Source organism: Phaenicophaeus curvirostris, chromosome 19 (genome assembly GCF_032191515.1).
Source record: "Phaenicophaeus curvirostris isolate KB17595 chromosome 19, BPBGC_Pcur_1.0, whole genome shotgun sequence".
NCBI lineage: Eukaryota > Metazoa > Chordata > Aves > Cuculiformes > Cuculidae > Phaenicophaeus > Phaenicophaeus curvirostris.
This window is the reverse complement of record NC_091410.1, coordinates 4,740,521-5,651,675: the sequence shown is the minus strand read 5'-3', so window position 1 is coordinate 5,651,675 and position 911,155 is coordinate 4,740,521. Positions and strand designations below refer to the sequence as shown.

At 46.9% G+C, this 911,155-nt stretch overlaps 17 protein-coding genes and 2 long non-coding RNA genes across 31 annotated transcripts; 6 read left to right on the top strand and 13 right to left on the bottom strand.

Moving 5' to 3' along the window:
- Positions 1-11,056: 11,056 nt before the first annotated feature.
- On the bottom strand, positions 11,057-29,253 carry LOC138728729 (myosin-1B). Its single transcript, XM_069872305.1, has 38 exons — positions 29,035-29,253; positions 28,795-28,938; positions 28,303-28,459; positions 27,709-27,736; positions 27,494-27,611; positions 27,322-27,414; positions 27,145-27,208; positions 26,964-27,062; positions 26,752-26,855; positions 26,531-26,669; positions 25,737-25,855; positions 25,488-25,637; positions 24,408-24,578; positions 23,419-23,728; positions 22,732-22,805; positions 22,338-22,425; positions 22,137-22,254; positions 21,229-21,352; positions 21,006-21,142; positions 19,876-20,131; positions 19,270-19,512; positions 18,989-19,165; positions 18,758-18,903; positions 18,580-18,670; positions 18,104-18,493; positions 17,334-17,460; positions 16,253-16,371; positions 15,757-15,953; positions 15,182-15,365; positions 14,930-15,095; positions 14,672-14,796; positions 14,098-14,406; positions 13,785-13,988; positions 12,768-12,893; positions 12,502-12,672; positions 12,311-12,415; positions 11,950-12,045; positions 11,057-11,305 (listed from the first exon to the last, which is right to left on the bottom strand). The coding sequence occupies exons 1-38, from the start codon at positions 29,236-29,238 to the stop codon at positions 11,153-11,155; spliced, it is 5,826 nt and encodes a 1,941-aa protein (XP_069728406.1). The 5' UTR covers positions 29,239-29,253; the 3' UTR covers positions 11,057-11,152.
- A 9,129-nt stretch (positions 29,254-38,382) lies between these two features.
- LOC138728728 (myosin-1B-like) lies at positions 38,383-54,572 on the bottom strand. Its single transcript, XM_069872304.1, has 38 exons — positions 54,354-54,572; positions 54,124-54,267; positions 53,875-54,031; positions 53,068-53,095; positions 52,853-52,970; positions 52,681-52,773; positions 52,504-52,567; positions 52,323-52,421; positions 52,111-52,214; positions 51,890-52,028; positions 50,014-50,132; positions 49,774-49,923; positions 49,036-49,206; positions 48,502-48,808; positions 48,101-48,174; positions 47,546-47,633; positions 47,333-47,450; positions 46,686-46,809; positions 46,463-46,599; positions 46,106-46,361; positions 44,964-45,206; positions 44,683-44,859; positions 44,452-44,597; positions 44,274-44,364; positions 43,796-44,185; positions 43,553-43,679; positions 43,199-43,317; positions 42,714-42,910; positions 42,171-42,354; positions 41,919-42,084; positions 41,617-41,741; positions 41,042-41,350; positions 40,696-40,899; positions 39,931-40,056; positions 39,667-39,837; positions 39,476-39,580; positions 39,134-39,229; positions 38,383-38,657 (listed from the first exon to the last, which is right to left on the bottom strand). The coding sequence occupies exons 1-38, from the start codon at positions 54,555-54,557 to the stop codon at positions 38,502-38,504; spliced, it is 5,826 nt and encodes a 1,941-aa protein (XP_069728405.1). The 5' UTR covers positions 54,558-54,572; the 3' UTR covers positions 38,383-38,501.
- Positions 54,573-80,167: 25,595 nt separating this feature from the next.
- LOC138728775 (myosin heavy chain, skeletal muscle, adult-like) lies at positions 80,168-96,689 on the bottom strand. Its single transcript, XM_069872393.1, has 38 exons — positions 96,486-96,689; positions 96,256-96,399; positions 96,007-96,163; positions 94,446-94,473; positions 94,234-94,348; positions 94,048-94,140; positions 93,277-93,340; positions 93,086-93,184; positions 92,889-92,992; positions 92,670-92,808; positions 92,306-92,424; positions 92,067-92,216; positions 90,917-91,087; positions 90,288-90,594; positions 90,096-90,178; positions 89,580-89,667; positions 89,369-89,486; positions 88,720-88,843; positions 88,497-88,633; positions 88,140-88,395; positions 86,358-86,600; positions 86,090-86,266; positions 85,861-86,006; positions 85,683-85,773; positions 85,205-85,594; positions 84,962-85,088; positions 84,608-84,726; positions 83,804-84,000; positions 83,282-83,465; positions 83,031-83,196; positions 82,724-82,848; positions 82,219-82,527; positions 81,885-82,088; positions 81,521-81,646; positions 81,255-81,425; positions 81,064-81,168; positions 80,826-80,921; positions 80,168-80,434 (listed from the first exon to the last, which is right to left on the bottom strand). Exons 1-38 carry the CDS (start codon positions 96,687-96,689, stop codon positions 80,279-80,281), a joined length of 5,832 nt encoding a protein of 1,943 aa, XP_069728494.1. The 3' UTR covers positions 80,168-80,278.
- A 13,341-nt stretch (positions 96,690-110,030) lies between these two features.
- Positions 110,031-125,889, bottom strand: LOC138728778 (myosin heavy chain, skeletal muscle, adult-like). The gene is made up of 38 exons (XM_069872397.1): positions 125,671-125,889; positions 125,438-125,581; positions 125,189-125,345; positions 124,835-124,862; positions 124,623-124,737; positions 124,437-124,529; positions 123,706-123,769; positions 123,439-123,537; positions 123,236-123,339; positions 123,020-123,158; positions 122,753-122,871; positions 122,510-122,659; positions 121,636-121,806; positions 120,610-120,919; positions 120,442-120,521; positions 119,834-119,921; positions 119,619-119,736; positions 119,351-119,474; positions 119,128-119,264; positions 118,771-119,026; positions 117,683-117,925; positions 117,402-117,578; positions 117,171-117,316; positions 116,994-117,084; positions 116,516-116,905; positions 116,156-116,282; positions 115,939-116,057; positions 115,469-115,665; positions 114,891-115,074; positions 114,637-114,802; positions 114,354-114,478; positions 113,861-114,169; positions 111,859-112,062; positions 111,368-111,493; positions 111,102-111,272; positions 110,911-111,015; positions 110,671-110,766; positions 110,031-110,261 (listed from the first exon to the last, which is right to left on the bottom strand). The coding sequence occupies exons 1-38, from the start codon at positions 125,872-125,874 to the stop codon at positions 110,106-110,108; spliced, it is 5,832 nt and encodes a 1,943-aa protein (XP_069728498.1). The 5' UTR covers positions 125,875-125,889; the 3' UTR covers positions 110,031-110,105.
- Positions 125,890-164,755: 38,866 nt separating this feature from the next.
- Positions 164,756-194,863, bottom strand: LOC138728727 (myosin heavy chain, skeletal muscle, adult). The gene is made up of 39 exons (XM_069872303.1): positions 194,859-194,863; positions 180,031-180,271; positions 179,799-179,942; positions 179,550-179,706; positions 177,821-177,848; positions 177,609-177,723; positions 177,316-177,408; positions 177,128-177,191; positions 176,937-177,035; positions 176,729-176,832; positions 176,503-176,641; positions 176,145-176,263; positions 175,897-176,046; positions 175,428-175,598; positions 174,651-174,957; positions 174,470-174,549; positions 173,304-173,391; positions 173,095-173,212; positions 172,655-172,778; positions 171,881-172,017; positions 171,507-171,762; positions 170,959-171,201; positions 170,577-170,753; positions 170,346-170,491; positions 170,167-170,257; positions 169,689-170,078; positions 169,422-169,548; positions 169,176-169,294; positions 168,552-168,748; positions 168,064-168,247; positions 167,810-167,975; positions 167,577-167,701; positions 167,104-167,412; positions 166,743-166,946; positions 166,349-166,474; positions 166,083-166,253; positions 165,892-165,996; positions 165,652-165,747; positions 164,756-165,044 (listed from the first exon to the last, which is right to left on the bottom strand). Exons 2-39 carry the CDS (start codon positions 180,235-180,237, stop codon positions 164,889-164,891), a joined length of 5,832 nt encoding a protein of 1,943 aa, XP_069728404.1. The 5' UTR covers positions 180,238-180,271; positions 194,859-194,863; the 3' UTR covers positions 164,756-164,888.
- LOC138728730 (myosin heavy chain, skeletal muscle, adult-like) lies at positions 185,711-199,512 on the bottom strand. The gene is made up of 38 exons (XM_069872306.1): positions 199,252-199,512; positions 199,019-199,162; positions 198,770-198,926; positions 197,942-197,969; positions 197,733-197,844; positions 197,440-197,532; positions 197,252-197,315; positions 197,061-197,159; positions 196,853-196,956; positions 196,634-196,772; positions 196,278-196,396; positions 196,030-196,179; positions 195,578-195,748; positions 194,622-194,931; positions 194,409-194,479; positions 193,630-193,717; positions 193,418-193,535; positions 192,980-193,103; positions 192,757-192,893; positions 192,397-192,652; positions 191,540-191,782; positions 191,185-191,361; positions 190,954-191,099; positions 190,776-190,866; positions 190,298-190,687; positions 190,023-190,149; positions 189,794-189,912; positions 189,483-189,679; positions 188,994-189,177; positions 188,740-188,905; positions 188,482-188,606; positions 188,009-188,317; positions 187,648-187,851; positions 187,254-187,379; positions 186,988-187,158; positions 186,797-186,901; positions 186,477-186,572; positions 185,711-185,999 (listed from the first exon to the last, which is right to left on the bottom strand). The coding sequence occupies exons 1-38, from the start codon at positions 199,456-199,458 to the stop codon at positions 185,844-185,846; spliced, it is 5,823 nt and encodes a 1,940-aa protein (XP_069728407.1). The 5' UTR covers positions 199,459-199,512; the 3' UTR covers positions 185,711-185,843.
- A 2,038-nt stretch (positions 199,513-201,550) lies between these two features.
- Positions 201,551-215,979, top strand: LOC138728781 (uncharacterized). The gene is made up of 3 exons (XR_011338756.1): positions 201,551-202,049; positions 202,153-202,257; positions 215,793-215,979. It is a non-coding gene; the product is annotated as an uncharacterized lncRNA (long non-coding RNA).
- On the bottom strand, positions 206,900-209,006 carry LOC138728959 (myosin heavy chain, skeletal muscle, adult-like). Its single transcript, XM_069872715.1, has 5 exons — positions 208,768-209,006; positions 208,538-208,681; positions 208,289-208,445; positions 207,061-207,088; positions 206,900-206,963 (listed from the first exon to the last, which is right to left on the bottom strand). Exons 1-5 carry the CDS (start codon positions 208,972-208,974, stop codon positions 206,900-206,902), a joined length of 600 nt encoding a protein of 199 aa, XP_069728816.1. The 5' UTR covers positions 208,975-209,006.
- A 563-nt stretch (positions 215,980-216,542) lies between the features above and the next one.
- LOC138728779 (uncharacterized) lies at positions 216,543-264,947 on the top strand. Of its 2 annotated transcripts, XR_011338754.1 has the most exons (9): positions 216,543-216,657; positions 217,389-217,508; positions 220,964-221,062; positions 231,241-231,443; positions 243,996-244,159; positions 246,996-247,099; positions 263,719-263,835; positions 263,957-264,060; positions 264,819-264,947. It is a non-coding gene; the product is annotated as an uncharacterized lncRNA (long non-coding RNA). The 2 variants fall into 2 exon arrangements; XR_011338753.1 differs by lacking the exon at positions 220,964-221,062 and having other exon boundaries at positions 217,389-217,499.
- On the bottom strand, positions 222,795-237,915 carry LOC138728776 (myosin heavy chain, skeletal muscle, adult-like). Its single transcript, XM_069872394.1, has 38 exons — positions 237,694-237,915; positions 237,464-237,607; positions 237,215-237,371; positions 235,933-235,960; positions 235,721-235,835; positions 235,543-235,635; positions 235,366-235,429; positions 235,185-235,283; positions 234,979-235,082; positions 234,760-234,898; positions 234,404-234,522; positions 234,156-234,305; positions 233,743-233,913; positions 232,970-233,279; positions 232,757-232,827; positions 231,998-232,085; positions 231,784-231,901; positions 231,494-231,617; positions 231,271-231,407; positions 230,914-231,169; positions 229,736-229,978; positions 229,463-229,639; positions 229,232-229,377; positions 229,054-229,144; positions 228,576-228,965; positions 228,299-228,425; positions 228,014-228,132; positions 227,236-227,432; positions 226,747-226,930; positions 226,493-226,658; positions 226,194-226,318; positions 225,691-225,999; positions 225,397-225,600; positions 224,985-225,110; positions 224,726-224,896; positions 224,535-224,639; positions 224,297-224,392; positions 222,795-223,090 (listed from the first exon to the last, which is right to left on the bottom strand). The coding sequence occupies exons 1-38, from the start codon at positions 237,898-237,900 to the stop codon at positions 222,935-222,937; spliced, it is 5,826 nt and encodes a 1,941-aa protein (XP_069728495.1). The 5' UTR covers positions 237,901-237,915; the 3' UTR covers positions 222,795-222,934.
- LOC138728777 (myosin heavy chain, skeletal muscle, adult-like) lies at positions 254,823-272,924 on the bottom strand. Its single transcript, XM_069872396.1, has 38 exons — positions 272,703-272,924; positions 272,479-272,622; positions 272,230-272,386; positions 271,640-271,667; positions 271,431-271,542; positions 271,245-271,337; positions 271,056-271,119; positions 270,865-270,963; positions 270,668-270,771; positions 270,443-270,581; positions 269,379-269,497; positions 269,129-269,278; positions 268,422-268,592; positions 266,732-267,041; positions 266,551-266,621; positions 264,964-265,051; positions 264,751-264,868; positions 264,376-264,499; positions 263,919-264,055; positions 263,573-263,828; positions 261,318-261,560; positions 261,052-261,228; positions 260,821-260,966; positions 260,643-260,733; positions 260,165-260,554; positions 259,799-259,925; positions 259,587-259,705; positions 259,214-259,410; positions 258,392-258,575; positions 258,138-258,303; positions 257,839-257,963; positions 257,336-257,644; positions 257,042-257,245; positions 256,801-256,926; positions 256,542-256,712; positions 256,351-256,455; positions 256,116-256,211; positions 254,823-255,058 (listed from the first exon to the last, which is right to left on the bottom strand). The coding sequence occupies exons 1-38, from the start codon at positions 272,907-272,909 to the stop codon at positions 254,906-254,908; spliced, it is 5,820 nt and encodes a 1,939-aa protein (XP_069728497.1). The 5' UTR covers positions 272,910-272,924; the 3' UTR covers positions 254,823-254,905.
- Positions 272,925-286,610: 13,686 nt separating this feature from the next.
- Positions 286,611-312,693, bottom strand: LOC138729042 (myosin-3-like). Its single transcript, XM_069872911.1, has 40 exons — positions 312,630-312,693; positions 311,703-311,914; positions 309,010-309,153; positions 308,767-308,923; positions 307,747-307,774; positions 307,558-307,666; positions 306,926-307,018; positions 306,551-306,614; positions 306,370-306,468; positions 304,477-304,580; positions 304,258-304,396; positions 303,589-303,707; positions 303,242-303,391; positions 302,617-302,787; positions 301,879-302,188; positions 301,633-301,709; positions 300,540-300,627; positions 300,336-300,453; positions 298,495-298,618; positions 298,265-298,401; positions 297,933-298,188; positions 297,511-297,753; positions 296,944-297,120; positions 296,718-296,863; positions 296,540-296,630; positions 295,778-296,167; positions 295,543-295,669; positions 294,118-294,236; positions 293,423-293,619; positions 292,660-292,843; positions 292,256-292,421; positions 291,534-291,658; positions 291,022-291,330; positions 290,737-290,940; positions 290,477-290,602; positions 289,558-289,728; positions 289,362-289,466; positions 289,190-289,285; positions 288,928-289,065; positions 286,611-287,217 (listed from the first exon to the last, which is right to left on the bottom strand). The coding sequence occupies exons 1-40, from the start codon at positions 312,691-312,693 to the stop codon at positions 287,194-287,196; spliced, it is 5,901 nt and encodes a 1,966-aa protein (XP_069729012.1). The 3' UTR covers positions 286,611-287,193.
- A 6,251-nt stretch (positions 312,694-318,944) lies between these two features.
- SCO1 (synthesis of cytochrome C oxidase 1) lies at positions 318,945-324,929 on the bottom strand. Its single transcript, XM_069872379.1, has 6 exons — positions 324,845-324,929; positions 324,575-324,665; positions 323,031-323,228; positions 321,996-322,088; positions 321,778-321,893; positions 318,945-320,259 (listed from the first exon to the last, which is right to left on the bottom strand). Exons 1-6 carry the CDS (start codon positions 324,911-324,913, stop codon positions 320,131-320,133), a joined length of 696 nt encoding a protein of 231 aa, XP_069728480.1. The 5' UTR covers positions 324,914-324,929; the 3' UTR covers positions 318,945-320,130.
- Positions 324,930-325,121: 192 nt separating this feature from the next.
- On the top strand, positions 325,122-518,378 carry ADPRM (ADP-ribose/CDP-alcohol diphosphatase, manganese dependent). Of its 2 annotated transcripts, XM_069872367.1 has the most exons (4): positions 325,122-325,678; positions 327,250-327,366; positions 327,598-327,921; positions 518,365-518,378. In XM_069872367.1, the coding sequence occupies exons 1-3, from the start codon at positions 325,123-325,125 to the stop codon at positions 327,891-327,893; spliced, it is 969 nt and encodes a 322-aa protein (XP_069728468.1). In that variant the 5' UTR covers position 325,122; the 3' UTR covers positions 327,894-327,921; positions 518,365-518,378. The 2 variants fall into 2 exon arrangements, with proteins under 2 accessions (XP_069728468.1, XP_069728467.1); XM_069872366.1 differs by lacking the exon at positions 518,365-518,378 and having other exon boundaries at positions 327,598-328,724.
- Positions 328,735-336,058, bottom strand: TMEM220 (transmembrane protein 220). Of its 7 annotated transcripts, none has more exons than XM_069872383.1 (6): positions 335,951-336,058; positions 335,450-335,479; positions 334,669-334,729; positions 332,386-332,509; positions 330,759-330,818; positions 328,735-329,430 (listed from the first exon to the last, which is right to left on the bottom strand). In XM_069872383.1, exons 1-6 carry the CDS (start codon positions 336,035-336,037, stop codon positions 329,298-329,300), a joined length of 495 nt encoding a protein of 164 aa, XP_069728484.1. In that variant the 5' UTR covers positions 336,038-336,058; the 3' UTR covers positions 328,735-329,297. The 7 variants fall into 7 exon arrangements, with proteins under 7 accessions (XP_069728484.1, XP_069728489.1, XP_069728485.1 ...); XM_069872388.1 differs by having other exon boundaries at positions 328,735-329,091; XM_069872389.1 differs by lacking the exon at positions 328,735-329,430 and adding an exon at positions 329,521-330,648.
- Positions 341,343-427,048, top strand: MAP2K4 (mitogen-activated protein kinase kinase 4). 2 transcript variants are annotated; one of them, XM_069872347.1, is made up of 12 exons: positions 341,343-341,499; positions 370,558-370,660; positions 384,088-384,183; positions 390,225-390,399; positions 400,263-400,382; positions 407,988-408,107; positions 409,990-410,041; positions 410,455-410,582; positions 419,563-419,640; positions 420,649-420,797; positions 425,028-425,073; positions 426,106-427,048. In XM_069872347.1, the coding sequence occupies exons 1-12, from the start codon at positions 341,409-341,411 to the stop codon at positions 426,217-426,219; spliced, it is 1,272 nt and encodes a 423-aa protein (XP_069728448.1). In that variant the 5' UTR covers positions 341,343-341,408; the 3' UTR covers positions 426,220-427,048. The 2 variants fall into 2 exon arrangements, with proteins under 2 accessions (XP_069728448.1, XP_069728449.1); XM_069872348.1 differs by lacking the exon at positions 384,088-384,183 and having other exon boundaries at positions 341,345-341,499.
- MYOCD (myocardin) lies at positions 433,582-668,135 on the bottom strand. 3 transcript variants are annotated; one of them, XM_069872309.1, is made up of 14 exons: positions 667,967-668,135; positions 541,749-541,978; positions 461,475-461,540; positions 456,126-456,181; positions 451,540-451,615; positions 449,925-450,086; positions 446,031-446,206; positions 445,010-445,135; positions 444,245-444,498; positions 443,063-443,216; positions 441,915-442,862; positions 438,208-438,321; positions 436,843-436,900; positions 433,582-436,198 (listed from the first exon to the last, which is right to left on the bottom strand). In XM_069872309.1, exons 2-14 carry the CDS (start codon positions 541,894-541,896, stop codon positions 435,633-435,635), a joined length of 2,904 nt encoding a protein of 967 aa, XP_069728410.1. In that variant the 5' UTR covers positions 541,897-541,978; positions 667,967-668,135; the 3' UTR covers positions 433,582-435,632. The 3 variants fall into 3 exon arrangements, with proteins under 3 accessions (XP_069728410.1, XP_069728412.1, XP_069728411.1); XM_069872311.1 differs by lacking the exons at positions 541,749-541,978; positions 667,967-668,135 and adding an exon at positions 471,386-471,984; XM_069872310.1 differs by lacking the exons at positions 541,749-541,978; positions 667,967-668,135 and adding an exon at positions 470,619-471,358.
- Positions 668,136-687,789: 19,654 nt separating this feature from the next.
- On the top strand, positions 687,790-702,447 carry ELAC2 (elaC ribonuclease Z 2). The gene is made up of 24 exons (XM_069872320.1): positions 687,790-688,058; positions 688,131-688,181; positions 688,255-688,325; positions 688,960-689,024; positions 689,640-689,697; positions 690,171-690,239; positions 690,744-690,899; positions 691,403-691,461; positions 692,150-692,208; positions 692,296-692,368; positions 693,406-693,518; positions 694,392-694,490; positions 694,819-694,957; positions 695,036-695,121; positions 696,537-696,646; positions 697,369-697,465; positions 697,894-698,032; positions 698,659-698,697; positions 698,861-698,970; positions 699,400-699,499; positions 699,580-699,700; positions 699,899-699,977; positions 700,762-700,906; positions 701,581-702,447. The coding sequence occupies exons 1-24, from the start codon at positions 687,799-687,801 to the stop codon at positions 701,821-701,823; spliced, it is 2,541 nt and encodes an 846-aa protein (XP_069728421.1). The 5' UTR covers positions 687,790-687,798; the 3' UTR covers positions 701,824-702,447.
- Positions 702,448-708,044: 5,597 nt separating this feature from the next.
- DNAH9 (dynein axonemal heavy chain 9) lies at positions 708,045-885,279 on the top strand. 2 transcript variants are annotated; one of them, XM_069872298.1, is made up of 68 exons: positions 708,045-708,163; positions 709,260-709,418; positions 710,084-710,214; positions 712,188-712,399; positions 712,593-712,826; positions 713,428-713,595; positions 715,631-715,747; positions 717,076-717,226; positions 718,242-718,356; positions 719,316-719,384; positions 720,955-721,081; positions 722,285-722,540; positions 723,767-724,008; positions 724,521-724,656; positions 725,680-725,876; positions 725,977-726,401; positions 728,191-728,413; positions 731,341-731,507; positions 731,873-732,743; positions 733,557-733,687; positions 735,380-735,506; positions 738,335-738,487; positions 739,049-739,174; positions 739,995-740,234; positions 741,323-741,483; positions 742,580-742,736; positions 743,586-743,690; positions 747,809-747,966; positions 748,271-748,409; positions 749,589-749,876; positions 750,342-750,552; positions 753,340-753,467; positions 753,922-754,030; positions 754,807-754,954; positions 756,858-757,032; positions 762,178-762,351; positions 763,748-763,955; positions 769,240-769,405; positions 770,369-770,471; positions 771,954-772,193; positions 779,017-779,178; positions 780,217-780,413; positions 781,520-781,682; positions 782,829-782,952; positions 785,797-785,939; positions 787,223-787,384; positions 788,119-788,352; positions 793,033-793,293; positions 794,894-795,319; positions 799,418-799,537; positions 805,949-806,137; positions 807,478-807,713; positions 809,912-810,034; positions 812,124-812,328; positions 817,224-817,388; positions 818,390-818,530; positions 822,610-822,780; positions 826,006-826,128; positions 840,965-841,158; positions 844,274-844,422; positions 848,843-848,970; positions 862,110-862,337; positions 866,041-866,232; positions 866,729-866,920; positions 867,693-867,863; positions 870,567-870,749; positions 878,422-878,811; positions 884,444-885,279. In XM_069872298.1, the coding sequence occupies exons 3-68, from the start codon at positions 710,139-710,141 to the stop codon at positions 884,669-884,671; spliced, it is 12,633 nt and encodes a 4,210-aa protein (XP_069728399.1). In that variant the 5' UTR covers positions 708,045-708,163; positions 709,260-709,418; positions 710,084-710,138; the 3' UTR covers positions 884,672-885,279. The 2 variants fall into 2 exon arrangements, with proteins under 2 accessions (XP_069728399.1, XP_069728400.1); XM_069872299.1 differs by lacking the exons at positions 708,045-708,163; positions 709,260-709,418; positions 710,084-710,214; ... (9 more) ...; positions 723,767-724,008; positions 724,521-724,656 and adding an exon at positions 725,537-725,590.
- The last annotated feature ends 25,876 nt before the right edge of the window (positions 885,280-911,155 follow it).

Here is a 911,155-nt window from a genome sequence, read left to right as displayed (position 1 = left end):
ACCTCAGTTTCAGGCTTCCAGCAGTTTTGTAAATGGCAGAGGGTGAATACCAGTCATCTATAAATCCCAGAATCCCAGGTCTCACCACAAAAACACATTTTTGTTGCTGTCTCTCATGCCCTCTTGGTTAAGCTTGAGTATGTGTCACTTTTCTTTCCTGATACATGGAGTATTTCCTACCAAGAACTGTGAAAATACTCATACTGATTAAAATAGTATATATTCTTTTCAGTGACTTTGGTTCTACCACATGGTCTTTCACCACTGGCTCACCATTGTTTGCAGAAGTTTCCCTCATTGCTCAGGATCAATTAGCAAAATGACATGTTATTTGTTAAACTCTTACCTTCAGAGAGCCAACGAAGATATCTGCTTTCAGTATCTCTGTGGAAGGGTTGAAGAAGAGACAGTGAGAGTTAAAACCAGGCCATTGTCTTGAGCATATGCTCCATCAAACATTTATACACCTTGTGTAGTTTCTCCCAACAGCTGAACTGTTCCCAGAGCCTTACAACTCTTGAGCAAGAGTTAAATCACAGAAAATCTGTTCCTCCCCATGTTACTATGAGCTGCAGAAAATAAGTCTAATCTCTAGGAAGAGGTCAGCTCCATTACATATATTTTCCCAATCAGTTTCAAATGCCTTCAGAGTTAATTTTCCTGGGCCTTTCATAGAGCTTGGAGGTAGCAAAGTTTGTAGAAGGTCCCTCCAAGGAATGGCATGACACAGCTCTTCTGCTTCTGCTTGTTCCACCACACTGGAGTGGTTTGGGTCATATAACCTTGACACTGCATGCAAAGCAAGACCTGGAACGTTAGAAGTAGAGAATGAGAGCAAAATAACCCTACGTATTTCACCTCTTTGCAGAGCTGAGGAGATGCCATGGTCAGGGTATGAAGCAAGCAGATGGGACTTACCTTGAGATGCTGAGGTAACAAAGAATGAAGTTGCCTTCAGCGGTGGCTCTTTATAGGCAACTTCCTGCCCACACAGCATTCAGGCACTCTATTTTTGGTCAATAATAATTTACTCTTTAGTTGCAAACGTGTTGAAGCTCTGATCTCTCTGCTAATTACTCAGAGACAGGAGTGGTTTAAGGTTGTATGGAGTCAGCTGCACTGACTGTTCTTTTCACATTGCCCTGTGCCAGGATGGAGGATGAAGGAACCCAAAGGCTCCGATAATGCCAAATAAGGCAACACTCGGCTCCTTACTTTAAGAGCTTGCTGTAACCAACAAGATGGGCTTTTTTTCCCAATTGTGCACAACTATTTCTTTACAGGCTATGATTTTAAAGGATCCCATCCTATCCTCTCTGCCTACCTACACATGCTGATAGAGCAGGAGGAAGATTTAGTGAGGCAGAATTTTTGTCTCATGAAATATCATTATACCTCCATATGGGGTGCAAGCAAGCCTGGGACAGAGTAAGACAACTGTCAGCTTATGGACCACGAGGCAGACTCACAGTCTTTAACCACTATAACCATCTTTCACTGCAGCACACACCATTGGACAAGCGTTATCACCACTGTCACCTCTCTCAGTGAGGATGTTTCTCTGAGATAGAAGGTGAAAGTATGAATCACTGAATCATAGAACATCCTGAGTTGGAAGGGACCCACAAGGATCATTGAGTTCAAGTCCTGTTCTTGAATAGGACAACCCAACATTCACACCATGCATCTGAGGGCATTGTCCAAATGTTTCTTGGATGTTGTCAGGACTTGGTGCCAGGACTGTTTCCCTAGGAAGCTGTTCCAGAGCTCCACCACCCTCTGAGCAAAGAATATTTGCCTAATATCCAACCCAAACCTTCCCTGGCACATAGAATCACGGAATAAGTTGGGTTAGAAGGGACCTTAAAGATTATCTAGTTCCAACCCCCCTGTGATGGGCAGGGACACATGAATGTTTAATTTGTCTCTAAAGCTTTGATTCATGTATTGAATAAAAGCCCTTTTTCATCTTTTGCACAAACTGACTAACTATGCTACATCTTCCAAAGCCAGCCCACCTCTGAGCTCTCTGCTTGAGGGCAGTTGTCGATAAGCCATGTGGTAAATGGGTGATTACCAGTGTGATGCCAGCACAACCAACTTGTACTTGAGGGACACGGTGACACTGGGAGTACACTATGAACTGAGCCTGTCACAGGTGAAGAGGTATTACATGGCAGCACCTGATCATAAGTGCGATACTGATTTGTTTGAAAAAGCTGTGTGCGGACTGAACATTATGGTAGGATGATGTTCTTTTCCACTCCTTTTTTCATCCCCTTAGTCTCCAAGCATGTTGGGATTTTGTTGCACTTTACTATCTCCAGCCTCTTTCCTAGTTCACATCACTCCCCATATTCACCTGCAGTCCTTCCATGCTCCCTAGCCTAAGTCTGTCCCTAAGGGTCTTTGCATCCTTGACCCTGGCCTATCTCAAATCCAAACTATCCATGTCTATGTGCTGCCTCTGATGTTCCTCAGGTCCTTGCTGCTAGGTACTATGTAATTTCCAGTCTACGATCCTTACTTAATCTATTTATTGCCCTAGATTAGCCTAGGAATCAGTCATAAAGTTTGCTTACTTTTCATCTCCTATTCTCTCCCGTTGAGCTATTGATTCCCAAGTCCGTGTGTGCGTGCTGTTTCAGCAACAGCTTAATCACTCGCTTAAGTTCTCTTGCTGGAGGTGATTGTTGGCCTCATCTTTGACCTGGCTGGAGTACCAATGATATTAACTACTGAATATCACTTATGAAGGTGGTAGTGAGCAGAAGTAATATTGTCGTCTAAGTGATGTTACACCGAGCACATAAATGTTGACATATCCCGATGAGGATCAATGTTTTCTAAGAGCTTTGGCTGAGGGATGGAATGGAGTTGAGAGTAATTGCTGTCAAATGAAGGGCTTTAGGTGAAGTGCTTCTTCATGAATTCCTTCTATGAAATTATTCAGGCATTCTTGTACTCCTGTAAGCGTTTAGCATTTACAACAGTAAAATTAACCATCAGTAAGTTAACTGCATGTATGAAGAGCAATGACTTCTATTTCTCCCGAGCCATCCATCTGAAAAACTAGTTGGTGTAATCTACAGTGAAACACTATTTCTGATCTACTCTCCTTTTATAGCCATGCTTTGATACCCCTTAATAATTACTGATTTAGAAGTGATAACGTTGCTTTGTTCACTATTCTTCCTTCTCTAAGGCTTCCCCAGTTCATTCATCTCCTTTTGGGGTAGAACTGCCTATAGTATTCAAGCTGTGAGTACATTATAGAATCATAGAATCATAGAATAACCAGGTTGGAAGGGACCCACCGGATCATCGAGTCCAACCATTCATTATGTTTTTGCACACCTGTGTAATCATTTAAAACAATTAATTTTGGAACCTACAAGAAATCTTGGGGGGGGCTCTTTATCAGGGAGTGCAAGTATAGGATGAGGGGGGTGGTTTTAAGCTGAAAAGGGGGAGATGCAGATGAGATCTCAGGAAGAAATGTTTTCCTATGGGGATGGGGAGGCCCTGGCCCAGGTTGCCCAGAGAAGTCATAGCTGCCCTATCCCTGGAGGTGTTCAAGGACAGGTTGCATGGGGCTTTGAGCAACCTAATCCAGTGGGAGGTGTCCCAAACCATTCTATGATTCTGTTTTCCCTTTTTGAATCCTTTCAGTAACGTTTAGCATATTCACCAGTGAGTCAGAAAGCCATCTGTAACTTTTCTGCCTATGACCCCAAGCACTCCTGTAGTTTTTTTTGGTTTTTTTCTCCTGGGAACCAGCGCTGCAGAAGGAATATTGACAACGCTGATCTGTTCCCACATGGGCCTATATGTGTGCTATGAGCTTGCGGAGAGCTATACAGCTACACAGATGAGAGTCTTGGATCTGAGTTCCTCAAGTGACAGTAAGAGTTGATTTCAGGTCTCTCACACTTTGGGTAAATGCTCTTACCATTAGACTTTAGAACCTGAGGGAATGGCAGAAGGAGAGTTAGGTTGGATATGAGGAAAATATTCTTCCCCCAGAGGGTAGTGGAGCACTGGAAGAGCTCCCCAGCGAAGCAGTCATGGTGCCAAGCCTGACAATATTTCAGAAGCCTTTGACCAACGCCCTCAGCCCCACGGTGTGAATGTTGGGGTTGTCCTATGCAGGGACAGGAGCTGGACTCTATGATCCTTGTGGGTCCCTTCCAGCTCAGGGCATTGTGATTCTATGATTATTTTGTACAGGAAATAAAGTTGCAAAATAAATTTGTCCTCATTACCTCATCTTTTCTTTGTTTTGAAGGCAGAAGAAACATTTGTCAGAAAATTATTTAAAGTTTAGAGACCATGAAAACTTATCACCTCTTTATAGAATTGACCCAGGACTCTATCCGGAAAGAGATGGATTTTCAGATACACTGTTGTCATCGTTTCATGCTGGCGATCTTGGGAATGTCCTTGGTTCTCATAGGCTGTTTGTTTTGGACTGTGTTCATGTTGCCTACTATTTAGGTAAGCTGTATGGGAAGTAAAGGCATCTCAGAAGGTTTATTGGATTCTGTTAGGAAAACAGACTCTTTCAAGCATTGCAACATACAGGGTTGAGAAATCCTATAGAGGCTTTGTCTCTTACTTCTGGAGTCTTTTTAGTATGCTTTCATTACATTGCTTGGATTTTTTAAGTCAGAGTTGTTGCCACTTTGTCACAGTCTGGCCTGAAATATGAGTGCAGGCAGGAAATAACAATGGTAACTACTCAGATCATAGACTCACAGAAACACAGAATCATTAAGGTTGGAAAAGACCTCTCAGGTCATCTAGTCCACCTGTCAGCCCAATACCATCATGCCTACTAAACCACGTCCTGAAGGGCCACAGCTACAGGTTGTTTGGACTCTTCCAGGGATGGTGGCTCCACCACTTCCCTGGGCAGCCTGTTCCAATGCCTGAGAACCCTTCTAAATGTACGTCCAGTTATGTAGACGTCAGTGTTGTTCCCAAAGGACAGTGTCCCATGTTGATAACCATCCAATAGTCCTGCTTTCTTGGACTGCAGGGTCATTACATTGAAAGAACATGCGTATACGAAGATAAGGAAAGGTTGCATGTGCGTTCTTGAGCATGTTGACTTTTGGGGGCACCCTAGTAAGGTGCTGAGGAGCTAAATGACTCAAGGGTCTCAATATCTGTCTTGCTTCCCTTTGTATGAGGGGGAATAATGTCTCCTCTGGGCAAATGATATGTAAAAGCCTTCTTCTCTTGTGACCAAGTAAAAATATCCACTTCTGGTTAGATAAACTGAACCTTCAAAGTTTATTTCAGTTGAAAAAACAATCAACCAAATGAGTTACATGTAAAACCTCAGAAAACATGAGCAGGAAGATTTGTTGAAAGCATATTTTAAGTCACTTCAGATAAATGAACTAGGTATGTTCTGGAAGTCCTGTACATATTTATGCAGACATAGTTACGATATTGATGTGATGAGTCTCTTGTCCATCTTGACTGCTGTGTTGCTTTTCATACTAATTATTTTTACATGATGTATGCAGATGTGAATTTATCAAGAGCATAAGGCTGGAGTTTTTTACAGTAATTTATCAGTCAAGAAAAGTGCCACACGTTTATTGTGTTGCTTTCTAAACAGATGATGTACCAGCATGGCTTCTGTAAATTCTGCTATTCATGGAATACTGTAAATTCTGCTATTTACATGGGCTGATCAACGAAGGCATCACTACACAGACATCTTCATGAGTCCTCGTAATACTTACTTTGTTAAACAATATATAAAATGCAAATTTAAGCTTGCCTTGGTAGTTGAAAGTTTCAATACCATGCAAAGCACAACTTGCACAATTTGTGCATTTGTTTATCTTATAGATTGTTTGCTTCTCTTGAGAAGAGCATTTCTTTTCTCTGTTCCTGTGCTTCTGGCAAGACTCTTCAGTTCCTTCATTCAGTGTGGGGTGCAACACCACACCTGCTCATAGCAGTAAATAGCTTTGATCCTGTTCCAGCCACCCAGTATCTTTTCCACTGGATGCTCATGAGGAGATAATTTTCCTAGTACAAGTGGCCAGCGAAGGCAGCTTGTCTATACCGAGTCCCCAAACCAGATTGATAAGTTGCTATATCTGCAACTCTGACACCGTTGGGACAGATGGACATTTTGGTCTGAACTACTGTAGCTGTTATCATGTTTCATACCCAACCCCCTTTTCCTAGACCTTTAAGTAGATACATATTTGTTCCTGATACCATCCACCTTTCAGACTTTTTATGACTCCATCTCAACAGGTTACTGTGTTGCTGTCACAGTACACCAGGAAGAGTGGAAGAGAGGCAGCTACTTTCTTGTTCTTCCTTTACATCTTCAGTGATGCAAAATTACCTGGTGTTTAAGATCATTGATCTGCACTAGTAATTCTGTAAGTTTGGGCTGCATCCTTAACTGTTCATGCAGTTCTCTGAAAGCCACAAAGATACTCTATCGCATACATTATTAATTTTCATTATACAATAAAGTCTGTTGGAGGTGCTTTAAAATGTGTGTTTGTGAAGTTGTGTGGAACTGGTTCTGGAGACAAGGAGGAGGACCCCACCATCTACAAGATGCAGAAGGGTCACACGACTCACTGCAGTTTAATGGCATGGAAACAGAGTTTCACTTAGTAATGTCATGTTTATTTGAAGGTTTTTGGCGTACACTCTACTATTCCATGGGCAAAAGAGTGGGAATCTCTCCATAGCTCTTCCTAAGATCAAGCAGAATGATTTTTAGGCTCAGATGATCAGTGATAGCAGAATAAATGCATACGTATGGAAAGATGTATCTATCACATTTTTGAACTCAGTGAGGGTTCCTGCATTTAAAAGAAGCAAAAGCACTGAACTTTGAAAATATGGAGTGAAAGTTAATCTGCTCAGCCCAACTTTAAATTACTATATTTTCTAATGAAAGGTGGAAGATAAATTATGTAAAGGGAAAGAAAGTCAATCTATACTTGTCAAAAACGTATAATACCGCATGCTGATTTTCTGCATCACTAAGCATGAGTTTGACACTGCCCCAAGGCCAAGTAGAATTGATGATAATCTTTGAGAGATTCCTTTCTAAATATATATTTGCAAGCTTGTTTCACAGCTGTCAACAGCCCCCAGTCTAGAAGAGTTGCTGTTTTAATACTGGAACATGGGCATTGAAGATATCTCTCAGCTACTGAACACTGCAAAGTGGTCAATGATATATATTGTGTATTTGGGGGAAAGTGATCTCTATGCTAAATTTATTGTTCTGTCTTTTTTTTTCCAGCATAAAGCAGTGATACAAGCATATCTTCAGGTTGTTTCAGCAGGTGCAAAGTTGGCAGCAATCCATATTCTGCACAAGTTACTAATAAGAACTATTTATTACCCTGTGGACTGTGGGGCTATTTTACCTTAAATGACAGCTTTTCTAATTCCTTCTGCCCTTCCTGAGGCAACCAAACAAGAAAGCAGTTCATCACTGGGCCCACTTGTGCATCACGTTTGGCACTATGAAAATAACCAACCCTTTTTCTCACAGGCAGTTCTAGCAGCAAAAGCAGACGTGAAGCCAGGAGCAGGTCCAGAGGAGGTCACAAAAATTATCAAAGGCCTGGAGCACCTCTTCTATGAAGAGAAGCTGAGAGAGTTGGAGTTGTTCAGCTTGGAGAAGAGAAGACTCCAAGGAGACCTTATTGCAGCCCTTCCACACTTAAAGGGCACTGGTAAGAAAAAAGGGGAAAAGCTTTTTAAGAGGGCCTGTAGCAACAGGACAAGGGGGAATGGTTTTGAACTGAGAGGAGAGGTTTAGACTGGATACTAGGAAGACCTTTCTTACTCTGACGGTGGTGAGGCAATGGCCCATCTTGCCCAGACAAATTATAGATGCCTTATTCCTGGAAACACTCAAGGTCAGGTAGGATGGGGCTCTGAGCAACCTGATGGAGTTGAAGATGTCCCTGCTCACTGTAGGGGGGTTGGACTGGGTGGTCTTCATGGTCCATTCCAGCCCAAACCATTCTGTGATTCTAAAATTCTGTGAAACAATATAGATTGTTTTCTCTCACTTACAGCTGGTCACCTTCAACAAGAGCAAATTCTATTGCTTATTTGTGATGTTATCTAGTAGCAGCAGAGGGAAAAAAAAACAGTTTTGGGAAAAGAACCCTAACTTAACTTCTGTGACATACTTGTTCAGCTAATAAAACACTCTGCCTTTTGCCAAATAGACAAAATGATTAGTAACAAGTAGCCAAGACCAGATGAGATTTACACAAGGTTTCCAAAAAGTCATGGGGATGAAACAGCTGAAATTGCTTCTGGTGTGTGAGCTCTTACTAAAACTGCCTTGCTTTTGGAAACTGTCCAGTAAAACTGGTGCCTGTACTGGGAAAAACTGGAAGCTAATAATGAGTTGAATTTGAGGACACACTGGTGAATACAGCATAGTGAGAAAAATAGCATTTGTAAAGGGAAGTCATATTCCACTAACCTAGTGGAAATAGATGGAAGAACCACCTGCTATTGCCCTAATGAATATCTAACACCATGAGAGAAGGTATGTCACCTTTCTTAAAGAAGCTAAGCGTGTGTCTGTGTTGATACATGAGATAGTTCTGAGAAGTGATCCTGGACAAGGACAGGCCGATAATCACTGCTGCAGACACATGAGTGTCCCTGAGGACAGTCTCTGAGTGTCCAAAGTGGCTTGATCTGAAGCAAATCCCAGGAGCAGCCTGGGGGTAAGCTCACTTCAGCAGGTCTATTTATATATTTGTTGCATTACAGCCCAGCACATCCCTCCAGTCTTGCCTCAACGGGCACTGTGTCCTCCCACTCCTTATGTAACGTCACACCCCTCCTAAGTAATGTCCCATTTACCCTTGCTACCCTTCTCTGTAGAGCCTGCTGGCAGGTTATGAAACGGCTGTCATTATTTTAAGTCATTAATGTACTGAGTAATTATTACCAGGATGTCAGAAGGATCTTTCCCAGTGCAGCGATACCAACCGCTTTTTGTAAAATATCTCCTGTATCTCGGACATTGTGCTCAGCTTTAGCTGTTTCCTGTTTCAAGGAGGCAGTAAAGACCGACTGGAGAAGTGACCTTCTTGTTTTTCTTTGTTCCCCTCCTGTTGCCTCCACCTGCCTCACCTTGCTCCTCTAAGTCTGCAAGGGTCACTGGGCTGACCCAGTGGCATCTGTGAAATGGGTTGTAATTCTCTTAATTTTTAAAACAGACAATCAAAACTCTGTGTTGCCCTTTTCTTTCATATTTTACAGGGAAAACCCTGCACCAACTTTTTTAGCTCCCTTCCACCTTTGCCCAGCTGAAGCCATTTGAAGGAACTCATGGATACTCTTGTGACAGCTATCCAGCAAGCTAAGGATTTTAGAATCCCTTGGCCCCAAGATCCAAAAATCCATCAGGGATCTACAGCAGTCGTCCTGGCTGGCTTGCCAAAAACTCTCAGAAATTGGGAAAGGAACTGCCTAACTCTCTTAAACAGCAAGGTATTCTTTTAGTTGTGTACCAGAGACATGAGGGAATTGATCCACCTAGCGTGTGTGCTGATGGTTATGGGTAGCAGTAAGATTGGTCTGAGATTGCTGTGTCTTAATGCCAAATGGCAGATGTGCTGTGGGCTAGATCACTCTTCTCAGAAGAAACCAAATGAAGGAACTAAAACTAGAACTCTAGTGTGACTTAGAATGGTTTGGATTGGAAGACACCATAACGATCATCCAGTTCCCACCCCCAATGGCTGGAATGTGACTATATTGTGTTGCTTATCACAGCCTTCTGCTCTGGACATTTTCAAAACACAGCAGATAACACCATAGCCTCATTGTCCAGTTAGCACTGGGGTATGAAAGGAAGAAGACGATATAAGACCTGGGACGACAGGAGAGATGAATAAAAGGTTTCAGGGTACAGCCCAAGTAAAAACTGAATTTCCTTGTTGCTTGGGAACTCTGACAAGTCACCAGGTTCATCATATCAATCAAAAAGGAGCTGGACAGGCCCAAGTACACTGGTGAGTTGCCCGCCATGGTTCTATCAAATACAGTTGTCCTTTTCCTGGTCGAATATATTCCCTGTTACTCTACAGAGATAATTTTGACATTTTTCTCTGTAGAGAATTATTTTTTATTCCTGAAGGCATAGCAATGAAATTTCAAAATGAATGGTCGATTTGGCTTCTCCAGTTATCTTATTTCCAGATGGAATATGAGAGAAGCCTGAGAAGGTCTCAGTGGTTCAAATCCCTTCAGATTGTCAAAGGACAAGTACTCTTAAGTATTAGATTATGACTAAGTTACACCTATTTCTCCTTGCCATCACCATGGATTCTCTGACATATGCCAGATCCTGTGAAGAATGAAGCCCACATCCTGAGTGAGGTCAACCTTGGCAAAGGTATCTAGATTACCATGGAGGCTACATAGGAGCTGCCTGACCAGCTTAGAATATTCAGGGGCCTTTTAGGAACAGAATGTAGATAATGAATGACTATATGAGTTGTACTGACCTTGAAATGTTGGTTTGCACATCGATTTCCCAAATAAAATTCAGAAGCAAATATCTTTTAGTTTTAAATGTCCTCTAAACTATGTTCCAAAGTGGAAAAAAGACCTTCTTGCAAAAAATTAGTGGTCAGATTGGTTTACCAGAAGCTGCAATAAATCTTGTTCTTGGGACAGAACCTTTGGGTTAAATTCTATTGTATTCCTAAAGCAGAAAGTATAAGGGGTAATAACATTCTGTTGCAAAGAAATAATGATTTTCTCCCTTAAGGAAGTCTTGGATGAAATTCCATGGTGAGAATGAAGCAGGGTGTCTGATTAGACCACTTTAACAGTGGTTGAGACCCTTCCAATATACCTGACGGAAGATTTTTAATTCAATGAAATTAAATAAGTGAGGAAAAATGTAAACCTTATAAGAATTCAGGATAATGATTAAAATACAACAATGGACAACTCATTATTTCCATGGGAAAATTTCTACCAATTTTATTATCTAGGCATTAATTATCTAGAGACTGACGAAGGGCTAAGCAGTGATTACAAAATCAAAGTGACAGAATTGCACATTTTGTGCAAGTCTCTTTCACTCGGTGCCACTGACGACAGTTTACTCTTCGCTTTCTGACTTCTTGCCGATTTCCCGGCTCTTTGCTCGGAGCTTGTTGACCTGCGACTCTGCAATGTCAGCGCGCTCCTCGGCTTCCTCCAGCTCGTGCTGGATCTTGCGGAACTTGGAGAGGTTGACATTGGAAAGCTCCTCCTGGGGATAAGAAGAGAGATAAAATAGGTTTTAAATGTTTTAAGAGTGTTCTTATTGTAACACTGCACTGGCCATGCCATGGTATTTTTTTTTGCCTTTACATAGTGAGAAAAAAAAAGACTGAGTTAGTATGTAATTCTCTATAATATTTCTATGGGGAATCCAAAGAAGTAGCTTAAATGCTAGATGTTTAGATGGTTAATAAAATATACTGGAAATGTCTCTCTGGACATGACGTGCTGATGCACTTTGGAATTTTTGAAGACTAGTATATAATTTTTGAATAGTATATATAAATTACTGTTATTTCAATTTCCCATTTATTGACTGCTATAAAATGATGTATTACATTTTTTGAATTTTTTTCCTGTTAAGCAGAAATATGAAATAAAGTGAAAAGAAGTAGAGACCTTCTCCCACAATGTTGACCTCAGCCTTCAAGCTCTTCCCAATGATGCAATAATGCTCACAGAAAATGTGTTCTACACCCTTCCTAAACCCTTAAACCCTTGGCTGTTCAGCCCACGCACAGTAAGGAAAAAAAAAATGTCAAGGGTTTGAATAGAGCTATGCAGGGGAAAACATGAACACAGAATTTGACCTCCAACTGGATGGAGATTGACTCTGCACACAACAATGCTTACAGCTTCCTCAGCTTGTCTCTTGTAGGATTTAACTTTCATTTGAAGCTTGTCCACCAGATCCTGGAGCCTGAGGACGTTCTTCCGGTCTTCTTCAGACTAAAGAGAAGGACAAGAAAGAGAAGCATCTCTTTGCCCCCCACTATAAATGTCGTTTACATCAAACAGAGAGTAACATTCCTTATAGACCACTGCTGACTAGTAAGACAGAAAGGATAAGCATGATCAGAAAGATAATTTCTTCTGATGTGCTCAGTCTTCTCCTTTTTAACTGTGTGACTCAGGACAGAAAGAAATTCCTAACTGTGACATTTTGGATTCCTGCAAAAAGGGTGTATGAGCTCAAGGACACCTCCTGCCTTACCTGGTAGGTCAGCTCCTTCACCCTCCTCTCGTACTTGCGCACACCCTTCACAGCCTCAGCGCTGCGCTTCTGCTCAGCATCAACCTCCCCTTCCAGCTCCCGCACCTAAAAGGAGAAGCCCGTCTTTGGAGCTGCCCTGGTATCTCTCCAAGGGACACTCTCACTTACTCACAAATAAAACTCCTACGCACTCTGGCCTCCAGTTTCTGGATTTGCTTCTTGCCTCCTTTCAGAGCCAACTGCTCAGCCTCATCCAGACGGTGCTGCAGGTCCTTCACCGTCTGGTCGAGGTTCTTCTTCATCCTCTCCAGGTGGGCGCTGGTGTCCTGCTCCTTCTTCAGCTCCTCTGCCATCATGGCTGCCTGATGAGAGCAGAGAGTCAAAGACATTGTGAAGCTGGAGACGTGCTGGGGGAGAATACATGCACCATCTCCAGTGAAAGGAGCCCCCAACTCACATCAGTGATGGCCTTTTTGGCCTTCTCTTCAGCGTTGCGGGCTTCCTGGACAGTTTCCTCCATTTCACTCTGAATTTGAGCAATGTCTGTTTCCAGCTTCTTCTTGGTGTTTATCAAGCTGGTGTTCTGTGCGACAACACCAGAGGTTTGGTTTTGTTAGTTTGTTATTTCAAAATAAAAACATTAGAGGACTTTGAATTATTTCAGACATAATTATGTAAAAACCCAACAACCACAGATTTTTCTGTAAAATTTCTTACCAGTGGAAACAATTGTTGGTTGGAGGTTTTTTTACTCCAACTATTAATTTTATTAATGTGAAATGAGGACTTACAAGTATAATCTGTGCAACATCTCATCCCACAAGGCTGGCACAGGAAATCAATAAAAATACAGTGAGAGAAGGCAGAGAAACACTGTCTTTTCAACATAATTAGGGCAGATTAATCCAGTCTCATCAACTGACAAGAGAAAAATTTGTTATATGCATAGGATACATTGCTTCCAGAATATTTTCACAATTTGAAAACAGTTTCCACAGATTTCAGGACTTGATTTCTGGATGACTGCTATGACATGGGCTAGGAGTTCATCCTCACTTTCTTATTAGAGTGGACAAGCACATTTTTGAAGGAACATAAGGATTCCCTAGTGCTACATGTCAAATGAGGAAGGTATGAATCTTACTATAGTCTCAGAGTTTCAGTCCCTGACTGCTCAGCTGTCAGACCATTTGGCATGTGTGACTAAAAAATCTGGTTCCTGTGACTCAGTGTCTTTCCTCTAGAGATTATGTTACAATGCAAAGAAGGCAGAAGCATTAGTTTCACTGAATGTAACCTAGGAATACAGCCAGCATGCATACTTCTTTAGCAAAGATCGCTTTTATTATCATGATGACTACTTCAGAGAAGCTAACTCACTTCTTTGAAGTTGAGCCTCCCATGCTGACTGGAATAAAGCATACAAGTGATCACTTGCTTACCAAGAGTGCCATTTCTCACCAAGGGACCTCACCTGGGTATGGAGGAGCTGCACGCGCTCACTTGCATCCATCAGTTCCTGCTCAGCCACCTTTCTGCACCTCTCTGTTTGTTCTAGTGCTGCCCGTAGCTCCTCAACTTCAGCCTGCAGCAGGTTTGCTCTGCGCTCCACCATGGCCACCTGCTCCTTCAGGTCCTCCTGTGCCCTGAGAGCATCATCCAAGTGTATCTGGGTATCCTGTAGAGCAAGTGAAAGAAATTGCAAGCAGATTCAGAGCTGTTCAGCACTGCAAATACGAGCTGAGACATTTCTCCATAGGCAACTTTTGTTCTTTTGTTCAACAGACCTTGAGCACTCCCTGTGTGTTTCTCAGGTTCTTCTGTGCCTCTGCAGCCTGGCGGTTGGCATGACTCAGCTGGATCTCTATTTCATTCAGGTCTCCCTCCATCTTCTTCTTCAGCCTCAGGGCTTCATTCCTGCTCCTGATCTCAGCATCCAGGGTGCTCTGCATGGACTCCACAATTCTGAGATGGTTTCTCTTCATCTGGTCGATCTCCTCATCTTTCTCTGCTACCTTCCTGTCAATCTCAGACTTCACCTGGTTGAGCTCAAGCTGGAGGCGCAGGATCTTCCCTTCTTCATGTTCAAGGGAAGCCTGAAAAAAATACAAAGATCAGTCAATTCTATAAGTAGCAGTATCTGTAACGATAACCTATTTCCTTGAAGAATAATGTACATCATGAGGTCTGAGACTGCAGAAAAGGAAAAAAGAATTGCCATGTATCCAAAGACTTTAATGTTATCCTAGATTCACTCTTTCCTGATCGTGGAGATTATTCACAATGTGTATAATTTCATAAATGGTACCTGAGGTTGCTAAACTGTGTTACAATTAAACAAATAAGAACAGGAGATTGTACCTCAGCTTCCTCCAGAGCAGCCTGGATTTCAGATTTCTCCTGCTCAATCTGCTTCTTGACTTTCTCCAGCTCATGAATTGCCTTTCCTCCCTCTGCAATCTGCTCCGTGAGGTCAGAAATCTCCTCTGTGGGAATAAAGACCAATGGCACGGTCAAGGATAGAGCATCATTGCCACCCTGCAGGCACAGACCCATATGGGAAGGTGGGTCTTGGTGGAGTGGGAAAGCCCTGCCAGGAACTGAGGGCCAGAGACTTACGCTGCAAGTTCTTGTTCTCACGCTTCAGCGTTTCCAGGTGGTCCAAGGACTCCTCATAGGCATTCTTCATCTTAAACAGCTCCGTGCTGAGAGAGCGAGACTCCTTCTGGGAGGCTTCCAGCTCAGCCTGTGTTTCCTCATACTTCTGCTTCCACTCTGCCAGGATCTGAAGGGAAAACAGGTCTGAGTATGGATGTGGCAACGGGGAGGGAATTCTCTGCCCAGGAACCCCAGGGCTGGAGCCCAAAAGACCTTGTCAAAGTTCTTCTGCTTCTTGTCCAGAGCTGCGCAGGCAGCATTTGATCGCTCCACATCGATCATCAGGTCCTCCACTTCATTCTGCAGCCTCTGCTTTGTCTTTTCCAGGGAGGCACATTTGGCATTGACGGCTTCAACGTGTTCCTCTGCATCCTGCAGGCGCTGAGCCAGCTTCTTCCTGGGAGGAGATAAGCACAGCTTGAAGTGAGAAAATGAATTGGAGCCTGTTGTTTTCCCAAGAGAACACTTAGCCACTTGGTAGTGTGTGATCCCCATTTACACAGAGGTGTAGGAACTTCTCCAGACAGCAGCTGTATATCTATGTCTGAGTCCTGGTCTGCAGCAATCCACTCTCCGCTGTTCACTGTGTTATTCACACTAGCATTTCTCTGTTGTTCTGCATCTGAAGGGTTTTGCTGCTTCTGCTTTTCCCAATGCTATCAGTTATATTTTCTCTCTTCCTGCCACCCCACCAAACCCAGCACACTGGCTTCTTCCCAAGAACATCACAGTGCTGCCCTTAAATTTCTGTTCTCACTCTGCCAGCCTTCTTCACATTCTCTACGTACTTGGCCTCCTCCAGCTCCTCCGTGCGCTGAATAGCGTCCGTCTCGTATTTGGTTCTCCACTGGGCCACTTCGCTGTTGGCCTTGGACAGGGCTCGCTGCAGCTCCCCCTTGGCTTCCTGCTCCTCCTCATATTGTTCGCGGAGCAAGTCACAGTCGTGGCGAGCAGACTGCAAGGCGTGGGCCAGCGCGTTCTTGGCCTGGGGGAGAAATTGTAGTGCAACGGTGAATGGAAATATCCTGGGAAATCTCTCCTTGGTCAGTGCTGTGATTTGTGGCAAGGTACTGAGTGAGAATGTAAGATCTGGGAAACTGCTACAAAATCAGTGGATAGACTGCTGGGAAGGGGGAGCAAAGCTAATATGGGAAGACTTACACTGAATCACCTAAGTATTTTTTCTCTCCATCACATCTTGTTGGTTATGTGCTTTCATCCATCTCTGAAGTATCACTCGCAGAGGAAGAATCTAATGTATAAGAATATGAAAAGCCTTCTCACCTTTATCTCTTCCTCTAGGTGCCTCTTGAGTTCCTCAATCTGCTGGGTGAATGCTTGCTTGCCTCTTGACAGCTGAGAAATCAGAACATCTTTCTCCTCCACCTGGCGTGAATATTCACCTAGGAAAGTTCAGATGAGTGAAACAACCTTTTTATGAGTTATTTAAAAGTGTTAACCTTGATAAGTAGATGCACATCCAAGTATTGTGAGTCAGACAGAATTGTATTTCTTTCATGGAGTCCAGATCACTGATACTTATCAACATTATTTGATAGGAATGGTTGGACTCGATGATCCAATGGGTCTTTTCCAACCTGGTGATTCTATGATTCTATGATGTCTGTGTGTGCCGAATTATTCCTCTTAGAGGCAAGAAATGAGAGAAACTTGTCCCCTGACCTATATCTGACTAGTCTTACTGTTCATTTGAACTAAGTGCAGTAGTCATTTCAAGTCTCGAACTTACAGAACGAGTACTATATGGTAGATATGCACAGGTTTATCACTGTCATCTCCTGAATTCTCCTGGGAAGCAGAAGGATGAAGTCTAGGTTATTATATACATGAATTCTTCTTTGAAACTCCAGTCACAGAATCATAGAACAGTCCAGACTGGAAAGGACCTTGAAAAGTAATCTGGTCCAACATTTCATGGGAAAGGATGCCTAAATGAGGTTTTCTAGCATCCTGTCCAGTTGTGTCTTGAAAACAGCCGGTGTTGGGGACTCTACTGCACCTCTGGGGAGTTTGTTCCAGCAACTGGTTGTTCCAGTACCTTAATTGTGTTATTGGTCCTACTCTGGGATGCCTGTATCTCTCTGGTACTGAAGAGCCTGGCACTGGGCACAGCACTCCAGGGGTGGCCTCACCTGTCCTGAGCTGGGGAAAGATCATCCTCTGATAACCTGCTGGCTACATTTCTTCTAACGCAGCTCAGGATGCTGTTGGCTGCCTTTGTCACAGGAGCACATTTCTGACATTTTCACCTTAGTTTCCATCAAGACCCATAAAGTTTCTTGATTGATTTTCTAATAAACCCAGATCATATACAGTGTACTTTCAAAAAACACAGATGTCTTACCGGATTCTGTTTGTAACCGAGCTCTCTGAGCACTAATGTCATTAATTGTGCGCTGTTGTTCCTCCTCCTTTGTTTTAATCTCACTGAGTTGATCTTCTAGGGAGCGACACATCTTCTCCAGATTTGCCTGTTTTCATGAAGAATGGAATGAAATATGATTGATGGTTCAATACATAATTACTGAGAATCTGAAGTTTTACAAGGGGCAAAAAAAGAAACCCAATGACTTAGAGTTAAAGTCAAAATGTCTTGGTTAATACATATCTTCCTATGAAATTTGTATCACTGATTCCAGCATTTCTATAAATTATTAATTTTTTAATATTTTTTTCTCCATTTTTTTCAGTAATAAGAAGGATGTTAGCACTGTAACATGAGGAATTATTTTGTATTTCTCTTTGGCTCTTAGTGATTTTGTCTTAGAAGTGTTTAAGTGAGGAAAAGAAAAATAGGAATAAAAAGGAAAGGGTAGGAGTAATTTCTGTTTTAGAAGAAACTAAAAAACAGCTAAGCTCAGTGTCTTTGATTTTACTATCATAATATTCTGCATCAAGCAATGAGGCTATAGTTCCTTAGGTTACGTGTTTCAGGTGCAGTTTTATAGCTGTCATCCACAGCACACAAAATATTGTTAAGGCAATACTGAAATATATAAAATAAAACACAACTTCTAAAGTGAAACTGAATATTTTAAGGTATGACTAAAATTTCTATGTTAAAATATAAATACTTCGTTGTGTTTGAATCACTGCAAAGAAATATTTCAGTACCTTGGCTTTGGAGACAGACTCCATGTTACTGGCCAGGTCATCAATCTCCATCTTCAGCTCACTCTTCTCCTTCTCCAGCTTCTGCTTCACTCGTTGCAGGTTGTCGATCTGCTCCCCAAGCTCAGCTGTGCTGTCCGCGTGCTTCTTGCGCAGGGCGGCAGCCGTGGCTTCGTGCTGCAGCGTCGCCTCTTCGAGGTCGCGACGCATCTTCTGAAATTCTGCCTCGCGCTTCTTGTTCATCTCAATCTGAGCTGCTGTAGCCCCTCCTGCTTCTTCCAGGCGCTCGCTGATCTCCTCCAGCTCCCGCGAGAGGTCAGCCCGATGCTTCTCTGCTTTTGCCCGAGAAGTTCTCTCTGCCTCAATTTCCTCCTCCAGTTCCTCAATCCGAGCCTGGAGAACATTGGGAACCCTTCACACCCACGCCCTCCTCCTGCCTGACCTGTGCCAGGGTGAGAGGGGATGGAACAGAGACTTGCCTGGAGCTCCTTGATCTTCTTCTGTAACTGCATGCCCAGGGCTTGCTCATCCTCAATTTTGCTCTGGATCTGGCTGATTTCAAAGTCTTTCCTTTGGGCAAAGGACACGGTGTTAGAGCTCAAAGGAAAAAGGCAAGAGAACCAGCCCCACACTGAGGTGCCCCACAGCCACACTTACTTCTTCAGTTTCTCATCCAGCTGCTGCTTATCATTTTCCAAATCCATCATGGATTCCTGGTTCATCTTCAGGTCTCCTTCAAGTTTCCTCTTAGCTCTCTCCAGGTCCATGCGCAGCTTTTTCTCTTGCTCCAGGGACCCTTCCAGCTACAACCAACAAGACCATCAGTGCTCTGCCAGCCAGGTCTAACTCCATACCTGTCCTGTTCTTGCTGAATGCCCGTGTGCTTACATCGTCCACTTGCTGCTCCAGCTTGGTCTTAGCTTTGGTCAGAGTATTGACTTTGTCCTCTTCTGCCTGCAGGTCGTCCAGTGTCTGCTGATGGGCCTCTTGGAGGGCTTTCTTCTCTTTTGTCAGCTTGGCAATGGTCTCATCCAGGGCTGCCATCTCCTCAGTGAGGTTTTTCACCTTGGAGAAGAAGGGAGCAAGTGTGATGAACAATATAGACACAGCAGTGCTGTAACAGCACAGTGCTCTTCCCTGGCATGGGAGTGACAGTTTCTGCCTCATACCTTGTTTTCCGTGGCATGTTTTTCCTTCTCAACCTTGGCCAGTGTTAACTCAAGGTCATCAATATCTTTCTTCAGCTCTGAACATTCATCCTCCAGTTTCCTTTTCTTGGCTGTCAGCTCAGCATTCAGCTCTTCTTCATCTTCTGCTCTCTCTGTCAGCTCCTTAATTTTGGCTTCCAGTTGGATTTTGGTTTTGATGAGCTGGTCACATCTTTCCTCAGCATCAGCCAAACCATCAGCTTCCTACACATCATTCATTTTAAATGGAAAAGTTTTCAAATAGTTATGTTTTCATATGGATCTTCAAACAAGGAATTATTTTTTCAAATCAGGTTTACAATGTCCTTTGTATTTAAAACTCAGTATCTTAAGAGTATCAATTTAATTTGGACTCCTCATATGGGAGGTGCTTCTGCCCTTCTTATTTTATGGAATATGCATGTTTTAAAAATAACTACTGTTTTGGGATACTGTGTCTGTTACAGAGACACGGGAAAGGTTGGACTCGATCATCCAAGAGGTCTTTTCCAACCTGGTGATTCTATGATTCTATGTGGGATCTTTTTGCACATGACATTACAAGGCAAAAACTTCAGCAATACTCACAGCCTGCACTTGGAGCTGCAGGTCATTTTTCTCCTGCAGCAAAGAAACCATTTTCTCCTCCAGCTCCTTCCTCTTTGCCTCAGACTTGGCAAGCTCTTCCTTGGTTTTCTCAAACTCTTCCTTCATGTTGGCCATCTCCTTCTCAGATTCTGCGCTCTTCAGCAAGGGCTTGATCTTGAAGAACAGCTTCATCCAGGGCCAGTGCTTCACATTCATGAATGCACGGACGTTGTACTGGATGCAGAAGATGGACTCCCTGAAAGATAATAAAAAATACAATGCTATGTATTTTGAGATTTATGATACATATTTAATTGTATATATTGATATTTATAGCATGGAGTTCTACTTATAATAGTTTATCATTCTAATTCTATATATCTATAGATAGGAGGATGAGTTGGGGTAGTTCAGCCTGGAGAAGAGAAGGCTCTGAGGAGATCTTATAGTGACCTTCCAGTACCTGAAAGGGCTACAAGAAAGCTGAGGAGGGACTATTTACAAAGGCTTGTAGTGATAGGACTGGTGGCAATGTGTATAAACTGCAGAGGGGCAGAGTTAGACTAGACATAAGGAGGAATTTCTTCACCATAAGAGTGATGAGGCACTGGAACAGGCTGCCCAGGGACATTGTGGCTGCCCCATCCCTGGAGGTGTTCAAGACCAGGTTGGATGGGGCTTGGGCAGCCTGGTCTGGTGGGAGGTGTCCCTGCCCATGGCAGGGGGGTTGGAACTGGATGGGCTTTATGGTCCCTTCCAACCCAGATTGTCAACCTGTGTGAACAATTTTGAAGTTCAGATGTTTGGCTCACTTTCACAGTCAAAGAAAAAGAACATCTTCAGAAGCTGATTTTCATGATCCCTTTCATAGAAATTATTTTACAGAAGAGGATACTTCTCTTGTGTTGGAAGACTGTGTTTGTCAATTCTTTTCCTAAACCAAGTTGTTTTCCTAAACCAGGGTTTTATACTGCTTCATCAACTGCCAGATTATACTTCCAAAGATGTCTATATTGGTAAGTTGAATTAATGACAAATTAATGAGATTTGGAGAGAAGCAGTGAATGTTCATTTTCTTCATGTCATTGGTATCTGATGGCCCAGCAGGCCAAATAAGTATAAGTATCTACCTTCTCTCCATCATTTTCTTGAACTCAACTCTCATCAGGTAACCCCTGCACATGGCCTGAGTGCGGGTGATGAGTTGTGCCAGCTTCTCATCTCTCATCTCCTCCAGGAGACCCAGCAGCCCAGCTTTGAAGAACACCTTGAGAAAGGGAAGGTTGCAGCACATCACTGTCAGGTAAAGCCCAAGCACAGGCACCCAGTGAGTGAGTCAGGGAGGGTTTGTACCTTGGTGTGGCCAAATTTGTACTGGGTGTGATCCACATCGATGGATCCAAGAAGCTTCTCAGAAGCTTTCTTGCTGTCGATGAACTGGCCCTCTGGGATGGCACTGGCATTAAGCACCTTGTACCTACAGGAGGAAGTGGAATATGAAGCAGGTCAGATTCCCAGCAGCTCAGTCCTGCCTGTACCAACTGATGCTGTTGTTAAGATTCTCTGAATGGGGAGCAAGAACGGAAGTGAGGTGACTAAGTCTGTACTGTGTTCCCTTGTTTAGAAATCACATTTCCATGGATAAACAAGTGTTTAGAAAAAGTCTTGCCTTTTCCTTAGTCCAGAAATTCTTAACACAGAATGAGTACTGATTTCCATGGGTAACTGCTGATGTATTTCACGTGCCCTGTTATCTAATGCCTTATCTGCAAATGAGAACTTTATGTGCAAGAATGAAATACGTGGAGAGGAAAAGCAAGTATTTTTGACCTAACATAAATCAAGAAGCATGATCTTTTTATTTTATTTAGTTTTCCAACAAGTTAGTCTAGAATATCTTATAGATAATTCTTTATTGACGTTTCTGTGCTGCTGAATACAAGTCATCTTACTTTGCCACCCAGAAGTTAACTCAGTCTATGCTAATTAATTTCATTTCTGGATGGTTAATTAAAAGATACTTTATCCCCTAGGAAACTATAGATCATGGACAGGAATAAATAATTACCCTTTGAAAACAACTGTTCTAGTTAGCTGTTGAAAGAAACTGGATGCCTGACTTGAATAACTGACTCTTGTATGCCTAAAGGTAGGTACAATGAACTCTTTCTGTAACTCTCACAGCAGTTAAACCTGTTAAAAAAATGAAAATTATTCAATATTGGTGGATATAGTGAAGGGTGGATGACATAGAATCTGACCTCTGTTTAAAGTCTGCGTAGAGGATCCTGCTGGGGAATCCTTTCCTGCAAATTCTGATCCCTTCCAGCACGCCGTTACAGCGCAGCTGATGCAGCACCAGCTCATGCTCCATGGCACCTAATAAATGACATAATGAATTGGAGTCTCATTGTACTGCAGAGACAAGAGATTTATCACATCTTTGTACTTTAACAACTTACCTGGTGTTTTTGTTTCATTAGGAATAAGGCATCGCACAAAATGGGGATGTGTGCTTCGCAGATTGCTCATCAGCTTGTTTAAATTTTCCTTAAGGGGAATAGGAAAGACTTGGATTGAGAAATGTCACTTACACAATCTCAATATTAGATGGAACAAAAATACTGCAATAAAATCATGATCAGTATTTTTATTTTTATAGAGTTTTTGGGAAGTTTTAAAAGAACATTTCCAAGGATTCAAAGAGAACCCTTCTTTATTAAGAAGCACGTGCCTTTATGCCTTCTGAACATAACAGATTTTGTATATTAGATCAATCAAAATATTTTCTGAACTGAATTTTCTGTATTTTTTTTTCACAATGAGATAAAATTTATAATGATTACTCTGCATTACCCGGAAAAGAGCTGAGACAGTCTGGAAAGAAGAACCCTTCTTCTTGCCACCTTTCTTGCCACCACCACCGCTCTCTAAACAACAATATTTTTTAAAAAAACAAATGAACAACAATGCACATAGTTAGAATATGAAGAACATTGTGTGTTCATCTTAAACAGAAAAAATAATGATCTGATGAAAATATGTAAACAAACACTGTTTAAATTTACAACATGAGGCTTGATTTTTTCAGATGATAAAAGAAAGCTAATGACTTCAAGCTGAAATTAAGAAAATGCAAGCAGGAAATAAAATGCAATATTTTGCATAGTAAGATACTTAAAGGAATTAAATAAATCATTAATGAATACACCGAATGCAGTCTTTATGTATCTTTACATCCAGGGGTATGCATAAATTTAGCAGCATGTTGACACGTGATTTTATTCCCTAAAGCATTTGGGAATACCCCATATTCGAGAAAGCTGGTTTGTTAGCCAGCCTGGATTAATGTTGTAGCACAGTTGTCTGGTCTTAAAACCTGCAGATCTATTAAGTCGTCTAGGGAAAAGTTATATTCTCTATCAATCTGAGTGACTGAGCTGCAGTAGATGAGGTTTGGGGATTTCAATATCTGAAATGTAAATACAGTTGCAAACTATTACTGAAAGGAATTTATAGTAGAACTGATTTCAAAGAAATCACCTGCTTCTGCCCCACCAACAGAGGCAAAGAGTAAGGCCAGGGTCTTCAGGGATGATTTCTGGTACAGCCCCACAACGGTTTCATTCAGGGGGTCCTTGTTCTTCTCCAGCCAGCCAGTGATGTTGTAGTCCACCGTGCCAGCGTAGTGCACCAGCGAGAAGTGAGCCTCAGCCTTGCCTTTGCCAGGTTTGGGCTTCTGGAAGTTGTTGGACTTGCCCAGGTGCTGGTCATAGAGCTTGTTCTTGAAAGAGGTGTCAGTTGCCTTGGGGAACATGCACTCCTCTTCCAGGATGGAGAAGATGCCCATAGGCTGGAAGAAATAGCAACACATGAAGAAAGAAAGTGTAGGAGCAAGAAGCAGTGAGAATCTATGAGAGGAATGGAAGATAAAAGTATACCAAAAAAACCCCCTTCTCAGATTGTCTAATCTTATGTTTTTCCAGAAAGGACATTTTGTTTGTGGCTATGCCATCAGCTATATGAAAACAAGCTCTCTATAAGGGTCAGGGTTGTGATGTAATGAAGATCTAGCATGTAGAATTTCACTACGTGCAGGTTAGTTGAAAGCAAAGCAAAATGGGTGACATTAGTAGCATTCACATGTAAGGTAAGGTTTTATACTTCAAATTCCTTTTTCTTGGAAACAAGATAGCAAAATTTCTTTAAACATATTAAAAGAAGTTGCTCAGTGTATTTACTCACTTGGCATGCATGAGAAAAATACACTTATTTAGGTATGAACTCCAGAGCAGTGACTAGGACTGAAATTTTTCCCCCATGTGAATTACATGGATAATGAGACAGAATCCCACGGCTAGCAAAGTAACAGACAAGTGAAAATCCACATGGAATGCTTGGAGCCCAGAAAAAATCAGGTTATGTGCTGCATTAAGTATGAGTGTCACACACTTGAGTGGTCTAATTTGAGCATAGAAATTCCTTTTATATTTTACATCTGGAAAATTATTAAGTGTGTAAGGCACAAGAACCTTCTCAATGAGCTCAATGCAGGCAGCCAGGTCCATCCCAAAGTCAATGAACTCCCATTCAATTCCTTCCTTCTTGTACTCCTCCTGCTCCAGCACGAACATGTGGTGGTTGAAGAACTGTTGCAGTTTCTCATTGGTGAAGTTGATGCAGAGCTGCTCCAGGCTGTTGAACTGCAGAATACATAGGGATTTACTTACCTGCGGAGTGGGAGGGATTTTGTAGAAAGGCTTGTCCTGACAGAACTAGGGCCAACAGAAATAAACTAGAGAGGGGCAGATTTAGACTAGATGTAAGGAGGAATTTCTTCACCATGAGAGTGGTGAGGCACTGACACGGGTTACCCAGGGAAGCTGTGGCTGCCCCATCCCTGGAGGTGTTCAAGGCCGGGTTGGATGGGGCCTTGGGCAACCTGGTCTGGTGGGAGGTGTCCCTGCTCATGGCGGGGGCTTGGAAATGGATAATCTTTAAGGTCCCTTCCAACCCAAACTATTCTATGATTCTATGACTCTAAGTTCAGTTCCATCACGCTTTTCCATCTTCCAATATGTTTCTGGTTTCAACCCATTAAGATCTCCATGTCTGGGATCATGAATTTCTAGTGTTGGGACTTGACAGGTGACTGGCACATTCCATCCTCTCATATATCTCCCCTTCCATGCCCTGGAACTATCTCAATGTATTTCTAAGCTCTGGAAAGTGTTGCAATTTAGTCCAAATCCAGTTTGTCTACACTGCCAGTCTATTCCCAGGCATTTAGAGGGAATCTGGTTTCATCATTCAGAAAATCTTCCTTCAAGACAGCACATTTAAATTTCCTCAAAGTGTGTCTCTTCTATTACATATTAGTTGTTCAACATTTTCATATCACACAATAGCAGATACTGATAAAAACCTGCAGCCCTTGTGGGAAACTATATACTGTGAGTACCAGAAGAGCGCCATCCCCACAGCAATATCAAGATTACTCAATAAATTAAAACAATGCAGAATTTAAAAGAGAAAAACAAAACCCAAATCCAAAACTTATCCTGTTTCTTAATGCCCTTTCCAGGAAACTTGTATGAAGATTCTTCCCTTACATCAAAGATCTCGAAGCCAGCAATGTCCAGGACACCAATGAAGTACTGTCTGGGTTGCTTTGTATCCAGCTGCTGGTTGATGCGAACAACCATCCACAGGAACATCTTCTCAAAGACAGATTTAGCCAGAGCACCTACAGAATTGTACACCTAAAGAAAAGTAAAAGAAAAGTTACTATCCTGGGCAAAAGAGGGAGTTCAACATTTTTAATTCATGCAATTTGTTTTCTATCATCACATATTTCTCACCTGCTGCACAGTTTGACCCTTGGTCACGTATTCATTCCCCACTTTGACTCGGGGGTAGCAGAGGGCTTTGAGCAGATCTGCTGAGTTCAGACCCATCAGGTAGGCAGCCTTGTCAGCCACTAAGGAAACAAGCATGTAGCAGGATAGAAGATTAGTTTCCCAGAGGACGTAGCTTATAGTAATTCAGAATTGTTTCTGCAGCAGCCACAGGTATTCTAAGTTGCATGCTTTAAGATATTACATTTTTTATGGATTTACGGATTTTTTCCCTGTTTAACTTAGTTGATTTGTAAATGTAAGGATTCTTCCATTTGCCGTTACAATGAACGTGCAGTTTTTGAAACAAGTGACAAGGGAGACAAAAGGGCGAAGGACTATGAAAATGGCAAGTGAAATAAGTGACAATTTCTAAATAAACAGAAAAGGAAACAAGTGACAAAGCAGAAAAGGAAACTAGTTGGCAGTGAAATACGTGGTCCTGTAAACTGTAGTCAACCTCTTGTGTTATTAGAGAGAGATTGGTGAAATATTGTGCTAAAGCATAAATGGGATCTCACCTAGAGTGGGAGCACATTCTCCCTAAGGAGAGGTATCACAAACACAAGGCTTTCCCAACTTTGAATTGTTCAAAAATAATCTCTATCTTCCACCGAGTCCTCTGGTTAAGACACTCTTATATTCTACCAGACTAGCATCTGGGGAAGACTGCAGCTGGTCAGTGATTCTGACCCTGAATTATTGTATCACTGAGTATCCCAGTACACGCTGCACTCCAGCAAATAACGTGCGGATACCTTCTGTGCCATCTGGCTCTGCCTGCTCCTCTCGTTGTTTCTGCTTGAACTTGAGGTTCCCGTAGTGCATGACAGCCCCTGTCAGCTTGTAGATGGCTGTCTTCTCATCAGGAGTGAAGCCCAGGATGTCAATGGCACTCTGCCAAAAGAATCATTAGAATAAGTATCGTGCCTTTTAAAGGTCACAGTCTGCCTAAGAAAGCTTCTGTTGCATGACTTACATCTGTGGCCAGCAACTCTTCCTGGTCATTGATGCTGGGAACTGTGATCTCACCTTGACTCACATACTGATAATCATACGGGTTGGTGGTGATCAGTAACATCTCTGAAAAGAAGGACAAAACCCATACAGATGAAATGCAGTTGGCACATAAAGGAATTCAGTGTTTTTCTTCCATGACCTCTCTCTGGAGAAGTGGGTGATCTTCCCTACCTATTAGCTCCGGCTTCTTGTTGGACATGATCTGATAGAATATGTGGTAGCTCCTTTCCGCCTTGAGCTGGAAAGTGACTCTGGACTTCTCCAGCAGATCTGGCAAGGACAGTAGGACAGAGTCAGCACAAGAACAGAGGGAAGCTGGAAGGAAGAGGATGAGGCCAGGAGGGTCTCTTACATGTTTCAATGTCTGCAGAAGCCAGTTTTCCTGTGGCACCAAAATGGATTCTGATGAATTTACCCTGCAAGAAGCAGAAAAGTGAATTGAGACCTATTTTGCCAACCCTGACTGTAAGAACAGTTGAGTCAGTGTGCTGACAGGAGAAAAGTAATCTTGTCCCAGGCAACAACTTACAAAGCGCGAGGAGTTGTCGTTCCTCACGGTCTTGGCGTTTCCAAAGGCCTCCAGCAGAGGGTTGGCACTGATGATTTGATCCTCAAGTGTCCCCTAAAATAGAAATGTTATTGTCATGATATAGCTCATGAATAAATTTGATAGTTGTGGGTTTGTACCCCTCGGACCTCACCTGCATTTTGCCTGCTGGCTGCTGCTCCTCCTTTTTCTTGTCTCCGCTCGCTGCAATTGTTGCAAAGTACTGGATGACACGCTTTGTGTTCACAGTCTTCCCGGCACCGGATTCTCCGCTGCCAAACCCAAGAGAGAAGCAGAGAGCGTGTGGTCAGGCAGGAGGTCCCCTGGCACTGGGCAGCCCCACAGGGACCCGAGCAGGGAGGTACGTACGTGATCAGGATCGACTGGTTCTCACGATCTGGGGAGGAGGGAGAAGGAAAGACCACGTTAGCAGTTGACCCTGGTAACACTGAGCCGAATGAGAAGCAGAGATCTAAATGCAAGTTTGGCTTCCTCAGAAATCCAAGAGTACGCAGTTCCCTTCCAAGTCCCCAAAGCAGTAAGTATCAGCCCAAATGAATGCATAGAGCTGTCAGAGGTGTGTGATCCTCAGACAAACCGTGTACCCTCTTGCCCTTCACACAGCTCCCATCAAGAAATACAATCAAACTACCTCTATGTTTTCAAAATGGTTGTTTGTATGGAAAAATAACTTTTTCTTTCCTACAAGTGAAAACATGTAGCAAACAAAATCAGGTAGTCTGTCTGCAGTGGGAGAGTATAGAATTGTGTACCATTAAGTGCAAATACTATTCGGTGTGGAGTCCATGCCTCTGGGGCAGTTTCAGCAGAAATTCTTCCTGCATAATTTCATTGAGTTCTCAGACAAACATCTCTGTGGTGGCTTTAGCTGGCTTGTCACACGCCCCAGTGAGATGAGTGGCTTATTGGTTCAAATTGCTGTGAGGGAGGTCAAGCACTTACCAGTGAGCATGAACTGATAGGCGTTGTCAGAGATGGAGAAGATGTGTGGAGGGGCCTCCTGGCGCTTCTTGCCTCGGTAGGCCAACACCACCTCCGGGTTGTACACCGGCAGCCACTTGTAGGGGTTGACAGTGACGCAGAAGAGACCCGAGTAGGTCTGCAAGGAAGAGGGATGGGATGTTCATTTTGGGTAGCTGAGGAGAATTACACAGAAGGCAGAGGTGAATGATTCCTGGGGAGACCAGGGTAGTGAAAAAAAAGTAAAGTGGAGGAATTTCCTGTCAGAGAATGAGTGAGCTATAGCATGCAACAAGGACAGGTAAAGCAGGAAGGAAGAAGAGGGAGAGAATTCTGCAAAAGCAGAATACATGCAAGAATTAAAGAAGAAATAGAAAAGAGAGGAAAGAGGAAGACAACAAGTCAGCTCTTTAAAGGGACTGAAAGGTGTCTTCAAATCCTCAAAAGCAGGAATCTCCCTCAGCTGGGACTTACGTAGATCATCCAGGCTGCGTAACGCTCTTTGAGGTTGTACAGCACAGCGGGTTCGTGGAGGTGGGTCATCATGGCCATGTCCTCGATTTTATCATACTTGGGAGGGTTCATGGAGAAGATTTGATCATCCTTCACGGTCAAAGTCTGCCAAATGAAAAGAAAGATATGTGTTTGCCATCTAGAAGTCCACAGCAGGTTGAAAATATATTTTCAAGCCTTGATTTTTTTTTTTTTACTCACTTCTCCACCTTCGGTTTTGACAGTGACCTTGCCTGATTCCCTGCTCTGGATTGTGCTTTTCACATACGATTCCTTTGCATGTACCACAAAGACAGATGACTTGGCATCGAAAGGCTTGTTCTGGGCCTCGATTCTCTCCTTTTCTGACTTTCGGAGGTAAGGAGCTGCCTCCCCAAAGATCGCCATCTCGGAGTCTGTTGACATGGCTGCTGTTTACTCGGGGCAATGCAGCAAGTGTCTGTGAAGGTAAAAATGACATTACAATAGTGTGTGATGGAAGAAACGCTGCTACAGCACGGTAGGTGCTCTATTGTGCTTATCAATTGTTTGCTTTGACTCTGATTTTTCTGCTAATTCAGAGCTCTGTTCTATAATTTTCTTTGTGTCTGTTTTAAGCAGTGAGATCTCTAGGCGTACAGGACAACGGCATTTTCAGGGGGGTATTTTCTGTGGGGTGGTTTATTTTTTCGTTTGCTGAGTTAACTGGCTAAACAGATTCTTTCCAAGGTTCCAAACTCTGTGCTCACTGGATATTGCAGATTTTAGAATTGTGAAAGCCCTCTCATTGCTTTTAGTTCGGCACTTCTCAGTCTATGAGATTTGTTTACAACGAAAGACTGGAAGAGGCACAGTACGCTGCATATGCAGAGATAATATTATTAGCACTTCTCATTAAAGACATTGCCTTGGTATAAAATGGCCTAAGTTGTGAAATATTTCAATTATTCCACAGATCCATCTGCTAACAAAGTCGATATTCTCCATTTTGATCTTTTTCCAAACAGAAACCAAGTAATCCTGCTTTCATTCACTACTGTTTAAAAATGAATTATCAGTAACCCTGCTTATTATTGCTACACAATTGTCTTGTCTGAAAAATTTTGTGCAGTAGTGAAGGACGAATTTGGGTATATTGCTCCAAAATTAATCCTGTTGCAAATTTATCCTTTTTATTTTAGCCTAATTTTATCAAGCCTCATCACCTACAATTAAGATTTTGAGTAGCTTTTCTGATTAAAACAAGCAACCCATTTCTCTGTCAATACTTTCACCTATCATAGAATCATTTGGTTGGAAATGACCTTTGAGATCGAGTTCAACCGTACCTGTCTAGATGAAAATCAAAGAATTGGTTAAGCTTTTCCTTAAGGAACAGTTTAACTTTGATTACAGGAAAGATATTCTAAAGTTAGAATATTTTTTAGAACTCTTTTCTGAACACTTTGCCATTCAGCAATTTCATTACTCCAGTATGGCCAGCTCAACAAAAATAATACTCACAATATGTTCGTATGTAATAAAACTCATTCCACTCAATATTCCACTGCTTAGACATGAAAAAAATTACTTCTCCCTCGTAGCTAGTGAAGGCAGACTTCATGATACTACTTAATGTTATCAATTCAAACGCAAGGATACAACCTCCTGGCTCATGGTTTTGTTTCTAACTGCATGGTTTTCCACTCCATTAAAGTCTTATTAATAAAATGATTATAATAAGTAACTAATTAATTAATTAACTAACTAAATATTATAAATAAATCATAGAATCACAGAATCACAGAATACCCAGGTTGGAAGAGACCCACCGGATCATGGAGTCCAACCATTCCTATCAAACACTAAACCATGTCCCTCAGCACCTCGTCCACCTGTCCCTTAAACACCAAATGAGAACAAATGAGACCATTTCACAAAAAATTACATAAGGTTGGAGAAAGGGCCCAGTCTTTCACCACCAACTTTAACATTGCCTATAATATCTCACATTTTCCTACATGATTCCTGCAAGGAATAGCAGTAGGACATTATATATGTTAGTAAATATATATGTTAGTAAATATATTATGCTAGCACATATCATGTTGACATATACTATAATATATTAGTGTATATTATGTATATTGCATATTCATTGTATATTGTATTTTTTATAGCTATTGTGTGCTATTGTTAATGTGCATCTTTATGGTATTATTGCTATATATATAGTATATAGTATGTTAGTATATTTTATTTTAGCAATTATATAAATATATGAGTAGATTGCCTTTTAAAAGTATTTTGTGACTATTTTCTTCTGTCTGTTTATGTGATTTTTCCTGATACCAATTATATGCTCCTCCACTTATTCAAAGCATGCTAGCAATATTCTTTATAAGCAATAGCTTGTTGACATTCTATAATTTTGAGGGGTATGTTCCAGGGATAAATATTTGACAAAATTAATAAAAATTTATGTTAAAAAGTAAATATGGACGGTTAATTTTCCTGGCTGCAAATACTTAAAACTTTGGATTTAGTTCCTATTCCATCTCTCTTTTTCTGCTTATCCAAGTAATGCATTTCCCTGTGATTATTAGAATTTGCTTTGTAGTTATATCACAGTTGTGCGGTATTTTCATCAGCACAAACAAGCTTATAAGGCAGCTCAGATTAAACTGCTTCCTTTTAGAACACCAATGCTTTGATACACAACATTCTAGCCCCATTCCCCAAGCTTCCCAGTGAAAAAAATTAACATTATTTAAACTCATATATCTTTTCCGGGTTCTTCACAGCTTGTGCCAGTGACCCTCAGTGTTTGAGGTAAATGTAAGAAAAGAAGATGAAAAAATATAATTATTAAATTAAAAAAATAGATTAAATTTAGAGACAAGTAATTGTAAACTACTTCCTTAAGGAGTTTTTCTACTCAGGACAGATTCTCCTAAGATTAGGACCTAAAGGCTGTTTGTGTAGGAAATGTTCTCTATAGAAGAATCCTGGGGAGAACGTAGGGAATTAGTACTTTTAAGACCACTGTCTTTGATCATCTTGGGGAAAGGTGTTGTCAATCCATTCTAATTCTCATGCTCTATACAAAGTCCATAAATATAAGGACTACAGGGGGTACAAGGACACCTGTGTAGGAGTCCTACCTTAGAGCATCTCTAACTGACCCTAAAGAGCAAATAAGTCCAGATCTTACCTTTTGTGAGACAAGATGAATGGCTTGCGGACTGGAAGCTGGTCGGTACTGTAAAACAGAATTAGCCACTTCCTTCTTACTGCGGCACAGAATTCCAGAGAAAATTTAGAGACTGAAACTATGCACGTGCCTTGAAGGCAGACTGAAAATCCCAGCTGGTGCGGGCAGTCCCCCACTGAATGAATGCGAGTGTCTGTCGGAATGCACTGGGGCTTGTGGAATGTGAGGCCAGTTTCCCTTCATCCCCCACCTCCCAGTCCCAAAGACTCTGACAACCTTACCTTACAGATTTCTGAGGAAGGACAAGACACACTGATCCCAGGGCTCTTTTATAGGGTCTGATCTGCATACGTAGCCACCACCTCCTCTTTCTTAGGTCAAAACTCTTTTGGCAATCTTAACTCCTAGCCGAATTGCCATTGATATTAGAAATGAATGGATATAATTAGACATAACATGTCTGTGAATCAGTCTCCTATAAATAATTTGACAAGAGAAGCTGAGAAGGGGGCAGAGCAGGAGGGTGCTTTAAGGAGATAAAAGAAGCTACTTTGGTACTGTAATCCATCGGATGCTGACTTGAGCAGAGAAAGTGAAAAGTAAGAGCCAAGGTTTTGAAACAGGAAACATACCGGGATGGAGATGTAAAGACACAGGCTCCTGCATGCTGCGGATCCTCTGAGTTTGCAGTGTGGAAAATCATGAGGGGTCCTACTGACATGCAGGGTCATTTTAAAGAAAGGAAATCCTATGCAGGAGGACGCATCTGAATAGGAATAGAAGTCACAGAAGTGAGAATCAAGGGATGATACGAATGACTAAGCAGTAAAAAGGTCTAAAGCCAAAGCAAGAGAGAGAAGGAGGGAGGATGTGTCTGAAGGTAGTGATAGGGAAGAATATGTGATTAAGGAAGAAGAAGTAAATAGGGATGTGATTCCAAGAGCATAACAGCACGTTGCCATGGACAAAAGGATCAATAAAGGGGCAAAGCAAGTCAAGACTAGCATTGAAAATAGACACCTTTAAGACTGAAGTCACCAAATTAGATCCCAAAGGAAAGGCGTACAAATCCAGCTCTTCTTTCTAGAGCTGAAGGGTTTCAAAGGTGATATGAACAGGACTATGGAACCGCCATACTCAGTTTAAGACATGTATCCCACTGGAAGGACAAGAAATAGGTGCTATCACAACACAGCACTACTTTTGCAGGGCAAATATTCTAGATGGAGAGAAGGATCGATAAATTTGCATTCTCTAGAAGAGAAACTGTTGCGTCCTGTGCTAGTCTGGAAGAGGGTCAGTTTGTGTTAGAAGGAGCTGAACCCCATTCTAATATGCAAAAAAACCCCCTATATACTGTGCTGATCCCTGGGCTGTTCTCTGCCCAGATTAATGAGAGGGTTACATTAGAATCATAGAATGGTTTGCATTGGAAGAGACTATGAAGGTCATCTAGTCCAACCTCCCTTGCATTGAGAAGGGACATCTTCAACTCCATCAGGTTGCTCAGAGCCCCATCCAACCTGACCTTGAACGTTACCAGGGATGGGGCATCCACCACCTCTCCAGGCAGCCTGGACCTGTGTTTCACCACCCACAGTGTGAAAAATTTCTTCCTATTATCTTGTCTAAACCTTTCCTCTTTTAGTTTAAAACCATTAACCCCTGTCCTATTGCTACAGGCCCCATCTTTCTTATCAGCCCCCTTTAAGTATTGAAAGGCCACAACAAGAGTCCTTGGAGTCTTCTCTTCTCCAGGCTGGACAACCCCAACTCTCTCAGCCTCCCTTCACAGGGGAGGTGCTTCAGGCCTTTGAAAATTTTTGTGACCTCCTCTGGACTCGCTCCAATAGGTCCATGTCTTTCCTGTGTTGAGGACTCCAGAGCTAGACAGAGTATTCTAGGTGTACTCTCACCAGAGCAGAGTAGAGGTGGAGATTCACCTCCCTTGACCTGCTGGCCATGCTGCTTTTGCTGCAGCCCACATGTTCTGTAACAGTGCAAGGAGGAGAGTGCTGAGGAGGGCATTGGAATCCTTTGCTTTATTGAGAAATAACTTCATCCACAGGCATCATATCTTTATTTGGCTTGGTGTTTTTTTTCCCATGTAATGGTCTTCAACTTCCAAACAACAGCTCCTATGACAAGCAAGCCGATCTGACCTGAATCACATCTCAGCAGCTTCACCTGATCCCATAGCGCGTTGCCTCCCCAGCTACAGCACCTGTCGTGCTCCTCTCCCTCTCAGCATCACCTACTCAGAGGTCTGGATAAGAAAGTGAGGAAATTCCTTCCTCCTCTTCTCTCAGCTGACTGTGTCTTCGTGATGGCTCTGTAATCCTAGGGGTGGGAAGGAAGCTGGCAGGGATCAGCTTCACATTTGGAGGAAATTCACACTGAAGAATAAGACTGAGGACTACGGTTTAACCCTAACAGCTTGATCCTCACCTGACAATAAAACACTTCTTTCATGTCTTTAATGCACTTACGTTGTCTGAGAACTGGAATTCATTGTCAATTTCTATTATTTCAGTCTCTGTTGTGTTGTCTCATTTTGCTGGTTCATGTAGTTTTGACCCGGATTAAATTAGGCTGCTAAAAAGAACTCATGGGTTTTCCGTGGTCATATGTAACACTGACATAAAACCAAGCGCTGGCTAAAAGCCTTTATTTGCAGTAATTTTTCAAATAGAAAAAGAATAATCCATAACTTTTTGAAGACTCAAACCCCTTGAGACACTTCACAATATGAGGACAGGCTGAGAGAGTTGAGATTGTTCAGCCTGGAGAAGAGAAGGCTCTGGAGAGACCTTACAGTGACCTTCCAGTAGTTGAAGGGGCTACAAGAAAGCTGGGGAGGGACTGTTCACAAATAGGACTAGGAACAATGGGTCTAAACTGGAGAAGGACAGATTTAAACTACATATAAGGAGGAATTTCTTCACCATAAGAGTGGAGAGGCCCTGGCACAGGTCGCCCAGGGAAGTTGTGGCTGCCCCATCCCTGAAGGTTCAAGGCCAGGTTGGATGGGGCTTGGGCAGCCTGAGCTAGTGGGAGGTGTCCCTGCCCATGACAGGGGGGTTGGAACTTGGTGATCTTCAAGGTCCCTTCCAACTTAAACTATTATATGATTCTACGGTAACAACTTTTGAGAAACAAGTATTTTTCAAAATTACATTGAAACTGAAAATTTCCACAACCTGCAACACTTCGCTTGGTTTGTTTTCACTTGTTTTTTCCCCTTGATCTTGTTTGTGTTTATGTTGCACGTCAGTATAACAGAATAAAGGATGACTGTTGGTTTTCTGTTTGTGTGTATTGTTTGTCTTGCATTTTCCTTCATCTGGGAAAAACTTTGTAGCTGTTGAAGAAAAACTGAAGGTGCAACTTCCCTCCCACCTGCCCAAGTGCAGCCCTCCTGCCATGTACACATGCTCCCCAGCTGCTCTTCCATCAACAATGACCCTTCACAATGAACTGCGTGTAGACACGCTCCCGTACCTGTGAGCCTGGTGTCTGAGTTGCTGTTATCATCGATGGAGGCTGAGCTAATGGCGCATGGAGAATGCCTCACTTGTCCCATCGTTGTTGCCTACCTCAGAGTGAACCAAGAAATTTGCTTGCCTCTCATAGCAGTGTCTACAAAGGGAGTTTAGACATTCGCCTCACTCACCTACGCATTCATTTAGGCATGCAGATGACTAAACGTAGGTATTTGAGTTTGGAACTGAATCTCACCCACACATGTAACAAACCCGAACCTAGCACTGAACATCAATCCATCGCTGAAATTCCTCTCTCCTTGTGACCAATTCCTTCTTCTTTCACCCTGTTCTTCATTCTGAGGGCGTCCAAACTGCCAACAATTACTGAAGATAAAATTACTTCACTGCTACTTGAGAAAGGGGAGTCAGCAGTTGTCTGAGCACAGAGAAACCTCTGAATCCTTCTGGAGAGGGTGCAGTGAAATGGGAACTCTTAGCAGCCTCTTCAGCCAGCTCTCAGAGCTCTTGACAGGTGGTGGCTTCTTCAAAAGGAAAATGTTCAGGCACTGAACACTGAAAAATCTTGCCTATTGAGCTTAACAGCAAAAACTTTTCCAATAAAAGTGTCTTCTTTGGATTACAACTAGTTCATTCTTTACCTTTATACTAAATTCAGTTTGGGCTAACAGTGGAGCTTTCCAAGAACTAAATTAGTGATAAACTGCAATTGCTGATAAACATCGACCAGAGAGCAATTGCAACTGATTGCTCTTGAGTGTTCACTAAACAAACTACTACAAACTGAAAGGGGGCAATGACTAGTTTATATATGATACATTCCAGAAAAAAAAAAAATGCATATAGAGGTCAAGATCAATTCTTTCCCGTTTTAGACGTGCTCCACAAGTTGTCTGTGTGTCTACTGGTGTCACCTATACTTTCCCATCATCAGTATCACAGATCAAGTTTTATTTCTGACTGGTAGAAGAAAGGTCTAAACATGTCTCATGTCTGTAAAACCAGCTTGTGGCTGCCTGACTCCCACTGCTCTCCTCCGACACCCAGGTCTTGTGGTAGAGGAGTTGGCTGTAAGTGAGCAGCTATAGGGGGAAATGAAAATGATCTGTCGCCTAGTGCACTGCCAAACCAGGCTGTGCATTACCAGAACAAGTTGTTCACCTCCTGCCACCCTTTCTGAAATGTGGCTGGTACCAAAAACTGTGATGTATTAATGGAGATCTGGGACAAACCCTTAGAATAGCAGGACACGTTACTATGCTTACAAATCCTGCAATGGGTGACGCTTCTTCTCAGTGCAGTTGGGTGGTGTTTAGCATTACCAGCATCATGGGGAAGCCAGGTGCTGCTTGCACAAGGTGTGCCACAATAACCCAAACGGTTCAAGGAGGCACTAAAAGCACCAGAGATGCTCAGCTATGGTGGATCCCAAACTACCATTTCTAAAATGAACAGAGGAGCGTCCTTGCTGAAGTCCAGCTGTCTTCTCCTGCCCAAGTGTTATTTACATCTTTTATTAAGAACCCTTGGCATTTGAAGGCAGTGGGTTTTTACAGCCCTTGAAGGCTGGCTTGAGGATTAGAAAAGATATCAAAAAAGGGCACATGAAGGTCAGCAAGGGATTGACAATTGTGGCAGGATGGCCAAAGACGTTTATCACTTGCTTTAAATAAACAGCAAGTTTGAGGTAGCTGCTAAAGCTTGTCACATACACCAAAAATACCAACCTTGTCAACTTCACACTCTTTCTCTCTGGCTTGGTGAAACCATATCTATTTAGCAGTGTCTGTAAAGCTTCATTTCTAATTTACCAGAGCCCTTAAACATACGGAATGTGTTCTCAAACCATTTACTAAGCTGTCTGTAAAGTGTGATCAGTATTTAGACACCCTACCCAATCAATGTTGTGCTTTATATTATCATACATTTGAAATCAACATGTAAATGTTCAATGTCTAGTTCAGTTTAATGCAAAATATTATGTTTTGGGCTAATATTCTGTTCTTAGGAAAATGAACAGGCCCAGTATGTTGAAGGGGTGAGGAAAGGAAATTGTGACTGTATGAGGGAAGTCAAGATAAGAACACAACTACCAGCATTAATTCTCTTCTTTTTGATATAGAAATATCTACCCATATTCAAAATCAGTCTCTAGCAAGTGTAGCAGACTTTCCTGATACCATACTAATAACTCCATGGAAAATGTTATTTAAGTAATATTCACTTAAGCTTGGGGTTTTTTTTCAATCTATGACATTACTTATTTAGATTATATGGTGTCTATAATGAAAAAAATGGAAATACTCCATTACCTTTATCTATCTTAATGCATGTTCAAGTTGTCCATAGAATTCTTGGTTTTACCTATGTCCAGGAGTCTGCAGCCTTAGTTATTCTCTCTTCTATAGTCTGTTAATAGTAGATTCTTGTCACCCACCCCGTCTGTGAACCAGCTATCATTCTGTGTTATGGATGAAACAAAATAGCTTCAGAGAAAGAGGGTGAGGACGTCTCTTCATGCCACTGTCTCACCACATTGGTTTGACTGCTTGTCAATGCTTGGGATGAACTGCAGTCTAGTGAATCAAAGTAGAAATTTGAATTTCTCACACCCTTACGCCTTTTTTTTTCCTAAGAACTCATCAAAATAACTTGAAGGAATGTAGTCTTAATCCAGTGAGGAAGTGCATACTTCTCCTAGCAAGATGAATTGTGTATCCATATAACTGTTATTTTTCCTCATGCATTTCTAAAACTGTAAATGCAGAAATGCACTGCTGTTTAATGGACTTTTAAATGTGGACATCAACTGTGTACATGTACTCCACAAGTAATGAACACCAGTATGAATAAAGAAAGCGCACTATTCATTGCTCATATGCAAAGGTCTCTACTATCTTTATTACCTAGTCAGAAATGATAATTACAGGAGAAAGCGACACAGAGATTTACACTTTATGCAAGTCTCTGGTCACTTTTTAGCCTTGAGATCCTCATTCCTCCTCTTCTATCTTCTTGCTATGAAATTCCCGGCTCTTCACTCGGAGCTTGTTGACCTGCGACTCTGCAATGTCAGCGCGCTCCTCGGCTTCCTCCAGCTCGTGCTGGATCTTGCGGAACTTGGAGAGGTTGACATTGGAAAGCTCCTCCTGTGCAGGAAAAGCAAGTTGTGAAAACAGGCAGCATGTTGGCACTCAGTGTCTGAAAACTGGGCAAACAAAAATTTAAAAGTCACAGCTCAGCAAGTAGGGCAGGTTCAACATCAAAGTAAGAAGTTGCACAGAGAATTAAAAGCACCAAAAGAGAATCAGATTGTCAAAAAGGCCATGGCCACATTACACACAGCATGATCTAGGCATAATTGATGGCTGAGTACTGATCAAGACAGACCAGCAGCTGCTTCTAACACCAAGAGTAAAGTAACAAGGAAGAAATAGAAGCAGAAAGTGAGACTTAGAGCAGAACAAATAGAGCTGGGGAAGTACAGTTCCTCTCCAAAGCATTGTCTTGTAGCAGCAAATACACCAAAACAGTCAAAGTTTCAAAAAGGTGGACAGGAAAAAATACCAACAGAGAATTCTGCCTCCAGCAAATGAAGTCTGGTCATGGTCAGAGTGATACTTACAGCCTCCTCAGCTTGCCTCTTGTAGGACTTGACTTTCATTTGCAGCTTGTCCACCAGATCTTGGAGCCTGAGAACATTCTTCCGGTCTTCCTCAGACTATGGAGAATGGAAAGTAATAAAACCCCTTGTTTTCCTCTTTCTCTAAATATCATAAATGTGAAACACAGGGTGTAACATTCCTTACAAAGCACTGCTGTCCAGAAGGACAGAGGTCAAAATCCTATTAACTATGTCCTAGCAACTGACATAGGTATAGAAAGGAATCCCTCTGGAAGGCAACACGCCAGCATTCTTAATTCCTGGAAATAGAGTGTGTCAACACAAAGAAGCCTCCAGCCTTACCTGGTAGGTCAGCTCCTTCACCCTCCTCTCATACTTGCGCACACCCTTCACGGCTTCAGCACTGCGCTTCTGCTCAGAATCAACCTCTGCTTCCAGCTCCCGCACCTAAAAGGAGAAGCCCATCTTTGGAGCTGCCCTGGTATCTCTCCAAGGGATATGTTTGTTCCTGTTCAAATACCAGCCCTACTCACCCGAGCTTCCAGTTTCTGGATTTGCTTCTTGCCTCCTTTCAGAGCCAACTGCTCAGCCTCATCCAGACGGTGCTGCAGGTCCTTCACTGTCTGGTCAAGGTTCTTCTTCATCCTCTCCAGGTGGGCGCTGGTGTCCTGCTCCTTCTTCAGCTCCTCTGCCATCATGGCTGCCTGGAGAGCAAAGGATCAAGGACATTGTGAAGCTGGAGACATGTTGGAGGAGAATGCAACTACCAACAGTGGTGAAAGGAGCCTCCAACTCACATCAGTGATGGCCTTCTTGGCCTTCTCTTCAGCGTTGCGGGCTTCCTGGATTGTATCCTCCATTTCACTCTGAATTTGGGCAATGTCTGTTTCCAGCTTCTTCTTGGTGTTGATCAAGCTGGTGTTCTGTTGAAGAGCATCATTTGTTAACTTGCAATATCTTATCAAGAACGCTGCATAAATGCTATTTAATACAAATTGTGCCATCGGGTCACGTGGGATTCTGTTCTAAAGGGGATGCTGTGATAGCTTTTACTCTCTCAGCAGTGATGTGCTTCAGTATTTCAGGAATAACCCCCATGCCTTTACTCACAGTTACTCCATCAATGAAGAAGGAATTCAGACAGGTAAAGTAAATAGACATAACCTTTCCTTGCCATTTTCAATCTAGTGGCACTGAAAATTTTAAATGGTGCTATAGAATACTTAAAGTGACATTATTAAATTATGCTAATGACAGTATTAGTGTGTTCCTATCTTGGTAACGACCAACTTCAGTTTGACTTTATAGTCTCAAATGTAAATGTGAAAGCTGTTGAACTCTCTTAAGTAGTTGAGCAAGAACCTCACATATCTTTCTGAATTTACTACTTTTAAGGTATAGGCACTGTAGTTTAGTGAAATACATATTATATCTGCAGCTGAAAAGTCACTTTGTTATCTGCTATGATGCATTTTCCAAAATACTGCTGCAGTTCAGCCAGTCTTCAGTTTTTTATGTATGTGAAGCAAAAGACTAAATATTAAATACATTTATACACTGACCTGGGTGTGGAGGAGCTGAACTCTCTCACTAGCATCCAGAAGCTCCTGCTCAGCCACTTTCCTTGACCGCTCTGTCTGCTCCAGGGCTGCCCGTAGCTCCTCAACTTCAGCCTGCAGCAGGTTTGCTCTGCGCTCCACCATGGCCACCTGCTCCTTCAGGTCCTCTTGTGCCCTGAGAGCATCATCCAAGTGTATCTGGGTATCCTGGTCAGAGACACAAGACAGGTTGTGAGGCATATTTTTCCTATTTCCTAATTTCACAGCAATAAAGAACTGACAGACTTGCCGACCCAGAAAATTTTTAGCTCTTTCAGTAGCCAGAGACCAACACTTTGTTGGGCCATACCTTGAGCACTGCCTGTGCATTTCTCAGGTTCTTCTGTGCCTCTGCAGCCTGGCGGTTGGCGTGGCTCAGCTGGATCTCCATTTCATTCAGGTCTCCTTCCATCTTCTTCTTCAGCCGCAGGGCTTCATTCCTGCTCCTGATCTCAGCATCCAAGGTGCTCTGCATGGACTCCACAATTCTGAGATGGTTTCTCTTCATCTGGTCGATCTCCTCATCTTTCTCTGCTATCTTCCTGTCAATCTCTGACTTCACTTGGTTGAGCTCGAGCTGGAGGCGCAGGATCTTCCCCTCTTCATGTTCAAGGGAGGCCTGAAAAAAACCCAGAAGTCAGTTAATCCTGATATATAAACAGCAATATCAGTAACTATAGGTGACCTCTTCTCTTGAAGAATAATCTACATCATGAGGTCTGATACTGCTGAAAAGGATTCCAATGTATGCAAAGACTTAAATGGTGTCCCATATTCCCTTTTTCCTGTTTGAGGGGTTTATTCACAATGCGTATAATTTCAGAAATGCTATCTGAGGTTCCTAAATGGTGTTGCAATTAAACAAATAAGAACAGGAGATTGTACCTCAGCTTCCTCCAGTGAGGCTTGGAGTTCAGATTTCTCCTGCTCAATCTGCTTCTTGACTTTCTCCAGCTCATGAATTGCCTTTCCTCCCTCTGCAATCTGCTCCGTGAGGTCAGAAATCTCCTCTGTGGGAATAAAGAACAATGGTATGATCAAGGATGGAGCCAAATAGGAAAAGTCCTGCTACTGCTACACCATGGTGACAACCATGTTTGCCAACCTTCAGGCAGAGACCCATTTGTGGTGCTTAGTAGACAATGTTGTGAGAAAGCCCTGCAAGAATGTGAGGGCCAGGAACTTACGCTGCAAGTTCTTGTTCTCACGCTTCAGCGTTTCCAGGTGGTCCAAGGACTCCTCATAGGCATTCTTCATCTTAAACAGCTCCGTGCTGAGAGAGCGAGACTCCTTCTGGGAGGCTTCCAGCTCAGCCTGTGTTTCCTCATACTTCTGCTTCCACTCTGCCAGGATCTGAAGAGAAAACAGGTCTGAGTATGGATGTGGCAACGGGGAGGGAATTCTCTGCCCAGGAACCCCAGGGCTGGAGCCCAAAAGACCTTGTCAAAGTTCTTCTGCTTCTTATCCAGAGCTGCGCAGGCAGCATTTGATCGCTCCACGTCAATCATCAGGTCCTCGACTTCATTCTGCAGCCTCTGCTTTGTCTTTTCCAGGGAGGCACATTTGGCATTGACGGCTTCAACATGTTCCTCTGCATCCTGCAGGCGCTGAGCCAGCTTCTTCCTGGGAGGAGATAAGCACAGCTTGAAGTGAGAAAATGAATTGGAGCCTGTTGTTTTCCCAAGAGAACACTTAGCCACTTGGTAGTGTGTGATCCCCATTTACACAGAGGTGTAGGAACTTCTCCAGACAGCAGCTGTATATCTATGTCCGACTCTGCTGCTCACTCTGTTTTTCACACTAGCATTTCTCTGTTGTTCTGCATCTGAAGGGCTTTGCTGCTTCTGCTTTTCCCAATGCTCTCAGCTATATTTTCTCTCTTCCTGCCACCCCACGAAAACTAGAACACTGGCTTCTTCCCAATAACATCACAGTGCTGCCCTGTTCTCACTCTGCCAGCCTTCTTCACATTCTCTACGTACTTGGCCTCCTCCAGCTCCTCCGTGCGCTGAATAGCGTCCGTCTCGTATTTGGTTCTCCACTGGGCCACTTCGCTGTTGGCCTTGGACAGGGCTCGCTGCAGCTCCCCCTTGGCTTCCTGCTCCTCCTCATATTGTTCGCGGAGCAAGTCACAGTCGTGGCGAGCAGACTGCAAGCCATGAGCCAGTGCGTTCTTGGCCTGGGGGAGAAATTGTATTGCCGCAGTGAATGGAAATATCCTGGGAAATCTCTCCTGACTGAAATGATGATGGACACTGGATTATTCTGCTGTGAATACTATGGAAAGCCACTGAATGAGAAAGGAAGATCTGTGAAAATGCAGAAGAATTTTTTTTGGCCAGACTACAGGGAAAGGGGCACAAAGCTGATATGGGAAGCCTGGCACTGCATTACCTAAATGGTTATTTTTCTCCCTCTTATCTTGATGATTCTGTGATTTCATACATTTGTGATTAAGTCTTCTTACCTTTATCTCTTCCTCTAGGTGCCTCTTGAGTTCCTCAATCTGCTGGGTGAATGCCTGCTTGCCTCTTGACAGCTGAGAAACCAAAGCATCCTTCTCTTCCACCTGGCGTGAATATTCACCTGGAAAATTCGCAGATATACAAAGCTTTTAGTGCTGTTGATGACAATATTGTGGACATTTAGGGTCATAAAACCAGACAGTCAGCAGGCCTTGCAGAATCTTATGGCCTCATTTCATGCATTTCTCATTACAGAGAAGGCCAAGCATTTGGACAGACCGTGTGCCCAGATGGGTAATTTCTGCATTAACTCTCTCACGTTATACATTCGCCCAACAGAGAGGTGCACATCTGACCTGCTTCTGTCTGCAGACGAGCTCTTTGAGTATTGAGGTCATTGATCATGCGCTGATGCTCTTCTTCCTTTGTCTTAATCTCACTCAATTGGTCTTCCAGTGTGCGACACATCTTCTCCAGACTTGCCTGTGTGTCAACACACAGAAAGAGAGGAGTTAACCATTCCTGCTCCTAACAATAGCAAGTGCAAGAAATTTTATTGTATTCCACTGGGTCAATGAATCTGTAAGATATTTGCGTACCTTGGCTTTGGAGACAGACTCCATGTTACTGGCCAGGTCATCAATCTCCATCTTCAGCTCACTCTTCTCCTTCTCCAGCTTCTGCTTCACTCGTTGCAGGTTGTCGATCTGCTCCCCAAGCTCAGCTGTGCTGTCCGCGTGCTTCTTGCGCAGGGCAGCAGCCGTGGCTTCGTGCTGCAGTGTCGCCTCTTCGAGGTCGCGACGCATCTTCTGAAATTCTGCCTCACGTTTCTTGTTCATATCAATCTGAGCTGCTGTAGCCCCTCCTGCTTCTTCCAGGCGCTCGCTGATCTCCTCCAGCTCCCGCGAGAGGTCAGCCCGATGCTTCTCTGCTTTTGCCCGAGAAGTTCTCTCTGCCTCAATTTCCTCCTCCAGTTCCTCAATCCGAGCCTGGAGAACATTGGGAACCCTTCACACCCGTGCCCTCCTCCTGCCTGACCTGTGCCAGGGTGAGAGAGGGGATGGAACAGAGACTTGCCTGGAGCTCCTTGATCTTCTTCTGTAACTGCATGCCCAGGGCTTGCTCATCCTCAGTTTTGCTCTGGATCTGACTGATTTCAAAGTCTTTCCTTGGGGCAAAGGACACGGTGTAAGAGCTCAAAGGAAAAAGGCAAGAGAACCAGCCCCACACTCAGGTGCCCCACAGCCACACTTACTTCTTCAGTTTCTCATCCAGCTGCTGCTTATCATTTTCCAAATCCATTATGCTGTCATGGGCCAGCTTCAGGTCTCCTTCAAGTTTCCTCTTAGCTCTCTCCAGGTCCATGCGCAGCTTTTTCTCTTGCTCCAGGGACCCTTCCAGCTACAACCAACAAGACCATCAGTGCTCTGCCAGCCAGGTCTAACTCCATACCTGTCCTGTTCTTGCTGAATGCGCGTGTGCTTACATCGTCCACTTGCTGCTCCAGCTTGGTCTTAGCTTTGGTCAGAGTATTGACTTTGTCCTCTTCTGCCTGCAGGTCGTCCAGTGTCTGCTGATGGGCCTCTTGGAGGGCTTTCTTCTCTTTTGTCAGCTTGGCAATGGTCTCATCCAGGGCTGCCATCTCCTCGGTGAGGTTTTTCACCTTGGAGAAGAAGGGAGCAAGTGTGATGAACAATATAGACACAGCAGTGCTGTAACAGCACAGTGCTCTTCCCTGGCATGGGAGTGACAGTTTCTGCCTCATACCTTGTTTTCCGTGGCATGTTTTTCCTTCTCAACCTTGGCCAGTGTTAACTCAAGGTCATCAATATCTTTCTTCAGCTCTGAACATTCATCCTCCAGTTTCCTTTTCTTGGCTGTCAGCTCAGCATTGATTTCCTCCTCATCCTCAGCCCTCTCAGTCACCTCCTTAATTTTGGCTTCCAGTTGGATTTTGGTTTTGATGAGCTGGTCACATCTTTCCTCAGCATCAGCCAAAGCATCAGCTTCCTATTAGGGAACAGCTTTGTTAATCTCAAGGTTTAGCAATAGCCAAATACAGAAAGGGTATCTCCAGCTGAAAAAAATATACATGGAATTATTATTTTTTATTATCTTCTGGGGGATGCTTTATGAGCAGCCTCTTTTAAATCAGTGTGGGCTTTTATTCTACTTAATATATTTTTACTTTTTTTTTTACTAAGGATTTTTGTTATTGTCCCTGAAAGTTAATCTCTGAATGTAATTATGCACATATCTTTTTGTTTTATCCCTTTAAAAGCTTTTCTTGACAAGACTGGGAGTGAATTTTTCTTCATTCCAGCTACACTGGTACACATTCTAGATGTAATTGGTGTTTTAGTTTGGAACCCGACTTTAGTTTTAAGCTATGAATTAGACACTTAGAAACACAAGAGCGTTGTGTAAGTGTTGACAAACCTTTGGATCTTCTAAAGGACATTGGACACATATGCAGGGCTGACAGTTGGGATATAAAGGGTATTTGTGTCTTCTCGGAGCTGCACGAGGACAGGTGAAATACCGTGTATCATAAGAAATGACATAAAAGTCTTTTATTTAGGCAACTGATTAAACCCAGAGTAAGCTGTTAACTGAACTGATCTTGAGACTCTGTTGGCTGTATATACTAAATCTGTACTGACTACAGTTGGACCTTTCATTGGGAACTTTATGAGAAACATACCTGTAGGAACAGAGACTTAAAAAGTCATTACCCAGTTAGAACTTCATATTATAATGTTGACAATGGGTGGTCTGAGTTTTACTTTAGAAATTCAGATTAAAATATTTTCTAAGGAAATTCAGTGTGCAGTGTCAGAGTTCCATACTATGAGAGAGGATTTAGAGCTTATTTATTTTTCCCTGGAAGAAACACAAATTATACTCACAGACTGTACTTGGAGCTGCAGGTCATTTTTCTCCTGCAGCAGGGCCACCATTTTCTCCTCCAGCTCCTTCCTCTTTGCCTCAGACTTGGCAAGCTCCTCCTTGGTTTTCTCAAACTCTTCCTTCATGTTGGCCATCTCCTTCTCAGATTCTGCGCTCTTCAGCAAGGGCTTGATCTTGAAGAACAGCTTCATCCAGGGCCAGTGCTTCACATTCATGAAGGACCGAACATTGTACTGGATGCAGAAGATGGACTCCCTGAAGTATGATTAAAACGTACATTGAATATTTTCTGTATGAAGCGTGCCAACTCTTCCCCCCATTTACAGTGACTTTAACTGAAGATGAGGAATGTCTACCTCCTCTCCACCATTCTCTGGTACTCCACTCTCATCAGGAAGCCCCTGCACCTGGCCTGAGTGCGGGTGATGAGCTGTGCCAGCTTCTCATCTCTCATCTCCTCCAGGAGACCCAGCAGCCCAGCTTTGAAGAACACCTTGAGAAAGGGAAGGTTGCAGCACATCACTGTCAGGTAAAGCCCAAGCACAGGCACCCAGTGAGTGAGTCAGGGAGGGTTTGTACCTTGGTGTGGCCAAATTTGTACTGGGTGTGATCCACATCGATGGATCCAAGAAGCTTCTCAGAAGCTTTCTTGCTATCGATGAACTGTCCCTCTGGGATGGCGCTGGCATTAAGCACCTTGTACCTGTGGAATGAGAGGAAATATGAACAAAGGTGACCCCAAGTCATGTTATCCTGCTTACTGAAATTCACAGCAGTCTTTGCAACAGCTTGAGGCTGAGGAAGTTGGAATTTCATCCCTTGTTTAGAGTTATCATTATAATGAAGTTCTAACCTGGCCAAAGCACTCCACCTGAGTTTGTAATTTTTGTCTGAGAACGTGTTGTGGCCACTTCCTAGTTTATATTTGTAAATCTTGTAATCACTGGCTTGCGCAGCTTTGTTGTGCTTCCATGTTCAGAGACCCTGGCAAGGTTCAGCTATTGGGTGCATAGTAATCAGTGAGGACACAAGACTTGTCTCCTAATTTCTCAGCAATTTCTCTTTCACTGAGCCATACATATTGCCTTTGGTTACACATTCCAGCATTTCCCCTTTCTTTCAGTTACAGTCAGGGTTGCAATTAAAAAATAACCACAAGAGTTAAAATAGTTAACATGTACAACATCTGCAGTGAAGACAGAACAGAGAGAAGAAGGGAGACTGACCTCTGTTTGAAGTCTGCATAGAGGATTCTGCTGGGGAATCCCTTCCTGCATATTCTGATCCCTTCCAGCACGCCGTTACAGCGCAGCTGATGCAGCACCAGCTCATGCTCCATGGCACCTAAGCAAATAAGACAATTAATTGATAGTGCATGACAAAGCATAGAGAATGATGGCTTAATCATATTCTAATTTTTCTTTACTTAAGGTTCTTACCAGGTGTTTTGGTTTCATTGGGGATGATACAGCGCACAAAATGGGGGTGGGTGCTCCGTAGATTGGTCATCAGCTTGTTCAGGTTCTCCTGTGGGTTCATGAGCAAAGATTTTTCATTACCAAATGGTACCTCTGCAGTTATACTGCCACATGCTGAGAAGACTGTTGGAAAGCAATAATGGATTTTTTTATTCCCACTTATAGCCATTCTAATTTGAGGGTTTTATTCTGCCTTTCAAACTTGGGCATAAGAGAAAGTCACAAAACCGTGTAATGTGTTTTCATGAAACTGGGGGACACATCCAGTCAGACAGGACACTTATGGAGAATGGTGCCCCGAAATATATGGCAAAAGGCATAATTTTAAGTGAAAGATGATTCATTGTAATCACCAGATTTGCACTCCATGGAAGACACTACTGATAGGAACAGAAGCAAACCCACAAATAGGACAAGGGAAGATGGGCAAGGACCAAATTTGCAGAAAGGCAGGAAAGAGAAAGCTTAATGGCGTTAAATGCTACATATAACATAGAGAATGACTTCTCTGCTTACCCGGAAAAGAGCTGAGACAGTCTGGAAAGAAGAACCCTTCTTCTTGCCACCCTTCTTGCCACCACCACCACTCTCTGAAGAACACCAAAAACTTCCATTTGTAAAATTTTTCTCAATGGGACTGCAAGAAGCTTGTCTGTGAGTATCAATTGTGCTAAGAAACAATGCAGTGGGAAACAGAGTTGACACACAGTCTAAAGGAACACAGGACCAAAAGTGTGTGGTAATCCAAGGGACTACCATGGCTGAGTGGAAGGTCTGAAACACATTTGATCTTTTCTGTTATTCAGGCCGTGGGAGAATGCACAATGTGCATTTTTTTTAGAAAAAAATCCACCTGATATTCATGTCTCTGGTAGACTCATTAATAAAAATGAAAATACGAATTTTAGAGAACTGACCTGCCTCTCCTCCAGCAGAGGCAAAGAGTAAGGCCAAGGTCTTCAGGGATGATTTCTGGTACAGCCCCACAACAGTTTCATTCAGGGGGTCCTTGTTCTTGTCAAGCCAGCCAGTGATGTTGTAGTCCACCGTGCCAGCGTAGTGCACCAGCGAGAAGTGAGCCTCAGCCTTGCCTTTGGCAGGTTTGGGCTTCTGGAAGTTGTTGGACTTGCCCAGGTGCTGGTCATAGAGCTTGTTCTTGAAAGAGGTGTCAGTCGCCTTGGGGAACATGCACTCCTCTTCCAGGATGGAGAAGATGCCCATGGGCTGGGAGGAGGAAGAGGTGAAAAGGCAGAAAAAATCACAGATAAGGAAATAGTTTCCTGAGTGGGAGAACGTTAACACTTCTCAGGATTGTTCTTCTGCACAGCAAAGCAAATTGTAGAATAATTAAAACTTATATAGTTACAATATCATGTTTATCCTTTCAAGATAAATATATAGAAAGCTGATGCATTTCTGGAAATACTAGATATTGTGAATTACACAAGTACCTTCTCAATGAGCTCAATGCAGGCAGCCAGGTCCATCCCAAAGTCAATGAACTCCCATTCAATTCCTTCCTTCTTGTACTCCTCCTGCTCCAGCACGAACATGTGGTGGTTGAAGAACTGTTGCAGTTTCTCATTGGTGAAGTTGATGCAGAGCTGCTCCAGGCTGTTGAACTGCACAATTACAAACAGAAATTACAATAATGTTAATTTAGAAAGCTAGGGATAAAGAACATTCCTGGCTTTTTGTGATCTCAGAGTGCTCCTTCTTTACTCAGCCAGGGGTTCAGAATATCTGTCAGTGTGTGGTTTTTGGCAAGCTAAACTTTATCCATGTGTTCATGATCCCTAGAAGTTTAGGTCACTTTAATATTTCGGACTTGTCACTTTTGATATCTAGGATACTGGGCTAACTCAGTTATGGGACAATCTACAGTGCTAGTTTATTCAACATTTCCAAATGCTGATTTCAAAGCATGTCCCAAGCCTTCTAGGCAGAAATTCTATCTATGGAACTGATGTCTCTGTATTAGGCACCAAATACACTGTTAGTCTACTGTTTGTAATCAGTCAAAAGACTGCATTTCTTAATTTCCATTGGCATATGTGCAACATAAATATCTACTCCCAACTAAAAATCTATGGGACTCATGATGGTTTTGATGCAAACATTCCTTCCTAAATACTTTGGCATGCCAAAGAGTAACTTCTAAAAGCATGGTAATAAAACACTGTTCTTACATCAAAGATCTCAAAGCCAGCGATGTCCAGGACACCAATGAAGTATTGTCTGGGTTGCTTCGTATCCAGTTGCTGGTTGATACGAATAACCATCCACAAGAACATCTTCTCAAAGACAGCCTTTGCCAGAGCACCTACAGAATTGTACACCTGAAATAAAAACCATAAGTCTTGTAGTTACTGTGCAGAGTGAACGAGGAACTCCTGAAGGTTTGTCAGCAAAACAGGGATCTTTCTTACCTGCTGCACAGTTTGACCCTTGGTCACGTATTCATTCCCCACTTTGACTCGGGGGTAGCAGAGGGCTTTGAGCAGATCTGCTGAGTTCAGACCCATCAGGTAGGCAGCCTTGTCAGCCACTAAGGAAACAAGCATGTAGCAGGATGGAAGATTAGTTTCCCAGAGGACGTAGCTTGTAGTAATTCAGAATTGTTTCTGCAGCAGCCACAGATACTCCAGGTTGCATACTTTAAGATATTACATTTTTTATGGATTTAAAGATTTTTTCCCTGTTTAACTTAGTTGATTTGTAAATGTAAGGATACTTCCAATTGCCTTTGCCGTGAACGTGCAGATTTTGAAACAAGTAACAAGACAGACAAAAGGGCAAAGGACTATGAAAATGGCAAGTCAAACAAGCGACAAAGCAGAAAAGGAAACTGGTTGGCAGTGAAATACACGGTCCTGAAAGCCGTAGTCAGTGAAACTCTTGTGTTAGTAGAAAGAGATTGGTGAAGCATTGTGCTAAAGCATAAATGGGATCTCTCCTAGAGTGGGAGCACATTCTCCCTAAGGATGAGTATCACACACACAGGGCTATTCCAGCTCTCCATTCCTCTGACTCCAGGCTATTAAATGCAAGCACTAGAGCACTGGATATACCCTGTCATCACTTTGCGTTTTACTGCCCCTCTCTTCTCACAGCAGAGATGATAGTGAGCACCAGGACTATTTACAGAGTGCTTTAATGTTGGAAGGCCAAACCTCATTATAGAATATATATATAGATGCTAATTTTGAGCTGCTTCTACTGTATGCTGTATGTCTTATTTACAAAGAAGTATTTACTGTCACTAGAAAGAGTAAGGTATGGAACAAGAACAAGCTTGGAACTTATGTATGATTTCACTTTGGTTTTTTTTTTTTAATAAAGAGTCATCCAGCTCTATTATGTTCTTCTATAACTTTCCTTTGACTGTGTTCACGCTATATCTTGTAGCCTATTCTGCTATTATTAGTCATCACTCTCAGATTCATTGCTCTGTATTCCACGCTGTTATTTTCCCTTATGTCGTAACTTCCCTAAAAAATCACCAAACTGCACACACTAAAAAACACCTCAAGAAAAACCTCTTACTATATGGAAATAACTCTTGTTTCATGGAAATACTTCCATGAATCCTTAAAGAAAATCACCTTTGATCAATTCAAAGCAAAGCAAATGTGATAGACATATCTGTTCCTTTTTAAACCCCTGCCTCCATATAAAATGAAGTAGAACGATGTTTAGTTCAGGAATTGTGAGCTGTCTCCAGAACACAGGCGTTGAAGCTGAGCAGCTTCAGGACTGGGGCACCATCTCTAGAGGTGTTTAAAAGATGTGTTGATGAAGTGCTTAGGGACATGATTTAGGAGTGGACAGGTATGGTTGGAATTGATGATCTCAAAGATTTTTCCAACCCAGTGATTCCATGATTCTCTGATTCTTCTCACCCAGAAACAGTAGCATTAGAGGTGACTACAGCTGATGGTAAGTGATGTACCTGGGTACATCAACTTAAGTCAGTGATCAGCGTGGCTACAGGTCTTTTGCCAGGCATGGGAAGCTGCCACTCAGTATAGTAGCAAAGCTTGCTTTTCTTCTGCCTGACTTCTACTGTGCAATGGAATCATGCTTCAGGATTCACTGGTACTTAAGAAATGCATAGTTCAAATTAATATACATCTTCCACCGAGCTGTTTTCTTCCACCAAAGTCCTCTGGTTAAGACACACTTGTATTCTACCAGACTAGCATCTGGGGAAGACTGCAGGCTGGTCAGTGATTCTGACCCTGAATTATTGTATCACTGAGTATCCCAGTACACGCTGCACTCCAGCAAATATCGTGCGGATACCTTCTGTGCCATCTGGCTCTGCCTGCTCCTCTCGTTGTTTCTGCTTGAACTTGAGGTTCCCATAGTGCATGACAGCCCCTGTCAGCTTGTAGATGGCTGTCTTCTCATCAGGAGTGAAGCCCAGGATGTCAATGGCACTCTGCCAAAAGAATCATTAGAATAAGTATTGTGCCTTTTAAAGGTCACAGTCTGCCTAAGAAAGCTTCTGTTGCATGACTTACATCTGTGGCCATCAGCTCTTCCTGGTCGTTGATGCTGGGAACTGTGATCTCACCTTGACTCACATACTGATAATCATACGGGTTGGTGGTGATCAGTAACATCTCTGAAAAGAAGGACAAAACCCATACAGATGAAATGCAGTTGGCACATAAAGGAATTCAGTGTTTTTCTTCCATGACCTCTCTCTGGAGAAGTGGGTGATCTTCCCTACCAATTAGCTCTGGCTTCTTGTTGGACATGATCTGATAGAATATGTGGTAGCTCCTTTCCGCCTTGAGCTGGAAAGTGACTCTGGACTTCTCCAGCAGATCTGGCAAGGACAGTAGGACAGAGTCAGCACAAGAACAAAGGGAAGCTGGAAGGAAAAGGATGAGGCCAGGAGGGTCTCTTACATGTTTCAATGTCTGCAGAAGCCAGTTTTCCTGTGGCACCAAAATGGATTCTGATGAATTTACCCTGCAAGAAGCAGAAAAGTGAATTGAGACCTATTTTGCCAACCCTGACTGTAAGAACAGTTGAGTCAGTGTGCTGACAGGAGAAAAGTAATCTTGTCCCAGGCAACAACTTACAAAGCGCGAGGAGTTGTCATTCCTCACGGTCTTGGCGTTTCCAAAGGCCTCCAGCAGAGGGTTGGCACTGATGATTTGATCCTCAAGTGTCCCCTAAAATAGAAATGTTATTGTCATGATATAGCTCATGAATAAATTTGATAGTTGTGGGTTTGTACCCCTCGGACCTCACCTGCATTTTGCCTGCTGGCTGCTGCTCCTCCTTTTTCTTGTCCCCACTCGCTGCAATTGTTGCAAAGTACTGGATGACACGCTTTGTGTTCACAGTCTTCCCGGCTCCGGATTCTCCGCTGCCAAACCCAAGAGAGAAGCAGAGAGCGTGTGGTCAGGCAGGAGGTCTCCTGGCACCGGGCAGCCCCACAGGGACCCGAGCAGGGATGTACGTACGTGATGAGGATTGACTGGTTCTCACGATCTGGGGAAGAGGGAGAAGGAAACACACTTTGTAAACAAAGAATACAAAAAGACTGAATATTAATGCAGTAAATGTAAGCTATGAGAAGAAAAAAATTCTCTAAGAACGCTGAAAACCCTTGAAAGGCTGTATGCTTTGTCCCTATGGGCTCTTTACTCCTGCATATTGTTTCTTCTTCATTTTTTTACTTTCTTAAATACTCTGCTACTCTGCTGCCCAGACTGTATTCAGAGCAGTAGAGAAAGGGAGAGTAAGGACCCACAACAAAGGACTCCTAAGTGTGGGTAGTAGCTCTGAATCCAGTAGCACAGAGAAAGAAAGGATTAAAATGGTGGAAGCAAAACTAGCAGCAATATATAATTTTGTTTCATTGTTTCATGCCATGATTTTATCAAGACAAATTTGAACGTTCGTGACACTAATGTTTTCCGCAGCCCTTTCATGAACTAACGTCACATAGTCAAACAGAATTTCCACATCACATATGATCTCGTACCCTGTTCAGTGTCAGTATTTCATTACAGACATAATGACACTCCTAGTTCCACCTGGTCCATTTGCCTTATCGGTTTCCTGACACGCTATCTCTGGTACTAAACTCCTCTTTTAGAAATAACGATAAGAAAAAGTCCTCTTTAAGTTATCAGTGATTAATGCTACGACTGAAACAAAACAAACATCTAATGATGTGTTCAGAAAACATCAGCATATTTATAAAGGATATTCTGTGGTTACTTTCAAAATGTCTTTTTGATAGAATCACTCTGAGAGCCACTCACCAGTGAGCATGAACTGATAGGCATTGTCAGAGATGGAGAAGATGTGTGGAGGGGCCTCCTGGCGCTTCTTGCCTCGGTAGGCCAACACCACCTCCGGGTTGTACACCGGCAGCCACTTGTAGGGGTTGACAGTGACGCAGAAGAGACCCGAGTAGGTCTGCAAGGAAGGCAGAGGGCACGTTGGCTGCGCTCAGCCTGGCAGAGCGGTTCCTCCCAGCTCCCCAAGGGAAGGCTGCTGCCAGCACTTACGTAGATCATCCAGGCTGCGTAACGCTCTTTGAGGTTGTACAGCACAGCGGGTTCATGGAGGTGGGTCATCATGGCCATGTCCTCGATTTTGTCGTACTTGGGAGGGTTCATTTGGAAGATTTGATCTTCCTTAACGGTCAGGGTCTGTCAGAGGAAGGAGATTCATGTATGTCAGCTAAGAGCTGCAACAGGGAATCAAATGCTATTTGCAAATCTTGCATTTTACCCACCTCTCCACTTTCAGTCTTGACAGTGACCTTCCCTGATTCTTTGCTCTGGACTGTCCCTTTCACATAGGATTCTTTAGGATGTGACACAAAGACTGAAGTCTTGGCATCAAAAGGCCTGTTCTGGGCCTCGATTCTCTCCTTTTCTGACTTTCGGAGGTAAGGAGCTGCCTCCCCAAATATCGCCATCTCCGAGTCTGACGACATGGCTGCACTTTACTGAATGCAGCACAACACGAGGCTGAAGTGGAGAGACACATCACAGTGTTGAGTGAAGGAAGAAATGCCTTTGTACCACACACCTGACTGCCTACTCTCACAGTCTCCCTCTCTGTCTTATCTACTTTTCACCCTAGATAGCCTTTAATTTATTTAGATTCTATTCAAGATACCTGTCTTAGATTGAGATTATTTTTACTTTCTCTCCCTTATTCCAGTTTCCATGTTCAGTTCTTTAGATCCTGTAGTGTTTCAGTAGGCTATCTGGAACAGTTGGATTGATTAGCGCAATAAAAAATTTTCAATATGAAATAGCAGAGATATCAAGGGAAGTCATCTTATCGATACCACTTACATCCTTTATCTCTTACACATTTTAGAATCTGTAATTTGTATCAACTATAGAATCATAGAATAGTTTGGGTTGGAACGGACCTTAAAGATCATGTAGTTCCAACCCCCCTGCCATGGGCAGGGACATCTCTCACTGGATCAGGCTGCACAAGGCCCATCCAACCTGGCCGTAAACACCTCCAGGGATGGGACAGTCACAAAGATGGAGATTGAGCAACATAAGAAAAAAAGTGTGGAGTAAGCAGAAGCACAGGTGTGAATTGTATACGCAAAGCTTTTTCCTCTGTTAGAAATCAAGAGTTTTTTCCTCTGTTAGAAATCAAGAGTTTTAGCATCTCTGGTTGTTCTGCATTTTCCAGTTTAAGCCGGTCCCTTAAGATGTACCAAAAGAGGAAAACATCTCAATAAAATCTTAACTATATATGGGCTGTTTGTTCATGTTCTCTTTCCTAGATTTCTGTTTACACGTAATCTCCCATTAACAGTTCTGTGTGGTAGGAGGTCACCTATTCCCCAGCAGGTATTAAACAAATGCGTCCAATCCAGCTTTGAAAGGAAATTTGCTGGTTCAGACAGCACAGCTCAGGCCGAATAGCACTGTGCTAGAATGCACAGATGTAAAGGGATGTGGGAAGTGCCCATACAGCTCCATAAAATAATCAACTTGGAGAATCTGCTCCTATGGAGTAGGTTAATCAGAGTCTTACCTCTTGTGGTACCTGCTGGCTTTCAGGCTGGAAGCTACTCAGTACTGAAAAACAGAAATGACAACTTTGTCCTTATTTTTGCACAGAATCCCCAGGATAAGCCACAGGGCAAAAATACGCCAGTGACTTGGAAGCAGAAAGGAAACCTCTTTCAATACAGATAGTCCTTTGAGGAAAGCAGTTCCACAGGCAGCAGGAATGCACTGGGATTCTGCCAGCACCCAGCCCTCCATACTCTTACCTTCAAGCTTTCCGTGGAGACAGAACAGACCTGTCCTACCAGCACTTTTATAGGTTCTGGTCGGCACATACGACTCCCTCCTCCTCTTTCTTAGGTCAAAAAATTTTTGGCAAAGCATTGTTTGGCAAACTTGACTGAGTGCATGATTCCCATTCGTGGTCGTGGATATATTTAGAAATATTTGAAGTCTTACTAGCTATGTCAATAAATCTCCTATAAATATTTTGACCAGGAATCTGAAAGGAGGAAATGCTGTCCAGCAAATAGAACAAGACACAGGGACTTGGAATTGTTGGCTTCTCCTAATGCTGATTTGCTGTTTGACATGTAAGATTTGTGTGTCTCAGAACACAGCAGTAGTGAGAAGGACTACTATTACATAGAGCTTTGGAGGGATTCAATTCTGAAATATTCTGGAAATAAAAATAGGAACAATCTAGCACAGTCTAATTCCAAAAGTTTAGACAACTGTATCATGCTTGTGTCACCATAGCTCTTTACAACTCCTTGGATTTTTGCTGGCTACTTTCAAAAGATCAGAGAAGATCATTTATCCCCCATGATTCATACATTTAATTACCTCTTTTACTTTCTCCTGAAGTATTGCCAATTGGCTACAACTTGAAACTGGATTTTAAGAGTATTGTTTTGCTGTTCTAGGTCAAAACTGCTGGATTGCTCAGACATTTGTCTAGCAGAAGTTGCGGTAAGGTCAGATAATCAGTAACTACTGGCCTTGTGTGTCCTTTGTCTTTTACGATTACTGGCAGTTTTTACTCACCACTTTGCTGCTATTCATAAAATCATAGAATAGTTTGGGTTGGAAAGGACCTTAAAGATCATCTAGTTCCAATCCCCCCTGCCATGGGCAGGGACACCTCCTGCTGGATCAGGCTGCCCAAGGCCCATCCAACCTGGCCTTGAACACCTCCAGGGATGGGGCAGCCACAACTTCCCTGGACAACCTGTTCCAGGTCCTCACCACTCTCATAGTCAAGAAATTCCTCCTATGTCTAGTCTAAATCTGCCCCTCTCCAGTTTATACCCACTGCCACTCATCTTGCCGCTACAAGCCTTTGTAAAGAGTCCCTCCTCAGCTCTCTTGTAGCCCCTTCAGGTACTGGAGAGGCATTCTACTATTGTAGAGACCTTGGACAGTGGCTATAATTACCAGATGCAAGACTGGGGTTCAGGTCCAAACACATCTCCTCCAGCCTTCCCAAGCACAAACACAAACTTCACAGAAATTTAGAGAGCTCCTGGGAGGTTCTGGGTCTGGACATGTCCAACCTTTAGATGTAGACCCAACTTTTTTTTCCCCCCATAGCAATCCAGTGCAAATCCTAGGTATTTAAGATAGATTTAGTCTGCCAGAAGCCTCATTCAATGGAAAATATTAACAAAAGTAACCTAAACCTCACCCTAAGAATACAAATCTAGATCAAGAAGGAAGATTTCTTCTCATCCTAAAATGCCTTGTCATTTCTAAAACAAACAAACATGCAAAGAATCATTAGTTTAAGCAAAATTCACAAAGGATTTGGATGCTGTTTACCCAGAGGAAGAAGCACTCTTGACTTCTTCCAATACATTGATGACACTGCACTGTGTCTTATGACAGGCACTTTGTTTATCTATGTACAAATAAGTTCAGTCATGCAGATAGCTTTTAAAAGGTTTAAAAAGTTGTCAGTGAATGTTAGCCTTAGGTAAACCTGGGAAGAAATGCAAGAAGTAATTGGGGGGAAAAAAAACCCACTCACATGTCTTTTTAGCAATTCATAGGGATTTTTATGGACATGGCCGTTTAGGGAATGTGGTGTGGCCGTATCTGGTGCTACAGATAAGCATCAGACAGCAGAGTATCTACATTTTGTCTTGTGGGAAGAGTATGGGGTGGGGGGAAGACACAAGCAGGACACTCTAACTGCTCTGTCATAGAATCATAGGATCATAGGATCACAGAATCATAGAATCATAGACTACTTTGGCTTGGAAGGGACCTTAACGATCTTCTAGTTCCACTCCCCCCTGCCATGGGCAGGGACACGTCCCACTAGATCAGGCTGCCCATATAAAATACATCTATATAATATATATCTGCATAATCTAAAAAAATATAGATTTAATTTAAAAATAATCAAAAAATATATCTATATGATAAAAGTTTGAGATTCATGATGTGTCTGGGTATAACTTCTGGGTCCTGCAGAGCTGTCATTTCCTTTGCAAAGAGTTAGGTATGATCTGCTACTTGAATTTCTTCCATGAATCTAGATTGAGGTGTTGGGATTCCATACCATATTCTGAAGGCTCTCTTTCAAATGTCTGGGAGGTGAAGAAGGGTCAGAGAGGGTGATCAGCCTCCTCAACTCACTGCTTTAAAGAACTTCTGTGTGTTTTGAACACTGAATGGACAATGGAAACATGTGAGATCATGTACACTTTCATAAAGCTGCCAATGTGTTTCTGAATAACAAATGCAGAGTTTTAAATAGTTTCTGTTTGGAAAATAATATTGAGTGCTTGTAGAAATGTCATTGAAAATAATTGAAAGGTTTATTCATCCTCCAGCACGTAAATCAGGATAAAGGGAGAGAAGGAAAGTATAGATTTTCCCCTCTTCTAATGCATTGTATAATGGTTTAACAAAGAATGGACGTGACTGTTCTTCAAATGACATGTGCAATTAACTCCAAGTTGGACCTTTAATTTTGTATAAACTTGCCTTTCACTGTTGACATAGTGACTTCCAAGCTGTGCAGGATCTGAACGCTTAGCAGCTCTAATCCATATAGCTGTAAGAAACCTCTCATTCTTTTAATTCTGATTAAAGCTCTCTCTGACCCGAGCAATATCCACTTCTACAGTCATTAATGTGGTTTTGTGTCTAACATTGCATGCAAAATGATTCTTTATATTTCAGCTTCCTTCTTGGGTCGTCTGCATATGTTAATTAAAGAGGATGACTTGGATTCCAGTGCTCTGGTTCAAAGATCACATTTGCAGTATATCATCCTCTCTGTCAGTTTGATATCTTGTATTTTATTTCATCTCCTAGGGTAATGGGAATAATTTGGGAAGGCAACAGCTTCAACAGGGAATGACAGATGCGTTGTTTTTCTGGCCCCTGTCTTTAATTATGCTTGCCATAAACCTGGCAATTAAGGCCCACCTTCTATGATGCATGGACTTCACTTGCCTCATTCAAGAAACTGCATATTGTCCCTGCAGTGTGTACACCATCAGGACCCAAAGCCATCCTGTGGCCCTGAGTTCTTGGGGATTCTCTTGCCTCTCCATCTGTCTTGAGAAAGTGAGAATGGGAAGACACCAACCAGTCTGGAAAGAGGTTTGATACATTACCTGCCTGGAAAGAGGACTCTCCACCTCACTTTGCTGTTTAAGAGATGAGGTGCTCCTCCTACCCCTACCCTGATCCTCAGCCTTCTGAGGGGATAAAGAGCGATAACAGAGCTGTTCCTCCGTTGCATAGGATGATTTAGCCTAAAGGTCCCCATTCCATCTGCTGAGTGAGAATGATTCTGCCTGAGGTGTTAACTGTAAGTAAGAATACAGCAAAGGAAGACAATCACAGAAGGCATCTTCAGTCCCAGACAGGAAACACTGCTCTTATCTTCAATATCAAATTTCCCGTTCTTTTAGAGAAGCAAGGCTATGGTGTAGTGGTAGCTCATGCAGCACTTTCTGGGTCTAAAACAGTTGGTGGAATGGAAAGGCATAAGTAGCAAAAGCAGGTTTGGATATTTTTTCAAGCATCTTTCTTATTTTGGTGGCACATTGATGGTTTTTTTCCTACCAGCAACAACCTAAGTGTGCAGTAGAGAATGAGCAAATGTTATGGCAATAGTGGACAACACCAAAATGCAAGTATCTGTAGAATCTAAGTCAGAGCTGGCCAGACCTATAGTATACCCTCAAATTTTATTTTTATTGCTTGCAGCAATATCTGTAATCTTCAATAACTAGAAAAGAAGAAAATAGCAAGTTATTACTACAAAAAAGTGACTAATGTTCTGTGAGTTTTCTAAATAACTTTGCATGCTTGTGGCATTCTTATATTCCTGTTAAATTCAAGACTTAGTAAGAATTTGTTAAAGTGGGAGGATACAGTGTCTTCTTGTGCTTCAACCACTTTCTGCTGTTTTCAGGTTTTGGAAAAGATTGTGTAGAAATTCTTCACTTGTGGATGGAAGAAAAATTCAGAAATGCAAAGGAGTGATAGCTTTACTTCTGTGATTGACTCTAGAGGTGGACTTCATGCTACCGGCCAAGTTATTGATCTCAATCTTCAACTCACCTTTCTCCTTTGCCAGTTTCAGCTTGATGCTCTGTAGGTTTTTGCTCCCCAAATTAATCTGTCTGCAGTAGAAAAAGAAAAATAACTTCATAAAACCACAGAAGTGATGATGATAAAGGTCCTCAGGAAGTGTCTACTCATGTTTTCAAGTCATAAAAACATCCCACCTCTCTCAAAAATCTATTGCCATGGTGCACTATCCTGTTACTAAAAAACAATGTCCAGGCTGACTCAAGCCACTATTTGCATTTTATCACTTGATGTGCCCAAGAAGAGTTTGTCCTCATCACCCTTTTAACAGCATGTCAAGTAGTTCTGGGCTGCTAGAACTCTCTAGCAGCCTCTTTGCCAGACTAAACTACTCGTAGATTTTGTGTGATGACCAACTTGGCAGCCTACCACTGCACTCGCCAGTTTGCTCGTATCCTTCTTGAACAGAGGGAAAGTAATAACTTCCTTCAATCTGATGATGACACTCTTCCTAATACAACCTATTATACGGCTTGGTTCCCTCGCTGTAAGAGTGCACTGCTGGCTTGTATGCACTTTTGTCCTCTGAAGATTTGCCAAGGATACACTCCCTCTCATCACTGACTGAGGTGCTGATGAAAATGTTGAACAATAAGGGCCACAGCGTTGAACCACTGGGCTTGTTATTGACAGTTGAGCATAAAGCCTTTCATTATTATCCCTTGAACACAGGGGTCCAGCCAACTTTCAATAAATCTACTAGTCCATCTATCCAATCCATTCTGAAGAATAAATTCTGTAGGATATAACGTCAAAATCCTTATTAAAGTTCACTCCCCCCCCTCTTCCTCTCATCTACGCACTTAATCACTCCCGTATCTATTGATAGGATGACTGGAAATGGCTCCAAGTTTCACCAGGGCAGGTTCAGATTAAACATCAAGAAAAAATTCTTCACTGAAAAGGTTATCAGCATTGGCAGATGCTCTCCAGGGAGGTCCTGAAGTCCCCACCCCTGGAGGGATTTAAAAGACAGGTAGATGAGGTGCTCAAGGTTGTGGTTTAGTAGTGGACAGGTACAGTTGGACTTGATGATGTCAAAGGTATTTTCCAACCAAATGATTCCATTGTTCTATTTATTTAATCTCTTCCAGCGCAATTACTTTTCCTTCTTTGCTTTCTTCTCTTCACAAGATATTCTGTGACCTTGGAGAGCTTCTTAAGACTTTAAAAGTTACAGAGAGGAAAGACAGAAATGAAGTAAAACATACTTGGAAAAGAATAAAAAGCTACTTGTCTATTCATTCTCCCTGTGCTGCAATGATCAGAGGGTAAAAAAATAGGAAAAAGGGAAGGAAAAAATAATCAACAATTGAAATCTCATTCAATTTCAAAGTGTAAGTAATTTATAAATTACTAATGAAACTACTTCTGATCTAGTCAGTACTTTGTATGTTTTTCCTTGGATCTAGAGGAGTGAAATTCACAGAGACTGGAAGTGACTGGAAATTCACAGAGACTAGAGGAGTGACATTCACAGAGACAAGCTACAGGCTTCATCACATTTTGTGTTTAATTTTCATTTTATCATGCTCTATTTTATGTCTCTTGTCACAGAAGAGAAAAGTCATTGTGGTATGGTGTTGATCTTGGGCTCCCCTCCTTGACGGGACAAAGGGAGACAATGGGATGGGAAAGATCATGGGTTGAGATAAAGACAGAGAGGCTGCTTACCATTTGCTGTCACAGGCAAAACAGACTCAACTTTAGGAAAATGTATTTAATTTTTGCCAGTTAAAATGTATTTTGTCAGTGCGAAACAAGGACAAAAGTTAAGCCAACACTTCCTACCCACCACTTCCCAGACTCAACTTCACTTCTTCATTCCCGATTCCTCTGCACCACCTCTGAGCACTGAAGCTGGGTGAGGTATATGGGATAGCAGTCAGTCCATAACGGTTCCTCTCTGCTGCTCTGTCATGCTCGTACTTTTCTCTAACTCCATCATGGTCTCTCCACAGGCTGCAGTTCCTTCAGGAAAGCTCCACCTGGTCCATTATTGGGTCCTTTATGTGGGTACCTGCTCCACTGTGGTCCTCCATGTGGGCTGCAGGGGAGTCTCTATCCCAGTGCTTCGAGCATCTCCTCCTCTGACATTATGGAATACAGGGTCAATGGAACACTACCTAATCTGAGTTAAGAAAAGGTGTATGAGAAGCCGATTAGGAGACTTGCTGACATTTTAGAAAAGAGGACAGTAAGAATTCACCCTAAATTGCATGCTCTTCTACATTCTCCCAACCTTTAATTTATTAACTCCTCTATACATTCCTATTTTTGGCAAGGTAATTGCTGACTCCCTGCTCATTGGAAGTAGTCAGGGAAACTGGTATACCTTGGCCAGGAGAACTGCTAGGAGATGCCTTTGATTAAACTTTCTTTCTCACCTGCAACTCCAGAGACAGATAAGAGCTGTAATAACCCTATCACCATGTGACCAGATTAGTGGAAAAAGATGAGCTTTGAGTGCTAAGAGCCTTTATCAAAACACCAGCTCAAAGCCCCACCCAGAAGCCTAGGAAAGTTTGATTAGCTGATCTGAGCACCTTCTCTCTTCTATTGCTAGGGTATCAACAAGCAAACAGGCTTAATTAAAGAGTTCATTATTGGAAAGATGATAGGAAAACAGAGTAATATGCGAAAGGACACAATTAGCCACTGGTATCCTCTTTCTCTCAGACGGTCTGGCTATTGCCTGACTCTGCATTTCCTGAACTCAGTGTTTAGGACACGAATGCCCACAAGTGTGAACCATTTGCAGGTCAGTGTCTTTGCTCCCTCTTCTTTGCAGCAGCCCTGAGCTGCTGGTCATCCTGTTAACTGCACCTGACCATGAAAAGTCTTCACAGCTCCTTCAAATTTACTCTTCAATTGCTCTACAGCTTCCCCTGATTCTTCCTCTTCAACGTGGCAACATAGACTTTCCTGAATAAACTTCCCCAATGCTCCCATGTTCTTTTCTGCTCAGGCTTCTTTCATCCAAGGTTGTAACTTCTTGCAGTATAAGAAATGGCTGTTGAGTCGGGATGTATTTTTCTGCTCTTCTTACAGCAAATCATGGAGAGTTCACAGCGAGTCTGAAAGTCACTGAATGGGAGAAACAGCCTGCCAGGATGTAAAGGTTAGGGGGGATTTATTTATGAAGTCTTTTGTGCTTCACGTCTGCGTGTTTCTGACTTTTTTTGTGTTCTTACAAACTGTCCTTCACAGTAGCATTAGGTTTGGGAGTACAATAGTGGTGATTTCATCACCTTACCAAAAGGATTTGTGCATTTCGGCTGCAAAGTTTTGATCAGCTCAGGGTCCTGGCCTAAGGAGAAATGTCAGAAGCTCTAGAAAAAGGAAATAAAAAATGTGGTCAGAGCTTGGCATCACTCAAAACGTTAACAGATGAAAGGCCTGGAACATCTCTCCTGTGAAGAGAGGCTGAGAGAGTTGGGGTTGTTCAGCTTGGAGAAAAGGAAACCTTATTGCAGCCTTTCAGTACTTAAAGGCGGCTTAGAAGAAAGATGGGGACAAACTTTTTAGCAGGGCCTGTAGCTACAGGACAAGGGTGGTGAAACCCTGGCCCAGGTCACCCAGAGAGGTGGTGGCTGCCCCATCCCTGGAGGTGTTCAAGGCCAGGTTGGATGGAGCTTGGTGTTCCTGCCCATGGCAGGGGGGATGGAACTGGATGATCTTTAAGGTCCCTTCCAACCCAAACTATTCCATGATTTTAGTATTTTCTCCTCAAGATGAGGGATAAGGAGAGCAGCCGCATCCTGGTGTTACAGACTGATGTTGATGTGCTGGTTTCGGATAAATCAGAGCGTTTTTTTCTCCTCTGACTTTTCAGGCTGACAGTTTTCACCAAGGCAACGGGACATTGTTGTGCAAAGAGGCTGCTTCTAACATCCATTCCTATGGAAATTAAGGCCATCCTAGAGTTGCTGGTGAGAGGTGTGAACAGCACAGGAGACCCAGCCCGACCAGCAGGGTTGTCCGTGCCACACGCATCATGTCAGGATAAAAGCTGAGGGATCACGAGGCTCTTCGCCCCTTCCTTCATGGCTGATGTTCAGGGAGGCCCTCGCTTCTGTCTGCCTGCTTCTCATCCACGTGTTCCTGGATCCAGTTCCTGATCCAGGACCTTCTCCGCCCCAGCCCTGCAGGGACAGTGGTGGCTGTGGACACCGAGGGAGCCGGGACTGGCTTTTGTGCACTTGTATGTATTTTACTATTTTCTTATTGTTCTCCTCCTTCTATCATTATTATTGCATTAAAGCTGTTTTACTGTTAGTTTCCAAACCTATGAGTTTCTCTCAATTCCCTTTTCCCTTTCCTGGGGGAACTGGGACTGAAGGCTGCCCAGCTTGAGCTACTGTTGGTGGTGGGGTGGGTTGGACTGGGACAACTACACTGCAGCAGATATCCAGGGACTTGTTTTGCTTTTTTCTCTATCTCCTTTTCTGATAATTTCTACAGTTTATTTTACCGTTTACTGGTGCTGAGCAGAGGAGGAGGGTCACCTCCCTCCATCTGCTGGTGAAGCTCTGCCGGGTGCAGCTCAGGATGCTTGGCCACCTTGGCATTGCTGCCTGCTAGGACCTCCTGCTCCTTCTCTGCAAAGCTGCTTGCCAGACGGTTGGTTCTTAGCCTGTACTGGTGCATGCGCCTGTTCTTTCATGGGTACAGAATTTCCCTTTGATGAACTTCAGCCAGCCCTTTTTTCCAGCCTTCTGCCAAGACCCCTATTAACTGCTCCAAATATTCTGTTGTGTGCAAACTTTCTGAGAGTGTGTTCTGTCCCACCATCCAGTTTATCAATGATGATGTGAAATTCTATTGCACCTATGTTTTCTGGCCCTGTATTTCCTGTATTGTGTGTTATTTGCAGTTTTGTCAGTGGTGCCCATGGTTTTTGTTAAACTAGGGGATACCAAACAAACTTCTACGTCTCAGGGATGTCACTGGCTATCATGCATCACATGGGATCATCCAGAGCTGGTGCTAATGCTTCTTCTGTGGGAGCATCAGGATGCCAGTGTATCTGCCAATCTATACCAGCCTGCAGTTAGCTCCCACCTTTACTAAGCCGTTTTCCATTCTTTGTATTCCTAGGATGCTTATATATCTCAACTCGGTCTGGAGTGTGGTACAGTCATGGCTTTCCTCTCTGGAAATACTAAACCTTTCATATCAGCAGCTGTCAAATGAATAGCTTAGAGGAGGTGCTCAGGGGCATGGTTTAGTGGCAGATAGGAATGGTTGGACTCTGATCCAAGAGGTCTTTTCAAACCTAGGGATTCTAGGATTCTACGATTGTTCTTTGCAGAGCCAAGCAGAGGTGATGGAGAAATTTGGTGAGGTTTCTTTGACTTCGTTGTTACTGTCAACATGCCTCATGCTGAGGGGCATGGTTTAGTATTTGATAGGAATAGTTGGACTCAATGATCCGATGGGTCTTTTCCAACCTGGTGATTCTATGGTTCATTGTTTTGCTCCAATGGAACTGCACATACGGATGTGATATTTTGCTTACAGAATCCAATCTGGAGCGCAGTGGCTGGTTCTCTTCACGTGGTGGCTGTGGCACAACGAGATACATAATTGTGCCCAGGATCTGTCCCATACAGGCAATACTGGAGTCCGTACTGGGATCAGTGCTGTTTAATATCTTCATCGATAATCCAGACAGTGAGATTGAGTGCACCCTCAGCAAGTCTGCAGAAGACACCAGGCTGTGTGGTGCAGTTGCCACACTGGAAGGACAGGATGCGATCCAGAGGGACCTGGACAAGCTGGAGAAGTGGGTCTGTGTGAACCTCATGAGGTTCAAGAAAGACAAATGCAAGTTCTTACATCTGGGTTGGGGCAATCCCCAATTTCAATACAGTATAGCGGATGAACTGATTGAGAGCAGCCCTACAAAGAAGGACTTTGATACAGCTGTTTATCTGAAAGAAATGTTCCTTTAAGTGAAGTTCAGCTCCCTTTAAGATAGCTGTGATCACTTCCTACATTCTTTTCTGAGCTTCTTGAGTGCATCATCCTTTCTTTCCATATCCAAGCCCTCTGCTGTTGGAGGGTTGGTGAATCAGTCACACAGACTGTTGCTTGAATTGATGCTATTGAATGCTCTGCTTGTATTACATGCTTCTACTCAGAAGGACCTTGGCAGGCTGGGGAAATGGGAAAAGAGGAATACGATGATATTCAACAAATGGAAATGAAAATAATGTGCACAGGTTAATGCCAGGTAGGTCCAATCCAAGGGAAGCTGACAATTCTGGGAGAGGGGAGGGGTGTATAGGTTTGTGTGTTTTAACAAAACAAAAAAATCCTCAAACCAAACAATAAAAAGCATTCCTACAAAAGAGGAGATGATTATGAACAGAAACACAAAATAGCCTCTGAAGTTTCCATAGGATTTCATTCATTCTGTGAATTCCTGTGCCACATCTGATGAAGATTTAGCTAGACGATGCAGAGGGACAGTCCAGAAAGAACGAGCAAGTTTTGGATGCAAAATGAAAATCAAGTATAGTCCTGCTAATAACTGATTTTCTGCCATTTCTGTTTCCATCAGTGCAGGGTTGGACTCCACAGGCACTAGAAGCAAAACACAGTATGGCCAAGAAGAAGTGGTTGATGGAAAGCCATCTCTGGATATAGAATATCCTGCGCAGCAATGTGGTGTGAGCAAGGCACTGGAGTGCTGACATTCCCTTCAGAGGAGGGGGGATTCGGGTATGCTGAAAATAGATCCTCTTGAGATGGACATCAAGCAGCTGCCTTGCTTTCTGCCAGCTCTGAAGATCTGACTTCCCTTCCTCCATGCTGAGGAGGGCCAGAAAGGAGAGACAGGTGATTTCAGCAGTTCAGATAAAAAGTTGAAGTATCTCAAAATTTTCACTTTATGCCCTGCCCGTTTCAAGACCCCCAAGAGAAATTATCTTCCCCCTGTTCATTCTACTGTGGAGGTAACTTTTACATTTCAAGTGGGAATAACCGATACAAACAACACACTGTTCTGAAAGGAGCATTAACTCATAAGCAATGCAAGCTTTCTGCTACTATCCTCATCCAACATTGCCCACTGATTTTAAGGTACACACTAGACAGTCAAGGACAGGAACATCAGCTTTACTGTAACACTTGAAAGAAATCCATGATTAATTAATGATCTGAAGGAACAATACTGTAAGTTGTGCGGGCCCTGGTATGCCCACAGTGATACTTGCTGTAACTGTAAAATTCTCAATGAGGCATGTTGGTGTTTGAGCTTTAGTTCATATTAAGTTAATATATTAGGTGCTTTTTCCTTTTTTCCTATGTCTGATGTTATTGATGGACTCTGGAATTTCCCTGTTGGACTCTTTGTCCCAGGCTGTAAATTCTGATCCTGCCCTTCACTGGTGCAGTTTGAAGCTTCTCTACTCTGCCTAGTCTAATTGAGTGGGTAATGCCAGTCGTTGCCTAGGCTGAATCTTTTCTGGGCTGGTTGGCATCTCTGCCTCCACCACAGTGAAACAGAAACTTCCAGCCTTACTGATGCTGCCATCTACCTGGCTTTGGGTCCTGTCCCTCCTCTGTCTCCATCAGCTGCAGTGAAGAGAAAATGGTTTTGCTTTGTTGTAGTTGGTTTGGACATTTGCGCAGGTCTTGTAATTGCTGCATTCCTTGGGATAATCAATACAAAGCAGTGGCTGTTCGTGGTTAATTGTTTGTCAAGCCTGCCAAGTGGAGAGAAGAAGCTTGAGCCTATACAAATGCAGCATCATCTCTGAGTAGGTGTTCAAGAAATACACATGGCAGGTGTCCCAGGATGGGTGGCAGCTCTAACCACTGCAAAGTAGTAGTAGGATATGTCTCACTGTTTGGTCTGAATGGGTTCTTTTGCTGACCTGCCATGAGCAGACTAATACATAACCTTGAGTGTTTACTCTGACATGGATTCTTCATTTGCTTGACAGTTACCATTGTTGTATCCAGTTTTCAAAGCACTGGATATTGATTCTTTCTTCCTCTCTTATTTCTTTGTTCCCCAATCCATCATACTCTCTCTGAACAGTGGAATTTGGCTGATATTTTCTTTGTGTGAGAATGTTTTATATCTGGGGGACTGTACGATAGGTTGTGCCATCTGTAGTGCTGGCTTGGACTGGGAAATGCACTGGTGATATCCTTTCATAAACAGGATGGGGGAAGACTGTAGTGCTTTTATTCAAAAATTTCCACTGCTTTTGAGTGCAGCCAGAGATGTGTAAGGACTTGAAGAAATTCTGCGAAGAGACTTGCAATCATGTTAAAGAAACTCGTGCTCTCAGAAAGAGAGGTTTTTTCATGCTATCTGAATTTTCCAAGGTAAAGAAGCAGTGACAGGAGTGGGAGGGAGGTGATAAGGAGGGGACCTGCCAGCAACTGTTAATATCCAGTAGTCTGTACAGACAGAGGCTCTGAGTTTGGAAGACAGGGGAATGCTACAGTATTGAAAAAGCAGCTGCAACATTGATTGGTGAACCTTGTTCTTAATCTCCTCTTCCTAAACAGAGCCTTTAAGCTCTACTTCCATCTCTCCAGCCCACTTTCCACGTCTTCTCTTCATACCCTCTCTTCCCCTCCCTCCTGACCTCCCTACTCCCAGTACCTTCAGGTCCTAGAGAACCTTACTGTGAGAGTGTGATGGGGAGATGCGGAGGGGCCGATATCACTTAGAATTTCTCTCTGTAACCTACAGATCTTTTAATGTGGTTCCTAGCAGCCATAAGAAATAAAGAATATCCACTAAAACCACACCAGAGATGAATGTGGTTGTAAATTCATGACTAATACAGTGATTATATGACATGGATTTATTTACGTGACTGCAGTCATGCAGCTGTTGCACATCATGTAGTGTCTTGTCATTGAAAAATGTCAGAGTGGCTCTGTGTGCTTGCGTTTGAGGTCTACAGATTTTCGTGGTAACAATGATTAAGAGTAAATTTGTTTTATTTTCATACTCACAAGCTACAATTTGTTTCCAGTGAAAATTCACCTTGGAGATGTACCAGAGATTTGATTTCAGATGATAGGTTAAAATATGGATCTTCTTAGAGGCTATTTGTGTTGGAGGCCTTGTAAAAGACGTGGTACTTGAGGAACCAGCGATCTTGTATAAGCCATGTCTATCTGTTGGCCCTTGTACTTAGGGATTGAGAATTCCATATGATATTAACATAAAATTTAACTTATAAAATCTATGAAAGACAAATGTCTCTGCTTCAAGGTGTGGAATGTCTTGATCCTGACTAGGAGACCACGCTATGTGGAGGAGTCAGTAATCCACCTCACAGTTAACCTGAAAGTGTAAAAAGAAGTTCCTTGCATGGACATCCTTTCTGAATAGAATTGGGTATTTTGTAACAAATCTGTATTAGCATGAATGACCTGAAAACAAGGAACCTCTCCACAGGTGGTGTCAGGTACAGCGTGCCATGGAAAACTCCATCCTCAGTCCATCCGATGCTGTGTGAACTTTGAGTGCCCAGCATCTGATGGGTTGTAAGATCTACTCAGCATCTATGTGCGTCTTTTTATTCCCCTATTCAACTGGCTGTTTCATTAAGCCATTTGTTGTTGGACCTTTCTTATTGATATCCAGGAAGAAACCTACATTGTCTATCTGCCTCTCGCCCCCAACCTCGCCTTGTGGAACACCATTGACTATTGAGATTTTGCAGCTTGTTCACACCCTCGCACCTCAGGCCATGACGGCATCTTGAGTTACTGTGAAGGCCCTTCTTTTAGGGGCTAATTAGAAGGAGCCTGTTCTTTTCGCAGGGGCAATAATAATTATCTGGAAAACTTTTTTCTTTCTAAAAATGTTTCTACTACTCTTGAACACAGAGGTGTGCCAGGAAAATGTAGGTACTTTCCTTTCCTACCTCTGGTGGAAGCGAGTTGTTATGTTAGGAAGTGGGAGCAGGATGAAAGGATCTAGATTTACCAATCGGAGTGCAGAAAAAAAAGGGCTGTGGCTTTCCCCAGCCCCTTTATGGTCTGCAGAACATAAACTCAGATGAAGTAAACAGCGTGACCAGCATTTAAGTCATGATGGATTTCAGAATACTGCGCGGCACACTGGAGCTTACTTGTTTCTTGCTAGTCTGATAGCCTTAACACTGAGGTTATGGACCAGGCACTGGTGAATTAACTCGAGATTGATGGTGAAGTCCAGCAGTTTTACTGAAGGCTCTGCCTGGGTGTCCTCCCTGTCTGTGTGAGCCCCAGCTTTGCTGAGCTATGAGCAGGCCTAGTGCTGTGGTCATGGATTGGCTTCTGAACCCAGTGAGCACCAGAGGCTGAGGTTCAGCAGCTATGAGATGGATGCGTGTCGTGCTCTGCCCCCCCAAATGCAGGCTCTGCCCCCCCAAATGCAGGCTCTGCCCAGAGCCACGAGCAGTGGCTGCATCTCTCCGTGCAGAGGGGCATCCTCCCTCCCAGTGACCAGATCCTGCCCTGGCTCTGGGGCAGCAGCACCTGGGCTCCAAGATCTCCGTTGCTCGGCCTCTTTGCCACGGGCTGACCCCGAGGGGGACCTGCCTGCCTCGCTGCTGGTGTGAGAGGCAGCTCAGGGCATGGTGATTGCTCTGGGTCACCCCAAAAGCCAGCCCAGAGGAGTGTCTCCCTAGCAGTGGGAGGGAGACTCGCTGGTGACAAAATACGGGAATTATGAGAAGAGATAAGATGCACTGAGACTTCCCCTGAGCATTTCCCAATACAGTTGTTGCGTGGGGGGTCAGGAGTCTACACCTGGTTGTTCTCCCATGAATTTGTGTGGCAGCTTTTTTTGCGAAATGGAAACTTTCAGCGGCTCCTCTGTTGGCAGTGAGGAGCTGTGCAGAGTATGAGTGGTTTGAAGAATCCCATCCCTCTGTCTTTAGCCAGCTGTTAATTACACTTGATGCCTGTACTTCTTGTCAGAGAAATGCAGTCATCAATCCGCGCCCTCTCGTTATCCTCTCTTGCTTTCACAGACTTTACATCTGCTGGCTCTCTCCTCTCCAGCTTGAAGGGCCCAGGCCTGACTGGGAATTTTTGACTGCCAAAAGGACATTTCAGACGCCTGTGCCAGTTGACACTGAATGCTCTTTCCAGTGGGAGGGCCCCCTGCCTGGTGCTTGAAAATATCTCTCACTCTGATTCAAGCTCGTTTTGAAAAGATGACAAAGTTGTCTGCCTCCCCAATGTACATAAAGTGTAGGATGTTCTCAAAATGAGAACCCACTGGAGTCCGGTTCAGTATGAAAATCTCTTGGCTCAGCAATTCCAGTACAAATGCAACTCTGAGGACCCCAGCTGAAGTGCCTATTTTTATGGTTATTGATATCAATGCTTGCCAGGGTCAGATTTCAGGAGAAGAATCTAATTTTTCGCTGACATTGTAAAATTTGAGGGGGAGGTTAGAGGTCTGTGGGGAGTACATGAAGCATTTGGCTCCACCAGCTGCACAGGGAATATGATCTGGGCCAAATATAAAAACTCAGGGATTTATACATTTGGTTTAGATGTTAGAAGTTCATTTAAAGTGATGGTTCTCCTTACAGCCATACTCACATATGCCTGTCCCACACCATTTTTGGTGTTGTAACGTTTCTTCTTTGGATTGGCCTTACTGTTGCTGTGCAGAATTTGAAACCTTCCTGGGAGAGAATCTCTTGATGAATGTCTAGACAGAGTAGTTTTCCCTCGGACAACTATAGACGCTGTTGACCATGACTATGTTCACCCTTGTTTTTCTGTTTCATCATCCCAGTTCTTATGTAAGTGTATGAAACAGCATTTACAGCTCTCTCTGGTAAGAAAAGAGGTTCTTGAGTACCAGAGTAAATATTTTCCTCTCCTTATGTGACAAAATTGCTCCACAGAGAGGTATTTCTCCACTGCTGCTTTTGTACTGGGAGGTGGACTAATTTCCTTCTTTGAGAGCGGAAGTGTGGCTGTGGAATCACAGAAAGGGTCCTTGTATCCTGATGGACTAACACTTCTCTCTTCCCTGTGTAGTGCCAACAGGAGGGAGGTCTCCTATATGGCAGGAACCAGGGATCATCATGTGTTGGGCTCGTGAGAAGTGTCTGCAGCAGCATCTCTGTCCTCTGAGTCTTCAATATCAGGGGTCTTAAAAGGCATTAACTCATAAAAATTATGGGGGAAAGTTTTATCCCCCGTATCTGAATGTTATCATGAAAGGCTTCACTTACCAACCTATTTCACACTTAAATGAGTTCTGTCCTCCTTGTGTTTAGCCAGGAGTGCTACATCAGTGCCAGAAGAAACACTGGGGGTCAGGGGCCACAGAAGAGTTGTGGAAAAGTGAGTTATGTTGTCAGGAACCTGACAGCGTACCACAGGGACTGGAGAAGACCAGGTTATTGTTGACAGTGGCTTGCATTTAGGTCAGGGGAAGGTGCTGACCCTCCGTCAGTTCACCCTTGTCAAAGCAGCGGTCCCTTCGTGTCCTCAGCTGAGATGTCCGTGCTGCAGTCTGCCAGCATCAAAGGGCTTGTTAACATGCCCAGGAAACAATCCACACATGCAATGGCTACTTGGATTGTTTGGAAACAGCCTGTGGCATGGCATCTACTGAACAGTGGATTATCTGCATAACAAGCAAGTTTGGCACCTAAGAGTTTTGCTTCCACATTATGCGAAGCATTCAGGGGCTGCTTCCAGCACAGGCCAGCCATGCAGATTGGTAGGAGGAAGGTATGCACAGAGCAAGGGGTTCAGAGCCAGGACAGGGCACAGACTGGATGCTGATGCTAGCACAGCTTTGTCTTCATAGAAAGGAGAAAAGAAAGGGAAGAGTTTGGCCTTTAGTCTCAGAGAGGAAAAGGCTGAGATGTTTCTTGAATTGTGACTGTTGAATTGTAGGTGACAAAAAAGAGCCTCTTTTAGGCTATAGACAGGTATGCAAGTGTGTGTATATATGAGGGGAGGTGCCTCTGGCAATGTACAGGGGTTCCCCCCCACACCTGCAGTTTCTACTACCTTGAGCCATATGCGTTGCCACCTCTTCTGCTGGGAACATCCCAAATGAACAAGACTGGATGGCTATGGCCCTTACCAATGGTTCTCTCAGGTCATATTGGGCTGGGTAGTTTGATTACAAACAAACCATTTCAGTCAATTCATCTCTGTTTTATTTTGATTACTTTGCTTTCCATCAAGCTTCCTCCTTGTCAGCGCTGAGCGAGTAACACATGAGGCTCATACAGAAAATAATCGTGAGGTTCGTGCCTTCCCAGCCAGGTCAGAGAGAGGAACTTTCCAAATATGCTTGTCATTCACTTGTTATCTCAGACACTGCCAAAATATTTTAAGCAGCAAAAGGTCCTGCAGCTCTGTGAGCCGAAGGAGTTCAGCTGGCAGGCTGGTTATCCGGTAGGGAAATACTCCTTTCCCCACCTCACAGTGCTCCATACCTGACTGTTCCACCTTACAAGCAGTTTCCCTTCTGGCTTTGTTTCTTATCAGGGAATGGGGCTGTATCTAGCAGTGTGACACAGGCGTGACCACCACAGTTCCAAGCCCAGGTCCAACCAAGTGGTGAGGCTGAGCACGTGTTCCCAAAAGGCACTTGCCTGTGGAGCAAAAATATTTAACAGAGAGCATAGAATCCTAGAAAAACCAGGTTGGAAGAAACCCACCAGATCATCGAGTCCAACCATTGGCCACCTGCTCACACAAATACAAGCAGCACAAACAGCCTCATCCTGTTCCCCTCTAAGAGTTCATGGCAGAGGTCTGGTGGTGGCAATACAGACACTCATTTGTGCAAAGAAATCCTGCTGGTAGCTGAGCATAGACACCCGGCGTGTCCAGTAGCTGTGCCTGGATCCCAGTCTCCCCAGGTCACATGATGAGTTCCTCATGGCTTGTAAGAAGGCAGCTCTGGAAATCCTTCCTGAAGAGGAACTGGGCTGGTGTTAGAGGTCTGAAGGAATGGGAAGGGTTTCCCTCTTTCCTTCAGGTAACCTGTTTGACTATCGAGTGCTGCTGCGCAAAGCAATATTTGGCTGCTTTGTTTATGGATGTAAGTTTTAGGATGTGGTTCAGTGCTTTGTCTTCACTGTTCTAATAACAACCATTGCCTTTTCTCTTGTGCCAAATACTGGCTTCCACAGTTCCTTTGAGTTATGCCTTGTTGAAACCTGCAGAAATCCGTAGCCTGTGATTTTTCCAGAGATGGTTTGTATGTCTGGGCCCCAGCAGCTCCAATTCTCTGATGACTATGACTTTTTTATCATTGTTCTGGGCATGCCTTTCTACAGCAAAGATATGCATGCTGTTGCTTAATTGTACTGTATGTTGAGGCAGTTGCTATCATTTGCATGAATAAAACTCCTCCGCATTGATCGGCAAGGGCTAGATGACTGGATCATGCAAGAAGCAAATGAACTAGGGTTGGATATTCCTGCCCTTGTATTGGACTTGGCTTTAGTGTGTACATTCCTGATGGAGATCAATCCCATTCCTGCCATTTGGAGACAGGGTTGGTACCTGAGCCCAAACATGCTGTGACATTACTAATTTCCTCAGTTCAGAGATGGAATTGGACCACCTGGACCCTGTTCCATTCATACGACTCTGAGTTAAAAATCGCAGCCTTTGCCATGCCTGTATGGGTATCCTATGGGATTTTCTTTCCCAGGGCTTTTGTGATAATGTTTTCTGGCTGCCCGAACTGCATAGCAAATTCGTACTGTAACTGAACTGTGACCAATAAACTTTTCCTTGGAGTCAGGTCACTAGGCACTGCAAGCCTGTGCCATTCTTCAACCCAGAGGCTCTACTAACTTATCCTTAATTTCTGCCTGATTTTCTTTCATAGAGAGTCAAATTCTCTGTTCTTCTTAAGGATTCTGTCCTTCTCTCTCTCTCTCTCTCTTTTTTCTTTTTTTTCTGGGCTACTTATCCCTACATCCTTTCTGAGGCTGTTCTGCTGGGAACCCATTCCTGCCAGTCTTCTCCATGTCAAGCCTTTGGTTAATTCTGATAACGGTTGTGAGGTGCTTCGGTGGCAATAATGGTTAAACAATCCCTTATCTCAAGCTTCTCCCCTCCTTTGGAGAGAAGCACAGCTATTTCAGGTACTGCCTATGAACTGATTAAAGGAACCGACAAAGTAATATTTAACTTTGCCAAAAAAAGGGTGCCAGTCTCTCAGAGCATCTTCTACTTTGAACTTTCTTCACAACTGAACTGCCTACAGTGAATCCTATTGTCTCAGGCAAATAGAAGGATCTTAGACCTGGGATGTGAATGGTGTGGCAAATCTTTCTCATCTCAGTAGAGGGATGATGAGCTAGGTCCCTTCCGACCCAAACTATTCTGATTCTATGATTCTTTAAACTTAGCTGTACCAAACAGGAGTCTTGTCAGATAGAAGTCTAAACTATGATACAGAAAGAACTAAAATTATCAAGATCTTCAGGGAGAAAAAAAAACCCGAAATAAAGTGGCCAGGTCTTATCAATCTGTGGATGATTCAGTACAACATTTTACTTGAGAAATATTCCCCTTAGGATTTGCAGCTTGCAAGCACTGTTGTCGGCCCTGCTCTCGGTATGAACAGGGCATGCTGGAGGGATCAGTGCACCCTGCGGGACCTCTGAGGAACCATCTGACAGGCAATGCCCAGCCTCTGCTCTAGCAGCATTTCTGCTGCCCTCTGTGTAAAATGAGAGCTCCCAGGAATATTAGCACCAAAGAAACAGAATTGCTGAAACACTGATCGTTCAGAGCAAGACTTCTCATCCCAACACTTCCCAACACTAAGGTGCAGCTGGACTCTGGAGATGGTAGGACACACTTTCCTTATTAAAACCTCTCTTTCTCCTGTTGATTAATGAAATGCATGCTTTGAATATTCTGTGCAGGGGGTGTCTATTCCAAAGTGGTGGTGTTGTGCTATGTAGTTAAAAAAAATAATCCCATGATGAGCATGAGATAAGACTAGAGGTATCAACTGATTTTTGAGGAAAACAGATCAATGAACAAAACTATCAGAAAATTAAAAATATTCGGAGGAGACATACAGGCTGGGTGTAGGATAATTATGGCCCTTCATGACACTGGCCATGGCAATGGTTAGCTAGCATTTCTGGGGCTAGAAGTTACTTGTGAAGACCACCCTGTCCCTTCCACCAAGGCATGGAGGGACTGTGAAGATCTTTCTGTCTCCTAATTGCACTCTCTTGACTCTACTCTGGGGTCACTTTTTGCAATGCGTTTGTGGTGTAGCTTAATGGTCTAGAAGTCTGCCACATAAGTATGTGTGATGTTCCATGCTTATAATGTCTTTCAGAAGACAGAGGAGGAAGAGAGCAACTGGAACTCTAATGACAGCTCCGCACCACTAAACTGTAAAGTGAAGAAGGTAAAATATAGTACCTGGACAGGTGCTGAGAGCATGCTGAAGTTGCACAGTTACTTAGGATCCTTCTGTCTTTCCAGCAAGCATCGATGGAAGAGAACTGGAGAGTGGGTCCTGGATGAGGACATGACATTAAGAATGCCCTTTCCATCACTCACCAAAGCAGCTGAGGAGCTCCCGTTACAGAGCAGGTGAGTAGGGTGAGAAGGTTGGGTGGTCTCTGGCAAAAACAGAGACAACAGGTGGTAGAAGGAGTTCAAGGAGGAGGATTTGGAGAGAAGGAAAATTAGCGTTACTGGTATAGTGTGAACTCAAGAAAGTGACTACTCACCAGAAAAGGTCTGAGAACGTGTTGATAAATTGCAATCGCTGACAGATAACAGAGGTGCCCTAATGTCAGCTGATTAATATGGTTTTGATGGCTTGTTTTTGAATGTTGTGAATGGGAGGAACATGCATATAATCCTTTGTGCTGTGGCTGTGCTCTTCTTAGGTGTTGTCACAACTTTCTTATGATCCAGACATCAGTTTGAACACCCAGAACATCTCCTGACAATGGACTAAGGTGCGTGCAGTTACATACAGAACTGTTGTGGATTATTTTGTGTTATCTTTTTCATTCTCATTTCCCCCTCACATCCACAAGGGTTTATCCACAATCTCAAATCGCCCCTAGGAAAACAAAATTTTTCCCTATGTTCTCCCTAGACTTTTTCCTTGTTTGAAGGGTCTGCCATGAAGATCATCACATCTAGGCACTCTGTATTTAAAAACATGGCTGGCTTGCAAAGTAGTAGTGTGTCATTCAATGTCCAATGTATAAATCCACTCTCTCAGAAGCATCCCACACTCTATCCATCTTCCCAGTCTCCACCAGCCCCCCTGTTTTCCCAGGGTGCACCTTCCTTCACTGTTTTCAGCACCACTGCTCAAAAGAGCTTGGGGTGTGAGGAGGCACCAGACATAGTCTGCCTGCCCCAGCTACTTCTAAGAGGGCTGATGTAACAAGTAAATGCTCTCACGGGTAATGAAAACCAGCAGACTCGGAGCCTAAGGTCAGGTTCCAATAGCTAGATGATGTTCCTTTGGTTGTTTCCTTCCCTCCCTCCTTCCTTTTCTCCTTCCTACCTCTCCCTTTCTCACGTTTTGCTCTTTCTCCGTTTTATTCTTGAAATCCTCCCGGCCCCATTCTCTCTCTCTCATCTCATTTTCTCTTTCGTTCGCTGTTTCACCCTCTGTCCCTCTCCTTTTCTGTCAATGAGAAGGAACAAACATCATTGGTCAAAGCAATGTTTCTGGGTCCTGATTATATGGCTTGGAAATGCTTGGAGAACAGCAATGTTGAATGTTATTATGAGATGTTATTGACAAGTAGTGACTGCTAGGAATGATGTTTTTCCCCCCAAGATCAGTTACCTTTGAATCAGCATTTATCAGGTCACAAGCAGCCTGACTCCAGAAATAGTGAGTCAGTGCAAAATGACTCCTCTCCTTCAGCTAAGGCAGCAAATCAGAAAGTGAGGAGAAATTAGTTTTCTTTACCCCTCCCATTAATAGCGCAGCAGGATTCTTCCACAGTCAGGCCAGGCTGTTCATTTTGGATGATCATTGTAATAGTGTCCAAGGAGAACAAGAGGTGCAGGCATCTAAATATGGTCCCTAAGCTGTTGTAGCATTTGTGAATCGGTCAGCAGGTTACAAAGGTACCCACAGAGCTTGCATTTTGTATCATTTGTTTGTTTAAAGAAATGCGTATTTTAATACAAACAAAATCCTTTTGCTTGTTATCAAGGTGTGGAAACAAAGAGTTTGCCTGAAATGAAAGAATGCCACCTACTTTCTGAGAGCGTACTGTGAGAGGGGAGAGAGAAAAGGGGTGGTTTCCCTTCTTTGGTGCCCAGATATCGCTGGCATCAATGCAGCTTTCACAGCTTTACAGATAAAGATGCTGTCTCTCAAGAGCATTACTTCCAGTGACACAGGAGTCGGCACAGGGTGTCGTCTTTTCCTTACATATATTTAGCTGCTGCCTAGCAGAGTGCTTCCATATTTAGTTATAAGATGGGAGGATTCCTTGGGTGTGAACCTCAGTGTGTTTGGGAGAAGCCTGAAGGCTGTTGCTGCAAACACCCTGAGCACTGTGGTCAGTGCAAAAGGCTTCGTTCCTGCGGTCTCCTTCCCACGTCCCCTCCAAGAGCTCCAGCTCCCCTCCAGGCAGCTTCTCAGCTTCTTGAAGTACTCCCTGGAAATGTGGCAGGAAGCTCGAGGGACCCACGAGTGTCCCTGTAGTGAGAGAGGGACAAGTGTCCCTTAGCATTCTAGACATCTGCTTGTAGAACCTGCCCTTGGCAGCTACAAAATGCATCAGGTTCCAGTGCTACCAGAACGTCTGTGCCGTATTTTAAGTGCACTGCTGCTTCTTGTGCAGGTAATTAGGCAGTTGCCTCTGTTAAACACCTATTCCAGATAAATGAAGCACTCATGTGAGTGTCATTGTGACCTCCCAGTGGGTAAAATCCTCTTTGCTTCAGGAGGAGGCACCAGTGGTATCCAGACTTGCCGTCACCACACAGCCCTCTGGTGACACTGATTGGAATGGCCGGGGAGCAATCCTTTCTGCCTTGAAGCTCTTCTGAATGGGCAGCTTTTCCTCATTTTTGTCTTGCCCGCACATTTCATTCCTATTTTAATTGTTTATATTTTTAGCCCATGTGAAATAAAAAGTAACTGTTGGGTGCTTCATTCCATTCAGTGTTCAGTTCACTTATACAACAAAACTCATCTGTTGCTGCAAAGGCACAAAGGATGCACTAGCTGGCAGCATGCAGCTGCTGTGTATAGTATTTCCCTGGATTCTCAGGCTGTCAGACGTAGAGATTTCTTTCATTCTGGGGAGGGAATTTTTATAAGGGCATGGAGTGATCAGATGAGGGGGAGTGGCTTTAAGTTGGGAAAGGGAAGATTTAGATTAGACATCGGGAAGAAATTCTTCATGATGAGGGTGGAAAGGACCTGGCCCAGGTTGCCCAGGGAAGTTGTGGCTGCCCCATCCCTGGGGGTGTTCAAGGTCGGGTTGGATGGGGCTTGGAGCCCCTGATCCAGTGGGAGGTGTCCCTGCCCATGGCTGGGGGTGGATCCGTGTGGGCATTAATGTCCCTTCCAACCTAAGTCATTCTATGATTCTGTGTTTGTATTACCAATTTTACATAATCAAACACAGTTCCTCTTGATATGTGTCCTTGTAAAATTTGTAAAGCAGGGGTTTATGATTTTACTTTTTATAGAAAATAATTCTAATTTTAAATTGCAATTCCATTACTGGGAAACAGCGAAGTGCAAAAGAAGTAGTTTGCTCTGATGGCTGTAGCTGTTTGTTAGAGCAGCTGGATTTCTACGATTGCTGGATCTTAATCAAGAAAATAAACTTCTGGAGCTTATTCATGAGAATGAATTGTTTGAAAGCAACCAAAGCTTAAGTAACTGTTGAATTGAATATTAAAACCCCAAAGCACTGCTTTTGCTCTGTATGCAGAAGAATCTACTGTTTTTATTCTCTAAAGATCAACATGGCTACATAGACTCACTACTGAAGAAAGTGACAGAGGGTTCACATTTTGTGCTTCCCTCAGGTCACTTTGTTGCTGCAAGACATCCTCACTCTGCCTGTACAATTTTCTTGCTGTGAAACTCCCGGCTTTTCACCCGAAGCTTGTTGACCTGTGACTCTGCAATGTCAGCGCGCTCCTCGGCTTCCTCCAGCTCGTGCTGGATCTTGCGGAACTTGGAGAGGTTGACATTGGAAAGCTCCTCCTGTGCAGGGAGAGAGAGGTGGTGGGGAGGAGCCCAGGGCAGGGCTTTCCAATCTCCTGCAACTCAGCCCTGAGCGGAAGGCCCAGACCTCCATCCCCCACCCACCAATGACAAGCCTCCTTATCCTCCTTTATTTAGGACCCCAGTGTGAGGAGCTTCACCAGCAATGTGTCAGGCTTGAGGAGCAATTAGTCATTTAGGTCAGTCATTTGTGTACTCATTCTCCTACCCATTTGGTGCTCAGATTTCAGGGGAGTTTATCTGGATGACAAAACCCCTAAACCCCTCAGTTGATAATCACTGGTATTTTCCAAATTTCTGATAATCCTGTCCTCAGCACCTGTGACACCCACAGAAAGCAATGCTTGCCAGTTCTACAAGCAATACTTACGGCCTCCTCAGCTTGTCTCTTGTAGGATTTCACCTTCATTTGCAGCTTGTCCACCAGATCCTGCAGCCTGAGAATATTCTTCCGGTCTTCCTCAGACTAAAGTGGTTGGCAAACAGAAAAAAGAATGAATTATTGGTTTCTCTGCATCACAAAATAATGTTTCCCCTTGGAATTTGTTTGAAAAGCTTTGGCTTCCTGGGATGAGGGTGTGTTGACCAAAAGAGACCTCCTGCCTTACCTGGTAGGTCAGCTCCTTCACCCTCCTCTCGTACTTGCGCACACCCTTCACGGCTTCAGCGCTGCGCTTCTGCTCAGCATCAACCTCCCCTTCCAGCTCCCGCACCTGCAAGGAGAAGCCCATCTTTGCAGCTTCCCTGGTATCTCTCCAAGGCACATGCTCACTCATGCACAGATAAAACTCCTACGCACCCTGGCCTCCAGTTTCTGGATTTGCTTCTTGCCTCCTTTCAGAGCCAACTGCTCAGCCTCATCCAGACGAAGCTGCAGGTCCTTCACTGTCTGGTCAAGGTTCTTCTTCATCCTCTCCAGGTGGGCGCTGGTGTCCTGCTCCTTCTTCAGCTCTTCTGCCATCATGGCTGCCTGATGAGAGCAAAGGATCAAAGCCATTGTGAGACTGGTGACGTGCTTGGGGAGAAGGTGCTTATCTTAACCAGTGAAAGGAGCCTCCAACTCACATCAGTGATGGCCTTCTTGGCCTTCTCTTCAGCGTTGCGGGCTTCCTGGATTGTGTCCTCCATTTCACCCTGAATTTGGGCAATGTCTGTTTCCAGCTTCTTCTTGGTGTTAATCAAGCTGGTGTTCTGTTAAAGAAAACCCACGGTGTTTCTCCAGCAGCTTTATATCATATTTAGAAAAAATAAATAGCCATTTATATTTATGGTTTTATGAATGTTTTCTATGAAGAATATGCCCTGCTGATTAATGGTAATTATGGACTGCTGAAGACACAGTGGCATGCAGCTGTTAAAAGGATAATAAAGATCATTCTGGTTCTCATAGAGCTGTAGATATTACATCTGTTCAGCTCTGTAACTTTACCTGAGAATGGAGGAGTTGAACTCGCTCACTGGCATCCATCAGTTCTTGCTCTGCTGCTTTCCTTGATCTTTCCGTCTGCTCTAGGGCTGCTTGTAGCTCCTCAATTTCAGCCTGCAGCAGGTTTGCTCTGCGCTCCACCATGGCCACCTGCTCCTTCAGGTCCTCCTGTGTCCTCAGAGCATCGTCCAAGTGGATCTGGGTGTCCTGTAAGACATGCAAGACAGTTTTTCTACTTCCTGTTTTCGCCACAGTAGAGAAAACTAATAGAACTGCAGAACAGGAAAATTTTTAGCTCTTTTAGTAGCCAGTGAGTACCAGGTCTATTAACCCATACCTTGAGCACTCCCTGTGTGTTTCTTAGGTTCTTCTGTGCCTCTGCAGCCTGGCGGTTGGCATGGCTCAGCTGGATCTCCATTTCATTCAGGTCTCCCTCCATCTTCTTCTTCAGCCGCAGGGCTTCATTCCTGCTCCTGATCTCAGCGTCCAGGGTGCTCTGCATGGATTCCACCATTCTGAGATGGTTTCTCTTCATCTGGTCGATCTCCTCATCTTTCTCTGCTATCTTCCTGTCAATCTCTGACTTCACTTGGTTGAGCTCAAGCTGCAGGCGCAGGATCTTCCCCTCTTCATGTTCTATGGAGGCCTAAATATAAAGAAACACTGTGTCATTAAAAGGATTTTTTTTTGTTCTCTTCTGCACTACTGCCTATACATAAAACAGGAGCGTTTAGTGCTGCATGATGTGGATGGTCTTGACTTTCCCTGAGAGTCCCAAGCTTTTCTTTCTCACTCTGCTCCTCTGTACCCAAATTTGGAAATCAGTGATTAAGGGCATGTACCTCAGCTTCCTCCAGGGAGGCTTGGAGTTCAGATTTCTCCTGCTCAATCTGCTTCTTGACTTTCTCCAGTTCATGAATTGCCTTTCCTCCCTCTGCAATCTGCTCTGTGAGGTCAGAAATCTCCTCTGCGGGAGCAAAGAACAATGGCACGGTCAAGGATAGAGCGAAATGGGAGGACTCCTGCCACACCATGGTGACAAACAGGGTGATAGGCATCTTTCCATCCTGCAGGCACAGACCCATGTGCAGTGCTTAGTAGACAAGATTGTGAGAAAGCCCTGCCAGGAGCCAAGGGCCAGGGACTTACGCTGCAAGTTCTTGTTCTCACGCTTCAGCGTTTCCAGGTGGTCCATGGACTCCTCATAGGCATTTTTCATCTTAAACAGCTCCGTGCTGAGAGAGCGAGACTCCTTCTGGGAGGCTTCCAGCTCGGCCTGTGTTTCCTCATACTTCTGCTTCCACTCTGCCAGGATCTGAAGAGAAAACAGGTCTGAGTATGGATGTGGCAAGGGGGAGGGAATGCTCTGCCCAGGAACCCCAGGGCTGGAGCCCAAAGACCTTGTCAAAGTTCTTCTGCTTCTTATCCAGAGCTGCGCAGGCAGCATTTGATCGCTCCACGTCAATCATCAGGTCCTCGACTTCATTCTGCAGCCTCTGCTTTGTCTTTTCCAGGGAGGCACATTTGGCATTGACGGCTTCAACGTGTTCCTCTGCATCCTGCAGGCGCTGAGCCAGCTTCTTCCTGGAAGGAGGAGGTTAGCATGGTTTGCATTTAGCAAGCATGGAGATATTTATACTGTGGTGCTTTATCAGGAGTATGCTTAGTCACTTTACAATCTGTGGTCCATATTCCTTTTCTATTTCTAAGTACTACCTGGCGTCTTTATGCCATTCCCTGCCTCCTACATGGTTGCCTGTGTTATTTTTTCAACTCACAGGCATTAGAGCATGAATTCGCTATCCTCCTGCCACCCCACTACCAAAGCAGAGCATTGGATTCTTCCTGACATTATAACAGTGGTCTTCCTCAAATTTCTGTCCATAGTCTCTGCCAGCTTTCCCCACCGTCCTCCCCCATACTTGGCCTCCTCCAGCTCCTCCGTGCGCTGAATAGCGTCCGTCTCGTATTTGGTTCTCCACTGGGCCACTTCGCTGTTGGCCTTGGACAGGGCTCGCTGCAGCTCCCCCTTGGCTTCCTGCTCCTCCTCATATTGTTCACGGAGCAAGTCACAGTCATGGCGAGCAGACTGCAAGGCGTGGGCCAGCGCGTTCTTGGCCTGGGGATATAGTTGGATTGGAATATGAAATGGTAATCATAGTATCACCATATTGGAAAAGGCCTCCTGGCTCATGGAGTCCAACCATTCCTGTCTGCTGCTGAACCATGTCCCTGAGCACTTTGTCTACCCGTCTTTTATATACCTCCAGTGATGGTGACACAACCACCTCCCTGGGCAGCCTGTTCCAGTGCCCAATGACCCTTTCTATGAAAAAATTCTTTCTGATACCTAGTCTGAACCTCCCCTGGCACTGCTTGAGGCCATTCCCCCTTGTCCAGTCCCCTGGAGACAGGGAGAAGAGGCCAGCACCCTCCTCTAGCTGGGATAACCTGGGAAATCTCCTGACTGAAGTGTTATTGAATGCTAGATTATTTCTCTATGCAAAATGAAAACAATATATTGAATGGAGAACAAAGCTGGGATTGACAAAAGAAATAATGGACGTACTCTAGGGAATAGCTAACTTGAGAAGGCTTGCACTGAATTACCCAGGTGATCTTTTTCCTTTCTCATCCTTGTTGTACTGTTGTTGCATAAAAGTCTGAAGCATCCCTCAGAGAGGAGTAATATAATGGATAAGACAGAATGTGGAAAGCCTTCTCACCTTTATCTCTTCCTCTAGGTGCCTCTTGAGTTCCTCAATCTGCTGGGTGAATGCCTGCTTGCCTCTTGACAGCTGAGAAATCAGAGTATCCTTCTCCTCCACCTGGCGAGAATATGTACCTGGAAAATTTGCAGATGTACATTTCTTTAGTTGCCATTGATGACAGTATTGTTGACATTTGGGGGCTTAAAACCAGACAGTCAGCAGGCCTTGCAGAACCTTATGGTCTCATTTCATGCATTTCTTATTACAGAGAAGGCCAAGCATTTGGACAGACCGTGTGCCCAGATGGGTAATTTCTGCATTAACTCTCTCACATTATACATTCGCCCAACAGAGAGGTGCGTGTCTGACCTGCTTCTGTCTGCAGACGAGCTCTTTGAGTATTGAGGTCATTGATCATGCGCTGATGCTCTTCTTCCTTTGTCTTAATCTCACTCAATTGGTCTTCCAGTGTGCGACACATCTTCTCCAGACTTGCCTGTGTGTCAACACACAGAAAGAGAGGAGTTAACCATTCCTGCTCCTAACAATAGCAAGTGCAAGAAATTTTATTGTATTCCACTAGGTTAGTGAACTTCTAAGGTATTTGTGCACCTTGGCTTTGGAGACAGACTCCATGTTACTGGCCAGGTCGTCAATCTCCATCTTCAGCTCACTCTTCTCCTTCTCCAGCTTCTGCTTCACTCGTTGCAGGTTGTCGATCTGCTCCCCAAGCTCAGCTGTGCTGTCCGCGTGCTTCTTGCGCAGGGTGGCAGCCGTGGCTTCGTGCTGCAGCGTGGCCTCTTCGAGGTCGCGACGCATCTTCTGAAATTCTGCCTCGCGCTTCTTGTTCATATCAATCTGAGCTGCTGTAGCCCCTCCTGCTTCTTCCAGGCGCTCGCTGATCTCCTCCAGCTCCCGCGAGAGGTCAGCCCGATGCTTCTCTGCTTTTGCCCGAGAAGTTCTCTCTGCCTCAATTTCCTCCTCCAGTTCCTCAATCCGAGCCTGGAGAACATTGGGAACCCTTCACACCCATGCCCTCCTCCTGCCTGACCTGTGCCAGGGTGAGAGAGGGGATGGAACAGAGACTTGCCTGGAGCTCCTTGATCTTCTTCTGTAACTGCATGCCCAGGGCTTGCTCATCCTCAATTTTGCTCTGGATCTGGCTGATTTCAAAGTCTTTCCTTGGGGCAAAGCACACGGTGTTAGAGCTCAAAGGAAAAAGGCAAGAGAACCAGCCCCACACTGAGGTGCCCCACAGCCACACTTACTTCTTCAGTTTCTCATCCAGCTGCTGCTTATCATTTTCCAAATCCATTATGCTGTCATGAGCCAGCTTCAGGTCTCCTTCGAGTTTCCTCTTTGCTCTCTCCAGGTCCATGCGCAGTTTCTTCTCCTGCTCCAGGGACCCTTCCAGCTACAACAAACAAGACTCAGTTCTCTGCTGGTAGTCCCTGACTGTGTAACAGCTTTAATATTCTCATATGCAGCTTTACTTACATCGTCCACTTGCTGCTCCAGCTTGGTCTTAGCTTTGGTCAGAGTATTGACTTTGTCCTCTTCTGCCTGCAGGTCGTCCAGTGTCTGCTGATGGGCCTCTTGGAGGGCTTTCTTCTCTTTTGTCAGCTTGGCAATGGTCTCATCCAGGGCTGCCATCTCCTCGGTGAGGTTTTTCACCTTGGTGGGTCGATAAAATGTACTGTTTTAAACTTTATTTTATGTAACAAACCAGAATTCTTGTCGAGTGAGGATAACATCTGTCTCATACCTTGTTTTCCGTGGCATGTTTTTCCTTCTCAACCTTGGCCAGTGTTAACTCAAGGTCATCAATATCTTTCTTCAGCTCTGAACATTCATCCTCCAGTTTCCTCTTCTTGGCTGTCAGCTCAGCATTGATTTCCTCCTCATCCTCTGCCCTTTCAGTCACCTCCTTAATTTTGGCTTCTAGCTGAATTTTAGTCTTGATGAGCTGGTCACACCTTTCCTCAGCATCAGCCAAGCTATCTGCTTCCTGGTGGGAAGACACAGATTATCTTTTGTTTATACTATTTGGATTCTCTCCTTATCTTTTATCTTAATAAAATGACATATGTACCAGCCATGCCTGAACCAGTCCTTCTGCTCAAATGACTTAATGATGTTGTCAGGTTTTTTTGTCTGTGAATTGTTATGCAAGTTCCCAGCTTGGAATTCAATTATTATGGCTCTTTCTAAAATATCTCTCAGAATTTGTAGTTCTGAGAATACTTCCTGCACTTGCAGGCATCGCGAAAGAAGTGACCGTCTCTGTTAGTAATTTTTAAACTGAATGGATTTTCAGGCTTTTTGCTTCATACACAGTAACCAGTGGCTTCTGTTTTGCAATTTATGCTGAACCCAGTGTTGTGGGGTTGTAAAGGATTTATTATTCTCAAAAGAAAAACTGTTCTGTGTCTATTTTTCTCTTTTAGACTGAGGAAAAATCCCTACATTTCCCATTTTCTATCTGTAGACTCAAATCTGTAACTAGGGGAAACATGAATAATGTATTTGGTAATTTTGGTGCTTAAAATAATATGAGTAATTTACAACTGCTTTGTAAAGTGAGTTTTGAATATCAAATACTGTTGGAAGTTATTTTTCTCAATTTGATGTGCCTACAAGGTTCATGGGGTGTTGTGAATCATGAATCTACCACATGGCATATGATGAAAATCCCTGTTGCAGATGCAAATCACCACAGTGCTCAGAAAGGAAAGATTTTTCTTGATTGCTCGTCTGCTTTGTTACTCTGTGTTGTACTTAATTATGTGTAAATAATGCAATGGAATGAAGTGTCTACCTAGAGAAGGGGGTTTAGGGTTATACATACTTGTGCTCTCCACGTTTGCTATACATATTTTGCATTTAAGGGCTGTGGATTAAAGCAGAATGGGCAATACTCAGCCATTTCACTAGGAGGTTTGATACCTGCCTGTATCAAGGTGTATATACCTGTTCCTTTTCATCTTCCCAGGGAATAGTACACATTCTTGAGCAGAGTAAAACACCATAGAACACCCCTGGGAGATGAGAGTTTTGTTCAGAAGCAGGAGCTCTGGATTAATTTCTTTTTAGACTGAGGAGAATTTTCAAGCCGTATTTCCCTCTTCCTGAATGAACAATTATCCATTAGTTATTAAGTGGCTGAATTTACGAGCATCAATTTGGATTATTGTCCAAAATTAATTAATCTTGATGAGATAAAGATAAAGCTTGCAGAACTCACTTGCTCAAAGGGAGTTGGGGGGTTCAGGTACAGCTCTGTTTTGAGTGTTTCATCTTGGCTAGCCATAGATGGCTTCTTCCTCAGAAGGAAAGACCACTTGATTCCCACTTGGAGCTCCCTGCCTCTTTCTATAGGCTATTAGAAGGCTCATCCTGCTACTGTGGGACACTAGTTTCTTCAGCTTCAGTATGATGTTTCAACATACATCTAACATCTGGTCATCTATAGGCTGACCTTCACTTGCAAAAGAGCAGTCTGAATGGAGGCTTCTTTTCTGAGAGGGAAATAAATGGCAATACTTACAGCCTGCACTTGGAGCTGCAGGTCATTTTTCTCCTGCAGCAAAGAAACCATTTTCTCCTCCAGCTCCTTCCTCTTTGCCTCAGACTTGGCAAGCTCCTCCTTGGTTTTCTCAAACTCCCCCTTCATGTTGGCCATCTCCTTCTCAGATTCTGCACTCTTCAGCAAGGGCTTGATCTTGAAGAACAGCTTCATCCAGGGCCAGTGCTTCACATTCATGAATGCACGGACATTGTACTGGATGCAGAAGATGGACTCCCTGAAGCATAATTAAAATGTACATTGAATATTTTCTGTATGAAGAGTGCCAACTCTTCCCCCCATTTACAGTGACTTTAACTGATGATGAGGAATGTCTACCTCCTCTCCACCATTCTCTGGTACTCCACTCTCATCAGGAAGCCCCTGCATAAGGCCTGTGTGCGGGTGATGAGCTGTGCCAGCTTGTCATCCCTCATCTCTTCCAGAAGTCCCAGCAGCCCAGCTTTGAAGAACACCTTGAGAAAGGGAAGGTTGCAGCACATCACTGTCAGGTAAAGCCCAAGCACAGGCACCCAGTGAGTGAGTCAAGGAGGGTTTGTACCTTGGTGTGGCCAAATTTGTACTGGGTGTGATCCACATCGATGGATCCAAGAAGCTTCTCAGAAGCTTTCTTGCTGTCGATGAACTGTCCCTCTGGGATGGCGCTGGCATTAAGCACCTTGTACCTGTGGAATGAGAGGAAATATGAATGAAGGTGACCCCAAGTCATGATGTTACTCTGCTTATTGAAATTCACAGCAGTCTTTGCAACAGCTTGAGGCTGAGGAAGCTAGAATGCCATTCCTTGTTTAGAGATGTCATTATAATCTGATAACAAACTTAAGGAAACATTTACTGTCTTTAGGTAATCAGTCATAGATGTAAAGAGGACACTGATCCCTGGTCGTTTCAGGCTGATAACTTCTTCACTTAAACTGTGCTGTAGAAAATTGCTAGAGGAACGTTACCACTGTGTGCTTAAGAGGAAAGCATCTTCCTCTGAAACTTGCAGCTGATACAACGGCCTGAGTACTCTAGCTGCATTTGTAATTTATGTCTGAGAACATGTTGTAGCCACCCCCCAATCTATATTTGTAAATCTTGTAATCACTGCCTTGTGCAGCTCTGTTGTGCTTCCATATTCAGAGGCCCTGGCAATGTTCAGCTGCTTGGTGAACAGCAGTCAGTGAGGACACCTGACTAGCTCCTACCTCTGTTTGAAGTCAGCATAGAGAACTCTGCTGGGGAATCCCTTCCTGCAAATTCGGATCCCTTCCAGCACGCCGTTGCACCGCAGCTGGTGAAGCACCAGTTCATGCTCCATGGCACCTAGCAAATCAGAACATAAATGAATACCACAGTTTGCAGCCAGAGGGGAAAGGCTGTGTTAGATGAAGTTCTTTTTCTCTTTAAGTGTCTTACCAGGTGTTTTTGTTTCATTGGGGATGATGCAACGGACAAAATGGGGGTGAGTGCTGCGTAGGTTGGTCATCAGCTTGTTTAGGTTCTCCTGTGGGACCATAATTTTAGTGTGTGTTGAAATGAAATATGGAAAAATTAACTCTTAGGTTCTTTGAGCTTAAGCACAAAAGGCCTTTCAATGGAGATGCACTGGTCTGAAGTTATCAACTGTTAATACCCCAAGCAATAGCTCAGTTCTCTCTGATTCTGAGCTTGAACATCACTTTTTAGGATAAGAAAAAATCTTGTCATCAGTCCAATGAGAGACAAAGCATGGGTACTTCATAGTTTTATGAGAAATTTCATACTTATTTTAAGTGTAAATTTAGGACTTTTCAGTGTCATTCTTCATTCCATAAGATTATTTTTTTTGTAATGAGGATATGCACAGAAGTTGTTAGTTTTTTTTTGCTGAGGCTGAGACAGTTGAAAGTAGAGTTTAAGTCTAATTTGTGTAGATCAAAAATGTCTACATACACGGAAAAGAGCTGAGACAGTCTGGAAAGAAGAACCCTTCTTCTTGCCACCTTTCTTGCCACCACCACCACCACTGGCTTCCGCTAAAATGAAGATAATAAAATATTTATGGCTTTGGGGCCCATCCATGATTCCACACGTTTTCAAAACCACTGTGCACCCAAAAAAGAGATGACATTTCCGAGAACTGACCTGCTTCTCCTCCAGCAGAGGCAAAGAGTAAGGCCAATGTCTTCACAGATGATTTCTGGTACAGCCCAATGACAGTTTCATTCAGGGGGTCCTTGTTCTTCTCCAGCCAGCCAGTGATGTTGTAGTCCACCGTGCCAGCGTAGTGCACCAGCGAGAAGTGAGCCTCAGCCTTGCCTTTGCCAGGTTTGGGCTTCTGGAAGTTGTTGGACTTGCCCAGATGCTGGTCATAGAGCTTGTTCTTGAAAGAGGTGTCAGTCGCCTTGGGGAACATGCACTCCTCTTCCAGGATGGAGAAGATGCCCATGGGCTGGAAAACATTACAATAAATAAGAAAGAGAAAGATTGTCTAGTACTAGGACAGAAAGCTGTGAGATATGTCAGAAGGTTGCTTCTGTTCTTTCTGGACAACACATCACAGAAAATTAACTGAGGTTCACAGTTTTTTGTCTTTGCTCTTTGACATTTACTTGTGGCACTATTTTTAGCCATTACTGGACACACTGCAAATTATACAAATTCAGAACAGTTTAATAGCTGAAATTTATCATTTTAATCCAGACATAAAGTCTTTATGTATCTCTCAGAAGTTAGAGAATTCCAGCATCAGTGCATATGAACAAGAAGGATACCTTCTCAATGAGCTCAATGCAGGCAGCCAGGTCCATCCCAAAGTCAATGAATGTCCATTCAATTCCTTCCTTCTTGTACTCCTCCTGCTCCAGCACGAACATGTGGTGGTTGAAGAACTGTTGCAGTTTCTCATTGGTGAAGTTGATGCAGAGCTGCTCCAGGCTGTTGAACTGCTCAGTGCAAAGACAAGATTTACTCATTCTAAAGATGAAGAACTGTCTGTGTAGCTTTCTCCTTTGTACTCAGAACCCCATAGAACAATAGAGTCAATAGTTTGGGTTGGAAGGGACCTTAAAGTTCATCCAGTTCCACCCCCCTGCCATGGGCAGGGACACCTCCCACTGGATCAGGCTACCCAAGGCCCATCCAACCTGGCCTTGAACACCTCCAGGGATGGGCCAGCCACAGCTTATCTGGGCAACCTGGGCCAGGGCCTCACCACTCTCATTGTGAAGAAATTCATCCCTATGTCTAGTCCTTATGTCTGTCCCATGCAGGGATGCTCAGTTCCATCAAAGATTTTTTAAATATTAAAACATCCTATTAACTGTTTCTAAAGAGGTTGAGATTTTTTGTTTTGCTCTTTGCTACCTTAATGATGTTTAGATATATCAGTTATTTTAAAATCATATTACAACATTAAGTGGCAGTCTTATCCCTATCAAGGTCCAGTTTACACCACTCTTTTCTCTGTTAATATGTAAATTTTCCCATTGTCCTTTTGAAAATATTAGACATTGTCAGTGTTTTCTATCCTCCTTTGGATTTAGGAACCTTCCCCAAATTTAGTACTACCCTGACTGCACTCAGGGCAGCCAATGCAGCCTTCCTGCTCAACTCATCCTTTGGTTTTTCAGAAGCAATGAATATATAGCTGCAAGAGGGGAGAATGAGATGATATCTTAGGGAGAAATGTTTTCCTGTGAGGGTAGGGACGCCCTGGCCCAGATTGCCCAGAGAAGTCATGGACGCACCATCCCTGGATGTGTTCAAGGCCAGGTTAGATGACGCTTTGAGCAACCTGATCCAGTGGGAGGTGTCCCTGCCCATGGCAGGCGGGTGGGGTTGGGTGGGGTTGGAATTGTGTGGTCTTTAAGGTGCCTTCCAACTCAAACCATTCCATGATTCTATGATTTCTATGTTCCTTACATCAAAGATCTCAAAGCCAGCGATGTCCAGGACACCAATAAAGTACTGTCTGGGCTGCTTGGTATCCAGCTGTTGGTTGATGCGAACAACCATCCACAGGAACATCTTCTCATAGACAGCTTTGGCCAGAGCACCTACAGCATTGTTCACCTGAAATGAAAACACAGCAGAAGGAAAACAGTACCTAGAACAAGAGAGTAAATCAAGCCAGATATTCCCAGTCACGAGGTCATCATTACCTGCTGCACAGTTTGACCCTTGGTCACGTATTCATTCCCCACTTTGACTCGGGGGTAGCAGAGGGCTTTGAGCAGATCTGCTGAGTTCAGACCCATCAGGTAGGCAGCCTTGTCAGCAACTATAAACAGAGAGGGAGACAGTGACAGAGGAGAAGTGATCTTTGAAAGCAGAAATACTTCAAGATGTAGCTGTATGTTTCAGCACTGTAATTTTGTGTTAGCTTGAAGGGATATTTAGAAGCATAAATATTATGGAAGCTGAGATTTATGTCTTTATGAAAGTAAATTGGACCAAGATACCTGAATGCCAACTGACAGCTATTAAACTGTTTCTGTTATTGGGAGTTCTAGGTTTTGTTAATACCTTCTGTGCCGTCTGGCTCTGCCTGCTCCTCACGCTGCTTCTGCTTGAACTTGAGGTTCCCATAGTGCATGACAGCCCCTGTCAGCTTGTAGATGGCTGTCTTCTCATCAGGAGTGAAGCCCAGGATGTCAATGGCACTCTGGCAACAAAATCAGCCAAATAAACCTCTGGTTCATGGAATGGAACTTTCAACATAGCAATATGTTCTGTGTCACTTACATCTGTAGCCATCAGCTCCTCCTTGTCATCAATGCTGGGAACAGTGATCTCCCCTTGACTGACAAATTGGTAGTCATATGGGTTGGTGGTAATGAGGAGCATGTCTGGAGGGAGAAATAAGACGTATCTAGGTGTAGGAAAGAAGATAAACGTTAAACACATTCGGATTCCATCAAACAATTCATAGTATTTCCTACCAATTAGCTCTGGCTTCTTGTTGGACATGATCTGATAGAATATGTGGTAGCTCCTTTCCGCCTTGAGCTGGAAAGTGACTCTGGACTTCTCCAGCAGATCTGGCAAGGACAGTAGGACAGAGTTAGACCTGAGAATGCATACTGAGGTAGAAAGGGAGGAAGGAATGGGATCAGGTCAGGAGGTCTCTTACATGTTTCAATGTCAGCAGAAGCCAGTTTGCCTGTGGCTCCAAAATGGATTCGAATAAATTTTCCCTTTAGAAGGGGAAGAAATAAAGGCACTTTGAAATTTCACCAAGTCTGTAAATATGTAACAGGTGCAACACACCCAAAACACAAAACAGCAGGCTGAGACTGTGGATTGGTCATATGTTTCTCAAGAACATTCACAGCTTATCTCATACAAACTATGAATATCTTTTTGAATTAAAATGATCAAAAGGTTATGTCAAAGAGTAGTTTTGTTTCTGATAGAAAGTCCTGAAGACATCTTTGTCCTTATCCCTCCCCAAACAACTTGTTCAAGATCTCAACAGTCAGATTAATAGACCTACCTAGTTCTGAATCTAAAAAAGAAGACAGAAAAAATTTGCCTGCTCTGATGCAGGCAATTTCCATCTTGTCTGTCTGTATTTTCCTCTCTCCCTCACTTCCACATTATATCAATTTACACAAATATGTATCTACAGCCTGCATGACAGCTACCAGCAATAGTGTGTATATATTAAGTAACATAGATATTGTTACCTGTTTATATGATCCCTCTTTGTAAGTATTTGTTTGCTGTAATACACCTTTAATGTTATATTTTGGGTTAGGTAGTCTAGTTAGATAGTTTTCAGTTGATGAAAACAGGTGGAAAATGAATACACTTATCCGACCATGACTCTTCAGAAGTGACAGCTTCTGTGCTGACGTCCTTGTTCACCTGTAAATGCCAGCTCCTCTTATCAAAAACTTACAAAGCGTGAGGAGTTGTCATTCCTCACAGTCTTGGCGTTTCCGAAGGCCTCCAGCAGAGGGTTGGCGCTGATGATTTGATCCTCAAGCGTTCCCTGCAGGATGATAATTATTCCTGATTATCCTTTCCAAAAATTATGTCAGGAACAGAGGAAAACATTGATTCAAGCCAGTGTCTATTAATTTACCTGCATTTTGCCTGTCTGCTGCTCCTCCTTCTTCTTCTCCCCGCTCGCTGCAATTGTTGCAAAGTACTGGATGACACGCTTTGTGTTCACAGTCTTCCCGGCACCGGATTCTCCGCTGCCAAACCCAAGAGAGAAGCAGAGAGCGTGTGGTCAGGCAGGAGGTCTCCTGGCACCGGGCAGCCCCACAGGGACCCGAGCAGGGATGTACGTACGTGATCAGGATCGACTGGTTCTCACGATCTGTGGAAGAGGCAGAAGAGAACACTTTGTAAACAAAGAATACAAAAAGACTGAATATTAATGCAGTAATTTAAGCTATGACAAGAAAAAAGTTTACTTTTTTTTTTTAATTTACTCCTATTAATGTGTGGTTTTTTTTGATTTAAGTCCTTGCAAAACAATTTCATCACATTGTTACCTCCAAACAAACCCATATACTCTTGTCTCTGAAATAGAGATGAGATCTAGGTATTGATGTTTGGTCTGTTAGATAAGGAATTTGGCTGCATCGAATGAGTTACAGTCAAAGGCATAATGTCCAACTGGCTCATGAGTGGTATTCCTCGAGGGTGTATATTCGGACCAATACTATTTAATACATCCATTAATAACATACCTAGTGGGACTGAGAGCATGTTTGCAGATGACACCAAACTGAGCAGTGCAGTTAGTAGACTTCAGGAAGGCCAAGTACAAAGTTCTGCACCTTGTACTGGGCAATCCCCACTATCAGTCCAGCCTGGGCAGTGACTGGCTTGAGAGCAGCCCTGCAGAGGCGGACTTATAACACTGGTGGATGTAAAATTGGATATGAACTAGCAATGTGCCCTTGCAGCCCAGAAAACCAATCAGATCCTGGGCTTTATGAAAAGATGCATAGCCAGCAGGACAGAGGTAGGTGATTCCTGTCCTTTACTCCACACTTCAGAAATCCCACATGGGATATTCCCACCAACTCTGAGGTCTCCAGTACAGGAAAGTTGTGGACCTGTTAGAGTGGGTGTAGAGTAGGGCCATGAAAATGGTCAGAGGGCTGGGAAGACAGAGAAAGATCTTTTACTAGAGCCTGTAGTGACAGGGCATGAAACAGTGGTTGTAAACTGAAAGAAGGTAGGTTTAGACTGGATATAAAGAAGAAATGTTTTTTTATCTGGGTGGTGAGGCAGTGCAACAGGATTCCCAGAGAAATTGTGGATGCTCCATCATTAGAATTCTTTTAATTTTCTGCTACCCGGAATGTATTCAGAGCAGTAGAGAAAGGGAGAGTAAGGACCCACAACAAAGGACTCCTAAGCGTGGATAATAGCTCTGAATCCAGTAGCACAGAGAAAGAAAGGATTAAAATGGTGGAAGCAAAACTAGCAGCAATATATAATTCTGTTTCATACCATGATTTTATCAAGACAAATTTGAACTTCTGTGGTATTGGTTTCTTGTAGCCCTTTCGTGAACTGGTCAAACAGTTTTCACGTCCCATACGAACTCATACCCTGCTCAGTGTCAGTATTTCATTACAGACATAATGATTGTCCTTGCTCCACCTGGTCCATTTGCCTTATTGGTTTCCTGACACGCTATCTCTGGTACTAAACTCCTCTTTTAGAAATACCGATATGAAAAAATCCTGTTTAAGTTATCGGTGATTAACACTATTGACTGAAACAAAACAAACATCTAATGATATGTTCAGAAAATATCAACATACCTATCAGGAATATTCTGTGGTTACTTTCAAAATGTCTTTTTGATAGAATCACTCTGAGAGCCACTCACCAGTCAGCATGAACTGATAGGCATTGTCAGAGATGGAGAAGATGTGTGGAGGGGCCTCCTGGCGCTTCTTGCCTCGGTAGGCCAACACCACCTCCGGGTTGTACACCGGCAGCCACTTGTAGGGGTTGACAGTGACGCAGAAGAGACCCGAGTAGGTCTGCAAGGAAGGCAGAGGGCACGTTGGCTGCGCTCAGCCTGGCAGAGCGGTTCCTCCCAGCTCCCCAAGGGAAGGCTGCTGCTGGCACTTACGTAGATCATCCAGGCTGCGTAACGCTCTTTGAGGTTGTACAGCACAGCGGGTTCATGGAGGTGGGTCATCATGGCCATGTCCTCGATTTTGTCGTACTTGGGAGGGTTCATTTGGAAGATTTGATCTTCCTTAACGGTCAGAGTCTGTCAAAGGAAGGAGATTCATGTATGTCAGCTAAGAGCTGCAACAGGGAATCAAATGCTGTTTGCAAATCTTGCATCTTACCCACCTCTCCACCCTCAGTCTTGACAGTGACCTTCCCTGATTCTTTGCTCTGGACTGTCCCTTTCACAAAGGATTCTTTAGGATGCACCACAAAGACTGAAGTCTTGGCATCGAAGGGCTTGTTCTGGGCCTCGATTCTCTCCTTTTCTGACTTTCGGAGGTAAGGAGCTGCCTCCCCAAAGATCGCCATCTCGGCATCTGACGACATGGCTGCGGTTTGTGGAGGGGCTCGTCAGCAGAGAACACTGTGAAAGGGCAGATATTTTACCCAAATTAGTTAACTTTTTTTTTTTTCTGACATGCAGTTTATTGAAAAATCTAAACAGCATCATAGAATATGTGATTTGGGAAGAATCTCAGGCAGTCCTGTAGTCCACCTTCCTGTACAAAGCAGGGGAACTGTTGGATCAAGGCCATCCTCCTCATTTTTTAGCATAGATTCTGGTAGTAACATGGGGGTTAAATGGGTACAACCGACTTCCTACTGTTGAAGTGATCTGTGAATGTTAGCTGTGCTATCAGCCCTATTAGCTGGTGTTAACTGGGCCCCCTTTACTTACCAAATTCTGTCCTTTATGTGTCTTAAATATATAAACAAATTGGTTTCTGGGTCTAAATTAGGATAATCTTTCTATGGACAACAGGGTAAGTTGAATGATCTAAGAAAGTCATGCTGGAAATTTTAGAGATCTGTTCTCTCTGAACAAAATAAGACGTCTTTTTTTCCATGTTCCTTTGTCCAAGAACTTAAGTGTACCATAGTTAACCTCCTAGTTGATCTCATGCTTAAATTGCAGTGTGACTGTCATATCAACTGCACTGATATTCCCTTGACAGTGGCAGAAATCTGTTGGAAGCGACCCGACTCTGGGGAGCTGTATGTGAGCAAATGGTACGTAAGGAGAGATAATACAGTAAGTTTAAACATGGTATTGCCAATTATTCCTTTGTATGCTGTTTGTGAAAATAATTATATACAAAGTTAGAAAACTTAGTTCAAGAATTTACAAATCAAAGCTGGATATCTAAATGCAGCATTGGATTTTCAAAGAAATACCACGTGGCCAGTCGTAGAAAGCACCTGAGTTTCTAGGAAGTCAGACAAACATTCAACTTTTTTAGAGGTCATGACTTTTAGTTACCTAAATAAGCCGACCAAATGTTAACATTTGCAACAACTAGCAGCATGTAGATCCTTCACTTCACTCTGTTGTGTTTCAGAGGAATAGGAGCAGTACATCTCCTCTTTTTGTTTATTCAGTTGATTTTTGCATTTTTACCAGGTTTCCTGGTACAAGGCCCATGTGCAGACTATAACCCTGCAGTATCATAGGGAAAGTATTTTCATATACAGTTTTGGCCGGTATTATGTGTAGTAATGCAGTAATTTCTAATTAGTAATTTCTAATAGACCTTTAAGATTTTCCAGTAGTCTGCTCTGTTGGCTGGCTCCATTTATCTGGACTTCCTCCTATAACAGATCATTTTCTTCACTGATCTGTAATTAAACATGAGGAATCCCCAAGAAACATTTCCTGGCAGGATGTCAGTGGCTAGTGGCTTCAAGCACAGCCACTTTGGAAAGCTTACTTGCCATGAGCAGCCTACCAAGCCATCAGCATTTACCATAACCAAGCAGTGGCCAGGAATACATGAACGTGCAGCAATTGCCCACAGGGTGTTATAATAATTTATCACCACAAAGAAATTAGTTGTACAAAAATCTGACACCTTTTTGTCCCTCTTTGGAGTAAATTAGGCTCTTACCTCTTATGAGATGAAAAGATGCCTTGCAGGCTTGGAAGTCAAGAGAAGCTGTAAAGCAGAAATGGCAAATCCTTCATTAGTGCTGTGCAGAATTCCACAGGCAGGTCACAAAATGAAAACATCAACATGCTTTATCTTATGGTTATTAAATCGTTGCAGACATAGATGTGTACACCAGGACAGCAGGGCTCAAGTAGGACATGTGAAACACAGGGATGTTGTGAAATGCATGTAAACTCTCTGCAAGCCGCAGGCATGCACTTACCATGAAGTTTTCTCTGGAGATGGGTCAGCCCAGATTCAAGGACTCTTTTATAAAGTCTGGTCAGCACATGCTGCAGATGCCGCCTCTGTCTTTGGGCAAAGCATTTTTGGCAAACCTTATTTTTGGCAAAGCATTGTCTGGCAAACAGAACGAACGGAACACTGCAAAGTGATGTTACTAGATATAATTAGAAATTTTTGGTCTCTCACTAGCTATGTGAATGAATCTCCTATAAATAATGTGCGAAGACTCCTAAGGAGGGAATTGATGCTGACTAGAGGAATGAGGGTAAATACTAATAACTGTAGGCCATCGATGCTCCATGAATCTGAGCTAGGGGAGCAGGGACAATCATTCCTGGGGCAAGCACGGTGACATTTGGATGCATGCTTTAAACTTTTCTGAAGCCACCATAAGTCTGATGCCAGCTGTCCTTTCACAGAGCTCTCTGCTTACAGACCTTGGATATGAGATGTGGATTTTACTGTTCTCTGCACTGCTTATCTTAATCAGATTATTCAATATTACCCTGCTTCACTTCTTTCAGTTGTAACATAGCACAGTGTATGAGGGCAAATAACCACCTTGAACCAAACTAAGTCGTTATTAAGTTGTGTTCCATGGCTGGATATAAATATAAAATAACATTCATTTGTGTATCTTCCAGCATTCTGGAAATCTGGAGTTTAGAGATTCATAGGAGGATGGATGGCTGTGTTCAGGAGCCTTTGCTAGATTTTTGTTCCTTTGATTTAATCACTTTAGGCCTAAGTTTGCTTTTTTGGCATCCAAAGAGCTCTAAGGTAATGTGGTTTATAGTTTAAATTAATTTATTGACAAATACTTTCCTTACTTTAGCAATGTTTATTTCCCTATCAGTGCCTAGCTCTTCCCATAACAGAAAAAAAAAAAGAATCCCTCTCTCGGTAAATAGTACTAATCTATCTTATCCCTCCTTGCATGGAAATCATTATTTAGCTCTCATTAGCCCCCTATAATTGCCCCCTATAATTTTCTAGTTCTACCTTCTCTCTCTCAAGATTTAGTGACATGTAGTGTTAATACAGCACCTCTATAGATCTGGACACTGTCCATCACTGTATTTGATAGTTAGGGTTGTTGTTCCCACGTGCATTACCTTGCACTCACCAGCATCTTTTTTTTTTTTCCCAGGGTAAGTATCACAAAATTCTTTCACAGCTCTTCTTGGTTTACTTTTTCCCACTGACAAGAATTTTGTGTTATCAAGGACATTCTCGAGATGCCCAGACACGTTTTTTTTCAAGACCAGAATTATTTAATCCTTAGCTGACAGAGCTCTAACATTTAAGACTCAAATACATGAAACTTCATACACAATGGCAGGAAATTTTGCTGTTTGCCTTTATTGAGGCATGTGGTGAGGATGGAGTAGTAATTCTGGTAAAGAAAATGCCAGGAAGACTATGGATGAATAAGACAAAACTCAAGACACAAAAAGGCAGCACATAGATGGAGGAAACAAGGACCTGGGAGGAACACAGAACACTGTCCAAGTGTGCAGGGATGAGGTTAGGAAAGCCTAAAGACTGAATCTGGCCAAAGACAGCAGAGACAGCAAGAAAGGCTCCTGTAAGTACAGAGGAGACAAAAGAAAGACTAGGGAAAATGTGGGCCCATTGCTGAAGGGATCACAGGGGCCATGGTGACACAGGACTTGGAAAAAGCTGTTAGCAAGACCTTCATGAATCCTAGGCCCCAAAAAACAGGGAGAAAGTCTGGAACAAGGCAGACATACCCTTAGCAGAAAAACATCAGATCAGGAAGAACTTAAGCAAAATGGACATAAAAACTCCATGGGCCCTGGAGAGGTACGCCCAGAGTTCTGAGGGAGGTGGATGGTGTCATTATGAGGTGACTCTTGATAATCTTTGGTAAATTACAGTGATTAGCAGAAGAGTTTGAAGGCTGGAGGAAAGCAAGTGTCACTTTTTTCTTTGAGAAGGGCAAGAAAGAGGTCCCAGGCTCTGGAACGAGTCCAGAGAAGAGCAACAAAGCTGGTGAAGGGGCTGGAGAACAGGCCTTATGAGGAGCGGCTGAGAGAGCTGGGGGTGTTTAGCCTGGAGAAGAGGAGGCTGAGGGGAGACCTCATTGATCTCCAGGGGAGATTTAGGCTGGACATTAGGAAGAAAATTTTCACAGAAAGTGTTATTGGGCACTGGAACAGGCTGCCCAGGGAGGTGGTTGATTCACCTTCCCTGGAGGTGTTTAAGGCACGGGTGGACGAGGTGCTAAGGGGCATGGTTTAGTGTTTGATAGGAATGGTTGGACTCGATGATCCAGTGGGTTTCTTCCAACGTGGTTATACTATGATTCTATGATTCTATACATGCCAGTTAGCCTGACCTTGATCCTCTGGAAGATTGTGGAGTAACTAATCTGGAAGTAATTTCCAGGCACCTGAAGGACATGAAAATCATCAGGAGTAGTTCGCTTGGCTTCACCAAGAGGAAGTCATGCTCGTCAACCTTGTAATCCTCTGTGATGAAATGACTGGCCTGGTAGATGAGAGCAGAGCAGTGGGTGTGGTTGACCTTGACTTCAGGAAGGCCTTTGACACTGTCTCCCATAAGATCCTCATAGAGAAGCTGTTGAAATGTGGGCTGGATGAACAGACAATGAGATAGATTGAAAACTGGTTGAATGGCCAGGCTCAGAAGGTGGTGATGAGTGACACAAAGTCTAGTTGGAGACCAGTAGCTGATGGTGTGCCCTAGGGATCAATACTAGGGTCAGTCCTGTTCAATATCTTCATTAATGATCTTGAAGATGGGGGAGAGTGTACCCTCAGCAAGTTCACTGATGACACAAAACTGGGGAGTGGCTTATATGCCAGAAGGTCAGGCTGCCATCCAGAGGGATCTTAACAGACTGGAGAAATGGGCCAACATGAACTTCATGCAGTTTAACAGGATGCCTGCACCTGGGGAGGAGGAAAAATCCCAAGTACCAATATTTTCCAGAGGTGACCCAGCTGGAAAGCAACTTGACAGAAAAGAACCTAGGGGACCTGGTGGACACCAAGCTGAACATGAGCCAGCGATGTGACCTTGCTGAAAAGGAGGCTAATGGTGTCCTGGGCTGCATAAGGAGGAGTATTGCCAGCAGGTTGAGGGAGGTGATCCATCCCCTCTGCTCAGCACCGGTGAGGCCACACCTGGAGTGCTTGTTCTAGGCTCTGTAAGCTCCCACTGAGACAGCAAGCATTTAGTTGTGGGTTTTTTTTTTCTATAAACCTACTGAAAAAGAAAATAAAGTCAGCCATTCTTTCACTTAAAACTGATGCCTTCATTTGCCCAACGTTTCCTGTCATCTTTCAGTTCTATTAAGTGGAAGAGTTCAGTTCTGTTAAATGTTTAAGAAGAGTCTATACTGTTTCAACATCAAGATGTGACTGCCTTGGCTTGTTCCTGTTTCCACCCTGGTGTAATTTAATTGAGTACAGTGGGATAGTACTGGGGAAGCACTGATTTGTCATCTTTATAAAATGCAAGGTGACCACATAGTTGAAGAGCCCTATTATGGAAATCAGCTAATGAATGAAACAAACTTTGAAGCACAAACTAATATTAAGTGATTCCCACCAATTATTTTTCTACTTGCTTCCATCCATCTCTACAAGGCTGGACTCCATCAACACTGGAAGCAAAATGCTGTAAACAGAACACAGCAGAGCTGAAAGAGAAGAGGCAGACTGAAAGACATCTCTGGATACAGACTGTCCTGCACAGCAATGTGGCTTGGGCAAAGCATTGGAGTGCTGATATTCCCCGTGGGGCAGAAGAGATTCAGCCATGCTGAAAATAGATCATTCCTGAGGAGATCACAAAATTACAGAATGACAGAATGGCTGAGGCTGGAGGGGGCCTCTGGAGGTCATCTGGTCCAACCCCCCTGCACAAGCAGGGCCACCTGTAGCCAGTTGCTACCTAGAGCCAGATCATAGAATCATAGAATAACCAGTTGCTTCGCTTTCTGCCACATTTTATGCTACGGTCACTTCTCCTCCATATTCTGTGATTATTTAAGAGTCTGAGAGTGAGAGGCCACATTTTAGCGTAGTTTGAATTGTGGAAGTAAGTGGATGTCTGTCCCTGACCCTGTAACATTTGAGTCCTAGTTGTTCATATTATGGTAACGAACATAAGAACATGTGTATCAAGGTCTTTCCAGCCTAGGATCTTGTCTCTGACCCTTGCTAAGTGGAGATTCCCAGTTGGAATATGGAAACGTAGCAAGCATGTAGTTACCATTCTGAGAATACTCTCAAACCCCCTCTGATTTCAGGATGCTGGATGAGAAGCTCAGCTTGAGCTAGCCATGTGCACTTGTAGCCTAGGAAGCCAATCAGATCCTGGGTGGCATCAGAAAAAGTGTAATCAGCAGGGTAAGGGAAGTAATTCTGCTCCTCTGCTTTGCTCTCATGAGAGCAGCTATTGAGTCCTCAACAGAGGAAGGACGTAGACCTGTTGGTGTGAGTCCAGAAGAGGCCACAAAGATGATCTGAGGGCTGGAGCACCTTCCATCCAAGGACAGGCTGAGAGAGTTGGGCTTCTTTAGCCTGGAGAAGGCTCCGAGCAGACCTTACAGCAGCCTTGCAGTAGTGAAAGGGGCTCCAGGAAAGTATGGAGGGGCTCTTCATCAGGGATAGAATGAAGTGAAATGGTTTTAAGCTGAAAGAGGGGAGATTCCCATGAGATCTTAGGAAGAAATGTTTACCTCTGAGGGTGGTGAGGCACTGGCACAGGTTTCCCAACGGAGTCGTGGCTGACAGCCCTGATGGTGTGTTCCCACTGCCCAGAGGAGCCCATGACTGGGATTTGCTCAGCTGTGAGCAGGTCCAGCTGTGCTCACATGTTGGCTTCTGAACCCAGTGATCATCTAAGGCTGTAACTCAACAGCCATGAGACAGACACATGAAATGTTTTTGCCTTCCATGTGCACACTGTCCAGAGCCACACGCAGCACATGTATCTGGTTCTGCCTGTGCAGACAGAGAGGCATCCTCCCAGGGATCAGATCCTGCCTTGGCTCCTGCCCAGAGCATCTGGGCTCCAGGATCTCCAGCTCACGGCCTCTTTGCCAGGTGCTGACTGTGAGGGGGACCTACCTGCCTTGCTGCTAGTTATGACATACATGTCAAGACATGGTAGTTGCTCTGGGTCAGCCCAAAGACCAGCTCCCAGCAGTGTCTCCCTGGCAGTGGCTGAGAGCCTTGCTGGTGTCTGAGGTTGTCTGGTGATGTATAGAGGTGCCTGCACACACCTTCTATATCTCCTGCTTGTCCTGAGACAGATGCTCTCCTGTTTCTCCTTCTACCTGCACTGCCACTTAAAGATGTACTTTGTGTGCAAATGCATCTGAATTTCACTCTAGAAACTACATTTTACTGTTGTTTTCCCTTTGAATACTTGTTCTCTTCACACAGATCTGGGAAATGTCACCAAAGAAAAAGCCTGGTTACCCCGTGCTGAAGTCTTTTATCAGTGATTCTCTCAGGGCATGTTGGGCTGGACACTGATCACAGACATGCCATTCTAGCCAGTTCCCATCCCTCTTATTTTGATCATTTTGCTTTCCATCAAGCTTCCTCCTTGTCAGCGCTGAGCAAGTAACACATGAGTCTCATACAGAAAATTAATAGTGAGGGTTTTTTTTCTGGATCACTTAGGCAGCCTGTTGTAAATTTGAACCAGCATGGGTTTTTTCTGGAATAGGAGATATAGAGAAACATCTCTCTTTGCCTACAGGCTATCAGAGATTTGGCAGCAGAAAGGAACTGCCTTTGTTATAATGAAAGTCTACTTATATTTTTGATAGGGAGTTTCAACTACATAGGCTTGAGCCTTATCCTGTCCCTCTTGATTCTCTTGAAGTCAAGTGTATTGTGAGATATGGCTTTCACTTTCAAATTTTGCTCTTCTGGTGATTTCTACAAATTTATCTTATGCAGCTGTCAGACTGACAGATCTACTTCTCTACAGTCAGGAAAATCATAAATGTTTAATATCACAGGGACAAAATTTTATTCCCTTGATACTAAGCATGTCTTAAACAACAGCTCACTTCTACAACAGTTCAATCTGTTTGGTTTGCTTGTTTGTTTTTTTTTTTAAATCTTCTGTGACAGATGTGTTACTCTTCAATATATTATTTTTCTCCTGCAACCTGAAGTATCCAACTGAAACCTTAAGTTAATAGGGTTACGTGCATTAATTTATGTTCTTACTGGAAACTTCCTCCCTTCTGAAGAAAAACCAGCACAAATAACTGTTTAGCCTTTCTGCTCGTTTCCCTTTAGTGCTCTTCTTGTGCCTCAGCTGTTACTGTTTCATATGCATTCTCTCACATGGGCCTTCTGCTCATAGAAGTTTTGTAATATAAATAAATATATAGACATCTATTGATGCTTGAATTGAGAGCATCTGCATCACCTTCTAGAACCTTTCTCACATTGGAACAGGTTAGTGCAATGATGCAGTTAATGGGATTCCCCCTTCAACCATAGTTTTTAGCACTTTCAAGGTTAAATATTGAAGCTGTCAGAAACGTACCAAACTGAAATGCTCAGAGGTGCAGAGACCTATCTGCTATGTAATAAGCTACATTAAAAAGCTCACAGACAAACATACCAACATTTCTAGTTAAATCAAGTTTTGTACTTTGGATTATCTGATTTATCAGACTATTCAAAACTTTTTCCCCATGGGATTTACAACTTGCAATTGCTGTTTCCAGCCATGAGCCAGACATACTGGAGGCATCAGCACACCCTAATTAGCTGCCTGACAAGGAATATCCAGCCTCTGCTGCAGCAGCATTTCTGCTGCCCTCTGTGTAAAGCAAGAGCTCCCAGAAACATTAGCACAAGCCAAAAGGAGCTGCTGATGCTTTAATCTCCTAGAGCAAAACTTCTCATCCCTACCCTTTTGCAAGGATGCAGCCGAGTACGGGACCGTGGCAATGGTAAGAACACATTTTGCATATAAAAAAATCAGTAAGATTCAGGTCAGACTAAATTAAAGAGAGGGATTATTTTTTTATTTCTTGCAAACTGTATGAGTGCCATACTGCGGCTGGTATGATGTCTTGCCTGGTAAGAAATGTGTTTCAGATATCTGCCCTGACATCCCTTAAAGAGAATTCCCTGCTGGTGCAGGGGTTGGGGCTGGAGGAAAAAGAAGGTGGGAGATATGAACTGAGATCTGGAAGAAAATTTCTAATGTTCATAACTAACGAGGGACTTGAATGCATCCGCTAGGATGAAAAGCGGTTCAGGATATTCATTGCTTGGGATATCAAAAACTGAAGCTAAAATCCGTGGAGCTAGAGCATAAGCCCCAGGTTACTTCTGCTGGTGACGGTCTGTGGAAGTGGTTGGTTTTGCCTTTGGTTTTTTTGGGTTTTTTTTGTATGAATGGCTGGTTTTTCTCGCTCTCCAGGTCCTGTCCTTCTATTCTTAGTACTTGTGATCTTGCTTCAGTTCATGGAAATCAAGGGGTTACTTCTGATATGGAATGCTGAAAGTTACATTTTTGTTGAGATGATGCCATCATTTTTCATGGTGGATTCCAAGGATACCTGAAAAGCTACAGTGACAGGGAATCTGCAGTTAAGGGGAAAGTGTAATTTCACTGAGCAGTGGACAAAAAGTCACAACTATGACCTGGAATTTTCTTAAAAGTACATCAGAGTTAGCTAATTATCCTCCTCCTACCATCACAGCAAGACTGAGAGGGTGACATGTGAGCAGTATAAATGCTAAGTAAGATGAAGGTGATATAGAGGATTTTTCCACCTCATGCTGGAGCTCCAGTTACACAGAAGACAAGTAGGGTGGGAAGACTGAGAAGTCAATGTGGGCGAAGGAAAGGGTGTCTGGAAATGTATGAGGTGTTTGAAACAGAAATGACAGAAATCAGTTTTCAGGCTTCAGTATGAAAACCAGCAAACAACCAGCTTTTAAAGGAAAAAAAAGGATGGTGAGATATGATCCATCTACAGTAGAATCTTTAAGATCTTTCTGTGGAAGTACATCAGCTTTGTTTTCAAGCCTGACTCTTTTGAGAATATAAGTTATACAGACATTGCATCTCTTTTGACACAACCTTCCTTATTAAAAATCCTCAAAATCATAGAAATGTAGAATGACCCAAGTAGGGATTTCAACAGATCATCCGGACCAGCCTTTTTTGGGAAAGGGAGCCTAGATGAGACTATTTAGCACCCTGTCAAGTCACATTGTGGAAACCTCCAGTGATGGGAACTCCACCCATTTCCCTGGGAACATTGTTCAGTGAATGACGTTTTTTCCACTGTAAGAATTTCTTTCTTACAGCAATAAGAATCTTCTCAGTACAACTTGCACCCGTTACCCTTTGTCCTCTCCACATGGCTTCTTGTGAGGAAACAGGTTTTGTCCTCTTTGCAGTGCACTTTAAGTACTGGAAAAATGCGATGAGGTCCCCTGGAGTAATTTCTTCCCCAAGTGAAAAAAGCCCTAACTACTTCAGGTTTGCCTTGGAGCAGGTTCTCCAGTCCTTTGATCATTGTTATGGTCCTCCTTTAGACAGCGTCCAGTTTGTCCACATCTTTCTTGAATTGTGTAGTTCAGAACTGGACACAGTACTCCACTTGTGGCCTGACCAGTGCAGAGTAGAGCGGGCTGATCACATCTCTAACTCTGCTAGTAATTCCCTTATGGATACAGCTCAAGGTCCAGTTTGCCCTCATTAAAATGTGAATTTCAATTCTTTCTCAGCTCCAACAGGCTTTCTGGTCTATTGGCCGGGATACGGTGTAGTTGTCTTGCAGGATAGACTTAGGCCAGTACCTAAGTTGGAGTTGCAGGTTGGAGCTGAGAGGAGAAGGATCATGAGTTCAGTGCTTAGTACTTCACAGTTGTTTGCATGAAGGTCATGTTCACAATCTGTATCTTGAAGAGTTTACCTGCTTATAAAATAGCATCTCATGCAGGGCTCAGAGTGCTCTTATACTCTCAGCTCTCCCAGGATCATCCCACACTCTACCCATCCTCCCAGTCCTCCTGGTTTCCCAGGGTGCACCTCCTGTCACTGTTCTCAGCCAGTTCTTTTGGCACTGTTGCTCCCAAAAGCTTGGAGTGTGAGGAGGCACCAGACACAGCCTGCCTGTCTGCTCCTCCTGCAGTGTCAGCACAAAGCAAGCATTCAGAAACCAGATCTGTTTCCCAAAGGTCCTTTACCCAGTGCAACAGGCATCACGGTACTAAGGCAATGGGCATGAAATGGGTGGATGGACAGTGGGTTCATAAGAACAGCGGTTCCCCCTTCTGGAGTATAGTTACTGCTGTAACAGTCACTCTCAAGTCATGCCCAGGCTTTTAAGGTCAGAGACCTTCGTAGTCCACATCCACACCCGGAAGCAGATCAAGTGGAGCTTATCAGCTGCATCTATTTTAAACCTTCTCTTAGAGATGTTCCTTAATGCCCATTCTGGACTCATGTTTTCCCCAAGATCACTTACCTTTGCATCAGCACTTATCAGGTCACAAGCAGCCTGACTCCAGAAATAGTGTAAAACAATTCCTGTCCTCCAGCTAAGGCAGCAAATCACAAAGTGAGGAGAAGTTAGTTTTTCTTACCCCTCCCATGAATAGTCCACTCTGATTTCAAGAAGTCTCCCATCCCGCTTTCAGTGACAAGGCCAGGTCAGGCCAAAGCTCTGTGTAGGAATTATCTCCATTTCCCACTTATGCAGTTGGAAGTAGATAATTGAAACAAGATGTTATCAATTAAGGAATCTGCAACATTACCTTTCCTCAGCTGAATATCTAGGATCAAATTGTTAAGCCACAATTTCTTACAGGTGAGAGAAGAGCTCTAACAGTTTCAAGTGCTTAAGATGCAGCAGGATTCTTCTATAGTCAGGCCAGGCTGTTCATTTTGGATGATCGTTGTAATATTGTCCAAGGGGAACAAGAGGTGCAGGCATCTAGATGTGGTCCCCAAAACTGTTGTGGCATTTGTGAATCCATCAGCAGGTTACAAAGGTACCCACAGAGCTTGCAATTTGTATTGTTTGTTTAAAGAAATACCTATTTTTGTACAAACAAAATCCTTTTGCTTGTTATGAAGGTGTGGAAACAAAGAGTTTGCCTGAAAAGAAAGTATGCCACCTACTTTCTGGGAACGTGCTGTGGGAGGAGAGAGAGAAAAGGGGGGGTTTCCCTTCTTTGGTGCCCAGATATCGTTGGCATCAATGCAGCTTTTCACACAAAGATGCTGTCTTTCAAGACCATCACTTTCAGTGACACAAGAGTCAGCAGAGGGTGTCCTCTTTTCCTTGACACATATTTAGCTGCTGCCTAGCAGACTGCTTCCATATTGAGTTATAAGATGGGAGGATTCCTTGGGTGTGAACCTAAGTGTGTGTGGGAGAAGCCTGAAGGCTGTTGCTGCAAACACCCTGAGCACTGTGGTCAGTGCAAAAGGCTTCTTCATCCCTGCAGTCTCCATCGCACCTCCCCTCCAACAGCTCCAGCTCCCTTCCCAGCAGCTTCTTGACATACTCCCTGGAAATGTGGCAGTGTAGAGCTGGGCAGGAACCTCCAGGGACCCACGAGTGTCCCTGTAGTGAGAGAGGAACAAGTGTCCCTTAGCATTCCTGACATCTGCTTGTAGAATCTGCCCTTGGCAGCTACAAAATGTGTCAGGGTCCAGTGCTACCAGAATGTCTGTTCTCTATTTTCAGTGCTGCTCTTGCCTTGCAGGAAACAAGCTGTCATTTGTTTAAAATACCATACCAGCACACACTGTGTGGCTGACTTGTTCCTTCTCTTTCCATCCAGGATGCAGTTAGTATCTACTTTCCAACTCATCCAGTGGTGCAAGAGTGAGACAGGTGGGAGTGTTTGGTATTATCATCTGCTTATTTCCTCTGTGACGTGCTAGATTTTGTGGTTTTGTTAAAGCTGTAACAGTCCCATCATTTTTCCTACTTGAAGTCTTATCTTGCATGATCAAAACTAGTTCCTTCAGCTTTTTGAAACTCCACGTTATTCCTTGGCGCAAAAAGTTATCATAGACTAACATTTTCCATTTTTTTAATTGAACAAATTGCCTCTAAATCAAAGTTGCCAAAGTGAGAATGGGACCAGCAAGGAGAGTTTCTCTGCACTGCACTCACTTAGAGCAAGGACTCCTCAAGGCACTCGTCCTTTATTTGTCCTGAACCTCTCCTCTTGTCAGTATGGAAGATAAATTAGTGTTATTCCCTATTGAGTAATGTGATAGGACAGAGTGGAGAAATAAGGGAGATGAGATAATTAAATCTCAACTGCTATCCTAGGGTTAAAGTGAAATCAAGTGTTTCATTTGAAAATGCTCCAAACTTAATTAATGACAGAATTGAACTGTAACATCCAAAGCACTACTGCTGTTCTGTATGCAAAGGAATCTACAGTATTTATTCTCTAGACATTGACATAGCTACAAAGACTCATTACAGAAGAAAGGGACCCAGAGGTTCACATTTTGTGCATCCCCCAGGTCACTTTGTTGCCTCAACACGTCCTCATTCTTCCTCTCCTATCTTCTTGCTGTGAAACTCCCGGCTTTTCACCCGGAGCTTGTTGACCTGCGACTCTGCAATGTCAGCGCGCTCCTCGGCTTCCTCCAGCTCATGCTGGATCTTGCGGAACTTGGAGAGGTTGACATTGGAAAGCTCCTCCTGTGCAGGGAGAGAGAAGTGGTGGGGAGGAGCCCAGGGCAGGGTTTTCCCTTTTCCTGCACCTCAACCTTGGGGAGCTGCACTTTTCCCTCAGAGAAGGCACAAACTCCCACCCCCTATTGCTTACGTAGAAACCTCACACAGACTTCACTCAGTGGATGTCGCCCCGGGGTTGTTTATTCTGACCTCCTGTACAAAACAGGCTGCAGCACATCTTTCCATCTCCCTGGCTGCTGCAGGGTGCCCAGAACTCAGCAAGGCCTCACAACACAATAATCAAACGAAGTGGCCAAGAATGTTGTGTCTTAGCAGTTTTGTCTATATTCCTTTCCTAATCTTCCTACTCATCTCAATGATTGCGCTGCCCTCAAGGAAGATAGCTCTTGCCCATTCTCCAATCAATACTTACAGCTTCCTCAGCTTGTCTCTTGTAGGATTTCACCTTCATTTGCAGCTTGTCCACAAGATCCTGCAGCCTGAGAATATTCTTCCGGTCTTCCTCAGACTAGAGGGGTTGGAAAGCAGGAAAGAGAATGAATTCTTGATTCTGCATGGCATGAGGTTGGAAATTCCCCTTGAGGATGGTGTGCATAAAATCTGTCTTGCTGTGAGAAAACTCTTGTCAGGCCAAGGAGACCTCCAGCCTTACCTGGTAGGTCAGCTCCTTCACCCTCCTCTCGTACTTGCGCACACCCTTCACGGCTTCAGCGCTGCGCTTCTGCTCAGCATCAACCTCCCCTTCCAGCTCCCGCACCTGCAAGGAGAAGCCCATCTTTGCAGCTTCCCTGGTATCTCTCCAAGGCACATGCTCACTCATGCACAGATAAAACTCCTACGCACTCTGGCCTCCAGTTTCTGGATTTGCTTCTTGCCTCCTTTCAGAGCCAACTGCTCAGCCTCATCCAGACGAAGCTGCAGGTCCTTCACCGTTTGGTCGAGGTTCTTCTTCATCCTCTCCAGGTGGGCGCTGGTGTCCTGCTCCTTCTTCAGCTCTTCTGCCATCATGGCTGCCTGATGAGAGCAGAGAGTCAAAGCCATTGTGAGACTGGTGACGTGCTTGGGGAGAAGGCGCTTATCTTAACCAGTGAAAGGAGCCTCCAACTCACATCTGTGATGGCCTTCTTGGCCTTCTCTTCAGCGTTGCGGGCTTCCTGGATTGTGTCCTCCATTTCACCCTGAATTTGGGCAATGTCTGTTTCCAGCTTCTTCTTGGTGTTGATCAAGCTGGTGTTCTGTTGAACAACAAAAAAAATATTGTCGTTAGGTACAAAACAGAGCACTTATTTTAGCAATTTACTGTTTAAATTGAAAGTTATAATTTATATATCTAATATTAGCATCCTCCTTGAAATGATGCATCTTGTCAGGTCATACACAGCTAGATGGAGCGAGTTCTTAAACGTTTAAGAAGCACTTCTGACTCCTGTTAATGCAATCCTTCTCATTCAGTTATACTCCAAATATTATTAAAAATGTAACAATTCTGGTTCAGGTTAAGCCTTTTATTACAAGAGATGACTTAAGAATTTACACAGAAGAAAAATCTGGAAAGGGAGAAATGAATTGGTCTTGAGATTTTGAATTTCATGAATCTAACCTGAGTGTGGAGGAGCTGAACTCTCTCACTGGCATCCATCAGTTCCTGCTCAGCCACTTTCCTTGAGCGCTCTGTCTGCTCCAGGGCTGCCCGTAGCTCCTCAATTTCAGCCTGCAGCAGGTTTGCTCTGCGCTCCACCATGGCCACCTGCTCCTTCAGGTCCTCTTGTGTCCTCAGAGCATCGTCCAAGTGGATCTGAGTATCCTGTAAGACGAGAAAGAGAAATAATAAGGTGGCACAGTACTGTTGCATAAGGGCAATTAACACCAGTCTAATAATAATTCATTATAATACCTGTATTATATATGGATGTATCTATGTATATATTATAATGGATGTATCTACAGATATAATATATATTTCTATGCAGAATTATGCATTTTTGCACAGTATCTAAGAACGTGAGCAGGAGAGGAATGTGTGGTATTATGCACTGTCCAGGCTGAGTGACAGCCCTGCCTAAGTTTAAGGCTGTGCAAGGGGAAGGATTAAAACTCCACATGACTGGGACAAGTGATTTAGAAGATGAGTGGCATGTGCTTAACATAAGTAACAAGCAGTAGGAGTTGGAGCCAAAGGGCAGCTAGAATGCTATGATCTGTCCAGTAGCTGTCACTGAAACTTGGTGGGATGAATTGCATAACAGGAGTGCTGCAACCAGTGGCTTTAAACTGTTCAGAATGGCAGGCAAGGAAGGAGAGGTGGGCAGGTTGCCCTCTATTTAAAAATAGAGAAATTGCACAGAGCTGTCTTTGAAAAAACAGTGGTGAGCCAGACTGAGAGCTTCTGAGAAGAAATTAGACGCCAACAAAGGAAACCTCGTGTTCACTACAGGCCACACGACCAAGGGGAGCCTGTTGCCAAAGGGTTATTGCTTCAGCTATGGGAAGAATCACACACCCAGGCTCTGATCCTGCTGGGGCACTTCCATCATCCTGACATCTGCTGGAAAAGCAACACGGCAAGTTGTAAGTAATCTAGAAGACTCCTAGAGTCAATCAAGGATAGTATCTTCATCCAGGGGATAGATGGTCCAGTTGGAGGAGAAGTGTTACTGGACTTGTTGCTTACCAACATAGATGAACTAATCAGAGATGTCAATGTGGTGGTAGCGAGGGCTGCAGTGATCATCCCCTGGTGGTATTCACAATCTTGAGGGATATGGGCCAGATGAAGAGTAAAGATAAGACCTTGAATTTCAGGAGACCAGACTTTCAGCTATTTAAGGAATCACTGTGTTGGACCCCCTTAGGAAGATGCCGTCAGGGATAAAGGAGCAGAAAAGGGCTGGCAAATCTTTAAGAAGACTTTTCTTAGAGTGCAAGAGCTCTCAGTTCTCATGTGTAAGAAACTGGGCAGGGAAGGCAGGAGACCAGCATGGGTAAGTAAAGACCTCTTGTCGAACAGAAGTGTAAGAAGGAAATGCGTAGGCAGTGCAACCAAAGACAAGTGTCCTGAGAAGAATATCGGAGTGCTGCTCAATGTCTACGGATAGGATCAAGAAAGTTAAGGTATGGCTGGAGCTGAATTCATGTTGGATTAACCTTTGGTGTGGCCTGAGCATGGGTACTGCATGTAGTTCTGGGCCTCACAATTTATAAAGGATGTTAAGGCACTTGAATACATCTAGAGCAGGGCAACAAAGCTAGTGAAACAGCTGGAAGACGTGTCCTCTGAGGAGTGGCTGAAGAAGTGGGATTTGTCAGTTTGGAGAGAAGGATGCTGAGGGACAGCCTCATTGCTCTTTACAGCTTCCTGAGGAGGCAAGTGAAGAGGGAGGTGCTGATCTCTTCTCCCTTGTATCCAGTGATAGGACATTGTGGAAGCCTCATCACTGGAAGTGTTCAAGGTCAAGTTGGATGAAATTTTGAGGAGTGTGATCTAGTAAAGGATGTCCTTGTTCAAGGCAGAGGGGTTGGAGTAGATGATCTTTGAAGGTCCGTTTCAACCCAAAATATTCTATGATACAATGATTCTGTGATATTAGACAAGCTTGACATACCTTGAGCACTGCCTGTGTGTTTCTCAGGTTCTTCTGTGCCTCTGCAGCCAAGCGGTTGGCATGGCTCAGCTGGATCTCCATTTCATTCAGGTCTCCTTCCATCTTCTTCTTCAGCCTCAGGGCTTCATTCCTGCTTCTGATCTCAGCGTCCAGGGTGCTCTGCATGGACTCCACAATTCTGAGGTGGTTTCTCTTCATCTGGTCGATCTCCTCATCTTTCTCTGCTATCTTCCTGTCAATCTCTGACTTCACTTGGTTGAGCTCAAGCTGGAGACGCAGGATCTTCCCCTCTTCATGTTCTAGGGAGGCCTAGAACAAACATTTATTATATCAATAAAGCTGCTGCTTTCTTTCCAGATAATTAAAGAATATTTCAGGAAGTCTCATCTGGCTGCGCTCCCCAGACAGAACAGAGGGGAACCATTCAGGTTTTGGCTATATTTCCCCACTGCAAATACTTTTAGTGCAGACACCAGTGATAATGGGCTGATACCTCAGCTTCCTCCAGAGCAGCCTGGATTTCAGATTTCTCCTGCTCAATCTGCTTCTTGATTTTCTCCAGCTCATGAATTGCCTTTCCTCCCTCTGCAATCTGCTCCGTGAGGTCAGAAATCTCCTCTGCAAGGAAGGGTGGAAAGTGGCATGGTCAGGCACAGATCAGAATGGGGAAAAGCCCCAGTGCACCAAGATGATAGACATCACTGTAGGCCCAGATCCACTTAATGTGACAACCTTGAAAGAAAGCCCTTGCAAGGAACTGAGGGCCAGGGACTTACGCTGCAAGTTCTTGTTCTCACGCTTCAGTGTTTCCAGGTGGTCCAAGGACTCCTCATAGGCATTCTTCATCTTAAACAGCTCCGTGCTGAGAGAGCGAGACTCCTTCTGGGAGGCTTCCAGCTCAGCCTGTGTTTCCTCATACTTCTGCTTCCACTCTGCCAGAATCTGAAGAGAAAACAGGCATTAACATGGATGTGGAAATTGCGAGGACATGCCCTGTCCAGGAACCCCAGGGCTGGAACCCGCAAAAGACCTTGTCAAAGTTCTTCTGCTTCTTATCCAGAGCTGCGCAGGCAGCATTTGATCGCTCCACATCGATCATCAGGTCCTCCACTTCATTCTGCAGCCTCTGCTTTGTCTTTTCCAGGGAGGCACATTTGGCATTGACAGCTTCAACGTGTTCCTCTGCATCCTGCAGGCGCTGAGCCAGCTTCTTCCTGGGAAATACAAGCACAGCTCGTTGTTTCAGATCAAAAGGGAGGCTCTGGTGTGTGGCTAATGGGTGTTTCACAACAAGATATTTTAGCATTTCACTTGCACAGACAGTGCAAGTCCTCTCCCAGCCAGGGATTGTTTTCCTAGTTCTGATTTCCAGGCTTGAATGACTAGTATGCCTTCTGTGTCTAACACCTTCTGTACCAATCTCTGCATCTGGGGAATATTTCCCTCTAATGTTCCTAAAACACATCCTTTGGAATATATAGTTGACCTCAGCCCTTACCCAGCCTCAAAGTACAACTTCAATTTTTATGACAATATTACACTTGTGTCTTCAAATTTCCCTTGACATTCTTGACACTTTTTTTTGTCTTCCCCACTTTCTCTACGTACTTGGCCTCCTCCAGCTCCTCCGTGCGCTGAATAGCATCCGTCTCATATTTGGTTCTCCACTGGGCCACTTCGCTGTTGGCCTTGGACAGGGCTCGCTGCAGCTCCCCCTTGGCTTCCTGCTCCTCCTCATATTGTTCGCGGAGCAAGTCACAGTCATGGCGAGCAGACTGCAAGGCGTGGGCCAGCGCGTTCTTGGCCTGGGGATATAGTTGGATTGGAATAAGGAATGGTAATACCCTGGAAAAATCTCATCCAATTAATGAATTTAAGCTGCAAACAAGGCTGTTGGAGGGTGTAGGTGTTTGCAGTGAAGGACAGACGTAAGCATGGAGGGCAAAAATCCACTAATCGCACTTCCTACAGAAATGAAACCCTCTCCCAGTATGGCCTGTGCTAACCATACCCTGTCCCCATTAGGCAGTCTGGAGTTAGGAGTGCTTTCAGTGATTAGCTGTAGGAAAACTCATCACCTTTATCTCTTCCTCTAAGTGCCTCTTCAGTTCCTCAATCTGTTGGGTGAATGCCTGCTTGCCTCTTGACAGCTGAGAAATCAGAGCATCCTTCTCCTCCACCTGGCGTGAATATTCACCTAGGAAAGCAAACAGAGAATACATTCATTTTCATTTGTGACCCTAACAAGCTGTTTTATGATGTCCTCCCGTTCCACTGCGTGGAGGAGACTCTCACCTGCTTCTGTCTGTAGACGAGCTCTTTGAGCATTGAGGTCATTGATCATGCGTTGATGCTCTTCTTCCTTTGTCTTAATCTCACTCAGCTGGTCTTCCAGTGTGCGACACATCTTCTCCAGATTTGCCTGTGGAGATCACAGAGAATAATTATATCTGGATTCGTCCCTATTCTAAACAGCATGATTCTCACCAGAAAAATGTGAACAGATGTGCAAGCTATATTCTGCTCCTCGGTGTTAGAGGGTTAGAAATACAGTTCCTTGCTGAGAATGGGAGTTATATTGTAACCTGACTGTATTTTAAAAATATGATTCAACATTATTTATTTTAAAGTTGTTTTCAATATACTTTTCAGTACCTTGGCTTTGGAGACAGACTCCATGTTACTGGCCAGGTCGTCAATCTCCATCTTCAGCTCACTCTTCTCCTTCTCCAGCTTCTGCTTCACTCGTTGCAGGTTGTCGATCTGCTCCCCAAGCTCAGCTGTGCTGTCTGCGTGCTTCTTGCGCAGGGCGGCAGCCGTGGCTTCGTGCTGCAGCGTCGCCTCTTCGAGGTCACGACGCATCTTCTGAAATTCTGCCTCACGTTTCTTGTTCATCTCAATCTGAGCTGCTGTAGCCCCTCCTGCTTCTTCCAGGCGCTCGCTGATCTCCTCCAGCTCCCGCGAGAGGTCAGCCCGATGCTTCTCTGCTTTTGCCCGAGAAGTTCTCTCTGCCTCAATTTCCTCCTCCAGTTCCTCAATCCGAGCCTGGAGAACATTGGGAACCCTTCACACCCATGCCCTCCTCCTGCCTGACCTGTGCCAGGGTGAGAGAGGGGACAGGACAGAGACTTGCCTGGAGCTCCTTGATCTTCTTCTGTAACTGCATGCCCAGGGCTTGCTCATCCTCAATTTTGCTCTGGATCTGGCTGATTTCAAAGTCTTTCCTTGGGGCAAAGGACATGGTGTTAGAGCTCAAAGGAAAAAGGCAAGTGCATCAGCCCCACACTCAGGTGCCCACAGCCACACTTACTTCTTCAGTTTCTCATCCAGCTGCTGCTTATCATTTTCCAAATCCATTATGCTGTCATGAGCCAGCTTCAGGTCTCCTTCGAGTTTCCTCTTAGCTCTCTCCAGGTCCATGCGCAGTTTCTTCTCCTGCTCCAGGGACCCTTCCAGCTACAACCAACAAGACCATCAGTGCTCTGCCAGCCAGGTCTAACTCCATACCTGTCCTGTTCTTGCTGAATGCTCGTGTGCTTACATCGTCCACTTGCTGCTCCAGCTTGGTCTTAGCTTTGGTCAGAGTATTGACTTTGTCCTCTTCTGCCTGCAGGTCGTCCAGTGTCTGCTGATGGGCCTCTTGGAGGGCTTTCTTCTCTTTTGTCAGCTTGGCAATGGTCTCATCCAGGGCTGCCATCTCCTCGGTGAGGTTTTTCACCTTGGAGAAGAAGGGAGCAAGTGTGATGAAGGAAGTAGACACAGCAGTGCTGTAACAGCACAGTGCTCTTCCCTGACATGGGAGTGACAGTTTCTGCCTCATACCTTGTTTTCTGTGGCATGTTTTTCCTTCTCAACCTTGGCCAGTGTTAACTCAAGGTCATCGATATCTTTCTTCAGCTCTGAACATTCATCCTCCAGTTTCCTTTTCTTGGCTGTCAGCTCAGCATTGATTTCCTCCTCATCCTCTGCCCTTTCTGTTATCTCTTTAACTTTGGCCTCCAGTTGGATTTTGGTTTTGATGAGCTGGTCACACCTTTCCTCAGCATCAGCCAAAGCATCAGCTTCCTGGTGGGAAAACACAGGAGTAGTTATTCAATGTTGAAGTAATAGATGTGCATCAGTGAGACCTTTGGGATCACTTTAGGAGAACTTTTTACTAAAAGCTTAGTGCTCGTTTATATTACATATCACAAACTTAGAATAAAGTTTTAGTCAGTTCTATTGTTTTCTGAGGTCTCTCATTATCAGATATGGTGCCCACCTCCATTACGTTTCATCTGGTTTCTTTTAGGTAGATCAGTGGATGACTTGGATTTAATTGACGTTTCCCTTTCCTCCTTTAGGAAGTGATTGTATTTTATAATGCACCTTATTCAAATTTATATGGAAATACTGAGAAATGCAAATAATTCCACCACTGAGAAAATATTTGACACTGCCATTGGTGTTGGTGATGAACATACAAGGCTGGCACTTGTATTGTGTGATGTAATGGATATCTGCATCTTCCAGGAGCAGGAGCTAGAGAAGCTCAGGTGAGATGTACCATAAGAAATGGCACTTCATGTCAGCAACTGAATTCAGGCAGAATAGTTGGTCAATTGTATCACTGTCCCCATTCCACTCAATATACTACAGTGACTATAATGAGGCTTTATGTCATGAACTCCCATGAAGACACATCCAGGTAGACACTGAAACCATAAAATCATTTGTTAGCTTAAACACCACTTTAGCAAGTGGAGTGAGAAACATAGCAAGACTGCATGGGGAAAGAATGTGGCTGGAAATCAGCTTAGAATATTTTGCAAAGCAGTTTAGTGTGCAATTTGAGAGTTCTGTAGTATGAAAGAAGAGTTAGAACTGATTTACACCTTTTCACTCTAAAAAAAAATAGTCATCTTACTCACAGCCTGCACTTGGAGCTGCAGGTCATTTTTCTCCTGAACCAGTTTCACCATTTTCTCCTCCAGCTCCTTCCTCTTTGCCTCAGACTTGGCAAGCTCTTCCTTGGTTTTCTCAAACTCTTCCTTCATGTTGGCCATCTCCTTCTCAGATTCTGCGCTCTTCAGCAAGGGCTTGATCTTGAAGAACAGCTTCATCCAGGGCCAGTGCTTCACATTCATGAATGCACGAATGTTGTACTGGATGCAGAAGATGGACTCCCTGAAGCGTAATTAAAAGGTACATTGAATATTTTCCATATGATGAGTGCCAAGACTTTAACCCCCACACAGTGACTTTAACTGATGATGAGGAATGTCTACCTCCTCTCCACCATTCTCTGGTACTCCACTCTCATCAGGAAGCCCCTGCACCTGGCCTGAGTGCGGGTGATGAGCTGTGCCAGCTTCTCATCTCTCATCTCCTCCAGGAGACCCAGCAGCCCAGCTTTGAAGAACACCTTGAGAAAGGGAAGGTTGCAGCACATCACTGTCAGGTAAAGCCCAAGCACAGGCACCCAGTGAGTGAGTCAGGGAGGGTTTGTACCTTGGTGTGGCCAAATTTGTACTGGGTGTGATCCACATCGATGGATCCAAGAAGCTTCTCAGAAGCTTTCTTGCTGTCGATGAACTGTCCCTCTGGGATGGCACTGGCATTAAGCACCTTGTACCTGTGGAATGAGGCAGACAAGGCTGTTTTTCCCAAACACACACAGTAGCTACTGAAGCCCAGCAGGTCATACACAGAGCCATTCGAACCTATACGAATGAACCAACATTGCTTTTAATGATGCTGAGAAGTGCAGCACTTTTACCTCTGCTTGAAGTCGGCATAGAGAACTCTGCTGGGGAATCCTTTCCTGCAAATTCGGATCCCTTCCAGCACGCCATTACAGCGCAGCTGGTGAAGCACCAGTTCATGCTCCATGGCACCTATTTCAAGTTGAGAGCATAAATGAATACCACAGTTCGCAGCACAGAGGGGAGAGGCTGTGTCAGAGAAAGTTCTCTTTCAGTTTGAGTGTCTTACCAGGTGTTTTTGTTTCATTGGGGATGATGCAACGGACAAAATGGGGGTGAGTGCTGCGTAGGTTGGTCATCAGCTTGTTCAAGTTCTCCTATTGGATTATATGTATCATATTAGATTAAAACCATTTACTTCTGTATACTCCATCTCTAGATGCTAAGGAGCTAATATAACAAATCTTAGGTGGAAGAAGCTTTCAAATTTCCAATTTACAATCAATCAAATCTCATATATATGTAAGTATAATCATTAGAAAGGTTTACAATTCCACAAGTTAATCTGGAGGAAATAAAACACCACTGTATAAAAATCATAACATAAGCTTTTACAGGCTTGACATTTATATTACATCCCATATTCTGAAAATCGTTTTTCACAAAGAGTCAGTGAACTTTTAGAAGAAATACAGGAGATCAGGTGTAAACTGCTTGGAAAAATATCCCAAACTGAACCGATAATTTGTAGGAAAAGACAGTGAATAACTTCTGCCCACTTCATACTTATTATCACTTCATCATACAACCAAGGTTATGAGAAGAACAGGAGTTTAGATACCTCAGATTTGAAACTCTATTTGTGTCACTTTGCAGAGAATGAAATTGATACTTTACCCTGAAAAGAGCTGAGACAGTCTGGAAAGAAGAACCCTTCTTCTTGCCACCCTTCTTGCCACCACCACCTCCACCAGCCTCTACAAAAACATTTTTTAATATTATCTTTCTTTGTTGCATCTTCACATATCATAAACGGTGGGGGAAAAGGAATTTTAGTAAACTTACCTGCATCTGCTCCACCATAGGAGGCAAAGAGTAAAGCCAGTGTCTTCACAGATGATTTCTGGTACAACCCAATGACAGTTTCATTCAGGGGGTCCTTGTTCTTCTCCAGCCAGCCAGTGATGTTGTAGTCCACCGTGCCAGCGTAGTGCACCAGCGAGAAGTGAGCCTCAGCCTTGCCTTTGGCAGGTTTGGGCTTTTGGAAGTTGCTGGACTTGCCCAGGTGCTGGTCATAGAGCTTGTTCTTGAAAGAGGTGTCAGTTGCCTTGGGGAACATGCACTCCTCTTCCAGGATGGAGAAGATGCCCATGGGCTGGGAAAAAAAGGGATAGAAAATGCCTGTAGAATAATATAATCACAACTTGATCTTAAAAGGAATAGCAAAAGACAGGAAGCTGAGAATCAAACCAATACCCTTGCCACGAAGAAGATTTCTTTCTAAAAAGTGACTTTAAAAGATTCACGTGCTTCACTCACGCTTGGGCACAGTGATTCAAGAATATTTGTTATGCCAAAACACAAACAATCAGGAGGAGAAAGATTATTTTTAAAACTGTCTTTCACCAATGTGTCCATTGTATATTTGCATCAGTTCTTGTACTTATAACCAACTGCCTAAATTGTACAGAACTATAAATCTCTTCCAGTTTCTTGCCCTCAGAGGTCAAGCACTGATTGCATTGGCCTGTACTTACTTTACTATGAACCATCTAGCAAAAATGTGTTGTCCAGATAACTTTATTCCAGAACATTAAGAAAGTACTTTATTTTCCTTTGGGAGCGGCTCTGTGATTTTGACACAACATCCTTTACTCAAGCAATCTTTTACACAGAGGGGAGGTGTGGGGAATGACTTCCATCATTACCTGTAGCCTTTGTAATATCTGTAATGCACAACAAGAGCTATTTCATCAACTAAAACAGAATGCATGACACTAAAGACGCCTTTCTTTTGAGTAGTATTTAACCATTTTCAATTTAAAATAACAGGTTTCTGAAAACACAAGGTATTTTGAACTAGAATTTTACCTTCTCAATGAGCTCAATGCAGGCAGCAAGGTCCATCCCAAAGTCAATGAATGTCCATTCAATTCCTTCCTTCTTGTACTCCTCCTGCTCCAGCACGAACATGTGGTGGTTGAAGAACTGTTGCAGTTTCTCATTGGTGAAGTTGATGCAGAGCTGCTCCAGGCTGTTGAACTGCCAAATGTAAAAAAACCAGACAAACCCAAACCATCCCTTGTCAATATGAAGAGATCTTGATCATCCCCAACCCTTAAGAAGTCTCCCCAGGTAAAACATAACTGTATTATCAGGATCGCCCAATGGTTCAGTTCCCTAAAGAAATACCTACATAATGAAAATGGATTTTTTTTTCCCCACAGCAGATATTCCCAGTGAATCTCCTAAACTTCATAAAGTACTTTGGTATTTTTTTTATTCAGCAAAAAAGATGAGTCTATGCCCTGGTGTCCAATTTTTAAATGCTTGATATGTCTGATTAAACACTTATAAATTCATTTCTTGGTCCTTTAAACAATTTACACCTCTTTAACCTGTTATATATTTGTCAATGTTTCTCTAAATCCGAGTTCTGCTCTAGAAGCTCTTAGATAAAATTACTGTAATTATGATGGGTTTTTTTTTAAAATTAACATTAAGCTCAAACTGTTGAGCTGTCACAAGATATAAAATTATACTTGCTACTTGTACACAAGCAACCTAACTCTGTTCTTACATTCATAAAAGATCTGAATATTTTGCTTTGTGCTGCAAATCAAGGACTTTTTCCAGAAAATTGGAAGTGACTAGTGTGTTAAATCTTCAGAAGACTATTGCTTGGAAGTCTTCTGATATAATAATCTCCTCCTGAAAGGGTTGTCCTCAAACCTGGAATCCTTACATCAAAGATCTCAAAGCCAGCGATGTCCAGGACACCAATAAAGTACTGTCTGGGCTGCTTGGTATCCAGCTGTTGGTTGATGCGAACAACCATCCACAAGAACATCTTCTCATAGACAGCCTTTGCCAGAGCCCCCACTGAATTGTTCACCTAAAATAAAGAAGAACATAGCAAAAGGAAAATGATACCCAGAACAAGAGAGTAAATCAAGCCAGATATTCCCAGTCACGAGGTCATCATTACCTGCTGCACGGTTTGACCCTTGGTCACATATTCATTCCCCACTTTGACTCGGGGGTAGCAGAGGGCTTTGAGCAGATCTGCTGAGTTCAGACCCATCAGGTAGGCAGCCTTGTCAGCAACTATACACAGAGAGGGAGACAGTGACAGAGGAGAAGTGATCTTTGAATGTAGAAGTACTCCAAGATGTAGCTATCTCTGTAGGCTAATATATCATCTTTGCAAACAGAGAAGATTTTTGAACGAGTCACTTGCTGAAGTTGCTGCTACCTTCTGTGCCGTCCGGCTCTGCCTGCTCCTCGCGTTGCTTCTGCTTGAACTTGAGGTTCCCATAGTGCATGACAGCCCCTGTCAGCTTGTAGATGGCTGTCTTCTCATCAGGAGTGAAGCCCAGGATGTCAATGGCACTCTGCAGTGGGAACAATTCAATAAATGCTTCGTCTGGGAGAGATGAAAATAGGTAGAACTTCTGAAATTGCCACTTACATCTGTAGCCATCAGCTCCTCCTGGTCATTAATGCTGGGAACAGTGATCTCCCCTTGACTCACAAAGTGGTAGTCATATGGGTTGGTGGTGATGAGAAGCATGTCTGAAAGTAAGAAGGAACATGCAGGCTTAGTTTAGTCAAGCAGGTAATAGTCTGAGCTGATGTTCAGCAATCTTCCTTCAAGGCAGTCATTCTTCCTACCAATTAGCTCCGGCTTCTTGTTGGACATGATCTGATAAAATATGTGGTAGCTCCTTTCCGCTTTGAGCTGGAAAGTGACTCTGGACTTCTCCAGCAGATCTGGAGGAAGAGTTTAGTTAGAAAAAAGACAAAACAGCAAAAAAAAAGAAAGTAGGGAGAAGATGCAAAGAAAAACAGGGAAGGCAGGATAAATAGTTGGGTGAAAAGGTGTTGTATGGGTAGGTCAGTGAATTGATGGATTGTGAACAGTTCAGGAAAGTCTCTTACATGTTTCAATATCTGCAGAAGCCAGTTTGCCTGTGGCACCGAAGTGAATTCTGATGAATTTGCCCTTTAATGGAATAGAAATGTCTTAAGAGTGATATCATTAAAATATCTCTGAAATTCAGAGTTTTGCTATTTACTCCCCTAGGTACAAAGTTTTTACTTAGAGACATTTTCTGAAGAATCAGCTGTATTTCCACCACTGACGTAAAGTTATCTTTTACGTTTTTGGCCATGAAAGCAATAAACACTGGCACAGCTGGATTTTTTTATGTATGCTGAATGGACAAGTAGGAAGAGATGAGTGGATTTTGTTAGCCAAACTTCTCTAACTATATTCTGCATACATAGAGCAGTAATCTTAAAGATATGGAAATAGCTGTTTAACTAGTTCAGCTGCTTAAATCTGTTTTGCAACCAAATAAGCCATTTCACTTCTGATTAATTAAATTTGACATAAAGTAAACATATTATTCAAGCGGAAACACTCTTTCTCTCTCCACTCCTGCTTCTTTCTCTCTAGTTCTTTCATTCTTCTTTTTCTTTCTCTCTTTTTCCACTGTTTGTTTCCATCCTTTCTTAACCATCCTCCCTTGTTTTCTGGCATTCTGTCTGTCTGTCTTCTACTAAATAAAAATACAAGTAACAACAAACAAAACTAACATTTAACACTGCAGTACATTATCAGAGAAAGAGCATGTGATCTGTTATTTTAATTTGGATAAGCAGCTTACAAAGCGTGAGGAGTTGTCGTTCCTCACGGTCTTGGCATTTCCAAAGGCCTCCAGCAGAGGGTTGGCGCTGATGATTTGATCCTCAAGCGTTCCCTGCAGGACAATAATTATTGCTGGTTATCCTTTCCAAAAATTATGTCAGGAACAGAGGAAAACATTGATTCAAGCCAGTGTGTGTTATTTTACCTGCATTTTGCCTGTCTGCTGCTCTTCCTTTTTCTTGTCCCCACTCGCTGCAATTGTTGCAAAGTACTGGATGACACGCTTTGTGTTCACAGTCTTTCCAGCACCAGATTCTCCGCTGCCAAACCCAAGAGAGAAGCAGAGAGCGTGTGGTCAGGCAGGAGGTCCCCTGGCACTGGGCAGCCCCACAGGGACCCGAGCAGGGATGTACGTACGTGATCAGGATCGACTGGTTCTCACGATCTGTGGAAGAGGCAGAAGTACAGTGCTTAAAACTCAATGAACAACACAGAAAGAATGAAATGTAGCCAGGTAAGTTTAATGTTTGCAATTCCATGCTCTCACCTAGACTTAAACAAACCAACCAACCTCCACAACACCTCCCTGAGTGCAGGAGTTTCTTTGTATTTCAAATACAGGAAACAATGGTGTGAAAGTAGTAAAACGTACAAGTGTATATATGTATCAGAACTGTGAAAGCTTTGAAAAAGTCTCCTCTCATTACTGAGACTGTATCCCATCAGAGAATTTCATAGTACAACTCCCCTGAGACAGAGCAAACCACTCACCAGTGAGCATGAACTGATAGGCATTGTCAGAGATGGAGAAGATGTGTGGAGGGGCCTCCTGGCGCTTCTTGCCTCGGTAGGCCAACACCACCTCCGGGTTGTACACCGGCAGCCACTTGTAGGGGTTGACAGTGACGCAGAAGAGACCCGAGTAGGTCTGCAAGGAAGGCAGAGGGCACGTTGGCTGCGCTCCGCCTGGCAGAGCGGTTCCTCCCAGCTCCCCAAGGGAAGGCTGCTGCCAGCACTTACGTAGATCATCCAGGCTGCGTAACGCTCTTTGAGGTTGTACAGCACAGCGGGTTCGTGGAGGTGGGTCATCATGGCCATGTCCTCGATTTTATCGTACTTGGGAGGGTTCATGGAGAAGATTTGATCTTCCTTCACAGTCAGGGTCTGTCAGATGAAGAGAGAGATATATTCATGTCAGCTAAGTGCTGAGACTGGGAGTGAAGTTGTGTCCTTCAGCCTTGTTTCTTACTCACCTCTCCACCCTCAGTCTTGACAGTGACCTTCCCTGATTCTTTGCTCTGGACTGTCCCCTTCACGAAGGATTCCTTTGCATGTACCACAAAGACTGAAGTCTTGGCATCAAAAGGCCTGTTCTGGGCCTCGATTCTCTCCTTTTCTGACTTTCGGAGGTAAGGAGCTGCCTCCCCAAAGATCGCCATCTCGGAGTCGGACGACATGGCTGCGCTTTGTGGAGGGGCTCGTCAGCAGAGAACACTGTGGGAGAGAAGATACGTAGCTCAAAGGTATCAAAAAATAAGCGCTTGTTAGTAGACTGGGAAAAGAAAGATGAGGCATTAATAGTTTGCATATTTATTTTTTTTAAGCAATTGTATATATTTACATTGATGTGATTCAACAGTGATAAAAATGTGAAAATATATTTTGGGACATCATTTGGCTTAGAGTCTACTGTACTGAAATTGCATTTTCAATATTCTCTATTTGAATATTTAGGCACTGTACTGTGGAGTTAAGAACCTCGAAATTCCTTTCAGCCGCTTAGACACTTTTTTAAAATTCACTTCAAATTATTATGTCTTCTCTTCCAAGGGATGCTGATTCAGAAAACTCAGAAGGCTTGCACACTTCTGTCTTGAAAGGCATGAAGACAACTTGAACTTCTCAGTTTCAGCCTCTAAAACATTTGTTTCATTATATTAACGATACAATTATTTGCTAATTTTAGTGAGTTTTTTAATGTGGCATAAGTGGCTATGATGCCTGTCATTAGAAGAGTAATGCTGTTCCAGAACACCTTGATTTATAATTGCTATTATTTTCTAACTATTTTATTTTCTGTTATTTTTAAAAAAAATAAATGTAATTTTTAGGGAAAACAAGCACAACTCAGAAATTTAAAAAGTAAAAAATTTTAAAGCCAGGATTAATTTCTCTGAAAAAATTACTATTTTCATTTCTTCCCCCTCCCCAGAAAATAACAGTGGGCAGCTTAGGAAAACATTTTATTTTTTTTTTTATTTCTAGCCTGTATAGAGATTGGTACCTAATATTTACACAGCCTTTACTATTGTGTTAGATTTGGGCTAAAATGAGAGAGTAACATGATAATTCTTTATTTGTCCCTGCAGGAACAGGTGGTGGCTTACAGAGAAGGAGGGCTGCAGCTTCCATTCTTTGTGAGGTAGAGAACAGTCAAACAGGGGAACATGCAACAGCTTTGCTCTTTCCAGAGATGACAAGTAAACTTAGTTGCTTGTATTACAGCTTTTTCTACTTTTACTTCTCTAGTAAGTAAGATTTCATGGCAAATTTTGGACAAAATAATATATTTATTCATATGCTCAGAGATGAAATGTTGAATTTTGCATTTTTTCCTGCTGTGCTCATCCAGTTCTACTGCTGCACCAGCAAAGAGAGGAAGCCAGCAGACCTTGCACCCTGGGAGGTCAGTTAAGCAGAATCCCCATGGGAATTTTCTGGTCTGCCATCAGCGGTCAGAAACTTCAAAGACAGCCATTTAAAGATTGCACTTAATGATCTTCAACGTTCCTCTCAACCTAATCTGTTTTACAATTCTATGATTCACTTGAGAACCTTACTAGCCTTGGGCACCCCACCACCTTCTCCTATGACCACACTGGGCTTGAAATTATAGGCTATAACAGTGCTCATTCACTCAGCTCTACAGAAATCCCACCCAAAAGGATCTTTTCCTGCCCCCTAAGAATGAATAAATCCCGTTCTTACCTCCCGTCACAGCAGGTGGGTGGCTGGCAGGCTGGCAGCTGGTCGGTGCTGTAAAAGAGAAATGGCAACTCCTTACTTGCTGCTGCACAGAAATCCAGAGTGAAAATGTGCAGCTGCCTTGAAAGCAGAGTTAAAAACTGAGAAATGGAGTCCCCTCCTGGAAACGAGCACTGGAGGCAGCAGGAATGCTGTGGCATGTAAGGGCTCCATCCCCTCCCTGCAAGCCTGCAGACCCCAAGCACTCACCTTCGAGCTTCCCGTGGAGACAGGGCAGCCTCGTCGCAGGGAGTTTTATACGATCCACTCTGCAGATGCTACAGATGCCTACTCTTTCTTCGGTCAAAACATTTTTGGCAAACCTTCTTTGGCAAAGCATTGTCTGGCAAACTGAACTAAGGGCATAATTGTCATTTGACATGACTAGATATAATTAGAAGATTTTGATGTCTTACTGACTATATGAATACAACTCCTATAAATAATGTGACAAGGGTGTTAAGGAGGGAATCTGGACTAGTCAAGGCACTTAGAGAACTTGGATGCAGGACTTATGGATTCTATTGCTGGCTTTCCCACCGACTCACTGTATGACCCAGGGTGGATTGCTTGGTATGTCTGCGCCGCAGATATCCCAGCTGTACAATGGGGATGACAACATTTCTCTTCCCCATGTGATGGTGTGAAGCTTATAAGAAATGCCTAAGAGGAATACATGAAGCAGGTCACTTATAAGTATTACTAAAAGGATTTGGCAAATGTGTTGGTAAAATTCTGAAAGGAAAGGAGTAATCTGGGTCCTTTAATGTGATAGCGCTTTAATGTGATAGCCTGAAAGTCACAAACATGGCAAGCTGACTGGCCAAGAGAGAAAAATAGGAAGCTGGGGTCTAGCTGAACTAGTGGGTTGGAGTCTCAGAGAGAGATGCGAGGTCACTCCTAATGTATGAAAAAGACCATACGTGCACTAGTGCACGTGTGCCCATCTGTACACTTAGAATTGCAAAAAAGTGGGAGATTCTCCAAGAATTGTTGTTGAAAGCCTGTGCATGAATTCACACTAAGTGACTTTTCGCAGGGCATGCCATGATTTCTGCTGTGTAGGTCAGTGCAGCTGAACAACAGATGCTCCTTTATTTTCTTGATGGTGTTCAAATTCATCAGCATGTACCCGTATTGGCAGTTCAGAAAAGTACCTCAGTTCTTGCTTATGTCTTTGTTCCAAGTCTGATCTGTCTGTACCAAAAAATAAAGTGTACTGCTGCGGTAAAGCTTTGGGTCTGTAGAAATCTCTGCCATTTGAATGTTCACACCCCTTCTCAACAAGGGGTGGTTACAGAGTCTATATATCAACCAAGTTTTTTTCCATTCCTGCAGATATTCCCATTCCTGCAGAATTCCAGAGCCTTTCCACCATCCCAGAGCTCAGCCTACACACTGGAAGGCAACCTAGGTAAAGACACTTGCAGGCCATAGTTTATTCATCAATACACAACAGGGTTTTTTCCAATTCCTCACAAACAAACCACAGTCTCAGCTAAAGCCTGTCTCTCGTTCGCATGCTCCCACTGTCAAATTCACCAACTAAGAAAAAAACAAAGACCTCTTCAGCCCTTCCCTATCCAAAACTCCCAGAAACCTATATCTTGCACATTTAGACATTCAGACAGCTCCTGCAACAAAAGATTACAACAAGTTGCTGCCTGTATCAGAGCACTAGAGGTGGCAGGCAGTCCTGATATTCTGAGAAAGGGGGATTTGCTGATAGTCCTGGAGAGTGACTCATCTAGTTTTGGGGAAAGGACGCTGTCACTTGAGCTGCTATAATTGCTGTCAGATCTAAACACACTCTTCTCCTGGTCGCTGTCATTTTGGTCACTGAAAGAGGTCGGGGACACAGGGACAGGTTTAGAATAATGATGTGTGGGATCCAAGGTAACATCCAGCATCATTCACTAGCCTGTGCATGGAGAGCTTGCTTCGAGGAAGTCTCTGCAATTCACATTTTTGGTGGCTGGGCCCCAGCATGAACTGAAACCTGCTCTGAACAAAGATGCTTGGGTGCCATGTCGGTGGTGGTTGAGGGTTTTCTCTGATTAGGTTGGGGAGGAAGCTCTGGTCCCCCATTCCCAGGAAAGCTCTAATATCTGAACTGTAAAGGCAGCATCCTCTGGCAGCAACAGGTTAAGTATTACGAAGAATGATAGAATAGCTTGCACTGGAAAGGACCTTCACGGTTCATCTAGTCCCTAGGGCAAGGACATCTTCCACTTGATTAGGTTGTTAAAAGCCCCATACAACCTGACCTTGAACACTTCCAGTGGTAGGGCATCCGTAGCTTCTCTGGGAGACCTCTACCAGTGCCTTATCATACTCATTGTAAAATATTTCTTCCTGATCTCTATTCAAAATCTACCCTCTTTCAGCTTGAAACCAGCACTTCTTGTCCTGTCACTACAGGAATTGATAAAATGCCTTTCTCTGTCTTTCTTATAAGTCCCCTTAAAGTCTTGAAAATCTGCAAGAAGTTCTCCTTGAACATTGCTTATCTCCAGGTTGAACAACCCCAGCTTTCTCAGCCTTTCTTCACAGGAGAGGTGCTCTAGCTCTCAGATAATTTTTATGGCCCTCCTCTGGACTCGCTCTAGCAGCTCCATGTCATTCATCTGCTGGGGACTCCAGAACTGGATTCAGGACTCCAGATGGGGCCTCACAAGAGCAGAGTAGAGGGGGAGGATCGGCTCCCTTGCCCTGCTGGTCATGCTTCTTTTGATGCAGCCCAGGTTCTGACTGGCTTTCTGGGCTGCAAGCACACATTGCTGGTTCATGTCCAGTTTTTCATCCACCACTATCCCCAAGTTCTTCTCTGAGTAGCTGCTGTTACTTTTCTGTGGGGTCCTGCTTTCAGTGGTACATAGCAAGCCTGTCTTAAGCAGTGCTGTCAGGCTGGGATGAAGTGCCCTCAGGGTGCATCTCCAGGGGCTATAAGGAGAGTCCAGCTGATTGTGACTTTGGAGAATGAAAATCTTTGAATTTTCAGTGGCCAATGACAAAGTCAGTCATCTCAGTAGAGTTCTTCTGTGCTTTGGCTGTTGTGTTGCACAGAATGTGGATCCAGCTGTGTAACACGCAGGAGTGAGACGCATGACCAGGCAGCTCTGGGCAGTCAATCAAGGGAAGGTCTGGTTTAGAAAGGGAGTAGTCAGTACGTTGAGGTGTCTCCAGGTGCTGACAGTTGCTCAGGAGCACTTTTAGGATAATGAGTTTTAATGTAGCACCAGGTCTGTTCACTGAAGAGTTCAGAAACCATGGAACTGGTCCCAAGTCCAGGGTAGCTTCTCACATGGAAGCCAGTAAAGAAAGACAAATTTCTTCCTCCCTCCTTGATATTCTCTCAGTAGTCAGATGACATTTCCTCTAGCTGCGAATCATTAATTTTTTTTTTTTTAGTTAAGTTCAAATGGGTTTTACAACTTACCTGTACATGAGCAACATACTGTTTACCAATATATTTTACAGTCCTAAACTCTGGTGACACTCTGTGTTGTTACAAATAGCGTTTACAGTGGTTTTTTTGTCTTTTCAAACACTCTAAATTCTGTGGAATTTTTTCAGTCTTTCATTTTTACTTCAAAGTCTGCTTTACAGAACTATCTTTTTATTGAATTGTGTTATCAAATCCAAACTATAGAGAGTTTTCCCCACTGTGGCTATCTTATATTGTCCAAAGACACTGCAAGAAATTCAAAGTACAACATGATGAAGAACTTCTGGTTAGCTTATGGAGCCTCAGCTTCTAGACACTGAGTGACATGGATTTGTGGGGAGTAACAACAATTAGAACTTGCTGATGTGTATGTGCACTCAGGCACAATGTCAAATTCAGCTTATTTTCAGTCTGTAAAGAGAAGAATTTAATTACCTGTGCTTTGCCAGAGAAGTTGAAAAAAATGCCCGTATACTGAGCTCATCTAAAATATGAAGGCTTCTCATAGAAGAAAGTGTCCCACTGCCTTTTTCAGAAACCACAGGGTCTAGTGGAGCACTGATCTGTCTACTCAATATAACCTTGACGCGAACCTTTCAGTGCTCTTTTCAGGTTACAGCGACAGCTGAGAAAAGAAGGAGCTGCCAGGACTTAGTGGAAACTCAGCAGGGGATGACTGGAGAAATAAATTATTTTGTATGTCCTCTCTCTGGTATTAATGTCCCCCACTCTTTGCCTCTTTTCCCAATGTGACCTATAACGGAACGGTCTGCCTTGTCCCTCTCAAGTCTCCTTCTAAGTACAAGCATAGTTTCTCAGAGAAATATCCCTGTATTGAATTAGCATGGCAAATGTTTGTAGTGCACCTTCCTTCACAAGATCCAATGTCCAAGGTAATAGAGATGGACACAGCAGGGCATGTTGGTGAAACTGGAATTCTCCAATATGTTTATGCTTGTCCTAACTCTGGTCCTAATCAACAGCAGCTAATTTTTGCTCACTCAAATAGGTACAGTTGGGGCAGTACTACTTGTACTGAAGAACATGGTCTCACATTTCAGTGAATTATCTCTCTGCTGTAATTCAAAGAGAAAATCCAGTGGAATTAGAAGTATCTTAATGGTGTTCTGGTAACAGCATGCTCTGTCCACCCAAGCAGCAAGAAAAGCCATAGTTCCCAAATACATGACATACAGAATAGAATCATAGAATGGTTTGGGTTGGAAGGGGCCTTAAAGATCATCCAGTTCCAACGCCCCTGCTCTGGGCAGGGACACCTCCCACTGGATCAGGCTGCTCAAGGCCCATCCAGCCTGGCCTTGAACACCTCCAGGGATGGGGCAGCCACAGCTTCCTTGGGCAACCAGAGCCAGTGTCTCACCACTCTCATAGTGAAGAAATTCCTCCTTATGTCTAGTCTAAATCTGCTTTTCTCCAATTTCAAGCCATTCTCCCTAGTCCTATCACTACACGCCTTTATAAAAAGTCCCTTGCCAGTTTTCTTGTACTTCAGGTGCCGGAAGGTCACTATAAGATCTCCTCAGAGCCTTCTCTTCTCCAGGCTGAACAACCTCAACCCTCTCAGCCTGTCCTTGTACAGGAGGTGTTCCAGCCCATGGATCATCTTTGTGGCCTCCTCTGAACCCATTCCAACAGTTCCATATCCTTCTTATATTGAGAAAACTGCCATTTCAGTAGGCAATGCTGTAACAAAAGCTCAGCCACCACCAATGTGACGGAAAAGGCATGGGCAGGCAGCATATATATCCATTCACTTTAAATGTTCTAGAGGAAAATATCATTGTTAATGCCGTTGTTGACTACCATATATTCATATGGTCCAGAGGAGGGCCACAAAGATACCTATACAGGTTTATAGCAGCCTCTCAACAGAGCCTGGCCAGTTATTTACAGTCCTGGGCAAAAGCACTTGTCCACAATAAAAACTCACTTAGCAAGAACATAATCAGTATTTTCATTAGTGTTTTGAAGTGGGAGAACACACAAAGACAACAGGATCAAAGGCAAGAGATGCTGAAAAGTAATTTAGCCAGAAAAATTGAACTAAAATATACCGAAACAATAGCCTGAAACATTCTTAGGTAATCTTTGCCAAAATACCAGTGATTTTTTTTGCTTTCTGCAGCTTTCAGCCAAAAAAGGAGGGTTGGAACTAGGTGATCTTCAAGGTCCATTCCAACCCAAAATATTCTATGATTCTATAAAAAGGCAAAATATTTCACTGATATTTTTGTTTTGTTTTTTCTTGGTTCATAACTGCCCCTTGGTCACAGACTGAAGATTTCAGGAAGTAATCTCAACAATTAGTACCAAGGAAAATAAACTAAACGTTAGATTCAGGATTTCAAGTCAAAGCGGGCAGGAAAAAGAAATTTGGTCTATGCTTATAGAGGTCAAAGATGGAGATGAGCATCAGATCTCTGCTATAGAAAAACACTGGATATCCAGGGCTTCTGTGTCACTGGAACTATCAGTACAGACAGAGCTTCTTTACTTTCCTGCAGTATAAAAGGCTCGATGAAATCAAAGGCAGTTTGTAAGCAGCCTGCTCTGGAGCAAAGGTGCCTTTAGTCCCTTGGCCATTCACATGAGCACACCCTGAAGGAATTTAAGCTACTCATCCTTTGTGGCAGCTTTATTTTCTTTAGAAAATTTTTCTTTAAATTATATTTCCTGACATGCTGGCGTGTAAGCTTCTTGCCAAGAAATCTGTCATCCAAACCCCTGAATTCTATTTCATGTCTGCTCTAATTTCATAGATATGGTGAGTTACAATGCAGAAAACTCCGTCTTGTGCTGTGTCTTTTCTAGTGTACCACACTGTGCCAGAGGACATTTGCAAATACAGGAAGCCACTCACTTATACAGATAAAATATTAGTGGGTTCCCTGTCAAGCTTTTGACCTGTGCCAGCTACCAATCTCCTAAGCAGATTCAAAGGCATAACTAGACAGCTGGTATTTTCTGGGTCCATTCCCAATACAGTCTGCATCCAGCCTCATCATTCTTGATACAGAAATAGTTTACTCCTATAAGTATAAGCAGTCCTACGCCAGTTGGCCTAAGTTCCCGGACACGTTTAATTTACTAGTGTAGCTGTATTGCTTCTGTAGAAAGGTTTGGAGCAGCCTTAAAGGTACCTGTCCTTGGGAAAGGAAGGACCTCCTGGAAGAAATAACAGTACCTTGATGGAAAAAGGGGAAAAAAATGGATTTGTCTTCTACTAACTTTCTGCCAATATTTCCATCTCTGCAGAGATGGACTGCGCTGCGGCTGAACTCAAAGCACAGCAGTCAAAGAGAAGAGGCAAAATGAGAGCAGAGCCTGAATACAGGCTGTCCCGCACAGCAATGCAGCGTGGGCAAGGCTCTGCAGTGCTGACATTCCCATGGAAGAGAGAGGATTTGGGCATGCTGAAAATAGAGCCTTCTTGGGATGGAGACCAGGCAGCTGCCTCGCTCTCTGCCACCCTTTAAGATGAGTCTTCCCCTCCCCCATGATCTGTGACTCTCTGTCACAGAAGAAAAAAAAGTCACCTCTCAGCAAGGCAGCACAGATCGAGTGGGAAAGTAAAGGCATTCCCAAGACTTATAGTCTGTATCCCATTAAGACACCTCACCCTTCACCACTTACCTGTGTTTTTTCTCGGTGCCATTCATCTCATAAACTGGAAACTTCACTTTAGCTGAAATAAGTCTGTGGATGAGGAAGCAGGCCCTGTGAAACACCATGTGAAACATCTTTAGGTTCTGCGTACAGGTGTAAGGATTTTCACAGTACATCTTGCAGGTGTCTCAGTTAGAAGCTGAGGATGCATGAGCTGAACAAATGGATTGTTATGACGTCTACAAATTCATAAATGGTTTGGGTTGGAAGGAACATGAAAGTCATCCAGTCCAACTCTCCTGCAGTGAGCATGGACATCTTCAACTCAGTCAGGTTGCTCAGGGCCCCATCCAACCTGACCTTGTCTAGAGTGTTCAAGGGGTAGCAGTTAGCAGCTAATTAGTCAGTGGCTGGTAGCTGTTAATGAGAACAGTCCCCCTCTGGTTCACAATGTTCACATCTAGGAACCAGCTCCATTAGATTTGCCTTCCCTCCCCGTGCATCCAGTTTTCTGCTGCTCATAGCTGTGCAGGCAATCCTGTACAGTGAACACAGAGTCATAGTACAAAACATGCTAGAGATCTTCCTACCTATCTGATGCAAATGGGAGCCAACACCAGACTGCAATGATAGCCAGGACTACCAACATGCTCAGCACTGTGCTTGAGCTACTGTAGCCCCAGTTAGACAAGGTAGAACTGATTCACAAGAGTCTGAAGCCATTCTGAGGTGGGAATTCGAGCTCCTGACAAGTAGAAGGCAATGACCTGCCTTTACATCTTCCACTATTTCCTATCTGTAGCAATAAAATTTATCCTTTAAATAGAACCACAGGATCAAAGCAGCTGTGTTACAGGCAAGAAATCTCTCAGCTGGGCTCTTGTATCCTTACAAGATATCAGGAGAGCAGATATTCTGTGAGTGTTTAGGGAAGGTGGTCTCAGCATAGGTAAATCATGAACTTCCATCATCCAAAGGATGTGACAAAACTAATTAAATAGTTGCATTTTGGGGAGGAAAATGAGGACATTGGGCTACCTGCTAGAGCCTTTCCTGTCAGCTACTGACTGCTGGTTATCTTAAGGAAAAGAAGGTCATACTCAAAGAGAAAGTTTTTGCTGAAGCCATCAGCAGGGCAGGTGGACATTAGCCAGAGCTACAGCTCACAAACTTATCTCATGGGAATGGCATGGAAAAGTAACGGGGATGTCAGGATCCAAGAAGAAATACCTTTTTCCCCATGCCCCCTCCCTTCATTCCAGTATGCACAGTCCTTCCATAATTACTCTCTCCATACTCTACATAATTACGCTCTCCTGAGCGATGGGATGCTGGAAAAGAGGCAGTCAGAGAGCAAGAGGCTTTTAGGTTCTGTGTTTGCAAACTGGCTGCTGGAAGATAGAGAGGCCCCTGAAGAGCCCTGCAATATGAAGTGTGAGTCCTGCCTCGGTGTGCCAGGGATGTTTGTGTGGGCAACCCTTTTGCACCCCATGGCTAGCTCGGTTACACTGTGCTTGTCTGGGCTGTAAGTGGTAAAGGTTTGTAGTAAGTATAGTCACACCCTGCTGAGAAAATATCAAGTCAAGATATTCCTGATCTGCAATATGGGAGGATGGAAAAAGTAACAAAGAAGGAGAATGTCCAAAAATTCCAAAGCCTATATAGGCAAATGTCTGGGGTTTGCGTGTTGCTTCATGAAGAAGCAACAAGGTGTATGATACCACTTTTTAAATTCTTGCAGTAACACTGCTGGAACACAGGGAATGCCCACCAACCTTGTGGGAGAAGACTCTACTACTCATGAAACCCCTTGCATCTAAACACAGTCACAGATGTGCCAAAATAGCTATGATCACTGACTAATCTGCACTATAACATGAAAATATGGATCAAGTTAATTACTGCCCTCACAACTGAGATGGTAACTTAATATTTGATCCACATGTGCACTGCAGTAAATACACCACTCCCCCATCAGTTCAAAGGCAAGATAAGAGCACAATGGCAAAGAGTGATTGAAAATAAGAGATCAGAGCACCAGTGGAAATCACGTGTGCTGTGGGTTTCCAAACAGGCACAGGGATGTTGAGTGCACCAGCTGCGATACTCTGGAAACTGTGAGGGGAGCACTTTTGGCTCTGTATAAAGCTCAGGTGACACCTGCTCTGAAATATTCTGGACTGTCCCAGCCATACACATTCAGAAAATCCTGACTCAAGCCACATAATCTGCAAAGAGAATTTGTGAGAGCACAGCAGAATAGAGAAACTGCCTTGAGGGAGGGGCCTGGGAGAGTTCAAATTAGCAAAGGCTTACTATTGCAGGGCAAAGGCTGAGGTGGGAACAAGCACTGTAAATAAATCCGCATAACTCTCTAGACAGCTCTTATCTGAGGCAGCAAAGCTTAGGTTGACTCCTGGAGATTGCTGCTGGGTTCCCATTTGATGTCCCAGTCAGGGAAACCAAAGCTGTGAGTGAGCTCCCACTCTTGCAAATGATGATGCCAATGCCCAAGCAAACAAGAGCTGCATGCCTGGAGGAGAAAAATAGGAAAACATAAACCATCCAACACTTCCTTTCTGAACAGACAGGTATAAGTTTATTGAAACAACTGGGAGAGGGTTGCGGTAAGTACCCTATGCCTAAAATACAAAGTAATTCATTTATAATATGTGATTGCAGAGCCCAGGGATCCATGACCTGCCCTGACAGGCTAAGACATCCTTGACTAACTCCACACAGGAGCTGCTCACCAAACCCCTGCTCAGCTCCTGACACAGGGCAACATGCTGCAGGGTGACTACATCTGCCCACCTGCTGCACATTCATGCCACCCTACTTGCTCCTGTCTCTAATGTGGCATTTTGCTGGCCCCTCAACACTGCCAAAAGCAGTTGAACATATTTCAGGTCTGTCATCAGTCCCAGTCACTCAGATCCTTCTCTCTCCATGATGTGCCAGCATAGCGTCCTTCCTCTACAGCTGCTGCTTTGCTTCTGGGGCTTTGGCCAGTGCGCAAGAGGCACTAACAAGCCACCCGCTTGCTTTTACATGAGACGGGTACTTACAAAGCTGTCCTGTGGAATCTTCCTCCCTGTGCTCTGTCTCATGCATTTCACATTGATGACTTGCCAAATTCAAAGCCAACAGGAGCCTGGAACCAGTATCAACAGGTACAGCATGAGCTGCCTTGTCCAGACAAGAAGAGGGTCTCCAGCTAGTCCTGGCTCCAGCAGCTTTCCACCTACTTCATGAATGCACATCGTGCTCTGCCTCCCCAATGCAGGCTCTGCCCAGAGCCACGAGCAGTGGCTGCATCTCTCCGTGCAGAGGGGCATCCTCCCTCCCAGTGACCAGATCCTGCCCTGGCTCTCGGGCAGCAGCACCTGGGCTCCAAGATCTCCGTTGCTCGGCCTCTTTGCCACGGGCTGACCCCGAGGGGGACCTGCCTGCCTCGCTGCTGGTGTGAGAGGCAGCTCAGGACATGGTGATTGCTCTGGGTCAGCCCAAAAGCCAGCCCAGAGCAGTGTCTCCCTAGCAGTGGGAGACTCACTGGTGTCCAAGACTGACAAAGTACAGGAATTATGAGAACAGACACTGAGGTGTTCCATGAATGCTGTCCCATTCCCCAGGGTGCTCCTGGCTCAGACACATCCCAGTCCTCCCGCATTTGTCGTGTGTGGTCAGGAGCCTGCAGCTCCTCCCATGCAGTTGTGTGACAACTTTTTTAACAAATAGAAACATTCAGCAGCTGCTCCATCGGTGGAGGCAAGGCGCCGTGCACGTTAATTACAAGTGTTCTGAAGAATATATGACAGAAAATGGTCTCCAAAGGATGGTTCTTCCGATAGTGGGGGCACTCTCTGGGGCTACAAACATTCTCTCTGGAGCACTTGGGTTTTTTTGGCCCCTGTAGCAGGCTGAAGTGAGACTGAGAGCTGTGCCTCTTCCACCACACAGGAGCTGTGCAAATAACTTTTTCAAATCTCTGTTGCTGGTTTGGAAGGACCAAATGACGTTAATTTGATATGGATATCTGCACTCTCAGTCTAGGTACGCCTGTCAGCAATACAGCCCTTAGGATCCCAGACCAGACAGTTATATTTTTATAGATGTTAATATCATTGCTCTTTAGGGTCAGGTTTCAGCAATGAGGAGCTTGTTCTTCACTGACATCTTAAAATTTGAGGAGGGAGGTTAGAACTCTCTAGGGAGTAAGTGTAGCACTTGATTCTATCAGCTGCAAAGAAGATGGAATCCATGCTTCTAATAACACAAGTATTTCTACAATTCAAGACATCACAAGCTCATATAAAATGTTTTTGTCCACATTCAGGAAACTGTACACATGGAAAAATGATCATACACCCACGCACCCTTTATGGTACTCTAATGTTCTCCTCCTCTTTTGGTGCTGCGATGGCTCTGCAGAGCTTGGACTCCTAGGATGAAACCTCTGCATGAATGCACAGAGTGGTGACTTTTTCCTGAGGTCACCATGAATGTTTCTGAATACAAATTCCATGATTACATCCTATTTCATCTTCCCAGTCCTCACTTTACTTATTGCCAAGTAAATTCATCCAAATACTCACACCTTTTTGGCAAGAAAACATGTTCCTTTGTGTCAAGGGGTGAAAACCTTGCTAGGTTGATGATAGGCTTCCTGGAACTGAGATTTCTCCACTGCTGGTTTTCCTTGGAAGGGAATAGACTCATTTTCTTCTTTAGCAGCAGGAGCGAGGCAGTAGAAATGTCCCCCTTGTCTGGTCTCCATGGAATTCACTCAGAGAGGTGTCTTACATTGCATCAGAGTTCCGTAGGGAACCAAGATCATCATGTGTCGAGCACATCACTGGTCCCACAGAGAAGTGTCTGCAGCAGCTTCTCTGCCTCCTCCAGTCTTCAGTAGCAAAGATTGTAACGTGCACCAACTCAGCAAAGTTGTCAGGCACCTTCCTGAATTTTGCCATGGAAAATTTCACACAGCAATATGCTCCACGCTTAGCTGCGTCCTGCCCTACCTCAAATCCAGCGTTACCAAGCAGTTCCCAGAGCTGTTGGGAAGAGGAGATAGTGAGTGGGGGTGTGATTTGGGAAAGCCATCCCTACAGAAGCTCAAAGGGAGAAGGAGCCTTTGCAGAGATGTGCTGTCTCCCTGCACCATGGAGCTGCACTCGTGCCCTCTTCTGCTATCACCCCAAAGCCACTGAAAAGGGAGGAGCAGGAAATCCTGGGACCGCACTGCCACAGCCAGGACAGCCCTGAAAGCCCTGGGGCAGAGCAGCATTGAGATGCTTCTCCTAGTCGGGCAGAGATGAAAGGAAGGGAAAAGTAGGCCAGAAAGGAGCCTTAAAGCTACCTTGCTGCTCTGGCCCAGGGCAGCTGATGTAACACGTCTTCTCTAGGGTAAGAAAGCATCGCCTACCCTGTGTCAAACTGACAGTTATTTCGCCTCCCATGGAAAAATTCCGGTCCCCTGCCACGATAGGACAACGGTGGTGTGATCTCCCCATAGCTGTAGAGAAACAAGGCTGTTGATGGTACCTTGCATTTAGCTCACGGGAAGATGCTGGGCGTCTCTTAGTTCACTCTTGCCAGAACAGCAATTCCTTTACGACCTCAACTGAGATGCCCATGTGCCAGTCCTGCCAGAGACAGTCCTGTGACAAGGGGCTTGTTAACATGCCCAGGAGAAAAAAAAAAAAAATATCTACAAATCCAATAGCTACTTGGATTATTTGGGAAGAACTTGAGTGGCATCTCATCTACTAAAGTGTGGATTATCTACATAACAAGGAAGTTTGGCTTCTGCTTTATGCATAGCATTCGGGGCTCCTCTGATGCAGGCCAACTAAATGCTAGGAATGTGCAGGCAGAATGTGATTCCACTTTTAGTGTCACAATCAACGAGTACAATGCAGCATGAATGAACCCTTTCCACAGCACGGTATTGTATAACCTCCAGCAAGCATCTCATCCAGAAGAGAACGTAGGCGGGTGCCAGACAGTACAGAGGGCAGTAATCTCCTGCTAATAACATAAACAAAGAGAAGCAAAGTAAAACAAAAAAGGAAAGTAATTATGTGTCATGATAACCCTGGAAAGATGCCGTTGCACCAGCCATTTCAGAAGAAAAGGCCTGACAGTCAGTGCAATATTCCCACCCCTTATTATAAATTCAATATTTAGAAGGCACATGGGTCTTCCCCAATTCTCTCCCTAAGGGTGAGAAATGTTTGGCAAGGCATGGAAGTTTTCATTAAACCATTTTTGTGATTTACACGTTGCTTATTGCCAAGTCAGCATTTCTGCATATTAATTTGTCTACGTAATAACAATATAATTTGCACTCTACAAATCTGGCCATACAGAGAAACTGTAACAAAAATTCCTGTCATTCATTTGTTACCCATGAAACTGCCAAAACTTCTTAAGCAGAAGGACATTGTAATCACAGCAGTTCAGCTGGGGCCAAAAAGAATCATAGTTTGGGTTGGAAGGGGCCTTGAAGATCATCAAGTGCCACTGGCAGGGACACCTCCCACTGCATCAAGTCACTCAAAACCCCTGGCCTTGAACACTTGGTAAAAAGAAGGTTAGGAACACAGAACTAGATACCTTCCCAGTCTTTCTGTATCACTCAATATCTTGCAGTCAGTTCTGTAATCTCATCAGGTCCCAAATTACTACCACTTATAAGGAAGTACAACACAGGGATGGAAAAATATTCATGATATGGTGTTCACTACTGTAGTGACCAGAAATCGATGGTGTCTTTCCAGTTCTCAATTTCTACAAAATGTGCTTTTTTACCTCTAAAATTCTCAAAAGATGGATCTAATGTATAGGTGCTTGAGGATCAGAAATGTGCCTCTAATTCTCAAAATCAATCAGCCTATGGGCTCTTTACAGTCATTTATTTTTACTACTAATATTCTCCTTCAGCCTGAAGGTTTTTTCCTCCTTTTTTTTCTTTTCTCCTCAGTAAAGTTATACAAATAAGTACATCTTCTATCAGCTTTATCTTGATGGACTAAACCAGCCAGTCTTTTCAAGTCATGCATTGTGAACTACATAATCCATTTTTATGATCATTTTAATAATTCTGAGCTGTACTTGTTCAATATAAGTGGCTGTTTCTCAACTGCTTAATCAATACTTGTTTTATCGAGATGACTCACTATGACGGGCGTATTTCCCCCATGCTTCAGTACAACTATCACTTTTTGGGGTTTTTTTTTGGTTGGTTTTGGTTGTTTTTTTTTTTTTACCATGCCTGACTCCCCCTTCAATAGATTCACAGAAACTTAGCATTTAGTTCCTGTTCTTTCAAACTTGCACATATCTCATGTCTACATCTATGGAAAAACAAGAAACAAATGTAAAAAGCAGCTTTGCACAGTGAAAGGCATTCTGAAGGTCATCTCAGCTGTGTAACCTCAGCTGTTTTTATTCCTTAACATTGTTTCAGAAGTAAAAATTCTGACTCTGACTCCCTTTGCACCTTCTTTCTATGGATCTCCTTGTATCTGTTGTTCCATGTGCTTCTTTACCACCCTTTGGACAGTAAGAGAGATGAGTTGTTTGTTTGTTTTAATGCTGTGTTTCGGCTTTTTCCTGGTCAAAGAAGATGTATTAGATATCTCATGCCCTTTTTTGCCAGGAAAGCTTGTAACAGGATTATGACAGCAGCGACAACATTTTTCTACATCTGCTAAAGCCACGGTTCCTGTTACAAGGATCAAGGCACCCTCCTTAAAGCACTCGTATCCCCACTGTTCCCTGGGAAGGATTCCTTATGCACTTATTAGTCTAAGTCCAGATCAGTCATCATGCCCAGCTCACGTATCATTGCTGTTCGCAAGAACCCAGAAGACTTACTTCCATAATATAATCTAATATTTTAATAAATATAGAAATCCTCTCAGACTCTGCTATTTTGCTACATCATCGTTTGATCTGCAGAATGTCTTGTGCTTTTGTTTTTTCAGCAGCTCTTTGTTGATACCAAGAGCTTTATTCCTGGGCCTTTCTGCATTTGTGAAATATCATGATCCAGTTAGTTCTGCACTGCAAGTCCAATAATTTTATTCTCCAGTAATAATTATAAGCCTGGCAACAATGTTGGTCCATTTATTCATTGGGGCCCCACAGGGTGCACTGCACACATTATGTCTCAAAAAAGATGATTGATTATCTAGTGCCTAAAGGGAGCATGTTAAAGCTTCATTCTCAGTCAGAGCAATCCTAGCTTCACAGCAAAAAGAGAAAGAAATCGCAGCAGTGGGTGCTGTGATGGAAGCCTTACACCGACAGAGCTCTCCATTGCAAACTGGAGACACTGTGAGGCTTCAGTAAGAGAAGAGATTAACAGGGTGGAATGGGGGAGAGAGAGAGAGATGTGCAGTAGAGACCAGGAGTTAGGGGAAGCCAAAAAGCAATACAGAAATCAGTAAAAGGAAAGCTAGGTTCAAGCACTGTGCTTTACTCTCAGCACCAACTCAGCACCCACCTTGTTCAGACAGAAGTATTTCGTTCTTCCCAAATCAATCCTTTTAGTGACACAACAATCACTGACTGACAATATTTCCCACCCAAACTGTTTCTGGACAGTAGGGTTTCCCTCCGTGGTCAGGCAGGTGCTGTGAGAAGGACCCTCATCTCACTGCTCTGTTTCCTAGTTTGCATGAAAGCCACACTCAGACCATCCGCATCTCAAAGAGTTACCTGCTTGTAAAATAGCTTCCTCTGCAGTATCCACTGTGCACGCACTCTTTCAGCTCACCCAGAAATGTCCCAAGCACCTTCTGTCCCCCCTCCCCACCACACCAGTACCTCTGCTTTCCCTTCCTTTGCTGTTTCCAGTCATTTCTTTTAGTAACACACCTTGCAAGGGCTTGGAGGGCTGAGGAGGCACCAGGCAGCCTGCCTGCCCCTCCAGCAGCGCCAGCACAAAGCAGAGACCTGGGAAATGGGTCTCTTTCCCAGGGCACTCACTCAGTACCCAGCAGGAGAGGCGTTGAGGTACTAAGGCACTGGGCATGAACTGAGAGGGAAAACACAGAACATGCTTAAGGCTGGTAAATCTCTTTTTCAGACATTTCCCTGAGATTCCCCTCAATCCTTTCTTCTGAAATCTTCTGCTCATCACTGCTTAAATAATAATATGCTCTTTAGTTTGAAAGAGCCCTAGCACATGTACACATGGTGAACATCCCCCATGGTGAAAAAAACTGCCATTATCAAACCTTAAATTACATCTTGGGAGTCAGATACAGTTTCTTCCTGGGCATCAGATTACTGGGGTCAAGGCAGTTTCACTAGTTAGTCTTCCAGAACTAAAATTCCCTTAAGAAAAAATACTTTCTGCAAAACAGAGTTGTGTTCAGCGAACTAAAAAAAAAATAGAAAAATTATTAGAAAGCATATATGAACACCATTCCCTAAGCAATATACATTACTTATTCACATTAAGTTTATTATGGAGTTGAATATCTGTGTGATACAAACAAAGTATCAGATGCATCTATTTTAAACTTTCTCTCAGAGATGTTCATTTATGCCTATTATGGATCCATGTTTTCCCCAAGATCAGTTACCTTCGCATCAGCACTTACCAGCTGACAGGGTGCCCGACTCCAGGAATAGTGTGTCAATGCAAAACGACTCCTTTCCTCCATGTATGGCAGCAAATCTCAAAGCGAGGAGAAATTAGTTTTCCATTCCACCTCTATTAATATTCCATTTTGATCCTGATAATCCTCTGTGCTTTATAGGGTATCAAGTGGAGTTGTGCACAGTCAACGTGTGGGAAATCTGGATTTCCCAAATGTACGATTTAGAACAGAAAACTCAACCTATAATTTTATTTTAAAATATTTTCAGAGATATTCTATGCAAAAATCTCCACCATATCAATAGCTTGTGCAAAAAACTATGATAACAACTTATTAATAAATATTTTTTTTGTGATGGCCTTAAAATAAATATCTGTCACCCAGTCCATATTCTTTGTGACATCATCCAAAGTAAACAGAATGGATTATGGCTTATTATAAAGGTATGAAAGTGTAATTAAAAGTCAGCACACAGACCTCAACATTTTCTGCACTTCAAATACACTAATTTTATGGATTCACAAGAGCAAAATATAAACTAACAGCTTCACATTTTATCTTTTATTTTACTCTGTATTATGGAAAACTATGGTTTCAACCACTTCCAGTCCTTCTGGTGTTACTGGTATCCAGATACCATATGTTATCGTTTGTGCCCAATAGCCCTTTACAGAATTAAACTTGTTGTCCTTTATAAGCTTGGGTGAAACAACATGATATAAAAATCACAGTGTCATCGAATTAGGAGACTGCAAGGGGTCTCAGAGGATGATCTGATCCAAACCTCCCACTTAAAGCCGAGTCAAGTGGAGCAAGGTGCCCAGCAGGATTTTTAATATCTCCAGAGACAGACAACACTCTGGTCACGTTACCCTGGGTAACGTGTTCCAGTTTTTTAATACTCTCATATTTATGTAGAATTTCCTGCGTGTCAGTTTGTGCCCATTGCCTCCTGTCCTGTCACTGGATAGCACTGAGAAGAGTCTGGCTTTGACTTCTTTCCTCCTCTCCTCCCCACAGTCAGATATTTACATCCATCTATATCACTCCCTGGAGGTGTTTTTTTTTTGAAGATAAACAATCCCAGGTCACTCAACCTCTCTTAGCAGTCAAGTGCTCCAATTCCTTAAATATCCTTGTGATCATTCACTGGAATTGCTAAAGGATGTCCATCCCTTTCTTGTACTGAGGAGCCTAGACCTGGACACAGCCCTCCAAACATTGCCTCACTAGAGCTGAGCAGAGCTGATCACTACTCTCAACCTGCTGGAAATGCTTCTCATAATGGAGTCCAGGATGCTGCTGGCCCTACACAAACATTTACAACTGGATTTTTACCTGAAGAACTTAAGACTCTGATCAGTCTGACACCTGGTGAGGGTGTTCTAGCTTGCTGGATGGACAGACTTCTTTGGCATCCACTGGCATCCTTACAGAATGTTGTCCTCAAGAGAGGATGCTCAGTAACCAACTCCCAGGATCACGCAAGCTGGATCACATATCTTTTAGCTGCAGCTATAATCCGCTGGCTCTCATGGCTGCCAAGATATTCAAGAATAGCAGTGCAGTTCAGGATAGGTGACTTCTACCCTGGAAGCATCTAACAGACCAGCATATAAATCACAGTCTTTCAGCGTCTGTCTGCTTAAGTGCTTCAACCGAATTTCAAAGTTCCATGGTGTCAGATATGTTCAATATTGTAACAAAAATATTTTTTCAGGACTTCTTTTTTGTTGTTGATGGAGAAAACTATCCTGTAAAACATGCTACAATTCTATAATGATTTATATATCAAGAGTAAAAATAAACAGGCTGATTTTCTCCACCTGGGTCCTTACCCCTATGCAAGGTCCTACATCAACGTATACTCTCAGAACAAACCTTTGCCTATTCTGTGACAATGGAAATTGCTGTAACACTCAGCAATGGCCCACGGGAAAACATTAAGGACCTGCCATGTTTTCCTGTACACAGATTTTCCTATGGCTTTGGGATTTTCCTTGTGATCCCAGTGATTTTCCTTGCAGAAATGCTATGTAGCAAGGTGGTCCTAAACAGTTTCTCAATTACTTTCATAATCAGAAGGTACTACAAGGGTTACAATTATTCCTTGAGATTAAATAGTTAAGAAAAACCAGGACAAAAAAGGGCACTGGAGAGAAGGATTCAGACAATGTGATAGATTCAAACTGCATGTAAATGTCCATAGGAGAAGGATCTACACACCCTGGTTTGTATTAGCACAGCTCATGCCCCCCAACAAGAGTTCCTGCTGGATCAGCAGGAGTCCATCTGACACATGTTAGTAAATCACAGAAGAAATTCAACACTATGCTTGACAGCAAAAGAGGAACAGGTGCATCCCACTAATGCCTCTGGACTTTTGCAAGTCTTCAGGAGTATTTCATTTCATTCCACAACAAGCAAAACAAAGTTGAGCATTTTTTCAGATTGTCCAGCAGCTTAAATATCCTTTAACGTATTTCTTTTGACAAATTTTACCTCTATAGTTACATAACTAGGCATACCAATAGTTTCAAAGTGGGATTATGAACATAACAAGCTGAGATAAAGGAGCTGGCAAAGCACCAAACCCATCTTAAACTGACATTTCTGTTTCATAGAATCATAGAATCACCAGGTTGGAAGAGACCCACCGGATCATCAAGTCCAACCATTCCTATCAAATACTAAACCATGTCCCTCAGCACCTCGTCCACCCGTCCCTTAAACACCTCCAGGCAAGGTGACTCAGCCCCCTCCCTGGACAGCCTGTTCCAGTGCCCAATGACCCTTTCTGTGAAAATTTTTTTCCTAATGTCCAGCCTAAACCTCCCCTGGCGGAGCTTGAGGCCATTCCCTGTTTCATTTCAGTCTTGAAAGCAAAAGGGAGGCATAAACCTATATAATGCGTTCTTATGAGACAGAGGGACACATCCAGTCAAGACACCACTGGGCACCGGAAGATTTTGGGCACCAAATATTAAACAACATCAAGGAAAGGTGACTCTCTGCCACCATTAGATTCTTACACAGCATGGACTCTGATTTACAAAGAGCATGCAAAGAAAATAATAAGGAAGAAAAAGCCAAAAGGACTGGGGATGATAATGAAGAGTCTGAACACAGAGTTGAGCACAGAGACAAATTCTGCTGCGAGTCTTTGCACCTACCTTAAGCTCTGTATACTGATGGGTAATTGACCTTTACATTTCCCTGCTGGTTTTGATCCATAGGCAGAATCTCTCATTCTAGACATTCCCTCAGCCAGCCAGATCCACCATTAACTCACAGGAAGGGGTCCTTCCTGGTGCCTCCAAAGACATCTGATGGATATTGTACTACATGTTCAGCAATTATGTTCCTGGCTACAGTTTCTTCAGATTCAGGTTCTTTAAAATCTTTCTTGAAAATTATAAAACATTAGTGTCTCTTTCTCCATACTTTGTATGTAGAGGTGGAATGAAAAGTTGCTATACAAAAGACCAAGTGATTTTAAAGTTGCTAACTCTCCTGGGAAACCACCCTCTGAGGTTCATGCAGTCTGATCTTGGCAAGCTCTTTGGACACATCTGGAAGAAGTCTGAGACTGGATTCTCTCAGAGTTTCCAGTATCTACAGTTCAGATTTCTGAGTATTTCATTAATCTCCATGCACAGTCAAACGAGAGAAAAATCAGTGACGGGTATCATGCCTTATAGTCCATTCTCTCAATGGAGAGAGAGATAATTTGAGAGTCATTACAGCATCAGTAAATCAGGCATTAATGGAAATGATTCTTTAGAATTTAACTTTCCTCATAGAACATTCAAACCAACTCACACGGGAAATGAAGGAGAAAGTTCAGTTTCCAGTCCATTAGTTCAAAGATTATAGTTACAGTATGTCATCACCTTATTCTGATGTCTTACATTTAGTTTTACCTTCCAGGGCTTTCAGAATTCAAATAAAGTAATGGATCTAAGAAGAAATGACAGATTTAGCAGCCTGGTCAAGTGGGAGGTGTCCCTACCCATGTCAGAGGGGTTGGAACTGGATGATCTTTAAGGTCCCTTCTAACCCAAACCATTCTACAATTCATTCTATGATAAATTGTTATTTTGCTGTGCTCTACTTCTTTGATTGTTTCATTTGACAACTGAAAATGAAACTTCTCCACAACTGGCCTCCTCTCCCATCCTCTCAGCAATATTTCACTTTTTCCTCCTGGGCATTAACAAAAACCCCTAATCATTTGAAGGGAGAATACTATTTTTTTTCCACAGGAGGCAACTTCAGATCCACACAGGACATACTGGTCTAGCCACCTGCTATTTAGTATCAAACTTCCCACTCCTGACTCTTGGAAAAGGCAGAAAAGACCAACCAAAAGCTGATTGAACCAGGATCATTGTTCTAAAATATGGCTGGTGGAATGAAAACAGCTCGTTAGTAGCACTGATGAATGGTGCCCTGCTGCCAGTAGATGTATGAAAAGACATCCATTCTCATACTCCTCCACAGTGTCAGTGCTGCCAAACATAACACTGCTGCTCTGCTGGAGAGAGCTGGCACGGGTGTGCTCTGAAGTCATCTGCAGAATGCCAGAGAGGAAATGTAGAAAAGCCAAACAGCACCTGTACTACCAAATCCTGCTCACAGTTCCACAAGAGCCACTTCTCAGCTCCAGTTTAACCAGTTACTCTAAGTAATTAAGGTAGCAATGTTTATTTTGTCTTCTGACATATAAGTACACCTGGTGTCCTAGCCCAGAGCCATGAGCCACACGCTCACATCCAGCCCTGACTGGAGGGGGTTTGTTTCTCTGTGCAATCCAGAGGCCAAGGTCACTCTCAGGGTGAAAATCAAAAGCAATATTTACTGTGGCTCCAACAAAAAAAAAACCAAAACAAAACAGAGCAAAAAACCTGGGTGCACAGCTGAGACATGGGGGTGCAGCTTCCCAAAGGTACAGGAAACAGATGCCAACCTGTTCAGATCCCAATCTGATCCCTGAACACAGCCAAGGTCACTCAGATCTGATCCAACACACACCCCCTGAGGCAACAGGAGAGACATAGGAAAAAAGAGAGAGAGAGGAAAAGGAAAGAATCCCCACATCTATGCAGCAGTGATCCCTCCTGTGAGGATTAATTGGTAAGTTTTGCTGTAGCTGTTTTGTATGTTTAATTATCTTGTAATAAAAATCTGTCTTATATCAAGAGATAATATGCAGACAATCTCCAGACATGGATAAATAACCTGGAAGAATAAACACTCTCTTACAGTTGCAAGAATTTATCGATACACTTAGTTGTCTTGTAAGATGGAGCTGTTTTAGACCAAGAGATTAGCTAAAGGGAGTCTCCAGACATGGTTGGATAACCTAAGAAAATGAACGTTCTTTGAGGACTTACACAGTTCTTTGTCTAAAACTAGCATATACACCTACTGCTTTTGTAAAATGGGAGGCCTTTTCTCAGAAGGGCATCCAGTGCTGAATTGTAAAATAAAAATACTACTGTCTTCGCTTCAAAGACTTTGTACTTTTCAGTATTTTACCAGTGAATAAGTGTTTCTCACAGGACTAATTTCAGTTCCTTTATCAGCTGCTCTGACCCCCAGCCCGTGTCGAGGCTTGGCTGTAGATCCCTCAGGAGGGTCCAAGAAGGGAGGAGGGAATATTTTCCAGCTGTTTGTTGCCACAGAACACACACACCAATGGTCAGCCTTCAGACAAAATGTTTAAAGCAAATAAAGAAGCAAAGTCAGGCTTCACCACCTGATAAATCTTATCTACTCTGAGAGATAAGTGGGCAGATCATCTCAATAGAAATTCAAATCATAAATACATAAGTTATACCTTGTGATCAAATACCCTCCCTTTAACCACATACACACACACATGGTGTGAGTCACATCTCTGCTTGCTTTGCTCAAAGCCATGACCCATTGTAAACTACATTTATTATTATTACTCCAAATCTAGTTGCATCATAAACCAGTCTCAGTAGGTCTAGGATATAGTTGATTAACATATCACACACAAGAAAATACTTATAGACATACCATTGTTGTCAGGTTGGAGAAGTTTTCCTGCTAAAATCACTATAACTACCTAATCCTTTGTCTCAGATATTTGAAGAGTGTTTTTCCCCACCTAGTCTGCCTTAACTTACTGCCAGCTGTGGGTGCTTTCTGATAAAGGCTGATTTTCTCAGTAGCAAACAGGTGTGTATCAACCTTTACTCTGATGACCCCAATTGCATCAAAACAAAGGTCTTTATTCGGGCTGCTGGACTTTTCTGACACTATCTATCTGCATTAAACAGATGATAGGGTTTTCTGTTCTAGGTGAAGTGAAGAGGGTGGTTAGCAGGACAGTAGCACTTAATTTCCAGAGGGCAGACTTTGAACTCTTCAGAAGGCTGGTTGGCGATGTCTCATGGGAGACAGTACTTAAAGGCAAGGGAGCCCATGAGGGCTGGGAGCTCTTCAAAAAGGAAATCCTAGCAGCTCAGGAGAAAGACATCCCCGTGTTCTGGAAAAAAAGCCGTCAGGGGAAAAAAACAGCTTGGTTGAACAGAGAGATCTTGAATGATACCAAGAAGAAGAGGAATGTTTATGGGCTCTGGAAGAGGGGACAGGCCTCTTGGGTGGATTACAGGAGGGAAGTGAGATTGTGTAGAGAAAAAATCAGAAGGGCTAAGGCTCAATTAGAAATCGGACTGGCAAAGTCTGTGAAAGGTAACAAAAAACCTTTCTACAAATATATAAATAATAAAAGGAGGACTAGGGAGACCATACAGTCCCTATTGGACGCAGAAGGAACAACAGTGACAGGGGATGAGGAAAAGGCTGAGGTACTTAATGCCTTCTTTGCCTCAGTCTTTAATTGTAAAGAAAGTTTTCCCCTCTGTGTACAAACCCGGGAGCTAGAGGAACAAAATGAGGCTCCCATGGTCCAAGAGGAGGTGGTCAGAGCCTTGCTAGCCCGACTAGACACCCACAAGTCTATGGGGCTGGATGGGATTCACCCAAGGGTATTGAAGGAGCTGGTGGATGTGCTGGCCAAACCCCTTTCCATCATCTTCCAACAGTCCTGGCTGACTGGGGAAGTCCCACTGGACTGGAGGCTGATGTTGTGCCCATCTACAAGAAGGGTCGCAGGGAGGATCCAGGGAACTACAGGCCTGTCAGTCTGACCTCAGTGCCAGGGAAAGTCATGGAGCAGGTGATCTTGAGAGCTATCATGAAGCACATGCAAGAGAACCGGGTGATCAGGCCCAGTCAACACGGGTTCACAAAAGGCAGGTCTTGCCAAACTAACCTTATCGCCTTCTATGACAAAGTGACTCGGCTGCTGGATGAGGGAAAGGCTGTGGATGGATCTTCCTGGACTTCAGTAAAGCCTTTGACACAGTTTCTCACAGCATTCTGCTTAGGAAACTGTCACCTCTGGCCTGGACAGGCGCACACTCTCCTGGGTGGAGAACTGGTTGGATGGCCGGGCCCAGAGAGTGGTGGGAAATGGTGTGAAATCCAGCTGGAGGCCAGTGACAAGTGGGGTTCCCCAGGGCTCAGTGCTGGGTCCAGCCCTGTTCAATGTCTTTATCAATGACCTGGATGAAGGCATCGAGTGCACCCTTAGCAAGTTTGCGGATGACACTAAGCTGGGTGGAAGTGTCAATCTGCTGGAGGGTAGGGAGGCTCCAAAGGGATCTGAACAGACTGGACCGCTGGGCTGAGACCAATGGCATGAGGTTTAACAAGGCCAAATGCCAGGTCCTGCACTTGGGGCACAACAACCCTGTGCAGTGCTACAGACTAGGAGAAGCCTGGCTGGAAACTGCCTGGAGGAGAGGGACCTGGGGGTGTTGGTTGACAGGGACTGAACATGAGCCAGCAGTGGCCCAGGTGGCCAAGAAGGCCAAGGGCATCTTGGCTTGGATCAGAAACGGCGTGACCAGCAGGGCCAGGGAGCTTATTCTCCCTCTGGACTCGGCACTGGGGAGACCGCTCCTCGAATCCTGTGTTCAGTTCTGGGCCCCTCACCACAAGAAGGATGTTGAGGCTCTGGAGCGAGTCCAGAGAAGAGTAACAAAGCTGGTGAGGGGGCTGGAGAACAGGCCTTATGAGAAACGGCTGAGAGAGCTGGGGGTGTTTAGCCTGGAGAAGAGGAGGCTGAGGGGAGACCTCATTGCTCTCTACAACTACCTGAAAGGAGGTTGTGGAGAGGAGGGAGCTGGGCTCTTCTCCCAAGTGACAGGGGACAGGACAAGAGGGAATGGCCTCAAGCTCCACCAGGGGAGGTTCAGGCTGGACATTAGGAAAAAATTCGTCCCAGAAAGGGTCATTGGACACTGGAACAGGCTGCCCAGGGAGGGGGTTGATTCACCTTCCCTGGAGGTGTTTAAGGGGTGGGTGGATGAGGTGCTAAGGGGCATGGTTTAGTGTTTGATAGGTCTCTTCCAACCAGGTTATTCTATGATTCTATGATTCTATGATTCTATGATTCTATGATTCTATGATTCTGTGATAAAGCTGAGCTCCAGTGTGGATTACACAGACCTTTCATCAGGATCTGAAAGTAAGTTTCAGTTAAGTGTATATTTGTATTATCCACTGTTCCCACATATGTCATCCAGAGGGACATGGACAGGCTGGAGAAGTGAGGCTGTGCAAACTTCATAAGGTTCAACAAGGGCAAGTTCAAGGTCCTACACCTGGGTCTGGGCAACCCCCATTTTCAATACAGGCTGGGGGATGATATGATTGAGAGCAGCCCTGCAGAGAAGGACTGGGGGTGCTGGTTGATGAGAAGCTCGACGTGAGCCAGCAATGTGCACTCATAGCCCAGAAAGCCAACCGTGTCCTGAGCTGCATCAAAAGCAGCGTGGCCAGCAGGGCGAGGGAGGGGATTCTGCCCCTCTGTTCCTCTCTTGTGAGATCTCACCTGGAGTATTGTGTCCAGGTCTGGAATCCTCAACATAAGAAGGAGATGGAGCTGTTGGAACGGGTCCAGAGGAGGCTATAAGGATGATCAGAGGGCTGGAGCACCTTCCTTATGAGGACAGGCTGAGAGAGTTGGGGTTGTTCAGCCTGGAGAAGAGAAGGCTCCAAGGAGATCTTATAGAGAACTTCCAGTACCTGAAGGGGCTACAAGAAAGCTGGGGAGGGACTGTTCACAAATTCTTGTAGTGAAAGGGCAAGGGGCAATGGGTATGAACTACATGAGAGAAAGTTACTCCTTTCCCTCTAAGCAGGAATTGTGCAATGACTTTTTAAAATGGACCAAGCTGAAATGGGGCCCCATGGAGTCTGAACTGTTATGAAAATGCCTGTTCTATACTGGGCTCAAGAATCCAACAGCAAACACTTCTCTAAGGACCCCAGCCCAGACAGTTATTTTTATGGATGTTAGTGTCATTGCTGCTTGGACTCGGCTTTCAGCAGAAAGAAGCTAGTGTTTCGCTGACATCTTAAGATATGGAGAGCTTTGAGCTCTATGAGGACTCAGTGAAGCATTTGGCTCAACCAGCTGCACAGGGAAAATTATCTGAGCCAAATATAAGAACTGAGGGATTTACACATTTGTTTCAGGGCTTGTAAGTTCATTTTAAGATATGATCCTCCCTGCACATACGAACATACGTGTACTCATACCTGCATGTACCCACACAGCACTTACAGTACTCTATTTTCCTTCTGGGTTGGTCTTACTCCCGCTGTGCAGAGCCTGAAGTCTTCCTGGGAAGAAATCTCTACATGATGTACTGAGTGCCTACTTCTACCGCAAACTTTTCTGAACACGACGATCATGATTACCCTCTTTTGACCTATTTCATCACATTCCCATCTCTTTCTGGTAAGAAAAATAGTTGTTCGGAGAAGGAGACTGAAAACTTCTCTCAGCTGATCAGATAAAAGAGTGCCTGGGAGAGAGATTTTTCCACTTGCTGCTAACCTGTTATTTCTTGCTTCCCAAATGATGTGCACAGCCCACCCGAGAACTGCTTATACCTCTAGACCAACTGCTTCCTAAAGAATTTCTTTCCCATCAGCATGCTTGGTAGGAGCTGCTGCCTTGAACTATATATCTGGTTCAAACCAAAATAATCACCACCATGTGGCTCATATAGGTGGGGCAGGAGTAATGGTTTTGAACTAAATAAGGGAAGATTCAGGGTAGATATAAGGAAAAAATTTTTTACAATGTGAATGGTGAGACAGTGGAACAGGCACGATTTGCCCAGAGAGGTGGTGGATGCCCCATCCGTGGAAACATTCAAGGTTGTGGTTGGATGGGGCTGTGAGCAACCTGATGAAGCTGGAGATGTTCCTGCTCACTGCAGGGAAGGGGTTGGACCTTCATGGTCCCTTCCAACCCAAACCATTCTGTGATTCTATAATGCTGATGACTGTCTTCTGCTTTCTCACTTTTTATATTGAGACAACACTGCACAGAATGGTGCATGATGCTGATCTTGTATTTTATTCTGGCCAGAACACGCTAATGTTTGTTTCTGTAATTGCCCTTTAAAAACTAACAGTGATCACGCTGAGGTTTTTCTAGTAAGTCTTCTGACCCTTAGGTTCAGACTCATTAGGAAAATCATGACAGATTTTCTGTAAATCTGTGGATTTGACTGTGGATCAAAATTTGAATTAGAGTAGAATAGAAGAGAACAGACTATTTTTGTAACTATAACATAATAGTTGTCCAACAGGCGTGATTGTACTTCATTTGTGCAAAGAAATGGAGTTCATTCATGATCAGCCAGAAATTGCCTCATAATGACATCTAGGAATTTCTGCTGTTCAGAAGATGATACGTTTGAAAATTCAATCGAGTCTTCGCTTGAATTCTTTCTGCAACTCAAAATAACTCTTGAATAGCAAAGAGATCTTTTTGACTGTATATGTATCTTTTATAAGCCAAATGTTCTTTAGATGTCTTCTCCACCTACACTGATATCTGAGGAATCAGTTTCAAAATATATCTGAATTTGTCTTAATAATTCAGACTCTGTTCAACATGACTCAGAAGTAGGACAGTTTGCCTTCCTGAATCCTACCTATCTTAAAGGGCTCTTCTCCCTTCTTTGATTTACTTTCCAACAAGCTTCTTACATGTCAACCCTGCCTGGTTAATTAGTGTGTTTAAAATAGATGAGAAATGCTCACCTTCGTGTCTTGCAAGCCAGTCAAACTGTGGAGCTTTCCAAACATGCTTGTCATTCACTAGTTATCTAGGACACTGCCAAAATATCTTTAGTGGTGGTTATTGCACTTGTTCCAGTCCAGCTAAGGCCAGTTAAAAGGTTAGATTTATCATAACAGAACAAGCCTAGAGAAACAGTGGCATAGGAGCACTGAACAAGCAGTGAGTCTCACCCTCTGCTATTATAAGCCTCAAAATTACAAACAGAGGAACACATCAGCTGCTGAAATTCTATAAAATGCAACAATCCTGCCCGCCATCTCTGCGGCAGTAGTTAAACTTCTGATTGCCTAAGAGACTGTTCATAGCTGTTCAGTGTTAGGTATTATGTTCACTCAGAAGCAGCCTCAGTCTGGGGAGACAGGTGCGGTTTTGGCCCCTAAATCTTTTGGGATGTAGATTAGAGAGAGTGTTAACTAAAAATATCTTTCCATTTCCAGGATGTGCAATCAAATGTACAACACAGGCAGGTGTTGAGTGAGATAGTGAAATAGCTGTGCTGTGAGCTCTCGTTTGCCTGAGTGACCATTAAATAACATACAACATCATGATATAATCATTAAGATCTAGGCCTTTTCATGTACAACAGTATCCAGCTTTCAAGATTTGTGGCCCAGAAGAACAACAGACAAGAGAATACAGTTATCATACCTGGGTCTGCAGTCAGTATACAGTTTTCTGATATCAGGCTTTTTAGCCCAACTCACACTGCAAACAAAATTCTTAGAATAAAGCCAGATTAGCAAAAGCTAGTTGAAAAAAAAACCAAGATAAAGCCATGAAAGTACTGGATGGAACCAATAGTAACTGAAGACATGGGGAAACCACTTAGAGATCATCAAAGGAGATTTGAATCTTTGAAGTAAGAATTACAGGCTGCTATGTCCAGTGAGTTGTTCAAAGTACAGCAAGAATGGCTCTACACCAGCTTTTTTAGCAAGCTTATGGGCCATAAATCTGTGCCTGGGGTGGTCATATATAGTTACCTAGTCTCCTATGTAAAGAAGGGTTCCTAAAACCTTTGATCTGCCCTCCAGTGGAATGACCTAAAATCCACATGAAAGCCAGGTACATGTCAGGATGTTTTGTTAGCAAATGGTACAGGAACTGAAGCCTTCCCACAGAGGGAAGAGTGGATGAGCAAGCAGGATATACTCTCAAAATAAACTTTGTGTAATGGGCATTGCAATAAAGAATCAGGGAATCATGGAATGGTCTGGGAGGGAAGATGATCCAGTCCAACCCTGCAGTGATTTGGGACATCTTCAACTCAATCAGGTTGCTCAGAGCCCCATCCAACCTGACTTTGAATGTTTCCAGGGATGGGGCATCTACCACCACTCTGGGAAAATCGTGGCAGTGTTTTGCCACCCTCAGCATCAAAAATATCTTCCTAATACCTAGTCTAAACCTCTCCTTTTTTAGTTTAAAACCATTTCCCCTTGTCCTATTGCTACAGGCCCTGCTAAAGAAAGGTTAAAAGTCCCATTAACCATGGCTTTAGTAATACTAAATCTGGAGCACTCCTTTTGGAAGAAGAGAGTATTTAGTTACTGATAGAGAACTATATTAATCTTCCCAAAGAGTGAATCCAATAAGCGGCACTGTAGCTAAGAAAACAGCCAGTGGATGTGAGGTTGGTCACTTTATTCATTCACCAGCTAGTTTCTGCTATTTGATCAAGCACATGGTCAAAAAGATGCAAAGTTGGAGAGATCTAGAGATCTTTTTGGCATTTTGTGGGAAGGCAATCCTGTCTCATGTGTATCATGTCATTACATACGTTCAAACACGTCATGTCTTAAAAATCACAACATATCTGATAGCAATAAGTGCCCAGGACCCATAAGTTTCAAAAAAAAGTTATACGATAAAAATATATAAATATTCTAAAAATGTGAATGCATCTATTTCCATGGAAAATCTGAAGCTTTGAGACCTTTGAAGGGGTAGGTTGAAATAAATAATACATTTGAAATAAATAGCAAATAACAAATAACACATAGCAAATAACAACTAATAAATAATCTTGCCTATGCCATTAAATCCTTACAACTAGGTCATTCAGCTTTTATGGATGCATACATTAATGTTGTGGCAGGGGTAAATAGAGTAGGGAGCAAGGAGATATTACAGGGTATAGATATTGCTAGAACTTTGTACTGACAGTTCAGAAGAAATCATCATAACTTTATAATTCGAGGAAGAATTAAGTAGGGAGAGACACTAAGTTTTTGCAAAGGATCAGAAGACAGTTTTTTTTCTTAGTCCAGGTTTAACTGGTAAGATGTTCATACTATTCTCATTAGAGGCAGATAACAGGCATTTAAGCATATCCAGTTGAGGTGATTTTGAGAGAGTAACTCTGCAAAGAATATTGAAACTAGACAGTATGTCTGCTTACTTCATGCTTTCTTGCTGATTATGCTATTTAAGAAAAATGTGACAATAAGTCCAAGCAAACTGCAGAAAACTTAACAAGGTGGCTCTGCCCCAGTCAGTATCCCATATAGAAATCAGTCATTTGTCTCTCTAGGCAGAACAGAATACTTCTTTATATACTTCTCTTCTACTCTAATACTTCTCTAGTCTTAAACTATTGATAAATAGCTTTGAAAAAAAGAACTTTCAGGAAATTAGCCTGCATTTGCCACAGACATGGGACAATGAGTTGAGTTTAACACAATTCTTTCTGGATAAAAAAAAGATAATTAGGCTTCAGCGATCAGTCAGCTTGCACAAGAGTGCTTGTTCTTGCTAGTCCTGGTAGCTCATGCACAAAATGCAGTTTACCATTTTTTTCTATATAAGGAGACCTGGAAACAAAACCTGCATTTTCTTGAGCTGAAGAAGCAATCTTTTTGTGATCTGCAACTTGCAAAAGCTGTTGTCAGCCTGTCAGCCGTGCTATCACAATTAGAAGAGCATTCTTGGAAGGATCGATATGGCCTGTAAGCTGTCAGTGGACATGCTATGATGTAGGAAGCGTGGCCTGGGTAAAAGGAGAGCTCCCAGGAATGTTGGCAGATGGCAAGCAGAAATGCCAGAACACTAATCCTTCAGAGCAAATCTCCTCGTTGCTACACTTCAACTAACATGTGGCAGTGAATGGAACCTGGAGATGGTAAGGACATACTTTCTTTATTAGATTTGATAAGTATTGGATCAGATTAGAGTAATTACAAGGAATATCTTCTATATCCTCCATGGAACTTGTCTGTTAAATACGGTCCTTAACATGCTGCGTCACCTTCTCTAAGAATATGGTTTTATGTTCCTGAAAAGACTTTGTGCGATGGGGTGGTAGCGGTAGAAGGAAATTTGAACAGATTTATTGAGATAACCTAGTAATTGCCATAACTAAAATGAGTTGTGGAGTAAATCTCTAGGAAGAAAGGCAGTTGGGACCAATAATTTCTGTACGCTTGTAAAAGGCAATGTCTGGTGCTAAATGTAAATCTCAATAATATTATTGAGGAAGACAAGCTTGTGCTACAGTTCATAGAAGGCAGGGGTAGAGATATCCATCCTCTTTCCTAATCCTGTTCTTGCCTTCAAGAACTAATATCTGTAATGCACCGTGCGCCTGGAATTTAGTCTTACCACATAACGAGGGAAGCAAACATTCCATGTGTCCACAGAGGAAATTTGGAAAATGGATTTCTATACGCGTGAAATGTCACTTTGCAGCAATAAGTCTCTGTCCTATGTAGGTTAGAGCAATTTAATCTTTTGGAAAGGTCCTGAAACAGCCAGCTGGGGGTAGAGAGATGGGTAAATGTGCAACAAATGATTGCAAATGGGCTGTACTGAATGTGCAGCCAAGGTGAACAATGCGCACACCTATTTCCACAGCAAATGTTAAGTAACTCTTAGGTGACATTCAGAATGCCATTTCCTTCATACATTTAAGTATTTAAGTGGCTGTGGTTGCAGAACAGGTGAGTGAAGGGACAAAGCTTAGAAGCCTTCGAGTAAAGTGCACAAAGCAGAGGGACAACAGGTGGCAAAAAGAGTCAGAGAAGGACAAGGAGGCAGATGGAAGGGAAATCAGGGTTGCTACCATGATGCTAATGTTACTGTGCAAGTGGCTTAGAAAAAGAGGTTAGGTGGCATGTTCCTTAGCTGACCCTCCATGTGTCACAGCACTGGAGAGGTGTCATGATGCAGGCAGGTCATCATGAGCGTAATGTGTGACTCTCAGACACTCTAAGTGGAAAGTACAACTAAACTGAGCTGTGTGTGAATATTTCCTATCCATCTTAAGCTTTAAAGATGGTTTCACTCCATCTCTGCTTTACCAAGCATGTAAGGTGTAACCTTTGCCGCCTGCATCCATGTTGTCAGCTCCCTGGTTTTCTCCAGCTAGCCTGTGTTCTCTTGGAGCAGGGTGACCTCTAAGGGCCTTTGGGCAGAGCAGGCACGGAATGAGCATGTCAGTACTCTGCTTTGTGCTCTGCCTTGCACATTTGCAAACCTTGGACTTTGTTAGTGCCCCAGTCTGAGGTCTTTATCACACATCCCCAGCAGTGTTGTATTGTCTTACCCAGGTAAGCAGTATAAGATGCTTCAACAGGCTTCTTCTTTTCTCTTATGAATAAGAGAGGATCTTTTCCAACTAGGAGTTACTTCTGGGGTTGAAATAGACTTGTGAGTCATGAGGAACTGAAAGGATAAATTTGATTTGTCAGAATTCAGTGAGTAGAAGTTTTTTTTCGGCTTAAGAGGAATATTTTCAATTAATGTTATTCTGTCAATGAAGTTGTACTTATTTACTTTGGAGGCACATTACTTTTGTCTGGATTATTATGGCCTTAAGAGTTTTTGCAATCCATGCAGCTGTACTAGAGTACATGAGCTGCATCTATTTTAAACTTCATCTCAGCGATTTTCCTTTATGGTAATTATGGACCAATGCTTTTTTCAAGGTCAGTGACCTTTGCGTTACTTACTGGCTAGCAGACAGTCTGACTGCACAGGCTGGTTATACAAGGTGATTCTAATCTTCAAGATACGGCATCAAATTATAAATGCATGAGAAATTAAGTAGACTTTCTTTTATAAGAATGTACGGGAGCTATTTCCCTAACATAAATAAGGAACATTCCCAGATTCACAAGAACTAAACAAGTACTTAAAGTGTAATGTTTATTATTTGACTTTTTTTTAATGTGTGCAGCCTTGTGACATAAGCTGGTTGTGTTGTTGCTATTAAACACCATCACCACGGTGAATGTTCAGCACATTAATCTAATATAATCTAATAAACTAATATAGTTTAACATGTTAATTTTTAGATAAATAATAAGAACCCCCCTGTTTTAATGATGGAGTATTAATCTTCCAGTCAAAGAAATAATCAGGTCAAACATGCAAAATCTTGCAATGAGGTCTGCTTATTGGATTCTAACAGGATAATTTTTCTGGTCACTGAGCAAATGGAAATCAGGCAGGAAACAAATAGTTTAATAACATCACCAACTAAAAAATGGTTTAGCTTAGTTACTAAAACCAGAATTTTGAACTGACATAGACATATAGTTTTCCCCCTAATTATAGTGACTGTTCACAGATTTTTCTTTACATATTCAGAAATGCCAGTATAGGAAATGTCATCCAGAGAAGTCTGTTCAACAAAAGAAAATGCCAGTATTTTTTTTCCACAGACATTTGTCTTTATCTGGGATGCTTAGAGTGATCTTAAAGGTTATTTTTAAAAAAGAAATATGAGATCTTCCTCATGTGACACTATTTGTCTAAACAAACATCTAGTTACAGTTATGTCATAACTATGATTATAGTTGCTGATACAATCACAATTTTAACTATTTTACACATTTAAAGATAGCCTCAAGCCTAATAATTCTTACATTAAAAGGCAGCAAATGTTCTTGTCGCTATTTCCCACTTCTAACTTCTCTTCTTTTCTCTTTGGTGTCAACCTTTCCTGTAGCACTCTTCCAAGCCTAACATCTATCATTTTTTCAGTCTCATTGATGATGTGCATCGTCTTTTAATAGCCAAATGCTTCCAAGCCCCTATGAGCACCCCTTTCGGGGCAGAGGGTCCAGTGTAAATGAACCCTGCACACTGACCTGCAGCTGCTTCTATCAGCTTAGGATCTGTTCTTTCAGCACTGAGGACCTTCCCATTCCCAGGTGTCCCATTCCGCTGTCTTTCTTCTGTCCCAGTGGGGAATACATGTGACTGGTTTACCAGCCTGGTGGCATTTTAATGCGTCTGGTGGGATTCAGTGGGGCCAGGCAGTTTCAAGGGCTTTAGAAGCCCCCATCTTTAACCAAGCCCACGCTGTGGTCTGCACTGGTTGGACACCCGGAGGAGGCTCCAGCGCGGCGGCTGGGTGCTGCCCTCCCCCGGCAATGGGTGTCCTGGGTCTGGCTGCGCCCTGGCAGAGCTCCCTGCAGCTGCCAGGACCCAGCTGGAGCCCCAGACGGAGAGGGAAGCTGGTGGGCGCTGTGCCCTTGTAGCAACGGGACTCAGCCTAGGGTTGAGTGGGCAGGCAGTTCCCTTGCAATCCCAGCCAGTTCTCACCCCATGGGCTGAGCCTCCTCAAAGCTGGCATGGTGCTTACCTTCCTACCCACACTCTGTGGCGTTGGCTTGGGACTCCAGCCTGGACCTGTCCTCCCTGATGGCTCTTGCCTCGTTTGTACCATTTCAGCTTGGGAGAATGAAGTAAGACATGAGAATCTCACTGTGATGAGAATATCAGTTGTGTGGGCACATAACACAGTAGCTTGGTACCACAGTTTATGACACAGAATACTGTCTTAGGATTCTAAGGGAGGAGGATAGCTAAGCCAAGTGTGAGCTGTCTAAGCATGTTGTTAACAGACTATATCCAAAAGACTCTTCACAAGTACTGAGAAGAGAACCAAGGATGCACCTTGGTAGCACCAAGGTAGCACATCCGCCAGCCACTCTCACCTGACAGCTGTGCAGGAGGATGTGCTTCATACCTGAGAATGGATTAGATTTTTCCACTGGGCACATGTGAAAATACTACTGATGATGACTCGGTGAAAAATTTTTAAGACCTGATTTAAGCATGGAACTAAACACGGTACACAAGATCTCTTCAGCCTCTGCGGACAAGCTGAAGATGTGCTGCTGAGGAAGAATGTTTATGTATATATCCTAAGATTTTAGATCCACCTGCAGGGTTCAGATCTATACAGCTAGTTCCTGAGATAGGAATCCTTTAGTTTGCAGTGACAAGGGTTCCACAGCTTAAGTGCATACTTTGTGAAGAACCCATGCGTCTTTGTGGTTTTGAGTATCTTGCCTTCAGGTAGTTTCATTTGATTTACACCCCCATACCCCTCCGCATTCTACCTGCTGTACTTTCCTGTTTCTTTTACTGCCAGAGCCAGTTAGAAAGTTGATTCCTGACAAGCTGATTTTGTAGTTCTGCTTTGCAGGCTCACTCAGTTCTCTCCTTTATAGTCATAAACATCTAAGTTCATTTAATTGGTCCTCCTACTGAAGCCACTCTACATTTGTGATCAACTTTGGAATCATAATTCCTTGAAAATTCAGTTTGTCTCTTTTTATCTTCTTTTGCTAACACTGCTGAAAAATGAGTGGAAATTTCCATGCAATTATGCAGCATATGTAGAAGACCTTGCTTTGGATGGGTAATTCTCGGCTCAGAGTCCATCTCTTTATATGTGACACTGCATTTTGTCCCCCACATATGTCTATCTGTGTTTTAAACTGGACTGCATTTTGTAGGCTTTTTAATGGCACTCTTTACTCCATGTCATGAAAGCCTTCTGCGGTTCTTAGGCATCAGCCATTGTCTTTACTGCTTGGAAGAGAGCTGTTTCATTAGGAAATATTGTGTTTCTTTATATTGAACACTGCTTTAGCTTACTTTATCAATAGCTTGAACAACACAGGCCTCAGTCCAAATAACTTGTCTCCTTCATTCTATGTCTTTGAGGATGATTTATTGGAGTAAGAATCTTCATCCTTATCCCGTGGTTTCATCATTTCTTTGAAAGCCTTTGTTTGAATACCTCACTGAAAGGGTCTGGAAATCCCAGTTGATTATGTCAGTTGGTTCTCCCTGTCTACAGGCTCATTTATACTTTCAAAGGTTTCTGTGTTGATTCACATATAAGACTGACTTGAATTTAATGGAATACTACCTTTGGAAAACACAAACTGCCTGTCCTCCTTTCCCCATACCAGTTCTTTCATAAAATCATAGAATAGTTTGGGTTGGAAGGGATCTTAAAGATCATCCAGTTCCAACCCCTCTGGCCTTGAACACCTCCAGGGATGGGGCAGCCACAACCTCCCTGGGTAACCTGTTCCAGTGCCTCACCACTCTCAAGGTGAAGAAATTCTTCCTTACGCCTAACCCCTCTCCAGTTTATACCCATTGCCCCTTGTCCTGTCACTACAAGCCTTCATAAACAGTCTAATGTCTAGTCTAAATCTGCCCCTCTCCAGTTTATACCCATTCCCACTCATCCCATCACCACAAGCCTTTGTGAATAGTCTTTCTCCAGCTTTCTCATAGGCCCCTTTCAGGAACTGGAAGGTTCATTCTGAGGAAGTGTTACACAATGGGCTCACTCAAAGTTCAGAAGCTGTGGCTGTGAGAGTGAACTTCAGCCCTTTGAGCTCTGCCCCAACAGGCAGTGATTGAAACTGAATGCGGTGGCTTTTCACCCCTGCTCTCAAGTCTTCCCGCGCAGCTCTGCTCGCACCCAGAATCAACCTGACATTTCTCTGCTCAGCTTGCTTGTTACTTTTCCAGTGGATTGAATGGAAAATTAGTAGGCTAGAATGGAAACACCAGCTACTAATGAACTCTGCTGTGTTTCCCTTCCAACTGCTGGGCTACTGCAGCAGCCTCTTCTCTGCTTGCTGTCTGCTCCAATTTCTCTTGTCACAGGCTGGTGAGAGAAGTTCCTGTTTCAAGCTTTGGGTTGTTGCAATACCAATTAATTGAAGAGCTGGGGTCACATCAGGAAACAAAGACTCCCCCAGGCAGGGTGGTGTTTCAGGGGGTAGTGTGCCAGACTCCGCTTTTCTGAACACCAGAAGAAGCAGCTCTCACCTGACATACTGAATGACTGGAAAATGCTGAGATGCTGTATGGATAAAAATAAAATAAGCTATTGCTTGGGACACAAGAGTAGGGGGGCTGGGCTGTCAGGATTCACTGTCAGAAATTATTATCCCTGATTTCTCTTCATGTGAAGTTAAATTTCTCTTTGTGCCCCAGTCACCAAGTAATAAAGAAAGGAGAAGTAGTTAAGAACTAGATGACAAAAATCCGGACCATGATACAGCAGTTATAAGCCAAAGCTGCCCCAAAGCCAGATGATACTATAGACTTCACCAGTAAAAAGAGGAACAAATGAAAGCTGGTACTCATGGTGCGTATGCAAGGGAATCTACGGTGTTTATTCTCTAGAAATCGACATGGCTATGAATACTTGTTACAGAAGAAAGTGACAGAGGGTTCACATTTTGTGCTTCCCTCAGGTCACTTTGTAGCCTCAAGACATCTTCACTCTTCCTCTTCTATCTTCTTGCCATGAAACTCCCGGCTTTTCACCCGAAGCTTGTTGACCTGCGACTCTGCAATGTCAGCGCGCTCCTCGGCTTCCTCCAGCTCGTGCTGGATCTTGCGGAACTTGGAGAGGTTGACATTGGAAAGCTCCTCCTGTGCAGGGAGAGGGAGGTGGTGGGGAGGAGCCCAGGGCAGGGCTTTCCAATCTCTTGCACTTCAACCTTGGGGAGCTGTGGCTTTTCCATAGGGGAAAGCCCAGACCTCCATCCCCCACCCCCACTGCTTACACAGAAACCTCACACAGACCTCTTCATCTTCCTTTCCTCAGGACCCCACTGTGACAAACTTCACTAGCACTGTGTCAAGCTTGAGGGGCAACTTTGCCACTTTGTCATTTGCATACTCATTCTCCCACTATTTTTTTCCCAGCTATCAGCATAATTTTTAAGGTTGAGAAGGACCTTGGAGTCTTCTGAAGTTCAGCAGTAGCAGAGACTCAGGAACTTCTGTTAAATTCACTTAGTGGATGTGGCCCATGGGGCTCTTCAGTCTGATCTCCTGTACAAAACAGCAGTTCCCTCCATTCATCCCTGACTGCTGCAGGGTGCTCAGAAACTAGCAGTGAATGAGAGTAAAATGATGTGGCCAAGACTGTTCTGTCTTGGCAGTTTTCTTCCTTTTTGCAGTCTTCCTACTCATCTCAATGATTGTGCTGCCCTCAAGGAAGATAGCTCTTGCCCATTCTCCAGGCAATACTCACGGCTTCCTCAGCTTGTCTCTTGTAGGATTTCACCTTCGTTTGCAGCTTGTCCACCAGATCCTGCAGCCTGAGAATATTCTTCCTGTCTTCCTCAGTCTAGAGGGGTTGGAAAGCAGGAAAGAGAATGAATTCTTGATTATGCATGATGCGAGGTTAGCAATTCCCCTTGGAGATGGTGTGCACAACATGGAAGTAGCTGTGAGAAAACTCTTCTCAGCCCAAGGAGGCCTCCTGCCTTACCTGGTAGGTCAGCTCCTTCACCCTCCTCTCGTACTTGCGCACACCCTTCACGGCTTCAGCGCTGCGCTTCTGCTCAGAATCAACCTCCGCTTCCAGCTCCCGCACCTGCAAGGAGAAGCCCATCTTTGGAGCTGCCCTGCTGGCTGACTACACAACATGTTCTCTCATGCACAAATAAAACTCCTACGCACCCTGGCCTCCAGCTTCTGGAGTTGCTTCTTGCCTCCCTTCAGAGCCAACTGCTCAGCTTCATCCAGACGGTGCTGCAGGTCCTTCACTGTCTGGTCAAGGTTCTTCTTCATCCTCTCCAGGTGGGCACTGGTGTCCTGCTCCTTCTTCAGCTCCTCTGCCATCATGGCTGCCTGATGAGAGCAAAGGATCAAGGCCATTGTGAGACTGGAGACGTCTTGACAGAGAATACATGGACCATCTCCAGTGAAAGAAGCCCCCAACTCACATCAGTGATGGCCTTCTTGGCCTTCTCTTCAGCGTTGCGGGCTTCCTGGATAGTATCCTCCATTTCACTCTGAATTTGCACAATGTCTGTTTCCAGCTTCTTCTTGGTGTTGATCAAGCTGGTGTTCTGTGCAACAGGAAAGACATGGTGGGTGCTGTTAGACCTGGTGCCTCCACATCAACAGCTAAATATGCAAATGTTCTTTGTGAAAGGCTTGAATGCAACAGACATCTTCAGAGACATAGAGGAGACCAAACATAGAGGGCTGACTGAATCTGCTGTATTACAGCATAGCTCTTCCTATGCTGACTGAGTGACCACTCAAGAGATGTATAGCAACCTCTTTCTTAGCTCTCCTTTGTTGATGGGATTAATTTCTGGAAGACTGGCTGACCTGGGTATGGAGGAGCTGCACACGTTCAGTGGCGTCCAGAAGCTCCTGCTCAGCCAGTTTCCTTGAGCGCTCCGTCTGCTCCAGGGCTGCCCGTAGCTCCTCAATTTCAGCCTGCAGCAGGTTGGCTCTGCGCTCCACCATGGCCACCTGCTCCTTCAGGTCCTCCTGTGTCCTCAGAGCATCGTCCAGGTGTAGCTGAGTGTCCTTTAAGAAAAGAAAGGGAAATTAGAAGATGGCACAGCACTGGAGAAAGGTTGGATGGTGAGACATATGGCTCATTTACTAATATGTGTATGTAATTAGGTTGTTGGTATACTGCAAGGCAAGCTAGGTACCTGCATGCTAATATTTGCGTTCTTACCTTCAGCACTGCCTGTGTGTTCCTCAGGTTCTTCTGTGCCTCTGCAGCCACGCGGTTGGCATGGCTCAGCTGGATCTCCATTTCATTCAGGTCTCCTTCCATCTTCTTCTTCAGCCGCAGGGCTTCATTCCTGCTCCTGATCTCAGCATCCAAGGTGCTCTGCATGGATTCCACCATTCTGAGGTGGTTTCTCTTCATCTGGTCGATCTCCTCATCTTTCTCTGCTATCTTCCTGTCAATCTCTGACTTCACTTGGTTGAGCTCAAGCTGCAGGCGCAGGATCTTCCCCTCTTCATGTTCTAGAGAGGCCTGGATAAGGCAGCAAGAACAGTGACTTAAAAGACTGCTTCCTTTCTGCATCATCTCCTATGCAGTATTTCATGAGATCTTGGCTTGTTTTCCTGCCATCTCTGACTACACCCAACTACTCCCATCCTTTCAGTCTGTACACCACTTCTTAGCACTTGGTGTACCTCAGCTTCCTCCAGGGAGGCCTGCAGTTCAGACTTCTCCTGCTCAATCTGCTTCTTGACTTTCTCCAGCTCATGAATTGCCTTTCCTCCTTCTGCAATCTGCTCCGTGAGGTCAGCAATCTCCTCTGTGGGAACAAAGACCAATGGCACGGTCAAGGATAGAGCATCATTGCCACCCTGCAGGGTGAAAAATTGTGAGAAACCCTGCCAGGAGCCAAGTGCCAGTGACTTACGTTGCAAGTTCTTGTTCTCACGCTTCAGCGTTTCCAGGTGGTCCAAGGACTCCTCATAGGCATTCTTCATCTTAAACAGCTCCGTGCTGAGAGAGCGAGACTCCTTCTGGGAGGCTTCCAGCTCAGCCTGTGTTTCCTCATACTTCTGCTTCCACTCTGCCAGGATCTGAAGAGAAAACAGGCATTAATATGGATGTGGAAATGGGAAGGGAATGCTCTGCCCAGGAACCCCAGGGCTGGAGCCCTGAAATGACCTTGTCAAAGTTCTTCTGCTTCTTATCCAGAGCTGCGCAGGCAGCATTTGTTCGCTCCACATCGATCATCAGGTCCTCCACTTCATTCTGCAGCCTCTGCTTTGTCTTTTCCAGGGAGGCACATTTGGCATTGACAGCTTCAACGTGTTCCTCTGCATCCTGCAGGCGCTGAGCCAGCTTCTTCCTGGGAGGAAATAAGCACAGCTCCAGATTACAGAGAAAGGGTCTACCACCTCTGTGACCTGGCACCTACTGAATATTTGACTTGCCTCAGGCTTTCTAGCACTAAAGTCTACATTTGTCCTTCCAATCCATGCTGTTTCCTCAGCACACTTTTCCCCTCTCTCCCTGTTTCACCTCTATCACTAAGGCAGTACCTCCCTGCCTTCCTCCCAGCTATCTCCCAGCCCACTCTCAGAGTCTCCATTTCAACTGCCCTGGACACTCTCAGCCTTCCCCAGACATTCAGTGTCCCACTTCCTCCATACTTGGCCTCCTCCAGCTCCTCTGTGCGCTGAATAGCGTCCGTCTCGTATTTGGTTCTCCACTGGGCCACTTCGCTGTTGGCCTTGGACAGGGCTCGCTGCAGCTCCCCCTTGGCTTCCTGCTCCTCCTCATATTGTTCGCGGAGCAAGTCACAGTCATGGCGAGCAGACTGCAAGGCGTGGGCCAGCGCATTCTTGGCCTGGGGGGACATTGGGACTGGTAAGCTGAACACTTCTCTTGAGACGTCTTTTGACAGTAAGACTGACAGTAAAATTAGAGTGGAACTCTGTGTGGGTCAATGGAAATTTGGGAGCTAATGAAGGCTCCATCCATGTGGTGTGTAGGGCCAGGACGTGTAAGTGGCAGGTGTTCTGGGGATGGTCATCTGCAGTTTCTGTAAATGTTTTGACATGTGTATCTGAATTCTGTCTTAAAGACTCTTGGCAGAATGTCCTGAAAGACCTGTGGATGACATCCTTCAGCATGAAAATCATAACCCTCATTTCCCTGACTACCTTAGAAGTTGAGTGTGTTAATCATGTTCCCTCCAGCAAAGCATGTGTTTGGGAAAGAATATTGGCCTTTTAGGGGCAATGTACTTTGTGGAAGATAGACTACTTCCAGACCTTTATCTCTTCCTCTAGATGTCTCTTGAGTTCCTCAATCTGTTGTGTGAATCCTTGCTTGCCTCTAGAAAGCTGAGAAATCAGAGCATCCTTTTCCTCCACCTGACGTGAAAATTCACCTGGGAAGGGTAAATTGAAAAAGAGTAACTAGACTATTAAGAATATGACCCGGTACTGTCTGGCACCCTGTGGTATCCTAATGACATGCAGCGCTCCCATTGCACCTCAGGAATGAGGATGTCTCACCTGATTCTGTCTGCAGACGAGCTCTTTGAGTGTTGAGGTCATTGATCATGCGCTGATTCTGCTCCTCCTTAGTTTTGATCTCACTCAGCTGATCTTCCAGAGTGCGGCACATCTTCTCCAGATTGGCCTAATGAGCAAATACAAGGAAGGAAATAAGATGAACACCAGGACTGTGCCTTGTTCTCACAACAGGGATTTTCTTTATGAGAACGGAGCTGGTAGCTGTAGCCTCTGGCCCTGAGAGCATGTTCTGCTGCAGTTCATTACCTTGGCTTTGGAGACAGACTCCATGTTACTGGCCAGGTCGTCAATCTCCATCTTCAGCTCACTCTTCTCCTTCTCCAGCTTCTGCTTCACTCGTTGCAGGTTGTCAATCTGCTCCCCAAGCTCAGCTGTGCTGTCCGCGTGCTTCTTGCGCAGGGCGGCAGCCGTGGCTTCGTGCTGCAGCGTCGCCTCTTCAAGGTCGCGACGCATCTTCTGAAATTCTGCCTCGCGCTTCTTGTTCATCTCAATCTGAGCTGCTGTAGCCCCTCCTGCTTCTTCCAGGCGCTCGCTGATCTCCTCCAGCTCCCGCGAGAGGTCAGCCCGATGCTTCTCTGCTTTTGCCCGAGAAGTTCTCTCTGCCTCAATTTCCTCCTCCAGTTCCTCAATCCGAGCCTGGAGAACATTGGGAACCCTTCACACCCGTGCCCTCCTCCTGCCTGACCTGTGCCAGGGTGAGAGAAGGAACAGAACAGAGACTTGCCTGGAGCTCCTTGATCTTCTTCTGTAACTGCATGCCCATGGCTTGCTCATCCTCAATTTTGCTCTGGACCTGACTGATTTCAAAGTCTTTCCTTTGGGCAAAGGACGCATTGTTAGAGCTCAAAGGAAAAAAGTCAAGAGAACCAGCCCCACACTGAGGTGCCCCACAGCCACACTTACTTCTTCAGTTTCTCATCCAGCTGCTGCTTATCATTTTCCAAATCCATTATGCTGTCATGGGCCAGCTTCAGGTCTCCTTCGAGTTTCCTCTTAGCTCTCTCCAGGTCCATGCGCAGCTTTTTCTCTTGCTCCAGGGACCCTTCCAGCTACAACCAACAAGACCATCAGTGCTCTGCCAGCCAGGTCTAACTCCATACCTGTCCTGTTCTTGCTGAATGCCCGTGTGCTTACATCGTCCACTTGCTGCTCCAGCTTGGTCTTAGCTTTGGTCAGAGTATTGACTTTGTCCTCTTCTGCCTGCAGGTCGTCCAGTGTCTGCTGATGGGCCTCTTGGAGGGCTTTCTTCTCTTTTGTCAGCTTAGCAATGGTCTCGTCCAGGGTTGCCATCTCCTCGGTGAGGTTTTTGACCTACAAATAGAAACAATTGTCAACATTGGGTGGAAAACAGGGCCACAGTGATGTTTTCACTGTGTAGCTCTTATCCAGGAGTTCTGTTTTAACTTTTGCTGCTCAGACACAATCCAGCCAAAATGTTCCAAAGCCAAGGTGTCCTGCTGTAGCAGGGTCTCTTGCTCCGAGAAGCAATATATATTTTGACCTCTTATATGTGTACCTTGTTTTCAGTAGCATGCTTTTCCTTCTCCACTTTGGCCAGTGTTAACTCAAGGTCATCGATATCTTTCTTCAGCTCTGAACATTCATCCTCCAGTTTCCTCTTCTTGGCTGTCAGCTCAGCATTGATTTCCTCCTCATCCTCAGCCCTTTCAGTGACCTCCTTAATCTTGGCTTCCAGTTGGATTTTGGTTTTGATGAGCTGGTCACACCTTTCCTCAGCATCAGCCAAACTATCTGCTTCCTTGGGGGGGAGACACAGAATTTATTGGTTTGTAATTTTTTGAAGGTTCTCTGCTCTTGTCTTTTGAATCACATGGTGGCGTTTGTTACAATATGAGGTGAACCTGACCTTTCACTCCCACAAGCTGACACTCACCATGACCCTGCTAGTGCCTGTTTACTCAAGGTAAGAGTGAATTAGAGTGTGTCATTTAGACTGCTTTCTACTGCCCATCAGTGAGCTTCCTGGAAGGCTCTGCTTAGGCAAACAAATGTTCTGGCTCTACAATATTTTTCTCCCATGTATGAATGAATAGTGATACTCACAGCCTGCACTTGGAGCTGCAGGTCATTTTTCTCCTGCAGCAGGGCCACCATTTTTTCCTCCAACTCCTTCCTCTTTGCCTCAGACTTGGCAAGCTCTTCCTTGGTTTTCTCAAACTCTTCCTTCATGTTGGCCATCTCCTTCTCAGATTCTGCGCTCTTCAGCAAGGGCTTGATCTTGAAGAACAGCTTCATCCAGGGCCAGTGCTTCACATTCATGAATGCACGAACATTGTACTGGATACAGAAGATGGACTCCCTGAAAGGAAGTTGATATGGTTGTTGCATCATTTCGATGTGACTGATTAAAACGTCATTAGTCAAGTACCATGACATCAAACTAAATACGATCAAACTAAATCAAACTAAATACCTACCTTCTCTCCACCATTCTCCGATACTCCACTCTCATTAGAAAGCCTCTGCATCTGGCTTGTGTGCGAGTGATGATTTCTGCTAGCTTGTCATCTCTCATCTCCTCCAGGAGTCCCAGCAGCCCAGCTTTGAAGAACACCTTGAGAAAGGGAATGTTGCAGCTTATTATTTTCAGGTAGTACAGAATTGAGGCTCAGAGTCTTTCTGGATCCTTAAGTAGACCTTAATGGCCATGAGCAGCCTCACCTTGAGCATCCTCCTAAACTCTGCCCAAGTGTCTATGAGCTTCCTGTAAGCTCAGCTGTTAGCAGTCAGTCCCCATCTGAACCAGGCAGTTTGAGTTATGGTTTCCAGTTCAGCCACAGCCTCAGCCACGCCTTGGACTCATCATGGACCCCAGTGAGCTCTACCATGACCTGCAGGCTTAGTTCCTGGCTTGATGATAAACTGATCTCATTGCCATGAATCTGCCCAGGAATTAATGAATAGTGCCTTTGCCTTGTAAGCCTACTTATATCTGGTCCTGAACAATCTTGAGAACCAAGACTTTAAGGCTTCACCTCAGACTTATTGTCAGAAACCTGTCTGGTGATCTGGACTCTTGGCTGAACCTGGCTGCCATTCCAGGGTCTTCTCCACCTGCTTTGCTTGGGTACTTGGCTGAGCACTTGCTGATTGAGGTTACCGCACCAGCTCTGTTATTGCTCTCTGCCCCTGCTGGAGCAACCCACCGTTACCACTGCCTGACAAACTTTCAACACAGGTCTTGTTTTAACCTTGGTGTGACCAAATCTGTACTGGGTGTGGTCCACATCAATGGATCCAAGGAGCTTCTCTGAAGCCTTCTTGCTATCCATGAACTGCCCCTCTGGGATAGCACTGGCATTAAGCACTCTATATCTGCAGAAGAAAACAGGACACCCGTTACCAAAACCGCCATTGACATTGAACCCCACAGCCTTCTCAGACTGTCGTATTAAATCAGTCTCATGCCTCGAGACAGTTCATCCTTTCAGACAGGATATGGAGAGTGTTTTTTCTATTAACTTGAAGTGTGAGAGAATCCTGACCTGAGCAGTCATAACATAATGGATTGATGGTGAAAAAATTCTGTGTTACTGCTCACTACCTATTTAAAGTATAATATTTCAAGTATATTATGATACCCAGGCTCTTTAGTTTGGTCTGAATAGGCAGAAGCGTGTAGCACTCTTACCTCTGTTTGAAGTCAGCATACAGGACTCTGCTGGGGAATCCTTTCCTGCAGATTCTGATCCCTTCCAGCACACCGTTACAGCGCAGCTGATGCAGCACCAGCTCATGCTCCATGGCACCTAACAAACACCAGAATTAGTGACTCCCCAGCTGTTTGACATGCAGAAGAGCTTCTGCTACTCAAATTTTCCTCCTATTGGGTCTTCTTACCAGGCGTTTTTGTTTCATTTGGGATGATGCATCGTACAAAGTGGGGGTGAGTGCTTCTCAGGTTAGCCATCAGCTTGTTTAAATTCTCCTGTGAGATCATGAAATGATGTTTATATTAATAAGTGTAAGCACTGGAAGCTTAAGAGTGGATGTATCAACCCAAGTGTTTAAGGATGCAGAGTTGCCTTCTCTAAATCACCTTACAGTTTCACTCTCAAAGTGAAACTTAGGAACTGAAGGATCCCAGATTTTTGGGTTTGAAACTCTTTTGTAGAATAATGGTTAGTATTACTTTTCCTTGATCTACTTACACAAATACAGAGCTCCCATGTCACAGCTTTCCTTACAAATATTATTTAGTTGGGCATTTTGAGTGTATGGCATGTGCTCTTGCCCAAGTGTGACTGGCATCTGATTTGGCAGCTATACTTTCATTTTAAATGGGTGGAATAATTGTACAGCCCCTATAAATTGACTGGTTTAGTTTAATTCAATCTCCCTAAACATCTCCACCTCAGCAACATGGAAACCTTGACAACATAACTGAAAACTGACCTCAAGCTTCATTATTTTCACGTAATCTAAAATCACTCTCCTTCCCCACTGAAATGAAAATGTTGCCTTATAATCTTACAATTATCATGACAATGTTTTCCTTTGATGTTTGGTCTACTATTTTCAAGTTCTACAATATGTCATTACTGAAAAAGTTTATGGATACGTAGAACAGCTATGGGAAATATCTCTGAACTCTCCAAACAGGATTTTAAGGTAGTTCTGCTCATTTGATGTTGACTCTCAGTCTAAGCAGGTGAAGTTGACACTTTGGAGACTTTCATAGAGTATTCAGAGAAGGTAATAGCAAAAGATGGGCAGGTAGAAAAAAACAGCCAAAACATAAGAATGTAATATTACTAGTAAGTTGGAATAGAAAGTCTAAGTAGATTGCCTAGGGAGTTTCAGGAGGCTGACAATAACATTCTCAATCCTGAAATGAAAGAAAGGCCATTTATGCTTTGAGGTAGAGATCCTGCGGTGTTCTAAGAGGGTGATTCTGAAATTCCCAAGGATGGCAAGGGAAGGATTTTCAAAAATGACAAGAGAACTTTCAGATTCAAGAAAAAATTGCTTTCCAGTTTCAAAGAGGTAATGAATTCTGTACATACCCGGAAAAGAGCTGAGACAGTCTGGAAAGAAGAACCCTTCTTCTTGCCACCCTTCTTGCCACCACCACCTCCACCAGCCTCTGCAAAATTGAAGAAAACGAGCAGATGTCTTTACCATTGCCTTTGAGAGGCCTCCTTTGTACAGCATGAACACACAGAACAATGATTTTACAGAGCTTACCTGCTTCCCCACCATAGGCAGCAAAGAGTAAAGCCAATGTCTTCACAGATGATTTCTGGTACAACCCGATGACAGTTTCATTCAGGGGGTCCTTGTTCTTCTCCAGCCAGCCAGTGATGTTGTAGTCCACCGTGCCAGCGTAGTGCACCAGCGAGAAGTGAGCCTCAGCCTTGCCTTTGGCAGGTTTGGGCTTCTGGAAGTTGTTGGACTTGCCCAGGTGCTGGTCATAGAGCTTGTTCTTGAAAGAGGTGTCAGTTGCCTTGGGGAACATGCACTCCTCTTCCAGGATGGAGAAGATGCCCATGGGCTGGAAAACATTACAACAGACAAGAAGGGGAAATAAATTAGAAAGGAAACACCCCTTGATTGGAAAGTTGCTGGAGTCAGAGGGGAAAGCCGTTCCCCTGTATTTCATAAGTCAGAGAAAATTAACTAAGGTTTAGCTTCTTTCAGTGTTGATGCTTCATTTGAACTTATGTAAACGCCTTTGCTGAAGAAAAAATTACAACTATAAGATTGCAAAATATTGTCCTCTCCATAAAACTTTACTGGCAGGTACTTACAGAACATGACAGTCTGCTCAGTACCTTGTGAATGTAATCTGGAAATGAATACTCCAACAGAAGTCCTGATACCTGAGACTGAGCTCCAGAAACACTTCCACCCCATTGCCACTTTCTCAGGGTATATATGTGAAAAAGCCAGAATAGTCACACATCAGGTCTCTTGGCAAGTATGGAAGATCCAAGATACAATAAGTCTGAACAAGAAGGATACCTTCTCAATGAGCTCAATGCAGGCAGCCAGGTCCATCCCAAAGTCAATGAACTCCCATTCAATTCCTTCCTTCTTGTACTCCTCCTGCTCCAGCACGAACATGTGGTGGTTGAAGAACTGTTGCAGTTTCTCATTGGTGAAGTTGATGCAGAGCTGCTCAAAGCTGTTGAACTGCCCAAAACAAGGAGAAATGCACAGGTTTTTAAGGTGTGGCAACCCCCCAGGGGTTTGCGAAAGTTCTCCTACTGCTCTTTCAAGTTGCCCAGCTGAAATACCACTCCTAAGTAGATTCCCTTCTACCTGTTGACAACATTACAATAAGAGTTTGTTCATAAAGCCATTTAAGGGTGCTACAGTGATAAAGACAGATGGGTTTCTAGAAAACTGCAGATGAGGAGGGTAAACTTCTGAAACTTTTTAAAAAGAAGAGTGCTTCTCCCTGGCGCCCCTTGACTCTGCTGTTCCTTACATCAAAGATCTCAAAGCCAGCGATGTCCAGGACACCAATGAAGTACTGTCTGGGTTGCTTGGTATCCAGCTGCTGGTTGATGCGAATAACCATCCACAGGAACATCTTCTCATAGACGGCTTTGGCCAGGGCACCAACTGCGTTGTTGACCTAAAGCAGAGCAGCAAGGACTGCTGTTACCTCCTTGGGTCAAAGAACCATCCTCAAGTACGCTTTCAAGCCTTGCGATTTTAACTTCCAGCTTTTACCTGTGACACAGTTTGACCTTTGGTCACAAATTCATTCCCAACCTTGACTCGGGGATAACACAGGGCTTTGAGCAGCTCAGCTGAGTTCAGGCCCATCAGGTAGGCAGCCTTGTCTGCCACTGAAGAGAGAGAGAGAGAGAGAGGGAGAAGTGCTTATCTTTGGACAATGGCCAGGATTTGGTCAGTGTGAACAACTCTGCTGTTTGTCTGCATTTAGACAGACAATGAACAGAGAGGCTTTTCCTCAGTGCTTTCTGTGGTGACTTGGGCCAACAAAGGCCTGTCTCTGTAGGCTAATATATCATCTCTGCAAAGAAAGACGTTCTTTGAGCAAGTCACTTGCTGAATTTGCTGGTACCTTCTGTGCCGTCTGGCTCTGCCTGCTCCTCTCGTTGTTTCTGCTTGAACTTGAGGTTGCCGTAGTGCATGACAGCCCCTGTTAGCTTGTAGATGGCTGTCTTCTCATCAGCAGAGAAGCCCAGGATGTCAATGGCACTCTGCAGTCAAAAAAATGAAGTAAAATACGTCTTAGTAGGTCACCTTTGAAATATGTACAATGGGTACCCTTTTGCTGTGTTACTTACATCTGTAGCCATCAACTCCTCCTGGTCATCAATGCTGGGAACAGTGATCTCCCCTTGACTCACATAATGGAAATCATAAGGGTTGGTGGTAATGAGGAGCATGTCTGAAAGCAGGAAGGGACAAGGCACAGGCTTAGTTTTGCCAACCAGCTAGCAGAGGGAACTGTTGCTCAGCAATCATCCTCAAAAAGACATTGATCCTCCCTACCAATTAGCTCCGGCTTCTTGTTGGAGCAGATCTGATAAAAGATGTGGTAGCTCCTTTCTGCCTTGAGCTGGAAAGTGACTCTGGACTTCTCCAGCAGATCTGGCAAGGACAGTGGAAAGAATCAGACACAGGAAAACTCATAGAGGTGGGAATATAGGAAAGAATGGGATCAGATCAGGAGAGACTCTTACAAGTTTCAATGTCTGCAGAAGCCAGTTTGCCTGTGGCCCCAAAGTGGATTCGGATGAATTTACCCTGTAAGGAGAAGCAGCATTTCAGCCTGGATGGGTTCTCTTGACGTTGCTTCATGAGGTGCACTGCTAGGGCATTGCTTATATTGCAATGAGGGAGAAAGATTTTGTCCAAAGCAGCAACTTACAAAGCGTGAGGAGTTGTCGTTCCTCACGGTCTTGGCGTTTCCAAAGGCCTCCAGCAGAGGGTTGGCGCTGATGATTTGATCCTCAAGCGTTCCCTGCAGGACAATAATTATTGCTGGTTATCTTTCTCAGAAGTCATGTCAGGAACAGACAGGAGCAATGGTTGAAGCTATTATCTATTAATTAATGATCTCGTCCCCAAGTATTCCCTGCAGGAATGATAACTACTCACTTACAGTGTTGCATCAACATGGCAACTGCATGTTAAGTGTTTGGTCTGTTCTTCCTGACTCACCTGCATTTTGCCTGTCTGCTGCTCCTCTTTCTTCTTCTCCCCGCTCGCTGCAATTGTTGCAAAGTACTGGATGACACGCTTTGTGTTCACAGTCTTCCCGGCTCCGGATTCTCCGCTGCCAAACCCAAGAGAGAAGCAGAGAGCGTGTGGTCAGGCAGGAGGTCCCCTGGCACTGGGCAGCCCCGCAGGGACCCGAGCAGGGATGTACGTACGTGATCAGGATCGACTGGTTCTCACGATCTGGGGAAGAGGCAGAAACAAAGATTCCTTTAGTGACATTCTTCAGTAACATAGAACACAATGTGTGTGACAAATAAAAGTAATGGTTTCAGACAGCTTATGTATTTCATGGAGAGTGCTCGAATTATCAAAGTTTGGATTTCTTCCATTTTTTTTTTTCACCTCCAAGTTACTCCTTTAAATTCCATTTTCAATCATTGAAATGGGACATTTTGTCTTAATTTAATCTATTTCTCCTATCAAACTCGATATAAAAATGAGTTGTGAAGCAAGAGTGCCTGTTACTTTACAGTGACTTCAAGAAGTTTGGAAGATTATCTTCCTCAGAGAAGTCTGTTAGAGACATTTGGAGGTTTGAGCATGAAAGAACTCTCTGTAGAGTTCTGAAAGAATAATATGAAATTTATTACATGTCTTTTTAAGGTTTTAAAAAGTATCACTAACTGCTTATACATCATTGAGTCCTCAAACAATTTAGGCATCTGAGATAAAGTTATACATGTTTCTCTTTAGCAAGACAGCCTTGGTAAAGGCTGGTTTATTAGATCTCATCTCTAAGTAGCAAGGAGTTGTAACCATTACCTGTATGGGTCAAAAGAATTCTGACCTCCTCCTGACTTAACTCACTGGTAGAACTGCAGAGATTTAATCAATGCTTCAAATGTTTATACAAGATCTTTTTTTTTCCTTTCTCTTATTCTGCCTTTACTCCAGTGAATTAGAAGGAGCAAATTCTTCCTGAGGTGGGAAAAAAATGTGTGGGCTTTGTTTGGTTTTTTTTTGTTTCAGATAGTTTCTGCTTATTTTTCTGCATTTACAAATCTATTTTTAAGGTTCTAAAAAAAGAAGGGGCAAAGACAATTGAAAAGGTTAAAAAAATGCTAAACTACTTCTTATTCACAATCCTGCTCTGGCATTTAAAGTGGAAGTGGAAAAGGAGAAAAAAAAAATCAATCATTTTATTTATATTCAATAATCAGTAACAGTTTTTAACAGCCAGTATTATTATTCTGTGATGTTCAGTAATGTTCTTGTCAAGCCATGAAAGAACTGTAGAGGTATGACCACCAAATAACTGATTCCCTTCTGCCTATTGCAGTTTTGGTTAACAGAAGGCTAGATCTTCCTGGTCAAGTAACTTCTATGCCTAAGAAGCAAATCCACAATACAGGAGTGTTAATTAACAGCTCATTTGAAATGAAGGCATATGTCATTGTTCCTAGAGGGTGCAGCTTCGCTGGTATTCTGGTTCTTGCTCTTTCCCAAGAAGCTGTACAGCAGTATAACACTTCAAATCATATCACTTGCTTTTTCAAACAATGTCTTCATGAAGCCAGTACAGCTAGAAATTAGCCAATAAAACATTTTTGGGAGACATTAACTAAATTGTTCAGAGCTCTGTTAATATTTTCTGTCATCTTTTGAGCAAATCAGATCTCAGTAACAGGCAGGGGAAATTTTTTTTTTACACAGTCCATTCTATTAATTATTCACCACTGTAACTTTTTCAATGCTTTTGTCAGCGTGCTGTCAATTAGAGTTTTAAAAATCACTAGGACAAAACTGTGTCTTGTGCATAATACCAACAACAATTACATGTTAATTAGAGGTTTGTGCTGAGGTTTACAGCTCTACATACACAAATATTTTTTTAAAAACCCTAAATGCTGTATTGCCACGAAGGTGCTGCCATTGTCTTACCAGTGAGCATGAACTGATAGGCGTTGTCAGAGATGGAGAAGATGTGTGGAGGGGCCTCCTGGCGCTTCTTGCCTCGGTAGGCCAACACCACCTCCGGGTTGTACACCGGCAGCCACTTGTAGGGGTTGACAGTGACGCAGAAGAGACCCGAGTAGGTCTGCAAGGAAGGCAGAGGGCACGTTGGCTGCGCTCCGCCTGGCAGAGCGGTTCCTCCCAGCTCCCCAAGGGAAGGCTGCTGCCAGCACTTACGTAGATCATCCAGGCTGCGTAACGCTCTTTGAGGTTGTACAGCACAGCAGGTTCATGGAGGTGGGTCATCATGGCCATGTCCTCGATTTTATCATATTTGGGAGGGTTCATTTGGTGGACTTGATCTTCCTTAACGGTCAGGGTCTGTCAGAGGAAGGGAAGCATGCATATATGTCAGCTAAGAGCTCAGACTAGATATTATATACAGGTTTTAAGACTTTTTCTGGCTCACCTCTCCTGCTTCAGTCTTGACAGTGACCTTCCCGGCCTCCTTGCTCTGGATTGTCCCTTTCACAAAGGATTCCTTAGGATGCACCACAAAGACAGAGGTCTTGGCATCAAAAGGTTTGTTCTGGGCCTCGATTCTCTCCTTCTCTGACTTTCGGAGGTAAGGAGCCGCCTCCCCGAAGGCAGCCATCTCAGCATCTGGAGAGGCCATGGTTGCACTTAGCCAGGAGGCACAGTCAGCAGTGCGTTCTGTAGGAAAGAAGCGATACAGTGAATCAGTGAGTGAACAGCTTTATGTGCAAGTAGGTATAAAGAAGCAAAAAGTTGGATTCAAATTTTCCAGACTTGACATTAATCCTTAAACATTTAGCTGTTGTAGCAGAATATATATCAGTACTTTAGTGTTGCAGTATTGTACAGTTTAGTCGCATTACTATAGCTTTGTGGATCTACTGAATTTGGACATTGCCGTAGGAGAGACCTCATATTAAATAAGTCTCAATTTTTTTTAAAAAATATTACCTAAGAGTCTCTGAGGTCATAAATAGTGGCTTTTCACTGGAAATTCACATCCTATAGACAATTAATCTTGCAATGTGACAGGTATGAATGTCACTATTGTCTCATCTGCTTTCTAGAAATCTTAAACTGTATTTCTTCCTGTTCCTTAAGAGTTGGTAAAATTTAATATTAATTCTGGTGGCAGCAGCTGGAAGTCAGTCCCTGCTGTTTGAAAACATAGCAACTCACGTTGCACAGATGTCTAGAGATAATATATAAGCTGACGGAAAAATGTTGCCTTCAAATCTAGAATAAAATCACTGGTGATAGAGACAGTCCCTGATAGAAATCAATATCCAAGGCCTATAGCAAGTTCAATGGAATAAAAAGTTACCTGCTGTGCCCAGGAGTTCACAGGAGCCGTACACTTACCTTGAAATTTTCTGCCAAGACTGGGCACAGCACTCCAAAGAGACTTTTATAGAGTCTGGTATGCAGATGCTCTGGATGTTTCCTTTTGCTTCCGTCAAAATATATTTTGGCAAACTGTCTTTGGCAAAGCTTTGTCTGGCAAACTGAACTAACGTCATAATTGTCATTTGATTTGACCAGATAAATTTAGAATGTTTCATATCTTACCATTACTGTGAATACATTTTCTATAAATAGGCTGACGGGGCTATTAATGGTGGAATCTTGACCAGTCAAAGCACTGAAGGAACTTGGAGGTAAAATTTATAGGTTCCTCTACTGTTTCTACAGATAACTTGATCTTTGACCCAGGAGGCATTCTTTGACATTTCTGTATTGCAACTATTCCAGAGGTAATACGGGAATAATAAACTGTATCTTGCACACATGGTCCTGTGAATTTAGGGGTTGCTTTCAGAGTGTTAGAAATGACAGTTCTACAAAAGACAAACCATGACTAAATGTCATTCAGTAATTCATGCTATGTTATATTGAAACAGAGAAAACCAAGCACATATTGTGGGCCAGGACTTTGCAGTAGCGCTAGATACAGAGGGAGTCCAAGAAACAGCAAGTCAGAATACAAGTTCAAGTTTGGACAGGCAATGCATGCCTAGATTGTGAAAGGTGACTCCTTAGCTATAAAAAGATATAAACATCTAAGGGAGCAAATCTACACTTGGTATTTTGCAGAAACTGAAAAATTCAAAATGTGGATATGAGAGGAATGTCCACTGTTGCTGTAGTCAGTCATAACTGATATTAGAGAAAAGCCTCACCTTGTCTTGAACAAATTCCTCATGGTACCTCATACCTTAAAAAATGAAAATTAAACTGCTTTTATGAAAATATTTCTTGTTTTAAAAGATTGAGTGTTTTTGTTATAGAGCTGATCTAGAAGAAATGCCTGTATCAGGGCATTAGAGGTGGTAGGCAGTCCTACAGAACGCTGATACTATGAGAAAGGGGGAATTTGCTGGTAGTCCTGGAGAGTGACTGAACTAGTTCTAGGAAAAGGGCACTGTCACTTGAGCTGCTTTAAACTCTGTCAGAACTAAACACGTTCTTCTCCTGGTCAGTGGCATTTTGGTTATTAAAAGAGCTCAGTGGTTAGTGAATAACACAAGGGTAAGGTCAGAAAAATGATGCCTGTGATCCAAAGAAATATCCAGCATCAAGCTCTGGCCTGTGCATGAAGAACCTGTTCCAAACAGGTCTCTGGCACTGCAGCCCCAGTTTTCTGGAGTTCAAACTCAGAGCTCACTCCTTTTCTCCCTGTGCATGGCATGGGGAGGCTGATAGAAACACTCCTTGTCCTTCCCAGGAGGAGTCCAGAAACAATCAGTGAGAAACAATGGGTGCAGGTGTGCATCTGAAGGCCTGCCTCTCTTGGCAGCCTCTGGCTCCCACAGACGACCTTAAAAAGATCATCTAATGCAACACCCATGCAGTGAGCAGGGATATCTATGACTACATCAGGTTGCTCAAAGCTGCATCCAAGCTGAGCTTGAACACTGCCAGTGATGGGGCATGACCAAATTCTGGGGACAACCTCTTCAGTGGCTCACTAGCTTCATCTTAAAAAAGTTTCATTTATGTACAACAAATATCTCCCTTCCTCAGTTTTAAATCTCTACAGGCCTCAGTAAATATCTTTCTCCGTCTTTCTTATAAGCCTCCTTTATATACTGAAAAGCCACAATATGGTCTCCTCAGGGCCTGCTCATCCCCAGGATGAACAGGCCCAAGCCTCTCAGCTTTTCTTCACAGGAGTGGTGTTCCAGTCGTTGGACTGTTTTTATGGCCCTCCTTTACATCTGCTTGATCAAGTCCATGTCTGTCTCCAGGTGGGGTCTCAGGAAAGCAGAGTAGAAGGGGAAATATACCCCTTCCTGCAGGTCTGCTCTCCATCCAGTCACCCTCCAGTATGTCCCGACAGCAGGCATTTCCTTGACCCAGCTGCAGGGCCTTGTACTTGGCCTTGTTGAATCAGGTTCATATATATTCGAGGCTATCAAGGTCCCTCTGGGTGGCTTCCCCTCCCACTGCTGTATCAGTTGTGCCCCTCAGCTTGTTGTTGTCTGCAAACTTCTTGAAGGTGCACTCAATCCGATTGTGTATCCCATTAATGAAGGTACTAAATAGTGCTGATTCCATTAACGAACCCTAGAGGGGCACCACTGGTTTCCATCTGGATGCTGAGCCTTTGACTAATATTTTTGATGTGGCCATCCAGCCAATTGCTTATCCATCTAATAGTCCATCCATCAAAACCACTACTCTCCAATTTAATGGCTAGAATGTTGTGGGGCACCGTATCCAAGGCGTTACTGAGGTCCGAGTAGATGACATCAGTGCCAGGAGGCACAGAGTCTGCGCTGCTGAATGGGCCTGATTTAAAGAAATTGATGTTCCTGTGCTCAACAGGAACGTTGCCAGAATGGACCCACACCAAAACACACGCACTAAATGCAAAGCACAGATCATGCATGCTCTGGGCCTGCCCATTGGATCTTGGTGTCACACTGTGCTTCCTGGTGGCATTGAAGCCTGTGACCATTGGCAAGCAGGAAGGTGTCTGCTGGCCCTGCACGCTGCATATTGATTCACACCAGCCGGTCCCGAGATCTCACGTAGCCCTGTTACACTTGGCAGAAAACTATTCCTTGACCTGGGCCCCACAGTGTTTGTTCCCAGCCACTGTGAGCTTTTGCCCCAGTTAGTCCTGGACCCATCGTTTCACATGAGTATTACTGTTAAGTTCAATACTTAGCACATCCCTAATAAAGTAATAAGCCACCACCACAAATTCAAAGGCCAGGATGAAGTCAAACACTCTCTCATTTCCAAACTACTTCTGTGAGACAGAGATGAACCTACTACCCTTCTGTTAAGCCCAGAAAGATGGGATAGAGTTTGTGGTTCTGGTAGATGACTTTGAAAAAGCAACTGCTGTGGGATTTGCGGCATGCTGGTGGTATTAGCCCTGCTGTCTGGATTAGCAGAGCATGCCGGTAGGGATCAGCGCATCCTGTGAATCCCCAGTGGTTCACATGACATGGAAGCTCTAACTTCAAGATACCACATAGCAAGGAAGACTTGACAGAGAACACTGGCTGCTCAAGTGAAGCTGCAGCAGAGGCGAGATGTTAGTGCATCATCAAAGCATCCACAATTCCTTCCTTCCTTCCTTCTTCCCTCCCTTCCGGATTTTTTCATGTGTTTCACAGAGCAGGTTTCCTGCTCACAGGATCAAAGGGACGGTGCCTCTCGTGGGTGATGTTGTACAGCACTTCTGGGGTGACAAAATAATCATAAACTTCTATTCAGTAATGGTTAGGAAATGCATTTGTTCAGCACTGAACCCAAGGTCCTTAGGGTTAAGCAAAAGTATTTCCAGCATGAAAAGAGACAAAGGATGTATGAAAACAAGAAGTGCAGCTTTCAAATACCACTGTCAGTTATGCTGCGATTATTTGTTAGGTGTGCTTAGAAAGATGTCACAGGACCAAATGGGCAATCTGACAGAGAATTCCCAGCCTCCACTTCAGTGATGTTTCTTCAGACAGCAGTCCTCTCTGTGAAAGGTGAACTCCTCGGCATGCTAGGCCAAGCTGAACAGAAATGCTGGCACCCTCAGCCTTTGGAGGAAAGCTCCTCTTCCCTGCCCTTCTGCTAAGACGTGCCTGAGTGCTGGAGCCTCCATAAGCTACAGACAGACTTTTCTCATGAACTCCTCTGTTTATTCTGTTGATGAGCACTGCACATCTGGAATTAAATAGGAAGAGTGCTTTCTCCATCACTACCATGCCATGTCTGCTCCATGTAGGTGTTTCTGGATTATCTGATGAAGATATCTCCTATCTCAGGATAGCGATAAAGACACTGGGATGGCCTTTTACCATCTCTTCATGCTGCTTCTCCATGCAGAGACCAATTTCTGCAGGTCTTCCCTGAATGTGCAGCAGGGAAAAAGGAACTGGATGCACCTTTCCCTTAGGGAGTGTGATTGATAGCTTTTTCTGTTTGTTGTGTCTTCTCTTTGCAGTGATGAGATTCTGAGATGGCTTCCTGCAGCCTGAAAAAGACCGAGCAACTCAGTGGAGAAGAACCAGATTGAAAAGGTAAGCAGAGTGGCTGGTAGAACAGACCTGTCATTTGGAGGAATTAAAAGAGTTGTCACAGAACTGTCTGTGCCAATCTGAGCCCAAGGGGAGTCGATGCTCTTCTGAGTTCTCCTGTCTAATAAAACCAATGAGGCAAACATAGTGCAGACTAAAGCCCGCCTCCTGTCAGCTTCCAAAAATACATAAACCCTGTTGATTGTCAGTGCTCTGTAAATCTGCCTCTGACAGCAGCCAGCAAAAGGAGGGGCTCACAGCTGACGTACTGAATGATTGGAAAGTGCTGAGGTGCTGAATGGGTAAATACAATTTAAGCTGTTGCTTGGGACACAAGAGTAGGGAGGCTGGGCTGGCAGGATTCACTGTCAGAAATTATTGCATCTGATTTCTTGTCACATGAAGATAAATTCCTCTTCATACCCCAGTCACCAAGTAATAAAGAATGGAGAAGTTGTTAGGAACTAGATGACAAAAATCTGGACCATAATGTAGGTACACAGCAGTTATAAGCCAAGGCTGCTCTAAAGCCAGATGATACTATAGACTTCACCAGTAAAAAGAGGAACAAATGAAAGCTGGTACTCGTGGTGTATATGCAAGGGAATCTACGGTGTTTATTCTCTAGACATCGACATGGCTACAAAGACTTATTACAGAAGAAAGTGACAGAGGGTTCACATTTTGTGCTTCCCTGAGGTCACTTTGTTGCCACAAGACATCCTCACTCTTCCTCTTCTATCTTCTTGCTGTGAAACTCCCGGCTTTTCACCCGAAGCTTGTTGACCTGCGACTCTGCAATGTCAGCGCGCTCCTCGGCTTCCTCCAGCTCGTGCTGGATCTTGCGGAACTTGGAGAGGTTGGCATTGGAAAGCTCCTCCTGTGCAGGGAGAGGGAGGTGGTGGGGAGGAGCCCAGGGCAGGGATTTCCCTTCTCCTGCACCTCAGCCTTGCGAGGCTCAGGCTCTTTCCTGGGGGAAGGCACAAACTTGCTGCCCAGCTATCAGCTGGGCATGAATTATTAGGTTGTGGAACACCCTGGAGCCTTCTGCTCTTCAGTAGCAGCAGCAGAGACTCAGGAACTTCTGTTAACTTCACTCAGTGGATGTGATCCCTGGGGTTCTTTACTGTGACCTCCTGCACAGAACAGGCTGCCGCACTTCTCTCCATTCCTCCCTGACTGCTGCAGGGTGCCCAGAACTCAGCAACGCCTCACAGCACAATAATGAAATGATGTGGCCAAGACTGTTGTGTCTTGCAAGTTTCTCCATACCCCTTCCCTGATCTTCCTACTCATCTCAATGATCACGCTACCCGCAAGGAACGTGGCTCCCACCCATTCTCCAAGCCATACTTACAGCCTCCTCAGCTTGTCTCTTGTAGGATTTCACCTTCGTTTGCAGCTTGTCCACCAGATCCTGCAGCCTGAGAATATTCTTCCGGTCTTCCTCAGACTAGAGGGGTTGGACAGCAGGAAAGAGAGTGAATTGGTTCCCCTGGCATGTGATTTAGCAATTCCCCTTGGCAATTAAGGGCAAAAAATCATGCTTCCTACAAGAGGTGACGTCAGGCCATGCAACCTGCATGACATGAGGTTACCAATTCCCCTTGGTGGTGTGCACAAAACCAGACTTGCTGTGAGAAAACTCTTGTCAGGCCAAGAGGCCTCCTGCCTTACCTGGTAGGTCAGCTCCTTCACCCTCCTCTCGTACTTGCGCACACCCTTCACGGCTTCAGCACTGCGCTTCTGCTCAGCATCAACCTCCCCTTCCAGCTCCCGCACCTAAAAGGAGAAGTGCATTTTTGGAGCTTCCTTGGTATCTCTCTAAGGAACTTGCTCATTCCTGTACAAATACCAGTACTACGCACTCTGGCCTCCAGCTTCTGAATTTGCTTCTTGCCTCCTTTCAGAGCCAACTGCTCAGCCTCATCCAGACGGTGCTGCAGGTCTTTTACTGTCTGGTCAAGGTTCTTCTTCATCCTCTCCAGGTGGGCACTGGTGTCCTGCTCCTTCTTCAGCTCTTCTGCCATCATGGCTGCCTGATGAGAGCAAAGGATCAAGGCCATTGTGAGACTGGAGACGTCTTGACAGAGAATACATGGACCATCTCCAGTGAAAGAAGCCCCCAACTCACATCAGTGATGGCCTTCTTGGCCTTCTCTTCAGCGTTGCGGGCTTCCTGGATTGTATCCTCCATTTCACTCTGAATTTGCACAATGTCTGTTTCCAGCTTCTTCTTGGTGTTGATCAAGCTGGTGTTCTGTGCAACAGGAAAGACATGGTGGGTGCTGTTAGACCTGGTGCCTCCACATCAACAGCTAAAAATGCAAATGTTCTTTGTGAAAGGCTTGAATGCAACAGACATCTTCAGAGACATAGAGGAGACCAGACATAGATGGCTGACTGAATCTGCTGTATTACAGCATAGCTCTTCCTATGCTGACTGAGTGACCACTCAAGAGATGTATAGAAACCTCTTTCTTAGCTCTCCTTTGTTGATGGGATTAATTTCTGGAAGACTGGCTGACCTGGGTATGGAGGAGCTGCACACGTTCAGTGGCGTCCAGAAGCTCCTGCTCAGCCACTTTCCTTGAGCGTTCCGTCTGCTCCAGGGCTGCCCGCAGCTCCTCAATTTCAGCCTGCAGCAGGTTGGCTCTGCGCTCCACCATGGCCACCTGCTCCTTCAGGTCCTCCTGTGTCCTCAGAGCATCGTCCAGGTGTAGCTGAGTGTCCTTTAGGCAAAGAAAGGGAAATTAGAAGATGGCACAGCACTGGAGAAAGGTTGGATGGTGAGACATATGGCTCATTTACTAATATGTGTGTGTAATTAGGGTGTTGGTATACTGCAAGGCAAGCTAGGTACCTGCATGCTAATATTTGCGTTCTTACCTTCAGCACTGCCTGTGTGTTCCTCAGGTTCTTCTGTGCCTCTGCAGCCACGCGGTTGGCATGGCTCAGCTGGATCTCCATTTCATTCAGGTCTCCTTCCATCTTCTTCTTCAGCCGCAGGGCTTCATTCCTGCTCCTGATCTCAGCATCCAAGGTGCTCTGCATGGATTCCACCATTCTGAGGTGGTTTCTCTTCATCTGGTCAATCTCCTCATCTTTCTCTGCTATCTTCCTGTCAATCTCTGACTTCACTTGGTTGAGCTCAAGCTGGAGGCGCAGGATCTTCCCCTCTTCATGTTCTAAGGAGGCCTGGATAAGGCAGTAAGAACAGTGACTTAAAAGACTGCTTCCTTTCTGCATCATCTCCTATGCAGTATTTCATGAGATCTTGGCTTGTTTTCCTGCCATCTCTGACTACACCCAACTACTCCCATCCTTTCAGTCTGTACACCACTTCTTAGCACTTGGTGTACCTCAGCTTCCTCCAGGGAGGCCTGCAGTTCAGACTTCTCCTGCTCAATCTGCTTCTTGACTTTCTCCAGCTCATGAATTGCCTTTCCTCCCTCTGCAATCTGCTCTGTAAGCTCAGCAATCTCCTCTGTGGGAACAAAGAACAATGGCACAGTCAAGTATAGAGCATCACTGCCACCCTGCAGGCACAGACCCATATGGGCAGGTGGGTCTTGGTGGAGTGGGAAAGCCCTGCCAGGAATTGAGGACTAGGGACTTACGCTGCAAGTTCTTGTTCTCACGCTTCAGCGTTTCCAGGTGGTCCAAGGACTCCTCATAGGCATTCTTCATCTTAAACAGCTCCGTGCTGAGAGAGCGAGACTCCTTCTGGGAGGCTTCCAGCTCAGCCTGTGTTTCCTCATACTTCTGCTTCCACTCTGCCAGGATCTGAAGAGAAAACAGGTCTGAGTATGGATGTGGCGACGGGGAGGGAATTCTCTGCCCAGGAACCCCAGGGCTGGAGCCCCAAAAAGACCTTGTCAAAGTTCTTCTGCTTCTTATCCAGAGCTGCACAGGCAGCATTTGATCGCTCCACATCGATCATCATGTCCTCCACTTCATTCTGCAGCCTCTGCTTTGTCTTTTCCAGGGAGGCACATTTGGCATTGACGGCTTCAACGTGTTCCTCTGCATCCTGCAGGCGCTGTGCCAGCTTCTTCCTGAGAGGAAATAATCACAGCTCCAGATTACAGAGAAAGGGTCTACCACCTCTGTGACCTGGCACCTACTGAATATTTGACTTGCCTCAGGCTTTCTAGTACTAAAGGCTACATTTGTCCTTCCAATCCATGTTTTTCGCGCAGCACACTTTTCCCCTCTCTCCCTCTTTCACCTCTATCACTAAGGCAGTACATCCCTGCCTTCCTCCCAACTGTCTCCCAACCCACTCTCAGAGATTCCTTTTCCAACTGCCCTGGACACTCTCAGTCTTTCCCAGACATTCAGCATCCCATTTTCCACATACTTGGCCTCCTCCAGCTCCTCCGTGCGCTGAATAGCGTCCGTCTCGTATTTGGTTCTCCACTGGGCCACTTCGCTGTTGGCCTTGGACAGGGCTCGCTGCAGCTCCCCCTTGGCTTCCTGCTCCTCCTCATATTGTTCGCGGAGCAAGTCACAGTCATGGCGAGCAGACTGCAAGGCGTGGGCCAGCGCGTTCTTGGCCTGGGGGTACATTGGGAATTGGGACTGGTAAGCTGAATACTTCTCTTGAGACGTCTTGACAGTGAGACAGCATTTTGAAATGCTTTTAGGGTGATATACAAACTACTTCTGGACCTTTATCTCTTCCTCTAGATGTCTCTTGAGTTCCTCAATCTGCTGTGTGAATCCTTGCTTGCCTCTAGAAAGCTGAGAAATCAGAGCATCCTTTTCCTCCACCTGACGTGAAAATTCACCTGGGAAGGGTAAATTGAAAAACAACAACTAGGCCATTAATAACATGACAGATTCTTCCTGCGATGACATGCAGTGCTCCCATTGCACCTCAGGAATGAGGATGTCTCACCTGATTCTGTCTGCAGACGAGCTCTTTGAGTGTTGAGGTCATTGATCATGCGCTGATTCTGCTCCTCCTTAGTTTTGATCTCACTCAGCTGATCTTCCAGAGTGCGGCACATCTTCTCCAGATTGGCCTAATAAGCAAATACAAGGAAAGAAGATGAACACCAGGACTCTGCCTTGTTCTCACAACAGGGATTTTCTTTATGAGAACGGAGCTGGTAGCTGTGGCCTCTGGCCAGTACATTGGCCCCAAGAGCATGTTCTGCTGCAGTTCATTACCTTGGCTTTGGAGACAGACTCCATGTTACTGGCCAGGTCGTCAATCTCCATCTTCAGCTCACTCTTCTCCTTCTCCAGCTTCTGCTTCACTCGTTGCAGGTTGTCGATCTGCTCCCCAAGCTCAGCTGTGCTGTCCGCGTGCTTCTTGCGCAGGGCGGCAGCCGTGGCTTCGTGCTGCAGCGTCGCCTCTTCAAGGTCGCGACGCATCTTCTGAAATTCTGCCTCGCGTTTCTTGTTCATCTCAATCTGAGCTGCTGTAGCCCCTCCTGCTTCTTCCAGGCGCTCGCTGATCTCCTCCAGCTCCCGCGAGAGGTCAGCCCGATGCTTCTCTGCTTTTGCCCGAGAAGTTCTCTCTGCCTCAATTTCCTCCTCCAGTTCCTCAATCCGAGCCTGGAGAACATTGGGAACCCTTCACACCCGTGCCCTCCTCCTGCCTGACCTGTGCCAGGGTGAGAGAAGGAACAGAACAGAGACTTGCCTGGAGCTCCTTGATCTTCTTCTGTAACTGCATGCCCATGGCTTGCTCATCCTCAATTTTGCTCTGGACCTGACTGATTTCAAAGTCTTTCCTTTGGGCAAAGGACGCATTGTTAGAGCTCAAAGGAAAAAGGCAAGAGAACCAGCCCCACACTCAGGTGCCCCACAGCCACACTTACTTCTTCAGTTTCTCATCCAGCTGCTGCTTATCATTTTCCAAATCCATTATGCTGTCATGGGCCAGCTTCAAGTCTCCTTCGAGTTTCCTCTTAGCTCTCTCCAGGTCCATGCGCAGCTTTTTCTCTTGCTCCAGGGACCCTTCCAGCTACAACAAACAAGACTATTACTGCTCTGTTGGCTGTACTTTCCTTTACAAAGTTTTCTTTTTGTTTGGCTACACATGTGCTTACATCATCCACTTGCTGTTCCAGCTTGGTCTTAGCTTTGGTCAGAGTATTGACTTTGTCCTCTTCTGCCTGCAGGTCGTCCAATGTCTGCTGATGGGCCTCTTGGAGGGCTTTCTTCTCTTTTGTCAGCTTGGCAATGGTCTCATCCAGGGTTGCCATCTCCTCAGTGAGGTTTTTCACCTACAAATAGAGGCAATTGTAAGAATCGTGTGCAAAACAGGGCTACAGTGGCATTTTCACTTTGCAGCTCTTAGCCGGGATTAAATGTTCCAAAGCCAAGGTGTCCTGCTGTAGTAGGGTCTCTTGCTCCGAGAATCAATATATATTTTGACCTCTTAGATGTCCCCCATGTTTGTACCTTGTTTTCTGTAGCATGCTTTTCCTTCTCCACTTTGGCCAGTGTTAACTCAAGGTCATCAATATCTTTCTTCAGCTCTGAACATTCATCCTCCAGTTTCCTCTTCTTGGCTGTCAGCTCAGCATTGATTTCTTCCTCATCCTCAGCTCTTTCAGTGACCTCCTTAATCTTGGCTTCCAGTTGGATTTTGGTTTTGATGAGCTGGTCACACCTTTCCTCAGCATCAGCCAAGCTATCTGCTTCCTAGCGGGGAGACACAGAATTTAGTGAGTTGTAATGTTTTGAAGATTTTCCGCTCTGCCTTTTGTATCACATGGTGGCATGTGTTGCAATTGGGGCTGAAGCTGGTGTTTTATTCCCACAGATGGAAGATCTTACCAGGTGCCTACTGGTATCAACATTGATTCCAATTATTTTGCCTCTCTTACTAATTCCTCACAGAGAGGATTACTGATCGAAAAAATATTCAATAGCTTCATCTGCTGAAGACTGACTTATGATGTACCTAGTAATATTGGTGGAGGAAAGGCTTTGTGAGAATGATTTAGTGGGACAAATGGTGTTTGGTTTGGTGTGAAGAATCTGGCTGTTTCTAATGTACTTTGACTGGGAAGTATTCATCTTTCTGAAAGTAATCAAGCCCTTCACATGTAGCTGTAGGTTGGACAAGTAGGTCCTTCTAAAGTTGGCTGTCATGACACCCATCACACCCCTGCCAGTGCCTGTTTACTCAAGATTGTGTGGTTTAAATTGTTTTCTACTGCCCGTTTATCGGCTTCCTGCAAGTCTCTGCTTAGGTGAGCAAACGTTCTGGCTGTACATCCTTCTCCCAAGGACAAATGAAAGGGGATACTCACAGCCTGCACTTGGAGCTGCAGATCATTTTTCTCCTGCAGCAGTGCCACCATTTTTTCCTCCAGCTCCTTCCTCTTTGCCTCAGACTTGGCAAGCTCTTCCTTGGTTTTCTCAAACTCCTGTTTCATGTTGGCCATCTCCTTCTCAGATTCTGCGCTCTTCAGCAAGGGCTTGATCTTGAAGAACAGCTTCATCCAGGGCCAGTGCTTGACATTCATGAATGCACGAACATTGTACTGGATACAGAAGATTGAGTCTCTGAAATAGAATTCATATGGCTATTGCATAGTTTGGTGGTGGTGAATTTAGACATTGTTGGGCAAGAACCATGGGAACATGATATGTACATAAGAAACTTCTACCTTCGCTCCACCATTCTGCGATACTCCACTCTCATCAGGAAGCCCCTGCACCTAGCTTGTGTCATGGTCATAATTTCTGCTAGTTTCTCATCCCTCATCTCCTCCAGTAGACCTATCAGCCCAGCTTTGAAGAACACCTTAAGAAAGGGAACATTGCAGCACATCAGTCTCAGGCAGTGGTTAGGAGAGGCACACAGATTTTGAACAGTGGTCTTGTTTCTACCTTGGTGTGACCAAATCTGTACTGGGTGTGGTCCACATCAATGGATCCAAGGAGCTTCTCTGAAGCCTTCTTGCTATCCATGAACTGCCCCTCTGGGATAGCACTGGCGTTAAGCACTCTGTATCTATGGGAGAAAATAGAACATGAAGAAATCCACATTATACAAACTCACACTGCCACTGAACCCCAACCCTTCTCAGCAACAGCTGACTGAGCAATGTCCTGTGTTAGGGACAGTGCATCCTTTAAAGGGAGTGTGAGTGAAGACTTCATATAATTAACACAGAGAATCATCATTATAAAATCTATCATAAACTCACAGTAAAACATAGCTACGTTACTACTCAGGTCCTTTATGAAATATTATGTTTCAAGATTGTTAAGATAGTATGGTTGTTTACCTTGGTCTGAGAGGGGACAAAGGTGGACCACTCTTACCTCTGTTTGAAGTCAGCATACAGGACTCTGCTGGGGAATCCTTTCCTGCAGATTCTGATCCCTTCCAACACACCGTTACAGCGCAGCTGATGCAGCACCAGCTCATGCTCCATGGCACCTAAAAAACACCAGCATTAGTGACTCCCTTGCTGTTTGACAGGCAGGAGAAGAGCTTTTGCTGCTCACATTTTCCTCCTATTGGGTCTTCTTACCAGGTGTTTTTGTTTCATTTGGGATGATGCATCGTACAAAATGGGGGTGAGTGCTGCGTAGATTGGTCATCAGCTTGTTTAAATTCTCCTGTGAGGTTACAAAGAGAAGTTCACATCAACAACAAAAGATTTGCATCCCTGCAGCTCTATGTATTTAATCCATGGAAAAGGAGTTAATAATTTATGAAATTTAAACTAGATTGCAAAATTTCCATACTAATATACCAAAGATTTTGCCTTCATCCATCTTTTGCTGTTGAACATTACTGTTAGAAGGAAATACTATTTGGTTACTGTGTCATCGTAATAGATTATTTACAAAAACAGGGATACATCTTATTTAAGACCTTGGGATAGTAGACTTTGAAAGGCGTGAAAAGTTAATTCCTTGTGCTTGCCCTCCTGAATACAAACACTGGTTAGGCTTTTATATGTGATAGTCTTAAAGCTGGCCTCTCTGGTTTTTTTCAGAACTGCTCCATCACTCATGAATCGCGTGTGGCATCAGTACTGAAAATATTCAGAAGCCAAAATTCTCTCTTTGATAAAACATCCTGAACGCTATTCAATAGCTGAAAGACATGGACCTACTCCAGTCTCTCCATGACGGAAAAGAGAAGAAACTTGCCCATCATTTAAATGGAAAGACAATCTACTTATATTACATAATCTGTTTCATCCTCTTCCTATAGGACTTCAAGAGTTGTAACATCACTTGTAACCTGTTAAATTCCCTTTCTTCCAAAAAAAAGATACAAAGTGGAGAAACCAGTAAGTACCCGGAAAAGAGCTGAGACAGTCTGGAAAGAAGAACCCTTCTTCTTGCCACCCTTCTTGCCACCACCACCTTCTGCAAATGGAAGAAAAGAAAAATTATTGAAATATAGATTGCATATTGGAGACACAAAACAGCTTCAAATGCTTAGTGTTTACTGCTTTAATTCTGTACCAACATTGTCTCACACTGAAAATACAGTTATCAGGCACCTGACCTGCATCTGCTCCACCATAGCTGGCAAAGAGTAAGGCCAGTGTCTTCACAGATGATTTCTGGTACAACCCAATGACAGTTTCATTCAAGGGGTCCTTGTTCTTCTCCAGCCAGCCAGTGATGTTGTAGTCCACCGTGCCAGCGTAGTGCACCAGCGAGAAGTGAGCCTCAACCTTCCCTTTGGCAGGTTTGGGCTTCTGGAAGTTGTTGGACTTGCCCAGGTGCTGGTCATAGAGCTTGTTCTTGAAAGAGGTGTCAGTTGCCTTGGGGAACATGCACTCCTCTTCCAGGATGGAGAAGATGCCCATGGGCTGGAAGGTACCGCAACAAGTGAACAAGAGAAAGATGACAACGATGAGAAGCTTGTGCTAGGGACATCAACAGTACCACTGTGTGCTGACAGCATCTCAGCCTGCATAAGAGCCTAAGTTTGTCAGGAGGTGTGCTCAGCCAGGGACCTAATCTCTGCCTTCTCTTCCTTACCTTCAGCCTGTCTACACAGAAGAGGTAAGAAAGACTGTCTGGTTCAGGTTAGAATTGGGAGCAGAATTAGAGGGAGACATGGTAAACAGAAAAAGAATTGGGAAAATAGGCACAACGGGCCCAGTTGTTTTGTGAAACCAGGTAAGATGATATCAATTTCCTGAATTTGAGTGTAGTGTTCTGATTTAAGTCTTCAGAGGAAAAAGGAAAGAAGACTGATACCAGTTTATTTTAAGTCTGCTGGTGGGAGTCAAGGCTCCCTTTTCCATGCTTGAAAAGCACATAATGCAGGATTGATGGCATAGATTTACATTTCCTAATTTCTCTTCTCCAGACTAAAAATAGGTTTCAGTGCAAAAACCTATAGTTTAACTGACAATGTGTGTCTGGCTATGTGATCTTTCTGAGTTGAATCTGTTTGGGAAACACCATGAAATTCCAAAATAGGTTCTTACATTTGTATGCCAAATGTACCTTTTCAATGAGCTCAATGCAGGCAGCCAGGTCCATCCCAAAGTCAATGAACTCCCATTCAATTCCTTCCTTCTTGTACTCCTCCTGCTCCAGCACGAACATGTGGTGGTTGAAGAACTGTTGCAGTTTCTCATTGGTGAAGTTGATGCAGAGCTGCTCAAAGCTGTTGAACTGCCCAAAGCAAGTAGAAATGCACAGGTTTTTAAGGTGTGGCAAAACACAGTGTTTTGCGAGCATTCTCCTACTGCTGTTTCAAGTTGCTCAGCTGAAACACCACTCCTAACCAGACTGTAACTGCCTGTGTTTCCTTAGCAGGATTTCTATTGTAAAATTTACTGTCCTCAAAGGACTTTATTATTTACTAATATAGTTGTTATTATTGTTATAACAGTATAACAGTAACATTTCCCTGGCCTCCCCCTTGACTATGGTTGCACATGCTTGTTCCTTACATCAAAAATCTCAAAGCCAGCGATGTCCAGGACACCAATGAAGTACTGTCTGGGTTGCTTGGTATCCAGCTGCTGGTTGATGCGAATAACCATCCACAGGAACATCTTCTCATAGACGGCTTTGGCCAGGGCACCAACTGCGTTGTTGACCTAAAGCAGAGCAGCAAGGACTGCTGTTACCTCCTTGGGTCAAAGAACCATCCTCAAGTACGCTTTCAAGCCTTGCGATTTTAACTTCCAGCTTTTACCTGTGACACAGTTTGACCTTTGGTCACAAATTCATTCCCAACCTTGACTCGGGGATAACACAGGGCTTTGAGCAGCTCAGCTGAGTTCAGGCCCATCAGGTAGGCAGCCTTGTCTGCCACTGAAGAGAGAGAGAGAGAGAGGGAGAAGCGCTTATCTTTGGACAATGGCCAGGATTTGGTCAGTGTGAACAACTCTGCTGTTTGTCTGCATTTAGACAGACAATGAACAGAGAGGCTTTTCCTCAGTGCTTTCTGTGGTGACTTGGGCCAACAAAGGCCTGTCTCTGTAGGCTAGTATATCATCTCTGCAAAGAAAGACATTCTTTGAGCAAGTCACTTGCTGAATTTGCTGGTACCTTCTGTGCCGTCTGGCTCTGCCTGCTCCTCTCGTTGTTTCTGCTTGAACTTGAGGTTGCCGTAGTGCATGACAGCCCCTGTTAGCTTGTAGATGGCTGTCTTCTCATCAGCAGAGAAGCCCAGGATGTCAATGGCACTCTGACAACAGAAACAGTTAAGTAAATGCACATCTACCAGGGCTCCTCTCCACCAGATATCCTGTCTGTTAGGTTACTTACATCTGTAGCCATCAGTTCTTCCTGGTCATCAATGCTTGGAACAGTGATTTCACCTTGGCTTACAAAGTGGAAATCGTAAGGGTTGGTGGAAATGAGGAGCATGTCTGAAAACAGTCAAAGAGAAAAAAGAAGATTGCTTCAGCTGTCCATATTGTACAACAAGGTATTGCTCTGCAATCTTCCTCCAAAAAAGCTGATATCTTCCTACCAATTAGCTCCGGCTTCTTGTTGGAGCAGATCTGATAAAAGATGTGGTAGCTCCTTTCCGCCTTGAGCTGGAAAGTGACTCTGGACTTCTCCAGCAGATCTGGCAAGGACAGTGGAAAGAATCAGGCACAGGAAAACTCACAGAGGTGGGAATATAGGAAAGAATGGGATCAGATCAGGAGAGACTCTTACAAGTTTCAATGTCTGCAGAAGCCAGTTTGCCTGTGGCCCCAAAGTGGATTCGGATGAATTTACCCTGTAAGGAGAAGCAGCATTTCAGCCTGGATGGGTTCTCTTGACGTTGCTTCATGAGGTGCACTGCTAGGGCATTGCTTATATTGCAATGAGGGAGAAAGATTTTGTCCAAAGCAGCAACTTACAAAGCGTGAGGAGTTGTCGTTCCTCACGGTCTTGGCGTTTCCAAAGGCCTCCAGCAGAGGGTTGGCGCTGATGATTTGATCCTCAAGCGTTCCCTGCAGGACAATAATTATTGCTGGTTATCTTTTCCAGAAGTCATGTCAGGAACAGACAGGAGCAATGGTTGAAGCTATTATCTATTATTTAACGATCTCGTCCCCAAGTATTCCCTGCAGGAATGATAACTACTCACTTACAGTGTTGCATCAACATGGCAACTGCATGTTAAGTGTTTGGTCTGTTCTTCCTGACTCACCTGCATTTTGCCTGACTGCTCCTCCTTCTTCTTCTCCCCGCTCGCTGCAATTGTTGCAAAGTACTGGATGACACGCTTTGTGTTCACAGTCTTCCCGGCTCCGGATTCTCCGCTGCCAAACCCAAGAGAGAAGCAGAGAGCGTGTGGTCAGGCAGGAGGTCCCCTGGCACCAGGCAGCCCCACAGGGACCTGAGCAGGGATGTACGTACGTGATCAGGATCGACTGGTTCTCACGATCTGGGGAAGAGGCAGAAACAAAGTAAATGTAAATATCTATAATGAATATAATGGATAAAAATATTCCTTAGACTATTGGAAGATGCACTAGCAGTAGCCAGCTAATTCCTTTCATAAACCTGTATTCCTTTACCCCAATCTCTTTTGACCATTTTAACATTCCCAGCTATAGCTGGGAAGTGGATATCTCAACACTAATGTGGATATCAGGTGTAGTATACGTGCTTCTGTTTCTGGTTATTCTCTTTATGCTGAGCTGCTCATTTGCTTTATGAAACATATTCCAACTAAGAAGTATTTTTGTAGAGTTACTGTTTCTTTGAACAGTAAGGTGAAGTGAGTTGAAGTCGTTGCTTCTCGTGAACTTTATAACGTATTAAAAATCAGTTCTGATCAACCTGTAGGCCTTTCTAAATGTTTTTTTCTGTCAGTGACCTCCTTTCCCTTCACATCCATTCTTATTTACAGAACTCCACCCTTGTGACTTTCAGTCCTGCAAAGCAGATAATTCAAAGAACAATCTCCTCAACTAAGAAAAAAGTTTATCCAAATTTCTTTGAAGGAATATCTGACGATGTATTCAGCGTTAAACCATATCCTCCCAATTATCTTGGACAGTAAATTCTAATGTTGATTGCTAGCAAAATAATCATGATGTCCATACAATAAAATACTTTCAGCAATGAGAGGATATCTACCGTCCTAACACCATTAAACCAAACTATTTCGCAGTGAAAGACTTTTTTTCTCCTCTGTGTGTGTTGACAGTCAGATAATTTTAAAGAAAATCAGCCACTCACCAGTTAACATGAACTGATAGGCATTGTCAGAGATGGAGAAGATGTGTGGAGGGGCCTCCTGGCGCTTCTTGCCTCGGTAGGCCAACACCACCTCCGGGTTGTACACCGGCAGCCACTTGTAGGGGTTGACAGTGACGCAGAAGAGACCCGAGTAGGTCTGCAAGGAAGGCAGAGGGCACGTTGGCTGCGCTCAGCCTGGCAGAGCGGTTCCTCCCAGCTCCCCAAGGGAAGGCTGCTGCCGGCACTTACGTAGATCATCCAGGCTGCGTAACGCTCTTTGAGGTTGTACAGCACAGCGGGTTCATGGAGGTGGGTCATCATGGCCATGTCCTCGATTTTATCATACTTGGGAGGGTTCATTTGGAAGATTTGATCTTCCTTTACAGTCAGGGTCTGTCAGAGGAAGGGAAGCATGCATATATGTCAGCTAAGAGCTCAGACTAGATATTATATACAGGTTTTAAGCTTTGGTTTTTACTCACTTCTCCTGCTTCAGTCTTGACAGTGACCTTCCCGGCCTCCTTGCTCTGGACTGTCCCCTTCACGAAGGATTCCTTTGCATGTACCACAAAGACAGATGTCTTGGCATCAAAAGGCCTGTTCTGGGCCTCGATTCTCTCCTTTTCTGACTTTCGGAGGTAAGGAGCCGCCTCCCCGAAGGCAGCCATCTCAGCATCTGGAGAGGCCATGTCTGCCCTTTATTGAAGGTCCGTCAGCAGAGACCCCTGTGGGATAAAAGAAATGTAGCATCAGTAGATCATTGATGTACCTTGCTTGCAAGGAGACCTTTTCCAATTTTTAAAACTAAGCGTGTACTAGAATTGCTAAAACTAGCAAAAGTAACCTTCTTCCTATTTAACACATTAAATCTTGATTTCATTCTTGAAGAATACAGAATAACCTTTTAAAAATTGCTGATATTTCTGTCTTGTTACACTGTACAGGTTTAATGGTTGGACTCGATGATCCGGTGGGTCTCTTCCAACCTGGTTATTCTGTGATTCTATGATTACAGATTGTACAGTGTCATATTTGAGAATATGAATCATGTTAAAGGTTCTTTCTTATTCTGGTGTAGAATTAATAAAGGAAGTATAGGTAAAAAATATACAGATGTCTTGAAAGCAGATGGAAAAAACAAAATTCATAACTAGTTTTAGAGGGAAGAATACACTGTACAAAACTCAATAACAGTGGACCCCTAAATCCAACAAATCACTAGACCTAGCATGCTTACCTTGCAACTCTTCTTGGAGACAGGGCAGAGTGCTGCAAAGACACTTTTATAGAGTCTGGTTGGCAGATGCTCAGGATTCCTCTTCTTTCTTTGGTCAAAACATGTTTTGGCAAACATTCTTTGGCAAAGCATTGTCTGGCAAACTGAACTAAGGGCATAATTGTCCTTTGATTTGACCAGATATATTTAGAAAGGTTTTGTATCTCACCAATGATGTGAAAGTATCCACTATAAATAATTTGACAAGAGACTTCAGGAGAGAATCTCAATTAGTCAAGGCACTTGGAGAACTTGGATGTAGGACTTATGGATGCTATTGCTGCATTTCCAATGACTTCCTCCTGGACTCAAGGTGGATTTATTTTGCATGTCTGTGCTGCAGCTCTTCCAGTTGCATTGTGCAGAAAATATTAACATTTACCACATAATGTTCTGAGGCTAACAACTAAATGCTTTAAGGGCACTAGATAAACCATGAGAGATAAAGCTAAAAATGTTCTTGTTAAATGAATTTGAATCTTATGTTCATCTAATATTTGAAATAAGGGAAACAAATGTATTACAGGCCAAATTCTTACATATGATAGTCTTGGGAACTGAGATGCAGGCTCAGACAAAGATATAATTTCTTTCTTTTTCTAAACATTCCTGTTGAAAGGTAGGGTACACACAAAAATGCATTAGGTAAAGAGCTGAGTAAGTATAAATGTGTAATATTTATTGACTAACATTGAAGTATTTAACAATGGTTTTACTGTAGCTGCACCTCTAGTTCAGATTTTTAAGAACATTTTAGAACAAAAAATATAAAGTAACCTTCTAAACAGCTTAAGCCTGTTCCTCGTATATGTACCTACTGTCAACATATATCAAGCAATGCCCTTAATCAAGCCAGGAAGCAGGGGATGAAGCTCTTCACTACCTACAACTCTGAAAATAACACCCATCCACACAAACACAACTCTAGAAAATCACACACTTAGTCTGCAGTCCAAGAACCTCTGCACTCCAATAAATCCACAGTCCAGCACTCCCATTCCATCACAAATATCTTGTATATTTACACATTCATACTGTTCCAACAACAAAAGCTGTGAAAACAGTGTATCAGGGCATTAGAGGTGGTAGGTGGTCCTATACAATGCTGATACCATGAGAAAGGAGGGATTTGCCAGTAGTCCTGTAGAGTGACTGAACTAGTTCTAGGAAAAGGGCACTGTCACTTGAGCTGCTTTAAACTCTGTCAGAACTAAACACGTTCTTCTCCTGGTCAATGGCATTTTGGTTATTAAAAGAGCTCCATGGTGAAAGCTCAGTGAATAACACAAGGGCAAGTTCAGAAAAATGACTGGGATCCAAGGAAATATGCAGCATCAAGGTCTGATCTGTGCACGAAGAACCTGTTCCAAGCATGGCTCTGGCACTGCAGTGCCCACTTTTCTGGAGTTCAAACCCAGAGCTCACTGCTGGGCTCCCTGCACAGCCCTGTCTGTGAAAGGTGAACTCCTCGGCATGCTAGGCCAAGCTGAACAGAAATGCTGGCACCCTCAGCCTTTGGAGGAAAACTCCTCTTCCCTGCCCTTCTGCTAAGACATGCCTGAGTGCTGGAGCCTCCATAAGCTACAGACAGACTTTTCTCATGAACTCCTCTGTTTATTCTGCTGATGGGCACTGCACATCTGGAATTAAATAGGAAGAGTGCTTTCTCCATGACTAGCACGCCATGTCTGCTCCATGTAGGTGTTTCTGGATTATCTGATGAAGATGTCTCCTATCTCAGGATAGCGATAAAGACACTGGGATGGCCTTTTACCATCTCTTCATGCTGCTTCTCCATGCAGAGACCAATTTCTGCAGGTCTTCCCTGAATGTGCAGCAGGGAAAAAGGAACTGGATGCACCTTTCCCTTAGGGAGTGTGATTGATAGCTTTTTCTATTTGTTGTGTCTTCTCTTTGCAGTGATGAGATTCTGAGATGGCTTCCTGCAGCCTGAAAAAGACCGAGCAACTCAGTGGAGAAGAACCAGATTGACTAACTGGAAAGGTAAGCAGAGTGGCTGGTAGGACAGACTTGTCATTTGAAGTTGAGCTGCATTTGAATGAGTCCCTGAGTTGCACCATTACTCAGATGACTCTTGTGTCCTCAGCTAACGTCTCTGGAAGCAATTGCTGCTGCACAGTGTGTCCTTGCTGAGAGCATGACCTTCTAAATGCCCCATCAAAGCAACTGGAGGGCTCCTGCTACAGGACAGGTAGGGAGAGGAACATTCTGGGGTAAGAATTGGGAAGGAACATCAGAAGGATGGGGTATCATCCATAGGGACCTAGACAAGTTGGAGAAGTGGGCCTGCAAGAACCTCATGAGGTTCAACAGGGCCAAATGCAAGGTCTTGCACCTGGGTCAGGGTGATCCCCATTTACAGTGCACAATGAGGGATAACGTGATTGAGAGCAGCCCTACAGAGGACTTGGGGGTGCTGGTCAATGAGAAGCTCGACATGAGCCAGCAGTATGCACTCGCAGCCCAGAAGGCCAACTGTACTGCTGGGCTGCATCAAAAGCAGTGTGGCCAGCAGGTCGAGGGAGGTGATTCTGCCCCTCTGTTCCTCTCTTGTGAGACCTCATCTGGAGTATTGGAGCCAGTTCTGGAATCCTCAACAAGAAGGAGATGGAGCGGTTGGAACGGGCCCAGAGGAGGGCTACAAAGATAATCCAAGGGCTGGAGCACCCTCCATACGAGGACAGGCTGAGATCCAGCTCGTGCTGGATCTTGCGGAACTTGGAGAGGTTGACGTTGGAAAGCTCCTCCTGTGCAGGGAGAGGGAGGTGGTGAGGAGGAGCCCAGGGCAGGGATTTCCCTTCTCCTGCACCTCAGCCTTGCGAGGCTCAGGCTCTTTCCTGGGGGAAGGCACAAACTTGCTGCTCAGCTATGAGCTGGGCATGAATTATTAGGTTGTGGAACACCCTGGAGCCTTCTGCTCTTCAGTAGCAGCAGCAGAGACTCAGGAACTTCTGTTAACTTCACTCAGTGGATGTGATCCCTGGGGTTCTTTACTCTGACCTCCTGCACAGAACAGGCTGCAGTACTTCTCTCCATTCCTCCCTGACTGCTGCAGGGTGCCCAGAACTCAGCAACGCCTCACAGCACAATAATGAAATGATGTGGCCGAGACTGTTGTGTCTTGCAAGTTTCTCCATACCCCTTCCCTGATCTTCCTACTCATCTCAATGACCATGCTACCCGCAAGGAACGTGGCTCCCACCCATTCTCCAAGCCATACTTACAGCCTCCTCAGCTTGTCTCTTGTAGGATTTCACCTTCGTTTGCAGCTTGTCCACCAGATTCTGCAGCCTGAGAATATTCTTCCGGTCTTCCTCAGACTAGAGGGGTTGGACAGCAGGAAAGAGAGTGAATTGGTTCCCCTGGCATGTGATCTAGCAATTCCCCTTGGCAATCAAGGGCAAAAAATCATGCTTCCTACAAGAGGTGACGTCAGGCCATGCAACCTGCATGACATGAGGTTACCAATTCCCCTTGGTGGTGTGCACAAAACCAGACTTGCTGTGAGAAAACTCTTGTCAGGCCAAGAGGCCTCCTGCCTTACCTGGTAGGTCAGCTCCTTCACCCTCCTCTCGTACTTGCGCACTCCCTTCACGGCTTCAGCGCTGCGCTTCTGCTCAGAATCAACCTCCCCTTCCAGCTCCCGCACCTAAAAGGAGAAGCCCATCTTTGGAGCTTCCCCAGTGTCTCTCCAAGGAACTTGCTCATTCCTGTACAAATACCAGCACTACGCACTCTGGCCTCCAGCTTCTGGAGTTGCTTCTTGCCTCCCTTCAGAGCCAACTGCTCAGCCTCATCCAGACGGTGCTGCAGGTCCTTCACTGTCTGGTCAAGGTTCTTCTTCATCCTCTCCAGGTGGGCGCTGGTGTCCTGCTCCTTCTTCAGCTCTTCTGCCATCATGGCTGCCTGATGAGAGCAAAGGATCAAGGCCATTGTGAGACTGGAGACGTCTTGACAGAGAATACATGGACCATCTCCAGTGAAAGGAGCCCCCAACTCACATCAGTGATGGCCTTCTTGGCCTTCTCTTCAGCGTTGCGGGCTTCCTGGATAGTATCCTCCATTTCACTCTGAATTTGCACAATGTCTGTTTCCAGCTTCTTCTTGGTGTTGATCAAGCTGGTGTTCTGTGCAACAGGAAAGACATGGTTTGTGCTGTTAGACCTCGTGCCTCCACATCAACAGCTAAAAATGCAAATGTTCTTTGTGAAAGGCTTGAATGCAACAGACATCTTCAGAGACATAGAGAAGAACAGACATAGAAGACTGGCTGACCTGGGTATGGAGGAGCTGCACATGTTCAGTGGCGTCCAGAAGCTCCTGCTCAGCCAGTTTCCTTGAGCGCTCCATCTGCTCCAGGGCTGCCCGTAGCTCCTCAATTTCAGCCTGCAGCAGGTTGGCTCTGCGCTCCACCATGGCCACCTGCTCCTTCAGGTCCTCCTGTGTCCTCAGAGCATCGTCCAAGTGGATCTGGGTGTCCTTTAGGCAAAGAAAGGGAAATTAGGAGATGGCACAGCACTGGAGAAAGGTTGGATGGTGAGACATATGGCTCATTTACTAATATGTGTGTGTAATTAGGGTGCTGGTATACTGCAAGGCAAGCTAGGTACCTGCATGCTAATAGTCCCTATTGGACACAGAAGGGACAACAGTAACAGGGGATGAGGAAAAGGCTGAGGTACTTAATGCCTTCTTTGCCTCAGTCTTTAGTCGTAAGGAGGGTCGTTCCGTCTGTGTACAAACCCAGGAGCTAGAGGAGCATAATGAGGCTCCCGTGATCCAAGAGGAGGTGGTCAGAGCCTTGCTAGCCCGACTGGACAGTCACAAGTCTATGGGGCTGGATGGGATCCACCCAAGGGTACTGAAGGAGCTGGCGGATGTGCTGGCTAAACCCCTTTCCATCATCTTCCAACAGTCCTGGAAGACTGGGGAAGTCCCACTGGACTGGAGGCTGATGTTGTGCCCATCTACAAAAAGGGCCGCAGGGAGGACCCAGGAAACTACAGGCCTGTCAGTCTGACCTCAGTGCCAGGGAAAGTCATGGAACAGGTGATCTTGAGTGCTATCATGAAGCACATGCAAGAGAACCAGGTGATCAGGCCCAGTCAACATGGGTTCACAAAAGGCAGGTCTTGCCAGACTAACCTGATCGCCTTCTATGACAAAGTGACCCGGCTACTGGATGAGGGAAAGGCTGTGGATGTGGTCTTCCTGGACTTCAGCAAAGCCTTTGACACAGTTTCTCACAGGGTTCTGCTTGAGAAACTGTCAGCCTCTGGGCTGGACAGGCACACACTCTCCTGGGTGGAAAACTGGTTGGATGGCCGGGCCCAGAGAGTGGTGGGAAATGGTGTGAAATCCAGTTGGAGGCCAGTGACAAGTGGCGTTCCCCAGGGCTCAGTGCTGGGTCCAGCCCTGTTCAATGTCTTCATCAATGATCTGGATGAAGGCATCGAGTGCACCCTGAGCAAGTTTGCGGACGACACTAAGCTGGGTGGAAGTGTCGATCTGCTGGAGGGTCGGGAGGCTCTGCAAAGGGATCTGAACAGGCTGGACCGCTGGGCAGAGTCCAACAGCATGAGGTTTAACAAGGCCAAATGCCGGGTCCTGCACTTGGGGCACAACAACCCTATGCAGTGCTACAGACTGGGAGAAGTCTGTCTAGAAAGCTGCCTGGAGGAGAGGGACCTGGGGGTGTTGGTTGACAGCCGACTGAATATGAGCCAGCAGTGTGCCCAGGTGGCCAAGAAGGCCAATGGCATCTTGGCTTGGATCAGAAACGGCGTGACCAGCAGGTCCAGGGAGGTTATCCTCCCTCTGTACTCGGCACTGGTGAGACCGCTCCTCGAATACTGTGTTCAGTTCTGGGCCCCTCACCACAAGAAGGATGTTGAGGCTCTGGAGCGAGTCCAGAGAAGAGCAACAAAGCTGGTGAAAGGGCTGGAGAACAGGCCTTATGAGGAGTGGCTGAGAGAGCTGGGGTTGTTTAGCCTGGAGAAGAGGAGGCTGAGGGGTGACCTCATTGCTCTCTACAACTACCTGAAAGGACGTTGTAGAGAGGAGGGTGCTGGCCTCTTCTCCCAAGTGACAGGGGACAGGACAAGAGGGAATGGCTTCAAGCTCCGCCAGGGGAGGTTTAGGCTAGACGTTAGGAAAAAATTCTTTACAGAAAGGGTCATTGGGCACTGGAACAGGCTGCCCAGGGAGGTGGTTGAGTCACCTTCCCTGGAGGCGTTTAAGGCACGGGTGGACGAGGTGCTGAGGGATATGGTTTAGTGTTTGGTAGGAACGGTTGGACTCGGTGATCCGGTGGGTCTCTTCCAACCTGGTTATTCTGTGATTCTGTGTGATTCTGTGATTTGCGTTCTTACCTTCAGCACTGCCTGTGTGTTCCTCAGGTTCTTCTGTGCCTCTGCAGCCATGCGGTTGGCATGGCTCAGCTGGATCTCCATTTCATTCAGGTCTCCCTCCATCTTCTTCTTCAGCCGCAGGGCTTCATTCCTGCTCCTGATCTCAGCATCCAAGGTGCTCTGCATGGATTCCACCATTCTGAGGTGGTTTCTCTTCATCTGGTCGATTTCCTCATCTTTCTCTGCTACCTTCCTGTCAATCTCAGCCTTCACTTGGTTGAGCTCAAGCTGGAGGCGCAGGATCTTCCCCTCTTCATATTCTAGGGAGGCCTGGATAAGGCAGCAAGAACAGTGACTTAAAAGACTGCTTCCTTTCTGCATCATCTCTTGGTGTACCTCAGCTTCCTCCAGGGAGGCCTGCAGTTCAGACTTCTCCTGCTCAATCTGCTTCTTGACTTTCTCCAGCTCATGAATTGCCTCCTTTCACTTTTGAAAGTACTGGATGACACGCTTTGTGTTCACAGTCTTCCCAGCACCGGATTCTCCGCTGCCAAACCCAAGAGAGAAGCAGAGAGCGTGTGGTCAGGCAGGAGGTCCCCTGGCACTGGGCAGCCCCACAGGGACCCGAGCAGGGGTGTACGTACGTGATCAGGATCGACTGGTTCTCATGATCTATGAAAAGATAGAAAGAGTTTACTTAGTGTTCCTCAGTTACAGAGAAATCAAAATCTGTGAGAGAGACTAACTGTGAACTGAAGCTCCTCTAAGAGTGCAGGGACACTAAAAAGTCATTTCCCAATTAAAACGTCCTGGCAATGTAGCACTTCATCCCTTTCATGTTTATTTTAATTTCCCAATAAGAAAATAAAGTCATATTTGGATATGGTTGTAAGATAAAACATACGAGCTTCTTTTTAAAGTCATTCTCTTTAGATACTTCTGTATAAAAGAGTCAAACCATTACTTTGCAACATCAATATGATTTAAGTGACTAAAGCATGTAAGATAAAATTATTGGCACTTTCTGTGGACTCCAGAGCCTTCCGAGATCAGACCATAGTCTCAGATCTCCTGAGTGCAAGGATTTTGTGAGCCAAGCGCAGTACATTTATATGTGACAGTTTGGGTAGAGTTCACATGAATTCATGTCCATATTTTAGTCATTGAAATTCCTTATTTTAGTCATTGAAATTGACCTTTTAGACACATGATTTTCTTTGATAAAGAATATCCAGGCCTTACATATGTTGTATACAATTTCTGATCCCTTTGGTATTTGAAAAAATATCTCAATTGATAGTTGTTTTGATGACTCCTAGTTGTTAAAATGTTAGACAGAAGGAAAGAATGAATGATAATTCTGCTTTCTGTACACCCCTGATTTCTACAGAACAGTTGATTTTACAGATGTCTTTTATATATATCTCTTCAGCCTTCTCTTCTCAATCAAAGTGTCCTTACCTAATTCATTCTGAATTTATTTGATGTCTATGAATAGATGTACTCAAATGTCTGATAGTATACTTCGATTTGGAATTTCACTTTGTACTGTTTCTTTCTTACTTTCTGATTCAGAGGTTATACTAGTATTGTTTGTTAGGAAAGAGCACCAACACTTAGGTAGCATTGCTAATTCTTCTTTCCATCAGAGTTCTTACTCTACAATTAAAAAACTTAATTTTTAGACTTTCCCGTAGAACATTCCCCAGGTGCTTTCTGTGCTATTTAACCAATATAAAGATGGGCATTCTAGTTTACTCAGCTGACAAGTATGGTATAAACATGACTCCATATGCTCAAAGATTATCAGAAGAGAAAGGGAAGATTTTGCCTGAAGAGCAATAATATTTGAAGGGATATCAAACAACTCACCATTTAACATGAACTGATAGGCGTTGTCAGAGATGGAGAAGATGTGTGGAGGGGCCTCCTGGCGCTTCTTGCCTCGGTAGGCCAACACCACCTCCGGGTTGTACACCGGCAGCCACTTGTAGGGGTTGACAGTGACGCAGAAGAGACCCGAGTAGGTCTGCAAGGAAGGCAGAGGGCACGTTGGCTGCGCTCCGCCTGGCAGAGCGGTTCCTCCCAGCTCCCCAAGGGAAGGCTGCTGCCAGCACTTACATAGATCATCCAGGCTGCATAACGCTCTTTGAGGTTGTACAGCACAGCGGGTTCGTGGAGGTGGGTCATCATGGCCATGTCCTCGATTTTGTCGTACTTGGGAGGGTTCATTTGGAAGATTTGATCTTCCTTCACAGTCAGAGTCTGCCAAGGAAGAAAGATTGATACATATCAGCTAAGAGACCAGAGTGGGAATTAAATTATGTTCTCTTCCCTTGCACTTTACCCACCTCTCCACCTTCAGTCTGCACAGTGACTTTCCCCGATTCCCTGCTCTGGATCATCCCCTTCACAAAGGATTCCTTAGGATGTACCACAAAGACAGATGACTTGGCATCAAAAGGCCTGTTCTGGGCCTCAATTCTCTCCTTTTCTGACTTTCTGAGGTAAGGAGCCGCCTCCCCAAAAACAGCCATGTCAGAGTCTGCAGAAGTCATGTCTGCACTTTAATGAAGACACATCAGTGGAAGAATCTGGAGGGGGAAAAAAGACACTGTCCATTCATTAGATACAGTTCTCTGTGTCAGTGATGAAGTCTCTTACAGTTTCTGTCTTCCCAATATTTAAACTAGTAATTAAACCATTTGAATGCTAGTTTTGTTTTGAACACCCAAGTGCTTACATCCCACTCCAGGATGAGACATCTTTCTAAATAATTTTTGCTTCCTAGCTATGAACAGAATGTTTAATACTGATCATAATTTTTCGGTTTTATCATAGTGGTGGGTGTCTTGCCGTTTTACTATTGACATACTAAATATTAAATCTAAAGCAAATCTCTCTTTTCTGTTGCCTTAGTTCTCAGCAATAAGTCTCCAATAAGTTCTTCAATTGCCCATCACCTGTTGAAAGTGAATTTACTTACTTTCACGACGTATACATATGATCAGGCTTAGTTCAATCTTTTCTTCAGTGGGTGTGAATACAATAAATGAGGACTGAACATAGTAAACTTACCTCAAAGTCATTGGACTAACAGTTAATATCTTAGGGTGTTGCCTGCCATGACATCAGAGGTTCTAATTCAGTCACTAGCATACTAATAAGTTGATAACTTTCTTCTTATGTTCCATAATATTTCAGAGATAAATTTTAAGTTGGAAATAATTAGATGCCATGGAAAGCAGATTGAAAATTTCAACTATAAGAAGCAAGCCCTCCCTTCTTGTTATCAGAATTAATCAGAATGCAGCAAGTCATGCAAGACAGATAAAGAAAAATTCGTTGGTCAGCCAGCCTACAGAACCCATACACTTACCCTGAAAGTTTGAGTGGGAGTAGGGCAAATTAGTCTCAAGGAGATTTTATAGAGTCTGATATGCAGATGCTCTGGATTCTTCCTCTTTCTTCGGTCAAAGAATTTTTGGCCAACCTTCTTTGGCAAAGCATTGTTTGACAGTCTTATCTAAAAACATAATTGTCATTTGATTTAACTAGATATAATTAGAAATTTTTTGTATCGTACCAGCTATGTGGCTATATCTACTATAATTAATTTGACAAAAGAATTGAGGAGAGAATCTCAGTCAGCTAAAGCACTTAGAAAACTTGGATGCAAGACTTATAGATTGTCCTGACATACTTCTGGGTGACTTTCTGATCCATTCAAGATTGTTCGGTAAACAGAGCTGCAACAATTCAAACTATAAAATACATAAATACTATAAAATCACCTTCGCATGATGCTGTGAGGTTTACAAAGAAATACTTAAAAAATAACCATATACCAAAACCTACAACCCATCATGACTTAAAGCAAAATGTTGCTCTTGAAAATGGAAACCAGAAGCCTATTGTAACTCACATGCCTGCACGGACAACGTGTCAACCCATGAAATACAGCTCATGTACAGAGTGCTTGAGATGATTTCCAGGGTCTTGAGACAAACACAGGTGCTAATAGATATAAAAATATCAAAATACAGATGCTGATGGATATAAAGATGCCATAAAGATGAACATAAAGGTACACTATATTTAAAATACATTGTATTTAGAAGATATTCTATTTCCCTCAAAGGTGTAGTATATTAAGACATTATGCGCATCCCTAATAATGAACAAGGAGTTACAAATTGTTGCAGCATTTACTATGTAACACATGAGAACAAAAGGTGCTTTCTCATTTTAACAGCTAAAATTCACAGTATCTCCATGTCTGTAAAAAAGGATGTGATGTCAGTTGAGTGAAAAGACGTAATTTCTTATTTGCAGAGTTCAGCTGGAGAAAAAAACGTATCTACTCTTACCTGAGCTGTTGCAAATTGTGTCAGATTTAAACACATTCTTCCCCTGGTCATTGGCATTTTGGTTATTAAAAGAACTCAGTGAGTAACATGTGCATGGATGGTGCATGCATCTGACGTAACATCCAGCATCAGGCAACGTCCTGTGCTTGTAAAGCCCATTCCAAGGAGGGCTGCAGCACTGTAATGCCCTCTTTGAGGAGTCCAAAGCCAGAGCTCCCTGCTGGGATCCACGCGCAGGGCACAGGGGAGCTGATAGAAACATCCTGCCCAGGAAGAGCCCAGAGACACCCAGTAGGAAATAGTGGGTGCAGGGGCACATCTGAATGACTCAGCAGTGCCTTTAGGATGGAGGGTTTGGGTGTAACATCTGCTCTACCCACACAAGCCAGTGTGAGAAATTAAAACATTTTTTAAGTGCTCTTAGACTCAGGCAATGGTAACATTTCCTTTGTGTGAGGGCCCATAAAATGGAAGAAGAGTAATTGTTCCCTACTTGCCTGTCTCTGTAACTCCTCCACTGCTGCCTGAATAGCACAGTAGGTCAGCAAATGGAGTTTTTAGATCAGCTGGTCAAATAAGGCTATGAAGTACCAAAGACAGTATAAGATTACAGGAGTAAAAGGAAGAACCATGCAAGTAACATGGTCTACTTGGTTCAGCAGAGCAGCCCATGGAGAATGAGCACACATGTTTTAAAATCCAGGTTGTTGGATGACGAATGTTGAAACTGCGTGGGTTCATTCTCCTGGAGCTAGACATAAGCAGATCCAAAACTTTCAATACCTTCTTGGAGGTATGAACTCTGCTACTCACAGTACCACAACTTGGACCGATAAATGTTGTTACTTTGGCATTCTCCTTAATCTTGCAGAAGACCTTCAGAAGGGCTAGTCTTAAATGACATCAGAGTTCCCACATAGACAATTAGGAATTTGCAGCTTGCTTCCTAAGTTTCCTGAAAAGAACAAGTAGTGTTTCTTCTTCATGAGTAAGCTTAATCTTGTTCTCATACTGCTGTGAGGACATCACTAGGAATCTTTTACTTAAATAAAATGAAAAGATCAACACTGCTCCTATTTTGCCTAGATGTGATATCATCAGCAAAGGTAGTACAATTAAAAATAGAAACATATGTACAAGAGGAGGAAAACTCAATTGAAATGTGTTTGGGTTGTGTATAGTGCACAAGTTCTTGCTCTAAATATCTAAGAAGCATTAAAGGGGAAGAAAGGGGGCAACATAGAAAGTTCCTTCTCTGTCCCTCTGCAAGCAAGGGAAGTGTCTCTATCTCCTGCAGAAAGGACAAGAACCAGTTCATAAAAGCATATTTGCAGTGACTGTAGTTAATTGTGAGCAGAAAACGCTTGGACCACAGTTGCTATTTTGCATTGTGTAAGAACTTCACATCTAAACGTGCATCTAAATTGTCTGGCAACTAGAAAAAAAAAAATCCATTTGATTTGTGGTTTAAACTTATGATGAGCACTAAAAGCTGAACATGAACTGAGTGAGATGGCTGTAACTTCAGCAGAAGACTAAGGAACTACCCTGACATAGAGAGGTGTAAGGGCATCAGATAGCTGCTCGAGTGATTTGGTATGAACACATAGCAGCAAATTCTTCAGCCCCTTCAGAAGTGTCTTGACAACTGTTTTCAGGAATTCTGAGATATTGTCCTCCTGACACACACTACAAAGAGTGGATATTTCCTGTCTGTTCTCCTTGCTCCAGGATTGCAGGTTGTAAACCCCACCCTCACAGGCAAAAAAAGGCCTATAATCAACATGCAAATTGCTGCTCAAAAAGGAACAAGCTGTTGTTTTATGCAACTTCAACTTTCAAGTGAGTTCATTTTGCTGTTTGCTATCTCAAGCTTTGCTTCAGAATGGAGAGGTTAAAATATCATGGCCAGAAATTAAATCACATTTAGGGAGATTCCTAAAAGTACACATTCTTCAAAAGTGCAACCCGCCTTTGAGCTGTCCTTACAGGCTACACCAAGTGAACTTGTCTATTTTTCTGGTTGCACAATTAAGGTGCTTCCTAATTTATCAGGTTCATCAAGGATATAGGTGTTCAACAGGGTTGAACGGTAAACTGCTCAGTGCCTGGCATTGAACAATTCACTGTCAGTAAAATGAATGACAGTGCAAATTCAGTAAGTCCTGCTGGAGCAAACAGCAATTAAAACCTTTTTCTGTGTGTGTGAAGAAAAGACAGTGTATTTAACATTTCATTTGAAAATTGTAATATCATGCAATTTTCATTTTCCAGTTCTCATCAACCAAAAATTCCCTGCTTTCCCACAGATGCCATTAAAATGGATATTTTAAGCAAGAAAAAATGACTGATAGCAATGGCAGCTGTGACAGAGCATGTGATGTCAATCACAAGATAGACTTGACTTCCCGGTAAAGGTTTAGAAAGGAAAGACCTTTTCCACTTGTATTAGAAGATGGGGTAGAAGGAAAAGAAATCAGAAGATAAATCATGTAAAAAAGACTAAGAGGGAAAAAGTTCATTGTTTCTTTGCCAGTCTATGTGTGATTATAATCTGTGACCATATCCTGTAACGATTATTTCTAGCCACTAATAATGAGATTAATGAATGCCTTAATGCAAACGCCTTAACGCAAAAAAGAAAACTTAAATAGATCCTGCCCACCACTAACATTTTCCCAGTTCTGTTATTGTCACTGCAGCTGAGAGCAAAGCCCAGCACAATCAAAGAGAGAAGAGGCAGAGAGCAGCCCCTGGATACAGAATGTCCCACTCAGCAATGTGGCGTGGGCAAGGTGCTGCAGCGCTGACATTTCCTGTGCAGAAGAGGAGACTCACACATGCTGAAAATAGAACCATCTTGAGAAAGAGATCAGACAGCTGCCTCACCCTCTGCCAGCCCTTAAGATAGGACTTCTCCTCCATCGGGCTTTGTGTTGGCAGAGAACACGCGAGAGAACACTCAGCAGCACATCACAATCAAAGTGAAAATAGGTACACGGACACCGATTTCCATCCTATGGCGAGGCGGAGTCTCACAATGAGTTTTAGATTTGCATTGTGAACGGAAGACTAGAGCCTGGAAGTGTAATACCTTCTTCATTAGTTTTATCCGTGACTTTCCACGTGCTCATTAGTGGAAGTGACACCTTGTTCAGGTGTCAGAAACTCATGCCAAAAAAAAAACCATAGCAAAAGAGCAATCATAGCCCCCAGGTCTTTATGTAGAAGTCACCCATTCTCTTTTACAACTTGAAAGAAGTGATTGAAGAGGAACACTGCTGATTTCTTCCATTCAGCTAGGAAGGTCTTTGCATATCCTCCAGGTTAAATCTTTCCATAAACAGGTTGCCCTGTGGCAGCCAGTGAATTCCAGTACAGCAGAAAATAAATTGTGAGGTCTTACTTCTTCTTTCATTATGGTGCAGCAGTGGAAATCTGTGAAAGTTGTACTTTTTCTATGCTTTTCAAATATCTCTGGCAGTCGCAGGAGTTTCTGCTTTTTCAGAAGGTTCCCCAGTACAATCCCAACACATTCAGATGTATCTTGGAGAGATTTCTTTATCCACCTGGGCATACACTTAATGGGCAGTAGATTAGGAAGTCCTAGTTTATAGAGTCATTCCAACCATGAAGGAACCTCCGAAAGTTAGCTAGCATCATGTCTTCTACTGAGAAATTGTGACTCTTGAGTTCTGTCGTGCAACTTCCCTGAAGATTGGCCACTATGACATTTATTCCTTAATGACTCTATCACTCAAGTCTTAGAATCATAGAATAGTTTGGGTTGGAAGGGACCTTAAAGATCACCCAGTCCCAACCCCCTGCCATGGGCAGGGACACCTCCCTCTAGATCAGGCTGCCCAAGGCCCCATCCAACCTGGCCTTGAACACCTCCAGGGATGGGGCAACCTGTTCCAGTGTCTCACCACTCTCATAATAAAGAAATTCTTCCTTGTGTCTAGTCTAAGTCTGCCCCTCTCCAGTTTAAAGCCATTAGTAAATTCTAACGTAACACTGATGGTTCCTACATGATGAACACGTCCTTTGATTTATGCCTTCCAGGATTTTACCACATACACAGTGGCATGGCAAGGGAGAGATGCAGGTAGAAAGAGATTCAGGTGGATAACAAGATGCATTGCAGAGTGAAACTGGGTATTGGTAAATACATTACTACTACGACGAGATAAACATTAAAAGCTTAACACCAAGCGACCTACTTACCCCCCTCTTGGCATGAAGCTCACAGGATATAGAAAATAACCCCTTGTTGTGATTCCTGGGAGGCTGGAGAGAGCTCAGAGCTGCTCAGCTCCTGCTTATTGACTCCTGTGGGTCAATGGCCTGGAGAACAAGCTCAGGTCCTTAGACAGCAGTGCCTCCTGTGTCTGTGACAGGTCACCACAGCCACCTCTCCTCAGGTGACTGGTGTCCCTGATGCCCTGCCCAGGGACTGGGAGGTGTTCAGGGCCTCAGGAGGGAACAGGACTGTCTGTATGGATATGCTGCTCTCTGACAGACCATGGGCCCGTATGAACTAAGCACAGTTGCACCTGGGAGAGCAGAGGAGCAGTGCATGTGTGTCTGTCCCATCCTGTGTGTGGAGAGAGAAAGGGCTGTCATGCAGTTCAACGAATGTCCCACCAAGGACAGGTCAGGGTCAGAGAAGTGAGGGCAAGAAGAATGAGAGACACTAGTAGGAGTGGAGACTGAGATGGGGTAATGGAGCGCAAGCAGTGTAATAAGAGGAAGAAGCAATGAGTGATCATCCTCTGTGGAGGGACAGATAGTGGAAAGATAATGCAATAATGTGAGTCCACTGTATATGAGAAGCTAATGCAGCAAAAGTTTTACTGGAATGGAAAGGGCTTGAGGTAAACAGAGCTGTCACACCTATAGGAATCCAAGAGGCAAACGCGTTACAGCGTTATTCATTTCAGAACAGAGTGGAATGCTCTTTAATTGCTAACTAACACTCTTCTCTTTAACATTTCTTTTTTCAGTGTCAAAGACAAAAATCCAAAGAGGATCTGTGTGGCTTGGAGATGAAAGTTGAAAAAATTGATGAATTCCAGTCCCCCTTTCATAAGGATTTGCAAGATAGTATAGTCCCATACTTCTTAGACACACAATTCTCCGTAGTGCAGTGTGCTCTGCATTAATGATGTGTGAATGCAGTCTGTGCAGTCCCACCAGGTGAGAACTTACCCTGACACCTAGCATCATTGCAATGAAGTCAAAAAGCAGTTCAAAGCAATGAGAAACCCTTACTGAAACTTAGTCTGTCTTTCTGTGAAATGTCATTTTTCCACTGGCTTCCTGCACATTTCCTCATTTCAACGTTTCTTTGTGACTCCCTCACTGAGACACTGGGAAATGGGCTTGACTAGAATAATTTAACTTGGGAATAAGAGTGGTAGGACAATTCTTTAGCTAAAGGAATCACATTATCGACATGCAATACAATAGATTGTCTCATAATGCTGAGTATCTCACAAAATGCAAAGATAAGCACCCAAGCTGCTTCTTAAAAATGAAAAGTGTTCAGTATTTTTCCTACTGAGTGTTAGTTTTACGCTAATCTTGAAGAAAATCCCTGATGAGATTTGCAACTTGCAAATGCTGTTCTCAGCTATGCTGTTAATATTTATAAAACATGCCGAGAAGGATCTTTGTGCCTGCGGCTCCATAATAAACAGACTCATAAGGAATGTGTAGCCTCGTACTGAGGATCCCTGGGTAAAATAAGACCTCTCAGGAATGCTGGCATAAGACTAGAAGAAATGCTGGAACACTAATTCTCCAGTGCAAAGGTTCTCATTCTGACACTTCTACTAACATGCAGCTGGGCACTGGGTCCTGGAGACGGTAAGCACACTTTTCACATAAAAAGTTCTTTTTATTCTACTGAGGTGGGAATTGGGTAGAATTAAATGGAATATGATGACTGCTTTCTCTGTTTCTGGCATAGCCTATGTAGCCTGGTTAATTATGTTTTGTCTGGGTAAGACGTGTCCTTCAGGGATTCGAGCTATCATTCCAGGTGAGCAGTGCTAGAAAGGATGGAGGAGGAAAAGAGTCAGGGATTGTTCCTAGGGAGAAGCCAGTGATGAGCTTAAATAAAAGACTAACTAACCTGGTAATGTGCAAGAGACCTTGGGCCAGTTACTGGTTTGGCTATTGCTAAGACAAGTGAGCTAACCTTTGTGTTTGTTGCTGTCCAGAACCACCTCAGGCTGGCTATGAACAGACAGAGATGGCCTTGCTGTCTTCTGGTCTTGTTCCATTGTTTGGAGACTAACTTCTGCCATGCTCACTACAATTATTACTTGATCTCACAACAGGGAAAAAAGAAATGACTTCTACTTGGAAAGTTTCAACATGAGATTTTAAACCCAGGAAAGTTATTATTTTGCTCTGATGATGCCTAAGAAGATGCCCACTGAATAAAAGTGGCAGTCCTGCAAACAGATTAGAGAGAGCAAAATCAGCTAGAATTTAGAGACAGTTGACACATAGCTCCCCTAGCTCTAAAAAAGAACATCTCTTGAGTGTGCATGAGATTTCTGTGGTTACTCAAATTCCTCCTATCTCCACAGCAAATGTCAGAGGAAGACATGTGAGCTTTAGGTCGTGGCCGAGGAGGTGACATTCAGGATGCCCTTTCCATCGCATGTCAAAGCAGCCAAACAGCTTCAGTTACAGAACAGGTGAGTGGGGTGGATGGGATCTGATGACAATGGAAAGGCAAAGGCAAAAGGAGTTGAAGAATGACATGAAAGGAGAAGAAATGAGGACAGGATCATAGGTTAACATCACCAGACACTTGATTACTTGGCTCGTTTCTCTGTTGATGGTACACCTATGAGAGGAGCAGAGAGAACCTACAACCCAGAGACAGGTTTCCTTAGATCTTCACAACTAGCTTTTTTGTTGCTATAAGTGGATATTACAATTAGCTCCAAATTTTTTACCTACTTTCTTCATAAAACAGGGAAGACTTCTGAACGTTAAAACTGTTTAAAATACACAAGGTATCCTCAAGTGCAGAAAGAGTTTGCAGTACTGATACCATGCAGGATGTTTTTTATTGGTAATTCCCATATGCATTTATATTGAAAAAAGAGGATTCTCCAAACTTGCTTTTAGTTTGGAGAATGATAGGATAACACCTCCACTGGGGGACAGGATATATTGGTGTTCATGCAAAATTAGCTTATTTTAATACTAGCCTAGACAGCTAAATGTGTACTTTATTTCTCTTCATTATATTTGCTTCTGAAAATTTGAGACAGTTTCTCCAGTTTCCTAGAGCTGCTGTTAACTTTGATCCCATTTTGCACTGCTGAAGTGCTTGGATGCTCCTTTCCCTCAAGGTCTCAGGCCTTTCCCAAGGTCTGAGATGTAATGGCAACATGAGGTAACCACAGCAGGTAGGCAGGATAATCACTCTGTGATTAAAACAGCAGCTCGTGTGGCAGCTCTGCACTGTATTCCCTTGCTTTAAAAGCCAAGAGAAATCCCAGGATGGGATGCCCAAATGCTCTTTACTGGCCATTGTGGAGTTTATCCCTAAAACCCTTCTGCCCCTGGAGACCATGGTATGTGGCAGGCTCATTCTGGCACTGTGTCAAGAGCTGTACCATGGAGGGTACGTCACATCCTGGCCACAGACTCCTCCTTGGACAGGGGATCCGTGGAGCCAAGGGCATGAAGCGCAGTTCACCTAAATAAGGCATGTATCTGTTCTTGGCCTCCCAAAGCTCCTGCAGTCACGGCTCACTCATTGCCACATGTCAGGGCAAAAGCAGAGGAAAAAAATCAGCCCTGTCAGCAAGATGAAGGAGATGATTTTCAGGCACTGCAGCCAAAGGGCACTCCTGTGCCTGCAGCCCCAGCTGCACAGAGACTCCCGGAGTCAACCATCTGCTTTGGGACACAGACGGCATCCTTGAGAATGGGCCTGGGTCCTCACTTGCTGGCATGGTGCAATCAGCATGAATTGCACAGGGAGTCTTTATCAATGTTTAGTGTCAAATAGGAAACCACTATTGAAGCGGATCTCCCTGTGGTCCCGCAGTTTGGTTTGCCTGGCAGCTGTGCTCCAGGGGCACATCTAATATGCTCCCATCACAGACAGCCATTCAGCTCTTGGGATTCACACCCTTTCCCCTTGCAAATCATTTTGTCCAGGTGCCAGGTCTTTGGCACTTGCTGTTCTTCCCTACTGATCTCCTGTCGTGCCACCCTGCTCACTAAGGGAGAGACAGCCCATGTTTCACCTGTGTGTCAGCAGCTGACCCTGCCTCTCACAGCAGCCCCATGAGAGTCCAGAGGCCTACAAAGATGATCTGAGGGCTGGAGCACCTCCCATATGAGGAGAGACTGAGAGAGCTGGGATTGTTCAGCCTGGAGAAGAGAAGGCTCCTAGGAGACCTTATAGCGACCTTGCAGTACAAGAAGGGGCAACAAGAAAACTGGGGAGGAAGTGTTTCCACAGGGGGATGTCCCTGCCCATGGCAGGGGGGTTGGAACGGAATGATCTTTAGGGTCCCTTCTAGTTCCAACCCCCTGCCATGGGCAGGGACACCTCTCACTGGATCAGGCCTTGAACACCTCCAGGGATGGGGCAGCCACAACTTCCCCGGGCAACCTGGGCCAGTTCATCACCACTCTCATGGTGAAGAAATTCCCCATTATGTCTACTCTAATTCTGCCCCTCTCCAGATTGTACACATTGCCCCTAGTCCTATCATTACAGTCCTTTGTAAACAGTCCCTCCCAAGCTTTCGTGTAGCCCCTTCATGTACTGCAAGGTCGCTATAATATCTCTTCAGATGCAAGGGGAAGCAGCTGTAAAATCATGCACTTTCAGAGCTACAGCAGCCTGCCTTCTCCATTTGTTGGTGTCCAAGAGAAGTGACAGCCCCACCAACCCCAACCTGAGCCCCAGGTCACCGCTGGAAGCACCTGGGCAGCTGCTCTGCTCCCCATGGGACCACACGGCCCAGCACGGCACAGTGAGCACCCAGGAGCTGGGCTGGCACAGCGACATCGCACAGACTCCACAGGGCCCACTCTTGATTTATACTCTTCAGGGACAGCACTTTTGGGGCTGTTTCTGATTTTTAAGCTGTCAGCTGGGAAGGGAGCTGTGCCAGAGCAAATCTCTTGATGGCAAGAATAGCGTCTCTGTCTTAGGACAGAGCACAGTTGTCCAGCTCCTACATGGCAGCACGTTGCGCTGAGATATAGAAGGCAACCTACCCGCCCAGGAATGTCTTGAGCGCTATTAGTGGCAGCGTATCATCTGCACAAACAGGCGTGACCCCGCGCAGGAGTCTTGCGAGAGCACCGCTATTTTGAGCTTTGGACACTGAGGACGAAGGGAGACAAATGATGGACTAAATGATGAGACTAAAGAAGGCTGCAGGGGGTCAGAACAGACACAGCTTCACCCATGATGTGAGAGCTGCTTTGTCAGTGATTTTCATGTTGATTCACACCAACACCCTCTGTGACAGTTCTTTTGTACAAGTCATCAAAGAAAGTAACTAAAGGTATCACACTTACCCACGTAGCATGGAGCCATCCACCTGCTCACTCTTCTTCATGCCTGGCTTTGCTGGTTCTGCTCTGACACTCTGAGGACACATCCTCAAGCTCCCATGCTCGAGGCAACGTGAGGCATGAGACGGTGCAGGGGCTGTAAAGCAGGAGTTCAGAAAGTCTCAGAAGTTGATGCTTGTACAAGCCATTGCAGCTAACAGGGATTCTTAGGGATGCTGTGTGCCATCAAGTCTTTATCCGCCCCACCTGAAGCTCTGGAGACACCTGCAGGTGTGGCTAGAGATCAACAAGGCACCCAAGAGGAGCAGTCAGCTCACAGTGGGGTTAGGCAGGCAAAGTTCCCCATCAGAGACCCCGGCTCTGGTGTCAGACCAATGCGTGCTGTCAGGCAAGGGGAAGGACTGCAGGGGATGAGGACAGATGAACAGGTTAGGAGTCTGTTAGGGAGTCATGAGGAAAGGTTGTGCAGGGTCATGAGAAGGGAGGACTAGTCTGGCATCTCTGCAAGGTGTTGGGAGGCTTTCTTGAGGTCTTTGTGTCTGAAAACTGAGGTCTGCTCCTTAGGAACCATCACCTATTCCTCTCTTGACACAGCACTGACAAGAGGCTCTGCTTGATGACACTTGCCCATGACCCTGGAAGCAGGCTGGATGTCCTTGTGGGAGCTGGTTTGCTGGAGAGGCTGCGCTTTGAGCCCGCTAAGGTGAGAGCCTTTGGCTCTTGCTGACCCAGGCGTGCACCCAGGGAGCTGTCAGTGGCAACTCCCCAGCAGAGGGAACTTCTGTTTGGAGGCAGAACCTCTGATACTGACTTGTGCAAGCTGAGAGCAAGCAGGCAGTGTCAGTTCCCACATCCCATCACCCGAGGGAGCTCCACTGGCAAGCTCTCCCAGGAAAACATGGGAAACGGCTCAAGGGCTGCCTGGCTCGGGCTTGGGTGCAACCATTTTCTGCAGAGCCTGCATCTCTTCAGCCTTCACCAGCTCCAGACCCATCCTCGTGGCCGTCCTAGGCTCAGTGCTCCCTGGAGGACCCACCTCTACTCTTCAATTCTAGCACTTGTGCAGCAGATGGAGGAGGAAAGCAGTGCACTGTCACCCTCTTTCAACATCAACACATACCCTGGCCTCTGCTCCCGAGTCTGCTTCTTGTTTCCTTCCAGTGCCAGCTGCACCTCACTCCTCAGTTGCTGCTGTTTCTCATTCACTCTACATGGATCTGCTGGGGTACCTGGTGGCGATGCTTCAGGCAGTCTGTGCTGCAACAGTGGGTGCAGTTGAGTATTCTGATGTTGCCAATAAGTTTGCCAAATTAATGTAATAACCCTTGGTCAGCACTGACCTGCGTTAGATTCAGTGTACAGAGTCCTGCAGCCTTTTGAGGTTTCTGAGAAAATCCTCCAGGACTGTGTGGTCTCTCTGAAAATAGGAGACAGAAGTTACTTGGAAGAGAAGAGCTGTCAGTGCTATGAAAGCATCAGCTGAGGGATGCATACATGGTCTTTTCTTCAACATACTTGGCACTGTCTGTGTCTTTCACTAGAGGTGAGGCTTAATGTGTTGGAATAATCAAGTTAAGATGGTTGCTAGAGCACAGGAGACTTTGCAGTTGTACGTGTCCGTTGTGTCTCTGCTGTTCAGTTTAGGATCTGAATGAAGGAACCAGTGTTTGACGTTTTCCCTCTTCCTATCTACCCTACTTTCCTTCCCTTCTTCCCCCAAACATATTGTGTGTTTTGCTTGTAGGCAGGCCAAAAGCAAGGTGCTGGTATGTGAGGAAGAAACACAGCAGTACACCCATCAGATTTCTTCTTTCCTCTTGCCCGAGGCAATGCCACGTGAACATGTTGTGTGAGAGAGGACAAGGCTGACTTTGAGGTGATGTGCTGAGGAGGCGTGTTGGTGCCCTGCAGTGTGTGAGAAATGGCCCTACAGGACAGTCCTTCAGCACGTGGCCCCTGGAGGGCTCAGAGTTTGGTTCACTGCAGAGAAACTGGGCGCAGTGGTGCCAGCAGCTGAGGGGTTCTGGGGCAAGAGAGGTGGCACCATTTAGGGGCACCCTTGAAGAGTCCTAACAGTGCTCTGTGTGCCAAAAATCCTCTGTGCAAAGGAACTGTCAGTCCTTCACAGTGCAGAGCACTGTGACCTCTGGTAATTGATAACAGAGACGGATGTTTAGGGTTTGTGACTGCTGGGATCACACACAAAAGCAAGAAAAGGAAAAAAGATAGGAACCATCCTCTCTTGCCCCTCACATGGGAAATAAGCTGTGCCAAAAGGGCAAGCGAGAGAAGCCTGTGAGGGCAGGAGCAGGGCAAGGAGCTGCTGGAGACTGAAGAGAGCGCAGGCTGCACTATCAGGAGAAGTAAGGAAACTTGTTCTGCCGTGCAATATCCCAAACTTGTTCAGAAAAAAAAATACTCCAAAGAAGGCACTGTTCATATTCTGTGTGCAGACGAATCTACAGTGTTTATTCTCTAGACATCGACATGGCTACAAAGACTTATTACAGAAGAAAGTGACAGAGGGTTCACATTTTGTGCATCCCTCAGGTCACTTTGTTGCCACAAGACATCCTCACTCTTCCTCTCCTATCTTCTTGCTGTGAAACTCCCGGCTTTTCACCCGGAGCTTGTTGACCTGCGACTCTGCAATGTCAGCGCGCTCCTCGGCTTCCTCCAGCTCGTGCTGGATCTTGCGGAACTTGGAGAGGTTGACATTGGAAAGCTCCTCCTGTGCAGGGAGAGGGAGGTGGTGAGGAGGAGCCCAGGGCAGGGATTTCCCTTCTCCTGCACCTCAGCCTTGCAGTGCTACTGTTATTCCCCAAGGGGAAAGCACAGACATCCTGTCTCCCACATACCACTGATGATCCAGAAGCCTTATCACAGACCTTCTCACTCTACCTTCTTTAAAGTGTCCCATCCAAACGACTAAACTAGATTTTGAATTGTTAACACAGTTATGCCCTCTGGAATGTGCAAAGGCAGATGGAGAGCACAGCAGTATCTCTTTAGAGCTTTCAAGAAAAAGCTCCTTGGGCTGCAATTTGTTATTGTTTACACTCAAAGCTTAGGCTAAGAGGGAGCACCAGCAATAGGAAAGAACAAGTATTATCCTCAAAGGTGAGTTTAAAAGATGTCCTCAGGGAGCAAGTACCCACCCCTTCCTGCCACACCCCATTAGATGAGTATAGCTTCTCCTTTTTTCCTCTGTGTCTACTGTGACAACACTGTCTGGTAACTGCCCATCTCTTTCTTCTTCCATAGCCATACAACACCCTCCTCAATCCAGCATCCTCTACCCACCACTGTCTGTAGTCCAATATCTCATCTTTCTGTCTTATGAAGAACATTGCTTTGCAATAGAAATTATTTCCATTTCAGCAGAAAAGCTAAGCATCTCTGTCTTCTGCGCTGGCTCAGTGTCCTAGATCTGCACTCTCTTACATAAGGTAAAGAACTTAGAGGAGAGGAGTCAGTCAGAACCCATCAATGTCCCTCTCACAAATCATTAACTCGTCATAGGACAGCAAAGCCTATCTGTACTGCCTTATGCAGGAAGGAACCTGACTCAAAAAATCTGTCAGCTGGGAGGCTGGTTGTAAGCTGCATCTGTCACTTTGTCCTACTGTATTAAAAAAGATTGCAGGACATCCCTTAGTTTATCCCCAACAGGAGCATGGCCAAAAGAATGCAATTTTTAGCCATACTCTCAGGATTATATTCCCAGCTGTTAAACTTCTGACGGGTACCCACTCTATAGAAGTTTTACAAGGAGGGGTTTCTTTTAGGCACACACCAAACCACTTCAGATGACTGAACTTTATTTCCCTGCACTTAATATTCATCCTTGTTACCCAGTTTCTATCCTTTCCAACAAACTTGTATTCATTTCCCCACATAATTTGTGATACTTGATAGCACTACAAGCAATACTTACGGCCTCCTCAGCTTGTCTCTTGTAGGATTTCACCTTCATTTGCAGCTTGTCCACCAGATCCTGCAGCCTGAGAATATTCTTCCGGTCTTCCTCAGACTAAAGTGGTTGGCAAACAGAAAAAAGAATGAATTATTGGTTTCTCTGCATCACAAAATAATGTTTCCCCTTGGAATTTGTTTGAAAAGCTTTGGCTTCCTGGGATGAGGGTGTGTTGGCCAAAAGAGACCTCCTGCCTTACCTGGTAGGTCAGCTCCTTCACCCTCCTCTCGTACTTGCGCACACCCTTCACGGCTTCAGCGCTGCGCTTCTGCTCAGCATCAACCTCCCCTTCCAGCTCCCGCACCTAAAAGGAGAAGCCCATCTTTGGAGCTGCCCTGCTGGCTGATGATGTGACATGTTCACTCATTTACAAATAACCGCTCTACTCACCCGAGCCTCCAGTTTCTGGATTTGCTTCTTGCCTCCTTTCAGAGCCAGCTGCTCAGCTTCATCCAGACGGTGCTGCAGGTCCTTCACAGTCTGGTCGAGGTTCTTCTTCATCCTCTCCAGGTGGGCGCTGGTGTCCTGCTCCTTCTTCAGCTCCTCTGCCATCATGGCTGCCTGATGAGAGCAGAGAGTCAAAGACATCGTGAAGCTGGAGACATGTTGGGGAGAAGGCACATATCTTAATCAGGAGCCTCCAACTCACATCTGTGATGGCTTTCTTGGCCTTCTCTTCAGCGTTGCGGGCTTCCTGGATTGTATCCTCCATTTCACTCTGAATTTGCATGATGTCTGTTTCCAGCTTCTTCTTGGTGTTAATCAAGCTGGTGTTCTGTGCAAAGAGAGATTGCAAGATGTGTATTCTGAGGCCTGCGATAACAAACCTACACACCAAGCCAAGGCTTTGCTCTTCAAGCTTGCAATTCAAAATTTGAAGTTAGTTTTAGAATGTTTGTTTACAAAATGTCGGTGGTGGGCTTAGGTCATGGACGCTGAGCACACCTTGCTTTATGGAAAGCAGCAGAGAGGTCATTCTAGTACTCCCTATCCTCTGGTTTACAGCAGCTCTCTGTGTATGTTAAGTGTCAACCCAACTGCTTTTGGCACCACACCCCTACCTGAGTATGGAGGAGCTGCACGCGTTCAGTGGCATCCAGAAGCTCCTGCTCAGCCACTTTCCTCGACCGCTCTGTCTGTTCCAGGGCTGCCCGTAGCTCCTCAATTTCAGCCTGCAGCAGGTTTGCTCTGCGCTCCACCATGGCCACCTGCTCCTTCAGGTCCTCCTGTGTCCTCAGAGCATCGTCCAAGTGGATCTGGGTATCCTGTAAGAGACAAGAGAAATTGTAAGGCAATGGCGTGCACTAGGGTGCCAAAAACATCAGAGGAGACATCTATAGCTTTGCTGAACAAACCTTGAGCACTCCCTGTGTGTTTCTCAGGTTCTTCTGTGCCTCTGCAGCCACGCGGTTGGCATGGCTCAGCTGGATCTCCATTTCATTCAGGTCTCCTTCCATCTTCTTCTTCAGCCTCAGGGCTTCATTCCTGCTCCTGATCTCAGCATCCAAGGTGCTCTGCATGGACTCCACAATTCTGAGGTGGTTTCTCTTCATCTGGTCGATCTCCTCGTCTTTCTCTGCTATCTTCCTGTCAATCTCAGCCTTCACTTGGTTGAGCTCAAGCTGGAGGCGCAGGATCTTCCCCTCTTCATGTTCTAGGGAGGCCTGGACAAGTGGGCACAAACATTTGTAATGTCCTTAAAGCTCCAGCTCGCTTTCTAGGTAATTAGGGAACATTTCAGGAAATCTCATCTGGCTGCGCTCCCCAGACAGAAAAGAATGAGACCAAGCAGGTTTGGGCTGTATTTCCCCATTGCTTATATTTCTAGTGCAAAACATCAATGATCATGGGCCGATACCTCAGCTTCCTCCAGAGCAGCCTGGATTTCAGATTTCTCCTGCTCAATCTGCTTCTTGACTTTCTCCAGCTCATGAATTGCCTTTCCTCCCTCTGCAATCTGCTCCGTGAGGTCAGCAATCTCCTCTGTGGGAACAAAGAACAATGATACAGTCAGAAGCAGAGCACAATGGGAAGATTCCAGCTACACAAAGGTAATAGTCAGCTTTGCTGACCTGCAGGCACAGACCCGCATGGAGTGAGCTCTCAGTAGACAAAATTGTGAGAAACCCTGCCAGGAGCCGAGTGCCAGGGACTTACGTTGCAAGTTCTTGTTCTCACGCTTCAGCGTTTCCAGGTGGTCCAAGGACTCCTCATAGGCATTCTTCATCTTAAACAGCTCCGTGCTGAGAGAGCGAGACTCCTTCTGGGAGGCTTCCAGCTCGGCCTGTGTTTCCTCATACTTCTGCTTCCACTCTGCCAGGATCTGAAGAGAAATCAGGTCTGAGTATGGATGTGGCAACGGGGAGGGAATGCTCTGCCCAGGAACCCCAGGGCTGGAGCCCTGAAAAGACCTTGTCAAAGTTCTTCTGCTTCTTATCCAGAGCTGCACAGGCAGCATTTGATCGCTCCACGTCGATCATCAGGTCCTCGACTTCATTCTGCAGCCTCTGCTTTGTCTTTTCCAGGGAGGCACATTTGGCATTGACGGCTTCAACGTGTTCCTCTGCATCCTGCAGGCGCTGAGCCAGCTTCTTCCTGAGAGGACATAATCACAGCTCCAGATTACAGACAAAGGGTCTACCATATCTGTGTCCTGGCACCTACTGTATATTTGACCTGCCTCAGGCTTTCTAGTACTAAAGGCTACATTTGTCCTTCCAATCCATGTTTTTCCCACAGCACACTTTTCCCCTCTCTCCCTCTTTCACCTCTATCACTAAGGCAGTACATCCCCACCTTCCTCCCACCTCTCTCCCAACCCACTTTCCGAGATTCCTTTTCCGTCTGCCCTGGACACCCTCAGCCATCCCCAGACATTCGACATCCCACTTTATCCGTACTTGGCCTCCTCCAGCTCCTCCGTGCGCTGAATAGCGTCCGTCTCGTATTTGGTTCTCCACTGGGCCACTTCGCTGTTGGCCTTGGACAGGGCTCGCTGCAGCTCCCCCTTGGCTTCCTGCTCCTCCTCATATTGTTCGCGGAGCAAGTCACAGTCGTGGCGAGCAGACTGTAAGGCGTGGGCCAGCGCGTTCTTGGCCTGGGGAGAAAATGGAATTGGGACAATGAATTGCCTGTGAGATAATGGAACATTAATGGTAAATTGTTGAAAACTCTCTGAATGAGACATTTAAAGCAAGCCCAAAGTAAAAAGATACGTTGATCTGACACTCTGAGATGCTTCTTATTGGTTTATTCACCAGAAACTAGAAAAAAACTTCAGAAGAGATGATAGGTAAAGCGTAAATAACAAATATAAACCTGGCAGTTGTTGAATCCTTCTAAATATCATCTCAAATTTCATCTTCCATTATGGAAAAGTAAAATAAGAAATGCATTTTTTTAGATCTATCTCAACCTTTTTTTATAAGCCACCATTAATCCAAAAAAAGACCTGAAGTTATCCTTCCCTGTTTCAGTATCCAGGTTGGAGGTGATGTCCTCCTCAATCATTTTTCCCACACTAGAGACAGTGGTGGCCAAATTGTTCAACTAGTTTGAAAGCTCACAAATTAAAATGTTATACCTAACATATTCTGATTTTATGTGTGCATAGGAAATATCGTGAAAGAAAATGGAGTCCAAAGCCAAAGCCAAACTCCCTACGGGAAGTACATTTACCTTTACTTCTTCCTCTAAATGTCTCTTTAGTTCCTCAATCTGTTGAGTAAATGCCTGTTTCCCTCTGGATAGCTGAGATATCAAAGCATCTTTTTCTTCCACCTGGCGTGAATATTCACCTGAGAAATTTTACAGATAGATTGTATTTTAAAGAGCAATACTAAGACTTTGTGTCTTTAAAGCACTGCATGTGACCTTACAGAGTATAGACCAGTTTGAATAAAAGATCTTTCTTTTTCTTGTCATTATCAATTACTGGTTCGCCCATTCCAGATGTGTTGTTACCTGCTTCTGTCTGCAGACGACCTCTTTGAGCACTGAGGTCATTGATCATACGCTGATTCTCCTCTTCTTTTGTCTTAATCTCACTCAGCTGGTCTTCCAGAGTGCGGCACATCTTCTCCAGATTGGCCTATATGTCAAATACGTATAAGGAAAGAGGGTGATCACTTATTTCTTACAGAATTTTTTCATCATGAAACAACATGTGATAGCGAAATGTAATCAAAATTATGTAACAGGTCACATATCTTAAGACAGTAACCTGACAGAAACTCTGTACCTTGGCTTTGGAGACAGACTCCATGTTACTGGCCAGGTCGTCAATCTCCATCTTCAGCTCACTCTTCTCCTTCTCCAGCTTCTGCTTCACTCGTTGCAGGTTGTCGATCTGCTCCCCAAGCTCAGCTGTGCTGTCCGCGTGCTTCTTGCGCAGGGTGGCAGCCGTGGCTTCGTGCTGCAGCGTCGCCTCTTCGAGGTCACGACGCATCTTCTGAAATTCTGCCTCACGTTTCTTGTTCATCTCAATCTGAGCTGCTGTAGCCCCTCCTGCTTCTTCCAGGCGCTCGCTGATCTCCTCCAGCTCCCGCGAGAGGTCAGCCCGATGCTTCTCTGCTTTTGCTCGAGAAGTTCTCTCTGCCTCAATTTCCTCCTCCAGTTCCTCAATCCGAGCCTGGAGAACATTGGGAACCCTTCACACCCGTGCCCTCCTCCTGCCTGACCTGTGCCAGGGTGAGAGAGGGGATGGAACAGAGACTTGCCTGGAGCTCCTTGATCTTCTTCTGTAACTGCATGCCCAGGGCTTGCTCATCCTCAATTTTGCTCTGGATCTGGTTGATTTCAAAGTCTTTCCTTTGGGCAAAGGACACGGTGTTAGAGCTCAAAGGAAAAAGGCAAGAGAACCAGCCCCACACTCAGGTGCCCCACAGCCACACTTACTTCTTCAGTTTCTCATCCAGCTGCTGCTTATCATTTTCCAAATCCATTATGCTGTCTTGTGCCAGCTTCAGGTCTCCTTCAAGTTTCCTCTTAGCTCTCTCCAGGTCCATGCGCAGTTTCTTCTCCTGCTCCAGGGACCCTTCCAGCTACAACCAACAACACCATCAGTGCTCTGCCAGCCAGGTCTAACTCCATACCTGTCCTGTTCTTGCTGAATGCCTGTGTGCTTACATCATCCACTTGCTGCTCCAGCTTGGTCTTAGCTTTGGTCAGAGTATTGACTTTGTCCTCTTCTGCCTGCAGGTCGTCCAGTGTCTGCTGATGGGCCTCTTGGAGGGCTTTCTTCTCTTTTGTCAGCTTGGCAATGGTCTCGTCCAGGGCTGCCATCTCCTCGGTGAGGTTTTTCACCTTGGAGTGCAAATAAAATATGTTGTTTAAAACTTTATACTATATTACAAACCAGAGGTCTTGTGTGGAGTGCAGGTTACATCTTCCGCCTTGTACCTTGTTTTCCGTGGCATGTTTTTCCTTCTCAACCTTGGCCAGTGTTAACTCAAGGTCATCAATATCTTTCTTCAGCTCTGAACATTCATCCTCCAGTTTCCTCTTCTTGGCTGTCAGCTCAGCATTGATTTCCTCCTCATCCTCAGCCCTTTCAGTCACCTCTTTAACTTTGGCTTCCAGCTGGATTTTGGTTTTGATGAGCTGGTCACACCTTTCCTCAGCATCAGCCAAAGCATCAGCTTCCTGGTGGGAAAACACAGGAGTGGTTATTTAGTACGGAAGGAACAGATGTGCATCAGTGAGACCTTTGGGAACTCTTTTTCGTAAAAGTTTACTGTTCACTTACATTACAAATAACAAACTTAGAATAAGGTTTTAGTCAGTTCTATTGTTTTCTGACCTCTCTCATCATCAGATATGGTCCCCACCTCCATTGCTTTTCACCTGATTTATTTGAGGTAGGTCAGTGGGTCACTTGGGTTTAATTGACGTTTCCCTTTCCTCCTCTAGAAAGTGATTGTATTTTATGATGCACCTTATTCAAATTTATGTGGAAGTATTAAGAAATGTAAATAATTCCACCACTTAGAAAATACTTGACACTGCCATCGGTGGATTTATCGCCAGTCAATGCAGTCATGGAATGTGGATGAAGGTTCATCTTTCCCTGATATGGACACTCCAACTTGAGAGCATTGCCTAAGAGTTGCCTAAGTTTGTGAGAGGTCAAATTGTGTTGGTGACGAATATACAAGGCTGGCACTTGGGTTGTGGGATGTAATGGATATCTGCATCTTCCAGGAGCAGGAGCTACAGGAGGTCAGGTGAGATGTAGCATAAGAAATGGCTCTTCATGTCAACAACTGAGTTCAGGCAGAATAGCCAGTCAATTGTATCACTGTCCCCACTCCACTCAATATACTACAGTGACTATAATGAGGCTTTATGTCATGAACTCACATGAAGACACATCCATGTAGACATCAGGACTAAAATGTCATTATTTAGCTTACGCTTAGTAACAGCAAGACTGAGTGAGGAAAGCAAGTGGCCTGAACTCAGCTTAAAATTTTTTGCAAAGCAGTTCAGTGCAATTTGAGAGTTCTGTAGTGTGAAAGAAGAGTTAGAACTGGATTTGCACCTTTTTCCTCTAAAAAACATAAAGTCATCTTACTCACAGCCTGCACTTGGAGCTGCAGGTCATTTTTCTCCTGCAGCAGGGCCACCATTTTCTCCTCCAGCTCCTTCCTCTTTGCCTCAGACTTGGCAAGCTCTTCCTTGGTTTTCTCAAACTCTTGTTTCATGTTGGCCATCTCCTTCTCAGATTCTGCACTCTTCAGCAAGGGCTTGATCTTGAAGAACAGCTTCATCCAGGGCCAGTGCTTCACATTCATGAATGCACGAATGTTGTACTGGATGCAGAAGATGGACTCCCTGAAGCATAATTAAAAGGTACATTGAATATTTTCCATATGATGAGTGCCATCTCTTCCCCCCATTTACAGTGACTTTAACTGAAGATGAGGAATGTCTACCTCCTCTCCACCATTCTCTGGTACTCCACTCTCATCAGGAAGCCCCTGCACCTGGCCTGAGTGCGGGTGATGAGCTGTGCCAGCTTCTCATCTCTCATCTCCTCCAGGAGACCCAGCAGCCCAGCTTTGAAGAACACCTTGAGAAAGGGAAGGTTGCAGCACATCACTGTCAGGTAAAGCCCAAGCACAGGCACCCAGTGAGTGAGTCAAGGAGGGTTTGTACCTTGGTGTGGCCAAATTTGTACTGGGTGTGATCCACATCGATGGATGCAAGAAGCTTCTCAGAAGCTTTCTTGCTATCGATGAACTGTCCCTCTGGGATGGCGCTGGCGTTAAGCACCTTGTACCTGTGGAATGAGGAAGACAAGGCTGTTTTTCCCAAACACACACAGTAGCTACTGAAGCCCAGCAGCTTATCTGCAGCTTGTTTTGACAACAGAGCCCATCCTGAATGAACCTATACGAATGAACCAACATTGCTTTTAATGATGCTGAGAAGTGCAGTGCTCCTACCTCTGTTTGAAGTCAGCATAGAGAACTCTGCTGGGGAATCCTTTCCTGCAAATTCGGATCCCTTCCAGCACTCCATTGCACCGCAGCTGGTGAAGCACCAGTTCATGCTCCATGGCACCTAGAAGTTCAAAGCATAAATGAATACCACAGTTTCCAGTCCAGAGGGGAGAGGCTGTGTTAGAGAAGTTCTCTTTGAGTTTGAGTGGTGTCTTACCAGGAGTTTTTGTTTCATTTGGGATGATGCAACGGACAAAATGGGGGTGAGTGCTGCGTAGGTTGGTCATCAGCTTGTTCAAGTTCTCCTAGAAGGATCAGTTAGTAATGTGAGTTTCTTATGTCCAGTGTTTGATGCATCAAGCCCATGGCAAAGACTTCATGACTTCAAACTGTTATCTAGGTTTCAGAACACTTTGATAAAGCCATAGAAACCAAGTATTTCTTCTATTTGAAGATACTGAACACCACTTTTTAAGACTGAAATACCAGTATGTTGCTATTGACCCAGTGGAAACTAATACACAATTTCATGCTTTCATACAAAGTAACTTTCTCCTTATTCATGTTTTGCCTAGGAAAGTCCATCTACTTAAGGTAAAAAAATTAGATAAGTGTTTCCTTGGAGAATGTTTATAAAGAGGGTTTCAATTCCCCAAAGTATCAACTTCACAGAAACACAGGAATGCTAAAAATATAGTTCTAGTCTGGCCGAAGGACATAAATAAATAGAGATCTGAGTAATACCCTCTTCAAACAAACAAAAAGCTTAGATTTGTGACATCTGTGAAGACTCAGTGCCTATTTTTGAACATGATATAGTATTACACAAATATTGACTCTGATACTGAAAAATCCGACACGGAATTTCCGAATAATTTTTCCACTATTACCGCACTGAAAAATAGGCCTTTCAAATTTAGTATTAGCTCTCCCCCTTTCTTCATGTTACAAAGAGATAGCAAATGCAGTACTGAACCCGAAAAAGAGCTGAGACTGTCTGGAAAGAAGAACCCTTCTTCTTGCCACCCTTCTTGCCACCACCAGCATCTACAAATGGAAGAAAAGAAAAATAGTATTAGAATATGGGTTGTGTATTGAACACGAAACAACTTTAAATGTTTAGTGTTTACCAATTTAATTCTGTGTCGACATTGTCTGACACTGAAAATACAATTTACACAGAGCTGACCTGCATCTGCTCCACCATAGTTGGCAAAGAGTAAAGCTAGCGTCTTCACAGATGATTTCTGGTACAACCCAATGACAGTTTCATTCAGGGGGTCCTTGTTCTTCTCCAGCCAGCCAGTGATGTTGTAGTCCACCGTGCCAGCGTAGTGCACCAGCGAGAAGTGAGCCTCAGCCTTGCCTTTGGTAGGTTTGGGCTTCTGGAAGTTGCTGGACTTGCCCAGGTGCTGGTCATAGAGCTTGTTCTTGAAAGAGGTGTCAGTCGCCTTGGGGAACATGCACTCCTCTTCCAGGATGGAGAAGATGCCCATGGGCTGGAAAACATTACAACAGACAAGAGGGAGAAACAAATCAGAAAGGAAACATCCCTTGGCTGGAAAGTTGCTGGAGTCAGAAAGGGAAAGCTGTTTCCGTGTATTTCATAAGTCAGAAAAATTAACTAAGGCTCAACTTCTTTCAGTGTTGATGTTTCATTTGAACTTACGTAAACACTTTTGCTGATGAAAAAATTACAGCTACAATATTGCAAAATACTGTCCTCTCCATAAAACTTTACTGATAGGTAAACAGAACGTGACAGTCTACTCTGTAACTTCATAATGTAATCTGGAATGGAATACTCTCCTCAAAAGTCCTGATACCTAAGACTGATCTCCAGGAATGCTTCCACCCTGTTGCCACCTTCAAAAAACTAGAATATTCACACATCCTTCTTAATCATGTTTCTTGGCAAGTACAGAAGATCCAAGACATAATACATTTGAACAAGAAGGATACCTTCTCAATGAGCTCAATGCAGGCAGCCAGGTCCATCCCAAAGTCAATGAATGTCCATTCAATTCCTTCCTTCTTGTACTCCTCCTGCTCCAGCACGAACATGTGGTGGTTGAAGAACTGTTGCAGTTTCTCATTGGTGAAGTTGATGCAGAGCTGCTCAAAGCTGTTGAACTGCCAGACATAAAAAGATGTGCAACATTTTCAAGGTTCCGCAATAATACCAAGGTGATTTTTTTGTGCAATCCTAACTTATCACAGGTGATACTTTAATAGCTTGCTATTTTGTTTCCAGGATTAAAAAAGGTAATTCCGAACACTCTGCAAATACTAACTTCTACTAAAAATGTGTCTCAAAATTCGCTTTGCTCTCACATGTCCTTCTACGAAAACACTAGAAAAACTGTGTCCCTTACATCAAAGATCTCAAAGCCAGCGATGTCCAGGACACCAATGAAGTACTGTCTGGGTTGCTTGGTATCCAGCTGCTGGTTGATGCGAATAACCATCCACAGGAACATCTTCTCATAGACGGCTTTGGCCAGGGCACCAACTGCGTTGTTGACCTAAAGCAGAGCAGCAAGGACTGCTGTTACCTCCTTGGGTCAAAGAACCATCCTCAAGTACGCTTTCAAGCCTTGCGATTTTAACTTCCAGCTTTTACCTGTGACACAGTTTGACCTTTGGTCACGAATTCATTCCCAACCTTGACTCGGGGATAACACAGGGCTTTGAGCAGCTCAGCTGAGTTCAGGCCCATCAGGTAGGCAGCCTTGTCTGCCACTGAAGAGAGAGAGAGAGAGAGGGAGAAGCGCTTATCTTTGGACAATGGCCAGGATTTGGTCAGTGTGAACAACTCTGCTGTTTGTCTGCATTTAGACAGACAATGAACAGAGAGGCTTTTCCTCAGTGCTTTCTGTGGTGACTTGGGCCAACAAAGGCCTGTCTCTGTAGGCTAATATATCATCTCTGCAAAGAAAGACGTTCTTTGAGCAAGTCACTTGCTGAATTTGCTGGTACCTTCTGTGCCGTCTGGCTCTGCCTGCTCCTCTCGTTGTTTCTGCTTGAACTTGAGGTTGCCGTAGTGCATGACAGCCCCTGTCAGCTTGTAGATGGCTGTCTTCTCATCAGCAGAGAAGCCCAGGATGTCAATGGCACTCTGACAACAGAAACAGTTAAGTAAATGCACATCTACCAGGGCTCCTATTCACCAGATATCCTGTCTGTTAGGTTACTTACATCTGTAGCCATCAGTTCTTCCTGGTCATCAATGCTCGGAACAGTGATTTCACCTTGGCTTACAAAGTGGAAATCGTAAGGGTTGGTGGTAATGAGGAGCATGTCTGAAAACAATCAAAGAGGAAAAAAAAAGATCACTTCAAGCATCCAGATTGCACAAGGTATTGCTCTGCAATCTTCTTTCAAAAAGCTGATATCTTCCCTACCAATTAGCTCCGGCTTCTTGTTGGAGCAGATCTGATAAAAGATGTGGTAGCTCCTTTCCGCCTTGAGCTGGAAAGTGACTCTGGACTTCTCCAGCAGATCTGACAAGGACAGTAGGACAGAGTCAGCACAAGAACTAGGTATGGTTATCAGGAATGTCATCAGGCCAGGAGAGACTCTTACAAGTTTCAATGTCTGCAGAAGCCAGTTTGCCTGTAGCTCCGAAGTGGATTCGGATGAATTTACCCTGTAAGGAGAAGCACCATTTCAGCCTAGTTGCATTTCATCAGCATATGAGAATACCACCAGCCATCACTACTGTTAAAATGAAGACAGATTTTGTCTAAAGCAACAACTTACAAAGCGTGAGGAGTTGTCGTTCCTCACAGTCTTGGCATTTCCAAAGGCCTCCAGCAGAGGGTTGGCACTGATGATTTGATCCTCAAGCGTTCCCTGCAGGGTGATAATTATTCAGTTACACTGTTTAGTTGACATGCCAGGAGCATGTCAAGATTTCAGTCTGTTCTTCCTGACTCACCTGCATTTTGCCTGACTGCTGCTCCTCCTTCTTCTTCTCCCCGCTCGCTGCAATTGTTGCAAAGTACTGGATGACACGCTTTGTGTTCACAGTCTTCCCGGCACCGGATTCTCCGCTGCCAAACCCAAGAGAGAAGCAGAGAGCGTGTGGTCAGGCAGGAGGTCCCCTGGCACTGGGCAGCCCCACAGGGACCTGAGCAGGGATGTACGTACGTGATCAGGATCGACTGGTTCTCGCGATCTGTGAAAAGACAGAGATAAGAAAGCTTTTCCTACTGCTCATTAATAACAAAACCTCCAAACTAGGAGAAAAATATGAACTGAAGCTTTCAGAGGATTGAGGGACAGAAAACAGTGAAAAGTCCTAGGAGTTCTGGTGGGTATTATCGGCTGGATTAGTAAATACATCACTTTAGACTAGCTTTTGTAGTTTCATGTCTGTCAAGATATCGTCTTCTTATCTCACTACTCATTTCTCTCTTATTAGGTAAGCACGTGTGACAAAAAAAATGAGGTTGAGCTTTGACAGCATGAAGCTAAAAGTTTCTTACAGAAAATAATCTTGCGGAAATGTGCAGGTGTTGTGAACAACAGAAACATCTGACCAGCCTCTTTCACTATTTTTTACCTCTTTCTTTTTTAACACCTACATGTATATATAGAAGTTATGTATTCCTGAGTCGATACATAGACAAGGTTAATTTTTCATTTTTCTACCCTGGTTCTATTTCCCTGTTTGTAACAGAAGAAAAGAAAATAAAAGATCTAAAATCCTCCACATTTTTTATACCAATGCACATATAGGGAAAAGAAAACAAGAATGGAAGGATAAGGAGAAAGTCAAAGTAACATTTTTAAAGACATTCCATTTAAATACTAGAAGCTTTTTCTCCCTGACACTGTTATCTATTCTTTACTTTCAGTGTAAGTTGATTTACAGTTGCGTAGATTAGCGTAGGGATTACAAAGATCATTAAACACTATAAGTGCTTTAGACCACCCAGTCATCTTTTCCATCATAAATCTAATTTGATAATCAAGGGAAGCTTATGTACCTGTTTGATGCAGAGACACGCAGTTTTATTTGTTAGCATGGATGTTGCTAATTGGAATTCTCTGCATACACACTGATGGTAGAGTATGTTTGATATCATACTCTGTACTCTCCGGCTGAGACTGCTTTGGGGATTAAGACACATAAATCTGTGCATATATGTAGGAACATATTACAGTCAGTAAGGTCTACACAGAAAATAGGTGATTTCTTTTCAGTGAATTTACTCCTTTTAGATTATTTTTGTTAGGTCCAAGTCTAATTCTAGTGGGAACACAGACACTCAGCTCACACAGACCATTACAGTCAAGTTCATTAATACTTCATTAATTTCATAGACACGATATTTTAGGGTTTCACCCTATTTCCAGAGAATATCTTGTATTTCCCTTTACAGATAGCTCATAGCAAGATAATATTAAAGGAAACCAAGTCACTCACCAGTGAGCATGAACTGATAGGCATTGTCAGAGATGGAGAAGATGTGTGGAGGGGCCTCCTGGCGCTTCTTGCCTCGGTAGGCCAACACCACCTCCGGGTTGTACACCGGCAGCCACTTGTAGGGGTTGACAGTGACGCAGAAGAGACCCGAGTAGGTCTGCAAGGAAGGCAGAGGGCACGTTGGCTGCGCTCAGCCTGGCAGAGCGGTTCCTCCCAGCTCCCCAAGGGAAGGCTGCTGCCAGCACTTACGTAGATCATCCAGGCTGCGTAACGCTCTTTGAGGTTGTACAGCACAGCGGGTTCGTGGAGGTGGGTCATCATGGCCATGTCCTCGATTTTATCGTACTTGGGAGGGTTCATTTGGAAGATTTGATCATCCTTCACAGTTAGGGTCTGTCATGGAAACAGAGATCCGTGTATGTTAAGTAAAAGCTCAGAGTGGGAATCAAATACTACTATGAAACCTAAATTTTACTCACTTCTCCTGCTTCAGTCTTGACAGTGACCTTGCCCGATTCTTTGCTCTGGACTGTCCCCTTCACAAAGGATTCCTTTGCATGTACGACAAAGACTGAAGTCTTGGCATCAAAAGGCCTGTTCTGGGCCTCAATTCTTTCCTTTTCTGACTTTCGGAGGTAAGGAGCTGCCTCCCCGAAGGCAGCCATCTCAGCATCCGGAGAGGCCATGTCTGCCCTTTATTGAAAGCACCTCAGCAGAGATGTCTAGTGGGGCAAAGAACTGTGGATCACTGGAAAGAATAACAGAACCTATATCAGTGAGAAAACTTCTTGCCCTTTAGCAAGAAGTTGCTGTCTTGACTCTCAGAATATCTCCTAGAAGCAACCACTGAAATCCACTTTAACTTGAACTGAGAAGTACCTAAGTCCCACTCAAGAGTGAGACTTAGTCTTCTAAAATACGTAGAGCTTGTAACAACATCTTCTGAATGTTCACTGCAATTTGGTAAGTCACATTGATGAATGCTGTCCAAATCTGAGGTCTTAGCATAAAAGAATCTACAGACAGAGAAAAGCACTCTCTGTTCTGGTCCTTAATTATGACTGATAAATCTTCAAGTGAGTACTTTCTTGTTAAAAGTATTACCTTTTGTGCTAAAAGAGAAAAATCACTTCATTTTTAGATCTTTCCTATTTTCAACAGTCAGCAGAAATATAAGATTTATGAAGAGGACTCATGCAGCTGCACAAAAGCCCTATCTTAGACAGTAGTCTAGGAGTACATTATTCAGGCTGTTAACTTTGGAGAAAGGCTTGTATCCTGGAAACTGGCCAATGCTGTAAAATAGGAATGGCAGTTGTTTCTTATTGCTGCACAGAATTCCACAGGTAAATAATAGATTGAAGATACAGACATGCATTGAAATTATATTGAAAATTTTTGTTCACATGGGCACTCTGTCACAGAAATGGTTGCCAGAGACAGGAGAAATGGGATATTGCAAGGACATTGTTTTCTTTCTTCAAGCTCACAAAATGCATGCACCTACCTTGAAGCCTTCCGTGGAGACAGGCCAGACTTGTCTCTGGGAGATTTTATAGTGTCTTGTCTGCAGATGCTGCAGATGCTTCCCTTTTCTTCCGTCAGAACATTTCTGGCAAACCTTCTTTGGTAAAGCATTGTTTGGCAACTAACGGCATAATTTTCATTTGATTTGAATGATATAATTAGAACATTTTTATATCTTACTGACCGTGAATACATCTATAAATAATTTGTCAAGAGTGTTAAGAAGAGAATCCAGACCACTCAAGGCACTTAGAGAACTTGGATGCAGGGGCTTATGGTTCCTATTGCTGGCTTTCTCAGTGATTTGCTGCTTGACCCATGGTAGTTTCCTTGGTATGTTTACACCACAATGTTTCAGTCATGCAATGGCAGTGATAATGCCAGTGATGCTTTAGGAACACATGCATTGAGAGCAACAGGAAAAGTATGTTAAAAAAATCAGCAAATAATTGTTGCTAAAAGCCATTTTGCAGTGGTATTTTCTAAAAAGCAAAAAATCTAAATGTCTTCTAGCTGAGGTTTCCATTTAGTCACTCTCAACAGCTGGGAGTGTTTGAAATTCAGTGAGTTGGAAGGCCTAACATAAGTAATGAGACACTTTACTTTGAAAGAGAACTCTTGAATAGATTCCTGAGATGACTTTTGAGGTATCAAATTAAAATATATACATGTGCACGTAGAGATAACATACAGGTATGTTCACATTTCCTTTTAGAAGTGATTCCCCAGGAAACACTGCTTTCTCACTGTTCACTCTCTTGATTTTTACTTGCATTTAGCATATGCTTGCTGCTATTACTGTCTCCATAAATAATCAGTTCCCTCTGTCAAATCTGAAGCTCCAGAGGCTTCTCTAGCCCTTCTCTACCTGCAGCTCCACAAAACATGCCTTGTATGATTTACTGTGCCATACTTGTAAACACAATCACACATATCACCTCAGCATATAGTTCCAGAAAATATGCATTCTGATAAATCATAGAATCATAAAATCACTAGGTTGGAAAAGACCTTTGAGATCATCAATTCCAACCATACCTGTGCACTACTAAATCATATCCCTAAGCACTTCATCTACCTGCCTTTTAAACAACTCCAGGGACGATGACTCAACCACCTCCCTGGAAAGCCTCTGCCAGTGTTTGAGAACTCCTTCTGTGATGAAATTTTTCCTAATGTCCAATCTAAACTTTCCCTGATGCAACTTAAGGCCATTCCCTCTTGTCCTATTACCTCGGAGAAGACACCAACACCCACATCTCTGCAACCTCCTTTCAGGTAGTTGTGGAGAGCAAAATCCTCAGTCCAGCACTGCTGTGCCATCAAAATACATATATTTACACATTCACAGTCCCAGAAAAATCTAACAGCACAGTACTGCCTGTACCAGAGCATCAGAGGTAGCAGGCAGTCCCGTGTACTGCTGATGGTAAGGAAAAAGGAGATATACTCTAGTCCAAGGGACTATATGATCTAGTTTTAGGAAGGAGTGTAATCACTTAAGCTTCTTCAGATCCTCTAGAACTAAATGCATTCTCCTCCTGGTCATTTGCATTTCAGTCATTAAAATATCACAGTGAATAACACTGGGAAGAGTTTAGAAAACCAGTGCCTGGAGTCCAGTGTAATATACAGCATGACATGACACCCTGTGCTGTAGGAGCACCTTGCAAGAGTGCTCTGGAATTGAAGCATCCACCTTTTGGACCCCAGACTGGAATCCAAACCAGAGTTCATGCCTAAGCAGAAAACACAAGTTGCAAGGACAGCTGAATATCTTAGGAGGCTAATCTTTTCACTTCTCTTCATAAGAAGAGCTGTCCATTACCAGAGGACTTGTGTGGTAATTCTGAATGCTTGCCTAGTGCAATATAGTAATGTAGAGGGCATTTGGTATCTGATTTGATCACACAACCTTCACAAAACAATTCTTTATACAGGAATAGAGGCGCGCCAAATTCCTCCGTGCATTCAGCTGGCACTCACAGACCCTTGGAGAAAGATGAAGCACTCAGTTATTGGGAACTCATACTGACAATAGCCTTGTCTTCCTTTTTTGTTGAACAGTAGACTCATACCAAACAGATCGCACATCAACTCAAGATGGAAATTGTCAAGCTGAATTCCTTCCGGTTTTTGCCATATCCAGCACTGAAGTCCTATGTTAATATTTCTCCATGCTCCTGCTGTTCAGGAAATTCAGGTCCCTCAAACTTCCCACTTCAGGCCCTTCACCAAGTCTCTCCTCATTCATCAACAGCTGTCCTCTCAGGACAGTAACTCCAGCTGCAACTGAGATGACTGCAGGACCGCTAAAGCAATAAATGCAACACCAAAGGAGACCACAACTACTCCATTGGGAATGGGCAAATGATATTTTGTGTTGGAGTACCAAAACTGCATTTGTGGACAGTGTCAGCAAGTGCTTCATGAAACCACTAGTTAAACTAGAAACTAGGCTGTGAAGGAAAAGCAGTGTTGACTTACGTGGTTCAAGCTCCACTGTGGAGACAGCTGAAAATAAAGGTCTTTATGCATTGACCTATGGCAATACATGTAATACAACATCCTTGGAAGAATTAAAATAGCCTCCCAAATCCAATATGACCATGTTTATAAATCACATGGAAATAAGGAATCAAGGGGAAGCAGTTCAGATTTAGTTGACTGAAGACCCCTTAATGATACTATAGATGAGGTCCAGGGCAAAGCCATGCTAATTACCAGAGTCACACCCAGCCCCATGGTTATGAAAACATCCAGCATCTCTTAGCAATTCCAGCTTCACTAAGTAGGAAGTTAGGATTTCCCCACTGCTGGTTATCCCTTTCCTTTTCAAACTCTGTTGGAAGATGCAGATGCCTGGGGACAGGTTTTGCCTATGAGGATTGACGCAAGCAAGGTGCTGCATACCTAAGTGCTTTCTGTCTCATCTCTCTCTAGGTGAGCTCACATTCAGCAGTAGACACAATTTTTCTCAACTCCCTTCTGCATCATCCATGCAGAACTGTTATGCTTAATGTCCCTGAGTGCCCAAGGAAAGTTTTATATTCCTATTTGTTTTATATTCCTATTTCATTTCATCCACCTACTATGTACTTCTGTGTTTTAGTTTATCAAGAAGTTTGCTGCTTATCCAGTTCCTGCAGAACAAGGTTGTTACCAAGGTCTCCCTAATTTTCCTTTAAACCCTAACCATCTCTCCTGAGCAGTCTTCTCTTCCAGAGAAGGTGTTCTAACTAGCAGTTCCCTGACTACAATGAATTCTATTCTAATGAAGTCTAGTGTGCTAATTCTGTTATTTACCTCCCCAGCTTTCCACCAGGTCTTTTATTCAGTCATCATGAGTTTGGTGCAGCCTGAGCTACCATCTGGGATCTTATTTACCAGTAGTTCATCCCTGCTTGTAGTGCTCAGCATTGCCCATCCAGTATTTACATTAGGATATTGTCACTAGTGCAGTCTAAGAACTTCTGGCATTGCTCTTCCAGTGGATGTCCACATGGCTGAAACCCTCCCTATGACAAAGGAGACTTCTGTCTTTCCACTAGTTGTAGAAATCCTCCTTCACTACTTTGTCTTGGGTGGTCTCTAATGGACCCAATCACAGTATCCCTCCTTTTCCTCCTGTCTCTGACAAGATGTCTACAGTTTCACGCTGGAGCTTCGCAAAATCAAGGAGCACTTTAACATAAATCATCCTCCTCTTGTTTTTTCTTCCTGAACAGTCCATACCCTCCCATGACTATCTGGTAGTGCACAATATCCCGCCAGATCTCCAGGATTCTGATCACATTGCCCTTCTCCTTTGCAAAATTCCTGCAGTTGTAGCTATTCCTCTGTCACTTCTCGGCTTAAGTCCTCTTTCTGTGAGGAAGCTGATTTCACACCCCTGTGGTGACAGGGTTTAATCTCATTGCAAAGGTCTCTGTCTTTCATAGTCCTTAAATACAGATGTTTGAAAATCTAAAGGAACTCAAAGATGAAGTTGCTAAGCTTACAAACATGGTGCGAAAGTTCCTACTTAAAAACCTAGCTGGACATCACAAGAGTTCCAGCTGACTAAACTAATCCTACAGTATTGAAAGGGCTTATGGGAAAATGAAGGGACCTACAGTGCAGTAAGGCTGATGACTAAACTGGACAAATAAGTAGAAATTAAAATACAGAACAAAATTAATGGATGCAGAAAAAGGAGGAGTCTTTCATGTGTATTTGTAAAGGGAAGTCTTAGTTCACAAACCTACTTGCTTCTTTGAAGGCCAGATAAAGCATGTAGATTTAACTACTAAGCCTGCACTAGTAATGCTAAATAAATCTGCTCCTGAGTGCAGTCTCTGGTATCAGATAGAATGGTACAGACCACCTCACAGCCAGCCCTCTGTGCTTGTGACCCCCAGAATCGTCTGGCGGCATCAGCACTGCAGAACCCTTGGCTGGGGCTTCTGCTGTTCAGTAAACACCTAGTTTCCCTTTCACACCAACTATATAAAGCTGTACCTTTTCCTCTGAAGTCTTTAATAGTGACATAAAACAATGCCATGGAGGAAAAGTTGTAAACTGCAGCATTGGCACTTGTGTGCACAGCGTTCACAAAAATGGAGCATTAGCTGTCAGAGCTGTTTTCAAAGGGAAAATCCTTTACCCTTTTGACTAGATATGGAAGGACTGGAGACTGAGAAGGAAACCATGAGAAAATAGATAAGAAAAGACTGGGAAGCCAACATGGGAAGTATAGAGGAACTTCCAGGAGAAAACAAGATCCAAAACAACACCCGTTCCTCCAGACATTTTTTCTGAAAGACAAAGACTACACTAATTCATATTTTAAGGCAAACTAACTTGAAACTTTCTTCCACAGATTTAAAAATCCTGGTCATATGGAGAGTCAGGTATCACGTAAAAAGCTCTGCGATGCACATCATCACGTTTGGTTCAATTCATAGAGATGATCAGTCCCATTCAAAAGATAAATTTCTGTTACGTAGTCTATTGGGCATTCTTGCTTCTTACAAAGGAGTACTGTGCAATTTGAATTACTGGATCCAGATTCCATATGGATGTAGCTCCACAGTTTTCAGTCATTTAGGTCACAGAAAACTGGCTAATTTCCTTCATTTAAACATAGGGCAGCTGAGACAACATCTGTCCTTGGGAAGAGGGATCTGCTGAAAGAGGCAGCAATATCTTCATGCAAAACAAAGAGATCTCGCCAACCACTGACTTCCTACCACTTCTGTTTCCATCTCTATAGGGCCTGGCACCCACCAGGACTAGAAGTAAACTACAGCACAGTCAGAAGAGGCAGAATGAGAGAAATCCATGGATATAGATGGTCCTGCACAGACTTATGCTGTGGGTGAAGTGCTCAAGTGATGACATCCAGGAATGCTGAAAACAGATCTCATTCTGCTTTCTGTAAGTCCTTACAATGTTATTTCCCATTGTTTGTCTCCAGTGAACATGAGCTGGGGAGAAAGAGAGATGCTTTTGAACACAAATGAAGTTTGAAAGTGGAGCTTTTGAGTTCGTGGCCTCACCCTCTGCTCTGTTTCTTAGAGCATCAGCCTCATAACCTGTCTAAGTCAGAAAGAAATTTCAGGACCAGTATCTCTATGCCATTGTCACAGAACCACATTCAGACCTCCTGCTTTGGTCCTCCACTGCTTCCACCCCAAACCAAGCCCTCCTGCCCAGTTGCAATAGCAGGAAAAGAAGCATGAGCACAAGCTCTGGCCTCCACTTTGTAACATCCATTTAAAAAGAGTTCCCTTTGTCTCCTCATCCCAATTGGTCAGCCCCAGGAGGCTGAAGAGGCCTGAGAGCTGCTAAGCTCCTGCTCAGGCAGGAAATGTTCTTTTGTGGATCAATATTTTCCCTGCGATTCTCCGCACGAGAGGCCACTCCTATCACAAGAGAAACACAACTGCCAGCAGCCATAAGCAGATGGCTGCCTCCTGCAGCATGGGAGAATGTCCAGGTATGGCTCCTGCTGGGCCAAGCACTGCTTTGTGAAGGTAAAACATTACCTGTACAGCTACAGTGCAATGAGCTGCCACCATTGGCAGTCTTGCACCCAGCCTGGCGCGGTCCCACAGTGTTTTTCTCAGCCCAGTATCTGTGCTTCCAAGGGCCAGAAGTCCACAAGCTCCTTCAGCAGCTTTTGCTCTATCTCGTTGTTAAGATCAGATCCATGAAGGAAGGCTAAAGAAATCCACAGACTCAAAGTAGCTGCCACAGGCAAGAAACCACCCAGCTGTCCTTCAGTAGCTCACAGGCGACTGCCCAGATGTTCCTGCACCCTTCAGGCTGTCATTGCCCTCAGGATCTTGCAGCCCCTGTGCTACCGTGCCAAGGAGATTTCAAGGAGAAATTAATGTTCCAGGAAATTAATGTTGTTATTAGGAACTTTGCAGTATGAAGTAAGGAATAGGGCAGCCAGGCAGCTGACAATACATTTTCACTCCATTAGCATGTGATGATTGAGCACTTGTCGACTAATTTGTCAAAGAATGGCAGTTCCCTCTTCTGCAGCATCTGGACTGGGAGGAAACTCAAGGATTCTGGAGTCCCACACATGGACTGAAATTATTCAGCTTGAGGAACAATTGCTCTAGTTCTTTTCCTACTTTTATTTCTGCAGGCTCTTTCTCTTTAGGATGCTGAGGCACCGCCTTCACCTCTTTCATTTCCCCTGTGTCTGCCAAACTGCTTGGCCTTATGCATAGAAAAGGGGACGGCTGCCATTGTGCAAGTCCCCTCTGTGATATCAGTTGTGTTTGCAGATATCTTTCACAAAGAATGTTGTCTCAGCATGAATTGCCTAAATTCACTTCCAATGGGAAAGGAGTATTTAGTGTCAGTGTCCTTATATTCATGGAAAAAAAATATTTTTTTCAGTGCCTTGATTCTGCCTTAAAAATCAGGTATGGCATCGTGAGGCCTAGCTGCAAAAAGGCATTACACCAGAAAGTGGTCTTGTCTTGCCAGATTCTGTAACTCACACGGAGTGGAATAGCATCAGTCCCAGGATAAACAGCGTCATTTCAATTCTGGAATCAAGTTATTAACCTATAGCACTTTCCAGGTAGTAAAAAAATGCACCATCATCCCAAACCAGCAGAGGCTGGGATAGTGACAGACACTTTCCTGAGAGATACAAAAATCATGGAATAGTTTGGGTTGGAAGGGACCTTAAAGATCATCTAGTCCCAACCCTCTGCCATGGGCAAGGACACCTCCCACTGGATCAGTCTGCCCAAGGCCCATTCAGTTTGGCCTTGAACACCTCCAGAGATGGGATCTTGTAGAGCAGAGCTACATTTATGATGCTTCTGGGAAGAACAAGCATATAGGATGGAGTCTGAAATTCCCTGACTTGCTCGTGATTTTCCCAAAAGAAAGAACTCAAAGCACTTCCTCTAGGATTTTCAAGTTGCAAGTGCTGTTGGTGACGCTGTTGTTTTGGTAGGACCTGCCTAAACAGATCAGTTTGCCCTGTAGCCTGGGATGGACAATCTGACAGAGAATGCTCAGGCTCTGCTGAGACAGCATTTCTGCTGCCCTCTGTGTAAAATGAGAGCTCCCAGGAATGTTAGCAGAGGACAAGCAGAAATGTCAGCACACTGCTCTGTAGCAAAGCTGCTCATCCTTACACTTCTGCTAGGATGTGTCTGGACACTGAACCCTGGAGATGGTAAGAGCGCATTTTCCATGTTAAAAGGGTATTTATCAATTCACTGCTAAGATGCATGCTTTTAATATTGCATGTAGAATGTGCTCAGTCCATATTTTTGATGCTTCATCTGGTTAGGCAATGTGCCATTAAACTAACATCTCTGATAAATGTGCCTGAAGGAGTAGGCTGAGAGCATCACTGGAAGCAAGAAATGATTTTCCAGGGAGAACTAGTAAGAATTAGAACTAAGGAGACTTATAATGTGCAGACTGAAAAGCAGTGTAGGGCCACCCATTCTTTACCATGGTAAACGTAAGCAAAAAGTTCTGGATCTGCATGTTAACATGAAGACAAACTGATCTCTATTCAGAAAACAGTTCCTGCAGATCTTAATGCAGTTGTGATTTACCTACATGTCAAAGACTGGATGCACGGAATGGTATTCTCAGAAGTCCTCAGTATGACTTAAGTGAACATGAGATGAAGATAAAACCCGCAATCTGGGATTAGAGGGTGGGCATCTTTCAAATGTGCACCACAGGTGCATCATTACTCACCCTCCCCCTGTCTCCACAGCAGCGGAAGAGAGCTGGGCAGTAGATTCTGGCCAAGGAGATGACATTCAGGATGCCCTTTCTATCACCCACCAAAGCAGCTGAGAGGCTCCTGTTACAGAGCAGGTGAGTGGGGTGGGCAAGCTGGGAGACCACTGGGGAGAAAAAGGTAATTGTAACAGCAAGTAGCCAGAAGAGGAGGATGGAAGGGGAGGGAAAAGAAAGTAAGGAAGGAGCATGTTAATAACCCTTGCAGGCAACTCAAGAATAACCTAAAATAGGCTGTACTTGTGAAATCAAAGGCCATATAACCCCAATTTCTGTCTTTGAAAATGATGCCCAGGAAGAAGCATCATCTTGCATAAGGCAAGATAGAGCGGCACTTATCAAATTCTCCTGACTGCCAGTAATCACGGAAGCCCCAAGAAGGACACGAAGTCTGGGCATTTAACAGGTCACGGTGGATTGTTAAGCAGTGAATTTGTCCAAACACTTTTTGAACCCATGAACTGTTCTCTGAATGTATGTTGTATTACTGTGATCCTCCGCTGAGGCTAATTCATAGAAAGAAAACATCCACGTATGCAGTTCAACTCACTTTGTTATTATCTTCGACTGAGTATGACAGATACAGGTCTTTTTCACATTTTATCCAAATTTTCATAGAAAGTCACAGATTTGAGGAAGTAAAATCAGTGATTAAACTGCAGAGAGCATCCTCCATGTGCCAAGGTCAACTATGCTATAGTTAACGTGCAGTTACTATTTATACTACAGCAGGATATTTTTCATTTAGTATTTTCAAAAGACATTTTTTTCCAAACACTAAGGTTCCTGTCAGTGTTTTCCAGACACTAAGACTCCACCACAGCCTCCCATGTAACATTAGCGGATAAATTTCCCGGGTGGTCAGCCTAAACATTTCCTTAATTGCTCTCTGCGTCCATCTGAGATGCAGAAGGAAGGATGCAAGCGTCTGCTCCTCCTAAAGGGGAAATCAGTTGCATAAAGCAGAACAACACCAGCAGAAGACAATGATGGTGATGTGTCACTAGACAGCCAGCAGCCAGGGTGTCAGGGTGCTGGTGGCCCCTGTGGGAAATTAGCAGCCAGGGGTTCTAACAGAGCTTGCAGCCCCTGTCCTGAGGACGTTTCCTGCTCACCTGATGACTGTCTACTAGGGACAGATCTTTCTCTCCATGTGGAATGTCACAAAGTACTTGGAGAGGTCTGAGTTTATCCCAAAGGAAGAGTGAATGCTGCGTCCAAAGGAGAGGAGGTTAATGTTTTACATCATTCATGACTGTGGCCTGATAAAATGCATGCCAACTCTGCAGCAGCTCAAGATGCAGCTTCACTCCATCACTGCTTTGCTGAGCAACACAGGTGTACGTTGCCTACCTTCCAAATCAGTCCCTCAGGTCCCTCAAAGTGCCTGCTGCTCCCTCAGAAGTGCCTCCAGGTGGACAGCAGCTTGCAGGGTGCAAGGTCTCAGAGCAGAGCCATCTCTTGACCATGATGCTGTCTGCCTCATATATTTGCCAAGCCTAGATTTTACACTTAGTGCCCTGATTGGGTGTTGTCCACAGTCCTATCTGTGTTGAAAGTCTGAATTCAAGAGAACTAATGTATGTAGAAATGGGAGAAAGAAAAGACCTCTTTGTAGGCCCTTTTCCGGGATTCACTGGCCAATAGCTCAGGAGATATGGATACCCCTCTAGTCCAGGAGTTCACAGATCTGAGATCCTCTGTAGTGGGGCAGCAGTTCTGTTGAACTGTATGCACTGTATCTATTTTAAAGTTTCTCTCTGAGCTGGTCTGTTATGACCACTTTGGAGCAGTGTTTTCCCCATGATCGGTTAGCACTTGTCAGCTGAGGGGCAGCCCAACTCCCTGAAGGGTGTGCCAATGCAAAAAACTCATTCTGCAGTTACGACAATGAATATCTAAGAGGAAGGAATGTTTCACTCCTCTCCCCTTTGTATGCTATATGGATCCAGCTAATTTATCATAATGTATGGCTTCCTCTAGTAAATAGTACTGTTAGTTCAGCATAAAAGAAAACCTGAGAATGTGATCTTTTTTCTGTATACTTTAGCTATATATGATGTATATTGTTTAGGTTGGCACATTGCTGTAGCTGATGCTGCGCAATGAGAGAGGCATTTTCTTACAAGTTAAATAATTTTGAGAAAACACTCCCATAACAGCTCCAAAAAAATAACAAGAATTCTCACTTTTAAAGAGTGTTTCTTAAATTAAAGGCAAATTAAAATCAGTGGGTTTATACAGCTTAGAATGATTCCCCAAACTAACCTTGCTGTTCAGGGAAGCAAATAAACAGAACCCTAAAAAGGGAACTCTTTCTAACTGGGCAGGGGGGGCTTTTAAAAGATAACATTCATATTTTAAATATTAACACTTCCACACAATTTTGCTGGGTATTATAAAGCAAAGTGGGATATATACACATTCTCAGAAATGATAGCACCTTTTCCTGGCAGGATCAGTAGCTGACGATGAAATGGAAACATAAAAATAGACGTGATGATCATCACAGTTTCAGTTGCAAGGAGGTTACTGATATACTTGCTATTTTTCTATAAATGTACGTATGATACCATCCATATCTAGACAGTCCTTGGGAGATTCTTGTCTAAAACAGTTCCTTAAAAGCATAGGCTAGAGGAGACCATGCAATATTATAGATACTCTGTTCTACCATACAGTTTTTATCATTCAAAGATTTCCTTAATATTTACTCCAAATTCACTTTCCTTTAAACTGAACAGTTATAGTCCTGGTGATAAAACACTCTACGTCTCTTAATGAAAAACTGGTTTTATTTTCATACTCCCACACCTAGTCTTTACTTTTTCTGCCTGTAGACTTAAAAAGTTCTACGCATACCTTTTTGAAAGTAATTTTCTTTATGCAAGCCCTTCTATGTCCTTTCCTCCGTTCTCCACAGAAAGACTTTTCAGAAGAGGTCTACAAAACGTTCTCTCTTCAAAGTGCTGTAGACTATCACTAACAGAAACCATTGCTGAGCGAAGCAACCATTCATGTCTTGCATCATAGAAAGAGTAATTACACTACTATTTGCAATAATTTCCTTATGAAAATTAGAGACGCTTTATCCAGTTTTCTGGAGCTACTTTTAAGTCTGACCACATTCCGCCCCGCCAAAGTGCTTGGATGCCCCTTCCCAAAAGAAACACCACTAGTAGCTGCATCTGTCAGTTTAGGGTCTTTCCTTGGAGCACTGAAGACCCTCTCATTCCCAGGCTGTCTTTGGCCCATCGCGCTGTATTTCACCCAGTGGTGAACACACACAACTGGCTGGCCCAGGGGGATGCATTGTAAACCATCCAGTGGGATTCAGCAACCACACATGGACCAGGCATTTCAGCAGCTTTAGAAGCTTGGTTGGGGATCTTTAACCAAGCCCACGCTGTGGTCTGCACTGGTTGGACACCCGGAGGAGGCTCCAGCGGGGCGGCTGGGTGCTGCCCTCCCCCCGGCAATGGGTGTCCTGGGTCTGGCTGTGCCCTGGCAGAGCTCCCTGCAGCTGCCAGAACCCCGCTGGAGCCCCAGACGGAGAGGGAAGCTGGTGGGTCCTGTGCCCGCATTGCAACAGCCCAAACAGCGAGGCACTGGGCATAGCCACCATCCCAGCTGGTGTCTCAGGACCCTGGACTTCTCTGCCTCGTTGCCTGTGGCGACTGCAGCAAGCAGTGATGCTAGCTCTATGGAGCTCGGCAAAGCTCTGGTGGAGTTGGGCTGCAGGCAGAGCTGGGTCTCCAGAACCACCAAGCAAAAGCCACCACGCAGGGGCTCTCCTGCAGCCCTGATGCTCCAGTGGCCCTTGAGGATCTCTGCTGCACAGCCCTTTGACACCCCTCACTGAGTGTTGTCACAGTGCAGCCAGAGCAAAGGGACGTGGCCTTCTGCAGACGCTGCTGACCCAGGGAGCAACCCAGCCTTTGTCTTCATCCTCACTTGGTGCGGGATGCAAGGGGAAGTGGCTGTGAAATCATACACTTTCAGAGCTACAGCAGCCTGTCTTTTCCATTTGTTGGTGTCCAAGAGAAGTGACAGCCCCACGCAGCCCAACCTGAGCCCCAGGTCACTGCTGGAAGCACCTGGGCAGCTGCTCTGCTCCCCTTGGGACCACATGGCCCAGCAGGGCACAGTGAGCACCCAGGAGCTGGGCTGGCACAGCGACATCGCACAGACTCCACAGGGCCCACTCTTGATTTATACTCTTCAGGGACAGCACTTTTGGGGCTGCTTCTGATTTTTAAGCTGTCAGCTGGGAAGGGAGCTGTGCCAGAGCAAATCTCTTGATGGCAAGAATAGCGTCTCCGTCTTAGGACAGAGCACAGTTGTCCAGCTCCTACATGGCAGCACGTTGCACTGAGATATAGAAGGCAACCTACCCGCCCAGGAATGTCTTGAGCGCTATTAGTGGCAGCGTATCATCTGCACAAACAGGCGTGACCCCGCGCAGGAGTCTTGCGAGAGCACCGCTATTTTGAGCTTTGGACACTGAGGACGAAGGGAGACAAATGACGGGCTGACCCTCCTGGCACGGGCAACCTCCAGAGCTCTCTGCAGCCTTGTCTCCTCCTCTGGGAATCATAGAATCATAGAATAACCAGGCTGGAAGAGACCCACCAGATCATCGAGTCCAACCACTAAACCATTCCCCTTAGCACCTCATCCACCCGTGCCTTAAACACCTCCAGGGAAGGTGACTCAACCACCTCCCTGGGCAGCCTGTTCCAGTTCCCAATGACTCTTCCTGTGAAGAAATGACTCTGGTGAAGGCTGATGAGCAATTTGGTGGGACCTCAGAGCCCAGGAGGCAGGAGCTAGGAGGGAGCTGTCAAATTGCCAGGGAGGCAAGGCCAGGACTCGGTCCCAGCAGCCACGCTCTGCTCATGGCAAGTCCTGCCGGAGGGTGTGTGCCTGCCCTGGGGCTTGGGGCACACGGCTGCCTGATTTGTTTTCAGTCACATCCTTAGCAGCTAGAGAGACAGCATAGGGCAGGTAACTGCATGCAACTCAAACAAGCAGGAGCCTGGGGGAGTAAACAGCTGACACAAAGTCAGAAACTAAAGGCTGCAGGGAGTCAGAACAGACACAGCTTCACCCATGATGTGAGAGCTGCTTTGTCAGTGATTTTCATGTTGATTCACACCAACACCCTCTGTGACAGTTCTTTTGTACAAGTCATCAAAGAAAGCAACTAAAGGTATCACACTTACCCACGTAGCATGGAGCCATCCACCTGCTCACTCTTCTTCATGCCTGGCTTTGCTGGCTCTGCTCTGACACTCTGAGGACACATCCTCAAGCTCCCATGCTCGAGGCAACGTGAGGCATGAGACGGTGCAGGGGCTGTAAAGCAGGAGTTCAGAAAGTCTCAGAAGTTGATGCTTGTACAAGCCATTGCAGCTAACAGGGATTCTTAGGGATGCTGTGTGCCATCAAGTCTTTATCAGCCCCACCTGAAGCTCTGGAGACACCTGCAGGTGTGGCTAGAGATCAACAAGGCACCCAAGAGGAGCAGTCAGCTCACAGTGGGGTTAGGCAGGCAAAGTTCCCCATCAGAGACCCCGGCTCTGGTGTCAGACCAATGCGTGCTGTCAGGCAAGGGGAAGGACTGCAGGGGATGAGGACAGATGAACAGGTTAGGAGTCTGTTAGGGAGTCATGAGGAAAGGTTGTGCAGGGTCATGAGAAGGGAGGACTAGTCTGGCATCTCTGCAAGGTGTTGGGAGGCTTTCTTGAGGTCTTTGTGTCTGAAAACTGAGGTCTGCTCCTTAGGAACCATCACCTATTCCTCTCTTGACACAGCACTGACAAGAGGCTCTGCTTGATGACACTTGCCCATGACCCTGGAAGCAGGCTGGATGTCCTTGTGGGAGCTGGTTTGCTGGAGAGGCTGCGCTTTGAGCCCGCTAAGGTGAGAGCCTTTGGCTCTTGCTGACCCAGGCGTGCACCCAGGGAGCTGTCAGTGGCAACTCCCCAGCAGAGGGAACTTCTGTTTGGAGGCAGAACCTCTGACACTGACTTGTGCAAGCTGAGAGCAAGCAGGCAGTGTCAGTTCCCACATCCCATCACCCGAGGGAGCTCCACTGGCAAGCTCTCCCAGGAAAACATGGGAAACGGATCAAGGGCTGCCTGGCTCAGGCTTGGGTGCAACCATTTTCTGCAGAGCCTGCATCTCTTCAGCCTTCACCAGCTCCAGACCCATCCTCGTGGCCGTCCTAGGCTCGGTGCTCCCTGGAGGACCCACCTCTACTCTTCAATTCTAGCACTTGTGCAGCAGATGGAGGAGGAAAGCAGTGCACTGTCACCCTCTTTCAACATCAACACATACCCTGGCCTCTGCTCCTGAGTCTGCTTCTTGTTTCCTTCCAGTGCCAGCTGCACCTCACTCCTCAGTTGCTGCTGTTTCTCATTCACTCTACATGGATCTGCGTCAGGGGATGCCTGCAGTCAGCTGGGGTGACTGGTGGCAAGTCCTTCACACAGTCTGTGCTGCAACAGTGGGTGCAGTTGAGTATTCTGATGCTGCCGAAAATGTTGCCAAATTAATGTAATAACCCCTGGTCACCTCTAACCTGGGTTTGTTTCAGTGCACAGAGTCCTGCAGCCTTTTGAGGTTTCTGAGAAAATCCTCCAGGACTGTGTGGTCTCTCTGAAAATAAGAGACAGAAGTTACTTGGTAGCTCAGTTCCCATTTTGCTTAGACAGAGGTGCGTGGATTTCTCTTTAACTTACCTTGGCACTGTCCATGTGTCATTCAGCCAAACTAGAGGTGAGGTTTAATGCAGCGGAATAATCCAGCTGAGATGGCTGATAGAGACGTTGCAGTTGTACATGTCCATCTCCCTCCACTGTTCAGATTAGGATCTGAATGAAGGAAACAGTGTTTGACAATTTTCCCCTTCCTTTCTACCCTAATTTCTTCCATCCTTCCCCAAAACCTATTGTCTTTTTAGCCTGTAGCCAGGCTAGAAGCAGGGTACAGCTCAGTGAGCAAGGAACACAGCAGTACACCCATCAGATTTCTTCTTTCCTCTTGCCCGAGGCAACGCCACGTGAACATGTTGTGTGAGAGAGGACAAGGCTGACTTTGAGGTGATGTGCTGAGGAGGCGTGTTGGTGCCCTGCAGTGTGTGAGAAATGGCCCTACAGGACAGTCCTTCAGCATGTGGCCCCTGGAGGGCTCAGAGTTTGGTTCACTGCAGAGAAACTGGGCGCAGTGGTGCCAGCAGCTGAGGGGTTCTGGGGTAAGAGAGGTGGCACCATTTAGGGGCACTCTTGAGGAGTCCTAACAGTGCTCTGTGTGCCAAAAATCCTCTGTGCAAAGGAACTGTCAGTCCTTCACAGTGCAGAGCACTGTGACCTCTGGTAATTGATAACAGAGACGGATGTTTAGGGTTTGTGACTGCTGGGATCACACACAAAAGCAAGGAAAGGAAAAAAGATAGGAACCATCTTCTCTTGCCCCTCACATGGGAAATAAGTTGTGTCAAAAGGGCAATGGAGAGCAGCATTAAGGGGAGATGCATGAGAGGGCAGGTGCAGGACAAGGAGCTTCTCCTTAGAAGAGTGCACAGGCTGCACTATCAGTAGCAGTCAGCTTCTAAGCGTGCAGATCCTGAATCCAGAGTTTGCATTAGGTGCTCCCCCTTCTTCCAGCCAGGAATAGTAAGAAAACTTATTCTGCTATGCAACATCCCAAGCTTGTTCAGAAAAAAAATCAAAGAAGGCACTGTTCATATGTATGCAGAGGAATCTACAGTGTTTATTCTCTAGACATTGACATAGCTACAAAGACTCATTACAGAAGAAAGTGACCAAGAGGTTCACATTTTGTGCATCCCCCAGGTCACTTTGTTGCCTCATGACATCTTCATTCTTCTTCTTCTATCTTTCGATGAAACTCCCGACTCTTTGCTCGGAGCTTGTTGACCTGCGACTCTGCAATGTCAGCGCGCTCCTCAGCTTCCTCCAGCTCGTGCTGGATCTTGCGGAACTTGGAGAGGTTGACATTGGAAAGCTCCTCCTGTGCAGGGAGAGGGAGGTGGTGGGGAGGAGCCCAGGTTAGGGCTTTCCCTTCTCCTGCACCTCAGCCTTGAGGGGCTGACGCTTTTCCATGGCAGAAGGCAGAAACTTCCATCTCCCACACCCTACTGCTTACACACATGTGTCTCACATAGACCAACTCATCCTCCCCTTTTTTAGAAGATCCATTGTAGGCACAGCACAAAGTCTGAGTATATTTGTTCTCTGGATTTGTGAAACAAACTGGGCAGCTAGAAACCATGTTTTGTTAGCTCTGGAATTAAATGTTCAACTACCTCTTCAGACCTTGAGATGGGGTTAGGAATTTGTAAGAGATGATGAGTTCATTAAATGTCCTCAGTGTCCCTCTCCTAAATCCCCTTATCCATGTCCAGAAGCCCTTGTCTGTACTGGACTGTTTGCAGCATCAAATAAAGCCATGCTCAGGTCTTCTTAAATTCAGGGGCTGCAAGACTTCCCTCAGCTCATCCCTGATTACAGCATGCCGAGAAAAAGGAAAAGGCTCCTTGCACAATTCTAAATCTAGGGCACAATGTGGCCTGGGAGTGTGGTTGCAGCAGCTTTTCTCTCTGCTGAGAAGTGGAATTCCCAGTAATAAATGAGAATGAGCGCATCAGGAGGATTTCTCAGGAACAGAAATCTCCACATTATTTGCTTCCACATAACTACCAAACTTCTCCAAACTGCAAAGGCCACAGGCATCTTTCATAGTTATATGAATCCCAAAATTCTGCAAATATTTCTTCTTCAAAACTTACAATATATCATGATCTCAGTATTATTAATCAAAACTCCATCTTACAGAGAATTTTTTTGTTCTAATGCAAAAAAATATTATGTGCCTTTGCACTCTTCATTAGCCCCCTTCTTCACTCATTGATTTAATTCTCAAAGCCTACAATAATTTATAAGCATTTCAAAGACATAAAACCCTCCGTTACTGAACAGTGGTACTTCCAGAGTTTTTATACTCATCTCCTCAAAATCATGCTACACATTTCAGACCTGTTTCTTGCCAAGCAATTAGTGATACTTACAGCTTCTTCAGATTGTCTCTTGTAGGATTTCACCTTCATCTGCAGCTTGTCCACAAGATCCTGCAGCCTGAGAATATTCTTCCGGTCTTCCTCAGACTAAAGTGGTTGGCAAACAGAAAAGGGAGTGAATCGGTTCCCAAGTGTGGGAGTTAGCAGTTCCCCTTGGCAATACAAGGGCAAGAATTCCTACTTCCTGCAAGAGCATCTGTCAGCCCACAGAGGCCTCCAGCCTTACCTGGTAGGTCAGCTCCTTCACCCTCCTCTCGTACTTGCGCACACCCTTCACGGCTTCAGCGCTGCGCTTCTGCTCAGCATCAACCTCCCCTTCCAGCTCCCGCACCTAAAAGGAGAAGCCCATCTTTGGAGCTGCCCTGCTGGCTGATGATGTGACATGTTCACTCATTTACAAATAACCGCTCTACTCACCCGAGCCTCCAGTTTCTGGATTTGCTTCTTGCCTCCTTTCAGAGCCAACTGCTCAGCCTCATCCAGACGAAGCTGCAGGTCCTTCACAGTCTGGTCAAGGTTCTTCTTCATCCTCTCCAGGTGGGCGCTGGTGTCCTGCTCCTTCTTCAGCTCCTCTGCCATCATGGCTGCCTGATGAAAGCAGAGAGTCAAAGACATTGTGAAGCTGGAGACATGTTGGGGAGAAGGCACATATCTTAATCAGGAGCCTCCAACTCACATCAGTGATGGCCTTCTTGGCCTTCTCTTCAGCGTTGCGGGCTTCCTGGATTGTATCCTCCATTTCACTTTGAATTTGCACAATGTCTGTTTCCAGCTTCTTCTTGGTGTTGATCAAGCTGGTGTTCTGTGCAAAGAGAGATTTCAAGACATGTATTCCAGAGCCTGCAATGCAAAACCCACAGCCCAAACCAAGGCATTGCTTTTCAGGCTTGCAATTCAAAATTACACCACATCCTTACCTGAGTATGGAGGAGCTGCACGCGTTCGGTGGCGTCCAGAAGCTCCTGCTCAGCCACTTTCCTCGACCGCTCTGTCTGTTCCAGGGCTGCCCGTAGCTCCTCAATTTCAGCCTGCAGCAGGTTTGCTCTGCGCTCCACCATGGCCACCTGCTCCTTCAGGTCCTCCTGTGTCCTCAGAGCATCGTCCAAGTGGATCTGGGTATCCTGTAAGAGATAAGAGAAATTGTAAGGCAATGGCGTGCACTAGGGTGCCAAAAACATCAGAGGAGACTTCTATAGCTTTGCTGAACAAACCTTGAGCACTCCCTGCGTGTTTCTCAGGTTCTTCTGTGCCTCTGCAGCCACGCGGTTGGCATGGCTCAGCTGGATCTCCATTTCATTCAGGTCTCCTTCCATCTTCTTCTTCAGCCGCAGGGCTTCATTCCTGCTCCTGATCTCAGCATCCAGGCTGCTCTGCAAGGACTCCACAATTCTGAGATGGTTTCTCTTCATCTGGTCGATCTCCTCGTCTTTCTCTGCTATCTTCCTGTCAATCTCAGCCTTCACTTGGTTGAGCTCAAGCTGGAGGCGCAGGATCTTCCCCTCTTCATGTTCTAGAGAGGCCTGGACAAGTGGGCACAAACATTTGTAATGTCCTTAAAGCTACAGCTCGCTTTCTAGGTAATTAGGGAACATTTCAGGAAATCTCATCTGGCTGCGCTCCCCAGACAGAAAAGAATGAGACCAAGCAGGTTTGGGCTGTATTTCCCCATTGCTTATATTTCTAGTGCAAAACATCAATGATCATGGGCCCATACCTCAGCTTCCTCCAGAGCAGCCTGGATTTCAGATTTCTCCTGCTCAATCTGCTTCTTGACTTTCTCCAGCTCATGAATTGCCTTTCCTCCCTCTGCAATCTGCTCCGTGAGGTCAGCAATCTCCTCTATGGGAACAAAGACCAATGGTACAGTCAGAAGCAGAGCACAATCGGAAGATTCCAGCTACACAAAGGTAATAGTCAGCTTTGCTGACCTGCAGGCACAGACCCACATGGAGTGAGCTCTCAGTAGACAAAATTGTGAGAAACCCTGCCAGGAGCCAAGTGCCAGGGACTTACGCTGCAAGTTCTTGTTCTCACGCTTCAGCGTTTCCAGGTGGTCCAACGACTCCTCATAGGCATTCTTCATCTTAAACAGCTCCGTGCTGAGAGAGCGAGACTCCTTCTGGGAGGCTTCCAGCTCAGCCTGTGTTTCCTCATACTTCTGCTTCCACTCTGCCAGGATCTGAAGAGAAATCGGGTCTGAGTATGGATGTGGCGACGGGGAGGGAATGCTCTGCCCAGGAACCCCAGGGCTGGAGCCCCGAAAAGACCTTGTCAAAGTTCTTCTGCTTCTTATCCAGAGCTGCACAGGCAGCATTTGATCGCTCCACATCGATCATCAGGTCTTCGACTTCATTCTGCAGCCTCTGCTTTGTCTTTTCCAGGGAGGCACATTTGGCATTGACAGCTTCAACGTGTTCCTCTGCATCCTGCAGGCGCTGTGCCAGCTTCTTCCTGGGAGGTGGTAAGCACAACTCATAACTAAGGACTAAAATTGACATCGTTTTTTTCATGTTCAGCACAGTGCTGAGGCCCTTTGCAGTACTGGTCCTCAGGCACATGGTGCAGCACCTATCCCACAAAGTCATTTTTTGTCCCTACTTCTTTCCCCAGGGGATACCTATCGCTCTGCCCCTGGCACACAACAAACATTGTCTTTCTCCTGTATCCTTTCTCATGCAACCTATTTTCCTTTTGTTTTTCAAAACCACACCCTTTATAGTCCATATTTATTGTTTGTATAACTCCTCCCCACCTACTACCAGCCTTTTGCCTTTGAGTATCTTAGCAGTCTCTTCAATTTTGCATTATAAGTCTCTGCCATCCTTCTCCCCTACCAGGAGTCCTGGCACCTACTGAATATTTGACCTGCCTCAGTCTTTCTAGCACTAAAGGCTACATTTGTCCTTCCAATCCATGTTTTTCCCACAGCACACTTTTCCCCTCTCTCCCTCTTTCACCTCTATCACTAAGGCAGTACATCCCTGCCTTCCTCCCAACTGTCTCCCAACCCACTCTCAGAGATTCCTTTTCCATCTGCCCTGGACACCCTCAGTCTTTCCCAGACATTCAGCATCCCATTTTCCACATACTTGGCCTCCTCCAGCTCCTCCGTGCGCTGAATAGCGTCCGTCTCGTATTTGGTTCTCCACTGGGCCACTTCGCTGTTGGCCTTGGACAGGGCTCGCTGCAGCTCCCCCTTGGCTTCCTGCTCCTCCTCATATTGTTCACGGAGCAAGTCACAGTCATGGCGAGCAGACTGCAAGGCGTGGGCCAGCGCGTTCTTGGCCTGGTGGTAAAAAGATTGCAATGAGGAGTAGCTGTAGATGGAAAATGTTCTCCTAATGATACTTAGAAACCGAAATAAATCCCAGAGAAACAGCTGATTGCATGAGAAAAAAATACTGCACAAAAATCTGCATGATGTAAAAGATTTTTTCCATATGTAACATAATATATCTTCACCTTTATCTCTTCCTCTAGCTGCCGCTTCAGTTCTTCAATCTGCTGGGTGAAAGCCTGTTTCCCTCTAGACAGCTGAGAAATTAAACCATCTTTTTCTTCTGCCTGGCGTGCATATTCACCTGGAAAAGTTTGCAATTAGTAGACTATTTTAACACACAAGAGAGTCATTTAGAGTGCTCTCCAATTTCCAAACCAGAGTAGAAGTGCTGTACCAGATTCTGTCTGCAGACGAGCTCGTTGAGCACTGAGATCGCTGATCATGCGCTGATTCTGTTCCTCCTTTGTTTTAAATTCATTTAGTTGATCTTCTAGAGTGCGGCACATCTTTTCCAGGTTTGCCTAGGTGTCAATCACATGTGAGAAAATAGAGTTAATATGGTAATACTGGCTTAGTTACATAAGGAAACGTGTCCAGAAGATGCAGTTTATATATCTGGGAATGAAGTTCATAGTCAAATAGTTCTGTCCAATAGATTTGAAGAAAGAACTTATATTATAACCTGAAAATAGTTAAATAAGAGAAGAATAAACACAAACATTACATTATTTTCAAATTACTAATAAAAGTATTTGTGTACCTTGGCTTTGGAGACAGACTCCATGTTACTGGCCAGGTCATCAATCTCCATCTTCAGCTCACTCTTCTCCTTCTCCAGCTTCTGCTTCACTCGTTGCAGGTTGTCGATCTGCTCCCCAAGCTCAGCTGTGCTGTCCGCGTGCTTCTTGCGCAGGGCGGCAGCCGTGGCTTCGTGCTGCAGCGTCGCCTCTTCGAGGTCGCGACGCATCTTCTGAAATTCTGCCTCACGTTTCTTGTTCATCTCAATCTGAGCTGCTGTAGCCCCTCCTGCTTCTTCCAGGCGCTCGCTGATCTCCTCCAGCTCCCGCGAGAGGTCAGCCCGATGCTTCTCTGCTTTTGCCCGAGAAGTTCTCTCTGCCTCAATTTCCTCCTCCAGTTCCTCAATCCGAGCCTGGAGAACATTGGGAACCCTTCACACCCGTGCCCTCCTCCTGCCTGACCTGTGCCAGGGTGAGAGAAGGAACAGAACAGAGACTTGCCTGGAGCTCCTTGATCTTCTTCTGTAACTGGATACCCAGAAGTTGCTCATCCTCAATTTTGCTCTGGATCTGACTGATTTCAAAGTCTTTCCTTTGGGCAAAGGACACGGTGTTAGAGCTCAAAGGAAAAAGGCAAGAGAACCAGCCCCACACTCAGGTGCCCCACAGCCACACTTACTTCTTCAGTTTCTCATCCAGCTGCTGCTTATCATTTTCCAAATCCATTATGCTGTCATGGGCCAGCTTCAGGTCTCCTTCGAGTTTCCTCTTAGCTCTCTCCAGGTCCATGCGCAGTTTCTTCTCCTGCTCCAGGGACCCTTCCAGCTACAACCAACAAGACCATCAGTGCTCTGCCAGCCAGGTCTAACTCCATACCTGTCCTGTTCTTGCTGAATGCGCGTGTGCTTACATCGTCCACTTGCTGCTCCAGCTTGGTCTTAGCTTTGGTCAGAGTATTGACTTTGTCCTCTTCTGCCTGCAGGTCGTCCAGTGTCTGCTGATGGGCCTCTTGGAGGGCTTTCTTCTCTTTTGTCAGCTTGGCAATGGTCTCATCCAGGGCTGCCATCTCCTCAGTGAGGTTTTTCACCTTGGAGTGCAAATAAAATATGTTGTTTAAAACTTTATAACGAACCAGAGGTCTTGTGTGGAGTGCAGGTTACATCTTCCGCCTTGTACCTTGTTTTCCGTGGCATGTTTTTCCTTCTCAACCTTGGCCAGTGTTAACTCAAGGTCATCAATATCTTTCTTCAGCTCTGAACATTCATCCTCCAGTTTCCTCTTCTTGGCTGTCAGCTCAGCATTGATTTCCTCCTCATCCTCAGCCCTCTCAGTCACCTCTTTAACTTTGGCTTCCAGCTGGATTTTGGTTTTGATGAGCTGGTCACACCTTTCCTCAGCATCAGCCAAAGCATCAGCTTCCTGGTGGGAAAATACCATTTTTAGGGATATGTTTTTTGAGAGAATATCCAGATGCTTACCTTCATAGAGTTCTAGAAAGCAATTTTTAGTTAAAAATTTGATTTATGATCCAGTAGAAGAAAGAAATAACATAGAACTGAATTTACATTGCTGGGTTTGAAACAGCCAGTTTTGAAATCTAGAACCAAAGGAAATTGTTTTCAGTCTACACGAAGGCCAAACTATTTACATAGTTATTCAATATAGAAAATCCAGTATTATCCCATGATATCAAATGTTAGGACAAAGTATATAAATTTGGATTTAATCATAGGAATATCTCCTGTATTTGTGAAGTGTTGAGTGATAACCGTATGCCACAATACATATAAATTCCAGAGTCACAGCTGTGCTCACATCATTTCTGTGTTTCTCTTTTTTTCACTCTACTGTACTTTTGGAGCAACTGTTTCTGATTTAGAGTTTCATCGCCAGGGCCCAAAAATACTCAGAATCTAGGAGCTTTTCCTGTGAGACTCTCATAAGCTCAGAATAGGTGTCGCTGGAAAATTTGTCTCTTGATTTGCAATAGATGTCCTGTGGTATTTGTTATATCTTGTCTGCAGTTTCAGTCTAACAGAAATAATATCAAAGAAAAATGATAATTTTAGCAGTGAGGGGATGTTTTTTCATCTTTTTACAATTCAAGTTTCTTTAAAGAGGAGAGGAATGTACACTGCATAGTATTACTTCGAGGATACATTATTTTCTAATCTACAAATGATTTAATTTAGAAACCACAGCCTTACAACACCGCAGATGTGCTACGTAATTTTATGTAATGATTCTGAGTGATTTAGGAGGGTGAATGAGAATATTAAATTGTGCTTCCTCTCACTTAGTTCAGTATTACCACATTGTAATGTTGCTAGCAGCTAAGCTACCACCTACACCGGAAAAAAACAAGATATCTCGTTTATTGGAGAATAAGAAACATCCTCTTAATTTGTCCTAAGAATTCCTAATCATGTGTGTATAACAATAGGCAGACTCAGTTTTGGAAAGGTAGGAAAAAATTACTGGAAGAACAAACATATTAATGAAAATAAAGTTTCTTGTTTGCTCTCATGCAGTTTAACTGAATGTAAACAATAGAAACCTCGGCATACACCACATAAACCTCTCACGGATGTAATATCTTGATTACATCCTGCTGACAGTCCTTGTGGAAGCTAGTTATATTTTTAAGAGCACCACTTAATGAAATACAGTTAATAGAGTTAAATTCATAGAATCATAGAATAGTTTGAGTTGGAAGTGACCTTAAAGATCATCCAGCTCCAACCCCCCTGTCATGGGCAGGGACACCTCCCACTGTATCAGGCTGCCCAAGGCCCATCCAGCCTGGCCTTGAACACCTCCAGGGACGGGGCAGCCACAACCTCCCTGGGCCAGTGCCTCACCACCCTCATCGAGAAGAAATTCTTCTTTATGTCTAGTCTAAATCTGCCCCTCTCTAGTTTACAGCAATTGTCCCTAGTCCCATCACGCCAAGCCTTTGTAAAAAGTCCCTCCAAAGCTCTCTTGCAGCCCCTTCAGGTACCAGAAGGTCACTATAAGATCTCCTTAGAGCCTTCTCTTCTCCAGGCTGAACAACCCCAACTCTCTCAGCCTGTCCTCCTATGGGAGGTGCTCCAGCCCTCTGATCATCCTTGTAGCCTCATCTGGACCTGTTCCAGCAGTCCCATCTCCTTCTTATGTTGAGGATTCCAGAACAGGACATAATATTCCAGATGAGATCTCACAAGAGAGGAATAGAGGGGCAGAATCACCTCCCTCAACCTGCTGGCCACACTGCTTTTGATGCAGCCCAGGGTACGGTTGGCCTTCTGGGGTGCAAGACCACATTGCCAGCTCATATCAAGCTTCTCATCCACCAGAACCTTTCTCTGTGTCCTTTGAAAACACAGCTGTAAATATATCAGCCTGACAGTCACAGTTCGGTTAAGTTGAGGCACACTGGCACTACTCACAGCCTGCACTTGGAGCTGCAGGTCATTTTTCTCCTGCACAAGTTTCACCATTTTCTCCTCCAGCTCCTTCCTCTTTGCCTCTGACTTTGCAAGCTCCTCCTTGGTTTTCTCAAACTCTTGTTTCATGTTGGCCATTTCCTTCTCAGATTCTGCGCTCTTCAGCAAGGGCTTGATCTTGAAGAACAGCTTCATCCAGGGCCAGTGCTTGACATTCATGAATGCACGAATGTTGTACTGGATGCAGAAGATGGACTCCCTGAAAGGTAAGTCGAATTAATGTTAAATATTTAAACCACAATGACACAATAAGCCAAATACAGTGAACCTAATTTGATGAAATGTCTACCTCCTCTCCACCATTCTCTGGTACTCCACTCTCATCAGGAAGCCCCTGCACCTGGCCTGAGTGCGGGTGATGAGCTGTGCCAGCTTCTCATCCCTCATCTCTTCCAAGAGGCCTATCAACCCAGCTTTGAAGAACACCTTAGGTAAGAACATGAAAATAGGTTGTGTGGATGTTGTTGTTCAGTGTAGCCTGGTACCCTGACCTCCATGACAGGTGGGAAGTTAAGAGAAAGAGCAAAAGCACAAAGAATGGGTGTTAAATTAGGAAACCTTAATTAATCCTTAATTAAATCATCCTATGGCAGTGAATTTTGGTTTTATTCAAGTGTTGAGTCGAGAAGTACTTAGTTGTTTTCTTTTAAATACACTATTTAATCATTTCACCTACTATCTGGAGAATCTTTCTCAAGCCATGCAAGCAAAAACCACATAGTACTTCAAATAAATAGTTCCTGTACCTTGGTGTGACCAAATTTGTACTGAGTGTGGTCTATATCAATTGATCCAAGAAGTTTCTCACAAGCCTTCTTGCTGTCAATGAACTGTCCCTCTGGGATAGCACTTGCATTCAATACTTTGTACCTGAGGGAGAAAATGTAACGGACTTGCTTTGGACTCCATGATCTGAAGAGTGTTTTTCCAGCTTAAATGATTCTATGAATATAAAGAGATCTGTTGTTGAGATCAGTTGGCTGTTACACTGCCAGAAAGAGTCTAAGCACCACTGAGAACATAACAGTGCTGCTAACCATAGACTAGAGAGAAGGCTTTAGTTACTGGAGGTTCACAATCTACTCAAGATGGACAAAATGATCAACTAAGGGAAGGCTGACCTCTGTTTGAAATCTGCATACAGCACTCTGTTTGGAAATCCTTTCCTGCAGATTCGGATCCCTTCCAGCACGCCGTTGCACCGCAGCTGGTGAAGGACCAGTTCATGTTCCATGGCACCTAGCAATTCAGAGCAGAGATATATGCTACATTCTGTAATACGGAGGGGAAGAGCTGCGCCCTAATGACAGCCTTCTACATGTGAGTCCTCTTACCAGGTGTTTTTGTTTCATTTGGGATGATGCAGCGTACAAAATGGGGGTGGGTGCTTCGCAGATTGGTCATCAGCTTGTTTAAATTCTCCTGGGAGAGTAATTAAGAAAAGTTTATATCACCAAAAGTAATATCCACTATAAGCATCAAGCCTTCTGAAATGAGATAATGAGATATCAGCCAAAAATTAGCTTGCAAAATCCTGAAATGAAGCCCCCTGCACTAGTTTTTCTGACTTCCGACAGATCTTTGCTGCTGTTAACTTCACATATAAAGTTCTTCTGATTTATCTGTGGGGAATATCATACTCTTAAATATAAAATTTTAATACATTTCACTGGCTCTAGTGGAATGCCTCCATCAGAAATGATGTCCGCCTTCCATTGGATGTACCCACAGAGATAAACTGGTATTTTATGAGGCAGTCGGAAACACTCTGCAGTCGGCATTCATGATGGGCCATATGGAGCACACTACAGACTCCTCTTTCCTCCACCGAAAGCAACAGGAACAGAAATGACAAGCCGAGTTTTATATCTCTGCATTATAGATCTGTCTTGTAAGATAACATGAGAAGAAAGTGAGATGAATCCTGGTCTTCTTTTGTAATTAATATCTGTATACTTATTTACAAATGATTATTGCCTATAACTGGTGGAGGGAAGAAGGTGCCTCCAGAGGACATCTCAGGGTACACGAATCAAGCAGCCAAAACACTAGGATATCTAAACACTGATATGGCTAAACAAGAGGGATAGTGGAAGAAGGTTTGAAAACATAACAGAAATGTGATCCAAATGCGGCAAATAGTATTCCTCCTGTAACATTACCTTGTAAAGCCTTATGACCTTTAACCGTAGACTTATTGCATTATTTTTTAATTATACATGCTGGCAATAATTTCCCACTTGCAAGGCCAAGGCACTACAGCTCTGATTATTTTTCTTGGGACGTATACAGACATGCCCATGCCCTGTTTCAGAGCACCGGGTAGAGACTGTCAAGTGATTCAATCAAATGACAGCAAATCTGCAGAAGAAATTAGGCCATATCAAGAAGGGAGGCATAAAGGAAGGGTAAATATGGTAATAAATAACCACAGGAGAGACTGCAGACTTCACCTGGCAGAGATGTATGGAGCAGCCAGGCAGCACCACTTGGTTATGACAAAGAACTGTCAAGTATTGGACATCTTAAAAATCCATAACCCAAGAAGTGGTGATATTTCAGCTCTAAGAGACTGATCTCTGAATCGTGCAGAAAAACTAGAGGTATAAATGGAACAAACAGGTCAGCCTCCAGACCACTGTGTATAATGTTGTTAAAGGGCAGTAAAAGGTTACAAAGCCAGAAATGGTCTGAAGGAAATCTGCTGTATTTTTAGAAGTTATCTGTATGATATTCTTTTATCTGGAAACATCATCCTAGGACAAGTGGAACAGAAGGAAAAGTTGTGCCTTCGGTGGAATGGAAGAAAAATATATTACAGTGGATTTAATCCTAGCAAAATATGCCCTAAGTATTTCAAGGTCTTTTTACACATGGGCTTACTCCTTAGCTTAGGAAGAAATAATAACTCTATACTGTACCCGGAAAAGAGCCGAGACAGTCTGGAAAGAAGAACCCTTCTTCTTGCTTCCTTTCTTGCCAGCACTAGCCTCTGCAAAATCAAAAACAAATAAAACAGGTTTGAGTTTTTTTGCTTTTGCTTCACATGATTCCTTTTTGTAAACTGTCCATTGGTGAAAATCTGAGATACAGAGAACCAACCTGCTTCTGCTCCACCATAGTTGGCAAAGAGTAAGGCCAAGGTTTTCAGGGATGATTTCTGGTACAACCCAATGACAGTTTCGTTCAGGGGGTCCTTGTTCTTCTCCAGCCAGCCAGTGATGTTGTAGTCCACCGTACCAGCATAATGTATCAGCGAGAAGTGAGCCTCAACCTTCCCTTTGGTAGGTTTGGGCTTCTGGAAGTTGCTGGACTTGCCCAGGTGCTGGTCATAGAGCTTGTTCTTGAAAGAGGTGTCAGTTGCCTTGGGGAACATGCACTCCTCTTCCAGGATGGAGAAGATGCCCATGGGCTGGGAGAAGCAGAAGGGAGACAGATTGTAGTTTAGTTTTCAGGGCAATAATGACCTTCATCGAGGCAGAGTAGTAGAACATAGACTGAGACACACGCCAGAAAATATTATTATTTAAACACATTTTCTGCCAGAAAGTGAGATTAAACATATTGATACATAGATTTTATAACACTAAATGAATCATAAAAATGAATGGAAATTCATTTAGTTTGTGTTGAGGATATGCTTTACAAAATCAGAGCACTACATTTTATCCAGAGGGACTCATAGCACACACAGATGTCTTAGACAAATTGAACATAAGCCAGCAATACACCCTTGCAGCAAAGGCAGCTGCCTGGGCTGCATTAAGTGTTGCCAGCAGCTCAAGAGAGGTGATCCTTCCCCTCAGCTCTGGTGAGAAACATCTCGAGTACTGTGTCCAGTTCCTGGCTCCCCAGTACATGAGTATGTGGACACAGGAGAGTGAGCCAGTGAAAGGCCATAAGATCTTTAAATGAGGGGAACATTTGACATAAAAAGAGAAGCTCAAAGAGATAGGACTGTTCAGCCTGGAACAAGAGGGTAGCTCCAGGAGATCTTATCATTGTGTATAAATACCTAATGGGAGGTGATAAAGAAGGCAGAGATAGAGGCTTCTCAGTGGTATCCAGTGACAGGACAAGATACACAAAATTCCATTTAAACAGAAGAAATAAACTTCTTTACTGCAAGGGCAGTCAAAAGTTGGAACAGGTTCCTCAGAATATCTGTGGAGTCTCCATCCTTGGAGAGATTAAAAATCCAACTGGACTTGGTCCTGAACAACCTGCTTTAACTGACCCTGTCTTGACCAAAGGGGGTGGACTGAGTTATCTCCAGAGCTGCCTTCAAACCTCAGCAGTTCTGATTCTGTGGTTCTAACTACTGTCATTCTGTCGGCAACTGAACTGTTCACCTCCTGTGCAATGCAACTGCCTTCTCATTGTCGGTCGAAGGATGCACATGTAAATGTGACTGTGTGCTGGAAGTTATGTCTGTCAATCTTGTATATTAATTTCACACAGGTATAATTATTCTGCTGTAGAAGTCTGTTAGAGCTAAAAGGTGAGGAGGACACACTCACCTGGAATTTTACTCTAGCTGTTCTGGAAGAACACTCTTTTGGAAGTTGAACAGCTTTTTGGCACTTGAAAAGAGACCAGTATGGGCTTGCAGCCACAAAGCTGCATGAAATCTCCTCAGGTCTCACTTGACAAAAATAACAAACTACGAGGAAAGGTATTTTGAATAACAAAAACTGACTATTTAGGCATGAAGATAAAAGATGCCCTTGAAAAAAGAGACCAAGTAACTACAGAATTTCCACACATGCAATGTATTTAAATGGGAAGATACCTTCTCAATGAGCTCAATGCAGGCAGCCAGGTCCATCCCAAAGTCAATGAATGTCCATTCAATTCCTTCCTTCTTGTACTCCTCCTGCTCCAGCACGAACATGTGGTGGTTGAAGAACTGTTGCAGTTTCTCATTGGTGAAGTTGATGCACAGCTGCTCAAAGCTGTTGAACTGGAAGAAAAATAAGAAAGATCCAGACCTGCAAGATGCAGCAATAGTTGCAAAACCTCATCTTTAAAATTAAGACATGCAGTTATCCTGGCTTCATTGTCAAGTCTGTGTTTTTCTTCAGTCTGCTTTATGTCTATGTAACACAACATGCATCCAATTAATTGCCCACAAGGATTTTTTTCATTGATAAAAATGTGAAGATAAAATGTTTCCTATGTAATCTGAGACCAAGTTACAGTGAGAAAAAAAACCCTGCTTAGGCTTATCTTGATGTACATGTTTTTATACTGTCTTGTCCTTAATCATTTAAACCAAGACATTTTTTAGATTGAGCCATTCTGTACTGTTGAGTTTACACATCTTGAAATAAGATGAATCCTTTGAACGGTCATTTTTTACTTCATGACAAAAAAAAAGTCAAACAGCTGTAAGTAATCGTGTGATGATATTACATCTTCTTTAAAAGCATGTCTCAGAGTGATCATAACACCCAGCTGTCACTTCCAAATAGCTCTTACTAAATCCCTGTGCCTTACATCAAAGATCTCAAAGCCAGCGATGTCCAGGACACCAATGAAGTACTGTCTGGGTTGCTTGGTATCCAGCTGCTGGTTGATGCGAACAACCATCCACAGGAACATCCTCTCATAGACGGCTTTGGCCAGGGCACCAACTGCATTGTGCACCTGTAAGAAAAATAAATGCCTGGAGTTAGCATACAGAGCAGAGGAGAATCAAAAAGATTGTCATTCAAAACATAGGTCCAGGTTACCATGTTTTCCTTACCTGCTGCGCAGTTTGACCCTTGGTCACGTATTCATTCCCCACTTTGACTCGGGGGTAACACAGTGCCTTGAGCATGTCAGCTGAATTCAGACCCATTAGGTAGGCAGCCTTATCAGCAACTATAAAAGACAAAGGGAAAGGAAGGATCGAGTGTTACATGGACTTTCAGTCCTGGAGTATTGTCCAAAGGCTTCAGGGTTCAGATTGCTGTTCTTTCAAATCTTTCAATCGACTCTCATAGAGGGAATCCTGGTCACATCAAAGTCATTGTTGTGCATATTGAGCTTTTGTAGCAGAAGGTTTGAAAACCTTCACTGAATCATGTAGAAAGTGAAAGGGTTTTCAAAAATCTCCTGGTAGAAAAATGAAAGCTGCAGCCTGCCAGTTAGAATATTTGGAGTTCATGGGTAGCACAGGAGCTGCAGTGACAAAAGTCAGATACTGCTACATTCAGGGGATCAAAACCAGCCATATTAAAGGTGGAACACAGAGAGGATATCTCTGTTCTGTTTCAGATCCAGAGTCCACAACCCTCTCTAAGCTTCAGATTGTGATGTTCATTAAAAGTCACTGTGCTTCATTTTTTTACATATAGTACTTCACACCTATTCCTTTAGCAAGTTGAGCCATTGCTCAGAGAGCTAGAGATGTGGGTTGTAGGTCCTGTGCCAAAAAAGAAGAGGAATCAAACACACCTCTAACATCAGAGTTCCCTGAGCATCAGACAGGTGAGGGTGAGTGGGAACACTTTCCCCCATCCTGAAGCCCTTGGCGGTTTCACAATTGCAAGCCATATGCCAACAAAAGTATGATTACTCATGTTACAGGAAGGTTATACATCACTCCTGACTTCCTGGATGTGTAAAATGGACAGTTTAAAGTATTAGGTGTCCATAACATAAGACACCTAAAAACTCCTGAGGCCAGGGAGCTTGATGTACTAAGAGGACAAAGGGTAATTTATTTCTGACTTATTATTTTCCTTGGGAAACAAAGAATAACCTTTGCTGTCTTACATATCCACAGCAGTTTACAGAAGGGTCAGTTATGGAGTTTGCTAATACCTTCTGTGCCATCTGGCTCTGCCTGCTCCTCTCTTGGTTTCTGCTTGAACTTCAGGTTGCCGTAGTGCATGACAGCCCCTGTCAGTTTGTAGATGGCTGTCTTCTCATCGGGACTGAAGCCCAAGATGTCAATGGCACTCTGGTAATACAATCAGCAAAGTGAAATATTTGCATGCTGCGAGATGTACAACCTGTGTTTGTTGAGCTGTTTTGTAAGTTACTTACATCTGTAGCCATCAGCTCCTCCTTGTCATCAATGCTAGGAACAGTGATCTCACCTTGACTCACAAAAGGATAGTCATACGGGTTGGTAGTGATGAGGAGCATTTCTGAAACCAAATGGGTTCAATGTCATTGTTTTTGTAATGTGGTTATATGTTGCTCAGCAATCATCCTCAAAAAGACATATAGATCTTCCCTACCAATTAGCTCCGGCTTCTTGTTGGAGCAGATCTGATAAAAGATGTGGTAGCTTCTTTCCGCCTTGAGCTGGAAAGTGACTCTGGACTTCTCCAGCAGATCTGGCAAGGACAGTGGAAAGAATCAGGCACACAAATGCACGTGGAGATGAGAATTTAGAAAGGAATGGGATCAGGTCAGAGGAGTTTCTCACAAGTTTCAATGTCTGCAGAAGCCAGTTTGCCTGTGGCCCCAAAGTGGATTCTGATGAATTTACCCTGTTAAGGAGAAAAAGCAGCATTTCAGCCTGGTTGCATTCCATGACCGTCTCTTTATGTGAGAATACCACTAGCCATCACTGCTGTTAAAGCGAGGAGCAATTTTGTCTAAAGCAACAACTTACAAAGCGTGAGGAGTTGTCGTTCCTCACAGTCTTGGCGTTTCCAAAGGCCTCCAGCAGAGGGTTGGCGCTGATGATTTGATCCTCAAGCGTTCCCTGCAGGACAATAATTACAGCTGGTTAACCTTTCCAATAATCATGTCAGAAACAGAGGAGAGCATTGAGTCAAGCCAAGGTCTATTAATTTGCCTGCATTTTGCCAGACTGGTCCTCTTTCTTCTTCTCCCCACTGGCTGCAATTGTTGCAAAGTACTGGATGACACGCTTTGTGTTCACAGTCTTCCCGGCACCGGATTCTCCGCTGCCAAACCCAAGAGAGAAGCAGAGAGCGTGTGGTCAGGCAGGAGGTCCTCTGGCACTGGGCAGCCCCACAGGGACCCAAGCAGGGATGTACGTACGTGATCAGGATCGACTGGTTCTCACGATCTGGGGAAGAGGGAGAAGGAAAGACCACATTAGCAGTTGACCCTGGTAACACTGAGCTGAATGAGAAGCAGAGATCTAAATGCAAGTTGGGCTTCTTCAGAAATACAAGAGTACGCAGTTCCCTTCCAAGTCCCAAAAGTAGTAAGTATCAGCCCAAATGGATGCATAGAGCTGTCAGATGTGTGTGATCCTCAGACTGTGTACCCACTTGCCCTTCACAAAGCTCCCATCAAGAAATACAATCAAACTGCCTTTATGTTTTCAAAATGGTTGTTTGTATGGAAAAATAACTTTTTCTTTCCTATCAGTGAAAACGAATAGCAAACAAATTCAGGTAGTCTGTCTGCAGTGGGAGAGTGTAGAGTTGTGTACCATTAAGTGCAAATACTCCTCGGTGTGGAGTCCATGCCTCTGGGGCAGTTTCAGCAGAAATTCTTCCTGCATAATTTCATTGAGTTCTCAGACAAACATCTCTGTGGTGGCTTTAGCTGGCTTGTCACACGCCCCAGTGAGATGAGTGGCTTATTGGTTCAAATTGCTGTGAGGGAGGTCAAGCACTCACCAGTGAGCATGAACTGATAGGCGTTGTCAGAGATGGAGAAGATGTGTGGAGGGGCCTCCTGGCGCTTCTTGCCTCGGTAGGCCAACACCACCTCCGGGTTGTACACCGGCAGCCACTTGTAGGGGTTGACAGTGACGCAGAAGAGACCCGAGTAGGTCTGCAAGGAAGGCAGAGGGCACGTTGGCTGCGCTCAGCCTGGCAGAGCGGTTCCTCCCAGCTCCCCAAGGGAAGGCTGCTGCCAGCACTTACGTAGATCATCCAGGCTGCGTAACGCTCTTTGAGGTTGTACAGCACAGCGGGTTCGTGGAGGTGGGTCATCATGGCCATGTCCTCGATTTTATCGTACTTGGGAGGGTTCATGGAGAAGATTTGATCTTCCTTTACAGTCAGGGTCTGTCAAGGAAGTAGAAAATCCATGTACATTACCAAAAAGCTCAGAGTGGAATCAAGTGCGTCCTTGATTTTTCACTTACCTCTCCTGCTTCAGTTTTGACAGTGACCTTCCCTGCTTCCCTGCTCTGGACTGTCCCCTTCACGAAGGATTCTTTAGGGTGGGCCACAAACACAGATGACTTGGCATCAAAAGGCTTGTTCTGAGCCGCAATTCTTTCCTTCTCAGACTTTCGGAGGTAGGGGGCTGCCTCCCCAAAAACAGCCATCTCAGCATCTCCAGAGGCCATGGCTGCACTTTACTGAAGGGACGTCAGCAGAAGACTCTAATGGGAAGGAACAACATGGCACTGATTATTTATGTCTATTCTGCCAGATTGGGACAAAAAAAAAGTATCATCTGTGCCTTAGTTTCTCTTCTTACTCTGCGTATTTGGAATATCTAACATGACCTAACTAGAGACGAGACCCAGGAAAATAAGAGGTTTTCACTGATGTTGTCTAGGTCTTCAAGCATCTAGGAGAGCAACTTCTAATGACCTTTCAGAACTGTAAGTTTGGTTCTATGAGAATTCTGTGTCTGTAGATAGGAGTGAATTTGCTCAGCAGGACTGAAAATACAGCTAGGACATTTTGTTAAAAGGATGAACAATGAAGTAACATTTCTGTAAAACTAGTTTAGGTGACATACAGGCTTGGAAAACATTGAGTCTGTGGGACACTTACCTGTTAAATATAATGGTAACAGAAATGTGGTGGGAAATTAAAGTATTTTGCTAATGAAGTTTTCAACTGAAAGAAAAGGCAAGCTTTGTGACCTTTTAACAGCCTGCCATAATTTAACTTGTATGCATTTGTCATTTTTCAGTACATTATCTAAATAATTTCAGTCTCAAAGCTCTGACTTGGGTGAGATAAAATTCAAGCACTGAAACTGGAACTGCCAAGCCTGTATTAAGAGCCCAAACAAACACTTACTGAAAACGGTCTCGGAACAGGTTAGTTCTCAAAGCTTAAAAAACGTAAGAGATTTTCTTCAGGTTCTTTATTAAACATAATGGAAGCTAAATTTAACTAACTGCACTTGAAAATTCTCTAGCTTCACTAGTAACACGCATTCCCTCTGTCTTCATTGGGGAATAATTATTTTTTTGTCTGGAGTAAGAAAGCCAGTATCTAAGGGAGCTCTGGCATTTTACAAACATTGCTAGAAGGTATGTGTGCTCAGATGATTTATTAATCCAGGTAGAATGCAGAATTTTACGCTTTTCCCTGCCATGCTCATCTTGGTCCAGTTCCACTGCTGCCGTAGCAAAGATGGGAAGCCAGCACTCCTGTTAGGTCAGTTAAGCAGAAGTGAATTTCCCTGTGGGGATTTTCTGGTCTGCATCAGTGGTCAGAGACTTCAAACAGAGCCACTTGAAAACCTTGGGCACTGCACCACCTTCTACTGTGGGTGCAACAGTGACCTTTTCAGAAATCCCACCCAAAAGGATCTTTTCCTGCCCCCTAAGAATGAATAAATCCCGTTCTTACCTCCCGTCACACCAGGTGGGTGGCTGGCAGGCTGGCAGCTGGTCGGTGCTGTAAAAGAGAAATGGCAACTCCTTACTTGCTGCTGCACAGAAATCCAGAGTGAAAATGTGCAGCTGCCTTGAAAGCAGAGTTAAAAACTGAGAAATGGAGTCCCCTCCTGGAAACGAGCACTGGAGGCAGCAGGAATGCTGTGGCATGTAAGGGCTCCATCCCCTCCCTGCAAGCCTGCAGACCCCAGGCACTCACCTTCGAGCTTCCCGTGGAGACAGGGCAGCCTCGTCGCAGGGAGTTTTATACGATCCACTCTGCAGATGCTACAGATGCCTACTCTTTCTTCGGTCAAAACATTTTTGGCAAACCTTCTTTGGTAAAGCATTGTCTGGCAAACTGAACTAAGGGCATAATTGTCATTTGACATGACTAGATATAATTAGAAGATTTTGATGTCTTACTGACTATATGAATACATCTCCTAAAAACAATTTGACAAGGGTGTTAAGGAGGGAATCTGGACTAGTCAAGGCACTTAGAGAACTTGGATGCAGGACTTATGGATTCTATTGCTGGCTTTCCCACCGACTCACTGTATGACCCAGGGTGGATTGCTTGGTATGTCTGCGCCGCAGATATCCCAGCTGTACAATAGATAAACCAGGATGTTAAAAGATAAATCAGCATTATTAAAAGCTTTTGGCATTTGTAATGGTGAAATCCTGAAAGCAGAAGTGCAGGTGTGTAACCGTTTCCGAGGGCTACAGGCACAGCAGGATGGTCAGTCAAACACCGCAGGAGTGAGAGGCTGGGTTGTACCTGGGCTTTTAAACTGATGCCTCTGACAGAGATGTGAGGCAGCTTCAGGGATATCAGGAAGAGAGCGTGGGCACACACACACACAGAGACAGGCATGTGCATGTGTGCCTCTCTGTGCACACTTCACATTGCAATCAAGTGGGAGATTCTCTAAGAACGGCTGTTGTGACCCAGTGCCACCACCTAGTTCTGTGGGCAGGTTTATACCTGTTGAGACATCTGATCTGCAGGTCAGTGCCAGTGAGCAAGAGATGCTGTCTTCTTTTTCTGGCAACTTCTTAGCTTACCCAGGTGTTCCTACACCTATAACCCTAGGAAAGAATACTCTTGAGCTAGGAATGACCCACAGGTTTTTTTCCTACCTACAACTGATAGAATTATCCTCTAGTCAGCCATACCTATACAAATAATTGGACATATCCAGAAACAAATCACCTCAGCATGCAGCCCCAGATGCTCCATATGCAATAACATCCTCAGTCCACCACTTTCATTTCATCACAAGTACCTTGCATGCTTACACGTTTGCACAGTTCAAAAAACCACAGTGACACCTTTACCAGAGATTTGAGCTGGCAGGCAGGCGTTTACGATGCTGTTAGAGCAGTGGGAAGGGGGATTTTCTTGTAGTCCTGGAGAGAGAATTATCTCATTTTAGGAAGAGGGCACTGTCATGCCTGCTGTTTTACATTCTGTCAGATTTAAACATAGTCTTCCCCCAGTCACTGGCATTTTGGTTATTAAAATTGCTCAATGGAGAACATGTGGGCAGTTAGAAAAATAGTGCATGGATCTGACGTAACATCCAGCATCAGGCAATGTCCTGTGCCTGTAAAGCCCATTCCAAGGAGGGCTGCAGCACTGTAATGCCCTCTTTGTGGAGCCCAAATCCAGAGCTCCCTGCTGGGATCCATGTGCAGGGCACAGGGGAGCTGATAGAAACATCCTGCCCAGGAAGAGCCCAGAGACACCCAGTAGGAAATAGTGGGTGCAGGGGCACATCTGAATCCTGCCTCCCTGGGAAGCTGGCACCAAGCCGCCCTGGCAGGGACACCTCCCACCAGCAGGACCCAGAACACAACTGCCCAGGGCCAGCAGGCGTTGCTCTGAGGAGCTTTTGCAGCTGAGTGCCCAGGGTCCTGGGGTGCCATTAGCCCAGTGGCTACCGGTCCTGACTGAGGAGGGGACAGAAAGGCCTTGGCAGCTCAGCACTCGGGGTTTAGAAGAGCAGGCAAGAAGAGCAAAGATGGCTGAGACCTCTCCCACGGTGTGAGAGCTGGAGAGCTTCTCTCCTCAGGCTGGGGACTAAAAATCCTTAACTTCCCAGTCTTCTCTGTAGAGCTATTCTGGGTTTTTGCTATTGTGCTGTCTAGGATGCAGACCCAGCTGTGCAGTGGGCATAAAGCACACAGCCAGGCAGCTCTGGGCATGCAGTTGGCTGAGGGAAGGGCTAGACTGAAAGGGAAGTGGCCAGTAAGTTGAAGAGTCTCTAGGTCTGGTCAGTCACTCAGCAGTGCTTTGGGGATTCGACCTAGTGTCAGCAGATCCCAATAAGCCCGTGTTAGTAACCTATAGACTTTTTTTTTAAAATTGGTCCAGATCACGGAAAAGGGTTGTGAAGCAGGACATAGCAATGCAGGAGAAGCTTTTATCCAGCTGGCTTGTGAATATCTGAAGGGATGGGGACTCCACACTAGCTCCTGGAAACCTGTGCCAGTGCTCCCTCACCTTTACATTGAAAAAGTGTTTGCTGGTGTTCAGAGGGAACCTCCTGTGGGCCAGTTTGTGCCTGTTGCCTCTTTTTCTGCCAGTGGGCACCACTGACAAGAGCCTGGCTCCATCCTCTGTGCATCCTCCCCTCAGGTTTTTACATTGTTGAGATCTCCCAAGCCTTCTCTTCTCCAAGCTGGACAGTCCCTGCTCTTTCAGCCTTTCCTCGTAGGAGAGATGCTCCAGGCCCTCAGGCATCCTAGTGGCCCTTTGCTGGACCCTCTCCAGTAGCTCTATTTCTCTAATATACTGGAGAGCCTGGAACTGGACCTAGCACTCCAGGTGTGGCCTCACGAGCACTGAGGGAAGGGGAAGGGTCACCTTCCTCAGCCTGCTGGCAACACTCTTCCCAGTGCAGCCCAGGACACTGCCCACCTTCTTTGCAGCAAGAGCTCATGTTCAGCTTGGTGTCCACCACGACTCCCAGGTCCTTTTTTTGCAAAGCTCCTTTCCAGCTGTTCAGCCATGTGGAAACAGGCATCTTGAAGGCTGAGAAGTAGGAGTTTGTCACCCCATTAAGTAAAAGAGCTAATATAATTACCTTGAAACTGTGGATTGGCAGCTTTCCTATCACCAGAAAGAATCATCACGTTCCTTGACACAAGGAAATGGCAGCTGTAGAGCTATTCCACTGAAATGGGAAGGAGCAGGCGCCCTGTCCCCAGAGTCAACTAGGAAGAAACTTTCTGTCAATCTCTTATCCTTGGGGTCTAAGACTGCAGACCTTGGGCTCTGACAGCCCAGGCAAGCTATGTCTGTGGTCATCTCCTTAGGAGGGAAAACAGAGGAAGGACACAGGATTTACATAGGAGAACTCAGAAAACTGCCAACAGTCACACCCTGCAAGGAAGACTGAGAATGCTGCATGATTGCTCGGGGTGTAGAAGGCTGCAGGACACACTGTCCCACCTAACCCTGCATCAGCTGTTGGAAGAGGTCCTCCTTTGGCCAAGGGTTTCTGTGGGCATATGCAAATCCACATGTGAATGTATATGCTGTTTTAAATTCAGAGGAGAAGAAGCTGTTGTTACTGTGGATCCCTAATTTGAATTTGTGGATCCCCCTAATTTGAATTTCTGTGCTCATCAGAAGCATTGACCTACGTCTACGTTAATGGCTCGGTATTAGTACCTCAGTACGAGTATAAACACCGAAGTTAGCATAATGTGACCCACGGGTATGTGGGCTTTGCTTGGCATCTTGGAGTGAAATCCCTGAAAGGCACTTGATATTCATCAATCAAGAGTCTGAACCATTACCGAAGTCTAGCAACATTCTCCTCAACGTTGGATGTGGAGACACAGCCCTCATGCTAAGAACAATTTGCATACTGAGTATAACTAAAACTTACATACTTTACATTAAACAATATTACCTCCACCATGGAGCAGCATTTATAGAGGACACCAAGTGTGTCTGCTTACTTTTCTGTCAGCTGTGCAGTAATACAAAAATAATCCTGGTGGCTTAGACCAGCAGGGATGAAAGGGCCTGAACGTGTTCAGCATTAAATAGTCCAGTGCCATTTAAGTGGAACAGCAATATTGAATTTTATAGCAATTAATTGGGAAAGGCCAGCATTAAAAAACCTTTTTAAAACAATCAGAACAAGAAAAAGATGTTGAAACATTGACTACTTTCACTTGAAAACTCTAAATTCAGATCCATTCCCTTTTTTCCCCCCCTTTTGCATTAACTACATGAAAAAAGGAAAAACAAAATCTTCTCATTCAATGTTTTCAGTAGATGTTTTTACAGTATCTTTTGAAGGAAATTATGAGCTAAGGCAACGGCATCTATAACAGTAGGTGTGAGCACAGGTAACGTGGGGGCCTACAGAAAATATGGGGAAGGAATCTTTATCAGGGAATATAGCAATAGGACAAGGGGTAACAGTTTTAAGCTGAAAGAGGGTAGATTTATATTAAACACAAGGAAGAATTTCTACAGTATGAGGGTGGTGAGGCACTGGAACCCTGAAAGTGTTCAAGGCTAGGCTGGTTGGGGTTTTAAGCAGCCTGATCCAGTGGCAAGTGTCACTGCCCATGGCAGGGCAGTTGGGACTAAATGATCTTAAAGGTCCCTTCTAACTCAAACCATCTGTATGAACTCTTAGTGCATGTCTACAGGGAAAGGCACCTGGTAATTGGGGTAAATTTGTGGAGGCTAGAAGAGGAGGGAGGAGAAAGTGCAAAAAAGCTTGGGAGAACAACCCAGCATTCAGTGTTTTAGTGTATGGCTTAAAGCTCATAAGACGAAGAGTGAAGTGTTTGGTCAGCTGGCATAAGCATCCCTGAAAAGAATTCTAATCTATGGAGCACCTGCTTGGGATTTGTTTTAATTTATAAAGCTCATCTATCCCACCCAGGTATCACTTACAGGGCACAGGCATAGTGGCTTCTTAGGAAGAAGCAGTCTCTAATCTGAAGCAGATGATTCAGGTGACGCTGTAGTTTAACTCTGTAGGTCCCAGTAAATTACATCAGGGAAAAGTCTGCCCTGTTTCCCGAATCCTAGTGCAGCCAAGGAGAAACCTGTCCAGGAAGGGATTTGGTGAAAGAAGTTTAAGTGCCTCAATGTGAAAAGAAAAATGTGTTTCTTGCCAGCCATTAATTTTTCTGTCAATCCTGTTTCTGTCTTTGCAGGGCTGGACTTCACTGGGATCAGAAGCAAACCACAGCACAGATAAAAGAGAAGAGGCAGACTGAAAGCCATCACTGGGTACAGGCTGTAAACTGATCAGGCCCTTTTGAGACAGAGATCAGGAAGCTGCCTCCCTTTCTGCCAGCCCTTAAGATGTGTATTTTCTTCTCCCAATCCCTGGGGTTAGCTGAGAGACAAGGAGTGAGAAGGCATTTTTTTAGCTCAGCAGAACAGCCATCACAGCAGAAAGAAGTTCCACCACGTGAGGAGCAGGAAGAGTACAGGAGGGTCCTCTTGTTACCACAGGCTGGACCCATTCATGGTGGTAATTGTGTGCTGGTAAGCATTTCTCCATTATCCAAGCAATTCCTGTTGCAGGAATTTAGGGATCTGGTACAAACCTTTTTTCATTCTGAGTCACCATTTGTCAGAAAATATATACACAGGCCAGTGAACAGGAGCTAACATCACCACTGGGTGTTATTTCTGACCATAACATAACACTGAATGAAATAAGGTTACACGATGCCTCTGCCCATGGCAGAGGAGTTGCACAAAACGATCTTTAAAGGTCCCTTCTAACCCAAACTATTCCATGATTCTGTGAATGGATGCACCGAGGGAGGTCAAAGAAAAATGTATTCTCACACCTGAGACATTTTTCATCATTGCCTCCACAGCTACCCACCCACCATGACATCCCACCCACCATGACATCCCACCCATGTAGTGAAGCCTTCTACATGAAAAACACCTCAAGTGGGTGAAAAACATCACATAACTGGAGCAGAACCAAACAAAGCACATATGGGTGAGGGCACTGAAAACAGTGATGCATTTTCTGTGTCACTGCCCGTAAGAGGAGGCGGAAGCACAAGCATGTTCCTGCTATCTCTATACGAAGCCTAAGAAGCCATTAGCCTTCTCAGGTCTCAGTGACCTACTTGTCCTCCACATGGAGCCTGTAATGCTCACGGGATACTGCAGATGTCCCTTTTAAGAGGGATCCGCTTGTACACCCTGCTAGCAATCCGATCCGTAGGAGGCTGGAGAGAGCTCAGAGCTGCTCAGCTCCTGCTCGGGCAGGAGACCTCCTGCTGGATCAATGGCCTGGAGAACAGGCTCAGGTACTTACACAGTGTCTCCTGTGCCTGGGACAGGTCACCGCACCTCTTCCTCAGGTGATTGGTGTCCCTGATGCCCTGACCAGGGACTAGGAGGTGCTCAGGCCCTCGGGAGAGACCAGGAATATCTGTACAGATGTGCTGTTCCTCTGAGCACACATCAGAGCTGAGGTGAAATGAATCCAACCCTGCATGTGGTGTTAATTACCAGTGATTACTCTGCCCTGCTTCTACCTAATTAGCTTGCAGGATGACTGGTCTCCAGACTTCCATAAAACTCTGTAAATACTCCATGACACAGAAATCATATACATCTTTTCATTATTTATTTACACATCAATATTTGATGTCTTACCAACGGTCTCTAAATACAATGTCACACAGGTGGCAAACTTGGTGACAAGCAACTTCTAAAGTTAGGTTCCTCTCATGACAACCAAATAGACCTGGTGTTGAGGAGAGATTTTTCTCCAGCTGCTGCATCTGTTACTTCTTTTCAGAGAAATTAGCAAAAATCTCCAAAGGAAGAACATCCTGCCTAGTAGGAAAGAAACTGAGTGCACAGCAAACCTGTTCAGAACAAACACTGCTTTGCTTTCTTTTCTTTTGGTGGTCAAAACTCCCTGGGACAGGTGCTATAGCACTAGGATGCATCCTAATTAAATACAGTCACCTGTTACCTGATAAACAGCACTTGAGCAAAAAGGGTTTATAGCAATTTTGATGCCAGGTTTGGACCAACCTGTTCCAGCAGAGGGATGTGGAAGTGGCTGAGCATGAACAGGTAAGTGTAGGAAGATTGCTGACTTCCCAGGCTTGCAGCTGGTGGAACAGATGAGGAAAGGTGGGATTGTGCTGTCTGGGAGCAGCTATTTAGCAGTATCTGCTACCCCAGTGGTAATCTGGCATAGGCAAAGCCATATCACTGTGATCATTGTGTGATTATTATCCCCTGCTTCTGAACAAGGCTAAGTGCTGAGTCCTACACTTGAGACACAACAGCCTCATGCAGCGCTACAAGCTTGGGGAAGAGTGGCTGGAAAGCTGCCTGGAGGAGAAAGACCTGGGGGTGTTGGTTGACAGTGACTGAACGTGAGCCAGCAGTGGCCCAGGTGGCCAAGAAAGCCAACAGCATCCTGGACTGTATCAGAAATGGTGTGACCAGGTCCAGGGAGGTTATTCTCCCTCTGGACTCGGCCCTGGTGAGACTGCACCTCGAATCCTGTGTTCAGTTCTGGGCCCCTCACCACAAGAAGGATGTTGAGGCTCTGGAGCGAGTCCAGAGAAGAGCAACGAAGCTGGTGAGGGGGCTGGAGGACAGGCCTTATGAGGAGCGGCTGAGAGAGCTGGGGGTGTTTAGCCTGGAGAAGAGGAGGCTGAGGGGAGACCTCATTGCTCTCTGCAACTACCTGAAAGGAGGTTGTACAGAGGTGGCTGCTGCTCTCTTGTCCCAAGTGACAGGGACATAAAGGGGTATTTTAGCCCAGCTAACAGAGCAGTGCAGAGACAGGTAAAGCCGCAAACCTTTATTTGGGACTGAGCAGCTCTTCACTGAGTATCAGAGTTGTGCCGTTACTCAGACTCCTCATGTTCCCAGCAAAACGCCGTCAGAAGAGCTGGCCGAGGAGGTGACATTCAGGATGCCCTTTCTATCACCCACTAAAGCAGCTGAGAGGCTCCTGTTACAGAGCAGGAGAACGGGGTGGGCAGGCTAAGACGCCTTCGGATAAGACAAAGAAAAAAGAGAGCAAGTGGCAAAAGGGGGAGGGGAGGGAAAGAAAATCTGGATTAGGTGCATAATATTAGCACTAGCAACAACTGCACCCTAAAAAAGAAAGCAATGAGGTGATATTTTCCTAGGCTGATACTCATCTGTGACAGATGCACAAATGCCACTTCTGGGGAGATTTCGGTGCCGCACGTGGAAATATATTGGTATGCAATTTGTATAAATGTCCACTTTAAGCAGTAGACTTTTCAAGTTTAAGACAGCCCATGGGATTACCGTCAGATTTGCTCAGTGCCAGAGTCACTGCAGTGAAGTGACCAACAGGGTACATCGCAGCAGAATTTCCTAGTGATGTTTCTGAATTAACATTTTATGTTGCAAAAACATTCTTACAGCTTCAGGAAAGTTGTCAACTACCTCATTATTTATGTTGTCAAATAGACTTCTTTGGTGGGCAGCCTAAGCGTTTCCTTAATTGCTCTCTACATCCATCTGAGATGCCAAGGGAAGGGTGCAAAGTGTCTGCTCCTCCTGAAGGACAAATCAGTTGTGTAAACAGAACAGGTCAAGCAGTAGACAACAACAGCGATGTGCCACCAGGCAGCCAGCAGCCAGGGTGTTTTACATCTCAGTCAGAACTGTAGCCCGAGAAAACGTGTTCCAAATCTGCTGCAGCTCAAGATGCAGTGCCAGCTTCGCTCCATCACTGCTTTGCTGAGCAACACAGGTGTACGTTGCCTACCTTCCAAATCAGTCCCTCGGGTCCCTCAAAGTGCCTGCTGCTCCCTCAGAAGTGCCTCCAGGTGGACAGCAGCTTGCAGGGTGCCTCACAGGCTCTCTCAGCAGACTCCCCCCACGATCCCACACTGCTGTCTGCCTCAGAATTTTAGTTGAGCTGGGACTTTACCTCTCTGGGCTTTGATCCCAACGCCTTTGCGTGCACTTCTCCCAGCAGCACCGTGCCGACACTGGGGCTGTACTGCTGGCGAGGGAGTGGAGACCCTAACAGCTGTGAGACCCCAACAGCAAGGCTCAGATAATTCCTCTTCTCCTGGGGCTCCTGACAGGAGTTTACAGGATGAACTGTTTGATTCACCGACAAAGAGTTTCTGAAGGGGAATATTTTCAACTATTTGCTCTATTATTACCAGAATGCTGTGTTTGAGCTTGGGAGTTCCCTACTCTTCCATCCATATGGGACAGCAGCTCTATAAGAGCCTTTCAGCCGCATCTATTTTAAACTTTCTGTCAGAGATGTTCGTTTATGGCCACTATGTACTGATGTTTTCCTCAAGGCCTTCGCACAAACCCTTATTGGGTGACAGGAAACCTCACTCCACAGATAGAGTGTCAGTGTAAAATGACCCTCATTCTCCATAAAGCGTGGAGTAATTCATCTTCCTCATATCACTGTCCCACTTTGATCCTGATAATCCAGCAGGCTTTATAGAAGGGCCTGTCAGTGGGGACCTTTTCACGGCCTCTGCTCCTCTTACACGCATCCTCCCCCTGCTCAGAACCACTAATTTGTTCCTTTCTGTACTTATCTACCCATTCCTCCCAGGATGGACAGGAGCACTACTCAGAGATGCTTCCTTTCTGCTCCCATCTCCTCCTCCGCTTCTGGGTTGGTTGCTTATTTTCTTGGAAGATTCTTCACAAAACACAGGCATGGGTGGTCGCCAGAGGCTGGGCTCACACGGAGTGATGACTTAGGTCCCTGTGGGGTGGGCCACTCTGCACCTTCCCCAACCACTCACCCCTGCCAGAGAGAGCAGCAGCTCCCTGGGCTGGTGGCCCCCAAGCCAGGCTTCTTTCCCTGGGGAGCTCTGGCCATGACTGGGGGCTTCCAGACTCCAGCCAGGGACTGTGAGTAGTCCCTGAAGCCTTCAACCCTCCAAGAAGGTTTGGTTTTTCACTGCCTCCTCCCAATACAGCTTTGCTCCTGAGGTTGGGAAGTGCTGCCTGGGGTTCCTTTCTTCTCTGCAGCACAGCCAGCTCTGCACAGCATGGTGTGAAGTCAGGAGTGCTGAACCACGTGCAATAGGAATGAAGCAATGCACCACTTTACTTTAAAGATTAAATACATTAACTTTCATTTTGAAGAAATAATTTACCCCTTACAAAGCTTCTTGAGGTGGGCTATGAGGTAGGTTCTCATTATAACGTTTCCCAGCAGTGTCCCCTCAGGTTTCTCCTGACCTTTCTTCCTCAAACCTGATGCTGAATTTTCATTTCTTCCACCCCCACATCCTCTACCATCTTGTCACTCATCCCTTTTCCTCACACAAACTCAACTCACTTTCATCCTTCCTCTGAACGCCCCAACACACTTTCAACCCTTCCTCAGTGCTGTGACTGCTTTTACTTTCACCCTCTATCACTTACCAGATTATTAATTGTTGCTGCAACAAGAGTTACTTGAAGGCAAGTTCAGCTGCTCAGCTCACACTGAATGCACTGGGGCCCCTCAGCTCTGTATTTGGTCTGAACGTGTTCATGGGCTGCTCCTGCTTCACTTGGCTGATAGAGGAGACGTGGCTTTCTGCAATGCTGCTGCTTCTGGAGCAAGCCCTGACTCTGCCTTCCTCACCAGGGAAGGGATTCATGGACTGGGGCCTCTTGCTGTTCAGCAAAAAATGGGATTTCATGTCTACAGGCATTGCTTTAATTTATTGGTGTCCAAGAGAAGTGACAGCCCCACCCACCCCAACCTGAGCCCCAGGTCACCGCTGGAAGCACCTGGGCAGCTGCTCTGCTCCCCATGGGACCACACGGCCCAGCAGGGCACAGTGAGCACCCAGGAGCTGGGCTGGCACAGCGACATCGCACAGACTCCACAGGGCCCACTCTTGATTTATACTCTTCAGGGACAGCACTTTTGGGGCTGTTTCTGATTTTTAAGCTGTCAGCTGGGAAGGGAGCTGTGCCAGAGCAAATCTCTTGATGGCAAGAATAGCGTCTCCGTCTTAGGACAGAGCACAGTTGTCCAGCTCCTACATGGCAGCACGTTGCACTGAGATATAGAAGGCAACCTACCCGCCCAGGAATGTCTTGAGCACTATTAGTGGCAGCGTATCATCTGCACAAACAGGCGTGACCCCGCGCAGGAGTCTTGCGAGAGCACCGCTATTTTGAGCTTTGGACACTGAGGACGAAGGGAGACAAATGACGGGCTGACCCTCCTGGCATGGGCAACCTCCAGAGCTCTCTGCAGCCTTGTCCCCTCCTCTGGGAATGACTCTGGTGAAGGCTGATGAGCGATTTGGTGGGACCTCAGAGCCCAGGAGGCAGGAGCTAGGAGGGAGCTGTCAAATTGCCAGGGAGGCAAGGCCAGGACTCGGTCCCAGCAGCCACGCTCTGCTCATGGCAAGTCCTGCCGGAGGGTGTGTGCCTGCCCTGGGGCTTGGGGCACACGGCTGCCTGATTTGTTTTCAGTCACATCCTTAGCAGCTAGAGAGACAGCATAGGGCAGGTAACTGCATGCAACTCAAACACAAATCTCTTGCAGCCAGGATGGTATTCACCTCTTGCCACCTGGAAGTCTCCATCTCCGAGTGGTTCTTTGGCATCATGGATGTTTGAGAGGCCTCTTTTCCTCTTCCAAGCCATCGCAAATCCCTTCCTTCACTTATTCCCATCTTTTAATACTGTCTTGTTCTGTTATGGATTTATTTCTTTCTAATTTTTTTTTATGTCTTGTTTATTTTTTATTTGTTTCATTTTCACTACTCTTTGAAAACTGGATCTGCACATTAAGCTCTCTGGAGAAAAAAAAAGCCCAACACACTCCCAGAAATTTTTCCAACTAGATCAACTGGCCAAGTCATTCTCCCTCAGGGCTCCACATTCAGCTGGAAAGATGCACAGCAGCACTGTTAGCAGGCAGGAACATGTGGTCAGGGGATTGAATGTGCATTAGGGAATTTCTAAAGTGCTGCCACTAAATGCAAACCCGCAGTCCTAGGGGATGGATCTGATGGATCTTGGAAGAAGGCCCCTTGGCAAAGCCCCAGCCTCCTGAACTGTTCCCAGGCATGTCCCGCACGCCTGCAGATGAAGACTCAGTTGGTTCAGCTGGCACAACTATTCATTCAGGGATAAGCGATTTTTCCAGCAGCCTAACAAGTTAAACTTACTTGTCCTAGAAGCCTCTGCAGTCTGGCTTTGCCAGGCACCTCTGCGCTCGTTGGGCATCCCCCTGTGTCTATCACAAGACAGTACAACTGGGTGCAGGCGGTGCGAACTGCCCCTCCTTGGCTGCTCACCGAAAGACCAGGCTGGAAATGCAGAGAAAGGCTTTATACCTCCATCTGGGTGCCTACAGAGCAGCCTTGCCAGGTGGAGGCTCAACCAGGATCTTAAAACCTTCACCTGCTTGGAGCTGCAACACTGGGTAGCTCAGAAACGGGCCAGGTTTCTGAAGTGTGGTTTGACAACAAGGAGAAATATTTGATTTGTAACAGACAGCGATGGCTGCGGGACCAGCCTTGTTCTCCCACACAGAGATACAGCATTGAAACTAATCGTGAACATTAGAATTCCATTCACATCACATGTTTGACAGAGCACATCTGCTCATACAGTAGTTTATTCTCAGCTGCATTTAACCAGGTCAGGATATCTGCTTTCAAGCGGAAAGTGTAGAGGAAGCCTGTCAAATATTGGATTTTAAGGTCAGTATAAAACTCCTCCAACATGATCATAGCAGCAGTAAGACTTGAACCCGCAGGTTTGACTATGTTTAACTTAGAAAGAAGATTACTCTCACCTGAACATCAACATCTGGAGCATCTGAAGGTGCAGATATCTACTTTATTGATGCTGGTACAGCAGCAGAATGACAGAAAATGTGTGTACATAAGCAAATGGAAGAATACTTCCTATCACTGCAACTCTAGCTACTGCAAATCCACAGCTGGAAAAATACTTTGTGTAAGTTCCAGTTATCCCTGGGGAAGCTCATTTTCCACTTCCTAGCACCACCTGGAGAGGAGAGGCTTTGTTTAGTCCACACAAATCAAGATGAGCCTTTTGGTCCCTAAGCTCATCTGCCTCAATGTACCATCCACGTGGGATGTGCAAGTGAAGCCCAGGTCAATGTGGCAGTGTCTATAACCCTAAAGACCACACATCATCAAATGTCCTGCTGTCAGACTGATGGGTTTAGATGGAAAAACATATCCATTGGCTTTTCGGAAGTCTTACTTTACTGTTGCAGTGCTTAAACAACCCATACCCCCATCCTCTCGGACAAGAAGTATCCCCCCATTTTCAAAAGTGAATGTAGACCATAGAAAGGAGTAAAAGCATTGATCCATTGGGTCTATTAAAAGATTTAGGCATTACAATGCTTAATTTTTAGCCTTCCTGCAGCAGAATCCAGAACTTGTGCCAGGTGACCAGGCTCCATATATACTGCACAATACTCAGCTGGAGATTCAGCATTCCAAAGGTAATCTCACGTCTAGAGACTTTGTTCAGGAAGATGGAATCACCCTTCAAAGTGCTTCCCTGGGGTCTTGTCCAGATACCCTGACAAGCACTGAGGAGTCTTTTACAGGGCACTGCTCGAAGTGACTTGCTGGAAGCTGCACACGAGCCTCTGGCAGAACCAATATTGTCCACTGAGTGTCAGTCCAGAGCCCTCAGGAGAAGGCATCCTCTCCACAGCATCTCTTCTAGAGTTAAGGTGCTGTGTGAGTAAGAGGATGCTGTGGGTAACCAGAAGGCAATCTGGAGCCAAGGTTCTCCATTTCCTGGATACATGCTTTAGGCACTAGTAATTTTTCCAAGATGTGGACTGAGGGTATTTTACCTCCAGCTACAAACTGAGCTAGACTAGTGCCGTCAAAAGGTGTTACACCCACTCAGATCACACTAGGAAAAACAGGCTTTAGATCTTGTACCAAACAGTCTTGGACTGGAGATAAGCAGCTGCCCAGGAACCTCAGCTAAGGACACAGTGCTGCTGCATATTTCTCAATCAGAAAATTAATTCTGCCTGAGGCTCACAGGAGGGTTGTTTTGCAAATGTTCAGAGTTAGGTTGTTTTGAGAACATTCAGAGTTAGGTTGTTTTGAGAACATTCAGAGTTAGGCTGGCTGTCATAACTATCACTTTACGAGGCAGTTTCTTAAATCTGCAATGAATGAGATGAAACCAGCCAGAAGATTCATGCTTGATACCAGAGCCTGAAACACCAAAGTCATAGAATCATAGTATCACAAAACGGTTTGGGTTGGAAGGGTCCTTCTAAGGGCATCTAGTCCAAATCCCCTGCCATAAGCAGGGACAGATTCACTAGATTAGGTTGCCCAAAGCCCCATCCAATCTGACCTTGAACACTGATGGGAAATCCACTGCCTCTCTGAGCAACCTGTGCCATTTCCTCACCGCCCTCGTCGTAAACAATTTCTTCCTTTTATCCAACCTAAACGTGCCCTCTTTCAGTTTAAAACCATCCCCTCTCGTTCTGTCACCATAGATCACTGTAAAAATGTCTTTCTCTGTGTTTCTTATGAGCCCCTTTTATATACTGAAAGGCTTCAATAAGTTATTGAAGACTTGACTTCTCCAGATTGAACAATCCCAGCTCTCTCATATTTCTTCAAAGTCCCTTCCTTTCAGAACTGCTCTGGTGGCCACACCATGCTAGAGGAAGCAGTACAAACTGCACAGCTGCCCCTTGCTTACCTTTGTAGAAGGGACTTCTCGGGTTTTAGCTCTGAGCTTGTTTACTTGACTCTCAGCAACATCGACCCTTTCCTCAGCCTCTTCTAGCTTATGCTGTGCTTTTCTGAATTTAGAGAGATTAGTATTGGCTTGTTCATCCTGAAAAGGAAAAACAGAAGGAACTACAAACCATCTGGCAACATGCTGGGGGCACAGAGCCAGCTTTTAAACTCACAGGCCTAGGAAATGGTAAATAAGTATTTGTTTCAGTTTAGTGACTCACAGCTTCCTCAGCTTGTCTTTTGTAGGACTTGATTTTCATCTGAAGTTTATCTACCAGATCTTGTAATCTCATCATGTTCTTCCTGTGTTCTTCATTCTGTGGAGAGGGAATGTGTAATTATACGTCCTTGGAAGACAAAACATCTGGAGAATTGCTTTCTACTTACACCTACCTGGAAAGTAAGCTCTTTGACACGCCATTCATATTTGCGGATGTTTTTCATAGCCTCTGCAGATTGTTTATGTTCTTCTTCCAGTGCAGTTTCTAACTCCTGGACCTGGCGAATCAACCAACAATTGGCTGAGCCCACACACAGGACTCAGAGAAGAAAGGTACCTTTGACACCCATGTTCTACGCTGGTACTCACCCTAGCCTCCAGCTTCTGGATTTGTTTCTTGCCTCCCTTCAGAGCCAGCTGCTCGGCCTCATCCAGGCGGTGCTGCAGGCTCTTCACTGTCTGATCCAGGTTCTTCTTCATCCTCTCCAGCTGGGTGCCAGTGTTCTGCTCTTTCTTCAGCTCTTCTGCCATCATCGCCGCCTTGGAAAGGAGACGACACAAGAAACTGGAAAGATGTGAAAGAACAGTGCATGCTGTGCACCATCTGAGGATTTATTCTTGGTTCCTCCTGACCATTCCTGTCTGCATTTCCTGCTTCATTTTTTAATATGATGTAATAGTGGCAAAAACATCATAGGAAACAGCAGGGAAAAAGAGTAGGAAAAATTCTTGGAATAACAGAAAGGATAAATGCTCTGCCCCCCTGCATGGCCATTACTATGACCTTCATCGACACCCAAGTGCCAAGGGGTAGAGCAGGAGCCACAGCAAAGCCCTGTGGCCTGGCTGAGCGTCACTGGCCTCGCACAGGAGGATCGAGCACCAATTTTGAGTTGAAATCCACAATTCTTATTTGAAAAGTTCTTAAGCAGGATTTTGAAAAGGCAGATATTTAAACACATTAGACAATTTACTGGTTTAAATACTACAGGATTTCTTTGTGGTTTACATTTTCATGCAGTACCGGAGAGAGTAACTTGGTTTGGACTGACTAAATGCGGGTTTAGTACATTATGATGACAACAGCCCCAAAAACTCATCTGTCAGCAGGACAAATTCCCTGTGTTCTAATCCTCCTCTAACACAAAGTATCTTTGACCAGGCCCACAGACCGATTCTTCGTCCAAGGTTCTTTGTCCAACTTGAGATGAGTATTTACATTAACCTCCAGCAGCAGTGCCATTGAGAATGCCTGTAAATTCAGAGAAAAACACAGTAACATCCTCACATCCATGACTGCCTTCTTTGCTCTTTCTTCAGCACTTTTTGATTCATTAGTAATATCTTCCATCTCAGTTTGGATTTGTGCCATATCCGTTTCAAGCTTCTTCTTTGTATTAAAAAGGCTGGTGTTCTATGAAGGAGAAAGAGAGAGGTTTTGAGTATTTGCCTTTGGACTCTTACACACAGAGACCACAAATTACTATTTGTTCTTATTCTGTGAATCTCTAACCCCCAAAATAAATCTTTCTTAGCAAAGCAAACTACCTGGCTATGGAGGAGCTGCACGCGTTCAGTGGCGTCCATAAGCTCCTGCTCAGCCACTTTCCTCGACCGCTCCATCTGCTCCAGGGCTGCCCGTAGCTCCTCAACTTCAGCCTGCAGCAGGTTGGCTCTGCGCTCCACCATGGCCACCTGCTCCTTCAGGTCCTCTTGTGTCCTCAGAGCATCACCCAAGTGCAGCTGCGTGTCCTAAAAATGAAAAGCCAATTTTGTCCCAACAAATTCCTCGAATATTGTGCTTAAAAATCAACCAGAAAGGTAAATCAAGACCTTGAGAACTCCCTGGATGCTCTGCAAGTTCTTTTGGGCTTCTGCAGCCTGGCGGTTGGCATGGCTCAGCTGGATCTCCATTTCATTCAGGTCTCCCTCCATCTTCTTCTTCAGCCTCACGGATTCACTTCTGCTCCTGATCTCAGCATCCAAAACACTCTGCATTGACTCCACAGTCCTTTGATGGTTCTTTTTTAACTGGCTGATCTCCTCATCTTTCTCAGAAATCTTTCTGTTGATCTCTGATTTAATCTGAATCAGCTCTTGGTTGACACTAAGGATTTTGACCTCTTCACGCTCAAGAGCTGCCTTTAAAAAGGAAAACAAACACAGAAGTAACATTTTAGAGAACATAAACATCATGACATTATTCAGTGACTTCACTCAAACTCCTGAAGTTTGGAGGCAATCAAGCCTGCACGCAGGAGCTGCACAACAACTGTCTAGGAGCCTGGAGATAAAACAAAAAGCTTTTCTCTCTACTTTTTCCAATAATATTTAAACTAACTCACCTCTGCCTCCTCCAGAGCAAACCGCAGCTCAGATTTTTCTACTTCAATTTGCTTTTTCACTTTCTCAAGGTCTCCAATCATTTTGCCATTTTCAGTCATTTGTTCAGCCAGATCAGCTAATTCCTCTGAGAAATAAGAATGACATCAGCTTGTGGCAGCCAGAGAAGCTGAACATTAAGCTTTCTGACTGTGTTCAACACCTTCTTTGTACACCTGCATCTACACATATGTATACATGTATATGTAGACATCTGTACATCTAGAAACAGATACAGCCAGCTCATGCAGGGTGACATAAACACAAGGGCATCGGGGTGATATCATAGCCCTTCTTACAGACAGCTGGGAAGGTTCCTGCATGTATTTAAGTCTGGAATGGTCATCAGTGTAACACTATAGGTCCCATTATATGTTCCGTACACCTGTAAAATTCACTTTCACAAGTTGTACAGCCTCTGGAGGACACCAACTTATCTAGGAGCGGCACCTAAATGCCCTTGATCTTACATCTCTGCAGCAGATAATGGAGAGCTTTATTAGCTCCACTAGCTTAGTCTCTTTACAAACTTGCTTGCCAACTTTTGTTGAGATGTTTATATTCTCTATTAAAATGCAAAGAATAGCAATGACAGAATCCTGCAACTTAGTGTACCTCGTGCAGACGTGAGTGTGCCTGTAGAGCTGGCGGGACCGCAAATGGGAAAGCAAAGCCAAACACTTACGCTTGAGAGACTTGTTTTCCCGTTTGATTGTTTCAAGCTGATCTAAGGTTTCCTCATAGGCATTTTTCACTTTGAAGAGCTCTGTGGTCAGAGAGTGTGATTCTTTTGAGAGAGCTTCCTGCTCCACCTTGCTCTCCTCATACTTTCCCTTCCATTCTGCCACAACCTGAAAGACATCACGTTTCATTCCCTGCTAGTTCTAAGAATGTTATTTCACTTGTGGCTATTTTCTGTAGGAGAGAAATACTGCCGTGTCTGAAAACAGGACAAACTCCTACTGCCACGCTCTACAGGAGCTCAGAACTGTTAGACACAACTCGATTCCAGTATTGACGTAAGCAAAAAGTATTAGCTTAGCCTTTCTAGGAAAGGTAGACTTAAAAGATACTGTGCTCACTTATCACCTTATCAAAGTTCTGCTGTTTCCTGTCGAGGGCAGCTGCCAATGTGTTTGCTCTCTCTATGTCCACTGTCAGATCCTCCACCTCCCCCTGCAGCTTCCACTTCACCTTCTCCAAGGAAGCGCATTTGGAATTCGCAGTCTCCGCCTGCTGCCCTGCTTCTTGCAGGCGCTGAGTGAGTTTTTTCCTTAAGGAATATAAATAAAACAAACATAAGTTTAAAAAAATCAGTGAATTATGTACATCATTTAATTAGTACAGTATCTGAAGTCTTTTTATTGTTTTTAATTAAGTGTATATGCACTCTGGGGTGACCTTAGAGCAGCCTTCCAGTACTTAAAAGGCCCTACAGGAAAGCTGGGGAGGGGCTCTTGATCAGGAAGTGTAGGGATAGGAAGAAGGGGAAAGGTTTTAAGCCGAGAAAAAGGGAGATTGAGATGAGATCTTAGGAAGAAATGTTTTCCTGTGAGGGTGGGGAGGCCCTGGCCCAGGTTTCCCATAGAAGTCGGTTGCCCAGGAAAGTTGTGGTTGCCCCATTCCTGGAGGTGCTCAAGGCCAAGTTGGATGGGGCTTGGAGCAACTTGGTCCAGTGGGAGGTGTCCCATGGCAGGAGGTTGGAACGAGATGGACTTTGAGGCCCTTTCCAACCCAAACCATTCTGTGATTCAATTCAAAGTCCAATAAAATAATTTAGGTTAGGCTACTAAAGTAGGTCTATGTTCTGCACAACGTAACATCTGGACAGTTCGTTCCATCTATCACGTACTTGGCCTCCTCCAGCTCCTCCGTGCGCTGAATAGCGTCCGTCTCGTATTTGGTTCTCCACTGGGCCACTTCGCTGTTGGCCTTGGACAGGGCTCGCTGCAGCTCCCCCTTGGCTTCCTGCTCCTCCTCATATTGTTCGCGGAGCAAGTCACAGTCGTGGCGAGCAGACTGCAAGGCGTGGGCCAGCGCGTTCTTGGCCTGAAAATTACCCATAGCATCATGTTAGCTGTGACTAGCAGGTGACCCCATGACTTCGCACACTAAAAACATGGTCTCTGCAGCCTGGGCAGAAGACAAAGGGCTAGAGGTTCTCCAGTGTTCAGGCAGCTACCTTCAGATGCAACTACTTTCTCTCAACTCTGTCACTAGAAAAGACCAAAACTGGTGCTCTCACCCTGGCATATGTTGTAGCTGTTCTTCCCTGGGGCTATAGCCACAAAAGAAACCACATAGACCACACCTTTGCAGTTATAAAACATGCAAAAAATTAGCCAGAAGTGATCCCAATTTTAACATGCCAGAGACCTCAGCAAAGCACTTAAACACAGTGCTCACTGTACACATTCTGCCCAGTAGTAATTTTCCTATGTTAGATTGTAGGCAACACTACTTACAAACTTCCAAAAGCGTTTTCTGAATGAACTGAGGCCCCGATACGTTTTGAAGCCTCAGCCTGTACTCAGTTGCCAGCACTACCTTGATCTCCTCCTCTAGCTGCCTCTTCAGTTCTTCTATTTGCTGTGTAATTGCCTGTTTGCTTCTGGACAGGCGCAACATAATGGTTTTGTTCTCTTCGAGGTGACGGCTGAGTTCACCTGTGACAAGAGAAGACAAATTTCCAGTACGGTCCAGACTGAGCACCTGAAAGCATTCATATATAAATAATAATAATCAGTAACAGACAAGTGGAACTGCACAATGCTCTTTATCTTAGCAGTTGTTACCTTTAAGCATAAACTTTTACCACTCTTACTTAACTATTCCCATTGCATATTTTTTACCATGGCATCTTTACTCTTGGTATAATGCAGGATTTGGTGATGAAATTGAGACAAATCTCATCCAACACTGATCTATCTATCTCCTCCAAGATTTCTCCTGTTCTGCTTTAGCCGTCAGTTTTACTGTTCATACACGTTTCCATACACGCGCGCTGAACCCACAATTCTCTCAGGTTTAACCACTGACAGCAGTTTGTTTCTCTATGGTTTCAACCTCCTTTCTAGTTTGTTATCCCTTCTGATTTTCTTCTACATTGACATCCTTTTTTAAAAGGGACACTGGCAATCCTGTCTCTAGGCCGGGACGTTTCTCTTGTTTCCTGCTTATTCTGTTTTCTTCCCGTTCCGTTTTACCATATCTTCTACTAAACACCAGTAGCTGATAGGGAAGGTCTTGGTGATTTGAGTTTGGCAGTTCTTGTGGATTCATCTGGACCACTATCCTCCTGAGATTGCCACATTCTGGGGGAATTTCACATACTATGCCCTCTCTGGTCTTCTATGAGCTTGTGCCTTTAGAGCTTGTTCACATAAGTTCACATTTAAAGGGTTTTCATGGCAGATGTAGTCCTATGGAACAGTCTATGTCCGCACTCCCTGATCTGCTATTATGCAAAATCCTTGAAATTCAGAAGGTTAGTTTAAGCCAATTCAGTGGCATTTTGATTTGAGATGTCTGATCTTGCAGTCACTCAGACCAAGAAGCCTTCACAAGCCTGCATGGGGGCAGTAACATGCTTCATGAGGGTAGCATGCACACAGGTAGTGTACAGTGAACATGCAAACCCTTGAAGAAGAAAGCCCAGTCCTAACAGGTTGCTCAAATCTGTCCCAAATTCCTGGGGCTCCTGCATGGAATCGGTGAGTTGTGTCGCATCATTCTGGGTATTATTTCCCTAAGCAAATAATTGTTTGCAATGGGCGTTTGATCTTTAAAGTGTCACTCATGACTCATGTCCTTTGATTTATTTCTGCTGTTGTCTGTGCCTGTACCAGTGAGTCTGGAAGTAGAATATTCACTTTGTGAATATTTACGTCTCACTCATAGTACACATATAGGGTCTCTCTGCTACTGAAGGGAAAAAAACATCCCCTCAGCAGATCTTCACGTCTTCCTTACCGGACTCTGTTTGGAGCTGGTCTTTTTGTATCACCATCTCATTCATATTTCTCTGGTTTTCCTCAAATTTGCCTTTCATGTCTCTCACCTGGCCTTCCAAGGTGCGGTACGTTTTTTCCAGATTAGCCTGGAAGACAGTAAGGAAGTGGAATCTGTGTATGCGTGTTTGTATTGGATTAAATCCCCACCAGGCAGAACTACTGCCAGTTCAATTATTTCATTTATAAAAAAACACCTTGGACTTAGCAATAGTCTCTGTACTCCTGGCCAAGTTGTCAACCTCCACCTTCAGCTCACTCTTCTCCTTCTCCAGCTTCTGCTTCACTCGTTGCAGGTTGTCGATCTGCTCCTCAAGCTCAGCTGTGCTGTCCGCGTGCCTCTTGCGCAGGGCAGCAGCCATGGCTTCATGCTGCAGCGTCGCCTCTTCGAGGTCGCGGCGCATCTGCTGAAATTCTGCCTCGCGCTTCTTGTTAAATTCAGTTTGAGCGGTGGTGGCTCCTCCAGCTTCTTCAAGTCTTCCACTGATTTCCCCAAGTTCATGAGCCAGCTCAGCACAATGTTTCTCTGTTTTTGCCCGCACCGCTTTCTCATTCATGGTCTCCTCCTCCAGCTCTGCAACACGGGTCTATATAACGAGGAAACAGCACATCAGGAATCAACAAGGGAACAGATAATTCAGTGCTTAGGTTAATCCAAAATTGTCATAGTAGAGTACCAAACCCATTGTTACAGATACTATAAGCAAAACAAAGTGCCTTTTGAATTTTATTGGTTTGTAGGCGAAGACTTGCCAACAGAGAAAGCCCTGTGGATCAACTCATACTCACTGTAGATCACAGCTTTGTGTTAGGAGGAGAAAACTCAAACAAAATAGCAAGGTAATCACTGTGACTGGGTCAGAATTTCTCAGCAACCAGCTGTGCACAAACATTATTCGTGCTACTACAGCTTAAACAAGCAAACAGCAATGATGGAACAGTTACATAAAGACTCTTGCCTGCAATTCTCTGATCTTCTTGTGCAGCTGAATAACTGAATTCTGCTGTTCCTCTGTTTTATTTTGCATCTGGTTAAATTCAAAGTCTTTCCTGTGAAGGAAATGTTCTTTTAATGAAAAGAAAATACGTCCAGTTAAAAACAAGTAGAAAATTTGTCACTGATTTTTTTTCTCATACTTTCTTAATTTTTCATCTAAATGTTGTTTCTCTTTCTCCAGATCCACTATAGCTTCCTGGGCAAGTTTGAAGTCTCCCTCAAGCTTTCTCTTTGCTCGTTCAAGATCCATACAAACTTTTCTTTCCTGTTCTAAAGATCCTTCAATCTGTAACATAAACAAACATAAAGATGACCAATGGAACCACTGAAGAATCTGCCCCTTCTCCCTCTGTTGAACATGCTCACATCGTTCACTTGTTGCTCCAGCTTGGTCCTGGCTTTGGTGAGGGTATTAACTTTCTCCTCCTCAATTTGCAGGTCATCCAGTGCCTGTTGGTGGGCTTCTTGCAGGGCCTTCTTGGCTTTGACTAACTTCATGACAGTCCTGTCCAAATCTGTCATTTCTTCAGTTAGATTTTTAACCTATTGCAAAGCAAAATACTTGAAGGTCACTAATAATTTTGGCTTTTATATAGGTCACTTCTACATAATGATCACAAGAAGACAATAAATGCGATGCTAGACTACCATAGAGACTTTATTCGTTGCATTATATGGTCAAACTATACAATCTCTCTGCTTATGTATCAACCCTTCTGAAGTCACCGAACTATGTGGATTTTTCATTTTAATGAGTTTTTATATGCTTATGGGTTGGTTTTCCTGCACAACAGAGGTGACCAAATTTAACAGTGCACCCACAGATTTCCTTATACAACATCATGTTACTGTTCAAGGTGACAGCACCTTTACATCCTCTATAAAGACATGCAAATATTATCAAAGGTGCAAATAGCAAAAATAAAAAAGTACCTTGTTTTCCGTGGCAAGCTTTTCCTTTTCAGCCTTGGCAAATGTTAACTCAAGGTCATCAATATCTTTCTTCAGCTCAGAGCATTCATCCTCCAGTTTCCTCTTTCTGGCTGCCAGATCAGCATTCATCTCCTCTTCTTCCTCCAGTTTTTCCATTACCTCCTTTATTCTTGCTTCCAGCTGGAATTTTACTTTGATCAGCTGGTCACATCTTTCTTCAGCATCAGCCAAATTTTCATTTTCCTTTTTATAGAAAACAGAAATGTGTTTCCTTGTCATACACTGGAATGGACACTGGTAGAAATCACCTGCTCATTATGCAAGTGGAACACAAAATAACAGAATTTCCATTCAGCCCCTGCTGAACACTCAGACAAAACTGACGTAATCTGAGGAGCCACAAAATGGTTTGAACTACGTACAGTCTGTACTTGCAGCTGTAGGTCCTTCTTCTCTTGCACCAGAGTCACCATTTTTTCTTCCACTTCTTTCCTCTTGGTTTCTGATTTAGCCAGTTCTTCTTTGGTTCTCTCAAACTCTTCCTTCATCACAGCCATTTCTTTCTCAGTTTCCACACTTTTTAAGAGGGGTTTCATCTTGAAGTAGAGCTTCATCCAGGGCCAGTGCTTGACCTTCATGAATGCACGGATGTTGTACTGGATGCAGAAGATGGACTCCCTGCAATCAAAGCAACTCATCAGTACCATGAAAAAATCACATCTGGGAGAAACCAGACCTCAAAGAAGATACACACCTTCGGTCAAACATTCTTTTCAATTCAAGTCTCCAGAGATACCCCCTGCACAAAGCCTGCGTCTGTGTGATCATTTGTCCTAAGCAATCATCTCGCATCTCTTCCAGGACACCTAGCAAACCTGCCTTGAAGAACACCTGCAATCAAAGAATGAAGAGATCAGTCATTGCTGGGCTTATATTTTAATGCAATGAATAATTTTTCATTGTGTGGAAAAACTAAATGTTTACCTTAGTGTGCCCAAATTTGTACTGAGTATGATCTATCTCAATGGACGACAGCAATTTTTCACACGCCTTCTTGCTGTCAATAAATTGTCCTTCTGGAATGACACCAGCATTCAGGAGGCGGTATCTGTCAAAATAAAGGAAAAAAGCTTAACTGTCGGCATCATTTCAGTGCACAGGATGCTACAAGAATAGCTGTTGCTTTGAAGATACAGAGGAAGGCTGAGGCTGAGTCTCACACCTCCAGCCTTACACAGCAAACAGCAAGAAGCAGGTCAGTTCAGCAGGTTCCCTGCATGTGTTACAGCCCTCATGGAGACTGAAGACATGGACGGTCTGCTCTCTGGACCTGAGACACTCTGTTCATCTGTGCCCTGGCCCTTTACACTGATCTAGGCAGCCAGCTCACTGGGTGAGCTGCAAATTAGAAAAATCAATGGATTTTAGGCACAGGGAAACTGCTGCAATTGCCTAATTGGACCTCCTGCATAATAGAGCACACAGTCCCTCCCAGTGCCTTGCTCATCCAGCCCCTATCCTGGGATTAATCTAGTATAATTTTTTTTTTAAAAAAAGAACATTTCAATCTTATTTGAAGCCTTCAAACTTTGATTGTGTCCCAGGTAAGCTATTCACCCTCACTGCAGGAAAGGTATGTTTCACTTCTACCTTGACAACATCCTTTCTCAGGTCCCACCCTTGGCCTCTTGCTTTGAGTCTGCCTTTTAGATCACAGGTTCTTGCATATTCAGATATCTCTGCACTTGCAGCCTCTCTAGACTGCAAACAAATCGTCTGTTAACAGCTTCATGAGTTTAATAGTGAGATTTATATCTCTCACTGCACTTGAGTTCACATTTATCCTGTAGCTCTTTTTGGAACCACATGCAGCTTCTTGCATTCCTCCTGAAGTACACACACCAGAATTAGACACAGAATCTAGCAACGGACTTCCTAATCCTACACAGAGAGATTATTCCACCCTCTATTCTTTTCAGCATGCCTCTCTGCCCATACACAAATCTGGAAGGGAAGTCTTCTTCAGTTGGTGGCCAAAATGCCTCTTCTACCCATTTCAATGTCCCTGCTCTCCAAAACATCCCATTCAGTGCTCTAAGTGTGGCATCCTTTCTTTGTTCTTAGAGACCTGACCCTACATTTGCTTTGGTTCAAGTACAATACGCAGATGACCCCAGCTGGCTTGGTCTACATTTAGCAACCCTTTATAAATGTCTTATTTGCATGGCAGTTCCTGAGTTTAAATTGTTTTTTTTTATCTATAAATTAATGTAGCTAACATGCTGTAGAAACGTTGGCACATAGAAACGTGAGCCCTGCACAAAATGGAAGTGCCAGGTGGAACTAATTTAGATGTCTGTTGCGTTAACGTAGCAACTTTTAACAGTCAAGCTTGTAATTCCATAGAGAAAGTGGCATCAGGTTTAACACAATTTCTTTTCAGTAAAACCATTCTAGTTAGAATTATTTAAAGAACATCCTTCAAACCTCTACTAGATTGTGGTTAAATACAGGGTGTGATATAGACCGCCTTCCTTATTTTTGCTGAAACATTCTTGGGTCAAATTTGATAATTTAAGCAAAGAATACCCAAACGCTCAGATGAATGTGAATGGAGTGAAAATAGGCTTTGACATCCAATATTCAGGAAGGCAGTTGGATGGGCACTGCCCACACGGGCTCTGCTTTTAGATATGTCTTCATACTTCCCATAGTTGTTAAACATTAAAATAGTCTTTTCCTAAGAACTGTATGATTACTTGTTTAGCAATACTCTTCTCTCAAATTAATCAGGCTCAATGAAAACATAGAATCTTATTACAGACCTTTGTTTAAAATCCCCATACAATATCTTGTTAGGAAATCCTTTCCTGCAGATTCGAATGCCTTCGAGAACACCGTTACATCTCAGCTGGTGTAGAACAAGCTTGTGATCCATCAGGCCTATGACACAGCAACATAAGGGTATAGTGATTTTTCTAGCATTGGCCAATTTGTCTTTCTGACAATTTCTATGTTTTATGAATTACCTGGGGTCTTTGTTTCATTTGGGATGATACAACGCACAAAATGAGGGTGAGTTGTTCGCAAGGTGGACATCAGCTTATTTAGATTTTCCTGTAACAAAGAGATCACTTGCAATCTCTACATTACTTCAAGACATAATGGAAATATTCTCAATATGATTAGATTCTGATGAGAAATAGAAATCCGTAAGTTTCCCCTAACTCTTCTAGTGACTATTCTACAATCCTGTATGGGCATCAGCAAAGTAAATAGCTCCTAACAGTGCTCACAACTGATGAACTTTCCTCCTTCTTACGATGAAAACACATCCTTAGTGGTTAGAAGATAATCATAAGAGCTATTAAGCAAGACAAAGATGGAAAGAAATGAACAATATTGCAGGACAGCAGTAGTGGTCTGTCTTAATCAAATAAACTGTCAATCAATGAATGAATGGATCGATTTGTTGGTTTTGTTACTCACATGGATTAGTTACGTATATTTAAAAGATAATTGAGCCACAAGCTCTACGTGTGTCTACAACATCAGAAGTCACCTGCTCTGCAGGATAGCTTTGTTAGCATCACGTTTCTTTTATCATTTCATGCAATAATGACTCTGAGTACGGCCCATGTCACAGCCAGGGGGATGCTGCACACCTCAACCTGAGGCTGAGCCTGCTCCTGACCCCAGGATAGAGATGTGACTCAGCAGCATCGAGGGGCTCCAGCTTGCTATTTGCGTTGCCCACGCTGACTGCGAGATGCTGGTTGCCACATGATGCCCTGTACTCAGGAAGTCACATTCTTGAAGAAGCCAGTTACAGCCAGATAAGGGACGGATGCTGTTAGCACCACAGGTCAAAGCCAAGACAGCCTTTGGGCTCTCTTGAAACTAGGCAACCTGGTTAAAGCACATGAATTCTTTCCCCACCATCATCCCCCTGGACCTCAGCAGCAAAGCAGGACTCTAATCAAACTTTACCAGATCCCAGAGGAACTTCCCACACTATCACATGGCAAAGTGGAAATGGTGAAGCAGCACAGACAGGTCTGCCGGGAGCACCTCTCGGCATGCTCTGCAGCTGGCCCTGGCTGTGCCAAAGAACACACCTACCCGAAAGAGAGCAGAAACAGTTTGGAAAGAAGAGCCCTTCTTCTTGGTTCCTTTCTTCTTAATAGCACCACCTTCAGCTGGAAAATGAGATGACAGTCCACCTGAGGCACAGTCCAAGATCCCTCTGACAAAATTATAACTGTGCATCTAACTCACAGAGCACGAATACTGACTCAACGCTGATTCAAGTCAGGTGAGAGCTACAGCTAGAAACATGAGACAGGAGACATAATCCTCTGCTCTTACCTTCATCTATGGAAGCAAAGGTGGCATAAAGATTGCATAGAATTTTCATAGATGATTTCTGGTACAACCCAATGACGCTTTCATTCAGGGGGTCCTTGTTCTTCTCCAGCCAGCCAGTGATGTTGTAGTCCACCGTGCCAGCGTAGTGCACCAGCGAGAAGTGAGCCTCAACCTTCCCTTTGCCTGGTTTGGGCTTCTGGAAGTTGCTGGACTTGCCCAGATGCTGGTCATAGAGCTTGTTCTTGAAAGAGGTGTCAGTTGCCTTGGGGAACATGCACTCCTCTTCCAGGATGGAGAAGATGCCCATGGGCTGAATAGGAAAAAGGTGTTTTCAAATAAAATGAATTCAAGTTATGAAATGATGGAGCAAAAGAAATGCTAAAATTAAAGTCGTGGAGGTATTTTATAGAAAATTAGTTTGGGAGGAACAGGTAAGCAGAACTTTTTGTAAACAGTTGCCAAGATATTCAAAAGAACTAGATATTTTCATAAATAGGGCTTTGAATACCCAGACAACTGGAAAACAAAGAAATCCAAGAAAAAACTGTGCAGTAACTTCTTGTAATACAGTAGTGACTTCTCCTTATGCAGAAGGAGAAAAAAGCAAGCAGACATGAGGCTTTCTAACATTTGAATTTATCTGAGAGGAAAACCTGAGGAGAGTATTGAAGGAAGTCAGTGCAAACACTCTGGGAACCAATTCCAGATGTGATTTGTGTGACTGCACAAGAAACTCACTTTTTCTATAAGATCAATGCAGGCAGCAAGGTCCATCCCAAAGTCAATGAACTCCCATTCGATTCCTTCCTTCTTGTACTCCTCCTGCTCCAGCACGAACATGTGGTGGTTGAAGAACTGTTGCAGTTTCTCATTGGTGAAGTTGATGCAGAGCTGCTCAAAGCTGTTAAACTAATATTTGAATAAATGTGTGAAAGTGCTAAACTGACTCCAATCAATTCATTATGTAGAGATGTCAAGGCAAGATCGGACTATCCCTGAAGGGTTTTGATAGTAGTATGAACGATCTATAACGGGTGGTCAAGGCTTACAGAAAAGCTGTGCTCTGCAGCACATGGTTAATGTAGCCTGCATTAGCAATGGGTTTGGGTGATGATAATATCACAAAATGCAGATTCTGTGGGGAGGGAGGCAGCAGCTTCACAGCTATGTGAGAGAAAAGGAGCAGCAGAAACAAAGCAGGCAATGGATCTACAAAGGAAGAAGCAGCTTCAGAGAAATTTGCCCTGTTCTCGATGGCAGCACTGGAGTGAGGAGGAGGAAAGGTCAGAAATGTCAAACAAAAGGGGGAAAAAAAAACATTTTAAGAGAGTCAGAAGTCTGACAGTACTATGTAAAACCAAACCTCAAAAATCTCAAAGCCAGCAATGTCCAAGACCCCGATAAAGTGCTGTCTTGGCAGCTTGGTATCCAGTTGCTGGTTGATGCGCATCACCATCCACAAGAAGAGTTTTTCATACACTGACTTGGAAATGGCATTCAGTGCCTGGTGCACCTGCAGGGAGGTGGTTCACACAGCCATGTCAGGGCACTGCTAGAGCATCCCCAGAATAAAATGCCCCTCCACCAGGCACAGTCACTATCAGCGCATAAAGTGCACTAACAGGCTTCAATGGTCCAGGCCATCCTCAGCTGGGACCTGCACCCACTCCCTTAGGGAGAGGATGGCTCCTGCTGCTCCCTGACACTCACCTGATCCACTGTTTGGCCCTTCATGACGTATTCATTTCCCACTTTCACCCGGGGATAGCATAAAGCTTTCAGCAAGTCTGCTGAGTTCAGGCCCATCAGGTACGCTGCTTTGTCAGCCTCTGGAAAACAAAAGAAAAAGCTGAAGGACTTTCTTCTTAGCTGGAACAGACAGAATGTGTTGGAGGAGACAGAGCTCAGTTTGAAACCTGGCAAAATGGTTGGCTTTATCCTATCCACAATTGTTAACCAAAGTTCTCATTTACTTTTACAAACAGCCTTGTAGGGCTGCTCCTCATGGTCGAGCGGCTACATCAGCCCCAGGCTGCAGGGTAAAACCAGTGAGTACGTTGGTGACAGGACAACAGAGATTTTATCCCTTCAAGCCACTTCTCCAAAACGTCACACAAGCAGAACAAGTCTGGATGTGTTACCAGAAACCAGCAAATGCTACCATGACATGTCTCAGGCACAAGGTCCTTCAACAGAGATGTCAGGAATAAAGTGAATGAAGAAAGCTGCTCTATAGGAGGTGGTAAGTTAAAGGTTGAACCTCCTTTTTGTGTTAATCAAGGTAGAACTGCTTCTTTCTTGGGAGACTCTTTGCATTTCTAGTGAAAAATGGTATGAAAACAGCTGGATATATGACTCTCCAAGCCATGAAGGTATTACCTTCCGTGCCATCTGGCTCTGCCTGCTCCTCACGTGGTTTCTGCTTGAACTTCATGTTCCCGTAGTGCAGAATTGCCCCTGTCAGCTTGTAAATTCCCATTCTCTCATCAGGGCTGAAGCCCAAAATGTCAATGGCTGCCTGCACACCGGATAGATCAGCTCAGTATCAAGGTGGTGATGGTGAAAGCCATACTGTCTCTCCTTGCTAAGTGTACTCACATCTGTGGTGACAAGCTCCTCCTGGTCATTGATGCTGGCCACAGAAATCTCCCCTTGGCTGATGAAGGGGTAGTCGTATGGGTTGCTCGTGATGAGGAGCATCTCTGAAAGGTAAATGAAGGAGACAGTCAGATTCTGGCACTGAAAATGGAACAGTGGCTCAGCAGGGTTTCACAGAGTTTTTCCTTCTGCACCTCCAGACCCTTGGGTTTCTATTATCAGGCATGAGAGACACAGCTGAGCTATTCATCTGCTTCCCACTGGATCAGCACAAAGTCCCAGTCAGGTTCTCAGTCCTACCAGTTTAATATGCTGTGAACTGGGAGTTGAACATTCAACACGGCAGACAAGGACAAGGGCATCCCAAGAAACAGCTTTTAAGAAAGATACTTCTAGGTAAGACTTGAATGTGCTCGTCCTCATAAATTACAAATCCTAATCCATCCTTGCACCCACTGGGGTTGTGGGCTGGTGCACATAAGTAGAATCATAGAATAGTTTGGGTTGGAAGGGACCTTAAAGAGCATCCAGTTCCAATCCCCTGCCATGCGCAGGGACACTGCCCACTAGATCAGGTTGCTCAAGGCCCATCCAACCTGGCCTTGAACACCTCCAGGGATGGGGCAGCCACTCCTTATGTCTAGTCTAAATCTGGTCCTCTCCAGTTTGTACCCATTCCTCCTCATCATATCACTCCAAGCCTTTGTGAACAGTGCCTCCCCAGCTTTCCTGTAGCCCCTTTCAGGTATAGGAAGGTCATTATAACATCTCCTCGAAGCCTTCTCTTCTCCAGGCTGAACAAGCCCAACTCTCTCAGCCTGTCCTTGTATGGCAGGTGCTCTCTCATCCTCGTAGCCTCCTCTGGACCCATTTCAACAATTCCATATCCTTTCTATGTTGATGATTCCAGAACTGGACACAATACTCCAGATGAGGTATCACAAAAGCTCATGTGGATTTTATGCAAGCTCATACGGAACATGTTTATCTCCAGCTAACTGAGGCCAAAATTCACAACTCATTTTCAGTCCTGAATTCTATGGCAGAGTAAGAGCAGAAGCGAAGGGGTGCAGATGCGCAGTGGGGTTGTGCAGCGTGCAGGAGAGGAAGCCCTCCATACACTGAAGATAAATCTGTCTGTGTCCTTGTACAAATATGCAGTCCCCTGGCACACCACAATCTCTCTGGGAAAAGAAGAGGGAGGAGGTAAATGTCGGGAGGGCACATAGGAGGAAGCTGAGGGTTTGAGCTTCATCTTGGGAAGTGTTCTAGGAACAGTTAGGAAGGATGGGCAGAATGGAATGAGTGTAGAGGCTGAGTTTGTGGGAACAGGGTTTGGGACAGATGTGGGGCATGGGTAGGGCATACAATGGCAGAGGGAGGGGGGAAAAGGCAGGAGGGGCTCTACTAGAAACAGAGAACTTCAGCCTATATGATGATGGGTTCAGATAAATGGTTTGTAGATCAGGATATCTGGCCATCCTGCACCTAGGCAATTCCTCACCTTTCTGTTGATGATCATTCATAGGACGTGGCCCTTGTAAGTCAGACTTTCCAGACCAGTAAGGCATAAGGCAGAGTAAATTAGTCACCCCAGGGAAGATACATTAGATGTGGAAAAACCTCTAGAGCAACACAGTTATATAGAGGTAAAAGTGCTGTGCATCACATGGTAACCCAGTCATCATCAATGCTGGAATGTGAGTGACATAAATAAGCACACGATCAAAGCTCCAGCGCATTGCACAGCTGCTGAAAGGGGAAGCTGCTCGTGACACATGGTGCTAGGCCAGCAGGTGCCCCAGACCCTCTGCCACTGAGCTGGCAGATCTAGGGAGAAGTTTCCCATACAGACTTTACTGTAAAATGTCACCAGGAGATGGCTGTCTGTACCAAGCAGTTCAGGCTTCTTGTTGGAGAGGATCTGGTAGAAGATGTGGTAGCTTCTCTCAGCTTTCAGCTGGAAGGTGACTCTTGACTTTTCCAGCAAGTCTGTAATATGAATGCACCTGTGTATTTTTCAAGCTCTACTTCACTTTAGAGTAAAGCAGTAACCACCACCTCATTTACTCACAGGTCTCAATGTCACCAGAAGCCAGTTTTCCAGAGGTACCAAAATGAATACGAATGAATTTACCCTGGTAAGCAGACAAAAGGTAGTGGTTAGCACAGCTTTCTCAGGGTAACGTGTAAGCATGTTTTTCCTCTCTGGAATCTTAGGGAGAACATCTCCAAATCAGTCTGGATTATCTTAGATATTCAAAGATAGATAAAGGGGAATAGTTTGTTGCTGTCTATGCAGCTACAAGCATGAAACAGCTGTAAACACATCGGCATCTGACAAATAACCAAGAAATTTGTCAGCAAGAACACTTTTGCCAGCCCAGTGGCTCCCATTTGTAAACAGGATTAGAAATGCAGGAGGGCAGAGAGAATCACACCAACTCACAAAGCGTGAGGAGTTGTCATTTCTCACAGTCTTGGCATTCCCGAAGGCCTCCAGCAGTGGATTAGCGCTGATGATCTGATCCTCAAGCGTTCCCTGTGAGAGTATTCAAACAAATTATTGAAAAACCCCACGGGCTGTGTGGTAGGAAAAAGTGAAGATATTGCAGCTCCCCTGACTACAAGCGTGACCAAGTGCCTGTCATTTCAGCTGTACAGCATTACTATAGCACCTTCTGATTCCAGTGCCAAGAACCAGCACTGTGTGTAAACAGTAAATAACTGATTCTTCACTTATTCAGAATTTCTCCCGCAGTCGGAGTGCTCATCTCTCCACCACAGGGACAGACCAGTCTGTGTGAAGAAACTGGAGCTTCTGATTCTTCCTGGACACCAATTCCCCAAAGCTGGTTTCAGTCCAGGTGAAGCTACACCTGGGCAGTGACAGTGGCAGCTTGCGTCTCCTGTGGTCCTAACTGCATATCAGCCCATGATCTTGCTGCCTTTTGAGAGAGTGGCTGAAGCTAATAAAAGATATTTCATATTTTGAAGTAAATGTGGCTGTGGACAGCACTGGTGACACACAAGCTGGTAACATCCCAAACCACCCCTCTGCCAAGCCTTTCTTCTTCACACCTTCACACAGGACTCCTTCTTCTTGGCTAGGTCTCCACTCGCTGCAATTGTCGCAAAGTACTGGATGACACGTTTTGTGTTCACAGTCTTCCCAGCACCAGATTCTCCACTGTCAAAGAAAGCACAGAGCAAAGGATTACCTGCCAACTTTTTGTTGGAGACCAAGCTCGAAGTGACAGATGCACTTACGTGATCAGGATAGACTGATTCTCCCGATCTGTCAAAGGGAAAAATAACAGCGGTCAGAGAAGCTGTAGGGAAAAGTGCTGGTTCTCAGGTCACCCATGACCACTGAAGGGGAAGAAACAAAATCTCTACAGGCAAAACTGAAAAGACAGAATCATAGAATAGTTCGGGTTGGAAGGGACCTTAAAGATCACCCAGTCCCAACCCTCTGCCATGGGCAGGGACACCTCCCGCTGGATCAGGCTGTCCAAGACCCATCCAACCTGGCCTCCAATCCCCTCCAGGGATGGGACAGCCACAGCTTCCCTGGGCAACCAGGGCCAGGGCCTCCCCACTCTCATAGTGAAGAAATTCCTCCTTATGTCTAGTCCAAGCCTTTGTAAACAGTCCATTTCCAGCATGGTCTTCCTCTTCTCCTCTTTTCCCCTCCCTGTACTCCACTTCTTGTGTTCTCTCCTCCACCTCTGCTCCATCCTGCACTCTCCTCTTTGCTTCTGCCTTTAGTATTCTTTACCTTCATTACTATTTAACACAGGACAGGACTTGATTCAAACTAAATCCATGTATTTTAGTGAAAATATTTCTTCTAGCTCTGTTCTGAGACATCCACTGTTGCCTGAAGTCACATACTGACCAGGAACGTCCCAGATAGTGTGTCCTATCCCACTGCAGTGGTTCCTGTTGTGGTGCTTAGCTTAGTACTTAGACCAGAAATACAGATAGTGGGCAGTACAACAGCACCGCACTTCAAAAAATGAAAAAACTGTTTCAGGAGACAGAAAAAAGTGTCTGGAGATTAGTTTGCATCATCTAGGGATAAAATAGGCACATCAAACTCCGCAGTACAAGAGTTAGGAGCCATAGCAGATAATCTGCAGCATGAGACAGAACAAGGAATTGGGATAGCACATTGTGAGAAACGACAAAGGCAACTCAGCCCATGGAAAATGAGGAACAGTGTTTGGCAGAAGCAGTGTTGGTGACAATTTTTTCTAGGAGTCTTGTCAAAATAGAAAAGCTCACCAGTGAGCATGAACTGATAGGCGTTGTCAGAGATGGAGAAGATGTGTGGAGGGGCCTCCTGGCGCTTCTTGCCTCGGTAGGCCAACACCACCTCCGGGTTGTACACCGGCAGCCACTTGTAGGGGTTGACAGTGACGCAGAAGAGACCCGAGTAGGTCTGGAGAAAACAAAAAGAACAGGAGAGTCACTGAAGTTCATCTCCTGGCTGCTGGATTTTCTCTTATGGCCTGAGAGGGAACTTACATAGATCATCCAGGAGCTGTAGCGGTCCTTGAGGTTGTAGAGAACAGCAGGTTCATGCAGATGGGTCAACATGGCCACATCCTCAATTCTATCAAACTTAGGTGGGTTCATGGCATATACATCACCAGGTTTGACAGCAATGGTCTGTAATTCAGAACGAAAGAATTAACCTTGATTCAGCAACTCTCTGTGTTCCTTTCATGTGTCCACATGCAAACACAAACACAGAGAAGTTACAGCATGCTTAAGGCTGCTCTAATTCAGATTTTTCTTTCTGTTTAACTGTGCAAAACAAGATATGGCTATTACAGGGGAGACACTGCTGCCAGATGGGAACTCTACAACACTGGCAAATTTACAGGACATTGATTTACTGTCCTGGAATTCCTACAGCCACACAGACAGGATTTGTGCTGGACCAGAACTTCTTACGCATTATTGCTGCTTATGGACTTCAGGTCACTGCTGCTTATGGCTGTAACAGCCAGGGGCACAACTGTGGGTCATTCTGTTTTTCAGCCTGAGATTCACAGTGCACAGTGTCAGAGAGCTGGGACACTAACTGCGCAAGATTTATCAACAGCCAATCCTCCCGTGGAACAGATTTGTTCCACTCCTGCCTGTTGCCATTCCTAAGTAAATAAAGGCTCCAGCCCTACCAAGCAGCACTGGGACTGTCCAGAGCTTGTGGCTACATCACTGGGGGGCAGCAGCTCGTCTCAGCCACACTGAACCGTGAAGGAGCTTGAAGATTCTGTTGTTATTTCTCCAGATGGCTTTTCCCATGGCTTTTAGCCATTGTTTTCATGCTGAAATTGCTGCTCCCATGGACTGGTGGAAGCTGAGCAGACCAGTCCAGGGAGGACATAGCATTACTGCAATCTGATTTGGAAAGATTGAAGACAATTTCCAAGCTCAGGTCCCATGTAGAGGATCCTGGGCTGCATCAACAGAAGTGCAGCCAGCAGGGTGAGGAAGGGGATTCTCCCCCTCTGCTCCACTCTCTTGAGACACCACCTCAAGTCCTGTGTCCAGTTCTGGAATCCCTAATATAAGTGAGGTATGGAACTGTCGGAATGGGTCCAGAGGAGGCAACGAAGATGATACAAGGGCTGGAGCAGCTCTGCTGTGAGAACCGGCTGAGTTGGGGTTGTTCAGCCTGGAGAAGAAGACGGCTCAAGGGAGACCTTAGAGCAGCTTCTAGTACCTAAAGGGGGCTACAAGAAAGCTGGGGAGGGACTTTCTACAAGGGTATGCTGTGATAGGACGAGGGGGGAGGGGTAAAATTTAGGTTAGACATTAGGAAGAAATTCTACAACGAGGGTGGGGAGGCCCTGGCCCGGGTTGCCCAGGGAAGTTGTGGCTGCCCCATCCCTGGAGGTGTTCAAGGCCAGGTTGGATGGGTTTTTGAGCCCCCTGATCCAGTGGAAGGTATCCCTGCCCAGAACTGGATGATTTTTAAGGTCCCTTTGAACCCAAACCATTCTATGATTCTTTTGAGAAAATAAGCATTACAAGCACAGTTTTCAAAAGCAGCTTTGTGGTATGGGTCCTTAACTATCTCTCCAAAGTGTTCAAACACTTGAGCACTTGGGATTCATGGAAAGTCTCTGCATAGAACAAGAAATCATACATTAACTGCTACTCACAGAATGTATCTGGGAGTCATTATAGAGTTTCCTAACATAGTGTCAGTTCAGTGCTCAGAAAAGGGCAGGAAGGTCTGAAATATTGGGAATTAAAGAAAGGGAGGAAAGAAGAGAGTGTTATGGAGGATTCGTCCCTTAGTTCTTTCACATCTTCATTGCTGATCATGCTTCTGAGAAAGGATATGGTTGTTCTAGAAATGATCCAGAGAGGAGAAACAAAGAGGGTCACAGGTATGAAACAGCTTTTCTATGGGGAGCACATAACTTGATTAGGATTTGGGGGTTAAAAAGAGAATCTTTTGAAATCTGCAAAATCAGGAATAGCAAAGAGAACCACGGCCACAGCAAGGAAGAATTGCTCACTTTGCCTCTTTGTGCATCGATGGCCAAGATCACCAGGCTGCATGTTGCAGAGAACAGGAAGCACCTTACACATACTCCAGTTTTAAACTAGGGAAACCTTTCCCATAGGACATTAGAGGCAGAAATCTTAAGGATATAAAAAAGCCAGCCCCCAGGAAAGTAGGTCCTTGTGCACAGCAAGGACCTCTGCTCAGTCACATCCCTGTGACTGCTGGAGGTTGGGGGGAGCCAGTGGATGGCTGCTTTATTCTTTGTTTGCTTTCTTTAAAACCTTGTAACACCTACTGCCAATAGGTTGGTTGAGGTGGTTCATTGGGTTGCTGCAGCTATTCCTACCCATAAAGGAAGGAATTTGCTGGTAGATATGACGGTGTTAGATGAGAAAAGGTTATAAGGAGTGGCTGAGAAATGCTAACACTGGCAAAACTGACCTGTTCGAAAGCATTGCTTGATCTTTACAGCCTAAACCAAGAAGAATTATCCACTGTATACCTTCATTCCTGCATCCAAAGTAACGCCTTCCTCTGGAGTCTGTGCTGGTCCTAGTAAGAGGGCAGATGCTGGGCTGAGTAGGTTTGTCACCTGAGCTAGTCTGGTGCTGTCTGCATTCCTTGCCTTCCCTAGCAGATGTCCTAGGGCCCTCAGCAGGACCAGGAGGCAGCCCAGGAGGAACGCACTTACCCTGCCATCCTCTTTCTCGACAATTATCTTCCCATCCTGTGCAGCCTTGATCTTCCCTTTGGTGTACTCCACCTCAGGGTCAGCCACAAAGCAGTAGGTCTTGGCATCAAATGGCTGGTTCTCGGCTTCTATTCTCTCCTTCTCGGATTTGCGCAGGTATGGTGCAGCCTCTCCAAAAATCTCCATGCCAGCGTTTCTGCTCACAGCTGAAGCTGAAAGACAGACCCTGTAGTGATGGCCCCTGTGCAGTCCTTTGAGTTGAGAAGAGTGGAGCTGAACGCCTACCAGTCCTCCCTTCCCATCTCCTGGATGCCTGACACAAGGGCTTTCAATGCTTGAATGTACAAAAGCAATGAAGAAGAGCTGCCACCCTTCATGACCCCAAGGGGATCCATGCCCAAAGGAGCAGGAGAGCTCCCTAGGGAAAGGATCTCTGAAGGCTTCATGTAGTTCTTAGTAAGACTGAGCCCTGAAGCCTGTTTTTCTTCCCATACTCCTTTTCATTCTTAATTTCCCTCACTTTCTTTTAATGTGGAGCCTGTCCCAGGCCTCTGGTGGGCAGCTGTAGCTGGCAGGAATGGACAGAGCAGCTCATGCAGTGGGAAGAACAGGGACCTGACCACAATGAGGACAAAGGAAGAGCCAGCTCATGTCAGTCTGGGCAAGCTGCTATTTTTCATGCCTTAAATTCTCACCTTAATGATCAGTTGACAGAAATAAGGAAAGAATGGGCTGATATCTGTGATATCTGAAAGAGAAACAATGGGAAGTTAGACTCCAGCTAAGCTACAGCTTCTCCAAAGGCCCAATCTCTCTCGCTTACTGTAAGCAACCACTTCAGCTGAGGACCAGCAAAGCGAACTGCGGGCACCAGTCCTTCCCCACCCAAGGAACGTCCCAGAGGGGAATCAACAGCAGATTTCCCACCGCAGCATGAAGTGTTGAGAAGCTCCAAGCACGGGGAGCAGTACCTGTGGCAGAAGCTCTCCATGGGTCAGTCACAGCATGGCCACCAACACCAACAGAGGATCAGGAGCCACCAACAAGGGCTTTCTCCCTGACAGCTTTTATGGGCTCAGCCCCTTCCCTTAGATCGGCCTCTTCCCTATATTTGGAAGGAAGGGATTGACAGTCCTGCCTGCTTGCCAATTCATGTTCATTTTCTGCCATATACAGTATGTAAAGAAAGGACATGATCTTTTTCCCAATTTTAGTAGCTCAGGGACCTAGCTCTGGTTTGTAGACTGTTGTGAGAGAACATGCTATCCTGCCAGCTACCACCACACACAGCACTTCACTCAAACCTGCTCTCACCTACATGTTGAAGAAATATTATAATAGCCCAGAATCATAGAATAGTTTGAATTGGAAGGGACTTTAAAGATCATCCAGTTCCAACCCTTGCCATGAGCAGGCACACCTCCCACTAGATCAGGCTGCCCAAGCCCCATCCAACCTGGCCTTTAACCCCTCCAGCCACCACTGCTCTGGGCAACCTGGGCCAGGGCCTCACCACTCTCTTTGTGAAGAAATTCCTCCTTATGTCTAGTCTAAATCTGCCCCCCACCAGTTTATATGCACTGCCTCTCGTCCTGTCACTCCAAGCCTTTGTGAACAGTCCCTCCCCAGCTTTTCTGTAGCACTTTCACGTACTGGAAGGTCACTATAAGATCTCCTCGGAGCCTTCTCTTCTCCAGGCTGAACAAGTCCAACTCTCTCGGTCTGTATGGTCCCCAGAAGGGACCTGTCCCACTGCTCCTGTGCATGGGACACCCGGGCAGAGTTGTAGGGGAATGCAAAGCAACTGCCCCTGTGGGATGGAGGCCAAGGCCATGGGAAGCAAAAAGGTGATGGGGATTCTGGTAGGATGAGTTAGAGCAATTCTTGTGGCTTCCCATCACTGCATGAGTTGGGCAGGATAGAGGAGAGGCCATTACTGAAGTATGATGTGACTAACCATGGCAAAACAGAGGCTAATCAGAAAGAACAACACCGAGGGATGGATGTTTTATGAATGTGAAATCCTGAATATGCTACAGAAATTTAGCTTCAAGTGCCAATTTGGCTGCCTAGGATGCTCACTACCCTTGCTGCCAAAAGGACCTACAAGGCCATGTCACACCACACTATCAGGTTCTTAGACACAACTGATAGTAATTCCCAGGTCAGAAAGATATTGGTAAGGGGACTTTGTAGCCACCAAAACGTTGAGCACTAGCCACCCTTGCATGCCAGCTGGGACAGTGCAGCTCTGCTCAATTTGGAGTGCTTGTAACCCAGAGCAACACTTTCACATGAATCCACAGGGCTTGGCCATGTCTGGGGAAGGGCAGAGCCGCGTTTGAAGAGAAGGTGGCTGTGCAAGGATACAGTGCTCTACACAACTCCTGCTTGGGCAGCACTGACCAAGGACTGGCCAAGGCATGGTCAGCACAGGCTCGGACACCCTTCTCCCTTCCCCAGGGCAGGACTGTGCTGCAGGCTTCCAGGACCACACTGCTAAACCATCGCTGAGCCCACCTTATTCTATGTGTGTGCAAAGCGTAGGAAACCCATGGGAATTAGCATGGAGGGAAATAAAACTGCAGTGGAATTCTTCAGATCTGCAGGAGAGACTGAGGGTCAGGCAGGACACAGAGCTGAGCTCTCCCCTCTCGGGGCTGAGCACCACAACCAGCAGGCAGCACAGCCAGGCTTCTGTGGAGTTACTCCCTGCTCAGCAACCTGTGTTCTTGGTTGCACATTTTCAATGAGATAAAACCCTCACCAACTCTTGCAAAACGCTCAGAAAGATGACTCCAACTCTTGCAAAGGGGTATGAACCCCCTTTGGACCATGGTGGACTTTGAATGGAGGTCTTCCAGTCCCAGATGCTCTATTCGGTTGGTACAGAGCAAACAGGTGATATTGGCAAACAGAGCTTACCTGGCCAAGCAGGTGAGGACAGCTGTTGGCAGGAGCAACAGCAGCCTTCATGCCTGCACGGAGAGAGGTAGCTCCTGGTGCATGAGTGGAAGGGTCTCCTCTGCCCTAAAGCATCCTTATAGAATCATAGAATAACCAGGTTGGAAGAGACCCACCGGATCATCGAGTCCAACCATTCCTATCAAACACTAAACCATGCCCCTTAGCACCTCATCCACAATTACCCGTTTGCCCTCTGCACTACATGGACCTTCATCCAAGGCTGCAGCACCAGCCTTCTGTCATCAGAACAAAGCCTACAGGACTTGTGGGAAGCCAGAAGCCTATCCCAAATAGCTCCTGCCACCACCCAAAGCACCACTCCCAGCTGGAGCAACTTGGGGCACCTGTAGCTGCTTCTACGGCACAGGGGCCATCACCTCATCTTTCAGACACAGTCGCTGGCCCTGCTTGTGTTTGCCCCAGGAAAGCTGACCCCACAATCTTGTAGGAGCGTCACCACCACTAGTGTTTTGACAAACACGTTCCATGTTGCCCTTAATTTCATTTAAGGTCACTAAAAATGGACACCATAGCCACATATCTCACGAACCATTAATTCCTAGAATCCCCCTAAGCCTGGAGGATGAGAGAAAGCTTTTTTTAGCAAACATCCCCTGTGATCGGCCCTTTGAACTCAGCACAGTGGGTGCACTGAGAGTGTGGAAAAAGTTAAGACACACCAGAGCAGTTTGGGGCTTTGTTCTGATACCAAATTTCCAGTGGGGTTCAGACAGGGCCTTTCCTGCTCCCAGGCATGCCCAAAAGCAGGCGAACAAGGGAGCTGCTGCCTCACAACAGGGTACTGGTGCTCCATTGCGAGATTTCTCCTTGTGATGAAGCAATGACACCAACCCACCACAGCCAAAACTGGGAACAAAGCAGTGGGGAGAGCTCCACTGCTTGGTGTTTGGGCAGGCACAAAACAATGTCCCACAAAAAGATGACATTTAGGATGACTCCCAGGCCAACGAGACCCTGCTTCAGGTTCTCACAGGCAGAGGACAGCGAAATACCTTCTCCACTGCTAAAAACCTTCCTGAGGCACCATGGAAAGGCCCCAGGGCACACAAGTAGGAACACATCTACTTGCAAGCAGCCCTGGGGAACAGCATCTGCTGCTTCACGCTGCCAACATCATTTGTGGACAGAACTGTCCTGGGGTGAAGGTCACGAGGGTGCTATCACTGCGAGCTCCATTGCCTTGCAAGGCACTCTAGTCCTGATGTTGACAGGGAGCTTTTATTACTGCCCTTCGTTCAGACAAGGGCTCTCATGGCTCAATATACCCCCACAAATTAAAGGTGGATTTACTGGTTGGTGTCTATCTATTTTTGCACAAAGAACTTTGGGAGAACAAGGAGGTTTTGAAAGCTGCAGCTGAGTAAGTTCCCTGGCACGCTGAAGGAACCTACTTTATTAAACTAGTAATGCACAGCTTAAAACACGGAATGAGCTGGCTCTTGCACAGAGACAGATGCAACCATTCCTGCCCAGGTCTCTCCAGCACAGATTCTCATACTCCCAGGAACATGTACAACTGCTGCAGAGCTGCCAGAAGCCAGGGGCTTGATACTCCACAAGCAGCACAGCCTGCTTTAAGAAAAAGTTTCTATTTGAACCAAGCCAAACCTTTTAATTTCATAGAATCATAGAATCACCAGGTTGGAAAAGACCCACTGGATCATCGAGTCCAACCATTCCCATCAATCACTAAACCATGCCCCTCAGCACCTCATCCACCTGTCCCTTAAACACCTCTAGGGAAGGTGACTCAACCACCTCCCTGGGCAGCCTCTGCCAGTGCCCAATGACCCTTTCCGGGAAATATTTTTTCCTAATGTCCAGCCTGAACCTCCCCTGGCAGAGCTTGAGGCCATTCTGTCTCGTCCTGTCCCCTGTCACTTGGGAGAAGGGCCCAGCTCCCTCCTCTCCACAATCTCCTTTCAGGTAGTTGTAGAGAGCAATGAGGTCTCCCCTCAGCCTCCTCTTCTCAAGGCTAAACAACCCCAGCTCTCTCAGCTGTTCCTCATAAGACTTGTTCTCCAGCCCCCTCACCAGCTTTGTTGCTCTTCTCTGGACTTGCTCCAGAGCCTCAACATCCTTCTTTCTCATCCAGGGGGCAAATAGTTAACTTTCTGCTTTTCCTTTTAGGCCAGCAAACCTAAAAGCAACCCAGTAAGACTGACCTGCTTCTCAGTTCTCATCTAATGGCAAGGACTGTGGCCATTCGCCCATGGCACAGCCCATAATATCTGCTTCACCAAGTACAAATTCACTGTCCCAAGGCCAAGGAGGTCCTGAGCAGGCCGGGAGCCACAGCTCCTGGGTCTTCCAGCAAAGCACCTTTCACCAGCAGCAGGGACTGGAAAGCCTTGGCTGCAATCGGCAACCTCAGTGCATCATGGCAGGCTGACCATGGCTCCCTGTGACTCCTCAGCAGTCCGTGCATTGCTTGTTTCACCTGACTGGAGATATGTACTCCTTTGCAGGTAGATGGTAATGAGCTCAACTCAGTGCTCAGCCTCCAGCTCCATCTTGTAGTCCACTGAAGAGCATGTGAGAGCCTTCACCCATCCCACAGCCCTGGCTACAGGCTGACGGGATGGCATCTTCAGGGTCAGTGCTTGGATCACATCTGATCAAGTGAGAAAAGGCTCAGAAAACACAGATACCTGTGAAGTTACTGCAGAAAGAGCTACAGTACCTCAAGCCACACACAGCCTTGACCCAATAGGAGGAGGATGAAGGCTTGCTGTCTTCCTCAGGCTGCTAATGGCTAACAAGCAACAAGGATTAAACATGCTGGGTGGTTGTGGCAGGTCACTAGGTTTCAGCCAGCTTTCTTCAATGCCCAGGCATCTTTGTCACTGCAGCTCACCCCCGAGTCAAGCCAGCTGGCTTGGAGTGGCTTGTGGGTGCTCCCAAGGCCATCTTTGCTTCACAGGAGCTGCTGGTACAAACCTGCGTTGAGCCGAGCACACCCAGTGACTGCTCAGCCAGCAACCCCAGAGCACCATGCAGGCACCAGGACAGCGAGTTCCCAATCCAGAGACTCATCCATCCCTGGAAGCACAGGGGCTCAGCTGGCACCATCAGGAACTGTGCACTGAAGATAATGACGTCTGTGGATCTGGAGCCTATCAGGACACTGTACCATATTTCCAGAAAGCAGAAACATCTATTTTTCCTCCTTCTTGTGAGTTACTTGATCAGACAGGGAGCTTTTTGGAGGCTGCAGGTTAAATCCAGAGCTGTGGAAAATACCTTTCCTGGAACTGTCCTGGACAAGCCCTCCAGGACCAGGAGTTGCTCTGGTTGGGGACAGTCATGAGTGATTAAGGACGTTACCATCATTCAGATACACCACGGGACAGCACTCAAAGCACTGTGAGCACAGGCATGGACCAGGTAGCCCTCCACTGTCCAAGCACCAGGCTTGGCTTGAGGCAGGAGATGTGTTCCAGAAGTGCCTGGCTACATGCTGGGGCACAGCTCAAGCTTCACATGAGCAGAGAAAAGGGCTGCTGAGCAGCTCTTGGTCACAACAAGTTTCTTTGAAGTGAACATGAAGGACAAGACGGTGGCTGGATTGGGCTAGGGAACCACATTCTCTCTTCTGCACTCGCTTGTTCTGGGCACCAGCGAGCTTGTCAGCTGCAGCACACGTGGTTTCAGAGCTTGGGGGCAGATAAATTCCCATGTCGCAGGCCATTTGATCCCAGCCAATTCTCCTCAAGATCAAAACTGGATTTGGACTGAGTCCTTCTGGCTATCATGGCAGGCACACAGCATTTTCACACTGGCAGTACCCATGTGACATGGAAAACTTAAAACCCAATTTGGATTTTGCCCTGATGACTGTGGGCTGATGACCAGCCTGGCTCCCACACCCTCTCAAGAGAGATCAGCCAAGATCAAGGCTGGCTTTCCAAATATTTTTTTCTAAGTTCAGAAGAAAAACATTCAGTGAAAATTATCATTACTGTCAGGGCACCACTTATCACCACATTACTATTGATAGCACCTTCGATTTGACACAGCCTCTAAGCGACAGAGGACTTAAAAGTGTGACATTTCCTTTGGAGGTCCCTCCTCTTGCCTACTGCAATCAAGCCAGCCAGCACAAGGAGGGAGTTAAAAAAACAACTTCCTTGTCAGCTGCCAAGTTCGATTCTACCAAGACACTTGTTAAACCTCCCACTGTAAATTTATACAGAAAAAGCCTTGCTGATTTTTTTAAATTGAAAAAAACATTAAAAAAAAAGCTATCCAGGGTTTGAGAATTAAAAAATTGTATTGTGGAACTTCAGGAATCATACTTCCTTAACAGAGCTTTGTCAGAAGAACGCAGTCTTGGGCATCACAGTAGCCTTCCTGATGACCTATGGAGCTCACAGTAACACAGTGTGGGTGAAGCAGATCTATACTGCCTCATGTTTTGTAAGGGCTCTGGAACAGTTTACGTTTACTAGTTTTCAGGTTGTTGGAAAGATGGGAATTTACCAGAGGCTGCACCTTCCTTCAGTACTCTGGATAAATGCTACTTTCTAGAAGAGATAAAAGAGAGCACAAATACAAAGCCTGATCAGTATAAAAGGCCTGATGATATTCTACTCAAAACTAACCTAGGAAAAAAAAAATTTACTACTTACTCAAAGCAATCTTTATTTTCAAATGCTGCACCGCATAGAATTGATCTGACTGACCACCCTGCCCATGGATACAGACCCCTTCACCCTCCCTAGTTCACTACTCAGCATAGCGCAATTAGGCCAACTATGGATAAAATCACTCAGACCAGAATTAAAATTTACTTGCAACCCATTACTCAATTCCTTATAAATTAAGTGTGTTCACCTGGAAAATTCATCGAGAAAAAAACATTTCATTTCTGCATTTGAATGAAGCAGTCAGGCACACCACAAGGCTGGTCCCATGCATGGAAGCTGCTCATGCTTTCAGTACTCTTTGCCTTCTTAAACTTGATAAAGTACTCTTAAGGCTCTCCTAAGTACAATATTTACTTAAACATTGTAAGTGGCTCTCCCTAAAGGCAAATCAGTGCAGAAAAAAAAGAGGGCAGGACCCTCTGAGAACGCCACAGCCCACATGTCTTTTCACCCAGTAACCCTCTGGAGTGACTGTCCTTCACTGATGTTCTGCCAAATGATATCAATTAATTTTACCAGTAATACACATCATCTTCCCAAATGAAAGTAATATTTCAGAGAAGTCCCAAACTTCATTCAGTATTCTAGATCTTCCTGCAAAAAATATCCATGGGGAAGGCTCAATGGAGATTTCTGACAATAGCATTTTGCAGAAGTATCGTTCTTGTTTGGAGAGAAGGAGGCGCGTGGTGACCAGATGTTAAACTTGTATGCTTCTGCTTTAACTCCACTGCCCAGGTACAGCCACGCCTGCAGGCAATGTTCACATCTATCTTTGAAGACCTTGTGGTTTAGGATTTGTATTTTCTCATGTGTGCAGCAATAGAAGCAGAAATCTCAGTGCTTTTCTTATTCTGGCCATAATAGTCCACGAAGTCACCATCTGGCCCGAGGAGGTACATTATTATTGTGTGATCCACCTGCAGAAGAGCACATCAGGGCTTGGTAAAAGAGATTGTATTATGGATGCATAGAATACCAGGTTGGAAAGGACCTCAAGGATCATCTGATCAGACTTTTCTTGGCAAAAGCAGTCTAGACAAGATGGCCTAGAATGCTTTCTAGCTGAATCTTTAAAGTGTCCAATGTCAGCGAATCCATCACTTCCCTGAGAGGATTATTCCAATGGCTGATTGTTTTCATTGGGAAAAGTCTGCCTCCTGCAACCAATTGGAATCTCCCCAGGAATAACTTGTATCCATCACCCCTTGTCTTTTCCATGTGACTCCTTATAAAAAGGGAGTCCCCGATTTCTTGGTACTACACATCTCTCAGTCAGCAGCACCAGTGTCCCATTTGGCTCAGATGTCTCACCAAACTTACCACCAGGAAGCTAAAGCTAGATAAGGAAAACCTCAGCATCACTTCAGTGACCTCTTCCTGTTCTACCGAAGAACATAAATAGAGGAAAGCTGCTGCATACTCAGAACGTGTAAAGGAACTCTTCAAGCAGACAAGTCTTCCCTAGGTGCTGGCACATTTGCTGCAGCACAGACAAGGCTGGGGCAAACCTGCGGGCTAATAGTATTTCCCCCTCCATTTTCTCCGTTCTCCCCTACTTCTCATGATGCTCCACAACCACCACAAGTTACTCAAGCTCCTGCTGCTAGTATGATAAAGTAAATCCAATACAAACAGAGATATTTCAGCAAACCAAGTTCACTGTCTGTGCAAACAATGGACCATGAGGGTTCAGAAGCTGCAGACAGAAGAGTTGGTGCAAAGGGAAAGATGTGAGCTGGGAGGGGGCTCCCTCTGCTGTCCAAATTGAAATGAACTTAGGAAACCCTGAAAGCAACCATTATTTGAACATCTGAGGTATTCCTATGTGATTTAAGTAAAAATTAACTCCATTGTAAACTTATTTAATATGCCACTGCAAGTACTATCTGCATCAAACTGACAACATTGCTATGAGCAAAGACACGGAATACTGAACGTGGAGCCATGTATTCTCCCTGGATCTTGAGTCCTTTTTCCTACTTCATTACATCAGTTGTCGCATTCCCCAGTTGGGTTTCACACTCCAGCCTCCCCTACAGCTCCTGTTATCAAGAGCTCTTTTCTTTGACTGGACTCCTGTACTTTCCCTTCACAGCTATGCCAGAATTCAGGTGTGCTTTGCTAGAATTCAGGTGTGGTTTTACTCCATGAGAAGCAGCACTCCTTCAGTTCTTCTAGTCTCTTCCCAGACATTACACAACAGGAAAAACATTCAGATTACTGTGCTATCCTGTATGCAGTACTGGGGTTTACCTTTTAAGAACACATTTCAGTGAGGTTCTGAGCTTGTAAGAGGGCACCTCGATCTTGATCGGGTCCTCTACAACACAGCTTAAGACATCGGTCCAACAGGGCCCTGTTGTGTAGTGCTTCAGCACAGACTGCAACAGCCAGTCCAAAGTCTTTCACGTGGCAAAGGCTCTACATTTACTTACTATGTAATCGTCGTCTTCATCTTTGGGACCTTCGCTGTAATACACACGGTAAGCTTTGGCCACTTGGTCAATCTGTGCTTTGGTACCAGTCAATCCGATCAGTTTTGGAGAAAACTCTAGACAGAAAGAGGATATTTAGACATTTTAGTGAAAAGAATCCCACCTGAAGCCTCAATTTCAATGCTCTACATTAAATGCTAGGAAAAAAACAGCAATACCTTTAACGTATCTGGCAATGGCTTCTTCAGTGTCCCTCTCAGGGTCAATGGTGATGAAGAGTGGAGTCAGATTAGGCAAAGATGGAATTCTATCTGTAACAGTAACAATTATTATTTTTCTTAGAAAAGCAAAACTCATTTCCCACCTCCCTTCAAACATGCTCACAGCCAAGCACCTGTAACATCAATTCAAGCCCATCCTAGGTTACAAAAAAGGGCATTTTGTGCAGCTTAATTTATGCAAAAAAGAAGACACGGTTCAGACTCTTTCCCTGATGTATTTCCCTTCACTGTACTTTCCTCACTTTAGTCTGCCCTCCCGTGTGGTCATCATTATCCCTGCTTCATAGCTCTTCAGGGCCTGAAGGCTGAGAAAATCGTCTCTACCCCACAGCCTTCCCCCATCTCCATCCAGCAGCATAATCACCCTCATCAGAAGAGACTCTTACAAACATTTGTTCTTAGAATTAATAAAATAGAGGTGGGGGGAAACATAATGCACCCCAAATCACTTCTTGGCAAAACCACAATGCAATGACATCCTGTAACCTGCTTTAAATTGGAGGAGAGCAAGATTTAAACTAAACCTTAGGAAGAAGTTCTTCACAATGAGGGTGACGAGACAATAAAACAGGCTGCCCAGTGAAACTGTGAGTGCCCCCTTCCTAAAAGTGTTCAAGGCCAGGCTGGATGGGCCTTGAGCAGCCTGATCCAGTGGGAGGTATCCCTGCCTATGACAGGGAGTTGGAGCTGGATGATCTTTAAGGTCCCTTCCAACCCAAACCATTCTATGACCATCACATTTTACTACCAAGAAGTCCCCTGTGCAGAGAGATCAGTGCTGCTGTGTTCTAAAGATCAGGTCGTAGTGACAGGCAGATCAACCTATGTTTCACTCAGCAATTATTTCAACTACTGACTAGGAATCACAGCATCTTTACAAAAGATGGTCAGTTATTACCATTTGCAATATTTGACCACAACAAACCTAGACCTCCCATAAAAAGAACCACTACCCCAACCAAATTTCCATACCAATTTCATCTACCACTTCAATCATCTTCTCCAGCTCATCAGGACAGATGTCGGGGCAGTGCGTGAAGCCAAAATAGATCAGCACCCACTGCCCGATGTAATCCTTGCTGGTCCTGGGCTGTCCCTCGTGGCTGACAAGTGAAAAGGGTCCGCCTAGCAGCGGTTTCCCAATGCCTCGGTTTCGCTCCTTCTCCAGCTCTACAAAAAACAAGAGGGAATCATAAACATCCATGCAGATTCGCAGGCGAGCCTCAGAAGCAGGTATCAGGCAACCTCGCAGAGCCACAGCCCATGGCACTGAAACATTCTACCAACGTCCATAATGTAGAAGACCATCGCAGACAAGACTTCCAAAAATGCATTCCATTTCGGTGGAAAAAAAAAAAAAAAATAAATCACTGAATTCCTTTAGCAAGCTTGCAGACGACACTAAGCTGGGTGGAAGTGTCGATCTGCTGGAGGGTAGGGAGGCTCTGCAAAGGGATCTTTGCAGATCCCTTGAACAGGCTGAGCCGCTGGGCAGAGTCCAATGGCATGAGGTTTAACAAGGCCAAATGCCGGGTCCTGCACTTGGGGCACAACAACCCTGTGCAGCTACAGACTAGGAGAAGTCTGGCTGGAAAGTTGCCTGGAGGAGAGGGACCTGGGGGTGTTGGTTGACAGTGACTGAACATGAGCCAGCAGTGGCCCAGGTGGCCAAGAAGGCCAAGGGCATCTTGGCTTGGATCAGACACGGCGTGGCCAGCAGGTCCAGGGAGGTTCTTCTCCCTCTGGACTCGGCACTGGTCAGACCGTTCCTTGAATCCTGTGGTCAGGTCTGGGCCCCTCACCACAAGAAGGATGTTGAGGCTCTGGAGTGAGTCCAGAGAAGAGCAACGAAGCTGGTGAAGGGGCTGGAGAACAGGCCTTATGAGGAGCGGCTGAGAGAGCTGGGGGTGTTTAGCCTGGAGAAGAGGAGGCTGAGGGGAGACCTCATTGCTCTCTGCAACTACCTGAAAGGAGGTTGTGGAGAGGAGGGTGATGGCCTCTTCTCCCAAGTGACAGGGGACAGGACGAGAGGGAATGGCCTCAAGCTCTGCCAGGGGAGGTTTAGGCTGGACATTAGGAAAAAATATTTCACAGAAAGGGTCATTGGGCACTGGAACAGGCTGCTCAGGGAGGGCGTTGAGTCACCTTCCCTGGAGGTGTTTAAGGAACGGGTGGATGAGGTGCTGAGGGGCATGGTTTAGGGACTGATGGGAATAGTTGGACTCGACGATCCAGTGGGTCCTTTCCAACCTGGCGATTCTATGATTCTAAGTGACCTAGACCCCGAAAATTCGATATCTTAACCCCCACAACAGAACCGCAAAACTACATTCACTGAACCCACAACCACATCACCTGGATGCAAAAAAAAAGAAGCCTAAAACCACATCACCTGAAGCCAAGAAGCAGAACGGCAAAACCACATGTGCTGAACCTCAAAACCACGTTACTCGGACCCCAAAACCACCTCATTTGGACCCAAACCGCGCCGCCCCCCCCCCCCTCGCCGCACTCACCCTCCTCCTTCCTTCGCTTCACCACCTTCATGCCCGCCAGCACCCCGCCGCACAGCACGAAGGTGACGGCGAGGGAGCGCCACGACACGAGCTGCGAGGGAAGAGAAGGCGTTCAGTGCCTGGAGAATGAGGGAAGGAAGCGGCGCCATCATCACTCACCCTCCTCTGCGAGCCTGGCTGTGTCGAGCGGGACAGCAAGCGGCTGCCGGGCGCGGGCAGCGCCGTCCGGTCCCTCAACGGCCGCCTTGCGCGGCCGTTGAGGGACCGGACGGCGCTGCCCGCGCCCGGCAGCCGCCATACAAGCGCACCCGGCCGGCAGCAAAGCGCCACCGCCGCCATCTTGCCGCGCGCGGGCGCCGCCATCTTGCCACGCCTTCCTCCCCCTCTCATTGGCCGCCATCTTGCCACGCCTCCCGCCATTTTCATTGGCCGCCATCTTGCCACGCCTCCCGCCATTTTCCTCGGCCGCCATCTTGCCACGCCTCCCGCCCTCCCATTGGCCCCCGTGGAGGCTGCACCGCCCCCTTTCCCCCCCTCCATTGGCCCCAATGGAGGCGGTGCAGCCGCTTTTCGCTTTCGGTGTCATCGCGGACATCCAGTACGCGGATGCTGAAGATGGGTCCGACTACAGCGGGAGCAGGAGGAGATATTACCGGCAGAGCCTCCAGCTGCTGCGGGAGGCTGTGGGAGCGTGGGGTGAGGAGAGGAAGCAGCTCGGTTTTGTGTTGCAGCTGGGTGACAGCATCGATGGCATCAATGCCCGCAGTGGGCAAGCTGAGAAAGCCTTGCAAAGGGTTCTGGGAGCCTTGGAGGAGCTCCCAGTCCCTGTGCATCACGCGTGGGGCAACCACGAGCTGTATAATTTCAGCAGAGCACACCTGGCGCGCACCGGGCTTGGCAAGCGCCCTGCCGGAGCCATGGCAGGGCCACCAGGCAGGGACTGCCATGCCTACCACTTCGTGGCTTCTGGGTGCTTCCGTATCATCGTGCTCGACGCCTACGACGTGAGCATCCTGGGCAGCGAGCCCGACAGCCCCCGCTACCGGGAGTCCCTGCGGCTGCTGCGGGAGAAGAACACCAACGATGACCTCAACAGCCCTACAGGTACCAGAGAATTGTAGCTTGGTTTGGGTCAGAAGGGACCTGAAAGCCCAGCCAGTGTCACCTCCTGCCATGGGCAGGGACACCTCCCACTGGATCAGGGGCTCAAAGCCCCATCCAACCCAGCCCTGAACACCTCCAGTGATGGGGCAGCCACCTCCGTATGTCTAGTCCAAATCTGCCCTTCTCATCTTTAAAGCCAACCCCCCCTCGTCCTATCACTCCAGGCCCTTGCAAAAAGTCCCTCCCCAGCTTTCCTGGAGCCGCTTTTAGCACTGGAAGCTGCTCTAAGGTCTGCCCAGAGCCTTCCCTTCTCCAGGCCAACCCCAACTCTCTCAGCCTGTCCTCATAGCAGAGGTGCTCCAGCCCTCTGATCATCTCCTCTGGACCTGTTCCAACAGTTCCATATCCTTCTTATGTTGAGGATTCCAGAGCTGGACACAGTACTCCAGATGTGATCTCACAAGAGAGAAATAGAAGGGCAGAATCCCCTCCCTTGACCTGCTGGCCATGCTTCTTTTATGCAGCTCAGGACACGTTTGGCTTCCTGGGCTGTGAGTGCACATTGCGGGCTCATGTTGAGCTTCTCATCAACCAGCACCCCCAAGTCCTTCTCTGCAGGGCTGCTCTCAATCATGTCCTGCTCCAGCCTGTATTGAAACTGCAGATTGCCCCAACCCAGGGGTAGGACCTTGCATTTGGCCTTGTTGAACCTCATGAGGTTCACAAAGGCCAATTTCTCCAGCATGTCCCTCTGGATGACATCCTGTCCTTCTGGCGTGACAACTGCACCACTCAGCTTGGTGTCATCTGCAGACTTGCTGAGGGTGCACTCGATCTTGCTGTCTGTATCACTGATGAAAATATTAAACCGGACTGATCCCAGTGCGGACCCATGAGGGACACCACTTGTTACAGGTTTGACCCTTTGGCAGGGAGCACAGGCAGATGAGCCTCCACTTCACAATGCGATAAGGCAGCTCCCAGGGTGGACATCTGGTTTCCAGAGCATGGAGGCGTATGCCCTGTTTCTGCTGTTGGGCAAGAGCCAGTCAGTGGGTCTTTAGGTGGGCACAGGAGGTGCTCTCCCATACCCACTGTGCTGTGGGGATGGGTTCATGTTGTGCCGTGGGCTCTGTGGCATCAGAACAAACGGCAGCTGTTGGTGACGCTGCTATTGCAGCGTGTTGAGTGGTGACTGCCCTATCTCATGCTGGGGAGTGTCCCAGAAGTGGAAATCCTGTGCGTACAGCATGACCAAAAACCCCCAAACTGCTAAAAAATATTTTTCCCTTTTGTACAAGGAAGCTAGAGCTTTCATAGAATCAGTTACATAATGATTTGGGTTGGAAGGGACCTTAAAGCCCATCCAGTTCCAACCCCTTCCATGGTAAGTCTCTCACTGGATCAAGGTGCTCAATGCCTCACTCAGCCTGGCCTTGAACATATTTTCAGTTTGAGTTTTGATCTGAGATATGAAAAAAAGTTATAAGAGTAAATCATCTACCAGGCAAGCAAATAGGGAAGCCATAGGAAGTGCATGCACCTCTGCCTGACCTTCTTCTGCATTGCAGGACTCAAAGAACCTCGGTTTGTGGAGTTTAACGGTGGATTTAGCCAAGCCCAGCTGGACTGGTTTGATGACGTCCTCAAGTTCTCTGATGAAAACCAAGAAAAAGTCATAGTTATGGGTAGGTGGATATGGGGGCGATACGGGGATATATGCAAACAAAGTAATGTAGCCAATGTATGAGCCAAGGAAAATGCGTAGCACACATGGAAGCTGTGATGGAGGAGAACAGCAGCCGTGTCTGACACTTGAGGGGCTTTCTGTATGGGGGAGATTGGACTCACCAGCAATGGAGGTAGAGGTTGGTTAGACTTAAAAGTAATTCTCCTGCTTCTTTCCCTCTCACCTGCAGGTCATCTGCCCATTCATCCAGATGCTTCAGACATAGTTTCCCTAGCCTGGAATTACGAAGATGCCCTGTCGGTCATACACTCCCATGGCTGCGTGGTTTGCTTTATCGCAGGGCACCTGCACGATGGTGGCTATTGTTTAGACTCTCATGGAGTTCATCATCTGACTTTGGAGGGGGTCATCGAAACTCCACCAGAAAGCAATGCCTTTGGAACCATTTATGTCTATGAAGATAAAATGATACTAAAGGGAAGGGGCAGAATCTCGGACAAAGTTATGCATTTCTCAAAACGGTAATCAAATACAAATTGCTCTTCTTCAGGAAATACTTGCATAAAAAAAGCAGACAATTCAGCTTATTTGCTCATAGAAAGATGTGCATGGCTGATCCTTATAGCTTTAACTCTAACATTTTTGTCTTGGATACAGAACTTGAGAAATTATATTTCTGTAGGACAACAGACCTCACTTTTTCATGGAGAACAAAGAAGGCCAGTAGCTGTGTTTGAAATAAAAGTACTTGAGTGCAGAAAGTTGACACGAAACATCCAATCCTCATTGGATTGTTACTTACTGTGAAAAGTGCAAATTGTATTATGAATATTGTCAAAAAAACCCCACTCCTTTTTCCATATCAGTGAGAATTAAAGCATGTGGATTGTACCTGCCCAGTATTTCAATATGTATTAACAGCACAGTAAGCAATGTCTCATGTCTGGCAGAATTACCCTACCCCTGGCCTCATGCAGTCTCTGAGCAGTGCTTTACAAGACTAAAGTCTCTTGGAAATAAAGCTCAGCCCAAGGGAAACGAGACCATCCATGCTACATCCTGTAATGCTTGGATATACCCACCGCATCGACACGCGTGCAGCTGTTTCAGCCTGCAGCACTGAGCAAAGAACACAGAAGGATCTAATGCACGTTGCTGTGCTGCATCTGGACCTGTTCTGGCTCTCTCCCAGCCAGCTCGTGTGTCCAATGTCACCTGCACCTCCTTCTACAGGTGGAACGTGCTCACTGTCACAGGGCTGCAGTGTGGGCTCTTCCATGAGGGTCACTATCACAACTCACCCCATGTCTGCTGGGACACTCTTTGAGTTCACATCTCGCCGAAAATAAAGATACAGAAGGCTTAATTTAATTTTCTTTAGAAAAATAGTATTTATTACTCTGTAAAAACAGATTTTTTTTTTCTTTTTGTTAACAGCAAAAATATTTCTTCAAATCTATTCTTCATCTGTTTTAGCATAGGAACAGAAATACAGACTGGTCAATTTCCCAGTTGGTCTCAATGGAGATATCCAAGATATCCAGGCAGGTATCTGGAAGTTTTATGGCTGTAAAAAGGCATTTATTGAAACAAATAATTTGCTTTACTTTTCCCTTGTGTTACAGAACAGCAGATTTCCCAGAGTCCAAGGTGGTTGGAGAGTTATCCAGGGGTGCCAGGACATCTTGGATAAACCTTTAGGATATTCATTAGGTCAGCAGTGCTTTGGAAATAAAGAAGTCAGCTGAATAACAGTTTCCCCAGAAAAATTCTCCACTCGGATATGACAGTGTTGCTCATTTTTTTTAACCAATCCCAACCCACACTGCCAGCAGCAGACAGGTGTTCTTGGTATGCTAACTTCTCATTAAGAAGCACAAGCAAAGGCAAATCAGGTCAGAATATTCATTCTGTACTTTCTCCCCCAGATTAAATCACCGTTTTACAGTGTGTTGGCCAAGATGCTCGCATCTCTTTGTTCATATAAACGTACAGCCATGAAACAAAGGGGAAGAGGGCAACCACAACTGCTGCGGTCAAGCGAATTCCACCCAGTGGGCTCCTGGAAAGAAGCAAATGGAACAGAGCTACTTCCAATGAGACTGCTAGGAAACATTCACTCCTGGCTGCAGCTGGAATCAGGCTCTTATTTGCTAAAGACAGCAGAGAATCATTGAATCATAGAATGGTTTAGGCTAGAAGAGACCTTAAAGCCCACTGAATTCCACCTCCCTGCCATGGGCAGGGACACCTCCCACTGGATCAGGGGGCTCAAAAACCCATCCAACCTGGCCCTGAACACCTCCAGGGATGGGGCAGCCACAACCACTCTGGGCAACCTGGGCCAGGGCCTCACCACCCTCATCGAGAAGAATTTCTTCCCAATGTCCAATCTAAATCTCCCCGCTTCCAATTTAAAACCATTCCCCTTCATCATATCACTCCATGGCCTTGTAAAATGCCTCCCCTCAGCTTTCCTCGAGCCCCTTCCAGCAGCAAAAGGCCACTATAAGGTCTCTCCAGAGCCTTCTCCAAGATGAACAACCCCAGCTCTCCGAGCCTGTCCTCAGCAGGAGTGCTCCAGCCCTTGGTTCATCTCCACGGCTCTCCTGTAGCTCCATCAGCATTGTCCGCTCCCTTAGAGGAGAGGCACCATGTGCCAGTAGAAAGTTTTTATGCCACCTCAGGCTACGTAAACTAGGTAACAAAACATAGACCCCTGCATGCCCAGAGCAGCTGTAACAGGTTTTCCCCGCCCAAAGGTACTCTTTGACTGATTTTGATTGTTTCACGTTCCCGGATAACAGGAATTTAGCAAAACTGCTGTAGCACAGACCTCTAAAGAGGCTGGAGGGGAAACATGGAGCTGCTGCAGACCAGGCAGCCACCCAGAGTCTTCTGCCCACCCACCAGCTTCAGTGCACATGGCAGACACCAGTACAGAGACCTTTGCTGGAAAGCTCTGCAAACTGGAAGCAATGGCAGGAATGGCAGGGAGGTTGGAACTAGATGATCTTTAAGGTCCCTTCCAACCCAAACTATTCTATGATTCTGTGAAGGGCTTTGTGGTTCATTAGCAGCTGCAGCCAACATTCCCTAACCTGTTCCACTGAAGGGGCCCACTGTCCTTAAGCAAAGGGAAAACGTTTCCTGCCCATTAGCAGGGGAGCAGAAAAAATGGCTTATGAAGCTTTACTTTTCCCCACACAGACTTTTGTCCTAAAAGGTCCTACAGGCTAGAGCACAGCCACTGCTGCTTGGGTATCTGAGAAGGTTCAGACTGTGAGATAGAGCAGAAAATAAAGCAGTGAAAATCAACTTTGTCTTCTGAAGGTGCTCATCACTAAACGTCAGTGTATGAATGGATTAGAAAAAGGGAACAGAACTTACTTTGCTGAACTGCGACAAAGACTCATCCACATTGTGATAATCACGAGACCAAACAACTCTCTAAAAACCCAAGCAAAATAACACACGTTTCCTTTTAAAAAAATACAAATTCTGCCTCCAAACAGGAGTGTAAGAATGCACTGCCTCCTTTTGGAGTACAATGTATTTCACTAGGATTATAAGTATAAAGCTATTTACACTGAGCGACTTCACCTTCCGCCACAGATCTTGCAAGCACACGTGGCCCAGCCATACAGCTCCAGAAATTCCTGCTTCCCCTTTTGGTTTTGCTGCTAAACCTCTACTCCACAGCACGTTTCTCTCATTAAGACGGAGCAAAGCAGCATCGCAGTATTCCAGAAGGTGAACAGCCACAGGAGCTGCCAGTGCTTCACCTTAATCATAGAATCATAGAATAGTTTGGGTTGGAAGGGACCTTAAAGCCCATCCAGTTCCAACCCTCCCTGCTATGGGCAGGGACACCTCCCACTGGATCAGGCTGCCGAAGCCCCATCCAACCTGGCCTTGAACACCTCCAGGGATGGGGCAGCCACAACTTCCCTGGGCAACCTGCCTCACCACTCTCATGGTGAAGAAATTCTTCCTTATGTCTAGTCCAAATCTGGCCCTCACCAGTTTATCCCCATTGCCCCTTGTCCTATCACTCCAAGCCTTTGTGAACAGTCCTTCCCCAGCTCTCTTGCAGCCCCTTCTGGTACTGGAAGGTAGCTAAAAGGTCTCCTCGGAGCCTTCTCTTCTCCAGGCTGAACAACCCCAACTCTCTCAGCCTGTCCTTGTATGGGAGGTGCTCCAGCCCTCTGATCATCCTTGTAGCCTCCTCTGGACCCGTTCCAACAGTTCCATCTCCTTCTTAGGTTGAGGATTCCAGAACAGGACATAATATTCCAGATGAGGTCTCACAAGAGAGGAACAGAGGGGCAGAATCACCTCCCTCGACTTGCTGGCCACACTGCTTTTGATGTAGCCCAGGACACATTTGGCCTTCTGGGCTGTGAGCACTCATTGCCAGCTCATGTTGAGCTTCTCATCGACCAGCACCCTCAGTCCTTCTCTGTAGGGCTGCTCTCAATCACATCATCCCCCATCCTGTACTGAAACTGGGGACTGCCCAGACCCAAGTGTAGGTGTAAATACAGTGCAGGCATCTACTTTAGGCAATGAGAATGTCCAGGTGAGAAATTCTCTCTCCCCCTCAATCCCCTCGTAGTTTTGAGGACCTGCAGCTCACACATGCATATGGTGTCACTGCAGGTATTTTTAAAACATGAATTCCCATTCCTACAGCTCCATCAAGAGAACACCAAGCTCTTCTGCTGTGCTACTTCCCTGGTCTTTGAAAGCCAGAACTGCCCCCAGTTAAATGTAACTGCCACAATCAGGCCAGCAGTCAGCACCGTTCCCTCTCTAAGAACTTTTGTCCACCAGATCACTGGTTTGGAGTTGGTTTGGAGCACTGTGGTCCCTCTTGCCTGGTCTGATTCCCTTGGACCAGCAGCACTCACTTCAACAGCCCAGCGAATACAGTTGGACAAAGTGACCACCAGAAGGAGATGGCCCCGTGTGCTGAATTCCTGCAGGGGAAAGGAAAAAATAAAACACTGCTTACCTGCCTTCCTCTTCGTGCAAAATGTTTCCTTGAGCATAAACAAACAAAGAGCAAGCCAGGACAAAGGTTCCAACAACACAACCAGCAGAATGAAGGTCACAGAGGCTCCTCCAAACACCATTATCTGAAGGGAAAAACAGACTGCCAGCTATGGCAATGTAGTGCATGAAGTAAACTCTACATCAAAAAGCACCCAAGTCGCTAAAAGCGATGCCTCCAGCAAACACACATCTTAGGCAGGAAGATGGGAATGATACCAGCATCTTTGTGACCAGGGAAATCTGCTAAGAAGCACTGTATAAATAAACACCAGTGAGCTTGGGGCTCGCTTTCCTAGGAATGCAACTTCTTGGCAGCAGTACCTCAATGAAAACAGTTTCCTGTTCTCTCCAGCAAACAAAACAGGCTCCAGCATTCCACATGCATGGAAAAGAAAAAAAAAAAAGGTGGATAACAAATGAAAGTTCACTTCAGCGGGAGAAGCGGCTGTTCCAGAGTTCACAGCCATAACCAGAGGCTGAACAGGGCCTCAGATGCCCAGCAGGGTCTGTGGGAGAGAATCCCAGCTCCCAGCCAGCCCTCAGGGGTATGGAGTGACCACTGAGTGTCATCCCTCATACTCCCTGCTAAGCCTCCACCTGAGCTTGGTGACCAACGTTCTTAAACAGAGAAATACAGATAATGTGGAATATCTGCATAGCCCCACGGGTTCTTGTGGTTTTCCACATCGTGAGAGAGAGGTGAGCAGCCAACGGGAGGAGTGCTCCCTGATCTTAGCAATGTGAACAGCAAAACCCATGCAGTTAAAAGCAGTCTTTGGACACTGACCCCCCTCCAGGCAAGCATCAAAGATGACGGGCTGCCAAAACCAAAGAGCTCAGCATGCCCCAACACAGTAATCGATTCCCTATATGGCTGAATTTCCTGCAGCTGAGTAGAGGCAGAATCTGTGTCTTCCTCAGCCCTGAATGGCAAATACCCTGTGGTCAGTTTCCATACGTGTCCAGTTATACAATGGTTGTGCTATTTTAATCTTTATTTTCCACAGATCTTGGTACAAGTAACAAAAACCTCCTTGTGTGTTTAACACACAGGTCCTGACCAGCTAAATGCTTTTATGCTGATGCTACACCTATCGCACAACTAAACTTCCTCTGAAAAGTTCAAAACCACAGGCAATCCACCTTCCTGGGTTTTGGCTGTGTGAACGCTGCCACTTCATATACAGACAGCCAGAAGGCAGAGAGACTGCAACGGTGTGACTTGTGGCGACAGCAGGCTCTCCTGAAGGTTTTATTTCTTGGCATAAACATGCCTTTGATTTACTGAGAGTAAGTGACCGTTCATAAAATCACAGAACAGTTTGCTTCAGATAGGACCTTAAAGACCATCTAACTCCAACCCTCTGCCATGGGCAGGGACACCTCCCACTGGACCAGGCTGCTCAAGGCCCCATCCAACCTGGCCTTGAACACTTGTCATGGATCTCCATCTGGACATCAAGCTGTTGACCGCTACTCTCTCAATGCAATCATCCAACCAATTCTTTATCCACCAAACGGTCCACCCTTCAAATCCATCTCTCTCCCAGAGAGAAGGATGTTGTTGGAGACTGTGTCAATGGCATCTCCAGAAAAGAGACAGTCACTTTGCGTACATAAAATGTCATAATTTTAAAATCAATTCCACTGGATGAAAATACAAAATAATAAACTATGTTCTGGAGTCCTGGAGCAAATCTGATCCAACTGAGTCTCTCTCAACATGTTGTGTAGTTTAATCTCTCTTAGCACAGGCCCTCAGAAACTCAGCCACTACATGTCTCCATCACGGCCCGTGTGCAGTGACTTGATACTGAAGCAGCTCTTTAGCTCTTTCAATGGACCATGCAGAGCTCAACAGCTCTTCCGTGTGGCAGATAAACAAAAACACAGATTCATATTGAAGAAACAAGTGAATTAATGTGCTGACATCAACACCAGAGCCAGGTTCAGAGCATGCTCCTAGACTTATGCTCTACTCGGGCTTTGAGCACTGGAACCAGGGTGCAAAGGTAAGACCAACACAGCTATAGGCCTTTACACAGGGCTCCTCTGCTCACCCCCAGCATGTCCAAACATCAGCAGTAAAACAACCAGCTTTTGTAGAAGCAGGTCCCACAGCTTTTTGCCCTCCAAAGGCGGTACGATGTTTCCAGGTGGCCTGATCTTAATCTGTGACTCAACAAATACAGAACTTCTGGGAGCAAAATTTGAGCAGAGACTGTTGTGCACAATATCCTACCTGTTACAGAAGGATTAATGCCAACAAGCAGCGTCAGGGCAGCAGGCACTAAGTAGACAACCTGTTAACAAAACACAGATCTGCTCTGTAGGAAGCTTAGAAAGATGAGGAAGCAGCAGCTCCCATCCACATCTACGCTGCTCCCCGCCACATCAGCCTGCCAGACGTGTGGAACAGCTACCAACCCCTCTCCCTCTGGCTCATCCTGGCACTGCTAGCGCTCACCTTCATCACCACCTAAAACCCTCGACCATCAGCTGAGTGCCAGTCCTTGTTCCTCACCTCCTGCGTTCCTGAGTCCTTGCTGCCCAACCAACCTCCTGTGGAGTCCCTGCCCCTCTCTGGGGGATCTGAGAGCTGGAGCATCCTGTGCTGCTGCTGTCAGCTGGGCTCACACACAGAGGACGGCATCCTGCACGAGGGATGGTCCTTCAGGGCCAGGGACACCCAGGGGACAGCCCCCACCCACCCAGCAGCTCCTGCCTCATGCACAGACACACCCCTCCCCCTCAGCTCCACACGGGGCTGTTTCTCCTGCTGGAAAAAGGGCTGCCAGAGCGGGGTTTTCTCGCTGCCTCCCCAAGCATGACACCAGGCACCAAAGCCGCCGCTTCCTGGGGCAGGAGCGGATCCAAGGCAGATCAGGAGGATCTTGAGGTGATTCCAGCCCTCGCTGCAGCACGAAGATCGGTTTCCCCTGCCCAAAGCGGGGAGCAGGTTCCTCCCTGGCGGAGCAGGACGAGGACCCTCGCAGGGTGGCAGAAGAAGGGCTCGAACTCACCATCCACAGCCCAGCGTCGGGGTCGTTCACCTGCGGGGGGAGAGGGGATGAGTCCCCGGGAGCGGGGAGGAACGGGAGGGAACGAGGGGGAAGGGGGACATAGAGCGGGAAAGAATAGAGGGGAAAGGGGGGAGGAATCGGGGGAGGGGGGGAATGGGGGAAAAAGGAGGGAAAAAGTGGGGGGAAAAGAGGGTGAAAGGGGGGAAGAGGGGAGGAATCGGGAGGGAACGGGGGATAGACGGGGGTGAAAGGGGGAGAAGAGGGGAGAAAGGAGGAGGGGAAAGGGGGGGAAAAGGGGGAGAACGAGACGGGAAAGGGGGAAAAAGGGGAGAACAGAAGGAGGGAGAGGGAACGGGGAGAGCAGAGTGCGTGGAAGAGGGGGAGCGGGAGGGACGGGGGGAGCGGGGGCCAACGGGAGACAGTAGAACGGTGGGAAGTGAGCTGGAAGGAACGGGTGAGGCGGAGCGAGACCGCCCACCGCCCCGGGCAGCCCGCCCTCACCTGCACGGCGGCCGCCAGCCCGAAGAAGGCGGCCATGAGGAGGTTGCAGAGCCGCCACAGCCGCCCCTCAGCCGCCCCGCCCGCCATGGCCAGCACCGGGGCCGCCGGGGGCGGGGTCACGTGGGACGGCGGGGTCACGTGGGACGGCGGGGTCACGGGGAGGGGCGGGGCCATGAAGGAGCCCGGTGGGGTGGCTAAATGGGGGCGTGGCCACGGGAGGAGACGTCTATGACTATTCGACGTGTCACATGGGGGCGTGGCCATGTGAGGGGCGTGATGGCGGGGGCGGGGACACGTAGGGGGCGTGACCACGGTGGGCGTGGGCGTGGTTACAGGAAGGGGCGAGGCTAAGGGCCGCCCGTAGGGGGCGGTGTCTTGAGGAGGCGTGGCCAGAGCGAGGGGCGTGGCCACGCTGGGCGCCCATAAGGGTCGGGGAGGGGCTGGTTCAGGGGCCCTTGTGGAGAAAGGGGAGCGGCGGGGCTGGTGCGGGTGGTTCCCGAGTGGTCCCAGAGAGTTGGAAAATGTCTTATTTAAGCAGCCCAGTCCCGCTCCAGCGGCGTTAGCGATGCTGTTCCAGCAAGGCCAGGAAGGGAAGTGTTCTCCTGTCTTCCACGTGTTATGGAATCACGGCGCCCTTTAGATTGAAAAGGACTTTTACGGTCATAGAATTATTTCGGTTGGAAGGGACCTTAAAGATCACCCAGTTCCAACCCCCTGTGAGAGGCAGGGACGTCCCAGTAGATCAGGCTGCCCAAGGCCCATCCAACCTGGCCTTGGACACCTCCAAGGGATGGGGCAGCCACAGCTTCCCTGGGCAACCTGTGCAGGGCCTCACCACCCTCATCATGAAATTCTTCCTTATGTCTAGTCTAACTCTGCCCCTCTCCAGTTTATACCCATTGCCCCTAGTCCTATCACCACAAGCCTTTGCAAACAGTCCCTCCCCAGCTTTTTTGAAGCCCTTTCAGGTACTGGAAGGTCACTATAAGGTCTCCCCGGAGCCTTCTCTTCTCCAGGCTGAACAACCCCAACTCTCTCAGCCTGGCCTCAGATGGGAAGTGCTGCAGCCCTTTGCTTTAGAAATAGAAAGGATGTTTAGTGCTTGGTGTACTTACTGCAACAAAGAATTCCGAGGCTGTGCACTTTAAAGCTTTACCCACTGCCACCAGCACCTCCCATACTCACCCCGACCCTGTGGTCAGAGCAGACTTTCTCTTTCTGCAGGGAGTCCTCAGCAATACTGCTTTCTCCCATAAGAGGGAGGCCAAGAACATGCGGTACCTGAGTGTAATTTGAGCTACTTGAAAATTAGTTCCTCAATATTAAATAGAACTTTTTTCCCTCCTTGTGCCCCTCTGGATTCTGCTACCTAGCCTGCAGAAGCCCAAGCTTGTCCTCAGTTTGGCAACTCTGCCTGTAAAGGGCAGAGGCTTTCAAAGGGGAGAGCTGCAGGGATGGACCAGCTGCCAGGCTGTGAGAGTGGCACAGCCAGGCTGTTTTCCCCAAGAAACTGTACCAGAGATGTTACTGAAACATTGCATCAGTCGCCCATCCCGTGCTTCAAAAACTGCAGATCAACAGAGGAAAAAAAAGAAGTCACAAGAGGTAACAGAAAACATAGAGGAAGGCTGAAGGAATTGAGTTGAAGTAGTCTGCAAAAGAGAAAGCCAGAGCGAGGAGGGGAAACTACAGTAATCAAGTGGTAATCAAGAGATCATTATAAAGAAGACTGTGGCCATGGCAAACAGGAGAGGCTATAAAGGATTTCATCACAGACAAGAAAGATTAAGTTAGGCTTTCAGATAATGTCAGGATAGAAGTGTGCTGGAACAGATTGCTGGGGGATGGTGCAATCTCAATCACTGGAGGTCTTCGAGAACAGGTTTTACAAACATCTGCCAGGACAGGTATTGTTGATACTCCTAGGTTTGCAGGGAGAGGAAGGATAAACGGTGATTTTACATAACTGCAAGCAAGCAGAGAAGAGCAACAAAACTGGTGAAGGGGCTGGAGAACAGGCCTTATGAGGAGCGGCTGAGAGAGCTGGGGGTGTTTAACCTGGAGAAGAGGAGGCTGAGGGGAGACCTCATTGCTCTCTACAACTACCTGAAAGGAGGTTGTGGAGAGGAGGGAGCTGGCCTCTTCTCCCAAGTGATGGGGGACAGGACGAGAGGGAATGGCCTCAAGCTCCGCCAGGGGAGGTTTAGGCTGGACATTAGGAAAAAAATTTTCACAGAAAGGGTGATTGGGCGCTGGAACAGGCTGCCCAGGGAGGTGGTTGAGTCACCTTCCCTGGAGGTGTTTAAGGGACGGGTGGACGAGGTGCTAAGGGACATGGTTTAGTGTTTGATAGGAATGGTTGGACTCGATGATCCGGTGGGTCTCTTCCAATCTGGTTATTCTATGATTCTATGATTCTGTGATAAGCTGTATGCTGGTGGCACAAAGCAGAGAAGGAGCCAGATGTCAGCTTCTGCCAATGTTTGCCTGCAGGTGCTGGGTTTCCGTATCACAGTCTGCAAGATGCCAAATTTGGACCGGCACTCTCAGTTAGGGCAGAAGAGAAGCTTAAGCAAGAGAGGGAAGAGAAAGGAAAGTTGTGGGATTAGGGAGGTGAAAGTCTTTTGTGTCAGGACCTGGCCTGCAACCCCTCCCCAGGAGTTTAACTCTTGGCACTTAAGGCCAGTTTTCTGGTCAGAGCAAGCGGTTTAATAAGCAACAAGTGGCTTTAGAGCACTTTGAAAAAAAGCTGGAAGAAGCCTTGGAGGAGACTTCTCCAATCTTTCTCTTGGGAGCTGTTTTAACCTAAGCATTTACTTTTATTCCCACCAAAGCTGCACTGCAGCTGTGTTGCTGCTGTGCCTGGTCACGTCCTGAGGCCATGAGCCAGACCCTGACCTGGGGACTTGACTGAACCTCAGACCTGTCTCATTGCAGTATGCTTGCCTGGAGTCCAGGCTGAACCTGCTTACTGCCATGGGACCTGACTTCATGGAATCACAGAATCATAGAATCACTAGGTTGGAAAGGGCCCACTGGATCATCGAGTCCAACCATTCCCATCAATCACTAAACCATGTCCCTCAGCACCTCATCCACTCATCTTTTAAACCCCTCCAGGGAAGGTGACTCAACCCCCTCCCTGGGCAGCCTCTGCCAGTGCCCAATGACCCTCTCCGTGAAAAATTTTTTCCTGATGTCCACCCTGAACCTCCTCTGGTGGAGCTTGAGGCCATTCCCTCTCGTCCTGTCCCCTGTCACTTGGGAGAAGAGGCCAGCTCCCTCCTCTCCACAACCTCCTTTCAGGCAGTTGTAGAGAGCAATAAGATAAGCCTTGCTGAGCTCTGGCCTCTTTGTTTCTGAGGCCTATGCCCATCCACCATATTATGCTCCACTCCTGTGACTCCTCCCTCATATTAGGTGGGGGAAGATACAGGGTTGGGATCCTACTTTGTGCTAGGCAGTGAGGTGTCCCATATGGGAATATGGGAGGAGAGGATAAGGGCACACCATCACCTGGACACGTGTGCTTGTGGTGCTGCTTGCTGTGGGGTCTGTGCTCTTTCTTCTAGGCTCTATTGGATGCTGGCAATTAGCACCCATGGTGCCCACACAAGCCATGTTCAGGAAGTTTGGGTGTGAGTGCTTCCTGCTCTTCCCAACCAAAGTGGTGGAGGGAACCAACTCTATGCAGCTTTGAAAGAGTCAGCAATGTCCCCACAGGGAGTAGAGGCCAGGGTGGGACAGCGTAGGGCAGCAGCCTATGAAGATTTTCAGAAGGTAATTGTGTTCCCCAAGGCAAAGGAAAGCTGCATCCCTGACAGGGAGGAAGACAAGATTTTTGGACCAGCAAGAGTTGGAACGACAGAGCAGAAAGAGGGGCATGGTCAGCACCAGCTCTGCCCCTTCTCCCAGCTCCTTATGAAGACAGCTCTGCAGAGCATGAGATACTCGCTGGAGAGCAGGGCTTGGGCAGGAGGCTGAGCTCCTTCTGTGCTGGGGGTCTGCGGGCATGGGGAGCAGGGCTGGGGGTCTGTGGGCATGGGGAGCGAGGCTATGGGGCTGCGGGCATGGGGAGCAGGGCTGTGGGGCTGTGGGGCCTGGGGGCTCTGGGTGCAGGGCTCAGCATAGCGTGTCTGGCAGGGCTGTGGGCACAGAGAAGAGGAGCTGGGGGTCTGTGGGCATGGGGAGCAGGGCTGGGGGGCTTCAGGCATGGGAGGCTGCAGGAGCTGAGGGCTGTGGGCACGGGAAAGAGGAGCTGGGGGTCTGCAGGCGTGGGGAAGCTGGGTGGGGCGGCTGTGGGCATGAGGGACTGCAGGCATGGGGGGTCTGTGGGCATGGGGAGCAGGGCTGGGGGCATGAGGAGTGGGACTGGGGGGCTGTGGGCACAGGGTTCACCACAGCATGTCTGCGGGCATGGGGAAGAGGAGCTGGGGAGCTGCAGGCATGGGGAGTGGGGCTGCAGGCAGTGGGGGCTGCGGGCACGGGGGGGGGGGGGCTGCGGGGCCTGGGGGCTGTGAGCACAGGACTCAGCACAGCACGTCTGGAGGCACAGGGTGTGGGGTTTGGGGTCTGTGGGCATGAGGGAGAGGAGCTGGGGGGCTGTGGGCATGGCAAACTGGGCACAGTGCAGGACGAACTGCGGGTCCGGGTGCAGCGGGGCTGCCCTGCCCGGGGTCCTGGAGCGCGATGCCGGGGGTTGCGGTGCCCGAGCATCCCGACGGTTGTGGTGCTGGGCTGCGGGGCCTCCTGGGGAGGATGCGGTGCGGTGCCCGGGCAGGTTGCGATGCCCGGTGCTGGGTGCAGTGCCGGGGGAGGTTGGGGTGCCGGGGGTCGCGGTGCCAGGGGAGGTTGAGATCCCAGTGCGGTGCCTGGGAGGGTTGGGGACCCAGGGGTCGCGGTGTCCGGCGTGGGTCCTGGGGGTTTGGGTCCTGGGGGGGTCACAGTGCCCGGTTGTGTTAGGGTCCTGGGGGTGGTGGTGCCTGGTTCTGGTATCGGGGGCTTGGGGTCCCGGGGGTCACAGTGCCTGGGGTGTGGTACCCGGTTGGGTTAGGGTCCCGGGGGGTCACGGTGCTCAGTTGGGTTAGGGTCCCGGGGATGGCGCAGCCCGGTGCAGTATTGGGGGGCTGGGGTCCCGGGGGTGGGGGTGCCCGGAAGGGTTGGGGTCCCAGGGGTCGCGGTGCCCAGTTGCGGTATCGGGGGGCTGGGGTCCCGGGGGTGGCGGTGCCCGGTCGGGGTATCGGGGTTTGGGGTCCCGGGGTGGCGGTGCCCGGCCGGGGTATCGGGGTTTGGGGTATCGGGGTTTGGGGTCCCGGGGTGGCGGTGCCCGGCGGGCCCCGGAGCGGCGGCCCGTCCCCGTGGGGAGGGGTTGCGGGGGCGGCGGGCGGCGGGGCGGTCGCCGTCCCGCCCGGGAGCGCCCCTGCTGCATTGCAGCCGCCGCGCCGCCTCCCCGCGCACAATGGCGACTCCGAGCCCCAGCGGCGGCTCCGGCGGCGGCGGCGGCGGCCCGGGCCCGGGGGCCGCGCCGGGGCACGCGGGCACCATGCAGGGTGAGCGGGGCGAGGGGGGAGCCCCGCGGGGCCCGGGCCGCGCCGACAAAGGCCCCGGCGGGGCGGCGGCAGGGGGAGCGCGGCCCGAGGCCCGGCCTGCGGGGCTCCGAGCGGGGAGCGGCGCGGCGGCCCCGAGCGCGGCGGCCGGGAGAGGAGCGGCGGCTCCTCGGAGGGCACCGCCGGGGCCGGGGGCCGCAGCGGGCTCCTTGCGGTGGAACCGGCCGGGAGGGACCGGGACCGCCCGCTCCTGGCGGTGGGGCCGGTGGGAAGGGTGCAAGGACCGCTGGTTCCTTGCGGTGGAACCGGCCGGAGGGGCACATGGGCCGGCCCCTGGTTCCCTGCAGTGGATCCAGTGGGAAGGGTACAAGGACCGCCGGTTGCTTGGGGCGGAACGGGTTCCTTAGAGTGGGTTTGGCTGGGGGGGCACAGGGGCCACTGTTTCCTTGCAGTAGATTTGATTCCTAGCAGTGGAACTGGTTGGGAGGGCACAGGGACCATCAGCTCCTTGGAGTGGATTTGGTTCCTTGCAGTGGTTCCGGTTGGGAGGGTACAGGGACCACTGGTTCCTTGCAGAGGAACTGGTTGGGAGGGCACATGGGCCACTGATGCCTTGGAATGAGTCTGTTTGGGAGGGCACAAGCACCACCGGTTCTTTGGAGTGGATTTGGTTCCTTGGAGTGGATCTGGTGGGAAGGGCACAGGGACCACTGGTTCTTTGCAGCAGATCTGGGGCTGCAAGGCCCACGGTGTCCCTGTGCCCTTCCCACCAGTGCCTTGGAGTGGATCCGTCTGGGAGGCACAGGGCCCATCACTTCCTTGCAGTGGATCCAGCTGTGAGGGCACAGGGACCATCAGTTCCTTGGAGTGAAACTGGGGCTGCGTGGCCCACAGTGTCTGTGCGCCCCTCCCACCAGTTCCTTGGAGTGGATCTTGTTGGGAGGGCACAGTGACCACCACTTCCTTGCAGTGAAACCGGTTGGAAGGGCGCAGGGGCCCCTGGTTCCTTGCAGTGGATCCTGTGAGAAGGGTACACGAACCACTGATTAATTCAAGTGGAACTGGTTCCTTGGAGTGTGTCTGGTGGGAAGGGCACAGGGGCCACGGTTCATTGCAGTGCATCTGGCTGGAAGGGCACATGGACCACCAATTACTTGGATTGGATCCGATTGAGTGGGCACATGGATCAACCAGTTTCTTGGAGTGGATCCAGTGGACACAGGGACCGCTGGTTCCTTGCAACCACTGGAAGTGGAACCAGGGCTGCACAGCTCACAGTGTCTGTGTGCTCTTCCCACCAGTTCATTGGAGTTGGTCTGGTTGGAAGGGTACAGGGACCTCTGGTTCCTTGGAGTGGATTTGGTTGGGGGGAGGCACAGAAACTGCTGGTTCCTTGAAGTGGTGCCGAGGCTGCATGACTCGGGGTGTCTGTGTGCCCATCCCACTAGTTCCTTGGAGTGGATCTGGTTGGGAGGGCACAGGGACCACTGGTTCCTTGGAGTGGATCTGGTTGGGAGGGCACAGGGACCCCCAGTGAACCAGTGGAAGTTTCCCACCAGTTCCTTAGAGTGGATCTGTTTGGGAGGGCAGTTGGACCAGTGGTTCCTTGGAGTGGATCTGATTGGGAGGATAAAGGGACCACTGATTCCTTGGAGTGGATCTCATGGGAAGGGCACATGGACCACTAGTTCTTTGAAGTGAGTCCAGTTGGAAAGGCACAAGGATCACCGGTTCCTTGGAGTGGATTTGGTGGGGAGGTCACAGGGACCACTGGTTCCTTGGAGTGGAACCAGGGCTGCACGGCTCATGGTATCTGTGTGCCCTTCCCACCAGTTCCTTGGAGTAGATCTGGTTGGGAGGGAACAGGGACCATCAGTTCCTTGGAGTGAAACTGGTTCTGCCGTGAGTGGCTGGTTCTGTTCTGCTGTATCCCAGTGGGAATTCACGGTAAGGCTGTGTTGCCAGGGCTCCTACTTGCTCTTGTTGATGGCTGAGCAGCCCTGCACACACGGTTGATACTTTCAAATGCCTTTTGGATTCTTCTTTCGAAGTTGAACCTCTGAGAAATGCTCCCTGCTTGGGCCATGCTTTAGGCCTCATTAGGCTGAGGTGATACAGTGCTGGTTGCTGGTTTTTGGTTTAATACAGGGATGGTAATGCTAAAGAAACTGTTTGCCCTGTTTTGGCAACTCTTTATTGTTTAATAGAAGAAGGAAAGGTAATGAAAGGTGCAGGCACTCCCAGCAAGTGACATTTGTCACTGCTGTTTGCTGCCATCTCTGTTCTGTCCTGCTCAGACATAGACAGCACCAAGGCTGGTGGGACCCATTTGCGCAGAGAACTGCTGCTACAAACTGGAGTTGGTATGCTTGGAGTAAAAAGGTAGATTTTTGCTGTTTACAGTTTCCCCTGTGTGCTAGGTGAAGGAGCGGATACCTGGGTACCTGTTGAGCCATGGTGCGTTACTCACATTTACAACACCTCTCAAAAAAAAAAAAGCATTCCAAACCTCGTAAATTAAGTGCTTGGATTGAAAACCTGACTGTCATACACCAAAGCGGTTGTAACACAGCATGCAATACCCTCCTTGCGGTGCACTTACAGCTCTCCATGTGGCCCCGGTGCTTCCACCTGAATCTGTGTTTTCCGTATTTATGAATCGTACCCCTGAATCTCACCTGTCTTCAGAGCTGAGAGTTAGTTTTGCACCCTGACTCCAGAACCAGTGATGCCTTCAAAGTCTGTGGTGATGTAGCATCTGCATCCTTGCTCCCGGTGGAGGAAGGGCTGCTGCTTCTTTTGTAGTTGGTTTAAACTGGGACATGGCCAGTTCAATAATGCACAAGTGCTCGAGCACTAACCCTGGTGTTAGGGTTGTTTTTTTTAAAGTAACAGGTGAGTGTTTTGGTGTCCTAGGAGGAGCTGGGTGCAGGATCCTGGGTGGGCTCTGGAGGAGCAGGTTGCTGTGGCAGTGGTGGTGAAGGCAGGATCCTGGAGCCAGCAAGAAGCTCCATCCTAGGAGGACAACCCGTGGCCATCGGTGCAAAGCTGCAGGACCTGTGGGTGGGGTGGGAAGGGCCTGGATGTGTCTGCAGCTGCTGGGGCAGGTCCAGCTGCGCTCAGGGGTGCGCTTGCCACAGTGCACATGTCCCAGTCATGCTGGCTCCCTGCTGATGCCAAGACACGCTGAGCTGTAGCAAAGATACCCAACCAAAAGTGGTGAGTTTTCCACAGTTTGAATGCCCAGTGTTTGCTCGTGGCAGGGTTGGGTGAGCACTGGCTCAAGGAAGGTGCGGGAATGCATTCCTGGGTGGGGAGAAAAATAGGTAGAACTGCGTCAGTGTGCATTTAATTGGCTTAAATGGTACGGCGAGGTGGAGCAAGGAAGTCATTAAGCTGGAAACAAGTAATTATAGTTAAAAAAAAAGCCTAGCTCAGTTAATTTTCAGGCAGAAGCACTCTCATGCGACTGTTGCTGCAAGGGAGGTGGTGGGAGAGGGAGGGATGTCTCCCATGGCTTTGGCCTGTGCCAGGGGCTTTAGCAGTGCTCCACTGCTGTGCCCCAGGGGCATGTGCTTGGGCAGGCTAGCCTGAGGTGAGAGCCTCTAGCAGGGGATTTTTGTTTTAATAGGAGGGCTGGTGGTGGTTTTGTAAGGGGCATCTGATGTCGGGAAGTTCAGCAATGGCTGAGGACAGGGAGATGGCAGGGATTGTGGTGCAGGGGAGAGGTCTTCATGGAAATTGAGGCCAATCACATTGATATCTGAGGCTGGGGCAGCAGATCCAGATGGTCTCTACAGGTGTCCCTGTTCTGTTTTGAATTTGCTGTCCCACAGCGTTTCTGATGTGCGCAGGCTGAAGCCTCTCCTGGTGACAACACTGAGATGAAGGGATGCCTGGCTGTCCTCACACTGGCCTTACTGCATGGCCACAGCCCTCAAGCCTTGCAATCAGCCAAGTGGTTGCTTCAGGTCTTCTCGCTCTCAGTGCTTTTTATGTTGCAGCTTCGTGCTTGTGTCTTCTTCTGGCTAATTGTGCCAGCGATTCGTGCCTATGAACCTGGGAGATTTGTTTCATCCCGCTGCATCCCTTTGGCCAGTGCTGTTAGTGGTGCGGTGTTCAAGGCATGGTTGACAGCTCAGAGATAAAGGAGAGCTGTGTTTCTAGGTATTGAAAATGGATCCTGTTTCTTAATTTTTGAAATGATCATTATAGTTTGTGTGCAGACTGCAGTCTGTATGCTGGTGACTGCTGGTGTGAAGAATTGTTGCCCTTAGTTATGTGTGATGTTGAAAGTCCAGGAGCATTCCTGCTTAGTTGATGTCCTGGGCATTCTGTGGAGAAAACAGAGGTCCTGTGGGCAGTAGGATATCCCACTTTGACAATGATTTAAGGAAAAAAACATCCAAACTGTAACTGGAGCAATTTTACTTTTCTCTTTATTGCCAGAAATAGTAATAGTCTTTGCATAGAAAATTACCATTTGGGGAATGGTGGTGTGAAATCTAGACATTTAATTAATTTTGAGGCACAGGAAGAGTTTTGATTCTAATTGCAACCTGTGGAGTTACTCGTTCTCCCCTCAGTGCCAAGCAGGAGCAGGAACTGCTTGTAATGGGCTGTTCCGGATTCTGCTCCTGCATTCAGGAGGGCTGGTTTGCTCTGGTGTTTTTCAGAAGCAAAGCATATGTACTTTATACATCTTCTCAGAACAATGCATGATCATTCTTATGTGTTGGGTGGGAGGTCCCAACCCGTTCAGCTGGAATTTGGGATTCTCTCTTCCCTCTCATGTGTGGTCCTGCCTGCTCCCCCATTAAGGCCTTTGCCCTCTCAGCCCCACTCCAGCCGGGACCTTTCTGTGTCTAGCAAAACTTGGAGAAGGTCCATAGCTGGTTAGAGATATTGGATATGAGGAAAGGAACCTGGTCTGGGAGATGCTGCGTGTGTCTGAGGGCACTGAGAGACTAACCAGCGCCCTGCTCACACCCGTGGGTGCCATTCAGCACATCAGCGACGTATCACAGTTGGGAGGAGGATTTCTGCCTGTGTATGAGGCTCTGCCCTGTACCTTTCTCTGCCTGGTGGAAACGCGCTGGGAAGCTTTTGGAGAGGTGAGGAATCGTTTCTGTTTGGCAGATAACAGAATTTATGAGCAGTGATGAACTTCACCAGTCAGCACGGTCGGATGATTTCGGTGTCAGTGTGTCTTCGGGACACTCACAGTCACTTCATACAGTGTTGTCGAAAGCACAACGTTACCTGAAACCCTTAGTGGCCGTTGTTGCTGTGAAGGGTATGATACTTGGGATGGGGATTTGTAAGAGGTGCCATGACTCCTGTATCCTCCTCCTTTTCGTGTTGCTGCCTTTGTGGGTGCAAAGAGTGACCAAAGCAGCACTTCTGCCACTGCCAAAGGTGCTCCTGGACCTAGGCCCAGCAGGAGGAGAGGAAGGAGGTGTTGATGCCTTCATGTTGAAATGCTGGACCTGCTGGGACACAGTGTGGGCACAGTTAGAAGTCTCAGAGGGTGGACTGGCCTGTTGTGAGCGGAGGGGCTTAATGGATGGAGAAATGAAGAGAAGCCCCAATAAATGTGGCAGTGTGCTTAAGGAGCCTTGGATAGGGGAATTTGAGGAACAAGAAGACATGGGAGAGGGGGAGATGTTGTGAAGCAAAAGGAGCAGCAAGTAAGCAGCAGGTTAGGTATGAAGCAGTGTATGAATGGCTTGGTGAAAAGAGACATATGTAGATAAGCAAGCAAGGAAGACAGAGGAGAAGAACAAAGTAAGAGAAGAAGAGGGTATTGAAGTAAAGTAGGCAGTAAAATAAGGTTGTCTGTCGCTCTGTGTTTTAATAGTTACCTGTTCATATTCTAATGTAGGCAAAGTGTGTTTTGTCTTTAGCAGGGGGGAACTGATTGGCTAAAATCAGGTGGTGACTGCACTTACTCCTGCCCGCAGCAGAGTTCTAAAACCAGGGTGTGTTAGCGTGCATGGCTGGAGCAAGCTGGCCTGGGCAGATTAATGGCTGTCTGTCTGCATTTATTAGGGAAGGTAAAGACAGTTGTGTGGTGAGCAAACCAATGTATTTGTGCCCACCAGTTTATTCCTGTATAGCATCTCTGCAGGGATATGGCTGGCCATGTCGGCTTTGCGTTTAAGTCTTGGTGTATGCCTGCACGTGTAGGACTGTTTCTCTAGATAGGCATATGTTTTTCCGTGTCAGCTTTCTGTTTCAGTTTACTTGTAATCGCCTGACATTCTTAATATTATTGTTTTCCTGGGAAAGGGGCAGCCCAGGAATCAGAGTGAATGTCTTCAGGTGAGATTTTCAGTTATTTTATGCTGGTTTGATGGAGCCAAAAGGTGTGGAAATCACACTGTTGCCTGTCAAAACGAGGGGTGTCCATCGAGGGAGAGATGGGTTTTGTGAGAAAGTGAAAAAAGAAAAGAAAATGTGTACTTACCAAAGGTGGTTTTGTTGAAGAGTGCCCCAAATTCAATTTATTCGTAGTCCCAGTGTGTATGCAGAACAGTGTTGTGTACAGGAGTCAGAATAACTGCGCCAAGCTCTATGTGTATCAGACCAGCATAACCACTGGGTAGCTGGAGTGTGAACAGTCAGATGTCTTCTGTCGGATTTGGTTTTGGTAAGGTTTTATGTGAGTTGAAAGAAGACCAGGGGTTGGCTTCCTAGGGGGAGGAATAGCTGGTGTAGCCAGTGAGGGCTGGAAAGGAGAACGGAGTGAGAGAAAGAAGCAGCGTGAGGTGTTTGTGTAGCACTCTGCCCTGCAGGGCAGGAACTGCAGCAGTCATCCATCTGAGTTTCACTGAAGTGGTGTTTGTAAAGGAGGTACAAAAATCTCTGAATGGGTGTGATGCTCCTGGCATCCTCTCAAAGGCTGGAGTGCGCTGGTCCAGAGAAGCGTTCCAAAGGTGCTGGTTATGTTCCCGGATCTCATGTGCCTTATTTAAAAGCGCTGTATTGTATTCACCAAAGACAGAAATACCTCCATCGATGTGTGTGTGTTTGTGGTCCTTCTGCACATGCTGAGACAGCAGCATCCCCCTGATGGGGTGGGAATTGCTGTGCTGCCAGAGCAGGGTAAAGAAAACTAGGATAATGTTGGCAGTTGCATCTTTTTGTTGTGATTCAGGGGTTGTTGCATTGGGGCATGGACTTCTCTATCGATATTCTGGTCAGGATGGATTGTTGTTGTTGTTATTATTATTATTATACAAACCTTTTGGCAATTCCTGCGTTGATCCTGGTCATTTATGGTTTGGCTCCAACGTCTCTTCCACAATGAGAGACTCAGTGTCTGTAAAGACGCTGCCTATAACTCCAGCAGTTATTGCATTTTTAATCTGTGTCTTCTTTCCTCTCTCAGTTTGGTTGGTCTCTGGTTGTTGGTTGCTGGCAGAGGAGCCCTCCTCCTGCAGCCTCCCTGTGCAGTCACTGTGCTGCTTGCCTGGCCAACGTCTGCAGGAAAGCAAATCCTGCACTGTGCTATTCCAGCCTGCTGGCATTCCCTGCAAAGGGCTTTTGTTTGTCTTCTGGATCCTCAGATTTCTTTTTACTTTGCAGGATTGTTCGACTGCAGAAGAATCACGGCAGTGATGGGTAAATGATAGTCAGTGCCTGTTGAGCACTGAGAAATGTCTTCCTTTTAAGAAGCTGGGTTGCTATAGCTGGATTAGTTAACGTGCAGTAGTTAATGTGTGATAAATCCCTAGTGAGAGGCACTTTACCTGTGCTCCTTCAGTCCAGCTCATTGATAACTTGAGTGTACTGTCTGTGTTGGGTTTGACAGAGGCATGTTAGGTCTCCATAGGCACGCGCCACTCTTTGGGGGTGCTGGCACTTCTGCTTGGAGAGCATCTGAAGCAAAAGCTGTGATGCTCACCACCTCAGTCTTGGATGTTTAAAGTGACTGTTAAAATATAAAATCATTTAATTATCAAAATCAAAGAGAAAGTAAGTTATTCTGATGGTCCCTGGGGGTTAAGTCATTGTCCATAAAGCGTGAAATTGCAAAGAGGGTGTGTTTCGTCTCGTTCTGCTGGGATGAGGTTGCAGGAAGGTTTTGTACAGCCTTGAAGTACTCTTTGGTTTCTGCACAGGGTCCTTCTGTTTGTTTAAACAAGACAAAGTAATTTTTTGCTGTGACTCTGCACCTTTTTTTTGTATCCCTGTCCCACCTCCTTGTACCACTGCTAAGTTGTTGGACAAATTCTCTTTGTGAGGAACCTTTTACTGAGGTTTGCTAAGTGGACTTCTATAAAACATATGTAAGATGCTTGGAAAAGCTGCTGCAGGTGGCATGATGCGTGGTGGCCTCTGGAAGGGGTACTCCTGTGTTACGGGTCTCGAGTTGACTGCAGGTGATGGTTTGGATACACCGGATACACCTTTAACACTTACAGCCCCTCTGTCTGTTTTTCTCGTGGGAATTCTCCTTGTTGAGGCCATGTTGGTCCCCACTCCCAGTGCCTGGTGCCAGCTCTGGGACTGGTCTTCTCCTGTGAGGAGCAGAGCTCCTTGGACAGCGGTGCTGGTGATGGGGGAGGACGGTGCTGCTGAAGGAGGATCCCACCTTCCCAGAGGCAGGCGGAGAGCATGGTGGCTTGGCTCCATCACTTGTCAAAGTGCCCATGTACAGCACGTGGGGCTGTGTTAATCCTAAATCCTAAGCCTGAGGCAGCTGCTCCCATCTGGAAGCCGGTCCCCTCACAAGCTCATGTTGGGTGATGACACTGTGTTAGTGTCTCAGGCCCGACAGCCCATGCTGCTGGCCAGGCAGAGGTGGTGTCTGTGGAAGAGCCTCACGGTTCTGGCTCCCTGAGGAGCCTCTCTGCTGCCAAATAATTCATGTGGCCTCCCCAGCATCGCTGGTGTGGGTGGTGAGCTCGGTGAGTTCAGCTGGCTTTGTTTTTCTGGGGGTTTTGTGTGTGTTTGCTTGTCAGGGATCAAGCAAATTTCCACAGTTGCGTTGTGCTGGCAAGCTGCACGCGTGGTGTACGGCGGCTCCTGAGCTCGAGGAGCACCAGGCTGGAGCTCGTGAGCTTCCTGCCTGCCTCTAATCCCAGCGCTCAGACCACTGCCTGGCTGTGCCTGATGGGATTGGTCTATTTTCTGAGACGCTTTTTGAAGGGAAGGATGGCCTGCTGGATTGGACTTGAACTAGTTTGTGTGATTTAACACAGTAAACTTGGAGCACTGAGAGGATAGGAAGGGGTCATGTTAAACCAAAGGATATAAATGAACACCAGTAAGCTTTGTCAGCCAAATGCTTATGGAAATGGCAATAAGGGGGGGGAGTGAAAGTCTAAATCTTGCTCTGCCTCAGTGTTTGAATGTGCCTTGGCCACGGCAGCAAAGCATCATGTCAGCCAGAGCATCCCTGTCCAGGAGACGGTTCTTGGGACAGGCTACATTGCTAGCTTAGGTTTTAAACTTTTCGCTTTGCTGTATTTTAAGTTGTGTTAACGTGCCACTTATGGGCACCTGCAGTCTGACTGGGATTCCTGTTGTTTGAAGGGAGGCTTTGGAGCTTGAAGCTACCTGTGCCGGGCCGTTCCTTGGTCCCCTTCGGTGCCCGTTGCATGGTTGTGCCTCCCTGGAGTGAGGTGGAAAGGTGCAAGCGTGACTTTTCCTGCATGTCATAGGTTTATTTAAGTCCCTGTGTGCAGCCTGTGAGTTCTTGAGAGGAGACCAAACTGTCAGTAAGGAAAGGTCCTTGTGGAGGTCTCTGGATGCTCCATGTACGGCACCTGGGAGATATCCTCGACCTGGGCTTGTGTCAGGACCATCGTGTGGTGCTGCAGAGCATCTTCAGGTGTGAGTGACTCCTCAGGCTGCAGCCCTACGTAGAGGGATCGCTGCTCTTGCTCTTGGTGAGGAAATACAACATGATGCTGCTCATGATCCTCTGCCTGGTTCTGCTCTGACCAAGCTCAGCTGCCATGAAGGAGGAGTGCAGTAACTTTGTGCTCAGCAGACAACGGCCCATTAACTTTTGTATGAGCATCGAGGGAGAGTGCCTATATTGCACAAATAGCGTATTTATTAGCTGCTAAATTGATTTCCTCTTCTGCAAATCGAAGCCTTTGTGTTTGCCCTTTACTGGAGGCAGAGGAGCCCTCCAGGAAGCAGACGGCTCCTGCTGATCCTGGAAGAACAAAGAGTCCAAGCACCAGGAATTAGTCTGTGTTTTGAATAATTTATCTGCTTTTTCCGAGGTGCTCCAGGAGATGCCCTGTGGCAAGGAGGACAGCTGTTGGGAGCAGACAGGGCTGAGCCGAAGGGGAGCCGCTCCTTTTATCGTTTGTGTCTAGGCATATTTTTCTCTGTGGACCATAAGGGTTTCATGGTTTGCTTTGGACCTAATCCTCTGGAAGAAGTGCTCTGCGCTGCATTAGCCGTTGCTTTGCTTTTGGACCAGAGAGCAAAATGTTTGTACTTTGAAGAGGTTTGTGGACAGAGATAAAACAGTTTCCTTTAAAAACACACGGCGGTGTCGCTTTGACCTGGGAGGGGTTATGGACAAAGATGAAAGCATTGCATTTGGAAACCCCTTCTGGGGAGTGATGGGACCATGTCCGAGTTTTCCTGTAAAGACCAGTTCCCCTCTCGAACAGTGTCAGTTCAGGACCTGGTCTCATGCCAAATTCTGGAAACCTCGCCCTACCTTTGATGTCCTCCTCTTCCCTCCTGTCCCACTTAGAAAGGTGGATGGACAGCGGGTAGGATGGTGAGGCTGATCGGAATCTCTTCGTGTAGGGCTGACCAAGACTGGCAGTAGGCACCAGAATTTTGTCCTTTCTTCAAGGTACTTTTTGCCTTGGAGTAGTGAGAACAGCTAGCCTGTACAGATGGGTGGGCTGTTTGTGTGCCTGCTTTTAAAGCTGCTTTCCTTACTGATCTGGGGAACAGCAGAGGTCATCTCTTGCTTCTGAGCTAATGTAACCTAACTGTTATGACTAGGAAGCATGACTGTGTGGTATATGTGTGTATGTAAGTTTATGCAGGGGAGTTGTGAATGAGCTGCTTTTGGAGGAAGAAGGGGTTGGTTGTAAAGATTCAGAGAACTGCTGCTGTAGGTAGTGGCTTCTTGCTGTCCTGGTGGCACACGTTGGTGAAAATCTGAACAAGTTCACCAGGGTTCTCCTGGAAATTCAAAATCTGTTTTATTAATGTTTCTAATTAATTTATTTCTTTCTGAGAAGAGTAGATGTACTGTCCTGGAGTTTATCTGCCCTGGTGGTTATGCCAGAGTTGTGGCCAAATATGCTTCCTACAGGTTAAGCTTTGCTGCTGTGCATCGATGTGGGGCATCCTTGGGGCTGAGGACAGGAATTTACTCTCTGCTCTGTTTCTGTGGCTTCATCCTGGCTGACACTGCCAAGTGAGAACTGCAGCTGAGCAAACAGGAGAAGGATCTTCTCAGCAGGTGTGGAAGTGGGAAAGGTTGAAGCAGGAGTGGTGAGAGCTGGTGTGTCTGTCTGTACGCTCACACTGGAGGGCTCAGCGGGTTTCCCCGTCAGGGATATGATTTGGGATCTTCTGTGACTTGAACTGGAAATTCTGATTTGTCTGTACGGCTGCTTTTTTACATGAGGAATATGTGGATACAGGGTTTATTTCTGTAAAGATGCAAAATGTTTCTGGGGCCAGTCATTTGCTTTAATATAGACTGGTTGTAGTCACGATGGACTTGAACGGGAGCCCGTAACTGAACTGGCAGCAGGGAACCTGCTTCATCGCTGAGCTGCCAAAGGTCTGAGCTGCACCCTGCCTCGTGCCAGGGCACTGTGCTGCTCTTCAGCACCTGGGATGCAGTCCAGGAGCCACTTGTCCACCATCCTATTTCCATTTAGTAAATAGAAGCTTTCTGGGAAGGTTTGTGTTGGATTTCCCTCTGAAATCTGATTAATACTCTGACTTTGGCAGCGAAGCTCTGACTGTCCAGCGATCATGTCCTCAGAGTAATCCTATGCTGGCATGTCCCGAGCCTTTGAGACCCGAACCAAACGCAACAAATGCTCTGTTGACCTTCTTCAGCTGATTCACTGACTGCACTATGGAGCACTGCAGCAATCTGCAGACGTGATAGTACTGAGGTCAAAATCTTGTGCTCCCTTCAGGCATTGTGTTCGAGACGTGTGCTTATAGCAACCAATATTGGTTCCTCCATGGCGTTTGAGCTGGTGGAGGTGAAGGCTGGGTTGTCTTCGTCCAAGCTGGCAGGAGCTGCGGCTGCTTTTCTGCCCAGCAGGAACATTGACTCCTGTGCAGGAGAAGTGGTGATTGCTCAGTCAGTGTTACAACTGAAGAGGTCCACAGGATGGTTGAGCTGAGTGTTCGTGTTTGCTGTGGGTTACAGCATTCTCTGCATTTGTAGTGCTCTCACAGCAATGGTTTATTCCATATTTCCACTGTACTCCATGAGCTGCTGCTGTGATATGCGAGAGGACAAGGCTATTCCCAGTGCTTAGGATATTGTAGAAGTGATAATTGTGAACGGAACTTGCAAGTGATCAGTGATCTGGTAAAGTGAGGTTTTTTTCCCAGTGCTTCAGAGGAGGAGGGCAACCAGTATGTGCTAGAAGAAAAGTTCCCTCAGTCCCAGTGTGGCAGTTGAGACAATTGCAAGTCTGACATGCTGTGGTCCATGTTAGGACTTGAAGAAAGATGAAGACCCTTGACAACCTCTTAAAAAATGAAATAAAAATAATTCAAGAGGGGAAATGCAGTGGGAGGGTTCTGTCTGGTGTTGCTTCCATGTGCACAGGCTCACTGACAGGAGGAGCTGGAGCCTGGTGAAAGAGATAAGCCTTTTGCTTTTCTTAGAGCTACAAGCAAGCTGGATGCCCAGGAAATCCTACCACAGGTTTAATATTTTGTCTCCATGTGCTACTCCTTTCTGCCACAAATTGATACATCTCAAGCTCCTTTGCTTTCCAGAAGACAATTTCAGTCACTTGCTGGAGATGGTCTTTCGGTTGCCAGACCGTGGTGATTTTATGACAACTGCGTTGCTGTAGATCTGTCATCTTCAATGTACATGTTGCTGTAATGCCCGTGTCTTGGAGGCACTTCAGGGCATGATGAGATGCCTAGCCGGGCGTGCCCTGGGCTAGACAAGGAACCAGCGCCTGGTACACTTTCCTGGAAATGGATGCTTTCTTCCCACTGCTGGGAAGTTGTTTGCAGTTGGCTTTGGAGTTCACTTTGTTGAGTTTGCTGATAGCCTTGCATGGGGCAGCAGGAGCAGGCTGATGCCTCCTGCTTACAGGAAGGACATGTACATGTTGGAGCGAGTCCAGATGAGGCCACAAAGCAGATCCGAGGGCTGGAGCGTCTCCCATACAAGGACAGGCTGAGAATTGCAGTTGTTCAGCCTCGAGAAGGGAAGGCTTCAGGGAGACCTTAGAGCAGATTCCAGCACTGAAAGAGGCTCCAGGAAAGCTGGGGAGGGGCTCTTGATCAGGGAGTGCAGGGATAGGACAAGGAGGAACGTTTATAAGCTGGAAGAAGGAAGATTGAGATGAGATCTTAGGAAGAAGAGGGTGGTGAGCCCGTGGCCCAGGTTGCCCAGGGAAGCTATGGCTGCCCCACCCCTGGAGGTGTTCAAGGCCGGGTTGGATGGGGCTTTGAGCAACCTGATCCAGGGGGTGGTGTGCCTGCCCATGGCAGGAGGGGTGAAACTGGATGGGGTTTGAGGTTGTTTCCAACACAAACCATTCCATGGTGATTACCCCTTCCCTTTGAGTGCCTCCCAGGGCATCAGCATCCTGAACAGACCAAAGCTGTGCTGCTGTAGCGTTCGATCAGCCGCAGTGAGCATCACGTCACTGGTACAAGGGTGGCACCAAGCAGCTCCTACCTTCTTAGCAAAAAATCACAAGTCCTGCTGTAGAAGAGAAATGGTGACTTCCTAAACCAGGGCATCGTGTGCTCCGGGGTGGCCTTAAGGCAAGCAGTGAACGACATTGGCTCTGGCTATAGGCTGCACACAGATCACTGGGAAGGTGAACTTTTACATTCTCCGACACCTTGTGAGACCCAGGAGGACCCTTTTGTTGTTGGTTTTTTTTTTCTGTGTGTGTTGGACAGACAGACATATTTTTATGCAAAACTGGTGCCCACGTTTCTTTTTCTCGGAGCTCCGAGGGAGAAGGAGTTAATGGGGATGAGGACAAGGGAAGAAGATAGCTGGATCAGTGTTGGGGCTCCTGGCTGGTATTTTTGCAGCGGTCTTCTGTTACCCAGAGCGAGACCATGGGGATTAGCCAGGCAGACTCTCAGGCTCCTTCCGTACCGAAGACCCGCCTGCCCTCTGCACAGCAGTAGAGCTTTTTTTTTTCCAAGGGCTTTCAAAATCCAGTGGACTTGAGAAATTTTTGTTGAGAGACTCTATGGTACTTGTTTCTTTAGCAGGGAAACTTTGTGTTTGCTCCTAGTTTTGGGACTCTGAAAGAATGAAAAACTTGTGTAACCCCCAAAAGAATTGTGTCTGGTGGAGCAGCTTATAACAACATGACTGAAAAGGAAAGTGAGATGATCATAAAGAAAACCAAGAGTTGATAAAAATGGCAATCACCGTCTAGAAGAAAGCCAGGGAGGGACATTTTAGAAGGGGATAGAGTGATAGCATGAGGGGAAATGGCTCTAAGTTGAAAGGGGGAAGATTTAGATTAGACATTAGGAAGAAATTCGTCATGATGAGGATGGTGAGATGCTGGACCAGGTTGCCCGGAGAAGCAGCAGATGCCCCCTCCCTGGAGGTGTTCAAGGCCAGGTTGGATGGGACTTGGATCACCCTGATCCAGTGGGAAGTATCCCTGCTCATGGCAGTATGGTGGAACTGGATGGGCTTTGAGGTCCCTTTCAACCTAAACCATTCTGTGATCTCTGAAAGTCTGAATGTGCTCGGAGTATCTGTTTGGACTCTGGAACCAGTTTTAGGAGTCAGCTGGGGAGCATGGCAGTGTGTGTGTGTGTTCCTCAGCCTGAAGCTCGAAAAGAAATACATCAACGGGAGAGCGGAGGTGGTAGATGCAGAGCTGGGCCAGAGGAATGGGAAGAAGTTTTAAGGCAAGACGCCTTACACACTCATCAAGAAAGCCAAAGAACTTTCCCTGCCAAATGACATAAGGTTTTTTTTTGCCTTTCTTTTAAACTTTTCTTTTTCCTAGCAGTGAGGTGCTTTGCTGATGCATTTCTTATTTTCAGAAATCGGTGTTCTTAATAAGATTTCAAAGCCTTGAAATTGCCATCAATAATGTAATGGTGGATAATTTCAGTTACAGTTCTTGCTTGAATCTTGCCAGCTGGATGCACTGCTGGCCTGCTGTGAAGGCTTTATAGTTATTTTTTAGGTTTTGTGTGCTATTGGAGAAACCTGTTAAAATATAAAGTCACATTCAGCTGATTGTCTAAGTTGTAGCTGTTGGTGTGGGGGGACAGCAGGTCTGATGAAATCCTCCTCTCTTTCAGTTTAACACCATCACCCCTTGTCCTGTTGCTGCAGGCTGTGCTAAAATTTTTTTCCCTGTCTTTCTTATCAGCCCCCTTTAAGTATTGAAAGGCCGCAATAAAGTCTACTTGGAGTCTTCTCCAGGCTGGACAACCCCAAGTCTCAGCCCCGATTTGTACGGGAGGTGTTTCAGGTGTTTGATCCTTTTATGTGGCCTCCTCTGGGCCTGCTCAAACAGTTTCATGTCTTTCCTGTGCTGAGGCCTCCAGAGAATGGTCCGAGACGGCAGCCTGCAGCTTCCCGAGAGTGCAGTGGTGCTCGGTTCCCAGCACCATGGCCTGTTGGATCACACGTTCCTCTGACCAGCGTGGGTGTGTCGCCTTCGCTGCTGAAGGAGCTGGAGCTTTGCCATGATGTGCCCCTTACCTCGGGCAGCAGATCCGTGCCGGGTCTGAACTGTTTAGCCTGGAGAAGAGGAGGCTGAGGGGAGACCTCATTGCTCTCTACAACTACCTGAGAGGAGGTTGTAGAGAGGAGGATGCTGGGCTCTTCTCCCAAGTGACAGGGGACAGGACGAGAGGGAATGGCCTCAAGCTCCGCCAGGGGAGGTTCAGGCTGGACATTAGGAAAAAATTTTTCATGGAGAGGGTCATTGGTCCCTGGCAGAGGCTGCCCAGGGAGGGGGTTGAGTCACCTTCCCTGGAGGGGTTTAAGGGACGGGTGGACGAGGTGCCAAGGGGCATGGTTTAGTGATTGATAGGAATGGTTGGACTCGATGATCCGGTGGGTCTCTTCCAACCTGGTGATTCTATGATTCTGTGATTCTGTGTTGTCACTCCTGGTGTGCCCCTGGGCTGGCAGTGGGGTGAGGAGCAGGTGGCAGCTCTGCCTCAGAGGTGGGGACTGGGCTCAGGCTGCTCGCTCTGGTCTCTGTTGCACAGCAGGAGCCGTCGTTAGCAGCACCCGCTTTGGGATGTCACAGCAAGCTACCATCCTGTTGGCTGTAGGTATGTCATGCCGCGGCTGATCTCTTGCTACGGTGGCAGCTCTGGAGAGTTGGTCGCTCGTGGGAAATTGCCTGGGAACATCCAGCTAGGGTGTGTGTTTCCAAATAGCCCTGCCTGTGAGCGGGTTTAATGCAAACGGTTGAGGTTTTGGGGACAAAACAACCTTTGTAGCATTCAAGAGCGTTACTTGTTACCACCAAACTCTTGTGGTAGGGCTGTTGGGTTCAAGTAGGCTTTCTGTAACGACTGGTGTAGAACGCCCAAGTATCTCCTGTTGGACTTTGATTACAACTGAGGGAGATGGATGCTCCTTACAGTACCCTGACGCCCTCTTTCCTGCCAGGTACCAGCACTGGTTCCCTTGCTGGGCTGTTGAGCTGTGCTGTCTCTTAAGTCTGGGTTATAAAATGATGGATCCTGCTGCGATGGGATTGCTTTTGTGCTCAAGGCAACATGATCTAAAGTTTACTGTGAGAAATTTGTTTTATTTATGATTTTAGATTTAATGTTAAATCATAAAAACGGATTCTTGGCTGTGATGCACCACTTTGATGCTCAGCAAATGAATGAGAACCCGGCTCTTTGCTTTAGGCTTTCAGAGAAACTTCTGTGAAAAGCCACAAAGCAGATATGGATTTTTTTTTTTTTTTTTTTTTTTAGTATTATATATAGTGTTACCAGTCTTGGTGCTAGGAATATGTCTGCTTTTTCTTCCAGCTAACCAGCTGCAGCAGTCCTGCCCCAAAGAGAGCCTGCTGTTTCTGATGCTGCTGGGGAAGCAAGAGCTTGGTTAAGACACTTAGAAGGTCACTCATTGTTGACCTGGCTTTATGCCTCCAGCTTTACCTGTAGCAGAAGAGCAGTGCTCTGTCAGCACAGTCAAGCTGATTGTAGGTGGAGCGTATGGAGCCTGGGGATTTGCTGCCTCCTGAGTTGCTGATACCAGCAGGGTGGGGTTTGGCACTTGATTTGCACTTGTTAAAGCTCCTCCTGCATGCAGACCTGACTTCTTACAGTGCTTTTACAGGGTGGTGAAGGATGTCTGTCATCAGCTTACAGGTGAATACCTCACATTTCTGTCTCAAGCGCGGGTTGCACGGGCACTGGCTCCACTCGTAGGTCGCCCTGGTCCTGCTGCTTGGTGAGAGGCAAGAGCAGGCAGTGAGGTTTGACGTGTTCCTGCAGGCAGCGCCGAGGTGCCCAATGGTGCTGAGCAGCTCCTGCTCTGTTTTCTGTCACTGTCTGGGGCTGCACCGTGGTCAGACGCCAGTTCAAATGCACCCACTGCAGTGAGGTGGGAGCTTTGTTAGAAAGACAGTCTCTGTTTGGGTGTTTTTTCTTTTTTAAATCTGAATTGTAGAGCTGCTGTGACTCCGCTTTTCTTTCAATTTGCACTTAGGTTTTCCTGTTTGTATTGAGGATGCACTATTCTCACAGCAGTTCTCACAGCGAGAACAAGAACGGTTCATGTTTCTGCAACAGTTGGTGTCTTTGGGTTTTTTTCTTGGTGTGTTTTGTGACCTCTGCTTAGATTCATTTCTTCTGAGATCGTAGAATGGTTTGGAAGGGACCTTATAGCCCATCCAGTTCCACCCCTCTGCCATGGGCAGGGACACCTCCCACTTGATCAGGTTGCTCAGAGCCCCATCCACAGCTCTCCTGAGCAACATATTCCAGTGCCTCGCCACCTTCACAGGAAAACATTTCTAAGATCTCATCTCAATCTCCCCTCTTTCAGCTTAAACCATCTCCCTCTCATCCTGTCCCTGCAATCCCTGACCAAGAGCCCCTCCCAGCTTTCCAGGAGCCCCTTTCAGTACTGGAAACTGCTCTGAGGTCTCCCCGTAGCCTTTTCCAGGCTGAACAACCCCAAATCTCTTGGCCTGTCCTCGTACGGGAGGTGCTCCAGCCCTTGATCATCTCCATGGCCTCCTCTGGACTCAGTCCAACAGATCCATGTCCTTCCTGTGCTGAGGACTCCGGAACTGATAATCACACGTAGAAAATCCTTTGCTCTCCATAGCTTTTCACAGACTGATGCTTTTCTGTCTTGGAAGAGCGGAGGATGTACGCTCTACTGTTACACCACAGTGTGAGCCTGTGAGCCAGAACTACTCCCATGAGACAGTGTTGGAAAACACATCTTTATTCTTTAATAATTTTGTACTAGCAGAGGATATAGAGACCTTTAGGAGACTGGATGCTTGAAGCAGGAGTTTGAAATCTCTTTTGCAACTGGAGCTGAGTGACAGGATTAGAGTTAGACTTGCAGACATTTCTGGTAAATCCCTGAGACGACAGCGACTGAGTCATGAAAGGAGATGGCAGGAAAGCAGCCGCCTGAGGGAGCGGGGATCTGCTGGGATCTGCATGGTGGAGCTGAGTTAACGGCTCTGCCGGTGACAGAGTCAGAGCTGAGAATCTTTGCTGGGAACAGCTGGCATGTGTTTTTTCATGTGAACCTTGGCAGCTTAAAAATCCCAGAATCACAGCATGGTAGTGTTGGAAGGACTTTCTGGAGCTCATCCAGTTCGCCACCCCTGCTAAAGCAGGGTCACCTCAAGCTGTTTGCACAGGAACGTGTCCAGGCAGGTTTGAATATCTCCAGAAAAGGAGACTCCACCCCCTCCCTGGGCAGCCTGTTCAGTGCTCCACCATCCTCAAAGTACAGAAGTTTCCCCTCGTGTTCAGGTGGAATTCCCTGTGCTCTGTTTTGTGCCTGTTGACTCTGGTGCTGTCACTGCTCTTCAGTTGACAAAAGTGTGGCCCCATCCTCCTGACACCCACACTTTAGATGTTGATCAGCATCGATGAAATCCTCTTCTCTAGGCTAAACAGAGCCAGGTCTCTCAGCCTTTGCTCACATGAGAGATGCTCCAGTCCCTTCATCATCTCTGTGGCCTCTACTGGACTCTCTCCAGTTGTTCCTTGACTTCCTTGAGCTGGGGAGCCCAGAACAGGACACAGGACTCCAGATGGGCCCTCACTAGGGCAGAGGAGAACCTCTCTAACCTGCTGGCTACACAAGAAGATTGATAAATATTTATTGAGGATAGTGGCTTGCTTTGGTGTAAGTCTTGTTGTCGGTCCCCAGTTGTCTGGCAGGTTAAGAAGACTAAATGCTTCTGCAGGGTTTTAGTTACTTCCCCAGCAGTGCTTTTCATCTGGAGCTGGGATATTCTGTCAGGTGTAGATGGTCTGTGTGCATTGGTAGGTTGAAATCTGTTATGAGATATAAAAAAATTCTCAATAAATGATATTTCTGGGGAAAAGAAAAAGGAAAGGAAAAAGGCTTTGTCATCAGCAGGTTTTGTGCAATAAGGTTTCACAGAGCTCACTTGATGGTTGGTACCCCGTGAAGCAAACTGGTAATGAACGATGCTGTTGTGGATCCAGGCATGGGTTGTCTTGCTTTGAGCACCCAAAGTTGCCTGAGTTTTATTCCGGGGAAGGTGGATTCCCTGGAATCCCTCTCTTCACATGCTGCTATGGGAGAAGCGTGAGCGCCTTCCTCCATGCTGAGGGGTTGTTGGCTTGGTTTCCTTATCACTTTGGAAATGTTTCTAAACTATGGTCAGTTGGCCGTGCCCAAGGTTAGTTGTGGAGTTACTGGATGGTTTGGCTTGGAATGGACTTTCGAGGTTCATCGAGTCCAACCCCCTGCCATGGGCAGGGACACCTCCCACTGGATCAGGTTGCCCAAAGCCCCATCCAACCTGGCCTTGAACACCTCCAGGGATGGAGCTTCAATAGCAAACCTGTGCTGGTGCCTCCCCACCCTCATCACAAAATATTTCTTCCATATGTCCAACCTAACCCAGCCCTCCTTCAGTTTAAAACCACTGAAGGAAACAAACGAGAATCTAATGTTGTGGGCATGAAGTTTAATCCAATGTGGCAAAGTGCTGGCAGAGGGAGGATCCCTCCCAGGAGTGGGGGGCTTACCCAGCCTGCCCAGAGGTAATTAGAGGGGAGCTCATAACGAGCAGCGGGGGCTGGATCCAGGGACCCTTGTACCAGCACAACCGTGGCTGGAGCAGCCGCCTGTGCTGCGGGGTGTCAGCCTGGAGAGCTGGTGAGAGAGGTGACACTGGCTTTTTTCCCTCTAGAGTATAAATGGTTGAATGAAGAAGTGAACTGTTAGGAAAGTACTCGGTTAAATTCCTTGACAGAGAAAATACCCAGTCTATTCCTAACAAAAATTGTTTACAGCAAAGGCAGAGGTTGCTGTTGAGTTTTTTCTATGAAGGATACAGTTGACTGTGACAGTGCATGTGTTTAAATTACCACCTGGAGTAAACTGACTTGTAGTTTTCTCTTGAAACTACATCTTAAAGTGTTCTGAATGCGTTAGCTGACTTTTTGCCTGTTAAGTGCAAATGTGACATTTATTTTGAAGGAAAGGATGATGGCAGCACTAACACGTTAGTGAATTCTTTTACCCCTTCAAGGCTTTCGGTTTCACAGACAAATTTGGTAGGTTGTGTTTACCAGCTATTAATGAGAATGCCAGGAGCTGTTTTTTTTTACTTCATTTAATTGTCAAGCCCACAGTCAGTGCTCGATAGCGAAACTGCGGGCAGGAGGGCTTTCCCTGGAATCCTCAACATAGGAAGGAGATGGAGCTGTTGGAATGGGTCTAGAGGAGGCTACAAGGATGATCAGAGGGCTGGAGCACCTCCTGTACAAGGCCAGGCTGAGAGAGTTGGGCTCATTCAGCCTGGAGAAGAGAAGGCTCCGAGGAGATCTTGTAGCCCCTTCATGTACTGGGAGGTCACTACAAGAAGCTGGGAAGGGACTGTTTACAAAGGCTTGTAGTGATAGGATGAGGGGCAATAAACTGGAGAGGGGCAGATTTAGACTAGACATAAGGAGGAATTTCTTCACCATGAGGGTGGGGAGGCCCTGGCCCATGTTGCCCAGGGAAGCTGTGGCTGGCCCATCCCTGGAGGTGTTCAAGGCCAGGCTGGAAGGGGCTTGGGCAGCCTGATCCAGTGGGAGGTGTCCCAGCCTGTGGCAGGGGGTTGGAACTGGATGATCTTTAAGGTCCCTTCCAACCCAAACTGTTCTATGATTCTATGACACGTTCCTGTCACTCTCTCCCAGTAAGTGATAATTTGTTCAGTGGATCCTTTCTTGCCAGAGGAACACCTTGTAGTTTTTAATCTGAAGGTGTTTTTTGCGCTGAGAAGGGAAGAAGCTATTGCTATTCTCCGTGCAGGCAGATCAAAGGCGTGCGGCAGAGGGGGATGCTTTGCTGTGTTTGTTGTAAATGAAAGGAATGTAACGTGGATGTCTGAATTTCTTTTGTAAGCCATCCAGAAGTGGCAGGATTTGATCCCCAGCTCTCTACAGCTCTTTCATGGAAACAAGCAGCGAGTATCTCGGTTCAGGGCTCAGCCTTATCAAACAGTTTGACAACTCTGTGTGTGGCCAGGTGAGGCACTAGGTTTGTTGCTTTGCCTCTGAGCTTCATTTGAGAGACCTTAGCTGTGAAGAGTCGATTTATTAATTAACTACAAAATGAGGGGAAAAGGTGAAGTGTTACGAGCTTCCCACTGTCCTAAAACCATCAGCTTTTTGCTAACAGCTGCTGCTGTGCGTGCTGGGATGCAGCTCTGTGAGGCAGTGGAACCACCCTGGCCAGCATCCCCCTCGCCTTTCCCCGTGGTGTTTCTTGCCCAGACAGCAACCCAAATGATTCCTCACATCAGTGTAGCTGGGCTCCTGCTTGTCCCCATCCTCTGCCCTCTCCCTGGAAAGCGCTGTTCCCAGGGGTGCTTCTTTCCCATTTATTTGTTGCGAACAAGTCCTTACAGCAACAAGGAAAGGGGTTAGGATGTGTTCTTTCTTTTGTATTTCTGTGCTGGTTTTTTTCTGGGTTGTGAACAATGCAGCTGCTTTAAGTGCATTTCCCAGACTTTAAGATCACTTCCCAGTGAAATCTTATTTCTCGTCCTAAGAAGCTGTGTGGCATTAGAGAGATGCCATGACCGAATGTGATTTTATAGACTTGTTTCAGTGCATTGGCTGCTGTGCCAGTTGGTTTTTAAATCCCCTGCATGTGTGCAGTGACACTTTTTGGAGCGACAGCCGTTGTACTCCCATGGCAGTGAGAGCTGGGCTGTTATAAGGCTTCACTTCAGCTTCCTTCTCTGGTTTTCACAGAATCACTTGGTTGGAAAAGACCTTTGAGGTGATCAAGTCCAACTATACCTGTCCACTACTAAACCATATCTCTGAGCATCTCGTCTACCCATCTTTTAAATCCCTCCAGGGGTTGGGACTCCGCCACCTCCCTGGGCAGCTTCTGCCAGTGCCTGATAACATGATTTTGCTTGATTTTCTTTTGATAATGAAGCCTGCACGTGATACAGCCTATCCCATACTTAACAGGTCATGTTTAGGGATTTTAACAGGTCCTGTGTGTCTTATTTGGGGGAGTTTTGAATTAGAGGATGGTAGCATGCTCCCAAGAAATTGGAGAAGGGCAATGGAGAGGACCCTGGTGCAGGACTGGTAGCTCTGTTGCTGATGAGAACCAGAACTTGGATTTAATCATCTCAGTGGCAAGTTTTTGTGCAACCTATAAATGAAGAAAGATGCAGCTTTAACAGACACTTTTGTCAGAAGATATTCCTGATACGTGTTTTCTTTACTGGTATGTATAGAAAAGACTTGTCAGGATCATAGAGTCATGGAATGGTTGGGTCCCAAGGGACCTAAAACCCCTGTCTTTATGTTCCAAAGGATTATTTCTTATGGAAATAGTGGTCGAGTGGATGAGCAGCCCAGTGCTGGGTCAAAGCACTTCCCCTGCCCCTGGAGCCTGTTAAAAGCTTGCCCTGTTATGAGTTCTCTCCCCCTAATATTTTATTTGTGCACATTAGTGCAGCTTTAACACTTTCACATACACACACGCTCTCTGCTTTACCTTTTCGGTTATTTAGCCAAGTGACAGGTAACACAAGCCGGTAACTCTTCTTGCTCCCTGGACTCTGAAGGGTTCCCCAGTGTGATCCTATCAGCCTGGTGTTCAAGGCCAGGTTGCTTGGGGCTTTGAGCAACCAGATCCAGTAGAAAGTGCCCCTGCCCATGGCAGGGGGGGTTTGAACGGGATGATCTTTAAGGTCCCTTCCAACCCTAACCATTTTATGATTCCTTTGCCCAGCTGGACTGGTTCTTGTTTCAAAAAAACTTAATCCATGTGTGTACTTCACGTACCTTTCATGGCTTTACAGTGAAATGAGGTGACAGCATTGCAGTGGTGGCATCTGTGTGTGGGTATGCACTGTGCAGCACTTTCATGGCTTCCCCGGTGCTGCTGAGCTGCATCTCTGTTTACCTGGGCCGCCGCTCAGGGTAAAGGCTGTGTCGTGTCCTGCCTGGTTGCCTGAGGTGCCATCTGTACACCCACTGGAGCAGATGGCCTGTCTGTGTCCCCTGGTCACGCTTTGGTACCTACCTGTGTCACACAGAGGCTGCCAAGGGCTTGTTTTAAGGAGGTGTGAATGTAGAGTTGTTCCAGGAGTGATGCTGTTCAGGGTCTGTGTTGCTTTACTGACCTTGTGCATCTTCTTTCTGTTACTGATCAGTAATGACATAGGACATGTAGAACTGCTCTGTCAGGTGATACCTCCAGGCTTGGTGGCTAAAGGCTTTCCTTGTCATTCCCTGGGACATCAGGGCAGTGATTCTGAGCTGCCAGTGCTGTCTCTTGCTTTCACTTTTCCGTTTGTGGTCTCTTGTCTTCAGAATTAAAAAACCCACAATATAAAAACACTAATGTGGGCAGAATCTTGCTTCCCTTGGAATAATTGAGGCGTAAAATGGAAAAAGACCCCCACTCATCTGGTTCCTATTCTTCATCCCAATCTGTAGGGCTGTTGGTGGTTGGGTCCGAGGTGTTTATCAGAACCAGTGGGATGCAGGCTGGGATTGACGTTGCTGCTTTTCTGGTATGAGGCAGCTGGAGGGATGATAGAATCATACTTGTTGTTTTATCCAAAGAAACTAAATCCTTTTCATTGACCTTCAGCAAAGGCCTCAAGGGCAGATGTTCCCCTAGCTTTTCGTCTAAGTATGGGCTCCTAAAATTAAAAAGAAAACAAAATCCACCAAACCCCTCCTGCTCCTCCTCCCTGCAGGGTCTTTTATAATTCTTGCTGTGCTGTTTCATAATGAAAAAGTATGTGGCATGACCCTTTGCATAATTTATTAGTGTTTTACATCAGGAAGGGCTCCAGGTGCCTCACAATAAATTTCCCATGGCAGCTTCACCATTTCCTTCTAACAAGTGCTCCGGTTCAGTCTCCGCAGGATCATATCAGTCTCTGCAGGATCATACCCTGATGGCATCAGACACTGTTGGTGTGAATGTTTTTGCGGTCTCTGTGGCTGAATCGAAGCGCTGCTGTGAGAGCAGCCCCATCCCACAGACCACTGGTCTGGTAACACCTCCTTTATGCTGGCTGGTGGAAGGTGCTTGGGACAGCTGCACCCTCCACGTCCTCTCCGTTGGTGTTTTGCCAGGCTTGGTGTTTGTCTGCAGCTTTGAGAGACACATATGGGAGGTTTGTTCCCCATGATAATGCTCTTGTGAGACTCCACCGGGAGTCCTGCGTCCAGTTCCAGAGTCCTCAGCACAAGAAGGACATGGATCTATTGGACCAAGTCCAGAGGAGGCCATGGAGATGATCAAGGGCTGGAGCACCTCCCATGTGAAGACAGGTTGAGAGAGTTGGAGTTGTTCAGCCTGGAGAAGAGGAGGCTCTGGGGAGATCTCAGAGCAGCTTCCAGTGCTGAAGAGGGATCCAGAAATGCTGAGGAGGGACTCTTTGATCAGGGTGTGCAGGGATAGGACAAGGGGAAGTGGTTTTAAGCTGAAAGAGGTGAGATGGAGATGAGATCTTAGGAAGAAATGTTTTCCTGTGAAGGTGGGGAGGCCCTCCGGGGTGTCCCAGAGCATTGGTGGCTGCCCCATCCCTGGGAGTGTTCAAGGCCAGGTTGGATGGGGCTTGGAGCCCCTGATCCAGTGGGAGGTGTCCCTGCCTGTGGCAGGGGTTTGGAGCTAAATGATCTTTATGGTCCCTTCCAACCCACACGGTTCTATGATTCTGTGTCAAATAATGCTCTCCAGTGAGGAGTTGCCTGGCCTGGTATCAGGGAGGGAAGCTGCTGCTCCAGGGCTGTGCTCTCCTCTCTCGGCAGAAAGCTGCCGTCACAGCCTGGCACAAGCACTGTTGTGCATCTCACGGCCACATGGGCAGCCGTGTAGCTGTTATATTCAGCACAAAATGACTGCTGAGGCACATGCTTAAACTCTTTTACCACAGCTGATCTCCTCCAAAGTCTCGGGTAACCTGTTTATGGCCATTCATACGAATGGTGTTTTCATGCAGGATAGTGTCGGGGACTGTAAATACTAAATGTTAATGGTGGTCTTTGCAGGTTTTGGAGACTTCATTCTCAGGTCTTTACTGCTAAGAGTTTCCAGTCTGAGGGAACTAATCTTAATCTGATTGCGACGTCTCCCACTCAAAGCCTAACCTACTTTAGCCAGGCTTTGTCTTGGAGGTATTTATAGAAGCTGGTGCGAGTGGTGTTGGATGTAGCATGAATCATGTATTCCAAGTCAGAAGTGCGTATCTGCTGGTGTGGGGAGCATCTGTGAAACTGCGAGCCACCTCCCAGCCCAAAGCCACCCAGGTGCCTCGCAAACGTTTTGTTTGGTACAAATATTTTGCTGCATAGGGGTTTCATGAAGGTAATGGCCAGTAACAGCTCCAGCATCCCAGTAGATCTGGACTTGTGTGGTTTTGCGCTCTCAAAGTGGAAGCACACTTGGGGCTGTAGGCGAATTATGGATTTATGCTCGTTCTAATGAGGCAACTTCTAAAAATAAGCACACTTAGCACATCCCTGCAGTGCAAAAATCACCATCTCGGATTTGAACGCTGACTCCATACAACATTGAAGCTTTCCTTAAAGGGCAGTAAAAGTCAGTAATAGACAGATGTACTGAAAATATTTGCTCGTTTGAAAGTGAGTTTCTGTAGTTACAGCTCTTAAAACCAACCGTGTCCTTGTCTGCATCAAAAGAAGCGTGGCCAGCAGGGCGAGGCAGGGGAGTCTGCCTCTCTACTCCATTCTTGTGAGACCTCACCAGGAGTCCTGTGTCTGGTTCTGGAATCCCCAACATAAGAAGGATATGGAACTGTTGGAATGGGTCCAGAGAAGGCCACAGAGGTGATGCGAGGGCTGGAGCACTTCTACTATGAGGATAGGCTGAGAGTTGGAGTTGTTTAGCCTGGAGAAGGGAAGGCTTCAAGGAGACCTTATAGTGACCTTCCAGTGCTGAAAGGGGCTTCAGGAAAGATGGGGAGGGACTTTTTACAAGGGCATGAAGTGATAGAAAGAGGGGAAGTGGCTTTAATTTGAAAGAGGGGAAAGGTTTATGTTAGACATAAGGAGCAAATTCTTCATGAGGGTGGTAAGTCACTGGCCCCAGTTGCCCAGAGAAGTCACGGCTGCTCCATCTCTGGAGGTGATAAAAGTGGATGGAATCTTGAGCAGCTTGACCCAGTGGAAGTTGTTCCTGCCCATGGCAGGAGGGTTGGAAGTGGATAATCTTTAAGGTCCCTTCCAACCTAAGCCATTGTATGATTTTAAAAAACGCTAATAACTCAGACCTCAGGCCTCTTCTTTCATCCAGGCTTCTCAAATAAACTGCATTACGTGCTGAAGTTCTTCATTGTTGGTTTGAAAACATGACTAGTTTTTTTCTTGAAGAATGGTTTGTCCTGGAGGTAAGGCTGCCAAATTAGCTGTGGTAGTGTTGGAGAACATCCATGAGTCAGGCTGGAAGGGAAATGAATACGACCACAAGACTGTAGGTTGGAAGGGTCTGTGGGAAGGTGGCACTGTGCTAGCAGCAACAGAGATCACGAGCTGGGAATGGATCTTGGGTGTGTTTGGGACATCAGCGGCTGTGGGGCTGCAGCTCTGAACACAGGTGGATGGATGTTCCTCTGCTGTCTCTACTTCAAAGAGACAAGGTCTAACAGTTTGGATAGCAGAAACTGTTGGAAGAGTAGAAAGATCTGTGTTGGGTTTTTCTCTGTCTCAGGTGTGAGTTGGCACTAGCTTTGGTTTGAGATGCCCTGGAAGAGATTAGAATTGATAGTTTTCTCTTGAGAAGAGGACCTGAAATGTTGAAGTCCTGTTCCAAATGGGACTGAATCACTCAGCCCACCTGGCCCTCAAACATCCCTTCCTCCCTGTTTTCTCTGTCTTTTTGTTGACATGTTTTTAATTTTACAAGGCAGAGGTAAAAAGGTTGCGCAGTTCATGACTCGTCTCCTGGCCAGCCGTCCTGCTGTGCGCCGCCACAACTCATCTTCCTGTGATTGACTGTCTTTTTTTCTCTGGTTATATTGGAGTAAGGAAGTAGAGTGCGGACTTGGTTCATGGTGCATTGTTACTCCACAAACTGCAAAGAAACTTCAGCATCCGACCAGAGGTCATGTTGACCTTTGCGCTGTGACAATGTGAGGTGGAAAGCATTTTGGCTGGGATCAAGACAGAAACCCTGCAAAAAATCCATTAAACACTGCTGTTTGGAAAATCTTGAGCATTTCCTTATGCGTAGTCTGACCATCATTAGCAGTGTTGTTGGTGTGGCCTGCGGGGATGGGGGTGAGGAAATTCTAGAGAGAAAATAGGATTGCTTTCTCTAACAGGAGGTGACTCAGAGGCTTGAAGAAATCATGGATGTCCTGGGTGAAGTAAAAATAGTAATGCAGACTATAACTGTGGAGGAACACTTTTGGAGTTCATGTTAGCTGCTAGATAGCTGTTTCTTCTTGTGTGAAGACCGGCTGTGGTACAGGGGCTTCAAGAAGCGTGAGAACCTAGCTGCAGAGCCAAGAGCTTGGATTAATCCTGATGATGGATAGCAACACATAATCTATTACACACTTAACACAGCATCCCTTCACTAGTGCAGCAAGAAACAAATGTGTGCTACGAGCCTGAATTGCTCTTCTGTGGTCACTGTGTAGGTGGGTCTCCAGTATGAACTTGGCAAGGTTTCCTAGCTACTTTTCACTGTGTCTGCTTTGGTTGTGGTCTATGAAATGCCAAGGGATGTGCCTTTGTGGAGCAGCAGGACACAAGGGATCACGTCTTCCCATGCCTCAGTTCCACGCCTGTTGCTCAAACAACAACATTGTTTTACGAACGGAGTGTTGGTGCACAGAGGGTGCTCAGGGCGCTGGTGTGGACGTGTCCTTTGGCTGCTGGTGGCCCTGCCAGCTGATGTTGGTCCTCCAGCTGTCTCAGGAGGAACTTTGGGCACCTGGCTTGGGCTACTGGCTTGGAATGAGATGGGAGAAGGCCTCAGGGTGAGAGCTGACTCCATTTCTCCATTCCTCGTCCCTAACACAAGCTCCGGTTTTCTAATGTTGTTGTGAAATGCGTTTTCCTTTTCATACAATATGTCTTCTTTTATGCTTATTTCCAGATGCTTCTTAGCATTTTGTTGCTGACTTTCTGTTCCTTGTCTCCCAGGTAAACGCAAAGCGCTGAAGTTAAATTTTGCAAATCCACCTTTCAAGTCCACAGCAAGATTTACCCTAAACACTTCGGGAGTTCCTTTCCAAAATCCACACATGTGAGTACAAAGCCAAAGGCACAACAAGTGGAACTGCTTTGAAATGACTTAGCCATCACATTTTAAATGCACTGTGATTACTTCAGTTATCTGTAGGTAGTTCGAACCTGTCAGTTTGCGTCACTGTAGAAGATTGATTGTTTTTCCCCCTCCCCTCCCTCGTTAAAAAAAAAGGTTAAATGTGGGATATTCCTGTTTTACACTGGAGCTACTGCCTTCGTAATTGATTAAATTGAGGTAGATTTTAGCTGGTAATGTAATATATGCCTATAATTAATGTCCCGACCTATTTGCTGTCATAGTCCTGTGTCTTTTTTCAGTGGTTATTACTTTTCGTTAGAGAGAAGTTCTTATTTCTGTGAAAGATGTAACTGGGATAGGTTTTTTTTCAGCACTAAAACAAACAAAGGGTTGAGGGTTGTCATTCCACCAATGAGGAGGTGTCAGGGAGTTACGCAGTGATTGGCTCTCACTGAGTTTCCCAGACAGCCAGCAACAGGGTATCCCTGTCCAAAGTGTGAATCCAGGCGTGGCATGGAACTGCTCCTGACGCTAGTAACAGTGAGACATCATCACAGAAACTGAGCTTTGCATCCTCAGATCCACCAATCCAGATCGATGGGTGGCACGCCCCCAGCCCTGACGTGTGGCAGAATGCGGCTAGTTTATCAGGATGTCTCATTTCTGTTCTGTTAAGTTCCCCCATGGATCTCGAGTTTGTCAGTAGCCGATCTCCAAAACTGCCCCTCCAGCTTCCCTGCCGCCTGGGCTCCTGGGTTGTCCCTGGTTATAGGCTGCTTCTGCTTGGCTCTGCATGCCGCTGCCTCTCTGCTTGAGCTCAGTGCCTTCTGCTTCCCCAGGACATACCCTCTGGGCTCTGTTCCTGTTTCTGGGAGCTTCGTTATGCTGGGAGTTTTCAAGAAAGCTTTTATTGAGTTAGAAATATGTTTCTGATGAGTTATCAACAGTAATTACATTATCTAGAAATTTAGAGTGTACCTTAGATTCTTCTTACCATCCCAAGTGACCTTTCCAGTAAGTCCTCTCTCTTTCTCTCTCTTTTCCTTTCTGAAATACAGTATTGTGTATAACGCTGGCATTTATGTATGAACTTCTTGTGTCTCATCACATCCTCAAATCCTTGTAACAGTTTTCTGTAGAACCCATCTGGGGCTCCTTTCTCTCTCAAATCTCCCTAGTCTATTAAATAAAGGACATAGTCTCAGTTAGTGAGTTCCTGCCATCAGCAATCTATAGAGATTTGACTTTTCTGTGTTTATCTACACGAATTTCTCTCTCAGTTTCACTGGCTCCTGTCTAGCACAGAAGAACTTTCATTGTTAGTTGGTGGCATCTTAAGTTTCGTGTTTGTTCAAGTGACTATTAAGAAGCTGCTGCTCTGTCCCAAAGGAGTTGCAGTTGTTGGCAGGGGGTGGATCCTGGGCTGGTTAGTGGTATAACTGGTTCTGAGGGCTTGGAAGTATTTTGGGTTGGATATGATAGCTGTTCAAGTGCCAAAAATTGTGGTGGTGCGTCTGTGCTAAATCTTTCTTGGGAGACTATGAGCTGTAATAGCCATTTCTGTTGGAAAGGGGTGGATGCTGTTGGCTGGGTTTCTTTCTCTGTGTTAGGGTGGACCAAGCTTGGATACAGCTAATTCATCCTCACATCCTTTGTGTTGTCTGTCATGGACGCTGTTTCTCAAAACCAAGATTCACATCTCCTGATTGCACACTTCTCTCAAGTGTTTGTCTTGCATCATGGTGATGTATCTGCATCCTGCCTCTTCCCAGAGAGGCTGGAATGTTTTTTCCTCTATTGTCTCGAACCAGATTTGAATTGAGTGTTCCAGACCTTCTGGCCCAGGTGTGTTCCCAGCGCAAGGTGTGTTTCTGTTCACTGAGTTGCTTCTCTTCCCAGCCTGATGGAGAGGGGTGGCCTCTTTGCCCTTGGCAGCACAGGTGATTTCCTTGTGCAGACCCTGTTGGTCCTGGTGGGTGGATCTGAAGATACAGAGAGGTCAGTTCCTCACAAAAAACTTGGGTTTCTGTGACATAGATCCACTGATCTGGAGGTGTCCCATTGCTCCTGCCTCCAGGAGGACAGAGGGGCCTGGTGTCAAATGCGTGTTGCCTGGACCTAGTGCTGGCTGGGGTGCAAGAGGAGGCATACAGTAGTGACCTGCAGCTCCGTGAGATGGAAATTGCTCATTGGCTTTATTTTGCTTGATTAAGAGGTTTTGGCTGGGGAACTGATCAGGCTGGATTGGTGGACGTTCAGGTAAGAGTGCGGTTTCTTACTAAGTAGGCTGAAAGCCAAGGAGCAGATGGAGCTCCTTGTGCCTCTGTGTGTGTTAGGAAGGAGGAAACCTCTGTGTAAACCATATCACTGGATCAAAGATGCTGCTGTGGAGGAGGGAATGCACGTCGTGCTGGAGGTGGCCCTGGAAATGTTGTTATACTGGGTATAGCTGAGCTCCCTCTCTGTGCCGATTCTCCATACCCTGGTAAAATGGGTACCCTGTCAAGGTATAAGTTTGCCTTCCTTTGTAGGGTTGTTTTCTCAGTTGTAGAGAACTCAGGAGTGTTGGAAAAGAAGTTGGGAATGTGGAGGAAATAATTTTGGGAATCACTGTAATCCAGATGTGGAGTTTGGCCACACTGAGCAGGGTTGTGATGCACCCGTAGGCTGGACAGGACTCGATGCGGTTTCCACAGGGAGGTTTCCCAGGTGATCTGTGTGCAATTATTGACTCCATTCCTTCATGCTAGTTCCTTGTTTTTAATGGCATGTTGTCTAGGGGAAGGATTTCAAAGGCTGTGGAATCTCAATTGCAAAATGTACAGTTAAGACTGTAACCAGTGCTTCCCAGTTGCCTGGCATCCCGTGGCACAGGAGACCTTCTGCAGCGGGATGAGCATCACACCTTGCTGCGCTCCTGCCTGGAGGCTGTTCCAGAGCTTCACTGCTCTTGTGGCTAGAGGCTTTTTGTTGGGCCCAGGAATTCATTTTGCAGTTGGAAAGAACATAGATTAAACACTGCTGAATACAGAAAGTTGGGACATAGGTTTCCAAATCTTTTTCCTGCCCCTCCCAGTCTTACCTTTCCCCTTGGTGATTTTCCTAAGCCGTGTCTTATGGCTTGGGTGTCAAGTCAGGGCTTCATCCAGTTGGATGTGTGGATGTGCTGCCATGGATGTGCAGGGAGCACAGGGGATGGGTGCAGGGTAGGAGACAGAGCTCACATCAGAACGCAAGACCACGTGGTGGCCCTGGAGCTGAGGGCTAGTGAGGACTGTGATGGCCAAGTGGTAGCAGGTGACATGCCCCTGATGTTCCTGCCCTGTCCCTGCCCAGGGCACTTCCCTTCTTCACCGTTCCCACTACATCCGCTCCCAGCTGTGTTGGGATGTTTTGAAGGAGGTCACCTTTGTCACAGATGACCAGGAAACTAAGCGAGGAGGAGACTAGCAGAGGCTACAGCTGCTCAGACAGCGGCAAAATCCCTCACTCCCCCAGTGCTGCTAAGGTTTTGCCCTAAATATTTTCTGAATTAGAATGTGTTTTAAGATCAGGGGGCTTTGGAGTGACCTTTAAGTAGGAGACAGACTCAGGTGGGCTTTGAATGAGATCAGAAGCTGGAGGTGCTCTTCTAGTTGCTAGTTCATTTCCCTGAAATGTCCCCTTCTGGTGGTTTCCCTGAAATGTCCCCAAGAGCTGAGACATCCCTTATTGCAACTAAAGGCTGCCGTGAGTGATTATGTGCACAGATCCTTTGGGGCAGGGGGGCAGAGCACTGGGGTGATGTTTTGAACAGCAGGGAGCGAGGCTGAGGGGTTAGAAGGAAGCTCTGTTCTTGTTCTGTGACTGATGGAGCTACAGAGGACAGGTGTCTTGTTCCATTTACCTATGACTGCTGCCAATCAGCGCTGTCAGTGCAGAGAGAGATTTTGTCTAGGTATAGCCTGCTATCCATCCTGTCCATAGAGGGTCTGGCACCATGAAAAACATAGTTTTGCATGTGACCTATCCAGGGTAAAGGCAGAATAGAGCCTGAATTCCAGAGAGTAGAGCTTCTACTTGAAAGGGTGCGGTCTAGAGAAGGTGTGTTTTGCTGACAGCTGATGCCTCAGCCCAAGGAAGCGTGTGCTCCTGCTCATGCCTGGTTGGAGGCAGCAAGGCTATGTGATCGCTGTGCTCTGCAGGCTGTGGTGAGCTGTCAGTTGAGACCATGGTTCTCGTTAGTTCAGGTTGTGTTTCTGACTTAGCCCAGATTAACAACTGCTAGCTTTGCTTTTCCTGCAGCAGGCATTGCAGAGGCTGGAGGACACAAGCTGTGGTTAGGGTGAGCTCTTAAACTTCCAATCCATTGTTTTTCAATTTCTATTTCCATCCCAACTTCTACCTTATCTGTCCTGTGTCCAAGTAGGATTTAGGTCACAAGCAAAATTAGATTACTCAATTATCTGTGTGTAAGCTCTACAGAGCTCCTTGCAGCTGGTGGCCTTTGCTGAGAGGAGGTTCAAATAACACTCACACAGAAATGATCTGCTGAGATGTGACCATGTAGCTGTGTGCGACAGGTTTGCTTGGCAGCTGCCTGTGTTGTGCTGCCCAGCGCTGGCATCCACTGAACCAAGCTGTTTGGTTGACTGTAGATGAGTTTTTTGGTTTTCTGAGCATTGTGCTCTTCTGATGCCATGACCTTGACTTCAGACTACAGAATGGAGATCTACCTGCTAAGAGATGAGCATACACAAAGGATTTTGGTTGACATCTGTTTCTAAGCAGGTTGCTGGAGTATCCATGCTGCTGGCTGGGACCTCTCTTGGCTGTCAGAGGTGCCACCTCTTTAGAACTTGAACACTGGAGCATTATGGTCTCATCTGGAAAGGTGACAAAATTAAATGCCTTCTTTTAGTTCTGACAAACTTCTGAACTGCCTGATGGCTTGCTGGACTCCATAGAACCCCTGTAGCATGTGGGTGCCTTCATGGATTCATTGTGACTTGAGCTGCCAGAGGTGCCCACGTGGACCTTCTGCTCCTTGTGATGCCTCGGAGAGTCACACACTTTCCAGATAGATGCCCCAAAAGTGTATTGGTAGATGTTCAGTAGACCTTCAGGGCTGGATTCCTCAAAAGCAAATGGAGGTCCAGTTGCATGTTGGACTTGTTCCTTTTTTACTATTTGCTCTTCCTGGAAAGGATTTTTCTGGCTGTTCCAAAGTCTCTCTCAAGTGTCTACTTCTCTTATACTTTTCCAAACCTTTCTGGCATGAGGTTTCAGGCTCTCTAGCTGCAGAGCCTACAGCTGGCTGAGTTTGTTAGGAAGTCACCTGCAATATACTACCACTCCTGAACGAACATGTTCATAATTACCTGTTTGAATTCTCCTGTCCATATTTGTCTGTCCGTTCCCCATTTCTATCAAAGGCATTTCCAATCTTTGTTACTGATTTCTGATTCCTTTCTGATACGTCCCCATCGCATGGTCTGATGCCTGGAATCTGTAGTGATGGGTTTTGGTGTGAAAGGTACAACTTCATAATGTGAATTTTGTTTTCTGTCACTGTTCTGCAACATTTTCTGGGAGCTGCAGCATCTGCATGTGATTACTGGGGTTGTGACATGGGGTCGCTGGGGTGAGATCCTGGATCTCTCCATAAAATGTGGGTTCAGCACCCACGGGACTAGATGAAAGCAAAACGATGCCAAATGATCCGTCCAAAAAGGAATTTATTGGTATAGACATTCTTAGGAATAAGATTGACATTGGCTGCTAAATCTGTGTTAAGAGAAAAGAAAGAGAGAAAGGGAGGAAAAGGAAAGAGAGAGAAAAGTGCAAGGACACCACCTGGGCTCTGGTCCTCCTCTCTCTCCAGATGACAGGCACTGCCTCCAATACCCTCATCCAGAGCGTTATTATTTATAGTTATTGGTGAGCCTGCACAGTGCTTCTAGGAAAGTTCTGGAACTGAGTTTGGCAGGGGTCAAGGGAGGCTCTGGGGTCTGAGGTTGGTCCAAGGTATCATTCTGCCCCTCCTCTCCCTACCGGCAAGACGGCTGCTTGAGCTCCGTGGGCAGCAAATACAGCCGGGCTGCTTGTGAGAGTGAGATAAGGCTGAAGGACGCTGCCTCTGCTGCTGTCGGAAATGAGTAGGTTAAGGCAGCAAAAAGAATCCATCTCTTACAACTGGGAAGCTCGCTTGTACTTTGAAGTGAGCACAAGTGAAATGGATACCTCCAAAGACCCAGCAAATCCATTTAAATGTTTGAATGGGTCTGTGGAAAACAGGCTTTCACTTTTCACACAAACCTCACCGTTGTCTAAGTGCCAGAGCAACATTTCTTACACTTTTTTTTTTTCAGGAGCTTTCTTGACAGACTGAGTTTTGTCTTGTATTTAACCTCTGATTTCTTCCAGAAGCTTACAAGTTCATATGGCCAATTATCTCTGTGGTCTAGATGACAAAGAGGGGGTAAGGTTTGTAAAACACTCTTGCTCAGTATCTCAGACTTCGAGTAGGTTGCCTTGTCAGGGAATGTGCTTCCAAAGTTAGAGTGAGATTTGAACTGAACAGGCTGCATTCAGATGTTTGAAGTTTTGATGTCTCTCTACAGTGCTAATCCTGCTCTGCAGAAGAGCTTTTGGTCTCTGCTGCTACCAAAATAAAGTTCTCTAGCAACTTCCACGTCTGTTGGAGCATCAGGACTATTCTCTTCTTTCTGCAAGAGTTTTGATATCTCAGCACTCTGCTCCTGAATTTAGGCCTTCCACATCTGGAGCAAAAATCTGGAGCTTGTGTATCTCATTAAGCTAATTTGCATTGATTTTTCAAAGGTGCTGAGCACCTGTTCTCCTGCCACACTGTTGGGACCTGGGTTCCTCAGAACCTCTGGAAACCTAATCACCTTCCTTTGGGCGTCTAAAACAACCTGACGTTTTATACTAATCTGGCTCCCATGGGTTCTGAGTCCTTCACATGTGCTGAGTGATTTATCTTTGCAAACCTAAATGGCTGCGCAAAGCTCTGTGTTCCCAGTCTTGCAGATAAGAAGCTAGGCCAGCCATGGTATAGAGAGTTCAGCAGGGACCTCCTGGTACTCTGTGGTCCACAGGATTGTTGTGTGTCACCTATCCCTTCACCAGCGCAGTTAGGGGCTGTTGTCCTGGCTCTTGGATGAACACAGTTGTGGTCAGAGCTGCCTGCTTGCCAGCAGCGTTTTCGCCTTTCAGCCATGGTTTGCCATGTGGTGTGCAATGAGCTGCCTTCCTGGTGCTCGAGGGGCCACAGCACCCCTGCAGTGCTCCAGGCTTGGGGAAGAGCGGCTGGAAAGCTGCCTGGCAGAAAAGGACCTGAGGGTGCTGGGCAACAGCAGCTGAATGTGAGCCAGCAGTGGCCCAGGTGGCCAAGAAGGCCAGCAGCATCCTGGCTTGGATCAGCCGTGGTGTGGCCAGCAGAACCAGGGAAGGTCATCCCCCTGTACTCAGCACAGGTGAGGCTGCATCTTGAATCCTGGGTTCAGTTTTGGGTTCCTCACTACAAGAAAGACATTGATGGACCGAGTGTATGCAGAGGAGGGGAATGGAGCTCGTCACTGTGTTTTTATTGCTGAATTGAATGTTTTTTGGAGGGAGGGGAAGCATTCTGGTTCAGTGGAAATCGGAAAACGATCGGGTAGAGCAGTGAGGTGGAAATGTTGATTTTCAAACTGAACCTGACTTCATTCACCATCAAATCTGCATCAGTGTGGCTGCGTGTTGGGTCACAGAGGCTGTGCAGAAGACATGTCTCCCTTGGCTGGAAGTACCCTTTATACTTTCCTTCTGGTTCCTGGCTTTTAGTGAGATGTGCTGCCTACACTTTATGTAGCAACAAGGCTCCATGGGTGACCTGTGGCTGTCTGGATCCTTCCTTGAGACACATAAGAGTCATCATGCTTGAATCCGTCCATGCTCATGGCAAAAGCGAGGTGCTTGCAGCCTACTCAAGACTAAGCTCCTGCTTTGGAGTTAGCTGTCATGCTCCAGAGCCTGGAGGAGAGCCAGGGGGGTACCTGTGCTTAGTCAGCTTGGTTTAAAAAGCCCAGATTTATAAACCTGAGTATGGCTGCATAAAAAGAAGCATGGCCAACAGTCAAGGGGTAGGGTTTCTCCCTCTCTACTCTGCTCTCTTGAGACCCCACCTGGAGTCTTGTGTCCAGTTCTGGACTCGCCAACATAAGAAGGATATGGAACTGTTGGAATGGGTCCAGAGGAGGCCATGAAGGTGATCTGAGGGCTGGCGCACCTCTGCTGTGAGAACAGGTTGAGGGAGTTGGGGTTGTTCAGCCTGGAGAAGAGAGGGCTTCGGGGGACCTTGTAACAACCTTCTAGTACCTGAAGGGATCCTACAGAAAAGTTGCGGGGAGTGCCTTTTACAAGGACATGAAATGATAGGACCAGGGGGAATGGCTTTAAATTGGAAGGGGGAGGACTTAGACTGGATATTGAGAAGAAATTCTTCACTGTGAGGGTGTTGAGGCCCCGGCCCAGGTTGCCCAGAGCAGTGGTGGCTGCCCCATCCTTGGAGATGTTCAAGGCCAGGTTGGATGGGGCTTGGAGCTCCTGATCCAGTGCGAGGTGTCCCTGCCCATGGCAGGAGGTTGGAACGGGATGGTCTTTAAGGTTCCTTCCAACACAAACCATTCTATGAATTTGTGTGGTCTAATGAGGAAAATGGTTTGAGAAACATGTAGTCCTTTTTGCTGGGAAGTTGGGCATCTCCCCCCATCTCCTGGTGTGTTTGAGCTGGAGTACGGTGCTGCTTTTGTTTGAAATCAGTTCAAGATTTCAGACTGTGGAGGGTTTGGTGTGGTTTAAGAATTTTGGGTTTAATTCCCGCTGGTTCAGAGGTGGCCCTGGGCTGGCAGGAGCAGAGCTGTTGCATTTGGGTTCAGCAGACCCAGAGATTCCCGAGTTACAGCCCTCCCCACGCACCAAGGAGGGCACATCTGGTCCTGGCACAGCCGTATTATTCACACCAAGACGTAACTACTGCAGTGGTTACTTAGGAGAAGTGAAAGTAGGTCAAGTAGTTTCAGAGCCTGGATCAGCTCTTCTGTTCACTTCACACTGCTGGGAGAACAGCACCATGATTTTCTTTCCTTTTTTTCTTTTCCTTTATTTCCAGGTCCCACAATCCCTAGTAAGGACAGCAGTGTGCATCCTTATATGCAAACTGGGCGTAAGTCTTGGTGCATGGAGATAACTAAAAGCATTCAGGACACCAAAATACCCTGATCTTCTTTGGAGAATTGGAGAGAAAACAGGAGACCACAGCCCCATTCCTAATGGACTTTTTAGTAACATTTGAATCTGTTGGTGTAATTTTCAGAGTATTTTAAGACCTGTGTGTCTATACTTTACCATTTTATCTGGTAAATTCTGTAAGCCCTTCTAAAACTCATTTGTCATGCTTTTAGAGGAAGTGTGATATGTTGCCATCCTCAAGCCTTCAAGTGGTCTGATTATCTATGTTCAAAAGTAACTTTTTGTGTTTAAGAAATACAGGTGAGATCCAGAATGGGAGCTGGGAGTTGCCAGAATTTCTCCTTTCGTCACACCAGTGATGAGCTGCGTGTGGGACCTGAGTTTTGATCAAAAGTATCATAGAATCACAGAATGGTTTGAGCTGGAAGAAACCTTAAAGCCCATCTAGTCCCACTTCTCTGCCATGGGCAAGGGCACCTCGCACTGGATCAGGTCGCTCAAAGTCCCACCCTAATTGGCCTTGAACACCTCCAGGGATTTCAGTTAAAATTTATTCAGGGAGCAGGAGGTGCTGTTTCTCGTTTTTATATAACAACTCAGCAGCTGGACTGCCCTCTTGGCCTTTCTCCTTTTGCTTCTGTTCTTCTAGACCCATGAACCCGGCTTTCTGAGCTGGTCAATGAGGGCGATGGGTGTTTCATCCTGTAGGTCTTAGGGACCGGCCTCTTGGAGCATGGGTGAAGTCCTGAGACTGAAGAGAGCCTCTATCCCCATGTTTCCTTCTTCTTGGGGAAATACAGTTACTGTTAGCTTAGTATGCAAAACCTGCTAGTGTTTGGAGAGGAAAATGGGATGAAGCTGATCATATGTAATCATAGAATTGTAGAATCACCAGGTTGGAAAAGACCTTGGATCATCGAGTCCAACCATTCCTATCTGCCACTAAACCTTGTCCCGTCTTTTAAATATCTCCAGGGATGGTGACTCAACCACCTCCCCGGGCAGCCTCTACCAGTGCCTGATGATGTCTCTGAATACGTCTGCACACACATGGAGGTTTTGTCTCTACCGGTTTGTTTGATAAATATATTGTTCAATGACTATTTACATGTAGCAGAGTAGGACATCGCTTACGCACTGGTCTGACCTCTGCCTGTGTGTAGGAGTGCTCTGTGCTGCATTGTACAGATGGGGCATCTGGTTTCTGACCTGAGGGGCTCTTGCTGTTGGAATCCAGTTAATCCGTGACTGTTGGTCACAGCCATTTTTTTGCTTGTTGTGTGACGTACAAAAATGTCAGAAAGGGTTTTATGTATGGACCTCCACTGTTCACATCTGTGACTTATGTTGGACTTGAACCCTACGTTTCCAGCTGTGGACCTTGCAGACCGCATTCCTGCAGGAAACCTCAGTGAACAGCTACTGTTGCTAGCTGTAGGAATCAACTTTGCTCGTTGCTCTTCTGCATTCTTGGGATCACACCGAATGAAGAATAGTACATCCTTCATCTCTTCAGACATTGATCACCACTTCAGAATAAAATATCTTGTGTTTTTCCCTGGCTATGGAGAAATGTGCCAACTCTTCTGCTTTGTGGGTTCATACTAAAGGAATTAATCATCCCTTTTGTCTTCTGCACACATTGAGAAATGGGTAATAAAGAGAGAAGAGTCTGCAGATTCAAAGACTACTTCAACCCCACCTGTCATTGTCGTAAACTTCTGGTTTCATCCTTTGCATAAATGAGTGGCTTCCAGCATGCACTGTGGAGGACGTCTGGACCAAATGTACAGGATGCCCCCACAGCTGCTCTACAAGAAGCTCATAGACCGGACACTGTGGTGGCTTGGGTGGGTGTGATGGAGGTGGAGGTTGTCCTGCAGGGCTGAATTGGTTTTGTGATTCTGCTTGTTTGAGGAACTGACTTCTGAAAAGGCCTTAGATTAACTAGGTTCATGGTATGTTATGTCGGTGGAAACTAAAGGCATCATCTTTGAGATTCAGGTGGATGTCCTTCCATTTTGGGAAACATCAGAAAAGAGGGGGCAAATGGCCAAGCCGGTCTACAGTGGATTATAGTGACCCTACCCAGTCTTCTCTTTGAGCCTGTTTTAATTCCCTCCTTTGTAAAAAATACTTGGAGTAAATCTGGTCCATCATGCCCTATGTAACTACTGCCTTTGCCAAGTGTGGATCAGTTGAAAGTGATTGTTCCAAAGATCTCTTCCTGCAGCATGAAGGCAGTTGTCCTTGCTGAGGGGTTGGGGGGTGGCTTCTCTGTAGTCCAGCTGGGTTTGATTTGTCTCTGTGATGTTCTAAGGGGGCAGTTCATACCAGTGAAAGATGAAAAAGATGATTCTCTGGAAGCTCTGGCCTAATAACACTTTATAGCATCCTTAATTCTCTCTAAGTGTCAGAATTTATAGAAAATGACCTCTTGGCTGCTGAGAGCCAGTGCAGGAAATTCTGCCCCACACAGCCATCTCGGAGGAGACCAGCGTTTAAAATCCCACTGTGGAACATAAGGACCTTCAACAGGCGGTTGCTTTCGGTGGCCTGGAGAAGTCTTATGTCTTAGAGAAGGAATACTTTAAAAATACAAGTCACGTTTGGTCTGCTCAGAATTATTAGCTCTCTTGTGGTTGCCACATTTATAATCACTGCGTCTCCCTGAAAAAGCAATTTCTGTGGTTATTTCCTTGTCTCCCATCTGCGCTTCTCTGCCACTCAAAATAAAATACTGCCAGGTAGGTTCTTGGCACTGAATTTCAGGTTATTTCAGGCTGGGATGCAGCCCAAAGCTTTGGGGTTTTTTGTATCCCCGAAAGAGAATAAATCCCGAAAGAGAGGTTGGAGAGCTTTTAGCTTTTCTGGACTAGGGCTGGAATTTTATGTCGTATAGAAATTTAAATTAGAGAATCGCTTCTTAGAGTAGTTGAAGCAAAAACATTTTCATGTAGTTGAAATACTGGCGCTTGTTATCTTCCTCTCTCAATTGTTTCTAACGAGGAACTGAGCAAAACCAGAAGCGTGTGTTGCTGTAGGCATCTGCATTGGGCATTTGTGCAGGTACCTGGGTGCTTGTTTCATGTGTGCCACCTAGCAAGAGCTGAGCAGGAGCCTGAGCTGCTCGTTTTGAGATGACAGGTCTATGTATTGGGAAAGAAGATTTCCAGAGCTGGAGAGCTTGACTCAAAGATCCTGAGTCTGAGTTTTGTTTTTAGAGAAGTCTCATAATACCTACTGGTGGTTAACCTTTGCGATGTGGCTCTGGAGGTAAACGTAGAATAGCTGGGTTGGAAGGGACCTTAAAGATCATCCAGTTCCAACCCCCCTGCCTTTGGCAGGGACACCTCCCACTGGATCAGCGGCTCCAAGCCCCATCCAACCTGGCCTTGAACACCTCCAGGGATGGGGCAGCCACAACTTCCCTGGGCAACTTGGGCCAGGGCCTCCCCACCCTCATAGTGAAGAAATTGCTCCTTACTTCTAGTCTAAATCTGCCCCTCTCCAGTTTATCCCCATTGCCCCTTGTCCTATCACTACAAACCTTTGTGAACAGTCCCTCCCTAGCTTTCTTGTAGCCCCTCAGGTGTTAGAAAGTCACTATAAGATCTCCTCGGAATAGTAGGAAATATAATAAGGAAAGATGTAGTTGTTGAGTCCTACCAACTTATGCTTTGAGAGAAGAGGTAAGATGAATGGCAAACCCACCTGGGAGAGACCACCAGTCCTGGATTGGTGGATTCGGGATGGAAGCTTAATATATTTTTAAATAACATTTTAGTGAGTTCTGTGTTAGAAACTGTGAGAAAACACAGAGAAAACAGCGATGATCAGTGTGCCTTGAGGGAACAGCGTGTCACTGGCCCAGAGGTGCTGGTTAGGGAGTTGAACACAGTCATTCATGTTCCTGATCAGAATGATGATACAGTTGGAAGTAATTACTATTGCTGTAAGAAAACAAGTTGTTTATGATGTAATGTGTTAAAATACAGTTTGAATCATCAGATACTGCATTGCTTCCAGGGAGGGGAGGTGGCTTAGGCTCACTGTTTCCTGATGCTGAGCAGTCGGTGGGCAGTGCAAGCAGCTGAGGACTGTTACACCTTGTTGTGCCATGCAATAACAGCATCATGTTTTCCTGTTGTTTTCGCTTTTCCTGGATGAAGTGATTCACAAGCAACCCTGGGTACTGATCCCATTGTCCCGTTCAGCTCCAAAAGGAGAGAAGTGGACCTCATCCAGACCCTTCCCAGCAGGCTGCAGTAAGCTCACCTCTCTCTTGGCCATTGCCAAATACTTTCCGCACTTGCATAAATGACGTCTCTTAAAGTAATGGAATCTATCTCAGAAATAGTGTCGTTCCATTGAGTGATTTTTGTGTAATCATAATGAGATTGCATCTCAGTATCATTTTGGAAGCTATTTATGTATTTGGGTTCTGTTGTTGATTCTTACGGATGTGCTCGTGCCTCTGTTTCCCGTTCTTCCTCGGGCAGCTGACCGTGGCTCTGGAGACCAGATGTTTTAGAGGAAGAGTCAGCATTCTCAGAAATGTTATTTAAATTAATTAACTTGGGTTTTTCTGAAATGCTTGACTGCAACGTGAGCTTTGAAAACCCAGCCAGGGTGGATTCAACGAATGTGCTGCTGTCTGGTTCATGTTCAGATCAAAATGAGTTTGAGGTTAATATGCTCAGTTAAATTTGGGACCGTGATGAATTGAGAGGTTTCTTCCGTGTTGAGGGCAGGGTTAATCAAAATCCATTGTAATGCAGTGGTTCACCCAGGGAGCTTCATATGAAATGTTGACATTTTAAAAGCCTCAGCCAAACCCCATTGAAGTCAGGGAGACTCTTTGCAGCCTTGGGAGCGTGCTGCACCAACTTGAGGGCAGTGGAAGGGGCTGTGCAATCTTCCACACTCTGTTAGTATCTTTATTTTCAAGTTTGGGAGGAGCATAGGGAGCCAAAGCAATGCGAGGGAGGATTTCTGCCCCTTGGTCATGATGAAAGGGAGCAAGTGTGCTTTTGTGAGTAGGGAAGAGATGAAAAACTATATTGTACTAAATAATTTCCTTCCTTAGACACATTTTCTATGTCTCTATTTCATTTTTAGGAATCTCTTATCAAATATAACTGACCCTCAGGGCAACTAATATGGATCAGAGCAAAACCAGTTTAGTTCTGTCTCTTTTGGAAGGACGCTGTTGCCCATCAGTTTATTGGAAGAAGAAATTTCTTCCTGCAAGAGGTTTGTCACAGCACCAATGTTTTTAGCCTTCTAGGGGAAAAAAAAAAGACCATTCCATTTGGAGCCTTGCTCCAGTAAAATTTAAACAAAGATTGCTGTTTTATCAGTGTTAGCCTGCAGGGTCTGAAAACTGTTTTATAAGTAACACAGGCGTTGAGGTAGAAGCATCGCTGCCTCTCTAGGCTCTTTGAAAGGCTTGATAGAAGCATGTCAGCCAAAGTCATGAGCTGTGTTTTCACTCTGCAGTTCCAAAGGGTGCACAGTGTTATTAAAACCCTGCAGTCTGCAGGAAGCTTTTTTTTGTTAGGATTTCTATCTTAGCATTCCTTTGGCTGATTGACCACAAACCAGTTTCTAAAATCCCATTGTGCCGAGCAGCTTTTGTATTAAACTTGTAGAGAAGTAGAATGGATTCTCATTAACTGTAGTGTAAATAGGAGCTTTAATGAGAGCCTTGCTATGAGAATCCAGCACTCAGCAGGCATGTGAAGCTTGGTTTGCTTGGATCTTTTTGACTTTGCAGATCTTCCTTTCAGCTATAATGTTGAACTTCTCAACTTTCGGGCTTCTTTGAGTCTTGCAGAACTCTTAAGACAGTAAAACAAAGAGGGGATAGGTAGCTACGTACAGCATCTTTCTGGCCTTGCTTCATGTCTGGTGACTTGTTTTAGCTTAAAAAATCCACCACCTTTCCTCTGCTCTCCCCCTCAGTTCTTCTTTTTCATGCCGAGGAAATGCTTCTTTTAAGAAGTTGTGGCATCTCTGCAGTTTGGTGCTGACAGCAGCGTTCAGGGAACTAACGCAGCCTGTCCAAGAGCCTCCCGGTGTCTCGGTGGTTCTCCCAAGGAGGTTTTGTGGGTCTCTAGCCCGTGACAGACCTTCCTGCATGAGTGTAGCTCGCCAAGCTTGCAATGAGCAACCTCCTGTCGGGAATGCGCGTGCCCCTGTCCTTGGCCCAGCTGCGGTGCCTGGCGCCAGCCGGCCGCCTGCCTCCTGCCAAGCCGGACCCACAAACGGTTTCATTTCTGACAAAGGGCAACTGTTTGGAGGAGTTGTTGTCTTGCTTGGTGCTCCTAATGCCTGGAATAACTGCTGTGACGAGCATAGTAACCATCTGCAGTGAGACTGATACACTGGTGCCTTTAAAGCGCAGTAATTGCAATGACCTGAGCCGATCGTCGTCTTTTTGCTTTTAAACCTCAAAAGCGAGATGGGGAGTTGGAAGCTCACGTCCTGGACAAGTCATCAGGAGCTAGATTCTCTAGGGTGCATTTGAATATCTTGCTGTTAACTTTTTGAGGAGTATCTGACCCTTTTTAGCTGTTTATGTTTTAAATCCTACATTAGGCTCCATAAGTCCACCTTATGCATCCTGATAATTCAGAGAATACATGTGCAGTTTTGCCCGGTGTTCCCAGCCTTAGAGAAATCCAGATTGCCTTGCTTACAAACAACGTGGTAAAAGGAGACGTGTCTGATCACATCTGTGCAAACTCTAAATCCAGGGACTGCAATAAGATTGCAGAAGCAAGAACTGGGCATTAATCACTTTTCACCTTCCCTAGACACCACTCTATGCGGTTCCCCTTCTGTTTTCTGAAACTGTCGCAGCACCTAATGCAGAAGGATGTAGTGCAGGGTTTGGGCAGGCTTCTGTATTCTGGGGGCCTGTCCACTCCGTGGATTTTCGTCCTCACGTGTATGCAGCAGTATGAACCTAGTAACAGTTGTACTGCATGAATCACTTATTTATTCTTCTTGCCTCACTCACTTTTACATCAGAATTCCCATTTTTTATCAAACATAGAATGGTTTGGGTTGGAAGGGACCTCAAAGCCATCCAGTCCTACCCCCCTGCCATGGACAGGGACACCTCCCACTGGATCAGGGGCTCCAAGCCCCATCCAACCTTGCCTTGAACACCTCCAGGGATGGGGCAATCACAATCACTCTGGGCAGCCTGAGCCAGGACCTCCCCATTGTCACAGGAAAAGATTTCTTCCTAAGATCTCATGTAAATCTTTGCCCTTCCAATTTAAAGCCACCCCTCTCATCCTAGCAGTGCAGAATCCATTCTAGGTTTGCATTGTTTGAGTTGCTTTCTTGTCACGGATCTCCCTTGGTATTTTGGTCTACTCTGAAAAATTCCTGCTGCTAAAAGTAATCAAATCACTCCAGTTACTGAGTCTTTAGATAAGCCACACTGCTTAAAGGAAAACTGCATTGTTTACGTGTAACAAATCAGCTAAATGAGTAAAGTCCATATTAAAGTGTCCGTCACTCTGTCAGACTTCTGTCGTTTGGGTATTTGACCATTTCCCTGGGTGTTTGAATACAGATAAGCTGGGATGGTGATTGCAGTGGAAGGCAGATGGCATCATAAATACATCATGGAAATGCAGCCAGGCTCCAAGATGTGAAGGTTTGTGGGTGGGTGGTGATGGTACATCTCGATCCAAACCCCCAGAGCTCCGCTGCTCCACACCAGAATACAGCTGCAGAAGGCACTCGGTGCAGACCAGAGCGGGTATTTCCTAGCTCACATCTTCTTCCCGGCTGCTCGAACCACCCATCCTGCAGCTGCAGGAACAATGGCACAGATCTGCTTTCATGCTACAGCTGGGGAGAAACAGGCTCCTTGTGTAACAAGGAAATAATGAATTCAAATTTGCTTTCTCCTCTGATATAGAGCAAGAAAAGCAAAGTTTCCTGGGCAGAAAAACAGGCAGAGAGAAGAGTGGAGATGGGTTTGATTGCTTTATTTGAATAAACCACGGTATCGTTTGAATTATTTGACTCTATGAGGACTTCAATATGAAACACTGTTTTGAAATGAGATGGAAAGGGTTTGCTCGGAAAATCCAATCTCACATCTTGCCCTACTGGTAACACCTCTCTGCCTTTTCCTTCCTGCCTTTTTGAGCGAGATTTGGCTCCCGGTGGCTCTGCTTCTTCCTGCCTGCCAGCTGGCAGGAGGCAGGCAGGCAGGAAATGCCCGTTTGCTGGTACCTCTGGCACGATGCTTGGCACCTACCTTCTTCCATCCAAAGAAGAACTATTTGTGTGGCACTGACAAAATAGGATGGTCAAGCAGTTAGATAGAAAGCGATTCATGCAGCTTCCAACATACGCTGCTCTCAGAGACAGCCAGCAAGGAGGTTGCATTTCTATTCATTTTTTTCTTCTTTTTTTTCCCCCTTCTGTTCCCTTTTTTTTTTGTTGTTGTTTTACTGCCTTTTTTTCATTCCTTGCTTTTTAGTAAGCAAATTCCATGGACAACCCCACTCAATGTGATGATTCATTATCCACAGAGACTCAAAGACCTGTAAGTAGTGCCACCGCTGCCTCTGCGGGCTGTGTCTCCGTCCCACCTGCACTGGGTTGTGGTGCTCTCTGTAGGTTCCCCCATTTACTCCTGAGGGCAGTGGAAATGTCCTATAGGGAGAGGCAGATTGCAAATCTCAGGCTAAGAAGGTTAAAGAGCTGGAAAGGCCAGGCCAGGTGCAGCACAGAAGTGGTGAAAGGAGCTGTTCGGCAAGACTCTTCATTGCATGGGTCAAGGGTTCAGGCCACACAGCTGCTCCAAGCCCAGAAAGTGCTAAACCAAAGTGCTGTAGAGGAGCTGGAGTGCAGCAGATCAAGTCATTTGAACTGTAGCTGCTCTAGTTGATTGCCCTTTGGGCCTTGACCTCATTGCCCTCCCAAAACCCAAGTTCCTAGTAAAACCCATGGTTGGGTTAGCACCGAGTCCAAGAAGGGAGCGTTTACAGCTGCTGGTTGACGAACGGTTGCATTTATCAGCGTGGAATTAGCCATAAGGTGTTTATTCCTCAGGCTGATAAACTTGATAAGCTCTATACGTTTGGTTGAATACTTCATGTCTGTTCTGCTTGTTTGGCCAGACCCTGGCAGCTCAATCAAATGCCCAGGAGAAGTGATCAGAGTCCAAGGGATGAGCTTGACAGGATCTGCCTTGGACGCGAGTTGGCCAGAAGTGCCTGTTTGCTTTAAGATCTGTGCAAGATGGGTGTGCCCTGTACTGGGAAACGTCTTTAATGCTCTTCATTCTACTTGGAAGTGGGAAACTCAGGCTTTTGGCTTACTTCATGACACAAGAAGTGCAAATTGGCTGATTAATTAATGAAAACGTGAACATTTGCATGGCATTTTAAGATGAAAAGTGTTGAAAATACTTCTGCATTTCCTACTAATTCAGTGATAGTGTTGCTGCATTTGAGTGAGTGGTTGGGGGCACCTTAAAACAGCTCTCGAGTTCTTCTGTCCTACAAACTCTGTGCATTGTTCTGCTTCTGACCTGGACAAATCCTGGTGGCTTCAGCAGGACCAATGTTTGCCCGAGAACATTGTATTAGGTGTTTGGTAAAGATGTGCTTGAACAGTCAGGTTTTGTTATCATGTCACAAACAACTTGTCTTGTGTTTTATAAATATGAATAATTAGCTCTTTATTTGTTTTTGAATAAATTAAATGATTACCTAAAATGTCCTTTTTTAAATTAATTGCAGTTTTCCATTAAGAGCAAACTCTTAAGTCCTGTGATTCACACAGAAGATCTTCCCTGTGTTGCACAGAAACCCAAGTAGGAGGGAGACGGTGCTGGGAGCAATGGTGTAGAGCAGCAGAAGCTTTGGGGAGATGGGGCTGGGGAGTCTTTTCAGTCTTGTGGTTCTGCATGTTACCAGATCCTGCTTGAAACCTGATGTATTTTGTGCAAAGTAGAACAAACTGTATTAAATGAGTGATTAGAATGACTGCTGTATGAGACACGTTGAATTTTACGCCGCAGCTGGAGAAACGTATCCTTAACTGAAGCTGTGGGCAAGTGTATGTCATTTTTGATTGAACGTTTTCCCTAATCCCTGACCCCCACCCCTCTCACCCCCAACTCAAATCCTTCGTGGAGTCAGATTGTTGCTGTAGCCTTTGTGAACCCCTCTCTTCTAATGTTTAATCAAGTGCTAAAAAAACAAAAAAAGAGAAATTTACAGACTATTTAAAATGTGGAAAAATTGCTTCCCAATATTTTTGACAGAGAGAGACTGAGAACACACAGCATTGAATCATCAGGAAAATTGAAGATTTCCCCTGAACAACATTGGGATTTTACAGCAGAGGACTTGAAAGACCTTGGAGAAATTGGACGAGGCGCTTATGGTTCTGTCAACAAAATGGTCCACAAACCAAGTGGGCAAATTATGGCAGTTAAAGTAGGTGATGCCCATCCTTACGTTTGTACTTCAGTCCATTAGGGATGAAATGTGATGGAGAATCAATGTTCTTCCATCTAGCACCCACCTGCTGCTCTTTGCTATTTATTTCCCGTGTAAAGGCTGCTATTTGCTGAAAACGCGTTGTATAACAGGCATATTGTCAAGTGGTTTGCGAAGCTCTCATAATTGCTTGTGCCCTTTTGAAAATGCCTATCAGGAACCTACTGTTTTGTGGGGATCATATGTCTCTGGAGATGGATAATGGGGCATGGGCCTTTCACCTCTGGGTCACTGGTTCAGACACAGCTTAGGTTGGTGGTAGGCACAAGTTGACGTCTAATAAATAGCTTCTTGGTGTCTTCTGTGAAATGAGGTAGTGACTTAAAATTTGCTTTTAATGTAAGCATGTGCCATGGTGTAGCCTCTCCAGGAGGAGCTGGAGTGGAGTGGACATCTTCTAGGGAGTGTTTTGCTCTTGCTAATGTACAATGGAGTGCCTTTGCTTTGTGCTTACCATGCTGGACCTGCTCTGGAGATGGAAAGTGTAGCAGTTTTCCGGACTGTCCATTTTCTGCCTTGTGCTACCCAAAAACTCACTTTAAAACCAGAAACTATGTGCAACCTCACTTCCCAGCTGGGCGATAATCTTTGTCTTGCTGCAGCAATGCTGTTCACTGTCTGTCTCTGAGGAGCTGCGTGTCCATCGAGCTAGATGAGGTGGGCAGCATCCACTCTCTCTCTCGTTCTTGTCCTTTTCTTTGCTTGCTGCTGGCTGGTAGCTACTGCCATCAATCTTTTAACTCTGATTATATCAACTGTAAATGCTCCCATGGAAAGAGTAGAAGTGAGCTGTGTAGGAGCCTGTCACTCTCTTTACTCTCTCTCACTCTCTCTTTGGAATAGTCCCTGATAGGATCTGGAAACATTCACTCCTGCTGGTCTCTCGTGCCCGGTGGACACATCTCAGCCCTCAGCTCTGGTTGCTGTGAATATAATTTTTACTTGTCTCTAGTGTGTCTGGTTACTGGAGTAGCCACCATCCAGTGGGTTTCTCCAGTAAATATTGACTTCCTCATGCTGGCGGGATCACTGGCCAGGTCTCCAAGTGTTTGAAATCACCATACAATGGTGTCTCAACCTGTTTTTGAATCCCTAAAAGTCTCCAGTGTAGCTAGAGGCTGCCTAGAGCTGAAGGCTTGTTTCTCTTAGTTGCCTTTGGTGGAACTTGTAGATGGAGTTGATGACAAGTAGAAACAAGTAGATGAGAAGTTGAAACCTACTGATGTAGCAAAATGATACCTGGGCACCCCTGGCTTCTGAAACCTGGGGTGCGTGACCTGGGTAACTGTAGTTTTCATAGATTCATGTTTTTTTCATAGATTCAATGGTTTGGGTTGTAAGAGACCTTAAAGCTCATCCAGTTTCACCTCTGGCCGGAGGCAGGGACACCTCCCACTGGGTGAGGTTGTTCAAAGCCCCATCCAACTTGGTCTTGAACACCTCCACGGATGAAGTAGCCACCACTGGTCTGGGCAAGCCCCAGGGGATGCTGCCTAGTCAGAGTGATACAGTTTTGCTGTATCATATCTGATACAATTTGCTATCATATCTCCAAAGCTGTGAGTGAGAAGAAGTCATACCTATAGCTGGGTGTCTTTGGTATCCGAAGCCCTGCAGCGGGTGTTAGATCAGCTAACGTCACCAAGGAGACGACGTGTCTGCTGGCACAGAAATTCCGTTGTCCCAGACTCTGCGCGAAGGGTGTTCAGCATCTTAGGATAATCTTGTCAGCCTCGAGGGGCTGTGATGCAGGTACAGCTCCTGTCTGGGAGGCAGAAGGCCCCGGTGCTGTGCTCTTGCAGCACACAGTTGGAGATGACACCGCATGGCCCGTTGAGCCGACCCTCTCAGGGGAAGAGAGGTGGCCTGAGCCCCAGGGGGGTGCTGCGTTCGGGGGACTCACTTTTAAACAAATAAAACTTGTTTGGTTTGCAGTGACTAAACTTTGAAATGTCAAAGTTGTGGGCTGAGTTGGTGCCACCTTCTGTTCTCTGAGCCCTTAGGCCTGCATGTCTGGGCCTGCGGGAGAAGGAAGATTGGAGGGTCTGGGCAGCTGCATCGTTTCCAAAATGCTAGTTGCGAAGGGCTGTTCTGTTTGTCCCAGTGGAATTCGAGCAAAGAAAGAGCTGTGGGTGGAACAGTAAGCAAGGTCTCCAAGGCAGTAGCAGCTATTCCACAGCTTGGATGGTGCTTGGATTTGAGGTGAGATTTCACGACAGGGCTGAACCTGGACTAGCAAGTAGTTCATTCCAAACTGCTCAGCTGTTTCTTTCTCAGATTGCTGTTGCTTTTGGGGCAGCTGAGGTTGTGCATTAATCTCCCCGCTCCTGCTCTATCTAAGTCTATCCTGTGGGCCATCTTTATTTAGGGCTGTCCACCTCCTTCTCTCCCTGTCTCCCTGTGGTGTCCTGACAGCTTACAGAGCTGTTGCCTTCTGAAGCCCCAGCTCTCCACCTGCATTCAGGGAAACCAGCTGTTCTCCACGGTCTCTCCTTGCTCTACAGGTAGGACCTTGACTTGTTTTGTTCTCCTTTGGCATAAAGCCCTTCTGGAGGAGAAGGCTTAGAAGAGAGGTAGTGGTTTGAGCAGAAAACATCTCAGTTTAGTGGTTTGAGGTCTTGGCTATGATTTCAATGACACCTCCTTCCAATGCTGTGTTATGGCACCATGCTGTGTTTACAATGCAATGAGCTGGATTGTGAAGCCAGTGTCTCTGGTTATCTGGGGGTGCTGCTGTCCCTCTCCTGTGCTTCCCCAAGAGCAGCATCAGTGCAGCAGGCACATCATCCTTGGAAGGACATTCAGCGGCAGGAAAGAGCTTTATGGAGACCGCAAGCCAAAATTTGTTGGCTGTTCTGTACTGATGAGTGAAACACAGAGATGGCTCCAGAAGCTGCTAATTAGATGCAGAGAATATTGGTACAGGGACCTCTCCAAGCTGCTCCTCCATCTTTCTCCATCACTACCTGCATTTCTACTATCACTGCTGCAATCCCAGCACAGCCAGCTCCGCCAGTTCTGGAAGATCCAAGTCCTGTTTGCAGCTGCCGTGACGGGGCTGAATCCCTTGTGGCTTGTGAGCCCCTTTGGCCACGGACAGGTTCAAATCCTCCTTGTTCTACAAACGTGCTGCACTTAGATTTTAAAGAGTGGGTGAAACCCGTCTCATTCTCCCATGATGGAGACTTCCTCTGGCTGATGGCAGCTCCTGCTGTGCCGAGGCAGCCTGGTGCCTCCGGGCACTCAATCTGCTCGCCTCGCAGCTGATGCAGATGTGGCTGCCAGAGCGTGCCCTCAAATCCTCATCCTAGCTCCTTCCTCTGGCTTTTTCTCACCTCTTGTACCTTTGCACAAGGAACACTTCGGTTCCTTGAAGCGTGGTCTAGCTTAGCCTTCCACTTCCTCCCCCCCGGTGCGTGTGGCGCCAAGCCTCAAGCCTCCCCAAGCTCTCCTAGTGCAGCCTTTTTGCCACGCTTCCCATCTACGTTTCTTATCACTGAGGGAAAATAATTCCTGAGTTCTGAAATATCACTGAGATAACTTGAGATCTGTGGGTAGAGGCACTATTTTCTTTCATTTTTCCCTTTTATGCATTTTGGCCACATCAGCCGTCGTATAGGTCCTGTAATCCTGGCACCTTTAATACGGTGTCTAAGCTGCTCGCGCAGGTAGGGCTGCTGGGCCCCTGGATGAGTCAGAAAGCTTTCACCTCTGCTTGAGCGTCAGGGGGAAAGGAGAAAGGCATCCTGTCCTGCTGCTGGAGTGAAGCCACTGCGGCAAAGCTTCAGCTGGAGGAGCATTGCTGGAGAGATGCTCAGATGCTGAGCTCTTGTCCCCAGTCCTGCTTGTCCCTCTCCTTCGGCCTTTATCACTCTGTGCCTCTGTGAATGCCTCTTTAAATAACTAAACCACATTATGTGCCTCTTCAGGAACGGGCTGGAGGCTGGAATGGCCACAGGAGCAGGGACCTCACTCCTGGGAGGCTGCTGGCTTCCGCAGGTTGGTTTCTGAGGCAGACAGTTGTGGTCCTTGGTGCGTTGCTTTCAAATCTCTGGCATCTGCAACACCAGCACCAGCTCTCTGTGATATTGCCTGGTCTGGCTTCCAGTTCCACCTGGTGTCCTTTGACTCTTTCTAGTTTCCTGTTGCCTCTTTAGTCTGTTTTTGCCCACTCTGGGGCAGCTCATGAGTGACTTGTGAATAATCTCCCCGGTTTCTTTGCAGGGATCCCATGTCTCTTCTCAGGAGCTGCTCAACTGTCGTCACTCCTGGTTTAACCCCAGAGCCTTCATGGCATGTGCTGTTCTCCAGCCCCATTTTGTATTTGCCCTCCAGCATCGCCACGTGGTGGTGGTAGCGGTGTTCCAGGGGTTGTGCATCTTCTACCACAGCTCTGAGGAGCAGGGCTGCCTGTGACACAGCAGAAGAACTGTCAAGAAACCCCATTTTATTTGAGTGAAGTGGTTTTCTTGGGAAGCTCACCCAGCAGCTGGGGGATTTCTTTCTGTCCTGAATTTTGCCTCCAGCACTGGCGATAGTTCACACACGCACAAAAGTGTTGTGTGTGTATTTGGTTTTTCCAGACTGGTATAAAAATACATGAAAAGAAGCCCAAAGTGGACTGAAAACTCAGAGTGTTCTCCCTGTTGGAGCAGGATGTTCAGCTTTTTACTTCAGTGCTGTATGTGATACCTGGTGTGGGGTTTATTAGGTTTATTTAGTACTTTAAAGGCCTCTTGAAGGCCAGGAAATATTCTTGTTTGAAGAATTCACAAGTAAGTGAATATTGAAAATAACCAGCTTTCGGTGTGTTCACTGGTTCCTGTGCAGGTCAGGATCCTCCGCATGGCAGCGATGTCCTGAGCCTGCAGGCAGGTGGCAGGAGCCCTCGCCTCCTGCTCCTCTCCTTTGCAGCCCTGCGGGGCTGGGCTGGCCCTTTCTGCCCTGCAGCAGAGACCACCTCCAGCGTTCTTCATGATGAGGGTGGGGAGGCCCTGGCCCAGGTTGCCCAGGAAAGTTGTGGCTGCCCCATCCCTGGAGGTGTTCAAGGCCATGTTGGATGGGGTTTGGGCAGCCTGATCCAGTGGGAGGTGTCCCTGCCCAGGGCAGGGGGTTGAAATTGGATGATACTTTAAGATCCCTTCCAACCCAAACCATTCTATGACTCTATAATTCTATGATTTGGGGTTTGGCATTAGCAGCTGCTGCCAATTTCTTTTCAGCCAGTTCAGTTGGCTGAAAAATACACCATCCAGGGATGAGTAGAGTGGTTTGTCTTTCAGTTGACCTTCAAGCTTCTTATTGTGGCCCCATGGAAGTGTCTTTTTAATTGAATGATTTTTCTGTCAGAAATAGTTACACTTGGGAGAGGAAGCCAGCTGCGGAGAGGATGTTTTTGTCCACAGTCGTGATGTTTGGTATTCCCCAACCCTAAAAGGTGTAGTCATTTTCAGCCATATCACAGAATTTTCTCTGTCTTCCAAATCCGTTGTATTAATCAACCTAGTTGGTTTATTCCCACTCTGCAGTATTGCCTTGTCTTGTCTCCAGTTCTTACCAATGTTCTCACATCTTATTGCTGGTTTCTTGGTTTCTCTTGAGCATAGCAGTGCTTTTGACCAGACTACAGGTGCTCTCCCACTTCTTCTACTCTAAAATTGTCCTAAGAAAATCAGGAGCAATCGGAGAAACTGGCTTGGGCACTGTTTAGAGAGCCATAAAATCCAGGATGACGTCAAGCCTGCGCAGTGCCCATCAAAGATCCCCATTCTTCCTGGAGAAGCCAATAAGCTGTGGAGCCATATCTTGTTCAGAGCACAGTGCCTCTTGCACATGATTTTCCCCTGTAGTCAGTGCTTACTCTGTCATCTGTAGCTTTCAAACAGATGTTTGTGTCTCTGGCTCTCACAGGTTTTCTCTGATGGCAGTCTCACAGCTGAAGTAGGTTGCTAAGTGTCAGATATCCCCAAAAGCAGAAATTTAGCATTTATTTATACCAACGTAATCTCTTCATCCTCACCTGGATGCCTGATAGCCCATGAAAGCCCATCAAAACGACACATCGATGTATTTAGCTCAGTCAAGGGGCGAATTTTTCTGTCTTGATTTCCCATATGACTTCTGAAGAGAAGTCTTTGGGCTTTCTGCAAGCTGGTTTCACTGTAAATCATCATTTCCATTCTTTGCACAGTTAGGTACTCTCTCCCAGGTTGACTCCGTATGGTTTATTGAGCAGAACTTTCTGTTTCACTCATCTGTTTGGGTGGCTTGCTGAAAGTTAACAAAACCAGAGCTCCAAGCCCTGCTGGTAGCCCACTGGGCAAGGAGTGATGGGTAAGGGCTAAAAGGAAATGGTGAGAGGGGGCAAGAACCTTGTTATAGGAGGCTGGAAACTGGTCGTGATCAGTGGAAGACCTGACAGACTTCTGTCAGTACTAAATATGTTTCGGATGGGTAGGTAACTGCTCTCATCCTTGGCAGCAAGTTGGCAACCCCCCTTTTTCATGCTGGTTTGATGTGCTGTCTGCTGAGGACACGTGTGAGCCGTGTATGTGGGGTAGCACTGTGGTGTCTTTCAACTCAAGGAGTTGGTTTTCAGTTTGGTGTTTATAGCTTTTTCTTCTTTTCTTTTCTTTCCTTTTGTTTTCTTTTTTTTTTTAACTGGTTGCTGCCCACTGCACCTGGATCTTTTTGTGTGTGTATTGGGGATGGGTGATGTCTCATCTCTTCTGGTTTGGGTCTGGTTTCTGGGATCTGTCTGGTTTTAGGTTTAAGAGTGGTCTAGTCCACAGTGTGGCTTGTCCGTTTGCTGTTGAAGATGCAATGGGTGTGCTTTTCAGAGCTCTTGTTCCTGCTGTCAGAGATCTTTGTCCTAACCTGGGTTTGTATCAAATGGGCTGGAGATTTTCTCCTGGAGGGTTTGATGCAGTTGAACTTTGAGGCCAACAAGGAATTGTTAAAAACAAGACTTTACATAAGTCTCTACTACAAATCCGCTTTTTCTTTGCGTGGCTTGTTTGGCCATGTCAGTGACTACACACATAGAGGGGCCAGGCTGAGGATTGTAAGACCTGAAGTGAAGTCAGACCTGTCCATCTGTGTCTCAAATAATCTCTCCAGGCTGTTGCCTCACCTTTTGTCTTCCTTCACTGTCATCTCCCGTGTTCTTAGAGGAGTCTGTCTGTGGGAGCCGCTGCAGTGACTTGCACTCTGCCTTGGAGTGAGGTTGGATCGTCATTATAGCTCATGTCCTGCTTGGGTAGTGGCTGCTTCAGTCGCCTTCTGCTGTTTGTTCCTTGTTTCGCTGGTGAACACTTGTTCTTTAGCTGGTGATTTGGGGCCACTGGCATGCAGCAGACTCCCTGGTGTGCTCCAGCTAAATGAACCCTTCTTTTCCAGCCTGGGCTGACCCCAGCCCAGCACTGTGCTGCATGCTGCTCTGATAGTTTTCCTCTCCTCTCGAATTTGTTGATCTCCAGTCTCCAGCACGCTTATATGAGACTTCCCAATCTTGCATCGTGTCCTTACCTTCACTCCCAGAAGCAGCGTTTGTTGAGGAATCCATGCTATCTTCTCGGGGTGTTCTTTGGCTCCTATGTCTGCCTGGATGCTCTGCATTGTAACCAACCCACTGCCAGGTCCTCTGGATCCTCTGCCTGCCCTTTCTTGTTCTCCCTGGGGTGATCGTGTTTGGGAAAAGGAGGAATCTTTGGGTTCAGTGGTTTTCTGGGGTGCCGTTAAAATTGCCTCCTCCATATAACGTGTTTCCTGTCATTTCCAGAGTTGGAGAAGTAGCAGCAGGGAAGGAAATGTCAGTAGTGGGAGGAGATGCCTCACGGAAGTTGTAGAGTTTGAGGAGCAAGCTGTGGGGATGACTGTAACAGGATTGTGTGGATGCAAGGTGAATGCAGAGTGGGGCTGGAGAGACTCCTGGGTGACCAGGAAAGAGGCTTTTTGGAGACAGAGAGATGGAGTTGGCAGAGAAGGGAGTTGTGAGTTACAGTGTGGAGAGAAGCTTCTTTTAGTTTTGCTCCTCACCAATGAGGGGAACTTCTTAGAGGAGTGGGTAGCATCTCGGCGAGAGACTAAACCGTTCCTCATATGTCCCATTGTGGTGGCTTTGGCATCCATCATCTTCTGTTGAGTTTAGCACAGAGACATTCTTGTGTCATATGGTGCTGTTGGTGTCGTAAAAGGTATATTCAATCTGCTCAGCCTTTGATACCTCAGCAGGGACTTGTAGAGCTTTGTAGGACATAGACTTAAGACAATGAAATAATAAGATGTGACAGGCTTTCTTCAGTGATGTGACTGAACTGTGAAAGAGGCTTGAACCAGTGACCTAGAGGTGAAGATCTTTAGATTCATGACTAGTCCGTTGAGCTATGTTCTCGCTCTATTTGCGACTACAAAATCCCACCCCTTTAGAGTACTTTTCCCAAATACTCTAGAATTCCCTGGGAGTGAAAAGGGTGATTTGAACACAACGGTTGCTGGTCTAGGCCAAACTAGAGCTACTAGAACATTAAGAATGTGTGGTGAAATACCAAAATATCAGGATACATCAAAGGTAAGGAAAATTAAAGTGTTGATACTGTCCTTGTTTTGTTTGGGTCCTCACAAAGTAGTCTTGAGGGCTGTAATCACACACTGTTTCTGAAGTGGTGCGACATGCACGGCCAACCTCGAAAGCACTTTTATGTACTTAGCCTTGTGCTCACTGCTGCATGTGATCGTGATGCCACCAGCTGCTCACAGGGCAGTCGGTTGGTGGGAGTGGGTGCTGATATCTTGCAGATTTGTCCCACAATCTTAAATAATTTTTCTTTCTTGGAGAGCAAGGTAGTTTTTCTCCTTAGAGAAGTCCAGGCGACCTCTGTTACGTTGGACTCCTTGCCATATATTTCTTAAATGATGTTTGAACACCAGTTGCACCTTCAGGATCACAATTCTCACCTGTGATTCAGGGAACACATTAGTTAATGCAAGATGTTAAATACGGCTATAAAATCGCACAAAGAACTGTGGATGGTCATTTCCATCCATTGTTTAACAAGCTTTGGGCTGGAACATCTACAGTTTTCTGTTTTCGAATTTGCATTGTTCTTTCAAGCCCAAATCAGGCTTTTCTTTATATATAGAGTACATACAGTGTGTGTGTACATACATATATCTCTATATACACTGTGTACGTACATTTTATATCTCTACACACATAAATCAAACATCTGTTATGTTGTGCTAATGTTCCCTAGGCCAGCACTAGGTGAAGAATTAGTTCTATGGGAAATGCTCACAGGACTGTTGGCCACTGTTAGCATCACCAGAGCAGCGTGTTCCCTCTGATTGTCCCTTTTCACCGTGCCAGACGTGGTGGAAGTAGTCTTTTTATCTTCTGTGCTTGTCTTCGAAATTTTAAACAGCACGTTCCCTGGTTGAATTTCCAAACAGCCTTCCAGCCCCGTCCAACACGGCTGAAACCCTTGTGGCAATTGGAATGAAAGCCCAAATATGTTGTTTTGTAGTAGTTTTCAATGAAAGATGTGCTCTTTACTTTCATTCTAATATTTCATCTGAACATGTTGATGCTCATGAAAGGGCTGGGGATTTTATAATCTGAGTTAAATGGCTTTAGTTCTGTTCCTTATTTGAGAGCACAGCTTAATTCCCTGGAGCGTGTTGCCTTGGGGATTTCCTGCTCAGCGTGGGTTTGGGGTCCCTGGATCTTCCTCCAGAAGCAGGGCTGAGGATACCGTCATGGCTTGTAAGTGATAAAGTCTGTGCCGCTCTTCCTCTTTCAGAGAATTCGGTCGACAGTGGATGAAAAAGAACAGAAGCAGCTTCTGATGGACCTTGATGTAGTAATGCGAAGCAGTGACTGCCCGTACATTGTTCAGTTTTATGGCGCGCTCTTCAGAGAGGTGGGCACCCCAAACCTGCTTCTTTCATAGCAGAGTTTGGGTTTTACCTTTCTTTTTTTTTTGTTTTTCTTTCCAGTTTCCAACTTGCAATAAGGAGGAGAAAGTTAATTTATGTCAGGTTTCTTAGCTCTCTGCTTTTATTCAAGGGTATTGAACCGGGAGGCCCAGATGTCTGGGTGCTGCTGAGCACAAACACACTATCACCATTTGTTGTTGCGTGTCTCTGAATATTTCAGTCTCTTCTTTTGTGCTTTCTTCTCGTTTGAGCCTGTGCCTCCCCCACATAGAGTGTAATCTTGCTGGGCTGGGCACAGCTCTGCAGTGTGGAGCCTGGATGCAAAGATGGTTTATGTCAGTGGTTGTGAGATGCGACTGTGTGGAAGACCCGTATCCCTCTAACGAAGGTGGCTGCTGTGATAGTAGTCACACCTCCCCAGAAGGTTAGCAGAAGGATGGATGGATGGATGGATGGATGGATGGATGGATGGATGGATGGATCGATCCAGGCTGCGTCAGAAGTGTGTGTGATGCTTTGCTGTAGCCTTCAATTGTGTGCAGCTAAGTGTTCTCCAAGCTGTGTGTGCTGTCTTTGTGCAAAGTGATTCTTACTGCATTTCTTTTCCATGGAAGTGTTCTGTTTCCCCTTGAGTACACCTACATTTTTTGCATCCATGGTGTCCCTGAGAGGCACACTCTTGGTTGTCCACGCCTTGTTTTGAAGGCCTGTCACCTTGATGCAGTTTGAATTTTGTCCTGCTGTTTTGAGTGATGCCCCTAGTGTTTCCCCTAGTTTTTGTGTTTGAAGAGGCTGTAGACAGTTGATCTTTATCCATCCTCTTCAGACCACTGAAGTTCTTACGGACAGTTGCTGCACTCCCCCTCTGTAATGTCTTAGGGAGCCTGTTAAGTGCCAGCCTGTGTCATACACAGAACCCCTTCCAGACCTTTCATCATCTTTCTTGCTGTTCTTTGCATCTTTCTGAGTCCTTCTGGGACAGAGAACAAAACCCTGTGACTGTTCTTGAAAGGAACGATATCTGTAATAGCTGGCCTAGGGGCTGTAAGTTTGCTTGGCCCTTTTACGCACGTGGAGTGTGTTATTCAGCGTGATGCTTCCATGAGTGCTTCCAAGTGAAGAACAGAATTAGAGCATTGAAAGCTATCAGCTGAGCACAGTTAATCCCAACATACTTTAGCTGTTCCTAGCCAGGAATATGATGTTAATCACTGCACATTTGTGACTGTTCACAATCTGCTTATTACAATTTAAGGTAGATATTGTGCTGCAGGGCTAGAGAAGTTATTCTTTGCTCTCTTTGTGCTTTGCCTGGGCAATCCCATCACTATCTAGCTTGGAATGACCAGTAAAGACAGTTGGGAAGCTGGCCTTCTCCATGCTGCCTGGACAGTCCCATGCCATGATTGTGCACCATCTTCTTTCCTTGCATGTCTCTTGGAAACTTTACAGGTAATCTAGTTTGAGACAGTACCTGTTAGGCTGGGAATGATTGGTTGGTTGTCATGACCATGCTCATTGCTCTTCTAAGTAACTGTTTCTGTTACTTTTCTTCTCAAGAGGAGAAGAGGACAAGAGCCTTGTCTGCCTTGAGAACTCAGCAGTGACTTCTCCACTGTGTGTGTGTAGCTGAGCCCAGTTTCAACCAACAAACTCAATAGTTGGTGAAATTATTCCATGAAAAATTCCTTGCAAGTTGCAAATCATGCCTGGGAAACTGGGTAAATTAGCCTATGGGGAGCTCCTTCTAGTACAAGAGAAGAGCTAGAATGGATATGTCAGTCCCACAGTGCTGACCTTGGTGTGAGTTATGGATAATTGGTCAATTCATACAAGGTGTTTGCTCTCTTTGCTGTTGATGAACAACACCCTATTTCTATGGAAATCTTAGGCTGTGTTGGCATTGCTTAAGGCACCTTTCGCTGTTATCAGGCATCGGTGCATAGGAAGTGTCCTCTGTGTCATGTAACGGCATGTGAGGTTGATGACATTCTTCGTTCTCGCTCAGTAGCGTAGGTGCAACTTGCATAATAGGTCAGCCAATCTCTGCGATTCACTAAGCCTTCAGAATGACAGAATGGTGGGTGTTGTAAGGGACCTCTGGAGGTCTACCCTGTCCAACTCCATGCTCAAGCAGAGCCACTTAGTGCCACTTGCCCAGGACCATGTTCAAATAGCTTTTAAATATTCTCAGGGAAGGCAACTCTGCAGCATCCTTGGGCAAACTGTGCTAGTGCTCCATCACCCTCACAGTGAAAAGGTGTTCCCTGGTGTTCAGAGGTAACCTCCTGTGGGCCAGTTTGTGCCCATTGCCTCTTTTTCTGCCAGTGGGCACCACTGACAAGAGCCTGGCTCCATCCTCTGTGCATCCTCCCCTCAGGTATTTATATGCGTTGATGAGATCCCCCGAGCCTTCTCTTCTCCAAGGTGAACAGTCCCTGCTCTTTCAGCCTTTCCTCGTAGGAGAGATGCTCCAGTCCCTCAGGCATCCTAGTGGCCCTTTGCTGGACCCTCTCCAGTAGCTCTATTTCTCTGATATACTGGAGAGCCTGGAACTGGACCCAGCACTCCAGGTGTGGCCTCACGAGCACTGAGGGAAGGGGAAGGGTCACCTTCCTCAGCCTGCTGGCAACGCTCCTCCCAGTGCAGCCCAGGACACTGCCCACCTTCTTTGCAGCAAGGGCTCATGTTCAACTTGGTGTCCACCACGACTCCCAGATCCTTTTCTGCCAGGCTATGTTCCAGCTGGGTGGCATCTTTGTGACATACGCAGTTGTCGACTGGGAACTCGGGGAATTCAGCAGCTGAAGCATCCCAGTTGCCATTAAGCACTTTTTTGTTTGTCCTGGAGACGGGCAGCGATGTTTTGAATGAAATGTGCAGGGTGTTCCTTGCCATTTTTTTTGGAATGCTTACAAGATGTGCATTAGCGTGTGCTAGTGTAACACCCAGAAAGGACTAAAATATGTTCTTTAGAAAAATAGCTTTAACTGGAAGAGAAAAAAAAACAAATGCTGATTCTGTCATTTTATGACGGAAATCACCTGGACCTAGCAGCATAGATTAAAGAAGCTTTCATTAAGGTGGTTTTGCCCTCACAATTCACAGTGAGGCAGAGCTTTCCTGTGTACATTCTCTTTTTTGTATTTAACCAGAATCATAGAATCACTTGGTTGGACAAGACATTTGAGATCATTGAGTCCAACCATACCTGTCCCTGAAAGGGGCTGGGAGACCCTGTCGTCCCTGCCAGTCCCTCTTTTTGGACTCAATTAATCAACTTTGCCAACCAGTATCCAAGTTCTTCCAAGTCCCAGGAAGAGTTAAGAATCTGTAGAGATTTGAATCTTGCAGCCAGCCTTAATGAAGCTGCGTAATTGAAAAGAACCTCATCATCTGTCATTGATCTTGCTCACATAAATCCATGGTGATCCGGTAGAGCTTTGTATTAGCAAATCAATAAATGCCCACATCCAAGATTTCTATATCATAGAATCATAGAATGGTTTTGGTTGGAAAAGACCTTTAAGATCGTCAAGTCCGACCATAATATGGCCTGTACTTAAGGAGAACAAGTGAACCAAGTCTTTCCTTTGGTGCTTTTGATCTTCTACAGGTGTTTTTATGGTTAAGTTAACATTGGATAACAATTTATCCTACTTGTTTGAGCTTTTGGTAACACATATGTCCTAACATTGCTGACGCACAGAGTATATCGTGAAGCTTTTGTTGTGATAAAGTTGCCTCTTATTTCACTTCAGTTTGCTTTTGCTGTGCAAACACCAGCCTTTGTAACCTGGGCAACTGGAGACTCTCACAATATGAGTGTGATTGGACATGAATACAAGCTGCAGGTGGTCAGTAATGTTCTGTAGTTCTTGAATAAATCCAGCCCCCTGCAGTCTCAGTACAGTAACGTGAGAATACAGCACAGTACCAGTTTTTTGTACAAAGCTAGTCAAACCAGAAGCGATGTTTTGAATGATTCTGCAGCCAGTATCATAGCATCGTGGAATGGTTTTGCTTAGAAAGGACCTTAAAGCCTATTCAGTTCCACCCCTCTGCCATGGGCAGGGACACCTCCCTCTAGATCTGGTTACTCAAAGCCTCATCCAACCTGGCCTCGAACCTCCAGGGATGGGGCAGCCATGACTTCCCGGGCAGCCTGGGCCAGGGCCTCCCCACCTCACAGTAAAACTTTTCTTCCTAATGTCTCATCCAAATCTCCCTTCTTTCAACTTACGACCACCCCACTCATCCTCTCCCTGCACTCCCTGTTCAAGAGCCCCTCCTCAGCTTTCCTGGAACCCCTTTCAGTTCCAGAAGCTGCTCTAAGGTCTTCTCGGAGCCTTCTCTTCTCCAGGCTGAAGACCCCCAACTCTCTCAGCCTGTCATCATAGCAGAGGTGCTCCAGCCCTCGATCATCTTCATGGTCGTCCAGTAGAACAAGTCCATGTTTGCTTTCACTACACATAGTTTGTTGAGGGTCTGGCTTCTGGCAGTTCCAGGCCTCACCATTTCAGAAGGACATTAAGGTCCAGAAGAGGACAATGAAGCTGATGACAGGGCTGAGAGGAACATCCCGTGAGGAGTGGCCAAGGACTCTGGCAGAAAAGGGGGCTGGGATGTGACCTTATTGCTCTACACCTTCCTGAGGAGGGGACGTGGAGAGGGAGAAGCTGATCTCTTTTCCTAGTACCCAGCAATGGGATGTGTGGGAATGGCTCAAAGCTGCACAAGAGGAGGCTGAGACTGGACAGAGGGAAGCATTTCTGTACCAAGAGGGTCGTCAAACCCTGGAATAGGATTCCTGGAGAGGTGGGTGATGCCCTGTGCCTGTCAGTGCTTGAGAGGCGTTTGGACAGTTCCCTTTTAATAACCTGCTTTAACTTTTGGTCAGCCCTGAAGTGCTGAGGCATTTGGACTGGGTGATCGGCGTAGGCTCCTTCCAGCTGCAATAGTCCTGTTCTGTTCTGTTCTGTTCTGTACTGTCCTGTTCCTCTTGGAGACAGCGCCCTTCCTTTGGCGGGAGGTGGCGATGGATTTGCTGTCACTGAAGCAGCAGCGTCTGTAGCGCTGGTGGCACGTGGGACATTTCCTAGCAGTTTACTGTCTCTTATTGCTGCAAACAGCCTTGCACGTGTGTGAGCAGCAAAGACCAAGCTGGGTGGCACTGCTGCCCGTACTGATACCAGTGTGCAGTGTTTGACAGCACCTTTGCCAGGCACTTCTGTTCCTGCTGAACCAAGTATTTTGACTGGAGATACCATGGTGGATGCAGTTCCTTGGCTTGTATTTCACAGGAGGTCATTCTGAGTGGCACAAAAAGCCTCTTTTGGCTTTAAAACATGTGGCTCTGTGAGCTTTTCCATCAGCTAAATATGAGCACTGGGAGATTGCTTCAAACAGCAGTGACTTGGCTGTGCAGAATGGGAGCGCAGGGCTTTGCCACTCCTCCAGCATGTCCATACCCAATGTTTTTTTTCCTCATTTCATTTCCATGTATTAAATTAGAGCTTTGTTGGTTTGTGTTTTGTCTTGTCAAGAAAAATCTGCCTTCTGTCAGATAACTACTTGTGAAGTTTCTCCTCTATTTGTTGCTTCTATCATAGCTTACTGGTAACCAGACAGGCAGCCCGTGCCCTGAGCCACCCGGCAGTGTGAGCAGTGCTGCCTGTGTGAGGTGCTCCTCAGGCTGTAGGTGGCGTTTAGGCAGGAGCAGAACACCAGAGTAAGCAACTATGTTCTGGGCTTGGCTTTTGACCAGCTTGTGGAAGATGGGTATGAGTGTGTCACTTCTGGTGAGGACACAGCTAGTTCTAGTGTTCTAGTATTTCTAGCAACGAAGAGTTCCCTGAAGTCCATGAAAGGCTACTGAAACAGTTCACACAAAGCCTGCTGTCATCCTCAGCTGGAGATAAAATCACATAGAATCACTAGGTTGGAAAAGACCCCCAGGATCATCTAGTCCAACCATTCCCATCAACCACTAAACCATGCCCCTCAGCACCTCATCCACCCGTCTTTTAAACACCTCCAGGGAAGGTGACTCAACCACCTCCCTGGGCAGCCTCTGCCAGTGCCCAAGGACCCTTTCTGTGAAAATTTTTTTCCTGATGTCAAGCCTGAACCTCCCCTGGCGGAGCTTGAGGCCATTCCCTCTTGTCCTGTCCCCTGTCACTTGGGAGAAGAGCCCAGCTCCCTCCTCTCCACAACCTCCTCTCAGGTAGTTGTAGAGAGCAATGAGGTCTCCCCTCAGCCTCCTCTTCTCCAGGCTAAACACCCCCAGCTCTTTCAGCGGTTCCTCATAAGGCCTGTTCTCCAGCCCCTTCACCAGCTTCGTTGCTCTTCTCTGGACTCGCTCCAGAGCCTCAACATCCTTCTTGTGGTGAGGGGCTCAGAACTGAACACAGGATTCAAGGTGCAAATGTTGAAAGAGATTGAAATGACTATCATCAGTCCATGGCTAAGCTGTCCATCACTATAGGGTACACACTCAAAAAGATGATGTCTTTCTAGATAGTGACGATCCATTTCTCATCCCCAGGGAATCCATTGCAAGCAGGTTGATTTATGGATCTTGGGAGGCAGTTTGATAAGAGGACATGTTATTCGTCTATAATAGTTCGGTTTAACACAGATATTGGCATAGTCAGAGGGCTGGAGCACCTCCCATATGAGGACAGGCTGAGAGAGTTGGGGTTGTTCAGCCTGGAGAAGAGAAGGCTCTGGGGAGACCTAGAGCAGCTTCTAGGACTGAAAGGGGCTCCAGGAAAGCAGGGGAGGGGCTTTACAAGGGCCTGGAGTTATAGGACAGGGTAGAACGGCTTTAAATCGGAACAGGGAAGATTTAGAGTGGACATTAGGAAGAAATTCTTCACAATGAGGGTGGGAAGGCTGTGACCCAGGTTGCCCAGGGAAGTTGTGGCTGCCCCATCCCTGGAGGTGTTCAAGGCCAGGTTGGATGGGACTTTGAGCCCCTGATCCAGTGGGAGGTGTCCCTGCCCATGGCCGGGGGCGGAACTGGATGGGCTTTAGGGCCCCTTTCAAACCAAACCATTCTAAGATTCTATTCTAAACCATTCTAAGATTTTCTGCATTTAAGTTGTTTAAGGTGTAAATCAGCACCCCCCGCCCCCTTGCATACTGGAGTCTATTTTCATTTTCTCTTGCTTAGCTGCTATCTCCAAATGTTGTGAGAAGTCTTCTGTCCTCTGCAGGGTTTTCATGAGCTGAAGGGGTTTTTTTTTTTAGCCTTACTGGTCACGCTCATTTCTGACTGTGCCTGCTGCCTTCTGGAGAGCCAAACAGCGTTTGAGAGATGGTTTCATCCAGGTTCAGCCATATGAAATGCAATGTCCTGTCTGAGCTGGCCAGCTAGGTTCCTCTGGTGGTGAATGGAGTGGTGGAAATGTGTGTCTAGGGGCAAGTCTTCCATTCCTAACATTAATCAAGGTCAATTCCATCCTTCCTGTCAAATGCACATTGCTTTAATGTATTTTGTTGAATTTGAGGGATCTGTTTATGCTCTCTGGATTTTTGTTTCTTGTATGAGCTTGACAATAACACAGATTCTTTTCTCTTTCCAGGGTGACTGTTGGATCTGTATGGAGCTCATGTCTACCTCGTTTGATAAGTTTTACAAATATGTATATAGTGTATTAGATGATGTTATTCCAGAAGAAATCCTAGGAAAAATCACTTTAGCTGTGAGTATTTCATTGAACATTTTTGTGTGTGTTTTTGAAGCTGGTTGATCGGTGTGCAGCAGAACTGCCGCAGTTGGATTTCATCACTGCTTTAATGATCCTGGACTATATTCTGACTTTGCCGTAGCGTATTGCATGATGGAAAAGCAGGGCCTTGGGGTCTGTAATCACTTCATAGCGACCCCAGGACCAGCCTCCTGCTCTGCCTGCTTGAACAATGGCACCGACACCACAGGCAACAGCCCTGTCCTCAGGGATTGCTTCATATACGCTGGTGGTGGCATCAGTGGAAACCAGGCAAGAAAGGTGCCTAAAATGGAAGAGCTGTCTTCCCTCTCCTTGTTTGTAAAGGAAACAAGGTACTGGGCATTTATAGTGAAACCACCAAGCTATTTGAGAGGGAGCGTCTGGTCTCAGGACATTGCCTGTCTTCTCTCTGGAGTCAGGGGGAAGAGGTCGGTGCGTCTGCACAGGACCTGAGTTCCCATTTCATGGTGCCTTAGGTGGTGAAGTGAAGTGATGTGGGTCCCTCCCAGGGTATCTGAGTGCAGCCCTGGTACACGGAGCCCTGAAAAATTGGTCTTGGCTGTGCCAAAGTGAACCCTTAGTTGTCTAAACACAAGGGCAGCATTTGGCCCTGCAAAGCAAACTCTTGGTTTTGGGCTGTGGGCGAAGGTGTGTTGAAAGGTATCTGCTGGAGGAGAAACCTGCACTGGAGGAGCAAGGTGGGCTGCGAAGAGGAGACAGAACTTCAGCTACACCAGAGCCTGCTGGAGCTTTTAATTACTTGAACATGGGATTGTGTGAGCAGGAAGAACCAGGCTTTTGGTGGTAGACTACATCCTTACAGCCACACAGCTTCTGAGTGCTTTGCGGCACAACACAAGCACCCTCTGCCCATCACCCAAGGCAGTTTTTGGCCACTAGTTTCAATGATTCTCTCAGCAGAAGCAAAATAAAATGGTGAACTCTCGGGTTTGTTTTTGAAATCTTCCTGTGAAATCAGGTTCCCTAAGTGTCTCCTGTGTTGGATAGTGAATGGTTAAATCAGAACAGCCACCTCTGCTGCTGCTCATCCAATGGATGGAGCGAGGGGAGAGGAGGCCACACAGGTGATCGGATGGCTAGAGCATCTCGTGTATGAGGGCAGGCTGAGTTGGGATTGTTCAGCCTGGAGAGGTGAAGGTTCTGGAGAGACCTTGGAGCAGCTTGCTTCCATACTGAAAGGGGCTCCAGGAAAGCTGGGGAGGGGCTCTTGATCAGGGAGTGCAGGGATAGGTTGAGGGGAGGTGGCTTTAAATTGGAAGGGAGAAGATTTAGATTGGACATTAGGAAGAAATTCTTCACAATGAGCGTGGTGAGGCTGTTACTGACCCAAGTTGCCCAGGGAAGTTGTGGCTGCCCCATCCCTGGAGGTGTTCAAGGCAAGGTTGGATGTGGCTTGGAGCCCCTGATCCAGTGGGAGGTGTCCCTGCCCATGGCAGGTGGGTGGAACTGGATGGGCTTTAAGGTCTCTTATGACCCAAACCATTCTATGATTCTATGGCAAGAGTTGTTACTGAAAAAATATGGCATAGGGTTTGAAATAAAATTACTCAAGATAATAAGCATCAGAATGTGCTTGACTTCAGCTCTTGCTCCCATCTCCCAGACTGTGATCATTCCAGGCCACAAGAAGTGGTATGTGTTTACACATGCCCTCACTGATATTGCCTTCTGTTTGCAGGAAAGATTTGAAGAAGAGTGCTTTTATTACATGGCATATTACAGCATTGATATCGTAGCATATTTAATAGTTTGCCCATTCTTGGAGCTCCAAAAGTTTAATAATAACAAGCATCTTAGGACTTTTGTTTATTTTCAATCTGTTTTTCTTTCTTAGACTGTGAAAGCACTAAACCACTTAAAAGAAAACTTGAAAATCATTCACAGAGGTGAGTTCATGTCTTTTCTTCTTGCCTATGAAAATGATTGCAAGGATTTTTAGCGGCCTTTGCGTCAGATCAAAGTGTAATTAGCACGTATCCTTCTGTGAATTTGCATACAGGTTTCACCCAAGGGTGTCCCCAGTGGCATTTTTGTTGCCCCTTCTGTCAGTGGTTTTCCATAAAGGTCTGATTCTGAGGTGGTTGGGTGTCTGCCTCTGGGCACGTGGCATCTTTGCAACTGGTTTCATCTCCTCATATTCCCAGTTAGGATTCTCAGGATCCAGTCACCACTTGGCTGCCCCAGGCCAAGAGGCGGTGGCGATCGTGTGGAACCACTGGTGTTGATTCTCTGCAACCTCTGTTCTTGAAATTGAAACCTCCAGCCATAACTTACCGGTGAAAATTTCTTTTCCTCGCAGACATCAAACCTTCCAATATTCTTCTGGACAGAAATGGAAATATTAAACTCTGTGACTTTGGCATTAGTGGACAGCTCGTGGATTCCATTGCCAAAACGCGGGATGCAGGCTGCCGGCCGTACATGGCGGTGAGTGGGGATGAGCCGGGCAGTGGGCTGGGCAGGATCCTACCCTCCTTCCTCAGGCCTGGCTCAACACGGCTCTGCTAAAGTGTCTCCTGTTTCCCATGGAATTAGCACCCCCTTCCCAGATGCAACCGAGCTCTGGATTGAGCGCTACGTCTGGCAGCATCAGCCTAGGCATCCAGGCTGTGGCAAAGTGACCAAATTCCCTTGTTTTTAGCTGACTTCCTCTGTTTCTGCCAGTGGAGAGCGCTGAGCTTCCCTGAGCCTTCCAGCAGCGCCCGCTCATGCTCCAAACCCAACAAGCACAGCGGGGAGGCAGTGCCGGCTGGGTGCAGGGTTTTCTTGGTCTGCAAGAAATCCATTTACTACGGTCAGATTATGTCACAGGAGTTATTGCAGGGCAGAATTACAGTGATTTTTGCAAACCGCTTTATTATCAAAGTGTGCCATAACTTAATTCCAAGAGAATGGGATTCTGGAGAGCAGTGCTAGCAGAGCAGCTGCATGGAAATTGCTCGGGTTGAACTGTGGCTCCTGGGAGTCTGTCCGGCTTACTTGCTTTTCTCCTCCTCCCAGGGAGAAAAGCTGTGGTGGTGATTTTTGAAGCTGTCTGAGGGATTTAAACATTTCCATGCATTGGAATACTTTAAAAATACATCTCTTGGTTTCATATGATCTGTGGGTGCTAATTACTTATCTTATGGCTCTATATGCTGAAAAACACCATTTTCTGAACTCTCTTATCTACCACCAAGGAAAAGAGAAGGAAAACCTCTCTCTTTTAAGATACAGTGCCCGTCTGGTCCAGGTCTGTCTACAACTGCCCGAAAGAGGTTGTAGCGATGTTGATGTTAGTCTCTTCTCCTAATAACAAGTGACAGGATGGGAGGCAATGGCCTCAAGTTGCACCGGGGGTGGTTTAGATTGGATATCGGGGAAAAAATTCCTTCACTGAAAGGTTTCAGGCACTGGCAGAGGCAGCCCAGGGAGGTAGTGGAGTCACCGTCTCTGAAGGGATTTAAAAGACGGGTGGATGAGGTGCTCAGGGCTGTGGTTTAGCAGTGGATGGGTATGGTTTGACTCAAAAGTCTTTTCCAACCAAATGATTCTGTTATTCTGTTAGTACAGGTAATGACTTTGTCTGACTGGAGTGTCCAAGGCAAAACTTGTCTGCCCGATCCTGATTTGTGCAAGCACAGAGTCTGAGTTCGGAGCATTTGACCTTTTTCTGTCACTGTCCTCATAGCAGAGCTGTTACTTAATGAGCTGGAAAGAAGAGTACAGATGAGATCTGTTAGTGGAGACCAGTACTGTGGTACAGCAAAGTGTGTGCAAGTCCCCGAGCTCTGTAACAGCGAAACGGGGCAGAACGGGGTGATTTGTTTAAATACAGACCTTGTGTGCCTGTTGAGAGGCAGGGGCTTGTCTCTGCGCTAAGCACTTTTGCTGAGCTTGTGGAGCTCCCTGCATGGAAGAGAATCAGTCCGAGCTGCCTGATTCGTTGTGGTTTTGGGGTGTGGAATGCAGAGGTGCCCCAGGAAGGCAGAGGAGCCAGTACAGTGTGAGCCAGCCTGACCCAAGGCTGGGTATCTGCATCTCAGACCACAAGCGCTTCCGAAAGCATCTCTCTGTGCAGTTCTGTTATTGACTTTTCCCTCTCCTGCGAGGTGTGTATTGAGTCTGTAAATAGGGCTTCTGAAAAATTACTCCCTTATTTGCCCCCCCCAAGTTCAATGGGCTATAATTACAGGATTTAATGTTCCCACTTTTTCTTAAAACCGTGGGTGGGTGGTTAGCTTTGCATAGGCTGCTGGTTTAGTTATGATGTGACAGTTACCAACATGTCTGTAAATGGCTGTGCTGCTCCATTTCCCCTGGGACTCGAGAGGGTGAGTGCCTCCAAAAGCCCCTTGTCTTTCCTTCCTGCCTGTGCACATCCACTCTGCGCTTTGTGCATTTCCATCACTAGCTCCAGCTCTTCTGGATTTTTAAGTGAGCAGAAGTATTTCAGTTCAGTTTGTGATTTTAAGAGCCTTGGCGTGGTGTACGGTTTGTGGGACGAGCCAGCAGCTGGCAAGCGGTGTGGGAGATGGCTGGCCTCTTCCCTTCTGCTCTCTGGACTCAGTGACTCCAAGTACACGAGCATTTCCACGTACTGAGAAGCCTGGGAAATGGGGAGATGTCCCCAGCATGCAGGTTTATCTGCCAGCTCTTTCTCCAAGCCAGCAGAGGGTGATGGCTGTAGCTATGCTGTGCTCAAACCTGACCGTACCTCAGAGGGGGTCACGCTCTTTTTGAAAGGAACATTTTTATTTTTTTGTGCAAAGCAGGCACTATTTTTGGTGTAAAATACGTATGTTCAGCCAGGATGGGTCTGATAAGGGCTGCTGGGTGATGCTCCCCGATGAGAATGTGTTGCTCAGCAAGGCCCACTTGGCCCGTGGCTCTTGCAGGAATTCTTATAGCGCAAGCACTTGCCCGGCAAAGGAACCCGATAACACCGTGTTCACAGGAGCCGAGGCCCCAAATAGCCGCTGATAACAATAACATTGGATGTCGGCCAGTCTGACTGCGAGCAGTGCGATTCGGCAGGAGGAGCCGTGTCCGGCTGCTGAGCAAGTGCTGTGTGGTTTAACCAGAGTTGTTAGAGCTGTCAGAGAGCAGCGAGTCAGCCTTTTGGCTGCCAGTGCTGGAGAAGGTGTTTGCTTTTGGCTTTGAATTCCCTTGTGATCGTTATAACGAGCTAAAGGCGTACATGTTGATGCCTTGTGTTCTCTGAAAGAAAGAAAGGAAAGGCAGAGCCCCCGTGCTGCCCCGGGCAGCAGCTGCCCCTGGAAAGCCCTGTGCCAGTGCCAGCATTGTGGGTTTGCTCAAGGTTAGGTTTCACAACGTGCTCACGGCAGCCTTAAAGTAGCAGTGGGGGTGAAGTTGCTCCTGGCCAGCCTCAGGTCCTCCTCGTGTGCTGTAATGCCTTCTGCTGCAGTAGGTGCTGCTGGATTGGGTGGGAGGGAAGGTGCTCTGTGCCATCCTAAAGCTGGTGGTTTTTGTGGCATTCCTGCTTTTTGCCTTCTTAACACTCAAGTGAAGCCAGCTTCTGTGTCCAAGAAGAAGGATGAGACTGGAAGCCCCTGGTTTAGGTACAGGAGGACCCAGCCAGCATGAGAAGGGATGTCCTGCCCTGCCCTACTCTTCTTAGACCTCTTCAGAGTTTTAATGATGTCACATGTGTCCGTAGTCCCTCAAGTCCTTTTCCTAGCTCATAGAATCATAGAATGACCTGAGTTGGAAGGGACCCACAAGAATCATCGAGTGCAACTCCTGTCCCTGTGTAGGACAGCCCAAACATTCACACCGTGTGTCTGAGGGTGCTGGCCCAATGCTTCTTGAGTATTGTTAGGCTTGGCACCGTGACTGCTTCCCTGGGGAGCTGTTTCAGAGCTCTGCTACCCTCTATGGGAAGAACCTTTTCCTAATGTCCAACCTAACCCTCCCCTGGCATGTCTTCCTTTCATTCCCTCCGGTCATTGGTCCCAGAGAGAAGACCTCAGCTCCTGCTCCTCCTCCTGCACTGGTGTGTAAGCTGCAGAGCACAATGAGGCCTCCCCTCAGTCTTTTCTCCAGGCTGAACAGATCAAGTGACTTCAGCTGCTCCTCACCTGGCTTCCCCTCACCAACCATGCCCTCCTCTGGATGCTCTCCAGTAGCTTTAGCTCCTTCTTACGCTGTGGCGCCCAAAGCTGCTCCCAGTGCTCGAGTGTGAGTGCCCTGTGCTGCTTCACCCATCCTTCCCTGGGCTGCTTGCTGGGCTCTCGCGAACTGCTGTCAAGAGGAGAGGGTGGACGATGTGCAGTGCCAGTGGGACAGAGCGGCCTTCTAGGTGCTAATGCATGGCCGCTGTCGCAAACACACTCCTGCTTGTCCCTGCCTGTGCACAAGGAAAGGACCAGAGCCCAGCGCCAGGGACGTGTTTGGTGCTCCTCATTTCTCCCCATCAGCATCCAGGGCTGGATAGTGGCTGCATCCCTCTGCTCATATGGCTTATACAGAGTTCAGTTCATGCATGGAAAAGGGAAAATTCCCAAGGCAGGTGACAGTAACGACTGTGAACATCACTCCCCCAGCCTCCCTGTGCAGGTAGAGGAGCTGCAGGGTTGCAGGAGCTCTCTGAATCCTTTACTGCATCAGGAGCTTCTGGTTCAGCTTCATGTTCCTGACCTGATGCCCAGGTTTTCGTTAGGCTCGGTCACTCATTTATCTGAACAGGCAGGCTGTTGAGTTTGAATTCGTGCAGCTAAAATCCTCTTGGATGCTTCTGAATATCGCTGTTGGTTGGAATTCGAAACTCGGCACCCAGTCGTGATTTTTATGACTGAGGGAAAAAAATGAGGGAGGAGACATGTGGCCCCATCCGTGTGCGAGCAGCGCAGACTGGAGCCAGGCTCTGCCGCCCGTGGCATAGTGAATACTGGGGAGATGCCTGAGCCCTAAGTGCAGCGCTCCCTGCTCGTGTGCTGCTGCTGTCACCCGTGTGCTTCAAGGCTTTCGTCTGCAAGCATAACCTCCGCTTACTCATTCACTGGCTAAAATCATCCATGAAGTTCACCCAGCGTGGGACTTCTCCTGTCCAAACTTAGCTCCTTACATCATGCGGTGCAGAGACTGTGCCGAGCAGCTCCGCTGCAGGGCTGAGCTCCTGGCTGTGTGTCGGCACTTCCACCCCCGTCCTGGAGATGCGGTGAGAAGGGATTTTCCTCCTCGCCTGTTTAGACACTCGTCTGCACAGGCAGTTTATATAGACCAGGGGAGGCGTGTCGACAGCCGCCTGTGTAAGCAGACCTCTTGGCCAGGAGTGTTGCAGACAGGACCTGAGTTTGGTGGAGAAGAGTAGTAGAAGGCAGAAAAAAAAGTCATTTTGGCCACTAGGAAATTGTGAGAAAGTCAGGTTTGGGAGGTAGCTGCCCTCGGGAAGCACTGGAAACAGCAGGCAGCTCTTGCTTGCCATGGCTTTGCTATGTGAGGCATGACTGGCAGTGCTGGGGTAGCCCAGGGCAGCCCCTGCTATACTGTGCTTGGCTACAAGAAGGCTAATTGGAAGCTACAAGTAGCAGAACGTGATCACCGGGGCAGTGAAGATACAGAGAGGGATGGACAAGGCTCCTTAGGGCAGGGTCAGGTGTGGGGAGAGGTAGCAAAGGGTTTCGCCAGTCCCTATAGCAATAGGACAAGAGGTGATGATGTTAAATTAAAAGAAGTGAGGTTGAGACTGGATATTAGGAACAAATTTTTCACATTAAGAGTGGAGAAACCCTGGCCCAGGTTGACCAGAGAGGTTGTGGATGTCTCATCCCTGGAAACATTCAAGGTCAGGTTGAATGGGGCAACCAGATGGAGTTGAAGATGTCCCTGCTCACTGCAAGGGGGTTGGACTGGATGGTCTTCATGGTCCCTTCCATTCCAAACCGTATAATTCTGTGACCTAGTAATGCTGCCAGCCTGGCCCTGTCTGAGCTGCTGCACGATGACCCACATTTCCTGATAAGCACCTGCACTTTGTTACGCTCGGTTTCTGGTTGGGATGCGTGTAACTTCATCTGCAGACACCTTCTCTGGGTTCCCATTCTCTGCTGCATCAGAAAGTCCCCCAGGATCAGAGGTCATCCCCTTGCACTGCTGCTGACTGGATTCCATTACTTTTTCAGTATGAGTTTGAAAGCTTGCCTGTTGGTTAGGCGTTAAGGCTGTGGAAGGGGACTGGCCTCCCTGCGATTCAGCCTTTCATAGCTAACTACTTCAAAGACTTCTACAGCATCCCCACCAAAACTGCAGGCCCTCAGTGAGGTAACAAAGTTACTTAGCCAGGCTGAAACAATACTCCCTCCAAACCTGCTGCCTTACCAGAGCTTGACCCTGTTCATCCAGTACCATTCTTGGAAGCAGTTGTGTGGATGGCATTGAGGGGACGTGTCGAGTTCTGACGTACTAAGTTTGGCCTTTCAAACCAGCGGCAGATGGAGAAGACCTCTGAAATCCCTAGTGAGGGCCTGTCTGGAGTCCTCTGTCCAGTTTTAGGCTCCTCTGTTCAAGAAAGACAAGGAACAGCTGGGGGCCATGGAGATGATGAGGGGTTTGGAGCATCTCTTGTATGAGGAGAGGCTGGGTGGGCTTGGTCTACTTAATCTGGAGAAGACTGAGAGGGGACCTTATCAATGCTTATCAGCACCTAAAGGGTAGGGTCAGGAGGATGGGGCCAGACTGTTCCGAGTAGTGTCCAGAGACAAGACAAGGGCCAGCAGGCACCAACTGGAGCGCAGGAAATTCCACCTCAACATGAGGGAAAACTGCCCATCAAGTGTCCATCACTTTCCTGCAGTTTTCCTGCAGTTGAGATCGAGGAATTGAAAGGCTGTTAGGAAAGCCGGCTGGGAGGAGATGGTAACCCATGGAAACGGAAACCAGCATCTCCACCTGGAAAATGCTGCTGGAGGAGTTTTTAAATGAAACATTCTCTCTGAGTAAATATTGAAAGGAAATAGGAGGGGAGGAAAGGCCATTCTCTAGAAACATGATCTCTGCTGATAATCTCCGTGCAGCCGCTGGGCTTCATGGCTGACGAGGGGGAGGGACAGGAAATCAAAGAACAGAGGGGATTTGAGAAGGAATGTCTGAATTCAAAGGTCCAAGCAGGGATGAATGCTTTGGCTTAAGTATTTTTAATGATGATGCTCTTGTCTCCTGTGTAGATGTAGAAGTGGTGCGCGCAGAGGCAATGTTACTGCTGCTGTCCTAGGGATGGTGGAGTGAGGAGCAGGGGAAGCATCAGGTCCACCTACCTAGCAAAGATGGAAGAACTCATGTTTTCCACTGCCGTGTGAGCTCTTTCACCCATCATGCTGTGTCCCCGTTGCTCTGCTGCATCACGTCCTGGCTGAGGAGCTGTGTCTCCTCAAACAACCAGGGCAGGCTGCTGTGGGAGCCCCGCAGCCACTGGCACTGTGGTAGAGAAAACAAAGTATTAATAGTTTTTTCATCGGTTGCCTGGTGCTGCAGAGGAGGGTTGTAACCTTAGAGGAGACTTACCCAGCACAGTGGGACTGAGATGCCTCACTTGCTTATGCGAATGACTCACATCTGTGCTCTTAGACCAGGGTTTTGCAGCACTGAGCTCACCTTCTGTAAGCTCCTATGTGCCCAGGGGATCCAGAAAGCTGCTTAGGCTTCACTGCATGTAAAAATCAAGGTCTGCCTGACATTGGACATCTCTTTAGCAGTCAGCAGAAAAATTTTGTGTCACCAACTAGAGGTCGCTGTCACCTACGGGAGATTGGTATCACCTAAAGGAGGGTCTCCAAAACTTTCCATAGAGCAGAGCAGTAACACCGGCAAGGAGGGGAGTGGGTGGACAACACTTACTGTAGGGCTGCATACTGGGCACCAAGGTCTGCTCGAGAACCACTGTGGTGAGTCCCCATGAGGACAGGCACCTCACAGAGCAGACTGACCCTTTCCTGGGAGATGGTGGTCATTTCAGGTTGAATGAGGGTTTGAGGAACCTGATCCAGTGGGCAGAGGTTGGAACTAGTTTTAAGGTCTCTTCCAACCCAAACCATTTGGTGCTTCTGCATCCACAGGGCTGGTGGTGAGCATCTTCTGGGGAGGTGAGCAGACAGGCTCTTCCTCAGCCTTATAGGGTATGACCTGGCAGCCCAGCCTTGTAGAGAAGTTGAGGAAGGGACTCATAGGAATACAACGTTAGGAGGTCTCAGTGAGCAGATGGGAAGGAGCTGCAGACAGCAGCTTTGCACGCTGGAGAAGGAGGAGACAGGAGAAGCAGGTCCAAGAGCCCAACGAGTCACTGTGTCCTTACCTGCCTGGCTTTGTGCCTCACACTAGCTCTGACCATTGCTCCGAGCTCTGGTTGAGTGTGCGAGATGCCTGGACAGGGAGAACCCAATGGCAAAACAACTTGCTTTTCACTGTAGGAACATTCTTGAGAAATATTCTTGGGTTGTTTAGCCTGGAGAAGAGGAGGCTGAGGGGAGACCTTATCGCTCACTACAACTACCAAAAAGGAGGTTGTAGAGAGATGAGTGTCAGTCTCTTCTCCCAAGTAATGGGTGATAGGACAAGAGGGAATGGCCCCAAGGTGCATCAGAGGAAGTTTAGATTGGACATTAGGAAAAATGTCTTCACTGAAAGGGTTCTCAAGCACTGGCAGAGGCTGCCTAGGGAGGTGGTTGAGTCATTGTCCTTGGAGGTGTTTAAAAGGCAGGTAGATGAAGCGCTCAGGGATATGATTTAGTTGTGAACAGGTACGGTTGGAATTGATGATCTCAAAGGTCTTTTCCAACCTAATGATTCTATGAAATACAGCAATGTGAAAAGTGAACAACAACATTTTCCTTTGCTGAACAGCACAAGAATTTCCCAAACTACTTATTTCTGGTCCTAAAGATCATTTCCATGGCTGTTGCAGAACCCTGCAGGCAGCTGTTCAGAGACATTGCTCCCGTCCTTGCTGTGGCTTCAGTTTGGAGTTGGCCCCAAGAGCCGAGTCACTGGGGCACTGACAGATGCTGCTTCTGCCAGCGCTTCCCCAGCCCCTCGCAGGGCAGCGCCACCCCAGTGGGAAAGTCAAGCAAATGCATCACCGTGGCGGAGATGGCATTTTCATCTTGAGTGACCTTAAATGAACACATATGGTGTTTTGGTTAACGCAGCAGCAGAACAGCGTGCTGGGGAGCCGTGGCCCTTGCGTGCAAGGCTTGTATCCACCTTTTACTCTGTAACTCCATGAAATCAGTGTTTGATTCCTTAAGATGCGTCTCTGCTGAGACTAGGCATTTGTTCTAGCAACACGTTTGCCTCTAGGGATGTTCCAGGTTCTGCCCAGCAGGATGAACTGTGAGTTTGCTCTACGTTTGCAGATGCTTCTCATTCCTTCGTGCATGGCTCGGTGTCTGACTGGTCCTTCTTCCTCTTTCAGCCTGAAAGGATAGATCCCAGTGCATCCAGGCAAGGCTATGATGTCCGCTCAGATGTCTGGAGCTTGGGAATTACATTGGTAAGTGAGTGGGGTTTAAACCCTCTGCTGCACGGTACTTTCCTGGTGGGTAGCCTTGCTCCACTTTGCAGTGTGATGGAGTTGGTTGGTGTCAAACACGTGCTTGAAACAAAGCGCAGCTCTGCTGCTGTGAAGCTTTTGTATGTTGTGATTGAAGTGGACACCTCCTGGCTCAGAATATAAATCCCTTCAAGGCAGGTGGCTCTCCTGGACCCCCAAGGATGCATTTAGCTGCAGCTGTGTTTTTCAGAGAAATAGGGAAGAGATGTGGGATCATAAATGAATTTTGTCTTCAGAATCTCAGATGAAAAGGGATAGTGAGTGTGTGGTGCAGAACAGAGCATCCAGCTTGTGGAAATAAGCCTCTTGCAGTCCTGACATCTGGTATACTTCGGTTAATCCTGGATCCTGATTGCTGATTCCTCTCTGGCTTAACCACAGCACTGCTGGGTGTGCACATCTTCCCTTCTTGGGCTGCTGAAGTAGGGGAGAAAGGAGAAGCAATGAGTGTGAATCAGTGACTTATTTCTTCCCCACTGGTGTTTTAGAATACTCATTTTCCATTTTCTGTGAGGAGCAAGGGATTTGGTTCAGTGATCCTTATAGGTCCCTTCCAACTTGAGATACGCTTTGATTGTATGATCTTATTATCCACTTTGTCTAGTCATTGTTGAGGTGCTGGGGAAGGGACTGGAGGATTTTACTGTCCTACTTCCGAGCTCCTTAGCAAAAGCATTGGTTCATTTTGGAGGCAGTAGAGGAGAAGATGTTGTCTACGAGAAAGTGTGGCATAGCCAGATTAAAGCTGGAGGTGCTCCTAACGTGGGCAGCAGAACTTGTTCTTGGGTGAAACTTCCATTCCTCACAGCTGAGCTTTGTGTAGGGATTGGAATGAAGAATCCATCTTAATCTTCCTTTTGGGAAGTTCAGGGTCCTTGCAGACATTTTCTGACCTCAGCTGAACGTACCTTGTGTAACCTCCCGGGTGCTGTTGCTTTCTCTCTGCAGTATGAGCTGGCCACGGGGCGATTCCCCTACCCCAAGTGGAACAGCGTGTTTGACCAGTTGACACAAGTAGTAAAAGGAGACCCACCACAGCTGAGTAACTCAGAGGAAAGGGAGTTCTCCCCAAGCTTCATCAACTTCGTCAACTTGTGGTAAGTGTTTCCTTCTGAAAGGACTTGGAGTTGGCTTGTTTTGTCGTTGCTGGTATTTGGCAAAGGCCCCATACCAAGCATTTCCCAGCTTAGTTTCACGTTAATGCGAGGGTGAGGACCTTTTGCATTTCACTGTTTAGGAGGTGACAGTAAGACTTGTCTGGGTCGGGGCCAAAGGGCTGACCTTTGCTGAGAGCCTGTGCTTGGGAGAGGTGTGGTGAGAAGTTTGTGTGACTAGGTAAGGTCCTGGCCTGTGCATCCTTGGTACAACATAACCTTGGAACAGACCTGCTGTCTGACCTTTCTTCTGCAGGCAGAAGCCCGACACCCATGGTTGGGCTGAGGATCTGTACTGGTGTTGTCTTTTGCCTGGGTCCAGCCCTGTTCAATGTCTTTATCAATGACCTGGATGAAGGCATCGAGTGCACCCTTAGCAAGTTTGCGGATGACACTAAGCTGGGTGGAAGTGTCGATCTGCTGGAGGGTCGGGGGGCTCCAGAGGGATCTGAACAGGCTGGACCGCTGGGCTGAGACCAACAGGATGAGGTTTAACAAGGCCAAGTGCCGGGTCCTGCACTTGGGGCACAACAACCCTGTGCAGTGTTACAGACTAGGAGAAGTCTGTCTAGAAAGCTGCCTGGAGGAGAGGGACCTGGGGGTGTTGGTTGACAGCGACTGAACACGAGCCAGTAGTGGCCCAGGTGGCCAAGAAGGCCAACAGCGTCTTGGCTTGTATCAGAAATGGTGTGGCCAGCAGGTCCAGGGTGGTTATTCTCCCTCTGGACTCGGCACTGGTGAGACCGCTCCTCGAATCCTGTGTTCAGTTCTGGGCTCCTCACCGCAAGAAGGATGTTGAGGCTCTGGAGCGAGTCCAGAGAAGAGCAACGAAGCTGGTGAGGGGGCTGGAGAACAAGAGGAGCGGCTGAGAGAGCTGGGGTTGTTTAACCTGGAGAAGAGGAAGCTGAGAGGAGACCTCGTTGCTCTCTCCAACTACCTGAGAGGAGGTTGTAGAGAGGAGGGAGCTGGGCTCTTCTCCCAAGTGACAGGGGACAGGACGAGAGGGAATGGCCTCAAACTCTGCCAGGGGAGGTTCAGGCTGAACATTAGGAAAAAGTTCTCCACAGAAAGGGTCATTGGGCACTGGCAGAGGCTGCCCAAGGAGGGGGTTGAGTCACCTTCCCTGGAGGTGTTTAAGAGGCGGGTGGACGAGGTGCTAAGGGGCATGGTTTAGTGATTTATAGGAATGTTTGGACTCGATGATCCAGTGGGTCTCTTCCAACCTGGTTGTTCTATGATTCTATGATTCTGGCAAAGCCGGGAGCCCTCCTCCCCAGTTCTGCTCAGCATGAGGACTGTCAGGACCCTCAGTGGGTGGCTTGCTTGGTTGTTGGCTTCATGTCTTGTGTCAATCACATGTCAAGGTCAGGATTAGAGATGCTTTCCTGAGAGAGCAGGGTCTCTGCAGCACGGTCAGCCTTGGAGGGAAGGTGAGCCTTTGCGCAGGAGGGGCGTAGGGCAGCCTGTCAGCCTGACACGTGTGCGTGCTCCTGCGCGGGTTGAGGGCTGACTGTTAATTTTCTGAAGTGCTTTTCTGTCAAATCATGAAAGGTGGTCAACATAATTTTGTTAACCTAATAGCCAAGCTCACTGGAGATCCATCAGTGTGACCCGTGTTCCTCTTCTGGGGCCTTCTGCTCTGGGCAGACCCAGGTGATGGACATCCCTAGGACAGGGGGGTCTGGCTCAAAGCTCTGGGACATGGAGGCTCAGCTGTAGACAATCTGAACCTTCAAGAGGTTTTGTTTCAGGGTTTCCATCTGCTGGAAGATGCAAAAGGTTCTGGTTCCAAATGGAGGAATCTTTTGTGTTTGGGTTTTACTCTCTTTCAGAGTTGTGAATTTTTATGGAGGCCAGGTTCCACTTTCCAGCTGGCTGTAAGGAGGGCTTGGATATTATCTCTGGGCTACAGAAAACAGAGCATCAAAGTAGTTCATTTCCTGAAAGGCGTTTCAATTTTTCAGTCAAAACCGTGTGCTACTCGGTTAGAAAGTAGAATTGCTTTCCCCTTAGTACCAGCAGTGCTTCCTTCCCAGCGTGGTTGTCCATGGAGGTGCAGTATTGTCACAGGGTTTGCAGAGCGCAGAGCTTCCTCTCCTGCCCTGTGGGTGCTGGTGAGTTTGGCTCCACATCAGCCAACGGAGGAGCCTGTGGGGATCTCTGCTAAACAGCGACATCTTTGCCCCGTGGGTCCAATTGGGTCCATTCATATTTCCAGCTCATTTTTCCCTCTTAGGGCCGCTGCTCTGAAACAACTGCAATGCACAGTCCCACGGGGCGGTTTTCAGTCTAATACTGGTTTTTTTATTCAATCTAGTTTTGTAAATAATCTGGCTTCTGCCTGGATTATTCATGATGTCTTTATAGCAACACCGTAAGAAATATTTATCTTAATTGCCTTTATTAAGTGCAAACAGTAATCTCTGGTGTTACTGAGCAGGCAGGTGAGGCTCCGAAAGGCTCTACTCTAAGGGGATGGTATAAATCTCCTCAGCATTACCCTACAAACGTGGATCGAATAATCTTCTAGTTTTGTGCATTTAAGTGTCAGGAAAAAATGTTGAAAGGGAGTCCTGCAGCGTTGCTTCCTGCTCGTGATGACAGATCAGGGAGGAAAGGGTATTTTCCATAATCTTAAAGCATTTTGGGTTTTTTGCCATGTGCTTTGGATCCCAGCAGCGCTAGGTCGAATGGTTTTCTCCTCCAACACCAAGGAGCTGCAAACAGCCACTCCAGCCCCACAGCTTGACCCTGGGCTGGAAAAGAAGTGAAGGATATCTAGGATAGCGTCATGAAATTTTTAGAACAAAACCTGGTCTGTGAGCTGAAGTTCTAACTAGTTGCCTTCAAGGTGTTGTGAGGAGCATATTTGCACCCCCAAACACGTGGAAGTTAGAAAATGAGTTGCAGTTGGGCTGCAAAAGCCTGAAGCGAGGATGTTTGCATCGCAGCCACAGGATCTCCTGCCCTCTCTGCCCCGAGGTCACAGGATGGAGCAACGTTCTTACCCTGTGCTTCTCTGAGTAATTTGAGGCTGCACAGTAGTGGTGCTGGAGGTCGAGACGGGTCCAGCCAGAGCGTGTGCGGATGGAAACAAAGACTTTGGGAATTAGACTTTCTCTCATTTGAGAAAGGTGCTACACCCACACTTTCTCTTCCTAGTGGTGCAGCTCTGTCTCCCAGGGCAGGGGCTGCCGGTGCTGTGCATTGCTGAGCCCCGTCCTGCAGCCCCTTGGCCTCTGCTCCCCACCACTTCTCCTGTTCCTCACCATGTTCTCCCTGCAGCAGGGGCTTCGGTGGCCTTTGCTGCTACCTGCTGACCCCCTGCGCTGCAGCCAGGTGTCTGCCAGGTGGGCGAGGTGCTGGAGTAGCCCTGCAGAAGCGGACACTTTCCAGCTAGGCTCCCCTGTTGCACAGCCACCCATGGGCAGACCTGTCACCTCTTCTGTCCCCTCCCAGTGGCTGTGGCCTGCTCAGCACTGGATGTGCCGCCAGTGTCAGGGACAAGCCGGGAGGGTCCTGGACCTGCCCCACAGAGCAGTTCAGCCATCTGCTCTCTGCTACAGCCCTGGTCCCTGCTTGAGTGTGCAGGGACGATGGCATGGTGCCCGTGTCCCTGTCTGTTCCCTGGCAGGCAGTCCTGCCTCTCTGCTGCCTCTGAGACCCATTGTCCTCTCCAGATGGAGGACAGGCCTGTTGCTGCTACCCCAGACTTGTGGTTCTGCTGCAGTCAAAGCTTTTTCTGTGTGGAGGCAGCAGCAGTCAGGATGATGTTCTGCTTGCAGCTCCCTTGGGCTCCGTCTCCAGCAGGAGTTGTTGATGGCCACCCTTGCTGTTCACCCATGCAGGGAGGGAGTGAGTCCCAGTGGTCACCCACAGCACAACCAGTATGTTCTGTCATAGAATCATAGAATGGTTTGTGTTGGAAGGGACCTTACGGCCCAACCAGTTCCAACTCCCTGCCATAGGCAGGGACACCTCCCACTGGATCCAGTTGCTCAAAAGGTCAGGTTTTACAGATAATAAATTCTTGGACTTGACTGGTTTGGGAGGCGGTGAATCCCACCACAACAGCAGTGGATTCAACATCATGTCCTGTAAAAATTTGCATTTGATATCTGTAACAATTTCCCCAATCCCACTTTCTCTTAATTCTCTTTCTGCTTTTTTCAGCCTTACAAAGGACGAGTCCAAAAGGCCAAAGTATAAAGAGCTTCTGGTGAGTGCAAAGCGTGGCTGCCCGCACCGGCTGGCCCAGCCGCGCCAGTCACACAGCGGAGCTGGGTCGCACATCTGAGGTGGCTCCTTGTCTTCCCAGGCCATCTAGGCAGGGAGCTCAGCTCCACAGCCTGAGCAAGAGCTCCACCTCTGTGCCACCGTGTTGGTGGTCACGGTGATGGCTGAGATTGTCAGTACAGGAGATAGCGTGGGGGGTGGTGCCCGCTGCGGTGATGCTGGGCGTGCCAGGTCAGTGCTGCCTTGGTTCCATTCAGGATCCCTGTTGTGTTGCTGACTGACACTGTTGTGTGTCAGTACAGCCGCACAGTGAGGCTGGGATTGCTCAGGCAAACCTGAGACCTGAGAGGACACGGCTACGGAGGACACCAGCAGAGCCTGTCAGTGATGGGGGTCCTAGAGGAGGGAACACAGTGAGGCTTCTGGGTTGGACAGGTCACCTTCAAGGAGCTGGGCTCTTGGAAGCCACCACTTCAGGGGATGTGTGGAACCCTGTCCTGGGTCCCTGAAGGCAGCGGTGTGGTACAAAAGGAGTTTGGCTGGTGTGTTGGTCTGGAAATTCACTGTCATTCCTTCCCAGCTGCTGTGAGTTGGGTCTGGCCAGTATGACCTCCTGGGCGGAGCAGAGGGTGAGGATGAGGCTTGGTCCTGATCTTCTGTTTGACCTCTGCCGGCCGTGACTGCCTATCGCTCCTGTCCCCATTGCTGACAAGGCTGACAGTAAAACCTCTCTGGAAAGTATCTCAGTGCCCGTCCGTGCCACAAAGGAGGCAGGTGCTGCTAACGCTGCACCCTTGGTGCTTCCTGCCCCGCAGTTCCTGACTCCCCAGGAGTCCCACCCCACCTCCGTAGTGCACCTATGGCCATGGACCAAGCTATGTCCTGTTGTCCCACAGCCACCACCACACCCTGTGTTCTTGCATCAGGCAGGCCCATACGCTAAGCTTTTATCTAGGGTAGCTTGCATGCGTCAGAAGGGTGAGCGTAACCTTGTTTTCTCTTTATCTGATTCCAGAAACATCCCTTCATCCTGATGTATGAGGAACGCACAGTGGATGTTGCATGCTATGTTTGTAAAATCCTGGATCAAATGCCAGCAACTCCTAGCTCTCCAATGTATGTCGATTGATATTGCTGCTACGTCAAACTCTAGAAAAAGGGCTGAGAGAAAACAAGCTGTAAAGAGTTTTCATCACATATTGCAGTGTTTTTAATGCTCGCCCAGACACCATGTGCAATAAGATTGGTGTTATTTCCATCCTGTCTGTATACTGTTGTCACATATAAAGTGCATCCCTGTAATACCTGATCACACAGTGTTAGTGTTGGTCAAAGAGAGACCTCATCTTGCTCTTTTGTGGACATATTCATGAAATGTGGAAATAAGTACATTTATTTGTTGACCGTGATTGGATAGCACCTAAAATTCGTTTCTAGACTCAAAAACTTGGAGACTTCTCAGCAGCTACTGGAAAGATTTTTCTCTCAAACTCTTCCAATTGTTGTTTCGAGTAATAATAAAAGCAAACAAACAAAAGTTAGGCGTTGTCTGTCTGAACATTAAGAGACTTTGCCTGGAGGGAGAAGAACTTGCTTAACCAACGAGATGCTTTGCCTTCTGGAGCTGGAAGGGCAAAGGAGAATTTTATTCTTCACAAAGTGCAATAGATTTACTGCTATGAAATTCTGTTGCTTTACAGTCGCAGTGTACTTTCTGGGGACAGTGAAATTCCTTGTTAAAGAGAGATCATGTTAAATATAGTGAATATGTCTTTACCAAAAATATGTTGCGTTGAAAGAGGCTAACATTAAACTATTCAGAGACGGGACATGATGTATTCTTTCTCCTTTTACCAAGCCAGCCACTCTTCACTCTTAACTAGGTGTCCTGTAAATTGTTACCTGGTAAGATAAGACCTTTGACCTGAAGAATTATTAAACTACTCGATTGAATTTAACCTGCTTGTGACCTGATTTATAGCTGCCCAGTGCTCACTGCCGCCTGGCTTTGCTTTGACTTCGACGAGTGCCGTTCACAGAGGCTGCAGCTGTTTTAATGAGCCATGACCGACTCTCGGTGCCTCCTACCGAGGGTCCCTCGCGTTCTGCGCTGTCCCCAGTCCCGATGCTAGCGCCTTGTTGCTGACCCAAGCCCAATGTCCCTCCCAGGACCAAACCTCAGTGCTTCCTTCTCACGGGCAGGATGGCGAGGATGCTCCTCCCGGGGCTCTGTGCCCGCCCTGCTGCTGCAAATGTCACGCTCTGCTTAGCTTGCCAGAGACCTTCACCACCTTCCGGGCGTGTTTAACCTCTTCTGTGACCTCCAGAGCTCTCAGCCCTGCACCCCGCAGAGAACCTCGCTGGGACTGCTCGGTGCAGATACAGATGAGGTGGAGATGAGGGAGCGTCTAATGCCTTGTGGGCTTTTGGCTGACCCAGCTGGGCCAGGCAAGCTGTCATTTCCTGGCTCTGCTGAGCAAAAAAAGTGCATTAGTAATTTTTAAAAACAATTGGCTTATTTTTCAGGTTAACTGTTCCTGAATGTTTTTTTTTTTCCCCCTAAACATTGCAGTTTTTAGGCACTTAGCAGCACACCAGGGGTTACACTGGAGGCTGCGGGGGCTCTGATTTCCATTCTGAGTTCTCTAGTTTAGGTGCTTGGTAGGACTTCATCACTGCTAGAGCAACCTCCTGGCAGAGCTCTGCGGCAAAGCCGGACCCGGGACGCAGAGAGCTAGAGACGCGATGGGAGTGAAAGCAGCGGTGCTGACAGGATTCCTGAGGAAGGGGCTTCCCACGCCAAACCCAATGCTACCATGTGCCAACGGGGCTGATGCGGGAGCACTGGAGACCAGCACGTCCCTGCCCCAGCTGCTCGGTTGGGAAAGCGGAGTGCAGAGGCCGTGCTCCTGTGGACACCTGGTGTTTCTCCAGCCACTCGGGTGACACCGTCGCGTAAGGCAGCACTGCTCGTCTCCCCCTCGGCTGTTGGAGCTGGTTCCTCTGGCCCCCGGGCTGATGCTGATGTGATCGTTTGGGGCTCAGCGTGTCCGGCCAGGTAGGGGTGGGCAATCCTCCTTCCTGCGTTGTGTTCCTTCAGGGCTGCTTGCCAGGCGAGGCAGTCGCTAAAGTCTTCTCAGAATGGACAAGGCAGAGCCTTCTGCAGTAACTCATCATTCCCAATAGCTCCGATGAACCACATGAAGCACCAGTTGAACAAGACGTGTAGGGTATCTAAAGCAATGACTTTCCTCTCCCCGTAGCCCAGCAGCCTCAGGAATCTCGTCTTTTCTCCAGCTCCCCCCGTGACGGGACCTGGGGTGCGCTGGGTCTCGTGGGGGCTGGCTGGGGGGACCGGAGACACCGATCCAGCCAAGACAGATGTTTCAGAGTTGCCTCTGTCCCCACCTTCCAGACGTTAAAGTCTGATTCACATCTCCCTAGTGACAGGGACTCCAGAAACCTCTCAGATGGCCAACACTGAGACGGAGCCTCCCGAGAAATAAGTGTCCCTCTGACACAAGCCTTGCTCTGCTCTTTTGACCCGGCTGGGCTCTGTTTTCTTCCACAGCACAGCTTGTTTGTTTCCATGGGAGATGGAACCGTGAAGCTTTGAGCTGCTGGTGACAAAAGCGACGGTCGAGGTGCTGTGGCACAGGTGGCTGTGCAGAAGCACTGGTTTAGTGTATTAAACACTGATCATTTTAAACTATTAAAGGTGCGCCATTTAGTACGCTGTATCTCTATTAAAAATGGGGGGAAAAGAGGTGTATAGTGTTCAGAAGCTGTGAAAATAGTGTAAGAACTGTACATTTTGAACGCTGCTTTTTTTTTTTTTTGTACCATAGAAAAATGTATAAAAAGGCTGATGTGTAGGGATGTTGCCTTATTGTCTGTAAAATGGAGCTCAGGAACATAACTGCTTAAAAAGAGCTTCAGAATATTTTATCTGGTATCCTGGGTTGCCTTCCCTCCTCGATTTAAGATATTATACATGGATCAGAGTGTTTATGTAATAGTTCTATCTTTTTTGCCTGCAGGTCAGTTGTAATAAAAGTAGGATGCGACTGTGACCTTCTTATTTTCGTTTTGTGAGGTCAGAAGCGGATGGGAAGATGCATTGGAAGCTGCTGAAATACCTGGCCCTGCAGGTGGAGGCAGTTGGCCAGGGGAAGAGCTACCCTGAAACTGCTTGTGCTAACTTTAAACTAAGAAAATAGAACGATCTAGGGAGACCTGGATGGATTTTCTCTCTCTGGAAGGCTGCTGAGCCCTCTGTGCTAAGGAGCTGCCTCTCCGGTGACCATGGTTTGCTGCATGGGGAGGCTCTGGTGGCTCAAGACACCTCATCCCTGTGAGGAGGGAAGGTGGCCCTGTGCCCGCGCTCCGGGGAAACGGCAGCTGATGCTCACAGCCTCACAGGCTTTAGTTTTGCAAGAGCAGTCGATGTTGGCAAAGTCCAGATGATCTAAGAGAACTGAGCCGTGTGTAATTCCTACTGCCAGACCTCCTGGTTCTGGGACAAGTTGTGCTGGCTGAGATTTAGATTGAATATTAGGAAAAATCTCTTTATCAAAAGAGTGGTGAAGCACTGGCAGAGGCTGCCCAGGGCAGCGGTGGAGTCTCCATCCCTGGAGGGCTTCAAGAAACGTGTAGACGAGGCACTTGCGGCCATGGTTTTGTAGGCACAGAGGCGTTGGGCTGATGGTTGGATGATCTTAGAGGCCTTTTCCAACCTTAATGATTCTATGAAGTGTCTCTGCTGCTTGGAAGCCACAGAGAACCTGGAGACTGTCCAGGCAGGTGAGCAGAACTGGCCGCCAGCAGCCCCGCTGGGAAAGAAGGCAGTGCCAGGGGAGAGGGGCCGCCCACAAGGGCTTGTAGTTCTCCATCTGGTTTGATGGGGCTGTCCCAGTTCAGTGATGGTATCCTGGCAGGGATCACTGGTCACGCCACAGCCCAGCAGCAGAAGTACTTGTGAATGGGTGGAGTAACCAAGCATGGGCAATTGTGGTGTCTCTTCATGTGAAGGCTGAGAATTTAGTTAAGGGAAGGCAGATAATGGAGCTGAAGAAAGTCTTGCTGTGTAGGAACACAGTGTGAAGAGTTAAAGGTGGTGGAGGTCTGTCAGTTTGCATAAATTCAGTGTTTCCACCACATGAAGCTTTTTTTCTGGAAGGTTCCCCTTGCCAGCACAATCCTTGGAATATTTTGTACCACCTGATGTCCCCACCCTTCAGCCAGAACCCAAGATTCCTGATTTGATGATCTCCAGGTAGAAGACAGAAGCCAACCATGCACCAGGGTGAGTCCTTCCCTACTGGGAAGATGCCGAGGACCCGACTCCAATTGCCATGAATCAGATCTGCTCTGGGATTTCGGTCCTTTTTGCACTGCGACCTGCCTTCGTGTCCTGAGATTTGGTTTTGAGGAAGCTGTCACAGCTGGAAAGAACCAGCTGGAAGAGGCAGAGATGGAAGTACCTGGTAGCTAGATGCGAGCCCACCTGCACATACCCTGCACTGGCTATTCCCATGCTCTGCAGGAGGCACAGGATTCCCCTTGCCTCTTCTCCCTTGTCACTCTGCAGCATGCAGGGGGGACTGTATTTGCAGCTTTTTCAGTTACCCCTTTGTTGAATTCAGTTTTTCCTCCTGTGGACTCTTTTCTTTGCCTATTTGGACTTCACTGCCTTCACTGAGGGCCTCGGTTTTCATTGTGTTGCTGCTGAGAGGATATAGAAAACCTCTAACCCGTGTCCTGGCTGCTGCTGGGGTCTCAGATAGGACCCAAACCCACGCAGAACCACTATTGCTGCTCCTGTGAGCCCTTGGACAATTCCAGCGTTCCTTGCTTGAGAGTTGTCTGGCTTTCTCCAACCCTGAGGCTGGGAATAGTCCCGTGGGCATTGTGACCAGATTCATACGTCTTCTCCCTCTGTGCCCCTGCACGGGCTCTGAGGCTGCTCTGATTTCTGTACTCGGCACCAAGGCTGAGAAGCAGCTGTTTGAGCAGCCTCCAGGTAGACTTTGAGCCACTGACCAGTGTCTTTGTTCCCAGCTGGCACCTCGTACCGATTCCTCATACCCTTATGCCCACTTGCGTGGCCGAGGCCCTTCTCAGATCTTTACCAAGCGTTCTACAGCATCCAAACCCCGTTAGCGCTATCGTATGGCTGTGGAACTCCAATTCACAGCTTTGAGGTTTGAATGTGTTCAAACACATCCCTGCCTGGACCCAAGCAACGTGAATACAGATGTGTACCAGCACTTACTCCCCTCAGGAGCACTTTGAATCGCCTATTCACCCTGATCTTCTGCTTCATCCTAGCTTCTTGTCTCCTTTGGTGGCCAGGTAAGCAGAAATGAAGTGCTCAGGTCTGGGTGCTTCTTAGAGAAAGCTCCATTTTCAGTTTGACGCCTGATAAAAATCACAAGGGTGCTCATTATAGAATCATAGAATCACCAGGTTGGAAATGACCCACCGGATCATCAAGTCCAACCATTCCTATCAATCACTAAACCATTGCTTCAAGCATATTAAGGGTCTGGAAAAAGAAGGGTTGTCTGCTCTGATGAGTAAGAAAAGAAGGCAGCCCTTGATTTTTCCATGATGTTTAAAGCTGTGCCAACGCTTGGAGAGCAGGATGAAGCACAAACTCCCTCTTCTGGAGATACCCAGTGCTGTGCTGGGAATCAAGCAGCAGAGCAGGCTGGCTGGCTGGACCCTGGCGTGTCTGCCAGGCAGTGTGTGACTAAAAGCCATTATCTTTGCATAAATCCCAGCTGGAAGGGCTGGGCAGGCTCTTCTGCCAGGAGAAAGCCACCACGTCCCAGCACATGCTACTTCGCACAGCAAATCTCTGCTCAGCCGCACCAGAAAAGCTGGATCCAAGGGTGTCAGCAGCCTGGTCCAGTGGAGGTGTCCCTGCCCAGGGCAGGGGGTTGGAACTGGATGGGTTTTGAGGTCCCTTCCAACCCAAACCATTCTATGATTCCACATTCTATGGTTCCAGCAGGTCCAGGGAGGTTCTCCCTCTGTACTCAGCACTGGGGAGACCGCTCCTTGAATCCTGTGTTCAGTTCTGGGCCCCTCACCACAAGAAGGATGTTGAGGCTCTGGAGCGAGTCCAGAGAAGAGCAACGAAGCTGGTGAGGGGGCTGGAGAACAGGCCTTATGAGGAACGGCTGAGAGAGCTGGGGGTGTTTAGCCTGGAGAAGAGGAGGCTGAGGGGAGACCTCATTGCTCTCTGCAACTACCTGAAAGGAGGTTGTGGAGAGGAGGGAGCTGGGCTCTTCTCCCAAGTGACAGGGGACAGGATGAGAGGGAATGGCCTCAAGCTCCGCCAGGGGAGGTTCAGGCTGGACATCAGGAAAAAAATTTTCACAGAAAGGGTCATTGGGCACTGGCAGAGGCTGCCCAGGAAGGTGGTTGAGTCACCTTCCCTGGAGGTGTTTAAGGGACGGGTGGATGAGGTGCTGAGGGACATGGTTTAGTGGTTGATGGGAATGGTTAGACTCAATGATCCAGTGGGCCCTTTCCAACTTAGTGATTCTATGATTCTATGATTCTACGATTCAAGCGGTTGCAGCAGGTCCATGCATGAGTAGGGAGTTGTCCTGCTGTCTCCTGTCATGAGTTTGGGTCAGAGGGAGGTAGAAGCTCTGCAGAAACTGTCTAGGGATGAGCAGAGGGTCCAGGCGGGTGGTAGTGCACTTGGGGAGGGGTGAAAGAGTGACCTGTGGTGGTGAGCGGGTGCGAGGTGTCTGTCCAGGCTGGTGTGGGGGCTGCATGTGGGTGAGGAGGTGCCAGGGCTGCCTGAGCACAGGAGGAGGCCAAGGGGCCCTTGGCTGGTGGGCAGCTGGAGACGACAGGGCTGGGTGCTGCTGAGGATGCAGAGGTGGCACTGGGGTGCAGTGCAGGATGCCAGGGAGACAGGAAGGCACTGGGAGCTGTTATTGTGGGCCAGAGGCTTCCAGGTTCCCCTGTGCTTCAGGGGACTGTGATGGGGACAGGCAAGTTCCTCCCTCTGCCGCCTCCTCATCCCACACGACCCTGAGGGCACAGGGTGGTGAGCCCAGAAGAGCTGAGGAACAGATATTTCCTCATGTTCCTTGGGAGAGGAAACTGCCTAACACATAGCTGAGGCCATTTCCTCCTCTCCTTATTACTTGCGAGAAGAGACAGGCTCCCACCTGACCACAACCTCCTTTCTGGGAGCTGCAGGGAGGGTGTTCCCTGGAGGTGTTTAAGGGACAGGTGGATGAGGTGCTAAGGGACATGGTTTAGTGATTGATAGGAATGGTTAGACTCGATCTGGTGGGTCTTTTCCAACCTGTTGATTCTATGATTCTATGAAATCTTCCAGGAGAAACTGTTGCTGTGGAAAAAACATTTCTGCTTTTGTAAGGACTGTGGCTGCTGCAGGACTTGGAGCTGATACCAAATGGTTCCTGCTGGCATGGCTGAGGCTGAAATCAAACAGCAAATTGCAAGCAGACGAGTGGCAAGACAAAGAGGTTTTTAATAATGAAGGTGTTACTGGTAACATAGGTAAGGAAATGTGCTTGCTTACAAGGTTGAAGCTGACAGCATCCCTTTAAATAAGAAAATAGGTTTGCTGAGAGTTATCTGGAAAGCGCTGTACAACGATGCAGTGGAGCAGCTAACACTACTCTGTTTCAAGTGCCATTAATATTCCCCACGGACCAGCTTCCCAGCTTCGGAAAATGTCTCACTTAGAAAAAGAAATGACTTAAAAAAAAACCAACGCAACCTGTGTTCGTCTATCCTAGCAGTGCACGGTGACCGTTTGTACAATAGAAAAGTGGTGCTTTAAATAGTGACTTGAAAGATACTGCCACGTGCTTTATACAGCATGCAACAAGGCTATGAACTGGAGACACAGCAGGGGCTGCAGATCCTCCTCCGACAGCTCCAGCATCACTGAGGGGAGCCACGGCCAGGCTGCCAGACCTTCTCCTCCCCAGTTGCTGCGTCTCCGAGGTGCTGTCCTTCCAGTAACACAAATATTAAATACACTCAGTCTCTAAATAGTTTAACAATCTTTGTCAGCAACAATATTTACTTTGGCAAAACCAGAATTGCAAAGAAGTCGACGTGTCCGTCAAACAGTCCGCAGCAAGTTCTTTGGTGAAGGCCAAGAAGAGAAGCAAAGGCTCCTTCTCGCTAGAGCCTGAGGAAGTATATTGCACGTAGGAGAAATGCTGGTGACTTCGAATGGGAGGCATCACTGCAAGAGAGCATCCGTCTCTTCCGGCTTCAGGAGAACCAGCTCCTCCAGGCTCGGTGATTCACAGCTGTTCTCCGGATGGCCTTGCTCTGGGCTGAGTGAACGCTGACACTGGAATAACCTTGGGAAGAAGGGGATGACTGCTGGGGATCAAGGAGGAATGGGAGGAAGGATGGAGGGCTGGATGGCAGAGAAGTGGAGGCAACAAAAGCAGGCGCTTGCACAAAACCATAGCCATGCAAAGGCCTGCTCAGCCCTGCCCCACTGCAGGTCGTTGAGTGCCTATTTCTGGCTCCCGCTGCTCCCAGGTCATGCAAGGTGGTGGATATCCATCCTGACATCTGGCTGTGCAAAGGACACCCCCTCCAAAGCCTGTATTTTCCATATGACTTGCTCCTACCTTGGGCCAAAACACGTTACACATCTCTTTGTACCGCACTAGCTGGGACGTGGCAGCTCCACCGGGGCGCTGTGTCCCTTCAATACCTGAAACCAACAGCCCGAGCAGCTGCTACCAATGTCCAAAGCTCTCTGCTCCAAGGTCACAGACCTGATTCAGTTCAGAGTGCAGCTGAGATGGCTCCTGGGCTTTCAGCTCACCGGGCACCAAGAGGACACGTCAAGGTGCCACCATGAATGTGGTGGTGCTCTCCACATCTCATCCATCTGGAGCAGAGCTTTAGAGGGGCTGGGCAGTGCAGCTTCAGGGCCAGGAGGAAGGAAGCAAGGTGAGCCTGGCTGTACAAAGTGTGCTTGCCACCCTCTCTGGGCAGAACCTCTCTGCTCCTACACCCCTGGCCCGGGCATGGCCAAGAAGAGACCAGCAGGACTGCCTACAGGGCTCAACCAGCAGGAGGGGAGTAGAAGAGGGGACAGCAGTGGTCTCTCCTCTCAATTATTTCCCATTGCCATCCAGATGAGGTCTAACCACACAGTTTTGTCATGAGCTGCTCCAGTTCTCACAAGAGTGATTGCTAAAATTGCGGGGCGGGGGGGGTTGGGGGGTGGGGAGGGGAGATAAGAGAAACAAAAGTTCTTGTCAAGTCAAACAAGTGTTGTTAAAGGCACTGGTATCCTCTCTGGGAGGTGTTGATGGAAGAAAACCAAAGCACCAGAGCTGTTATGCTGTCAATTTGCTGTAACTGGAAATCCAAACAAGTTTATATGCTGGGAAAATGACTCCAGTTTCCCCTGGACGTGGCACATCAGCCCTGCGTGTGCTGTGGAATGACAGAAACACTGTGCTGGCTGCTGCAGGCTGAAAGGATCCTGCCTCCACCCCCTTCCTTTCACCATTGCTGCAGGTGCAGGTCCATGCTGGTGTTTAGATTGAGATCGGTAACATCTAGGAAATCGATGTTGAAGATGCTGGGACCTGCTGGGGTGAGCGAACCAAAGCCGGTGGCAGAGCTGGGGGGGGTGAGGTCCAGCCACTCCATTGTTTCCCATGGAGACTCAGTGAAACTCATTTGTAAACCAGAACCATCGGCAGGGGAAGGGGAGAGCTGGGTTTCCATGGGAGAGAGGGGAGTCTGTAAAATCTCCTGGGAGGTAAGCAGTTCATCTGTGGCTTTGCCGGAGAACCCCTCCATCATCCCTTCAAAGTGGGACTCTTCTCCCATCTTCAGCAGGGCGATTTCACTGACCCTCCCCAGGGGACTGTGGGCGTTCAGCAGGACTTCGAGGTGAGCATCGTTGCTGCCCGGACAGTGCTCGAAGGACAGCTGGGCTGAGGAGACCTGCTCGAACGGGGCAGATGACTTTGGGAGAGAAGCACTGGAGTTCCCTGTGGAGACTGTTATCTGAGGTACTTTCTGGAGGCAGGACCGATCTTCCTTGGCATTGGCTGGCATTTCTGTCAACAAATGAGAGGGGTTTGAGGTGCTCTGGCAGTGCCCCCCACCACTACTGAGTCAGGGCTACCACCACAGCCCCCCAGCTGGGCTCTTGAACAAGCCTACGGAGACCTGCTGCTCACCCAATCCCCTTGGCATTGCTCACCCATCCTTCTTGTGGGAAATCTCACACGTTCATGCTTTCTAACCTCATTTGCCCTGGCTTTGGACACAGTCCCAGGGCATGAGCACTGGCAGCTGTCCCCACAGGGTTGGGCACAGGTCACGCGTGGGAAAGGGCACGGGCAGTGCTCTATGCAGGAGATGGCACTGGGGGCACTGGGCATGGTGGGGGACACTGGGGTCTGTGTGGGGAGGATGGTGGCAGTGCTGGGCACAGGGCTGCTGCCCTGCCGTCCCTTTCTCTGCACAGGCTGCAGAGGCAATAACTAAGCCCGGACCACTCCACCGGGTCTGCCCATGCAGGAGCAGGCTCTGGGAGAGCCAATATGATTTTGGATTGCATCTCAGCAGCTGCTGGCACAGGGAGGACAAATCAAAGCTTTACAGAACTCTGTCGGGGTGCACAGAGTGCACTGAGCCCCACAGACTGATGCTGGCTTGGAGGGGGAGCCCTGGAGGGGAACAGGGAAGCAGTGCATACCTCCACTCTCAATCAGCACGTCCAGGAGCTCATCCATCTGCTGACTTCGTGTCATCTGCTGCAGCAAACGACAAAGAGGAGAGTAGAGGGCATTAGGAGGAAAGTCCCTCCAGCCACAAGCCAGGTTGGTGGCTCTAGACCACACAAAAGGCTTTCTCCCATGCAGGAGAGATGCCACTCGAAGACGGTGGCTTTCAGGTGAGCACTGCAGGGCCCTGGGACAAGCATGGCAGATCCGGGGAGCACGGTGCAAAGTTCCTCCCACCGACCCTCTGCTTAGTGCCCACCACAGACTGCCTCTTCCCAGGGACATCGGGACACACTGACTTTAGGGACCCAGCACCTCACACTGGCATCTGCTTCCTTGCACTCCATACAGCTCCCTGGGGACAATGCACTGTCATGCTCCTCTCCCTGACTGGAGACTAGAAGGACTTTCTGCACGCCCCCCTGCCAGCCAAGACAAGCCCATTTTTGTCACTGCCAAGATCATCACTCTGTTTTCCTAAAGGCATCATCATGACGGACACTAAGGCTGCTGAGAGAAAAGCAGTTAGGGTTTTATGAGCAATGGAGTCTTCCCTGTGGAAAGAGTGGTCCAGGGTAAAGCTAAGGGAGGCAGATGGCGTGGAGCAGGGCACTTGGCAAATGAGCCAAAGAAGGAAGGTAAAGCTTCCTGGTGACTCCAGAGTCTGTTTCTTACACAACACTGAGCATCCCGAAGAAGAGTACACTGAAGTCCTGCAGGATTTGTGGGGCATGTCAGGACCCTGAGGAGGACCAGCACCTTTTGTCAGCACAGAAGATGTTATCACAGAATCACAGGATTACTAGGTTGGAAAAGACCCACAGGATCATCGAGTCCAACCATTTCCATCAATCACTAAACCATGTCCCTCAGCACCTCATCCACCCATGCCTTAAACACCTCCAGGGAAGGTGACTCAACCACCTTCCTGGGCAGCCTCTGCCACTGCCCAATGACCCTTTCTGTGAATTATTTTTTCCTGATGTCAAGCCTAAACCTCCCCTGGTGGGGCTAGAGGCCATTCCCTCTTGTCCTGTCCCCTGTCACTTGGGAGAAGAGGCCAGCTCCCTCCTCCCTACAACCTCCTTTCAGGTAGTTGTAGAGAGCAATAAGCTCTTCCCTCAGCCTCCTCTTCTCAAGGCTAATCCCATCCAGTATGGTGTCTGAGTCCTTTGTGGCAGTCATTCAGTGACTGTCACTTCAAGAGTGATGGAAACAGGCCTGTTCTGCCCAGAGCCCCCGGAACGGGTGGTAGCTCCTGGAGATGAGTTACACCAGCTTTCTAAGAACACCCTGCACAGCCCTAGCCCTGTAGAAAATAAAAACCATGCAGTTACCTGCTTTACTGCATCCTCATAGGGTGGAGGCTGCTTTACCTCTGAGAGGACTGGGCTTGACTTACAAAAACTTGGGGATGGAATAGAAAGCTTTTGACCTGCCTGCGTAGCCATCTGCGTGGGGGAAATACAGGGAAACGGAGTCAATGTACAGGGAGGCACAGTGGGAGACCCAGCTCTCTCCCACCCCTGCTGAAGCCAGGGTGGTGCCAGGGAAGCTAAGGATTTTGTGGGTTAAAGCAGCTCGAAGTGGGTATAAGAGGGAGTGGTAAATGATCTCTGTCAGCCTAGCTCTGAGACCCAGGACCAAGCTGGCCATCGGTTGCTGCCGGAGCACTGGCATGATTTGCAAAGCATCCTGGTGCTTGGTCCAGCCGTGAACGTGCAGAGGAAGAGGGTGAAAGGGGCTGCTGGTGGTCAGCTGCACCCAACCAGAGCGCAGCGCTTCACCAGCTGCCAGCTGCTTCCTGGCCCCTCCTGGGGACCATCTCCATCATCACCACCTCCAGGGCAGCTCACAGAGCCCAGGCCAGGGAAGACCACTCGAAAGAGTCACTAGGTCAGCACCTAACCTTTCCTTGTGCTGAACATCTGCAATATCAGTGTCAGCTTTTGGCCAGATCTCCCTTCCAGGAAGGACCACTGCCTGCCAGCTGCTGTTCCCATCATCTCTAGGCCCTTTTGTGTCTTTCCCCACCACCTGGCCGTGGCTGCCTCATCCCATGAGAGTCAGGGCCAAGGGATGCAGCACGGGCCCCTGCCAGGTGGGTGAGAACCAGGAGTGGATCCAGGGCAGCAGTGAGGCCACTCAGCCTGGCCACACATATCCTGGCCACTTTTCTGTGGAGGGGGAGTGGGAGGAACAGTATCCATGGTGTGGGGGGTGGACGGCACAGAGAGGGAGCTGGTGCTGAAGAGTGACCTTCACCCTAGGACGGGTGGTATTACAGCTGGGTTGAGCTGTAGGGCACTGAAGAGCCACCCCCTCTGTACGCCCTGTGCTCTCAGGTGATGAGGAAGGACCTGGAGATGCCCTCGAGGTGTTGCTTCTCCCTGCTGATGCTCACTGCCCGCAGTCCTGCTGCCCATCCCTGCCCATGTCATCACTGGAGGTATTTAAAAGATGGGTAGATGAACTGCCTAGGGTTATGATTTAGTAATGGGCAGGTATGGTTGGGCTTGATGATCTCAAAGATCTTTTCCAACTTAGTGGTTCTATGATTCTCTCTCAGAGAATTGCCTCACAGCACCATGTCCCACTGCCCAGCTCACATCTACAGCTCCGTGTCCCACTGCTGAGGTCACCTCCTGCATCCAACTGCAACCCCTGCTCTCTGCCCCACAGTCCAGCTTATCCACAGCACTGTTCCTCAGTGTCCAACTCACCCAAAGTGATGCTTCTCGTTGCCCAGTTCAGCCAGCAGCAAGCCCCACTGCCTGTCTCACACTAAAAGCATCACATTACACCGCCAATCCCACCAGCAGCACTCTGTCTCTCTGCCCCTTTCACTCTAAATTGCTCCTCACTGCCCTCCCCAAGGGCAGTGCTGTGTGTCAGCTGCCCATGTCACCTATCTCACCATCCTCTATATAGAATCTCTAAGTTGGAAAAGACCTTTGAGGTCATCAAGACCAACTGTACCTGCCCACTACTAAATCATATCCCTAAGCACTTCACCAACATGTCTTTTAAACACCTCCAGTGATGGTGACTCAGCCACCTCCCTGGACAGCCTCTGCCAGTGCTTGAGAACCCTTTCTGTGAAATTTTTTTCCCAATGTCCAATTTGAACCTCCCCTGGCACAGCTTGAGGCCATTCCCTTGCATCCTATCATCTATCGCTTGGGTGGAGAGACCAACACCCACTCTCCTTTCAGGCAGTTGTAGACTCTTCTCTAGGCTAACCAACCCCAGTTCCCTCAGTTGCTCCTCATAAGGCTTATTCTCCAGCTCCTTCACCAGCTTCATTGCTCTTCTGCATGGCTTAAAGACAATGCTGCATCCCACTTCTGCCACCTTGCAGCACTGCAACCCACTGCTCAGGGTGGGACTGCGAGCTCTGTGCTGCCCTGATCAAGCGCTGGGGCTTTCGCTGTGGCTGTTGCTCCTCTGGCTGTTGCACACTCGGCGTGCACTTGCTGCGCATCTTCCCTGAATGCAGTGTTTCTGCACTCTGTGTGTTTTACAGGTATCACTGCTGGCTTGCAGAGTGCTGGGGCGAATTTGAGCTGCGACCTGCAGCACTTTGTGCTGCTTTTTGTGTGTTGACAGCACGCATCCCTCTCCAAGCTTTCGTACCTGTCCCTAGGGCTGAGTGAAGAGTGGCAGATGCTGAAGGGACAACTCACCGCTGATTGCCTGGTGAGGATGCGCAAGCTCTACCTGACTGCAGACCCCATCTCCAAGCCCTGCTCTTATCTCCCCAAGAAAAGACTTCTCATATGACTGGGGAAACTGCCCTCCTTCAAACCAGCAGTCAAAATTCCTCACACGCTTCTAGGAGCAGCAATGGCTCAGCAAGATGTTGGAAAGCCCTGAAACACTGCAGCAGAACTTGCCTGGGGGATAGGAGGCTGTGCCAGGGCTTTCCCAGGGGCTGAGGGATCTGTGCTGGAGCTTCCCGCTGTGGATAGAGCTTTGCCAGAGCTCCATGGGGAAGAGGGAGCTGTGCCAGGGCTTCCCCAGGGTGGAGGGAGCCACCCCAGGGCTCCATGGGGCAGGGGGAGCTGTGCCAGGACTCCCCCAGGGGCACAGCAAGATGTGCCAGGTCCGCCCTCTGAGGGGAGAGGCAGCTGAGTTAGGGATCTTTCAGGGCAGAAGAATCATAGAAACACCAGGTTGTAAAAGACGCATCAGATCATTGAGTCCAACCATTCCTATCAATCACTAAACCATGTCACTCAGCACCTTGTCCACCCGTCCCTTAAACACCTCCAGGGAAGGGGACTCAACCACCTCCCTGGGCAGCCCCTGCCACTGCCCAATGACCCTTCCTGTGAAAAATTTTTTCCTAATGTTCAGACTAAACCTCCCCTGGTGGAGCTTGAGGCCATTCCGTCTCGTCCTGTCCCCTGTCACTTGGGAGAAGAGGCCGGTACCCTCCTCTCCACAACCTCCTTTCAGGTAGTTGGAGAGAGCAATGAGGTCTCCCCTCAGCCTCCTCTTCTCCAGGCTAAACACCCCCAGCTCTCTCAGCCGTTCCTCATAAGGCCTGTTCTCCAGCCCCCTCACCAGCTTCATCGCTCAAGAAACTGTGCCAGTGCTCCCCCAGGGCAGAGGGAGCTGTGCCAGGACTCTCCCAGGACATGAGGAGCTTTGCCAGTGCTCACCAAGGGGCAGAGAGCTGTGCTGGGGTTCTTCTGGGGAAGAGGGGAGCCGTGCCAGAGCTTCTCTGGGGCATCAGGAGCTGTGCTGGGCTCCCTGGGGCAGGGGGCTGTGCTGTGACACCCCCCAGGACACCCGGGTGCGGTGGCAGCAGGGCTCCCCAGGAGATGCCTCGCAAAGAACCCTGCAGTGTCCATCACTTTCCAACCTGCTCTGCCCTTCCAGCCAGCCCCACGTGCTGCTGTGCCCCCCTGGGTGCCCACCCCGGGTGCCAGCAGTCCAGGGCTGACACGAAAGGACTCAAAGTGGGATGTTTGGCTGAGTGCCTGCAGACACCTGCATGTTCACCACCACGGTGCCACCTGGGGTGCCCTCCACTTACTGTGCGAAGGCAACTGTTGGTCTGCGGGGACCCGCTGCGCCCTTCTGCCTGCGAGCCGGGGGACACCGAGAGGAGATAGTGGCTGTTGGGGGACGGTGGGAGGCTGATGTGCTGGGGGCTCTTGGCAGCCCCGAGTGGAGAGTGCTGAGGGGAGCACTGCGGGCTCAGGAATGTCGAGGAGGTGATGGTGCTTTGCCCTGCAGGCTCCAGGCAGTGGCTATTTACGATGTGAGGCAGCTGTGGCACCCCACAGTTACTTAACTTATCCGAGCTGCTGGCTTGGCCTTTCAAGGCAGTTTGTTTGGATGCAAATGGACAGCTGGACACTGCGTTTTCTTGCTTGATGGGGACGCCAAAGAAATGCTGAGTGGGCTGCTGCTTCTCCTCAAGGCCATTGCTTCTCTTCCGCTTCTGGAGCTGCATCCGTAACTCTTCCACCTGCCTCTGCTCTTGCTGCAGCTTCCATGTCAGTTCATTGATGACTTTCTGCTTCTCCACCAGCATCTTGTCTTTCTCTGTGTCAATCCCTTCCAGCTCCAGCTGGATGCTCCCTCCATTCATGCTGCTCATGAGGCTTTCTTCGGCATTGCCATGAACCGGAGACGGCTGGAGGCCGAACTGGGGAGAAGACATGGGCCCATCGTTGAATGTGTCCGGCAAGGAGCCGCTCACAGAGAGGTCGGAGGAGGCTGGAGAGATGGGTGGGGTGGAACTGGTGCTGCCGAAGTGGTAGAAGCCATTGGATAACATGCTGGTGGAGGACTGTGACTGGTAACCTGACAGGGTGCTTGTTGGAGTGACCGGGAAGGTGACGGTGGTGATCTCACTGAAGTTGGGCACGGCACTGCTGCTGCACTCCTGGAAGGGCCGCAGTCGTTCCATCAGCGCTGTTTTGGTGCCTGACACAGGCAGGCCTCGTATTCGAAGCTGCTGTCTCAGTTCCGACACCTAGAAGGAAAGTCACCAATGATCAGTCCTGATGGCAGAGGAGCCCTCTAAAAACACAACATTTCTAACAAGGAGTCTCAGATCTCCCAGCTTCCTGCTTGAAGCTCTGACCTCCCCCAAGCACTCACTGGCACACCTGCAGTCACCAGAGTTGCCAGGCTATAAGATTCTGCTCCTGCGGTGACAAAGTTTGCACTCACTTTCAGGTCATCCAGGTTAGATGGCAGAGGGCCTGGCTTGATAGATGAGGCACACGTCTGGCCTGAAAAGGTGGTTTTCACAGGAGAAAGAGGGGTGGTGTTGACAGAAGTTGATGAAGAATTTGAACTTTTAGCCATTTGCTCATTTGATTGCCTGAAATAACAAAGGAGATTTGAGGTAACTTGTCTGCCACTGCCTCCCCCACCGGGGTCTCTGTGCCCAGTGTACCCTCTCTCTGCTCCCTTCAGGTTGCCACCTCCTGTACGAGACCTGAAGCATCAACCCCAAGTGTGTTGGTTGACAGCCGACTGAATATAAGTCAGCAGTGGCCCAGGTGGCCAAGAAGGTAAATAGCATCCTGGCTTGTATCAGAAACAGTGTGGCCAGCAGGACCAGGGCATTGATTCTGCCCCTCTACTCAGTGCTGGTGAGGCTGCACCTCAAATCCTGTGTTCAGTTTTTGGCCCTTCACTGCAAGAAAGACATTGAGGCTCTGGATCGTGTCCAGAGAAGAGCAATGAGGCTGGTGAAGGGGCTGGAGAATAAGTCTTACAAGGAGCGGCTGAGGGAGATAGGGTTGTTTAGACTGGAGAAGAGGAGGCTGAGGGGAGACCTTATTACTGTCTACAACCGCTTGAATGGAGGTTGTAGAGAGCTGGGTGTTGGTCTCTTCTGCCAAGTGATGGGTGACAGGACGAGAGGGAATGGCCTCAAGCTGCACCAAGGCAGGTTTAAACTGGACATTAGGAAAAAATTTCTTCATGGAAAGGGTTCTCAGGCACTGGCAGAGGCTGCCCAGGGAGGGGGTTGATTCACCTTCCCTGGAGGTGTTTAAAAGACAGGTAGATGAAGTGCTCAGGGATCTGGTTTAGTAGTGGACAGGTACAGTTGGGCTTGCTGATCTCAGAGGTCTTTTCCAGCCTAATGATTCTATGATCCTGTGATTCTATGAAGACCAGACTGGGCCGTAAGGAGACTGCTAGTGACCCACCAGCAGGTCCCAGGTGTCCCAGCCACCGCACAAAGCCGGAGCAGCTTTGCAGAAGATTGTGCTGTGTTCCCAAGCTTTTGCCTTTCACTTGTGTGCATCTATTGTCCCTGCACTGGCACAAGCACATATGGGAAGGAGAAGTCTGGAGGGACACAGGGCTAAACCCTGCTATTGGCACATTGCCACTCACTTCAGCTGGCCTTGGTGCACCCCTGGGTAGCTGAAATGCTGCTGCTGCTGCTGCTGCTGCTGGCTGAGGATCTGGAGCTGCAGAAAGAGCTGCTGCTGCTGGAGGAGTCTGGCATATGCAGAGTCCATGGGTGGAGGGGACTTCTCCGCCTTCTGGTCTGGAGGGATGTACTGGTGATATTTTAACTTCTTCACCTTGGGCTTGGTGTCCTTGGGCTTTTTGTGACGGTTCTTGCTGTCACCTGATGATTTGGACTGTTGGTCCAAGAAGGAAAAGAATTAGCTGGGAGAAGAGCTTCTACCACCTCTGTGAGAACTCAGAGGGCTGAGACAGGGGGCAGCTCCTGCTGGTACTCTGACACTCTGGCCCCAGGAGCTGCTGAGCTTCCCTACGGGGGCTCCCTCAGTGCCATGTCTCATCTCAGTTGTGCTGGAGAGCACATGAGGTGAAGAATGACCCTTGTTGCTCACAAAGTATTTCGGTGTTGCCTTGCATAGTGGTCTGCTCCTGTCCCAGGGGATGTTTCCAGCACAGGACCTGAGCCATCACCTCTTGCAGGGTACAATACTATATCTTATACCATGACAAAACGAGTCAAATTGCAGTTTTTGACCACAAGGTTTGTCTCCCTGCAGGATTCCAAGCCTTCAGGCCAAAACCCTGGACTTTGCACCCCTGGGGGTTGCTGCACACGGGCACTTCAGGGGAGGCTGCAGCCAGGTGCCCCAGGCTCAGTCCCTCTCCTGGGGATCCTGGAGGCATTACCTTGACGGCGGAGGGCACGGGCAGGGGGAGGCTCTCCTGTGCTGCTGCCTGCTTGGGGCTGTCGCACTGGCTGCCCTGCGCCGAGGCTGGGTCTGATGTGAGGCCGTCAGTGCTGTGGGGATGATCCTGCAAAGGAGAGCAAGTTGTGCAGTGGAAGAGGGGATGTAGGGCTGGTGGCAGGGGCTGGCCAAGCCAGATGATCTCTGCCTCCAAAGGGCATCTGGTGCCCCATTCCCCATGCTGTCTCCGTCCCTTGGCCCATCCCAGTTGCCTCAGTCCATCCCAGTCCCCCCAAATCTATCCCAGTCTGCTACCCCTTTTTTTCCAGGTGCAGTCCCCTCCCAGCTCCATTCCATTCCATATCAGCTCCGTATCTTCATTCCCCCCTTCACTATCCCCCAGCCCAGTTCGCAGAGCCCACCTCTGTCCTGCCCCAGCCCCTCCAGTCTCTCCCACCCCAGTCCAGTTCATCCCAGTCCCCCCAGTTCCTCCAATCTCTCCCATCCCAGTCCTACAGTCTCTCCCGTCTCTCCCATCCTACTTCCCCCACTTCCCCAGACTCTCCAGTTTGTCCCATCCCAGTCCAGTTCAACCCACTCCCCATTCCCTCCAGTCCCTTCAGTCTCTCCCACCTCAGTCCCCCAGTTTCTCCAGTCTCTCCCACCCAATTTCCCCCAGTCTCCTGCTCCCTCCAGTCCCTCCAATCTCTCCCACCCCAGTCCAGTTCATCCCAGTTCCCCCAGTCCCTCCAGTCTCTCCCACTCCAGTCTGCTTCATCCCAGTCCCCTCAGTCCCTCTAGTCCCTCCAGTCCCTCCCACCCCATCCCAGTTCACCCCAGTCCCTCCGTCCCGCAGCTGCAATACCAGATGCGGCCAGCAGGGGACGCGCCGGCGCCGCGCAGCCCCGGTGCCCCGGTCCCCATCCGCATCCCGGTCCCCATCCCGGTCCCCATCCCCATCCCGGTCCCCATCCCGGTCCCCATCCCGGTCCCCCTCCGTGGGGCAGGGACCCCGTCCCCACCTGGGTGGCCCCTGCGGGGGCAGCAGGGGGTGGCTCGGGGGCCTTGGCGCCGGCCGCCGACTCGGTGGAGCCCGGGGAGTCCTCGCTGCGCGGCTGCTCCGGGCTGAGCCCGTCGTTGCTGCTGTCCTCCTCGAAGGCGAAGGCATCAGTCGCCTTGGGGAACCCGCCCTGGGTGCCTGCGGGGGAGAGGGGCCGCGGGGTGAGCCCCGGGGACTGCGAGCCTCTGTTCGCCTCCGCCGGGCTCGGCTGCAGCCGCTCAGACATCTCCCATCCCGCCGGGGCAGCCGCTGGGTGAGTCCCCGCAGTGGGAGAGGAGGAGGCATCAGCTCCCGGGCAGTGCCAGGGACCATGCTGCTCGGGAGGCCTCCAGGGAGCCTGGAGTGCCAGGGACAGAAGGCTTCTCGCAGGCAGGAGGGGCTGGCGCAGAAGCAGCCCTACCATCCATCCTACCCCATCGTCGGGATGAGATGGGGACGGAGGCGTTAGCATCGCTCTCCTTGTCATCTGGGCATCGCAACCGCAAGCCCAGGCCATGAGAGAGGTCCTGTCCTCAGCCGAAGAACTCAAGTTGAAATCCACCCGGCAGGAGACCCATAAAGGCCTGAGAACCAACGTGCGTGGACCCAGCTGCTGCTGAGCAGAGGCTTCCAGCTACTGCCCCTGGCCACAAGCTTCACCCGCATGGTGTGTTTCAAACCACAACCATTGCTTCCTGATGCCCCAGACACTGCTTGTCCCCCCTCCAAAGCTCCTGGCATGCTATCTCCTAGTCAGATGTGCAAGAGCTCTTGACCCCCGTCTTTTGCTGATAAATAAAGTGCTGAGAAAGAAAAGGTCTCCTGTGAGCCCCGGGGAGAGGCTGCAGGTGGGGGCAGAGGAAGGAGCAGCGTGGCCACGCTCGTAATCTCCTCGTGCTCACGTCTGGCATTTGTCAGGCAGCTTGGCACGCCGATAGCAAGGTGACAAACGGGGAAATGGGAAAGGTCCGGGGACAAGGTTCCACCTGTCCTTGGTGCCGGTCTAGCAATGTGTGCCTTCTCACCGCCACACCCCCTCCTGCTCTGACCCCTGCCCCTATCTGAGAGATAAGGGTTATCGCGGCTTGCTCCGGCTCGTGGTGCCAGGGTGGGTGAGGAAGCAGAGTGCCCTGGCTCCCTGCCCCGAGGTGCTGCCCAGCCACCACATGGGGTGAGGAACAGGAGAGCAAGTGGAGAGCATCTCCCTGTTCTCCAGGGCACGGACCTTCTCATATATCTCTGGAAACAGGGCCTGTTCCCTCTCCATTAGAGATGTCTCCCGAGAGGGGTCTTCCCTGAGGGAAAGTGAGGCTGCGCGGTCAACACCTGCCCAGCCAGACGGCTCCCCATGCCTGTAGATGAGGGCAGGCATCCTCTCTCAGGAAAAATGACACCAAGCAAGCGGGATCTGTGGATCTGCAACACTCCCACTGGGCTGGCATTCAATGAGCTGGCGTTGAGAAATGGTGCCAAAGCCCGGAGCCCAAAGGACCTTCAGGACACAGTGGCAGCCCGGAGCACGACAAGAATGTGCCGCATCCTGCTGCTTGATACGGGGGCCTGTGCCGGGTGGGGAATGCTGCCCTTATCTGTCCCCCTCTTGGCCAGCCCCAGGCTGACCGTATTGTTTCCCGATCCCATGTCTCTGCTGTAATCTCAGGCAGAATGGTGTTTGCTCAGGGCTGTTTCTAATGCACTGGGTATTGTCCTCTCAAGCGTATTGGACAAAGTGATGACAAGGACCTGGTGAAAAAAGGTTCTTATATCACTGCTCAGCTATGCAGGGCGCTGGCGGCCTCCTGTCACTGGGATGTTAGGGCTTTCGGTTGGGGTCTGGCACTTTCTGCTCACCCTGCCGGAGGTGATTAGAGGAACACGTCAGCTGAACTTTCCACTGTATAAACAGTTGAGATTCCAAGGTTGAAGTAAAATGATTTTAAACCCTGTCATCTTTCTGGTATTGCAAAAACAAAAGGCTTAATGTTCAGAAGTGCCAGTGTTCATCTCTGCTCTGCCTTTCAGCCCTTCGCCCCAAATCGTGAGCACTGCAAAGCGCCTCTGACTCTGAAAATGCGCTCGAGCATCCTTCAGCTTGGGGCTTTCCTCTGCAGAAACCCAAGGGTTGGAATTGTTCCTGGTGCAGGTGCACCACCTCCTGCTTTGGGTACTCAACAATACCAAATAACTTCATGTTTGACCCCAAAGTGCTGTGTGTTTCACCCCAAATGGGATAAAACTGGCTTATGGGACACATTTTTTTCCCCCAGCAATGTGATAGAAGGGCATTGCAAAAGGGAGGAGTTTAAAATCGAGCAAATTGTTTTAAGCCAGACTTTTTAACAGTTTTGTCCTGTAAATCTCTGTTTACCACAAGCTCCTGACAAGGCAGCTGGAGGGAAACTGTTCGAACTTCCAGCACGCCTGCCCAGCCTCCAAGCCAGTGGATAAAATTATGCAAAAACTGCCTTGAATGTTTATAAAGGGGAAATATTTTAGAACTTTTTTTTCCGACTCTTCTCTCTTTCGATAAGTGGCTGGAGAGATTTTACTTGAACTCTCCTTAAAAATTCCTCTTCAGACAGAGTCCTGGAACATTTCACTTTCAAAGGCAAGAGCTGGAAAGGGAGCAGCTCAAGGACCAGCCTGGAGAAGCCACTGTACGAACACTGTGAACGCTTCCCAGCAGGAAAACAAGAGCAGGAACAATTGCACGGCAGGACAAAGCGGTCTCTGAGCCTGGGATATTTCACATAGTTTATGCTGCTTTCTGAGATGAAACCAAAGTCCAGGTACTTTCTGCTTCCATTCCAAATTTCAGCATCACTGTGGTCATTCAAAGCCCCCTCCTGTCCCAGACCCCTGCCACTGTCAGCTTGCTCTGGAGCCCCTGAACAGGCACTTAACATGACATTATGCCAATGGAAATAATCCCATGAATTGAGGAACCAGGAGCACAGAATAGGATGTTCCCAGGCATCAGAGCATCTCTCAGTGCCTCAGTTGAAACCCAAGGGCAAATTTGGATGTGTGGAGGTGGCCCCAGGCTTCAGAAATACCGGCTGCTGTCCTGGTCCTGCAGGATCCTGCTGGCTTTCCTGCTCCTTTCTCTGCTTTTGAACCTCCTTGTCCTGGTACTGGGGCCCGAGTCAAAATCTTAGTCCTTTTGGCTTTGGGTTTGCTCCCACACCAGCCTCCCCACAGCAGCACAGGGGAAATAATTGTGGAGGATTCTGCCTGCCTCCTCCAGCTGGGGGGAAACCAAGCCTGGGCAAAAGCCAAGGGCTGAGAACTGGTTGCTTGGAGTGTACCCTGCTTTGGGGTACAGGTGGCTCCTCCTATTCCCCAATACTGTAGCTTCCTAGGGATGATTTCTCTTTCCCAGCCATGGAGCATCCTACTCTGCTGAGCCCTTCCACCAGCAGCAGTGGGTTTAAAGGAGGCTTCTTGAACTGGGGCCACTCCAGCTTCACCTACTGGGATGTAAAAGCTTGTCAGGGCACAAGCTGGGAGAGTCCAGGCTGACCTCACAACCATACATGTGCGCTCAGGTCCTCTCCCATGCGAGGGAGGAAGGAATGTCCAGTCTCCAGCAGCATCATTTATGCACGCTAAGCCTTGGAGAGGAAAGGGTTTGAGAAAGGAAATTCTTTCTGAGGAGACATGGCTGGACAACTGCACGTGTTTCCATGGTCATTGCTCTAGGAGTTGTTTTCGTAGGCCTGGGTAAGACAACACAGGCTGTGCTGGATTGTGAAAATAATAAAATTTAGACAGCTTTTAACTCCAGGTTGGTCACTTCTTGCAGTCGCTGCGGTACATCCTCCTAACCTTGCCAGTACCACACACACAACCCAACACTCACGTTCACTTCCACTACCTTTTATGGCCTCTTTCACAGCTGAGTCGACAGGAATAATGTTCTTCTCCACCAGCTCCAAAGGACCCGGCCTGAGAGCAATCTTTTCATTGAGATCATCTGCCAGGCGGGCTCTTTTCAGCTTCATTTGAGTTGACTGAATGGACCCCTCTGCAACTGAGTCTAAAAGGCCAAATAGAAGGCATCAGCTCAGGACAAGGGGCATCTGTAAATACAGTGCTTGGCAAGGATCGGCTCACCCTTCCCCACAGCCTTGATTAGCTGCAGCCAAAACCTAAGCACAGAATCACAGAATGGTTTGGGTTGGAAGGGACTTTAAAGATCATCCAGTTCCAACCCCTCAGACTCTATAGGACAGCGAACAGACATGAGTTCTTTGAGGTGAACAGTAACAGAAGGTATTTAGATGACAGAGAGTGACTCAGCAGGCCAGTTTCAATCATCTCTAGCCTCTGTGGTGAAGCAAATGGACATTTAAGTCCCTTATACACCAGGGCCCACCTCCGTGAAATGCTGAGCTCTGTGAGCAGGGGTGTGAGGGGCTCTGGATGAGAGGTGTGTGTCTGGCAACACAGCCTGCCTGCTCCATGTCCAGCCAGGCAGGCTCTGCTCCATCTCTCCTCCAGCTGTGTCCTGCTGGCTCTGTCCTTGTCTGGTGCTCCACATCTGCTTTACAGCCCCTGGGAACCCACTCCAGTCTGTATTGCTCCTATTATTTAACCTGAGGGAAAGACACTTTCCAGCTGTTAAACGGACAATTATTCTGGCTCGTTTTAAAGATGGAGAGGGGAATGCGAGGCAGTGGCACTGATATGGCCTGGGTCCCTTCTGTGTGCCAGGGGAAAAAAGAAACACAGACTTCATCCATGCTGAGAGCAAAGGCCAGGATTTACAGTTGCCAGAGAGAGATCTGCTTCTTCCAGGGGACTGACAGGACTTGAGGAGAGAGCCTGCACATCCTCTCTGTCTCTAAGGAGCTCATTATCTCTGGAGATAACAAGGGACACCACAGTGTTCTGCTGTCTGTGATGGGATGCAGGGATGTGCCAGGATGGGAGAGGGGGGAGCTGCTGTGGCTTACAGACTGATAGCAGGGCTCACCCTTTTCGCATGGCCCTGCTTGGGTCACTGACTGCATCGCCAGGAATTATCACATATCCAGAATTAGGGCAAAACATAAGATGTCTCGCTTTGGGAGGGTATGGCAGCCACCTGCTATGGGGATTTCAGCTCGCTGGACAACAAATGTCCTGGGTAGGCTTTTCATGAGGATCAGAACTTGGTAATTCTGTCTGAGTCCATTCTCTCAGCTGCTCTCCACTCCACTGTCCTCTGGAGCATCTTACACTGGTCCCTGCCAGTGGTGGGACAAAGATCAGATGGTATTGGGTGTGCTTCTCCCAGGGAATAAATGTGTGTCTTGTCTGCTGAAGACCAGGTCTAGACTTAATTCCGTACAAGTCTCCCGTTTGAATCTGCCTCTCATGAGCAGCTGGGCCAAAGATAATTGTGATGAGATCCCTGAGGGGAACCCAAGTAGGGCAGGAGAGATGTTGGCCACAATGCAGGAGACACAAGGAGTATGTGGGAGAAGGCATAGATCAGGGAGTCTTACCTTGTAAGATGTGCATATTGACCAGGTCTGATCGCTCCGGCCTGCTTCTGATCTTGTGCTTGAGATAATCTTCAGTCTGCAGAACACAAATGCAGAGAGGGTTACTCAGCTAGAGTAGAACACAGTACAAAGAGTGCCTGCCCCTGTGCCTTCCCATGGGTCTTTTGGATTCATTACAAGCTGGGTGGAGTGAGCTCCTACATCACATTTTTTCTCACTCAGACACAAGCTTGTTCTTCTAAAAGAGAACAATGTGCAAGGAGATGCTGACTATTCACTATCTCTGCTCCTAAACTGCGTCTTTCCAATCGACCCAGGGCTTTTGATGCCTGAAGTCTTATAAGAGCTTGTGGGAAGGATGAGACCTACTCACTGGAAGTGGTGGATCTCCTAGCTTTGCACACCATGTTGCCGTTGAGAGCTGCACCGAGGCAGCTCCAGAGGGTACCTTTAGCAACAGCTTCTGGGGAAGCCTGGCACTCTGGGGTGAGAAATAAGGCAAGCAACTCATGAAGGAACCCAAACCCTCTACCTATATCAGCCATGAGGTTTAGCCTTCCTGCAGTCCTGCAGCTCCTGGGCTCTGTGATTCCTCATCCCAGTTTTGATGTGGGATCAGGAAAACCCACTTTGCAGATCACTGCAGCTGAGCTTGTGATGAACATGGTCCTGGAGCCTTGTGCCAACATTCTCATGGCTTTAGGAAAAGAAAGTCATACAGAGGTACAATAAAGCCTTCCATTAGGGCCAAGAAAGCCAGTGTTGGAGGCAGCTGACCTCAAGAATATAAACATAAGCTTATTGCCTGGTGAAGAAAAGCTAGAGCATGACTTGGACAAATTATTAGCTGTTTGCTAAGCTGAGACGCAAGAAGAGAATGCAGAAAAATCTACATAGTTCAAAGAGGTTAAACTCCTAAGGATAAATATAAAAGAATAGCACAAACAGCTGGAGCAAAACTGGAAACCCCACAGTACAAAGTGTACAGGTTCATGAGAAAAAGATTTTATAAGCACTTCTGTAGCCAGGAGAAGGCGATGGAAAGTGCTGTCTGTGTTCTATAAACAGGAGAAATAATTGTGAATGATGCTTAGATGGCTACAGCTTTTAATGCTTTTTTAAACCATCCTCACTAAAAAGACAAATGGCTGTTTATCAATCAGATGACTAAGCCAAGAACCTTCAGCAACAAAAGAGAAGAAGCTCCAGTTATCAGGTTGGAGAACAGGTTGGAGAATACTCAGATGAGTTAAGTGTTTCCAAACAGTTTGAGATACACAAGGCTAGAGTAATAGCAACTGTCTGTGGGTCTCCAAGGTACTGGGCAAGGGAGAGCATAATTTCTTGCTTTAAAAGAGATGGAGAGAAGAAACTAGGAAATTATAAACCAGTCAGGAAGATATTGGAGCAAGTAATCAAACAATCTATATAAATGGATTTTGAAGATAGCAAGGAATTGAGTAACAGCCAGGATGGATTCATCAAGAACAAACCACATCACAGCAACCTAATTTCCTTCTATGGAGAGATGACAAATTTCTGTTACAGGAATAAACAATGAATCTCATGTAACTTGGCTTTAAGCATGTTTTGACATTATCTCGCACGGCTTTCTGATATGCAAGCCAGATAAATTTGGTCTGGGTAAGATTAACATAAAAAAAGGATCATAGCTCTGGGTCACCAGAGGAATGAGGAATGGCTCACAGTCTAAACAGAAGAATATTTCAAATCATCATACGCAGCATTTTTTCCCGCTAGTCAATATATTCATTAATGCCTTGGATGATAGTAGACGTAGTCCTTGACTCTGAATTACTCAAGGCGAGTGTATTACAATGCAATATGATTTGGAGTAAGGTCTGAAACGCATTTGATACAATTTAAAGAAGGACGTATGGAAAGGGCTGCCTTCAGGTCACATTTAGCCATAGCTAAGCCAGCTGATTAAACACTAGGGTAGGTGAAGACTTAATCCACCAGAGATGCTTCTGTAGTGGTCACTGGGTAGCGGCCTTAAGCAGAGATAGAGAAAGACATATAAAAGGCTCTGGAGAATCTGGGGATCAGCAGCTGAACTGCATCCCCAGACCAGCAGGCAGCTTTCTAGGAGACAAAATGAAGGATGTCAGAGTTTGACAGATAGACCCCAGGAACAGCATGGCCCTGCATCTAAAAGGGTCCATGGGAAGCGTCTGGAGGAGAGCTGCAAAAATCCTCAGTGAGCCAGAGAAGGGATCAGCGAGGAGAGGCTGAAGGGAGGGGTCACTGGACAGTCCAGAGGTGAGATGGCTGTAGGGAAGCGTGAGGCAAAATGCTTTAAAAAAGTGCTACAAGAAAAAATATAAACACTTCTGCATGTGCATGGATGTAGGAGAAAAAGTAACGGGGCTAAACTGCAGCAGAAGAGCTTGGGCTGGGAATCAGGGGAGGCTGGCTCACAGCACGGGTGAGAGAGCACTGGAGCAGCTTGCTGGGGTGGGATGTCCATCTCTGGTCACACATGCATCAGGAACGACCCAGCCGGGGCTGTCCTGCTCTGAGGTGGAGGCGCGATAGCTGTCCCTCCCGGCCACGCTTGCTGGACTGCTGGGTGTAAGCGCCTCAGGAAAGTCAGCCTGCTCTCTGTCCTCCGATCCAGCAATCTGTTATAGGACGCTGACTTCAAAGCCTGCTGCGCTGGCTGGATGCCAGCCTCTAACATAGCCAGTGACATGTTTAAACAAATAATAGACATTTTATTTACTGAAGTCTTTACGATTTCTTACCCTTCCCCTCATATTTTTTTCCCCAGCTTATTTTCACCAACACAATCCCTTGTTTGGACCACGGGGAGGTTTGTCTGGTTCCTGTGCCAGGTCAGAGCAAGCTGGTATTTGCACCTGAGTGCAATTAAATCCACCTAATGCACTTCCCTCTAAGCTTCGGGTCAGGTCCTGACTTGGACTAAGCTTGAATTGCTGCCCTACAGATGTGGCATTGTTTGTGTTGGACTCAGCATTCGCACTGCATCCCCCTGACCTTCTGCTGTGATTTCAGTTCCTTTTAACCTTTGCTGTTTACAAGCTGCATTTGTGTCACTGGGTTGCAAATGGTGGAGCAAGACCTCAGATGTAGGGGTTTTTTATCATCAGCTGAAGCAGAAGAGCTTTCAAAACACATGAAAACGGTTATGGCTATCTGCATTCTGTTTGCAGAACATCAGTTTGGAGGAGTATCAACTAAACAACAAATGCCATTGAGTAATTATTCAGAAACAGCCGCTGCTCCTTCCCTGTCAGCTCTAAAGCAGGGCACACTTGCAAGTGAGTGTGTTTGTTATGGGCTGTGCTCGCTAGTGTCTTTGTTAGCATGCTTTAAAAATTCAGGCTGTCTGGGACAGAGTAGACCATCCTTCCCTTTTCCCCAGGCAACCAGCCAGTGAAAGCCTTTGAAGAGAACGACAAAGAGACACAAATGTATACTGAAACTGTAAAATATATGACACTTCAAGGATACTTTGGATTGCTTGATATTTTGTAAGCATACTAATTTTTCAGAGTTGTATTATGTTTCTCCTGCTCGCCATTCGTTACCGCAGGAGACTCGGGGCAAGTGATTTGGAGTGTGTTTAAGTTCAGAAGAGCATTTCTCCATATTTCACAATCATCCTTCCTTGCACAGCTCCTTTTTCCATGAGGCTGCAAGCATGTTTTGCAGGTTAATGGAACAAACTCTTGTGTACAGGCAAAATCTGCATGACAGATTGCTTCCTTTTCCCTAGACATCCCCTCAGCTTGGTCAAGGCTGGATGGTGGGAGCTTGGAAAAAAACAGTGTGATTTCCCAAAAAGTGATCATATCACGGAGATTTGATGTGTTCTGGAAATGGCTACTTATCTTATCTCTGCCTTCGGCAATATTTAGGGAACCCTGAGTGCAGTCAGATAATGGGGCTGGTGGGAGCCTGGCCCACTTAGCTTCCTCAACGTTGTGTGTCGTAATGGCCAGCAGCACTGCTGAGCTAAAAGCCAGAGTCTGGTCTGATGACAAGTGTAAGCTCCCTGGGGACTTGTTCCAGGTGACAAAGGGCATCAGCATTCCTCCTGCACACTTGCTAAATAGTTAGGCTCTGTCGGTTTTATTTGCAGCTGCCCCTGCTCTAACCCCACTGACTTGAGCAGGAGTGGAAAGCAGCCAGCACAGCGAGGAGTGGGATGTGGACCTGGCCTGGAGAGGAAAAGGGGTTGGTTCATTTGGTTGGACATTTACTGGAAGGACTGCCAACTCCATGCTGAAATATGCCCTGGCCACAGCCTCATGTAAAACCCAGGGGCTGTTCTGAAACCCCACAGATCAAGGCATAGATGGCCCCTCTGACCTTTTAAACCTCCTCTGCTTGGAGAAGATGCTCCAGAGCATTTGTGATCCCTGGCTTGGCCCCGCCGTATCTGGAAGCAGGGGAGGGGCCTTGATCCTCATCCATGGACACAAGGTCTGGATGGAGGATGTCAGTGGAGGAGAAAGTGGTGGAAGGTGCTTTCAGACCGCCCAATGCATGCAAAGCGAGCCCACGTGTCCCTTCATTGGGATGACTGCAGGAGTTACCTTGGCTCGCTCCAGACTTTTTCGCTGTTCATGGAATGCAGATGGACTTTTCAGTGCTGCAACAGGAAAGAGAGAGGAGCAGTCAGCACAGGAGCAGAAGCAAGCAGCCACTAGGATATTCAGCAACAGCATTTTAATGAGTGCTATAAAAATAGCAACACAAACTAGCCGTTCTCTTTATTGCACTGACTAAAAATAACTCAGGAAAGCTCTGGGAAATCCCGTGCTCTCAGCCAGTCTGTGGCAAGAGAGCAGGGGGGATGAAGAGCATGAGGAGTGCAGGAGGTTCATGGGCGGGGTGAGGGTGCAGGCTTTGAAACACAGTGCTCTGTGGGACACGTCAGAGAGCTGATGCCACTTTTCCCTGGAGGGCTTAACACAACTCACGGAAGGCACCACAGCCCCAGAAGGGCAATATGGGAGAGGTAACAACCTGAGAGAGGACCTCACCCGCAAGTGCCTGAGACTTGAGGCCAGCAGGAAAACTGAAAAGACCTGCCTTGCTTCTTGAGGCCATATCGGTGCAGCCTCCAGCAAGGAGATCTCAAGGCAAGACCTTGGAGCTGTGGTCCTTTGTCCCTCTTCCCTTGCTGACTGCCCCTCCATTTCCTCTAGGTTCCCTCTCACTGGACTTTTGTTCTGTCCCCTGCCCAGAATCATCTGAGTGACCTGGGGCCTCCCTGAGCAGCTGCCTGGCCAGGTACCAGGCCACAGATCATGCTTTTGACATCTCTTGGCACCAAGGAGAATTAACTCAGAGAGGCTTCCGAAGGAAAGCACATAACCCCTGGCCCTTAGACCAGTGAACACCAGTCCTATGGAGCAGCTTGATCTGGAGTTGCAGAGGACCTTGCACATTTCCTGGTTTACTCTGGTTTAGTAGAAACCGGAGCAGAAGTTGCATGGTGAAAAGCTTAATATTTCTAAGATCCTGCAAAAATTCTTTTCTGGCTCTGTAAGCAAGCAAAATTAACTGTTCCACTGGGATGGGGAAGGGAAAGGAGGCCTGACCCACAAATCCAGTTTGCTACAACTCTGACAACAAGAATTGTTTTTCTGTCTTCTGAACAGGATCCAATAAGGACAGAAATTATGTTGACACAGGACCTGTTATTATCCATCAGTCTAGAGTAGGATGAAGAGAAGACTGGGGGCTGCTAGGAGATGTTTGGGGGACCTCTGAATTCGTTTTTGGTTGGCAACCCCCAGGGCTACCCCCCTAACCTCCAGTGGATCACAGTGAAGCACAGATGGCATGTTCCTGCCCCTAACATTTGGAAAGCGGACGTACAGAGAAGCCAGCGTTACTGTGCCATGCTCTGGTGAGCAGCCAGGAGGACTTGTGACATCAGGTTCAATCAGAAGCAAAATAAAATGGTGCACGTGAGGAAATGAAGTTAGCAAGAGATGTGACTTTGACAGCCCTGCTCACTCTGAAGTGCTGACATTGGGAGTGTGCTACAGGCATTGACCAAACGCCATGCTACTCAAGAGGAACAGGTTGCAGAATTTAGTCATTTACCAAGATTTTTGGAGGAATTATGTGGATGCTGCAGCTTGTATTAGTCTGCAAAACAAATAAAGACATTGCTAGCACTCGTTATTCAGATAACTTGTCAAGGGATGACGTGTCAGGTTGAATTGGCTGAGGGTCTAGAGGCAACAGAACAGAGATCTTGTTGAGAACCTTGGCACTATTGCCTCTAAGGTTTGAATTAAAAGATGAGGTGGTGGTTGTGTACAGCAAGAGGGTCTTTACTTCAAGTGCAGCTTTTTCTGCAGCCCATCACAGTAGGGGGAACCTTGCCTTGAGAAATCCATGATCCTGCAAGCTGTCTCACCCACTTTTCGGGTAGGTGAGCAGGAACTGGCTGAGGTTCAGGGCAAGAGTCTGTGCAGGTCTACAGCAAGGGTTCATCCATGCTCAGCCCTACAGCCTGCCTTTCTGCAAGTGATCCCACATGCTCGTTTAGAATGCTTTTGCCAGGTCTGTAGCAGCTTCACTAGGAAAATAAAACTGCATATGTAGCTGCATAAACTGGAAACTTCCTACTCAATGAGCCTTAAGAATGGGGCAGGCTCTGCTCTCACCTGCACTCCTATGCATGGGGAGCATGAACGTGTCTCAATGAACCTGGATATCCCCTTGCTTTCAGAGAATCCTCAGAGTCATGGGGCTGATGGGCCCACAGGCTGCCCTTGCCTACCAGCCTGTGCCTGTCTTTATTTGTAGAGCCTTTTTCAATAGTGTTGATAATTTTGCCATTCTGTTGTTCAATTTACAACATGAAAACTTTTGACGGAGCCCAGCTTTGAACCTGAAGTCTTACGTCATGCTGCTGCCTTTTGCTCCTGAGCATCCTCCTTTAGGCATTTTCTGCCTTCTCCAGTGATGGGGCCTTCAGAAGGTTTCCCATTTCTTAGAAGAACATCCAAGGGAGTTTAAACAGGGCTCAGATATGGAACAGCATTAATGATTTCCAGTTAAAGCAAGCAGAGGCTGGGCTTTGGTAAGGGTATTAACTTCCTTGTGTTATGCTCAGGTAACACTGATAATTCTCTCCACACTGTTCTATTGGATGCCAAAACCTAGCAAGCTTCCTGGGATTTATTCCAGTGTTTCACATTTGCCATGCTATAGCTGCACCACTGAACAGCTCAGCAGGCTCTGTGTAGTCACCAAGTCCCCTTCCTACAAGGGTTTCTACAAGACCTCAAAGTTTATCCGATGTTATCTGTTACTCTGATCTTCCATCTCTCTTTTGTGTCTCTGTATAAAATGGATGTCAGAAAAAAAAGTTTCTCTGTCCTGGGATTATGTCAGCAGTGGGTTGAAAACAATCCTTGGGCAAAATCTGATGTGCGATGTGGTATGAAGTGCTTGCTCCAGGCTTGGTACCAAAGTAGCTTCTTGCCATGGAGACCAGCGATGCCCATCTCTCCCCTTCCAAAAAGGCTAGTCTCAACCACTATGGGTTACAGCCACATAGGTTCATTTCTTGCCCTCCTGTAACACATGTGAACAGAGATCCTTTCCCAGTGCACCTCCTAGAGCCCAACTCACATGCTGGTCCTCAAAGCCAACAGAACACGGGAAGATATGTTTAACTAAAGATTTGTTTTTCATAATGAATGACTCTGCTCATGCCCAGGCCACAGGGATGCTGGCTGGGGCTCTCTTGTATTAAATGTTAACGTCTGACATTTCCTCCTGAGGTCAAATTCAGCAGTTAAGTTCTGCACGCTTGTTTTTATAATGGCGAAAGTGCCTCTTCTACTACTTTCAGTGAAACTGTGCTCAGGCTTCCTAAAATGGCCTTCTTGGACAGAAACCAGACTGCAAAATGTCAGCCTAGAAGTTGAGAGTGCAAAGAAGCCATGGCAGGACAACACCCTTCAGTTGCCATTAAATAAATTTGTCCGAATACGTGGTCTGCAATGCATAAGTTTTAAATGTTAGATGCCATTTGTAGAAGTGCAGTCCCATGCACTGGGCCCTGCAGGGCAGTATCAGGCGTACAAACCTCTCGGTTGGCACTAATATGTGTGCAATGGAGTGTTCTGCACCTTTTCTGAGTGAGCTCACCTTTACAGAGCAGACTCAGCAGTTCAGGAGGTGTCAGACGTGTTTTGGCCACTGGTTGTATTGCCAGTGCTTGCAATACTGTAATAAATGTCATGCTATTTTGCTTAAAGCTCCATCTCCTGGGGTCCTCTGATTAGGGATTGTGGTGATAGGATGAGGAAGAATGGTTTTAAGCTGAAAAAGGGGAGATTTAGATTAGATATTTGGAAGAAATATTTTGCTGTGAGGGTGGGGAGGCCCTGGCCCAGGCTGCCCAGAGCAGTGGTGGCTGCCCCATCCCTGGAGGGGTTCAAGGCCAGGTTGGATGGGGCTTTGAGCAACCTGATGCAGTGGGAGGTGTCCCTGCCCATGGCAGGGGTTGGAACTGGATGGGCTTTATGATCCCTTCCAATCCCAAATTATTCTGTGATTCTATGAAAATGTTTGCCATTTGGTGGCAGGCAGCATGAAATCTGAATGCTTGAAGAAATAAACAGAAGAAAAATGAAAAGAACCTGAGTTTATCAGTCTTAAAACCCTGTGATCACTTTGACAGCTCTGATTTTTGTCATCCTGCTCAAGTTTTCTTAATGCTTGATGCTGGCAGTACTGTAGTGAGAAGGTGCCTTTGCTGGCTACCTTGACACAGAGCTTTTGGAAGGCAGCTGCACAAGAAGGGCAGAGGCACGGGCAGGGTGCAGCGAGCGGCGCTGTAGCTGTGCTCTGAGAGAGTTGTTATTTCGCTATTTAGACAAGAGCTGCATCACAGCCAGAGACAAAAGTGACACGGCCCTTGGAAAGCTGTGATCTTAGCAGTGGACCTAAAAGGCCCTTGATGAGACAGAGAGGATAATCCTCTGCTTAGATCCCTGATAATCATGGATTCATGTGCATGGAGCATGAATTAGATTAGGATGGAGTTACTATCCAGCAGGGCTGAGCTCTCCACATCATTTCTCTGGTAACGCTACAGTTTTCATGATGCAACTGCAGGTGTAGAAGGGGATAATTTTCACTCACTCAGTTTTTTGGTCTCTAGTGACTGGCTTTCTGATGCTGAATGACTACATTTTAATACTGGACTACAGCTTGTCCTTCAGGCTTGAATGCCAGATTGGCAAGGATGAATGTGGTCAGAGAGGAGAATGCAGGGACATCATTTATCAGTCTGCAGCAGGCAGGCCCAGGAGGGGTTTCACTGGCCTCAAGTCTACCCTGATAGTTCCACCCTGTAAGGTCCTGGCTGAGAAAAGTCACAGAGCTCGATGTGTTTCACTCACCCAGGGCTACCTCTCCACACTTGGGCCAGGGCAGTTACCCTCCGTTTCCTTCTTCCAAAGCCTCCTGGAAGGGACACTCTCAACCTCTTCTGTGGGTCTGATCCTGCCACAGAGGTTCCAGGCTTTTACAGCAAGACATGAGATTCTCCACCCTTGCCTAGATGAAGAGCTTTTGGTAGCCTTCTGCTTGGAGTTGGATACATGTGTCGTGCTACAGTGACCTCTGGGACAGGGAGCTATGCAGCTGAGTTTTTGGATGGTGTAAGCTAAGCATCTCTCCTGACTTCAGTTTGAACAGTGGCATTGTAATCTCTGTGGCAAATGCTGGGCACTGTTGTACAGCACAAGGACCATAATATTTCCAGAGGGCAGGAAGCAAAGTCCCCCATGGTAGCAATCTGCTCGGAGTGGGTCTGAGCAGGCAGCTTGCTCCACATGGTGCCCAAGATGAACACAGCCCCTCTGAGCCAGGAGTGGATGAAAAAGGTAGAAAAAACTACTCACGTGGCATGATGCCTTGGTCTGCCAGCTGCTCACGGGTCCTTCTCTGCTGGAGCCGTAGCTGTAAAACTGTGTGAGAGAGAGCGTGTGTCAGGAGAAGATGCTGGATTTAACTGAAGTACTAATACATCTATCAGGGACAATGTGTTGGGGGTAGGTGTGTGGCACAGAGATCTGGCACCGATCCCTGCTTCAGTGCTCCAAACTGAGAAAGCCTGCCAGGGAGGAGATGAGTAGTCTGCACTGACCCATCCTCACATTTGCAGATGGATGAGCAGGGCAGGGATGCTTCTGATGCAGGCAGGACCCTAGTGCCTGGGACAGAAACTATCCCTGCCTGTAGTAGCAGGCTCAGGTGATCCTGCCTTCAGCTCACATAGTTGCTCAGGTCTGAACTCTGATGCTGGGGGGTCTTCCCTTACCCTAGCAGTTCAGCTTGGATAGAGCTTTCCAACTCCATCACCCTCCTGAGGGCCTGGCAACACTTTTCCAGCCCTGCAGCGCTCAGCACTGGATACAGATACGCTCACTCTACTGAGGGGGATGTAGCTAATGTGGTCAGGAGAGATTGGTGCCATCTGTTTGAACCCACTGCTCCAAGGACCTACAATCTCTGGTATAACTTCTTTTTAGAAACAATACTCTGTCAGATGGGAATGAACCACTCATCAGGGTCACCAAGTAGTGGTTTAGCAGCATGGCCTCAGCTCTGGAGCACTGACCAAACAAAGAAACACCTCTCAATATTTACAGCATGCAATGACATCCCACCGTGCACCTACAAGCTGCCTTGTGCAAGGCTGTGGACCTCTGTGTGGCCCAGGCAGGCACAAGTTAGTTCAACCCATCAACCCTGCCTGTACTTTGGATTTGTAATATGTTCTATACTTTTGGTTTTGCAAATTTGTTGTCAAGAAAGTAGACGCTGGTATCACAGGTTCAACCATAAAACTCACAACCATATTTTCCTGCTGGAAACTCAGTGCAGCTTGCCACGAGGCCATATGTCTTCCAGTGATCACAATATAACAGCAGTGCCTATCAGCACAGCCTCAGACTGCATCCCCTTAGCTACCCTGAACCAGTATTGAAGGGAGAAGAAAGGACAGAACAGCTCTTTTTGTCCCTAGAAGCAACCTGCTGAGCTCTGCCAACAGCTCACGTCTACAATGTGGCTTCCCTGGGATGTGGGATGGAGCTGAATAATAATTCCTTCCAGAGGAGTCCTCAAAGCCCAAGGCTCCCTGAGATGTCATTGCTTGTGACTTTTCCATGTCCTCTGTACAACCCACATTCAGAGCAACTGTTTAGTGAAAGCCTTATGTGGGACAATGATCTCCTGCCAAATTCTAGCACCTTTCAGGACACCATATCCTTCAGTACCTGCTAAAGTCTGCATGTGTGCTATTCTCATTACGCCAGAGTGAAGCTGGTGGCTAGAAGTCATTGGCTGCCAGGGAATTCTGTAGTCCTCCACTGCCCCGCGGCACCACCCCCAGTCAGTGCTGGTTCTGCCCATGGACACTTGTACTAGGTAGCTACATCACACCCAGTCATCTACATTCTCTTTGCAGGAGTCATCTCCATCCGGGGACCTGAAAACCACATGAGGCAGTCCATGCCTGTCTTTCTTCCTTGACTATAGAAGCAGTTTAATAGCAACCAGGTTGTGGTAGCTGTCTTACACAGTGAGGTGGACCCCAGTTTCTCTGTGTAGAACCTAGTCTGTGACTGGTCATAATATTGAAGAGTCATGCGTGGTTTTGCATTTTCCCCAACGAAGTGAGCTAAGGGAGGTTGGAGACTGTCCAAGCACGAAGAAGCTTTGTAGCTCACCCAAGAATGGATCTCTACTCTCCTAGGTCCTGGTCCAGTGCCCCAGGCATTAAAGCACCTTCCCTTAAACTGTGGCAATTTACATCCAACATCCCATCATCAAAAAGGAATCAGATAACAAAGACTTCTAGAGTCACATAAAACACCCTGTCAAGGACACAGCAATATACCCCATTGAGATGTAAAATATCCAGGTGAGGATGCTCCATCACATCCCTTCACAGTTCCCACATTCCAACTTCTGGCACCGCCAGACCAAGGGACACCCCACTTCCACACTACCCAGGGCAATGCTATCAGTCAGATGACCCTGCATTCAAAGCCCACATTCTCTGTTTCTTCTGCTTATTTCATAGCCCTTCCCAGCAGACAAATTATTTAACAGCCTCAGGGTGCAGTCAGCTGTCAGCCAGGCCTTTTAGAGAAAATGGAGGTGCTGCAAATTCCCTTGAAGCATAGCTTGGAAGGTGATGATAACAGTGGCATGGCTGGAAGATTCAGCATCTAGCTGGATGCAAGAAGTGCTGAAAATGTGCATGTTTCACTACCACAGCTTTCTCTTTGCTTGGATGCAGGAGCAGCATTCAGGAACCTGTATTTCCTGGATCCCGGTGCCTTCCAGCAAACAGTGCAAAATCCAGGGAAGCCTGTTCTGCTGCAGGTGGTCCATGCTCCAGCCAACAGCCTCTCCTGTGTCTCCTGCATTAAGCTGTGTTTGACTCCAGCTGCATTCCTGTCCTTTGCCTTTGCTACGTGTCTGGAGGCCGGAGCTCTGGGTGCTGGGTTCACTTTCAGGATACTGTCACCCACTACGTGCAGGATCTTTTTTTTTCTGGAATATACTATTTTATTTCAAGGAAATTGTAATATAACTGTTCCTCTGAAGTGTTAGCAAAGCAAAGAGTGATGACTGAGGTACCACTGGTGAGAGAGTCGTGGTCTCACACCTCTAGCATCCTGTCTGCACCAGCTTAGATAGTGAGAAGACCTGAAAGACCTTTCTAACCCAAACCATTCTAAGTCCCCCTGGGGGCAGTTGCACACACTGGTCACCCTGCGGTACCAAGCTGTGCTGGCACCATCAGCTGCGAGACAGCCTTTCTTTCAGCAATGCTGCTCCCTCCTATGGCATCTCATGATGAGAAATCCTTCCCTAAATGATGCAAAGCATGTCAGAGCTATTCGGGTGATATTGCTCATGAACTTTTGCTGTTAGAAATAATGCTGACTTCTGCGCTAAATCTCATTTAGTGATACAGCTTCCAGAAACATCCTCTGCAGTAGAGCTCTATCATCACTGCAGAGAAGACCTCCTGGCATCCATAGCTTGCTTTGGTGGCCCAAGGTCTGAGCACTGCCCATGATTTGTAGTCATGAGTCATCCTTCTCCTTAGGAGCTGACCTCAGAGCCTTAAGAATCCAAGAGAACAGCCTGGGCCTTGCCTGGCCTTGTGATGCACTGGAAAAGAGATATTAAAATCCTCCTCCCACCTCAGCAGCAGGCAGACCTGGCCTTCTGCTTCAGTCTGCAGGGGTACTTGGAGTACAGTGCTCAGCAGCTGGCCAGGATGGGACTTCTATAACCTGTATTTGAGCATCTCCCATGCTGGGCCATTGCCAAAGCACCCACAGCACCCTCCCCTCTTCGGGTTATTAGTTTTATCAGCACAAGGAGATAGGCAGCACTGAGGCACATTGCCCGGGGAGGTATTGAATTGCCTTTCTCGCAGGGTTCAGGATTAGGATAGGCAGGGAAAGACATAGCTGATATGACCTAGTATTTGTGATGGTCTTTCTCCCTGAAGAAGGCTGGATCAGAGCCTGTCCCTTCCCACCATCCAGAGCAGGTTCCCTAGAAACTCTGAGGCTGCACCAGGAACATCTCAGTGTTCATCTCAGCTGTGACTGAGAGAAGTGCCCAGGTGGAGCTGCAGGTGCTCTGCGGCTTCTTAACTTCTGGCCCAGCATCTGTCTCAACCTCTGACAGACCCTCTGGGAATGAGAGTGACTGAGACAAAGTCTCTGCTGCTTCAGCTCTTCCCAGTTCTCTTAGGTGGTTTCTGGTGAAAACCTGATAGTTGCTGGTTTTCTCCCTGCCTGGGCTGTGCCACCACCTGTGGTTGGGAACCACATTCATAACCAGTGCAGCTGCCACGCTCTCATTTTCCTCTGAAATAAGTCACTGCTGCTACCAGAACTGGTGGTCGGGCAGTCACCTGCTGCTCCCTGCATGTTGCGCTGCTCCTGCACCAGCTGGGGCTTCTGGGCTGGGCAGTGAAGGGGACCAGCAGAAGCACCACGTTATGCCAGGTTGACCCAAGTGTGTGACCATGATGGGAGTCCGCATTTTGACAACTAAAGCTGGCACTGCCATTGAAAAAAAGCAGAAAGTAGTCACTATTCCCTCTGCCAGCCACTCCAGCAGCTCGTTCCTGCCCTTCGTGGCCCAGAGCTGGGGTTTTAGGAGCATGGGTGTAGCTGAGCGGGGCACAGGTTGGGCACTGCCCTGCTGGGGCATGGAGGGAGCTGGCAGCAATTTGAGAATGGGGTGGTGGGGAGGAGGGATTCCTGTTTTCAATAGCAGCAGCTTTGTTGCATATCAAACGGCAGCTGAGCAAATGTGAAACATGTGTTTGTCCGCAGCCATGGTGTGTACCAGAGGGACCTGGTGACTCACCTCCGCACGCACGCTGGCAGGCAGGAAACAGAATCACAGAATCGTTTGGGTTGGGAAAGACTTTTAAGATCATCGAGTCCAACCATAAAGCTAACACAGCCAACTCTACCACTAACCCAGGTACCTCAGCACCACATCCACACATCACTGAAATTCCTCAAGGGACAGGGACTCCACCACTTCCCTGGGTGGCCTCTTCCAGTACCTAACAATCCTTTCAGTGAAGTAATATTTCCTAATATCCAGTCTGAACCTCCCCTGAAGCAACTTGAGGCCATTTCCTCTCATCGTTTCACCTTTTACTTGGGAGACCAACACAAACCTCACTCCAACTTCTTTTGGATCCAGCCTACTTTGGGGCCTTGGATAACCTGATCTAGTGGGATGCCCCTACCCATGGCAGGGGGGTTGGAACTAGATGATCTTTAAGTTCAGGCTGCTGATCAGGGGGTACTTAGGTGAATGTGGAGTCACCTGAGTTGAGTGACAAGTCAGCCGACCTCCTGGGTGCCACCACCCGCAGGGTGAAGAACTGGTCCAGCGGAGCATCTCAGGACTGACTTTTCTGGAGCTGCTGTTTTTCAAAAAAACCTTGGCCAGGCTCTGTCTCGAACACCTCCATTGCACTGGCTCATCTGCTCAGCTGATAGTCAGATGCAACAAAGTGATTTCTCTGGAGCAGCATGTTTTCAGGCTCATGTTATCCTCTGACAACATGGCCTATGTGGGACCCATGTGGGCAGAACTGAAGCTGAGCCAGCCACAGGCCAACTGAAAATGGCACTGCTCAGCTGAGACAGCTGTGGAAAGCTCTGGTCAGTCCTCTCTTGTCTGGGCTCTGCCTTGGAGTGGGGATCAACCACACCAGCTTTACTTCTGCCTGTGATGTTCATGACTTCAGAGGTGGGAACACTTTATCTTCTTGCAGGCAAATGTGCTAAAATGATATATGTTACTTGGCTGCACTGCACCAAAAACCTCATCTGTTTTAGTCAGAACAACATCTCTAAACCCATGTCTGAGCCTGCAGGTGCCTTGGAAGGGACATAGGACCACACCTGGCTAGCAAGGAGCCCAGCCCACCAAATGGGCACAGGTCACCACTAAAGAACAACCAGCTGTGAAATCCCTCTGAGGGCTGTGTCCATCATAATGTGCAACCTCAGCCTAGCTACGGTCCTGAGAACAGGTTGTCACCAGTCCCCCTTGGTGTCATCCCTTCATATCCCCATAAGCAGCTCATCCATCCATCCTTCTGTACATTTCGATCTGTGCTATAACACATGCCTAACTGAGAGAAAGATAAGTCTGTCATCTAAAACACCAAAACCAAGCACAAACCGATCTACAGGGAGTCAATGTTTTACAAAAACTTGACAAAATCACAAAACGATGTCATCAGCTACAGCGAGGCCGTGGTCTGACCGCACACACTGATTGTGAGTTGTACAAGCTCATGATTTGAGGGGAAACACATGCACATGCTTTATCTTTGGACACCGCGAAAATGAAAATAAAGATTCTGCCAAAATGCCTGGCCTAACACCCTACCAAGACCTACTCTCTTCTGCCTTTATGAACTTGCTGGTTTTGCTTCAAATCACTCTCTCCACCACAGGCAGACAGGATAAATTCCTCTCCCATCTCAACCAGCTTTGTTCAAGCCCTGTGTGTCAGCGTGAGTCCTTTCCTCCGCAGAGGCAGGCGAGTCTTCTCCGCACATTCACAGCCATGTGTCCACAATTAGGCCTGGATATCACCCCATGCCAAGCCATGCAGAGCTGTATTTAGAGTGTTAAACTTTCACTTCTCACCAATTATCTGAACTACCACTGATGATATGCAGATGTCGGCCTTGTAAACTCTCCATATTGTGGGACTGAAAAGGTCAGAGTTAAGGTTAAGCCTGCATTTGCCAGCTTTGTTTGCTCTGTCCGATGACAACACTTCCCCGCTGCTGGAGTACAATTGGTTTGTATTCAAAGCTGGAGATCACTTCACATAAATGGTTGTCTCTGGGAAGAGTTAAATATGTTTCTGGAACAGCCCTTAGATGTCCTAGTTGATTTAGTGCAATCCCATTGATACTTGGAGCACACGGGATAGCATGGCAGGCTTGAAGAATCATCATTCCTGCAAAATTTGTCAGGATGACCTCAGATCAGTATATTTATCTTTGGCAAAACAGACAAAATAAACACGCACACAAATCCTTGAGGAAGGGGAGGGGGAACCTGAAGGCCCACACCGTGTTGGTGATTTGATCTATCTCCTCTGGAGCCTTGCCTGGTGCCCTGCACTGGGATGGCTACCGTCTCACCGCGCTGCATGGCTACGCTGGTCCTTCACCATGGACCATTGTGGAGAGAAGAGCAGGAGAAAACACCATGGGACTCAAGGGAGTATTGCTGGGCACTATATGTAAAAGCCTCCACCTCCATCAGAGCAGCCTTTCCTGGACAAACTCTTTCTTTTTCTTGCTACTGATGCTGCCAGATGGAAGCAAGAACTGAAAGCTAACCCTCGAGCTACCCTTGGAATGACACCTAATTGCAACCATCTTCAAACCAACTTCCTTCCTGCTGTGTGCCACAGAGATCAAAGGAATTCTGGGATGTGGAAACAACAAGCAAGTAACGTGTATCTAGCACCATTTAACACACGCGTAGCTCTTTCAGCTGCTCAGTGTATGCAGGCCATGGAGAGAGAGAAAAAGTTCGGTCATTAAGGTTTACCTCAGCCCTCATTTACATTGGTCTGGAATCCTTCAAAAGGGATTCAGACAAGTCATGAGCCACGGCGCACAGCTAATCCTCCCCAAACCTGGGGAGCAAGCAAAGCCTCACACCTGCCCGCACAAGACCACTTCCAAAGCGACAGCGCATCGTGAAGCACAGCTCCTTGTGGCTCGGCATTACAGGGCCTGATGCCTTCTGGTGTGTCCTTCGCTTGCTCTGCGCAAGCTCCCCAGCTCCCCATGTAAACTGCTGTTGTCTGTGAGCGTGTTACAGATGCAGAGCCTGGCAGGGGGCTGTGGTGCGAGGCAATGGGTTGTATGAGACACTCATCCCTCTGCCAAGCAAACGGAAGACACTATGTTGGAGCACTGCACCTCCTGCCATCCTTGTGGGGCTTGGCAGCTACCAAAATCTGCACATGGAGCAGGTACACTAGAGGAAACTGTTCCATAGAGAGTGCATGTAAAAGAGATTTGACCGATTCAGCTACTAATTGTTAAGTTTTCATCACTATTTCCCATGTTACTAAAAATCCAGCACAAACTGAAAGCAGGATTATTGATACTCAGCATCCCTCTTTCCTCCCCTATCTCACAGACTGCGATCACCAGGGTTGTGCCGTGCCCACAGAATCACTAGATTGGAAAAGACCCCCACGATTATCAAGTCCAACCATCCCTATGAACCACCAAACCATGCCCCTTATCACCTCATCCACCTGTCCCTTAAACACCTCCAGGGATGGTGACTCAACCACCTCCCTGGGCAGCCTCTGCCAGTGCCCAATGACTCTTCCCGTGAAATTTTTTTTTCTGGTATCAAACCTGAAAACCCATCACCTGCAGCCATCCCAGCAGAGGGGAGAGCGTGGCACAGACACATGGTAGGGATTTTGGCAAGCCCAACTCAAATAGAATTAAATAGGCAGAGAAATCTTGTCAGATGGGAAATCTATCTCTCACCAAGCCATAGTGAGGGATGGCAGTTGTGGGAATAAGTCATTAACCAAAGAACGCCCCACAAACTGCCTGCCCAAGAAATGCTGAAAGGCACAAGAATTTATGGACGCAAAGACCCACAAAGTTTACTTTTACTGAAGAATCATCTGAAAAATATGTTTAGAGACCCCACTGTTGGTTCCATAATAAAGCCAGCTTACAAATAAACCAGAAATGAGCCTTAAAAACAATACTGGTTCATTTGAAAAGAATGCAGGGGCATGTAACTCAGCCCAGCCTCCTCTGTCAGAAAGATGGCAGTGTTGCTTTGTAGTTGCTGGAGCAAATATTACAGACTGAGATTTTTTTTTTTCAAATGAACAGCAATGTACCATAATATACCAACAAAATCTGAGGAATGACTTAATCTAATGAAATGTAAGATCAGAGCGATATGGAAACCACACCAAAGCCCTGGACCCAAGTTTTGTATAACCCAGCCAGACTAGGACACTTGTGTTTGCACACACACTCTTGGGTTTTCAACCCACTGCCAACTTTGTATTTGCTGAGAAAACAAAGTTTAAGTTGACCACCCAGCTATCTAAGAGATCCTGATAACACCACTCATGTCTACCATCAGTCTCATAAATCTCTAATTTCATTATCTACAATGCACGAGGAGACACAAACACACACGGCGTGGGTGACATGCCACACCGTGTGCATGTTCCAACGTGACTACCCTGTCCAGTTTCACAGCGTCCTGTACAGTACATGCAGCAGGTTTGTCTGAACATCCTCACAGATAGTATTCCCGGGGAGAACTTCACCTCTGGGAAGGTCAGAGAAAGCTCCGTGAGAATGTATTTTGACATTACCATCAATATTACAGCACGTTATGTTCACTTAAAAAATTAGAAGTAAAGACACGCGCTCACAAACACGGCATACTTACTATAAATAAAGCCAGTGAATAAAGGCACGAATATCCAGCAGAGGGTCTGATTTAGAAGTGACCGTCCCATAGTTCACCTTCACTCACCTTCACTCACGCTGAATGTCCTTTGAGAAGCCCCTGACCGGTGCTTCCCCTGACTTACGAGACGGAGGCATGTTTTACTTGCAAACCCTCCGAGAGTGGCAATCAATTGTGTGGCTCTGGTTTTATTTCTCTGATGATGTCACTTTAAATACTTTTCATGTTCCATTTGTTATTTTTACTTCTAAAAATGACGCATTTCTTCAAATTCATTTTTCTCCAATTAGTCACAACTTAATGGAACAAAGTCAGCTGCCTGCATGTCAGAGAGAGTGTCAAACCCATCCTCACTGCGATTATTACAGAGGGACCTGCAAGAGCACCTGGAATATATGGACAGTGTTCGGTACCTTGTTTATCCCAAATGCCCCTTTGGCTTCCTGCCCGAGTCCTTTGCAGCAGGGCCAGGGCAGGAGACCTAGGAATTGCAGCTTAACCAAAATAAACCACAGACATAAATCAAAGACAACGAAAAACCAGGAAAAAAAAAAAAGGCAACAAAGAGGAAGGAAGATGCGTTTCTCCACTTGCAGAACAGCCTCTGTAAGTGCAAAGCCATGACAGCTCTACGACTCCCTGAATATTTTGCTCGCATGCTGCTTCCAAACATTTAACGCAAAACAGGCTGTGGCTACGGCTTGCGGAGAGAGAAGTTTTAAGAGAAATCTCAAGGTTTCCCCTACCTGATCTGAACTTGCTCCGAATCAGCAAGGAGTGCTCAGACCCCAGGAGTGTCATGGTGACTCGGGGACCAGATCCAGATGCCCCTCACTTAAACCATTTACTTCCTTCCCAGAGAAAAGCCGTCCAGACCACAAGCTAGCGCTCAGGATTCATCCAGCTCTCCTGGACTCTCTGGATACTTTTACAGCTGGCTGGTAAGAAGCAGCAAGCAGCTTTGAAAGATTTGGTCCCATCCAGCACTGACCCTCCACAACCACCAACTGCTCCCCCTGTGCTGTGTTGAACTAATTAATGTGGAGCTAGTGGGAGCCTCCTCCTGCCCGGAGTTTACTACCAGCAGCTGGGTGTCCTGGCTGATGTCATCGTCTAGCGGGGAGCAGCGACTATCGGAAAGGGTCTTAGCAAAGACAGAAGTTTGATATCTGATACTAATTACTACCGGCCGGTACGCAGCCAATCAGGGCGTTCCCTGTCTCGGCTGACTTTGGGAGCCACTGGAAATATCAACAGAGCGACGACTTAACTCTTTGCAGTGTGGTGCGAGGCAGGGCCCCACTATGTCCAGCTCCCACAGAGGGGCAGCCAGTGTGGTTTTGGGGTCTGTGTGCCCCTAAGTTGAAGGGTCAGGGTAAGTGTCCCAGGTGAGAGGACAACTGGGTGCAGGTCCTTCTGCGCGAGTGCTGTGTTGGATGCCCTTCCCATCAGGGAGCCAGAGGTCGTGGCTACTTGTCAAATAGAGCTGTGACTCCAGTCGTTGCCACCCCTTGTCCATCTCGTTCGGGTGCTGAGGCAGAGAGCAAGCTACACCCTGGTCTGCACAGATCCGTGCCTGTGCTAGGAAGATGAAAGTGAGCACAGGGGTGTTGAGGTTGTCTGTCTGTGCTTCCCTCCTGCTGCATGCCCAACGATGCACTGCTCAGTGCACACCTTTGGCAGCGTGTCGCTGCATCCACTCAAGATGCTCACACATGCTGTGGCTCAGGTAGCATTTGTGGCCACACTCAGAACCTGCCCTCCTGTTCTGTTACACACAGACAGGCAGAAAAATGCCAAATATATGAAGGCTATACATCTTGACTTAAAGACTCCTATGCTTCAGATGAGCACAGTAATCCCAAGGAGGCTGGGTACAGCCATGTGCTGGACATTGGAGAACACTTCTCCACCCACCAAACATTCTCTCCGAGAAGAAACACCTTTTGCGAAGATGCATAAGTGATACAGATCCTCTGGGCAACCCCCTTGCTGCTCCAAGCCCACGTTTGATTCATTTGAGGTAAGTGGAAGGAAACGAACTGATGGCACCTTCTACTTCGTAATGTAATTGGTACAAGTCAAGCTAAGTTAAGGACAGGTCTCAGCTTCCCTGATGCATGAGTTTCACATGGAAGCTGTCTAGATTCCTGGTAGATCATAAGCACACACCTGAAATAAACCAAAATAAATTCATTTCCAATCAGTGATCTACACAGTAAAGAGAGCCCTACTGCAGTGTCCAGCAGGAGGCTTGATCCTTGCTCATTTTTCCTAATATTTAGACCACTGCGTTTGAAATGTCCCATCTAATGGACCTCTCCGTACAGGCAGTGCTGTTCTAAAACACATACACCATTTAGCAGAACCGCACCATCAGCAGCTCAAGGGCCAGACAGGACTCATTGACATCCACAGTCTCAAACTGCTGTTTCTTGTACTTTCTTGCATTGCAGACTCCTGTATAATTTGCTGCCCCTGCTGGCCAAAGCCCTGCTCAGATATTCCTCCTCCTTTTGGAACCTGCCAGTTTCTAATGCCTTCTCCATCTTGCATTAGCTGGACCTGCCCCAAGAGGCTTCGGGCACACAGTGCTTCATGTGCTGATCTCACTCTGGACCTGTCCCTCTACCCCTTCAGGCCTATCTGCAGATGTGATGGATGCATCCCTCGTTCCGCATCAGCCATGCCAATGCACATCACCCAGAAGAAGACTCTCCAGGAATTTTTCACTCCAGTGTTACACCTTATTGTGAGAATGAGACCTGCTCCCTCAGTTCCTCTTGCTTCTACTGGATTGGTTCACGTTCGTGTCCTTTTCTGCCTGCATGTCACCATCTTCAGTGTTTTGAGTTCAGCAAAAGAGGAGCAGAATGCAAGGGAGATGCTACACAGTGTCATCCTGTTGAGGTAAATCTCTGCAGCAGTAAAAGCCCATCAGTGGGCATGGCTGGAACTGCAGCAAGGAGAAGGGAACTGCCCAAAGTGCACAGCACCTCATGTGCTGATTTCACCCTGCAACCATCTTTCTGCCCCTTCAGAACTACGCAGACGTGATAAGTGGGCACATGAGCCCCAAGCCTGATACCAAATGCACAGAGGAGGCTGGAAAGCATGATGAAAACTCACGAGTTGTTCCAAGGCAGGAAGCAAAGTATTGCAATGAGTCAAAACCAGGAATACATAAGAAGCAGAAAGGCTGGGCAATGATCAACAGTGGAAAAAGGGAAAGTAGTATAATTACTGCTTTTTGAGATAGGGTAGGCACTGCAAAATGTGCAGCTGAAAAAGTAAACAGGTGAGTAAAATCCGAGAAGAATCAAGAAAGTTGTGTGTGGCCTGCCTCATTTGAGGAGGATGGCCAGATAGGGGCAGATGGAGGCCATTTGATGTGGGTAAATTCCTTACTTTCATGTCAGAATGGAGGATGAACCCTGCAACCTCACCAAGCTTGGGAAATGGAGTCATGAAATGATCACAGGTTCCTTGAGCCTGAGTCACCGTGAGTGTGTGCAGAGGCTAAGTAGATGAGATGGTATCTATGCTTCGGAATAAAGATTTCTACTTACTTCTTTGGTGACTGTTTACCCAGATTAATGCAAAACGTGATGTGATTTTGCAGGCACATCCTTTAAAATGCTAGGGATATGTCCCACCTGGCTGACCTGATAATGGGATGCCTTTATTCCTCCCTGCTCTTTTCTCAGGACTCTATTAACCTGCAGACAGTTCCTGAGCAGTTCCCCAGAGGGCACGTCTCAGACCACCACTGCTTGGGGGAGGATTTGCTGGCCACGTATCCCAGAATGTCTACATAGTTCTCTGCTAGCAGAAAGCCTGAGTCTGCTTCTGTCCGAGGACATTTACAGCAGACATATAGCTGGTCAGAGCACCCAAGCAGCCCCTCACACAGCGGGAGTTTTTCAGTGCCAGACAATTGATGTCAGCCTGTCCTGAATGCCGGTGCCTGCACAGAACTGCTGGTGTTGTGGCTTTCCTTCCTCTTCCCTGAGGATGCATGAGGAGGAGACTGCTGCAGCTTTCTTTAATTCCTTTTCTTCTCAGCTGCAGCCTATTGGCCATTGAAAGTCCTTCCCCCAAATGCCCAGATCCCACCCATCAGCACTGGCACTCTGCTGAATGACATAAAACATGAAAGAGAAGAGCAGGAATATTCAAGTGTCATCCAAGGGGCTCAAACTGCTGCATACGATCTCATCTAAAACTGAACTCCTGGTTCAACCTGAACTTTCTTAGGGAGGCTCTTAGGGGAAACTCTGTCAGCCCAAACAACATTTAAAGATGATCTTGCTTAGCTGGCACTTCTCTCTAAGCAGCTCCCTGTCCAGGTGGTGTTGGAGCCACCATGCTGAGAGCCCCGCGGTGCTCTCCTGAGAAGCCTATAGAAGCTGTACTGGTCAGTGGCAGCTGCTATACGTGCTGAATTGACCTTGGCATTTCTTCCTTTCCTCCTCCAGGGAATAACAGTGTCCAAACCTTGCAAGCTCTTCGTTCACTTTTCACGCTTGTTTCTTAGCAGGTGATGCAACCTCTAAGAGGGGACTCATCTCCACAACTGACTCAACAGCTGAAATCACTGTCCAGAGCTGGGCTTTCCCTGTGCTGGTCAACACATGAAAGCCAGCCCTGACCACATGTTTTCTTTATGTTCTCCAGAAACAGAGGTAAGCTCTCTCATAAATTTCCAACTAGAGGCAAGGAGGAGAGGCAGTGAGATCACATTGCAGACACTGAGCCATTTGCCTGGAGGCATTCTGCCTTAGGCCAGAAACAGTAAAACACTCCAAAAGGTCTTCATGTGTTTCCAGAGTTCATAGAGCTCAGCCCTCATGCATCTTGATTGATAGGAATGGTTGGACTCAATGATCCAGTGGGTCTTTTCCAACCTTGTGATTCTGTGATCTTGGAGGTGTCTGCCACCAAACATGGTGCTGCACCACAGTCATTGTTCAGATCTGAAAAGGGAAGGCATCACCACCAGTTGCCACATTTCTTTGGAAGACTAAATAGGCATATAGGTACCAAAGCCTGCAAAGACCAGTACTGCTCCCTGTTTTCCAGTTTCCAGTACTGCTATAGGAATCTCTGCTCTGCACTGGGTCCTATGGACTGCAGTGAGTGAAAGAGTGAGCGTTAAATACCAGAATAAATTAGTCACGGTAGGGAATTCCTTTGAACTGAGAAGTCATAGCCCAAAGCCATGAGGATATCAGCTCTGTGTTGCTCACCAGATACCAGGAAGCCTCTTCCAGCACACCCCATTGTTTATGGTACTGATTTATTTTAAAGCAGATTGTTTGTTTCTATGTAGATTTACATCTGCGGGAAAAAGACCCAAATGAGTTGAAGTAGCTGTGAGATCCCTCTGGGGACTTGGAGGGGTCAGTGTGTGACACAGTGTGCCAGAGAAGGCCAGACTCCGTCAGGTCTGTGGAGCCTTAGCCTTGGGGAGGGACATCTTGCACGCCCTCCCCAGGGCTGCACTGCCAGGTGAGGCTGGGCTCTGCCTCCTGCCCTCTCAGCCTCAAACAAGGGATTCACTCTCACTGCCCTGCCATTTGCTTTCTCAATCACAGGAGATCCAGCTTTGCACCAAAGCCCAACCACATTACGCACGTACTCCAGCTACTGGTGGTGACAGGACAGAGCGTATTTATCAGCATTGTCATCAACAAACCCCTGAATTCAGCCGAAACGAATTCACTGCAAGACTCAGGGTTGGATGTAGTGTCCAGTAAAAGGTCTTGTAAACACTTTGCAACTGTCCAAGCAAACAGTTCTTTTCCTAACCTTGGTATCCTGCCAATTACATCTGCTCAGATTGCCCTCTCCTGTAAGAATGAGCCCAGTTTGCCTTTGGCATCTTCTCTCTAGCATCTGGCAGCTTCATTTGGAGAAAAGCCCTCCTGCCATAGCCTTATTTCTTGAATCTCCACAGTGTGCTCTTGGAAGACAAGTCTGATGGGATGAAGTAATGACCCTGACTCTCCCTATCCCATGTGTAGACCAGCGATAATTTGCTGCTTGCTTGTGTAGCTGTGCTGGTGAAGGTCCCATGGGGAGATACAGCTGCACTGGCACCAAGCTCTGTGCTGAATGTCCTCAAGCTGGCACAACTCTGAAGTCTGAAGAAGGAGGAAGGCTGGAGAGAGATTAGCCTTCACAAATATGTTGCTCAGGAGTGCACTCTTCCATTCATAAAAAAACATAGCTGTGATAAACTGAGTATAAGGCGGGCATTACAGGGAAACCAGATGCAAATGTGCATGATGACCTCTGGACTTCCTTTGACGATATCTACTGCCAGGATTTCATCACTTTGATAGAATGGAAGAAATAAGCTTCCCTTGAGGGAGACTTTTACAATGTGCCAGGTGAACTGCATATTAATGGATGCCAATGATGGAGAAACAGATTGCTGCATTGTTTGAAGTTAGGGCAGGTATGAATCTCCTGCTCTGAATCTGCCCCAGCAGAGCTCCAGCTATGTCACTGGACATGGTCTTTAGGAACCTGCAAAGAAATGGGCTTCTCTTTGCATGCCTGAGACTCAGCCCAGGGGTGAATTGCACAGAAAAGAAGTTCTCTGGCTCTCACATAGTTGGGATGTTCCTCTCTCTGACCTGGGACAGGCAGAGCTTTCCCAAGCTGGAGATAGCAAAGCAGCAGTGTCTCTGTCACTATGAAGCAGAGGTGGTCTCTGGGGAAAAGCTCAGGATGATCCTAGCCTGGTCCTAGCTCAGGACTTAGCCCAGAGCACGGTACTTCTTTGGTCAAGAACCTGTGAGCATGGATGGTCCAACACAACCTTCTGATTGCATCAAGCCCTGGTAAGCACCATCACAGAGGCGTTGGCTTACCTTGAATTTCCCACTGTCTGCCAGGCATTTGACTGATCTGTCACCTCATATTACCTCACAGAGCTTGAGGGCAGGAATTTATAATGGACATCTCATGAGTTCTCTCTGTTCCGACAGCAGACTAGCCTCACTTGAATTTGAGCTGTTAACTATTTACCACAGTGCTGCAAGCTCCCAAGCAAGGTCCCTTAATTTATGAAGGTCCTGAAGATATTATGCAATTGACAACACGAACACAAAAATACTTCTGCACTTTGCTAAGGCTACTATTAAGCTGCCTGATGTTTTCATCATAATATTTACTTCTTTGTAAATACGTTAAATTCTCCAATCCCAATTCAAAACAGAGAGATCAGAGAAGGAAAAAAGGGAGATGACGTAGCTGTTTAAAGACTATGTAAAATGTTTTTTTACCAGCATAAATATTTGATTGTAAAACTCTGACTGTTGTATTTACCGAACAGGGATGCACAGTGAGGGTAGAGAGCTGCTGCAGCCGGGCACTCTGCCCAAGTCCCTGCCCATCCTTCCCCATGTGGTCCAGGCTGCGGGGATGGTAGATGCATGGAAAGTGATCACTGTCTTGTGGGCTCGAGGCAGCTGGCAGAGTGGGGGGCTCACTCGTGATGCACTGACTGGTCCTTCAACAGCAGTGGCTGCAGCCACTGCATAATCTCCAGGAGCTTCACAGAATCACAGAATCACTAGGTTGGAAAAACCATCTTGGATCTTCGAGTCCAACCACTCCTATCTGCCACTGAACCATGTCCCCGAGCACCTCGTCTACCCGTCTTTTAAATACCTCCAGGGATGGTGACTCAACCATCTCCCTGGGAAGTTTCAGTGCCCAATGACCCTTTCAGAAAAATTTTTTTCTGATGTCCAGCCTGAACGTCCCTTGTTGCAGCTTGAGGACATTCCCTCTTGTCCTGTCCCCTGTCACTTGGGAGAATAGGCCAGCACCCTGCTCTCTACAACCTCCTTTCAGGTAGTTACAACCTCCTTTCTGGTAGTTTCAGGGCAGGCTGGATCAGAGAGGGTGAAAGAAGAGTTGAAGGCTCAAAGTCTCAGTCTGGTCTGAGGCCTTGGAGGTCAGTGGGAAGGGTGACACTCTCAATGGGGTTGCTGGCTCTCAGGTCAGGTGGACGTAGGGGTTGGAACTAGATGACCTTTAAGATCCCTTCCAGCCCAAACTATTCTATGATTCTATGACTTCACTGGCAGGAGTTCAAGGCACTTGGGGACCTCCTCTGCCCATGCAGAACAGCGGGAAGGGGCCAGGCTGGACAAAGCCCAGAGACAGAAGTGATGTCTGTGGGCCGAAAGCTGCCTCCCAACTCATGATCACTGGGGGACACCAAAGGCATGGCACTGCCTTTGTCAGGAAGGTCAGCACTGTGTGCCCCAGCAGATAAAGATCTTGTCCCCAGTGTCTGTATGTAGAGGTGGTGGGGAGAAGGGATGGGGACAGACTTTGCTGACTCCCTGTGGGCATAACTAAGAGAGATGTATGCTAAGTAGAGCCACATATTTCTGTGCCTCACAGAATTTGCCAGGGTGGGCGAATTTCTCTTTTTATCCACCAAAGATGATGTTTTGGGGATGGTTTCCCAATGGAGCTGGGTATTGATGACAGAGTCTGGTAACTTGCTCCCTTTGGGGGACTTCTTTAGCACCCATGGCTGCTCTGATGTCTCAGGCCACAAGCAGAGTGCTAGCAGGTGCTGAGCTCCCCTTCCAGCAGTGCCTGGAGTAAGCCTCAAGAACTGCACCTCTGGAAAGCAGCAGATTGCTCCCTCCATCCCGAAAGTGCCTCATGCATGGTGCAAGCCTGCCGTTCACCGCTTGTGTCCTTCCTCCTGCATCCTTTGAGCTTCTCCTCCTTCTCCTCCTCCCTTAAGCAGCCAGGGAATAGTCCAAACACAGTTTCACATCCCCAGATCGTGCTGCTATATAAACTCCATGTGTCGTTTAGGCTGCAGGCTGACTATGTGTCCCTGTAGGGGATGTCACAATGAATGAGACAGTTGCTGCACGCAGTAACTGCTTGGCTCTCCTCCCTTTAATGCCTGCGACACCTCCACCCGTTCAGGCAGCCCTCACCCTGCCCCAGCTTGGGCAGTTCATGCTGCAGCCTCTACCAAAGAATAAGAAGGGGAAGACTGATATCTCTACGAGCAGGGCTTCCCAGCCAGCCAGTCTTGTGCAAGCAGCTGCAGGGCCAATACTGACTGTGAGCCTCCAGTCTGAGCTGGTGCATTTGCAGCACTGATGAGCCTCTTTGCTTGCTGAATGGCCAGTGGAGGCAGGAAGGGTTGTATGTGTATGTGCTTCCAAGCTTCAGTGGCTTGGTGAATGGCTGGAAATGAGGGAGCAAAGCTATGGCAGCCAAGGGTCCCCACATCACATCCTCTTCTGATCCACGTGCCTTCCCTCACCCTCTGCTCACTGAGTATTTGCAGAGAGATACAGGTGTCTGTAGGGGCTGCACAAGTCCCATTAGTCCATGGGAGCAGGTTGGTACTCGGGCAGCGCAGAAACCATTGGGCTAACAGACCTGAGGAGGACGTGCCAGAGCACGGCAGAGAACTCCAAGAGCTGCAGAGGCTGACCCTGGCCAGCAGAATGACCTGGCTTCTGTTCCCTCCGCAGTGGGACTTCGGGCACATCACGTTTTCTCCTTTCAGCCTCCTTATCTCTAACCAGCACTAATGAGGCTAAGCCCTCCATAAAGCTCTTGGAAATCTCCCACTGAGCAGGGCCAGAGAAGAGATGTATTGTTATAAGCCCTGCAGCGGCTCTAAAGCTTGAGGTTTCTCTACCCAGCCCTACCTCTGCTCCAATAACGCACGAGAGCAGCAACGAATTGAACATTTCCATCCACATCCCTCCCACCTGCCCTCTAAACTTTCACCACACAGCCACTTGTTTGGTGGTTCAGCCCTAAGTTATCCTGATCTAGTGGGAGGTGTCCCTGCCCATGGCAGGGGGCTGGAACTGGATGGGCTTTAAGGTCCCTTCCAACCCAAACAATTTTATACTTCTACATTTTTTTGGAGGGGGCGTGACAGGCACTAGCAAGTGATATGAAGTAAAGCTGGGCCTGGGTTAGTGGCGAGCAGAGCTGAAGCCCCAGATATACATCGGATGGGCTGGGAGCGTTATGTATATCTGGAATGCCTTCTGGTCTTTATTAAAATGAAACCACAGCCAGCCCAAGAGAGCTCATCGCCCAGGCACGGGGCCAAGTATAAGTTACTTCTACAAATATTTATTTAACCATATCAATGACAAACTCTTTTGTATAAATGTTTTTATTTAATCATAATTTACCAATTATTTTAAATCAATTGTTTGCCTGGTTTCTAAACACTAATCAAGAGGCTTGCATTAGCATTACTCAGGCGGATTAGATGCATTATTTCACTGAAGCTTGTGCTATTGCTTGTCTGCCTTGGCCAGGGAACAGGGTGTGGATGGATCCTAAATTTCACTCAAACTGTCGGATTCCTGGAGGACCTTCCCTGCGGCATTGCCAGTCTCCCCCCTCGGGTGACCTCTGGGCTTAGATGCATTCCAGAGGCACAGGGATACACAGATGCTGATCCCACCTGATCCTCTCAGGACAAGAATTCCCTCCGATTCCTCTGTGCATGTCCTTGCCCACCTAGAGTTGCTGGCCCTGTCACAGATGTTTCAAATGCCCTGCCTTGCCACTGCTTATCCCTCACACCTGAGCCAGGACCTTGCACCAGTGTAGGAGAGGTTCTTCAGCATCCCCTCAGCCCAGAGGATCTGGCAGGAATACATGAGCATGGCCATGGTGGTCTGGGGCAGAACAGGAGCCTGTGGGTGATGGTGTTTGTCTCCACCTGCACCCTGCTTCCAGCCCTCCAAGTTCCTTTATCTCCTTGGGAGCATCTTGGAAGTCCCCCAGCTCCCAGGTATCAGTCACTTCAGATTCCTCACACACGGACCTTCTCCAGCCCAATTCTCCCACTTCTGTCCCTGAGAGTAGACAATGTTTTAAAACAGAGAACCTAGAACTTCTGCAGGGCTCTGCCTCCTCCAGAGCCCTGTAGGATGTGGTGAGGGCATGGTCTGCACCCAGCAGAACTGCTGGGGAGGTGGATGCTGCCAGGCACCCATCAGTGTGCCCTGGGGACCCTGCCCTCTGTGGCCCTCTCGCTCACGCAGTGCAGCTTTTGGGGAGCAGCTAGACTTGCGCCACCATGTAGATCTGAGGCAAGAGCAGGAACCTGTTCATTGCAACCTGCCTGCGTTGTTTATTTATAAGATTCAGGCTGCTACTGTCTTGCACCTTGGCTGCCTGCTCTGCAGTGCCTATTGTAAGCACTGGGGCTGCAGAGAGTTCTCCCTTCCCACACGTGTGTTCATCATCTGGGGCAGAGACCGCACAGTTTTCAGCGTGTGAGCTGTTTGCTTCCTGAGAATACTGAGTTCCCCTGCAGCTCTCCAAGGACATCTGCCATTCTGCTGCAGAAGTCAGCCCTGCCAGCCTTTCTCCTAGGGTGTTTGAGACATCTCCCTTCACTGGTCACTGTTTGAGCAGAACTGGGAGCTCTGTTGCCATGAAGCTTGGAGAGCTCTTGGATAATCCTGCTTCCAGCAGCTTCCCCAGGTCTCCTGCTTCAACCAGGTTAGGCTGCTTGAGCAGGAGTCAAATTCTCTCAGCAGGGGAGGGATAAGAAGATGCCAAGGTTTGCAAAACACTGATTTGGAGGTGAACAACCTGAGCAAAGGCTTTGTTACAGCGCTTCAGCAGAGATGCAAAATTCCCAGAAAATTACTTCCAAGGTAATAAAACCCAAATAAACAAAAAGATAAATTGGGGCAAGTTTGCTAGAACCATGGGACTTACAACTATGACCTTCATAGTCCCTTCCAACACAAACCATTCTATGATTGTAAAGATTATGAAAATAGAAATCAGTGCTAGGGGTAACCCTTTAACATGTAAATATATGTTTGTTTTGTTCTGAATGCTGAGGAATAGAGTCCAGGCTAGAGCCAGAGCAGCACTGCGCTCCAGTCCGCGCAGCTGGGTGTCCCTGCGGCCGTACCTCTGCGAGGACAAATCCCTGCAGCAATTGGTAACGGGGAGCTTCTTACTGCTGGCTTGTAAACAAACAGGAGAGTTATCTGGACAGGGCTCTGAAACGCTGTGTAAATACAGACCTAACACCATAATGCAGACGAAGAGGAAACTCTTGGAAATAAAATAATTCATCACACTGCTCTAAAAAGCCTTTTCCTTTCCATTCTGAGGGAAAATGAACTAAAAGTTGGTGCCTGTCCTTATGTTTTACAATATCTGATTTCTTACGAATATTTTTTTTTCAGAAATTACCTTTTTTGGTTTTTTCCTCTTCCTTGAAAATATTGAGGGGTTTTTCAGAGCCTCACATCTCTGGAAGAGAAGGAAGAGGCTCTGTGAGAATGCCTCACCTGGCCCTGGCTGGCTGTGAGGGGCTTTTCATCCCTGTGCTGGGGGGAGGTGGCTGTCCTGGGTTGAGGCTAGGCTGCCTTTAACCCCCTGCTCTGCTGTAAGCAGTGAGGCTGCTCTTCTGAGAGAGCCATGTTCATCCTTCCCAACTTGACTGTCTAAAAATTAGATGCTGAGTTCACCTTTTAATTCTGCACAGGCAACAAAAGCAGGTGCTGGCAGAGGGCCATCTGCTCTGCTTATCTTCTACCCTGAGCTCAGACTGCGAGGAGTTGGTCTTTGGAGGAAATGCTTTCTTTCCATCAAGCAGAGAGGAAGCCCAGATGACAGCAAAGACTATATTCTAACTTGCAGATAACTGAGGTGAGAGGAGACACATCCCACCAGATGTGGCTGAGACCAAGGGACAGAGAGGACAGTTGATCACTGGACAGCATGGAAAGATGACGGTAGAGGGAGTGGGACAGGTAGGGGCCAAAGAAATTCCTGGGGAACCGAGAGCAGTGCAGCAGCAGGGTAGGAAAAGAGCAGATCTGACTTTGTGGGAGACAGAGACACAAGCAGTAGTGAATAGTGACGTTAGAAATCACATGAAACGGGCTAGCAAAGCTTGGTGGTACAAAGAAATTGCAGAAGCGCCAGGGCTGAACACTGGAGCAAGCCCTGCCCTGCCCTGCCCTCACCTTCTCTCTGGTCTTCTTCTAAAGCCCTCCCCAGCTGGGCAGCCAAAGCTCTGTAGATACATTATGGAGTTATGGTGTTTATGGCAAAAGCATGACCTCTGCCTGTCTTTACAAGAATGTGACTTAACAAGACCTTCAGATGAGGAGCTATTGCCAACTCGTACCCCACTAGCTGGGACAACGTGGCAAGTATCATCTCTCTAAGGCCGTGTGAGGGATAGATTCCTCATTGTGGTTTAGCCTGATCTTACCACTGGCAGAAGCTCTTCATGTTTATTGTACAACTACAATCTAAATTGTGTTATCTGCTGTCAGTGTCCCTCTGCGGGCTTGGCACAGAGAGGGCAACATCAGGGGTGGCAATGTGAAGGCTGAAATGGATGTGAGCTTGGTGAATAGATAGCAGGTCACTGAAAACAGACCAAAGTGGATTCTCTCAAACGTCTAACTCTATCTCGAATGCTTCTCTTGTCCTTTGTAGTGGTGTGGGCCCAGCACACCACTGTCAGTCTGGCCTGTGAGGTTCTGCTGGAGCTTGTGACAGTTTAGCACCTGTACAATAGAACTGTAGAGTCTTGTTTCAAGTAACGTGCTGTCTGTCTGCCTAATGAATCTGGATCTCCTTGGAAAAGGCATCAGAAAGTGGTCCCCGAGTTTTCTTTGCATGGGATAATACCAATAACACACGTTGGGGCTGTTCACATGCTGGAACATCGAGAGGGACCTGGGGGTGTTGGTTGACAGCCGACTGAATATGAGCCAGCAGTGGCCCAGGTGGCCAAGAAGGCATCTTGGCTTGGATCAGAAACGGCGTGACCAGCAGGTCCAGGGAGCTTATTCTCCCCTCTGGACTCGGCACTGAGGAGACCGCTCCTCGAATCCTGTGTTCAGTTCTGGGCCCCTCACCACAAGAAGGATGTTGAGGCTCTGGAGCGAGTCCAGAGAAGAGCAACGAAGCTGGTGAGGGGGCTGGAGAACAGGCCTTATGAGGAACGGCTGAGAGAGCTGGGGGTGTTTAGCCTGGAGAAGAGGAGGCTGAGGGGAGACCTCATTGCTCTCTACAACTACCTGAAGGGAGGTTGTGGAGAGGAGGGAGCTGGGCTCTTCTCCCAAGTGACAGGGGACAGGACAAGAGGGAATGGCCTCAAGAGGGGAGGTTTAGGCTGGACATTAGGAAAAAATTCTTCACAGAAAGGGTCATTGGGCACTGGAACAGGCTTCCCAGGGAGGTGTTTGAGTCACCTTCCCTGGAGGTGTTTAAGGGACAGGTGGACGTGGTGCTAAGGGGCATGGTTTAGTGGTTGATAGGAATGGTTGGACTCGATGATCCGGTGGGTCTCTTCCAACCTGGTTATTCTGTGATTCTGTGATTCTGTGATTCTGTGTGATTCTGTGATATGTGAAGGTACGACAAGCCTTTGTACAACACATCCAGGTTCAGTCAGAGAGTTCCTGCAGGGAAACGCCACAGACTGCAAGACATGGCATTTGTTCTTAACCCAGCTCACAAGCAAATTAATGTAGGGATCACTGAGGACAGCGAGCTTCTCAGTCTACTGCAATATCTAAGTCTATTCAGTGTTGATGACTGCAGGACTAGCTGCTCCAAAGGGATAAAAGATTTTGAAGCCATAGTAAGAAAAAGAAACTGTCAATGACAGCAGGACGGACAAAAACAGGTGAAAGGCATCTCTCTTATAAAATATCCAAGTACTTGCTCAGGTCAGGGAGAACAGTAGAAAAGTGGATGTGCTGTAGGACATTTATTCTGACTTATTCTGTCTGAAGAGTGGGCCTCACGTCATGCAGCTTCAGACTTCTAATCCCAAACTGGTCATCCAGGCACATCTGGAAATGTTAAACACACTGGGGAGCAAGGAAGGATTCCTGGGTTCTGTGTTCATTTTAGGCTCATATTTATGTAAGTTACTTTTCTTATCTTCTCTAGCTATTTATAGCTTTGTTTGTATGCTTGGGACCTAGACACATCCCACTACGCTTGAATAAACCTGAAATATCTTTGTTGACAAAAAGAAATGTTATCTGCTGTTAATGAAAAAAAGCAATCATTGTATTGAGTTACTAGTATAGATAATATTTTGGTAAATGCTCTCTGGGCAGATGTTGACTCAGAAACCTGAATTCTTAATTTTTGTTTCTTTATAAAGAAATGAAATTAAGAATTGGATGTTTTAATCTGAAGGGAATCCTTACTATGAAAACTGGGAATAAACCCGATAAAGATCTGGTTTAAAAATTAGATATAATATCATCACTAACATTAAACCCCAAACAAACAACCTGCCTCTGAGCTGGGGGCAGGCAGCCCAAGTGAAGCAGTGACAGAGGGATGGCTGGGAGGGAAGGGAGTCATTAAAAGTGACAAGTTACAGCAGGAAAAAGAATCACATCTTTTGGGAGGGAAGGTTTTTAATTTTCCCATAAGGAAGGGGATTCTGCAAGAGATTCAGTACTTTTTCTTCGGGCTGAGCACAGGTAATTTCACCAGGCTGCCAGGCAGGGTGATTTAGATACCTCCTCCCTAGCTCCTTTTAATAAAACTGTCTCTGAACACGTCCAGTTTCTCCAGACAAAAGCTACGGAGGGAGCTTTGCAGAGTGCTTGGATTAGTGTAAAATGGGATTTACTGTATCCCCTGCAAGTGGCAGCCAGACAGCCTTCCTATCAAAGCTGGGGTGGCAAGGGCAACCCAAAAGCTCATCTCCTGGAGTGGCTCTGGGACCACTGGTGCAGAGCACGGTGATGTGGGATGAGGGAAAGCAAAGGCGTGTTCAGCCCCATCCCCATCCCCATCCCCATCCCCATCCCACAGTCTCAGAGGGCTGAGCTCATGAGCTCTAGTATCTGGCTGCATTGGAAATGAAAATAGACAAGCTCTGCTCCTTTAATATGCCTTAAATATTCTGAAAATGAGAGGGGGCAGGTTAGTTTGATTTCGTTTATGCTGAGATTTGATTTTAATGTAGGTTTGATAACTAAATAGAAAACAAATGTGGGGCATTAAAGGGAGGTGGCCCAGCCCAGCGGCGGGAACGGGACCGGTGCAGGAACATTTTTCTAAAGATCCCTTCTGGAATGTTATTTTGAACTCCTTGAAACGGCAAAGGTTTTTAGACATTGTGTATGTTTTATTAAGTGTCCCTTGGGAAAGCTGGGTTTAAAATTAGTCAAACTCTTTCACTTTTTTTAAACTCTTCCTTAAAATAGTTGATATAAAATTTGGTGGGAATTCTACTGAGAGCTTAAATTGGCCAAAACAGACGACCTAATGGAAATGACATTTGGGGAAAAAATGTAAAAAAACCTGGTTTTCTGTCTGGCTTCCAATGACATAATCAGGACATGGCAGGACTGCCTGCCCCTCCAAGTGCAGCCGTGACCCCGTGGCTCTGGTCAGCAGTTTCCCTCGTACAGGAGAAGCAGGGAAGCAGCTGGGACAGAGCTAAAAGAAGAAGATGACTGCTCTGGTATAGCACTGCCCATCCTCCTCTGTCATATTCCTCTCTGAGCTGACGTTCATCACCCTTGGAGTGTGTAACCTGGTAAGCAGGCCAGCAAACATCTCCATTTCTATCTAGAAGTGTGTTGTAGGGCTGTTGCTCTTTGATGGGACTGTGTTTCCTGCTTGGGAGAGGAGAGGTGGATAGGTTTTGGCCTGAAATGAAATATAGGAGAATTCTGGTGACACCTAGAGTGATGCTGTATGGAGGTTTCCACCCCAGGCAGACCTGGCTAGTGTTCCAGGTGGTCACGTCATTGCAAGCGACCAACATCTTTGTGACAGCTCACTTCACAGTCCTGAGAGACATATTTCTGGATAAGGCTGTGTCACCCTGGCCTCGCCTAGGTCCAATGAAGGAGTCACCTCCTCTGATTGCTCTTTTCCCCATGGGTGTCAGATGTACTGATTGCTATGGGCAGTCCAGGCATCTGCTCTGTGCCCTGGTCCTGTTCTCTGCAGGGTGTGAAGAAAACTTACACTGGCTGTACACACCACTCCTCCATGAACTTCTCAGAGGTGAGCTGTGATGGCTTAAAATGTGCCCCAGAGACTCATCTGGGACTTCCCCCAATCCAGTAGCTTATTTACTCAAGGCATTTTGTCACTTGGAGAGATAAAGCCACCTTCACACACCTCAAGTTCCTCTCGGCCCAGCTGGGAGATAAGGACAGAGGGACGCTGTCTCCTTCTCACTGTGAACCCCAGGGGATTTTGAGGAGAAGCCTCTTCGGGAAGCCACCTCTGCTATCGCTTTGACAGGTGTCAGCTGCGCTTTGACAGAGATTAGCCAAATGTGTCTCCTACCCAGAGGGCTCAGGCTCCACTGACATTGTTTTAAAGGCAGAATGGGAAAGGATTTTGAGCTGAGATAGAAGGCTTTATTCAGAAATGGTCTGACCTAAGGACCTCTCTATCGGCAGCCCCAGCAGCCATCACAGATGTGGTCCTTTCTGTGAGAGGTCTAGCTGATAACAGGGATAAGGGGCTACCTCCCATCACAGAGCCCAGTTTAGTGTCTTATGTGCCAGGGATGACAATGTCCTTTTCATTCTTCTTTCTGATCCCCAAGGCATATCAGAGACACAGTCACACCAGAGCAGCTGCTTGGGAACGTGGTGATCTTTTTGGAGAAGTAAAGTTGGGTGAACTCTTGCACATGTGCTACTGAAAAGACACCTGATTGGAGGGATATCCACATGCCTGTAGAAGTTATATTGGCCAGAGAAAAAGGCACTTCCACTGCACAAACCCAGCTGGGAAATTGAAGCCTCCTACCTGCTCCTGCACACATGCAGAGCATGGAAGCATGGCCTGTGAGCACAGAGTTCAAAGGATGTGGGATGTCTGTGGGCAGAAGGGAAGAGATGAATCAGTGTGCGGGGAGCAGGCTCTCCCAACTGTGGGACAGGAGAAAGCAAGGGCTGCTCAATGGGAGCCCAAGAAGTAGCCGAGATTGCCACACCCTGATTGCAGATATGTAGGGCCACCCGTTTCTAGTGGTGGTGGGTGCACATCAAGTTGGAGAAACTAGTTTAAGAGACAGTGCATTGGTTGGCACCGATGCTCAGGGAACCTGCCCTTGTCACCCGGCAGCTCAGGGAAGACCCTATCCAGCAAGTCACTTCTTGGCCCACTTTCCCTCCCACAAGCAGTGTACTGAGATGCTAAATTCCTCTGGATAGGGGCGTCCTTTGTCATGGTCTGCACAGCTCGCATCCAAATGCCTTGTATTCTTGTTACCTCATTGTAGATGGCATTTTTTTCTGGAATTTGTGCATTGTTGCCCAGCCAGTCAGACTGCCTGAAGCATCCTGTAGCTTTCCACAGGCTTTTGCTTACCAGCCGTGTCCAATCTACAGGTCATAGTGCACAGTCAGGCACCGGAGAGGCCCATATTCTGGGCAGGACGTATGCACCCATGGTATGCATCTACTGGGGGGATCACTCTGGTAGCACTGAAAACTGGCGTTCCTCATGGTACCCACATTTTCATGCCAAGGTAAACTTTCTTGTCCTTTGCAGAGATATTTATAGATGGGAATCTTGACAAGAATGAGTTTCTGTTTTGGAAGGAATAGTTTTACTTATTCTTAACTCTGATTTGTGTGTGTACTCCAAGGTGCAAGCAGGTGGCAAAAATGTCACCTAAAGAATGTGATAAGTGAATCCCTGGGGGGAACGATGGGGAAAAATAAGACAGTCTTTAAACTGGATGCTAAAAACTTAACACGAGCAAACATGCTCTTCCTGCTCTGGATGGTGCATGGGGCCAAGGAAAAGGGGCAGGAGCAGGCAGCTTGTTGGGCTGGTGTGCCGTGAGCACACAGAGCTGCAGTCACAAGGGAAACCTTGCCTCCATGCTGCAGGCTGCTCATATCTCACTGGATATGTATGTGTTTGATTCCAGTGTTTTCCAGAAAGGAATTGTTTTCTTTCCAGAAGAAAACTCTTGGCTAAGAGGATTATATAAAGTTGTCCTCAACTAGTCTCACTAATGTCTCTGAAAGGCAAACACGTCAGAGCTGCTGTGAGGGCTGGGCAATTTCAGCTTGGAAAGAGCAGTACCTCCCAACAGACTTGCTGGAGGGTTTTCACCATTGCCATAGTGACAAAGGGGACAACCAGTAGACATGATGGGAATGACCGCATGTGCATTCCTGTCAGTAGCAAATTCTGGGAACACAAGATGGCAGGCATGTCCTACAATCCCACCCCTCGAGGGCTACCAGGCTCAGTCCCACCTCCTTGACCTGGATGGCCACGCCTTTGACTTTCCTTTCTCCAGATCCTGAATACATCCATGTGCTTCTGTTTCTCAGTGCCTATGGTCTCCCATCCTGCATGCTAGGGTGGGGAAATACTCCTAGCTTTCTGCACAGATGTTGTCCTCCAGAAGGCAGTTCCATGGAATTATAAGAAACTCCAGCAAGGTGTGGTGAAAAGCAGTGCAGGACTGTTGAAATCAACTGAATGGTACCCAAAGCTCCGTTTGATTCTCTGCTTGTTGGTGAATCCAATCACTGCCTTGCGCAAGCAGAGAGCTGCATTATCTATTGTGTTGCTAGTGGACAGTTCCCATCCCTTCTTGGCTGCACAACGCACGACCAAGAAAAAGCCTGTACTACAGCCCAGGAGAGAAGAAAGAGATTTGGTTTGTCCACTTGCGAGAGTTTCTGAACCTTGACAGGAGCTGGTATGGAGAGGAATTCAAGGAACTTGAAAAAGAAAAGCAATTGCTTCAAAGTATTTTGACTACAGATTGTACATGGAACAACTAAATAAAGAGTAATGCAACAGTGCAGAAAAGAGAGGGATGTATAAAACACTGTTTATAAGCCCAGCAGAAGGAAAGAAGGCTTCTGAGGTCAGCAATGGGGATGCAGTGAAAATTCGTTCAGACCTCTGGGGCACACAGCTCCCCCAGGCTGCATAAATAGGGGTGTGTTGATGCCTTGAGCCGGTGAATTTAAGATCTTTTTCCCGGTTTCAGCACTAGTTCTACAGTTCTTGATCTGCCTATCTCCTTGCAACAAGCAAAGCAAGTTTAAGTCTACAGCCAACGTGATGGGGTCAGGGTACCCCATGAAGACAAAGGGTCTTTAAATACAAAACTATTTCAAATAAAGCAAGGAATTATAATGTGAGACAGAGTGAAAAGCAGCAGGCCTTGCAAACAAGATAGTCTTGAACCCCTGGCGCGAGATCTCTTCTTCAGACTTGCTCTTCAAAGGGAAAGTCTTTAAATGGGAGAAGAAGACAGGAAGGGATGTTCAAGATCAGATGAGGGTGGACACAGTCCCTCAGAAGTCACTGTTTCCCCTCCTCCATCTCCAGGGAAAGGCTTCAACATCTCAGACAACAGACACAGGAAAGACGTAGCTGAAGCATTCCTCTGGGAAAAAACATCCCTGGAAGAGGGAGGCCAAGATGCCAGCTTCCCAAGCAAGCTAAGATACAGCAGCAGCTCTGGAATGCATTTCTTATTATAATCCCAATCATGGCTTTTATTGGTCTGTATTTTTGTAGTTATTTCTAATATCACAAATATTTGTGTTTCCCTGAGTTTCTTAGATCCACATCACATTCTCAGCTGCCATCTGCTCACAATGCCATCTCAAAGAGGTTACTCAGCTGAGAGGGGAGCCGCACAGGCCAGTCCTTCACCCACTGGAGGACTTACGTCAGACATACATTGGGGAGTTCCATGAGGTAGGACCTATCTTCAGCCTCTCCTGCAGAGACCCATCTGGACATCATCCTCTTTACTGATGTACACTGGCAGCAGGAAAGGCTGAGGCAAGGGGTAGGTCCTGACCCTGTCCTTCAAACGTAGCTGGGCTCCAGGCTTTTGGCTGTGAGCCATTTCCTGCACTGAGAGGGACCAGCCTCCTCTTGCAGAGAATCAGAGGTCTATGTGACCCTCCCTCTTTCTTACCATGCTATTGAGACACTTGCAGAAAAGAGGTGATCGAATGCCCTTTGGGTGTGATTTGGCACCAGAACGGGTGTATCCCTGATAAATACCAAACAATCACATCCTGGCACTGTTCTGCTACAAATTCTTCCCCTGAATTTCCAAGACGGAATGCTCAGCCAGCTCTGTCAAGAGGTCCACCCCATCAGGATAGACCCATCAGGGGTGGGGAAATGTCTAATTGAGTGACCCACTTGAAAATATTCAGGTTACAAAACCTGCCCTGAGTCCTTCTAGCCAGTGAAATGTGCCTTGGCATAAAATGCAGGAAGAGTTTATAAGGTGGAGTTCCCCTGAGTAGCATTTGGGCTGTGAGAACCTGTCATCCTGGACTGTAGAGCAAAAGCGGCACAGTAACTCAAGAGGGGAGACGCGGCTGCTCCTCCAGCCAACCTGGCTGATCTGTGTTCCCATTTGCATTGTCTGCACAACAGCTGCCTGGGACATCCCATGCTGACAGAGAGACAGCCCAGACCCGCTTGCTCCTGCCACTCCTGCTAACAGGGGGTTTTCCTCAGAGCATCCCAACAACCCTGGGAATGCAGCTGACTGTGATTTGTGTGTGCTTTCCTCCGTCTGTAACACAGACAACCCTGTGGACAGGCAGCGGAGGTGGCTGCCTTGGGCTACGTATGAGCCAAGAGCAGCCCTGCAGCAGGACTAGGGGATAAACCGTGGTAGGGGGACTCTTCCAGCCAAGAGCCATGACTGCTGGGTGTTTGAGTGCCTGCTGGTGTCAGGCCATCAGAAGAGAGCTGGGGTCAGCACGGCCAGGGGAGAGGTGAAGGGAATAACAACTGCCTAGCATTTCCCTGCAAGGTTGCCTTGCCAAGAAAGCCAGGGTCCTCTCGAGATGTACACATGCTGGAGGGTAATCACCGGGCTGGAGGGAGCAGTAACCCCACACAGCTGCACCCCCAGGGATTCTCTTGTGGCAGGGGGGCTGCGGGACAAGCTGGTTTTCCCTAAGCTAACGAGCCCCTGGGTACTGAGCTCTTGACAGAGACATGCCTGGACTCCTTAATGGGAGACAGCGGAATCTGAAACCTTTTTGTAGAAATATTATTCATAACTTCCAGGTAGTCAGGGAGAAATGTGAAGCACTGAGCCATTTAGCAATGGGCTCTCTGCTTACCTATCTCAAAGCCTGCCTTGTTGGCCCAAACCCATCTGGAGGTCAAAGCACGTTTGAATATGGACATAGCCCCCAGCAGTGACAGCCACATGTGGTCAGGACCCCACTCCTGCTCTAGGAAGCTCCTGAAATAGGTTTCCTTTCCCTAGATACACCAGCAGAGATGCCTGTGGTTTCCTTGTCAGCCAATGTCAGCCCCTGTCTCTGTGCTACCTGCCAGCCATGCCCTCCCTCTCGAGCAGAGCCTGTCCCGAAGAGGCTGTGCAGCAGTTCCCAGGAACTCGCACAGCATTTTCTTGGAAAGCCAGTGAGCCTGAGTCTGGTAACGTATGGCTTCCTCACCAGTGTGGAGAGGAGCTCTGTGCTGTGTCTGGTCTGGCAGCACCTCACTGCCTACCAGGCAAGGTTCCCATCCTACACAACTAGCAGTATACATCTCCTGTTTGAGGTTATGCAGCAGTGTCTGGCTCTCTGTTTTCCCTGCAAGGACTCAGGGTGCTGCAGCAGGTACCAGCTCCTGTTTCCAGAAGGCTTCTGGAGAGACAGACTGAGACATTTTCAAAGGGACATGGTAGGTGGTAAGAGCAGGGTGCCTGGCGCACACTTTGAGGAGCAAGTCACTGCCCCATGGCTGCACCTTTCATAGAATCATAGAACCACAGAATGACTAGATTGGAAAAAGACCCCTTGGATTATTGCATCCAACCATTCCTATCTGCCACTAAACCATGTCCTTGAGCACCTCGTCTACCCGTCTTTTAAATACCTCCAGGGATGGTGACCCAACCACCTCCCTGGGCAGCCTCTGCCAGTGCCCGATGACCCTTTCTGTGAAAAATTTTATTCTGATATCTAGTCTGAACCTCCTGGTGCAGCTTGAGGCCATTGTCCCTTGTCCTATCACCTGTCGTATGGAAGAAGAGGCCAGCTCCCTCCTCTTTACAACTTCCTTTCAGGTAGTTGTAGAGAGCAATAAGGTCTCCTCTTGTCCTCCTCTTCTCAAGGCTAAACAGCCCCAGCTCTCTCAGCTGCTTCTTCCACACCCGTTTTGTTCCTTCCAGGCAATGGGCAGAGTCAGAAGAGAGTACCCAGACGCTTCCCAGCTGCAGGTGCTATTATAGCCAATATGTAGGGATATTGCATTCCTCCTGCCTCCTGTGCCCAGCCAAGAGGTGGTTTGCAGGAGGGTGAACATGGTTGTGCTGTGAGAGAGAGACTGTGGCACGCACCAGGCATTGTGCAGGACTGCTAGCCATAATTATTATGTGCCCAGACAGAAGCCATGACCCTGAATTCTTTACTGCATCTGTGATTTCCACCTCTACTTGGCAGCCCAGGGGAAGGAGGTGAAGATCACAGTGATGAGATTGGTCATGGCAGCAGTTGTCCAGCACGGAGCTCACAGCAAGGACCTGAAGTAATACTTCTTCTGATGGAAGATGTGCAAAGACATCAGAAAGCTCACAGAAAAAAAACCCCAAACAAACCAAAAAAACAGGTCAAACTCTCCCCCCCAGTGCTCAGAGTAGTTGCTCACTATCTCCTGGAGCCAGTAAAGCACAGTAAAGAACAGGAGCTTTGCCAAGATGTGTGCTCAGCATGGCTTGATGTCCAGCTTGCTCTCATTTCTGGGAGTGCTGGGGTTCCTGGTGAGCACGTGCACAGCAGCTCCACGCTGGGGCAAGTGTTTGCGAGGCAGAAGCATGCGAATTCAATCCCATGTGAATATTCATCTGATATTTCTAACCAGAGTGTATTTTTGGGTCTCTTGTTTTAAAGCCATCCAGTTAGGGAACAGAAACAATGGCAGATGAGTTAAACTATCAGTCACACAATGTGAATGCTACAAATAGCCAAGTCAAGCAATAGTTGTTTAAACTCTTTGCTCACGAATAAGGGAACATTGGCAGAGTCCTAGGGGAGAGGCCTGATTTCTGGCTGTGGGGTCTCCGTGCTCCCCCTTGCCAAGTGCTTGTGTGAGGAGACTTGCTGGGTCTCACCAGGAAAGGGAGGTTAAAAGCTCCTCAGTATGAGAGCAGCTGTTTGCCCTGTGCTAATGTGCAACAAACACATCCTTCTTTCCCTCAACTCACGTCTCAGCAGGCTCCTGCCTTTTCTATGCTCTGAGTGCATGATAAGAAAGATTTACTGAGTTCCTGTGCGGGTGACGCTTGTCTTTTCCCCTATCCCTGCTATTACTGAGCCTTCTGAGCATCCCTTTGTCCCTACCTAGGAGTGGAGCTGGGATTCCCTGGGGCTGTGCATAGTGGGGCTGCTCAGGGGGAATCAGGAGGACCAGCTGAAGGAGTTGTATGTGGTAGACGTGCTTTCTGCCCTGGGAAAGATCATTGTGGGACTGTTTGGTACAGAGATTTGATTGGGGGTAACTTCTAGGAGAACATTTGCTATTTTCCAGGCACAGAGAGCTGCAGTGTGACTCTTTAGCAAACCGTCTCCATCTGTGCACACAATGCAGAAGTTCCTCTTCACAGCACCCAGAAACTCCCAGCCTGGAAAAAAATGGGACTTTAGTGTGTCCTGGGAGATGAAAGACTGAGCAAAACAAACAGACTGTTCTGGAGACATAAGAGAATTTCAGAGAAAGGACTGATAATCTCAGCTCTCCTCAGCTCGACTGCCGCAACAGTCCCCTGTACACAAAACAGATCGTGCCGGACACTGGGCAGCTTGTGCAAACAAGGAACCACCAAGCTGTGGTTCACTGGGTCTGACCCTACAGACAGCAATGTTCCTTTATCTCCAGGGAATCATCTTCAATTTAAAGAAATTTGATTCGTTTCCACCGTTCAGAGGGAAGGCTGTTCCTGTATCTCACTCCTGACTTTCAGACTGTATTTCCTCATGTTCAATAATGGACCGTATATACCCATTTGTTCTTTAGCCAGCAAAGATCTTTAGCTCAAACAGCCAAGATCAGCTTTTCTTAATCCCTGTTATCTACCTCAGACTTTTGTGCAGAAAGCAATGAATGTGCCTCTCTTTAAGCCGGTGACCAGAATTGTGTGCAGCTTTCCAGACATGGTCTCTTCAGGGCTCCCTAGCACCAATTTCTCCCTGTCGCTACTGGGAGGAGCCCAAGCATCCTGGTATTGCATTTTCCTCTTTTATAGTGGCATTACATCAGTGGGTTATACTTGCTTTACGATGAACTTGTGCACTCTTGTCTTCCCCATGATTTCCTGCTGCTGAAGTCCCAGCCTGGAGCAGAAGCTCACTTCCCAAAGGCATGATCCATGCTGGGATGTGGCAGCCAATTTCCAATACTCCAAGATCAAATAAAATTAAGATCAAATATCATTCATTTACTCAGAAGTGTTATTTCTACAAAGCTTTCTCCTGTTATGGCTGAGACCATCACCATAGCAGTAGTGCTCCCAGTACCCAGTGTTTAGTAAATTGTATTAATTAATTGTCACTTAATTTCTTATCTGTTTAATCACGAGATTTACAAGTAACAAAATTCTAACAAAACCAGTGAGGCACATGTTGGTGAAGATGAAAAAACATCCTTGCATCTCCATCATGCCATGCGGACCAGCTCCCTATGTGATGGGACTGTGCTTTTGGCTGGAGTTGCTTGTCATCACCTAAATTGAACTGAAAAGACCAGCCTAGCTTTTAGCCAGAAATGCAGTATCCTCGGGCCCTGAAAAGATCGCAGGGGAGCAATGCTACACTGACCAACCTGTACCTGCTGGCCTGAGGATCGGCTCTGAGCATTGCCCAAACTCAACAAAATAGCTGTAGTACTGACGTACAATGACTGCTCAGACGTTGTTCCTCTCCCTAAAATAATGTTTTGGAAATCACATTTTTTTAAATCCTGCCAACCTCACAAGGAAGCATCAAGAGATGTGGTGAAGTACAGGGTACCACTGACAGTGTGGGGCAATGTCTTAAAGGGTGTTCAGAGCTCCAGGAGGAAGCTAAGAGGGCCAAATCCTGCTGTGAGGCTGTTAGCTGATGTTGTGATGTGCCACTGAACCTGTGCAGTGGGGAGCTGGGAGGCTGTCATTGGTATGTTTTACATGGTGCTTATCCTGATAGGAAAAACAAGGATTATTTGGTCCAGCAAATTTAGTTTTGATTCTCTGCAGTCCCCAAAATTTCCAAAGACTGGAAAAAAATTAAACCGCGAAGTTCTTTGGTAATAATGAAGACAATGCACTTCCTGAGAAGTCAAACCCCTTTGTTTGATTTAACTGGCTGTTAAATAAACTGCAGCACATGCTGAGGTTCAGCATAAACCAGGTGTTATACAATGGAAAGTGGCAGAGATGCTGAGATTGCCAGGCTCTCGGGGCGCTGGGGCTGAGCCTGCCCTGTGGTGGGTGAGGTGGTGCTGGACTTGCCCACAGGTGGCTGTGTGACAGGACATAACACAGAGGATGCTGCTGGCAGAGTGGAGTGTTCTCTGGAACTGGCAGTGGGCTCACAGACACCTCCCTGACAGCTCCTGCAGGTCGCTGTGGGGCTGGAGGGAGACTGGGCTGGAGGGTGAGGAGGGCAAACCCAGGCTGCAGTTGGTGCCAAGCAGCTCTCTGACCCCAGCAGCGCCGGCAGAGCTCTGCCTTGGTACCCAGTGAGCCTGCAAGGACCTTCCAGCCTCTGCCAGATGTAAAAGGTGTGATGGGACAGTGGTGGACAGCCTGGGATGGAAGCCTCTCATTAGCACCACTCTCTGTTGCATAAGAATGTGATGGCTGCCCTTATTTTTGGGTACCCTCCTCACACGGCTGAGATGCTGGACTGGTTCAAGGAGATTCTGGCTCCAGTCCTGGCACTCCCTCCTGCAGGGGCTCAGTCACAACAGAGTCAAAATCCCTGCCTAAATCTTGTGGTGATCGGTGCTTTGACCTGGAGACCTTTTGTGCTCCATGGATTCACCAGAGCACAGCTGGGCAGCGCAGCTCAAGTTACGGAAGCTGTTTCTGCCGGAGCCAGGCTGGCATCTCCCTCTTGAGGCTGCTCCTAAGGGCCTGTGATCCAACAGCTTTCGTGTGGTTCGCTGCCAGGAGGTCTCTGTCCCACATCAGCAAAGAGGATCGTAAGCCAAAGGCAGGAAGCAAACAAAATAAAGCAGATGATAAAATCAGAGTGAGAGTGGAGACCCACAAATGAGTCAGGTGAAGGTGAAGTGGGCACTGGAGCCAGCTGCATGTGGGGTTTGGATGGGGACCTCTCCCTTTCTGAGAGCACATGCCATTGTGAGTACATGCACAGCCCTCGCTGGGAAGGGCCCTTTTCCAGCTCATTTATTTGCATCAGTGCCAGAACTCAGAGGGGGGTTCGGGAACCTTCCCCCTCGCTGCCTCACAACCCAGAGAAAATATCCCTGACTGCCTCAGCATGAAATCCCACAGCTGCCTCCCGTGAATCCTTACGAGAGTAAACATGATGGCAAGGGCACGTGGGGCTTGGTGGGAAAAGGCAGGGGCACCATCTCTGCTTTTGTTGGACCCTTTACAAATACAGCATGAAACACAGACCAGATAAGTAGCAGAAATGAAAACCTCGCCTTTGCACCTTCGGGGAGCCCAGGAAACTTCGGCAGCTCAATGTGCCGAGAGCTCGTGCAGCTAAATCCAGCCGAACAGGAAAAACTGACCCAGCATGTTGAAGGGATTAAGGCAGCAGGCACGAGCTATACACCATGTAAGGCTCTGACAGGGGGGAGCAGAGCTTCTTAATGAATCACTGCGCCGTCTGCTCTCTCATGCTTTCCCCTGCGGGATGAGGCAAAGTGATAAGCATTCCCTAACTTGCCTCAAACACTCAAACAGAGGTTTATCATTCCCCTCCCTACATTGCTGAAGCAGAGAAGCAGAACAGAGATGCAAAAGCCAAGAAACAAAGCTCACATCCTCCTCTTGGCCTGTACCATCTTCCCTTCCACCAGTAAAACGGAGCCCTCCCTGCCCCATGCAGGGACTTCTCTTTCAGGGCAGCCTTTTCAGCCTTTGTCCCTGATTGCAGAGCAGGGAGAAGTAAGTGATTCACCAGGCTCGAGATCTCAGTTCCTATAGGCTTGGAAGATTTAAATGTGCTGTAGTCTACATGATAAGGGGTTTAAAATCAACCAGGGAATTGAATACAGAGATATTGTCAACTAGCTGGTTCCATTAGCACTGTCAGGAACACTAAGAATATAGACATTACATGGTTTGAAACTGTTTCCAAGAGTTCTGTGTGTTGTTATGCTATCTCTGATCTAAACCCCTGTTACGGATTTCATGCTCTTAGCCTGTGTTTGAGATTCAGCACATTAATCAGTGAGATCTCTCCGAGATGTGTCAACAAATTCAACCCGCTGTTCCGAGTTAGTTGCTCTGAGTGAAGGAGCACTGTGTTTAGGAGCAGCTCGAACCTGCGAGGGCTGACTCACACTCAGTGCAGGACCTCACGAAGGAAGACGATGTACCAGAGTGTCTTTTCCTAGGGCCGGGGAGCTCACAAAGAAACAGACTGAGGCAGGGGGGAAATCCTTTTTGTCTACCCTAGCTACTCCCTGCTTCACGTTGCTTCTTTGGAGAGGTGAAAATGAAGTTTAAAAAAAGGGCAGCTAAATGTTAAGAGCTTTCATAAATGGACTATTTGAACATTGATATGAAGCCAGGGAGGAGGAATGCACCAAATGCCTCCCAGCCTTCAAGCAGAGCAACTGAGTGGTGACTGTGCCCAGACCCAAGAGTACCCTCTTGCTAGAGGAGACCAGTGTCTATGCCTGTAGTGCCTGCTGCATAGAAGGAGGTGGCCATCTGGCAAAGGGACAGTGGCAGTTAGGAGAAGGGAGAAACAGGTTTCTGTACCTCAGTGTTCCCAGTCACAAAGCAAATGGGGATGTAGCGACGGAGCCAGTAGAAAGGAGGATGTGATAAAAGGTGATGAACTGTTAGAATCATAGAATCATTAGGTTGAGAAAGATCTTTGAGATCATCAAGTGTAACCATACCTGTCCACTACTAAACTGTATCCCTAACAACTTCATCTACCCGTCTTTTAAACCCCTCCAGGGATGGGGACTCCACCACTGCCTTGAGCCTCTGCCAATGCCTGAGAACCAGTTGTTCATCCATAGCTTGTGCTCCCTGCAGCATGGACAGCCTGGCAAGCCCTGCGGACAATGAAGATTTATCCTTCAGCCTCTGGGAGATGGTATTTTCATCAGTCCTAAGAATGTAAAGCACCCCGTGGCCCATGTATATGAAGCCCAAAACATTAAAGAAGAAATACTGCAACGGCACATGAGGGCAGGAGGTGTCGGTGTGTGAGTGCTGAGGGCAGGAGCACATCGTGCCAGCAGTGCTGGGAGCCCCGCTGTGTCTGCCTGAGCACACGCATGCATCTTATTGCAAGCGATAGCATCCATGTACAAGTGTGAATGCTTGCGTGAGTGCGTTGGCATCGCTAAGTGCACATGTGTCCTAGCGATTTTGTAAATGTGCAAGGGAGACATCATGGGTTTCCACACGCCATGCCCTTAGATTTCATTTCCTCTCTAACGAAACCCATGCCTGGGAGTCAGTTGGCAACGCTGCGATGCAGTACCCTGATGTACACTAGAAATCGAGTCCAGAAGGCTAATTATTCTCCCTGTTGACCAACATTTCTGAGACAATAGAAAGACAAAAATTAATTGCAGAACTCATGTTTTTAAAAGCAAATGTAATTAAGCAAAACGTTCGCTGCCAAAATCTGATCGAGCAAGAGTAAGAGTGAAAGAGAAAATAAAGGGAATGTCACGGGACACACTACTTCGTAACACAGCGTTTCCTCAGCAAAAATAACCTTGGATTCAAACTCTGATCAAATCCACATTGTCCTAGCAAGGTACCACCACATTAATCAGCTGCGTTTGTAAAGGCTGGAATAAAATTCAGCTGGCAGAACCAAGTAAAAGCACCCCTGGAGCAGAATTGTCAAGCAGAACCTTGTAACTGGCCCACATGGGTCTGCAGAGCTCTGAACCATTTCACTGGCTGACAGCATTTGTCAAGCTTTGTGTTAGCACTTTGGCTGGCAGTCGATGCTGCCAACCACAATGCATGTAAGCTGTATTAATCATCTTTCTCTGAGTGGACTCTGTGATGGCAACACCAGTCCGCCATCCGTATCTGTGGTCGTAATTGAGGTGCAGACCTGCGCATCCTCCACACGTTAACAGGTTTTAATTTCTTACAAATGAATATAACCATAACCTCAGTTAACAACCTTGATTTGAGGGTAAAGATATCCTTGTAGTTGACTTGATCCTCTTTTTTTGTTACGTCCTTCTCAAAGCTTTTGGCCAAGTTTTGATGCTTCACCTGATCATGGCTGGCAGTGCTGGGGACACCTTGCACTTGATGTTATTAAAACTCAAACGGTAAAAACAATTTCTGCACCAGGATCCCATATGAGCAAGGATCGGGTCATGGGTCCCCAGTGCCACCAAACTCTGGTCTGTGAGTGTTCAATGGGCTGCTCATGGTTTGAGAAGTATCAGTGGCCGAGATCTGTGCTACAGTAGAAGCAGAGAGCTGCCATCCCCACTGACCCCAGCCCCAGCACACAAACCCTTAGCATAAACACCACTCTGCTCTGACACCGAGTTCTCATCCTGCTGGGGGTGCTGACACCTGCCTGGGCTTCTGCAGGTCACCCACAGGCTGATGCCACCACCCCAGATTACTTTGCACCACGGCTGCTCTCATGTGAGTCTGACTAATGGATTAATTTGACAGAAAACAATTTAAAGACCATGGAAGTTCCTGCCTGTCCTATAACTCAGGCTAAGTGAAGGTACTTCCCCTTAGCAAGGTTTTTCTGGTCTGTTCCAGAGGTCTGAAGGAACTAGGTCTTTGTTCAAGTTCAGAGTCTCCGGGAGGAAGGAAAACCTCTTTCAGTTTAAAGCTCCTGCAGGGTCATGGTTCCAGCACAGCAATCCCCTGGGTGCAGCAGGACACCACGTGTACCAGCAGGCAGTTACAAGGGAGCTCTACCCAAACACAGAGGATGCTTTGCAGGTGAGGACTGGGACCATGAGGATGTCTGGAGGATCCAAAACAGACTGAAAGACACTGGTGTGAGCTATACTGATCATTTTACTCTGCCATGCAGCTCAGCGGTGGCACTGCTCTTCCTCATGTCAATCCTGGGGAAGAAAGCACCAGCTGAACTGAAGGTGACTGCAGTCTTGGCTGCAGGAGTCAGCTACTGCCATCTCAGAAAGCCCAGAGGGGCAGTGAAATCCTGTCCCTCTTTACAGATTAGTGTCCCTGGAAGAGTCCATTGAGGGCAGCTTACACTTTCCAGATAGTTAGGGGAGCAAGAGCCTCTCAAAGGATCTCATCCATCACCTGAATACTGGTGTACATCTGCAACATGGACAGGAAACAGCACCTCTGGCAGCCTGGAGAGATGACACCAGTGTTTCCTTTTGTCCCTGAGTGCTGATGGCCTTGGAATTGTTCCTGTAACCATGAGGCTCTGTCTAGGAACCACAGACAGGCAGAGGGGCGAGCCTGTCCATGGAGAAGAGAGTGAGTCAGGATGCTCTGCCTCCATCCTTTTGGAGCAGCTGCTACCTGGGGCAGGCTCACCACAGCCCTGCAGAGAAACTTGCCTCCTAGATGGTTTGGGAGGGAACCACACTGAGCTCAGTTCCAGGGAAAGACTTAGGCCTTTTGAAAACATGAAAGACAGCTCGGGCAGTGTCCAAATCGCCTAGCTCCACCTCATCTTGGGAAAAGTGAGAAGAGTGGGATATCCGGAATAATGAGTTTTCTGAATATTTATTCAAAACATCACAACAGATAAACTCCAATCACATGTTGCATTCAAATATTGGAATATTTATTCCAAATATGGTCCTGTTGCAATTGTATGATAAACATGAAAGTGAGAGTGCAGTTATTTATGTCCTGCCTTCAGCTTCTCAATAACATGTTTAAGTTTAGGGTATTCATGCTCTTTCATCCAGCTGTCTGACTTGATAAAGTCCTGTAAAACTTGGGAGAGGCAACCATGCCAGCGGCAGAGTAAGCCCCAGCAGACCTTGATAGGATGGGCTTCCCTTGTGGAAAGCACATTATGTCCCTCCTGCTTCTCTCCTGGCCCCCATGGAGAAGTACTGGCAGAAAACTGTTGTATTACATAGTCCCCTGGCAAGGAGGGAAAGCCTTTTTCCCTGGCTGGGACAGAAGGAGCTTCCAATATCATTTAAATGAAACAATAACTCAATGGTAGCGCACGAGGGTTATTTGGGGTGCTCCAAGAAGGCACATACTGTGCCCAGGAGCAATGGAAAATTAGGCAAAAGGAAGTTTTGACTAAACAGCCAAAAAAAGCTCTTGGCAGGACCTCTTGTACTCTGTGGAGCCACCTCTCGTGTGGCAGGACAGATGCCCTCCTTAACTGCTGATTTGGAATTGGATTCACACGTACTGGTACGATATTTTGTTTACCTTCATGCTCTGCTGTGCTCTGGCCATGGACTGAAACTGTCAAGAGTCCACAAAAGGGACAGGGCAGGAGCAGTACCCATCACAGATATTCTCCTGGGCTTTGGTCCAGCTCCAATGCTCAGCCTCAGAGAATGGAGCCAAGGAATCCCCATCTACTTGGCAGAAAAAACTTGAGGGCATCTGGGCGGGGCAATGGAGACCAGTGAAGCTACTATCACCTGGGTGACTGCAAAGCCAAGTAAGAAAACCAACCTCCTATTGGCTCCATCCTCATTCTGGATGAAGGACCTCAGAAACCCACTGCTGACTCTGACTAGTCTGAATTGTGGGCTCCAACACTGTGATTATGAGCTCAACCAGAGACCCCAGGGCTCTTTGCAAACAGGAGTTCCCTAAGGGAAGCTTAGCAGGTGAAGAACTAGTAGGGGACAAATTGTGAAGACAAGAAATGCTCCTCCTGACTTGCCAAGCCATGATAACACCAACATGCCAGCAGCAAAATATTCCAGGGATAATCCAACTTTTACCAACATGCATCAACGTGCACCTACAAGCCCAGCAGATGTGTCTCCTGCCTCTCCAGGGAATGGGAAGTAAGGCTGCTGAGTGCCACAGGTAATGGTAGACAAGTTCCACTCAGAGCCTTGTGCACAGCCACATGCATACACTCATACACCTGGTGTTCCCTGGACACTGCTAGTTTAATCTCCCAAATCTAGATGAGACTTTAGGAAGAAATGATTTCCTGTGAGGCCGGTGAGGCACTGGCCCAGATTGCCCAGTGGCTGCCTCATCCCTGGAGGTGTTCAAGAGCAAGCTGGATGAGGTTTTGAGTAAACTGGATGGGCTTTAAGATCCCTGTCAAACAAACTGTTCCATGATTCTATGATCTCCTGATGTTACCGTCCCTCACCCCCAAATTATGACCTACAGAGAATTTCTAGAAAGCTCTTCCCCTTGAACCCACTTCTAGCAGGAAGCACAGTCTATGCCTGTTCTGCACACAGGCTGTACTGGATGCTTTGCAGAGAACATAAAACTTCCAGAGGAAAATCAGACAAAAAGTGCAAGTGCCTACCTTGCACTTGAAAAGTACTGTTGGATAAAGCCTTGAAGACTTAATTTTATCCTCTGAAGCCTTGTCACAGGAGATTTCTTGTCTACATAAATGTATAACGTGCTCCGAATCCATGTCGTTTCTGCATTTACAGCATCCAGGTTCTCCTCCACCTTTAAAGTGTTATTTTCTAAACTCATTGAATGTGTGTTAGTACTTGAATGATGATAACAAAAAATGAAATGGGAACCACAGTATGCTCTGATGTTTCTCTGCTATCCCTTGGATTTTGTGTCAATATGCTATGTCTTGGCATCCATGTACCTGGTCCTCAGGTAGGATGCTTTCTGTCTCTCCATTTTTTCTGGTCGTTTGTACCTTTTCTGTCTTCATGGCAACCTCCTGAGGTGAGGTGTCCGATCCATCCCAGGCGATGTCAGTCCTTTTAACCCAGGTCTATTGGAGGGTAAGTTTCTACCCTGGTAGCCCTAAAAGTAATCCCATTTTTGGTTGCTTTTGAATACACTTTTGCACTGACCTCCTGTGTGGACTCAGCACACATAATTCCTTCACATGCAAAACTTTGCACTACCAGCTCAAAAATGCACTTGTCAGACTGACCTAAGTTTAGCTGGGTTCCTTCCAGTCTTGACTGAAGTAATATAATTTTCCAACACCTGCAACACTTTCCACTTCACTCTGTGAATCTATTAATGTATTATTTAATAGTAACCTCATTAAAGTTGGTTCTCTGTCATAGATGTCCATTTATTCCATAGCAGGGGGTTGGAACTGGATGATCTTTAAGGTCCCTTCTGACGCAAACCATTCTATGATTCTCCTACTTTATTTTTTTGCAGGCAGAAAGAAAATAATGAATGAAGAGATGGCTTTATTATTAATTCAGGGGTATACATTCAGAGAACAACAAAGCAGGGGCATATGCTAAGATGCGCTAATGGATGTTTGTTCTTTTGAACCATTGTGGGTCATACAGAGGTGATGGCCTGAGGAAAGACAACCAGGCCTCCAGGATGTGAAAAAAACCCAAGTCTGGAATCCAGAACAAAACACACTGATTTATAGAAACACTTTTCTGGATGGGCAGAGTGAAAGATGTTCTGGACTGCACTGTTTCAAGGTGGTTAGACAAGAGCAAGCCCAACCGCAGTGGTTTCTTAGAGCAGAGTTTTGTCCCTGCACAAATGAGCGTGTTCTTACCACCCGATTATGCTCCAGGCCTAAATGTGCAAGTTTTAGAGCTGTGCCTGCAGTCTAGAGGTTTTTCTGCACCCAGCAAACAGAACCTCATCGCCTGGCAGAAACCGGCTTCTCCCACATCCACCCTTGAATGTGCAGCTCTCACACCCAGGACTCTTGCCCAGGCATCTCATAAGTCACAGCAAAGGCAAGGGGATTGTGCAGGCGTCTCCGAGGCTGGGATTTAAACCAAGCATCACAAAGTCCTGCACGTCTGTTGTTACTGATGGTGGCATCTCATCTGGAAGGCACCCAGCCTGTTTCTTGCAGCCTGGAGTGCCCTGGTGCCAGCTAGAGAGGACATGGCTGTGTTTGTTTGCTCAGACCATAGAACACGGTACCACCTCCTCCACCCTCTCCTCCTGCAGCTGTGCTAAACTGTGTTTTCTCTTTACCAGTGCTTCCTCAAGCCCTGTGCTGGGAAACAGCAGTGGCCAGCCTTCCTTGGCTGAGCTGAAATCAAGGCTGGAGGCAGGGAGATAAAACCAGTTCTCCCACTGTGCTGTACTCAGCAGAACCAATTGAGGGGCCTATTAAGAAACAATGCACAACAATATCCACATTAGAGCCATTTGTGCAGGCCAGAACCACACTTAAAAACATCTTCCAGTTCTTTTGTCACCAGTTTCATTTCCAATCTAGGGAAAATGAGCAGCAGGGAAAGCTAAGAACTTGCTAATTGCCTCAGATTACTCACTAAAGTCTCTGTTAGCTACCCTCCATCTCTCTGGTCTCAAGACGTTGCTAACATAGAGCATAAGCACAGAGAATGCTGCACATAGGGGCGTAACCAGATGTGTTTACCCACTAAAGCATCACAAGTTTTCTGCTAAAAGGCATTGCTTGTGTAGGCTTTTACACTCCAGGTCAAGCAGCCTTCAAGCACCATTTATCTGCAGCAGCATTCCCATTGCCTGAACTGTATTGCTTTCAAGAATATAGCTGACTAGAAACTCAGACAACTTGGAGACAGCATTTGGCTTTGGCATATGAAAATTTAGGCTTCAAATCCGATAAAGATGAAGCTGATAGTGGGAACAACAGTTTGAAGATGAGGCTGAGGTGTGGTGCCACTTGTGGGCTTGAGTGGCCAAGTGATTCCCGGGATCAAACAGGACAAATGCAGGTGAGAGACGGCCAAGGTCACACGCTATAAAGCAGGATGTTTTGCTGCTGCCTCAGTGGTGGCTTTCCTGCAGCCTGAAGAATGAGATACTAGCTGCAGAGCCATGAGTCTGCAATGCCTCCTCCGAGCATCTGGCTACTGTGTGTGGAAACACACAAAGAAAACAGCAACATGATTTGTGCTCAGGGAAGCTACAAGGAGATGGAGTGTGTGCAGTCATAGAATCGGTCTGTGCAGGTGGAGCAGTAGGGTTGAGAGATAAAGAAGAGTTATGCATACAGTTGAAAATACTGAACGTATTTCACCTAGGAAGAAGAGCAGGCAGAGAATGAAGTAAGATTTTGAGATCATATGGCACCGGGAAGAGGAAATGCAGTTTTGGAATCAGCCCTGAATCTGTTAGAAAGGCTCAGCCTGAATCCTACAGAGGGATCCCTGCATCCCAAAGCATGTGTTGTGGTGGCCCAGCTGTGCTGGAGGACATCAAGAAGAATGAAGGCTCAGGTTGCAGGTGGTCCCTGGTGCCACAAGCTGTGTGCACACGGGTGGAAATCCCTTCATCAGAAAGCAGCCCAGTGCAGGCTGTGCTGCATGGCAGCATCAGAACTTCCCAAGGAACCTTCTAGGGAAGAGACCACCAGGTTGTGACACCAGGCAGTGAAGCAATGATGAAAGAAACTGCAAGTCATGGAAGGCAGCAAACCAAAAGTCTCCAGAGGGAGGCCAATCTGGATGGCAAGCCAGATGCTAACTGAAGAGAGCTGAGGTGAATCCCAACCTGAAATCCAGCAGCAGCCTAAGGGAATAGCTGCCTGCAGGCCAGGAAGGGATGTGGCCCTTCTCATTTTATTTTCAAGTCCAGAGCAAGGAGACAAATATTTACTGAGATGTTTATTTGAGAACAAGTTGGTGGGAAGAAAAGCGCGGCTGATATCAAAGGAATGCTCATTTGTGTCAGAGCCTTTGGAAACAGTGTTTATGATTAATTAATCTTTCTGTGACCAGCATTATCCACAGAGTGTTTGTTATTTATTTATTCATTTATTACCCTTTTCTGTATCCATCAGAGTGATTTATAACATGTAATGAACCGAAGATCATTAGTGCGTGACTGAAGAACTGGTACAAGCTTATCTGCAGGACATTGCTCGGCAAAGCACCAAATTCTCTTCTGAATTTATTTTTCCCCATCAATGCATCATCTAAGATTTGGTGTTTTCTTGAGCCTGGCCGTTCCGAAGATGTTATTTCCCTTTGGGAGGCCCTAGTTGTTTGACTGTTCAGCAGTTGACAGCTGCCTGGAATGCACTACAAAAGTATTAAAGCCAACAACATTTCTATCTTTTCATCTCTCTAGCCTTAGACCGAATCAGGCTCTGGCTGCTACTTGTTGCCTCTCTTCATGACATGGCTGGTGCTGCTGTGACCTTTTCTCTGTTATGGTCTTATCTGATGTTTTGCAGGACTTTGTATAATTGAGGGGTTTATGTGTAACGATGTTTATGGATCATTTTCTTTCTGTTTCTGGAGGAATTTCTAATTAGTGAAAGGTGCTGCAGAAATGACGCTGCAACATGAAATCCACCGGGCAGTCATGGAATCATAGAGTGGTTTGGGTTGGAAGGGACCTCAAAGCCCATCTAGTTCCACACCCCTGCCATGGGCAGGGACACCTCCCACTGGATCAGGTTGCTCAAAGCCCCATCCAGGCTGGCTTTAAACTTCCCTGGGCAACCTGGGCCAGGGCCTCACCACCCTCACTGTCAAGAATTTCTTCCGAATGTCTAATTTAAATCTTCCCCCTTCCAATTTAAAGCCACCCCACCTTGTCCTATCACTACATGTCCTTCTAAAAAGTCCCCCCCGGCTTTCCTGTAGCTACCTTCAGGCCCTGGAGCCTGCTATAAGGTTTCCCTCTTCTCCACACTGAACAACCCTAACTCTCATATTGTGCTCCTAGCAGAGGTGCTCCAGCCCTTGGATCATCTTTATGGCCTCTGCTGGACCTGTTCCAAGAGTTCCATAACCTTCGTATGTTGGGGATTCCAGAACTGGACACAGGGCTCCAGGTGAGGTCTCACAAGAGTGGAGCAGAGGGGCAGAATCTCCTCTGTTGCTCTGCTGGCCACGCTGCTTTTTATGCAGCCCAGGACCTGGTTGGCTTTCTGTTCTGTGAGCACGCGTTGCCAGCTCATGTTGAGCTTCTCATCAATCAGCACTCCAAGTCCTTCTCCACAGGTCTGTTGAACCTCACGAGGTTCATACAGGCCCCCTCCTCCAGCTTGTCCAGGTCACAATGCAGTTATTGCAAGGAGAAGCCCAGTTCCTCCATGCTGCTGACACAGCCCTGGGCAGAGTGGACAACTGCAGCCCAACACAGATCATCCTAAGACACAGGAGGCAGAAGCTATGGTGGCAGGTGAAACCAGAATAACTCTTCTTACTCCAGAGTTGTCATCCAGCAGAGCCCACCAAACAATCTGTGAGTTCAGCACAGGCTGGAGTGTGTTTTTCTGACTTCATTTCAAACAAAGTCCTGCCCTACCAAGGCTGCACAACTCTACACAGGATCATCTTCTGCTCTAGCAGTATTAAATCTCTCAAAGGTCACGATAGGGCATGTTACTGTCACACACACCCTTTGCCTATTGACACGTTATCACTCAAAGGCCACCTGTGACATGTCCCACTGGATCTTTGTGCCCAGATTCCTCAATTTGACATTGTTCCTGAGTTTCCCAACACTTTTGGCTCTTCCTCTTGCTCTCCTTAGTGAGAGAGCCTGGGAGAGGTCTCTTGCAGTAGCCACTTGTCCACACAGATCACAGTGATACTGGTGGATGTGCGCGAAACCCCACACTTCTGGACATGTGTTTTTAAGCTGGTAGCTCAGTGTCAGGAGCAGACCCATTAGTGGAAGGAGAGGAAGTCTCTGGAGCTGTGTGGGCTCTCCTACACCTTGTGTCTACAAAAGCACCTGGCTATGGGAGGACACATGGGTTGAAGTCAGTTGCTGACACACTTCAGACCAAGTTTTAACAGCAGTTTCAACTTCAAAGATGGGACAGAGCTCAGACAGAGTCTGAAGAGCCCTGAGCTTTGGATGAATTTTGGTGTTGCTCCCATGTGAATCCCTGAAGCAGCAACTTCTTTTCTCTTACCTACCAGCTTAAATCATAAACTTTGGAAAAGGCTGCCTGAATGAATAAGCTGCAACTTCTGAGATCATGACAGGTAACACTTTCTGCCAGGCATTGGCTGCAGCAACCAAACAGCATTTGTGTGATATTGCAAAATTTTTGAAGGCTTTATGACATTTGGGAAAATAAAACCATCTTTAGGAAGAGTGAGTGTACATCTCTTTTAGAGGCTGTATTCCCAGTGCCCAGGGGAATGTGCGTGTGTGTCCTGTTTTGAGATAAGTCAAGGAGAATCCATCTCCCTGAGGCAGAGCACAGGCTCTGTACCAAAGGAGGTCAAGAGGCATTTCCACTCTGCAGCTGTGCAGCATTGCTGCAAAGCAAAAGAAATCCTGAAGGAAATATTGTGAGAACACAGCTCCAATGCGAAAAGCAGGACCAGTCTGGTGGGAAGGCTTGCTAACTGTGAAGTCCTTCCTTTAGGAAAGGAAAAACATTTTTAAAAGGAGCAGCCCTAATATGATATTCTCATAATATTGGTCTGTTGGCGGGAAGGGGTCTCATAATATTTGGTCTGTTGGCGGGAAGGGGTCTTCAGAGCCTGTCAGCCCTGTTCTTCTCCATAAAGGGACTACCAGCAAAACCAAAACGGGTCAATCATGGCTTGTCTACCTGAGTCTTCAAGACTTCCAGCGATGGTAAGCCCATGGCCTCTCTGGGTGACCTGTTCTAGTACTGCATTACTCTCCTGCTGGAGTTTTTCCTGAAGTCTAGCCTGATCTTTCTACCACGAGTGGCTTTTGGCAGTTGCTATGTTGTCTCCCACTGCTGAGAAGAGTTTGATGCAGTTGTCTTTGTAGCTGCCCTTGGAATAGTCACAGTCTGCCGTTAGATTCCCTCTGAGCCTCCTTCTTGCCAGATGAAAAAAGCCCAGTTCCATCTACCTTGCTTTGTAGGCCATTTGCTCAAGCTTTCCTTTGTGCTGTCTCCAGTTTCTCCTGTCCACCACCAGCTGGGAGACCAGGACAGACCAGGAATGAAGTTAGCAGTACTCTCCCTGAAGCCTCTTCTTGGCTCTGCAGAGCCAAGGTAAAAAAAGAGCACCACAGAGCAAGAACTGTTCAGGATGGAACTCCCTTTCCACAGCCTTCCTAGAGGCAAGAGGTAAACAGTTCAAGAAGTGTCTCTGCTCCCTGCCTGTTCTGGAAGATGACAGAGGCTTTAACTCTAGATAACCAGTGGAAAGCAAACAGAAAGACAGCCATTCTAGGTGACTACACTCCATCTCACCAACAAGCCCATCCCTGGCACTCATCAATAGCAGATGCCTATGGAAGGAGATGAGAACAGAGGAAGCATGCAAGGACACCTACCTAGACTATGGTCCTCACCTCCAGCAATGCAGCTCAGGGACTATCATGAAAGCTCTAAGTCTCTCGTGTATCCTTATACAATAGTGGTGCCTGATATACCAGGCAAGAAAGGTTTAAGTGATCCTGGTTGAAATTTTAAGCAGATGAACAGACTCCCATTGGGCTCACTTCTGTGATCCTCACCCAGCTTCCCAATTCAGTGGTGATGCTGTACACCTACCACAGTGAAATCATTATCTCAGCACACTGCATAACCGATGTTCCTTAACTGGGGGACATCTGATGGCGGATGGGGCAAGGACTGCTGCCCCAGGGAATCAGCGAGCAGCAGAACATACACGGGAAGCGTGCTCTGCCCCGCAGCCTGGCATGCAGGAGCTCAGACATCTCGGTACGGCCAGCACCACGCTGGGGTGGCAAGGGCTAGACATCTCTGCTCCACTCATTTCAATCTGCATTACTGGGAGGACTGGCGCTACCTAGGCAGGATTTGATCTGTGCCAGAGGATGTGGGAAGCTGGTTAAAGGCAGAAAGAATGGAAAATGTTCACTGCTGTTTCTGTTTAACTTTAGGAACTGATCCAGCTGAGATAATAACAGAAGAGTTCACTTTGCCATGTCAAATATGCAGGTACTTTGCAGTATTAAGATTTGATGCCCCGTTCTTATAAAACTGGCCCCTACTGATTATGGGAAGAGAAAGTTGCCCATAAACAATGTTTTATTTCTTATTTAACGCAAATTCTTGGGCAAAAGGAGTCAATCAATTTTTCATAAAGTATAAAACAGATATAAGTTCTTGGGATCATGTGTGAGACCCTGTCAAAAAGAGCCGATAAGTCTGTGATGCAGCACAGGGAGTGCTTTGCAAGAATGGTCCAAGTGACCTTTTCATTAGTTTGCCTTAAGCAGTTAATCTCTTTTTTCCAGGTTACAGACTATTTTGAGTCCCATTACATCATACATGCATTTTAAATATTAATTTTCCTTCCATGTCATGCCTAGGAGGATTTGGTTGTTTTTTACCTTGTTTAATGCAGTCCTCCCCACCTTCCTGATTTTTCCAGCAGGCTCAGAGTTAAGGAGCTTCCAGGCAAGAACTGAAAGTGCTTGTTTGTGGTGAGTATGGGATGGCTCAGGGGCAGGATGTGAAGCCCTGTGATTTAGGAAACCCTGACAGGCCAAAAGCAGGGATTGGACCTCTCCAAAGGCATCTCTGTGATGGCAAGGGAACTGCAGGGCCAATGACTGCAGGCATTTACTGCCTGTGTGTGGGTACCATAAACGGGAGAAACGCAGCTCTGAGCCAGTGCGCCTCAGCAGGGCTCCAGCTTCTACAGAAAAATACTTGAAAATGATTTAGAGGAAAAAAATGTGCTTCAAAAGTGTCGCTGGCACGTTGTTGTTTCTGACTTGTAAATCATTTTGAGCTCCCTGTGACACTTAAAAAAAAAGAGATACCAGCTGCTACCTGCCAAAAGGGACTGGAGTCTTTAAACAAAGCTGTTCCTGGCCCTTGCAACGGGTGTAAAAAATGCCTCAACAACACCTTCAGTGTGTTCCCATTTCCCCTGTAACTGGATTCACTGATCTCATAACAACAGAGCCCCTGGTACCAAGAGGGAGTTCACACTTTATTATTAGCCACAGTTGAGAAAGCAATAATAAATCAACTTGTTCTTTATGGGTAAAACAGAGATCACGATATTTATAAGCAAGGCTGCAAAGGGTAAAGCAGTGACATGTTTTGTTGATATCCAGCAGTAACGTGCACCGCTAAGTCCTGGAAGCCCATGTGCAGCAAACCTCGCCTCTCCCAAACTGGCTGGCTGTTCTTTGTAGAGCAGAGTTCCCACCAGACTGGCCCTCACTTTGCACAGTTATTCTGCTGCTGGGATCACGCCAGCTGGGTGCTCTGCACATGGATTCAGCTCTGAGTGTCCAGCCCCTCACCCTGAGCATCACTGCACTGCTGAGATGGAGGACTGGTTCCTGCCCGCTCAAATGGACCCTGGAGAAAGGACTGGGCAGCCTGTCCTCACCAGGACCAGGATCACTTCCAGGTCCTCCTCTCACACCCAGAGACATAGGCTTTATTTCTCTCTTGGGCATGCTTCCTTCCTCTCTTCAACCAAACTTTCTGTGGGAAGGAGCATCTATGGAAACACCCAGCACCACATGAATATAGTTTGTGTAAGTTAAAAAAAATGTGGAATGGTTTTTAAGAGCAGTCCAGCAAAGTCTAACATAGAATACTTGGTCTTGCTTAGAGCAAAGTCACTTTCTCCAGACCTTCTAGAAGGCTGGAACTAGTGGAACAATCACCTGGCATGGTCGCATCCAAAAAGGATCACCTAGCCATACTGATCCCAGCCTGTTGAATCCAAAGTGAGGAATAAAGGGCCTAGAATCACACATGAAACAAGCTGAAGAACAAGCCAGTGTTACACACCTAGTTTGGCCCAGTCCCATGCCACCTATTCTGGTCCCTTTGCCACATCAGTGGGATCCTTCAGGCCTCTCTTCCCTGGGACTCAAGTATTTGGGATTGGCTTCTGTGAATCTCTCAGCTGGGATGCCCCCAAGCCTAGATCCCATCATCTCAAGGACCAGAGCAGATCATACCTGCTCAAAAGTTCTTCACCTTCCCAGAGTTTTTATCTCCTTCTCCAGAGATGGAGAAGAGGACAGCTGGAGAAGTCATTCACATGCCTCTTCTCGCAGCAGGCCTGGTATTTCAAGAAGAGAAAAGGGATTGTCCCAGATATTGACTGAAGGAGTAGGAGCTGGAAACTATCCCACAGAATCACAGAACCACTAGGTTGGAGAAGACCCACAGGATCATCGAGTCCAATCATTCCTATCAATCACTAAACCATGCCCCTCAGCACCTTGTAAGAAGAGTGTCAGGTGCCTGACACAGAAGACAGATAAACAGAAAGGAGGAACCTGCCTGCCCCAGTACAGCTTTGCTTAGCTCTTCAGCTCTATTGACTTCGTTCTACCTGAGGAGGTGGGCAAACAGGGCACGAGCCAGTCCAGAGAGCTGCGCTGAGACAAACTTCACCCCAGGATTTACTAGTGCTGCAGTTTCTGATGTCCTCATCAGTCTTGGTCATGGTCACAACTGTGAAAAGCCTGAACTGGCCGTGCTACACTATTGCTACACTTCCTGCAAAGCCAGAACAGGGAATTAAAACATTCACGATATTTCATGAATTTCTGAGTTGTGGTTTGTGGGATTTTTTGTGCTGCACCTCTATTTTCTCCTTCCTTCTTATCAATATTGAACAGGTTTTTTTCCTTTATATTCATATTATGCAAAAAATTTCACAGTTACAGCAGCAGTTACTCTGACAGTTGTTATATCTCATGAAGATTTAGTCAACAATAGATATGTCCTGGACCATTCTTTGGACAGACTTTTTATTCTGGGCTTCTTTGCAAACTTACTAAAAATATTTTCTTTTCAGCAATGGCTTTTACACCTTTTCTTAGCCAAAGAGATTCCCCTCCCTGGGTTTCAGGAGTGAGCTTCAGTCCACAATCACAATAACAGAGCATGGGTTTAAAAAAGCAAAGCAAAACTCTTCTTGCGCCGGTCTCAGCTGTGGGTCCAGATCACCGTGGATCCCATCCAGACCAGGAGTGCTTACACCAGGACCTCTCCCGCAGTAATTTATCCAACATGGGGAAGGAGTTTAACTTAGAGGCACTTCAAAACCAAAAATACTTTCTCAACATGCTGCAAGTCAGCTGAGCGTTATCTCAAACTAAAGAGGCAAACACTGTTCATAGCTACTTGATGAATTGTTAGCAAGCTGAACTTTCTTGATGACTCCAGAGCCAGCTTGCCAGCTCCAGGGTCTGCCCAGCAAGCACCTTGCAGGACCTGATGCTGGCATCTCACAGAGTACAGTCCCACCACTAAACACCTACTATGCACTGGGAACATATGGACATGATCTCCTGCAGACTGTTGTGGCTGCTGCAAACACATGAAATGTAAATCGTGAAAGGGAAATTGCAAGGAGAGCTAATCTCCACATTGTATTAGACAAAATACCAGCGCGGACGCAGATAAGCACCAAGTGTGAAGTGTCCGGCGGGAGGAGGAGGTTTCACATTCCGCCTGACTCAATGGAGACTTAAAATAGCACTTCCCACTGCAATACTTTAAACAAAGACATCCAAGGGATTATTAATACCAGGAGACAGAAACCAGTTTTATGTATTCTAACACAGATGAGCAGAAAGGGAGCTCTACGTGTTTTAGCCATGGACGGGTGCGTGTGAAGGCAGCTGCTACAGGCAGCCAACCCCTTCCTCAACACCAGCTTTGCCAGTGCTCATCGGAAGGAGCCTGGCTTGAAACGGGCTGCACGTGCACGTGGGATCCGTCAGCCTTGCTGCAGGCTCAGCAGAGGAGGAAGGAGATGTGATGCTGCAGCTGGCACATTGCTGCTTCCAACCAGCCCATCAGAGTGATTGTGTTCTGGGAGGGCAGGATGACTGCAACAGGGCAGATGCTGTTGCCACACTGTAAAAACCCATATCGGTTCATGCAGACTCTCCAAGCTGCAGCAGGGGCAACAGCTCTGTGCGTCCCCTCAGCCACAAGAAGTCAGCAGAAGCTCGAGGTCCGTTTGGAGACCCACTTGCAGTGAAAGTCCCATGCCTGGGTAAGCAGCTTCCCCTCCTCTTGCAACCCACATCTCCTTTTGCCTGGCAGATGTTGTCTTGCTCTCTGCGTTCAGACTATCTGCCCTCTTGGAGCTGCTGCCACTCTGTGCCTAGGCATGACTGCTTGTGGGGGACAGACCCAGTGGTTGCCCCTGCTCCAGCAGACATGTCTGCATCCTCCAGGAGAGCCCTCTTCTCTGCAGCCATCCCCGTGGCAGGGGCAAGTTTGGCTGCAGAGCCCTCATTATTTTTTTGGCTGTCCCTTCATTGTCTCTGACCCTATTCTCACCATTCCCTGGAGCCCCTCTAGCTGTCATCTGCACATGTTCTTCTTTGGAGACTTTTTTCTATCTGGGTCATGGGTGAGAGAAGAATAGAGGAAGTGCATGAGCCACAACAAACAACTTCCCATTTTTATTTTCCCTACTACAGAGTGCTGCACCAAGCACCCAAAGTCCTTATCAAACTGAGAAGCCCGAGAAATGTCTCAGCCTTCTGTATTTCTACCACTACATTCCTGCACATCATGGGCAATACCAAACTGGAACATATATTTGCAAAGTGCTGAAACATCCTGTGTACTGAAATCTTGCTTCCAAAACAGAGAGAGTCACCTTCCAGTGGATACTGCAGGACCTCTCCTTGTTTTGGGAACCTGGGGCACATCATGGCATGGAGTCACGCTCTCCTCCTCCCATAACGCTGCCAGTTGTGGTGCATCTTCCTCCCGGGTCTGTGGAATACCTACATCATAGAATCATAGAATGGCTTGGGTTGGAAGGGACCATGAAGACTACCCAGCCCAATCCTGCAGTGAGCAGGGACATCTTCAACTCGATTAGATTGCTCAGAGCCCCATCCATCCTAATCTTGAATGTTTCCAGGGATGAGGCATCCACCACCAATCAGGGCTACCTGGGTCAGGGTTTCACCACCCTCAGTGTAAAAAATTTCTTCCTAGTGTCTAATCTAAACCTCTGTGTTTTTTTAGTTTAAAACCGTTCCCCCTTATCCCATTACTACAGACCCTGCTTAAAAGTTTTTCCCCATCTATCTTATCAGACCCCTGTAAGTATTGAAAGGCCACAATCTGCCCAGCCTGCACCAGTTTGCAGTCTTCCAGCAGGGAGCAGCTAGGAACATATTGAAACCTCTAAAGACCAATGGGACTGCATTAAAAAGTGAAGTCACCAAACGCCATCTGAACTGTTTGTACTGTGTGACATCCTCCATGCTCTCAAGGAAGGGATAAGGAAGCCAAAAGGGTTTCATGAACAAATTAAACTGAAAATAGGTCATTTTACCAGAAATGGGCTTGTAAGACCAAATGGTGAATGCAAGGAGCAGAAAGTTTTCTCAAGACTCTGGATTTCCAACCACTCTAAGCTGACTTTGGCCGTATTCTTCCATCACAGGTACTGTCAATGGTAATTTTCAATCCTTGTGCCTACCTCTCATTTTGCCAGCACAACTACTTTGGTGGCCAAATAGAGTTCAGGGAAATGGTGTCGGCTAAAAATAAAAGTTTTTTTTATTCCAAATTCTAAATCTGTGCAACAATATAAGCCAGATAGATATTGTAACATTATTTCCTTCTAGCCTGAAAGTTAGTTTTCCCCGTTGTTGCTCACTGGGTTTTGGATTTATGAAACTTTGAACATTTTAATTTCACTAAAGAGGAACAACCCTGAGTGGATGGGATAATGCTTAACAGACGAGAGACACAGCATATCCCACTCCATAGCAACTAACAGCAATTAATACGTTTCAAGTCCATGTTGGATAGACTGATCTAATGGGACGTGCCCCTGTTCATGGCAGTGGGTTTGGAACTGGATGGTCTTTAAGGTCCTTTCCAACCCAAACCATTCTATGATTCTATGATTACACAAGGTACAATTAATAGACGTGGGCACACATCTAAATGAGACCTTCTTACCTAGCATTTACAATTTCTTGTGATGTAAACATGTGAGAGTACACCTAAGTTGAACCCAGTTCACGATGCCCACAGCTGAAGTGATGCTGCCTGGATACTGATGTGTTTTTGGATTGAGTTTTTAGTTCCAGCTCTTGATGCAATATCTTGATGGAAACCTGACAAGAACTGTGACTGCAAAGGACTGTCAGATGCTAATCTGATGCACTACATCACACCCAGCCACAGATACTCTGGTGACTGTCACAAAAATTATCAAGTTTTCTGTACTGTGACTGATTTGTTCTTGTTTTTCAGTCTGCAGTGTTTGGGGTGAGGTGTTTGGACCCATAGTTATGGTTAGGATCTGATAAGATATGAATAACAACGTAAGATCTGATAAGATATGAATAAGGAGGATTTTTTACATAAAAATATTGTTGTCAAGTTAAAATACAGGGTCTGTTACTACCTTAAAACCACTAAGGAAAGACAGAGTATTGTAAACAGACAAGCAGAAGGTGATTTATAATAAACACGTATTGCACCAAAACTTCCGCACAGCTTACTCTGCTGTCTCTGCCTGCAGAGCTGCTGATTTAATGGCATTCGCTGCCTTTGCTCCCTCCCTGGGCAGGGCTCGTGGGGTGTCTGCACTGGCCCCTGGTGTGTGCTGACCTGCCCAGCATGCGGGCACTGCGGGGACATCATCCAGTGGCTAATCTTCCAGAATGCACACTTTTTCCAGCATGGATTCTTGACACCAAGCACACTCCTGGGACACAGTCCAAACACAGGCAGAGTGAAATCCTAAACTGTCCATGAGACAGCATACGCGGAGCAACAGACCGACAGAAACCCCGGTGAGGTGTTTCCAAAGCAAATATCTCGTACGCAGCGATAGGATCTGAGCTGGAGTTTTGTTGCTGGAGTCAACCTTTATTGTTTTCCTTGTGGTAAATACTAATGAACTCAATGCTAAAATATGGCATTTCCCAAACAGCAAGTCTCCTCCCTGAGATGCACCATCCTCCGGTATGGGTCTGTCATCAAGCCTTCGCCTTTGATCACTCAACACATGTTTTTAATCCTCATGCTCATATGGTAATAGCTTCACTCTATTAGTTTTCATTTGTCAGATCAAAATGTCCTTTAGGTTGGAGTATGATGTAGGACATTGTCCAGGCAGGTTATTCTTAGCAACAAATGAATTTACAATGAAAAGGCAGGTCTGCAGTTCAGGCTTTGTTTTTATTGCCTGCACCACTCCTGCCGTGCCTGACCTCCAGCCCCTTCCCACCCCAGTAACCATCATCAGCTGCCCACTTCGCTCTGTGCTTTACATGAGTTCCTACAAAATGATGATGAGACCTTCAAACCAAGCTCATTTGGGTCTGGAAATCTCCTTTCTGTCTCTTTCCATTACACCTGTGGCAAACAAAATTGAGTGTCTCAGCAAAATCCTGACAAATCCAGCAGAACTAGACTTGTGGATGTCAGGGGTGACGTACAACAGTACTTAGAATTGTAAACTCATAGAATCACAGAATCATTAAGGTTGGAAAAGACCTCTAATATCATCCAGTCCAACTGTCAGCCCAACACTACCATGCCTACTAAACCATGCCCTGAAGTGCCACATCTACTAGCTTTTTGAATGCCTCCAAGGGTGGTTGCTCTACCACATGTCGCATCACCAATGCTGGATTATAATAGGCCTGTTCAATGCCCCCTTTGGCCATGCTTTGGCCCTAAAGGCTGCTAAAGGCAATGCAGTTTGTCCATAACTAAGGGCAGCAGGACCCTGGAGATGATTTCTCTGCTGCTACACTGCACACTGTGGTGCAGCTGCACTGCTATCCCAGATAGCTACAGTCTGTTTCTACTATTGCAAAGGTTGGAACTGCATTTAGTAGTGTTGCTTATGTATTGCATAATAGAAAAGTAGTTCTTTTGACGTAGTTGAAAAGGAAAATATCAAAAGGAAAAATATAAATATAAATATATAAATATTTATATAATATATAAATATATTTATATTTATATTTATATATAAATATAAATATAAATAATATATAAAATATAAAGGAAAATATCAAAATATTCTCAGAAGGCAGCTTCAATTAGAACCACATCAACACTAAAATCTCTCCCTTCTTCTGCTTTCTCTTGGGACGTTGCATTGCTGAGATGCCACAATATGCTCAGGTCTATGCAGTTGCTGCCCTGAGCTCTGCATCCTCCACATCAGGTCTTCTATATAATGAATCCTTCGCATCTGAGCAGGACGTGGCCCTGAAGCTTACACCTCGCCAGAGGAAACAGTTTGAGACTGCCTGATAAATTACCGGTAAGATGGTTTCTAATTGCCTTGTGCTGATCACAGATATCACCCATATCTTCTGGAAGGCTCTTTAAGCCTATATATGGTCAGAAGATCATTGGGCCAGCATATTTGTTTTGTTTTGCACAAATCAGATAGCTAAGGCCCATCCCTGACTCCAGTGGAGTGGAGAGAGAATGCTCCAAAGGGTGACATTTCTGAAATTATGAAGCCTATGAACTTGAATGTGAGGAAGTTATTTCTCCTTCTGAAACAACAAATGCTGGGAAGAAGGAGGGGAGCGAGAAACAGCAGCAGAAATATCAGGGATAATAAAAAAAGCCGAAGAGTCATTTCACAACTCTCAAAGATGAACAAGATTCAGTGGAAGCTGCCTATTCCAGTATCAGTGGGAAAATATTTCTCACAGTCTCCTTTCTCTTGAGCATTATATACAGGAGTTTTTTGCTCTCAGTCAAGGGAAGATGCACATAGAGAGTTAACATACACTGGTCATGTTAGCATAGGTGTAACCAATCCTCTCTCTCAGAAGCGCTAATTGCCATTAATCATGACATAAATTATTCTGGTATAAGTTCCCATATGAGGACAGGCTGAGAGAGTTGGGGTTGTTCAGCCTGGAGAAGGCTCTGAGGAGATCTTATAGTGACCTTCCAGCTCCTGAAGAGGCTACAAGAAAGCTGGGGAGGGACTGTTCACAAAGGCTTTGAGTGATAGGATGAGGGGCAATGGGTATAAACTGGAGAGGGGCAGATTTAGACAAAGCATAAGAAGGAATTTCTTCACAATGGGAGTGGTGAGGTGCTGGCTTAGGCTGCCCAGAGAAGTTGTGGCTGCCCCATCCCTGGAGGTGTTCAAGGCCAGGTTGGATGGACCTTGGGCAGCCTGATCTACTGGGATGTCCCTGCCTGTGCCAGGGGGGTTGGAACTGGATGGGCTTTAAGGTTCCTTCCAACCCAAATTATTCTGTGATTCTATGTTTCTATGATTCTAAGTTGCACCAAGAGCAGTTTGCAGTTGTGCTCCATCGCTGTCATTAAAGGGAAACTGAAGGAGCTGTTCTTTTCATACAGAGAAAAGCAAACACAGAGATCCTGGAATCACAATGGTGTGCAGCCATCTCTTGGGGAATGAAAGCTTTGCTATCAACCAACTTAATACCAACCAGAGGTCCTGGACCTCCTCTGACAGCTGAGACCCACATCACATTGCCACATCTAACAGGAGTGAGGTAGAAGTGCTCCACAGGAGCTCCTATGCATTCTTTTCAAGTGGAAGAACTCTTCTACGTGAGACTTGGCGCGTTCCCAATGGCCACAGATGTTCAATGGTGGGACTAGAAACGGGCAGGTAGGGGAAAGAAGAAGCCATTTCTCTTCACTGTACACTTGCTCACCCGGGAGTTTCTGCTCAGTGCTTGGAGTATATATTTGAGGAAAACAATTTGGTTTTCAACCTACTTCCACCATTTTATCCCTGAGTTTTTCTAAGATGGCTCTCAGAACGCACTGCTGCAATGTCAATGTGTTTCAAGGTGGCTTCCAGATACCGAACAACAATATTGTTCGCTTGAAAGAATTGGAACTGGTTTGGTTTACACAACTTACTGCTGATTTACATGAACAGAAGTCCAAATTAGAAAAGGAAAGTCTATTTGTACTGTTTGAACAAATAAATTGCCACAAGTCTCCGTTGCTGAATGACAGCCTGAATCGGTCCATCTTGGAAACACAATATAGACTGTCAGAATAAATATTTCTCTTTACCAAAGGGGACTCAGAGTGCACGTATGCAAACAAATGCCTGTATGAAGAAAATCCATTAATATACATATTGTCATAGCATTACTTCAAACTGCAGATATAAATCTGTCTCTGACATTAAGAAATGGAATAACGAATTTTGTTCCCTGCTTGTTAATAAGCAGAATTTTCTTTCAAGGACATATAATCCCATCCTCTTATTTTCTGAGATGCAATTATGCTCAGTCTTAAAGTAGTGGTGTTTGAATTCTACGCTCTGATGAAAGCTAAATTGCAACATTATGTAAGAATTTGATAACTTATGGATCCCCAAGTTCCCACAAACTCATACGTTGCATAGCTCTACCTACAGATTGCCCAGAGCTGCTTTTCAGTGTGCTAGGAGAAGCCAAAAGCAAGTGAAGATATTCAGACACTTTTGGCAACGCATTAAAAGCACCAGGAATTTCTTATTTCAAAAATCATCACTTCAGCCCCATTTCCCAGAGAGATTTCTGACCTGTTTTTTGGGTAATAGTTGTTTACTAGTGTTTCTCACTATTCAATTGAAATCTTTAGGCATTTCCCAGCCGCTACTGTAAACACTGTCCCAAGCCTTTGTCTCACTGCCTGTGGTCCATGGAAGATCCCACAGCAACTTCTGACTCCCTCCACAATTCCCTTCTTTTCAGTCTCAGATGACAAGCAAATAAGAAAGATGCCCTGCAAGTCTTCAGCTTCTCAGAATGTACCAGATCAAACAGCATCTACGTGTCAGTCTTGTGGAGAGAGAAACTGCTGCATGTGCTTTGAACCAGAGAGGATGCCTCTTCAGCCATCTCTCCTGATGGTCTTGTATTACAACTACTGCGATTATGGAATCATGGAATAGTTTGGGCTGGAAGGGACCTTAAAGCCCATCCAGTTCGAATGCCCCTGCCATGAGCAGGGACACCTCCCACTGGATCAGGTTTCTCAAAACCACATCCAACCTGGCCTTGAACACCTCCAGGGATGGGGCAGCCACCACTTCCCTGGGCAACCTGTTCCAGAGCTTCCCCATCCTCATTGTGAAGAATTTTTCCTAATCTCTAATCTAATTCTTTCCACTTCCAATTTAAAGCCATTCCTCATCCTGTCATTACATGCTCTTATTAAAAGTCCCTCCCCAGCTTTCCTGTAGCCCTCTTCAGTACTGGAAGGCTACTCTAAGGTCCCCCCCTGCCGCCAGCCTTGGCCTCTCCAAGCTGATGGCTCTAGCAAGAATGCAGAGAGCCACACTCAGAGGTGTTTCTTCTCTGCAGATGGACATTTTTTCAGCCTCTTGGATTGTTTGGCCAGATAAAGAAGAAATTCTTTCTTATCTTTTGAGGGTTCATTACCACCTCATCGCTCACAGCATCATACCAGCTGGGTTATAGCTCATGTCAAACCAAGATGTTAGCTCGGAATAAAATGTGCCTGCTGACCCACCAGTTCACAGTGGCTTCTGAACAGGTGTCTGGAGCGGACTTGAGCAGAAACTGCATCTTGGTTTAATTTCTTTGTTTTTTTTGTACAGAAGGGGAGAAATACATTGGCAAATGTCAAGAACTTGGAGCAGCAGGGACAACAGAATGACCGCATTTTACAGAAAAGAGGCAGGGTCAGGTAATTAATGGGAGATCTGGGAACACCAGTCCTCATTTCCTAGTGGGAAGAAAATTCGAATGCTTTGTTTAGGAAAAACAGATTTGGGCACATCATTTGTTTCTTGAAGCAAGCTGGAGCACCTGAGTGTTCTGATCTTGCCCATTTTGTCTTCAGTCCTGCAGGACCCTTCCAGCAACGTGGGGCTAACACAGGCAATCACCTTTAGAGAGCTCAGAAGCTGTGGGGAGCTTGGAGAAAAACCTGTGCAGATGGTTCTGAGAGGGAGTCATTTTATTTAATTGCTTCATTGTCCAAAGTGAAGCCACAGTAACCCACTTCTTTGTGATATGGGTCTTAAAGTCACATACCAACAAACTTTCCCCAGCAATTCTTATAGTTTGAGATGTATGAAAATACATACACACAGAGTTGCAGGCATCCAGTGAAACCAGAGCCTCTCCGTACTGTAACAAACCTTCCACTGGCAACACACCAGGGAGAGGAACGAGAGAAGGAGATCAACCCATTGCTATTAGTAATTTCATCCAGCTAGAAGTGTCCCTGTGCCATATGGAAGTATATGCACAGACCAAAGACCCCAGCAGGAGTGATTTATCTTCAAAAGGGAATTTGTTTCTATTCATGTTTCTGTAAAGTGGCTTTTCCACTGGCCAAACTCCTTGCCAGCATCTCTTGCACGTCCAGATGCAGCTCGCTGCCTAGAGAGCCTGCTGGAGACTGTCTACACAGCACTTGCTGCTCCTGTCTATAAATAACATTTCAGATGCCCAGGCCACACAGTCACACTGCAGGAAAGGTCAGGCATAATCGTCATCACCCGAAGGGATCACTCTCCATGACTGCCCTGCGGCTGAGTCCTGGTGTCTGGGCTGCAGCCAACATTCTGGGTCTTATCAGAGCTGGATCTCACTGGGAATTTTCTGATGAAACAATTTTATTGGAAAATGCTGATTCATAGACATCAAAATGTTTCATGGAAATGCACTAGTTTTTATTAATTTAGAAGGAAAGCCAGACATTATTTGGATGTCCTACTGACTGGTCAGCTGCCAGGGTATCTCATGGCTTTCAGTGTGTTTGCTTGCAGGACAGCGATGTCTTCTGGACTGCTTCAAACACAGGAGCCTGAATGCTGATGGCCTTGCTCTCATCTGGCTTTTGGCAGCCCTTAAGCCTCAACATGAGATGGGTTGGGGGTGTTTTAGGCTCCATGCGCTAAAGGCACTGGGGGCATCAGGTGCTTAGGGACTGTGGGCTGCCACTACCTTTCCTCCAAGCTGTCAGGTGTCTTTCCAGAAATACGGATGAATGTTTCTCTCCCCAACCCTCCCTTCCCCCCCACAAAAAAATGACACATCACAGGAAAAATGAAGCTGACTGCAGGTCTACCAGAGCCAGAGTGTGGGTTTCCTTGTGGACAATGAGGAAGGGGAAAAGCTTGGGAAGCTGCAAGATCCTCACAGATAGTGAGGGGAGGAAATGTGGGGACCAAAAGGAGGTAAGTGACTAAAGAGCATCTGTGAGAAGGAGATGCAGGAGAGATTATTGCCAAGACAGCATTCCTGAAATTGTGGGAGGGGGAAGCTAAAGAAAGAAAGAGAGAAATTAAGACCTGATAAAAAGATTTGGTCTGAGCAAGGTAGCGTTCCCATCTGTTTTGCATATATTGTACATGATGAACTCTGAACTGCTGGAAAGGCACAAAGAAACAAGTTTGTATTTTATTCTGAGTGAATTAAAGATTAAACTTTAGATTTCTTTTATTTTTATGGAAATAAGTGCAAAGTTATCAGAAAGCTTCTGGTCAGCTGTAATGGGTTACCCTATATATGATTAACAAACTGACCTACATCACAAAGCTCTGTTATTTATGGGCTGGCTTGTCGATGAAGTCAATGTGGGATTACACCTCACACTGGATGCTGCAGGTGTACGCTTTCCATCTGATTCTGCATGTGCCATCTTCTGGCTTTTATCTATTCCCTCTAGCAGGATGGATGCTGGTGGATGGGCAGGAAATCACGTGCAGTGGAAGGGTGCTTGATGCCTGTGGTGTTTCTGCTCACAGCTTGAAAGAGGTGGGGGCTGATTCTGGCATTGCTGGGGAGGTACTTGGCAGCCACGAAGGAACAGTGCTCCCCTCTATTTTGCTCTACCTGATCTTTCCCGAAGACTGCAGTATATCCAGGACAGGGTCTGAAAGGGGCGTTTTGATGCTGCTTAAGCCATAACTCAGCATCAGAGAGGAAGAAAAATACATTCATCTGAGAAGAAGAAGAAGCCAGGACATTGTTCCTTGGTCAGATGGAGAAAGAGATATCATTCCTGGAACCTCTTATCTCCCTTGGTATTCAGTGATTATAATATTCTTAGAGATGCTTTGGGTACCTGCTCCTTCTCCTCCCCTGATACTGTCACCCAGCCTTGCTTTTTGCCCAGAAGCATCTTGTTTCCTGTGAGGGGGTGCTGGGATCTTGCAGAATGTGGGGATGTGAAATCATACCCCTCCTTCCCGCTGCTTAAGACACCCCTGTTTATGTATGTGCTGTTGCCTTTAATTAGTGTGTTCACGGCTTTAGGCACCTGGTGAGGTGCATTTGCTGACAGCCCATTTAAGATAGACTTGGAGCCCAGGGGTTCTGGGAGTGGCTGAAAGAACTGGGGCTGTTTAGTCTGGAGAAGAGGAGGATCAGGAGAGACCTCATCACTCTCTGCAGCTCCCACAAAGCAGGCTGTGGTGAGGTGGGTGCTGGTCTCTTCGTCCAAATAACAACTGATAGGATGACACAAAATGGCCTCAAGTTGAGCCAGGGGATGTTCAGATTGGATAGTAGGAAAAATTTCTTCATGGAAAGGGTTATCCAGCACTGGCAGAGGCTGCCCAGGGAAGTGGTGGAGTCCCCATCCCTGGAGGGATTTAAATGCCGTGTTGATGTTGTGCTTAGGGACATGGTTTAGGGGTGGAGCTGGCCGTGTTAGGTTAAGAGTTGGGCTCAGTGACCTTAAAGGTCTTCTCCAACCTAAACAATTCTATGATTGTATGATAAATCCTTACAGTATTCCTTGAGAGCAGCATGCGTGCCATGCACAGCAGCAACAGGATTTGCAATGGGCAGGGCTGGGCTTTATAAACTCTTCTACACTGGGATTGCTGATTCCTACACAACCTTTCCAATGACACCTCCTCTGTGGGAATACCTTATTATTTTCTTAAAAGGGAATTACAGAATTTCCAGTTTTCTTGTAGTTCTTCCCAGATCCATCCACTTCAAGCTGACAACCCTTCATGCAGGATGCATCTGTAAGCAACTGTCACTGCCCAGTAGACCAACCACCCAAATAATCAGTCAAGGTACAAATGAACGTAATTCTAGCTTCTATACGTTCTATGCAACAATTGGAATTATACATCCATTGTAATGTGCTAAGAGGTACTGGCAAATTAAACAGAGTTTTAAAGACAAAATGTTGGAATATAACACTCTTTGTGGCTTTCGATAATGGTTAATAAAATATCTGTTTTTCTAAAAGGGGAATTAGAGATGAGCTAGTTTAACTTCCCTATCCAGAAAAGTACTGGGACAACAAATTGAGCCAGCAAACTAATATTGAAACAGATCAGGGGAAAGAAATAAGAACCCGCCAATGCGAATGTGCCAAATCTAATCTTTCTGTGACACTTGTGGCTAGGGAAGAAGCAGTACATATCATCCATCTTCCTTTTAACAAAGTTGCTGACATTGTCTGATACAACATTCTCAAAAACTTGTTGGGAAAACATGGTCTGTGTGGAACTGCTCAAGGTGATACAAAATGTTTAAAAAGGCACAGGCAGAAAGAAGCTCTCAGTGGGTCACTATGTGCCACAGAGTCCCCTTGTCTTCTTTGTGTCCTTCTACAAAGCAGAGTAGAAGATTATTTTAGTTACTAAGAGGTTAAGTTGGAAGGGGGTATGTGCATGCAGTGGAGCAGGATTACAGCCAGAGATGATTTTTAGGAAGAAATTATGAGTGAAGATCTTTACAGGAAAAAATCCAGTGAGAATTAATCAGGAATGGCCTATTGCACATACATAACGTGCAGAGCAAAATGCTTTGCAGCCATTCTGTGGCAACAGACCAGGATCATGAGCCAGGTCAAGCCCATCAGTGATGCTACACAAGGGAGAGAAGGGTGAGCATGGGGCTGGTACAGCGTAGACTGCAAAACAAATCACTTCAACCTCCTGCTCAGTTCAGCATTGGGAACACTATCAGCTTGAGGGCTATGTTCTACTGTGCATCACATTAAGAAAGATAAAAGACAATGGAAGAGTGCCCAAAGGACAGAAAGACTAGAGGTCTAGAGAATTGGGCCGCCAAGGGAAGACCCAAAGACTGAGGGTCAATCTGGAGAAAACTGGGCTGAGAAGAACTCTAGTAAATTTTTAACTCTAGAGAAGGCTACGATGGAAAGAAACAGAATATTTTATTCTCCACATCCCTCTTGAGTAAGAATAGTGGCCTTGCACTTCAGGAAGGAACTGGAATGAAGATGGCTGGGGCAAGAGTTGGACTCTCCATCAAAGAAGGTTTTTAAGAAGTGGATGGACAAACTTCAGGAATGGCTGAGGGAAAGCTGATCTTGGCTCTGGGGAAGAAAGGTTTCCTCTAGATGTACCTATCATGCCCATAGAGTTGTGTGGACTTAGAGGGAGCACGTGGTGCTTAGTTCCAGGCTCATGACAACACTGTGGAGTTTCATATCGTTTAATCCCAGACGCATGCTCTCAGCTTTAACAGTTAAGCATTGCTTTTTTGTCTAAGGTGACCCTTTTCCCTCAGCACATCTGTGCTCCTGCTGAGGAAGCTATTCCTCACCCTGCAGAGATGCTTAAAGGCAAGGAACTGTGAACCCCTGGCAGAGCCAGCCTCAGGAGTTCAGGCATTATAAGAAACCTATTTCTAAACACAAAGCACAGAACATCAGGAGAACCTTTATAAGCAACAAAAAATGAGAGCGATCTCTGTTTCTCCAGAATGTAGAGGCAGTGGCATCAGTGGGGCAGGAGCAGGGGGACCAGCCATGGGAGAAATGCTGCCTGTGTCTCTGTGGCAGCAGAGCCATGATTTACATCCCTTGGTAGGCTACAGCGGAACCAGCAAATCACCTCTTTTACACGGCTTCAAAAGGCAATCGATTAGACAAATCTGTGGAAGAAATATCCACTGAGGCCACTAAATCTTAAGTCTTTCTCCTGGTTAAGGAAAGCCTTGCATTGCTAATTGCTGGGTGGGAGAATTGATGCTGTCCAATAACCCTGGGTTTCCCCATGTCTTTTGGCTACTAATGCTGTAGATGGGAGGATGAGCTGGAGAAACCTCTGCCCTGATGCAGACAGGACCACTCGTGGAATATAGTGTCCAGCTCTGGAGGCTTCAGCACAGGAAAGACATGGACCTGTTGGAGCAGGTACAGAGGAGGCCACGGAGGTTATCAAAGACCAGGGACACCTCCTCTATGGAGAGGCTGAGAAAGTTGAGATTGTTTAGCCTGGAGAAGAGAAGACTCCAAAAAGACCTTCTTGCAGCCTTTCAATACTTACAGAGGGCTGATAAGAAAGATCGGGAAGAAATTTTAGCAGGGCTTGTAGCAATTGGAGAAGGGGTGATGATTTTAAACCAGAAGAGTTTAGACTGGATATTAGGAAGCAATTTTTCACATTGAGGGTGGTGAAACCCTGTTCCAGGTTGCCCAGAGAGATGCTGGATGCCCCATCCCTGGAAACACTCAAGGTCAGGTCGGATGGGGCTCTGAGCAACCTGATGGAGTTGAAGATGTCTCTGCTCACTGCAGGGGGTTGGACTGGATGGTCTTCATGGTCCCTTCCAATCCAACCCCTTCTACGATTCTATGATTATCAGTGCATTCATCGGTGATGGCCACAGACCCAGGAGCTGATTAACAAAAAAATTTGTGACTGGAAACAGGACAGAATCCTGCATCTCAGTGTCAGGCCTCTTCCCAGGCTTGCTGTTTCCTGGATGCTGTTCAGCAAAACCCTGTCCCGCTCTGACTAGGTAAGCATGGTTCCCTAGGTAAGCCATGGGTTTCTGCTGCAAGGGGTCAGGACAGGACTTAGCTCCAAGCCTTTCTCTGCCCAACAGATTCTCCTCTGCACCAGACAAACAGCAGTAAAAGAACTGGCAAAGCAAATGCCATCCCATGCGCAGAAGCATGCTTTTATTTAACTAGCGCTAAAGTTTTCAGATGCAAATAGCTTCTTGAGTTGGAGAAAAGTCATGGCAATAGATGTTCGTTTCTAACTTCACCCTGCAAAAATATCTTTGAATAATAGGATTGCGTTTTTCCAAAAATATTCTGAACTGATTTACAGCAGTATCACATTAAAACGAAGCATTAGAGTTCCTTCATTAATGAAATAAGACACACGAGTCTTATTATATTAGTGATTTTCACAGACTAACTCAGTAAGCTATTTTTAATATTCTCATGGAGGCATGCCAGAAGGGTAATATTTTTATGTTCTATAGCAAAGAAATACACTTTCAAACAGTTTTGACTGACTTTAAAGTGTGCTTGAATGCCCAGGCATGTTTTCCATCCTTACAAAGTGACCAAGGAGAGAGGAGTTTTATCATTAGCACAGAGTAAAATCTTAACAGAATGAAAACCCTTTTGTCACAGTGTTTCCCACACAGGCTGCTGGGGGAGGCTGGAAACAGAGGATAATCACTCCTCCCTCTTTGCAGGAGTGGAACTAATCACTGCTACAGCACTTTCTTATCACCCAGCTACAGGTAACTGAGAAAAAACCTCTGCCTTTTTTCTGCAGCTGCCAGAGAGACAGGGATCCCATCTCCTTACCCAGCTTCCAGACTGCACACACTGAATCTTTTCCAGTGCAATTCTTACCCTCATTTCTTCTCTCTGCAATGCGTCACTACTCTTGCTATGTATTTCTTCGGTGTTGCATCTCAGGAAGAGGGAGCACCTAAACTTTGCTGTCCTTGGTGATGTACAACACCAGCAAAGTGACATCTCTGAGCAGCCTGCATGCCTGTGGCTGGACCAAAGTGCAGGCGTAATCTCATTTTTCTTTCTGCCATGCTGTGACTGTTCCTTTTCATATTATACTCATTCCAGACAGCCCCACATTGCAAAGGACTATTTCAAGCCTAATGACAGGCTCTTATCAACTTTCAGGCTCATTTGCAGTGGAGCAAATCTCTGCTGAGTGAAGAGAATCACAACACACTCGCACGTCAGGGGATGCCTGAGCCTCTAAAGGCAGATTGACATTTGAACCCACATTTCAAACCCTGGTTCAGTGCTAAGGCACCCTCCTTCAGGGGAGCTGTGGGTGTGCAGCAAAGCTTCTGACCATCCCCATCACAATTCGGAAGCTGCACAGAGATAAGGGGAGCAGGCACCTTTCAGTGCGATGTTTTAGAGCTACCAGGGACACATTTGGATAAGCAGTGGCTATGCCAGTACCTCAGACAGGAGATACTTGGCAGTGCTGAGCCTTGAATCTGAGAAATCTCGAGTCATCATCACATATATCACATACCCTGGTGTCATGCCCATCACAGGCATTTTAGCTGAGCTTGAACACCTCATCTTGGGATGATGCAGAACCTTTCTGGGCTGTACCTGCCTGTGAGAACTCCTCAGCAGGACTGAAAGCACTCTTCATCGAAGAGGAGTCTCTTTTCCTCTGCTTCTATGTGGGCCTCAGTTGCAAACAGATGGTCATAATTCTGAAACCCCAAGAACCACAGGACAAGCCTGCAACATGCTTGAAAGCACCTTTAGGAATCTCTGGCAAGATCTCCAATGTGACAATGATGTTTATGGACTACATGCATCCATCAGGAAGGGATCTGTCATGTTTACATTAATGTTACGATTCCTGTTGTTTTACTAATGTCTTTTCTAGTAACCACGTTCCTTCTGAGCACTGCTCTGGTGATTTACAAATGTGGTCCTGAGTACAGAACGTGCAGTGCTTCTGCTGGCTTCATTTTAGCCTCTCCCATAACTGATTTGGGCAGTAATACTGTAACAAATCCACAGCCACCTTGGTCTCCATGCCTGTCACTACACAGCAAACCATGGCTTCTCATAGCTGCAGGCAACAGCAGCTCTGGCAGTCCAGTGCTCCTGCTGCTTGGGTAGTGCTCCTCCAAGCCTGGAGACTGTTCCAAGCTTGTTTTGTGGTCCTCCGGGACTTCTTGTTCCTAGTCCCCTTGCAAACATAGAGACTAACTACTTGGTGTTTATGGGCACACTACTCAGCATTTGCTTTCACATTTCCAAATAATCTTCTGCATCCTGACAAGTTCAGCCACCCCTGGCTAAACTGTGTACCGCGAAGGACAATGTCTGTTGTCCTGCATGCTCCTGGCTGGCTAGAGGATGTCTTCACAACCAGCATGAACATTGTTGGACTCTGATTTTGGAAGAAGCGCTCACAAAAGGAGCAAACCAAAGTTCATTACTACCAAGCTCATTAGTCTTTATCGTCCACTGCGAACGTCAGTGTATACCATACATATTGGATGCTCAGTCCCTGGAGGTGTTCAAGACCAGGCTGGATGAGGCTTTGAACAACCTGATCCAGTGTGATCCTGCACATAGCAGGGGGGTTGAAACTGGATGGACTTTAAGGTCTCTTCTAACCCAAACCATTCCATGATTCTATGAGACTCCTAAAATCCAAATACAATTGCAACTACAGTCCTTGAAGCTCTGTAGATGCTTCTCAACTCCAGGAGGTTTAACAAGTTTTTGGAAGTGCCGTAATCAACTCTGCAGCATCAGGAATCAAAGGACAGAGAACACAGCCATAACAGGAAAGTTCGGCTTTGTGTCCACAAGTGCTTGTGTTGCCTGGTCAGTGTGAAAATCCAGCCATGGTGACAATGATTGGTTAGCCAAGAGATTTCTCTTCTGGCTAGTTTTACCATAAGACACGAATCATCAGCCTATGAAAGGCTCAGCCAAACTCCTGTACGCTGCCCTGACTGTTGGTTTTCAGTAAGTCCATTTGAGGGAAGTAGTTTTGGTTACAGTGAATTTTATTAGCCTTCCTCATTCCCTATCTCTGTAATACAGCTTCCCACGCATGCCACCACCTGGAAAGCCTAGAAGCCCTCCAGCCAGCCTGATGAGCAAGAGAAGCATTGAGCACCTCCCTGGGAGCTAACAGCCTGGACAGTCTGTTCCTCATTGTAAGGGAACCTCGTTATCCCTCACTCAGACAAGGAAATCAGCTGCCACCCTACCCAGCCTGGAGAGGGTTTCATAAGCTCTAGTCCAGGAGATGTGAAAGCCAGCAGTGCTATGAGGTCCGTGGTCGTAATGCATCCCTCTCTGGAGCTTTGCAAGGGCTGACACTGTGGAGACAAGACATTGAGTGCTAAATAGCTGCTCGAGGACTAATATTGATTTATTTGCAAAATCTCCAGGCTTTCCATCTATTTCTGACCATCTGTGATAAGTGTGATAGTACTCTGGTTACCAAGCCTAAGAAAGCTCACTGCAGTCACCTTACTGTGAAAATCAAGAATATCAAGCTTGGAAACAAAGTACCAGCAACACAACACAACTCGGCACAATGAAATCCCTTGGAGAGGAAAGAGGTTTCCCAGACCCCAGCTATGCAAATGTTCTCCTCCTGCAGAAGAACTTGGTGAGACAGTGTGGGAAGCTGCGTTGGACAGGAGGGTTTGTACAGCAGACACATCAGCAATAGAGGAAGGAAAATACAGGTCCTACCCCAGTTCCGTGGGTCCAGAAAAGCCTGTTGAAGTGGTGCCCACATTGATCTCTTTTGTCTCTGCTTCATAGGCTCCAGCACTGCCTGCGCTGAGCAGCAGGATTTAGGGGGATTGGGGTAGAAGGATGAGGCAGCAGAGACTTCCAGTATCTTCTGGGAGTGCAGGAGAAACAACGGGTGTACAGATCCAGGGTTGCAGCAGTAGCTGTAGAGAGATTTTGCTGCTGCTCAGCAGCCTTAGAAGGAACAGCCCTCTCCCTGCGGCGTTCTCTATGTCCAAGCCAGAAATAGGCCTGATTTGGCCCTAAAAGCATATATAACAGACACAGCTGTGAATTTCCTCTCTTCTCATTTTAAAATATATGAGCTGATTTACACAATCCCAGTATGAAGCAGCTTTTCCCATCCATGGAGCTCTTCTCCAAACACCACCCCAGCGAACTACTGGGAACCAGCCGCAGCACTAAGCATCTGCACAAACGTTTTGTGCCAGATGTTACCAGAAGATGATGAAGCACTGGGTCTGGATACAGATTCCTAGAAGTGCCACCCTTTCAAGCCTGCCCAGAACCAGCCCGGAGAAAGCAGGGTCTATAACAAACATGGGGACGGAGCATAAGGGCTAGAATTGCAGCCTGCCCATCCCCCTTGGGAGATACTGCTTGTCACACAAACAGAGCAACTGGGCAGGCAGAGCTATTGTGACAGGAATGTCAAAGGAAGGGAGGAACTAGCCCTAGCCAGCCTCACATAACCAGCTCTGAGCAGGTTTCTCACAGTTGTCTTCCTAGCTGCTAATTATCCACGGGATAATTGAGTCTCTCTGCTTCTCCCCAGCTCTCCATGAGCTCTGTGGCTCCCGCTGCACCGTCAGTGCACATGCCTTGACCAAGCAGTGGTGTAGATTGTGTTTTCCAGGCATGGATGCTTGCACTATCTCCTTCCCTCCCCAGAGCAGCCAGCACCCCTACCCTGACTGCTCAGACCTCTCCTCTGGACTTTGCGAGTTTGCAGTTCAAGTGTTCATAAAGCCCTGCTCCATCCTCTTTGCAGGAAGCTGGAGGCCAGTCCTAGTTCACTCCAGGTAACACCTCACCACTGAAGGTGTCCCTGACTCCCTGAGGAGCCTGACACCCTGTGACAGTGCTTTCCCCGCTGTCTGAGGAATCCCCACACGCAGGACTTGACCCCGGTCCACACGAGGACACACCAGTCTGGGTTTACCCACCCTCCCAGCAGCAGAGGCCAGTTCCCAGGCTTTTCATTCTGGGCTGTCTGTACTGATGACAATTTCCACCAAGTCAGTTAAAAAAAGAGCTTGCACGGCATGGTAGAGAATGCCATGAGGTGCTGTGTGGTTTCTGTGCCGTTCCTCTGTAAATTGTACGGCGGTCAGGCAGCTCCGAGCGAAGTGCCTGCGGCATTTACACATGCACACGTGCACGTCCACGCTCACAAACACTTGCGCACACAGACACGCAGATGCAACGTACGTACTTGCTTTCCGTGTTGTCTCTAATTTAAAAAGTCATTCAGAGTGAAAATATGTTTCCTCTTTGTGAATGGACAAATCTAACACAGATGGCCCATTAAGTGGAAACATCTTCTGTTCCAGTACGTTTATGCATTTGTTCAAGGACAGGAGGCGCCATTTATGATCATTTCTTCTATGTTCCTGATCTTTATAACTTGGTGATCTGCTAAAAGCTGTAAGAAATCATCACCTCTGCCCAGGAGTACAAAAAGTATGGGTTTGAAGGCTATTGGTGTCAGCAGTGAGACATCCCCTTGCTGGTGGGGAGCAAGGCTATCTTTGCATTTGACTGTAATGAAGTCTTTAGTGCTTTGCATCTCCCGTGACAGCCTTCTGTGACTCCTTGGGGCTTGGTGCTCATCAGCCGAGAGCACTGAGGCAAACAAATATGAAGCAAGGGCCAGAGAAACTTTCCCAGATGTTTCTGCATAAATGTGTCATTTCCTATGACATAAGAACAGAGCTTTCGGTAGGAACCAGTGTGTCCCAGCTGAAAGGCTTGAAGTACTGGAGATTGCAATAAGACGTTTGGTGAACTGGCTTAATAGGCAAATTATATAGCTTATGAATAAGTAGCTTAATAGATAAATTCCTCTGAAGAACAACTTAAGCGTCATTTCTTAATTAATTTTTATATTACACCAGCTTACCCAGGGACTTACTGCACTAGATGTCTTTCCCTACCATTCCAGGTTAGACTCTCCACTTGGGTACATATCATCATTATGATGTTGTGGATATTCCCATTACCTCCAGAAACACCTAATCCATTCCTGGACCCTCCTGATTTTTTAGTGTCAGCGAGCTCATTGTGCTATTAAGTCCCACAGGTTAAACACGCACAGAGCAAACCGGTTTTATTCTTACAAAACGATGCTTTCTTTTCATCATTTCAGGGCTATCGGGTTTTGCACTGCAGAGTACGAGTTTCACATGTCCAGTGGTCACTCACATGCCATTCATCAGGCTTGATCATGAACTAAGAATTGTGTCCTGGATTGAACTTTATCCTTTACTAGCCATATCTCAAAATTAGCTACAAAAAAGAGGGAGATTGTAAGTGCAACCTGTCTGCTGGTGCTCAGAGCAAGGTCCTCAAGGAAGTGCAGGTCATGAAAGCAACACAGAGATAATCACAAATCTAAACGAGATGAAACACAAATGCAAATTGTGCATGGAGACTTCAGTGCTGTTTCTCAAGTGGAGGAAAGCTTATAATCACTGTCACATTTTGTTTATTTAATCACAGGCATGGTTACAAGAGAAGGGCAACAGGCAGAGTCTGGATAACAAGTGCTAAGGCTGCTCTGAGAGTGGAGCGAGGAGGCTCTGTCTCCTGGAGGCAATGACCCTGACCACTGGGACCCCCAGCTTCACCCCCAAGAACCGACCCACTGAAGGTAACAGCACTTCCACACTGCTGTGTTTTGCTGTGACAAGGAGCAGCGTGAGGTCACTCATGGAAGTACCTTAGGACCTGGTTCAAAGCACATGGACATGGAAAAGCAGGAAGGATCATAATAAGTAGCTATCCTCATTTCAGTTTGATTTCTGAAAGGGGAAACAAAGCAGCAGCTTTGAGTCGTAATGAGATAAATATTATTCTTAGAAACCCTCAAAAGATACCTGAAGAAGAAATGGGAGTGACTCACACATAGTCCCACTGTGAGAGGAGGTGAAGGTGATTACACAGACCTGGGCATAGCCTTGTTCTTGAGTAGAGACCAGAGACACCATTGGAATGGGACCCAGTTTAGTCAAGAGATGGGGGAGAGAGGAACTGATTCCAGTGTCTCAGCCACCATCCTCATCCTGCACGTAATGTCCCTGTCCAGCAGAGAAGGGAACCCCATCTGGAAGCATGGCCAGGGACCCCACACTTCCCATGGCTTTCTGTGCTGGAAGGTGAACTTGGGACTTGATACATGAGAAAACAGGACTCGAGGTGACTCTCAGGCTAGCAGGCAGGTGGCTGCAGAAGGCAAAGGCAAACCTGTCTGGGAGATGAGTTCTTTGCAGGGTGGGTCATTTCCATCTGAATGCATCCCAGTTTGTTAGAAGCCAAGAGAAAACAGTTCCACAGTGTAGCCTCCTGTCAACAAGCCAATTCCTTTACCCTGCAAACTGCAGCTAGCAAGGGCCAGGAGCCAAGAGCAATGCTGATCATGAGGTGTCAGGAAATGTTTGCCATGACTTTATCCCTAAAATAACCCCTGTAGGCATTTTGCATGGCAAAGAAAGGTCCTACTCAACTTCTCGGTGCACAAAGCAAGATGGACAGGTTGAAAAATGGAAGAATGATGGGTCACTCAATGAACTTCCTATTAAAATGATAAGTAGAGTTCAGATGGCCAGCAGGGAACAGAGTAAGACCAAGTCTGACTGGGTCCAAGGCAGGGTTTTCATCCTCTCTCACCCCAGATTCAATCACTCAGCCATACTGAGAGCTTGTAAGAGGTCTGAGGCATGCAGGCAAGTGGGTTTGAAAAACAATAGATCCTAGGAAACAAATGAACCTCAGCGTTCCTTAAAAGTGGTGTGTAGTGCTTGTGCAAGTGAGATGCCGCTCCGAGCTGTGTTATGGAAATTTTGCTCTGTGACAAATATGTTATGAATGACTTGTCTTGAAAACACACCAACGTGTAGGTGCTGCTATCACAACATTCGATGCCTTTAACTCACTGTGAACGCTCATGTGATAAATCATGGAAAACCTTGCTTGCGCTATCTTTAGTCACTGCAGTGCTTCACTCTCACAAGTCACTCACAGCTCTAAAAATAAAGTTTATATCATTGGATTCCTGGAATTCTTTTAGTTCTTACATTCTGATTTAAGTGGCATTAAAGCTGGGCTGCACAGTTCAAGGCTGCAGGCTGATATTTCATTGCGGATTAGGCATCACCTGGGTTCAATACTATGTTTGCAATATTTATTTGGTTTGGATCCAAAGGTAATTTGGAAAATCTTCCTGCAGATACACCTCTTACCTGGTTATGTGGAATAAGGGCTAGATTTTGTTTGGGACTAGATAGTAATTTAATAACCATTCCAATATAGATTTAAACTAAAACACATGCTCACTGCAAGAATTGAGCAGAGACTATGTGGGGTTTTCTCCCCAAAACCTGTTGCTATCTTGCCTATACAGACCTGTGAACTGTGATGTTGTGATGACTTCTAGGTCAGATCTCTCTCTCTTTTTTTTTGTTTCACTTGCATGTCTTTCATAGTAGTTATTGATTCAGAAACACCAAGAGCAAAAATGTGACCTCCCACCAGCCTTTCTGGTTTTGATTACCAGCTCACCGAAGGCTGATAGTTTGAGTAGAATTTAATGCTTTCTAATTTTCCTTGATAGGGACTATGAAGCACGTTACTTTTTTTTTTTTATCCCAACTGGCAGCTCAACAAAGCCGAGCAATAAAAAGCTCCCCTCATGTAATAAACTGTTGTACAACCTACTACTTATGAACATGGGCCTTGAAAATGTGCAACCTTTCTGCACATTATATTAAACACAAACCAGATGGGCACTTGAAAATCCTCCTCTTTGTTTCAGGAGGCTAAAGGAGCTGGTGGGCAGAAGGTCTGTTTCACTACACAAATAAACAGAAGAATTTAACTAAGTTATTTTCCAAAATCAGCAATGGGAAACCTAGGTGGAACCATTATGAGAAGTTAGCAAACATGCTGCTGAACCGGAATAGGCACAAGGGGGACTCTTCAGCTGTCTTAAGTGTGAGAGCCAGCCAGGAGCCCCTGGCTATGTGCCTGAGGAGTAACTGCATCACCTGAAATGGGAGCTCTGACACCTAAACTAGGAGATGCATTTGTGGAGGCAAATGGGTAAAATTATTCTCTTCTCTAAGAGTTGTCATGGTCACAGCTGGTCATCTAAAGGCTGAAGGTAACTAAAGCCTGCAGAAGAGGAGGCTGAGGGGAGACCTCATTGCTCTCTATAACTACCTGAAAGGAGGTTGTGGAGAGGAGGGAGCTGGGTTCTTCTCCAAAGTGACAGGGGACAGGACGAGAGGGAATGGCCTCAAGCTCTGCTAGGGGAGGTTTAGGCTGGACATTAGGAAAAAATTTTTCATGGGAAGGGTCATTGGGCACTGGCAGAGGCTGCCCAGGGAGGTGGTTGAGTCACCTTCCCTGGAGGTGTTTAAGGGACGGGTGGACGAGGCACTGAGGGACATGGTTTAGTGTTTGATAGGAATGGTTGGACTCGATGATCTGGTGGGTCTCTTCCAACCTGGTTATTCTATGATTCTATTCTATGAGAAGTCATTGCCGGGCATATAAACACTACAGGCTATGGGATCTGACACCATCACGGTAAAAGCAGCTTGACAGTGGACCATCCTGGGGCAGAAAAGGGTCAGGGACTGGGGGTACAGCTGAGCAGGCTGATGTCAGGGTTCCTTCTGGCTGTAGAAGTCACAGTCTCCATTTTCCTGGGCCTGTGCATCCATCCCTGGGTTTGAGCAGGTCCTGCTGGATGGGCTTTCTGCTTGCTCAAAGGTGATTTATTTGTACAAATTAAAATGAAATCCCCTCAGCTATTTTTGAGTAATACTAGAGTTAAAAAGACTATTTTCCTATTTAAAAATATTCTAGCTAGACTGTTTTTATTAAATCAAAGTTAAGTCAAATAAAGGCTGTAGTTTGAAAGTTCAGACTCAGGCAGGAGCTATGTCCTTGACAGGCGGGTGTCTGGTCTGTCCAACACCCACCAAACCACCACAGATCACCAGCCCTCAGCTGGAGGGCTCTGCTGGACAGAACGTGGAGTAGGGGCCAGAGTTTGGGTGGCTGAGGTGGGCACACCCTGTGCCCTCAGGAGATGGGAAGCACTGGGCCAGGAGGAGGCTGGAGTCGAACACCTTGCACATGCTTCTCCTTGAAATACAATGCCAGCAGTAGTCCTAGCATGTCACTAGTTGTTCTCAAGAGGTCTTACGTGTCCTGGTAGATCCCTAAAGACAACTGATGGCAGATGTCTTGCTTTTCCCCCTAGCAATCCCAACTACTGACCTTCCACATTATGGAGTGGGGATGGGGTAGAAAGTCCAATTCAATGGATGGGGTAGAAAGTCCAAGACAATTCAACAAATGGCACCAAGCAGGAGGACAGGGAGGCTCTGCCCTAGGCAGAGGCAAAGCTGCTGTGTAGGGCTATGCAGGACAGCGTATGGGGCTCTGAGTTGCTCCTCTCCCTCTTTGCTCCGCGGGTGCTCATCAGACTGCCCCGCCAGCCCCACGGGAGATGTCACACCAGACAACGTGACATCAAAGGCAGGCCTGGGCGCCACATGAGATGTGTGACATTTGGTGGGTCTGCCAGCTCCTGAGATGATGTGAGATGAAGGGAGCCGGCTGTTCTCAAATGGGGACGGCAGGAAGAGCTGAGCCCTTTCACTGTCTAAATGTGCAAAAGAAAGGAAAAAAGCAGCAAAAGGAGGAGAGCAAAGGGCTGGAGAGATGCCCAGACTGTGGGGGGCTCTTCTCACTTAGAGATTCCGCAGACAGTCCAGTGTAGAGTGGCTGCAGGGGTGGAGCTGTGTCCCACTGGGCCACCAAGCTGGCAGCCCCAGGGGACACAAGCCCCTGCCACGAGGTCAGCTGCCAGGTAGATGCTGGTGGTGCTGCAGGGCTTAGCACAGTGTCTGCTGGTCATGCTCAGAGGCAGCTTTGGCCTATGGGTACCTGGAGGGGTCTTTTTCTTCTCCTTCCCACAACAAAAACCGTGTGGGAAAATGGATGCAAATAAATAAGGATGTGAGGATCACAGAGGAAATTTTATGCATCAGTCTTAAAACTGCCCCATCAGCCTTAAAACTGCCCCTTTCACAAGGCTACATCACCTTTCCCATTATCATCTTATTCTTTCAGGTACACCCTGACATCCAGGACTGTAGAAAACGAGTGATCTCGCTGGGGTGACTTAGTCTGACTCTGGGCAGCCCCTTGGCAGATCTCTGCCGTGTTACTCCAGCCTCACACCAGCACATTGCCACGATGACATCATTTGGATTATTTCTGATTTATAGTGATTGAGAAAAATTGGGTCCTGTACAATAATGCAAACAATCAAAGACACAAAGCAAAAATAGTGCTTTCAAGCTGCACTTTCACAGTGCACGATATTTTGAGGACTTAAAGTTGAAAGCCTTAGAGTGCACAAAAGGAATTTTCTTCATTTCATATATTATACAGTCGCCTGAAAGAAACGGCAAACAACTCCTCAGTCTGTGTGTGCTTTGCACAGACCAAGTTTTGAGGTTTTCTGTCCATCAGCTTTCTACCAACAAATCTCCACCAAAACTCAGATCAACATCTGCCAGACAGACTCATTTCTGGATCCATGACCAAAGAAACACAAACGGCCCTTGCAGAGGCCCAGGCCAAACTCCGCTCTTTGTTACATTGATTGGAAGCAATTTTGCTGAGGGCAAGGTTATCTGAAGCATCCAGTGCTCTGTGAGAGCAGAACAGGTTGATCAGTGCCTTTGCAAACAGAATACCCCCTCCATTTCTTCTCCACCGGTCAACTTTCCATCACCATTATTCCCCTGAACATCTCATTACTACAGTCAGAACACCAGCCTAACACCTTGAAATGCCAAATTTCAGCCAAAATTATACCAAACGCTTGGATCACAAAGCCTCAAGTCTGACGACAGCATTAAAGCTGACCCAGAAACACTGAGCTGAGCAGGCACTTCCATTAAATCTTAAAATGTTGCCATCAGAAACACTCTCAAAAGCACCATACCAATCATAAACCACAAACCTAGAACACGTGAGATGTGCTAAATCATCATTTATCGTCTCACTTCCCCTCTCTTGAGGGCAAGCAACTCACCGTTTTTCCTCTCTGCAAAGGGTGGTGGCTGGAGCTTGTTGCCATCTCTCATTTCGCTGGAGGCCTTTTCTTTGGGTGCCTTTTCTTCTTCATTTCCACTTGGTCCACTTTTCTGGTCTGAGTGCTCCTGTTTGATCACACCATTCATCACCGTGCCTGAAGGGACTGGTCCAGATTCTGGCTGCTCCACTTTGGATGATCAGGTAGAGAAGCAGACACCAAAGCAACCTCTGGAAGAGAAGCAGATAATGATGAACAGCAAAGGCCAGCAAGATTTTACAGCAGGAGGTGTACAAACACCCTGCAAAGTAAAATACACCAGCAAAAATTATTCTTTGACATCAAAGTTATGATTAGAACACACAGTGGAGTTACAGCCTTTAAAAAGAATTCAATCCGTTTAGGTAAAAACATTTGAGATCTTTTGAAGGATGAGAGGAGTTGGTTGGTTGTTTACCACATTGTTCAACTCTGAGGTTTCTGTGGGGTTTATGGTTTAAAATATATCAGGAACTTGCAGGAAGACTCAGAAAATCCTGCAAATTCAGGTTGTGGTTCTACAAAACATCTGGGCAAGGAAGTGCTTTCCTTGATGACACTTATATCTCATCAGAAAGAGAGGGAAAGGAACCAGCCCATGCCAAATGTCTTTGCAGGATGCAGGCGCGTGGCCCAGGAGCTGCTGCTGGTACAAAGCACAGGAGAAAGCTGCAGGGACAGTTCCAACAAAGCGTTGTCCAAAAAAAACCTCCAGATGCTAAGTGAAAGTGAACGCCTGTAAGAATCAGCACTAGCTCCTAATGAGTCCCATTAGGAAAGAGCTGAGGAGAGCTAAAAAAGGTCATTTGTAGAGAACAAGAATAGAAAAGTGCAAGATTGACTCAGTGATAAAATCTGATTTAATACAAAAAAGTTACCAATTTACTGTATAAGGAAGTAAGAACAGTGCACTGTATATGATACCATCTCCTGCAGGCTACATGTGCCAGGACCATCTCACACCCCCTTCCTGCCCTGCACCAGCAGGGATTTTGCCATCTGCTTTCTCATCCCCATCCATCTCTCTGTCCGCCCCCACCTGCACTAACCATTCCCACTGGCTGCAGGCTAGAAACTACACCCTTGTGTCCAGCTTCACACAGTGTTTCACTGCTGGGATGTTCCATGCAGGACACCCATGGGATGGATGCACTGGCCTGGGTGTCAGACACAGCCCCAAAGGTGCCTGTGGCACTTTATCACTTTTCAGGTGAGATATAAAACTGTTCCCACGCGCATTGCCTGGGACAGACTGCATCCATACCCAACCCTGCTGTCTGGGCTCTGAGACAAAATGCAGAACCACGCTTCATCCAGGCTTGGACCTTACCTGAGGAAAGCCCCACACCAGACTTCCCTTTCTTCTCCGTGCTTCCCACCCCTGCCTTCTCCACTCACTTTTGCAGCCCTTTCCGCACCTTCTGCACTCAACTATTCCTACTACGACTAACCTGCTGCCACTATGCATGGAAACAGCCCTGCAGGCATCCAGGTAGGTTAGGGCTGTGTTGTTCACCACATCTTTGAACTGACAAATCCAGTTTCCACCTCTGCTTAAGCATTTTTAGCTCCCTTGGGTGGCTCACAGTCTTATTCCTAGTGGTGCAACTGCTATACAATGCACCTTCACCACTGTGACGGGCCACCAATCTGCTGGACATCCATCCACTGGTGGCTCTAGGGCTGCAGACCCACCTTGCCACAAGCAGCACTGAGCCTTAAGCTTTCTATTTAATTCATAACTAGTGTAGAACATGCAATAAGTGTTTATGTTGGCATTTTAAAACATACATCTTTTAACTTTTAGAGGTTACTTGTACACTGCGTCTTTTGAGTGGAAAGAGTGGGTGATGATAGGACAATCCAGCCAACTGCATCTGCTTACAAAAATGAGACTTTGTTCAACTGAACGCTAAATCTTTGATAAATTAGTCAGGGCTTTTGTGACGTCCATGTTGAACCAATATGACAGTTTTATATGGATTATGATTATTAATGTTTTTGAAAAATAGAGAGCACGAGCCAAACATCCAGTGCTGAAGCTGCAAGACCACCAGCAGAGGCAAGAGACTTTCAGGAAGGCTTCTTAGAGGCACTCTGTACAATCTTTTTGTGCTCAGAGCATATGCAACATTTTAATTTGCAGCGAGAGTACTGGGGTCCTTGCTGTCTGAGCCAGGAGGTCACGCTGCAGCCCCAGAGATGTTCGCTTTCACAACGCACTCAATGGCTCAATGGTGCTTTTTTTCTGAAGTCAAATTTGGCCTCAAAACATTCCACATCGTTCACTCACTTCAGTCTCAACTGATTGTATTTACAAAGCTTAAGCACACTTTTGAGCCTCAGAGCACATCTCCCATCAACCAGTGCTGCCAACACATAAATTGCAAGGCTATACACAGTGCAGGCCATGTCCCATCTCTCTCTGCCTATAAATATTAAATTCAAAAAGCTGGACTGCCATGCAGCTCATGGGTAAGGCACTAAGACACTGGAGGTCCTCTGGAGCAGATGTTTGGTTTACAAGCCTCCCTGCTTTATGTCGAGAGAGTGACTTTAGCATGGAGGAGGATCAGCTTCATTTTCCTCTAGATATACTTGCCCACCCATAAAGGCCCAGGTAGGGCTTGGCTGTGTCTCTTTCCCGAGGACTTTGGCTCACGTATACGACCAGGGTCTTCTGAGAGCAGTCTTTGTCAATCTGGTCTGGGAAGGGGCATCACGACCACAATCTACCCAGCCAGACCTCATCCTGGGCTAAGTCAGTGCAGATCCATAAGGGCCAGATGCTTCATCACATGTATAACTTTTCAGTAAAAATGAACAAGGATGAAAAATTCTGAACTGAAAAATTCCCTGTCCAGGTCTCAGTAATCCCCTTCCACATCTCAGGTCTCACACGTCAAGCAGATTCCTGGGTCAAGCCTCTTTCTAGCTCTCCAGGAGTGAGCTTTGTGCCAAGACTCACACCAGAAATAGGATGAGCCACTCACAGGAACAAAACAAAACCCTTCTTGTGCCCTGCTCTGGGACCTAACAGAGGCACAGCCACTTTTTCCTCTGCTCAGTGCCACCACAGTCCTGCAAATACAACTTAACAATCCAAAAAGAAAGGCAAAAAGGAGATGGATAGCCTTTCTGTCACATTAAGCATGCAAGGGTCCAGGCTTGATCCTTATGTCCCAGCAGAGGCCCCCAGCACTGTCTCAACTGGCAAAGCTGTAGGCACAGCACCCCAAAAGGCACTTTGCTTCTAACCTTCAGAAATGGCTTGATGAATGACACTTCCACAAGGCTGGCTCATGCTTAGGGTGCTGTGATACAGTTTTGATGGTCTGCACAGTTATTCCCTGCCCAACATAGACCCATACATCTAATCTTCACTTTCCACCTTATCACCTTTTGCCCTGTGCCACTTCCTGCGTGCGCTGAGATGGGAACGAGCTTATAGTTCCTTGGATACTAGATTCATCTAAATCCTCCCCTGCTTTCTTGTTTGCTTTATCAGAGACTGAAGTGGAAGTAAATACAGTTAGCTCTAATGCACGTGCAACGCCTCTTAAGCAATCGTGACTTACCATAAAACTTTAAATACCCAGAGAAAAACCAGGAGAGAGATGTTCAGAGATCCAGTTCAGCCTTATCAAATTCTTCACATGTTTGTTGTGCTGTGTTTGTATTCCTGGATTTCTGCTTGCAGGAATGTTGCTGATAAAACCATCTCACTAAACACAGACACTGTGTGTTTTAGCTGATGTTTAGACAGTAAGAACAGCTCTGGATTCCCGTGGGCATGTGTGCTGTGGACGTTAGCACTGCCTTGTTGCAAATGCTAATCAAACCCTGCTACATACAAACTCCACAAGGAATTTTGCCTGGTCCTCCAGAGAGCCACATCATGTTTGGCAAGGCAGAAAACAACTCTGACCACTTCCCCAGAAGAAGAGGAGACCTTTGCTTCTCTGACATCACCCTGGGGCTGCCAGGGAATGCACCACTGCCATTATCTCACTGTTTTCCTTGAAGACTATGTCCCTGTTGGATGATTCCCCTCATTGAACTCCCTCATGCCTCCACAGGGATGAAAAAAAACCCATCCTGTGATGGCGCCGAGGGCAGCAGCCCAGCATTGAGCCTACAGGCTCTTTCCCACAGATCTACACATTTCTCCCATGCCCTGGAAAAGTGACTTGCTCACCACTTCAACCTCCACGCAAGGAGTTGCAGCTCAGGAGAAGGGCCTGGAAAGGCAGCCAGGGGACTAAGCCAGCGAACAGAAGAGAAATCAAGGAAACCTGCCACAAGCCTGGATAACACCCTCCACAGACAAGTTATTCCATGCAGCTTCTTGTGAAAACCCTGTGTGAGGCCAGTGCCAAGATGCAATGAACAGAGCTGTGCAAACACGATGCTGTGAAGTCTGGACTCAAGGCAAACTCGCCCAGTATTTGGTCACATTGTGATCCCCACGCTCAGTGAGGTTTGCCAACCGTTCCCACCCAGAGGGGTTTTGCAATAGCATCTCCTTCTCATTCTCCAGTTTCCCAGTGTTGATAGCTGGGCCACGTGGCCCGAGATGGCAGCAAGAGCCCAGTGATGGAAAGTGGTAGCTGCTTTCATCCAGGACAGCTCCTGACCTTCAGCCTGGGGAGGATGACGAGAGACAGAGGCTGTTCTCAGGAAAGCATCTCAGGTCTGGCCTTAGCTCCATCCTCTCAAGCTATCTTGAAAAGGAATTATTTCTCCTTCATTTTTCATAGCATGAAGCTTTAAGCGGTGAAAAACAGTAGAGGAAGCAGCAATCCAGAAACAGGTCCATCCTGATCCATCCAGATCCATCTTTCTTTCAGCCCTCTAAATAGGCTGATAGTTTCTGGGACAACACCAGCCTGACAAATTGTATGCTTCTGAAATCATTGATTCATTGATTTCAAAGATAATATGAACTCATAGCAATTGGATTTTCCCTGCTTGTGCATCCATGGCAAAGGGCTCTTCCCAGGACAAGGACTCCCTCATGCTGCCCTGTGAACACAGGCAGCTGGTGTGACCTCTGTAATGTAATTTATTGTATCGTGGTAGCACCTAGAAGCTATTTTATTACTCTGGAGAGAACATAAAAGCTGATTTATTACTCTGGAGTGGACATACCATGTACAGCATTGCAGGTGTTGTCATGGTGTGGTAGCAAGGGAAGACAAACACAGAAAATGTCAGAAATATGAAGAACCTTAAAAATGAGGCTGAATGACTATGATTTGATGCAATGGCATGTGGCAACCATCACAAGAGTGCGAGGCTGCCAGGGAGATGGGTTGGCACAGTGCTGTAGCTAGAGTCTAATGAGGGCAGCCACCTGATGAGCTTTGACTATGAGCAGGACATCCCAAAGTGCTATCAGGCCTCTTTGACCTCCTAATTGCAGCATTGAAAAAATGAGGCTACATTTATCTCCTTCCCTCACAAAGTACAATGAACATGGTACCTGTGGGCATGTCTGGCAGAGCCTGCAGCGCAGATGGGGTCTGTGGTGAACCCATAGGGACATTCCTGAGTGATAAACTGTATGGAAAAGACAATAGCAAAGCCCTTCTACTCCACATCTGCCTGACTCTTCTGCAAGAAATTAGGATTTTTTTTTTTTTGAGAAATACTGGGTCACTGTTAGCCTTCCAAAAGGTCACAGCTTGAAACCTTCGCTAAACAACAGACTTTCTCAAGGGAACTGGGAGGAGGCCTGTGCTATACAAAATCTGTTAGCTGACATCTGTCTAAAATCCAGGGTTGTGCCCACTGCCGGCTGTCTGACTGGACCCAGAACACCAATGGTCACCAATGGTCCAGGGGCCTTGAGAAGAGCAAGAATCAGGTTGGCAGCCTGGTGCAGCTCTCAGAGGTCACTCATTCACCTGACCAAAAGTCACACTGCAAATGCAGGTGCTAAAGACACTCTTGGCTCCCTCTGTATTCAGTAGAGTGAAACAGGAATTTCTAGGGCACGGCCATCATGCCTGTAAGCTGGAGAGCAGGTGAGACCATCTGTTCCCTAAAGCACCCATTTCTCACCACTGGCTATAAAAAGACACTCTTTGATGGAAGAGGGGAAACATTAGCTGGGACAACACCCATTCTGTATCACCTCCACTGATTACTCCAACTCTCAGTCCAAGCTTTGCTTGGAGTCTCTTAATTCACAGCAGCATTAAAAAAAATATATATATAAAATTGTTGCTCCAAATGACATCTATTACAGCTCTGGTCACTCTACAGCCAGCCAGCCCTCCTCTAATCACATCAAACCACAATAGATGGGGCACACAGTTGTCACTGACATAGAGTCATAGAATAGCTTGGGTTGGAAGGGACCTTAAAGATCATCCAGTTCCAACTCCCTGCCATAGGCAGGGAAACCTCCCACTGGATCAGGCTGCCCAAGGCCCATCCAACCTGGCCTTGAACACCTCCAGGGACGGGGCAGCCACAACTTCCCTGGGCAACCTGTTCTGGTGCCTCACCACTCTCATGGTGATGAAATTCTTCCTTATGTCTAGTCTAAATTTGCCCCTCTCCAGTTTATACCCATTGCCCCTCGTCCTATCACAACAAGCTTTTGTGAACAGTCCCTCCCCAGCTTTTTTGTAGCCCCTTCAGGTACTGGAAGTTCATTATAAGGTCTTCTCAGAACCTTCTCTTCTCCAGGCTGAGCAACCCCAACTCTCTCAGCCTGTCCTTGTATGGGAGGTGCTCCAGCCCTTGGATCATCCTTGTAGACTCCTCTGGATCCATTCCAACAGTTCCATCTCCTTCTTATGTTGAGGATTCCAGAACTGGACACAATACTCCAGATGAGGTCCATAAGAGAGCAGTAGAGGAGCAGAATCACCTCCCTTGCCCTGCTGGTCATGCTGCTTTTGTTGCAGCCCAATATACATGATGAGGAGTGAAAGACTGATCAATTGTACATCCCATTGCCCAGAAAAGATGGGAATTTTGGAAAATTTGTGTGAGTGGATCATTAGCTCTATGACTGATCTGCAACATACTTAAACATCTCATCCCACCAGCATTCCCTGTCTTGGCAGTCAGAAGAGACAGGCACTTCGGAGAGCCTGCCAGCATGGATAAGCTCAGTGCTGAGACAGGGCGGAGACGATACCTCTTTTAAGCTCATGGTCCTCAAGTTTTGATGCCTTTCTCTATAAGGCCCCACTGCTCATCCTTCCAAGCTCTCTGTTGGCACAGTGGCAGCCCCAGTTCCTGGTGCCATCCAGGGAACGATGTCCCTGCAAGCCAACACACTGCTAACAGCACCCATCCACAGGAGGAGTGTGAGAGATGGATGGTGGTGTAAGGGATGGATGGCGATAACACTGGGACATTGCGCTGTGCTCCAGACACACACAACACACAGCAAACGCTCCAGAAGGAAAAACAGAGTCATCCACATAGCATGTAAGAATAAAAGCTTCAAAAAAAGAAAAAGGGGCACAGTCTGTCTGGACAGTGAGACTGCAGGAGATGTAGGAGTACAATTTCTCTTCTGGATGGACAGATGGCATGTCTTCACGTTGAAGTGCCAGGAGACTGAACACTCCACTGTCTCAGCTTCTGTCGATGTACAGAGCTTATTCAGGTCTAGTCCTGGCAAGAGCATTGATGGTATGGATGGCAGACCCAGGCCGGGTCCTCTGGCCTTCCTGCAGACATCATAAAATCATAGCATAGTTTGGGTTGGAAGAAACCTTAAAGATCATCCAGTTCCAACCTCCTGCCGTGGGCAGGGAAACCTCCCACTGGATCAGGTTGCTCCAAGCCCCATCCAACCTGGCCTTGAACACCTCCAGGGATGGGGCAGCCACAACTTCCCTGGGCAACCTGCCTCACCACTCTCATGGTGAAGAAATTCATCCTTATGTCTAGTCTAAATCTGTCCCTCTCCAGTTTATACCCATTGCCAATGACGGTCCCTGCAGTGCCCAAACAAGACACTAGCCAAGGTCCCTCAGCCCACATAGTTACACAGCTCTGGCCAGGTCAGCTTCTCGGTCAGACCTAGGTCTTCTTGCCCTCCTTGCATGGCATTACGCAGCGTGTATGTACAAACCCAGTGCAAAGGGCGATGTGCCCGCATCCCAGGGTCATTTCCTCCCTAGCACATCAACTAAAAGCCTGTGGAGTCCAGCTCCCAATTCAGGTTCTTCCTGCATGTGGATTGTGGCACCGTGGCCACCAAGCAGGTCTAGTTGTGATCCTCCACCACCAAAAGGCTCTCCCTGTGACAACTGCACCCCTACCAGCAGCTGCCTCCCTACATTTCTGCATTGGCTTCTCTTGGAGAAGGTCATTTGAATGTCTTCGGTTATTGCTGCATTGTTTAACCATGTCCTAATTCTGCAGCATTTGCGGTTATGTCTGATCTTTGTCTTTCCTATTTTGTTACATTTTAGAAATGTAATAAACAAAATCTTTCTAAAAGAAAGAAAACATGGCAGAGATTTGAAATGGAAAATGAGTGCAAACTGGACCCATGCCTTTTTATTAGATGCCAGAAGGAGGGGAAGGAACAAACCCTACAGTGACAAACACTGTTAATAAAGTGATGAAGGCAGTTCTCAAGCAGGAGTGCGGCTGGAGGCAGAGCCAGCTCGCTTGGCCTTGGACGGTCCCTCTGCCCAGCACGGGGGCCTCGCCAGCTTGAGTTGGCTCAGTGAGCGTTCAGTGGGTGGGAAAGGGCACAGACCGACCTAGCAGGGCTTTGGGAAAGGTCCCAGACTGTTGGCAAAGGACTAGTGCCTGGGGGGAGTGTTTCCGCTGCACTGGGGACTAACCTGAGCCAGACTGCAGTGTGGACCTACACATTGGGTACATCAGGCCCTGTGTGGTGCCTCTTTAGCCCCGTGGGTCCAAACACCGAGTAAGATCATGTCTGATGACAGGGGTCACATCCAACTTCACATTTCAGAGAAGTTCCCGGTTGCCAAGCTGCCTTCTGCTACCCCAAAAGCAATAAGCCAGGCAAGGCAGGGCAGCTACTGATCTCTGCAGACCCCGGCATCTCCTTGCTTGAAGTCTAGCAAAACTATGTGGGTATGTTTGTCTAGACCTATGTCTCTCTTGCCCTCAACTGTTGGCACAGACAGCAGCTGCAGTGTTTCTTCTGCAGAGAGAGCGACTATGCCCTGATCTCTCCCACTTGAGCACCTGGGATTTGGTGTGCATCCTGCACAAGCCACTGTCATTGCATAAATCAGAGCTGCCCAGGTAGAGCTTTTAACAGTAAACACCTATCCAGTACGTTGCCTCTCTTCTTGTGTTCATCAATGACCTCAAAATACACTTTAATACAGAGAAGTCAGCAGAACGTCTACAACTGCAAGCCAGGTCCAAACGGAATGAGAAGGAACAGAAAGGAGATCCCATGTGCAGACACAAAGTGCAGTTCATTCTTTAGACCTGCTCCACAGCCCTTTGCTGCAGAGACATCACGTTCTCCACTGCACTAGTGAGAAGTCTCAAACACCACGGCTGGCCCTGTGCCAGCAGATGGACATCCTTTGTATTCATGGGTTGATCAAAGTCCCTGATATTGGATGTCTGGATGTGCACAATGCTCAGCACTACTGAGAGCAGGATTTTGACCGCAGAGCACAGGCTGGACAGTGGACTGGAGGCCAGTGTCTCTAAGACTGTCCTGGCAGGGGATTCCTTTCTCAGCAGGTTTCAAGCACCCTTCACCTCCTTCCTCACAGATCTAGTGCAGCAAAGCCTGAGATGTTCTTCAGTCTCCAGCTGGACTTGCTCAGTGCTGTTTGGACCAAGAGATCAGCCTATGTGGTCATAACCAGCCCATGATGAACAAGGAAGGCTTCTCCCTCAGTACCAGTAAATAGTTTTAAAGAACAGGAACCATCTTGTGGTTAAAAAGAAATCCCATGGTTTTGCAGCATGCTGCAGCAGGCAGGTCTCTACTTCAAAAGCAGCATGATTGTGTGATGGTCCTAAGCTTGAGAGCATCCTGAGATGGGTCACTCACTCAGTATCCCATGGCAGCTGTGCCCGTTAGAGTGAGCAATTCAACTGTTTATGGGATGAAGAAAGGAGACACAGAGACCTGCAGGAGGCCCAGTATCTACTGGAGGATATTCATGACTCGTACTCATTTATCTGCAGAGGAATGCAGGACTAGGCAATCAGCATCAATCTGTGGGTCTGATTCCCTACAATGATCTCAATGACCAAAGTAGCTAAACACCTCTATGCCTTTCCTGCACCCACAGGAATTAAAACCGAACTGCCTTAGGTGAATCCAGGTGAGCAGACACTTCATTCCATGAAGGAAGGAAAAAAAATTACAGAAGGACCTGACAGTCTAGGTAAGGGCAAAACACCGCGTGGTTCCAAATCAAATGAATATATTACTGGAAACAAGATCTCTCTCCCAGGCACACAGGAGTGTTCCGACACTAGAGAAGCAGTGTATCTCATCCAGATCTCATCTCTAGTCAAAATGCTATGACAGAAAGCAAGCTGCTTTCTCCATCTCAAAAGCCAAGGTCATATCAGAGGGGCAGAAAACTTGTGGTTTCTTTAGGCCACTAAAGCTCTGTAGCATGAGGGTGGTAAAACACAGGACAATAAAGAATACCAAGAAATGAAGAACCCCACTCTTTTTAGCTGTCTTCCAGAAATACCAGCAACTGAAACATTCAAGGCCCATTATCCCATGATTTAATTTTTCACTTTAGGATCATTCCTGCCATGTCATAAAATCCCTTCCATTAACTTATCAAGCCTCATCTAGAAACAACATAGGCTCCTTGCCCCTACTTTCCAGTTTGGAAGGCTTTTCAAGAACGTCATTCTTCTACTGGCTAGAAATTTTAATCTATCCTCCAGACTAAATTTATCTGCAAAATCATCCAGACTCAAAGCACCAGGCCTGTGGCCAAAAAGGGACATGTTTAGGTAAGTACAGGTGGAGTTATTGCACGAGGCAATGCTTGGCATTAACTCAAGCTTGAGGTCCAGTTGCTAATCTCACCACTGGTCCCTCTTATTTCAGTGACCACGACCCACAACTCCCTGAAACACCTGAGAAATCATTTCCCTGGCTGTGTGGGAAAGGATCAGGAGACACAGTAAAATTGCACAGGAATTACAGACCTCTTTCATTACAGATAACTGATACCAGCAAAAGAAAATAATTAATATCCCACAGCTGTACAAAGACAGATGCCCAGCGTTTCCTTGCAGAATCCCTATTCCTGTTGGAATATCCCTTCTGGAGGACCTGAGCGGGGCTTGGAAAGGATACACATGAGACTAGATGCAGTGAAGTGTCTCCAGTGATAGTTTTGCCTGTATCCTTGCCAGTATTGTCTTTTGGAAAGCAGTGTCTAAGGGTGAAGGAGGAGATCTCCCCAGTCTTGTCCAATACCCCAGAGAGATCACCAACTATGGCTCCTTCTGAGGCAATGGTATTGTATCAACAGATCCTCATCCCCAAGCCACAGCTCACACCAACAGATTTAACTGCAAACAAATAGGATCTCAACACCAAAGAGGTTCAGCAAGGTAGAGGAGTGCCAGTTCGGGTGGCTCAAAGCTCAAACCCTGCAAACACCACTGGACGTGCTGATGAAAGAATAGTGAAGAGCTCGACAGTACATGGTACACGGGAGGCACTTTCAAATGGCTTGCACAATGTTTCATATTTTCCATCTACTAGAGCTGTTTGAAGGCATCTGGATAAAGATGACTTGAGTAATCTTGGATTTTCAGAACATCCTGACATTGCGTGGCTGAGTCACACAAAGGCAAATGCAAAATAAAGTCCATGTGGAAAAAACATCCACAGAAGAACAACAATGATGACCGAAAGAGAGGTGACAATGAGATGGAACTCTTAGCTCGAGGAAGACTGAGGTAGGAGACCTCAGCCTGGAGGACTTCCCAGTGAGGAGTGGCCCATATAGCATCCTCAGGAAACGAGTTGTTCACTGCAGGAACTAAGGAGAATCAGTGAAGTGCTCAAGCATAAGGTTTTAAAAAAGACAAAAGGAGGGATTTTCTTGCCTACTTTATAGTTAAACTGTGGAATTCTTTGCTGCAGGATGCTGCATGCGCCAAAGGGTTAGGTGGGTTCAAAAGGCACTCAGGTACTTTTGGGAAAGAGAAATCCATCACAAGATATTCCACAGAGACGCTAGGCCTGGTTCAAGGAGTCTGAGGCACAAATGGTTAGAAAACAGATGGCCAGCAAAGAAAGGTCCCAGAGCTTCAGTGCTGTTTTCTAGCCACGGTTGGGGAGCAGACACTCAGCTAGGCTGACCTGTCTTCTGAACCCCAATAAAGCCATTCTTATACTCCATGTCTTCCACAGGTGAATGTCCTGCAGTGACTGCCTATCAAATCTGATTTGTGGCACGGTGGAGTGAAAGCAAGGAGGAGAAACACATATGGATCAGAAAAGGATGGAGATTTGTGGCAAGGGCTCTCAAGACCTGGCTGAGACTCAATGTGCCCAGCACAGCAATTGCTCCAAGACTGTGAGGAGCTCCATGGCCCCACCACATCCCTCCAACTGCCAAACGATGTTCCTCAGAGCTACTTGCTAAATAATGGAATCTAAATTTCCGCCTTTTTGTGGCAAAGTTAAAAAAAACATTAAAATTAACCAAATTATACTCCGGTCTAAACAAAAGGGGGATGAGGGTGCCAATTTCACAATTATCCCAAATGGCTTGTAATATGACACAGATAAATACTTTCCAATTACCCAATGGAACAAAGCTGCCTGGGGGGGAATGGAGAACAATATATTACAGGGGCCAGAGACCCAAGAGATTAAGGATTTACACTTCAGTTCTGCTGTGATCCAGACATGGCAGAAGAATGATGCCACATGCTGAGAGCCCATTGTAAACCACCTCTGGGGCTACAGGTGGGACTGTTCTCCCAGCAGGGCACAAGCAATTGGACACCAAAGAATGGGTCAGTGAGGGAGACTTCTATCAAGGATCATAGAATTGCTTGGGTTGGAAAGGACCTTAAAGCCCATCCATTTCCAATGCTCCTGCCATTCCACCCCCCTGCCCTGGGCAGGGACACCCCCCGCTGGATGAAGTTGCTCCAAGCCCCATCCAATCTGGCCTTGAACACCTTCAGGGACCGGGCAGCCACCACTTCTCTGGGCAACATGGGCCAGTGCTTCATCACCCTCACCAATCTTTATTCCCAAGATCTCCTCTCAATCTTCCCCCTCATCCTGTCCCTGCACTCTCTGATGAAGAGCCCCCTCCCCAGCTTTCCTGGAGCCCCTTTCTGAACTGGAAGCTGATCTAAGGTCTCCCTGGAGCTTTTAGGATTTTGTATCTTCTCCTGAGAAGAAATCTGGGAGTGGGCTAAGGGCTATAGATTGGCTGCCAAGTGCCAGGACTAACACCACTGTCCTCTCCAGCTCAGCTGCAAGTGTGGTGTGCCCTCTGTCCTGGGGCACAGAGAGAGTGGAGCACGCCGCCTGGGGCTGTGGCAAATGCTGGCAGCATTGCACACACAATGCAACTCAGCACAAGTATCCAAGGTCTGGAGACAGTGCTGGACAGCACGTGGACTGTGAGAAAGCAGATTACCAGCTGTGGTGACATCTGCTGCTTCCAACTGTGTGGCCAGCGAAACTGCACCAGTGACCATACCCTGCAGCCTTTCCTTGGCACTCAGTGCTCTGTTTCAAACACTGCTTCCTAGTCTCATGTCAGCATCTGCAAAGCAGCTGGGACAGGAGAGGAGTGGGAATGTGATGGCCAATAAGCTGTAGGCAAAGGAACAGGCTATGGACATCTCGGAGCCTGACTAGTTTGTTAGTGACACAGAAGTCTCAGGATAGAAACTACTTTTCAGATGAAAATATACTAGTGTTTCACCAGGCTTGGTGAGGGCACTGTGGTAGTGGTGGGGTAAAGAAGCCCTCAGGACAGTGACTGTCCATCACAATGAGTTTTTGGAGCACCACGGCCACCAGAATGCTGCACCGAGCCTTGGAACAGCACCCACAGCCACAGTCATCCACCACCTGCATCTGGATGGGCATCATGAGGTCCCACCAACACACCTGCAGCTCAAGCTGTTGTGGCCCCATGGACCTGCTCACAGCTGGAGAGAGGTCTGGGCTCAGGTCTGGCAGCAGCACAGCTTCATCAGCCGTAAGTCTGGGACTGTGCCCTGCCGTGCAGTCAGCTCAGCTCTGCATGGCTTGTTCAGAGCAGCCACACCTTCCCCTCCGCATTTCACTGCATGTGCAGGGGATCTCCTTTTCCTCAGCCTGCCCATCTCAGTGGACAGATGTATGGTTCCTCCATGCATTGTAGGGTAGGTGCTCCTCACCCCGGCTATAATCTACAGAGCTCTGCCCATCCCAGGAGTGGAGCAGATGATTTATCCCCACGCACAAAGGTCCTCACAATCTCAGAAACATCTCACCTTGCTCTGGGGCTGGCTGCAGGACCTGAATATGTGAAGAAGTGTCCATGCTGTGGGCAAAAGCAGAAGGCAGGCTGAGCCCTGGGGAGAAGAGCAAAGCCCTTGCACTGAGCTGAGGGGGTAGCTCATCACCCTGTGCTGTGCCAGAGGTGCTGGGACTCTTCCTTCTCTGCCATCCTTTTTCTCCATCTAAATGGGCTCAAGGAACCTACTTGTTGCATCAGGCTCTGAGTCTGGTGAGCCCCAAACGTCTAATCTAGCCTTCCAGAGAGACGAAGTGTTAAGTGCTGTAACTATTAATACTACAGCAGAAAGGATGATAGGGACGCTGATTATCTTAGAAACCCACAGAGGGGTAATTTTCTGATTCACACCAGATCCAGAACCAATGCTTTAAAGTTACACACAGGCTTGTTGTTTTGGTAGAGTAACTGAAAGCAGATGCTGGACAGAGCAGCCAGCGAGGACTCCCCCTGGATACACGTAGCCCAGCACACAGAAACTACTGGCCCAAGAGGGATTTTCTTGCTACTTAAAGCATCCTGCCATGCTCAGAGACAGCCAGCCCGGGCCACTGCCAGCCTTGCTGTCTCCTGCAGACTGGCCCTGTCCTGTCCCCTCTTTCAGGGTCCACTTGTCCCAGTGACAAAGTACATCTTGCAGCCTCCTTGATGCTCTGCACGCCTATCCTCCCCTGCTCAGGTGGAGTTGGTGCTCCCATGAATTCCTGGGCAGATGGCAAGCTCAGAGGGGCACACAGAGGCCACCAGGATATACTCAGTACTGCTTAGCTGCCAGGACACCCATTTTCTCCCCCGGGCCACTTCAGCTCTGCTTTTCACAGGTGAGCAGAGCCCCAGCGCTGTACCACACGCAGCATGGGCACATGAACATTTTGCAAACTGTACTCTGTCTGTTTGCAAAGGGGAGCCCTGCAAAGCAGCTCCAGGTACACATGGCTCACCCCATTCCCTCTACAGCTTAAACTCTTTAACAAGCTGAAAACCTCTATGGGACAAGCCACCATCCCGACCTGCTCTGTGCCAGCTGTACACTAGCTCAGAGCACCCGTGAGCTCTTCCAAGGATATGGGAAGCTGGGCACAAGGAGGCACAATCCTTTTCTGAATGTCCCTGGCACCTTTCCATCTGACTTTTCCTTTCCTTAGGACAATCTGCATGTCACCACCAAGTGGCAAAGCCAGACCGGTTACAGATATTTCCTGTGTCCTAGTCTCACCCCACCTCCCATCTGCAGAGGTTTTGGCTGCTGTACCGAGACCCACGCCCTTGGGAGGAATACAAGGAAGAGCTGAGGGCAAGCTGGGATGTACGGATATTGCCCTGGGGGTCTCTCTTACATGATTTAATACCAATCCTGTTAGTACTTCTCAAGAATCATGCTCAGGGCAAGTTTCTCCCCTACCAAGGGGGTAACAAGGGTTGAACAAAGAACTAAAGTGTGGGATACACAAGGGTGACTCTGAGGTCCACGTGCAGAGTTGAAAGCACCACATGTTCCTCAGCAACATCCCAAGTCCTTCTGAGTCAGAACCTGCAATGGACTTTTGAAGTCCTCAGTCACTAGTCTGTGTATCGTGGATTTTTCTAATCTGATCACTGATCTTGGGCAGGATTTGCACATGCCTCTTGACCACAAGTATCTCAGCAGCACGCTGCAGAGTGAAGCAGAGAGTCTGTGCGCTGGAAGAGGCAACACTAGTGATGCATTAAGAGAGTGAAGTCAGGTGAAGAAAGGCAGCTATGAAGAAAAGAGATGAATGCATCCCTCTGCTCACCAGATCACACAGTCCTTCAGTTGGACAAGAAGCTGAAGACACCATTTCCTGATGCAGATTGCACCTCTGCTTCCAAAGATGCTCCCCTATACTGCTGCCATGTGGTCCTAGTGCCAGGTCTGTGTCCGCAAGGTGCTGGAAGAGGAGCCACTGGGCTTTCCTCTCCTGCACAGTCAGCCTTCATGCCACCTTGAGCTGCTTTCAAACCGGAGCTGGGGACAGAGTGAGGGCCAAGCGTGGAGCTGCTGGGTGGAAACTCCATTGATTACTTGGTGAGATACCTTCCCAACATCATGAACACCTCAGACCCGAGGGAAAATCTGGGTTCTATCAGCTCTTATAAGCAAGTGTTTCGAAAGGTTTACAGAAAAGTAAAGTAAACAGAGCTCTGAGTAACAAAAGAGCCCCGTTTATGCATTCTTTGATTCACTGTAAAGGATGGTGTAAACTGACTTTTTAACCAAGCATTAGGCAAGATTTGGGCCCCCGCCATTATATAATAAACAGTGACATGGCTATATTAAAATATTTACTTAATGCACTGAAGTGACTTATAGTATGAGTGGCTACTCAATAGGATGGCCTAAGTGTTAAGGCGTCAGGTGCCATCGCCTGTATAAATATTCTGTGTGCACTTGTTTATAGGAAAACCCCATCTGGATTTGGCTAAAACAGCAGACACCCTGCTGACCCCAGTTTTTGCTATTGGAAAATATAACACAAGTGTTCACTCATCTAGAATAACAGCAGTGGTTAAGTGCCATCTGACAGACAGAAGGGTATTGGCTTTTCTCAATAGACAGCAGGCTTGGTGCTGTGAAGGGCTTCACAGCAGCAGCTCCCCAAGATTTACAGCATCCTGTGGACCAGAAGCAAAAGCATCTGCCTCCCTGCTTGTAGCCTTGGGTGGAACAAGAGATATCAGGACGCCTGGGCAGATATGAAAAGGCTCAGAAACCGCCAAATCCTGCAGAAACACAGGGGGCTGTGCCAGTTTCTGAGAAGAGAGGAGGTCAGGTCCCCTTCTCCAGCTATCTGGCTGCTCAGAAACATTCAGCAGGTTCTGCTCATCAATGGTGTCCACCCAGTTATTCGCACCCAATGGAAGAAGTAATTACCTAGGGCCAAATAAAGCACATCCTGAAGCAGCGGCATGCTTATAGCACGTTACCATCTCCTGAGCTGGCAGTAGAAGCAGGGAGCCTGCATCCTCTCTGCCAGAAAGATTCTTAGGTTCTCACTGCAGGCAAGGAATGAAGACACAAGAAAATCCTCTCATGGGCTGGATGGGAGAGATACCTCCTCCCAGCTCCTACATCTCCCAGCTTCTTTCCCCACACAAGACCCTGACCCAGGCAAACATTTCTCTCCTCGATGGATAAGTTGTTGAGGCTCTGGAGCATGTCCAGAGAAGAGCAACAAAGCTGGTGAGGGGGCTGGAGAACAAGTCTTACAAGGAGCAGCTGAGGGAGCTGGGGTTGTTTAGACTGGAGAAGAGGAGGCTGAGGGGAGACCTCGTTGCTCTCTCCAACTACCTGAAAGGAGGTTGTGGAGAGGAGGGAGCTGGGCTCTTCTGCCAAGTGACAGGGGACAGGACGAGAGGGAATGGCCTCAAGCTCTGCTGGAGAGGTTCAGACTAGATATCAGAACAAAATTTTTCACAGAAAGGGTCATCGGGCACTGGCAGAGGCTTCCCAGGGAGGTGGTTGAGTCACCACCCCTGGAGGTATTTAGAAGATGGGTAGGCAAGGTGCTCAGGGACATGGTTTAGGGGCAGATAGGAATGGTTGGATTCAATGATCCAAGAGGTCTTTTCCAACCTAGTGATTCTATGATCCTATGAATCTCCCGCACCACACTACACCTGCACACAGATGTATCCAGATGCCTGCTTATCCTATGAACTAGTTTCTACACCCAGTTCAACCCAAGTTCAGCTGCTTTTGAAGTGAGTGACACAAATTACATTGGCCTTCCCCATAATATCACTTTGGAACCTGCCACAACAGCACCAGCATTCCTCTCCTTCACAGAAAATACCATCTCTGATAAAGCCAATAACTGCATCTTTGTTTTTCACAGATACATCTTTTTTTTCTCCCAGCCAACGTACTAGCATTATTCTCTTACCTATTTTCAAAAAGAAGGCTCAGCTTAACAGAGACGGAGATCCATACAGGGAGAGGGAAGAGAAAATTCTCTCTGAGGCTGTCCCACTTAAATGAGGGGCGATGAAAGTGCCTGAAATTCCCATTACAATGTGAGCCAGCACACAGAGGAAAGCAATTAACCAATGATTATCCTGAGTTCAGTGCCTATGATTGTCAGTGTGGAAACACGTTTGTCCACTTTAGCTCCAGGTTTAAATACAGGTGGGAGACAGAAAAGAAGGGAAAGAGGCTCCTTTAATGAAGGAGTGGTGAAGCACTGGAAGAGGCTGCCCAGGGAAGTGGTAGAGTCTTCATCCCTGGAGGTGTTCAAAAAATGTGTAGATGTGACAATTTGGTACAGGGTTTAGTAGGCGCAAGTGTTGGGCTAATGGCTGGGCTGGATAATCTTTGAGGTCTTTTCCAGCCTTAATGATTCTATGATTCTTCGTTGTCCTGCTAACTCATGGAACTATTCAGAAGTATCTACCAGGGACAGACCTCAGTTGTCCTAATCACCACAGCCTTCCAGACAGACACTGAATGATGATGACCACTGAGCACACTTGCTATCTCATTTTGTAGCCAGCTGTTAGCAATTCCACCCAGACCATCCTGTCTGCACGTACCCAGGGACGTCACCTGGCAGCATACAAAATCTTTGCAGCATTAAGTTCTTTGACAGCTATTGCTTCTCCATGCCAGTAATACATACATGAGCACAACAGAAAGGGGGTAACTCAACATATTTTCCTTGATGAATCCATGTCAGCTGGCTGCTACACCTCATCTTGTCCTAGTCTAGATGTCTGCAAAAGGCAAGTTTGATTATGTGTTCCATTGTTTTACAGTATAATTGGCATTATGTGGATTGTCCCTTACATTTGGATCCTTTTTTAGTCCCTGTCAGAGAACAGATGCGCTCTTGCCACCACCCTGTTCTCAGGGGCAGGTGTCAAGGAGTTATGAGACATCTCCAGTTCCCTAAATGTTCTAGAGAAATTCAGCAGGACTTCAGCAGGCCCAGCTGAGGTGAAAGTAAGTAGATTTCACTTATTTAAGCACTCTCAAACTCTTCTTATTCACTCCACATTTCTCCCCCTTTGTAGCTAGTTAATTGCATTAGTCACTTCGTTGAAGTTAATCACTCTAGCAACAACTGAAGCAGAGAAAGCATTGAATTCTTCTGCCCCATCTTTTCATCTGTTGTTAACTTTCTCTCTGTGCTGACCAGAGAGTTTGCTTTCTTTCACCTTCCTTGGACTTCCTTGGCCCAGCAACCTTCCTATGATGGTCTCACACCACCATACAAAATCACAGAATGGTTTCAGTTGGAAAAGACCTTTAAGATCATCAAGTCCAACCATGGATCCAGCCCTGCTAATTCCACCATGTCCCCAAGTATTATATCTACTTGTCTTTTAAGCACCTCCAGGGATGATGACTCTACCACGTCCCTGGGCAGCCTATTCCAATGCTTGACCACCCTTTCAGTAAAGAAATTCCTCCTAATATCCAACCTAAAACTCTCCTGGTGCATCTTGAGGACATTTCCCTTTGTTCTATCACCTGGGTGCTGCTCTGCTTACCCTGTCTGGATTGCAGAGGGCTGGAAGTTGTAAAAGACTCCCAGAATCTGAGCCTGCAGCTCTTCCAGGTTTGTTTTTCCCCTCCCTACCCCCCACTATCCCCTTTCCCTGTCTTCCAGCCTGTAAGTATATAACTACCCGGGTAGTGTAAATATAACTCAACTCTCATATCCTGTCAGGCAACACTTAGCAGAGCAAACCTGCCCGTGGAGCGCTGGCACGGTGGCTGCGCGCGCACGCTGTGTGTTGCACTATCTTTACGAGTAGGATAGTTTAGTCTAGTCCCCTTTCTGTTGAATAACACAAATGGGTCAGGCCACAGAGATGACAGCAGCCTTACCTTGAGCTGAGGTTATGAATTGATGAGATCCCAGGTGAACTTTTATGCAGGAAGAAGAGTATGTGTCAGGCCCCTGCATGCTGCAGCAGAGCAGATACAGATCTTCGGGAACAAATTCTGTTGCTCACAAGAACGTGCTTCCCATGGCTGCTACTGCTGTTAACAGATGTGGAGGGTTTTCTCACCTGGCTGTGCACTGAGCCTGAAGGCACTGTGGCCAGCAGGTTGAGGGAGATGATTCTCCCCTTCTGCTCCACTGGAGTCCTGTGTCGGGTTCTGGAATTCCCAATGTGAGAAGAATATGGAACTATTGGAACAGGTCTAGAGGAGACAATGAAAATAATCAGAGGGCTGGAGCACCTGTGCTCTGAGGACGTGGTGAGAGAGTTGGGGTTGTTCAGCCTGGAGAAGAGAAGGCTCTGGAGAAATCTTACTGCAGCTTCCAGTACCTGAAGGGGCTACAGGAAAGCTAGGGACAGGCTTTTTTTTTAAGGGTATGGAGTGATAGGACCAATGGGAATGGCTTTAAATTGGAAGGTGGAAGATTTAGACTAGACATTAGGAAGAAATTCTCCACAATGAGGGGTGGGAGGCATTGGAACAGGTTGCCCAGGGAAGTTGTAGATGCCCCATCCCTGGAGGTGTTCAAGGCCAGGCTGGATGGGCCTTGGGCAGCCTGATCTGGTGGGAGGTGTCCCTGCCCATGGAGGGGGGTTGGAACTCGTTGGGCTTTAAGGTCCTTTCCAACCCAAACCATTCTATGATCTGTGATTCTATGATTCTGTGAAGGCAGCCTGGTGTGAGGAGTGGTGCAGATGACCGCTTTTTCCATGTAGCTTCCTTAGATGTGAGGTGGATGTGAACCTAATCCTCAGGACTCCTGACCATCCTTCCTTGTCCCAGTACCACCTCCAGCCCAAAGCGTCAGGGTGGGAGTGTTCCCTGGTTTCCTACAAGCATAGTGAGATGCTTTTGGGTCCTGAAGCTGGTGCAGGGTGCTATCATCATCTCCCACCATCACGGCTGTGTGGACTGGTCCAGCCAGGCTTTCACTCCAGGAAGCCTGTGATAGTCTGATGTGCACTCTGCTCTTCCATTCCTTGGAAAGAGTAGAATTCAAGAACATCCGCTGCCTGCTAGGACTTAAAGTCACCAGCTAAAGATGGATCCTGGAGCTGGAGACTGTAGACTTTAGACACACAGATTAGGTGAGTAACAGGTGACTGGGAAACAGAGAAATTGGGCAAGGGTTTGGTACAGAACTATTGCATTTCCACCACAGCAGGTGTGGTGAAGGACTACCAGTGCTGAGTGTGGTTGCAATGAAGGAAAGACTAAAGAGCGTGGGACTGTAGAAAAAGTTGAGACACTGGAAAACCTGACATATAAGGGAAGATTAAACATGACTGCTCTGGGCAGAGAAAGAGAGTGAGCCCCTAATTAGTGTTGCCCTGTGCCTTCTGTGAGAGTTCTCGCTTACAAGCGTTAAGTACCGGAATAATAGTATCACTGGCTAAAATGCAAAAAAAAAAAAAAAAAAAACCCTCAGCAAGATTTTCTGCATATTTTTATGAAAGTAAAAAACAGAAGCAGAAAGGAAACATCTGCTAATAATGCAGCTTCAGTGTTTCAAAGAAGATAAGACTTTTTTTAGCAATCTTTGTTGTGAGGTTAGCTGGAAATCAAACGTCAAGGTTAAGTTTTTGTAGAATTGCTAAAATCCGAGCAAAATCAGCTCAAACACTTCAAAATGGAAGAAGGAGAAGACCTGACAGTTTCTGTCCCCTCTGGAAGCAGAACCAGGAAACTGGAGTCTGGAAACAGAAAAGAACCTCCTGCACGTCACCTAGATGCCACCCGCATCTGGGTGAGTTACAAGCAGAAAATTGCCAAAGATCTAAAGATCTTTGTGCTGAAGCTTTGCTGGTAGGATTTGGGAATGTGCTGTTGTTTGAGCCCATCACCCTCCCCTATGCTGTCCCAAACACAAGACATCAGGACAGAGCAGGTGCTACAGGGAGTTCCTTCTCCCCTCTCTGCCACTGGTCCATGTGCCCCCAAAGCTTGCCTTGCTGGTAGCAGATGGCACAAGAGAGCCCTGGTTGTGTTAGGGAGCTCAAGAGGTCCCAGGAGCAGTGTCTTCTCTTCCCAGCAAAGTTTCTAATTCTTCCCTTCCTTGCCTGAGGGGACAACCACCTTCTTGCAGCCAAATCCCAGACTCATGTCTCTGCGCTGTCTATTTGACCTGACTGGCACCCAGGAGGTCTCCTGCCCAGCCAGCATCTCCTGTGGGGGTGGCACATACAGGTAGACCCCTGAGTGATCTAGAGAGGCTCCTAGGGATAATGTGGCTGTGTGCTGGCTGACAGCTCAGCCCTTTTCTGTGCAGAGGTGAAGGGAATCTGAAAGCTTTTGATAGCACATCTTTGCAGGTGGCTCAGCCACACAGAAGGGGAGGGACACATGATCCTCTTCTATCTCTTATCCCATCTGTTCACACAGCGCTGTAACCAAGTTTCACACTGTGCTCAGGACACGGGTGAGACCAGGTGTAACAGACTCCTCCAGTCTCCAAGTGCATTCAGCATGCTCCTGCTTTCCAGACCTTCTTCCCTTCTTCGTCTGATCAATCCTGAGAGTGACGAGTGTCACACCCTCTTGCCTGCATCACTCCTGCCGTGGCAGAGGCTCCCAAGCCTGCAGTGAGTCCCTCTGCATCACACACAGAGCTTCAACCGAGTTACAGCAGCAGCAGCAGCTGCACCAGCTTCTGGGAGGAATCTGGTTGTGCCAAAAGCTGTTTTCCAGGCTGAGCTCATCCAGCGCCAGCACACAGCTAAAGCTTAGCATGGCCAGGTATGTTCTGCTTGCAGCTGCTGCTCAGCAGAGTTTTGGTACTGGCTTTCCTAGAAATGACAACACCTTGCAGTAGTTAAAGGCTGCCAGACATTTGCGCTCCCTTTTCTGCCTGCAGAGAGGGGATCCAGAGCTGCACGTGCAGAGCAGTTGCTGCCTGCTTGTATTTCAAGAGCATCATCTTGGCAGGGCTGCTGACTCTTTCACAAGAGGTGCAGTGGCTTGTAAGCAAGAGCCCTTGGAGTTCAATTAGATTCTCATCACTAAAGCTGCCACACAAAGCCTTGCTCCAGGTGGTGGGAGCAAGGCTGATCATGCTGCTGCTAAAGGACTGGTGGCTTTTTAGGGATGAGAATATGGACAAGTGGGTCTTCTGTTTTTCAGAGAGAAAGAGCAATTCTGAAGAGACAGTGCAGTCTCACTATTGGAAACCTGCTGCCCGTGTGCAGACAGGAGTGCTTTCTCTTCTCTGTGCATGCGTGGTAGTCCTCCCTTCGCATCACTCCAAGACCATAAGACAAACCTGTCTTCTCAGGCAGAGGGCCCACCACTGTGAGGCTACCATTGCAGGGAGGATAAACCCCCAACTTGGAGGTCTCCGCGGCTACTGCCTTGAGCTGCTCTAGGAGATGGCCGAGGTCTTGACGGAGAGGTGTGGAAGGAGGCCCCAGGTTTCAAAAGCAACCTCCTTCCATGAGGCTCTGTGAACACAGAAGTTCAAGGTAGGCTGTGGGTATTGGTCCATAAAACGTGAGCTCCAGCTGTGGCCTTTGGGACTTTTTCTTCCTGCCATACCCTTCAGGGTGGGTGAAACGCAAGATCCACAGGGCAGACCCAGTGCCCCCATCCGAGCTGCTCCCCCCCATGGTGTCTGGCCCCAGGTTCCTCTTTCTCCTGCCCGTGTGCTCTGAGTGATGCCAGCAGAGCCCTCCATGTAGCCCAGGTTACGATATCTTCCTGCTTCTTCTCGGGCTCCATCCCTCCGCCCTGGTCAGTGCAGGGGCCCTGGGGCACTTTGGGGTGCAGATTGCATTCCCATTCCGATCTCTGCCTTGTGCAAACAGGTGCAATTTAATGCGTATCCTTTAAAGAGGGAAAGGCTCTGCATTTTAACTTTTATTCTACTCTTTTATCAAACTACTCTGCTGAAAGTAGTTCTTTTAAGATTTTATATATCCCACGGAGAGAGGTACCACTCACCATCTTGGGCTCTTGAACTGGAAGATGCCTTAACATTGGTTTCAGGTTTGTGGAAGGCACATTCATGTGACTGTGAATATTACATGAACACTGAGATGTTCAGGCAGATCCACTCCTACCTCAGTACCCCACTCTTACCTGTTTCTTACTTGGTTTCCATAAATAAGCCAGCATATGGACACCACTAGGAAGAATAAAGAAAGGTGACTTCTATGTGTAAATGTTTGACTAGCCCAGACTGTAGCTGGTGGGCTGAAGTGTAATGTTATAAATTCACCCTGGGAGGGAACATTGCATCCATCCTTTCTGAGACCAGAAATATGCTGCTTCCCTCCCAGTTTGCAAGACCAGATCTGAGTGCCTGGACCTACCTGGAGCACCATCAAAGGGCACGGGCTTGAATTTCTGGTACGTTTACAGCATGCGAGTGTTTTGAGGGTCAAGAATTATTCAGTGACAGAGATTAATTGCAGATCACAGGCAGATTCAAGACAGTCACCACCTGCTCACAGGCAGATTATAGGAAGATGCAGGCAAAACTGTCACATCTGTTCAATAATTAATTATTGACCTTTTCTATGCCTGAACCTTCAGAGCAATCTCTCTGCCTGCACCACGTAAACACCCTGATGGTCTGTGTAGACTGAGAACGCCGCACCTTTCATTGCTGTTTAGCCTAGCTAGACATGCAATGTTTCAAACCACTGCTGAATGGTTTGCGTTTCTGCACCAATATAAACTAGTTTGAATACAGTTCAGCTTTTCATGCTGCATTTGGGACACCACGGTGCCCTCTGCCTCATAGCCCCAGGATGCTGCTGAGTGCCTGGATCAGCACCCGCACTCTCCAGCCCCTCTGTTATTCACCTCAATCATTTTTCGCAGCTACATTGACCACCACTTTAGAACCACCTGGTTCACAACTAGGACAAAGTTACTGTATGGAAGAGAATTTTTCAGCTGATACAACACACAACATTGCCAAGATCAGTATCACAGAATAAAGGAAACTTAAGACATATTTTGTACTTACTGAATTTCAGTTTGTCTCTTGCCTCCTCCCTTCTCCCATTTTCTTTCCTACCTTTGTTGCCTATACTGTACTCCCACAGAGATGGTATCTTATATTTTCCTGTCTGAATTTCATTTTTCCAGCCCTTAACCAGTTCTCTCACCTGTCTGTACCTCCTCCGTACCAGACTCTTGCAGTTGGTGCTTGCAGCATATCCACTCGTAAGGTCCACAGAGCACTCTGGTAGGTGTTGTGGGAGCAGGGAAGCACAGTGTGGTGATGGTCTCCTCACTGGGAACTAGAAGAGCTGGCTCGTGGGCCAGTGTGAGTGCCCACAGCCAGAACACCTCCACTGTCCTGCCTGGAGGGTCAAAATGTCTTCTTCACCCTGAGGTGAAGGCTCAGAGCTGAAGCAGGAGTAGCACTGCTGCTTCGCAAGCAAATGAGAAAGAGCTGTGAGGGGGTCAGTGGGTGAAGATCACCCCAAATCTGGTCCTACTGAGATAGAGGATTTCCTTAATCTGTTAATCCCTTCTCCAGTTCCATGGTACCGTGGGTCAGTGCACACTCGACATGATTAAAGTACTGCAGGAATGAAACACTAATAAATAACTTTTATATTCTTCATTTCTTCAGTTGTGACATATATAAAAGATAAAATGAGCCCTCTGAGAATCCAGCTTTAGGTCTTATCTTCTGTTTGAACCGTTAAGTGCCAGCTTGGCTATTACTCATGCTCATGACATTGAAGTTTTTCCTTGAGCAGTAACTCTTCTGCTGAGGTTGCTGTGAGTAATCTCTGGGATTTAGGCAGCTGCATGTTCAGGCAGACACTCACCAACACAGCTGAGCCCCGATGTCTGCTCCTCTTTCCTCTGCTAAGCCTCAGTAGAGCTGGCTTTGACCCATTCCCTCCACCTGCACTCGGGAATGAGGAGCATCAATGAAGTTAAGACCCTGGGTGCAAGGAGAGCTCACCAGCCCGTCTATCCTGGGTGAGAGGTAGGACGCAGCCTGCTTCTGCCAGGCCAGGGTACTTCTCCATTCACAGACCCAAGACCTGTGCCCCTGCCTCTAAGGACCAGCCAAGTTCACCAGCCTGGCCCAAAATCCCATGGGAACCATAGTGACTAGGAGACAACTGTTCTTTCCAGCTGGCAGGGCACAGAGGCTCAGTTGGCTTCCAGGCAGTCAATAGCAAGTTCAAAGGCAAGTTATCCTGGACAGCTGTTTCTGAGATGTCCAATGTACACAGAATCACAGAATCATCTAGGTTGGAAAAGACCTTTAAGATCATTGAGTCCAACCCTTAACCTAACATTGGAAAGTCCATCCCTGAACCATGTCCCTAAGCACAAAATCTCCACATCTATTAAATACCTCCAGGGATGGCAACTCCACCTCTTCCTTGGACAGCTCTTCCAGTGCCTAAGAACCCTTTCAGTGAAGAAATTTTTCCTGATATCCAACCTAAAGATCCTCTGGCACAACTTGAAGCCATTTCCTCCCATCCTATTGCTTGTTACTTGGGAGAGGAGACCTACGCCCACCTCACCGCAACCTTCAGATGTGTGAGGTTCACACAGGCCAGCCAGGGTGCTATCAGATGATGCAAGGAAAGTGAGATGGCTTCAGCTCATTTCCCACAACTTGATGCAAAGCCTCAGTTGTCCAGGTTGGATGAGGACAAAGGACATGGTCACAAGGCAGCCACTGGCCTGTGGGTCTAGAAAAACTCTTCTAATAGTGGCCTAGGAAGGGGAGCAGCAATGCTGTATCCCCAGTGTTACTGAGTCCATGATTAATTTAGGACACATTCTCCAGAGTGGATTCCCAGAATAATTCTCATTTATAGGTCTTCCCCCCACAGATTGCAACGTCTTCAATCTCCTTCCAGTACATGCCTTGTGCTCAGCTGAGGCCCAAGTCCACACAGTGCCACAGCCCACATCCACACTCCAAAATGAAACTCTGCTCAGGACAAGACTCTTCATTGCCTCTTTGGTGAAGAGAGCAAACAAGAGGCAGGACACAGCCTTCAAGCAGAGCAGGAAAATAGTCAGTACCTGCTGTGATGGAAACCAGAGCACACCAGATACCTGCCCGTCCAGACAGCTGTACTTGCCTCTAGAGTTAAGTCTGATTCAGGAACGCTTGTGAATGTAATACAGAGTACTTGAAATCAATATTCAGCTGTTCCCTCCCCTCCAGGGAGTAAGGCCAGGTGCTTCTTTCTGAAAACAGTTCTAAATCAGAGATAAAGTGTTCCAGCCAGAAAAGTGAAGCACAAAAATTCTGTATGCTAAAGAGCTGCACTAAAATCAGTCACTTTTCCAGAATAGACAAATACCATCTTACTCTGTTGCTTTCCCACTCTTATCACTCCTGGCAGGGGGTGATGGGTCCTGCTGACCTCATGTTTCATGGACAGAATAAATGGCTCCTCCAGCAGCTTTCTACTGGCACGTTTCCCTTCTGGAGCTTCAATGGGCCCCTTGTCTACTACGAGATTGATCCTTGAAGACCCTGTAAGCAGTGTCCACGGTAAAACGAACTACCTTCCCTCTAGACTTTTCACCCTGCCATTGTAAATCCTGCTGGCATTGTGCCAAAGACTACTCTAGACACAACCATAATACAGTCATTTTTCTGTTACATGTTGGAAAAGGAAACAGCAGAGATGCTATTCTTTCAAATAATTTAACAAAATACAGATCCCCGCTCAAGGTAACTCTTTAACCTCTTCAGTGAAAGCCTTCGCTCCTGACAGGGCTGTCCTGTCCTGCAGTCTGTCTGACCACGGCCGCGTGCGGGGGCTTTCCAGGGAGAGGACTTCTGCACTGCTCTCAGAAACAGATCCACTTACAAGCGTGTGGTAGTGAGCAGCCCAGATAGATGGAGCGATAGCAGCTGTCCCTCGAGAGTCTTTCATGCAGTGAAAGGTTAGATGAATGGATAGGCTTCTGGGAAGAGCCATGCTTTGAGACTCAAGGGAATCAAAGAGAGGAAATGCTGTCTCAGAGAATACTTATGTCTCTGAAGCCTTCTGGTCTGCAGCAGCACCCTGCACTGTCTAAGGCACAGCCTGCTCCCTGTGCATGCTCTCCAAAATACGTCTGTGCCAGGCAGACCCACACACTTCTGTGTCTCCTGCTCACCCCCGTGCTCACAGCACAAGGGCTCATCAGCTGCCATGGGTCTATGTGCGAAGAAAGTAAAGCAGAGAGGACTGGACTGGTCTTGCTCCTGCCCACCGACCAGTCAGAGCAGCATCTCCAAGTCACTTCAGAAGCATTTCATGTATTAACTGGAGGACCAGGGAGAGCAGAGGTCCCTAAACAGGCAATAGGCAGCCCAAAAGGGACTCAAGGGGTGGCAGTTTCCCATAGGAAAGCTATGATTCAGTATCCCTCAAAATGACTAAGGCATTTTCTCTCCATCTCTGGGGCTGCCAGTACGGAATCTTTGGTCCACTGAAACCTGCTGTGATCCAGAAAAGATACAAGCTAAGCTAGCACTGACTTCATCTCTGCAATCGTAATGCAAACAGACTTGTTTTTTCAACCCTGATTTGTAACTGTCTTGTAAACAAGGGATTTTTTCTAGGGATCCTTTGAAAGAGCCACTGAAGGATCTTCAGCAGTCAGCATCTAGGAATGTGACTATAATATAAAGGTCCATGAGAAAATAGGACCATTCTGATGGGTGGGAGCAGACATAGGGGACACCCCCGGGTAGGCTGCAGTGTGCAGGGCTGGACTAGATGCTGTTCTGAAGAGGGTGGCACAAAGTAGGCAGCTTCAGTGCAATTAGCAGATGGCTTTGCTGGTGACAGCAGCCCGTTGGTTGCTCCTCTGCACAGCAGAGCCATTCATCCCCATGCGCTGTTCTCTGACACAAATATATAGACAGAAGGCAAGAGCCCTGCGTGCGCCATGTGGTGCAAAGCTTTACACAGCCCAGGGATCCTGCCTGGGCCCTGAAGACAGAAAGGGCTTTTCCAAGGAAAAACAGGGCAGGAAAGACATAGTAATCCCCTGAAAAAAACCACCAGCACATTCCTCCAGGCAAACAGTTACGTGACAGGCGGCAGAAACATCTCCCCAAAGCTCCTGGAGAACGAGTCGACAAGTACCATGTGTGGAAATTTCAGCTCCAGTTTTGCAGGGCAGGCTGTAATCATGTAGGAGGTGGAAGCCAGCCCTGCCAAGAATTTGGGGCTCTGCTCCACAGCGACGCATACTCTGTGTCTGCATGCAGCGTGCCCTCTGCTAGACCTGCCCTGCATGTGTCTTGAGTGAGGGGTGCACTCCAAGGGTGCCCACAAGCCAGTGGATGCTCCTGGCTCTGCTTCAGAGTACTGACACACTCACTGCATGTCCAGGGTATCAGGCAGAGGCAGGAGGAGGTGTGCTTGGGGCTGACCACTGGGGCTGCATCTCTCCAGCTGCTGGAATCAAAGAGTCTATTATACAGGAACCGTGCTACAGTGCAGAGAGCGGCCTGACATCCCTGTCCCTTCAGCTGCCTCCGTGCAGCTTTTAAAAACAGATAATTGTAGGGTCTAGCACAAGTCCAGGAGGTGGAGAGGGATCTCTGGTGCCCTGCAGGAGCCACTTGGGACACACTGCCCTGCTGGCATACAGAGCAGCCAGAGTATCAGTTTTGAGGCTGGCATGGGAAGTGTTTAGAGCTTGGAGATGTCCCGTCCCAGATCCTACATGGGTAGCTGAGTGGTACGTGCTGTGGGGATGTCTACAGCACTGGGGCAGTTCTGACAGTGCAGAGAACAAGACAGAAGGTGACTAGAATCCACTCCCTGTGTGTCGAGAAAGATATAGTGGAGTCAGAGAAAGTCTGGACAGCACTGAGAGGAGGTGAAGCTGCTGCCGTATGAGCAGATACCTGCAAGGAGACTCTGGAAAGGAGGCAGCAGGCTTTACAAACTCAGGGAGGAGAGGTGAAAGCTGAAGGCAAGAATGTCTTTCCCCCATCCCTGCTGTGCAGGGTTAGGATGAAGCTGTTAGGAGACCAATTAGCCACACAGGAAAGCACTTCTTTTACAACCACTAATGGACATCTGAGTACTGGGCTGCGTGAGAGGTTGTAGCGGATGTTATCAGCAACTCAAAAAGAAATTAGACAAATTCATTGACTAATTAGTTAAATTAGTTAGACCCCTGTTAAACTGTCAATATACAACAGAAGGATTTCAGGGCAGTGTGGGGCTGTGGTGTCCAAGCTCTGAGCAGGGCTGAGGCTGGCCTGCAGGAGGGAAAGCGTCTGGCACAGGAGAAAGGCTGAGCTTGCAGCTCATCCTCACCTATACCCCATTCAAAAATACTGACGCAGACCGTGGGGTGGCTCAGCGGTGGGTGAGGGTGCTGAGCAGGGCTGAGTGGGGCAGGGAGGTGACCCCAGGGCTGCAGGCAGTGCTGGTGCAGGGACTTGCTGGCGAACCTGGCCCCATTTAATCAGCTGGGCAAATAAATGTATTTACAGTGAGTAGAGATTCAAGGCATGAAATGATTGACTGGCATGAAAATTGTCCACAATAAAAGACTGGATGAGTACTTTGGTGAGCCTACACACACACATCCCAGAAATGTGGGCACAGCCTCTGTTCCCAAACTCCAGTAAGTACAATACCACCCCTAATCCCCAAACTACTGAAGAAGTCTTTCCAAATCTAAGCTTTGAGTACAAGAAGAATTATCAATACCAGACACAGCTGGGCAGGGAGATACGTAACACGAGGAACAGGGGTGGCTCAAGAGTGTGGTTGTAAACAACCTGTGAAGCCACTCAGGCTGTAAGGAGAGAATGGTCCATGACTGTCAGCATGTCCTATGGCTTCACAGCTTCTGAAAGAGGGTGATGGATTCAGAGTCAGTGGGAAAAAGGACTGGAGTCCAGCCCAGGTGTCCATGAAAACTAGTCCAAAGGGCAAGCTAGTCTGCACACAAGGCTATTCTCAGAAAGGTGCTATGAGCTGCCTTGCAACCCCATATGAATGTCCTGTGCTGTCTGCAAATGTGAAACCACCATCTCCTGCCTATGCCTCCAGCGTCACCTGAGCTGGCTCTCAATACCAGGATCCTGGTGCTCCATATATGACAGCAGGATGTAAATATGATCAGGAGTCAAGCCTGGAAAAGGACTAACTCAAGCAAAAAGCCTAGTGGGAGGCATCCCTGCCCATGGCAGGGGGTTGGAACTGGATGATATTTAAGGTGCCTTCCAACACAAACCATTCTATGATTCTACAATAATCTGGCACTAGATTTCTCCCTCCCTCTGCCCACCTCCCCTGCCAACCCCCCCCCCCCAAGTACTTTCTGAAAATCCTAAGAAACCTCCTACTCTGAAAGGATCTCTGGAGCAGTAGGTGGAAAAACAGTGGAGAGACTTCAGTATCAGAGCAACTGAGTTAGGCTTCTAAAAAAGTGTCACCAGCTGTACGGCTTTCCTTCAGTGTCTGGACTATAGTTTTCCATGTCTCATGTCTCCTTCTGAAAAGAGTCCAGAAAACTTGCCACTGCTTTATTTCCAAGAAAGCCAAAGGCGGGGAAGTAGGTTCCTGGAAATGGCTGAGATGGGACCAGTGACAGGGCTGAATGACTTGGGTCGGGTTCAGTTGCTTTAAGAACATTTCTGTGTGCACATGGTTTCGCTGCTGCTGTACATATTGTGGAAGCACTGAGATAAGTGCAGTGATGGGAAGCAGCACCAAAGGCAGGCAAGTAGACAGACAATAAAGAGGCTCTTTTTTCTTTCATGAGCTCTCATCCCTCATGGCAGGTTTATAACGGTTGACTCCAGTGGTGCTGGACTTGCAGAGAGCCAGAAAGTCGTTACCCTTCTGGGAACTGGCAGGACACAGGAACACTTACCTGGGATGGGGCCCAAAGCGTCATCTTTCCAGAGCCTTGAACTTTCTGAGTGAATGACTTAGTTTAGATTAAAAGAATCAACAAAATCAAATGCAAGGCATTCTCCATTGGTAAGAAGCATTAGCCCTGCCTGCGCTGCTGGTAGGTGCCTGGGAATTTAAAGGAGAAGCAAACAGAAAGGAAATACCTGGGAAATACAGACATCCTACTTACTGAGTAATGTGCTGGGGCCAGGAGGATGCATGGTCAGAGAGGAGTTGTTTGGTTTCAAAGGCACACTCATGTTTGGATAGCTCAGTAATTTCCCCCCCCCAATAACTAACAAGGAAAAAAGAAACTGTCTGCTCAGAGATTATCTCGGCAGTGATATATGGAAAGCAAAGCAGAGCTGTAAAATATCTGCAGTTAGGGATCACAGTCTGGAAGAAGAAAACAGGAAACATGAAACAGTGGAAACCCAAAGATAAATGATCGCCCAGCTAAGGAGAGTTTGAGACAGGGAGAGATTTCCTACTAAAGAAAGGAGGGCTTGTGGAAGTGGCACCTCATCTGATACATCAGGAGAAGACTTTCCATCCAAGAATAAGGCAAAATAAAATATTGCCTACCATGGGGAAGAGGAGAAAGAGGGCAGGGAGAGCATTTCAGCTCCATAGACAGCACCATACTGCATGTAATATGGAGAGCTGTGATACAGAGAGCTGACCCCTGACAGAGCTGGCAGGTAGTTCTTCAGTCCTCTGGCAGTGAGTTATTTTTCTCTGGAGTGAGCTGAGGTCAGTGGAGGGACACTGCTGCTCACCCCCTTCTCTAAGCTGAGCTGTGCTTCATGGTGGGACGGGTGACAGGGCTGTATTGGGGTCAGCGGTTGAGAGAAGCCAAGCAGGAACCATCAAGGGCGCAACACAGCTGTTAAACACTGCTCTAACCACACAAAATCACACGAACCAGGAGCAGGTGGGAATGTCTGGAGAAATAAGTACCAAGAGGAACTGAAGTCACCTTCCAAACTGTGAGGCAGTGATTTCTTGTCCAGCAGGGCTGCACCCCAAGAGTCCTTCTGGGCTGGCGATGGGAACTTTTCCATTACTCTGCCTTTCTGCACTAGCAGATGCCCCCTGGCATTTCCTAGCTCTACTAGTCATGCCATTGCCACTCTTGGTGTCAGAAGGGAGCACCTGGAGAATGGCTGCATGTACTTTTTCTCATTCAGTCTTATCTCTACGGACAGCAGTCACCTTACTTCACTGTGTCCCCAAAGAGCTGGCACTGCTCTGTGCCTGCTGACACCACAGCCCAGGGTGGAATGGGGAGAGGCTGGGAGAAATTCTTGCCCCACTGCACTCTGAGGCAAAAAATCCCATTGGCTTAGAAGAAGCAAGGGTTTCACTTGCTGTTTTTCAGACCGCACTTTGGCAGAGATCCACTTGGGAGCTTTATCAAAACAACATTCAAGCGAGCTGCCATGACCCAGGGGACTGGAATGTGTCCCTGGGAAAGCCTCCCCAGTGCTGCCGTGGCACTGGGCACAGCATGGCCACCTCTGCTGTGGGGAGCGCTGCTGAACCTGCCACTCTCTCCTTCCTCTGATTGAACATGACCACAGTCCCCAAACAAGCCGTCTGCCCCAATTGCAATCACGCACGACGCATTCATTCCCCTGCCTCTTGCTGAAAATGTACTGGCCCTGGATGTGGATCACACATACCAGGGACTGGATCCAGCTGTACTGGGGTTGGGGAGACAGCACAGATTTATGGCACAAACTATGTGATCCATGCCTTGCAGAGCCAAGGGTGGGGGTCTATTGACCCCTCAGACATCTCATAAATCCTCACTAGCAGGCTATGACTCTTATTCCAGCAGAACTGCTCCCTGTGGCAGTGGGTCTTTGGCTCATGGCATTCGAGTACTCAAGGAGAAAAGAGCCACCTTTGTAATGAACCTTGCCTTGGGATATCTGCTCCATGGTCCATCTCTCAGAGCCCTGGCAAAACCCAGTGAATTGGATGACTGACCATGCCAGAAAATCTGCCCGGTTTTATGCTTGCATCTGGCTTTGCATGTGTTAAAGCCACAGGAAGGCTACATGCAAACCACTGGGGAGGTGCAGCTGAGGAGGGTTCCCCCATCAAGCCTCCTCTGGAGGATTCAGAGCCAAAGACGCTTGTTCTCTCTCTGTGTTTTGCTTTGGTATCTTGTAGGTCTTTTTTTTCTTTACTTGAGTGTGTTATTTTAACCTCATGCCATTATATAATAGTAGAAACATAATGAATAATAGTACCAGGCTCTTAGACTATTTGCTCAGTGTTTCCCTGGGGTTTGATGCATGCTTGCTTTCCTGTCCTTGTTCTCTCTGTCAGTCTTTTCCAGCGAGGCAGAGAGCCTGCACTCTGCTCTCTGCCGTGAACGCTGTTGGCACCTCCATGCCATGAGGAGGAAGGACACCCTCCAGCTGCAGCACAATGATTTCTGCACGGCCTTACCAAGGTCAGAGGTGCTAAACACACAGATGAGGCCAGAAGAGACAATGATGGCATCTTTGGTTTCATCTATAGCAAAAGTCAAGAAAGAACCAAAAAGAGACTTCCACATCCAAGCCATGTCCCAGCCTCCAGGCAGTGAGTCTACAAGGTGTCCATGCTTCCCCACACTCACTGTTCTGTTGTGGCTAAGATCTGAACCTTGCAGGAGATGGTGGGTAAGCACCTAGACCCACAAGCCAACAGCTTCACTAGGCCCTCTGCATGGAAGCACTGAGTGTTTGGACCATATCTCACCCTCCTTGGTTGCTATCGCTGTCCTAGTGGCGATGGCAGGGGAGGACTCCTCTTACATTTGAGACCATTTCATTTTCCCCTTTGCTTCTCTGGGTTGCTCCAATAGATTTGCAGCAAACTTGGCTGTTTGGGGGCATCAAAGCTTCCTTACAAGAAGCAATGGGGAGGAAAAGGATCTGAATTCCCACCTTCTTGTTGCCCTAGAAAACTCAGCACCCAGTCCCGAGGAAGACCCCCGATGTCAGATGGAGGGAATGCCTACTTAGCTTTCCAGGCTTGCTCAGCCTTTGTGCACAACTGGAGCTCTTAATTTTGGCATGAAATCCTGACCAGTAATGAGAAAGTCTGGAAAAACTGAGGCCTGAATGCTGGTGGGTTTGGAGGCAAATTTTCTTCCCACCCACATATTTGACACCACTGGCCTCAGACATCCTTGACCCCGTCCCCAACTCCTGCTAGATGATGTTCCTCCAACCCTGCCTATGTCCTGGCTAACCCACTTGGGTTCCCATCCATCCCCTCCCTTGTCTGATGTCTGCAGCTCTCATCTCTTGGCAGGTTTTTTGTGAAAGCTGACATTTAAATCTAACCTGAGAGTGTGAAGAGTTGTTCTGGGTCAGCACAACCAGCTGCAGCAGGACTTTTTATCTGCTGAATGCTTTCTATTGCTTGCACCCTGAGATTGTGTCCTCATACTGAAAACAGCAATCATTGATGCAACTCCTGTCAAACTGTTTGCAGGTTGGGAAGCTGAGACACGGAAAGCAGGAACCTGAAAATCTGCACACAGGGGGTTTATAAAGCATTGGGTCCTGGGCTCCACCACAGTAATGTTTATTTTTAACAAATGTTGGAATATTGTTCCAAAGGACTGGAAAAGGCCAACAGTGTACAAATATTTACGGAGCAAAGAATAAACTGTCAGCCTCTTAACTTGACATCAGTCCCAGATGAAATTGTGGCAAGCTGATACAAGACTTCTCAGAGAGAATTAAAAGCTGTTTCTGGTCTTAAAGCATGAATTCATAGAATCATGGAATGGTGTGGGTTGGAAGAGACCTTAAATCTCATCCAGTTCCAACCCACCTGCCATGGGCAGGGCCACCTCCCACTGGATCAGGTTGCTGATCCAACCTGGCCTTGAATTCAATATGTAACTATATGGAGTTTGGTCTGTAAAGGTAATAACTGACACGCTGGCCTTCCCTGAAGACTGAAACTTGGTGATATTTTGTGCTTGAGATTCTCATTGACCAAAAATCCCATTTACTCTTCTGAGTGGGTTTAAGTCTGCCTAACAGTCAGATGGTGAAACATCTGTACCAGTGGGGTGCCATCATCTGATGATACTGCAGGAGCTTCTGTTCTTCAGTGCCCTGCTCTAAACCTGGCACAACACCAGCTCTTTATCAGTGGTCTGGGAAAAATGTTTCCTGTTGGGGAAAAATATTTACTGTTGTGGTTTTCAAAGTTCAGCAAATGTGTTATAGTGGAAAAAGGTAAGTATTTAGTGAGCGCAGCATTTGAGCAGTGTGGTAAACGAGGCTTTGGTTACCTAGGCATTACCGACCATGCATTTTGTTATCACTAAAGCCAGTGAAATTGTATACTTCCAAGAATGAAGATGAGGATGTCGTTGACAGGACAGCAGACTGCACCCTGGAAAGCCATGGCCTTGGAAATGACCTAGAGCTCACTGCTAATTTAGCACAAATTGCCAAAATGATGCTTGTCTATGTATGGGAATGCAATCTTGCTTGCAGAAACTGGGTAACACTGACTCTGAGAAGAGTGTCAAAGTTATCTGTTTATGACATTGATAAGACCGTACTGGAAGAGTCTCCCATTTTTAGCCTTATGGGTTTCTTTTAAGATACCGAAAAATGAAAAAATAAAGAGTTCGGAAGACAGCTACAGAAAAGACATTGTATCTAAAGGGCATGTTTGAAGGAGAGATTAAAGCAGGTCAATTAATTTAACTTATCCAAGGAAATATGATGACGTGACTGAACAATGTTTACAAGTCTGCATTTCTACAAGAAGAATCTTTGACTTAGTGGAAAAATAAAGAACAGGGCTTACTGTAGTGGAAGTGAGACAACGTCAGCTGTAATAGAAGTGTCCAGTTCAACAAAATCAGCATCTCAGCTCAGGGATTTGGTGGTTGCTCTTTTCCTGGACCCACTTTCCACTAAACCAATGCTGGGGAGCTGCACATGAGCATTCCTGGGCACGATCTCTGCCCTGTGGTTATCCCTGATAGAAAAGCAAAGGCTTTGCACTGCCTGTTCCCTGGAACTGTGCCGTGACTCTGGAAAGCAACTGCAGGGCTCATAATTATGATGCATTGGACCACAGCAGTGATGGGTGTTGCTATTCCAAAACAGGGCTTGGAGAGAACTGAATTTGCAGGCTATCGTAAGTTCTGACTGCGCAGAGTCCAGGTATGTGACAGCCCATTAAATTAAGGCTGTGAATTCATCTTACACTGTAAAAGAGAATTTCATCTCCACCAGCAATAAACATTTCTTCCACGCCAACAGCTGCTTATAGGTTGTACCCAAGCATGCAAACCAAACCAACACAGACTCTAAAAAATAATAGGGGTCCATCCTTGTTGCTGCAGCTCAACAGCTTTCAAGTGCTGTGGTAATGCACAGGGTAGAAAAGCAGCTGGATCTCCCCAGCTGGGCATTCCTAGGGAATGACAGCAGCTGGCATAACGGGGAGGAGACAGCATGGTGCCCCTGGCAGACCAAGAGCCTTCTGATCTCTGGCTGGCCAGAATCAGAGGGCTGGACATGATCTTGGAGGCCACTTCATATGTCAGTGTTTGCTCTGAGTAAATGAATTGAGTCATTAGTTATCTTGTCCTCAAACAGCAGAATGATTGCTGGTATGTTTTCAGTTTCGACCATGCAAGACAAATGCTTTCAAACTAAAAGTTCTCTGCTTGAGGTGGGTACACAGGTTCTGCCCTGCTGCCTGCCTGTCACGTTTCTGTGGGGTGCCGTGCAGGAGCTCATTAGACACCACTCTGCAGAGGGGCAGCTCACTGGGAGGGCGCTGCATTCCCAACACTTCAGCAGGTCCCTGTGCCAAACTTGTGACAGACAGACCTCAGCACGGCTTTTCCAGCTTCTTAGGCACAACAGCAATACATGACAGGATATAAAATGAGCTCAGTCCCTTTGCTTGGTGGCCAGAGCATATGGTAGGAATCTTCTAGAGTCGGACACATAAGGCATTTGGACTCTGAATCCTATTTTCTTCTCACTCTCTTGAGCACCAGGGATTATAGACTTAAGCAAGTCAGCTGGGGATAACAGAGCTGTGTCCAAGGGCATGAGTAGAAAATGGGGAGGAAAATCTCTCCAAAACCTATTCCTCAACTCCAAAGAAAACATGAAGCAGCAGCATATAGCATCAGTTAATTCTCCTGCCACTGTTTTGGAGACTGCTGTTTACATTAATGCGCTGGCTCACATAACAGAATGTATAGCTCTTGACTCCAGTCCTAAGGACAGGAACCGAGCACAGCCGAGTTGTGTTACCCACAGGAAGTGTTCAACAAAAGTGGTTCTTGGGCTGCCTGCAACTGCTGCTCCACCTGGCACAGCACGTGCTCTCAGGTGTTTGGTAAGACAGAGGATGCACCCAGACTGACCCTGTATGCATGCATCAGCTGTCCAGGGAGAGATGGACAGAGCAGGACCTCCCATTCTGTGGCGCTTGGCATTCCTCAAACTCTTCACCTCCACCTTCTGACTGTGTTGAAGACCCAAGACAAAGCCTGAGACAGCATCATGCCAGATTGCTGAGCATTCGACCACTCCCGAAATGCATCACAGTGAGGGCAAGAACATGGCCAAGGACATGGCCACCATATCTAAGGGGAAGGGGGCCCAAGTACAGCATCAAGCAGCCACCTCTGAAGGTTCTGTTATTACCACAGTGAATGCATCTTTACATGACCCAAAGAAGCTGACAGTTATTACAGTCTACAAAATCAAGAAGATCTACATGTTCTACCTCCCAGCTGCACTGAAACATCCCTCTTCTTTCTGATGGACCATCAGAACTACTCCCCATGGCTGCCCAAGGCTGCCTGACCCAACAGCATACTGCTCAGTCAGGTACCACACTGGGAAAAGGAGAGGCAAGCAGCACTATCCAAAATAGATGCATCTTCACCTGGGTTTACAACTGTAATTTTCCTACCTACAAGTACTGTGGTTCCCTCCAAAAGCTGTCAGATGGGTTCAATGTCACAAAGCACCCAGTACTTTGACATCAAACAATGATGCTCTGGAGGATCTCATAGCGCCTTCATTGTGACAAGAGAGGAAAGGCTACTCAGAAACTGATGTACCCTGCCTCCTTTCCAGCCTAAGGGTTAGCAGAGTCACCTTCACTGTCTCACCGTACAGAAGGAGCTGGGAAAGGGATGCAAAGGACAGAAAAGAAAGTAGATGGATAGAGAACACAAGGGTTTCCATTAGGTGTTGAAACTGCGCTGTGCTTGCTCAGAGCAGTGTCTGTATGACGTGGCTTTAGTTTGAATGAAGCTCAGGATCTAAGACTCCTTAGGACACTAAAGTTTTGGATTTGGGATGCTGTGGGCATCACAACATATTTGTTATGGACACTGCAAGGAAAGAGGATCTGACAGCACATACTTTCCCACTACAGCCATGGACCCTGTCTAGATGTACATTTCAATTCCTGCCCATTGGCCCTTTGTGCTCTCTTCTTTTCCTTGCTTTGCTGTCACTCCACAGCTCTAGGGTAGCAATTTGCTGTTACCCACTCCAAAATACACTTTAACTGCTGCCCCTTCTCTGCTGCCCATGGCCATGATGCCTCCAGACCAAATCTTCCTGCCTCCCTCGCCTTGAGACCCCTTTTGTTCTCCCAGGCCCCTTTTCCAAGATGAAAAAAGGCCAAACGTTTTCTCTCAAAATGGAATCAAATATCGTAAATGGTTTCTTAAAATATCATCTCTCACTGGAAAAGGATGAGGTTTCTGATTAGCAAAGACATGTCAGGGCACTGGGGGGTTTGAGTCAGGTTGGATCGAAGCCAAGAACTTTCACCATGCATCAGCCCAGCTCATTGGCAAGACCTCATGGAGCATCATGGGGGATGTAGTCCAAACTTGGAAGGCTCTCCCAGACCTGATGATGGTGACAGGAGTTTCCAAAACTACAAGTCCAGTGAGTCACCCCTGTGGCATTCCTGGGTCAAACTCCCTGGCTTTTCACCTCCTTTCCACTGTAATAATGTGGGCTGTGATTTTTCACTAGCAAGTAAACATTTTTTTTCCAGGCAAAAAGCCGTATTTATGAGCAGCCTCATCTGAGCATCACAATAACCTCAGTGCTCCTCTTAGGGTTGCCCACCCCTGGGGGATGACCCTGAGTAGCCTGGGCTGTGCATCCCTGCTCCTGGTGGCTTCTGGACAGAGGGTTTTGTGCTTGCTCTGACGCATCCCTGTCTCTGCTCTCCCACAGACCCTATTTTACAAAGCTGAAGGTACCAGCACTTCCTGATGTGGCATTTCATCATGGGAAGGAGGCTGAGGGATTTCCCTTTCCCCTCCCTGGAAGCTGTGTGAAAGCCAGTCTCGTAAAGGCACCGCTCACTAGAGATGTGCTTTGTTATCAGGCAAGGCTAATTGCTGACACCATTACCCATTCATAAGTGTTCAGCTTTGCAGAAAACCAGGAAAGCTCTTACCCACAGTGCAAATTCCTCTGATGATAAAGTTCTGGATGTGCCATATCAGTCCTCAACCTGCCTACGCCAGGAAGCCTTTATTTAGCATCAACATTTATCATTGCTGAACGTATAAATAATGCCATTAGCCACTCTGAGCAGTGATAAAATTAGCAGTGTAAACAGAGAAAGTGAGTGACCTTAGTGGAGAACCATTGTTGATTTTGACCCAACACCTACCAGTATGATTAGTCACAGTAGAACTGCTCAGGGAAAGGGGCCATTGGGGCTTGTTTGGAAATTAGAGACTTGTGCTGTTTATTTTATGGAACAGATCTAATTCCTGCTGAGTTTCTCTATAAGCACCAGGTCACGGCCCCACCTCCGTTCCTCTGGACGCTGCAGCTCCCTGGGGGCTCATCAGCTGGGAGCATGAAGACTCGTGTGAGTAATGATCCTGAAAGCTAGACTGCCTTCCAAAGCAGCGGGAGGAGATACTCTTCCTGCCTTTCCTGCCTGCCCTGCCTGCCCGACCCGGGTGAGCAGGAGCAGGAGGTGCCACACGACCACTGTCACACAAAACTGAGGCACTGCTAGCCCCCTCTCCTCCCTCCTGTCCAACCATCTAGATGTTCCACTGAGTTTCTACCCTGCAAAGCATCACTATTTGCCACTTCTTCTCCCTGGTAACCAGTGACAGAACAAGGGGAAATGGCCTCAAGGTGTGCCAGGGGGCATTTAGGTTGGATATTAGGAGGAATTTCTTTACTGAAAGGGTTTTCTAGCACTGGCAGAGGCTGCCCGGGGAGGTGGTTGAGTCCCCATCCTTGAAGGTGTTTAAAAGATGAGTAGATGTTGTATTTGGGGACATGGTCTAGTGGTGGATTTAGCAGGGCAGCATCAATGGTTTGACTTGATGATTTTAGAGGTCTTTTCCAACCAAAACTGTTCTGTGATTCTGTGTGAAAAGTCTGGGTGGACACTTGGCTGAGTGACGAGGAGTAGAGGAACCAGCACAGCTTCAGGCTGCACAGATAGCCACACATGTCGAGGTCTCAGGGAAGATGTGCCTGCTGAAGGGTAGGACATGCTGTGAAGACAGCAGCATGGACAGCTACTCCATCTGGAAAGACTGCCGAAAGAGCTGTTGGAGATGGATATTCAAGCCATTAGAATGCTAGTTATGGGTTCACATGCTGCATGTGCTAAGCTGTCAAAGAGAAAAATAGATAGGGAGATCCCAGGACTTCACCTGGGCTACAGTGAGAGTGTTGCTTTGAAAAGGTTGCCCAAGTGCAGCTGTGAAAAGTTGAGTCGAAATCATAGAAAATCATCAAACTTTGCATTTTTAAGTTATTTTTTTAAATGGGCTTTTAAAGGTAGCTGAGAGTCCCATCTCCTGAAGGGACTCTGAAGACCTAGAGTCGTGTGCATTTGCAATATCTTTGGATCAAAAGGTCTTAAAATCATGGAAATATACGTTCCCTAATTGCAGAAATGAGACTTAATTAGATCCACTGAGTTGTACTCATGGCCTCAGTGCAGTGGTATCCCGTTGTGGCCAGTGAGGGACATCTGACAGAGGGATCTCTCAGGACAACAGCTCAAAAATAGGCAAGGGAAGAGTCCTTGCATCCAGCAGGCAGCTTGAGGCCTTTAAGGGTTGGTGGTTGCAGTCTTGCATCTTCCTGATGCCAACACAGTTGACAAAGCAATCTGTGCTTGTATTCTCATACCCACTAACTGCCCATCAGGCTAAAAGCACCCTTCAACATGCAAAACGTGATTCACCATGCCTGGACAAGTAATCTCCAGGCAGCCAGCAATCATGCTGACACAAAACAGCAGGGTCCTCGAGATCACCTGCTTATCTTCTCAAGAGCAAGTAGGCTCCAGAGGCTGAATATCACAGAACCCACTGATTTGAACCTTCAGGGTCATGTTTCTTTTCCTAATCCTTGGCATCAAACAGCAGTGCCTCAACCTTATCATTGGGTCCTGATCTCTGTGTTAGCCTGTCCAGCTGGCTGGGAGTAAGCTAGAAGTTAGCACACATGAGCACAGGGACACCTACCACAGCTTTTCTCTCTAAAACATCTTCCTCCCTGTCTGTTTTTCTCTCTCACACAGTCTTTTCATACAAGTCTGTCATTTGAATGTGAAAGGTGATGTACTCTACTCTTTCAGGGTGGGTGGGATTGAAACACACAACCCCAGGTTTAAAAAAAGAGACAGATTATTGCATCCTCTGTACTGCTCTGGTCAAAAAGCATCCAGTGGCAGCAGAGCTGGGCAGGTTGGTCCCCTGGAGAAGCTGAAGCCCATTTAAAGGGTTGGCTCTCCTAGGAGAAGCTATTAATAGAGGCAAAGAAATGCTGGTTGGAGGGACTAGTCTAGTCCAAAATCTCCATTAGGTTGGAAGAGACATAGCCAGTCAAATTATAACTGATTTGGGAAGTTCAAAGCTAAACAAGACTGATATCTTTCCAGAAAGCTGACACGAATCTGTTATTTGATTTACTATAATTTAATCAAGCTGATCATTAGGTTAATTTGATGATCTGATGTAGAATAAGATGCACTGGAACAAGACAACCAGGACTGTGGGAGGAGTTCCTGCCATTGCCAACTCAAAAATCAATGTAATACAATTGCCGAAAATACGTGCTCTACAAGTACTCACTTGGGGAAACACTCTGGCCTCCTCTCTGCAGGAAGACAAGCCAGATGACGTCCCTTCTTGGACTACCCAGCAGTGAATCTCCAAGCCCCCTCTCCAACCATCCCTCTGGCTTTACTTAGTTACCTAGTTCAGTTATTAATATACATTATATGGGCACTGATGAGGTTTGATGGATCCCTTCCTTGCCTTTAGGATCTAAAGATATCCCACAATCAATAAAGGAGAGAGCAATCTTGGAAATTTTACCTGTGGTCCCATTATTGTTCTGCTACCTTGGAAGAGGGTGTGGTTGGGTTTGGAGGTGAACTGGTTTCTGGGTAGAAATTGTCTTCCCCCGAGTAAGGCGGGTACCCAGACCTCAGGGAGAGGGTACACAGAGTTTGTCTGTATTCCTGAGAACAGCAGAACCTCATTGACTTCGAGAAATAAGAAGGAAAAAGCCCTGATATGCACTGTTCGGGGGTGGGGTATCATCCCACTGCTCTGAAACCAACCTCCTCCTGCCCTTCTCCCTGGCAATTCCTTTCCATGCGAGTTGCTCCTCATCCACATCCTGCTTTCTCCCCTTCCAGGAGGAGCAATGTCTGGGCAGGCGCTAGACAGTCCCCTCCTGTGGTTCACCCTGGAGTTTGCTAACGTGCTTGTCTTTCCCCTCCCGTAACTGACTTCAGACACACGTTGGGAAAGATTTGTGGCCTAATTGCCGGCACGTGCTGGCCAGCCCTGATCTCAGCCTGATGGCCAGAGCTGTCTCAGGAAATGTAAGCGAGCTCTGACGCGTGTATGTGTCACTTTGGTTTTCCTGTTGTGCTGCTGATTGGCGTGGTTGACCCAAACTAAACAATACCTGTGCCATACACTGCACAGCGCTTTCCACTTGCAGCTGCCAGGTGCTGGCAAGGACAGCAGGCAGGAGGGTTGCAGAGCAGGCAGGCAGCTTGCAGTGAGCAGCAGTATCCTCAGGAGGGAGAACAAACCGCTTTCCCATCCTTCTTCACTATTTCCAGTTTGCTCCCTGCCTGGATTCCCATCGTAGCCACTCTCAGCTCTGTTACCCAGTTCTCAAGGGCTTTCCCTGGGCTTGGATCTCTTCCTGAAGACTTGCAAGCTGGGATGAACATTCTTGCAATCACATGCTGGCCACAGATGCTCACACTCTGTGTCACCCATGATTTCCTTTTCTTCCTTTTGCCGGCTGCTCTTCGCAAACTGGGTTGTTCCATGTGTCACCTCCATGAACAGGACAAGAAACAGGACTTTCCTCTGAGGCCATCGCGTTTATTGTCATGATAGGCTGAACCAAGTTAGGAATCAGTTAGCAAAACCCCATAGGTTTCAAAACGAGCCTGGAGGAGCTCACTGCTCACAAAAGGGGAAATTTTAGAGGGGAGGAAGAAGCAGGACAGACTGTCCTATGTGGACATCTTACAGCCAAAGCAAGGAAGTGGGGAAGATGATACAGATACCCCTTTCCAAGGTGCAAGGCTGACATGAACACTGCCACTGTGCAGCAGAAGGAACTCTGCTGCAGAAGGTTTTGGTGGCACTGATAACGTGTCAATGGAATGGAGAAGAGGCTCCAGTCATGGAGCAAAGAGGCTTTATTCAGCCAGAGCATGTAGGGTGCAAGGATCAATACCAGCGAAGAGGAGCAGCTACATCCCCTGCCTTCTGTCAACAGCAGCTCAACTCACTGAGATGACCAACTTCTGAACCTGCATGCCCTCATCTCTACTGAGTGACACTTCACCCCTGTCAGTCCCTTGCTGGAGTTCAGGCGTGCTGTTCCTACAACCCCCCCCAGCCCTGACTGCAGCGAGGCATCCTTGCCAAGGATGTCATTGCTTGTGGCACACTGAGCGGGACAACTGCCTCCTGCCCTGGTCTCACCCATCACAGCAGGGCTGCGGGCATCGACTCACAGCCGCCTGGAGACGCAGCTCAGCTGTGTGTGTGCAAGCCACTGCCGTGCTGATGGGGATCTAGCAAAGCTGCCAGTTGCATTCCAGCTCATTATGTTTTAATTTAGTCAATCCATAGGCTGCCTATTGTGAGGATATCAGCTCTGAGAAGCAAAATCCAAATCCAGAACATTGCAAGAGAACCAAACTGCCAAAATGCAGAGACAGAGAGACAAAGTAAATCTGTCATAAGGCAGTCCTGACAGACCTCCCACCCCGAGAGGAGCCAGTTCCCAATTAGAGAAAAGAACTTGGGCAAAGAGGAGGAACAGATTCAAAAACAAATGAAAGGGACCAAAAATGGTCAAGAAAAGGCCAATGGAAATACTCAGGTCACCGCTGTGCCATGTAGCACGGGGGGTGTCCCCCTGCTCCTTGGAGCTCTCCCCTGGGATGGACCTGCCTCAAATCCACCCTGGCAAATCTTCCAGTGACCTTGGTAACAAGGCTCTGTCCAAAAGCAGCTGCTGTTCCTGCCTGACATGTGGGATGCTGTTCTTAGTCATGGTGGCAGGTAAAGACGAGAGGAGCAGATGGGTACGAGGGGTGGCTGTGTGGGTCATGGGGTGGCAGAGATGTCATGGGAGCCCATGGGGGCAATAAACACAGCTCACAGGGGAGATGCTCCCTCTCAGGGTTGCTGTGCTGCCTCTATACCTGGCCAGAGCTGCATTTTATCCCCAAGGAGCTCTGAAAACATGGTCAGCAAATGACAGGCCATGAACCAGCAGAGAAACCACTGAGATGGTGCTGGTATGGGGCAGCAGGGCAGTGGTGTCGCATGAGGCTCCATTCCCTGTGATACACCTGAGCTGGAGGCATCAGTTTGAGTGGGCACTTAGATGTTTCCCTTGCCCTTCAGCTGCTTATCAGTGCTGATAGAGTCCAGGAGGGAAAGGAGGGCAGCAGGGAGGAAGAAGGGAAAGAAAAAACTCTTCTAGTGATATAAATCGTTCAGGCTCCGTAGTTGCAACGCTATTCCAGCTGAGCATCTGCCTGTAGAGCTGGAGGTCAGAAGGGATGTCGGGTCTGACCTCCTACATAGCACAGTCCTCCTCAGCGACTCCGTCCTTGCGCCAGGCTCACGCTCAGACAGCACATTAAGAGCCATTTCCCGTAAGAGGGCTTCTCAGCACCAGGCCCAATCACATCCAGCACCGTGGCTTGCCCTGATCTTGCTGTGATAAAATAGTTTCCGACTCACTCTGAAGCTTTTGGGCTCCAAGTTCAGTCCGTGTTTGCTGGCTGCCTCAGGCACGATACTTGGGATGCTCTCTGGGGAAAGAACAGACATCCATATGCTGCAGCCCCCCGTGAGCGGCGAGGGGTAGATTTCAGCTCCCCTGAGAGAATCTGCGACCCCCACATCAAGCCCAGCCCTGACTCTTGGCTCATTTTTAGATTGATTTGTGCAAACACTAAATCAGTTCTCTCGGGGTTGGGCATGTTGGAGAGGCCAGATGAGAAGAAGAAGGGCTGGAGGGAGGATGGGGTCACCAGCAGCCATCAGATAAGCCCACTGCACTTCCCAAACCAGCCAGGCACAAGCATCACCCCCTCCCGGACTGGCTTCTGCTCTGCTTCATCCTTTTCTTCCTCCTGGTGGGCTCCTTGCCCTGCTTCTACCCTCCCGCCACCCGCTCCTTTCCCCGGGTGCCCTTTGGCTTTCTTCAAGCTCCCTGCAGCCCTCTCTGTTCTTGACTAACCTAAACAACTCTATGGGCTCTACGAATTTTTTCCCCTCACTGCTCATCCCAGTTTCCAGAGCGTTGCAGACTCTGCAGATCATAACAGCTATATTTAAGGTTGCCTGACAGTTTCCATGATACGACTCATTGTTCAGTTGCTTACAACACTGCCAAACTTTAACCCTTTGAGCTAAATAATTGGGGATAGCTTCAGCACTAACAAAGTCTGTCTTTTTTGAAAAGTGAAACTAGGCGGAAATAGTTGGTTTGCTCCAGTTCTTATCAAGGCTTTGCTTGGTAGCCTGTCCTTTAGAGGTCTGCAAGATTACTTGGAGAGGGAACTTTGCTCTCAGGTCTGTGTCTCCACTCGTGTCTCCTGTGACAAACCCACTCAATTACAAAAAGTCCTGAAAAATCACCTTTGCTCAAGCATCTCTGAAACAGTGCAGTGGCAGGCTGTCTGCACCAAGCCTGTGTCCTTGCTCAGCCCAGACAAATCATGCAATGGGGAGCATGCTGCAGCCCCAGCCCCTTGCAGCCCTTTGCTCCCCTGGCTCCTGAGCCCCTATGTCTAGGTGCCACCTTGGCCCTGGTCACCAGGGCAGATGACGGGGACCCTGCCTCTTCTGAGCTCTTCGTGCTGGGATACTGCAACGCCCGACTCGCACGTCTCCAAATTCCTCTGCTGTCAGCAAGCTGCTGAGAAGCAAGCAGGAAAAGGTTTTGCTGGTTAGCCCATACTGTGGGTGATGCTCCACATGGTGCTCTGGCTCCCTTGAGTTTGGGTGCTGGATGGAAACTAATTCTGTAGTGACCTTTTTGTGCATCGCTATGAGGACAGACCTGCAGGTTTGGTGTCCGTTTTAAAAATGAAACTGTATTTAGTTACTAAATATCCCCCCCCCCCACTTTTAAATATATTGTACGCTGCAGTGTCGACGTGATCGCATGTGTACTGTCCACTTTGCCCACTGTTTTGACATGCTCAGAGAACATTAATACAACTTTTGTGCAAAAGGTGCCAGGCACATTCTGTCCTACCATGCTATCATCCATGGCCAGCACACGTGTGGTTCCTTGGTTTCTACGGAATTTTTTACTCCCAAACCTTGCACTAAAGTTGTTGCCAATGCCAGTTATGCCCTGTTCATCTCACCAGAGTTGAAAAATCAAATCCACACCCTCAGACACGAAAACAAAGACTTGGAAGGGTTGTGACTGATGGGTCCTGCACAAACTGTGCTTATCCCATGTGCTATGGAAACTGTCTGGGCTGTTGGGGGAGGCTATAGCTGACAGAAATAGTCAGGATTCAAGAGTGGTTTGCACAAACTTCCTTAACCAAAAAGGTGATGCTTCTAATTTTTCCAAATTCCATTCAAGCTTCTTCCTCAGCAATGACTGTACCCATGTCAAAGACAAGGAAAAGTGGAGGGAAAGCATGAAAGCCCCCTCTGAATTGTCCTTTAAGTTGATGAGTAACATTCCTGCATCACCCGTCTGCTGGTGAAGATGACACTTTGTCTGACCAGACTCCCCAAGTGCCACACAGGAGAGCACCGTGAACTTCTGTTCCCCAGGTCTCTCTTTGCTTGGAGAGCAAAGAACAAGCTCCAGCTCTTCCTGTCCTCTTAAAAATAACATTACACAGCGGACTTCTAAAGAATGATTGTCTTAGAGTCATTCTGAAACTTGAAGAGTTTGTAACAGATAAAATGATAACAGCAAATTCCAAGGACATCCAAGGAGCTCAAAATTATCTGATTATGTTTCCAACCATGAGACCTTTGGAAAGAGCCCCAGAAAGAGAGGGAAACACATTAATTCTACGCTTTAATATTCAATAGAGCAGACTCTGCGGAGTGGCAGCGTCCAGTTGAAAGTGTCAAGAAGTTTATTTTTCTTCAAACCTGCGATGGGGCTGAATTTGGGACTCTCCGTTTAGCTTTTCAGCCTGTAGTTACATTGTGTAAACAGTTTATTTAACATCATTTTTGGCACTTCTTCAGTAAACCCACCATAATAATCCTACTGGCAGACCAAACAGATCACAGATTAGCAGACAAAGCTGCTGTAAAACACCAAATTACCCATCTCCTGCTTTCCTGTTTTTGTGAGATGTGAAGGCCTGTACTTAGCTGTGTTTACGCCTCGTTTCATGGCTGCACCACCAGGTCACGGAGCTTCTCCTCTGAATACCCAGCCAGCAGTGTTGCACCATGGAAGCAGAGTGGGGGAAGGATTGTTGGGCCCTTTTAGAAGCTCATAAAACGTGCTGGGTTGCTGGCTGTTGCTTAACAGGGAAGGTATGCTGGCTTGATCCAGATTGGAAAAGACTCTAGACTAATGCTAAAGTCACCTATTGCTTACATTTCATTTTAATGTGCTTGAGTTCAATAAAAGTTTATCATCTCCATTAAAATGGTGCCTATTGGAACTGATTTAATCTTGTTAGCACAGAAAACCACATGAAAGGAATCAAGTTCATGGACAAGATTGAGCAGAGTTACTTTTGGAGCATAAGTTACATAAAAGCAATGGATAATCAGCCAGAGCCACAGTGCCTGTCACCTGCGTTGCTCACATATTTATGCCAATGCACTTTGCTTGAGAAGGTGCTGGGCAGGAGCCATATCGCAGCGGGACTGAGAGCCTGCCAAGCCCAGGAGTAATCGGCTGCTTAATGTCACAGCATCAACACTCTCCTAAAGAGTCTATGAATTGTGTTACATTTGAACAAACAAATGTCATGTGTAGGGGTGCTGGTCAAATGTCTACTGGCAACAGGACAATGCAGCTGTAAATCTTGCCTTCGGTGTCACTCTTCTTTCAGCACAGCGATGCTCTGGCTTTCTCAAGGGAAATGCCAGCTCCACCACCAGCCCAGCTGCCCAGAGAGTGCCCTTAGTGCAGGCATTGGGCCAAAAGTGGGTTGTTAGGGTGTGTATGACAGCAAGGAGACCTTATTGCTCTCTACAACTAGAGGTTGAAAGGAGGTTGTGGAGAGCAGGGAGCTGGCCTCTTCTCCCAAGTGACAGGGGACAGGACGAGAGGGAATGGCCTCCAGTTCCGCCAGGGGAGGTTCAGGCTTGACATCAGGAAAAAATATTTCACAGAAAGGGTCATTGGGCACTGGAACAGGCTGCCCAGGGAGGTGGTTGAGACGCCTTCCCTGGAGGTGTTTAAAAGATGGATGGGTGAGGTGCTGAGGGGCATGGTTTAGGGATTGATCGGAATGGTTGGACTCAATGATCCAGTGGGTCCTTTCCAACCTGATGATTCTATGATTCTAAGGAGGTGCCATGATGGGATTTCAGCAGGGACCACGTGTGCAAAAATCAGCCCTAGCCTTAAGGGCTTTCCATGGAACGCTGCCAGCACCACTGCCTAGGAGTAGCTTCCATGGTGCCCTTGAGCAAGGAGGATTAGTGGCTTCTCAGGGACTCATCTCAACCAGGCAACAGGCTATAAAGGCAGAGGTTTGCTCAGGGTCTGCAGGAGCAGTGTGTTCTCTTGGTGATGGGAGTGAGCAGAGGAGGGCACTCCTATGACCCTGTATTCTGCTTGCACTGACTCCATCCCCCCATGGAGCATCCTGTTGCAATAATGATGGGGACAGACTGGGGAGAACTTGGAGGGCAGAAAAACAACTAGGAGAAATGTAAAACCTACATGTGCTGTCTGCTTCCCCTACCTCCTCAGGACAGGCTGCAGCAGCAGTGTTCTTATCTCACAGATCCCCCAGATCAGTCATTCTGCTGTGAGCAGCCACCTCCTCCTGTGCACCAGCAGCAGCCTGGCCTTGCAGACCCCTGCTCTGCAGGATGGATTCACCACGCTGCTGCCTGCAGAGCTCTGGTTTGCTGACAAGGGCTCTCTGAAGAACAGGAAATCTCTTGGTGTCTGGCCAGTATCAACACCACACACTCCTGTCTCCCAGTTCCCCCAGCGCACAGGCAGAAGGAAGCATTGGAGTGTTCACCTTCTCTCCAGCATCTCGCTCTGTCAACACTATCTGCTCTTCCCTGCCAAGGTATCTGCAGCCCTGGCGTCCCTCTGGACTCCTTGCAGCTGCCGTCTGCCCGAATCATAGAATCATAGAATCGCCAGGTTGGAAGAGACCCACCGGATCATCGAGTCCAACCATTCCTATCAAACACTAAACGATGCCCCTCAGCGCTTCGCCCACCTGTCCCTTAAACACCTCCATTACCTTTTCCTTCCGCCAATTGTCAGATAATTTTTGTCTCATTTTACTGGGAACAGCTCTAGCTTTCAACCTTCCTGGCTGAGACATTTAGTATGTGTCTGCACTTGCTTCTGATTCACTCCAGCATCTGAGTGCAAGGCACATCTGTTATCCAAACCCTCTGTGGCACAAGCCCCATGTGTCCCATGGATTCATCGCCACACAGCCTGCCTGTGCACCCAGGTTTTGCTGCAAGAGCTAAATGCCAGGCGGGTGGGAACAGCAGTGGGCAGAGGGGCAGGACCAAGGCAGATGAACACTTCTGCTATGGAGATTACTCTTGCGAGTGATGCTGCTTCGCTCCTCTGAGCAAAGACTTTCCTAAATAAATCTTTCACAAATGCAAGCCCTGAAGCCCCTCATGACCTATACACATCCTTAACACCTGAGTGAGTGCACACTCAGACACACTTCTGAATCCCTTCTCCTGTGCACGCTCATGAGGTATGACCACACCTACAGAGATACCCAGATCTCAACCCACTCACTCCTTGCTGGCAGTGCTCCCTCAAGTCCCAAAGACAAACATGCACAGAGGCAGAAATGCAGAGCTGACACATTTAACCCAACTCATCCTTGACAATCTGGAAGAGAAGTGCTAATGGCACAGCAGGATAAAATACAGACACGAGATCAAGAAGGATCCCACAGGCTCACTGTTAGCTACATGATCTTCTGGTGCTATGTCGAAACTTAGTGATCTCCCTAAGACGTTTGAGTGTGCCAGGGAAGTTCCTTTTGGTACCTCTGCCTTTTTCAGGTCCGACAGAACAAGTGCAGCTGGGATCCGCAGCAGGATCTGCCCTGCTCCAGCCCTGCAGCAGTGCTCTGTAATGATCCTCATCCTCATTCCAGCCAGTGCTGCTTTCTTACTGCCTCAATGTGAAAGAGCAGGAATAGGCTTTGACAGCTCTCCATGTGGCAAACTGACGTGTACACACAGGGACCTCAAACTCTGCATCACCTTGGAAGCACGGAGGTGATCCAGGAAGGATACAAGATCTGAAATGTATATATACTCATATATATCCATATGTATGTATTCATATACATATATGTGTAAACGCACCAACTAAAGGGATATATTCAACCAGGAGGCCCTAGAGCTCGCCAGTTAGCCCTGACTGTATCACCATCTCATTTGGGGCATAGCACAAGGCACTGAGCTCCAAAGTCCCCTTGCAGCTGGTGGGAAAAGTTTCTCCTGGGGTGAGCACACAGCTCTGAGCCCGAGGGGCACAGGCAACCCCTCATGGCAGCATGGAAAAAAGTGACACTGGGTAGACTCCATCCTTTAGGTTTGATAACTCCCAAAACTGCTGTTTAGGCAACATCAGAAACACATGGAGAAAAGGGAAACAATTGGGATGAAAGGATCTGATTTGTGAGAGAAGATTTGAACAAGGATTTACAGCCTTCAAGCCATGGTGAGGACTTTGGTCTTTGCTACATGCTCCTGTTTTGGAAAGCCAAGCTGAGCGTTCAGGAGTGTGTAGTGCAGACTGCAGCTGTGGATAGCAGGGGAGATTTCCCTAAGTATAGCGGGGAAAGAGGCAAGAATGCCTGGATTTATGAGCCCGAAAAGGAATATGGGAGGGAGAAGAAACTCCCCTGCCAGGGCATCTGCACTAAACTCTGCCAGGGGAGGAGATATTCCACTTGCTGGACAAGGGTGGCACAAGAACTACTGATTTTATGTTGACCACAAATGCACTTGTGGTGGACATTAGTGGTTTCTAATCACCACTGGTTCCAGCCAGCCTATGGAAACAGTATGAACAAAGCCAAGGGCAGCCGGAGGCCCCAGCTCCCCATGCTCAATGTGTCATTGCAGCAGACTGGCCATAACCCATTTGGGTGTAAGGAGATTGTAATGACTCCTTGTTCTCAGAAACATTTACAAAAAAGAAGCCCTTTCTCATCAGCATCCCACAGTCAAAGGTGTCTGAAGCAGGATTTACCCATTATTAAAAATTCCTCTGAATGTAGGAAAGTTCGCAGAGGATTTGAGTAAGATTTCCCCCCTTTCAAGTGACTGCCTGCATACACCACTTCAGAGGGAATGAACAAGCATGAAATTCAATTATACAGGCAGCCTCTTAAACACTTGAACCAGAACTGCTTCCCTTAATCTTTATGTTGAGGACAGGGTAAAACTGCGAAGCCACTCTCAACATGACAGCCCTTATTTCATCTGCAAGCCTGGTAAGATACACAATGAACTTAACTGAAGAGCAGGGATTTTGAGCTGTGTGCTCCTAACTCTTTTTGTAAGCAACACAGACCACAGTGCTGCCCATCACTGTCAGATCTCCCCTTAGAAAGGCAACTGGTAACAGCAAAGAGTCATGGGCTGGCCAAGACAGAAGACTTTGCAAGGTTCCATAAGCACCAAAGCACCTACTGATCCTAGCAATGGGGTGATGTGCAGAGAAGGCAAAGCTCTGAGCAGCGCAGGTTCCTATGGGTGGGCACAAGGTGAGCAACGCGTCTGTGAGGTCTTGTGCAACATGCCTGTATCCAGAGGAAATATTTGCCTCCACCCTGTCCCACAAACAGGCATCTTGGAGCTACAGCAAACCACTGTTCACCTGATTTAAGTCTTGTTGCTGTTTTTTGGGCTAAAAATTCATTTGTACAGCAAAACGCAGAGCTCCATCAGCTCAGGCTTATCAGAAGCATCGGCTAACTGCCAAAGATCCTTGATGCTGCAGTGTCCAAGGAAGCAAGTGGGTCTTTCTGGCAGGCCCAGCAAATGTTAGGTGGACCCACCCGCTGAATAGTTCAACAGCGTTTCTCAGTTTCTGCAAAGATGCAAGTATAAATTGCTCCGCCGTGATAAATTGGAAATTACCAAACCCTTAAAGATGGCAGATGTGTTTGAAGCTGCTCAAAATTGGTTGCCTGACGTGATTTAACAGGTCACAGCACTTAAGGCAGTGAAGCACCCTTAAAACAACTTGTTATCCTTTAGACTACTCTAAGCAGCAATGCACAGAGCTCTAATATGATTAAAATCATATTCTTTTCCTTTCACATCTGCCTCAGACAGAAAATCATTGGAGCGGGTCCCAAGGTCTGTGCCAGCACCATGACGGGGAAAGGACGTTGCAGTGAGGTTCCCCTCCAGCTCTACCCCTGCCAGAGCAGAGGATGCCCCGCAGTCAGTGTTGACTGAATCACATCATAAAGTCCTAGAATCATAGAATAGTTTGGGTTGGAAGGGACCTCAAAGACCACCCAGTTCCAACCCCCTGCCATGGGCAGGGACACCTCCCACTGGATCAGGCTGCCCAAGGCCCCATCCAACCTGGCCTTGAACACCTCCAGGGATGGGGCAGCCACAGCTTATCTGGGCAACCTGGGCCAGGGCCTCCCCACTCTCATGGTGAAGAAATTCCTCCTCACATCTAGTATAAATCTGCCCCTCTCCAATTTATACCCATTCCCCCTCATCCTATCTCTACATGCCTTTGTAGAAAGTACCTTCCCAGCCTTCTTATACATCCCAGCACCACTCTGGTTGAGAACAGTCGGCCTCTTGCCGTGCAGGCTAGTCGAGACCCACACATCTGGCTAAGCCTATGAGAAGATCAAGATACTGTCAAATCTGGATTCTACAGGGGAGAATTACAGCAGAAACACAGTTTTCTGCACAGAACTGACTGTTCCTGTGAGCAAACAGTATAAATGATGTTACATCAAGCCCAGCAGCCCCTCAGTAAAGGTCCAGTACGTGGAAAAAGAAATATCTCCTAGACAGATTCCTTTAAGATGTTTTCCCAACGAGAGAGCACAAAGTATGTGGAGCCAGGGTTGCAGAGACACAAAAATTCAGTCACTCTGGCTTTCTGAACATGGCTTTGAAACATCAGAATTCTTCTGAAAGGGCAATAAATGTGTTTCCTCTGTTTGCATTAAACACTGTGCAGATTCCTGTCATGAGGAATGAAAACAGGAGTTGGGTCAGCAAATGATAATGAGCCTCCATGTGCCTTTCAGGGGGTCAATGCCAGATCACAGAGCCCAGGCCTGCGCCAAGAATCCGAGGGAGGTTTCCTGGAGCGACTCGGAGCAGGAACAACTTCGACACGCTGGTCCCAGTCCCCTGAACACATCCCAAACCAGGGAGTTGCTGCTCATTTGTAAATGCCTGCAGGTCTGGTGGGCACCAGAGAGATCTGTCACACAGTACCGATCCCCAAGGCTGGGTAGATATTTCGTCTCTTACTGGAGAGTTGTATTTTGGCCAAAGCAGGATTTTAAATGAAAAAAAAACCCAAAAAACAAACACCTCATCTTTCTCCCCTTGAACTTTTGGAAGGATTTTCATGGAAGAAAACCAGGAGAACCCTTGAGAAGTAAACATCGAGAAGTTATTAAAAGCAAATAAATAAACAACCCCTGTCATATTCCCATGCAGACAGGAACACTTCATTACAAAGATGACAACACTATGTTTTTGTGAAAGAAAAAACTAATTCCACACCGCCTCTCCACAGCCCTGGAGGATTTTGGCCTTGACTGGACGGGCCTCCATGCTACAGTGCTGGAAGCCAAACGCCACCACATCCTCCAGGCACACGTAGAGCTCAGGGGTGGCCAGCAGCAATCAACCTGGAGGCTGAGGACACTGTTGGCATACGCAGTGCTTGCTGTGCTATGGGTGCATGGTGACGTGGGCACCTAAATCCTGCCCACTGCATCCTGAAATACCCTCACGGGGGACAGGGCCCCCAGCTGTGAGATGGCGCATCCCTCTGGATCAGGCACTAATTGTCCCCAGTGTGAGAAGGGGAAACAAGAGGTTATGGCTTTGCTAGTCCAGTCACTTCTGGATGCCTGGAGGTGCTGTTCTTGTGCTGCAAGCTTTCTGGGATTCAGAATGCAGAGTGTCGCTATCCATCAGGGATGTTTGCCTACAGATAAGCTGGGGAGGAGCTCTTGATCAGGGATTGCAGGGACAGGATGAGGGAGAATGGTTTTAAGCCAAAATAGGGGAAATTGAGATGAAATCTTAAGAAGAAATGCTTTCCTTTGAGGGTGGGGAGGTCCTGGCCCAGGTTGCCCAGGGAAGTGGTGGCTGCCCCATCCCTGGAGGTGTTCAAGGCCAGGTTGAATGGGGCTTGGAACAACCTGATCTATGATTCTGTGATTCTGTGGGGTTAGGAACTATCATGGCAGGAGACCAAACCACTGCTCCTGGGGAGAGGATGACTATTTCCTTCACTCTTCATCCTTTCCTCCTCTAGCTGAGGATCTCACTGCCCTGGCATAGAGCCTGCCTATGGAGGGCAACAGTGCGGGCAGTTGGCACTGAGAATAAAAAAACCTCTCCTAGAGCTGTGAGCTTCTGCGGTGCTTAGCAAGGTGGATTCAGCAATCTTCATACCCTGCAGGAGAATTGTTGTTCCCAACAGTGAAGCAGGGTAACAACATGCATGGAAGATTTGTACAGTCTCCCCTCACCTGGACTATTCAACCCCTAAGGTGTCCATGGCATTTTCAATATAGGTTGAGCCACTTGGTTGAGATGGGATACTGACCTCTTCCATCACTCTGCTTACCCCTGGAGAGGAACACGAGCTCATTGCCTGTCCTGCAGAGAAATTCCAACCAGGCTTGTTGCTCATTTTGGTGTTTAACATTCCCGTAGATTATCCAGCATTGCCTGAGAAAAATGTGCTTGGAAGCAGTGGAATATTGTGTCTTGGGGGAGCAGTTATTGCCTCCGGGGAGCTCTCCTCCTGCAGACCTTTCCTGCCAAGTCTCAGTTCTAACTGTGTCTTTCCTGCCAGATCCCAAACCCCTGGAGGTCCCATTTCTGCAGGAGGCTGTGATGGGCAGGTCCCCAACCTCCTGATCCTCACAGCATTTTGGACTGGGAGATGATCCTACCCCCACAGTCCCTGCTGCACTGGCATGGCAAGGCTGGCTTAGTCACCTTAATCTGTCAGCTTGGGGTTTTGGAGAGCGTTATTTGGGAGTTGGCTGCATTTGGCTGCAAATTTTTGTCATCTTAAAGCTGTGATTCAGGAGCCAGATAGCCACTGATGCTTGCCAAAGCCCTGGGCTCCACTCCAGCCTGCAGGCACTGGCCCAGGTTGAGGAGGACATACAGCCTCTCCTGGTACAACCAAAGGTCCAGTCCTGCTGCTATAATCAAACGTGGTGCTTGTGGGGGTGAATTATTCTGTGGTAAGAAGCAAACTTAATCAGTCACAGCACTCAGCGGCAGCAGCAGGCCCACATTGCTGCTCTGGACCTCCACCACCACATTCACCACCCCAGGGATACACAACCTTGGCTCCTGCAATAGGTCTTGAAATCATGCACAATATGGACACTTCTCTCTTCCCCTCCTTACTATTCAAGCAACGGTGGGCTCAGCATGTCTCCCCCTATTTGTGGAGATAGATGGAAAAAAACCTATTGTGATGATTCCTTATTTCCATCATGGAATTCAGGAGTACTGCAAAACCCCATGGAAAGCACAAGCTCTGTGATTAACACAGACAGGTAATGTCTATCTATTCTCTGCCATAAACCCTTCATGGCTCAGAGTTTGCCAAACCACAGCTTCAACCGCCAGGATGTCTGCTTCCACTCTAAAGTTTTGCAAGCACTCAGCTTAAACAGGTCAGGGATTCCTCAGAACAGACTTTGAGGAAAATATTTTGCTTTATCCATGCTGAAAAGCTCTGCAAAGCCACCATTCAGAAGTTTAAACCACTTCATTACAGAGGTAGGGCTCATGACCAGTTGTCTTTGGGAAAATTCAACTACATTTGATCAAATTTTTTGTCTCAAATAGTCTGAGTTTACACATCACATCCCACAGAAAAATAACATCTGTTCCTGAAATCCCACATTCTATCAAACTGCAGGCAAGTGGAATTGCCTAGGCAATCAGAAAAGTTTTGGAATTTATTCCCAAAATTTGAGTAAAACATTCTGGCATTGGAAAATGCACACGAGTCAAAATTTAAACCTGCAAGAACGTACTGAGTTTTGCTATTTTTCTTGTTAAAAAAAAAGGTATAAATTTGCACATACACCTCTGTGCAAAACCTTTTCATGTTTCCCTCTCAGAGTGACACATTGTTTAAAGTTTCAGAATGCTGCATTTTGGGGTATTTTAATGAAAAAAGAACAAAAGTAATGTGAAAGATTTCAAATTTTCTGTAATATTAGGGTTTTTTTCTGTTCTCATGTGAGCATTTTCTTAAAATGCCCAGTTGTGCGGAAAAAAAAATGATATCTTGACTCCTCATTTGGAACAGAACAGAATATATTAAATGGTAATTTGCTGAAGAATCACCTCCTAGCTCATCACCTAGCCAGCAGACCTGGATGGTGCTTTTTGGTGCCAAGATCTGTGATAAAAGCATTGCCTGTGGGTGAGTGTTGTGGCACCCAAATCACATCCTTCATCCTGCAGCCTCTCCGCTCACCTGCTGTGAACTGTTCCCACACGTGGTCATGTTTTTTAGCCAGCAGTGGCACATCTTAGCCACTCTCTTCAACTAATCACCCTGGCTCCCAGGTATGCTTTTGAGGACACACCTTCCTGCTCTATCCCAAACAGCCCAGTATAGAATCACAGAATCACAGAATCATAGAATAGTTTGGGTTGGAAGGGACCTTAGAGATCATCCAGTTCCAATCCCCTGCCCAAGCCCCATCCAACCTGGCCTTGAACACCTCCAGGGATGGGGCAGCCACCACTGCTCTGGGCAACCTGGACCAGTGCCTCCCTACTCTCATGGTGAAGAAATTCTTCCTTATTAATTAATTCTTCCTTATTAATTAATTCTTCCTTATTAATTAATTCCTTTAGACTTCCTAGTCTAAATCTGCCCCTCTCCAGTTTATACTCATTGCCCCTCATCCTATCACTCCAAGCCTTTGTGAACAGTCCCTCCCCAGCTTTCTTGTAGCCCCCTTCAGATACTGGAAGGTCACTATAAGATCTCCTCAGAGCCTTCTCTTCTCTAGGCTGAGCAACCCCAACTCTCTTAGCCTGTCCTAGTATGGGAGGTGCTCCAGCCCTTGGATCAGCTTCGTAGACCGCTGGACCCATTCCAACACTTCCATATCCCTCTTATGTTGAGGATTTCAGAACTGGACACAGTGCTTTAGATGAAGTCTCGCAAGAGAGGAATAGACGAGCAGAATCACCTCCCTTGCCCTGCTGGCCACACTTCTTTTGATGCAGCCCTGGATACCCACTCAGTGCCCCAGAGCCACTTCATTAGCTTCTCTGGACCTTTCCATCAGCCAGTACTCCACATTGTGCTTGTGCTGGCAAAAGCAGCCTTTTGTTTCTTCTTCATAGAATCATAGAATAACCAGGTTGGAAGAGACCCTCCACCACAGCAAGTTCCCAAGCAAACCTCCACTGCAAACAGCAACAGCCACAGCACGTCAACGGGTCACAACAGTTCCATCCACACTGCTAAAGTAAGAAAAGCCAGGGCCTATTCCCCAGCCCCATGACAAAATGTCAGGGGCTAAACCCTCTAGGAATGATGACTAAACTCTCTTCATCCCAGAAGAGGCTGGAGCCTTCAAACTGAGATGGGTGTCTGGGCAAAGCCAGGCACTGCACTGCACCCTGGTACAGGCAGGGGAATGGCTGGTGAGCTGTGACCTGGTCCCTTTGCTAACCTGGAAGTAGCCAGCAGGTCTCAGACACACTCTATGAACATACAGAAACTGTATAGCAAAAAAGAAATCTCCATGTGCTATTACTGTCTTTCATCCTACCCATAGGAAGTGCTTACCTCACCTCCCAGTGGGCTGGGATATTAAGAGTCGCAGCAATATTATATCCAATACCATGGAGTACACGGTCCTACTCAGTCCCTATGGGCAGGTTGACCTCCCCCTTATCTGAAATCCCTGCTAAGCCAGCTCCTAGTTCAGAGACTGCAGAGAAAAATCCCCTCCTTAGCCACTTCGCTTCACCATCCTGAGATACTCGGTGAAATGACAACAGCAGCTCAGCCCAGCTCCGAGCCTGAACCTTCAGGAAACAGCCCTGTCCACAAGCTTAGCAGCAAACCCTGGCTGCCTCGTTCCCATCCTGGTCCAAATTCTCACAGCGTGGGTGGGTGGGAAGCTCCCTGAATTGCTTCCCTGCTTGCTGAAATGGGCTGAAATTCAGAGCTGATCACATTTTCCCCTGTGCCTGTCAAAGCCCAAACGGGAAGCTCAGTAACCGACACATAAAGTAACTACTGATAGCAGCACACTTGTTCCAGACAAAAGACCAGGAGATGTATGTCATAAAAAGGCAGCGATGTCTTCCAGATGTTTTTGTGCATTGGGTCTGCACAGATGTTTTCGATGTCTGCCCATAAATGTAAGAAATGTGAAACATTTGTGTCCCACAGATGTAGAGATTAAATTATGCAAGAGATGTGATAAATCTCTGGGTAATGCGAGAAGACCATGAACTATTCACATTCATTGTTTTTACTAAAATCAGCCCCATTTTCCAGCATGCGGCTGTGAAGGAGATTTTTATTGTTATTAAATGTGACTAAACATTACGTAGGATGTTGAAAAGCAGCACACAGGGAACTGTACGAAACCATATATTGCAAAGAGTCTTGCAAGACCTCTGGCGTGGAGCAGCCAGCCGAGCTGTGGGGTGGGACACAGGGGTGATGGTGTCAGAGCAACCTCCAGCCAAGCTGGGGCACTGCCTGTGAGGGCAGGACAGGCAGCCTGCAGCTGCCCATAGGTGCTCTACAGACAGAGACCGTCCTGCCTCCACAACTGCCCATGCAAGCCAGGCGTAGGCTTGAGCAGACACCTGCAGGTCAGAGACATGCAGAGCTCTGTGCTGTGTGGCTTCATCCGAGCACATGTCATAGAATCATAGAATCGTAGAATCATAGAATCACTAGGTTGGGTTGGAAAGGACCCACTGGATCATTGAGTCCAACCATTTCCATCAATCACTAACCCATGTCCCTCAGCACCTCATCCACCCGTCCCTTAAACACCTCCAGGGAAGGTGACTCAACCACTCCCCTAGGCAGCCTCTGCCAGTGCCCAATGACCCTTCCTGTGAAATATTTTCTCTTCATGTCCAGCCTGAACCTCCCCTGCCTGAGCTTGAGGCCACTCCCTCTTGTCCTGTCCCCTGTCACCTGGGAGAAGAGGCCAGCTCCCTCCTCTCCACAACCTGCTTTCAGGTAGTTGTAGAGAGCAATGGGGTCTCCCCTCAGCCTCTTCTCCAGGCTAAACACTCCCAGCTCTCTCAGCCGCTCCTCTTGTTCTCCAGCCCCCTCACCAGCTTCATTGCTCTTCTCTGAGTCTCCAGAGCCTCAACATCCTTCTTGTGGTGAGGGGCCCAGAACTTGTCTGCACATGCTAGGAGCTCAGACAGGCAATGGGGTAGGAAAAGGCATGGGAATGGGTTTTGGAGAGCAGGAAGAGGTAGCACACTCCAGTAAGGCAGAGCATGAAATAACCTACAATGCATGGGACTGCCAGGGCAGAAACTGGTACAAAAATGCAGTTGTTGGTACTATCTTGTGGTATTATGTGCCAACCTAGCATTTTAAAGGGCTCCCCTGAGCCTTGTGCTTCCTGAAGTAAGTTCAACTGCTGTGCAAACCAAGCTCAGTCCCAGAGTGGATTTTGCATGCGCTCACTCAGCACAGCAAGTCCCAGGTGTGCATGGAGCCAAAGGCTCAACTATTCTGCTCCAAAATCCTCCTACAGCATCTCTCTGCCCCTAAACACATGTGCACCCTTTCACAACAACTGCCTGGTCAGGCTTCACTTCACACCAACCACATCACTGCCAGGAACAAGCGACATTGAACAGGAGGGAGGAAGATCTAGACTAGACATTAGAAAGGAATTCTTCATGATGAGGGTGGAGAGGCCCCGGCCCAGGTTGCCCACGGAAGCTGTGGCTGCCCCATCCCTGGAGGTTCAAGGCCAGGTTGGATGGGGCTTGGGCAGCCTGATCCAGTGGGAGGTGTCCCTGCCCGTGGCAGAGGGGTTGGAACTGGATGGGCTTTGAGGTCCCTTCCAACCCAAACCATTCCATGATTCTGTGATTCTATGACAGGTCCCCAAGGAGTGAGGCCTCACACCCTGCAGGCTGTTGTTCTTGTGCATTTCAGCTCTCCCTCCCGTTACATCAGAGAAAAGTATGAGTTTTGTGTCTATCTTTGTCAGGCATGTTGAGGAGAAACTGTGCCCAGATTTCACAGCTTCCCCAGTATGTCTTTCACCCGGGGAATTTATTGTTATGCTCCTTGCATGACAACCACGAGGGAAAGAAAGGTCCCTATTTTGCGGCTTGAAATTCAGCCTAGCTCTGTCTCAGCCTGCCCTGCACTGACCCCGCTGCCTGGGCTCGGCTGAGGAGCTCTGCGCACACCTCCCAAATGCCCCAGGTTGGGCTGCGTGTGCACCACACGTGAGCAGGCAGCTCCCACCTCCCTGGCTACATTTCCACACTCCATTACACCCGGAGCAGCCTGGAGCTATGTGTTGAAGGCTTTCAGCGTGCTGTCACACCACAGGACACCAGCTGCTGCTCAGCTAAATAGGGATCTCAGGTCTGCTTTGTACCACTCATCTGCTCTGTGTGGGAAGTACGCACGGTCCCCAAACCATCCTGATACCAGTTAGGAGTAAGAAGCACTTAGAGCAGATCCTCAGGTCAGACAGATAGTTCTCCCCAACTCTAGCCATTCTTTCATCTCACAAATTGAGCGCTGACTAGCTCAGCTACTTGATTAATATCTGTAGCCCTTTTCTTTTTACCAGTGCAGAGGAGAGCAGAGCAAGTGTTCCCAAACCCTCACCCCATCCCTGGGGCTGCTGGTGAGTGTTGGAGGCTCCGACTCTCCTGCTGCTAGGAAGACCTCAGTGTTTCCTTATGCCAGTGTACTAAATCCTTGCTTGCATCAAAGAGGCATGGCATTTTCTTGGGAATCCTCTCTGCTAAGAATATCCTCTATTTACATATTCGCCAATGCGGGGGCGGATGGGAAGCAGGGCAGTGAACTGAATGTACTTGGAAGACGTCTGTGTTTGTTACTATAGAGCTGTGTGGCAGGCTGTGTCTCTGTTTGCAACAATCATGTGTGATTATGGCATTAATGACAGCCTCGGGGGCTGGTTCTGTCCCAACACCTGCCATCCAAAGGTGCTCGCTACTCTCAGAGCCCCTGCAGTGCCACCCACTGGCTTTCATTCTGGATAAGAGAGGATGCACGAGATGCACCAGCACAAGCTGGGTGCACAACTTTGTATGTACTCCTGTCTCCACGTGATGGTCTCGGTGGTTTCTCTGGTCTCTTGTAACCACCAGCATACATACCTGTGGTCAAGCAATGCCAAGATTAGTGCCATTGGTAGGAGTGCTGCCATTTGACATGGCATCAGAAGGTGGCATTTGTCCCAGCAGAAGGCAGCAGCTCCCCGCGAGGAGTGGGTGACATCTCACAGAATCAGAATCACAGCATGGCTGGTATTGGAAGGGACCAACTGGAGATCGCCCAGTTCAAGTCAAGGTGCTGAGGGACAAGGTTTAGTGACTGATAGGAATGGTTGGACTCGATGATCCTGTGGGTCTTTTCCAACCTAGTTATTCTGCAATTTTGTGAAGTCGTCTGCTAAAGCAGGGTCACCTACAACAGGTTCACCAAGAGCATGTACAGCCTGATCCAGTGCTCCATCACCCTCAAAGAAGAGAATTCCTTCCTCATGTTCAGGTGGAGCTCCCTATGCTCCAGTTCGTGCCTGTTGTCCCTTGTCCTGTTGCTGGGCACCACTGATAAGAGTCTGGAACCATCCTCTTCACACCCATCCTTTAGATATTTGTAAGCATTGGTGCGACCCCCTCTCAGTCTTCTCTCCATTCTTGGATACACTCTTCTTGGTGGATGTGGCAGTGTTAGGCTTATGGTTGGCCTCAATGATCTTAAAGGTATTTTCCAGCATAAATGATTCCATGATTCCATGATTCCTTTCTGCAAAGTCTGGGTTCTGAACTGGTCAGTGCCAGCACAAGCTCCCCAATGGCAAGGGGATGGTGGGTCAAGGTGAACTTCTGCAGAGCATTTCATCTCATCATGGATGTGGCAGGTAAAATGGAGCAGTCTGGGGATGGATTCGTTTTTCTACACCCACCTCAGAGGGAAGATCCTGAGACCAGCTCCTAACTTCTGTTTATAAGCTACGCAGCAAATCGCTGATTCTGTGTTTTGGCCTCATCTCTCTGTTGCTAAGGAGAGATGATGGCTCCTGTACACCTAATGGAGAGCAGGGTGGTAATTAAACCCCTGAGTAGATCCCGTTCACCCAGAACAAAAGGTCAGGAAAAACACTGGCAAGATGAGGTTTTCCAGCTCCTCTGCAGAGGACTGGGGCATGGTCATGTCTACACCCAGTCAAATGAATCATGCTCTGGAGAGTCTCATTTCTCTGTGATGGGGATGGCTATCTTTGGGATGTTTAAAGATCAAAGCTGAAGGAGAAGTCGGAAGTTAATTGCCCTTAGACTAAGAGCTAGGAAGGCAAGGACAGCTTTGAATAGGAGAGAACATAAAATGGCCATACTGTGTCTGCCCTATATCCCCCTCCAGTATGCCCTCTCCACTGGTGGCCAGTTACATATGATGAAGGGTTACATATATAAGACAGCAAAGATTTCTGCTAGGACACTGCTGTGCAATTTCCAGCCTTTGGATCTGGGGAGTGAGAGGTTATCTCCGGACCCTGTGTTTAGCGGTCTCAATGATTTTTCTTCCTGAAGGTAATTGCTTTTTGAAGTCAGTTATACTTTTGGCCTTACAGTCCCCCATGGTAATGAGTTTCATGATGAATTATGAGTTGTGGGAAGAAGTGCTTCCTTTTGTTTGTTTTAAATCTGCTACCTGACAATTTCATGGAGAGCCTCCTCGTTCCTTAACAGAAAGAAGCAGTGACTGATTGTCCCCAGTCACCCTCCGGACTGCTGCACATCGCCCCTGTCACACCTCCTGTTGAAGCCAAAAAGCCTTTGTCTATTTAATGGTTCCTATGGACACCAATAAATGCCTGTGGTTGTGGTGGTTGCCCTTTTCTGGTTTTCTGAACTCTCCTGAGAAGGGAGGAGGAGGAGACAGGAATGGATACACCAGCCAGCTTGAAGCATGGGGATGCTGTAGAGTTACTGTGGCAGAACTGCAGCTTCTATTTTGTTCCTAGTTCTTCCCATAGTCATTCCCAAAATCTGATTCCCTTTCTTGCCCCCTACTGAGCCAATGTTTTCCGTGACCTAGTCCGAGAACCCTGAATTTCTTTCCCCAGTGGTAACTGCTAATTTCGAGCCCAGTGCTCAGTTAGCAGCGAGTCCAACCGCTACATTTTTTTCATTCTGTTCCAATTTGGGCTCGGATGTGGCTGAAGGTATTCCAGTTCGCGTCCAGGCTAACAGTGCTTCATTAGCTGTTTGCATGCAAAAACGGCCCAGGGTCACACAAGGTGCCTAGAACACGGGGCTTCAGCCAAGCATGGGCATGAGCCCCTGCCGCTCGTGTCCCTCTCTGATCCCAGCACAGCTTTTCTTGTGTCCCTGCTCTGCCTGCTGAGGAGCCACCGCGCTATTCTGTGCTGTGTCTGGTGCCAGCACTGTGACAATGGGACTGGGGAGAGGAGGTAAGGGTGTAATGGGCATGTGGTGAGATACACCAGAGGGTTGTGGTGGAGAATGAAGGATGATAAGCATCCACAGCATTTGCTAACAAAAGCATTCAAGTCCTCCACTAGGTAAAAAAGAGGAATCACACAGTGCCTGGTGGTCCTATGCAGGCCAAGCAACAGAGTAAGAGGTCAGCAAAACAGAGGTAGGAATCTCCCATAATGGTGTCACATCTTGTGTTGCAGTGGTGGCATTAAGGTGAGGAGATGTGCAGGGCAGGGGAAGGGTGGAAGCTCACACTCCCAGGGAATGCGAGTACCTGCGCTGAATGGGACCTTGCTGTGGGACATTGGGTTTCAGGCCAACCATCCTTACAAATGCTTCTTTGGATTCAGCTTAGGTTTACACTCAAGACTACATCCAGGCGTGACATTGCAGCCTGAGAAATAGTCATTGATCCTTGCTGTTTCCTTCGTTATGAGATGAGGGGTTGTGTAAAGGATGGGCACAGTGGAAGTTGCTTCCTCCTCCTTCCCACTGAGCATCAGTTGAACTGTTCAGCCCTTGCACTGCAACATTAACTATCTTCTGTCTTTTCCTACACAGATCTGGGTCAGGGCCACTTTCTGATGATCTTCTTCTATTTACGTTTTGAGAAATGCTTTATTATTGGCTTTTTGTGCTTTTTTTGGTGCAATTTTTCCAAAAAATATTTTTGGCCTGTCCTTATTATGGGTATTACATCTAACAGGCATTCTTTGTACTCCATTCTATCTTCCTTCTTTGGAAATTATTTCAATTTTGATGAATCTCTTTTTCTTCTAATAACTTCTTCCACTACTAAAGAATGGCAGGATTTTTTATTCTGGATATTTTAGCACATTCTAGATTGGCTGTATATATTTATTCAGAGCTTCTAATACTTTGTCTTTAAACAGTTTTTATACTTTCTGTAAATATTTTACCCATTTAGCTTTTCTTTTGAATACCTTTTTAACTACTTTTGTATTCTTATCTTATTCCCATTCTTAAAATTAAACCTTGGGACAGATACCCTTTTCTTTCCTTTCAGTCCTAGAAGGATTTGGCTCTCTGGGAGAAATTCTCTTTGGCCAAGGGCCCAGCAAGGTCCCACAGATGGGGACTGCAGAAGTCACAGAGACTCTGTGATCCGGTGGATCAACACCCATCAGAGATGGAGCCTGAGCCTCCTTGTGAAACTTCAGTGACAAGACCTCAAAGAACACCAGATAACAGATTCCTACCTAAGTGTTTCAGAGTCCAAAGCGTGATTCCCAGAGTCCCAGGAAAGCTGAGAGGTGCCCAGCCTGCTGGCTGCTGGAGGTCCAGCCTGAGCAAAGCCCCGACATCTCCTCTGTTATGGACCAAGGAAGAGCACATGCGTAGCTGCGAGTTCTCCAGGGACCGCTGGCAGCTCAAGAGGCAGCCTCCCAGCTCATTCCCAGAGTCTGATACAGCAAACCTTAGAATAGATACCATGGAGGATCCCAGAGAGCCGAAACAGGCTTATCCACCCCCTCAGCCATCTCTGCTCAGTTCAGCTCTGAGAAACATCGGGCTACTGAGTCCCAGAGCTGGCTCCATGGGAATAAAGAGCAGCAACCTGGCAAGGGGGAAGCCAGACATAGGACAGTTACTATTTATCACTTGCAATGACTGCAGATAAGCCCAGTCCTTGCCATGTTGTGGTCCAGCTGCCTATTTCTACACCCACCTAGTGGGGACGAGGCTGGATATGGCTGGAGAGACTCCTGGAGAGCAGCTGCTTTTGCTGAATAAGGTGAATAGTAAATAGAAGTTCATGGTTTGTCATCCCTAGGGACAACTGCAGTGACATGATTTGTGTTTACACACCTAAACTCTCTTTTGCACAGAACACAGGGGATCTTCTGTCCCTACTGTTGGAACCCAAATTGCCCAGGAGAGCCTTGGCCAGAGGAGGCAGATTGCCTCTCACCACACTGTGCACAGACTGATTAAAGCCAGGATGTCCTGCTCTTATCTTTACTAGAAGCAATATCGCCAAGCTGGCAGCTCAAATGATCTTTGACCAGAAGAAGAGAAAACTTCAGGGCTTTCCAGCTCTGAATTACAGACATAATTTTTGGAAGAGGGCCTAGACCTAATCCGCTTAGCGTATAGACTGGAAAGTCTCAGCTACAAGTGCTTAATCTCCGTGGCACGACCCATCTCCAGAGGTGCGTTTCCTACTCAGGTGTCATTATGGCACGCGACTCTCCTCTGCGATGCCCCGTGCTTTCTCCTGCCTGGCACCAAGGCCAGGCTGTACACCCCTAACTTTTCCACACAGCACAGGGCAGAATCTGTGCCCACCATGGGAGGGCAGACCACAGTTTCCATCGTCTCCCTGCCTGGTACAACCTCTGACACAGTGAGACAGCTACTGCCGTGAGAGCCAAGAACCCAGCTGAGAGGTCATGCAGTTGCATGTGGACAGTGTGTTCCAACAGACATGCTGGAAATGCTCCCGTTTCCTTGAAATTCCATGAGTCTGGAAGAACTTTTGGCCTTTTTCTCTGGTTTGGTATTTGTATTTGGGGTTTGTAGCTTTTCCTCATGACTCTTAGGGGACGATGTAGATGGTTTAGTGCTGGAGAATAGGTCACCATGGAAGTTTCCAGATACATTTAAAAACTATTTCAGCCTTGTCAATGATGGTGATGATAATAACAATAGCAATTAACAAGAGAGACACTGGCCCAGGTTGCCCAGAGCAGTGGTGGCTGCCCCCATCCCTGGAGGTGATCAAGGCCAGGTTGGATGAGGCTTTGAGCAACCTGGTCCACTGGGAGGTGTCCCTGCCCAGGGCAGGGGGTTGGATCTGGATGGGCTTTAGGGTCCTTCCCAACCCAAACCATTCCATGATTTTATGATTTGAAAGACTAGCAATCATATCTCAGTATGAAATTCTAGCAAGCACACCCCAGCCTGTTTTCTGCCCTGATGCACACTTGCAATTAGTTCTCATACGCAGAAGGCAAAGCGCACTGTTTATCATTTTACTCTAGCATCCAAGTACTTTAAATGCTTTTTTTTCATTACAAAATTACTTTGCCCACAAATCAGGCTAAACTCAGAGGCAGCTTTGACCCATTACCTCAACCTTTTGCTGTAGATCAGCTGTTCATAAACATTGTGCTCAGATTCAACATCCAGGGTTGCATTAAGAATTAAGTACTTGGGAAACACAATTTGCATCACAGGTCTTTAAGTAAGTATTTGGCTTCCTGGAACTGTTGACTCATGGTTTGGATGTGCAGAAATGTACCAATAACATAACCTTTCGATCCTCTAATGCCAGGCAGATCTGTATAAACCCGAACTTCGTGCTGCCCAGATGAATGGCACAGCAAGCCATATATATAGTATCACTTTAGACTCGGTCTCTTTGCAGTGTGTGGGAAAGATAAAACAAGGGGCAGAACACGACACTGAGGTCAGTCAGCTCCCAGAGCCGTACTTTATCAGTTCATCTCTGATCAGGTTCTTCCCCTGCCACCCAGATGATTTAATAAGCAAGGGATTCTGGAACGACTCCTGTGTCCTGGTGCATTTTATAGCATCTTCTCAGCATTGCAGCATGGATTAGGTATAAAGAGCTTAACAAAGAAACCTGCCCAGTGTGGGTCTAGTCCCTGGCAGGGGGAAATAGCTGCACTGTTGTTACTCAGAAAATGTATATAAAATTGTGATTGAAGAAGCCTCATTTGTTCCCTAACACAGGTGCTTAGCAAGCAAAAGGCTAGTTTTCCAAACAGTTTGCCAACCAGAAAAGGTTTGTGCAAAGCTCAGCCATCAGACACACATGAGGCTACTGTGCTCAAACCCATTGTGGTGGCCTCCAGCTTGGTTTGGCGGAGGTGCTCGTAGCAGTGGACCCTGCTTGGAAGCTGCATACAGAATAAACTGGAATAAACCCAATTCCTCTGCAGGACAAGTGAGCTCTGCTTTCTGCCACAGTGAACTTTTTCCTGTAGGGAAATACAACACTAGAAAACCAAGTTTTCCAAGGGAATTTTTTTTCTTTCCCTGTGCAGCCTTCCTTAGCTGCTGCACTGCATCCTCAGTGTTCCCATTCTGCCCAGTCAGCTGGGCTCCTTCCCAGATCTATCTCCCGTGATGGGCTGAAGCCACTGAGCAGATCGGATGAGCCTCATGGGAGCCAAGTGGCCACTGAGCAGGCGAGAGCCATACGGCCAGCAGGCTCTGGGCAGAGGGCAGGCTGGAGATGGGCAACAGCTCCAAGGGGCAGAGTCACGCCAGGGCAGACGCTGTGTAATGCACAGCCCATGTGAAAGAAAGTATTTCATCACTTCTGGGATGGCTATTTTTTGTGAATATTTTGAGAAATTACTCCAATTTCTCAGACTGAGTCACAAAGAAGAGGAATAGGAGCTTCCTTTGAAACAGCAGCCTGGTGCTCCTCAGAGGGGTTACAGACAATCCTGGCTCTTGAATGCTTTCTGTTTGGGTCTCTCTAGGCAGCTGAAGCCCCCAAGCAATGTCCAGTGCAAGCATCTGCCCCAGGCTCTGTCACCTTAAACAACCCCAGCCTGATATATCTTAACAGACAAAACACAGCCTGATGGAACACTACCGTGAGAAGGAAAGCGCCACCAGATACCAGTACTGGGGACTCGTTCAGTCACCAAATGTGGAAAGGTTTTTCACCTTGTGCCTTCAAACTCCTTGTACGCCAAGCCTCGGAGACAAAACATCTTAATCTGGTCCAAGCAGGTGGCATCGAGGTCAGGGCTGCTTGATGCATGAGGAGCGAGTCTGCAGTGCTCGCACACCAGGTCATACCCTGCCCGGCCCAAGGACAAGGTGAAGTTCCAACATGTCCTTATCCCCTTTCACTTTGCAGACGCAGGGCTTTTACCACCCATCTGGTCCCTCCAGGCTGCAGAAGGCAAAGGGGATGCTGCCATTCACAGCCTCCCTGCGCTCTGCTGCACGCGCGGGGCTGCAGCTGACATGCGGCATGCGCTGCAGATGAATTGCACAGCTGTGGGGATCTGGCAAGCAGCTGCCTGTCTCGGCACTTGCTAGCAAAGAGGGCTGGGCAGGGTTCTCCTTTGCTCCAAGGTGCCCTGGAAGAGCCACCTGCCCCAGGATGCTGTGAGTTGCAGGTGCCCAAGCACAGGTCCGTGGTGGAGATGGTCCCTCTGCTCCTCAGGGGAAGACTGGGAAGCATGAACCTGTCCATATTTCTGTGCTCACAGTGCTAGATTAGAATTTCACCCAGGCTCTGCCCTGCACTGCAGCTACTCCCCTCCTCAACCTTCGTTAGGTAGGCGGGAGATGAACACAGCCATCCAGGGGAGCATGTTTATTGGGAAGACTGAGCCCATCTGAGATTCCTGCCGATCCCAGAGCGCATGCTGGCAGCCACAGACACAAGCCCCGGGTCCTCACAGCACCAGCTTGCCATGTTTCAGTATTTCTAAGCAGGGCAACTCCAGCACAGCTGTGGTGGGGGCTTCTCCAGGCTCCCTCCATGCCTGCCAGTAGTCCCTGCTGGGAAGGGAAAGGGTCCACTTGCTTCCTTTTGCTTTGCCCAGCCTGTCCCTCCCCAGCAGGCAGAGAGCCAGAGTCCCATCACCTCCAGCAGGCAGTTTTACTGGCTGACACTATAAATGTTCTGTGCTCTCATGGATTTGATGCTGTTTTTATGAACTTGGAGCTCAGTGCGGCTGTTTAGTTTGAGATGAGCGAGGAATGTATTAATAGTTGGGTAAAGCGCACTCCGAGCTTCTAATCTGACCGAGCTGTTTGCTTTAGGGAAAAAACACTTCACTTTTTCCATTCATTACTATTCTTTGTTAGTGGCTTGAGCCCCCGCCCCCAGCACACCGGAGGCTGCTTAACTCCTTTCCCACCACACCCCAGCCACCCACAGTGAGGCATGGGGAGGAAAGACTGTTGGCAGAGGGCATCACCAAACTGTTTCTCCCTCTGGACCACGCTGAAAGCCCTGGGCACTAATCCTAACCTGTGCTTGTAGAGGGAGCAGCAACGCAGCGCTGGGCTCTGCTGGATGGATGGAGTGAAGAAGCTGTGCTGCAAACGCGTGGCTATTGGCATTGCACCCATGGGCCCACAGCAGCAGCCAAGGGTCTCACTCACAGCCCATCCAAGGAGGATCCTTCACCCTGTGGTGCCTGCAGCCAGGAGGACGCTCGTCCAGCAGCTGTGTCCACCCTACTAGTGGCCAGTCAGAGCCCAGGTGTCACGACCTGGCAGCTGTCCTGCTCTCCCATTGATGAAGAGAAAGCAGAGCATCTTCACCGAAGAATCTTATTATTCTTCTTCATGATGAGAATGGGGAGGCCCTGGCCCAGGTTGCCCAGAGAGTCAAGGATGCCCCATCTCTGGAGGTGTTCAAGGCCACGTTGGATGGGGCTTTGAGCCCCCTGATCCAGTGGGAGGTGTCCCTGCTTATGGCAGGGGGATAGAACTGGATGGGCTTTAAGGTCCTTTCCAAAGCAAACCTTTCTGTGTTTCAATGGTTCTACAACACCATGATTTTTAATTAGAGAGGATACATTGCATACTGGGGTCTTGTCCTGCTCCTGCTTGCCCAGCCTGCCTGGAGTGCAGCTATTCATTTACGGATAGATATGGATCTCAGCAGGTTCCTGCTAAGCTTCTTATCCCGTATGAACTTTCCACAAGCAAAGCTCTGTATTTAACTCTGCAAAGCCTAGAAGAGGTGTTGTCTTAGAGGGAACAGGGGAGAGGAAGCTGCTCAGCACAGACTCCAGTCGGACAGAGTGACTCCAGGGAGTTTTGAGCTTGTCACAGGACTGGTAGCAGCAAATCGTCCTGGTCACAGCTGAGCCTCCCTGAGTGCCAGCACAGTGGGAAAACAATGATATTGTCTTGTGGGCTCCAGATCAGCACCATCCTGCTAACATAGAGGGGTTGGTGCAGGAGCAGACTCTGGAAAAGGCTGTTCTGGTAGAGATATGATCTGGGTGAAACCAGAAGCACAGCGTAAATCCCAAGCCTGGAAGCCTCTGCACAGCCTGGGACAGGGATCTGTGGGCCATCCCTGGGGCAAGGTAACATGCAGACACAGACAGTCCCTCACAGGGGTGGTGAAACTTCTCTCAAGGAGAAGAACACAGGGAAGAACTGGAGCCCAAGGGACGTGAGAGCTGGCACCCACATGCCAATATCCTGGAGGATGGCTCGCAGGCACAACCCACTGCACTGGCAGCCTTGATTGGGCTCAGTAAGACCCCAATAATTACACTTGCTCACAGACACAACTGCATGAGTGGGTTTTGACCCAGATAGGTTTCCAAATCTGTGGGGTGTGAGGGCAATGCTGCCAACATCAAGCCCTTAAGCCACTGCAGTGTGCCACTGAAGGAGGTTGCCCCAGGGCTGCAGGTGCCTGGCAGATACTAGAAGACCCTTTACTTTCTCACGGTGGGGTAGACGTGAGGCAGGTAGTGGGGTGCTCTCCATTTGGCCACCACAGATGGGAGATCCCATGGTGGAAGCTTTGCATCCAGCCCAGAGCCAGCAGGGCAGGATCATGAGGGCTCTCACCCCTGTGCTGCAGGTGCCTGTCACCATGTGGGGTTGACTGGCCCTTCCAGCACTTAGGATACGACAGCTTGAAGCCACCACTGATGATCCAGTGGGTGGTGGGTGCCAGCAGCCCATTGGGTGGGGTGCAGAGATGCCTCCCTCATTGCAGAACCTGCACAGAGCCCAGATTCAGCTGCAAGGATGCAGCTCTCCTGCTGGCAGAAAACAGGGGGGAGATCCCTGCATCTACCAGCTCACCCCCCAGCAAAGGTCGCACGCAGCCTGCACTTCTCCCGCACGCAGGGACAGAGCTCAGCCGCCGCGAGCGCCTGGTGTTACAGCTCCACCAGCGCTTCTCAGCTCCGCTTGTTTATTATGATGTTTTGAAAGAGAAGTGCAAAGGTTAGCAGAGCCGGGTAGAGAGCTGTAAATCAGAGCCCAGGGACAGCACGCTGCAGAGGCTCTTCCAGAGGAGAGCAGCCCACACACCAGCTGGGGAAGCAGTGTCCAACCCTGTCGCAAGAGCACCCACCGGAGAGCCACGGGAGGAGGAAGGTGATGATGTAGGGCCAGCAAGAGCCCCATTTGCAGCCACTGGTGTTGGGGGCTGCCAGGGTTAGGATGGGGGCTGAGCTGCAAAGATCACACAATCTCCCTGGGTAATAAACCATCTCCCAGTTCTTTCCTGGCACAGACAGGCCACTCTCCCACCTGGAGGGGGTTAGAGGGACAGCAGAGACCTTCACCATGGGGCAAAACTAGGTGTAGTGACCCTTGGCTGCTGCCCCAGGAGACTGCCACGTTCTTGGTAGCCCTGGGGCTCAGCAAGGACCAGCTTCCTGTGCACCTCATCTCCCTCCCCAGACCCAAAGCCTCTCTCCTTCTCTATTTAATCAAATTTTCAAACCACCAACTGCTCAACAGACATTTCCCTTCATAGCAAAGTTTTGTTTTCCATGCACACTAGATTTTCACACAGTCTCAGCCCCACAATTAGCCTCTGCAGAGTGTTCCCAAGCACTCTGTCCCATCCAATTTTAAATTACTCCAGCAATAGAGCGCTTGCTCTGTCCCCTGGGATACTACTCTGCTCCCATAGACCTTGTTGCCCGGAAGACAGGATTTTGCTGGTACCCAGCCTGCATTTTCCTCCAGTTCAATTCACTGTGGGGTTTTCAGTTGCACTGCCACAGGCAGTTTCATCTCCTCTATTTCCATGGTTCTTCAAGCATTTGCCTTTTTGCAGTGACCTTTCTGGTCAGCTGCTTTTCCCACTTTAAGCTCTTCTGTCCTTTAGGCTTGTCAGCCACTCATGATTTTGTTTAGCGTTGCACAAGAGAGGGCACCTCAGCAGAGCTGTGAAAAGGATGCCTACAAATGCATTCTGAGCCCATGTCAGGGTCTCCCTTCCCCAGCTTTATGGTGCAAACTGCTGTTTGATTAGGAAGTGACTGAGCAGAGCTAGGATGCTGATGTTCTCATGCCTGTAAAGGAGATTTGCTGCCCTTAGTCCCACAAATGGGCACCTCCCATCTCATGCTCCTGGCTGAGTGTTTTTCACTGTCCTTGAAAATTAAACCTTGTTTCATTGTGGATACAGAGGAAGAAATGTACTAATATTTAATTTAGCAAAACAGATGTTTGGGAAAGTCACTGGTTTACATGTTATGGTGTACAGGCTGATGCAAAACTTCTTAAAAACTTTGCAGCCCAGAAAACCAACCATGTCCTGGGCTCCATCTAAAGATGTGTGGCCAGCAGGTCAAGGGAGGGAATTCTGCCCCTCTGCTCTGCTCTCATGAGACCCCATCTGGAGCCCTGGGTTCAGTTATGGAGTCCTGAGGGCGGGAAGGACATGGATCTGCTGGAGCAAATCCAGAGCAGACCATGGAGATTATCCGAGGGCTGGAGCACACCCTGTACAAGGACAGGCTGAGAGAGTTGGATTTGTTCAGCTTGGAGAAGAGAAGGCTCCAGGGAGACCTTAGAGCAGCTTCCAGTACTGAAAGGGGTGCCGGGAAAGCTGGGGAGGAGCTCTTGATTAAGCAGTGCAGGGATAGGATGAGGGACAACAGTTTTCAGCTGGAAGAGAGGAGATGGAGATGAGATCATACGAAGATACGTTTTCCTGTGAGGGTGGGGAGTCCCTGACCCAGGTTGCCCAGAGCAGTGGTGGCTGCCCCATCCCTGGAGGTGTTCAAGGCCAGGTTGGATGGGGCTCTGAGCAAACTGATCCAGTGGGAAGTGTCCCTGCCCATGGCAGTGGAGATGGAACTGGATTGTCTTTGAGGTGCCTTCCAACCTAAACCATTCTGTGATTCTATGATTCTATGATATGACCCGATGAGTGGTTTGGCAGCACCCTGCCTGTTGGGAAGCAGAGAGCCCAGCTCTCACTGCATTTCAACTGGCACATTTCACCTCTAATATCGGAAAAAATCTGGCATCCCACCCTTGTGGGGCTGCCAAGGGCTGCTCTAGATAATCTCTTTAAATAGAACGACACAAAGTCTCCGTTCTGCTGATGTCATAGGCAAAATTCCTGCCAGATTCTGTGAGACCACGTCCCACCTGTGGTCATCGCAGCGTGAAGGGGATGAGCCCGTCCACCCATTATTGCCTGGCCTGGAGTGCAGGATGGGAACAGTGGTGGCGGGTCTGCTCCCTCATTCTCCTGGGGCCAGGGCTATGCCTGTGTCTGTGGCAGTGGCTGTTGGTGCTGGGTGGGATTTCACCCCAGGTGAACCACCTCACACATCTGTTCAACTGTACGGGATCTTGTTTCCCTTCTGACAATTTCCCTGTGGTGAATGACACCAGCGCCACCACCCTAACAAGCTACTTGCCATCCTCCCTATGTATGACAATGACACTGGAGACAATGAACTGTTCCTGCAGTGCTCATGTCAAGATGTTCCTGTGCTTGAGCCACAGGGAGCTATTGAGGGGCCTCAGGAGCAGCCAGCAGTTTCCCTTCCCCGTGCAGGTGGTGGCATCTCTCTCCACACAGAGGGTCATTCCTTGGGGACACGGTCACCCCCTGGCCAACCTAGCATCAACCTCACGGGCCTCTGGCACACTTGTGACTTGAACAGCTCACAAAGAAAAGAGACCAGGGACATTCTCAGGTCTACTACCACAAGGTAGAGGTCCCTGCCCCGTAGGACCACCTGGAGGAGCAGGAAGGATCTTCTGCTTATAACCCTGGCCTAATTTTTGGGGCTGGAGAAGACCTCAAAGTACATGAAGTTCAGTGCTAACAGCTGCAGCACACATCAAACAGCCTCTTCTGCAGGTTTATCCTGCTCCATCCGAGACCTACCTCAGCCTCAATGTTTTCCAGAACCTCTGGTCTTGTCCATTAGAGTGAGCCAGCTCAGTTCCTCCTGCAACCCTGCATGAACCCTGCCCAGCACTCAGGTATAAGCCAAGGTTGCCTAAAAATCTTTTTCTTAATTATCTATCTCAAAGATTTTTGATTATTAGGAAATGACTGAAGACCAAAACCTCTGGACCCTATGCTGAGTCTGCCATTGGCCACGGAGTCTTTCAGCTGAGGACGCCTGTTGGGAGGTCCCTGTGCTGCCGAGATCCCTTCTGTTGAGAGGGAAAGGCTATAGCAGCTGGATCTGATCCTGCCTGGAGCAGAGCAACTCCTGCAGCAATGCCACAAGTGCAGAGCTCCTCCCTTGCTCTCTGCAGCTCCTGGGTGCCTTTCACTCAGTGTGTGCAGGACTGAGCCCCTCCTGTGGCTGCTCTGTGCTGAGTTAGGGGAGCAGAGATTGCCCTGTCTCAAGGAGCCTGTTCTGGACCTGTTCTTCCCTGCAGCAGCCAGAGGCTGGGCTGTCAGCCTTGTGCCGGGTCCATCCTGCCTTCCAGGGGAAGCCACGGCAGGGGCAGGGTTGTCCCCATGGGTTCTTCTCAGACTCTTAGCAGTGAAGGAATTGCACCAGCTCTCGAGGAATCATCCCTGATGCAAGAGCTGGGCTGGGCCAGGATGCTCTTTGTAGGCAAGGGAGGATCAAGAGTGCAGCTGTGATGAGACAGCATCTCAGGACAGGACCCTGCGGACACTGACAGCCGCAGGCTGGAGCTGCTGAGGAAGGGATATATTTCCTGGGCTGACTCTAGGGGTCATCAGCCTTCAGCTTTTACATATAGGACTTGTCAACTCATTCAGTCAAGCCCTCAGAAGGCAGCTGTCCCCAAGGGCCACCAAGAGACCCAGACAGCCGGTGGATAAACAAACACTGTGTTTAGTTGAAGGATGCAAGTCCAAAAGCCAGCTGTTCCAAGCAGGAAGGGTTTCCCACCACAGTGGCATGATGCAGGCTGGGCAGGCAGCGGGTGCTGGACCTTCCCGGGACGAAACCCACATAAATTCTGCTCAGTGGTCAGAAACCAACTCTGAAAGGAGCCAGGCCTGCCAACGTGACAGACTTGCAAAGCACAGGGATGGTGCTGACCCAGCCTCGTTGGTAAGGATTGGCAGACACCTCTAAACCTTCCCCACATGAGTTGTTAATAAGCTGTATCCAACTGCCTGCTCAAACTGCTACAAGAGCTTCAGGGCAGGGGCTGTTTCCTCAGTCTGCAAGGAGAAGATGAAGAGTGAGTATCAGCTCCTCTTTGTATGGCTACCAATTAAAAATACCTCCAGTTCTTTTGAGGTAGTGGCTGTAGTTGTTTTCCAGCATCCCAGGAGAAGCAGCTCCTTCTCAGGGTGCTGTCAAGCCCAGCTCATGGCAAAGGAAAGGCTTTGGCCACATGCACCAAGCAGTAAGCTAAAAACCTCCTCAAAGAGGCTCACACAAGCCAGCCCAGACTGTCCCTGCTGCTGATTCCCAGTGGGATTCGCTCAGGAGTGATTTCTGCACAGGTAAATGAGGATGCAAACAGCACATAGCAACTCGGCACCAGGTGCCCTGCCCTGCACTAAGCCTGGGTGGAGGCACATGCTGCTCCTCTCCAAAATCTCTGCATTACGGTACCAGCCATTGCTCCCATGCAGAGTCAAACTGCATCCGAGACTACAACAGCCCAGTGCCTCTGCCTGAAAGGTGTGGGCAGAGCACAACTTCACAGCAAGAAGCCAAAGCAAAGAGCTTCTAGCTGCCTGAAACAACGTGCGTCAGCAGTATTATGTCAGGCTCTTCAACTAAATGGAAATGGTCCCATGGGATGTTTAGATTACTCTGTACTAGTGTTTTCTGGCTGGAAAGCCTTTTGATCAACCTCTTAGAAGAACCATCCAAGGTCTGTGGCAGGAAAACGCGTCCTTGGCCATCCAGAACAGCAGAGCAGAACTGAGACAGGAATGATGCCCAGCCTCTGGCACTGGTGGGCAGGACTGCCAGGCAGGGAGGGGAGGGGGTGCAAAGGGAAAGGAGAAGAAAGCTTGGAGCAAGGGCGACTGTGGCCACAATACCCTGAGGTACAGATTCAGGAAGGATTTAGATGTAGGATCTGTTTTGCTTCCCATACCCCTTGCACTGAAATCGCAGCACTGAGGTTGGACTGGGATTCAGGTACTGGTTTGCACCAAAGTACAGGAGGAGCACAGGGAACCCAGACAGCTGAAAGCTGGAAAATGCTAGGGATGGGGGCAGCACAGAGGGAGATATCGTCATCTGGATGTTAACATTATCTGTTCTCCTGCAGCGGTGACATGCAGCTCCTAGACTACAGGGGAGCATTTGTCATAGGAGTTCCGCAAGGTGAGGCCAAAGCAGGGACAAGGAGGCAGTGGGCTGCTTCCTTGAGGACACAGTGCATCCCACTGAGTGACACCCAGGAAAGGGAGCAGAGATGGGCTGAGGATAAAAACGGTGGCTATGAGTTGTCACCTCTGAGCTCAGGGCATGTGAGTACCAGGTGGGGTCACAGGGTGGTCCTAGGGGATGCTGGGTGGGATCGGTGCTTTCAAGGATGGAGGTGACTCACTGGCACACCAGTGTGCTGGCAGCTTATTCAGCCCTTATGTTTGTTTTAAGAGGAAGCAGGGGGGGAATTTGAGTGCATCAGTGCAGCCTCATCAAGGGGTCTGCTCCAGAGGCACAGCAAGTGAGGTGCTTGCATGCTTGCACACTTGCAACTCGAGCTGGCAGGGTCATAATCCCATTTAAAAGAAAATTCTGCTATTCAGAGATTTTATTTTGTCTCTAATCAGGATGAAACCAACAAAGTGGTCAGTCACGTGTAGTTTGAAGAATGGCACTAGGGCCAAACAAAGTAATTCGGTTTGATTTTTTTCTTTTTTTTTTGTCTTTTACTTCTTATTTTTATGAGCTATACTGGAATAATAAAGTCAGTAGGATATAGAAACAAAAAGTCAAAACAAAAAATCAGAGGGCCTCACAAGCTAATGTAAAAGCCAAACATCTTGACATCAGCAGAATGTTTCATTTCAATGGTTTTTCTAAACAAATTTAGTTCCTATGGAAAGTTTCCATTGAGATGAATTGGCAGAAAAGTGTGACCAGCTCTCCTGGCAGGGCACGGGCTGTCTCAGTGGTTATGCACATCCTTGTGCACAGAGGAATGGTACACAACCCACTTCTGAGTACATGCAGACACTCTCATGCCTTCTCCAGTATGTTCCTCAAATTCATCACCTGGAAATCCCTGTGTGCCTGTTGTGGAGAGGAACTTGAGCTCCACATCCTGTATCTGCCTGGTACTTGTGACAGTCTGGTGGATATGGAGCCGCTGAGCCATATGCCACCTTCAATTGGATCACTTCAAACTGGAACAGGATCTCAGGGGAGGTTGTCCATCTGCTCTTGATGTCTACCAGGCCCTGCCCATGAGAAGACATCCCTGCTCTCAGTCTGGGGCACAGAAATGAGCCTGAGAATTTTGTAACTCACTCCCTGCCAAATTAATGCTTCCAGTCTAAGCGGAGCAGGAGGTCAGATGGCCTCCCAGGATATGCAACTCCATCCAGCATGGCTGTGGAGTCAGTCTTCATGGGGCACTGATGGGTGTATTCATGGGTTTAGATGCCCATCCATTCGGTGGCAGCCTTTGCTCCGCCTGAATAACAACCATCTGGCACCCCTGGACAGAGAGTACACAGACTTCACCCACACAAAGCACGGGAGACAGACACAGCTTCCATTTCCAGTCCACCACAGAGAAAGCAGCAGTGCACCACGTAGCACAGCCCCGTGGCTTTGGTCTTCTGCAGGCTCTTACTGTCTGCTGGTAAGGACTGCCCAAGCCCTGACCATCCCTCCCCATGATGCAGACTGGTTACCAGGGCAGAGGGAGGCTGTTCTTGCTCCTCAAGCCCTGATGAGGACTCTCACAGTAGGAGCTGTGCAGGAAGAGCATCACCATTCCAACGAAACCTCTAAAAGCATCGGAAAATGTTCCCACCCCACACCAGGAGCAACGCAAAACCTCAAGCGATTTACATGAAAAACCAAAGGCCCTCCCAAATGGATTGTCATGGCATGAAAACAGCTGGGTTGTGGGAAGAAGGGACAAGGTCTTCTCCAGCGCTGGCTAAGGGGGGACTTGGCTGGAAGTGCCCCAGACCCCAGCTGAGCACTCGAATCTCCAGGGTAGCAGGTTTGTACGGCCTGTCCCACTGCAACTTTCCACAGCATAAATAAAGGAATAATCACTTGAACTTGAGCCCAAGTCAGTACCTTAACGAGCAGACTGCAATCCAACTTTCCCTTTGACTTAATGAATATTAATTAACTGTACACAATTCAGCAGCTCCAACAAGACAAGGAAAGGCATGCACTTGTCCTGGACTGTAATGAGCACTGTGCTCTCCTGGGACACAGGGAACTACAAGTCTCTACTTTGTTGTCTTCCCCCCTCCCAGCTGTGTCCTGACCGGTAGGTGATCGGTGGCTGCAGGGTGGTCTGACTGTCTTAATGAGACATTCCTTCCCAAACTCTGGTGACCTTTTCAGATAAGACTTTAACTCAAACTAGTGCATTCCTCTGCAACATTTTCCTTTTGATTAATCAACCCTTTCATTTTTTCCCCCAACGGAACTCTATCGTGATGGAAAATTCTCAGCTGACACAGAGGTGAAGCTGCTGCTTGCAAGCAGGTTGAACACCACAACTGTAGGCTGTTGGTCTCCTGAATCCCTAGGCTGAGTGGGCACAACAGCTTTGCATTGTTTTGGCACACATGGAGAGACAGGTCTTTATCTCCTGCATCAACAAAACTAACTTGTAGAAGCCTTGAGACACTGGGAGACCTTTCTCTGCTGTGAAGCAGCCAGGAGAACCTGTACAGGGGATGCATTCCAGAGCAGGGCAAGTAGCTCTCCATCAGAAGAACCAATGTGGTTGTCCCTGCACCCTGTCCTAGCCTCCTGCACAGCAGGGAGCAGAATGATGTGCTTAGGCAGGACCTCATCTGAGGATGTGATGGGGGCTTTGGGGAGTGGGGATGGGCTGCTTCTCTCACGCTGGGGAGAACGCAGCCTCCCAGGAGCATCCATGCCAAGAGTTCGTGATGCTCTCCAGATGCTCCCTCATCTGCTCACAAAGACAGAGATTGACACAATAAACAAACTATTTGTAAAATTCCTCAGTGAGGGCAAAAAACCCCACATTAAATGGAAACATTGATACCCCCTGAAAGAGTGCAGGAGGGGGAGCATTCCCAGGACCTGATGTTATACCAATGGGTATACAAATGGAAACATGCATAGGACTGCATTTTCTAGCAGGACAATTCACCAGAGAATATGAAGTTGCCAGTACACAGTCCCCAGATGATGGATTGACTTGTTCAGCAAAGGGGAAAGCAACGTGTCTGCACGTGGCTCAGCGAGCTGGGGGGCAGTAGTGCAAGAGGGAGCAGACACATTCCTCCCCCGTCACCCCACACTGTTCCTGCCACCACCGGAGCTGGGCTTCTCCTCCTGGACTCTGCCCCCTGCCCCAGGCAGCACTGGTGTTACAGGCACCTTCACCATCTCTGACACCCAGTTTGGTGTGAAGTGTTTTTATTTAAAGCCCTGTGTCCTGAAGATTCACAAGTACAGGAGAACTTTCTCTAAAACTGAGTTGGTTGCTTTCAAAGAATGGCTCAAAATTACACCTTCAAAGGCTTGGGCACATTAAATCCAAGCAGATCTCCAAAACCAATTCTTTTCAGATTTAGATCAGTATTTCCAAGCTTACATGGAAGATATTCTGGGAAAGGGACCATGGATTCTTTGTGAGATGTGTTTCACGCTTCCTACTAAACTTTTAGCCACCTCATTGTGCCACCAAATTGGATCTGGTTCCAGGGAACCCTTGCTCCTGGCAGCATTATCCTACCCATAAAGTCCCTGAAATAGGATTAAGGAGAATATTCCAACTTGTCAGGGTCTGACTTCAAGGGAGAATCTGGCCCAGCCTCCTTGGACCCACAATACCAGGCTTGGTACCATGTCACAGCAATGTGATCGCTGGTTCACTGTAGTCTGCAAGTGGAGGTTGACCAAGGTCAACACAACCAGCCCCAGCCCAGCTCCTTTGCCTCTGAAACACAGCATCTTCACAAACTTAAGATTCACAGAATATGGCAGGTGTCTACCTAAGTCCAGTCCTTGCTATGATGAGTTCTGTGGCATCAGTTTCCTGTTTCTTCCTCTTTTTTCTTCTGTGGAAGTTTTTCTGCCATGTCCCTGCTTTGATAGCTTGAAAACACCTTCTCTAAGATGTTTATGGCTAAATAGTCTTGTGACAGCAATGTCATACAGTTTCAACAGCTGTCTCTCCACACAGAGTTTGTCCCCTTCTTTTTATATTCTGGACTCAGAACCCCTCACAGCCTTTCCTGTGGATTGTCTGAAAAAGCGGAGCCCTTGAGCCCCTCCTCAGCTCTCAGGAGGTGACATTCCTTTTATGCTTCAACTACACTTCTACCCTTGTATTCAGCATAGACTTCTCCAGCATGCTCCCTCTTTTTTATGGCAACACAATTATTTAAATTAATTTAAAAGTGTAAGATCTCTGTGCTGTTTTGAAGAATCCTGACAGTTACTTCTCATCAAACTCCTCTTTTTAACATCATGATCATCCTGCTTCTTCTAGCCAGACTCACTGATTACTGCCCTGTCTGGGCTCCCTTCGTCAGCTGGTAGGGACAGGAGAAGGACCAGATTCCAGCACTTCTGCCATAGATTGAGACACTCCTGCCCCGTGCCAGTCAGTTATCTCAGGGTTTGGGTTTGCTCTTGCGCATCTTCTGTGACTCTAGTGACTAACGAGCCAGAAGATCACTACATTTGTACCCAAGCAAATCATGCACAATGATGCACGCACCATCAGGAGATCCATCTCCATCCACCTAGTGATGGGAAGAAGGGGGAAGAGCCCCTCAGAGTGGTCCTTGTGCAGAGACAGATAGCAGTATCTTGTCAGCATGACGGAACTGAACTGTTGCTAACAATAGTCTTCAGCTAGAGGCTGTTCAGAGCCAGATCTGCAAACAGCCTCATTGTAAGTGTGGCCTACACAGGAACAGCTCCAAGGATGATTCAGAATCCGAGTTCGCATGATCCTGCCCCTACTCCCATTTTCACACAACTTAGGTGGGCTGTTACTGTAACTCACGGCCAGCAGCTGCTCCACTTCTCGTATCAGATAAAGTACCAAGGACTTGTGTCCAGGACTCGCTAACAAACAAAATGTGGAGTATGTGCGAGCGGGAAAGAGGAGAAAGGCTTTGGGTTTGCTACAAATTCCATCTGACTTTGCGGAGGCAGGAAAGTCTTTCCTGAAGTTATTTCTGTCTTTCCGTTCATTGCAAGGAGGGAAATGGCATTGTAATTTCTAACCGAGATTTCTCTATACTATTGCTCCTTCCTGATTTACCATCCTCAAATCCCAGTGGAAGTGCCTTAGCTGGTCTTGGCCAACTTTTATGTTGGCAGTTCAGGAGGGAAAATCACGAATGTCTGTGAAAGCCACCAAAATATTCCCGAAGTTTTCATCACTTGAATGAATAAAAGAATAAAAAGCAGAACAGAGAAGGGGGAGGGCTGGAAGGGGTGCAGAGAGCAAACAAACATCGTTTAGAAAAGCATGCTGTTATTCCTGGAAGTTGGTTTGTGGAAACACAATTTACAACGCCTATGAAAAGTTTGGCTATTCATACCATTCTGATTTAGAGCTGGTAACCACAATGGCAAGCTCTCCTTTTGCGTACAATTACATAGCGTGATCTCCAAACCCAAACAGCTTCACCCATCCCAAAGTGCTGCATTTCCAATGTCGTCGCTTGAATAAATGAGCTGCGTTTTATACAATGGGTGAAGCTCGGCATCATAAATGAGGCCAGTGTAGAAAGTGGCATTTAACTTTTGCATCCCCTTCCTTCTTTTTTTTGCAAAAGCAAAATATTTTGTTGTTAGTTTCCAATTTGCTTTCTACAAAACACAAAGGACATGAGGCTTTGACCAACTGGATCCAGTGGGAGGTGTCCCTGCCCATGGCAGGGGGGTTAGAACAGGATGGGCTGTAAGGTCCCTTCCAACCCAAACCATTCTGTGACCTCCTGCTGATGACACAGAGAGATTTGGAGAGGGAGTGGGTGAAATCAAAGATTTCATTGCATTCCTCACCAAAATCAAAGTAACATTAGGGAGACATAGGAAATTCCTGCTGATTTTTGTGATGAGACAACGCAGCGATGCTCAGCACAGGGCTACCTTTCCTGTGCCCCAAGGCAAGCAGAAGAGCTTGGGCGATGTCCAAACCTCTGTGCATCCTCCAGCTCCCTGGAAGCATCAGCACTGACACCGGGGCTCCTTCTGGCTTGATCCCACTTCCAGCCAAGTGACAGATGGTGCTGTCAAGGTCCAGTCCCTCCTCCAGAAGTTTCTCTGGCAAGGGATCATGCAGCCAGCATGGAAAATCAGATGGGTAGTTGACTCAAATTCTCTAAATTTCAGGGCTGTCTCCCCCTTCCAGTGGCCATTACCCTGGTCTCACTCCCTCGGGGGCTGAGAGCTTCAAGGGAGATAACTGAGCTTTTCTAACTGTTCTGCACCGGGTGCTGTGTTCTCCTTCATCTATAGCTGCTATCCCCCCCAGAACATCACATTTTATCGGTCCAGTGCTTCAAGGGATGCTCCAATCTCTAAGGAACCGAATCACCTTTTTCTGGATACAAACCAGATACCAGAAAAGCCTCATTTTTGTAGTGTAATTGAGAGAAAAAATCCCTTGGGTACTTCTCTGGGCAAACAGGGCAGTGGAGTATTAATCCTGGAGCAGAAAAGCACAGAATTTTTTTAACTCCTAATACATCCTAAGGGCCTATGAAAGAAATAAAAGGGGTTTGACCTCAAATGTGTATGTTTTGCCCATTCTCTGTGTCTCTTTTCTGTCCACTGGAGGAGGAAATATCTACCTGAACCTAACCTTGCTGGATGAACAGCAAGGGACAAGCTCAGCTCCTGCCTTCCCCTGTGAGATGGTTTTGTGGGCAAGGTTTACTCTGGGGCTTTGCTTCCTCCTTGGAGCACACCAGGAGAGCACACAGTGAGGATTTATAAACCCTGGGAGACCTCACCCCTTGGTGACTGAGCAGACCGAATGTGCAATTCAACAGGTCTCCAGCCCTTGCAGCTCTCAGCCATGCTTTGAGAATCCCAGAATCTCGGCACGGTGAGGTGGGAAGGGACCTCTGGAGCTCCTCCAGACCAATCCCCTGTGCTAAAGCAGGGTTACCTCAAGCTGGTTGCACAGGAGTGTGCCCAGGCAGGTTGGAATATCTCCAGAGAAGGAGACTCCACCCCCTCCCTGGGCAGCCTGTTCAGTGCTCCACCATCCTCAAAGTACAAAAGTTTTCCTCATGTTGAGGTAGAACTTCTTGTATTCCAGTTTGTACCCACTGCCTCTTCTCCTGTCATTGGGCATCGCTGAAAGGAGTCTGGCCCCATCATCCTGACCCCCATCCTTAAGGTATTTATAAGTGTTAATGACATTCCCCCTCAGTCTCCTCTTCTCCAGGCTAAGCAGACCCAGGTCTCTGAGCCATTTCCCTCAGCTACCCAGGCAGTCATACCATCATAAAAGGCTATCAGATTGGTCAAGCATGATTTCCTAATGGTGAATCCATGTTGACCACTCTTAGTAACCTTCTATTTCTTCAGATGCTTGCAGGTGACATCCAGAATGAGCTGTTTCATCCTTTTTCCAGGGATGAAGGTGAGGCCGACTTGCCTAGAGTCCCCTGTGTCCTCCTTCTTGTCCTTTTGGAAGATGGGAGTCATATTGGCTTTTCTCCAGTCCTCAGGCACCTCTCCAGTTTTCCATGAACTCATGCCCACGCTAGCCCATGCTTGGGAATAGGGAGAGCTGGGCTTGGCTCTCCATTGCTCCTTTGCTGTCCCAGGTGCTCAGCCTGAGCCTGCATCAATGGAGCCTCTTGTAAAGCCGGAGCCTGGGAGCTGCTGGGATGCAGCGATCTCCAGCTCCACAGCTCGAGGACGGGATTGCAGGCACAAGGCAGCCTTGGTGGGAGATGTCACTTGTCGTAGTGCTTACTAAATAAAGAGCCCTCTAAAATAAATGCCAGCACATGCATGTTCCTGAGCTTGGACTCAGACTATTTAGGGACTCTGTGAAGCAAATAAAATGCCTATTACAAAATAACTATTTAGAGAAAACACTGCAGAAAGATCGAGAGAGAACTTTGTGTTTTAACATGGTCTGTTTACAGTGCATCATTGCTGGTTTGACTAGAACTGTGCTGTAACACAGCAAAAATGCATCTGCATTCCTTTGGTGCAAAAATACTCTTGTACAGACATCACACCAGTATCACAGCTATTTTCCTTTCTCCTTGGCTTTTTGTTGTGTTGTTGTTGTTTTGGTTTTGTTTGCTTTTTTGGTACTTTCCCAGCTTCTAGAAGACTGACCTAATATTTTCTTGGCCCAGGCTAGGACTGTTAGTCAAATTGCTAGTAATTAGCTCTGCTGCTGAAGTGCTGGGAAGGCTGGTAGCTAAGGGAGAGATCATCGATGCCTTCGTAGCACTGTAGCCCGGGGATGCTGGCACAGAAACTTTATGGTGCTGCAAGTAAACAGCAAGCAGCAACCCATGTTATTCCTCCTCCAGCAGAGCTGATCCCTCCCTGGGGAGGGAATCTGGAGCTGGGACATGCTGTGTCTCTCCCACCGTGTCCCAGACTCACTGCTGGAGGCCCCTTCGACCACTGGCACCAGAATGAGAAAGCACAGGCTCAGCACAGGTTTCTCCAAGTGAAGATGTCAAAGAAGATGGACGTGGCCATCTGGGATCTGCTCTGAATAGATGGATGAGAAGAAACCCTTCCTGGTAGATGTAAGTTCAGGTATGCCAAGGAATCATCAAAACTCTGGAAAACCATCGACAAGAGAGTTTTGCATTCGGGTCATTTGCCAAGGTGGATAGCGTAGATGGTGATAGTGACAGGGAAAGGCTATTAAAATGACTTGGCCAAGAGAGTTTCCTGATCACCTCCATCTCCACCTCTACCTCCATCTCCATGCAGAGATATGCAGGTTAGCAAGCAAGTTGGCTCTGTCTCTTGATTTTAGCCAGCCTGGGGGCTGCAGTGGGAGGCCCCGGAGAATCAAAGGCTTCTCACCCTGTTTGCTGGCCATGAAGCTGTTCAGACATGGAGGACTGAGAAGCAAAGAAACAAAAGACTGTGTTTCCTCAAGCTGCTCCCACACCCCCCAGCAGCCCTCAGGGGGACTCTGAGCTCCTTCTGGCATTCCTTGCTGCCAAACTCTACATGCCAAAGGCTCTGGCTACGTCCAGCAGTGCCAGAGGCAGCGGCAGAAGGCAAAATCCATTTGTCCCATCAGCTCTCTCTGGTGCTGGTTTTGCCCGTGCCCTGTGCTTGCCAGTCCAGTCGGCACCAGGCTGGGAGTCAAACGTTCTCCAGCCGGGTGGCTGTGCAGAACAGGAGCTTTCAGGGCATTTAGCTGCATCACCCTGCACTTTCCCACTTCTTATTTCTCCTGGCTGTAACATCCATGCTATTTTTTCCCTTCCCGTTTGCTGGTTTATTGCTCCCCAGCCCACTCTGGGTGAGCGGAGCAGTTCTGGGAGAGATTATTTACTAGAAGGTATTTGGTACATTGCTTTAATAATGAGAACAATTTTTTTTTCAAAGACTTACAAATATGTTTAAAATCTAAATACAATGAGGCAATGCGACATCATTTAATAGTTCCAATAATATGCCAAGCCTGAGAATGACAAAAGCTGCCAGCAGGGTGCTACAAAGCAGGGTTCAGAACCCCACCGCTTCCCAGCTAAGCAGAAACAGATTTCCAGCAGTAAGACATTTGTTAACTATTTTCAGGGCAGAAAGATGGGGCGCGGAACGAGCCTGGCTGCCTGTGTGTCACTGCATTGCAAAATCCTTGGCACAGGCACGCATCAGCGTCCTTGGAATTACAGCCCTTGTGAAGACTTAAAGGCTTAGTGGGCTAATATACTTAAGATGGATTTTTCCAAATATTATTCTAAGTCATTCAGAGACACCGTGTCCTGGTGCTGATAAGTGTGAATGAACGTAGCTCTAAGAGTAGAGCCGACGTGTTCCAGCAGTGTTTCCTACAGGGCTGTGTGTACGAACAGAAGATAAGGTGAGGCAGTTAGGGCTCAGCCCCCAGGGCTGTAGCAGGACTCTGCCATCCTCCTGCTCAGAAATCCTGGACCTCTGGGTCCTGGATGTGTCTGGATCTCTCTGCTCAGCAGCCAGTGCTGCCACCCGCTCAGAAATCCTGCGATATGCAGAGTGCTGCAGTCTGGATCCAGCCCTGGGATGGCTCAGTGCTGCCAGTTGCACTTCCAGGGTCTCTCCTGGCTCAGAGCGGTGCAGGGACACAGATGCTGTCCCAGGAGCAAGTCTCACCTCCACCCGTGAGGGAAACTCTGCTAATACACATAGCTGTGAGCCTGGGACCACCATGCTGTCACTTGGGAACGCAGCGTCATCTTCCCTTCCAGCACAGGCTCCTCCAAGTGAGGATGTCAGAGTGTCAGGATCTGGCCCCACAGAGCTGGTGAGGATGTTTACCCAGCGTGTGGGCACATCTTGTCTGAGGACAAGTCCAGTCGTGACAGCCCTGATTCAGTGCAACAAGGTGACCCAGCCCAGCAGTTCCTATAGTGTTGCTACCATAAGGCTGCAGCGTGGGTAATTCCTCATCAGCTGGGCTTGTTAGCATCAGCCTGGCTGGAGACATGGGGACAGCAAGCCCACGTGCCTCTGCATCTCCCCTTATGCTCTCTTATCACTGCCTACAACTACCTAAAAAGAAGGCCCTAGTGAGGTTGGGGTTGATCTCTTCTCCTTGGTAGCTTGTGACAGGACAAGGAGAAATGGCCTCAAGATGTGCTAGGGGACATTTAGGTTGGATATTGGGAGGAATTTCTTTACTGAAAGTGTTGTCAAGCACTGGCAGAGGCTGCTCAGGGAGGTGGTTGAGTCCCCACCCCTGGAGGTGCTTAAAAGATGAGTAGATGTCGTACATGGGAACAAGTTCTGGTGGTGGACTTAGCAGGGCTGGACTGATGGTTGGATACGATGATCCTAAAGGTCTTTTCCAACCAAAACCATTCTACAGGTGGATGAGGTGCTGAGGGACATGGTTTAGTATTTGATAGGATTGGTTGGACTCGGTGATCCGGTGGGTCTCTTCCAACCTGGTTATTCTATGATTCTATGATTCTGTGATTCTATGATTCTGTGCCACCATGCCCTCCACAGCCCCTGCAGCCCTGCAGCTCAGCATCCTGCTCTGTGCAGCACTACAGCCCAATCTTGCTCCCGCTGAAGGCAAATCTAGGGCTGGCAATGGGGCTGATAGGCAGGGTCCCACCACACGCTGCAGCAACTGAGATCCTGAGGTGCCACTCTTTATTTCCCCAGAGGAACGGGATGAGAAAATAAAAGAGCGACTATTGACAGCAGCGTCATTGAGCCAGCAGAGAGAATGGAAACCTAACAAGTCTTCAGCAATCAAAACCAGTCAGAATTTGGTATTGGTCTCACATAGACCAAAAGTCCCAATAAACTGTTAATGGGAAAAGCGATCATATTTATTACAGGAAAACAAGTTTATGATTACTACAGAGATGACATCATAACCCCCTGTGCCAGTTTAAACAATATTTGGAGAATTCATTTGTTTTGTACTATTTAAAATTATAGTGTGGGAGCCTATTTTAAGTGTGCGAGTGTGTGTGTGTGTGTTGATGTATCCATGCTAATGTTTATTTAAATCTTTTATTTATAAAATTGATGTTCCTACGCCTAAAATGGAAATTTTCTGCTCTAAAACATCTCTTAATTGTGGAAAATTATTGTATATATTTACATTTTTTCCTTACATTCGCATCTGTATGTTTATCAGCAGGCACGTGCGGGTACACATCCACACGGTGACACACGTGCCTGGATCTCTCTGCTCGGCAGCCGGTGCTGCCACCCGCGCTAAATCCCCCACAGAACAGCAAATACGAGGAAGTCAGCAGCAAATCCACAGCACACTCTCCACCCCAGACACACCTGGTGCTCCTGCACCTGCCAACCAGCCCAACGGGCAGGGGACAACCTCGCTGCAGCGCTGTCTGTCCCCTCTGAGCCTGCCACCAGTGAGGTCCTGCATCCCTGAAGGTGCCTCGCTGAGCCCAGCCCCACAGACACTGTTAGTGTAGCACGGATGTATCACAAGACATCTGCTAGAGGGTGATGATACCTGGTGGTACCAGGACTTTTGGTTCCCACCTCCCATATGTGAGAGAGATGCCCCCTTGCTTCCATCATCGATCCTTTGAGCATCATAGCTGAGCATCCCTGCCCTTTCAGACAAGGCTGCTTTCCTCTCCCTTGCATGCGTTTGCAGAGATGATTGCTCCTTTGATGGGCTCTCATATCCTTTTGCATATGGAAGCCTGGGCTTTTTGCCTTCTTCAGCCCTTCCACACCTTTACACAAGCCCACGCACCCAGCCCAGCCCTGCTCCCATGGGGCTGAGACCCTCAGCCAGGATGGAGCAGCCCCTTGGGGCCATTCAGAGGGAAGCACCAGGCTCCCTGCAGACCCATTGCTGGGGCCAGGATCCCATCCTGATCCCACCCATTTGTTTTGTAGCAGAGGTGGGGCTGGTGGCATTAACAGAGTGTGCGTCCTGTTGCGCCCCATGGGCAGAACTGCAGGACAGCTTGACAGCCACCACCCCCACCCCCCCGCACGCCCCTGGGCAGTGCTGCAGTGGGCTTTTTGGCAGAATTCCCCCTGCCTGGCTGGAAGATGAAGGGCCAGATGGCCAGAGATGGGCCCCTTGCCTCTCACCAGGATGTACCTGTCCTCCCCGGCAGGTCAGAGCTGGTCTAGACACAAGGGCCATAAATCTACTGGCTGCCTCTCTGTGCAGCATTCCCACCACCACTGGGGGGGGAGGCAACTCTCGTATGGTCTGACAGGGAGCTCTGTGTCCAAAAAGGCTTATGAATGCACTGTCTGAAAGAGCCAGAAGGATCCTACAAGGATACAGCTTACTACCACCCTCCCAGGCACCTGGGAAGCTTCAGCAATACCATGCAGCACCTTGGACCTCAGGAGTAGGGCCCACGTGCATCCCAGATGATGTGGACACCCAGCATGCTTTTCCCAAAGTTTTCAGAGCACTTCTCTTCCTTTGTAAGTGGGGAAACTGAGGCACAGACTAGGGTGATTTCTTCCTCTGGTTGATGCAAGACTTTGAATCACAGCCTGTTCCTGACTCCTCCCTTGTGCCATGGACCAAAGAGGGGCCAGTGCAGACCCCAGTGCCCTGTCACACAGGAGAAAGGCTCACCTGAGTGCTCAGGACCTGCAGCCAAAGCTGTGGGGTTCAGGACAGCACTGTCCTTTCCTGGAGTCATCACCTCACCCTCCTGGTAGCACCCAGCCTTGCCAGTCTTGGCTGGCAAGCAAGGACAAAGGGATGCATGTAGGAATGAGAAGGTAAAGAAGGGCTCGGATGGCGTGAGGCAAGGCCAGGACAACTTGTTCTGGTGAACCCTGGCCCTGCTATGTGTGTGTGAGTGGTGGGAGAGCTGGGCCTAAGTCCCAGCAGTCCCATCCAGCTCCAAACCACCACCGTGCCCAGCCCCTGTGGGTTTGGCATCCCTTTGAGGACCCAGACCAAACTAGCTTGGTGGGTAAAGGTCACACACACTGCAGCTGAACATCTTCCTGGCAGAGGCATGGTTGAAGCATTAAGTAATGTTGAGTAAACTTTGTTTAAAGGAGACAGCTGTGCAACTGGAATGAGCTACGAATGACTGAGATTCCCAATGACGTGTCTCCAGCTTCGCTGGAGTCTCCCACCGCCCACGGCGCAGTGCTTGGAGGGCTCTGTCCCCGAGGAGCAGGCGCGAAGCTGCAATCTGGTTGGAGTTTCGGCAGAAGGTTTTGGCTTGCAATCTCTCTTCAGTTCAGGAAAGACCTCCCAAGGCGCAGGTCTGAATGAGATGCCATCACTGACCTCTGCTCCTAGGCTCCCTTGGAATGCTGCACCCATGCAAAAACCATCCCAGAGGAAAATGCTCTTCCACCAAGTTGGGGTGGGAGATGACATGTGCCTGAACCATTAACTACAGCCCACTGGGATCAGTCAGGCAGCCTGGGACAGAGAGACTTGCAATTCCAGCTGAAGCTTTAAACGCAGGTAGAAGGTAACTTCCTTCAAAACAGCCCAAAAACCAAGTCAAGGCCTTTCGTTTTGGCACATTCTTCCACCTTTCAGGCTTAAAAAGCTCTGAGTCTTTCCCAGGTCTTGGAGAACGTGCCTGAACCCTGCTCCTGCCTCCACCAGCCAGGAGGAGGTGAAGCATCATCTGCAGCTGTCAGAAGGTGGCTTAGGCATGAGCAGCTGGATCAGGAGGGAGAGCTGAGCTGGGAGCCAAACAAGCTCCATCCCTGAAATGTCCCTGAATGAGATTCAACACTGAAAGATGTGGCTGGTACTTCTTGAGAGACTCAACAATCCCAGGTATTCCCTGGGAATACACATGGATGTAGCTGTCCTGCAAGGTGTCCAAGGCCAGGAAAGGGTTCTCATGACTGCAAAGTTAAAAAAAAATATATCACTTGCTAGTTTTTCTGAGCCAGGGTAGCATGGGCAGAGCAGGAAGAGGACAGAAAGTGATGGACATCTGTATTGTATAAGGACGTTGTGTAACTGAAGGGATTGAGGAGCTTGGGAAACTATACCAGGACGAAAGACCTAAAAGATGCAAACCCCCTCACTGGTGGAGGAAAGCCATAATAAAGTTAAAAATTGTTTATGGTGAGAGTGGCTGAGGAGAGGACATAGCAGGAAAGTGCCAAGTATATGGCTCCAAGCAAAGGAAAGAGCTTATTGTTCTCTGAAAGAGCATTGAACAGTGAAGAAAATGGGAAAGCCCTGGGGTCCTGGGCTGAAAGAAGCCCTAGGAAAGGAGCGGCTGCTTCTTCATCCCTCATGTTACAGGTGAGAGGGGGCACGGTGTCAACATCCCATGGTCCCTCACAGCCAGACAGGCTTATGATGTTCCTGTGGCCTCACTGAGCTTTCAGGAAAGTAGACAAGGGTTAATGAGTGTGTTGGGGAGAAGAAGAGCCTGGGGCAGCACAGTCTGCCTGTGTGGGTGTGTTTAAATGAGATTCAGCTCAAGAGATTCCTTAGATTGTGGTGCTATCTCTCACGGCAAGGGATGGTGACCCAACTCAAACCAGAAGAAGTCCAAGTACCAGGCTCAAACGATCAGTGGTGCCTGGGAAGGGGCTAGCTGGGTCCTATGCCCATTCCAGCCTATAAAAGGATCTTTGCGTGTCAGAAACAGAATTGACTTCCACTCCTGACAGCTCCTAAGCTCTAGTGTCTCCTAATAAACTCCATATCTTTATGCAAAGGAGTTGCTTCATGTATACAAGATATGCAGAACGATGAGGCTCAGTGCCAGCCTGAACTTCCAGGGCAAGGAGTGCCTTTGCATGCTGGAGGGCTGCTTTTGGAAACTTCTCCACGGGAAGCCTGGAAAAGCACTTTGTGGGACCAGTAGCTATCAGGAGGTCTGGGCATGGTAGGGTGAGAGCCTATTTCAGCAGCAGATGGTGGAAATGTCCTGCTGCTGCCAGTGAGCCTCCAGATAGACATGGAGCGAAAGGGCCCTTCAATACTGAGAAGTGACCTAAGGGGCCATGCCCTCTGTGGTGGATGTCAGTAGAAAATGCAGTGACCCCAAAGTGTCACCAACGATGACTGAGCTGGCAAAGAGGCCTGGGCATCCCAGAACAACTTCTGCAATGCTCAGCCCCTCCTTCTGAAGGGCCAAGAGCAATGCTCAGAGAACTGCTCTCCTCCTCAGCATTCCTTTTCCCCAGCTTGTCACACTCTGCATTTGTGCAGCTTTCCTCTCAATTGTCCCTTCTGGTTTTTCCCAGGTGAGTCTCTTCTCCTCCATGCCACAGGGACAGCCGCTTCTCCAGCACAAAAAAAAATCAGCCACCATCTCCTGCTCCTTCAGACTTTATTTAAGGAGTGAAATGAAGTATGAAAGCATGAAAGAAAGTGGAAGGACAAATCCTGGACCCCTGTGTTCGCTTCCAGACAGGCTTCCTATGACTTTGGGCCTTTTTTGTCTCCATTTTCACAGTGACAGGGAACAGTGACATCTTTCTGCTTTGGATGCTTCTAGTCAAGGTCGAAGCTTAGTGGTGGAGAGTAGCAGGTTGGTGGCATCTCCAAGGGGAAGCTGGATTTGTGCCTGCCCCAGATGTCTCCATCCTGGATGCATACAGGAATGAGACCTTATGATAACAAGCTTTGCCACAAAGACAAGTGCCATGAGCGCTACCAGTCAGCAAGAGCCTGGCTCTCTCCCTCCATCAGCTTGTGGTGATCGGTGTGATGGGTTGTTCCTCAGATGAGAACAACATGAGAATAATGCGCCACTGCGAGGAGTCATTCAAGGTCAATGTTATGAGCTTGCTAGAAGAGAAGCCATGCCCTGAGGAGGGCAACCACAAGGCACAGAGGTGGCAGGACCCGCCATGTGCCTGATGTGCCAAGGAACCACATGATTCCCCACCTTCTGACAACCCAGTGGGGGATTAGTCCTGCCGTAACTGAGGACTTAAGCAGGAGACAGTGCCCAGCCACAGTCCTGCAACCTGAAGAGCCCATAAGCAGTGGGAAGAAGGTGGAAAAGCCACACAGCCATTGCTGGATCCCCTGCTGACCTTAAATATGGTTTGAATACACTGGATAAAACTGCGGGGAGCTTAGTTAAGTGACCAAAGGACTCTCAAAATCACCATCACTGCACCACTGCACCACATCTCACTGCTTACTGCCGCACAGACCTAGGGAACTGGGGTTTAATAGACCAAAAACTCATGCACTCACGGCACTTGTCTCTGTGACACTAAAGAGGCACTGAGTCTCCATCAGACCATACCAAGGCAGAGGAGAACCCATCACTGCAGCCTGGCCCCTCTGCATTCTCTTGTTGCCTCACACTGTTCAACCCCACCCTGGAAATGTGTGCACCTCCCTTCAAGTCTCCACTTCTCCACCTGCAGTGTCCAGTGACTGGAGCGGGTTGTGCACTAACCTGCTTAGAAGGTGGTAACCCATAATGCAGACCCGTCTCAAGGCTGCCCTGGATCACCCAGCTCCCTGGGGCAGTTTATTCTAGCCTTGAAGTCAATATGTGACTTCTCCCCTGACTGCGACACTCTGAAAAGCATTGGCTCAGGTCAGAGAATGACATTCCCTCTACAGAGACATTCCTCCAACAAGGGGCAGAGAGCATGGCCCCTCCTCGGTTCTCTGATCCCCGTGTCAGCGCCATCCCTCTCTCTGCAGCAAGCCCACTTGCATTGACTTTACCTCCTCACCAAAGCCCCTGCTCGCCTCTGGCTGACACAACATGCATCCCTGCACCCACCTGGAGGACAACCTTCAGCTGCTGGATGATGAATCTTCTCTGAGCGAGCTCTACCTGCCGTACGACCCAGCTCAGCTCCCTACAGCCACCCTCTCTGTTACCTCTCCAAGAACTATGATCCTCTGCAAGTGTTAACAGGAGAAATACTATTCCACTACTGGGTCAATGAAGAAGCACTGGCACCCTAGCTGAGTAGTGACCTGTTAAAATACCTCACTCCTGCTCTCCATCCTGCTCAAACTGAGATGCCTCTGCCCTGGGGTTTATTGAGCCCATCCCAAGCACAACTGGTCACTGCGTCCCCTTCCCCAGACAGGGTGGGAAGGTCCTAAAACAGCCCTTGGTAGCCAGGACTGGGCAGTCCTGCTGGTGTCCACTGCCACAGCCTCTCCTCTCACACCTTGGCTGCTCTTGGCCATGCAAGGAAACCACAGGAGCTGCTGTCAGCCTGGCACTCAGTGCCTCCCTGCCCGAACTGCCATGTGCTACAGTGCTCCTTGAGAGAGCTCCTGGGGCCAACAGAAACCAGAAACCTTGAGTGAGATCTGCTTGCTGGCCTCCAGCAGACAAAACGTCCTTAAATCTGAAGTCCCCTGGGCAGAATAACTGCTCTCCATTTGCTGGGACAGCTTTGGTTTGCTGCACTGACCCACACCGACCTCTGCTCGTGGCCTTGACCCAAGGCTTTTTGACACCAAAAGGCAATCAAGAAAACCCAGTGTGGAAGAATAAACACAGTCTGTGATACCCAATTTGGACTCTTGGATACTGGGAAGGGCAGAGACACGTTGGGTGGATTTCACAAGCCTTTAGATAATTTATACTGGGGCACTGGGGTTAGTGGCTCTGGGCAGTGTCCCAGCCGCCAGGGGTAGCCGGCTCCCGCTGCTGTCCCAGGCGTGGAGGTTGCACAGCTCCTCCATTTGCCAGTTCAGATGCCAAGCCTGCCTCAAGGGGTGAACCAGCACGACAGAGCGAAGCTAACCTGAAGCTGCTAAAAAGTCAGGTGTGGTGCAGGAGAGAAGCAAGAAGCAGCAGGTGGACACCACTACCCAAAGCAGCAGAAGGTCTGAGAGCTCTTCTTCATGCTGCTTGGGATGTGGCGGGTGGTCCAGCCTGGCTCCAGGTGCCAGAACACAAGAAACTGATGCTCATCCACTGCTGCACCACAACCCATCAGGCTCCTGGGTCCACTCCTGGGGAGGAACTCTTGACCTTTGCAGGCCTCCCCATCCCATGGCGTGATGGACATCCTGGGGCTGGTGCAGCCAAAGGTGGGACTCTGGGTGGAGCCCTGATGGGCTCCCCATCCCACCCAGCACTGCCTGCAAAAAGCATTCTTTCCGAGCACCCCGAGAGGCTTTCTTTTGCAAACCCTTCCAGATAAACCCAACTTATTTAGCTGATAATATATAAACAGTTTATCAGCTTTGTGCATTTGCAGTGCAGCAGGATGGATGTTGTTCTTGGAATTCTGTTTGGTCATAATATTTAGAAGAGGGCTCTGATAGCAAAGATAAGCAGCTCGCCCGCAGCAGATGGCTCGTGAGACGCTCAACGGAGCCAACATTCTGCAGGGAATGAATAAACTTGTAATGCATGTTGTTTGTAAGTGGTTTTAGCTAAATGTCACATGTAAGACTGCACAGACATGCTCTGTCCAAGGTGTTTGAATTTATAGGAGCAAGATTCAAAGTCAGGGGCCAAATTTGCTTTTAAACTTCCTTAAACAAACGTACAGAGGATAAAATACCTCTGGATTTGCTCTTTGAGCAGGGGTGTGAGCAAGATGTGTGCAAAGACACAACCCATCCTTCTCCAGCAGGTCCTTGCCAAGGGGCTGTGCCTGCCACCATGCTCAGCACGGGCAGACAGAGCGAGGCAGAGCACGGTGACCTCTGCTGAGATCTCCCTGGCCCCCATCCACTTTATGAATGACCTCTGCCGCGACTGGCTCATTCACCTTCCCACATAACGGAAACAGGGACTTACTCTCTACCAAGCAACTACCCAGTGAATGCTCGCTTTAGATGCTCTCCAAGCACATGGCCAGGCTATGAATGGGTCCTGGTGAAGCTTTGGACAGCCGTGCACATCAAAGGCATCCCAGAGCTGAGCTCCTCTGTGTGAGCCAAGCTAGTGTCTCTGGCCCTCACTGGAGAGGTTCTCAGCAAAGGAGGTGCCAAGGCAGAGCAAGCTTACAGCTCTGCAGAGGGAGGAGGTCATCTGAGCCATCGAGCATTCACAAGCCTCCCATCTGTGCTGTGTGCAGCCTGTGGGTAGGTTCAGTGCTGCAGACAGGGCCAGGGTTTGGGCTCTGCATGAAGCCAGGGGATGTGCAGCCTCTTGCTCCTACACTACCAGTCTCGCCAGGGCAGGCTGTTCTTCCAGCTCTCATCTGGATGTCTTGGTGGGCTTCTCTGCCCGTTTCACCTGCTTTGTCCCTCCCTGCACGCTGCCACTGCAGGAGCCAGAGAAGGGTCCAACACAGCCCACCTCTGCTGGTCACTGGGCGTGGTGGTGGTTTTCCAGTGACTGCTCACCCCACCATAGTGCCCCAAACCAAAGCTTTCCATGGCGGTGGCCCTGAGTACCCCAGTGTCCAGTGCCTCCCTCCTCAGCACAGCCTTCCCTCCCCTTCCCAAATTTCTGGGACAGTGATATTGTTGAGCTGCAAAAAAGATGTAACTTGCAGGAGACCACATCAAGGATGGTGCCGAACTCATGCCTTCCAAGTGGGGAGACACCACGAGCAGTGCTGCCTGTCCACTGGAGGAGGCTTTGTGGGGCTTTAGGCACAAACCACACCACCCCCAGGATGGAGTAGGGGAAGCCCTGCACCGGCACTGTGATTGTGCTCCCCTCCCTGGTACCCAGATGAAGGATCAGGTACCGCGAGCACCACAACAAGCACAGCTGCTGATGGCCCAAGTGCAGCAGACTGTCCCTCATTCACAAAGAAGCCACCATGCACAGGAACATCTACATTGCCTCATTGCACCTAGCTCTGCCTGGTTTAGCCATTTCCTCAGATGCACGCTGCACACCAGCGCTCTGAGAAACTGAAAGGTCTCTTTTGACTACAGTCTGGAAGGAGAAACACTCAAAAGATGGTGTTAATATGTATTTCTTCCAGGTTGGGTGGTTTTTCACCTTCTGCACAACTCAGTAAATACAGACAGACAATAGTTCTCTTTCCTGGGGAGCCCATACAGGCTGAGTCTCACACCAGACTATCTGGTAGAAAATCAGTTGTCACCAATTGAGTTCAGTTACCTGGACGAGCTCGACTGAAAGTCTCTTCTCACAAGTTACCTCGACACTCAGAGGTGACTCCAGGACTGGCTACTCAGGATTCAGACGAGCACCCAAAAAAGGAAAGAGGCAAAAGCCAAGGAACATTTGCCTTGCCTTGTGTTGCATGAATTAACAGACCTGGTGTTTCCAGCCCACTCCATTCATCCAGCCTTTCCCCTCCAGGTACTAAAGAGTCACGGAGGTCACATTGGTCCAGGATGTCCTCATGCTAGGGCTACAGAGAGCTTTGTTTCCAAAGAGGCAGCCTCCTGCCCTAACAGAATAGTTTTGGTCTTCTTTAAGTGCATCTCCTAATTGTCTAGATTTATGAGGCCTCAACCAAAATGTTGAAGACAGCATTTAGAGTCCCTCAGTTCTTGTCCTGTTTAATTCATTCCCTTTTTCCCTGCTTTTCAATTCCAGCTCAGCATGTGAAGCTCTGTCATTGCCAGCAGGCTCTTTCATTTCCAAAATGAGCCAGATGGAAATCTCTGTGATTCTGTTCCTTTCCCTCTTGCGGTCTCTCTTCACCTTCTTTGCAAGTTGTTTCACTGCTGCCTTAACTGAGGGCTGGGCACCCTGGTCACCGTCCAAACAGCCTGGCACTGCAGATATAAATTTCTTCAGCCAGTAATAATGTTCTCCTACGGAGGACATCACATTTGGCCTTAGTGTTTGGATGCATTCTGAAAACCCCAACTTCTCTAAGAGCTCATTAGTTAAATCAGTCATACCACCTTTCTCTTCCCTCCCTCCAGGGGTCTCTCTGAGAGACAGAGTCAGGCTGAAGGTCTGGTCACAGACTTGAACTTGGTCTCCACGGCCAGAGGAATACCAAAAGCAACAGGGTTTGCGTACCTCAAGATTGGTACTTTCACCCTGAGACATCCTGATGGAGCAGTTTCCTATGATGCAGGCTAATGGATACTCTGGATGTAGATGATCCATCATCATCATTAGTTATACTAATAAGAAGGATTTAGCTGAAACAATGTGATCTATTTACCTCTGAACTGCAAATCAACACAGGATGGCCATGTACCTGATTCCTACTTGTGTTTAATTCTTCTGCATTTCTCTAGACCTTCTGCTGCAGTCCAGCTTAGCTAGTGCAGACAGATCCATCTTTCCTTCTCTGGCCCTTCAGCACCTCTGTAGAACAGCCCTCAAGAAGCATCCTCCCCAGCTGCAGCTAACATGAGTGGCCAGAAGCACGGGCTTTTTTGAGACCCGAGTGAAGGTAATCATGGCATCTACACTCAGTGCCTCAAGAGGACACTTCCAAGGGCCTCCATCAGACCATGGGCACTGCTTAGACTCAGCAAGTCCTGTATCCGTTGCTCAAGGAACAAGGATCGTGACCTGTAAGCTTCAGAGCAGCACAAGAACCAGAAGATGAACCAGCAGCAGAGCTCAGCTGTCCCCTCCACTTGTCCCAAGAGGATCCCTCCATGGATAGGGTCCTTCAGAGTTGTGCCAGCAGCTGTTGCTCTCCATTGAGATGCAGCCATCGAATAATCCCTCTCTAATTGGCATTGTTTGCTAAAAATAAATTCCTCCTGCGCAATGAAACGCAGCCAGGAAGGCACAGCTCCCCCAGGGGTCTCCATGAGGCTGGCTGTCCTCATGCATGGCTGCAGGAATGTCCAAGCTGCTGGCAGTGGCATGGACAAGTACAATCCTTCATTAGCTGGGTGAGCTCTTGAAGACTGTGACTGCATGTTCTCCAGGTGCCAGCTCTTCCACAAGATGTGGGACAGCTTCCTAGGCAGTAGGTCATGAGTCCCCAGCACAGAGTTACTCCCTCTCAACCCAAGGAGTGTCCCTTGGGTTTGGGTCCCTCCTGGGTGATCATGTGTCCCTCTGCATCCCCAACAACAAGAGCATGGTCGCAGGCAACTAGCACGGAGACACTCCTGTCCAAACAAGGGGAAAAGGCAGATAGCAAACTTCAAATGTTGAATTTTCTGAAACTAACTATAAATGGTAAAAACGCAAAGTCTTGCTTTCTCTGGAGGTTTTCAAGCAAAATAACCCCAAGAATGGCAGCTTCAACTTTTATTCGGATGAGAAAACATTCTTTTATTTCGACATCATCTTTGTCCGTTTTTATCATAGGGATAAAGTATCTTTTATCTGGACATAATGCATCAAGTTGCACAGTGAGTCATAAAGTGAATCTATACAATTGAGCCAGCGTGCTGTGCCTTGATGAGGACTGGCAGAGTCTAAATGTCACACTCAAGGTACAGGACAATAAACAGGCATCTCTGCTCTCCCAGCAAGCAGAGTCTGCTTTGGCTGAAGTGGCAGAAGAAGCCGTTGGTGTCACCTCAGAGGCACTCATGTGAGGCTGCTGGGGAGCTGGGCATGGACCAGATGGCATGCATGAACCTTTCTCACACCTACTTAATTCAGCAGGGATGTGGAGTTTATCGATCTGCTGCAGATATTGTTACACACACTGATGTGCAGGCAGGTGTGGGAGCTGCTGTGGGTTGATGGCTGATGCTCTGTCAGTGAGGACTGAGCAGAGTTTCCATCCGAAGCACACTTGGGCTCCCCATTTTCAGTGTTAAACATTCAGTACATTAGGTTGGGGGCTGGAAGACACCAAGGCACTGCTTGTAGGGGAAGGCAACATTTGTACACACTGCAGAGATGTGCCGTAAATGTAAGAAAGCAGGAAATAAAGCCTCATTCCTTCCTGGATTGCTTCAGAGACACCTAAAGACACCCTTGGAGCCAGGTGTACCCAATATTCATTCCCTTTTTGGCAGGGAGAGGAATATCCATGCATCACATTGGCTCTGGAGTATTGTCATGGGTAGCCTGTGTCTATCAGGATCTAACCTTTCCGCAGGCGGCAGCGACACCCCACCTTTTCCTTGCCCTGGAAGGGCTGCTGAGATAGCTGAGGGTAAAAAGGAAGAAGATCTCAATGCATTATAGTGCTTTATGTTCCTGGGGCTCCACTTCCATACCCACCATTTGAGGATCCATTCTGCTCTCCTTCCCCTCCTCGACCCCATCAGAAAAAGTCATTAGCACCTCCAAAAGGGACAACCATTCTTTCTGGGATGGGAGATTTCAGCTCTGCTCTGCTCAAGCTTCCCTGAAAATGGGCTGTTCTGGGAGGCACTGGTGGGCAAAAGGTGCCCATGATGGGGAGAGGGCACCACACCACCTGCCCCATGATCTGCCAGTTTGGATATCAGGAGCCCAGGCCAGGAAGGAAAAAGACCTGCTCTTTGTCTCTGCATGTTGTTATTTCCTTGTAAAACTTTGCCATTAGTCAAATAACAGAGGACACAAGAAAGTAAACTGATTGCCTTGAACTACAAACTGATCCAGCCACTTCTGCCTGGGTCTGGGGGCTCCCAGAGGCAGGAGTGGTTTATTAATGAATAGATGAGGGCTGGAATGAGCTCCTCTGATCTAAGAGCAGCTTTTGAGGGCTGCCTTTCTAGAGATGCCAGTGAAATGGCTTTGGCTGCTACATGAGTGGAAGATTATGGGGACCATGAGGAGTGAGATCTGCAGGCCCTACCAAGGGGATCAAGCCTGGTTTAGCAGCAATATCTGCTGTGACTCTGCCAACCGGGACTTGAGACACAGCTTGGCACTGCCCAGGTGACAGATTTCCTCCAGTCACGGACACTAAATCAATGATCCCTGACTCCCCCGGGGAGAGAAAATGCGACTCAGCTTTCACCTACCCTCTCCTCAGAGGAGTCTTTAACTCCCCAGAGCCCTCACCCACCCCTTTCCTCAACTCCTACAAAGCCGTTGGATTAAAATTCAAAGGTGAAAGCACAGCAGGAAACACTTTGATACCAGGAGACGGACCAGCCGAGGAATGTTACAGGATTTTTCCATGGCTGTTTCTTCTCAAGCATGTACACAAGCAGCACTGGGTTATGCAACTTTACATCAGTGCCTTTTAGCTGCTCCAGGCAGGGCAGAAGCGAGCATTATTTAGAATACCCCTCTCCTTAAATCAAGCTGAGAAATGTGCACTGGCACGAGCAGCAGGACTTGCAAAGTGTGCCAATTCCGAGTGTTCCCACTGATTTACACAATACACCATCTTTCCAAGAAAAAGGGAAGCTCTGAAAGCCCACGGCAGTCTAATAACTTGTAGTCCAATGGGTGTAATCGTTGTGAGGGCGGGTGGCAATATCCTTGTGGATGTGGCATGTCTTGGCTGACAGCATAGCCTGACCTCATGGCATGACCTGAAAAACCACTCTGATAGATGTGCCCTTCAGGACCCTTGTAGATTGGGTCACCCCCTGAGGAGGCAGATCCCCTTAACCTTCCCATGGATGGTCCCGTTCCATCCCTGTACTGCAGGACCACTCCACTTCTACCAGCTGCTCTACCATACTGGGCCACCCCAACAGCTGCAGGACACAGTCAGGGCACCACGCGAATGGCAGGAGACCTCAGCCTAAGGCTCAACAAAAGGGCATGGGAAGAAAGACAGCCCCTCATACTTGATGTTCAGAGACTTCGGGGAAGTGTGCCCTTCAGCTTTGAAGATCTCATCTTTAGTATCTGGCTCCACGTTGAAGTGTTCAGGGCCAGGTTGGATGGGCCTTGGGCAGCCTGATCCAGTGGGAGGCATCCCTGCCCAGGGCAGGGGTAGGAACTGGATGGGCTTTAAGTTCCCTTCCAACCCAAACCATTCTATGATTGTACAATCTCCCTAGGGTTGAGTTGTGGGAGGGAAGTGCTACCTAGGTCTCTTGGTTTTCATGCCAAAGCTGTACGACAGCCCTGTGAGGAGGTGAAGGATGATGCTGAGGGAACCAAACCTCTCTTCTTTGAAGACTCAGAGACTCTGCTGAAAGCACAGCCTAACGTGGGCGTTTGGTAAGCCTGCAGCACTCTTCATGCTGTTCAGTAGCACTCACATCTCTCATCCTGGAAATCATCACTAGCAGCTTAAAGTCATCATAGCTGCAAACCTCTAGAGGGAACATGGGAGCTCTGCTGCCCATGCGCACTGCAGCATTTGGCTTCCCTTGGTCCTGAAGCTCCAGGCAGAAATGGGACCATAACTCCTTTTGGTTCTTGATGAGGAGAATTTATTGTAAGCAGCTTCTTCAGGTTACATCAGCTTTGCTCCCCCTGGGCCGCTGCTTCACACTGACCCAGGTGAAAAGCTCTGCTGACATTCTCCCACAAGCTGTGCTGAGCATCTGTGCCCTCCTGGCCTTAGGATGACAACACCCAAGTGAGGGAGTAGAGGTGGCCAGTGCAGCATCCCTCCGCTGCTGCTTTGGCCAGTCACCTCCAGCCTCCCTCAGCATCCTGCAGCTGACAAGACACCTGTGCAGCTCCCTGCAAGTGAGCGGCTTGTGCAAGCATACGCAGTACAGCAAACCCACACAGCACGCTGCAATTCAACGCCCTGTTTCCAGGTACGACTGCTCTGAAGGAATCGACTCGGTTCACGTCTGTGCGTCTCAGCGCCAGACTGGGTGGCAGAACCAAGCCTGGTGCTCCCAGCCAGCCCAGCCTCTTGGGGACCGCACCACACTGACTTGGCTTTTATTTTTAGTTCCTCCTTATCTCTAATGAGGCAGCTGCCAGCTGCTCCCTTCGGTGCAGGAGAAATAATCAGCTCTGGCAGAGACTGCGCTGGCAGCAGGGTCAGGGGCTGGTGAGCCAGGCGAGGGTGCGCCTCACTGCCCTCAGCCCCGGGGAACAGGGAAAAGAGAGGCACCCCTGGGCCCAGGTAGGTGCGTTTCCCTGCAGATCCTCATCCTGGCTACATGCAGACCATCTCCCCCAGGCAAACATATTGCTTGGTTTGCAAGTGCTGGGGGTGAGAGGCTTGAAAATCATCTACGTACCTGTGCTCATCACTCTGTTGCTCTGGGATTTAGGATGCTTTGCACACACACTTGGGGGATTATGCCCCAGTTTAGCCCTGGGTAGAAATGCAAGGGGTTTTTTTTGCCAAACTATGACTATGGTGTGTGCTGTGGTGCTAATTCAGTGCTGGCTCTGGATCACCTGCCTCAGGTGAATCCTTGGAGGAAGGAGTCTAGCACAAGCTGGAGGGAAAACATGAGAGGAGTGAACCACCTTTGGGTCTCCAAGGTAACCCCTGTGCTGTGATGCACGTTCCCTGGAGGGCACAGATTATCCTAAAGATGATGTAGTACATTCTTTCCCAGGTAAATTCTTTCCCCAACCCTGGAGGTGATTAAAAGGTGGGTAGATGAAGTGCTTAGGGGTCTGATTTAACAGTGGACAGGTGTGGTTCGGCTTGATGATCTCAAAGGCTTTTTCCACCCCAGTGATTCTATGATTCGAGGTAAAGAGGAGGTCATCCAGACCACAGCATACACCTACCCATGAGCAATGTTGTCTCCACAGCACACTGGCAATCAATGAAGAGAAAATGTGTTTCCACACAGCTCAGGAAAGCACAGCACCAGGCAGGCAGTACAGAAAGATCAGGGATGTCCAGTGGGATCATGACTATATGTGTCAAACAAGTGCAAACAGGACTGACTGCTGAGGCTTTCGGCACAGGACAGAGATGGGAGAGGCAGAGTGGGAAGTCCAGGCTGCAGATGGAGAATATTTTACTCCAATGCTTCCAGGCACATGAGTGCTGCAGCCTGTGCAGAGTGCAGAGGCTCTGAAAAAAAATGATATGCAACCTGGGATGGCTGAGGAAGAAGATGCAGTGTGGTGATGTGGATTGCAGCTCAGCAAGGAGATGCTGTGCACAGCCCCAGAATTCATCACAGAGAGCGCACTGATGCTCTGTCAGACGCTGAGCAGTACTGGCCATGGGCTTGGAGGAAGGTAGGATGAAAAAATATTCAGAGAGGCTTGGGTAGCTTCTTCATCACCTCCTAAAGGAGCCCATGAAAAGCCATCTCTATCCAGCATATCCTGCTCTGGACCAGCACAACGGAGGAACAGAGAAAGCTGAAACCTCACTGAAATCACAGGAGGTCCCTTGTGGTTCCTGGCTCAAGCTGACACAGATCCATTTCAGCTGAATGCAAGATTATCTTGACAGCTTGAAAGCTATTCTGAAATGTAACTCGTGCACAACACGCTACGTAGCTAGCTGTAAATCACCATTTGGTGGACATGGGATACCAAATAAGCGAAGAGGAGATAAGAGACCATAATATAGGTGTGACTCACTTTGACAAGCGTCTTTGAGATGGCAATTCAAGGCCTCATAATTGCAGCCACATGAATCAGCAGAAAAGGCTGTACTACGACAAAGAGCAGGATTAATGGTTGATTCAGTGGACTCAGACTTGCTACCACATCCTGCAGCACCTCACAATTCCCACTGGAGTTAAGGGCTGTTGGTCTGATAGACAAGAGCCACAATGCGAGTGAGAATCAGAGAGGCTTCTGGGGCCAGTCAGTTCATCCTAGAGTGAGGAGTAACAACTCTACCTTCAAGAAACAATGCAGAAGAGCTCCAAGCAGAGTGCAAATTATTCCCAACACAACTTCCAGGCAGTGAAGGGAATCCCAGGGTAAACCAGACTCCACACCTTCCTAATGGCCTGCGCTACCCAAAGGTGGCATCCGAGTGGCAGCCAGCAAGTCCCTGACCCTGCTCCCTGTTTCAGTCCGACCCTTTGTAACAGGCGGGTTCCCCACAGCCCTGTCCACTGGGCAAGAGCAAAATGCTGCTGGTGATACAGGAGGAGCCCTGCTTCTGCTCTTCAGGAACTGAGAGGCAAAGAGAGGATGAGAGAGCAGACAAACGCCTACACCTCACCGCGTGTCTGACCCTGCCTTCCCTCCTGCTCCTCGGCTTGGTCACCATGCTTTCCTTCCCTTTCCACCCCTGCAGTGCCAGGCATGAGAGGAGAAAGGGCAAGAAAATCTCTGACAAGAAAGCAGAGGAGATGCAGCATGATGATGCCCAGGATGAGCAATGTAGGGTTGGGAGGTAGCTGGAAACTTGGTATCCTCATGAAACCACTGCAAACTCTGCAGCGGGACTCCCACCTCCTTGCTCAGGAATCAAGGATGCACCTTGTGTGGGCAGCCTGGATACCTCCAGGCAGCACTTGTCCCTCTCCATGGGGTCTATAACCACCCAGAAACCCCAGAGTGATGCCTCTTGGGCTGCGGAGGTGGAAGAGTGTTGGAGTCCACAAGGCTTCTATTCTGGAGTGTCCATGCTATGACCTGCAGGGATGTGGATACTATGCCAGGTTTATTATTTCTTCACATCACTAAAAGCAGCCCTGTCATCAGCCGTGCTTGCACTGGCGGCAGCTCTGATGGTCCTGGGCCTGTGACAGGAGCCGGGAAGCAAGCAGCCTTGGTGGGGCCAACCCTTTCCCAGGCAGCTCAGCCAGTCCTTTGGACCAGCCCTGCAAACCAGAATGGCTCTTTAAATGGTGAGGTTTGAAGGTGCCAACATCTAATTTAACTGCTTCTCTTAATTTTTGCCTTCTTGTCAGCCCTCTTGTTGTACAGACAGGACATATCACTTTCTCTAATTGCTTAAGGACTCTTTGGCCTGGACTCAGTTACGGGTTTCCGCCATAAATAACAGACACGGAGCCATATCTCAACCAGTGTCCATCTCGCTTGCTCGCAGCTCCCTCCCTTTCAGGTGTGTCTCTGCCAGAAAGGATTTGAGATCTGTGGCAAACATTAAGGCTTTCTGAGTGCTTTTGGCTTCCTTTGCTGATCTCCAGCCCCAACAGAGAGACTATTTGCTTGCTCAGTGCAAGTTTATCCTGGAAGCCCTTGTCGATACTCAGCCACATTTGTCACTTCAGTCTCTGCACACCCTCTGCCAGTTCAGGTGGAGTTTCTTACTTCTCTGTTTCCCCCATCTCTAAGCCCTGCTCTGGCCAGCTCGGAGAGATGCCTGGCTCTAAGCCACACATCAAGAGCTGGTATCAGATCTGGATCACTGAGTCTCTTTTTTATGGGGACAAGTTTGGCAGCAACTGGTCTCCTCAAGTTGATTGCTAAAACCTTTCCTCTCAGCTGGTTTTCCCAGCCATTCATTGCATCAGGATACTAAACCAAGCCAGAGACATCTCCTAGGAAGACTTCACTCCACACAATGGTCTCTGGCCCCATGTGAGAAGAACAGCCTGTACCAGCAGGACACAGTTTACTGCAAACGCCAGCTCCTGCCCATCTCTACGTCCTCAGTCTTTCTTGCTGGCTTTCCTGTAATTGGACTTTCTGCCCCAGCACCTTTTCTACAGGTCTTCTGTGAAAACTTCCAGAGTGATCTTTAACACTTCTGGGAAGATGTTCATTTCTCCTACGGCTCCTTTTAATTCTTGAGGTATTTCTTTGCAAATATCCCCATCAACTATCTCATTTTATTTCAACAAGAATATCAACTCACAGAGTGTGTTACACAAACACATAGTCAAGCCCGGGGGTCCTGTAGGTTTGCACACTTAAAACACCAGCAGTCAACTCAGATGTCTTTTGTATGATCTTGCTTGTTTACCATCACTTGTGTACAAAATCCTGGGTTTCCATACATGCTGAGCATCAAGTCACAGAGGAAACTCTCTGTGTTCGCTATCTCCAGCCTTCCCTGAGTCACTGCTCTTCCCAAAAGGTCCTCTCTTAGGAACAGGCATTTTCTCCCTACCCAACAAATACCAGAGCACACAGTTGCCTCTTCATGTCACACATATTTCAGTGCTCTTAGTTCATGTCATGACAGGAAAATTCACAGCAAAAATGGCTGATAGTCCTAGAAATCTTTAAAAATTCTACTATTGAAGAGAAGTTATACAATAGAAAAGACAGAGCAGCGGGAGACGAGACAGACAGTTCTGCACTGTATGCATTCATAGGAGCACACCACATGTTCAGAGGATGAATCTCTTCTGGGTACAGCAAAGGAAATTAAAGTGCCACAAGCCTGACCTGGTCAGCTATGCAAGAGCTGCTCTGTTCCGACCCTAAGTCAGAGATATTAAGGAAATATGCACATTCACTCTTTCTTTTTAAGTGTGGGCTTGGTACTCACAGCTCCAGAAAGTCAGAACCCCTCGTGGAGTTGTCCTCACTGGAGGAACGTTCCCTTCGCATTTCTTGTTTAATGTTCCAATGAGATGTGGTTTTTTAACAACCAAAAAAAAATCAGATAAAAGCCACTCTGTGCTGCATTTCTGCAAGTACATCCCAATAATTCAAAGGAAATCACCCTATAAAACAGAAGCACTAAGCCCCCAGCCAGCAATTTGAGCAAAGGAAATTTCTGGTTAAACTCCTAAGAGACCTGACCAGTGCTATGGATACACAGAGTTAAGGTATTGAGATGGGCCTGATGCTGCTTTAAAACACTCCTGGAAATTCTTGAGGGGGGTCAACATCCATGGGCACATTGCAGAGGAAGCATTTAAAGGACTAACCGCATCTTTCTGTCCATTATTCATATTTTGTTTTCAGATGGCCACAGCATCAGAGTGTTGGTGGGAAGGACAGACCTGCTCCAGCTTCCCACCTGGAGGGTGGTCCCCTCTCCCTGCAGGGAAGACAAAAATGGGGAGGACCAAGCAGTTGGTGACCTTGCACAGTCACATCCTCAGGCAGTGGGAGCAGCAGGCGGCTGGCTCCTGCAGGATCCTGGCTGCTGGCAAGATGATGTGTGACATTGCCTGGGCCCCAAGGACACCTTGGAGGACAACAGCCCGTGGCTTTGCCCAGGGGGTCTCTCTTCTTATCAAGCACCCCCAGAAGCCTAAGGAGGGAAAGGATTAGGACAGCTCCTATTCATGCTGGAGGAGGATGAGGATCTCCACCTTGAGCACATCTCCTGGGGTCACAATCACTAGGTTGGAAAAGCCCCACAGGATCATCGAGTCCAACCATTCCATGGTTGTATCATAGCTGTGTGCCCCCATGGATCGCTTCTGAGCAGGTGAAAGGCAGCCACTGTGGCCACCAATAGCATGACTGGGATGTTCAGGAGGCCTCTGCAGCTGTGGGAGATGGATCTGGGCATCCCAAAAGACCCTCAGGTCAGCCCAAGGTGCCCATTCTCGCAGCGGCAAATCAGGAGTGAAAGAGCCCAGCAGCAGGGCTGTAGGGGTCTCTTTATGAGTTGCTTTCCCCTTTGAGTTTATCTCCTTGGGGTGGGATTCCCTGTCCATATTCTAGAAATGTGGAAGAGAGGCACATTTTGGTGAGCGCTAAGGTAGAGCTGGCCAAGATGCAGTCCAGGACTTACACTCAGAGCAAGCTGCAGGCCCTGTATATGCATGGTGACACCACAGTGTCAGCCTCCTCTTCCCAAGTGCTTCTAACGGCTGGAGAGAGACCCATGGATCACATCCCTGGCTGCCCTCGGGCGATCAGCCTCAGCCTCCAGCAGTCCTTAGGACAGCAGAGGATCTGAGGGTTTCCAGATGGCTCTGGGGAGCAAGGACGGCTGTCGTAGCCTCCTGCAAGGCACCCACGCCTAATTTGAGCTGTCCCCAAGAAGCAGGGGTGGCCTGGGAAGCACGCTTTCTAGCTTTCTAGCTCTGTGCATTGAGCAATGTGTGCTGGCCCCAGTCAGAAGGGCTGGCCTGCATGTGCGTCTTGCTTGGGGTTTGTCTCCCGAGGGGTCAGGCAGCCCCTGCAGTGCAGTTAAACACGGACTGCCTTTCGGGCTCACTCCTTGCCAACAGTCTCTGTGTGAGGCCAGCTCTGTTTGCTTGCACAAGACAACAGAAAGTGATTTTTACACTTGACAACAATGAAGTATTCTTGCGTTTAACAACAACTATGTGCTCTCTAGACTCGATGCCTTTTGGAAAAGCCCTTAAATCCATCAGTTCCAGCCCATCCTCCCAAGGGGAGCAAGCGACAATCTGCCTGTGCTCTGCTTCTGCCTGGGGGGGATGTTCTGGGGCAAGCTGTTCACATCCCGAGGGGCAGCAGCCACCCCAAACCACAGGGGAGGAAGGAGGGTGGGAATGTGAGCCAAGAGCCACGGCTTCAGCTTGTTGATGGGAAGAAAAGCGGAGGGTTGAGGGAACGAGAGGTGGCCAAGGTGGACCTCGAGGATCCCCACTGGAGTCAAGATGTGGTGAAGGGCTTCAGAGCTGTCACAGGAGGGCCACGTGCAGCCTGGCATCCTGCCACTGCTCGCACCAAGAACGCCGCATGGGAACAGGCAGGCAGCCACGTGCCATGAGAGGACACCCGGGGAGCAGCAAAACCCTGCAGTGTGCGTGAGGATGGGGCTCTCCATATGGACCTGGGGCTCACTCGCTGCAGCCACACCAGGGAGCATCCTGAAGCAGCAACACGGTCTTGGCCACAACCCGTTCCTGGGGCGCTGCTATCCCAAGCTGTGCTGCCATGATCACACTGACTTTCAAAGAGAGTTTGTGTCTCATTTTCCTCCCCCTTTTAGTATGACTGCAGAGCTAAGACCCTTTGAGGGAGGAGCTGGCCATATTTGCTCTACGTCAAGCCACTTCACAGCACTGGAAACATCACTGGGAAGCTGATTTGGTAGGATTTAATCAGAAACTGCCAGTCTGCAAATGGTAGGTGCATTTGGCATCTTGTACAGCTGCACATGGTTCCCACCTTCCAGGAAGCACATTGCAGGGAACACCGACAAGAGAGCCAGGCACCACTAGAAACTCATCCAGAACAAAAGCTCAACCCAATCCAATAGCCACTCCAAATACTTGTCCAAAGAAAGGAGTGAAAAAGGAAAAAAGCGAAAAAAAAATTACATTTAGGGAGCTTCAAGTTGAATCGAATTGAACAACATCATTTCTCATGTCCTTTTAAAAGTTGCTCTTTGTTGGTTTTCAACTGAAAAATGCCACTGATAAACCACTTGCGTTCTAAGCCACCTGGTTTTGATTCTGATACTTACAGTCACTAAACCAATTTTTTTTTGTTTTTCTGAGAACAGACTTTTCCTGTGCAAAACATCCCTTTCAGCAAAACCCTCTCATTCTTCTTCTCCGCGCCTGAGGAGCAGAAGAGGAGGGGAAAGCTGAAGACCAAACACTGCAGCCCAGGAAGGGAGGATCCCATGGCTGGTGCCCTGGCCACCCCAGAGGTGTGCGTAGCAGCCACCTTTCGCAGGACTTACACACTCCAGCCCACACCACGCTGTGCCCTCCCAGGGCTGTGCAGAGGGCAGACACGGGGCTGCTGTGACCGTGGGTGAGGGGTGAGTCCTGGCACTGGCTGCACTGCTGGCACGAGGTTGTGGGTGCTGGCAGGCATCTCTCCCTGGGCAGGTGCCAAACCTGCAATTATCTCACTCACCCAGGGCAAATGAAATCTGTGGAGCACTTTGCTGCTGTGCCTCTATCTGAGCCGAGCAGGGAGGAAGGCTGGGGGGCTTGCAGCAGGGCTTCCCCTCTGCTGGGGTAACCATGCCCACTCCCGTCCTGGAGGATGCCACGTTGTCATATGTGAAACACGGTGGCTTTCCTACTGCAGACGAGCACTGTCACAGCAGCCCCAGCTCTGCTCCATCCCATGGTGGTGGCAGGGTGGGTGTCCTGTTCATGGGGATGGAGCCAATCCACAGACCTTCCCCTCCATCTACAGCATCCTGCTCTCCCCAGACACTGGCCAAAGACACTACAGCAAATGCATAGAACGGTTTGGGTTGAAAGAGACCTTGAAAATCATCTAGTTCCAACCCCCAAAAGCATGTGGCTGGTATTTACACCACACAGTCAGAAGTGAGTGGCTGTGGGGTGCAGTGTGTATTTGATATCAGCTCAGCAAGACGAGGCATGAGCTCATCGTATCTGCCATGACATCATACGGTACCGTAACCCACAGCCCAGGGTATCGCAGGGTAGATTCCCTTTAGAAACGTCTGACCTATAAATGCCAGAACCTTCCCACACAGAACTAAAAACATTTATTCTGGAAAAGCCTAGGTGCTCATGGCTAAAGGCAATAAATACAGATTGAATTTCATTGTTAATACCCTGTCCAGGGTAAAATGCTCATTTTTAATATCGTTGCCTGCGATCTGACATTACCAACAAGATGTTGCAATACAATATCTGAGTCATTGCGCAGGAGATAATGGTATTTTCTTGAGTTCAATCTGGAGGAGAGTTGGCCCCATTAATCAGGCTTGGAAAAATGATGCAAGAGTGTCTGCCAGAGAGTCTGTCTGGCCTGCTTTGAGCATGAGTTACGTGACCCAGGGCTGCGGGGAGAGGGAGAGAGCATGAGCAGACCTGGATGTTGCGATGGGGGATCTCTCAGGAGCATGTCTCACGTGCACTGGTCCTTTCTTGGGGTCAACCACGAGGCTTCTGAGTTTGGGGTACGAGGGAGTCAAGAGTGACCATGTCACTCCAGCTCTGTTTTTGTTTTTATGCTGCCCAAAGGAGCTGCCATCCCACAGTGTGACCAGGGTGCCTCGGCACAGCTGGAATTCCAGAACTGGGATGGCATGAAGGAACCAGCCAACGTGACAGGGTCCCTCAAGTCTATCCACCACCAAGACAGAACCCTGTTGCTGCTGAGCCCAGGGCCAACAGTGGGGTGCGACACTTAGTAAAGTGGCTGAGAAAGGAATATCCTTTAGGGACAGGTCGTTAATATCTCCCAGGTAGGAACATGGGGAAGGGAAGCTATGAGGAAGCATCCCATCAAAGAAATACTGCCCTTAAGAGCATGCCTGAGTCCTGTAGGTCTCCTCAGGGTAGGAAGCAGAAGAGAAGGATAGGGACTTGGAGAGAAGCCTGCCCTGGCTGCCCTGTGCTCTGTGAGTGTAGTAGAATCATAGAGCAAAAGGAAGAAACCTTAACGTCCATCCGGTTCCAACCCGCCCTGTCATGGGCAGGGACACCTCTCACTGGATCAAAGCCTCATCCAGCCTGGCCTTGAACACCTCCAAGTATAATGAAGCCTAAAAGGTATGAAGAAAACCAGGAGCTCTTCCAGGAATAACAGGCTTTCTTTACTGCAGAGCATCTCCAGTTATCCAGCAATACCAGGGTGGGAGGGAGAACTGTTTGGAAAAATGCTCTTTAATCTGGTGGGCAAACCCCAGGCTCTACACGGAAACATGTGATGAACTTTTAATACTGAGCACTATTGGCCCATTGGCCAGGAAGAAGGCTTTAGGTCAAGACTAGGTACCTCATTGTAAATGAAATGCTTTTTCTTGAGCAGATGTTGCAGACAGGATGCAAGAACCAGCAGTGCCTGGCCTGCTATGCAGAGGGCAGGGCAGATGACTCCTTCTGTCCTTGAAAGCCAGTACATGGTTATGCAGAAACTTAACATGTGAATGAAAAAGTGACTCATGGGAACAAGACACGGTGACTCCTGTAATCCTTACGTCCAAAGGCAGCGGTGCCATGTCTGGGGAGAGCAAAGGCTGGAAGATAGAGCTCAGCTTACGCCAGGGTCTAAGCCAGAGGAGGGAGGAGGGAAAGCACGGTGTTTGTGAAGGTTCCATACAACCAACGCATCCTAGTCAGGAGGACGCACAGGCAGGGACTGAGCTGAGACCTTCTCATGTGCTCATCTGGAAACCTCCTGTGGGTCAGCAGAGACCCAACCCCATTGGCTTGAGTAGCCAGTCCCCTCTCCTGCTCCCCATAATTTTCCAGGCATTTCAGGCAGGGAAGTGCCGGCCGTGGCCTGTCCAGCTGTATGCATGGCCACCTCCCTTCTCCTCAGAACGCTGCCTGGTCCAGAGCAAACACTGTGGTTTTTCCCTGTTCCCTGCGTGCACAACCAGTCCTGCAAAGCCGGCAGCAGCCCCAGGCACAGAGGGAGTTCTGGTGCCTTCTCCTTGAATGCTCTTCACTCTCCCTGGAGGAATGCATGAGCTCTCCACCACATACATGATGGTTTGGGACCAGATTGGATGAGGCTGTGTGCAACCTTATCCCATGGGAGGTGTCCCTGCCCATGGCAGGAGGGTTGGAACTGGATGGGCTTTAAGGTCCCTTCCAACCCAACCCGTTCCATGATTCTATGATTATTCTGGATGTAGAATGAACACTGGGACCCATGTCTGGGACAGAGGAGTGAGCTGAGCAGCTCACAAGAGACCTTCCAGCAGGAGGCATCCTCTGCAGAATGAGTCATAACCACTTGCTTAAATATTTTGTTAATGAAATGTGGTATTTTGGATATCAAATCACAATTTCAAATGGAAATTTATATTTCCTAAAAACAAACAAACAAACAAACAAAAACCCGAAAAAACAAAAATAAGGAAATTAAGTTTCCAGTGCAGTCTGAACTACCCTAAAGTGATTGCAAAGCTTCTCATTTTAACTGCCAACCTCAAAATACTGGGGAAATTTGAAGAATCAAAAAAAGTTACAGACTAAATGTCTCAATCTTCAGTTGCCAAAAGGGGGACAATGCCATCTTCGTGCTGCTGGATTTTAGACAAGCCTTTTTATTCAAATTAACATATATTTTGACAAAAAAAAAAATCACGAAGACAACTTTTCTGAGGAACAATTTCCATTTCCCAGTTCTGTGACCCTAAAATGTGTGCCAGATCTCTCTGAGAGCCAGTGTTTTATTTTATTTAACCAAAATGACAATAAAGTGAATATTTAAAGTGAAGCTCTGTTCTGAAAATATATCTGCTTAGTGCTCAAATGATTCATTTTCACAGAGCTGAAAACAATTATGAACCAAATCAATTGGGAGAAAGAATTTAATCAGAAAAACGTGAACGCTAAGTGGGAATTGTTGAAAAACATTTTATGCGCTGCCCCAAAACCACAATCCCACAATTGAGAAAGAAGACAACGTTGGTTAAAAAAACAGATGACTCTGGCTTGGGAGGGAAGTGAAGACAACTGTGAAAAATAAGAAAACCATATATAACTTAAGAAAGTGGGAACTGATAATAATGAGTGAGACATCGGAAACTGTAGAAAACTGATAAGGGAAGTCAAGAGCTGAGGACAACGTATGGGCTGCAAACCTGAAGTTAACAAGAAGACGTTTCTCTCAACAAATAAGGAATAAATATTCTTCTTCTGGAGTCGTTGGTTGTGTTGGACTGTCCCTGGATGGATGCAATCAACAGCAGCAGAAGAAAGCTCATGGTTGCCAATGTTTATGGAAGAACTTGGCTACACCAGATACCGGTAGGGATGTCAGCCTGGCATCAGCTCTGGGCGGCCACCTCCAAAGGCTGATAGAGCATTAATAGATAGAGATTTAAATAAAAGGAATATGATTAACGCTAATTCACAAAGACTTAGAGAAATCAGAACATGTCAAACTAAGATTCCCCTTTTTCCTAAAATTACAAGTTTGATTGACAAAAATAATATTGGTGGTGTAATAGCCTTCTGCAAGGCAATTGACTTGGTACTATGTGACAGTTTGATTAAGAGACTAGAACAATACACAGTCAACATGGCACATATTAAATGGATTAAAAGCTGGCTGGGTGATGTGTCTCAGATGCAATTGTAAATGGGAACTCCTCACCCAGCAGGGGTGAATTTAGCGGAGTTCCCCAGGGGTCGGTTCTTGGCCCTGTGCTAGTCAACATTTTTATCAATGATCTGAAAAATATTAAATCATCGGTGGTGAAGTTTGCTGATGACACTGAGATTGTGAGATCAGCAAAGAGAGAAGAAGTCAGATCGCTGCTGCAGAGTGGCCTGGATTGCTGGTTAAATTGGGCACAACAGATAGTCGATACAGCCAAATATAGGCGTGCATCTCATAGAATCATAAAATCACCAGGTTGGAAAAGACCTCTTAGATAACCTCTCGGAACAATGTGGCAGATTATGGATCATGGATAGAAGCCAGAGTGCTCTGTCCTCTCCCATCTACTTCCTTCCTCTGCCATCTCCCCAGGTATTCTCATGTCATCTTTGGTTCTTCAGATGGACTCAACCTACCTGCTCCTACTTACATCGTGTACTGAAGGCTGTGAAGAAGGCTTTTCTTGGACCCCAAGCATGGGAAGAGCTGCTGCCATCCATATTTCGTGACACATCAGGAATTGTTAAGCAAAACACTGTCCTTTCAAAACTGACAAGGATGGGAGTCATCCTCTTCTAGGACTGCTTTGTCACTCCCCACACCTGGGGGGGCAGGGAAAGCTTTTCTAGTCAGTGGTATTAGGAAACAATCCATCCTGAACTAAGTAGATGTCTAAAAGAGGGCAGATGACCCACTACCGCTTCTGTGCGATGAAACAGGGCCAAGGACTTCTGGGTACCCTGCACAGTTCTGCCCTATAAAGCTTACACTCTTTTGAGTGCCTTGGAGCCAGAAGGACTGTGATGCTGCCTAGCAGCTGGAAACCTCTGCATCCTGCTTGCAGTGAAGGTGGCTCCAGGAGGTGTGTGAGTGCTGCAGGGCCATGGAGATGGTCACAGAAAGAACAGCCACAAGGACAAATAGCCAAGGGCTTCTTGCTCCGTTTCATCAGGGCTTTGGGAACCTTCATGAGCTGCTGGAAGAAGGTGGCTTCCAAAAAAGCCAGCCCTTGAAAGGTCCACATTGCTGCAACAAGGCAGAGGATGTGGGTAGAAGAACCATCTCCTGGAGCCCTGCACAGAGGCTTTTTCTGTCTTCCAGAAGTCCACTCTTCCCTCTGACTGCCTGCCTACAGCCACAGGGAACAGGCGGGAATGAGATCATAGAATTACAGAATGTCCTGAGTTGGAAGGAAGCCACAAGAATCATCGAGTGCAACTCCTGTCCCTGCACAGGAGACCCCCAACATTCACACCATGGGGCTGAGGGCGTTGGCTGAACACTTCTTGAATATTGTCAGGCTTGGTGCTGTGACTTCTTCCCTGGGAGCTGTTCCAGTGCTCAACCACCCTCTGGGGGATGAACCTTTTCCTAATGTCCAACCTAAGCTTCTCCTGGCATCTTCCTGCCATTCCCTTGGCTTCTATCACTGGTTGTCAGAGAGAAGAGCTCAGTGCCTGCTCCTCCTCCTCCCCTTGTGAGGAAGCTGTAAACTGTGATGAGGTCTCCCCTCAGCCTCCTCTTCTCCAGGATGAACAGACCAAGATGACCAAGAGATGGGCAGGGCACTTCTTGCCTTAACACTGCGAGGCCAGTCTAACCTGCAGCTACAAGTGCTGTCATTCTCAAGTGGGAAGAGTGCCCTCGGTTTGCTCCGGCTGCCTGTGTGCCAACATCAAACATGTTTTACAACTGACCTGCAAGGAATGTGTGTCACTGAAGAGGATATGTAGCCCTGGAGAACATAAACCACAGCTGCATTGTTTAATAGTACCTCATCCACCAGATCGGAATAACAGGCAAAGATGATCTCAGGGAGATAATTCTAGCGAGTGTTAGCAGGAACAACTCCGCTACCTTCGCCAGTGGAAGATTCTTATAAATTCACTCCTCCTGCCATCCTTCTGCAAAGGGTCAGAAGATGTACTGACAATAGCAGCATGCAAATAGTTCAGAACTTGGCCACACGCTGAGCAAACACTCTGGATAGCTTCACGAGTAGATTAAAATGCCAGATCAGCGAGCAGTGGTGCACTTTAAATATGCTCAGTAATTTATTAAGTTTATTCTTAGCAAGCTTGCAGACTTCAGAAAGTTAAATTTCTCAGTGACAAATGATTGGGGAACTGAGCAGCCAGAGTGTGCATGCTGCAGTGAGATGGCCTTGGAGAAGGCAGCACAGGGGAGCAGATACCACCAAGAGCTCCCTGTGGGTGAAAATACCCAACAGAAGAGCCTGCACAGGCTTATTGTCAAGACTGTTGTACAGCTACAGGGTACAAACCCAAGGCTCTTGGCACATTCTACACTTCTCTAAAGAGCTGCTGCCTCCCACTCCAAGCTTAGACATCCCTTATCTCTTTCTCTAGGCCTAGCCACGTGCTGTGGGTTAACCACTGTGAGCACCAGTCCTTAGTGCACTCTTTATGTCCCAGGTCTAATGAGAGTCCCATGAACTCTAGTAACAGCAGCGCTTCTCCTGCAGAAACACATCACCTCCGGCACCCAGGGCTGAGCGCAATGCACCTCCTCTCCGAGGAAATCATCCACTGTGATCCCAAAGGGCAACTCTGTCCTTTTTCCCAGGTGCCCAGACCATGTTGTGCTCAGGATCTCTCCACCCTTCAATCCCATCTGTTCCCTGTCCTCAACCTAAGTGAGCCAGAGGCTTGGATACAGGAGTCTAATGATGCTTCATTCAAGCCAAGAGTGGTGGGAGATGTCTCAGATGGGACACAGCAGTCACTAGATAGATCTTCAGGCACCAGTTGTGGACTGCCACTGCCCTCAGCCCCCTGCCTCTGCTGTTCTTCACAGCTCTGCTGTCCTGGAGCAGGGTCTAGAGTAGCAGAATTTCCTCACAAAGAAACCAATGCTGGCATTGCTGTTTGAGATATATATTTTTGGTACCCTTCTTGCTCAAATTAAACTAACCACTGTGTTCAGGAAGCCTTCTGAAAGGCTGTGTGTCCTCTTTTCAAGATCAAACATCCCTGGAGATAAAGCATGACAGAGCTCTGGAGGGATGTGGAGTCCCAAGTAGCAACATCACACAACCTCTTGGACACAATCCTGGAGCCAACCTTACAGAAAAGCCCTGGAGGAACAGAGAGAAAATGGAACAGTGGCATGGGGATGTGTAAGCAACGGCACAAGGAATTTACCACCTAGAGGACCATTTCTGTCATTTGATCTCCACTCAGCAGCGAGGCCGGGGAGCAGCAGACCTGGCTGTGCTGACAGCAGCTCAGCGCTCCACAAGCTGTTAGCAACCACTCCTGCTCCTCACATAGCCACCACAGAAATACCAGGTGAGAGGAGTGAGAGGAGACCTGCATGACATAAGGACACTCAAGCTCATGCAGCAGGGAGAGGCAATCTCTGGGAAAGAGCAGTTTGTCAGCCGTGAGCCCAGGGCTCCACATGACATGCCAAGATGACTTGGAGATGTTTATGTGCTGTTTGTTGAGTAGAAATAAGACCCTGTGAGTTTTGCAGGGATGGAATACTGCAGGGTCCCCTGGGCTGGAGCTTGCAGCCATGTGAGGCTGTTTTGCACCATCTGCCACATCCCTGGGGAGTAACTCTTCATTGTCCCACTTCAGAAAGGAGTCAAGTCTCTTCTAACCATGGGAGGGGAAAGACTTTCCCAGGAGCAGTTCCTGAGCTGACAGCAAATCCCATGTGGCATAGCAACCCTGTGTCAACTGTAAATGTATGTTATTACTCCTTGCACTGCAAAATGAGCTGTTGGACCTAAGGCACTATGTGCTGCTGCTGGTTTTGGGGACATCTAAATTCATCCAGTCCAACCATCAGCCCAAACTCACCAAGCCTAATAAATCATGTCCCAAAGTGCCACGACCACACATTTTTTAACACGTCCAGGGATGGGAACTCCACCACACTAAAGGTCAGAGCCTGCACGTTGGGCAGGACAATGCTCACTAAGATACACAGTGCCAACATGAGGTCCTCTCTCCCTCCTGAGCAGAGCTCTCGGGAACATACAATGAGAAGCCTCCCTGGGCACATGCTCAGCACTGGCAACACTGAGGAATGGGGTCTGTGCAGAGCTGCTGCAGGTCCCACATCTGCCTGGGGTCCCCAAATTGCAGCTCTTGGCACCCCAAGGTCTCCTGCTGCCCGCAATGTGCAATGCTGGGACAGATCCAGAGATGAGCAGGAGCTGGTGGGGGCTGGGGCGCACCAGGCTGGGATAGTTCCTGGCCAGCATGAGGGATGGATGGGAAAGCCTGCTTATTTTAGCCTGGATTTTATTTGAGCTCATCAACTCCTCCTCAGCTCTGCAAAGACATCTATTGCTCCTTCATCACACATCTGCAGGCCCACCAGGGATGCCCCATAGGCTGACACCAGGAATCAGATTGCACAGTACACTGGTAGATGGGCAAACATCCTAGGAAAACCAAGCTGCCTGGGAGGCTGGCTGGTCTCCATCACAGAGCTCTGTCTGCAGGGGAGAAACTTTACCCACAGCATGCAGCACGCTCCAGGTGCAGTCCCACTGCCATCCCTGCAGGCAAGGCAGCAGATCCCACACCCCAATGCTTAGAGAAGCGTGCCCACCTTCCTGAGGGTGCTTGTGGCTGTCATATCCTCATGACGAGGTCCAGAGCCAAGAAGTCCCTGGGGACAGCTGATAAACCCCCTACATCTGTTCCAATGGTGCCCGTGCAAGCAGGGTGTGGTTTTGGCTTGAGGTTGGGCCATAAATCAACACGAGTCAGAAAAGGCAGGACATACATCCCCTGCCCTGGTGCCTTCTCCAAACAGCACCAAGCTGGTGGCTGCTGTGTGCCTGGGACACATTGCATGATGGACATTGGCAGGTCCCAGGTGCAGTGGGGAGAGAAGAATGACAGTCTCTGCACCGGCTATTCCAGCTTCAAATACGTGGAAGGGAACAGTCCTGAGAGCAGGATTACTCATGTGTTCCATGAACCCAAGAACAGTGTGCTGACTAGGAAGCCACATACACCACACACAGAGCACAATTTGGAATGTCCAGACAGCATGGTCCCACCTGAAATTCTCAAAAAATACCTCGTAGTTTTAACTCAATCATTAGTACCTGATCAGCAGCACCAGCTGGCAGGACAGGAGGTAACCACAGCAGATCAGGGTGAGGCCACGTGTGTAAACCCTTAGTCATGAGATTCCGTCTCGCTTCCATGCAGACAGAAACTCCCAGCTGAAAGGTCCTCTGGAGGCAGGATGAAGCATTCCCACGTATGATGCCTCATGACCACAGCTACCCCTACATCACCGAGCAACCCCAGGGGCAGGGAACCATCAGCAAACCATCTGCACCCACAGCCCATCCATGCAGGGGGACGTGCACAACCAGCCTGACAGGAGCTCAAAGGCTGGTAGGGAGGTGACTTCTCTGGACCTCTGGTCCAAGGCACCCTGACTCTTGGGATGCATGCACACCCCGAACACAAGCACAGTGGTTGGATCTCTCCATCAGCTAATACCCAAGACATTAGCTTAGCTCCTCTCCAATAACAGACAGGAAGGCCAAGAAATAAAGCAGGTGCATTCCGGGAATACTGTGGCAGCAAACACTATGAATCACGTCAGTCAGAGCCTTCTTCCCAAAAACCAAACTTGTCCACCCAGGGTGGGCAGCCCGTGTTTGGAGCTCAGCCTTTCAAGCAGGACAGAAGTCCTCCACATGAGGAGTAGAGAAGGAGCAGGGTAACCAGCCAGGCAGAGAGAGGATTTACTTCAGCCACAACGCATGGAAGAGCCTCGCAGTGTTCCCTGGCCTGGTTCTCTGGCTGCATCCCACCACCATCAGTAACTTCCTCACTGACATTAGAGCTCCACCAGCTTTTCTTTGGCCAAGTGACCACCACAGTGCTCCTTTCCATAACCACTCCTGCCTCTATCCCACCAGGCCTTCAAGACTCTTTCGCGCACTTGGCACGGGGGGCTGCTCCTGCCGCAACCCACAGACCTTCTCTGTTCTTCTGAAACGTCCCTGAGCACCAACGGGGTTTAATGTGTCTACATGCAAACCAGAGGGACCCTAGAGAAAAGCAACGATGTGACAGGGCTGCAGGAGAGGCACAGCAAAACGTGATTGAGTATGAGCCCTGGATGTGGGACTGTGGCTTGGAGAGCAAATATAGCACAGAGAAAGACATCCAGAATTAGGGAGACCATTGCTGGTCGCTGTGCCTACACAACAGGAGGGATGCTGGAAAATGGGCACAGGCTCAGAGTAGAGCTACAAGAATGATTTGCAGCCTGGAAAACTGCAGTAGCAGAGAAGGTAGAAACCCAACTTCTTTTCCTGATGTTAGCCAAAGCTAAAACAAGGCATGGTCCCACTCAGCAAGCACCTGGTGGGAAGTTCTCCAGTCCAAAGCAAAATGAGCTCCAGCTGAGCCTGGGCTCTTCTAAAAGAGAAAGCAAAGCACCTGTTGCAATTGGTGTGATTGCTTATTCATCCAAATCAGCTTTGACATAGAAACGGGGCTTTCTCAGGTGGGGTCACCCAGATCTGCTCTGCCTGCGGCTGCAAGACAAGTGAGCACAGGTGGGAGAGCTACCCAGGGAGCAGGCTGGTCTCCACAGACATAAAGGATGGGTCTGGTCTCTTTTTGGGGTGCAGTAGCCATCCCCACAGCGGTGCAGCCAGAGAGGGCGCACCGGGGTGGCAGCAGTTGTATTCGGAGGTGCGGATGTCTGCAGGAAGATCCATCTCTTTCCTCTCTGCAGGGACCGTGCCAGCCCAGTGAGGTCCCTGCTGGTTTCCTCTTGGCTGTGAGGCTGCGAGCATGTTGCAGCAGCCATGCCAGGCCCTTAACACGAGCAGAGCGCTTGCACAGCGGGACTGGGCTGGCTTGGCTGGCCTCCAGCCCTGGCTGCCATAATACGGGAAATAAGGGAATTGGAGCGAGACCACAGCGACCACCAACCAGCTGCCACTGGCAGCACTGGGGAGCTCCCCTCCTGCCAGGCATGAGCACATCACCCTGTGCCCACCGAGCCTTGGCAGCCCATGGCGCAGCTGGAGCGTGCCCGGAGGAGGAGGAAGAAAATGAGGAGGATGCCACGTGCCTTGCCCTCCTTAGATGCTCCTAGGGAGCCACTCAGCCAGGAGCCCCGGGATGCCACGCACGGCAGACAGCGCAGCCCTGCTCGCTGAACAGTGTGGAGTTTTCTGCTAGTTACATGTTTTATGAAAAGTTGTTGGCAAAAATGTGCATTTTCTTTGGCTGCATTTTGCACAGATCTGGCGAAAATGTAACGTTAGTATCGCCCCTTGAGAGAACTTTATTGAGTGGAACAAAGTCAGATATTTTTAGCTACCCATTGTTAGCTGCAGAACAAAGCCATAACTAAGATATTTTGTCTCTTACACTGAAACGGGACTATCAGACAAATCCATGTACAGTCATATGTGGCTGCCCATTCAGATGGAGCACGAGAGGGAAACTATTTTTAGTCTGTATGCTCCACGCAACCACCACATTTCCCTTCCCTTGCATGCAGGACCACCAAAACACACGGACAGCAATAGAGAGCAGCATCTGAGAGGGGGACTGACTTCTGCTGTCCCTCAGGCCACCTGCCAAATGACATTTACAGGAGAGATCCAGTCACAAAATCCTAAAAAACTTAATTTTTTCTGCCATTTTTATTATTTACACACATACATACCCCACCCCGAGCAGAAACGGTGCATGTTTCATCAACAGGCAACAAGGAAAATCAGCCAGGATCAAAACAGCACTTAGCAAAGCAGCAGCTGTACCACACAGCACTAAAACCTGAACCCTTGTTCTTTCTCAAAAATGCACATACATGCCCCAAGGGCTGCTCTGATGAGCAGCAAAGTTACCCACAAGCAGCACGGGGTCCTGCAACCTGCAAGGAAAGGGATGGCACCCCACCCTGGTGTCGCTGCCACCCATCCCGCTCCCACACAGTCAAACTGTGCTGGAAATGCAGCTGCTCCAGGGTTGCCAAGGCGGAGCTTTCAAAACTATTAACCCTAGAACACCAGAAAGCCCTGCACGAGGCTGACAAAACCTCCTCCAAGCACTTCAGCGCTCAACAAATGACATCAGTAGTTTATGACTGGCAGCATTTTGCAATGCATTCGTTTGAAAGAAACAAAGCGGTCCATAAATGCCCTGAATTTCTGAGCGTGAGCGATGCCGGGAGCTTCTTCTAAACAGTTCTTGTGGGTTGCATTGGTGAGTCACGGCAAAGCTACATTAAACAGCTGAGTGCTTGGTGCAACCAGAACGACCCTCCACAGTGAATGTAGTCGTAACACAGTCCAGTTGTGTGAGGCATAAAAGTGGGGTGCCACCAAACAGCCTGCCCCACTGGAAGGACACCCTCTGCATTGGCTGGGGTGGAGGGATTTGAGTAACCATCAGAGCAGCCTCCAAAGGGCTGCAGCAAAGCAAGAACCTTCAGGAACCTCACATGGTGCTTAACCATCACCCTCCCTGGGCAAAGCCAGCAGCTCCATCCTCTCCCTGCCTCCTTCTTCAGGAAGGTCAGCTCTTGATTTGCTAAATGCACCTTGTGGTCCCGAGCAACACCCACACGACATCTGCACACAATCCAAGATCTGCCAGGTACCCGTGGCCACCAAGGCCCCACCAACAGCCCAGAAGAAACACCAGGTAGCAGCGATTCCCGACTGCGCTTTGCCCTCCCCAGAGACACCCGCAGCACACGGGTGCCGTCTGTCAACACAACCCAACCCGCCCAGGAAAAAGCAGCTACAAGAACAGAAAGACTTTAAGTAGGAAATGTAAATTACCTGCAAACTTTTTGGCTGAGCTAGAGTGTCCTGGAGGAGATGCTGCTTTTGGGGCTCCTTGCTTTCTCTGCGGATTAGGGCTGCTTTTATCAGGGAGCGGGGACTGTTTTTATAAACTTGAAGCACAGTGAGAACTGGTTTAAAATAGAGTGAAAGGAGCTGGTGCGGGTGGAATTAAGACAAACTCTGCGAGCTGCTTTTCCAAAAATAAGTTAACTTCTTGCAGCCCGCAGAGCGGAGGCGGAGAGGCCAGGGGGTGGCTGGGCAGGGTGTGGGGTTGTTTGAGGGGGATCTCACACCTTGCCCTGCTCTGGCGCTGGTGAGGGGTGGGTGAGCATCCCCATGGGTGGGCCCGATCCTGCACCAGGATGGGGGGAGGCAGCACAGAGCCTGGGGGACCCTGCACCCCCTCTTCTTGCCCTGCATGTGGCTCACTAAGGTGCTCGATGCCTGCATCCCCCTCTCCTCCCCCAGCTTGGGGCTCACTGGGATGCTCGGTGCCTGCATCCCCCTCTCCTCCCCCAGCTTGGGGCTCACTGGGATGCTCGATGCCCGCATCCCCCTCTCCTCCCCCAGCTTGGGGCTCACTGGGATGCTCGGTGCCTGCATCCCCCTCTCCTCCCCCAGCTTGGGGCTCACTGGGATGCTCGATGCCCGCATCCCCCTCTCCTCCCCCAGCTTGGGGCTCACTGGGATGCTCGGTGCCTGCATCCCCCTCTCCTCCCCCAGCTTGGGGCTCACTGGGATGCTCGGTGCCTGCATCCCCCTCTCCTCCCCCAGCTCGGGGCTCTCTGCGTGCTCCGCCCGGCCCCGCGGGAGTTAAAGGAGAGGAGGAGCACCCGGCCGGGGCTCGAGGACACCGGTGCCACCCCCGGGACCGTGTCCTGCCTCCCACCTGCCCGCGCATCCCCGCTTGGCACCGCGGCGGCTTCTCCTGCCCTGCCCGGGGGCACCGGGCATCCTTCCCAAAGAGCCGGAGCAGCGCGACCCCGGGCAATGGGGACCCCTGGTCAGCAGGACATGGGACCCCCGGGACAACCGGGGACCAGTAAGAAAAGAGAACCCTGAGCAGCTGGGACCTCTGGCCAGAAGGACATCCAAGCAATGAGACTCCCAGACAATGACAGGGGACCCCTGAGCAATGGGGACCCTCGGGGGCAGCAGGGGACCCCTGAGCAATGGGGACCCTCGGGAGCAGCGGGGGACCCCCGAGCAATGAGACCCCTCCAGGCCAAAGGGAACCCCCAGGCAGCATGACCCCCTGGCAGCAGGGACTCCCAGGCCAGCGGGGACCCCACTGTGAGCCAGGCTGCAGCGAGGGGCACAGGGCTTCTGGCACCTCCTGCACCAGTCGCAGCCCCCTCTGAACCCTGCAGCCCTTTCAGTATCTCCATGTTGGCAGTTGGGAGCAGGGGCAGCTGGAAAAGCCCTGACCCACCAGTGAGGAACCAGGCAGGGATCCCAACCAGGACATACGCAGGTTAGGTATCAGCTCCAACCAGACTTAGTACCTTATACCCTTGTCCTCTCAGCATCCCTCTTTGCCCAGGGTGGCCAGTCTGGCTGAGCAGGGAATCAGGTCTCCGTGATGCTGTAGACCACTTGGGTTTGATGGGCTGGGGCTTGCTGCAGCTCATTTCCTAAGTCACAGCTCCTGGGCTGGCCAGGGCACCCAGAGGTCTAATCCCCAGGTAACTGAGCACCTAAGGGTTTTATGGAGTTGAGCCTAGCAATTACAAAGAACCACAGTGTGGTGGGGTTGGAAGGGTCCTTGGGAGCTCATCCAGTCCACCCCCCCTGCTCAAGTGGGGTCACCTCAAGCCGGTTGTACAGGAGCACATCCAGGTGGGTTTGAATATCTTCAGAGAAGTAGCCCCCACCCCTTCCCAGGGCAGCCTGGTCAGTGTAGGTATTTTTGCTACCAGCAGGTAGCTCCCTTGAAGAAACCTCCCCTTCCAACCAGGCAGCCTTCCCTGGGTGGGCAGGACGCTGCTCCTCTCTGCAGAGAAAGTCCTTTTTCTTCTGTTTATTTATATCCATCTCACTGTAAACTCACCCGCCAGCAAACGCCTGCTGTTCGTACTAATAAACACGGCTCTTTGGCCTGTGCAGAAGCCGCTGGCTGGGCAAACATATGTAGATGGGGGATCTGCCCCAGCCTTTCCCCAGCTCTTCTATAAATCCTCAAGCTCCCATTGAGTTTGTTTACATGGCAGCTTGTAAGCAGAGCAGCTCCTGATCTAGGAGAGACCTAAGCCAGAGACCCAGAAGTTCTTGCACCAGTAATAATGGGCACGATGATCCTTGTGGAAGTTCATTTCATATCACATCTAGACTCTGCCCAGGAGAGGTCTGTTCATAGCATGGTTGAACAAGACTGAGCTACAGCCCAGGAAGTGTCCTTTAGCAGTAGGAAGTTTTAGGACAGAGATACAAAGAGAAACAGCAGCACTTTTGAGATGGAAGGGAGTTTCTCTGCTAATGGACTGTATAGTATAGTACCTGTATTGTTATCTCGGCTGTCATCATTAGGGTTCAGAGTTAACGATCTATACGAGGCAGTGGAACAACTTAGCCTTCTCTGAGCTTTCTTCCAAGTAATCTGCTGTCCATGCTGTCACTGCTGATGTAATACATTAGAGCTTTCATTGGATGTTCTTCACACTGGAAGGTCTTCACAACAGTTTTGCCATGAAAACTCAGGCAGAGGACCACTCCTGCAGGACCACTCTGCAGAGACACCCAAATCATAGTCCAGTGCTGGCAGCCAGACCAGGGTGAGGGGAGGAGAGGGAGCGCTGGAGTGTGATGGATCCATTTCACAGGTGGCTTTCAGAGGAAGACCTACATGCCGGCTGTGCTGTGGGGCCGGCCGTGTGACAGGCAGTTAGATAACACTGTCTGCCAGAGGAGGAATTTCCTCCTCACCAACTCCACGCAAGGTGAGTCTGTCCCATCAATGCCATGAGCTGAGAGCATGCCACAGCAGAGGGGTCAGCTCCATCCTTTGAGCCATGTGGTCCAGGACAATGAGCAGGTTGATGGCTTGGAGCATCAGTGGGTGACATGGAGGTGGCACAGCCGTGCTGACAGCAGACAGCTTGGGTTGCCTACAGTGGCAATCCCCCATGGGCGTGCGAGCAGCCAGCATGGGTACGTGGGGTGATTTCATGCCCATGCCTTGCAGCTGCCCTTCCCGTCTGCCCACGGACACTGCAATTCTCCACGTGTCACGGCAGCGGTGTGGCTGTGCCAGTGGATGCTTAAGCTTTGCTACAAAAAGGGAGATCGGGGGTGTCCTGGGGGGTTGTTGGGGAGAGGTGGGCTGCTGAAGTTGGATCTAGCAGCAGCCTCCTGGATCCAGACAGTTGCTGGGGACGTGACCCAGCACGTCTATCACTGCGCATGCTGCACTGGGTTTCCACCCAGCTTCAGCATCTCGGCACCACACGGTGTGTGTATCCGACAGATTGTTTAAACCACTGAGGCAGTAGACGAAGGCAGAGGCTGGAGGATCAGGGGCTGAAGCTGTGTGGGCGGGAAGGGGGCTGTCAGCCTGCTCCAGTGCCTGTGACACGCGTTTGGTGTCACCCAAGTGGGAGAGCTGCGAGCCGGGTGAAATATGAGCTGCGGGTTCCTGGCCACAGCTGGAGGATTTCGTCCTGCAGCCTGGCTGCGTTCCCTCTCTGGACAGGAGGGGCAGGTCGGCAAGAGCCACTGCGCATCCCAGCACCAGCTACATGCAGCCGCACTGCCCTGAGCTGGGCCAGATGGACCTCAGGACAACCTCATGGCCACAGAGCTTAGTCCTGGCCATGCTCAGCACCGGGGTGGCTGCTTGGGAAACACCATCCTCACAGCACTGCCCGCTGTCAGCCTGGCTCCGGGATGCAGCCAGCAACCATGCAGGGTGATATTTCCTCCTAGTCCTTTCCATCTCAGTTGCTCCTTAGGTGCTGGAAAGGTTAAATGTCCTACCCCCAGGGTCCAGCCTGATTTTGTGCCTCATGCACCCCGCATTCATCCCTATTTATTGATCATCACAGCATATCATCTCATTCCCATCTACAAGCCCAGCCTGGATCCATGGAGCCTGCAGCAGTGGAGAAAATGACGAAGGGCTTGCAGGCTGTGGCACAGCCCTGCTGAAAAAGCACAGGGCTTTCCAGTGCTGCAGCAAAGGAATTACCCAAAACTGGGATGCCAGTGCTACTGTGAGGTGGTCAGATAACTGCTGGGATGCTTTGAGCATGGTACAGTGTGGATTCCATCCCAGATTCCCATGCACTTATCTCAGCTGTGCTGGCGTGCAAGGAGGGAGTCTTAAGGTTACAGTGTCCGTGTGTAAAGGATCAATTTGCGCTGAATTCTGGGGTACATGTGTGCATGGATGTGTGTGAACATTTGTAAGCGCTCACATGAAGCCAGGACCACAGGGCAGTGTGAGCTCTGCAGCAGGACGCTCTGCGAGTGAGATGCACACTACCTGAAGACCACAGTCCCTGCCTCAGCCTCACCCCCCAGAGCATCACCAAGCACTGGACGACTGGATGAGTTGGCCAGCCGAAAGTCTCTGCTGGGCCCTCTCCTCCTGCGCTGCCATGCCCTCTGCTGAGCTGCACCGAGACCCAGCACCCAAGAAAATTCCTCCCCCATCTGTGGGATGGGGAGCAGACTCAAGTCTATCCCCAAGATACTTTAACTTCATGGAAGAAAAATAATCAGAAAGCATAAAGGAATAAAAATGATCTTTCATTGCCTGCAGAGTCCCAGGTTACCATCCAAGGGAAGGCACAGGAGCCCTGGGTTCCTGCTCAGCACCAGGATGCAGACTCCAAGGTCTCTGGTACTGGAGTCTGTAGGAAGCACAGATGGGAACCCCAGTCCTGGGGGGCAGTGTGAGGGCTGGATGCACCAGTCATAAAATCACAGAGTCATGTAGTCATAGAATAGTTTGGGTTGGAAGGGACCTTAAAGATCATCCGGTTCCAACCCCCTGTCATGGGCAGGGACACCTCCCACTGGATCAGATCACTCAAAGCCCCATCCAACCTGGCCTTGAACACCTCCAGGGATGGGGCAGCCACCACTGCTCTGGGCAACCTAGGCTAGGGCCTCCCCACCCTCATGGTGAAGAAATTCTTCCTTATGTCTAGTCTAAATCTGCCCCTTTCCAGTTTATACCCATTGCCCCTCACCCTATCACTACAAGCCTTTGTGAACAGCCCCTCCCCAGCTTTCTTGTAGTCCCTTCAGGTACTGGAAGGTCGCTGTAAGCTCTTCTTAGAGCCTTCTCCAGGCTGAACAACCCCAACTCTTTCAGCCTGTCCTCATATGGGAGGTGCTCCAGCCCTTTGATCATCTTTGTAGCCTCCTCCGGACACGTTCCCACAGCTCCATATCCTTTTTATGTTGAGGATTCCAGAACTGGACACAAAACTGCAGATGTGGTCTCATGCCTTAACACATTGAGTAGCCTCTTCACCTCATGTCTGCCCTTCCTGGAGGTTACAAACACTTCCCAGGGGAGCCCGAGACACCCAGCCAGTGGTGGGGGACACGGGGAGGCTCTCCTGCATGAGGATGCTCTGCCCAAAAGCCAGCTCTTTCATTTGGTCACAGGAATGGGGCATGTAGTGACAGGACAAGGGCAAATGGCGTTACATTGTAGGGGGGAAGATTTAGATTAGACATTAGGAAGAAATTCTTCATGATGAGAGTGGTGAGGCCCTGGCCCAGGTTGCCCAGGGAAGTTGTGGCTGCCCCATCCCTGGAGGTGTTCAAGGCCAGGCTGGATGGGGCTTGGAGCCCCTGATCCAGTGGGAGGTGTCCCTGCCCATGGCAAGGGGGGTGGAACTGGATGGGCTTTGAGGTCCCTTCCAATCCAACCCATTCTATGGTTCTATGATTCTATGTCCAATGCCAGCAGCACCTGCCCACACATGGAGGGTGAGGGAGACCCTGGAAGCATTGCAGCTGCTCCTCTGCAGGGAGACAGGGCCATTAGGGCTACCTCCTGGCCTCAGTGTGGATCGCACGGGGCCGGGGGCACTGCGGATACAGCCCGCACTGCGCTCCCCACACTATTCTTAGGAAGGGTAAAGTTTATACAAGAAATTTAAGCTTTAAACCGAGGCACCATAAATAGTCTATTTTTCAAAGGCTTCAAGTCAGTTGTAGGCTCAGAGCCAGAGCCAAAATTTGGCAGCTGTCTTTGTTTAATGATTAATTAAAATGAGGTAACAAAACGAGACATATCTATTAACGAGGGTATTTGCCGCGTCAGTAGAGGATTCCAAATGGCTGATTTTTTTTCCCCCCTTTTTAATCTGAAAACTTCTCATTAGGAAAACAAGCTCTTCCTCCATCCAGAGCCGGGCTGGGTGGGAAGGGCTGTGCAGTGGCCCTGAGCCCTGGTAGCGGGAGGGGAGCAGCAGGCAGGCACGGCTTTATCTTTATGGTCGTTTTCCTTTAAACAAAGCGATCCGTCCACACAACGATTTTTCCAGTTTGGAAATTTTATTAGACCTTTAAGTAAACTTCAATGGCGAGACCCTTGGCTGTGACGGAGGCAGGAGAGGGAAGGGCTGCGCGTCCGCTCTATGTCGGCCTTTCTCCAGCGGGAGCCATGGAATAAGAGCTAAAACGGGAATGCTGGAGGCGAAGGGGCATTTTCCAGGCTCTTTTTTTACCTGTGCCAGACAAACAGGGCCAAACTCACATCCCCACCCTGCCTTGGATGAGCAGCATGAGGTTTTCTGGGCTAGGGATGTGGGACCAGACAAGGTCACAAGGAGGATGGCGCAGAAGGATGGAGCCCAGGAGGACTGTTCCCATTCACCGTGCTCCCAGCTCATCCCCTGACACTGGGTATGTTTTCTAGCTCAGAAAACCAAGTGGAGCACGGAGCTGCCTCATGTGGGAGGTGCCTGAGAGCAGAGGAGGGTTTAATGTGTGCAGAGAGTCCAGTGGCAGCATTTAAGGGGGGTGTGTGAAACAGGTTCACCCTCCCTAAGGCTCCAGAGATGTAGCCACATGGGAAAGCACCCAAGTATGAGGAAAAGGGAAAAACATCCCAAAATAGTTTAGTCTTGTTTTCTGTGCTGAGACGCCCAGACAGGGTGGGAGTTCTGGTTGTGTCTGAGCTAAAAATTACAGTAAATAGAGCAGTGGCTGCAAAGCCCCATGTTCTGGATAAGAAGGACATGTGCAAATGCCATCCATCAGGGTGAAGACATGTGGGCAAGGAAGGCCCATAGATAAAGAAGGAGGGGGATGGAGTTCAGCGAGTGTTGTGCTGAGGGGTGAGTCCTCAATCACCAGCTGAAGCGTGTCTTCTCCTCAGAACATTTCACAGGACAACAGGGAGTGAGGGGAAGCAGCTTTGCGTGTAGGGACTGCTCCAAGCAGAGACAAGACCCCAGCATCCCTCTCCACACACAGGTCCAGGACCACCAAGTCCACCTGAGAGCAAAGGGGAGGCTGGTTCTGCCCCGCTGGCCAGAGAGAAGAGCAGTCAAGATGGACCTGTTGGGGCTGCCCTCCCCTCTGCATGGCTCTCCAGGCTCTTCTCAGCCTCTAGTGAAATCCCTGGATAAATACCGAAGCCTGGTTTTTGGAGGCAGTGATAGGGATGATGGGGAGTCATCCCTATACCTAGCAGAAAGGTCCTGGGCATTTATTCCAGTGGGAACTGCTCCTGCAGCACATGAGCCATGTGAGGATGCAGGGCTGGAGGGAGGCAGACTCAGAATGGTGGAAGGCTCCTCCTGGGAGGAGCAGTCACCCGGGGAGGAAAACAGTGATGCTTCTCATGGATGCTCCGTGGCCCACTTTAACTGTACAGGGACTGTCCATGCCAACCACCAGCTTCAGGATCCATAGTGGGTCCTAGGATGGGTGAGCCGGTGAAAACCCAGCTGCGACTCAGGGTCTTGGACTGTCCAAGCTGCAGCTGGAGATAAGCTTGGCCCAAGGATGAGGGTGGAATTGGAGCTGGTCCTGAATATGGTGCTATCTTCAAGCTAGGCAGGGTCCCATCTCACAGACCTCTGGAATGCAGTGTGGGGATGGTTCTGGAGCTGGTTCTGCTTCCTGGAACAGGGTCCCCTCTGGAGCCTGGCCCTGAGCGAGGGCCTGGGCGAGGGGTGCCTGAGGTGGCACTGAGGGCACCGGTGGAGGAGAAGGAGGGTGACTGGGTATCCAGAGGGTGAGAGCGCAGCACTGTGGGCTGTGATGGAGCAGACGGGATCTCCAGCACTGGCTGAGTCTGTAGCGGCTGCAAGTGCTGGGCAGGGGTGTGGGGTAGGGAAGGAGGGGGGCAGCAAGGAGAGGAGAGGGGCAGCAAGAAGGGAGAGAAGAAAGGAGGGGGGCAGAGCAGCAAGGAGGGGAGTGAGGTGACAGGGAGGGGTGCAGGGCAGCAAGAAGGGATACAGCAAGGAGGGGAGAGGAGCAGCAAGGGGGGGCTGGGCAGCAAGGAGGGGGGCAGTAAAGAGGGGGGCAAAAAGGAGGGGAGTGGGGTGACAAGGAGGGGTGCAGGATAGCAAGGAGTGGTGCGAGGGGGCAAGGAGGGGAGTGTGGCAGCAAGGAAAGGGGCAGCAAGGAGGGGGTTAGCAAGGAGGGGGGCAGCAAGGAGGGGGGCAGCAAGAAGGGGGCAGCAAGGAGAGGGGCAGCAGGGATGGGGCAGCAAGGAGGCAGCAGGTCAGGGCAGGGGCTTCTCGGGGCGCTGCGGGCTCGCAGCGGGAGCGCGGTGCCACCTAGGGCCGGTCCGGGGCTCCTGCAGGGCGGGGACCCGCGGCTCGGGGCAGGCTGGGTCCGCGCGAGGAGGCAGAGGTCAACTCCTCACCGGGCATCCTTGGTGGGCGATGAGGCAGTATGTGGAGAGGACTCAGTGCCCGGGTTTGCGCTGGGTCTTGCAAGGCAGATCTTGGAGAAAGCTCCACGAGTACAGCTGGGGCTTTCTCGACTCTTGGTAGCTGAGCTAAGGGCACATACGTCAGGTCTTCAAACAGTGTCCCAAACTGCATGCAGCCTGCTTCCTAGAAGCATAGAAAAGGGATCATAGAATTATAGAATCACCAGGTTGGAAAAGACCCACCGGATCATCGAGTCCAACCATTCCTATCAAACACTAAACCATGTCCCTCAGCACCTCGTCCACCCGTGCCTTAAACACCTCCAGGGAAGGTGACTCAACCACCTCCCTGGGCAGCCTGTTCCAGTGCCCAATGACCCTTTCTGTGAAAATTTTTTTCCTAATGTCCAGCCTAAACCTCCCCTGGTGGAGCTTGAGGCCATTCCCTCTTGTCCTGTCCACTGTCACTTGGGAGAAGAGGCCAGCTCCCTCCTCTCCACAACCTCCTCTCAGGTAGTTGGAGAGAGCAATGAGGTCTCCCCTCAGCCTCCTCTTCTCCAGGCTAAACACTCCCAGCTCTCTCAGCCGTTCCTCATAAGGCCTGTTCTCCAGCCCCTTCACCAGCTTCGTTGCTCTTCTCTGGACTCGCTCCAGAGCCTCAACATCCTTCTTGTGGTGAGGGGCCCAGAACTGAACACAGGATTCAAGGAGCGCTCTCACCAGCGCTGAGTGCAGAGGGAGAATAACCTCCCTGGACCTGCTGGCCACGCCGTTTCTGATCCAAGCCAAGATGCCATTGGCCTTCTTGGCCACCTGGGCCACTGCTGGATCATGTTCAGTCGCTGTCAACCAACACCAAGCATGCTGGTGATGAGGATGCTGTGGCTGGACATCAGTCTGGTCCACGACACCTTCTTGTGCCATGAAGTCTTCTGCCTGTCCTTGGGCAGATCAGGCAGCCTCCCTGCCCATGCAGCTCGGAGGCTTCTCCACGCGAGCAGACTGAGCCTTACCTGCTATCTCAAACTTGGTCCTGAAGGGCCCGTCAGGCTGGTTTCAGTTTGGTGAGGCTTGGTCTTGGAGCTGGAAGCTCATAACATTGGCACAGTACTGGCTCTGAGCAGTGTGATCAGACCCAGAACAATCCTCGGTGGGTAACACCAACCTCCTGGGTCATACATTAATAAGTACAGACGTGTCTTGAGAAGAGAAAAGCAGAGCACAGCACTAAATCCTCCTAAATCAGAGACATGGACTGTTTTCTATATGCTTGCAATTTGCACCTCCTTCATCTGTAAAGCGAAAAACTAACGAAGGAAAGGCTCGATCAGGGCACACAGAACCCCAGGGCAGCCTAGGAGCGATGGATCATAGAATGAATCATAGAATGGTTTGGGTTGGAAGAGACCTTAAAGATCATCCAGTTCCAACCCCCCTGCCATGGGCAGGGACACCTCCCACTGGATCAGGTTGCTTCAAGTCCCATCCAACCTGGCCTTGAACACCTCCAGGGATGGGACAGCCACAACTTCCCTGGGCAACCTGGGCCAGGACCTCACCACCTTCACAGGAAAGCATTTCTTCCTAAATTCTCATCTCAATCTCCACTCTTCCAGCTGAAAACTGTTGTTCCCCTTTCTACCCCTGCACTCCCTGATCAAGAGCCCCTCCCCTACTTTTCTGGAGCCCCTTTCAGTGCTGGAAACTGCTCTGAGTTCTCCCCGTAGCCTTCACTTCTCCAGGCTGAGCAAGCCCAACTCTCTCAGCCTGTCCCCATATTGGAGTTGCTCCAGTCCTTGTATCATCTTCGTAGCCCTCCTCTGGGCCTGTTTCAACAGCTTGATATCCTTTTTATATTGGGGACTGGACAGCAAGGGGCTGGAGGAGGAGGAGGCTCCTGTGAGGCTGAAGCTGAGGCTGCCTGCATGCCCTCTCTGTGTGGTGGTGTATTTCCAGGTGTTTGGCTTTCCTTAGCACTGATTCTTCAGCAAACTTCCTGGTCTCAATCCAGTTTCTACTCTCTGTCCCTCTGAAGGCTCGTCCTCTCCACTGCAGTCATTGGCGTTCTCTTCAGTCCCAGCTTCATGAAGTTTTGACCTGGAAAAGCAGAGTGCAGGGCATTTCCCAGTGCACCCCCTCAGGTTAATGGCTGTGACTGGGATACGCAACATGCCTTGACAGAGGTGTTTTTCCACTTCTGCATGCTTTCCCCTGTCCCACACTTACACACTGCAGTTTGCTGTTCATGGTAGGTGGGAAAAGCCTCAATTTCTACATTTCAGCTGCCCTGTGTTCTGCTGCAGAAAGGGAAGCTCTATTCCTGCTCCTTCACTTACTTAAACCACTGATGAATTCAGCTCAATGATGCTGGCTGGGTTTTCATGTGCCATGGACAGATGATGAAAAGTAAATTATATGAAGAAGGACCGTGTTCCTTCTTAAAACAACAGGAATTGATTTAATTTATAGTTTGACAGCCAGAACTAAAAATATTCTAGATCCTCTGCAACTGGGTGCTGAGTGTTTGCCTTCCTTTTATCAAAGGAACAGAAAGCAATATCCCCCCACCAGGCGTGACTGGGAGAGGGAGATTTGCAGCGGCAGGGGGTCCGGCATAGCCACACATCTGCTCTCCCAGCAGAAACAGGACCAGGAGGGCTGTGGGAGATCATAGATAAGAAACGTAAACTCTTTTTAATGAAGCTCCCAGGGTTACACCTTGATGTTCGCTCCCTGAAATCATTCGAGATTCACTTCTTCCTGTGGCCCAAGGGATTGGTTTCTCTTTCCCCATTAGCTGGCTGTATTCGTGCTCATTTATTTTCTGTCTCTTTGATGGTTTTCCTGGCTAAGGCGGTCCCTGTGATACCCGGTGCCACTTTGTGAACATTTCCCCACTCCTCTGTCAACTATTGCCATTATTTGTTGGTGAAAAGCAAGGCTTTTTTCCCAGCAAAATGCCACTGATCTGAGGGATAAACCACCTGCAAGTTCACCTCCTGGGGTAATCCTATCAACTACCTATGTTCAAATTCGGCATTTATGGCAAAATCAGCATTATCAAATGTATTCCTTCTCCTGGATTCCTTAGATATCTGTTCTTGATTATTCTGTGTTGTCAATAATGATGATTACTGTATCACTCAGAAACAGGAGGTAGAATCCACCACTGTGGGTCTGCAGAGACAGACTCAACAGATTTAAGAGAAATCCTTTGAGCTTTTGCTTTTGGTCCTGCATGTTGCAATGTCAAGCAAGAGGGAATCCTCTCTGAGCCCCTGCTGTCCCATTGCTTCATGCAAACCATTTTACAGTCTTCCTGCGATGCACTAGGTGATTTAGGGCTTTGTACACATGGAAGGTAGTCTGAGAAATCTTACAGGGAGTGAGGTTCACTCAGGAACCTTTGTTCATTCCCTGGGGATGCTAGAGGAGAAGATTCATGGTTAATTGAATGAGATCCACACCTTCTGGGAGCTATAGGCAATTGTGTGAGCTGAAAGTCTGCTCTGAGGATGGTGTTTGTGACACTATGGCTCTAGTGTCATCTCTCTTTTGTTCACTGTCACATGGGAAGTCTCTTCTCTCCACGGTACATTGGCTCTTTCTGAGGGTGCAGGCAGAGAAGAGCGTTTCTATGGGGAGGCTCCAGCCTTGTCTGTATTGTGTGGTACCAGGCATAACCCGGGTGGGCTGCCCCATGGAAGTCAAACCCACCTTAACCTGCTGCTGCCACGCAGATTAAGTCCATGGGATCTAAACTGCAGCAAAAGGATGTGTCTTGGTTTCTGTATTTTCTCTGTTGATTTAGTTCCTTGTTGTGAATACTTCTGCAGTCCCCTGGTCACAGCCAAGGCAGAGTTTGCAGTTGGATGAAGCATCCTGTGGAGCATCAGGACAATATGTGCAACTGACAATCGCAGCACTGCTTCTACCCCAGAGAGGCTGGGGCAAGACCTAAATGGAGCTCAGGCTCTGCACTCCCTGTGATGGCTCAGTCAGAGAGCACAGGTAGTGCCCAGAGGTCTCCACACCATGGCTGGTTTCCCTGCATCCCCCATCCTCCAAGTTCTATTTATAATTGTTAGGACAGAAGCCGCTAGATGCTCCTGCTCTCTGCTGGGCCATGGCTAATGCTACTCACCACCATGCTGAAAGGTTCAGTGGCACTTGAGTTTTCCTCTCTTAAAGATGCACAAGTGAATAACCAAGGTGCTTTTTGATCTTTGTTTTGGTAAGACCTAGATGAGGTGTGCTGGCCTTTCTGCTGTGTCTCAGTCTATACGAGATGTGACCAGGGCACACAGAGGGTAGCACAGACCAGGCAGGACCAAGGATGCTTCTGCTCTGCAAGGTTCTGCCTGTGATGGTGAGGGCAAGGGTGTGGGAAAAGCACAGAAGATAGGGAACCTTGTCTTCACGTTTGCTGTCAGCAGCATGAACACGGAACAGCCCAGGGGAATGGCCTTTATATTTTGAATGTCCCTCCAAGGGGCACACTGGGGACTGGAGGATGGACACCTGCTAGCAGAGAGGAGATGAGCAGATGAGGTGCTGGATAACCCATCTGGAAGACAGCGCCTGAGAAGTAAGACACCACACAAGGATACCCACACCAGATAAGTGTCTTGTCAGATACAAGCATGGACCTTGTAACAGCAGGAAAGACTTAGGGATATCCATGTGAGCTCCCACAGCATTCCCTGTTTTCTCTGTCACTCTCCCATCAGCACAGTTCACCCACCAATGCTCGTGACACCAGGTAAGACATGGTCTCATCCCTGATGGGGCAGGGAAGCCTCTCATCCCTTGCTACATCCAACCCTCCCAGGTGCTGAGCAAGCACCACGCTCTCCACAGCCCTGCATCCCAGCTTGCTCACTGGTGTCGAGCCCCAGGCTGCTGCAGTTTCTGGCTCAAGCACTCTGTTTTCCTGGCTGCTGTCACTGCAGTCTTGACAGGCAGTTGGCAAACTTCTCATCCTTATATGTTATGTTACAGGCTGCTACGGCCTGGGCTTCATTGCTGAAAAAGTAAAGTCACTTCCCCTGCAGGTAACCATTGTTTAAGGACAAATAGCAGGTATTCACACCCTTTTTAAGATGTGATAGCAATTTTGTAATCCAAACTGGCATGAAGGCAGATGCCGCTATCAACTCCCTTGCTCAGTCCCTTTAGACTAGGAAATTATGCCATTTTTGTAAGACATCAGGATATCCTGCCTGTTCCAGGGACTTGCCAGGCTGCAGTGGAAACCTAAGTTGCTGAACAGCTACGAGCTCTGTGATGAAACAGAAGACTGAATGCGGTGATGTGGGTAACTGATGGTTTGTGTAGAGATCAAGGGGGGAAGGGGAATGAGAAGAGGTAACACCATAAACAAGAGGGTTCAAAGTACTGGACAGCCAAACCAACCCCTGTGTGCACTCTTGCCTGCACAAGCTTATCCCAAGCTCTCTAATAACTGCTTTTTTGCATGTCATCTGCTCCACTGCTCAGCAGGGGCAAGTTCAGCTATGGGCTTGCATCTGCAGCTAAAGGGATGCTGCACACTGCTGTGGGGTCAGTCAAGGAGCAGTAGGAGCAGAATGAGCTCTGGGTGCTGTTCACCCAGTCTCCTGTTCATCTGAACAAGACTCCACAAACAAAGAAGAAAACGGTTCTTCGTAATGCAGTGCTGTGAAGTGCCAGGACATCCCCGAGCTCTCGTTAACATTACTCAGACATCCAGTGCAAAAGAAGAAATGCAATGTTTAGAGCAAACTCCCTGCTTCGCCCACAGCCACCTCAAGAGCTTCTTCACCATGATGGCTTCTGCACTGACCTCGGCAGACAGCACATACACTGGAGTCTCACTACTGAAAAAGCCTCCTTCTGCAACCCAGAATGGCCTCAGCTCTTGGCTCTGACTCTGTATCCTACTCAGGAGACAGTACCTCAGTTCCTACCAGCTCTCCGCTGTGTCAGAACCCCCTCACCTGGATCACCCCTGCTGTGCCTTCAGCTTAGGCAGGATATTCCAGGCACTTGTCTGTTTGAGATTTGATTTTGCTCAGTTCACCTAAGCTGATCTTGTCTCTGAGGTGGTGGTGGGGCAGGCAGGAGTGTGCCTGGCCCAAAGGGTGGCAAGAAAAGGTGTCTGGGACAGCCTTGTCCTGGAGCTTCACTATTCAAGGTAATGCTGTGACCTGCAGGGAAGTCCCTCAGGCTGTTGGCGTGATGCTCCTGACCATGGTTTTCACTGCTGAGCTAGAGTCCTGCTCCACACTGGGCCAGGTCTTGAAACACCTTAAGGGCAAAGCTTGGGACCAGAACATGCTCTGTAATGCTACACCAGTTCCGTACAGAGAACATACACACTGAATACCAGACAAACTCTGCCAGCTACATGCCTCACAGCGCCTCTTGTCTCCCAGTGCCTCCTGCTACAGCATGGCATCTTCATCCCTGCACAGCCACGAGCAGTCTCTTGAATGGCAAAGCTCCTGGTGCCTCGGAGAGAACCTCTCGTCTGAGAGCAGGACATCATGGTTATTGCTTTACCCTCGAGGTCTTCTATTTTTTCACTTCTTATCTTGCCCAGAATGATTAACTTTACAAGCAACAAATTGCACAAGAAGCCTGAGCAGGACACTGACCCATCTGAACTCTTCATACTGCCCTGTGCTGTCTTCAGTCTGCATGGAAACCTGCTTGTCTAATAACACTCCAGACTACAGAGGATAATGGATAATCAGGCTAACGTACAGTCTGCATTAGCAAATGAATCGAAGCATCAGTATCACCTGGGGGAAGTCTCAGGGATGCTCCTTTGTCAGTCTGTGGTATCTGTCAGGATATTACTTTTAAATCTCTCTTACTGCATGGCTGATGTTATCACTTTGGCTGAATTAGTTAACCAAACTCTGCATTATCATGTGTTATTTAAATATTAGTGGACCAGACAGGGTGCATTTCCTCGCAACCCTCAGGCAGCACTGATCTTATAATCACTCTCCAAGCTGGGGCTGATTACTGCATGTGATATTCACAAGCTGGAAAGATGAGGCATTCCAGGGAAATTAGACTGCAATTTAGCAGGTATTATCAAAGGGCCAGAAGATGTGTTCCAGGAAATCAGAACTCTGCTTCACACCCATCCCTGGCCTCACAGAGGTTCCGACTGACTGGGGCTTCCCAGATCACTGATGGTCGCTTGGAGGCAGCTCAGATCAGCGCCAGCTCTGCCTGCAGGAGGACACTGGGACAGGCCACGTCTTATACAGAGCAGACAAAGATCATGAGCACCAAAAGAACACACAGATAAGAGGCTGCAAACCAGCTTGGCCTTTCCCTGCTCAGGAGGCAGGTTTGGATCTCTGTAGACTCAATTAGAGCAAAGACCAACCCCGTGGCCCCTTAGCAGGCACCTCTGACGGATGCTGCTCCTTGCTGCAGCACCAGCATGTTCCTGACACCCTCCGCAGACACCGCTCACAAGCATTGTCCCACTGCCTGGCATAGACTTGAGCCCTGCTCCAGAGCACGACCTCCTGCACACAAAGAAAGCTTGAAGGGCAAAAGCCACTGTCAGTCTGTTCTTGTAGCACTACATAAGGGATTCTGAGAAACGTGGGGATGTAATCCCCACATCTCTGCACAATTCCTGGTCCTCATCATAACCCAGGCAAAGCTCACTGCTGCTGCACCTCAACAGACCACAGCCATTACTCCAGATGACAGTTTTCAAAGGAAATCTGAATCACGGCAAGAATAACGTTGGCAAAATGCATGAGTCATTCACTTTAAAGTACTATAGGGACTAAACTCTGGGATGACCCCACTTCACCAACAAATCCATTAAGCCAGGGCCACTCTAACGCCCCAAAATGACCAAAACTGCAGAATAAAAGATGTTTCCTCCTGAACCATGAGCCAGTCTGTGCAATTTCACCCCAATATGTGAGCTGCCCAGACAACATTGCAGCAGGAAACACAAAGGACAGTTGTGTGCTTTTGTTAGCATGGACTTCATACTGGATTCAGAGTTTTTTATTTACTCCCTGTGAAATCCAACAAGTAGTTTTGTCACTTTACAGTGTCTTAGTGAGGTCACAGCTCTGAATCCTAGTCTGTGCACACAAAACCCAACCAGCAAAGGTGAGCAAAATTGCCAGGATTCATTAAGGTAAGTAAAATACCACACATCATCTTATTTCATTGGCTAAAGAAACATTGGCTGGAAATCCCAAGCCAGCTGGTCAGAACCCTAAAAATGCTTTTGGACTCTCAAAGGTGTAAAAAAAATTGACTAAGCACCAAAAAAAAAAAAAAGGCATTTCCATATGCCCTAATTATGCACCTGAGCAGAACATCACTGACACAGGGAAGAAACAACACAGCAGCAGGACAGGGATGCGCAGATAGAGCATTCACCTTTAGGAAACTTCAACTTCTACTAGGATTCAATTTAAGACTTAAACTGATGTTTCCCTTCCTATGTAGCTACAGGGAGCAGAGCCAAGTGCCCAGAGTGTAGGACTGTAACGTGTAAAACGTGTGGGAACAGAGTTTACCATTTGATGAAACAAACCCTTTATTTCATCCAGAAGTGGGGAAAACCAGGGAAAATGACCATGCTAATGTGAGCTATTGTGAAGAGATGGGAGTCAGAAAGCAGCGAGACAGTGAGTTATAGATTTAAAAAAAAAGACTGATGGAACAGCTGTAAACAACCATGGAAAGATCTAGAGGTTTGGACAGGTCCCCAGTCAAAAGTTCTTGCTTGGATCACTGGAAAAGAAAGGGAAGAGCATTGGCACTAAGAATAAAGGGAGTGTTTGGAAAGCAAAGTACTCAGAAAGATAAGGTTTGCCTTTGGAAGAAAGGGAGAAAAGGGATATTGATGATTAGGGTTGTTTACGTTGGGTTCCAGTAAAATTTAGTGGTTCTTTTTGAAGCAAATAGAAAGCCTGAGAGAACTCAGAGTGGGTTTAGAGAGCTCAAAAATAAACTGAGCCATGGCCTGGATCGGCTGGTGTTTGTAAACAGGCCCTGAACAAGGCTTGTGTGGGAAAGGAGCTTGTGAGCAATGGGGAAACGGTGAAAAGGAGACTGGAGATCACAGTCTGGGTTTGGAGGGACAGACTCCTGCTGTTACTGTAGATGTCAGTCAAAATAAAACATTTAAAGACTCTTATTAGTTTTAGAAAGCAGGCATTCTTTATTCAGCACCAAGTGTGTGTGGGATTGGCTCATCTGAAGACACATGAGTACTGGAGCATTCTATCTTCTCATTACATGCAGATGTATCTTACTTCTGGGAAAAGGCTTTAATCACACTATTCCTCCATACACTGGTATACTCGTTACACTTGGCACTTCTGCTAGGAGGGTCTCCCTGGGGACATTTAGGAATTGGTTCTAAGTATCTTTTTGTCAAATTAGTCTATTGAGCATGCGTGGTTAAGCTGATGTTGTCCACCATGTCCCCTCTTCAAGGTTGGTCTCCCTAAGCGGGCCAATTCTGGGTTTCCAGTCACAAACTACTCTTTTCTTTTGATTTACACAAGTCAAGCATAAAAGAATGCACATTACTCTAAGCAATCATTATTATATATGGATACAAATCTGTGCAAGCTACCACTGCTCACAGCTGGCTCAGCTCCCAGGGCGCACAGAGATTTATCCAGCTCAGTCCTGGCTGCTGCCGAGAAGAGGGACCACATAGCCCTGCTGGGTACTGACCCAGAGCTTCATCATCCTCATAGCAGGCCTTCCTTCCTGATCCAGTGGGAGGTGTCCCAGCCCATGGAAGGGGAGCTGGGACTGGATGGGCTTTATGGTCCCTTCCAACCCAAACCACTCCATGATTCTATGATTCCACCGGCTGCCACTTCCCAGCATGCTGAGATAAGCCTGGCTGCAGCTCCACCACCACCTCCTTGCACCTTCTGCAGAGCCACCAGGCCCCAACAGACCCCCTCACCCATGGCCTATCTTGTCCTGTCCTGTCCTGTCTTGCGCTCTTCTGTCCTTTCTCGTCCTGTCCTGGCCCGTCTTGTCACAGAATCATGGAATAATTTGGGTTGGAAGGGACCTCAAAGCCCATTCAGTCCCAACCCCCCTGACATGGGCAGCAACATCCCACCAGATCAGGCTGCACAAGCCCCATCCAACTTGGCCTTGAACACCTCCAGGGACGGGCCAGCCACAAATTCCCTGGGCAGCCTGTTCCAGTGCCTCACCACTCTCATGGTGAAGAAATTCTTCCTTATGTCTAGTCTAAATCTGCTCTTATTCAGTTTATATCTGTTCCCCTTTGTCCTATCACCACAAGCCTTTATGAACAGTCCCTCCCCAGCTTTCTTGTAAGCATCTTTCAGGTACTGGAAGGTCACTATAAGATCTCCTCGGAGCCTTCTCTTCTTCAGGCTGAACAAGCCCAACTCTCTCAGCCTGGCCTCAGATGGGAAGTGCTGCAGCCCTCTGATCATCCTTGTAGCCTCCTCTGGACCCGTTCCAACAGCTCCATCTCCTTCTCACGTTGAGGATTCCAGAACTGGACACGGGACTCCAGATGAGGTCTGACAAGAGAGGAATAGAGGGGCAGAATTACCCTCCTTGACCAGCTGGCCACCGTGCCCTGGCCCCCCAACTCCTGTCCCACCCCCCCCTTGTCCCCCGCCCCCCTGCTCTGCCCCCGCCCCCGGTCTGCCCCGCCCCTCCAGGCCCCGCCCCTCGGCCGGAGCGCTGCGCGGGGGCGGGTCACGATTGGCTGAATCAAGTCACGTGAGAGCGGCCGGTTGGCCGAGCCGGCGCTTTATGGGCGGGCCGGCTGGGGAGGGTCTCCCTTATGATTGGCTGATCTGCGTCACGTGGTGAGGCCGCCGGCCTGGCCGCTGCGCGCCGATTGGCGGGCGTGGCCGGCGGGCGGGCGGGCTCTCCGTTCTGATTGGCTGTCTCTCGTCACGTGATCGCGCGGCGGGGAGGTGCGCGGATGTGGGCGGTGGCGCGGGCGCTGCTGGGCCCGGTGCGGCGGCGGGCGGCGGGCTGGGCCATGGCGGAGCCCGCGGCCTCGTCCTCCTCCTCCTCGGCGCCGCGGCGGCCCAAGGACGTGCCGAGACACGTGTGGGCCCGCGAGCGGCGGCGCAGCGCGGGCACGGGCCTGGCGGGGCCCAACACCGTCTACGTGCAGGTGGTGGCGGCCGGGAGCCGCGACGCGGGCGCCGCCGTCTACGTCTTCTCGGAGTTCAACCGGTGAGTGCGGGGCCGGCGCTGGGGCCGGGGCGCCTCGCCTGGGCCTGCCATGACCCCTCTCCTTCTCCTCAGGTATCTCTTCAACTGCGGCGAGGGCACACAGCGGGCCATGCAGGAGCACAAGTAAGTGGGGGCGGCTGGGGGGGGGCGGCCCCGGGGCGGCCTCGGCCCCGCTCACCCCCGTCTCGCCCCGCAGGCTGAAGATTTCCCACCTGGACAGCATCTTCCTCAGCCGGGTGGCCTGGGCCAACGTCGGAGGGCTGCCAGGTGAGGTCGGGGGACTGCCGGGTGAGGAGGGGCTGTCAGATGAGTTGTGGCGCTGACTGAGGGCCCAGCTGGCAGCCGGGCTCGGTTCCTCTTGCAGGGCCCGGTTCCCTGGGGCAAGGGTGGCTGCTGTTGTCCAAAATATGGATCCTCAGCCCGGTGTGCAGTAAGACAATCTCTGCATCACCAAGAGAGACATTGTTCACAGAGTCATAGAATTATTTGGTTGGAAAGGACCAGCGTCATGGAGCTGTTTGTGAGTCAGACTAATACGAGTTCATAGGGACCTACAAAGGCTTCTAGCTAATCCCTGTTCTCAAAGCAGGGTGAAATTAGAAGAGGTCGCTTTGGTTCTTGCCATTTAATATCTCCAAGAAAGGAGAGGATTAATAGTCTGTTCAGGTAACTACTGTGGTTGATCTTGGCTATCAAAATTTGTAGATATTTATTTATCTGCAGAGATAAGTGGTTTATTGAAGCTGCCTCAAAGCTGAGGCAAAATAGAATTTGGATTAGAGTTCAGTTCTGGCCTTCATAGAGAGATCCAGCTGTGCTATACACTGAGAGGGATCATTCCTGTGTCATGTACAAGGTGTTAGTGGGGCTGTGATAAAGCTATTTCTCTGCTTTCTTTTAGGTATGATTCTCACACTACAGGCTATAGGGCTTCAAAGATGTGTCTTCCTGGGGCCACCAAAGCTGGTAAGCATGGGAAGCTTGTGGAAGGAAAAGTGAACCCTTTCGATGTTAAATCTTACTTTCAAACTGGGAGAGCTGGTATTAAATGAGTGAATCATTGTGCAGGTGTTAAATGCTGGTCTGAGTTGGGGCCAGTCCAAAGGTTCTGTCAGAAGGGCCAGTATTAAAAAGCGAATCTCTTCAATTATGCACAGGATTCCATCAGGCTTCTGCTCCTTTAAACTGTCTTGTCAATTAGTGTTCCTGTAAATCCTGTTTTGGAAAAGTGTCCTTTGATTTTCTGTCTGCTCCCTCCCCATTTTCTTTAAACAGAAACTTGGTCTCTGGTTTTCTACTTAATGCAATCCTTGCCAGCCTAATGCCATGTCTAGGCTGGAAAGTTCCAATCTTCAGCATTGTTTTATTTCCTTGTAGTATCTCCTGACTGATGATGTTGATGGAATGAATGGGGAGAGTGTTTGTTTATTTTCCTTTCACTGTCTGGATGAGTAATGCCCACCGGAGCCAGGACACCTGTCCTGTGCTTTCTGGCCACTGGAAGTCACTGCAGCTCTGGAAAGTGGTGCTTGGAATTGTACTGCATGGGCGTGGCCCCCTGATATGCTGTCTCTTTTCCAGCAAAACTACTTGAAAGCCATCCGACTCTTTCCCGGGCCCCTGAAAAGGATGGATTTAGGTACGTGGGTCAGTGATGTGGTTTTGTTGTAGCTACAGGCAAGGTTGCATTGAACAGTAACAACTGCAGAATGAATACCTCTGGTTTAGATCCACTCAAAGAAAGGTTTAAACATTTGGTTTGATCTGATACGCTATTCAACTCTTTGTCACGAGGAAGAAAAACTGTTTCCAGCTCTGTTTCTGATAGGTGACTGCCAGGCTGTCTGACCTGTAGCGAGGATTTGGCTTTAAAGCATGGTGATGGCAATTTGCTTCCAGAGCCTCCCAATGAACTTGCTTATTGTGGCATTGTGGGCTTTTTGTGGATTTTAAGAACTTTAACTAGTCATTGATCTTTGCAGTTGGGCAGAGGAAGGAAAGGGGAACATTCAGCAGGATTTGCTTAAGAAGGCCGATATTTTTCTGATTTCAATTCTTGTAGAGTGTGAATCTGCTGAATTTGTTGATACTGGTTTCTGATCTTTTTTTCAGCTGTGCAGTTGCACACAGAGCCTGAGTATAAGGATGAGACGATGACAGTCCACCAAATACCTCTTTTAGGTGAGCATGTGATGCCGTCATCAGACAGAGAAGAACCTGTTCAGTAACCACACTTACCATGGTTAAAGGAGCGGTTTCTGTTTGCAAGCCTGAGCAAGGAGAGGTTAATTAGTTTGCATGTTTTCCTCAGAAGAAGAATCTTGTTCAAAGAAACAAGACCTGCTGAGTCAGAGCATTGGTTTGTTCCTTTAGGTGTGGGCGTTTGGAGTAACGCATGAAATATCACTGGATTTGGCTTTCTTAGCCAATGGAGTTTTCTTACTGATGGAAACTGTGATAAAGTACAGACTTGATGGAGTTTAGCAGTTTTGAGAGAACCTGAAGGACTTTGATGGATGCTGACATTTTGGACCAGAGTGTGCAAACACAAGTCAGACAGAGGGATGAGCTCTGTATTCTGGCACAGTTTAAACATGACTGTTGTGGAAGATGGAATGCTACTCGTGTTTTTCTCATCTCTTTTGACTGAGTGATTTTTGTCTGGTTTCATTGGATTTGGGACAGGAAAACCTCTAGCTGCTGAAAATACACCACCTCAGAGTCCTGGAGCATCAACCCAAGACAGAAATAGCCCTAATGGCATCACAGGGCCTGGATCCCCAAGAGCTGTACAGCAAAGCTTGGAGGAGGGCAAGGAAAAAGAAAGTCTTAAGAAAACAGGTAAAAAAATGGAATGACCTTTAATGAACTTTAATGAAGTAACACCTAATTAAGGATATATATTTGTCCTCCAAGCTGATTGCTCTCTGGAAGAGAGGTCTGTAGAAAAGCTCAGCTGAAGGATTGTGTGGAGCAGAATGAATTCTGGTACTATTGAGGCTGATGCAGCCTCCCAGGGCCTAGGAATTGGATGCAATCCATCCTTTGAGATGAGATTAGTCCCTGTAGTAATTTGTCCATATCTGGAGTGCGTGCTCCAGCCTTTGTAATTTAATTATCGGTGTTGGGGTTGATTATTTTTCACTCTTGGACTTTGTTTTGGTTTCTGGTGGTTGAAATGGTGGGCTCTGCCCTTAGGTGCTTGTAACATTTTGCTGCTAGGCTCCAAATTGGCTGGATGATGTTCCTGTTAATACTTTAGCAAATCCTGACACGTTTTGGTCTTAAGGAAAATGATCATCAGTGATGATTCTGAGTAATTTTGATTATTTTTTTTTCCACAGGTGACAAACAGAAGCGTGCAAACAGGCAGCCTGACATGGTGATGGCTTTCGTTTGTAAAGTAAGCTTGAACACAAGGTTCTCTAAATGGATGTAGACTAGACTATTTTGGTTGGAAGAGACTCGTACCAATCATCTGGGCCAACTTCCTGATCACTGCAGGGCTGACCAAAAGTTGAAGCAGGTTATTAAGGGCATTGTCAAAATACATCTCAAACACTGACAGGTGCAGGGCATCACCCACCTCTCCAGGAAGCCTGTTCCAGGGCTTGACCACCCCCTGGGTAAAGAAATGCCTCCTATTGTCATTAGGACACTTGCTAAATATGTTTAATTGGACGTGGCATTTTCAAGCCGGACTGTGAGGCTGTTTTGTGATTCTACTTTTCAAAGGTCAGAGTAACTGTAGTGTGAGTAGGAATGTGTAAAAACTAGAGCCGTTTTTTTAGAAAGGCTCTTTATAGAGCAGCAAGCTAGGAGTACACAGGTTCCATTTGCTTAATGCTTACAGGAAGGAAGTATGCCCTGCTCACTTGTCTAAAGAACAGAGCAAGAAGCAGCAACGTGATCTTGGAAACTAGAAAGTTCAGTAAAAGGGTTTTGGGGGTAAATTGAATTAGTGACTGTGGAACTGTAAAAAAGAAAAACTCCCTTGGCTTAAGGGCAAACACTCAAACTTGGATGTATGTGTATCTTGTTTCCTGTCCCTCTTTATCTGGCTGATAATTGTGTTTTATTTAACTCTTCAGATTCACCCAAAGAAGGGGAAATTCCTAGCAGCTAAAGCACAGGAGATGGGCCTGCCAGTGTGAGTACAGGACCTCAGCCTTGGGGATGGGGCAACACCAAGAATGCTGATGTTGGCAAGCTGAATATTTCTATGGCCTGTTTTCAGGGGAACTCCAGCCATTCTTCCCATCATTACAGCTCTCAAAAATGGGGAGAGCGTCACTTTTGAAGGCAGAGAGGTAAGACATATCTGTACTTTTTGCTGTGGCTTTGCCCACCTTCCCACTTCATGGGGCTCTTGGGGTGACAATCTTTTTATGAAGAATGTTTTGCTTATCAGTAGGTACTGGGACAGAGTTTTGGTTGGTTTTTGGTTGATCATTTTACACCCATTCTTGCGGCAGGAGTAGATGATGACTGTCTCTCCCTGCTTCCTGTTTTATTTGTGAAGAAGCTGGCATGGATTTTGCTGTTTTTGAGCTTTGAGTGGCTGCTTTTGGTTACTGACTGGTCCCTGTTCCAGCCCTAAGTTGTTGCTGAAAGCAGCTCTCACGGAGGGCACCCCTGGAGCTCGTGCAGGGGGGTGATTAGGGGAGTAATATGCTGTGAAACAAATTCATTTGTGAGTGTGGTTGTGTCTGCTGTTTGTCAGAGCTGCTTCATCTCCCCTTCCCAAAGTTGATGCAGGTCTAGGAGTGAACTAATGGAGTTATTTTAAACTTGGGGTTTGTATGCCTGTGTAGCTGTTGCTCCCTCCCTACTCTATTTGCACTTTTAAGACCAAAAGAAGTTCAGTGGTTCCTGTGTGCAGGATCTTAATCTCCTAAATGCTGCTCTGAAGTAAGGGGCTGAGCCAGCTCTGGCTGTGTTTCAGGTGATCTGCAAGTGAAGATTCTAACCTGGAAGATAAGATTGATGTACCTTTGTGTCCATAAGAGTTTCACAAAGCTTTTTTTTTCCTTAAGTATGCTTTTGCTACCATCTGAATCTGCTGGGGGAACCTAGAAGCTGCTAGAATTCCTTTTCTTCTGTTATTTTTTGCTTTGCTCTGAGACCAGGTTTGGGATTTGTTACACAGCAAAATACAGACCTGTGTAATGAAAGCAGAAAGGGAACAAGAACTGCCCTGGCTGGGTTTGCTGGGCATTAAGAGCACCTGCATGGAGCTGCTTGCTTGGGGTTTGGTGAGAGAACAGCTGCTGAAAGAGTGGGACGTAATGCTGCAAGAGGGCTGTGTGTATTGATTGTGGTGTGACCTTTGTGTGTCTGCCTGCAGCTCTTCCCTGAAGAACTGTGCACCCCGGCTGATCCTGGCCCAGTGTTCATTGTGCTGGAGTGTCCTAATGAGGGCTTTGTGGATGCTGTCTGTGAAAATGACACCTTCCGAAGGTAGTGGAGCTGGGTGACCTCTGGGTCTTTGGGGGAAGACATCTGTGCTGAGCTTTGCCAAAGAGAAGTTCTTGTTCTTTGCTAAACACATTGGTTCTTCTGGCTGGTGCTTTAAGGCGAAAGAGGGAGATTGAGATGAGACCCTAGGAAGAGATGTTTTCCTGTGAGGTTAAGGAGGCAGTAGCCTAGGTTGCTCAGAGATTTGTGGCTGCCCCATCCCTGGAGGTGTTCAAGGCGAGGTTCAATGAGGCTTTAAGCAACCTGTTCCATTGGGAGGTGTCCCTTCCCATGGCAGCGGTGTGGAACTGGATGGGTTTTGAGATCCCTTCTATCCCAAACTTTTCTATGATTCTTTGAGTTATTTGGCACTGCTAAGGAGCTGGAGATGCAAGAAAGAGTTGGTGGTAGATCCTGAGCCTTTTAAGAAAGGCAGGGCTGTGCGGGACTCCTGGGGTTCTGTGGCTGTGACAGGGCCTGTCTTCCCTTGGGGCCTCCAGAGAAGGAAATGCGCACTGTGGTCTTGCTGGGGAGCAATGTAGAGACTGCGCTTGCCTATGCAGTGGAAGCCTGGATTGCATGTGGTAGTGTAGGGCTTGTGCAGAAGCATGTTTGGCTTCTGAAAGGCTCTGCAGATGTTGGTTTTTGAGGAGAGAAACTGCCCTGGGGGCAGGGTAGAGGTGCCCTCAGTGCAGAACTTCTGCCCCTTTTGCCCCCTCCCCAGACCCCTGCAATGCAGAGCCCAGCTCCTGGGCTGTGCTCTCAAGACCTATGCTCTGCCTGCTTCATCGGGGGCATCTCTGGTGGCACCAAGAGGGAGAATGGAAGGGATGCCAGGGTGAACAGGTGTTCTTACTGTATTTGGGTGTGTCCCAGGTACCAGGAAGGGATTACTGAGGACAAGGTGGCCTTGGTTATTCACATGACTCCGGAGTTGGTGCTTCAAGACAGCCGGTACCAGGAATGGCTGGAAAGGTATGTGGTCTTCTGATTACTTGGTTTTGTGTCACTCTTGGGGCTCAACATGTTCTTGGGGTGCAAATTGTTTTCCCAGAGTAGAAATAGCTGTTGGCTGGCAGCAGGGCTTCTCTGGCCCCGATGGGGTGTTAGCTAATGGCTCACATGTGAGTCACCATCCCTGGAGGTATTTAAAAGATGAGTGGATGAGATGCTCAAGGCCATGGTTTAGTGTTTGATAGGAATGGTTGGATTCGATAATCCTGGAGGTCTTTTCCAGCCTGGTGATTCTGTGATTCTGCGAACATGGGCTGAAGCTCTTGTGTGTTTTACTGTCCTCTTGCAGATTTGGACCTGGAACTCAGCACTTGGTGCTCAATGAGAATTCCTCTGCAGTGCACAACCCACGCAGCTACAAAATCCAAACTCAGCTAAACCTCATCCACCCTGAGATCTTCCCTCTGCTCACCACCTACCAGAGCAAGGTAGGCCATGCCGTTCTTGCTTGCATACCTCATGCCTCTGAGCAAAGACTGTGTTTAGTGTCATTCCTCTCCCTGTAGGAAAAAGAGGCCGTGTGTAGCGTGCCCATCGTGCGAGGAGAGTGCCTCTTGAAGTACCACTTCAGACCCCAACAAGAGTGGCAGAGGTCAGTGGGAATCTTTGGCTTACAGGCTTTAGGTGTTGGCTTGAAGCACTTTTTTCAGTGTCAGTGTGCTGAGGGAGGATGGTGTGAGGCATCTTTTTCAGATTCTTCCTGCAAGCCATGTTGTGGCAGATGCCAAAGGGTGTGTCCCTGTCCCTGACAGCATCAGTCAAGGTGGAGGACACATATGAGCGAACCACTGAAAACACCACCTGGCCAGTGGTTCGGAATTTTGTTTCGTAGAATCATGGAATGGTTTGGTTCAAAGGGACCTTAAAACCAATCCAGTTCCAGCCCCCTGTCGTGGGCAGGGACACGTCCCACTGGATCAGGTTGCTCAAAGCCCCATCCACCCTGGCCTGAAACACATCCAGGCATGGGGCAGCCACCACCTCTCTGGGCAGCCCGGGCCACTGCCTCCCCACCCTCACGGGAAAACATTTCTTCCTCAGGTCTAACCTCAATCTCCCCTGCTTTAGTGTAAAACCTTTCCCTCTCATCCTGTCCCTGCACTCCCTGATCAAGAGCCTTGCCCCAGCTTTTTTGCAGCCCCTTTCAGTACTAGAAGCTGCTCTAAGGTCTCCCCAGAGCCTTCTCTTCTCCAGGCTGAACAACCCAAGGTCTCTCAGCCCGTGTTCAAATGGGAGGTTACTGTCCCTTGCTCTTGTAGTGTTGTGTGCTCCTTTGTCCTTTGCTTTTACCTCACTTGCTGTACACCCAGCTGTGGCAGGGAGAAACTTTTTGGGGAGCCTGGTGAAAGTCTTCTTGGGCTCTCTAGGTGTTCAGGTGATCTTAGAGTGAAAAGCTGCAGGTGGTTAAACAGTTGCAGGCTTCTTCTTGCTTTGTGGTCATGTAGGTGGAGCTGCTCAATGAAGACCTTAAGGGCAGGGGTCCCCACGGTGCAAGGGGATACCAGCTGCTGTGGCTCAAATTTCTGTCTCTCTTGGGCAGAGTAGAAGGACCTAGATGCCAGGAAGTTTTATTTTCTCTGCTTAAGATGTCTGAAGGCCTGTGGTACTGCACGTGCTTTGATGCAGGACCAGGACACAGGTACTTTATGCTTCTAGGTGGTTCCTGGAGGGTTTTGGAGTTGTTCCTCTTCTAGGATTCTCTCTGCTACCTTACAGTGCCCTCTAGTGTCTAGCAGCTCTGGATCTGGGTAGCGCAGGAGAGCATAGCACTTTTCCAGCTACTTCTCCAATCTGATGCAATGATTATGTCTGTGGTGTGGCTCAGACCAACCAGACCTTTTTGGCACATGCTGTTTTCATGGATGTGTCTTCTCCAGCCTTCCAAAATGGAGCTTGGAAGGCGCATTTCACCTGTTGTTGTAAGGCTGTCTAGCACAGTAATTGGGCACTTAGCTCTGAAAAGTGCTGTCTTGTAAGTTCCTACCACGCCCCATCCTGTTGTTACAGAGATGCTGTGACTGTCTGTGATCAGGATGCATTTGTAAGTGAAGCCTTGGATCTCCCTGACTTCCAAACTCGTGTGAAGGAGTGCAAAGAGAGCCTGCCCGCTCTACCAGGTAAGGATCATCAACTTTGTCTTGGATCAGTGTCATGGGAAAGAGATCTTAGTGACCCACTGCTTTTGGAACCCAGCTGTGAACATACAGTTTTCCTGCTGCCTGAGGGATGCTTTTAAGCCCTCCTGGAGCTGTGCAGAGGACACGCTTAGTGTAAACGCAGTGAGCTCATTTCAGTTGGATTTATTCTTGTGCTGGCTTGGAGACTGAGTGCTGCTGGGGGGATTGAAAGACAAAGCACTCACGTTATTTCTCTGAAATGACCAGAGCTTTGCTTGTGTGGAATGCTGCCAAGCAGCCACAGTACAAGCTCTGTTACCTGGGAGCAGGCTTGCTCTAGAACTAGCTTCCTGTGGGGGACGACTCTCCTCAATTGCAGTTGTCCTGTTGGCAGTGAAGCTTTCATGGTATGACACAGGACTCACTGCACCTTGATTCCAGGGAGAGTTGGGTCCCTCTTGAACTGCCAGCTCTTTTGTGGGCAATTAGCAGAGTCCTTGGTTTTTGCACTCCTTGGATATGTCGTTAGGTACTATGACATGTTTTCTTGGTGGTGCTTGTTCTGTCTTCCATTGTTTACTTCGGCTGCTGCCAGAAAGGTGTAGGCAAAAATGAACGTGGTGGACCTGTAGAATCGAGTTCCAAGACGGTTGAACTAAGTGGTGTCTGAATGGGCTGTACGTGAATAACACTTTTAAATCTTTCTTGTCCGTTTTTTCTAGGAAATGTGTGTGCTTATCCAGAAATTGTGTTCTTGGGAACAGGATCTGCAATTCCAATGAAAATCCGGAATGTCAGTTCCACACTGGTAAATACCAGGTAAATCCCAATGTTGTGTGTTCTGCTTGGAGAAACTCAGTGTCCCAAGAGGGTGTTGCCCAAGGGCTGTTCTGACTGGTGTGTGGATCACACAGGGAGCACCCTTGTTGTGGAATCTGTAGGACATTGGTTTCAGGTATCTGTGTCTCTGTAGGTTGTGAAGACTTCAGAGCCACCTATAAAGCCTAACTTTTATTGTCTTCATTCATTTACCATCTGGGTATGTTCAGCATCAACACAAGACCAGAATGAGCTATGTGGGCAGAAAGGCATTTCTGAAGCCTTGATAGTAGGCCTGGAGTAGCATTTACAGGTGGAGAGGACAGAGAGCTCTCTGCATTCCAACCCAAAAGATCCCCCTCCCTGAACGGACCCAGGTCAGAGCTCATACAGTGGCTGCTAAATGTCTTTGTCACTTGTCTTGCCAGCTCTACCCGGTCCCTTCTCTTGGACTGTGGAGAAGGAACATTTGGACAGCTCTGTCGCCACTATGGAGAGAAAGTTGACCAAGTGCTATGTAACCTAGCAGCTGTGTTTGTGTCTCACATGCATACTGATCATCATTCGGTAGGTTGAGTATGTTGGAAGAAGGAGTTCTGTGCAGGCATGCTCTGCTTTTTGGGATTGAGATGTAGCTGCAGCTGATGATTGTAGGCTGTGCCTCCCCTCTGCGTTCCACAGATGCTACTGAATCTGTGTTTCTAATCGCCTCTCCCTTTCTGCTAGAGGTCCCTCTGGACTTGCCAGGATCATGCAAAACTGATTTTTCAGCAGTGTCCAACCCAGCTTCCTTCAGTGCTTTGCGATAAGCAGTCACAGGAGGACCAGTCGGTCTGTTCTCGATGGGGCCTTATCAGGGCAGGCTGTTTGCTGGTCTGCTGTCCTGTGTCTGGAAGCCACACTAGGTCTGAGATGCTGCGTAGAGACTTTCTGCTCTCTGTCCTTCTTTTGGGAGCAGACACAGCAGCACTGGAAAGGGCTGAGGAGCTTGTGCTGTGGGCTGCTGGCCACCAGCTTGGGGGCAGAAGTGTTAGACCAACTCAGTCGGTTGCAGTTATTGGAAAAGCAGTAATCCTATGTGTCTGACTAGGTTTTCCAGAAAATGCAGCTTGCTCAGCTACAGTAGCACTGTTGCCATTTATGCCCTGGCTGTTTCTGACCACAGCTTGCTGTCTCTTTTATTCCCTTTGCAGGGGTTGTTGAACATCCTGATGGAGAGACGGAGAGCTTTTGTAAGTAGTGGTGGTGGTTAACTGCTCCTGAACTTGCCTTAGAGTAAGGGGAGGGGAGGTTCTGAGTAATGGAGAAGCACTATTATTTCCCTCGGTTTTTCTTCTCTCCACTCTGGTTTATACCTAGTACTGATTTTTATTCCCTCTGCCGTTGTTTCTCCAGGCAGCCCTTGGTCAGACTTTCAGCCCTCTATTTCTGGTAGCACCTGAACAAATCATGCCTTGGCTAAACGAGTACCACAACCACTGTGAAGAGATTCTTGGAGACATCAAGTGAGTGTTCTATGTGTCATGTGGAAAAATGTCCTTGCTGGGTCCTTATTTGAGGCAAGCTACTGTCATCCGTTCCCCTAGCCCTTTGCTGAAGGCTCCTCTGACTCCTTCTGCTGTGTGTAGAATTAGGATGTGCAGTTTGCAAAGGGGAGGAGAGGATTTGTTACTCAGTTGTGCTATTTGTAAGAGACTTACCTGCAGGCTTTTCTTTTCCTTAGGAAAAGGGAATTGGGCTAGTGAAAAAACATGGTTGGATGAATTACTGGGGACTGGATAGTGAAAGCAAGGGAAAAAATGGACAGGTGTACAAAAATGTCTTGTTTGAAAGATGCTGAACTGAGGAGAGATAGGAGAAATAGGCTGCTTAACAACAAGATGGGGTTTCACTTTGTAACTGTTCTTACTTCACTCTTCTCCCCTCCCTCGCAGAATGATTTCTTCCCAGTCTCTTGTGAAAGGTTGTGAGAACATCAAACTGAAAGCCAAATGGTTTGTCAGCTCTCTATTAGAGAGCTACGACTTGGCTGAGGTAAGCACACGAGCTGGCAGGGTCAGGTGCTGTGAGGGGCAGGAGGGGACCTGAGGTCTAACACTAATATCCTTGTTCAGTTTCAGACTTGCGAGGTCCTGCACTGTAAAAATGCTTTTGCGTGTTCAGTGGTCCACAAATCTGGCTGGAAAGTAGTCTATTCTGGTGACACAATGCCCTGCACGGCTTTAGTACAAATGGGTAGGTGGCAAAACCCTCCACTTGAGGAAACTCTTGGAGAGAGATCCTGAACTGTTAGTATCAGAAGCAGGCAACCCCAAACCTGTGATGCTGTGCTCACAACGTGGTGAGGGGCTATGGGAGGGAAATGAGCATTGATGTCGGCAGTTGATGTGGTCTGTATTCAGCTGAAGGTTGACTGTGTGATTATATACACAGGGAAGAATGCTAACCTGCTGATCCATGAAGCAACGCTGGAAGATGGCATGGAAAAAGAAGCAATAGAGAAGACACACAGGTAGGGTGTGTTCTGCTGTCTGTCACTATTGGGAAGGTGAAGATGCAGAGCTGGGCTTTGTCCTTGTAACTGGTGATGAAGGACCCAAGTCCTGTAGATAGTTCTGGTGTGTGTACAACTCTTCAGTACTCAAAATGGTGTCTTATGTGTTGCACCAGCTCTGTAACTTTCACAGCTCGTCTGAATGTCCCCAAGAAGAGACAGGAAAAGGTTTTCAAGTGGACAGTAGTAACTCTACAAATAGACTAGCTCAAAGGAAAGGTTGTCTGCTTGGTTACACGTCAGGGCTAAGCTCAGGAAGTAGAAGAGTTGTCATGCCTCCAGCCAACCACAGGATTGAAACTGAATGCTGCAGTCAGCGATACCAGGTGCTGCCCACTGCAGAAGTGAGGGGACCAGAGAGCAGCATTACAGAATTACACACAAGCTACAGTCCAAGTGAGCTTGGCTAGCTAGCACCCTGGGGACAAGTGTTCGAATAAGCCCCTGTCCCCAGTGTGTGAAGCTCTTTAATTGTAGAGCTCCAAATAGTTACAGCTGTTTTCCTGCAACATTTGCAAGTTGAGAGTTGTGCCATCAGTGCATGTGTTAGCAGAGGAAGAGGTGCCTGAGTGCCTGCAGAGAGCTGGGTACACCTTGTGCCCGATGGTAGATGGTATCTAGTGTTGGCTGTTGGGGTGATGTGGCTGTGGATGCAAAGCAGCCTGCCCTGCCCCGGCAGCTCTAGCCAGCTTGTGCGTGACCAAGGCATATGGGGCCATCCATGTTCCTCTTCCCTTTGCAGCACAACCTCCCAGGCAATTAAGACTGGAATGCAGATGAATGCGGAGTTCATCATGCTCAATCATTTCAGTCAGAGATACGCCAAGATCCCGCTGTTCAGTGAAGACTTCAGTGGGAAGGTTGGAATTGCATTCGATCATATGAGGGTGAGTTGGGAGCTTTGATCCAGACTGTGGGAAAGGTTTCAATGTTACTTTGGGATGTCTGCTTATGAATAATATTATCCACTTATAATATATCAATACACCATCTTCTGAAGGTTAATCTCTGAAACATCTCTTTTTACTGCTGTCGGCAGACATCACTAACATGGGGTGGCAGAGGGGAAGATGGATGCTGATGTCTTTTGAGAACAAAAGTCCACTCTTAACACAGTGGGTACTTGCCTCATGTCATCTCTATTCTGCGCAGCCTTCTCCCAGCTGAAACCCAAAGTTTACTTTCCTTCCTGCTCCTTTTTTAATTGGTGTGCTGCAAAAGACATCCAGGATCTGAAGGCTGCTGCCGCTAGATTCAGCGCAGTGGTAGCAGTGAGAATAGCTCACAAATCAGTCGAAACTTGTGCAGCGTCCACATAATTTCTTATAAATGTAAAATATCTGTAAAGAATTTAGCATGTGGGATCTGTAGGGTTGAAAATGATGACTGTCCTAGTGTAAATGCAGCTGAAAATCATCAGCGATGTTAGGGTTCTGCTGTGCTGGGGGCTGCACACAGTACAAGGAAGTACCTTGCCATTGAATAAGTGAAAGCCATCAGGGTAGGAGGGAAGGCAAAAGGAAACTCTCATGAAGGTGGTCCTGTGTCTGATGTGTTTCAGGTACGTTTTGGTGACTTTCCAGTCATCCCAAAGCTGATCCCGCCTCTGAAGGCTTTGTTTGCAGATGATATAGTAGAAATGGAGGAGCGGAAGGAAAAACGGGAGATGCGCCTTCTGAAGGAGGCTTCTATAGTCTTGGACAAACTGACTGGTGGGGAGAACAAGGAAGCACCATGCCACAAACGGAAACAAGCCAAGAACCATCAGGAACTATCAAACAAGAAGCTTAAAACAGTCAACTGAAAGAAACAAGGTTGAGAATGCTCTGCTCTGCAAGAGATGCCTTGCTCTCCACAGGCCTTGGGAGCATGCGGTGCTGAGGGGGCTGCCCATGGACACCGTGGGAGAAGAGGGCTGGCCTCGGTGTCTGAGTTTGCTGGTCATCAGTGGATCTCCGTGGGCTGAAGCCACCAAGCTGCTGTTAGCAGCGTGAGTTCTTGTGCCGACAGTATCTGCCCATGTGGTTCCTGTTCTTGGGTCTCGCCAGTCCACGTGTCACTCTTCCTTTAGGCAAAAGTTCTTCCCTCTGAACTGTTTTAATGCTTGGTTTTATGCTAGAAGCTACTGATAGTGTTAACAGCAGCAGCTGTGACCTTTGGAAGATATCAGGTTTGAGAAGCCCTTGAGGGGCTGCGGGTTTGCCAGAACAGGTCTCAGGTTATGAAGAATGTATCAAGGTATCAGAACCCAGCTCCGAGGAGGAAATTCCACAGTAAAATGGGACCCAATTTATTCTGAGGTTAATTTAGGTATGCAAATGTTGCTGTTTTCCCATTTTATTATGGTTTTCTCAGCCGATTTTTTTTTCCATAAGATCAGTTTTCCAAACCCTTTATTTAGAATCCGAATAAACCATTCGGCATCTTACAGGAGGCTGTGTTTTGTCTAGGTTGCTAATGAAGGGGAAGCAAGTACCGGAATCGCTCTGGAGAATGACCTGGGTTGGCTGTTTCTCCATTACAGCATCCATATAAAGGCTGAGATCTTGCCCTGGTGTTGGAGCCTCAGGCCTGTTCTGGTTGTGTTTCATGCCAGCAAAATCATCTCTGCCTCTGCTACCCTGCAGCCAGGAGCTTTGCTTCTGTCAGTTCACGCTGGTAATGACTGATGGGGGCTTTTGAATGTCCCCAGAGCAGACAGCTGAGTGTTTCCTCGAGCAGATCCCAGTCCTGGATGTCAGGAACAGGAAAGCTGACAAAGCAGGCTGATGTGAGAAAGGTTAAGAGGAGCACTTGAGGCTTTCTTTGGGTCAGCTTTGCTACTTCCCTTCCCCGAGCAGTGCCTGTGTGTGGAAGGCGGGAGGGGACCTTTTGCCTGTCTCAATGAAGTTCATTTTTAGAGGGAACATGAAGACACTGAGCCCCCAAGTGCTGCTCAGCACCACACATTAGAGATTTAAGACTTCATTTTAAGTTAACAGAAAATAAAAATGCCAACTGGCAGCAAAACATCTTTTGTTGAGGAGACTGGGTAACAGGCACAGCCGAGTCCTACAAAACCAGTCTGCTGGGCTTTTGGGAATAGCCAGGAGCTGTGGAAAGAGGAGAAAAGAGAATGCTCCGGGAAGACCTTAGAGCAGCTTCCAGTACTGAAAGGGGCTGCAGGAAAGCTGGGGAGGGATTCTTGATCAGGGAGTGCAGGGACAGGATAAGAGGGAAGGGTTCAAAGCTGAAAGAGGGGAGATTGAGATGAGATCTTAGGAAGAAATGTTTTCCTGTGAGGGTGGGGAGGCCTTGGCCCAGGCTGCGCAGAGAAGTTGTGGCTGCCCCATCCCTGGAGATGTTCAAGGCCAGGTTGGCTGGGGCTTGGAGCCCCTGGTCCGGTGGGAGGTGTCCCTGCCCATGGCAGGGGGGCTTGGAATTGGATGGGCTTTGTGGTCCCTTTCAGCCTGGACTATTCCATGATTCAATGAAGCAAGTGTGTGTTTGTGGTGCAGATGTAAACAGGGTGATGGGGAGGGCATGGTTAGTGCTGTGGTGAGAAGCAGCCCCTGGGTGGTGACAGAGGGGTAATGAGAAGGTAATGAGAGAAGATAATGAGCCACTTATTCATAAAGGTCTCAGTGAAAGGCAAGTACAGCACATGTGCTGGTGCTGCAGGTGGTTGATGAGCAACATGATCGGGGTGGTGAAAGGGACCTGCTGTGGAAGACTGAGCTGGGTCTTTGCTCCTGAGCTTCCCCAGGAGGAACGGCTTCTGGGCAAGGTAAGTGGATGCCAGTCTCTTCTCTGAAGTTATAGGCAATAGCACCAGAGGTAGTGGCCTCATGTTGTGCCAGGGGAGGTTCAGACTGGATATTTCCCTGGCTGTTCAGTGTTCAGTTCTTGGCCCCTCGCTACAAGAAGGAGGTTGAGGCTCTGGAGTGTGTGCAGAGAAGAGCAACAAAGCTGGTGAAGGGCCTGGAGAACAAGTCTGAGGAGTGGCTGAGAGAGCTGGGGGTGTTTAGGCTGGAGAAGAGGAGGCTGAGGGGAGACCTTATTGCTCTCTAGAACTACCTGAAAGGAGGTTGTGGAGAGGAGGGAGCTGGGCTCTTCTCCCAAGTGACAGGGGACAGGACGAGAGGGAATGGCCTCAAGCTCCACCAGGGGAGGTTCAGGCTGGACATCAGGAAAAAATATTTCATGGAAAGGATCACCGGGCACTGGAAGGGGCTGCCCAGGGAGGTGGTTGAGTCACCTTTCCTGGAAGTATTTAAAAGAAGGGTGGATGAGGTGCTGAGGGGCATGGTTTAGTAGTTGATATGAATAGTTGGAATCAAACCTGGAGGGCTTTTGTAACCTAGTGATTCTGTGAAAAGGGAAGATGTCGCAGTCAGGGCAATCCACAACACGTAGAAGTTGTGGGCAAAAGGCCATCTTTATTGATTTTACAGGACTTTTTGTACCCCTTCCTGAGCTGTGTGTCCATGCATGATTGGTTTAGCTAAAGACTGACAGTTCATAATTGGATGACTCCTTCTCAGTTGTAACTTCATAACTGGGTGATTCCACCTGCAGCCTGGCAGCTTCCTAATCTTGTTTACTCAGCTCTTCTTGGTGCCTTCCAGCTTCTCCAAGGATACACGGGCATCTATTCAAGGCCAATGTTTAAGTTCACACACCCTGACTCCCGTGACCAGCCGAGGTTTCCCACAGGAAAGATCTGAACAGTTTCCCTAGTTGCATTCATAGCTCAATAATTCAAAGGGGGGTTTGAACTAGATGATCATTAAGGTCCCTTCCAACCCAAACTATTCTACGATTAGGAAAAATTACTTTATGCCAAGTGTTACCAGGCGCTGGTGGAGGCTGCTCAGAGGCTGAACCTCCATCCCTGGAGGGATTTCAAAGGCAGGTAGAGGAGGTGTTTGGGGACGTGGTTTGGTAGTGGGTAGGTACACTTGGCCTCGATCTTTAAGGGACGGGCAGGTGAGGTGCTGAGGGGCATGGTTAGTCATAGAATCATGAGGTTGGAAGAGACACACTGGATCATCGAGTCCAACCATTCCCATCAAACACTAAACCATGTCCCTCAGCACCTCGTCCACCCATCCCTTAAACCCCTCCCTGGGCAGCCTCTGCCAGGGACCAATGACCCTTTCTGTGAAATATTTTTTCCTGATGTCAAGCCTGAGCCTCCCCTGCTGCAGCTTGAGGCCACTAGTGATTGATGGGAATGGTTGGACTCGATGATCCGGTGGGTCTTTCCCACCCAAACGATTCCACCACTCGAAGCCGTTTCCCTGCGGGGCGGCTCCGTGGCGCTTCGGGGCGGCTCCTCGGGTCCCCAAGGCGACGGCGGCTCCTCCCGCAAACACGGCCGATGGACGAGGAGGAGGAGGCGGCTCCGGCGGCGGCTCCGGGCCCCGCGGTGACCCCGGGGGCACTGCTGGGCCGGCGGGGAGCGGCCGGGGGGCCGGAGCCGGAGCTGGAGCCGGGGGCAGCCCCGCCGGCCGCCCGGCCCAGAGCCGCCTTCAGCCTCTTCCCGCCCCGCGGGGACCCGCCCGCAGGGGTCCTGCCGCACTTCGCAGCCCTGGTGGAGGAGGTGAGGGCAGAGCCCGGGGACACGGAGCTGCTGGAGCCGGGAGCCGGGGCGCCTCCCGGCCGAGGGCAGGCTGGGAGTCGGGGCTGTTCAGCCTGGAGAAGAGGGGGCTGAGGGGAGGGCTTAGAGCAGCTTCTAGTGCTGAAAGGGGCTCCAGGAAAGCTGGGGGGCGGGGGGCGCTCTGGATCAGGGAGGGCAGGGACAGGGTGAGGGGAACTGTTTTCAGCTTCAAGAGGAGACACTGAGGTGAGATCTTGGAAAGAAATGTTCTCCTGTGAGGGTGGGGAGGCCCTGGCCCAGGCTGCCCAGAGCAGGGGTGGCTGCCCCATCCCTGGAGGGGTTCAAGGCCAGGTTGGATGGGGCTTGGAGCCCCTGATCCAGTGGGAGGTGCCCCTGCCCCTGGCAGGGGATGGAACCGGATGGGCTTTGAGGTCCCTTCAGACCCAAACCATTCCATGATTCTGTGCCTTTCACACAGATTTCCATCCTGGCAAACAGGCTCCTTGGCCTCCCTCATGTTTCTGCTTGTACCCTTATCCCTGGCCTTCACCACCTCCTGGCCCACCATGATCTTTAGGATTCATTTAAACTTCCAAAAATTCATTTAGACCACCTTCCTTGCCCAGAGCAGTGGTGGCTGCCCCATCCCTGGAGGTGTTCAAGGCCAGGCTGAATGAGGCTTTGAGCAACCTGATCCAGTGAGAGGTGTTCCTGCCCGTGGCAGGAGCGTGGATCTGAATGATCACTTTCAATCCACACCATTCCATGATACTAGGATTCTATGAAATCCTGATCCATATCAACTCTGGGCCTGTCTAAGGGTTTTAGACAGTCAGTCTTCAGACACATCAGTCCTTATGTGACTGATCCATATAATAGAATCACCCAGCGCTAAGTGCTGGAAAGGACACCTTGAGGTCAACTGCTTGCACAGGACTGTGTACCGGCAGCTTTTGAGTATCTCCCAGGATGGAGCCTCCAAAGCCTCCTTGAGCAACCTGTATTAGTGCTTGGTCATCCTCACAGTGAAAGAGTACTTACTGATGTTTAGAAAGAGCCTGTAGCTCAGTGTCCCATTGCTTCATGTAGGCTGATGTTTTCCCAAAGGGGTCTTCAAGAGGTTCAAGTGCACTCTCTCAGTAGCCTGAACCAGACAGCATTGTCTCAACTGGTTTCTAAAGGCCTGTGACCTGGAGAAGTCTCTGCAGTGAGGCTGTAATAGGAAAGAAGAGGAGCTGCTTGCTTCGAGAAGCTCTCATGATGCTGTTGGTATGCTAAGATGATGACCCATAGACTGGATTTCCAAGAACAGGTTGCTAGGCTGAGTTATGGACACAGGCAGCTTTTATTTTGAGATGTTTGATGGGCCCCGTGGTCTTGGTAAGTCTGCACAAACAGCCGTTCTGTCCTTGTTTGTAAGTGGTGGCAGGCAGCATATGATAGGCATTGTAAACACCATCTGCTGCAGACAGATTTTTGGGGTAGGAACACTTCAGCAGATCCCGTTAGATCCTGTTTTCTGGCTGCCTTCAGCAGTTGGATTTGTGCTTTTCAACTGCCTGTTTGCAGGCTGTCCTCTCCCTCCAGCCTTGCAGACCAAGGTGGTATTTGAGTAGGGAGTGGATCGTGCCTTTCTTTGGTCCCATGTCTCTCTCAAACATGACTTCAAGGAAAACAGAGCGGTCAGGAGATCAGGGTACGTCTACATGGAGGTGAAAAGGGTCTCGAATTTCCTAAGGCTGGGGACATGGCGTTGCTCTGCAGAAAGCGAACACATCTTGCAGAATCTCTTCTCTGGGGTTTCTAGGTCAGGCTTAGAAGAATTTGTCCTGTGAAATGAACAGCATGTGTCAAACTCTCCATGAGTTATTTGGGACATCAGGAACAGAGACACCAAAACTGTCTCTTTATCCAGGAGGAAGCGCAGCTGAGCTGCGATTGTGGCAGGGGTGACCTTGTATGCTCCTCACACTCAAACTCTTGCTATGGCTCAAGGGAATGCACCTCCCCTGCCCACTGACGCTGGAAAGGGGAGCAAGCAGCAGGAGGTGTTGTGAGGGCAAGGGATCAGGAGCCTGTGGAGCTGTCTCTAGTTGCAGGTATAGAGGCTGGGAAAGCCAGAGGATGTGGCTGCTCAGTTTCTTGGCTTCCACCCTTCTCAGCCACTTGAATTTGACAGAGAGGATGCACTAGTACACAAAGTGGGCCGGTAGAGAGGCCCGTTTATTGTCATATGCCCTCTTTTCACACAGCAGCAATGAATATGGGTCTCCAGGCTTGGCCAAGCAAGGACTTTGGAGCCTGGTGACCTGCCCATCTCCTGTAGCATTTTTTTCTCCTTTGCTCTTTCATGACTCCTGCCATAGGTGATTGTGCCTATCCTGACAAACAAGAAGAACCATCAGGGCTGGCCACAAGTGGTGTCCCAAGATATTATACAACATGTCCACAAACTAAAAAGTACAGTTTTCAAGGTTGTTGGACAAGTAAAAGGCAAAACCTTGCTGCCTCTTCCAGCTGGTTTGGAGGGAATTGAGGACATTGATCTGGAAAACAAGAAATCGTGAGTATCACCCCTTGCTCTCCACTGGGTTTTCTCCTGTTCATGCACATGCTGTGTCTTCTGTGGATCCTCCTCCCCTATCACAGAGACTCTTCTTGCTTGCAGTCATCTGCTGCTCATCCAGACTGCCCAGATGGGTGTATTTTGCTTTTTTTTATGACCCAGCTGAAGGCACTGAGCCTTTAGAACCCCATACAGTTTGCCTTGGCCCATTGATCCAGCCTGTCTAGCTCCCTCTGCAGAGCCTTTCTTCTGTCAAGCAGATCAACACTTCCACACAACTTGATGTCATTTGCAGACTGACTTGATCCTCTTGTCTGGATCTCTGGGTGGTCACAGGAGGCTGAGCTCCATGTGCAGCCGGTCTTTATCCTGCAAGATGTCCAGCAGCTGATAAGTCCATGCCCTTTGCTAACTGATATATCTTGCAGGGTTCTCACATTGCAGCTGGGGGAAACTTCCACCCTGGTTCTTCCAAGAAGCCAGGATGATGCCTGAAGCTGAGGGTGGAAGGATTTAGGCTGTTGTAGTGTTGTGAGCACAGTCCAAAATAACTGAATCTGGAAGGTCCATAGGGGCAGATGCGTGTGCAGATTGTCACCATCGTGTCTGGGCTGTGTGCTTGCATCTCTCAGAGAGGATGTGGTGTGGGTGGGATTGTGTAAGAAGTTACATCTTCCAAGGCACTGGGGTGTTGGCGTCAACATGCCAGCCCACTTTGTTTAGCTTCTCACCGGATTAAATGAATTAATGACTGTGGGAAATAAAATAGATTCAGGGAAGGCAATAAGGGAAGAGAGAACCTTGCTGGAGGTGTACCTTTCCAGGTCAGACCCTCAGCCTGAATGCATGTGATGGTGACTGGCTGTGACTGTTGCCTGCACTGCTGCAGAGCTTCATCCATTTTCTCCAAGGTGTAATTCCTGTATTTAAACAATTTTAGGGATTTTAGGGATTTTGATTGTTTTGTGATTTTAAAACATGAAGGTGAGGTGTAAAATCCAGCTGCTTGTGGGGCCGTTTGAAGTAGATCTGACCGAGCAATGCACATCAACTAGTGGAATGCAAGGTAGACCGTGTGGTCTGTCTCCTGCAGCCTGGAGCCGATAGATAAATCTCTTATCCATGCCACTGAGTCGGCCATCATAGATTGGAGCTACCAGATCCAGAAAGCACTGAAGAAAAAGTCTTCCGAGCCTCTACTGCAAGGCAGCAATCCTAACCCGAAGGTGGAACTGGAGTTCTGGAAGAACAGGTACCCTGAGTAGCCTGGGCATGGTGTGGTGGTCACCGATGCTGGTTTTGGGTGGAGAGACAGTGCTGGTGACAGAGCTGCTGCTTCTACAAGTTGAGAAGAACAGGCTGACCCAGGATCTTGTAAAGATTGAGCTATGGAAAATTGTTCTTGCGTATAAAATAATCATGACCTACACAGTGTTTAGGAGGTCACTGGGTACCTGACTATGCTTTAACTTGGCCCCAGCACAGATGCTACATCTCAAGGGAATAATTTTGAAAACACTCTTTCCATCACTGTTCCCTAAGAACCAGCTACAGGAGTGAGAGCTGATGGACACCTTTTCCATAGGGCCTTCTGAAAACAGGGCACCTCAGCTGGCTCCTGTTCATCTCTTGATGCCACATGGTGCTGAGATGCTCAAGAGCCAGGGAGTGGAATTTCCTCCTGCCCTTTGAAAACCTTTGTGCTGTGTTGGTTTGGGCTAACTCAGGGCAAAGCCCTGCCCACTGGAGAGCTGTCCCTAATGCCTGCAGAAACACCAAAGGTTCTTTCAGCAGTGTCCTGCCAGTAGCAGAGCTGCTGTCACGCTGAACTCCAGCACCATCTGTCTGTCCTCTAGGGATTGTCCATACCTCCTCCATGCCCTAGCATAGGCTTGTAACGTGTCTTGGTTGCTGTAGGTGTGATGACCTGGAGTCCATTTACAATCAGCTGAGAACGAGGAAGATCAGGAACATGATGGAGATGCTGGAGAGAGTCAAGAGCTGCTACGTCCCAGCCTTCGAAGCTCTCCTTATGGATGTTGAGGCAGGTGAGATGCTGGGGCAACTCCACCGTAGTGTTGACTTCTGGCCTTTGCTCATAGCCTGGTGTTACTGGGTTCAAGCCCAATGTGGCTGTAATGGCACTGGTCCTTCAGAGTTCGCCGTGATGATGGGGACTGCAGCCTTGTTTCTGGACACCTCTGGTTCGTGGAGTTAAACTGGGCTGCTTGTGTGTGATCCGATGCTTTTGTTTCCAGGCAGGGACAAGCCTGGTTGCTGGTCTGTTGAGCGAGACCCTTCCTGAAGGTCACACGTAGAATCTAGGCAGAGCTGGGCAGAGGCAGAGCTCTGTATGGCAGCAGTGAGGTGGAGGGGTCTGTTACCTGGGGAGGGGCTGCAGCGTGGGAGGTGAGCCTGATGTGTGGGGAGCATAGCCTCCCATCCCACATCTCTGTCTGGTAACACTATCCCAGGGCTGTGAGGTTTTGCCAGGGAGAGATTGCCGTGAGGATGCGGGTGGGGTGGCTGCCCTGCAGGTGTAGGGGTGCACCAGCAGCTCTGCCCTCTCCTCTCCCTGTTTTGCCAATCTGGCACAACGCAGTAAGATGAGAGCTTTGAGCAGAAAATGTCAAGACTTTATTTCACAGTGTAGGGAATTGAAGACTTTTTTTTTTTTTTTATATTTCATTCATCAGAAAACTTACAAAGAAGGTTCATTTTTTGCCTGTAGATGAAGCAAAGTTTTGCATTAAAAATGTGGCTCTCTTGAATCAAGCATCTTTTTTTTGGTGAACTTAGCTTAGGGGAGTTCACTCCAGCAAAAGGAAATGCTGCAAACTCCACTCATACTGGAAAACAACGTAGTCCTGCTTCTCTATCCTCTGTAGATGGACACAGCTGACCCTCCACATCCATCTTCAACCCAGCTGCAAGGCAAAACCATTCAGGATTTGCTAGCTATGTACATGCTGGTAGATAAAGCTTCTCTGCACCCCTTCATGTGGAAACATTTGATCTATTAGGGATGTGTCACGTTTTACCCTGCAATTTCTGTGGGCTAGAGAAACACCCCCTCCGTAAGGAGCCAGGAGTTCGTTGTCAGGCTAATTAATGCTTTCGGGGTATAATCAAAATGCAACAAATATTTGGGTTTAATCCACTTAAATACTTACCCTAATTGGATAATTTGGATGATAATTGTTGATTTCTATTGCAACGCAGTTCAGATTTGTGGGCACCTGCTTTGAAGTCTCTGTCCCTTTTCCCAGGTGCTGTGCCCTCCCTGCTGCTGGGATGATGTGGCTGGTGGATGTCCTGGGAGGATGATGTCAATAGTGGGAGTTTCTTCTTCCTTTGGGGTTATTTTTCATATCCATTCAAATATTTCCATCACTTCTCTTATTGTTAATTGCACAATGATCACGTGGATTTATTAATGCTTGCACGCTGGGGTAGTTCTTCAGGGTAAAACCTCACAGCTGTACAAAGCAATGCTAAAGCTTTTCGCTACTCGGACATCAGGTAGCTTGCTGTTACAGCCAGCACGAGTGGGATTGTGGCCATCTGGCCACTGGGCAAGGGGCTGCTATAGCCAAACATGAGCGAAAATTAGCTCAGGCCAAGACCAGTGATGCTATACAGCCCATAATGTGATATAGCAAGGCCTCTAGCTGCTCACGGTGATGGCAGCACTGTATGTTGGGTGCCGATGGGCACATTCCCCACGACTTGTTTAGCAGCTATGGACTCAGCCCCTGCACAAAGCCCTGTCCCAGCTCCCTGTCCCTTGCCCTCATGTCAGTTTGTTTCCTGTTCTGGTTGCTGCTGACAGTGGTCAAGGGTGAGCAATCTTCAGCATGTGGTAGCTGAGCGTGCTTTTTCTTGTCAGGATTGTTTATTTTCCCAGGTACCTTTCCATCTGGTGTGGTGAGGCCAGCATCCAGCTTGTAACCAAACGTGTGCCATAGCATGATAGATCTCAGCACTTATCTCTTCCCACTTCCATCATCTCTTGCCACAGCTTTGACTGAAGCACAGGACATTCACCTGCACCTGATGCCCCTCAGGTGCCACTTGGAGAACATAGAGACAGTTGAGTTCAGTGAAGTGAAGCCTTTCCTGGTCCCTCTGCTCCACGTGGTGTGTTTGATCTGGGTCAGCTCCAAGCACTACAACGTGCCCATGCGGATAGTAGTGCTGCTCCAGGAAATTTGCAACCTTCTCATTCAGCAGGTGCGTGGCCCTAATGCCTGTGTTTGCCAAGGGAAGTTGTTTTATGGAAGTTCTCTCTCTTCTCCTTCCTCCTATCTTTCCCTGACAGAGTGATTCTTAACTTGAGAGGGAGGTTCAAACATATTTGGTGCAAGAAGTCACAGCTTTCTGTGATTGCAGAAGTGACCTCTCGGGTGTGATTTTGCTGTTCCAGGCTCGAGTGTATCTGTCTCCAGAAGACCTTCTGAAAGGGGAGATGAAAGAAAGCCTGGGCAAGCTGCAAATGGTGCTCAGCATCCTCAAGGAGTTCAAAGAGGCGTTTGAGGAGAGAAGGGAAAAACTGCACACATATTATGAACCATACCAAGAAGTGAAGGAGTGGGACTTCCATGCTGGGATAGTGTTTGCAAGGCTGGACAGCTTCCTGAAGAGACTGGAAATGGTGGAGGTGAGACTCTGGTCTTAAACTATTGCAGCCCATCAGGAGAGCTCTGCAGTCATGAACTCACTTGCTGGCATCTTCACTTTCTGTAGCTTCACCTGATGCCAGGGTATGGGGCCGCTCTCTGCTGTTAGGTCCCCTGTTACAGAAAGACTAGGACCTACCTAACTTAGTCCTACCAAAACAAAGAGATGGGGTGGGGTGGTGCTGGGCTGCCCAGCGCTGCTGCCATAGCTGGTTGAATGAAGCCTTTTCCTGAGAGGTGGCATCAACGGGTCAGGCACTGCCAGGAGGCAGGGAATGCGAAAGGAAGGACCCATGCACCCATCTCAGCAGAGAAGACCGACTGGGTAGGGTCTATTAACACTCACCTGGACGCATGGAGGTTTGACTGAGCAGGAGCTCTGGACAGTTCATGTACCTGTAAACATCAGAGGTTTCTTGGTTGATACCTCTAAAATTTGGCTTCTTGCCTATAGAATCATAGAATCAACAGCGTGCTTGGAGAGATCCTTAGGCACAGCAGCAAGTGCAGCTCTGTGTTGTGACAACTGTTGTCCTCTTTTGTCAACATCTTGAACTGTGAATGTTTCCATTGGCTTTGAAGGATCTCCTGGTAACTGCCTTAGACCTGATGAAGCTGGAAAAGATCGAGTTCAGCGGGATTAAAGGGAAGAGCCTGGGCCAGCAGGTGCTGAACATGTATGAGGAATTCCAGGAGACGTACAAAGTGTTTGCAGAGCGAACCTATGACTGTCTTGACCTGAACAACATGGTAGGTGGAACCAGGTTGTGGGAACATCAGCAACGTGTGCTTTTTTGCAGAGTAGCAGCTTCATCTGCGATGGAGCCCTGACTTACGTGCAGTCCTGCTGACTTCTTCACAGCTCCTTCTTCCTTCTGTTATGACCTGATAAGTCACTGCAGGGAAGAGGGAGCTGTTGGCCTTTCTGGCAGAAATTTCAGAGTTCTTGCAGGGCTATGTTTAGCTTGGAACCTTAGACCATCGCAGCTGGAAGACCTTGATTTCCATTCCTTTTAAACAAGCTTCTCCTGTATGTAGTGCCTGCTGATGTGTGAGCTGCACCTGCATCCACATCTCTTTGCCTTCCTGCTTTTGGTGTTTAGCTTGCCTGATAAGGGTGATATCTGGGGGTGTCTGTTCTTGTCTAGATGAATGCATGGCATCTGGTGCTCTCAGAATTCAAAGATTCCGTATTTTATTATCAGTAATGCTTTAATTAAAGGAGTATTCCTATCCCTCTGGGTCATGGTCAGTGGTCAACTGGATCAGATGCTCACACCAGCATGTCATACAAGCAGGGCAAAGCAAAACTGTCATGGGCCTCCTTACTGTCTCTTCAGAAGATCCTTCTCTTGGCTTCGACCCTAAGAAGCCCGAGTGAACTATGGAGGAGGGGTGGGAATGGCATTTCTGAAGGGACCCGTGCTCCGAGATTGTGTCTGATCTCAGAGGATCTTTAATTTCTTCTGCTGCTTGTCTCATTTGCCCTGGGGTCAGTTTGCTGTGTCTGGTGAGCAGGATGTGGTTAGATCTGTCCACATGTCTAGAGGAGGGAGTGCTAAAACTGGAGTGGCCATAGGGAAGCCCCATGGTGAGGAGCTCTAGTCTCGCGCTGTTTGCGGGCAGCTGTTCGTGGCAAACCTTCATGTGGAAGGTAACCTTTCGCTTCCTATGGTTACTGGTACATCTCTGTAGTGGGTGGCACGTCCCCAGTGCTGCCTGAGAGGATCTAGCTTGAAAGTTGCTTCCTCTGTGTCACCTCTCGTTCAGGAGAGAAGAGAGTACAGGAAGAGCGGTGACAATAGCTCTGCAGGAGCTGGCTTGGTTTCAGTGACCCCATGGCCTTTTATGTTAGTTGGAGTCATGCTTGTTCTTTCAATGCTTGAGATTTGCACCCTCTGTTACTCTCTAGAGCATCTTCCTTAGCTAAAATATGGTGTCTGCTTCTGCTGGAGCTTGGCAGCAATAATAGACAAAGCTGTTTCCTTTCAGAAAAGAAACATATACTGTAATTTTTAGCGGCTTTGTCCAAGCTAGGACAGAAGGACAAAAGCCTCCCACTTTGTCAAGTTCAAGCTTTGATTTGAGCTCTTTTACCTGTAGGAAAACAAACCTAGATTTTACTCTTGAGCCTCAGATGATTTGTTACAATTGGAACAAGAAAAGCTCTGCCAGGAGACAATGGAAATGGCAGAAACAGAACTTTTGAGATTGGAAGAACCTCTGGAGATCACATAGTCCACCTCCCCTGCTCAAAGCAGGCTCAGCTAGAGCAAGACTGTGACCAGTCATGTTAAATATCCAAGGGAGGAGACTCCACAACCTCTCTGGGCAACCAGTGCCAGTGATTTGAAACTGCCTTTACTGTTGCCCCACTTACAGCCAAATCATGATCAAATCCACAGGCTTATTTGGGCCTGAAAGTAGATTGGACTTGGAACTCAGCAGGTGCCTCTGTGAGTTTTCTGAATGCTAATGCAGTCTTTAGGCCTAGTGGTGAGGCAGCGGGTGCAGAAATAGCCCGTCATGCCTCTAGGCTAAAGTTGGTGCTTGTTGGCCCTTGGGACCAAAGGATCCGTCCTGGAGGGCCATGATCTCAGCCATGGGACAGTACAGAAATGTCCTTGCACCCTATGAGGCTTTGCTGTGCTGCAGTGACTGAAGGTTGGCCGGAAGAATGGTTTGATTAATGTTGAAAAAGAAAAGACCTCTGGATCATGAGGTTGTAAATACCTTCTCAGTGCCATCTCGCAGCCTCACAGCTCTGTGTTTTGCTTTCCCACAGGAGTTTGAGCAAGACGCTTTCAATTTCCAGCAGAAAGTAGAAGACATCGACCGCCGGCTGGGCACAGTTTTCGTGCAGGCTTTCGATGATGCCTCGGACTTGGAGCCCGCCTTCAAGGTTTGTCTGCCATGTCCTTCAGTATGGAAATAGGGATGCCTACAGTTTTCTTCAGTGAGAATGAGCACAGGGCAGGCCTTACAGGCACCCAAAGCTGGTGTTTGCTGATAGGATTGGACATTGGGACAACGAGACTTGTAGATTTTGGTTTGGTCTTGGTTTGCGATGCTCAGGCGTCTGGGTCCCTTGCGAACTGTCAACCCACAGAGCTGGCAGCAGTCGGTTTACTGAAAGTTTGGGAGTAGTTCAGCACCATCCAACCTGGCCTTGAACCTCTAGGGATGGGGCAGCCACCACTTCCCTGGGCAATTTGGGCCAGTAACAGCCTCATCACCCTCTTTGTGAAGAGTTTCTTCCCAATGTCCAGTCTAAATCTTCCCCCTTCCAATTTAAAGCCATTCCCCCTCATGCTATCGCTCCAGGCCCTTGTAAAAAGCCCCTCCCCAGCTTTCCTGGAGCCCCTTTCAGTTCTGGAAGCTGCTCTAAGGTCTCCCCAGAGTCTTCTCTTCTCCAGGCTGAAGAACCCCAACTCTCTCTACCCATCCTTATCACAGAGGTGCTCCAGTCCTCAGATCATCTCTGTAGCCTCCTCTGGACCCATTCCCACAGTTCCATATCCCTCTTATGTTGGGGATTCCAGAACTGGACACAGGGCTCCAGGTGGGGTCTCTCATGAGAGTGGAGTAGAAGGGTAGAATCACCTCACCCTGCTGGCCACGCTTCTTCTGAGGCAGCCCAGAGTACAGTTGGCTTTCTAAGCTGCCAGCACATATTGCTGGATCATTATTTTTCTAAGATTTCCTGTCAATCAAAAAACAGTACTGGGTTAAGGGTTGAGTTCGATGATCTTAAAGGTCTTGTCCAACCTAAATGATTCTATGAATATGAATCTGTTAATACACGGATGTATTTCAGTTTTGGAAACTGAGGTTTTCTAGCAACAGAGCTGTTTTGTTTACCAATTAATCTCTCTTGCAGAAATAGTGTATGATATTTTCTGAAAAAGTTCAAGATAAGCATTTGTAGGAAAGCCTGTAAAAAGCAGTAGTACTTACCTTTCTAAGGTTTTTGGAAAAAATAGCAGATTTTGAAGCATTTGAAGAACATCAGTTGGAATATGATTCACCCACAAAGAAAAACTGAGCATCTCTGTAATGAAGGGAGAGGCTACTTGGAAAAGCAGGGTGAAAAAAGAGATTTCTCATTTCTAAAGTGCCCATCAGTGCAGACGGCTGGGATGTAGGGAGGAAGATCCCACTGGAGATCTCTGCAGAAGTCAGGCTTCTGAATATTTTCCCCTTTCTTTCCCTGCTTCTTTGCCCCTGCAGTTGCTGTGCATGTTCGGGAACCTTTTGGAGAGACCGATAATCGCTGCAGATGCTGCTGGCAAATACTCTGTCCTCATCAGCATGTTCAGCAGTGCCTTGGACCAGGCTAAGCTGATCTATTCCAGGCACATTCAGGCAGAGCTGGAGCTCGGTGGGTGGCATGTGCTGAGGAAAATTGATTTTACAGGAAATTGGATTTAGATTAATTTGAGGGGGGGAGAAATTATTTGCTTTTTATAAGGAACCTAAAACTTCCCAAACTGCAAATGTTTTGAGCCTCTGTAGTTCCTAGTGGAAAGGGAGATGCCTGGGAAAGCTCTGTTCTTAGTATTAAAGCAAATATTCTGTTGGGGGTGGAATATCCTTCTTTAAATCTGTATGCGTGATTTGTGCCTCAGAATCATGACCCATGCTGAGCTTTTCCCCAGGCAAGGCTGTAACAAATGGTTTCTTTCCATGCTTATGTGCTGCCTTGAACACCCCATGATGCTTCCAAACCCACTCATGTGCTCTGCAACATGAATTTATTGCATTCTGCTTGTAATGCTGTAAATGCAAAGTGTGCAAGTCTGACTTTGTTACCAAGGATTTAATCAGCCCTTCCAGGTTTATTAGTTCCTGTGAACATTGACACAGGAGAGAAAGGGGAGACTTCTATCAGATTATGAGAATTTGAGTGTGTCTTTCCATTTCCTTGCCTCAGAAATTCTGTACAGGAACCAGGCGACTCTGGAAGAGGCAGTGCTGCTAGAAACAGTGCAGGTTAACAGTAGTGGGAATGGAGAAATTAATGGATGACGATTCCATCATTTGCTGTGAATTTGGGGGGCGTTGATCTGTGAACATTTGATAAGATGGGCAGAACTGTGGTCAGAAATCCCTACGTCAGTGTTACTGGGGAGCAGGGAGTGCATCCGAGGCAAAGGATGCCTCTGTATCACCTCTAACAGATGCTGGGCTTCACCTTTGATCTCAGGTCCTTATTTTGAAGGTCTAGAGGCACTAGGAGACTTGTCCTGGCTACTGATCTATATCAGTGTAGCAGGTACTGGGATTTAAGGAAGGAAGCTGGGATTGAGCAGTTTTGTACAGATGATTTTCTGTCGGTCTGTCTTTGGGATTACAGGTTCAGCGTTCAGTCTAATGCTGGTTTGATGTGTCCTCAGGATCAGCCCCTGTGCACAAGAACTTGCCACCAGTAGCTGGAGCGCTGTGCTGGGCTCGGGAACTGCGAGTGCAAATCCAGGTGCTATTCGATCACCTCAGGCGCATCACACATCTGTGCGTGTCTGTTCTAGCTAGGTCACTTTATGACCATCTTGATATCTTCTCTCTAATCAATCTGATTTTCTTTGTGATGAACATTATCCAGTGGTTATAGCTAGAATAATTCTTGGTCAAAGAGGTGTGAAGTGATGGCACTGGTGCTTTTCAGCTTCCCTGTGATCATTTTTGTCAGAAGCTCATTAGTTGGATTTGTTTTGAAGTGGTTAAGAGGCACAGTGGGATAGTAGATGGGCTATTCAGCTTTCAGGCATAGTCCTGGCTTGCAATTTAAAGAGGTATCAGCACCTTTCCCGCTGCAATCCCACTTGGCAGGTGCTCCAGGACCAAACTGGGAGCAGCCCAGGCCTCAGCTGCAAGCCCTGGTTCTGGCATCTTCTGAGGGCAGGGAGGTGCTAGACTGGACTCATCTAAGATGCATTGATGGACCTGGGTTTCCAGATTGATGAACAGATGAGGACTTGACTGGGCAGAAGACAGCTTGTTCAGCATTAAACAATGGAGAAATCTCCCAAGATCAGGGAAAGAAGCTAGAGCTGAAATACTTGTCATCGGAATGCTTGTTATTGTGGATGGGCTTGGAGAAGTGTTACCGCCCAGTGAAGCTGCCCTGGGTTGATGAATGAAGGAGATGAGAGCTGGCTGGGAAGTGGAGGTTGCTGTGCTTTGTGCAGATATGAGGTGTGAAGCTTCTTCCAGCAGCACTGAGCCCTTTTTCCCTCAGGATGTGGTTCCCGTTTTGCAGGTTGTCATGCAGCACCTGAGAAAACGTTTGCTGGGGCTTGGACAGCCTTTGGACAGCAAAATGATTTTCAGTGATGTGGTGGGGGTGAAATCCAAGGTCTCAAATTGATTAGAAGGTGCCTGCAAACTTGTGGGCTGCCTTGGGAAGGGTAAATGCAAACCACAGCCTCACAGAGCTAAAATAATGCTGAGCTTGTCTGTCGTACCACCAGCTGCCTGGACTCCATGCAAGGACGAAGAGTGATAAAGAAGTATGAAGAAATGATCCACCTGCTTGACAGGTGAGTGGTGACTCAGGCAAGGCTGTAACTGTGTGGAAGAAAAACTGTTCTCTTCTAAGCCACTTTCCAGCACATATTCCAGCCCAGGGCCTGGGAATGTCGCTTTCTAAGCCAGAGGGAATTTTCTGATGAGAGAGGAATCCTGTTGCTATGTACCACAGCCTTCCTGTGACATCTTGAAGTGGAAAGTTTGCATGGGAGGAAAGTGAGCTGTGCAGAAGTGTTGAAACAGGTTTGTTATGGATGTAGTCTCAGTCCATTTGTGCCCATTCAGAGTGTAATTACCGTGGCTGTAATGTGTGTGTTCCACAGCCTGAAAGTGGATTCACTGCCCCTGGCTTAATAACTTGGCATTTGATGTTCTGGGCTTTCCCTTGGGAAGAGCCACCTCTGAGGAAGGAGATGTCTGTGGAGCCTGCCCTTCCTCAGCAGTGAAGGGAGCTGAGACATCTGGCTGCTGGGTACCTCAAGGCAGCCGGAGAGAGCCATGTTCCTGATTTACCAAATCAAAGGCTGGACAATTATGGTGTGGCCTTTCAGAAGGGAACAGACCAACAGAAGGTCCATCACAGGTGACTTCAACGGAGATGGTGCTTTCTGGGTGACAATTCCCAAAACGCTCGGGTGGCAACATGAATCAGAAGAGACTTTGTAGCTTGGGTGATCCAGACTGTTATAGAATCACAGAATGATTTGGGTTGGAAGGAACCTTAAAGCCCATCCAGTTTCAAACCCCCTGCATAGGCAGGGACACCTCCCACTGGATCAGTTGCTCAAAGCCTCATCCAACCTGGCCTTGAACACCTCCAGGGATGGGGCAGCTACCACTTCTCTGAGCAGCCTGGGCCAGGGCCTCCGCACGCTCACAGGAAAACAGTTCAGCCTAATATCTCATCTCAATCTCCCCTCTTTCAACTGAAAACCATTCCCACTCATCCTAACCCTGCACTCACTGATTAAGAGCCCCTCCCCAGCTTTCCTGTTGGCTCTATGACATGCGAGATATTAGGAGGTGTCACTGAGCTCAAAGAGCTGAATTTCCCTGAAGCTTATAGTCTCTCTGCAGTGGCACTGAGAGAAGGGAGGGCAACTGCACCCATCCACATCCATCCTGATTAGACCCTTTGTAAATGCACAGTAACTGTCTATCTGTTACTTTGGTTGTCTTCAAATCTGAATCCTCTGCTAGAATGATATTTGCGAGATCTTTGTCCTCCTAGCTTGATGCTGTCACTGTTTTTTGGATCTTTTTCTTTCATAGAATCATAGAATCATTTGGCTGGAAAAGACCTTTGAGGTCGGGTCTAACCATACCTGTTCACTACCAAACTATATCCCTGAGCACTTTGCTTGCCCATCTTTTAAATCCCTCCAGGGACGGGGACTCAATCTTCTCCTTGGGCAGCCTTTGCCAGTGCCTGATAAGCTACGTTGTTTATGGATATGTCATGGATGGGTTTTTAATCTTCGTTCCTGTTCTAAAGTCCTAAGAAGTGGACTTGGCTTTCTTTTATTTATATGCCTCTGTCTGCTGGCTTGGTACCTACATGGTGTTTTTTTTTCCTTGCAGTTATCAGGAAAAGCTCTATGGAGACTGGTCGCAGTCAGTCACTGAAAAATCACAGTACAGCCTTACTCAACCACTCATCCAGCGAGATCCAGAAACCAAACTGATCGCAGTCAATTTTGATCCCCAGGTAAAATCTGCTGCCAGTTATCTGTCCTGGCTGCATTCGGGCATGTCTCCAAGCGATGCCCCACAGTGCGCAGGAGGTCTGATGGGATTGGTACTAGATCTGTACTGCTGAGGTGCGTGGAACCCCATCTGTGATGGGTGACATGAATTTACCATCCTCTTCGTGGGCTCTATCTCCTGGTAAAATATCAGATTTGCAGTTTAAGCAGAGCAAATTCTGCGACTGGCTTTAAATAGAAAGTTCCTGAGTAGCTAGGTGCTTAACTGGTATCAGCATCTCCAGAAGAGATTTGATACTGGTGTGGGGAGTGTTGGAGTGTCATCTCCAGAGATGCGTTTGTGTTATGGTTACCTGAAATCTGAGCTTCTGGAAAGGGTATAAAAACCCCAAGAAAGCTTTATTTTGTTACCCCAGTATTGCAGCTGTTGGATTTCCTTTCTTGTGGACTGTGAGGATTACAGCAGATGTAAGATCTTTTCTCTGTCCCCCAGAGCTCTCTTGAAGCCTAAGTCCAGCACAGGAAGGGTTGACTATCCACCTTGCTCAAAGCAGAAGCACAAGTCCAAGCCAGGAGAGCGTATAGATGGGTTGAAAGCTTCTGGGGCCTGGTGGGAGCCAGGGTCTCGTCAACTGTAAAAATGCCATTTGCTGGGGAGGTGCTGAATCTCTGGGTTCTGGGAAATGTTGGCATCAAAAGCTTCCCCTCTTCCCTGGGACATGCTGCAGTTAGGGTTTAGGTTTTAGAGCTCATTCAAGCTTGGCCCCCAGTCAAAGAATTTGTCCATCTCCTTGGAAGCACCTTGCTAAGATGAGCCAAATGGCCCCAGGGGATGTTTTCGTCCTTCACCCTGGTGATGGGATTTGGAGCCTGTGATGTGCTAAGCATGCCTATTTTCAGCTCCTGTACCAATCTCAGAGGATAGCAGAGAGGACCAGAGATCATCAGGGCTTTTTAGAGGCTGCATAAACTCTGGCTGGTTAGTTAACAGAGCTGTCCGTCTTTGGTTGGGAAGAAAACCAGAGGTGAAGATCAAAGGCATAGAATTTTTGTGGACTAAAGGGTATCCAGGCCCTTTTCAGAGCGTGTTGTTTTGTGAAAAACACAGCAGGAATCCCTGAAGATACTCAGAATTGATTGGAGAGTATCTGCTAGGTAAATGGGGAGGATTGTCCCTTGTTCAGTTCTCTACCTTGTTTCTCCAGCTGGTTTCGATGCTGAGGGAGGTGAGGTACCTGTCTGGTAGCCACATGGAAACCATCCCAGTGAAAGCAGCAGAAATCTATTCCTCCAAAGAATTGTACCAGCAGATGGTGACCAACTTGGAGCTGATGGTGAACAGATACAACAAGGTCCTGAAGACGGTCCTGGAGGTCGAATACCCCCTAATACAGGGGAATCTGCGGGTTATTGACTTGAAGCTGCAAGAGGCAGAAGAAACACTGAACTGGAACATGGATGGTGAGCTGGTTCTGTGTTAGAGGGGAAAGGTGCACGCATTTGGCTCTTATCAGAACCTACCTATGTTCAACCTCTGCTACCTGGCTCCCAACTGCAAGTTCCCAGCTGGGCAGGTGGCTTCCAACAGAGCTAGCACTGGGGAGATGAAAGCCAGAACCCCTCAGCTTCCCTGCTCATTGCCACATTCCCTTGTTCTACTGGGGTTTTGGACAGGATCCTGCTCCCTTCAGGTACCGTGTGGGCTTTTAGGGAGGAGAGGCTGCCCTGTAGGCAACGCTGCCAAGGTGATGACAAGTTTTGGGCTTGCAAGAGCTGGCAATGCTGGGCTTGAAGCATCTGCTCCCTGCCAGTGCTGGCCTGCCCCGTGCCAGTCCAAGTGACCCGTTGCGTGGCTGCGTGCCTGTGCCCTGAGCTTTTTCACCCAACTTTGCAAGTAGTGAGAACCCCTGGCTCAGCCATCTGGAGCTGGGATGGGCTTGTCCCAGTGAGAGACAGGGCCACCTTGTTATCTTTTCCAGAAGGATGAAATGCTGCAGCTAGGGATGGGTTTTGTGTACCGTGACTTTGAGATGATTTAACCAGTGTTCTTGCTTCATCAATTTTAACTGCGAAGCAGAATGGAGGATGACGATTTGTTTTCTCTTGGTGAAAGCAAACTGCTCTCAGGTTGAATATATATTTCTGTCAGCAGCCGTGTGGTTTGAACAGGAACAAGTGTTCTCCCTTGGGAACATGTGAAGAAGTCCTCAACCTGAACACCTGTTTCTCCATTGCACAATAAAGATGTTTTTAATAACAATCCCTAATAAAGGGATTTTTCCTGCGGACGAAACCCAAGTTTCCTACATCTAAAGGCAGCATTTGCTGGGACAGCCCATATGTTAGAGCTATGGGTGTGAGGTCCCTGCTTTAGTGATGTTCATCCTTCCTGTGCTGCTTTCTCCAGTAGCAGAAAGTGGGAGATAAAGGGTAGGTAGAGGGAATTGGGAACCATCAGGCATTGTCATGGTGCTCCTGGTAGAAAGCAGAGGCTGTGGCTGTCTGTAACTGGGCTTCTTGCAGTGGGAGAGGGCTAGAAGCGGCTCTGTTCATTGATGTGCTAATTTGCTTGCTCTAGTGGTGGGTGAGAAACATGAGACTTTGGAGAAAAATTAATATTAAGGGTACACAAGAGCTTGGCCTATTGCCTCTGAAAACAAGTAGCCAATCATCTCATTTTTTACCAGGTGTCTCGGATCACATTTCTGTGGTGATGGGTGATATTCAGGACCTCGAGCAGAGGATACAAAAAGCCAAAAACAATGTTGAGGAGATCCAAGCCATTGTGCAATCGTGGGTGTCGCCTATATTTGAGAGGAAGGATGGTAAAAAGGAATCATTGCTAAGCCTAGAGGACTGTCAGAACTGTCTGGAAAGGCGTTACAGCCTTGTCAGAGAGTCTGGGCAGAGGATTCATTCGCTGCTGAAGGTAAGGGGGGACCTTCCCCGAGGTTTTTTTGTTAGCTTTTTGTGTCTCTATGCTGTGGTGAAAATGTCCGGAGCTGTTCTGCCTTAAGAATAATTACCTGAACTCATTTGAAAATCTTACTCAGTGTTAATTAACGATCGCTTTGATGAGAGAGCTGGTGTGGCTGTGTGCTATGGGGCTGCCGGCTGGGCACCCCGGGGCCCCCAGTTCAGCTGCAGCCTAGCGAAGGAGCCTGGCTCCCAGTCCTGGCTGTTGTGGCCACTAGAGGGGACTCGTGCATCAGGCTTTGAGACCCGACTCAGAGAAAAATCCCCCTCCAAAATCTTTACTTGAGAAGCAGCCGTTGACAGGGAAAGCAAACCGTGCCAGCAACACCAGTTTGTCTGGTTTTCCATCCCTCCACGAGGCAGGTACCCATGCTCTCACTGGCATCTGCTCTTAGCTGTGGGCAGCTCTCTTGGTGGGACAGACTCCGACCTGCTGTACTTGAAGGCATCTTCTTTTTCCTCCAGGAAAACCAGAGCCTCTTACTTGCAGACCCAGCATCTGATGCCTGGAAAGTCTACGTGGATTATGTGGATGAGATAGTCCTGGATGGATTCTTCACTGCCATTGAGTGCTCGCTCAAGTACCTCCTGGAAAACACAGGTGACTGCTAGTTTGGTGCTCTCCCTCATGCCAAAGAGTTTGTCTCTCCCTGGCTTTCTGCTGTGCCTCTTGCACTATCTACAGTAAGTGCAAGGGGAGCCTCCAGGCAGGGTGGGTGACTCCATCCCCCAGCTGCTGGAGCGGAGCATTGCTCAGGGGAGGGCAGAGATGACTGCGCTCCATTTGCAGGGATGAATGGACAAACAAAATTGAGGCGCCATCCCAGGTTTGTGCTTGGGCATCAGCCATCTCCATGCTCCCATGCCCCAAGCATTAAGGTGACACAATCTTCTATTTGCGGACAGTCTTCAGAACCCTTTCTGCTGATAAAAGGCATAAAAGAAAAACCTCAGCCCCTGAGCATTAGTCCAGTGAAGAAATGAGATGGGTTCAGGAGTCACTAAGAGCTCCTGCCTAAGGCTACTGCAGAAGTTCCCTCCCTCTGTGAGAATACCTTGTGTCCAGCTAAAGCACGTCTTCAGGAACGCTTCCCTCCTGCACGTGAAGGCACGCTGAGCTGGAGAACTGCAACCAGTTCTTTATAGTCTTGTTAAAAACATGCACATAATTTCACATTTGCCTGGCTTCAGTTTCCAGCTGCTGGGTTTTTTTTCATGCCTTTCTCCACTAAATTAAAGAGCCTCTTGGTTCCTGTTGTTTTTCTCCTCTGCAAGTTCTTATGTGCTGTAATTGTTCAGCTCTCAGACTCCCTTTTGATTAGCTAAAGAGCCTGGTCTCTTTAAGGCTTTCCTCCACAGCATTTTTCCTGGTCCTCAAAACACTTGTGTCTCATCTGTTCTCCAGTATCTATTGTAGGTACTATAACATCAGCTAGTTTACCAGCATCTCCTTTGTGTTGCGTGCGGACACAATATCACTGGACTCAGCGAGTGGGTGTCTGCAACCAAATCTGGCTGGTGTCCCCATAGGACGTGTATATCTTAGACTGGGATGTTAGTAGTGGCTCAGGGTCACTTTTCTTCAATTGAAAAAGGTCCTGGCATCTCTTTTCTTCCTTATCAGATCCCAAAGCAGGGCTTGCTCCGCTTTTTGAGGTGCAGCTGGATTTGGTGATCCCAGAATTGATATTTCATCCTTCCTTGGACCCTGGCACAAACGATGGCTTCTATGACATGGTGGAAAGTCTTCTCAATGACATCTACCGGATCTCATCACTGGTGCCCAGGCTGGCTGAGCACAGCGGCTTCCTTCACTACCAGGTCTGTGGCTGTGGAGCTTCTTTGTGCTGTGTGGCAGTGAGGAGGTACCATGCTGCTCCCACGTCGCTGTGCTATCCCTTCCTCTCCTTTCTCTGCCTAGGCTGACATGGAGGACATGGCTGATCTGGCCGACATGCGCCATGAGCTGATGGGGCGTGTGCAGGCCGTGATGACAGCCTGCTGCGAATACCGCAGCACCTTCGACCACTACTCCTACCTCTATGGGGATGACAGAAAGGAGTTCTGCCGCCAGTTCCTCCTCTATGGGCACATCCTCACCACTGCAGAAATTGAGGCCCATGCAGAGGATGGTATCCCTGAGACCCCTCCCACGCTGCAGCAATTCAAAGAGCAGATCGACTCCTATGAGAAGATCTATGAGGAGGCAAATCGCATCGAGCCCATCACCATCTTCCAGAGCTGGATGAAAGTTGATGCTCGGCCTTTCAAGGTGTCCTTGCTGAATGTGATTAAAAGGTGGAGCTTGGTATTCAAGCAGCATCTCGTGGACCACGTCACACACAGGTAAGAGCTGTTCCTACCTCCTCTCCCTGCCACTTGTGTTGACCAGATGGGGTTTGCCTTTTCTTGGCTGGGCTTTATCATTTAACGCTGATAACCAATGTGCTAACACAGGAGCAATAGGAGGGGGTCCATACTGCATGCCAGCTTCATCGCATCTCTATATCTTCCATCCCCTGGTGTCTGTGGGAACTGGTACGGCTGAGTGTGTAAAGTGGAAACACCCATATGGACTTGGTGTCGCTGGCATCCCACGAGCCGATGCTCCTGGGACCTGCTGTGTGGTATTAGATAGGACATCTGTTTATCCTGATCCAACTATTCTAATCTCTGTTAGGGCTCTGTGCTTACTTTGTCGAGTTTGATGTTAGCCATCAGTAAAGCTGCATTAATGCCATGAGATACCTGCTCTGTTTCTAAAAGGATCTCTCTTTTGAGTGCGCTCTGTGTAAAAACAAAAGTAGTTTTGTGTTGGCTGGCATGAGCAGGCACAGGGGGGTAGTTTCAAGGTTACAAAAAGGAGGAGGTTTGGATGAATGTTTTGAATTAACCTGTGTTTTCTGCTCTGAATAGCTGTTCAATCATGAGATCTGTACCAGACAGTGCATCACATAAGATATTTGGGTAGCTGCAACCAAAGGATGTCATAGGTCTTGAAGGCCTCCAGAGGAGTATTTGCAGGCACAGGTAGTAGAGAAGGTTGCTGCATGTCGTGGATAATAGGATCTCTTGAGTTCTTTTCAGCACTGTAATTGTGCCAGATAATTTCTGTGCAAAGAGATTTTTGTGTGGCTTAGAATGGGCTTTTAGGAGTTCTTACTGAGAGTCCTTGAATCAGTGGTTTAGTTTTACTTTAGTGAAGTAGTTAAGGATACATTTTGGCCCAGCAGCATACACAGAATTTAAATGGGCACTTAAAAAGTTTTTTTGAGGAGAATGGCTGTGCTAGAAAGAACCAGAGATCCAGGAGCCCATTGTGCCGCTGCCAACAGTGTCCAGTAGCTGGCAAGATTAAGAACAGGGTAGGCAGGCAGGGAAACTTCCCCAAAATGTCCATCCCTGGAGGTGTTCAAGGCCAGGTTGGATGAGGCTTTGAGCCCCCGACCCAGTGGGAGGTGTCCCTGCCCATGGCAGGGGGTTGGAACTGGATGGGCTTTAAGGTCCCTCCCAGCCCAAACCATTCCATGATTCTATAATACTCTTCCTGTCTCTAACAGTTTATAGCTGAGGAACTTTGAGAGGCAGGGGTCAGACCTTTGTATTTAAAGACCTGGAGAGATTTCTTCTGTCCCGCAAATGTTAAATTCCTTTTCAGAACTGCTATGAATTTTTGTCACCTGTATCCTCCCACTGCAGGGAGTTACCGTGGGAAATGAAGGAGTGTGCACAGAAGAATCCCTGTTCGTTTTAACTTTGCAGCCTGCCAGGTTCATTTGAGGATCTTGAATTCTTGTATTGGAAGAGATGAGATACAAACTGCCCTTTCAAACTTCCTCTCTCCAGACCACTCCGGAGCTCACAGGACTCCATGTCACTCCTTCTCAAATACCTTTTCTCCAGCTTGAGAAGTCCCAACCTATTTATCTGTTCCTCGCAGGGAGCTGTACCACATCTATGGATCCCTTTGAGCATGAGTTGTAGTTCTGGTGCCCTCAGCATGTTGCTGTGCAGTGGACAGGCTTAGCCAGACCTTTCCCCTTTACTTACTAGTCCAACTGCCTGGCGTAAAGCTAATAATTATTTCAACAGGAACTGCTATAATCTTGTGCTTTCCTGTTATGTGTTTATACAGCTTGGCTGACCTTGACGAGTTCATAAAAACTGCCAATAAAGGGTTGAACAAAAAGGTTGAAAAAGGTGATTATGATGGCTTGGTGGAGATTATGGGTCATCTCCAGGCTGTTAAAGAAAGGCAGAGTGTCACCGATGCCATGTTTGAGCCCCTGAAGCAAACGATTGAACTGCTGAAGGCGTATGAGCAACAGTTGCCGGAGGAGGTCTACAAACAACTGGAGGTGGGTGAAAACTCGTGGTGGACACCCCAGTTTGCCGAATAACAGATGTTGGAGACTGTGCTTACGAGCATTGCAGGAATATCTAGGATTCCACTCCCTGTCAGTAGAGGGCCTCAGTGGATCGCATTTTGCTGTTGCAGCATGGGCCTTAATAACTCTATATTTTGGAGTTATATTGAGATTTTTCTTTTAGAGCACAGATTAAAGCTTTTGTTATGCATGAAAAACATAGAATTGCCTGCTTCAACTCCCAGCGACTGCTCTTGAAAAAAATTAATGCATTTTCAAATACATCTGTTAACTAGGTTGAATTATAATTATTTTTAAATAAGCCAGTTCTTGGCAACTGTGGAGATGGGAAGGATAATGTTGATAAAGGAGTTGCCTTCTCATAGGACTTCAGCCCTCTATTGGGTCTGTAACACCAAATCTGCTTGACCCAGAGGACATCACAGGGCACGAGTTATGAAAGTATTTTGGCACCTTTCCACATCTAGCTCTGATGAATCAGTTTTATTTCAGGTATTCATTTCTGGAAAGGGAGCCATGAGATGGAAGCTGGAAAAGTCTGTGTCCCAGCTGGTCTTGTGGAACTGGAGACAAACAGTGGCAACAGCCAAGATCACAGAATCATAGAATGGTTTGGGTTGGAATGGACCTTAAAGCCTATCCAGTTCCCGCTTCCCATGGGCTGGGACACCTCCCACTGAATCAGGTTGCCCAAAGCCCCATCTAACCTGGCCCTGAACACCTCCAGGCAGGGGGCAGCCACAACTGCTCTGGTCAACCTGTTCCAATGTCCCTCAGTATGAAAAATTTCTTCCTAATATCTAGTCTAAACGTTTCCTCATTTGGTTTAAAACCATTCCCCCTTGTCCTATTGCTACAGGCCCTACTAAAAAGTTTTTGTCTTTCTTACATCTCCATTTAATTACTAAAAGGCTGCAGTAAGGTCTCCTTGGAGCCTTCTCTTCTCCAGGCTGAAAAACCACAACTCTCTCAGCCTTTCTTCATAGAGGAGGTGTTCTAGGCCTTTGTTCTTCTTTGTGGCCTCCTCTGGACTTGCTCCAACAGGTCCATGCCTTTCCTGTGCTGAGGCTTCCAGAGATGGATGTGGTATTCACGGTGGGGTCTCATCAGAGCAGAGTAGAGGGGCAGAATCCCCTCCCTCAACCTGTTCGTCACACTTCTTTTGATGCAGCCCAGGATATGGTTGGTAACCAAGATGTTACTGGAGAGAAGTGTGTGGCTGCGTGCTGATGGATGGTCACCCCTATGGTCACGGGGTGCTGTGGGCAGAGGGGTCTGGTTAGAACATAAGGTTTAAAGTGGGACCTTTGCGGAAGATGTCCCTGCCTTATGCACCTGTGCAGCAAAGGCTCCAGTTCTCTGCTGCAGGCTTGGATGGGGGACCTGAGCGGGGTTTAACAATCCTCTGGTTTTTGACTTGTGCAACTGTGATCCATGGGTGGTTGGGTCACCAAATCTGGGATAGTTAAGGATCTGAAAGACACCTCACTTCCTTCATGCAAACCAGGAGAGTGAGTGACATTACGTGGATGCTGTGGCTGCTGCAACAGCTTCAGTTCAGCACAAAACGTGGTGCTGTGAGGAACGCGGCTCTGTTAATTCCTCTGCCTGAGAGCTGTTTGTTTGGTGCCTGCTTGTGCAAGTGCATTCAAGCAACTGATTTATTTTTCTGATAGAAAAAATGAGGGATGCGAGGAGGCCATTCAGATGCAGGGGATAACAAAACAGCTTTTTTCTTTCTGGCAAATGATAGCAACGTGTAGCCGAATGATTATTTTGCTCCTGATTATGGTGGGAAAACAAGAAACAAGTTCCTGTAGGTACTGCTGCCTCCATGGCCATGGAGATGGATGGGCAGGAGCTGGTAGTTTGTGTGAGAAGGGCAAAGGAGCAGCTCCATTTGTGCCCTGCTGTGCACATGGATAGTGATTTTGGTTGTGACTGGAATATAAAAGGCCAGAAAGAGAACCCTCAGGAGGGACTGGCCTACTTGGCCACCTCTGTTGCTGCAGAGCTACCTCCAGGTTAATTCCCTTCTTTCCATAGCGTCAGTGGGTTCCCACTAGTCTCCTTAACTATGTGAACTGGGGTGAAAAGAAACCCAAACCCATTCCTGTGGGATTGCACAGTACGTGGGGAAGGGGGCTCTCTGAGAGCAAAGCAGTGGTGCTTGAGGACAGCAGAGCCCTTGGCTGGTGTCGGTGTCTGGGCTGAGGATATGCCCTGAGGAGTCTAGTAGGGACTCTTTTCTGAAGAAAATTCCAGGTACAGAGGGTGGATTGTCAGAAGGGCTGCATGTTTGCAGTTTGGATGCATATCTGAGAAAGAAACCAGTCTTATTTAGTACTGGCTTTATATACACAGACTGGGGAGATTGGCCCCCGAGATCTCTCCAGAAGTCTTTCTGGTGTAACAACTTCTTCTCCTCTGAGAGCTGGCAGGAAATTTCCCAGGCTTTGTTTCTTGATTAGCTCTGGGAAGCCGGACAATCTGATGAGCTTGCATCTGCAGCCCATCCTCCTCCCTTCAGCTGCTCCCAGGAGACTCCGAGTCCCATTAGGCTCGGTGTTAGGATCACTGTTCTCTCTTGAGTGTTGAACTGTCCTCGGACCCCAAGATCTAGTCTGGGGCCCTGCTTCTGAAGTTATTGATCATGTATTTATGATCAGAGCCATCAATTATAAGGCTTTGGTTTTCATTAGTCTTTAAAATTGTGGATAACTGATAAGTTTTATCCCCAGTTGCATATTTAGCCTTTACATCACGACAAAACTTCCTTCCAGTTTTAGACACGGAACCTGTTGCTTCCCCCATTCTATGGTTCTCCATAAACGGATCAGATGCGTCTCAAATTGAACAGCAAATATTGCCTACCAGCATTTGTATTTTGCTTGCAGGAGCTTCCTGAAAAATGGAACAATGTAAAGAAGCTGGCGGTAGCTGTGAAACAGCATGTGGCTCCTCTGCAGGCGAACGAGATGACAGTTGTGCGCAAGAGCTGTGCAGCGTTTGATGTTGAGCAGCAGAGATTCAGGGAGCGATTTCAGAAGGAAGCACCGTTCAGGTACGGGTAAATAATAGCATTAGAGGAGCCCTGAAGGAAAAAGCTTTATGGAATAGTCTCTGAGTCTTTTGAGGACGTGTGCTTGGGTCCTTGCTTACAATTCCTACCCTCTCATGGTGTTGTATCTGTTATGCCTGGAGTGTTTTGTCCCTGGGAGCACTGGCCAGTGTTAGTAAAAGGCTGAGTTTGGATGCTGAGAGTACAATATCACTTTGAGGCAGCGTTAACAGTGCCGTGTGGCTGTACCATCAATGTATACTATAGATGTTTCATCTCTGCTTTGTGTCTTCGAGGCACTGTTTGTTTTATGTTTTCTTTAGAAGTTGTTGCATTATCGCTTATGAGGAATAAACATTTCTTTCTAGGTTTGACACTGAAAAGCCTTATCAACTGCTGGATGAAAAGCACATTGAGATTAAACAAATGGAGTTAGCCATGACCTCGATTTATGAATCAGCTGGTCTGTTTGAAGTCATGGTACCAGATTATAAACAACTGAAGCAGTGCAGAAAGGAGCTGTGTCTTCTCAAAGAGCTCTGGGATATGATCTCCCTTGTGAAGACTAGCCTTGATGATTGGCAGACCACCAAATGGGTGGATATTAATGTGGAAAACATGGATCTGGAGTGTAGAAAGTTTGCAAGAGAGATTCGGAATTTGGATAAGGAAATGAGGGTGTGGGATGCTTTCACTGGACTGGACAGCAAGGTGAAGAACATGCTGATGGCCCTGAAAGCTGTGGCAGAGCTACAAAATCCTGCCATTAGGGAAAGACACTGGAATCAACTGATGCAGACAACGGGTGTGAGGTTTGTGATGGACTCGGGCACCACACTGGCAGACCTCCTGAAGCTCAACCTGCATAACTTTGAGGATGAGGTTCGTGGTATTGTGGACAAAGCAGTGCGAGAAATGAGTATGGAGAAAGTCCTGAAGGAGCTAAAATTGACTTGGAGCACCATGGAGTTTCAATACGAGCCTCACCCCCGGACAAACGTCCCCTTGCTGAAGTCAGATGAGGAACTCATTGAAACTTTAGAAGACAACCAGGTGCAGCTGCAGAATTTAATGACATCCAAATATATTGCTTTCTTTTTGGAGGAAGTGTCTGCATGGCAGAGGAAGCTGTCCACCACAGACTCCGTCATTTCTTTGTGGTTCCAAGTGCAGCGTACGTGGTCTCACTTGGAGAGCATTTTCATAGGCTCAGAAGATATACGGGCACAGCTTCCCAAGGTATGAAACCCCAAATCGTGATTTTCCTGTTTGGAAAGTGTTGAAGAGCCTCCATTATGTGAAATAAAGTTATCTATCATGCCAATTTCCCCCAAACAGGAGGCCTTTTAAGTGCTATAGTAGTCTTCCTAGTGCTGCCCAAGGATAATTTTGTACTGTAGGTTATGCCTGAGCCATGAACCCACTTTTCTCCTCTCCACCCCTGCCTAGCAAATACAAGGTTGCTGGAGACTGAGTGTGAGGTTGCTGGGTGTGGGCATGTTCCCTGTTTCCTCAGAGGGAGAAGACTGGGATAATTACTCAGACAGTGTAAATCACTGGACCAGATGGCTTTAGCAGCAGGTGCAGGAGGAGAGCAGCCCTTCTCCCACTTCTCCTTCAGAAAATGGAACAGTTGGTGGTGGTGACCTCCACAGAGATGCCTTCAAATCCAGCTTCAAGTCAGTAGCCTTTCCCCCTTATGGGAGCCTGTCCTGATGCTGTGGCCAAGGAGAATTTGTCTGGAAGGAGATAAGGAGAAGTTATGAGGAGATATTCAAAGGGGAATTCAGTCCCATGAAAATGGATGGTGGAAGGTATTGCCTTCTGTGTGGATCACTTTATCCACAGCACTGTTGGGGTTCAGTGATGTGGCAAGAACCCTATTCGAGACTTGTTTCAGGCATGTGGGTGGAAGAGCTATTCTGAAATAGTGGAGGGTCCCTCTCTGCAGAGAGTCTTTCCCCTCAACCCAAACAAAGCACCCAGATGATGGGATCTTTTAGCACAAAGTTAGTGTTTTACCCTAAACATATTCTTGGTGTTGCTTTTCAGGACTCCAAACGTTTTGAAGGGATTGATGTGGATTTTAAAGAACTGGCCTACGAAGCTCATAAAACCCCAAATGTACTTGAAGCCACCAATAAACCAGGTCTGTCCCAACAACTGGAGGACATTCAGAGTAGGTAGGTGGAACTTCAGTCCCAGAATGTTGTCAGAGACTGGGATCAGCTCTAACAAATTTGTCTAACCTGTCCTCCAAGGCTTTCTTCTTAGAACGTGCATTTTTTGCAGCATTTCTGATGTTTTTTGGGTCTTTCGTTTTTGATCCATCTCCCTGAAGCCCTCATAGTGGTGTCTGCCTTGTTGTATGTGCAAACTCTCAGCCTGAATATTAATTTGCACACATACAAAGTTAAGTGTTCAACTGGGTTTAATAACACGTGGCCTCAGCACCACCACAAATACGTCTTAAATATCTATTTAGCAGTCCAAGCAGGGATATCTGCAGCAGAACTGAGTCCATGCTCTTTAATTTATAAAAATACCTCTGTGTGTATGTCTTTCACACATGGTGTAACCAAACTCCCTGAGAAAGACCTTAGTCTGCTCAGATGGATATGCTTCTCACCTAACGTATGAGCTACCTGGAACACGCTTAAAAATTAATGATAACTGCTGTGTCAGTAATAACTCTCCATTTAAAATAAAGAGTTTATTTTTTAATTTAATAAGGCCAGCGTTCCTCGCAGAGGAGTAGCTGCGTGTGATTTATGAACTTTGTAAGCTCAGCAGTAGTTTATCATGTAAACACTGAAAGATTCATTTGAGATCGAAGCAAACAAGTTTCCTTTCAGGCTTTGCAAACAGAAAAAGCTGAGTAGGTTTGAATCAGACTTTCAAATGCAGCTCATTAGAATAAAAGTAGTTATGCAAACTTTCATCCCAGTGTGAAATCACCTGTGGTGGTTCAGAGCTTGTCTTGAGCAGTAAGTCAGAGCACAAACCCTTTTTAGGCTCTTCTTCCATCTGTGTTTCTGCTTTTTTATAAGACTTCTCTGACTCTTTGCCCGTTTGACCCTTGGGGGTAGAGAGAGGTCTGTGGGTTGCTATGTGTTTTGTTGATCTATTTGGAAAATGCTTTTGAGGAGCAGGCTTAGCTCATGTCTGGCATTTCATAGAATCATTAAGGTTGGAAAAGACCTCTAAGATCATCCAGCCCAACCGTCAGCCCAGCCCCTCCATGCCTGCTAAACCATGTCACAAAGTGCCACATCTACACGCTTTTTTAACCCCTTCAGGGATGGAAATTCCACCACTGTCCTGGGCAGCCTCTGCCAGTATTTTACCACTCTTTCAGTAAAGAAATACTTCCAGATATCCAATCTAAACCTTCCCTAGTGCAACTTGAGGCTATTTCATCTCATCCTGTCCCCTGTTACTTTGGAGAAGATACTGACACCTGCCTCGCTCCAGCCTCCTTTCAGAGAGCTGCAGAGAGTGATGAGATCTCCCCTCACCCTCCTCTTCTCGAGGCTAAACAACCCCAGTTCCCTCAGCCACTGCTCATAGGATGTGGTCTCCAGTCCCTTCACCAGCTTCAAGGAGTTGCCCAGGGAGGTGGTTGAGTCACCATCCCTGGAGGTATTTAAAAGGCATGTAGGTGAGGTGCTCAGGGACGTGGTTTAGTGGCAGATAGGAATGGTTGGACTTGGGGATCCAAGAGGTCTTTTCCAACCCAGTGATTCTATGATTCATTTCTCTTCTCTGGACGCACCAGCAGCTCAATGTCTTTCCCCATGGTAGGGCAGAATGTGCTTGATAGAACAAAGTGTGGCATGAAACATGAAAGGCTGTTTATCTACTTGTCTCCCTAGGTTGTCCCGGTGTGAGAAGGCTTTGGCTGAATATTTGGACATGAAGAGGTTGGCCTTTCCCAGATTTTACTTCATTTCTTCTGCAGATTTATTGGATATTCTTTCCAATGGCACCAACCCACAGCTGGTAAGCCTCATAATGCATCACATTTTCCAACTGTCAGTAATGTCGTGGTAAAAGATGCTGTCTTGGGACTTTCCTGCAGCTTATTCTTTCTTGAATGCTTTTCTACCACCCTCAACTGGGTTAATAATAATTCTTTCACAGCTGACCTTCATCTGTCATCTTTGAAAGACAGCATGTGCACAGTCTGTTACGTGGTCTAACCCTGGTGATGCTTACAGTTGGTTCTGAAAACACTGCACAGAGCCGTAAAAACAGGGGGTTTGTTACTGCTGGGATAGAGCGAGGTTGGAGAAAACCATCTTTCTTGAGTATTTCAGCCAAAATTTGTTGCTGACCTTGGGGCCCTAACATTGGATGCCATCAAATAGCATCTGTTGTTGTGAAAAAAAAAACAACCCAGAAACTGGGCATTCAAATGTGGAAGTGTTGACAACTGATGGCTTGAAGAGGTCCCTATTTTTAGGCAGAAGAGTCATTTGCTAGTCAGTCACTTCTTCCTAGCCTTTTGAGATGTCCTCATTACAGAGGGAGAGAAGAACACAGTCTGAAAGAGACAAGAGAGCTGGTGGTCAGACAGTGGTTATGGCCAAGGCAAGCAAGTAGATCTCTTGAGTTGCCATCCAGTCCTGCACAGTTCAGTGTTCAGGCTGGGTATCTGACCTCCTGCTCTGGGCTTCTGCACCATCTGTCTGAGAAAGCTTCTACTCTTCAGGCTGGATTTCTGGGGATGGTGCCTCAATGCCACGTGTGTGGAAATGACTCCAAATATACTGTTCTTCCTGCTGACTTTGGTGGATTTCTTGGTCATCCTGCAGAGGAACTTACAGTAACCTCTCTGGCTTAGAAAATGGCCCCACTGTGCTCTACCTCTCATTCCCCAGAGCAGCCAAGACACTTCTTGTCCCCCAGTGGACAGAGTTCTGCAGATTTTTTTCCATACAAAGCGTAGGAGCGCTACGGTTAATTATTGGTGCTACAGGAGCTGCTGTCAGGAAGTCTTGGCTGCTTTATCTGGCAATGCTGTGCTTCTGTGGCCTCATTTGGGATGCATCATTTATCCTGAGATAGGTATGAAAAACCAGTCAAAACATTCACAGCAAATGGAAAGTGGTGGACAAAGAATGAATTCCTTATTCCATCTTTCAATAGTGAGCAATGTCCTCTTCTTTAAGCTTTTCATTGTTTTTGGTATTCACGTGAGCACACGAATGGAGGAGGTTTGCATGCACATTTGGAAATGCTGTTGTTTGCTACTCACCTTTGACACTGCTTATGTCTGTGTCTGCTGCTGGATGATTTCAGTCTGCGGAGTATTGTAAATACCTAGTTGATAGATGCTTAAAATGGAGAGGAAAAAACCCACAGGAAGGAAAGAAAAGATACTGTGTTGAAATGCTCCATGGAGTAAGAAGAATTTCCTAGCGTTTTCTGTTATTCAGAACTATTTGCAGTAAAATCAAAGTAAATGTCAAGTAGGGTCGGACCTGAATACACTTGCAGCCTTTCCACTGTAGTTTCAAAGCCTGATAGTTCCTAAAAGAGGATGAAATGGATCTAGAGGAGGCCACAGAGATGATCTGAGGGCTGGAGCACCTCCCGTTCAAGGACGGGCTGAGAGAGGTGGGGTTGTTCAGCCTGGAGAAGAGGAGGCTCTGGAAAGACCTTAGAGCAGCTTCCAGTACTGAAAGGGGCTCCTGGAAAGCTGGGGAGGAGCTTTTTACAAGGGCATGGAGTGATAGGATAAATTGGAAGGGGGAAGATTTAGACTGGATATTAGGAAGAAATTCATCATGATGGCAGTGGAGAGACATTGGCCTAGGTTGCCCAGGGAAGTCGTGGCTGCCCCATGCCTGGAGGTGCTGAAGGCCAGGTTGGATGGGGCTTTGAGCATCCTGAGTCCAGCTGTCTTTCTCCAAAAGTGTTAGAGCACCAGGTATCGTGGACTGCTCTCATTTCTCATCCCACCCATGGGAGCCTGTCCACCTCCACCTGTGTCTTGGCTGTCATTGAGCTCCTGTCTGGAACTGCTTTGTGAGCTGACCCTTTGCATGAGAACATCAGTCCTAGGAGAAGCCTGCCTTTGTTGGCAGTGGCACGTGACGCACACAGTGGCGATGTAGTTGTGTGTTATGTAGTGATCTGGGAGAAGCTATTGGTGACCTGCTCAGCTCTCAGCAAGCAGGTACGGTGTGGAGAGCCCGCAGCAGTAATGCTACCATCTCCCTGATGGCTTCTCAAACTTACCTGGGTGTGGACAGGAAAGGACTGAATCATTTTTTTTCCTTCTGGAGGAGCCCTTTTGGCCAAGATGTATCTTTTGTAGAAGGTCTGGGCTTTTAAGTTGGTTATCAGGGGTCTTGGGCAGAAATGACTGAGTCTTCTCCATGGAGGAGAATTCAGGACTCCTCATTGGCACAGAATTATTTATAGTAAAGAAAAGAGGTAGGTTCATAGTGAAGAAAACTCCCCAGTATGCTGAGAATAGGATAAGGTGAAGCAAGGGCTAAAGACCTCTCATCACTACATGTAGGAAATCTGGACTAGGAAGTTGTGTAATGTTTGAATATTTTTGTGCTTTTGCCCTGTTTGGGAGATTTCCTGATGGGGAGAATAAGCTTTATTAAGGCGTGTCTGTTTTCTAAAAAATGTAGAAATAATTGGAGTTATTGGGAGAGACAGCAAGAGGCTTGTGTTGGCAGTATCCTGGCCTCGTATGACAAGATGTGATGCTACCAAGATGTTCCAGATCATGCTTTGTGAATACATATGGTGATCTCCGTTCTGCTTATCCCATCTCAGTTGCTTTATTTATACAATTCCTTTTGCAGGTGCAACGACACCTTTCCAAACTCTTTGACAACTTGGCCAAGATGAAATTCCAGCTGGACTCTGAGCAAAAGCCAACCAACACTGGCCTGGGAATGTACAGTAAAGAGGAGGAATACGTCAGCTTCAGTGAACCCTGTGACTGCAGCGGACAGGTGAGAGGAAAGACCTTGTCTATCAAAACTGTCCAGTGGAGTCTACTCTCCTGCCCCTTATGTGCTGCCAAGACATCATAGGGCTTCACTACTCTTCCTTATGCTTATGCAGTTTGTCTGTCCCTGTAGTTGCACCTTTTCTCCCAGGACTATTACAAGAAGCCAAAGTACCCTCTCAGTGACGGCTTTGCCCATGAAAGACTCAGTTCAGCAGGAACTGTATTCCCAGTTCAGCAGCAGTTTTCTCCTGCTGCTGGTACATTGTGCCCAAGTTCCCTGAAAAAGTCTGTCTTGGCCTGGAGGTGGAATGTGGAACATTATGGAGTTCATTTTCATTTCTCCAATAGCTGGAGGTCAAGAAGAATCCTCCTTGTATTCTTGATGTCTGGAAATAGCTGCTGTCCCTGTAATGCCAGAGTTGGCTAAATCTACCCAGTAAAGGAGGCTGTGAGGCTTGTTTAACTCGAGAGTTGAGATGCGTCTGCTATTCCCTATCTTCACTAATCACTAAACGTACTTAATAAGACCAAATGTGTTACTGTGATTTAATCTCTTCTCCAGGTTGAGGTCTGGCTGAATCATGTGCTAGACAGCATGAGGGCTACTGTGAGAGACGAGATGACGGAAGCCGTTGTGACTTATGAGGAGAAGCCGAGGGAACAGTGGCTCTTTGACTACCCTGCCCAGGTGTGTGCACTGCTCCTCAACTCTTCTCAGGCTGGCAAGCTGGAAAGGCATCTCTTGGCTTCCCCTTCAGTCCTGCCCTTCTCTTCTTTCAGTATTGCCTGTAGCTGTTGTGGGGTCATTTCTGGCCTCCACTGTGCTATCCAGGAGAGAGGAAGGATGAGCTTCCCTCTTATATTGACAGTCTCCTGATGGAGTTTCCAGGCTGAGCTCCGTGCTGTCATTTGGGCTCCAGGGAGGATATGCTTTTGGTTGGGTTACAGAGTTTGGGCTGTACCTGACCACCTGTCCTGTGGGTCACGGGAAGTCTGTACACCCTGAGGAACAAGAGGTGCAGAAGGAAAACAAAATGATGAGACCTAATGAGAGAAAAGAGCCTCTCAGATGTGTCTCTGACAGCAGAGAGATTTCCAGCTCTCCCTCCTCTGCCATGTCAGGCACGTGAAAGGTGCTGATTTACTAAGTAGCTGCTAAATGTGTCTACCACTGATGTGGTGTTTTAAATGAATGTCACGGGGCAGATCCCTGTTGACCTGTCTGCTGTGACTACTATATGAAAAAACACTTAATTTCATGTCACAGATACTTCATCCTTGATCTCCCTGTGGATCAGACACTCTTGAATGTAAGGAAGCTCTGGTGTTTTCCCTGATACCCTCTGTGGAAGTGTTCAAGGCCAGGTTTGATGGGGCTTCCAGCAGCTTAGTCTAGTGGGAGGTGTCTCTGCCTATGGCAGAGGGCTTGGAAGTGGATAATCTTTAAGGTGCCCTCCAACCCAAACCATTCCATGATTCTATGATACTGAGCCAGCCTCTTTCCCTAGGTGGCTCTTACCTGCACCCAGATCTGGTGGACAACTGAGGTTGGGATTGCCTTTGCCAGGATGAAGGAAGGCTACGAGAATGCAATGAAGGACTATCACAAGAAGCAAGTGACGCAGCTCAACACCCTCGTTACCATGCTGCTTGGGCAGCTCTCCAAGGGTAACAGGCAGAAAATTATGACCATTTGCACCATCGATGTGCACGCTCGGGATGTGGTGGCAAAGATGATAGCACAGAAGGTTTGTGTTCACACTTTGGCACCGTCCTGTGTTGGTTATCAGAGTGGGGTTTCAGGAGTGGTAGGGCAACCACAGGCCATTCAGACCACTGCCTGTCTCAGTAGGAGACACATGACTAGATTCACTGCCACAATGATTGTGGTAAGGAGGCAGGAAGCCCCCATGAACCTGCAGTCCTGTTCTGTATCATGGCCTTGCAGCACCAAGGGGCTTGTTTTACTACACCAGTAGCGAGAGCGTGGCTCTGTCTCCTGTTGCTGAGACAATGTGTTGCTGGATCATGGTGGAGTGTTGGGAGGCTGCTGCATGTAGACTCAGTTATGACTTTAGAAAGTAAAGAAAGCATTCAGGCCATTTTTTATTTTTTTTATTTTTATTGTTTTTATAGCATCCTTGATCTGATGTGGGGCCACAGGGACTCCTTCAGGACTCCCTTGTCTTGCACACCCCTCCTATGCCATTTCCCTGCCCTAGGTACTGTGTCCAAGCATCCAGCCTTGGGTAGGAAGGTGCCCTGAGTCTGCTGGGTTGTGGCTCCACCCTCATCTATGTTCTCTCTGAGACAGACAAGCTGCTCTCAGGGTTTCTGTCTTCAAGGCTCAGCTGGACTTGGTGATGTCTTGGTCCAGTTTATGGTGAAGTAGTCCCTCTTCTGACCCTGCCTGCTGGTTGTGCAGAGAGTGCTGGCCATGGTTGTTCTTGTCCCCATGTTCCCAGCCTGTTTCCCTGGTGCTGTCTGTGGTCCCTCTTCTGCCTGGACAGCCTCTGCTTCTTCTCTCACTCTGTTTGCATTCCAAGAGCCTCTTCAAACCTTGCTGCTTTCTAAATCTCCTCTTCAGGAGTCCTTTTGTGCTGCTCTTTCTCTTGGGCATTCACTTCTTCCTCTCCCACCAATGTGGTTACTAATTTGGTTCCTAGCCTCTACTGATGGGAGATGAAGAGGTGCCATTTCTCACCACAGCTGCCTTCACTATGAGAACCAGTCCATCCCCAGTGAAAACTTCATTGCAGTTACTATTTTGGCACCTGAGTTGCGTGTGCCTGGCATTCCTAGCCTTCCCGTGATGGTGCTTATGGGTGCGTTGCAGGTGGACAATGCCCAGGCATTCATTTGGCTGTCACAGCTCCGGCACAGATGGTCGGACGAGGAACGGCACTGCTTTGCTGACATCTGTGATGCCCAGTTCCTGTACTCCTACGAATATCTTGGCAACACCCCTCGGCTTGTGATCACTCCACTGACTGACAGGTAAGTCTCCAGGAAATACCATCATAGCTGGGCTTTCCCATGCAGTTGGAGAAAGAACTGCCAACTAAAGATGGATTTAGTTTGGACACGTGCATCCCTTTTGTTCCTCTTCCATGTCCCAGCAATCCGGTGGCAAAGGGCTAACTCTGACCTGGTTTGTGGGATGCTGGTACCCTCTTGTACCTTAGATCCTAGGGTGGGATTCAGCTCACAGAATAAGATGCTCACTTGTGAGTATCTCCCTGTGTGTAAGATGTCCACACCCCATACAGCTGGTGAGTTTAGAAAGCTTTCATCCTATTCTGAAGTAAACATCTACTGCTTGGTTCATTTGTCTCAATGGAGTCACATAGGATGTCTTGAGACACCCTAGGTGTAGTCCCACCTGGCTTCCAGCTGCCAGTCCAGATGTGCACAAGTCTGTTTCGGATCCCATGTCATGCATTTCCAACTTATGTGACGTTTCAGTGGCCAGGAGCATCTCAGAAGGCTTTAGTCGCTTGTGTTAGTCCTCTGAACCAAGCCCCCATGCATTATCAGCTTCTCTTGGCTGTATCGACTACAGCTCTGTGGTTTATACAGGCAATACAGACACCCACATGTGGGCATCTCCCTGGTGTCCTCCAGCAGCACGATGGATAAGCTTTGGGGCTTGCTCTAGTGTTGAGTGGGATCATTTATAGGCCACATGAGCAGGTTTCTGTCAGTGATGGGGAATGGGATGCTTTGGGCCGAAGAGCATGGGGAAACAAGAGGAAGGTCTTTGAGAAAAGCTGACTTTTTCTTGTACTGTGTGGGACTTGGCCAATATCAATGAGTGGTATGAGGATCCAAAGAAAGTACAGCCTGGACATGAAGAGGTTGGGCAGACTTTGGCAGAAGATGAGTGTCTCTTGGAGAAAACAGAGCTGGGTAGAGGTGGTAATTAATGCCTAGGAGGACTTTAAGCTTAGATGGGCACTCTGCTTATGTACAGCTTTTCAGAAGAAAATCTCTTAAGTGCATTGCTTTAGAGTGATTTCTCTGCAGCCCAACAGTGACCTGTTGGACAAAGTCTCACTTTCTTTCCTTTTCCCTTCATCATTTGCTGTGAAAGATGTTACATCACCCTGACCCAGTCACTGCACCTGACCATGAGTGGAGCACCTGCGGGCCCTGCAGGCACTGGCAAGACGGAGACTACAAAAGATCTGGGGCGAGCCCTCGGCATCATGGTGTATGTGTTTAACTGCTCTGAGCAGATGGACTACAAGGTACGGCTCCCACTGCAGCCACAGCATTGTCATGGGGCTTGGGATGCTCAGGGCCTGATGAACCTTGAAGCATGAGAGTAATCCAGTTGATATCACTTAAATCCATCACCACTTCTCAAATCCCTCCTATGTTCCTTTCTACTGAATACCCTTTTCTCCTTCTCTATTGTCTCTTCTAAGACTTTCACAAGGTTCTTCAGGGGGCAGACACCCAAGCTGTCTTTTCTGCCTTGTTATGCCTTTCCCTTCGTTCTGGACTGAGATTCCATATCAAACGCTTCAACAATTTTGCGCTGTTGAGTTCAGACCAAAGCTGTGCAGGTGTTTCAGCCCTAGTCGTTTCTTCTTGATGTGCTCGCAGGCTGGCAGGTCCTGGCACGGAAAAGGACCTTTCCTGGTTTTCTCAGGATCCTCTCCAAGAGTAAGGCCAAAACGTGCTGTGCCTTCAGCTGCTGCAGAGTGCTGAATTGTTAGCTTGAGTTTTGCTTTCTGGCATGGTACAGTGGTTTCGGTCACCTAGGATCATATTTTATTCAGCTTATGGGCTCTCCCAGGAAGCGAGGCCATCGGTAATTCAGCACAGGTGACCTTTTAATGAAACCAGAGCACAGACACATCAAGAAAGAGCAATTAGCAAATCAAGTGGCAAACTGTGCAGATCTATAAATATTATAATTGAGTTGTGCCTGCTGTTTCCATGCACTTTTCTAAATACGCACAATAGACTTCAAATTGCTATAAATAAACAGGCTGGGAAATAAAATCCTTTCTTTTTTTTTTATTTTTTTTTTTTTGATGGAGTTGGTTCCACTTGTCATTTCACTCTTGTAATTTTTGGTTTTCTTTCAGTCTTGTGGGAATATCTACAAAGGCCTTTCCCAGACGGGAGCCTGGGGCTGTTTTGATGAATTTAACAGGATCTCGGTTGAGGTTCTTTCTGTGGTTGCTGTACAGGTAAGTGCAGAAACGCTGGTAAACGAATACAAACAAGGCAGAGCCATGCTGCAGCCTTTGGAGCGAGGGTAAATAGGGAAAGTGCCTGTTGCTGATTTCAATTCCGTGTGTAGGAAGGTGAGGGACTATATCCCAAGATTAATGACACAAATACCACAGCACCAGCAGAATGTAGTGGTTATGTGCTGCAAACACTTTTGTCACATTTTTTCTTCCCCCAGTTGCAGCATTTGTCTTGAGGCAGTTCTTTATATATAATGTTTTCCCACATCTGTATGTGCTGTGACTCTGTGCCTGTTCCTCCTGAGGAAGAACCTCCTGTCATTAATGTGCTGTGAGATAATTACAGCTCATCATTTTAGGGAAGAGAGCTGCCTTGACTTATGGCTACTCAGTCTGCCGTGTGGGAAATGATTTTAGAATCATGGAATTGTTTGGTTGCTCGACCTTTGAGATCAAGTCCAACATACCTGTACCCTACTAAACCAGATCCCTGAGCAACTTGTCTACTCATATTTTAAATACATCCAGGGATGGGGACTCAATCACCTCCTTGGCTTGCCAATTCCAGTGCTGGAGAAAACTTTCAGTGAAGAAATTTTCCTGATGTCTACCCTGAACCTCCTCTGGCACAATATGAGGCCTCTCGTCCTATCACCTGTCACTTGGGAGAAGACACCAACACTCACCTCACTACAACCTCCTTTTGGGGAGTTGTAGATAGTGGTAGGGTCTCCCCTCAGCCTCCTTTTCTCTGAGCTAAACAATCCCAGTTCCCTGGGCTGCTCCTTATAAGACTTGCATTCTAGCCCCTTCACAGCTCTGTTCCCCTTCTCTGGACATGCTCAGTGTCTTTCTTGTAGTGAGGGACCCAAAACTGAACACAGATTTGAGGTACAGCTTCATCATGCTGAGTACAGGGATGCAGTCACTTCCCTGCTCCTGCTGGCCGTGCTGTTTCTGATACAGGCCAAGATCCATGGAGATGGCATCTAATTTTCATGGAGAAGGGCGGTGTTTGGGGCAGATCCTTGGCCTGCTGGACTTCTGGAGGTTACCTATTACCTCTAGCCAGTCACAGCTTCTGTGTCATATTCAACAAACAGGAATACATTCAAGATGAATTTTCTTGACGCCTACATGTCACCTAGACTGAGCAGTCACCTTTCCTTCCTTCTGTTTTCATATGGACATAGGTTTAATTTCAGTGTCTGTAGTGAGTGCTCTGTGAAATGGCTTTTGTAAGAGTATCCAGGCTAAGTCATGTTACTTCTAGGAGGGTTGTGTGCAGCCCCATGGGTGCAGTTCCTGACAGCCGCTCTCACCTGGGTGACTACTGGAGACTAGAACCCACAGCAGACCTGCAGCCCTTACTGATGTGCTTGCCTAGCACACCCTGATACCACGAGGTTACAGCTAGGAGACAGCTATTTGAGCTGTGCCTGGCTATGCATAGGCTTTTTCCCTGTGGAATGATTTCCTGCCTCCTTCTTAGTTTAACAGTTTAGTGCATTTTACTGATGAGTCCTGTGTGAAGCATAGCAGCCCTCAGAGAGGGGCTGGAGGCTGCTCTCCCCAGCATGCTAGAGGGTCCTGTTCCCTTGTGCTTCTATGTAATCATACAATAGTTTGGGTTCGAAGGAACCTTAAAGATCATCTAGTTCAAACCCCCCTGCCATGGGCAGGGACATCCCACTAGATCAGGCTGCACAAGGCCCATCCAACCTGGCCATGAACACCTCCAGGGATGGGGCAGCCACGACTTCCCTTGGCAACCTGTTCCAGTGTCTCACCACTCTCATGGTGAAGAAATTCTTCCTAATGTCTAATCTAAATCTGCCCCTCTCCAGTTTATACCCGTTCCCCCTCATCCTATCACCACAAGCCTTTATGAATAGTCCCCCTCCAGCTTTCTTGTAAGCTCCTTTCAGGTACTGGGAGGTTGCCATAAGGTCTCCTTGGAGCCTTCTCTTCTCCAGGCTGAACAACCCCAACTCTCTCAGCCTGTCCTCATATGGGAGTTGCTCCAACCCTCTGATCATCTTTGTAGCCTCCTCTGGACCCGTTCCAACAGCTCCATATCCTTCTTCTGTTGAGGGTTCCAGACCTGGACACAGTACTCCAGATGAGGTTTGACAAGAGAGGAATAGAGCTGCAGAATCACCTCCCTCAACCTGCTGGCACTTTGCCTTCTCCTTCCCTTCTTCTCAGTGGAAGTATTTTACACAGGTGAAAAGATTGTGGCAGGAGAGGCGCTCTGTGCCCTGCTCATGCCTGCCCAGTGGTGGTGAAGAGGCACCCCAGGTAACCACCATGGGTGTGAATCCCCTCTGACAAGGGCTGCAATCTGTGGCATTCCAAGATAACCAGACAGCAGGATGAGAGCAGGCTCTGCTACCTCTTGGCCCTTGGTTTGAAGGAGAGCTGTGTCTCGATGCTGTTCAGATCCTAAATCACATTGGTGTCCTCTGAAAATGCCAAGTAAATCCAGCTACCAAGTGAGTTTGGGCAGAGGATGGGTGCTCAGCTGCACTGTCCAGGCAGCTCTGACATGGGTAGAACTGAAAGTTTTAAGCCTTGGGCAAATTCAATGCTGAAATCTGAGCTGTCAAAGTATCTGAGTTCTTCTGGAGCCAAATGTCAGCTGAGTGTAGGTATTATAGAATCTTGATGTCTGACTGAGGAGCTGAGTCTTCCTAGATTCCCTTTTGGACTCAGTATTGCAAAAAAGAGATTGGAGCCCAGAAGTTGCTACACTTCTGTAAATGTTTCGGTCAAAGACGCTGTCCTGAACCCCTCCATGAACTCCTCACTCTTTTCATCTCTCTTTCACTTGTAATTGACACCTTACGTGATGTCCCAAAGAAGCCCCAGGCAGGTACAGAAGTTTATGTATCATTCCCTCTCAATTTCTCTTCTGTCAGGTTCTAGTTTAAAGTTGTCATTGAAAAAGATTCTTTGAGGATCTTAAAATAAAAAGGGAAGCTTAACAAAAGAAGCCCAGATATGACTCAACTGCTAATGATTCCCTTGCTCCTGGCTGGAGTGCGGCATCTGAAGCAAGCAGCACGGCTGTCATTCCATCATCGCGTCTCCTGGCTGCTATTAGGAGTGTAACCATGGTAATGTTTAATTGGCTGTCTTAGTCATGCAGCTAATGTCGATATGGTTCCTTACAAAGGAAAATTCGATTAATTGCTTAACTTTCGGATGGCAAACAGCAGTAAGGTTAGAGTAGGGAATGTCGAGAGGGTTCTCCCTCGCTGAGGTGCTGTTAGCAGAAAGGTGATCTGGCTTTAATAAACTCGCTCTATTTGGAAGGTGGGGGGAATGAGAAGAACAAAGCTGTGATCAGGCAAATACAAAAGACAATATAATATTAGTGAAGGTGGCAGAGGAATTCTTACAGCTTCTGCCTTATGGTTTTGGTTTTAAATTAATCATCTAATGTCCCAAAATATTTAAAAGCAATATCAAATGATCGGTTTGCAATTAAGCCGTGGCTGAATTTATGGGGAAATGGTGCTCCTCTTCTGGGCCTGATGAAGGAGCAGAGCAGGCACATGAGGGTTTGGGGCTGTGTTGAAGAGCAGTGGTGTATAGAGAGAGGTAAAGATGGGTGAAGGGAATCAGGGGCCCATCCTTTGTCCAGCTCTTGGGGCTGTGTTTGGGTGTTGGCCCTGCACCTCGTCTCACACATCTGGCCTCCTGTGGAAACAGATGGCTTAGCCATTGTTGGTGTTTTTCCTGTAAGGTATGCTAAGCAAAAAGCCAAGGTGAGATGCAGGCAGCTTTGGGGGCATTCCTTGCTCTGAGCTGAGCTGCTCTTCCTGACATGTCTATCAGCGCCTTATGGCACCAAGGTATCATTTCCTACAACTCCTTTGCACTTTGACTGACCCGTCTCTTCAGCTCCCTGTTCTGCTTTGTCAGACTTTGATTGTGATGAGATGTTGATATCGCCACACAGATTTACTCCAAACAGCATATAAAGCTTTACATGGTCAGCAAAAAAACAAACCAGTGACAATCCCCATTTGTCATGGGAAGGCAGCGCTGTTGTCTCAAGTGTTTTTCATACCCAAACACCGATTCTATAATACTGCCTTGGTTCCTAGGTAAAGAGTGTGCAGGATGCAATACGTGAGAAGAAGACATCCTTTGATTTTCTTGGAGAACACATTAACTTAGTACCCACTGTAGGCATATTCATCACTATGAACCCTGGTTATGCAGGACGAACCGAGCTCCCTGAGAACTTAAAAGCTCTCTTCAGGTAAGTTCAAGTCAAGGTTTATGACCTGTATTATAAGACTGACAAAATGTCTTTTGGAACATCCAGGCTTGACTTAGTTTCTTTGGGGAATCCATTTGCGTTGGTGAACACAGGTAGTTTCAGTCTTGCACAGCAAGCCTGGATCTGAGAATGCCCAGGCAGGGCAAAGGAACCTTGCAATGGGAGAGACAGTGTGTGACCTGGCTCAGAGAAGACCTGGAAGATAAATGTGCAAATCCACTGTCCTTAAGACTTGTAGTCAAGAAATACTTGTTCTGTGATCTTTTCTTATCTGTCTTTTTAGGCCATGCGCGATGGTTGTGCCGGACTTTGAACTGATCTGTGAAATTATGTTGGTGGCTGAGGGATTCATCGAGGCCCGGGTGTTGGCCAGGAAGTTCATTACCCTGTACCAGCTTTGCAAAGAGCTCCTGTCCAAGCAGGTGAGCCCACTCTGTGGCTGGATGGTATAATGAAGCTTCTTGATCTCCAAAATCAGCAGGAACATGGTGCTGTGCTCCTCAGCTCCGTGGCTGAGGCGTCAAACATTTTCTTCAACAACTGCATTTGCATTAGCTGTTGGGAGAAGAGGTTTGTGATAATCCGAGCAATGAAATGTGGAAACTGCTTTACTGGAGGATTTGCAGAGACAAAAAGCACTTGACCAGCTGCATTAATGGGAGACACTTTTCAGTGGGCATGTTTGGGGCAGTATTCAGAGACCCTTTGCTTTCAAGACTTTTAGTTCCTAAAGATTCTCCTGCCTGCAAGGATTTTATGATGTCTATTCCTCTCCGACTTCAGTCTAACAGTTCCCTATATTGTCAGGTGTTGACCATGTAAGGTCAGTGCAAAGCTCAACTTAATCAGTTCGCTTACTTCACATCATCTGCATAAATCAAAACTGTCTCCAGAGAAGGATTGAATCAGGACTCCAGATAGAAGAGCTGATATTGGCTGTGCCAGCATGAGAGAAGGTGGGAGACACCTTCAGAAAGAAACTTTGTGCTGTGTCGTGGAGGTCTTGGTGTAAGCTGTGGCCTCCCACAGAAAGCTGTTGGGCTGTGTTCCAGAGGGTCTTAACAGATATATAAAGAGTTGCTTGTTGGCTTGAGAATTCCTCCCATGCCTTTTTGTGGTCCTTTTTCAACAATGTCCTTAATGGACCCTGCTTGGTGGACTGGGACAAAACATGCCTGATGGGTAGGATGGAGAAATTCCGGTATTTGGGGCCTCATAATGGGCTAAAAAACTTCCACCTTGGTAATTCCTGCAGATCCAGGGTCTGGCTGGCCATGCTTTAGCTACTTTATGATTTAGATGAAACAAATAGCTTAGGTCCCCAGAGTGCAAGTCCTACCTCTGTCTTACTGAAACTCTGAGCCCATGTGATGGTATGAACAACTGAATTATTTGACTCTTTGATGCTGTCCCTGATGGGAATCTCTCCTACTGAAATGGAAGTCAAGCTGGTAGAGGTCTCTACCAATATAACAGATTTGGATGCAAATAACAGATTTGGATGCATTTCCATTGCTGACTTGTCTGGCAGTGTGGAGCTGCCTCTGTGTGGTGTCTGTTTAAGCATAAACTAATCCCTCCTATTTTTTTTTCCCTTATAGGATCACTATGACTGGGGCTTGCGTGCTATCAAGTCAGTGCTAGTTGTGGCTGGCTCTCTCAAGCGAGGAGACCCAGAGCGACCTGAAGACCAGGTTCTGATGCGCTCGCTTCGTGACTTCAACATCCCCAAGATTGTGACTGATGATGTGCCAGTGTTTATGGGGCTGATAGGGGATCTTTTCCCTGCACTGGATGTGCCTCGGAAGTGTGACCTGAATTTTGAGTCATTTGTGAGGCAGGCCGTGCTGGACCTCCAGCTGCAGGCTGAGGACAACTTTGTTCTCAAAGTAAGACCAAGTGCTTTTCTGCTGTACCTACGTTGCCATCAGATCAATCAGGTTTTCTCAACCATCTTTGCTTCTACAATAAGAGGGCTCTGCACGGTATTCTCCCTGCTTGCAGATCTTGATGGAGGAGTCGGCTGTGCTAGGTCTGATGAAGTTGCACCTGCCCCTAAAGTCAGCCCTGGCTCAGTCTCTGGCTTTACGAAGGCGCCAGCTTTTGTAGGCTCATGATAGTGTGGCCCCTGGAGAGCCGAGCATTGTTGGCTGATGGCTGTCAGGTGTAAATCATGCTGGAGGTTTGTCTGCGGGCTAAGGATTTCACCCATCATTGAACGGAGTGGTTAGACCAATGTCAAATCATTTGTGTTTCTGGGTCGCATCTTTCTAAAGAGGCCAGGTCAGAGCTAGTTTGTAGATCTGAACATCAGTTTGGCATCTTTGTCTCAGATTTAGGAGTGTCTTTCTCAGGTGGTGCAGTTGGAGGAGCTGCTGACAGTTCGACACTCTGTCTTCGTGGTGGGAAATGCAGGCACGGGCAAGTCTCAGGTGTTGAGATCCCTGAACAAGACTTACCAGATAATGAAGCGACGTCCTGTCTGGACAGACCTCAACCCCAAGGCAGTCACCAACGATGAGCTTTTTGGCATCATTAACCCAGCAACAAGAGAATGGAAAGATGGTAAGTGTCTTTTCATGCCTATATCTGTAGATAAAGAAGGATATTGTTCATGAACTTTGAGCAGCAGCAGATGATTGGTTCTTTTGTACAGGTCTGAAAGCCCAGGCGCTTGTCTGCTGCTCACAGCCACATGAGAATTTGTTTTTGAAAGGGTACATAGGATGTTTTTGCTTTTTAATCTTCAGGTGGGAAGTATAGAATCATAGAATGGTTTGGGTTGGAAGGGACCTTAATGCCCATCCAGTTCCAATATCCTACCATGGGCAGGGACACCTCCCACTGGATCAGGTTGCTCAAAGCCCCATCCAGCCAGTCCTTGAACACCTTCAGGGATGGGACGGATACAACTTGGGCAACCTGGGCTAGGGCCTCACCACCCTCATTGTGAAGAATTTCTTCCTACTGTCTAATCTAAATTTTTCCCCTTCCAGTTTAAAGCCCTTGAGAATGGCATAAACCCGCTTTATTCTAGTACCATAAGAATAATTATCACATCCATTAACAGCAACACTTACCAGTTCCTAAACAGGACAGGCAGTTTTTGGTGGTTGGCTGGACTAGTGATGGATGAGAGTTCCCTCCAGCCCTATGGTGTGCACTAGGGCCCCCCAAAATGTGCCATCCTCAGGTTTCCATAGCTGGTAGGAAGCAGCAGCCTTAAAGTGGTCTTTTCCCACTTAATTTTGCTGCCTTGTCTCTGTAATGCACTACCATTTGCCAATCTGTTGATCCTGATTGCTCCTGAGGAAAATAGCATTTAAAGCTTGCTGAAAGATTACAGAAATGCGGAGTGAAAATGTTTGGTTGTGACTAATACGTAAAGACAGCTTTGATTTACGTGTGTGGCTGGTTAGGGAGATGTGGGGGAGGCAAGGGAAGATGTTGTCATAAATCATCCTCGGCCACACGTCTGCCAGGAAATGAGCTGCCACCCACCTCCCTGGCCCCTGCCACGGACCCCTCCTCTCACCCCCTGCTTTGTTCCAGTGTCAGGGTTAACTTCTTTTCAGTTGTAATTAGGGAACCTGAATCAAAGTGACAGAGGGAAGGGCAGGATAGATCCTGAACTTTGCAGACTGGCTGCAGCAGTGACTGCAGGGGGATGTTTTATGGGTGGTTGTCCAGTGTTTTCTAGCCTGTAACTTTTCAAAGGAGCTTTGGGACTCTTGTGAGGTTTCAAGGCAGATATTTTCTGCCTTAACCATTCCTGAAAGTTTGTTTTCTTGCTGTCAAAGACCAGCAAGGCAATCCTCACCACAGCCTAACACAAGATGACGTGTTCCCTTACAGATCCCCTTCTGTTCCCCTTTCCATTTTTCATCCTGTAGATCCTTTCCTTATCAGGAGTTGAAAAGTTTATACATGTTAGGTGGTAAAAGGTCCCACAAGAGAATCCTAGAAACGTTCATTCTAGAACCAAGTTCTTTAAATCCCAAGACCACTCTGTGGTGTGGATGCACAAGGCTAGGGAAGAGGCACTTTTCTCTCCCTGCCTGTTGTGCATGAGGGAAACACTGATGCTCTGAGACAGTAGCTCTTTCTGATACTAATGATGTTGGAGTAGTTTCCAAGGCATGTGAGGAGCCAATTCAAGGCAGAACCAGTGAAGTGTTACGTTTTTTGGACCCAGTCTCAGAATTGGGTACCTGCTTCAGGTGAGCTGTTCTGCATTTGTTGTGCACAATCTTTGTCTTGGGTCATATAATGCCACTAGCTGTTCCTGACCTGCATTGCAAAGAAATACCTTGTCCTTAAGGGAACAAAAAACCAAGTAAGTGTGTAACAATTCACCAGAAGAGCAGCGCTTTTTTTAACGCTTGCCTGATGTTTTTTCATGAAGACCAGCATCTCCCTAGGTATTTTCAGGTATAGAGGAGGGCGATGGTTTTGTGGAGTTTCCATTTGCTCTGCAATACTGCTGCTCTATTCCCAGCCTTCCTGCTCTTCTTAACATTCATTATTTACTCCCCTCGAGACACTGTATCCTCTCTGTCTCCTTGATTTTACTGACATTTTGTTCTGTCATTCAATGTCATTCTGTGCTTGTTCTCCCCTCAATCTCACTAAAGCCGTGACCCCATATTTAATGCACCTTGATTTCCCTGATACACTTCGAGCCACAAAAAACCCATTTATAATAATTTCTAAGGTGTATTTGGAAGGTTTTCTCTGCATTGTGTAATTCATGCTGTGTTTTGCCTTTGAGTATCTGTTCTTCTCTTTTCTTATCCCTTATGATTCTTGATGGGAATGAAGCTGTATAGATCTGCAGTCATTTTCAGTGGTGGTAACTGATAATGGCTTTTGTCTTCAAAGCGAGCGAGAGCTGTGTTTTTATGTAGTGATATTTAGGTATGGATGCACAGAGTTTTAAATACTTAAGAGGAATTAGCCTACAGAAAAGCTGGGGAGGGGCTCTTGATCAGGAAGTGTAGGGATAGGATGAGGGGGAATGGTTTTAAGCTGAAAGAGGAGAGATTGAGGTAAGATCTTAAGAAGAAATGTTTTCCTCTGGCCCATGTTGCCCAGAGCAGTGGTGGCTGCCCCATCCCTGGAGGTGTTCAAGGCCAGGTTGGATGGGGCTTCGAGTGACCTGATCCAGTGGGAGGTGTCCCTGCCCATGGCAGGGGGTGGAACTGGATGGTCTTTAAGGTCCCTTCCAACCCAGCCCATTCCATGATTCTGTGAAAGCATTAATTAAGATAACTTCTAGGAAATTTCTGGACAAAACAGTTACGGGAGGTAGCAACTTCAGTGTTTATCCACATATTCTTGTCATCCTCCCAGGACTGTTTTCATCAATCATGCGAGAGCTGGCCAACATCACACATGATGGTCCCAAGTGGATGGTACTAGATGGAGATATTGATCCAATGTGGATTGAGTCTCTGAATACCGTGATGGATGATAATAAGGTAATGAATATAAGTTAAAACAGGTATTCTTTGACAGCATGGCATGATTCATCCTAGGGGAAATGCAGATGCTGAAATAACACATCCTAGAATAATGCAATTGTGTTTCTTCAGATATAACAAACAATATTGCATAAAGAAAATGATATGTGAGGGAAATAGCTCAGAGCATGTTCTCACTGGTATTTCACTTTCCTGGGGAGTTGGGCTTGTGAGTAACTGAAGATGTCACACCTCTGGGGCCTTTAAAACTAGTGGGGTCATAATCCCACACCTTTCTCCCCACCCCAAGGGAATGATGTATGTTCTGTGTTCTGGAGCCTTCTACTGCCTGCTAGAAGTCAGCTGCTTTGCCTTGAGCAACTGAGCTGACAGCAAGCAAGCTTTTCAGTGCAGAATGCTGAATGCTTTTCATACCTGTATCCAAGGAAGATATTTGTCTGTCTGTTTGCAGGTGCTGACCCTAGCAAGCAATGAGAGAATCCCTCTGAACCCAACAATGCGGCTGGTCTTTGAGATCAGCCACCTACGCACAGCCACCCCGGCGACCGTGTCCAGAGCGGGTGAGTCCTCATATGAGCTTCACACTGGGATTTTGCGTGCACCGAGTAAGATTTAATGCCATTAACAGGTCTTTTGTCACCAACTTTGTTCCTGTTGAAAGTACTTAGCCTGGGGGTCACAGCTGCCTTTGGTGGACTGGTTAGGTTCTTGAAACTTAGGCAAACTGAAGATCCTGACTCCAAATTTATATGTGGGGCTGTCATCGTCTTGGAGATTCACCCAGAGCTTCCTGACTGTTAAGAGATGATCGTGGCTTCAGCGTTGCTGAGAGTGCTTCTGGTGTATGAAGCCTTGTATAGCCTTGATGTCCCTATCCCAAATAGCTCCTGACCTTCTGGAGAAGTGCATGAAGAACCATAGAATGGTTTGGGTTGGAAGGGACCTTAAGCCCATTCAGGCAGGGACACCTTCCGCTGGATGAGGTTGCTCAAAGCCTCATCCAACCTGGTCTTGGAGAAGGGATAGGAGAAAGGAATGAAGTTGTCCCCTAGTTTTACACATGATAAAATGTGGTTGAGCAATACCATGACTTGGATCAGACCACTGTATGAATGTGGGGCAGCATGATGAGAGGTGTCCTGGTTTCCTGAGTGAAGTTTCTTCACTGTTAATGTTTCTGTTCCGCAGTGGGGCAAAAGGAGGGTGTAGGTAATGGACAACGCAGGTGTATTTGACAGGGTATTAGTTGTGAAAATAACTGAGAAATTCTGCTGGAAGAAGGAAATAGCCTCTGCTGTGTCCTTACCATATGTTCTTTCTTATCCTGGGCCTAAAGGGATCCTGTACATCAACTCATCAGATCTGGGCTGGAATGCCCCGGTGAGCAGTTGGATTGACAAGCGAGAAATCCAGTCTGAAAGAGCCAACCTGACCATTTTGTTTGATAAGTACCTGCCGATTTGCCTGGACAACCTCAGAACAAGGTACCAGCTGAACAGTGATTGCATCTCCACTGATGAGGTCTGGGAGGGACACTTGCTGCTTTCCAGACCAGCTGTGCTGTGGTTGTGCTGCACATGGCATGGGTGGCTGGTTTCATCCCTGCCCCTGAGAGCCCTGAGCATCATCAGCTTAAGCTCAGACAAGAAATGGGATGAAGTAGGGGAGCTGACATTCCTATCCATCCTTTGTTGATCAGATCTGATTTTGGTTTGATTGTTTCTGTACTTCTTGCACGAGTTCTGCATTGGAAAGTGAGTCAAGGAGTTCCTTAAGAGAATGATTTTCAGTCGGCCTAGACCTGAGTCCACTCCACAGGTTATTTTTCAGTAGAGCAGATTTCAGACCACTGATGAAGGAAAGATTTCAAAATGCAGCATGGAAGGTGGAGAGAGAAGACCCTCTTTCTTTCTCTCCTCACTTCTTTTCCTCAATGATGACAAGGAAACTGGTGTTTGTAGGAGAGGGTGAGATTGCTGTGCAGGCGGTTCTCACTTGAGTTTCTTTCCTGATGTGTTTGAACAAAATGAAGTCAGTCTGTGTGGGCATCCAGCCTGGATGTATTTCATGGTTGGACACCAGCCCTAGTAATATGAAGAACTTGGATATTTGGAAGGGCCCTGGAGCTTCTTGGATTAGGTTAGCTTCAAAGTGGTGCCCCCACAGGAGTCTTGTGGTTCTTTCTTATCATCAGGGGACCACAAGAAAACTGGGGAGGGACTTTTAACAAGGGCATGTAGCGATTGGATGAGGGGGAATGGATTTAAATTGGAAGGGGGAAGATTTAGATTATACGTTAGGAAGAAATTCTTCACAATGAGGGTGGTGAGGCCTTGACACAGGTTGCCCAGAGAATTCGTGGATCCCTGGAGGTGTTGAAGGCCAGGCTGGATGGGGCTTTGAGCAACCTTATCCAGTGGGAGGTGTCCCTGCCCAAGGCAGGGGTTGGAACTGGGTGGGCTTTGAGGTCCCTTCCAATCCAAACTGTTCTATGATTCTGTGATCATGGGAGACAACACTATTATTCGTACTGTGGTGAGGACTGGCCAAAGTAGAGTCCCAGCATACATAAGTAAGGAAGGTTCTCCATCTTTTGGTTGCTTCCAATAGCTGCATCTTGATTTAAAATAAATAAATGAATAAATCAGTGTACTACTCAGCATGAAAGCTGTCAGCCACAATGGATGTGTAAGAAGGGGCTGAATTAATGAAAGCAGTGGTCTTTGGAAGCAGGAGGTAGGCACATCACTAGGGAGCTGCTCCCTGAGGGACCAAGCCATTTAGAGCTGTTGGCAGCAAGTCCATCGAACGTTTCCCACTCTGTTTGCTGAACATTGTGTCAGACTGTGAAATCCACGGGATTAGCTGTAGGCAGCCCTGAGCTGAGTATTTTGGTAGCTTGCTTAATTCAGAAATTGTAGAACCAACCTTTCAAATAGCTATAATTACTTTATGGAGGACTTCAGTGTTGCTACAATATTCGCTTGGAATTCTGTAAGTGTAGCTTAAATGAATGTAAAATGGCAAGATGAAAGGGTTTATTTTATTACTCCTCTATTTGACCGCTTTTGAACTCATCTTGTTCACAGGAAATCATTGCCTTTAGTAAGTCTTCCATTTTACTTCTTTCAAGAGAATCAAAGTTTTAAAAAGCTTGAAACTTCTGATTACTGTTATTACTTGTGTATGTGCCGGTGCCAGTAGGTCCGAGGGAGAGAATGGGTGTTCTCTCTTTATTGCTGTACCAGGGAACAAGGCACAGGCTGCTGACAAGTAAAATGCTAATATTCTGAAAAAAAACATATCTGGGCTTGTATTCCTGGGTTGGGAGTGATGATGTTGCTGGACCCAATTATACTTCCCATGCTTTCAATTTCCATTCCTTAGATTTAAGAAGATTATTCCCATTCCTGAGCAAAGCATGGTTCAGATGTTGTGCTACCTCCTTGAATGCCTCCTGACAAAGGAGAACACACCTCCAGACTGTCCTAAGGAGCTTTATGAACTTTACTTTGTCTTTGCTGCTGTCTGGGCCTTTGGTGGATCAATGTTTCAGGACCAGGTAAGAAGGCAGAAAATGCTTCAACATCTTCTGCACAGGCTTGTTTTTTACTGTTTCCTTTTTTTTATACTTCCCAAAATGTATGTTGACCTCATGAAGTTCTATAAGACCAAGTGCAAGATCCTGCACCTGGGTCAGGACAATCCCAAGCACAAATACAGGCTGGGCAGACAATGGATTGAGAGCAGCCCTGAAGAGAAGGACTTAGGGGTGCTGGTGGATGAGAAGCTCAATATGAGCCAGTAATGGGTGCTTCCAGCCCAAAAAGCCAAACAAGAGGAGAATGGCTGAGGGGTCAAGTGATAAAGGCGGAGGGATGTTTGCTTATGCAGACACATTTCACTGGGGAGAAGCACTAGGTTAATTTTTAGAGGCTTGTGGGTGTGCATAATGTGATCAAATTAAGACTGATTTATGAGATGATTATATCAGTGGAGCAGTCCTTCAACCATCTGACTATGCAGGTAGATGATGCGCTGCAGAACGCAAACCAGCCAGTGCTTTGTCACCACTGACTTTTCTTAAATGTAGATGGATGTCAAGCGTTGGCTACGCTCCATTTCTGATGGAAGTACAGAAGAAAGAGGGGTACAGGATGATCTTAAGGGATTATATGCTTCCACTTAAGTGGAAGTAGATGGAGGCTTTGCTCTTTGGAATCATCTTTGCTGCGGTAATGCTGTTGAGGTTGAGATTGGTGGTTATGGGTTGAGGGGTCTCTAGCATGAGTGGCTGGGCTCGGTCAAGCAGTTGGTGGATGGATGTCTACACCCAACCAAGACTGTCGTGCTGGAAGGCAAAATCTAGAGGCCTCTCAGACCAGGAGGACTAATCAGGTCATGGATCACTAGTGTTGTCTCTGACATTCAAAGTACATTCATGTCTGAGAGGCAGAGAAAGGCAGTGAACTACTCTCCATGCTGCTTCCCACAGTACATCACTCTGATGGATTAATTGCAGCTGCCAGCCTCTGGATCCATCAGCTTGCATTAGACAAGGTGGGTGCTATCTCTTGCATAGTGATATTACTATCAGACTGGTTTTCTCAAGGTCAGCATTTGATACTGCACATATTCATCCCCTCAGGTCCTGGCCCTTAAAATATGGGAAAAGCACGGGCGTTTTGAGGGGATTAAATGCACGGACTTCAATCTGATGGATCAAAGACATTTTATTGAGTTAGCTGTTTCTTTATATACCCTTTTTAGTTACATAACTGGGTGCCCACGAGGGTATCTACAGTGAATTATTGGCTAAAGGTAGCTGTCCATAAAGCTATTACTGACGTATTGTTGGCTAAACTACTGCGCATGCTACGAAATCCAAGTTACACTAAAATTAACTCTTCCATTGTTTTCCTTTCAGTTGGTACTTGTTCCCACCAAACTAGCTCCTGTATTCCTTTTAGCTGGCCTTTGTTTATCAGAAGGCTGTCTTTTCTTCTCACCAAACTGGCCTTTGTTTTTCTTTCAGTTCTCTGTTTCAAGGCTGTGTTAGAATTGCTCGGTATCAATCAGTCCCACAGCATCCAGGCCTTCTTTTCTGTAAAATGTCTCCACAGTGTTTCCAGCTGGGCTGAAACACAACTGCATTGGGGGAGCTGTAGCATGTGAACAACAGGGATCTTGGGAAGTATCTTCTTCAGGCTTGCCTGGAGGAGGCAGGGGTGTGTTGCTGCCTCCATGTTCCCCAATGTCATGTACCCAAGAAAGGAGGAATGGACATTTCCTTCTACCCCAGTGCCTGCTCTGTCCCATTTCCTGGCCACATGGCTTAGCTCGGCACAGCAGGGCTGTCTCTTTCTTCCCAAAGTAATTGGAAAAGCTGTGGCTGCTTTATAACTTCCAACTGTTAACAGTGATAGGACAAGAAGGCAGCAGGCTGCGTGTCAGAGCCCTGCTGACATTGGGGCAACCCTTGGCTCTGGTCCACAGTTTTGTGCCCATGCCAGCAGGATGGCTTTCCACCCTCTTGTTGGCATTGCTGTTTCCAGATTGATGTCTGTACAAGCTGGATGTTTTTATTGTTACTGGTTTAGGGGCTGGCAGAAGAAATCTGAGGCACTTGTAGACAGGTCTAAGAGCATGTGTAGCACCTGAAGGCCTAGATTTTCAGTACTGAGGTTTCAGCAAGTGGCACAAGGACCTCTGTAAGTAACACAAACCCTGTGGGTGGAAGTACATGGAGCACTTGCTGGAGCTTCTTCATAGAATCATACTGGTTCTGCCCAGTCCTTCTCAATGGACTGCATCTCCTGGTCACAGGATACCTTGTCTTCTGATCTAAAGCATGTTGTGCTGATGTGTGGGTCTGCCCAGTGACAGGACACTGCTTGTCAAGGGTTCAGAGATCCATGTGGTCTCCAATGCTCTTAAATCAAGCTTTGTGTTGTCTATAGTGTGCTGGAGGTCCCTCCGTGGACTTGACACCAGAGGCGCTTCTCTAGCTCGGTTGGAGGCATTGCTGTTCTCAGAGGCTGCTCAAATGCTTGCTGAGTTCTCCAGGTTTTTTACATGTGCCTCAGTGCTAGACCAACATCTGCTGGACCTTTCACATAGTGAAGTTCCATGGAGCAGATGCTTCAGAAAGTGATAAACAACACAGCTCAGCTTAGTGCTCACTTGCTGCCACCATGCCTTGTGGCCGTTGAATGACCTGTGCAAGACCAGCTTTTTTAGTCCTTGTGGGGGATTTAACATTTCCACTGTGCCAGCTGGGAAATACTCAGCCTTGGTGTTGTCAGTGTAGGACGACTGAAAAAAAACCAAAACCCACAATAAAGGCTGGGAAGCACTGCTCGTCCTTGCTTCAGCTGTAGAAGCTGCTGTCTAATTATAGGAGCTTATAGCTCCACGAGCAAGTCAGCTGGAGTGCGGTCGCGCGGCAGATGGACACTGCGTTCCCTGTGCTGTCGCAGAGTCAGTTCCTGGCGTCGCAGGCTTTGCCTGCTGTCTGCCTGGCTTCCCAGGGAGTGGTGGTCTGGATGCAGGAGGCTTTTGCCAGGCTGCTGTGCAGGTTGCAGGAGGAGCTGCACTGTGCAGGCATGGCAGCCCTCGGAGAGGGTTGACTTTGGGGCCAGACTGCATCACCACTTGTGATGTTCTGTAAATATCAGAGCCGAGAGTGCAAGGGTAGAGCAGCCCGAGCGAGGGGAGGCCTGATGAAAAGTGATCCAATATAAAATCTGTTTATTGCTCCCCGTTGAAGGTGCCCTTCATGCTGACCTTTTGTTGCCAAAATGTCAGGAGGAACTGCTTGGAAGGCTTCTCACTACCCTGTGCCTCTTGGTGGGGAGTGGGGCCCCTGTATAAAAACAGGTGATAGGTTTGCTATTTCCAGGCTCTGAAATTAGCAGAAATCCGTATGTTTTTTTTATTAAGGAAGCAGTTTGATTTCGACACCGTTCTGGCACTACAGACAGGACTGGAGCATCTCAACTGCTGGGATAGGGAGGGCAGGCAGTCCATCACAATGCAGCTGCAGGCAGTTTGTCTGCGTGGGGGTAAGGACGCCCTTGTGAGAAAGCTTTTAGTGGTGGTGCACGTCCTTCTCTGCTACAGGGAACTCCGCTGCCATTGCCAAGGAGTTATAGCAACAGGAGAATGGAGAATTACAGTTATTCTGCCTCTCTGAATAGCATGAGACTGCAAAATCTTGGATACTAATAATGTGCTTTTCAAATCCTCTGGTCTTTAGATGGTTGGTGACTTTATAGAGGACATGGTTCTGTTTCAGAGCCAGATTTTCTGGACAAGGCTCAACAGTCTATGGGCAAAGTGCTGGTGGTCCTGCCTGGGCTTCTTCCCTGGGAAAGCCCATCAAATTGCTATGGGGAGGAAAGACCCACAGATGCCTCAGGAAGAAACTGCTGTTAGAACAGGCTAAGTTATGCAGCCTGTATTTCACAGACATCTTTTTAATAGCACTTTTCCCCTTCTTCCCCCACCTAGAAGGCTGTAGTCCCCACTGTTCAGAGGGAGAGACTGGCCCAGTGTCATACAGGAGACCTGAGACAGGGCAGGGGTCTAAGCGCATTTTGCAAGTCCTGACCCAGCGTCAAAAGCAAAACTGGCACCCCTGGCTCTTGAAAACCTCCATATGCTCCAAAATCTTCGTGCATAGCGTGGAGAGAATCCAAGGGCTGGAGCATCTGCCCTGTGAGGGTAGGCTGAGAGAGCTGGTTTTGTTCAGCCTGGAAAAGAGGAGACTCCAGGGAGACTTTAGAGCAGCTTCCAGTTCTGAAAGGGGCTCCAGGAAAGCTGGGAAGGGGCTCTTGACCGGGGATTTCAGGGATAGAGCGAAAGGGGATGGTTTTCAGCTGAAAGAGGGGAGATTGACATAAGATCTTCGGAAGAAATGTTTTCTTGTGAGGGTGATGAAGCCCTGACCCAGGCTGCCCAGAGAAGTGGTGGCTGCCCCATCCCTGGAGGTGTTCAAGGCCAGGTTGGATGGGCTTTGGGCAGCCTGATCCAGTGGGAGGTGTCCCTGCCCATGGCAGGGGGGTTGGATCTGAATGATCTTTAAGGTCCCTTCCAACCCAAACTATTCTATGATTCTGTGAAAGACAAGAACTTGGGTACTTCCAGGGCAGTAGAGCAGTGCAGGAATGCAGCAGAGCCAAAGGAGCATGATCCCTCTCTGGTGCTTTGGTACACTGGTATCTGCAATCCTGCTTCTCCTACGTAGTGTGATTTGAAAAGAGGCCAGAAGACAAGTAAGTATTAAGAGCCATGTGATTTATGAGAAAAGGCTTTAGTATGCATGCTTTGACTAACCACGACCACAGATGTAGACGGATGTTGTGTCCTTGTCTGTTGGAAAAAGTAGGCACTACGAATCAATCAAGCAGTCTGTTTAGTCATAGGCACGTATTTTTCTTTTCCAAATTGATCCATCTATCTAACCTCAGACATACCAAGAGTGATCAACGCAGACGATGAATTATTTAGGTGAATAAATAGGAGTGATGAGAAGAAATGAAGAAAATGAAAAATTGGGCTTAATAATAGGAAAAAAGGATAGGATCGTTACACTGTGGAATATATTTTAAGGACCAGTCCCACTCTGGTGGACTGGGATAGATAACAATCTCCGTCACTAATTACTCTCTCCAGATTAGCATATTTTCTCCACTTTGTCTTGCAGCTTGTGGACTACAGAGCAGAGTTCAGCAAGTGGTGGGTGGCAGAATTCAAGACTATCAAGTTTCCCTCTCAGGGCACTGTCTTTGACTATTACATTGATCCAGAAACGAAGAAGTTTGAGCCTTGGTCTAAACTTATTCCTCAGTTTGAATTTGATCCAGAAATGCCATTACAGGTACGTGAACCTTGCATGCTTTTTGTCTGGGAGGGATATGTGCATTTTAATGACTGTATGTCAGCATTTCAATTAAATTGCAATAAAAGTCAAGCACTTCATTATAAGGACGGCATCCTTTATGAGGTACAATTAAATGACGCATCTTTATTTACTGTACTTTGACTGTGAAGACACATCCTCCATCCGTCTTCCAAAAATGAGTGATGTACATGAGGGGCAGGCTCAGAGCCACCCCAGTGACCCAGGGTGTGCCCTGGGTGCAGGACAGGAGGTGTGTGATGAGGGGAACCTTTGGCCGAGGAGAGCAGCCTGCAGCATGTAAGACAATATATAGAATCATTAGGATTGGAAAAGACCTCTAAGATCCATCCACCTGTCCACCTGTCAGCCCAACACCACCATGCCTACTAAACCATGTCCCAAGGTAGCACATCTACACATTTTAAGACATTCCACCACTGCCCTGGGCAGCCTCTTCCAATGCTTCACTGCTCTTCCAGTAAAGAAGTTTCTCCTAATATCCAGTTTAAAGTTCCCCTGGTGCAACGTGAGGCCATTTCCTCTTGTCTATCACTACCAGCACCCATTCACCACAACCTGCTTTCATGGAGCTGCAGCGAGAGATGAGGGCTCCCCTCAGCCTCTTCTTCTCCAGAATAAACAGCCCTGGTTCCTTCAGCCACTTCTGTTACCCCTGGGCTCCAGACCCTTCACCAGCTCTGATCCCCTTTTCTGTAGTGAGGGGCTCAAAAGTGAACCCAGCGTGCAAGGTGTGGCCTCACCTGTGCTGAGTACAGGGGGACGATCCCTTCCCTGGTCCTGCCGGCCACCCCATGGCTGATCCAAGCCAGGATGCTGCTGGCCTTCTTGGCCACCTGGGCCACTGCTGCCTCATGTTCAGCCACTATCGACCAGCACGCGTGGGTCTTTTTCTGCCAGGCAACTTTACAGCCACTTTTCCCCAGTGTATTGACAATGCCTGGGAGATGCCGTGTTGTCATCCTGTGCCTGGTTGAAAATAGAGATCTGTTTATGATTCAGACAAAAAAAGGGCTTTCTGTGGGTAGTGAATTGCATTTGCTAGCCATACTTGTCTTTCCTTTTTAAAGTACGACAGTGAGCAGGTGATGTGTAAAAATTATTGCCATTTTAGCAAAATGTGCTTTTGTGGGAGACCCAGATGCTACTTCCAACATCCAGCTGTCAGGGTTTCATCTGTATGGAGTTTTATTTTAATGGCTGGTGGCCACGTATCATTCCCTTCCTGGAGCAATCTAGAAACTTGGGTCACTTCACTTATTCCTGGCTCTCCCAGTTTTCCTTCTCCCCAGAACGTCGCTGTGGGATTGTGGCAAGGATGGGGACTCTCACCTGCTTCTTGTGCCCCTCTCAGGCTTGCCTGGTGCCCACCACTGAGACGGTCCGTGTGCGGTACTTCATGGACAGGCTCCTGGAGCGCCAGCGCCCAGTGATGCTGGTGGGTAATGCCGGCACGGGGAAGTCTGTACTGGTGGGGGACAAACTCTCCTCGCTGGACATGGATGCTTATGTGGTGAAGAAGGTCCCGTTTAACTACTACACCACCTCTGCCATTTTGCAAGGTAAGGCAAAGGCTGAGTCACAGGACTTCTCCCTGGCAGGATACTGAATTCCCAGGGCATCCAGCAGAGTTTGGAGCAGGGTGTGCACTGTGGTGCTGAGGGAAAGACCTACAGGAAAGCTGCCTGTGTTGTTTGTGGGCACTGGGCTGACATCTACAGACCCTCAAGCCCCACTGTGAAACCTGTGACTCGGCAGACCCTTGGTTTTGTGGAAGATGACCATTTCCAGTGTGAGGATTTGAATCTGAAGCCCACAGCTATGTTTCAGGGCTGTGCCAAAGCACGTGCTTATATCTGTTTTGTACAGCACACAGCTCATACTTAACTGAGGTGTGGGCTTGAATCTAAGCCCATGCTGAAGAGGATGGGTTTCTTGGCTAGGATCCAAACTGTCGTCAGGGTGCAGTGGTGGGAATTGCATCCTAATTAGCAGTGGAGATGGTGCTAATGGGTATTGCAGGCTATAAGCCAGGGCTGCTAGTTCCTGATGGTGTCCTCTGCATCTTGCCACAGTCCAATGTGTTCCCAGGGAGCAGGTCCCACATCCCCCACCTCTGCAGCGGCACAAGGCCTGGGGGACCCAGAGCCCCAAAGAATCACTGGCTCTGGGGAAGTCCATAAGAAATCACTAATAAAGATTTTGACACATCAGTGAAAAATGAAGTTTGAGATAAAGATAAGATCGGTTTTGCTGCGTAATCTCTTCAGAGATGGAGAGAGGTGGAAGTTCTTGAGAAGGAGCTCATTTTGGAATGGTGTTTTCATTTTGAGTTGACCTAAAAAGAGATGAAATAATTTTTTACCTCTATTTTTTAAACAGGAATGAAACAACCTGGTTTGGTTTGAGTTGAATAGCAGCTGTGGGACACCATGAAAAAAAAATGCTTCCTTAGTGTAGCCTAGTTTGACCCAAACTTCCTGAAATCCTTTACTCCCCAGCCCTATATGGCACTATGAACTGTGAGGCATCGGTGAGACCAAGGCCAGACCTTCACTGCCTGGGTTGTTCCTGGCCAAGGGGTGCTAAGTGGGGACATGCTCACAGCCCAGATCAGTGCCCAAGGTGGTGAGCATCTTGGGCTTCATCATTGCTTTGCCAGGCTCCCAACACCACAAGAAAGGTGTTGGAGTTTAAAATTGCCCTCTGGGACAGATCTGCTTGCAGAGAGCCAACAGCGCATTCTCAGCCCATGCTGTGTAACCTGAGGCCGTGTCATGGGGCCACATCAGCTTTCTGGGGCAGTTCTGAATGGTTTGTGCTCATGCTGGAGCCTCCTAGGCTCTCCTGGCTGTGCTCATCAGCCTTGCGGGATGGTGCCTGTGTGAATGCAAATCATTACATGTCCTTCGAAAAAAAATAGGTGATATCTCACCTTTTGGCCAGTCTTGCAACCCTAAGTGGTGTGATGGTTAGAGCCCCCCTGTTTCCCCTCTGAGGTGCCCCTTTTCCTTTTCTCTGCATGCGAGATCTCTGTAAAAAGCTGTTGAGATGGTAAATGGGCTGAGCAGTCTGTCTGACCACCCAGCTGCCTGGTTGGGGGAATGGGCACTCATTTGTCTCCATCTGGATGGGCGAGTGTGTGCACGTGGTAGATTTACACCCGCAGACCTGGCAGCGCATCCCGATTTACTCTGGCTGTGAGCTATGAGCTGAGACAGCGACTCTTCCTCTGCGGAGAGGAACAAGTCATCTTGTGTGGGGATGAAGATGTGGCTGTGAGATTTGCATTGGGAAGCATGATTTATACTGCTTGGCCTGGTTCCCTACTGTTCATTTTTTAGAGTTAATTTGTCCCTTTTTGTGTAGTTTGTCAGTTGGCCACTTTTTCTTTCCCCAGCAGGCACCTCTTTAAATTTGTAAAACATGGATACAAAGCAGTTTTTGATTTTTTTATTTCTTTTTGTCGCTTAAAAAAGAGTCTAACCTGTAGTTTCTTAGACAAATTGCCTGTTGGTGCAGAGATTTGTAAGGTGCAGACCACGTACCTCTTAGGGGAAGCACAGATACGTGGTTCAAACCATCCTTGCAGGCCCTGTGGCTTAATGAAGTGCCATGTGCATAGGGGTTAAAAGGAGCCAAACACTCTCTCTGATCAAGCCTGGGCCTGATTTAGGGATTTAATTTGGTGTATTGTGACTGAAAATCACTTCTGTGGCATTTGTTACTCTCAGCCTGTTACTCTGGACCCCTGATCTGCTGCTCTCTGCTTCCTGCTCTCCTGGACCTAGAATCATAGAGTCATTAAAGTTAGAAAAGACCTCTAAGATCATCCAGTCCAACTGTCAGTCCAACACTCCTATGCCTACTAACCCATGTCCCTAGGCAGCACATCTGCATGTTTTAACCCCTCCACCGCTGCCCTGGGCAGCCTCTTCCAATGCTTCACCACTTTTGCAGTAAAAAAATTTTTCCTAATATCCACTCTAAACCTCTCCTGATGCAACTTGATGCCATTTCTTCTTGTTCCTTAAGAGAAGAGAACAACACCCACCTGGCCACAACCTCCTTTCAGGTAGCTGCAGAGAGCCATGAGGTCTCCCCTCAGTCTCCTCTTCTCCAGACTGAACAGCCCCAGGTCCCTCAGCAGCTCCCAGAATGACTATGTTCCAGACCCTTTTCCAGCTCTATTCCTTTCTCTGCACACACTCCAGCCCCTCATGTCTTTCTTCTGCTGAAGGGCCCAAAACTGAGCCCAGGATTTGAGGTGCAGCCTCACCAGCACCGAGTACAGGGGGACGATCCCTGCCCTGCTCCTGCTGGCCACCCCATGGCTGATCCAAGCCACGGTGCTGTCCTTCTTGGCCACACGGGCCACTGCTGCCTCACGTTCAGCCACTGTCAACAAGGACCCCCCGGGTCCTTTCCGTTCAGCAGCTTTTCAGCCGCTCTTCCCTAAGCCTGGAGTGTCGCATGGGGTTGTTGTGACCTCCTCCTCCTTGCCCCCCTCATCAGACGCAGCCCTGCCTTCTATCATTCAGCACCTTTCCACTCCAGATCTGCCTTGAGAAAACTGCCATAAAGGTTGGTTCTTTGGTTTTGGGGTGCCCCTTGATCAACAACCAGTGGGCAAGAGGAGTTGCACTTGCTAAGTCTTGTTTGCAGTGACTTTGTCTATCAGGTGCTAATTTGAGCCTGTCAGGGTCCCACAGGCAGAGACGAGGATCCTTTATTATTATTGTGAGTTACAGCTTTGAATTAAAACACAACTCTCACGAACGTGTCACTTGATCCCCAGTAATTGCATTTCAGTGTGATGAATCTCCTGGATACTTGTTTAACCTCGAAAAGGACTGATTTTATATGTTAATTAAGGGCTAATTAAATTTAAATTAAATGCTTATTTGAAACACTTAATCTAACTTGCTACCAGAAATCTCAAATATTGTGGTTTTATTGAAGGAGAAGAGAGGCTCCTCTGAGGAAAGATCTATCATTTTCCTTAGCATCATTTGTGCCTTTGTGCAGCAACTGTCTGTGACAAGAAAGCAGCAGAATTTTGAGTAGTGGGGAAGACAAGTTGTCTGCAGTGCACCGAAGCAGGAGAAAAAATGGTGGTTTAAGAGATTGGTGGTCTAAAAAAGCTGAATATAAATCTTCCTTAATTACTTTTGCACATGATAATGAATGGTTTAAGTGTACTTTTTCACAAGGAGATTTTTATAAGAATTCCCAGTCCCATTTACATTTGCCAGTGTTTCCTGATTACAAAGAATTGCTACTTATCATGCTGCTCTACAGCACCTTATAGGTCTGTTGACAACCCAAAACTGTGTAAATGAAACAAGTTCTGTCTCTGTCTTCAGGAAAGCAGTGAGCCCCTGAGGCTGCTCTCAAAGTAAGAAAACCCATCCCAGGCTCGGGGCAGAGGAGAGCTGCTTCTGTTTGCTTTTCCTCTTTTTGAGTTGGTAAAGGTTGCTCAGACTGTAATCAAAGCTCTCAAGAGCCTATAAAACACTGTGTGCAACAATGCGGGGTGGTTTTTATTAAATCTGAGCCCAGCATTGTAAATATTCCTCACATTTTATAATCTAGAGCGACACATAGAATCGTAGAATGGTTTGGGTTGGAAGGGATCTTAAAGATCATCTAGTTCCAGCCCCTGCCATAGGTAGGGACACCTCCCACTAGATCAGGGGGCTCCAAGCCCCATCCAACCTGGCCTTGAACACCTCCAGGGATGGGACAGCCACCACTGCTCTGGGCAACCATGACCAGTGCCTCACCACCTCACAGCACAACATTTCTTCCTAAGGTCTCATCTCAGTCTCTCCTTTTCCAGCTTAAAGCCGTTCCCCCTTGTCTGATCCCTGCACACATAACCTCAGCCTTCTCTTAAATCAAATAGAGATCTTCCGAAGCTTTGAAAAGAGTAACTTCTCTGTGCTTTCCCTTCTTCACACAAGAACCTGCTTAAAAGCAGGTGGTAATTTGACAGCTTATGTTGGAACATTGTCAGGAGGTTTGGAGAACGTTGGAGAGGCAACCAGAAAACTTGTGGATATTTGATGCATTTAAATAAAACCTATTATTTCGATTGTTCTGAAGATGTCCAGGAATTTGGCCTGGAAGCCACCTATTTCTTTTGTCTAACAAAGGTAAAAAATGCACTTATATTCACAGACTCAGCTTTGTTCATGGGCTTCTGTGCCCATGGCATCCCCCATCTTTCTTCACGGTGCCCAGCCGCTACTGCCCATGTTGATGGTGTGGGTGCTGTGCTGCTGGGGGAGACAGCAGATGACATTCACTGCTCTGTTTTATGGATCTGAAGAACCTCAGCAAGCAAGGTTTCATTTGAAAAAAAACATGCAGAAGGGATTTGAAAGTCTTTATCTTGCATGAAAAGCTTTTGTTTTCTCTGAAGTCGAGCTGCTCTGTTCTATAGCAGACTGTTAGTTTGCTGTGTTTTGTTTGAAAGGAGGAATTGGGAGCTTTTGGCTTTGGGTTAAGCGAGACTGACAAGCTGCCCAAGGGTCCTGCCAGCCTCATGCAATTCTTCCAGCTGCTCTGGGACAGCTACTGTCCAGCTGGTGATCAGCATTCTGTGCCAAGACCAACTCCTCCTCCTCAAAAAGCAATAAGTAGCTCAGATGCCAGCTGGGTGGGGCCAGGACTTGCCCCTCTGCTGCAAGATGAACCCTGCCTGCCCTGTGCATAGCTTGGCTCGTCCTGAAGCTGCTGTAGCTGCCCACAGCATGTTAGCAAGCTGGGCTGAGAAATCATTTCTATTTTGCAGCAGTGACTGCCCCGGTAGCTCAGCTTTGCACCTCTGACTCCACACAGGTGTGCTTGAGAAGCCTCTGGATAAAAAGGCTGGCAGGAATTACAGCCCTCCGGGTACCAAGAAGCTTGTGTACTTCATTGATGATCTGAACATGCCTGAAGTGGATGCTTACGGTACAGTTCAGCCCCATACACTGATCAGGCAGCACCTGGATTACGGCCACTGGTAAGAGGCTGCTTGGACTTGGTCATCTGAGACCTTTTTGTTCAGATTCAGTGCTGGGGAAGGGAATTGAGAAGAAGTCAAAATGCAGTTCCCTCTTCCCATCCCATCTAATGTTGTTTTCAGTTCGGCAGCAGCAAACAAGTGTTTTCTAGGTAGAGATAATTTAAAGGAAAAACAGAGTTTTGAGAGGAGATTGATGCATCTTACTCTGCAACCAGCAGTGCTGCATGGGGCAAGAATATTTGCAGCTGTCCCTGGGGCAAATACGGGGCAGGAACTCATAGCGATCTCTGCTCTCTTTGGTGATGTGCGTGCCTGAGCTTAGCCAAAACCTTCCCAAGTATGGAGACGGTGGAGCGGAGGTAGAAATTTTGGGCTGTGGGGGTTGGAAGTCAGGCTCTGCTGCTTGCGTGGAAGCACTGGAGGCTTGGGGTCCAGCACATCCAAGCTTTATGCCTGCACACTTGGCAGTGCCCACCAGCGTGTTGTACACTCAGTGCTCCCTCTTGTAGCCTGGTGGGCTGCAGATTACTCCTGGGATGGTGAGGAGTGAGATGGGCAAAACTATCTGTTAATCTTTGGCTGCCAGGTCTGCTTCTGGGGCTGCCCGCGGCTCCTTCAGCAGGCTCCCCATCCTTCCCTGTCCCAGGTTGGCTCAAACTAGAGGCGCTCCTTCGGTTTTCAACCATTTCCATGCAAGTGATGACTACATCCTGTGGGCTTTGTGCAGTGCTTTTTTTCTAGCTGCTAGAAATATTAGCTACAGGTTGCAGAAGCTGAAAGATTTCCACCAAGAGCAGGATTTTCACGTGCCAGGCTATGTAGAGACATGCAGACCCTGCCTTGGCAAGATGCAGAATTTGATCCTCCTGAAGACGAGAGGACATCGGAAGCCCATGGCTACGCACCAATGGAGAGGTAGCAGATGTGTTCACTGTGCCACTGCTTTTGTGTTGCCCAAAGGTACGACAGGACCAAGCTGTCGCTGAAGGAGATCATGAATGTGCAGTATGTGTCGTGCATGAATCCGACTGCAGGGAGTTTCACCATCAACCCTCGTCTGCAGGTAAAGCCCTTGCACAATAGCAGGCGCTGTCGCTGGTTTTATTTTTGGCTGGATTATTTAAGTGTGAGGGTAGAGGAAAACTACTGGCAGATCCTGCTGTCATTTTAACAGTAGAAAAGGCATGAATCTGATGAGTGATGGTAATTCCTTATTGTGAAGCAGCAGACTTGTCTCCTTATTCCCTTGTTTGTTTTTCTTCACCTGCTGCTGCTCAGCAAGGGGAAGAAAGTGCAAGTTGCCAGTCAGCTTAACACGTGCTTTCTGGAGAGTCTTCTGATTCAGACAGATTTTGCCTTCATTTAGCTAATATTTACCTCTGGAACATAGTTCATTAAAGCCTTTTGGTTTCTAGAATTTCCTGATGGAGCTGTCATTATACTCTAAATAAGAAGAGGTGGGGGAAACCCAACCAAAGGAAACCAACTTCCCCTCTCCAAAAAAAACAAACAAAATAGCACAAGTGTTTTGACAGTAACAGAAGTGTAGATTTAGGATGAGATCTTAAACCTCAGGGCTGGATTTTTGGGAGCTGTGAGGCTTAGGCTGGGTCATAGAGGTGGTTGTTATCAGCTCTTATGTTACTTACCCTTTCTCCAAGCTGCGAGGTTGTGGTGTCAGGGGCAGCCTAGCTGTTCCCTGTACCTGCAGATCAAAACCACTAAGCAGGTCCTGTTGGCATTTGAGAGGGACAAACAGCAGCCTAGGGGGATGGTGCCTTTCTCAGCTGTGCGGTAGGTGTTTGCCGTGCTGTGGAGTGAAGCTTGGCACATGAGCAGTAGTAGAGAAATGCCTTGAGAAATGGGTGCCCAAGCAAAAGCAGCTGTGACTTGGTGGAGTGGCTGCCACAGGGACAGAACCTGCTCATGGCACTGCAGGCAGGGACCTGCTGGCTGTTGGGGAGCCTGGATAGCGGAGAAAAAAATTAACTTCCTTGTAGAGAAACCTCATGACCAGAGTCAGCCCAGGCTCTGGCTCCTCTTAGGAAGCTGTGGTGGTAAAATGAAGCATCCCGTGGCCATCTGTGGGCACCTCCTCTGTCTTTGCAAATTTCAAATCAATAAAGGGATTTTCTGGGAGATGGCAGCTTCCTGGAGCTGTTCCTGACAGAGACGGAGACTGGGCTTCTTCGGTGGTCAGTGGGACCTTTAGAGCTCTTCAGCTTTTCAGTGGCCTGAACTTCCAGTGTAGCAGTTGTGAAGCACAGTTGAAAAATCTCTTTTTTTCTTAAATGATGCAAACTGTCCTCTGCTGGTAAACTGGAGGAGAGAAATAGCTGTGTTCAGATGGACTGCGAGTCATAGACTCATAGAGTTTCCCTGGTTGGAAGGGACCTGAAAAGAATATCTGGTCCAGCCTTTCGTGAGAAAGGGAGCTTAGATGAGATTTCCTACCCCTTTGTCTAATCGCATCAAGTCCCCAAGGGCATTTTTCTTGAGAGGTGATTGCTGATCTGTCTGACTGTTCCATGTCTTCCTTCCTCAGCGTCACTTCTGCGTCTTTGCTCTCTCCATCCCTGGTCAGGATGCTTTGTCCAGGATCTACAGCACCATTTTAATACAGCACCTGACGAGTGGGAATTTCTCGATGGCTGTGCAAAAATCAGCTCAGCAGCTGATTACCCTTGCCCTGGGACTGCATCAGAAAGTAGCTGCCACTTTCCTGCCAACAGCTATCAAGTTCCATTACATTTTCAACCTGAGAGACTTCTCCAGTATCTTCCAAGTAAGTGCACTTGCTGTCCTGTGGCGCATGGAGCCTTGTCCCAATGCTATGGAAGGCGGTGGACCTGTGTTCCTCTGGCCTAGCCAGCCTTGGTGAGCAAAATACAATCTCCCACCAAGCAATGACACAGCGTGTGTGTCCCCTGAGTAGAGAGGGTGACCTTGGAACATTCCCTGACTCCTGGAATCCATCCAAAACAATGACACTGAAAAAGATCAGTTAGAGGCTTATCTACTTTGCAGTCTCCTGTAGTCAGTGGGCGGGGATGAATAATTCCAGAAGGAGGTGAAGGTTTTGGGTGGGTTGAAATGCCCTCTGGCTGTAGAAGGGACCAAATGAAGGGCGCTTTGTGCTCCTGACTTCAGCACTTAATTAGGTGACTGTTGGAGGGTGTGCTGGAGCTGGGCTTGTCTTTGCTCATGTGTAAATGTGGGGCTAAAAAAGCACTGTTCCACTACACGGGGAGGTTATTTTATTACACTAAATCAGGTGGTGGATACTTAGTGGGCCACTGGCCATGGAGATAGGAGAGCAGTAACTGATTCAGCTGCTCTGCCTAGTGCCAGTATGGCTTGTCAGCCTCTTCTGGCATGTCCTCTTGGCTTCTTAATGGCCAGGTACTCAGCATGTGCAGAAAGGATGGCATTTAAAGAGTTGATAAATAAATTAAAACCAGCTTTGACCTAATACCCGAAACTGATTTACCCCTGGAGCCCGTTCTGTACCAAGGGGAAGTTGTTCAACTTTAGAAATGTTTCCTTCCAATGGTGAGAGGTTTTTTTTTTCTTTCTTCCCCAGAAAGCTCATGCTTTGAAGCAGTAGCTTTTACTGCTTAAAGAGCCTTTCCGAGCTTAAGGCTGATCAATAAAGTGTGAGAAAGTTCTGAGCAGCCAAATCAAGATGTTTAAAATGCCATAACCTGTTGTAAAACTCCAGTTTGTAATTTCTTGCTCTTTATTAATGTCTGTTTTACAAAGTTGTTATTGAAAGTTCAGTGCCTTGTGGTCTGGTCCATCAGACAAGAGCTGAAGTAATGACAGGCAATGGGAAATCCAAGAACAGGACCTTGAAGAAAATTAATAACTCCATTGTGTCAAGAAGGAATCAGACCTGTCAGTTGTGCTCGCCTAAACATCAGCAGGCTTTGACGTTAGATGTGGGTCATGTTAAATCCTGGCTTCTGTTTAATCTGTGCTTTGAAAGGCAGAGAGAGAAAAGAAGCATTTCAAGGGGAAGCTTTAATTTTAACTGTAGTGTTCTTGAAAGGTGCTAAGGTCGTGAGATATTTGAAGATGTCCTGCCTGATCTAGGTGCCACACCAGAGGGCTGCAATGGTGACAGGAGCTCAGATACTTTTTTGTTTATCCCATGGCTGCAGAGGTGGAGGGGTCTGACTTCTGGCTCTCGTAATGTTTATTTAAATTGGGGTTCAGTTTTTCTTGAAATCCTTCCTTTCCTTTTGCTATTCATTCGTAATTATTTTCTTACCTTAAATATTCCCAGGTTTCCTGATTTCCTGTTTAGCTCTGCTAGAACACAGTATTTTTTCTGAAATTGACTGTGAAAGAAGCTCTGGACTCTGGAAATGCGTTTGCATGGGTTGCATTTGTTGCGTCTTCATAAATTCATAAACTAGCTCGTGTTCTCTTGTCCAACCACCTGCTCAAGCAGTGCCAGCTTCAGACTTAGGTCAAGTTTTGGGTGTTTCCTTGCCCCTGTTGCACTGCTAAATCCACTCTACGGGGCAGGCAGTTTGTATATTTTTATTTCAGTTGGAATTTCCTTTGCTGTAATTTGTTTGTTATCTCTTGTCCTTTTGCTATGCACCTCCAAAACCAAATTGGCTCATTGTTCTCTGTAACTCCCCGTCAGGCACTTGTAGGCAGCAGGAAGCTTCCCCTTCACCTTTTTACTGGGTTGAACAAAGCTGTTGCTCTCTGCCTTTCCTTGCATATCCCATGCGTCACCTTTTTATGGTCTTGGTGGTCTCCATTGAACTTGCTTAAGTATTCGATGTCTTTCTTGTAGCGGGGGACCCGAAAGCAGATTGAACCTCGTGCAGCTTTTCTTCAGCCTGTCAGTGTCCCTCCCTTTGGTGTAATAACCTCCCTGCTTGGCCAGCATCATCTCCAGACTGGCTGAGAGGGCACTGCCTGGGTCACGGAGACATTAAACAGTATTGCCCTGGTACCAGTCCCTGAGCATCTTCAGTGGGATTCCTTTTGGCCTGGTGAAAAGAATTCGAGGTGACTGTCCTGTTGTCAGACATAAGAACTTTGCAGGACTAAGGTGGGATTTAGCTCCAGTTTAAGATGTTCACATTCAGGTGTGTGAGGATATTTAGGGTCATCCAAGGCTGGGGAGGCCAGAAGTCTTTCCACCTCTCCCTGCCAAGGATGCAGGCGTGGTTTCACTGTTGCCCAAGTGTGGATGTCTAGAGCTTTTTGAAACATGTCAGGACACCCTAACTGGACTCCAGCAGCTGTACAAGGACTCATGTGTCTTCTTCTGTTGTATCTGCCTGCTTTGTGCAAGTATCTTGTCTGAACTGCTTGAGATGTGTTACTTTCCCTCCCTTGGCTGTAGAGTAAGTGTCCTCTGAGATGAACCATCCAGTTGTGTTCACTTGAAAAGGTCATGGGAAATTCCATGTATTCCTACACGATGATTCTAACCACTGTTCTTGCTACTCTCTGGACTTCACCTTCAGTGGGACAACACTAAATGCCTCAGCATTGTACTCAGTGGTGCCACTGATTCTCTGGCATCAGCTGGCCAAGGACTGTAGGGTCAAACTTTGGTTCAGGCTGTTGTGTAGGAACAAGGCAACCTCTCCTTTGTGACACTGAGGTAACGAATGTATGCCCACTGCAGCTCCCCAGAGGAGAACACGAGTCTCCAGGGAGGTAGGTCCTGGCTGAAAGGGCTTTGGGTGAAGATGAGGAGCCAAGGGAAGAAGGAAGCCAGCACTGAGCATGTTCAGATCACTGTTGACCTGGAAACCCTCTAAGCTCTGGACTGAGGGATGCTCCTTCCTGATCTTGAAAAATGACAACAAAGAGCCTCAAAATCTGTGATTGTCATCAAGCACTTGGCCTCACAGGCTGGTTTTGAACAGTTACAGAAGGCTCAGCAAGTTCCATAAAATCTAGCTGTAATAAACCAGCTTACGTTTGCTGTCATGTCTGACTGGAAATGTTTGGGGAAAGGAGAGGCTGGAAACCACAGTCTAGGATGATGGGCAAGAGGAGGCTGCAGTAGGACTAGACAAGATCTGTAGGAGTGACAGTCTTGGCTCCTTGTCCTTGGACTGTATCACTTACTGACAGTACTATTGCAGGGCCAAGATCACCCTTCAGTTTTTTATAATCATTAGGGCTCATCAGAAGGTGGTATTTGGTACTTTCCCTTTGGAGCAGCTCCTGTCTGTGGTTGAAGTCGGGCACTACTTTGCCTTGCATTTATATGTCCCCTTTCTGCACCTCTGAGTCAAAGCATATGCTACAGAGTTAAATTGATTGGTACACTCCAGGCAATTTACCCTTGATTAAAGAAGACTGATTTCTGCCTTGACAGAGTTGGGGATTATGCTTTTTAAAAATACATTCCCTGCTGGCTCACACCAGAGAAAGCCCTTTTGCTGTCTTTCTTTCCATCTGAAAGGGTTACCATGGTATTATGCTCTAAATTATATCTGTCATTACTGTAAAATAATAATCATCGACTCAGCAGGGTTGTATTTTGCTTTTTATTCCCATTTCTATCAAGCTTTTCAAGCAGCATGTCACATTAAGATCTATGGCAGTTGAGGAAGAATGGCCTCTATCTCTTCCTTGACAGCAAGATGATAGCGGTGGCTCTGGAGTGGCTCACTCCAGCTGAGCTTTGCCTCCACGTGGGCTTCAGCAGCTCTCAGACCTCACACTATTTGCTATTTACCTGGGGCCAAACTTGCTAAAGAGCCCTGGAAACATCAAGCTTGCAAACATTGAAATGCACCAGAGGAGGCCATGAAGATGATGCGAGGGCTGGAGCACTTCCACTGTGAGGACAGGCTGAGAGAGCTGGGGTTGTTCATTCTGGAGAAGGGAAGGCTCTGGGGAGACCTTAGAGCAGCTTCCGGTGCTGCAAAGGGCTCCAGGAAGGCTGGGAAGAGGCTCTTGATCAGGGAGGGCAGGGATAGGAGAAGGGGAAAAGGCTTTAAATTGGACAAGGGGAAAATTTAGATTGGATGTTAGGAGGAAATTCTTCACGATGGTGGTGGGGAGGCCCTGGCCCAAGTTGCCCAGAGCAGTGGTGGCTGCCCCGTCCCTGGAGGGGTTCAAGGCTAGGGTGGATGGGAACTTGAGCAGCCTGATGTGGTGGGGAGGTGTCTCTGCAGCACTTGAATGGGCAGTGGAAGCATCTCCTGGACTTCCCTCAGCACAGCTGGGAGGGGACAACCTTCCTGGCAGGCTGATGGGGTCATGGCTGCTCTTCGCTCTCCTCCTTTTCATGGAGATCATAAGAAAGCGAGTAACTGCCTGAGGCCAGGTCCTGCTTTGTCAGGGCTGCTACAGCCCACTGGTGTGTTGATGCATGACGGCAACAGAGAAGGACTACTCTTGCTGGGTTGATTAGCACATTCCCCACTTCCATGCCAAATACCCACCGTCTCCTGGGGTGATTATTAAGCCCTCTGGGGAGCCTGTCACTCAGAATTACCCATTTATAAATCCCAGTCTGATGAGTCTCAGCCAGAGGGTGGTGATCCCTGGCAGTGATCCCTGATCATTGCCCCAACAGGCACAGCTGCTCCTCACAGCTGCTTCAGGTGTTTTGCTATTTGATCACCCATGTCATGATATTTGATATGATTGCCTAGAAAAACCTCAGTGCGACAGTCCTAACCAGCTTCTGGCCTTTCTGGTGGGGAGGAGAAGCTTAAAGGTTTGGCTGAAATAGAATCTGAGGACTCGGCAACCAGATGAAAGTTGCCTTGTTGTGGCAAGGGGCAAGAGATTATCCACTTTCCTTTTCTGTGTCGGCACCACATCCATCGCAGATGCAGCAACCCATGACCATGCATCCTTCGTGCATCCCTGCTGTGGACACGATGGCATCTCCTAGAAGCTCAGCCTCACACACGGAGTATTCCTGTTGCTCTTGGATGAGCAGCTGGCTGTATTCTTGGAAGAGCCCAGTAGCTCTGCTGAGAGGAGCGAGGAGGGTTGGATTTGCGAAGTGAGAAGAGGGGAAATGCTCAAATTAATAACTTGTTTACAGATTGCTGAGTGGATTTTCCTCCATCTGAGGTAGCTTGACATGTGCTTGCATCAAGAACACAACAACTTTTGCAGCTTTGGGGTGTCTTATCATAGAATCACCAAGTTGGAAAAGACCCACCGGATCATTGAGTCCAACCATTCCCATCAATCACTAAACCATGCACCTCAGCACCTCGTCCACCCATCCCTTAAACACCTCCAGGGAAGGTGACTCAACCCCCGCACTGGGCAGCCTGTTCCAGTGCCCAATGACCCTTTCCATGAAAATTTTTTTCCTAATGTTCAGCCTGACCCTCCCCTGGTGGAGCTTGAGGCCATTCCCTCTCGTCCTGTCCCCTGTCACTTGGGAGAAGAGCCCAGCTCCCTCCTCTCCACAACCTCCTTTCAGGTAGTTGAAAAGAGCAATGAGGTCTCCCCTCAGCCTCCTCTTCTCCAGGCTCTTTAGAGTGAATGAGTGATTTTCTTTTTAGAACCTGATGAGTTTCACATTTCTCTCTTCGAGTTGTCAGATCTCCCCCCTGTTATTTTCCTGAAATAAATAAAATAGCTTTAAAATAAATAAAATAGCTGTAATAACAACTATGAAGTCCGAACCATTTGAGCCACAGGCCATAGAGGGACAGCTTTACGTGGCTTTTAATACATTTAATATTTTATATATAAGTAATTAGATGTTGGGAATACAGGCTGTCTATTTAATTCGTGCTATTGAACACCCTGTGTGCTGTTAATAGGCTTAGTTGTAGGTGACACCTCTTTGAAATATCATACTTTTATGCATTTTAATGGAGTTCATGGTAAACATACTGTGATAAGCAGACAGCGACTAATATTTCCTGCAGGCAGAATGCACCTAATTAAAATTAATTGATTAAAAAAAAATAAATCATCACCACTAAAATTTCCAACCCATTTTTATTCTTGACAAAATGCCTGTGGTGCAGTATCAGGATGCAAAAAGCCACACATCTGGACTGGTGCCTGATTTTGCATGCTGTTTGCTTCTGAGATCAGAACCACCAGCCCAGTCAGGCTGCGCTGGGGATGCTGTTTGGGACATCAATATGAGTGTAACAATGAATATAAACTGCTTTGAGAGCTCAGGGGTAAGAAAGAGCTTGTTCTCCAGAGGTGTTGGGGAGGGGCTGATTCAGAAATTCAATTCTCCCAAGCGATAGGTGATAGGACAAAAGGAAATGGCCTCAAGCTGCACCAAGGCAGGTTCAGATTGGACATTAGGAAAAATTTCTTCACTGAAAGGGTTCTCAGGCACTGGCAGAGCTGCCCAGGGAGATGGTGGAGTCACCATCCCTGGGGGGGTTTAAAAGATGGGTAGATGAAGTGCTTAGGGCCATGGCTTAGTACTGGACAGGTACAGTTGGACCTGATGATCTCAAAGATCTTTTCCAACCTAGTGATTCTATGATTGAGGTTGCTATAATAAGTCTGCTTTTATAGTGATTCAGCCGTTTTCCAGTGTGGTACTATGGATGCTGGGGTGAGACTGGTCCCTTAGAGTCAAGAGAGGGTTTACTGACTGTGTCTGCTCCCCACAGGGCCTCCTGTTCTCTACCCCTGAATGCCTGAAGCAACCCCAAGACCTAGTGAAGCTCTACCTGCATGAGTCAAACCGGGTGTACCGAGACAAGATGGTTGAAGAAAAGGATTATGATGCCTTTGATAAAATGCAGCTGGAGATGGTGAAGAAATGCTATGACGTAAGTGTTGAGATTCATAACTCTGATAATAACGTACATGCTTGCAGGAAAAATGTTCCTTGGAAGAGCATATTTTGCCCCAAGGTCTACCCATCTCTGACTTGCCTGGAGGGCAGTGCTCTTGATGGGAGCCTAGGGACAACATTTCTGCCATCTGTATCCTGGGCTGCCAGTGTTGCAATATGGGGAAATGATGTACTCCATAAGGGCACTGGGGAAAGGAGATTTGGGCTCTGTGAATTAATTAAATTCCTTTATTTAAGTGCTTTGAGTTTCCTGTGTCAAAAGCAGAAGAATGGTCAGATCCCTGGTCTTGATGGGAGCAAAGTGAAATGCAGGCACAAATCCCTAGTGCTTTCCTTGTTTCCAAAATGGTGATTTCCAACGTGGTGATTCTATGATTCTATGAAAATAACTTTCTCATGGAAGCTCTGGACCTGCTTTACTTTAGGCCTGGCATCACCCAGCAGTGCTGCTGTACAAATCACACAAGTGTCACTGAAGTGAGAAGTAGTGTAGACAGCACTTTTTCCTCCAGATGTTGTCATTGTCCATGCAACAGCCGAGTACTGTGGCTGTTGCTGCAGGGCTGTTCTTGTGGCAACATTCTTTTACAGTAACGAGTGAGGATTTGACATAGGAAAATGTTGTCAGAGCAAAAAAATGTCAGTATTGGGGCTTTTTCTTTCCCTCGTCTTAACCGTTTTCCAATGTGCAGATGCAACCATATGGGCATAAAATGGTGGGGAAGAAGTGGAAGTGATGGAGTTGTTACTCCTGGAGGTGTTCAAATAAATGTGTAGACGTGGTGCTTTGGGACACAGTTTAGTAGGCACAGTGGTGCTGGGCTTAAGGTTGGACTGGATGATCTTAGAGGCCTATTCTAGCCTTAATGGTTCCATGATTCTACAAAAATACCTTTGCTGGAACACCATACTTTACTTGGAAAGATGACCTAGAGCTGCAGTGGTCTTGCCTATACGTGTTTACATACATACATATGTGTATAAATATATATATTTTTTTTTAATTTGGCAGGATATTGAAGAAACTTTAGAGCAGACCAGGCGGATGAATGTTTATTGCCATTTTGCTAAAGGCATCGGTGAACCCAGCTATAGGTCAGTTCCAACCTGGGAGAAATTGAACCAGATCCTTGTGGAAGCTTTGGACAACTACAATGAAGTCAATGCTGCCATGAACCTGGTACTATTTGAGGATGCCATGTGCCACGTGTAAGGAGTTTTTCTGGCTTTATGGTGTCATCATAGTTTTTATCTGTGCCGATTGCTTCCAGGGATTTTCCTGGGGGATGTACATATTCATAATTATTGCTGATGGAGCTGGAGGTGTGCAGAAGCTTCATCTGCCCATGTGATGTGTCCGGCCCAAATTCTGCGCTGCTTCTCTAGCTGTTGTTTGGAGGGCATTTGTGAAACCTCAGGGCTGCCTGAGGTCGTCAGATGGAGGGACTGCATGTTGGTGGTTATTTTAAACTCAGGTTGCTTTTACAATATCTTCGGCCCTTCGTGCTCTGCATACAGCAGTTAATTAGATTAGGAAAATACACAGTTGAGCGAGCTGAGTAAAGGCAATGATGTGAAGAGGGGAAAGATGCTTGTGTTTAAGACATGGGACAGTAAGGTTTTACAGGTAGGATCCTCTAACTCACTTGGAGTTTTAACACATGGGGATGTCAGTGATGGCTTAAGGAGAATAAATTGGAGGCAGGCAGGCAGAGTTCATTGTTCAGCTCTCAGACAGGAAAAGTGAGCAGACCTTGGATGTAACAGCAAGTTCAGTTTTAGAAGTGAGATACCTGTAAGTACTTGTGGTTTGGATAAATGAGAAACATTGATTGTGTTTTCCAGATGTGTTTCTATGCCATTCTAGATGCATATGAATATTTAATGTGTAGCAGTACTCCACCTGAACATGAACCCTAAATGCCCTGTGAAGACAAACGTTTACTGGGGAAGTGATCAGAGCCTTGGAAGTGGTTCTCAGTTATTGCATGTCAATGTAATGTACATTTTCCCTCGTCTTCCATGCAAAGATCTCCAGACCTTCACCTTAATAGTTATGTCCAGCAGGACTTGTCAGGTGGAAAAAAATGGGACAGAGTCTGAATTGCCACCAAACAATTTTTTTCCATCAGCTGCATCCTTTATTTAGGTCTCAGCAGAGATGGGGATTGATTGCTGACATGTCTCTCAGACTGACGTTTTTCATCCTGTTCAGAATACAATTTCTTAGTGAATAAAATATGTATTGAAAAGCAGTGGGCAGAGAAAAAGAAAAATGTTCTTATTAATGAGAGATTCTGTATGCTTCAATTTAGTTGCCGCATCAACCGTATCCTGGAGTCCCCCAGAGGAAATGTTCTCCTGGTTGGCGTGGGTGGAAGCGGAAAGCAGAGCCTGACCAGACTGGCAGCCTTCATTAGCTCTCTGGAGGTTTTCCAGATCACTTTGAGGAAAGGATATGGGATCCCTGACCTGAAGGTAGGGGGTTTTAAGGCTGAGGTGGCGGGAAGGAAATAAAAAGCAGAACTTGCCCTGAGAACTTTCTGTTGTTGCATCTTGAGCAACACTGTTGTGGAGATAATAAAAAGACCCCGACACGTATTGTGCTGCAGAGAGGAGCAATTCTGTTTCAAATGCTTCGCTGAAGCATGTCTGTGTGGGGTGCAGGTAGAACTGATGTCCTCTGCCAGCCCTCAGAGCTGCTCCAGCCCAAGGCTCAGTGTCAGCACCAGGCTGTGCGAAGGAACCCAGCAATGTGGACATCCACTTTGTGTTTGTTCAAGAAATCATGAAGGACCAGAAAAGTTCTATTTGATTATTACTTCTAATTAAACCAAGACAGGGGAGTTAATTTATCAGTGAGATATCTGCTCTGGAGTGATTTGGAGGTGGAAAAGGATTGGATCTCAAAACCAAGATGTACTCACTAGGAGGATGTTATCTTCTTTGAAATGAAACAACTTCTCCACGTGAGCAGGCTCTCTGTCAGCATCTCTGGGAAGTGAGAGACTTAAGGGTGACTCAGACTCTGGAAGAGCAAGAATAAATGCACAACTGAAAAATATCCATGTTTGAACAAGAAGTTCTGGGAATAGTAAAGGCCAACATTTCCAGTCATTACTGTCTCTCCCAGCCCCTGTGGAGCTTTAGCTTCCCTGTGCGTGTGACTTATTGTACCCTCAGCCCAGGGCGGAGTGAGACTTCATGAACTCCCCTAGCAGTTTCCACACCCAGGATGATGTCTTCAGCCACATCCACTGTGGCTGATGTCTTCAGCCACATCCACTGACCTCTAGGTCTTTCGGCCACAGGAATTTCCCGTTGTCTAATGGTGCTGGCCAGGACTTTCCTCTCATTTTTGTGTTAGACAGACCTGAGCATGTAAAATGTTACTGGGTAATGCCTTGTAGTGATAACAGCAATAGACTTCCCCATATAATCTGGAAGGTTCAGCTGTGAAGATGGAGAGTGGCCAAAGTCTGGTTTTATGCTAATTAATTGGAATTGTGTTGTTCTTAATTAATGGGAAGATTCTGAACTATCCCGCTTATAGGCATGGTACCTAGCCCACACTTTGCAGAATGTAGGCATAACAGCTAAGTCCATTTACTTTTCAACCTCCAGGCAGACCTGGCAAACCTGTACCTGAAAGCTGGTGTGAAGAACATAGGCACCGTGTTCCTGATGACCGACGCGCAAGTGGTAGACGAGCAGTTCCTGGTGTTGGTGAATGACTTCTTAGCATCAGGTACATATCTCAGTGCTGGAGTGTGGATGCATGCAATTCAAAAGTCTAACTCTTCATCTGTTGATACATCTGAGGTATTTCCATCCTTTACTGGATGCAGGGAGAACAATAGTGATGAAGACTAAGGATAAGGCTGAGGTACTTAATGCCTTCTTTGCCTCAGTCTTTAATAGTAAGGTCAGCTGTTTCCCAGGTACCCTGCCAAGCTGCACCAAGGGAGGTTCAGATTAGATATCAGGAAAAATTTCTTCACTGAAAGTGTTCTCGGGCACTGGCGGAGGCCACCCAGGGAGTTGGTGGAGTTGCCATCCCTGGAAGGACTTAGAAGTCAGGTAGATGAAGAGCTCAGGGATATGGCTTAGTAGTGGACACATGTGGTTGGGCTCAATGATCTCAAAGGCCTTTTCCAACCAAACGATTCAAGGATTTTATGATTCTAATAAAATAAGGTTGTCCTAGATAGATTATTTGGCTGGAGTGGCTGTGAGTTGGTGGGTGATGCACAGCCAGCAGGTGATCATATCTGTGTGCCTCAGCTAGCTGCTTGCTTATCTGTCAAGGTTTTAGACCCACCCTGGCCAGGTCAGCAGCCAAATGCAGGCAGTTGGGATCTCAATTCCCCCCCTACACACAGGGAAAATGAGAAGGAGAGACTTGTGGGTTGGAAATGGAAACAGCTTTAATGAAACAATAATAATAATAATAGGGAAATAATATAAATGAAATAGTAAAAAATATACAAATATGTGAAATTGAAGCCCCCTGAGGACTACATCACCACTGCTGCTGCTCAGCAGGCACAGGGAAAGGTCCTGGACTGGACTCACTGGCAAATGGGAGCTTGTCTCGGGAACTTGATTCAGGAATGCTTGGATCTGGGATGAGGGGCAAAAGGACACACAAGGTCTGCATTAGAAACCAGCCATTAAAGAGAAGGGACTGGCTCTCATGATCCCTCACTTTTATACCGAGTATGACATATATGGGATGGAATCCTCTGTTGGTCAGTTTGGGTCACCTGGCTTGTCCACCCTTCCTGCAGGTACAACACTTTTTCACCCCTTTGACTTAGGGCACTTTACCAACTCGAAGGTAACCTTGGTCTTCATAGAAAGTAGGTATAAGAGTATAAGCAGTGGCTTTTCTGCATGCCAATGCCCCATTTCTTTGGTAATAATCATAAATTTTAAGCATTACTATTTCTAGAGACAGATACTGAAAATGTGTAGCTGACTTTCAGAAAATGAAGTTACTTAGACAAGGCTTAGCTGAAAAGTTAGCAAATTAATTTTGCTTTAGCTCAAACCAGAATGTTATCCTGTTCTAGTCCTTTTCCTCATTGTTTTTCCAGATACCTTTAAGATGTTGAGCTGTTGCTTGTGGAGCAATTGCAGAATAGTCAGTTTAGGTGCCAATGCTCCTTTTTGCGGAACACAGCACAAGTATGTGTGGATGAGCACTCCTGGTGCTGGGTGCACTTCAGCTACAGCGCACACGGCAGCGTGTAGCTGGGTCACCGTGACCCCACTGGGTAACCCAGAGTGGTCATATTCCCCAGACTTCCTGGTAAATCACTGCAACTGACTGTGTGCTGCTTGCAGCCTTATTTATGAGTCGGGAGTGGGAAGATACCAGCTGGTTCAGGTGACCTCCGTGGATGGTGAGGGGTGGAGAGCTGACAGCACACTGGAGCTATAGTTTGTGAGTAACTCCAGAGTTGACATATGTGGCTATAAATTGGCCAGATGGTTGCAGCAGTAAACAAGCCCTGCCTGGGATGTATTTGTAACCAGGAGTAAGGACAGGGGTGGTTGTGGAGAGCGGTGAGTAGTTCCCATCCCCTCTTATGCATAGTAGATACTGCAAACATCTCATGACTCAAAGTGAAGCTCTGCAGTGTTCTGCACCAAGGGGCAGGACAAGTAGCCTGGCTTTGGGATGTCCAGGTCAGCTTATTCTCTCCCAGTCCCTTCAGTCTGGCTGTGATTCTCTGCTGCCTCCCTGGAACGTGAGAATCACAGCCAGACTGAAGGGACCTGGTGGCTTCTGAGCCTTCTCGTGATGTGAGCTGGTGCTGAGTGATGGGTCTGGCTGCTCTCTGCTATCTGCATGCTTATTTGTCTTACTTGTTTCACTTCTTATCATCACCGAAGAAGCTAGAACAAAATACATATTTCAGTCTTTGTTATAAATGAGCAATTTTCTGATTAGTGTATTTTCCTAAGTGATTAGTGCTCATATTGACGGTATCTCACTCAACAATGAAGATTTCAATCAAAACAGAAGCCAGAAAGGGAGCAATAAATAAAGGAACCACTGAAAAAATATTTGGTTGGTTAAGTTTTTGTCAATCAGCTGCATAAATATTAACTTTTTGAAAGTTTTTAAAACATTTCTAACTTTTAAAAAGTTTTGCTGATCTGGGAGTTATTTGACCACTAGTAGAAATAGCATCGAACAGAAATTGTACATGGAATTAATTCATTTGCAAACCCAAAAGGATTTCATTGTCATATATGGTGTATTAGGTGTTCGATTTTTTTTTTCTAGTAATCTAATTAGCACTGCAGATGTGAAAAAAACAGACTTTCTGTACTTTGGCTCTGTTCTAGGTCTATTTAGCTTGTGCTTTTATAAGAAAGTTTGCTCTTGCAAGTGTTTTCTTCTTTAGCAGAATAACTTCTGGGACACTTTGCTGCTGCAGACACCTGGCACAATGAGTTTTCTCAAGGAAGGGACTTCCCTGAGCTTCTGAAGAGAGAGGCAGCCACTTCCCTTTGCTCTAAGCTCTAAGGCTGCAACAATGCCCAGACTAGTAAACCCAACCATACCCTCTTCCCTTAGGTGAAATCCCTGATCTCTTCGCCGACGATGAAGTTGAAAACATCATAAACAGCATGAGGAATGAAGTCAAAGGCCGGGGGCTGGTGGACTCCAGGGAGAATTGCTGGAAGTTTTTTATAGAGCGTGTTCGACGGCAGCTGAAGGTGAGACCGGCTGGGGGAGATTGGGTCCTCACCACCAACCTTGGAGCAGGGGCATGGAGCGGGAATGGTTTGGGCTGCCTTGTAGGGAGGTCAAACTGCAGCCTGAAAGGCTTTTCTGCCTGTTTGTGATACAAACTGTGATTCTTTTAGCACACAGGGCTAAAGTGTAGGAAATGCTGTCTGTTGTCATCACTTCTTGGACTTTAGAAAGATCTTTCAACAGCTGAGCCTTTCCATTCTCCAAACTAAGCACAGGAGTTTCAGTGGGTTGCATCAGGACCTGGAATTCCTGCTTGGAGAAGTTGGAAAGAGGTGCAATCTTCATGTTATTGATAATCTGTAGCCAGAAGAATGCAAAAACCCAGCACAATTTGCTGCAACTCAGAAATTTTTAGCTATTCCTCTGTGTGAAAAAAAAAAAAAATCTCATTCTGATAAAGGCAGAGCTTGAATTTCAGTCACCTCAACCCTTTTCAGTGTTGGCTTTAGAGTAAAAAATCCAGGCAGGCTTGCAGTCCTGCCAGGAGAATTCAGATCCATTTGCTTTAATTCTTGCTTGTACCACTTGAATCTGGATACCAGTTCCCTGCTGAGTGAAGCCTTGTATCAAAGCAGGAAAGAGTGAGGAAGTTAAACCTCAGCTGCAGCCTTGAAGGTGTGCCAGGCTTCTGCTCTGGTCAGAGCAATGCTTAACACCACTGCTTGCTTTTATTGCGGAGAAAAATGTGTTTAATGCTTGATTATGCCTTTTCCAGGCCAGGCTTCCTGGCCTGAAGTGCAAGGACTCAAGAGTAAACTGTAGCCTTGTACAGCTTGTGATTTGAGATCTTCTGTTGGAAGAAGTCTCCTGGGAGACCTTAGAGCAGTCTTCCAGCACTTAAAGGGGGCTCCAGGAAAGCTGGGGAGGAGCTCTTTATCAGGGAGTGCAGGGATTGAACAAGGGGAATGGTTTCCAGCTGAAAAAGGGGAGAGATTGAGATGAGATCTTAGGAAGAAATGTTTTGCTGTAGGGATGGGGAGGCCCTGGTGTACAGGTTGCCCAGAGCAGTGGTGGCTGCCCCGTCCCTAGAGGTGTTCAAGGCCAGGCTGGATGGGGCTTGGAGCTTCTGATCCAGTGGGAGGTGACCGGGGGGTTATAACTGGGTGAGCTTTAAGGTTCCTTCCAACCCAAACCATCCTATGAGTCTAAGTGTCTGGTAGATCCTGTGCTGGGCTGTACGGCTGGAGCCCAGTACTGGCTCCTGCCTATGTTTTGTCACCTTCTCCTTCCTTGGGCTCCACAGGTTGCACTGTGTTTTTCACCTGTTGGTAGCAAGCTGCGTGTCCGCAGCAGGAGGTTTCCTGCCATCATCAGCTGCACGGCCATAGATTGGTTCCAAGAGTGGCCGCAGGAAGCCCTCGAGTCTGTCAGCCTCCGCTTTCTGCGAGAAACAGAGACTGTGGAGGTGAGCACCTCACCCACCAGCATCCGTGGGTGTCTGAGCTTATGCCTCTGCCCGGTGCAGGCGTTTCAGCAGTGGGCATGAAGCTTAGCAGAAGTGTGGCTGTGGGCACCACACTTGTGTGTGTCTCTGCGCTGATAGCATCACCAGTACAGTGACAGCTCTGCTAGCAAGAGAGGCAGCTTACAAATCGGTGCAGAAAATAACCTGATGCTTCTGATTATTGCAGGGAACACGGGCTTTTCTCTCCACATGCAGCTCTGAGCATTTGTAATTCTCAAGGGCAAAAATATGTCAGGTTCCTATTGATGACAACCTGTTCCTAGACTAAAAGAGATTCAGTTCTGTTTATTTAGGTTTTCTGAGCAGGATTTTTGAAGAATAAAGTCTACAATGTTTCTTTTTTTTTGAGCGTGCGCTTCCCCATTTGTATGGAAGAAAAGGGCAGATTTATACTTAAAAGGCTGTTATTTTGTAGAGCTGAATCCTAGAAAAATGACTTGGAATAAGATAAAGTCTGAATTAAAAAGATATAAAAGGAGGTATAAAGTATACGAGCAGACAAAGTTATTTTATTGATAACAAATGAAAAGGCATCAACTTAGATGTTCCATCCTGGATTTTCCTGTAGCAGAATAAAAGGTTTATAAATTCCTTTATATATTGGCACAAGTCTGCATTATAAGTAGTTGTTCTGTTTAAAATAGTTTCTCCTTGTCTTCTCATCTTACCTTTAGGATTCAGTGAAAGATTCAATAAGCAAGTTCATGGCCTACGTCCACACAAGTGTCAACGAGATATCTCGATTGTATCTGAGCAACGAGCGCCGGTATAACTACACCACTCCAAAGTCATTCCTTGAACAAATCAAACTCTATCAGAATTTACTATTGAAAAAGGGCAAGGATTTAAAAGCAAAAATGGAGCGGCTGGAGAATGGCCTGGAGAAGCTCAACAGCACCACTGCACAGGTAATCTAACTCTTCGGGGTTACGTGTTGTTGGTTTTCCTTGTTTCTTTGTTAGAGACATCTCTGCATCCTGGCTCAAAGGAGAACTTTACAGGCTGAGTCTGAAAAGCGTGTAAGATTTGTGCTGGGTCCTGGTTCTGGTTTGGCTTGAACTGGGTTCCTGGAGGAGCAGAAGTCATGTTCTGGACTGGAAAGGAGAAGGGAAGAGATGCATTTCCAGTCCAGGTGGTAACCGTGAAGGATCATGTTAAGTGAAAGAAGATGGGGATCCAGTTGGCTGTGTGTATCTTGTATTAATGGTTAAATATTATTGCTTATTGCTCTCTGCAGCTCCCTGAAAGGAGGTTGTAGTGAGGTGGGTGCTGGTCTCTTCTGTTAAGGAACAAGCAATAGGGCAAGAGGAAATAGCCTCAAGTTGTGCCAGGGGAGGCTTAGATTGGATACTAAGAAAATTTTCTTTGCTGAAAGAGTGGTGAAGCACTGGCAGGGGCTGCCCAGGACAGTGGTGGAGTCTTCATCCCTGGAGGGGTGTAGAGAATGTGTAGATGTGGCACTTCAGGACACAGCAGACACGGTGGTGTTGGGTTGACCGTTGGACTTGATGGCCTCAGAGGTCTTTTCCAACTTTAATCATTCTGTGATTCTAAATTTCAGCTGCAGTGATAAAATAGCTTGGAAAATGCAGGGAGATAAATGATTTTTGGAGATGCATCCAGGAAATTCACAATAGCTTCAGCAAGAATCCTCTCTTTCAGACTAAATAAACCATCCTTTTAAAATGAGGCTGATGTTCAGTTTTCCTTGCATTATGCTATCCATTTTTAAGGAAAACTAAGGCCTATCTGAAACGTAGATTAGCTGTCCTAAAATCCCTGTTAAAGAGCAACACTGGTGCTCTTCTCTGGTAATGACTAGATGTTGTTCTGTGTTTTCCCAGACCTTTCTGCAGTGGCACAAACTGCCTTTCAGAGCTTTGCTTTCTACCTCTGTTGCTAAACTCACATTTTTCTCTCCATTTCATATTCTATTAACTCATACAAATGTTCACTTAGAAGCTTCTGTTGTGGCAAATGGGCCTCTCCTGAAGCTGCTCCAAAGAAATGCAGGGAGTTGATGTGAATGAAGGACTAGCAGGTTCGACCCCTTCCATATATATACTCTGGATAATGCGGGGGGCATGAATCATGTCTGTCATGCTCAATAGGATACACGTCGTACTGGAGGATGATGTATGGGCTTTATTAGCGCCTCTTGACTCTGATAGTCTACATCACACTGCAAATGGTTGCTTTCTTCATAGTGCAGGACTGCTCTTTGAGGACACAGGAGGGGAGTGGGCATGTATCATGTTCCCCTTGCAGGTTTCAGCATCTGCTTTGTAGGGATGGAGCTGAGGTTGGACAGCCAGGAACAGAGAGCACCCATCACAATCAGTGAAGCCAACCTGAGCAGTAAGTACATGCCCTTAGTGCAAAGAGAGCCTCACCTATGGAGGCAAATAATTCTGCTGACCTGTGGAGTGCTGCTGTTTTTGATGATGCCTCAGTGGTGGACAAGATGGATTTGGGTCTGCTTTTTATCGGGAGCAACTGTTTTGGACTTTTGAGAAGAAACAAGTCCCTGTAGTATCGGTCAAGCGTAGAGACCCTTCTGTATTCTTCAGGCATATCTTGTGGGTGTTATGTTGGCAAGGGTTCTTTAACAAGCCACAAAACAGGTGCTGAGCAGTGGTGGAGGACTGGGGAGGAGATGGGAACCCCCAGCACCTGTAGGTCTTGTTTTTCTATAGCTAGAAGGTTGAAAGAACACAATGTTCATATCTGGTTAAAGTGAGGCTACAGCAAGAAATGCCTGTTTGTGAAGTTGATTAAGATGCAGAGTAGTTAGGACAAATATGTCAAAATTTAATCTAAAATTAGCACTGGGGGCCTAAAATTAAACATCTAAATTATCAGATGTGCGCAATAGTCAAAACTGCTGTTCATTTGAAACCAGAGTGGGGATACTTAACAGTACTGGAAATCCTACCAGAATATTCAATCTTGAATATGAATTTAAAAGCCATGAACTTTATGTTCACCCAGGATGGGTATTGGTGCTGAGGAAGTGACAAGTGTTCTGTCTCACTCCGTTGTGGCATCGCCAGGTTGGCTTCATGGTACTTGGAAGCGATACACTGTGGGGTTTTTTATATTCAAAGCAAACGAGGATTTTGATACCTGTGTATGACCTCATTGTGCCATGGGTCTGAGGACTACTGCTCCCATCATGAGCATCCTCCAAGTTTCTGCTGCTTGGATGCCATGAGAGGTTGATTATGAGTTTTATGTATTTCTGTAGACTGCTCAATGTGTCCTCAGCACAAGGGAGCTGTTGTGCAAGTAGTGGCAAGGGTACTTTTGATTTAGCCATTCCAGTTTCTCCCTCTCCTCTTACTCTTCTTCCCCCTCCCCTCCTCTGTTTTTTTCTTTTGAGATTCCAGCATCTTGATACCATCGACCAACTTTTCCTCTAAAAAACTGCTTTCCACTACTTTACATGCTTAATCACCTTTCCCTGAAGGCAGTGGCTATCCTCAGCACTCAGAAATGCAGAAGCTGGATTCCAGTTATTAGGACATAATAGACATGGAACAATGTGTGGGATGAGTCATTTGTTTTTCAGTGATCTTCACCGTGAAGAGGTCAGTGCTATGTTTGGAGCCCATTACGGAATAATTTTTAGGATTACTTCAGTTAATATTGCATCCCTGGATTCCAGATTCGAGTCTTGCTTGCTCTATCAATTAATCGCTGACCTCTGTGGTGTGTTTTGTGTTCTTGAAACAAAGCAGGGACAATCAGATAAAATTTGTCTTCTGGGAGCCTGCCTTCCTGCTTTTCTAGTCCTTAATAATTCTTCTTATTCTGTCCTGCTGGTAGGCAAACACTTCTTCTTTCCCTGTTGGAGTTACAATATGTTACCTTTGAATCTCGTTTGCTTTGCTCTTTCCATTTCTACCTTACATTCTACCTCACCTTCTCTTACTGTGACGTTTGTAGAAAGAGGAGAACTCTTCATGCCTTTATTCCTCGTGTTGCTTTGCCAGGGACGGCTCCAGAGGCTGTTGTTGGGGGTGTACTTAAGGTTTCTGCTGTGACTCTGTCTCCCCGCTCACTGGTGTCTCATCAGGCATTTTTATGTCTGGGCACTACGATGTGTGGGAAGGGAAGAGAAATGGATGTGACAGCCTGTTTTTGCTGTGGCTGAGAGTATGGCATTAAAGAAACTTGTTTGTTGTGCTGAAAGGGTGAAACTGGAGGAGTGGAGTTCATAAAAATACATTCCCTGTGCCACCTCTCGGACATCACAAGTGACAGTGAGTTTGGTTACTTAGGCATAGCTCTTGCACTAACGCTATTAAATTGCCCCTGCTCAACTGTATTTGATCTTTAGCCTCACTGGGGAAGCACAATTTTTTCCTTTCGTGTTCCAAGCCCTGCAGTGATGGAGGTGAGGGAGGCTGGAAGTCACCATGTGTCCCTGAGATGGGATGTGATCTGTTGGCAGAGGGTCCAGCAGAGCATTATATACATCACAGCTCCAACTTGCATCATTTCCACTGGGAATTAAACACTTAACTCAAGCCTTCTTTGAAGGCAGGGACCTTCACACTAACATACATATCTGGGCTTCAAAATATTTCAGGCAAAGCCCTAATAATTTCCTTTTTTTCATAAATCCCAATAATGTTATTGTAAGTCACTTTCCCTTCCATTATTGTGTGTGCTTGGCTGAAAGAAGGTTTCCTCGGGGCATTTTCTGTTCTCATGAGCTGTGCTGGGGGCTGAGTTTATGTCTGCTCATTTTGTAGAATTATAGGATCATAGGATGGTTTGGGTTGGAAGAGACCTTAAAGACCGTTCAGTTCAACCCCTGCCGTGGGCAGGGACACCTCCCACAGGATCAGGTTGCTCCTGGCCTTGAACACCTCCAGGGATGGGGCAGCCACAACTTCTCTGAGCAGCCTGTACCAGGGCCTCCCCACCCTCACAGGAAAGCATCTCTTCCTAAGATCTCATCTCAATCCTCTCTTTCAGCTGAAAACCATTCCCCCTCATCCTGTCCCTGCACTCCCTGATAAATTTCATAGCCTTGTTTAGTGCTACTGGGTTTAAATCCCTTGCTTGTTTTATCATGGTCATGTAAACCTCTAAAGCTTCCATTCATTATACATATTCAGCACAGTTACTCATTTTGGGGCAGAAAGTCACAAACTCTATCTGCCACCAGTGAAGCCTCTGCTTGAATTTCCCGCAGCCCCCAAAAACTTGGAGCTCTACAAGAAACTGCCACTGAGTTTGCTGACTGAATGTATTATGTGCTTCTGTGAGCCTAGAGTTGTTTGGATTTACAGCTGGTGAAAACAGCATTGTAGTGCGAGGCAGCAGGTGGTGACACATGATGTGCACAAAGAGACTCCTGAGAAACCACTCTCCACTTGAAGCAGATGCCGAACATCAATAGCTTCAGTTAGAAATTCTGCTTTTCTGTGCTGCCAAGGCATTGCTTGCTTTACACACAGTCCCTACATGCTTTTGACTACTGCTGTGCCCCACCTGAGTGTGAGCCCGTGATGCTGGGCAGGGCTGGGAGCAGGTTAGCGAGCGTCCATGCTCCTGCACATATTTCTTCCCTCTAGGTTGATGAGCTGAAGGCCAAGCTGGCTGCTCAAGAAGTGGAGCTGAAGCAGAAGAATGATGATGCTGACAAGCTGATCCAGGTGGTGGGGGTTGAGACGGAGAAAGTGAGCAAGGAGAAGGCAATTGCTGATGAGGAGGAGCAAAAAGTGGCACTTATCACCCGGGAAGTTGAGCAGAAACAGAGGGACTGCGAGGAGGACCTGGCCAAAGCTGAGCCTGCCCTGGCAGCTGCCCAGGCTGCTCTGAACACCCTAAACAAGGTAGGGTAAAGATTCTTGTGGAAATCCAGTATTTCACCTCTGCACTGGGGCAAGGGCAATCATCTTCTGATGGCCCATGTTTTTGGGCTTTGTACTGACTCTCTGAGAGCTCATGTATGCTCAGTCCCTGGTGTCACTCAGAGCAGCCACCAAGTTGCACCATTACCTTTTACTCCTGGCTATGGAGAGCAGGAGGAACTGAAGGTGGGTACTTCATTTGCACATCTTCTCTGCTCTTGGCTGGCTCTATTTCTTCTCATCCTGCCCCACAAGGAAAGGGAGGTCACCTTATTGTCACCATCCTTCAGGACTCAGGAAAGAGTGTCTCAGAGGGCTCGCCAGTTCCTTACCTCGGTCTTGCTGTCTGAGCACTGTTTCCTGAAAGATTAATTTTCAGGAAAGATGCGGCTTTGCTGCAGAGATGTATTGCTTTGGCTCTTGTTCCTGGAAGGGAAAGGGCTGTACAAAGGGAAAACGTTTGTCTCCTCATTAGTTTTGATTTTCTGCTGGAGCTGTGGAATATCTCATTAGGCAGAGATTAGGGAGATGCTGGGATTTTCTCTAGGGACCTGTAAAGCTATAGCTGGAGAACACTGGAAGGCACGGTCTCCTTTACCTGCTGATCAGGGATGCATCAGGGAGCTTGACCTGCTCACTGACATGAATAATCAGCAACATTTATGCATGTATATATAGTTTCTTTCCAATTATGTAAGTAATCTTGTTCAAACAGCACTGTTATATGCAACATTAATAGGGAGAACAGTGAGAAAAGCTCTTAAGTAGGATGCAGGAATACAGAGTCAGCTACCAAGGAGTTCAGGTATCAGCTTCTCATTGTCTCAGCATCACATTGTTGTTGCAGTTGCAAGTGTATTAAGAAACAAGTGCTTTCTCAGCGATTCAGCTTTTTTTGCTCAGGTTAAGATTCATTTATATTCACTTAATATTAGGGGCTCATTAAAACTGCCTGTGTTGGCAGTGGAGGAGATGGGAGCTCCCCCTTGGGCTAGGGTGTCCCTGTAGATCAGCTCACTGTCAAGGGGGAGCTACCTGTTCACCAGGTGACTGCTTTTCTGCTGGAGGGGCTTGGTTAAAGTGCCTAAATTTGGGCTCGATGGTGGCCCTGTGAAAACAGGGGTGCATGTGAATAATTCAGTAAGACCTTAAGGCATGAGTGTCTCCGGCACAGGGAGTAGCTGAGCATGGAGGGAAGTACTGCAAGGCAGTTTTAGAGGGGCTGTGGGCTGTTTATAGAGGGTATTATCAGGAAAGGTTTCTTTTTTCCTTATCCTGATCTTCCATGAGGGCAGCAAAACTCCTGCTACCCCGGGCAGGATGGTGGGCAGCAGGGAAAGGGTGGGAGTCTGGGGAGCAATACCAAGCTGTGTAGGTCCCAGGTGGGATATGAGGAGCTGGTTGCAATGAATTGAGCACAAGTGCTGTAAACATGCATAGCGGTGATTTAACGGTAGCAATGTTCAGGGCAAGAGAAACCCAATTTATCAGATTGATAGCTTGGGAGCCTGACTCTATTAGTGGCAAAGTATAAAGAAAGCCCATTCATTTTTGTCTAACAACGTTGTTTTCCTCTTTTCAGATGAATCTGACAGAGCTGAGGTCCTTTGGGTCACCACCTTCAGCCGTCAGCAACGTTACTGCAGCTGTGATGGTGCTGATGGCCCCAGGAGGAAAGATTCCCAAGGACAGGAGCTGGAAAGCAGCAAAAGCTGCCATGGCCAGGGTGGATGGCTTCCTGGACTCCTTGATCAAGTTCAACAAGGAGAACATCCATGAGAACTGCCTCAAAGCCCTTCAGCCCTATTTACAAGATCCCAAGTTTAAACCTGAATACGTGGCCACCAAATCCTATGCTGCGGCTGGTCTCTGCTCCTGGGTGGTAAACATCGTGCGCTTCCACGAGGTGTACTGCGATGTGGAGCCAAAGCGGCAGGCTCTGAGCAAAGCCAATGCGGAGCTGGCGGCTGCCCAGGACAAGCTGGCCAGCATCAAAGCCAAAATTGCCGTAAGTGCTTGCCCTTTGGTGGGACTCATCACAGTAGTCACTCCTTAGGGAAAAGTCCTCCACTTTGGAGCAAGATGCTTCTCTGCGTTCATGTATTTTTAAGGAAAGAGTGGGGATTCAAAGATTCAGTAGATTGTAGTCTTTTCTATACCTTTTATTGCTGCTTTCCACATTTAAGTGAGACCAGAAGAGACCACAAAGGTTATCAAGGTATAGAGCACCTCCTGTACAAGGACAGGCTGAGAGTTGGGCTTCTTCAGCCTGGAGAGGAGAAAGCTCCAGGGAGACCTTAGAGCAGCCTCCAATACTGGAAGAGAGAAAGAGGCTACAGGAAAGCTGGGGAGGAGTTCTTGAGCATGGAGGGGAGGGAGGATGAGGGGAATGGATTTAAGCTGAAAGAGGGGAGATTTAGATTTAGATATTAGGAAGAAATGTTTTCCTGTGAGGGTGGGGAGGCCCTGGCCCAGGTTGCCCAGAGCAGTTGGTGGCTGCCCCATCCCTGGAGGTGTTCAAGGCCAGGTTGGATGGGACTTGAAGCTCCTGCTCCAGTGGGAGTTGTCTCTGCCCATGGCAGGGGAGTGGAACTGGATGGGCTTTAAGATCCCTTCCAATGCAAACCATTCTATGATTCAATGATGCTATGAATTCACCATGTTCTTCTCCAGCCTTGCTTACACCTTAAGAGGTCAATTATTGTTATTCCTACCTAATTTTTTAAATGCAATTTACCTCTGCTCATGGGTCCTCAGAAAAATCATTATCTCAAGCCATTATGTTCCTGGTGTGCTGCACAGGGGCAGGGAGGAGGAATTGAAGGCTGATTCAGAGCACTGAGAGCACAGAGCTGGACTGGACTGGCTCCCTGTGCTTCATCCCCAGTGAAGGGTGTGTTTTCCAGGACTGAAGACTGCTCTAGTAGTTGTCTAATAATTCATCACTGAGTAGCTCCCTCTTGCAGTATCTTGAGCATCCTCCTTATTTAGACTTTTTGCTACTCTAAAAAATAAATAAATCGCTGAATAGAAGAAATTATTGTGTGATTAGAAGTGTCTTTCTATAGAAAGTATAACTTCTAGTCTTTCTCTTTCTCCTTCAGGAAATTCTCTCTCTACTAAAAACTGCTTTTCTTCTCCCTGCCCACCCCAGCCATTACCCGCTAGTAGCAAAGTGTGGAAACCAGCCCTGCCAGCCCATCCTCAGACAGCAGCGCAGCATCCCATCACTCACTGCTCTCCACGTCACTCCTATGCTTGCAGCCACCACGTGTTCTCCAAAACCAGCCTTTTCTTAAAGTGCTGTGGATCTGGGATCTGTGAGTGAAGAATCCTCTGCTTCTGCGCTGACACCACTGTTTGTGCAGAATCCCCATTAATAACCACGGTGTTTTGTCTGCTGGGCTGGCAAATTTGTCTTGAAGTGACTTTGAGATGAGCACTTGGAGAAGGGGGTAGCACAGCCTCTCCAGCTGAGCTCCTCCAAGTCCTCATCTCTTCCACCAGCACAGAAGCATGGTATAAAATGCAAAACTTGATGCTTCCTACAGCCTGCTATTCTTAAAATGCTCCAACCCAAACCATTGCATACGTTTCTATGCTTATACCACTTTTAAACTAAAAATCTCAAGAAAATCTCCCAAGCTCTTCCACATCCCCTTCCTGCTGCGGACGGGTAGGCACAGCACCAGGATGGATTTAGAGGTCTTTAATCTCCAATTCTCCCATCTTAGATGTGAAATACGGTGCTGGGGGACCTTTTTTTCATCCCTTTATGGTGCTCTTTCCAAAGCTTTTAATGCCTGAGCTTTTCTTTTATCTTTTTGTTTTTGTTTTAAGAAGTGAGATTTTGTTAAAGAAAATGGCAATCGTTAGGGGCATTAGTGTTATTCCACTGGTGTGCATTTGCAAAACTGACTGGTTTAAGCAAGCTTTTTCCTCTGCAGACGGGTAATGATACACTGCTCAGCGTGGGGGTGGATGTGGAGGTATATCCTTGCACATCAAGCTGGGATATCTTGGATACCTTGACTGATGCGAGGCTGATTCATACGTGCTCACAGCTGGGCCCCGAGTTGTCACACATCCATTTTTAGTAATAATTCTGATTGTCAAAAATACTTAAGTATCTTCCCCTCTCCTTTGTCTGCCTGGGAAATAAGGTTGCTATGAATCTGGGGAGGGCAGATGTAGAAGGAAGATGGATGCTCGCAGTTCACACATGTATTTGTGTGTTACTGTAGAGTGTGTCTGGCGTGGTACTGCAGGTATAATCAGCTCTTCATAGTTCATAGATACATAGATTTTTTAGGAAAAAAGCTGCCTGGTGGAGAAGGACCCAAGGGACAGCAGCTGAGCAGTGGCCCAGGTGGCCAAGAAGGCAAACAGCATCCTGGCTGGGATCAGCCATGGTGTGGCCAGCAGGACCAGGGAAGGGATCATCCCCCTGTCCTCAGCACTGGTGAGGCTGCACCTTGAATGCTGGGTTCAGTTTGGGTTCCTCCCTGCAAGAAAGGACATTGAGGGTCTGGAGCACATCTGGAGAGGTGGAATGGAGCTGGGAAGGATCTGGAGCACAGGGGTTCTGGGAATGGCTGAGAGAACTGGGGCTGTTCAGTCTGGAGAAGAGGAGGCTGAGGAGAGCTCTCATCACTCTCTGCAGCTCCCAGAAAGGAGGTTGTGGTGAGGTGGGTGCTGGTCTCTTCTCCCAAGTAACAACTGATAGGATGAGAGAAAATGGCCTCAAGTTGCACCAGGGGAGTTTTAAATTGGATACTAAGAAAAATTTCTTTACTGGAAGAGTGATGAAGCCCTGGAAAAGGCTGCCCAGGGCAGTGGTGGATTCCCCATCCCTGGAGGTGTTAAAACAATGTGAAGCCCTGGCACTTTGGGATGTTGTTTAATAGGCACAGTGGGGTTGGACAGGATGATCTTAGAGGTCAGCCTTAATGATTCCATAGTTCTGTGATTCTATAAGATCATGCTTGTGTAGTGGCACTTTATTTGTACGAGCATATGTTCATACATACATTCATATACATGCAGAGACAGAAACTTTTTGTGTTATTAATTCCAAGGCAGGTCAAGGGGAGTCTGCTTTATGTTTTCCATTATCCTGGAGACCTGCAGATATCCCTAATATAATCCTTTTTCATTTTCAGTTTTGTTTCTAGTGTGTTGAAGTGATTTGCAAGCAGTTTAGCCTTGAGCAGTTTACAGTGGGTGCAGATAGAATCAATTATTACTCCTACTTCTCTTATCAGAAGTGGTATGCTCCAGGTGCTTATGATAACTGTTGCTTTGTTTCAGACCAAAGTGTGCAGAACTCTGTCTAAGGAAAGGGCTCTTTTTCTTTTTCTCCAGGTGGTTTTGGCCCTCTCTGCCCCTTCCCAGCCTCGAAGCACTTTGCAGCTGACCTGAACAGTAGGTGGCCCCACCTCAAGCTGGTTGGGCTCCTCGACAGGAGCATCCTGTGGCACATGCTCAGTTTAGGAGCCAAGCAACTTTATTGACTCCTTTATCAGAGAGTGCAGGGACAGGATGAGGTGGAATGGTTTTAAGTTGAAAGAGGGGTGATTTAGGAAGAATTTAGGTGACATTAGGAAGAAATTCTTCATGAGGAGGGTGGTGAGGCACTGGCACAAGTTGCCCAGAGGAGTTATGGCTGCCCCATCCCTGAAGGTGTTCAAGACCAGACTGGATGGGGTTTTGAGCAACCTGATCTGGTGGGAGGTGTCCTTGCCCATAGCAGGGGGTTGGAACTGGATGGGCTTTGAGATCTCTTCCAACCCAAGCCTTTCCATGATTCTACTTGGCTATTGGAGCCTCCTTTCCCAGTTTAAATTCACACCAGGGCAGAGCCACAAATGAATTAGGGTTTTGCCTCTGCCCTGTGCCAAATATTGGAACTACAGCTACGTAAAACAGCACAGTGCATCACTGCTCTGCTCTTGTTCCTGATGCCACAGCGCCTTGGGTGCCAGCCTGGGCAGCAGGAGTTGTGGTGGGGCTCGACCAGCCTTGCCTGCAGGATGAATCATCTCTTGAGAGATGTTTTCCTTGAAACTGTGCTGTTATTTTCTCTGGTTTTTTTTTCCCTGTGCAGCGCCTCAATGAGAACCTGAGAAAGCTTACAGCCAAGTTCGAGAAGGCCACTTCAGACAAACTCAAATGTCAGCAAGAAGCTGAAGCTACAGCATGTACCATCGCTCTTGCAAATCGACTGGTGAGTGTCAGCAGATGCAACTCTGATGGCATGAATAGGGGGTATCAGGTGCTGCTGAGATGCAAACCATGTGCACACAGTACGTTACATCCTCTAATCTTTTCAGAATACATTTCCTGCACTGCAACAAGCTCCAGTAATGAAAATGATTTTGCACTGTCTGTTTTCATACATCAGGGTAGGCACTGCTCATATTTAAATAGAGTGGCTATACTCTCTTTACAGCTCTCATCTCCTTTTTGTTAGTTAATTTGTGATCAAGTCCTGATGGGCCAAAACTATATGACACAATAATCATATCGTAAAAACAAAGATGGGAATATACTAGCAGCTTTGCAGTTTTGAAATGACAAATTGTTACTAGTGAAAAGCTCTGAAACAAACCCAGTGCCTGTTCTTCTTATTACCAGTCCACTGGTATGCATCACAGTCTGTTGTATTTTCAGAATATGCAGCCTCCTAGTCCTCAGGAGGTGCAATGCTCTTGTTGCTGCTTCACAGATAAGAGACTGAGAGATAACAGCTTCTGCACAAACTGTGTCTTGTTAGCTGGGGTCCCCGCTCACAGCCAGAGCTGTAATTTCCCTTAGTGCTTTGTATTTTGATTTGTGCATTTGCTGTTAGCTTGGAATGAGGAGGAAACAGGGCTGTGGGTGACCAGTCTGTGATCAGCTCTGCCCTGGAAGGTGGTAGAGTTGGAGCTGGTTCTAGCAACTGATTCTGCTGACTCAAGCCCAACCTCTAGCGTGTGAAGGGAGCTTTGACATCATCTCACTAGACCTGCAGGGAAGATGCAAGTAAAGGTATGGAATTCCATGAGTATAGACATACAGAGTGCACTCCCACATTGCTTCTTGGTGTGTAAAGTGCCTGCTCTGCCCTGTTTTTGGGGTGTGTGCAGTTCAGCACACGGCTCCTGCACAAGACCTGGCAAAACTCACTCAAACACGTGCAGCCTGATCTTGTAGCACTGAAAGGAAGGCTGCTGTGCTGCCCTTGCTTCTGGGAGCAGTGGAGGTGGTGGGTGCAAACAAGCTCTTCCTCCCCAGAGCAGCAGCGTTGATTGGTTCAAACCACTCTCTTTCCCAAGAGGCTGTTTCGCGTCCTGCCCAGTCTGCATGTGTTCAGGGATGGAGGTTGGTCTCAGTCTGTTTTACTTCTGATGGGGCTGGTGACAGCTAAGTCAGAATACAAAGGTATTTGTAGAAGTGATGCTGGGTGCAGGTTTTTCTGCTTGTTTTACCAGGTCATGGGTGTGTTGGGCTGTAATTTCTGTGCTCTATCTATTTGTATCTATCCCAGCGTAGACAGAGAAAAGAGAGGTAGCCAAACGGTTAATCTCACTTCTCCATTTTTCTTCATTTCATACTCTCAAGCCTTCTTAGGTGACCTTCAGCAAATTGCTTTAGCCTGGAGCTTCAGAGCTGTTTGGATTTCCGTGAGTTTTCGTGGGGATATCAAAAAAGCTGCATTTATTGGGGTATCGAAATGCTCCCGAAAGCTGCTTGGTTCACTTACTGCACGTTTAAGGACTGAGAAACTTGGAAAAAACCCCTTTTGTCTTTGATCTCTGTGTGCCTCCTTTGGAGAAGAGGAGTGCAGCGCTGAGTGCTGGAGCGCAGGCGGCTGCTTTGCAGACAAATGCAATCAGGACTGTGTGCGCTCAGGTAGAAAGGGTCAAATACAAACGGCAGCTAAATACCTTCCTTAGATCTTTCTTACACAACCACCAAAGGAGTTCTGTGCTTTCATGTTCTTGAGGTTAAATCTCACTGAATGCTTCCAAAACCTTTAATTAAAGCAGGAAGATGATAGCTTTTTTTTTTGTTTGAAAGAGCTGTTGATGGTTTCTGGGGAGATTTAGCACAATGAGTGTTTTCTTGCGTTGTTCCACAGCCTAACAAAATTTTCTTTGACGTGTAATGTGGAGGTAGATTGCGACTCTTGTAGGAGTCAGGAAAAACAAAATACAAGAAGAAAATGTTTCATGAAAAAGAAACATAGAAATAATGGTTTCAATTCTCTTCATAGAAAGAAATGTGAGTGTTTAAGCTTATATTTCACCTCAATGAGTACCACTGTTAAAAATAGAACATGATTTCCTAAAGGTGTGCTTGCTTAGCATGTGAGTTTTTGATTTAAAGCAGGACTCTTCATTTGGATCCAACTGTGATGTTAGGATAAGGAAAAACTGGGAGGAGTTGTGGGTTATTTTGGCATAGCTATATTAACAAAGTCATTTAAAATTTGTTTTCAGTTGTTAAATCTGAAAACCAAAATGAGCAAATATTTTGAAAATATAGATTGTCGCTGGTGATGTCTGTTCCTACATGATTTTTAAATGTAATAATCTCTAAAAGGAAGTGTTTTGGTTCTGAAATCAAGATAAGGTATTGGAAAAGAGTTTTAGAAAACTTTCTTTGGTTGCAGTCAAGGGTTCTATGATGATGTCTGCCCCCATCCATGGTCCAAGAGCACAGACTTTTCTTTTTGGGAAAGAGGTGGTGACTGCCCATGGCAAGAGGGTTGGAACTAGATGATCTTTAAGGTCCCTTCCAACCCAAACTATTCTATGATTCTATGTGACAGAAGCTGATAAAATCCTGAATGATATGCAGAAGATGAATACAGAATGATTGTTCGCTATCCCTCATTGTCAAAGAGCCAAAGGTTAGCAAATGAGATGGCTTTTAATTTGCTATTTGCCTAATAAAAAATGATTATAATGACTTCTAGGACCTGAGGTGGAAAACACCTGGAATTTCTTTAAGATACTAAAACAAGCAGTAGTGTGTAACCTATGCAAAGGAGAAAAGACCTCTAGGAAGTAAGTGGATAAAAAACAAGCACGAGAAAAGAATTAGGAGTATTTAGAGAGTCCACAAGTATGAAAAATTCCTTGATCTTAGAGTCTATGGGAGCAGTATGAGAATTGATCTCAAGGAGGCTGGAGGAAGGAGCTATAGATACGTCATGTATAAAAATCACAAAGGAAAGATAGAGGAAGTGTATTTCTATGCATTGTTACTGGAGTTGAGATTAGGATAATTTAGGTATGATCCTTAAAAGTAGCCGATAACTTAAAACTAACGCTTTGCCTCTTTTTCACCAAGTAAGATTACATATGAACAGATGAGCAGGCTGAGACCAGGGGCCATGCAGCATCAGCTGGACTCCTGTCCAGAACAGGGGAGGAGGAACAGGGCAGTTGTATCTTGCACTGCCTGTGATCCCTGATATTTTCCAGCCTTTATATTCTCCACTTTAATGAATGTGGATATACACAGTAAGACTGAGAACATGAACATGGCAATTCCCACAAATAAAGAGGAAAGCATGACTGTAGTTGAAGTAAGTGGATTGTCTGGCCATAGCAACTGTAACATGGGATGAAATGCAGTAGCACAAGATGCAGATATGCAACTATGTATTTGTAACAGATTGTTTGTCTCCAAACCAGGAGCACCTTTACAGCAACCTGTGAGAACCACTTGCATCTGCTTGTTCAGGCTTTGCCCTACATGTTGCTTAGCACTAAGAAAGGCAGATGTGGTCCTCATAATATCATGAGTAAACTTCCTAGCAAGGCTAAGGGAATGCCAGCAAGAGGCACTGAGGAAAGCTTCTCTGCAGCTTTGTGAGTAGGGTGGTGGTTCACATCAGAGTAACTCAGGTGGAACAGGTTTAGGGACAGCTCTGAGACTGACTGGGGCAAAGAAAACCTGGAACCGCTCTTTCTGCTCTTGGGAGGAGTCAGATTGCCCAGAAGACAGTTTTTACTGCTTCAAAGGGGCAGATTTGTCAAGGCAGAAAGACCATCAGAGGTATTACAGGTGTCTGCTAGTTCTTTTGTTCATTAGAATAATCGTGAACAATCTGAATGAGACGGTACGGAAGCAGGTCACCCAGTTTCTCAGCGATACAAACATGATACTGATGGAAACTCTCCATGAGAACTGTAAAAATGGTATCAAGTGCTGGAGGTATGAAATGCCAGGTAGATACGTGTAAAATAATGTTCTTGCTTTACATGCCCTGTAAGTGATGATGAGCCAGTTATAATCATTCAGAAATGAAATGATGGAATTAAGAGTTCTATGAGTATGTGAGCTCTATGCTCCCAGAGGCAAAAAGCCTCTCAACAAACTGAAAAACCATGCTGCAATTGAATGTTAAGGTTTATTAGGAAAAGACAAGAGAACAAAACAGAGAAAAATCACAATCTTGCTATACAAATACATTCTAAATAAATCTTGAATGTGCAGCTGTACCTCCGCCCCCTCTGCTGTACCTCAAAGGATGGAGTAGAATGGGAAATGGTGCAGAGAAGGTAATGATAAAAAGAAACAGGATAATAAAGGTTACATCATTTGGTAAAGATAAAGATTGCAAGGAAAATCAAAGGGCTTCTTCTGTGTGAGGAATTATTGAACAGGCTAAAGCTTGTCAACCTCAAAAGGAGACAGCAGAGGAGGTATCAAGGGCTTGAAATCATGAGTGGTATGGAGAAGGTGGCGCAAGTGTTGTTGTTCACTGTTTTTCCACTGTGTGAACAAGTTTTAGCAATTGAAAAGGTCACGTAGCACAAAAGAAAAAAAGAGAATGTCCTTTTAATTTTACAGAAAGCATAGCTAAACCATGTATCTCCTGGCCACAGGATGCTGTAGATGCCAAAAAGTTGGTTGGTATCCATGGCAGCTTAGACTCAGCCATTGGTGATTTTTTTGCCTCATGACTATTTAGCACAAAGATATAAGCTCTGTTTCGGGAAGTCCTTAAACCTCCATTTGGGGGAAGCTGGGAGATTATGTCAAGAACTATTACCAGGTCATTTCTAGCCTTCCTGAGTCTGCTAAGGGCTGCTGCCAGCAGACAGGATGCCAAGGGGGTGGACCTTGGGTCTGGCCTGGTAGAGCTGTTCCTGTGCTTGTGCCTTTCAGAGGGGAGGTAGATCAAATTCTTTTGCTTAGTTTAGCACAGCACATTCTTTAGAAAATACTGGCTGTTTATAAAAGCATCTGGAGGTACACATGAGGGTGAAAGGAGAGCTGTTTGAGCTGGAGGACAGCATCCATGTGAGAACTGAGTGCATAAACTGGCTAGAAGTAAATACGTGATGGAAATCAGAAGGTGGCTCCTAACCCCCAGAAAGTAGCAAGATTCTGCTAGGAATAGGACTTGGTCAAGTTAGAATGTGTGACACTGGAATCCAGTGAGAATCTGAAGATGATGCCTTCCCATTCCTGGGACCCGTGTTCTGTATCTGTTGAAGACAGCAAAATAACTCAGTTTAAGGGAATGAGTTATTCAAGGTATTCATAATGTTTATCATAGGGAGCTGGTCGTGTTTAGCATTTAACAGGGACCTGGGAGAAGGAGGTGTATTAGTCACATTTGGGGAAGGTTGCTAAAGAGAATTTTATAGAGGAATAGTTAATAAAAATGAGAAAAATAGGAAATAACGCTAAGCTTGTGTGGACTGTGAACTGAAGAATAAAAATAGAAAGTGTTGGTTGGCCCTGGAGCAGAGGCCTGTGAGTAGAGGGGATCTGTACATTACGTGAATGTTTCTAGAGCAGCTCGACAACAGGAGAGTGAGTGGAATTTGACCATAAGGCATTCTTGATGATGCCATCAGCCATTCTTGATATCAAATCCATGAGGGCAATTTGAAACTGGTTTGAGTGTCTGTGGCTTGGAAACCTGAAGGATACGTACCGTTCGTATTTGTGAGCTCTGTTTCTCAGTTAATAGAGCTAAAGTTTTCTCCTTTTAAAGAAAAAGGGGGGAGTTGTGTCAGGTTATCTGTTATAATCACAAGACTTCAGGAATGAAGGACCTGAAGAGTACCAATAGTCAGAGAAGTTGTCCTTGTATGTAGAGATTAAGTATTTTACAAGGAGATGCTGTACCCTCTTCAAAGCCTGTGTATTGGGTTAATTGCTTGTCAAAAATGCAATGTAGACACAAGGGGATTATGATCAAAATCCCATCTACCTGGAGTAATTATAAATCCTGTGAAACAGCTGAAGGTTGTGGCTGTTGGAGAGGAGCTCTGGGTGTAACGAGGTGTGAATGTGTGGCATTAAGGCAATTAACAGCTGATGGGCTGCCTCAGAAATCCCTAATGCAGATGTCTTTATGTGAATGCCTGTTGGGGAGGTGATGGATCCTTCCTTGATGATTTTAGAGGAGTTGTGGTGCAGGCAGCTGAAATTTGAGTGCAGGACCAGTCTTTCACTGAATGGGACAGGGCAGGGGTTAGCAAAGTAATCATTGAACATTTCCCATTTTTAGGTTTTAAACTTTAGCAGTTGAAATGACGGTTGATGTCAGGTATGGACACAGAGGGATCCTGAGCTATTGCTTGAAGAACTGCTGTGATTATCAGTTTGACTTGGGAAATTGCAGGTTGGAGGACTCGCCTCTGAGAACGTGAGATGGGCTGAAGCTGTGAAGGACCTCAAACAGCAACAAAGCACCTTATGTGGAGATGTCTTGCTGATCACTGCCTTCGTCTCCTACCTGGGGTACTTCACCAAGAAATACCGTCATGACCTCCTGCATGGAACTTGGAAGCCGTATTTGCACCAACTAAAAGTAAGCCCTATTTTCCTATTGTTACTGGAATTAACATGGCCATATATTCTGGGGTCCATAGGGATTCCCTAATGAGGGGATCACCCAAATGAGGGGCATCCCTGTGTTCCCACCAGGTTGCACTGAGGAGCAAGGTGTAGCCACACTTGATTTACTCCTTTCTGGGAAAGATATCGTGGTGTCCTTTCTCCATGCAAATGACCTGATTCTTCCATGTACAGAGAAAAATGACTTGATGCAGCAACCCAAACGTGGAGCCCAGAGCCAATGCTGTGCAGTTTTAACTAGGAGTCAGGGATGGCCTAGAAGGAGGGAGGTATATGGAGAAGGGATTGCTTGAAGCAGATGGAGCTCACTGCCAGCTCTCTGGTAGGCTTGGAAAAATTCCAGATGGTTCTTCATGCTGGACACAAGCTCTGTTCATGCTGGCTGTGCTTCTTGGCCGGTTTCACCCATGTCTTGCTGTTTGGACCAGATGGAGCCTGTCGTGCTTCAAACTTGTTTAATATCTTGCTAATTTTTACCAGGTCCTCTCATGCATCGTAACTGCAACTGTTCTGTCTCCTGCAGGACTGAGATTTTAAACATCAGTATAGTAACTGGATATTATAAATCCTGCTGGAATGCCAAGAATCTTTCAAATAAGGTCACAACTGGGCACTGATGCCCAAATCAGAATGCTAAGAAAATAGGCAACTTCCTTAGGATGAGAGAGGAGAAAAGGAATTCTGTATTTCTTAATAGTAAGACAAAATTTTAATTAAGAAATGTAATATTGTTCCAAAAATGACCTGATTCTCCCTATGTAGAATTTTCTGCAGGCAAAAATCTTCGGGATGCATGCATAGTTTGTGTTCATTCACAAAAGGGCTGGGAAACACTTAATACTAGATCAAAACTGTCCTGTAGAATAGGGAACTGCTGAGAAATGTTACTTTGCAGTTTTTAGTTAAGCTTACTTGAAGTATTTTCCTTGCTTGTCTCTGGTGTAGGTTGCAGCTCAGAATCACAGAATCATGGAATGGTTTGGGTTGAAGGGACCTCAAAGCCCATCCAGTTCCACCCCCTGCCATGGGCAGGGACACCTCCCACTGGATCAGGGGCTCCAAGCCCCATCCATCCTGGCCTTGAACACCTCCAGGGATGGGGCAGCCACCACTGCTCTGGGCAACCTGGGCCAGGGCCTCCCTACCCTCACATGAAAACATTTCTTCCTAAATCTCACCTTAATCTCTTTCAGCTTAAAACCATTACCCCTTGTTCTATCACTTGCACTCCATGATAAAGATACGTGCTGTGTGTTGTTGACCCCCTAGGAAGCATTTCTTCTTTCTTCATAGGTGCCAATCCCTGTAACCCCATCCCTTGATCCTCTGAGAATGCTGACCGATGACGCTGATGTAGCAGCTTGGCAGAACGAGGGCCTGCCAGCTGATCGGATGTCCACTGAAAATGCCACCATCCTCACCAACTGTGAGCGCTGGCCCCTCATGGTGGATCCTCAGCTGCAAGGCATCAAATGGATCAAAACGAAGTATGGTGAAGACCTTCGAGTGATCCGAATTGGGCAGAAGGGGTGAGCGCCAGCCTTATCACATAATAAATCCTTTTAATGGTTATCTCTATTTGAGGAACAGCTTATATTTAACTGCGACCATCTGAGCCAATTACAGTGAGGAAAACCCTCAACTATATCTGTGCATTAGCTGCTTATTCCTTACCAAAAATGATAAAGAGATTTCTTGTTAAATAGAGGGGCTGTTACCATAGAAACTCCTCTGAAACTAAGGATGGCGAGAGCTGCGCTCTGGAGCCTAAGCTATGGTATCCTCTGTTGGGCTCATCTTACATGTCATGTCCTGACTCGGTTTCACCCAGGAGGGAGACAAGGGCTTCCTACATCTTGGAAGAAAAGAGAGGGCCTGGGCACGGAGGATGAAGCTGCCATGAGTGTTGCCATACCCTGAAGATCAGCTGGGTTAACTCCACTCCCATGCTGGTGTCAGCTGTAGGAGGTTCTCATTGCAGCACCCCTGTATTAATCTTGCTCGATATTTCGTTTGAAGGTTTTTCTACTCTTGGTGCTCCTCTTCAGTCAGCGCACACACTTCTGCTATATCTCAGTTTGCACCTATTTCTAGTGAGGAGTCCCAGCTGGAATGGAGCATACCCAGAGTCTAATTCCTTCTTGAGGATGAGTGCTGAGATTACTTAATACAGAGCCAAGCACTGACGACAGGCAAGAGTGACCCAAGCTTAGTGCTTCTAAATACATGCAGGTTTGGAGATGTCTTGGGATTGCCCAGGTTGTTTTGCTGGTGCCTCCTCTGCTTTCCTTATAGATAATAATAAGAACTTGTATTTGTTCTCGTGTGGGATAAAAATACAACTAATTTTTCATTAAAGCAAATTTCTTTTTTCCTGGCCAACCCGGTCACTGTGCCTTGCAGTTGTTCAAAGCAGCTTGTGTAAAAGTAAGGATCCCAAAAGAAGCACCTAAGTATAAATCTCCAGGATGGAGCAAGATGAACAGACTCTTTAACATGCATATGCTGCCATTAGAGCTTGCTGTGTAAAAGCAGCGTCTTTTATTCCCCCTTCCTCCCTGGCCACACACCGGGCTGACAAGTGCTCTAAGAGGGAAGTTTAATGTCTTGCTGTGATGTCTCAGGGCCATTGGCTAAAAGCATCATTCACTGCCCCATTACAGTAAATAAAGAAGTGTTTCATCATCTAAAAAGTGGTGCTTCTTTGCTTTCAGCTGCTTTCAAAGCCCCATCCAACCTGGCCTTGAAAACGTCCAGGGATGGAGCAGCCACAACTGAGCTGTTGTTTGACTGGAAAGTGTATTCAAAAGTGTTTTGAAAAGTTTGAGCTCTAAACCCCCACCCCTCTCTCCTTCAGGCAAGGGCCATTTGGGCAGCTGCTGTCATTCTGTCTGTCTGTTTCTTTGCATAAAATACTCCTGTACTGAGAAACATGGGGGCTGCTGATTAAGGATGAGGTTTGTCAACTGATTCCTTTAAAGGTCAGGCCTAAACATCACTTTGAAATTCTTGACTTAGACCTTTCTATCACCTCTTGAGGTCCCAAACTCTCCAGCTTAGACAAGGAGCCTAAATTTTAGCGAATGGAGTTGGCTGCAGTGATTCAGTGATGGTTTAATAGCGATGGTTTAACAGCCCCCAGGGTTTCCTCATCACCTGCCCAGGTCCCTTCTCTCCTTTTTGCAGAGAAGTAAGTTTTGTGAAGTGCAGAGCAACCCTGAAGGAGAGAACACAAGCACTTGACCCTGCCCTTCCTGGTTCAAAGCATCCCAATGCAGAGCATACATAATTCACAGTTAGACACAGAGCAAAGGGGGACAATTCCCTCATGAGGAAAGAAAGTGTCTTAAATGTGACCCTAAACCCTCGGCAAAATGGAGATGAGAGCTGCTCTTCATCTCTGCTTTTCTGCAAGATTAACTGTACCGGTGGGTTCTGGAGGAAACAAAGTATTTGCTGTCCTATCTTTGTTTCCTGATGTCCATGCTCTTGTCTTGGGAAACAAGACTACACAGTTGTTATTGCTTGCTTTTGGGAGGCCTGAGACCTTTATTGGACAGAGAAGATTCTGCCAGTGCCATTTTCTGCACCATACGTTGACACTATCTTACCCCTCTTTCTCTCTTGCAACTGCTGTGCCATCACCCTTCCATTCCCCTCGTACCCTCTCTGCTGCAAAGCACCCTGACCAGCCTCACTGCGCAAGTACCACTGCTGTTTCCCACAGGTATTTGGACACAATGGAACGAGCTCTGGCTGCAGGAGAACTGGTTTTGATTGAAAACCTAGAGGAATCCGTGGATCCAGTTTTGGGGCCATTACTGGGGCGAGAAACCATCAAGAAAGGAAGGTGAGCTTCAGGGAGGTTTAGCAGCACATGTGAATGGGTCCTTTGTGCTGTTGTGCTTTCTGTTCCTGAGCTCACATTGTGCATGTTCCTATAGAGCAGGACTAACATCCCTGCCTTCGGTGATGCATTTTGAAATCAGGCAGTCGCAAGTAATTCCATCCTAAGATGGCTTTGAAACAAAGCTAGGCTTTTCATTTTGCTGGGTGCCATCATAAAAAAAAAAAAAAAAAAAAGAAAAAGAGAGGTTTGTATAGTGAGCTTGGGGGTCTGTTCTTGGCTATCCTGACACTGAATTATTGCCAAAATAGCTGTTGCTGTTGTGAAGACAAAGTAACCTTGGATTTTAGCAAACACTCCACAAAGCTTAGGCATACAGCTACAGGTTTAAGCATTAAGAATATATAAATGTTTCTTAATGAGGTCAAGTTTCTCATGGCAGCTACTTGTCACCGTCCAGTGCAGAGGAGGTCAGTGAGAGGGACAGGGAGGAAGTTCACTTTTTCCTTCTTTCTCTGTTTAAGTGCAATAAGCACACATATAGTATGTGCTCAAATAATGGCAATAATTAAAACCCCATGCTCAGCACTAAACTTGATTCAGGGACTTTCTCAACGTTGCTTCACTGGCTTTTGCAGAGTGGAGTCGTTGGCCTTGAGAAGTGTGTGTTGTTTGGGCTTTTATAAGTCTCTGCCACTGACAGCTTCACCTCACGGGAGCCTGGCATGGGCTGGATTCTGCACCTCACAGTGCGGTCCTGGTTTTGGCTCTGTGCAGTAAATAACAAAAAGCCTGTCAAGCTCTAAGTTTCACATTCCTTAAGTTCTGTAAGGATTGTTTCCTTGCTTGCCTAAACTACCTCTAGGATGATGTAGGCTGTTGGGAAAAGTGGGCAGTCTGGAAAGCTTGCAGGGGGAAACCTCTTGAGAAGGGTGGCTGGTGGTGGATTCAGTTGCAGGACGGAGGGGAAGGATCATTTCAGAGGGAATAACAGTCCCAAGTGAAAGGGATAGAAATTACTGAAAGTGGAGATGGGGGTACAGTAAAGGTGATGGGCTCCTGAGTCCCCTGCAAAAAAAAAAAAATAAAAGCTCAGCCCATCCACCTTTGGGGACTGTACATCTCTGCTCTCAAAACTCCCTGTAAGATCACGTCTTTCCTAAGAAAGGGGAAAATAAGTTATAAATAAAGTCCATGGGTTTTGTGTTTTCCAGGACACGAGTCCAGACCACACAGATACTGGTAGCACTGGAGGCAAGGTTTTTGAAGTTGAGGTTCTCGGCAGTACTTCTAGGTGCTGCTGTGAGCTGCATGCACTGTGTGAGCTCTCTCTGCTTCCATCTCAGAGCTGTAAGAGCAGTTGAGATGTCCAAGAGGACACCTAGTGAGATGATGTTTGACTGAAAAGTGTGCTCAAATTCCCCTGATGACACCACTGTTCCTGGAATAGTCCAGCTGCATTCCTGAAGGCATTTCCAGTTTCTTTTTAACTCTGGTCCCCATAGATTTCGTTAAACTTGGATTTAAAAGTATGTCAATTCCTGGGGTCTTTATAAATTTTAGACTTGATATCAGAAATGCAAGCCAGGAGGAGTTTGGGTTTTCTTGAGTGAAGTTACCTCCCAGGAACAACAGCCAAGTGCCCTCCAAACCTGGCTTTACTGCTCAAGCTCAGTGTGCCCACAGAGTTGGCCTGATCTGAACCAACAGAGCAGGCAATTTTAGCTGTGTCTAACCAAAATCTCGATGCTGAGAGGTTTTTCCTGCATATGAGGCCAGCTTTAAGCATAATTCGACCTCTGTAAAAAGCAAAGTGGGATTCATGGTTGAACTGGCCATCCTGCTGCTAGAAGCTGTGAGCATTCTCAAGCAGAGTCCAAAATTCAGGGGCAAGAGTCTAGGGGTTTTATCCTAAATCAGAAGTGTTTCAAGCGTGTCCAATTTTGAATACTTTTAGCTTTAATAGTAATATCTGTGCGAAGAGTGCAAAGTCCCATTCTGGTAGATGTCATTGACTGGTGGTGACTGATGTCATTTGGGTGAAACATCCTGGAAGAGATGTTTGCTCATGTTCCTTTTGGTCTGTTTCCAGGTACATTAAGATCGGGGACAAGGAATGTGACTTCAACCCTGCTTTCCGCCTCATCCTCCACACAAAGCTGGCAAACCCTCATTTCCAACCCGAGCTGCAGGCACAGTGCACCCTCATCAACTTCACTGTCACGCGAGATGGCTTGGAGGATCAGTTGCTTGCAGCAGTGGTCAACATGGAGAGGCCTGACTTGGAGGAGCTCAAGGTCAGTAGTGCTACTATTCCTATAACAAAACAAAATAGCATTTCATCTATGGTTGCAGAGATTGCTGAGCTCATCATAAAATCAGGAGATTTCCCTTGAATTGATAAACATTGAGGAAGTTTTCTTGGTATTTTGGAACACTTAAACGGCAATTCCTATTTTACTCTCAAAAAAATTGGGTAAGAATCTCTTCCTTTTCGTACTTTTCTTGGAAATGCAAACAGGTCCTCATTACATCAGGTTTTTCTGGACTTTACAGATTTAATTTTGGAAATATTAATGTAGCTTAATTTTTGTCACATCGTGGAATGGTTTGGAAGGGATCTCAAAGCCCACCCAGCTGCAACCTCCTTGCCAAGGACAGGGACACCTCCCACTGGATCAGGGGGCTCAAAGCCCCATCCAACCTGGCCTTGAACACCTCCAGGGATGGGGCAGCCACCTCTTCTCTGGGCAACCTGGGCCAGAGCCTCCCCACCCTCACAGGAAAACACTTCTTCCTAAGATCTCATCTCCATCTCCCCTCTTCCACCTGAAAACTGTTGTCCCTTGTTCAATCCCTGCACTCCCTGCTGAAGAGCTCCTCCCCAGCTTTCCTGGAGCCCTTTTCAGTACTGGAAGCTGCTCTAAGGTCTCCATGGAGCCTTCTCTTCTCTGGTCTGAACAACCCCAACTCTCTCAGCCTGTCCATGTACAGGAGGTGTTCGAGCCCTCAGATCATCTCCTATCTCTTAGACTTGAAATCCTTACGCATATATTGTACAGGATTCCTGTTGTAAATATTATGAGTCTGGTAATGAAATTTTCCTGTTTTGTTTTTTCCTCTCACTTGTTTGCAACAGGCCAAAATGTTCTTCCCTCTCTTTTAAAGTAAGTATGGCTTCAGTTTCAAGATAATTTTTTGAAGAAAATCCTCTGTTCTAATGGCATTCTTAGCAATGTAACAAATATGTATAATACTAAATATTTACTGAGAGTGGGAATAAATGTACTGCTTGTGTTCAGTCAGGCCAGGCCAGCTTTGTTATAATCTTTTCATTTAATGAGGTTCTAAAGTACCTCAGCTCTGCAGCCTTAATGATGCATTTAGTTTTAACCAGACTCATGTGCTAACGAGCCAAAAGATGGCATCAAAAATACATAATGAACTGATTTAATGGGTGAGTCAGGGCTGTCTTACTGGGGCGGAGAGAGACCCAAAGCCCCACGATCAGACACCCCTTAAACACGCTCAGGAAATGCTTGAGCAGCTGCTTTCCTCTGTGAATTTGCCTGAAGGGGCTTATGGGGAGGCGACTGTGATTAGCACAGTGGTGCCATTAACTGCTGTTATGTTAAGGACCGCTCCTCTTAGCCTCAGCAACATCACTGTAGTGGTTGCTGTCACAATAAGAAAGACAGATTCAATATCATGTACAGTCAACAAATCCACAATTGGGCTCTAAATATTAGTAAATAAAAATCTGCAGCGCTTCCCTCCCATGTTGTGGAAGAACTGCTTATTAGAAAACAGTGAAAAGGATGTAAATTAGGGATCGCATCCTTTGAAGTCCCTGCTTCTTCAGGGCGTGCATGTTGTGGAAGAAGTTTGAGCCCAGGACCAAGGAATTATGCCCCTAGGTGCCAGCCAGGTCACTGGCTCAGGTCATGGGGCTGTAGTCTTGCTTCAGAAAGCACTAAGTAGATGCAGATTGGTGTGAGAAGTAATTTTCTTTTCTTGTAAGAATACATAAGACCTTTGTCTCTCTTTGACACAGCAAGATAATAACGGATGCTACTATGTCTCCATTCTCTCTCATCTACTTCCCTCCTGCTACAGTCTCGCTGCCCCATCAGCTATTCAGTCTTTCCGTCCCTTCCTGTCTTTGAAGCTACCTTCAGCTGATCTGTAGGATCGTGTTCCTGTTACAACGAGTGTTCAGAGTCTGAACGCTCTACCAGATTTTGGTTCTAGAGACAGATCGGTTTGTCCAGAATAGCTGCTTGCTCTCACTCTAAATTAAAGTCAGGCTAAGACAGGTTAAGGCAGTAGTGACCTGGCCCTGAGACAATCACAGCTAAGAGGCACTAAAGCCAATTTAGGCCACGGCAAGCAAGGCAAGTGCTGAGACCTTCCCTCTCAGGTCGGTGCAGACCCTCCAGCCTTTAACTGGTCCCATTTGTATGCTCAGCACGACTGTGCTCCAGGGTTGGTTCCAAGTATCTCCCACTGTCAGCAGACTTCAGTGTTTAGACTGAAATGTCTAAAATGGGATTTGCCTCAAATTCGTTGTCTTTTTAGTGCCAAAAACTGCCTTAGGAAAAATATTTTGACAGCTACAGGTAAATAAGCCATGAATTAAGGTGAAGCCCTGCTTATTCAGGAGGGAAAGCGTGTGTGAAAGTGCCTGCGTTTTTGCAGGTTGCCCAGGGAAGCTGAGGCTGCCCCATCCCTGGAGGTTCAAGGCCAGGTTGGATGGGGCTTGGGCAGCCTGATCCAGTGGGAGGTGTCCCTGCCCATGGAATTAGATGATCTTTAAGGTTCCTTCTAACCCACACTAGTCTATGATTCCATGTTTGGACTGTGGTGGACAGAGCTGAGGCTCCTCTTCAGGTAAGAATGTGCTTTGCAGGAGTGGACTGAAAATGCAAGGATTTAATTTTTTTTGTCTGTTTTGTGATGTTAAAATAATACAATAAAGTCAGCAGAAAAGAGAAGGAGAGGAAGGTGGTGGTTGTGGCTCACCGCAGTTTGGTGTCTAAGCTGGGAAGGTTTGGGAGTGAATCCTACAAAATTGGCCTGTATCTCTGGTGAGCTCTTTTTTTTTTTTTTGTCATGGAATGGAATTTTGAAGGCTCTCGGAGTAACCCATTCACTAGAAGCAGCGCTGTTATGTATCAACTGTGAAATAACAGATAATTAGCTCCACTGCAGAAATAAGAAATGATGACCTTGCTCCTGCTGGAAACAATGGCATGATAAAGCCGCAACAGATGCAGGCAGTTGTGGGGAATATGCCATTGTAGACACTTCTAAGGGTGCGTTTCAGAAATCGCCTGGTGATTACAAGCTATTGGAGCAAAAATCACACACGTTCTCATTAATAACTCCAGGGCTTACAGTCCATGGTCTGGAATAATAGCTTGCAAAATGTCATTTTTCAAGGCATGCTATGCTTGAATGACAGGAACACACAAAATTAGCCACGTTAGTTTTCTCTTTCAAGACTTGTAAAATATTTACCACTGTGGGCAAGCTCCTGTGTATAATGCCTACGGAACAGGCCTTTAAAACCAGCCCTTTATAGCTGAAATACCAATAAAAGATGTGCTTTGGTGCACACTCTGCTGAATTCTTGGGATGACATTAACGTGGAGTAAGTGTATGTCCAGCAAGTGTATGACATTTCAGCCCAAATATTGAGAGATGACTTAGTAATGAAAGACTTAGTTAATCTGTTTGAAAACCCCTGACAACAGAGCAAATACTGCTGACTCCTGTACCCATTGTGGATTTGGAAAAGGCATAGGGTTACTTTTCCCATTTCTAGGGTTCTTCCAGACCTTGTGGGCGGTTGGAAGGTATGGGTATGTTTTCCAAAAACAGTCTTTGGAGCATTAAATGTGCCAGTTGCCATGGCTTGTCCAAGTTCACGTGTACCATGTCTAATACTTTATGGAGCTGGCTGGTTTTGGTGGGGTTATAGAACACTCTTTTGCAAGCTACTTGAATTTCTTGGTTGTGTCACCTTAATGCAGTCCAAAGGTTTAAAACTGTGTCCCACTGTAGCGTTTTATGTACCAGAGTGTTAGCGATTGACTTCATTTACGTAGTGAGTAGTCACCAGGCTTGTATCTTAGCAGCATCCAAATCAGATGCACAGCTTTCGTGAAGGATGTTTCCTGTGATAATGCTAAAAATAGACATTCACAATAGGACCGTATAGTGGAATAATATAACATACCCAAAATCCGGGAAAGATTCCATTTCCTTGAGCAAACACATAGAATAGGGCATTTCATGGGAGAAAGCCTATTCTGTAGGATCAGTTCTAAAAGGAGCCAGGCGAGAGGCTTTGTTTCCACCATGAACAGCGTTAATGGCTGGTATTTCTGCAGAAGAGAGGGAAATGGAACAAGTGTCTGGGGAGAACAGAGAGGTCGTTTCACAGAAACTGGAAGAATTTGTCCTGTAATTCAGAAGATCCACTCTTGAGGCGAGCTGGTTGGTGCTGGTTGGGATCTGCTTGGCTGTCTTAGTGCTAAGTTTGCAAATCCTTTGGCTGGGAGACTTTGCCTTTGCATGCCCAGCTTCTAAGCCATCGGTCCCAGGGACATCTTGAGGCCAGAATACAAACGCAAGCAGCAATCGGGTGAGGCTGTGACTTTGGCCTCAGTCTTGAACCTGTATTGTGCTCATCTCTGGATCCAAGTGACCTTGCTGCTGGTTTTACCATGAGGTTTTAATCTCTTGGTCTTCATTGCTGGAGTGATGGGTGGTGATGTGTAGTGCCAAGTGTAGGGGTTCACCAGGAGAGGTGGGAAACAGCAGGGACTGTCCAGGCTGACTTAAACCAAATGAGTAGATATTTCCTAGAAGACAGAGATTGTCTGCTTGAGATAGGGGATGAAGGTCTTTTCCTCGTGATTAATTTCTAGCATTTTAATACATTTGTAGTGAAAAGGGCTCCGTTCTCCTGGTGCTTTCTGTGCCGTACAAGGTTTCTCTGAGTTGATGGCTTATTGGATAGAGTGATCCCCAGAGCTCTGCCCATGCCCAGGAGCTGCAGAGAGCAGGATTAAGCAATATTGGACTATAGCAAGCGTCAGGTAGAAGCCTGTTCCTGTGTGAAGTTGGTTAACCCTTACTTTATCACAGGTTTACCATGGCTAAAACTTTCTGAACTTATTTGCAGTCAGAGCTTACGAAGCAACAGAATGGATTCAAAATCACCTTGAAAACATTAGAGGACAACTTGCTCTCTCGGTTGTCATCAGCATCTGGGAACTTCCTGGGAGATACAGCATTGGTGGAGAATTTGGAAATTACTAAACAGACAGCGGCAGGAATTGAAGAGAAGGTACGTAAGCTAGAGAAAACCATGTGTGTGGTATCTTGAAGGATTTCTGGCTGGAGTGTAATGTCTTTCTGTGCCTATCTCTACCCCTTCTACTGAGTAGAGAATAGACAGTGGTACCAATTGAAGTGCTTTCCATTCTGTACGGCTTCAAGCCATTTAGTTCTTTGGGGCTTTTGTATGTTAAATGGCCAATTTAAAACCAGTGAAAACATCACTGCCTGATGTAAAGACAATAAAATCTGCATGCTGTATCAAGGCAGCTTTAAACTGTTCAGTGGAATCCTGAATACATCACACTTTCTCAGTTAAGATGGATTTTAGTACTGACTGGTGTAGCAATTACGGCACAGACCTCGTTGATGGGGGCGACAATCAAGATCAACTTTATTTAGAGAATGCAAACCTTATATAGTGCCTCTGTATCCAGTAACAACTGTCCCAGTGAATTTCCACCCGTGAGAATCCCACAGTACAACGACAGAGTGCAACCCCCCTGTTTTCTGCAGATGTGAGCCTTATCTTCATGTTTTCCACCTAGTGCATCCCTTTCATAGAATCATAGAATCACCAGGTTGGAAGAGACCCACTGGATCATCGAGTCCAACCATTCTTATCAAACACTAAACCATGTCCCTCAGCACCTGTTCAGCCCTGTGTTATTAGTCTGCACAGGATGGGGGCAAATAGCAGGAGAAAGTAATCGATGAGAAAATCAGTTCCAGCCAGTGAAGAGCAGAGACCCTAGAGAGAAGCCTGGAATGACTTGGGAAAACAGAGGGTTGGGCAACAGGCTGGTAAATACAGTTAAATGGAGGATAAACCAGAGGAAGGGAGATGCTGGGAGCAGACATCTCAAGCCTGGCTGCACCATGGATCAGAGGGTGGAGGCTGGTCCTTGCAGGTCGCCCCTTCTTTGTGACAGATGCTAGTCCTCTCCCGGGCTGCATGCTCAGTTCACAACCATGTTTTCACAGTAGTTTTGTTCTGTATTTTCCTCCCAGGTCCAGGAGTCTAAGGTGACAGAAACAAAGATAAATGAGGCCAGGGAGCACTACAGGCCTGCTGCCGCACGGGCCTCTCTGATGTACTTCACCATGAACGACCTCCATAACATCCACCCCATGTACCAGTTCTCTTTGAAGGTACTGTGCCCATGAGCTGTGGGGACCTCCTCCTACCTGTGGCTGCAGGAGGCAGTGCCGCTGCCTCTCTCTCTCTTACTGAGCTTCAAAGTCATCATCTTGGGCCACTTGGGAACATCTGAGCTCCCAGGCAAAAAGTTGATCAGACTAAAGCCATTCTAGTGATTTGGTTTTATGGAAAAATTGCCTGTAATTTATTTCTATATAAGTCTACTTCGCATACGTTACTCTTACCTTTAGTTGCAATAGTGCTTAGCACCTGTTGGGAAGGATTGATCCAAAGCTCCCTGCACACACTGTGTCACCCAGGACTGGGGAAGCCTTGGTCCCTGAGCAGTTTTTATGGACCTGCTGCACTAAAAATCAAAGTGCAGACTATCCCTTGCCCTGGCAGAAGGGTCTCAATAGGTCTGGCCAGTAGAGACCTGAGGGCTTTTATTGGGATATTGTGCAGGTAAAGCAGAACATTTTTCTCTGACTTTTCAGCCCAATAGTTCTCACCAAGGCAATGAGCCATTGATGTGCAGAGAGGCCACTGCTCACACCTATTCCTGTGGAAATTAAGGCCATTCTAGAGTTGCTGGTAAAGGGGTTCAAACCTGCTGGGAGGTGTGGAATGGACGGGTGACCCAGCCCGGCCAACAGAGTATTCCATGCCACGTATTGATGTCAGGATAAAAGCTTAGGGATCACGGGGATCATGCTTTGCCCCCTTCTCTTCACTGTTTGTTGTTCAGGGTGGACCTTGCCTGTCTGTCTGACTCTTAACCCATCCACGTGTTCCTGGCTCCAGTTCCCAAGTCCAGCTCCTGCCTGCTGCTGAGTCCAGTCTGGGACCTTCCCCACCCCTGCCCTGCAGGGTCAGCAGTGACCATGGTCACTGGGGAGTTGGAATTGGCTTTTGTGTGCTTGTATATGCTTTACTATTTTCTTATTAATAGTTATCTTCCTTTTATTATTATTATTGTTGTTGCATTGAAACTGGTTTGATGTTAGTTTCCAACCTGCAAGTCTCACCGTCTCTTGTTTCCCTTTTTCCTTTTCTGTGGGGGGAAGCTGCCCAGGTTTAACTACTGACCTGGCCAAGGGGGTGGGCTTAACTAGGACAGGTATTTATTAAAGAGTTCTGCTTTTAATGTTTTCATAGAATCATAGAATCACCAGGCTGGAAGAGACCCATCGGATCATCGAGTCCAACCATTCCTATCAAACACTAAACCATGTCCCTCAGCACCTCGTCCACCCGTCCCTTAAACACCTCCAGGGAAGGTGACTCAACCTCCTCCCTGAGTAGCCTGTTCCAGTGCCCAATGATCCTTTCTGTGAAAATTTTTTTCCTAATGTTCAGCCTAAACCTCTCCTGGCAGAGCTTGAGGCCATTCCCTCTTGTCCTGTTCCCTGTCACTTGGGAGAAGAGGCCAGCTCCCTCCTCTCCACAACCTCCTTTCAGGTAGTTGTAGAGAGCAATGAGGTCTCCCCTCAGCCTCCTCTTCTCCAGGCTAAACACCCCCAGCTCTCTCAGCCGCTCCTCATAAGGCCTGTTCTCCAGCCCCCTCACCAGCTTCGTTGCTCTTCTCTGGACTCGCTCCAGAGCCTCAACATCCTTCTTGTGGTGAGGAGCCCAGAACTGAACACAGGATCCGAGGAGCGGTCTCACCAGTGCCGAGTACAGAGGGAGAATAACCTCCCTGGACCTGCTGGTCACGCCGTTTCTGATCCAAGCCAAGATGCCATTGGCCTTCTTGGCCACCTGGGCCACTGCTGGCTCATGTTCAGTTGCTCTCAACCAACACCCCCAGGTCCCTCTCCTCCAGGCAGCTTTCTAGACAGACTTCCCCTAGTCTGTAGCTGCTCAGGGTTGTTGTGCCCCAAGCGCAGGACCCGGCATTTGGCCTTGTGAAACCTCCTGCCATTGGACTCTGCCCAGCGGTCCAGCCTGTTCAGACCCCTGTTCAAATTTTAAAAAATGTAATACCGTTTTTATCTTAGAATAAAGGTATTTTGGAGGATGGAGGGTTAAATGAGATGGCATCCCAGTCTAGAACTTCTTCCAAACGATACCATACCTTGACAAGTGACCTGAAAAAAGTAATTGAGAGGAGAATACAATATTTTGAGCCGCATCCACAAAAAAAAGCTTTTCTTTTTGGTATCTATGACTCATATGCTGAAATAATTTTACCAGAAAAATGTACAGAGTATCTTTTGTGCAAGGGTGCCTTTTGAAAGATTCATTCCTTGCACATGCATAATAGATAGAGGAGTTTCTAAGGTTTCACCTTTAATCTACGTCTTCTGGGTTTTGTTTGGTTTATGTTTTCCAGTTAACATTGGCAATGTGTATAAATACATAGAAAATTATTGGGTGACATGTTTTTATCTAATAAATGTTGATGACAGATCATAAAACATTGTGTAAAGATGCACAGAAATGATTTTAAAATACTTACCACACAGCTAGAAGCCCATTATGAATTAGAGCACATAAGATTTATATGTTTCTCTGCAGCATGTTTTAACACAATTTAAAGAACTTAAAGCAGGAAAATCCATTCTGCAATTATTTAATAATGCAGTCGGTATCAATGTAACTTTAATTTGTTGAGGCATTGTTTTTCCTTTGTAGAACCCTAAAAATAGCGCTGCCAACACAGACGTGCCCGGTCCCGTTGGTGATATTAATTTGTATTGGCCTGGTTATTTCCTATCAGCTGGATCCCACTTTATGGAGCCTTTGCATCACTCATTAGGACTTAACCTTTGTTTTCTTTTTCTTATTCCAGTTGCATGTGATAATTTGCTAATGGCTTTAATTCAGGCAGCTCTGAAAGTTTTTTGTCTTTTCTCATTTAGATCAGAAACGTTGTTACAAGAAACCTTAGTATCTTATATAAAAGCATCAGCCTCAATGCATGCACCCATCCCTGAGGGGACTTCACTGACTGCTTAATCCCATTTCCACAAGATGAAGTCCTGCCTGTCCTTTTCATCTCCTTGTTTGCTGAACCCAGACAGGAAAATGCTCATTGGACTTTTTCTGTTTCTTAATCTAAGGAAATTGCTTTTTTTCTGAGAAACACTTGTGCAATGGGAGGTGTGCTACCCTCTGGGAATGCTGCTATCTTTTGCTTCTGTATTTGCGGATAAAGTGGACTGTGTAATCCCTGTGAGAGAACACATTTGGCCTGAGAAATGTTTCCTATGCCCATTGTGTCTTAATTCAGTCAGCCTGTTTCTGCACTACTTTCTCAAGCCCAGGAGAACACAGTGTCACAGGGAATGTCATCATCACCTGGGTGTGTGTTCTGAAAAAAACAGCTAAAGGCAGATATGGGGTCTGGCCTCTAGGTGTGTTCTTCTGTTTCTTGAATCTGGTGGCCCACACTGCTGGGAAGGGGAAGTAGATATCAGGAAAAAATTCTTCACTGACAGAAGAGAAGAGGAGGCTGAGGGGAGACCTCATTGCTCTCTACAACTACCTGAAAGGAGGTTGTAGAGAGGAGGGAGCTGGGCTCTTCTCCCAAGTGACAGGGGACAGGATGAGAGGGAATGGCCTCAAGCTCTGCCAGGGGAGGGTCAGGCTGAACATTAGGAAAAAATTTTTCACAGAAAGGGTCATTGGGCACTGGCAGAGGCTGCCCAGGGAGGGGGTTGAGTCACCATCCCTGGAGGTGTTTAAAAGACGAGTAGACAAGGCGCTGAGGGACATGGTTTAGTGTTTGATAGGAATGGTTGGACTCGATGATCCAAGAGATCTTTTCCAACCTGGTGATTCTATGATTCTATGAAAGGGTTCTCAGGCACTGGCAGAGGGTGGTTGAATCCCCATCCCTGGAAGGATTTAAAAGATGGGTAGATGAGGTGCTCAGGGCTATGGTTTAGTAGTGGACAGCTAGGGTTGGACTCAGTGATCTCAAATGTCTTTTTCAACCAAGCAATTCTGTGATTCTGTGAATGCTTTGTGGCTCCAGAGAGAAAGTAAGAGTCAGCTTTGCTTATTGCAGCTCTTCAGGTGGTACCCAGAAGGATGCAAAGACCATCTAGAAACCATCAGTGTCTATCTATGTTTCCCCACCTAGGCATTCAACATCGTGTTTCAGAAAGCCATTGAGAGGGCACCTCCAGATGAGAGCCTCGCAGGGCGTGTGCTGAACCTCATCGACAGCATTACCTTCTCCGTGTTCCAGTACACAACCCGGGGGCTGTTTGAATGTGATAAGCTGACCTACACTGCTCAAGTTACCTTCCAGGTAAACATCACCATTTTATGCAATTTGTATGCAATGATTTATTTTACAGGCAAAGATATTGGCATACAGAGAAAACTCCAGCTGTCACAGCTGTGGCCTTCAGCATCAGAGCAGCAAATGCAAGGGCTGAGGAACTGATTTTCTTCTCTGCCTCTCTTGCTGATAAGCGTTACACGTCCTGTGTTTGATTTGCATTATGCTGACATACGGTTATTTGAGAGAGTAATACGAGCTTGCAGGACCCGAAGAAGAAGAGCAACACAAGCTGGTCTTGAAGGCCTAATGGTTTTATCCAAAAGAAATGCATTCTACATGCCTGCTGTCTTTTGTCTAGTATGTTAGTATAATGATTTGAGCAAGGACATGTTTGTATAGCCCTACGATGAAATCAAATTCAATCAATAAATAGTCCTTGGCATGGTGTTGCAAAGTTGTTATTAAGTTTGTGCAGTGAGTGGCTTTAATGCTCTGACAAGTAGGATGCAGATATGAACAAAGTTTGTACTGCTGAAACACTGTGCAGGTCTAGATAGCCTTGATTCAGTGATTGCCATGGCTTTTAAAATTCTACATAACAAAATTCTGTGTTAAAATAGAAGCAAGTATATATACACATACATGTCAATGCCAATGGCATCTTGGCTTGGATCAGAAACGGTGTGACCAGCAGGTCCAGGGAGGTTCTTCTCCCTCTGGACTCGGCACTGGTCAGACTGTTCCTTGAATCCTGTGTTCAGCTCTGGGCCCCTCACCACAAGAAGGATGTTGAGGCTCTGGAGTGAGTCCAGAGAAGAGCAACAAGCTGGTGAGGGGGCTGGAGAACAGGCCTTATGAGGAACGGCTGAGAGAGCTGGGGGTGTTTAGCCTGGAGAAGAGGAGGCTGAGGGGAGACCTCATTGCTCTCTCCAACTACCTGAAAGGAGGTTGTGGAGAGGAGGGAGCTGGGCTCTTCTCCCAAGTGACAGGGGACAGGACAAGAGGGAATGGCCTCAAGCTCCGCCCAGGGGGGTTTAGGCTGAACATTAGGAAAAAATTTTTCACAGAAAGGGTCATTGGGCACTGGCAGAGGCTGCCCAGGGAGCGGGTTGAGTCACCATCCCTGGAGGGGTTTAAGGGACGGGTGGACGAGGTGCTAAGGGGCATGGTTTAGTGTTTGATAGGAATGGTTGGACTCGATGATCCGGTGGGTCTCTTCCAACCTGTTTATTCTATGATTCTATGATTATATATATGTATGAAAAATGGAATCTAACAATATATTTAGTTAATAAATTGTCTGTGTTTAAAAGTCAGCTTGTATTTTGCAATATCAGCCTGTCTGTCCCAAAGGATACCTAAATTTTCCAGTGCACGTCTTTAAAGAGCATTTAAGTAGCACACATTCTGCTTGTGTCCACATTAAGCATTAAAAATTGTTAATGGGTCACTTCAAGCTGTCAGTAAAACCCACATCCACAATTTCAGTGTGTGGAGGCAGCTGAGTGATGAGACACAGGATTCTCCCACATAAAAAAGCAGTTGGCACTTGGACTGAGTAGCTTATTTCTATCGTTGGTGGAAGAGATGCCATTGCCCAGTAGGCAATAATGAGATACAATTTAGGATCTGTGACAAGGAAATGACAAACTCGCTGCTTCAGCATTGCTCTTTTTCCACCCAGAATTGATATTCAGGGTTTTGGAGTTTGTCTCTGAGATTTCAGCAGTCTGGCAGTGCACTTGGACCAGTGGCTCCAGCTGGGTTCATAAGCGTGTGTGATTTTCCAGAATTACCTTGAGCATTGCTCTGGTGGTTTATTCCATGTGTCATTATTCCTGAAAGCCACTTTTGATGGTAAAAACATAGAACAGTATCTTAGAATCATAAATTATAGAATCATTAAGGTTGGAAAAGACCTTTAAGATCATTCAGTCCAACCATCCAACCCTGTCTCTAAGTGTCACGTCTACACACTTTTTGAACCCCTTGAGGGATGGAGACTTCACCACTTCCCTGAGCAGCCTCTTCCAGTGCTTCACCACTCTCTTAATAAAGAAATTTATCCTAATATCTGGTATAACCCTCCCCGGCACAACTTGAGGCCATTTCCTCCCATCCTATTGCTTATTACCTGGGAGAAGAGACCAGCACCCACCTAGCTACAACCTCCTTTCAGGGAGCTGTAGAAAGCAATGAGGTCTTCCATCACCATCCTCTTCTCGGTAGTATCTGAATGGCCCAAGTGCTTTCCAGTGTTTGAGACCACGGGGACCCGCTTGATGCACGTACTGTGAGGTTTTTTGTTTGGTTGGGTTTTTTTCCTAATTTTTTCATTTTGTTTTGGTTTTGTTTGTTCTTAAATGTTCTCCACTTTCTTTCAAAACGGAACATGGTAATGAGAGATGGATAAGACCTTGGTACCATGTGCTAGCGATGCACACTCTGGTTCCGTTTAAGAAAGCTATTTGTTCACCAGCTGCAGATATCAAGCACAGCACTTGCATTACACCCTGCAGGCTGTCCCTCAGCTAGCAGGGACTTCTTAGTGTGCTGTCTATGAACCAGGATCACAGCCCTTGCTACACACTTTTCCCAAACTTTGATCCTCTTATGTTGCCAATCTCCGTGCTTGTTCCTGGTCTGCTTTTGGGGACACCCAAAGCATCTACATGGCATATTTCATCCCTTCAACATGAAGCACTGTGTAGTTATTAGCCACAAGTTTGGCAGCTACATGATTGAATAATTAGTCATAGAATCATAGAATAGTTTGGGTTGGAAGAAACCTTAAAGATCATCTAGTTCCAACCCTCCTGTGGTGGGCAGGGACGCGTCCCACTGGATCAGGCTGTATGCAACCTGGCCTTGAACACCTCCAGGGATGGGGCAGCTACAACTTCCCTGGGCAACCTGTTCTGGTGCCTCACCACTCTCATAGTGAAGAAATTCTTCCTTACGTCTAGTCTAAATCTGCCCCTCTCCTGTTTATACCCATTGCCCCTAGTCCTATCACCACAAGCCGTTGTAAACAGCCCCTCCCCATCTTTCTTGTAGCCCCTTTCAGGTACTGGAAGGTCACTGTAAGATCTCCTCGGAGTCTTCTCTTGTCCAGGCTGAACAACCCCAACTCTCTCAGCCTGTCCTCAGATGGGAGGTGCTCTGGCACTTCCCTGTTAATCTACTAGAGTGTGTTACTGTTCTGTATCCTGGCTGCTCAAGAATATCTTGTTTTTTTTGGAATTACAGATACTTCTGATGAATAAAGAAATCAATGTGGTAGAACTGGATTTCCTACTGAGATACCCAGCACAGCCCGGAGTCACAAGCCCTGTGGACTTCCTTTCTGATCACTCCTGGGGAGGAATCAAGGTATCACTCTGAACACCTGGCAGCTGTCAGACCTTCCCATTGGCACGATGGTATTTTTCTGCAGATAGTCGTTAGCCTCATTTGCACTCAGCTTCCTTTCTCCCACTGTGTATCTTGGGTTTAGATGGCATTACTATGTAATGCCAAGAGGTCTGCACATACTTTCACTGAGCTGAGAGGTGGGAGGATGTAGATGTGTCCAAGCATGCTGCACATGTCAGGTGTCTTCAGCCTCAGCACACCTCTTCTGTCCTCGTGAGCTGCACAGCTCAGAGTTGCAGTCACTGGTCAATAATCTGTGCTCCTTTGATGCATTTCAGAATTTTCAGATTGTGAATTCTATATTATCACATACTGAATACTCTTCAGATTGTCATTTATGATGATTGTTGCATTGATTTTACTATAAATAATATAGCTGCTGTCAACTTTATTAGTGCTTATATTCTATTAATGTGTGTTGGTTTATTAGCCTTTGAGGGTCTGGCAACTTCAGTTTCTTGAGGCACAGTTTTAGTACAATCACATTTTGTCTGCTATAATTAGGTTAATTAGTCATGGCTTCTATACAGCTTATTAGCAGGCTAAAATCTCCTTTTCTTTCATCGGAAAGATTAAGTGCTGTAATAAATTGTTTTTTCAACAAAGCTTGAGAAAAGCACATTTCAGAGCCATATTTCAAATTCAATGTGGAATTTAGCATTTTGATAATTTTTCACAGAAATGTTGAAAATGCTTCTGCACAAAGTGCTCCTCTTGCCAGGGGTTTCAGGCCAAGATAGTAGTGTCAAAAGAAATCAATATTGGTATTTGTGGCCCATTCTGTGCCTCCTATTATGGCCATATTAGTTTCAAAGGAAAATTCATTTACCATTGAGGACTCTGGGCATGTAAGTAGCTGCCGCGAATAAGAGACGGGACGATAGCCTGATGCAAGCAAGTGTCCGATTTATTGCGTTTAAAGCACAAATATTTATAGTGATTACAAGAAGCGTGTTTCAAACTAGTTGGTTCTTACAATACACTAAGCAATCATGGATTGGTTAATACAAATGACCCTTTTTTAAACATCTACTTGCTTTTAGCAACAGCAACAGTTTCTCTTATCTACTTGCTTTCAGAAACGGCAGCAGCTCCTCTCATCAAGGCCACTGCCTCGCAACCACAGACACCCGTGCTCATCCGCACGGAGCCAGCAGTCTCCATTCCTCTTTAAACAAAAGCCTTATCTCACTCCTCCCAGGGTCTCCAACTAACAAGTTCCAGCATGTCCTGTCCTACATCTCCCCCTTCCTGTTGCACAACAAGAACCTTATCCACCCATTCTTTCAAGAATCGATCACCCAGGGACATCCTTTAACTACCACCCATAAGATTAAGAGCATCCATAATGTTAACGTCCTCCTCATTCTTGTCGACTGCTTTCGTGGCTGGGGCTCAACAGTTGTCACGCAGCAATGCGGGCTTGATCCACCTCGCAGGTGCCCAAAATGGTCCTGTATCTGTTTAAACACAAGCAGAATCTTGTCCCCATGTTAGTAGCTTATACAGACCTGTCCATTGCCCATAATAACTGTTTTTCAACAGCACTTTCACATTGTCTTATATTTGCTCTAATTTTGATGACATAGTTTGTACATGCTTCAACTTCGGCACAATTTGATTATCTCCTGCTAATCGCAAAAAATTCATTATTAGATTCCTCGGTTCACTTATTATCGACAAATGTTTCAGGACCTTTACCCCCCAGGACACAGGCTCTGTTGCTAGTCAGATTAAGGGTTACCCCGAGGGTTTTCCTGCTTCCCCAGGCAGCCAGATCAACCAGAGAGGAATTATTGTGATAAATTCTAGCTCTGAAAGGAATCAAAGCTGTTTTGGTAAGAAGTTAGGTTATTTTTCTTCAACAAGTCTGGATCTGCCGTTAAGCTAACATCTTTTCTGAAACACCTCCTCTTGGCCCCTATCAGCTGAGACTCTGGAGTGAGCTGTATGAACCTCGTTCACCTCTTTTCTCTCTCTGTGGAGTGATTTGGGTTTAGGATTTCTTTGTTCTTCTGGATGCTAGCACCAAGATGAGATCTGTGCTCAGCATCCTATTGGAAAATATTCCATGCCTGGGTAAGCGCTTCATGTGGGAATATGTAAAAAAAAAAGTTTCTGTACCTACTGGTTGATTCCATGTGTTATATGAAAGTCTTAATTTACAATAAAATGTATTGATTTGGGGGAAAAAAAAAAAAAAAAAAAATTCATTACATATTGCTCCATTGCTCCTTGGTGTCTCTCCTGATTCCCCCCTTTTTCTGTTTTGCTAACAATGTTTTTATTACTTGATAGGTACGTTCAATAATGATATGACTTGGTAAATAGATATTAATATTTTCTGGATAATCAATTAGATCTGCTCATAAATCTAAAATATTTGTCATGCAGCACTTAGCATATTCTTTTGTCATTGGGATATAAATGATTGTTGAGCCTTGGCCTAATAACTGAACACTTCTTTTTCTTCCCTCGGTGATTATCATTATAATAATTTCAAATTTAGTGAATATGGTTTTTGGGGTTAATGTGGTAAAATATCCACTCAATAATTTGCAATGAAGCTTTTGAATTTTCCTCTATTATTGCCTCAATTATCCCTAAACGTTGTCTGCACTAGGACCCAGCAATTGCTGACGAGCAACATTGGAATGCAGAGTGTTCTCACAACATTTTCCTAGAAAGATAACACGGTTAACTCCTTTAGACTGCTGCAAAGCTGAAAGAAAGAAAAAAACTTAGAAAGGAAGGAGAAAAAAGGAGGGGGGGGGGCGTGTCTCACACACATACAGTTGCATGTTTTGCTAGGTATTTTAAAACTTTTCCTTCTGAAGCCTTTCATTCCAAAGATCCCCAGGTAAATTTACCTGTTTGCCGGCTTAGTGGACATTTGAGATTGAAAGGTCCCAGAAATGTATTTTCAAGATTGATTAAAACCAATTTTTAAGTCTTACAAACGTTTGAAGTACTTCAAACACACACACATACAACCACTCATTTCTCAGCTAGCTGAATACATTCATACAATGTTGGTTATTACTATTGGATCCAAAATTTTTCCATGTTACGGATATTTAAACTACACACGGTACCGGGAGTAAACTTAAAGTACATAGATGCATTATCTAATAAGGCTTATATCGATTGTCTAACAAATATTTCACTTATGGTAGATATTTTTTTCTTTTTTTTTTTCTTTTTTTTTTCTTTTTTTTTTTTTCGAGACAGCCTCTGTCTCCCCATACGCCCATATGCCTATTCCCAACCAAATTATTGATAATCATTCTAATTACAACTTAGTAAAGCCACCCTCCAATGGTCCTTTTACATTCTGTGATATTGTGTGAAGTGCAGGCGCTTGCAGCACTACTGCGGTGGTGGTGATCACGTCTATCTTGGTGCTGCCTCTGGTTCTTGCTCTGAGGTGAGAGCTGCTGCTTGCTGCGGAGGCGTCTGTGTTGGTACGTGCCTCTGAACCATGCTTTGTTCCTGGTTTTCTGACAATACTGTCCCGTTCTTATCCCATTTTGATTTACACCACGGCTTGGTTCTCTTTTTACAGTTTTTTGGAATCTCCTCTATTGCTTCGTCACTAATTAGTTCCCAGCGCGGACCGCCGTGCCATGCACGGATCAAAGCTTGCAATATTTCAACTTCTCCCTGCTGCTGTGCCTCCCTCCTGGCTTGCACCCGTTGGTCTGAGGGACAGTGGGGGGGGGATCGGGCTCCTTGTCGGGTTCTATCGGACCCGGATCAAAGGGATTGTCAGCCCTCCCGTCGGGGGTTGCAGAGGCAAGCGCAGCCAGTTTATGGGGGTGAGGAATTAGTACAGTTGTTGACGATCCTGCACTCGGCTTGAAATTATTGCTCTGCTTTTTTGAGCCGACATGCGCCTTTAACGCTTCAAAAACTTTCTGCCAGGGAGCCCTCAGCTTTTTCGCTCCTTTTTTTTTCTCTATCGTAGCATCCCACAGTTTCTCCCCCACATCATCCCAGAGTTCCCGTGTAAAGATAGTGGACGCAGTTACGGTGGGTATTTTCACCTGTACCCATTTAAGTATTACTTTAAGATCACGCACAGAAATATTCTTCCCATGCTTTTGAAGGAGGGCTTTCCTAAGTTCATATACGTCTCTTTCAGGGGAAGAAACCTGATTCCCCATTTTTCCCACAGCTCACCTCTATGCTCCAGAGGGATTTTTGACCGGTCGGTTTCTGCTTCGTTTCAGCAACTTATTCGATTCTGCTTCTTTTCAGCAACTTACTCAATATTCCGTGGGATTTCGCAGCATGCCACGCAGCCCTGTGGTTCTCTGACCCTTTGGTAATCTCATCCGTATCACGTCGGGGTCACCAATTTGCCGCGAATAAGAGACGGGACGATAGCCTGATGCAAGCAAGTGTCCGATTTATTGCGTTTAAAGCACAAATATTTATAGTGATTACAAGAAGCGTGTTTCAAACTAATTGGTTCTTACAATACACTAAGCAATCATGGATTGGTTAATACAAATGAGCCTTTTTTAAACATCTACTTGCTTTTAGCAACAGCAACAGTTTCTCTTATCTACTTGCTTTCAGAAACGGCAGCAGCTCCTCTCATCAAGGCCACTGCCTCGCAACCACAGACACCCGTGCTCATCCGCACGGAGCCAGCAGTCTCCATTCCTCTTTAAACAAAAGCCTTATCTCACTCCTCCCAGGGTCTCCAACTAACAAGTTCCAGCATGTCCTGTCCTACAAGTAGCCTCTGCAACTTGGCTTATTATTTATTGGGTTTGTTTGATTAGCAACGTATATAGGCTAATAATCCTTTGCAGTCACACAGCTGTGTTCTCATAGAATCCTAGAATGGTTTGGATGGAAGGGACATCAAAACCCAACCAGTTCTGCCCCCTGCGCTGGGCAGGGACACATCCCACTGGATCAGGGGCTCCAAGCCCCATCCAATCTGGCCTTGAACCCCTCCAGGGATGGGGAAGCCACCACTGCTCTGGGCAACCTGCTGAAGCATCTGACACACGTTTATGGTTCAATCTTGCAGCTCCCTTTAAGTTCAGTAAAAAGTTTTACAGAGCTTTTTGCCGTACTGTGTGTACCAGGGAAGCTCAATATTTACCACCAAAGGAAGAAACTCACGCACCTTTCCAGAAGGTCACGCTTTGTACGGAAGGGTAATATCTTTTATTAGAACTGCTGATAGACTAGGTACATTTCAGGCTTTTTAGTGGGTCTTTAGGCCTGAAACAGGAATTGAATTCAAACTAACTACAGGCTGAGAAAAACTGCTCTGAGTTTAACTCGATTCTGCTCATCAGTCAGCCTGTGTGGGAGAAAAAGCAGTACCTGTGGAGGCACTTTAGTTTGCTCTGGAGCAAGGGGAAATATTAGCAGCAGATACAGTCATTAGCCTCAGTGCAAATACTGCCTCTGGGTTGTTGAAGGGTTAGTTAAGAGCAGGAAGGGGAGAAAATTATATCATTTAATGAAAGTGGTGCCTTTGCTGGGTCCCTGCCTCTGGTGTTCAATACACTTGGTCATTTCAGTTCAGGTCTGTCTTTTGTGGATACTTAATAACGATCTCTTGAGAAAAGTGTTCTTCTACTCTTAATGAGGTTTTCTAGCCTTTTTCAATTTCTTTGATTACACTATGTTATACTTTCCTCACCATTTGAGTTCACAGTACTTAGCTTGAAAGTTTTTATTTCTATTGTTACTTCTGAAAAAGATTTTTTGTGTGCATGCAAGGTTGTAAAGTTTCTCCTGCCTTGGCTGTTGGTTACCTTACCAGTAAATATGTGGACACACCTTAGACCATGAAGGTACGATGATGCTACTGCTTGAACTGCACAGGACATTTATCCTGGGGAAGAGGAGACTTGGGGGGAGCCCTCATTGCTTTCTGCAGCTCCCTGAAAAGGAGGTTGTAGTGAGGTGAGTGTTGATCTCTTCTCCCAAGTAGTAAGCAATAGGATGGGAGAAAATGGCCTCAAGTTGTACCAAGGAAGGTTTTGATTGGATATCAGGAAAAATGTCTTTATCAGAAGAGTAGTAAAGCATTGGAACAGGCTTCCCAGGGCTGTGGTGAAGATGCCATCCCTGGAGAGGTTCAAAAAGCATGTAGATGTGGCACTTTGGGACATGGTTTTGTAGGCACGGCGGCTTTGGGCTGACAGTTGGACTTGATGTTAGAGGTTTTTTCCAACCTTAATGATTCTGTGGTTCTATTAGATCACAGCCGTGTGCAAAATGGCCATTTTGTTATTCTCATGGTAAGATTGACCTTGTATCCTGTGTAGATTAAGGTGTTGATTCCTGGATGGAAGATGATATTGTCTGGGTTGGTCTGGGGTTTATGGCTGTTGAGTCTTCCAGACTATATCTAGACTACCAAGCTAAGTGGGCCAGGAGCTACAACCTGGCAGGTTGTGACATTGAACAGTGTGAATGCATGCAGTGAAACTCCCCTTGTCTCCCCAACCAGAGACACCTCACACGTTGTTTTCTGCTGGCAGTCCCTGGAGCGCCCTAACCCATTGGCTATATCCAGACATTTTCTGAGAGCAGGTGAGTTGGCTGAAGTCAAACATGAGCCAGCAAGATACCAGCAAACTATGTGGCCCATGTGAGCTCGTTCCTGGATGTCTTCTGTAGCCAAGGATTCAGGAGTGAATCAGCAGGCAAGAAAAAATTGTGTGTCTTCTCCTCACTGTGTAGTTATACGAAGGTCTGAGACGTGTAGCTGGAAACATCTCGCCTCAGTCTGAGAGAGCCTTACCCTGAAACAGGTGATGCATAAGCATGGTTTTAGTCCTGTGTTAACACAATCTGCCCATCAGGAGGGTTTATTAGCTTAGGCAAAGCCTCACACAAAGCATAGTTACACATCTGCTCAGTGCACAGTGCCAGAAGACCACGCTTGTGTTCCGTAGGGGTTCAGCAGAGCAGTTTATATTTGCCTAGAAAAGATGATATGAACAGACCCAGAGTTCTATCTAGGTTCCTCCTGAGCTTCACCACTACTAACGAAGCCTGTGGTCGTGCCCTTATGGTCTTCACTTTCACGATTGCCTTTGCCAAAACCGACCCTTTATAGAAGATGGGAATGGTTCTCAAGCCACTGAGATTTACTGAAGATCGGGTACATGGATTTCCTTGTGATGCTGGTGATGTGCTGCAAAATTCTCCCAGGCTCCAGCTCCCTCCATGCTGGGCCCTTCCTGAGGAGCTGTGTCCATGTTGCCTCATGGCCCTTTGCCTCCTGCAGGACTTAGTGGTCTCTGGTGACTGCGTGTTCATCCACCAGCAGCCTGCTCCCTCGGGCTGGATGCGGGCGGCTCTGGATCTCCTTGGCACAGATGCGCATTTCCCAAGTCTTGTTTTCTTTGTGATATTTTCTGCAGCGCCTCTTCATTGCTGAATGCAGATGTGTCCCATGGGATAAGTGAAGCTATTTAATATACAGCAAGAACACACCTGGCTAGCTTGGATTACTTCTTTATCCTAATCATTTCTCTCATCTTTTTCTGAAGAGGAAAAGAATTTTCATTCTGTAGATATGAAAACGCTACTGAAAGGGCATTGTTTAATAAATGTGATGTTGATAATGAGCTCTAAATACTGAATTCAGTTTTCGAGGAGGAGAACAGCAGTAGACAAAGCAGTATATTAACTCCATATTTATAATTTTGTAGAATGCAGATAAGATTGCGTGTGTGGCTTATGAGATAAAATACCAAATCATATCTTTTACATTAAAGAAAACTGGGTTTTTTGACAAAAGAACAGAAATCTCTCTTCTTTCAGTTTTTGTACTTTCCAGACACTAAATTTTTTTTGTTCTTGTCAAAGTTTCATTGTGACACGATCTGCTGCCTATATTGTGTTCTTTGGGCTTAAGCAAGATGCTTTGATCAGGCTGGTCAGATATGAAAGGTTTGCAGCTCACAGCTCTCCATGGGCATTCAAAATTATTATTATACCAGAAAATCATGGTCTTAATTAAATCTCTTCCATTAACTCAGTTCTTCAGATATACAGCACATCTTTGATAGAAAACATTGATTATGACACTTTGGTGTACATTTATCTGCTCACATCCAGAAGTTTCCTAAGAACATTCATCTGTCCTCACCTGCACTCAGGACCCACAGAAATATTCCCAATGTCTCACAGAAATACCAGTTGAAATCATTTTACCTTTTTTTTTATTTCCTTGTCTTTTGTAACCTGCTGGCTAATGATCAGATGTTTATCTGAAATACAGCAGAAATTTTGATCACATCAAATATTTAAAGACATGCTGTGTTGGTTTGATTGCAGGATGGAAATTGAATTTTTCTGGATGCCTCTACAGTACCGTCAGCCTCTATCCTTCACTCTCAATGTACCCCTGCCACAAAGCCTGCTGTCAGCTGATCCTTCTTGCACTCTCTAAATGGAAGGAAGGGAGTCATATGCAATCATAGAATGATTTGGATTGGAAAGGACCTTAAAGCTCATCCTGTTCCAACCCCACTGCCGTGGGCAGGGACACCTCCTACTGAATCAGGTTGCTCAAAGCCCCATCCAGCCTGGCCTTCCATTGCTTTGGTCATGTGGGCAACCCAGGTCTGGACGTTGCCGGTCTGACAGTACCACAGCCCAGGAGATGGGACCTGCTGGCGCTGCAGAGTTGATCCTCATAAACTGAGCAAGCACCTTCAGCAGAAACACAGAGGGAAAGGGGTGAGAAGGGGATGTTGTTGGAATGTTCATACCCATCTGGTTAGAAATGAGCATCTAACCCCGGGACAGTTGTGTGCTTTGATCCATACAGGAGCCGTAGCCATGAAAATCTCTGCTGGAGGGAGATGCTAAGAGTGGCTAAGAGGCCTGGGTGGCTTTGGCACAGGTTAGATCTGCTACGTCCATTACCTGTGATGTGTAATCAGAGTCATAGAATGGTTTGGGTCAGAAGGGATCCTAGAGCTCATCCAGTTCCAACCCCAACTCTAAATGGAAGGGAAGGGAATCATCTGCAATCATAGAATGATTTGGATTGGAAGGGACCTTAAAGCTCATCCAGGTCCAACCCCACTGCCATGGGCAGGGACACCTCCCACTGTATCAGATTGCTCAAAGTCCCATCCAGCCTGGCCTTGAACCCCTCCAGGGATGGGGTAGCCACAAATTCTCTGGGAAACCTGGGCCAGGGCCTCCCCACCTTCATGGTAAAGAATTTTCCTGTCTGTAAATGACATGCCTTTCCAGGAGAAGTATCTGTATAGTGTACTTCAGAAAACCAAGCTTCCTTCATTTTGCTAGTGAATTCATGACTAATTGTTAAGATTTAATCATCTCACAGGTTATTAAAACCGTGAGAATATTAAATCTTTTTCCAGTGTTGTCAATTTGTGTGATTTTTATAGAGACATTTGCTGCTCAGTGTGTTCCTTACAGACCTCATTTTTTTTAAGTAGAGTTTTCTTCTTTTTTCAAAAAAAAAGCAAGATCTGTAAGGAGCAAAGAGTGAAGTGTGAATCCATTCTAACCTGAAGACTTAAAAGTAAGGAGAGCTTTTTTAAAAAAGAAACTCACTTTTTTTTTAAAACCAATCTCGTGGCTACTGGGGACCTCGGTTAATAGGTGCTAGAAACTCAGTCGGACAGCACTGGGTTTACTTGCATTGGGGTTTTTTTCCACGCTATTTAGGTCAGCACAGAGCATGGTAATGAGGTACCATTCTGACTTGCCTTGCCCCTGAGCTGCTCTCCCCTGGGGCAGGGCATTTTAAATTATGGAAATGGTTTAAAATACAAAACAATCTTTTTCTTAAAGAATAATTTCCTTCAGAGCCAAGGGGAAGGAAAGATGGAGATTATTTTTTTTATATTTCATGAAAACTTATGAAATTATGGCTAAACTTGAGGCTGTTTTGGACCAGATTGTGTCCTTAGAGTAACTGCCTGTAGAGATAACAGCAAGTGTTTTCTCTAATAAATCTACGAAAGCTTGTATTGTATCTGGCATTAGGAGATAAATTGCATGCAGTAGCAGTGACACCAGACCTTTGAAGTTTTCTTTTCACTAAAGACTTAGCCCATCCTCTGGAGGCAGAGTGCCTCATTTTCTCGTTGTGCCCATCTGGTGATGACTTCTCCCCGTTGCCCCAGGACACTGTCTCTGCAAAGATTCCCTTTTGTTGACTCTCAGAAAGGCATTAAGGACACCTTGAAATGACACCAGCATTGCTCTGCAATGGCAACTAGGATTTCTTTCTCAAAGCCTGTGACAGATACACATCGTATTTCCTAAAAATGTGGGGAAAAAGAGAGTGCTTTGCATTTGTCAGTGTGTGAAATCCATGGATCTGCTGACATATCAGCTCCACTTTAAGGCTGGTTTTGACTTAGATGAGGAACTGTCAAAGGAAACCAAAGTGATAAAACAAGTTGTCTGTGATTCAGTGAATGAAAAATCATTTTTTCTGAGGAAACAATGATCCTTGCCTTAACATGGTGTGAAGAGACTTGTTTTCATAGAACCATAGAATAGTCTGGGTTGGAAGGGACCTTAAAGATCATTCAGTTCCAACCCCCCTGCCATGGGCAGAGACACCTCCCACTGGATCAGGCTGCCCAAGCCCCATCCAACCTGGCCTTGAACACCTCCAGGGATGGAGCAGCCACAGCTTCCCTGGGCAACATGTTCCAGTGCCTCACCACTCTCATGGTGAAGAAATTGTTCCTTATACCTCGTCTAAATCTGCCTCTCTTCAGTTTATACCCTTTGCCCCTCATCCTATCACTACAAGCCTTTGTAAACTGTCCTTCCCCAGCTTTCTTGTAGCCGCTTCAGGTATTGGAAGGTCGCTATAGGGTCTCCTTGGAGCCTTCTCTTCTCCAGGCTGAACAAGCCCAACTCTCTTAGCCTGTCCTCATATGGGAGGTGCTCCAACCATCTGATCATCTTTGTAGCCTCCTCTGGACCTGTTCCATCTCCTTCTTATGTTGAGGATTCCAGAACTGGACACAGTACTCCAGATGAGGTCGCACAAGAGAGGAGTGGAGGGCCAGAATCCCCTCCCTCAACCTGCTGGCAATAGTTGGCCTTTTGGGCTGTGAGTGCACATTGTGGGCTCATGTTGAGCTTCTCATCAACCAGCACCCCCAAGTCCTTCTCAAGTTTTGCTGGCAAAGTCTCAGTTTGAGATGTAAACTCAAGACCCTCCTGTTTCCAGCCACCAGAGATGATTACAGCTTGGGTTGCAAAGACAGGAACTGGTGTCCTCTAGCCCTTTTGATCATGTTTCATTTTGATGCACATTCTTTGTCTCTTTGTATTTCCATGACAACTCTAACTCACAAATGTATTTTTCATTACATTGACAAAAATAACTACCCCACACAGGCTGATGTGTAGTACCCATCTGCTGTCCAACGTACCATTCCTGTTTTCACTCTTGCTGCTTAGAAACGGTGACATATTATTGTTGGTCTAGGTTTCATGGAAAATTTCACAGCAGAGGTATTGAAAGGCAATTAATATTCACAGAAAGATTACTGATTGAGATTGCTTTCATTGCACAGGCCTTTAAATAACAACATCTCTTATTAATACCATCACTCCTAATAAATGCAATTAAAATTGTTGACTAATGGAAGTTTTAGTGTTAATTTATGTAATACAGACTTGCAATTAGAGCTTTCTTGATTCTGCAACATGTTGTTCAGGGAGAGAGAGACTGTAATCTCTGATTACATGTCTGTCATTTGGTAAGAAGAAAGCAATTTTTCAGAGTTTCCCTTGTTAACTTCACCAAGAGACTTCCTGAAGCATCAGCAGCCAAAGCAGTATTTTAAGTAAGCCACTTCAGAAGTCAGGAGTGTTAAAATGTTTTATGTAAGCACTTGCCCTGATGAATCCACTGATTTTAATGTCTGCCATTGTATTTGGTCCAGCTATAAGAGGTGTATCATGGATATTGCTGCAAGGACAAGGCTTTGGAAGATAAGAGAATACTCATTGTTACTCTCAAGTTCGAGTTCTTATGTTCTCTGCTCTGGATTCTAGTTGCCCATAGAAAGTGAGATATGGCACTGATTTCAGAGCAAGTACTTCTGTTGCTGACGTTTCACCACGTTAGTGCTAATTTGTACATGGAAACAATATCTGCTGCATCACCAATTCGCTCATACCCTTCTTTATTAATTTCTAAGGGTACCTGGGAGTCTGGCATGCAGATGGTCAGCGCCAAGCACTCTGCATTTGTCTGTGTCTTCTTAGAAGTTACTGATGAAATTGTGACTTTGGGCAGGGCATGATTTCTTGGAGGAGTGTTTATAGTAATATCTACAGGTACTTCTCTGCCTGTAGCTCTAATTCTGGTTCTAAAACATGTGCTCTATGGGGAAGGTAGAAGCATTTGTCCAGCTATGAGATGATGAGCCACACTCTCCTTGTTGTTCACAGGGAGTATAAGGAACAACCATGACAAATGACAGGTAGGGAGGTTCAGCTTGAACATGTTGAAAAAAAGTCTTCGCCAGGAGGACATTGCAGCTCTACCACAGGGTACTCAGAAGAGGTGAGAGAGCTTCATTTTAGAAGTCAGCACTTAGGTAGGCAAAGCTGTGGCTGACCTGATCCAACACTGGCTGTAATCCTAGTCTGAGGACAATGTTGGACTAGGCATCTCCAGAGATTCATTCCAACCATTGCCTCTGTGATGCTGTGGTGTGCATTCAATAAGTGTCCTGGGTCAATGACACCCGCTGGGAACAGCTTTACAATCTCTTTGTCATCTACAGGCATTCACACTGCTAAAAGCATGAACTTATTTGTTGTAAGCAGCCCCTTTTTCAGACTCATTTCTTCCCCTAGTTCACTCTTTGTGATGAAGTACAGCTTCTAACTAAATTCAGTCTATTAGAAAGATCACAGTTTTACGTTGCTTGTATGCTCTCATTGGGAAGCCTTTCCAGAGGGGAAGCTTGGCATTCCTGCAGTTTTTAAAGCAGGGTGGCCTTTGGTGGCTGCTGCATCATTGGCAGCAGCATTGTATCCAGGGCAATCTGTCAGAGCATTTGTGTGACATTCAAAGCCCTTTGGCAAGTGCTTATTTTTCATTGATCTGAACAAGGTGTGACACCAGTGTTTTTCAAGGAATTTTCTCAGTTGCTTTCCACAGCAGAGCAGGATGGGGTGTGAGCTGGGGCATTAATGGTGCGGAACACCTCTGCCCATCAAGAAGCTTCTGATTCTCTCCGAATGCATCCTTCTGTTTCTATAGAAAATAGCTCATTCACTCTCTTTTATTCTCCACTTGTCTCTTCCACTTCATGTTCAACTGCTTACAGCTTCAGATTATGCAAAACACTCTGAAGATGTTTGTTTCAGCGAGAATTTTGCTTGAAAACCAGAAGAACCTCACAAGCTGTGCAATACATTTTGCCACCACTTGCATGAAAGATAATTCGGATTCTTTACTTTGCTGTGTAACATTTATAGTTGCCACTTTCTAGCAAAAAAATCTAGCTCCATTTTCATTGTAATTATCATTTATTCACTGCTTTGCTCAGCTGTATGTTGGGGCATTCTTCAGCTACCTATTTCTGCTACAGAGCTGTAGTACATAGTGGTGTGCATTTGGCAAGTAGAAATGTGAACGATTTGATTTTTACATTGGCACGGGATGGTTTGCATATTTGTATGAAAAAATCACCCACTCATTGTGGTTCGCATGGTGTTTATTGAGATTTGTGGCTTCATGGTCACTCTGACTGCGTGGTAAAGCCTCAGTGCTGCGGTGTGTGCACCAGACTACGCAGATAGAGTTATACACCCACGGGAACAGGGAGAGAAAAATATCTGCATGTGTATAAACATAAAGAGAATGAATATTCCAATTATGAAATCACTTTAAAAAGCAGTTTTTGTAAGCTTGGCAAGCCTGGGTTTAGCTTTGGGTACTGAGCACCCTGGCTGCTGCACCTTTACAAAACAGCATGTTTTCCCATCAGTTGTGATTGTTGCTGTACAATTCTCTCTGCGTCTGTTAGAGCACTAAGGAGGTTGTCTGCAGACTTACAGCTCCCAGGAATGCCAGCAAATGCGCTCCTCCTGTCAGCTGCCAATTCAGAACTTCCAGCTCCCATCCAAATCAGGCATTTCTGGGCTGGCTGATAGTAGCAAGGGTGTCGCCTGAGGTTTCTGAGTTCTGGTTTCAAAACAAGAGAGTAGATTTCTTCTTGCTTTGGTTATGGAGACCTGCATTGTGGATGGTGCCCAATTCTTTCATTCTTTCCCATACTGTCACTTCCAAATTCCCATGTCACAGCGACTGTGCCGCAGGGAGACAGACCTGGATGCCATATGTAGCATTGCTGGCTGGGGAAAGATGTTGCAGCAAAGTGGGTGAGACCATTGGGGAAGGCTGTGGTAGGTACAGCCTGATTTTAGAGCTGAGGTTCTGTGGGCAGCCTTGAGACACGTTTCAGTTCAGAAGATCCACGTGGCAAAAAACTAAGGACGTGTACCTTCCACAGGTATGAAACTGTCCTCAGTTGTATTTTCCTGTGGCCTTGCAAATGACCTGTGTTAATTCCTATTCCTGTGACAGTGTGCTGCCAACAGAACTGGGAAAAGAAGGAGGAACAAAGTCTGATCCTGGTGGTTTTCCAGCTGTGGTTCCCAGGCTCCAGTTATGACTCTTTTGGTGGGGCAAAACATGAGCAGTCAGTAATGGTAGAAAAATGGTTCAAAGGCGCATAGGATTGTTCTTCTGAAGACCTTCCCCGATTTTTTCCAGGCTCTCACATCCATGGAGGAATTCAGAAACCTGGATCGGGATATCGAAGGATCTGCAAAGCGGTGGAAGAAATTTGTTGAATCTGAGTGTCCTGAAAAGGAGAAGTTCCCCCAGGAATGGAAGAACAAGTCAGCTCTGCAGCGCCTGTGCATAATGAGAGCCATTCGACCAGATCGCATGACCTACGCTGTCAGGTAGGAGCACTTCTTTGCCATCTCTGTAATGTTCTTGCTTGGAAGGCACATTTAGGAGTGTGTTTTCTAGGGAACAAGAGTAATTCAGGAGTGTGTTTAGACTTTAGTTAATGATTTTCAGCTGAAAGAGGGGAGGTTGAGATGAGATCTTAGGAAGAAATGTTTTGCTGTGAGGGTGGGGAGGCCCTGGCCCAGGCTGCCCAGAGAAGTTGTGGCTGCCCCATCCCTGGAGATGTCCAAGGCCAGGCTGGATGGGGCTTGGAGCCCCTGATCCAGTGGGAGGTGTCCCTGCCCATGGCAGGGGGGTGGAACTGGATGGACTTTAAGGTCCTTTCCAACCCAAACCATTCCATGTTTCTATGTTTTATTTATTATGGAATGTGAGTTCTGCAAGATGGTTTCCTGTAAAGGAGTCTGCTGAATGAGTCATCTCTGAACTCTGCAAGACAGTCAACACAATTCATTTAACTGGAACTTCTTGTTTAGGGAGATCTAACCCCAACATCACCAATGGTAACGGAACAAGTATGTCACATTGGGTGAGGAGCAGACATGCCCAGTTAGAAATGAGCATGGTCATACAAGTGTTATACATCTGCTAGAGTCCTTTAATGAGTAACACTAGTGAACTACAGAACTAGTACTAGCAATACTAATGAACTTCTAGTGTTCTAGGGTCAGTGTTAGTTACTATCATAGAATCATAGAATTGTTTTGTTGGAAAAGGTCTTTGAGATCATTGAGTCCAACCCTAGCTGTCCACTACTAAACTACAGCCCTGAGCACCTCATCTACCTATCTTTTAAATTCCTCCAGGGATGGGGACTCAACTGCTTCCCTTATGGCTCTTCCTTAGGCACAGGAATGAAGTATAGAAATAAAGCAAAGTCTTACGGAGGCATTATCTTTTTCTTTTTTCTGTAAAATGAAAAATTTATGTGATGCTAGTTGTAAAACTTGTAGTTGTAAAGTAGGTAGCGAAGGTAACTAGGTGAATCTAAATTTTATGAAGATGTGCAAATGCAATATGCTTCTTCCAGGAGAGACTAAAGGTCTTTCAGTCCATTAGGACTTGTTTTCTTTCTTCTTTGTGCTAGTAGTCGATGATCTGACATTTCTGCAATGCCTCTCTTGCCACTGCCTCTCAGATAGTTTATATTGCTCCACCATCTGGCATGTGCACGTATAGGGATGTGTGTGGCAGATTGCTTTCTCAGCGTATGGATTAGATTTCTATTCGTGCTTTAAATTTCACAGAAAAATACAGACAAAACTGAGTGAAGTCTCACTATGGTTGATGTTATTATTTTTTATTGAATTAAATACTAATTATTTATGACAATTACACTATTCTAAACCATCTTCTACATTTGATACTCTTTTTAGGACTGGATTCTCCCCATGTTCTTTCAGCTGAAAAGATTGTTTTTACTGTTTTTATTTAGTTTGAGTAAGATAAATTCTTGTCTTTCTGAGCTTTTCGTGCATGCTTCGTTTAAGCAAGTTTAATTCACTCCTTTCAATCAAAATGGAGAGACTCACACAGATCAAAAATAACCAGAACATAAAGTTTCAATTCCTCAATTCTTTTCATATTACCCTTTTATGAAAAGGTAAAAGAATCCAAGTTCAAAAGCTGGGCTGGATATTTTTAGGGTCTGGATGCATCAAGCTTTTCTGTTTGCACAAGAGTATTTAAATGTTTTTTGTTTGTTTGTTTGTTTCTTATCCAGAAGCTGGTTAGAATATACACATGTGCAATCAGTAACAGGATTTTATAGAACTTCACAAATAAAATTCTTCTTAAAATACAGGATATGCAGAAACCAGGCCCAAAAGTCTTAAGAAGAGCTTTTGTTTAGGGGAATCTCATACCCTAAAAGCAAATTTGAGATTAGCAGTGGTAACAATGACTGTCAAAATGCCTTTGACTTCCAGGTTCCTCCTTGATATTATCACATTCTTCAAAAAAGCCACCACACAGAAGGGCATTGGTCATCTGGTGTGACATTTTCCTAAGCACCTTCAAAGTTGTGTTGTGTCTGTGACCCTTCATAAAGTAGGGAATCCTGGAGAGCACTAGAGAGCTGCATGCTCTGTCCATGAAGACTTCAGCCTCAACGTCCCTAGTTTAACCGGTAGCATTTCAAGGTCGTGTGCTTCTTAGCACATTCATCGAGTTTTGGATACCTGCAGTATCATCAAATCCCACAAGTTGTGAATCCCAGCAGAAACAGACTTGTTTCTGGGTGCTAGAATCATAGAATTCTTTGGGTTGGAAGGGACCTTAAAGTCCATCCAGTCCCATGCCCTGCCATGAGCAGGGACACCTCCCACTGGATCAGGTCACTCAAAGCCCCATCCAATCTGGCCTTGAACCCCTCCAGGGATGGGGCAGCCACCACTGCTCTGGGCAACCTGGGCCAGGGCCTCCCCACCCTCACAGCAAAACATTTCTTCCTAAGATCTCATCTCAATCTCCCCTCTTCCATCTGAAGCCATTCCCCCTCATCCTATCCCTGCACTCCCTCATCAAGAGCCCCTCAAATGCTGTGGAGCTGATTTTTGTCCTGTTCACTCAGTTGTATTTTCCTTCATGACTCTCATATAGAGGTTAAGCTACACCCGGTAGATATTCTTAGAGCTTTTCTTTCCAGAACAAAGTCATTTGGTAAATCATCTGGACTTTTTGTGACTTTTGGTGCTGAATCTAAAGGAATGCTGTTTCCTTTCAAAAGGCTGTATGGGTTACAAAGCACACGGCAGCTCTCTGTACATTAACTTAACTATTTCTTCTCTCCTGAGATACCTCTGCCTTTACTTGTATTGAACTTCTGAATACAGCACAGGGCTGGGAGGTCCCACTGTTTTCTCACATCCTTTCATTTGTCAGGTATTGGTGTGCCATGTGTCATTTTATCCCTGTAAAAGTGCCACACGTTGCTTTTTAAGGATTAATCCTGAAGCCCAGCCTGAAGATCCTCTCTAACATTATTCCATCCCCATTTTTTTTTGTTGTTTCTAATTTGTTTGAATTGGCAAAATGAAAACTAATTAACTGATTATTTGCAGGGAAATCTGACTTTTCTGAACAAAACATTTTTCTTACTGGCAGAGATTTTGTAGAAGAAAAACTTGGCAGTAAATATGTGGTGGGCAGATCTCTGGATTTTGCAACAACCTTTGAGGAATCAGGACCTGCAACCCCAGTGTTTTTTATCCTGTCCCCAGGAGTCGACCCACTGAAGGATGTGGAGAAACAAGGTAAATAAATCATGTCTCTAGGCATATCACAACACTGTTTTTTATCTTCTGCATAATTATCTTGGCATGACATTCTTCTGTTTTGTTTTTTTTTCCTGATCTCTTTGTAGATAATGGAGTAATCTGTTAAAAATAGATAATTGTGAAGGGATGTGATTGTTTCTTTTATTGGGTTTTTTTTCTGTTTTTCTTAAAGGCTTTTGAACAGTCATCCAAAGTTTAAATTAAACTTCTCTCTTTCCTGCGTTGCCTGGATTCCCGGTGTGGTTCACAGTGCGATGATTTCTGAGTTGGTCTTGTACACAACCTATAATTTACGTCAGAGATATCTAATAGACTGTCAGGTAGCTAAAAATAAGCATCAGCTCCCTACAACGTCTTGCTGGTTAGTAGCAGAATTTCCTAGGTTTTAATTCATCCTTCCTGAGGTTGTTGTGATGTGGGTGGTTGGATGGAGTGCTGTCAGTGGGCTTTGAAGCCAAAGGGGCTTGTCTAAGGTTTCTAACCTGAGAAGGCAGTAATTTCTGTTGTGCACTGCCTGCTGTACTCAGCGCCTGTAATCTAGAGCTGCCAATGTGCAGAACTTGTTCTAGGTCTGAGTTCCATTGTAGAAGAATTACTCTTTTCAGACTGAACATTACAATAGGTTTGGAAATGGGGTCATGTCTGACTGTTGAGCAGAGGTCTCTGCACTCACCTCTTTTGAGACTGTTACAGCATAGGGGCTCCATCTTCCTCAAGCAGATGGGTTGGAGGCCTTTGGGTGCTGCTTTCAGGCTGCTCAAGATTGCCATTCTGTTCATTAGAAGATTTTTCTCCTTCTCCAGCAGCGTGCTACACTTATGTCCAAGACTATGACTTGTGGTCAATTTTCCAATGCTCCTGGCAGTGTGGAGTGTAATATATTTGAAGTGTTTGAAATAGAATGTGATGTGATGTGATGTGATATGATACGGTAGTTAGGCTGGAAGAGACCTACAATGATCAACTCATCCAACTTTCCTGACCACTTCAGGGCTAACCAAAACTTGAAGTGTGTTATTAAGGGCATTATCCAAATGCCTCTTAAACATTGACAGGCATGTAGTTCATAAGACCACAGTAGAGCTCCTGGATGGCTTTTAGCAGGAAGGTCCCCAGGCTAAACATCAGCAAGACTGGTGGCCTCAACAGAGAAACCAGTAATGCTGAACTAAGCCATCATCCAGGCAAGTGACGGAAGAATGCTGACCTGTAGATTTCTTTTCCTGTCTGCGATACACCTTCTCAGTCATCCCAGAATAGTGTTTGTCAGTCTTTACCCACATGCCCACAAGCAGCTTGCAGAGGTGTTGAAGCCCAGTGCAGCCTGAGGCACAGGCCAGATGGCAGTTCTCAGTTGTGAGGAGTTCCTGGACTGCTTCATGCTCTTTCTGCCCTAACATTAGGTCTCATTGTTATGAATTGAAGGGGACTTTCCCCCTGAGGAAGGTCCTACCAGGTGCCTGGCTTCCTTTTGGAGCCATGCCGATGATCCTGTCTCTCATTGTGTTATTTTCTTGTATGAGAAATGAAAGACTGAAAACCAGCCATGAATGGTTTAATTGGAATTGTAAAGATGTGTGTAGCTGAGCACCTGGGATTAGTCAGCCAGAAAAGGTACAGCAAGTAAAAGTGAAAAAAACCACCCTAATGAAATGAAACCACTGCTTCAGCACAGCTGCTTCAGCCCGAACGCCTGCCTCGCTGGGGTTTGGACCAGATTCATTATTTGATATCTTCTCTGCCCTTCATTACTTTTTATTAAAGTGCAAGTCTGGCTAGATAATTCTTGTGAATGGAAGATGTCTTCTTTCTGATGCTGCTCACTCCTGGGGCCTTTCCTTGACAACATGCAGCAAACGCTGTTGTGCTCAGAAAGCTTCCCCACCTCGCTGCTAAGGGCAGTCTGCCTGCTCAGTCCTCTCTCTTCTGTAAGCCAGCAAATAGAACCGTTTGGGTTGGAAGGGACCTTAAAGCCCACCCAGTTCCAACCCCCCTGCTATGGGCAGGGACACCTCCCACTGGATCAGGCTGCCCAAGGCCCATCCAACCTGGCCTTGAACACCTCCAGGGATGGGGCAGCCACCACTGCTCTGGGCAACCTGGGCCAGGGCCTCCCCACCCTCACAGGAAAACATTTCCTATGAATATCTCGTCTCTATCTCCCCTCTTTCACCTGAAAAGTGTTTCCCTGCATCCTCTCCCTGGACTCCAGAACAAAGAAACCATCCTCATTTTTCCTGTAGCCCCTTCAGGTACTGCAAGGCCACTATGAAGTCTCACCAGAGCCTTCTCTTCTCTGGGACGAACAACCCAAACTCTCACAGCCTGTCCTCGTACAGGAGGTGTTCCAGCACTCTGATCATTTTCATGGTCTCCCCTGGATTCATACTCCAGTAAATCCATGTCCTTGCTGTGCTGAGGACTCCAGAACTGAATGCAGGGCTCCAGGTGAGGTCTCATGAGAGCAGAGCAGAGGGGCAGGATCCCCTCCCTTGCCCTACTGGCCACACTTCTGTTACAGCCCAGGACACAGTTGGCTTTCTGGGCTGGAAGCATTCCTTGCTGGCTCATGATGAGTTTCTCATCCACCAGCACCCCCAAGTCCTTCTCTGCAGGGCTGCTCTCAATCCATTCTGTGCCCAGCCTGTAATTGTACTTAGGATTGCCCCAACCTAGGTGCAGGACCTTACCTTGGAATTGTTGAACTTCATAAGGTTCACACAGGCTCACCTCTCAGCCCTGTGAAGGTCCTTCCGGATGGAATCCCTTCCCTCCAGGGAAGATGGGCATTGCCTTTAGTGAGACAGCCAACGCAGCCTCACTGTGTGCCCCTCTGCAGTCCTGTTCCTCTCTGTGAAGTGAAAATAACAACTGATATTGATTTTATTATTAATCACCTGTTTTGGGGTAGCGCTTTACCTTCTGTAAATTTGCCCCATGTGTTCTCGAGAGAGTGGATCTTCTGGGCAGAGGAGGAGATTAGCAGCCCTCGAAGCTGGCAGCACCAGAGATGGTGAGAAAGAAAACTGGAGACTCCCAAATACAGGGAGCGCTGTCGCCCAGGGGGTTGTTGTAGTAAGACTAAGCAGGGAGCTCGAGCAACTGGAACAGTTTGGATGTTTGTTTTACTTACGGCCATCTGTTCCCAATCTTGTACCAAGAGCTGAATCCTAACTCTCGCAAGACAAATCTTTTCCTTGTTTTACTGTAAAACCTGCCTGCCAGAAATCGGGAATTAAGGGTGCACCGTCTGGATGAAGGGTAACCCAATTGCAGAGATAAGTGTAGGCAATCCCAAGAGATCAGCAGGTAGGGATGGGTACTGATTCCTCGGCTGAGCCAAATGCATCCTGCTATGATGTGTGGAGCCCACGTGGATGTTTGTTGGGCTGCTTTGTTCTGGCAGCACAAATTGGTGCTCATCTTCTGAGAGACCTTGCTCCAGGCAGTTGCTTCTTCTGAGAGACAAGGAGCAACTGCTGTCCTTCATCTTTGGATGGATTCAGAAGTCTACACAGGAGATCTTTAGCCATGATCATTTAAAGGACCTGAGTCACTTGGTTTCTACAGAGGAGTTGGAGGAGTTCAAAGGAGTATCACAGACTAGAAGAAACACTAAATAGTTGCCATCCTTCCTCCAGAGCAGGATAGTAAATGGCATGGGTTTGGGGGCTCCCACCCTGCACCATGCAGGAAGGGCTGTAGAAGGGACTGTAGGAGGTGGTTGCAGTGGCTCCCGGAGCACCCCTTCCCACAGGCTCTGCTGCAGTGCACTGACCATGGGCCTTCCCACACCCAATGTTGTCTACCCAGAAGCATCTCCACACCTGCTAAAGCCCATGATAAACCATGAGAAATCTGGAGGGCTGCCAGATTTATAGTTCCATGAAACCTGGGAGGCCTTGGCTAAGGCCACAAAAAGCTCACACAAACTTAATTTCAGGTGCCTTCTCAAAGCTGAAGGGGTTCCTAACCTTACTGCTGATTCTAGCATGCATCGCAGGGTGCATTTCCCTGCTGAACGATGTCTTGTTCAAAGCCTCTTTAATCAGCAGGAAATTATTTTAATTTCCTATCGCTGTAAAATATGTTTTTATGCAAGGTTGCAGGGGAATAATGTTCTTTAAACAGGAGGAACTCTGTAATAACGTACCTTTGTGTTGATGCCGCTCTGTAATTAAAAGCAGTTTGGAAGAAGCTACTGCTGTTTTCAGTGTTTTGGCAAGGGATGTGTGAGAAACAAGATAACTGTTAGAAGCATTGCGATAGCTCTTCTGTGAGGGTTTTTGATAAGGCTGCACACTCTGACTCGCTGCTGCTGCCTGAGCTCAGCTGCGTTGCGCACCCTTCCAGGTGAAAGTGCTGAACATTGTTCTTTTTTTTTTTTATCTTTTAGGAAAGAAACTTGGTTATACATTTAACAACAGGAATTTCCACAATGTTTCTCTTGGACAAGGTCAAGAGGTTGTTGCTGAACAAGCTCTGGACCTGGCTGCAAAGGAGGGGCACTGGGTCATCCTTCAGGTATGGTAACTTTGGAAACAGCCCTGCCGTTCTCCAGGGCTACCGGATGCCAATCACCTTAGAGGGGGCTGTCTGTTGTTCTTATCTGGTGGGAGATGAGACAAGGTGTCATAGAATAGTTTGGGTTGGAGGGACCTTAAAGATCATCTAGTTCCAACCCCTCTCCCATGGGCAGGGACACCTCCCACTGGGTCAGGCTGCACAAGCCCCATCCAACCTAGCCTTGAACACCTCCAGGAACGGGGCAGCCACAGCTTCCCTGGGCAACCTGTGCCAATGACTTACCACCCTCACAGGAAAAAAAATCTTCATCATATCTAATCTAAATCTCCCCTCTTTCAACTGAGAACCATTCCCCCTCATCCTATCCATGTGTTCCCTGATCAAAAGCCCCCTCCCCAGCTTTCCTGGAGTCCCTTTCAGTCATGGAGGCTGTTTTAAGGTCTCTGTGGAGCCTTCTCGTCTCAAGGCTGAACAACTCCAACTCTCTCCACCTGTTCTTGTGTGGGAGATGCTCTAACCCTTGGAACAGGTCCATGGCTTCCTCTGGATTCACTCCAACAAATCTACATCCTTCCTGTACTGAGGATTCCAGAACTGAAATCAGGGCTCGAGGTGAGATCTCAAGAGAGCAGAGTAGAGGAGAAGAATCTCCTCCTCCAACCTGGTTGGCACACTTCTTTGGTTGGCTTTCTGGGCTGCTCTCTCCTCCCATGGTGCAGCTGTATTGGAAGATGAATCCTGCTGACAACAAGCCCAGCAGACAGAGCTGAGCCATTCCAGTAACAATGTCTTCCCAAGCTGCTCATTGTAATTTCCTGATCCATTCCTGGAATGTTTTGGCTGTGAGAGTCTTGGTGCTGCCTCTCTACTAAGCTTGAAAGATGCACTGTCCTTGAAGGCTGGCTGTTTCAAACACCCACACAAGTGAACTTTTCTCAAAAATAAGGATTATTAAAAATAGGAGGAAAATCAGATCAAAGAGCATGATGTGCTCAACTCAGAGTGACAATCTGTATCGCAGAATATTAAAAACTGTGGTAGAAAAAAATGCCAAGTCCATTGCAATTCTTTATAATCAATCTGTCAAATCAGAGGGTGCCATCTGACTAGCAATTAACAGATTCTTTAGCACCTATATTTAAAAGAGTGGGAGATTGTTGGAGCAAATGAATTAGCCTAAACTCAACAAAGTGCAAAGTTTCAGAACGAATTTTGAAGGACAAAATAAGTAAAGAATTGAAGGTAAACTTACCAAATGTCATAAGATTTGCTAAAGACGGATCAGGTCTATTTGATGCCTTGCATTGTGAAGGTAACTGAAGTTTTAGAGGAAATACAGCTCTAGGTGATGTGGACTGCAGTAGAGCTGCAGAGATGGTGCCTCAGGAATGTGTTAGGAAAGCTGCAGGAGCTGAATGTTGCTAGAACTTCCAAGGAATAGGCACTATACCAGTCTTGCTTAAGACATGATCTTGGCTTAAAAACGATTTAGTATTTGTGAATGACTTTTCTTTGATGCCCAAACATTGGAAGAATTTGCCCAATGAGTCTGTGGAGTCTCCGTCCGTGGAGTTATCCAAGATCCAGCTGAGCATTGCCCTGGGCAACCTGCTCTACATGACTTCGCTTTGAGCAGAGGGCTAGGTGATCCCCAGAGGTGTCTCCAGCCTTGGTGATTCTGCGGTTTCTGCTTTCCTGCTGCCAAGTTAGCCATGACAATGGTTTCTCTGGTGTGTGTAGTCTCCCTTGTGTATGGAGGAAAGAGCTTTGCGCATCAGGAAGTGCTGAGCTATGAGGAGCACTAACGGCATCTGCTCGGTTTCCCTCTCTAGGCCTGCTTGAAAACTTTTTGCTAAGACAGTTTTGGCTGAGATAGAGTTAGTTTCCTTCCTAGTCACTGGTAGAGTGCTATCTATTGGATTTAGTATGAGGATAATGTTGATAACCCACTGATGTTTCCAATTGTTGCTATGCAGTGTTTATACTAAGTGAAGGACTTCTCAGCTTCCCCTGCTCTGTGCGGGGAGGTGCACAAGAAGCTGGGGGGGACCATAGCCTGGACAGCTGATCCAAGCTCCCTAAGGGGACATTCCATACCACATAATGTCATTCTCAGTATATAAACTCGGGGAGAGCTCAGGGGAGAGGAGTCACTGATCCAGGACAGGCAGGGCATCTGAGTGGTGAGCGATTGCATTGTCCACCACTTGTTTTGTTCTGTTATCAACATTGTTCTCATACTGAATTCAAACCATAGAACTACACCAGCTACTAGGAAATAAATGAACTCTATCCCAGCCAAAATCAGGACAGACAGTGACCGTCACAATCACCAAATAATTTATCAGCCCAATAGCAAAGAAACGATGCAATTTGTGTACATGTTTACAGATGTACATCCGAATGAGCTGATGCAGGGAGAAGTTCAGGCATTAGATAGTCCCAATTTAATTGTAGTCTTCATCCATTAGCCAAAATGTCACTTCCCTTTCTTTGTGATCAAGATAATTTAATTCTTAAGCATCTTTCCATTTTCATAGGTTGTTGCTTCACTGAGTCGGGCTCATGTAGTAAATTGAATAACAGTGAGCTGCTAGAGCAAAACTGTGAGAGATTCAGACATTGGCAGAGCCCTTCTTACTGCATCATAAACATAATGGAGCCTCTTCCCGTGCAGTTCACAGCTGGTCCTAGCTAAAAGTGAGAGAGATGTGTTGTCCTGCATGAGATACATTGTCCATTCAAGACACATTCATGAACATTTGGCACTAAACTTCTGCTTCAATAAAAAAGAGACTAATATTCCTTCCAGCCACGGCATCTTTTCATTCCAAGATACATATTAAATGAGAAATACCCACTCTGCCTCCTGTTCTCCTTCATGATTTTTGGACAAATACTCTGTTGGAGAAAGGTCTTGGATTTCAGACAGCTGTTTTCCTTCCTGCCTCACGTCGCAACAGCCATTCCCAATTTTTTCCAATTGCAAATCTACTTATAGACCAGCAAGTAATCCAAATATTGATCTGGAATGGAATTATGTTTCTGTTGGGCTTTCAATAACTTTGTAACTACTGCAGACCCGGTTTTGTGTACGACTGGTCTAGAAACTGCTGTCTCTTTTTGGGTTAAAACACAAATGTAATGGAGTCGTCCTGAAAATAGATTTTATTTTCCTCCATTTCTTTACATTAATCAAGCAATTGTCCTTCACTGTGCGTTTCACCGGCTCATCACTACCTGCCTTTACATCTTTATATCTTGTGAAGTGAAATTTGAAAAGAGAAGCTCCAACATTGCCTTTAAAACTTCTGGGAGTTCAGGTTGGCCCAGACTCTCTGCAGCCTGTTCCCGTTTGCTCTCTGACCTGACCACTCCCAGTTGTTCCCCATACCACTCATGGCTCCATTTGGGCTGAGGTCTGGATCTCAGCTCTGGGATTCAAGCAAAAGATGAAGCACTGGATTGGTTGGAGAAGAGATGAGGACAAATGCCTTCCAAAGCTTCAAATTCCATCATGTGTGGATCTGTGTCCCCCCATTTTTCTTTGTATTGGATCAAAAGAAAGAAGAGGCCAGGAGAGGTCCAAGCTAGCATTTGCCATCACAGAAATGCGCATCTTCAGAAGAGGCAATATCCTGCCACCATCTCTTCCCTGAATGCTCTCTCCTGTCTGAGCATGGACTGCTGAGTCCAGCTGACCTTCTGTTTCTCCTGGATCCTGCCAGCCTCTCATTAGATCCTCATCATGCATTAGTCACTCATTCAGTCCTCATTTATGCTCGTCTCATATTTGTCTACGTACCTGAGTTTTTCCTTCCTCTCTGCCATCATCCAGAGGCAATGTCTGTTCTTGTCAGTTAAACAGTGCCAGGAGACACTTGTGGAGCTGGACCTCTGCTGTCTGTCCTGTCTCATTGTCAGCACATATTCTGCTCCTGGTGTTGGATGAAGAGATCTGGCTCTCTCCTTGGCAGTTCAGGAGTGAGGATAGGCTGAGGATCATTCCCAATAGATGTCTCATATACCACCCTTCATATTCTGGAGCATAAAACCGGTCAGTAGTGTAGAAAGGGACAATTACGAATGAATAAGACCAAAAGTCATCCTAGGTATGTTTCATTTATTGCCGAAGAATCATGGAATGGTTTGGGTTGGATGGGACCTTAAAGCCCATTCAGTTCCAACCCCCTGCCATGGTCAGGGGCACCTCCCACTGGATCAGGTGGCTCAAACCTGGCTATGAACACCTCCAGTGATGGGGCAGCCACGGCTTCTCTGGGGAACCTGTGCCAGTACCTCACCACCCTCACAGGAAAAAAATCTTCCTAAGATCTCATCCAAATCTCCCTTCTTTCAGTTTAAAACTGTTCCCCCTCATCCTATCTCTGCACCATCATCAGCGTTAAGGCATGTCTGTGCTAAAAGAACATGTGAAATACATCCAAAAACTGTCTTAAAAATGGTCAGATTCTTGCTGACACCCTGGAAGTGCTGCAAAGATTTCAGGCCAGCCCTCTGTGGATTTTGTCTTCTATTCGCTTTTTCTATTTGTATCTGCCTTCTATGTGCCTTAACCAATGAAAGGCTCCTAGAACAGCCTGTTTTTCTCTCACCTTCCAGCAGGAGAGACCTAGGTTCTCCTGTGGAGAAGGGACTGTGGCAGATGTGGATATGTTTGAATCCTAAAAACAGTAAAGTTGCTACAGTACAGCTTTAATATGGGGCCAGTGGTGACCCAGCCAGGATCCTGACTGCTTATAGAGGTGTGAAGCCCCCTCTCATGTTTGTACTGACTTGATTCGGTGTTGCCAGTACCTGTATAGCTTGACCAGTGCTGCTTCTGTCTGTACTGGTGAAATCACATTGCAAACTGGGGAGGAGACACATCCACAGAGGATAGGGAGAGATGCTTAGCTTTTAGTGCAGCCAAAGGCAGAGTGGGACCATCATGTTCTTAGTTGCTTAGAGGCTGAGGTAGTGACCAGAGGAGCTGGCCTCTTATCCCAGGTGACAGGGGACAGGACAAGAGGGAATGGCCTCAGGCTCCACCAGGGGAGGTTCAGGCTGAACATTAGGAAAAAATTTTTCACAGAAAGCGTCATTGGGCACTGGAACAGGAAGGGGGTTGAATCACCTTCCCTGGAGGTGTTTAAGGGACGGGTGGACAAGGTGCTGAGGGGCATGGTTTAGTGTTTGATAGGAATGGTTGGACTCGATGATCTGGTGGGTCTCTTCCAACCTGGTGGTGATTCTGTGATTCTGTGATTCTGTGACACTGTTTGTAGATGACAGAGCTACTTAGTTTGGTTCATCCCAGGTAAGATGTTGGGGAACTTCACAGCACCCAGCAACACCAGAGGAACAACAGCGTGTTCAGAGGTGAGACTGAAGGATGAATAATCACACTTGCTCTTATGTGCTGTAATTCTCCCCCAGTTGTGTGTGGAGAGGCTTGGTGGGGTTAAAGGCTTCAGGGAGGCATCAGATAGTGCTAACTTTGCAAGGAACAGAAGTGTTCTTCCTTGTCAAGTGTGACCAGAGAGTGAGGTGCTACTGCTGAAATCCAGGCACTTCAGTAGGTTGGAATGTGATGCAGCCCTCGCTGCCTGCCAAGCAGGGCATCTTGGTAAATTGGCTGTTGTGATTTCTCAGCTAGGGGCAAGCACGTGCCAGAGACGGTACAACTTCTCTGGAACTTCCAGAGCTCTGAGATTACCTCTCTCTCAACATCAAGCAACAGCAAGCTTGCTGCTCGTAAATAGCTTGGTGCAAGAGATGCAAGTGGGTGTTGGTGGTAGAGTCTGTGCATGTTGGTCTCTGAGCCCTGTACTGGTGTCCATATGGTCACAGGGCTGATGGTGGAAGGATGGAGCTGTTCCAGAGGGTGTGTGGCATCTTCTCACATGATGAAACCTCACACTGCCACTGACAAGAAGCATGTCTGAAGAAAGGAACTCTGAAATGCTCCCTGCCTGTCATTTTTTCTACCCCAACACACTGCAGCAAGTATTAAAGTGCTGAGCTGTCTCTGGGTTGTAAAGCCCGGCTTTCAGATTTACTGTAAAGCAGTGGCTGTTTTCTGAGAGCATCTTGTAAGAGATGTGCCTTTATAAAAACAACTAATTCTCATTGCTCCAGGAGGTGATTTGTGATAAGGCGTGAAGGAGAGAGCCACTTTCAGAAATGTGAAGGGTCTCCAGTCGCTATCAGCAAAGGGAGTGTATTGTGGAGGGTGTGCTGGGTTATATATATGTGGTGCTATTTCTGACAGTTCCCATAGCAACACTTGCATCCTGTGATATATGTTCTGCCTTGTGAAGCACAAACGCACAGAGGTGCTTGAAAGTGAATTCCCAAAGAAAAGTCTCTGTTGTTCCAATATCCAGGGTGAATGTGCACCCTAGTCTTGCTGCAGCCCCTCATCCTCTGGTACCTGCTCCCAGTCACTCATATTCCCTAATGCAAAGTGGGGAAACACCACAGAGCAAGGCACTGTGTTATTTCCCTATCCTCCCACCATCAGCCCTGTGACCATAGAGCATTCATGGGAAGGTGTTTCATAGAATCACTAGGTTGGAAAAAACCTTTGAGATCATCAAGTCCAACTGTACCTGTCTGCTACTAAATCTTATCCTTGAACAACCCATCTACCTGTCCTTTAAAACCCTCCAGGGATGGGAACTTGACCACCTCCCTGTGCAGCCAGTGAGAGATAACCCTTTCAGTGAAGATTTTTTTTCCTGAGGTCAAGTCTGAACCTCCCTTGGTAGGACTTGAGGCCATGAATTCAGATATTTTTTTTTTAGACTTCTTTTCAGCAGTTTGCTTTTTAGCAGGATTTTGACCCCACCCTCCACTGATAAAGCAAGGTGATGAGTTTGATATCATTGTCTATTTCTGCCTGCAACACGGACCTAAACATGAGCTGTGAAAAAAAAGGAATGCTAAGGAGTTGTCTTTTATCCTTTCACAACAGCTCTTTCAGTGACTTCAAAATCCAGCTAAGAAAAATTGTAACAAAGCAAAGAATTACTTTGCTGTGTCCTGGGCAAATGTATCTTCAGGGGGTCTTACAGAATGGGAATCATAGAATGGTTTGAATTGTAAGGGACCTTAAAGATCATCTAATTCCAACCCCCCTACCATAGGCAGGGTCACCTCCCACTGGATCAGGCTGCTCCAAGCCCCATCCAACCTGGCCTTGAACACCTCCAGGGATGGGGCAGCCACAACTTCCCTGGGCAACCTGGGCCAGGGCCTCCCTGCCCTCATTGTGAAGAATTTCCTCCTTATTTCTTGTCTAAGTCTACCCCTCTCCAATTTATAGCCATATAGCCATTCCCCCTCATCCTATCACTCTGTGCCTTTGTAAAAAGTCCCTCCCCAGCTTTCCTAGAGCCTGTTTCAGTACTTGAAAGTTGCTGTAAGATCTCCTCAAAGCCTGCTCTTCTCCAGGCTGGACAACCCCAACTCTCTCAGCCTGTCCTTGTATGGGAGGTGCTTCAGCCCTCGGATCATCTGATCATCATGAGGAGGACATAAAACTGGTGCAGTCGGAATGGTACAGTGTAGTTTAGGGAGATAGTATTGGGAGTGCCTGAAACCCTGAGCCAGAGGAAGGTGGACAGGCTGGAGTATCCCCTCTTTTCTCTTAAAAGAGATCTAGAGGTAGCCAATGACACTGGTTTGGGGCAGGTTTCAAAACAAGCAAGAGGAGGTGGTTCTTCGTTCAGCATTGTAGCTCAGCTGTAATTGGTGGTAGTGCCACATTGTCAGTGTTACATCATTATTGATAATTGACACATCATTCAGTTATTATGACAGCGTATGTTGTCATTAGTCATGTTCTGTCAAGTTGTGTTACCTCACTGTTGAGAATTAATTTGCAAACTTTCCTTCAAATCTGTGAATCCTCTCCACAGCGTCTCCCTCTCTTTTTTGCAGACATATGCATTTGATTAAGTCATGAATTCTTAGTACCAGCCCATGTTTTGCTGCATATATTCCTCTTTTCCATCTATTACAAAAGGATAGTGTATAAATGGACTCAGTTAACTATCACTGGATTAGAAATATTCCCTAAGTTGGCTGTTAGAAGGCAGTGATTCTGTCGAATAATGATCCTTGGTGTCATGTCAACACAAGAGAAAGCAATTATTTTGCAGCCATCTAACACCACAAACACAGATGCAGGAAGGAACTACCAATTAAAGATAAAAATACTTAACATCGGGTATACAGTCTATGATTAAACTGATACTTAAAGCACAATTTTTCTTTTCAAAATGTGTTTTGTTGTGCTTTTTTCCTCTATTACCAAATCTCTGTTGCTGTTCGAACACTTTGGTTAAAGGTTTCAGTCCACTCCTACTTTATTATTGGACTCGTGTTTTTAGAGTGAGTGGGTTGCCTGGACCCTGGGGATTGCCTCATGTCTCACAATCCTAAATGCGTCAGGCGAGCGCTGGTGCATCAGCTGTCAGATAGAACTGCATTTTGTCTACTGCTTTTCACACTGTTACCATTTATAACAAAGCAACGCTTCCCCAGAACATGTTTTCTTTGCTCAGGCATGTCCTCCTTGTTTTCCCCTGTTCCAAAACTCCATTTCATCCACGTGACATGAGCCTAAATCCTTTCAGGGAAGGAGACTGACTTCATGCAGTTCTAAATAAGAAATGTTCTTCCCAGCCATGTGAATCAGATTTGGGGCAAGAGGAATTAAGGGTGCAAGATGTCCATGGCTTCCCAAAACAATTCTCTTGACTCACATTTCTGAAGTAGTTGCAGTCCCAGAGATGAAGGCTTGACCTCTGGCAGGAGTCGCCTAGCAATTTATTTGCTTTAGAGCATCAAGACGGCTCCACAAAATCTTGTGCAGAAAAGGGCAATATTGAAGTTACCAAGCAGCAGAGAAGGTGGTATTCACACCTAGAACACAGAGGTCTTGGGCAAGAAGACAGAAGCACAAAAATTTTACTTGAGTTCTTGGTACATCCAGCCCCACAGAGGGTAAGAAAATGGAAGTAGTTTGAGTGCACATTTTGAAAAGACACTACAGTCTTGAAAATGCAGTTCTATGCTTGCTGTGTTATTTTCTGATACTCCTGCAGCCAGTGGGACTAATATATCGCCTGTGTTCTTAGAAAGCTTCTGAAAGCACCATTCACCCCCTTTAACTTTGGGTGCCTGCAAGAGAAACCGTTCCATCTGACCCAGTCACCACAGCCCCCTCTGCCAGCCCAAGGGGAGAGCTGGGCACTTTCACCAGGGTGATCGATAGGATGAACTGCGCACGTCTGGTTCACGGTAAGGTGACCTCAGCACATGAAGGACATGGATTTGTTGGAGTGAATCCAGAGGAGGCCACAAAGATGATGCAAGGGCAGGACCAACTCCCATATGAGGACAGGCTGAGAGACTTGGGCTTGTTCAGTCTGGAGAAGAGAAGGCTCTGGAGAGACCTTAGAGCAGCTTCCAGTGCTGAAAGGGGCTCCAGGAAAGCCGGGGAGGGGCTCTTATCAGGGAGTGCAGGGACAGGATGAGTGGGAATGGTTTTCAGTTGAAAGAGGGGAGATAGAGATGAAATCTTAGGAAGGAATGTTTTGCTGTGAGGATGGGAAGGTCCTGGTCTAGGTTGCCCAGAGAAGCAGTGGCTGCCCCATCCCTGGAGGTGTTCAAGGCCAGGTTGGATGGGGCTTGGAGCAACCTGATCCATTGGGAGGTGTCCTTGCCCATGGCAAAGGGGTTGGAACCAGATGAGCTTTGAGGTCCCCTCCAACACAGACCATTCTATGATTCTATAGTAACGAAAATCCAAGCATGGAGGTACACTGGCCCCACAGAGGCAGCTCCTCCACCATCCAGGGCAATGCCAGAAGCTAATGTGGTGAGCTGCCTGCTGGAGCACTCTTTTTTAGCAACCATAAAGGGAATTTATGGTGACAAGCTCATATTTGGACATCTCCCTTTCAGATATCTAAAATGGGTTGTAAATTTAGGTTCTGGGTTTTCTCTAACTCATACTGTTTGTGCGTTAATTTGTGGTTTACTTGGGCCCCTGCCAGTTTGCCTAGTGCATGCTGAGGAGTAACGCGTTGCTTCTGAGTCTCAGTTTCTTTAGGGTGGCTCCATCTGCTTCTAGGAAACTGTTATTAGTAGTTATCAGTTTTTCTGAAAAACTCTTCATTTACGGCTTCAGCTTAAAAGTCTTTGCAATGATTAAGGAATTGGAGCATCTGTCATAGGAGGAGAGGCTAAGAGGGCTGGGACTGTTTAACCTCGACAAATGATGGCTCAGAGGGCTTTATCAGTGTGTTTAAATACCTTATGGCAGGGGGAGTACAGAAGGTGGAGACAGACGCTTTGGAGTGGTGCCCCATGAAAGACCAAGAAGCAATGGTAACAAATTGATATACGGATTTCCCTTGAACTTAATTATTTTAATTTCATTTACCTTTTTACTGTCAGGTGTTTGAACACTGGTACTCGGTGCCCAGGCAGGTTGTGGTGGCTCCAGCCCTGGAGATACCCCAGCTGGAGACAGTTAGCAACCCACTCTAGTTGACCCTACATCTAGCAGGAGGATTGGATGGATGGTCTTCAGAGGTGTCACCAGCCTCAGTGTTTGAGTGATTCACCATGGATATCTAACAGTGAGACCCTCCCCAAGCTCTGCAGTTAATATTCCTATAAATATGAGCTGTTTTTTGGTGGTCTTACCTTTCTTGGGCAGTCCTGGTACATTTTGATCATCTTTTAGTTTTATAGGTTCTCTTGTAGGTTTCCAAATTCTGGAAAAGGCTTTATTATTAGTTCTTATGGTTTTCAGAATATTGCCTCTTAAAGCCTGTTTTGGCCTTACCGTGACTGATTTTGTACTGTTTTCTGTTTTTCTCATTTGGACACAATTTCCACTTTCTGAAAAATGTCATTTTACTCCTAATAGTCTCCATTACTCTGCTAGTTAACATGAGAGCTCCTTTCTGGTCCTTTTTATAGGTGATATTTATTTATTCTAAGCCTGTAATGTGGTTCCTTTATGTAATTTCCTTGCCACCTGCAAGCAGTTTATCTTTTTGGCAGCTGCTTTTACTTTAAGTTTAGCAAGTTCCTCATCCTGTCTTTGGATAGGATAAATCATCTTCCAGAGGGCCTGTAGACACACTCAGCTTGGATTGCACGCCTAACTTCAAAATTGGGGTAGTTTTACTCCTAGAATCCGTGCTGTGTGCGACCCTAATATTAAAAAAGTCTGTTTTCTTGCCTGGAAACTACACCCCTGTAAAGGACTCTAGCTGAAAAACTAAGGCTGTCTTCATCCGTTGTACCATCTCTGTACAATAGTGCTTAATTTGCTGACAGATATGTCTAATTAGCTGCATGAATAAATAAATATTTTATGTTAATGTTCTTTGTGAAACCACCTGTTTGACTTATTTTCCCAGTAAACGAAGGAAGGCTACACCCTCCCTAGGCAGCCTGTTCCAGTGCTCTGTCACCCTCAAAGTACATAAGTTTTTCGTCGTATTCTGGTGGAACTTCCCATGCTCCAGTTTGTCCCTGTTGCCCCTTGTCCTGCCACAGGCTGTCATTGAAAAGAGCCTAGCCCCGTCCTCCTGACCCTTGCCCTTTAGATACTGATCAGCGTTGATAAGGTCCCTGCTCTGTCTTCTCTTCTCCAGGCTAATTACAGAATCACAGAATCACAGAATCACAGAATAACCAGGTTGGAAGAGACCCACCGGATCACCGAGTCCAACCGTTCCTACCAAACACTAAACCATATCCCTCAGCACCTCGTCCACCCGTGCCTTAAACACCTCCAGGGAAGGTGACTCAACCCCCTCCCTGGGCAGCCTGTTCCAGTGCCCAATGACCCTTTCTGTAAAGAATTTTTTCCTAACGTCTAGCCTAAACCTCCCCTGTCGGAGCTTGAGGCCATTCCCTCTTGTCCTGTCCCCTGTCACTTGGGAGAAGAGGCCAGCACCCTCCTCTCTACAACGTCCTTTCAGGTAGTTGTAGAGAGCAATGAGGTCACCCCTCAGCCTCCTCTTCTCCAGGCTAAACAACCCCAGCTCTCTCAGCCGCTCCTCATAAGGCCTGTTCTCCAGCCCTTTCACCAGCTTTGTTGCTCTTCTCTGGAAGAGAAGAATTAGAGCCAGGTCTCTCAGCCTTTCCTCATACAAGAGATGCTTCAGTCCCCTCATCATCTCTGTAGCCTCCACTGGACTCTCTCCAGTTGTTCCTTGTCTTCCTTGAGCTGGGGAGCCCAGAACTGGCCATGGGTCTCCAGATGGGGCCCCAGTAGGGCAGGGTAGACACGATGAAGAACCTCCCTTACCTGCTGGCCACTCTCTTCTTAATGTGTTCCAGGATACTATTGGCCCTTTTGGCCATGAGGGCACATGGCTGGCTTATTGTAAGCTTCTTGTCCACTTGGACTTCCAGGTCCTTGTCTGCAGGTCTGCAGAGCTGCTTTCCAGCATTTCAGCTGCATTCCAGCTGCTTTTCAACCACTGCTGTTTTGGACACCACCTCTGAGTCCTTCATTTTAAAGTCTGCCTCACCAAATTACCCAGCCCGCTCCTTAAGAATCCCATGCCTCTGCTGGGCAGATAGATTCCATCTCACCCTAACAGGTTATAGTCATCAAAGAATCTCCCATTGACATAAAAGCCAAAACCCTCACGATCGTACCAGCCAGAAGTTGATGTGCATTATAAGTCTATTTCTGGCTGCCCCCTCTTATTTTTAAGGTCTCTTCCAACCCAAACCATTCTATGATTCTGGTAAAAATGAGCAAGCATTTTCACTGGAGATTGGTAGATCTGGGGAAATAACTACTTTGTCAGCCATACATTACTGTAACAAGGAGAGTATCGTCACCGAGTTCCCAAACAACCGAGTAGCAGCTTTGCTGGTGGTTTATATTGATTATTTTTGAGTTTAAAAGTGTACTTGATGTGACAGAATATTTGGGGCTGTGAATTACACGCACGAACTACAGGGGCAAGTACCAACTTCTAGAAGTTGGCAAGGGGGTGTCATTTGTGTGATGGATTTGGTACCTGCTCAGCCCAAGTGTAAATGGGGTAGAACTGATGAAGCCTTGTCCCATTTATCTCTGCCAGAACATCCACCTGGTGGCCAAGTGGCTGAGTTCTCTGGAAAAGAAGCTGGAGCAGCACAGTCAGGACAGCCACCAGGATTTCCGTGTCTTCATTAGTGCAGAGCCTGCACCCTCTCCTGAAAGCCACATAATTCCCCAGGGCATCCTTGAGAACTCCATCAAAATAACCAACGAGGCCCCGACTGGGATGCATGCAAACCTGCACAAAGCCCTTGACAACTTCAACCAGGTAGGAACACAGTGGAAATCATGCCAGCAATTACCTGGCAAGTTGGCTTGGAGATGCTAAACCCCATGTAGAGTGTGGCGAGTGTGGACATTGCTGCTCCTAGGCAGCAGACATGCATGTCCCTTTGCATCATGTAGTCACTGGATCCAACAATCCCCTCCTCTCTTCTCCAGGAGAATCTCTTTCCAAGCACTGATTTTCCCAAGAGAGGACTTGGGTAACCCTGAATGGCCTCTTTCTTGCAAGAGGTCACAGGATACCAGACTTCTGCTAAGTTTAATCATTGTCTCACCAATGTAGGATCCTTAGGAAAGCTATTTTGTTACAGAATCAAACTTCTGAATGCAGCATTTGGTAGACTTCTGTCATGTTTCAACTTGATTTTTGTGTTTGTCGTTCCTTTTTGAGCTGGCTGGTGATATATCTAACACTCAAAGACACAGAAATGCAAGCAGGTTCACCCTTGCCTTTTTGCCTTTCTATTTAACTGGGATTAGAGGTTCAGAACTACTTGTATGATCACATTCCACCTGACTCTTCAGAGGAGCATGGGGTGATTGGTGCTGTGAGCCCAAAAGCCATTCAGCTCAAAACGTGGCTGACATCAGAAGAGATGTAGAGTAGAGCTGAAATCTCCCTCCAGGGAGGACTTGTTTTGCCAGACCAGGGTAAAGTGGGCCATCATGAGAGCTGCCAGCCCATGAGAGTAGCCGATGGCGGGTTGCTCCTTGCTTTTATTGCACGGTAACCACATACACACAGTCCTGATACAGTGGCCACTGTCCCTGCACTTTGCTGCTGGAACAGCAATCGGAGTCTCTTGTGCAGGGGACACAAAAGCAAAGCGTATGGAAATGATGGGAAATACTCTTTTCTTGGTGCTACAGAGACCGGGGATCGATGTCGTCGTAAAGTAGTGATGAAACAAACCCATTTTGTGGCCTCCCTTGGCAGCTCTGGGCATCGCAGGGCAGGAGGTTGTCAAAAGCAGCAGGGCAGGGATCAAGTGCCAGAGGCTTCCCAGGGGACAGCCTGAGTGTCGAGGCATGCTGGAGCCTGGTGGATCTCAGTGCTGGAGGCAGCCGTGCTTCTGCTGACCCCGTTTTCTGCATGACACAAAAGGCTAAGGGCTAACTGCTTGCATTTATGATGGTATCTTTCCTAGAGACACAGATCATTGTGTTCTGCCCTGAAAGCCCATGATCTTCATTCACACATCGCCTGTTACCTTAGCGTGCTGAGCTCTCACAGCAAGACCCTGGTTGTTAAACCTAGAGCAGCCTGAAGGGCCTGAAGTTACTCTCACCCCTCAAACTGCCTATTTGAATCACTAGCACTGAAGTTCCTAGGTCCTCTCTGTTCTGCCAGTGGCTGTGCTGGGAACACGCAGGGCAAACCTTGCAGGATTGCTCTTTCCTGCAGCATTTTGTCATTTGGGACCAGGCAGGAGCAACCCCAGCCTGTTGTGGACCCCAGGCACTGGTCCATGGGGGAGAGATATGGAGGCAGGTCACTATTTTTGCACTTCCATGTTGCCGTGGAGGGAATCGCAAGTGCAGGAGCTAACACTGCGGAGCAGGTGAGGCAGGGAGACACCACACAACGATTAATGTGAGGAGTCAAGGAAGATTATTTCATTTTTATCTACTGTCATTCATCATCTTGAACTCCACAAAACGTCCCAGAGAGCAAGGGAGGGGAGAACCTTCACCCCAAGTAACGTTTCTATCCTTCTTCTGCTCATTTCAATCAGATAGTAATTAGCATTTTCTAAATTGCTGGAGTGTTATAAAATGTCTCTTATCAGAAATCCTGGAGTGAGTGGGTGGGGCCCCTTTGCACCTCATTTCCCTGCTTTGTACAGAATGGATGTTCAAATTTAGCTTTCGGCTGAAAGCCACAAAGAAGGCCCATTATTCTGTGCGAAAAGGGGGGAATATTGTTCAGCTTTGTAGCTGAAGAAAAATGCACAACTAAATAGGGAGGCCAAACGAGACTGAGCTGGATTCTTGCTCAGCATTCATTCAGGCAAGCTCCCCTTGAAGTCCAGGGGCATTTTCTGAAATGAGAAAGATGCTCAGCACGTATTTGAACCTGTTCTTCATCGGGTTGCTGATAATGAAGGGAGCTGAGAGTGCTGTCTAATCAAGGGGAAAACAGGGTTTGGGATGTTCTTGATCATCTTGTGCAGTTAGTCACGTCTTGCATGCTTTAGAGTAATGCGTTTCCCCTTTTCAGCACAGACCCTCAGCTCTCTTATGCTCCTCAGCTGATTAAAGGTCTAACATTGTATTTTTTTTAAGGTAAAGACAAGGAAGGGAAGTCACACAAACACCCTTTGTAGTCTTGTAGCAGAATGGACTTGCAGAGGCTGTCCCTGGGCAGGGAGGGTGGAGGGCTGGTGTAGCTACTCCCTTTTTGTTCAGCTGCTGTTCAGCTGTGCAGATCAGAGCCACCATACCCTGGATATGCTGTTTCTGAGGAGGGTTTCAACAGATGGGTGTGGAGATGCAGGCAAGCCTGATCCAACATGTTCGCCTCCACAGTCTGGGGAGATGTGGGACCCCAGCAGGTTACTGCCATGGGGCAGGCAGGGGATCTCCTGCTCAGCCACACTGCTCTTACTAACACAGTGTGAGGGCCAGAGCTTTCCAAGCTTCCACGTGGCTTCAAGCCCCAGAAAAGGGCTTCAGCTTCCCCCGTGAGATCTGAGCTTCAGCCTCATGCCATGCACACAGCTCCAGCCCTTCGTGCCTTCTGTTGCTCTGCTTTCCTCTAATGCTGATGCTCACACTGCTGGGAATGGGCATGGCTGCCTAGGCTTCCCCCTTGGACATCACTCCCAGCACCATTCAGGATTCTTTAGAGACTGCTTCCCTTCTTTTCATTTTCATTGATTAAATTCCTTGGGCTCCTACCCCTCCACCTCTGACATCACAGTTCTCCCGACTCATTTGTAGATATTCAAACTTTGAGTGTCACCTGGCAGTTGGGGAAAGAAACATCTGTTGCTGAACTGGCTTTAAAAGGCTGCATTAGATTTTTTTTTTTTTTTTGCAAGTGTTTGATCTCTCTTCCTTGGATTTTTAGCAGTGTCTCTCATCCCTGCTTTGGTGCGCTGTGCAAGGTCATGCCATCAGTGAATATGCTGCTGCAGCACATGGCCAGGCTGGCTTTGTGCAGAGTCACAGCGGTGGGAGCACAGCCTTTCTGGGATAACTCCCTGCTGCCTCAGCCCTGCAGCTCAAAGAAATGCTGCCCTAAGGAAACCTTTTGTACTCAACGGGCAGGATGGACTTTAGTTCTTCCAAGTACAATTCTCCTCAGCAGGAGCCTTGCTTAGGGCTGCCATCCCAGTCCCACTGCTGGCCCATTTGCCCGGCGTGGTGCCTCTTTCTGCCTCTCTGGTGTGGGGTGTGGGGCACATGAAGGTGATGGGGCTTTGGGTGTGTACATGTGTCCTTCCCTTCTTGGTTGTCAGCTCCTGTGCAAAGCCACTTGGAGTTGAAAAAGAAAATATCAGTTCAGAAATATGCAATGCAAAGCCATGAACGTAAAATCAGCGAATGTGATTATTATGCAGAAATGAACTGATTGGACATATCAACTTCCCAAAGTCTAGTGTATTTGGGAGGCCCTAAGAGCCATAGAGACTGAGGGCACTGGGAAGTTACACAGCCCTGCCTCTCTGCCTGTATTGCAGGATACCCTGGAGATGTGCACCCGGGAGAATGAGTTCAAGAGCATCCTCTTTGCCCTCTGCTATTTCCATGCTGTGGTGGCAGAAAGGCGCAAGTTTGGCCCCCAAGGCTGGAACCGTTCCTACCCCTTTAACACTGGAGACCTCACGATCTCTGTCAACGTGCTGTACAATTACCTGGAGGCCAGCTCAAAGGTGCGTGAATCAAAGGTGGGCTCTTTGGTGGTTATTAACCACCAGTGATGGACTGGCTCATGCTGAAACTCCTGAGAAGTCTCCTTAAATGCCATTTCCTTGGTATCTTTGGTTTTATAACTTCGCAGTTTGCCGTACCTTTGTGGTGAGATGGGAAGCTTCAGTGCCACTCACATCTGGAGCACTTCGCAAACCACAGCTGATAGTGCTTGTAGTCTTTATTTATTGAAAATGCATAGTGGTCTTTGGTTTAACAGAGCTGAGAGTAAATTTGAATTTAAGTGGGGAACAGCATAGAATGTATGCTGTGATCCAGTTGTCCTTGGGCAGGATTCAACTACTACCTAATGCTTGTTTACTTAGAAAACTGAAACTGTGAAGTGGAAGCACTCCCTGTGCGGGTCAGTGCTTAGTGCTGTAGCCTGCAGTTCAGCAGCATGGCTGGTGGGGCTCTGGCTGTCTGAACTCCCTCATGCCCTCCTGGCTCATTCTACAGGTCCCATATGATGATTTACGGTACCTCTTTGGTGAGATTATGTACGGAGGTCACATTACAGATGATTGGGACAGACGGCTTTGCAAAACCTACTTAGAAGAATTTATTAAGCCAGAAATGCTGGAGGAAGAATTCTTCCTTGCTCCAGGATTCCTCCACCCAGGGAACATGGACTATAATGGCTATCATCAGGTAAGCTTTTTGCTTCCTGGCATTATTTATACATATGAATTTAATGTCTTCCATAACTTCCCTACAATCTGTCTCAGAAGGCAGTGAGTAGGACTGCAGTGTTTCAACGCACCTCCTCTTATTTCCCATTATGTTCTGTTTCTGTAGACATTTCAGCATTCCCTTGGATGAAACAAGTCTAGTGGTAATTTGCTACTTCATCACGGGCTCATTCTGTTCATGCATGAATAGAACAACTGTATTGGTTCTTGAGACTTGAGCAGGGCTCCTGGAAAATTACATCCACATACTGTTTGCTAAAATGGCCCTTTCAAGCTCCTTTATCATCAGTTTTGATGAGAAACACTGAAGGGTCTTGTTGATCCACTTACTGATCTCATCTGTTCTTTGCACACAAATGTGTTAGCAGAGACAGGCATATGAGGTTGTTTTTGTTCATCAAACTCTAACTACTGGAAGCTAAATTCCCACAAGAGATTTCAGGATATTGATGCTGACATGCACAGCAGATAATTGGTGGAGAAGGTCCAGGCCTGAGATATGTAGCCAAGCCAAACTTTAGCAATTACCGAATTTTCACAGCAGGAGAACCATTTCTGTAAACAACTGTACACTTCTTTCTCCTATCTGTTTGCTTGTATTTCAGCCACAAGCAGAGTTATGTCAGCCTGGGCTTGCTTTCCCGACTAGATGATAATCCCAGTGCCAGGAACTCTGCAGGCAGTGTGCCCTGGACTCTGTATATAACCTGAATCTGAATTTCTCTCTGCAGTACATAGATGATGCTTTGCCTCCAGAGTCTCCTTATCTGTATGGCCTCCATCCCAATGCTGAGATTGGCTTCCTTACACAGACTTCAGAGAAGCTTTTCCGTGTTGTGTTGGAGATGCAGCCTCGGGACACCAGCATGGGTGAAGGAGGAGTGGTGACCAGGGAAGAAACGGTGAGAGTACTAGAGGATGGAGCTGCTGGATCTTGATCCCTGTCTCCTTCTTATGTAGGAATAGCTGTGTCTAGCTCAGGTTTGTCTCACAACTGCTTATTATAACGTGTTCTGCCTTTGCTGGATGCAAATCAGGTGTCGAAAACCACTAGTCTCATATTATGCAGAACATCACCTTGGTGGGATGTAATTGGAGTATTGTCAGTAATAGAACAGTGGCTTTTAATTACCCCCTGAACTACGGCACCTTCATTATCATCCTGTGAAGACGTTGCAAATAAACCTTCTGTGGCCTCCGCTGTCTCTGAGCCACCGGTCCCTGTGCACCATGCCGTGACTGGCATACCAATGTGGTGCCTGCCAGGTACAACATCCCACCCAGAGCTCAACCCACCTTGTTCTGCTGCTACCAGGTCCCAACCAGCTCCCAGGGGCCTTGTAATTCTTTATTTCCAGCTGAACTCCTTCGCTATGCCTATGTACCGAGCTGATCTCAGCCCTTCCTCTTGAATCTCAGCTCATTAAAATCTGGCCCAAGCATTCGTGATAGAATCTGAAACCAGCCAAAGCTTGCATAGTTTTTTATTCCTGCATCTTAAGCTCTCAGCTCTGTGTTTCAAGCTTTGCAACTTAATGAATGGCTAATAGGAAGCTGGTATGAGGTCTGTGGTTTTATACATGCTTCCTTTGGCTTGGTGTGGAGCTGGGAAACTTACTGCCTTCATCTAAGGGGCTCTTAAAAGTGATGGTCATGTTCAGTTTTCATTTCATACCAGAAGTTGAGGTGAAGGGAATAATCTAGAGGTACCAAAGCTAAAGGAGATGCTCAAAGATAGCAAATGTGACTCCCTCCACAATCCTTTCGCTATTGAAATACAATTAAGCTTCTCGGCCAGAGAAGCTAAGTTATCAGTAAGTGATCCAGCAATGGTATCACAGGGCATGACTACCCTGCAGACTCCTGGTGACAATCAGGAAGACTGTCTCAGGAGCACAGAAGTCATCATAGCCTTCTTGATCTCTCTGAGAAGAAAAGCTGCCTGAAAGCAACCTGAGTGTGGCCCCACTGCACTGTGATGTGCCTTTGGGCAGGTTCCCAGAGCTGATTTTCTTCTGGAAATGATCTCTGTCATTACCTGTGGTATAACTGGCTCTGGCTGTATCCCTTTCTCTTGATACTTGAATGAGAGTGCATTCAGAGTTGTCTCTTACCTCCTCAATTTGAGGATTTCCAGCCCCTCGGTTTGCTGAGGTGGTTTTAGGGACCTTGCAGGGAAACAGTGAGCCTCTCCTTTGCCTGGGGTATGGACAAGTCCGGTTACTCCCACATGTTTCTGGGGCCACATTACAGAAAATGAGCTGTGATTGTGAAAAAATCAGAGCCGAAGGGCTTTGCGGGGGAATTTCAGATTAGAGGATATTTCTAAACTGCAGCTGAGGTGCAGCTGAAGAGCTTTTCCAGCAGAGCTTTCCATTTAGCCACCTACCTGGTTGCAATAACAGCCTACACATCGTCACCTCTTCGTAAAATCTGACACAAGTGTGGAGGGTTTGGAAGCACAGCAATGGGAGGAAATTGTAGTATGATCTCCAGACTATGAATGTCAGCCAGCATAGCAATAAAATTACCGACTGTCACTGGCTGGCAGCTGGTGCTGATGCCCATGCACCAGGTTTTGCACAGAAGACCACAGAATTGTAATTGTGCATTATGTGTCCTGAAAAATCCCCAAGAAGCAGAAGTCTTGCTCAAGTTCCAGCACAGAAGTGAAGTAAGTGTGAGAGACTTCCATACCAAGCTGCCTAACGGTTCACGTAAATGTGAGAGATACAGTTGATCCCATGAAGATTAGGGCCTTCATCCCTCATTGTCGATCAGAAAAGTTACTGTCTGTTATTTTAGACACCAGAAACATAGAATCATAGAATGACCTGAGTTGGAAGGGACTTACAAGGATCACTGAGTTCAGCTCCTGTCCCTGCGCAGGACAGCCTCAACATTCAAACCATGTGTCTAAGGGCGTTGGCCAAGTGCCTCTGGAATATTGTCTGGCTTGGTGCCACGACCGCTTCCCTGGGGAGCTGTTCCAGAGCTCCACCACCCTCTGGGGGAAGAACACCCTGTTGCATCAGAGCTTTCCCTGTTTAGTGTTTATATATATATATAAAGCACTGTTTCCAAATCAACCTGTAATGTTGACCAGAAAATAATTCTGTTTCATGATGCTTTTCTTCCATGGCTCTATTAGTTCAGAATGCCAAATTCAGCTTAAAATTCAATTTTATGTAATCACCTCTCTCTGTCAATATGCCATAGAAAACCAGCCCATAAGCTCAGTTGTCCCGAGGCTCAGCTGAGGCTGTAGCCCTGTCCATCTTCTTGCATTGATTCTGACCTCAGCAGAGGTGAGAATACAGGCTTAAGACCCAAGAAGAAAGGAGATTGCTGCATGTCACAGCAATGTTTTTAAACTATCATTTTGAAAGCCTCTCATCTGACATTAACCTTTGGAAGCATTTCAGTTTTAATAAGATGTGGCAAGCTCTTCGAAAGGTGCAGTGTCCAGCGCAGTTGACGTTCCTTGGGTTTGGAGACACTAACTGGCAGATGGAATTTTCATCCTGTGTTCAGGTAGCTGTGAGCTGAGGAAGCCCAGTAGGTCAATCAATAATGTCCCTCTCTCTTTTCCCTTTGGCACACAGGTAAAATCTCTTCTGGAAGAGATGCTAGAGAAACTGGTGGATGAGTTTAACATTGCAGAACTCATGGCAAAGGTGGAGGACAGGACACCGTATGTTGTGGTTGCCTTCCAGGAATGTGAGCGGATGAACATCCTCACAAGTGAAATAAAGCGCTCGCTCAAGGAACTGGATCTGGGGCTGAAGGTAGGAGCTCTGGACCCTTGCAACTGCAGTGTCGTAAAATCTTGATGAATGGAAAAGTTACTGAGGGAATAAAAGGGGTCACACTGTGTATTCAGCACTGCTGGCTGCAAAACCAACTTGACTCCATGGGGAAGGGTTCACAGATGGATTTCAAATGGCACATTGTCTGCAGGCCATGAGCACAGGCACTGAGAGAGGTTAAAGATACACACAGCAATGACTGCTTTTGGGAACAAAGACAAAGCACCTGTGTCCACACGATATTGTAGCACAGCGACAATAGTTCACTCAGAAATTGAGATGTGGCCTATTTAAAAGTAAGCCAAAAAATCACAGCTTTTCACAAAATGCCCAGTTACTGCGGGGAGCTTGTGACGAAGTGTCATTAAAGGCACAAGCTGAGCTGAAATCAAAGGAAAAGTTGGTTATGTGTGAGGACATAAAATGTCCAGAGCTATAAGAGAAAAAGTCAAAAAACTCAAGAGTTTTAGAAGCGATAAAGTTCCCATTGCTGGTTATGAGTCATTTGCCAATGGATGAGGGACAGAGTAGACCTCCCATCTGATAGGTCCATGACTGGTCCACCCACAGTCAGTTCTCCACCCTGGTAAAGTGATGTGTGTGTCCGTCTGGGTGGTGGCTCCGGCTGGTGTGAGAAGCTCTGGGGCTGGCAGGATGCAGCTTTTGGGGTTCAGCAGGATGTGCAAGAAGGCTGTGCTTCGAGGCACTGGCAGTCAACTGCTGAATTCTCTCCCAGACAGTTGGTGGGACAAGATAAAAAAGGCTGCTGACTGCCCATTAGGGGATAAACCAGCATAGATCAGACTGCATTGTGAGTAAGGACCTGCCTAGCCACCTCTGATGCCCTGTAGCAACATTTCCCTTTCACCTTGTCATCCCAAAAGACTCTTCACCATAGCCATGTGCTGTACATCCTTTGGAAAGGGCAAAGCGTAGCAGAGAAATTCTGCCTGGCACTAGCAGCACAAAGCCAGTGGCTCGAACGCTGCCCTTCCCTGCATCCAAGGTTCCTCCCTGGGTGATTTAATAGTGTGAGGCAGCGATTGAGGACATCAGTCCCTGGGCATTGCCTGTTCCATCGTTTCCCAAAGGACTGGTTGTCATCCCATTTCACTAAAGCGCTTAACTCATAAAAATACTTTGCATAGCACAGGAACCATCGCACTTGAAGGAACTGCAATGACTTTGTATGGCTCTGTTAGTAGAGAGGGCTGAGAGGCGGGCAAGGAGGATCTGTTAGAGACTGGATGGCAATCCCAATCCTCTCCTGAGGGCAGTTTGGAAGAGAGATCTTCAAAGGACAGATCTATGCCCACATATGGAGGTGCTAGGGATGGCTGTAGGATTTTAGATAGCTGCATCTCGGCAGGGACAGGACTCAACTGTTTGGATATCCCAGATGCATTTTCCTGTACGCTGTGAACCCAGTACCTCAGGTCCACAGTAGCTCAGACATTTCTGCATTTTGTTCCCTGCTTGTTGTCTCGATTAAAGAGAGAGATGTATCATGTACGCTTTGTGGTGGCCCAGTATATACAATACATTTTAAAATAGGCTGATATTTATGTAGTCAATTATTATAAACAGATTTCCTTTATTTTCTAGCATAAGGCAGTGGAATTGAAAATTCTGTTTCCTGAGACAGGTGAACAGAAGTGATTTAATGTTTCAATCGTGGAGCACCAAACAAGAAATAATTGTAACTGGGACGATGTGTAGCAATTAGATATAATGAGAAGAATAAGCTATTTAATATTGGTGGGGGGATGCATACACAAAATAAACTTCAGAAAGCAGGCAGTAATAGAGGGTGCACATTTCTCCCCAAACCTTGCCACAAATCATGGCAGGGAAGTGAGAAGGGATCTGCAGAAATGGCACCTCTACTGACTGCATAGCTTGGTCCCGAGAGCCTCAGTACCTGTCCTGTGGTTCAGAGACACCACAGGGCTAGGACTTAAGGAAGAGCAGATGAGTAGCAGTGTCTGCTCATGTTAGCATTTCTGCATCTTGTGTATGCTGAAAAGACATTTTTGAAGGGTCTGAGATACCACCAGCGGTTAATTCATAGAATCATAGAATAACCAGGTTGGAAGAGACCCACCGGATCATCAAGTCCAACCATTCCTATCAAACACTAAACCATGTCCCTTAGCACCTCGTCCACCCGTCCCTTAAACACCTCCAGGGAAGGTGACTCAACCACCTCCCTGGGCAGCCTCTGCCAGTGCCCAATGACCCTTTCTGTGAAAAATTTTTTCCTAATGTCCAGCCTGAACCTCCCCTGGTGGAGCTTGAGGCCATTCCCTCTCGTCCTGTCCCCTGTCACTTGGGAGAAGAGGCCAGCTCCCTCCTCTCCACAACCTCCTTTCAGGTAGTTGTAGAGAGCAATGAGGTCTCCCCTCAGCCTCCTCTTCTCCAGGCTAAACACCCCCAGCTCTCTCAGCCATTCCTCCTAAGGCCTGTTCTCCAGCCCCTTCACCAGCTTCATTGCTCTTCTCTGGAGTCACTCCAGAACCTGCAAGCAAAGGTTGCGTGTGATCCCCGCACAGCTGAGTCAGACATCGTGCATGACCCTCACTGCTGCCCAGCATCCCCCAACAGGCTCTTCCCATGCCTTGGGTACCGCACAATGGCCAGGAGACACCTGACCCTGCTTTTGGCTCTGTAGGCAGTGCTGCTGTCTTGACTTGACGGCTAGTTCTCATATGCAGTTTGGAGGAGAAGTCATTCTTTGATTGTTCCTTCTGAGAGCAGCTCCTGTGAGAGCCGTTAATGCACGTTAATCTCTGGGATTGGCGCTCTTTAGCGACAGCGCTCAGAGGAGGAGAGTTTACATAACAGGAACCACAGATCTCAGAAGAGAATAAATAAAACACAGAGGAAGCAAGTCTTATTGTTTTTAACTGACTATCTGCTAAAAGAAGGCGATTTGGAAATGTCATGGCTAATTTGAATTTTTGAATAATTCATTGTGTCTGTGTAGCGGAAAGTGATTGTTTGGTCCAAAAATAGGAGACATCCCATTAAGAGGAAGAGAAATTGCAAGAGACTGGTAGCCATCAAAAATAACTGGCATGTTGTGTTTCAAAGCCCTTTGTTCTGGATGACTTTGGTGAGACCAGAGGCTGGGCTGAAGCGCTTGCATGTTAATGCTGTACCCAGCATAATTTCTGCAAGCAGATTTTCTGAATTGCAGCTTCAGTGAGGGATGAGCCTCCAAAATGAGGATAATAAGTATTATAACTAGATAAAGTAAGAGCAAATTTTCTAAGGCTAGCTGGGTATTTTGCTGTATCAAGTGAAAATAACCTTAACTGAGAAAACAATTTGTGACATAGACTGCTCACCTTGAGGGAATGCCCGCGGGCTGATTAGGATTTCCTTCAGGGGTGTGTTTAATGAAAGTTACTCCCAGCATTTTGAGAGGAAAAAGCCAGTAACTTGAATCATTCCAGATGCATTTTAGTATTCAACATCTGACATGCAGATTTATGTATAATTGTGTTTGGACAACTATGTGAGATAGCTGCTATAGATGCTTTGAACCCTCACAGGAGACTCCAACAAGTATGCTTGAGTGCATTTGCTTTAAAAATTGCTTTTCTTAAGCCTTTCTGAGAATTACATTTGCTAATTCATTTGTTTCCTGAAAGTAAAACTAGACAGGATATAGGATCATGGGGGTTATGTCTTTAACTCAATTTGATTGCTTGCATACATTTTGCAATATTTTTACCTGCTTTAAAACCTTTTCAGGACCACAAAATAGTTCTGACTATGTCCATTGGAAGGTCCCATGGTTCTCAGTGTCCTGCTGTCACCAGAGCAGTAGTTTGCCCCTCAGACTTTTTTCTGCCTAGAGAAAGGAATAGTGACCAGACTATTGAGTAGGTCTTCCTGGGGGTCTAACATGGCATTAGCTGTGTAAAGCTACTGCTAAAAAAGCCAGAAGTACAAGGGTGGATGTTTCTGGTGCCTGAATCCAGGTGACACCCTCCCTCCCTTTGCTAAGACACAGTTTGGGGGTGGATTTGCATTCAAGCTCTTTGTTCATGCTTTGTTCAAGCAGCAACTCTCAGTGTTATATTTGCAACAGCATGGTTAACACAGAGGATGCCTGTTGTGGTGACAAGTTGTTTTCCCAGCGCAGGAGTCTTTCTAACCCCAGACTGCTGGCATGCTTGTTTGCCCATAGTCTTCATCCCTCAGCAGTGAGCACCCTTCCGCTTGTTGGTGCGAGATGCAGCATGGACGATCAACAAGGATCATAGAACTGTTTGGGTTGGAGGGGACCTTAAAAATCATCCAGTTCTACCCCCAGGCCATAAGCAGGGACACCTCCCACTGGATCTGGTTGCTCCAAGCCCCATCCAACCTGGCCTTGAACACCTCCAGGGATGGGGCAGCCACCATTTCTCTGGGCAACCTGGGCCAGGGCCTCATCACCCTCATCATGAAGAATTTCTTCCTAATGTCTAACCTAAAACTTCCCCTTTCCAATTTAAGGCCATCCCCCTTGTCCTATTACTCCATGCCCTTGTAGAAAGTCCCTCCCCAGCTTTCTTGTAGTCCCTCTCAGAACTGGAAGCTTTTCTAAGGTCTCCCCCGAGCCTTCTCTTCTCCAAGCCAAACCATCCCAACTCTCTCAGCCTGTAAAGATCACACTGCTCTCTCATCGTCTGGCTGGATGTTGAGCTGTAATCTTGTTCTACTGCAGTGTCACCTGCAGATCAGAGCTGTGCGGGGTATGGACAGCATAGGAATAAAGTGCAAAGGTTTGTAACTGCTGGCCTCTGACAAGCATTCGTAGACATGCGTTGGGGTTGCTTTAAGCAGATTTCAAGTTTTGCTAAAGCTTCAGATTTCTGTGGCCCCCATAAAGGGCACCTCTGCTGACCTCATGGCTGGAGGCACTGACATCCTGTGAAAGAACAGTTGGAATTCTTTGATGTGAATGTGCTGACCCAAATTCCCTTGCCCTCGTTCTCAAGTGTTTTCAGTTAATCTTTCCAAAAACACTTAGCCTGAGGCAAATAAAAACTGTAAGTCAGATAAATTTTGGCAAAATGATAAGGGGACAAAAATAAGTATTTATGATGGGAACCAGTGATCAACAATAACTCTAAGTCTCCAAAGCACTGTGGTGCGTTGTACCCCTCTAGCACAGCGTGGGGCATGCAAAAATATAAGTTGTGAAGGGCGTTACCTACTGGTGGAAGCTGAGCCTCTGCTTGCAAGTTTTAGTGTTTGCAGATTCTCACAGAGTCATAGAATAGTTATAGAAACATAGAATCATTTGTTTGGAAAAGACCTTTGAGATCGAGTCCAACCATTCCTGTTCACTACTAAACCATAACCCTGAGCCTCATCTGCCCATCTTTTAAACCCTTCCAAGGATGGTTACTCAACCACTTCTTTAGGCAGCCGTTCCAGTGCCTGAGAACCCTTTTAGTGGAAAGAACTAGTTGCTTTGGAGATCATCTAGTCCAACCTGCTGCTCAAAGAAGGGTCAGGTATGGCAGATTGCCCAGGACCATGCCCTGCTGGTTTTCCAAGGATGGAGACCCCAGAGCCTCTCTGGGTAAACTGTTCCACTCTCCAACCACACCCACAGTAGAACAGTTTGTACTTGAGTGCCAATGGAATATCTTGTATTTCAGGTTGTTTTCGTTGCCTCTTGTCCTGTCACTGGACACCACTGAGGAGAGTCTAGCTGCAACTTCTTTACTTCCTGCCATCAGATAGATACTTCAGTACCATAGATATCGGAAAGATCCTCTTGGAGGCATTTTCTCCTGAGGTTGAGCAATCCCAGCACTGGACCCAGCATGCCAGATGTGGCCTCACCATCGCTGGGCAGAGTGCTGCCATTAACCTGCTGGCACTTCTCCTTCTAAGGCAGCAAAGGACACTGTTGGTCTTTGCTGCAGGGGCGCGTTGCTGACTCATTGTCAGCTTGACGTCCACCAGGACTTCCAGGTCCTTTCCTGCAACTACTTTCCAGGCACTTCATCTCCAGCATGTGCTGATGCATGAGGTTATTCCTCCTTAGGTGCAAGTCTCACCATTTTCCTCTGTTGAATTTCATGATGTTCCTTGCAGATTCCTGGCCTGTCCAGGTTCCTCTGAACAGCAGCACACCCATCCTTGGGTATCATCGGTGGTCCTGCGGAAGACTGTAAGGGAGTGATAGTCTGAGTGCTGGACAAACCTCTGCAGTCTTTCCACAGCATCCTGGATCCAAGCTCCCAGCATGCGGTAATTGTCCCCAGGCAGCAAGAGAGGTTGGCAGATGGAAGGCCTCTGTCCTCTGCAGCAGGGAGTCATCTACTACTGTCACTCACTGATTTCTCCTGTGCTGCTGCATGGCTCAGGCTCTGTCAGCATGGATGCTTTGATTGACAGAACTTCCAACCCCTCATCTCCTACCTGGACACTGAGCCTGTTCTATAGCTGCAGATCTGCAGGGGGAACAGAAGCACAAACTGTGCCTGCCTTCCTCCAACACTGTTGGGAGCTGAGGCCCTCATTGCATCTGCAGATTCAGTCAGAGAAGATCTGGTTGCTCTGATGCTAAGCAGTTTGCTGGTCTCCTCCTGCAGACCCTTTACTTACTGGCACAGATCCTCCAGCAACGACCGTCTACATGCAAGGAGACAATCTCCCAGCCGCAGGCTCAGTGCGAGGCTCCAGGCACTGCCTGCAGTCCTAGACATGATGAGCTACAGCCTCCATCAGAAGCCTGGTCCAAGCTGAGTCCTCTGCTTTTGCCCGGGACAGTTGCTCCAGATGGTGCTGGGACCATGCCCTGTGACATGTCACCATCATTGCTGGGAAAGCATACGCTGCCCTTGGCAGAGTTTGAGAGTCCTGTCTGTGGGCCCCTCTGTGCAATCTGCTGCATGAATGGCTGCATATCTAGGGGTCTCTCTTAGCTGCCCTTCCAGCATTGATGCCATCCAGGCATCTCTCACTTAGATTTAATGTAATTTCAGCTGGATACAGCCGGGTTTTTAATTTTAGACTAGCAGGCACTGTTATGAGATGCTGTTATTGATGTGCAGAACCCCTTACCCCATCACTGCCTTGCAGTGATGTTCCAGCTCTTCTACCTGGGCAAAAGTGATACAGGTTTCTAAAAGTTTTAAAAAGAATTAATTGCTGGATAAAGGAAAAGCCAAACCTTTCTCTGTATCTCCCTTGGATGAATCATATCTGAATTTGTTGTGGGTTTCCTTGCTGTGAAAGAAACTGTGATTACATTGGCAGACAACATGTGAAGTCAAGAAGGAAGATTTGCACTGCAAAATAATAAAGGAGTGGAGTGAGGAGAAATGGAGGAGAAGAGAGGGGCAGGACGTGGTGTAACAAACATTTTCACAGTTTTGGAGCAGATCAGTTAGAGAGCCCAGTATGCTGCCCTAGCAGGATGAGCGAGAATGACCTTGCATCTCTCCCCATCTGCCTTTTATGCAATAGAAGGTGTTCATGAAACCCCCAAACTGATGAAGAAATTCACAGTATGTGAACTCTTGTGCCTGTGTAGGATGTCACACATTCCTGAGTTTTCTAGCTCAACCTCTGCTTTCAAGCAGGCTTTGTTTGGGTTAAGCAATTGTCAGTGTTAATTATGCCCTTTCTCATTCAGGGAGAACTGACCATGACCAGTGACATGGAGAACTTGCAGAATGCCCTCTTCCTGGACATGGTGCCCGAGTCCTGGATAAAGAAGGCTTACCCTTCCACAGCCAGCCTGGGCACATGGTTTGCTGACCTTCTCAACCGCATCAAGGAGCTGGAGGCCTGGACAGGAGACTTTTCCTTACCCTCCACAGTGTGGCTTGGTGGGCTGTTCAATCCTCAGTCTTTACTGACAGCCATCATGCAGTCTACAGCTCGGAAGAACAAGTGGCCTTTGGACAAGATGACGTTGCAGTGTGATGTGACAAAAAAGAACAGAGAAGATTTTGCCAGTCCTCCTCGGGAAGGGGCGTATGTCCATGGTTTGTTCATGGAAGGTGCACGTTGGGATGCACAGGTGAGTTCACCAAGGCTTTTGTGGTAAGAGGGAAGCCATGGATGTTATGCCCTTATGGCTTGGTACTGTACTCTGGGGAACTTCTCAGGTCAGGCAGGTGCCCATTGAAAATAGACATTTGAGCTCCCTCTTCAGGAATGGAAAGGATGTGAAGGATGAGCCTCTCCTCTGTAGCAGAGAGTGGCTATCCAAGGTAGTCAGATGAATTTCCCCTTGAAATGGTCTGCTTCGTGGCTGTGAAGGATGTTCAGCGTGGCTAGCTTGGACTGATATATCTTGTTTTTACAAAGTAAGTCTCAGCCCAAGTGCACATTGACTGAACTGTGGTCCGTACTTGTGGTGTTACTGCAGAGAAGACAGAGCCCCTCAGGGCTATATTTGTCCCTGCACCTTCACATCATTGTGATTTCTCTGCTGCCTTCCGAAGTGAGATGGCAGACTTCTGCACTACCAGTATTCTGTCACCCCTATGCGTCCCCAGAGCTAGGTGGGGGGTGTGTGCCAAATCCAGACCAATGTCCTTCCAGCGCTGAGTGCTGCGGGATGTCATCTGCAGAGATAGAGCTTGTGGCCAAAAACTAATCACAAACTTTAGCCATCTCCTTAGGGTGCCAAATAAAGCTTGCATGAAGGTCTAACCTGTATGGTCAATGTGGATTCAAGCTCATGACTCAGCATAGAGGGATTCAGAACCAGGTTGATCCAAATGGACGGAGTGGGTGGCCCTTGTTCTTTCCCCTTCTGGATGTGACCCAATGCATTTCAGTTGCAGCACAACCAGCTTGAGGGCAGCCAAAGTGGGAATCACACTCGCCAACCCGGCAGCTGAAGGGAAGTTGTACACTTGTTAATTCCAGCCTGTGTAGCTATCAGCACTCCTCTTGGAGTGCATCTCCCAGAGCAGCATCCCCGAGGAGCACAATTGTCCCTGTCATTCCTTCTGACAGTTGTCAGCTGTTAGGAGTGCAGTCAGCAGAGCAAGAGCCATTAGACTGACAAATCCCCACTGGGCTTGGTCCTCTGAGTTGCCTGGCCCCAGGTACCATGGCTTCCAGTTTGTGCTGTGTGTGAGAATTAAATGACAGTGATTCATGCAGCTCTCACTCTGGGTAGCCAGTGCGCTGCTCCTGCTGCCAGTGGTCTGGGAGAGAATGAAGATTGATCAATGTGGGTCACTCAGAACTTACTTGTCTGTGTCAAGTTTACCCTCTCACAAAAAGAGGTTTTCATTTCAGAGGTAGCTCTTTAGAGTCTTAACCTTGAAGATCCTCCTTTATCTGTTGTGGGACTTTGTGGCAGGATGTAGAGGAGAGAGGCTGTGCCTGTTCTATAACCTACCCTGGCCTGATCTTGCAATTCAGATCTAATACTCACCACTTATTTTTCAGCTCGCTCTCTGTGATGCATGATGGGAAATTAGGCAAAAATTTGTACTCACTGGCTGTCCAGTGCATTTTATCACAAATCCTCGGGAAGGTCAAAGCTCCAGGTCATTTCCTTTCTGGAAGTGGGTTGATGAGTGCATTGGGTCTGAAAGGGCACAGTCAGGAACATTGACAAAGGCTCTATCAGAAGACTGCAGTAAAGATCTCACGTGGATATAAGGTCCCATCTCCTGCCTCTGTGGTTTTGGCTTTGCTGATAGCAGAAGTCACAGTAGCAGAACAGAGACCAGCCCAGTCCATTTCCCGAGCCCTTATCCTAGAGTTCCCTGCCTGTTCCCTTTTCTTTGGCATGGCTGTCATTCGAAATCCCTTGCAGCTCTTGGACATCACAATCCCTTACAACAGGGAGCCATGGATTTCAGTTACCCTCAGAATGTGATATTTTAGGCTGATATAAATCAGCTGGACATAACAGAATGGAGAAACTTTAAAAACGTTCCTGGTCTTACATATTGAATGCTCCATTAAAACCAGATTCTGGTGACTGCTGCTATGTTTTTGTTTACCATGGCAGGGGGTTGGAACTAGATGATCTTTAAGGTCCCTTCCAACCCAAACTGTTCTATGATCCCTACATGATAGTTGAAGTGAAGAGTGAGAAGTTTTGGTGATGCAGAGCTATAAGTCTTTTGGGAAGTGCATGGCTTCCTCTGCCTCCCTCCAATAACTGGTATGGGCAATTGCATTCAGCAATGACATTTGTCTTCAGAGACCATCCAGACTTTAGTAAACATGTTTTTTTCAGGTTACATTTTCTTTGTGATTGAAAGATATTGAGCAATTACATTTATAGAACCATTCATATTCTCTGGATATCATGCTTCAATTTATTTCAGAAAGGAAAAGAATATTTTTATATGTTGCTGCTCACACTGAAATATTATTTCCACCTAGTGGAACTATTCATTTTTGCCTGTAATCCAGTGAGCACCAGTATGTATTAATGGATGCAGCATTTTTTCAAACAGGTGCACAGGTTATACACTCCTTCCAAATTAATCCTCTGATAAGAATGGCAGCTCATGTTTAGAACTCCTCCTCTGGGGAACACCTCCACTTTTAAAAGACTATTTCACATTTGGGTTGTGCTTCCACAGAAGGAAAAAGCCCCTCTATGTTCTGCTGCTCACATTTTTCTATTTATTTAAACATTTATGTTTGCCCTTGGGTGTCTTAAATTTATAAAACATTCATTACAAAACAGCAGGCAGCTATTAGCTGAAATGAAACCAAGCAGGTTATTTTGGGTCCAGCTGATCTGTTGCCGTAGCACTGTTACAGTCAGAGGGACTCTGCGAGAGAGAGTTTAACTGGTGACACGACGAGGCATGGGGGGTTGCTGCCTGATCCCAGGCTTTCTTGCTCCCAGCAATGGAAAGCTGGATGCCAAGTATGTGCCCTGTTACTCACCAAGGATACTGGCGCATGACAGGGCATGGAGAGAGGTGGGGTTTGCACCACACGTGCCACATGAAACTTTGCCTGGTGTAGACAGCACAAGACCTTGTCCTTGGAAGAGGTGCACAACAGTGCACATTGAGGGTATCGCGCCTCCTTCGAGCCACACCAGCTTCAGTTTCTGTGTACTCTTTAAAGCTGGTTTTATGTGAAGCACCAGCTTTGCCAGTAGAGGGGCTTAGAAGGGCAAGAAATGGTCCCATTTACCTTATGATGGTTACCTTTGGGAGAAGTTGCACACCACTCATTTTCATCTGAGATGCTCCCAGCAGCAATGCAGATACAAACAACATCAGTGTGCAAAGCAGCCCTGGCACAGCCCAGTTCTGGTGCTACAGCTTGCTGTGTTCTTCTGCAGAGATACCAGGTAGAAATCTCATGCCTCGGAGACTGGGTGAGCTGGGACATCATATGGAGCCTTTTCCTGCAGATGTCAGCTCTCAGTAATGCTGACAGGTTTATAAGCTGTGAGAGTAGGGTGTGGCTCAAGCCGAGGTCTCCAGTGATGCTATTACAATGCAGTCATGGAAGGGACACTTGCTAATTTAGAATCATAGATTCACCAGATTGGAAAAGACCTCTTGGATCATCGGGTCCAAGTGGCATACATTCCTGTATGCCACTAAACCTATATGCCCCTAAACTGGCTGTAAACTGTCAGTCTCTTATTTATGGTTATCATGAAACAATTAATAACTTGACAAACCCTTTTCCATCTGTATCTCAACTCTTAAAACTACTCAGTGCTAACAATTCCTCTCCTGTTTGGCTTTACTGGACAGCACATCAGCAGGTCTTCTTCGCTGTGTGCTTCACGAGTAGCTCCTTTTCTCGTTTCCTATGTCCAGTTGAAACCATTGACCCCAGCAACCTCTGGACCACCTTGGAGTGATGTTCCCAGCTGGCTACACTGCTGCTCAGATCCTCAGGTCCCACTTCCCCGCAAACAGAAACAACCTTTTCTGAGAGACAACCAAGCCATGCTGAAGGTTTTTAAGCCAACTGGCCCTAAATTCTCTCAGGTGCAGGTGTGCCAGTGGCAGTAGCACCTGAAAATGCAGTTGAGTAGGAGGGGATATTGGCTCACTATGTATGTATTTGGGCCCACCCCTTAGCATCCCTGGCTTGTGACTGCTGTTTTCTGTCTTTGGACCTATCGATATGTGGCAGCATAATGTGTCCACTCTTCCAACTGCCTGTGGAGAAGCCAGCACAAGCAAAAGTGAAGAATTCTTTAGGATCTGAGCTCTCTGAGGACAGAACAGTGGCTTTTTACCAGGTGTGCTGTGCCAGGAGGTAGGGAAAATTGCTTTCAGAGTAGAATTAATTTCTGATGATGAGAGCGATAAAAATTGCAAATGCAAATCAGCCCAGACATAACACAATGATACATTCTGCAGAGATACCTCAGGAAGATTTCAACTCTGGTTAACCCAGAAAGAGGTAGAATATATCCTGGAAATTTGATTTGAAGAATTGTCAGCAGTAAAAACAGAGATCTGGTCAAAATCCAGCCTCAGAAATGAAAGTTGTGGATTTTAAAAGAGCGCATAGTAATGTTTGATAAATAGCTTCTTTGCAAGGTATTATAAGAATTATTTAATGGAAATAATCACATTGGAAATATAAAATCCTGAATCAGGGTTGGATTTATCACAGCTTAGTATAACAGATGGCATTAGTACAATTAAACCGAGGTGTGTCACAAGAGGGATTATTTTTCTTCACTCATTTGCAGAACTAAATAAACTACCAGAGAGGTTGAATCTCATCCCACAAGTCTGATCTAAGAGCATTTGCAATAATAATGATATGTGAAGCTGAGCTGTAGTGAGAGGCAGTTTCTTTTCCGGTGATAAGTTTTATTTCTGTGTCTGTATTTGTTTTCATTTAGTCTCTCTAGCTTCCATTAAGCAATTTTGCAGGCTCTCCTGGCAACTGATTGATGTGTGGGGCATTTTATTGTCAGAAAGAGAAACAGAAGTTGCCGGAGAGACCCAAGCTAGAGAAACGAACCATCGATTTCATGGCCTGACAGCACCATCCTTCTGGGGTGGGCAGCCTGCTGAGCGAGAGCATTGCTTTGAAGAGGATGATGTGGACTTGTTATTTAATGATGATATTCAGGAATAGTCTATCTGAATCCTCTTTGCTGGTGTGAGCACCTGTGAGAGTGGGAAAAAGTCTGTGGTGCCTTTGGGGGCTGCACAAGGCACTGAGTTTCTTTGCACAGACAAGTGTATCCCAGGTCATGCCCAGATTTTGGTGATATGGTGGGAGACCGACTGGGTGCCTTTTAGGCGCTGCTCAAATGAGCATCATTCTCCATCCTGAGCCCTGTTCAGGTGTCCACAACAGGTCCTAGCACAAGCAACACTTCCCACAAGGTGGTTCTGGTCTGGAAAAACCTTGACTGAAGAGCAGCATGAGGATGATGTGCCTGGATGTAGCCAGGAACATTGTTGCCCTGCAAAATCCAGCTCAGGTGTTGGTGGGGGTTTGGGCATCTGGTGAGAGCAGGCATCTAGATATGAGTAAGCTGTGCCTGAAGGAGGTTTCTGTTGAAGGTGGGCTCTCAAGTAGACTCATCTGCCCCCTTGATCTCAGGAAAGATGTTTGCACTTGCCCAATAAGTCCACCTTGTACCAACATTGCAGAAGATTGTGTGTGCTGGGGTACAGCTGATGCACATCTTGGAAATCTAAGACTTTGTCTTCTTTCCTTTGTAGGCTGGAATAATCACAGATGCCAGGCTCAAGGAACTAACCCCAGCCATGCCCGTCATTTTCATCAAAGCCATTCCTGCTGACAAACAAGATTGCCGCAGTATGTACCCATGTCCTGTATACAAAACACGCCAAAGAGGGCCAACCTATGTGTGGACTTTTAACCTTAAAACTAAAGAAAATCCTTCCAAGTGGGTGCTTGCTGGTGTGGCATTGCTGCTGCAGACCTAGGTTCACCAGCAGAGCACCTCATTTGCAAATCCCTAACGATATCTTCCTCAGACAATTAGAAAATAAAGAATTTCCTGAGACTGAAGCCAAGCTCCGTCTCTCTGAGTACGGGGCTTGAATAGATCCTGCAAGGTGGGGACGAGGTGCAGAGGGGCACGAGGAACAGATTGTTGGCTGCTGTAAATCAATATTCTGTAATTCCTGCACTGGAGCAATGGAAGATTCCAACCCACAGCCAGATCTTCAGCACCCAGAGAATGCTAAGCTCAAATCTGAATTTAGCATTTATTTCTCTTATTTTTGTGATTCGAAGCAGTTTTAAAGTCAGTGGCCTTCTCTTTTATCCCTGGATATTTCAGTGGCCTGTGAAAGTCTCTAGACCTTTTCTTTACCTGTTCCTTTGTCATATATGTAGTGTTTAAAGTTGGGGGGGTCAGGCGGTGTTGTCAATATGAACTATTTCTTGCTAATTTTTCTGTAAATTTTAGAAAAAATTAAAGTAGTATTAGTATCCAATGTGCTTAATGTAATCAACAGTTAAAATTACAGTGCATGGGTTATTTAAGAAGAATATTTCGTAGTGATAGAGATTTACTAATAAAAATCACTCTTCCTGGACTAGTCTCTAAAAATTGCCTGAAGGCTTGTATCATTTGTTTGCTCGCTGTATGGAGAGTGCATGCAGGGTCAAATGGGACAAACAGAGCCATTTGGACAGTTGTATTTATAATTACAAATGCAACAGTTGAGAACTAATGTGTTTCTAGAGCAGAAAGCATGGAGAAAGATGACTGGGGTGTACATTATCTTAATGAACCGGCCACACAGCACTGCTCTGGTCTGCAGAAGCTGAGCACTTGGGAGCTGGGAAATGTGGGAAGTAAGGTTGTCTGGGGAAATGGAGCTGTGCCGCTCTCTCTGTGCCATCTACGGAGCTTCGTTGTACAGCGCAGGACTTTGCCTCTGTCTAATATTTGCTGTTTCTCTTCTTCTTATGTTGCACAGTATCCTCTCACCCCTCACCTTGCAAGCAGCCATGGGTTTTTCATCTGTGGGGTTCACTGCTGTCTCTGAGCTGACTGCAGGTATCAGCCTGAGTGTCAAGAGGGAAGGGGAAGGTGGCAAATGTGCAGATTATTTGATCTCAGTGGAGTTAGCACCCCCAAACTTTCCCACCCTAACCCAATACCAGGTTAGAATCTCATGACCAGACTTAGGTCTGTAGAGGGACTGTGACCCTCCTTGGGGAATACTACAAACCCCGTTGCTCGAATGAATCCCCAAAGTCAACGAGTCCCTCGATAAACACTGCCTCGTCTTGAGAGGTCCCCAGGCACCACACCTGGCCCTGAATGAGCTCTGGCATTTAGCACCAACTAGGGGAAGAGGAGGATCACCAGACAGCTTCGTTCCCACTGCCTACATGGTGACATTGAAACTTCCAGGATCCTGTTTCAGGGCAGTTGTGGGGTTCACAGAGTGGGAGTCTGCAGTCTGGAGAGACCTGCAGATCTGAGTGAGTCATCTCAAGCTGCTCTGATACTCCTTGAGGGACTTCCACCCTCATCCTGCATTGGTTACCAAAGAGGAATCAGATCTGGTTCTCATTTTTCTGTGTTCACGGTGAAGAAATGGAGTGAGTGTCTCAGACCAAGATATTTGACTTCTAGACTTCTTAAATGAGATGAACTGGGCTGCTGCAACCATGGGACAAGTATCTACCTCCAGGTTAGAAACTATGCTTCCTAGATGAGTTTGGAGCTCAGCATCATTGGGTTCCTTGCACACCAGTAGATAGGAAAGAGTAGTGGATTGGTGAGGGCAGGCAGTGCATCCCATGCACAATGCCTCCTGGGTCACCCAGCAATGTATTTGCACCTGAGATCCACAGTGACTCTCTCAGTCTGAGCAACACAGCCACTGTCTTCCTGTAGGAATGAGGAGATGCAAAATCCTCATCCTTGCAGTCCTGGAGACTGATGACCTTCTGGACCAACATAAGGTGGGAAAACTTTCTGGTAAGAACATTGTTTAATTGTCAGGCAATGTCTCCAAGGCACAGCTCCCAAAAATTAATGATGAAAGAGCTAGTTATGGCTTAGTAAAAAACATCTGCAAATACCTAATGCAAGGGAGTTAGCTGTCTTAAGCTTCCTCTTTTAAAATACCTCTTAACCCTTAAATGAGGTAACAGATCCTTTAGACTATCCCACATAATGAGGATCTGGCTAGAGGAAGTCTATTAGTTAGGGAAAGCTGTGCTATTAAATTAAATCCCTGCCAATTTAAAGGAAAATCTGCCAATTAGGTATGTAATGGAAACCAGTCACTTCCCACAGCTTTGAAAAGTTTGGTGCATTAAATCCTCCATGTTCTTCACTGTGCTGGAGGCTTAGTTGCATAAATAGAGCGCTGCTGAATTAAGCACGTAAATGCAGGACCAGAATGCACAGTAAGTGCATTGTGCTCAGTACCTCTTCAGTGCTTCTTCTCCTGCAAGCCTCTCAGTGTATGGAGGATTTCTTGCCATTCTGGAGACTGCTACTGTCCTTTTTATCTTTTAAAACCCAACTTCTTTTTTTTAATAGCACACTAGGGCCTCTTTCTACTCAGTGTTGCCGTCCAACATGCCCCTGTACCTGTAGGATAGGATAAATTCATGAATTCCCCAGGCACTGCTTGCTCTTTCCAGAGCAACAGCCTGGGCTGTTCTCTTGCCAGCTGAAGAAGAGTGGGATGTTGACAACAAAATGGATCCGATTGTTTTATTATATATATCTTCCTGCATAATTCACCAGTTGGGCAGGCAGGGCATTAGGGAGATATTTATAGATACTAGAAATGTCACCAGGGTGCTCATTCTTCATCCTTTGAAAATCATCACAGGAAAAAGTTGGCTGCAAAATGCTGCAAGAGGAGAGTGAATAATTTGATGCTTTAGGGAGAGAAAAAAGTCTGACAGGCGTGAGATTTTCCAGCCATATCTGCCTAAACCATGCAATTAAATACAGCTGGCCTGGCTATTCATTAGGAGTGATGCATTAGAGAAAGGTGAACGTTTTCTGTTTGAGAGCTCTTGGAGACAGCTGCCCACTTGGCAGTTCCAGCGTGCAACTTTCTTCCCTCTCTCAGCCCTTGTTTGAGTGGAAGGAACTGAGCAGCAAAGAACCTCGTCCCCAAAGCTCCCCAGCCCAGTGCTGAGACTCCAGGGCTGGCAGAGCTGCAGCACTTTGGATGGAGTCCAGTGCAGACCTGCTGGTGGTGTGGAACCTGCAGGCAGGGCTGGCACCTGGGGTCGGTGAGGAGTGCTGTGCAGCCAGGGCAGCAGGACAAGGGGCAGCAGGACACGCCAGGGCAGTTTAGCAGCAGGGACCCATGTGGTTGCTCATTTTCCATAGAATCACAGAATTATTAAGGTCCAAGCATCAACCTAACATCACCGTGCTTACCAAACCCTGTCCTGAAGTGCCATGTCTACATGATCTTTGAACACCTCTGGGGATGAAGACTCCACCATTGCCCCAGTCAGCCTGTTCCAATGTTTCACCACACTTTCAGTACAGAAACCATATCTACTTGGGGAAAATCACATCTCAGTTTTTGCCAAGGAAAGAACTAATCTGGACTTGTTTAGCCTAGAGAAAAAAAACCTGGGCTTCATTAGCCTAGAAAAGGCAAAACTCCATGGAGAGCTTATAGCAGCCCCCCCAGTACTTAATAGGGGTCTAAAGAAAAGGTGGGGAGTGGCTCTTGATCAGGGAGATGTAGGATATGTGAAATGGGTTTAAGCTGAAAGAGGGGAGATTGACATGAGATATTCAGAGGAAATGTTTTGCTCTAAGGGTGGGGAGGCCCTAGAAAGGTTTCCCAGAGCAGTGGTGGCTGCCCCACCCCTGGAGGGGTTCAAGGCCAGGTTGGATGGGGCTTGGAACCCCTGATCCAGTGGGAGGTGTCCCTGCCCATGGCAGGGGCTGGAACTAGATGGACTTTAAGATCCTTTCCAACCCAAACCATTCCATGTTTCCATGTTTTATTTATTATGGAATGTGAGTTCTGCAAGATGGTTTCCCGTAAAGGAGTCTGCTGAATGAGTCGTCTCTGAACTCTGCAAGTGGAAGGTGTCCCTGCCCATGGTGGGTGGGGGAGTGGCATGGAACTGGATGATCTTTAAGGTTCCTTTCCACTGATTACAGTCCTTGTTATTTGCATTGTCCCAGATTTGCCCCTTTGCCATCCACAGGAAGCTTTTAATGCAAAGTTGATGCAGACCTTTGAATACTAGGCTTGCTCAGCAGCTGGAATCTCAACCCAAGATTCATGTGCCCTGACATTAGGCACTGGAAAGGTAAGTGTTGTCATTGAAGCTAGTCTTTGGGCGTATTTTATACCCAGCAGAAAGCAATGGGCTCAAGTAGTGAAGTGATTCGTTTGGTCCATGGTGAGATCAGGATCTGCCAAAGTGTCCTGTCTCTCTTTGCCACTCCCCACGGTGCCTGGGAGTCACCAAGTCAGACTGAGATGGGAAGCTTTCTTGCACTTAAGGTCAGGCTTATGTGTCCTTCCCTTTTGCCCTGTCCCAGGGGTTCAGCCAACTCCTGCAGCCTATGATTTAGAATCATAGAATCATAGAATAACCAGGTTGGAAAGGACCCACCGGATCATCGAGTCCAACCATTCCTATCAAACACTAAACCATGTCCCTTAGCACCTCGTCCACTCGTGCCTTAAACACCTCCAGGGAAGGTGAATCAACCACCTCCCTTGGTAGCCTGTTCCAGTGCCCAATGACCTTTTCTGTGAAAAATTTCACATGCAAGGTCAGGTACTGGATCCCCAGGGGAGCCCAGACCAGTTTTCATCCTTTCTGTGCAGCTTTAGAGTGCCCTGTGGGGCTGCTTTGCACCTGGCTCCTCAGAAGGTCTGCAGTCAATTAGTTAACTCCAGACTGGTGACATTTTCCAGAGGGATGAAAGCAAAAGAAGGAAAATTGTGCTATTGAACACCTAATATCAGCCTAAATTGAATGAAGTCTCCTGAGAGAGAGAAACGGCTTTTCCATTGCCTGGGAGTGTTGCACCTGCTGCAAATTATAATTGGCAGAAGAGCAGGTTTCAAAGACTTTAGTCTTCATGAATACTTTGTACCAGTGTCCCGTGTTTGGGGGTTAACCAGCTCCATTCCACTGCAAGTGTTTCTCACAGAGCAAAGGAAAATGCAGACCAGACACATAAAAGAAGAACCTGGTTGGCAACCAGTAGATTGGTTCCCCTGGGGCAAATTTATTGCAACCATTATCGCACCGGCAGTGCCCAGTGCTGCGAATTCTTCATGTGTCGCTGCTCAATTATTTACAGAACAAAACTAGCTGGAATGTATCAGCTAGATGCATTCATCTTATAAAGTGGCATTAATACATTTAATTAGCAATGGCTTATTAAATCCACGTCCGTTATTATGCATTGTTTTTTAAACGACTTTAATTGCCCAAACAAATCTACAAATATATTTACCTTGTTAATGGTTTTGAACCTCATTTAAAAAGCTTTTAGACTGTAGAAGATATTCATGGAGTTATAAGCAGCCCCTCTAATTTGAGTACTGGTGTGCCTGTTAGTGCAGAAGGATTATTTGAGGCTATAAATACGTTGCCTAAAGGTTTTGAAGCCTCTTACCTGTGTGCAGACTTTAAGGTTCACTTTGTAGGACACTCTCACAGCACTCATTGTGATTCGAGCTAAAAGCCATGAGACGCAACCCCAAGCCTGCATTCAGTATCTTGGCTCAAGGTTTCCAAGAGGACAGAAGGAGTTGGGATAGAGGGAGCCACATGCTGTGACTGCTCCGGGGTCTGCCACACCTCCAGTTTCTGGGAAGGGCTATTTCAGGTACCCCAGTCTCCTCCAGTCTCGCTGTTGAAAGTGCTGCCTTGGAGAAATCAAAATAGTTGTGGTATTGTGTGAGGTTTGATGAAAGCTGCACAAGGAAAAGTGGCCCATGTCCATGATGAAAGTTTTATCTGAGACAGGAAATATTCCCCGCAGCCCTGGAGACCCTGCCTTTTAGTGCATTCACACAGGGACTTGTCTTGAGACCTTGCGCTGGATTGGAATAAATATTTGAGTGCTGATGTCCAGATGCCTGGGTCTCACTCCCAGGCTGTTAGGCAGTCAGGAGAGGAAGGTGCATGTGAGGACATCTCTCTGGTGAGAACACCACAAGCAATTGACTCTTCCCAGCTGCACACTCTGCTCAGTGGCACGGCATTGGCAAAGCTCTTGCTCCCACTTCTCATAAAAAAGATGGAGATATCTAGGGATAACTCAAATATAGAATGGGAATACATTCCAGGATCTTTCTGACTCACTTCTCAGGAGGGCAGAAGCTGCAGAAATATCTTTGTGGCCCAGAAACCTTGTCTGGTCCCAGGCATCTGGTCTTGGACAAGCTCAAAGGAAGACCAGGGTCTGCATGGTCTCAGAGCAGCAGGCTGTGAAGCATCCTCCTTTGCTTCCAACACAGGACACAGACAAGGGTGATGGCCCAAAACCTTGGGGCTTACAACACCACAAGCCCTGGGAAGAACCAAGTCCATTATTGTTGCTGATTCCACACTCTTCTTGCCCACCATGAGTTTCAATTTCCTCACTCAATGGTCCTAGGCTCATGTGAGTTCTACACCCACACTTGCTGACATCTGGAGCACCCCTGCAATCAGATCTAGACCTTAGCCAACTTACATCAAACCACTGGCCCATTGATCTACTGTGGACAGGAGCTGCATGTTCCTTTTTGTGGGTTGTGCACATTGAGCATCCTGACTCCAGCTGCCTGTGGAACTCCACCTTGCTGGTATCAGAAAGCAGCGGGTGATGCTTTGCTGGACAGGGTGCTTGGTGTTATCACTGGGAGCTGGACAAACAAGGGGATGTTATGGAGCACTGTGGGGTTCTGCTAAAGACAAACCTGAGCCATGTGATGCATCATCCACTCTGCTTAGCAGAGATTTTACTGCAGAATCATTCCTGGGAGTCATCAAAACACCTGGGATATGTGGGATTGCATAAACGGAGAGGAGATTATAGGAGATGTGCAGCGTTCAAAAGGGCCTTAACAAATTGCACAGCGGATGCATAATTGTTGAAGTAAAATAAGAATTTCTTAGCTGCAGCCTGGCAGATTAGTTGGCTAGATGTGTCCGTTTCGTTTGTCAGAATAGAGATAGAATAAATCTGAACAAAGCAATCTTTGGAAACGCTGCCCCGCTTCCATCTGCCATCACTCTGTGCTTTTTATGGAACCAGATTGTTATGACATTTCCTACACTTTGACTGTGCACTGTCTACTTAACAAGTGTTTCAATTAATTACTGTAATGTTATTATTGGGAAAAAGCAGCAGATAGGAGTAAATCGATTTGATAATGAGAAATAAATTGCTATTATTTGAGGTGTCTTGCTGAGCATAGAGTGGTCTACCTCTCTTCAGAAAGTTTATTCAATAATGAATGGAGGTGGTGGCTGCCCATGAGTGCTGGGAGGTCTGCTCAGGCTGGGCTGAGAGAAGATGCTGGTGGTAAACCCATGGAGATGCCTCCACCCAAGGAAGCTGGTACAAGGAGAGGTAATTAGTGTCCTAATTGGAATATTTACCTGGGAAGATGGGTGACAAGCAGTGTGTTTGCAGGAGCTGTTCCTCCTCTTGCAGACCAGAACATTTTGTGTGGATCAGGCCAGCTGGAGCCAAGCGTGGCTGTTGACGTGGACAGGAGCAGAGGTGGCACTCGTTGTCAGCACGGATGAGAAGCCCAAAGGCAGCAGAGGTGCAAGCTGCCAAAATATCATTGTATGTCTCCAGTGGCCCCAGGGATGGAGCAGAGCGGCTGCCCACAGGCACAAGTTTACTGCTCACATTAATTCCCTTGAAGCGGTTGAGGTTTGGGCTGGCAGAAGTAAAGCCAGAAGCAGGGGGGAGCTTCCCCAAAGCCCTTTCTCAGCTGGGAAGGTCTCATGGGCTCCAGTGTGCAAGGGAAATATGCCCCTGCTGTGTCCCCTTCCCCGCTCCCGGCATGTCCCAGGTACCAGAGAGATAAGGGCTGCCCAGGGGCAGTGGCTTGGGAGCTGCCTGAGGGTAGGGTGGAGGGAGTGGACCTTTCAGGCAAGGACTGGCTCATGTACCTTAAAGTAATGAGAGGGGACACTGACTGAGCACTCATTAGTTTTCCTTTGAGGCTCAGCAGCAGGCTCTGCCCTCTGCAACCTGCTCATACACCCTTTTACCACTAATCTGCTGGGAAATCAGTGGCAGAACACACAGCCCATGTCTGCTTTCCAGGTCTTCCCCCAGCACTATGTCCTGAGCACCAGAGAAGAGGGGGCACTTGGTGGAATGCCGCCACACACAACCCATGGGAGACAGGCACCAGTGGGGATGCCTTAAGTCTAGGGTCACACTAGATGCCCATGGCCCTGTCTCTTCTTCCATGTCCAATGTGACAGGATGCCCCTGAGCTGCTATGAACCCATTAAGAAGTTTAGCCAGGCTGAGAGTTTGAGATCTGTCAGATATTCACCACAAAATGAGCTTATATTTGGCAGATTTCTTCCATTTGATCCAGAAAGGGGGAGGTTCCAGCTTCCCTCTGGCCACTCATGCCCCTAATCACACTCTGCCCAGCGAGATCCTCCCACCCAAGGAGCGTTTCTCAGAGCTGATTGCATAAAGCATGGGGAGAGGAGAGGTGCTGCCATAGCACGTGCTGCCCAGGAGACGTGCCAGAGGACATGAGCAGAAAGCTGAAAGCCTCCTGAGATCCAGCCCTCACTTTCCAGGAGAAAAGGCACCGCATGAGGCACAAAGGAATACGGATGTGGATCTGATCTCAGTGAGAAAGATGTCAGCCCTGGCAATTAATTATCTGTTCTCCAAAAGGACACTCTCCAAATTAATGATACTCATGTATAGAAAATTGTAGAGGGGGAAAAGAAAATGAACAAAACCTGAAAATTCTACAAAGAAAGGTATTTGGAATCAAAAAGCCACAAGCAGGGAGGCAGTTCTGACTAAAAGCCTGGAAGGTGGGTGTTGTTAGCAACTGCAAATAATGCTGAATACAGAACAATTGAATTGGAGAAAAGGAAAAGAGACCTTCACATATAATAACTGTAAGATGTGGGAAACTACTCAGAAACACCAAATATTTTAGGAAAAAAACCCATAGCCCACAGAATTGCAGTCAATCATGGTTTAGTAGTGGACAGGTACAGTTGGACTCAATGATCTCAAAGGTCTTTTCCAACCAAACAATTCTATGATTCTAACTATGTTAGTAAGACAAAGCTTGCTGTGATTAGCATGACTTCTTCAGCTTCATGCTTCCATTCACAGTTTGTGACATGGGCTTGGTTTCTGGACTGCACAGAGACAGAAACATCTCCAGGATTTATCCCTAGACTTTATCCAAACCATGACACTCAGTACAGTTTGTAGGATCAGGTATAGAAGTCCATCCTGGGTCTGTGGCAAGGGATAGTCAAGCCAGTCACCAAGGGTCTCCCTCAGCCTGTTCTATTTTCCCTGCTCTGTGATTTCCTTTGGAGCAGGGCTCCAGAGAACCAAGATGCGCTCTGGTCAAGTCCCTGCTTTTGGCAGGTTGGCACTAGAGCCTTGTGTTTTCAATGAGGGTTTTGTGTGTTGGGAGCCATTTGCCTGCGTTCACTAAAGTCGGGGAATGAATCCCACCACCTGTAGCTAGACAAGAGAGTTAATGTCTACTGGGCTCAATGCACTGGGCCGACTTGCCCATGGCTTTCCCCAAGACGGTTGAGGATGTGGCTCACCCAGCATTGTTCACCTACTTGAACTGCCCTTGAAAGCCAGGGAATTTCCAGAGGCCTCAAAATATGTGAGTGTCATGAAAAGACCACCTGGGATGATGAAATTAGATGAGGTCCTTAGACAGCAACATAATTATTGCCAGTCTTCAAGGCTTTATAGGGCATGGCTCTTGTCAGACAAACAAATGATGCAATTATAGGTTAGGCTGACAAAGGCAACTGCATAGACATAATAGACTTAGTCCATAGGTGGCATTTGATTTAATAATGTATAATATGCTAATAAAATTTTAGTTCAGGAAACACAGAGTGAGGAGGTGGGGATGGCTATTTGACAGATATTGGGAGGAAGGACTCCATCAAAGATCGTGGTCCTGGTGTGCTCTCACAGTGGAAAGGGATCTGACCCATGCTGGCAACACATCTACCTGGCAGAGTTAGAAATACAGGTCCAGAGCACAGCAGTTACCTGGGTACAGCTTATTTTTTTTGTTAGGGATACCTGAATGCCGACCCTTGCTGCCGGGGTGACTTTACAGCACAAAGTTAATAGTCCAGCCATAATCCCAGATGCAGAGCCGAGATCACTACTGCCCTACAGGTCAAAGGAAAGCAGAGTGATTGTCTTTGCTTCTGCTCCCCATCCTTGGATATAAATCATTCCATGGTTATTTCCAGAGACGAAACCATCCTCGTCTAGATAGTGTATGCTTCACCCAGTCCTCTGTCTCCTGTGCTTTTGCCCAAGGGGTGAATCAGCTCACAACGGAGAGCAAACACCTCGTGTTCAGCAAGCCTAGTGGTTTGCTTTGCTTGTCCACAGGTCTTTGATCCTGCCTTGTCTGCACGAGCCAGGCTGGTTTCCTTATCTATTGGCTCTTAAGCATCATTTGTCCCCAGCTTGTTTGTTTTAGGAACAGCTGGGCTGGGTCCATGACAGCACCTGGTGTCAACCCAGACCAGGCTAGTGGGACAGGATAACAGGGACCTGGAGTAGATGACTGAGAACTTCTGGAGCAAAGTACTAGGTTCACTGCACAGATGATGGTGTGTTGGGAAAGGAACGAGAGGCATCTCTGCAAATTAATGAGCCATTTGATTGCCAGCTGGGGTATACTTGACTTCAGATGACCTCTGCATCTGGGAGCAGTGCCAGTAGGCAGAAAAAGAGAATAATTGCTATGAGTTGATGCAGATATTGTAACAATAAAAAGCTCTATTAACATTGATAAGGGAAGGGAGTGGAGAAGTACTTTGTCAGGGGCCATCTCTTCCCCTTCACACTCCACGCACAGTGGATTGTCTGGTTTAAGGTTAAATCTACATCTAAAGAATAGGCCAGAACTGCTGTCAAGTGAGACATAACAAGAGAGAGTCCTGCCCACCCTGTCCATCATGTCATCACCCACTTATGCTCGTTCTTTCATCCAGGGCTTATGATGACAGCTGATCGCAATACGACAAGTAGAGAGAGTTCCTCCAAGCATACATCCTGGCCCCATTTCAAATCTGTTAAACCCTTCCAGTTCTCCATGTTATATATGTATATGTATACACACAATATATACACAATTATTTATAATTATTTTAATAATGTATGATTTCTAAGACATCATGACAGCCAAAAGAATTGTACTGGGAAACTAAGATGCACCCCTGGCAGAGGAGAACAGCCTGAGGCAGTCCATTGCCCATATCCATCTTCAAAAAAAACAGCAAACAAATTATTTCAATCTTCCTGCAAAGCTATTGTATTGGTTTACCTGATGCTGAACAATATGGATTTCAGGGAGAAGGATCAGCAAGGCACTATATAAAAGGGCAGTCCACAAAGATATCTTTCAAAGACCTATTTGTACCCGAAAGATGTGTGTTGGCTGGTAGATACAGAAGGAAGGTCCTGTTCACCAAGAGAGCCTCTAGGGGTTGCGGTGTCCAGAAAGCAGGTAAAGACCATGTGTAGAGTTCTAGAGAGGATTTTGGTTTTTCCCTAGATCACTGCTGTACGAACATCTGATTAGTTCCTTTAGATTCCATAGAAGATGAACTCATCTTTTAATCTCCCCTTGCAAAGAGAGGTCAGAAAAATGAGTGTATGCATGACTGAACTATTGAAGCAGGCGGCAGGTTTGCACAAACATCCTTATCTGCAAAGCCTTTTGGGGAACCGAGGATGCTCTGGCAGTGCTGTGGGACCAGTTGCCATTGCAGGCTGCAGCTAGGACTACTTCAGAGAGCAGCATGATGGAGAAAACCACACCAGACCAAGGAGACATCTTTTCCAAAAGCGATATCTTGAAATAACTAAGCGACCAAGGGTTCATTAGTACCGTGGGTGCTTGTTCCTGTATCACCCTTTCCAGTAAAGATCTGCACTTTTTTTTCCCCATTCTGTATATGCCTGGCTTCAGCTCCCAGACACTGGTCCTGTTATTGTCTTTCCCAGTTTATTGATGAGAACTTGGTGTTTTTCCACATTGTTACTTATGTGTTGTGAGCACATTGCCTTTCAAGTGTCTCTTGAATAAGCTAAACAGATCAAGCTTTTAAATCCTTCACTTCAAAATGTCCTCTCCTACCCTCAAATCATTTTTATGGCTCTTTTTTGCACTCACTCACTTTTTATCATCCCTGGCCTCAGCAGTCTCATCCCTAGAGATTAAAGTCACGTCCCTGCCTTGGGTCCTCTCCTCTGTTGGTACATCTAAGAATAGCATTAGCTTTTGTGCTGCTGAGTCATGTTGAGTTGCTGTGTTCCTCTGACCCTTAAATCCAGGTCAGGTTTGGTGCTTTTGGGATGCGCTTTGGGCCCGGCTGCCTCAGCTGCAAAGCCATACCTGACCTCTCCACGATAACGTACCTAAAAAAGATAACAAGAAAAAATCGCATGAGATGTAAATTGGATGTTGCCTGTGCTCATCAGCTTTAATACCCATTGCTTTGAGTTTGCTCCAGTCTGCTGTCACCACTTTGTTTTGCAGAGCAGAGCATCTGACCGCTCACCCAAGGCCATGACTGCCGTTCCCAGTGGAGCTGAGTGAGGGGCAGAGCAGTCACCATTGCTAGGCTACCATGCAGAGAGCTGTTATTTCAGCAAAAGGACATGCAGCCCTCAACAGCCTTTGCTACAGTCTCTGTGCCCTTCACCCACCCCACAATACCCAATCACTTTCTCATCTCAAACCAAATGTGGCCAGTGTACTGCAGTGGCAGGGGCTAGGAGGAGAGGACACGGTGTGTGATCCTTCCCTAGCCTATTTTTTCCAAATTTATTGATAGGATGCTCCCTGAGATGGGATTTGCATGTGAGCACAGTGGTAGGATTGCGTGCTGGAAGAAGGAAAGGGAAGGGTTTCCCATTATTTCCTCCTGCTTTCCTTATCATCGTGCCCTTCAATCCTCCAAGCTAATCCTGCAGTACATCTGCCCTGCTGCTTTCTTGCAGGCTTTGTGTACATAGAGACAAATGTGCCACTGAATCATTGTCCAAAACTGATCAGTAAATCTTTCAGTAGCTTTTCCTGGCAGGAAGGATGTCTCAGCCTGAATCAGGGAAGACCAAGTGCTCTAAAGACTCATTTGGAGAAAGTGAAGGAATTATATCTAGGACTTGGTCAGGTTTCTGCACAGCCAGGACTGTGTACATGCAGTGAAGCCATTTCTCTCAAAGATCTCCTTCTCCAAATGTACCCACGTGGATGCTAGAGCTTCCATGAACACAGACCTGGAAGCCTTTCTTTTCTTTTGGGAGAAGAGCCGAGCTCCCTGTGCCTAGTTCTGAGGTGTGAGTTACCAGTCTGCTGGCTGCAGTTTTGTTGAAGAGCCTGGCTGGACATGGCCTCTGCATTCTGCTTGTCCTTGAGTTGATATCTGGTCTCCTGGGGCATTCTCAGCACCGAGTGCCACCTTCCCACATCACAAACACAGAGGAGGCCTGTTCTGCAACATCCTAGCAATGTCCTTTCACTGGGCTTTCCCATGTGGGATGAATTTCCTCCTCTGAAGAACTTGGGCTTTGAATTGCTCCTGGAAATTTGCTTCGCAGCTTGGACAAAACAGCCAGGATAAACAAAACCTCTCTCAGTCCGCTTCAGTTGTGAAGGACCTCAGCTGTGCTCAGAAGTGCCTAGTGTTAGGAACACGTCCTGTCCTAGGAACAAGTCCATTAGCACCCTGAGCTTCCACAAGGTGCTATGACCATACCCAGAACCATCACAATTGCTTGCGTGTCCCCTGATCTCAGTGCCAAAATCCTTTCTTGTTTGATTTAGGGTTACTCTGCTCAACGCAGCCTTTCTGCAAGGGCAACACCTACTCTGAGAACCGATTATCTGGACCACACACATTAGTGATGGGAAGATGCAGTCATCATGTCCTGGAGAGCGTGGCAAGCTGTACAGACTGGGGGGACACATCTGGAAGTGGTGGCTGTGTGTTGTGGCTATGTAGTGGTCTGGTTAATTACAAACCAAGAAGGTGTCTGCTGGCTTCTAAGACAATGAGAAATTGTCTTGTGTTACATGAAAAGCTTTTGAATTCCAGTGCACCAGAGCCTTGACATTGACTGATAGACTCTCCAACAGGTGCTAATTTGAATTTACCTCGGGAGAAAGGTGTGGTGTGGAAGGCAGGTTAATCACATAATCCAGCATTTAACTAAATCCATTTCTTGAGCTCTTTGATCTGTCCAGTCTGCTACAAAGTTGCCTTGGAAAAATATCTTGAAACCATAACAGGAAAGGGTGAAAATCATGAATTAGCACCCCCAGTGCTCATATCTGGGCTAGGGTGAAGAGCAGCATTCCAATGCAGCTTGGTGTGCCTGGAGGACGAGCAGTTGCTGTTCCTGAAGGTTGCTCCAGTGGTACCATGACCCAGGCAGCGTGCTGCAGGCTCCAGGAGACAATCAAACCTCTGCAGTCCTGAAACATCCCTTAAGTGTGAGGATTCCCCATGTGTGCATGGAATGAGTAGAGAGGAGTGGACTGTAATATTCTGAGTGAATTTGTTCCTGTCAAAGTCATGGGGGAGCCCGGGAGCAGGGACATGGATGAAGGTTACTCACAGCTTGGATTTTTCCAAGTGGGGGGGCCAAACAAGCATTTTACTGGTGCTGGAACCAGCACAAAGCTGTCTCATAGAGATGAGCATCCCTGAGCACACATACTTCTCCAGTGACAAATGGTTGTAGTGAATGAGCTGACCCCCTGCGGTGAGAGCTTTTTGAGGAGAGAGCCAGGCCATATGTGACCAGCACCCTGCAGGGCTCCTGATCAAGCTGTCCAGCCAGCGATGTCTCTCTGTCTAGAGCCAAATCTATAGCCAGCACTCCGTGCCAGCCCTGAAATGCTTGGCTGCCTTCCTCTGTTTTAGTAAGCATTGCCCCATGACTGACAGACAAGGGTCTTTTACCATCTCACCTGGGTTAAAAGCTGTTCTCTGCTGCTCTGAAAGAACAGAAGTTGCAGCAGAAGGATGCTTCAGTGGGTTGGGTTTGACCAGCAGCAAAGTCACTTGAGTATCAGCAATAATCCTAGGGTCTTTGGGGAGGGGTGCTGGGCTGGGACTGCATAGACTGCTGCAGGGCAGGACCACGGCTGGTGGGCAGGACAGAAAACAGCAAATCAAGAGCCCTACCAGCTGTATTCACCCTCTGCCCTTCAGTGGCTGCAGCAACCAGCTGCCCTGGGAGCAGAAGTAGGAAACCATCAGCTCAACAAGCAGCTGAGCTCAGCCAGGACCTCAGATGCTTTGGTTTCTCTCCTTCTCCCTCTCCATCAGAAGCAAAGATGGGCTATTTTCCTACCAACTCGCTTGCAAACAAAGGTTGCACGGAGCTGGCTGCACTTTGTGGAAAACAGCCCAGCTTGGAGGGACAGAGAGAACTGACCTAGCTGCAGTAAACCCATTCCAGCATGTCAACAGCCTGAGGGGGCTGAGTTAGTGGAGGAGATTAAACCAAAATCCAAGCTGGTTGCCAGATTCCCCTGGTGGTAAAGCTTTTCCATCACGGTTGGCTGATTTTCTTTATATTTAAAGCTAGCTATACATGTCCCCAGGCTGAGCTCCCTCAAACATGGATGGAACAGATAGACACAGCATCCCTGTTCAGAGTTCCCAGGCAGTCCTCATTTACCCACCTGGTCCTTGGAGACTCAGCTCTTCAATCCCATAGACAGGGGGATGTTTCAGTGTAAACACAAACACTAAGAAAGCCGGGGTAAATGCCTCTTTATTTTGCTCACAGCAGGCAGCTCAATTTGTCTCTAATGAGCACTAACACTCTCTCCTGCTATCACTCATAGCAATTACTCCGGACTCACTAGTTGCATACAGAAAGCTTGGATAACCAGCTAAACAGCCTGTGCCACGCAGCAAGGAGCTCAGCAGCAATTCCCAAATAAGAGCCGTGACAGGGGCACTGTGCATGTAAGAAGAGGTCAGTTAACAGCTTAATCCAACACAGCAACCCAGGACATGGTGTGGGGACACTGAGCTTCGTGCCTCAGGTGAACGGTCTTCCCTATAGCTTGCAGCACCAGTGATGGGAATCGGCTGCTACCTGGGAGGACAGGCTGTCATACAGCAGAGAGGTAAGGGGGGACCCTGTGCTGCTGGCTTTTACCTTCATGGTGACTTTTGCAGACAGACAGTGGGTTTTGGGGAGTGGCTGCCAACCCCAGGCTTTCGTGCAGCAGCTTTGTTCTGTGGTGAGAGAAATCAATGGTCTCACACACCTATGAGCAGGCAATTTGTCCTCCTTTTATTTAAGGTTTTCTTCCTTGAGATTTTTTTCATAGAATCATGGAATGGTTTGGGTTGGGAAGGACCTTAAAGACCATCCAGTTCTACCCCCAGCCATGGGCAGGGAAACCTCCCACTGGATCAGGGGCTCCAAGCCCCATCCAACCTGGCCTTGAACACCTCCAGGGATGGGGCAGCCACGAATGCTCAGAGCAACTTGTGCCAGGGCCTCTCCACTCTCACAGGAAAACATTTCTTCCTAAGATCTACATCTAAATCTTCCCTCTTTCAGATGAAAACTGTTCCCCTTTGTCCTATCCCTGCACTCCCTGATCCAGAGCCCCTCCCCAGCTTTCCTGGAGCCCCTTTCAGCACTGGAAGCTGCTCTAAGGTCTCTCCAGAGCCTTCTCTTCTCCAGGCTGAACAAACCCATCTCTTTCAGCCTGCCTGTTTTTACCTCCTTCCCGTGTTTCCTAGCACACAGAAGCAACGAAAGAACTTCTGTGGATCATCTGGGTCTGCAGAAGGGCAGTGTTAGCAAAAAGTTCTCATTTAGATTAGACGCTGAGGTCCAAAACTTACTCTAAAGACTTGTAAATAAGAAAGCAGTTGGACTTCTCTTCTAACCTGCTATCTTATCCCATATAACAAAGATGAGCTCTGTGCATCCTTATTCATAGACCAGACAAGGAACTACACTGTCAAACTAGTTGTTCTAGTTAGCCTGCTGCTTGGACTCTTTTTCCTACCTCCCACTACACACACGAAAAGGGCACAGTTAAAACTTTGTGAGGACTACATTCCTGTCTTCTCGAAGTGCTTGATTGTAGTGTAGGGAGTGCGAAGACAGGAATGAATTTGCCTTCAGCCCTGACCCAAAGTCAGACCTGAGCACAACACGTTAGCACCACCCCTCCTGCCTGAGATATTTCCTACCAGAGAGTTAAAGTCAGAGATCCAAGAAATCCTAAATTAATCTTGATATTTATAATGGGCTTCAAAGGAGATTGAACAGAGCAGCCACATATCAAAGATGGTATAACAAGAAGGCTCCTTGCAGAAGATACCATAATTGACAGCACAGTAATTGGAACAGAGTGATGGCTTCCTGATAGAAGGACAGCTTCTGGGTAAGTAGTGGGGGGGGTGGGTTGGTAATAATTCAATTATGTTTTATAGGAGACATATATCAGAATTTAGAGCTATCTCAGTTCCTGTTGGTGCTTGCTTTGTTTTCTCTGTACTCCTGCATGTGTCGTCACAGCAGTTGGGGCTGCTGGGAGATGCATGATTCTGGCTCCTCAGTGTGCCCTACGTGGAAAGAGTCTTTCCAGCTGATTATAATTTTCCCAAATTTTATTCAAGGTAACATTTTTCAGGAAGGATTCTCAGCCATGTTTGCATAATGAAATGGGTACAATCACCACCACTCTTGTCCTCTGCTCTCCACTAGATCTCCCTCAGCAAACCGCTGTGGTTATTGCGGAGCTGAAGCACCCTGCTCCTTTGGCAGATGCTGAGCTTTGTCAGCAGCCCAAAGTTCAAATTAAAACAAACAAAAAGTGCTTCCCAAATGTAAAGGCAGAAAAGAAGAGCTGCTACCTGGCATTTTGACAAGAAGGGAGATGGAGGGCTGCATCGTATTCCCAGCCTGCTCCTGACTCACTCTGTGAGTGGGGTGAGTCACTTACGAAAGTCTCTCCTTCTAATGTCCTCTCTGCTCTGCATGGAAGGGTAGTGCTCCTGTAGGCTCATGCAAAGCTCCATTAATTATTAAATGCCTTTAAGTGTGTTACTGCCTGGGAGGAAACGACTTGTGGAAACAGATCCCTCCTTTGTGGGCACAGATCCCTCCTTTGTGGGTAGAAAACACTTCCAGATTCGAAGTGATCTTCAATTCACGGAAGAGCTCACCAAGCTGTTGGATTTGTCTATGAAAATAGCTGAGAGAAAGGTGGGGATCCTGTCCAAAGAGTTACTGTGACAGTAAGACTTAGCATTAGCAGCCACATAGCATTTATTGCAGCAAGAAGCCTTGCATATCTAGTATCTCCTTGATGGTTTGTTCCAGTGATAATCTATCGGGCTTCAGCTTTCATCAGCCGAAGCTGATGAAAGCTTTTCATTCCAAAGCTTGATTAAAGAGCTCTTTAATATGTTTACTTTTCACCCTCTAAAAAATGCTTATACCTAGTGACCAAGTCACTGCTCAGCTTCTCCCTATGAACTGAAATACTAAGCTTTGTAAAAACATCACTGAAAAACATCTCCCCAACTCAATTTTGCACTGGGCTGCTTCTTCACTAAGGCATCTCTGTCCATGCCAGAAGCCCTGCTCCAGTTCCTGCAGGTCTGATTTCATTTGCAGCTTTATGGCATGAACTTTCTGTTCAAAGGACTGAGACCACCCTTGACTCATAACATCCCTCTTTTGCCACTGTTTGCATCCCAAGCCCTCTGTGCATCCTGAAACTTTTAGCAGCAACAACTTCATATTTATTTCTGGGTGGTTGAGCTCAGTGTTGGTAAGTGTGCGGTCTCATGCTAAGTTCTGCCAAATGCCACTTGGAACAGAACTTAAAGGTAAAACCCACTGAAACCCACTCTTTGGGATCTGCTGTTTCCCTTCTGCTGCATCCCTTTAACATCAGTTTTCTCAAGGATGTGCAGTGATAAAGTTCCTAATCAGATTGTTAAACAGTACATGTTCCAGTACTGTAGAGAAGGCTAAACATACTGCATCTGCACATCATCCTTGCCAGCCCAAATTACAGGAACATTAGAGAATTAATTCCAGTTTGTTTGACAAGACCTGCTTTTCTTAAACCTGTGCTGACAGGTGTTAATTATCCTGCTGTCCTTTAATTCATCATTTTTCAACATCTTTCCAAGGCATCTGGAGGCAGTGTTAAACCTTAGGTTTAGGAAGCATTCCCATATGTTTTGCTCGAGCCTAGGAACAGCAGGAGAGCTGCTGGAAAGATGTGACTGATGGAGTGGCCACCCCTCCAACTGCGACTTCTGTCCTCCTTCAGACTTCAACAGCATCTTTGAGGTCTCCCAGCAGTGTTTCTGTGTTTTGTCTTTCAAGGAGTGAACACAGTCCTGTCTTCTTTCATGAGTGAGGATTTTGACCTCCAGGGATGGGGCAGGCATGGCTTCTCTGGGCAACATGTAGCAGGGCCTCCCCACTCTCACAGCAAAACATTTCTCCCTAAGATCTCATCTCAATCTCCCTTCTTTCAGCTGAAAACTGTTCCCCCTCATCCTGTCCTAGCACTCCCTGATCAAGAGCCCCTCCCCAACTTTCCTGCAGCCCCTTTCAGCACTGGAAGCTGCTCTAAGATCTCCCCACAGCCTTCTCTTCTCCAGGCAGAACAACCCCAACTCTCTCAGCCTGTCCTTATACAGGAGGCGCTCCAGTCCTTACATCATCTTCGTGGCCTCCTCTGGACTCCCTCCAACAGATCCATGTCCTTTCTGTGCTGTGGGCTCCTGAACTGGACACTACTCCAGGTAAGGTCTCATGAAAGCAGAGCAGAGGGGGAGAATTACAGTCTTTAGTTTGGCAGAGCCCCTGCCCACAGCTAATTTTGCGCTTTCTGTGCCCTGTTGCCTTAGTGTGCTCGGTGAGGATACCTGCTGGGTCATGGGGACCTTCCCAACCTGACCCTGTCCCTCCAGTCAGGTCTGCCAGACAGCCCTGCACCATGCACGGTTCCCCAGAGAGGTGAGTTAGGACCTTCATACTCCATCTTCCCCCAGACAGCGTGAATTGTGTCATGCTCTGGTTAGATGCATGCCAGTGGAGGGCAGGGACCACTGCCTCCTGCCCTGCAGCTTGAGGAGATCTCTGCTGCATTACCCAGGAAAAGGGCTCCAGCTGCAACAGCCTGTGCTGGGCCGACCAAGCACTCACTCTCTTCCTTGGCATCCACCTAAGTGTCCCTCCAGTCACACATGTGAAGTCATACCCCGCGTTGCAGAAACATCATCTGGGGTGGTGCCAGGATGCCCAGGCCACCAGAGATGTCTACTGGGCCATTAGAGATGATCACAGAATCACTAGGTTGGAAAAGACCCACTGGATCATCGAGTCCAACCATTCCCATCAATCACTAAACCATGTCCCTCAGCACCTCATCCACCCATCCCTTAAACTCCTCCAGGGAAGGTGACTCAACGCCCTCCCTGGGCAGCCTCTGCCAGTGCCCAATGACCCTTTCCAATTTTTTTCCTCAGGTCAAGCCTGAACCTCCCCTGGTGCAGCTTGAGGCCATTCCCTGCAGAGATCACTGCAGATCCTGCAGAGATCACTTAGTGGGGCCAGTGAAGACAGCTTGAATGAAGCCTTGCTAAGACACAGTAATCTCTTCACCAAAGTACTGAGATCAGTTATTATAGGAATTTTAAACAGTTGGATTTATTGTCTTTTGAGGTAAGAACTGGCTCCAGCTTCATCTCAGTCATCACTGGCTCTCAACACCATAAATCCTGCTGTTCTTTTCAATACCTTTTATGGGAAGTGCAGAAATTAGCCCATTCCCCATTGCTCCCTCTGCATTTATTAGTGCTACAAAGGATTGGGTGACTATGAATAGAACTGACGGAGAAAAAAAGGAACTCCTCCCTTAAAAATGTGCTTTAATTCTCTCTGCTAGGTTCACACGTTTCTTAGGAAGTGCTGATGATGTCTTGCTGACTCTGAGCTTTGCTATTATGGAGATAGGAGACCTTAAGCACTAACCTGGCCCAAGAGCTCAGAAAGGGCCCTGTCTTCCCAGTGGACCTATCCTGGAAGATGATTGTCTTCTCTTGGTGATAGTGAGGTGTTATTAATCTTCTTTAATATATTTAAGCTGAGCAGCAAAGAAACAGAAAGCTAGGCCTGAGGAAAGACTGAAGAGAAGAGCCTTGGCCTTGGTGGGTGGGTGATGGTGGTAACACCTGCACTGTGTGAAGGCAGAGGTGGGGAAGCATCTCTGGAAAATTAGCCTTGTGATGTTGTCTCTGGAAACTGAAGCATTCAGAGGAGGCCACAAAGTTGGTACAGGGTCTAGAGGGGTCTCACTAGTATGAGGAGTGGCTGAAGCCACTTGGTCTGTTCATCCTGGAGAAGAGGAGACTGAGAAGAGAACTCATCGCAGTTCACAGCTTGCTGACAAGGGAGGGAGGAGAGGCAAATACTGATCTCTTCTCTCTGGTGACCCAGCAGGACCAGAGGGAATGGCAGGAAGATGCCAGGAGAGGTGTGGGTTGGACATTAGGAAAAGGTTCTTCCCCCAGAGGGTGGTGGAGCCCTGGAACATCTCCCAGGGAAGCAGTAACACCACCAAGTCTGACAATATGCCAGAAGCATTTGGCCAACACCCTCAGACACACAGTGTGGATGTTGGGGTGTCCTGTGCAGGGACACAATTCTTGTGGGTCCCTTCCAACTCAGGACACTCTATGATTCTATGATCTCAGCAGCACTCCTCTGAAGCTCAGTGCCAGAGCTCAGAGCCGGTAGAAATGAAAATGCCCCTGTGGTCATAGTGGGGGCTGTTAGTGAGGAACACGCTCTGGCCTTCTTGGCACTTCTCACATCTCAGAAGGATGAGGAAGCTCCTGCGTGTGCGGTATTGCCAATAGCAAAAGCAAAGCTCCTGTTGAAGCCTTCAGCACTATGGGACATAGCACAAGTTCCTACTTTGCACCACAAGGTTTTCTAGATGTAGAAAGATTCATGGCTTATGAATGCAAAATTAAAGAAGGGCAACTTTAAAATAAAATCTTTTAGGCTTACATGACAAAATTTGACAGTGAATGCTAATGTCTTGCTTCTCCCCCTGATAGTTTTTGGCATGATGATGAAATGCAGCAAATAAATATGTTAAAATAGTGACTCTTCCAGACCTTGTAGAGTTTATTCCCCTGTACTTGACATTGGTGAGGCCGCACCTGGAATACTGTGTTCAGTTTTGTGTGCCTCATAACAAGAAGGACATTGAGGGGCTGGAGCATGTCTAGGGCAGGGGAATGGAGTTGGGGAACAGTCCAGAGAACAATTCTTATGAGAGGGGACCTGGGATCATTAAGCCTGCAGAAAGGGAGGCTGAGAGAACACATCACTGCCTGCAACTACCTAAAAGTAGATTGAAGCAAGGTGGGTGCTGGTCTCTTCTTCCAGGTAATAAGTGATAGGACAAGAGGAAATGGCCTCAAGTTGTGCCAGGGGAGGTTTATAATAGATATCAGGAAAAAATTCTTCACTGAAAGGGTTCTCAGGCACTGCCAGAGGCTGCCCAGCGAAGTGGTTGAGTCTCTATCCATAGAGGGATTTAAAAGACGGGTAGATATGGCTTAGATAGGGGACTGGTTAAGTAGTGGACAGGTACAGTTGGACTCAGTGATCTTAAAGGTCTTTTCCAAACAAGCAATTTTATGATTTTAATAGATGCTATTTTGCTACACACAGAAATACAGATTCAAACACTGAATCCTTTCAGACACTGGTTACAAAGATTGGGAATACTGCCCAGAAAATGGTCTTTCCCCATAGATATCAAAAAAAGACACAATTTATATGTTGAAATTGCCTTTATTTTTTAATCCATAAATAATTGTTACTGACAAAAGTGGAAAAACCCTTAAGACTCTAAATTTTACTAAACTGATAATATTTTTGTTTACAGTACATACAGAATGTGCTTTTACAGGTAAGTATTACAACAAGAATAATACAGAGAAAAACAGTCAAATACTGCTCATCTTGAAGCTTGTTTAATGGTTAACCAAGAGTCTGTGCAAAGTTACAGATACAAATGTACTTCCTTTTCAGTACTACTGTATAATAAACATGGAATCCATAAACTGGGCTAAAGCACAAAAATATCCACTTAACCCTTCTTAGGAAATATTGTCCCCCAAACTAAAAATATTACAGTAATTAGTGTCTTTCTCAGAGCCAAGAAATTCTTGCTACAAAAAATGTCGAAGGGGTTTGCAGACAGAAGGTCGGGAGCTGGTACGAAGCAGATGGGCAGAGGGGCAGGGTGGTGTGATGCACCCTCCCTGCGGCAGAAGGCGGTGGGGATGGAGACCTCCTGGACATCGTGCAGTCACAGTGGAGACAGAGGACGCCACTTTGCTCGCTGCTGAGAGCAGAGATCTCTTTCAGATTTACACTAACAGGATTGAATGGGATCATCCAATTCTCTCGTTGCCCCCAGTGGGTGGTTGGTTTTTCCAGCTGGGTTTTGAGCTTGGTGAGGGCACCTCCTTGACAGCCACGAACCAGGTAAGAGAGGCTGGGAACAGGACCTTCTATCATCCGCTTGTGGACACAGAACACACAAGCATCTTCTCTCTAAGAAGTAGCCCCACGCAGGCTTATTGCTAACAACTCTTGTAATGAAAATATTTAACTCCCTTTCTCATGTATTTCTCCTACCACCTTCTCACTCCTCTGAAATATACTTGAACATGAAATTGGTGTTAAATATATTTCAGCAGAGTCCTTCCTTCTAGATTAAGCACTAAATCTGAAACAAAACTAAGACAAGCTATTTCTCTATCACATGAACTGAAGATGGCAAATTGGTCACAAATCAGAACACTTACTTCAAATACGACTAAAGTTACCCTGTTTCACGATGGTTTTGTTTCCTGTGGTGGAAGAAGGTGAAGACAACTTCCCAGTTACCAGAAACTACCCATTTCTTACAAAAACTTGATGCCAGGCTCTTGTAGATTCTTGGTGGGAATGCTTCCGCTAGACACAAGAACAGAAAGATGCATGCAGGAAGCTTGTGTTGGTAGGATCAGCTTTGCAACTAGCAGAAAATAATTCTAGGCCAGGAAAGGAGGGCTTACTCCCAGGTAACCGTCCCTGTTTCTTCTCACCCATCTACCCCAACCCACAAGTAACAGATCAGCATTTATAAAAGGAAATTTAAAACATGGAAAAATATTTCATTTTTCCTTAAAATGCGATTTACTGCCATTAGAGGCCTTTTATGACAAGACTTCCACTCCATGTGGTGATCTTTGTGGATCACTAAAAATAGTTTTCCACATGTCAAAGAGTGGTTCAATACAGTTTGGAAGCTTAGATTGGTACAGGGTGGGTCAGAACTTAACAACTGCATTTTAGAGCATGTATGTATAACTGTGTGTGTACACATATACATACATGTATCTGTACAAATGAGAGTGTTGTATAAAACCCAGTGTAGCTCACTAGTCCACGTTGCTGCTTGGGGAATGCCAATAATTATCAGTTTGTAGGAAATCATATAAGCTTTTCTACATCACCTTCTTCCAGTCCCTGCACATGCACTCTGGGAAATGGATGCTACACAGACATGTGTTTTCACCTGTGGGTTGGAGAAAAAGACAGATAATTCTTCTGAGTATATTAGATTAATCAAGGCAGATTATATTTTACTGTACAGAGGAATGTGATTGCGTCCTGCTTTTCTCCTGAGTGCAGAATGTTATGGTGACTCAGACATGAGGAGAAGAAAGCAGAAAGGTCAAAGTGCAGATGACAGTATCCCTTAGACCTGCTGCCTTCTAGGGACCCTAACCAGAAGGAGAGCAATTGGAAATCTAGGGAACCGCATCACCTGACCCCAACACTCGCATTCTGAATGGAGACTGGATTGCAACACATCGGATGCGATGTGCCAGGACAATGGTGACAAACAATATTCATAAAAATGCTTTGCTGTTCTATTGTGTCTGTTGTAGGAGTGTCTCAAAGCACTTTATAGACATGGTATGAACCATCTTAATGCCTCTGCAGAGTACGAATGTGTTACCATATTGCGAACGTGTTGCCATCATCACATGTTGACCATGGGGAATGTCCTGGACTAAGTGTCCTATCAGTAGCAAACTCTTAGAATGAAGAAGGAAAAAAAATGACGTAAGAACACCCGTGTGTGCTGAAATGCCAATGCTTTGGCTACCAACTCATTCCAGCACATAAAGCAAGCCATGGGAACGGCCAGTGTCCAGGAACAATTTGTGGTCATCCAGGGCATGATGCTTTCCCAAAGAAATCTGCTGAAAATTTTCTCTGGTGGTGGCAGAGTTCCTGAAGGGATTTGGCCTAGAAAGGCTTTTTGGTGGTCCTTGTGGGACACATCTGCTTGAAACCATTCACTGGATGCAAAAGATGAGGAAGTAGGGCTAAGATATCTTTGGAGGATTATTGCCCAAGTAGGACAAGTTAGCAGAGGGCCTGTGATATTTGTCAGTCAGAACATGAGAAGGCTCTGAGGTCAAACAGCCTGGAACCCAGCACAGCATCTGCACTGGCTACTTGAGTGAAATATTTCCATATTTGCATCTCATCCAGCAGCTTCTTTCTTCATGAAGAGAACATTTAGATCAAGACTAAAGCCTGAGACATACAGCTATGGAAATGGAATAAGAGGAGTGTTCAACTACCTGTGGCCTCACATGCTTACTTCTCCTCCGCCTCTGCCACCTCAACTCCTGGAGACTCTTGGGTGAACTCTCCTCTCCCACAATGTTCACATCTCCCTACTTGCAGAGGGGAAGATTCTGGCTTTTCTTGGGCCAAGAGAGAACGGAAGAGCCCCAGAATGTCAGCAGGGACCACCTCCCCATCAGCCATCTGCGTTTCTCTTCTCTTTGCAAGAGTCACAAGCTTCAGTCTGTGGGAAGGTCAGCAAGGGGATTTCCTTCTGTGAAGAAATATCCAGTGACTGAGCTGAGGAGCTTGGAGGTAGTCAGGGGAGAGAAGTGTCCATCAAGGGAAGGGGTAAGGACATGAGGTGTGAGCCTTTTCCCTCATGTCCTTCACATGTCATGAACGGCCACCCTGACCCATAGACAATTTGGATTGTTGCCCAGAATGAGTTTGCCCCAGGCAGCAAGGTAATGTTGATCTG

What these genes read in the sequence shown, in the direction of transcription:
- LOC138728729 (XM_069872305.1), bottom strand. Translation starts at nt 29,238, where the DNA reads ATGTCAACAGACTCCGAGATGGCGATCTTTGGGGAGGCAGCTCCTTAC. An exon ending in TTCTGCAGACATTGAAACAT is followed by an intron (nt 27,063 to 27,144) that starts GTAAGAGACCCT and finishes TGTCCTTGCCAG; the next exon opens with ATCTGCTGGAGAAGTCCAGA. An exon ending in CTGGATGAGAAACTGAAGAA is followed by an intron (nt 18,671 to 18,757) that starts GTAAGTGTGGCT and finishes CTTTGCCCAAAG; the next exon opens with GAAAGACTTTGAAATCAGCC.
- LOC138728728 (XM_069872304.1), bottom strand. Translation starts at nt 54,557, where the DNA reads ATGTCGTCAGACTCGGAGATGGCGATATTTGGGGAGGCAGCTCCTTAC. An exon ending in CTGGATGAGAAACTGAAGAA is followed by an intron (nt 44,365 to 44,451) that starts GTAAGTGTGGCT and finishes CTTTGCCCCAAG; the next exon opens with GAAAGACTTTGAAATCAGTC. An exon ending in AGAAGATCAAGGAGCTCCAG is followed by an intron (nt 44,186 to 44,273) that starts GCAAGTCTCTGT and finishes AATGTTCTCCAG; the next exon opens with GCTCGGATTGAGGAACTGGA.
- LOC138728775 (XM_069872393.1), bottom strand. Translation starts at nt 96,689, where the DNA reads ATGTCGTCAGATGCCGAGATGGCGATCTTTGGGGAGGCAGCTCCTTAC. An exon ending in AGCAGACAGGCAAAATGCAG is followed by an intron (nt 94,141 to 94,233) that starts GTAAATTAATAG and finishes ATCATCCTGCAG; the next exon opens with GGAACGCTTGAGGATCAAAT. An exon ending in CAATGAAACAAAAACACCTG is followed by an intron (nt 89,487 to 89,579) that starts GTAAGACACTTA and finishes CTGATTTGCTAG; the next exon opens with GTGCCATGGAGCATGAACTG.
- LOC138728778 (XM_069872397.1), bottom strand. Translation starts at nt 125,874, where the DNA reads ATGTCGTCCGACTCCGAGATGGCGATCTTTGGGGAGGCAGCTCCTTAC. An exon ending in CTATGGTGGAGCAGATGCAG is followed by an intron (nt 120,522 to 120,609) that starts GTAAGTTTACTA and finishes ATGTTTTTGTAG; the next exon opens with AGGCTGGTGGAGGTGGTGGT. An exon ending in TCGTCTACAGACAGAAGCAG is followed by an intron (nt 116,058 to 116,155) that starts GTGAGAGTCTCC and finishes TTGCTTTCCTAG; the next exon opens with GTGAATATTCACGCCAGGTG.
- LOC138728727 (XM_069872303.1), bottom strand. Translation starts at nt 180,237, where the DNA reads ATGGCCTCTCCAGATGCTGAGATGGCTGCCTTCGGGGAGGCGGCTCCT. An exon ending in AGAAGATCAAGGAGCTCCAG is followed by an intron (nt 170,079 to 170,166) that starts GCAAGTCTCTGT and finishes AATGTTCTCCAG; the next exon opens with GCTCGGATTGAGGAACTGGA. An exon ending in TGAGAACAAGAACTTGCAAC is followed by an intron (nt 167,702 to 167,809) that starts GTAAGTCACTGG and finishes TTGTTCCCACAG; the next exon opens with AGGAGATTGCTGACCTCACG.
- LOC138728730 (XM_069872306.1), bottom strand. Translation starts at nt 199,458, where the DNA reads ATGGCCTCTCCAGATGCTGAGATGGCTGCCTTCGGGGAGGCGGCTCCT. An exon ending in ACGCAGCCTGGATGATCTAC is followed by an intron (nt 198,927 to 199,018) that starts GTAAGTGCCGGC and finishes CCTTCCTTGCAG; the next exon opens with ACCTACTCGGGTCTCTTCTG. An exon ending in CCAAGAAGGCCATCACTGAT is followed by an intron (nt 187,159 to 187,253) that starts GTGAGTTGGGGG and finishes TGCTCTCATCAG; the next exon opens with GCAGCCATGATGGCAGAAGA.
- LOC138728959 (XM_069872715.1), bottom strand. Translation starts at nt 208,974, where the DNA reads ATGACTTCTGCAGACTCTGACATGGCTGTTTTTGGGGAGGCGGCTCCT. An exon ending in TGCAGACTGAAGGTGGAGAG is followed by an intron (nt 208,682 to 208,767) that starts GTGGGTAAAGTG and finishes CTTCCTTGGCAG; the next exon opens with ACTCTGACTGTGAAGGAAGA. An exon ending in ATGCAGCCTGGATGATCTAT is followed by an intron (nt 208,446 to 208,537) that starts GTAAGTGCTGGC and finishes CCTTCCTTGCAG; the next exon opens with ACCTACTCGGGTCTCTTCTG.
- LOC138728776 (XM_069872394.1), bottom strand. Translation starts at nt 237,900, where the DNA reads ATGGCCTCTCCGGATGCTGAGATGGCTGCCTTCGGGGAGGCAGCTCCT. An exon ending in ACGACAACTCCTCACGCTTT is followed by an intron (nt 235,430 to 235,542) that starts GTAAGTTGTTGC and finishes TTCTCCTTACAG; the next exon opens with GGTAAATTCATCCGAATCCA. An exon ending in CTGGATGAGAAACTGAAGAA is followed by an intron (nt 229,145 to 229,231) that starts GTAAGTGTGGCT and finishes CTTTGCCCAAAG; the next exon opens with GAAAGACTTTGAAATCAACC.
- LOC138728777 (XM_069872396.1), bottom strand. Translation starts at nt 272,909, where the DNA reads ATGGCCTCTGGAGATGCTGAGATGGCTGTTTTTGGGGAGGCAGCCCCC. An exon ending in CTGCTCTGGAGGAAGCTGAG is followed by an intron (nt 257,645 to 257,838) that starts GTATGGGCCCAT and finishes CCACTTGTCCAG; the next exon opens with GCCTCTCTAGAACATGAAGA. An exon ending in TCCAGAAACTGGAGGCTCGG is followed by an intron (nt 256,456 to 256,541) that starts GTGAGTAGAGCG and finishes TTCTCCTTTTAG; the next exon opens with GTGCGGGAGCTGGAAGGGGA.
- LOC138729042 (XM_069872911.1), bottom strand. Translation starts at nt 312,693, where the DNA reads ATGGAGAGCTTCTGCCACAGGTACTGCTCCCCGTGCTTGGAGCTTCTC. An exon ending in CTATCAGTTCATGCTCACTG is followed by an intron (nt 307,775 to 308,766) that starts GTGAGCTTTTCT and finishes TCCCTTTGACAG; the next exon opens with ATCGGGAGAATCAGTCTATC. An exon ending in CTGGCTTTGAGATTTTTGAG is followed by an intron (nt 302,788 to 303,241) that starts GTTTGGTTTTAC and finishes TTCAAATATTAG; the next exon opens with TTTAACAGCTTTGAGCAGCT.
- SCO1 (XM_069872379.1), bottom strand. Translation starts at nt 324,913, where the DNA reads ATGGCGGCGGTGGCGCTTTGCTGCCGGCCGGGTGCGCTTGTATGGCGG. An exon ending in TGCCGGGCGCGGGCAGCGCC is followed by an intron (nt 324,666 to 324,844) that starts GTCCGGTCCCTC and finishes CTTCCCTCGCAG; the next exon opens with CTCGTGTCGTGGCGCTCCCT. An exon ending in TGAAGTGGTAGATGAAATTG is followed by an intron (nt 322,089 to 323,030) that starts GTATGGAAATTT and finishes TTACTGTTACAG; the next exon opens with ATAGAATTCCATCTTTGCCT.
- ADPRM (XM_069872367.1), top strand. Translation starts at nt 325,123, where the DNA reads ATGGAGGCGGTGCAGCCGCTTTTCGCTTTCGGTGTCATCGCGGACATC. An exon ending in TGACCTCAACAGCCCTACAG is followed by an intron (nt 325,679 to 327,249) that starts GTACCAGAGAAT and finishes TCTGCATTGCAG; the next exon opens with GACTCAAAGAACCTCGGTTT. An exon ending in AGAAAAAGTCATAGTTATGG is followed by an intron (nt 327,367 to 327,597) that starts GTAGGTGGATAT and finishes TCTCACCTGCAG; the next exon opens with GTCATCTGCCCATTCATCCA.
- TMEM220 (XM_069872384.1), bottom strand. Translation starts at nt 336,037, where the DNA reads ATGGCGGGCGGGGCGGCTGAGGGGCGGCTGTGGCGGCTCTGCAACCTC. An exon ending in GCTGCCCGGGGCGGTGGGCG is followed by an intron (nt 334,730 to 335,920) that starts GTCTCGCTCCGC and finishes TTTTGTTAACAG; the next exon opens with GTTGTCTACTTAGTGCCTGC. An exon ending in TTGCACGAAGAGGAAGGCAG is followed by an intron (nt 330,819 to 332,385) that starts GTAAGCAGTGTT and finishes TTGGGTTTTTAG; the next exon opens with AGAGTTGTTTGGTCTCGTGA.
- MAP2K4 (XM_069872347.1), top strand. Translation starts at nt 341,409, where the DNA reads ATGGCGACTCCGAGCCCCAGCGGCGGCTCCGGCGGCGGCGGCGGCGGC. An exon ending in CTTGAAAATCATTCACAGAG is followed by an intron (nt 410,042 to 410,454) that starts GTGAGTTCATGT and finishes TTTTCCTCGCAG; the next exon opens with ACATCAAACCTTCCAATATT. An exon ending in ATCAACTTCGTCAACTTGTG is followed by an intron (nt 420,798 to 425,027) that starts GTAAGTGTTTCC and finishes TGCTTTTTTCAG; the next exon opens with CCTTACAAAGGACGAGTCCA.
- MYOCD (XM_069872309.1), bottom strand. Translation starts at nt 541,896, where the DNA reads ATGAATGGTGTGATCAAACAGGAGCACTCAGACCAGAAAAGTGGACCA. An exon ending in CTTTGCAGAGAGGAAAAACG is followed by an intron (nt 461,541 to 541,748) that starts GTGAGTTGCTTG and finishes TCTCTCACACAG; the next exon opens with TTTTACAGCTACGGCTCCAG. An exon ending in GTGCACCAAGGCCAGCTGAA is followed by an intron (nt 443,217 to 444,244) that starts GTGAGTGGCAAT and finishes TTGTTATTTCAG; the next exon opens with GCAATCAAATGAGCAAATGG.
- ELAC2 (XM_069872320.1), top strand. Translation starts at nt 687,799, where the DNA reads ATGTGGGCGGTGGCGCGGGCGCTGCTGGGCCCGGTGCGGCGGCGGGCG. An exon ending in TACCAGGAATGGCTGGAAAG is followed by an intron (nt 694,491 to 694,818) that starts GTATGTGGTCTT and finishes GTCCTCTTGCAG; the next exon opens with ATTTGGACCTGGAACTCAGC. An exon ending in GAGCCTGCCCGCTCTACCAG is followed by an intron (nt 696,647 to 697,368) that starts GTAAGGATCATC and finishes CGTTTTTTCTAG; the next exon opens with GAAATGTGTGTGCTTATCCA.
- DNAH9 (XM_069872298.1), top strand. Translation starts at nt 710,139, where the DNA reads ATGATGGAGATGCTGGAGAGAGTCAAGAGCTGCTACGTCCCAGCCTTC. An exon ending in CTCAGGCGCATCACACATCT is followed by an intron (nt 718,357 to 719,315) that starts GTGCGTGTCTGT and finishes TCGTACCACCAG; the next exon opens with CTGCCTGGACTCCATGCAAG. An exon ending in TGGTGACCAGGGAAGAAACG is followed by an intron (nt 867,864 to 870,566) that starts GTGAGAGTACTA and finishes TTTGGCACACAG; the next exon opens with GTAAAATCTCTTCTGGAAGA.